At 35.9% G+C, this 1,153,433-nt stretch overlaps 2 protein-coding genes and 2 pseudogenes across 7 annotated transcripts; 1 reads left to right on the top strand and 3 right to left on the bottom strand.

Annotated features, from left to right (window-relative positions):
* Nucleotides 1-554: 554 nt before the first annotated feature.
* Nucleotides 555-51,360, bottom strand: LOC100407064 (V-type proton ATPase subunit G 1 pseudogene; annotated as a pseudogene).
* A 215,884-nt stretch (nucleotides 51,361-267,244) lies between these two features.
* On the top strand, nucleotides 267,245-951,102 carry LOC118150508 (uncharacterized). 6 transcript variants are annotated; one of them, XR_013531491.1, is made up of 5 exons: nucleotides 267,245-267,380; nucleotides 364,933-365,018; nucleotides 593,222-593,305; nucleotides 694,381-694,478; nucleotides 950,758-950,892. XR_013531491.1 is itself a non-coding variant. In XM_054250790.2 (3 exons), exons 1-3 carry the CDS (start codon nucleotides 667,460-667,462, stop codon nucleotides 950,964-950,966), a joined length of 324 nt encoding a protein of 107 aa, XP_054106765.1. In that variant the 5' UTR covers nucleotides 667,243-667,459; the 3' UTR covers nucleotides 950,967-951,102. The 6 variants fall into 6 exon arrangements, 1 of the variants encoding a protein (XP_054106765.1); XR_013531492.1 differs by lacking the exon at nucleotides 593,222-593,305; XR_013531493.1 differs by lacking the exon at nucleotides 267,245-267,380 and having other exon boundaries at nucleotides 364,931-365,054.
* On the bottom strand, nucleotides 743,427-746,250 carry FAM47A (family with sequence similarity 47 member A). The gene has a single exon (XM_035288537.3). The coding sequence runs from the start codon at nucleotides 746,188-746,190 to the stop codon at nucleotides 743,653-743,655; it is 2,538 nt and encodes an 845-aa protein (XP_035144428.1). The 5' UTR covers nucleotides 746,191-746,250; the 3' UTR covers nucleotides 743,427-743,652.
* Nucleotides 951,103-1,123,433: 172,331 nt separating the features above from the next.
* On the bottom strand, nucleotides 1,123,434-1,123,792 carry LOC100402696 (small nuclear ribonucleoprotein D2 polypeptide 16.5kDa pseudogene; annotated as a pseudogene).
* Between the last annotated feature and the right edge of the window lie 29,641 nt (nucleotides 1,123,793-1,153,433).

The raw sequence follows: 1,153,433 nt of genomic DNA on the forward strand, positions 1-1,153,433 counted from the left end.
AAGAAATGCTCAAGGGACTTGTACACTTGGAAGTGGAAGAACAGTATCTATTGTCATGAAAACAGACAAAAGAATAAAACTTAATTGATAAAGCAAACACACAAAAGAAAATAAGGAAGGGTTCAATTGTTATTAGTACAAAAAATTGCCAAATTACAACAATAAAGATAAAAAGGGAAAAAAAGAATACACAAAATAACCAGAAAACAAACAACAAAAGAACTGAAGTCCTCACATATCAATAGTAACAATGAATGTAAACAGATTTAAGTTTTCCACTTCAAAGGTACAGGTTGAATAGGTCAGAAAACAAAACCCAAGTTTGTGCTGCCTACAAGAATTTAACTTCATCTGTAAAGACACATAAAGAATAAAAGGAAGGAGATGGAAAAAAATATTCTATGCAACTGAAAGCTAAAAGCATATAGGAGGAGCCATACTTAAATTGAATAGGCTTTAAGAGAAAAACAGTAAAAGCAGACACAGTCATTATGTAATACTAAAGGGATTAATTCACAAGTAGAATAAAAATTCTATATATTTATGCACCCATCATTGGCATGTGCACATGTATAAAGCAAATATTAGATTTAAACAGAAAGCTAGATTCCAATACAATAACAGTTAAAAAACTAGAATAAACCAAACCCCAAATCAACAGAAGAAAACAATAGGAATTAAAATGTAACTAAACAGAGACTAAAAAATAGTACAAAGGATGAAGAAAATGAAAAGTTAGTTCTTCCAAAAAATACCTAAATTGCTAAACTGCTAGCTAGACTAACCAGAAAAAGGGGAAGCCCCAAATAAATGATATCAGAAACAAAAGAGGAGACATTAACACTGATATCACAGAAATGCAAATATCATAAGGCACTCTATGAACAGCTATACACTAACACACTGGAAAAACTAAAGAAAATGCATAAAATCCTGAATACATGCAACCTACCAAAATTAAATCAGGAAGAAATAGAAACTTGAACAGGCCAATAATAAGTAATAAAATTGAATTAGTAATAAAAACCTCACAACAAAGAAAAGTCTAGGATTGGATGGCTTCACTGCTGAATTCTACCAAACTTGTAAAGAGCTAAAACCACCATACTGAAGCTATTTTTCAAAATAGAAGAGGAGGGAATACTTCCTAACTCATTTTCTGATACTAGCATTACCCAGATACCAAAACCATAAAAGGATACAACAAATAAAGAAAACTACAGTCCAGTATCTCTCATGAACATAGATGGAAACGATTCTAAAAAAAAAAATTCTCGTAAAATTGGTTTTAGCAGCACATAAAGAATAGTACACACTGAGTAAGTGGGATTTATCCCAGGGATGAAAAGATGGTCAAAAATATTCAAATAATAAACATGCTGCACCTCATCAGCATAATGAGGGACAAAAATCATAAGACAATCTCAATAGATGGAGGAAAAGCATTTGATAAAATTCAACATCTTTTTAAATAATAAAACCCACAACAAGCTAGGCATGGAAGAAACCTAACTCAATATAACAAAGGACATATATGACAAACCAGCAGTCAACATTACACTGAATGCAGAGAAGCTGAAAGTGTTTCCTTTAAGAACTAGAACAAGGTAAGATTCACAAATGCCCACATTTACCTATCCTATTCAACATAGTACTGGAAGTTCTACCTAGAGCAATTTGGAAAAAAAAAAATATATATATATATATGGCATCCAATTTTGAAAAAGAAGTCAAATTGTCCGTCTTTACAGATGGCATAATAGTGTATCTAGAAAACTTTAAAGATACCATGAGAAGTCTGAGATCTGATAAACTAGTAAAGTTGAAGAATACAAAGTCAATACATCACAATCAGCAGTATTTATATATACCAGTGACAAGCTAGATTAAAAAATATTAAAAAGGTAATCTCATTTCAATAGCTACGAAAAATACATTTAGAAATATATTCAACCAGGCAGGTGAAAACTCTACGAGAAAAACGAAAAAACACTAAGGATTGAAGGGGACACAAAGAAATAAAAAGACATCTCATGCTCATAGATTGGAAGAATTAACATTGTTAAGATGACCATACCACTCAAAGCAATCTACTCATTCAATACAATCCCTGTCAAAATATCAAATGATATTGTTTTGCATGGCAAAGAGTCTTTACTTTTAAATGAGTATCAATACACCAAGTAATAACATGTAATCAGTTCTTGAATTCTATCATCTAGCAATTTTGATTAAGAGAAACTAAGAGCAGGCCAATTACACTAGTATTCACTGTTCTAACCATAAGCAAAAACGGACTACTTTAAGTCTGGCTGCTGCTTCACACAGGTTACAAATAACTATTTACTACTTTCTCATAGATAAAGCCCCTGACCTTCAAGAAAGTGTTAGGGAAAAAAACTAATCCCTTCCTTTCTTCCAAGAATTGCTATGTGTGGTTTTTTTTAACTTAATCTAAGAATGAAAAGGCAACACTGATATACATGTTGCTTGAGCCAAAAGGTATAGGAAAAAGACAACATATACACATTAAACTCCTAAGAAATACGAAGTAAAAAGATGAAGTCTTTAGATAATTTCTAAGTCTGTACAAAAAAGCTAGATTTGCTGCTCTCCAAAAAGTGGAAGGACCTACTGCATAATATATGGAAATAATTTAACGTCATTTCATAAGAATACAACTAGAGCTGTGCTAATGCCAATCCACAAAACAGGTGCTTCTCTCTTCTAGCCATTGATGCGATAGTTTTCATGGATTTCTGGCTGAATGTCACAGACAAAAGCCAAGAGGTTATCCAAGACTTAATCTCTGTTCTGCTGAAAGTAGGTCTGGAGGATGGTCATCTTCTCTTGGCTCTCCTTTTCTACTTCGGTGCTGCTACTGCCATGGGAGTGCCGCAGCTTCCTTGGCCGTGGACTCTTTCTCCCTCTGCAGGCAGTACTGTTCAATTTCAGCCCCAGCTGCTTCGTCGGCCTGCTTCAGCCTCTGGTTCTTTCTTCAGTGGCCCGCTTCTCAGCCTGCAGCAGCTGCTGCTGAATCCCCTGAGAGTGACTGGCCGTGGCGGCAGCGATACTGAGACCCCAATTGATATTTTTTAAAGAAATAAAAACCTCCTAAAATTTTTATGGCACAAACAAACAAAAAAAGAGCCCAAATACTCAAAGCAATCCTAACCAAAAACAAAATAAAACAAAAAGCTGGAGTCATCAGACTACCTGACTTGAAAATATATTACAAAGCTACAGTAACCATAATGGCATTGTACCAATATAAAAAACAGTCATGCAGACCAACAGCACAGAATGAGAGATGAAAAGGAAACCACCTTATTTACAGCCAACTGATTTCAAAAATGGTGTCAAGAACGTTCACTGGAAAAAGGACATCATCTTCAATAAGTGGTGCTGCAAAACCTGGATATCCACATGGAAAAGAATAAAACTAGGCTCAAATCTCTCACCATAAACAAAAATCAACTCAAACTAAAGAAACATATGACTTGAAACTATAAAACTAGTGTAAAAAAATAGAGAGAAAACACCTCAGACCATTAGTCTAGGCAATGATTTTATAGCTAAGACCCCAAGAGCACAAGCAACTAAAGCAAAAATAGACAAATGAGAATGTATTAAAATAAAAGGCAAAGGAATACACAGCAAAGGAATCAGTTAAAGATGCAACCTGTTCAATGATAGGAAATACTCGCAAAATATTCATACATCAAGGAATTAATGTCCAGAATATACAAGTAACTCAAAGACTCAACAGTAAAATGAACAAACATACAAGCAAAAATACTCCTGTTAAAAGGTTTGTAAAGGATCTAAATAGACATTTGTCTGAAGATATACAAATAGCCAAGAGGCATATGCAGAAATGTTCAACATCATTAATCATCAGGGAAACGTAAATCAAAAACACAATGAGATATTTTACTCCTATTGAAACTGCTATTACTAAAAAGAAAAAAATATCACAGATGACAGTGAGGATGCAAAAAGGGGACTTATAAATTGTTGTTGGGAACGTAAATTAGTACAGCTAGTATGAAAAACAGTATGGAGATATCTCCAAAAAGAAAAAACTGAACTACCGTGAAATCTAGCAATCCCACTATGAGATATTTATTCAAAGGAAGGAAATCTATATGACAAAATGATACCTGCACTCCCATGATTATTGCAGCACTGTTCACAACAGCAAAGATATAAAAGTAACCTAATGTCAACAAATGAATAGATCAAGAAAATGTGATTTACAAAATGTAATTATATTCTGCCATAAAAAAAATGAAACGGTGTTATTTGCAGCAACATTACTGGAACTGGAGGGCATTATATTAAGTGAAATAAGCCAGGTACAGAAAGAAAATTATCGGAAGTACTCACTCATATGTCGGAGCTAAAAACGTTGACTTCATGGAGATAGTATGGAGACTGATATTTACCAGAGTCTGAAAAAGATGTGGAGGTGGAAAGGGTCTGAAGAGAGGTTGGTTAATGGATACACAGAGAATAAATAAATTCTAATGTTTGATAGCAGAGTAGGGTGACTACAGTTAACAACACTGTATTGTACATTTCAAAATAGATAGAAATGAGGACTTGAGTTCCTTAGTATCTAGATACGATAAATGCTTGTGAGTTTGGATATCCTAAGTACTCTGACTTTATTATTATATATTCTGTGCATGGCACAAAATGTCATATGTCCCCCATTCCTATATACAAGTATGTAACAATTTAAAAAAATATCCGAAGCAGAATTGACACAGGTCATACAACTGGTAGCCAATATGTTTAAGAATCCAGAGAAAACACATATAATATCAGTAAAGACAGAACACAAAATATACTCTAAAGCCAATTTTATTGCTAAAAAATTCAGTGACTAAGGTGAAAACTATACTGGGATTAAATATAGAATAGACAATGAGATGTAAAGATTAAGCCATTTGTAAACATGCCAATATAAAGTAGTTAAAGTGAAAACTAGAGAGTAAAATCACTGACAAATGTGAAAAGGAGTACACCAATAAGATTTGGTATAATAAAGCAAACTAATATACATGTATTTGGAGTCCCCAAAAGAAAGAAAGGAGTGAAAAGAAAATATATTTTAAAATAATAGACAATATAAACTCAGTATTTATACAAAAGCTAGGCACAAGAAACCTGAAAACAACTATATCCATGAACATCGTAATCAGATTACATAAAAACAGTGGTAAAAACAAACATTTTAAGCAGCCAGGAAATAAAAGGCATATCACTAGCAAAAGAACCAAGATAATGAGTAAAGGAAGAAAGATAACAGTGTGTCCTTTTCTGTTGTTTTTGTTAGAAACAATGCTAACAATAAGCAGTGGTACAATATATTTATAGTACTGATGTAAAAACCACTGTCACCTTGTAATTCTATATCCACTGAATATATATTTCAAAAATGAGGGTGAAATAAAAGCATTTGACATTTCCAAAAACCTCAAGAATTGGCAACCAGTAGACCTTTACTATAAGAAATCTTGAAGTTACTTATGTAAAGGAAGTTATTCACACAAAAGGAAAATGTTACCAAGTGGAAACACTGGGTTATCCAGAAGAATGAAGAACATTGGATATGTTTCCTATTATTTAATTAGTTTTAAAAATAATTTATTCTTCAAAGCAAAAATAATGAGTTGTGGGTTTTGCATGTAAAAATGTGACAATGATAGCACAAAATCTAGGAAGAGATAAATGGAAGGATCATGTTCTAAGTTTCTTATACTATATATGATGTTGTATAATATCACATGAATGTAATTGTTGTAATTTAAAGAGGCATATCATAAACTAAATAGAAGGCACTAAAATATCCAAAGAATGAAATTAGCTAATAAAAATTAAAGGAAAAAATTAAATTATTTTAAAAATCAAGAAAAAGAAAAAAATAGAAAAAGAGAGAAAATAACAAAGCAAATAGAAAAAAATTAGCAAGATAATAAATTTAAACCAAAACCTTTTAACAATCATATGAAATATACATTGGCTAAGTGAGCCAGTAGAAAGGAATATCCTATAGAACCAGATAAAACAGAAAGACCAAACTATATTTTGCTAAAAAGAAACTCACTTTAAAGACACAAGTAGGTTAAAAGTAAAGGGATGAAAAAGACCTAACCTGCTTACACTAATCATAAGAAAGCTGGGGCACCTATATTAATACCAGATAAAATAAACTTCATAACAGTGAATGTTTCCAGGGATAAAAAGAGCCATTTCTCAATGATATATTAGTCAATTCAGGAAGAAGATATAATCATTCTAAACTTTTATGTACCTTAAAACAGATTTTCAAAGTAAGTCATACAAAAAGTATTTTAATTGTAAGAAGAAACAGAAAAACCCATAATTGCAGACAGAAATTTCAACATTCCTCTCTCTATATTTTATAGGACAAGTAGACAGGAAATCAGAAATGAAATAAAAGTTTTATAGAATACAATAACTAAATTAACCTAATTTACATTTCTAGAACATTTTATCTCTTGACAGAATAATTTGTTCTTTCCAAATGCACACAGAATATGCACCAAAACCAAACCTATTCTGGGAGATGAAACAAGTGTCACATTTAAGAGAATTCAATTCATACCACATATGTGCTTTGACCACAGTAGAGTTCAATTAGAAGTCAATTACAGAAAGACAGCTGGGAAATTCTCAAATATTATACTTTTAAATAACTTATGCAATGAATAAAGATAATTGAAATTGGCCAGGTGCGGTGGCTCACGCCTGTAATTCCGGCAATTTGGGAGGCCGAGGCGGGCAGATCACTTGAGGTCAGGAGTTCGAGACTATCTTAGCTAACATGGTAAAACCCTGTCTCTACAAAAATTAGCCAGGCATGGTGGTGCATGCCTGTAACCCCAGCGATATAGGAGGCTGAGACACAAGAATCACTTGAACCCAGGAGGTGGAGGTTGCAGTGAGTTGAGATCGCGCCATTGCATGTCAGCCTGGGTGACAAAGCCAGACTATTTCAAAAAATAATAACAATAAAATAACAATAATTGAAATTATTTTAAACTATATGAATATCAAAACAAAACATATGAAGATATGTATAATGTGGCTAAGGAAATGATAAAATTGCAATTTTAGCACAAGGTGCCTATATTTGAAATGAAACAAGGTGTTAAATAATCTCAGTTTTTACCTTAAGAAACAAACAAAAGGGCAGCAAATTAAATCCAAACTAAACAGAGGAATATAATAAAATCCAGAGTGAAAATTAATAAAATATATAGTAGAAAACAGAGAAAACATGGAATAAAGATGTTAGTCTTTGAAAACATATGGATGGCAAATGAGCACATGAGATGATTTACAGTGCAAAATAAGATATAGTGACATACCTGTAAGAATGGCTTAATAATTTTTTAAAACAGCTATATCAAATGTTGACAAGAATATGGGATGACTGGACCTCTCATCTACTATTAGTGGGAATTCAAAATGATACAAATACTTTGAAAATAAGTTCAAAGTAGTCCTGAAAAATGTTTAACATGCACTTGCCATGTGTCCAGTCATTCTGCTCCTAGTTACATGTAAATAATACTAAATTCATATTTGTATACAAAGGCTTATTTACAAATGTTCACAGCAACATTATAAGGTGAAAAGCCAACCAAACGGAACACATACAAAAAATAACAAAGCAAAACAACTCCAAATATCCATCCACAGGTTTACAGATAAAGTATTTTGGTATATCCATATAATGGGATATTAGTTAGCAAAAATAAAGGAACAAACTATTATATAGGCAATAACACTGATGGATTTCAAAATAATTACGCTGTGTGAAAGAAGTCAGACAATATAAAGGGTACATAGTATATAAATTCATGTATATAATGTTCTCGAAAATATAAATGTATAGTGTCACAATGCAGATCGAGGCTGCCTGGGGGTAAAAGTGAAAGGTAGGAGTAGTTGTGAAAAGATTAAAAAGAGGTGGGAGGAAACTACTGGAAGCAATTAATACATTTATTTTTATTATAATTGCGTTATTACAGAAGTATATGGTAAAACTTACAAAACTGTACATGTTAAATATGTGCACTTCTCTGTATATCAAGTATTCTTCAATAAAGCTAATATTTTTAAAACTGATTACACAACCTAACCTTTATAGGTATAAATCTATAAATGTTACAAAATGTAGTGGAATGGTGTGAGACAGGATGTAGCTTGTGGTGAACTAATTGTTTTTGAAATTGTACATATTCTTCCTTATGCCTAGGTAGTATGACATAATTGAATATAAAATATCATATAATTCAAAATACCAGGATAATAGTCACTGATATCAACTAAACAGCTAGCAAAATTTGGGCAGTATATTTACTCTCTCAATTCATTTGTAAAACATAGGGCTTTTTCTCAAACTCTTCCCAATTCTCTTGTTCCATATGTAAGTCTAGGAAACAAAATAAACTTCTGGTAGAGCCCTACCCCTCAGGTGATGTATGACTGCGTCAACAATGCCCATATATTAGATAACAATGATACTCTTTCTAAAGTGCTAATTTTTCTAAGGCCTCAAAACATTCAGAATATGAGATTAATAAAGAAAGCAAGAAGATTTAAAACAAGGCCTATCTTAAGTATTTTGGCTCTCTTTCTGGTAATTTTTACGTATTTCTCTCTTTCCTCAAATAGTTTCCTTTCTTACATGGAGCTATTTGACTGTTTATATTTCCCCCAACGCTTTCCACTTTGAATGTTAGTGATTATGGTATTAGCTTTCACATGTAATGTTTTAGCAGTGATCACAGAAGGAGTCACTAATTGTAACTGAAGTTTGACCATTGAAGCATCTCATGACCCAGGTCTCTAGTTAGATATTCAAAAGTAAAGTGACAAAGTTCTTAAAAATTTAAGAATTGCATAAAACTCTTTGAGGTAGGTATTATTAACTGTACAGAGGTGAAACTGATAGAATAATGATTAAGTTATATTACCTCTATGATGCTCTATATGCCACTCATATTTTCTCTAGATTGAAATTAAATCTACCCCTGCACAGTACTTTCTTTTCTCTTACAAATCACTCATATTTTATAAGCTATAATAAGATAAAAGCTTATGGATTTTGATTCCTAGCCTTCAGTTTTCCTACTGCCATTATGTACCAAACAAAAATTGATTCTGACCTTGAAGTCACAATGTTAAAAATAAATCTCTGCAGCACTGATGTTTCTTTTCTGTTTCTGAAATAACTGGTTAAGCTCACTCAGGGGATTACTCTAATGATCTGGTAGTTTTTTATAAGTTCTGAAAATAAGTAAAAGAGAGATTTGTGTAGGGAAGTGTTTATCAGTTCCTAACACATTTCAAGGAAAATTATACATGTGTATAAATGGTTCTGAGTATCCTCACACAGCTATTTCATGTGGTGTATATCAATCAAATTAATATCTACTATTGAGAGAACATGCATTTTCCAATCATCTTGAGGGAAAACTAATGTTTTATAATCCATAAGACATATGCAATTCACAACAATAGAATATTTATTTAAAATATTTACTTACAAAGCCAACATGATTTTCAATTGATGACATGCATAAAAGATGGCACAAATCATTCCTAGTAACAAATGAATAAATTCTATCTTAAATTTTCTAATTATAGTCCTTCATTAATCTTGATATAAATTTAAATTAATATTTAACATATGCCTAATGAATCATTGTTGTACACATTCACTATATTACTTTTTATACCAATTTAATTATATTTATTTTAGTAGTTAAAAAGAAGAGAAAATGTACATTCACTGATATATTACATTCTTGATATATTACATTCTTGTAATATATCAGTGGATGTATGTTCTCTAATTTAACTCCAACATAAGAAGTCAACTGAGATTTCAACGGAAGTAAAAACTGACACAAAAAATACTGTATAAACACCATCCTTGAGACAACTATAACTTTAGTGAAAGAAATTTATTAAAACATGGAATTCTTTTTCCAGTATTGATAGAATAAGGTCTTACCAGAACACAGAAAACAAATAAAAAGCTGAAAATTATACCAAAAGAGATACATGAAGAAAATGGAGAATGAAGAGAAGATTCCAGAATCTAGTGGTAAGTACATACTCAAAGAGGAGAGAGAGGGAAAATGAAGTGAAAGTCCATTTTCATGACTTTGAGCCTGGGGTCAGGTACAATCATTCAGTGTATGTTGTCGCAGAATAACTGCTAGGAAAACTGCAGTGTTCTTGGTCCAGAGAGTCAGAACACTGAAGCTGAGGAAACTGTGGCTGAAGAAGAGCATGAGTGAAGCCAGGAAATGAATGATATAGAAAGAAACACCTAATTCTCCCTGTTCACATTTGTGCCTCATCCCTGACACATGCATGCACAGGGTGGATGAGCCATTGTATGCCAACTCTAGCATAAAGGAAAGGGGATGCAGGGCCTATAGTATTGAAGACTTTCTACAATTTATGTAAAGTGATAAACTATTTACTATAACTGGAAAGTTAAAAGTTAAAGATGTTTAATTTTTCAGAACAGCTACTAAAATAATAATACTAAAACATACAGTTAAAATAAAAATTACCATATAGTTAATTTTATGTTTAGAATATTTTAATGTTTCCAGTAGAAATAAAATTCTAAAATATAAAACTAAAAGGTACACAGTAAAGGAGAAACAGATAAAACGAGGAAATAAATAGGAAAAAAATAAAATGTTAGACACAAACTAAACCATATAAATAGTACATTTAATGTTAGTAGACCTCAATCAAAAGGCAGAGATTTTAAGAAGGGTTTTAGAAAAAGAGAACCAGCTGGCTGTCTACAAAAGATGCACTCTAAACACAGAGATACAAATAGGTGGAAAGCAAATGGATGAAAAATTATATACCACAAAAATAGTAAGAATAAGAAGGCTAAAGTGGCTATGTTAATGAAAAATAACATAGAGATTGAAACACAAAATATTACCAAAGATAATAAGAAATGTTTTCTAGCAATAAAGCTGTCATTTCTACAGAAAAATATTACAAATGTGTATGGCTCTAATAATAGAGTTTCCAAATGCATGAAGAAAATATTTACCTAATTAAAGCAATAAGTCATTAATTCCAAAATCAGAATTGAGGATTTTAACAGCCCACTCTCAGCAGTTGATGTAACTGTGCAAAAATTCAGCAGACATACAAAATTTAAAAAATATATAAACTTATCACTTGGCTACTATTAATGGAACTCAAACACAATAACATCAGAATATTTATTCTTTTCATGTACACATAGTATGTTACATGATAGACAAACATGCTGAACCATAAAGCAGGTCCCAATGATGTTTAGAAGAATGGATTTCTGACTATGACATAATTAAATTAATATGAATAACAAAAAAATTAAAAACTAAAACACACTTTTCTAAATAATAGATGAGTTAGAAGAATTCAAAAAACAAAGTAGGAAATGTACTGAACTGAATGATACAAAATAAAAGTTGAGACGTGTAGCTTAAGCAAAATTAGAGGGATTTTTATACCTTTAAGTATTCATGTTAGAAAAGAAGGAATTATAACAAGTAAAAGAAACAATGGCAGTTTAAACTCAAAGTATATGGAAGGTCTTATAAAGCTAAGAGCAGAAATTAACACAATTGAAGAAATAAACCAGAAAAACTGACCGGAACTAAAATCTGGTTCTTTGGAAAGATAAGTAAAATATGTAAGCTATTTCAGAAAGACCTCATTAAAATAAAGACAATGGAAATACCAATTTCTGGAGTTAAAGATGGGGCATTACAGCAGATCCTACAGGAAAAAAACAGGTAATAGGAGAATATAATGAATAACATTATGCCCATAAATTTGACAATCTAGAAGAAATAAATTTTTTGAAAGATAAAAAAGACCAAAATTATGCAAAAATATACAGAAAACTTGATTACTTTTATGTTAAATATTGACATAGCTCTAATGAACAGAGATACAAAATGCTTTAATATTTTAGCAAGATGAATCTAACAATATGTACAGATAAGGCATCATGACCAAATGTAGTTTATTGAAGTAATATAATGTTGGTGTATACCTTGGTAAGATGACAGACAATCCAACTGCATGTATGTATGTATGTATGTATGTATTTATAGGCCATTTGTCATATTTGGTTTTTTAAGCTTTATCAAGGTATGTATAACAAAGAAAAATTTACATTATTAATGACTACATTTTGATGAATTTAGATATATAAATATATAGCATCATCACCACCTAGATCTAAATATATTTATCACTTTCAAAAATGTTCTGGTGCTTTTGTGTGTATTTGTGTGTGTAAGAACACTTAACATGAGATCTATCTCAACATTTTAAAGTGCATAATACTGTATTGCTTACTATAGGTATTATGCCGTACAACACATCTCTAGAACTTACTCATCTAGCAAAACTGAAACTTTATATCCATTGAGCAAAAATTTCTCATTACCCCTCCCCCACCCTGGCAACTATCATTCTTCTCTGTTTCTAGGGGTTCAAATATTTGAGGTACCACATGTAAGTGGAATCATGCAGCATTTGTTCTGTGATTGACATACTTAATATCACCTAGGTTCATCTATGTTGTTCACAAAGAGTAGGACTGTCTTTTTGTTTAAAGCTTTGTGATATTCCATTGATGCATATATATATATATATATATATATATATGCCATATTTTTCAATCCACTCATCTGATGGATATTTGGGTTTTTTTTCCATATTGTGACTATTATGAGTAATGCTGCTGTCAACATGGAGGGGCAGATATGTCTTTGAGATCCTGATTTCATGTTTTTTTGGATATACATCTATAAATTGAATTACTAGGTCATACAGTAGTTTTATTTTTAATTATTTGAGGTACCTTCACACTGTTTTCCATAGTAGCTGTACTATTTTTTATTCCCACCAACAATGCATAACAGTCCCAATTCCTCCACACCTTTAGCAACACTTGATATTTTCTGTTTTTTAGATAATGATTATCTTCAAAGGTATGAAATGACATCTCATTGTTGTTTTATCTTCATCTTCATGAAAATGAGTAATGTTGAGCACCCTTTCATATATCTGGTGGCCATTTGTATGTTTTTTAAAGAAATTTCAATTCATATCTTTGCCATTTTGCAACTGGGTTTTCTTCCTACTGAGTTGTAGAGTTTCTTAAATATTTTGGATATTAATCCCCTATTAGATGTACGGTTTGCTAATACTTACTTTCAACACATAGCTTGACTTTTTACTCTACTCTATTGATTGTTTCCTTTGTTGTGCAGAAGCTTTTTAGTTCTTCTATTTTGGAGTTTTTCTTGTGTTTTAGTGTCATAGCTAATAAATCATTGCCAAGACTAATAAAAAAGGTCAAAGTTTTTCTTTATGCTTTCTTCAAGAAGTTTTACAGTTTTAAGTCTTACATTTAAGTTTAATCCATTTTGAGTTTATTTTTGTGCACAGTGTGAGACAGGGTTCCAATTTTATACTCTGCATGTCAATACCTACTCTTCCCAGTACAATTCATTAAAGAGACTATTCTTTTCATACTTTGTGTTCTTGACATCCTGTCAAAGATGAATTGGCTGCATATGTGTGGGTTTATTTCTGGAATTTCTATGCTGTTTCATTGGTCTATGTGTCTGTCTTTATGCAAGAATCCCACGTTTTAATTGTTGTAGCTTGGTAACATATTTTAAAATCAGGAATTGTGATGCCTCTAGCTGTGTTCTTCTTTACCAAGACCACTTTGGCTATTCTTTTGTGGTTCCATACCATTTTAGAATTGTACATTTCTGTAAAAATGTCATTCAGGTTTTGATAGAAATTGAATCTGTAGATCACTTTGGTTAGTATAAATATTTTGACAATATTAATTTTTTCAGTCTATGAACATGAGATGACTTTTCATTTATTTGTGTCTGCTTTAATATTTTCATCAGTGTTTCACAGATTCACATATAAGTCTTTCAACATCTAAGTTATAAGTATTCCTAAATATTTTATTATTTTTGGTTGATATTGCAGACCTTATTGTTGTCTTAATTCCTTTTTAGTTAGTTCATAGCCACTCTGCATAAACACAACTGATTTTTGTATGTCGATTTTATATCTTGCAACTTTTCTAGGTTTATTAGTAACAATCTGAGTTTAAAACGGGCAAATGTTTTGAACAGACACTTCACAAAAGTATGTGCAAATAAATAAAAATGACATGGAAAGCCACTTAAAGTCTCCAGCCATGTGAGAATAAAAACTGACCATTGAATGCAAACACCACAGATACAGAAGTGTGGCTAACGTTTAAACTACTGAACATACCAAGTGCTACTGAGGGTGTGAAACAAGTGGATCTAGCGTATGTGTTTGGTGAGACTACAAAGTGATCAAATATTCTAAAAAACAGCAAGGCTGTATCTTATAAAGTAACTCTGACACCTAACATAAGACCTTTCAATTTTACTCCCAGGCATTCACCTAAAGAAAATTAAAAATATCGTGAAATCTTTTTTATCCATTATTTTAATAGACCAAAACAGAAAACAATCCAAATCTCCATCAGCTGGTGAGTGCATAATCAACTTGTTGTATATTCTACACTGTGGAATACTATAAAGTAAGGGTAAGATATTAATTAGTAACACATGCAAGAACATGGGAAAGTTAGTGTGGAAGATCAAACACAAAATACTGTATGTCATATGACACAATTTCTGTGAATTTCTAGAAAATTTAGGGTAACATGTAAAGGACAAATGGTGTCTTGGGACCAGTGGTTGGTAAAGGGAATCAAGAGTTCAGAAGACAAAAATCTAGGGTCATGAAAATATTCTACATTTAGAATGTGGTAGAGGTTACATGTCTATATAGAATTACTAAAATTCATTAAACTTTATATTTCAGATGAATAAATTTTATAATATATAATCTTTATCTCAGTAAAATTAGACAACATTTTAATGTCTCAAAGTACTATTGGTTTTTTGTTCTACATTATTTATATTCTAATTTGAGTATTCTGGACTTTTTTATATTTTTACTCCAAGCTTCTTGTTCTATCTTGGTAACCTCTCAATTCTAGGAGTTCAACTGTTACTTTAAGTTGTCATGTTTAGGTGACAGGCCTCATATAATGACCTTGGTTCTTATATCTCTCTCTGGCATTTCAACCTCAGTATTCAAAAATGGAAATCCATCTAATCCCTTCAGATTTACCTCCCCAGTATTGCCAGTATGATTTTTATGAAGAGCTACTCTAATCATTTAATTCTTTTTTTTTATTGGTGTACTTTAAGTTCTGGGGTACATGTGCAGAACTTGCAGGATTGTTGCATAGCTACACACATGCTAGAGTGGTTTGTTGTCTCCATCCTCCCCGTCACCTACATCAGGCATTTCTCACAATGTTATCCCTCCCCAACCTCCCCATCAGCCTCTGCTGTTCCTTCCCTAGCCCCCCAACCCCCAACAGACCCGAGTGTGTGATATTCTCCTCCCTGTGCCCATGTGTTCTCATTGCTCAACACCCACCTATGAGTGAAAACATGCGGTGTTTGCTTTTCTGTTCTGTGTTAGTTTGCTGAGAATGATGGTTTCCAGACTCATCCATGTCCCTACAAAGGACATGAACTCATCCATTTTTATGGCTGCGTAGTATTCCATGGTGTATATGTGCCACATTTTATTTGCCCAATCTATCATCAATGGGTATTTGGGTTCATTCTAGGTCTTTGCTATTGTAAACAGTGCTACAATAAACATACTTGTATATATGTCTTTATAATAGAAAAATTTATAATCCTTTGGGTATATACCCAGTAATGGGATTGCTGGGTCAAATGGCATTTCTATTTCTAGATCCTTGAGGAATCACCACACTGTCTTCCCAATGGTTGAACCAATTTACACTCCCACCAACAGTGTAAAAGTGTTCCTATTTCTCCACATCCTCTCCAGCATCTGTTGTCTCCAGATTTTTTAATAATCACCATTCTAAATAGCATGAGATGGTACCTCAATGTGGTTTTGATTTGCGTTTCTCTAATGACCAGTGATGATGAGCATTTTTTCATATGTTTATTGGCCTCGTATATGTCGTCTTTTGAAAAGTGTCTGTTCATATCCTTTGCCCACTTTTGAATGGGTTTGTTTTCTCTTGTAAACCTGCTTTAGTTCTTTGTAGATTCTGGATATTAGCCCTCTGTCAGACGGGTAGCTTGCAAAAATTTTTTCCCATTCTGTTGGTTGCTGGTTCACTCTGATAATTGTTTCTTTTGCTGTGCAGAAACTCTTAATTAGATCCCATTTGTCTATTTTGGCTTTTGTTGCCATTACTTTTTGGTGTTTCAGTCATGAAGTCCTTGCCTATGTCTATGTCCTGAATGGTACTGCCTAGGTTTTCTTCTAGAGTTTTTATGGTGTTAGGTCTTATGTTTAAATCTTTAATGGATTTGGAGTTAATTTAACGTAAGGTATAAGGAAGGGATCCAGTTTCTGCTTTCTGCATAAGGCTAGCCAGTTTTCCCAACACCATTTATTAAATAGGGAATCCTTTCCCCATTGCTTGCTTTTGTCAGGTTTGTCAAAGATCAGATGGTTGCAGATCTGTGGTGTTACTTCCAAGGCCTCTGTTCTGTTCCATTGGTCTATATATCTGTTTTGGTAGCAGTACCATGTTGTTTTGATTACTGTAGCCTTGTAGAATAATTTAAAGTCAAGTAGCGTAATGTCTCCGGCTTTGTTCTTTTTGCTTAGGATTGTCTTGGCTATGTGAGCTCTCCTTTGGTTCCATATGAAATTTAAAATGCTTTCTCCAGTTCTGTGAAGAAGGTCAATGGTAGCTTGATAGGGATAACATTGAATCTATAAATTATTTTGGGCAGGATGACCATTTACCTGATATTGATTCTTCCTAAATAGGAGCATGAAATGTTTTTCCATCTCTTTGTGTCCTCTCTTATTATAAGCTTCAGTGGCCCTCTGCAGCTTGAAGGATGCAATCTCTACTCCTCCATCACATGGAGTAGGCTTTATGATTTGACTTAGTCTTAGTTCTTCATAATCTACAGCATGGATCAAAGATTAAAATGTTTTAGGGTGTGTGTGAAGGAGGCAGAATGAAAGGCAAAGAAAAGTAGTACAGGCACATTTCATCTATGACTCCATTGTCAGGAATCCACAGGTGTGCTGGTGAAATGGAGAGTGAAGGCATCATCTGTGGACCTTAGGAAGCTGTCCTACAGCTCTGTCTACTTTCTGCCATCTGGGCCCAGATTTAGTAGTAAGATGTGATAACTAGATATTTGAAAAAAAAACATATTTACACTGAGTAAAGCAAATGAACCTTTTCAGCAGTCTGAATTGTTACTCTGTAGAAATGCAACTGATTTTTGTATGTTGATTTTGTATCCTGCAACTTTGCTGAATTCATTTATTAGTAATAATTCAAGTTTCAAATTGGCAAACATTTTAAACAGATACTTCACAAAAATATATGTAAATGAATAATAATTTAGGCTTTCCACAGGGAAAGCCACTCAAAATCTCCAGCCATCTGAAAAATAAAAACTGGCCATGATATGAAAACATTATACATACAGTAATATGGCTAACATTAAACTACTGAACATCCTACTGAGGATGTGGAACACACAGATATCTCATACCTATTTGGGGAGATTGCAAAGTGATCATATACTCTGAAACACAGTGAGGGTAGCAAATAATTAGCCCAGCAAAACACTGTCTTTTGTCACCTGGAAAGGTGATATATATATATATAAAATATTCTTTACCATTTAACTTAGTTATCACTATTAAGGAAGGCTTCTTTAATTTCTTCTTTAAGAAAGCAATATGAATATGATTTGGATGCCTTCAGTCTGTACATCCAGGATATTTAATACTTATTGTCTACTCCATCACATATAGTTATAAATACTTTACTAATGCTAACTCCTTTAATTTCCTCCTCAATATAATGAAGTAAGGGCTTTAATTATTACCAGTTCACAGATTGTGTAAATAGAGGTAGCACATAGAGGTTTACTAACGTTCCTCAAATATACAGATAGTAAACAGAGAAGTCAGAATTAAAATCCTGATACTATAACAAGAGAGCCCATATTATTATTCACCATATTGCAATGATTTTCAGATTTTATGACATGTTACTGTAATAATCAGTGTGTGCAATATTTGTTCTCTGTACTGTTAAATACTTAATATCAGGGTTTCCATTTTATTTTCTCTTTAATTCACCAGATCTAGAACATATTAAGCACCTACTAAATATGAATTGAATGAATGAATACATGAATTAGTGAATAAGATGAAGAGGTATGGAAGATTTTAAATACTGTTTCTATTATTTTTAATTCTCAGAGGCTATATATGCTTAATATAAAATTTCAAACAACACAAAAAGTTACTAAGTATAGACTGTATGAATTAAAATTCCTCCATTTTTCTATTCTGTCTTGCTTCCCCTGTTCCTAAGTATAAATTTCAGAGATTTGATATTTTTAAAGAAATTTTATAAGAATCCCTAAGATATGAAAAAGAAACTACAGAATCAACATAAGTAAATATTAGGCTCTATTTTAAGAAAAATACTTAACTTCTAGTCTCAAAAGGTATTAAAATAAACATTCTATAGCTTTTAATTTTCTCTAAAACTGAGAAAGTCATAGTGTAGCTTATCTAAACTATTATATGTAGGAAAATTAAATTAAACTAAAATGTTTATTTTAATATTGCCAATGCCATTAAATTTAAACTTGAATTTGAACTGATGGAGGAAAAATGAGCTAGTCTGAGCCACTCAGAAAATAGTTGTTGAGTCTACGGCCATACCACCCTGAACACGCCCAATCTCATCTGATCTCAGAAGCTAAGCAGGGTTGGACCTGGATAGTACTTGGATGGGAGAAAATAGTAGCTAATTGGTTGTCCTGCAACAAGGAAGGGAAAGCTAACAGGATCTTGACTCAGGACTGAAATGGCTCAGCAAATTCCAACTATAAGTTAGTTGGTGGGAAGGAGATCAAAAGGCCTTAGTGTAAAACACTTATAGGTTGATGACAAGTACTCTACATGTATAATCAGAATTCCAGGCAGCTTGATGAGAAGATAGAATTGAGGCATAAAGAAATACAAGGCTGAAACATGAACTAAGTACTAGATGGATAAAAACTATTTACTATGCAATACAAGAATTACTGACACCAAATATGAGGCAATACTGCTGCTATACCAAATGTCCAAATGAAACTTCAAAATAACAGCAACTATGTTCTATTTCTGTGGAGTGCCTATGTTTGGAAAGAGTCAGACTATATTAATCAGTGCCTACAGCCTAACTGACTATGTCTAGTAATCCATCTATCAAATAATTACTTTCCCTAAGGATCCCTTATGGCCTATCTCCAGAGGGAAGAATCTGTAGCTCTGCATTGGAGCAAGAATATGTGTCAGGCACATTTTCAAAAAGCCAATTCTGCCACATGCAAGCGTGCCTAGAACCTAAAGCATGTTGTTCTTTTTAGTCAGCAATATAGATAATTAGGGCTTTGGGCTTCTGTCAGGGATTTCAACCATAAACTGATAGAATCCAGGGCTTGTCAAAATCATGCTGGTAGCATCTGTTAGTTGTGGGAAAAATTTAACTATTTATTAAGTTTCAATTAGTTATCAAGCCACATGCCATAGAAAAATATTAGGTATTATGAATATAAAAACTTTAGGAAGATAGGCAGGAAAATGGCAGATAGAAGACTCATGTACGTCTCCCACTTGGACAGACAGAAGAGTATGTGGAGACTCACACTGTACAGTTTAGCTCCAAGAACTACCACAGGACCATACCAGGAAAACCAAAGGAATTCACAGACCCTTTGAAAGAAGCATCTGGCTGCTGCAAAATCCATGAGACAGCTGACAAACTGAGTTCACAATGTGCAAGAGGGGAAAAATCTGCTTCCAAACACACATCCCCACTGGGGAATCTTAAAATCCAGATCTCAGGACAAGGATTTAACCTTACCTAGAGCTAAAACAGATTTAGGGAGCCAAGTGAAATATAAAGTAGAAGAAACAGTGGGAAGATCCCTGTAGGCACTCATGGTCCCCAGCCTGAGCCTAACGAAGCCATCCCTGGTATTATTTCACAGAGATCCTTGGGGAAGGCTCCCAGTGGAATTGGGGAGGGGCCACAGGGTGAAGGAAATTTCTAGCTGAACTTTGCAATAATTTGACTGAGTATGAATTTTCCTGAGCATAATCTAGGGGGGCAAACAAGCAGTGCAGATACGATACCAGCACAGAAGCCACAGATGATAGTGCAGGCAGGTGGGGAGCGGGGGGATACCTGAGAACTTGGCTTGCTTTCTCAGTGGGAAGGCTTGTAGCCTGGGGCAAGATCTGAGCCCAGTGTACCAGCTGCTTAAATATAAACTCAGACCTATGGCTGGGCACAACAGGAGTGAGACCAGCTTTCCTGGCTGTGTGGGAGCTATCTGAGGCCTGTCACTGCTGGCTATCCCACACTTCCCTGGTAACCTGTATGATGCAGCAGGGGCAGCCATAATCTCCCTTGGAACATAATTCCATTGGCCTGAAAACCCACACAGTGGCCTTGGGAAACCCCACCCAAAGAGAGTCTGAGCTCAGGTCTGCGTAATTATGCCCCCAGCTGATGGTTTTTCTCTACCCACCCTGGTAGCCAAAGACAAAGGACAAACTGGGAGCTATTTGGCCCTGCCCATCACCTGAGAAACCTGAATACCTATCCTGGCCAATGTCGGCAAGATTATATCCAACTTCTACTACTGCAGCTGGTGCTCTCTTGAAAGTACCACTTCCTGGCCAGAAGCCAATCAACTTAAGCTGTTACATCAATTCATAACTGAACAACCCTGCTCCAAAGAAGGACAAAACAGCTAGTTTTACTACTTGTAACTTCCTGGCTAATCAGAAATCCTGACTCTGTCTACCTGGCAACTTCACTGCTAGCATAAACAGCATTTGAGAAAACCAGCACACTAAACAAAACTACAACCAAGGACTCTCACAGAGTCTACTTCACTCCCTGCAGCCTCCAGTGAAGCACATGCTGGTGTCCATGGCTGAGAGAACTGATGCTGTATCACATCACAGGATTCTTTGCAGACATTCCACAGCAAGAGCCAGAGCCTGATAACTTGGTGGCTATTCCTAGAAGGGCAATAACAGTCACTGCAGTCTGGCTCTCAGGAAGCCCCTTCCCTAGGGGAAGGGGGAGAGTACCACCTCCAGGGATCACTCTGTAGGACAAAATAATTTGAACAGCAGGTCTTGAGATCCAGTTCTTTTTACTGAAACAGTCTACCCAAATGAGAAGAAACCAGGAAAGTAATTCTGGTAATATGACAAAACAAGATTCTATAATACCTCCCAAAAGATCATACTAGTTTTCCAGCAATGGATCTAAACCAAAAAGAAATCTGTGAATTGCCAGATAATGAATTCAGAAGGTTGATAATTAAGCAACTCAAGGACATACCAGAGAAACGTGAAAACCAACAACAACTATAAAATAATTTTAAAAAAAATACAGGGCATGGATGAAAAAGTCTCCAGAGAAATAAATATCATAGAGAGAAGAAAGTTACAACTTTGGAAATGAAAGACACACTTAGAGAAATATAAAATTCACTGGAAAGTTTCAACAATACACTAGAACAAGTAGAAGAAAGAACATCAGAGCTTGAAGACAAAAGCTTTCTAATTAACCCAATGTGACAAAGACAAACAAGAAAGAATTTTAAAAAGAAGAAAGCTTCCAAGAAACTTGGGATTATGTTAAACAACCAAACATATGAATAACTGATATTCCTGAGGGAGAAGAGACATCTAAAATTTGGAAAACATATTTGAGGAAATAACTAAGGAAAACTTTGCAGGCATTGCTAGAGATCTAGACATCCAAATAGAAGCAGCTGAGAGAATATCCAGAAAATTCATTGCAAAAAGATTATCACCTAAGCACATAGTCATCAAGTTATCTAAAGTCAACAGAAAGGAAACAATCTTAAAAGCTATGAGACAAAAGCATCAGATAACCAATAAAGAAAGCCTATCAGATTAACAGTAGGTTTCTCAGCAGAAAACCTGCAAGCCAGAATGGATTGGGGTTCCACATTTAGTCTCCTTAAACAAAAGAATGCATAGCCAAGAATGTTCTATGAACTGAAATTAAGCTTTATAAATGAAGGAGAGATAAAGTCTTTTTCAGACAAATAAATGCTGAGAGAACTAACCACTACCAAGCCAGAGCTACAAGAAATGCTAAAAGGAGCCCTAAATCTTGAAACAAAACCTTGAAATACACCAAAATAGAATCTACTTAAACCATAATCTCACGAGGCCTATAAAACAGTAACACAATAAAAAAATGTATTCAGGCAACAATTAGAATAATGAATAAAAAAGTATCTTATATCTCAATACTAACATCAAATGTAAATGGCCTAAATGTACCACTTAAAAGATAAACGATGGCAGAATAGATAGAAATTCATCAACCAAGTATTTGTTGTCTGCAAAAAATTCACCTAACATAAGGACTCACATAAACTTAAGGTAAAGAGGTAGAAAAAGATACTCCATGAAAATGGAAACCAAAAGTTAGGAGTAATTAGTTTTATATCAGACAAAACAGATATAAAAGCAATGACAGGTAAAGACACAGAGGGACATTGTATAGTGATGAAAGGTTCAGTGCAACAGGAAAATTTTACAACCCTAAATATATAGGCACCTAGCACTGGAGCGCTCATATTTATAAAACAATTATTGCGAGACCTAAGAAATGAGATAGACAGCAACACAATAATAGTAGAATATTTCAATACTGCACTGACAGCACTAGACAGGTCATCAAGACAAGAAGTCAACAAAGAATCAGTGGACTTAAATTATGTGCTAGAACAAATGGACTTAACAAATATTTGTAGAACATTCTTACCCTACAACTGCAAAATATACATTATTTTCATCAGCATATGCAACATTCTCTAAGGTAAACCATATGATAAGTCACAAAACAAGTCTCAATAAATTTTAGAAAATCAAAATTGCATCAAGTACTTTCTCAGGTAACAGTGAAATAAAATTGGAAATTAACTCAAAAAGGAACCCTCTAAACTTCACAAATACATGGAAATTAAATAATCTCTTCAGTGATGTTTCTGTCAACAATGAAATCAAGATGGAAATTTTAAAAATTATTTGAACTAAATAATAATAGTGGTACAACGTATAAAAACCTCTGGGATACAGCAAAAGTGGTGCCAAGAGGAAAGTTCATAGCATTAAATGGTACATCAAAAAGTCTAAAAGAGCACAAATAGAAAATCCAAGATCATATCCAAAGGAACTTGGAAAACATGAACAAACCAAACTCAAACCCAGAAGAAGAAAATAAATAACAAAGATTATAGCAGAACTAAATGAAAATGAAACAACGACAAAACAATATGATAAATGAAACAAAAGACTTTTTCTTTGAAAAGATAAACAAAATTGATAGACTATTAGAGAAATTACCAAGACAAAAAAAGAAAAGATCCAAATAAGCTTGATTAAAATAAAATGGGAGATATTACAACTGATAACAGAGCAATATAAAACATAATTCAAGGCTACTCTGAACACCTTTAAATGCACAAATTAGAAAACCCAGAGAAGATGAATAAATTCCTGGAAATATACTACCCTCTCAGATTAAGAAGGAAGAAATAGAAACTCTGAACAAAGCAATAACAAGCAGCAAGATTAAAACAGTAATAAACAAAATGCCAACAAAAAAAGTCCAGGACCAGATAGATTCACGGTGAAATTATATCAGACATGCAAATCGAAATTGGTACCAATTCTACTGAAATTATTCCAAAAAATAAGAAGAGAATCCTTCCTAAATCATTTTATGAAACTAGTATCACCCTAATACCAAAACCCAGAAAGAGCATCACACCAACGACATAAAACTACAGACCAATATCCCTGATAAACATAAATGCAGAAATCCTTAAAACTTATACATTGCTTGTGGCAATGTAAACTGTTAGAACCACTATAGAAAAGAGTATGGAGACTCCTTAAGGAACTAAAAGTAGAACTATCATTTGATCCAGTAACCTCCCTACCGGATATCTGTCCAGAGGAAAAGAAGTCATTATATGAAAAAGATACTAGCACATACATGTTTATGGTGGCACAATGCAAAATTGTAAAAATATGGAACCAGCCTAAATGCCCATCAACCAACGAGTGGATAACGAAACTTTGTGTGTGTGTGTGTGTGTGTGTGTGTGTGTGTGTGTGTGTGTGTGCATACACCATGGAACACTATTCAGCCATAAAAAAGGAAGAAAATAATGGCATTTGCAGCACTCTGGATAAAGCTGGAGGTCATTATTCTAAGTGAAGTAACACAGGAATGGAAAACCAAACATTGTATGTTCTCACAAGTGGAGCTAAGCTATAAGGATGCAAAGGCATAAAAATGATACAATAGGGCCGGGCGCGGTGGCTCAAGCCTGTAATCCCAGCACTTTGGGAGGCCGAGGCGGGTGGATCACGAGGTCAACAAATCGAGACCATCTTGGTCAACATGGTGAAACCCCGTCTCTACTAAAATTACAAAAAATTAGCTGGGCACGGTGGTGCGTGCCTGTAATCCCAGCTGCTCGGGAGGCTGAGGCAGGAGAATTGCCTGAACCCAGGAGGCGGAGATTGCGGTGAGCCGAGATCGCACCATTGCACTCCAGCCTGGGTAGCAAGAGCGAAACTGCGTCTCAAAAAAAAAAAAAAAAATGATACAATAGACATTGGGAACTCAAGGGAAAGGGTGGGAAGAGGGTGAGGGATAAAAGACTACACATTGGGTACAGTCTTAGGTAATGTGTGCACCAAAATCTCAGAAATCACCACTAACAAACTTATCCATGTAACCAAACACTTCCTGTTCCCAAAAATCTATTGAGATACTAAAAAATAATAATAATAATAAAGAAGGAAAGAAAGAATTTCTTTCACAAGACTTTGATATCGTTTGGCTGTGTCCCCTCCCAAAATCTTGATTTGTAATCTCCATAATTTCCGTGATCTTCATAGGTCAAGGGTGGAAACAGGTGGAGGTAATTTTATCACAAAGAGGGTGTTACACATCCTGTTCTCGTGATAATGAGTGAGTCTCAGAAGATCTGATGGTTTTATAAGTGTCTGGCATTTCTCCCACTTGCAGTCACTTCTTGCCACCCTGGGAAGAAGGTGCCTGCTTCACCTTTGCATTCCATCATGAATGTTAGTTTCCTGAGTCTTCTCCACCCATGTGGAACTGTGAGTCAATTAAACCTTTTTTCTTTATAAATTACCCAGTCTTCAGTATTTCTTCATAGCAGTGTGAGAATGGACTAATACAGTAAATTGGTACTGCAGAGTGAGGTGTTGCTATAATGATACCTGAAAATGTGGAAGTGACGTTGGATGCGGGTAACAGGCAGATGTTGAAACAGTTTGGAGGGCTCAGAAGAAGACAGGAAGATGTGGGAAAGTTTGGAACTTCTTAGAGACTTGTTGACTGGCTTTAACCAAAATGCTGATAGTGATCTGGACAATAAAGTCCAGACTGGGGTGGTCTCAGATGGAGATGAGGAACTTGAAACTGAAATAAAGGTGACTCTTGCTATGCTTTAGCAAGGAGACTGGTAGCATTTTACCCCTGCTCTAAAGATCGGTGCAACTTTGAACTTGAGAGAGATGATTTAATGTATCCAGTAGAAGAAATTTCTAAGCAGCAAAGCATTAAATACGTGACTTGGCTGCCCTTAAAGGCATTCAGTTTTATGTATTCACAAAGATGATTTGGAATCGGAACTTAGGTTTAACAGACAAGCAGAGAATAAAAGTTTAGAAAATTTGCAGCCTGAGGATGTGATAGAAAGAAAAGTTCATTTTCTGAGAAATTCAAGCTGGCTGCAAAAATTTTTGTAAGTAACAAGGAACCAAACGTTAGTCAGCAAGACAATGGAGAAAATGTCTCTAGGGCATGTCAAAGGTGTTTGCTGCAGCTCCTTTCCTCACAAGCCCAGAGGTCTAGAAGAAAAAAAAGCTGTTTAATGGGCTGGGGGCATTGCTGCTTTATGCAGTCTTGGGACTTGGTGCTCTGTGTCTCAGCTACTTCAGCTGCAGCTATGGCTAAAAGGGACCAAATACAGCTTAGACCATTGCTTCAGAGGATACAAGCCCCAAGTCTTGTCAGCTTTCATACGGTGTTGAGACTGTGGGTGCACAGAAGTCAAGAATTGAGAGTTAGGAACTTCCAAGTAGATGTCAGAGGACGTATGAAAACACCTGTACTTCTAGGCAGACATTTGCTGCAAAAGCAGAGTTCTCATGAGGAACCTCTGCTAGGGTAGTGCAGAAGGAAAATGTGGGGTTGGAACCCCCACACAGAATCCCCACTGGGGCACTTCCCAGTGGAGCTGTGAGAAGAGGGCCACCATCCTCCAGACCCCAGAATGGTAGATCCACTGACAGCTTTCACTGTGTGCCTGGAAAAGGTGCAGACACTCAATGCCAGCTGATGAAAGCAGCAGAAAGGGAACATGTACACTGCAAAGCCACAGGAACAGAACTGCCCAAGGCTGTGGGAGCCCACTTCTTGCATCAGTGTGACCTGGATGGGAGACACAGAGTCAAAAGAGATCATTTTGGAACTTAAAGTTTTAATGATTTCCCTATTCAATACTGGACTTGCATGGGGCCTGCAACCTTTTTGTTTTGTCCAATGTCTCTATTTAGAATGGGTGTATTTACCCATTGCTTGTATCCTCATTGTATCTAGGAAGTACCTAACTTGATTTGATTTTACAGGTTCATAGGCAGAAGGGACTTGCCTTGTTTCAGATGAGACTTTGGACTTCAACTTTTGGGTTAATGCTAGAATGAGTTAAGAATTTGGGGGCCTGCTGGAAAGGCATGAATGTATGAATGTGTTTTGAAGTGCAAGGAGATGAGATTTGGTAGGGGTCAGGGACAGTATGATAGGTTTGGCTGTGTCCTCACCCATGATCACATTTTGAATGATATTTCTCATAATTACCATAGTCCCCACATGTCAAGGGCAGGACTCGGTGGAGGTAACTGGGTCATAGAGGTGGTTTCCCCTGAACTCACTTTATCCTTCCTCTCTGTGAAGAAGATGCCTGCTTCTCCTTTGCTTTCTGCCGTGATTGTAAGTTTCCCATGTCCTCCACAGCCACAAAGAACCATGAATCAATTAAAACTCTTTCCTTCATAAATTACCCAGACTCAGGTATTTCTTCACAGCAGTGTATGGATGGACTAATACAGACTTTATGACTGTATATTTAGAAGGCCACGTTGTCTTGGCCCAAAATCACCTTTAGCTGATAAGCAACTTCAGCAAAGTCTCAGGATGCACAATCAATATGCAGAAATCACAAGCATTCCTATACATCAAAAGCAGACTCCCATTCATAATTGCTACAAAGAGAATAAAATACCTAGGAATCCAACTAACAAAGGATGTGAAGGACCTCTTCAAGAAGAACTACAAACCACTGCTCAAGGAAATAAGAGAGGACATAAACAGAGGGAAAAACATTCCATGCTCATGGTTAGGAAGAATCAATATGAAAATGGCCATAATGCCCAAAGTAATTTATAGATTCAACGCTATCCCCATCAAGCTACCATTGACCTTCTTCACAGAACTAGAAAAAGCACATTAAATTTCATATGGAACCAAAAGAGAGCCCACACAGCCAAGAAAACCATAAGAAAAAAGAACAAAGCTGGAGGCATCAAGCTACCTGACTTCAAATTATACTACAAGGCTACAGTAATCAAAACAGCATGGTACTGGTACCAAAACAGAGATATAGACCAATGGAACAGAACAGAGGCCTTGGAAGTAATGCCACACATCTACAACCATCTGATCTTTGACAAACCTGAAAAAAACAAGTAATGGGAAAAGGATTCCCTGTTTAATAAATGGTGTTGGGAAAATTGGCTAGCCTTATGCAGAAAGCTGAAACTGGACTGCTTCCTTACACCTAACTAAAATTAACTCCAGATAGATTAAAGATTTAATCATAAGATCAAACACCATAAAAACTCTAGAAGAAAACCTAGGCAATACCATTCAGGACACAGGCATAGGCAAGGACTTCATGACTAAAACACCAAAAGCAATGGTAACAAAAGCCAAAATAGACAAATGGGATCTAATCAAACTTAAGAGTTTCTGCACAGCAAAAGAAACAATTATCAGAGTGAACCAGCAACCAACAGAATGGGAAAAATGTTTGCAAATACCCATCTAACAAAGGACTAATGTCCAGAATCTACACAGAACTATAGCAGATTTACAAGAAAAAAAAAACCCATTCAAAAGTGGATGAAGCATATAAACAGACACTTTTCAAAAGAAGACATTTATGAGGCCAACAAACTTATGAAAAAATGCTCATCATCCCTGGTTATTAGAGAAATGCACATCGAAACCACATTGAGATACCATCTCACACCAGTTAGAATGGCAATCATTAAAAAATCTGGAGACAACAAAAGCTGGAGAGGACGTAGAGAAATAGGAACACTTTTACACTGTTGGTGGGAGTGTAAATTAGTTCAGCTATTGTGGAAGATGGTGTGGCGATTCCTCAAGGACCTAGAATTAGAAATGCCATTTAACCCAGCAATCGCATTACTGGGTATATACTCAAAGGATTATCAATCATTCTATTATAAAGACACATGTACATGTATGTTCATTGTGGCACTGTTTACAATAGCAAAGACCAGGAACCAATCCAAATGGCCATCAATGACAGACTGGATAAAGAAAATGTACCACATATACACCATGGAATACTATGCAGCCATAAAAATAGATGAGTTCATGTCCTTTGTAGGGACATGAATGAATCTGGAAACCATCATTCTCAGCAAACTGACTTAAGAACAGAGAACCAAACACTTCATGTTTCACTCATAGGAGGGTGTTGAACAAAGAGAACACATGGGCACAGGGAGGGGAAAGTCACATATTGGGGTCTGCTGGGGGCTGGGGGGCTCGGGGAGGGACAGAGGTGGGTAGGGAGTTTGGGGAGGAATAACACTGGGAGAAATGCCTGATGTAGGTGACCAGGGGATGGAGGCAGCAAATCACCATGGCATGTGTGTACCTATGCAACAATCCTGCAAGATCTGCACATGTACCCCAGAACTTAAAGTCTCATTTTAAAAAAAAGCATAAACCATAGAAAGAAAATTAATGAGTTTGCATCAATATCAAATATTTCTGAATAACAGGGAGGATCAATAGAGTTAACAGATTAGTAACCTTCTGGACAAAGATACTTATGGCATCTAAAAGGGACAATTGGTTAATAAACAATATATGAGTAATTCCTTTAAAAAAAAAAGCTTTGGAATGAACAAGTGTGTAAATTCACATTTTTTCTTTGGGTAAGGACAAAGAAAATGAGAAAAGATTTGGTTTATGGAAAAAAATGTTCACTATAGTCCTATTAATTATAAATTGTGTACAAAATTATTATTCAAGGATATAACTTATTACCTAATTTTAATAGAAAAAAATAAATCAGAGATTTCTATATGCCTAACAAAATATGGTGCTACTTTATACAGTGATCTAATAAAATTTGTGTATAAGTTTTTGTGGATATAATGTATATCTGTTCATCATCCTCATCCTTTCTCTGCCTAATATACTGCATTGAATCAGGCAGTTATAACAATAGAACAAATATTTTCTTAACAAATAATAGACCTCAATTATAAAGTCCAGAAAATATACACTCATTCAACAAATGTTAATTAAACTATATGTTCCAAACACTGTGCTATGTGTACTAGATGTAGATTGAACAAAAATGAGTATAAGGCTCTTTTTGGAATATATATAGGTTAATAATGGAGGCAGAAAATGCACAGTCTTGATAAGTGATATGTGGCATAAAAGAACAATACAATTCTATGATAATTAATAACATTATTGAGATAATATTGTCATCGGAAAGGGTTTTCTTCTCTCAGGAGCTGTTATTTAAAAAAAAGGAGTCAGTTGTAGGCCAGGTGCAGTGGCTCATGCCTGCAATCCCAGCATTTTGGGAGGCCAAGGCAGGCGGCAAGCGATTGAGCCCATCCTAGCCATCATGGAGAAACCCTGTCTCTACTAAACATGCAAAAATTAGCTGGGTTTGGTGGCGCACTCCTGTAGTCCCAGCTACTCAGTAGGCTGAGGCTGGAGAATTGCTTGAACCCAGAAGGCAGAAGCTGCAGTGAGTCTCAATCACGCCACTGCACTCCAGCCTAGTGACAGAGTAAGACTGTCTCAAAAAAAAAAAAAAAAAGTCATCAGTCACGGGTGCCAGACTATAGCAAACAAGGGGAATCTCTTAAGGGGTTAGATAAGACTCTGTTTTTTACTCTTTAAAAAGAATTGCATTTTAAAATTTTTATTGATATTTAATAAATATACTTATTTATTGGGGTACATGATATATTTTGATACAAGTTATATGAGGTAGCCATCATCTCAAGCATTGGTCCTTTGTATTATAAACAATTCAATTATTCTCTTTCAGTTATTTAAAAATGTATAACAAATTATTCTTGACTGTAGTCACCTATTATGTGTCAAATACCACATCTTATTCCTTCTATCTATTTTTGTACCCTTGAACCATCAACATCCCCACAGCCCCCTGCCCACTACCCTTCTCAGCCTGTGTAACAATCATTCAACTCTCTATCTACATGAGTTCAATTGTTTTAAATTTTAACTTCCGCAAATGGGTCAGAGCATGGATCTTGTTTTTCTGTGCCTGGCTTATTTCACTGAAAATAATGTTCCCCTGTTCCATTCATGTTGTTACAAATGCCAGGATCTTGTATTTTTTATGGCTGTATAGTATTTCATTCCATTCATTTCATTCTAAGTTCATTTATTTCTGTTCTGATCTTTATTATCTCTTTTCTTCTATACTTTTGGGTTTGGTTTGCTCTTACTTTTCTATTATTAATTTTTTTGTTAGTTTATTTATTTATTATTATACTTTAAGTTCTGGGATGCATTTTCTATTAGAGTTACTTAAGGTGCACCATTAGGTTGTTTATTTAAAGTTTTTCTACTTTTTCACATAGGCACTTATTGCTACAAACTTTCTTCTTAGTGCTACTTTCTCTGTAACCAATAGGTTTTGGTATGCTTTGATTCCATTTTCATTTATTTAAAAAGTATTTAAACTTCCTTCTTAATCTCTTCATTGACTCACTGGTCCATCAGGAACATATTGTTTAACTTGCATGTGTTTGATTAGTTTCCAAAGTCATAATTTTTGATTTCTAGTTTTATTCCATTGTGGTCAGAGGAGATACTTGATATTATTTGAATTTCTTTGAAATTTTTATGACTTGTTTTATGACCTAATATATGGTCTATCCTTGGGAATAATCCATATGTTGAGGAGAAGAATATGGATTCTTCAACTGTTCTGTAAATATTTTTCAGATTTATTTGGTCTAGAGTGCTGTTTAAGTCTGATGTTTCTTTGCTGATTTTCTGGCTTGATGATATAGTTAATGCTGATAGTTGGGTGTTAAACTCTCCAGCTATTATGGTATTGGAGTTTCTTTCTCTTTACTTCTACTAATATTTGCTTTATATATCTGGGTGCTTCAGTGTTAGGTGCATATTTATTTACAATTGTTATATTCTCTGGCCGAATTGACACGTCAATTATTATATAATGACCTTCTTTGTCTCCTTTTATAGTTTTTGTCTTGAAATCTCTTTTGTCTCATATTAGTATAGCTACTCCTGCTCTTTTTTGGTTTCAATTTGCATGAGATATCTTGTTTCATCCTTTTTTTTTAATCGTGCATGCGTCTTTACATATGATGTGTGTTTCTTATAGGCAATAGATCCTTTGGTCCTGTTTTTATCCATTTAGCCAATCTATGTCTTTTGATTGGAGAGTTTAGTCCACTTACTTTCAATGTTATTGATAAAGACTTACTCCTGCCATTTTGTTATTTGTTTTCTGGCGTTTTTTTGGGAAGATTTTAAGAAAATAATTGTAAGATATTTTCTAAGAAAAATGTTCTTCAAATGATTTCTAGCCTATGTGTTCCATACCTGAAAGCAAGCATAGTATGTGTAGAAAGTGTGTGAATGGAGATGGAAAGATGCCTGTAACACTGTTCATTCTTTCTTATCGCAGAGTGTTTGAAATTTATAGGAATCCATGTTGATGGGAGATGCTGAAATTTGTTGCCAGCAAAAACTTTTCCTTTAGCCTCGGTATATAGGTAGCATAAAAGAAGAGGGAAGCCAAGGATTTTAGAAATCAAACATTCAGTCTGATATTTCTTGGCATTTTTTCACAAAGGTATATGATGAAATTAATTAAGAAAATTTGTTTTCCTACTTTCTACTGAAATACGATCTCGTTGTAACATTTGGCTTTCTATTGGCACTTTTCATACACTTGACTGTGTGGCACTTGTTTGTCCATAAACATGGTTTTTCCAATAGGGTGGAAGCTTCATAAAGGTAGGGACTGGATGCCAATTCTAAAAAGATGCTAGCTGCCTCCAACGAAATCTGGTTAAATGCAGAATAATTTCTACAGAAAACAACACTTTGATTTAAAATGATTTTTTTTACTGTTAAAAAATGGGAAGAGTAGCCTGGATAAGGAGAAAAATCTATCTTTGAATTTCATTATAATACTAAAAATTCAGTAGGTTTGTTTCATGGGAATGAGAACTGGACCTTTTATTTGCTTTTCTGTTACCAGTTAGGCAAATATAAAATTTACAGCTGGTCTCTCTTAAGCTGTCAGAGCAATTTGACTTTTCTCTTTGGATTTGACAAGAGGGAATATTCTTGTCTTGAATGACATTAATAGCAATGTTACACATGTACATCAGCTATGAATGAATCCCAAATGCTATAAATAGGTCTATGTAAAGACATGCATAAAACAAAGGATGAAAAGAAAGTGCTGCCAAGGGAAGGAGAGCTGTAGTTGCATGCTGTTATGTTCTTAAACATCAATTGATACTCAGATTCTATTTGATCAAAAAAAAAAAAAAAACCCAAAAAACTAAAACACTTATTTTCTGTGTATGAACTATTAAATGAAAATCACTTCAAGACTGGCTTTTTTTCTTTTTAACATAAGGATTTAAAATAGACTAAGAATAAAAACTTACAGGACTCCTTTGATAAAGAAAAATTCCATCTCTTACAGTGTGTTTAATGTTTCTAATAAACAAGTGCCAGGGACTCCTCAAGATGGCGGGGTAGGAGCAGCTTGGGGTTGCAGCAGCTAGAGGTTGCGGCTCTCAGTGAAGGCTCAGAGGGTGAGTTCAAGCTGCATTTTCAGACGGATCTTTGTTGCCCACATATTGGGGGAATTACCAGGTGGAGGAGAGACATGGAGTGCCGCCGCAGCTGTTTTGGCCGGCACTGCCCTTGTGGCCGGAGCAGCAGCACAGCGGCACTCTGTACAAGGCGCACAGGTCTGGATGCCCGGTTAAACCGACAATCTGAGATTTGGGAGGGCAGGTTAGCATATCCACCTGATTGAACGGGACTTGGACAGTGACCCAGACCAGGAGATTCCCAGGAGGCAACACTTGAGCTGGCACAGTGGGTCGCTGCACCGGAAATCACACGGATCCCGGTCCCCAATCAGCGGGCGAGTGAAATACCTGGGAGAGAGTCAACCTTTCAACTTAGGAAAGAAAAAAAGAGGGGCTCTGAGGCGGTGAGCCAGGCGACCAGGCTCGGCAGGTCCCACCCCCACAGGGACATACAGGGCAGCGATTCCATATGCCCAGGGTTGAGAGTTTCACTGCGGATGCAACTGAGCCCGGGAAGGCTCAGCTCAGTGGGGGAGGGGCGTCCCCCATTGGCGAGGCAATCCGCCCCTACGGAAGTATACTCCCACTGCTGTCGCAGCCTGCTGTTGTCGAGGCAACCCGCCATAACAGAGAGACTCCGCCAATACAGAGGCAACAGAGCGGAGCCCTCAGCAACAGGGCGAAGCCCAAGGCAACAGAGCAGAGCCCGCCACAGAAGGGCAGAGACAACTCCAACAGGGAAGAGCCTCAGCAGGCAAATAGTGACTAGACTGCCCCCTAGCTGGGCAGGAAAGTGCAACGGATACTCATAAAGAAAGCCCTAAAGCCCCGAGACAGAGCATCTGAGGGGAAAAAAAAAGGGTTTTATGAGTTCTGCTGCAGCAGACTTAAAAGTATCTGCCGAACAGTCCTCAATGAACAAGGGAGTTCACAGCTCAGCACTCGAGCTCCTATAAAGTACAGACAGTCTCCTCAAGCAGTTCCCTGACCCCTGAATATCCAAAGAGTCACCTCAAAAAGGACTGATCAGACTGACATTTGGTGGGCATCATTCTGGGACAAAGATAGCAGAAGAAGAAACTGGTAGCATCCCTCACTGTTTTGCAGCTGCTACAGGTGTACCCCAGACAAGCAGGGCCTGGAGTGGACCTCAGCAGTCGTACAGCACAGGGGTTAGACTGTTAGAAGGAAAACTAAGCAACAGAAATATTTCACCATCAACAATCTGGGCTTCCACTCAGAGAACCAACTGAAAAGTCAGCAACTACTCAGACCACAGGAGGATAAACCCACAAAGATGGGAAGAAACCAGCACAAAAAGGAGGAAAACACCCAAAACCAAAACACCTCGCCTCCTGCAAAGGACCAAAACTCCTCGCCAGCAAGGGAACAAAGCTGGACGGAGAATAACTGTGACAAAATGATGGAATCAGACTTCAGAAGGTGGATAATGAGAAACTTCCATGAGCTAAAAGAACATGTTCTACATCAATGCAAAAAAACTAAGAACCTTGAAAAAAGATTTGAGGAAATGATAACAAGAATGGACAACTTAGAGAGGAATATAAACGAATTGAAGGAGCTGAAAAACAAAACACGAGAACTTCGTGAAGCATGCACAAGCTTCAACAGCCGAATTGACCAAGCAGAAGAAAGAATATCAGAAGCTGAAGATCAACTCAATGAAATAAAACGAGAAATCAAGATTAGAGAAAAAAGCACAAAAAGGAATGAAGAAAGTCTCCAAAAAATGTGGGATTATATAAAGACACCTAACCTACATTTGATAGGTGTACCAGAATGTGACAAAGAGAATGAATTCAAGCTGGAAAATACTCTTCAGGATATTATCCAGGAAAATTTCCCCAACCTAGCAATCCAGGCTAATACTCAAGTCTAGGAAATAGAGAGAACACCACAAAGATATTCCGCAAGAAGAGCAACCCCAAGGCACTTTTAATTGTCAGATTCACCAGGGTTGAAATGAAGGAGAAAATACTAAGGGCAGACAGAGAAAAAGGTCGGGTCACCCACAAAGGGAAGCCCATCAGACTCACAGCAGATCTCTCAGCAGAAACTCTACAAGCCAGAAGAGAGTGGGGGCCAATATTCAACATCCTTAAAGAAAAGAACTTTCAACCTAGAATTTCATATCCAGCCAAACTGAGCTTCAGAAGTGAAGGAAAAATAAAATCTTTTGTGAACAAGCAAGTACTCAGAGATTTTGTCACCACCAGGCCTGCTTTACAAGAGCTCCTGAAAGAGGCACTACACATAGAAAGGAACAACCAGTACCAGCCATTCCAAAAACATACCAAATGCTAAAGAGCATCAAAAAAAAAATAATAATAATCTGCACCAACTATTGGGCAAAACAGCCAGCTAGCATCAAAATGGCAGTATCAAATTCACACATAACAATATTAACCCTAAATGTAAATGGTCTAAATGCACCAATCAAAAGACATAGACTGGAAAGTTGGATAAAAAACCAAAACCCATCAGTGTGCTGTATCCAGAAAACCCATCTCACATGCAAGAATACAAAAAAGCTCAAAACAAAGGGATGGAGGAAGATTTACCAAGCAAATGGAGAGCAAAAAAACAGAAGTTGCAATTTTTGTCTCTGATAAAATAGACTTTAAAGCAACAAAGATCAAAAGAGAAAAGGAAGGTCAATACATAATGGTAAAAGGATCGATACAACAAGAAGAGCTAACAATTCTAAACATATGTGGACCCAATACAGGAGCACCCAGATGCATAAGGCAAGTTCTTAATGATATACAAAGAGACTAAGACTCCCACACAATAATAATGGGAGACTTTAACACTCCACTGTCAATATTAGACAGATCAACCAGACAGAAAATTAACAAGGAAATCCAGGACTTGAACTCAGACCTGGAACAAGCAAACCTGATAAACATTTACAGAACTCTCCACCCCAAATTCACAGAATATACATACTTCTCAGCACCACATCACACCTACTCTAAAATTGACCACATAATGGGAAGTAAAGCAATTCTCAGCAAATGCAAAGCAACTGACATAATAACAGTCTCTCGGACCATAGTGCAATCAAGTTAGAACTAAGAATTCAGAAACTAACTCAGAACTGCACAGCTTCATAGAAACTGAACAACTGGCTCTTGAATGTTGAATGAATAAAGAATGAAATGAAGGCAGAAATAAAAAAGTTCTTCGAAACCAACAAGAAGGAAGACACAACATACCAGAATCTCTGGGACTCATTTAAAGCAGTCTCCAGAGGAAAATATATAGCAATAAGTGGTCATATGAGAAGAGTGGAGAGTACCAAAATTGACACCCTATCATCAAAATTGAAAGAGCTAGAGGAGCAAGATCAAAAAAACTCAAAAGTTAGCAGAAGGCAAGAAATAACTAAGATCAGAGCAGAACTGAAGGAGATTGAGACACGAAAAACCCTTCAAAAACTCAATAAATCCAAGAGCTGGTTTTTTGAAAAGATCAACAAAATAGACCACTAGCCAGACTGATAAAAAAAAAAAAAGACAGAATAACCAAATAGATGCAATAAAAAACGATAAAGGGGAAATCACCACATATTCCACAGAAATTCAAACCATCATCAGAGAATATTACAAACAATTCTATGCACATAAACTAGGAAACCTGGAAGAAATGGATAAATTTCTGGACACCTCTGTCCTCCTAAGCCTAAACCAGGAGGAAGCCGAAACTATAAATAGACCAATAACAAGGGCAGAAGTCGAGGCAGCAATTAAGATTCTACCCCACAAAAAAAGCCCAGGTCCAGATGGGTTCACAGCCAAATTCTACCAGAAACACAAAGAGGAGCTGGTACCATTCCTTCTGAAACTATTCCAAATAATCCAAAAAGAGGGAATACTTCCCAAATCATTTTCTGAGACCAACATCATCCTGATACCAACACCCGGCAGAGACTCAACAAGAAAAGAAAACTTCAGGCCAATATCCATGATGAACATAGATGCAAAAATCTTCAATAAAATACTGGCAAGCCGATTGCAACAGCACATCATAAAACTTATCCATCATGATCAAGTAGGATTCATCCCGGGGATGCAAGGCTGGTCCAACATATGAAAGTCTATAAACGTAATTCACCACATAAACAGAACCAAAAACAAAAACCACATGATTATCTCATTTGACATAGAAAAGGCCTTTGACAAAATTCAAAAGCCCTTTATGCTAAAAACCCTCAATAAACTCGGTATTGATGGAACATATCTCAAAGTAATAAAAGCTATTTATGACAAACCAACAGCCAATATCATACTAAATGGGCAAAAACTAAAAGCATTCCCTTTGAAATCTGGCACTAGACAAGGATGCCCTCTTTCACCACTCCTATTCAATATAGTACTGGAAGTTCTAGCCAGAGCAATCAGGCAAAAAAAAGAAATAAAGAATATTCAAATAGGAAAGAAGGAAGCCAAATTGTCTCTATTTGCAGACGACATGATAGTATACCTAGAAGACCTCATCGCCTCAGCCCAAAAACTCCTGAAACTGATAAGCAACTTCAGCAAAGTCTCAGGATATAAAATCCATGTGCAAAAATCACAAGCATCCATCTACACCAATAACAGACTTAAAGCCAAATCGAGAATGAACAGCCATTCACAATTGCTACAAAAAGAATAAAATACCTAGGAATACAAATTACAAGGAAATTAAGAGATCTCTTCAAGGAAAACTACAAACCACTGCTCAACGAAATAAGAGAGGACACAAACAGATGGAGAAACATTCCATGTTCATGGTTAGGAAGAATCAATATCTTGAAAATGGCTATACTGCCCAAAGTAATTTACAGATTCAACGCTATCCCCATCAAGCTACCATTGACTTTCTTCACAGAACTGGAAAAAACCACCATGAACTTCATATGGAACCAAAAGAGAGCCCGCATAGCCAAGTCAATTCTAAGCAAAAAGAACACAGTGGGAGGCATCACACTACCAGACTTCAAACTATACTACAAGGCTACAGTAATCAAAACAGCATGGTACTGGTACCAACACAGAGATATAGACCAATGGAACAGAACAGAGGCATTGGAGGCAACACAGCATATCTACAACCATACAACATTTGATAAACCTGACAAAAACAAGCAATGGGGAAAGGACTCCCTGTTTAATAAATGGTGTTGGGATAACTGGCTAGCCATGTGCAGAAAGCAGAAACTGGACCCCTTCCTGACACCTTACACTAAAATTAACTCCAGATGGATTAAAGACTTAAACATAAGACCTGGCACCATAAAAACCCTAGAGGAAAATCTAGACAAAACCATTCAGGGCATAGGAGTAGGCAAGGACTTCATGAACAAAACACCAAAAGCATTGGCAACAAAAGCCAAAATAGACAAATGGGACCTAATGAAACTCCACAGCTTCTGCACGGCAAAAGAAACAGTCACTAGAGTGAATCGGCAACCAACAGAATGGGAAAAAAATTTTTGCAGTGTACCCATCTGACAAAGGGCTGATATTCAGAATTTACAAAGAACTCAAACAAATTTACAGGAAAAAAACAAACAAGCACATGCAAAAATGAGCAAAGGATATGAACAGACATTTTACAAAAGAAGACATACATGAGGCCAACAAACATATGAAAAAATGCTCATCATCACTGGTCATCAGAGAGATGCAAATCAAAACCACATTGATATACCATCTCATGCCAGTTAGAATGGCAATCATTAAAAAATCTGGAGACAACAGATGCTGGAGAGCATGTGGAGGAATAGAACACTTTTACACTGTTGGTGGGAGTGTAAATTAGTTCAACCATTGTGGAAGACAGTGTGGTGATTTCTCAAGGCCTTAGAAATAGAAATTCCATTTGACTCAGCAATTCCATTACTGGGTATATATCCAAAAAACTATAAATCATTCTACTATAAGGACACATGAACACGAATGTTCATTGCAGTACTGTTTACAATAGCAAAGACCTGGAACCAACCCAAATGCCCATCCACAATAGACTGGATTGGGAAAATGTGGCACATATACACCATGGAATATTATGCAGCAATCAAAAAGGATGAGTTTGTGTGCTTTGTAGGCACATGGATGAATTTGGAGAACATCATTCTCAGCAAACTGACACAAGAACAGAAAATGAAATACCGCATATTCTCGCTCTAGGTGGGTGATGAAAAACGAGAACACATGGACACAGGGAAGGGAGTACTACACACTGGGGTCTACTCGGGGGAATAGGGGAGGGACAGTGGGGGGAGGAAGCGGGGAGGGATAGCCTGGGAAGAAATGCCAAATGTGGGTGAAGGGGAAGATGGCACCAAAACACACCGCCATGTGTGTACCTATGCAACTATCTTGCATGATCTGCACATGTACCCCAAAACCTAAAATGCGATTAAAAAAAAAAAGTGCCAACATTTATCTCACATGACATTCCTGGTAATAATACAATGCTAACTGAGCAAAGTTTAGTTTTAACATATTTAATTCTACATACTCAACTATCATATCTATTACAAACACAAAATTTATTTTATTAAACATAACATCAGAGTAGAATATGTAGAAAGATTGTGCTTGTATTTGATTGACATAACACTTAAAATATTTTTTTTCATCTACTCAGCATGAATGTCAAACTGTTGGGATGCATACCTCGCTTAGGCAGTATATGGTCACTTTTGCAAGCAGTAAAAAGCATCTCTTAGTTCTAGCAAAAGTTAAGCATGTGTTAAATTTAAGGCATTGTCTTTCAAAATACTGACTTCTTTATTATTTTATTTTCACATGGCAGTTCATATACCTTTCTGATTATTTCAATTAGTATTGCCAGTTCTATTGCTGGTTCTAAAGAATTGGAGTTTTTGGTGGGGAGGAAGAGCAGGAGTATTTAGAGACAGTGTCTTACTGGTCAACAGCCATATGCTTAGATTCATGCTGTTTATGTTTATACCCTAACTCTTATGATTTGTGTTCAATTGATTAATGAGTGAATTTCTCTTCCATTTAAGTTTTCTCTTCCATAAAGAGATACAATATCAGCATTTCTCTCATGAGGTAGTTGTGAAGGTCAAGTAAGGCGACATAAATGAAGTGTTTAGTGTGGGGAATGGCAATTGTAAATGCTCTGTTAAATTACCTACCATCTTGTTATTACTATTACCACAAGTGAAAAGTTAAATGTCACATAAATGGAGGTTATATTTAGAATGAGTGTGTTAAGAATGTATAGTTACCTTATATGCATACAATTTCTATTCAAATAAATTAAAAATTATTATTTTTAGTTTTTATTGTACTTTAGTTTCTGGGGTACATGTGCAGATCATGCAAGATTGCTGCACAGGTACATTCACGTCAAGGTGGTTTGCTGCCTCCATCCCCCTTCACCTATACATGACATTTCTCCCCACGTTTTCCTTCCCCACCTTCCCTCCCACTGTCCCTCCCCTAACCTCCCCAGCGGATCCCAGTGTGTGATGCTACCCTCTCTGTGTCCACGTGTGTTCATTGTTCAACACCCGCCTGTGAGTGAGATCATACAATGTTTGATTTTCTGTTCTTCTGTTAGTTTGCTTAGAATGACATGGATGAACCTGGAAACCATCCCCACAAAGGACATGAACTCATCAGTTTTTTTATGGCTGCATAGTATTCCATGATGTATATGTGCCACATTTTCTTTGTAATCATTTTCATTGGTAATATAGTGTAGATTTTTGTCAAATTTAATGGGGTATTAGAACCAAATTTATTTCAAAGTTTAGTTTCCTGATGGAAGCAGTATATTACTACAAACACTCTAATTTTCTACATAGTTCCATTATTTTAAAATAATCTAGATTAATTTTCAGGGGTAATAAATGTTACCAGTTCTCATCTTTTTCCCAAAGCAATCAGGTTTCTTTTTATCTATTAGCATGACATTCAAATCTTATTTTCTAATCAAAACATTTTGGGATACATTATGCTAACAAAGTTTAAATGGAAATATGAAGAGAAAAATTACTTTTCTCTTGAACACATATTTAAATTAATTTTTCAAAAGGGGACGTGGGAGTTATCACTATTTAAATTATGCAATATTCTATTAATTTAAGAAAATATATTAGTACTTGTTTGATAGGAGCAATAAATGTTTTATAAAGATGTGATATCTTTTACATGTTTATAAATTCATAAAATTTCTTATAATAGAAAATGATTTCTTTTCAAGCAGAATTTATCATACAAAAATATACAATAAATATGCTAAGCACACTGTCCCAATCTCGCATGACAATTCTACCAATTCCCTCTTAAACAAAAAATTTCTGCTTTGTTGTTGTTAATAAACTCTCACAACAGAAAATAATTTTCTATTTTTTCAATGATAATATGTCAAGGTAAAATTAAAACACAAGTAACATTTCTTCATAAGGATTTCCCAAGAATTTGTAAATTATCACATTTAGTGCTCAACCTACTTGACCATAAAATATCAATGTTGCCAAAATATAATGAGGATTACAATGATTACAATGACAATAAGGACAATGACAGTGACGATAGGAATTCTTACATGTACTGAGAGGTTTCTACATGTCAGGGACTGTGTGAAACACATATACCTATCCTTCTTCCATCATTACAAGAACTTTATAAGGTGTGTACTTTTATCTCTCGTTTTACAGATTAGGAAATGACTACGGTGTGAATGGATGGGTCTCTTCCGAAATTCATATGTTGGAACTTATACCCCAACCTGATGGTATTAAGATGTGGGGCCTTTGAGGAAATGATGACTCTCCCTTCATGAATGGCATTAATACCTTTATTAAAAAAAATTGTAAGGGAGCTGCTTGTACCTTCTACATTTTCCACTATGTGAACACACAGCATTAGTTTCTTTTGCTTGTCTTCTCTTCTGCCATATGAGGTTACAGGAAAAGGAGTTATCTTGTAAGCAGAGGCTGGACCCACACCAGATACCAAATCTGCTGTTGCCTTGATCTTGGTTTTCTCTGTCTCCAGTATTCTGAGAAATAAATTACTGTTGTTTATAAATTACCCAGTTCATGGTGTTACAGTACATAGCAGCAGGAAAGGACTAAGAGAAACTAAAGCTTAAAGAGGTTAACTTGACTTTAGTCATTTAGCATGTTGTAGAAGTAGTATTTGAACCAAGGGTGGTAAATCTATGAGAGTCCAACAGTCCTTTGCCAAAGATGTATAGAAGGATGTTTGTCAGCTCTTGCTAAAGAGGACAATATTCAGGTGGTACAGCACATCCTTGGCCATGCTTACCTCCTCAGGGAAAATGTAATGAAAGTTGTATGTTTTTAAATTTTTTTTCAATATCTGAGGTCCTAACAAGAGCTCAGGGTTAATACCTAAGGGCCCCTGGGGTATGTCATTTGACTCTGTTCTAGTCAGGCAGCCATCAAGGAACAAAGAAAATACTCACTTTCAGATATAGGTGACTCCAGCAACTTGTTCCTCTTGAACACTGGGGGAAAGGCGAATGCATTGCCTCATGCCCATTACTCCTTTATGGTTCTATGTGCCATGACACACTGATTGAGATTTGCTCTAACTTACAGTAATTTAGTAAGTTTCATTTACCTACCAGATGAAGATGTTATGTTAGTTTCATAGAGCCATACAAAGAAATTGCTGTATTCTCTCAATTTGAATATGTATCTTTTCTGAATCGCTATAGCTCTCTCTTCCCTACAATACAATCTATCACAATTATACATTGCCATACAATTTTTACATGTACTTTTCTCTTTTAAAAAATATACTGTAATCCCTTGTGTTTCAGGCCTGGGATGTCTAGATTTCTTTCATATTCCCCACAGTTCCGAGCAGTTGGGCCAAATAGCTCTGAATAATCTTGTTTGATGATCGATCTTCAAGCCTATATTTTATACTTCATCATTCATAGCCAAGATGTAATTAATGTTTTGAAATTTTTTCTTTAATAGTAGGAATGAATGTATTCATATGTATATTTTGTTTTACTCAATCTGCCTTGAGACAACAGTTCCCACTTTTCAGATGCTGGCCAGGAGGTGGAATGTACTTTCTTATAACAAAACACAGTAAAATCCACCCACCTTCAGAAATTCAATCTCTTGATCTGGATATAAAAGTAGCTATTATGTGTTTGGCGCTGTAATTGGTACTAAAGTTCATAAGACAGACAATAGATGCTGTTAGAAATCTGAAATCTCATTGCAGAGCTCTGTCATCCTTTAAGACAAACAAAGTACCCACACTGTAACAGAAAACATATGTAAATGCTGCAGGACACATTATAAACATGCCAACTTGGAGTAATATAAGACAATATGTACCTGCTTAACTATTTCTGTGAGACACTACAGTCAAAGCTTGCAGCTTTGCCTCAAAACACATCATATTTGCTTGAACCCTTTTTATCTTTTCTATGGTAGTTTAATCACATTAGATTGGAGCTGCCTGCTGGATGGTAAAAAGCTACTTCCCATCATTTACACAAACCAAGTAACATGGTATCCCAGAACTAAAAGGTCCAAACACTTTTCTACATTTTTTTATATATAAATTTTCACTTTTGAAACGTATATCTTAACTCAGTGGTTGGGAAACCAAAACCAGCAGTCTGCTTTCTGTTTTTGTTTAACAAAAAGTTTTATTGGAATGCAACCACACCCATTCATTGATGCAGTTTTATTACTGCTTTCATGCCAGGCAGTATTTTGCAGATTACATGGTCTGCAAAGCTTTAAAATATTTATCTTGTCCTTTACTTAAAAAGTTTGCTGACAGCTTTGTAAAAATAAGATTTAGTTCTCACTCATAGGCAGGTGTTGAACAATGAGAACACGTGGACACAGGGAGGGGAGCATCACACACTGGGTTCTGTTGGGGGGGACTAGAGGAGGGACAGCGGGGGGTAGGGAAGTTGGGGAGGGAATAACATGGGGAGAAATACCAGATATAGACGACAGGGGAATGGAGGCGGCAAACCATATTGCCATGTATGTACCTATGCAACAATCCTGCATGTTCTGCACATGTACCCCAGAACCTAAAGTGTAACAAAATATATTAAAAAATAATTTTAAAATTAAAAAAATATTTAGTTCAGAATGTAGCAATGTGTTTCTTAGACATTTACCATCTATATGTATTAACAAAACATCCTGAAACTTTTTTTCTGTTTTCCTTTTGAAATGAAGTCTCTCTCTGTCCCCCAGGCTGTAATGCAGTGGTGTGATCTTGGCTCAAGCGATTCTTGTGCCTCAACCACCTGCACAACCACACTCAGCTATTTTGTGTGTGTGTGTGTGTGCGTGTGTGTGTGTGTGTCCGTGTATTTAATAGAGGGGTTTTTCCATGCTAGACAGGCTGGTCTTGAACTTCTGACCTCAAGTGATCCACCTGCCTCAGCCTCCCAAAGAGTTAGAATTACCAGTGTGAGCCACCACACTAGCCTGTCCTGAAGACCTTTTTCCTGAGTATGGATAGGGTGTCACAACACCCAAATACAGCATTCAAAATTGTTTGCAATGTGTCAGTTTCTATGAAGTATACAGCATTTATTCTAGGTTATTTATATGCTATAGAAACATCAGATAAAAACAACCAAATTTGGTAGATTTAGCATTTTTGTCACCTTCATCAAGTTGACAAATACCAAAATACTTTATTTACTATTGTGGACATATGCTGGGTTAGGTCCTAGGGACACTGAAGTGAATAAAACAGTTTGGTCTTTAGTGTTTTCACAGTCTAGTTGGAAGCCAGAAATATATTGAAAAACAAAAATTTTAGTGTGACAAAGGCCCTGTAGAAAAACAGCATATAAATGAGGAAGTAACCACTCTGCACAAGGGAATTAGGGAAGATGTGCATAAGGCATGGTATTTGAACCTGAGTTCCAAATGAGGGATAGTGATAATCAGGTAGGAAAGGTGGTCTAGGCAGAGAAAGGAGCACATGTAAAGGCAGAAACTTTAAAGGATATACTTTTTTCTGCTCAGTGAGGCTACATATTCATGACAGTGTTCAAAATATTAAATATCCTTTATGTTATAATTACTGTTGATACAATCAGAGAGGAGAGACTGGAGACAAGGAGACCAGTATGTAAAGGACCAGGAAAAGTGAGAAACAGAAAAAGTACAATGTTGGAAAAGAGATAAATGTGATTCACTATACTTCACGCCATGCAATGACACACTGCATTTGCAAATTAGAGGGCAATCAATATTTGAGGCAATTAATTTAATACAATTGCAGAGTGGTTCAAACTGTATGTACAGAAATAGTTGCTTAAGTTTACATAAAGGTTCAGCTGTAGAAAATGACAATAACAATGAAGACAGTCAGCCCTCTGTATCTCTGGGTTTTGCCTCTACCGTGTGTGTTTGTTTGTTTTGACATAGAGTTTCACTCTTTTTGCCCAGGCTGGGGATCAGTGATGTGATCTTGGCTCACTGCAACCTCCGCCTCCCGGGTTCAAGCAATTCTCCTGCCTCAGCCTCCCAAGTAACTGGGATTACAGATGCTGCCACCCTGTCTGGCTATTTTGTGTGTGTGTGTATATTTTTAGCAGAAATGGGGTTTTACCATGTTGGCCAGGCCAGTCTTGAACTCCTGACCTCAGGTGATCCACCCACCTCAGCCTCTCAAAGTGCTGGGATAACAGGCGAGAGCCATCATGGCTGGCCTTGCCTCCACTTCTTTAACCACCACATAATGAAAAGATTTAAGAGCCAATAAAAATACAAATTTCAATACAATACAGTATAGTAACTACTTGCAGAGCTCTTACATTCTTTTTGGTATTATAAGTATTCTAGAGATTATTGAAAGTATATGGGAAGCTGTGCAATGGTCATATGCACATGCTACGTCATTGCAAATATAAAGGACTTAATTATCTGTTAATTTTTTATCGCTGGATTCAATCTTTTGCGGATACTGAGAATCAATTACACTTCAAGGGAAAAACTAGAAGGAGAAAATAAAGATAGCTTTTATATCAGAAATACAATATGGTTTCCATAGGTACTGAGAATTTCTGTTTGAGCTCTATACATTCTCCCTGCCCTTTTTATTTTTTTAACCTCATACTCTGCCAGGGAATGCTGACATGTATGGATGATATCTGTGGGTTCAACTGATCTTTGACACCTGGCGGGCTTTGGATATCCTCAGAGAGGGAGAAGAGAGTGAGCCAGAATTCCTTTGCTTCTCTCCCAGTGAAGTTCTAGTAGGTCAGTTCTCTCTCTAAAGAGAAGGTTACTGTTCCTCTCTCAAAGAGGCTTTCTCTGTACCTCTCTCTGCTTATGAACAGTGAAAAATATCATTTTTCTCTACTTTTTTTGGCTAGAGGGGATAGTTATATAATTTCTAGCTCTGCATTTCTGCTTTCACTTTTTAGCCCTTTCATAAACCTTGTTAAATTAGCTTAGTTTGTATGGATCAGATGTTACCGTCACAAAATTTAAGATTTCGTCACCCACTCAATAAATATGTATTCTCTACCTACTTTGTGCCAGTATTCTTCTGTGTGTTGGGGAGTCAGCATGGAACTCGACGAAGTCTCTGCTCCCACTGAGTTTATAGTTCTTCGATAAGGGAAAATCAAAGAAGATGCAAAAGAAAGCTCAGGTATTTGGGCTTCTTTCTTTCCAAGGCTCCAATAAAGTTATAGTAAAGAAATAAAAAAGAAACATTTTATAAACAAGAGAATGAGAAAAGACTATTAGGAGATATAAGATTCCAATGGAAATGAGATGGAAGCACAAAATCAATTATACTACATGATGAGACATGATAGATATAAGTTTAATGATACACATTATATCCACAAAAACTTCTTACAGGGCCTACATTATGTGAAACTTAGAAGTATGATACAATCAGAAATTGGGATCTCCAACCCTGGCCCAGGGATTTCCAGGAGACAAGGCCACCTCAGTACAGATCCAACATTCATAAATGTCAAAACAAATCTTGCCCTTAATATTCCTACCTTTACCTAAAGCTATTCTTACAGCTTACATTCCTTTTATCAAAGAAATACCTGGTAACTGACCCAGACTGAATACAGGTATAGGAAAGGGAAAAGAAACCCTCAAACATTGAGAATAATCCCCAGATGGAGACTTCCTAGTCAACTGGTCATCTGAACCTCTGACTGTATCTGGATCATGATATCAGCCTGCTACCACTGTCCATCTTATAAGAGCCCTACCAGAATAAACAGCTTGAGCATCAGCAAGTGTCTAAGACATATTTTATGCTAATGAGAGTAAGTGGGAAAAAATCACTCCTAGAGAAGCTAGAACCATCGGAGAGTCCCAAAAAAGGACACAAATAAAATTATAACTAAAAAAAAAATACAGAAAACATAGGCCATCAAAAAAAGGATAAACCAACAAAAACAAACAAACAAATACTAATAGGTGTTCCTAGAAGAGATAGTAAATGCAAAGATAAGTTATAAAATAAAAAAAATAGGTTGGCAAAAATCAAAATAAAGTGTGGATCCCCAGAAATCCCAATGGTGACACTATCCTTATGCTGAGTAAGAATAAAAATCCCCACAGCTCTACAAGGCATCTTAAATTTTGAGGATGCCAAAGAAGGCATGCTCTCAAAAACTTTCAAGGAGGTGAAATCTACAGAGACAGATTCCTGACAAAAGAATGAGAATTGCCCTACAATCAATTGTCCCGGCATCATTGCATAGGTGTCGCCAAAGTTCTGTGACAGTGACTTTGAAAATAATACTTTATATATATTTAATCTGCCTGTCAAGTGTAAGGACAAAATTTAGACATATTCGGAAATTCAAAAACTGAAAAAGTTATGTCTCATGCACCTCCTCTGAAGAAGCTGCTTGAATCCACCACACTAAGAAACTAGAGGATGAAAATCAAAAAGCAGAAGAAAATAGGGTTTAATAAATGAAATTTATCCAGGAATCAAGCGGCAAAAAGTTCCAAGATGACATCTCTATACTAGACTTAGAAAGCAGTAAGTGCAAATTAAACTGAGAGTCAGATGTCTCTAAGAATAATTTATTGAAGAAGACAACTAAGAGGAATTCCAATAATCGGATGTAAATAAAAATATCTAAGTTATTAGTGATGCTACAAAACAGGCTGTTCCACCAATCTTAAAATAGAAAGATAAATCCAATAAATTCAGGGGTGGAGATAGCATGATGAAAATGAAAGATATAGTTTAATTGTGAACCAAACCAAAACTTGCCATGATTGACTTAAATGCGAAAGTATCTATTTGACCTGAATCTTAGGAGTACTTTCTGTGACGTCCCACAAAAATTGTGAGATTAGACCTATGCAAAGTAGCGTGCAACCTGAGCACACTACTTTGTTGCACAGTGAACCATAGTTAGAGTCAAATTCATCTAACTGCTTGTCTTCAGTTTTAAAAATAAGCACAGAAACAATACATGGGCCACATAAATAAACTACAGAAATAAAAGTAAATGCCATTAACCTGACAAATTAAAGGTAAAGGTGAGAATCAATGGAATATAACATGCAAGAAGTGGATGGAGGTGTAGGTTTGCTCATCTCCTATCATTGATAGAAGAGAATTTGAAATCTTGACAAAAGTCAGGAAAAAATAATATAATTCCATGTTTATTTTTTTCAATACCAAAAGTAAACAAAAAACTAAATTAACAATACTAAGTAAAAAATATTGTTGATAACATTATCTTTGTGACATGAAGATAACAGATAGTTTCTGTTAATAATAAAAAATTGTAATAGGAGATAGTTTCTAATGTTAGGAATTATTAATCAGTAGAACTAAAACAAGAAATAGTTAAAACAGTTAAATGTGTCAGATGCTAGTATGTGGAGATAGAGACTGGGAAGAGGAATAGAGGAAAGCCTAGTGGAATTATTGTGTTATGCATTTATTACTTTGATATTTTTAAAAACACAGAATAGTCTATAATATGCTGTTCTATGTAACCTATCAGGCGAAACTGAATTTCTACTATCTGGGACCCTCTGTATTTTAAGGATATCTCAGCCAATTATATTTTTGTGCAAACACAATTACAGAAGCATTCATGATGTTACAAGTCTAACATCATTTAATTCAAAAGAAATAAGATTAATACCTAAAATGTGCTTTGACAAATAGAGAATATTTAAAATAAAAACTACTTTACACTAATGAAAATTATGGGACAGGAAAATAAAAAGTGAAATATTTTCTTTGTGGAAAAAAATGGATACAAGTTTCCATTTTTAAATGTTTCAGGTATAAAATAGATTGTAGATAATTTAAGAAATACTTATAAGTAGTACAGATATTAATATACATAAAGTCAAATGCTGGTAAAAATAAAAGTTTCCCTTATGGGAATGTTTTACAGTATAATTTTATACATTTTTTGCCAAGGTAACCACAGAATAGACAGATCAATTCTCTAAATTTTATATGCCTACAAAGAGAACAATTATGCCTCAAATTTACTTTATCCATACATTTGCTAAAAACTATAATGGCCGCAAGAGCAAATGGCTCATTATAAAAGGTCAAAATATTTTAACACTCATTATTTTTACAAAGTTTTCTTAATGTAAGAAACAGCATGGCAGAGATGTTACTCCATAGTCACATATACATAGGAAATGAAAACTCAAAGAATATTTCACATTCTTAATTATATTAAAGTAATAATGAGGAACAAAAGGTATCTGTGTTAAACAGCCAAAAGGTTTATCATAATCAGACAATAGGGCATTTTCTTGACATTATTTATGAAAAATCCTATCCTTAACACTATGTCATCTTTATAAAATCACACACACACACACACACACACACATGCAAGCACGCAACTCTTCCTCTGTTTCCAGTTTTTTATTCCATCCCTTTAATTTCTATACTGCAGCATAAATAGCTTACTGTTTTAATTGCAGTAGCTCTATAGGCCGGTTTGATAATCTGCTAGGTAGCTCAGCTATCACAAATCACATCTTTCCTTTTTGGCCCCTCATTCATTCATTCATTCATTCATAATATTCCTGCAAATTTGCTTTCTTGATAAATTATAGATAAAACTTGTAAATTTCAATTAAATGTTTATTATGTTCCTAATTAGAACGTCTTCCCATTTTAAGCTAATGTACTTATTTCCTTATTGGTGAATGCTGCAAATAATGTGATAATACAAATGATTTTTAAAAATCACAGTAGTTAAACTTTTATTACAGATTCTATATATTTTTCATAAGATTTGATGAACAGGAGAGTAAAGGTATCCCTTTTGAAGAAAATTACCTAAACTTTAATGATGAGAAGAGGAGAGGTAATGGGGGTTAAATAAAAGGGTATTACTCAGGTGAGTAAAGCATTTGCATTTGGTTTCCATATTTTCCTAAAAGTCTGGAAGTTTAAAGCAGAATCTTTCTCAAATTTGTATTCCAATTTTAGGCACACATTACTGTCAATAGGTATATGAAAATGTGCTTAGCAACACGAATCATCAGGGCAATATATATCCAAACCACAACCTCACACCTTTTAGAATGGCTATTACCAAAAAGACAAGAATAACAAATGTTGACAAAGATGTGGAGAAAAGATAATCTTTGTACATTGTTGGTGATAATGTATATAGTTACAACCTACGGAAAACAGTTTGAGCTTTCCTCAAAAAATTAAAAATGGAATTACCATATGATCCAGTAATTTCTTCTAAGGGTATAAAATCAGTACGTCGAATAGACATCTGCTCTCCACTGTTCATTGCAACATTATTCACAACAGCCAAGATACAGGGCCAATGCGGTCTTGATATAGATAAAGAAATGTTTATACATATATGCGTGCGTGTGTGTGTGTGTATACTATAAGTGTATGTGTATATAGATGTGTTTGTGTGTGTGTACATATATATATGTATATATGTATAATTCTGTCACTTGCAACAACATGGATGAATCTGAAGAACATTATGCTAAATAAAATAAGCCAGACACAGAAAGGCAAATGCTGTAAGATTTCACTTATATGTGCAATCAAAAAAGTCAAATGCATGAAGCAGAAAGTACAAAAGTGGCTGCCAGAACCTTGAGAATAGGGAAATGGGGAGATGTTAGTCAAAGAGTAAACACTTTTAGATATAAAATAAATAAGTTCTAGGGATCTAAAGTATCTCATGATAATTATAATTAGTAATTTTGCATTGCTTACCTACAATTGGCTAAGAGAGTAGATCTTACGTGACTTTACCAAAAACACAAACAGTAATAACTAGATGTGATGAGAGATGTGTTAATTAATTTGGTTGTGGATACTGTTGCAAAATGTATATTAAATCAAGTTTTATGCATCAAATATGAATACTTTTTTGCTAATTATGCCTAAATAAAGCTGGGAAAAATTGGTTGGTGAGTACATGTGGGTCTGCTCTTCATTTTGTGTACTTTCAGTGTGCTTAAAACACTTGAACATTAAAAATAAAATAATGGACATACCCCATAAAATAGTGGGCAAAGGACATGAAAAGACACTTTTCAAAAGAATGCATATATGCAGCAACAATCATAAGTTAAAAAATCTCAACGTCATTGATCATTTGAAAAGTAACAATCAAAACCACAATAAGATACCATCTCACACCAGTCAGAATGGCCATTAGAAAAAGTCAAAAACTAACAAATGATAGCAAGGTTGTAGAAAGAAAGAAAGACTTATATATTGTGGGGGTGTAAATTAGTTCAATTGTCGTGGAAGAGAGTGTGGAGATTACCCAAAGACTTAAAGACAGAAATACCACTCGACACATATATCCCATTACTGGGTATATACCCAAAGGAATACAACTCATTCTATTATAAAGATGCATGCATATGTTCATTGCCACACTATTCACCAAAACAAAGACATGGAATCATCCTAAATGCTCATCAATGATAGACTAAAGAAAATGTGGTACATTTACAGCATGGAACACTATGTAGCCAGAAAAAAGAACAAGCTCATGGAGCTACACGCCATTATCCTTAGCAAACTAATGCAGCAGCAGAAAATCAAACACCACATATTCTCATCACTTATAAGTGGGAGCCAAATAATGAGAACATATGGTTACATAGATGGGAACAATACACACTGGGGCCTATTGGTGGGTGGAAGGTAGGAGGAGTGAGAAAACCAGGAATAATAACTAATGGATGATACTACACTTAATACCTGGGTGATGAAATAATCTGTACAACAAACATCCATGGCACAAGTTTACCTCTGTAACAAACCTGTACTTGTACTCCTGAACTTACAATAAAAGTTTCTTTCTTTCTTTCCTTTTTCTTTTTTTGGCAGAGTTTTGCTCTTGTTACCCAGGCTGGAGTGCAATGGCACGATCTTGGCTCACAGCAACCTCTGCCTCCCAGGTTCAAGCGATTCTCCTGCTTCAGTCTTCCAGGTAGCTGGGGTTACAGGCATGTACTATTGCCCCCAGCTAATTTTTTGTATTTTTAGTAGAGACAGGGTTTCTTCATGTTGGTCAGGCTGGTCTCGAACTCCCAACCTCAGGTGAACTGCCCACCTCAGCCTCCCAAAGTGCACAATTAAAGTTTTTTTAATAAGACTCTGATCCATTCTTCAGCACACCAATTGCATTTCTCAGCTCCAGTATTTGTGCATGACACTTTGTAATCATTTCAAACTCTTTGTTAAATTTTTCTGATGGAATTCTGAATTCCTTTTCTGTGTTATCTTGAATGTCTTTCAGTTTCCTCACCACAGCTATTTGGAATACTGTATAGAATAGTTCTCAGCCAGGCGCGGTGGCTCACGCCTGTAATCCCAGCACTTTGGGAGGCTGAGGCGGGTGGATCAGGAGGTGAAGAGATCGAGACCATCCTGGTCAACATGGTGAAACCCCGTCTCTACTAAAGATACAAAAACTTAGCTAGACATGGTGGCGTGTGCCTGTAATCCCAGCTACTCGGGAGGCTGAGGCAGGAGAATTGCCTGATCCCAGGAGGCGGAGGTTGCCGTGAGCCGAGATTGCGCCATTGCACTCCAGCCTGGGTAACAAGAGCGAAACTCCGTCTCAAAAAAAAAGAAAAAGAAAATTCTCAATACTAGGATTGTGCTGGGTGAGACCCGAAGCCAGGATGGCAGTGGGTCTGCTATAACCACTCCATGGCTACCACCTATGTTTTTTCAAGGCCCTGAGCCTCTGCTGTTAGCAATTGGCAAAGCCAGCCAGGCCTGTGTCCCTCCACTTAGGTCAGCAAGATTCCTTAGGCTCTGAGCAGGTCTAGAGGTCCTATCGAGGAGCTAGTACTAGAGCCCAAAACCTTAGAAATCTATCTGTTATCCTGTTGTATTGTGGCTCAGTTGGCATTCAAACCAAAAGACACAGTCTTTCCTACTCTCTCCTGGCCTTTCTGAAGGTAAGGTAGCCTCATTCCAAAGCCACCACTATCACAGGCCCTTGGAGAGTACTGCCAGATGACCACCAATGCTCCCTTAAGTCCAAAGGGCTCCTCATTCAGCATGTCGTGGTGAATGTTGCCTAGCACTGGATTCACCCTTCAGGGCAATATGCTCCTCTCTGGCCAAGGGCAGGTCCACAAATGCCCTCCAAGAGCCAAGTCATAGGATCACAAGAGCCCACTTGATGCTCTATGCCTCTTTGGCTGAGCTGCTACCTAAGGTACAAACCGAAGTCCTCTTTACTTTTTCCTACGCTTTTCTGAAGCAGAAGGAGTCTCACCCTTTAGCCAGCACTGCTGAGAATATGTTAAATCTCATCTCAAACCAGTAAGTCTGAGAGTCTCTTGCAAGGCCCTTGATGTAGTATCTGGGTATTGCTGCTGCTGGGTATTCAAGGCCCAAGGGCACTTCAGTTACCATTTGATGTATGCTGTCTTTCCATGGAAAGCAATAGGTTGCCACCTGGCCTGGGGTGTGTCTAGAAATTTCATCTGGGGAATATGGCCTGAAGAGGGGGTCTCATGACTCTGATCAGTGCCCTATCCTGCCATGGATGAGCTGGTAACCAAGGTCCAAGACAAAGTCCTCCCCACACTTTCTTTCCTCTCCTTTCCTCAAATGGAAGTAATGAGTCTCTTTTGGAGTCAAGAGCTGTGCAGAAGGAGTCTGGGGGTAGAGGATAGGTGATGCCCGTGCTCCCTGAGCAATCCAGGCTGGTGTCTCAGCAGGTCACATGTCCAACTAGTTTTCTGGCTCTGGGCCCTGTTCAGTACTAGGACTGATCTAGAAGTTGCAGTCCTTGTGGCATAGATTGTCTTTCAACTTTGCTTAGAGTCCCGGGGCACTTTAGCCCATGGTGGCAAGTCTTGCAGAAACTCAAGTTCTAACATCTGGGGTCAGTGCTTCACCTTTAGTTAGGGCTGTTTCACATCCTCCCTTTGTGGGTGGGCATGAGCTGAGCGTGGACTGATTTTGCTTTCTGCTATAGTAGGGCAACACTGAGTTCAATGCCTCACATTTGCTGCACTCTCCCTTTCACCAGTTCACAGAAATGCTCTCCACACCACACTGCTACTGGAGGGGGTTGGAAGAGGGGTGAGATTGGCAATTCAAGAATGTTTTTCACACCTTCTAAGTACCTCCACCAGAGATTGTAATAAGACTAGGTACTGTGAGTGCTCACCTGATTTTTGGTTCTTTTATTTTTTATCTTTAGGGCCTGCATGCTTTCCTTATGATTTTTGGTTCTTATAAATGTGATTTTTGTGTGTAGATGGCTGTTAAATTGGTTTCCTTGCAGGGGAAGGGGATAGCCATGGTAAGTCTTCTATTCTGCCACCTTACTAAACTAAAGCTCTTAATGGATTGAATGATAATGTTTCCTTATATAGCTAGACATTTTAGAATTTTGAGTGATTTATGATGCTACATTAAAATAACCATATCCGTATCTCTCATTTTCTCTGTTACTTTCAATATAGACTATGATATTGGTTTGTAAGTTCTTATAGAAATCCATCAGGGGTTGTCAATAAATCCTGTTCTGATTACAATAAATAATTTCTGATATATTGTAAATACTCACTGGAAAAAAATGCTTAATAGGGTTTAACTGTGAATATGATAGTGAACATTAGTGCCCCTCGGGTAATATGCATGATACTCAATAGGCAGATTTTTTTTTTATTCTCTCCCACCTCGACCCTCAAGCAGGCCCTGGTATCTGTTGTTCTCTTCCCTGTGACCATCCGTACTCAATATTTTGCTCCCACTTACAAGACAGAACATGTGATATCTGATTTTCTGTTCCTTTATTAATTTTTTTTAGGATAATGGCCTCCACCTCCATTTATGTTGCTACAAAGGACATGATCTTATTCTTTCTTATGGCTGCATAGTATTCCACAGTGTATATGTACCACGTTTTCTTTATTCAGTCTACTGTTGGGCATTTAGTTTGATTCCATGTCTTTCCTATTAAGTTTAGCCCACATTTTTTACTACCGTCTTAACATTGCCCTTTTCACAACTCAAACTTTCAACATGTCCTGTGTGGTGACACTGAAATAGCCTCTGAAGCTGCTTCTTGTCTCTCATCTTTTCACCCTCCAGATTAATCCCTCCTATTGCTCTCTGTATGACATATGATGGTGTTACTTTCTGCCACAAATCACTTGATGATTCCTATTCTGATTATCTATTGCTTTAAAAAAAAATACTGTAATATCTGGCAGCTTAAAGCCATTTTAGTTGTTCACAATTTTATGAGTAAGGAATTTAGAAAACGCTCAATTGGGTGGTTTGTCTCTGGTCCACTGATGTGTTGGTAGCAGATAGGGCAGCTGGGGATGCAGGCTCTATTTCCAAGATGTCCTTTAAATCACATTTGACTTTTCAGTGTTTCTTGCTCTGCTGCTCTTTCTCTGTTTCTATGCCTTCTACTCTCTGTCCATGGCATATCAACTTTCAGTCCTCTCTAGATGTTTTAGGTTTTTTACAGCATGGTGGTTTCATGGTGGGCACAGTTATTACAAGACATTTATATTTCAAGAGTAAAGCCTCCACAAGACAAAAGTGTATGGTAGAATCTTAAAGCTGGGGCCCACAAACTGGAACAGTATCACTGCTACCATATACTATTGCTGAAAAGCAGTCACAGTGCTTTCCTTATTTCTAAGGGGATACTAGGTTTCAAATCTCTATGGAGAGATTTAAAATAATGTGTGGCAATCTTTAATCCAATACAATTTTATAATGCTTTCAATATTAAGTTCAATCTCCACACACACACCATTCATCATTGGGCCATTGCCTGTCTTTCCAGCATCAATTCATGCAACATCCATCAAACTAATCTCCATTGGTCTCCACAAACATATACATATATTCCAATAAACGTCTTTCTAATTCTCCATGTTCTCCCAGCCTTTCATATGTATTTAGACTTGTATGTTCCACGGAAGACAACAAAGAACTAATTATCACTCCATTGCCAGAGTCAACGTTGTTGAGAAATAAACTACATTCATTTTTTAACTTTAGGACTATGTATTAATGAAATGAAATTTCTAAATGAAAGTACTTGTACATCAGAAAAGTTTAAGATGTTATTATCAGCATCCATAATAGCAAAGTATTCCAACTATTTCAAAAGATACAGATTTTTAAAACTCGTATCTTTTATGTACAGATAGGATGTCTTTCTGGTGTCATTTGTACAGTTAGTATGAACATGTGCATCTTTCAAATACACAGCCATGCAGTGTAAGTCAGAGCAAGTCACTATAAAACATCACCAAGCAGCCGTAGCAGCAGCACCAACAGAGAGAAACACCTCTGAATGTAAAGTGTGCCTTTCATGAGCTACAAAGACGATGATGAGTTTGTACAACAATTTATGCTGTTATCACATAAAGTTTAGCCTTCCCAAATATGAAAACCTGCCATGGAATCTTCAATACTATGTATACAAATATTAGCCCATACACTGTACCTTAATTGATTTTATCATGGTCTACATTGAAACAGAGTAAAAAGTCACCTATACAACCGCAGCATATATAAAAATAAGTTGATGGTAGAATAAAAAGCCCCTGGAGACTGTAAAAAGTTATGGGTGTAGATTTATGATTTTATATGAATCCTTATGCACTCCTAAGGGAAGTTAACCAGAACAACAAAAACCCTCTCTGTTTATGAGATTTTGTGTTTCAACAATTCTCTCTCAAGGAATTTCTCTCTGCTGTAAAAACAGCTGTATAGCTTCACATATACACTACTGAATAGAAAATATCTACGTATGGATTATGAAGATAAATCTGAACTCTGTTTGCTCCCAAGATATCCCAAACACTCTTGTCAGGATATCTGGCTCCAATGAAATAGAAGTGTCTCTCAAATTCAGATTTTGAAAAGTATCTTCTTTAATTATCTTCACGACTTCAGACATAGATAATACAATTTTGAAAATACCAATCTATATTAATGAAATCAGAATAATGTCAAAAATTCTTAGCACTAACCTAATACACCTAGTAACGTTTGCAAAGATTACTGAATTCTTCCATCCACTCAATAAAAAGGAGAAGTAGGATAGTGATCTATTTTAATGTGCTCCCCTGTCGCATAAGAATGTTGGTGAACTACACCTCTTGCAATTAAATAATCAAGCCCTGGAATCAGAAAAAGTTCAAATCCAACTTTTACTGTTTATTGGGTAAGTGAAAGCATGTAAGATTTTGAAATTCTCTATATCATAGTCTCTCAACTATAAAACATACATCATAATATTAAGTTAGGAAGAAATTCTGTATATGCTCATCATTATGCTATTCAGAATAGCAAAAACATGAAACCAATCTAGGTGCACATCAATCGTAGACTGCATAAAGAAAATGTGATAAATACACAACATGGAATACCATGCAGCCAAGAAAAAAGTGAAATCATGTTTTCTTCAGCAACACAGATAGAGCCGGAGGTCATAATCCTAAGTGAATTAATACAGCAACAGAAAACCAAATACCACACGTTCCCACTTACAGGTGTTAGCCTAACATTGTATACAAATGGACTTTAATATGGGTATAATATACACTGTGGATACTAGAGAGAAGAAGCAGGCAGGGGGACATGGGTTGAAAAACTACCTATTGGGTATTATGCTCACTACCTGGGTCCAATATACCCACTGAATAATGCTACACGTGTACCGCTGGTATCTAAAATAAAAGCTGAAACATAAAGAAAATAGTAATTCACGTATTAGATTGACTAGTGAGTCTTAACCAACAGTAACTCTTTTATTAATAATAATTATTTGGTGGTTATATTTTTATTTTGGACTCCATTTATTGTGTCTAATCTGAATATTCTCATGAAGTACTAAGATTATTTATTTTTAAAATGTGTAGCCTCACTATATAAATGATCCAAATATGTATGTTTCTAATATCTTAATTTTTCTTTAGGCATGACAGGAATAATATTTTTCCTCTCTGAATATATGATATTAATATGATATGAAGCACAAAAGCCCATGCTCACAATAAACTAATACCTAATATGTTTTGCTTTTCCAAAGTAGGTTTCTTTTGATTCTCACTCCCAACATGAAACAAATTTTATTATTACTATTACTACTTTATATATGAAGAAGCAGTCTCATAGATATCAAGACTCAGTCAGGATCTGATAGCAGTATCAGAAATAGTTCAGTTGTTCTAGTTCATCCTCATTCTATTCTGCCTTTTTGTTTTTGTCTCTTCCAGCAGAATTACCTATATGGTCACTCACCATTCCTGCTCTCTTTCCACAAGATAGAATTTTTGTGTGGAGAAGCCTGCTAAACAAGGGATTACAATTTGTACCCTCCTTATCATGTGAGGCCACGTGCCTTGTTCTGCCTTGCTAAATGCTAATGATGTGATGTACATCCCTCCTGAGAAAAGGGAAACTAGAGACTCTGTTTGATGCTGCTAGTCAGCAGCAGCGTTGAGGCCATGTTAAGGAAGGCAGCATTATGAAATAGAGAAGTAAACACTTCATAACCAACTGCACAAAGCCAGAATGAACACTGTAGTTACTACCTGAATTCTAGTTGAATTCTATGCCCTTTAAAGTATGGGCATAGAACATATGGACTCAACTAGAATTCAGGTTTGGGAAGAGTTAGAAAACCAGGAAATCCAAAGAAAAGGTAAGTACTATAACAGAATTGAATGGAGATGAACATAGAAGGAGCACAGAAAGTGATGGTGAACTCTAATCCAGAGTCTAGAAGAGGTTATAGAATCTAAATATATTTAAAGCGATCCTTAAAAAATAATTAGACTTAGCCAGGTAGAGAAAGAACCAGACATCCAGTCAAAGAATATTTTCTCCTCTGCCAACAAACTATATGAACTCTCCAGTGATGTGTGTGAGAATCTTGAGTATTGTCCTCTATTCGAATACTATTCCAGTTACCTATTGATGTGTGAAAATATGCAACTGCCAAATCCGGTGGCTTAAAAAACAACCATTAATTAGTTCATGACTCTACAATTTAGGCAGAGCTTGATGAAAAACAATGACTTCTGTTCTGTGTGGCAGTAGCTGAGGGGGCTTAAGCAATGGGCAGTAGAGTGAAAGAATCACTTTAAAATGGCTTACAGGGATTACAAGCTTATACTGGCTGTTGACCTGGTTCTCAGTCTGGGATGAAGACTTTGATTTCTCATCTCATGGGCCTTTCCATGTGCCCTGTAATTCCTCAAAGCATAATTCTCTCTAAGGCCAAGGGTAGTAAGAGAGAGAAATAGTTGGGTCGTATCATCTTTTCTGACACAGAGTGCCACTTTTGCCATAGTCTTTTAGTTTGGATAGTTACCCATACAAATTCAAGAGAAGGGGATATAACCTGTATGTCTTGATATATGAGTGTAAAGGTACTAGAAAATACAATCTTATAGAAACACCACAGATTGAGAAAAATCTAAGGAGGAAAAGATGAGTTACTATCTACCTGAAAAATCTATTCTAATCCCAAAATGTCATGCCAAATTTACAAAATAAAGCTTAGGTGGTGCTTCTACTTGACTGTTCAGAATTTCAAGTTTGTTTCATATTACCTTTCACATAAAGTGCTTGAGGTTGACAATATCTGATATAGCACTAGAAGCTATTGAGTAGACTTTCCAGTTTGAATTGAAGTGTGGCCAGCTGCATTGAGAAAGTTGTCGTTGACTATTCTGTTTCCAAGAGGACAAAGTAAACATAATCGCTTAACAGATATATCATGTTATAGAGTAAGGCTGTTATAAGACAGTTGAATAGCTTACTAAAATGGGACAACTTCTAGACACCTTCAAGAAAATGTATAACCTCTTTTAATTTTTTGAAGTCTAATCTAAATTAGAGTCAAATAGTGGATTCAATGACTTTGATCTTCCTAGAGATTCATCCTTTACAATTTGATTGGTTAAATTTTTTGTGTACACTCAAGATTCTATAGTTGTAATGTTTAACATGATCTGGTCTCCTGCCTCCAAGGTGTATACCTTAGGAAGAGCAGGAAACCATATGATTGCAAGATAATATGATAAGCATTATAGCATAGAAATGAACACTCCTACAGGAAACAGAACAAAAGGCAGTAAGCTCTGGAGTTTTAGAAAAAGCCCCAAAAGGAGGATATTTCACATGACCCTTGAATAACAGACTTTTGCAGGTAGAGAAGACATATGAAAACTTACTTTTGCAGCAGACATATGACAGCTACTCTGTGCTGCATTTGAATTTGTGTGATGACCAGCTCAGCATAAGGCAATTTTATTTTTTATCTCTGTATACATTTATTTAAAATAATAATGTATTACATATTAACATAAACATATCTCATTGAAAAATTGCTATGTCTCTAAGACAAAATGGAATTAGTGGCATTGTTTTACATATTGTCAAATTTCTTAATCATCTAGCTTAATTGAAGAAAAATAGATACTCATCTCTGCTTCTGTACTTAATTCATTGCAATGAGCTGCTTTGGTTAAGTTATGTAAAGAAAATACATATCCTCACACAGGAGTTTCAATACACGAAATATTTCATTTTTTTTAACCTATATTGATCTGTTTATTAAATTGTATTCTTTATTTCAATAACCTTGGGGGTACAAGTGGTTTTTGTTACATGGATGAGTTCTATAGTGGTAACCTCTGAGATTTTAGTATACTCATTGCCCAAGTACTGTACACTGTACCCATATGCAGTCTTTTATTCTCCACCTCCGTCTCAATCTCCCTCTATTCCAAGTCTCCAAAGTCCATGACATCACTCTGTATGTCTCCACATCCTCATACCTCATCTCCCTCATCTCCCGAAGTAACAGGCATGAGAAACCAAATACTGTGAGAACATACAGTATTTGGTTTCTCATGCCTGTTACTTCATTATAATAATGGGCTCCAGCTCCAGCCAAGTTGTTGCAAAAGATATTATTTTACTGCTTTTTATGGCTGAGTAGTACTCCTTGGTACCTGTATACTACATTTTCTTTATCTACTCGTTGGTCAACAGGCACTCAGGTTGTTGGTTCTATATCTTTGCAACTGTGAATTCTGCTGCTGTAAACGTGTGTGCAGGTGCCTTTTTCATATAATGACTTATTTAGAAAAGTATTTTAATAATGTTTTCAGATAGTTTTGAAAATTCTTTGACACTGCACTAAAACTCAGCAAGTGGTAGTTTCTTAAGTTTAATTGCAACACAAAATTGGAAACCATATCGACACTTAAAAAATCTTTGTGATTTTAATAATTAAGATAATTAAAATTCACTAGTCTATCTTACACAGCTTAATTTTTCTTGTATATATAATTAAAACTCACTAGTTTATCTTACACAGCTTAATTTTTATTATATAATTGCAGGTATACAACATGATGCTCTGATATACATATTGAAACATATACCCAATGAAACATATACCTAATGACATAAACTATAATCAAGCAAGTTAACATATTCATAACCTTATGCAGTTACCTATTTTTAGTAGTAAGAATACCTAAAATCCATGCCATTAGTAAAATTTTGGTATACCTTTTTTTAGTATGGTTCTTATAAAATAACATACTGCTATATAAAAATGGATTCATCACCCCCTGCTGTCCCTCCCCTATTTCCCTCTGACAGACCCCAGTGTGTGATGCATGGGGAGAAATGCCAGATATAGTTGATGGGGAGGAAGGCAGAAAACCACATTGCCATGTGTGTACCTATGCAAAAATCTTGCATGTTCTTCACATGTACCCCAAAACCTAAAATGCAATTAAAAAAAAAAGAAAATGCATTCACCAAAGAAATGCAAATAGAAAACACAATGAAATATCAATCCACACCTGTTAGAGTGGCTAGTATCATAAAGAAAAAAGAAAAGATATGTGTTGGTGGCCATATGGAGAAAAGAAAACCCTTGTATACTGTTTGTGGTGATGCAATTTGGTACAGAAATGATGGAAAACAGTCTGGAGGTTCTCCAAAAATTAAAAATAGAAATACCACATCACTCAGCAACCCCTCTTCTGGGTATACATCTAAACAAAATGAAGTCACCACCTCATAGAGATATCTGTGCTCTAACGATAATTTCAGCATTATTCTTAATAGCCAAGATAAAGAAACAACTTAAGTGTCCATTGACAGAAAAATGGATAAAGAAACTGTGGTATGTGTGTATAGGTATAAATATAAATGTAAATGTACAATAAAATATTGTTTGACCTTAAGGAAATACTGACATTTGTGACAACAAGGATGAGCCTAATAAATACTATACTATGTAAAATAAGTGAGACATAGAAAAATGCTGCATCACATCACTTATATGTGAAATCCAAAAGTTGAATGAATAGAAATAGAGAGTAGAACAGTGGTTACCAGGGACAAGGAGGGGGAGAAAATGGGGATATCTAAGCCATAAGGCACAGATTTGCAGTTACATAAGATGACTAAGCCTAGAGGTCTAATGTATAGCATGAAGCAGTTTTATTATTACCATCATTGATTAAAGAGTAAAAAAGACTCCTTAGCCATGAGATTCTGGAATACCAACAGTTTTCCAGCACAGAGGCCTTGTTTTATATAAGCCTCCTCCATTGTCTTTTACATAAAAAGAAGTAAACACTACCTGGTGAAACCAATGATGGTTAGGAGGAAATGCAGGTTTATACCTTTAAGTTAACTGGATTGTGGAAATGAAATTTTATCAGGTGGCCAAAGAAGAAAAGCAAAGCCATGGAGAGATGCTTTTCAGTCCCCGAAAATGTGTTATCAAGAGAAAACACACTGTCAATCAAGTTGTCAGGAACAAATCTTCTAGACAAAGGAAAAAATGTACAGGGAAGTAAATGCATATTGACTGGAACTCATCCTCAAACATGTGTAACAGACACCCAGATTGACACGAGTAAGACACATAGATCCGTATATACAAATGGTTACATGTTAACATTCATTTTCTCTTAGATGTTTATTGATGGGAAATAGGCAATACCTGATGAAGTTATCATTACAGTGTTAAAATTGTATAATGTAAGAAAAAAGATCACATGGCTGAGAGTAATAGTTCTAAAATTTGAAAGTATATCAGAACACTGTGGAAGGCTTGTTAAAACAAAGACTCTGGATTTCACTCCTAGAGTTTCTATTTCAGTAGGTCTGGCATGAAACCCAAGAATATGCATTTTTTAAAAGTTCCCAGGAAGTGCTGATGCTACCTGAATTGTAATCCTAAATTAGAATCTTGCCTTGGTCACTTAACAGTTGTTAGCCTTTGGGAAAACTAACTTCTCTCTGTCTCATTTTCTCATCTATAAACTAAAGATATAGCAGTGTTGAGGGCTCCACCCATATACCCCCAGCACTCACCTTTCAAATTCATGCTGCTGGAGTTCTGTCTGCCTAAGAGCCTATGTTAGGTATATCCACAGGGCGGAACAAAAATGCTAGCAAGTTAGTGTGCAAGCAGAAGCTCTCAGCCAATGAGGGAGACAAGCTAGAAAATAATGCTGCTGTCTCCAGTCTCTCAGTTGTGATGACTATTAGGCATGTTCTCACCAGTGAATCTCAAAATATGGTCTCTAGACCATCACCTAGGAACTTGTTAGAAAAACTGCAAATTCTTTGAACCTGTCTAAGATACATTGGCTCAGACTCTGAGGATGAACCCTAGAAATACAGTTTAACAAATTTCCAGGTGATTCTGATGCACAGCAAAGTTACGAACCACTGCTCTACACCATCTCCCAGAGGATATCAGCAGGATTGAGTCCAAGGTGCCTTGAGCAGCAACCTACTTATTAAAATACCCTCTTTCTCTTTCATTTCTTTACAACTTAACCTCTCCAACTGTCTTACTGGTACTTTCTAGTATCATCTCACTTACACAAACACACACAAATAATAAAACATACTAAAATCCTTAACTCAGTCTCCACTTCTGTGGGAATCGATTCTATAAGAAAAGATACTAACAGTGCCCAAGTTTCATAGGGAAATGATGAAAACTACATGTTATAATTCACAAAAGGGCTTAGAACAGTCCTTGGCACATGTTGGAGTACTAAAGAAAAGTTACTTTAGTGATGATTATTATTAATGGAAATATTAATGTACAAATGTAAACAAATTTAACATTTGAATGTTTTAACCAAAATGAAAAGATAAAATAAATATTGTTTTTAGTTTTTGGAAATTACAAAGTACTACAATTTTATTATATCATCTTATCAGTTTCTGTTTTCATAATTTTCACCTTTGCTATATATAAAATCTGTTGTAGTTCAATGAACTCTCTGCACACTTTTGTCACTGCTCACATTCTGTGACTTAATAATTGCTGTCACTTTAATGGAGACATCACTCCTTAAACATTCATCTGAATAAACTTGTAAACTTACATCCACCACAACATATTTAAAAATGCATTTGAATTAGAAAGCTTTCCTTCTATTACTGAGGTGATACTAAGGAATGCTAGCCATATGCAGAAAACTGAAACTGGACCCCTTCCTGATACCCCACACTAAAATTAACTCCAGATGGATTAAAGACTTAAACATAAGACCTAACACCATGAAAACCCTAGAAGAAAACCTAGGCAATACGATTCAGAACACAGGCATAGGCAAGGACTTCATGACTAAAACACCAAAAGCAATGACAACAAAAGCCAAAATAAACAAATGGGATCTAATTAAACTTAAAAGTTTCTGTACAGCAAAAGAAACAATCATCAGAGTGAACCAGCAACCAACAGAATAGGAAAAATTTTTTGCAATCTACCCATCTGACAAAGGGCTAATATCCAGAATCTACAAAAAACTAATGCAGATTTACAAGAAAAAAACAAACCCATTCAAAAGTGGGAAAAGGATATGAACAGACACTTCAAAAGAAGACATTTATGCAGGCAGCAAACATATGAAAAAATGCTAAACATCACTGGTCATTAGAAATGCAAATCAAAACTACATTGAGATACTATCTCTTATCAGTTAGAATGGCGATCATTGAAAAATCTGGAGATGATGGGGAGGATGTGGAGAAATAGGAACATGTTTATGATGTTGGTGGGAGTGTAAATTAGTTCAACCATTGTGGAAGACAGTGTGGCGATTCCTCAAGGATCTAGAAATAGAAATTCCATTTGACCCAACAATACTATTACTGGGTATATACTCAAAGGATTATAAATCATTCTATTATAAAGACAGATGCACATGTATGTTCATTGCAGCACTGTTCACAAGAGCAAAGACATGGACACCCAACGCAGATACCCATCAATGATAGAAGAGATAAAGAAAATTTGGCACATATACACCATGGAATACCACACAGCCATAAAAAAGGATGAGTTCATGACTTTTTTAGGGATATGATGAATGTGGAAACCATCATTCTCAGCAAACTGATACACAAACAGAAAACCAAATACCACATGTTGTCACTCATAGGTGGGTGTTGAACAATGAGAACATAGGGGCACAGGGAGGGCAACATCACACACTGGGATATGTTGGGAGGTGTGGTGCTCGGGAAAGGACAGTGGGGAGAGAAAAGGAAAAAAAAGTAACTTAAATCTTTACCTAAAATAATGGAAAGTCAATAAATGGTATATGAAAAAATGTAAAAAAAAAAAGTAGCTTTATGAATACGGTTAATTAGATTGAATTTGCAAATGAGCCCTTTTAAATAATGATTTTGAAAGTAAATATAATGAAAAGGAACATACACAGCACACACACACACACACACACACACACACAAAGAAATACAGCCCTGGGCAATATCACTGTGGCTTCCTAATACAACTGATATTTGGGTAATTTGATATGATTATAAATTATACTTATCTTTTAAGTAAGCCCCAAAGAAGTCATATCTTTTTTTTAATTCCAAAAAAGGTACTTTCTTCTCAAATTTGGTTTTAAGTTCCACACAGACGTTTTTTGAAATGGAGATTCACTAGTGGGACTAGTCTTCAGCAAGGGCTTATATTCATTGCATTGAAAAAATTATCTGTGTTGATTAAATAGATGCTATTTAATGCACTGAATCCACCAAATGAGCATATATCTTGAAATGGATTTCAGAACTTAGCAGCTCAAATAATACGAAATATACTGAGTACTGAACATTTTATTTAAATTTTTTAAAATAGTACAATAAACTCATTTATTCCTTCAACCTAAGTTCACCCAATTTTAACATTTGGCCAAATTGGCTTCATCTCCTCTTTACTAAATATACACACTCACAAACACACATACATGCACAATTAATGTTGCTGAATATTTGAGATTTAAGACATCAGGATCATTTAGTTTTCAATTCTTCAAAATTTAACTTTTAAAAACAGAGCATTTTTCTCCTATTTGAAACAGATATTTTGTAACACGCTTTGGTACTATCATAAAATTCATAAATAAAGCACTTGCCTATGCATAAAATTAGAAATAAAACTATATAAACCCTAAAGTGTACTATCATAGAAAATATTAGGAGAGTTAATATAACAGAAAAATAAAAGAATAGTCATGTACATTAGATGTCAAAATGAAGACATTTTATACTATGTTATCATTATCTGTACATTTTCCAAATACTGAATCCTTAATTCCTAAGAACCACAAGAGACCCTGACTAGCTAAAGCTGTCTTGAGCAAGAACAAACATGAATGCATCAGATTTTCTGATTTCAAATTAAATTACAAAGCCTTAGTAGTCAAAACAGTGTGGTACCAAAATGAAAACAGATACATAGGCCAATGGAATAGAAGAGTCCAGAAATAAACCCCAAAACATATGGTCAAATAATCTGTTTCACAGGCACCAACAACACACAATAGGGAAGGGATAGACTCTTTCATAAACATTTATGGAAAAACTGGATATCCACAGGCAAAAATAATGAAATTAGTCCTTTATCTCACACAATATATAAAAATTAACTCAAAATGGGTTCAATATTTAAACATAATATATGAAAAAAACATACGTTTCTGAACAAAACAAAATACAAGCTTTCCTGACTGTACACAAGCACTGAAATACTGGAAATTCAGGAGTTAAAACAGTGCAAAAGTCTTTGCATTGATTTATAAAACAGTGTCCATGCTCTGACATATGTAACAATTTTCTCTCCTACAGGAATATTTCATGGCGGGGTAAAGTTGTATGTAATGGAGGGATAGGTCTCTGCTGTGCAAGACTGAGTTATGCTTAACAGGATAACTAGCATATCTTGCTTTGACCTCTTTCATATCAAGTAAGTTTCTAGACACCTTGTCAGGAATTATAACTCTTATTGAGAATAAATGATTTAAACAAAGCAGCGAAAATACAAAACATTGCTTACAGCTATAATGGCTTTATTTTTGTTAATGACTATTTTTAATTTATTTATTATTTATTTGAGATGGAATCTCACTCTGTCACCCAGGCTGGAGTGCAGTGGTGCAATCTTGGCTCACTGCAACCTCTGCCTCCCGGGTTCAAGCTAATTTTCTGCCTCAGCCTCTCAAGTAGCTGGGATTACAGGTGACCACTATCATGCCTAGCTAATTTTTGCATTTTTAGTAGAGACAGGGTTTCACCTTGTTGGCCAGGCTGGTCTTGAACTCCTGACCTCAAGTGATCCACTCGCCTTGGCTTCCCAAAGTGCTGGGATTACAGGCATGAACTACCATACCCGGCTTTGTTTACCTTTTAATTCAATAACTCATAAAAAAGACCAAAATTGTATTAATTTGCCAAAAAATATGTAAAACCTAACAAACTGTCTTTCCATAATTACCATAACACTTACTTGTAGCTATAAGCCAACTTTTTCTTGAGATTTTAAGTAGCAGTGATGAGCCTCCAGATGGAGCATTAATACAAATGATTCAAGAAACACAGTAGATTCTTTAAGTCACCTCGATTTATTTGCTAACATCATTCCACTCATCTTGCTCTCTCCACAACAGTCCCTTTGCAGACTATTACGATAAAATGAAAGTAGAAATATTTCTCCCTTTGTGCCTAAATAAATCCCAATGTCAAAATAATAATGTAGTCATAAACAAATATGATATGTTATGTATTCTAGAATACTAAGTAAAGTTTATACTGAACTTAAATACTAGCTATGCATTTTTAAAAAATTATAACCATGTTCTCAGTGATTGTGGATAATAGTTCAACACAGTGGGATAAAGGCAAATATGTCAGTTATCTGAAATTAGCTGTATTTCAATGATTATCATTTGATATACTGTCTCTTCTCAAAAGAACATTTTACAAAATAATCTTGGGGTAATGAAATTATTCTATAGTAAATCATTCATTGTTTGAAATGCTAATGTCTTCCTAATAAAAAACTTTTATCTGGATAAACAATGAAATGAAGGCAGAAATAAAGATGTTCTTCAAAACCAATCAGAATGAAGACACAACTTATCAGAATCTCTGGGACACCTTTAAAGCAGTGTCAAGAGGGAAATTTATAGAAATAAATGCCCACATGAGAAATAAGGAAAGATCTAAAATTGACACCCTGTCATCAAAATTGAAAGAGTTAGAGGAGAAAGACCAAAAATTTCAAAAGCTAGCAGAAGACAAGAAATAACTAAGATCAGAGTCAAACTGAAGGAGATAGAGACACAAAAAAACCCTTCAAAAAATTAAGAAATCCCGGAGCTGGTTTTTTAAAAAAATCAACAAAATAGACCAGTAGCCAGACTAATAAAAAAGAAAAGAGAGAAGAATCAAATAGATGCAATAAAAAACGATAAAGGGGATATCACCACTGATCTCATAGAGATACACACTACCATCAGAGATTACTACAAACAGCTTTATGCACATAAATCAGTAAACCAGGAAATAATGGATAAATTCCTGAACACTTGTACTCTACCAAGATTCAACCAGGAGGAAGTTGAAACACTGAATAGACCAATAACAAGTGCTGAAGTTGAGGCAGCAATCAGTAGCCGACCAACTAAAAAAAGTCCAGGTCCAGATGGGTTCACAGCCGAATTGTACCAGATGTACAAAGAGGAGCTGGTTCCATTCCTTCTGAAAGTATATTAAATAATACAAAAAGAGGGAATCCTCCCTAACTCATTTTATGAGACCAACATCATCCTGATACCAAAACCAGGCAAAGACTCAACTAAAAAAGAAAACTCCAGGCCAATATCCATGATGAACATCAATGCAAAAATCTTCAATAAAATACTGGCAAACCGAATGCAACAGCACATCAAAAAGCTTATTCACCATGATCAAGCAGGCTTCATCCCAGGGATGCACAGCTGGTTCAACATACACAAGTCCATAAACGTAATCCACCACATAAACAGAACCAATGACAAAAACCAAATGACTGTCTCAATAGATGCAGAGAAGACCCTCAACACAATTCAACAGCCTTCATGCTAAAAACTCACTATAAACTAGGTATCAATGGAACGTATCATAAAATGATTAAAGGTATTTATAACAAACCTACAGCCAATATCATACTGAATGGGCAAAAGCTGGAAGAATTCCCTTTGAAATCAGGCACTAGACAGGATGCCGTCTCTCAACACTCCTATTCAATATAGTATTGGAAGTTCTAGCCAGAGCGATCAGGCAAGAAAAATAAATAAAGGGTATTCAATTAGGGAAGGAGGAAGTCAAACTGTCTCTATTTGCAGATGACATGACTGTATATTTAGAAGACCACATTGTCTCAGCCCAAAATCTTCTCAAACTGATAAGCAACTTCAGCAAGGTCTCAGGATACAAAATCAATGTGCAGAAATCACAAGTATTCCTACATACCAATAACAGACAAACAGAGAGCCAAATCAAGAGTGAACTCCCGTTCACAACTGCTACAAAGAGAATAAAATACCCAGGAATACAACTAACAAAGGATGTAAGGGACCTCTTCAAGGAGTACTACAAATCACTGCTCAAGGAAATACGAGAGGACACAAACAGATGGAAAAATATTCCATGCTCATGGTTAGGAAGAATCAATATCATGAAAATCACCATGCTGCCCAAAGTAATTTATAGATTCAATGCTATCCCCATCAAGCTATCAATGACCTTCTTCGCAGAACCTGAAAAAATCACTTTAAACTTCATATGAAATCACAAGAGAGCCCACATAGCCAAGAAAATACTAAGCAAAAATAACAAAGCTGAAGGCATCACACTGCTGGACTTTAAACTATAATACAAGGCTACTGTAATCAAAACAACATGGTACTGGTACCAAAACAGGGACATAGACCAATGGAACAGAACAGAGGCCTCAGAAGCAACACCATAAATATATTCAAGAGTCTCAGTGATAGAGTGCATGAAGCAGAAGGAAGAATTTCAGAATATCACACATCTTTAGAAATAATGTAGAAAATAATTTATAAAAAATATATAATAAAAAATTTAACAAAGCCTACATGACATATGGGATGCCATAATTTTCAGATTGTCACTGTTCCAGAAGGCAAAGAAAATAACAAAGGGATAAAAAAACCTATTTAACAAGATAATCACTGAAAACTTCCAATATTTAGCATGAGATTCAGATATACAGATACAAGAATCTCAGGGAAGCCTACATAATAAAATGCAAAAAGATGTCAACACTATATATTATAGTCAAATTGCCAAAAGTCAAAGACAAAGATAGAATTCTAAAAAGAGCAAAATGAAAGTATCTAGTTAAAAAGAGCAAAACGAAAGTATCTAGTTAAAAAGAGCAAAAGGAGGCCGGGCGCGGTGGCTCAAGCCTGTAATCCCAGCACTTTGGGAGGCCGAGGCGGGTGGATCACGAAGTCAAGAGATCGAGACCATCCTGGTCAACACGGTGAAACCCCGTCTCTACTAAAAATACAAAAAATTAGCTAGGCATGGTGGAACGTGCCTGTAATCCCAGCTACTCGGGAGGCTGAGGCAGGAGAATTGCCTGAACCCACGAGGCGGAGGTTGCGGTGAGCCGAGATCATGCCATTGTACTCCAGCCTGGGTATCAAGAGCGAAACTCCGTCTCAAAAAAAAAAAAAAAAAAGAGCAAAAGGAAAGTATCTAGTTACTTATAATGGAACACTCATTAGACTAACAGAAAATTCCTCAGCAGAAACCTTACAGATCAGGAGAGAGTAGATTAAAAAAAATCAACAACAAAGAAAACTATGAGCTGTAATAAACAAATTCAGTAAAGTTGCAGGATACAAAAACAACATTCAGAAATCAGTGGCATTCCTATATCACAAAAATGAATGAACTAAAAAAGGACATCCAGAAGGTAATCACAGCTACAAGAGCTACAAAGAACACCTAAGAATAATATTAATGAAGAAAATGAAAGTCCTCCCAAACATTTTTTAAAAACCTGCAAATTGCTAATGAATGAAATTGAAGAGAACGCAAACAGAAAGATATCCCATTCTCATGAATAAGATGAATTAATGTCATTAAAATGACCGTAATGCAGAAAGAAATCTGCAGATTTAGTGTCATCTCGAGCAAAATACCAATGTCACTTTTCTAAAAGATAGAAAACAATTCTAAAATTTGTCTGGAACCAAAAAAGAGACTGCATAGCCCAAGCAAAAGAACAAAGCTAGAGGCATCACACTACTTAATGTCAAAATATATTACAAAGCTCTAGTAATTAAACAGTATACTATTACTTGTTTATTTGAATTCTTTTTAAACTTTTAAGTTCAGGGGTACATATGCAGGATTACATAGGTAAACCTGTGTCATGGGGGTTTCTTGTACATTATCTCATTATCCAGGTAGGAAGCCTAGTACCTATTAGTTATTTTTCCTGATCCTCTCTGGCCTTCCACCCTCCACCCTTTGACAGGCTCCAATGTGTGTTGTTCTTCTCTATGTGCCCACATTTTCTCATCATTTAGCTACCATTTATAAGTGAAAGCATGAAGTATTTGGTTTTTGTTCCTGCATTAGTTTACTAAGGATAATGGCATCCACCTCCATCCATGTCCCTACAAAAAACATGATCTTGTTCATTTTATAGCTGCATAGTCTTCTATTGTTTAGATATATGCATCACATTTTCTTCATCCAGTCTATCATTGATGGCCATTTAGCTTGATCTCATGTCTACTATTGCAAATAGTGCTGCCATACACATACCTGTGCATGTATCTTTATAATAGAACATTTTATATTCCTTTGGGTATATACTCAGCAATGGGAAGGTTGGGTTGAATGGTGTATGTCTTTAGGACTTTGAGGAATCATCACACTGTCTTATGCAATCGTTGAACTAATTTACACTCTCATCTATAGTGTATAATCATTCCTTTTTCTCCACAACCTCACCAGCATATTTCATTTTTTGGCTTTTTGATAATGGCCATTCTGACTGTTGTGAGATAATATCTCATTGTGGCTTTGATTTGCATTTATCTAATGATCAGTGATGTTGAGTCTTTTTCATAAGTTTCTTGGCTGCATGTAAATCTTCTTTAGAGAAGTGTCTGTTCATGTCCTTTGACTGCTTTTTAATGGCATCTTTTTCTTGTAAGTTTGTTTAAGTCCCTTGTAGATGCTAAATATTAGGCCTTTGTCAGATGAATAGATTAAAAAAAATTTCTCCCATTCTGTAGGTTGTCTGTTTACCCTGTTGATGGTTTATTTTGCTGTGCAGAAGCTCATTATTTTAATTAGATTCAATTTGTCAATTTTTTCTTTTGTTGCAATTGCTTTTGTTATCTTCATGATGAAATGTTTGCTTGTGTATATGTCCTGAATGGTATTGCTTAGGTTGCCTTCCAGAATTTTTTAGGTTTTATTTTTAAATCTTTGATCCATCTTGAGTTCATTTTTTAATATGGTGCAAGGAAGAAGTCTAGTTTCAATCTTCTGCTTATGCCTAGGCAGTTATCTCAGCACTATTTATGGCATAGGGAATCCTTTCCCCATTGTTAGCTTTTGCCAGGTTGGTCAAAGATCAGGTAATTGCAGATGTATGGTCTTATTTCTATGTTCTCTATTCTATTCCATTGATCTACATGTCTGTTGTTGTACCAGTACCATGTTGTTTTGTTACTGTAGTCCTGTACCATAGTTTAAAGTTGAGTAGTGTGATGTCTCCAGCTATGTTGTTTCTGCATAGGATTGCCTTGGCTATTTGACTTCTTTTTTCATTCTATATAATATTTAAATTATTTTTTCTCTAGTTCTGTGAAGAATGTCAATAATAGTTTAATGGGAATAGTATTGAATCTATGTTACTTTGGCCAGTATAGCCATTTTAACAATATTGATTCTTCCTATTCATAAGCATGGAATGTTTTTCCATTTGTGTCATCTCTGATTTCTTGGAGGAGTGTTTTCTAGTTCTCATTGTAGAGATCTTTCACCTCCTTAGTGACTGTATTCCCAAATATTTTTTTCTTTTGGTGGTTACTGTGAATGGGAGGAGTTGGTTTGTGATTTGGCTCTCAGCTTGACTGTCATTGGTGTACAGAAATGCTAGAAAATTCTGCACATTAAGTTGGTATCCTGAGACTTTGCCAAAGTTACATATTCACTTAAGAAACTTGGGCACTGAAACTATAGAGTTTTCAAGATATAGAATAATGTCATAGGCAAACAGAGATGGTTTAAATTCCTTTCTTCTATTTTGAATGCCTTTACTTCTTCCTCTTGCCTGACTGTCCTGGCTATAACTTTCAATTCTATGTTGAATAAGAGTGGTTAGGTGGGGCATACTTGTGTTGTGCCAATTCTCAAGGGGAATGCTTCCACATTTTGCCCATTCAGTATGTTAGCTGTGGGTTAGTCATGTATGTCTCATTAATTTGAGGTATATTTCTTCAATACTTAGTATATTGAAAGTGTTTGGCATTAATGGATGCTGAATTTTATTGAAAGCCTTTTCTAGATTTATTGAGATAATCATGTGGTTGGCTTTAGTTCAGGTTATGCAATGAATCATATTTAATGATTTGCATATGTGGAACCAACCTTGCATCCCAGGGATGAAGCCTACTTGATCATGGTAGATACGCTTTTTGATTTGCTGCTGGATTCAGTTTGCCAGTATTTTGCTGAAGATTTTGGCATCAATGTTCATCAAGAACATTGGCCTGACACTTTTTCTTATTTTATTTCTGCCAGGATTTGGTATCAGGATAATGCTGACCTCATAAAATCAGTTAGGGAGGAGTCCCTCCTCCTCAATTTATTTTTACATAGTTTCAGTATAAATGGTACCACATCTTTGTACATCTGGTAGGTTGAGCTGTGAATCCATCTGGTCTTGAGCTTTTTTTGGTTGGTAGGCTATTTATTACTCCTTCAATTTCAGAACTCATTTCTTCCTGATTAAGACTTGGGAGAACGTATGCATCCAGGAATTTATCCATTTCTTCTAGATTTTCTAGTTTATGTGCATAGAGGTGTTCATATTTTCTGATGGTTGTTTGCATTACTGTGGGATCACTGCTAAGGTCTCCCCTGTTGTTTCTGATTGTGTTTACTTGAATCTTCTCTCTTTTCACCTTTATTAGTCTATCTAGTGGTCTATTATGTTGGGGTTTTTTTTCCCAAAAAAACAGCTCCTGAATTCTTTTTCTTTTTTTTAATGTTTTTTGTGTCTCAATTTCCTTCATTTTGGCTTTGATTTGGTTATTTCTTTTCTTCTGCTGGCTTTGAGATTTGTTTGCTCTTGGTTCTCTAGTTTTTTTAGTTGCAATGTTAGATTGCTAACTTGAGATTTTTCTAACTTTTTGATGTGGGCATTTAGTGCTATACATTTCCCTCTTAACACCGACTTAGCTGTGTCCCAGAGCTTCTGGTGCATTGTATCATTGTTCTCATTAGTTTCAAAGAAATTCTTGATTTCTGCCTTAATTTCATTATTTACCCAAAAGTCATTCATGAACAGGTTATTCAGTCTTCATGTAATTGTATGGTTTTGAGTGAACTTCTTAGTCTTGAGTTAGAGTTTTATTGCACTGCGGTCCGAGACACTGTCATTTCATTTCTTTCCCATTTGCTGAGGAGTGTTTTACTTCCAATTAGGTGATCAATTTTAGAGTAAGTGCCATGTGGGGATAAGAATAATGTATATTCTGTTGTTTTGGGGTGAAGAGTTCTGTAGATATCTATCAGGTCTATTTGACTTGGTGCTGAGTTCAGGTCCATAAAATCTTTGTTAATTTTCTGCCTTGATTATCTTTCTAATATTGTCAGTGGGATGTTGAAATCTCCCACTATTGTTGTGTTTGAGTCTAAGTCTCTTTGAAAGTCTCTAATAACTTGCTTTCTGAATCTGAACACATCTGTCTTGGGTACATATATATTTGAGATAGTGAGCTCTTCTCCCTGAATTGAAGGCTTTACCATTATATAATGCCCTTGTCTTGTTTGATCTTTGTTGCTTTAAAATCTGTTTTGTCAGAAACTAGAATTGCAACCTCTGTTTTCTGGTTTCTACTTGCTTGGTAGATTTTCCTCCATCCCTTTATTTTGAGCCTATGAGTGTCACTGCCTGTAAGAACAGTCTCTTGAAGACAGTATACCAATTGGTCTTCCCCCCACCCTCTGGTTGTGACTTTGTGTCTTTTAATTTGGGCATTCAATTTATTTACATTTAAGGTTAGCATTAACATGTGTTGATTTGATACTGTCATTATGATGTTAGTTGGTTATTTTGCAGACTTGTTTATGCGGTTGCTTTATATTTCCACTTGTATGTGTACTTCACTGGGCTTCTGTAGTGATTGGTAAAGATATTTTCTCTCCATATTTAGCACTTCCTTCAGGAGCTCTTATAAGGCAGGTCTGGTGGTAACAAATTCCCTAAAATTTGCTTTACTAAAAAAAGATCTTATTTTTCACTCATTTATGAAACTCAGTTTGGCCAGATATGAAATTCTGGGTTTGAATTTCTTTACTTGAAGAATGTTGGCTATTGGCCTCTGGTTTCTTCTGGCTTGTTGGGTTTCAGCTGAGAGGTTCGCTGTTAGTTCAATGGGCTTCCCTTAGTAGGTGACTTGGCCTTTCTCTAGATACCCTTAATGTTTCTCCTTTCATTTTAACCCTGGAGAATCTGACAACTTTGTGTCTTGAGGATTATCTTCTTATATCTTAGTGGGGTTCTCTGCATTTCCTGTATTTGAATGTTGGCCTTTCTAGCTAGGTTTGCAAAGGTACCATGAAGGATATCCTGAAATATGGGTTTTTTTTTTTTCAAAATTGGTTTCATTCTCCGCATTTTTTTCAAGTACACTAGTCAGTTATAGATTCAGTCTTTTTACATATTCCCATATTTCCTGTACGTTCTGTTCATTCTTCTTCATTTTTAAAAAATTCTTCTCTGCGTGTCTTATGTCAGAAAGACAGCCTTCATGCTGTCAGATTCTTTCCTTTGCTTGCTGTATTCTGCTACAAATACTTGTGATTGCATTACAAAATTATTGTAACGTGCTTTTTAGCTCTATCAGGTTGGTTACATTTCTCTCTATACTGGCTAGTTTGTCTGTCATCTGCAGTGTCTTATGATTTTTAATTTCCTTGCATTGGGTTACATGCTTTTTCTCAGCTCAGTGAAGTTCATTTTAATCCATATTCTGAATTCTCCTTTGGTCATTTCATCCATCTCAGACTCAGCCCAGTTTGAAACCCTTGCTGGAGAGGTGACGTAGTCATCTGGAGGAAAGGGGGTGCTCTGGGTTTTTGAGTTTTCAGTGTTCTTATAATGATTCATTTTTATTTTTGTGGGCTCTCTATCTTTAGTATTTGAGGTTGCTGACATTTTGCAGTGTGGTTTTTTCTCTAAACAGTATGGCCACTTCTGCAGGGCTGGTGTTGTTTTCTGGGGGCTCACTACATCCCTAGTTACCTTGGATTTTCCTGTACCTGGAGGGATCTTCAGTGAAGGCTGTGAAACAAGATGACAGCTTTCCCCTTCCTCTGGAAGCTCAATCTCAGGGAGGTATAGACCTGCTGCTGTACTGAATGCATCTATAAGACATGCCTGTAAACCCTGGTTGGGAGGTCTCACCAAGTCTGGAGAAACAGGATCGGGGACCCACTTGAAGAAGCAGTCTGGCCATGCTGAGTTGTGCTGTGCTGGGATACCACTTTCATCCCCAGTTGGCATGGGCTCTCCAAAGCCTGGAAGCTTAAATAGCTAAATCTCCCAAGAAATAAAGATAGTGGCCTCACCCTCCTACCAGGAACTCCATGCCAGGGAAAATTCAAATCTCTCTCACCCAGAGAACACTGGTGAATGTGGCTAGAGGTCCCAATTGGGAGGTCCCACCCAGTGAGTAGGAATGGATCAGGGACCCAATTAAAGAAGCGGTCAGGCTGTGTTTTGCTAGAGTAGCTCTGCTGTGCTGGGAGATTTCTTCCATTCTCAGTTGGGTTGAAATCTTCAAAGCCTGTAGGCTGGAATGGCTGAGTTGTCCAAAGTGCAAATATGGCGACCTGACCCTATCCCCAGGAACTCTGTCCCAGGTAGGGAAAACACTATTTCTAGTGGCTGGCTGGATTCTCAAGCCTGTAGGTCCTTACCTGTGAGGAACCATGGAAGTGGGGCCCACAGAGAAAGACTTCTCAGCCTCTTTCCTAGGTTTATGTATAGAGTTCTAACTCTCGCTTTGCCAGAGTTGCAGTTGGTTTTGCTGGGAAGCCCTGAGAAGGAGTATGTAATGCTCCTGGTTCTCTGTGCATACCTGAGTGGCTGCTTTGCAGAGATTCCAAGTAGCTCTGCATGTCAGACTGAAGGCACTGGTGGAGTGGATTCATGAGAGGATCTCTTGACCTGAAGGTTGCAAATATCCATAAGGGAAGCATTGTTTCTCAGGGTCACACATTCACTCACTGCTTCCCTGGGCACAGGAGGTTCCCTTGGCTCTGAGTTGCTCCTGGGTGAGCTGTCACTATTCCTTGCTTTTGTTCATTCTCCATGGGTCAAGTTGTTTCCTTGATTAGTCCCAATGCATGTACTTAGATATTTTAGTTGAAGGTCTATCACTGATGGTCACTTGGGTAGTTCCAAGACTTGCCCGTTTAGTTCCTGTCTGTGAGAATCACACACTGTAGCTGCTCCTCATTGGCCATCATGGCTGTGCTCCCCCAGCATACTATTGATACAAAAACAGATGCATGGACTAATGGCATAAAATAGTGACGCCATAAGTAAATCCACATACTTGCAGTCAAGGAATTTCTGACAAAGGCACCAAGAACATACATTGGGGACAGGATACCCTCTTCAATAAATGGTGCTGAGAAAAAAATATCCATATGCATAAGAATGAAACCCATATCTCTCAACATAAAAAAAAAAATCAACTCAAGACTTCAACTTAAGACCCCAAACTCTAAAATGACTAAAATAAAACTTAAGGGAAACCCTTCAGGACATTGGTTTAGGCAAAGATGTTATAGCCAAAACTTCAAAAGTACAGGTAACAAAACCAAAAATTAAAAATAGGACTATATTAAACCAAAAGGATTCTGCACAGCAAAGAAAACAACATGATAAAGAGACAAATTTTTAAAGGCAAGAAAATATTTGCAGAATATTTATCCAATAAGAGACTATTATCTCAAATGCACAAGGAAATCAAATAACTCCACAGTAATGGAAAAACAAATAATTCCATTAAGATGGGCAAAGACACTTATCAAAGGAAGTCATTCAAATGCAAAACTGGTATATGAAAAATGTTCACCATCACTAATCATCGGGAAAGTGCAACTCAAAACCATAATGAGGTATCATCTCACTCCAGTTAGGATGGCTATTATCAAAAAGAAAAGAATCACAGATGCTACCTAGAATGTGAAGCAAAGGGAGCCCTTATACGCTGTTGGTGGGAATATAAATTAGCATATTTACTATGGAAAACAGTATGGAGAATTCTCAAGAAACTAAAAATATAACTACCACTTGATCCAGGAATCCCACTATTTATGCGTAGCAAAATAAATCAGTATATTTACTACTTTTTATATTTATAACTGATTACATAACTACAGTTATCAAAGAATAGTGTGTTGCAGCACTATTCACAATAGCAAAGATCTGGAATCAATTTTAGCGTCCATCAACGGATGAATGGACAAATAAAATGCAGCATGTATATACAATGGAAAACTAATTGACAATTAAATGAATGACATTGGGTTATTTGTAGCAACATAAATATAAATGGAGGTCCTTTTATTAAGGGAAATAAGTCGGGCATGAAATACAAATACCACATGTTTTTACTCATGTGTGGGAGTTTTAAAGGTTGATCTCATGGCAATATAGAGCTGAAGGATAAGGTGGGAAAATGGGTTGGGGGTATTTTAAATCCTCCCTTTTAGCTATTTTGAAGTATGTAGACTATTAACTACATGCATGTATGGAAGTACACATAAACATATACATACATATCTATATATGTACACCATATATATATATACACACATGTAGGTATCTTCTCACAAAAAACACATCTTAACTCAGTCTCCCATCTATTCTATGGCTTCCTTTGGCAATGTCAAATGTGATTTTATTTGTGTCATGTTAACATTGGATAGTAAATTGAGTGCAATAGCTTTCAGAGTGCAGGTTGTACTACAGCTGTCAAATATCAACCAGAATCACATTTGAATTTACAACCTAGAACTGAAAGGTCCTTTCAAACTTCTGTACTGAATATGGAAAGAAAAATACTTAGAATGCATTTTGACTTTTGAGAGTTGATGCACTTAATAAAGACTTGTAAAAACAGAATCGTTGTGAATGAATAACATACTCCAAGACATGACTAAAAGAACATATGTAAAGAGTCCATTTATGGAAGTATGTCATTTATCACTGCAAACTATGAATATCCTGTAGGTAAAAAATTCCAGAAAGTACAGTGTTTCATAAAAAAAGAGTACTGTTTATATAAAAACTGTAATTTATAAATATAGTCATGTAATTATTTCTGGCTGTAGTATTTTATTTTAGTTGCAAAGAAATCGCTATGCTTACTTTAAAAGCCTTAAAAAACATACTAGCTAGTAGCATAGTCTTAAAATCATAATACTTAAATATAAAAATATTAAGTAACATGTAAAATATATTATTTAAAAATATATCTAAAGAGAATATATAACATATAGTAGAAAACATCACAACATCAATAGACTTTCCATGTGGTGGTGAAATTATAGGTAATATTTCGTTTATTTCCCATGCTTCTATGCATTTGCCAAATTTTCTACAGCAAGTTGCCATTACCTTGGTAATAAAAAAAGTAAAATATCCATATATCTGTGAAATTATATTCTCTCTCTCTGACCATGTAAACCTGTATGGATTTCTCTAATTGGTAATAAAGCCATGAAAACTATTAGGGAAAAAGAGAGAACAATCAGAATTAGACGTGTTTTCCATTTTGTGTCTTATCTACAGTATAGGCTATCTTATTGACTCTGCATTCTGAAAAAAGAAATACAAAAAAGAATAAGGTTAAAAGAACAAACCTATTTTTCCTTCTTTCCAGAACTGATGTCTAATAGCGTCTTTTTCTGTATCTACCTTAATTCTTCCCCTTCAAAATAACAGACAGTTTTCCCACCTTTGGATTTCTTACTGGTAAATTGCTGTCTTCACTCAGGCCAGCAAGTGAGCTTTCTCACACTTTAAGAGAAAGCAAAAGCAACATCTAAAAAGCAAAAGAGAAAGCAGAAATACTGCAGAAAGTCCTCTTTTAATGTGCAAAGTGGGAGACTGAGTTTTAGCAGTTTTCTAAAACTGGTCCCAGCATCTACTACTGAATCTTGGAAAGATTGTAGCAAAGTTCTATGTCCAATTGAATCAAATCATCCAAAGCACCTCTGTCCAACAGAACTTGCTGTGATGATGATGTTTCACAGCTTCTCTGTCCAATAAGGTTGTCATCAGACACACGTGGTTAATGATTAAAATGTGACTAGCACTGCTGAAGAATTGAATTTTAATTTCATATGATTTTAATTAGTTTAAACATAAATTGCTACATGTAACTAGCATATTCAGAGTAATCAACTTAACACATATCCTTGATCCTAAAGAATGAAGTTGTAGGATAAAGAAAGTAAATAAAATGTCATAGAGTGTATTGTAATAGCAATTTTATTAAAATATAATTTACATATCATAAAATTAATTTATTTAAAATGCATAATTCAATTTTTTAGTGCATTTACAGAGTTGTCAAACATTACCAATATCTAATTTTATTTCACAACCCTAATAAAATCTATACATTAATATTCATTCCCCACAGCCCCCTCCAATTCCAGTACTAGGTTACAACTAATGTACTTTCTGTTGCTATTTCTTTGCCTATACTGGACATTTCATATGGAATCATAGAAAGTGTGGTCTTTTGTGATTCCTTTCACTTATCATAATGCTTTCAAAATTGATCTATGCTCAAGTATGTACCAGTACTATTTTATTGCCAAATGGTATTCTATTGTATGAATATAGCACATTTAGCCAATCTGTTTGTCACCAGATGGGTAAGATGGTTCTTTCCACACCAACTGATATGAACAATGCTTCCATAAAGATTACTGCAAAAGTTTTTTGTGAATATGTGTTTTCATTTCTCTCACATATATACTTAGGAGTGAAATTTCTGAATAATGCTTAGCTCAGTGCTTAACATTTGAGGGACCACCAAACGATTTTCCAAAGCAACTGAACTATTTTACATTCCCGTCTGTGATGTATAAGGGTCCATATTTTTCCACATTCTCCCCAATACTTGTTTTTGTCTGCCTTTTATTACAGCTATCCCAGTGAGTATGAAGTGGCATTTCACTGAGATTTGATTTGTAATTTTTTTTATTACAAATGATATTGAACATCTTTTCATGTACTTATTGAAGCAATTTATTTTGGAGAAATTCCTTATAAAATCCACGGCTCCTTTTTAAATAGGTGGTTTTCTTTTTATTATTGACTCATGAATTATTTAGATATTATTAATTGATATTACGTAAACAACATACATCTCCTTATGAGATATATATTTTGCAAATATTTTTCTCATTCTGTGGGTTATCTTTCACTTTCCTGATGGTAATTGCAGCGGAAAAGTTTTAAATTCTAACGAAGTCCAATTCATTTATATTTTTTTGTCACTCAAACTTTTCTTGTTGTATATAAGGAAACTTTGCCTAATCAAAGTCACATAAACTTACCCTTATGTTTCATGCTATATGTTAGAATTTTAATTTTTACATTTAGATATATTTTATTTTGAGTTGAATTTTGCATAAGCAGTGAGGTAGAAAACTAATTTTATTCCATTTCATGTGGATTTTTTTTTCCAGCACCTTTTGTTGAAAGGTTCTTATTTCCCCTATTGTCTTGGAATATCTGTTGAAAATCAACTTAACATAAACGCAAAGGTTTATTTCTGGACTATAAATTCTATACAACTATCCTTACGCTGCTACCACATGCTGTGATTAATGTAGCTTTCTTTTCTTTTTTGAGACAGAGTTTTCGCTCCTGTTACCCAGGATGGAGTGCAATGGCGCGATCTCGGCTCACCGCAACCTCCGCCTTCTGGGTTCAAGCAATTCTCCCACCTCAGCCTCCTGAGCAGCTCGGATTACAGGCATGCGCCACCATGCCCAGCTAATTTTTTGTATTTTTAGTAGAGACGGGGTGTCACCGTGTTTACCAGGATGGTCTCGATTTCTTGACCTCGTGATCCACCCGCCTTGGCCTCCCAAAGTGCTGGGATTACAGGCTTGAGCCACCGTGCCCGGCCTTAATGTAGCTTTCTAGTAACTTTTAAACTGAGGACTTGTGAGGCCTCCAACTTTATCCTTCTCTTTCAAGATTGTTTTGGCTATTCCTGGTACTTTGTACTTCCATATGAGTTTCAGGATTAGTTTGTTAATTTTGCCAAAAAGAAAAAAAAAAGTCAACCAGGATTTTGTTAGAGAATACATCAAATCTATAGATGAACATGTGGAGTATTGACATATTAATAACATTGCATCTTTTAAGATGTGGAAGTCTATTTTAAACTTTTAAATTTAATTATTAACCTAAAAATGAAACTAAGAAATCCATTTGCAATGGTATCAACTAGAATAAAAATACCCAGGGATAGATTTAACAAATTCAGTGCAAGGCTTATACCCTTAAAATGGCAAACCATTGTTGAATGAAATTTAAAAAATTTATAAGTGTGTCTGTTTTGTTTCTGTCCCTTACTTTTTTTATTAGATGAATATTTTCTATTGTAAAATCGTAATTAATTTCGACTTTTAATTGTATATGTTGTTTCTTACTGATTGCACTATAGCTTGAAATATGCATGTTAATCCCTAAATATAATTAAAACTATACTGACATAATTCCAGTGAGATTTAGAAACTTTACCTTCATATAGCTCTATTTCCTAACCCCTACATTGTGATATTGTTATACATATTATATCAGAACATGTTACAAACCCGACAAACTTGTTGTTGTAATTAGTACCTTATGTAATCTATGTCTGTTAAAGACACCGACACAACACTGAACAGTTCGTATATATTTTTAGAGTTTTCTATATTAATATACCATTACTATAGCATTATTAACCATTTCTGGATATCTTCCCTTTTTTTCCATTTTTCTCTTTTGGCTCAAGTATCCATCTGCTAGCATTTCTCTACTTCAATAAAATTTTTGTTCTCACCTACCCCCTTTGTATTTTTAGTACCAAATATAATCTATTTTGATTGATACGTTAAAACCTAGTAAAACACATAAAGTTACAAAGATATGCCATGTTACACAATTGCTTTTCAGTCAGTTAAAAGAAGAAACAAGTAGGCATATGCATCTATACTATCTTTATATTTACTTATATAATTATACTGTCTTTTTGTGTGGATTCAGATTATTGTCTGATGTCACCTGTCTTTAGTTTGAAGAAACTGCCTTAGAATTTCTTGTAAGACATGTATGATAACAAGTTATCTGTTTTGTTTACCTGCTATTTAGTCTTCATTTTACATTTATTAATGCTTCACTTTTGAAAGTTAGTTTTGCTGCATTTAAGATTCTATTTTGTTTTTATAATATCATCTTTTATTTTAAATTCAGGGGGTATACGCATAGATTTGTTATAGGGATATGTTGTGTGATGCTGAGGTTTGGGGTACAGATCTCAGGTAGTGAGCATAGTACCCAATAGTTTTCAGACATCATTTTCGTCCTTCCCTCCTCCCTCTAGTAGTTCACATTGTCTATATTTTCCATCTTTACGGTTATATGTACTCAAAGTTTAGCTCCCATGTATAAGTGAGAACCTGTGGCATTTGCTTTTTTGTTCCTGAGTTAATTCACTTACAACTATGGCTTCCAGCTGCATCCATGTTGCCACAAAGGACATAATGCCATTCTTTTTCATGGCTGCATAGTATTCCATGGTATATATGTACCACATTTATTTTCTTGTGAAAGCAACCATGTAATAGTTTATTTAATATTTAGACATTAATTGGTATCCTTGAAAAATATTATTTTGATTTATCATGTTTATTTTTCTACTTTTATTTCAATTTCTGGGGGTACATGTGCAGATTTCTTAACTGGATAAATTGCATGTCACTGAGGCCTGGTGTACAAGTGATCCTGTCACTCACATAGTGAGCATAGTGCCTGATAGGTAGCTTTCTGGGGGAAGTAGAAAAGTTCCTTTTTAAAGTTTCCTTTCTTATTAAAGATTAAGTGCACTAATAACTTTGTTAAGCCCTATCCTGCATAGCTGTTAGACATGCCATGCTTACAGGCATGTAGTGCATTCTATGTCCTTGTACTTTAACAAGGATATCTTTGCTGGACATGCTCACAGGCATATCCAAGCTCTCCATTGCTTTTACCTGTTTAGAAACGTTTTAAGTTGTTAGCCAATTGGGTTTTAGTTTAGATTGTGAGGTCTGACTCCAGCCAATGGAGATTACACAGCAGTAAAGATGACCCCAAATGCATAAGAAATAAATTTGTGTGTTTTCCTTTGTTTATTGTACTCTAGTGGCAAGATGGCTAGTGAGAGTGCCCTTCCTGTAGTCCAGGAAATAAAAATTGTGTTGCTAAAAGATCCTTTGTCTCAGTGCTAATTTTTCTTTGGGGCACCGAGCATTCATTTCCAATAACTATTTCCAACACCTTCCAAACCATGCTCCCCTCCCAATCCCCCCACCTCAAGTAGTGTCCAGTGTCTATTGTTCCTAACTTTGTGTCCGTTGTGTATTCAAGGCTTAGCTCCCACTTCTAAGTGAGAATGTGCAGTGCTTGGTTTTCTGTTCCTGTGTTAGTTTGCTTAGGATAACAACCTTTAGCTGCATCCATGTTGCTGCAAAGGACATAATTCTTTTTAATGGCTATGTGGTATTCCATGGAGTATATATCCCAAGATTTTTTTTAACCCAGTCCACTATTGATGATAATGTTGGTTGATTCTGTGTCCTTGCTATTGCACAGTGCTGTGACGAACATGCAAGTGCATGTGCCTTTTTGGGAGAATAATTTACATTCCTTTGGATATACACCCAGTAGTGGGAATGCTGGGTTGAATGGCAGCTGTGTTTTAAGTTTTTTGAGAAATCTTCATACTGCTTTCCACAGCAGCTGAACTAATTTACATCCCCACCAGAAGTACATCAGCATTTCCTTTTTTCTCCAACCTCACCATCGTCTATTGTTTTTTGACCTTTTAATAACAGCCATTCTGACTGGAGTGAGATGATATTTCATTGTGGGTTTGGTTTGCATTTCCTTAATGATTAGTGATAGTGAGCATTTTTTCATGTATTTGATGGCAGCACATACTTCTTCCTTTGAGAAGTGTCTGTTCATGTACTTTGCCTATTCTTAATGGGGTTGATTTTTGTTTGTTGAATTGTTTTACTTACTTATAGGTGCCAGATATTAGACCTTTGTTGGATGTATAGTTTGTCAATATTTTCTCCCATTCCGTAGGTCATCTGTTTACTCTGCTGATAATTTCTTTTGCTGTGGCAAAGTTGCTATTGCTTCTGGGGACTTAGTTATAAATTATTTTTAAGACTAATATGTACCACAGTTCTTTAATCGAATGCACCATTGATAGGCTTCTATCAATGTCTTGTTATTGTGAACAGTGATGCAGTGAACATATAAGTTCATGTGTCTTTTTGGTAGAATGATTCCTTTTCCTTTGAATATCCCACTGTATTCTAGACTCAATTCTTACTAATGAGAAGCCAGTTAATGTTACTGCTGTAAGCTTGTACCTGATGTGCACTTTGTCTTGCTGTGTTCAAGATTTTAAAGATTCTGACTACTATGTAGCCAGGTGTTAATGTCCTTTTGTTTATTATACCTGGAGTTTATGGATCTTCTTGGATTTTTAGAATAACGTTTTTAATCAACTGTGGGAAGTTTAAACCAGTATCATTGAATATTTTTATTTTTGTGTTTTTTATTCATTTGATTTATGATTGACACATAAAAATTGTACAGCACTGGAACTTGCCTAAGGCCTACTGCTGGTATGGCTTGCCTACCACTGAGGTGTTCAAGGCTGGAGACTCCTGTAGTTACCTCATGATAATGTGAGCTAGATGGTCATTAAAAGGGTAAACTTAGCTATCATTTCACCTGCTGGCTGCTTACCTTTTAAAAAATCAGCTAAGTGGATAGCATTCAGAGAAATACCTAATGTAGATGACGGGTTGGTGGGTGCAGTGAACCAGTGTGGCTCACGTATACAGATGTTACAAACCTCCGTGTTTTGCACATGTATCCCAGAATTTAAAGTATAATTTTTTAAAAAAAAAGAAGTGTAGGCTCATTTCAAGATCTATGTCTCCTAACTGTGTTTTAGAGGAAATGTTTTTCAGAGCAGCTCTTTTAGAGGAGGTCAAAGTCCAAGTATAGGAAATCTTAAATGCACTTAGATGATCCTCACTGCTTCTTAGAATGGAAAAACATGACTAATTAAGGGAAGAAGTCTTGCTTCCCTTCAAGGAATAAGTAGGTAGCTTTTAAAAAAATTCAGCTAAGTACGATATTTTTCCATTTAAAATCATTTATGAAACTGATTCTATGACATACACATCTTTGATCTGGTAAAGAAAGGAAAAACAGGCCAGGGGCGGTGGCTCATGTCTGTAATCCCAGCACTTTGGGAGGCTGAGGTGGGTGGATCACTTGTCAGGAGTTTGAGACCAGGCTGATCAACATGGTAAAACCCCATCTCTACTAAAAACACAAAAATTAGCTGGGTGTTGTGGTGGGCAGCTATAATCCCAGTTGTGTGAGAGGCTTTGGCATGAGAATCACTTGAATGCGTGAGGTGGAGGTTGCAGTGAGTAGAGATCCCACCACTACTCCAGCCTGGGCAACAGAGTGAGACTCTGTCTCAAAAAAAAAAAAAAAAAAAAAGATGAAAAAGAAGGAAGGAAAGAAGGGAGGGAGGAAGAATGAAAAGAAAGAAAAAAGGAAAGAAGGAAGGAGAAAAGGAAACCATATTCAAGGTGATTTAAGTTGATTTCAGGACAACCCATTAATGATGCTTGTATGTGTAAAATGAAGAAAGAACATCAAATTTTATAATAGGTAGAGAAAATATAACTGGTAACAGACTCACCCAGTCACTGAAAACAAGAATATAACAACATATATATGAGGAAATTGTTTTCAGTAACTGGACAATAACAAGTGCAAGACTGTGATTCTTCAGAAAAGGTAAACACAAAGTGAGGAATAGTATCTTCCTGTATTTCTGTCTGGAGGCACATTTCTACCATAGGGCAGGATTATACACCCCAAGTAGTGCTGGATATTGCTGAGAAGAGAAGGCAGAGGTCCAATCTCCAAGCTGCTGAAAATATTGGAATCTGTACAGCAGTGTAACACAGAAGAGATCTGTGCGAAGAGAGGGACCCAGAAATCTCCATGGAGATGTATTAATACCATTAACTCAATAGCCAAAAATACAGTTCTGCATGTGTGTAACTCTGGCAGCCTAGTAAGAATGACCTGTTGCCCTGTTGAGTCTAAGCAATGATCTAAGAGGTCATGTGAGGCTAGGAGACCCTGGAGTTCCAGCTGGTGTGGAATGGAGAGACCTCACTAAACACACTAGGTTGAACATCTACCTTGATACCCAAAGAAGTCCTTGGCTTAGCAGTCCTTGCCTTAGCATGACCCCATGCCCTAGAATAAGGGTCATGGCCTCAGAAAAAGTTAAAAAAAACAAGTAATGTCAAGTTAGTAAATAATAAAATCTTACATAATATATCTAAGAGGAATGACCAATAATTTAAATAACTGTCTGAATAAAACTCAATGTCCTTTAAAGAGAATGACTCTCCACAATGTATCACTCATAATGCCCATCATACAATTACAAATTATTTTCTAGGCATAAAAAGAAGTCTAAAAATGTGTTTTGTAATCAAGGTGAGAATATCTATATTTGAAAAGTGATTATCATACCCTAACTTGAATCTGTGTTTTATGCGGATGTTACTATGGCATTTTTTTCTCAGTGGGAATCTTAAGCCTTTAAAGACAGCTAAAAATAGCTTGGTACGTTGACTTTACACTTCCAATTTCCTAATCTGGTACAAGTTTCCTAACAGGTTCAATTTAATTGTAATCATAGATCTCTGACTCCACTGTGTGTTCACTAATACCTACATAGCATTAATATCATCTACTATCTGAACATACTAGTTCTTGTTTAATTAACTTATGCTTCTTCCTTATTAGTTTTTTATTGCTAGTCTTAAAATTTGCTAGTTTTCCATTAATATTTTCTCCAATATGCTTCCCTTGGCCCAAATTTGAAGAGCCCATCAACATGTAACAACTTTCTAATCTGTTTTCCAAGCCTTTATTTACTTTAAACTCTTTATGCTGAGGGACATTTACTATATCCAGCACTTTAATGTGTATAGACAGAATCCAGCAATCAGACAGGAAGCCTAAAATCTATTTAATTATACCATCACACTTGTTTTGATTCTGTTATTCCTATAAATGTGTGAAATAATATTAGTTGTTTTCCGTAGTAAACATGTACAATCATTTCAGTTATATTACATACATTTATAGAGGAAGCATTAGGTAAAATTCAAATTTCTTAGACTGAGAAGTATGTATTTCTGATATCTAAAATAATTCATTTTCAAATTTCAGATGCTCCCCAAATGCTATATGCTACCACAATGGCACCTTGCTAATTATCATACTGTATCTTTGACCAAGCCATTTCCAAATTATTGCTCTTTGGATTTCTAATACCTTCAAAACCCAAGTTAAATTTTATCTCCTCCTAGAAGCTTTCCTTTCTAACAAATACTTTTATCTGCTTATTTTCTTTCCATCCATACAACAATAAAGTTCCTATTTTTTTCATAATCTAACAACTATGTTGACAATTATGTACAAAAAATGCAAGCAAATTTAATATATGAAGACTTTCAACAATTGCACAAAATGTGAAAACATGGATATTTTCATATTTCCTTGTGTTCTGATAAAGGAAGTTGTGTCTAGTGTCTCTACCCTATGCGAGCACGCGCGCACACACACACACACACACACACACACACACACGAATGTCACTAAATGAAGTCCTGGCAAAAACAAAATCTATGCTTAAGAACATTTTAATTGATCTGATGAATGTTTAAAATTACTTCTAAATAAAAGAATGAAGACTAAGCCTTTAAAAAATATTTTGTTCACTATCTTTAATATCTCTTATATAGTCATTACCTACTTTTAACATTGTAACATTATTTTTATTCCTCTTCCCCTGTCGTTATCTCTATGTATTTTCCAGTTCTTTTCACCTTTTTATAATCAAGGCAAATTTAAACATTCAAAACTATAATAATGAGATGGGGAATAGAAATCATAATTTATTTCAATAAATTATCAAAGTAGAACAGCTTTGTAACCCCAATGACTTGGTCTTTTTCTGCAGAGAAGCTAAAGACTAGCTTTATAGTAATAAGATTGATAGAACTTATACAGACTGATAAAATTGAAAGCTTTGCACTCACTCTTTGTTCAACTATTTCTCCTCAGCTGACAATATTTTTTTCGCTAATCCCGGATCTGCTGCATCTTGGTAGTCTATCTAGGTTTCAAATGCTTTTCACTCAGAGTCAATTTTATTCAATGTTTGGGATTCTCTTACCTGCTGCTTAAAAGGTAACTTATTTAGTTGCATTTTTCCTAGAAGAAGTATATCAATAAAGGGAAGAATATTGTTTTTTCAGTTTCCCACTGGGAAGATAAAACTCAGTAATCTTTTTGCATAGCAGAGATAAAAACAGACAAATGTAGTCAAGCCCAAACAATACACAAGAGAATTCAATTTGATGTCCCATGAGGGCCATGGAAAGTAAATGCATGCATTCTCTCTGCTCAGCAATTTAGATCCAATCAAGAGGAATCCCTCATTTACATGAAAATCCATGGTAGGTAAAAAAGGATATTTACTTTTACTTTTCAGATGCTTCTGATACAGCAATAACAGGAATATTAGTCATAATGTATTTCAAAATATGATTCATTTAACAAATCCTTACTGTAACACACCGAGGCCTCGCAAAGGGGGAATTCTGCAGGTCTTGAAGACCAAAATTGAATTACGCCTTTCATGCTGAACTCCTATGTTCTTTAAAGTGCACAGCCCATCATTAGCATTCAATATTAAATAACCATGAGGACCAGTTCACGTCTTACAATACTCCTTTCTCCATCAACCGTCATCCATCCACACGTTAAACTCTAGCAGGATCATCAATTTAACTGGAGAAAAGCCAACATTTTTATGTTTTTTAAATTCTACTAGGGTAAAATCTGAAAAATATTCATCTCTTCCACAAGCTTTCTTCAGGGCTTCCTTTCAATAAATTACCGTAAAAGCCAAACCTGGATCAATCAATAGGCTTTACCCAACATATCAGATGTGCTGAAACAGAGACAAGTAAAAAAGCATCACAAGTCATCAATAATAAACTAGTTTGTCTGCAGTAGGGATATCAGGCCAATATGAGGAAGGACTTACTCCTGAGCTACTTATCCTCTCTATCACAAGAAGATTTCAGTGATAAAAGATACAATTTAAGAAAAAAATGTGTTATCTACCCATCCAAATTATTTTCATCTTACTTTCAAGTCAATTAACTGAAAAATAATACTTTGAGTTCTTTCTTCTACTCAACTGCTTTAGGTACTTCTGCCAAAAGCAACAAGACCACAATGTGCTATACAGTCTCCCATATGAAATTCATCAGAGATTCTGTCAACCCACAGAAGTGACACTGAAATTAGAGAAGATTTGAGATTTCAAAAGGAATCAATGTAGTAAGAAAGCAGTGGGTGGCAAATTGATTTCAAAATAGTGAAACAAGCTGTAGGAATCCATGAATTAGAAATAGGTATTTAAATTATATTATTTTGAAGTAATTACAATAGTCTGTTAGTAATAGACTATTAGTAAATCCATTTTGCCTTATAACCACTAATAAAGTCATAATTTCAGTCATAAATACAATAAAGTCTAAATCATAAACATGGACAAAGGGAGGGGAACATCACGCACTACGGACTGTCAAGGTGGGGGCTAGGGGAGGGATAGCAGAGGATGGGGGAGTAGAGGAGGGATAGCATTAGGACAAATAACTAATGCAGATGACGGGATGATGGATGCAGCAAACCACCATGGCACATGTATATATGTAACAAACCTGCACATTCTGTACATGTACCCCAGAACTTATAATAAAAAATAAATAACACAAGTTTAAAAAAAAGCCAATGCCCCCCACCTCAAAAAAAGATACAATAGTTTTCTCATTGCCAGGAACAATCAATCCATGCCTAAAGAAGTACCTTTATATTGCGTTCATTGCCATTTTAAAAGTGTTGATAGAATGAACAGTACACTATGAACATCATCACATGAGCAGTTGGAGAGGCAAGCATTAAAAGATGGAAAGAAAAATCTTGGACACTGGGTGGATAGTTATAAGTTGCTACTGAATGTAAAAAGTGAATTATGAGAACAACACTATGTGTGGGAGTAGGTTACAATGTGTTTAAGAAAGAATTCCATCACAGAGAGTACTGCCATCTACAGTGCTGTGGTCTACCTTCTAATCTCCCAAATTCTATCTCTTTGAAGTTGTTCCATCAGAAACAAGACATCTGCAAAGCTTACTATGAATGAGTGTCGCTTTCTCTGTACAACACTGACTAGTAACTCTTCCCTCTTCTAATCTATCTCCCTCTATACTGTAGCCAGTATGATATTTTCCAATTTGAGCATCTAATCAACTCAAGTACCGTTTTGCTTAAAATGTTTTAATGCCTTTGAATCCCTCAAGGAACCCCCACACCGCCATATCTGTTCTCCCATATCCCTCCAGTCTCATCTCACATCTACCCCTCTTCTCTTGCCATAATGCTATCAGTTTCGATTTACTCCAACTATTAGCTGTCATTGGAAATGCTCCTCCTATATTATCTTTCTCCCTCCCTACGATATACACAAAATTACTTTATCTTTCAGATAACTTCTTGGGGCAGGGGGATCTTTGCTGACTTCAGTTTATGTCAATATATTTTTGTTATGGGCTCCCAAAAAATCGTCTTTCTTTTGAAGTTCTTATCTTAAATGTTATTTGTGTATTCAGCAGTGGAATCATTTAATTGATGCCCATTTTATATACTAGTAACGTTTCCTCACTGTAACATTACTAGCATTTGCGCTGAATAGTATTTCATTGTGGAGGCTGTCTTGTGCATTGCGGTATATTTAGTAGCATTTTAAGCCTCTATCCACTAGATTCTAGTATCACACTTCCCTCCCCACCACAACTGGAGTGTGACAACAGTAAATGTCTCCAGATGTATTTGCATATATTGCACCAGGGTATAGTTATAAAACCATTAACACTATGAACATAGTGACCTAACTTTTGCTCATTATTTTATTCCTATGCCTAAGACAGTGCTGTTTTAGTGGGTACTTAATAAATATATATTGTTAAATGATAAATGTTGAGTCATGAAGTAATTTTTTTTAATGTTTTACTGTGTTTTAGACTTTGGGGTACATGTGAAGAACATGCAGGATTGTTGCATAGTTACATACATGGCAATGTGGTTTGCTGCCTTCCTCCACATCACCTATGTCTGGCTTTTCTCCCCATGTTATCCCTCCCCAACTCCCCACCCCCCACCATCCCTCCCCTAGTACCCTGCCACAGACCTCGGTGTGTAATGCTCCCCTCCCTATGTCAATGTGTTCTCACTGTTCAACACCCACCTATGACTGAGAACATGCAGTGTTTGATTTTCTGTTCTTGTGTCAGTTTGCTGAGAATGATGGTTTCCAGATTCATCCATGTCCCTACAAAGGACATGAGCTCACTGTTTTTTATTGCTGCATAGTATTCCATGGCATATATGTGACATATTTTTCCTATCCAGTCTATCATCGATGGGCATTTGGGTTGGTTCCAAGTCTTTGCTATTGTAAACAGTGCTGCAATGAACATTCGTGTACATGTACCCTTATAACGGAATGATTTATAATACTTTGGATATATACCCAGTAATGGGACTGCTGGGTCAAATGGAATTTCTATTTCTATGTCCTTGAGGAATCACCACACTGTCTTCCACAATGGTTGAACTAATTTACACTCCCACCAACAGTGTAAAAGTATTCCTATTTCTCCACATTCTCGTCACCATCTGTTAGCTCCAGATTTTTTAATGATCGCCATTCTAACAGGCATGAGATGGTTTCTCAATGTGGTTTTGATTTGTATTTCTCTAATGACCAGTGATGATGAGCATTTTTTCATATGTTTGGCCTCATATATGTCTTCTTTTGAAAAGTATCTGTTCATATCCTTTCCCCACTTTTGAATGGGCTTGTTTTTCTTGGAAATCGGCATTAGTTTTCGTAAATTCTGGATATTAGCCCTTTGTCAAATGGGTAGATTGCAAAAATTTTTTCCCATTCTGCTGGTTGCCAGTTCACTCTAATGATTGTTTCTTTTGCTGTGCAGAAGCTCTGGAGTCTAACTAGATACCATTTGTCTATTTTGGCTTTTGTTGCCAATGCTTTTGGTGTTTTAGTCATGAAGTCCTTGCCTATGCCTATGTCCTGAATTGTTTTGCTTAGGTTTTCTTCTAAGGTTTTTATGGTGTTAGGTCTTATGTTTAAGTCTTCAATCCATCTGGAGTTAATTTTAGTGTAAGGTGTCAGGAGGGGGGTCCAGTTTCTGCTTTCTGCACATGTCTAGCCAGTTTTTCCAATACCATTTATTAAACAGGGAATCCTTTTCCCATTCCTTATTTTTGTCAGGTTTGTCAAAGATCAGATGGTTGCAGATGTGTGGCATTGCCTCCGAGGCCTCTGTTCTGTTCCATTGGTCTATATATCTGTTTTGGTACTGGTACCATGCTGTTTTGATTACTGTAGCCTTGTAGTATAGTTTGAAGTCAGGTAGCATGATGCCTCCAGCTTTGTTCTTTTTGCTTAGAATTGACTTGGCTATGCGGGCTTTCTTTTGGTTCCATATGAAGTTTAAGGTGTTTTTTTCAAGATCTGTGAAGGTCATTTGTAGCTTGATGGGGATAGCATTGAATTTATGAAATACTTTGGGTAGTTATTTTTATAATAGAATTTGAAAATGTAACTTGTCAAAAGATGATCCACAGAACATGCATCTAGCAATTTACTTTAAAAGCTTCCAAATCCTAAGAGAATTACATACTATTGTGTACACAAAAAGGAAAAGTTGATCTAACTATGCTTTAAGCATTTTTTTTTTAAAGCAAAGCATTTAAAACATTCTGGTTTAGGAATATGTGAAAAATCTACCATTTAATAAAATTATTCTCTTTCAAATTACTTTACCACTACTTAAAGAGGACATACAGAGTTGTTCATGCTGATAAAGGTAAAATATTATACTTGCCTCCTGAATATTCCTTAGCTCAATCTGATTTTACAATAATAAGCTAAAACTTATTATCTACATGACTGAATACAGAGATTAAGTTTGGGCTAGTAAAATTAGTATCTGGTCTTACCAGTGTTAATGTTTTTAAACATTTAACCATTGAACAAAAGACTGATACCATACTTCAATGGAATTATGCCTTTATCTCTTCTGGTCTTTTAATTCAAAATAGAAGCTCGACTAATGTTCATAGAAATATGAATAAAAATTCAAATCAGTTAAATCAAAAGATTTTGTTACAATAAGAGTAGCTTTACCAGTCTATCTTTAATTTATCATACAGGACCCAATGTTCTGAAGTTATGTTACTGGATGTACTGTAATTAAGTTAATAATGGATATAATAGTTGTGATTTGTTTGAATGCATCCACTCAAACTATTCTCCCAAGTCCTGTATACCTGTAAGTAATTTATCTATTCTTAGATTTGTTTCATATTCAGAATAGAATTATCACTTTGAATGAAACAAGACAAAGTTTTTATAAATGTTGTATAAAGGGTTCTGGAAACATGTACAACTTATTTTACTAAATACACTGGAGCTGGCTCTATAAAAGTATGGCATCCTGAAATTAAGAGACTCATCAAAATTCTCTGGGTATGTAGCTGTGATTTATGTAGACTAGTTAAAGAAACAAGACAGACTCTACTTTTTTTTTTCTCTTTCAGTTCTACCAGACTTCAATGCTTTAATATTTATCTCTTGAACACTTTGTATTTTTCAGTTAAAGTATGCCATCTAACTACCGAAAAATTATTTTTGATATGATTCAAGAGGTGCATAACGCCATTGAAAATAAAATACAAGGTAACTGGGTCAAAGGAAACCAATCTGATTATCAAACCCACTTAGTAGCTACAATCCTACATTATAATAGATTATAATAGACAGTCCTATGAGGAAATATGTATACTGCTCTGCTACAGTTATTTTTAACAGGAAAGTGAAGCTAAATCTTAATGCTGGAGTCATGTTCTGAAATTAAACAAAAAATATATATATATAATTACCATTCAAAATCTCTTAGGAATGTGCCTTATTGGAAAACACTATTGCTCAATTAAAACATTATATTGGGGACTACCTTCTCTTATTAAGTCCCACCTAGACAATTTTTCCTTTGGCGTGGATACAGATGGCTGTTTATTTAGTGAGGTACCAGAATTAGTCAAAGGTTTTCTTTTAGAGGTCATGAATTATGACTCACCCTTAGGAGAGTGAAGTGCTTCCATTCTGAGAGGCACATGAAAATTCATTCTCCTGAGAGAACATCAGATTCACATCTCTTGCCTCAAGCTGCCTGCAGGACATATGCTTATAAATGAGAGGTGGAGAAAGGCCCATAATAACATTTATATTTTATCTTTAGCTTTGTCCTACACTGAAGTTTTCTTATATTAAATGCATGTTTTGCTCAGCTACAAAAATCACAAAATTGGATTTATTTTCATTTGTAGACTCATAGCTAAACATAAATTGGCAAACTATATAAATTTACAAATACTTCATTCATGTTAGAGTTTAATCTGATGTTTACAACTTTATCAAGTTAAATTTTAAGATGTCAAAGTATAAAATTCAATTAGTTACAGGATTATGAAATACATAGACCAAATCTATAGGGTCTATGATGAACTTCACCTTTTTTACTGATTTCCTATCTTTGTTTCCTATAAATCCTACCCTACTCACTTCTGTTATTCAAAAAATTATATGCTCTCCATTACCATTGAGTTCACTTCTAAACAATGGCTTTTGTCTTCCAAACTTGACTCTGGTTTACTTTCATCTCAGACACCACTACTTCTACATACGTACTGGTTTGGTTCTCCTAATCATTGTCACATAATCATTTTATTTCTAGCATCTTCACAATATGTTTATCATGTATCTTTGGTCCTGAACAGTCTTCCTTCCCACCAGCAGTTTCCAACCCACCTCCTACCAACTGTGTTATAACCAAAGCAAGTCTTACATCCTCCGATTCCGCCAGAATATTTCCCTCTTCTTAGCTCATAGGATGACAACTATTAATACCTTGTCATTTTATTGAGAATTTTTATTCTAGTTAGAGTCGAGTTCTTTTTTTTATATTATTTCACTCAATAGTTAAACCAGTGAAATAGAAGGATGACTACTCTCGTGTTACAAGCAGGATAACACAGGCTGAGAAGTTAAGTAAATGACTCGAGGTAAAAATTACTAGCATAGAGGAGCTGTGATATGAATCAAGAACCATTTAAACCTCAAATTATGCTCTTTCTATATATATATATATATATCAAGAAGGCTCCCAACATCCTTGTGTGTTCCATTTAGACTTAGGAAATTTCTGTTATTACTTCTACTGTGTTTTATGTGAGTTATCACTAATCAATTAGATTTTGATTAAACAAAAGGCATTTCCTAAATATCCTGATAGTCCAAAACACAGAAAGTGTTTAATAAAGTTATTGAACCATTTTCTAATAAGAACAAACTGAGGTAATTTATCTAATTTTTTTTCTGATGCCACCAGCAACAAAGTACAATAGTTTGTAGTTTGTTAAAAACAACAACAACAACATAGTGGGCCAGGAGCAGTGGCTCATGCCTATAATCCCAGCACTTTGTGAGGCTGAGGCTGGCGGATCACCTGAGGTCAGGAGTTCAAGACCAGCCTGGCCAACATGGTAAAACCCTCTCTCTACAAAAATACAAAAATTGGCCGGGCATGATAGTGGGTGCCTGTAACCCCAACTACTTGGGAGGCTGGGGTGGATGAATTGCTTGAACCTGGGAAATGGAGGTTGCAGTGAGCCAAGATCATGCCATTGCACTCCAGCCTGGGCAACAGAGTGAGACTCCATCTCAAAATAATAATAATAATAATAATAATAATAAACCGTAGTGTGGAGAAAAAGGAACACCTATACAATGTTGGTGTGAGTTTAAAGACAGTATGGCAATTCCTCAAAGTCCTAAAGACAAAAACACCATTTGATCCAGCAATCCCATTATTGTGTAGATACCCAAAGGAATATAAATTGTTCTGTTATAAAGACACATGCACACGTGTGATCACTGCAGCACTATTCACAACAGCAAAAACATAGAATCAACATAAATGCCCATCTATGACAGATTGGATAAAGAAAATGTGGTACATATACAACATAGAATGCTATGCAGACATAAAAAGAATGACATTATGCCCTTTTCAGGAACATGGATGGAACTGGAGGCCATCATTTATAGCAAAGTAATTCAGGAACAGAAAACTAAATACTGCAGGCTGTCACTTATAAGTGTGAGATAAATAATGAGAACACATGGACACAGAAGGAAACAACATACACTGGAGCCTATTGGAGGGTGGGAGGAGGGAAGGGGTCAGAAAAATAACTAATGGATACTAGGCTTAATACTTGGGTGATAAAGCAGTCTGCACAACAAGCCCTTATGACACAAGTTTGCTTACGTGACAAATTGGCACATGTACTGCTGAACTTAAAATACAAGTTTAAAGAAGAAACCACATAGAATAAAAAATTCATATGGAATTGTTTCTAAACTCTGCTATAATAAAAGTTCATTTTTCTCCTGCAGTTTTCAAGTTCCTTATCAGTAAATTGAGCTTAATTGTAAAGTCATTTCAAGCTATAAAATTCTGGCCCAACCTGGGATTATTAAAGCAGTTTAAATGACATAAATGTAAATAGTCTTCAATATGAAATACTATATAGATATATAGAACTGTAATTAATTTGGGTTTAAGATTAATATAAATAATAAGTTCATTTGCAACATGTACTAGTAACTAGGAAATTTGATCGTTTAGTAGATCTAATTCCCAAAAACGTATTGAAATCGAATTGTATTTTTATACAGAAATCAAATTAACAGCCAATATTATATAAATTGTTGCCAACTTCTGTTTTAAATATTAGAAAATACCATATTGAATACTTGTAACAGCTATTTTTTGCATTACTTTAAATATATAATATATGTGATAATTGGCTCGATGACAGCTTGATGGCTTCTAACATTTCCAAATCTAAGTTTTTCTATTTAGTTTTTGGTTTCTGTTTTACTTACTTTGTAATAATTTTCAGGGGAAGAAAAAAAAATCTCATGTTCTTTGAGAGCTTGGCTTTCTCCTTTGATTTCTGTATCTTGTATATGAGAAAAAGAAATGCTTATGGAAATACAGTATTTCATATTTTCATAATCAATCAAAAGCAATACATTACTGCAAAAACAGCATACTGAGAATGCACTTAGCTGTCTTATTGATCTTAGGAACATTAAAATTACCAGAGTTATGACTACATTCTGCTCTTGGATGCTTATGCTATTCTCGGTGGCTCGATTTCATTAAGAGTTGTGTTCATATAGGCAAGGACAAAACTACACCTAAAAATGGACTCAGTAACGGCCTGTAAATATATTTTAGGAATTTTATATTTTGTTATATATGTGGAATATAGAACACATACTCTGTATTTCATTGTAAAAACCTTACTATTAAAACACACACACACACGCACACAAACAGATGAAACTTTAAAATATGCATTTACTTCTACAACTCCATTTGGAACTTGTCAAATTTGGTAAATATGAAGTTATCTGTTCACAAAATAAAGTACATTGGCCTATATGGATCCTGTGGTGAAATTTCCAATATCATACATGTAATAATTGTGAAGTAATTTGAATTTGATACAAGTATGCACATAGAAATCAACTGGAAATATAAATATGAGTAAAACATATCCATTCAGTGAATTCCATTTGGAATCTGTCAATAGGGGGGAAAAAGAGTTAGGTGGTTTTGTTATGATACTTGTTTTGCTAAGGATAGAAAACCAAATATCACATGTTCTCACTTAAAAGTGGGAGCTAAATGATCAGAACACATGGACACATAGAGGGAAACAAAAAACACTGGGGCCTGTTGGAGAATGGAGGGTGGGAGGTGGGAGAGGGTCAGGAAAATTAACTAATGGGTACTAGGCTTAATACCTGTGTGTGGAAATAACCTGCACAACAAATCTCCATGATACACATTTATCTATGTAACAAACCTGCACATGTACACCTGAACTTAAAAAAAAAAAACACTTGTTTTGAAAACACAAATTTGTTTCAATGCAGCTATTAAATTAGGAAACAATTTGAGAATGACACAAATTATGCATTGCATTTGTGCAGTGTCATTGGTGAAAACCACTAGGTGAACTCAGAAATTGCATTCCTATCAATGGTACAATGCTGTTGTACACAAAACACATGTACACACCTCAAGTATACACCAGCTAGCTCAGTTCACTCCCATCCGCATCTGGCATGAAAACTTTACCTCTTAATTCAGATAGCCCACGTTCTATCATTTCACAGTAACTAACAAAAGCAAACCCTCTCCATGCTCACTTCCAAGAGCACTGAGCCTTTTTCAAGGTAAAGCATCTTATTTATTGTATTACTTACATATATCTTAACCACCTAACATGTATAAAACCATGATTCTGTTTTCATTCATTTCTTATATATTTTTATATGACACTGACAACATTTTTTACAAGTTTCTTTTAGCTTAACTCCATTTTGCATAGACCTTGTGGCTTTTAGTCTATGATTTTGCATAGTGCAAAGAATTTTGGAAACAGGTATGCCATTTTATAGCAGAACTCAGTATACCATAAAACTGTATATACATAATTTTGAGAAATATTGATCTGATGGAAACAATTTTACAAGATTATTAATGCATAATTTTATGCATAGAAAATTATGCCAACTCCGAATTTTAGGAAAACATAGATATAAGATGAATAAATAAGACAAACTGATTTAATTGCAGTCCATTTAATATAGTTAATATTTTATGCTTCGTACTACTAAAACAATTGGAAACATTTAATGTTTTAATTTCACGAAGATATTAATGATATAGTCTACATTATTAAAATTTTGAGGTAAATATAATTTCTCTTTTATCTGTTCACAGAACCCATACTCTCAGTTTGTTAAGGAATTATTAAATACTCTTCTAGACACTACTGCTCAAGTAAAAAATGATACAATAAAACTGCATACTCTACTGAGGCAAGAGCTCTATTTAACAACGTTGGTAAAAATTAGAATATTATGAAGGGAAACAGATTATAATGTATACTCAAAATAATATTTAAAGCTGATAAATTAGGCTGGGCATGGTGGTTCTCACCTGTAATCCCAGTACTTTGGGAGGCTGAGGTGGGCGGATCGCTTGAGGTCAGGAGTTCGTGACCAGCCTGGCCAACATTGTGAAAGCCCATCTCTACTAAAATTACAAAAATTAGGCAGGTGTGGTGGCGTGTGCCTGTAATCTCAGTTACTGCGTAGGCTGAGGCAAGAGAATCACTTGAACCCATGAGGCGGAGGTTGCAGTGAGCCGAGATCGCTTCACTGCACTCCAGCCTGGGCAACAGAATGGGATTTCATCTCAATAATAAACAAACACACAAACAAAGGCAAAACCATTCAGGACACAGGCATAGGCAAGGACTTCATCATTAAAACAGCAAAAGCAATGGCAACAAAAGCCAAAATAGACAAATGAGATCTAATTACAATTAAGAGCTTCTGTGTAGCAAAAGAAACTATCAATGGAACAAATCAGCAACCAACAGAATGGAAAAAACATTTCTCAATCTACCCATCTGACAAAGGGCTATTATTCAGAATCTACAGATAACTTAAATTTACAAGAAAATAACAAAGAACCCCATCAAAAAGTGAGCAAAGGATATGAACAGACACTTTTCGAAAGAAGACATTTATGCAGCCAACAAACATATGAATAAAAGCTCATCATCACTGGTCATTAGAGAACTGCAAATCAAAACCATATTGAGATACCACCTCACACCAGTTAGAATGGGGATCATTAAAAAATCAGGAGACAGTACATGCTGGAAAGGATGTGGAGAAATAGGAACGCTTTTGCACTGTTGGTGGGTGCGTAAATTATTTCAACCATTGCAGAACACAGTGTGGCGATTCCTCAAGGATCTAGAACCAGAAATACCATTTGACCCAGCAATCCCATTCCTGGATATATACCCAAAGGATTATAAATCATTCTATTATGAAGATGAATGCATACCTACGTTTACTATGGCACTGTTCAAAATAGCAAGACTTGGAATCAACCCAAATGCCCATCAATGATAGACTGACTAAAGAAAATGTGGCACATATATACCATGGAACATTATGCAGCCATAAAAAAGGATGAGTTCATGTTCTTTGCAGGGACATGGATGAAACTGGAAACCATCAATCTCAGCAAATTGACACAAGAACAGAAAACCAAACACCACATGTTCTCACTTATAAGTGGGTGTTGAACAACAATAACACACGGACACGGAGAGGGGAACATCACACACCCGGGCTTGAGGGGTGGGAGGCTAAGGGAGGAATAGTATGGGATGGGGGTATTGGGGAGGGTAACATTAGGAGAAATACCTAATATAGATGATGGGTCAATAGATGTAGCAAACCACCACCATAGCACATGTAACACACCTGCACAATCTGCACATATACCCCAGAACTTAAAGTATAATAATAAAAAAATTAAAAACTAAAAAGAAATAATAAAAATGAAGCTGACAAATTAGATAAAAGTTTATTTGTATGCTAAATCTATGGATGTTTCAACAACATAGTATTGTACAGCTTGTATTATAGAAATATGACCCAGTTAAAAAATCTGGAAAAGGTCTCGAATAACAGCACATACCTATGAATCCTATTTTTCATTCAAACCTATAAAGACTGAATAAAGACATATGAGATATATATAAAGAAAAAGAAAATTAAAAAGACTACTATTAAATTGTCTTGAAGTTAAAATTAGCCAAATACTCAATACCATCCCTGCTGAAGTCCTGTGACATTTTCAGAAATATTTTTAAAGTGCGAAACGCAAATTAATGAGTATTATCTTCCATTGCCTTAGCTGTCCCTTTCCCACTTATTAATATATACAATTATGAAATCAAGATATGCTCATTCCACTACTGTTAGGTAAAATAATTCAAGTTTCAGTCTCTGACTTCTCATGCTAGTTTAAGATAATGTTTCAATGCTTGAATGCAAAATTACTTAGAAATTTCAGTGACAATTCAATTTCACTATAATCTACTTACATTTAGAAAACTAATTAAAAGAAATTATTTGCATAATAAAACATAAGATGCTTATCTTTTCTCTTTGCCTTAAGTACAATGAGAAAAAGAATATTTTTGAAATTATTTAAAGTGAAATTAAGTGATTTTTAAATTTAATCGTATTAGCAAAGTAAAAATTAATCACATTTTAATTGTACAGATCAATGTCAGAAAATTAACCACAAAGCAGTTAGTATTAGAAGTTAATTTCTTATAATTTTTACTTTTATTCATTCAATTAGAGATAAATTTCAAGATGTATTTAGCTTCAAAAGTCATTTTTTCATTATATAAATCTGAATTTATTGACCACAATATACATTCTAAGGTTAAAAACAATTTTACAAAGGCTTACCTGCTATCAAGATGTATATAGTAGTTTTTATATTTTTTGTGCATACTTAGTATATATTTTAAGGTTACATGAGATATTTTGATACAGGCATGCAATGAGTAATAATCACATCACGATAAATGAGGTATCCATCACCTCAAACATTTATCCTTTGTGATACAAACAATTCAGTTATACTCTTTTAGTTATTTTTGAATGTACAATTACTTTTTACTATAGCAGTTTTTCAAAATTTATTATCTCTTATGATTTCCAAGCCTTTTAACTGCATGCATTTTTCAGAGATCATTAGCATAGAGAATTTCAATAACTGACTCTTCCTGCACGCTTTAAATTAAGCAGTGCTTTCCCATTACGTATAAGACCATGTATGATCCCAATATTCAATTTTGTCTTATACTACAGTCAGACACTGCATTTTAGCCATAACTACTTTTTGTAATATACCAGAACTCACCAGGTGACTCTAGACTCAAGTCCTTTGCTCTTGCCTTTTCCTGTTAGTGTTCCTCCCTGAATCCTTTGCATGTCTGGTTCCTTATAACCTTTTCCCAGAATCTTCCATTGTCTATGCTTTTGTCTGTTCTTCTTGCTCATTCTCATTCATTCTCATTCTCATTGTCATTGATTCAGTCTCTACCTATCTCTCTCTCTCTCTCTTGCTCTCTCACTCCCTTTCTTCAGGCCTCTGTTTCAGCCTCTGAAAATCATCGAAAGCATGTGTGTTGCAGTGCACACACACACACTGTAAGGATTATATCAAAAATTGAAAATTCTGCATCATACATGATAAATATTTTCAACTGTGGTAGATAATTAGCAAATATTTTCCAAAGTGGCCCTGTAAATTTATATTTCTGCTAAGAGCTCCTGAAGCTTCACTTCTTATCACTTGGCATTAACAAACATTTTGAAGCGATTTTTACTAATCTTATGAGAGTGAAGTAATATTTTATTGTGACTTTAATTTATATTTTCCTGATTATTAATGAGGCTAAGCATCTTTTCATAAGCTTTGAATTTCCTCACTAAAAAGTGCCAAGTCAATTATTTTACTCAGTCTCTATAAGGCTTTTGATAAGAGCTCTTCACACAATCTAATGCATGTCTCTACTCAGTTATATGCAATGGAAATATCTTGTACAGCCTACTGATTGGTCTTTTCATTTTTTAATAATGTCTGTTGTGGAACAAAAGTTAATGATTTAAATATAAGTGCTATTTTTAAAAGGTTTTCCCTTATGCTATCATTTTAAAGTCTTGTTTAGAAAAACACCTATCTTCAAGTCAGGAAGTTAATCTAGATACTCTTTTATATATTTAATTTTTCTACCTTTCAGCTTTTAACCCATTTGGAATTACTTCCTTATATGGTGTGATCTGAAGATTCAGATTTATTTCTTTCCACACAAGAAAGGAATTTTCTGAGCACCATTTGAGAAAGAACATCCATTTTCCACTGTTCTTCAGCACTACTTCTATCATAAATCAAATAGCATTTATGCTAAAATCTGGGTCTGCACTCTGTATTCTGCTCCAGCAGTTTACTTGTCTACTGTGCAAATAATGCACTTATCTTGATTACCATAGGTTTCTTATATGCAAGGTTATATTACAGAAGAAGCTCTTTCAGTTTCTCTTCAAGAATATCTTTGTTATGCAGAGAGAAAAATACTGCATGGTCTCATTCATGCATGGAATCTAAATATGTCAAACTCATAGAAACAAATAACAGAATGGTGGTTACCAGGGCACTGGATTAAGGAAATATGGGAAAATATCAGGCAAGGGTACCAACTTTTGGTTACACAAGACAATTTCTGGAAATTTAATTTACAACTATATGACAATAATTAACCATATTGCATTGTACACTTGAAATTTGCTGAGAATAGATCTTACATGTTCTAAACATAATGAGAAAAAATGGCAAATATGTGAAGTAATAGGTATATTTAGCTTGATAGTGGTCAATATTTTACAATGTACATGAGTATCGAACCATCAAGTTGTATACCTCATATATATACAATTTCTCATTGTCACAATACCTCGATAATATTGAAAGAAGAAAAAAATGAATGTTTTGGTTTTCCTGGGCCATTTACAGTTCACTATAAATTTTAGAATTGGCTAGCTGGATTCCAAAACAAAAAATGCAGAACACCTGTTAGAATTTTAATTTTAATCGTTTTGCTCAGCTTTTTAAAGAATTCTTCTTTTTAATACTGAGCATTTCAATTCATAAACAAAGTAAGTTTGATATTTTAGTCTCTCAAGTTTTATTATCTCTACTGGGATGGTTGTGAGTATCTTTTGTTAGATTTTCTCTAAGTACTTGATAATTTTTATGCTACTGTATATTGTTATTGTTATTTGTCTCAAGTTATTTTTGAATTTCCCTTTTGATATCTTCTTTGACCCAATAAATGTTCAGGAACATGTTAATTTCATCATATTTGTGAATATCCCAGAATTCCTCCTGATACCGATTTCTAGTTTTATACCACCACAATTGGAAATGATACTTGATATGATTTCAACCTTCTTAATTTTGTTATGGCTTGTCTTGCAGCCTATACATGTTCTTTTCCTGGAGAATGTTCCACGTGCACTAGAAATATAAATCATATCTGATTTTTAAATTTACTTTCTAAATATTTGTTTTGAATATAAAAGATATATTAAATTTTAACTGAGATATAATTCACATCCCATAAAATTAATTTTTTTTAAATTTACAATTCAGTGATTATTTATATACCATAAGGCCTTACAATTATATTAGTAGGATCTTTGAAACCACAATTTTAAGTGGAATAATATATAATAAAACAATTTGGTCAGACGTGCAGGCTCACACCTGTAATACCAGCACTTTGGGAGGCTGAGGTGGGTAGATTACGGTGAGGTCAGGAGCTTGGGACCAGCCTGGCCAACATGGTGAAACTCTGTCTCTACTAAATATACAAGAATTAGCTGGGTGTGGTAGCAGGTACCTATAATCCCAGCTACTCAGGAGGCTGAGGCAGGAGAATCACTTGAACCTGGGAGGCAGAGACTGCAGTGAGCTGAGATCATGCCACTGCACTCCAGCCTGGGCAACAGAGTGAGACTTCTAAAAAAAAAATTACCATAGGCTAATTGATATACATGAGAGTAAATTTCCCATGGCATATTTCTAGTCAAAAAAAATCACCAAGCTTCCAAATAAAGACTGCAGACTCTTCTAAAATTAAAAATTAAAGTAAATGTGAACTACATATACTTTTAAAAAAGATTAATAAAGTAAGAAAATTATTACCAATTTTTTTGTGAATTACTAAGTAACAGTAGTTGTAGGTTTAATTAAGGCAGTCGTGGTTTATATCAAGGAATACATGTTTGCAGATTAAATATTGTAAGGAGCACCTCTGACCACCACATAAACAAACAATAAAAAATGTGCTGGGCTGAATGCTTTCAAACCACATTGTTTACTGTTGTATGTTTGCATGATTATCATCTACTTTACAAGTTTCTATTTTATAAGAATTTGTATTCATTTATTTATTTTCCCACCCACTTATTTCAGTTCAGGGTGGTGGATGGCTGCAGCTAATCTCAGCAGCTTAGAGTACAAGGCAGCAATTAACCATGGGCAGGATGTCATTCCATCACAGGGCACATTTACGCGAGCCCACACTCACTCATACTGGGACAACTTGGACATACCAATAAACGTAACATTCACATCATTGGGATGTGGGAGGACACTGGAAGATCTGAAGAAAACCCATGCAAACATGTGGAGAATATGTAAATTCCACATAGACAGTGACTCCAGTTAGGAGTCAATATTTTTCTTTCATCAATGTTATAATGAAACAACATTGAATGAAAGAACATTATTCATAGATGTGCTGTGTTCAAAAATTGTGCAACAATCACAGCTATCTACTTTCAGAATATTTGTATCAACGCCAATAGAAATTACATTCCAGCAACATTCATTTCTCATGCCAACTCAAAGACTCTGAAAACCACTAATCTACCTTCAGTCTCTATAAAGTTTTCTATTCTGGACCTTTTATAAATCAAATTGCATGATATGTGGTCATTTGTGTCTGGCTTCTTTCAGTTAGCATAATATTTTAAAGACTCATCCATGTTGTAGCATCTATCACTTCTTCGCTTTTTATAGCTGAATAATACTCCATTGTATGTATATATCACATTTTGAAATCCATTTATTAGTTGATAAGTGTCTGGATTTTTCCACTTTTTGGTTATTATAAACAATGTTCCTATGAATACTCATATAAAAGTGTTGTTGTTTTGCTTGCTTGTTTAGCGGCTTTTCTGAACTAATTCTGTCATGCGTAGTCACTGAAGTCACTGTTCAGTTAGTTTCTTAGTGGTCAGTTAATAATTGGACAAGTATTTTGTTAAATATCTGAAGCCAAAAAATTCAGTTTTTACTGAAGGACTCTGTACCTATATTGATAATACTTTCATTACTCATTTTGGTAATGTACACCTCTGCCTTCCCTTCACTTCCTGCATTGTCAGAACATCAAGGTCAGGCAGAGGTTAAGCCTTTCATGTGCATTTTGAACTCTGGACATGCACATAGCCCTGTACTTGTGTGTGGCCTCTTGATTCCCAAGATGTTGGATTTTTTCAAACCATGCTAAGGGGATCGTGTTCCCTGAATTTTACTTTCAAGCTTTTTGATTAGCCTATTGTTTTTGTCAACTCTTATTCTCACAACAAACTACTGCAATAAGTATTTGATTCTTATTGTTTTTGAGAAAAATCCTTAGAAAAGCTGTTTATACTTTAGGATCTTTGAATAAAGACAGATTTATGAGCGGGGTCTTTGTTGAAACCACAATACAGGGAAAATTACAAAAATTATCTGAAAACAGGGTTTTGAAATTTTTTTGAGACAATCTCGGTCTGTCACCAGGTGCCAGGGTGGAGTGCATTGGCGCGATCTCAGCTCACTGCAACCTCCGCCTCCAGGGTTCAAGCAATTCTCCTGCTTCACCCTCCCAAGTAGCTGGGACTACAGACGTGTGTCACCATGCCCAGCTAATTTTTATATTTTAGTAGAGACAGGGTTTCACCATGTTGGCCAGGATGGTCTTGATCTCTTGACCTTGTGATCCGTCCACCTCAGCCTCCCAAAGTGCTGGGATTACAGGCGTGAGCCACCGCGCCTGGCCCAGAGTTACTTGTTTTAAAAGCTACCTTCCAACTGGGAGTGGGAGATTGTAACACAGCTGGTTAAAACACTGTAACATTTATTGCTCTTACCAATATTCAGTTGTTATTGAATAAACACTACCTAGACTGCTAAAGGCTTTTGATTTATTTTCAGAGTCTGGAAAAATTACATTCTGAGAATCTTTGTCCATGTTCTCAATGCTTTTATGGAGGAAAGGATACATGTAGGTGCTTATTCTGCCTATTTTGCTCAAGTTACTACCTAATTTTACTATATTGATATTTTCATTTATCCATGTACTTTGCTAATCTTTCTTAAACTGTTTTCCTGGAGATTATTTTGTTTTCATAGGAATACAATAATTGAATCTTCAAATAAAGACATGCTATTCTGTACCTATCATTTCTTTTTTTCTGCCTAACTGCAATGTCTAGAACTTATATAATTCTGCAGAATAGAGGTAATGATCATGGACATCTTCCTTCTGTTTCCAGTCACTATAAAACTTTGAGTATTGTCATAACCTCTGATTAAAAGATTTCCCTACTCATCTAGACTGCTAATAGCTCTGGTCTGAGTTACTGGTGAATCTTATACAATTATTTTTCTTCATCTTATAAGATGATTATATGGTCTTATGTCTTAAATATGTGAATATGGTGAATTACCAAGCATTAAACACATCAGTCAAAAGCCATGAATGCATAGTTATAAGAAAGCCAGATGTAGCAAATAAAAAAAGATCAGGAAAAAGAAAAATACTTTAGTTTTGTTTTCTTTAAAAAAAAATGCGTATTTGGAGACACAACTTGTACAACCTGCTGAGGACAACACAGAAGATAACAGTGGTCTAATTGAATGAAGTTTTCCATGGTCAGCTCCAGCAGGTGCACAGAACTGAATAATTACAAGAGATTATTGGCAAGTTCTACAATTGTCATCTCCCGTAAAAGCTTTGGTGACTGGAAATCATGTCAATAACACTAAAATATTCAATTAAGCACCAACTATATGTATAGCTCAGGGTTGCAGAACACATACGCTGTTTTCAGGTGCCTGGATTTAAAACCCAGATCTGCCATTTAATAGCTATGACTGTGGGCATCACACTTAGTTTCCGTGAGCCTCAGTTTCCTCTTCTGTTACTATATTAACACTATTTTCACAGAACTCTTGTAAGGATTACATGTGAAATATACATCAAGTGCTTAAAAAGAGACCCTAGTAATAGAAAATGCTACAAAAGGATTAGTTATTATTATTATATATTTTTTTACCAAATTAACAGTTCCACCTAACAGATGGGTTCTATCACTGCCACTACCATTTATTTCTAGAACTACCATAGACCTTCACTCTTTATTATTGCAATTCAGGTTGCTAGATTATAATGCCCACCCCAATAAATCAGTACTAATATTGGGAATTAAATTTTTTCATCACTGTCACCAACTTTTACTACAAAGATCTATTAAAGGTGAATTAATAACAACTTTAGTCTATCAGATATACTACGGGATTTTAATCTCATTAAACCTTTAAAGATTAATATTTCAATATTGCTTATATTTAGAATTTCATTAAAACTATATGAGAGCTTCAAGAATAATGTTTCTCTCTCTTATGAGTTTCATACTTGTATATGCTCTTGTGTTACTGTTTAGTGTCCGTTAAACCTGAAGAACTTAAATAGTAACCATGTGAGGAGATAGATACCTTAATAGTTCAACTGGAATAATCGTGTTACTGTGTATGAGCATATCAAAATAACTTCTACACCTTTTCTAAATAAATATATAATTTTCACTAGAAACAAACAAATAGTGAAAAGTAAGATAAGTTTTGACATTATACCTGTTTTGGGATACTTATGGTGTCACTTTTCTAGCCAGAAACCTCTGTGGCCAATGGTGCCATTGTCTGAGTTTTTGGCTGGGCCCACTGGGCTCATTCCACCCACTCAGCCTGGCAGACTGCACTTGGCTTGTGCTACTGGCCTGGATCCCATGCCTGCCAAGGGTGAGCCAGGTGTGGAGTGGCAAGAGGTGTGTGAGCGAGTGTGTGTGTGGTCCAGCCACTGCACACAAGGCACACTGGTAGCTGTGGTGCTGTGGGCAGTTCCAGGCACCAGCTCCATGCAAGGCTGTGGCTGGATCAGATGTACTGCAAGTGTCTCCTACTATAGGCACCCATATCTGGATGAGGGGAACATGCTGATACCCAGAAGCTTGGAGACACCAGGAACTACAGAGCCTCCAAAAGGGTGTCATAGCCCTGGTTCAGGGAGCCTTTGGGTCTGGGCTTCCCTAAGGGCCACAGCTCTTCTCTCCTTCTTGTCACCCACAACATGGTGAGTGGTGTGGTGGGGGGGGACATTTCATCCCTTTGTGACAGCTCTTTCGTCCCACCATTCAGTAGTTCCTGAGTAGTCCTGACATCTGTATGAGTGTGGATGAGTCTGTGGGTTTTATGGGCTCAGAAGAAAGGATGAGAGTATTAATTGGTCCGTGGACTGCTATGGGTGGGTCCAGAAAAAGCACCATAAGTTCTCACTCTGGGGCACAGACTCCATCAGGAAACTGACACCCTTGCCTCCAGGCTTCAGGCCGTCCCCGGCTTGAAGGTGGGGCTTCACCAGGGACCTGTACCTTTCCACTGAGGAACATGTCTGCCTCCCACTGCCTTCAACATGCCATTCACGGTGCCAATTCTGTTCATGCACAGGGGTGCCTGCAGGCCTGCACTGAGCTGCCCTCAACCCTCTCTGCTCCCTGTCTCCTTCCCATGCTCATTGGAACCCAAGGTCTGGAGGGAATGAGGAAGCAAGGGGATGGCATATCAGTGCTTCCCTGAGTGTGCACATAACCGCCAGGTCATGACAGTGCCCAGGCTTGGCTATAACTCTGCTCCACACTGGAGTGGGCACCGGGAGTGGGGAAAGGCCAGGGAGCGGGAACAGGCTCCTGAGCCTGCAGGGTCCAGGGAGCTTCTCCGGCCCCTGAGAGCACAGGGATGCCGAGGTCTGGAGCCACAGCTGGGTGGCTGCAACTGTGCCTAGGAGTGCAGGGGTGCTGCCAACTCAGTAGAGGGCTGGGCTTCCATCTGTTTCTGGCCCCTCCCAGCTCCATGGAGTATGCAGCCCTGGTCGTGCCTTCTTGGCTGCAGCAGGCAAACTCACAGCAGCCCCTACAGACATGCCGTCACTGGCATCTTAATGATAATTTTATATTTCTTATTAAGTATTTCCAAGTTGTGAAGCTCTCATTCAAACAGTGCTATAAATTCTTCCAAAAGTAAGAAGTATCCCTTACTAATCATAAAAAAATAGTTCTAGTCATATAAAAAGGAGAAAATAGAAGTGAATGTTCCATTGCATTAATGATTCAGAAATTGTAGATGATATTTTGAATCATGCCAAGAAATCAAAGAACATTAGAAGAAACAATAAAGAGGATGAGTGATTTTAGAGGTTAGAGAATTACTTGGGGGTATAGGAGTCAAGAGAAAATTTCCCACTGACCTTCTGGGGGTTTGCGAAAAAATCTACTCACTAAAGGCAGACTAATAAGAGAAAGGGCATACACATTTAGTTTAATGTGGAATTATACCCACATTACCCAACAACCCAGTTAGGTATATATGATTATATACTCCTCTTCTTAGGGAAATAGATGAGAAAGTGTTGATTATTTTAGGGGGTAGTAAATGACTTTTATGGAAATTCAATGGGCCCTTAGAGCAGACAATGGTTTGTGACAAAAGTCTGTCCAGGTTTGTTGACAGACTTTAGTCTCTCTTCCTGGAATGAGTCCAGTTAATGAAAACTCAAGGAACGGATAAGAGGTCATTGTTTTATTCTTTGGTAGATCCAGACTTTAGGCAGGTAAAGTAACTTCAGAGGCCGACTTCTTCCTGTACTTTGGATTATATAAAAGATTGAGAGACGGGAGGTGGAGAGGGAGGGTGTCAGAGAGACCCTGAGGCTTCTTGTTCAGCTCAACATATCAAAGTGTCATATTTGGGGTACTGGTTTCTGAATCCCAATAGGGGAATATTCCCTCTGATTATGAGTCACTATTTTAACTAATGGCAGCTTGTGAGATAATACATCTTCCCAGGTTGTATTCAACCTTCATGATATAAAATACAACAGGTCAAAATGATAAATGAGACCAGGGTAAAGCCTTAAGTATTGTTGGTTAATAGACAATATTAATTCATTGATTTTTCTGTTTCATTCAGAAAATATAGTTAAGTACCTGCTGTGAAGTTGGTGTGGAAGATATAAGAAGAAAAGGACGAGTGTGATACTTTTCCTTACGGAGAGTGGTAGACAATAAACCAGCAAGCAAGCCAGAAGGAGACAAAATAATTTTAATAACTTTAGTGCTTTTAGTAAATGCTAATAATAAAATAATAAAAGTCATGATAATGAATAAAACTTAGAGCAGGTATATTTTAAATAAGTTTGTAATGGAAGCCTCATTGAGGCACTGACAGGAAAAGCATTTAAACTGAAACTTGCAAGATAAGCAATCATCCATAGGAAGGGTCAGTACATATTGCTAGCACCCACATCCTGCAGGCCCAGAGCTTACATCAGTAGTGAATCATGGCATATTTTTCTGGAAATCCTGGAGGAAAACCCAATATCTATCACAACTCCCTGCTACCAATTCAGTATCATATTCCTCCAGGCTAACAAGGTGAAAATTACTAGCAATCTAGGCCCAGATCTCTTTTAACAGTAGTCTTTATTGACCACAGTTTTTAATTCTGCCTTTTATTTGTTTTCTTGTCCAGGAAAATTCCTTCTCCAGAAATATTTTTTCCATGATATCTTATGAACAAAGCCTTGTCTTTGCATTGAGGGACTTCTACAGCTCATCTTTGTAGAGGTGAGAAGTCTATCCATCCAAGAGAGAGTGTTGGGGTGCTCTTAATTTTCAAAGAGTATTGTTAATTTCTCCATTATCCCCTACAGATCTATTAAGTACCAGTCTCTTAGACTTGAAAAACTTCTCAAATAACACAAACGTTAACTGGCTGCTCAGCCCACTTTATGATGACTGTATTTTTTGACATATTTTGTGTTAATCCCTCTATCTCAGCAAATTTTCTGCAAACTTTATCAAATTCTCATATTTATGACAAGGTCTTTGACCTTGTGGGCTATACTACCCTCTCATCCCTGATAGTGTCCCCAGGACTCTCCAGACGACCTTTATTTCTGTGAATAGAGCTGCAAGCCACAGCTCCATGTAATGAACATCCTTTTATCAAAAGAGACCATAAAACAATCAAATACTTCATATTTGGAGCATTAAAAAAAATCTTATTCCTCTACAGTATTGGACTTAATAAGTGGAATTTTTTTGTTATGTTCTCCCATTGGTTTAACAAAAGTACAAGATATATCCTTATGAAATAACCTACTAGAGTTTCCAGAGAGATACCATTGATGCTTTATCTTTCTATAGGTTGGTATAAAAGTAATTGCAGTTTTTGCCATTAAAAGTAATGGTAAAAATTGCAACAACTTTTGCACCACACTAATGCAATATTCCTCTTACTTGAAGCCTAATGTACAAGGTTTAGAGGAAAAGCCTTCTGTGCCTTTTAGGGCTAGACTATTCTATTCGCTTGAATAATTCAAAGTTATCAAACTCACTGCATCTCCCTTTGCTTGTCACAAACTCAAGAAAAAAAATTCTCAGTCATATACTTATGTAGGCCTACAGGTATGAATTACACTTTGTCTTTTTCCTTTGACCTGCTTGATAATTTATGTCATTGGCTTTACGAAAATTGATTGCTCTATATCTACTGTGTACCAGAGAATGTGATATTTACAACTGAAAACCATAATATGCAGGACATGTCAGGGACAACATAGGAAACTGGAAGAGGGTGACTGGCCAAAGAAAAAGGGAAGAGGTCTTAAGTGCTATGGTTGGATTATGTGAATCTCACAATTATTTGACTTAATCCTCCCCAGTCTAGCCTTCTCCTCACTTTGACATTGCCACCTCTATCAGTTACTTGAATGTTTTATTCTCCATAGTAAAACAACGATTTCACTCTAAATTGGGGTAGAAAATAGCTGTGATGAGAGCGCTAAATATTTAATTCAGCAACTCAATGGGCTCACCATCTTACCAGCTTTATTCAAAGGCAAGTTATTTCATAAAATGTACCACTCCTGCTAATTTTTCCAGGAGGCACATCTCACGATAACAAAACGCACTAAATTAATAACTTTAAAACATGGAATAATCACTGATAATTTCTACTGGATTTGGTTAAAAATTTGCCTCACATCAGAGGAAGTGACACGTTTTTCTTTTCCAGGAATTATATTAGTGAGTATTTTTCCCCATGGGGATCTTGCTGTAGATAGGCTTATTTTTTAGGTATTTATTGACGTTTCATCTTCATGTCATTAATATCTCTGTTCTTATGTTACCCATCTCCAAAAAGTCTTCACGTTGCACTTGGAGTGACATAATATATTTTTTAATAAGGCATTGGGGACTAGAAGGTCAGTGTCATGATAACAGAATTTGAGTAGCCTACTTATTACAAAAATCTCCATGCTTGTGATTGAATATAATAAATCTTCTTTATTCATACAAATATTTTACATAGTCAAAGCGATATTTTTGTTGCAAAACAAAATATCACATTCTTAGTTGCCTTTTAAATTCCCCCTTTAAATACAACTTGATGTTGTAGAAAGAGGAAAAATGTTGGCACTTCTCACCTGACTGTGACATAACCCTTTCAATTACATCAGAGAAGACTATTAACTCTGTGTATCTGTATCCATCATGGTGTAGTCAATATATACATGGCACACAATGCGATAATTGAAGTGAGGTAGATAAGGTCAAATTAACCAATAAAGATTGTGAAGCACGCAGAGATTAATAATACTAGAAAGCTCTTATCCTTCTAGGCCTGAAGGGAAAATGGAAAGGAGTTACTACAGGGGCCTAGAGAGAGCTGAGCTTTGGAAGACAGAGTGTACAAAAGTAGGTGTGGCCATAGTTACAAAATGCAGGCCAAACACCATGGCTCATGCCGGTAATGCCAGCACTTTGGGAGGCTAAGATGAAAGGATCCATTAAGTTCAGGATAGCTAGATCAGCCAGGACAACATAGTGGGATCCTGTATCTATTGAAAATAAAATTTAAAAATTAGTAGGGCTTGGTGGTGCCGGCATGTAGTCCCATCTACTCAGGAGGTTTAGGCAAGAGATTGCTTGAGCCCAGGACGTCAAGGCTGCAATGAGCCATGATCATGCCATTGCACTCCAGCCTGAGCAACAGAGATACACCCTGTCTTAAAACAAAAACAACAAAGCAAAACAAAATAGAACAAAACAAAACACATTTACCCTGAATGTCAGCAGGGAGTGAGCCACAATAATAAATATCTCTTTCCCCTTCAACGCTCACTTCTCTATCCAGTGATTTCTATTTGGTCAACAAAAACAGAAGCCAGGGTACAGAGATGATTGCTTACAGAGTCCATAGAGATCAGTCTTCTAGGTATTAAGCAAGGTGGAGAAAGGTAGCGTATAAAATCAGATGGGTGAGCGGAAAATGTCTTGCGCAGTAAATCAATTCTGTTATCTGAGCAATAGTAGAAGCAATAATTCCCTGACTTGCTTGGCTTACAGGGAAGGTTTAAGACTCAAATGATGTTTCAGATACTAATTTATAACCTGTAAAACATGTCACAATAATAAAGTGTCAAAATATTTGGGTGTTTAGGAATTGATAAAAAATATGCAAACCAAAATTAGCTTTCTTATTTTAAGACTATTTTATTCGAATGAAAAGCTTAAGAAACTGAGACATTTTGAAAACCATGATACTAAAACATGCCCTATTGTGAGATATTCAAATTGTTTTTACTTTTCATTTGTGTACATGAAACAAAGATAAATATCTTGGTTTCTAATACTTGTTCCTGTGAAATGAATTCTTGGGCTCTTGATGCTCCATTGTCAAGCTGTTTTCACACAACCTGCACCTATTCATACTCTTTATTTTATAATGGTAAACTGGTATCTGATTGCTTTATCCATTAGTTTTCTTACTGATTATACACACATACATATGTGCGTGTGTGTGTGTTTGTATGTGTATAATATATATAAAACACATCTTTTGCATTTAATAGTTTATCAACTTTTAAATCATTTACCTGGAATATTTTATCTGCCACAACATTTATCATATATTTTGCTCTGTTTTAGGTAGTAAAATTATAATTTTCTCTTTAATCCATATGAAATTTATTTTGGTGTAAAGGTCTAACAGGTCTAATAGTTTACTGAGTAGCTTAACAAATTTCACAGCAGTATTGATGAATATTGTTTTGTTTTCTAATCAGAGTTCTTCATTAAATCATTCTAAGATTTATATTATCTTTAAATTACAAATAAAGAAAGAAGAGGTTTAATTTATCTTGAAATCAATTACACTGACTGCATTCTGATTTTTCTTGATGGGTTCTGTATTTCCTGAGCCACTGAATATTCAGGAAGGTCTGGGGCCATTAAAAACGATTTGATTAATGCTTTTAGTTTTTCCCATTGAAATCTGGACAATTGCTTCAATGTTTTCTAGTGATAATGTTATGTCAACATCTGAGAGCTACTTGATTTTTGTCCTTAAGTACACGACTTATGTTGGCTTATTGTTTGTTCTATTCACGTTTACAGAATTTTTTAAATACCAGAATAATTCTTAAAAAAACACATTTGAAACATTTTTTGTAGCTCAATCTACTTTTCCTCTCTTCAGTTGTGGCTTTGTCTTTGGCAAGCACACTTGTATAATAAAATATTTTCCCTCTTCTTTTCCAAATTACATTGAGGTTTATATACTAATTTCTGTCTTTGTTTCAAACAGATTCATTTCTCAATTCCATCCTCTACAGAGCCAATTTTTCTGCTGTTATTTTTGTTATCAGCACACCCGGTGAAGCTTTTAATTTCTTTATTATATTGTTAGAGTCCTTGCAGTATATACTTAATTTTATTAAAGTTATTTTACTCTCCATTTTTATTCATGATTGTATTTAAACTCCATCATCTGTAAATTACATTTTGAAAAGTAGCCCTAGTACCAAGATTTACATAACGTTTGCGAATATATGGAAGTTATATATTTTTTATTCAGCTATGACCTTTTTGAAGTAAATATTTAAGACATGCTAGTTTTCTAAACCATTGAGAGTTTTCTGCAAACACTAGACTCTAACTTTTCTCTGTTCATACGTTCCTATATAACAACATACCTAGACACATTGTTTGTCAATCTTTAGATTGTTTCTGGTGCCACCCACTGCCCAACAGGATTTTGATATAATCTGTTTTAATTTAAAGCTGAAATGTAGGTTGATGTACACATCTGGACCAACTTAGGGTGCAATCAGAGATTTATCATCTAATTTTGTGAGCCTCATGTGGGCCTATCCCTAACAGTTCCCTAAAAGACAAAGATCCATGGTTTTTTCGTTGCATTACAGATCTTTAGGAGTTCTTGGAGGTGCTCTGGTGCCTTCCAAGGAACAAGCAGGGGCCTTAATTAGTGCTGTTCTGGGAGCCTAGCTTCCACTTCAACCACATGTGAACTGATGAATAAGTTTAAGTATTTGCTTTGTCAGATACAAATGCAGACAATGTCTCATAGAGCAGTGCTGCTTAACATCTGTATCAGTCACCTGGTCAGATTTTTAAAATGTAAATTCTCATCCTGTATCTCTGGCCTAAGGCCAGAATTTTGTAGTTCTAATGAGCTACCAGGTGATGCTGATGCTGATAGCTTTGCTGAACACACTTGAAGTAGCTAAGTAGTCTGAGAGCCTTTGAGTAATCTCAGCTATGCTATAATCAGTCGTTATGTATAAAATTGCTATTGTTTAAATGTGTGCCCTCTGAAATTCAGCTGTCACCAAATTCATAGTATTAAGAGGTGGGGTCTTTAAGAGGTGATTAGGCCATGATAGCTCCTCCCTCTTGAATGAGAAGTAGGCTCCTAGTCATAAAGCTTTCAACACCACTTTACTTATTTGCCTTTTGCCATCAGAGTACAAAGTATTCCTCCCTTCTGAAGAATGTAACAACAAGGTGCCATTTTAAAAACACAGAGCAGCCTGCACCCAGACAACAGAAACATAAGTTTCGACTTTCCAGCCTCCAGAACTGTGAGAAACAAATGTCCATTCTTTATAAATTACCAACTCTCAGATATTATGTTAGGGGAGCACAAAAAGTCTAAGACAAAAACATGATGCACACCACGATGTACTTTTCCCAGAGGTCGCTATATCTCTGTTCACAGTGCTTTCTGTGAGGAACTATATTGTTTTTATAATGCACTGTGTTGCAAGGCCTGCTCTTAAAATCCTATAATATTACCAGTATCTGTAATGTTCTTGCCTTTTAATATTTTCCCGTGGTGATCTGTCATACTTGTAGCTGTCCATGATCTCTTCACCAAACCAACTAAGTTTGGAGAACTTTATACATGAATTTCCCTGCTTCAAAATCGAAGGAAGTTACTTTGCATCCTTTTTCAAAGTCAAGTCAGGGATGTACATGTGTTAGACAACCCCACTCGGATGCAATGTCGCAAGATTCTTCTAAAGAGAGTAAGAAAAAAATAGAAATAAATAAAGATAGTGAGAAGAGGGAGCAGATGTCACTCTCTGGTGAGGATGTTGCTTATATAAACAGACATGGGAGATGTCCAAGAAGGACATGCAATCTACACATTAACAAGTATTTTTTTAAAAACCTAGGTTCTACTTTGGAGGTAGAAAATTATCTAATAAACAGAAAGAAGCATAATTTGGATACTGATCCCCAGCGCCTACTCTCCAAATCTGGCCCTCTATTCTGCTTCTCCCACTTTTAAAAAGTCCTCTTAGCATTTACCTGAGAAAAGACAGAAATTTTTAAATTATTTCCTTTACAATGAACATTAGCTAGCATAGTTTCTGTTGTGAGCAATTAACCATCCTGACTAACACAGTACTCACTAAAACAAATATTTAAACAAAAATTGTTCCCTGTATTCAATAATAATTATCTAATGAGATAGAAAAAATAGATTTTTCCTTATGAGGCATACTAATATCAGGAGAGTAGGAAGGACACTGTGAATAGATTAAGAAGTTTGTCTCAATGTTTAGTTTTCCAAAGTCTGTAAAAGATAATTAAAAATAAACATACAAAGCAGCAGAAATCACTAATGGTAATAGGAAATGAAAATAATTAGATATATTTCCACATAAAAATCATACGAGGTGAGTTTCATCTATCTGCCACATTCAAACAGGAACATTTTGTGTTATTAAGGGCACTAAATCCAGGAACCATAATAACTTTCTTTATTTCCAATAGTATTGATGAAGTTCTTTGCTTCCAGTTCTGATCTTCTCTTAAACTGGCAAAAAACAAAATGCTGTGAACTGCTTGAAGATCAGCAGCTTCCAAATCTGTCCGCAGTAACATTTCTAAAACAACTAAATTCCTAATGATTTTATATATAAAATGCATAGCACAGAAATGTTATAAACAAGCCCAATCAAAAAGCATTTATTTTTATGCTCTCAAAAATAATTACTTTTAGATCAATAAAAACACACAAATTTTTTTTTTCTCAGCATACCTTTATTGTATAGTTGGTGTTTATTTCTCTCAAAGTGGAATGCAAGTGGGGTGCAAAGCAAGATGGTAGAGTAGACATCTTCACTGATCGTCCCCTCCCCCGATAAAGAAATCAAATAAACAACTATCTACACAAATAAAGCATCTTCATAAGAACCAAAAATCAGACCACGAATAGTATCTGATTATATCTTAGTATGGCAGAAAGAGGCACTGAAGAGGTAATAAAAACAGCGTGTAATCACTGACACCACCCATCCCCCAACTTCTGGCATTGGCAGCATTGTGTGCAGAGGATTCCTGTGAAATGGGGAGAGGGAGAGCTGAGTAACAGTGAGGCGCTGAGCTCAGTGCTGCCCTTTTACCGCAGTAAACAAAAGTGGATCATACTCAGCTGATGCCCACCCACGGAGGGGGAATTTAATCTAGACCTAAGCAGAGGGGAATGCCTGATCCTAGCAGTCAGAACTTGAGTTTCAACTGTCTTCACCACTGCAGACTAAATTGTTCTGGGTCTCTAAATAAACTTGAAGTTGTATAAATCTGTTCTTTCATTGCCATAAATAGATACCTGAGACGGTAATTTATATAAAGAGTGTTTAATTGGCTTATGCTTCTGCAGGTTTTACAGGAAGCAAGATGCTGACATCTGCTCATCTTCTGGGCAGGCCGTGGGAAATTTACAATCATGGCAGAAGACAAATTGGGAGAAAATACCTCACATGGCCAGAGGAGAAGCAAGAAAGCAGGGGTCGGGGGGCGCTACCACTACTCACTTTTAAACAGCTAGATCTTGCAAAAATGTAGTCTCATGAGAACAGCACCAAGTGGCATAGTGCTAAACCATTTTCTTGAGAAGTCTGTCTCCATGATATAGTCATCTCCCACCAGGCCCCACCTCCAGCATTGGGAATTATAACTGAACATAATATTTGGGTGAGGACACAGACTCAAACCATATCAGTAGTCTAGGCCACAAGGACTGCCACTCCTAGGTGAGTTCTCATGACTGTGGGAGGCAAGTGACACTGAGATACCAGCTGGTGCTGCTAAGAGACTGCAGGCATTACCAAGTCCCTAACCACAGGCTGCACAGTTCACAGGTCCAAAAGAGAACCCTTCAATCTGCTTCAGAAGAAAAAAGTAGAGGGAAGATTGAGGAAGCCTTTTTCTTGCATCCTGGATACCAACTCAGCCACAGCAGGACAGGGTACCAGTCCGAGTCATGAGGTCCTCTCTCCAGGACTTAGCACCCAGATGATACAGGCTGAGCCAGAAGAGAACCAGATGCTTTGAATGGAAGGACCCAGTCCTAGCAAGATTCATCACATGCTAATTGAACAGCGCTTAGGCACTGAATAACCAGCAGCAATACCCAAATACTACATAGAGGGCCTTGGATAAGACGCTCAGACTTGCTGTCTTCAGGTGACTCAGCACATATGCAGCTCTGGTAAGCATGGGACAAGGCAACTTCTACTTGAGAAAAACAGAAAAAAAAGAGTAAAGGGACATTGTCTTGCACCTTAGGTACCAGCCTGGCCACAGAAAGCAGCCAAAAAGTGGTTGCAGTGAGCCTAGAGTGAGACCCAATGCTGTGCTGACTTAATATCTCTCCGAACAGTCCTTAATTGTGGTGGCCACAGGGGTGCTCGTGTCACTCTCTCCCACCTCCAGGTGGCTCAGAACAGAGAGAGATTCATTTGTTTGGAAGGAAGTGAAGGAAAACAACAAGAGCATCTGCCTGGTCCAGATAATATTTGCAGACCTTTCTAAAACCACAAAGGTAATACCTCTAACAGTCTGCAAGAACTACAGCATTACTTAGGTTGAGATGCCCGCTAAAGCAGATGAAGCTAAGATCACAATACCCCAGTACTTTTGATTATCTGGAAAGCCTTCTCAAGAAGGATAGGTACAAACAAGGCCACAATGCAAAGAGTACAATAAAATACCTAATACTTTAATGTCTAGACACAGACAAACATCTCCAAGGACCAACAACATCAAGGAAAACAGGACCTAGCCAAATAAACTAAATAAGGCATCACAGACCAATTCTGGAGAAAGAGATAAATGCGACCTTTCAGACAGAAAATTTAAAATAGTTGTGTTGAGGAAACTCAAAGAAATTCAAGATAACACAGAGAGGACATTTAAAAGATAAATTTACGAAACAGATTGAAATAATTTAAACAAATTAGGCAGACATCCTGAAGCTGAAAAATGCAATTGACATACTCAAAAATGCATCGGGTATTTTCATAGCAGAATTAACTAAACAGAAGAAAGAATTTGTAAGGTTGAAGAAAGGCTATTTAAATATACACAGAGGAGACAAAAGAAACAATAAAAGGACACCTACTGGATCTAGAAAGTAGCCTCAAAAGGGCAAATCCAAGAGGCCTTAAAGAGGAGGTAGAGAAAGAGATAGAGGTAGAAAGTTTATTCAAAGGGGTAATAATTTTCAAAATCTTATCAAACCTAGAGAAGGTGTCAATATTCAAGTACAAGAAGGTTGTAGAAAACCAAGTGGATTTAACTTTAATTTAACTGTCTCTAGGTATTTAATAGTAAAATTCCCAAAAGTCAAGGATAAAGAAAGAATCCTAAAAGCAGTAAGAGAAAAAAACAAATAATATACAATGGAGCTGCAGTATGTCTGGCAGTGAACTTGTCAGTGGAAGCCTTGCCAGCCAAGAGAGAGTAGCAAGACATATTCAACGTGATGAAAGAAAAAATAAAACTGTTACCCTAGAATAGTATATCCAGTGAAAATATCCTTTACACATGAAGGAGAAATATAGATTTCCCCTGACAAACAAAAGCTGAGGGATTTCATTAAATCCAGACCTGTGCTACAAGAAATGCTAAAGGGGGTATTTCACTCAGAAAGAAAATAATATTAACAAGCAATAAGAAATTATCTAAAAGTATAAAACTCATTGGTAATAGTAAGTACATAGATAAACACAGAATATTATAACACTGTAACAGTGGTTACTCTTATAAGTAGAAATAATATGTAACAATCGAAAATAATAAGAACTTTTCAAGATACAGACAGTACAAGAAGACATAATTAGAAACAAGAAAATGTTAAAAGGCAGGGGACAAAGGTTAGGTGTAGAGTCTTTATTAGTTTTATTTAGTTTGTTTTCTTGTTTATGCATTGTTAAGTTGTAATCAGCTTAAAATAATGAGTTATAAGATAGTATTTGCAGGCCTCATGGTAACCTCAAACCAAAAAAATGTAAAACAAATACACAAAAAATGAAAAACTAGAAACTATGTTATGTCACCAGAGGAAAACACCTTCATTTAAAGGACGACACAGAGGAAAGAAAGGAGAAAGAGAAAATCAGAAAACAAATATTAAACGACAGGAACAAGTCCTTATTTATCAATCATAACACTGAATGTAAATGAACTAAAATCAAAAGATGAAGAGTGGTTGAATATATTTTAAATAGAGAGAGACACCCAGTGATCTGTTGCCTACCAAAAAACAAAACAAAACACACACTTCAACTATAAAGACATATATATATATATATAGACTTAAAACCAATGGATGGAAAAAGATATTTCATGTCGATGGAACCCCAAAAAGAGCAACAATAGCTATACTTATATCAGACAAAATAGATTTCAAGACAAAAAAATATAAAATGAGACAAAGAAGGCCACTATATATGATAAATGTGTCAAGTCAATATAAGGATATAACAATTTAAATATATATTGACCCAACACTGTAGTACCCAGATATATAAATCAAATATTATGAGAACTAAAGAGAGACAGAATCCAATATAATAATAGCTGTAGATTTAAATATTTTTTACATTGGACAGAACTTCCAAACAGAAAATCAGTAAGGAAATATCAGGCATAATTTGTAGTACTGACCAAATTAACCTAAGAGATATTTACAGAACATTTTATCCAATGGCTGAAGAAAACACATTCTTCTCCTCAGCACATGAATCATTTCCAAGCATAGACCATATGTTAGGTAACAAGTCTTAAAACATTCAAAAAATTGAAATTGTATCAAATATCTTCTCTGATCACAATGGAATAAAACTAGAAAATAGTAACAATAGAAATTTTGGAAACTATACAAATACATGAGAATTAAACAATATGCTCCTCATGGACCAGTGAGTCAATGAAGATATTAATAAGGAAATAAAAATTCTTGAAACAAATTATAATGAAATACAACATATCAAAATCTATTAGATACAAAAAAGCTATATTAAGTGGAAAGTTAATATGTGCCTACATCAAAAGGAAGGAAAACTTCAAATAAACAACTTAACAATGCATCCTAAACAACTAGAAAAGCAAGAGCAAGTCAAACCCAAAATTTTTGAAGAGGTAATAAAGGTTTAAGCAGAAATGAATTAAATAGAAATGAAGAAAACAATACGAAAGATAAACAAGAAGAAAAGTTGGTTTTCTGAAAAGTTAAACAAAATCAACAATCCTGTGGTCAGACTATCAAAAAATAAGAGAGTCTAACTAAAAAAAAAATTCAGACATGAAAAAAGAGACAATATAACTGATACCACAGAAATTCAAATGATTATAAGTGGCTACTCTGAGCAACCATATGTCAATAAATTGGAAAATCTAGAAGAAATAGATAGCTTCCTAGACACTTAACACCTACCAAAATTGAGCCATGAAGAAATCCAAAACTCTAACACAGCAATAACAAGCAATGAGATCAAAGCCATAATAAAAAAGATCTCTCAGTAAAGAAAAGCTCAGGACCTGATGACTTTACAGTTGAATTCTAGAAAGCATTTGAAAAAGAATTCATACCAGTTCTACTCACAATATACCAAAATATGGAGCAGGGAATATTTTCATATACATTATATGAGTCCAGAATTACCCTAATGCCCAAACCCTACAAAGACACATTAAAAGAAAAACTATAGGCCAATATCTCTGATGAATATTGGTACAAAAATCCTCAACAAAATACTAGCAAACTGAATTGAACAATCATTCAAAAGATCATTTCATAATGACCAAGTGGTATTTATCCCAAGGATGCAAGGTGGTGAAACATATGGAAATCAATTATTGTGATACATCAGATAAACAGAATGAAGGTTAGAAACCAAATGATTATTTCAATCAGTGCTGAAAATAATGAATACAATTCAGCATCCCCTCAAGATGAAAAATAACTGGAGCTAGAAGAAACATCTCAACATAGCAGAAGTCATATACAACAGATTGACTACTAGTATCATACTTAATGAGGATAACTGGAAATCCTCTCTACTAAGATTGGAAAGAATACAAGGATGCCCACTGTTACTAAACATGGTACTGGAATTGCTACTTAGAACAATCAACGAAGAGAAAGAAATAAAGGGCATCCAATTTGGAAAGAAAGAAATCAATTTATACTTGCATGCAGATAATATGATCTTATATTAGGAAAATCCTGAAGACTCCACCAAAAAATACATCAGAATTGATAAGCAAATTCAGTAAAGTAGCAAGATCCAAACTCAATATACGAAAATCAGTACGATTTCTATATGACAACAGTGAAAAATCTGAAAAAGAAATTAAAAAAGCAATCTCATTTACAAGAGCCATGAATAAAATTAAATACCTAAGAATTAACTTAATCAAAGAAGTGAAAGATCTCCGTAAGCAAAATTATAAAACCCTGATTAAAGAAATTGAAGAGAACACAAAAAGTGAAAAGATATTCTATGCTCATAAATAGAAGAATTAATATTATTAAAATGTCAACACTACCCAAAACAATCTACAGATTCAATGTAATCCCTATGAAAATACCAAAGATTTTCTTCATAGAAATAGAAAAATCTATCCCAAAATTTATATGGTACCACAAAAGATCCAGAATAGTCAAAATCATCCTGAGCAAAATGAACGAATGTGAAGGAATCACAGTACTTGATTTCAAATTATACCACAGAGCTATACTAATCAAAACAGCAAGTTACTGTCATTAAAAAAAAAGACACATAGGTGACTGGAAAACAATAGAGAACTGATAAATAAATCCATGCATCTACAGTGAACTTACTTTTGACAAAAGTGCCAAAAATATACATTAGAAAAAGAATAGTCTCTCAACTGCTGTTGGAAAACTGGAAATCATTATGCAGAATAATGAAACTAGACCCTGTCTCTTACCATATAAAAAAATCAAATCATAATGGATTAAAAATTTAAATCTAGTAACTCAAACTATGAAATGACTACAAGAAAATATTTGAGAAACTCTCCAGGATGTCGATATGGGCAAAGTTTTTTTTGAGTAATGCCACACATGCCCAGAAAACCAAAGCAAAAATGGGCAAATTGCATCACACCAAGTTAAAAATCTGCACAGAAAAGGAAACAATCAACAAAGTGATGAGACAGTCCACAGAATGGAAGAAAATCTTTGCAAACCACTTATCTGACAAGAGATTAATAATCTGAATATATAAGAAGCTCAAAAACTCTATAAGAAACTACTAATGTAAATAAAGTAAGTTCGATATTTATATAGACATTTCTCAAATGAAGACATATTGATGGAAAACAGGCATATGCAAAGGTGCTCAACAACATTAATCATCAGAAAAATGCAAATCAAAACTACAATGAGATATCACTTTACCCTATTTAAAATGGCTTATATCCAAAAGAGAGGCACTAGCAAAAGCTGGCAAGGTGATGGAGAAAAGCGAACCCTCTTATGCTCTTGGTTAAAATGCAGATTAGTATAATCACTATGGAGAACAGTTAGAAAGTTCTTCAAAAAACTAAAAATAGAGCTACCATGTGATCCCTAAATCCCACTGCTGGGCATATACCCGCCAAAAGAAAATCTGTGGATTGAAGAGATGGATCAGACTATCAAAAAGTAAAAGAAAGTCTAACTGAAAAAAATAAAGAAAAAAGAACTTTTTGAGACATAGTACAAGAAGACATCATTAGAAACAAGAATATGTTAAAAAGGCAGGGGACAAAGTTAAGTTGTAGAGTCTTTATTAGTTTTGTTTGTTTTCTTGTTTATGCGTTGTTAAGCTGCAATCAGTTTAAAATAATGGGTTATAAGATAGTATTTACTGGCCTCATGGTAACCTGATACCTGCACTCCATGTTTGTTGTCACACTGTTCACAATAGCCAAGACTGGATTTAACCTAAGTGCCCATAAATAGATAAATAAAGAAAGTATGGTACTTATATATTATAAAATACTATTTAGCCATGAAAAAGAATGAGATACTGTCATTTTCAACAACATGTATAGAACTAGAGGGCATCATGTTAAATGAAATAAGCCAGGCACAGAAAAATAAACATCACACGTTCTTGTTTGTGGGATCTAAAAATCAAAACAATTGAAATCAAGCACATGGAGAGAAGGATGGTTATCAGAGGCTTAGAACAGTAGTCAGGTGGTAGGTATGAGGTAGGGAGGGTTAATAGATACAAAAATTATTTAGGAAGAATGGCTAAGACCTAGTATTTAGTATTTTATAGCTCATAGGGTAATTACAGTCAATAATAATTTCATTGCATATTTACAAATAACTAAAATAATATAATTGTTTTGTAACTAAGGGGATAAATGCTTGTGGAGACTGATACCCCATTCTCCTTGATGTGATAGTTACATACTACATGCCATTCCTGTATCAAAATAGCTCATGTGCCCCATGAATATATATACCTACTATGTGCACATAAAAACAAAATTTTTTTAAAAATTAGGGAGGGCATTTTTCATGTCTTCATATTTTCTTGAAATTTTAGTATCATTAGCCAGAAATCAAAAGAATGGAGAAAATGGTAAAAATATTTCTAAAATAACAGGCAATGATAAATGAAATATAAAGAAAGCATAAAAGATACTTATTATAGTCATACTTTACTCATCTTAGGTACAACTTGTTTTCCTTAAATCATGTGAGAGAAATTAAGGTGAAAGGAAATTATAGAGACATATTTGCTCTTCCTTTTCAAGGTAGTAATCAGTTATTAAAATCTTCTCCAAATCCCTGTACTCTATTAAGCATTGTAGATGTTATTTAGAGCAAAAACCCTACTAAGGATGTCACCTTTGTGAAAATTATTTCTAATCTAAAGCTAACACATAACTGGACATTTCTTAAACTAGAGAAAATTACAGGAAAATATTCATCCATCTATGCATATCTGTTACAGTTTTCCTTCAAGTTAACTAAGAATTCAAAATTTAGGGCTGGGCACAGTGGCTCACGCCTGTAATCCCAGAACTTTGGGAGGCCGAGGCAGGTGAATCACGAAGTCAGGAGATCGAGACCATCCTGGTCAACATGGTAAAACCCCGTCTCCACTAAAAATACAAAAAATTAGCTGGGCACGGTGGCCCGTGCCTGTAATCCCAGCTACTTAGGAGGCTGAGGCAGGAGAATTGCCTGAACCCAGGAGGCAGAGGTTGTGATGAGCCAAGATCACACCATTGCACTCCAGCCCGGGTAACAAGAGCGAAACCCCGTCTCAAAAAAAAAAAAAGAATTCAAAATTTAACAAAAGTTTCACTTTTCATGCTCTATTATTTTTTATATCTTCTGAAGTACATAATCTACAATCTGTTTAATTATTCTAGAAGTGTCTTAGGACTTTCTGATAACTCAGAAACATGCAAAATACAGAATTTCATAATCGACCCTCATATATCAGATTTTATATTCTTATATTTGACTACTCCTTTTGAGAAGTCCTTCATTGATACTCCTTTCGAGAAGTACTTCACTGACTACTCCTTTTGAGAAGTACTTCAAAATGGCACTGTATGAAATTTGCAACACTATTTCCTCCATGAATTCTGATCATTGATGACTTCACTTAAGAAAGGTTTGTGCTTCGTGGACTGTGCTACATAAATTATACCCCCCTTATGATCTCTCTTGATATGTATTATTTGCAGATGACACATATGAAATTCCAGTTTAAATACAAAGTTCTGTGTTCAAAAACATTCTCAACCAATTTCAAAAACTATATTCGGGGGGAAAAATATGGGGTATTTTTCTATACTGAGGTCAAATTTTACTCTGGCTATCTAGAAATAGGATACAGAAAACAACTTCCAGAAAGAAAGAAAATGTTCACAGGAAGAATTCAGAGTGAAATATGATTTCATTTTATGAACTTTTGAATGGGTGTGTTTGTCTTCACACCTTTAACTAAAGACACACACTTAAAAGAATGAGAGCACACGTCCTACTTCTTGGATATTTGATTTCTACTAGGATGCTGAGTAGTAAGTGGAGGCTTAATAAATGCTCAGGAAATGGGCAGAAAAAGCTTTATGGCTTCAGGAAACTGTAATATAGAGGTTTCTTGGTCACTGAAAGGCAAATAAATCTAGATCTAAAGTGTACAGATATGTTTCCGCAAGTAAGAAATCTGTCCATTCTTATAGAATGAGACACTCTCTATAATAAGTACTCTCTTATTTCTTACTAATGTTACTTAAGTGGTAGAAACAAACTGTGAAATGGTACATATAAAATATATGTTTTTCCGAGAATCTGTTATTTACTAAAGAAGTTCCACTAGTATTTGAATGGGTTTATTTTAATTCATTAAAAGTACAATATAAGGAAAATATATTGAGCAAAAAAATCAAGTTTTCGAATTTTTAAAAGATTATTAACCAAATAATGGGTAAAATTTTGTATTCGTAACATCTATACTTTTAACTTCAAAATGTAAAACTATAAATTAACTAAATGTTATTTCTTGATGAAGGCCTTGTTTCCAATTAGGTAAGATCTTTCTATTTTTTTCTATCTCATTTTACATTGTAATTTAATTGACATATTATATTCTCTCTTGTAATACGTAATATTGTCACTTTTGCGTTAATGTTATTCTGCTACTAAATGATCAGCTCCATGAAGGCATGTTACAGATCTCATTATTTGTCACAAGATTTTATCACCTGTTTGTGATAGTTTCCATCTATACCCATGATTCTTCATCCCTCCCCTATATCTACACCCATTGCTATGTAACTTTGCCTTTCCTTCCAGTCATAGGTAGGCCAACACACCCTGCCAACTGACTCTGAGACTTGCCTTAACCGATGGGGAATTATCAGACATGATGCAAGTGGAGGTTGAAAACAAACTTGCACATGGGCTTTGCTCTTTTGTAACACTACCATTAACCTAAAAACATTCTCAGGTTTGCTTGCTGAAGGATGAGGGGTGTGTAGAACAGAGCTGGGTAATGCAAATCATCAAGGTCAGCCTAGTTCAAATGATAATCAGCTGACCCTAAGACCTGTGAAGTTCAGCCAATCCCTACCTAGAACTCTATACTGAAGAAAAACGAGGAATATATGTTTGTTCACTGAGTTTTGGGATTTTTTTACAAAGTCACAGGTAACAGATCTACACTAGAATAGTGTATCTGTTGGTATAATATATTGTAAATAATATGTGCTCCAAAAATGTGGAATTAAAAATGCTTTATTTGAAAGTTTGCCTTCACAGATGACAAGGAAGCTGTAACTAAAACAGAGCCACCAGACTGAATGAAAAATTTGTATTTGATTATGATTTTTAAATCAGTTTCCAGTACTGTATAATATAGTATAGCTCAAGTACATTCAACTACAGGGATATCCAAACGATCCAATAAGATCAGAGTACTCCAACATTTTGGATATGCTGACTGATTTGTGAGTATATAACCCACTAAGGGCCATAGAGAATTTGTCTTTAAATTTACTTTTCATTTTTGAGGTTTCAAGTAAAGGGAGAAGTGTAACATACAGGTTCTTATGGTATTTTTTTCCTCTCTTCAAGGGAGATTCACTAATAAATCAGATACAAAGTATGCTCTCAGGAAGCTGTTTAGTGATTTAACAATATTAGCACAAATATGACTACAGTACAAGAGAGAATATGATGTGTCATAGTGTTACAAGGCACAATAGCAAGAAGTAGGAGAAAATGACAATGTACAAAGATAATCAGTGGGAGTAGAGAGAAGAAACACACAGAGAAAGAGACTTGTTATATCATTGAAGGCACTGTATGGAATCTTGCCTGGATTCTGTTTTCAGATTTTAGGCTAATACCTCCTTAATTATTTTTTATGAGCTATCTAGTAAGTGATGAGTATTACTGAAAAAACAAATGTATGATTTTCATTAAAATCAACATAAGTCATAGTCTCTATTCTTTATACCACAGCCAACTGACAGTATATTATATGCCAGACTATAGTACAAAGTGCTAGTCTCCAGCCAAAGTTTCAAATTCAATCTCTCATTTCCACAAGGAGAGGTAAATAGGGAACAAATAAATTTTGATTAAATAAAAGAAGTTGGGAAAAGTAAAAACCCAGAGTTCAGTCCCAGGGTGATAAAACACACAGACTGATGCCAGGCCCAGTAAAGCATGTGGGAAATAATTCAGCACGATGACTTTATAATCTTGTTATACACGAAAACATTATAAATCCCATAAGATAACTAAGAAAGAATGCAAGGTTATGTATTTTAAAGGCTTCATTTTCATACAAGAGAATATGATAACTGTAGGTTCTTTGTTTAATGGAAGAGAAAAATATAATATAACTTGATGTTTGCTACATATTAAAACATAAATATAATATTGGATCTCAGCACTCAGATCTTGATTTCTAATACCATTCTCCTATAAAATAAACCAAGGACTCGGAGACATTGTTCATTCTAGTAGGGCTGGAGTGGAATATGAGTCTGGAGATATATGGTAGGTTAGTACCCCAAACATACACACATGGATATGAGCATGTCAAAAGGTCACAGGAGCCAACGGGCAAAAGTCTTGAATAATTTGTGCAGCAAAATAAAAAATGTATTAGATTATAAACATAAAGAAAATATTCATAAGTCATGATATAAATTATTTAATACATAGAGGGAGAATACACAATATCTCATGCAGAATAATTCCAAATAATTTATGTAGATATTCTATCTTTAAAAAGGTAGAGTATAGCTCTTCATTCTTTAAGAGTGGGCTGTTCATTGTGACTTCCTTCCAAGGAGGACATTATGAAAGGATATGGAAAATATAACATTACAGTGGAAAAACCTGAGAAGCCCTATTTCCACCAGGTGACTAAGGGCAATGTCAACAGTGGTAAGTCATGCTTGATAGCATGTACCCTTCATATGATATCATCAAAATGACACTTTGCCTGTGATATCACCCATAAAAACCCTAATCATGAAAGAAATGTAAGACCAATTTCAATTGAGAAACATCCATAAAATATCTAATCAGAATTTCTCAAAACTGTCAAAAGAATAAAAAATAAGAAAAGTATAAAACGGTCACAGCCAAGAGAAATCTAAAGAGATATAACAACTAAATGTAATATGGTATCCTGTATGGGATCCTGGAACAGAAAAAGACAGTAAGGAAAAGCTGAGAAAACATGTAATATGAATGTTAGTTGATCAATTATTTATTAATATTGGCTCACCATTTGTTACAAATGAACCATACTGGTATGTTAATTGGGAAATTTGGTATGAGGTTTATGGGAGCTAGTAAAACCTTTATAACTTTTCTGTAAATCTAAAATTATTCTCTCCTCTCTCTCTGTATATATATATGTATACCTATATATATATATATACCTATATATATAGGTATACACACACACACACACACACACACACATATACATATATGTATGTGTGTGGGTGGGTGTACACTCTCTCTCTCATAAATGATACCAAGCTATCTCTCTCTCATATATGATACCAAGAAACTCCAGAAGAGTGTGTGGTGTGTGTGGTAGGTGACCATCTACCTATCTACCTGAGGAGGGGTCAGGACAATAAAAATCTCTAAGAGGTGGCAACAGTTGGGTTTGCCTCCAAAAGAGAAGTGGGAATTTGTCAGACAAAGAAGTAGATTGAAGGCAGAAGAAAGAACGAGAATTGACGTTTAAAGGCAAGTGAAGTCGTAATGTGTTCAAAGAGGTCAAATTCAGGGCCATCAGATTTATGAAGAACATAGGATGAATTGAGGGAATCGAATACAAAGGCTTTTCATAACATGATAAAAAGTTTGGATTTTGTTTTGGAGACAACAGACTCCACAGAGATGCTTAAGCAGGAGTGGAGACTGTATTTGGCTTTAAGGACAATAACCATCATCGCAATGGAGGAGATGATGTAAGGATACTGGAAGCTGGAATCCAATTAGGACATTTCTACTGCCTTCTGAACGGGTATTTAGGGTGATAAACATATTTTCTTGATTTGATTATTCTACACTATAGTCATAAATCATAACATCGCACTGTACCTCAAACATATATAACTACAATTTGCCAATTTACAAGCAAAAACTACAGAGAATAGCAATTACAGCAGTAGCAATAGTCTAGATTTGGGAGTGATTTCATCAATGTCATCAATATTTGGTGGCAACTTTATTGTAAAAGGTGACTGAAAAGCAACCTGAAAAAGATTCTGAATTTCCCAGTTTGGATCACCAGAGATAATATAATTCCCTAGGGTAGAAAGGAGGGCCAAGAGAGTTTGAGGTTATAATAGAAGAGAGGTATTATCTCAGTATGATGGTGACAAAGCTTAGTTCACATGCATTTTGATTTTTATCACCCATGTTTCTATTCCTTCCTATTGGATGACATTCATTTCTTTTTAGTATATACATACATTTAACTAACGAAGTAGAACAGTATCTTGGTTAAATTTTAGACTGTATTGGCTTACTTCCAATGATGTCATTACTAGCCGTGTAATCTAAGGTTTGTTACTTTATGTCTTACTGTCTCACTTGTCTCATCTGTCAAATAGATCAGGTTTCATGGGTTTCTGAGATGACTGAATTATTTCAGGTAAATAATATACAACATTGCCAAGACCATACTAGTTGCTCAATGAACATTAGTTATTCATTACTAATTCGTGCTGTATTAAACTTCCTTGAAGTTTCCTTCATTTGGCAGAGAGGAGGAAGACCAAAGCAGTGAGTGGCATTTTAAAAACATTTTTTACAATGCTTCATAATATAAAATGTACTGCTAGATATATTAAACTGTTAGTTTTTTACCCAGTAGTCACATTTGAAATGTGTGATAGGTTGTAATATCTCCAATTAATAGGTTAGGGAACTGAAGCTCAAAGCACCTAAAAGACTACTTCATGATATAAAAGATAGTTAATTGCTAAGCCAGGTGGAGACCTTATGCCTTGTAAGTATTATTATATTATTTTTTATTTTTAACTTTTGTGGGTACAAAGTAGGGTTGTATATTTAGGGGATACATGAGATATTTTGATGCACACATGCAATGTATAATATTGCATCATGGAAAATGGCATGTCTGCCCCCCTCAAGCATTCCAGCACTTTCTCCGTGTTAAAATTTTGCCTGTTTTAATAGTGATTGAAATATATTAGAATGCATCATTGATACCTGTGTAGGCAGATATAGGCACAGAATTTACTTTTGCCACTTTCCTGAATGACTCTGGAGGAGTTACTTCTCTTAACTTGGCTTAATTGAATAATGGGATAATATTTGCCTTTGAAGGTATTTAGTCACTAATTAATACAATGAATATAAAGCATTTGACAAGTTGTTGGCATACGGGAAGAATTATTTATAATCTAGTCATATTATTCCTATGTGAGTCTTCCAGTATAAACCTTAGTCTCTAGTGAAGCACATTAATAGGTTTGCTGAGAAAGGAGAGTTGCTTAGTTCTGAAATTAAGGTATTGTTAGTTCACTATCTAATGTAAACGATATCTTTCGGAGCATTAATATTGTGCTCTCAGGTGTCCAGCCATGTATTCAGATTTGCTATGATGAATCATAATTGTTATCATCACTTTTATTGCTATTATTATATAGTACAAAAAGTTATGGATAGCTTTTATCCAGGAAAATCACCACAAACATTACCATCCCAAGCTGTAGAGTACAAGGCCTCCAATTTTATACTTCAAGAAAATAGCAGTAAAACCACTTTGGTTCATTAGCGTTTCAGTTTGTATCACTAGGCACTTTGCCATATTCTTCCTAAATTATCTTACATGGATAAGATGCCAGCTTAGAGGTGGCATTTTATGTATTATAGTTATACTTATTTCAGAATAATACAGACTACTTTTATTCCCCCAAATTTAAAACTTATAGAAGTCTTATTCTTTCAACAACTCTCATTAAGTACACCAATTCAAAATCTTAAAGCAAATAGCAGATTAGCACACAGTGTATTTTTTCTCTTGATTTATTAAAGATAGGTGGTGATCATTTTTTACATGCCATGTATTATGCTACTAATTATCGCAGAGATGTCTAAGATGTGTACCGAAAGGGTTCATCATCTAGGTATGAAAACATAAATGAAAGTACACATCAAGTGTGACAAGAGGAGAAATTAGAAAAGTCAACTTTGTTTATCTAGGAAAATGCTTTTATATGCCTTGATATTGGATTTGAATGCATTAGAGGAGTTCTGCTTATTTTTGTGTGGTTTTATTTCGTTTTAAAGGCAGGATGAGTCTTACATGACTTTAATGACGTTAACAAATGACACAATTAACTGTTCTCCTTGTAAACAGAACGCGTAGCCATTTTTGTGATACTGCATGATGATAATGACAGCTTTTGATGTTTGCATCCTCAAACATTAGCGCACATTTTGGGAGTACACTATTGTAAATATCAGAATCGACAACCATGTTATAGGATCTACGTGAACTATTCCTGTAAAAGTGTCTGCCTAGAGGATTTCAAGTAGATACTTATTCAAATACCAAATAGCACACATTTTCTGAAAAAGGAATAATACTATCAGAAGCTTCTATCTTGCATATAAGATATGAATTACTTGTTTCCATTAACTTTTCTTTTTAAACTTGTCAGCAATGTTTCCTTCTTGAAAAATCTCTTACAGTTCCTACGGAGATCATTCAGATTATCTTTTTGCTAGTTTGCAAGTTTCCCCACATCCAGTATTGACATAATCGCTTATCCTCAGTACCTGACACAAAGTAGGTACCTAATATTTATTGAAATAATGTACTGATTTGTACTTTTCTCAGAGGAGGGAGAACTGTCATTCACTACTAGTAACCTAATAGATTTTTCTTTTCTGTTTACCCTTTACTAAATTCCCACACCCCTTAATGCTTGTCAAAGTGATTCTTCCTTCTTTACCATCAGTAGTATTGTTAATAATAGCTTTCAGCTTCTATCTGTAGTCACCATCATGACCAAATCTGTTTAAACTCTAATACTAGCAGCCTTCTTTGAAATGACCAAGAATTACAACTACCCAAGTATCCATCAACCAGTGAATAGATAAGCAAACTGAGGTATATCTATATATGAGATATTATTTGGAAATACAAGAATGAAGTAATGCCAAATGTGGGTGAAAGGTAGGAAGGCAGCAAAACACACTGCCATGTGTGTACATATGCAACTATCTTGCATGTTCTGCACATGTACCCCCAAACCTAAAATGCAAAAAATAAAGAATGAAGTAATGATACATGCCACAACATAAATGAAACTTGAAAATATTATTCTAAAAACTTTATTGTGCTGATGGTTGTATAACAGCAAATATACAAAAATCATTGTTTTGTACACATAAATTTATTTTATGACATATAAATTATATCCCAAAGTTGTTTAAAAAAACACTAGTGAGTACGATTGTCCTTAAAATGAAGATTTCTCCCATTACCATCAGTTTATGAGTTAACATATATTGCTTTATGTAAAAGTTATCTTTCTATAGAGACAGTCATACTGTACCAGAAGTGCTTTTGACATTATTCTTTTTCTAGTAACTATTTGAAATTTGTGGTAACTATTTTAGAAGCTCTCATTTAGTGATATGTTCTCACTATCAGGAGATATACATTATATTTTCAGTGACGCTGCCTCTCCCTTCTTTATTTATCTGGAAAAATATGATGCTTTTCTTTATAAAGTATTTAAATATTCACATTCAAATGAAATATCTTCCAAATATGGCATACCTTCATTTAAGCTATTTAAATAATATACTGAGATATGGTTATTTCTCTAAGAAATTTTTTTTTGTTTTTTTTTTGTTTGTTTGTTTGTTTGTTTTGCAAAGTTCAGATAGAGAGTAGAAGCATGATCACCAGAGTCTAGGAAGTTACATTTGATTTTGTTCAAATGCATTGAAAATGGAAAGCTATATTGTCAATATGCCAAATGTTACCCTCTTGTAAAACAAAAATAGACTGAAATGTATTAAAATCTGGAAACCAGGTACTATTTTATGCTAATATATTCATCCACAATTACTCAGTGGTATTTAGAATGCAAAATTTTATAAGTAACGAGTTGAAAGTTAAAATATTTTTTTCAATATATATGAAAATAAAAAAAATACAGGTGGTCTATGTTTGCAAAAAAATATTTTATGTATGTATTAAAATACCTAATCTGAAAGCTATTTTTTGTAATTCAAATAATTAAATGATGACATAAAATGTTTTTAAATTAATATAATTCGCATATAGTTATTTTTAAAAACCAGAAGGTAAAATAAATAGATTTTTTCACCATTCATATGATTTAATTTTTCTTAACAAAGAGTTGAATGCAATTTGATTGATATATGTTATTTTTCTAAGAATGTTTTTCTCATTTATTTTAAAATTGCTTTTCAACCTAATTTTCTGAAATTTTTTTTTTTTGGCTGAAGTTACTACAAATTGCAAAAGTCTAAAAGTTTCTCTGATAGTCTCTAAACACTTTTAAACAAAACAGGAAATTTCAAAGTCAGTCAAAGTCTTAGAGAATAAACATCCAGAGACTCTTATCTTTAAAATGGTAATTCCATACTACCAGAAAATTAACAATGCATCTTCTTTTAAGAACATCACTAATCTTTCTTATAGTAAAATACTAGGCTGAATCCTAATTTATAATTGAACTTATGTTTCTTTTTCTTTGCTACTAATAAATCCCTGAATTAATGAACAAAATGAGACAGTAAAATGTATTAATGAAATTTCAGTAAGGACTGAATAAAATAGCTCACCAAATATGTCGTATATTGCTTACTGATATATAGAAAGGATTCAGTAAATTAATAATAAACTTAATAATTATTTGCCCAGTAAATACCAATAAATTCTAACCTAGAATAATGATGACAGTACAAGCTATTCTAGATTTCTCATATAGTTCTACTGCAACTTGGACACTAAGGAAGGGCATAAACTTTTGTGCATATTTCTAAATATTATTTGCAAACTTTGTCCAAAACATTTATTGAAAAAATGCTACAAGTGATTATCATAAAGGAATTAACTAAAGCTAAATGTTTTCTTTAACAACCAAAAAGTGTCTTAAAAACACCCTTTAGAACTCGTGATTTCATTATTCCACTTTCTGTCTCTTCCTTACTCCAAATCCTAGTCCAACAAAGTAAGCTCCAGTCACTTTTATTATTTTTTTTTTAAGGAGCCTCGCTCGGTTGCCCAGGCTGGAATGCAGTGGCATGATCTTGGCTCACTGCATCCTCCGCCTCCCGGGTTCTCCTGCCTCCGCCTCCCAAGTAGCTGGGATTGCAGGCACGGACCACCATGCCTGGCTACGTTTTTTTTTTTTTTTTTTTTAGTAGAAATGGGGTTTCACCATGTTGGCCAGGCTGGTCTCAAACTCCTGACTTCAGGTAATCTGCCTGCCTTGGCCTCCCAAAATTCTGGGATTACATATGTGAGCCACAACACCCAACCTCCAGTCACTTTTAGATACAATAAGTAACATTAAATGGTAATTTTTTTCCTATAACTGAGTTCCCTACACTTTGCCTTGATTTAAAAAATCATAAATCACATGCTGTATGAAATGTACTATTAGTAATACTCAGCAATCTTTAAAAGCTTCAATTTCACAGTTATTTTTTACTTCTCTGTAACTTTGACACTGTACAAGACATTTCAAAAGAATTCCAAACCACTACAAGGGACCAAACACCATGAGGAAGCACTGGGTATGCCTTCTCCCTCTACTCATTTAACTGAATGATTAAAATGTTATGAACATGAGGTAACCCCATCTTGGTCTGAGAGGTATTTTTAAAAGTGTTATGAGGAGGGCTTCAAAATAGCTGAGTAGAGGCACCGAATATTCACCTTGCCACAAATACTAAGCAAAACAGAGTATATAACCATACCTGAAATAGAACACCAAAGAAAGAAGGCTGGAATTTCTCACAGCAATGAAAGAAAACACCTGAAACATGGAAGGAGTGGAAGGTGAGATCAGCCAAACTGGTGCAGATCAGCTGGAAGCCCTGAAATGCTCCTCAGAACAGAAAAAAAGTGAGCGATCTCTGTGGTCCACATTCTCACCAAGGACTCCTGCAATCCTAGTCATGGAAGAGTCCCTTGACCATCACAGGCCCTGAGACTGGTATAGGGTAATGCCTGGAGTCTGTATGACCTGTATGACATCATTATCTCTAAGAGGGAACTGACATTGGGCCCATGCATCCATGGAGACACAAGCAGCTACAGCATGTCACCATTTTGAGTGCCCAGACTCCATCATACTACATCCTGCCCTAGGGCTCAACAGCTCCTGCATTTCCACATCCCTGGAACCCCTTTCATATCCCTCTACTTCCAACTGGACAGCTGGAGCTGCACAAGGCTAGTTGGACCCCACACAGCAGCAGAAACCCCAGCATTCTAGCACACATAGGCAACACAGAAAACTAGGGAAGCTGTCCCAGAACAAAGTTAACCAAAGCACGTTTGCCCACAGCCTAGAACCCACCTGCTTGGGGCTGATGTGACTGACAGCAACTTCACACCCACTAGCTGCAGGGTCATGGTGCAATTGCATGTGACCTAATAACAGACTCTCACTGCTGCAGCTGGAGGACAAAGTACATGTTTCCCTGAACCTGAGAGCTGCCTGCCTGAGGTGACTACCTTCTGTGTCCCCAGGAGCAGGGCCACAGCATACTTGCAGGCACTATGAAAACACATTCTCTCTCCAACCGCTGCTGCTGCTGCCACCCAAGCATACCACCAGCAGTCTGGGGATTGCCATGTCCTGCCCATCACAGCCTGTTCTGACACATATCACTGGGGTGCTTGAAAAACAGGACCATCTTGCCTGGTATAGCTCACCCTCCTGCCCAGTGCTAGATCATGCTGCTAGGTGGCTGGGGATTTCCTACCCCATAAGCCACACCAGGTACACACACAAACCACCCGAGTGCCTAATAACAGTCCAAGAATGCCTACCTCCACCAGCACCCAAGTGTGTGTCCAGAGGCCCTGGCCTCCCTCATCTACCACAGTTTATGCCAGTGTACAACATAAAGGGGAGCTGAGGATAGGTAAGCTCCAAATGGGACTGCTTCCCTCAATGCCTAAGAACAGCCGCTGTGGACATGGGAACCACCCCACTCTATCAGTCACACTGGCTGCATGCATACTACCAGGGGTCTAACAGCATGGTCAAAAAATTTCCTCTGGGCCCAAGCATGTTGACCAGAGGACTGGGGGCTGTCTTGCCTAGTGCACTGCAATTGGCATCTCTGGCCTCCTCCCAGGGGTAGGAAGTAAGGCCTTCTCAGCCTGCCACCACAACTGCTGACACACACCTGAATGTGCCAAGTAGGGCTGTCTTGCCTAGTGCACCGCAATTGGCATCTCTGTCCTCCTCCCAGGGGTAGGAAGTAAGGCCTTCTCAGCCTGCCACCACAACTGCTGACACACCCCTGAATGTGCCAAGTAGGGGTCTCAGGAATGATGCATCCAGCCCATCACAGCCGTCACTTACATGTGCACCTGCCACCTGGGAAACCAAGAGTTGTCCCACTATCATGATTGCAATTGTCCATGCCACACATGCTGCTCAGGAGCCCAAGGACACATTCACCTACATAGCCTATGGCTGCGACTATGGGGGCCCAGGACTGGCCCACCTGACAACCCTGTCACCAACAGTGCCTCACTGTAGCCTTCATTAACAATTGCACACTAAGCCATTATGAAATTATGGACAACACTGACATTGTTCATAGCCAAAGACATCATAAGAAGCCCACATTACTGCATGTGCCCACAATCAAAGCAAAAGTGCCCGACCCAACCAACAACATAGATATATCTTCAGTAAAAACTCTTCCCCCATGAAAGTCAATCCAAAAAATTAGAAGAAGTGACTATAGTACCAGATGTGCAGATATCAGTGTAAGAATGCAAGAAACATGAAAATGATGGAAATAACACCCACAATAAAGAAAATAATTCTCTAGCAACAGATTCCAATGAAAAAGGAATTAATGAAATCCCTGAAAATCAAAATAATGATATTAAAGATGTTTAATGAGTTACTAAAAAAAACTGAAAATAGAATTATGTGATCCAGCAATCCCACTGCTGGATATATACCCCAAAATGATGAAAATTGGTATATCAAAGAGATAGCTGCATTCCTATGTTTCTTGCAACACTAGTCACAATAACCAAGATCTGAAAGCAATCTACGTGTCCATCAACAGGCGAATGGATAAAAACAGTGATAATTACACAAAGGAGTACTATTCATCTATGAAAAAGAATGAGATTCTGTAATTTGCCACACCATGAATGGAACTAGAGGGCATTATATTAAGTGAAATAAGCAAGGCACAGAAAAACAAATGTCACACATTCTCACTAATTTGTGGAGCCTAAAAATCAAAACAATTGGACTCATGGACATAGAGAGAAGAAAGATGGCTACCAGAGTATGGGAAGAGTAGTGGAGGTGTGGGTGGGGGTGAGGTGGCGGTGGTTAATGGGTACAAAATTTATTTAGAAAAAATAAATAAGACCTAGTGTTTAGTAGCACAACAAGGCAGCTATAGTCAATAATAATTTAATTTTACATTTAAAAATAACTAAAAGTATATTTGGTTTGTTTGTAACCCAAGGAATAAATGGTTGAGGGTACGGATACCCTGTTTTTCATGGTGTGATTATTATAGATTGCATGCCTGTATCAATGCCTGCATCTCACGTACCTCATAAATATATACACTTATTATGTACCAGCAAAAATTTTTTTAAAAATGAAAAAATACATTCAGTGAGACATAAAATAAGATACATAAACAATAGATAAATCAGAAAAATAATTCAGGATGTGAATGAGAAATTCACCAAGGAGATAGATATCATAAAAAGAAACAGAAATACAGTAATGGAATTCAGTGAATGAAATAAAACGTATAATCCAGAACTTGAACAACAGTCTATATCAAGCAGAAAAAGGAGTTTCAGAACCTGAAGATATGTCTTTCAAAATAACTCAGTCAGTCAGAAAAAAGAATAGAATAAAAAAGAATAAAGAAAGCCTACATGATATACAGAACACCATACAGTGACCAAAAGCCAAATTTTGGGTATTCCATAAGGTAAGAGAAGGTTAATGACATAGAAAACCTATTTGACAAAATAGCTCAATAATTCCTAAGACTATCAAGAGATTTAGACATTAAGATACAGGAAGCAAAGAAATCCCCAAAACAAACAATTCAACAAAATCTCCCCAACGACATCTTATAGTCAACCTGCCAAAAGTCAAAGAAAAAGAGAATTCTAAAAGCAGAGAGAGAAAACATCTAGTCACATATATAATGGTTTGCCATCAGATTTACATAATATTTCTTAGCAGAGACCTTACAGGTCAAGAGAAAAATGGGATGATAGGTGCTGAAAGGAAAAACCCTGCCAGCCAAGAATACTCTACACTGCAAAGTTCTCCTTCATGAATGAAGGAGAAATAAAGTATTTCCCAGAGAAACAAAAGCTGAAGTAATTCATTGCCACTGGACCAACATTACAAGAAATTCTCAAAGGGAGTGCTAAATCTAGAAGCAATAGAAGAAACAAGCAAAAAACATGAGAATATAAAACTTACTGGTAAACATACAATTGAGCAAAAGAAGAGAGTCAAATGTCACCACTACAGAAAACCACCTAAATCACAATGATAAGCAATAAGAGAGAAAAGAACAAAATATATACAAAGCAAACAAAAACAGTTAACATAATGACAGGGATATGTTGTCACCTATACATAATAACCTTGAATATAAATGGATTAGATTTTCTAAAATATGTTGAATGACTGAATAGATAATGGGATCAATTCTATAAGAAGATAAAACAATTCTAAATATGTATGCCCTCAATACCGAAGCACCCAAATATATAAAGCAAATATATTCAATCAAAAGAATGAGATAGACCCCAACACAATTATACTAGAAGACTTCAACAGCCCAGCCTCATCATTAGACAGATATAATAAGAAAATTTTAAAAAAAAGAAAGAAAGAAAGAAAGAAAGAGAAACATTGGCTTTGAAATGCTCTGTAGGTCAGCACAGTGGCTCACATCTGTAATTCCAGCCCTTTGAGACGTCAAGGCAGGTGGATCACTTGAGACCAGGAGTTCAAGACAAGCCCGGCCAACGCATGAAAGCCAGTCTTTACCAAACATACAAAAATTAGCTGGATGTGATGATGCGTGCCTGTAATCCCAGCTACTCGGGAGGCTGAGGCAGTAGGATCACTTGAAGGTGGGAGACAGAGGTTGCAGTGAGCGGAGATCACGCCATTGCACTCCAGCCTGGGTTACAGAGCCAGATTCTGACTCAAAAAAAAAAAAAAATGCACTTTAGTCTAAAGGAACCTGAGAGACATTTCCCAGACATTTAATCCAACAGCTTCAGAGTACACAGTCTTCTCCCAGCACATGAAACATTCCACAGAATAGATAATATGTTATCCTACAAAACAAGTCTCAACAAATTTTAGAAAATAAAAATTGTGTCATGTACCTTCTCAGTCTAAAACAGAATCAAACTAGGAATCACTAACAAGAACAACTGTGGAAATTGTATAAATACAAAGAAATGAGATGACATGATCTTAAATGACCAGTAGGCCAATGATAAAATTAATGAGGATTTCAAAAAATTATTAAATGAAAAATCAAACATGGTGTACCAAAAACTGTAGGATAAATCAAACAAAAAACATGGAAATGAGGAGGTTTACAGCAATAAAAAACTATATTGCAAAAGTGAAAAAACAGCCTAATCATATACCCCAAGAAACTAGAAAAGCAAGGAAAAAAACAAACTCAAAGTTAGTAGAAGGAAAAAAATAATAAAGACCACAGCAGATTTTAAACAAACAAAAAAGACTAAAGCACAATACAAAGAATCAACAAAACAAAAAATTTTATTTTCTTGAAAAGAATATCAATAAACCATACTTACAGTAACCAAGAATAACAATAGAGAATATCCAAATAAGCAAAACCAGAAATCAAAAAAAAAAATTAGAACTGACACCACAGAAATACAAAAGATCATCAGACTATTAATAACTATACATTAATAAACTGGAATCCTAAAGGAAATATTTAAATTCATAGAAACATAAAACCTGATTTAACCAACGTTAAATCAGGAAGAAATACAAAATGAATAATCCAATAGTGCATAATCAAGTTGAATCAGAAAGTCTCCCAAGAAAGAAAAACCCGGGACCAGATAGCTTCAACGTCAAATTCTAGCAAACTCTAAAAGAGGAACACATACCAGATTTTCTCAAAGCATTTCAAAAAAATAGAAGAAAATAATGTTCCTAACTCTTTCTATGACTCAAACATTACCCTGACACCAAAACCAGACAAGGACACCACAAAAAAAATTACAGGATAATGTTCCTGAAGGATATAGATGCAAAAATAAGAAAACATTAGCAAATCAAATTTAACAGCACACTAAAAAATAATACATTATAATCAACTGGGAATTATCACAAGGATGGAAGGATGATTCAACATGCACAAGTCAATAAACATGACATAGAACATGAAAAGAATGAAGGATCAAAACTGTATGAGATACCAATCGATGCAGAAAAAGCATTTTATGAAATTCGAAGTATCTTCATGATTAAAAACTCTCAACAAACTAGGCCTGGAAGAAACATGCCTCGATATAATGGTGATCATAGATGACAAACCCACAGCTAACATTATACCAAATGAGAAAAAGCTTAAAGCCTTGCCCGTAAGAACTAGAAAAAGAAAAGGATGCTGCTCACTTTCTACACTGCTATTTAACATTGTACTGGAAGCCCTAGCTAGAGCAACCAGGCCAGAGAAAAAATAAAAGGTATCCAAATTGGAAAAGAATAATTCAAACTGACCCTCTTTGCAGATGATATAATCTTGTATTTAGTACAACCAAAAGAATCCACTTAAAATGTTTGGCTGTGATTTAGAAAAAAAAAAAAAAAAACTTGAGTAATGTTGCAGGTTACAAAATCACGATACAAAAATCAACATCATTTCTATATACAAACAATTAACTAGCTTAAAAAGAAATCAAGATGACAATCCCATCTACAAGAGCTACAAAGAAATACATAGAAATAAATTTAACTCAGGATGTGAAAGATCACTACAAAGAATACTACAAAACACTGTTGAAGAATTTCAGGAGGACACACAAGAATCAAAAGACATCCTATGCTTAAGGATTGAATGAATAACAATTGTTAAAATAAGCATAATACTCAAAGCAATCTAATGATTCAATACAATGCTTATCTAAATACCAATAAGATTTTACACAGAAACAAGAAAAAAATAACACAATTCTAAAATTTGCATGAAATGAAAACAGTGCCTGAAGAGCCTCTTGAGCAAAAGAACAAAACTATAGGTATTACACTTTTTGAGTCGAAAATATATTACTAGCCTGCAGGAATGTGGTATTGGTATAAAAAGGACACACAGAAAAATGGAACAGAATAGAGAACCCAAAAATAAACCCACATGTTTATAGCCAACTGATTTTTCAGAATGGTGCCAGGAACATACACTGCATAAAGACACCCTCTCAAATAAACAGTGCTGAAAAAAAAACTTGATATCCATATGAAGAAGGAAACTAGTCTCTTATCTCTCATCATGTACAAATATTAACTTAAAGTGGATTAAAGACTAAAATATAGGACTTGAAACTATAATACCACTTGAAGAATACACAGGGAAAACACTCCACGATATTGGTTTATGTAAATATTACAGCTACGACTCCCAAAACACAGGCCCCAAAACCAAATATAGAGAAATAGGATATATTAAACTACAAAGCTTCTTCACAGCAATAATAATAATAATAAAAATACACCACCCTGTCAGGGGTTGGGGGGCTAGGGGAGGGATAGCATTAAAAGAAATAACTAATGTAGATGATGAGTTGATGGACGCAGCAAACCACCATGGCACGTGTATACGTATGTAACAAACCTGCATGTTCTGTACATGTATCCCAGAACTTAAAGTACAATAAATGATAATCATAATAAGGCCCTCCCAGTTATGCCCTTTCTTATTGGAAGTTTTCCCTGTATTAAGTTCCACTTTTATGCACCCTTTGAGTTCTGCATCAAGTTACATTTCTATTTTTACAGCGTTGACTCTTAATATGTGAAGTAATTGCTATATGCCAGACATGGAAGGTCGGTTTTACAAGTGCCTTCCCTTTTAGAAATTTTGGAATGTAGCAAAGATACACACAAAAAAATATCATAAGTTCTTAATGTTATTGATACTTAAATACTGTGACATTAAGTGAAACAACATATACTGAAACAAATTTTTTTCTCATCAAAAAGTATATTTGAGGAACTCCAACTATCTTGCATGTTCTGCACATGTACCCCAAAACCTAAAATGCAATAAAAAAAGAACCAATACACCATGTCAAATGAGGATTTTATGTACTTTCATAGCAAAATAACAAATGCAATGATCTAGATATATTGAGGAATCTATGAGGAAATCAAGGGCAGAAACATGGCTTGCTCATATAAATGAGAACATGTGATATTTGTTATTCTGTACCTTTCTTATTTTATATAAAATAATAATCTTTAATTCTATCCATGTTGCTGAAAATGACAGGATTTCATACTATTTTATGGCCAGATACTATTCCATGGTGTGTGTGTGTGTGTGTGTGTGTCTGTGTGTACACCACATTTTCTTTACAAATTCATCCATTGACAAACACTTAAGTTTGATTCTGTATCTTTGCCGCTATGAATAGTACTGCAATAAACATGGCAGTATATGTATACCTTTGATATACTGAGTTCTTTCCTTTGGATAAAAGCCCAATAGTCACACTGATGAATCGTACAACAGTTTTATTTTTAGTTTTCTGAGAAATCTCCATACTTTTTTCATAATGGGTGTGCTAATTTACATTCCCACAGACAGTATATAAGAGTTCCCCTTTTTCCTTGTCCTTGCAATATCTGTCAGTTTTTGTCTTTTTGACAATAGCCATTCTAAATAGGGTGTGGTGATATCTGATTTTGGTTTTGGCTTGCATTTTCCTTATGATTTGTGATGCTGAGCATTTTTTAAAATATAAACTTGTTGGTAATTTGCATGACTTCAGCTTCTTAGCCCTTTCTTTTTTGCTGTTGAGTTGTTTGTATTCCTTATATATTATGGATACTGTCTCTTGTTGGACAAATATTTTGCTTTCATTCCATTTCCATTCAACAGGTTGTACCTTTACTGTGATGATTCTGTGGCCTTATTTCTGAGACCTCTATTCTGTTCCTTTTGTGTATGAATGTTTTGGAACCAGTGCCATGCTATTTTGGTTACTGTAGCCTTGTATTATAGTTTGAAGTCAGGTAGCATGATGCCTCCAGCTTTGTTCTTTTTGCTTAGGGTATATGGGCTCTTTTTGGTTCCATATGAAATTTAAAGTAGTTTTTCCTAATTCTGTGAAGGAAGTCAATGGTAGCTTGATGGGCATAGCATTGAATCTATAAATTAATTTGGATGGTATGGCCATTTTCACAATATTGATTCTTCCTATCCATGAGCATGGCATGTTTTTCCATTTGTTTGTGTCCTCTCTTCAACATATGCAAATCAATAATACATAATCTATCACATAAATAGAACCAATGACAAAAACCACATGATTATCTCAATAAATGCAGAAAAGGCCTTCAACAAAATTCAATACCCCTTCATGCTAAAAACTCTCAACAAACTAGGTATTGATGGAATGTATCTCAAAATAATAAGAGCTATTTATGACAAACCCACAGTCAATATCATACTGAATGGGCAAAAGCTGGAAGCATTCCCTTTGAAAACTGGCACGAGACAATCAGGCAAAAGAAAAGAAATAAAGGGTAATCTAATAGGAAGAGAGAATATCAATTGGTCTCTGTCTGCATATGACATAATTGTATATTTAGAAAACCCCATCATCTCAACCCCAACTCTCCTTAAGCTGATAAGCAACTTCAGCAAAGTCTCAAGACAAAAACAATGTGCAAAAACAACAGGCATTCCTATACACCAATAATAGAGAGCCAAATGATGAGTGAACTCCCACTTACAATTGCTACAAAGAGAATAAAATACATAGGAATACAACTTGCAAGGGAAGTGAGGGACCTCTTCAGGGAGGGCCTTTTAAGAAAGTATAAAGAACAGTGTAGAGATAGGCCTGCTTCAGAGATCAATAGTACATTTGTATAACTGGAGAAGTGAAGGTAAGGTATTGGGTAACACAAACTAAATTGTCTTAATTGGATCATGAGTGGTTTTCTGCCATAAAAACTTATTGATCTTTACCACTTTCTACCCAGAAATTAAAATACCAAATGGAATGGACCAACTCCCTATGAGTTCATTCTCTCAATTAGAGCGCTCTACCTTATGAAGATTTAGAAATTAGTTGTTTAATTTTTTGTGAAATATAAGGTATTTACAGCTCGATACTTTCTTCAGGTAATTGTAACTTCAAACTTCCCAGTTCTGAAAATACAACTGTTTTATTAGGGCTGATTCCGTAGGAAGACCTCTGGTATTCTAAAAAATGTTGAACATACTAGAAACCTAGAAAATCAGCAAAAAAGTTACCCAAATGCCAAACTGATGCTTAAAAGTGCAAGCACTTAATTCCATAGGAAAGCTTTTATTCAGCCACTATAAACTCTTTATATACTACAAAAGTATATTCAGGCTCTGAAAACATTTTCTTTCCCAGCTCAACTGTAATTACCTTCTTTTAAGGAACCATCAATGATTACCTAATTTCTAAAATAGCCTTCCTAACCGGTCTTCCTGTTCCTACTTGTTCCTTTATATATTTTTTTCTCAACATAACATTCAGGGTAATTTTTTTTTTAAATATAAGGCTATATCATGTTACTCCTAAACTTAAAACCCTCCGATGCTTTATCCATTCATTCAAAATAAAAGCCAAAATTTTTGAAATGTCTGTCCAAGGCCCTAAATCACCTGGACTCTGATTACTTCTTAATCTTCTCCTTTTATCTTTCTCCTTGTCTCATTCTTTTAAAAATAGGTGCACTCTCTTGCTGCTCCTTAAACACAACAAGCTTGCTCCTGCCTTAGAGTTATTTCTCTGGATGTTCTGTCTACACCAAGAGCTCTTCCTTTTAATTTCTGCACAATTCCCTTCTTCACTGTCTTCAGGTCTTTGCTCAAAAGTCACTATCTGAATAAACTTCTTGTGAATCAGATGTTTTTAATTACATTACCCTTATTATCCTTGAAACCTCCATTCCCTTTCCTACTTTGCTTTCCTCTATAACATTTATAAATATGTGAGATGCCATCTCTTTTATTTGGAAAATGTCTATCTTGCTCCATTTGAATATAAGCTTCATAAAATACAGATTTTCTTTTTCTTGTTTGGTTGCTGCTGTATCCCAAAAAAATCTGGGCCAGGGCCTGACACATACACGCAATATAGACTTTTACATATACAGGGAACAAAATAAAAAAGGAAGCTAGGAAGAAACAAAGGAAAAATATATCCATGTGTGCAGGGCTTCTATCTATGTATATGATACATAGATATTATTCAAGTTTTGCTGCAAAATTAAACTTTCTAAAAGGTTATAACCATTTTGAAAAAAAATAAGGGATGCTTGATAATTTCAGGATGAAATGTTTAATAAAGCTTTTCACTATACTGGCTCATTCTGCCTCATATGCAATAAATTCCCTAAACATACCATACCCTTTCACATATTACTCCAGCTATACCTAATTATTTACAGCTTCATAAGTACAAAGTAGTATTTCAAACATTAATGCTTTACATACGATGTTCTTACTTCCAGGTATCCAATTTCCCTTGCCCTTAAGTTAAAGAACTTTTATTTGTGTGTCCTAGTAAGTCTTTTCAGAGTTTATTTTAAATTTTTCTTTTAAAATTTACATGGGTACTTATTAGTTTTATACATATTTATGGAGTGATGTAATATTTTTATATAGGCATACAATATTTAATGATAAATTGGGGTAATTGTGATTCTATAAGTATTCCCATTATGATTGTCATCCATGCTTACCTCTATCACAGCAATAATATTCATTATTTCTGATTCATTTGTCTCTAGCATACTAAGCAGTAACAGACTCCATTTTAAACAACTTCTCCCCTTCCTAATAAATCCTATAGTCCCACTACAACACTTGAGATAAACGAGTCTATAATTCTGCTAAGTGAATAAAATAGTAAGTAAAAGGATTTTTTTGGAATGACAAGTTAAAGTTTATTTAGGCAAACAAGATAGAGTAGCATTAGTACATAATCAATGTGTTTCACATCACTGGGAAACAGACATTGTTTAATAAACAGCCATTTTAAGAAAAAAAAACCTACATTAAACCACACAATGAAATGAAGTACACGCTTATTAAAGATTTTAATATAGGTAATAAATCCATCAAGATATTAAAGTTTGAATCAGTTTTTCAAATCTTACAGTGGAGAAAGTTTTCATGAAAATGACACCAAAGGAAAATTCACAAAAGAAATGACGATATTGTTACTATGCATAACTTTTATGCATAGAAAATTTAAAATGTACCATATACAAAAAGAAACATATAGAACTGCAAGGTATCATGATCTTATATAAGATCATATATGAATAAGTTAAAAAGTATTCCATGTAGAAAACAAAGAACAAGGACAAATAATTCTTCAAAAAGTATATATGGCTGCAAAAAACATAGGAGTGCAGCTATCTCTTCAATATATTGATTTCCTTTCTTTTGGGTATATATCCAGAAGTAGGACTGTTGGATTATGTGGTTCCTCAATTTTTAGTGTTTTGAGCATCCTCCAAACTGTTCTCCATAGTGGCTGAACCAATTTACATTGCTACCAACAGTTTACGAGGGTTCCCTTTTCTATTATTATTTGTATTATACTGTGAGTTTTGGGATACATGTGCAGAACATGCAGGTTTATTACATAGGTATACACATGCCATGGTGATTTGCTGCACCTATCAACTCATCTTCTACATTAGTTACTTCTCCTAATGCTATCCCTCCCCTAGCCCCCGAATCTCTGACAGGCCCAGGCATGTGATACTCCCCCTCCTCGTTCTTTATATCCTTCTCAGCATTTGTTATTGCTTGTCTTTTGAATATAAACCATCTTAGCCAGGATAAGATGATATCTCATTGTAGTTTTGATACTCATTTTTCTGATAGTCAGTGATGCTGAGCAAATTTTCATATGCCTGTTTGCCATTCATATGTCTTCTTTTGAGAAATGTCTACTGAAATCTTCTACCTGTTTTTTGATTGCATTTTAAGACTTCCTATACGGTTGTCTGAGCTCCTTCTATAGTCTGGGTATTCATCCCTTGTGAGATGGGTAGTTTGCAAGTACTTCCTTCCATTCTGTGGGTTGTCTTTTCACTTTGTTGACTGTATCCTTGACTGTGCAGAAGCAACCTAAGTGTTTATCATCAGATGAATAGGAGACAGAAAATATGGTACATATAGACAATGGAGTACTGTTCAGCTATAAAAAAGAATGAGATCTAGTAGTTTGCAATGACATGGATGGAACTGTTATTTTTTAAGTAAAATAAGCCAGGCACAGACAGACAAACATTGTATATTCTCACTTATTTGTCAGATCTAAAAATAACAACAATTGTACCCATGGATACAGAGAGTAGAAGAATAGTTACTAGAGTATGGAAAGGGTAGCTAAAGGCTGGGCCTGGGGTGGGGATGATTAACAGTACAAAATACATATACAGAAAGAATAAATAATACCTACTATTTGATAGTATAATAGGGTGACTATAGTCAATAACAGCTGAATTGTACATTTTAAAATAAAGAGTATAATTGGATTGTTTGTAACTCAAAGAATAAATGCTTGAGGGGAGGGATACCCCATTCCCAGTGATATGCTTACTTCACTTGGTACCACTTAAGTATATAAATCTACTATATACTCATAAAAATAAAAATTAGATTACAATAAATACATAAACTATGTGCACTCTAAATACAAATCAAAGAACATACAAATTTCAGGGATATCTTTTTACACCTAACTTACAAAAAAATTAATGAATTATCTCTAATGTTGAATATAACATGGAGAAAGCAGGGAGAAAGGGCTACACCATGTTTCAAGTTTAATTTGGTGGTCTTTGTCAAGTCTTAAAAATATGTATTTCTCCTTGAAGAGATCCATTACATCCTTTGTTAGTTGTATTCCTAGATATGTTATTCTCTTTGTAGCAATTGTGAATGGGAATTCACTTATAATTTGGCTGTTTGTCTGTTATTGGTGTATAGGAATGCTTGTGATTTTTGCACATTGATTTTGTATCCTGAGAATTTGCTGAAGTTGCTTATCAACTTAAGGAGATTTTAGGCTGAGACGGGGTCTTCTATATATACAATCAGGTCATCTGCAAATAGAGAAAATTTGACTTCCTCTTTTTCTAATTGAATACCCTTTATTTCTTCTTCTTGCCTGATTGCTCTGGCTAGAACTTACAATCCTATGTTGAATAGGAATGGTGAGAGAGGGCACCCTTGTGTAGCGCCAGGATTCAAAGGGAATGCTTCCAGTCCTTGGCCATTAAGTATATGATTGGCTGTGAGTTTGTCATAAATACAAACCACTGCTCAAGGAAATAAGAGAGGACACAAACAGATGGAAAAACATTTCCATGCTCTGGTTAGGAAGAATCAATATTGTCAAAATGGCCATACTGCCCAAAGTAATTTATAGATTCAATGCTATCCCCTTAAAGCTACCGTTGACCTTCTTCACAGAACTGGAAAAAAACACTTTTAACTTCATATGGAACCCAAAGAGAGCTCGCAGAGCCAAGACAATCCTACGCAAAAAGAACAAAGCTGGAGGCATCACACTACCTGACTTGAAATTATACTATGAGGCTACAGTAATCAAAACAACATGGTACTGGTACAAAAACAGAGTACAGGTAAATGGAACAGAACAGAGACCTCGGAAGAAACGCCATACATCTACAACCATCTGATCTTTGACAAACCTGAAAACAAGCAATGGGGAAAGAATTCCCTGTTTAATAAATGGAGATGGGAGAACTGGCTAGCCATGTGCAGGAAGCTGAAACTGGACCACTTCCTTATAACTTATACAAAAATTAACTCCAAATGGATTAAAGATTTAAACATAAGACCTAACACCATAAAAACCCTAGAAGAAAACCTAGGCAACACCATTCAGGACATAAACATAGGCAAGGACTTAATGGCTAAAACACCAAAAGCAATGGCAACAAAAGCCAAAATAGACAAATGGGATCTAATTAAACTTAAGAGTTTCCACACAGCAAAAGAAACTATCATTAGAGTGAACCAGCAACCAAGAGAATGGGAAAAAAAATTTTGCAATCTACCCTTCTGACAAAGGGCTAATATCCAGAATCTACAATGAACTAAAGCAAATTTACAAGAAAAAAAAAACATTCAAAAGTGAGGGAAGGATATTAACAGACACTTTTCAAATGAAGACATATATGAGGCCAACAAACACATGAAAAAAGGCTAATCACCACTGGTCATTAGAGAAATGCAAGTCAAAACCAAATTGAGATACCATCCCGTGCCAGTTAGAATGGTGATCATTAAAAATTCTAGAGACAACAGATGCTGGAGAGGATGTGGAGAAATAGGAACACTTCTACACTGTTGGTGGGAGTGTAAATTAGTTTAACCATTGTGGAAGACAGTGTGGTGATTCCTTGATGATCTAGAAATAGAAATACCATTTGACCCAGCAATCCCATTACTGGATATATACCCAAAGGATTATAAATCATTCTACTATAAAGACGCATGCACACGTATGTTCACTTTGGCACTGTTTACAATAGCAAAGACTTGAAACCAATCCAAATGTCCATCAATGATAGAATGGACAAAGAAAAGGTGGCACATATGCACCATGGAATACTATGCAGTCATAAAAAAGGATTAGTTCATGTACTTTGTAGGAACGTGGATCAATCTGGAAACCATCATTCTCAGCAAACTGACACAAGAACACCACATATTCTCACTGATAGGTGGGTGTTGAACAATGAGAACACATGGGCACAGAGAGGGGAACAGCACACACTGGGGTTTGATGAGGGTTGGGGGCCTAGGGGAGGGTCAGCGGGGAGTGGGGAGATTTAGGAGGGATAACATTGGGAGAAATACCTAATGCAGGGGATGGAGGCAGGAAACCACCGTGGCAAATGTATACCTATGTAACAATCATGCAAGATCTGCACATGCACCCCAGAAATTGAAGTATAATAAAAAAATTAAAAATACACATTTCTATGAAATCCAGGCATAATAATTTATCATAAATATGAGCTAGTATCCAAAGAAGCCTAGCCCACTGATATTCATAATCTGCAAGATTTTAAACTGAATTTTCCAGCGTTGAGGTAGTCATTAAATAGATTATTATATCCACTCCCTGAAATATTAATAGAGAGGCAGTACAGCATTGTGGTTAAAAGTCAAAGAGATATATATCTGATTCCCAGCCTTGCTATATACTATCTGTGGGCTTTTGCATATTTTTCTTAACTTCTTAGCTTCAGTGGTCCCACATAAAAAATGAAAATTATACTAGAACAAAATACATAGGTTTGTTGAAAAGATTAAATATATCAATGTGTACAAACCACAAAGCACAGTGATGCATAATATAAACTATATAATATTAAAATATTGAGGGGGAATGTTTCATGACTGGAATAAATATTTACACTTTATTATGGGGGAAACATTATAAAATAAATATATATTTTCTTTAAAAACAAAATACATCTGTCTCAAAACCTTTAACACTGTGGATTTCTTGTTTCTTTTTAATTATCTAAAATCATTTCTAAAGTATATTTTTCAATAAGAAAAATATTTTAAAGTCACAAACAGAATGCCTTCACATTCTGTATTCAACACAGGAGAAAATATATTCTTAATAAATTATTCCTTTAAAACATTACCTTATAATTTTATAAAATAAAACAGTAAAACAGGTAACTTTTGACTTCTAGTGTACTTTATGTTCCAATTTACATAAGAATGTACATCAAAATAATAAAAAGAATAAAGCATATCTATGTACAGCATATTTTCTACCAGTATTTTTTGTCTAACCAAAAAATATAAATTTAAAGACACTGAGAGCAGCCATTATATTTTTTGTGCAATGAGAATAACTTTTGCTCAGCCCATTAAGAAACACAATGCATACATAAAGGAATCGAATACATTTAATGTAAAAAATTGATTTGTTAAAAAGTCATTTTTGATGAGGCCATACCTAAAAAATCAGTACCAGCAATTATTTTATAACGTAAGTGTTAAAATCTAGTAAGATCTCCAGAGGAATTTTCTTTTTTATGTAAAAGCATTGCATTATATTTCCCTCCAACCCACACACATTTTCCAAATATTGTAACTTTTTGGTTATGATTGGTCATATGTTATTTTTAAATAACTAGGAAAACAGAGTCAAATAAACACAAAAATATTGTATTCTATATGGTATTTCATAGAACACTAAAGCTACAAGATGTGTAGGAAATAAGCTTTTTCATAAAATAATCATAGAAGTAACATCATATACTATGTCTCTCTGAGCCTGAGGGTCAGGTAATCTTCTGTGTAAAGGGCCAGGTAATAAATACACTCAGCTCCGCATGCTATAATGTCTTGGTCACAACTATTCAGCTCTGTCAATGTAGCATGAACAGAGCCACAGGTGTTATACAATTAAATATGTATGACTGTGTTCCAATCAACATTTACTCCAAGAAACTATTAGTGTGTGGGAATTGGCTCCTCTGGGCCATAGTTTGCGAACGCTCAAAATAACCTATTAAAGGATCTGAAAAGTATACAGGAAATTTTTTTTAATTTTATTAAACGCAGTGTTCCCAAACAGTTTTTTTATTTGTACAAATTTATGGGATACATGTGCAATTTTGTTGCATTCATAGAGTCTTAGTGATCAGGTTGGGGCTTTCAGGATATCCATCACCATATAACATACACCGTAACCATTAAATAATTTCTTACCATGCAACCCTCCACCTCCCTCACCGTTCCCAGTCTTCATGGTCTACCATTCCACCCTCTCACGAGTATACATTTTTTAATACTTATTTAAGAGTGAGAACGTGTGATATTTGATTTTTCTGGGTCTGGCTTATTTCACTTAAGATAATGGCTTCCACTCCCATCCATGTTGCTGCAAATGACACAATTTCATTCATTTTTAATGACCAAGTAATATTTCATTGTGTGTATGTACCATCTTTTCTTTTTTCACTCCTTCTGGAGGGACACTTAGGCTGATTCCACAGCTTTGCTACCTGAGAATATTGCTGTGATAAAGACACAGGTGCAAGTATATTTTTGATATATTGATTTCAGTTGCTTTGGGTATATGCCCAATAAAAGAATTGCTGGATTGATGGTAGTTCTTATTTCTTTGAGAAATCTCCATACTGTTTTTCATAGCAGGTGTACTCATTTACATTCCCATCAACAGTGCATGAGAGTTACTCTTTCTCTGCATGCTCACTAGCCTCTGTTATTTTTGTTTTTTTAATAGTGGCCATTGTAACTATGGTACGATGATATCTCATTGTGGATTTAATTTGCATTTCTCTGATGATTAGTGATGTTGAGTATTTTTTCTGTGTTGGTCATTTGTATGTCTTCTTTTGAAAAGTGTCAATTCATGTCTTCTACCCACTTTTTAATGGCATTTTTGTTGTTGTTTGAGTTCCTTGCACACTTTGGGTATTACTCCCCTGTTGGATACAGAGTTTACAAATACTTTCTCCCATTCTACAGGTTGTCTGTTCACTCTGATTATTTATTTTGTTGTGCACCAGCTTTTTAGTTTAATATAGTCCTATGTGCTTACTTTTGCTTTTGTTGCCTGTGATTTTGAGGCCTTAGCTATAAGTTATTTGCCTAGACCAGTGTCCACTAGATTTTGTCCTAGGTTTTCTGCTTTTAATTTTTTGAATTTTTATGAGAACATCATAGGAGCATATATTTAAAGGATACAAGAGATATTTTGATAAAGGCATGCAGTGCATAATAAACACATCTGGGTAAATGGGGTATTTTTCACCTCAACTATTTAACATTTATGTTATAAACACTTCAATTATACTTCATTATTTTTAAATGTACAATAAATTGTTGACTGTAGTCACTCTGTTGTGCTATCAAATACTAGATCTTACTCATTCAATCTAACTATATTTTTGTACCCATCAGCCCTTCCATTTTTCTCCCCACTTCCTCCCATGTTTTCCAGCCTCTGATAACAATTGTTCTACTATCTCTAAAAATTCAATTATTTTAATTTTTAGCTCTCACAAATGACAACATGCAAAGTCTTTCTGTGCCTGGCTTATTTCACTTATAATGAACTTCAGTTTCATCCATGTTGTTGCAAATGACAAGATCACCTTATTTTTCTGGCTGTGTAATACTCCACTGTGAATAGGTATCACATTTTTTGTTATCCATTCATTTGTTTATGAATAATTAGGTTAGATTCAAATCTTGACTATTGTAAATAGCGCTGCAATAAACACAGGAATGTTATTATACTTTAGGTTCTGGGGTACATGTGCAGATCATGCAGGATTGTTGCATAGGTACATACACGGCAAGGTGGCTTGCTGCCTCCATACTCCCATCACTTATACCTGGCATTTCTCCCCAGGTTACCCTCCCCATTCTCCCCTGATATCTTTCTGATACACTGATAATTTTTCTTTTGGGTATATTCCTAGTGGTGGAATTGTAGGATCATACAGAAGTACAATTTTTAATTTTTTGTGGAACCTCGATACTGTTCTCCACAGTGTCTATACTAATTTACATTCCTATCATCAACAGTGTACAAGGTTCACCTTTCTCCACATTCTCATCAGTATTTGCTATTGCTTGTATTTTGGAAATAAGCCATTTTAGCTGGGGTGAGATACCTTGTAGTTTTGATTTACATCCTCTGATGGTCAATGTTTAGCAACTTTTTATATACCTGTTTGCCATTGTATGCCTTCTTTGAGAAATAACAATTCAGATCTTTTGTCCATTTTTAAATCAGTTTTAGTTTTACTGAGCTCCTTAGATAGTCTGGTTATTATTCTCTTGTCAGTTGAATAATTTTCAAATAGCTTCACCCATTCTATAAGTTGTCTCTTCATTTCGTTGTTACCTTTGTTGTGAAAAAGCTATTTAACTTGATGTGATCCCATTTGTACAGTTTTGGTTGCCTGTTTTTGGGCGGTATTACTCAATAAATTATTGCCCAGATCAATGTCCTGGAGACTTTTCCCAGTGTTTTCTTTTCCATTTCTGTTTGATTTTGTGTATAGAAAGAGACTGGGGTCTAGTTTCATTCTTCTGCATATGAATATTCAGTTTTCCCTGCACCATTTATTGAAGAGAATGTCCATTCCCCAATGTGTGTTTTTTGCATCTTTCTCAAAAAAATGAGTTTAATCTAGTTGCCTGGATTTAATTCTGGGTTCTCTATTGTGTTCTACTGGTCTATGTGTCTGCTTTTATGGCAGTAACATGCTGTTGTCATTACTATAGCTCTGTAATGTAATTTGAAATCAAGTAATGAGATTCCTCTAGTTATGTTATTTTTGCTCAGGATGACTTCGGCTATTCTGGGTCTTGGTCCAGATACATATTTTAAGATTTTTTTGTATTCCTAGGGAGACTGTCTTTGATTTTTTGATAGGGATTACATTGAATCTCTAGATTGCTTTGAGTAGTGTGGGCATTTTAACAACATTGATACTTCCAATCCATAAACATAAAATATTTTCCATATTTTTGTGTGCTCTTAAATTTACTGCATTGACGTTTTACAGCTTTAATTGGAGACATCCTTCACTTCTTTGGTAAAGTTTATACCCAGGTATTTTATTTGTGGTTATTGTAAATGGGATTACTTTCATCGTTTATTTCTCAGATTGTTTGCTGCTGATACATGGAAATGCTACTAGTGTTTGTTTATTTAGTACCCTACAACTTTACTGAGGTTGCATATCAGTTCTAATAGTTTTCTTGTAGAGTCTTTAAGTTTTTCAAATATAAGATCATATCATCTGCAAACAAAGATAATTTGACTTCTTCCTTTCCAAATTGGATGCCCTTTACTTCCTTCTCCTGTTTGATTGCTCTAACTAGGACTTCCACTACTATGTTAAGTAACAGTGGTGAACATGGCAATTCTTGTCGTGTTCCAGATCTTAGAGGAAAGTCTTTCAGTATTTCACCATTCAGTATGATAGAAGCTGTGGGTCTGTCATATCTGGTTTTACTGTGTTGAGGTGTGTTCCTTCCATACCCGGTTTTATGAGGGATTTTATCATGAAATATGTATTTTATGAAATGCTTCTTCAGCATCAACTAAAAGTATCACATGGTTTCTGTCCTTCGTTCTGTTGATACATTAAATTTATTGATTTGCATATGTTGAACCATCCTTATATTCCTGGGATGAGTCTCACATGGTCATGATGAATGATCTTTTTAATATGTTCTTGAATTCAGTTTGATAGTACTTTGTTGAGGGTTTTTGCAATGCTAATCAGAGATATTGGCCTGCAGCTTTCCTTTTCTAATGTGTGTTTGGTTTTCATATCAGGGTAATGCTTCTCTTTTAGAATTAAATCAAAAGTATCCCCTCCTATTTTTTATTTTTTTTGGAGCAATTTGAGTATGAAAGGTATTAGTTCTTATTTATATGTTTGGTCAAATTTAGCAGTGAAGCCATCTAGTTCCAGGCTTTTCTTTGATGAGAGAGCTTTTATTATGGCTTCCATCCAGTTATGTGTCATTTCTCTATTCAGGCTTTGGCTTTCTTCCTGTTTTAATCTTGGTAGTTTGTATATGTCTAGGAATATATCAATTTCTTCTAGGTTTTCCAATTTATTGGCATGTAATTGATCATAGTAGTCTCTAATAAACTATTATTGATAGTTTTAATGACTCTACCATCTCTGATTTTGTTCATTTGGGTCTTCTATTTTTTGCTTTTTCATACTGTCTTAGTCTTAAAAAGTAATTGTAGTGATTAATTTTGGTACTTTCACTTTTAGTCTTTCTACTCAAGACATGAATAATTTACACACCAAATTACAGTGGTATAATATTCTTATTTGTCTGTGTACTTACTATTACCAGTGAGTTATTACAAATGATATACTATTGCATTACCTTCAGATGATTTCATACTGCTTTTGAATGTTCTTGACATCCCTTTAGCATTTCTTGTAGGGTATGTCTTTATGCTTTATTCTTTCTTACTACATTTTTATTTTCTCCAGTGACCCTATGTTTTCAAATGGCTTGGTCTTTTCAAGCTCACAAATGCTTTCTTCTGCTTGATCATTTCTGTTGCTGAGAGGCTGTGATGCAATCTTAAGTATGTCAATGAAAAGTTTCAGATCTACAATTTCTGCTTGATTTTTTAAAATTATTTCAATTTTGTTTGGTGAGGTCATGTTTTCCTGGATGGTGTCGAAGCTTGTGGATGTTTGTTTATGTCTGGGTTTTGAAGATTTAGGTATTTATTCTTATCTTCACAGTCTTTGTTTGTCCCTTTTTTGAGACAGTATTCCAAGTATTTAAAGGGAAGTAAGTACTGTGTTCTGTCTTTGGTCACTGTATCCATATCTTTATCAGAAGGCACCTGAAGCCCAGTAATGCTGTGACTCTTGCTGATTGGTAGAGGAACCACATTGGTGGGATTGGGCAAGATCTGTGAGAATTCCCTGGATTACCAGGCAGAGATTCTTCTTTCCTTCCTTTACTTTCCCTTAAACAAATGGAGTCTCTCTCTCTGTACTGAGATACCTGGAGTTGAGAAAGGCGTGAGGCAAACACTTCTGTAGCCACTACCACTAGGATGGTGCTGGGTCACACCCGAACCCAGTACAGCACTGAGTCTCACTCAGGGCCTGTGGTGACTACTGCCTGGCTACCATTGATGTTTATTCAAGTCCCAAGAGCTCTTTAGTAACAGGTGGTAAATATTACCAGGCTTGTGTCTTTCCCTTCAGGACCATTGGCTCTCTTCTGGCCCTGGATGAGTCTAGAAATACCATCCAGAAGCTAGGACCTAGAATTGGGAACTTCAGGAATATACTTGATGCTTTACTTTGCTTTGGCTGAATTTGTACCCAAGTTGTAAGACAAAGTACTTTTTACTCTTTCCTCTCCTATCCTCAAGCAGAAAGTCTCTCACTGTGGCCACCACAGCTGACAATGTGCTGGGTCATACTTAATGCTGGCACAGTTCTTGTCTCAAATGAGACCCGTGATGACTACTGCCTGGCTACTGCTGATGTTTATTCAGGGTCCGACGGCACTTTAGTCAGCAGGTGATGAATCCTGCTAGAAATGTGTTTTCCCTTTCATGACAGCAGGTTTCCTCTGGCTCAAGATGAGTCCAGAAATGCTCTTCAGTAACTAGGGCCTGGAACTGGGAGCTTTAGATGTCTACTTGGTGCTTAATTTTGCTGTGGTTGAGTTTGTACCCAAGTTGCAAGACAAAAATTTATTTGCTTTTCATTTCCCTTTGCTTAAGCAGAAGGAGTCTCTACCAGAGCTAGAGCTATACCACCTGAAGTGGGTGTGTGTGTGATTCAAGTACTCTCTCTCTTGGCCACCCAAGCTAGTGTCTCACTGGGTCACATGCACCTCAAGTCCACTGGCTTCGAAGCCAGCATGGCATCAGGACTTGCCCAGGAATTGCTGTTTTGGTGGCCTAGACTGACTTTCAAATTTAGAACCCTAGAACACATTAGTCCATGGTAGTGGAGCTAGCATGGACCCAGGATCCAGAATCTGAGATGGACAATTAGCCTCTGGTTAGGGCCAGTCTAAGTGTTGCTTCTGTGGGTGCCAGCAGAATTCTGCCCTCTGTTTCTTTCTACTGTCAAAAGGTAGCACTGACTTCCAATGCAAACTCCCGCTATCATGTCACTCTCCCTCCCTGAACACACAGATTCTTTCTCTTCATACCACATGGTGCTACAGGGAGACAGGAAATGGGAGCTGTGAGCAATTAAAAACTGTCTATCCTATTCTATTCTGTGCCTTTTCCTTGAAATGATATTAAAACTAGATACTTTTATCATTCACCTGAGATTTTGTTCTCATAAATCTCCTTTTTTTTGAGTAGATAGTTGTTCAATTTGTTCTTCCAGGGGAGGCAATTGCTGGAGTATTCTATTTTCCCATGTTATTCTGCCTTCTTCCCTAAGTTTTCTTCTAGCATTTTAATAGGTTCAAGTTTTTAAATTTAAGTCTCTAATCCATCTTGAGCCCTTTTTTGTACATAGTGAAAGATCAGTATCCAGCTTCATTCTTTCGCATAAGGCAATCCAATTTTCCCAGCATCATTTATGGAAAAGAATGTCCTTTACCCCAACATATGTTTCTGTCAGCTTTATGAAAGATCAGTATATCTGTGGCTTTATTTCTGTGTTCGCTATTCTGTCCCATTGATATGTATCTATTTATATACCAGTATCATGCTATTTTGATTACTAAAGCCTTGTAATATAATTTGAAGTCAGGAAATGTGGTGCTTCCAACATTTTCTTTTTGCTCAGGTTTGCTTTGAATATTCAGGTTCTTTTTTGATGTTGATATGAATCTTAGGATTGTTTTTTTCCCCGATTCTGTGAAAAATCTTATTGGTATTTTGACACATATTGCATACAATCTTTAGAATGCTTCTGACAAAATGATTTAATGATACTAATTCTTGTGATCCATGGTCATGGCTTATTTTTCCATTTGTCACCTATAATTTTTTACCAATTTTTGTAATTTTCCTTGTAGAGGTTTTTCATATGCCTTGTTAAATGTATTCCTATGTCTTTTTTGTAGGTATTGTAAATGCAATTGTTTTCTTGATTTCCTTCCCAGCTAGATAATTATTGGTATATAGAAATGCCACTGATTTTCATAATTTTTTTATTCTACAACTCTACTGAATTTATGAATTCTAAGAGTGTTTTGATGGTGTCTTTAGGTTTTTCTTGATAGAAAATCATATCTTTAGCAAACAGGGATAATTTAACTTCCTCGTTTCCAATTAGAATGCTTTTTCCTTCTTTCTCTGGCCTGATTGCTGAGGCTAGGGCTTTCAGTAATATGTTGAACAGCAGTAGTGAAAGGGGGCATCCTTTTCTTGTCCGTTTTTAGGGAGGATGCTTTTAACGTCTCCCCATTCAGTATGATGTTAGCTGTGTGCCTGTCATTTATGGCATTATTTTCAGGTATGTTTATTCTAGGTCTAGTTTGTTGAGAATTTTAATCACTAAGGAGTAATAAATTTTATTAATATTTCTGCATCTATTTAGATGATCCTGTTTTTTGGTCCCTGTTTCTGTTAATGTGATGTGTCACATTTATTGATTTGAATATTTTGAATCATGCTTACATACCTGGAATAAGCACACTTGGTTATTTCTATTATCTTTTTGCTGTCCTACTTGATTTGGTTTGTGAATACTTCACTGAGGAGTTTTGCATCTAACTTAGGAATATTGGTCTGTAGATTTTTGTTTGTTGCTGTTCTGGCCTCCTTGTGTGGTTTTAATATCACGGTAATATTGGTCTCATAAATATTGAGGAGAATTCACTCCTTTTTCCTTTGTTTCAACATTTTCAATAGTATGGGTATTATTACTTTTTTGATATGTTGGGTTGATTTGGCCATTAATCCATCTGGTCTCTGTTTTTTGTTTTTTTCTTGTTGTTGTTGTTCAGAGACAGTTCTTATTACTGATTCAGTGTTGCTACTCATTATTGGTCTGTTCAAGCTTTCTAGTCCTTTCTGGTTCAATCTTGGGAGGCCATATATTTTTGGGAATTTATCCATTACCCCTATGTTTTTCAGTTTGTTAGCATATAGTTTTTTATATTAGTTTCTGATCATCTTTTTTGTATTTTTGTGGTATCAGTTGTAATGCCACGTTTTTCATTTCTGATTTTGTTTATTTGGGTTGCTTCTGGGATAGCATAATGAGCAACTTATCAATTTTACATTTTTGAAGAATGAACTTTTGATTGATCCTTTCTTTAATTCTATATTTCATTTAGTTCTACATTAATCTTTGTAATTTATTTTCTTCTACTAATTTTGGTTTGGGTGTAATTTTCTAGTTCCTTGAGGCAAACTGACTAATTTGTAATCTTTCTAGATTTTTTTTTCATGTAGACATTTAATGCTATAAATTTTAGCACTGCTTTTGCTTTAATTGTACAGGTTTTTGTATGTTTTGTTTCTTTTGTTTCAAAAAATTGTAATTTTGGTCTTAATGTTCTCATTGACTCAATGGTCATTCAGGAAAATGTTGTACAAATTCAATGTATTTGTAAAGTTTTCTAAGTTGCTCTTGTTATTGGTTTCTTGTGTTATTCCACCATGATCTGAGAAGAACCTTGACATGAGTTTGATTATTTTTTATTTGTTGAGAGTGTTTGGAGCCTAACATATAATCTATCTTGAAGAATGCCCCAAGTTCTGGTGACAGTCATCTACCTAATGCAGTTATTTGGAAGAATATTCTGTAAATACCTGTTAGGTCCATTTGGTCTAAAGCCTAATTTAACAGCCATGCTTATTATTGATTTTCTGTCTTAATTTTCTTTGGGGTGTGAGTGTTATTGAAGGCCCTCAGTGTTATGGTATGGCTATCTTTCTGTTTAGGTCTAGTAATGTTTATGAATCTGGGTGCGCCATTACTCACTGTGTATACATTTATGATTGTAACATACTCTTGTTAAATTGACACCTTCATTATATAATGACATTCTTTGCCTTTTGCGTTTTGGACTTGAAGTTCATTTAATCTGTGTATACCTATGCCTACTCACTTCTAGTTTCCATCTGCATTATTTTTACCCACTCCTTTACTTTCAGTCTATATGTATCTTTATGGATGAGTTTCTTGTATACAGTATAATGCTGAATCATTTATTACCCAATCTTTATCTTTTATGTAGCACATATAATCCATTTACATTTGCAGTTAATACTGATATGTAATGTTTTGTTTCCATCATATTAATTGTTTTCCATTTGTTTTTAGAAATTATTTTTTTTCTGTCACTGTGATTTGATAGAATTTATTAACAGTGTTACCTGATTCCTTTCTCTTCATTCTTTGTGTAATTGAGTTACCAGTGAGTTTTATACTTTCATGTGTTTATACAATAGTAAATTCTATCCATTTGATTCCACATTTAGGACTTCCATGAACATTTATTGTAGGTCTGGTCTAGTGGAGACAAATTCCCTCGGCACTTACTTCTATGTGAAAGAGTTTGTTTCCCTTTCATTTATGAATGTAAATTTTCCTGGACGTAGAATTCATGGCTGGCAATTTTTTTCTTTCAGCACTTTGAAAATGTCTTCCCAATATTTTCCGGTATGTAAGATTTTTGCTATGAAGTTCACTGTTAGACTGATAGAGATTTATTTTATAGGTGACTAGACTCTCTGGCTACTTTTAGAATTCACTTTGACTTTAGACAGTCTAATTATAATATGTTATGAAGTCCTTTTTTGCACTTTATTTTACCAAAGAATGCTAAGCATCCTGTATCTGAATGTCTATGTCTCTTCTTAGGTTTGGGCATTTTTTATCTAATATTTCATCAAATAGGTTTCTAAAGCTTTAGATCTCTCTTCACCCTCAGGAATATTAATAAGTTTATAAATCTTTTCACTTTATGTAGTCCCCAACATCTCAAACACTTTATTTATTTTTGACTGCATTATTTTAAAAATATCTGTCTTCAACTTCCAAGATTCTTGTTTCTGTTTGGTCTAGTTTATTTTTGAGGCTTTTGAATGTATCTTATTTCCTTCAATACATTTTTCATTTCCAGAATTTCTTTTTTAAAGGTATCTGTCTTCTTCGTAAATTTCTCAGTCATATTCTTAATTGGTTTCCATGTTACTTGTATTGGTTTTCAGATTTATCTTGCTTTTCATTGAAAAGTCATATTTGAAATCAGTATTTTAAATTATTTATCTCAGATTTCAAGGATTTCTTTTTGGGTAAAATATATTGCTGAATAATTATTGTGTTCCTTTGGGGCTGTGATATTATCTTGCTTTTTCATGTTTTCTCTGTCTTTATGTTGATTGGTATAATAATAGTCACTCTTTATTTTTAAATTACTTTTGTCTGTTGGGACTTTTCTCTGAAGATTGGACAATGGTGTTGGCTGGGTGGGCCCTTCGTGTGCTTATTGGTATGAGCATTAGTAAAGTCTCCGTGTGGTTTCTTCAGTTTGTTAGGGGGTGGTTATTGGTGGATGCTGTGTTGAAGTGCTGGGGACTACAATGTCATTTGGGCCTGTCTTCAGGTTTTAATGGTAGTGGGTTAAACATGGCTAATATTATGCCCTGGGGTAGCATATGCTGTACCTGTGTTGGTGGCAATTCCTAGGTCTCTGGGTAGCTTTGTTGGATTTCAGTTTCGGAGTGGTTTTCTAGGCAGGTGGGTAGATTCTGAAGTCCCTGGGCCACTGACATTGCATAGGCAGTGGTGGTAATAGTTGTGGTAATATGCTCCTCTCGGTCCCGAATTCTGTGTCTGCACTTTTGTTGACTGTGGTTGCAACGGGCTGTGTGGGACAGCTTCCAGGCCAATAAGTGGCACTTGCAGGTAGGAATGAGCTGAGGTGGCAGTGGTTTGGTGTTGATGTCCATCTTCAGACCTCCAGGAAGCATGCTCAGATGTCCCAGGTAGTGAATTGGATTGTGGAACTCCCAGGACGCTGTATCCTACACTCTGTCTCAGGGAGGGTGGGGCAAAACTGGGTGAAGCTGGACAGAACAAGCTTACATGCACTAGCCATAATAGGAGGGAGCAGGGCAATATTCAGGCTCCTGGCAGAATGCATATGTTACAGTCAGTGTTGCACCCTATAAAATGACTCCTGTCTCATTTCATGGTCTATTTCATAACCTTTTTCATTACTGGAACTCTTACAGTCATCTCTCTTGTATCTTTGGCCTGATGATGTTCCTGCCACAGGGATGGTAGGGACAATTCCAGCAGCTACAGCCTTAGTCAGTAAGTGAGGGTCTTATCTCTCCTTTGCCCAAGTCCTAACAGAACTCACTCCCCTGTCTTGGCTGTTTTATCAGACTCAGAAGGTTGTGGTTAGCCTGCAACTCAGCCCCAGGCGATAGGAGCCCTTATCCAGGTTATGATCAGGCCTCTGTGCCAACTCTCTTCCTTCTCAAGTCTCAGAGGTGCTGTCTTCTTCAAGCACCAGTAGCTGCATCACATGCCATGCATTTTGCTTAGTCCTAATTGCAGGAGCCCACCACTTGCTCACACCTCAGCTCCACAAGCAGCAGCCCAAGTGTCCCTAATGCCTAGGACTGACTTTACTGGTCCCAGGACAGCACAAAGTCTTTTAAAAGCTAGGATTGAGAATGTCATCTTACTATAGCCTCTTAGGCTTTAGAAAAAGCACAGGACCCAGGGCTTATTCTCTTCCTGAAGCAGTTTCTCTCCATTGTGTCCTGGACACTCCCTAAGTTAGATTCAGGACTTGAGAGATTCACGGTGCTCTCTGGTGGTCTAGACTGTATGATTCCCATGTGTGTATGGTGGGGGAGAGGGGGTGGCTGGGGAGATTGTATTGAGATGAAACAGAAATGGTGAATCTTTAAACTACTTTTATCTGACATTATATTTGATAGAAAACTCTTTCTTGGAATACCAACCTTATTGCTTAAACACACAATCTTTAATTTAGCTCTGTAAATATTTTTGTAAAATTTAACTGTATTTGACTTTACATTTATTATTTCCATACACCTATTTAGCAGTTCATATGCATAAGAATAAAAAATATTTTTAGGTCATACTTCTACATGACACACAAAATACATCTACTTCATGTATTTTCTTAAATGTAAAATTAGTTCCATCAATAAAAGGTGGTATATAGGACAGGATAAATGAATGTAGATTTATTCTACAGAGTTGCCTCATACCTACTGATTTTCTCAGAATCAAAGGGTTGAACCCTATAAAATGACCCGCCTCCCTGCCCATTTCAGGGCCTATTTCGTAATCTTCTCCATTTCGGAAACTCCTAGAGTCATCTATCTTGTATCTTGGGTCCAATTCCATTCAAATAAAGTAAATTACCCTGTAAGACCATTGTCTAAAGTGCTATTCATATTCTTCCTTCAGTGAAATAACTAAAAAAAATAACTTGTGATGTCATTTTTTTTTTTAGACAGAGTCTCACTCCATCACTCAGGCTGAAATGCAGTGGACGACCTTGGCTCACTGCAACCTCCGCCTGGTGGGTTCAAGCAGTTCTCCTGTCTCAGCCTCCCAACTAGCTGGGACTACAGGCATGTACCACCACACCCAGCTAATTTTTGCATTTTTAGTAGAGATGGGGTTTTACCATGTTGGTCAGCCTGGTCTCGAACTCCTGACCTCAAGTGATTCACCCGTTTCAGCTTCCCAAAGTGCTGGTATTACAGGTGTGAGCCATCGTGCCCAGCCTGTGATGTCATTTTTCAATGTTAACTGCATATAAATTTTTAAATCAGCCAGTTTATTGAAATTGTCTGTTTTTCTGCAAACTATAGATACATATATGCCTGAAGTTCACACAGGGTGTTGTTAGAGTATCTTCCCATACATTTCTTTCCCCTAAGAACAAATAGCTCTCTGGTTTACCTGGGGTAATGGACACACTTAATCTAGCTGCTACTCATTTAGACTAAAGCAAGGTCAAAGCCCTAGTTTAGGAACTGATATAACTTGAATATCTGAAACCACATTTTTAAATTCTTGAAGGTCTAACCTCACATTGAATTAATCCCTAGAGTCATTATTCTCTGTTTTCTATCATTTTTCCCTAGATTCTGTGTGCTCTTTTAAATATGCAAGCTTCTTTTTCATCTGTATCTTTTCTTTATTGATATGTAATAGTTTTACATACTGTGGTGGTATATGTAGTATCTTGATACATACAATCACTGAACCAAAACAACTAAAATGCCACCCCAAGCATTCACCTCTTCTTTTGGTTGGGAACATGACTATCCCTCTTGTCCAGCAAATTTCAACCATACAATGAATTACTGCTAACTATAGTTGCCCTACTATATAATCAACATTAGATCTTATTCCTTCTAATAGTATTTTTTATCCCTTAATGAATCTCTGCTCCTCCTTCCTTCCTTGGTTCCGGTTACCACAATTCAACTCTCTAATTACTTGACATCCACTCCTACATATAAATTAGCACATGCAGTACTTGTTTTTCTGTGCCTGGCTTATTTCACTTAACCTCCAGTTCTACCCATGTTGCTGCAAATGACAGGATTTCATTCTTTTTAAAGCTGGATTTCACTGGATATATGTACCATATTTTGTTTATCCACTCATCCACTGGTAAACATAGGTAGGTTCTATATCTTAGCTATTATGAGTAGTGATGCAATAAACATGGGAGTGCAGGTATTTCTCTGATATGTGAATGGATATATATACATACATACACACACACACACACACATATATATATATACACATACATATTTCCTTTTTTTGGACAAATGCTTAGCAATGGGATTAGTGGATTATACAGTAGTTTTATTTTTAATTCTTTGAGCAACATCCATATTATCATTCTTATCTGGATCTTCTGAGCATAAGCTTTCCTCTTCATAAAGTAGTATGACTCTTAAAAAATAATTATGAGAACACTTCAGGTGTATCAATCAGTTAGGACTTTTTAAAAATGTATGCATTATATATGAATGGTTTCTATACTGGGACTGAAAAATCAGGACTTAGAAAACAGGAGGTTTAATGCCATATGATAAATATCTATATAGATCATACTTTTTTCTGCTATCTTCTGGAAATTTTGTGGTCCATAATTTTTTGAAATTAATGTTTGCTTATGGTCTGAGGAAATGGTCCACTGTCATGTCTTTCATGTGAATATCTAATATTTCTTTTTTTTTTTTTTTTTTTTAATTTTTTATTGGATTATAGGTTTTGGGGTACATGAGCAGAGCATGCAAGACAGTTGCGTAGGTACACACTAGGCAGTGTGCTTTCTTTTCTTCTCCCCTTCACCCACATTTGGCTTTTCTCCCCAGGCTATCCCTCCCCACCTCCCCCGAATATCTAATATTTCAGTAGGTTATGTTAAAAATGCTTTTCTTTCTCCATTAAATTATCTGATTTGACTGATATGTTAAAAAATTGACTATGTATCTATTGGTCTATCTGTTCTTTGACTATTGTGTTCTCTTGGCCTGTGTCTTTATTTCTGTACCAATGCCACTGCACCTTCATCACAGTCACTTTATAACAAATATAAAACGCATCCTCAAATTTATCCCTTTTCAAGGTTTTTTGACTAGTTTACGTTCCTTGCCTTTCTGTACATATTATAAAATGAATTTGATAATTTGTGCAAAAAAATGCCTGCTGGGATTTTGATGGGAAACACATTGAATCTATTGATCAGTTTGGGAAAAATGGTCATCAAGAGAGCTTGTTTTGATGTTTTAGCTACTTATATACCCTTGACTGAAGGACAGTTATTTTCTATTGGAGAAGTTCATCCTGTTCAACCAAGCATGTAGCTTCAGGAAGGAAATACACAGAGTGATGAGGGAGTAAGGAGATGATGGCATAGTTAGCCAGATTAGTCAAATTAATTTTGACAATCAATGGAGTGACTGATGTCACAGCGAGATCACCCTCACATCTCAATCAAGAATGATCATCTTAAAAATACTGAGTTTTCCAATCCTTGAATTTGGTAGAGACAATTTAAAAAATAATAGACCACACTCGTTTTGTACACTGAAGAGATGAATAATGTTTAAAAAGAAAATTATTTAAATTTGTGTTCCTTAAATGTCCAATATTCTCAAGCGATAAATTATCTGTATTAATTCTCAAACTGAAGAGTGTCCAAGCAATTAAAATACCAAGCATTAAGAAAAACAATAAATATTTGTCTCTGTGAAATGTTTTCTACTCATTTCCTCCACGTTTATTATCCTTCTTCACATGGTTACCTCCTACTCATTCTTTTATATGCATTTCTCTGTTTCCTCCTCCATGGAACTCCCCCTCCCTCTCAGGCCCCTGAGTCAGGTACTATCCTCACGCTAGTATCTCCATTTCTGTGCCTATTTTCCTACTCCTTGGAATGATCAAAAGTTGCTCTGTTGGCACTCATAGCAAGCCTAAAGTGTTGGCAAATTATCTCTCCGAGCGACCTCAATTAATGTTTCTTGAAAGTTCCTTCACAGTTCCAATGCAAAGATCTGAGACAGTTCTTATACCTTTGGTAGGGTTTAAAACGTGACTAATTTGCATTCAACTACTGTGATATCTCACTTATTACCATATCCTTCCTTATCTTCCTTCATTCTCTGTATCCGTTCTCCAACTAGTGTTCTTTGTGCTTTCCAAATAAGTATATATACTCAGATTTTTATTTATCTTAATATTTTATATATTTTGTAATAAGCTCATCATTTTGAAAGCCAATATATATCTCTGACAATATTGGACACTTGAGGAACATAGATTTAAATAATTTAATAATGATTACAATGTTAAAATTAAAGAAAATAATTTTTGAGATTCATATATATGCCCATGAGCTAGACAAAAATTTCTTAGATACAAATTTATTAAAAGTACAGAGTATTTTTTAAATGACAAATTAAACTTGTTCAAAATTGAAAACTACTGTTTGTCAAAAGACACCATTACAAAAATTAAAAGATGACATCAGAAAGGTAGAGTGAGTAAAAATTTTGGTCCTCCATGAAAGCAACAACCACAAAATCTAGGAAAGAACTATCTGATTAAATACTTTCAAACTTTATAAATTATTAAACTATTGTGGCAACCTGGGGAATAGTTGTTCAAGAAAGAAGCTTATTTTTGGTAATTACAGCTTTTTTTCTTTTCTTCTTTTTTTTTTTTTTTTTTTGAGACGGAGTTTTGCTCTCGTTACCCAGGCTGGAGTGCAATGGCACGATCTCGGCTCACCGCAACCTCCGCCTCCTGGGTTCAGGCAATTCTCCTGCCTCAGCCTCCTGAGTAGCTGGGATTACAGGCACGCGCCACCGTGCCCAGCTAATTTTTTGTATTTTTAGTAGAGACGGGGTTTCACCATGTTGACCAGGATGGTCTCGATCTCTCGACCTCGTGATCCACCCGCCTCAACCTCCCAAAGGGAGACAGGGTCTCACCACTATGTTGCCTAGGCTGGTATCAAATTCCAGAGTTCAAGAACTCCTCCTGTCTCAGAGTTACAAAAGAAGAAGAAATTACAGGAATGTGCCACCACATAGATAACATTTTGTGATGTTTTACATTACACCATTGCCATTATCCATATCCACTTGCTAGCTCAGCAGAAAGACCAGTGCACATTTTTGGTACCAAAGAGATAAGACAGACCACATTCACAAAAATCAGAACTAACTGCATGTTCTGACATTTCTGGGGATTCTTTGGCAGAGTTCAAAGGCTTGTCTTTATTTTTACTAAGTCAGAACTGGCCTAGTCTAATGCTGCAACCCAGAGTTCATTGGTCAAACATATGTATAGGTTAATGTCTTAGGCTGCTGCTGCCTGAGGCAATTGATAATAGTTGGTGCAAACAACAGACAAAACAAAAATCTTGGGGGGAAAGGCTGGTAAGACAATAATCTGCAAAGGCTTGAAATGCTGCAGTATACTTTGGATAATCTAGAAGTCAATGTGCATGCTCAGGGCTGTGTATGCTCACAAAATACCTAAGAAGTTAATAAGCTCTAATTTACTTTTTAACCTGAAGCTAGGTAAAAGTATGAAGTGACTGCAAATTGAGTTATATATTATTAATTTGAGTTTTAAAGGCATGACCAAAAACAGATTCAAAGCCTTGAAACTAAGACTATGGTTTTGCTTGTTTGTATGTTAGAGACATTTATGGAAGTTTATTCTCTACTATTAGCTGGAGTGATTAAAATAAACATAGCAATGAACTAAACATCAACAACAAAATACTGTCTAGAGAAATAAAGTATGAAAAGGATGGCTTACCAATTTGAGAAAATAATAAATGGAAATAAAACATAAATAAAATAGATACATGGAGTTCAAAAGCAGTGACTAAAAGGAAAAATTAACTAGAGGAGCTCAAAAGCAGATCTGAGAAAGCAGAAGAAAGATTCAATTGAATTGAAGACAGATAAACTAAAATTAGCCAATCTGAGTAACAGAAATATTAAAAAGAATGGAAAAAAAAACCATAAACACAGCCTGAGACCTGTGGTATACCATCAAGTAGAGGAACATACACATAATAAATTCCCAGAAAAAGAACAGAAACAGAAAGAGACAGAAATAATATATTTTAAATAATATATTAAAAATGGAGTGGTTCCCAATTAGATGAAAATCATTAATCTAAACATAGCAGCTCAATAAACCCTAGGAAAGATGAATTCAATGGCATCTATATTGAAACACATTATATACAAAAAAAGCAGAAAGAGTATCATAAAGGCAGCAAGAGAAGTAACTCATCACGTCCAAGGAATCATCAATAAGATTAAAAGCTTGTTACTATCAGAAATAATAATTGCCTGAAGACAGTAGAATGACATATTCCAAGTGCTGAAGAAAATCCTCTCATCCAATAATTATACATTCATCATAAACTTTCTTAAAAATTAAGGATAAATTAAAATATTCTAAGAGAAACAAAAACGGATTGTTCATTCCTAGCAATGATGTTCTAAATGAAATGCTAAAAAAAAAGGTTTCAGATTGGAATAAGGAGCACTAGAAAGTAACGTGAATCCACATGAAGAAGGAAAGAATACCAACAAAGATGACAACATACAAAAACATAATAGTATTAATGTAGTTTGGGCTTTAAATCCTTTTATTCTTACATAATTTAAAATATAATACATAAAAAACTATAAATTTATTTTGGTAGGGGTACAGTGCATATAAACGTAATTTTTCCTAACAACCACATAAGCAAGGGCAGAGGTATATGGAATCAGTTTGGGATACTATTAAAAATCATTTGGTATCAATGCAAATAAGATTGTTACAAAGTAAAAATAGTAATTTCCAGGGAAACCACTCAGTAAGTATTTTTTTTAAATAATATAGTAAAAGAAAGAAGAAGAAAATCAATATGATATAGGAGAAAATATTAGTGTAACATAAAAGGTGGCAGTAATGAAGGAATTGAGGAATAAACAATCTAAGACATACATAAAACAAATAGCAAAATGACTGAACTCTTATTAGCATTAGTTACATTAAATATAAATGAATAAAATTGTCCAATTAAAAGCAGTGTCAGGCAGAACGGGCTAAAAAGGATAAAAACAATTGCTCTGTACAAGACAGTCACTTTAGATGCAAATATACAAGCAATTTGAAAGTAAAAAATAGAAAAATATATTCTAAATAATATCTGTTTAGTAAATTTGAAAATGAAACTAGAGTGACGATACAAATATTAGAGAGTATAAACTTTAAGACAAAAATTATTACTTGAGACAAAGAATGTTACCTAATTAGAAATACATAATTCATTAGGAAGATATCGTTATAAATGCTTAGGCACCTAGCAATAAAGCCTCAAAATACATGAAGCCAAAATGGACAGAATTTAAGTGAGAAACAATTCAACTAACATTATTAAAGACTTCAATATCCCACATTCAACAACGAATAGAAAAACTAGACAGATCATTAAATAAACATAAGATTTAAAGAACATTATATAACAAATATGCCTATAGCTAACTGGTATCTATAGATCATTCAATCCAAAAAGAACATATTTGGAAAATTCATAAATATATTTTAACTAAAACAATCTATTCCCAATTAATAAGACAATGAAGAAATTACAAAGGAAATTAGAAGACACTCTGAGAAGAATAAAAACCAAGACTAAACAACAACATACACACCAAACTTTGGAGATGCAGGAAAGCTGTGCTCAAGTAAATTTCTTAGCTGGAAATGCTTTTATTTAGAAAGAATAAAGATTTCAAATCAATACCTAACTTTACACCTGACAAAACTAGAAAAAGGGCAAACTTAACCCCAAACTAAAGAAAGGAAATGTATAATAAAGGTTAGAACAGAAATAAATGATATAACTAACTAAAAAATAATAAATATGGTTACAAAAACCAATAGTTGGTTCTTGGAAAGGTAAACAAAGTTGGCAAAACTTTAGCTATTCTGAGCAAGAAATGAAAGAGAGAGAGAAGGAGGAGGAGGAGAAGAGGAGGAGGAGGAAGAAGAAGAGGAGAAGGAAGAGGAGGGGGGAAGGGAGGGAGAGGAGGAGAGGAGGAAGAGGATGGGGAGGGGGAGGAGGAGGGGGAGGAGAGAAAGGGAGGAGAGGAGGAAGGGAGGCAGGGAGGGAGGGAAAGGGGAGAAGGAACAGGGAGGAAGGGAAGGGGGAGAGGGAGCAGGGAGGAGGGAGGAGGAGGAGGAGGAGTGGGCGGCGATGGCAAAAGGAAGATAGAAAAGGAAGAGGAAGGAAGCAGGGAGGAAGTGGATAATTTATACCTGGCAGCAGACAAAGAGAGAGAAGAGACAGACAATATACAAATTGTTAAAGTCAGGAATAAAACAGGGAACATTACCACCTACTTTATGAAAGTATTAATAAACATCCATTTAATATATGATCCAGCAATTTGAATTTGGGGTATTAATCCAAAGAAAATATGAATTTCTACATAAAATCTTATAAGCAAATATAGTTTGAATATTCAAAATCTGAGAATCCAAAATCTGAAATGCTTCAAAAATCAAAATTTTTAAGGCATTGACGTGATGCTCAAAGAAAATGCCCATTGGAGCATTTTAGATTTCAAATGTTTGGATTGGGAAGGCTCAACCAATACATTTAAAATGCAGATTTTGTAAAATCTGAAATACTTCTGTTCCCAAGAATTTTGGATGAAGAATACTTATCCTTTATTTATAGCAGCTTAATTAATAGTAGCTGAATATATGAACTATCCCAAAGCTCCATCAGCTTTTCAAGGGATAAAGAATGTGTTAAATCAGAATAGCAATGATGGGAGAAAACTCAAAAACATTATGTTAAATGAAAGAGACCAGATACAGAAAGTAATACATATAATTTCATTTAAATTATATCCTAAATAAGTAAAATCATTCGTGGCGGAAAGACCAGAAGTTGTTTGCGGCAAGAGGTGGAGATTGACTGTGAAGCAGAAAGTACGATGAGGAAATTTTCTGAATCATTATTATGGTGATGACATCATTTCCATATACATAAAAAAATTCATTGATATGTACCCAAAATTCATGAATTTAAAACTATAACCCACTCTAATCTTAGCACTTTGGGAGGCCAAGGTGGCAGATTACCTGAGCTCAGGAGGTCAAGACCAGCCTGGGCAACATGGTGAAACCCTTTTTGTACTAAAAATACAAAAGAAAAAATATTAACTGGATGTGGTAGTACATGCCAGTAGTTTCATTTACTCGGGGACTGAGGCAGGAAAATCACTTGAACCCAGGAGGCAGAGGTTGCAGTGAGATGAAACTGTGCCACTGAATTCCAGCCTGGGCAACTGGATGAGACACTGTCCGCCAAAAAATAAAAAAATAAAACTATACCTCAATAAAATTGTTAAAAATATCGCTTATAAATTCTCCCATCACAGTCGATATCTGCTTTGACAATGTGAATTTGCCACTCTTTTAATTAAGAGATGGATTTTATTTCCCCACAACTTGGTTTTGGGCTGGAACACATAATTTGCTTTAGCCAGAGATACAATAACAAATGATACATATTCAGATACTTAAAGAGTTCTTTATTTGGAATTGACCTCAACTTACTGCTAAGACCATGAAACTATCATGTGATGGAGCTGGAGTCCAGGCAAACTTACTGGGTGGTAAAATCATCACCCCAGCTGATACTAGAGTCCTACAATCTTGTTAATAGATTTTCTAGCCCCAACTGAGCCAGGCTAAATACAAATGATCACTCAGCCAACTCACATAACCTCAGAAACAGTAAATCTTGGTGTTTTAAACCACTAAGTGTTGCAGTGGATCTTTACAGAATAAAAGCTAACTGGCAGAATGAACAAGATATTTTAGTAGAATTCATATTTCTAGGGATTACCTTGTATCAAGTAACTGGAAGGTAGAAAAATATTATATATTATATATGAAATGTATTATAATTCACCAATATTTTGGTAACACTGTCCTATCTCTGGACTAAGGCATTGGAAGTGTCAATGCCTTTTATTAGTCTGCTTTCACATTGCTGATAAAGACATACCTGAGACTGGGTAATTTATTTTTTAAAATTTATTTAATGCACACACAGCTCTGTGCAGCTGGAGAGGACTCCCAATCATGATGAAAGACAAAAGGCATGTCTCACATGGCAGCAGACAAGAGAGAGTGAGAGCCAAGTGAAAAGGGAAACACCTTATAAAACCATAAGATTCTGTGAGACTTAGTCATGAACACAAGACCAGTATGGGGGAACTGCTCCCCTGATTCAATTACCTACCACCAGTTCCCTCCCATAGTATGTGGGAATTATAGGAGCTACTACCCAAGATGAGATTTTGGTGGAGACACAGCCAAACCATATCATTTTACTCCTGGCCCCTCCCAAATCTCATGTTCTCACATTTCAAAACCAATCATGCCTTCTCCACAGTTCTTCAAACTCTTAACTCATTTCGGCATTAACTCAAAAGGTCCACAGTCCAAAGTCTTATCTGAGACAATGCAAGTCTCTTGTGCCTACAAGCCCATAAAATCAAAAGCAAGTTACTTATTTCTTAGATACAATGAGGGTACAGGCAGTGGATAAATACTCCCATTCCAAGTGGGAGAAATTGGCTAAATCAAAGAAGCTAAAGGCCCCATGCATGTGGAAATCCAGCAGGGCACTCAAATCTTAAAGCTCTAAAATGATCTCCTTTAATTCCATGTCTCACCTCCAGGTCACACTGATGTAAGAGGTTGGCTCCTATGGCCTTGGGCAGCTCCACCCCTGTGGCTTTTGAGGGTACAGTCCCACTCCTGGCTGCTTTCGTGGGCTGGCATTGAGTATCTGCAGATTTTCCAGGTGCAGAGTGCAAGCTGCCAGTGAATCTACAATTCAGGAGTCTGGAAGATGGTGGCCCTCTTCTCAAAACTCCACTAGGCAGTACATCAGTAGAGACCCTGTGCAGGTGCTTCAACCACACATTTCCCTTCTGCACTGCCTTACTACAGGTTCTCCATGAAGGCCCTATACCTATAGCAAACTTATTCCTGAAAATCCAGGCATTTTAATACGTCTTCTGCTATCTAGGCAAAGTTTCCTAAATCCCAATTCCTGATTTCTGTGCCCCTGCAGGCTCAACACCACATGTAAGTTGCCAAGGCATGGGACTCATACCCTCTGACACCATGGCTCAAGTTGTACCTTGGTCCCTTTTAGCCTTAGCTAGAGAACCTAGGAAGCAGGACACTAAGTTCCTAGGCTGCACACAGCAGTTGGGACCTGGGCCTGACCCACAAAACCATTTTTTCCTCCTAGGCCTCAGGGCCTGTGATGGGAGGGTCTGCTACAAAGTTTTCTGACATGCTCTGGAGACATTTTCCCAACTGCCTTGGGGGTTAACATTTGGCTTCTTGTTACTTATGCAAATTTATGCAACTGGATTAAATTTCTTATCAGAAAATTGCTTTTTCTTTTCTATCATATCATCAGGCTGCAACTTTTCCAAAATGTTATACTGTTTCCCTTTTAAAACTGAATGCTTTTAACATCACCCAAGTCACATGCAGAATGCTTTGCTGCTTGGACATTTCTTCCACCAGATATCCTAAATCATCTTCCTCAAGTTCAAAGTTCCACAAATCTCTAGGGCAGGGTCAAAATGCCACCAGTCTCTCTGCTAAAACATAGCAAGGGTCATGTTTACTACAATTCCCAACACATTTCTCTTCTCTATCTAAGACCACCTCAGCCTAGATTTCATTGTTAATATCATTATCAGCATTTTGGTCAAAGCCATTCAACAAGTCTCTAGGTAGTCCCTAACTTTCCCACAATTTCCGGTCTTCTTCTGAGTCCTCCAAACTGTTCCAACCTCTGCCTATTACCAAGTTCCAAAGTCACTTCCACATTTTTGGGTGTCTCTACAGCAGTGCTCCATTCCCAGCACCAACTTAATGTATTACTCAACTTTCAAACTGCTGATAAAGACATACCCAAGGCTGGGTAATTTATAAAGAAAATGAGGTTCAATGGACTGACAATTCCACCTGGCTGGGGAGGCCTCACAATCATGGCAGCAGGTTAAAGGCACATCTTACATGGTGACATGCAAGAGAGAATGAGGGTCAAGCAAAAAAGAGAAACACTTTATAAAACCATCAGATCCTGTAAGACTTATTCACTACCATGGGAACAGTATAGGAGAAACCACCCTTATGATCCAATTACTTCCCACTGGGTCCCTCCCACATGTGAGAATTATTGGAGCTACAATTCATGATGAGATCTGAATGGGGACACAGCCAAACCATATCAACACTGTCCTGCTAATCTGAAAGGGTGAATATGTCGCTACCCAACACAATGTTACTTGAAAGTCATGCAACTAATAACATCTTTATTCTCTTCCTAGTGCCTCCCCATTGTTCTGATGGAAAGGGACTTTTCACAGGTGAGTTTCATTTTCTGTTGTCAACATTATATTTACTGGAGTTTAGATTACAAGAGAAATCATGCTTTCTATGCGTATAGTTCTGAGTTTATATATGCATTCAGTTCTGTACCTTCTACCAAATACAGAATATAGAATATTTTCATCACTTTAAAACATTATTTTGTATCACTCTGTGTTTATTTTCCAAACCTACTCTCATCTTTTAGGAACCAAACATAAAAGCATAATAGGAAAATTTATATAGTCAGGAAGTAGAATGGAATTTTTATAAAATTTCTTGTTTAATGGGTATGGAGATTCTGTTTGGAATCAAAATTTTATGAAATTGGATATTGGTGATGGTTGTACAACATTTTGAAAACACTTAATGCCACTGAATTGTACACAGAAAACAATGGTTAAAATTCTAAATTTTATGTTATATATGTTTTACCATAATAAAAATCGTATTTGCCTTATTTTAAATTTATGTAAATTGAATCACATAGGATATACTTTGCTATGGCTGGATTATTTTGCTCAGTGTTATTTGTACCACTCATGCATGTCAGTACATATAATTGGAATCCATTTATATTCATTCTGTTCTGTAAATATAGCATGATTTACATATTCAGTTTATTGCTATTAAACATTTTAGCTATTTTCAGGGCTGGTCTATTTCACATAATGCTGCTATAAAGCAATATTTAAGATTCAAAAATAGGAAAAAAAAAACCTTTAGTTTTTGCCACACAAATTGTAGGTAAATGGAATCAATTACCATAATTCTCAGTCAATAATTTCAGAGATTACTGAGTCAGCATGAGCAATCTTAAAGGGTCCTATGCATATTTATTAATACACTTTGATTTAATTATTTCTAACCTTTAGCATACACACATCTTTCATTTTTTACCCATGTTCCTACTTGATTGATATAAATGTGTGAGAATATGAAGGTATCTTCCCTAGATTTTTGCTTTTGTCCCAAATACTACATTACAGCAATCTAAAAATTAGGTTCAAACTTCAAGGGGAGGGAGTATATTTTGCTGGAAGGGTTTGCTCTGTTGCCCAGGCTGGAGCACCCTGGTGCAATCTCAGCTCACTGTAACCTCCACCCAAGGGATTCAAGTGATTCTCTTGCCTCAGCCTCCCGGGTAGCTGGGACTACAGGTGCACACCACTATGCTTGGCTAATTTTGTATTTTGAGTAGAGACAGGGTTCCACCATGTTGGCCAGACTGGTCTCAAGACCACTCTCCTGACCTCAAGTGATCCACCTGCATTGGCCTCCCAAAGTGCTGGAATTACAGATGTGAGCCATCGTGCCTGGCCCTCAAAATCTTGTTTCAAGATTCAGGCAAGTACTACCCTTGTATGATATTTTTATGTAAGAGTTATATTATCAGATACTTACATATTTTTACATATACATATACACACATGCAGTTTTTTTGTCAATCAAAAAGTGTTAAATATGTCTGTCCTTAAGTAGAAAAGTGCTTTATGTAGTCTTGCAATTTTTGGAATTCTAAATTTTGATTGCAAGATTGTATTCTGTAAGATTAGGTTGTCAATGCAACACTGTCAAATTTATACATAAAGATATAAACTTAATTTTCTTTTTTTCATGTTTTATAAAATTGTCTCTCCAGATTAAAAAAGTACCAACTTTTTGGAAAGCATTTTATTCACTTAAATTCACTTTTGAACACTATTGCATCCGCTAAGTTAACCTTGGCATGTCTTTGCAAATACTTCCATGATGATGGTGTAGAGATGATGTGCTGACTTTCAATTCTAAAGTTAATCAGTATAGAATCCCTAATCTACATGGCCACAGCATCATGCATGATCTGACTAAATTCACATGAATAGAGATAACTATAGTAATTACAAATATGGCATATTTTAACCAGAATAAACAAAGAGAAGGGTAATTCTGCATTACATATAATGGCCACGACTGCAATTCATGTGCTAAATATGTATACAGTACTTCATACTGTACTAAGTATATGAAACGTTGGGTTAAGGGATACTCTTAAAATTTGTTTTCACTATTAGTACAAAGAGGTAAATATGATTAAAGCTGAATGGCTAGGACATGACATCTAATAACTTAACACTGAGGAATACGCTTCTTTTCCCTTTTCAAATTAGAATGAAATTTAATTTGAATACACCAATTACCCAGTACTTTGCTATAAAGCATGCTAGATCTTGAAAAAAGAACTCTAACAGGAAACAAATAAAAATTGCTGACATATGCTATCTTGGCATTCCTATGGATGTAAGATGAATTATGGTTGTTTTCATAATATGTAATTTAATGTTGGTATTCCTAGCTTTGCAATAACTTTATGACCTGATATTTATAAGAAATTGTTTCCAGGACTGCTGTAGATACGAAAATCCACAAATCCTCAAGTCTCTTATATAAAATGGTATATTATTTGCATATGACCTACGCACAAACTCTTTCATACTTTACATTATCTCTAGATTACTTATAATACCTACTAAAACATGTAAATGCTTTATAAGTGGTGTTTATTAATATATTGGTTTTATTTGTATGTTTTATTATTATAGTGTTTTTATTGTTTTATTCCTGAATATGTTAAATCGGAAGTGGGCTGAATCTGTGGATTCAGAACTCACAAATACTGAAAAGTACTTAATTTCAAAAGTGGAAATATAATAAATTGATAATCAGTTTTGTGAATTTGCTCAAACTGGCTTTTAATTAATTATAGAAACAAGAATACAGAACATTCTTAGTCTTAAAATAATTAGCTTTTCTAGTAATCTTTAAAAGACTAAACCTATTGATAAGAATATTGTTTAAAATTATATAATTTATAGTCAAATATGAATTGCTAAATATCTTTTCAAAAAATCATTCTGGTACAATTGTATTTTTATCAATTAATTATGTCAGTTATTTATTAAGCTAAGAGATTGTAACTCCCTGAAAAGCCTCACAAATATAGCCACAGAGATCATGGTTGCAGACAATAAGAGTATTTAGTGATTGAAACAATATATATCTTAGCAAATATTCAATATTCTCTCCACTCTAGCAATGGTTCTGTGTAAAACACATCTGTTTTCTTCTCATCAGATCACATTATCCCTTATTTCCATTGGTTCATCATTAAAAGGATGAAGAAAAAAATAGTATCCTGTATAAAGAAACTTATACTACAATTCCTGATGCTTATTAAATTTTCTTATAAATATTTCTTAATGACAAAGCATTATTTTCAGCATATATGGTGCCTCATAGAGAGGATTCAATAGCAAAGTTCCCAAGGGCTTTAGAATTGCTGCTTAATCTGCTAAATGATCAAGAATAACCTTTATTATGCAAATTATGTTTAGAGAGATGATACTACCTATCCCCACTAAAGTTAATTTTATTATGTTAAATGGATTTGAAAAATGTGGCTAACTCTAATTCTTGGAAATTAAGAGAACAAATGAAAAATTTTTGATAGTCTATAATAATATGTAATTTCATTTAACCTAGATATCCTCAAGCATTGCTTAGATTCCTCTTTTATTAAATAGCTAAACATGAAAGAATTCTAGACTAAAATATTATTTGTTTAAATTATCATCCCATTCTTAAGACTGTTTGATCTTCAATCAACTAACGCCAAAAATATGAAAAAAAATGCATGTCCATCCCAATACTTAATGGCTTAAAATAGTAGTCATACATGGGTTAGCTAGGCTTGGGCTAATCTTCACCAGGATTCGTTGAATCAGTTACATTTTATATTTCTTTCATCTTCCTTAGGCTAATAGTTAAGCAGAGTAAGTTCATTTCATGGTGATACAAGAGGTTCAACACAGCAAGCAAATACCAAAGCATATTAAAGCCTAGGTTTGGAACTGGCACACTTTTACTATGGCTTCATTCATTCTAAATGTAAGTTACATGGCCAAGTACAAAGTCAAGAGGGAATGGAAACACATTCTGCCTTTACAAGAGGAACTACAGAGTCACACAAAAATATTATGGAAATAAGAAGGGAAGAAACATTAAGACCAATAATACTATTTACCATAAGTCTTTTCTCTCATTTCAGGCTGTCAGCTTTAAGTCAACTGGTACAATTGTGAAAGCTTCTAATGTGCTTCTAATAAGCTTTATTTAGGAAAGTAAATCACAAAGTGAATATAAAAATAAGAATTCACAAGTTCTCATCAGAGGCTGTGTGGTTTCCTTGTGAATAAATCTGAACATACACCATCAGTAAACTTAGTGTCTTATAGTTTGATCTGCTCAGGTTATCTATTTGTTTACCTTCTGGTCCCTGATATGTGAAAATGAAATGATGCCTTAAGCTTAGCTCCAGATAAGTAGAATATTATTTACTATCAGCTTCTTTTTTTTTTACTTTGTAATTTTTACATTAATTAATCATTATTAAAACGAGGATAGGTCAAGGAGGATATCAATGAATGGAAATTTTCGTGAGCCATAATTGTACATACATGTAAACCACACATCTCTGGAATCTACAAGTATATACTGTACATTGTTACTTTTAAAAATCATTTACTTTTTTATTTCATGTAGGTGGAGTTATAATTTTCCATTCTACTGACTTTGGACTTAGCCTCAAGATTTTTTTGGCCAATAGACATTATGTGTGAAACATTCAAAGAGAAATGTTTAAAGACATTACAAATTTTCATTTGTGTACGTCTTTTCAGCTCTCTACATGAAGTGAGCAAATTCTAGTCAGAGCTCATCATTTAGTCTGATGCTTGGAGGTAAAAGATACATAAAGCAAACTTGATTCCAACTGACAGTCTGAAGTGAGTGGAGCAACAGGCATGTAACAGGAGAGATAAACAACTGTTGTTTTAGGCCACTGAGATTTGCTGTTGTTTATTATGCATCAAAATCTAGCAAAACAGAATAATTCACAAGATTTGTATTTGGGTGTGTGAGAATTCTGTATTTATAATTAAGTAGCTAGGATGTAACTGATGATAAATTAGTGTAGAACAAAAGAAAATATGAGAACACATAGAAGACTGTAAGAAGTGAGTATTCACTTCTTAATCTCTTCACTGCTCATTTTGTGCCCTGCTTAGGATTCACTATTCTCAATATTTTGTAGAAAATTGAAAAAAAAAAAAGTTAATTAGATCATGAATTTGGATTGCTGAGAAGTCTTTTTAAAAATACTTTGACAGTATAATACTAATACCTGGGGGATACTATGGAATACACATAGCCTTTTAAAAATAGAGCACAGTAAAACAAACCCCTATGACACTTGTTTACTTATGTAACAAACTTTCACATATACCCCAACCCAAAATAAAAGTAAAAAAAAAAAATTAAAAATAAATACATTTGAAAACACGAACATAATCTTAATATACCTTAGAAATCCAATATTTTGGTTTTATGCATAATGTTTTAGACAATTTTTTCATAATTAGAACCAGCCCAAGATAATCATCAGACCCAGTTTTTGATACATTGCTTATAAAATGTGGAATCTTTATGAGCTATATTTTAGTAACAAACCAATTTCACATTTGGAAGCTTTTACCTCCAAGTTAACTGAACTCGGCCCTATAATCCTTAATCTTAAGGAAAAAAAAAGCATAAAATGGTAAACAACCTTCGATTTATTATGTACCTGTATTGTACCATTTGAAAGGAAAAATTTGGGGCTCAACGTGCCCCATTCTACTTTTCTTTTTTTTTTTTTTATTTTTTTATTGCATTTTAGGTTTTGGGGTACATGTGCAGAGCATGCCATACAGTTGCATAGGTACACACATGGCAGTGTGTTCTGCTTGCTTTCACCCCTTCACCCACATTTGGCATTTCTCCCCAGGCTATCCCTCCCCACCACCCCCTCCCACTGGCCCTCCCCTTTTCCCCCCAATAGACCCCAGTGTTTAGTATTCCCCTCTCTGTGTCCATGTGTTCTCATTTTTCATCACCCGCCTATGAGTTAGAATATGCGGTGTTTCATTTTCTGTTCTTGTGTCAGTTTGCTGAGAATGATGGTCTCCAGATTCATCCATGTCCCTACTCAAACGACACGAACTCATCATTTCTGATTGCTGCATAATATTCCATGGTGTATATGTGCCACATTTTCCCAATCCAGTCTATCATCAATGGGCACTTGGGTTGATTCCAGGTCTTTGCTATTGTAAACAGTGCTGCAATAAACATTCGTGTGCATGTGTCCTTATAGTAGAATGATTTATAGTCCTTTGGGTATATGCCCAGTAATGGGATTGCTGGGTCAAATGGAATTTCTATTTCTAAGGCCTTGAGGAATCGCCACACTGTCTTCCACAATGGTTGAACTAATTTACACTCCCACCAACAGTGTAAAAGTGTTCCTTTTTCTCCACATCCTCTCCAGCATCTGTTGTCTCCAGATTTTTAATGATCGCCATTCTAACTGGCATGAGATGGTATCTCAATGTGGTTTTGATTTGCATCTCTCTGATGACCAGTGACGATGAGCATTGTTTCATATGATTGTTGGCCTCATATATGTCTTCTTTCGTAAAGTGTCGGTTCATATCCTTTGCCCACTTTTGAATGGGCTTGTTTGTTTTTTTCTTGTAAATCTGTTTGAGTTCTTTGTAAATTCTGGATATCAGCCCTTTGTCAGATGGGTAAACTGCAAAAATTTTTTCCCATTCTGTTGGTTGCCGATCCACTCTAGTGACTGTTTCTTTTGCCGTGCAGAAGCTGTGGAGTTTGATTAGGTCCCATTTGTCTATTTATGACAAACCAACAGCCAATATCATACTGAATGGGCAAAAACTGGAAGCATTCCCTTTGAAATCGGGCACTAGACAAGGATGCCCTCTCTCACCACTCCTATTCAATATAGTACTGGAAGTTCTAGCCAGAGCAATCAGGCAAGAAAAAGAAATAAAGGGTATTCAAATAGGAAAGGTGGAAGCCAAATTGTCTCTATTTGCAGACGACATGATAGTATACCTAGAAGACCCCATCGCCTCAGCCCAAAAACTCCTGAAACTGATAAGCAACTTCAGCAAAGTCTCAGGATATAAAATCAATGTGCAAAAATCACAAGCATTCGTCTACACCAATAACAGACTTAAAGAAAGCCAAATCAAGAACCAACTGCCATTCACAATTGCTACAAAAAGAATAAAATAACTTGGGATACAACTCACAAGGAACGTAAGAGACCTCTTCAAGGAGAACTACAAGCCACTGCTCAACGAAATCAGAGAGGACACAAACAGATGGAGAAACATTCCATGTTCATGGTTAGGAAGAATTAACATCGTGAAAATGGCTATACTGCCCAAAGTAATTTACAGAATCAACGCTATCCCCATCAAGCTACCATTGACTTTCTTCACAGAACTGGAAAAAACCACCATGAACTTTATATGGAACCAAAAGAGAGCCTGCATAGCCAAATCAATTCTAAGCAAAAAGAACACAGCGGGGGGCATCACACTACCGGATTTCAAACTATACAACAAGTCTACAGTAATCAAAACAGCATGGTACTGGTACCAAAACAGAGATATAGACCAATGGAACAAAACAGAGGCACCGGAGGAAACACAACATATCTACAACCATACAATCTTTGATAAACCTGACAAAAACAAGCAATGGGGAAAGGATTCCCTGTTTAACAACTGGTGTTGGGAAAACTGGCTAGCCATGTGCAGAAAGCAGAAACTGGACCCCTTCCTGACACCTTACACTAAAATTAACTCCAGATGGATTAAAGACTTAAACATAAGACCTGGCACGATAAAAACCCTAGAAAGAAATCTAGGCAAAACTATCCAGGACATAGGAGTAGGCAAGGACTTCATGAACAAAACACCAAAAGCATTGGCAACAAAACCCATTCTACTTTTCTAACCTTCCACAAGGTGAACTTTCATAGGCATTACTAAGAAAAGGTAAAACCACATGATTTTCTAATTTAAACATATTTAAATATTTAATAATTAAATTACGATATGCATAGCTTAATATATTTTGTATTATAGATCCTCATTGGTAAGTAGATTCTGCTTAACGGTTCCTCTATTTCAGTAGTTCTTAACCTTTAATGATTAGCCATCCTTTTGAAAGTACAAATGTAAACCTTCTATTCTCCAGCAGTGGGCTAGGGCAAGACAAAGGTGATTGAGATAGGAAGGCAATGTAGAAAACTCCACATAGCCTTTTAAAAATAGAGCTCAGAATTTCCAGCAAGATGGCAGAACAGGAACAGCTCCGGCACAGAACTGCAAATTCTGCGCATGTACCCCAGAACTTAAAGTATAAAAAAGAAAGAAAGAAAAGAAAACTTACAGCTCAGTGGACAACTTGCTGGCCACTTCCCAAGTAGGGTAAATATTGCCCATTTCTTACTAGAAAAACAGATTAAGTGACCCAATGCTCCTATGAAAATGTACATTATTTCACCTGCTGGAATTCTCTTGTAAAATGTAAAAGAAAAAAATTAATTGAAAAAAACATAGATCCATGTCCCTTCATCTAAAACTCACCCCTATAATGCACAGAAAATTACTAGGCTACTAATCGTTTCACATTTTGATGCTAGGCACAAATTCCCTGCCCTAATTCACAGTATCACCACATGAATATATGTCATTAGCCACATACATTATTTTGAACTAAATTATAGTAAATGATACAGTATTAATGTTCACATAGCTTGAAAACTGTTTTCTGATTCATTCTTATAACCCATTCTACATAAGAAAATAGTAAGTTTAGAAATATTTAATTATAAGGCATTTATTTTGTAACTCTTTATATGAGGGCAAATTTGTTAATATTATCTAACCATTGGTCCTCAAAATAAATTCTTTGGTAATTCATTTTTGCTTTTTAGAAACTAAAATCTTAGAGTTAGAATTGAAAAAAATATGCCACAAACTGAAAGAATGTGTTTTCAAGTGTTACTTTTCAGATAGATCCCAGTGCATTTTAATTTTATATAGTCAAGTGAACGTATAAGTAAATAAACTATCCAATGTTGCTTTCTGCTATTCTGAATGGATAGTTATCAATAAAATGCATGTATTCATAATATTCATAGAATGTGAATGTGTGCTTGTCAAGGAATAGCTTGTATATCCATTTCAGTTTTACACAATGAGAGATATGTAATCACACATAACATACTTCACCAGAGTAAGGAGATAAAGCTGTAAAATGTCCCTTGAAATTAAAAGATTTCTCAACATAAAATGCTCAGATTTATTATCCACAATCAATGCAGATTTGTTTATAAACTGGTTTTAGCAAGACTCATTATGTTAAATCATGCCACACGTAAAATAACATTCCAGACACAATCTTCTGTTGAAGCAAACTTTAAATCCTTCAACCCAACATCTACCAATTCTAAACAAATTATAAAATCATTGCACTAAATTTTTGTAAACCATATCATAGACTTCTTTCCAAGAGGAGATATTACTAAATATTATCTGATGCATTATTTCTAGATAAATATGTTTCAAAAATAATGTAATTGACATCTGCTTGTAATATCTTATATAGACCTTTCACCAAAATCAAACGAATAGACGAATGTACACAAATACATCTGTATTCATGCATACATATGTGCCTTGTTATATATGTGAATATCTAAATATCGCAACACACTTTCATTGTTCCTTTACTTTTTCTTAAAATCAAATTGACACAAAAGAAATATTTGAACAAGTTGTCAATCTTTACCATAGTTTCTAATTGTAGAGGTAAATATTTCTGCCTTGAATAAAACAGGTCGTGGTCTTTCACGGAAACTTGATGACACAGAGCTGCAGCTTGTGTCTAGAAATAGAGAAATTTGTTTAACATCCATTCAAAAATGTAAAAATTGTGTGCAAATGTATTACATTTAAATCTTATGAAATTGTCAGTGTTAAACATTTTAGACTCAAAACGACAATTTCATATGACTTAATAGTATAAAATTTTAACAAATATAAGCACGTATGGCCAAATATTTAAATTCTAATTAATAACTTTCCCAGGTTTTTGTTGTCGTGTATTGTTTAGGGCAGAATTTCATATTCTTAGATGCACAATAAGCATTCAGAGCAGGACACAGGTTTCTGAAGAACAACAGAGACAAGAGAAAGTGAGTGTGGTTCAGTGATAGAAACCACAGACAAGACAACTGTAACTTGGGTTAAACTTCTGCTAGCCTACTGCCTACCTATGCACTGTTGAGGAAGTTCCTTTGATTCATCCATGTATTCACTCGAATTAAAAAATAAACAGTCCCCACCCAGAACAAGGTTTCTGCATCTGCCTCCAGGCCTCAATATCTCTGAATACCATAAGCTAGCCTTTGCATGGAACAAGACGTTTGCTGACACTAATTTTATGGTACTCTCCGTACCTCGTATAATTCAGAAAATCCTATAGTTTTCTTGCCTAAACTATAATGCCCTCACCATCGTGATATATCTCTAGGTTAGAAAACAATAATTATCTTCCTAATCAAAGGTCACAGGAGCTCACACTACCTCTCTGGAACCAGAAAAAATACAAATCCCATGCCTTACATCCAGTTTTGAAACTATTAAACCTGAGGAAATGCAATCTTATCACTTCTGTGGTACACAGAATTCAAAGATGACACCAATGAGTCACATAACTGCTACTTCTTAAAAACCTATGTTTTTCTTCTAGCCAATAGAATATGGAAATGTAATTGAATAGTCACCCCCTTGATTACATCGCAGAATTTAAAACTCCCTCTTTGCTGATGGGAGCAAGAGAGGGCCTTGAAAAAGTAAGTAGCTACGTCATGAGAAGGCCTATAGAAAGACTATTTATCAAGGAACTGTGGGGTGCTCCAGAAGCTAAGAGGGACCTCCCACTCAAGCCAACGGTCTACATAAAAGCAGGGACCTAAGACTTCTAATCACAAAGAACCAGAAGAAAAGGGATGCTGCCAATAATCATGCGCGTTTAGAAGATGTGCCGAACTCTAGATAAGAACACAGGTAGTTGATACCTTGATTACAGCTTTGTAAGACCCTGAGCACAGAAACTAGCTGAGTCACACCTAAACTCTCAAATCACAAAAACAGTAAGAAAATGATTGTAAATCATTTAAAGCCTCTAGGTATATGATAATTTGTAATCCAGCAATAAAATACTAATGTAACTGCCAATTTAGCTGCTTCTTTATGCAATGTGATTCTCTGCCAGTCATCCATCTACTTCCCTTCCCACATTCTTGTCTGTTGGATATTTCCTCCATCATGATTCCCTTCCTAACAATTTAATTTGACTCGCATGTTTTTCTCATACTCCTGTATCTCTCCTATCAATTCAACCTTTAGCACAATACTTTTACAAACCTCCTAACCTAAACATACCTTGTTAATGTCTGAAGAGAATTTTATCCCTCTAAACATTTACTGAGGAGACTTCTTCAGTATACATCAGAGGGAGAACTGACAGGTTTACTTCTCTTGACTCTCCTTGCCACATTCAGATCCTACTCATAATTAAGTTCTTCCTTCTCTGAGGTTTATGTCAACATGCCATTCTACTTTACTTATTCTTGGTCTCTTCTTCAACTATCCTAAGTTATTGCTCGATTATAGTCATCATCATCTCAGAACCTGACAATATCTATTTTGATGTTCATAAATACAAAACATTCGATAAACTAGCCTTGAAATTACTGATAATCCTCACCTCAGTTTCATTTCAATGACATTTCAACCTACATTGTGATTAGTTAAAACTCTTCTACTTCAAAACTTTCACCGTGTAACTCCTTATATATAACTTGTCTTTACTTTCTCCTGCTCAAATCATTGATCCTCAAACTTGACTCAATATTAAAATCACCTAAAGAATTTGTTGAAAATAGTGCTGCCCACACTATGTTCAAAATAATTAAATAGTAACTGTCAGTTTGGTCCACATGGCCATGGCAATACATTTTACATAATTCAAAATGCAATAAGGCCCTTTTCATGCTGAAATTATTCAGCATTCTCCTTAGCTAGAGATAAAATTTTAACAACATGGATTACAGTACAGACAAAAAATATTTATAGGCTCAATTTATTTTTATTTCATGCTTTTTCTGTAAAGGCAGTTTTTTAATCAATATACATGCCCCTCCCTTATTATCTTATAGCATCCTATTCATACCCCAAGATTCACCACCTGTAGGAAGCCTTCCTCGATTTACCCCAGGAGAATAAAGGGCTTTCTTCCATATGAGTTTACAGATTCTTGTCCATGGTACTATCTGGGACTTGTCACACTTCTGTAGCAATTGGTTTTCACACTTTTGCACATGTAAATATGTCTCTTCTATTGTGACCTTGGTTTTCATGATTTTGGTGTCTCAAATAAAAATAAAAGCTGCCATAGTTTTACAAAATATGCATGTGATTTTCTAAGTATTAATGCTTTATTTCATTCCTACTTTGCCAAAATTATTTTGTAGGAGGTAGTATCAATTCAGGTATGTAGATAATATGGTTAATTGTTTAGGAAATAATCACTCTTCTATAGCTCTATATGAGAGAAGTATATTTTTTATCCATTTGATATTGGGATTGGACATGTGACTTGCATTGGTCAATGGGATATGAACCTATATTTAAATATCTTGAAAAGTTTGGTTAAATATCTTGTAATTCTCTTCTCTGCCTTAAAAAAAGCATTACCTGGGCAGCTCTTGTTTCCTGAAAATGTATCCATGTAGAGCAGATATGAACCCACTCTCAGCCTGGACTCAAACCTAACCAAGTTTACCTGAGAAATAGCCTACCTACAAACTGAATAAGAAAGCTATATTTGTCATGGTAAACCACTTGGCTTAGTTATTTTCATGTAATATCATTGCAGCATTAGCTGACTAATACATAAAGAAAACTAAAGATAAAGAGAATTGTTTAACATTATACAGCTAAAAAAATGGACTGAGCTGGAACATAAAGCCAGGAATATCTTACATTTATCCCTACTCTATTATTCTCCAAACTATATAATTCTGCTGCATTATTAAATTCTTAGCACATAATACACTCTCAATGATTTCTATAAAAAAGTAAAAAATGAGTAAAAAATATTAATGAGTAAACTACCATCATCTGCAAAGCAAGTAATATTTACCTAATTAACATTGTCAATGCTTAATTTCCTGTTGTAAGACACGAACTATCAAAAAAGCTTACTTATACAATAAAATATTTTTACAGATTTTGTTTTGTACACAATATTTTTTTCCCCAAGTCTTTTCCCACTAAGGTTCATGTTAAAAAAAAAAAACTTGCATTCTGCAATTATGGATGAAAATGCATAAGCTAGACAATGGAAATACTATGAACAAGGGATGCAAGTCATTTATGGATTATGCACTTTCTATAGTTTGCACATTGATGTGAATATTGACTATACCACTTGGATTTCTTCAATTCATCACACATCTCTTTTGTCACCACCTGCATATATATGTTCCTACAGTTGTTCCTTGTCTGTTATACCATTATCTTTTTAAACGATAAGAATCTTTCAGTTACATCTTTTTCTCCAACTTACTATCTTTTACTCCTGATACTAAAAGGCAGAGCTGTATTCTTTTTAGGACATAAAGATTATTTTTAAAGCATTTAGCCCAGTACATTAATTTAATTTTGTCTTAATGTTAAGATTTTAATATTGAGAAGTTTCAACCATAACAAACAAAATATAATGGGTTTTCATATCCATCTATTATACTATTATTTTTATTTGTATATGTTATACCTTTATTTACCTATCAATGCATCCATTAGGTAATGTATAAGAATTCAAATATCTACCCATCTGACAAAGGGCTGATATCCAGAATTTACAAAGAACTAAAACAGATTTACAAGAAAAAAACAAGCCCATTCAAAAATGGGCAAAGGATATGAACAGACACTTTACAAAAGAAGACATACGTGAGACCAACAAACATATAAAAAATGCTCATCATCACTGGTCATTAGAGAAATGCAAATCAAAACCACATTGAGATACCATCTCATGCCAGTTAGAATGGCGATCATTAAAAAATCTGGAGACAACAGATGTGGGAGAGGATGTGGAGAAATAGAAACACTTTTACATTGCTGGTGGGAGTGTAAATTAGTTCAACCATTGTGGAAGACAGTGTGGCGATTCCTCAAGGACCTAGAAATAGAAATTCCATTTAACCCAGCAATCCCATTACTGGTTATATACCCAAAGGACTATAAATCATTCTACTATAAGGACGCATGCACATGAATTTTCATTGCAGCACTGTTTACAATAGCAAAGACCTGGAACCAACCCAAATGCCCATCAATGATAGACTGGACTGGGAAAATATGGTGCATATACACCATGGAATATTATGCAGCAATCAAAAATGATGAGTTTGTGTCCTTTGTAGGGACATGGATGAATCTGGAGAACATCATTCTCAGCAAACTGACACAAGAACAGAAAGTGAAATGCCACATGTTCTCACTCATAGGCAGGTGATGAACAACGAGAACACATGGACACAGGGAGGGGAGCACTACACACTGGGGTCTATTGGGGGGAATAGGGGAGGGACAGCGGAGGGGGGGAGCTGGGGAAGGATAGCATGGGGAGAAATGCCAGATGTGGGTGAAGGGGAGGAAGGTAGCAAATCACACTGCCACGTGTGTACCTATGCAACTATCTTGCATGTTCTGCACATGTACCCCAAAACCGAAAATGCAATTAGAAAAAGAGAAAAAAAAGAATTCAAATATCAGAGAAGCTACAGGAAAACAGAAATTTATTTTCTAGACTTGAGTGAGAAGCTCCTAGATTCTACTGAAATACAATGTTGGAAGGTTCCTAAACTACAAAGGGAGATTACATATCTGATAAGTCCATTTTAAATTTTCATGTGTATTTTTACACAAACAATTACCAGACGATGGTTCTGTTTTATGGGTCACTGTATAGGTGTTAAGAACATTATTTCATGTAGTTTTAGAGAAAAAAATTTATGTTTTTGAACAACAACAAAATAGTTGTTTAGCCCAAGAGCCAATGCACATATCAGGCAACAACCCCATTTATAAGTTTTGATATAGTATATGTTTATATGTATGCTCCTTCTCGATTAGAATGTCAACCACACAAGAGTGAGAATGTCTTCTTTGTTTTAATGGTGTATACATTGTTCCTGGAAAAATGAAAATATTGTAATGTCATAAAACCACAGAATGCAGAATCAAGAAAATGTAGCACTTGAGAGGAAGAGACTGAGGCACAGTGAGATAAATGTATTAGTGTACAGACAAATAGGGTCATATTCGAAATAAAAATGTAGCTTTCTTCAGTTTTAATTCCAGTCTTCCTTTTTCTATATCAGAAAGATAACAAATGAAAATAAAATTATATATAAATAGTTTTAAAATGATTTCTAGGGCTTTGATGGACCAAGAGAGATAAAAAATATATAATTTGCATCATATTGAGAGTAAGACAAAATAGCTAGTTTTGAATGGATGAATCAGATATAAATGTCTAACATATGCACAACACCAAAAATATTTAACTTAAAGTGTAATTTCAATGGAAACTGTTTAAAACATTTTGGTATTCTAATAACATCAATACTCAAAATACTATAAAAATAGACATTGTAAAATAATCTTCAAAATATCAAACACACCATGTCAATGCATAATCAGCGATATTATTAATAGCTACTAATATAAAATTTTAATCCATAGAGCTACCAAAATCCACCAGAAAAGGATACCTTTAAGAAATATTTTTTGTGTATTGTGACATCCTGAGGAAAAAAAAATCACTGAATGGCCTTATTGATTAATATTTAGTGTGATAATTGCTAAGTGTTACTCTTCCTTCTTCCAAAACAATATAGGGTTGTGAAGGAGAATAAACAAAAATATAGATAATTACAGACAAGATTATTGAAGACTATGCCAGAGCTATTCCCAGGATGCCGTGGAAATCATCTAACAAAAATTTGGAGGAATGGTATTTTAAAAGGCTTCTGGAAGGTATAACAGTTGAAAAGAAAGATAAATAAGCACTATCTGAGGGGAAAAAGAAAACAGGTGGAGGGCAACCAAGAGACTTAGACAGCAGTTATTCATGGAGGGAATGAAATAAAATGGTCATAACTTAGAGACTTCAAGTAGCATGCTATAGAGAGCATGTGTTTTGAGGTGGATATTACTGAAATATCATACTGAAGCTGGGACCAGTCCACATTAAACACTCTGATAAAGACTTTGTATAATATCCATATTTCATTTGGGGAATTAAAAAAGTAAAACCTTTAAACAGCAAAATGCAACAATCATATATATGCTTTAGAAAGGGAAAAACCAAGTAGAAGCATGGCACAGAAAGAGAGAGCAAGAATCAAGAAAGAATGCTCAATGAAGACCTGAAATAAGGTAGGGGTTAATAGAAAGAAAAATGTGGGACAGATTTTTTTAAAACGTGAGATGAACACCTTAGATGTCTTTGGAGAATGAGTTGGAACTGAAAGAGTTAAGACATAAAGAGATGGCTCCCTGGTGTCTTAAAGGGACATCAAGGTGACTAATGTTACTGTGTGATGAATTATAGAAAATATCAGAAGACAGGTTTGCAAATTGAGTTAAGTAGATAAGTACAATTAATAAAGTGTAGGGCTTATTATGGTAGAGAACACCGACTGTGTAATATTTAGTGGGATATTACAATTCTGCAGCTTATGAGATGAGATGAATCAGAATGGATTTATAGAACTAAAGGTCAAAAATGTAAACAACAGAATCAGTAACTGAAATATAAGTTGAATAATAAAAAATATGTAAAGAGGGAAAGAATGATTGGAATAAATCTAAAAGGAATAACAATATTTAAGGTTCAGACAAAGAAATTATAGTCAACATACAAAGAAAAATAAGAATAGCCAAGATAGAAGAAAACCAAGGGAGAGTGTTTCTTCATAAGTGAATGAAGAGATTAAAAATAAAATTTTACAAATTCTTGAGCTAATGAAAATGTACACAGAGCATACCAAAACCTATGACTATAGCAAAACAGTGCCAAAAGGGAAGATTATAGCAATAAACACCTAATCAAAATATTAGAAATTTCTCAAACAAGCACCTTAAATTTTAAGATAAAGAAATTAGAAGAGGAGAAGATCCAAGATGGCCAAATTGGAACAGCTCTGGATTGCAGTTCCCAGCAAAAATTCAGAGGGTGAGTGATCACCACATTTCCAAATAAATTTTTACTGCCTGAGGGGACTCAAGATGGCGCTGTGAGAACAACCCAGGATTGGAGCCCGCGTTGAATCAGCAAACGGTGAGTCAGTGCTGCATTTCCAGACTGATCTTTGTTGCCCACAGAACGGGGAAACTCCCAAGTATAAAAAGACACAGGATGCCAGGCAGTAGGTCTGCCTGGCGAAGCTGGCAGCCGGGGCGGCGGCGGCCGGCCCTACCCAGCAATCCCCACAGGGCGCGCTTGTCCGGGTGCCTTGTTGAACCGGCAACCTGAGACTTGAGAGGGCTGGACTTGAGACTGAACGAGACTTGCACAGTAGCCCAGCCCAGGGGATTGCAGGGACAGATCATTTGGGATACCCAGTGGGACGAACAAAACCGCGATTTCAAACTATCCCAAGCAGACGGCCCGAGAGGCTCTGTGGGGGAGGGGCGTCCACCACTACCGAGGCAACCCGCCCCAACTGAGATACACGCCCACTGCTGACGCAGCCAGCCGTTGCCGAGGCAACCCGTCCCTACTGAGATACACGCCCACTGCTGACGTGGCCTGCCGTTGCTGAGGCAACACGCTACAACGAAGAGACTCCGCCGCAGGGCGTGGCAGAGACCACAGCAGAACCTGCAGGAACAGGGCGAATCACACAACAGCAGGGCGGAGCCTGGAAACCAAACAGTGGCTAGTCTGCCTTCTAGCTGGGCAGGACACCTCATCGAACATCCAAAAATAAAGCACAAACCCCTCAACACAGAGCATTTGAGAAAAAAAAAAAAAAGGGTTTTTTAATGAGCTCTGTTGCAGCAGAATCAAACATAGCAGCCTAACAGCCCTGAAGGAACAACAGAGCGCACAGCTCAGCAATTAAACCCCTATAAAGTACAAACTGTCTCCTCAAGCAGCTCCCTGACCCCTCTATATCCAAAAGACTGATATTAGGCAGGCATCATCCTGGGACAAAGATAGCAGAAAAAGAAACTGGTAGCATCCCTCGCTGTGCCACAGCTGCTAGAGGTGCACCCCAGACAAGCAAGGTCTGGAGCGGACCTCAGCAGTCGTACAGCGAAGGGGCTAGAATGCTAGAAGGAAAACCAAGCAACAGAAATACTTCATCATCAACATTCTGGGTGTCCACTCAGAGACCCAATCGAAAAATCAGCAACTACGCAGATGACCAGCGGACAAATCCACAAAGATGGGAAGAAACCAGCGCAAAAAGGAGGAAAACACCCGAAACCAGAACACACCGCCTCCTAGAAAGGACCAAAACTCCTCACCAGCAAGGGAACAAAGCTGAACGGAGAATGACTGTGACGAAATGATGGAATTCGACTTCAGAAGATGCATAATGAGAAACTTTTGTGAGCTAAAAGATCATGTATTAAATCAATGCAAAGAAACTAAGAACCTTGAAAAAAGATTTGAAAAAAGATTCGAGGAAATGATAACAAGAATGGATAACTTAGAGAGGAATATGAATGAATTAAAGGAGCTGAAAAACACAATACGAGAACTTCGCGAAGCAAACACAAGTTTCAATAGCCGAATAGACCAAGCAGAAGAAAGAATATCTGAAGTCGAAGACCAACTCAATGAAATAAAACGAGAAACCAAGATCAGAGAAAAAAGCGCAAAAAGGAATGAACAAAGTCTCCAAGAAATGTGGGACTATGTGAAAAGACCTAACCTGCGTTTGATAGGTGTACCAGAAGGGGACGAAGAGAATGAATCCAAGCTGGAAAATACTCTTCAGGACATCATCCAGGAAAATTTCCCCCACCTAGCAAGACAGGCCAACACTCAATTGCAGGAAATACAGAGAACACCACAAAGATATTCCGCAAGAAGAGCAACCCCAAGGCACATAATCGTCAGATTCAACAGGGTTGAAATAAAGGAGAGAATACTAAGGGCAGCCAGAGAGAAAGGTCGGGTCACCCACAAAGGGAAGCCCATCAGACTCACAGCAGATCTCTCGGCAGAAACACTACAAGCCAGAAGAGAGTGGGGGCCAATATTCAACATCCTTAAAGAAAAGAACTTTCAACCCAGAATTTCATATCCAGCCAAACTGAGCTTCAGAAGTGAAGGAAAAATAAAATCCTTTGCGAACAAGCAAGTACTCAGAGATTTTGTCACCACCAGGCCTGCTTTACAAGAGCTCCTAAAAGAGGCACTACACATAGAAAGGATCAACCAGTACCAGCCATTCCAAAATCACACTGAATGCTAAAGAGCTTCAACATAATGAAGAATCTACAACAACTAACAGGCAAAACAGCCACTTAGCATCAAAATGGCAGTATCAAATTCACACATAACAATATTAACCCTAAATGTAAATGGACTAAATGCACCACTCAAAAGACACAGACTGGCAAATTGGATAAAAAGCCAAAACCCATCAGTGTGCTGTATCCAGGAAACCCATCTCACATGCAAGGATACACAAAGGCTCAAAATAAAGGGATGGAGGAAGATTTACCAAGCTAATGGAAAGCAAAAAAAAGCAGGAGTTGCAATTCTCATCTCTGATAAAATAGACTTTAAAGCAACAAAGATCAAAAGAGACAAAGAAGGCCATTACATAATGGTAAAAGGATCGATACAACAAGAAGAGCTAACGATCCTAAACATATATGGACCCAATGCAGGAGCACCCAGATACATAAGGCAAGTTCTTAATGACTTACAAAAGGACTTAGACTCCCACACAATAATAGTGGGAGACTTTAACACTCCACTGTCAATACTAGACAGATCAACCAGACAGAAAATCAACAAGGATATCCAGGGCTTGAACTCAGACCTGGAGCAAGCAAACCTGATAGACATTTACAGAACTCTCCACCCCAAATCCACAGAATACACATTCTTCTCAGGACCACATCACACCTACTCTAAAATTGACCACATAATTGGAAGTAAAGCACTGCTCAACAAATGCAAAACAACTGAAATCATAACAAACAGCCTCTCAGATCATAGTGCAATCAAGTTAGAACTCAGAATTCAGAAACAGACCCAGAACCGCACAGCTTCATGGAAACTGAACAACTGGCTCTTGAATGTTGACTGGGTAAACAACGAAATGAAGGCAGAAATAAAGAAGTTCTTCGAAACCAATGAGAATGAAGACACAATGTGCCAGAACCTCTGGGACACATTTAAAGCAGTCTCTAGAGGAAAGTATATAGCAATAAGTGCCCATATGAGGAGAATGGAGAGATCCAAAATTGACACCCTATCGTCAAAATTGAAAGAGCTAGAGGAGCAAGATCAAAAAAACTCAAAACCCAGCAGAAGACAAGAAATTACTAAGATCAGAGCTGAGCTGAAGGAGATTGAGACACGAAAAACCCTTCAAAAAATCAATAAATCCAAGAGCTGGTTTTTTTGAAAAGATCAACAAAATAGACAGACCACTAGCCAGATTGATTAAAAATAAAAGAGAGAACAACCAAATAGATGCAATAAAAAATGATAAAGGGGAAATCACCACAGATTCCACAGAAATTCAAACCATCATCAGAGAATATTACAAACAACTCTATGCGCATAAACTAGTAAACCTGGAAGAAATGGATAAATTCCTGGACTCCTGTGTCCTCCCAAGCCTAAACCAGGAGGAAGCTGAAACTATGAATAGACCAATAACAAGGTCTGAAGTTGAGGCAGCAATTAACAGCCTACCACACAAAAAAAGCCCAGGTCCAGACGGGTTCACAGCCGAATTCTACCAGACACCCAAGGAGGAGCTGGTACCATTCCTTCTAAAACTATTTCAAACAATCCAAAAAGAGGGAATCCTTCCCAAATCATTTCATGAGACCAACATCATCCTGATACCAAAACCCGGCAGAGACCCAATGAGAAAAGAAAACTTCAGGCCAATATCCATGATGAACATAGATGCAAAAATCTTCAATAAAATATTGGCAAGCCGATTGCAACAGCAAATCAAAAAACTTATTCATCATGATCAAGTAGGATTCATCCCAGGGATGCAAGGCTGGTTCAACATACGCAAGTCTATCAACGTAATTCACCACATAAACAGGACCAAAAACAAAAACCACATGATTATCTCAATCGACGCAGAGAAGGCATTTGACAAAATTCAACAGCCCTTTATGCTAAAAACCCTCAATAAACTCGGTATTGATGGAACGTATCTCAAAGTAATAAAAGCTATTTATGACAAACCAACAGCCAATATCATACTGAATGGGCAAAAACTGGAAGCATTTCCTTTAAAATCTGGCACTAGACAAGGATGCCCTCTCTCACCACTCCTATTCAATATAGTACTGGAAGTTCTAGCCAGAGCAATCAGGCAAGAAAAAGAAATAAAGGGTATTCAAATAGGAAAGGTGGAAGCCAAACTGTCTCTATTTGCAGACGACATGATAGTATACCTAGAAGACCCCATTGCCTCAGCCCAAAAACTCCTGAAACAGATAAGCAACTTCAGCAAAGTCTCAGGATATAAGATCAATGTGCAAAAATCACAAGCATTCATCTACACCAACAACAGAGTTAATGAAAGCCAAATCAAGAGCGAACTGCCATTCGCAATTGCTACAAAAAGAATAAAATACCTTGGAATACAACTCACAAGGAACGTAAGAGACCTCTACAAGGAGAACTACAAACCACTGCTCAACGAAATCAGAGAGGACACAAAAAGATGGAGAAACATTCCATGTTTATGGTTAGGAAGAATTAATATCGTGAAAATGGCTATACTGCCCAAAGTAATTTACAGAATCAACGCTATCCCCATCAAGCTACCACTGACTTTCTTCACAGAACTGGAAAAAACCACCATGAACTTCATATGGAACCAAAAGAGAGCCCGCATAGCCAAGTCAATTCTAAGCAAAAAGAGCACAGCGGGGGGCATCACACTACCGGATTTCAAACTATACTACAAGACTACAGTAATCAAAACAGCATGGTACTGGTACCAAAACAGAGATATAGACCAATGGAACAAAACAGAGGCACCGGAGGCAACACAACATACATACAACTATACAATCTTTGATAAACCTGACAAAAACAAGCAATGTGGAAAGGATTCCATGTTTAACAAATGGTGTTGGGAAAACTGGCTAGCCATGTGCAGAAAGCAGAAACTGGACCCCTTCCTGACACCTTACACTAAAATTAACTCCAGATGGATTAAAGACTTAAACATAAGACCTGGCACCATAAAAACCCTAGAAGGAAATCTAGGCAAAACTATCCAGGACATAGGAGTAGGCAAGGACTTTATGAACAAAACACCAAAAGCATTGGCAACAAAAGCCAAAATAGACAAATGGGACCTAATCAAACTCCACAGCTTCTGCACGGCAAAAGAAACAGTCACTAGAGTGGATCGGCAACCAACAGAATGGGAAAAAATTTTCGCAGTCTACCCATCTGACAAAGGGCTGATATCCAGAATTTACAAAGAACTCAAACAGATTTACAGGAAAAAAACAAACAAGCCCATTCAAAAGTGGGCAAAGGATATGAACAGACACTTTACGAAAGAAGACATATATGAGGCCAACAATCATATGAAAAAATGCTCATCGTCACTGGTCATCAGAGAGATGCAAATCAAAACCACATTGAGATACCATCTCACGCCAGTTAGAATGGCGATCATTAAAAAATCTGGAGACAACAGATGCTGGAGAGGATGTGGAGAAAAAGGAACACTTTTACACTGTTGGTGGGAGTGTAAATTAGTTCAACCATTGTGGAAGACAGTGTGGCGATTCCTCAAGGCCTTAGAAATAGAAATTCCATTTGACCCAGCAATCCCATTACTGGGTATATATCCAAAAGACTATAAATCGTTATACTATAAGGACACATGTACACGAATGTTCATTGCAGCACTGTTTACAATAGCAAAGACCTGGAATCAACCCAAATGCCCATTGATAATAGACTGGATTGGAAAAATGTGGCACATATACACCATGGAATATTATGCAGCAATCAGAAATGATGAGTTTGTGTCGTTTGTAGGGACATGGATGAATCTGGAGAACATCATCCTCAGCAAACTGACACAAGAACAGAAAATGAAACACCGCATATTCTCACTCATAGGTGGGTGATGAAAAATGAGAACACATGGACACAGAAAGGGGAGTACTAAACACTGGGGTCTATTGGGGGGGAAAAGGGGAGGGCCAGTGGGAGGGGGAGGTGGGGAGGGATAGCCTGGGGAGAAATGCCAAATGTGGGTGAAGGGGAGAAGAAAAGCAAAGCACACTGCCATGTGTGTACCTACGCAACTGTCTTGCATGCTATGCTCATGTACCCCAAAACCTAAAATCCAATAAAAAATTTAAATAAATAAATAAATAAATAAATTTTTACTGCCCACAGACCAGGAAATTCCCTGGTGGAAATGCACCACGAGTCTCTAGCTTGGCTGTTTCAGCCAGCACGGTGGGTCTCTGCACAAAAACGCACAGAAATCTGGGCGCCATTTCAACTGGCGACTGGAACACCTGAGAGACAGAGTCACCTGTTCAACTTAAAATAAAGGGGGCTGAAATAGGGAGCCAGGTTATCTGAATTGGCTGTTCCCACAACAACAAACACCAGCAATATGAAATGCTCTGGATTGAGAGTTTCACAGCAAGCACAGCTGGACCAGGATGGTCCAGCTCTGTGGGAGGAAGGGCATCTGCCATTATCGAAACAGTCTGCCACTACCAAAGCAGTCCACCATTACTGAGGCAGTCTGCCATTACTGAGGCAGTCCACCATTACCAAGGCAGTCCGCCATTACCAAGGCACTCCACCATTACCTTAAATGTAAATGGACTAAATGCCCCAATGAAAAGACACAGACTGGCAAATTGGATAAAAAGCCAAAACCCATCAGTGTGCTGTATCCAGGAGACCCATCTCACATGCAAAGATACATATAGGCCCAAAATAAAGGGAGGGAGGAAGATCTACCAAAAAAAAAAAAAAAGCAGGAATTGCAATCCTAGTCTCTGATAAATAGACTCTAAACCAACAAGGATCAATAGAGACAAAGAAGGGCATTATATAATAGTAAAATGATCAATGCAACAAAAAGAGCTAACAATCCTAAATATATACACGCCGAACACAAGAGCACCCAGATACATAAAGCAAGTTCTTAAAGACCTACAAAGAGACTTAGACTCCCACACAATAATAGTGGGAGACTTTAACATTCCACTGTCAATATTAGACAGATCGAGACAGAAAATTAACAAGGATATCCAGGACTTGAACGCAGACCTGGACCAAGCAAACCTAATAGACGTTTACAGAACTCTTTACCCCAAATTCAAAAATATTCATTCTTCTCAGCACCGCATCACACCAACTCTAAAACTGACCAAGTAATTGGAAGGAAAACACTCCTAAGCAAATGCAAAAGAATGGAAATCTTAACAAACAGTCTCTCAGACCACAGTACAATCAATTTACAACTCAGATTTCAGAAACTAACTCAGAACCACACAACTTCATGAAAACTGTAAAATTGGCTCTTGAATGCTGACTGGATAAACAAGGAAATGAAGGCAGAAATAAAGATGTTCTTTGAAACCAATGAGAATGAAGACACAATGTACCAGAATCTCTGGGACACATTTAAAGCAGGGTCTAGAGGAAAATTTATAGCAATAAATGCCCACATGAGATGCAAGGAAAGATCTAAAATCTACAACCTATCATCAAACTTGAAAGAGCTAGAGGAGCAAGACCAAAAAATCTCAAAAGCTGGCAGAAGACAAGAAATAACTAAGATCAGAGACAAACTGAATGAGATAGACACACAAAAGACCCTTCAAAAAAATCAATAAATCCAGGAGCTGATTTTTTGAAAAAATCAACAAAATAGACCACTAGCCAGATTAATAAAAAAGAAGAGAGAAAATAATCAAATACATACAATACAAAACAATAAAGGGGATATCACCACAGATTCCAAAGAAATACAAACCACCATCAGAGATTACTATAAACAACTCTATGAATATAAACCAGTAAATCTGGAAAAAATGGATACATTCCCGGACACTTACAGCCTCCCAAGCCTAAACCAGGAAGAAGTCAAAAGCCTGACTAAATCAATAACCAGAGCTGAAGTTGAGGCAGCAATTAATAGCTTACAAACCAAAATATGCCCAGGTTCAGATGGGTTCACACCTGAACTCTACCAGACATACAAAGAGGAGCTGGTACTACTCCTTCTGAAACTATTCCCGACAATCCAGAAAGAGGGAATCCTCCCCAAATGGTTTTTTGAGATCATCATCATCCTGATACCAAAACCTGACAGAGACTCAACAATAAAAGAAAACCTCAAGCCAATATCCATGATGAACACAGATGCAAAAATCTTTAATAAAATACTGGCAAACTGATTGCAACAGCACATCAAAAAGCTTATCCATCACAATCAAGTAGGCTTCATCCCGGGTAGGCAAGGCTGGTTTAACATACTCAAGTTTATAAATGTAATACACCACATTAACAGAACCAAAGACAAAAAACACATGATAATCTCAACAGATGCAGAGAAGGCCTTTGACAAAATTCAACATCCCTTTATGCTAAAAACTCTCAATAAACTAGATATCAACCGGATGTATCTCAAAATAATAAAAGCTACTTACGACAAACCCACAGCCAATATCATACTGAATGAGCAAAAACTGGAAGTATTCCCTTTAAAACTGGCACTAGACAAGGATGCCCTCTCTCACTACTCCTATTCAACATAGTATTGGAAGTTCTAGCCAGAGCAATCAGGCAAGAAAAATAAGTAAAGGGTATTCAATTAGGAAAAGGGGAAGTCGAATTGTCTCTATTTGCAGACAACATGATTATATATCTAGAAGACCCTATCATCTCACCCCAAAATCTCAGTAAACTCATAAGCAACTTCAGCAAAGTCTTAGGATACAAAATCAATGTGCAAAAATCACAAGCATCCCTATCCACTTATAACACACTTAAAGAGAGCCAAATCAAGCACAAATTGCCATACACAATTGCTATAAAGATAGTAAAATATCTAGGAATACAACTAACAAGGGTGTAAAGGACGTCTTCAAGGAGAACTACAAACCACTGCTCAACAAAATAAGATAGGATACAAATAGATGAAGAAACATTCCATGCTCATGGTTAGGCTCATATCGTGAAAAAGGCCATACCGCCCAAAGTAATTTACAGATTCAACACTATCCCCATCAAGCTACCAATGACCTTCTTCACAGAACTGGAAAAAACCACCATAAACTTCATATGGAACCAAAAGAGAGTCCACACCAAGTGAACTTTAAGCAAAAAGAACAAAGCCAGAGGCATCACGCTACCTGGCTTCAAACTGTAATATAAGGCTACGGTAATCAAAACAGCATGGTACTGGTACCAAAACAGAGATATAGACCAATGGAACAGAACAGAGGCCTCAGAGGCAATGCCACACATCTACAACCATCTGATCTTTGACAAACCTGACAAAAACAAGCAATGGGGAAAGGATTCCTTGTTTAATAAGTGGTGTTGGGAAAAGTGGCTGGCCATGTGCCAAAAGCAGAAACTGGACCCCTTCCTGACACCTTACACTAAAATTAACTCCAGATGGCTTAAAGCTTTAAACATAAGACCTAACTCCATAAAAACCTTAGAAGAAAATCTAAGCAAAGCCATTCAGGACATAGGCATAGGCAAGGACTTCATGACTAAAACAACAAAAGCATTGGCAACAAAAGCCAAAATAGACAAATGGGACCTAATTAAACTCCAAAGCTTCTGCACAGCAAAAGAAACAATCATTAGAGTAAACCAGCAACCAACAGAATGGAAAAATACTTTTCCTATCCTCCCATGTGACAAAGGACTTATATCCAAAATCTACAAAAACTAAAACAGATTTATAAGAAAAAAACCAACAAACCCATTCAAAAGTGGGCAAAGGATATGAACAGACACTTTTCAAAAGAAGACATATATGAGGCCAACAAACCTATAGAAAAATGTTCATCACCATGGTCATTAGAGAAATGCAAATCAAAACCACATTAAGATAGCATTTCATGCCAGTTAGAATGGTGATCATTAAAAAATCTGGAGACAACAGATGCTGGAGAGGATGTGGAGAAAAAGGAACACTTTACACTGTTGGTGGGATTGTAAATTAGTTCAACCATTGTGGAAGACAGTGTGGTGATTCCTCAAGGACTTAGAAATAGAAATTCCATTTGACCCAGCAATCCCATTATCGGCATATACCCAAATGATTATAAATCATTCTATTATAAGGACAGATGCACACATATGTGCTTTGTGGCACTGTTTATGATATCAAAGACCTGGAACCAACCTAAATGCCCAACAATGATATACTGAACAAAGAAAATGTGGAGCATATATACCATGGAATACTATGCAGCCATAAAAAATGATGAGTTCATGTTCTTTGTAGAGACATGGATGAATATAGAAACCATCATTCTTAGCAAACTGATACAAGGAAAAAAAACAACCACAGTATGTTTTCACTGATAGGTGGGTGATGGACAATGAGAATACATGGGCACAGGGAAGGGAACAACATGCACTGGGCTAGGTGGGGCAATGGAGGGGAGGAACAGCAGGGGGTGGGGAGGATTGAGAGGAATAACACCAGGAGAAATGCCTGATATAGGTAACAGGGTTGGGGGATGGAGACAGCAAACCACCACCGCATGTATGTACCTACACAACAATCGTGGAGGATGCAGGATGAGCACATGTACCCAGAGACCAAAGTACAATAAAAAAAAAAAAAAGAATAAAATCTGTTATTTGCAACAACCTTCATGAACTGGGAGAACATTATGTTAAGTGAAATAAGCCAGGCACAGAAAAACAAATGTAGCACATCACTCATCTGTGGAATTTTTTTTTTAAACTGATCTCATAGAACTACAGAGTAGAAGACTGGATACTAGAGACTGGGGAAAGGTAGAGAAAGGTGGAGAAGAGGCGAGATTGATCAATGAGTAGAAAATTATAGACAGGAGAAACAGGTTCTGGTGTTCTATTGCAAATTGGGATGACTATAGTCAACATTACTGGATGTGTATGTCAAGATAACTAGAAGAGAGAATTTCGAAATCTCTCACAACAAAACATTTTGATAAATATTTAAGGTGGTATATAAGCTAATTACCCTGCTTCGTATTACACAATGTATACATGTTTACAAAACATCACATTGTACCCCATAAGTATGTACAATTACATGTCATTTAAAAATAAAACATTTTGAGAAATAGATGAATATTTTCAAGGAGATTTGTGAAGGAAACATACTAGATTTGCCACCTAATATGCATGCAGCCCTCCTCTTCCAGAAGATCATGTGATTTCTTTAAGAAACTGCTAGTTTTTACTATCAGGCCAGGTTGTTGGATGGTGTTGTCATCTAGCAATATTTGAGAAACCTATTCCTCTTGTCAGTGTTATTGATTCATGCATGATCATATGACACAATCAAAACCAAAGGTAATATTTGAGGTTGTACGTGAAAATTCACTAATAAAGAATGCTGATTAAGTTTTTTAACCATAATTAGGCACAATGCTGTTTCTGGGAACCATCAGTGAAACAAAAAGCAGCAGCGCAGCCAAGAGAAGCTTGCCCTACTGGGTGGCTGCTGCTGCTGCTTTTGTTACAGGAATCAATGAATTCAAGTACTGTATCAGCCTGAGCTAAATTTCTTTTTCTTTTGTCACTTTATACAGAAATGCCACTACAGTATACAAGGAAATGTTTAAGAGTGTCGACTACAAAGAAAAATAAGATATGCAGACACCGACCCATTTAGCAATGAAGAAATTATTTGTAAAGTTGGTCGGAGATTTTTTTGTTGTTCACGTTTACAAATGTAAAAGACATGAATTGTATCCAGCCATCATTGATTGTTCTACCCAGTAAGCCAGAAGATGGAATTAGTAAAGAAGTAGGTTTTATAAGGGGTTAGTAAGCATTGGTGTCAAAACTAATGCCTAGAAATTTGGAGTCCCAATCTGAGAATTATAGTATTTTTTTAAGAAAGGTCCTGTCAGATGTGAAGTCTACTTGTATTCAACTATAAATCCCAGAAGACAAGTATCAGTGTAAATGTAATAATTCATGTTTTGTGCTCACAATGTTATCTTTTCTGCCACCACAAATACATGTTTTAAAATACCTTTAACATTTCAGAATCTTATGTTATTTACATGTATCACTTTTATATTTTATTCCAAATAGTATAATTTCAGCAAAACAGTTTAGAAAAGCTGCTTATATTATATAGTGAAGGATGAGATGTAACAATTCATAATTCATCATGATATACATAATATACCTGTTCTTTGTACCAGCAAAAGCAACATTAAATGTCTTTTTTTTTTTTTTTTTTTTTGAGATGAAGTCTCGCTCATTCGCCCAGGCTGAGGTGCAGCTCACTGCAACCTCTGCTTCCTGGGTTCAAGCAATTCTCACTCCTCAGCCTCCTGAGTAGCTGGAAATACAGGCACGTGCCACAACACCTTGCTAATTTTTTTCATTTTTAGTAGAGATTGCGTTTCACCATGTTGGCCACACTCATCTTGAACTCCTGACCTCAAGTGATCTGCTTGCTTCAGCCTCCCAAAGTACTGAAATTACAGGCATGAGCTGCCACACCTATCCCTGTGAAATCTTCAAGAATTACCAAGTTATAACTGAAAGAATAACAAATTGTAAAAATTTTAAATATAAAACCATGAGTTAATAGCACATGTTGACATCTATTTTACCTTAGGGTATATCATAAAAATACATGTTTCAGTTTCTTGTGCTTATTTTTTAAAGTTACTGTATTCAATTAAAATATTGTACATTATAGAGATAAAATTTTCAAGAACCTCATTTCTTACTTTGATATGTTAAGCACCTCATGTATCGTTTTAGTTACTTTGGATAATTACAAGCTAGTATTTAAACTAAAAGTCTTTTCAAGAACACACACAGAGGTAACAGAAAAAGCATCCACTAAATTTATGTATTTTATAACAATTCATAATGAGCCTTAGGGAAGTGTTATAACAGAATTGTATTACACAATTCATACAAAAAGGAGTACAGAAAAATGCAACTTTTATTTAAAATAAGAAAATAGAAAAACTATTTTTTACGTTTTCTTAAATGAAGAAAACAATGTTTAATTCATTTGTGTGGTAAGAGCAACAAAGAATACAAAGCAGGAAGGAAACAGCAGGCCCACTTTACTCATCAACATAGATATAAAATCTTAAAACATATCTAAATAAATCCAATGATATCTTTAACATTCACCATTATCAGCAAATTTTTACTAGGAATACAAGGATGCCTTCATTTAAAAAATGCTGCTAATGTCAGCTATCTTCTGTTTTATGCTGCAATAACAGGATACCTGAGCCTGGAAAATATTTAATTAACAGAAACTTATTTCTCACAATGGCAGAGGCTGGACAGTCAAAGATCAAGGGACCAATATCTCTTGAGGGTCTTCTTGCTGTGTTGCCCCAGGATGGAAAGTGGGAGAACAGGGGCAAAGAGACATCAAGAGGGAGTAGAATTTGTCCATCACGATCTTGGTATTTCCCCACCAAGGAAGTACAAACAACTCATCCTTTTATAAGGAATCCACTCCCACAATAATGAACCCACTTGTGCGACAACAACATTAATCCATGTATGATGGCAGAGCCCTAACCGCCTAAACACTTTCTTTTTTTTTTGAGAGAAGGAAAGAAAAAAAAAATAAGGAGAGGAAGAAAGAGGAAGAGAAAGAGGGAGAGTAAATGGAAATATTGCTTTATTTTGAAAAAAATTGAGCATTAATAATGGCTAATCGATGTTTCATTTAAACTTATGGGTAGGTGTGATGTGGTATTGACAAGAATATATATTTTGTGTATTTGAAGTGGAGAGCTCTATGAATATTTATTAAGTTTACTTGTTCCGGATCTGAGTTCGAGTCCTTGATATCCTTATTAATTTTCTGTCTCATTGAATCTAAGTCTCCTATCTGGGTGTTAGGATCGTTAGCTCTTGTTGTTGCATTGATCCTTTTACCACTATATCTTTGTTGCTTTAAAATCTATTTTCTCCGATACGAGAATTGCAACTCCTGCTTTTTATTTATTTATTATTTATTTTTGCTCTCCATTTGGTTGGTAAATCTTTCTCCATCCCTTTGTTTTGAGTCTTTGTCTATCCTTGCATGTGAAACAGGTCTGGATGTAACATGCCATTGGGTTTTGGCTGTGTCTTTTGATTGGGGGATTTAGTCAATTTAAATTTAGGGTTACTGCCGTTTGATGTTGACTGGCTGTTTTATCCATTCGTTGGTGTAAATTCTTCTTTATGTTGGTGCTCTTTACTTTTTGGTGTATTTTTAGAAAGGCTAATACTGGTTGTTTCTTTCTGTGTGTAATGCTTCTTTCAGAAGCTCTTGTAAAGCAGGCCTGGTGGTAATAAACACTTTCTAAAAGGTCCCATCTCCCAACATGCCCTCATTGGAAATCGAGTCTCCAGCAGATAAACTTTGGGGAACACACCAAAGTACAGAATAGGCCATTACATTAATAAAATAAATGTGAAAAAAAATCACAGGATAGTTTAAAAACTTCAGGAAATATTTCATATAGGTGACAAACTACTAAGTATGAAAAAGTAACTTATGTAAACAAAGAACACAAGTAAACTCCTTATGTTTGTTAAACTCTACATAAGAAACCCTACAGCAAAGGTCATACTAAATAAGGAATTTTAGATGCAGTTTCTTTAAGATTGGCTAAAATAAAATGATTTATATTACTTTTATACATATTACTAGAGATCTTGTTCAATATAGTAACACAAGAAATAGATATAAGGGCTATAAGCATAGGAAAAGCAGACAGATAGCTGTCATGTCATCACTGAGCAAAAATTCTGCCAAGCAAACTACTAGTCACTTAAAGAAACTTTTCCTCTTTCTGCATTTAAATACAGAGTATTGAAGTTACTATTTTTGTCTGTTTCTGAAGAGCTGAAACTGATGTTTGTGCTCTTTACTAGAGACACAGTTTTACAGGTCTTTGATTAAGCTTATTAATTATGTTATTCAAGTTATTCATCATAATTTAGGTCAGTGTAAATCTGCTTTTAGAGGGGTAGTTAAGTTTCTCAACTAAAATAGATTCTTTTATTCCTTTTGGAATTCCTATCACAGTGCTTTTATATGTTTATAAAATTGAGTTGCTATGTACAGCTATGTTTGTTGTCATTGACAACAATTTAAAAACAATACTATCCTTTATTTAGAATGTATCTTAACAAAAAAGGCAAGACAATTTAATTTAAACCTGTTCATAACCTACCAAGGAAAATGAAACTAGATATGATTGTTGAATTTAGCAAATCTACATGTTTAAAAGTTCTTTATATATTAAAATGTTCTACCATCCTTATTTTTCTGTTACTTAACTAATTAGGACTGATGCTACTATTTTTTTTACTCTACATATTTAATTATAACGTATCTATATATTTTTATTTATCCAAACATGTAATTAACCCTTTCAACAGAAATTTATAATGTGAGGAAAAATTTTATTGTAATTTCTGCAAATATTTTCCCAACTCATTTACTTCCCTCACTATTTTGGAATCTATGTAAGTTAGACAAGTCTGTGATTTAACTATGCCTTCTCATTTTGAGGAAAAGACTGTCAAATTAAAAAAAAAAAAGCAATAATAAGCATCCTCATTTTGCCACTAAGAAGTTATTTTTTTTCACTATCATATATTTCTATAAAAGTATTTCCAAACGATTCATTTTTATAATTATGTACTTATATCGAATTAAAGTTATAATCATCCTTCTTTATATCTTTGAGGATATTTGTAAGTTATTTTACACTTTTATTTGGTCCAGTAAACATGTTTGAATAATGTAAGATGCTTCCTTCATTTTCTTTATAAGGTTATTTCTTGTTTTTCTATTTACTAATATTCATCCAGTTGTATCTATATCTTATTTGCAAATTTATATTAAATAATAAGGACAAAGCTTTCCTTAAGCTTGTGCCCCCTCTGGTGAGTTAATGGAGTAAATCTGAACATATGTCTCAAGATGGAATCCTCTTGAAATATAGTCTGGGCTCATCCATTCCCCATTCATCACTTTTCACTAGCAGATGCAATTTTTAGAGAATTTACACAGGAGCCCCCTTCTAGAGGGCCATGTTTTACATTGATTTGGGTAAGAAGAGGGATGTCAGGGACTTGGTTAGAATGTATTCTCCTATTACTCATCCCTGCTGAAACCAGATTCAAGAGCCACTTTGATTTTCTGACCAGCAGTAAACTAATTATTCTGTTTCTTTGTCAAGTAGACTTTTAACAGAGTGGGGAAATTCTAAAGTAACTATATAAAGCATTCAATTTCAATCCAAAACATATTTAGAATATACTTGAATTTTATAAAAGAAGTCAACTTCAAATGATTTTTTAAAATCAGGTAACGTAATCCAGAAATTCACTCTGATTTACTTCCTGCACTCTAAAGGAAAAGAAGTGCTAGATAAAATATTTACATATATATATATATATATATATATATATATATATATATATATATGGAACAGCCTAGTATTAAGCATACAGTCTAAAAAACTCAATCCCACAACTATCACAACTAGGAAAGTCATTAAGAGGCAGCTGGTGGCTGAAACCCTGCCAACCTGCATCTATCATTCTCAGTTTTTGCTTTATTAGTGGGAAATTTAGTTCCCAATATATAGATTATCTAACTCTGACTAAATTCATCCAACTTCTTGTCCTTTAATGAACTGGCAAGCCACTGTCACACTTAAGCCACTTGATAATTGTGACTTTGCTGATCTCTGGCAAGGCCTAAGACTCATGACTTGAAAACCCTACAGCCAATAAAACTTAATAACTTACCATCAGGTTTCTACTTAAGTCAGAAAAATGTGTACTTAAAAATTGCAATAGTTTATTAGATTATGTTCTTTTTTCCCTTTCAATGTTCATCTTTACTATTAGGTAACTAATATATACAAAAGATGACAGGGCTGTTGAAAAGCTGAATATTTTTAGTAAGTTATCAAAATTATATACAAGTGATATTATCTTAACTGTGAAGCTAGTAACTTAATTATACCAACAGAAAATGTCACAGCATAAAAGGTTTTATTCACCAAAGAATGCATTAAAAAACATAGAATATGTGATATTCTATATACTGCTATAAAACATTGATTTAAATTACCTAATAAAGTCGATATTATTAAATCTACATGTGTACTTAATAATTTACCATTATAAAAATAATCTTAGTACAGGCTGCCTCATTTTATTGTGTTTCATACTTTTGCACATTGTAGATACTGTGCTTTTAACAAATAGAAGGTTTGTGGCAACCCTGCATCAAGCAAGTCTATTGACACCATTTCTCCAACAGTGTGTGCTGCATTATATCTGTGTCACATTTTGCAAATTCTCACAATGTTTCAAGCTTTTCCACTCATAATATATAATGTATGGTGATCTGTGATCAGTGATATTTGAGTTTACTATTAAAATTGTTTTAGACCACCACAAACTACACTTTTGTAAGACAGTAAAACTCAATTGATAAATGCTGTGTGTGTTCTGACCAGCTGATTCCAATTTCTCTCCCTCTCTTTAAAAATCCCCATTACAAAAGACACAGCACTACTGAAATTAGACCAATTAATAACCCTACAATGGCATCTAAGTTTTCAAATGAAAGGAAGAATCTCAAGTCCTTCTCTTTAAATGGAAAGCTAGAAATGATTATGTTTTGTGAAGGCATGTTGAAAGCCAAACTAGATGAAAAGGTAGGCCTCTCACACCAAACGTTTAGTCAAGATGTGAATGCAAAGACGTTTTTGAAGGAAATCAGAAGTGCTACTCCAGTGAAGACACAAATGCTAAGAATACAAAACAGACTTATTACTAATATGGAGAAAATCTGAGTGGTCTGGATAGATCAGAACACCCATATTTCCTTAAGCCAAAGCCTAATCCAGAGGAAGGCTCTAACTCTCTGCAATTCTATGCAGGCTGATTGATGATGATGCTGTGGAGTAACACTGGACTTAGCAGAAGTTGGTTCATGAGATTGAATGAATGAATTATGATGAATTCATTAATGACTCACACTATGATACTTTGTATGTTTAAAAGTGATCCTGAAGGGTAAGTATATTATATTGTGTGATACATACATAATATATATTGATGTATTAATAGGTCATTTAAAGGTCACAGAGATAATTCAGTAAATTTGTATATAAGAATGTATATATATAAGATAATCATATTCTGAGATAGTACATTCTTAAATTACTTGCTTAATCAGTTTAAAAATCCACCAGAGGAATGCCTTTATGCATTTCTTCACCCACAGTGAAAAACGAGATGCAACTTTCAAATTTCTATTTTTCTTTCATTTTGAGCCCACCAATCGTTAAAAAATAATGAAACAACTGAACAAAAAGCATTTAAACTGAAAGTCTCAATCAAAACATAATAAACAGAACTGCTATCCAGTATCGACATATTTTCCTCTACTTAAAGCTAAAATACCTTTTCTTATTGAGAATTTAGTATCATTACAAGAATCCCATTCCCCTTGCAAATGAGGAACATTTATCTCAGAGTAAATTGTTCAATATTACAGGGGTAATTTCAAAGGAAAGAATGAAAAGCAAGCACAACTCTCAAAATGCTCAGGCTAGTTTTCATTAAATTCTGTTTTTGTTGTTGTTAAAATGATTTCAAGAATAAAAATAAAACTGAAAACCAAACCTTTTGTATAAGATGCCAATAAAGTTGCTACATCATCTGAGTTACTCAAATCCAGGTTTTATTTCACAAATTTTAGCCTAGCAAATACTAAGTCTTTAATCTTAGCAATGTTACATAATATAAGTAGAAGGTCAACCAGAGCAGACACCAAGAGACCTGGAGTGGGAAACCTCGTTCCACAAGGAGTTGCACAAACTTGAGAAAATCATTTCCAATCTCAGTACTTACTGCCAAACTGTCAGAGGAGTTTTAAAGATAAATGAGCATAATTCTATAATTGATGAGAGATTAGGGCCACATAAACCGACGGATGCTCAGATAAACATCAAAGAATTATGACATTTACCAAATCAAATTTAACAATACAAACCAGGTTTTAAATTTTAATACTTAGGGAAGACAACATAAATTTCATTAAAATGGTAATCACCAGAAATAATCTGAACTAAGAATCACAACTCTACGATTCACTAACATTTGAGGAAATACATTAATATGACATACTACTAAATTGAGAATATATCACAACAGAATATGAAATACAAATTTAGTTTTATTTTAAAGGTACCCTAATAGAGTTATACAGAAGAGAAGCAACTTCAGTAAATTCAGATAGTTAGTTTTTTTCTGGAATATATATAAATATTAACGTGCACAGTTTTAAAATATATTTCCATCTTATAACTGAAGCCACATCTGAATAAAGGACCCTGATTAAAGTTTCAGGAATACACATTTGTGAACAATAACAACAAAACGATGATAACAAGGACTTCTTAGCAAATTACTGTATTAATGAAGCAAAGAGCAAAACTCCAAATGCAACTATTGAGAGCCCAATTTTCATAAGCATACTATGTCTTAAAATGATTCATCTGTGAACTATTTTTTCCTTAGTCACAAGTTGAACACCTGCAGCATGAAGGAAGGATTTCAGAGTAGTGGGACAAAACCGTCCAGGTGCTTACACATGATTACACTAAGTTTCCAATTTATTTGGCCTTAGATAGTGAATTTGAGCAGAAGGTGGGTAGTTAGGCAGGGCAGGTTAATATTTGAGCTCGGACTGGTTTTATTGCATTAGAGGTTTATTGTGAAGGAACACTACCTATGAGAGGGCCAGCATTCCATCTGAGAAGTTACTCTCTTTGCTTCCTTTTTAGACTCAGGACTTACATCATAGTTCTAAAGTTCATGCCAACAGTCCACATTCTGAAATGTCAGGGTATATTTACTAATATTTGTTCCTATTAGTGTTTAGAATCAACTCACAAAAGCCACATCATTGAGAAAACTAAACCAGTGCTGAGGTAGCCTTAATAAGTAGCTCTCTTTCTCTCCATACAAAGACTATTTTCTCAAGAAACATCCCTCATAATTAATGCTCCGCAGAACATGCTTCAAGGTCTGCCACTCTAAATATTTTGAACTTTAGCCTTGGAGAATGACAACATTAGTAGTGCTGCACACTTAAAACACTGTTTTTGCTCCTTGCTGATTTGGTGTCACTGTATTTCTTTATGAACTTGTAGTCAGAAACAGCCATATGCTATATACTACTGAAATTATTACAGAGTTGTTGTTTAGTGGTCTTACCAAACACATACTACACCTTAGTATCAGTACCTACAAAAGCTAAGCTAAGGCCTGTATGAGAAATCCATCTTAATATTTTGGATATCGTAAACCTCTGGAGTATATACATTTATTTCTTTTCTTTGGCTGCTAGGAAACTCAAAGCCCAATTTATAGCTCACATCGATAATGTGTGGAATTTTAATGCTGTTTACCTTTAGATTTACCCATTTCCCTGCCTTTATCTTCCCTTTGTGCCAATTGTATACTTAATATGTGGTTTCCAATTATTTAAAAAACAATGAAGCGATAATGTGAGTAGAGGCAAATATACTTTTGTTTCATATATTCACATAAAATATATATTTATTTTATATATATTCATGTAAAATATAATGGGCATTTATAGTTTTAGCCTAAAGAAAATAAAAGTGATAAAGCTATTACTAACCTAATAGAATTAAAGGCATAGAGTATAAACGTGTACCTTTTTTCAAAGAAATTCAATGACAACAAAAAAGTATGCAGGATCTTGTTTCTGAAGACCTTGGTTTAAAATCTTTCATTTTAATACCCAGATGACCTTAGCTGATTAAATTTAATAATATTTGTAAAAATGTTTTGAATTGTAAAACTCTTTAAGTAATCAAGGTATTATCACATGCAATATAAATCAATCAAACAAAAAGTAAGTGTGAATAACACTAGTGGGAAATGAGTTTTTAGGAAGATTTTTTCTTTCCAAGAAAGGCTTGAACAGTGAGACAGTTTTGACCTTGAGGAGGCCGCCATGTAAAGGCAGCTGATGAGATTTACTACAAATTATATAAGGGTCTTCCACAGGCCCTTCTTACTTTAAAAAAAAAAAAAATGCTTCTAAGAGAATACACCTGGCCTGTCTGTTCACACCTGACTGCAAATTATAGATTTATGAGACACAGTTGTGTTAGAGAATGGACATTAATCATGTAGCTTTTCTTGCAAGGTTTAAAAGAGAGACATTCTGAAAGGAAATAGATAATCTGGGCCTGTATAGACCACACGGAATGACTACTCATCAGTCTCTGAAATAAATTGTGTCTTAGTGCAGGAAGAGGCAGTGAAGAAAGTTTCATCTGCTGATTTGGGACTTCTCAGCTGCTGGGTTAGTAAATCCCTGATATCCCTCCCTAATTATTAGTAAAGCTTTGTTCATGAGGCATTGTACTAGTCCATTTTCATGCTGCTATAAAGACATACCCGATACTGGGTAATTTATAAAGGAAAGAAGTTTAATTGACCTACAGTTCTGCATGGCTGTGGAGGCCTCAGGAAACCTGCAATCATCGCAGAAGGGGATGCAAACGCGTCCTTCTTCACCAGGCAGCAAGAGCGAGAAGCGCAGAGTGAAGGGGGCGGGGGAAAGCTCCTTATAAAACCACCAGATCCCGTGATAATGAACTCACTATCAAGAGAGCAGGAACTGGGAATCGCCTCCTTGATCATAATTCCCTTCCACAAGGTCCCTCCCCTACGACGCGGGGATTACAATTCAGATTACAATTCAAAATGAGATTTGTGTGCGGACACAGAGCCAGTCCATATGAGGTCACTATCTCTACCCACTTATATATCAATTTATCTATCAACTGATTTATCTATCCATATATACACCCATCCACCAACCCAAACAACTATGTAAAGGAAATAAGATTTAAAAAAAGCTTGAGTGACAATAAAACAATGAAAATGTCGACATTTGTCATTGTAAATAAAATAGACAAAAAATATGATGCAGCCAGATAAACGTGACTTCAAATCAAGCTATGAAAACTTAGACAATTTTTGTAACCTTTCTGAGCTTCGGTTAGAATGCCTATTAAGTGGGAAAGTAATAAAGCATCTGTAGTGTTGCTATAAAATTACCTGGCCTGCAGATGAAGCAGACAGCACAATGTACAAAATCGATAAATGAAAATACAATCCCACTTTAGCAAAAAGAAAATAAATATAACAGATTCCCTGAAACCTTCACGATATTTGAACAAAAATAAAAGCAAATATAATACATGCAACAAAGTTTGGTTTAGCCTGAGTATCAGCATAAAATTTGTTGTAGTTTTGCCCTGGGATTTGGGAGATGGAATATTTACTACAAAGTCATTCTGGTGTTTCCATAATGTGAGTAATCAATGATAATAATATCGAGCAGGTTAACACCATCTCTATTCAGCTCAAAAATGTGGCTAACATGAAAAAAGCATGACATCAAATGTAGAGTTGACATCCATATATACACATTCAAATACAGTAAACATTGTAGATGGAACTTGTTAATGTTTCCCCGTGTCAGCTAAAATATGAATATGAATAATGTAAATAATATTATTGTAAAATATGTTGAAATAATTCATGATAGTTGTGAAACTGTTGATTTAATCCACAAAAATAAATTCTTAAGAATTTTAAATAGCTAAATAAATAGGGAAATCAGTGGTGATTTCATATGTATATAAAGAGATTGTACTGCTGTACCAAGGTAATTTTAGGTAGAAAATATTTATAAATATTTCACTAACACAAGGAAGAGAAGAGAAATTATATAATAGCATAACTAATTTTTAGACTATGTGCTAAAATTCATAACATTAAATATATTTTTTAAAAACTAAATTTATTGTTTAGTTATTTTACTGCATTTAAGTCATATTCCTCAAGAAAACATTTTATTTGTGAATTCTTCATATCTATTAAAGAAAAACTAAAAGTAGAATGCCCAATTCACTACCTCAAAACGAAAGTGAAATATCTCAAAAATCATGCACAATGTCTTGAAAAATCATCTGTGTTGTAGATAATAGTAAAGAATACAAGGAATATGAAGACGTGTATGTTGAAGATGAGTAAGGTAATCTCAAAGTATGTTCCACCTCCACTGGCCTGGGTTGAAAGTAAATATCTATTTGGTTTTATAAATATTAGTTACATTGACAGTAGAAAAAAATATCAGAGTTGAACAGTCTTGAGAAATAAAAAGTAAAACTTATATTAGCTTCTGAAATGTTTAAATGTTTAAACATTTAAATGTATATATAATGTTCAATACTGTTATTAATGTTAAATACAAATGTAATGTTTAATATGTTTCATGTTTAATATAATTATATAACTTATTTTAGATACATACAGAAAAAAGTATATTCTAAGATAGAGATATATGGTTCTAAATTTTATTTCTATGAAATATTGATTTCAACACTCAACATTTAATCAAATACATATATTAGGTACATCACTAAGTGGGAATTCAATGATGACTTACATTAGATGGAACCTTCATTCTGCTAAGAGGAGAACATTTGATGAAGTCTTAGCTATTTTGGTAAAAATAAGAGAAGAGTAAAAATGTCTGCTTGCAAGTTAATTCTGATTCAAAACAGAAACAAAAGCTAATGGCCAGCATGAAACCTATAGGAAGTTTGGAAACTGTGTTAAGGAGAAAAAATTAAATGCCAGAAGCAGACATACACAATAAAGATTAGGAAAACACATTCAAAAGAAAGTCAGTTAAGGATGGGGGAAAAGTATGAATGTGCAAGTGTGGTATTATAAACATGGACTCTGACATACTTTTATATATATTGTATACTATATTTATATATTTTAAAATATTTTCACATATTTTAATTTTGAATTTTGTGGGTATATAACAGGTATACATATTTATGTGGTACACAAGATGTTCTGATACAGGCAATGCAAGCATTTATCCTTTGAGTTACACACAAACCAATTAAACTCCTTATTTTAGAATATATAGTTAAGTTATTATTGACTATAGTCACCCTGTGTTGTATCAATTTACATTTCCACCAATAGGATATAAGGGTTTTCTTTTCTCTACATTTTCACCAGTATATACTATTGCCTGTCTTTTGGATATAAGCCATTTTAATTGGAGTGAGATAATACCTCATTGTAGTTTTGATTTTATTTTCTCTGATTATCAGTAATGCTGAGCACCTTTTTATATACTTGTTTGCCATTCATATATCTTCTTTTGAGAAATGTCTATTCAAATCTTTTGCTCATTTTTTGATTGGATTATTTTTTTTAATTTTTGATTGGATTATTAGATTTTTTTTTACAATAGAGTTGTTTGAGCTCCTTATACATTCTCCTTGTTAATCCCTTGTCAGAAAGGGAGTTTGCAAATATTTTCTCCCATTCTGTGAGTTGACACTTCACTTTGGTGATTGTATCATTTGCTGTGCAAAGGCTTCTTAACTTGATGTGATCCCATTTGTCCATTTTGGCTTTTCTTGCCTGTGTTTGTGGGGTATTGCTTAAAAATTTTTGCCCAGACCAATGTGCTGGAGATCTTCCCCTATATTTTCTTGTATGTGTTTCATAGTTTGAGATCTTAGATTTTTTATAAGGTGAGAGATAGGGGTCTAATTTCATTCTTCTACAACATGAATATCTAGTTTTCCCACTGCTGTATATTGAAGAGATTGTCTTTTCCCCAGTGTATGTTCTTGGCACCTTTGTCAAAACTGCATTAACATTAGGTGCATGGATTTGTTTCTGGGTTCTCTATTCAACTCCATTGGTCTATGTGTCTGTTTTTATGCTAGAAACATGCTTGTTTCCTATATCTCTGGAATATCATTTGAAGTCAGGATGTGATTCCTCCAGTTTTGTTATTTTTGCTTAAGATAGCTTTGGCCATTCTGGGTCTTTTCTGATTTCATATATATTTCAGGATTGTTTTCTCTATTTCTGTGAAGAATGTAATTGTTATTTTGATAGGGGTTGCATTTAATCTGTAGATTGTCTTAGGTTGTATGGACATTTTAATAATATTGATTCTTCCAATCCATAAACACAAAATATTTTTCATTTTTTGATGTCCTCTTCAATTTCTTTTATCAGTGTTTTATAGTTTCCTTATAGACATCTTTCACCTGGTATTTAATTATATGTGTGGCTACTGTAAGGGGGATTAATTTTTAAAATTCATTTTCACATTGTTCACTGTTGACATATAGGAATGCTATTGAGTTTTGTATATTAATTTTGTATCCTGCATCTTTATTGAATTGGCATGTCAGTTCTCACAATTTTCCTGTAGAGTTTTTAAGTTTTTCTAAATATAAGATCATATGATCTACAAACAATGATAATTTGACTTCTTCCTTTCCCATATGGATGCAATTTATGTCTTTCTTTTGTCCAGTTGCTCTAGCTAGGACTTCCAATATTATGTTGAATAACAGTGGTGATAGTGGGTATCCCTGCTGTTTTCTAGGTGTTAGAGAAAAGGCTTTCAGTTTTTCCCCATTCACTATATTACCTGTGGGCCTGAGATATGTGGCTTTTATTATGTTTAGGTATATTTCTTCTATCCCAAGACTTTTAGTTTTTTTTTCATCGTGATGGGATGTTGTATTTTATCAAAAACATTTTCAACATCAAGTGAAATAATCATATGGTTTTTATCCTTCATTCTGTATATATGATGAACACCTTGATTGACTTTTATACTTTGAACCTTCCTTGCATTCCAGGAATAAATCCCACTTGGTCATCATGAATGATCTTTGTATTAATAATACATTGTTGAATTTTGTTTGCTAGTATTTTGTTGATTTTCACAATAATATTCACCAGAGATATTGGCCTGTTTTTTCTGTTTTTTTAAATGTGTCTTTGTCTGGTTTTGATGTCAGCGTAATACAAGCTTCATAGAATGAGTCTGGAAATATTCCACCTTTCTCTACTTGTTCAATATTTTGAGTAGAATTGAAATTAATTTGACTTCAACTGCTTGATAAAAGTCAGGAGTAATGTCATCAGGTCCCAGGCTTTTCTTTGCCAGGAAACTTTTTTATTACAACTTCAGTTTCATTACCTGTTATTAACCTGTTCAGGTTTTTTATTTCTTCCTGGTTCAATCTTGGTAGGTTGTATCTAGGAATTTGACCATTTATTCTAGATTTTCCAATTTATTAGCATACATTGCTCACTGTAACCACTAATGATGCTTTGTATTTCTGCAGTATCTGTTGTAATGCCAGTTTTTTCATTTCTGATTTTGTTTATTTGAAACTTCTCTGTTTTTCTTGGTAAGTCTGGCCAAAGATATCAATTTTGTTTAATTTCTCAAAAAAGATTTGTTTCATTGATCTTTTATATTTTTGGTTCCAATTTATTTCTGCTCTGATTTTTATTATTTCTTTTCTTCTACTAATTTTGGGTTTGGTTTGCTCTTGCTTTTCTAGTTATTTACAATATATCTTTAAATTGTTAATTTCAAGTTCTTCTTCTTTGTTCATATAAGGAATATCTATAAACCTCCACGTTAGTATTGCCTTCACTGTATCACATAGGTTTTTGTATATTGAGCTTATGTATTATTTGTTTCAAGAAATTAGTCAATTTCTTCTTCATTGACGTACTTGTCATTCAGGAGCATTTTGCTTAATTTCCACAAGTTTCAATAATTTCTAAATATTCTACTGTTATTGATTTATAGTTTTATTTTATTGTGATCACGGAAGATGATTGATATCATTTCAAGTTTTTGAATGTTCTAAGACTTGTTTTGTGACCTAACATATGGTCTATCCTTGAGAATGATCCATGTGCTAATCCATGGACTGAGAAGAAGAATGTGTATTCTGTAGCTCTTGGATGAAATGTTCTATAAATATCAATTAGATCCATTTGGCCTATAGTGCAGATTAAGACAGATGTTTCTTTGTTATTTTTTATCTGGAAGATCGGTTCAATGCTACAAATAGGATGCTGAAGCCTCCAGCCATTATTATTTGGAGAGTATCTCTCTCTTCAGCTCTAATAAACATTTCCTTTAAATATCTTCATGCTCTAATGTTGAGCATATATATATATATATATTTAAAATTCTCATATCCTCTTGCTGAATTGAGTACTTTATCATTATATAGTGACATAGTTTGTCTTTTCTTAGTTTTGGTGTTAAAAATCTATTTTGTCTGATGTAAGTATAGCAACTTCTGCTCTTTTGTGGTTTCCATTGCTATGGGTTATCTTTTTCCATCCCTTTAATATTATTTTATGTGTACCTTTATAGGTGAAGTGTGTTTCTTATAGGAAACAGATAAATAGATCTTGTTTTTTCATTCATTCAGCTAGTCTATGTCTTTTGATTGGAAAGTTTAGTCCATTTATATTCAGTATTATTATTAATAAGCAAAGACTCACTCCTGCCATTTTATTATTTGTTTTCTGATTGTTTTGTGGTCTTCTCTTCCTTCTTTCTTTCCTTACTTTTTTTCTCTAGGGAAGGTAATTTTCTCTGGTGATATGACTTAGAATTTGTGTGTGTGTGTGCATGTGTCTGTGTGTTTCTCTTGTATTATTTTTTTTTTTTTTTGGTTTTAGGTTACCATAGGCTTTCAAATACTACTTTATAACTCATTATTTTAACCTAACAACAATTTATCACTATTTACATAAACAAATAAGCAAAAAGAAAATTATAAAAACTCTACACCTTAACATCCCCCTGCTTTTTATTGTCTCTGTTTATATCATTATGTACTCCCTATGTCTTGAAAAGTTGTTGTAGTTATTTTTGTTTGGTTCATTGGGTAGTCTTTCTACTTAGAATATGAGTAACTGAAACACCACAGTTTTAGTTTTATAAAATTCTGCATTTTCCTGTGTACTTACCATTACCAGTAAGTTTTGTACCTTCAGGTGATTATTTACTGTTCATTAATGTCTTTTCCTTTCTGATTGAAGTACTCCCTTTAGCATTTTTTGTAAGACAGGTATGGTTTTGATAAAATTCCTCAGCTTTTTTTTTTTTTTTGGTCAGGGAAAGTATTTCCCTTTCATGCTTGAAGAAATTTTTTTTCAGGTATACAATTCTAGAGTAAAAATTTTGTTTTGTTTTGTTTTTCTTCAGCATTTCAAATATGTCCTGCCACTCTCTCCTAGCCTGCAAGGCTTCTGCTGGCAAATCTATTGCCCCATGTATTGGGGATCCAGTGTATGTTATTTCTTTCTTTTCTCTTGCTGCTTTTAAGATTCTCTCTTTATCCTTCACCTTTGGGAATTTGATTATTAAAGGCTTGAAGTAGTCTTTCCTGTGGATAAATCTTCTTGTTGTTTGTTCTATAACTTTCTTGTAGTTGGATATTGATATATTTCACTAGGTTTGGGATATTCTCTATTATCCCTTTTTATAAACTTTCTACCCCTATCTCTCTCTCTAATCCTTCTTTAAGGCCAATAAATCAGATTTGCCCTTTTGAATCTATTTTCTGGATTCAGTAGGCATGCTTTGTTGTCTGTTATTCTTCTTTGTCCTCCTTGACTGTGTATTTTCAAATAGCCTGTCTTCAAGCTCACTAATTATTTCTTCCACTTGATCAATTCTTAAAGCAATCTAATGCATTCTTCAGTATTCATTTCTCAACTAGAGCATTTCTGCTTAATTTATAATAATTTCAATCATTTTAAAAAAATTATATGATAGAATTCTAGATTCCTTTTCTGTATTATCTTGAATTTCTTTGAGTTTTCTTAAAACAGCTGTTGTGAATTCTTTGTCTGAAAGATCACATATCTCTGTGTGTCCAGGAATGTTCCCTGGTGCCTTATTTCTTCATTTGATGAGGTGATGCCTTCCTGGATGGTGTTGATGCTAGTAAATATTCTTTGGTATCTAAAAAGTTATTATTTACTATAGTCTCACTGTTTATGCTTATTCATACTCACTGTTTATGCCTAGCCATAATCATACTCATGTTACACCTATTCATACTCATTTTTTATTTATGAGCCCTTGGATTTATCTAAGAGCTGCAGTACTTCTGGCCTAAACTGCCTTTCAGGTTTAAACACCACAATTTTAATGTTATAATATTCTGTGTTTTCCTGTGTACCCTCAATTACTGGTGAGTTTTGTACCTTCAGGTTATTACTTATTGTTCATTAATGATCTTTTCTTCCTGACTGAAATACTCCCTTTAGCATTTTTAGTAAACACAGAACACTGTAACTCTCTGTTGTGAGGTTTGCAGGAACTCAAGTTTCCACTGCTGGGATCAACAATTTCTCTCTGGCTAGGACTGGTTTAAATGCTACCACCATGTGTGGGCATCAATTGAATTTGGTCCAGGTTTCCTTTTTGCTCTAACATGACAGTACTGAATTCAATGCCTCAAAATTGCCACCTCTTTTCATGTTTTAAATATACCTTTTTTAAAACACCAAAGCATAGAAAATGCTGTTAATTTTAAATAATATATTTATGAAAGACCCATAGAGGAAAAAAAGTAAGAAACATCTATAGAAAACAATATAGGTATTCTTAGAATTATTGTTACCTAAAATTATAAAAGACATCAAAAAGGATGAGAGGAAAATGACCTAAGATAAATGCAAATAAAAATAGGGTGCATGCATTATTAAAATAGGCACTGAAACATTTAAAGCACACAAAGTGATTGGGCAACTCAGAGCAACCTGACAAAGGGAAGAGTAAGTTATATGTCAGGCAAGATAATGCATAAGAACGTAGTAGATCAAATTTCTGAGAAAGACAGTTAAATTATATGCAATGGCAGAGATAATGAGGTGCCTTCAATACTTATTTGATTTATTACGTATTGTCATACAAGGAGAGCAATCATATAATTAAAGAACCTAGAACAAACAAAATTAAGTGGGAATAGATACCCAAGTTATTAGAGCACTCACTCTCTCTTCAAATAAGTATGAAGATTTAGGTCTTCATTAATTACATTTCAGGACACAAAAGAACTATCAAACCTTACTGTAGGGTAATCATTAAGAAATCATGAAGCTTTTACATCAATTCCAGAGATAAAAAATGTTTTATAACTTGTAATGTAGAAAATGATATGGTAGGAGAATTGATTTCAACATGCAGCAATGTGTGGAACAAATGCTTTGAGTGAATTAAGAAAAGGGAACAATTGATTGACAGAAAAAAGTCCAGAAAAATCAGTCTCACTTTTTTAGAGACAAATGAATTAAAGGGGAAATCTACAATACCTTTTTCTGTTGCTTTGAAAAAGGGTTATTTTTATTCTAAGTATATTAAAAAAGATTTTCATAACGATTTACGAACATTTATACATTGAATGATTTTTAATGTATTAATTAGACACAGCAAGAAGTATAGGTCAGTTGTCAAAAGTACATGCTCTTAAATTGGACTGCCCAAATTGGTTTCCTGCCTCATGCTTGGCTGTGTGATCTTACAAAAGTTATTAAACTTCTCTTAGCTGCACGGGATTATGTAAAATGACCCACAGCTAGAAGTCTTTGCTCAAAAATTATCTTTAATTATTATTTTACTTAATCTTCAATTAATCCTTAGAATACCCTATAAAATAAACCATGTTTTCATTTAGCAAGGAAAGAAAATTAGGCCTAGAGAAGTTACAAACTATATCCTAGGCTATTTATGAATAAATGATTTCATTTTAGGTCTCTTCCTATGATCTGACAGTATATTATTTCTTCAATAGCCAATTTGAAATTTTAGTTTTTAAGTTTAATTATCCTAATTTTACTACTATTAAAGTATATGTGTATGCTATATAAATGTATATGTACCTATGTATATAGGTGTATGTATTTATGTGTTTAAATATGTGTATATGTATATATCCATCTTTTCATTCCACTACATAATATCCTATATTTTTCCTAAAATTAGGGTTGAAAAATAATACATTTTACTTGATGTTAACCAAGTATAACTGAAATTTTACATTGGCTTAGATTTTTAAAGCTGTTTATACATCATATTTAAACACTTTACGTTTACTCCTAATAGTGACAATAAACATTTTTTGTCACTGCCATATTCTGCACTATTGTGTGAAATACTACTGATGAATGTACAAACCACTTCTCTTGCAAAAAATAAAATGAAGCATTTCTATGTGGCTTTCATGAAAATTTAAAGCACTGCTTATGAGAAACATTTGATATAAAGTAATGGGTATCCCTGAGAATCTCTTCTCTGCTCCCATCCCATGCTTCAGTAGTTTCCACAGTAATAGCTTTATGTGTGTATTGAAATTGTGGGAGAGGGCTGAATTCTGGAAATTCCGTTATCCTTCTGGTCTTTCAAATAACCTTAGAGATATCTCAGAGAAAATTCACCTAACTAACTTTACTCTCAACAAAATGTACATGTGACATATTTGCTGCTAAAAATAATCTGCAGAAGTATAAACTGAGAATTTCAATTTTGATAAGTCTTTGATGATTCTGAGACATCATACACACACTCAGACCCCCAGAGCACACATGGCAAAGAAAGCTTCAAAACACACTTTTCTACAGGGAACAAGTATAGGTTCTGTAGTGAGGCCTGTGTTTGAAAACATTTTTTCCACCAGTTTGGTGTTTGAATTTGCTCAGTCACCTGCATTGAATGTATTTATTTGTAAAATGGGGATGAGGGATGCTGCTCATTTCCATAAGATTTTGGGTAAATCAAATAGGAAAGATACCTGGAAGGTAACAGGAAGGTGCTCGGCACCTCCTTTGCCTTTCTCTCTCTAGTCAGTTACCTATGGGCCTCTCTTCTTTGACAAGATTTCAAATAACATAGAAGAAAATCAGACTAAAACTATTTCCAAAAAGGTAAAAGTTGAAATGTCAGAAAAAACTAATTATAATATTAGTAATCACAAGTAATGTTACTTGAATGATGTTATGAGTTAGGCATTGCACTAAGTACTTTTCATGAATTACCTCATTTTGTGTACATTAAATTAATATGACAGTTTTTGTGTCAACATGACTGAGCCATGGGATGTTCAGACATATGGCCAAAGATGTTCTAGATGTGTCGGTGAGGGTGCTTCCAGATGAGATTAACATTTGAATCAGGAGACTGAGTAAATTGCCCTTCCTGACTTGGGTGGGTCTGATGCAATTAGTTGAAGACCTACACAGCCTAAATCCTAAAGAACTCCTCCTCCCTGACTGCATGTGCTGAGACACTGTTCATTTTTTTATTCCGAGCTTTAAGACTTGGACTGAAGTAAGGTTGTCTTGCATCTTAAGCCTGCCAGCTCTAGGACTGAAATTTATACCATTGGCTTTGCTGGGTCTCCAGTTTCTCAGCTGCAGATATTGGACTTCTCAGCCTCCATAATCGAAAGCCAATTTCTTATAGTAAGTATCTTGGTACCCCCACCCAGTACAAGCATCCCCATCTGCCTATCCACTCATCTATCCATCCATCCATCCATCCATCCATCTATATATATGTACCTTCTTGGCTCCATTTATTTGGATATGTCTGATGAATAGAGTTAACTATTATTTCAGCTTCAAGTTGTAGATATTATAGTCTTAAAGAGATTATGGATCATATAATGTAAAATACACAGACAATGTTCAAAAATCTCAGGGAAAATACATATTATAAAATATCTGTGCATGAAGATCAAAGAATTTTGCACCAAAATAAACTTGTGTTAACTTGTTATTACATGTCTGACATGATCTAGTTTGAGGAACTAAAAAGGATAAGTCTTCAGTTAGAAAAGAGCTCCTAAAAGAGCAACATCAATTCTGCTAAAATTAAAGCAAGAACAAACACCAAATGTATTGTGAAGTTTGGGCGAAAAAAATGTTGAAGTCATTGACGCTTTAGAAAAAGTTTATGGGGACAATTCCCCAAAGAAATGAGCAGTTTAAAAATTGATAACTTATTTTAAGAAGAGAAAAGATGTTGAAGATGTAGCCTGCAGCAGCAGATGATTCACATCGACTTGCAAAAAAAAAAAAAAAAAAATTAGTCTGGTTCATGCCCTCATTGAGGAGAACCAATCATTAATAGCAGAAACAATAAATGAATGACACAGACATCTCAACTGGTTTAACTTACACAGTGTTAACTGAAAAATTAGAGTTGACTAAACTTCCCACTCAATTGGCATCAAAACTGTTTTGCCTAAATCAGCTGGAGACAAAAGCAGAGCTTTAAAAAAAATTTTTAGACAAGTAGGATTAAGATCTGGAAGGATTTTTTTCAAGAAATTGTAACAAGAGATAAAACATGGCTTTACTAATACAATCATGAAGACAGGGCGCATTCAAAGCAATTGCTACCCTGAGATGAAAGTGGTCTAAGACAAAAAGCAAAAGTGGGCCGGTCAAGAATGGGTCATGGCGACAGTTTTCTTGGTCTACTCAAGGCATTTTACCTGTTGATTTTTTAGAGGGCCAAAGAACCATACCATTTGCTTACCATGAGAGGATTTTGAGAAAGTTTGCCAAAGATTTAGCAGAAATAATGCCCTAAAAACCTACACCAGAGTCCTTCTCTACCATGATGATGCTCCTACTTATTCCGCTAATTACATAAGGAAAATTTTTGGAGAATTTTGATGGGAAATCAATAGGTATACACCTTACCGTCATGATTTGGCTTCTTCTGATTTAGTTTTGTTTCCTAATCTTAAAAAACTTTTAAGCGAAATCATTGTCTTTAGTTAGTAGCATAAAAGGACTTCACTGACATGGTTAAATCCTCAGGACCCTCCGTTCTTTGAAATGGTCTAAATGGCCATATATGCATATCACATATATGTATGAGGAGATTAATTGAGGGAATTGGCTCATATGATTATGGATGCTGGAAATCTCACAATATGCCATCTGTAAGATGGAGAATCAGGAAAACAAGTGGCATAATTCAGTCAACATCTGAGAAACAGGTGTGGGCTAATGAGGGACTGATGATATCTAAGTCCTAGACTCTGAAGGCCCAAAATACAGGAGCTCTGATACCTGAAGGCAAGAGAAGATGGATGTCCCAGCTCAAGAAGATAAACAGTATTTGCCCTTCCTCTGCCTTTTTGCTCTATTCAGGCCCTCAAGAGACTGGAAGATGTCTTCCCACATTGGTGAAGATGCATCTTTTTTACTCAGTCTACTGATTCAAATGCTAATCTCTTCTAAAAACTCCTTCAGTGATATATCCAAAATGTCTTTCCTGCTATCTAGGTATCCCTTAGCCGAGTTAAGTTGACACATAAAATTAACCATCACAGCCAGTGGTAGAACTAGAACTAAGTCCATTCTGTTTATCCCCACTGTTCATACTTTTGACTAGTATACACTCATTAATCCACACACACACCTCACTGCGTCTGCCTTCCCACAGTCTAGGGGTTTGATTTTGCAAGGCCAGAGAGTTGCAGAAAAGAGTGGAACAGCTTGAGTCTGATACAGAGAAGAGCTCAAGTGCAATGACAAACGGTGATTGATATTAAACTTTAGTATAGAGACAACATAGGGAGTGGTGAGGACTATGGCGAACTATTCTACTTCTCTCCAGTTTGAAGGGAGCTGCAAATATATAGCTGTAGTCAAGTCTAACAGTGTGAGAAGGTGGGTATAATGTTTCCAGCTATTTAAACTTTTCAAGAGGGACCAGAAATAAAAATTTTATAGAAACATATACACTTTTTAAGTGTTGGAAAATAATACAATTTATCTTGAGAATAATAAGAACATGTCCATAGGTTACATGCAGGCAGAGACAAAACCAGCACAAACAAAAACACACAGATATACACACACACACACACACACACACACACACACACCCACCCCTATCTTTTGCCAAATAAATTATAGTACTAGCTACATTATATATGAAAGGCATAATTTGATTGATCAATAAGCAATTCTTTGGTGCATATATAGATTATTAATTTTCAATATATAACATACTACTGGGAATCTATTAGGTTATTTTTTAGGGATGCATATTCGAGAAGACAGATAAAGTTAGTCATATTCATCTCTCATTTCACTTAAATGTTTTCCAAAGCATTGTGCACACACACAGCATACTACTTTTAGGAAACTACACAATAATACATACCAAAAATAATGTACAAATAAGTAAATTAAGAAATATGGGTGTTCCAGGGAGAGGCTGAGGAGCAAGAAAAATGAGCATCACAGAACTTGTTCTTGGAATGAGCATTCACTAAATTGATTACAGAAAATTTGACTTTTCAATAGTGATGAGATTAAAGCTCCAAGGTGATTAAAGCTTAGAGGTGAGGAAGGTGGACAAGGTTGTCTGATGACTGTAAAAGATCAAGTTATTAACAGTCATGCACTCTGTTTACACGAATGACAATTGCATTAGGTTCTACTTATACTCAAAAAGAAAGAGCTGAGAAGTATTTGTAACAATTTCCCCACAATATTTGGCTTAAGAATGCCTCTCAACTCTTTTTGTTACACTATAACTGGAAACCATTTTCCCACAACACTATTTCTAAATCAAGAAACTAAATATATAATAAAGGAATGGGAGTAAGGCCCCAGATACATATTATAATGTCCTGGGAAATAAATGCAATTATAATGAAGATCTAAATAGTTTTATAAAACTTATATGCAGTGCATATTTTATACAAAAGGAGTCTACTAAAGAGGAATTGCCCAGGGAATGGTGTGTTGAAAGGGAATATTTGTAGTGAAAAATAAATAACTTCAGAAGCAAAGGCTCTTGAGTAAAAGGAATCAACACACCAAGAAGCATTCAGCCTGAAAGATTCATATCCTCATTCCAAGCATCTTGGCTGTGTTTCCAAAAAGGGGTTCAAGTATCATGTCCTCTGACACCACCAGGTTTGCTTTTTAAAACGGAAGATTCTAACAGAATGGGAAAAAGTTTTTGCAATCTACCCATCTGATAAAGGGCTAATATCTAAAATCTACAAAAAACTTAAAAAAATTTACAAGAACGAAACAAAGAATTCCAGCCAAAATTAGGCAAAGGATATGAACAGACACATTTCAAATGAAGACATTTATGCAGCCAACAAACGTGAAAAAAAAAGCTCATCATCACTTGTCATTAGAGAAATGCAAATCAAAACCACATTGAGATACCATCTTACTCCAGTTAGAGTGGAGACCATTAAGAAATCAGGAGACAACAGATGCTAGAGAGGATGTGGAGAAATAGAAACACCTTTACACTGTTGGTGGGAGTATAAATCAGTTCAACTATTGTGGAAGACACCGTGGCAATTTCTCAAGGGTCTAGAACCAGAAATACCATTTGATCCAGCAATCCCAGTACTGGGTATATACCCAAAGGATTATAAAACATTCAATTATAAAGACACATGCACACGTATGTCTACTGCAGCACTGTTTACAATAGCAAAGACTTGTAACCAACCCAAATGCCTATCAGTGATAGACTGGATAAAGGAAATGTTGCACATATACACCGTGGAATACAATGCAGCCATAAGAAAGGATGAGCTCACGTCCTTTACAGGGACATGGATGAGGCTGAAAACCATCATTCTCAGCAAACTGACACAAGAACAGAAAAGCAAATACTGCATGTTTTCACTCATAAGTGGCAGTTGAACAATGAGAACACATGGACCCCGGGAGGGGAACATCACACATCAGGGCCTGTCAGGGGGTGGAGGGCCAGGGAAGAGATAGCAAGGGGTGGGAGGATTTGGGAAGGATAGCATTAGGAGAAATACCTAATGTACAAAATAGGGTGATGGATGCAGCAAACCACCATGGCACGTGTATACCTATATAACAAATCTGCACATTTTGCACATGTACCCCAGAAATTAAAGTATATAATAAAAGAAAAACAAAAATCAAAAACAAAAACAAAAAAATGCACATTCCTAGGTCCATGTATCAATCAGATTTCTAAAGTAAGGGACAGGAAATTCAATTTTAACAAGTAATTGTGGTGATTTGTATGCATTTCAAAATTAGAGAGTAACTAATTTAGAGAAATAAATTCATCCTCCACTATCATCACAGAGGGAAGTCATGTACAAGAACTATTTCACAATGTAGGATGGAAGATCCTTTATTGAATTTTAAAGCAGCAATTATGAGAAACCTGATTTCTGTGTTAAACAACCTCTTATAGATAAAAGAAACAAAAATGGTAGCAGCAACATTAGAAATATTCTATTATTTAGAGGCAAAACTCTAAACTTTTAGCAACTGTGAGGAAATTCTGCTGCTTTATGGAAATTGCAGATATGATTTGTGAACTATGTTCAACTGTCATATCTGTAGATACCAGGAAGTTAACAGACTGTAGCAGACATGTTTGGCCAGCTACCCAGAAACTACAGCCCTCGTCTCCTCTCTTTAACACACAATTTCTCCCTTAATAAACACCAGAATATGTTCTGTTATCAGCCTCTTCTTGAGTAGAATCTACACCTCTCCTTAATATCATGGATGAATCTTTGTTATCCCATTCTAATCAAGATAATTATATTACCTTTATCAGTTATTAGTTGAGGAAAAGGAATGAATATAACTATGATGGGGCCAGGCACAGTTGCTCATGCCTGTAATTCTAGAGCTCTGAGAAGCCAAGGCCAGGGGATTGCTTGAGGCCAGGAGTTTGAGGCCAGCCTAAGCAACATAGTGAGACCTTGTTGCTACAAAATATTAAAAATTCAGCGTGGGCTCGGTGTAGTGGCTCATGCCTGTAATCCCAGCACTTTGGGGGGCCAAGATAGGTGGATCACCAGAGATCAGCAGTTCAAAACCAGCCTGGCCAACATGGTGAAACCCAGTCTCAACTAAAAATATAAAAAATTAGCCAGGCATGGTGGTGGGTGACAATAATCCCATCCACTGGGGAGGCTGAGGCAGGAGACTTACTTGAACTTGGGAGGCAGAGGTTGTAGTGAGCTGAGATCCCACCATGGCACTCCAGCCCAGGCAACAAGAGCAAAACTCCATCTCAAATAAATAAATAAATAACTGTACAGTGGTGCACGCATGTAGTTTTAGCCATTTAGGAGGCTGAGGTGGGAGAATTACTTGAGCCTAGGAGTTCAAGGCTGAGATGAGTTATGATACTTCCACTACCTCTCCACCTCAGCTTGGGTGACATAGTGAAACCATGTCTCTAAAAACAGAATTTTAAAAAAAAACTATGATAAATGAAGCAATAAACAAAATCTGTGAGGAGCTTCTAAGAATAATCTTTGTATTCTGGCTTCTAGACACTATGATGCTTGGATCTATGGTAACCCTTTTGCAAACATAATAAACAAGACTAGAGACAAAAATAAATATTATAACGATTGAAAAGAGAGAGAGAGATGAGGGGAGGGAGATAAGAAGGAAGGGGAGGAGAAGGGGAGAGAGAGGCAAGAGGGTGCAAGGGGTAGGGGAGTGGAAGAAAAATGGAGAGAGGGAGAAGGAGGGAGAGGGAGAGTTTGTAAAAAAGAGAGAGAGATTAGAAACAATTAGGGCCTTTGATGGGATCTATGAGCCCCTGAGTTAACCTTTCAATTACTCTACCACATGATTGTTTATGTGTATTAAGAATTACTAAAAACAAACCCATACTCTGTGGAATGCTGAGGCATATCTCCCTCAAATATATTACCTAAGCCAAAGTCTAAAATGAAGCTATTTCATAGTCTAACCACTTCCTTGCTAATAAGGTAATATGTGAACCTTATTTGAAAATCCTTTGATTACTGTGCATGTTCAGTGCAGGAGGAAAAGACCTGGGTTCCTCACAGGATGTCCAAGACTTCTACCTGATTTTGTCTGATCCTCCTTTTCATCTCCATCCTTGAAATTATTAATAATGGTGATACTGGGTAAAACCTTTACTTCAGATGATTTTGACTTGATAACCTTATCCTTTATATTGGCTCATCCTATTAAGTAAGAGAATATTTTTTGTTGTTGTTCAGTCATTTTGAGTTGTATCTTCTGCATATCAATTGTGATTCTTCCAGTGGAAAATAATGAGATTGCAATAGCCAGTGAAAGAAGTTAAGCATTAATGAGACACACAAGATAAACAAGGAAAACAAAAGAAGCAGAGAGAAATCTAACTGAGAAACTTTTCTAGCTAAGAATTTCATCAATAGCCAATAAGAAGATGTTGTTAATTAGCACAATAAGGTTATACCTATATTTTTAAAAATTTACAATTAAGTAGATATTCCTTAGGTTTTCTCTCATCCAGCAAACGTGATCTAATTTTCTCCAACACACATAGATGGGTCCCTATTGTCTTGACCAGAGATGATGGGACCACATCTGTATACCTGTCAAAACGTGAGCAAATCAGTTACCCTTCTCTGTCAAATTACAAATAGGGCCAATAATGCAACAAATCTTTGTGCATTGCTGGACATGAAACATACAAACTCTTTTTTTCTACTATAGAACTTAATAAAGAAAATTAATATACTGGGGTGGGGAAAAGCAGGAATGATGTGAGGAGAAATAAGGAGTGGACAGACAGTTCAAGCAGTTTTGAGAAGGTTTATATTTAATACATTCCCACAATTCTAATACAGATATATATATAAAACAAAATGATATAAGATAGAATGTGGTTAATTTAGTTAGTCCAGTATTATTTCAGTTCTCAACAAGCCACTTTTAAAAATATTAAACACTGATTTTTAAAAAGTCATTTCAAGCATTACATTAGATACCTGACATTTGAATTTACCTGGGAAGCCAAATAAATTGATCAGAGCAATTTCTTCTTACAACCAACGACAATTTGCATGATCTAGCCAATGCACAGTGATTCTGACTCAAATTTCAAATGTACAGGAAGCAACTACCATTTACAAGTTTTCATTAATCTTTGCACATCTTAGCAAAATATGAAGAAATAATAAAAGTCTTTTGTATAAGAATGCTCTAACCATTTGTGTATATGTGTGAGAGAGAGATTTAAGTAGATCTTTAAGTGGGATGAATAATGCTAGAAGCTGCAAATAGAGACAGGACAGGCATTAAGATGATAGAGTAGTTTCTGCTAAAATCAAATATTGTAGTATTTCAGAATTCAATTTATTGCATTAAAATAGACTTGAGCTTTACTCAACATCAGAGAAATAACACAATGTCCTCTCTCAGCCTTTCATTTATCTCGTTGGTAGAGAAAATTACTTAGGCAGCTCCTTCTGTCCTATTTTACATAAATTCCCAATTTCGGAGAAATAAAATGTTGTCCCAAGTCCATGACTGATTTACAAGTTAAGCTAGCTCATTAAGGGCATAAGAATAATGTAAAAGGTAATCCAGGATTTTAATTCGTGATATAAATTTAAAAAAAAAATCAGAAGAAAATAATTTAGCAGAGCAAAATAGAAAAATCGAAAAACAAAAAGTGAATAGATTGAGAAAAAAAGGAAAACATAAGTAAGACATATGAAGGCTAATTCCTTGTATCTTGATCTTGTAGGTTTTGAAAGATTAACTGCAACTGAATGTATCGCTATATTATATTTGCATTTATTTTAGTTTCAACGCAACAAAGGTGATGTACTCTATATCTTTGTATATTTTCAAAGAACGGTCAAAGAATATTCACCATATGATGCTTCTGTTATTTAGAGAACAGCTCAACCATAGCTAATATGGGCCCATCTTTTCTTTATCTCCAAATATCACTGGACAATGATAGAAGTATAGAGTAGTGTTAGCCAGTGAGAATGACATTAGAGATATTATAAGTGTGATTTCATTTTCTACATTTTAGCTACACAAAATGTACAACAGAGTTACATGTGCAGTGCTTGAGAGAATTAAATCTAATCTTAAACTACACGATATTTGGGTAAATATGTGAAATAATTTAAAGGGTATTTTAAAGTTAAAATACCCTCTCCCCTGTAGCACTTTAAAATTCCACTCCATATTTAAGAAAAGCATGGAATAAGCTCCCAATATTGATGACTTTTTTTGTTTTTTCAGACAGAGTTTCGCTCTTGTTACCCAGGCTGGAGTGCAATGGCGGGATCTCGGCTCACCGCAACCTCCACCTCCTGGGTTCAGGCAATTCTCCTGCCTCAGCTTCCTGAGTAGCTGGGATTACAGGCACGCACCACTGTGCCCAGCTAATTTTTTGTATTTTTAGTAGAGACGGGGTTTCACCATGTTGACCAGGATGGTCTCGATCTCTTGACCTAGTGATCCACCCGCCTCGGCCTCCCAAAGTGCTGGGATTACAGGCTTGCGCCACCGTGCCCGGCCATACTGATGTCTTATAACCCAAGACCTACATATAAGGAGAAAGGAAACAGTAATTATTTAATGGGGTGTCCTGAACAAGCAAATACCACACCCCTAGTTTTATTCTGTACTTCTAAATTTTACTGGAAACCTTTCTTTGTTGAGAGCTACAATCATCTGAAGATCATACATACATTCCAATATTTAATCTATGAGGCTTACATATTTTATACAAACTGCCAGTGCCAGTATGTTTCTCAATAGTTGGTGCCATTTTGGGGGTCCCTAGAAAAATTTCACACCAAAAAAAGGTTTAACTTGCCAGAACTTTGGAGATATAGTAGGGCCCTTGCTAATCAGCCATAAGTAAGAGCCTCAATACACTACAGATACCTAAGACGTGCCTAGGTCAAAACGATTGAGCAAACAAGTAACAACAAAATACCCTCTTCCCTGCAATACTTAAAAATTCCATGTCAATTTCTACTTCTTCCCACAATGTCTCATCAACCCGTCTATCATGACATGGAAGTCAGAAAGGGGAGAAACATCAGGAGAAGCAGTACAGTAGTTCAAACCACTGTGACCTTTATTTTTTGTTCTGGGGAAGTTCCTTTCTACCTTTCATGAGCTCTGGCAGTCTTTAGAAAGTTGGTTCATAAGCTTTTAATGGTATAGTCTTTAATCTACATCTTTGGATTTAGATTTCTTGTCCATAAAAGAGTTTACTGAAACATTCCCACCTATCAAGTAGAATCCAGTCAGATAGTGGGAGGAAAATGTACTAAAATACTTAAGAGCACAGGCTTGGACTCTTAAGTTTGAATCCTAGATCTATGACTTAATAGCTATGAGACTTGAGAATAAATAATTCATTTGCTCTATATATCAATTACTTCCCTGTAAAAATGGGAGGAGCAATAGTATCTCCAACATATAATAAGTGAAGATTACATAAGATAAAATGAGAAAGTGCTATGAAAAGTACCTGAAAAGTATTATGAAGACAACATGAAAACTATAAGAAGGGAATGAAAGTTTTCACATAGTTTGTGTATTTGTTATACATCAAGGAGAGAGTGTTATTTAAAGAGCTTTCTGTTACCTGTGACATAAAATCTAATGCTGGAAAACAGATGCTGAAATCTTTCTTTGGAGAGATGGCCCAACCTCATATGGACTACTTCTAACTGAGGAATTAGGTATATTGGTGAAAAATTATAAAGTGGATCTTCTGGTTTCCATTTGTTGGAACCAGGGAAAGCTATTATTTTGTCTCTATGTTTCTGGCAAGCCAAGAGGAACTCCCAGTACAAAAGAGGAGAGTAGGCATCAGCAACAGGGTAGTCAACCGCAAACTAAGAGGTGAGCTTTAGGAGGTGGGGGATGGACAACTGACTTTAGGAGCAGAACTATCTTATATTTCACTTACATGTTCTCATCCTTTGTTGCATTTACTTTCAGTTATTCTTAGATTTTCTGGAAACATTACAGCCTGGTGTTATCTGTAACGTGAAGAATGAAAAGAGAGTCTGTGTCCATGCTTGGAAAAAAAGTACCCAGGGAAGAAAATAGAGCAGTCGAGAAAAACCTTGACTAGAAAGAAAAAAAAACATGGCCAACAGAGAAGCTTGCAGTAGCAGACTGAAAAAATATGTGGCAAGCAAGTAGTAAGACAGACTTGTTGGAACCTTGAGCATTTCTCAAAATTATTAAGGATGTATATACTAATAAAAGATATGAACTCCTGGCCCCAAGTGATCAGCCCACCTTGGCCTCCCAAAGTACTGGGATTACAGGCGTGAGCCACCATGCCCAGCCTCTTTTTTAATGTTTAAGTATAGGTTTGTCACACAGATAAACTTGTGTCATGGAGGGGGGGGTCTGTTGTACAAATTATTTTACCACCTAGGTATTAAGACCAATACCCATTAGTGATTTTTCCTGATCCTCTCCTTCCTCCCACCCTTCACCCTTCAAGAGGCCACAGTGTGTGCTCTCCTCTATGTGTTCATGTGTTCTCATCATTTTGCTCCCACTTAAAAGTGATAACACACTGGTTTTCTGTTCCTGTGTTAGTTTGCTAAGGATAATGACCTCCAGCTCCATCTATGCCTATGTAAATGGCATAATCTTGTTCTATTTTTATGGTTGCATAGCATTCCATGGTGTATACGTACCACATTTTCTTTATCCAATCTATCATTGATGGATATTTAGGTTGATTCTAGGTCTTTGCTATTGTGAGTAGTGCTTCAATAAATGTACACTTGCATGTGACTGTATAATAGAATGATTGAAAAGAAGTGTGCCAATTCCTCAAAGAGCTAAAAACAGAAATGGCTTTCAGCTCAGCAATCCCATTACTGAGTATATACACAGAGAAATACTTGAGAATTTTTGCTATTTAGATATGTATACATTTCCTCCTCATAATTGAGTATCAAATCCCTATTTCTCAATTACTATGATTTTGTATATTTAATTTTGTTTTTATCAGCTTGAGAAAATCTTTTTTTAACCTTTTATTTTTTTAATTTTTCTTTTTATCTTTTTTTATTATACTTTAAGTTCTGGGGTACATGTGCAGATCATGAAAGATTGTTGCATAGGTATCCACATGCCATGGTGGTTTGCTGCCTCCATCCCCCCATCACCTACATTAGGTATTTCTCCTAATGTTATCCCTCCCCAATCCCCCCAACCCCTGCTATTCCTCCCATAGTCCCACACACCCCACAACAGGCCCCAGTGTGTGTGATGTTCCCCTCTCTGTGTCCATGTGCTCTCATTGTTTAATACCCACTTACGAGTGAGAACATGCAATGTTTGGTTTTCTTTTCTTGTGTCAATTTGCTGAGACTGATGGTTTCCAGATTCATCCATGTTCCTGCAAAGGACATAAATTCATCGTTTTTTATGGCTGCATAGTATTCCATGGTGTATATGTGCCACATTTTATTTATCCAGTCTATCATTGATGGACATTTTTTTGTTTTGTTTTGTTTTGTTTGAGATGGAGTGTTGCTCTTGTTACCCAGGCTGGAGTGCAATGGCGCTATCTTGGCTCACCACAACCTCCACCTCCTGGGTTCAAGCAATTCTCCTGCCTCAGCCTCCTGAGTAGCTGGGACTATAGGTGCGCACCACCATGCCCAGATAATTTTTGTATTTTTAGTAGAGACAGGGTTTCACCATGTTGACCAGGATGGTCTTGATCTCTTGACCTTGTGATCCACCTGCCTCGGCCTCCCAATGTGCTGGGATTATAGGCGTGAGCCACCACGCCTGGCTGACATTCGTGTTGGTTACAAGTATTTGCTATTGTAAACAGTGCCACAATGAACAATAGAACGATTTATAATCCTTTGGGTATATACCCAGTAATGGGATTGCTGGGTCAATTGGCATTTCTGGTTCTAGATCCTTGAGGAATCATCACAGTGTCGTCCACAATGGTTAAACTAATTTACACTCCTACCAACAGTGTAAAAGCATCCCTATTTCTCCACATTCTCTCCAGCATCTTTTTTCTCCAGATTTTTTGATGATCGCCATTCTAACTGGCATGAAATGGTATCTCAGTGTGGTTTTGATTTGCATTTTCTCTAACGACCAGTGATGATGAGTATTTTTTCATATGTTTCTTGGCCACATAAATGTCTTCTTTTAAGAAGTGTCTGTTCATATCCTTTGCCCATTTTTTTATGGGGTTGTTTGTTTGTTCTTGTAAATTTGTTTAAACTCTTTGTAGATTCTGGATATTAGCCCTTTGTCAGATGGGTAGATTGCACAAATTTTTTTTCCATTCTGTTGGTTGATGGTTCATCTTATTGATTGCTTCTTTTGCTGTACAGAAGCTCTTAAGTTTAATTAGATCCGTTTGTCTATTTTGGCTTTTGTTGTCATTGCTTTTGGTGTTTTAGTCATGAAGTCCTGCCTATGCCTATGTCCTGAATGGTTTCGCCTAGGTTTTCTTCTAGGGTTTTTATGGTGTTAGGGCTTATGTTTAAGTCTTTAATCCATCTGGAGTTAATTTTAGTGTAAGGTGTTAGGAACGGGTCCAGTTTCAGCTTTCTGCACACTGCTAACCAGTTTTCCCAACACCATTTATTAAACAGGGAATCCTTTCCCCATTGCTTGTTTTTGTCAGGTTTGTCAAAGATCAGATGGCTGTAGGTGTGTGGCATTGACTCCAAGGCCTCTGTTCTGTTCCATTGGTCTATATCTCTGTTTTGATACCAGTACTATGCGTTTTGATTACTGTAGCTGAGAAAGTCTTATCTGCCTTTCTATTCAAGATATTCAAAATTATTTGATATTTTTCCAACATATGGAAATATGGCCATCTATAACCACTGATGTCATTTCATCTTCAATGTGAGAGCTAATGGGTGGCAATTTGCTCATAGAGCTTCAGTCTGAAGATCAAAATTTACCTAGATTTCTGCAGAAGTAGCACAAAAACAATTGTATACAGTAAATTGAATTTATTCAATACTTTCTAAACCACTATTCTCTGACCAAAGCATGTCAGTAAATTTCTTTATAAGTTGGCCATAAAGTAGCTATAGAAAGTTTTAAGTCTAAGGTTTTTTGTTTAAAGTAAAGTAAAAAAAACACACAAAGCATATAATGAGACAATTCTTTGCACTAATATTTAGCTGTACAAAAGTACAAATGGCAAGCCATCAGGTAAGCAAAGATCTGACTTTACCAAAATAAGTTGAAATTGTAGTGTTCAACTACAAGAAACCTATTTTCCTTATCCCACACCTAGATGCATGGTCTAAAAACAGAAATGGATATTTAAAATTTAATTTGTCCTGGAAAATTTGGGAAGTGTAATTACCCTGTCTGTAGCTACAAAGCAGGTTCATAGACAGTTTCCCAAATAACATGTAATTTTTAATAGTGAAAATTTAAACAAGTCTAGAAAGCAGAAAGGGACCTAAATAAACAAAGATAGATACCCAGAACTCCTAGGTTCAGGTAGTTTTCTTATCATGAGCTCCAGATGTCTTCATTCTTAGTCCTGGGACTTGCTCATCTTTTTGTGCTATCACATCAGGATAAAGATGCGGAACAAGTTTATAAAGAAAAGAAGCACCAGCGTAATGGCTCTGCAGCTAGATAATGCAGAGATAGCAAGTTGTGTTCACAGTGCAAAAGAACACGCATTTTCTGAAATAGGAACTCTAATCCCACTGGGTTTCTCTGTGTGTGAATTTAACCTTTAGAATTAGAATTTTCAAACCCCTGGAAATGAACTAATGCTTTGTGTAAACTCCATAAAACAGATGGAAGTGTGTTCCAGGCAGCACATTTAAATATAAAGACCATTTCTGTACCTGCACAAACTGCTGTGCTGCCTCAAAGGATAAATCCAAGTTTAACATAGCAAGTGAAGCTAGCCCACAGCGCAGGTCAAATTCAGAGGAGACAAGTACTGTGATTCCCAAACATTTACATTATCACAGAAACAAGAAGGGTACACTTGGTCTAACATAAGGACTAGTTTGTTTTTTCCTAAAAGTGTTAAACTGGATCTTCGTGGTGCTTCAAAAATACTTTTAAGTTCTTTAATCTCTAGGTCATTTACAGATTTTTACGGTTTTCAGTACTGATGATTAGCAATAGAAAAATAGGTAGCTACCTCAAAAACTATCTGAGTTCAATAATTTTCATTTATTTTTGTTTTAAAAGATAAATATTTGATAGCTAGCTGAAAAATAATGCTTTATTATGTCATAATCATAATTTAAAATGTATATTTAATGCTATTTCCTAAAGAGAGGGGCATTAATGTTAAGGTAAACTTAGTAGCCGTCTATATAATGTATCTGAAAATTCTCCAAGTCTTGTTAATTACCAGACCCAGTAGAATTGTGCTAACTTTAATTACAGTGAGAACTTGATTGTAGATAAACTAGCAGCAAAAGCCATACAATTATAGATGAACAGGTTTAAAATTCAGTTTATTTTCCTCATAGAAAAATAATATTCAATTAATGATGGAAATTGGGCCTGTGTTAATCACAACATTGTATAATCCCTCTAAATTACAACATTAAAACCTAAGCTATTACATGTACCATAGAACTCAAGGTATAATAAATAAACTTAAAAACCTAAGCTATCAAGAAAGGGTTACAAAGTGAAAGAATACAAGATATCTTAGGTGGCAGGAGATGAGACACCTCTGGTCTCACAAAAAATCCTGGTAGCCTGTGATAAAGTATATTTTTTCTCTCTGAACAACATGGACTACATACTGAAATGCAAGGGAACTAGGAGGTGACATTTTTTTTGCAGCTACACATGTGCTATTTTGATTTTCTTTATATATTTACAAAAATATATTTCTAATACATGTATTTCTTTATCTTAAAAGGTATAAGATGGTAGACATTCAAAGTTTATTTTCCAACTATTTTTAAAGCTAAGTTTATACCTCAAGTGAGAAATGTCTCCATTTTCCTGCTGAGTCACACAGTGCAAAGATTAGCTGTTTGTCAGGTTTATTGAAGCATTTTAAATAATTGTGGAAGATTTCCTTTCATCTAAAAATTACAACTCATTATCTATTCTCCCTCAGTAGTTAATTGCAACCTGTAGTACTAATTTTAACCCATCATGTTATTTTAATAAAATCCAACCACAAGTTTTAGTGTAAGAGGTGTATAGATTTTTTTAAATTAAAACACCTGAAGACAGTCTCATCTGTACAATAATTCATTAGACTCACAAAGATCTATAACTCCAAAAGCTTAAGAACAAGAGACAAGCAAATATCAGAAACAATGTATCTAGTACAATCTTTTTAAATTAATACTTTACCTTTAATGTCAAAATTTTAATAGCAAAGACTAAACCAATATTAAACTAAAAGCAGGTGTCATAGGCTATGTAGTGTATGTGTGAAAGGATGTCACATGGTCTGGCAATTACCGCCTTGCTCTCTCTGTACACTGCATCCTTTTTGTGAGTTGCTGCTAGCTGAACATTTCCAAAATCCCCACAGAAATTAGTATTTGATATCTGAGAATGAGAAGTCAGAATTCCCAGGAATGTTCTTAAATTTTTTAAATCCTAAGTTACTCCTAACATTCTCCCAATGTTCTACATTATTTTTACCTGTGCATAGGGATTTATAAAACCTGTGATTAACAGATTTAAAAACAATTAAGTTTGCAAGGAAACATAGCTGATAGGAAAGGCTAAAACTTTGAAAAAGTTAGTGAATTATATTGGGTAGAATTTGATGAGCTAATATTCGGATTTCCCGGTAATATTACTGTCAAAATCACTATACAGAATCATGGATTGCAATTGCCAAATTGAGAATGTTTTAGTTCCCAAACTTACTATTTCTTGGAACATCACTCATAGGATTTCAATCAGGTATACTTTTATATACATGCATAAAAACTATGAGTGCTTGTTTTATTGGCTAGAATGATGCATTGTCCGCAGCAGACATTCAAAAGCACACTTTTAAAGCATGACAATAACTGAAAGTAAGATTGAATGATTACATTGTTACCACTCATCTATATATATATTCTGAATCTGGTTCCCAGTAAATGCCAACCTTGATTTTTGACTCACATGGACTCTGTGCTTCCTGATTTTGCTTAACTTCCACTTGACTTCAGTGGATTCTGAAGTTTCAAACTTGTAATATTTCTATATTCATTTCTAAGATGCAATTCTCTCATGGGGATAATAATACATTATTCCTTTGTTCTAAAGCTCCTGATTGATTTTTCTCATTATTCCAGACTCAGAAAAAAACGTATATTTCTGAAGAAATGTTAGGAAGCAATTCCCACATGGAAATACCACTGAAAATTACTTGTGAGTTGTTGAAGACCATGTGTGTAGATTATTCACCACATTAGAGGGTTTATGGCCAACCATGAAGATAAAATTTCAATCACAGGATTCAATCTTAACTTGGCCTGAACTCCATTACAAAGAAGTCTTTAGAAGAAAGGAGGTTACATTTGAAATTAAGTATTTCTTTATACTAGGTTACATTTGCAATATTGTTTTTAATTTCTTAATAATAAATAATCCATATTTCTTTTAAAATTGAAACTATGTGTAGATAATATGATAAAATGGTATTTCAGCACTTATAACCTCACTGCTTATAAATTGTTCACAATTACTTCCAGGCAAACCCTCCCAACTGTACACTTGATGTTGTACTATTTATGCACACATGATATGTTATGCGTGTTGATTTTTCAGCAATTCTGTCAGTAAATTTATGGAATATATCAATTGTTTTCATGATTATATCATATTCTATTGCATAGGCAACACTAGCACTTATTACTATATATTTACGTTTTTAAATTCATTATTATAGAAATCTTCAAGGAAACTTCTTGTGCCTGCTACCTTTTGTATTTTGCAAACTGCCTTTTAGTATTTTCTGGCTTCGCAATAAAATACAATTTATGTAAGTATTTTTAACATAATAAAACTGTAATTTTTAATATTCTCTTAATTTGTATTCCTGCTCTAGTTATGCTTCTTTATTGTTCCTCGTATCAAATGCATCATTTTTTTGTGTGTGCTAAGGGATTATTTTATTGTTAATTTGACAATTTATGTATAAATAATGAAAAATCTTGTTTGATAGAAAGCTGGATCATTTTACCTTTAAATGTCAATTTGCTTAATATGGATTAAAGAAATGTGATAATATTTTACATCATAGTATATTTAGCAGCTAGGGTTAATATCTAAAAATGATGACATTTTAAATAGTAATCATTCTATTTCTGGGTACTAACTTCATCCTATCTCTTTGGCATTCATTATTGCAGAACTGTATGATATACACAAATAACTTCATTTTTTGACAAAAGGCAGAGGGCTATATTTGTATGAAACAACACAAACTGTAAATTACCATATTTATTTAGGTATGTAGGACCAATGAAAGTTATTTATAACTATAGATTAATCAGTAATAACATTTTTAAGATGTCTGAGCATATGTTTAATAACTCAGGTCTAGGCTGTCATGAAACTTTTATTGCGTATAAGAAATGCTAGTAGTTTTCCAGGATATAAACTTTTGCTTCCTAGAGAGTAGAGCACATTATGAACATGTTTTTAATAGGACCTCATTTTCTGATGATGGCAATAATACAGATGTGCACTCTCACTTTTCCTGCCCTAGGACAGACACCTTTGGATATTACAGATGTTTCATTTGAGAAAATTTTTCGACTGAGTTTAAAAGTAGATTATACCTAATTAAAATGCAGATCTTCTACTATTTAAAAAATTTAAAGATAATGGCACATAATGGAACAAATAAATGCTTTGTGAGGTAGGAAGGGAAAGAATTGAAAAGGAGGTAGTTTAATAAGCCCCTATGGAAAGTGATGTGGATCCTATATTCAGGGCCCCTTGATGATAAGAACTTTCCAATATAGGGAGCATTCAATAAGAAAATGCTTTTAAAAGGCAAGTGTTCATTCTAGGTCAATGAGGAATTATAAATGGTAATAACTATGTTCATCACAACATTATATCATCCAAGTTTACAATTTCATCTATGTCATAATAATGACCCATCTCACAGCCAAGTATATAATAGATAGCTCTAGTACAGAAGATAAAATTTTTAGTGAAGTCTTCTTATTGTAATTTTTCTCAGGACTGAAGTTAATTTCAGAACATATAACTGATATATTTTAGTTTGTTTTTTAAGTGTCACAGGTTGTGTTCACTGGGAATCCAACTCTGATACAAAGTTTAGAATGTTTATTAAGGAGTTCCCTGGGGCTCAGTATTTCTAGAGAGAAGAGGAAAGAAGTAGGATTGTACACATAAAAGTCCACTGAACCATTAGCTCAACAGCAGCTTCTGCCATCTCTAAGAGAAGCTCTGGAGCTAGAATTTTCCTACAGAATAGCCTTAAATTTAATTGAAATAAAAGGGCCTTTAAATGCCCTCATAGATAAGTTCCTGGTTGAGGTCAACCCAAGAAAGTCGCATGACCCAGAGCATTTCTATTCAACTAAGGCCATCCTCAAAAGGGCTCACAACCTAAGTCTGTCTACCAACCTTACTTCCATCAGTTTAGATAAAATGCCCTTGTATGAAGAGAAATCTGGGCAGTGCATCACAGCATCTACCATATTTAGGGGTTTTTTTGGTTAAAAAGAGAAGATGTTTCTAAGTCCCTTCATGGCTAGCATTTTCTATTCTCAGAATGAGAGCTTCAAAATAATGATAGATGAAACCCAGTCATAGTTTTCTGACTACATTCTATATAGTTGCCAGAAGTTATCTATTACTGACCTTTCTGAAAGAATTTTGAATCCCATGTAAAAAGCGGGTTTCATTTTTTTAATATGCAATCTTTATAGTAAAAGACTTTGGACTATACCCCTAAAATTGGGAATATATATATATCTTAGACATATTTATAAAACATACATTTATTTGGCTTATATCTATATAGCTTATATATGTATATATTATATATAACATATGCACCAGCATATTTATATTTGACAAACCTTTTTAGTCAAAAAGATTAGAATTTTTAAAGTGACATAATTAAAGAAAAATGAAATTTCTGCTTTTGTTCATGCTTTTTTTTTTCCTATGGCACAGATACTACCTTTTGGACCCAATCTGGGTCCTGCCTTGTTTCCAAAATCTACTTTTTAAACTACCTCAAAAAGTGAAGCCATTCAGGGTACCTCAGGAATATAATATTTCACCTTAAATAAACTACTTTCAAAAAAAAAAAGTCAGAGCTTGATCTGTATCCTATTTCACTGTTAGTTACATGATGCTGTACCTTGTGCTTTGCCATACTGACATTTCTCATTTTTGATCATGAAGCTTTGCATGAATATTCATTTTCTCTAGCTTCTGCTCAGCAAAAAGTAATTATCAGAGTAAACAGACAACCCACAAAATAAGAGAAAATATTTGCAAACTATGCATCTAACAAAGAACTAATATCTAGAATCTACAAGGAACTCAAATCACCAAGCAAAACAAAGAGATAAACAAATAATCCCATCAAACAGCAGACAAATGACATGAATTGACATTTCCTAAAAGAAGATATACAAATGGCCATCAAACATATGAAAAAATGGTTAACATCACTAATGACCAAGAAAATATAAATTAAAACCACACTGAGATACAACCTTACCCCAGCCAGAATGGCCATTATTAAAAATTCAAAAAGAAACAGATGTTAACATGGATGTGGTGAAAAGGGAACACTTTTACACTAATGGTGGGAATGCAAATTAGTACAACCTCTATGGAAAATAGTATAGAGATTTCTTAAAGAACTGTATCTACCACTCAGTCAATAAATCGCCTTACAGGGTATCTATCCAAAGGAAAGTAAGTCATATAAAAAAAGATGCTTGCAAATATGACACCTGAAGATATGTTTAACACTGTGTAATTCCCAATTGACAGATATGAAACCAAATTAAGCGCCCATCAACTGATAAGTAGATAAGGAAAATGTGGCATATACACCCCATGAAATACTACTCACCCATAAAAGGAATGTAATAATGTCTCTTGCAGCAAGTTCCATGGAACTGGAGGTCTTTGTTCTAAGTGAAGTAACTCAGAAATGAAAAACTAAATACCATATGTTCTCACATACAAGTGGGAGCTATGCTATGAATATGCAAAGGCACACAGAGTGATATAATGGGCAATGGATACTGAGAAGGGAAAGGGTGAGAAGAGGGTGAGGGATGAACAATTACACATTTGGTACAGGGTACATTACTTGGGCAACAAGTGCACTAAAATCTCATATTACAGCACTGTATAATTTATCTGTGTAACCAAAAACCATTTATACACCAAAAGCAATTAAAATAAAAAAAGTTATATATATATATATATATATGTATATATATTCACCTTTTTCCTTCTATTTCCATCGTGTATGCTCACATCCGTCACACTCAGGTTCCCAAACATTATGCTTCCTTCTTATTCACAAACTCATTTGGAGAAAAACAAGCAACTTGATTTAAAAAATGGGCAAAAGAATTGAAGAAATATTTCTCAAAAAAAAAGACATATAAATGGCCAATAGCTGTATAAAAAGATGCTCAACATCACAAATTATCAGGAAAATGCAAATCTAAACCACAATAAGATATCACCTTATTTTTGTTATGGTATATATTATCACACACAAGAACAAATATGTGTTGGAAAAGGTGTGGAGAAATGAGAAATTTAAACCCTTATATACTGTTGATGAGAATGCTAAATGGTGTAGCCACTGGGAAAAATAGTATAGAGCTTCCTCAAAATATTTAAGACGAAATTACCATATACTGCAGCAATCCCACTTCTGGATATATATCCAAATAAATTGTGGTCGGGATCTTGAAGAGATGTATTCTCATGTTCATTGCAGCATTATTCACAACAGACAAGACATGGAAGCAGTCTAAAGGTCCATTGACAGGCAAATGGATAAAGAAAATGCATTATACATACATATATGTGTATATATGCACATATGTACATGTGTGTGTTTGTGTGTGTATATATATGGAGAGAGAGAGAGAGAGAGAGATAATGGAATACTATTCAGCCTTTAAAAAGAAAGAAATTCTGCCATTTGTAACAACTTGAGGGCATTATGTTAAATGAAATAAGCCAGTCTCAGAAAGAAAATGATTGCATGATTCCACTTATGAGTGTTCTAAAATAGTTGTATTCACAAAAGCAGAGAATAGAATGATGGTTGCTAGGGGCTAAGGGAAGGAAAAGTGAGGATTGTTTTTCAATTGATGTGAAGTTTCTATTATGCAAGATAAGCTCTAGAGATCTGCTGTGAAACATATTACATGTAGTTAACAATATGGTTTTATGCACTTTAAAATATTCAAATGATAGATCTCATGTTAGGTGATCTTTAAAAAAACAAAAACCCTTAGAAACACAAGGACATTTATGAAGGTGTTATACATATTTAGTACCTTGATTGTGGTGATGTTATCAGCAGTGTATGCATATGTCCAAATTCATCAAGATTTATACATTAAGAGTACAATTTGGTACAAATTTAAAGCATTTTTTAAAGAAGAATGTTATAGTTCTGATGTTAGCTAAAATCAATCGGTTTGTTAACAGCAGAATAATTCCCCAAATTCTTAGTTTGGAGGTATTTCTATAACATCATGTTGGAAATTTGTTTTACTAAGTTTGGTAAGAGGTGCACTGTGAATGTTCAATAGGTTACTTATTAATCACTGTTTAAAAGCAGTAGTACTGAAGCCTTAGTGTAATCTTTGCTTTAATGTCATGCTATTCCACTCTACATACGACCTCTAAAATCTTATTAAATAGAATTTCACTATGAATGAAAAGTATTCTTCAGCAGTATATTAATATGAATGTAACAGGATAATAAGTATGTAAAAGGAATAATATAGAGAAAGAAAGCATAGGAAAGCAAGAATATGAAAATATATTTTAGAACATAAAATGGGAAAATTTATGTTTTTCCAAGGGATATGGTGGAGACAGCACTTCTTTGTGAGAAGGTGTTGGGAATAAGGAGGAAAATATTAAAATTCCCAAGTTAGCTGGTATCACTGGGGACTAATCAGTCTATTCAGCATACCCACTCTCATTTCTAGATATAAGCATGTAACAGTATGATCAGGTGCTATAAATGACAACTTGCTGTGCACCCTCAGGATTAAGTGAAAATAAAACAAATCTTTGTTCATCTTTTTTTCTTGATAGAGAAAACTACTGCAATTATAGTAAAGTGCCAATACTAAAGAAATATTCATTGAATGAACTTACTATCATTTAGAAAATGTTTAGTAATCAGTAATTACAATTTTCACAAACAATCTGGTTTAATTATAACTGAAAGTTTCTGTTACTTTTCTTGCATCTCCCATGGACATCTTGAACACAATTTCTTCATTGGTTTTAATGTAAACCTTGCCTACTTTTATCAGAGATAGATAATGGAAAAAATAGCAAGAGAATACATTGGAGACAGTCATTTATTTTGGTAAAGAAATGACTACCAAATAGTAGTTTACTACTACCAAATAGTTCAATTTAAGATTTTGTTTTTAGAACAGAAAGAAACAGTAAATAAAAATATGATTTCTTCTGTATATTACAATACTCTGCCTTATGTTCCTACATCTAATTAAAGTACAAACCAAGATATAAAATTTAATTGATTTATAACCTGATTTGTTCAAATTCCATTGACATTTTAATAATGTTGCCAATGTTTTGATTCAATTAGTATATTGAGTTTTGTGACTAGAATTTTAATCCAAATTTTTAAGCAATATCTGTAATATTACCATTACTATGAACCAAATTTTAATTGACTTAAAAATGTCACAGAATATAATAGCTGCTGTATTAGTCCCTTCCATGCTGTAATGAAGAAATACTCAGGACTGAGTAATTTGTAAAGAAAAGAAGTTTAACTGACTCACAGTTTCACATGGCTGGGGAGGCCTCAGGAAACTTAAAATCGTGGTGGATGGCACCTCTTGAAAGGGTGGCAGGAGAGAGAATAAGTGCCAGCAGGGAAATGTCAGACACTCATAAAACCATCAGATCTCCTGAGAACTCACAATCATGATAACAGAATGGGGAAACTGCCCCCATGATTTAATTACCTTCCACTGGGTCCATGGAGATTATAGGCATTGAAATTCAAGATGAGATTTGGGTGGGGACACAGCCAAACTATATTAGCTACACTACTATGAAACACGTATTTCTATAAAATAAAAAAGTAAGCATTTATCACATTTGACTAGCTATAAATTAATAATGATATTTTTATGGAATTCATTTTAGAAATGTTCTAAGAAATTTCCATTTGTGAGTAAAAACTAGTCCATTCCCAAACCTATAGTAGCATGATCTCAGTAATTAGTTATGCATACATTTAAAAGAAAAAATATTTACATATTTTATGTTGATTAATATAATAATTAATAATTTAATGTAGTTTATATACTGTGTAACTTAGGCCAAGCCAAATATTGTCAAGACTGCTTCTTAATTTTAAAATAAACCTCTATTTAAAGTCATAATCTCTAGACAGGAAAACATATTTAATAAAATGATTTCACAAATAATATATCAATTAAGATATATTATCTGTTTTGTTTTTCACATTTGTAGGTAAGTTCACATATTCCAATTGCTAATGACTACCTTATTAAAATCTGTGTAATGATTACAATATTCTCCAGTTCAAATCATTTGATAAATATGGTTTCATGTCCCTATTAAGCACTCCTCTCTACAAGTCTGCCTCACGCACTGCTGTATCTATGCCCTTCATTCAATGTTTGTTGCAGGTACCTGCCTTTTTTCAGTAATACTGCAGAATTGAGGCTTATCCTATTTTTGCCTTTCTGATGCCACATGCCAATATTTGTATATTCCTTCTTATTCACTAAGTTTCATTTTTTGCTGTCTCTTAGATCTATTTCAACATTTTATTCTGTATGTATCTCTGACTTACCATCCAGTCACTGCCTGTCTTTTAGAATAGAGAAGCAGACATTCAGCAAGATGTAAATGATTCACATGCTTAGGTAATCAAGTCAGAGTAGAAAATATACAGTTACAAGACACTGTAGGAAAACGTATTTTCATGGGCAGATGTGCTATCTTTTCACCTCCAATCTTCCACCCAATACTTACTGTACAGTAGTTTTAAAGAATCTGTGGACATAGGTAGCCCTTTTTGGATATCATCTTTTTAATTCTAATATGTCTCCCATAACTGATAGAACAAACTATTATCAAAGAATATTTAATAAAGTGATAATATGTTCATATTACATTAATGTATGAAATAATTTATTATTATTTTGAGACAAGGTCTTGCTCTGGCACCCAGGTTAAAATAATCAATTTATAAAGTAATATGCATCATATGTTTCTATTAATATATACATATTATTATACTTATATATCATATATTACATATGAATGAAAATCATTTTCATCCTGTTTACACAAAATATATATGTAGTATTAATGTGTTATGTCTTATGTTTTCATTCATATGTGTATGTGTGTATGTGTAAATATATATGCTCATACACCCATATCTTACAATGTTAATGGTTTAGATTATGATTATTCATCTGTGATTTGTAGTTATATTCTGTCAATTTTTATCGAATATGTTATGCAAACAATTACAAAAACTGTATCCCATCAAGAATAATCGAAATGACCATCTTAAAACTGGGATGACTGTCTTGGGCTACTATAGTGTTAGAAAAGAAATGATTGAGCAATGCGGAAGCAAAGGGTATTTCAAATAGGGTAGGTAAATTAACTGGAATAAACCAATAGATTAATGGGTTGATCTAATTAATATAATTTCTATTTTCTAAATTGAGTTCTATAAAACACTAATCCACAAAATGTTTCTGAACAAAAAGGCTCCATGGTAAAAAAATTTGGTGCACTCTATTCTTCTCTTGAAGTTTCTTTTATGCCCTTTAGCGTAATAAAATTTCTCAGGAAATATACATAAAAGAAAGATATTAACTACGTTTAACTCATGTGTCCCAAACTTATTTAATCATTAAATAGTTTTAACAACCCATGGAATAAATAAATGTTCTATGAAGTACAAGCTACGGAATTATGTTCACATTTAATAGTAGAGGACAATTCAATAAAGAATTTAAAGAGACAGTTTTGACATTGTGGCGGAGAGTAAAATACTAGCTGAAATCAAACAATTATAGCAGGTGATATTTCTTTTGAAGAATTTTGGAGTTATTAAAAATATATTCCATAGTCATCTAGCTTTTGTTGCTAAGGACGTTTTGAGGGGACTTAGTGCCAGGGGATGTGGGGAAGGGAAAGATGCTACATTGTTAAGCAGAGCAGAATACAAAGGGAAAACACTTGCTATGGCAAACAGCGTAATTGAGAACCTGGAACACCTGGAACACATGTTCATCTGCAATATCAAACGACCCTCCTACATACCCCATATAAAATGGGTCAGCCTTCATTTAATGAAAAAGTAATTCAAAAGAAAAAGATGCACAAAGACACATAGAACTTATGATCAAGTTCCAGTTAACAAGTCCTCCTGTCTATAGAGAGATAGAAGTTAAGCCAGAAAAGATGAAGGTACCAAACAAATTTTTATTTTGTTTTATTTTATTTTTCTCTCGACTTTTATTTTAGGTTCAGAGAGTGCACGTGCAGGTTTGTTACATGGGTACATTCTGTGTCACTGAGTGTGGTTTTGTTGTATGAATGTTCCTACCACCCAGGTAGTGAGCATAGTACCTATAGGTAGTTTTTCAACTCATACCCCCTCACACGTTTCCCCCTACCAAGGAATCCCCAGTGTCTATTGTTCTTCTCTTTGTACATACTGTTGTAGGAATATATACTAGTAGAAGGAACTCCATCTCCAAAAGCTCTGAAATGACTTATGTCGTTCTTTGTTTCCTAGACCAAAGAACTATTCACTCCTTCATGTTTTCACTAACCAGTGTTTGCTCACTAATTCCTAATTATTTTTTTTGTGTGATGGAGTCTTGCTTTTGTTGCCCAGGCTGGAGTGCAATGATAACGATCTCTGCTCACTGCAACCTTCACTTCCCAGGTTAAAGTGATACTCCTGCCTCAGCCTCCTGAGTAGCTAGGATTATAGGGACCCAGCAGCACACCCGACTAATTTTTGTATTTTTAATAGAGATGGGGTTTTGCCATGTTGGCCAGACTGGTCTCGAACTCCTGACCTCGTGATCCACCCTCCTCAGTCTCCCAAAGTGCTGGGATTACAGGCATGAACCACTGCACTCTGACTCCTTCCTAACTTTTATGTCAGGGCAGCGTTTCTCAAAATGTGGTCCTTAGACCAGCAGGATCAGCTGCATTTAAGAGTCTGTAAGAAATGCAACTTCTCAGGATCAACCCTACAATGACTGGATAAGAAATTCCGAGGGCATGGGACAGTAGCCCATGTTTTTAACAAGCCCTCCCTAGAATTCTGATGCACACTCAAATTTGAGAATCCACTACAGTAGAGGAATACAATTGATGCCCGCCTAGGATGTTTCTAATAACAGTAACAGCTAGTCCTTTATCAAATCACAAATCTAATTTTGAATAAGCCAAAATTTTTGAACACAGCATTTATGGTTAAAAATAAATACAAGCAGTCCAAAATTTGTACAGGATTTATCTGAAAACTGAATTGAAAGTTGGCATAATAAAACTTAGAACATATTTCCTCATGGACCTAATGCAATGAAATTGGGGCAAGGGCAGCCATTCTATAGAAGTCTATTTATACTGTGCTTTAATTGTACTACAGTATTGATAGCATTAACTTGAATTCTTAGATGAGTGACAATCAGGTTCAAGAGAGAAATGGTAAGGATAGGAGAGTAAAGAAGGAAAAAATAGGATAGAGGAGAAATAATTACCCCCCTCTCTCTTATTTGTTATAGTGATAACTACAGGTACAATGCAAAAAAAAAGTTCTCTTTGACTCCATTGTAACTGCCTACCTATATCACTATTCTATCTTTCAGCTAACTTAATTTTCAATAGAGCTGTTCTCCCTCCATAATTCTTATATAATAATATTAGAGTATGTATATTCTGCTTCCAAGCTTTGAAATGGTTAAACAAAATATACCTTCTGGGTTCAAGGAGGAAATATGAGTCAAGCAATATAATAGGGAGTAGTGATATATATTACTCCAATATACTAAAGAGTACTGGGGTTCTAAAGAATTAGAAGTGCATGTGCTAATGAACCCTTTCTTGACACTCTCCATGCCAAACAAATCACAAATATCCCTGGGATTAATTTTCCCTGCAAATTGCCAGTTTGTGAGCTCAGCATCTAAAGCTTTTCTCTTCTACCTGTTCCCAACCAAAATTTCAATTTGGGTGATGTAGGGTATCTTACATGATTTTTAGAGAGAATGCAAGTAAAGTTAATTATTTCACATTTAGCTATAAATGACTAATAAGACTATTAACTATCTGGCAATTTAGGCAGCTACTCCTAATTTTCTGGTTATTCCTTGTTCTTCTAACCCTCAGGTCTTCTTATCTCTGAACTGGATCACAATAGCTATAATAAGACATTGGGTGGTATTTTCAGAGTCTAGAAGAAGGACATAAACAACCTCTGTAAGTATAAATAATAAAAAGTCTGTAAGTTTTGAAAATTGCCAATGATTGTTCACATACTATAATCATGGAAAAGACAGGAATCATCAATCATCATCACAGAGCAAACAAACAAGGAGAGTTCCAACGATGTTTCAAAACCGTATTTCACAGCTTCTCAAAACTGGCTCCTCATTAGAATTCTTCTGAATTCTTAGTAGCCAGGTGCCACTCTCCAGTCAAAATAAATGAGAGGCTCTGTAGGAGGGGCCCAGGTATTCATATATTATTTAAAAATTCCCTATATAGCTGCAATGCTTGGGGTAGAAAACTATTGCCAGTGCATCAAAGATACTACAGCCTCCATATCTGGTCATGCACAAAAGAAAAATCCTCCTTGCAGATCTTTTGAAGGGCTTGGCAAATATTTCTTTAACTTAGAATATGAAACCTTAGATATCTCCTTATTTCCCCACCAGGCCAAATCTACTATCTGCCACTTCATTCTTTGATTAAAATTCAGTTCCCCTTTAATCTCCAGCAAGCTCATATTATGGATTTAATCTGTGTTACCATTTGCTTTGATTCAAAATTTCTTTAATTACATTCAGGTCAAATTATTACATTTCAAATATATTCAATCCACAAAAATAATATGTGGCTTCTTTTACTGTTTTCTATTCATTTCTGTGATGGTTTGACAAGTGAAAGACAATTCCACAGGACATGTACATGATGGTAATAGATTATTCTACTTTATATAAAAAAATTTGGAATGAATAGCTCATCTTCAGTATCTCAGATGATGTTACAAGAAGGGAGAGTAGGAACAGGATAGTTTGAAGAAGGGACAGGGTAGATGAGGGCATTTTACATTAATTTTTTGTATTAATTTTCCCTATTATTTGCCAGTTTGTGAACTCACCATCTAAAAGCTCTTCTTTTCTACCTGCCCCCAACCAAAATTTCAATTTTGGTGATGCAGTTTATCTTATATGATTTTTAGAGATAATGCAATTAAAGTTAATTATGTCACATTTAGCTATGAATGACTAATAAGACTATTAACTGTCAGGCAAGTTTAGGCAGCTACTCCTGCTCTTCTAATCCTCAGGTCTTCTTACCTCTGAACTTTATCACAATAGATGTAATAGACATTGGGTGGTATTTTCAGAGTCTAGAAGAAGGATATAAACAATGTCTGTAAGAATAAATAATAGAAAGTTTGTAAGTTTCGAGAACTGCCAATGATATGCTTCTCACGTGGACCAGTTTTAAGTTACTACAGTCACAGGACATGACCCAAAGGTGTTTACAAGCAGTCCTCCCAATGAACTTCATTAGATTAAAACATAGTCATTAAATAGTCCACAGAAATGCATGTCCTGTATTTGTCTTTGGATAGTCCTATAGCTGTGGTCATCTGTCATAGTTAAATTATGCCCATTCTCATAATAGCACATCAGTTTCTAGGGAGTATAAAGGTCAGGTTTTACTGGCATGACGGAAATCAAAGGGTGATTTCATGTTCCTTAACTAGGGACAAATGGTTACAGCTATTAAACCTTTGAAACCATGTGCTATGATAAGCTTTATCTGTTAGAGGAAAAAGAAAATTCATGATACAAGCTTAATCTAATTGATGATGTATAACAAGGAACAACTTAGGTATTTAAGAAGTATTATATTCTTTACCATAACACAAGTCTCAATAGTTAAGAAGAGACAAAGTAAACAAATTTGGATGACTGGCTATCCTAACACCATTTCAATTTCCTAAATTATCTTGTTCTTGACAAAAATTCATACAGAGACTGTAAGAACTAAATATCTCAGCATCTCTTGCATCTAAGGATGGCCACATAGCATAGCAGTTCTTGCCATGAGACATAGAAATCAGTCTGCTGAAGGGAATCTGAAAGAGATGCAATCTGTGGTTTTCTTCTCCTTTCTTCTGGCCTCAAATTATAGCTGAACAGTGGCTATCAGCTTGTAATCAGAAAGAAAAGGCCAAGAGAATCATCAAGACACGAATCCTGATAGCACTGAAATGACACACCAATGCCAGAAAAGGGCTACCTCTAGATTTCTTGTTATGTAAAATTTGTTGAGGCCATAGTTAGTTGATTATTCTTTTACTTATAGTAGAATGAATACCTAACTTAAATCCAGCCTCAACAAAATAGTTTTTATTCAAAATTTGTATTTTCCCATCATTAATAATTCCAGTGTTTAGAAAAGATTTACCATACTTAACAAATAAACATTTAACAACTCTCTCTCAAAACAAAAAAGTCCTTATCATTAATACTGACCAACTTTTAGATTATAAATAACCCTGCTGTGTTAGTCTATTCTCACACTGCTATAAAGACATACCTGAGACTGTGTAATTTATAAGAAGGGAGGTTTAACTGAGTCACAGTTCCACCTTTCTGGGGAGGCCTCATGAAACTCACAATCATGGCAGAAGGTATGTCTTCACAGGGTGGCATGAGAGAGAATGAGTGCTGAGCAAAGGTTGAAACTCCTTATAAAACCATCAGATCTTGTGAGAACTCACTCACTATCATGAGAATAGCCTGGAGGAAACCACTCCCATGATTCAATTATCTCTATCTGGTCCTGCCCTTGACACGTGAGGTTTATTACAATTCAAGGTAAGATTTGGTTGGGGACACAGAGCCAAACCATGTCACCCACGATGGTAATTTTAAAATACCAGTATGATGTCACTGAAGCAGAGTTAGGGAAAGATTCACACAATTGAATCCCATGAGTCAATTCCAAACATCTCCAGCACACCACTAGATAGTCACCTGATAACTAACTATATTTTCACAAAACTATTAGAGTTCATTGTTTTTACTTTCAATATCATTGTAATAGAGAATAGCATTTATGTAGAGGGGAACGTAGAGATCAGAATTATTGATTGTCAAGATAAGTTGGCTAATTTTATTGAATTAAAAATTGCTGTCATAATTTATGTAAGTATGCATCACAATTCATGTTTAAGTAGGAGCTTAGAAGTTGTCCTGTCTCAAGCCAAACGTACTCATTTACTAAATATGCATAACTTCCAAGTGTCTCCTTGTAGGAAAGAATATAATCAAATTCACTCTCAGATCCGATAAAATTTAATACATAGATTTGAAAACAATGTGGGTATAATGTTAAATAACTTGAATGGAAAATTTTTTTAGCTCTCGTAAATATCCATAGTTCTATCTGTAATCGAGAATAAGAATGAATGATTCTCTAGTCTTCTTTTTTTTTTTTTTTTTTTGATTCTCTAGTCTTCTAACCAATCTTGTAATAGGACTGCTGTCATACCTAATTACCTAAGGCAGTAAAACTTACAATATAGTACAAGATACATTAGTAATTATTATCTATGAAAAGTATTACCTACAACTTCCTTAGCAAAGTCTCTGTGCAGAAGAATTCTTACATATTCATGCAAAGTGAAATCTTAACACTAAAGATTTTTGTTTGTTTTTACTTTTACTCACTAAAGCAGGTCTTCTACAAACATAAACAATGAAGTACCGGCTTTTTTGGGATAATATGAGAATATATTTTTCCTAGGATGAATAAGTACAAGCTTCATTACTAAAGTGACTCCAGATATTGAATGGCCTAGTAAGAAAATATTTTCTAATGTAATAATTGGCAGTTCAGAAAAGAACATACCTTCCACAATGTCTCTGATTTCCTGCTCATATGTTCCCTTGTAAAATCTCCAGTGTTTTTGTCTAATTTGATGCTTGTATTATTCTGAGAATATCTAAATGTTAGTGGTATAGTACTATAAGGTTACAATTTAAGAGCATTAGTTCAAACTGAAAAAATGAATTCAATTACATTGTATTCTTGTTTTAAGTAAGGATAGTTAAAATACTAAAGGTATAAATCTAATCTGTTTCAAAATAGTTATTTTGTCTACCATTTATACATTACTCTTTGTAACGAGCTCTTTATAATCACAATGTATCGATAAAACAAAATCTATCTACCTTTTGATATTGCAATATTTTATAGTTGGGATTTGTAATAAAATATGAATTATATCAATATGAAATTGGTCACCAGAAAGATCTTTGTTACAGTAGACCTCAAGATCAGATCAAAGATAATTTTTATTCCTTTTTTTTAAAGATAAAAAGTACTTAGCTGATCTTCTTCTGAAGAAAATATCTGAGTTTATTTCAAAAACCTTTCATGACAAACCCATAGGTACATTTTATTCAATTATTCATGTATTATCCTATGCCAGTAAAAGATCTAAAGATGTAGCAAGATGCTAAATGATTATAAACCACAAATATGTCAGAAGAGAAATCAGGACTAATTAAATTTACAACTGATTTTAAAAGATTAACAGCATGGAGCTGTATATGCTACACTGGGATATTTCTAATTACAGGAAAGTATCCAAATCAATAGATCAAAAACCCGTATTTGCTGTTTTCAAGCAAGAAAAGATAATTGCAAATGCATTATCTTGAAATGCTTTTAAATACTGAGATTTTATTTTTAAGTTATCTGTAGTTTATGTCTGAAAGAGTAAAAGTTCTGTTTCTGTTTCTAGTTAATCATTTTGTAATAAACAATTTTCTCCCAAGGCATAGGGAGTCCCGTGGGTAGTACGTACATTATGATTATTGAAGTCATGTACATCAACCATAATCAGTGAAAAGTATTGTTCCTTGAGGAAATGAATTAAGAGTATGAGGTTGTGATGGAAGAAATAATTGTCAAAGTTTCACATTGCTATGACTCCTCATCAAATGATGAGCTGAGACTAACATATAAATTCAATCTAATGAAGCACAAACTTGTATTATCAATGTACATTATAATCATCTCTGTCCTCAATTAAAAAAATCTGATTGCAATGTAACAAAAAATCTTCAATAGCGCTAATAAAATATGTTTAAACACCTTATGTAAAATTTATTTCTATATCTCTCAAAGCATTGTTACAACACGCTCTTGTCTAAATTTTCCTTGACATTTAACTAGGTCTAGACACAATCTAAACAAATTCTTAAGTGTGCTTTTTCTGGTATTACTGTTTGCCCCACCACATTATATTTTTGGTGTGCACAACAAGTAGCTACAAAAAAAAAATGTAGTGATAGTAGTCATCTTTTAACTTTAGAATTAAAGCAAAACAAAACTAATATACACATATACGTGTGTGTGCGTGTGTGTATTTATATATTCACATATATATAACAAAAATGCTCGTTTTATAAATGTACAGAAACTAAAATTTCAAAACAAATATTAGTTTATCTTTTACCTAAGGGCATCTAAACCCCTAAAGGAAATGACCTGTCAAAAAGAGAAAGATCTATACTGAAGATTAGATAACCTGTTGGACCTGTCACTGACCCCACCTGACTTAGATTTCCAACAAAAGCTAATTTCACAGATAAAAATATAACAATTCAATCTTTGCATTTTTAAAGTGACTTTCAATAGTGTCATCGAGTATGAAATGTTAGATATATGTAGATTAATTTTTCTTTAGATATAAAGTTAAACTACCCATTTCCAGGACATACAAATCTATATGAATGTTGTTTTCAGAATATCTTTGTGGATCCTTTTCTCATTTCCCCCATGCTCTGGCAAGTTTAGATATAGCACAATGATAAAGAGAATTAATTTGTAGAATTAATCCCTAAATTAACACATTTTTTTTCCAAAACAATTACCTGTAACAGATTTATAGTAGATATCCCTCTGCATTTTTCAGATAATTATAGCTGCAAGGTTATTGCCCAATAAAACGTATAAACAATAGCAATTTTAAAGCAATGTATGAAACTACCCAACGTATTTTTTCACATTATTATTTTAGGGTATCTACCTAAAGCCAACTCTATTAACCTTGGCGATGAATGCTATGGGCATTCTATTTAAGGAAGTTTTCCATTCTTCACTTTAAAATCTAAGAAGTTTGTTAGATAATCTAAATAATGGAGTGAAAAAAGAAGGAAACTGTGGTTTTAAATTCGAAATAATAACTGATTTCTTCACAAAACTCTCAGAGCCACCATTGTCTTGTGACTTACAGCAATCATTACCAACTCATACTACTTGTAATGAAATCAAGACCTTACTAAAATTCTGTAGAAATTCTGCTCTACTATCTTCTGAACACTTTGCTGGTCTGAAATTTACCCAACTCCTGTGTTTCTTACTAACGTTTGTTTTCATGCTCTTTCTTTTCACCTCACTTTAGAAATACACTTAGAGAGTGACTTTATACCTCTGTCCTCTTCAGCATCCAGCAATGTACATAAGAAATCTTGAATGGTCCTGTAATTTTAACTTCCACAATTTGGTGCGTCTCCAAAGGCGAGAGGAGAGGGTTCAGGCAGCTGAAAAACTTCAGGCTTGGGGAAACCTTAACAGCTGCTTCCATTTACAGCTTTAAAAACGTATCCTGGTTTACAAGTTTGCATATGTAGACCAGACTACCAAACACCAGAAGATTTATTACAAATGAAATTTACACGTACATGGGGGTGGGAAGCGCTGCAAAAACCTTAGACTTCTCACTTCTGCTGCTTTACCGGTTTTCAACTCGTGTGGTTGTACCTCGGGCATGCAAATCTTCCTGTCTACGGCTCTGACGTTTTCCATCAACAAAGCTGAGGTGAAACTTCTCAGATTTCTTTACGCTGCATTTGGCCACGCCCTGACAAGGCAAGCTGTCCTTCACCGTCCCTCCCTCCCTTCCTTAAGCTACCACAATGTTTATTTTAACTCAATCTAACCAATCCTTTGTGTTTAATTTTTTAAAACAAGTTACCATCCTGTAACAAAATTCAATATCCAGTGGGCTTTCTTCAATAAAAAATAAATAACCCCCCACTGATAACCACTTTGCCCAAGAGGAAAACTTGGATTTCAGCTTTCCCTGAGAGCAGCACTCCCTAATCCCTGGAACGCCGCACCCTGCATGGTTCCCCGCCCACCCCTCGCGCGGGGGCGCCCTGACAGTCCCCTGCTGCTCCTCTGCTGGGCGCCACAACTTTCCCCAACCTGTGCCAACTTCCAGGGCACAGCCTTTGCGGAGAGTAGCAGGGTACAGTGAATAACTCAGACACTAAAAAGCAAGGCAGCGGGGGTCCTACCAGCGCGGCTTTTGATGACGTCGGTGAATCCGTCCTCAGCGGCATTTTCTGGGGTCTCCTGCGGACCCCTCAGCTGTGCCATAACCAAACGCCACGCGCCCCGGCTTCCTCACGCCCCAAACTTTGGAAGGCAGGTGGGTCCGCGTGCGGTCCGTTTGATGTTCTCCTAATCAGGTCTCGCTGAAGATCCAGTGTGTCTGAGGATGGATTTTCCCTCCTCCCTAGGCCCTCAGCCACCGAGATGGGGATGCGGGGGGCGCGGGGCGGCTGAGGGGATCTTGAAAACGCAGAAACACAGACACCTTAGCGTGGGTTTCGTTGAAAGAGGGCGCTGTCAAAATGCCCACCCCATCCTTAGAGACGGAAAACAGGTGCTGTTCCCAGCTCCTGGCTCTAAAATAGAGTGGGCGAGGCCTGGAAGGTGAAAGCTGAGGAGGGACCTGGTGGTCAATAAATCCACAAGCAAGTTGGAGACTTGCTTTTCCACGCTGCGCAGAATCGATGCAAAAACAGGAGCAATTAGGGAGCCGCTTGCCAAAAGCAGCACATGAGGTCATGAATGATTTAGCGTTGCCACTTAGAAGATGACTACACTGAGAAGAAGGGTCACTGGTTTAAGCTATCTGGGTCACTTACATGTGTGTACCCCACTTTTGTACCCTGACATGAGTGCACTGACCAGACATGGGTAATACATGCCGAGGACTATCAATTTTCTTAGGAGATTTCACCAAAGCTACCCACTCTTCTATCAGTGCATATGTTCACTCTGACTGCCTCCTCCATTCCTTCCTCCCACCACTGAGGCTAGAATTAGATTGGACTATAAACAGCTCGTATGACTTTATTTTCTAAAAATTTCAGAAGTGACTTTCGTTTGGTTGGTATCCTTACTCCCTCCCCCACCTCCCCACACGCATAACTCACCCAGCATTTCTTCCTGCAGTAGCCCAATAACTTTAAATCCTATCCATCATCTGCTGAAGAAAAATTAACTTTGCAAGAAGGACTTGGCAAGAGACCTAGCAATAGCTAAGGATTTTCTTGTCTTGATTTCCTTTGCATTTTCATTCAACGTAAATTCTTACCCTTTTCTAAAACACTGGCTCTCAACTATGACTAGACATTGGAATTATCTGTGGAATTTTACATAAAACTGTTTCCTGGTTTTCACACCCAGAGATGCTGATTAGTTGTTCTGTTGATTCCAACGGGCAACAAAGTTTTAAAAACATTGATAAAATGGCCTGTCCACAGTCAATTTGGTGCCTTCTTTGAGACAATTTTGCCAGTGACTCTCTTCCATTCCTATTATAATACCTTTGATAAAAACCTAATACGTTTGCAGTCCTGTTTTTCATTGCCAAGTTGACTCTTTTCATGGCAGTAGATACTTTATTTGGACAAAAACTTAGTACTTAGGCTTAACTACAGAATTCCCTTAGATTAAACCTGCAGTGACTCTCAGGATGGGTTGTTAACTGGGTACCTTTCATTTACGTCTTGATCTTGAGAATTTATGCCTATTGGAAATCTACCTTTGTAGATAGGCAGATCTCTTAGGTTTCCCAAGTGCCCTTTCTTTTTAGACTCATCAGTTCTATTTTTTAATAATTTCAAATGGGAAATATTTAGAATTATAGCACAACTACTATTAAAGAGGCATATAACCGTATGAAACATATCCAGAATTAAAAAAAAAAAACCCAAGGGTTGTGACATAGTACATTTTAATATCACAAAGGCACTACAATTAGAAGAATATGGTATTGGCACAGGAAGAGACAAAATGGAAAAACAAAGTAGTGCTCAGAAATAGATCCAGCCAAAGGGAATGTACTAAATATGACATTTTCATTCATTCATTAAAAAACTGAATATGTAATGATTATCTTTTCATAAAGTTAGACTTTCTTAAACTAAAAAAAGTTCTGCATTGCAGATTCAAACACAAAAATGAAACCAAATAAGTGATGAATCCATAGCAGTTGGAGTTGTGGGGCATTCTTAACCCAAACACTATTTCCAGATGACTTTACGGAGAAAAATGGGCTGGGGGCAGTTGATCACACCTGTAATCCCAGCATTTTGGGAGGCCAAGGCTGGCAGATTACTTGAGGCCAGGAGTTGAAGACAGGCCTGGCCAACGTGGCAAAACCCAGTATCTACTAAAAATACAAGTTAGCTGGGCATGTTGGTGCCAATTTGTAATCCCAGCTACCTGGGAGGCTGAGGTAGGAGAATCACTTCAACCCAGGAAGTGGAGGTTGCAGTGAGCCAAGATCCAGTCAACTCACTCTAGCCAGACTCCATCTCAAAAAAAAAAAAAAGAAAAGAAAAGAAAAGAAAAGAAAAATGGCACTTCTAATACCAAAAAAAAAATTCTATAAAGTCAAATATAATATAATAGAGCAAAAAGGCAATAAACTGAGAAAATACTTAGAATGTCTATCACAAATGTGTAATATCTCTCTTTTAATAAAAGTCTACAAACTAATTTGAATACAAAAATATAATTTAGAAAGTTAATATATAATCTGAACAGAAAAGCCACAAAAGAGGACAGACAAATAACCAACACAATTATGAAGAGAGCCTACCTTCTCGCTGCCAAAAAGGTAAAATGAAATAGCATTTCCTCCTCATGAGCGGGACAAGAAAACAAACAGATGGAATAACATTCAGTGCTGGAATGGGTGTGAGAAAAGATCCTCTTAATAATCCCTACTGGTGAAGTATTGATATTCCTGAGAATAGCTATGGAAAAGTCCACAATCTTTTGCCCACCATTCCCTCCTAAGAATCTATCAAAAATAAAATCACTAGTATGTAAGAATATATGTAAGATTGTTTACTGAAGACTTATGTAAAAAAAACACATTCATTGAAATCACTCTAAATGTCTTTCAACTCAGAACTCACTGAAGCAATCTGATTATACCAAACAATGGGATATTTAGTACCTAGTAAAAAAGTATGTTACATACCCTATAAAAATCATTACCAGACTAAATGCAGTGCTATATTCAAAGAACAATATATCACAAAACGCTGAATGTATTTGGGCAAGGAGAGGTCATTTGTTTTCTTTTTCATTTCAGAAATTTTTAAAAATTTTTTGTGAGTACAGGATAGATATATCTATAGGTTATAGGAGATATTTTGATACAGGCACACAATATGTAATAATCATATCAGGGAAAATGGTATATCTATCACCTCAAGCATTTATTCTTTCTTTGTGTTACAGATACTCTTTAAGTTATTTAAAAATATACAATAAATTGTTTACTGGAGTCATCCTGTTTTGCAACCAAATACAGATTCATTCTATCTAACTGTACTTTTGTACCTATTAACCATCTCCACTCTCCATCCCATTACCCTTTCCCAGCCTCTGGTAACCAGCATTCTACTTTCTATCTTGATGAGTTTTAATTTTTAGCTTGCACAAATAATAAAGAGCATGCAAAGTTTGTCTTTCTGTGCCTGGCTTATTTCACTTAACATAATGACCTCTGGTTTGATCTATGTTGTTGCAAATGACAGGATCTCATTTTTTGTGGCTGGATAGTTCTCCATTTTGTATACGTACCACATTTTCTTTGTCCATTTATCTTTTGATGGACACTTAGGTTGCTTCCAAATCTTGGCTGTTGTGCTAGTATTGCAATAAACAAGAGAATGCCGTTATCTCTTTGATATACTGATTTTCTTTCTTTTGGATATATACCTAGCAATGAGATTGCTGAATTATATGTCAGATCTATTTTTGGTGTTCTAAGAAACTTCCAAACTCTTCTACATAGTGGTGGCACTGATTTACATTTCCATCAACAGTATAAGAGGATTCCCTCTTCTCCACATTCTCACCAGCATTTGTTATCTTTTGGATAAAAACAATTTTAATTGGGATGAGATGTTATTGTAGCACTTGAAAGCCAATTGATGTGATCCCTCACATTAAAAATATGAAGGATAAAAACAGAAAGTATTGGAAAAAATTAACTCCCTCGCATGAGCACGTGCACTCGTATGCACATACACACACACACACACACACACACCCACCCACACGCACACCCTTCCTGGGAAACAAGGAGTAGAAGAGATGTAACTTGATCTGATAAAATGTATCTACAAATTATCTAGAACAATGTATTTAGTTAGCATACTAAGTATAGTAAGTCAGGGAAATGAAATTAAAGGTATACAGATAGAGAGAAAAAAATGATTGTTATTTACAGACTAAATATGCATAGGAAATTCAAAGAACCCTCAGATAAAGTACTAGAATTAATAAGTGGATTTAACAAGGTTTCTGGATACCATGTGAATATCCAAAAGTTAATTGTAATTTTCAAGAGTGAACAATTGGAAAGTGGTTTTTAAAAAATAATGCCATCAATAAGTCAAATATAAATAAATGTATAAAATATGTTTGAGATATCTAAGCAGAAACATATTATGAATAAGAAGATTTAAAGAAAATCTATCTAAATGGAAGACTATATCATGCTCATGGGTTGGCAGAATCAATGTTACAAAGATGTAAACTCCCACAAATTGATCTGTAGAGTCAATGAAATCCTAATCAGTCCCATCAGGAGTGTGTGTGTGTCTGTGTGTGTGTGAGCGTGTGCATGCACATTATAAAAATTTATATGGACATGCAAAGGGCCAAAATAGCCAAGGCAATCTTTAAAAGAACAAAGTGGGAAGTTTTATACTAACAGATATTACCCATTATTATGAAACAATTGAAATTCAAACACTGTGTTTTTGGTGTGAGTACAGATAAATAGAACAATGGAACAGAAGAGAGAGTTTAAAACCAGGCTCACACATATATGGTTGCCTGATTTATAGCAAAGGTGACACTGTAGTTCAGTAGGCAATGAATCGCCTTTTCTATAAATTATGTGGGGTCAACAGGAGATTAGATTTTAGACTTAAATGTGAAAGCTGTGAATGAAAAAAATGATTCTAGAAGATAACATAAGAAAACAGCTTCATGACCTTGGTGTGCACATTTTTTAAACAAGATATAAAATCTCCAGCTTAAACATATTGGCGTATTGGCTTCCTTAAAGCAAAAAATTTTACTCATCAGAAGGCTTCACCAGCAGATCACAGAGTGGGAAATGAATGATATATTAACAAAATGTTATATAAAACAAGCACATTATACTTTAATATTTCTAGGATCTCATTAAAAAATAAAACTATGAGTCTATGTTTTGTTTAAATAAGCAACTATAGAAAAAAGGGAAACTATGAGATTATAAAAGGGAAGGAATATTTTTGAGCCTCTGAGCTGCTTAAGGTTCTAAAGGCTGATAGAATAGGTAACTGGAAATATTGCTTATTTCATTCTTTGAAAACATTTTCAAAAGTTAGTTTGAAATCTGCCTGGAAACTGTCTGGTGAAGATGATCAAGGCAATGAAGAAGCAGCTATTAAAATCCTTAAAATCTTTCTTATTCTAAATCCACACTGTTGTATTAGCATATTGGCTTCATTAAAACAAGAGATTTTATTCATCAGAAAGCCTCACTAAGAGGCAGAGAGACTGAAAAAGGAGATCACAGAATAGGAAATGATATTTGTGTATATGCTGAAAAACCAAAAAACAAAAACAAAAAAATTAGTATCCGGAACATATTTTAAAAATTCGTAAAAGTAAATAAAAATATATTTTTAACAAAATGAGTGAAATATTTTAAAATTTGTTGCACCACAAAGATATCAGAATGGCCAATAAAAATATGAAAGAGCCAGAAACAGCAGCAGTTGTCTATATTCCCATCTACTCGGGAGGCTGACACAAGAGGGTTACTTTAGCCCAGGAGTTTGTGTCTAGCCAAGAAAACTTAGGGAGACCTTGTCTCTAAAAAAAAGGATGTTTAACATTGTGAAAGGATCAAGTAATTAATATTAAAACCACAAAGCAAAACAAATACACACCCATTGTAATGGCCATAATCAAAATGTAAGAAAAAAACAGAACTAAAAATACTAAGTATTGTTGGAAGTGTGATGTCATCGGAAAATATACACTGTTTATGGGAGTGAAAATTGACCTTACTGCTTTGACAAACTATTAGTAGAACATACTAAAACAAAAATTTTGCAATCTGCTTGACACATAAATTCAACCACTAAGTATATAATCAAAAATGACAAAGATACACGAAACAAAAGATAGGAACAGTAAGGTTCAGTGCAGCATTTGTCTTAATAGCCAAAATTAGAAATAACCCTTATACACTTCAACATTAAAATTAATAAAGATACACAACTCTTCAAGGAAATGAATGCTATACAGAAATAGAAATGAATGGACTACTGATACATGCAATAACATGCATGGACATCACAAACATAATTTCAGTTAAAGAAACCAAACACAAAAGGTATATATTATGTAATTATATTTATGCAAGGGTTAAAAGTAGAGAAAACAATCCTATGCTAAGGGAAGACCAGGTAGAAACAATTTATGGTGATAGACGATAAAAGTGGTTACCTTGAAAGGGAAGCAATGTTTGGGACCAGACAACAAAAAAGCTTGTGAGATTCTTGTAATGCCTCTATCTTGATCTCAGTGTTGTATATACTCGATGTTAATTGTATAAAAAATAATGAAGTTGTATATTTATGATTCATATAATTTTATGTATTTTTATGTGTCATATTCAATTTTTTTGAATAAGCACAGTTTAAAGTTACCTGTAAATATTTTTAGATATATTTGTGGAATGCTGTATGCAAAGAGCAAACTACGGTTTGATATTTATGATATTTCACTGAAAAAAAAAACCCTATATTATGTGAGTGTATATATTGTTTCAATAAGCAACTTTACAAAAACATGTATGAACACACAAAGGGGAAACTATGACATTATAAAAGTGAAGCAAGATTTTGTGAACATCTGAGCTGCTTAAGCTTCTAAAGCCTGTTAGAGTAAGTGGCTAGAAAAGTTGCTCATTATTTTATTCTATTGTAAACATTTTCAAAAATTAGTTTGAAGTCTGCCTGGAAACTGGTGAAGATGATCAAGCAATAATCATCTAACAGTCTTCCATATTTCAATTCTAAACTGTTGTATTTATTTCAACAAATATAAAAATAGATTTCCTAACATTTTCTTATTCAAAAATGTTGAGGTTAGAATAATTCTCTTTAGATGAGCCATTTACATCTAGATGACTGCTTAACTGGCTCATACAAATTTCAGATATTGTTCCCTTAGGATATTGTCCAGAGTAAAAGAATTCCATGGACTCCTGCAGAATGTTCAGTTACTCTACACCACAGAATGCATTTGCACCTAAGGAGATAAGAGACATTCAAATAATATCATATCAAAGAGTTTTTTTCAGATTACCAGCTAAAGCCATTTATTATTATTTTCTTTTATTATACTTTAATTTCTGGGATACATGTATAGAACATGCAGGTTTGTTACATAGGTATACACATACCATGGCAGTTGGTTATACCTATCAACCTGTCATCTACATTAGGTATTTCTTCTAATACTATCCCTCCCCTAGTCCCCAAACCCCCAGCAGGTTCTCGTGTGTGATGTTTCACTCCCTGTGTCCATGTGTTCTCATTGTTCAACTGCCACTTATGAGTAAGAATGTGCAGTGTTTGGTTTTCTGTTCCTATGTCAGTTTGCTGAAAATGATAGTTTCCAGCTTCATCCATGTCCTTTGCAGCAAACTAACTCCAAAGGACATGAACTCATCCTTTTTTATGGCTGCATAGTATTCCATGGTGTATAAGTGAAGCCATTTATTTTATGAACTGTCCAAACTAATATAAACAATATAGTATGATTAACCAAAACTTCTCCAATTTAATTGTAAATGGATTATTATATCTTAGAAATTCTCAAATATGACACATATGTATTACACTAAAAATAAGCCTTCCATGAAGTTTCATGTACTTTCCTTTAGCAGATAATGCTGAACTCTATTTTAGATACATGTTTTATGTACTGTCATCACTTTATATAGAAATATACATCGATTGCATGAGAGAACTTTCATGTATCAACATGGCTATTAGTTTTCTCTTAAAAGAAATATTTTAGAAAACAGAGTTAGAAATATGTGTATTTTAGGGATGCAGAGAAAGCATTTTTCCCTAGGAGACTGGAAATTTAGTTTATATTTTTAGATTCCTGTCGTGGGTTCTGCAAATGTTTCTAAGAAACATTTTCTACACAATCAAGGATAATTTGAATCACAACATCTTCTTATTCTTCCAAATGTATATTTTTTAGGGATCTCTTTGAAATTTTTGACTACTAGAATGATCTAAATTTAAGCATGCACTTGCCTTCTGGTGTGTCCTCAGACTGGGTGAGTTCTGGGAGAAGAGGGAATGTTGCCTTAGTAATGATGATCTAATAATGCTAGAGCTAAAACGTAGGTGTTAGGCTTTTTTGTTAATTATCTAAAATGATTCAATATCCCTTGCTCCTCAAGATCAGTTTCATAGATTGAATCTTGTAAAGCGGTTAATTTTTCTCATCCTTATTGGTCATCATACTAAGTCCTAGAGGTACGAAATGGCCAAGAAATTATACCTCTTGATCAGGCAGTGCCAAAGTTCTGGAAGAGCATGTGGAACTGAAGATGTTGCTGTTATAATTTTTGGAAATGCAATTTGTCACATGGTAAAGAAAAAAAATGATGCTCTGTGTGTTTAAAAGGGAGATTTGGATGAATGATCAGGATTTCTTTCTAGACTTGGTTCATATCAAATTTATTTCCTATTTGTATCAATCATCTTAAAGAGACCATTACTGTCTGCAATCTAATTTTTGGATTTTTACCTTGGCCTGAAATTTTCACTCAGAAACTAGTATCCTTCCTTCTTTTACTTACTAAGCTGACCTTTGACTTGACAATATGGACTTCTGGAAGCAGCTGTGCTATAACTGTGTCTCAAAATGTTTACTCCTCAACAGTTATCTAATCAGGAATGACTATGCATTTGATAATTTTTGGCAAATACTGAGTCTCCAAAATAGAATAGTTTTAGAATTGCTGATGGTAGTAGCTAGTTGGTAGTTTATTTTAGACTTTTATAACAGAAAATGAAATTCAGAGTGTTCTCTATGTCACATAGAAAATTAGTGACAGATCTATAACTGGAAGTAGATTCTGACACGAGAAATAGAAGGAACACAATTTATTTGGGAGGCAATACCTGGTAATACTTTGCGGCATAACAAGCCACTTCAAAGTACAGTGGCTTAAAACAATAACAGCTTTTATTTGTTTACAAATTTGTAAATTTGGACAGCATTTGACATGAACAACTGATCTCTGACTCAGATGGTGTCATAGGTTGTGGCTCAAAGGCTGAGAACTAGAAATTTCTAAAGACATATTCCCTCCTCACTCACATTTTGGTGGTTGATGCTAGCTGCTAGTTTCGACCTTTGCTGGGTTTGTGGTCAGAAGGCTTATACATGGCCTTTCTGGGTATCTACTTGGCTTCTTCAAAGCAAAGAGGCTGGCGCCCAAGGTGATGGTTAGAAAATAGAAAGCCAGGAAGAATCTGTAATATCTTTTATAGCCTAACTTGTAAGTCACCCAACATCACTTCAGCCACATTAAAGTCATGAAGCCCAATCACTAAGGCCTCATACTTGGAAGTCCCATGTCTCTGAGTTCATTTTCTGCCCCTTTCTCTGTCTTACTTTGCTCCAGCTATACCCATGCCTCATAAAATAGTCCGCCCTCAAAGATTATGTGTCTTGCCTTGCAAAAAACTAAACCATTCATAAACAGACAAAAATGATTCACCTTATTGAGATGGGGGCTAATTTTTTCCAGTATCTCATTACAACTTGATAATTGTATATGTGTTTGGGTGTATATGTGTAATAGGGTATTTATTAAGCATCTGGTATATCTAGGCACTGAGTTTGATACCCAAAATATAGAGGTAAGTAGACAGTCTCATCCTATGAAACTTCCAGTGTCCTGGGGGAGGTAGGAAAACATTGATCAAACAATCACAGAGATATAACCTTACAGATATGTCAGATATATGTTGCTTTAGTGCCTATAATAGCAACAATTGGCTTCTTTGGAAGAGGGTAAAGGGCTTATTTGAGGAAGTGATCATTCACTTGAGATCTATAGACAAGAGCTAACTAACTGAAAGATTTATTTTTGAATTCCTGTTAGGGAAAATGACCTACTCCTGATAGCCCTGTAAATATAAAATATATATTTCAAACTTAATATGTCCAAAATATGGCTTGATCTCTCCTATCTCCACCAGACATGGTCTTCCAAATGCTGCCTTCATCACTGAATAGCAGCACCAAGATTCCAGTTTTTCAGGCTCTAAGACTTAATTCTTTTTTATATCATTGTTAATATTATTCTTTAATGTTCAGTTTACTCTTCATACCTTACCTTCAAATATATCCAGAACCTGACGATATTTTCCCCGATCTGTCATCATCACTCTGCTGATATGTTGCATAACCTTGTATATGTTTTTCACTGGTTTGTAACCCATTAGTGAGTCATAAAATTCATTCATTTATGCCTTGTAAATAGCAGTAAAACAATACCATAAAATATAATAGAAAATATTGAATTACATAATGCAAAGGTCAGTTTTGTGTAAAACATGTATTTCTATTTTATTTATGAATATATAGACCTATATATATATGTACATGTGTATCCATATATGCTGAATCTCAACATAAAATACTCTTACTGTGTATGTATTTAAAAGAAAAGTATTTGGAGTCTTCCTGCTTCATCTTTTAGCCTCACTGGAGACTACTCTGAAAACAGTAATCAGAGGGATGCCCTCTATAGGCAATAAATTTTAATTAATTAAAAATATAAGGCACATAAAGATACATCTCTATTCAAAATACTTAAGGGACTCCCATTTCACTAAAAATAAAAGCCGGCCGGGGGCGGTGGCTCAAGCCTGTAATCCCAGCACTTTGGGAGGCTGAGGCGGGTGGATCACGAGGTCAAGAGATCGAGACCATCTTGGTCAACATGGTGAAACCCCGTCTCTACTAAAAATACAAAAAATTAGCTGGGTATGGTGGCGCGTGCCTGTAATCCCAGCTACTCAGGAGGCTGAGGCAGGAGAATTGCCTGAACCCAGGAGGCAGAGGTTGCGGTGAGCCGAGATCTCGCCATTGCACTCCAGCCTGGGTAACAAGAGCGAAACTCCATCTCAAAAAAAATAAATAAATAAATAAAATAAAATAAAATAAAAGCCTATTGTAAGTCATTACAGTGACCTGTGAGTCACATTTTTAGGTCATACTTTCTGCCTTTCTCTTAACCTCATCTCCTGCTACTCTCACACTTGCTCATCAAACCCAGTGAAACTGGTCTTCTTGCTGTTTGTAAAACACTCCCAGCACGTACCAACATTAGAACTTTCGCACTTATTGTTTTACCTGCCTAAAGGTACTTCCCTTTATATAACTTCATGTCTTCCTCTTTGGCCTCTTTCATGTTTCTTACCTTCTCATTGAGTCATCCATAGCCGTCTATTTTAAATTGCTGTTATTTATCTTCAATGCTCTACAGTCCCCATCATCTTTGCCTATTTTTTATATTTCTCCATAACACTTATAATATCTGATGTACATGCGTTTTACTTATCTGATTATTTTCTGTTTCGCTCAACCCACGGTAGATTGTATGCTTCATATGGTAATTAGTTTTGTCTATACTGTAATCCACACAATTCCCAATGAGTAGTACTGTCACTATTACGTAGAAGGTAATCAATGTGTTGTTGAATGGATGGAGGGAGGGAGGGAAGGAGGGAGAGAAGCTGACTGGCTGGCTGGATAAAAAAGCAAATGAAAGAAAAAGAATTCCAAGGATTGGGAATGAGATGTAAAACAATTCTCTAAGGCCAAGTGTGACGGCTCATGCCTGTAATCCCAGAAATTTGGAGGTCAAGGTAGGCAGATCATCTGAGGTCAGGAGTTCCAGACCAGTCTGGCAAACATGGGGAAAGCCCGTCTCTACTAAAAATAGAAAAAATAGCTTGGTGTGGTGGAACATGCCTGTAATCCCAGCTACTTGGGAGACTGAGGGAGGAGAATCACTGGAACCAGGGAGGCGAAGGTTGAAGTGAGCCAAGATTGTGCCACTGTACTCCAGCCTGGGTGAAGGAGCAAGACTCCAGCTCAAAAAACAACCACCACCACCACCACAACAACAACAATAAAAAGACTCTCTAGCTGGAGAGTCAACAGAGGATGGAGGACGCTTTGGTCCATGGCCATAAGAAAGAATGAAAAGAGGCCAGTGTAGCTAGAGAGGAAGGAATGAAGTAAGGACTGGGATGGTGGAGTATATATGGCTAGAGAGGTGTTCAGGAGCAAACCAAAAAGCACCAAAACACAAAACTAAGGGAATTACTCTGTATCCTAAAAACACCTGGAAGCCTTTGGAGGCTTTTACATTTGGGAAAGTGGTGGAGGGTTCAAGAACAATGGATGATACCATTATCTTATTCACATTTTAAACAATAGGGAAGAACAATAATTCGGGAATATGGTTTAGTCCTAGTGAGAGAAACTATATCTCTCATCAGTTTAATCTGACTCTCATAACGTCCCTAGATCCTAAATGGTGCTAGTCACATTTCTGTGTCAGTTCTTTGCTTACGTGTATAATTCATTGACTATTTTATCATTTTATTTAATTTTTATTTTTCTGTAAATTATTGGGATACAGGTGGTATTTGGTTACATGTGTAAGTTATTTAGTGGCAATTTGTGAGATTTTAGTGCATCCATCACTAAAGCAGTATACACTGCACATTTGTAGTCTTTTATCCCTCGCACCACTCCCAGTCTTCCACCCATCTCCCCAAAGTCCATTGTATCACTTATGCCTTTGCATCCTCATAGCTTAGCTTCTACATATCAATGAGAACATAAGACGTTTGGTTTTCCATTCCTGAGATACTTCACGTAGAATAATAGTCTCCAATCTCATCCAGATCACTGCAAATGCTGTTACTTCATTCCTTTTTATGGCTGGTTTCATTGAATGAGTTAAGGAGGGTTCCTTCTTTCTCTCGCTTGTGGAATAGTGTCAAAAGAATTGGTACTAATTCTTCTTTGAATTTCTGGTAGAAATCTGCTGTGAATCCATCTGGTTCTGGACTTTTTTTGTTTGTAATTTTTAAATTACAGTTTCATTCTTGCTTCTTGTAATTGGTCTGTTCAGGGTATCTAATTCTTCCTGATTAAAGCTAGGAGGGTTACATTTTTCAAGGAATTTATCCATCTCTTCTAGCTTTTCTAGTTTATCTGCATAAAGCTGTTCATTGTATCCTTGAATGATCTTTTGTATTTCAGTGGTATCATTTGTAATATTTCCTGTCTCGTTTCTGAATGAGGTTATTTGGATTTTCTCTCTTTTCTTGGTTAATCTTGCTAATAGTCTATCAATTTTATTTATCTTTATAAAGAACCAGCTTTTTGTTTCATTTATCTTTTGTATTTTTGTTTTGTTTCAGTTTCATTTAGTTCTGCTCTGATCTTGGTTATTTCCTTTCTTCTGCTGGGTTTGGGTTTGGTTTGTTCTTGTTTCTCTAGTTCCTTGAGGTGTAACCTTTGATTGTATGTTTCAGACTTTTTGATGTAGGCATATAGGGCTATGAACTTTCCTCTTAGCACCGCCTTTGCTGTGTCCCAGAGGTTTTGATAGGTTGTGTCATTATTGTCATTCAGTTCAGAGAATTTTTAAATTTCCATCTTGATTTCCTTTTTGACCCACTGCTCATTCAGGAACAGGTTATGTCCATGTATTTGCATGGTTTTTAAGGTTCCTTTTAGAGTTGATTTCCAGTTTTCTTCCTCTGTGGTCTGAGAGAGTTGTTGATATAAGTTCAATTTCCTTAAATTTATTGAAGTTTGTTTTATAGCCTATCATATGGTCTAACTTAGAGAAACTTCCATACACTGTTGAAAAGAATGTGTATTCTGCGCTTGTTGGATGAAATGTTCTGTATATATTATTGATAAGTCAATTTGTTCCAAGGTATAGTTTAAATTCATCGTTTCTTTGCTGACTATCTGTCTTAATGACCTGTCTAGTGTTGTCAGTGGAGTACTGAAGCCCCCTCTATCATTGTGTTGCTGTGTATCTCATTTCTTATGTCGATTAGTAATTGTTTTATGAATTTGGGAGCTCCAGTGTTAGGTGCTTATATGTTTAGGACTGTGATATTTTCCTGTTGGTCAAGGCCTTTTACTGTTATATAATGTTCCTCTTGGTTTCTTATAACCTCTGTTGCTTTAAAGTTTGTTTTGTTTGATATTAGAATAGCTATCCCTGCTCACTTTTGGTGTCCATTGCATAAAATGCCTTTTTCCACCTTTTTACTTTAAATTTATGTGAGTCCTTATGTGTTAAGTGAGTATCCTGAAGGAAGCAGATAGTTTGTTGCTGAGTTCTTATCCATTCTGCAGTTCCGTATCTCTTAAATGGAGCATTTAAGCCATTTACATTCAATGTTAGTATTTAAACCTTTGCATTCATTGTGTTCTTTATTGCCTGTGAGCTTTGGGGGGGGAGGTTGTTTTGTTGTTTACTTTTGCTTTTTAGCTTGTATTTGTTTTATAGGTCCTGTGTGATTTATGCTTTAAAGGGGATGTTTTGATGTGTTTCCAGGATTCCTTTCGAGATTTAGAACTCCTTTTAGCAGTTTTTGTAGTAGTGTCTTGGTAATGGTGAATTCCCTCAGCATTTGTTTGTCTGAAAACGATTGTATCTTTTCATTATATATAATGCTTAATTTCTCTAGATACAAAATTCTTGGCTGATAATTGTTTTGCTTGAGGAGGCTGAAGACAGGGCCCCAATCCCTCCTAGTTGTGGGGTTTCTGCTGAGAAATTTGCTGTTAATCTGATAGGTTTTCCTTTACTGGTTACCTGGTGCTTCTGTCTCACAGCTCTTAAGATTCTTTCCTTCCTCTTAACTTTGGATAACCTGATGACAATGTGCCGTTTTGTGATGAATTTACCAGGTGTTCTTTGTGCTTCTTGTATTTGGATGTCTAGGTGTTGTACTGGCCCGAGCATAGAAAGTCAATACCAAGACAAAAAAGTGTGCCAAATTGCAGGGTCTTTATTGCCGGCTGACACGGAGGACTCGCGTCTCTCCAACCTGTGGCCTTGAAAGGAGGGTGTCAAGACCTTTTATAACAATAAAAACCACCTCTTGAGTGAGGGTGAGGGGCGGGATGGGGGTGAGGGGCTTCAGAGGTTCTGAGGGCTAGTGGATTTTGTGAATCACCTCCTGGGCGGAGATGAGCGTGAGCGGCTCCGGACACTCCAAGGGCCAGGGGACTTTTGACATTCTGATTGTTACTTATGTGGTTCACAAAACTCAAGATTAGCATTTGTTTACACATTGTCTGGGTAAAGTGGAAAGTACAGTCCTTAATTACTTATTACAAGTCGCAGGGGACAAGATGGCTTGGGTTTGGACTGCTTGCCTGTCACATTTGAGCTACAGAGAGAAGTTTCAACAGAAAGCCGAGGTATGGTTGAGGTATGCAGTTTTATGGGGCTTTTACCATGTCACATAGGTCTCTAGCTAGGCTGGGGAATTTTTCCTTGATTATTTCCCCAAATATGTTTTCCAAGCTTTTAGAGTTCTCTTCTTCCTCAGAAACACCAATTATTCTTAGGTTTCGTTGTTGAATATAATCCCAGACATCTTGGAGGCTTTGCTCCTATTTTATTATTCTTTTATCTTTGTCTTTGTTGAATTGGGTTAATTCGAAAACGTTGTCTTTGAGCTCCGAATTTCTTTCTTCTACTTGTTCAATTCTATTGCTGAGGCTTTCCGGAGCATTTTACATTTCTAAATGTATGTCCACAGTTTCCTGAATATTTCATTGTTTTTACTTTATGCTATAGATTTCATTGAATATTTCTCCCTTTACTTCTTGTATCAGGTTTTGGATTGCCTTGCATTGGGCTTTGCTTTTCTTTGGTCCCTCCCTAATTAGCTTGATAACTAACCTCCTGAATTCTTTTTCATGTAAATCGGGGATTTCTTCTTGGTTTGGATCCATTTCTGGGGAACTAGTGTAATTTTATGGGAGGGTGTTCAGCCTTGTTTTGTCATATTAGCCGTGTTGGTTTTCTGGTTCCTTCTCATTTGAGTAGGCTTTGTCAGAGGGAAGGTCTAAGGCTGAAGGCTGCTGTTCAGATTATTTTGTCCGATGGGGTATTGCCTTGATGTATTACTCTCCTCCTTTTCCCATGGAGGTGGCTTTCTGTGAGCTGAACTGCAGCAATTGTTGTCTTTCTTCCGGGTCTAACCACCCAGCAGGTCTACCCTGCTCCAGTCTGTTACTGGGGGTTGTGACACTCTGTTCACATCACAGAGTTCTGTGATGTGAACTGTCTGTGGGTCTCTCAGCCATGGATATCAGCACCTGTTCTGGTGGAGGTGGCAGAGGGTGCAATGAACTCCATGAAGGTCCTTAGCTTTGATGATTTAATGCTCTACTTTTGTACCAGGTGGCTTCCTGCTGGGAGGTGGCACTTTCTAGAAAGCATCAGCTGTAGTAGTGTGGAGAGGGACTGGTGGTGGGCAGGACCCTAGAACTTCCAAGATTATATGCCCTTTGTCTTCGGCTGCCACAGTGGATAGGGAAAGACCATCAGGTGGGGGCAGGGCTACACATGTCTGAGTTCAGACTTTCCTTGGGCAGGTCTTGCTGCAGCTGCTGTGGGGAAGGGGGTAAGATTCCCAGGTCACTGGAGTACCTAGGAGGATTATGGCTGCCTCTTCTGAGTCATGCAGGTTATCGGGGAAGTGGGAAATAGCTGGCAGTCACATGCCTCATCCAGTTCCCATGCAAACAGAAGGGCCGATCTCTCTCCGGCCATGTCCACCTCCTCCCCAACAACCCTGAATCTTTTTCTAGGTGGAGGGCTAGAGGGGCTTGAAAACTTGCCTGAGGCTATCTACCTCCCAGCTGCCAAAGAAAAGGGCTTTAGTCCCCCCATCCACCTCTGAGAAGTCTGCCCCTGGGATTCGCACCCTTCCCAGAGTTCTGCCCAGGAGGCTTCTTGCCCCATTCAAATTGTAACAAGGCTCAGCTAGAGAATTTGTTCTCCTTATGAAGTTTTACTCCCTGTTCCTCCCACCACCCTCCCAGTGAATCCCTGTGGTACCAGGCAGGAATGGGCTGCTTGAGGACCCAGCAAGCTCCCAGGGCCTTTCTGCTGCTTTCTCTACCCCTGTATTTTGCTCGGCTCTCTAACTTGACTCAGCTCCATGTAAAGTCAGAAACTTGTCCTGTAAACAGGTCTTCAACTTCTTCAGTACTGGTGTGTGTTTGGGAGAGGAGGGTCTCCTTTTCCCACTTTTGTAGTTGGGGCACCCACGGTATTTGGGGTGTCTCCCAGGTTCTGAAGGGGCATTCTGCTTCCTTCAGAGAGTCTGTGAGTCCTCTCGGGATTGCTGATTTGTTCTTGCAGTTGATCTGGAGCTAAAATTCACAGTGCAAGTCTCCGGATGCTGCTCTGTCTGGAGCTGCAGTCTAGTCCTGCCTCCTGTCCGCCACGATCTCCTCCAGCTCCTGATTCATTCACATGTGAGAAACCCTTCAAATTTATGCTTCTGGAAACCCTGAGAATGTAAAGATCATGGCATTATTCCAAGAAGAGCTGTAGGTTTATTTCATGTACTTTATTAAGCAAGATGCAAGTTAGATGTTATGATTTTCTGTTATAAGTTTTTTCTGTGTCTATAATTTGAAGATTATAGTATACTCAAAGCATTAGCTTTGGGCTTAATTATAATTGTATTATCCAAAGAACTTCCTATATTATCCAAATTTAAAGATAAAAAAGTCTTTTAATAACGATTGATTGCTGAAAGCAAAAACAAAAGGAATATATAATTATACTTTACACAGAAAACCTTACTCAATTTAACACATACTGGATACACACACATACACATACATGTGCGCGCACACACACACACACACACACACCCTCCACAACATGCAATTAGCCTGGTGGGCTATAAGTAGAGTGAGTAAAAAATAAGCTACATTGTTTTATTTTTATTGTGTTAATGCAGTAATGAAATTAAAATAAATGTTATAGCTTCTTTTGAAAAGTGTCTGTTCATGTAATTTGCCTTCTTTTTAATGAGGTTATTTGTCTTTTTCTTGTAAATTTATTTAAGTTTCTTATTGATGCTTGATATTAGACCTTTGTCAGACCCACAGTTTGCCAAAGTTTTCTCCCATTCTGTGGGTTGTCTGCTCACTCTGTTCATAGTTTCCTTTGCTATGCAGAAGCTCTTTAGTTTAATTAGATGCCATTTGTCAATTTGCGTTTTTGTTGCACTTGCCTTTGGCATCTTCTTCATGAAATCTTTGCCCATGGCTACGTCCTGAATGATATTGCCTAGGTTGTCTTCCAGGCTTTTCTGGTTTTGGGTTTTACATTTAAGTCTTTAATCCATCTTGAGTTAAATTTTATATATGGTATAAAAAGGGATCCAGTTTCAATGTTGTGCATATAGCTAGCTACCATCATTTATTGAAAAGGAATCCTTTCCCCACTGCTTGTTTTTGTCAGATTTGTCGAAAATCACATATTTGTAAGTTTATGGCCTTATTTCTGAGTTCTCTATCCTGTTTCATTAGTCTATGTATGTTTTTGTATCAGTACCCCGCTGCTTTGTTTAGTATAGCCCTATAATATAGTTTGAAGTCAGGTAGCATGATGCTCAACACCACTGATCATTAAAGAAATGCAAATCAAAATCACAATGAGATACCATTTCACATTAGTCAGAATGGATATTACTAAAAGGTCGAAAAACAGATTCTGGCAAAGTTGTGAAGAAAAAGGAATGCTTATACACTGTCCATGGGAGTGAAAATTAATTTAACAAAGTGGAAGATAGTGTAGCACTTTCTCAAATACCTAAAAACAGAAATACCATTCGACTCAGCTATCCTATTACTGGATATATACCTAAAGGATTATAAATTATTCAATTATAAAGATACGTGCATGCATATGTTCATTGCAGCGCTATTCACAATAGCAAAGACATGAAATCAACCTAAATGCCCATCAATGTTGGACTGGAAAAAGAAACTGTGGTACATATGCAGCATGTAATGCTATGCAGCTGTAAAAAAGATTGAGATAATGTCCTTTGTAGGGACGTCGATGGAGTTGGAGGTCATTGTCCTCACCAAACTATCACAGAAACAAAAAACAAATATTGCATGTTCTCACTTATAACTGGGAGCTAAATGATAAGAATACGTGGACATGCAGAGGGCAGCAACACACTCTGGGGCCTATCTCAGGGTAGAAGGTGGGAAGAGGGAGAGGATCAGGAAAAACAACTAATGGGTACTAGGCTTAATAGCAGAGTGATGATATAATCTATACAACGAACTCCCACATCACAAGTTTAACTATATAACAAACCTTCACATGTTCCGGTGAACTTAAAAGCTAAAAAAAACCAAAAAAGAAATAAAATGAATGTGGTAATTTTGGAATTCAGAAAACTGCTGCTAATTAAAATGGGAAATAAATGTTTGATTTTTTTTTGCAAGAAGGACTAATTATAATACTATGCTTTCGAATTTTACAAAATACCATAGTGAACTTGTAGATACCTTCAAATGTTTCTGACTATGACCTACCATAGAAAATATATTTTATTTGTACTTACACATACAACACACAAACTTACACCCATATGTGAAAAATGAATTACAGTCTCATGAAGCAATGATTATCCTTTTCTTTGTTGGGCATGCTAGTGTTTCCTTTTCTATTATGTCTTATCTTAATATATCTCATTTTTATGTAAATACTGGTTATAAAACTACTAAATTGATTTTATAATCAACTAATGCTTTATAACACGTAAAAATTTGTAAACAACTTGTATACAATAATGGTTGCTTTCTGCAAGAGGAGTACTGGAAAAATTTTTATGAACTCCACACATCAAATATTGAGATAAAACTAAGAAAACACCTAGTTGATTTATTTTTCCAATGTACAAATATTCAGGCAGTTATTTATATTATTTATATTGGTATCATTTATGCAATTTGTAAACCTGTGCTTAACTGTTGTTCAAATAGCCTCATGATAAGGATCATTCACGTTGTGCTGCAAGGAAATGTTGAAGGACTTTATTTTCAAATTGTTATGTGGATATATGTGAATCAAGATGTAATAACTATCTTGGCTCCGGAAATTCTTTAAAGTTTTATCACCATGTAAAAATGTGTATTTATCACTCTATTAGGGACAATTAATCAGAGAAATCTCAAATATTAATTCCAAATATGTACCATCAGTGGGCTGAATAACTGTGCATATGAAAAATGTTTATGTTCTTTTGCGTATCTATGGTTACCGCAATTTTCTCTTATGTTGTTTTGTTAAAGTTATAGAAGAGGAGTTTAAAAACTGTAGAGTGTAAATGTGACTGGTGAGAGGAGCTGGTAACAATAGACAACAACCCAGAAGAATATTAGCTAACCTGCCTCAATAGGACCTACTACACATTACTTGCAAATACCTGAATCCATCCCCAGTGGGTCTAGGTGGATCAAAGGGGCCATAGAGAGCAAAACCAACAAATGCAAAAGATCTCACATAAATGGACTACTAAAATCACTTGCCTTAAACCATGGTTGTTAAAAAAAATCTATATTTTCTGATTCATTAAAAGCACACTTTAGACTGTGGAACCTAAACCCTATCGTTTTTTAGATAACAGCAAACAGTTAATATCTCTACTTTCCAGTAGAAAAGTATAGAAATTCTGCTATAAAGTTTTATGGTGTTGTTTTCTTAAACCTTTTTCAGTAGAAGATTAAAAAACAAAAACAAAAACTGCCATTTCAAACCTGTAACAAGTTTTTCCAGTCATAAGGATTGAAGCCTAGTTGTTCCATTGTTTCAGGAAATAAAATAAAGATTTGAAAAAATTTTTTAATTTCATGAATGTGAGATCTACACCCTCCTCAGAAACAGAGATTTCAGATGCTGTGTTTTTTCCATGGTTGTATAGGCAGGCAGGGATCATGTTTCCTTTTGAGAAATGATTATTGGCTCTATATGGATTTAAAGTTCGCTTTATGTGAAATGGTGGTTATTCTCATGGCATTCATTCTATGTGGCCTTATTTGATATATTTATTTGGGGAAGACAAAAAGATGAGAATGGATTTTATCGCTAAAAGGATCTAGGGTCAGAATCTTCATCTCAGACAGTAGGAAACTGTATATATTAAAATATAGGCTGTTGGTGATCTAATGTTAGTTGTTACTAGTAGTAGCAGTGGGCATCTAGAAAAGATGACTGTATCCAGAAAGCAATATTATCTAATGTAAGCTAGTAATAGCAATGCAGAAATGTGGTGGACTAGAATTAACTAGAGGACAATTAGGGTGTGTATTAGGTTCCTAGGGTTGCTGTAATAAATTAACATAAACTGGGTGGCTTAAATCAACAAGAATTTATCCTTTCACAGTACAGGAGGCCAGAAGTCTGAGATTAAGGTGTTTGCAGAGCCATGATCCCTAGAAAGCCTGTAGAAAAAATCATTCCTTGCTTTTTCTATCTTCTGGTGGCTGCCCATAATCCTTGATACTCCTTTGTCTTGTACCTACATCACATCAATTTGTGCCTGTTTTGTAATGCGGCATTCTCTCTTTGTGTCTCTGTGTTCAAATTTTCTTCTTCTTTTAAGGACATGAGGTATTGGAATTAGGCCCATCCTAAGCTAGTATGACTGCACACACCTTTATTAGGTTGTATTTGAAAATACCATATTTCCAAATAAGGTAACAAATTTGCAAGAGGTTAGGAATTGAATATTTCTTTTTGGAACATAAGATTCAACCTTTAAAACATTGGAGATAATTTCCTACAAAATCTTAGGATAAAAATAAACAGAATAGTATACTTAATGGAAGTCTCATCTATGTATTTATTTTTAATTTTTATTTTAGGATCTGAGGTACATGTGCAAGTTTGTTATGCAAGGTAAATTATGTGTAACAGGTGTTTGGTGTACAGATTATTTTGTCACTCAGGTAATAAGCATAGTACCCAATCGGTAGTTTATAGACATTCACCCTCTTTCCACCCTTTGCCCTCAAGTAGAGCACAGTGCTTGTTGTTCCTTTCATTGTGTACATATGTACTCAATGTTTAGCTACCATTTAGACATGAAAATATGTGTTATTTCATTTTCTTTTCCCTTGTTAGTTCACTTAGGATAATGGCCTCCAGCTCCATGCATGTTGCTGCGAAGGACATAGTCTCATTATTTTTATGGCTGAATAGTATTCCATGGTATATATATTGTACACTTTTTAAAATTCAGTCTTCCCTATATGGGTATTTAAGTTGATTCTATGTCTTTATTATTTAAATATTGCTGTGATGAAGATAAGCATGCATGTGTCTTTAGAGTAAATGATTTATATTCCTTTGAATATACACAACAATAGGATTGCTGGGTCAAATGGTAATTCTATTTTAAGTTCTTACAGAAACGATCAAACTGCTTTCTACAGGGCCTGAACTAATTTACATTCGCACCAGCAGTACATAAGCATTACCTTTTCTCCAAAACCTCAGGAAGCTCTGCTTTTTTTTTTTTTTTTAACTTTTTAGTAGTAGCCATTCTGACTGGTGTGAGATGATATCTCATTGTAGTTTTGATTTACATTTCTCTAATAATTAGTGGTTTTGCACTTTTTTTGTATGCTTTTTGGCCATGTGTTTTCTTCTTTTGATAAGTGTCTGTTCATGTACTTTGCCCACTTTTTAATGGGATTGTTTGTTTTTTTGCTTCTAAATTTTAGTTTCTTATAGATCTTGAATACTAAACTTTCTCAGATACATAGTTTGCAAATATTTTCTCCCATTCTATAGGTTCTCTGTTTACTCTGTTGATAGTTTCTTTGCTGTGCTCTTTAGTTTAATAACTTGTCATTTTTTTGTTTATGTTGTAATTACTTTGGAATCTTTATTATGAAATCAACCAGGCCTTATGTCCAGAATATTTCCTGGGTTATCTTTCATAGTTTTTACAGTTTTAGGTTTGACATTTGAGTCTTTAATCTATCTTGACTTAATATTTTTATATGGTGTTTTTAAAGCATCCAGTTTCAGTATTCTTTATATAGCTAGCCAGTTAACCCAGCACCACTTACTGAATAAAGAGATCTTTTCTCACTGCTTGTTTCAGTCAACATTGTCAAAGTTCAATTGATCATAGGTGTATGACATTATTTTTGGGCTCTCTATTCTGCTCCATTGGTCAGTGTTTCTGATTTCATACTTGTACCATCCTGTTTTGGTTACTGTAGCCTTGTAGTATAGTTTGAATTCACATAATGTCATGCTTCCAGCTTTGTAATTTTTGTTTAGGATTGCCTTGGCAATTCAGTTTTATTTTTTGGTTGCATATGAAATTTAAAGTAGTTTCTTTTAATAATTCTGTGAAGAATGTCGTTGGTAGTCTTATCAGAATATCATTAAATCTATACCTTGCTTTGGGTAGTTTGGTAATTTTAACAATATTGATTCTTCCTATCTATGACCATGTAATGTTTTGTGATCATGGTATCTCCCCTGCAAGGTAAGTATGACCATGTAATATTTCTCCATTTGTTTCTGTCATCTCTGATTTCTTTGAGCAGTGTTTTATAATTCTCTGTGTAGAGATTTTCACCTCCATGATTAGCTGTATTTCTAGATATTTTATTCTTTTGTGGCTATTGTGAATGAGATTGCATTCTTGATTTGGCTCTCAACTTGGGTGTTCTTGATGTATAGGAATGCTACTGATTTTTGTATATTGATTTTTTATTCTGAAAATTTCTAAAGTTGTTTATCAGATCCAGCAAATTTTGGGCAGAGACTATGGGGTTTTCTACATACAGAATCATGTCATCTGCAAATAGAGATAGTGTGACTACTTCTCCTCCTATGTGGATATCTTTTATTTCTTTCTCTTGCCTGATTTCTCTGGCTAGGTCTTCTAAGAGAAGGCATCATTGTGAGGGATGGCATCTTTGTCTTCTTCTGGTTTACAAGAGGAATGCTTCCAGCTTTTGACCATTCAATGCAATGTTGGCTGTGAGTTTTCATAGATTGATCTTAGTATTTTGAGGTATGTTTCTTCAATGCCTAGGTTGTTGAGGGGTTTTAACATGAAAAGATGATAAGTCAAGAAACTTTTCTGTATTTATTGAGATGACTACGCAGGTTTTTTGTGTTTTTAGTTCACTTTATATGGTTAACCACATTTATTGAATTGCATACGTTGAACCTCCATTGCATCCCAGGGATAAAGCTTACTTGTACTTGGTGGATTAGCTTTTTGATATGCTGCTGGATTCAGTTTGCCAGTATTATGTTAATGATTTTTGCATTGATGTTCATCAAGAATATTGGCCTGAAGTTTATTTCTTTGTTGTGGCTCTTCCAGGTTTTAGTATCAGGATGATGCTAGCCCTCATAGAAAGATTTGCAGAGGAGTCCCTCCTTCTCATTTTTAAAAATAGTTTCAGTAGGAATGTTACCAGCTTTATCTTCTACATCTTGTAGAATTTGACTACAAGTTTTTCTGGCCCTGGGCCTTTTCTTGTTGGTAGGCTTTTTATAACTGATTCTTTTTTTTAAATTTTACTTTAAGTTCTGGGGTACATGTGTAGATCTTACAGGATTGTTACATAGGTATACACATGCCATGATGGTTTGCTGCCTCCATCCCTCCATCACTTCCGTTAGGTATTTCTTATAATGTTATCCCACCCCAATCTTCCCAGCCCCTGCTATCCATCCCCTTGCCCCTACCACCCTCCAACAAACCCCACTGTGTGATGTTCCCCTCCCTGTGTCCATGTGTTCTCATTGTTCAACACCCACCTATGAGTGAGAAAATGTGTTGTTTGGTTTTCTGTTCTTGTATCAGTGTGCTGAGAATGATGGTTTCCAGATTCATCCATGTCCCTGCAAAGAACATAAACTCATCCTTTTTTATGGCTGCATAGTATTCCATGATGTATATGTGCCACATTTTCTTTATCCAGTCTATCATTGATGGCATTTGCTTTGGTTCCAAGTCTTTGCTATTGTAAACAGTGCGACAATGAACATACTTGTGCATGTGTCTTTATAATAGAATGATTTATAATCCTTTGGTATATACCCAGTAATGGGATTCCTGAGTCAAATGGTATTTATATTGTAGATCCTTGAGGAATCACCACCCTGTCTTCCACAATGGTTGGACTAATTTACACTCCCACCAAGAATTTTAAAGTGTTCCTGTTTCTCTACGTCTCTCCAGCATCTGTTGTCTCCAGATTTTTTAATAATCACCATTCTAACTGGCGTCAGATGGTATCTCAATGTGGTTTGGACTTGCATTTCTCTAATGACCAGTGATGATAAGCATTTTTTCATATGTCACATAAATGACTTCTTTTGTATGGTATCTGTTGATATCTTCTGCTAACTTTTTAATGGGATTGTTTTTGGGTTCTTTTTATATATTTGTTTTAGTTCTTTATAGATTCTGCATATTAGCCCTTTGTCAGATGGGTAGTTTGCAAAAAATTTTTTACCATTCCGTTGGTTGCCAGTTTACTCTAATGATTGTTTCTTTTGCTGTGCAGAAGCTCTTAAGTTTAATTACATCCCATTTATCTTTTTTTTTTTTGTTTTTTTTGGAGGCTGGAGTGCAATGGGACAATCTCAGCTCACTGCAACCTCTGCCTCCTGGGTTCAAGCAATTCTCCTGCCTCAGCCTCCCAAGTAGCTGGGACTACAGGCACGCACCACCATGCCCAGCTAATTTTTGTATTTTTAGTAGAGACAGGGTTTCACCATGTTGACCAGGATGGTCTCGATCTCTTGACCTCGTGATCCACCCGCCTCGGCCTCCCAAAGTGCTGGGATTATAGGCGTGAGCCACCGCGCCCGGCCTAGATCCCATTTATCTATTTTGTCAGCTTTCTGCACATGGCTAGCCAGTTATCCCAACACCATTTATTAAACAGGGAATCCTTTCCCCATTGCTTGTGTTTGTCAGGCTTGTCAAAGATCAGATGGTTATACATGTGTGGGGTCACTAAAACAGGAAGACGTTGAATCCTTGAATAGACTAATAACAATAAGTCTGAAATTGAGGCAAAAATTAATAGCCTACCAACCAAAACAAATCCAGGTCCAGATGGGTTCACTGCCGAATTCTACCAGATATACAAACAGGAACAGGTAACATTCCATCTGAAATTATTCCAAACAATACCAAAAGAGGGAATCCTCCCTAACTCATTTTATGATACCAATATCATCCTGATGCCAAAACCTGGCAGAGATACAACTAAAAAAGAAAATTTCAGGCCAATATCCATGATGAACATCAATGCAAAAATCTTCAGTAAAATACTGGCAAACTGAATGCAACAGCACATCAAAAAGCTTATGCATCATGATCAAGTAGGATTCATCCTGGATATGCAAAGCTGGTTCAACATACATAAATCTATAAACATAATCCATCACATAAACAGAACCAAAGACAAAAACTACATGATTATCTCAATAATGCAGAGAATGCCTTTTACAAAATTCAACAGCCCTTTGTGCTAAAAACCCTTAATAAACTAGGTATTGATGCAACATATCTCAAAATAATCAAAGCTGTTTATGACAAACCCATAGCCAGTATCATAGTAAATGGTCAAAAATTGGAAGTATTCTCCTTGAAAACTGGTACTGGTAAAGGTGCCTTCTGTCACCATTCCTATTCAACATAGTATTAGAAGTTCTAGCCAGAGCAATCAGGTAATAAATAGAAACAAAGAGTATTGAATTAGGAAAAGAGGAAATCAAATTGTCTCTATTTGCAGATGACATAATCATATATTTAGAAGACCCCATCGCCTCAGCCCAAAAAATCCTTAAGATGAAAGTCTCAGGATACGAAATCAATGTGCAAAAATCACAAGCATTGTTATACACCAATAACAGACAAACAGAGAGTCAAATCATGAGTGAACTTCCACTCATAATTGCTACAAAAAGAATAAAATACCTAGCAATACAACTAACAAAGCTTGTGAAGGACCTCTTCAAGGAGAAGTACAAACCACTGCTCAAGGAATGAGAGAGAACACAAACAGATGGAAAACATCCCATGCTCATGGTTAGGTTAGGTTTATTAAATAGGGATTCCTTTAGCCATTGCTTGTTTAATTCAGGCATGTCAAACATCAGATGATTGTAGATGTGTGACGTTACTTCTGAGGCATCTGTTCAGTTCCATTGGTCTACTTCTCTGTTATGGTACTGGTACCACACTGTTTCGATTACTGTAGCCGTGTAGTAAGTATAATTTGAAGTCAGGTAGCATGATGTCTCCAGCATTATTCTTTTGTCCTAGGATTGTCTTGGCTATGTGGGCTGTTTTTTGGTTCCACATGAAGTTTAAGGTGTTTTTTTTTTTTTTTTTTTTTCTAGTTCTGTGAAAGTCAATGGTAGCTTGATGGGGATAGCATTCAATGTATAAATTACTTTGGGCAATATGGCCATTTTCATGATATTCATTCTTCCTAACCATGAGCATGGAATGTTTCCCCATCTATTTGTGTTCTCTCTTATTTCCTTGAGCAGTGGTTTGTAGTTCTCCTCGAAGAGGTTCTTCATATCCCTTGTTAGTTGTATTCCTAGGTATTTTATTATCTTTGTAGCAATTGTGAATGGGAGTTTGCTCATGATTTGGCTCCCTATTTGTCTGTTATTGGTGTATAAGAATGCTAGTAATTTTTGCACATTGATTTTGTATCCTGAGACTTTGCTGAAGTTGCTTATCATCTTAAGGAGATTTTGGGCTGAGATGATGCAGTCTTCTAAATATACAATCATATCATCTGCACACAATTTGACTTCCTCTTTCCCTGGTTCAATACCCTTTGTTTCTTTTTCTTGCCTGATTGCTCTGGCTAGAAATTTCAATACTGTGTTGAATAGGAGTGGTGATAGAGGACACCCTTGTCTTGTGCCAGTTTTCAAAGGGAATGCTTCCAGTTTTACCCATTCAGTATGATATTGGCTGTGGGTTTGTCATAAACAGCTTTTATTATTTTGCGATATGTTCTATCGATACCTAGTTTACTGAGAGTTTTTAGCATAAAGGGCTGTTGAATTTTGTCAAAGGCCTTCTCTGCATCTACTGAGATAATCATGTGGTTTTTGTCTTTGGTTATGTTTGTAAACTTGCATATGTTGAACCAGCCTTGCATCCCAGTGATGAAGCTGCCTTGATCATGATGGATAAGCTTTTTGATGTGCTGTTGGATTTGGTTTGCCAGTATTTTATTGAAGATTTTCACAACAATGGTCATCATGGATATTGGCCTGAAATTTTGTTTTTTAGTTGTGTGTTTGCCAGGTTTGGGTGTTGGGATGATGTTGGTCTTATAAAATGAGTTAGGGAGGATTCCTTCTTTTGGTATTGTTTGGAATAGTTTCAGAAGGAATGGTGCCAGTTCCTCTTTGTACCTCTGGTAGAATTCGGCTGTGAACTCATCTGGTCCTGGACTTTTTTTGGTTACTAGACTATTACTTGCTGCCTCAACTTCAGACCTTGTTATTGATCTATTTAGGGATTCAACTTCTTCCTGGTTTAGTCTAGGGAGGTGTAAGTGTCCAGGAATTTATCCATTTCTTCGAGATTTACTGGTTTATTTGCATAGAGGTGTTTGTAGTAATCTCTGATGGTAGTTTGTATTTCCGTGGAATTAGTGGTGATGTCCCCTTTATCACTTTTTATTGCATCTATTTGATTCTTCTCTCTTATCTTTTTTTTTTAGTCTGGGTAGCAGTCTATTTTGTTGATCTTTTAAAAGCAACCAGCCCCTTGATTTATTGATTTTTTGAAGGGTATTTTGTGTCTCTATCTCCTTTAGTTCTGTTCTGATCTTAGTTATTTCTTGTCTTCTGCTACCTTTTGAATTTGTTTTATCTTGCTCCTTTAGTTCTTTTAATTGTGACTTTAAGGTGTGAATTTTAGATCTTTCCTGACTTCTCATGTGGGCATTTAGTGCTATAAATTTCTTTCTAGACACTGTTTTAAATGTGTCCCAGAGATTCTGATATGTTGTGTCTTCATTCTCATTCATTTCGAAGAGCACCTTTATTTCTGCCTTCATTTCATTATTTATCCCGTAGTCATTTAGGAGCAGGTTGTTCATTTTCCATATAATTGTGTGGTTTTGAGTGAGTTTTTTAATCCTGAGTTCTAATTTGATTGCACTATGGTCTGAGGGACTGTTATGATTTCTGTTCTTTTGCATTTGCTGAGGAGTGATTTAGTTCCAATTATGTGGTCAATTTTAGAGTAAGTGCAATGTGGTGCTGAGAAGAATGTATGTTCTGTGGATTTGGGATGGAGAGTTCTGTAAATGTCTATTAGGTCTGCTTGGTCTAGATCTGCATTCAAGTCCTGGATATCCTTGTTAATTTTCTGTCTCATTAATCTAATATTGGCAGTGGAGTGTTAAAGTCTCCAACTATTATTGTATGGAAATGTACATCTCTTTGTTGGTTATTAAGAATTTGCTTTATGTATCTGGGTGCTCCTGTGTTGGGTGCATATATATTTAGGATGGTTAGCTCTTCTTGTTGCCTTGATCTCTTTACCATTATGTAATGCCTTCTTTGTCTCTTTTGATCTTTGTTGGTTGAAATTCTGTTTATCAAAGACAAGGATTGCGACCCCTGCTTTTTTTTCTCTCTCTATTTGCTTGATAAATCTTCCTCCATCCCTTTATTTTGAGCCTGTTTGTGTCTTTGCACATGAGATGGGTCTCCTGAGTACAGCATGCCAATGGGTCTTGACTCTTTATCTAATTTGCCAGTCTGTTTTCTTTTTTTTTTTTTGATAACAGTGGGATTGCTGGATCATATGGCAGTTCTATTTTCAGTTTTTGAGAAACCTCCAAACTGGTCCATAATGGTTGTACTAATTTACATTCTCACCAACTGAGTACAAGGGTTTTATTTTCTCTACATCCTTACCAGCATTTGTTATTGCCTGTCTTTTGTACATAGGCCGTTTTCACTGAAGTGAGATAATAGCCCACTGTAGTTTTGATTTGCACTCTCTGATGACCAGTGATGCTATCACCTTTTCTGATACCTGTTTGCCATCATGTAATCTTTTTAAAAATGTCTATTCATATCTTTCGCCCACTTTAAAATCAGATTATTAGATATTTTTCATAGAATTGTTTGTGCTCCTTATATAGTCTGGTTATTAATCCCTTCTCAGATGGATTGTTTGCAAATATTTTCTACCGTTCTGTGGGTTGTCTCTTCAGTTTGTTAATTGTTTCCTTTGCAGTGTAGAAGCCTTTTAAGTTGATGTGATCTTATTTATACATTTTGGCTTTGATTGGCTTGGCTTTTGGGTATTGCTCAATAAATCTTTGCCCAGACCAAAGTCCTGGAGACTTTCTCCAATGTTTTCATTTAGTAATTGCATAATTTGAGGTCTTTGATTTAAGTTTTTAATCCATTTTTAATTTTTGTATATAGAAAGATATGGTACTAGTTCTGTTCTTCTGCATATGGATATCCAGTTTTCTGAGTACCATTTACTGAAGAGACTGTCCTTTCCCCAATGTATGTCTTACCACCTTTGTCGCAAATGAATTCACTATGTATGTATGTTTATATTTATAGTATCTGAATTTTGTTGCATTGGTCTATGTGTCTGTTTTTATGGCTGAATCAGGCTATTTTGTTGACTATACCTCTGTAGTATAATTTAAATCAGGTAATGTGATTTTTCTAGTTTTATTCTTTTTGCTCAGAATAGCTTTGACTATTCTGGGTCTTTTTTGGTTTTATGTAAGTTTTAAGATTGAATTCTTTTTCTATTTCTGTGAAGAACATCACTGGTACTTTTTTTTTCTTTTGAGTCGAAGTCTCACTGTCTCACAGGCTGGAGTACAGTGGCATGATCATGGTTCACTGCACTTTCCATCCCCCAGGTTTAAGCATTCTTGTGCCTCACACTCCCAGGTAGCTGGGATTATAGGCACCTGCCACCATACCTGGCTAATTTTTGCATTTTTAATGGAGATGGATTTTTGCCATGTTGTCCAGGCTTGCCTCAAACTCCTGACCTCAGGTGATCCACTTGCCTCAGCCTCCCAAAGTGCTGAGATTATAGGCATGAGCCACCACACCCAGTGTTTTGATAGGGATTGCATTGAATCTTTACATTGCTTTCGGTAGTATACACATTTTAACAATACCATGTTTTCTAATTCATGAAAATCAAATATCTTTCTATTTCTTTGTGTCCTCTTAGGTTTCTTGCATAAATTTTTTATAGTTTTTGTTATAGTAATATTTATTTTCTTTCATTAACTTTATTCCTAGATATTTTATTTTATTTGTAGCTATTGTAAATTGAATTACTCTTTTATTTCTTCAGATCATTTGCTGTTGTCATAGAGAATTTTCTTTCTTAAAAATGTTTTTGGCTAAAAGTCTATTTTTTTCTGACATAATTATAGCTACTCTTGCTCACATTTGGCTTCTATTTGCATTGAAGACATTTTTCCATCCCTTTACTTTCAGTCTATATATGCCTTTACTGGTAAAGTACATTTGTTATTGGTACTATATAGTTGGATGTTTTTGTGTTTTTTAATACATTTTTGGAACCAGTCAGCAAGTCTATTTGTTTTAAGTGGATAATGTAATCCATTTACAACCAAGGTTATTTTGAAGGGTGGGGTTTTGCTCCTGTCATAATGTTAATTGCTTTCTGATTGTTTTCTCTATTTTTTGCTCCTTCCTTTCTCTCTTATTGATTATTGTTGTAGTTTGGTGGTTTTATGTACTGATACTAATAGAGCCCTACTCTTCCTTATGTATTTTTGCTTTATTAGTCAATTTTATATTTTCATGTGTTCTCATCTTACTAAATATCATCCTCTCCTTTCCATGTTTACGGCTCCCTTTAGCATTGCTTGTAGGTCCAGCCTAGTGGTGATCAATTCTCTCAGCTTTGCTTGTCCAGGAAAGACTTTATTTCTGCTTCGTTTATAAAGATTAATTGTGCTAGATTTAATATCCTTGGCTAACAATTGTTTTCTTTCAGTGTGTTGAATATATCACCTAATTTTCTCCTGGTCTATAATGTTTCTGCTGAGAAATTTGCTCTTAGTCTGATAGGGCATACCTATATAGGTACAGATGTCTAGATGCCTTTTTCTTGAGGTTTTTAGAATACTGTCTTTGTCTTTGACTTCAGTTTGACTATAATGTGCCATGCAGAATTCTTCGCATTGTATGTTTGAGAATCTCAGATGCTCCTGTGTCTGGATTTCTAAATCTCTCACTAGCCTTAGGATGTTTTTAGCTGCTATTTTGTTAAACATTTATTTTAACTCTTTTGTTCTCTCTTTGCCTTATAGGGCACAAATAACTTGTATATTTGATAACTTAATGGTGTCCTTTATGACATGAAGGCCTTGGCTATTATTTTTATTATTTAATCTTTGTCTAACTAGATAATTTCAAAAAACTCTCTTTGTAAGTTATGAGATTCTTTCTTCTGCTTGATCTTGCACATTGTTGAAGCTTTATAATATATTCTGTATTTCATTCAATGAATTCTTCATTTACGAAATATCTGTTGGTTTCCTTTTTTTTTTTAGAAAGCTGCCTGTTTGGTAAGCTACTCATATCTCATTCATATCCTATATTACTTTTATGATTTCTTTGTGTTGTCTCTCAAGATTATCTTGCATCTCATGTGGCCTATTTAGAATTAATTATTGAATTCTTTTTTTAATAATTGAATGCTTTTCCAGAATTTCATAAATTTCTTTTTAATTGGTAAACATTGCTAAAGAATTATTGTTTTCCTTTGGAAGTGTTATTTTCTTTTGTTTTTCATGTTTCTTGTGTTCTTATGTTCATGTCTGTGCATCTGGTGTATCAGTCACTTTTTCTAATTTTTTGTATTTGCTTTTGTAGGGAGTCATTCTCCTGAAGATTAACTATGATGTTGGCTGGGTAAGGCAATTTGGTTTTGAGTCTGGGTATATGCAATAGCATGTATTTTCTTTATGAATTCTTAAACTGTGAACAGTATCAGTGGTATCTGTTATTTCCTTGGTGGTTTAGAGTACAGTCATTCCTGGAGGCTTTGGTTAAGTTTCCCTGGGACTGTGATACTGGCTAAGCCAGTCTTTGGGCCCCAGTGGTAGCAGCAGTGGATTGAGTGTGCCTGTCTTTGGGGTCCCAGATGGCATACACTGGCACTATTGATAGCAGGTCCGGGTGGATCAGCCTGTAGGTGGCTTACTTGGATGCTGATACTGTCAGTAATGAGACAGGTGGGTGTGAAGATTCTCAGGCTCCTGTGTAGCTGGCATGACATGGAAAATGGCAGTGGAAGTTATGGAGTGATCCTCTTGGTGCCATACAGTGTGTGCTGATGTTAACAGTTGATACATTGGGTTGGGTGGACTACTCTCCAGGCCCGCAGGTAGTACATGCAGGTACCTGCCAGTTGAGGTGTTAACGTCTGGGTAGGTAAGTCTTACCTTTAGCCCCCCAGAGGAGTGTTCCAGTGTCAATGATTGTGGGCTGCGATGGGCAATCCTCTGGCCCCTGGATTCTGTGCTCTCACCCAGAGTGGAGTTGAAGCTGGGTCAGCCAGGCTTGTCTTCATGCCCCTCATCAGAGGTGTGTGCAGGCATCAGCCATGATAGGCAGGGGCAGGGCAATGCCACTGATGGCATTATCATGTGGGGAATGGCAGTAGCCACATTTCTGCTTTGCTGCTGGGCAAGGTGGGGCTGAGGAAGTAGAAAACATGTGCCACTCACAACTCAGCCCTGGAACTGCTCCTGTCTTGCACTTTGCTGCAGTACACTGCCTGTTTTGTGCCTGAGCTGCAAATGCAGTAGCCTACACCTCAATCACACCTCAGAACTTTTTATGGTATCCTGTACTTCACTTCACGCCTCAGCCCTGGGAGCAACCAGGAGCAACCACCCAAACTTCTCTTGTGCCTCATCACCAGTGCCTCTGGGCTCCTGGACAGTGTGCAGTCAGTTGGGGATGGGGGCTCTAAAATCGTGCCTTTCTGTACCTGTTTATGACTCCGGGAATGTGTGGGACCCAGTGTTAGCTCCATCCCTGGAATAGTGCCATTGCAGAATCTCCTGGCAACTTCCTATGTTAGTTTCAAGACCCACAAGGGTTGAGGGGCTCTCTCAGGGCTAGGATTGTAGGCAGCCAGAAGAGAATGTAGGCTACCAATAATCCCTCACTTCCCCTTTCCTTGTTTTGAGGAGTCTTGTTTCACTTCTAGCCAGTCCCAACTGATTAGAGTGCCTCACTTATTCTTCCTTGCTTTAGGTATTTCTTGTCACTTTTCTGTTGAATTCTAGACTTCTATCTTGAATGAGCTATGCAAAATATGATTATCTGCTCACTATTTTGTTTGTTCTTAGTGAAGGAGGTGAGTACAAAATGCCTCTAGTCAGCTATCTTGATGTAGATTCTTGGATCATGTATTAAATGTCCTCTTAAAGGTAATACCAACAATGAAATTTATCATTTGTAAACTTTTCCCAAAAACTTAACATAGTTTTACATCATGAAGTGTTTATTGAACTGCCATGTGTACATGGCACAATGCTTTGAAATGTTTTGCCCTGGGGAGTTTGACACTAGAGGTTATTTCCACTTGAAGATGACAAGATTTGGCAAAGAAATAAAGTGAGTTGGAGATTCCCAATTCGGTGGCAAAGCTGGCACCTCAAGTTTAAATGTTATTTACATATTTTAATTATGGGTCTATATTTTAATAATTGTGAGGCTTTCTTTTACATAAAGTTGTCAATATCCTCCTAAGCTCTTATGTATAATATTCACAATATTTAAATCATAATAATATTATAATATTTAAGTACACTCAATAATTAGAATATTTAAAATCATAACATACAACTATTTGTTAAAAGTATATTATACTAAGGAAAATATTGATAGTGGTCAGAAGTAAGTTTTGGTGAATTGTTATCATATACAAATTAAAATTAGTTTATTTTGTTTTTTGCGGTACTCTTCTTAACATTTGAGTGAGAATTTGATTGGCAAATCTTACCAATGACCTCTCATCTATATGAGTTTCTCACAGCTAAATGTCCATCAATGATGGTGATGATAATGATGGTTGTGCTAATAAATACAACAGCAAAGTTTTAAAATGTATTACCTTACTGAAAGCAACCCCATAAATTCTAATACAGCACTTCTCTGGTAATCTGCATGAGAATGTTGTTTTTGGAATTACAAAGTTAGTAAGGCTTCCTGCCACTTAACATTCCCCTAGACCACTCCATACCTAACATGGCCCAGGTCCATTTCTTGGTTAAGGATATAGGACAAATTGGCACACAGAAAATGTAAAGTTTGGGAGATAGTTCATAAAGTTCAGAACTCAATGGCAATTATTTAACTTTTGTACATTTCTGACTATCTAGTTTTATCTACTTTTAATAAACCCAATCTCTTGAAGTATCAAGTAAGAGAGACTGCTCCTAATCTAAGTCAAAATTTACAGAAGCCACCTGTAATGGTTTTTAAATATGGCCACAAATTATTTAACATCAATTTTAGTAAGAAATTGGATGTACACATACCCTAATTTTAAATGTGGGTTGCTTTGCAAAGCTTCAACGGTATACTATGTAAAACGTGTTGCTATATTACTTCTAAAGCTAGCTCATAAAAGGCCATACAGCTTTGCTCTTATTTGCTGGAGCACTTTCTCTAGGAGGCTGGAGCTATTATATGAGAAGTCTGAATACCCAGACATTATCTTGTTGGATAGGCCATATCTGCGTGTCCCAGTGACAGAATTTAGAATTCACTAAGCCCTGCTTTCTAGGCATCTATGTCAAAGCAATAGATACATGAATGAAGCCATTTCAGTAAACAAGTCTATCAGCTAAATACTACTTAGAGACTTGTGTAGACACCATTGGTCCTGTTTGAATTTCTGGCACATAAACTTGTGAGATTAAAAAGTGATTGTTTGAATACACTGAGTTTTGGTGTGGTTTGTTATGTTACAATAGATAATTTAAATACCATTACTTCAGGAAAATAAGCTTTGCCTTTCCCATCATTCATTAAATTTTACATTTATTTACATATATAATAGATATTTATTGAATGTCTTCTATGTGCTATATCTGTTTGGGGCCATAAGAATATAATGGTAAAGTAAACTCTAACCTTCCTATTTTCATAGAATTCATATTCTACACAGTAAAATATAATAATGTAATAAAATATATACAATGTATCAATTGGTGATTATTGAAAAAATGAAGCAAAATAAAACAGGATAACAACACAATAGAGAGTACCAGAGGTGAGTTACTATTTTATATAGTATGGCCATAAGTGGCTTATTTTACATTATTTAACCAGGGTCTATAATAAAATGAAATTGTTAGTCATATGAGTATCTGAGGAAAGAACATTACAAGTAAAATGAGACCTTAAGATAAGCAAATTTTTGGCCTGTCTGAGGAAGACGACAACTAGGCCAACATAGCTTGAATACAGTGAAAGAAGCAGAGAATAACTTCGGGTAGGCTACAAAGTGTTGAACCATGTAGGAACTTTTAAGATGGGTAAAGGCTTTTAATTTTATGCACAATGAGAAGATAAATTATTGTAGCATTTTAAATAGAGAAGTACCATGTCATGACTGAACTTTTAAAAGATGCTTTCTGGGTGATGGAGAGAGAAAAGAGTGTAGGAGGGTAAGGCCGTAAAAAGAGAGACAACCTGTAATTTCTGCAGTAGTCCAGGTCAGTGATGATGATGGTGTAGCCTAATGTGGCTCTTGTGTAGGTGATTAATGTAGTAAAATGTCTGTTTAGGATATATCTCAAAATGGAATTGATATGGATATTCTCCATGCAGCAATGCTGGCTGGGTAGGAAGGTTGAACACGTGATGAATATGACATTTAATTAATTTAAATATTTACCAGATTAGAGAAAGAAAGGTTTGCTGAATGTACACAGATACTAAGCAAGTAGATTTCTATACTGCCTTTTGCTCAAGACCATCCCTCTATGATTTCAATTGTTTTCTGTATCTCAAATCTCACCTTCCTCCTAAAACCCAAGTCGAGACTAAAGTATTGGCTACCATCCTATTTACTGTTAACCTCATCAGCATGTGGATTTTCTCATTATAATATGAATATAATGCCAGGCTGTAATAATGGTAATGAGGAACTAAACATACATAGTTTCATCTTCTTTGAGAAAATTAGTTGTCCAGATTCTTGCCATGTCCTTGGCTTATCTTTGGATATAATTGAGGCTTCTTTATCTCATTTTGTCATTTAGCCACATACATTCTTTCTAGTTATATTGATGACCAAGACAATATTGTCACACACTTAAAATTTTCTAAGTATTTATGTCCGTATAACCTCTGTCTTCTTTACATGACTTCTAAATCAAACTTATTGGAATTTATACATGAACTTTATGCTAATTTTCTCCTTATACTATTATATTTATTTCTTCAATGTATCAGATCCTATAAATCTTTCCTCTAGTAAGACATGACCCACTCAAGACTTCAAATACCAAAGAGTATGTTCAATATCATGGTTTTGATACATGATGAAGTATGTGGATAAGTAGGTGATTACTAGGCAATAGAACATGGTTAGAAGTTTTTTTTAATGGATTATTAGTGATACATAACTAAAGGAGAGTTACGATCTATTTGTCCTGATATCTTTGATCATAGGTACTAAAAGTGATATTTACATGTCCTAGTAATTAATTCATACATTAATATTAAAAACAGAGATTAGAGCACAAATTAGGAATCCCAGAAGATACAAAATTAGAATGAGAGTGAATTTGGGATGTTTATATTTATTCTCTATTTTTCATACATCCATTCATACATACATCTACAAAGTGCTAAGCCCTTTGTTACTAATGTTCAAATCATAACAAATTAGTAGGAAAGACAGAATAGGTACTATTGGCTAGTTTGATGGGGCCAACATAATATAGAGAAGCAAAGCAAATCTGTGGGTAAATGGATACTGTGTCAGAGAAAGTGGTATGTTTGTACCAAATTTTATTTGTTTCATCTTCTTGATAAGATTGTATTTCCCAACCTCTTTCACAGCTCAATTAAGGTTATGTCGCTCTAATATGTGGCCATAAAACTGCCTATACAATTTATCTATATTCTTTTTACTTTGTACCATGGCAATCTGGGAGGTCATGTGTTTTAAATTGTTTCATCACTTTATAAAAGGAACATGGATTCCTAAATCACCACATTGAGTACCAATACCACCTAGATTAATAACCCAACACCTATTGGGATGTACCATGAGGAAGAAATAATTTTGTGTTAATTAAACCAGTGAGATTTCAGTGTTTATTATTTATTGCAGCAAAATGTAGCCTGTTATCAGTTATAGAGAAAGGAAAGAAGGAGGGAAGGAAGGAAGGAAGGAAGGAAGGAAGGAAGGAAGGAAGGAAGGAAGGAAGGAAGGAAGGAAGGGAGGGAGGGAGGGAGGGAGGGAGGGAGGGAGGGAGGGAGGGAGGGAGGGAAGGGAGGAGTGAAGGAAGGAGTGAAGGAAGGAAAGGAAGAAAGAAGAGGAGTGAAGGAAAAGACGGAAAAAAAAGAAATATCGAATTCACCATAAGGATGAGAGAAGAAGCAGGGGAGATAAGTTTCTTGTCCAAAAAAGGTAGATATGTAAGACACATGCCATTCTTCATTTGAATCAAAAGTCCCCAAACACACAGGAAACCATTGACCAGAGTGTAACTATTTATACCTACCAAGATAAAGATTATAGATGTTTGTTAGTTTCACACTGATTTCTTTAAGCAACTCAATTATGAATTACCACAATGTAGCTTTACTTGTCCATAGCTTTTTATTTTTTAATGTACTTTCCAGCAATTTTTTTTCTTAGTCAAGCACATACTTCAGTGAATCTCAGAAGCATCCTCTCTTCCAGGAAACTCATACCTGTTCAAGTAGTTATACACTGGCAGCTGAGAAAGACAGCTGTTATCTAAACTCCGTAAATATTCTGTGGAGGCTAAACTTTAAAACCTCAGTGATCCCAAGCTAGCTGTGTTCTGAACTCTTGCATTTTGATGAGCCTCTCCTTTTGTTGCCTTCCTGTGTAAGAAAAGGTTCACAAATCAGAGATCTAGATTCAATAACAAAGTAAGGTAGTTGTATAAATAACACATAATTACTGATGAAATGCCCAGATCCTTACCACAAAAGTAGTGAAATCGACACTTTTACTATCCCTAGATGTCCCGGAACGCTTTTCTTGAGTGTAATCAGTTTTTTTTTTTAATGATCCTTCATCATATACAAAACTTACCATCCTTAACTGAACAAATTACTGATGCCCCCATGCCCTACTTCACTTTGCAGTCATGTATCTATTTCGCAGTTCAACTCGTTAGGAATGTCTGTTATCTTCTCATAGGAGAGGAATAATAAATAACTATCTGCGCCTAGTTTATCATGTTAATGCGTTTAGCATTTTTATTCTATAGCACACTAATGTCTGTTATGTACAGTTTTTTGGACTGAGTGTTTCTGGCCCTGCCACGTTTATCATTGAGTATGGTTGATTTTGTCTGGCCTTACACATTGAACTAATCTTTCAAGTACAACGCTGGAGAATGAAGCTCAGAGTCAAAGCATTGATACCATATTGCAAAGGCAGATAGGATTGCATATTGTTTTTTATATTAGAAACGTAGGAAAGGGATACTAAGTCTCCCTTGTTTTGCTCTATTATTGGCTTAAGGCTCATCAATACTGGAAATAAAACAGTTCCAGAGGCTCAATGTGGCAAATGCAGCAAATCTAAGTCCCTTAACATTATATAATGTTGACTGCATCCATTCTATGGAATTTTAATTTGATATCACTTTCATGTTAATCCATTTGTGCATTTTAGTGAGCAATAAAAGAAGTTATGGGCAATCACAGAAAATATATAGTAGAGCTATGAGTGACACTGATGCCAGAAATTTATATTTTTGTGGAAAAAAAGGGGATCCCATTGTGGTAGATATTACAAATTCTAATAACAATTAAAAAAATTTCTAATAAATTAATTAGAAAAATAAATGCACCCAAGACAGGTGATTTTTAAAACATCACAAGGTAAGTAAAGCTTTAAATGAAGTGATTAAAACTGAAAGTAAGGGCATTTGAGACATGAAAAGTGCATCTCAAGGATTACAAACTGTGTGTAATGCATTTTACCAAATATAAAGTAACATGCTCTTTAACCTTATGATTAATCATTACAGTAGTCCTTGGGTACACAAACTAAAGTGGGATATAAATCGAATTGACCCGATCAACACTCAGTAACTTTAATGTCATAAACAATCAGCCAGCCTTTATCAATATCTTACTACAGTTAACGGTCCTGTGTTCCTACCTAATGTGTGACAAAAGCATAGTAGGCCAGAAAGAGTACTGGCATATGGAATTTTGGTTTTAGAGCTGTCACTTATTTTACGAAATTGGGTAAACAATACATTTTGTGGCCCTTCAGTTTCCTCTAAATAATGAAAATAGGAGTATGTGTTCTTTCTTAATATGCAGGTAGCTGTAATTGTCAAATATTGAATATTATAGCACTTAAGTCAATTGTGAAATATTAGATTCACTTACAAATTAATTTGTTTAGATTCATGGTGGTGGCTGTTTTTCTGGAAGAAAATTACTGAGCATCAATGGTAATCTCATATATATAGCCCAGATTTCAATCATTAGAAAAAGAGCTAAACTGAATCACTTAGACTAAGCATAAAATGATATTTCAATTTAATTAATTATCAACACAGGTGCATATCTGTAACCCTCATTGGTCATTAATCAGACTTACATTTCGTACTGGTTTCCATGTAGTAGAGAAAAGTTATAGAAACTGGTAGAAACTGAGCAGAGTTCATATCATGAAAAATAGGAGAAAATACAATTATTTAAAGAGAATTAGTTAGAGAAATTGAGCAATATAGGAGGTCAAAAGTTTACTGTCAGTCTTCAAGCACTAGATAGTTATTAAGAAGAGATTCCTTGCTGTTCTTGTTAAATATTTTGATTTTAACCAACCATATAAGGATGATGCAATTATGATCATAGCACTGCATTGTGCCAGATAAAACAACAAAAACTCCAAATAAAATAATAAATATAGTCCTTGTCAGGGAAGCCATGTAGGATTTTGCAGTTAATTTTGGGGGAATAGATAAAGCATTTAAACACAAGGCTTTCTTTACATCTATCAGAAAGGTCCAGTATGACTTTATAAAAAAAATAGTCAAGGATATTATTTGGCAAAGAAACTCCCAATAATGTTTTGGACTTCGAATCCTTTATTATATTTAATACTGGACAGATGAGTACCTGCCTTAGTTAAGTCCTAGAATATGAAATTTATTTCCTCAGTTTAGAGATGCTATTATCTTTCTATCTTAATTTTTTTAAAGCTTTTAAAAGAAAAATTAAATGTAAGTTTTTAAAAAGACAATTATTAATGTATTTGTATAAGGACATAGCCATCTCTAGTGAGTGATCGTGATTAAAAGTTAAATACTAGCAGATGTGTATTTTCCCTCTTATGCACATGAAAACCAAATCCATGCTATTTCCTCTTCAATTGTTTCTCCATGTATCTTCTCTATTACTATTTATGGCAGGATTATTCTCCCAGATTTGCCCACTTTGAAACCCACTTAACTTTTCCTTTCCATTTCCTTTACTCCTACATCCAAATGGTTGGTTAAATGCCATTGAGTCTACCACTGTACCATCTTTTCTTAATTCTACCAATGAATTTTTTTTCTTAATTCCACCTCTCTTAATTTCACCAATTACATTTACATTTACATTTCATCTTGTATTAAACCCCAATATTTATATTGCACACTGTGGCTATACTTACCTCCCTAAAATTTTCTCCTATTGTCAAGGTGCTATTTTAAAATTTTCAGTGAATCAAGTTTTTCTAAGGCATGAGATCTCAAAATACCATCACAGAGTCAGCAACATTGAAATCACCTTGGAGCTTCTTAGAAATACAGCTTGTGAAGTCTTATCCAGAAAACCTGATTCAGAAATTCTGAGGATGAAGCCTAGTAATCTGTATTTGAACAAGCCCTCCAGTTTTACATTTTGTTGTGTTGACACTTTCTTTATAGAGCAGTTTTAGGTTTACAGAAAAAAACATGAATAGAAAGTACAGAGAGTTATTATATACTCCGACTCCTCCACACATACATTTTTTTCTATTTTTAGCATGTGGCATTAGTGTGGTACATTTGTTAGATAAGATGAATCAATTAGAACATACTGCACTTTTTCAAAATTTGTTTTATTGTGGTATGTGCACAACATGAGATCTATCCTGTTACATTTTTAATCACAAAATAGTTTTGTTAACTATAGGTACAATGTTGCTTAGCTGACTTTTAGAATTTATTCAGTTTGCATGACTTTCTGCATGTTGATTAACAACTCCCAACTCTCCTTGCCTACTTCCAGCTCCTGTCAACCACTATTCATTCCACTCTGATTCTGAGTTTGACTACTTTAAAGATCACATATTCATATAAGTGAAATCATGCAAAATCTGTTTTCATATTTCTGGTTTATTTTCCTTAGTGTAATGTTCACAGAATTTATACATGTTGTCACATATTACAAAATTTTCTCGTTTTTCAGGCTGAATAATATTATTATTAATAATATAATAATATGAAATACTATAATATATACGTATATATGTGTATCCACACACATGCACACACATATATAATATATAATAAATATATATAACATGTAATATATAATACATAACACACACACACACACATATATATATATCACATTTTCTCAACCATCCATGGGCATTTAGGTTGTTACTACATCTGAACTATCGTGATTAGTGCGAGTGAACATGGGAGTACTAATACCTCTTCAAAATTCTGATTTCAATCTTTTAGAGAAATAACTAAAATTAGATTGCTAAATCATATCACACTGATATTTTCATTTTCTTTTCGAGGAATGGCCATACTGTGTTCCATAGCAGCTGTACCATTTAGCATTCCTAGCAGTGGTGTGGAAGGGTGGCGACACCCTCACATCTTCACCAGTACTTTTTGTCTTTTGTCTTTTTTATTTTTTAAATATATATTTTATTGTGTTTTTGGTTTTGGGGTACATGTGAAGAACATGCAAGATTGTTGCATAGGTACATACATGGCAATGTGGTTTGCTGCCTTTCTCCCCATCACCTGTATCTGACATTTCTCCTCATGTTATCCCTCCCCAACTCCCCACCCCCTGCTGTCCCTCCCCTAGTTCCCCACAACAGGCCCCAGAGTGTGATGCTCCCCCCCCCGTGTCCATGTGTTCTCATTGTTCAACACCCACCTATCAGTGAACACATGCAGTGTTTGATTTTCTGTTCTTGTGTCAGTTTGCTGAGAATGATGGTTTCCAGGTTCATCCATGTCCCTACAAAGGACACGAACTCATCATCTTTTGTGGCTGCATAGTATTCCATGGTGTATATGTGCCACATTTTCCCAGTCCAGTCTATCATCGATGGACATTTGGGTGGGATCCAAGTCTTTGCTATTGTAAACAGTGCTGCAATGAACATTCGTGTGCATGTGTCCTTATAATAGAATGATTTATAATCCTTTGGATATATACCTAGTAGTGGGATTGCTGGGTCAAATGGAGGATATGAACAGACACTTTTCAAAAGACGTATATGAGACCAACAAACATATGAAAAAATGCTCATCATCACTGATCATTAGAGAAATGCATATCAAAACTACATTGAGATACCATCTCACAGCAGTTAAAATGGTGATCATTAAAAAATCTGGAGACAACAGATGCCGGAGAGGATATGGAGAAATAGGAACACTTTTGCACTGTTGGTGGGAGTCTTTTGTCTTTTTGATGATAGCTATCATGACAGGTTGAGGTTTTGATTTGTGTTTCCCTGATGATTAGTGACTTTGAGCATCTTTTCATAAACCTGTTGGTCATTTGTATGTCTTATTTGGAGAAACATCTGTTAAAGTCTTTAACCCATTTTTAAGATTGGGTAATCAGCCTTTTTTGCCATTGAGTTGTAGGAGTTCCTTGTATGTTTTGAAAGTTAAGCCCCCATCAGACATATTGGTGGCAATTTTTTTTTCCTATTCTTTAGGTTGGCTTTTCACTCTGTTTATAATTTCCTTTTCAGTGCAGAAACTTTTAGTTTGATCATGTCCCAATCGTTTATTTTGCTTTTGTTGCCTGCACTTTTGGTTTCATGTGCATAAAATCGTTGCTAAGATTAATGTCATAATGTTTTTTTTTTGCTATGTTTCCTTCTTGTGGATTTATAATTTGAGGTTTTACACTTAAGGATTTAATTCATTTTTAGTTGATTTTTTTTTTTGTGGTATAAGATAATGGTCCAATTTCATTATTTTGCTTGTGGATATCCAGTTTTCCCAACATCACTTGTTGAAGAGACTGTCCTTTCCCAATTTTGTATCCTATACTGTTTTAATTAACATAACCTTGTAATATATATTGAAATCAGGAAGTGTGATGTCCCAGTTTTATTCTTTTTTTTTCTAGAGTGATTTGGCTTTCTGGTGTTTTATTGTGGCTCCATATAAACTTCGGATTTTTTTTCTATTTCTGTGAAAAATGTCATTAAGATTTTAGTAGTGATTGAATAGAATTTGTAGCCAGCTTTGGGTCATATGACCATTTTAACAACATTAAATCTGCCAATCCATGAATGTGAACTATCTCTTTTTTTAATTTGAATTTATTTTTATTTATTTTTTCGTGTGTGTTAATGAATGAGAGTTTATGTTGCTCAGGTTGGCCTTGAACTCATTGCCTCGCCCCCTCAAGCGCCAGGACAACTGGCCGGAGCCACCGCGGCTCCCGGAATAGCTCTTTACTTGTTTCTGTCTCTTTCAACTTCTTTCCTCAGTGTTTGAGAGATTTCAAAGTACAAGTCTTCCACCTACTTATTTTATTCATAAGTATTTTGCTCTTTTTGATGCTATTGTAAGTGTGGTTCTTTTCCTAATTTCCATTGCAGATAATTCATTGTAAGTGTATAAAAAGAAATGCAACTAATTTTTACTTATTGATTTTGTATCCTGCAACATTACTGAATTTGTTTATTACTTTGTATCAGGTTTTTTTTGTTTTTGGAGGTTTTGGAGTTTTTTGTATAGAAGATAGAAGATTATGCCATTTGTAAACAGGGAGAATTTTACTTTTTCTTTTCTCGTCTGAAAGATTTTTGCTTCTTGATTTTGCCTAATTTCTCTGGTTAGAACTTCCAGTACTATGTTGAGAAATGGTAAGAGTGGGCATCATGCTTGTTTCCTGTTCTTAGAGGAAAAGCTTTAAGATTTTCCTATTGAATATAATGTTAGCTGCGGGCTTGTATATGAAATTTTCTTTGTTAAAGTCATTTATTTCTATTCTTAGTTTATTGAGAGGTTTTTCGGAGGGGAAATGTAAAAAGATGTCACATTTTGTTAAAAGATTTTTATGTATCTAATGAAATTATCTTGTGACTTCTATTTTTTTTTTCTGTTAATGTGGTATATCCCATTTTTTTAATATATATAGCGAACCATCCTTGCATTCCAAAGTTAAATCTCACTTGGCTATGGCATATGATCCTTTTAATGTGCTGTTGGGTTTAGTTTGCTAGTATAATATTGGAGTATTTTGGAATCCATATTTATCACAGATTTTGGACTGTAATTTTCTTTTTCTTCTGGTGCCTTTTACTACCTTTGGTATCAAGGTAATACTCACTTCAAAAAATGAATTTGGAAGTGATTGATCCACTTCAAGTTTTTGGAAGATTTTGATAATATTTGATGTTAATTCTCATCTATGTGTATATTAGAATTCACTAGTAGAGTCACCAGGTTCTGGAAGTTTCTTTGTTGGGAGGCTTTAGAATGCTAATTCAATCTCTTGCTGATTATAGGTCTGTTGAAAATTTATATTTTTTTCATGGTTCAATCTTAGTAGGTTGGGTGTTTCTGGGATTGTATCCACTGATTTTTTTTTCCTAGGCTATTCAATTAGCTGGTAAATAATAATTTATAGTAGTCTCTTATTAACATTTTTATGTCTATGGGTTCAGTTTTATTGTCTCCTCATTTCTGAATTTATTTGAATGTTCTCTCATCTTTTTAGTTTAGCAAAAATATTGTCAAATTTATTTCCTTTCAGAAAACCACCTCTTAATTTTGTTGATTTATATCAATGGTTTTTCTATGCTCTATTTCATTTATTCTCTAATATTGATTTTTTCCTTCTTTATGCTAATTTTGGGTTTAATTTGTTCTTTTACTAGTCTCATTAGGTATAGAGTTTGGTTCTTGATTTGAGATTTGTTTTCTTTTTAAACGTAGTAATTTACTGCTGTAGTCTTCCCTCTTCCTACTGCTTTACATGAATCCCATAAGTTAGGGTGTGTGGTATTTTTGTTTTTATTTGTCTCAAGATGTAAGAAAATTTTTTTCTTTGATCTCTTCTTTGACCCATGGTTGATCAAATGAGTTGTTTAATTTTCACATATTTGTGAATTTTCCAGTTGTCCTTCTGCTATTGATATTTTTTTATTGTACTTTTAGGTTCTGGGGTACATGTGCAGATCCTGCAGGATTGTTGCACGAGTAAAAACATAGCAATGTGGTTTGCTGCCTCCATCCTCCCATCACCTACATCTGGCATTTCTCCCTATGTTATCCCTCCCTGACCTCCCTGCCCCCCACTGTCCCTCCATTGACCCCCACCAACAGACTCCAGTGTGTGATGCTCCCTTCTTGTGTCCATGTGTTCTCATTGTTCAACACCTGCCTATGAGTGAGAACATGCGGTGTTTGATTTTCTGTTCTTGTGTCAGTTTGCTGAGAATTTTGGTTTCCAGATTCATCCATGTCCCTACAAAGGACACGAGCTCATCCTTTTTTACAGCTGCACAGTATTCCATGGTATATATGTGCCACATTTTCCATGTCTAGTCTATCGTCGATGGACATTTGGGTTAGTTCCAGGGCTTTGCTATTGTAAACAGTGCCGCTATGGACATACGTGTGCATGTGTCTTTATAATAGAACAATTTATAATCCTTTGAATATATATTCAGTAATGGGATTGCTGGGTCAAATGGAATTTCTGTTTCTAGGTCCTTGAGGAAGTGTCACGCTGTCTTCTGCAATGGTTAAACTAGTTTACACTCCCACCAACAGTGTAAAAGTGTTCCTATTTCTCCACATCCTCTCCAGCATCTGTGGTCTACAGATTTTTAAATGATAACCATTCTAACTGATGTGAGGTGGTATCTCAATGTGGTTTTGATTTGCTTTTCTCTAGTAATCAGTGATGATGAATATTTTTTTCATGTTTGTTGGCCTTATATATGTCTTCTTTTGAAAAGCGACTGTTATAACCTTCACCCACTTTTGGATGGGTTTGTTTGTTTCTTCTTGTAAATCTGTTTTAGATCATTGTAAATTCTGGATATTAGCCCTTTGTCAGATTGGTAGATTGTAAAAATTTTTACCCATTCTGTTGGTTGCTGGCTCACTCTAATGATGGTTTCTTTTGCTATACAGAAGCTCTAGACTTTAATTCGGTCCCATTTGTCTATTTTGGCTTTTGTTGCAAAAGCTTTTGGTGTTTTAGTCATGAAGTCCTTGCCTACGGCTATGTCCTGAATGGTTTTGCCCAGGTTTTCCTCTGGGAATTTTATGGGGGTAGGTCTTATGTGTAAGTCTTTAATCCATTTGGAGTTAATTTTAGTGTAAGGTGTCAGGAAGGGGTCCAGCTTCTGCTTTCTGCACACTGCTAGCCAGTTTTCTGAAAACAGTTTATTAAACAGGGAATTTTTTCCCCATTGCTTGTTTCTGTGAGGTTTGTCAAAGATCAGATGGTTGTAGATGTGTAGCGTTGCCTCTGAGGCCTCTGTTCTGTTCCATTGGTCTGTATCTCTGTTTGGGTACCAGTACCATGCTGTTTTGATTACTGTAGCCTTATAGTATAGCTTGAAATCAGGTAATATGATACCTCCAGCTTCGTTCTTTTGCCTAGTATTGTCTTGGCTATATGGGCTCTCTTTCGATTCCACATGAAGTTTAAGGTGGGTTTTTCCAGTTCTGTGAAGAAGGTCATTGGTAGCTTAATGGGGATAGCATTGAATGTATAAATTACTTTGGGCAGTATGGCCATTTTCACAATATTGATTCTTTCTAACCATGAGCATGGAATGTTTCTCCATCTGTTTGTGTCCTCTTTTATTTCCTTGAGGAGTGGTTTGTAGATCTCCTTGAAGAGATCCTTTACATCCTTTGTTAGTTGTATTCCTAGGTATTTTATTCTCTTTGTAGCGATTGTGAATGGGAGTTTGCTCATGATTTCGCTCTCTGTTAGTCTGTTATTGGTGTATAGAAATGCTTGTCATTTCTGCACATTGATTTTGTATCCTGAGACTTTGCTGAAGTTGCTTATCAGTTTACAGAGATTTGGGGCTGAGATGACAGGGTCTTCTAAATATACAATCATGTCATCTGCAAATAGAGAAAATTTGACTGCTTTTTTTCCTAATTAAATACTCTTTTAATATTTTTCTTGTCTTAATTGCTCTGGCTAGAACTCGCAATACTATATTGAATAGGAGTGGTGAGAGAGGGCATCCTTGTCTAGTGTTGGATTTCAAAGAGAATGTTCCCAGTCTTTGCCCTTTCAGTATGATATTGGCTGTAGGTTTGTCATAAATAGCTTTTATTGTTTTGAGATATGTTCCTTCGATACCTAATTTATTGAGAGTTTTTAGCATAAAGGGCTGTTGAATTTTGTCAAAGGCCTTCTCTGCATGTATTAAGATAATCATGTGGTTTTGGTCTTCGGTTCTGTTTATGTGGTGGATTACGTTTATAGACTTGTGTATGTTGAACCAGCCTTGCATCCCTAGAATGAAGCCTACTTGATCATGATGGATAAGCTTTTCCATGTGCTATTGCAATCGGTTTGCCAGTATTTTATTGAAGATTTTTGCATCTATGTTCATCATGGATATTGGCCTAAAGTTTTCTTTTTTGTTGAGTCTCTGCCAGGTTTTGGTATCAGGATGATGTTGGTCTCACAAAATGATTTGGGAAGGATTCCATCTTTTTGGATTGTTTGGAATAGTTTCAGAAGTCATGGTACTAGCTCCTCTTTGTACATCTGGCAGAATTCAGCTGTAAACCCATCTGGACCTGGACTGTTTTTGCTTGGTAGGCTATTAATTGCTGCCTCAACATCAGCCCTTTTTTTTGGTCTGTTCAAGGTTTCAACTTCTTCCTGGTTTAGACTTGGGTAGGTTCGAGTGTCCAGGAATTTTTCCATTTCTTCCAGGTTTACTGGTTTATGTGCATAGAGTTGTTTGTAGTAATCTCTGATTGTAGTTTGTATTTCTGTGGAATCAGTGTTGATATCCCCTTTAACATTTTTTATTGCATCTATCTGATTCTTCTCCATTTTCTTTTCTATTAATCTGGCTAGTGGTCTATTTTGTTGATTTTTTCAAAAAACCAGCTTCTGGATTTATTGATTTTTTGAAGGGTTTTGTCTGTCTCTATCTCCTTCACTTCTGCTCTGATCTTAGTTATTTCTTGACTTCTCTTAGCTTTTGAGGTTTTTTGCTCTTGTTCTTCTAACTCTTTCAATTTTGATGATAGGGTGTCGATTTTAGATCTTTCTTTGCTTCTCATGTCGGCATTTATTGCTATAAATTTCTCTCTAGACATTGCTTTGAATATGTCCCAGGGATTCTAGTGCATTGTGTTTTCATTCTCATTGGTTTCAAAGAACATCTTTATTTCTGCTTTCGTTTCATTGTTTATCCAGTGAACATTCAGGAGCAGGTTGTTCAGTTTCCATGAAGCTGTGCGGTTCTGAGTTAGTTTCTTAATTGAGTTCTAATTTGATTGCCCTGTGGTCTGAGAGACTGTTTGTTATGATTTACGTTCTTTTGCATTTGCTGAGGAGTGATTTACTTCCAATTATGTGGTCAATTTTAGAGTAGGTGCCATGTGGTGCTGAGAAGAATATATATTCTGTAGATTTGGGGTGGAGATTTCTGTAGATGTCTATTAGGTCTGCCTGGTCCAGATATGAGTTCATGTCCTGGATATCCTTAATTTTCTGTCTCATTGGTCTGTCTAATATTGGCAGTGGAGTGTTAAAGTCTCCCACTATTATTGTGTGGGAGTCTAAGTCTCTTTGTATGTCATTAAGAACTTGCTTTATGTACTTGGGTGCTCCTGTATTGGGTGCATATATATTTAGGATCCTTAGCTCTTCTTGATGCATTGATCCTTTTACCATTATGTAATACCCTTCTTCATCTCTTTTGATGTTTGTTGGTTTAAAGTCCATTGTATCAGAGATGAGCATTGCAACTCCTGCTTTTTTTGCTCTCCATTTGCTTGATTTATCTTCCTCTATCCCTTTATTTTGAGCCTACATGTGTCCTTGCATGTGAGATGGGTTTCCTGAATACAGCACACTGACTTTTTATCCAATTTGCCAGTCTATGTCTTTTGATTGGGGCATCTAGCCCATTTACATTTAAGGTTAATATTGTTATATGTGAATTTGATCCTGCTATTTTGATGCTAACTGGTTGTTTTGCCAATTAGTTAATGCATTTTTTTCATTGTGTCGATAGCCTTTACCATTTAGTACATTTTGGGAGTGGCTGGTACTGGTTGTTCCTTTCCTTGTTTAGTTCCTCTTTCAGGAGCTCTTGTAAGGCTGGCCTGGTGGTGATGAAATCTCTCAGCAATTACTTGTCCATAAAGGGTTTTCTTTCTCCTTTGTTTATGAAGCTTAGTTTGGCTGGATATGAAATTCTAGGTTGAAAGTTCTTTTCTTTAAGGATGTTAAATACTGGCCCCCACTCTCTTCTGGCTTGTAGGGTTTCAGGCAAGATATCTGCTGTGAGTCTAATGGACTTCCCTTTGTGGGTAACCTGACCTTTCTCTCTGGCTGTGCTTGACATTTTTTTCTTCATTTCAACCCTGGTGAATCTGATGATTGTGTGCCTTGGGGTTGCTCTTCTTGAATCTGATGATTGTGTGCCTTGGGGTTGCTCTTCCTGAGGAATATCTTTATGGTGTTCTCTGTATTTCCTGGACTTGAATGGTGGCCTGCCTTGCTAGGTTGGGGAAGTTCTGGATAATATCGTGAAGAGTGTTTTCCATCTTGCATTTATTCTCTCTGTCACACTCAGGTACACCTATCAAACGTAGATTAGGTCTTTTCACATAATCATATTTCTGGGAGGCTTTGTACATTTCTTTTCACACTTTTTTCTCTATTCTTTCTTCTCATTTTATTTGAGTTGATATTCAATCTCTGGTATCCTTTCTTCTCCTTGGTTGATTTGGCTATTGAAACTTGTTTATGCTTGCAAAGTTCTTGTGCTGTTTTTCAGCTCCATCAAGTTATTTATATTCTCTAAGCTGTTTATTCTAGTTAGCATCTCATCTAACCTTTTTTCTAGGTTCTTAGTTTCTTTGCATTGGGTTAGCACATGTTCTTTTAGCTCTGAAAAGTTTGTTAGTACCCACCTTCTAAAGCCTATTTCTGTCAATTCATTAGATTCATTCTCCATCCATCTTTGATCCCTAGCTGGTGAGGAGTTGTGATCCCTTGAAGGAGGAGAGGCATTCTGGATTTTGGTGTTTTCATCCTTTTTGCGCTGGTTTCTTCCCATCTTAGTGGCTTTATCTACCTGTGGTCCGTAGTTGGTGACTTTGGGATGAAGTCTCTGAGTGGACATCCTTTTTGTTGATGATGAAGTTATTTCTTTCTGTTTTTTAGTTTTCTTTCTAACAGTCAGGCCTCTCTGCTGTAGGACTGCTGGGGGTCCACTCCAGACCCTGCTTGCCTGGGGATCACCCACGGGGGCTGCAGAACAGTAACACTTGCTTCCAGTTTCTTCTTCTGTTATCTTCATTCCAGAAGGGTACCTGTCAGATGTCATCCTGAGCTCTTCTTTATGAGGTGTCTCTTTGGGCATATGGGGGTCAGGGTGCTGCTTGAGGAGACAGTCTGTCCCTTATAGGAGCTCAAGTGCTGTACTGGGAGCTCTGTTGTTCCGTGCATAGCTGCTGGACAGGTACTTTTAAGTCTGCTACAGTGGAACTCATAACTGCCTCTTTTCCCAGGTGCTCTCTCCTAGGAAAGTTGGCTTTATTTATAAGTTCCTGTCATGCTGCTGCCTTTTTTCATTGATGCCCTGCCCCACGTGTAGTACTCTAGTCACAGTCTACCAGCAGAGGCATTGCTGCACTGCAGCAGGCTCTGACCAGCTGTCGTGTGAACTGCCTCTGTAGTGGAGGACTGCCTTGCTAGTGGTGGTTGCCCTTTCCCCCACTGAGCTGGACCATGCTGGGTCCAGCTGTGCTTGCTGTGAAACTCTCAATCCAGAGCATTTCAGATTGCTTGTTTTGTGGGGTTGGTACCCACAGACCAGATCGCCTGGCTCCCTGTCTCAGCCCCCTCCCTTTCAGTTGAAAGGGCAACCCTGTCTCCCAGGCATTCCAGGTGCCAGTTGAAATGGCTGCCCAGATTTGTGTGGTTTTCTGTGTGCCAATCTGGCACTGGCTAAAACTGCCCTGCTGAAAATTCATGGTGCTTTTTGGCCTGGGCGTCTCCTGGTCTGTGGGCTGTGAAAATTGTTTTGAAAATGTAATGGACACTAGCTCTTTGCATTGTTCTTGCTGGAAACTGAGCCCCTGAGCTATTCCTATTTGGCTGTCTTGGATCCTCCCCTCCTCTGCTATTGATTTCTAGTTCTGTTCCTTGAGGTCACAAAAGATATTTGGTATGGTTTACATCTTATTTTTTATATCTTGTTTTGTGACCTAACATGTGATTTATCTTGCAGAGAGTACCATGTTTTTTTGAGAATAATGTATATTCTGTTATTTTTTGTGGAATGATCTGTATAAGTGTGTCACATCCATTTGATCTATAGTGTTATTGATATCCTCTTTTCCTTTTCTGATTTTCTGTCTAGTTGTTCTCTTCATTATTTGAAAGCTTTTATTAATACTATTATTGTATTACTGGATACTTATCTCTTTGATGTTGCAAATGTTTGCTTTATACATATAAATGCTTTAACTATATTATGTGCATATATATTTATAATCATTATATATTCCTTGCATATTTACATTTTTGTCATTATATAATGTCCTTCTTTGTCTCTTGTTACAACCTTTTTACATAAAATCTATTTTTCCTGATATAAGTATAAGCACCTTTGGTAATCCTTCCACTTTCAGCCCATATGTATCATTATGTATAAAGTGAGTTTCTAATACACAGAATATAGCTGTATCTTATTTTTTTGTTGTTAATGTTTCATTCAGCCACCCTATGTATGCTGCAACTTCCACTGATGGTTTTATGGGGATTTCCTTGTACATTTTACTATCGTTGCATTTTAAGTGTGTTTTGTATATTCTACATATAAGTACTTTGTCAGATATGTAACACATAAACATTTTAGCCTGGTCTAGGATTGTCTTTTCATGCTCTTAATAGTCTCTTTCACAAAGTACTTTTTTTTTTAGTTTTAATGAAATCCAGCTTACCAATTCTATCAACATATCTAAAAACTTATCACCAAACCCCAAGTTCACCTAGATTTTCTTATATTTACCTTTGAAGAGATTAAAGTTTTGTGCTTTATATTTAAGTCTGTGATCCATTTTGAGTCAATTTCTTAAAAATGTGTAAGGCCTGTTACATTCAGTATTTGTATGTGGATATGCATTTGTTTCAGGATCATATATTGAAAAATCTTTCCTCAGTTTAAGGATAGTTGTCTGTTTAGAATTGCATTTGCTCCTTTGTTAAAGATAAATTTACTATATTTGGGTCTGCTTTTCTACTCTCCGTTCTGTTTTGTTGATTTATTTGTCTATTCCTTGGGTAATACTAGCCTTTCTACTTAGTTCCTCATCTTTAATATTGTTTTAGCTATTCTGGTCTTTAATTATTTTTTTGCTGTACAATATAAATTTCAGAATCAACTTATCAATTAATATATCAATTGGATACAAAGTAACTTGTTGAGATCTTATTGAGATTGCATTGCATCTATGGATTATTTTGGAAAGAAGTGACAATTTAACAATATTTAGTCTTCCTATCTGTAACATGAGATAGCTGTCCAATTATTTAGAACTATGATTGCTTCATCAGAGTTTTGTGGATCTTGCACATTTTTATATACCTACATAATGAAATATATATGTGTACACGCACAGGCACACACACACACAATCTTGCACTATCACTCTGGGACAGTGGTTGGAAAGGAGTGGCATGATCATGACTCACTGCAGCCTCAGTCTCCTGGGCTCAAGCAATCCCCTTGACTTAGCCTCCTGAGTGGAACTACAGGTAAGCAATATTAGGTATGGCTATTTTGTTTTTTAAATTTTTGTAGAGATCAGGTATCACTATGTTGCCTAGATTGGTCTCGAACTCCTGGGCCCAAGCCATCCTCCTTCCTCAACTTCCCAAAGTAATGAGAATACAGATGTGAACCACTACACCCAATTGGTGTGTCTTTTGTTAGTTTATACTTAGACATTTCATTTTGCTAATGTAAATAGTGTTGAGTGTTATGTTCGAATTGCAGTTGTTCATTACTAATATATAAGAAAGCAGTAGACCTTTGTATATTATCCTTTTCTTCTGCAACCTTGCCATGATTATTAGTTCTAAGAGGTGTTTTGTGTGTTTGTTTGGTTTAGTTTGCTTTGGAGTATTTTTTATGATTGCTTAAGGTTTTTCATGTAGGAAGTTATGCAATCTGTTAACAAAGACAGCTTCATTTACTTATTTCAAGTCTGTATACCTTTTATTTACATTTCTTGTTTTCTGTTTCATCAGCTAGGACTTCTAGTATGATATTGAATAGGAGTGGTGATAGTAGACATCCTTGTCTTGCTCATGATCATAAGGAAAAATAATCTAGTTTATCAGCATTAACTGTGATGTTAGCTGTAAGTTTCTTGTAGGTGTTCTTTGTCAAATAGAGAAAGTTCTCTTTTTAGTTTGCAAAAGATTTTTATCATGAATAAGTGTTGGATCTTTCTCAAATACATTGTCTGCATCTGTTGATGTGATCATATAGTTTTTCTTCTTTAGCCTTTTGATGAAATTGATTATGTTAATTTATTTCTGAATGCTGAACCAGTCTTGGATACCTGAGATAACTGCCAATTGGTAATAGTGTATACTTCTTTATTTACAGTGATGTATTTAATTCTGTAATATTTTTGAGGACTTTTACATTCATGTTCATGAGAGATATTGCTTTGTACTTTTCTTTTTCTTGCAATGTATTTGTTTGGGTGAGAGTAATGTTGGCCTCATAGAAAGAGTACTATTTTCTGCTTCTGTCTTCTGGAAGAGGTTGAAGATAATTGGTGTGATTTCTCCCTCAAAAGTCTGGTAGAATTCATCAGTGAAACCGTCTGGCCCTGTTGCTTTTTCTTTTATAAAGTTACTAATTATTGACTTAATATCTTTAGTATATATAGATTCAATAAATTATTTATTTCTCCTTGTATGAATGTTGACAGATTGTGTCTTTCAAGGAATTGGTCTATTTCATCTAAATTATAAAATTTGTGAATATAGAGTTGTTCGTAGTATCATTTTATTATTCTCTTAATATTTATAGGTTAGGTAGTGATGGTTCTTCTTTCAGTTGTAATATTAGTAATTTGTGTCTTCACTATTATTATTATTATTATTTTGGTGAGCCTGACTAGAGGTTAATCAATTTTCAAAGAGTCAGTTTTCGTGAGATGTGTCTTTGGGCTGTGCCTTTCACAGGTGCTTCTCAGCTTTCCTCTCACTTGCGTTCCTTAGGTAACACAGGAAGGTTATAGAGAGTTAGAGTTGGTATTTACCTTCTACCAGATAGGTTAGCTTGTAGTCAAAACCTAGTTCAGGTTATGCTCTGGTAAAATACTTTCCCTTGAGGGCAGGCCTTTGTTGAGAAGAACCCAAAACTCTGGACTAACTTCAAGTACTTACTTTTTCCCTCACACTGCTGAAAGCTTGAGGGAATTTTTCTCTGAAATGTCAAACTCTTCACATTTTGGACTAGAAATTAGAAAACCTCAAGGAGTTTTTGATACATACTTGGTTTTGAGAACTGCTGGCCTATAGGATACATTGTAAACTCTTTACCATGAATTCTAGGTTTGAATTAATCTGTCTGCACCAGGTTTCGAATGTTATTTTCTATATTCTGCTTTTGCTATTTTATATTATTTTAAAAATATTTTTATATTCATTCCTATATTTTATCATTCCCGCTTTTTGCTTCTGTCCCTTTGCCATTTGACTATTATGCTGTTTTCTTTCTCTCTCTTCCTCTTTCTCTACCTCTTCTATCTCCTTTTTTCTCTCTGTCTATGCGTATGTGTACGCATATATATACACACATATATGTATATATAAAATCTCTAATGTGTATGTATGTGTGTGTATAATCTCTAGTCTGTAAAGATATCAAGAATTCTATTTCTTCAACACAAATTTTAAGTGTTTAAAAAGTAGCAGTATAGAAGGAAAAAGAAAATATTTTTGCTGCTTTCCAGAATTTATTAACCACCACAAGAGTTAAAAACATCTATACAATTACATGCCTTATATTTCATAGGAGCCAAAGTTTAGACACCAGTATGTTTTATTTTATAAATAACTGTAGAGAAAAAACCAAATACCTAAATCATTTTCTAAGATGTATTTACTTATTCTTGAATTGCAACCCAACCAATGTCATTGAAAACTATAAGTTACATGAATATTATATTTTATATGTTACATATAAACTATCTAATTTATAGAAAATAACTGCCTCTAATAAAACTACTCAACTCTTTTCGTTTAAACTTCTCATTTATTATTTTAAAATACTTTTCAAAATTATATTTTGGAGTGTGTCCATTTGTAATGCTATGCATTTTAGGAAAGCAGTTTTTATCAGAAAACAGAAGTATCTAAATAAAGTTGCAGGTGATAGCTTCTCTGTTACTGATCAAGCAGAAAGTTAATTTACCACAGCATTCTACTAAATTACCTCTCAGGAAAAAAGGCACGTGTAAGCATTTCTACAAAGCATCCAGTTGCCTCAAGTTTGCGGCTCAGATCATTACGTGGTATCCCGCTGAAATGTGGCATCAGTTGTTTTGAATTCCAAATGATTGCAGTTTTAACTCTACTTGTAGTTGGAGACACAGAAACTATAGACAAGTCAGAAGACCCTCTTTAGATCTATCACCTTGCAAAATGATGGTGTACTTGTAATTTACACATTCATTCAAAAATATTGCAGTGATGATGTGATGATTAATAGTGTCAACGTGATTGGACTGAGGGATGCAAAGTATTAATCCTGGGTATGTCTGTGTGGGTGTTGCCGGAAAAGATTAACATTTGAGTCAGTTGGCTGGGGAAAGCAGATCCACCTTAATCTGGTGGCACAATCTAATCAGCTTCCAGCGAATATAAAGCAGGCAGGAAAACGTGAAATGGAGAGATAGACCTAGTCTCCCAAGCCACATCTTTCTCCCGTGCTGGATGCTTCCTGCCGTTGAACGTCGGACTCCCAGTTCTTCAGTTTTGGGATTCAGACTGACTGTCCATGCTCCTCAGCTTGCAGACAGTCTATTGTGGGACCTTGTGATGGTGTAAGTTAATACTTGATAAACTCCCCTTTATATACAGGTATATAAAGGGGAGGTTCTGTCCCTCTAAGAGAATCGTGACTAATACAAATTTCTAGGCAAATAGTTCCTATTGTCTTGTGGAAAGCAAAGAAATACCTTGAATAGGAAGTACAAAACTTCCAGTGGAGCTTTTGGTGTTAATTGCACCTGAAACTTCCACTAATGTAGTACTTCCCATACTTTATTGTACATAATTATGTCTGGAGACCTTGTTAAAATGCATATTATGATTCACTGTGTCTGGGCATGGCCCAAGATTCCTCATTTCTATGAGGTTCCTGGTTAATGTTGCTGCTTAATTTACTGTGACTAGCAACACACTAGTATATGATAAGCTTCCTAAAAGAACAGGCTGTATCTTCCTTGTGTTTGCTCTTAAGCCTAGAGATATTTTGCATAGTTCTGTTTCTCACATCTATTTCTCTAACTTTCTAAACATTATTCAACGCTATTCATAGATAAATACTAGATATTTTAAAGTAAGTTAAATTAAAAGAAACATGGAAATCAGGGCAAAAGACAAAACTGAGATGAAGCAATTTGTTAAATTTACATGTGAGCCTAAATTGTGGCTACTAGATATGAGCCTAAATTGTGGCTCTGAACATCTATGACCTTATGTCCTGGTTACAGTCCTGGTTTATGCCTGTTGCGTCTATGTAATTATTGATAACAACATTTGCTAGTATAGATTAAATGAGAAAAGTGGATTCCCTACTGTTAGGGCTTGTAAACAGCTTTTAACCTGGAAAAACAGTGCCTTACATTGATTACTGAGCAGCTTAATGTATGGATAAAAAGTCTTTAAGCAAATGCCCAGATATTGGAAAGAAAAGATAAGAATTCCATAATATTCTTAAAACAGTTATTAATTTTACCACTGTAAATACTGATTGCATATTAGACATTAAAAATATAATTATTTTACATATATGTCAATAAAAGTTTTTGAAATATTATATATCAATAAAATATCTTGATTTTTAAAACTATAAATAATTTTTTAATATATATTATTTTATGATATTTATAAATTCTTTTTAGGATTCTTGAGAACTAACATTTTTAGAAAGAAAATATCTAGATGCAAATCTAGATATGTAGGATGACTATTAATCTTACATTCCCTATAGGAGCCCACAAAAATAATGAGGGGCTTTCTCTTAGATGGATGACTTTTCACTTTGCAATTAAAAAAGGTGAGAAGGCCCTTCATCAGACTTTTATTTAGGGCAAAATGGGTGTCATGAAAGAACTTAAGGCCATTACTAATTAATAATATAAAGTTATAAAGCAGAAAAAATTAACCTTTCATTGACTTTCTGTAGGTTTTAAGCAACTTCATTAATAGATTTTGATGGTAATAAGAATTCTAAGATACATAAGAGAATTTAGAATACGTTCAGATACTTATACATTTTTATATGCATAATTGTATTTGAAATTATATAAATTTACTATTTTATTTTAGACTGTTTGCAATAATAAACTTTACAATTTGCAGTTATTAAAGCTCTGCTGACTGCACTGCCCATAAAAACGTGTTGTTTGCTAACCTAGGACAAACTTACCTAATAAAATAATTTAATTGAAGAGATTCTCATTGGTCTAAAATAAATAATATCTTGCTAAACATCTTCCTAAAAGATCTCTCTCAAATCTGCTGGACAGATGCCCGTCTTTCTTTTAATTTTAAATAAATTGTCAATTTGAATAAAATGACCATATTCGATTTAAATTACTTGTTTAACTATGTACCTTCCTTACCAGATTATTATTCTATGAGAATAGGAGATGCATCTTTCTTATCTTTTTGATATTCAGCCCCTACCATGGTACTCTGCATATAATAGAGGCTCAGTAAATAGCTGTATATAAAGCAAAAATTAATAAAGCTTTAGACACTTTATGTAGTAAATATATAATCCAAACTATAGTTAAATCATTGTGATATAGAAAGTGGTAGATGACAGCAAATTTATTTACCATCTAATCTGAATTTACAGAATATTAAAATAATGATTAATTGCTACAAAAACATGATTACAAATGTCATATTGCTTTAGTCTATGTAACTATATTCTCCTTTATTCCTTGCAATTTTTCAATATTTTCTATTGTTTCCTTTCATTGTTCACCCCCTTTCTTTAAGTCTCAATTCAAATGTCATGTCTTCAGAGCAACAATTCCTGACTATGGTATTTGTGAGTGTTTCAATATTGCATTTATTTTTTCTATAGGTGTAATCACAAGATTCCATTTTCTTGTTTATAGATTTATTAACTCTTTTGCTTCTATTAAATTCGATGTGAACAGAGACATTGCCAGTTTTAACCATTGTATTCTTAATTCCTGGGAGATTGCCCAATAATTTAATGACAGAATTAATAAATGAATGGATGGATGAATGGATGGATATGCAAATTCAGAGATGTGGCAGGAAGTTCAGCAAAACACATGTTCATGAAAACATGGAAGAAATAAATAAAATTAGATAAAGCTACTCTGTTTCCCACAAAATAATTCCTGATATATTTTTATGCTTGAATACACAAGCTTGAGTCTAAAATTTATCAGATTCATATCTTAGTAATAGAGGATCATACATCGTTGTTAAGCTGTGTTACTTAAAATCTACCTCTAATTTGACTGTAGTTTAAGCTGTGAAGTTTTGAAGCATTAAAAGCCTACTCTTGCTATAAAAGGGAATTTATCTTTTTAACATTTACTTTGTTAGAAAATTACTTAAAATAATTAAACACAGTTTTTTAGTCAGTTTCAAGATGTAGGATATATTGTTTGTACATATGTAAGAGTATTTAATTTGGCATAGTAACTTAAGAATTATTCTTTAAAGTGAGTATTAGGTATGCATGGGAAGAGCTTTAACCTAGAGGTATGGTAAAAATATACCAAGAAACTATATAGATTATCTTACAATGACAGTGATTTCAAAGTAATTCTTGGCCCAGCATATGCAGATTACTACATTCTGTTCCTTCTTGTGTAGGTCAGACTGGCTGTTGAAAAAGCTTTCTACTTAAGAATCTTACCAAGTTCACTTTTGTGGAGTTTTCTTCAGCTTTTAAATAATTTTTTCTGTAATGTGATAAAATGAGAGTAATAAGAATAATGCACATTTGACAATTTTGAACAAAACGTGTGGGCATACAGCCCTTACATAATGGAAAAGGAAGCAGAGAATAAGATAGTCTCAAATCTCCATATCAGGGAAAATCTGAGTAGAAAAAAAATGATCTCATTTTCCTCAATCATCTTCCTTCCTTCCTCCCTTCCTCCCTTCCTCCTTTCCTCCCTTCTTTCCTTCCTTTCTTCTTCCTCCTCCTTCTTTTATTTTATTTTTTTCCTTCTCTCTTTTCTTTCTCTTTTTTGCTCTTTTTTCTCTTTGTTTCTTTCCTCTCTCTCTCTTCTTTCCTCATCTTTTCTTTGTATTTTTCATTTTTTTATTGCATTTTAGGTTTTCAGGTACATGTGAAGAACATGCAAGATAGTTGCATAGGTACACATGTGGCAGTGTGATTTGCTGCCTTCCTCCCCTTCACCTATATCTGGCATTTCTCCCCATGCTATCTCTCCCCAACTCCTCACCCCCTGCTGTCCCTCCCTATTCCCCCCAACAGACCGCAGTGTGTAGTGCTCCCCTACCTGTGTCCATATGTTCTCATTGTTCAACACCCGCCTATGAGTGAGAACATGCGGTATTTCAATTTCTATTCTTGTGTCAGTAGCTGAGAATGATGGTCTCCAGGTTCATCCATGTCCCTACAAAGGACATGAACTCATCGTTTTTGATGGCTGCCTAATATTCCACGGTGTATATGTGCCACATTTTCCCAGTCCAGTCTATCACCAATGGGCATTTGGGTTGGTTCCAGGTCTTTGCTATTGTAAACAGTACTGCAATGAACATTCGTGTGCATGTGTTCTTATAGTGGAACCATTTATAATCCTTTGGATATATACCCAGTAATGGGATTGCTGGGTCAAATGGAATTTCTATTTCTAGGTTCTTGAGGAATCCACACTGTCTTCCACAATGGTTGAACTAATTTACACTCCCACCAACAGTGTAAAAGTGTTCCTATTTCTCCACATCCTCTCTCGCATCTGTTGTCTCCAGATTTTTTAATGATCGCCATTTAACTGGCGTGAGATGGTATCTCAATGTAGTTTTGATTTGCATTTCTCTAATGACCAATGATGATGAGCATTTTTTCATATGTTTGTTGGCCTCATGTATGTCTTCTTTTGTAAAGTGTCTGTTCATATCCTTTTGTAAAGTGTCTGTTCACTTTTGAATGGGCTTCTTTGTTTTGTTCTTGTAAATCTGTTTTAGTTCTTTGTAAATTCTGGATATCAGCCCTTTCTCAGATGGCTAAACTGCAAAAATTTTTTTCCATTCTGTTGGTTGCCAATTCACTCTAATGACTGTTTCTTTTGCCATGCAGAAGCTGTGGAGTTTGATTAGGTCCCATTTGTCTATTTTGGCTTCTGTTGCCAATGCTTTTAGTGTTTTGATCATGAAGTCCTTGCCTACTCCTATGTCCCGGATGGTTTTGCCTAGATTTTCTTCTAGGGTTTTCATGGTGTTAGGTCTGATGTTTAAGTCTTTAATCCAAATGGAGTTAATCTGTATTTTTCTTCCTTCTTTCCTCTCTTCCTCCTTTTTCCTCCTCTTCCTTCTCTTACTCCTTTCTTCTGTTTTCTTAAAAAGATTTTTTTTTACACAATACCGTGAATTTCTCTAGGGAAGTACAGTACATTCATGTTTTAAATGTATACCTTATTGGATCATTGATGCCAAGGGACAAGTCACGTCCACATCATAAAATTGGTAATCTTTTAGAGGTCAGATTATTTGAAGTTGCTTTTTATAGAACTTCTTTCTTAAAATATGAACTTTTATTTTAGATTCAGGGATACATGTGCAGGTTGTGCTACATGATTATATTGGGCAAACTGAGGTTTGGGTTGTAGATTCCATCATTCAGGTAGTGAGCATGGTACCAGATAGGTAGTTTTATCACACATGCCCCACTCCCATCCTCTCCCCTCCTTGTCCACATTGTCAATTGTTTTCATGTTTATTTCAATGTATCCTTAGTGTTTAGCTCCCACTTACAAATGAGAACCTGTAGTATTTGGTTAACTGATCCCCTGTTAATTTGCTTAGGATTATAGCCTCCAGCTTCACCTATGGGCTGCCAAGGACAGAATTTTGTCATTTTTTCTGGTTGCATAATACTCCATGGTATATATGTGCCACATTTTCTTTATCCAGTCCACAATTGATATGTACCTAGGTTGATTCCATGTCTTTGCTATTGTGAATGGTGCTGTGATCAACCTAGAAGTGCACATGTCATTTTGGTACAATGATTTATATTCTGTTAGGTAAGTATCCAGTAATGAGATTGCTGGGTCAAATGGTATCTCTGTTTTAGGTTCTTTAAGAAATCTCCACTGGGTGCAGGGGCTCACGCCTGTAATCCCAGTACTTTGGGAGGTTGAGGTGGGTGGATCACAAGATCAAGAGATTGAGACCATCCTGGCCAACATGGTGAAACCCTGTCTTTACTAAAAATACAAAATTTAGACTGGCATTTGGCACGTGCCTGTAGTCCAAGCTACTCAGGAGGCTGAGGCAGAAGAATTGCTTGAACCCGGGAGGCGGAGGTTACAGTGAGCCAAGACTGTGCCACTGTGCTACAGCCTGGTGACAGAGCAAGACTCCGTCTCAAAAAAAAAAAAATCTCAAAAATGCTTTCCACAGTGGCTGAACTAGTTTACATTCACATTCCCACCAACAGTGTATTAAGCTTTCCCTTTTCTCTAAAGCCTCACCAGCATGTGTTGTTTTTTTTGACTTTTTAATAATCACAATTCTGACTGGTGTGAGACGGTGTCTCATTGTGGTTCAGATTTGCATTTCCCTAATGATCGTGATGGTGAGCATTTTTTTCACTTTTTCATATGTTTGTTGGCTGCTTATGTGTCTTTTGACAAGGGTCTATTCACTTTGCTCATTTTTTAATGGTGATGTTTGCTCCTTGTTTGTCAATTTAAGTTCCTTATAGATTTCAGATACAAGACTTTTTTGTCAGGTGCATAGTTTGTGAAACTTTTAATCCATTCTGTAGGTTGTGTTTACTCTGTTGATAGTTTCTTTTACTGTGTAGATGTTCTTTATTTAATTAGATCCCACTTGTCAAATTTTGTTTTGTTCCAATTGCTTTTAGGGATTTAGCCAGAAATTATTTTCCAAGGCCAATGTCAGTAAGGGTGTTTCCTAGGTTTTCTTATAGGTTTCTTAGAATTTGAAGTCTTCCATTTAAATTCATTTTGAATTTATTTTTGTATGTATTGATAGGTAAGTGTCCACTTCCATTTTGCTGAGGGAGGCCAGCCAGTTATCTCAGGGCCATTTATTGAATAGGGGGTAGTTTTTCTATTGTACCACTTATTTAATAGGTGGTCCTTTTCCTATTGCTTGGCCTTGTTGAAGATCAGATGGTTGTAGGTGTGCAGCTTTATTTCTGAGATTTCTATTCTATTCCATCGGTCTATGTGTCCGTTTTTGTACCAGGCCCATACTGTTTTGATTACTGTAGCCTTATAGTATATTTTGAATTTGAATAGTTTGATGTCTTTAGTTTTCCTTTTGCTTAGTATTGCTTTTGCTATTGGGCCTCTTTTTTGGTTCCATGTAAATTTTAGAATAATTTATCTAATTCTTTAACAAGATGTTGGTAGTTTGATAGGAATACTGTTGAATCTCTAAATTGCTTTGGGAAGTACAGCTTTTTTTTAGAAATTGCTGATATATCTAAGATTTAAGAAACATAGGACTGAAGCTCAAAAATAATTTCATTGCTTTAAACTTCAATATACTGTAAGAAATAGATTTCTTTTTAATTTTGGTCAGGTTTTAGTTTTCTTATTTTTAAACAGATATTTTGAAGTATAATGTGACATTCAGCCTCAAAAATGTCATACTAAGTGAAAGAATCCAGATCCAAAAGACTACATATTGTACGATTCTGTTTCTATGGAATTTCTAGAAAAGGTAAATTTATAGAGTCTGTAAGCAGATCAGTGTTTGCCTGCATCTGGGAATGGGAATGTGGAATGACCATAAATGGGCACAAGAGAGCATTTTGAGGTGATTCAGATGATCTAAAGCTGGTTTATGATGATGATTTCATATCTAAAAATCATTACATTTTTTGCATTTTTACATTTGAAAAATCGTTTGGAGATACATTTCTCAGTCTTCAAACAAATCTCAAATGTAAAAATGGAAACACTTTTACATTTGAGATTTCTCAATGTACCCTTGTACATTTACAAGGGGTGAAGTTTATGGCATGTAAAGTATGACCATTTTAACAATATTAATTTTTCCAGTTTATGAGTATGAGAGTAATTTTTTATTTATTTGCATCATCTTTGATTCCCTTCAGCTGTATTTTGTAGTTCTTCTTATAGAGATCTTTCACCAACTTGGTTAGCTATATTGCCAGGTATTTCATTTTCTTTGTGGCCACTTAAAATGGGCTTTTGTTCTTAATTTGCCTCTTAGCCTGGACATTATTGGTGTATAGAAATGCTACTGACTTTTGTACAATGGCTTTGTATCCTGAACTTTACTAATATTATTAGTTCTAGGAGCCTTTTGGCAAAGTCTATAAGGTTTTCTAAGTGTAGGATTATATCATCAGCAAAGAGAGATGGTCTGATTTCTTCTTTTCTTATGTAGATACCTTTTATTTATCTCTCTTGCATAATTGTTCTGGCCATGGCTTCCAATACTGTGCTAAATAGGAATGGTGAGAGTGGGCATCTTTTCCTGTTCCAGTTCTCAAGAATGATTCTGTCTTTTGCCCATTCAGTATCATGTTGGCTACAGATTTTTCATAGACGGCTGCTATTATTTTGAGGTATGTTCCTCTGATGCTTATTTTGTTGAGGGTTTTTATCATGGAGGGATGTTGACATTTATCAAATGCTTTTTCTATATGGCTTTTGCCTTTAATTCTGTTTATGTGGTGAATCACATTTATTCATTTATGTATGTTGAAACAACCTTGTGTCCGAGGAATAAAGCCTATTTCATTGTTGTATATTAACTTTTTGATGTGCTGCTAGATTCATTCTGCTAGTAAATTTGTTGGGGATTTTTTCATTTATGTCCATCAAGGATACTGGCTTGAAGGTTTTTGCTGTTGTTGTTATTATAGTCATGCATCTCTGCCAGATTTTGGTATCTGGCTGATGATACCAGATTCCTTACTCATGTAATGAATAAGGGAAAAGCCCCTCTTCTTGATGTTTTGGAATAGATTCAGTAAAATTGGTGATACCAATTATTCTTTGTATGTCTAGTAGAATTTGGCTGTGAATCCATTTAGTCCAGGGTTTTTTGGTCGGTAGGTTTTTTATTACTTACTCAATTTGAGAGCTCAATATTGGTCTATTTGCGGTTTCAATCCCTTTCTGATTCAATTATAGGAGCTGTTTCCAGGAATTTATCCAAACCTTCTAGATTTTCTATGTTGTGTGCATAAAAATTGTTCAAAATACTCTCCAAGGATCTTTTGTATTTCTATGAAATACATTTTAATGTGATCTTTGTCATTTCTGATTGAACCCATTTCGATCTTCTCTGTTTTTTATTTTTCCCTTGTTAATCTAGCTAGTGTTCTGTTAATCTTGTTTTTTCAAAGTGTCAACTCTTGGTTTTGTTGATCTTTGTACGGCTTTTTGCATTTCAGATTTGTTCAGTTTTTTTCTAACTTTGTTTTTTTATTCTATTAGCTTTGGCATTGATTCACTATTGTCTAGTTTCTTTAGATGCTAAGTTAGATTGTTAATTTGTGATCTTTTCAACATCTTGATGAAGTTGTTTAGCACTATAAACTTTCCTATTAACATTGTTTTAGCTGCATTCTGGAGATTTTAATAAGTTGTGTCCCTATTTTCATTAATTTCAGTGAATATTTTGATTTTAACCTTAATTTTAATGTTTACCCGGGAGTTATTTTGAAGCAAGTTGTTTAATTTTCATGTATTTCATGTAGTTTTGAGAGATCACCTTGATATTTATTTCTATTTTTATTTTATTGTGGTCTGAGAGAATGCTTATTATAATTTAAGTTTTTTAAAATGTATTCATACTTGCTTTATGATCAAGCATATGGTCAATCTTAGAATATGTTCCTGGTACAGATGACAAGAGTGTATAATCTGTAGTTGTTGCCTGGAGTGTTTTGTAGATGTCTATTAGGTTCAATTGGTCAAGTGTCAAGTTTACATCCAGATGTTCTTTGTTAGTTTTCTGACTGTGTGATCTGTCTTACACTGTCAGTGGAGTGTTGAAGTGACCCACTGTTATGTATGGCTATCTAAGTCTTTTCATAGGCCATGGATGACATGTTTTATAAATCTACTTACTCTAATACTGGGTGCAAATAAGTCTTCTTATTGGATTATACTCTTTATCATTATGTAATGCCATTTCTTGTCCTTTATATTTTTATTGGTTTCACCCTTTTCCCACTAAGAAAAAAAAATGCAGCTCACTGCCAGTGCTCATTTAATTTTACATAAAGACACTCTTTGAGGCTGAAGCAAATCTGACTGATTTCCAATATGGCAATAAAATATAACTGTTGTTGGAGTTATTTTTAAACAGAACTAATATCAGAATCATCTGAATCATCTATTTTAGAAAAATCAGATTCATGAAATGAATCTTTGGCCAACTCTTTGAGAACAATATTAACACCATGCATACAAATGCTGTGCTTTCTAGGATTTGAGATTTTCAGTGACTGATAATTACTATATTTTGTAAATGGAAGTACCACTACTAAAAACAGAATGCTATAAATAGAATTCTCTTTTGTTTCCAAAGTCAATATGCTAGATCAATGTGACAATGATAATAAAAGTAAGATATTTTGTGGCAAAATTACTACTCTCTCCCTCTACTAAAATGTAAATTCCATTGAGGCAAAGATTTCTTTCAAGTTTGTTCATTGCTGCACTTAAGCAACTATAATGTTGTCAGATGCTCAATACACATTGATTGAATGACTGAATTAATATTAGGGGACTTGTATCATATACAGGTTATTTGTGTTATATCTTAGGGGGCTTCTGTTTTCTAGTAATTTTAATCCTGATCAATATATCATGCTGCTTCTACCACCCATAAATATACCTATTTACTTGCCTCTTTCTCGAGTAAAAGTCACAAGTCTTATTAAAGTTAAGATGTCTACATTTTAGTAAAGCATAGTTATTAAATTAAGCATACCAGGATAGTGATATTTTAAAGTTAGATTATTTATGCCAAGATATACTTTAAAATAAGAATCTTTAGAATCTGAAAATTAGTATATAATAAATCAATGTATTATAGATGTCACATAGAACTATATTAAATAAATTTAATATATGGAAATATTAACAGTAATTTTGTGTGTGGTACAGTTTAGTAAAATCCTATCACAGATTAAGAATTTTATGATTATTCAAATAATTTAAAAGTTATTCAGTTTACCACACATCTTTTTTTTTGTTTTCTTTTTTGCTTATCATCTTTTCCCATGACAGATGGTTCCCTTCAAGTTATGAATTACAATAAACTGCCTTTTGATCCAGGAGAGCCACATGACCCAGGCTTAACCATGTATGTTCATCAATATTACTACCAAGAGAGAGAAAGTTCTAATTACACAGTTTTACATTGTTGAATCTACCAATCTGGCTTTATATAGTTCTATGAACTAATAAATTACCTTCTTTGTAAAAAATAGCCTTCAGTGATTTTCTATTTTTAATTTTTAATTCTTGTGGGTGATAGTAGGTGTATCTACTTATGGGGTACATGAGATGTTTTAATACAGGTTTGCAGTGCACAATAATCACATCATGGAAATGGGATATCCAATACCTTAGGCATTATTCTTTGTGTTATGAAAAATCCAATTACACTATTTTAGTTATGTTTAAGTGTACAATAAAATTGTAATTAACTATTGTCACTCTATTGTGCTAATACTAGGTCTTATTAATTATTTTTAAATACTTTTTTGTTTTCATTAACAATTGCCACCTCTCTCACCCACACAGCTATTACGCATTCCAGCCTCTAGTGATGATCCTTCTACTGTCTATCTGCATGAGCTCAAAGGTTTCGAATTTTAGATCCCATAAATAAGTAAGAACACTTGATGTTTGTCTTTTTGTGCCTGCCTTATTTCACTTAACATATGTCCTCCAATTTCATTCACGATTTTAAAAATGACACAATCTAATTCTCTTATGGTTGAATGGTACTTCATTGTGTATAAGTATTACATTTTCTTTATGCATTCTTCTGTCGATGGACATCTAGGTTGCTTCCAAATCTTAGCTTTGTAAACAGTGATGGAACAAACATGAGAGAGCAGAAATCTCTCTCTCTCTTCAATATACTACACTCCTTTCTTTTGGGAATATATATATATATATACATACATTCATACATATATCCAGCAGGAGTTTCCTTTTCTCCACATCCTCACAAGCATTTGTTATTGCCTGTCTTTTGGATATAAAGCATTGTAATTGGGGTGAGAAATTACCTCATTATAGTTTTTATTTGCATTTCTCTGATAATCACTGATGTTAAGCACCTTTTCATATGCCTGTTTGCCATTTGTATGCCTTCTTTTGAGAAATGCCTACCAAAATACTTTGCCATCTTTAAATGAATTATTATTTATTATATATTTTGTCTATAGAGTTATTTGGCCTCCTTATATACTCTGGTTATTAAGTCTTTGTCAGATGGGTAGTTTGCAAATATTCTCTTCCATTCTGTGGGTTGTCTCTTTCTTTCTTATTTTCTTTTTCTCTGTGCAAAAGCTTTTTAACTTGTGATCCTATTTATTCCTTTTTGCTTTTGTTACATCTGCTCATGGGGTATTGCTCAAGAAATTTTTGCCTAGACCAATGTCCTACTGAGTTTCCTGAATGTGTTCTTCCAGTAGTTTCATAGTTTGAGTTATTGGATTTAAACTCATATTTCATTTTGATTTGATTTTTGGATATGGCAAGACGTAGGCATCTGGTTTTATCCTTCTGCGTATGAATATTCAGTTTCTCCAGAACAATCTATTGAAGAGACTGTCTTTTCTCCAATGTATGTTCTGGGCACCTTTGTCAAAAATGAGTTCACTGTAGGTGTGTGCATTTGATTCTGCATTTTCTATTTAGGTTCATTGATCTAAGAGTATGTTTTTATGCCAGGAAAATGCTCCTTTGGTTACTATAGCTCTGTAGTATAACTTGAAGTCAGGTAATGTGACTCCTCCAGTTCTGTTCATGTTGCTTAGGATACCTTTAGTTATGCTGTTTTTTTATTTCTGATTCCATACAAATATTAGGATTTTTTAATTCCAGTTAAGAATGTTATTGATGAACACTGTTTGCAATAGCAAAGACCTGGAACCAACCCAAATGCCCATCGATGATAGACTGGATTGGGAAAATGTGGCACATATACACCATGGAATATTATGCAGCAATCAGAAATGATGAGTTCGTGTCGTTTGTAGGGACATGGATGAATCTGGAGAACATCATTCTCAGCAAACTGACACAAGAACAGAAAATGAAACACCGCATATTCTCACTCATAGGAGGGTAATGAAAAATGAGAACACATGGACACAGGGAGGGGAGTACTAAACACTGGGGTCTATTGGGGGGAAAAGGGGAGGGCCAGCAGGAGGGGGAGCTGGGGAGGGATAGCCTGGGAAAAAATGACAAATGTGGGTGAAGGGGAGAAAGGAAGCAAAACACACTGCCATGTTTGTTCCTATGTAACTGTCTTGCATGTTCTGCACATGTACCCCAAAACCTAAAATGCAATAAAAAATTTAAAAAAAAATGAATGTTATTGATATTTTGACAGGATTGCCCTGAATCTGGAGATTGCTTTTATCAGTCATTCAGCTAGTCTATGCCTTGTCATTGGAGAGTTTAGTCTATTTACATTCATTGTCATTGCTGATAAGCAAAGCCTTACTCCTGTCATATTGTTGTTTTCTAGTTGCTTTATGGTCTTGTCTTCCTCCTTTCATTTCTTTCCATATTCCTCTAGTGATAATAATTTTTTCTGGTAATATTGTGTTTTGCTTTTTTGGTATTCATTGTATGCTTTTTTTTTTAATTTGAGGTTATCATGAGACTTGATTATCTTGTAACTTGTTATTTAACCTGATAACAACTTTATGTTATTTGCATAAACAAACAGAAAACCAAAAAGAAAACTAGTAAAAACTCTGTATCTTAACTTTGTCCCTCTGCTTCTGAACTTTTTAATGTTTCGGTTTATATCCTATTGTATTATGTTATAAAAAGTTGTTGTGGTCATTATTTTTCATTGATTAATTGTTTAGTCGTTCTACTTAGGATAAGAGTATTTTACTCACCACAGGCACAATGTTAATAATATCCTGTGTTTTTCTGTGTACTTACTTTTATCAGTTAGTTTTATACCTTCAGGTGATTGTTTTTTGCTCATTCATGTCTTTTTCTTTCTGACTGATGACTCCTCTAGCATTTCTTGTAGGACAGGTTTAGTGTTGATAAAATCCCTCAGCTTTCGTATTAATACCCTTAATTTTACAGAAGATAAAATTTACTTCAGAGAAGTTAAGAAAATTATTCCTTACTAGTCTACTAGAGAGTGAATGTTCCAAAAATCACCAAATATCCTAATATTCAGTCTTCTTACTTTAAATATTCTTTAAAACTTCCCTGATGCTTTTTCTTTTGCCTCTGCTGCTGCTACTTCCTTTGTGAAAACATCTACTTTTATACTGTTATGAATAGGAATATTGATACAGCTGGGTCCTTTTACTTAAGTACAACTGTCAGTTCTGCAACTTCATGACTACTTAGTGGATTCGATAACATCAAATGTCTCCAACCATCTGTTTGTAGTTTATTACAGAAATAGGATTATTTTGCCTTAGAGAATCCATAATGAGCTACAGAAAATCCTAGATGTCATCTCCATTTTGAGCTTTTTGCCAATTCTCATTTTTCATATATTTTCTTTTTCTTATTTATTAAACCAGAATTTAGAGAATGCCCATGGCCATCACCAGTAGTTACTTTGTCATTCTTCTAATTCCCTATTTCTACTTTGCTACTCTATTTAAACATTAATTTTTTTAAAAATCTATAAATCACTTTTTGTCAGGTGTAACGGAGATTCCCCCTGATCAGTAAAATACATTCCATCTTCATAGGCTATAGCTATAACTCAGTAGCAGCTGGCCAGGAAAAGTTAATATTTGCATGCACACATATAGTTATGAACATATGATTAGTTTTCATCTATGGAATCTAAGTGAACATAATTAGTGCCACTTTTAAATCAAGGTTTTGAAAAAAAATGTGCCACCCTTTTTCCCATTTTTCTTCATTGATTGGCTGGATATTTAAAATGATAAGGTTTATGAGCTGTACTGTTTAATGTGGTAGCCATTAGCTACATGTGACTATTTCAATCTGAAATAATTAAAATTTGATACAATTTAAAATTAACTTTCTCATTTACACTAGCCACATTTCAAAAACATAAATGTTATACTGTCGTTATTGCAAAACCTGTTATTGAAGGGCACTGGCTTAGGTGATGGTATAGACAAGATGCAAAAGAGCCTTGTTCATTGCATCTTAGTGAGGAGAGTCAATCAGCTATTCAACACTAATGAGTGTATGAAATAAACTTCTAGTTGAGTCCAGTGTACATCTATGTATTTGGTGGTTTTTATTTCTTAGTATTTTGGATTATCCTAATTGAAATAGAGCTAAGTGGTTACTTTTAAAATATTTAAACATCTTTTTCGACATCTGGAAGATCTCCCACCTCCTTTTATATTTTCTATTTGATTTTTTCTACGTTTATAATCAAAACAACATAGAATTTTTTTTTTTTAAGTAGAATGTTTTAAGAAATAGTGTATTCAAGAAAAAAGTCTCATAGAAGTTTCTCCTGGTAATGCATCCACAGTGAAAAAGCAATGATGAAACTTCAGGTTTCTTTTTACACCTTCTTACCTTATAAGATGATAAGCTTAAAGTACAAGGCCATGAAGGGCATGGTCTTTGGGCTGATTCTTTGGGTTTGAGTCATGATTCTAACACTTCATATTTATAACCTTCATAGTTTTATGGCCATCTATAAATAACAATAATTGAAAAAGTCGCTGGAATTCTGCAGATAGAAAACAATGTATCAGTTTAATTGCTGATAAAACCCGGGCTTGGGAATATAAATTAGATATGTGGCAATAATGAGCTTCGTGTTACTCCTGACCCCACCAATTTAGATCTTGGCACAGTCCACTGCAGTCCAAGCCTGATTCTTCAGGGAAAACTTGCACACAATTGTTGCCTTTCACTACAGGAGGGGGTTGAAAAGGACAGTAGAGTACAAATTTCAAAGTGTAGGAATTTCGATTCATTAACTACCAAATTCAAAGATTTAGACTAAGGTGTATCTGACAATTCAATTAACCACTTTTGAGAGACAAACAAGTATAGTGGAGGACCAGAATAATATGAGGAAAGTTTATTCTCAAGAAAACCAGAGAAACAATAGAGAATATTTAAGCATTGTGAGTTTCTTTCTTTACTCTATGGTAAATGGAGATGGTAATAGTGCTTGGAGTTGCTATGAGCATTAAATAATATAAATATTGTAAAACTTATAATGCTTTATAAATAGTAAACTTTTACTAATTCAATAGTAATGATAATGTCATTTTTATTTAAAAAGCAAACATTTTTGTTTCATGAAGTAGAATTTTTTTAAAGAAGCTAGAAAGAGTGAATACTTGGAAATTCCTAAGGGATGATAATAACTAATGAAAGATTTATGTGAAGTAGGAAACTTGATGTTTTATTTTCTCTGTAAGTATGTCTGGATCTGAATCAGGCCTGAAACAATTGCTGACAAACAATATGTGAAGCAAATTTTATATCTTAACCAAAAAATAAGAAACAAAGTATTCATTCTTTGAAATAGAAAATATAATGAGCATTATTATAATTAGCATTTGTAAGTGGAAAAATATTGGGAACCATTACAATTTAACAGGAATGGAATCATTCATCCATCTATTAACTTTTACTAATCTATTGGATAATTCCTTAGTGTCATAGTACATCATATTGTACTCTGGCGCAGTTGGGGATGCAAATTAGATCAACATTGATTATGCCTTCACAAACTTGTAAACTAATATACGGAATTTGTTCCTAAATATGATAGTCCTTATAATCCTATAATAAAAGGTAAAAATTTGGGCTTTGGGAGTTTAGAGAAAAATATTTTCAATTGTAGAATTTAGAGGAAGTATTATTTTCGTCTGTGACATGGTTTGGTGGAAGACCGCATCAGAGGAATCTTGAAGGAGGAGATAGCATATGAAGTAAGTTACATTTGGACAAAAGTCATGGTGGCAGGATTTTTTATGGCAATGAAACAAGAGGTATAAGAATTATTTCCATTTGGATAGATTAAAACTATACAAATAAAACAGAAGCAATTAACAAATGTAATATAAATTATTTGCCACAACATTTTATAGTTTTACCTAGTATAGGAAAAACGTTGAATTTATGTTAATAGATCTAGATAATTTAAAAACTAAAATGTTTAAGATTGACTTAATTTAGAAAGTTTTGAATTAGTTTAAAAGAAATGAAAGAAAATAAATGAATGGCTTAGATGTAATTTCTGAGGCAGTATTATATGTTAACAGTGAGCTATTCTAAATCTTGCTGCCTTCTCAGACACACTGGAATAAGAGTCATTGAACAGTTATATACTAAACATGGTGGAACCTTGAAGTGAATATACAACAAAAATAAGAAATGTATATCATTCTCTTTAATATGAGTACATAGTATTTTTAAAACTAACTTAGAATATAGTAAGTTATATTGTCAAATTTCAAATGAAAATTTGGAGTACTACATTCAATTTCAATTTTAAATCTTTAAAATTATGAGTAATTTTGGAAACTTTATAAGTAATAAAACAAATCTCCAAAATTTATTATTTATGGGTTAGATAAATAATATTATAGCAGGTACATATACACATACACACACCCATGCACACATAGATTCTCAGAGATGCACATAAACAGCATAGCACGTGTAAGTTATTTATGCATGAAAATGTTTAAAGTTATACTATTATAACAGTTATAGTTTCATTTGTTGACTCTCTTTAAATGAAAGATATTTACATTTAAAAATATTCCAGGAAGATTCACCATGCCTCTTATGTTTTAAAGTTTTATAATTTCTATTATATTTAGTTTTTTCTGTGATATTGAACCATGCACAAAAGCTAGCAATAAAGAAATTTCCGTGTTTCTTCACTGGGCTGAATATATACTGAAATTGAATAATGAACAATGAATTATGCTAAATAGAAGACATACAAGCAGAAAAATGTGAAGTATTTTAATGGCACTTCAAACGGTTCACATAATGGGAACATAGATGGAGGCACACTTTTTTTCTTTGATGGCTCAACCCCTCTATTTCATTGTCATGAACCTTTTGTTCATGTTCTCGCTAAAAGAATTTTAAGGAACATTTTAGATGTTACACATTTATGATGTTATATGTTTTTATTATCTAAGTTTCAGAAGTGGCAAAATAATTTTTGGCATATTGCATACATTGTCATTTTAAATAAAACAGTTACATTTGCTTAAAATATCTCAGATTATCCAAATTCCATAATAATCTGATACAACCAAACTGTCATACAATATAATGAATAAACAATCTCTTATTTCAAAATCTGAAATTATGTTTTTATATTTTGTTTTCCCCCTTGTAATTATATTAATAGTGGCCTTTTTCGTATAACCTTAATATAACACATTTTATATTTGAACATCTTTATTGATCAAAGTAGTTTAAGTTTCTTCAGCAACATAATATGTATCTAAATTGAAATTATATTTTGTAAATTTTCAGTTGCCATAAATCTCTAAATGCTAAATTTTCTTTCTGTTTGGTTGTCAATTGAAATTATTAGTAGTAAATTATAGGTCACAACAACATGCATCTTTTCTTAATTTTGGGAAATAATCCAAGTATAAAAATTATTATAATTATTTCTAAATGAGATAGATGAGTTATCTTTTTTGTTTTTTTCAACTGGCTTATTATGTATCTTTAGATAGATATTACTTATTGCTACAGTGAGTCAGAACACAATATTCTGTTTCTTTTTCTCCTTTAATAGGTGTAGGTGCAGAGTAAACTTCATAAACAAATAGATGATAATACAGTATGTTATATCAGTTGCTCTTAAGTCTTTGTACTCTTTATAATTCAGTGAACACTGTGACAGGTCCAAGTTGTTATGTAAACAGTCCTGCCTCTTGTAAAACATGGTGTGTTCTTATTTCATTTGAGGTTTCTGTGGAAAGAACAATGCTGTGTGGGGATTGTGTTACATCGAGTGGAAGAATAAACACACAGGCTTCTCCTGCTACTCAATTCTGCTTCTCCCCTTTCCATTCTGTAGGTGTTGATCCTTTTTAAATATCATTCATCCCAAACACTGTCTGAAGGTGTGCTTCCAGAAAATCCAACCCACATCAGAAGGCAAAGAAATAGAGAGTCCTCTATTTGATGAACACACACCGTATGTTCTACTAAACCAAGTGTAGCCCCCCTACCCCAACATTTCATAACCACTTACCTCCAGTGTATTTGGGAAAGAAAGAGTTTGTCATATCAAATCTACTCTTAAGTCATTTCTCTTTTTCTTGCTCTGCCATTTTCTGTTTGCCTGCATTGCTCTTGGTTCTAGCAATAATACTAAAAGCTCTCACTTGAGAGGTGCTTACTTTGTAATAAACACTGTAAAATTCTTAGTATGAATCAACTCACCCAACAGTCACAATGGTCTTATTATTATCCATATTGTACGGATAAGGATACTGAACAAATCAAAGTTGAGAAATTTGCTTAAAGTCATGTAATTACTAAGAAAAAAGCGATAACTTGATTTCAAGTAGTTCATCAGAAGTGTCAAATTTCTCAACACTATACTATTTTCATTAAATGAAGGTTTCTACTCTTCATTGTTTTCTCATCTTGATCTCTGCTAGATAGTACCCCTGTTTCTTTGTGCAAAATGCTACTAGTCAAACAAAACCAAAGTTCTTACAGTTTTAATGAATGGATTGAATATTACAGGGTAATTATTTACATGGTAATAAAAATTTAACAACGTTAGTCATTATTTTTCACAGACAATTATCAGCCTTTACCTGCCACTGAAGTTTCTCATTGGTTGTGACCTTTTCTAATTATCTAGCCTCTTACCATGATCTAATATATTCTCCCACTGCAAATTAATCATCCTGATATCAGTACTCTTCATTTGTGGCATCTGTGTCCTCAGTTATCCAAGAAGCAATGATCAAATCTCTGCTGGTTTCTAAAATACAATACCTTCAAACGTTCTTGACTTTTTTTTCTTTTTTTGCATATTACACCTTCAAAGATTAAGGAGGAGAAAGATTGCTCTCTTTTTAACAGAAGAGATCCAGTAAGATACAACCCCACACTAAAAGAGAAACAGCAAGAGAGGGATAAAGATGGCTGACTAGAGGCATTGGAAGCTAGCTTACTCCACAGAAACGACCAAAGTAGCAAACAGACAAAAACACACATCAATAAAATATCTAAGACAGAATACTGGAATTTAGCAGAGATGTGGCAGGAAAAACTTGAGGAACACAAAGACAGAGAAGCAAAACAGCCCGGGATCAACTAGGAGCCCAAAGAGGCTCCTCAGTGAGGGAAAAGGAGAAAGGAGATATCTCTAGCAATTCATATTCCACATCACCTTGAGCATTTACCCTTTCTTCGTGTTACAAACAAACCAATTTTACTAGTTATTTTAAAATGTACAATAAATTATTAGTGACTGTAGTACCCAAGTTGTGCCATCAAATACTAGATCGTACTCTATGTAACTAATTTTTTGTGCCTATTTACCATCCCTACTCTGATTATCAGAGGCTGGGAATGATAGTAGGGGGGCAATTAAATGGTAATCATCATTAAATTCTCCTCTATCTCCATGAGTTCAAATGTTTTAATTTTTAGTTCCCATAAATGAGTAACAACATACAATGTTTGTCTTTCTGTGCCTGGATTATTTCACTTAACATAATGATCTTCAGTTCCATCCATGTTGTTGCAAATGACTGGATCTCATTCTTTAATATGGCAGAATAGTACTCCATTGTGTATATGTACTAAATTTTTTAATCCATTAACCTGTTGATGGACATTTAGATTGCTTTCAAATCTTAGCTGTTGTGAATAGTATTGCAATAAACATGAGAGTGTAAAGATCTCTTTGATATATTAATTCCCTTTCTTTTGGGTATATACTTAGTAGTGGGATTGCTGGATCATATACTAGTTTAATGTTTAGTTTTTGAGAAGCCTCCAAACTGTTTTTCATAGTGGTTGTGCTAATTTCCTTCCCACCAACAGTGTATGAGAATTCCCTTTTCTCCATATCCTTGCCAGCATTGTTACTGCATATCTTTTGGACAAAAGACATTTTATCCAAACAGGGGTGAGGTGATATCTCATTGTGGTTTTGATTTGCATTTTTTGATGATCAATGATGCTCAGTACCTTTTGATATATCTGTTTGCCATCTTTATGTCTTCCTTTGAGAAATGTCTATTCAGCTATTTTGCTCATTTGTAGTCAGATTTTCAATTTTTTTCCTACAGACTTGATGAAAGGGATACAGCCATCACATATTTATTGTAGCACTATTCAAAATAGCAAAGATACGGAATCATTGTAAATGTCCATCAACTAATGAATAAATACATAAAACATGAAATATTATTTCACATTTATGAAATAATATTAGACTATACAAAATTATGAGAATACTATTTGGTCTTGGCCATAAAAAATGAAATTCTATCATTTGCAATAACATTGATTAAACTGTAGGTCATTATGTGAAATAAAATAAGCCAGACACAGAAAGACAAATATTGCATTTATTCACTCATATGTAGAAGCTAAAAAAGTAGATCTAATTAATGTAGAGAATAGAATGATATTTACAAGAGGCTAGGGAATATGTGGATTTGTGTGGGAGGGAAAAGGAGACCTTGGTTAATGACTACAAAATACAGATGGATAGAAGAATTAAGAATTAAGTCATTTGACAAAGCAAACCCATTACTGAGTATGTACTCAAAGGAATATAAATTTTTCTATTATAAAGACACATGCACCCATATGTTCATTACAGCACTACTCACAATAGCAAAGACATGGAGTCAACCTAAATGTCCATCAATGATAGAATGAATAAAGAAAATGTGGTACATATATAGCATGGAATACTATGCAGCCATAAAAAAATGAGATCATATCATTTTGAATAGAGATAAATGGAGCTGCAAGCTATTATCCTCAGCAAACTAATGCAGGAACAGAAAACTAAATACTGCATGTTCTTACTTATAAGTGGGAGCTAAATGATGAGAACATATGGACACGTAGAAGGGAATAAATAATGCACACTTGGGCCTACCAAAGGGTAGAGAGTGGGAGGAGAGAGAAGATCAGGAAAAATAACTAATTGATATTAGCCTTAATACTTGGGTGATTAAATAATCTGAAACAAATCCCCATGACACGCATTTACCTATGTAACAAACACATGTACCCCTGAACTTAAAAGTTAAGAAATAAGTTCTAATGTTTGATAGTATACTAGGCTGACTATAGTTAACAGCAATGTATTGTACATTTCAAAATAGGTAGAACTGAGAACTTGAGTATTCTCAACACATGGCAATGATAAATGCTTATGGTGAACAGTATACTAAATGCCTTGACTTGATCACTGCTCATTCTATGCATGTAATCAAGTAATACATGTACCCCATAAAAATGTACAAATGTTATGTTTCAAGAAAAATGCAAAAATAAATTATAAAAGATTTTTAAAAGAACACAATTTCTCCCCTAATTATATACTTCCTTTACTCCAGAAAGTTTGAGGTACCTGAATTCAGTTTCTAGATGTAAAGCAGTTTTCTCACACTCTATGTAGTGAGTATGCAAATCAATATGCATATAAAATATAACACATATAATATTTTAGATAACATTTCACTAAGTTTACAATACTGTTAATTATTCTGATCCTAGTACAATATTTGAATTATTTTGGCTTTATAATGTGTTTCATTTTACTTTTTAAAGAACTATAAACCTTTATTGATAGATAAGAGAAAACCTGAATCCATGGGAAAATGCTGGTTTACAGCTTTGAAGTCAATATTGAAAGGATTTTGATTAGTCCCAAACCAATCTACAAACATATGGTAAATTCCAAACAAATTGTTAACATTTTGTCAGAACTTGACAAAACTTTCCTTATTTTTAATTAATACATAGTATTCACATATTTATATGAGGTACATGTGATATTTTGATACAAGCACATGATATATAACTATCAAATCAGGGAATTTAGGGTATTCATCACCCCATATATTTATCATATCTTTGTATTGGGAATATTTGAACTCTTCCAGCTATTTTGAAATATATAATATATTGTTGTTAACTACGATTATCTTACAGTGCTATTGAACACTAGAGCTTATTTCTTCTATATAACTCTATGTTCATATCCATTAACCACCTTCTCTTTATCCCCATTTCTATCCTCCAAGACTCTTTCTATTCTAGCTTACAGTCTGATATATAAACGAGCACATAGGATAACTGTCTTTCCATGCCTGGTTTATTTCACTTAATAACCTTCAGTTTCATCCCTCCATGTTGCTGAAAGTGACAGTACTTCTTTTATATGACTAAATGGTCTGCCATTGAATATATATACCACATTTTTTTATCCATTTCTCCACTGATGAACACATGTTGATTCCGTATCTTGGCTATTGTAAATAGTGCTGAAATAAGCAAAGGGGAGCATGCAGTCCTTGATACACTGATTTTATGTCCTTTGGATAAATACCCACTATTGGAATTGCTGGATTGTATTATAGTTCAATTTTTAGATTTCTGAGAAACTTTCAGTCTGTTTTCCATAATGGCAGTACTAATTCACATTACCATTAAAAGTATATAGGAGCTCCCTTTTCTCTGTATCCAAGCCAGAATATATTTGTATTTTTCATAATAGCCATTCTAATGGGGTGAGATGATATATTATTATCATTATTCATATTTTAAAATGTATTTTTTATTGTGCTTTTGGTACTGGATTGCATGTGCAGATCATACAGGATTGTTGCATAGGTACAAACATGGCAAGGTGGATTGCTCCCTCCATGCCCCCAGTCCCTATGTCTGACATTTCTCCCCATGTTATTGCATAGGTACAAACATGGCAAGGTGGATTGCTCCCTCCATGCCCCCAGTCCCTATGTCTGGCATTTCTCCCCATGTTATCCCTCCTCAATATCCCTATCTCCCACTGTCTGTCCCCTCTTCCCCCTGCAACAGACCCCAGTGTGTGATGCTCCCCTCCCTGTGTTCATGTGTTCTTATTGTTCAAACCCACCTATGAGTGAGAACATGTGGTGTTTGCTTTTCTGTTCTTGCCAGTTTGCTGAGAATGATGGTTTCCAGGTTCATCCACATCCCTACAAAGTACACAAACTCATCACTTTTTTATGGCTGCAAAGTGTTCCATGAGGTATATGTGCCACATTTTCCTTGTCCAGTATATCATCGATAGGCATTTGGATTGGTTCCAGGTCTTTGCTATTGTAAACAGTGCCACAATGAACATACGTGTGCATGCATCTTTATAATAGAACGATTTATAATCCTTTGGGTATATACCCAGTAATGGGATTGCTGAATCAAACGGTATCTCTATTTGTGGATCCTTGAGGAATTGCCACACTGTCTTCCACAATGGTTGAACTAATTTACACTCCCACCAACCGTGTAAAAGTGTTCCTATTTCTCCACATCCTCTCCTGCATCTGTTGTCTCCAGATTTTTTAATGATCACCATTCTAACTGGCATGAGATGGTATGTCAGTGTGGTTTTGATTTTCATTTCTCTAATGACCAGTGATGATGAGCATTTTTTCATATGTTTGTTGGTCTCTTTTTTTCTTGTAAATCTGTTTTAGTTTTTTGTAGATTCTGTATATAAGCCCTTTGTCAGATGGGAAGATTGCAAAATTTTTTTCCCATTCTGTTGGTTGCTGGTTCATTCTAATGATGGCTCTCTTGCTGTACAGAAGCTCTGGAGTTTAATTAGATCCCATTGGTCTATTTTGGCTTTTGTTGCCATTGCTTTTGGTGTTTTAGTCATGAGGTCCTCGCCTATGCCCATATCCTGAATGGTTTTGCCTAGGTTTTCTTCGAGGGTTTTTATGGTGTTAGGTCTTACATTTAAGTCTTTAATCCATCTGGATTTAATTTTAGTGTAAGGTGTCAGGAAGGGGTCCAGTTTCTGCTTTCTGCACATTGCTAGCCAGTTTTCCCAACACCATTTATTAAACAGGGAATCCTTTCCCCATTGCTTGTTTTTGTCAGATTTTTCAAAGATCTGATGGTTGTAGATGTGTGGCATTGCCTCTGAGGCCTCAGTTCTGTTCCATTGGTCTATATCTCTGTTATGGTACCAGTCCCATGCTGTTTTGATTACTGTATTGTGGTGGTGATTTGCATTTCTCGGATTATTAGTGATGCCAAGCATTTTATTCATGTAACTGTTGGCCATTTGTGTGTATTCTTTTGAGAAATGTCTCTTCAAATCATTTGCACATTTTTAATGGAATGATTTGTGATGTTTTTTGCTATTAAGTTTTTTGAGTTTCTTATTTATTCAGAGATTTGTCCTTGGCCAAAGAATAGTTTGCAAATATTTTATCTTATTCTGTAGGTTGTCACTTCACCTGTTTATTGTTTCCTTTGCTGTGCAGAAGCTTTTTATTTAAATATTGTCCCATTAATCTATTTTGGTTTTTGTTGTGTCTACTTTTCAGGTCTTAGCCATAAAACCATTGCCTAAGCCCATGATCTTAAGCATTTCCTCTCTTTTCTTCTGGAGTTTCATTGCTTTAGGGCTTACACCTAAGTCTTTGAGTCATTTTGAACTAAATGTTTAGATGGTGAGAGATAGGGATCTAGTTACATTTTCCTCTTGATGAATATCCAGTTTTCTCATTTATTGAACAGAGTATTGTTCTTTCCTGGGTGTATGTTCTTGGTGCTTTTGTCAAAAATCAGGTGATTATATATATCTGGCTTTATTTCTGATTTCTCTGTTCTATTCCGTTGGTCTATGTGTCTATTTGTATATGAATATCATGCTGTTTTGGCCACAATGGTTTTGTAGTATAATTTGAAGTTAGGCAGTATGATAACTTTAGCTTTCTTTGTGTGCTCAGTATTGCTTCAGTTGTTTGGGCACTTTGTGGTTCTACAAATTTAAGATTTTTTTTTCCATTTCTGTGAAAAACATCATTTGTATTTTGACAGAGATTACGTTGAATCTATAGGGTATTTCATGTAGTGAAATTATTTTAACAGTATTATTTAATCTGATTCATGAGCATGGGGTGTCCTTCCAATTGTTTGGGTCCTCTTCAATTTCTGTCATCATTGTTTTGTAGTACTTTGTGTAGAGGTCTTTCACCTACTGTTTAAATTCATTGATAGATATTTTTTGTAGTTATTGTAAATTGGATTGCTTTCTTGATTTCTTTTCCAGATACTTCATTACTGGTGTATACAAATGCTATTGATTTTTGTATGATGATTTTGTATTCTGAAATAATATTGAATTAATTTGCCAGTCCTAAGAGGTTTTTACTTAGTCTTTAGGTTTTTCTATACATAAAATTATATCATCTGCAAGTGTATTAGTCCATCTTCACACTGCTATAAAGACATACCAGAGACTGGGTAACTTGTAAAGAAAAGAGGTCTAATTAACTCACAGTTCTGCAGGAACGGGGAGACCTCAGGAAATTTACAATCATGGTGAAAGGGGAAGAGGCATGTCACATGGCAGAGGGAAAGAGCAAAAGCAGGGAAACCTGCCTTATAAAAACCATTGGATCTCATGAGACATCACTCACTATCATGAGAACAGCATGAAGGAGAATACCCCCATGATCCAACCTATGATCCAATCACCTCCCGTGCATTTCTGTTTGTTTCTCTCCCTTACTTACTCTGGAAAGGACTTCCAGTATTATGTTGATAGGAGTGTTGACAGTGGGCATTGTTGTCTTGTTCCATTTCTTAGACAAAAAGATTTTAGCCTTTCTCCATTCAGTATGATGATAGTTTTCAGTTTGTTACACATGTCCTTTATTATGTTTGTCTTCCTTCTATGCCAAATTTTTCAGAGTTTATGTCACAAAGTTGTGCTACATTTTATCAAATGCTCTTTCTATATTTGTTGAGATGATTGTAAGTTTTTTGTCCTTCATTCTGATGATCACATATCACATTTATTGATTTGTGTACATTGAACTATTCTTGTATCACTGGGATAGAAATTACTTCATCATAGTGTACTATTTTCATTTATTTTATTTTATTTCAATAATTTTGGGAGAACAGGTAGTTTTTGGTCATATGTACAAGTTATTTAGTGGTGATTTCTTAGATTTTGATACACTCATCACCTGAGCAGTGTACACTGTAACCAGTGTGTATTCTTTAATCCCTCACCCTCTCCCATCACTCCCCACAAGTCCCCAAAGTCCATTATGTCATTATTATGCCTTTGCATCCTCATAGCTTAGCTGCCACTTATAAATGAGAACATATGATATTTGATTTTCCTTTCCTGAGTTACTTCTCTTAGAATAATGGTGTCTAACTCCATCCAGGTTGCTGGATGCCATTTTTTCATGCCTTTTTATGTCTGAGTGTTATTCCATGGCATATATGTGTGTATGTGTGTTTGTGTGTGTAATGTAATATACATATGTGTGTATACGTATTATATTACATTACATTATAGGTGTATATATGTACACATGTATTACATATAGACACGTATATACATATATGTATACAATGCATATATGCATACACATATATATTACATTTTTTATTGTACTTTAGGTTCTGGGGTACATGTGCAGATCATGCAGGATTGTTGCTTGTGCTTATTGATTGGTGGACATTTAGGTTAGTTTCACATATTTGCAATTGCAAATTGTGCTCTGTAAACATGAATGTGCAAGTGTTTCTTTCATATAATGACTTGTTTTCCTTTGGGTAGATAGCTAGTAGTTGGATTGCTGGATCAAATAGTAATTCTACTTATTGTTCTTTAAGGGATCTTCACACTGTTTTCCATAGTGGTTATACTACTTTACATTCTCACTAGCAGTTTAAAAGTGTTCCATTTTCACCACATCTACACCAACGTCTTTTTTGTGTTCCTGTTTTTTTTTTTTTTTAATATGACCATTCTTGAAAAATGAGGTGGTATCTTATTGTAGTTTTTGTTTGAATTTTTCTGATAAATTAGTAATGTTGGTCATTTTTATGTTTGTTGACCATTTGTTTATCTTCTTTTGAGAATTGTCTGTTAATGTCCTTTGCCCACTTTTTGATAGAATTATTTGTTTATTTCTTCCTGATTTGTTTGAGTTCCAAGTAGATTCTGGATATTAGTCTTTTTTAGGATACATAGTTTGTAAATATTTTCTCCCATTATGTGGGGTGGTTGTTTATTCTGCTGATTATTTCTTTTGCTATACAGAAGCTTTTTAGTTTAATTAGGTAACATATATTTATTTTTGTTTCTGTTCCATTTGCTTTTGGGATTTTGGTCGTGAAATCTTTGCCTAAGCCAATGACTAGAAGAGTTTTTTCAATGTTATCTTATAGAATTTTATGGTTTCAAGTCTTAGATTTAATTTAAGTCTCTGATTCATCTTGAGTTGATTTTTGTATAAGGTGAGAAATGAGGATCCAATTTCATTGTTTTACATGAGGCTTGCCAGTTATCCCACCACCATTTGTTTAATAGGGTGTCCTTTCCCCATTTTGTATTCTTGCTTGCTTTGTTGAAGATCAGTTGGCTGTAAGTATTTGGCTTTATTTCTCACTTTTCTATTCTGTTCCCATGATCCATGTGCCTATTTTTATACCAATACCATGCTTTTTTGGTAACTACAGCCTTGTAGTATAGTTTGAAGTCAGTTAATGTGATTCATCCAGATTTGTTATTTTTGCTTAGTCTTACTTCAGCTATGCAGGCTCTTTTTTGATTATATCTGAGTTTTAGAATTAATTTTTAGTTGTCTGAGCAATGATGGAAGTATTTTTATCGAAACTGCATTGAATCTGTAGATTGCTTTTGGCAGTATGGTAATTTTCACAATATTCATTGTACCCTTCCATGTGCATGGGATGTGTTTCCATTTGTTTGTGTCATTGATTATTTCTTTCAGCAATGTTTTAAAATTTTCCTTGTAGAAATCTTCCACTTCCTTGGTTAGGCATATTCCTAAGTATTTTATTTTATTTTATTTTATTGTTTGCAGCTGTTGTAAAAGGAATTGAGTTCTCCATTTGAAGAATCAGCTTAGTCATTGTTGGCATATAGCAATGCTACTGATTTGTGTACATTGATTTTGTATCCTGAAACTTTACTGAATTCATTTATCAGACATAGGAGCTTTCTGGACGAGTCATTAGGGTTTTCTAGGTATATGATCATATATCATCAGTGAACAGCAACAGTTTGACTTTTACTTTACCAATTTAGATGCTGTTTATTCCTTTCTTATCGGATTGCTCTGGCTAGGACTTCCAGGACTATGTTGAATAGAAGTGTTTAAAGTGGGTATCCGAGTCTTGTTCCAGTTCTCAGGGAGAATTCTTTCAACTTTTTGCTGTTCAGTAGAATGGTTGTGAGTTTGTCAAAATGGCTTTTATTACATTGATGTGTTTTTCTTCTATGCCAGTTTTGCTGAGGATTTTAATCATATGGGAATGCTGTATTATGTCATATGCTTTTTCTGCATCTATTAAGATAATCATGATTTTTGTTTTTAATTCTCTTTATGTGATGTGTCACATTTATTGCCTTTGTGTATGTTAAACCATCCCTGCATCCCTAGTATGAAACACAATTGATCATGATGTATTACCTTTTGGATATGCTGTTGAATTCAGTTAGCTGATATTTTGTTGAGAAATTTTGCATCTATGTTTATTAGAGATATTGGTCTATAATTTTCTTTTTTGTATTTTTTTCCTGGTTTTGGTATACTGGGGTGATACTGGCCTCATAAAATGATTTAGGAAAGATTCTCTCTTTCTCTGTCTTTTGAAGTACTTTCAATAAGATTGGTACCAGTTCTTCCTTGAATGTCTGATAGAATTCCTCTGTTTATCTGGTTCTGGACTTTTATCGTTGGCAATTTTTTTATTATGGTTTCAATTTTGCTACTTCTAATTAATCGGTCCAGAGTTTCTATTTCTTCCTCATTTAACCTGGAAGTGTTATATATTTCCAAAAATTTATTTGTCTCCTCCAGATTTTCTACTTTGGGCATATAAAGGTGTTCATAATAGCCTTGGATTATCTCTTGTATTTCTGTGATATAGGCTACAATATCTTATTTGGATCTTTCTTTTCTTTTTGCTTAATCTTGCTAATAATGGTCTATCAATTTTGAAAATTTTTTCAAGAAACAAGCTCTCTCTTTCATTTATCTTTTGTATTTTTTTCTGTTTGTTTCAGTTTAATTTGACTCTGCTCTGATCTTGGTTATTTGTTTTCCTCCTCTATGTTTGGCTTTGGTTTGTTCTTGTTTTTCTAGTTCTATGAAGTGTGACCTTAGTCTATTTGTGCTCTTTCAGATTTTTTAATGTAGGTTATTAATGCTATGAACTTTCCTCTTAACACTGCTTTTGTTGTATCCCAGAGGTTTTGATAAGCTGTTTTACTATAGTCATTCAGTTCAAAAATTTTTTTAAATTCCCATCTTGATTTCATTGTTGGTCCAAAGATTATTCAAGAGCAGATTATTTAACTTCAATATATTTGTAATTTTGAGGGTTCCTTTTGGTGTTAATTTCCAGTTTTATTCCACCGTGGTCTGAGAGGATACTTGATGTAATTTCGATTTTCTTAAAATTATTGAGACTTGTTTTGTGACCTATCATATGGACTATCTTGGAGAATATTCCACGTGGTGATAAAAATAATGCATATTCTGCAGTTGTTTGGTAGAATGTTCTGTAAATATCTGTTAAGTCCATTTGTTCCAGGGTATAGTTTGAGTCCATTGCTTCTTTGTTGACTTTCTGTCTTGATCACCTACCTCTCTGCTGCTGTCAGTGGAGTATTGAAGGTCCCCCACAATTATTGTGTTGCTATGTGTCTCATTTCTTAGGTCTAGCAGTAATTGTTTCATAAATCTTGGAGCCCCTTATGTGTTAGGTGAGTCTCTTAAAAACAGCAGATACTCACTTGGTGGATTTTTATCCATTCTGTACCTTTTATGTGGAGCCTTTAGGCCATTTACATTCAATGTTAGTATTGAGATGTGAGGTACTGTTCTATTCATCATGAATTTTGATGCCTAAATACCTTGCCTTTTTTCATTGTGTTATTATTTTATAGGCCATTTGAGATGTATGCTTTAAGGAGGTTCTATTTTGGTGTATTTGAGCTTTTAGGATTTAGAACTCTTATTAGTATTTCTTGTAGTGCTGGCTTGGTAGTGGCAAATTCTCTCAGCATTTGTCTGAAAAATACTTTATAGCTCCTTCATTTATCAAGTTTAATTTTGTTGAATACAAAATTATTGGTTGAGAGTTATTTTCTTCAGGAGGCTAAAGATAAGACCCTAATCCCTTCTGGTTTATAAGGTTTCTGCTGAGAAATCTTCTATTAATCTGATAGGTTTTCCTTTATATGTTACGTGATGCTTTTGTCTCATAGCTCTTAAGATGCTTTCTTCTGCCTCAAGTTTAGATAACCTGATGACTATGTGCCTAGTTAATGATCTTTTTGTGACAAATTCCCCAAACTGTAAGCTTCCCGTATTTGGATGTCTAGATCTCTAGCAAGGCAAGGGAACTTTTCCTTCATTATTTCCTCAAATAAGACTTACAGATTTTAAGATTCCTTTTCCTCCTCAGAAACACCAATTATTCTTAGGTTTGGTTATTTAACATAATCTCAAATTTCTTGGAGGCTTTGTTCATTTTTTAAAAATTATTTTTTCTTTCATTTTATCAGATTGGGTTAATTTGAAAGCCTTGTCTTCAGTCACTGAAGTTCCTTCTTCTACTTTCTCTAGTATTTCTTAGAAACTTTCCAGTATATTTTGTATTTCTCTAAGTTTATTGTTTTTTATTTCCAGAGTTGCAATGTTTTATATCTATTTCTCTAAAGAATTTTTCATCCATATCATATATATGATATGTATATATATCATATATATCATTAATACTTTCTTCTGCTTGATCTGTACTGATATTAAAGGACTCTAATGCATTCTTCAGTATGCCACTTGTATACTGTATACCACTGTTAAGCTCCAGAATTTCTGCTTATTTTTAATTACTCCAATCTCTTTGTTAATTTTATCTGATAAAATTCTTAATTTCTTCTCTCTGTTACCCTAAATGTCTTTGAGTTGCCTCAACACAGCTATTTTGAATTCTCTTTCTGAAAGGTCACATATCTGTTTCTCCATTACTGCTGCCTGGTGTATTGTTAAGTTCATTTTCTGAAGTCATGTATTTCTGGATGATGTTGATGATAATAGATGTTTTTCTGTGTCTGGGCATTGAAGGCTTAGGTATTTATTGTAGTTTCTACTTTCTGAGCTTATTTGTAGCCATTCTTCTTAGGAAATTTTTTGGATACTTGAATTAACTTGGGTCAAAATCAGCCAGGTCTATATCCATTTGTTCAAGGTGGCAAATTCCCCGAGGTCCCGGGTTGTTCCAGTGGTGCTGTTCAGTGGTCAGGGACTAGAGTCGAATCCTTAGAAATCTACTTCATGTTCAATAGAAGCTGATCTGGCAATGAAACCACAAGGCACAGTCCTTTCCACTCTTCCCATTTTTTCAAATGTGGAGGAGCCTTACTCCATAGTCACTGCCACCACAGGGAACAGGGAGTACTCCCAGACTAACACCAATGTATTTTTAAGGCCAAAGGGCTCTTAAGTCAGTTTCTGGTGAATGCTGCCTGGCCTTATATTCACTTTTCAGGCCTATGAGCTCCCATCTGACCCTGGCCAAGTCCATAAATGCCATTTAAGCCGCCTGCCCTGGTACTGGGGACTCCAAGAGCTCACTTGTTGCTCTACCCTCCTGCAGCTGAGCTGGTACCTGAGGTGCAAGACCAAGTGTCTTTTACTTTTCCTTCTGCTTTTCTCAAGAAGAAAGGATTTTGCCCTGTAGCCACCATAGCTAGTAGTGTGCTCAATCTCACCTGAAGCCAGTATGTCTTAGAGGCTCATCCAAGGCCCTCAACATAGTACATGGATATCACTGTGTAGTTATTCGGGGCCCAAGAGCTCTTTAGTTAATAAGTGATGTATACTGCCAGGAGAGACTTCTTCCCTTCAAGTCAATAAGTTTCCCTTGTGTCTCAGATTTTGCCTAGAAATTTCCTCCAGTAGCTAGTGCCTGGAATAGGGGCTTCACATCTCTTAATGGTGCACTATGATACTGTGGCTTAACTGATATCCAAATTGCAAGACAAAGTCTTTCCCAGTCTTTTCTCTCCTCTCAAATAGAAGGAAGGGATGTCTTTTGTAGCTTTGAGCTGTGTATCCTGGTCTTAGGGGAGGAGTAATGCCAGCACTTCCTTAGCCACCCCCGCTGGTGTCTCAGTAGGTTACGGGCCATCCCCAACCCAACCCTTCACCAAGTTCACTGTCTCTTGGCCCAGTTCATCACTAGGACTTGCCTCAGAGTTGCAGTCCTTGTGGCCTCTTTTGCCTTTGAGATTTACTTTTATACCCAGAGCACTTTAGCCTTCAGTGGTAAGCGAGGTATGTAAGAACTCAAATTTTGACAATTGGGATTGACAAGGCCGCTTTACCTAAGAATGCTTTTCCCATGGGCAGGAGTCAGCTAAGTTTGGTCTGGTTTTTCTTTCTGCTCCAACAGCACAGATCTGAGTTCACTGACTCACAATTACTGTATTTTCTCTCCCCCAGTACTCTCAGATGCTCTCCACACCATGCCACTCCTGCTAGAGGGTAGGAAAGTGTTCACACATCAATAATTCATGACTACTTTTTCGGTCTCCTCAGTACCTATCTCAGTGATATGAAGTTAAAATCAGGTACTATGGTACTATGAGGGCTAACCTGATTTTGGGTTCTTATGAAAGTGTTTTTTATTTCTCTTTTCTGTATACATATTGTAAAATTGGTGGTCCTCACATGGGCGACTATCAAGTGAGCATTCTATTCTGCCACCTTGCTTCACCTCTCTCCCATCTATTTTCTTGTTTGTATTTTTTAATTATATCCATTTTTTTTTAGAGTTTCCATGTGTTTCTTTTTTAAGATGTATATTTCTTTGTTGAATTTCTCATTTATATCCTGAATTATTTTTCTGGTTTTTTTGTATTATTTTTCTGTATTGTATCTCACTGAGCTTTTTTGATAACATTATTTCTATTTTTTAAGCATTTCTTATATTTACTTCTTGTTGGAATGTGTTTTTTGAGAATTACTGTGTTCCTTTTAATATGTCATGTTTTCTTGCTTTCTCTTTGTTTGTTTGTTTCCTTATATTGATATCTGCACATCTGCCCATCTGGTATAAGAGTTGCTTCTTGCTTTCAGTGAAAGTGCAGAGAACAAGAGGACACCACACTTTCAGACAAATTTTTGTTGCTCACAGACCAGAAGATTCCCAGTGGAGGAGCCCCACGGGTCGCCAGCGCGACTCTTGTGGTGGGTGCAGCGGTTTGGCAGGCACCTCGGTGCGGCAGCTCTTGATGCAGTGTAAACGGGACTGGTTCCCCTTCTGACCAATGTTTGGAGCTCCGGGAAGGCAGAGTCGCCTATTACGGACTCAAGAAGGAAGCCAGACTGGAGATTCCCGGGCATAAAAACACCATCAGTCTTAACTCTGCTGTTTTTGGCCGGCGCAATGGGTTGCTCATATTTTGGCCCTGGGAATTAACAACTTCTACATCCACTGAGAGACCTATTTTGAAAGTTGCTAATTACAAAGACGACAGGTGGATAAATTTACAATTATGGGAAGAAACCAGCATAAAAAGGCGGAGAATACTCAAAATCAGAATGCCTCTCTCTCTAAAGAGGATTACAGTTCCTCATCAACAAGGGAACAAGGCTTGATGGAGAACGAGTGCATTCCATTAATAGAATCAGGCTTCAGAAGATAGATAATAAGAAACTTCTGTGAGTTAAAAGAACATTGTAGCCCAATGTAAAGAAACTAAGAACTTTGTAAAAAGGTTTGACAAAATCCTAATGAGAATAGACAATTTAGAGAGGAATATAAGTGAATTAATGGAACTGAAAAATACAATATGGGAACTCCGAGAAGTATGCACAGGTTTAAACACTCGAATTGTTCAAGCAGAAGAAAGGATATCAGAGGTTGAAGACCAACTTAATGAAATAAAATGAGAAGACAAGAATAGAGAAAAAAAGCATAAAAAGGAATGAGCAAAGTCTCCAAGAAATATGGGACTATGTGAAAAGACCTAATTTACGTTTGATAGGTGTACCTGAATGTGACAGAGAGAATGAATCCAAGCTGAAAAATATTCTTCAGGATATTATTCAGGAAAACTTTCCCAACCTAGCAATATTCAACCCCAGGTAATACAGAGAACAGCACAAAGATATTCCTCAAGAAGAGCAACCCCAAGGCACATAATTGTTAGATTCACCAGGGTTGAAACGAAGGAGAAAATACTAAGGGCAGCCAGAGAGAAAGGTCAGGTTACCCACAAAGGGAAGCCTATCAGACTTACAGCAGATCTCTCAGCAGAAACCCTACAAGCCAGAAGAGAGTGGGGGCCAATATTCAACATCCTTAAAGAACAGAACTTTCAGCCCAGAATTTCATATCCAGCCAAACTAAGCTTCACAACTGAAGGAAAAATAAAATCTTTTATGAACAAGCAAGTACTCAGAGATTTTATTACCACCAGGCCTGCTTTACAAGAGCTTCTGAAAGAAGCATTATACATAGAAAGGAACAACCAGTATTAGCCTTTCTAAAAACATACCAAAAGGTAAAGAGCATCAACATAAAGAAGAATTTACATCAACGAATGGATAAAACAGCCAGTTAACATCAAATGGCAGTAATCCTAAATTTAAATTGACTAAATCCCCCAATCAAAAGATACAGCCAAAACCCAACGGTATGCTACATCCAGACCCATTTCACATGCAAGGATACACAAAGGCTCAAAACAAAGGGATGGAGAAAAATTTACCATCCAAATGGAGAGCAAAAATAAATAAATAAATAAATAAATAAATAAATAAATAAATAAATAGCAGGAGTTGCAATTCTTGCATCTGATAAAATAGATTTTAAAGCAACAAAGATATAGTGGTAAAAGGATCAATGCAACAATAAGAGCTGATGATCCTAACACCCAGATACATAAGACCTATAAAGAGACTTAGACTCAACGAGACAGAAAATTAATAAGGATATCCAGGACTCAAACTCAGATCTGGAACAAGTAAACTTAATAAATATTTATAGAGCTCTCCACTTTAAATATACAAAATATACATTCTTGTCAATACCACATCATACCTACTCATAGGTTTAAATGAAATATTGATCGGCCATTATTAATACCCGTTTTTTAGAATAAAGCAACATTTCTGTTCTCTCTCCCTCTTTTTCTTCCTCTTTCTTCCTCTCCTTCACTCTTTTTTTTCTTTCCTTCTCTCCTTAAGAAAAAAAAACTGCAATCTCGAAAGACTGAGTCTTGCTGCACATTTTTCATGGTAAACTGAGTAGCTGGCAGCAAAGAGGTCAGTCTAGACAGTCTGTCCTTGTGAAGATTGTCTAGGCATAACAAAGAAGACAATTTCAATTGTATTGGCTTAATCCCAAACCCTGCAAGTTTACTGAGGACCCCACTGGAATAGACTGTCCTAGAATTATGTCTGTCAAGACCACTCCATTAGCATCTCCACTTTCATTGACCCAGGCCTGCATCATTTCACTCATCAGTATTTCTCAACTCCTCCTTTTGGTCAAAACAAACCCCAAAAGATGCAAATTTTGCAATGAAAGGTTTAGTACCTTTTGACTTAATTTTATGCACCTGATATCAACTTGAAATAATCAATGTGAAATAATATTTAAGATCTTTAGACTCCATTCATTGATCTAAGTGACTAGACAAGCCAGGACAAACCATACAGGGCCTATAGGCCAGCTTACAGATTTCTATCTTTATCCTAAGACTAATGAGACATCACCAAAGGATCAAAATCAATAGAGTAACCTGATGAGAACCTTTATTTTAAATTTTCTAAAAAAAAAAAGAGTTGCTTCTTTCAATTTTATGGAGTGGCTTTCATATGAAAATTATTTTTCTTATAGACATATCTACAATGTTGGATAAGTAGGGTGTTTTTGCTTTGATTCTGAGTAGGTGCAGTAGTGTAATTCTATATAATTCTTTAGCTGTAATCAACATGTCATGTGTTTCTGTAAATTCCTCAGTGGCTTCGAGTACAGTTAGTGGAGACTGTGGAATTGCTTTGCTGGGGACTTGGACACAGAAAAGTTTGGCTTTGGTCACCAGTATTGGCAGTGATAGTGTGGGCATTTCAGTCTTCAAGCTTCTGAGTGGCCTCCATTGTTGCTGATGATGGTGGGTCTGGGCAGGCCATTCCTTGAGTCTCCAACTAGCTGGTTTTGGTGATAATAGTGGCAGCAGTAGGCCAGGTAGGCAAATGAGACCTCTGGCCTCTGGGCACTCTTTGTGACATCAGCAGTGGCAGTAGTAGTGGTAGGTCAATGGTTGGGCCCTGAGCAGAGCACATGAGCACCAGTAGTGGCAGCAGCAGACTGGACAGACTATTCCCAGGCCATGAGGTAGTACCTGCAGGAGCGTGCCAGAGGCTGCACCAGTGGTTGTAGGCTGGGTAAACTGGTCACTTGGCTCCTGGGATGTGCATACAGTCACTGGTGGTGGTTTGAATGGGCCTATTTTTCGGTCCCCAGAAGGTGTGAATGGGTACCAGCGATGATGGCTGGGGGTGGATTAATCCCCAGGACCCCAGATAACATTTGTGGGTGGTGATCATGTTGAGTGGGACATACCTGCCTTCAAGCCAGTGAGAATGTGCGAGGGCACCAGCATCCAATGGCAGGGTGGATTTGTCTCTAGGCCCCAGATAACATTTGGGGGCACTGGGTGTGGTGATGGTGGATGGAATATATCTGTCCTCATGTCCCTGAATCAGGTGCCTGATGTGGCAGGCAGCGCAGGTTGATTCCTAAGCCTCCAGATAGTATACTGAGTCCCTGATGGCAGTAGTGGTTGTCAGTGATGCAGATTTATTCTCAGGCCACTAATCAGCATGCATGGGCTTCAGTGGTGATAGATGGATCCCCACTTCCCATGGGGGCATTTGCAGGTGCCTAATAGTCCTGCCACTGGTGGTAAAAAAGGTTGTTTGTTATCAATGGTAGTGGTCCCAGGCAAACAACTCAGGATCTGGGGAGCATACACGTTGGTTCCCTTTGTCCTGGAGGCAGTGTTCCAGATGAACTGCACCATCATCTACCCAGAGGGTAAGACACCATGTGAGCTAGAGTGCTGGGGACGCTCATGCATCACTGGATCCCATTGGTGTTGTGATGCTGCAGCCCTCTGAGTGGACGTGGAGAGATGTCAGTGGGGTTTCGGAAATGGGGAAATGCAGGGGTTATTGGGCCCTAGGGCATGGTGCAGTCTAGGGGTCTGGAGTCTCAAAATGGCATTGTGCTGCTAGTGCTTGGGTCTCAGGGGCTGTGTGGGACTCTGTGTGAGCTTTCTCTCTGGAATAACACCATCATATGGATTCCACGCACCTCTCTGCACTGACCTTAGGGCCTCCAGGTGCTATCCTGACTAGGATTGTAAGAATCCACAGTGTGAATGTGGACAGCTGAAGATATCTTGCTTACCTTTTCCCAGCAATGGGGAGCTCCTCCTGGCTACAAGCCAATTCCAGCTGGGCTGGCTGCCTTGCTTCCTTCTTGTTCTGTGCATCAGAGTTTCCCTGTCATTTCACTGGGGAATTCCAGTGTTCTCTCTCAGAAGCTCTATTTATTGTGTGGTTCTTTTTTGGAGGAGGCAAGTCCCAGTCTCCTCTCTTCAGACATTTGAAGCCCCCTCCTATATTGTATTTTATCTATGTATAGAAAATAACAATAAACTGTTACATAAACTGCAGTTTTTCTTATCAATTTATTCTTGCTTATAAATCTACAATCATTTAATTTTAAGAAAATCTTTTAAGACTTTCATATAAATAGCTTTAAATTTATAAATCACTTAAAATACAATAGATGTTATGAAAAAACTTAATCTTGTGTGATCTTTTAACAATTTTATGGTAAATATGCCATATATATTAGAGAAGTGCATAGCAAATATCTGACTAATAGAGCTGCTAAGAGTATGGTTCGTGGGTTCCATTAGCCAAAGTTGAAACCCTACTTGAGTATTCATGGATCATATGAGCTTATTCAAATTACTTCTTAATGAATATTTCTTTCTTCATTTGTAAAATAGTACCTGTCTCATAAGGTTTTTGTAAATAAGACAGTCCATGTAGTGTATTATAAGACTTGGTATGTAATTGAATGTTCAGTAAATATTATTCGTTCCAATTTTTAAACATATCATCCTTAGGGTAAACTCCAAAATTATAAGGCCTCAATTATTCTGATCCCTACCTATCACTTATTTGTTGCAATTTTTAAACGTATCATCCTTACGAAAAACTCCAAAATAAAAAGAACTCAATAATTCTGATCCCTACCTATCACTTAGTAAATGGGAATTTTATGTATTAGAAAGAGATCTGGATTTACATTTTAGAAATGTGAAAATTTAAACTATGTGGTGACTTAAAGATACTTTTAGGTTATAAAATATAAGATCAAAGGGACAAAACAATTCTATGAGAAAATAGTTTGAATAAATTTTGATTTACTTTCCTGACTACAACATTAGACAAAACCACAAATTATGTAAGAAATCCCACTGAAAATTATATTTAGGAGAGAAAATTTTCTGGACCTAGATTAATTTCAATTTTAAGGGACTTGTTTCTTGTTGCTAATATTATAATGAGTGACATTTCTATCTAAAATTGATACTTATAATATCTAATTTTATTTGCTTCTAGGTGAGTTCTTGGATGAAGTGCATCCTTATACCTTCTGGGGCCTAATCTGAAGTCATCTGAATTTATTAAGAAAGCCATGATCTGAGGTAAATGACTCTCTAGATTCATGCTATAATTATTTGGTAAGTGTTGACTATCATTAACCCAAAAAGCCACATTTTGGAGAAGCACAAACTTCTTGTAGAATTAATATGATAATAACATAAAATGCTTCATTTTATGGAGTCTGGTTTAGAAATGCATTGCTTTTCCATCTCTATGATCAAATTGGACCGTAAGTTACATGCTGGGCTGATTTTTGTTGCTTTGGGATGCTGGTAGGCTATTATCTCACTGCTAATGGTAGCCTTAGTGGCTTCCCATGGTGTTCCTTCCAAAGTTTCCAGACCATTGTTTTAAAAATATGTTTCGGTCTTTTACAGAAAATGGTTGCTAACATGTTGTTTGTATAATAGAGAGGAAGTGGAACTTCACGGTCTTTATGGGTGGAGAGCTATTTTCAGTTGCTACTTTGCTTATTAACAAGAAAATATCTTAATAGTTTCTGAGAAAATTCAGTCCATTTTACTCAGCTTACAATCTCTGAAGTTTATAGAGGATCTTTTTTTTTTTTTAAGTCTACTTTAGGTTCTGGGGTACTTGTGCAGATCATGCAGGATTGTTGCGTAGGTACATACATGGCAAGGTGGATTGCTGCCTCCATCCCCCTGTCAGCTATACCTGGCATTTCTCCCCACATTATCACTCCCCCCATCCCCTGCCACTGTCCATCCTGTGCCCCCCAACAGACCCCAGTGTGTGATGCTCTCCTCCCTGTGTCCACTTCTTCTCATTGTTCAACACCCACCTATGAGTGAGAACATGCGGTATTTAATTTTCTGTTCTTGTGTCAGTTTGCTGAGAATAATGGTTTCCAGATTCATCCATGTCCCTACAAAGGACATGAACTCATCGTTTTTTATGGATGCATGGTGTTCTATGGTGTACATGTGCCATAGTTTCTTTTTCCAGTCTATCATGGGTGGGCATTTGGATTGGTTCCAGGTCTTTGCTATTATAAACAGAGCCATGATGAGCATACGTGTGCATGTCTTTATAACAGAGTGATTTATAGTCCTTTGGATATATATCCGGTAATGGGGTTGCTGGGTCAAATGGAATTTCTATTTCTAGGTCCTTGAGGAAGTGCCACATTGTCTTCTACAATGATTGAACTAATTTACATTCCCACCAACAGTGTAAAAGTGTTCCTATTTCTCCACATCCTCTCCAGCATCTGTTGTCTCCAGATATTTTAATGATCACAATTCTAAGTGAGATGGTATTTCAATGTGGTATAGAGAATCTTTTACAGAGAATGAAAGTCTATGTTTAAAATAATGTAAAGAGGTTATGTGTGGGATTATAAATGGTATTTAAGCACATGCTAGATATGCTTTCACATTTATGTATACAGAATTCAAAAAAATATGCATTCAGTTTACTGTATCACATTCAAATATTTATCACTTCATGATTAATTATAGTTACAGGAATGAGTACATAGCTTAAAAGGTAAAAAATGAAAGAAGATTGTCCTATAGATTTTTGGTACTAGATCATTGCATGTCTGGTAGAATTTGGCTGTGGCTCCATCATGTCCATAGCTCTTTTCTGGATGGTAGGTTTTTTTTTTTATTAGCGATTCAATTTTAGGACTTGTTATTGGTTGATTCAGTGGTTCAGTTACTTTCTGGCTCAGTAATGGGAGGTTGTGGCTTTCCTGGAGTTTACCCATTTCTTTTAGTTTGTGTAGTTCCTGTGCTTATACGAGTTGATAACTGTCTCTGAGGATTTTTTTTTTCTGGCTATGGGGTTGATTATAATGCAGCTTTGTTGTTTCTGATGTGCTTATTTGGATCTTCTTTTTTTTCCTTTGTTATTCCAGCTAGTGGTCTATTCTTTTTTTTTTTTTTTTTCCAAAAAAATAAATTCTGGTATTATTGATTCTTTTATTTTAATGTTTCAATTTTCACTTCTTCTCAAATTTTTGTTATTTATTTTATTCTACTAGGTTTTGGTTTACTCTGATTTTTCTAGTTCCTCTAGGTATGACATTAGGTTCCTAATTTGAGATATTTTTCTAGCTTCTTTTTTTTTTTTTTTGCCAATCAGTTTGAGCTTTATGAGGTTGCTCAGGTTAGCCTTGAACTGATGACCTCACCTTCGTGAGTGCCATGACCCCTGGCAGGAGCCATTTTGGACCCCGATTTTTCTAGCTTCTTGATATAGGTGTTCAGTGCTTGATATGGTTTGGCTGTGTCCTCACCCCAAATCTCATCCTGAATTATAAACCCCAGGTATTGATGGAGAGATGTGGTAGGAAGTGATTGGATTATGGGGGGCAGTTTCCCCTATGCTGTTCTTGTGATAGTGAGTAAATACTCAGATATGATGGTTTTATAAGTGGTAGTATTTTTCTCCACTCATGCACACTCATTATTTCTTGCCTACTGTCATGTAAGATTGTGTCTCTTCCCCTTATGCCATGATTGTAAGTTTCATGGGGGCTTCCCAAGGATGTGGAAATGTGAGTCCATTAAATCTCTCTTCTTTAGAAATTACGCAGTCTCTGGATGTCTTTATAGCAGTGTAAAACTGGACTAATAGAGTACTGTAAGCTATTCTTTTAATACTGATTTAGCTGTTTCTCCAGGATTCTGGTATATCATGTCTCTTTTTTATTAACTTCAAATATTTTTTTATTTCTGCCTTAATTTTATTCTTTACCCAAAAGTCATTGAAGAAAATGTTGTTTCATTTCCGTGTCATTGTATGATTTTGAGAGATCTTCTTGGAATTGCTTTCTATTTTTTATAGCACTGTGGTGTGAGAGTGTGCTTATTGTGATTTTTTTTTGAAATTTGTTGAGACTTGCTTTATATCCAAGCATGTGGTTGGTCTTAGGATATGTGTCATGAGTAGATAAGAAGAGTGTATATTCTGTGTTTGTTGGGTGTAGTATCCTGAAGATATCTATTGGGTCCATTTGGTCAAGTGTTGAGTTTAAGTTCAGAATATCTTTGTTAATTTCTGCTTTTACAATCTGTCTAATGCCAGCACCTGTTATTTTTTGACTTTATGATAATGACCATCCAGACTGGTGGGAGACAGTATTACATTGTGGCTTTGATTTGCATTTCTCTAATGATCAGTGATGTAGAGCTTTTTTTCATATGATTGTTGGCAGCATATATGTCTTCTTTTGAAAAGTGTCTGTTCATATGCTTTGCCCACTTTTAAAGGGGTTGTTAGTTTTTTAAATAAATTTGTTTAAATTCCTCATAGATGCTGGATTTTAGACCTTTGTCTAAATGTGTTCTCTCATTTTGTAGGTTGTCTGTTTACACTGCTGAAAGTGTCTTTTGCTGTGCATAAGCTCTTTAGTTTAATTAGATCCCATTTCTCATTTGTGCTTTTGTTCTAATTGCTTTTGGCAGCTTTGTCATGAAACATTTGTCTATGACTATTTCCTGAGTGGTATTGACTAGGTTGACTCCCAAGGTTTCTATGGTTTTGAGTTTAATATTTACGTTTTTAATCTATGTTGAGTTAATTTTTGTATCTGGTGTAAGGAAGGGGTCCAGTTTAAATCTTGTTCATATGGCTAGCCGGTTATCTTAGCACTATTTTTTGAAAAGGGAATCCTTTCCCTATTGCTTGTTTTTGTCAGGTTTATCAAAGATCAAATAGTTGTAAGTATGCAATCTTATTTCAGAGTTCTCTATCCTGTTACATTGGTTATGTGTCTGTTTTTGTACCAGTGCCATGTTGTTTTGGTTATGGTAGCCCTGTAGTGCAGGTTGAATTCAGGTAGCATGATGTCTCCAGCTTTCTTCTTTTTGCCTAGGATTGCCTTGGCTATTTTGGCTCTTTGTTGGTTTCATATGAATTTTAAAGTAATTTTTCTTGTTCTGTGAAGAATGTCAATAGTTTAATAGGTATAGCATTGAATCTATAAATTACTTTGCGATATATAGCCATTTAAACAATATTGATTCTGTCAATGAGCATGGAATATTTTTCTATTTGTTTGTGTCATCTGTGATTTCCTTCAGTACTGGTTTGTAGTTGTCCTTGTAGAGATCCTTCACTTTCCTAGTTAGCTGTATTCCTAAGTATTTTATTCATCTTGTGTCAATTTTGGCTCTCAGCCAAAATTTGTCTTGATTTGGCTCTCAGCTTGACAGCTGTTGGTATATAAAAGTGCTAGTGATGTTTGCACGTTGATTTTTTGTATCTTTTTTTTTTTGAGACGGAGTTTCACTCTTGTTACCCAGGCTGGAGTGCAATCGCGCGATCTCGGCTCACGGCAACCTCCGCCTCCTGGGTTTAGGCAATTCTCCTGCCTCAGCCTCCCCAGTAGCTGGGATTACAGGCACGCGCCACCATGCCCAGCTAATTTTTTGTATTTTTAGTAGAAACAGGGTTTCACCTTGTTGAACAGGATGGTCTCGATCTCTTGACCTCGTGATCCACCCACCTCGGCCTCCCAAAGTGCGATGTTTTGTATCTTAAGACCTTGCCAAAATTGTTTATTAGCTTAAGAAGCCTTTTGACTGAGACTATGGGGTTTTCTTGATATAGGATCATTTTGTCTGCAAACAGGGATAGTTTGACTTCCTCCCTCTGTATTTGGATGCCCCCTATGTCTTGCTCTTGTCTGATTGCCCAGGTAAGCACTTCCAATACTATGTTGAATATGAGTAGTGAGAGAAGGAGTCTTTGTCTTCTGCTGGTTTTCAAGGGGAATTCTTCCAGCTTTTGCCCATTCACTTTGATGTGGGTTGTGGGTTTGTCAAAGATGGCTTTTTGAATTTTCAGAATTCTTGTGCTGATTCTTTCTCATTGCTGTGGGCTTATCTACCTTAAATCTTTGAGACTGCTGATGTTTAGATGGGTTTTTCTTTTATTTTTCCCTCTTTGATTACCTTGAGTGTATGATTGTGGCATAAGGTTGATTCAGCCATCTGGCTTTGTTTCTGGGTGATGCTAGAAGGCCAACATTCAGTTTCAAACTCCTGGGCTGTGTGCTCTAACTCTGGGGGACTTGTATTGAGCCCCAACTTTGTTATCTGGCTCTTTGTAGTTTGGAGTCCATTGCACTGGCAGTGCTAAAGTGCAGCAGCTTCAGCAGAGTGCTAGTGGATGTTGGGGTGCCTGAGTCACTGTGGGCATTCACCATGGTGGTACAAGCAAGGCAGCTGAGGGGAGCAAGGGCACCTTCTTGATACTGTGCACTTTTTTTTTTTTGAGACAGAATCTCGCTCTGTTGCCCAGGCTGGAGTGCAATGGCACACTCTTGGCTCACCGTAACCTCTGCCTCCCGGGTTCAAGCGATTCTCCTGTCTCCGCCACCTGAGTAGCTGGAATTGCAGGCACGCACCATGATGCCCAGCTAATTTTTCTATTTTTAGTAGAGACAAGATTTCACCATGCTAGTCAGGCTGGTCTCGAACCCCTGACCTCATGATACACCCGCCTCAGCCTCCCAAAGTTCTGGGATTACAGGAGTGAGCCACTGTGCCCAGCTAGATACTATGCACTCTTGATCTGGAGGTGATGTTGCCTTAAGTCTGTGTGCTAGCCTGCACAGGTCTGGGTGCCTTCTCTGTGCCCCGCACACAGGAGTGATCCCTTGGGGTGTGAGAAAATACTCTGTTCTCTTCAAAATGTTAGTGCAAGGGCTGGATGCTGGTGGAGGTGGGGCTTGCTGATTCTGTGCCTGCCAAGACTCCAACTGCAAAGGTGGTTCTGGGGGCAGGGGGACGACACTAGACTCATGGATTCTGGTAGGACAGGTAAACAAAACCCACTTTTCCAGACACGCACCAGCAGTCATGTGGGTGATTGCTGTCAGCTTGGAGGAAGTTGCAGTATGGGGAGGGTACATGTGGGCTGGTGCACAGCCCTAGGGGGCCACCTTGCTATTGCTCTATGCTGGTCAGACACAGACCACCAGCACAGAAGCTATGGTGTGGGCCTCCAGGGCACTCAAGACTGCCCTGTTAGTAGGTGTGGCGAGGCTGTGGCCCTGGGAAGGCCAACAGACCAAGGAGTGCTCAGGTTGGACAAGGTCCATCAGATGTGCAAGACCGCTCTACAGAGATTGGGTCTGACAATTCCCCTATGGCTAAAGTTTACTATGGGAGCAAGTCAAGCCTATTGGGATGGCTGTTACTGGCCATGCTCCACTACAGACACTACTGCACTAAATCTTCTGTGCTCTATATCAGTGGCCTTGCTGTTCCACTACCAATTCTCTAAGCAGTTCTCCCTACCACCTCAACTGTCCGTGTTAGATGATAGATCTCCTTCTCAGGCCTTCCAGAGGCCTGTCGTGAGAGTGGGTTGCGCCTTGCCAGTTCAATTCACCGTTTCTCCTGGAGGTGTTGTAGTTCAAAAATGAATCCCAGTGCATGGCAGCCCATGCAGGGTTTCTACCTTTCTCCCTCTTATTCTCAGCTTCTGTGTGTTCCCTCCATCCACTTTCAGTGCCTTCCCTCTGAAGATCCATTGAAAGGATGCCAATTGTCTCAGTCTCTCCATGGGAGCTCTTCCAGTTGTCTGTGTCTGGTGACCATCTTTCCTTCCACCCTACTTTCTTGAGGCACAGAGTTAGGTTGTTTATCTGAGATCATTCTTCTTTTTCAATGGTTGTATTTACTGCTATTAATGTCCCTTATAGTACTGCTTTTGCTGCATTCCATAACTTTTGGTATGTTGTATTGTTTTTGTTTGGTTTCATTAGTCTCAAGATATTTTCTATTTTTGTGATTTCATTTTGTACATTTGTTCAAAAGTGTGTTGATTAATTTCTATATATTTGTAATTTTCCAAGTTTCAACTATTGATTCTAGATCATTTCATTAGGGTTGGAAAAAGTACTTGTTATGATTTCAGTATTCTTAATTTGTTAAGATTTGCTTGGTGACCTACCATGTGATCTATCCTGGAAGATGTTTTACTTGTTGAGATGAATGCTTATTCTGTTGCTGTTCAATGTAATGTTGTGTATATCTCTTTTGACCTATTAGTATTTTTCAAATCCTTTATTTCCTCATTAAATTGTCTTTTTTCTTTCCATTATTTAATTTGGGTTTGATATATTCTATTATTACTGTTTTACCATTTCTTTATTCAATTATGACAATGTTTATATATTTGGCTTCTCTCATATTAAGTGCATATCTGTTTATAATTGTTATATATTCTTAGAGAAATGACCCTTTTATCATTATATTCTTGGAAGAGTTTTCACTTAAAGTACTCTTTGTCTAATAAGTACGGCAAACTATGCTCTCTTTCGATACCATTTGTATGCAACAACTTTTTCCCTTTCACTTTCAGTCTATGTGTGTCCTTTGAATCTAAAGTGAGTATCTTAGAGACAGCATATAGTTTGATACTGTTTTACTCTTTTCCTGTCAGCCATTCTACCTCTTTTGATTGGAATTTAATACATTTACATATAAAGGAATTACTAATGGGGAAGGACTTGCTACATTCATTTTGGTACTGTTTTCTTCCTTGATGTAGCTATTTCTTTCTCTTTTTATTCTCTTGGTGCCTTCTTTTGTGTTTTGTTGATATTTTGTAGTGACATTTTTCCAGTATTTTCTCATTTTCTTTTCTATGCCATCTGTGAGTATTTTCTTTGAGGTTTCCAGGAACTTATAAAAAACATTTTATACTTATGACAATTTATTTTAAGCTGATAACTATGTAACTACATCAGTATACAGAAACTCTGCCATTTTACATCTCCCCCACTTTGTGTTATTGATATTACAAATGACATATTTTTACTTTTTGTATTCAATAACATAGATTTATAGTTATAATAATTTTATGTTTTATAAGTTTGATAACAGAAATAAAAGTGATTTGTGCACATATATATATGATGTACAACATGATGTTTCACTACACATACATGTTGTGAAATGATTATTAAAATCAATCTAATTAATATATTCATCACCTTACAGTTACCTTTTTTTCTTTTTTGTGGTGAAGACACTTAAGATCTACTCTCTTAGCAAATTTTAAGTATAGAGTACATTATTGTTAAATATAGATACCATCCTGTACATTAGATCTTCAAAAATTACTTATAATAGAAAATACTTAATAAGTAAACAACAGCTACCAATTTACCCACCACCTGACACTTGGCAAGCATCCCGCTACTCTGTTTATATGAGATTGACTTTAGTTATTTATTGTTTTGAGACACAGTCCTGCTCTGTTGCCTAGGCTTGAGTGCAGTGGCACGATCTTGGCTTCCTGCAACCTCTGCCTCCTGAGTTCAAGTGATTCTACTGCCTTAGCCTCCCAAGTAGCTGAGATTACAGGCCTGTGCACCACACCCAGGTAATTTTTTTTGTATTTTTAGTAAAGATAGGGTTTCCCCATGTTGGCCAGGTTGGTCTTGAACTCCTGACCTCAAGTGATCTGCCCTCCTCGGCCTCTCAAACTGCTGAAATTACAGGCATGAGCCACCATACCCAGCAAAGTTTGTCAATATTAAGTTCTGTGTATAAATGAGATCATGCATTGTTTGTCTTTCTGTATGTGGCTTACTTCACTTAACATAAAATTCTCCAGTTTCATTTATATTGTCATAAATTGCATGGTTTTCTTATTTTTATGGCTGAATAACAATGGCTAATACATATGTATATATAATTATATATATATATTTATGGATGGATAACAATGGCTAATTATACACACACACACACACACACACACACACACATACACACACATTCTATTTATTTATCTGTAGAAAGATGCTTAGGTTATTTTCATATATTAGCTATTTTAAATGACATGGTTTGGATGTTTTGTCCCGTCCAAATTTCATGTTGGCATGTGACCTCCAATGTTGGAGGTGGGCTTAGTGGGAAATGTTTGGGTCTAGACAGTAGATCCCTTATGAATGTCTTGGCACCATCCCCATGGTAATGAGTGAGTTCTCCTTCTGGCAGTTTGTGTGAGAGCTGGTATTTTAAAAGGTGTGTCGCAATTTCCCCTCCTCCCTCTTGCTCCCGTCTCTCTCTTGCTTCCACTTTCACCACTTGATGTATCTGCTTTCCCTTCATCTTTCACCATGAGTGAAAATTTCCTGAGGCCTCACTAAGAGCAAATGCTAGTGCCATGCATTCTATGTGTCCTAGAGAATGTCAAGCAAAAAATAAAAAATAAAAAAAACCTCTTCTGTTTGTAAATTACCCAGCCTCAGATATTTCTTTATAGCAATGTAAAAACAGATTGACACAGAAAATTGGACCATGAGTGGGAACTGATGTAAAGACCCATGAAGTTGTGGAAGTGGTTTTGGAACTGGGCATGGGCAAAGGTTGGAAGAGTTTGGAGGGCTCAGAAGGACAGTCTGTGATGGAAGTGTAGTTAGGTTCATCTACATTGGTGCATGTTGTACTGTGTTATTTTTTCCTATTCCTGTGTGGTTTTCCATTGTACAAGTATGACAATTTACTCTTCCATTCACTCTTGACAGAAACCCAGGTAATTTTCAATATGGACCCACTAAGAATAGTACTTCCACGAATATTTTGTACATTTCTTTAGGTGAATATATGCAAATTGTTATGTACATAGAGAAGCAAATTTTGAGTCACAGGTTGTGCATATATTCATCTTTAATACTGCCAACTATAAAAATTACACATGTCAATTTAAACTATCACCTAAGTATATGGAAGTTCTGGTTGCTTCATCTCCTGGTCAACGTTCGTTGTTTTTTCACCTTTTTATTTTAGCCATTAAGTGACTATATGGTGTCTTAATACCCATTTATTGTCAAGATGATATCATATAAAGAAAAACATTGAAAATGTGTGGAATTAATGATTATATTACACATTTCTTGTGGATTTCTTAATTTTAGCAAAGAGAAGAAGTGATATTTATGTCTATGACAAATCACTCTGTCATCTTGCTGCTGCAAAAATAAATAGAAAATCTGGGAGTCAGATGTCAGAACTGGGTGGAAATTATTCAAACTATGAGATCTTTTGCCTACAAATGAAAATTGATAGGTGTTAGCATGACCAGAAAGGCATTTATCTGTCATGGAGAGTTCACCCTTTCTTCTAGTTCCTTCATTTATTTACTGTAACAATTTCTAAATGTACATATCTAGGGCTGGTTCTCTAACTGCTTTTTGGGCATTTGCATAGTGGTATTTTACCAACAACTAGAGTTCATTAGGTAGTCTGGAAAAAACTGCACAGGGAATCTTGAGACTGTATTATTGAATTGTTTCTGACTCTAACTAGAATTGGGCTTTTAAACATATAACTTAATCTTTTATTTTTCTAAGAACCGGGGAATATTTCCAACTCAGAGACTTGTTCCTGTGATTCTCTCTTCTCCATGGTTTTGCTCCCTTACATCCTTTAGGTTTTACTTGAATGCAATTAATTTGAGGGGCACTTATTTTCCCATCATATTTGAAAGGTTACCCTCCACTTACCTCCAATCCAGCAGTTCTGGCTTTGTCTTTTAGCACTTATCTCCTTTATATTGCAAATGAGTTGGTTAGTTTATTGTTTTTCTTTCAGTAGTGTATAAACTCTATGAGGGCAGGATATGCTGTTATTTTGACTGCTTGAAATATAAAAAAATCTCAAATATATACCTTAAATTATTAAATGCTGATTTGTAATCTCTAAAATTATTAGAATGAACAGACTGATCAATAAAATATTTTATCTGTCTAAAATTCTGATTCTATGACTATAACAGGACTAAAGATCTACCTCAGTATCATGATTTCATCTTTCTAAAACAGAATGGATTCTCTGTATAACTAAATGTGAGATTTCAGATTCATTTATAGCTCATTCACCTTTTCTGACATTTTAATTTCCATTATAGATATTTTTCATCAATGTTTCATTATTTGTAATATTCTGTGTTTATTTTGTGTCCCTACTATGTTCACTTTAGTCCATTTCTGTATAGCTGAGTTTGTTCTTTAGCATACTAATATGGTTTGGCATTGTGTCACCATCCAAATCTCATATTGAACTGTAATCCCCAATGTTGGAGTAGGGACCTGGTGGGAGGTGATTGGATCATGGGGGCGGACTTTCCCCTTGCTGTTCTGCCATGAATCTTACACTAGAAATTCAGAGATAACATGTGTCTGAATTATAGAGAGTGAGTTCTCAGGAGACCTGGTTGTTTAAAAGTGTGTAGCACTTCCCCCTTCATTCTCTCTCCTGCTCCAACATGTGAAGATGTGTTCACTTCCCCTTTGCCTTCTGTCATATTTGTGAGTTTCCTGAGGTTTCCCAGCCGTGCTTCTTGTATAGCCTGTAGAACTATGAGTCAATTAAAACTCTTTTCTTTGTAAATTACCTGGTCTCAGGTCATTCTTTATAGCAGTGTGAGAATGGACTAATACATATACTAAATTCATGTTGCTTGCCACTGTAGAAGAATATAACTGAAAGATAGGATCACCCAATCAATTCTACCTATATATCGGGATTCTGCATAAGATACATTCCATTGTTTAAAATAATGTTCCACATTGGAAATAATATGGACCTACATCTCTCATTTTGTCCTGAATTTTAAATTGGTGTCCTCAATATTATACATTTCTCCAAACTTATAAGAGATGGAAGAGTCATCTGGTGACATTTTGAATGACACTCTTCAAGGCATATTGAATACATTCTAAGTACAAACTTTACAGTGCATGAATCAGATGGACATTCTTTTTGTTTCTATAATTTATAGAGATCTTTTTATTGATTCTTTCTTCAGTCTGAGACTTAACTGAACCTACTCATTTCGGTAGAACTGTTAACTTACTATTTGTTTTTGAGACGGAGTCTTGCTATGTCGCCCGGGATGGAGTGCAGTGGTGTGATCTCGGGTCACTGCAACCTCTGCCTCTCAGGTTCAAGCGATTCTCCTGCCTCAGCCTCCTGAGTAGCTGGGATTGCAGGCGCTGGCTACCATGCCCAGCTAATGTTTGTATTTTTAATAGAGATGGGGTCTCACCATGTTGACCAAGCTGGTCTCGAACTCCTAACTTCAGGTTATCTGCCAGTCTTGGCCTCCCATAGTACTGGGATTACATATGTGAGTCACTGCGCCTGGTAAATCAGTAATTTTTAAAATTCAATTCAGGATTTTCTACATAAGGAAAGATTTTTACTTTCCTCCTCCATTTTTTTTTTCTGAGGTGGTATTTAATTACAGGTATAGATGACAGGCTTATATAGAATCAAAGATGTATTGAGGGAGGAGTTATCTGATTCTAGATTGTCATGTGTCCTTCTCATATATACATAGCATTCTGTATTGCTCTCACCTGTAATCATTTTTCATCCTGATATTACCTAAGATAGTTATGCTATCTCTGAATTCCTAGTTGTAAGATTAATGCTATCTTGTACTACAACATAATATTATTTCAACAATGACATCCTTAGAATCTACCACCTAACTTTCTTGTTTGTTTCCAGTCTCTCTCTCTCTCTCTTTTTTTTTTTTTTGCTTACTTTTGTGCGTTTCCTGGGAATAGAGAAAAATCTTGCTTCTCTCTTGTATCAGTCTGCAGCCACAAAAAAAATTCACAACCTGTGTCAAAACAAACTGATATTTCTAGTAAAACTTGACATCTTTGCCTAATGTGCCTGCTGTTACACAATGCTGAAGTATAGTAAAGGCTGGAGTCTTGAAGATCTCTAAGTCGTAAAACAAACAAAGCACAGATTTCTACTCTTTGTAAACTGTATTCTATTTGGAAGTTCTATTCCCCTCACCTTCCTCAAAAGTTTAATATGCTTTAAGTGAGGCAAAATTCAAGATCCTTTTAAGAAACTCACTCCAGCATCTAATGTATATGTTTCTTTTCTTACTCAGCCTCTGCCTCCTCTTGCCATGCCAAAGAGTTTTAGTGAAATATCCGCTGTGGCCTCCCTTCCATTGGCCAGTGGCAGCCAAAGACTAGCTTCAGTAGTGACCAACAATTTGGGAGACAAAGTTATTACAATTGGATGTGCACAGACACACACACACCACACGTAACTATTTCAAAAAATAACTTTGCCACAGCTAATTCTATTCTAATATTGCTGTGGAACATTCAATATGATAAACACATAGTATATATTTGGTATATCTGTGAATTTAAAAATGTATTGGTTTTGCTCTTCTTAAGATAGAGATATTACATTTGAATTCATATAAGTTCACTTTTTACATTGATTTACTATGGATTAAAAGTAAAACAAATAAACAGTGTATACCAGAGAAGTCCTCAACACCTTGGGAGATACTAAGATGGCTTTACATGTAAAACCTGCCCTCAATGAGTTTGTATGCTAGTAGGAAGAGACATATGTGTTCATAAATAACTCAAACACAAAGCAGATTGTGTGCTATAATAAGATATTAATAACTACAATTTATTGGACTTTAATATCTGCCAAGCTCCATACTTGGTACTCCACACACACTTATTTATTGTTCATAACAACTAGCGATGTTTTTGTTATTATCTCAGTAGATAAAGAAACCTCAGGGAGGTGAGACCATTTGCCCATAGAAGCTGAATTATATAAAAAGTCAGAGAAAGAAAAGATTAATATTAGTGGGGTAAGATTAAGACCTGCCTTATTAATGAAGAAACATTTAAACTAGGTCTTTATTTCAGTGGGTGAGAAATTTACAGACATATTTGGAGAATACAATATTATTGGCATCAAAGTAACAGAAGATTTGGGAGGAGGTTATATGATTAGGAATGTACTTTGAAGAGATTTCTGATAGAAGTTTGAAGATCAGAGAGTAAAAGTATTTCTCATCAAGAAGAATAAAATTAAATGTTAAATGCATCTTTAGTGAATAATTGGCACATTAACTGAAAATTGCATATTTTAATAACTATAAATTCATACAACTTGAGCAAGTCTACAAGTCTATAGTCCAGTTATCCATCAGTGCTCAAGACATAGTGAAATTAGAAGCCAGTGACACATATGTCCCCTTTTAAAAAGCTGGATATTTAAATGTATTTTGCTGTCACACACATAGAAGTCTTCAAAAAATGCCATTATTTAATAATTACATTATATCTATTAAATAATGAGTATTTAATGACTATGTTTCAATCCTTGGACAAAGAAAGAAACTATAGTTATCTAAGAATGTAATCTATTTATCTACTCCAAGGGACCTCCCTCTTGAATGAATCCTTTAATTATTTATGGTCTTTAATGGAGCTTACATAGACACCAATTTTTTCACATCAACTTCATGTTATAAATGTGTTAATAGATAAGAATCTTGAGCAAAATAATCAGATCAGAGATTTTACAAGTCTGGCCATAAGATTTGATCTGAACTAAAAATCAAATTTAAAAGGCATCCGTTTTAGCAATGTTACTTTCCATTGTAGCCGAGATTTAATAATTGCTAATGTCTCCATAGTTTTCTGAGAAGATTATGGGGCTAATAAAAGCAAAATTATATATTTATGTAATTGTAAAAGTCGATTAGCTTTCCACAGATAAACACGTCATATTTTCTCAGTGCTACTGATGAAAATCATGCTCAAGAAAGCACTGATTTCAATAGATATTGATAGGAATTATGTTAGAAAGAGTTTCTCTGGTCAACTTAGTTTGAGAAAATACTAACTTCAAATTTACTGCAAATAACTTCAAAATACCAACTTCAGATTTTGTTTTGTTTTATTATAAACTTTCTTTTAACTTTTAATATGCTCATGTGCACTGTAAATTTCTAAGAAAATAATATAGTATGTAGTATTTCTTAAAATGATATTCTCACAATTCTTTATTATATAAATAAAGGATTTTTTATTTTTTACCCAAATATTAAGCTATGCAATATACTTGGAATATTCGGCTGTATGCCATACGACAAAAATTCTTGTAATATGTGTTTTTTTATTTTTATTATAAGCTTTGGGGTACATGTGCAGGAAATACAGGTTTGTTACACAGGTAAATGTGTGCCATAGTGGTTTGCTGCACCTATCAACCCATCATCTAAGTATTAAGCCCTGCATGCATTAGGTATTTTTCTCAATGCTCTCCCTCCCTGCACCTCACCTACCAGCAGTACCAAGTGTGTGTTTCCCCCGCCCGGTGTCCACAAGTTCTCACTGTTCAGCTCCCACATATAAGTGAGAAGATGCAGTGTTTGGTTTTCTGTTTCTGCGTTAGTTTGCTGAGGATAATGACTTCCAGCTCCATCCATGTCCCTGCAAATGACATGATCTGTTTGTGGCTGCATAGTATTCCTTGGTATATATGTACCATATATTCTTTTACAGTCTATCATTGTTGGGCATTTGGGTTGATTCCCTGTCTTTGTTATTGTGAGTAGCGCTGCAAATAACATATGTGTGCATATATATTTATAATAGACTAATTTACATTCCTTTGGATATATACCCAATAATAGGATTGCTGGGTCAAATTATATTTCTGGTTCTAGATCTTTTAGGAATCATCATAGCATCTTCCACAATGGTTGAATTAATTCACATTCCCACTCAACAGTGTAAAAGCATTCCTATTTCTCTGCAACCTTGCCGACACCTGTTATTTCTTGACTTTTTAATAATTGCCATTCTGACTGGCATGAGATGGTAACTCATTGTGGTTTAGATTTACTTTTCTCTAATGTTCAATGATGTTGAGCTTTTTTACATATGTTTGTTGACCACATGAATGTCTTCTTTTGAGTAGTGTCTGCTCAAAGCCTTTTCCCACTTTTTAATAGGCTTGTTTTATTTTTGTTTTAAATTTATGTAAGTTCCTTGTAGATTCTGGATATTAGGCCTTTGTAAGATGGACAGATTGCAAAGATTTTCCCCATTCTATAGGTTACCTATTTGTTCTGATGACAGTTTCTTTTGCTGGGCAGAAGTTCTTTAACTGCATCTCATTTATCAATTTTTGCTTTTGTTGCAATTGCCTTTGGTGTTTTCATCATGAAATATTTGCCCGTGCCTATGTCCTGAATTATATTGTCTAGATTTTCATCTAAGGTTTTTATAATTTGGGGTTTTACATTTAAGTCTTTAATCCATCTTGAGTTAATTTGTGTATAAGGTATGAGGAAGCGGTGCAGTTTCAATTTTCTGCATATGGTTAGCCAGTTTTCCTAGCATCACTTATTAAATAGGGAATCCTTTACCCAATTCTTGTTTTGTCAGTTTCATTGATGATAAGATGATTGTAGATGTGCAGTTTTATTTGTAATTTCTCTAATCTGTTCCACTGGTCTATGTTCCTGATTTTGTACCAGTGCCATGCTGTTGTAGCCTGTAATATGGTTTGAAGTTTGATGATGTGATGCTCCCAGGTCTTTTTTTTTTTTTTTTTTTTTTTTTGCTTCAGATTGTCTGGGCTTTATGAGCTCTTTTCTGGTTCCATAGGAATGTTAGAATAGTTTCTTCTAAATCTGTGGAGAAAGTGGATGGTTGTCTAATGAGAATAGCATTGAATCTATAAATTACTTTGAGCAGTATGGCCATTTTAATAATATTGATTCTTCCTATCCATGAGCATGGAATGTTTCTTCCATTTGCTTATGTCCTCTCTAATTTTCTTGAGCAGTGATGTGTAATTCTCCTTGAAGAGGTCCTTTACTTCCCTTGTTAGCTGTATTCCTAGGTATTTTATTCTCTTTGTAGCAATTGTGAATAGGAGTTCATTCATGATTTGGCTCTCTGCTTGCCTATTGTTGGTGCATAGGAATGCTTGTGACTTTTGCACGTTGATTTTGTATCCTGAGGCTGCTGAGGTTGCTTATCAGTTTAATAACCTTTTGGGCTGACATGATGGAGTTTTCTAGATATAGGATTATGTCATTTGCAAACAAAGACAATTTGACTTCCTCTCTTCCTATTTGAATAGCCTTTAGTTCTGTTTCTTGCCTTATTTCTCTGGCCAGAACTTCCAATACTATGTTGAAAAGGAGTGTTGATAGAGGGCATCCTTATCTTGTGCTGGTTTTCAAGGGAAATGCTTCCAGCTTTTGCTTATTCAATATAATATTGGCTATGGCTTTAGCATAAATGGCTCTTATTATTTTGAGGTATGTTTCTTCAATACCTAGTTTATTGAGAGTTTTTAACATAAAAGGATGTTGAATTTTATTGAAGATCTTTCCTGCATCTATTGAGATAATCATGTGGTTTTCTTCTTTTATTTTGTTTATATGATGAATTATGTTGATTGATTTGCATATGTTCAACCAGTCTTGCATCCCACAGATAAAGCCAACTTGATCGTCGTGGATAAGGTTTCTGATGTGCTGCTGAATTCAGTTTGCGAAGATTTTATTGATCATTTTTACATTCATATTCATCAGGGAGATTAGTCTAAAGTTTCCTTTTTGTTCTTATATCTCAGCCAGGTTTTGGTATTGAGGTGATGCTGGCCTCATATTATGAGTTAGGGAGGAGTCCCTCCTTTTCAGTTGTTTGGAATCGTTTCAGAATGAAGGGTATAAGTTCCTCTTTGTATATCTGACAGGATTCAGTTGTAAATTCATCTGGTCCTGGGCTTTCTTTTGATTGGTAGGCTATTTATTACTGCCTAAATTTCAGAACTTGTTATTGGTCTACTCAGGGATTTTACTTCTTCCTGTTTTAGTCTTCGGAGGGTGTATGAGTCCAGAAATTTATGTACTTCCAGATTTTCTAGTTTATTTTCACAGAGGTGTTTGTAGTAGTCTCTGGTGGTTGTTCATATTTCTGTGGAGTCAGTGTTGATATCTTCTTTATAATTTTTTATTGTGTTGATTTGATTCTTTTTGCTTCATTATTAGTGTAATTAGTGGTCTATTTATTAATATTTTCCAAAAACCAGCTCCTGGATTTATTTTTCCAAAGGGTTTCTTGTGTCTCTATCTCCTACAGTTCTATTCTGACCTTCGTTATTTCCCTTATTTGGCTAGCTTTGGAGTTTCATTGCTTTTGGTTCTCTAGTTCTTTCAGTTGTGGTGTCAAAGGGTCAATTTGAGGTCTTTCTAGTCTTTTTATGTGGGCATTTAGTGCTATAGATTTCCCTCTTAACACTGTTTTAGCTGCATCCCAGAGATTCTGATATGTTGTCTCTTTATTCTCATTGGTTTCAAAGAACTTCTTGATTTTTGCCTCAATTTCATTATTTACCCAGAAGTCATTCAGGAGCAAGTTGTTCAGTTTCCATATTATTGTATGGTTTTGAGTCAGTTTCTTAATATTGAGTTCTAATTTGATTGTGCTGTGGCCTGAGAGACTGTTATGATTTCAGTTCTTTTGCATTTGCTGAGGAGCGATTTAATTCCAATTAAGTGATCAATTTTACAGTACGTGCCATGTGATATTGAGAAGAATGTATATTCTATACCTTGGGGTGGAGAGTTCTGTAGACATCTATCAAGTTCACTTGATTCAGAGCTGAGTTCAAGTCCTGAATATCTTTGTTAATTTTCTGTTTTGATGATCTGTCTAATATTGACAGTGGGGTGTTAAAGTCTCCCACCATTATTGTGTGGGAGTCTAAGTCTCTTTGTAAGTCTTAATAACTTGTTTTATGAATCTGGGTGCTCCTGCATTGGATTCATAAATATTTCGGTTAGGTCTTTGCATTAAATTTACCCTCTTTACCATTATGCAGTGACCTTCTTTGTCTTTTATTATCTTTGTGGGTTTAATGTCTGTTTTGTAAGAAACTAGGTTTGTAACTCCTTTTTTCTGCTTTCCATTTCTTAGTAAATTTTTCTCCTTCCTTTTATTTTGAGTCTATGTGTATCTTTGCATATGAGATGGGTCTCTTGAATACAGCATGCCCATGGATCTTGATGCTTTATCTAGCTTTCCATTCTGTATCTTTTAATTGGGGCATTTAGCCTATTTATCTTTAAGGTTAGCATTGTTATGTGTGAATTTGATCCTGTCATCATGATGCTAGCTGGTTATTTTACAGACCTTTCTAAGTAGTTGCTTCATAGTGTCACTGGTCTGTATACTTCATTGTGATTTTATAGTGGCTGTTAATTTTTTTTTAAATCATATTTAGTGCTTCCTTCAGTAGCTTTTGTGAGGCAGACCTCGTGGTGATGAATTCCCTCAGCATTTGTTTGTCTGAAAAATATTTTCCTTCTCCTCTACTTATGAAGTTTAGTTTGGCCAGATATGAGTTTTTGATTTAAAATTTTTTCCTTTACAAATGTTAAATGTAGCCCCTCCCTTCCAATTTCTTCTGACATGTAGGTTTCTGCTGAGATGTCAGCTGTTAGTTTGATGGGCTTCTATTTATACGTGACCTGGCCTTTCTCTTTGACTGTCCTTAACATTTTTTTTTCATTCACTTCAACCTTAAATCTAATGATTATGTGTCTTGTGGTTGATATTCTTATGGAGTATCTTACTGGAGTTCTCTGGATTTCCTGAATATGAGTGTTGGCCTCTTGGGCTAGGTTGGGGAATTTTTCTGGAATGATATCCTGAAGTGTGTTTTTCAACTTGATTTCATTCTTTGCATCTCTTTCAGGTATCGCTATCAGTCATAGGTGTGGTCTTTTAACATAATCCCATAGTTCTTGGAGATTTTGTTTGTTCTTTTTTATTCTTTTTTCTCTAATGTTGTTCACCTGCCTTACTTCAGCAAGTCATCAAGCTCTGATATCCTTTCTTCCCTCTGGATTATTCAGCTATTAATACTTGTGTTTGCATTATAAAGGTGTCATGTTGTATTTTTTCTGCCTGATCAGCTCATTTATGTTCCTCTCTAAACTAGTTATTCTTGTTAATAGTACCTGTAATGTTTTACCATGGTTCTTAGCTTCTTTTCAATGACTTAGAACATACTCCTTTAATTCAGTGAAGTTTGCTGTTACCCATCTTCTGAATCCTACTTCTGTCTATTTATCCATCTTAGCCTCAGCCCAGTTCTGTGCCATTACTGGAGATGTGTTGAGATCATTTGGAGGAGAAGAGGCACTCTGACTTTTTCAGTTTTTAGCATTTTTGCTTTTTTTTTTTTTTTTTTTATCTTCATGGGTTTATCTACCTTTAATCTTTGAGGCTACTGACCTATGGATGGGATTTTTATGGGGTCTTTTTTGTTGGTTTTATTGTTGTTGCTGCTTTCTGTTTTACTTTTAGCAGTCAGGCCCTTCTTCCATCCATAGTGTTGCTGCAGTTTGCTGGGGGTTCACTCCAGACCCTGTTCACCTGGGTCCCTCCTGTCCCTGGAGGTATCACCAGTGGAGGCTGCATACCAGCAAAGATGGCAGCCTGATCCTTCCCCTGTCCCAGAGGGGCACTGACCTGATGCCACCCAGAATGCTTCTGCATGAGGTATCTGGAGACTCCCATTGGGAGATCTCACCCAGTCAGGAGGAGCAGGATTAGGAACTCATTTAAGTAACAGTCTGGTTGCCAACAAACATATGAAAAAAAGCTCATCATCACTGATCATTAGGGAAATGCAAATCAAAACCACAATGACATACCATCTCATGCCAGTTAGATTGGTGATCATTAAAAAGACAGAAAACAACAGATGCTGGAGAGGATATAGAGAAATAGGAAAGCTTTGACACTGTTAGTGGGAGTGTAAATTAGTCCAACCATTGCGGAAGACAGTGTGGCAATTCCTTAAGGATCTAGAATGAGAAATACCATTTGCCATTTGACCCAGCAATCCCTTTACTAGGTACATACCCAAAGCATATAAATCATTCTACTATAAAGACAAATGCACATATATGTTTATTGCAGCTCTAGTCACAATAGCAAAGACTTGGAACCAACCCAAATGTCATCAGTGATAGACTGGATAAAGAAAATGTGGCATATATGCACCGTGGAATACTATGCTGCCATAAAAAAGAATGAGTTCATGTCCTTTGCAGGGACATGGATGAAGCTGGAAACCATCATACTCAGCAAACAAACATAGGAACAGAAAACCAAACACCACATGTTCTTACTCATAAGTAGGAGTTGAACAATGAGAACACAGAGACACAGGGAGGGGAACATCACACACTGGGGCCTGTCAAGGGGTGGGGATCTAGGAGAGGGATAGCAGTAGCAGAAATACCTAATATAGATGACAGGTTGATGGTTGCAGCAAACCAGCATGGCACATATATACCTACATAATAAACTTGCATGTTCTGTACATTTATCCTAGAACTTAAAATATATTTAAAAAAAGAATAATCTCTACCTATAAGTTGGATTTGCATTATGAATCTTGTAATCTTATGAATGCATTATGAATATTAAATTATAAATCTTGTAATCTTATGAGATTCATAATGCAAATCCAACTTATATGTCTAAGATTAGTACTCTACTAATTGGAACAATGTGGATGTATGTATGGGATGTGACCACAAAGCAATGTTAGTCGTTCAGATTTGTATCACTCCACTAGTCAACAGTATGGACGTAGTCCACCTACCATTTTTGAACCCATACATTCTCTAGTACTATTTCATTATTATCCTTTATTGTTCTTACATGCTTTGACCAGTGACTTGCTAAAATCTAAACATACTATGTCTATAGAATTTTTCTATCTATGAATTTAGTCACCCTAGCCAACAGCAATTTGTTGAGTCTCATATGACTTTTCAATGCTTTTATGATTTTCATGGTTTATGATATTCAGAGAGTGGTAGCACAATCCTCCACCCTTGTCTGAGGGAGGGAACTCCCTTTGCCTTGCGTAGCTCTGGGGTGAGCTCTCATTCCATCCTGCTTTTTCTGGCTCCCAGTGGGTCACACTAACCACCTAGTGAATCCCAATCAGAGAACCTTTGTACTTCAATTGAAGATGCAAAATTCACTTGCAATTTTCATCCTTCTTGGTGGGAGCTGCAGAGAAGAGCTGTTTCTATTTGACCACCTTGGCTGCTCCCCACCATATGTGTTGTTTTTATGTTTAGATTCAAATAATCATTATACATAGGGAAAAAACTAATGATTTATTTCTGTATGTGTATCTGATTTACTAATTTATTAAAATAATACTTAGGTGGATGCTGATTGGACACATTTCATAACCCAATGGCTATTTTCTGCATGGTGATAGTTTAGTTTGTGTTTCCCTGAAGTGAGAGATTTAAATACAAAGAATTTACCTGGGTGTGGCCATGCCTACATATGTAAGACAGGGAAGGCAAGGCAGCTGATAGTCAGTATGATCTTAAGCTATTTACCACAATGGACAAGCACATATTAATCTTACAAGAAAGTCCCATAAAACCTTTCAAAAATGCATACTTTCACATTATCCCAGCTATGGGATGATGAAACTGTGATGTTCATACCCAGACAGCAACCAGTCGTTTGTTAAGAGCTGTCCTTGGGAATTAGGAGTTGGGGAGGTGATAAAGCGGGATTGTTTTCCAGGCACTTTGGGGCAAAATGGTCTCTGGCAGTACTACTCAACACATTATCTGTTATTAGAACATGTTTACCAATTATGGGAATAAATTTCCAAATTGCCAGTACATATGAAGTGGTGGATAGATTGCAAGGAATGATCCAATAATGGATTAATGGGGCTTGAGAACAAATGGTGAATTGGTCCTGCATTTCTTACTTCCTATTCCACTGAATTTTCAAGCCATGGGGAGAAAGAGCCTTACAAGGGAAAAAGTCATTAGAGCAGTGGAAAATAAGAAATAGTACCACCAGTAACAAACCTGCATGTTCTGCATGTGTACGCCGGAACTTAAAGTACAATAGAAAATAAAATAAAATAAATAAAAGGTACCATCAGTAGTCCAGAAATGTTGAGAGACATCTAACAAGTAGAAAGTAAGTAGAATGGCATTGACAAAAAAAAATTATATCCCAAAATATGCAGAGAGGCTTCTTAAAGCTAAGAATGGGTCTGTGGAAGATCTGAATAAGACTATTTTTCCTTCATTTCCAAAGGAAAGCTTTGCTGGACTCACTTTTCTAGCCTGACATTTTTTTTTCTTTTTTTCCAGCATCTTTAATATAGCATCCCATTCTTTCCTGGCCTGTGAGGTTTCTGCTGAGAAATCTGTTGATAGTCTAAGGGGAATTTTCTTATATTTGACTTAACACTTTACTCTTGTGTTTGTTAGAATTATTTCTTTGATGTTTGACAATTTTATATAATATGTCTTGGAGAGGGCTTCTTTGGCTTGATTCTATTTCAAATCTCTTGAGTTTCATGACTCTGGATGTCCATATCTCTCCCAAATCTTGGGTAGTTTTTCGATATTGTTTTATTAAATAGTCTTTCTGTGCGATTCTTCATCTCTTCTCCCTTTAATCTCCAAAAATGCAAATATTTTATTTCTTAATAATGTTCCACAAATCCTGTGGGCTTTATTTGCTCCTTTTCATTCCTTTTTTTTTTTCTTGCTAACAGGCTTATTTCAAAAGACTTGTCTTCAAGTTCAGAAACTCATTATTTTGCTTGATACTGTCTGCTCCTGAAACTCTCAATTGTATATATTAGTTCATTCATTGAGTTCTTTAGCTCCAATATTCCTGTTTCTTTCTCTTTTTCTTTCTTTCTTTTTATTTATTTCTTTCTTCTTTCTTTCTCTTTCTTCTTTTTTTTTTTTTTTGTCATAGCTATGTCTTTTGTCATACCTATATCAATTTCTCTTTTGGATCCTAAACTCTTCATCTAATTTAGTTTGTCTATCTGTATTCTCTTCTATCTTGAGTTTGCATGGGTCATTATTTTGAATTCCTTTTCAGGAAACTCACAAATGTTTATTTATTTTTGTGGGGTCAATTATAGGAAATTTATTGTGTTTCTTTGGTAGTGTCATATTCTCTTTCTTTTTTATGTTTCTTTTATCACTGTGTTGATATCTGTGCATTTGATGGAATAGTAACCACTTCCAGTTTTGTACAGTGTCTTTAATGGGGAAAGACTTTCACCTGCACATGTGTCCTAGAATGTTCATTGAGTAAGGTATTTTGGATTTGCTTCTGGGTATATGCAGTAGTGTAGTCTCCATGCAGTTTCTTCAGCTATAGGCAACATCAGTGATGCCTGAGTGTGCCTCAGTGGCTCATGCTGTAGAAATTTTTGTGGCTGGTCCACCTACTAAGGTACTACTCCTCAATATTGGGGCACCGGCAGTCTGTGTTTTGGGGATATGTAGGGCTGATCAACTTATGGCTCTGCTGGGGTACTACTTCCTGGGGTGGGCCACCATGCTGGTCCACTCTTTGAGAAAATGCCAGCCTTTATGCCAGTGTCTTGGCGTGGGCTTTGCTCCACTAGGGGCTGAGCAGTGTGCTGGTCCAGGCTGTGTGGTAGTATGGGGCTGGATATATGATGGCTCTGCTCGGGAGTTGTTCCCCTTAGGGTAGGGCACTGAGCTGGTCCGTACTTTGCAGAAGCATGGAACTTGTTAACTGTCAACTTGGATTTAGATCTACTCTCCTGAAGGCAGAGTTCCAGGCTGATCCATGCTTAAAAGAAGTGCAAGGATGACTGGCAAGCAGTTTAGCTCAGTTGCTGCTCCTCTGAGGGTGGAATGCTGGGGTCTTAGTTGTTCCACTGGATCTAGATTTCAAATAGGTAAGGTTGGGATGCTGTAGCCCCTGAAATGAGAAAGGTACTGCACTTCCTAGGCAACTTTTTCCTAGGAGTAGAAAGCTGTAACAGTGCAGCTGGGGAATGTTGTACTATTGTATGCAAGCATGGTGTAATGGAGGTGGATCCTCAAGGATAAAAAGATAACTGGTTTCCAGAAAGGATACATTTTATTAATGACTCGGTTTAGAGATGGTATCTTGCAGTAGGAGCTTGGGTAATGTGTGGAAAAGGGTATTATGTTAGCTCCTTTTCTAGAGGAATCCAGCTGGAGAATTCCTGAAAGCTCCCATAATTAGCCATCTTTCTGACCACTCCCTTAATATCTTATTGTCTCATTTTAAATCTGTTTTGTCAATACATTTCTCATTACATGTCACCACGAATTATACTTTGACAGATACCAATGCTGATTAAAGAAGGCAAACTAAAGAAATATTTAAGTACCTGCATGAAAAAAAGTCACACTCTTCTATGTTATGTCACAGATAACTAAAACTAAATACTAACGGTCTTAAGTATTATAGTAAGTACATGAACCATATATTTTACTGTTTATACTAGAGTTTGTTTTAAATGTAAATGTTCATTGAGTTGAATATTTTTGAAAGTAAAAATAAATTCAGAAATTCCATTGAGTATTTTTTTAAAAGTAAAAAGAGATCTCAGACCAGTGGTATAACCTCAGCTAAGGCTCATAGAATGTTTCTCCAGATAATATGTCTCTAAGCATGAGCTGTCAACAGCTTCTCTATTTTTATTGCAATTATAAGGAGCTCCTTGAACTGGAATTTTCACAGAAGGCATGAAAAGGTACTAGTTTAGAGATTCTAGGGAAGGAAATAATTCTGATATAATTTTTATATAGTAATTTCTAATACACATTGCATGTTAGATACAACTTATTTTCATCTCTTTCTTTTTCTTTATTTGACAAGAAGAAAATTAAACGTCAGTATATTTGAGATTGTTCTGTTCTTTTTTTTTATCATTCTACAAAAGATGTTAAAGTTAGTCTATCAGTCTGAGGACCGACTATATTTGAAGCTAACTTACATAGCAAGATTAATTCTTTTTCTGTCACTAAACAAATGGTCCAAAATGAACCACTTGAGTAACAAATATTACATAATGGTTCTAGAAATCTAACTAGTATACTACTCATATTCAAGAAAGAATACATTTGGAGAATTTCTGTGACTTTTTTTCATTTTTTTCTGTTTCAATGATTCAGGGAAAGTACACATGAAATTTAGATTTGGTGAAGCGCATAGGGAAACAGAGTACAATTGCAGCCTACTTTAACTCACCAGTACATCAAGAGTAACAGTCTGTACATTTTTACTAAACCATATTATGTTTAAATAATATTAATTTCAGATGTCATTTTGCAAAATTCCTGTTCAGATTTAAGCACTGGAAAAAAAAAATTTTAAAACTAGTGCAATTATTTTCTTTTCAGCTGCAGATTTGCTTGACATGACTAACCACAACTGTCTAATATTTTTTATATTGTAATAAACACTGTATAAATAAGATAAAATTACTCTTTTAAAAAGGAAACACAAATTTTCCAAATGAATGCCTATCAACACACATGTAATAACTAATTGCCTTGGCAGGCTTAACAACAGATAATGTATTACTATTTAGCAACCAATTCTAGTAGACAGATTAGAAAAACATATAAGCTGTTATCTAGTTCTATTACAATATATATACTCATTACTAATTTAAATGTAGACAAAATCTTACTCAGTCCTCTCTATAAGTCAAGCTGTATCTTGCAGGCAAATATAGTCAGATATGTAATTTGCTTGTCAACTATTGGCAAGTGTTCAGAAATGGAGTTATTTTTAATATTTTAAAACAAACTTAGATTCTTAAACCAATTAATATTATATCTGAACCTAAAATTATCAAATTATTTTGGCCCCCATCTCCATTCTCTGCACATTCATACACAAACATGCTCATAGATTATTTATATCTGCTAAAGCATTTGTTTTTTGTTTTGCTGTATATAAATAATTTCATAGAAAGATAAGTAATATCTTGACTTGAGAGTTTTAAGAAAGGCAGAGTCATCTACTGCCTTTACCTGTCATACATAAACATTAATTCAACTATGGTTTTGAGAATATAAACACTAGAAAAGCTGATTTAATATTAAAAAGTTTATAGCATGTCAAGCACTGTGAATAAGACATTTAGGTTATTTTTCAGCAGTAACTTATCCCCCCCAAACATGTGAATAATATAGCTTCTGAAATAACCACCTAGCAATTTAGGAATACCAGAAGGGAGAACATCAGCCACCTTTTTATCTCCCTGTGGTAGGCAGGAAGAATAACCCTCCCTCTTAAAAAAATCCATTCCCTAATCAAGAAAACCTGTAAATATGTTGTTTTAATTGACATAACTAAGGTTGAGGAATTTGAGATGGGAAGTTATTCTGAATTATTCAAGTGGGCCCAGTAAAATCACGTGGGTTCTTAACAGTGGAAGAGGAGGGTAGAATTGTTGATGTGGGTTGGAGAGACTGAGTGATGGAATAAGAGGTAGAGGTGATTTGAAATGTGTAGTAAGACTACACTTACTGTTTCTATCTTTGAAGATTGACAAAGGAGGCAGTTTTCATCTGTTCAGGCTGCTATAACAAAATATCATAAACTGGATCATTATAAACAAAAAAATTTGTTAATCACTGTCATGGAGATGAGGAAGTCTATGATCAAAGCCCCAGCAAATTCAGTGTCTGGTGAGGGACTCACCATCTGGCTCAGAGACTGCACTTTGTTGAAGTGTCCTCACATGTTGGAAGGGTAAGGAGCTTCCTTGGACCTCTTTTATAAGGCACTAATCTCATTCATGATGTCTCTGCTCTTATGATCTAATCTATTACCTCACAAGCACCCTATCTCCTAACAACATCATCTTGAAGATTAGGATTTCAATATATAAATTTTGGGGAGACATAAACATTCAGACCATGGTATGGGCTATGTGCCAAGGAATATGGACAGCCTCTACAAGCTAAGAATGACCCTCAGCTGAAAACCACCAAGGAAATGGAAACCTCTGTTCTAAAACTGCATGGAACTTAATTCTGCCAACGACCTGAATGAGCAAGTAAGTAGATTCTCCCTTAGTGACACCAGGAAGAAAGGCAACCCTGATGACACCTAGATTTTAGCATAGCATGACATATGTTGGAGTTTCAACCTACAGAGCTGAAAAATAAATTTGTTTTGTTTTCAGTCTCTAAGGTTGTGGCAGCAATAGAAAATCAATATACACTTCTTACAAATTTTGTCTACATATTTTTATTGGAGTGGGTTTATTTTAAAACAAGATAGGACTTGTGAGTTTAAACTAAAGATCCTTAGAACATTCTGGAATGATACTGATCTTTATAAAATAACTTCTAATTTAAACAATGAATTGATTTTACCTTGTATTCTAGGTCATATGAGATTTGACAGATGTTCCAAGTCTTAGTCTTATTTATTGGGACAACTTTGCAATTCCAAAACTTACATATACAAAATGAATTCCTCTTGCCTCTACGTCATTTTAACTAGGCGCTCTATGTGCAAGACCAAACAGCAATCTTTTAGATTCATTTTTATGCTCAAGCTTTCCCTTTACAAATTTTGCCCAAATTACAGTGGTAATGCCAGTTACTTTTTCATAAGAAACAGGGCATCTGTAACATTGATTATCAAGTGGTTCTGAAATTACGACTCTTCACACTGTTCTCACAAGACTTTGAGCATCATAAACTACCGACAATATTCATTCACCATCAAGAAAAGGAGTTTCTTTTGACCCTTAAAAAATCACAACCTACCATTTTCTTTGCCTGTTTCTTCCACGACAACTCAGTGTGCAAAGTAATATAATTTAGAGGAAGTCTAAACTATATCTTTCTTTGTAGGCTACATATACATCTACACACAAACATACATATAAAAGTGTAGCTCAAAAAAAGAAAAAAATTTCCAGTTAACCGTTGAATGTGCTTTAGTTGATTGAGAACTTTTTCTGACTAAGAATGGGCTTTTCCCAACCTTAACCTATCTGAAGGTTTGTGCCAAGTGAAAACAATAAGTATGAGCTTTTTTTTTTGGCTGTACAGTTAGTTGGGAACACTTGTTGAAAAATCTAGATTGGCTGGCCATCCCTCTAAGCAGGAGAAATGAGAAAAGAGGTGACTTGGGGAGATTCAGGAGACAACCCAGCCCTTTGTTGAGAACTATCAGGGAATACAATTGTGTATGTATGGAGGGCAACAAGAGGGAAAATTATTCACAAGATATCTGAAAAACAAAATCGGTATTTCTAAACAGGAGAAGAATGAGAGCAAAGAGAACTAACATTTATTCAGCAATTACTATAAGACAGGCACTGTGGTATTTGTGTATGTTATCTGTTTAAATCCTACCATTGGTCCAGGAAATAATAATATCTCCATTTTATAGAAAAACAAACCAAGATTAATAGAAATTGTAGTTCTATGAGCAGATGATAGGATTTAAATTTAGAACTGCCTGACCCCAGTGTGTCTGCACTTGTTCTATAATATTGAGAGATTCAATTCTTCTTCAACACTTTTGAGCTATAATTTTGCAGAATATCAATAAAGATATTTGAACTTGTCCATATGAAATCATTCAGCATTGAAGTTCTTAATTCCTTTTAAAGTAGAAATTTCAAGTCCACCCTAAAATGATGCAATCAAGCTTTTTCTTAGAGTGTGAAGATGATTAATGTTAATTTGATTGTCTTACTAAATTAATTTGTTAGCATACATTATAAGTTCAATATAACTATCAATCATTCAAACAGATTGTTTGCATTGTATAGAGGCAGCTTAATTTTTCTACCCCCCACTAATCTTAGGAAAATATAAAAGTCTATTATGAGAAATCAAGGCTCAAATCAGCCAAATAACTAAAACTTATGGTACCCAAATGGGTAATGTCTCATGCAAGTTTTTTTTAGAGGCAGTTTTCAATAGGGGCTTAAAAGATTTTTAAATCTATAATTTAGTACATACTCAATAGTATCTTCAGGTCATTTCATTTTATCAATGTTTTAAATAGTCATTATGCAAAGAAAAATGTCAAGGGGTATTGAATCAGAAAGTATTGAACCTGGCCAACTCAGATGACCATCTAGAGGGGTTGACTTCAACCTAGTTTATTCTCTTTTTACTCAGTGTTTTAAATGCTATGTAACGCCTCAGCTATTTTTATTAGAAACCCAAACTTTTCATTTAAACAGGTGCATTTGATCAAATGACATAATTGCCACATATAATAAATATTGGCATATTTAAACAAAATAAATAAATAATAAACAGTCCTTTTTAAAATCAGGTAACAAATTCTTGTTTTTCAGCTTCCTACCATCTCTATATTTGAGTATTATCATTATTTTGACTACTTTTAGGTCAATACTCAATCTACACAAGGAAGGACATAGGCATTACATGCAGGTATCCTGAGTCATTGATATTGGTCTTTAAATTTGGTGTTTTCCTTAATGCTGGAGGTTTACTAACCGGGTATACCTGCAGATCTAATTCTTTCATCTAATTCTCCTATGATAGGAAGTAATGAGATCAACATCGTTAGGCATTTTCAAATTTCAATTGAAACAAATCACAATATGTTTATATCAGAGACTGGACAAAATAATCATTAAGATTCTAAGGTTCTACTTATCATTACCATAAATGTGTTTTAAACTGCTAACTAGTAAAGAACTCTGTAAATGAAAAAAGAAAAAAACAACTTTAATCACTCCTAGCTATCAAATTACCATATTTTAAAATGTTTAAAAGTCATTACTGTTGAAACTATGATTGTTTAGGGTTTAGACAGTTGCATACACTTATGCAGGGAAGATAAAAAGGCTCATGATTCTAGATCTCTTTAGCCTGTACTTAAAAAATGAATATCCATTGATACTATAATAAATTTTGCCTGAAATCTGTTCATTTGTTTAAGTATAGACAACTTAATGTCTATATGTTAAGTAATGTCAGTGTTAAGTAATGTCTATACTTATAGAAATGAACAAATTTTAGGAAAAATTTATCAATGATATTGATTATAGCTTAACTTGTATTAATTTTTTAAGATACAGACACAGTGATCAAAATGGCATACTATACAAAGACAACATTACTTTTTTTTCAACAAATTCTCTCTCTGTCACCCATGCTGGAGTGCAGTGGTACAATCTTGGCTCACTGCAACCTCCACCTCCTGGGTTCAAATGATTTGCCCACATTGGCCTCCAGAATAGCTAAGATTACAGGCGTACGCCACCCCACCCATCTAATTTTTGTAATTTTTAGTAGAGATGAAGTTTCATCATGTTGCCCAGGCTGGTCTCGATTTCCTGGCCTCAGGTGATCCACCCAACTTGGCCTCCTTAAGTGCTGGCATTGCAGGCATGAGCCACAGTGCCTGTCCAATAACGTTACATTTAAATCCAATTTAGAATGTTTCTATTCTTTATCATGATTGCAGTATAATGTTGGAGAAAGTACATAATAAAGTTAATAAAATCTCTAAGAGAAATAACTGAGAAGAAATTCTTAAAAGTATTAACAATAATTAACTCAGAAATCATGGGTTATTAGTGATTTTTAACTTTCAATTATAATTTTGGATTTCTCCATGATGATCAGATATTGCTTTTACAAAGGCAAAAACTTTATTAATTGCCAATTGTACAAGCCGCTTTTGGCTGTATATTTTATAGACAAAGAGGATTTGTTCGTTTGTTCCCCTTAATCTATATTACAATACCATGAGTTCTCTTAGAATTTTTAATTTACTACTTATTATTCAAATTGGGTTTGATTGCATTCATTTCTTTCCAATCTTGGTTTTGAGGTGATATGTTTCTTTTATTTACATACTATTTAATATCATCATTATGAATGTGTCATTTACATGAACTAATTTACTTAACTTTTAGTGTAAATTTCAATGAATTTTGTCAGATTTTATATCATTTCATTTATGTGCTTGCTATTTTAATGCTCCAAGTTTAAACTTAGGGTGTGAATAACGTCCTCCTTATCTTTACGCTTAGAATATTGAAGCCCATTAAAGACCAGGTTAGGAGTTCCTGCTTCTTCCTCTCTTCTACTTTTCCTCCTAATTCCTTGAAATATTTAAGAAACCCCTGAGGATCCATTGTTAGGGATGCTGTACTCTGTTTTCTCAGTCATCCCTGGAGCTCTAAATTGAGTGACCCACTCTCTACTTTGAAGCTGAAGAATTTCAAATGCCACCAAAAGTTGCTTTGAAAGTAACCAGTGTTGGATAACAACAGGAAGTCCTGGGAGCCTAGTGTGAAGTTAAGGAGCATAGGGAGCCAGCAATATTTCTTCAGAGGTGGTGTAGCTACATTACATTTAATAAAAACAGATCTGCAATATTCAATTACTTTTAGATTCTATGGTTTCCCATTTAAATTGTATCCTTATAACCAACCACCAGCCTCCAATCCTCACAAAATCTTTACTGATGGTCAATCATGGAGGGGGAAAAATAAAATAAAAATAAACAGACTCAGACTGGTAAGAGAAACTAGAAACTGAGAAGACAAAAGTTAGAAACCAGCAGTCAACATAAAAATAGAAGGTGCTAGTGGATTTTAAAATCTTCAGGAGACTTTTGGGTTATATAGACTACTGAATGAAAATTGAAGCCAATCTATCCAGTTAGCAAAAGGTAGGGAGATTGGCAAAATGGGTCCTTTAGCACTTCAACAATTTCTGAAATGGCCTGGAGTGAAGGTAATGTAAGTATTTTGCTGAGACTTTCAAAAACAAAACCAGGCAGATGGAAAGTATAACACAGAATAATATTGAGGAAAAACAACAACAAATTATTAGCTTTAACAAGAAATACAGTTTGGATAGCAAAATCTTCTAAAGGAATTGGATTCAACACAGCACTACCAAGTCACAGGGATCCTGAATACATAAGGTCAATCAGGAGGAAAAAGTGGGGTGTGGATTAAGGCCAATAAAATAGAATTGTTTTTGAAGTGAAAGCCTCAAAGAAATTTTATTTAAAAAGATTTTTTACAACAATTTATTTAATGTAATATCATTGAGAGTCTCCTAAACTATTTTTTGAGACCTTAGTCCCCTTTAAGCATTGCACTGTAATCTATGCTACGTTTCAAGAATATTACTACTGTCACCAGTGATTGAATATTAAACATTTCCTATGTTTTCCTCTCTGTACATTTCTCCCTACTCTCCTGCTCTTTGCTTCTGTCCTAATTTCATAAAACTATTGTTAAGGGCCCACAAACTCAAATGCCATCAGGGATGAAGCAGGCAAAGGCAAAATGAATGTAACACAAAAGTAGGTGATAGGGACTATGAAAAGATAGTGTGCCCAGGGGTTTTCTTTCTCTCTGTCACACACACACACACACACACACATTTCTGTAGTCTGAATCCAGGCCACGGAGCACTGGTTTGTAACTCCACATGTAAAGATAGTGGTCTCTGGAGTAAGACAAATAGGAAACCCACTTTCTACGTTTCTAAGAAATGTTGACTTCGGCAAGTTATCTCACTTCTGTAAGTCTACATTTCCTCTTTTGTAAACTGGGAATGTTAATAATGTTTGCTACAGGAGATCGTTAGGAGATTTAAGGGCTTTAGTGCATGTGAATGCATTAATATAGTGCCTGAGAGACATTAAGTACTAAGTAAATGAATGTGGTCCCTTGTTGCTATTGCTATTTTTTTGTTATTATTAGTGACCTCATTTGCCAATAAGTCTCCTTAGAGATGTCCATTAGTATGTTCATTAACTGTGGATGGCAAAGAATTTGCATTGTCTGGAAAAGAATATCTGGGGCAATAAAAGGAAAGCACCAATGTCTCTGTCTCTCTCTCTTTCTCCCTCTCTCTTTCTCTTTCTTTGTCTGTCTCTGTCTCTGTCTATCTCTCTCTCTTTTCTACATTTCTACCAAGGTAACATGTTTTGCTCATCATGAGAACCATGAAGTTTTAAAGTATAAAATCTGTTATGAAACTTAAAAAATAAACCAGAGTAAGGCCAACACCTTAAAATCAGGAAATCTACCCTGGAGGTTTAAGTTGCTGATCTAAAGTCAGTTCCCAGAAGACTTGGGACTAAGAAATAAGCAAACAAACAAATAAAACAGGAAACTCCAATTTCAGGAGTAAACTTCAGTAACCACTCAGGCAGATGACAAGATAATGTTTACTTGAATTTCAAAGTCACGTATGGTTTTGAAGAGATATTTGTATCTACAAATAAGGTTGCACTCTCTAGGGACCTTACTTTATTGAAATAAAAAAAGGTATCATCACCTTAACAAAAGCTACCCAGAATAGAAAATCCTAAATATAAAATCCAACTTTCCAACACTATAATATAACAAACTATTATATATAAAAATGTGTACATATATATAATAACAGCAATATAATATATATGTGTGTAAAATGTTTTAATCTCATTTTTCAAGATGGCGACTTTTACAACACTTTTTGTTAAGTAAATATTGAGAACACATTTCCATCTTCAGTCTTACTCCACTAATAATCTACTAAGTTAATTGAATCAGATCAGTTTTATAAATATATCTTCAACATTTTAAATATTTACATATAATATTTAGTTAAGTATATTTGTTAATATGAATTCCGAAAGTATAAATAATTTGATATTTTAACACAATTTATTTTCTTATTTCATTTCATGTTTCTAGTATTAATTCTTATGAAGAGAAGTGATCACTCATGTTATTTTGACTTGATTCACTTAGCAAGGGAGAAGTTACATATATGTTGTCCAAACGCTGTTTCTATGGAAACAGTTTCTCCCACTTCAGTCTCCAGATTAGCAGGGAGGATTAATGTTATTGATATTAATATTTATAAATACCATTTAGATGTTCATGCCTCTTTTTATTCTTCTTTCAATTATACATAGGGAATATGGGCTATAAAATGGACTTTTCCCATATCTCACTACGATGGCTTGAGAGAGATAGTATTCACTGAATGAAGAAAATGAACTGATGAAAATATGTTGTACAAATAAGCACATTTAAAAAAATGTTTATTTAAACTTTATATCGTATTGGTATATAGTATGTTTTATGCTGGCAATTATCTACTGAAAATGAAACCCTATAATGTAAACATGATTTTGCCTGTGAAATTCCCAGAAAGAAACTTTGGAATAGTATTTCAGAAAGTCCTCTTATCAAATACTTTTTTAGATGACAAAAGCAACTTAGATGGGTCATCATACTTTAGTAAATTGTTAAAAGGGTTTTTAAAATTAATATTTTTGCTTGGTAGTGGCAGTGAATCAGGTTAACATAATTACAATTTTCCTTATGTTTTAAACTGAAAATATTGAGTGGGAAAAATAAAAATATTAGTCATGGAGGTAAATGCACAAACCAGTGTTCTCGCATGTACACACACAAACACATACACACCTACATTTTTAAAGGTCTTTTCACATCTTAATATCAGGAAACAAGATAAATACATAAGGGGATATCAACAAATTAATAATATACAATCATTACAATGATGTATCTCAAACGTTTTCAAGACAAAATAATTGCTATTTAAATAATTAGTATAGTATTTACCTTTTGTCATTAACTAGCCCTTTCTTTATAATAAATAGAACAAATGCTGTCTCTTCACTGCATATTCGGGGTAGCCTAACTGCTATAAAAAATGAAGTCAATAACTTAGCAAAATAATAATTAATTGTTCTTTGAAACAACAGCCCAGTGTGTTTGTTTGTAACCAACTTGCTCAGTAATCTAGTATTGAAAGTGCATCTGAGAAACTCAGAAGGGTGAGGTATAAGGGATGATAAATTACTTAATGGGGGCAATGTATACTATTTCAATAATGGCTAAACTCAATGCCCAGACTTCACCACTACACAGTAGATTTACGTGTCGAAACTTCACTCATAATACCTTAATTTATACCAAAAAAAGTTTATCTTGGGGAATACACATAGCTTCTCTTAACTGTCTGGGTCTGGGAATGAAGCATGGCATTTCTTTTTTTCTCTCCTGGTAATAATTAAACCCATGGGCCTACCTAGTTGCAAGAAGCTGCTAATTATAGCTTAGCTGTATACCCAGGAAGACCAAGAAAACCAGGTACTGATTAACATTAACAGTCTCTGTCATAGTCACGAAGAAAATAATGTTTTTCAGTTCATTTTTTTCTGGCTTTGTCATTTAATGCTCTTTAAAGGTATCAATATGTTTTATGTAAAGGTAAATGTAACAATGGAAACAAAGCATTACCAAGAAAAATAATAATTATCAAATATAACAATATTTCCCCTATAATTATAATACTTACATTTCAAGATATGTAGTTCAGCCTTTGAAATTATGTAATCCTACCTGTATGGCAGTCATGAGCCTTGTTAGATGAGACACCTTGGCATTTGGGACTGAATTAAATAGTTGGTATTTACCTCAGTTCCAAAAAGTCAAAACAACCTATGAAACAATATTTGAGAATGTTGACTCTATTCTAACAGATTCATTGCTCTAAGTTTGAGCTGCCCCCATGTTAGACAGCATATAGTATCTATTAATCCAGCTTCATTCAGCTCATATTATTTTGACACAAAGTATCACAGGAATGTATTTTTCATAATCATATAGGGCTTCCCACCCTCCTGAAATACTTTTCTCTTCCTTTGTTGCAACATTATCTTCCAATGAAACCTCTTGAACATGTTTAATGGATCAAATGACACTGTTTCAGATCAGGACTGTGTGTGAATGGATGCTGTAGTGTTATCAAACCATTAATCTCTGAGCTAATATGATTATCTGTACTTGGGTTGGACAGGTGACATCTCCACACCGTCATTTACTTTGCATCAGAGATTGAATGAACATCTGCAACTCTGCCCATTTACCAATACATGTGATGATCAGTTAGCAGTACCTGTTTTTGTTGTACTTTGTATGGATGAACTACAAATGGTTCACACTGTTACCATTACATCTTTTCATCTGCATATTGACCAGCATATTAATAAAGATCTATTGGAGACTTTCTGTTTAAGAACTAGCTTTGGGAGTAAAACTAATAATTCAAGATTTTTTAATACATAGAAAAAGTGTCATTTATTACAATTGTCCCTTAATTTTTCCCATGAACTGAGAAAATACACTGAACATTTTCTGCCATCTTGGAGCAAATTAATCTCCATGTTTTACTGAATCCTAAAAATCTAGTTGTAATGCCTGGTTCTCAGAACCATGATGTAAATGTTTTAGGTTACAAGAAAAAGAAAAATTTGTCTAGCACATTCAATGAGTACAGTAGTACCTAGTGCAGCACTTTCTTGATTCACACTGAAGTCTAGTAGACTTGAAATGGTTAACTCAATATTGATGGAAGTGCTGAATGTTTCTATTAAGAAGGTCTCCTCTGACTCCTGACTACTATGGGTTTATCATTGAGCTCTCTTGTACTTTTTCTCCAGATAAAGTAGAATCTGATTCATAGCAATATTGTATGGCATTGATATGATCTATTAAAAGTTAAAACTGGAAGGAGTTCACCTCCACAATATCGTTGGAACTTTTCAGTGGTACTCTACATTAATGCACAAATTTTAGTTTGCAAATAAACTACAATATCTCTCTTTCAGACATAGTTTCTGTGCAAAATTCCATGATCTTTTCACATAAATCATGGTAAAGAGCAGCCCAACATCCTCAAGAATCTTATCAATATAAAGGGGAAAAAAAACAGATAGTAGCATCAAGTCCACAAACACTCTCAAACACAGCCATTGCTTCAAGGATTCCAAAAAGTATTAAGGACAATGGTTGCCTCTATTTTCCTTAATTTTGAGTTCATCTTAGATCTTACTACCAGAAGTTCCAATCATAGAGGTTAGCAAAGTAGAAGTTATGTTTGGCAATATTTTTAATGTCTACTGAAGCAGAAAAATTAAACAAGACATTGTATTTGCTAGTAAGTGAAAAGAAGAAGTATATCTTATGCTTTAAAGGAGAGTACATTTATGTGCAGAAAAATTTAAAGGTGGTCAGGATAGACTTATCTGAAAAGATCATTGTGATCTGACATTTTAAGAAGAATGAGCAATCTATACACAGTGTAGGCAAATAGTAATTAAAGCAGAGGGAATAATGAGTACAAAAAGCTGGAAATGGAAATGGGCTTGCCGTATTGAAAGATCAAACAAGTGATTTGCTTGAAGCCTACTGAGCCATAGGAGAATGGTGGGAGATATGTTTGGAGATGTAGGCTGAACCGGTAATATAGATAAATTATGAAATATATTGTATTTCATTTTAAATTAAATAAAAAGCTACCCAAAGTTTTATTTAAAAATGTCATAACATATTTGTTTCAATACATTACTGTATTTGCTCTATGAAGAATTAATCAGATAAGAACAAGCATACCACTTTGGATGTTACTTCAATACTCTGTTAGATACTGGTTTCCAAAACATGTAAGTTTGCAGTGTAGATGGAGAAAAGTGAATGGATTTTAAACATATTTTGGAAATAAAACTCATAGGACCTGATGAGAAATTGAATATGAGATGTAAAGAGTATGGGAGGAGGATGACTGAAGACTAATACCTAGTGTTTTTGTTTTGTTTCTTGCATTGGGTTATATTTTGGTATATCTTTGGTAAAGTTCATTATGCTTGTGGAAAATAACAAAAAATTGAGGGGAGAGTGTGTGTTGAAAGCTCTGTTTTAGATATTCTTTGAGATTTATAATAAGCATCCACAGGGAACCATCCAGTAGGCCATTGGCTGTATAAATGTGAAACTCAAGACTGTGTTGTATAAAGGATACAAATAATCTTAAGTCATAAGAATACAGATGGTATTTAAAGCATTGGTATTAAATGTGATCACCTAGGCTGAGAGAGAACATGAAGAGGAAAGATGAGAGAATACCTATGGAACTATTTTAATCCTTAGTGCTTAGATAGAGGCCAAAAATATACACAACATCATGACCAGTGATTTACAGGTAAATGTGGTGGGAAAAATGCCAAAAAAATTTTCAAGAAATAGAGGGTGAATGTTGGCAAAGTTAGCTGAGCAGTAGAATATTATAAAATCAGAGAAATATCCATCAAATATTGGCAAGAACGAGGATGTTGATGACTTTGTACAGAACAGCTTATGTGGAATGGTGACGTGTCGTGCTAGAGTGGATTGACTGAAGGATGGTTTATCTAAAATCAAAAGAAATGTACAATTAAATTGTTATTAAGTATAGACACCCTGTTGTGTAACCACCAACAAGTTGTAGTCTACTGCTCATAAATGATTTACCAAGACAGGGAATTGCAACAGAAATAGAGTTTAATTCACACAGAGCCAGCTGAATGGGAGACTGGAGTTTCATTATTACTCAAATTAGTCTCCTTGATAATTCAGACACTGTGCTATTTTTCTTTTTTAGGATAATTTCATGGATAGGGAATTAGGGAGTGGGGAGTGTTGATTGGTTGGTTCAGAGATAAAATCATGGGAAGTTGAAGCTGTCCTCTTGTGCTGAGTCAGTTTCTGGGTGGGAGCCACAAGACCAGATGAGAGTGGCACCTCCTGATCCCTCAATTGCAGGATCTGAAAAATATCTCATGTACTAGTTTTAAGTTTTATAATAGTGATGTCATCCCTGGAACAATCGGGGTGGTTTCAAATCTTGTGATCTCTAGCTCCTAAATCATAATTTCTAATCTTGTGGCTAATGTGTAAGTTCTACAAAGTGAGTCTGGTTTACAGGCAAGAAAGCGGTTTTGGAAAGGGCCTTTTGTTTTAAGTTAAACTGTAAGTTCCTTCCAAAGTTAGTTTGGCCCATATCCACTAATGAACAAGGACCGTTTGGAGATTAGAAGGAAGATGGAGTCATTTAGGTCCGATCTCTTCACTGTCATAATTTTCTCACTTATGATTTTTACAAAGGCAGTTTTAGTCGTGCTACCAAATGGTAGGTCTTATTCATTCTTTCTATTTTTTTGTACCTATTAACCATACCCACCTCCCCTCCACACCCACCCAATATCCTTCCCAGCCTCTGGTAACCATACTTGTGCTCTATCTTCGGAGTTCAGTTGTTTTGACAAATGGATATCAGAGGATGTAGGAAATCATATTAATCTATTAATAAAGGTAATTTAACAAACTTGCAAATAACACAAAAGGATGGGTATGTCTCCTTTTAATCACATACTGAAGCATCATCTAAATGGACACCCCAGGTATCATTTAATTCTCTAAGGTATGTACCTTTATTAACATACTGTTGTTTGTGCATACACTCTGTGAAGTTAAATGTTAATTTGTATTTTTTATTTGATGCAAATGATTTCTGTCTGGTAGAACAAAGCAATAAAATTTTATTGTCCTATAGGGTATTAACTAGTTCGGAATCTATTATAGCAATTTCATTCCAAAAGTCTTTCTTCAGTTTTAGTAAATACTCCTCAGTTCTTCAAATGTTATTTGAGTCAGCTTTAATATGCTGCTGATTTAACTCCATAATAAGGTCAATAAATTTTGACATGTATGTATTTGTTCTACATTTTATGGTATATTAGTTTGCTAGGGCTGCCATAACAAATTACCACAGGCTGGGTGTCTCAAACAATAGAAATTTGCTTTCTCATGATTCTGGAGGCTAGAAGGCCAAGATCAAGGTATCCGTAAGTTTGATTTTCCCTGGGACCACTCTCTTTGGCTGGTTGCCCTGTCACTGTGTTCTCATATGGTCTTTTCTGTGTGTATGTACACACCTGTTCTCTGTGTATATCTGAATTTCCTCTTCTTATAAGAACATCAGATTGGATTTAGGCCCTCACTATTAGCCTCATACTTAATCATCTCTTTAAGGCTTTATTGTGAAATGCAATCATGTTCTGAGTTACTGAGGGGTTAGGGCTTCAAAATGTGAATTTTGGGGGAAAACAATTTAGTTCATAACATGTGAGAATCATGATTTTTACTTTTTTTTTTTTTCAAATTATGCCTTGGTAGTTTTAAAGGTCACACAAATAAATATTTGGCATATTCATTCCCCATTTTCTATTTTTAAAAATACTTAGACCAACTATTTGAAACTTCATATTTTCCGCATCGCTCAGATATTTGCAAAATGAAACTTGATGTTTAATAGAGGTTGAGTTTTCTGGGAAGTAGATGAACTGGAATTAAAAGGGAAAATATTTCTTATAGGGAAAGATAAGGGAGGGAAGGCAAATTTAGACATGAGGAGTTCTTAGGACATGATTTGTACTTGACAAAACTTCTGACAGCTCAACTGGGAACTCTGGAATAAAGATTACTCAATACAAAGATTCTTACTTGGAAGTTGCCTAAGCCCTTATACCACCACCATGCTTAGTCATTGGCTGACTGCTTCAGGAGAGCATGAGTTTGCCTCAAAAGTTGATAGGGATCCTGTTGAAGTTAACAGTTGGAGGGTGTCAAGTAAACACAGTCCTCAGAGGTGAGCAACAAGTTCTTTCTTGAAGAGGTATATGAGTGATATATCCTATGCCTGCCACAATGTTTAAATCACAAGAAAAAAAAAACAGATATATGAAAAAAGAAAGAAATACAAAATCATTCAAAATATTTGAGTAATGTAATAATTTTTAACACATTTAACTAGTTAGTATGTGCCACAGACTATTTTAAATGGTTCATTTAATTATCCTCTTTCCCCCCCATCTTCTTCAATCCAAAGAGGAAAAAATTATAAATATATGAACTGAATCTTTTTACTGTCAATGGTTTTGATTATCATATTTGAGAACTAAGAAACGTTAACAAGAAAAATACATTTGCCTTGAAGAGGTCCTTTACGTGCCTTGTTAGTTGTATTCCTAGGTATTTTATTCTCTTTGTAGCAATTGTGAATGGCAGTTCATTCTTGATTTGGCTCTCTTTAAGTCTGTTATTGTTGTATAGGAATGCTTGTGATTTTTGCATGTTGATTTTGTATCCTGAGACTTTGCTGAAGTTGCTTATCAGTTTCAGGAGATTTTGGGCTGAGACGATGGGGTCCTCGAGATATACTATCATGTCGTCTGCAAATAGAGACAATTTGGCTTCCTCCTTTTCTGTTTGAATACCCTTTATTTCTTTTTCTTGCCTGATTGCTCTGGCTAGAACTTCCAGTACTACATTGAATAGGAGTGGTGAGAGAGGGCATCCTTGTCTAGTGCCAGATTTCAAAGGGAATGATTCCAGTTTTTGCCTATTCAGTTTGATATTGGCTGTGGGTTTGTCGTAAATAACTTTTATTATTTTGAGATACATTCTGTCAGCACCTACTTTATGGAGGGTTTTTAGCATAAAGGCTGTTGAATTTTGTCAAAGGCCTTCTCTGCCTCAATTCAGATAATCGTGGTTTTTGTCTTTGGTTCTGTTGATGTGGTGAATTACATTTATAGACTTGCGTATGTCTATAAATCTTCGTTCACATGCACATGAATGTTCGTTGCAGCACAGTTTACACTAGCAAAGACGTGGAACCAACCCAAATGCCCGTCGATGATAGACTGGACAGGGAAAATGTGGCACATATACACCATGGAATATTATGCAGCCATTGAAAACGATGAGTTTGTGTCCTTTGTACGGACATGGATGAACCTGGAAACAATCATTCTCAGCAAATTGACACAAGAACAGAAAATCAAACACTGCATATTCTCACTTATAGGCAGGTGTTGACCAGTGAGAACACATGGACACAGGGAGGGGAGCATCACACAGTGGGGTCTGTAGGGGAGAAATACGGGAGGGACAGTGGGGGGTGGGGAGTTGGGGAGAGATAGCATGGGGAGAAATGCCAGATATAGGTGATGGGGAGGAAGGCAGCAAATCACACTGCCATGTGTGTATCTATGTGACAATTTGCATGTTCTTCACATGTACACGAAAACCTAAAATGCAATTAAAAAATACATTTTTTAGAAAGGAATATCACAGTTTTAGTAGTATATTCTGATTTGAAATCATTTAACTCGTATGAGAATAATTTACTTAGAATAATATTCAAGCACAAAAATAACAGAAAATTTTATTTATTTTTTTAATTTTTTTATTGCATTTTAGGTTTTGGGGTACATGTGCAGAACATACAAGACAGTTGCATAGGTACACACATGGCAGTGTGTTTTGCTTCCTTTCGCCTCTTCACCCACATTTGGCATTTCTCCCCAGGCTATCCCTCCCCAGCTCCCCCCCACCGCTGGCCCTCCCCTTTTCCCCCCAATAGACCCCAGTGTTTAGTACTCCCCACCCTGTATCCATGTGTTCTCATTTTTCATCACCCGCCTATGAGTGAGAATATGCAGTATTTCATTTTCTGTTCTTGTGTCAGTTTGCTGAGAATGATGTTCTCCAGATTCATCCATGTCCCTACAAACGACACGAACTCATCATTTCTGATTGCTGCATAATATTCCATGGTGTATATGTGCCACATTTTCCCAATCCAGTCTATCATCAATGGGCATTTGGGTTGATTCCCGGTCTTTGCTATTGTAAACAGTGCTGCAATGAACATTCGTGTGCATGTGTCCTTATAGTAGAACGATTTATAGTCCTTTGGATATATACCCAGTAATGGGATTGCTGGGTCAAATGGAATTTCTATTTCTAAGGCCTTGAGGAATCGCCACACTGTCTTCCACAATGGTTGAACTAATTTACACTCCCACCAACAGTGTAAAAGTGTTCCTTTTTCTCCACATCCTCTCCAGCATCTGTTGTCTCCAGATTTGTTAATGATCGCCATTCTAACTGGCGTGAGATGGTATCTCAATGTGGTTTTGATTTGCATCTCTCTGATGACCAGTGACGATGAGCATTTTTTCATATGATTGTTGGCCTCATATATGTCTTCTTTTGTAAAGTTTCTGTTCATATCCTTTGCCCATTATTGAATGGGTTTGTTTGTTTTTTTCCTGTAAATCCGTTTGAGTGCTTTGTAAATTCTGGATATCAGCCCTTTGTCAGATGGGTAAGCTGCAAAAATTTTTTTCCATTCTGTTGGTTGCCGATTCACTCTAGTGACTGTTTCTTTTGCCGTGCAGAAGCTATGGAGTTTGATTAGGTCCCATTTGTCTATTTTGGCTTTTGTTGCCAATACTTTTGGTGTTTTGGTCATGAAGTCCTTGCCTACTCCTATGTCCTGGATGGTTTTGCCTAGATTTCCTTCTAGGGTTTTTATGGTGCCAGGTCTCATATGTTTAAGTCTTTAATCCATCTGGAGTTAATTTTAGTGTAAGGTGTCAGGAAGGTGTCCAGTTTCTGCTTTCTGCACATGGCTAGCCAGTTTTCCCAACACCATTTATTAAACAGGGAATCCTTTCCCCATTGCTTGTTTTTGTCAGGTTTATCAAAGATTGCATAGTTGTATGTATGTTGTGTTGCCTCCAGTGCCTCTGTTTTGTTCCATTGGTCTATATCTCTGTTTTGGTACCAGTACCATGCTGTTTTGATTACTGTAGCCTTGTAGTATAGTTTGAAATCCGGTAGTGTGATGCCCCCCGCTGTGTTCTTTTTGCTTAGAATTGACTTGGCTATGTGAGCTCTCTTTTGGTTCCATATGAGGTTCACGGTGGTTATTTCCAGTTCTGTGAAGAAAGTCAATGGTAGCTTGATGGGGATAGCATTGATTCTGTAAATTACTTTGGGCAGTATAGCCATTTTCACGATATTGATTCTTCCTAACCATGAACATGGAATGTTTCTCCATCTGTTTGTGTCCTCTCTGATTTCGTTGAGCAGTGGTTTGTAGTTTTCCTTGAAGAGGTCCCTTATGTTTTTTCTGAGTTGTATTCCTAGGTATTTTATTCTTTTTGTAGCAATTGTGAATGGCAGTTAGTTCTCGATTTGGCTTTCTTTAAGTCTGTTATTGGTGTATAGGAATGCTTGTGATTTTTGCTCATTGATTTTATATCCTGAGACTTTGCTGAAGTTGCTTATCAGTTTCAGGAGTTTTTGGGCTGAGGCGATGAGGTCTTCTAGTTATACTATCATGTTGTCTGCAAATAGAGACAATTTGGCTTCTACCTTTCCTACTGAATACCCTTTATTTCTTTTTCTTGCCTGATTGCTCTGGCTAAAACTTACAGTACTATACTGAATAGGAGTGGTGGAAGAGGGCATCCTTGTCTACTGCCGGATTTAAAAGGGAATGCTTCCAGTTTTTTCCTATTCAGTATGATATTGGCTGTTGGTTTGTCGTAAATAGCTTTTATTACTTTGAGATACGTTCCATCAATACCGAGTTTATTGAGGGTTTTTAGCATAAAGGGCTGTTGAATTTTGTCAAATGCCTTCTCTGCATCAATTTAGATAATCATGTGGTTTTTGTTTTTGGTTCTGTTTATGTGGTGAATTACGTTTATAGACTTGCGTATGTTGAACCAGCCTTGCATCCCTAGGATGAATCCTACTTGATCATGATGGATCAGTTTTTTGATTTCCTGTTGCAATCGGCTTGCCAATATTTTACTGAAGATTTTTGCATCTATGTTCATCATGGATATTGGCCTGAAGTTTTCTTTTCTTTTTGGGTCTCTGCCGGGTTTTGGTATCAGAATGATGTTGGTCTCGTAAAATGATTTGGGAAGTATTCCCTCTTTTGGGATTATTTGGAATAGTTTCAGAAGGAATGGTATTAGCTCCTCTTTGTGTGTCTGGTAGAATTCGGCTGTGAACCCATCTGAACCTGGGCTTTTTTTGTGTGGTAGGCTCTTAATTGCTGCCTTGACTTCTGACATTGTAATTGGTCTATTCATAGTTTCAGCTTCCTCCTGGTTTAGGCTTAGGAGGACACAGGAGTCCAGGAATTTATCCATTTCTTCCAGGTTTACTAGTTTATGCGCATAGAGTTGTTTGTAATATTCTCTGATGATGGTTTGAATTTCTGTGGAATCTGTGGTGATTTCCCCTTTATCATTTGTTATTGCATCTATTTGGTTGTTCTCTCTTTTATTTTTAATCAATCTGGCTAGTGGTCTGTCTATTTTGTTGATCTTTTCAAAAAACCAGCTCTTGGATTTATTGATTTTTTGAAGGGTTTTTTGTGTCTCAATCTCCTTCAGTTCAGCTCTGGTCTTAGTTATTTCTTGTCTTCTGCTGGGTTTTGAGTTTTTTTGATCTTGCTCCTCTAGCTCTTTCAATTTTGACGATAGGGTGTCAATTTTGGATCTCTCCATTCTCCTCATATGGGCACTTATTGCTATATATTTTCCTCTAGAGACTGCTTTAAATGTGTCCTAAAGATTCTGGCATGCTGTGTCTTCGTTCTCATTGGTTTCGAAGAACTTCTTTATTTCTGCCTTCATTTCATTTTTTATCCAGTCAACATTCAAGAGCCAGTTGTTCAGTTTCCATGAAGCTGTGTGGTTCTGGGTTGGTTTCTGAATTCTGAGTTCTAACTTGATTGCACTATGGTCTGAGAGACTGTTATGATTTCAGTTGTTTTGCATTTGCTGAGGAGTGCTTTACTTCCAATTATGTGGTCAATTTTAGAGTAGGTGTGATGTGGTGCTGAGAAGAATGTATATTCTGTGGATTTGGGGTGGAGAGTTCTGTAGATGTCTATCAGGTTTGCTTGTTCCAGATCTGAGTTCAAGCCCTGGATTTCCTTGTTGATTTTCTGTCTGGTTGATCTGTCTAATATTGACAGTGGAGTGTTAAAGTCTCCCACTATTATTGTGTGGGAGTCTAAGTCTCTTTGTAAGTCATTAAGAACTTGCCTTATGTATCTGGGTGCTCCTGCATTGGGTCCATATTTATGTTTAGGATTGTTAGCTCTTCTTGTTGTATTGATCCTTTTACCATTATGTAATGGCCTTCTTTGTCTCTTTTGATCTTTGTTGCTTTAAAGTCTGTTTTATCAGAGATGAGAATTGCAACTTAAGCTTTTTTTTTGCTCTTCATTTGTTTGGTAAATCTTCCTCCATCCCTTTATTTTGATCCTTTGTGTATTGTTGCATGTGAGATGCGTTTCCTGGATACAGCACACTGATGGGTTTTGGTTTTTTATCCAATTTGCCAGTCTGTGTCTTTTGATTGGTGCATTTAGTCCATTTACATTTAGGGTTAATATTGTTATGTTTGAATTTGATACTGCCATTTTGATGCTAGCTGGCTGTTTTGCCCATTTTTTGTTGTAGATTCTTCATTGTGTTGATGCTCTTTAGCATTTAGTGTGATTTTGGAATGGCTGGTACGTGTTGTTTCTTTCTATGTGTAGTGCCTCTTTCAGGAGCTCTTGTAAAGCAGGCCTGGTGGTGACAAAATCTCTGAGTACTTGCTTGTTCGCAAAGGATTTTATTTTTCCTTCACTTCTGCAGCTCAGTTTGGCTGGATATGAAATTCTGGGTTGAACGTTCTTTTCTTTAAGGATGTTGAATATTGGCCCCCACTCTCTCCTGGCTTGTAGAGTTTCTGCCAAGAGATCTGCTTTGAGTCTGATGGGCTTCCCTTTGTGGGTGACCCGACCTTTCTCTCTGACTTCCCTTAGTATTTTCTCCTTTATTTCAACCCTGGTGAATCTGACAATTATGTGCCTTGGGGTTGCTCTTCTTGCGGAGTATCTTTGTGGTGTTCTATGTATTTTCTGCATTTGAGTGTTGGTCTCTCTTGCTAGGTGGAGGAAATTTTCCTGGATAATATCCTGAAGAGTATTTTGCAGCTTGGATTCATTCTCTTCATCACAATCTTGTACACCTATCAAACGTAGGTTAGGTCTCTTCACATAGTCCCACATTTCTTGGAGACTTTATTCATTCCTTTTTGCACTTTTTTCTCTTATTTTGGTTTCTCATTTTATTTCATTGAGTTGATCTTCGACTTCTGATATTCTTTCTTCTGCTTGGTCAATTCGGCTGTTGAAACTTGTGCATGCTTCGCGAAGTTCTCGTATTGTGTTTTTCAGCTCCTTCAATTCATTCATATTCCTCTCTAAGTTGTCAATTCTTGTTATCATTTCCTCAAATGTTTTTTCAAATCTTTTTTCAAGGTTCTTAGTTTCTTTGCATTGATTTAAAACATGTTCTTTTAGCTCACAAAAGTTTCTCATTATCCACCTTCTGAAGTCTCATTCTGTCATTTCGTCACAGTCATTCTCCGTCCAGCTTTGTTCCCTTGCTGGTGAGGAGTTTTGGTCCTTTGTAGGAGTTGCGGTGTTCTGGTTTCGGGTCTTTTCCTCCTTTTTGCGCTGTTTTATTCACATCTTTGTGGATTTATCCACCTGTCGTCTGAGTAGTTGCTGACTTTTTGATTGGGTCTCTGAGTGGACGCCCAGATTGTTGATGATGAAGTATTTCTGTTACTTGGTTTTCCTTCTACCAGTCTAGCCCCTCCACTGTACGACTGCTGAGGTCCACTCCAGGCCCTGCTTGTCTGGGGTGCACCTATAGCGGCTGCGGAACAGTGAAGGATGCTACCAGTTTCTTTTTCTGCTATCTTTGTCCCAGAATGATGCCTGCCAAATGCCAGTCTTCTGGATATAGAGGAGTCAGGGAGCTGCTTGAGGAGACAGTCTGTACTTTATAGGAGCTCAAGTGCTGATCTGTGAGCTCTGTTGTTCATTCAGGCTGTTAGGCTGCTACATTTAATTCTGCTGCAGCAGAACTCATAAAAAAAAATCCCCTTTTTTTCTTAGATGCTCTGTCTCGGGGGGTTGGGGTTTTCTTTATGTGTGCATTGCACTGTCCTGCCCAGCTAGGAGCCAGTCCAGTTACTATTTGCCTGCCAAGGCTCCGCCCTGCTGGTGTGAGGTCCACCCTGTTGCTGCAGGCTCTGCCCTTCTGATGCGGTCTCCGCCCTGCTGCCACGGGCTACGCCCTGCTGCGGAGTCTCTCTGTTTTGGCGTGTTGCCTTGGCAATGGTAGGCTGCGTCAGCAATGGGAGTGTACCTCAGTAGGGTGGGTTGCCTCGGTAATGGCAAATGCTCCCCCCCACTGAGCTGCACCATCCTGGGTTCAGCTGTGCCCGCAGTGAAACTCTCCACCTGGAGCGTTTGGAATCGCCGTTTTGTTTGTCCCACTGCCCTGGCCCAAACACTGTTTCCCTGGAATCTCCTGGCCTGGCTCAATGTCCAAGTCCCGTTCAATCAGATGGATATGCCAGTCTGCCCTCTCAAGTCTCAGATTGCCGGTTCAACAGGGCACCCAGACCATGTGCTTTGTGTGGAGCGCTGTGGAGCGCCGCTGCGCTGCAGCACCGGCCGCCGGCTGCACCAGCCAAACCCTTTTCGCTGGCATCCCACGTTTCTTTTATACCTGGGAATTTCCCCATTCTGTGGGCAACAAAGATCCGTCTGGAAATGTGGCCGTGACTCACCCTCTGTGCGTTCACCGAGAGCTTCAATCCTGGGTTGTTCTCACCACGCCATCTTGAGTCGGTCTCCAGAAAATTTTAAATAGAAATTAATGCCTGCCATTTAATAATCCCTTCAAACAAAATTGATTGAGGGATATGCATGCCTAGATGCATGTATAATTCTAAGTATCTAGCTACAAATATTTATTCATATCTATTAATAATTAGGCTTTTACATGTTTTCAAATAAACTAAAAACAATATTTTAACGTTTTAAAGAGAGTGAAGCATGTAACACTTCAAAGCCTAAATTTTCATTTTTTGGCTTTTTAATTTTTAATTGAAATTATTTTATTTCTTAAAGCAAATTTGCAAGAAATAAATAGAGCAGTTTGTTGAAAATATGTATTCATAGGTTAAGTAATTAGATCCATGTTCGTGAAACTGAGACTATCTGATAAAACTGCTTGAATTAACAGTCCAAAACATATACACTGAACTGGATATCATCTATAGAACTGATCATTACCATAAGCAAATAAATTTTTAAAACTTCATGAATCTGCTTGATGTGTGATATGGTTTGGCTCTGTGTCCCCACCCAAATTTCATCTCAAATTGTAATTCCCATGTGTCAAAGAAGGGACCTGGAGGGAGATGACTGGATCATGGGGTGGATTTCTCCTTTGCTATTCTTGTGATAGTGGGTGAGTTCTCATGAGAGCTGGTGATTGAAAGTGTGGCACTTCCCCCTTGCTTGCTTGCTTTCTCTCTCTTTTTCGCCTCCACCTAAGATATGCCTTGCTTCCCCTTTGCCTTCTGCCATGATTGTAAGTTTCCTGAGGCCCCCTCAGCAATGTGGAATGGTGAGTTCATTAAAACCCTTTTCTTTATAAATGACCCAGTCTCAGGTAGTTATTTATAGCTGTGTAAAAATGAACTAATACAATGTGTTTAAAAATAAATCCAAATTAGATGCTTTATATCTAGATTCTATTTCAATAAAGAAAAAATGGTAAAATTTGGTAAGTATAATTAGGAAATAAAAAAGGAAAAATAATGGATTTTATTTCTATGAATATGTAAATTTGAAAATAAGACATAGTGTTTGATAGATCAATAGAATGACTGTAGATAACAATAATTTATTGTACATTTCAAAATAGCTAGAAGATGATAATTCAGATGTTCCTAGTGTAAATATAAGATAACCAGTTAAGGTATAGATATCCCAATTGCCCTGAGTTATTCTTTTCACATTATATGAATAAAAATATCACATACACTCCAAAAATATGTACATCTATTATGTATTTTTTTAATTTAAATTTACATTCTCCATTGATTAATATTTCCCAAATGGCTTTACCTTGTTTTAAAAACTTAACTCTTTCTTGTGTTGAGTAATTACCTTGGATAATTTCTTTTAAAGAATGAATAATTATTAAAAGAAAGTGTTTATCTTTAAAAAAAAAAACTAATTTTATTTGGTATGGAATCTCGCTTTTATTTCTCTCTCTCTCTAAATTGTAGCTGTGGTAAAGCTTATAAATTAAGAAATGTTGCACTCTCTGGTAACATCTTCAGGAGAAGTTTTTAATTAGTCTCTAGAGTGAAAATTTCCAGAATATTCAAATGCATCCCCAGATAACAAATTTTAAGCAAAACGTTGATCCAGGTCTTTTTTTTTTTAGCACATTCATTCACTTATACAATTTTCTCAAACACAAATTAAGTATATTGTACAGCCCCTATTATTGAAAGCAATAGTCTGTCTTAACTCTGCCAGATCCGCAGCATCTTAACACAAGAAATATTAAGGCCTCCTTGTCTAACATCTATATTATACCTTAAGAAATATATCTCAAATTAAAATGTTCAAAGTATTGAATTTTTCTATTTGCCCAAAAGTTCCCTCCTTAATACATGGAGTTAATTGTTGCAATGATCCCTACTGGCCTAAAGTATAGGAAAATGGCTACTTTCCTTAGCACATCATACATGGGCTCCAAGTCTTCTTCCCTGCCTTTTTGTCCAGGCTTTTCTGGCAGCACTTCTGTCTTATAATTTAAGTGTTAGCAAAAGCAGTGGTAACTTATCTCTTCCAGAGAGCCATTTCAACTCACTCTTTCTCACTCTATTCTCAAAGTGTACTGCAGAAAAAGCATTTGATAAAATCAATACCTCTTCATGATAAAAGCTTAACAAACTAGGCCTTGAAGCAACATATCTAAAAATAATAAAGGTCATATATGACAAACCCACAGCTAACATCATACCGAATGGAGAAAAATTGAAATTCTTTTCTCAAAGAACTATAACAAGACAACAGTGCCCACTCTCACAATCCTATTAAACACAATAGTAGAAATTCTAGCCATAGCAATCGAGAAAGAGAGAAAAGTAAAAGACATCCAAATTGGAAAATAGGAAGTCACATTATCCCTCTTTGCTGATGATATGATCTTATATTATAAAACCCTAAAGCCTTCACCAGAAATCTCTTAGATCTAATAAATAAATTAAATTTGGAGAATGCAAAGTAAGCATACAAAAGTAAGTAGTATTTCTATATACCAATAATGAACTACCTGAGAAAGAAATCAGGAAGCCAATCCCATTGACAACATCTACAAATATATATATGTGTGTTCTCTTCAACTTATTTCCACAGTATCTATATAAATATTATATATATAGTAAATATATCTATAGATATAGATATAGATACTATAGAAATAAGTTGAAGAGAACACAAATGGAAAGACATCCAATTCTCATGGATCAGATGAAATAATATTGTTAAAATAACCATAATACCCAAAGCAGTCTGCAGATTCAATATAATTATTATCAAAATACCAATGTCATATTTCACAGAAATAGAAAAAAATATTCTAAAATTCATATGGAACACAAAAGGAGCCCAAATAGCTAAGCAATCCTGAGCAAAATGAACAAAGCTAGAATTTCACACTACCTGATTTCAACATATGTTACAGTTTTATTGTAACCATGACAGCATGGCATTGGTATAAAAACAAGCATACAGACTAATGGAACAGAATAGAGAACTCAGAAAGCCATATATTTACAGCCAAGTGATTTTCAACTAAGGTTTCAAGAACATACATTGGGGAAAAGATGCCCTTTTCCTAGTACAGGGAAAATTGAACATTCATGTGCAGAAGAATACATCTGGATTTCTATCTCTTGCTATATATAAAAATCAACCCAAGATGGTTTAAATACTTAAATGTTAGGCCCCAAACTACAAAATTACTAGAAAAAACATAGGAAAAACATGTTAGCACATTGATCTAGGCAAGTATTTTATGGCTGGGACCTCATTAGCACAGGCAATGAAAACAAAAACAGTCAAATGGGACTATACTAAACTAAAAGCTTCCTCACAGAAAAGGAAATAATCAGCAGAATGAACAGGAAACCAGTTGAATCAGAAAAAAATACTCACAAACTTTTCATCTGGCAAGGAACTAATAGAATATGTAAGGCACTCAAACTACTGAACAGTTAAAAAAAAGTGTAACCCCATTAAAATTGGGACAAAGACATGAATATACATTTATGAAAAGAAAACATACATCAAAAGAAGATGTACAAATAGCCAACAAATATATGCAGAAATGATCAACATCACCAGTCATCAAAGAAATACATATCAGAACCGTAATGATATATTATCTTGTCCCAATTAGAAGATTATTATTAAAAAGACAAATAATAACAGATGCTGGGGAAGATAGAGAGAAAAGGAAATTCTTATACATTCTTGGTGGGAATGTAAATTAATAAAACCACAATGGAAAACAGCATGGAGATTACTCAAAAACTAAAAATAGAACTACCACAAGATTCAGCAATCTCACTACTGGATATTGATTTAAAAAATGAACAAACAAGAAATCAGTATATCAAAGGCATACCTGCACCTCGATGTTTATAGCAGCACTATACACAATTGAAAAGATATGGAATCAATCTATGTGTCCATTAACAAAAATGTGAATAAAGAAAATGTGGTATAGAATACTATTCAGCCATAAAAAAGAATTAAATCATATCATCTCTAGCTATTGATGAAACTGGAGATATTATTTTAAGTGAAGTAAGTCTGGCATGGAAAAACAAACATCATACATTCCCACTCATGTGGGAACCAGAAAATTGATCTCATGGAGGTAGAGAATAGAATGATAGATTCTAGAGGCTGGGAAGAGTATGTGGATGGGGAGCAGATAAAGAATGGTTAATGGTTACAAGTATGTTAGATGAAAGGCATAAGTTCTAATGTTTGACAACAGAGTAGAATGACTGTAGTTACTAACAATGTTTTGTACATTTCAAAATGGCTAGAAGAGAAAACTTGAAATGTTTCTAAACACTGAAAAGATAAATGATAAATACTCAAGGTGGTTAATACCCCAGATACCCTGACTTGAACAGTTATTACACCACCTATGTATATAACAAAATAAACTAACTTAAAAAGAAAAAAAAAAAGGCAGGTGTCCCACTTTTTCTTCCTGTATCATTCTCTGCATGCCTTTATCATTTTATTCTTCTCATTTTACTGTGATTATCAATACTTGCACAATATTTACTTCAATAAGGCACATGTTGCAGACATCTTTGCATCACACATTTCAAGATGTGGGAATTCATTTATGTGATATTTTTCTTGTAAATTCACAGTAATATTTTCAAAAGCTCATTTATATTTTTTTCACATGTAGATAGCTGTAGCCTAATGTACGGATATTGAGTGCTCAGAATGTACAATGAGTGAAATCATAGTGAATATATCAAGTTGAGTAACTTTTTCTCTTTTATTTCTTTTGTATATGACAACCATTTCCTAATACTAAAGAGAGAGAGAACTGACTTGAGTAAAAAATAAAAATTTAGTACCTTTTCCCCTCCTTAACCTCCTGCTGGTGGTTGCCATTGTGTGTATAATATATTTACTCCCTCTATTTTTCTAATGCTGGGCTTTTTCTATTAGAGCTTTTTAGAACTCGTATTAAATGGCATCTCTACTTCCTGTACTAGCAAACTAATATATATTGTCAGGTGCTGAGCACAAAATAGCTTGTATTTCTAAACACATTGCTACTGAATTCTGGTTCCTTTGAAATTTTCCTCCATTGCTCTAAATCTACCCTGTTACATTGGTCATGTATTTTCACCTAGATCTTTGTGTTATAACTGAATCTTCATTTAGATTTCCTCCATTAGGCTTATTTTTCTGTGTTAAGGTTCTTGTTGATTTTGGTAACTTAGAGAAAATACCATGAATCTAGATTTATCTTGTATACATAAAGTCATTCTATCTGCATCAGAACTGTTTGATTCTTTTATTTTGACTTATAAGCAATTAGTGAGAAACATGGAATTAGAAAGTTATATGAACAGCCAACCCAATCTCAGTGTCTTAAAATAATCATTATTAGAGTTTCCTAGAGGTCACCTTGTTTAGGTTAGTTTAGCTGAGGGTCTCTGGAGTTTTACTACTTTATGTATCTGTAGGTTGAATGGGAGGCTGTAGGCTGGGAGCCAAGAAGCTTAGCTGTAAAACTCTGTTCCATGGAACTCTGTTCCATGTAAAACTCAAAAATCCATGAATTTTGAGCCATCCTAGATAGTTCTACCTCAACAGATATAATTGAAGACTGTCAGTTTGGCTCCTCTGAGAGACAAATGATAAGATAGTATTGGAGATGCACAAGACTTATTGGGAGAAATGCCCCTGAAAGATAAAACGGTTTGGGAATAATGTGGGGACACTTTAGACTCCAATGCAGATCTTACATTTCTGAAAGGGGAGAAAAGAGAAGGATTCTGCAGAAGTCTTAGAGGGCAGTATAGCTTTGACAAAGTCTTGGCCAGTTTAAAGGTGAGTCTCAGAACACAGATGCCCATTACATGAGTCCCAGGAGTCTCATGATGACATGGGACAGGCTTTTGTATACCAACTGTATTCAGTCACTATCTGAGACCAGCCTGAGAAGAGCATGGCTTTTGCATGAATGCTGAGGCAACTGCAATGTGTGTGTCAGCTGGAGCCTCTCAGATAATTACTCTTCTCCTTACAAGTTCTCTTTTGAAAAGAAACTTGAGTGGCAAACATAATGATTGCTCCTAAGATCCTTTCCAGAAAATGAACATCAGGATTTCTTTTAATCAACTAAATATAGACTCTTGGATTTATTCTGCATTAACTAGCATGTAAGGTTTCACTTCTTGATTAAGATGATTATAAGAGAAAGAGAAATTTAAAAAACTTTTCTTTAGAAAGTCGCTCAATGAATTAATTTCTTTACTGTATGCTCTCTTGGCTGTAGCCTACAAACAAACCATCCACAGTAACCAACACAATACTGAATCAGAAGATCAAAGTTAGAGGACTGATACTACTTGATTAAAAGTCTTACATTCTAGAACTTTTATAGTTTTACATTATACATTGAGGTCTATGATCTATTTTGAGTTAATTCTTGTGAAAGATATAATGTTTTTTCTAGATTTAATTTTTTGCCTGTTGATATCTATTTGTTCCAGTATAATTTTTGAAAATACTATCCTTTCTCCACTGAATTGTTTTTGCTACTTTGTCAAAGATCATTTTTTGGGGGGGGTATGTATGTTGTAGGTTAAAGGTCCAGTTTCATTATTGTGCATATGGATATCCACCCTTTCCAGCAAAAATTTTTAAAGAGACTGTCTTTAGATACAACACCAAAAGCATGATGCATGGAAGAAAAAAAATATGTATAATAGAACATTTTTGAAATTAAAATGTTTTGTTCTGTGAATGTTAAGAGAATGAAAAGAATTCGTATTGACTTGGAGAAAATCTTTTCAAAAGACTTATCTGATTAAGAACTTGTAACCAAAATACACAAAGAAATCTTAAAATTCACCTATAAGGAAACAAATATTGTAGTTTATACAGGCCGCTAAACAAAATATTTAGACTGATAATTTATAAGCAAAATAAATTTATTTCCTATAGTTCTAGAGGCTAGGAAGTTCAAGGTCAAGACACCAGCAGATTGTCTCTCTGGTGAAGCACCTCTTCCTCATAGATGATAGTGTCTTACTAAGCCCTCACATAATAGAACCAACAGACAAGCTTCCTCAGGCTTCTTTCATAAGGACACTAATCTCATGCATGAGTGCTTCATCCTCATGACCTGAATATCTCTTAATGGCCCCACCCCGTAATACAGTTGTATTGGTGATTAGGTTTCAGCATATGAATTTGGGGCAACACAATCATTCAGATCATAGAAATAGTCAAACTACAGATCACAAAAGATCAGAATAGACACCTCACCAAGATTTTAAACAGATTGCAAATTTGCACATGAAAATCTGCTCACCATCAAAAGTTACTAGGGAAATGCAACTTCAAACAATAAGATGACACTACATATTTATTAGAAGGGCCAAACTTTTATTGATGATGATATGAAACAAATACTGGTGAGGATATGGAGCAGAAATGCTCATTTATAGCTGGTAGGAATGCAATATGGTATAGCTATGATGGAAGACAGTTTGGCAATTTCTTTCAAAGCTAAACATAGTCTTACAATACAATCCAGCAATTAAATTTAATATTTACCAATGAGTTGAAAACTTACATCACACAAAAACCTCAACGTGAATGTTTACTGCAGCTTCAGAAAATTATGATTTCTAAAACCTGAAAGCAACCAGATGTCCCTTAATAGATTAATAGATAAAGAAATTGTGATATATTCATACAATGGAATATTATCCAGTAATAAAAAGAAATGAGCTGACAAGTTATAAAAAGACATGAGGGGACCTTAAAGGCTATTGCTACAGTAAAGATGCCTATCTGAAAAGGCTATACATGGTATGAATTCAAATATATGATATTCTGGAAAAGATAATACTATAGCAAGAGTGTATTAGTTCATTTTCATACTGTTGATAAACACATACCCAAGACTGGGCAATTTACAAAAGAAAGAGGTTTAATCTTAAAATTTCAAATAGCCGGGGAGGCCTCACAATCATGGTAGAAGGCAAAGAGGAGTGAGTCACTTCTTACATGGATGGCAGCAGGCAAAGAGAGATCTTGTGCAGAAAAACTTGGCCTTATAAAACCATCAGATCTCATGTGACTTATTCACTATCATAAGAAAAGCATGCAGGGAAAAAACCTGTACCCATGATTCAATTACATCTCACTGGGACCCTCCCACAACACCTGGGAATTTAATATGAGAATTTGATGGGGACACAGGCAAACCATATCATTCTACCTCTGGCCCCTCCCAAATCTCATGTCCTCACATTTCAAAACCAATCATGCCTTCCCAACGGTGCCCAAAAGTATTAACTAATTTTGACATAACTCAAATGTCCACAGCCCAGTGTCTTATCTGAGACAAGAAAAGTCCCTTCTGCCTATGAGCCTGTAAAATCAAAAGCAAATTAGTTACATCCTAGGTACAGTGGGGTTATTGTCACTGGGTAAATACCAAATGGGAGAAATTGGCCCAAACAAAGGGGCTACAGACCCCATGCAAGTCTGAAATCCAGCAAGGCAGTCAAATATTAACGTTCCAGAATTATTTTCTTTACTCCATGTCTCACATCCAGGTCACAGTGATTCAAGGGGTCGGCTTCCATGATTTTGAGTAGCTCTGCCCCTGTGGCTTTGCAGGGTACAGCCTTCCTCCAAGCTTCTTTCACAGGCCAGCATTGAGTGTCTGTGGCTTTTCCAGGTAACAGTGCAAGCTGTCAGTGGATCTACAATTCTGAGGTCTGGAGAATGGTGGCCCTCTTCTCACAGCTCCACTAGGCAGTGCCCCAGTACAGACTCTATGTGGGGGCTTTGATCCCACATTTCCCTTATGCACTGTGCTAGTAGAGGTTCTTCATGAGGGCCCCATCCCTGCAGCAAACTTCTGCTGAGCATCCAGGTGTTTCCACACATTCTCTGAAATCTAGGTGGAGGTTCCCAAACACTGATTCTTGACTTCTGTGACTCAAAGGCTTAACACTATGTGCAAGCTGCCAAGGTTGGGGCTTGCACCATCTGAACCCATGGCCTGAGCTCTACCTTGGCTCCTTTCAGCCACAGCTGAAGCAGCTAGGATGTAGGGCACCTAGTCACTAGGTTGCACACAGCAGGGGGACTCAGAGCCAAGCCCACAAAACAATTTTTTCTCCTAAGCCTCTGGGCCTGTGATGGGAGGGGCTGTGATGAAGACCTATGACATGCTTTGGAGATATTTTCCCATTGTCTTTGGGATTAATATTTGGCTTCTCATTAATTATACAAATTCTTGCAGCCATCTTGAATTTCTCCTCAGAAAATGGGATATGCTTTTCTATCACATTGTCAGGCTGCTAATTTTCCAAACTTAATGCTCTGCTTCCCTTGTAAAACTGAATACCTTTAACAACACCCAAGTCACACCTTGAATGCTTTGCTACTTAGAAATATCTTCCACCACACACCCTAAATCATCTCTCTCATGTACAAAGTTTAACAAATCTCTAGGGTAAGGGCAAAATGCCACCAGTCTCTTTGGTAAAACATAACAACAGTCACTTTTGCTCCAGTTCCCAACAAGTTCCTCATTCCTGTCTGAGACCACCACAACCTGGGCTTTGTTGTCCATATAGCTATCAGCATTTTAGGCAAAGCTATTCAACAAGTCTCTACAAAGTTCCAAACTTTCCCGCATTTTCCTGTCTTCTTCTGAGTCCTCCAAATTGTTCCAACCTCCACCTGTTACCCAGTACCAATGTCACTTTTACATTTTCAGATCTCAGTTTAGCAGCACCCCACTCTACTGGTACCAATATACTGTATTAGTCCACTTTCACACTCTTGATAAGGACATATCTGGGAATAGGCAGCTTACAAAAGAAAGAGATGTAATGGACCTACAGTTTCACATGGGTGGGGAAGCTCCACAATCATGGTGGAAGGTAAAAGGCACATCTCACATGGCAGCAAACAAGAGAAGAGAGCTTTAGCAGGGAATCTTCCCCTTATGAAACTATCAGATCTCACAAAACTTATTCACTATCATGAGAACAGCATGGAAAAGCTTGCCTCTATGATTCAATTACCTCCCATAGGAACAACACATAGGAATTCAAGATGAGATTTGGGTGGGGACAGAGCCAAAGCATATCATAGAGTAAAATAATAAGTGGCTTTCAAGTGGTCAGGGGGACAAAGTCAGGGAGGAATAGGTGAAGTAAGGAGATTTTTACAGTGGCCAAACTATTCTGAGTAGTACTGTAAGGGTAAAAAACATTATGCGTATGTCACAACCCATAAAACTTTACAATATTAACAGTGAACCCTAAGATAACCTATGAATTTTAATTAGTGACAATGTATTAATATGGGTTTATCAATCTTAACAAATGCTTCACAGTATTCAAGATGTTAATAATAGTGGAAAATTTTGCAGGGAGGAGTTTTGGTAATTTTCTTGTACTATCTGCTCATTTTTTGGGGTGAACCTTAAACTCCTATAAGAAACTGAGGTTAGTTATTAATCTAAGAAAATCGAGCAAACATGCCAGTACTCATTGACTCATGTTTTAGTGATCTTCGTCTTCCTTTTACAGGTTTTAGAAAGATACAAATTGCCTTCCTACTTGTGCCTTTCGCCAGTTATATGATCTTGGCCCATTTTCTGAAACTCAGTTTTCCCATTTGTGAAATGTGGTTAACAATACCCAACAGATAACATGGTGAGAATACCTGCAGGAGGAACAGTTACATAACATCCTCAATACATATCTCTTCCTTGCTCCTTTTTCAAATACTCTTTCCTGGGACTAAATGGGAACAACTTGACACAAACATCCCTTGCATACTTTCTCATTGAATCATGTTTATTCTAATACCCACTCAACATCACTCAGATTTTTGTATTTTGTTCTTGCTTTTTTTATTTCTTCAGATCTTGGAGCACAACTTAGTAAGTATCTAGAGGATTTACAATAAGGTAGAAATAAGTTGTTCAACATTATAATAAGGAATTATTTTCAGTGAATTGTTGAGGCAAATTGTTTGGCGAATTGACTGTATCCTAGCCATAGCACCATGAGAGGTTGAAATAAATAATCATGAGTAAAACATAATTCCTACCTTTAAATAACTCACAGTCAGAAAGAGAAGATGCAGGAGAGGAAACCGTACTGATATAGTCATCAATACCTCAATGTGAATTCATTTCGGATAGTTTTCACAGACATGTTGATGAATGAGTTGTGGCCTCAGCATAAGAATGCTGGGAATCCCAGTGGGAAAAGGTATCCCTTAAAGGAAGGTGGGGAATTCAAGAAATTGGGGTTTGCTAGCACTAAATATTACTGTACTTACTTTGAAATTATATTCATAAAAAGCAAATATTCTCCCCTTAAAATTCTATGCTTTGTACTACAAAATTCAGTGTAAAATATTTGTATCAGTGAAAACCAAAAGAAAAGAATTATTTATGTGCATTAAGCTTTAAAGATAATTTGGATTTTTAATCATTTTATATTGTTTCTAAGAAACTCATTTTGGTCCCCTTGCAATTCAAAATTAAGGTTCCTACAGTGTTTGAAAGTTTTGTTTCTCCTGTAAGTATAAACTTTGAATATATGTTTCAAGGAAAATTTAATAATCTTGTTTTGTTTCACATTTCCCCAAGTAAGGTGTTAATTATAATCAAACTTCATGACATCACAATTTGTGAGGCTAAAATTCACTTTAACCTCACTCTAATTTTTACCAATTTTATTAGTAAATGATGTCTTTTCAGCATTGTTTTAATTATTTTATCCATGAGTGTTATTTCCTAGATTAATGATGTCTGTAGAACCTGAAATTTAAAGGAATCTTTGAGGCAATTAATTTATTTACCTGAATTTTCAATATTATGTGTTATTTTCATAATATTTATATCCATTTATTTCATAATTTAAATTTGTCATAAAACAGAACATATCCTTTTAGGTAATATCCACAATTCTAAGTATGTATGTCTCAAATTTTCTGAAGCTCTTCAGAAAAGTTACAGAGAATATTAATTAAATATGTATATTAGCTTTTTATCTAGATAATAGGATATAAAATAGATCATTCAAATGTAGTACTGTGTTTGCCTTCCCACTCATTCCTACTTCTCTTTTTAAATGTTATTTTGTATTATTTCAAAGTTAGAGACCAAAAATAAAACCCCACCATTTCCATGAAATTAAATCTCCCTTTCAGAAAAAGAATGTATTAAGCATCTACTTGGGATTCTTGGGTTTAAGACTTCTGAAAGATTTCTCAAAATGAAAATAACCATGAAAATATGACCAGCAGCATATATTTTCCAGTACAATATCCTTAATCCCCTTTATGTCTATTGAATTTTTATTTCTCACTATGTCTTAAATCTTTAGTGTTTTACATACTAGTTCTGCCTTAAGATATAATGAAACTTATTTTAGTATAGGCGCTTTTATTAGGAATAATATGGTGAATTTTATTATTGTGTATTAGACCAGAATCTAGGCAAATATTCTTACACTGAATGTGAGTATTCTTATAAATCTATTACACTCTAGAGATTAAAATTTCTGCAGTAGCATTGAACACTTCCTAGTGGATACAAACAGATATGATACTTACGAAGAAAAAAACTCACAATTTAACTGCAGAATTTAGATTTCCAGCAGTGAATATATAGGCGGTAAAATATACAAGTGACACTACCAGCAGTAGTAACAAATTTTGAACAGAAAATAAAGCCACTGTGTTCCAAACACATCAGGAGAACGTTAGTAGTATCATTCTAAATGCCAGACACCCACTTCTGCATCAGTTGCACATATTTGAAATTCACTGGCTTGTGCAACCTCAAAGTTTCCAAATGTTGAAGTTGTATCTGGCAAAGTAAATACCATGACAGTACTTGCCTTGGCCCTAGGAATAGTCCCTGTTTTAGGGTTAAAGCATAATTACTATATTGATAATGATAATTGACGAAAATGTGAATAATCAGTAGGGGAAATGATATTTGTTTGAATGACTCTGAAGATCAGCAATTGTGCAGGCAATGTAATATAATTTTTCAAAGTATTTGAGCCAGCTGGTAAGACCTTGTGTCATAGGGTAACAAAACTCCAGTTGGTAGGTTGACATTTAGGATGACCAGTATATATAGTCCATCTGACCTTTTTTAACTTCCTTTTGATGAGACTGATAATTGTTATTCAGGACAAAGTGTTTAAATATAACCGTGTCATATTTGTAGCAGCCATGCTCAGAATAGTGGTGCTTTAAAGGTATTCTGGGAGGTCTATTCTAATTCCCTGTTGTAAAACCACAAAATCCGAGACATGTCTTAGTTAATTCAGACAGTTTTTTTTTTGCCCAAGTTGAGGATGCACCCATAACAAAGCCTCAGGAAGTCCTGGCATGTGCCCAGGGTGGTCATGGTGCAGCTTGGTTTTATACATTTTAGAGGAACATGAGACATCAATCAATATGTAAGAAGTATATTAGTTCCATCCAGAAAGACACAGACAGCTGGAAGCAAAGCCTCCCCACTGAGGGCTTCCAGGTCACAGGTAGGTGAAAGACAGATGGTTACATTCTTTTGAGTTTCTGATAAGTCTTTCCAAAGGAGGCAATCAGAATATGCATCTGTCTCTGTAAGCAAAGGGGTGACTTGACTAGAATAGGAAGCAGATTTGCCCTGAGCAGTTCCCAGCTTGAAGGATCCCAAGATGTTTTTCTTTCCCACTGTGTTTTCTGCTTTTCTGTGTTCTCATTATTGATTGCTATTTCACAGTTCTGTCATTTCTTCTTTCATTGTTCTTAAAATAACTCTCACTTATTTTCAAATATTCTTTCTGGTGTTACATTAAAACCTATTATGTTTATAAAAACTAGCTGAAAATAAATAAGAAATTAGAATACAAATAAACAATACTTCAACAAATAAATCTTGGGCTAGGCAGGCACCACTTCAGAGTACCATCTATGCTTTTTCCATTGAAAAGAAACTGGCCATTCCAGAAGTATTCAGGTTAGCTATTTACTTGGCCACACTTTGTACTGTGTTCCCCTTAACCACCCAAGGAAAGCTATTCAATAAAGGCTAAGCAGTGCTTGGTAAGAAATATTTCCCTCTGTTAGAATTTTGAATCATGTAATTTTAATAGAATGTGACAGTTAATAGTAGGAGCAGAAGAATAAGAGGTCTGTGATGTAGAATAAAAGGCAGAAACAACTATAATGTGCTATGACCAAAATTTGCATAGAAGCGGAGTGTGTAAGATTTCAAAAGAGCACAGAAAAACTCTCGCTAAGAAACAGCACGTATCCTGATAAAACTTCAGCGCAGTTCCAGTTTCATGCATAGCGGTCTCCACAATAATTTTTTTTTTCTGAGTTAAACTGATTGAGTTCTTGTTGTTTGTATCAAACAGCGATATCATTATTTCTGACATAGTCTCAGAGCACCTAAATGAGCACTGTGATCCCAGCACCATAATTTCTCTGGATAATAATGTAGCCTCTTTATTGCTCTGCTTCAGCCTTTGCTCCAGAATCTACTCTCTAACAGCAGCCAGAGAGGTCATTATAAATGGATGATAGATAATTTTGTGACTTGTTCAATAACACAATGGTTTCACATCCCAGATTAAAAGTAAAAAGCGTTTGCTGTGGCTTAAAGAGGCCTGTATGGTCTGCCTCACCCCAACTCCCACCTTCTCTGATGTTATTCCCTATTCCTCTACACCTATTCAGCTCCAATCAGGGGCACTGGTCTCTGGACTCTTCTGGAAACACTCAGCTAACATTTTTCTCCCTCAGTCACTTGCACATGTTTCCACTGCCAGCAGCCTCTTTCCTAGACATCAGCTTAGCTACCTCCGTCACTTCACATCACTTTGAGAAGCTTCACCCTGGCCCTTCACCAGCACTCTGTATTCCCTTTATAGTGTCATTATTTTTATCCAAATTGTTACAACCTGATGGAGCATATAGTTATTTATGATGTTTGTGGTCTTTCATCTCCTGCTAGAATAGAAACTCTACAATGGACAGTGATTGGTTTTAATATGGGATCACTAGTCCCTGAAATACTAACAAGTACTCATAAAGCACTCAATAGATATTTTTTTGAATTAGATAATACACAAAATGTATATATCATAACCTCAGAATAGTTTCACACTGAAGGAATATATGATAGTTAGAAGGAGATAAGGAAAGAGAAGAGAATCTGAATAAAAAGATGGAGTAACTAAATTAAAATGAAATGTACATTTATATCTTTACAATGCACCTAATTTTAACATCATTTGTCTGGAGATCTGAGACAAAAATCAGAAATAGAGAACAAAGAATGTGAGAATTAGAAGGAAATTACATTTAATAATGATGTGTATTTAAAATGTGATAGGCTAATTTGCTATCAATCCAGGAAACACACATAAAATGGAGGATATATGTGATACCTAAAGTTTGTATTAAAGCAAATATTATTTTTATATAGTTTTATCACCAATCACTTCCTTATTCACAATTCAATTTCATCTCCTTTGTGTATATTTTAAGTTGTAACTTTGACACAAATTGTGACAAAGGAAATATATTCTTTAATATTATCACACTGTTGGTAGAAAATAAATACTTGAACAAAATTTGTATTGCTGTTCAAATATTTTCTTAAAGGAAGTACAATCTTGCCATTTAAAATTAAAACACCAATCTAGGTAGATTGTTATATTGTTCCAAATATGATTTCTAAGATTCTAATGTTTTTATGACTTATAGGCCTTTTAAAAAAATATTTGAGAGACAAGAGTGTATATTAGATTCTTTTATCCAGTTTAGGTAGAATAAATGTGAGCAATGACAAGATATATACCTCATTATGCTTATGTTTTCTAGATACTGAAAAGACTTCATCTCAAACAATTACTCCTTCCTTTTCTCCCTCCCTTATACTTTCCTTTCTTATATTATATATAATATATGTAAATATTATATATATATATATAAAGTGCTTATAATGTATTAACATACAACAACATAAGTCGAAATTCCTCCCCTTAAAACAGACCAGTCAGTCTTCTTTTCTTCATTCCATTTTCATTTCTTTCTGCCTTCCTTTCTTTAAATTATAAAATGTGGCCAGGCACGGTGGCTCACCTCTGTAATCCCAGCACTTTGGGATGCTGAGGTGGGCAAATCATGAAGTCAGGAGTTCGAGACTACAAAAATTAGCTGGGCATGGTGGCGCGCACCTATAATCTCAGCTACTCAGGAGGCTGGGGTAGGAGACTGGCTTAAACCCGGAGGTGGAGGTTGCAGTGAGCTGAGATTGCACCACTGCACTCCAGCCTGGGTGACAGAGCAAGACTCCATCTAATAAATAAATTATGTCTATCTATCTATATATAGATATATAGATGCACACACACACACACATAATTCAGGAATATATTGTTCCCCCCTTCCTTTCCTTTCCCTTTCTCCCTTCCTTCCTTTTTTTTTTTTATTTTTTTGAGATGGAGTTTCGCTCTTGTTACCCAGGCTGGAGTGCAATGGCGCGATCTCGGCTCACCGCAACCTCCGCCTCCTGGGTTCAGGCAATTCTCCTGCCTCAGCTTCCTGAGTAGCTGGGATTACAGGCACGCGCCACCATGCCCAGCTAATTTTTTGTATTTTTAGTAGAGACGGGGTTTCACCATGTTGACCGGGATGGTCTCGATCTCTTGACCACGTGATCCACCCGCCTCGGCCTCCCAAAGTGCTGGGATTACAGGCTTGAGCCACCACGCCCATGCCCCTTTTTTATTTTCTTACTTCTTCCCTTCCTCCCACAGGTATTACATGAGTAGGTACATGTAAAAGATCCAAATGATACGGAAGTATAGAGAGTAAAATACAAATGCCTATATCTGTCCTTGTTGTATTCTGCTCAGAGTGCAAATGTGGGTCATGAGACTACTCCAAACAAATACTCTGCCTTAGGAGAAGAAGGACAGATTTTGTATGGAGTGTTAGCAACAGAGTATGTTGTAGATCAGTTGGTTTGGGGAATAATGACTACAAAGTGGTGCTCAAAAGAGGGAGAAATTTATGCTGTGAATTAGCACTCGAAGGCTGGGCCATTTATGTTTTATCAAGAGTGGTGAGGAGGAAGTTAGGGCCTGAAAGCATGTGGGGTCCTGAATGGGAAATATTAAATTGTAGTCTCTTACCTATATTTCACAATTATTTCTCATCGTCAAGTAATGAGATGCTCCCCCTGAGTTCATTTTCTATGCATTTAAAACTTATCCCTGTGAACAGCCAAACATTTTGTAATTATTTTAATATTTGTGACAGAATTCTTTTATAAGGATTACTCCCAAAGGAAAAAAAAAATCAAAATTTTTGTTGAATTTCCATAATGACCTACAACTTTACTACCTTCTATGGATATGGGTTATTTATCTGTAGGTTAAAACAATAAAAATAGCTCTGTTTCAGGGTTTTGTATGATGTTGACTTTCATTGTCAAACTTAATTTTATATGTTCACTCATACTGCTTATTATCACTTGGTTTTTTCTTATTTTTCAACCCCCCACTTTCTTATAATTATTATGCACATTACAACAAACAAACAAACTATCAAATGTGGAGGTCATAAATTATTACTGAGCAAAATCCCCATACCACTTTCCCCCAATCCCCCGATTTGAAGGTAACTATTTATAGGAGTTTGCTATACAACCTTTTTACTATATTTTATGAGTATTCAAGTACATATATATTAAAGCAAAGGCAAACATTTCATCTATATATGTGTGTGAGAGTGTGTGTATAGGCACATCATGTCTTTTAAATACAAATTTGATCCTACAATTCATACAATTTCACATTTAAAAATAGAACAAAATCATCATGGATGTTTTTCTGGGTCAGTACATAGAGATTTATTATATTCTTTAGCTTCTGTGTATTATAGGCAGGCTTGTAACTAACAGCTCCTTTCCACTTTCTAGTTTAATCTGATTTTGAAAATCAAAGATTGCACCAACTAGAATTGCACTTTATTTACTTATGGGATGAGAGTTATTGCCTAAAACATTCTCCTATGAATAAAGTAGTTGAGTCTTTGCAATTTATTTCAAATGTCACATTCTCACAGCAGCCATCACAGACCACTGTCTATAAAGTTGCACCTCCCAACATCTACCCACCCGTCACACACTGTATCTTTCCTTCACAATGCTAGGCACAATATGAAATTATCTTATTTTTGCTTCTTTATTGGTACTAAACCTTCATTAGTCAAAATGCTTGTTTAGCCTCTTCTTTGCTCTGTTTTCCAGTATTTAGATACCTCCCTGACACATAGTAGATATTCAATATATATTGATAAAATGAATGAATAGATGAGTGGATGGGTAAATCCTTATTATAGCAGCTTTACTTTCACACATACCACTCTTATTTACGTGTCCTTTTACATTGTAGAACGTTCAGAATGCCAGGTTAGTAAACTCTAAGAAAATGATCAAGAAAGCATATGAACTGAAAGACCTGGACTCCTAGGAATAATTTCACAAAGGGTAGATCTGAAGCTTGAAAAAATAAAGTTAAGAACAACATGCAGGATTTTTAGAATCATTTTCAGAGCATGACTCACAACAAGAAAAAAAACCACAGTCTAACGTATTGAGAGCACATGCGGCAATGTATGAGGTGTCAGAAAAAAAGTAAAACATTTTAGCTTCTATTTTGTTTCATTTTTTTTTCTTCTGCTAGAGTGAAAGAGCATCAGACTGGAGGGGATAGAACAAACAATTCAATCAAAACATTGAACTTTAAAACAAGAGACTAAAAGAATATCGCCCTCAGAATAAGTTGTGTTATAAGACAGGCTCTTGATAGGAATTTTCCTTAAAGTCAACTTTGACTCTGGGTGTGGGTGTAAGTAATTGATCTGAAAGATTAAGAAAGCACAAGTAGGGAAGACTACGATGGGGAAGACAGAATGGCAATCAAGGGCATATTAATGAATGGCTTACTCATACAAATTTTGTCAGCCTTTTTGGGATTGGGATCAAAGCATCAGCTGTTTTTTTGTTTTGTTTTTGAGACAGAGCCTCACTCTGTCACCAGGCGCCAGGCTGGAGTGCAAAAGTGCAACCTCAGCTCACTGCAACCTCTGCCTCCGGGGTTCAAGCAATTCTCCTGGCTCAGCCTCCTGAGTAGCTGGGACTACAGGCGCGCACCACCACGCCCAGCTAATTTTTTTGTATTTTTAGTAGAGACAGGGTTTCACTGTGTTGGCCAGGATGGCCTCGATCTCTTGACCTCGTGATCTGCCCACCTTGACCTCCCAAATTGCTGGGATTATGGGCGTGAGCCACCTCGCCCTGCCAGCATCAGCTGTTTTTAAAGTTCCCAGGTGATTCTAATATGCAGCCAAGTCAGAGCCAGTGTTCAAAACTTACTATTTAAAGTGTGTTTCTTAGAACAGAAACAGCAGCAGCAGCAGCAGCAGCATCTTGGAAGTATTGAGAATGCAGAATCTTGGGCCTGGCCTCAGACCTGAATAATAAGAATCTTCATTTTCACAGTATCCCCCAGTTATCCACATGAAAACTGAAGTTTGAGAAGATTTAGTACGTGATATGGTTTGGCTGTGTCCCAACCTAAATTTCATCTTGAATTGTAGTTCCCATAAACCACACATGCTTTGGGATATAACCGATGGGAGGTAATTGAATCATGGGGGTGGTTACCTCCGTGTTGTTCTCGGGACAGTGAATGAGTTCTCAGGAGATCTGATGATTTTATAAGGGACTTACCCCTCCTTCACTCTGCACTTCTCCTTGTTGCCGCTATGTAAGGAAGGATGTGCCTACTTCCCCTTCTGCCATGATTGTAAGTTTCCTGAGGCCTCCGTGGCTATGCTGAACCGTGAGTCAATTAAACCTCTTTTGTTTATAAATCACCCAGTAGGTATGTCTTTATTAGCAGCATGAGAACAGACTAATATAGTAAATTGGTACCAGGTAGTAGGATGCTGCTGTAAAGATACCCAAAAATGTCGAAGCAATTTTGGAATTGGGTAACAGGTAGAGGTTGGAAGAGTTTGGAGGGCTCAGTAGAAGATAGGAATGTATAGGAAAATTTGAAACTTCCTAGAGATTTGTTGAATGTCTTTGACCAAAATGCTGATAGTTATATGGTCAATAAAGTCCAGGCTGAGGTGGTCTCAGATGGAGATGAACAATTTGTTGAGAACTGGTGCAAAGGTGACTTGCTATGCCTTAGCAAAGAGACTTGTGGAATTGTGCTCCCACTGTAGAGATCTGTGGAACTTTGATCTTGAGAGAGATGATTTAGGGTATCTGGCAGAAGAAATTTCTAAGCAGCAAAATGTTCAAGAGGATGCAGAGCATAAAAGTCAAAAATTTGTAGCCCGATGATGCCATAGAAAAACAAAATCAGTTTTCTGGGAAAAATGCAAGCCTGCTGCATAAATTTGCATAAGTAACAAGGAGTCAACTGTTAATCACCAAGACAATGGGGAAAATATCTCCAGGGTATATCAGAGACCTTCTTGGAAGCCCCTCCCATCACAGGCACTGGAGCCTAGGAGGAAAATGTAGTTTTCTGGACTGGACCCAGGGCTTCCCACCGTGTGCAGCTTAGCGACTTGGTGCCCTGCATCTCAGCCACTCCAACCTTGGCTAAAAGGGACCAAGGTACAGCTTGGGTCGTGGCTTCAGAGGATGAAAGCCCCAAGACTTGACAGCTTCCATGTGGTTTTGAGCCTCTAGTTGCACAGAAGTTAAGAATTGAGGTTTGGCAACCTCTACCTAGATTTCAGAATATGGAAAATCCTGTGTCCAAAAAGAAGTTTGCTGCAAGGGTGGAGTCCACATGGAGAACCTTGGCTAGGGCAGTGCAGAACGGAAATGTAAGATAGGAGCCCCCACATAGACTCTCCACTGGAGCATTGCCTAGTGGAGCTGTGAGAAGAGGGCATGGTCCTCTAGACCCCAGAATGGTGGATTCACTGACAGCTTGCACTGCATGCTTGAAAAGGCAACGGGTACTCAACACTAGCCCATTAAGGCAGTTAAGAGGGACGTTGTACCCTGCAAAGCCATGGGGACAGAGCTACTAAAGGCTGTGGGAGCCCACCTCTTATATCAGTGTGACCTGGATGTGAGACATTGAGTCAAAGAAGATCACTTTGGAACTTAAGGTTTAATGACTGCCCGGTTGGATTCCAGATGTGCATGGAGCCTGTAGCCCCTTTGTTTTAGCCAATGTCTTTCGTTTACAATGGGCATGTTTATCCAGTGCTTGGTCTCTCCTTGTATCGAGGAAGTAACTAACTTGTTTTTGATTTTATGGGCTCATAGGCAGAAGAGACATGCCTTGTCTCAGATGAGGCTTTGAACTTGGACTTTTGAGTTAAAGTTGGAATGAGTTAAGACTTTGGCGGACTGTTGGAAAGGCATGATTGGTATTGAAATGTGAGAACATGGTATTTGGGAGGGGCTAGGCAAGAATGATATGGTTTGGCTGTGTCCCCAACCGAATCTCATCTTAAATTGTAATTCCCATAATCCTCACATGTGCTTGGAGAGACCCATTGGGAGGTAATTGAAGCATGGGGGTGGTTACCTCCATGCTGTGCTTGTGATATTGGGTGAGGTTCTCACAAGATCTGATGATTTTATAAAGGACATCCCCCACACTTCACTCTACACTTCTCCATGCTGCTGCCATGTGAAGAAGGGTGTGCCTGCTTCCACTTCCGCCATGATTGTAAGTTTTCTGAGGCCTCCTCAGTGATGCTGAAGTGTGACTCAGTTAAACCTCATTCCTTTAAAAATTACCTAGTCTCTGGTATGTCTTTATTATCAGTGTGAGAATGGACTGATACAATACTACACATTGAAAACACTTGTGAAGTTTTACAAACATTAATACTTAAAAACCAAAGGCACCAACCTCAGAAATAGTGATATTTTTAGTTTGGTGTGCAACCTGGGCAATGGGTACTTCACAACCTCCTCCAGCTGATTAAATTATATAACAAGATTTGATAGTGCTGTTATTTCTGTTTGAGTTAGATTTAAAGAGGTTGCTAGGTTTCTCCTATAGTATCTCAATGCCTCACTGTCATTAAGATTATTGTGCCAGTTGTGAAGATTACAATTTCCCTTTCTTTGCTTTCTCAATTACCACTGAATCCTACGTTCTATTTTTTATTGTCTTGTACCTTTACATCTCATATTTTTCACTCATCTGCTGTTTCCTTAATTGATACTTCTACCTGAGACTATATTTACAAATAATTTAGTTTTTCACCTTAGCTGCTCTTCAGAATCATATGGGAGACTTAAAAAATACTGATGTTTGGGAGCTACCTCAGATAATAAGATTCAATTATTTGTGGTAGTTTCAGATGTGCCTTTTTTTTCTTTAAATATAATATTCTGCTGATGACTTCAATGTGCACCTAGGATTGAGCCTATGGGTTTATTTATCTTGTCTGAAAATTTAAAAGATAAACAGAAAAGGATAAATAGTTGTATAGCACTTGTTAAATGCTTTCTTGTATAAACTCCTTAATAGTTCAGTCTGTGTGTTGCCATTTTATTGTTTTTATTGTTTAGTGCTATAAATTTACACTTTTAATATTTAATAAATACTTGATGAAAACTGGAAATAAATAGTGCTAAAAATTCTCTTTCATTTTCACAACACCCTTGAGCTAGATACATTTTTATGATGCAGATTAGGTTATTCAGTGGAGTAAGGATCTCCTTGAATTTATGATGATTAGAATAAGATGGATTATGTTATCATTCATAATATTTTTTCTAGCCAAGGAATAGAACTGTTAACACTTGCTCAATATTGCTCCCAGGGCAACCTCATGTGTATTTTGCTATAACATATACAATCTAGAGGTATGAAATGCTGGAACCTTTATAAAATTGAGTGCTATGTAAATTCATGGATTTTCAAGAAGGTGCATCCAATTCTTGGACAGAAAATGGATTACTTTTTCTGCTCTTAAAAGTTCCACTGAAGGGAAGGAAGGAGGGAGGCTGTGTGCTCCAGGGCTCTGTGCCCTGCACTCCTGGACATGTAGCTGGGAAGTACATAAGAGAGTCCTGGGACTTCTGCCAAGATGGCCAACTAGGAGCAGCACTTGAGTGCAGTTCCCAGCAAGAGCTGTGCAGAAGGCGAGTGACCTCCGCATCTTTAATAGAGGTACCATGTTCATCTCAATGGGACTGGTTGGACAGTGGGTGTAGCCCAAGAAGGGCAAACCAAGTCAGGGTAGTATACTGCCTACCCCAGGAAGTGCAATGGGCTAGAGGACCACCCCCCCACCCCAAAGGCGGCCATCAGGGACTTTTCTGGCCACTCCAGCACTCTGGTTCAGATATTGCCCTTCTCCCAGGGACTTTACAGCCCACAGACCAGGAGATTCCTGCTAGATGACAAGTGCCACAGGTTTCCAGCACAAAACTTGGCAGCTGTTTCAGCTGGCACTGGGGGTCTCCAGTAGAAATCTGGGCAACCATGTTAGCTGGTGCCTGGAACACCTGCAAGACAGAGCCACCCACTCCCCTAAAAAAGGGGGCTTAAGGCAGGGAGCCAAGTGATCTGGCTCAACAGGTCACACCCCCTACGAAGACCAGCAAACTGAAACCCATTGGTTGGGATTTTCACAGCCAGCACAGCAAGTTGAGCTAAACCCTAGACAATCAAATTCAGTGGGGGGAAGGGCGTCTGCCATTACCATAGCAGTTCTAACCTTACCCATGTAAACAAAAGAGCAAAGAAGTTTACAAAACAGCTGGACAGAGCCTGTGGCAGATCACCAATGCCTCTGGAGGCAGACTGTGACTAGAATCCATCCTAGCTGGACAGGGCATCTTAGAAAAGAGGCAGCAGCCCCTCAGGGACTTCTAAATAAAGCCCCACCATCCTGGGACAGAGCACTTGGGAAAAGGGGCGGTTGTGCATCCTGCCACAGCAGACTTAAACATTCCTACGCCGGGCGCGGTGGCTCACGCCTATAATCCTAGCACTTTGGGAGGCTGAGGTGGGTGGATCACGAGGTCAAGAGATCGAGACCATCCTGGTCAACATGGTGAAACCCCATCTCTACTAAAAATACAAAAATTAGCTGGGCATGGTGGTGTGCGCCTGTAGTCCCAGCTACTCGGGAGGCTGAGGCAGGAGAATTGCTTGAACCCAGAAGACGGAGGTTGCGGTGAGCTGAGATCGTGCCATTGCACTCCAGCCTGGGTAACAAGAGTGAAACTCCGTCTCAAAAAAAAAAAAAAAAAAAAAAAAGACATTCCTGCCCACCAGCTCTGAAAGGAGCAATGGAGCTCCCAGCACAGCACTTGAGCTCTGATAAGGGACAGACTGCCTCCTCAAGTGGCTCCTTGACCCCTGTATATCCGAAGAGACACCTCATACAGGAGAGCTCTGGCTGACCTCTGTGGGTACCCTTCTGGAACAAAGCTACCAGAGGAAGGAACAAACGGTAATTCTGACTGTTCTGCAGCCTCCACGGGTGATTCCCAGGCCAGAAGGGTAGGGAGTGGACCTCTAGAAGTTCTAAAGCAAAGGGGCCTGACTGTTAGAAGGAAAACTCAAAAAACAGAAAGAAATAGCTTCAACATCAACAGAATGGACATAAACTCAGAGACCCCATCTGAAAGTCACCAATTTCAAAGACCAAAGGTGGGTAAATCCATGAAGATGGGAAGAAACCAGTGCAAAAGGGCTGAAATCGCTGAACACCAGAACTCCTCTTCTCCTCCAAGGGATCACAACTCCTCACCAGCAAGGGAACAAAACTGGATGGAGAATGAGTTTGATGAATTGACAGAAGCAGGCTACAGAAGGTGATTAATAACAAACTTTTCTGAGCTAAAGGAACGTGTTCTAACCCAGCAAAGAAACTAAGAACCTTGAAAAAAGGTTAGATGAAATACTAACTAGAATAACCAGCTTAGAGAAGAACATAAACGACTTGATGGAGCTGAAAAACACAGCATGAGAACATCACATAGCCGAGACAATCCTAAGCAAAATAACATGGCCAGGGGCATCACACAACCACAACCCAACCTCAAACTATGCTACAAGGCTACAGTAGTCAAAACAGTATGATACTGGTACCAAACCAGAGATATAGACCAATGGAACAGAACAGAGGCCTCAGAAGTAATGCCACATATCTACAACCATCTGATGTTTGACAAACCTGACAAAAACAAACAATGGGGAAAGGATTCCCTGTTTAATAAATGGTGTTGGGAAAACTGGCTAGCCATGTGCAGGAAACAGAAACTGGACCCCTTCCTGACACCTTATACTAAAATTAACTCCAGATGGATTAAAGACTTAAACATAAGACCGAACACCATAAAAACCCTGGAACAAAACCTAGACAATACCATTCAGGACATAGGCATAGGCAAGGACTTCATGACTAAAACACCAAAAGCATTGGCAACAAAAGCCAAAATAGAGTAATGAGACCTAACTAAACTTAAGAGCCGCTGCACAGCAAAATAAACAATCATTAGAGTGAACCAGCAACCAACAGAATGGGAAAATTTTTTTGCAAGCTATGCATCTGACAAAGGGCTAATATCCCTAATATCCAGAATCTACAAAGAACTAAAACAAATTTTCAAGAAAAAAACAACCCCATCAAAAAGTAGGTGAAGGACATTAACAGACATTTTTCAAAAGAAGACCTTTAGCCAACAAACATATGAAAAAATGCTCATCATCACTGATCATTAGAGAAATGCAAAACTGCATTGATATACCATCTCACGTCAGTTAGAATGGTGATCATTAAAAAATCTGGAGACAACAGGTGCTGGAGAGGATGTGGGCAAATAGGAACATTTTTACACTGTTGGTGGAAGTGCAAATTAGTGCAACCATTGTGGAAGACAGTGTGGTGATTCCTGAAGGCTCTAGAAATAGAAATTCCATTTGACCCAGCAATTCCATTATTGGGTATATACCCAAAGGATTATAAATTGTTCTATTATACAGACACATGCACATGTATGTTCATTGTGGCACAGTTTACAATAGCAGACCTGGAACCAACCCAAATGCCCATCAAGGATAGACTGGATAAAGAAAATGTGGCACATATACACCATGGAATACAGTGCAGCCACAAAACATGATGAGTTTATGTCCTTTGCAGGGACATGGATGAAGCTGGAAACCATTATTCTCAACAAACTGACACAAGAACAGAAAACAAAACACCACATGTTCTCACTTATAAGTGGGAGATGAACAATGAGAAAACATGGAAACAGGGAAGGGAACATCACACACCGGGACCAGTTGAGGGGAGGAGGGGCTGGGAGGGATAGCAGGGGGTCGGGAGATTGGGGAGGGATAACATTAGGAGAAATACCTAATGTAGGTGATGGGGCAATGGAGGCAGCAAACCACCATGTCATGTGTATACCTATGTAACAATCCTGCATGATCTGCACATGTACCCCAGAACTTAAAGTATAATAAAATAAAAAAAAGAGTTCCACTCCAGCTTAGTGCAGTAGCTCATTCCTTTAATCCCAGAACTTTTACAGACTAAGGCAGAAAGATCACTTCTGTCCAGGAGTTTGAGAACAAGCTGGGTAATTTAGTGAGACCTTTCCTCTACAAAACATCAAAAATTAGCTTGTTGTGGCAATGCATCCCTGTAGTCCCAGCTATTTAGGAGCCCGAGGTGGAAGGATCATTTGAGCCCAAGGGATCGAGGCTGCAGTAAGCTATGATCACACCACTGAACTCAGCCTGGGAGACAGAGTGAGACTGTATCTCAGAAATAAAAGTTCCACTCAAGTTATTGTTCTCAATTTTTTAGTATAAAATGATTTGTATTTTCTAGTATTCAAAGAGGTTTATGATGTATTAAATGGGCATAATGTCTAATTTATTGATTGTAATGATATGAATTTTTTATAGGCTATAATTACTAGACCTATAAGAGGTGTATAGTATGGTAATTCTTAGTATTGACTATCTTAACACCATGGAATGAGGGGCAGAAATCTATTTACTATTAATATACTAATGAGCATGGCATTCATACATGCTTCTATATATTCTAAATTTATTCATGTGGTGAACTGAGCTTAGAGTTTCTCAAAGTGAAAACTGTGAAAGCCTGGTCCCACAGAATGTTAACCAGCTTTAGTCTCAAATAATTTCTGTGATGAAATGTGTTTGGAAAATACTAGTTTGAGCAACTTTTAGTAGCTTCCTCTGTGAGGGCCTATTCAGAGCTTATAGTGTGGTTTTATTAAATAGGAATAGACAAAGGGTTGTAATGTAGTACACAGCATTTCAACAACTTATCTGGGTGTTTTGGACATCTTATTATATTATGGAGTTGTTATTACTTGGAAAACATTTTGAAAAACATAAATTTAAACCATTAGTTTATACCATATCGAGTTAGTCTCCAGAACAACTGACTTTTCTGAAATGTACTTTCATGTTTTATGTTTAGTAAGATTGTGTTAGAGAGATTTATAAGAGAGAGATAATTTTTAAAAAAGGTTCTGTAATATACACCATTCACCTTTGCTATGATATGTAATTTTAATCAATGTATACCTTATCATAAAATATTTTGTAGATTAATTTCTGTTGACAATTTTTAGAACTTTAGTTCCTGGGATCCTTATAAGTTTGCTAAATCAGTGATATGCTTTTCCATGTTGATTACGAGAGCTATGTTGCTACGTGATGTTTGACCTTCCTTGCTCAAATATCAAAAGTCAAATTTTATGTACACTTATTGCAAATTTTGGAAGATCTCACTGTGGAATATTTTAATTTTTCTTCTTTTCTTGGACCAAATATTCAGAGTCTATATTGTGTTTTTACTGTACATAGGTTTTACTTGAAGCCCCTACAAACCATTTCAGAGACATGTGGCATAGAAGTAAATTTGATAAATGGAATTCACTGTCTTCTATCTATTTTTTCATGCCTCTTCTGGGCTATCTGTAATTACCCTTGGCTTCAGTGACTCTGTGGTTTTCATTCTCAGTTTCAGCAGGGGCCATTTTTTTTCTCCTCAGGAAGCCTTGCCATTTAAGTATGAAAATGCCTCTTTTCTAGTCAAAGCTATCAGAAGAAAAACCATTTCTTTATTTCACTCTCATCCATCTTTGCATGAAGGACATTTCCAGCAGCAGAAACTCCTTTGCATCAAAATCATTAGAAATAAAATTGTTATTACAAGCTTCTGTCTTTAATACTTTATCAAGCATAATCTATTAAAGTTATAAGAACTTTTATCAGATTAACTGTAGTTTCTATCTATGATCTCTCGAGATTTCCTATTAAATGTCTGCTTCTGTCTTATGTTTTTTTTTGTTTATTTTTTTGAGACAGAGTCTCACTGTGGCATGATCTCAGCTCACTGCAACCTCTGCCTCCCAGGTTCAAGCAATCTTCTGCCTCAGCCTCCTGAGTAGCTGGGATTACAGGTGTGTACCACCACACCTGGCTAATTTTTGTATTTTTTAGTAGAGATGGGGTTTCACCATGTTGGCCAGGCTGGTCTCAAACTCCTGACCTCAAGTGATCCACTTGTCTCGGCCTCTCAAAGTGCTAGGATTACAGGCATGAGCCAGCTCACCTGGCAGCTTCTGTCATGTTTTTAAGAATTAGATCAGTTATGTTCTTTTTGTCCCCAGATCCATTACTGTCTTCCCTGCTGTCCCCTTCACTATCTGAGATAGACCACTGAAGACTATTATGTTTCAGGTTTCCTTGTCAAAGTGATTCCTGTTGGGTTTGACCAAGAAGAGGTACTGGCAGTTGATTAAAAGAAGGGAGGAAGCAAGAAGCCAGAGTATTTCTGTCACCTCTCTCTGATTAAGCTGTGTTTCCACAAGGTTGCTGCTTCTACAGGATGTTTCCTTTGTGATTCTAGCTTTCAGTGGAAATGGTCTTCATTCATGGTCTTAGCTCATACCTCTCAGTCCCAACTGGGTTGCTTTAACATTGTCATGTCTTCCTACCCCTTTATTCCCTCAGTCCTAGAAGAAGTAAGACCTTCCTGATGTTGACAATTTCTGGATTACTTTGCTTTTCTGTGAGTGTATTTTCAACTCCCCCAATACTTTTACATATTTGCTATACAACTATCTGATGAGGGTTTTTTTTTCCTGCCTGGAATGTGACTTATATGAGTATTTAAATATTATCTTATTTTTTCAAAGTTTATGAATTCCTAAGGAAGTTTATTTCCTTATATTATTTATATTATTAAATATATTTATATTAAATATCCATATATTATTTCATATTTTAATGAAAAATATTTTTTTAAAATATTCTCACAAAGTTGTAACAAATCTTGATTTCTATTTTTATCTATGCGTAAATAAGTATTAATGCACTGTGACTTTATTGTTTAGTTGCACTAATATTCGTACACACAAATATATACTTAGTTACGAATTCTGACAACTCCCTTTGTACATATATAAGTTGGTATGATTTTGAACTCAAACTAGAAGAATGGAAAGCATGTGTTCTTAAGAAAAATTGCATATAAATATGCTGGGCATGTCCACTGCTTTGCAGTAACTTCCAAAATTAATAGATGTAGGAAAATGCAAACCTCACATGCAGTGCTAGCTAAGCATGGCTGGTAATTGTTTGGTATTATAGTTGGGAACCACTGATTAGATATGCAATTTATAATGTACACTGCTGATATAAGTAAATTTGTTCTGTTGCTGCTGTGAATTAGCTGTATTTCTATGCTACATGTGTATTTTCCATTTCATTTGGATAAACTCTTAAATATGTAATGGTCTCAATGGTTATAATTTTCATTTATCTTACACAAGAATAAGCTTCATTGCATGGTTCTGATAGCTGGTTTGTCATGCAAGGTTTTAATTCTCTTTCCTTCAGAACTAGCATGTTCATGAATAAGACAGATCAAAGAGAGTATATATTTAAAATTTAGTTTCACTGAAGGAATAAAAATGTGCTCTCTGAGTAGTTAGAAAGTATCATTGATTTTTCTCAGTATGATGATTGGTACAAAATCTATTCTGGAGTTTCTTTTTCATCAAGAAGGACTTAAGGTAGACTTAGATGAAATTATAGTATTAAGAGTGGCTTGAATAGAGAGGAAAGCATTAGAACATAGGTTTTATCAATATTGTTAAATGTATTTAGGCCATGTAAATAATATAACCTATATTAGCAGATAATTTTTTAAAATTTTGAACTGCAATGAATGGTTTTATTTTTATTTCTTTCTAAGATATCAGAGTTAGTAAAAGGTTATAAGTAGCAATAATAATATTGCAAAAGTAGGGACAAGAGTGAAATGTGAAGTAGAGAGCCTTTAAACATTACTGGAAGAAAATTAATTAGTTTTTTTTCATTTAACTTATATATTATTAAGGAAATGTGTCACCCTCTGCCACTATCCCTATCACATTAGAATCTACCTTGGAAGAGAAATTCTCAAAATAGCCTTTTTTCGAGTCTAAATGAACAAAACATACAACGATGACAAAATTTCACCTTTGGAAAAGTCTACTTCTGGAAAAATGTGTTTATTTTTCTATCAATTAAAATTAAAGTTCCCTTTGTCTTTATACATAAAATCACTTTGGGATGTGTATTGTTTCAATGATTATGAAATACTGAAATGTATTCAATTAGAACATTTCTAGCAGACCCTGAATTCCATGTTCACAACTTCTGACTAAAATACTTGCAAGAATATAGACAACAAACAATAACAGAGGTAGGTGGTTAATTTGGTATGAAAATCCAGGAAAAATTTTCACTAGCATTAAGAACTATGAAGCAATTACACTGGTTGTAAAAGAAAATAGTAGAGATCTACATAGGTGACTCTCTCCCTGGGCCTTCCTTGGCTCTAGTGAAAACAAGAAGACCATGTAGCTATTTCTCTGACAAAGTCTACTTATAGTTTCTAGTTTAGGAAGCCAGATTGTGAAAGTGGATTGGTGGTTGCCAACAACATTCTGGGAAATATAGTTGCTCATACACAAACTGCTAATGTCAGGGGTGTAATTTGGAAGGATTCTGGTAGCAGAATTATTCTCCATGAGTATGGAGAGTCAGGAAGTAGAAAAAATAAAACACTGAATCTTTAGTTTCCATTCTTAATAAGTGGCTGCTGCAAAAAATAACTTCTGTATATATTAATCTGTTCTGAAGTTTACATTTGATATGCAAATACTTTCAGCTCCTTAAATGACAAAGTAAAAAAAAAAAAACTAAGAAGTGAAACAAGCATCCTATGGAAACAAAACTTTTTTCTGAAACCTGAGAGAATAAATATATCTGTATGCTATTATATTTCTTTTCAAAAAGAGAATGATTTGAAGTTATCTGTTAGGACCACTTAAAAACTTGCTAAGTCACTTTGACTCCAAAAACCTGAAAGAAGAAATCATTAGGCAATTACAATGAGATGAAGACAAATGACTTTATTCCTAATTTTTTGTTTGTAATTGTTGTGGGTACATAGTACATGTATATACTTATGGGGTATGTAAGTTTTGATGTAGGCATGCAAAACATAGTAACTACATCATGGAAAATGGGGTATCCATCCCCTCAACCTTTAATGATTTGTTTTACAAACAGAACAATTATACTCATTTAGTTATTTTAAAATGTACAATTAAATTATTATTATCTATAGTGAGCCTGTTGTGTTATCAAAGAGTATGTCTCATACTTTCTATTTTTTTGGACCCATTAACCATCCCTATCTTCCCCCACCCACTCCCACACCCAGCCTCTGGTAACCATCCTTCTACTGTCTATCTTGATGTGTTTAATTGTTTTGATTTTTATATCCCACAAATAAGTGAGAAAATGCAATGTTTGTCTTTCTGTACCTGGTTTATTTCACTTAACATAATGACCTCCAGTTCCATCCATGTTGTTGCAAATGACAGGAATTCATTTTTTTATGGCTGAAGAGTCTCCCTTGTGTATATATATCACATTTTCTTTATCTCCTGATATGGTTAGCTCTGTGTCCCACCCAAATTGTAATCTCCATTTATCAAGGGAGAAAACTGATGGGAGACAATTGGATCATAGGAGCAAATTCCCCCACTCTGTTCTCATGATAGTAAGGGAGTGCTCAAAGGATCTGATGGTTTAAAAGTGGCAGTTTCTCCTGTGTTCGTTCTCTCTGTCTCTCTCTGTCTCTCTGTCTCTCTCTCTCTGTCTCTTCCTGCCATATAAGACATGCCTTGCTTCCCCTTCACCTTCTGCCATGATCATAAGTTTCCAGAGGCTTTCCCAGCCATGTGAATCTGTGAGTCAATTAAATAAGGCCTTCTTTCTTTATAAATTACCCAGTCTCCAGTAGTATCTTTATAGTAGTCTGAAAACAGACTAATACAGAGAATTGGTACTGGCAGAGTGGGGTACTTCTATAATGATAACCTGGAAGAGATACATTCTCCATCTAAATCTCAACTTGAATTTTATCATAATTACAAATGTAGAGAAAAAGGCCTTAGTAAATTATTGCAAATGAGAAAATAAAAATTCTGTCTTCCCATAAAATGAAGAAGATGGTATAATAGAGATTAAAAAGCAATGTTATTATATTTAAAAACTGTAATGTAATAATCGTAGCACATTTTCTGGAAAGAGAAATGCTCTCAATAGATACCAAAAATTGTATCTGAGAAAATACAACATGTGCTTTATATGTTAGAAAAAATATTTCTAAATATAGTCATAAAGAGTCATGTTAAAATATAAGTTAACATTATATTAAAAACTGGAAAAGATGGGAAACATAAATGCCATTATTCATTTTGAAAAATGCTAATGAGAAAATTTGTTTTAAAGCTATAGTATTTAAATAATCACAATATATTGAATAGAAATGGTTATTATTTTTGTTACATTATACACTTTGAAATTCTAAAATAAGCCCTGCAAATAATAAAAATTACAGTGTCATAAATCAAATAGCTATATGATAAATAAGACAAAGGACATTAGAAGTAAGTACACATTTACAGTAATTATACAATTATGCCTTAAATGTTTTCAGTTACGACAGGAAAAACTTTAGAATTGTATATGTTAATATTCTGGGAAGCATATTTAAAGACAATATTTAAAGATTTAAAATCTTTATTAAGACCCTGAAAATGATATATTTGGAAAGAAATACAATATTGCTGAATATTATTATATATATATATTTCAATATATACTTATAAATTGCATATATAACCTTTAATTACAATCACAAAATAACTTTAGTGGCTTTTTACTGTTATTGATTTGAAACTTGGCCACAAAATTCTGAAGCTCATCTTCATGGGAATAAATGGGTGAAAATAGATAACATTTTGCAAATCAAGAGAGATGTTTGTCTTTCTGGTGGTAAAACATATGATAAACTATAATATTTAAATATGTGAGTCTAATACAAGAATCAATAGACTGATTTGTAAAGAGTATAATTATTACAAATGCAGTCATTGTTTTTGCTAAAAGGTATTAAGGTACCACGTAAAGAAGTAATGAAGAAGAAATGAACTATACATCAATTAGTATAGGTTGGTTTCTCTGACAGTAGATGCTAGGACAGTGTTTAGTGTGAAATATGTTTAGAATAGATCAATCTCTGTAGGGAAGAGGAAGGAAGCAGCGTAGAACACAGGGAGAAGTCAAACTGCAATGCAGGCCTCACACATCCTCAGCAACCCCAGCAGTTACTTGTGAAGTGAAGATTGCCCATTCGTTTTCTGAATTGGGCTGAAAAGGCCAGGCCTTTACACCAGACATGGGCTGGCCTGGAAGAGTGAGACCTTAATTTTGGCAGCTTTCATCCACAAATGCAAACTCTAAAGGATCTGACAGTGGAAACCTATTCTGATGATCATACTCCCAGACGGTGGATAACAAATCCTTCCTTGAACAGGGACCTGGGTGATAATTCTGTCTGACATAAAATGATTGAAAAAAATGACTTTGAAAAAACAATACGTTGAGACAATTAGACTCTCACATTCTTCCCCAACATTAATTCCAAACAAATTTAAAACAATAAATATAAAATTCATGATTGGAAAATAACATTGACTCCAGTTCTTCATTCTTAACTAAAATATTTTACCCAAATTTTAGGAAGGCATGGCTCACAATATTCTATACAATAAAAAAAATTACAAGAAAAAGAATGAGCAGATCAATGTACGTCTTGGACATATTCTAATTCTGTTGTCAGCAATATGAAAAACTATCTTATTACAAAACCCCCAGGAATTCTGTATTTCTGAAGGAACGGAAAATGGGCGGAGGGGCGGAGTGGCTCACACTTGTAATCCCAGCACTTTGGTAGGCTGAGGCAGGTGGATCACGAGGTCAAGAGATCGAGACCATCCTGACCAACATGGTGAAACCCCATCTCTACTAAAAGTACACAAATTAGCTGGACGTGGTAGTGTGTGCCTGTAATCCCAGCTACTCAGGAGGCTGAGACAGAAGAATCACTTGAACCCAGGAGGCAGAGGTTGCAGTGAGCCAAGATCGCGCCACTCACTGCACTCCAACCTGGCAACAGAGCAAGACTCAGTCTCAAAAAAAAAAAAAAAAAAAAAAAAAAGGAGAGAAAACTGGTGAGAAGATTAAGAGAAGACAATAATTGCATCGCATAGTTTTGCAAACAAATTTTTAATCTCAGAGGGAAGGAGATCATCCTCAAGTCTATAGGCGTTGCAACTGACAGCAGTAAATAAAGCCAGAATATGCAAAGATTATTTACTCAGTAAAACACAGATTTCTTTAAAAATCCTCCTAGTGTCACAAAAAATGCAAAGAAACTTGTCTGTCTTTGCTGGAGATTTTCCTATTCAAATTAAAATAATGAGCCTGTCTACCAAATAGTTTAAACTTGCAGTATTTAAATGATTCAAGATTTTCCTTCCCCTGAGAGAGAGAGAGAGAGAGAGAGAATAAACGATTCTATGCTGTTGATACTGCTGAGGCACTAGAACAAATCAAACACAAAACTTTTCAGAGCAATTTTCTCTCAATCCAAGTATTTAAAATTAAGAAGTAAATGTGAACATTTTTTAACATGAATGAAATTTGAGAACATAATATTGCAAAATTCGTAGAAAAATATAAAACTAAATAATTTCTCTACACATGGAAAAGAAACATATCAATTGCTTTGGGAAAATAATAACAGCATAAAATCATGTTTATGCTTTTATAGCACTAATACTAGATGGTGAAAGAAAGGAGAGTGAAGTGAGTTTGAAGAAGGATATTCAGAAGTTTCAACTATGTCATGCTTTATTTTTAAAAAACTCTGCTGCAAATATGGTAAAATATAGTTATTCCTTGGTTTGGAACTTATTCCTTTTATTATACTTAGTAGTTGGTAGAAAGTATATCTTCGATTTATTAAAAAAAAAAATCTCATATTATTTCTTTTAAAATTGTCTCTGCTTCCCTTTTCTGGAGCACCAATTAAATGGATAGAAAGAATTGATAGATTAATAATGAAAAGTCCTCAGTATGCAGCCTGCATGTTTTAAGTGCTATATTTGTATTAGTTATTACCATTCCTACTTGTTTTATTTTTTATTTCATTGACTATTCTGTCTTTTCAGTAGACTTCTTTAACTTTATCTTCTAATCCTTATATTGAACTGGTTTCTCAAATTACATTCTAGATTTACATTTGAATTTTATTATTTTTTAACACAGAGCTACAGGTTTACTGCTATCAGCCTTTCCCTTTGTGGTTTATTGTGTTGTTTATGCTTACATAAGCTTTGCTCAGCAAAAAAAAAAAAAAAAAAGAAAGAAAAAAGAAAATGATAAACACCTTTCTTTTGTTACTGACATAAAGAATACCAGCATTATTATATTTTTTAATGTCACACATTTCCTATTCCTGAATTCATAATTTGAATAATGTTTTGGCTTGCCAGAATACGCGATTAAGTAATTATGCCAGAAAAGATACAGAGTGGTGGTTTTCTTTATTGATTACAACATGTCTGAGAATTTCTTCTTTTTTTCCTCAGGACAATGTAAATAATTATATAATTTTGTTATCAGAATATTTACTCTCAGATTGGTATGTATCTCCATTATTAAGGATATGTCAGTGTACACCTACTGAATGCATGAGAGATTAAAATAATAGAAAGGTCTCTGAAATGAGAAAAAAAACATTAGGCTTTCCAGTTGAAAGTATTCCAGAAGTCCTTACTTGAGAGAAAAACCTTATAAACTTTCAGATAAGAAGTGAGTTACTTGCCAGTTCAGAGACCTTTCTATCCTTTTAATCCCTCAAATAGTCAATAGATATACACTAACATATTTATGATCATAATGGAGATACAGGCTGGGCGTGGTGGCTCATGCCTGTAATCCCAGCACTTTGGGAGGCTGAGGTGGGTGAATCATGAGATCAGCAGTTCAAGACCAACCTGGCTTAGATGGTGAAATGCCATCTCTTCTAAAATTACAAAAATTAGCTGGGTGTGGTGGCACGCACCTGTAATCCCAGCTACTCAGGAGGCTGAGGCAGAGAATTGCTTGAACCCACGAGGAGGAGGTTGTAGTGAGCTGAGATCATGCCATTTTACTCCAGCCTGGGTGACAGAGTGAGACTCCATCTCAAAAAATAAAAACATAAAAAAAAAAAAATGGAGATGCATACTGATTATAAACATTCTGATAACAAAATTGCATAGTTATGTACATTGCCCTGAGAACAAAAAAGATAAATTCCCAGACATGTTGTGATTCAGAAAGAAAACCACTACTTTGTATCAAAAACAAAGAATTGGGAATTTCAATATCAGAAATAATGCAATTAAAAGTCAAATACATAAAATATGACAAAAACCATATTTTGGTATCATAAAAAATGATGATGTGCAAATTATATATACCAGTCATTAAATTTTATGTGGCAAAAGACATAATTGTTAAAAACATACGAAGGAATTCTCCTAGAAATAAAAAGTTAAAAAAAAAATCTCTGTAATGGTTATAACCTTTATTGTATACCTTTTAAAATTTGATCTGTCAAGTATGCAAAATATAAGCAAATATATAAAGGTTATGGATGCAATAAGCAAGCCAATTGAAGATTTATTCTTTCAATACAAATAAAGAACAGTATATGTACACTAATGGTATGGTATAATAGTATATACTATATACTCTGAGGCAAGGGAATACTTCAGTAGACTGACTAGTTCCAAGCCCTTGTAAGTTTATATTCAAGTTGAAGAAACAAAATATATTTTAAAATATTTTCAAAACGTTAAAGTTTTTTGTAAGACCTACAAATATGCAGGTGATAAAATTGTATCACCTGTTAAAGGTGATACATTAAAGTAACAAGTCTCCTTAGGTACAAATTAGAATGGAACGGGCAGTTTGTGGAGAAAGCAAGGAGTCAAAGGGAAGATCGCCTTTATTTCTCAGCACCTTCAGGGATCTCCTTAAGCTGGAGAGCTTCTTTCCCCCAATGCACGCCCTTCTCAAGGTAGTCCCACTTCCTATGACAGATCAAGGTAGGGTTATAAAGGTCCAGTCATTTTGGCTCAGTGCTAGACAATCCTGGTAAGTGATGTACTTTCCAGAGCACCGCATAAGATTAGCTGAGCTGTCAGGCCTGCATAAGAGTTCCATTTCTCCTTCTGCTCAATACTGATTTTTTCTTCTCTTTTCTACAGGTAATAATCCCAAGGGCATTCCTTAATAAACATACTACACACTACACTTTGCCTCAGAACACACCTGTAAAATACACAGGAGATAATATATGCATATAGGCCTTATTAAGCTATGGTAGCAACTTAGAGTTTACTCAAACTGCAGTGGAATTCAAAGAAAAATTTTCAGCATACTTTTCACATGTCTACAACACACTTGCCAATTTTCAGCATATACATGGCCATAAAAGTGTACCTTAGTAAGTTTCAAAATTTAGATATCTCACAGGTCACATGCTGTTGTTTTAATTATATGATCTATGGGTACCTGAGTATATAGTGAACTGCCAGTAGAATACAACTGTGGATCTCATGGTATTCAATTATCTTCACTGCCTCTACCATATTTAAATTTTTTTAATGTTTCACATTCATAAAATTATTCTTGGTCTACAAATGTTATTTTCTTGGGATTAATGAATACTCATTTCATGTAATTTCTTGATTCTCACTTAGGCATTTGCTGTGGTTTGAATGTCCCCTCTAAAACTCATGTTGAAATTTAATTGCCATTTGATCGTATTGAGAGGTAGAGCCTTGAAGAGGTGATTAGCTCATGATGGATGGATGGATGAATGTCATTATAACAGGAGTGGGTTAGTTCTTGCAGGAATTCAGTCTCTGTCTTGTGTTCTTACTTGCCTTCCATCTTCCACCATCCACTGGAGGATAAGGTGGCAAGAAGACCCACACCAGATGAAACCCCTCAGTCTTGAACTTCCCAGGCTCCAGAATCATAAGACAAATAAACCTCTTTCTTCATAAATTGCACAGTCTGTGGTAGATATTCTGTTTTATACCAGCAGAAAACAGACTAAGACTATATTTAAGAAGAATTACATTGTACCTTTTTATGTTTTAGACAGTATTCTAGGGACTGAGGATTGAGGGATAAAAATAACAGCCTTGCACTGACTGTCTAGGGGAAATAAATGAAATTTTAAAAAAACATGATTATCTAGAGTTTTTTCTGTGTTCCTCCCTCCCTCCAGTACTCCTTATTTTCATCTGTTGCTGCAATTCCTTATCAATAATCCCATTCAAATATTTATTGACTGCTTCTTAAATACTATGAGGCAATGACCCATATATTGTGAATACAACACTGGTCTTGTGCCTTTAGACAGAGATATTTACTCTAAAAAATTTCATGAGATTTTCCATATCTAACCTGTAGAATCTTTCCATAGGTCTAGTGAATTTTCTCTTTGCTGCTTTAGGTAAAAGCTCAGCTGTGTTGATTTAGCTATTGTTACAGCTGCTTCTCTGGGAGAAAATTCTTCTGTTCCTGGTTTGTTGAGGCTACCTGCTCCCAAAGGATCCTTTATGCTTGCTTGCTGAGAAAAGTGTGTGTGTGTGTGTGTATGTAATTCCATCTGCCTTCTAATGAGCTTTTAGCTTTTAGAAAATGAGATATTAATGTGGTTCTGTTAGAGTCTCCTCCACTATTATTCAGGATACAGAATTAGAAATCAAATATAAGTATAAATGCTAGGATATAAATAAAAGGCAAATAAAACTTTATACATACACCTGGGTGAGTCAAAATGGACATTCTAGCTGTGTTACCTTCTTTATTAAATGTTTTGTGACCTATAAATAGGTTAGAATGCCTTTCTTCTTGGAATCTCTATAGTTCTTTTTTCTATTTTTTCTTTTTCTTTTTTTTGAGACAAAGTCTTGCTCTGTCACTCAGGCTGGAGTGCAGTGGAATGATCTTGGCTCACTGCAACCTCTGTCTCCTGTGTTCAAGTGATTCTCCTGCCTCAGCCTCCATGGACCACCACACCTGGCTAATTTTTGTATTTTTAGTAGAGACGGGGTTTTACCATGTTGCTCAGGCTGGTCTCGAACCCCTGACCTCATGATCCTCCCACCTCGGTCTCCGAAAGTGCTGGGATTATAAGCATGAGGCACCGCAACCGGCTAGAATCTTTATGGCACTTTATGAATTTAGTAAGATATTCTCACAAAACGTGAAATATTTGTGTTGTTGATAGTTGAAATTAGGTGCCATCCTTCACAGGACTTATAGATTGATAAAGGCAGACATTTTAGCCTGAATGGTATAGGTAAAGATGACCAACTTTGCACCCACACGTTTACATTGGCATAGATGGTGCAGTGGTTCATGCCTGTAATCCCAGAAATTCGGGAGGCAGGAGGATCACTTGAATCCAGGAGTACCAGACAAGCCTGGGCAAAATAGCAAGACATAATCTCTACGAAAAACAGTTTTAAAGAACTAGCCAGGCATGGTATCACATGCCTGTAGTCCTAGTTACTCAGAAGGCTGAGGTGGGAGAATCACTTGAGCCCAGGTGTTCCAGGTAGCAGTGATTTATTATCACACCACTGCACTCCAGCTTGGGTGACAGAAAGAGAAATTTTTAAAAAAGTAAAGACAAAGAGAATGATTCCCAAATTTTTCTATATAATGGTATCCTCTGGATTTCTTTAGAAATATTGATGCCTGGCTCCTACTTAAAATTCGGATTTACTCCATCTGAGGTGTCAGTTGGGCACACCCCACTAAAAACACTAAATTAGAATCATTGCTCTCCTTCCACAAATTAGAGGTAAAAATATTTAAATTTGTCTTGTTAAGGTAATACCCTTTAAAAATCCAGTTGTAGAAAGGAATAGCTTTCTACATTCTTAAGTAAAATGACCTCCAAGATTTGGGGCTGAGTATCTGAGCTATCTTTGGTGTGAAGACCAACTGGGAAAATCTTGCTGGATGCCTTTTCTGACCAGATACCATTTCGCCTCATGTCAACTCCAGAAAAAAAGCCTGAATCTGTGTCATTCAAAATAATTTTTAAGGCTAAAGAACTATATCAATTGGGGCTGGGTGAGTTTTGCTGTTCGGCCCTGCTGATTGTGCATAACTAAGAATATTCTATTGTAACCTGTCAAATCACTTAAGTTATAGAAAACAAGCAAAGATAAGCTGTAGTGACAAATAGTGCACATGAGTGGGATAAGGGTATGTATGGTGTGGGTGGCTTGGTCAGGACCTCATCTTTCTGTTGTGGCCAGGGTTTCAACAGTGTGATCAGAAACCATAATTGCCAAGACAAGCATTCATGCAGCCTCATAGACAGGTGGAACCTACAAGTGGGAATTCTCAAAAAGTCAGTTGATGTACAATCTAGCCTCATACACAGATATGCTTCACGCAAGTAAAAACAGGTGCCCAAAAGCAGTAGGCAATTGCTCACTGGGTACTGGTACTCAAACTTGGGGATTCCTTGAAATACATGAAAAAAGACACTCCTGTGTGAAAGCTGATCATAGGAATTGGATCATTCTTGTCCTAGCCAACTACAACAGAGTTGAGAAGCCAAAGGGAAAAGGCATTCAGGGTACAAAACATTACTCCAAGAATGTAACTCTTTGCAAGTCTAACTGGTTGTTTGATCTAAGACCAGTTTTTATCTACGGCTTCTGAGATAACTTGCTGCAACTCTGGGACTAGTTTTCCCTATCACTGTGGCTTACCAGTTGGAGCTTACCAACTCCCCAAACCCTTACTAGTGTCAAAGAATGTACTCAAAGAGCAATATATAACATTTCTCCTTTTGATAAAATCTCTAACCTTCTCTTTGTTATTAAGACATACTGAAGACCGCCTGGTCTGCATGTATGGCCTGCCATGCAATTCTTTCTCCCCAAGTGAAACATTAAATTTAGGGATTAGTATCTTCATTTTTATTTTGACTCTGACACTTATTAAAGGCTAAATTTCCTGCTAAACAGGCCTGTCAGCCCTTGTGCAATGTATTCTGGATATTTGATGATGTGATCTCATTTGGAAGTCAGATTTGTATTGTGTACTTGTCATCTTGTGTTTTGGGGCTTTGTCTTATTCCTCTACCAGTCTCACTCGTTATTCATACCAACCAAAATGTAAGAGGGCTGACTGTGACCTGGAAAACTTAGTTCTAATCTTGGCTCAGGCTTTTAACAAAAAGGTGTGATTTTAGATTCCTTAACCTGAGTATAAAATAAGAAGCATAATAGCACCTGACAAATAGTGCTCTTCTTAAATTTAATTGAAATATTATAGATAATGCATTTAGTATTTCTCCAGATAAATAGTAAATAATCAGTTCTTAGCAATCATTGATTGTATTTTATATTGCCTGCAATTGACAGTACAATGTTTTGCATATGGTAGGTATTTAATGAGTATTTCTTTTTCATAAGAACCGTATTCTGATGTCATCGATCTGAAAGAGATGTATACATGACTGACTGGGTTAAGGAAAGGGGTGTATTTTGAAAAGACAGTCTTTTTTAAACTCCAACTCTTGATTTTAAGCAGAAAAATTTTTCCAGAAATATTTGAGACAGCACGATAGGCGATTATATATTTGATGGGAAATGCTGAGATTTGTAGCTAAAAACCATAGAGCGCCTTCAAAATGTTCAGAGAATTTATTGTCCTATACATTTGGAACTAAGCTGATCAGCAAACTTAAACAGTATATTTATATGGACTTCCAGTATAGGCATACTGATATCTCTTGCACCTTGAGTAGATTTTCTTCCTCTTAGTCTTTCATAGTTAGGAGGGAAAAGAAAATAACTTCACAGTGCCATTTTATAGTTTTATTGCTTAGGTATTTCATTCGACTTCTTCAGGCTCAGCTTCCAAAGATTCATTCATCTGAATCAGCCCTAGGCTTCACTTATCTCTAATCCTCCCAAATCATGTTCAGAATGATGGCATAAAGCAGAGATCTCACTTTAAATTTATTTAACCTTCCATTTCAGAAGTTACAATGTGATTTTTTTTTATTCTGCTCAAGCAGTCACAAATTTCAAGTTTCTTTGAGTTTTTTCTTTAGTGGAAGCCTTTAGGATGCACTTAGAAAACTCCATTACAAGTAAGAGTGGCAAGCAAATACGACACGTTTCCTCAGCATTCACGTGTTGCTATTCTGGGGCTTTCCCACCTTGCTAAAGTGTTCATGACATAACATTTTTAAAAACATTGCTCCTGACTGGAAATGTAGCTCTCATTCTTGTTTAGCTCACCTTTTCTCTTTTACACGTGCCTATATATCACTCTCGTGATTTTTTTTTTTTTTTTAGACACTCTCGTGAATTTTTAATCGCTTAACTTGCTCATCAGTTCTGATCTTCCTATTTCTTGTATCTCTCAATCAGAATTTATCTGATTAATAAGTGAGTTGAAGAAATTGCTGTTGATAATTTTATTATTGAATGCTTTTTATGAAAAATGTTTGCTCCACATAAAGCACTGCAACACATAGAGTAAAACTTTCCTTGTTTACAGTGAAATATGAACTTCTATTTTTGTGTTTAATAGAGAATAGCTATTCAGTAGAATTGAATAGCTATTCAAATGCCATAAAAAGTCAAGGCGACTCAAAAAGAGTTTCCTAATTTAACTATTAATTGTGCAAAACAAGGAAATTAACATTTGTCCTCCCTAAGACTATGTACAAACAAAATACTTCTTTGTGAAGTAAATCATATTAGTACAGATAGGATGTCAGCTTGATCCATAATGAACATAGACTTTTTTTGAGCTCTTACTGTCATCTCTCCTATTTAAAAAACTTTTCAGAGGAAGCATTTGAATATCGTGTTCTGCCTTTGTCAACATCATATTACAGTGTCCTCCTATCCTACAGTTATTCAGATTAATTAGCCAGAAATTTGAATATATTCGCCTATGTATCCTTGTTATAAACAATTAGAAGAATGTTTTCAATATATGTTGAAATCTTTCTATTCAAACAATTTTTAAAAGGTGATCTGTAGTCAAAATGGAATGTTATCTAACTGCACTAATTAGTAGACAGGAATCAAAAAATTATGATAACTTCAAGAGATAGAATAGACATTCTAGGTCTCTACCAGTCATTCTGAATAAACCTCCCAGGAAAGTGCAGCTGCAAGTTCAACTGTCCATGAAGGTCAAACTAAAGAGGAAACATGTATGCTTTTTCATGAAAACTTTCCCACATTTTTCCATTATTTTTGTTAGAATATTTCTCTTCTGGAAGTGGCTATGGAAAGAGCAATAAGCTATGGTAGACATGCAGGGTCTCAGCATATTGGAGTCCTGCCTTTGCCACATTTTGGTTATGTCATGCCTGTTACCTATTTGTAAAATTATGCCAGTCCCATCTACCTTGGTAAATTGTTATAAGGATCGAATGACATCTTCTGCATGAAGCTTTTCCCAACACTGAATCTTAGTAATTTTCAACTCGTTAAGGCAAATAATTAGGTATCAATGAAATATACTTCAGGCATTATTACTTTTTTGTAAATCCTTCTTCATCATACTCATCTTTTGTTTAGCTTCTCCCCAACCCTTTCTGGGCTTGGATATGTGACTTACTTTGGCAAATCTGATATGAGTGAGCATGATGAAAGCAGAGGCTTGAGATGTCCTTTTGTATTAGTCCTGCCCTCTTGATGTTCTGCCATCACCACGGTAAAAGTTGGTTCAGCTAGCCCAGATAGCCTGCTGGTCTCAGAAGAATTAGGGTCGTGTGAAGTAGACTTCAACCAAGCTGAGCCCCGGAGATAAAGCCCAGATTAAACCAGCCTAAATCATCTAATGCCAAACAATTCACAGATGTGAAAATGTAAAATAAATGTTTCTTGCTATAAGCCACAGAGTGGAATGGCTTGTTAAGCAAAATTATGGTGAGTATATGTTACTTATACAGAAATGCATACTAGAGGCAAGAGACTGCCATAACAGAAACTTAATTCTTTTTTTTGGAACCATGTAGCAGGCAATGAGGAAGCTCACTTAGAAGACTGGGATAAAGACAATTTGCATTATTTAGAGGCAATGCATTCCGTAAAAGAATTGCTTGACATAACGTGTAAGATATGAAATGAACAGAATGACCATTTACATTGGGTGAGGGAATTTTCTAGGCAGATGGCTAAAAGCGTAAACTGATTGCTGCCAGTTACGTATGATAATGCTCTAAAAGAGAAAGATGAGAAAGTAGAGACTGGGTGAGATACAAACAAAACGTAATGTTATGACACAGCTTCAGGTAAAGAAAAAAAAAATTAGACTAGTGCCCATAAGACACAGTCAACAAAATAAAACTTTATGGGTCCAAGGTATGTATAATTAAGTCTTGAGAGAGAGGAATATAGATGTGTGACTTTAGAACATGGCAATCCTGTTTTTAAAGCCAGCACATAGAAAATTCAAAAGACACTCTTACAGATTTTAAAAAGATTACAGAAAATCTAAATTTCAACTCATAAGTATCAAATAAAAATTATAGGAGGCCATGGTTTTGGGCTAAACTCTCACATTAGGCACCTACAGACCAGATTTTAAATCAAAATGGAGTCACCCATGCTTAAGTTCTATATCACCAAGCCCAAAGTAAGTTGCTATCTGACCTGTCAAGAAATCAGGAGTTTTTTGTTTTTTGAGATGGAGTTTCGCTCTGGTTACCCAGGCTGGAGTGCAATGGCATGATCTCGGCTCACCTCAACCTCCGCCTCCTGGGTTCAAGCAATTCTCCTGCCTCAACCTCCCGAGTAGCTGGGACTACAGGCATGTGCCACCATGCCCAGCTAATTTTTTTTTTGTATTTTTGGTAGAGATGGGGTTTCACCATGTTGACCAGGATGGTCTCGATCTCTTGACCTCATGATCCACCAGCCTCAGTCTCCCAAAGAGCTGGGATTATAGGCATGAGCCACCACACCCAGCAGAAATCAGAAGATTTTTGCAGATGACATCCTATATCCAGAAAACCCCATTGTCTCAGCCCAAAATCTTCTTAAGCTGATAAACAACTTCAGCAAAGTCTCTGAATACAAAATCAATGTGCAAAAATTGCTAGCATTCCTGTACACCAACAACAGGCAAGCTGAGAGTCCAATCATGAATGAACTCCCTTTCACAACTGCCACAAAAAGAATAAAATACCTAGGAATACAACTAAGAAGGGAAGTGAAAGATCTTTACAGGGAGAACTACAAAATACTGCTCAAATAAATCAGAGGTGACAAAAACAAATGGAAAAACATTCCATGCTCATGGATAGGAAGAATCAATATCATTAAAATGGCCGTATTGCCCAAAGCAATTTATAGATTCAATGCTAGTCCCATTAAACTACATGTGACATTATTCAGAGAACTAGTAAAAACTATTTTAAGGTTCATATGGAACACAAAAATAGCTAAAATAACCACAGCAATCCTAAGCAAAAGGAACAAAACTGCAAGCATCATCCTAATGGACTTTAAAATTTATTACAGGGCTATAGTAAACAAAACAGCATGGTACTGGTACAAGAACATATAGATCAGTGGGACAGAATAGAAAACCCAGAAATAAGACCACACAACTACAACTATTTGATTGTTGACAAACTTAACGAAAACAAGCAATGGGGAAAGAATTCCCTGTTCAATAAATGGTGCTGGGAGAACTGGTTAGCTATATGCAGAAAATTGGAACTAGACCCTATCTTATACCATATATGAAAAGTCAAGATGGATTAAAGATTTAAATATAAAACACAAAACTGTAAAAACTCAAGAAGAAAACCTAGGCAATATCATTCAGGACATAGGGACAGGCAAAGATTTCATGATGAAGATGCCAAAAGCAATTGCAACAAAAGGAAAAATTGACAAATGGGATTAAAGTAATTAAACTAAAGAGCTTCTGAACAGCAAGGGAAACTATCAACATAGTAAACAGACAACACACAGAATGGGAAAAAATTTCGCAAACTATGCATCTGACAAAGGCTTAAAATCTAGCACTTACATACAATTTAAACAAATGTACCAAAAAAATCCCATTAAAAAACTGGATAAAGGATAGGAACCCACTTTTCTAAAGAAGACACACTTGTGGCCAAGAAGCATGTGAAGAAAGCTCAACACCAGTGATCATTAGAAAAATGCAAATCAAAACAACAAAGAGATATCATCTCATACCAATCAGAATGAGATAATAGCCAATTTCCAAAACAAGGCAGTTTAAATCTTAAATTGTCGTGATAATAAAGTTTTCTCTACTTTAATGCTTGTACACACACACAAAAAAATGGTCGCCTGGTATAACCTGATCTTACCTAGTTAGTTATTTTTATAGTGTTATGTCTCCCTTTCCCTACCTTACAAACAAAGTAGCTTTAATAGGACTAATACACTATTTGTTATTTGTTTCTGCTTTCTTCAACCCTTCTCTATCTATAAAGTCACTTATTCTAAAATGTATAGAATGAGGTGTTGCCTAATTCTAGAATTGCTAAAAAAGCCAATTGTGATTTTTAAACTAAATTTGTTGTAATTTTGTCTTGTGATACAATTGATGGCCAATCAAGGGACTTGATAAAGAGTTCTGATAACCCTGAGACTCCTTGAGAAATATACTTAAAGGTACCACTAATCCCCTTTTTAGTGGGTGATGGTATTTTTCTTCCTTATGGGACCAAGAGAGCCCCAAATCCCTTTCAGGTGTGAGCTCTGCTCTTTTTTTTTTGCATTTGAACCCTCTGATCTTTTTGTAATCATCTGACAGGTTCTTTCTGCCTGCTCCACAAACCAATTCACTGAGACAATGCTATCGCAGTAAGAAAATAGTTTAATTAACATTATGCCAGTCACATGGCAAATGAAGTTATTACTTAAAGCAGTCTCCCCAAAGGCTCAGAAGTTAGGGTTTTTCATGAATAGTTTGGTAAGCAGGGGGCTAGAGAATGGATGCTGCTGATTGGGTGGGGATGAAATCATAGGGTGTAGGAAACAGACTTCATGTGCTAAGTCTATCTCTGATTAGGGGGGCACAGGACCAGTTGAGTCATGAATCATAAGTCTATCTAGGGTCTGTCTGTTGCCAGAATTCAAAAGTCTGGAAAACATCTCCAAAAGACCAATCTTAGGTTCTAAAATAGTGATGTTATCTATGTAATAGTGAGGGAGTTCTCATGAGATCTGATGGTTTATAAGCGTCAGTTTTCCCTGCATACACACGCTCTCTCTCCTGCCACCATGTAAGATGTGCCTTGCTTCCCCTTTACCTTCTGCCATGATTTAAATTTTCCTGAGGCCTCCCCAGGCATGTGGAACTGTTAGTCAATTAAACCTGCTTTCTTTATAAATTATCCAGTCTCAGTATTTTTATAGCAGTGTGAGAATGAACTAATAAAAATCTATTCGCTCTCTTTCTGAATTACATTTTTTCCCCTGAAAAGAAATGTTAATAATCCTTATGATAGAACCACACAAAAATTCAGGAGGTAATCCCCAAGTGACTTACCCTCCCTAGAAAAAAAAACTGAGTTCAAGGCAGTAAACATTTTCTTTCTTTTTTTTTTTTTTTTTTTAATTTTTTATTGGATTTAGGTTTTGGGGTACATGAGCAGAGCATGCAAGACAGTTGCGTAGGTACACACATGACAGTGTGCTTTGCTTTCCTTCTCCCCTTCACCCACATTTGGCATTTCTCCCCAGGCTATCCCTTCCCACCTCCCCCTCCCACTGGCCCTCCCCTTTTCCCCCCAATAGACCCCAGTGTTTAGTACTCCCTTTTCTGTGTCCATGTGTTCTCATTTTTCATCACCCGCCTATGAGTGAGAATATGTGGTGTTTCATTTTCTGTTCTTGTGTCAGTTTGCTGAGGATGATGTTCTCCAGATTCATCCATGTCCCTACAAACGACACAAACTCATCATTTCTGATTGCTGCATAATATTCCATGGTGTATATGTGCCACATTTTTCCAATCCAGTCTATTATCAATGGGCATTTTGGTTGATTCCAGGTCTTTGCAATTGTAAACAGTGCTGCAATGAACATTCGTGTACATGTGTCCTTATAGTAGAAGGATTTATAGTCTTTTGGATATATGCCCAGTAATGGGATTGCTGGGTCAAATGGAATTTCTATTTCTAAGGCCTTGAGGAATCGCCACACTGTCTTCCACAATGGTTGAACTAATTTACACTCCCACCAACAGTGTAGAAGTGTTCCTTTTTCTCCACATCCTCTCCAGCATCTGTTGTCTCCAGATTTTTTAATGATCGCCATTCTAACTGGCGTGAGATGGTATCTCAATGTGGTTTTGATTTGCATCTCTCTGATGACCAGTGACGATGAGCATTTTTTCATATGATTGTTGGCCTCATATATGTCTTCTTTTGTAAAGTGTCTGTTCATATCCTCTGCCCACTTTTGAATGGGCTTGTTTGTTTTTTTCCTGTAAATCCGTTTGAGTTCTTGTAAATTCTGGATATCAGCCCTTTGTCAGATGGGTAAACTGCAAAAATTTTTTCCCATTCTGATGGTTGCCGATCCACTCTAGCGACTGTTTCTTTTGCCGTGCAGAAGCTGTGGAGTTTCATTGGGTCCCATTTGTCTAATTTGGCTTTTGTTGCCAATGCTTTTGGTGTTTTGTTCATGAAGCCCTTGCCTACTCCTATGTCCTGGATAGTTTTGCTGAGATTTCCTTCTAGGGTTTTTATCGTGCCAAGTCTTATGATTAAGTCTTTAATCCATCTGGAGTTAATTTTAGTGTAAGGTGTCAGGAAGGGGTCCAGTTTCTGCTTTCTGCACATGGCTAGCCAGTTTTCCCAACACCATTTGTTAAACAGGGAATCCTTTCCCCCTTGCTTGTTTTTGTCAGGTTTATCAAAGATTGTATAGTTGTAGATATGTTGTGTTGCCTCCGGTGCCTGTGTTTTGTTCCATTGGTCTATATCTCTGTTTTGGTACCAGTACCATGCTGTTTTGATTACTGTAGCCTTGTAGTATAGTTTGAAATCCGGTAGTGTGATGCTCCCCGCTGTGTTCTTTTTGCTTAGAATTGACTTGGCTATGCGGGCTCTCTTTTGGTTCCATATGAAGTTCAAGGTGGTTTTTTCCAGTTCTGTGAAGAAAGTCAATGGTAGCTTGATGGGGATAGCGTTGATTCTGTAAATTACTTTGGGCAGTATAGCCATTTTCACGATATTAATTCTTCCTAACCATGAACATGGAATGTTTCTCCATCTGTTTGTGTCCTCTCTGATTTCGTTGAGCAGCGGTTTGTATTCTCCTTGAAGAGGTCCCTTACTTTCCTTGTGAGTTGTATTCCAAGGTATTTTATTCTTTTTGTAGCAATTGTGAATGGCAGTTTGCTCTTGATTTGGCTTTCTTTAAGTCTGTTATTGGTGTAGAAGAATGCTTGTGATTTTTGCACATTGATTTTATATCCTGAGACTTTGCTGAAGTTGCTTATCAGTTTCAGGAGTTTTTGGGCTGAGGTGATGGGGTCTTCTAGGTATACTATCATGTCGTCTGCAAATAGCTCCTTTCCTATTTGAATACCCTTTATTTCTTTTTCTTGCCTGATTGCTCTGGCTAGAACTTCCAGTACTATATTGAATAGGAGTGGGGAAAGAGGGCATCCTTGTCTAGTGCCCGATTTCAAAGGGAATGCTTCCAGTTTTTGCCCACTCAGTATGATATTGGCTGTTGGTTTGTCATAAATAGCTTTTATTACTTTGAGATATGTTCCATCGATACCGAGTTTATTGAGGGTTTTTAGCATAAAGGGCTGTTGAATTTTGTCAAATGCCTTCTCTGCGTCAATTGAGATAATCATGTGGTTTTTGTTTTTGGTTCTGTTTATGTGGTGAATTACGTTTATAGACTTGCATATGTTGAACCAGCCTTGCATCCCCGGGATGAATCCTACTTGATAATGGTGAATAAGTTTTTTGATTTGCTGTTGCCATCGGCTTGCCAATATTTTATTGAAGATTTTTGCATCTATGTTCATCATGGATATTGGCCTGAAGTTTTCTTTTCTTGTTGGGTCTCTGCCGGGTTTTGGTATCAGAATGATGTTGGTCTCATAAAATGATTTGGGGAGTATTCCCTCTTTTTGGATTGTTTGAAATAGTTTTAGAAGGAATGGTACCAGTTCCTCTTTGTGTGTCTGGTAGAATTCGGCTGTGAACCCATCTGGATCTGGGCTTTTTTTGTGTGGTAGGCTCTTAATTGCTGCCTTGACTTCTGCCCTTGTTATTGGTCTATTCATAGTTTCAGCTTCCTCCTGGTTTAGGCTTGGGAGGATGTAGGAGTCCAGGAATTTATCCATTTCTTCCAGGTTTACTAGTTTATGTGCATAGAGTTGTTTGTAATATTCTCTGATGATGGTTTGAATTTCTGTGGAATCTGTGGTGATTTCCCCTTTATCATTTTTTATTGCATCTATTTGGTTGTTCTCTCTTTTCTTTTTAATCAATCTGGCTAGTGGTCTGTCTATTTTGTTGATCTTTTCAAAAAACCAGCTCTTGGATTTATTGATTTTTTGAAGGGTTTTTCGTGTCTCAATCTCCTTCAGTTCAGCTCTGATCTTAGTTATTTCTTGTCTTCTGCTGGGTTTTGAGTTTTTTTGATCTTGCTCCTCTAGCTCTTCCTCCATCCCTTTATTTTGAGCCTTTGTGTATCCTTGCATGTGAGATGGGTTTCCTGGATACAGCACACTGATGGGTTTTGGATTTTTATCCAATTTGCCAGTCTGTGTCTTTTGATTGGTGCATTTAGTCCATTTACATTTAGGGATAATATTGTTATGTGTAAATTTGATACTGCCATTTTGATGCTAAGTGGCTGTTTTGCCTGTTAGTTTTTGTAGATTCTTCATTATGTTGATGCTCTTTAGCATTTAGTGTGATTTTGGAATGGCTGGTACTGGTTGTTCCTTTCTATGTGTAGTGCCTCTTTTAGGAGCTCTTGTAAAGCAGGCCTGGTGGTGACAAAATCTCTGAGTACTTGCTTGTTTGCAAAGGATTTTATTTTTCCTTCACTTCTGAAGCTCAGTTTGGCTGGATATGAAATTCTGGGTTGAAAGTTCTTTTCTTTAAGAATGTTGAATATTGGCCCCCATTCTCTTCTGGCTTGTAGTGTTTCTGCCGAGAGATCTGCTGTGAGTCTGATTATCTTCCCTTTGTGGGTAACTCGACCTTTCTCTCTGGCTGCCCTTAGTATTTTCTCCTTTATTTCAACCTTGTTGAATCTGACGATTATGTGCCTTGGGGTTGCTCTTCTTGCAGAATGTCTTTGTGGTGTTCTTTGAATTTCCTGCATTTGAGTGTTGGCCTGTCTTGCTAGGTGGGGGAAGTTTTCTTGGATGATGTCCTGAAGAGTATTTTCCAGCTTGGATTCATTCTCTTCGTCCCCTTCTGGTACACCTATCAAACGTAGGTTAGGTCTTTTCACATAGTCCCACATTTCTTGGAGACTTTGTTCATTCCTTTTTGTGCTTTTTTCTCTGATCTTGGTTTCTCGTTTTATTTCATTGAGTTGGTCTTCGACTTCAGATATTCTTTCTTCTGCTTGGTCAATTCGGCTATTGAAACTTGTGCATGCTTCGCGAAGTTCTCGTATTGTGTTTTTCAGCTCCTTTAATTCATTCATATTCCTCTCTAAGTTATCCATTCTTGTTATCATTTCCTCATATCTTTTTTTAAGTTCCTTAGTTTCTTTGCATTGATTTAATACATGTTCTTTTATCTCACAAAAGTTTCTCATTATCCACCTTCTGAAGTCTAATTCTGTCATTTCATCACAGTCATTCTCCGTCCAGCTTTGTTCCCTTGCTGGTGAGGAGTTTTGGTCCTTTCTAGGAGGCGATGTGTTCTGGTTTCGGGTGTTTTCCTCCTTTTTTTGCTGGTTTCTTCCCATCTTTGTGGGTTTATCCGCTTGTCGTCTGTGTAGTTGCTGACTTTTCAATTGGGTCTCTGAGTGGACACCCAGATTGTTGATGATGAAGTGTTTCTGTTACTTGGTTTTCCTTCTACCAGCCTAGCCCCTTCACTGTACGACTGCTGAGGTCCACTCCAGGCCCTGCTTTTCTGGGGTGCACCTCTAGCAGCTATGGCGCAGCGAGGGATGCTACCCGTTTCTTTTTTTTGCTATCTTTGTCCCAGAATGATGGCTGCCAAATGTCAGTCTTTTGGATATAGAGGGGTCAGGGAGCTGCTTGAGGAGACAGTCTGTTCTTTTTAGGAGCTCAATTTCTGAGCTGTGAGCTCTGTTGTTCATTCAGGGCTGTTAGGCTGCTATGTTTGATTCTGCTGCAACAGAGCTCATTAAAAAAACCCTTTTTTTCTCAAATGCTCTGTGTTGCGGGGTTCGGGCTTTATTTTTCGATGTCCTTTGAGGTGTCCTGCCCAGCTAGAAGGCAGACTAGCCACTGTTTGCCTGCCGAGGCTCCGCCCTGCTGTTGTGAGGTTCGCCCTATTGCTGTAGGCTCTGCTGTTCTGCTGTGGTCTCCGCCATGCCCTGCGGCGGAGTCTCTCTGTGGTAGCGTGTTGCCTTGGCAACGGCAGGCTGCGTCAGCAGTGGGCGTGTATCTCAGTAGGGACAGGTTGCCTCGGCAATGGGAGGCTGCGTCCGCAGTGGGCGTGTATCTCAGTAGGGATGGGTTGCCTCGGCAACGGCTGGCTGCGTCAGCAGTGGGCGTGTATCTCAGTTGGGGCGGGTTGCCTCGGTAGTGGTTGTCGCCCCTCCCCCACAGAGCGTCTCGGACCGTCTGCTCGGGATAGTTTGAAATCGCGGTTTTGTTCGTCCCACTGGGTATCCCGAACGTTCTGTCCCTGCAATCCCCTGGGCTGGCCTACTGTCCAAGTCTCGTTCTGTCTCAAGTCCAGCCCTCTCAAGTCTCAGGTTGCCGGTTCAACAGGGCACCCAGACAAGCGCGCCCTGTGGGGATTGCTGGGTAGGGCCGGCCGCCGCCACGCCCCGGCTGCCGGCTTCGCCAGGCAGACTTACTGCCTGGCATCCCGTGTCTTTTTTATACTTGGGAGTTTCCCCGTTCTGTGGGCAACGAAGATCAGTCTGGAAATGCAGCTCGGACTCACCTCTTTGCGGATTCGACGAGAACTCCAATCCTGGGTTGTTCTCACAGCGCCATCTTGAGTCCTCCCCCCAACATTTTCTTAAACTTACAAAAAACCTTCAAAGTCTTCTAAAGAATTGAGTGTCTTAATTATGTTTCCTCAACCTGAAATACCTGATCTCTGCTAACCATAAAACATGTTGGTGAGTTGGGGAGTTCCAAAAAGGATAAAAAAGGCATAAGAATATTCTCCTGAGAATAGTGTTAAGGACCCAACTGCAAATGACTTTTTGAAAGCCATTCCCAAGGCATTTCAGCTCCATGGCAATTAACAACTAAGAATGACTTTTATGCCTGCCCTAAGGCACTTGTTCAATAAGTAACCCATAAAACATCAGTTTCCAAAGAATTTTTGCCATTTGTGCAAATAACCAGTAAATTAGAAAAGAGACTACCTCAAAATTTTCAAAGAAAGCTCCTAAAAACCAGCTGCTACCCTCTGGTAATCTCCATGATAACCACCTGGACTGAGTGGCCTCCAAGGGATGCTCATGTAAGTCTCTATTGGTTATGCTTTGCCCTACTTGTTAAACGGCTCGACCTTGAAGTTGGTAATTTAATGTAAAAATAAGCAAAGTTAAAGAGACCACTATTAAACTGAATGGTCTCCAAAATACAACTTTCTGACATTTAGCTGGCTATTTTGAAACTCTCTGTAGAAGGTATTTACACCTATAAGGGAAGTCTCTATTTATAAGGGCATTTCAGTCTCTACACCTAAACCACTAGAAACTTTTACAATGGAAAAGACATTGGCATAAAATGTATACAATAAATCTTACCTTTCTTTAAGGTTCATTTCCTAGTTGGCTTGCCTTAATTGGGCCTTTATCTACACCTTTCTTTTCTCTGTAGCTAATAGTGTTTAGATCTACGTTCTGTAAATTGACTATGTGATTTCATCTGGGATGTTTGTGTAAAGAAGGAAGAGAAACTGTTTGAAAAATGACAAAGAATCTTAATGAAGATTTAAGATGTGCTTCTGAAACTGCCTTTGAAAAAAATTATAACTGAGGAAATTATGACAGTTAAAGAAATCAGATCTAACCAGCTAATCTTGCTTCTCACCTGTAAGCTGTCCTTGTTTATTCTTGGGTGTAGGCAAAACTAATTTTGGAAGGGAATTCAGTTCATAGTTTGACTCTGAAACAAAATTGATGATAGCCCTTTCCTGAAAAGGCTCCGTTTTGTCCTGGGGACCAGTCTTCCTTCTCAAGACTAACACATTTGCTACAATATTAGAAATTACAGTTTAGGGGTAACGTAGCCTCTGGTTTCGAGAATCTGAACCTCCTCAAATTGCTCCTGGGTATAACATCACTATTGTAAAACCTAAGAACAGTGCGTGAGCTATTTTGCAGACCCTGCGCTGGATGGATCAGCTGACACTACCCTGATTGGTAATCTGGCCCATCCAATTTAAGCCAAAGTGAGATAAAAAACTCACTTCAACCCCCTATGATTCCATCTCCAGCCTGACCAATCAGCATTCTCCACTGCCTAAGCCCCTACCTGCCAAATTATATTTAAAAACTCTGATACCCAAATGTTCAAGGAAACTAATATGAATAATAATAAAATTCCTATCTCCCACACTGCTGGCTCTGTGTGAATTACACTTTCTCCTGTGCATTTCTCCTGTTTTGATAAATCAGCTCTGTCTATTCATCAGGCAAGGTGAACGTGTTGGGCAACTAGTTACACTTCTGCCTGTGTGTCTGTATGTCTACATGCATCATGTGTATGTAATACTTTTCTGCGAAAATGTGTGAGAGAGCTGTAAATAATTTGCTTAAAGATAAACGTAGGTGCTTAAATCACATGTTTTATCATAAAAATAGAACCTAACTTAAATAGTTTGTGTGACTTGGGCAAAATTTTTGATAAATAAGCCTGGAAAAGAGTTGTGTCTTCTGATAAGAAAACAAAACATTTATTTGACTTTAGGAGGTGGTGACTGCCTAACCTTTATATGCTGTAAAAAGTGGCTAAGCGGGAAATAGGTTAAGGTGATGTAAACCTCATTATACCATCTTCTCTTCGGAATTCAGAAACAACTGACCAGGAGTAACATTAAAACAGAGATCTCAAGACTGAACAAAACAGACTTTTTCTAGCAATAAGATACCCAATTCAAGCCTGAATCTAGTATAGCATTGCATAACAGAAAGCAAGTCCTAAATGAAATCAAAGTATTTTACCCCAAAGTATATTTCTTTGACGTATTTTGGAATGGCCCTGCAAAGCTGTTTCTTGTGACGTATTAAAACCTGTGCTGTGTATGAAGAGACCCCCCAAACAGGCTTTGTGTGAGCAACATGGCTGTTTATTCATTCACCCGTGTGCAGGAGGGCTGAATCTGAGAAAAGAGTCAGTGGATGGGGAAGGGATATGAGTTGGTTTTATAGGTTTGGGGTAAGTAGTGGAAAGTTACAGAAGTTACAGTTTAGGGCAGTTTTTTTTGCAAGCTAGGAGGGGGTCTTAGGGTTGGAGTCAGGAGGTTGACCAAGGTTGGTTACAAAGTACAATGGCCTTATCAATTGGGGCTGGAATAAGAAACAATAGAAGAATGCCTCAGTTAGGCACCTCAAGGGCTGATCATTCTTCCTCTTTTCATGGTCTTCTAGTTACTTCAGGTTTTCTAATTCTGGAAGGCCCTTCAGAGGTGTCCGTGCAGGTCACGGGAATCGCCATAGTATTTATGGCACTGTCAGTAAGCCTAAAAGAACTTACATGAAGAAAACCTACATTCTGTACAGAAGCCCCTTTTTTTCACTAGTCTTGCTTCTTATCCAGGGGAGAATTAACTAAGAGTCAGGTCTTTTTAGGTCAAATTACAGCTCTGAAGACTATCTGAGGCTTCATTAGCATGATAAAAACTTCGTCTCCAGAAATCCTTATCTTAACCCTTTCTACTGATTCCAGCTCTTTAGATAATATATCCTTCAACTAATTGCCAATCAGAAAATCTTTGAATGTTCCTATGACCTGGAAGCCCCCCACTCCCTGCTTCTAGTTCTGCCTTGCCAGGATTCTGGGTGAACCAATGTACATCTTACATGGATTTCATGATGTCTTATGTCTCCCTAAACCATATAAAATGAACGTGTAGCTTAATCACCTTGGGAACATGTTCTCAGAATCTCCTGAGGCTGTATTTTGGGCCATTTCTCACTCATATTTGGCTCAGAATAAATCTCTTCAAATATTTTACAGAGTTTGACTCTTTTTATCAACAATAATGGCTAGTTTTATTTCATGTCTCATAAAATTTACATAAAGAGTTCTACCATAATTGTTAAAATCATTGTATTAGGTAAATATAAATGGCATAAACATTTATAAAGAAACTCTTCATAACTTAAAGGCAATTTTTTTTTGGTAATGTAAACCCTAAATAGCTGCGACAGGTCCCAGTCAATTTAGAAAGTTTATTCTGCCAAGGTTAAGGATGTGGTCTCAGGGGATCCTGAAGATAAGTGTCCAAGGTGGTCGGGGCACAGCTTGGTTTTACACATTTTAGGGAGACATAAGACATCAATATGTGTAACTTGAACATTGGTTCAGTCTGGAAAGGCAGAACAACTGGAAGCAAAGGCAAAAGTGGGACAACTCGAAGTGGGGAGGGTGCTTCCAGGTCAGAGGTACATAAGAGAAAAAAGGTTGCATTCTTTGAGGTTCCAATTAGCCTTTCCAAAGAGGGCAGACAGATACACATTTATCTCAGTGAGCAGAAGGATGACTTTGAATAGAATGGGAGGCAGGTTTACCCTAAACAGTTCCCAGCTTAACTTTTCCCTTTAGCTTAGTAATTTTTGAGTTCCAAGAGTTATTTTTGTTTCACAGTAACATGAAATGTTAAAGTGAAATTGAGTAATAGGTACTTGTTAAATATCTGTGTGATTTTCTAAGAAAGCTAAAATACAAAAACATTTGATTAAGCCTAAGTATAAAGTTTATATATGCTGGCATTTTGTTTTTATATGGCATGGAGAAGCTAAATATATTTGAGTCTGTAAGTAAAAATTTTAAAAAAATTGATTGATGAGGAAGTACATGTTTCTAAATATTGTAAATTATACATTTAAAAATATTGGTTTGATATAGTTCAAAATTGCTTCCTAGGTTTTTGCAAAAAATAAAGTTACTGAGAGTTAAAGATTCTAATTATATATGCAATTAAAATTACTAGACATAGGGAGAAAATTCTATATGCAAAGTATAGAAGGAAAGTAAGATGTGTTTTTGCCGATAAAAATTATAAAAAGATGGAAGGATATATTTTTGTTTAAAAATAGCATTTTTTAAAATTCAGAGATCATCACAAATTGTTTCAAAATACGGAATTAGGAAGGAAATAGAAATAAGATAGGAAGGTACTAGTAAGTAGGAGAGATGTGAAAAGAAGTTATGAGGAGGCATTATTGGTAAAGAGAGATGAAAAGTGAGAGTAATATTTACTTTTGTATGACAGAAACTTTGTGTGGTTAAAATGATAACGAAAATGGGAAAATACAAGTTTGTCCAAATATGCCAGGCCAGGTCTTCATTAGCAACCAGAGCAGTCAGCCTTCAATGACACCTCACTGTCACTCTCATGAATGTGTAAGTTAAACATTAAAGAACTGGAGAAACTGGTGTCTTAGTATAAAGGCTGGAATGTAAAAACAAGTCCATTTAGATACTGCCTGAGCTGTCTCAGACCTGAGAATTTAATTAAAATAATGGAGGCGTTCTTGCATAGTTTGTTCCTGGACCCACTTTAGATTAAGTAATTTTTCCAAGTCTCTGAAGTAATTGTCCAGACCCTGGACCCAAGTTAAAGATTAGATAGAGTGAAACACTTCGGCTTTTGGCTTGTAGGTGCACTGAATGTATATACGCATTAGGAAAATCTTGTAACTTCGAGTTGATCTAGTGAGTTACTCCAACTACTTCCTTGTAACCAGTTGCAGAAATGAACTCCCTTCTTCTCCAGTCTGTCTGCATCTTGTTATTGAACTGTGAGAACGAGCAGCCAGACCTTGTTCTGTCCAGAAATAAATCTGGCAAGCCAGACAGGAGGGAGCTGCACTCAGTGGCCAACTGCTTGCAATGAGATGGTCACTGGGAGATTCCCAACATCTGCCAGGTACAGTTTGTCCTGAGGACTCTCCCAAGGAGCTTCCCTGATGCAAAGACCACCCATCCCTCTATTACTGGGTAAGGACAGAGGTTGGGAGAGGACATGCTCGGAAGGATCAGTCAAAGTGGATTGTAAGCCAGGGGTCTATGATTTCTTCTACTTGGGCTCAGGTAGCCATTTGTTTTGGTACCACTGAGAAAGCCATATGACTTGTTACCCGCTTTGCATTTGTTTGAGGATTCATTTGCATTTGTTTGTGAACATTTGTTTGTTCTGTTTGTCTGGTATTTGTTAAGTGTAGAGTACTCAGTATGGGCAATGCTGCATCTATTCCTACAAATAGTTCTTTAGGGAGAATTTTGTCAGATTGGAAGCACTTTGGTTATCCACCCATAACTAAAAAAATAATGCATGGTAACAGAGCTTGGTCAATGTATGTTTTGGGGTCTGTGAAATGGTGGCCAGTCTGGGATCTTTAAATTTCCATACCCTTTCTCAAGTAGAATTGTTCTGCCAGAGGTCAGGCAAATGAGGCAAAATACATTATGTCCAGGCATTTATATTGCTGCTTAATAAGGATGGTAAAGAAAATGGAAATAAGCTAATGGTGCAGTACACTGCTAAAGTGTGTCCTGACTCGCAAAGGGAGAGAGGGAAAACCTCTGAAATCCAACAGTTTATGAATGCTCTAAACCCCATAGTGGCTTCCCAGGGAAGAGAGGAAATGTCACTGCCAGAGTACAGGGAAGTAGCAGGGCTGCTGTCTTCTACTCGAACTAAGCAAGGCACTAATTTTGGCTGGGGAGTCACTCAGTCCAAAGCAGGGCAATTCCCACCAGGATAACACCCAGTAGGAGTTAATCAGCTAGGAGCTCCAGCCAGATGTTATTGGGCCTATAATACCACTGTATTTGCTACACAATGTCCCACCTGCAAAGATGTGCAGGATCTCCTAAACGTTAAGGTATCTGGTTTTAAATTAAAGCAAAGAAAGAGGTGCAGCATCTTCATAAACAAAATCAAGATGACACTCCAGATCCTGACAGGGCGATCGATGGACCCAAATAGGGATAATTTAGAGGACATACATCCCACTGTCACTAACACTTATACTATATTCTCTTACTTTCCTGGAGATCATAAATGGTTTATACTACTGGATTTAAAAGATACTTTCTTTTGAGACACAGAAAGTCAATTGTTGTTTGCCTTTGAATGGACAGATCCTGAAGCCACAATGCAGTTTCAGTATGGTTGGACTGTACTCCCACCAGGTTTTAAAAACTCTCCAACTACATTTGGAAAAGTCTTCATTTGAAATTAAAGGAGTTTAATTGGAAATGGGATATTGTTACAATATATGGATAATTTTCTAATATCTAGCCCCTCTGAATGGGAATATCAGAATAATACTATTAAAACTCTAAACCATCTAGCAACCTGTGAGTATATGGTTTCAAGTAAAAAGGCTTAAATATGCCAACAAACTGTGGAATACTTAAGTTTTCTTTTACAGAAGAAAACCAGAGCTCTAACAAGGGAAATGTAAGATACAATCACTTCCATTGCAGCACCCACTACCAGAAGGTAGCTAAGAGGATTTCTAAACATGGCAGGGTTTTGTCTGTCAGATATGGATTCCTAACCATGGACTACAGATAAAGCCACTATATGAACTGTTTAAAAGAGCTAACAATAGCACTTTGACTGGGAGCAAAACACCAGCATGCATTCAAACAACAGAAACATAAGTTAACCCCCACTCTAGCTCTGGGGCTCCCAAATCCTTGTAAGCTCTTTCTGCCATATATGCATGAGAGACTGGGTCTAGCGCTTAGGGACCTTATGCAGAAATTAGGAGAAATAAGATAACTGGCAGCCTACTTTTCTAAACTGCTGGACACAGTGGCTACAAGCTGGCCCTCATGTCTGAGAGCAGTTGCCACTAACTGCCTATTATTAAAGGAGGCTGAAAACCTAACCTTGGAAAAGCCTGTTACAATCTACACGCCTTCATCAGGTACTAGTGCTACTGGAGTGAAAGAGAGGCTATTGAGTGACAGCTGGCAGGTTAGGCAAATAACAGGCCAGACTTCTAGACGACCCTGCTGTGAAATTACAAACTACCAGAGCTCTAAACCCAGCTACATTACTACATCCTACCAAGGAATCAGAGGACCCCATGCATTACTGTTTGGAAATTATTGATCAAGTGTTTTCTAGCTGCCCTGATTTAAAGGATATGGACCGGCTGCAGGCGGACTGGATGTTGTTTGTGGATGGGAGCAGCCTGGTAAACAATGGGAAAAGAAATGCTGCATATGCCATAGTAACCTTTTTAGAGGTAAATAGAAGCAAAGATTTTACCAACAGGAACCTCTGCACAGAAGACAGAGCTGATTGCCCTTGTGAGAGACCTGCAGTTGTCTCAAGTCAGCAAGGCACTTGGAATAAATTGGAGTCTACAGTCAGCATGGAAGCCACTATCTTCTAGACAGACTAAAATATAAATCAAACACTAAAAACAGTTATTGCCAAACTGTGCCAGGAAATTGAACCAAGATAGATTCAGGTACTTGGGATTGCACTGCTCCAGGTAAAAGTGACTCTTAGAAGCAGGATTAAGTCCCTATGAAATTATATATTAGAAGACCCTTTGCTGCTAATCTCTCTCTGGTTTCTAGGGAGCCCCTTAATAGAAAGTCAACTATTAAACATAGTGTTACTCATTTGGGAGAAATTCTTAACATTTTGCATAAGCTTGCTTCTAACAGCAGCATTGTCTGGTGATCAAGTGCTGCTAAGGAATGGAGGGTCCAGCTCAGCATCTACAGGAGAAATGGAATGGGCCCTACAATGTGTTACTGACCACCAATTTGGCACTGAATCTGGTGGGCATCAAGTCGTGGGTCCAGACATCTCAGGTGATGACCCTGATGTGACTGAGGTCACACATTACACATGGGAAGTTCCTACTAGATGAAACATCTATGACAGAGGATACCAAGGCTACCAAATGGGAGTTGGAAACCATGGAAGGTCTAAGGTTTCTATTCAAAAGATGATAAGTTATTCTTTTATAATATTTTTCCTCACTACTTCTCTTGTTGTTTCTGCTTACACCTCTATCCTTTTCCTATAGTAGGTACAAGATTATGCAGATAGCCTATAGCAAGACCCTTGCTGGATCTATTACCCCTCTCTAATACCACAGAACTGCTTTGGTGGATCTCACCCCATACAAGGAAAATTGGGTTTCTTCATAGAAAATCTTAAACAATGGGCCAGTATGCAGATGAGGGGGTAACTAGAAAAAGAAATTTCTGAAAGGCGTATAAATAAAACTTTAAATAATCCAGGACGCAGGTTCTTCTTTGAGCTATAGTTAAAACTGAATGCTGTATGTATATTCTCAATAATGCAGAAAACATTTATTTAGCTTTAAAGAATATGAACCAACAGCTTAAAGCCATCTATATCCCTGCACTGTCTTTCAACAAATTAATAGCATCTTAGCTGGGTGAAGGACATTTGTGGTGGCAGAAAATTCTGGTGGTCCTAGTGGTCCTCCTGGGCATAGGCTATAACACTACATTGTGGACTTTATTGATGTTGTTTATTGTTCCAAGACATTCCCTGAGCTCATAAAATTATATTTCAACGGGCACTGTTTTTGAGTCCCTGAAACCAAGAACACTACCAATGGCAAGTAGATATTTTCCACACCAATGTCTCTTGACAATGACCCTCTTCAGCAGGAAATTGCCAGAGAGAATAAGTCACCCACCTCCCCTTACTCACCTTATTATTATTATTATATTAATAAGCATATAATTAATTAAATATTAATTATACATTATATACAATGATATATTATTACTAATTATATAATATACAATATATAATATATTATATTATTTATATATAATATATAATTTATTATTAATATAATAATATTATTATATTATTGCTTACACTCTTTACTAACCCATAATAGATTAATGCTTAAAACTAACATGATAGAGTCTGGGCATGGTGTCTCATGCCTGTAATCCCAGCATTTTAGGACACTGAGGTAGGCAGATTACCTGAGGTCAGGAGATTGAGACCAGCCTGGCCAACATGGTGAAAGCACATCTCTACTAAAAATACAAAATTAGTCAGGTGTAGTTCCATAAACCTGTAGTCCCAGCTACTCCCAGCTACTCAGGAGGCCAATGCAGGAGAATAGCTTAAACCTGGGAGGCGGAGGCTGTAGTGAGCTGAGATCGTGTCACTGCACTCCAGCCTGGGTGACAGAGTGAGACTTCATCTCAAAGGAAAAAAAAAAATCTAACATGATAGAAATTATACACAAGTTGACAGTGGGGATTGTGTCAGCCCAGATCTCTATTATCAATCAGAGCCATCAGCCTTTACTGACACTTTACAGTAAATCTGATGAATATGTAAGTTAAACATTAAAGAAATGTAGAAACTAGCACCTTAGTACAAGGACTAGAATATAAAAACAAGCCCATTAAGACCCCACCTGGGTTTTCTTAGACCTTTGATTTTAATTAAAATAATGGAGGCATTGTTGCACACCTTGTACCAGAACCCACTTTAAATAAAGTAACTTTTCCAAGTCTCTGAAGTAATTGTCAAGACAGATAAAGATTACACAGAGTGAAACACTTTGACTTTCATCTTGTAGGTGCACTGAATGTATATAAACACTAGGAAAAACTTGCAACTTTGAGTTGGTCTGATGAGCTATTCCAACCTTCTCCCTGTAACTGGTTGCAGAAATGAGCTCCCTTTTTTACCAGTCTGTCTGCATCTCATTATTGGATTGCGAGAATAAGCAGCCAGACTCCGTTCTGCCTGGGAACACTAAGGTAGAATGCCAAGAGGTTTTTTTTTATAAAAGAAGTATAAGAGAAAACCAAGGCTGAAGCATATTGTAGAAGACTTGTGGAAGGTAAACCTCATGAAAGAAATTTTATGTGTGATCAACATGAATAAAATGAGAGGGAGAATTATTTATGGTTTTTTCTAAAAATAGAATATTAATATCAGAATACACTAATGCAGGGCTAAAGTTTGAGCCCATGTGTTGGAACAACAGAACTTTTTCAGAGCATTGAACTATTCTTTAAGAGAAAATTATTAGAGGTCTATTTTTACTTTTTAGATGACTGGCCTAGGAGACAGAGATTTTATTTTTAAGATAATTTATTGTGCTTTGTGCCTTTAAATATTTTAGCAGTTTGGTTTGATTTCATAGTGACCTATGATCTTACTTTGATCCAATATTTTAAATCTTTGATATTTGACAAACTTCTTAAATATCAGTGTTAAATTATCTTAATCTCCAAGCAACTTTGGGTCATTCCAGTGATCCCTGGTATTTCTCAAAGTATCTGTAAAGGAGAGAGATTAAACCCATTGGTCATATGTGATATGTTAAATTACATGGGAAGCATTGAAAAAATTAAAAAATGATGTTTAACCTTCTTCAAGTTATAGTAATATAAACATTAATATGTATTCTAAAATTGTATAAAGTTCCTAGAAATCTAACATAACTTGGTAGAGATGCTATTAGTCATAATTTTTGTTTAGAAATAAGAAGTGTCTTTGCCAAATGTGTCATTATGATGAACCCTCATCAGGTTTTTAACCATATCCATTTTAATTCTTAACGTCTACTGTTAATTCCTTTATTCTCATGCTTCTCTGAAAGCTTCTTGCAAGCAATTATAATCCTAAAGTGTTAGGTCTTTTAGGAACTTAAAGGAAAGAATAAAAAAAGAGACCTCTGAAAAGTACAAGTTTCTGATAAGTTTACTTGAATTTTCAAAATTCTAGTGAAGAAACTGATGGGTTCATTAAACTGCTAAACAAGATCAGAGCTAGAATTAATTACATGAGACAATAAACTGATGACAAAAAAATGGATTTTTAAGACGTCATTTGAAACCTTGCTGGTTCTTTTAGTGTTTTCAAGATTTAAGACACTGGTTTTTAATCCCTCTATTGCTTACAAAAATTTGGAAAAACATCCTTTTCTAAACAAAAATTGAAACATTTTCTTTTCCTCTCTCCTTGGTCTCTTCAGAATTCAGAAAGTATTTGTGAATATTCTTATTTTTATGGCAATATGATTATTTGTATAAGTTTCAGATACAAAATCTGTTTTCTTTGTAACTGAATACACTTGAAAACATTGTTATATTACCAAGACTTTGACTAGAATGTCATACTTGAAAATTCCCCTTCTGAGAATGCCTGGCTTCAAAAATTTCTGGCCTTAGAGTGAGTGAGCACAAGTTTTCACTTCCTGGAAGACTCAGAAACGTGAAGACATTAGATACAGAATGAAACAATGAATGTCTGCCTTGGTTTGACTTATTAGCATGGAGAGATTTTTCTTAATGTTCGATCTGAAATTCCTTGTTAGAACTTCCAACAAGGCAAATTTAAAGTATGTTTATTTATTCTTACTACACTACATAAGTAATCAGGCTAAATTTGAGACTAAATTTATTTTGCAACCACTTTGGTCTTGTTATGATTATCTTTGGTAGAAATGGGAGTCACTATAGAGATAAAAATTATTTTCCAAAAGAAAACTCAGTACACCTGTTATTAGAATGCAGCGCTGTTGATTGTATTTAAGCTTTTACTGTCTACTTATAGGTGACTGGACTGTAAATTCTTCTACTTTTCTCTAGTATCTGGCTACAACTTTCCAATGAAGAATGAGAACTGCTCAGTGTCTGAAGCCCTGGAAGCCAGAACTGGACAAATTTTATGTATATTACAAGGAACAAATCTCATGCCAGATCCTTGGGTCGCATAGAGTTCACCAGAATACCCTATGCCACAACTGGAGGCATTTAAACTTCAAACTAATACAAAAAGTTGACTTCATGCTGTAGACAGCTATTCCAAGAGCATCAGAGCAAGATTTTCTATTATATTGAGATTCTTACCCATCTTAATATTTCCTTATGCCTACCTCTTTAACTTGGTAGGAAAATGCTGGAGTTAAAATTTCACATTTAGTAGATTTTGCAAGTAACTTACACTACCTATTTTAATTTAACCCAGTCGTGGAATGCTATATTATCTATTAATTAAATAGAGAGAAATTTATGCAGTTGACAACCTTTATTGTCAACATAGATAAATACATTGGTATTGTAGAGTAGACTACTTGGTTCAAATGTGTGAAGTTTTTGTCTCGTTATTTGATTTTAGTTGGTTTGGTTCATGGGAACCTGGTTAAGAAGCATACTCTAAACTCTCATTATCATCTTTCTGATAATCCTAACAGTAGACTTTCTGATATGCCATATCCACTTAAAAACTTTTGAACGTTTCTATATCGCCATCAGTCAAACATCAAATGTTCTCTCTGTGGCTATTAACAAGAAAACTCAAAGAAATGCATAATAATGAGGAGGATACTATAACCCATAAATGTCATACTTAAGACAACCAACACAAAATGATGGTAACCAAGAGTAGCAAAGATGTCCTGTGATGATGTCTCATCTAGGTGAGAAGCTGAGAAAAAGAAGGGAATGGTCCAATAAAAATGTTAGGTGACCATTGTTTTGGACTAAGCTTCTGCACTAGGCCTTAACAGACCAGGCTAGAAATGAAAGTAGAACCACCCATGCTAAAGTTCTATGTCACCACACCCAAACTATGTTCTTATCTGACCTTATGAGAAATCAGGAAAAAAAGAGATAATAGCCAATTTTCCAAACAGGCAAGTTTAAATCTTCAGTCAGCATGATAATGGAGTTCCCCTTGCTTCATCCTTACACAGAAAAGGCATGTGTTGATGACCAGATGACCCCCAGAAAAACTGCAGATGCCTAAGAGAGATATAAATGATTATTCTTACATTGCACTGAGTTTTGGGTTAGTTTGCTTTATAGCAATATTAAGCTGAAAGATAGAAGCATCATTGCTAGACTAAATTTTTTATAAATCTGGAGAAATCTGATGGATTTCAAAGTGTTAGACTGTAAAATGAATGAAAAATATGTACATAGTGGTAGCACTTCATGTGCTGATATGAAATGTTACCTAAGTTTTGAGTCAAAAGAGTAGGGTTCCAGAAACAGTATTTTTTTTTTATATATATATATTGGGCTTTTATAAGTTTTGTCAACTTTTTTTAAATTTTGATATGTTAATCTTTCCAATAAAATGATTTGCCTTTTAGTGACAATATTGCATTTTTGACAAGAGAAAGTATAGTAATCTGAACTATCTGAAGAAACAAGCGTCATAGAGCCATAATTGCTGTGTTAAAAGTTTTTCTAGAGTAAACACAAAAAATGATTGAAATAAGTAATAATAATTACACGGGGTTAACGGACTAGAGTAAAAGAAGCATTATAGTTATTAAACAGTTATCTCAAATTGTTCTGGTAGAAGGTATTTAAGTTACTGGCAGTGAATCTGCATGAGTCTGCAGCAACAATTCTTGCCTCCTCAGAAGAAAGAATTTGACTGAGGAGCGTAAGGCAGAAAAAGAGACCAAGGCAAATTTCAGAGCAGTCATGAAAGTTTATTTAAAAAGACTTTAGAACAGGGAAGAAAAAAAGTATGCTGGGAAGAGACCTAAGCAGGCAACTTCAAGGACAAGCCTGGTGCTGAACCTTGATCCTAGGACTTTACAGGCTGGCCCAGCTCTGGCATTTTGTCTTTCTTTCCCATGATTCTTCCCTTAGGGTGGGCTACCTGCATGTGCAGTGCCCTCCTTATCCTTTGGATTTGAACACACACAGTGTGTTTAGGAAGTTGTGCACATGCCCATCTGAGACTTTCTTCCCTTTTCCAGTGGAGTGCCCCCAGAAGATCATATGCTGGCATTTTGTCTCTTAATGCACATGCCCAGGAAGTTACTTCTCCCTGGAGCCTGCATTCAATTAACACTTAAGTGCAACAGGTATGGACCATCAGGAAATTGCATTTCCCCTGGCACAAGCTGCCAAGTATCATTTTTAGAGAGGCAATGTGATAATTGTCAAACTATCACCTGATGTTCCTGGTGGGTGGGGGGAGCCCTCCGCTGCCCTGCTCATGCCTATCTAACTATAAGTAACATATACCCTGTCAAGAGCCCAGTACCCCAAATCTGTGAAGTAAACTTGATGAAGATCAGTCTTCTATAACTACTTCCCACTGACAAAGCAGTGGTGATTCTGTGGGTCTTGGCCTCTTGCTAGACTCCAAATCTTTGGGGTAAACTTGATGAAGATCAGTTTTCTACAACTACCTCCCACTGACAAAGTGGTGGTGATCATGTGGGTCTTGGCCCCTTGCTAGCTCTCGGGACAGGAGGGTGACTCTGTGTTGGTGAAAGCAGTCAGTACCTAGCCAAGTCAAAGGGAGACAGAGGTAGGATTTCACATGATTCCTGTCCTACTGATGGGCAGCCTAGGGGTCCCCTGTAGAAGGATGCCTCTTGAATATTGAGAGGACAGTATCCCCCACTGAGAATCTTCTGAAGCTTGGTGGCCTAAAGGAGAGGAGACAAACCAGATTATTAGAATTAGAAGAATGTTAAAATGAAATAAGGGAGTGTAAACAGCTCTAAAAAATCCTGAGGCTGCCAACACGACATGCCCAGGTAACCGGTAGTTGTAGACATGCCTGCTAAGACTTGGGTGCATGGAGCTGCCAGTCAATTCCAGTGGGTGCCCAGAATTAGAATACTGATATAGATTTTTACACTACCCATCACCTTCGTTTCTTCTGAGTTGTAGCAGGAGACCACTGGTTAGTTCACAGGATAAGCAGGGTTGTTCTAAAATGCAGAAAAAACTTTAAAACAACTGATGAGACTAGAATCTAATAGTAGGTGTACCACAACTATTGAAACATAATTTATGTCTCTTCAGTCCTCATTTTTGTTCAAAAGAAATCATGATAGGACTGATTTGTTTAGAAAATAAACTTGAGTCTCTATATAGGCCTGATTCTTTGCGTGAAGTGCAGCAAGAATAATTACTTTTCACATAGGCTTTTAAGTTGGCTCTGATGGAACTTTGTTTCGTGGAAGGAATCTCAGATAAGAATTTTTATTTATTTATTTATTTATTTGTTTATGAGATGGAGTCTCACTCTGTTGCCAGGCTGGAGTGCAGTGGTGCAATCTCTGCTCACTGCAACCTCCACCACCTGGGTTCAAGTGATTCCCCCTTTTTTTGAGGGAGGGGATGCCATTTGCCTTACTTTACAAGCTTATCCCTGTCCTCCTTTTTCTGCTCTTGGTTATAAAAGTCTAAAGAGACTAATCTGAAGACCTCCTGCACAGGAGCACTGTGTTCCAAGGCTGATTTTTGTAATTTCCTACCCGTTCATTTTAAGCCAAAGTGTTTAAAGTTTGGACCAATTAAACTTTTCCTATTTTTAGAGAATGCGTCCAAGGGTTGTGTCATGTGGTATGAAGACATAATTACTCATCTTGCATGTGTGGAGAGAGAATAGAGGGGGAAAAAAAGAGGAAAAAGGAAAAAGAAAGCATCCCCTCTTTTTTCCTATTATCTTAAATGGGATGTCTCCCATTGTCCTGGGTTCTGTATTTAACCAGTCTTTACTGTGTGTCATTGATCCCATCTTGTCACAATCACCCACTTGAGAACAGAGGAGATACTGGAATGAACAGTGGGTCCCTGTCCATTGCTGGGATTGTGGCATTAACTAGTCCTTACTGTGTACCACCCCCCAGCCTTTCATCTCTGTTCTCATGTAATCTATTAGCCTGGGACCACCATTCATCTCTGTTCTATGGGTCTCTTGCAACTGTGGCCTTGGGCCAGCCTCCTTGTCTCTATAACCTTAGAGTGACCCTCACTCCGAGCATTTTAGTAATAAAGTGACTCTCTTTTCTTAGAAGACTGTTTCTCTATTAATTGCTGCAGGGACTGCACTTCTTTCCCCTCTCCCTTAGACTTTAACCGTGAATATATTGATGTAAGTTGAGAAGGGCATGGAAGTTTTTAGAGAAATGGAGGCTGCAGGAGGAAGTAGAAGGAAGTGAGAGAAATATTCATGGAAAGCCTTCATATGCTCTTGAAAACAGCAGCTCTTGGATTCAAGAAGGTAATGGTTATTCACCCTCTGTCCATAAAGCCATAACGTCTGGAGGACTTGGGGCTTGGGGTAAGAATTTCCCTTCCTCCCAATGTGGTGCTAGCTAAAAAGCAAGAGGGTGGAATCCTTAAAGGGCCAATGTGAAGCCTTATGCAGGCAGACAAGCTGCTCGTGATAGTCATCAGAAAACTTAGCCCTTGGGTATAACAGCAGTGAAAAGTACATAGTGAGTTCAAAGAAGCTGACAGAACTGGAGTTCCAAGTAATGTCTGTCCTGGCAATGTGCCAGAAGGGATGGGCAGGACTGAAGGTCACCCAAACTGGCGAAAATAAATATAAACCTCAAGAGGTATTTGCAAGGGAACCTGTGCCTTTGCTGCTGCACACACACAGAGAGCCATGGTGTATCAGTAACAGGGAGTGTGTATTTAAGAAGTCACATGGCATGCAAAGTGAAAACAAAGAAGCAGGCTTGTCACCAAAGTGGAAGGTCCAGTGGATGTGCAAAGCCATTTCAGAAAACACACAGAGAAAACAGGAGATTGGATGGTGCAGGTTTTTGGAAAAAGTTTATTATATTTGGGGAAAAAAAAGCAGCAGAAACCCCAATCATTGCACGGTTTTTAGGCCTTAGCCTCACCACTCTTGGGAGCCTCCTGTCTAAGCGGACCGTTTAGTACCTCACATCATCTCAGCGTAAACCCTAAGGATCTTCCCACCCCCAGAAGCCACCCATCAGGGTGAGCTGAGAAATCAGCTGGGGAGAGCAGAGTCACCTATGGCCAAGAGGAATTGTTCTGGGGGTTTGTTGGTAAGCAGGAGAGAGAGTGAGAGAGGAAAAAACACACACGGGGGGCTTGGATGCCTCTAGTCAAAAAAGCGAGGCATAGAGATCTCTTACCACTGAGGAACATATCTGAGTCATGCGGCACCAAATACGTTAATGGTGGCAAATATCTGAGTCACATGACACAAAATATGTGACCAGTGGAAGGTATCTGAGTTCCCGGTGGTGAATCCGTACAGGTCAGCAGCAATCTCAATTCTTCCCTCCTCAGAAGAAAGAATTGGACTGAGGAGCATAGGCAGAAAAAGAGACCAAGGCAAGTTTCAGTGGAGAGAAAGTTTATTTTAAAAGACTTTAGAACAGGAAAGAAAGGAAAGTATGCTTGGAAGACACCCAAGCAGGTGACTTGAAGGACAAGTGCAGTGTTGAACCTTGATTCTAGGACTTTAGAGGCTGACCCATCTCTGGCGTTTTGCACCACTTTCCCATGATTATTCCTGTAGGGTGGGCTGTCTGCATGCTCAGTGCCCTCCTTACTGTTTAAAATTGAGCACACACAGTGTGTTTAGGAAGTTGTGTGCATACCCATCTGAGGCTTTCTTCCCTTTTCTAGTGGAGTGCCCAACAGAAGATCAAACTCTGCCATTTTGCCTCTTACTGTGCATGCCCAGGAAATTACTTCTCCCTGGAGTGAACATTCAATGAACACTTTAGTGCAACGGACGTTGACCATCAGGAAATGACCTCTCCTTGGAGCCAGCTGCCAGTTATCATTTTTAGAAAAGCAATGTAATAATTGTCAAATCATCACCTGATATTTCTGGTGAGTTAGGGGAGCCCTCTCCTGTCTAACTACCTGCTACAAAAGGTATTTGAGTATTCTCAGCCCAATCATGACTTTAGAAATGGAGAGATTTTTTAAAAGACCTAAAACTAGATGTTAAAAAACCTATTTTTCTGGAATCTATGCAGTTAATAAACATGGCATGTTCTCACGTATTTGTGAGATCTAAAAATCAAAACAATTGAACTCAGATATATGAACTTCTCTCCTACTTAGAAAAAATATATTGCATAAAAAATTAAGATTTCCTTAATTTTTTTAGTGTTTGCCTTCCAAAATAAACCTTGATTAGAGACAACAGTTTTGGAAGCCAAATTTTTCATTTTTTATATGGCTTTGTTTAGATCAAAGGTATTTGACAATCAAAAGCCTGTACATGAAAATTTTTGAATTTATTCCATTTCAAAAGATTGGGGAAGAGAATCAATAGATGCATAGACTAGGTAATCTTTAGGAAAGACTGGAGGAGAGTGCCTGGTCTGGGGAAGACAGGAGTAGTTGATGCAGCAAGGATAATTGACTTGGGACTATAGAAACTGACAAGGAAGAAATGGGATCTAATGGAGGAGGGGTGGGATAGGAGACTTAGTACTAAAAGATGATTGAGCACTCTTATTTAGACTATTGAATACTCTCGTGTATAGCACCAGAAAGTTGCATAAATGTGAGCTGGTGCTTACAGAGTGCTATGGTCTGAATGTGTCCCCTAGAATCACATGTTAAAACTTAACTACCAATGTGATAGTATTAAGAAAGTGAGGCCATTGGGAGGTCATTTACTCATGTGGGAAGAGCTCTCATGAATGGGAATAGTAAACTCATAAAAGAGGCTGAAGGGAATACCCTAGTCCCTTTTTTCCCCGTTTTTTTCTTCTTTGACTGTATGAGGATATAGTATCCACCTTCACTGGAGGATGCAGCAACATGATCCCAACTTGAAAGTAGAGAGTGAGCCCTTAAAAGTAGAGAGTGAGCAAATCTTCTTGCACCTTGATCTTGTATCTCCCAGGTCCCAGCTTTGAATATACTTGTAAGTAATTATTGAGAAATAAGTTATTATTTTTGAATAATTTAATCTGTGGGATTTTGTTATAGCAGCAGAAACAGACTAACCCAGAGATAATATTTTATCACAGGCCTTTGAGTGAGGCTTGCCTATGAGTAGTTGCAGTCATTGTTTTTGTCACCGTTGAGAGCCAATCATAGCTTTTTGAATCCCTGAAAGAGTTTCTAGACTAAATCAGAACTACCTGTGATTGACTTGTTCAGCCCATTTTACCTGCTTATATTGACAAATGTCTTTCAGTAATGTATGGTCTTGAGGCTCCTAAAACAGAGGGCAGGATCTTGAATATCCAGACTACGCATGTTGGTGGTGGTTATAACTGTTTAGAAGGGAAACCACCTCTAAATTTTTAGTTTCCATACTTGTATGAGTCCAAAGTGGTGGTCACAATTTGCTTCTACACCAATTCCATTATTTGTTTATGTGTTATCATAAAGTGAACAATTCGTATTGTAAATGGGAAGTATAATGATGAGAGTAGACACTCATCTGTGATAAATCGTTTTCTGGTAGAGTCATAAGTCTTGAAAGATAAGTAAAAAATATGCAGGCTTAGGTCAGGATATTGGTGTGAGTATATATATCTAACAATAAAAAATATATATTTTAAACATGAAAAGACTGAAAATATAAGGAGTCATTAGATTTTCAACAGAGTGTGAAACCTATTGTGAACTGCATTTGTGAGGTATCTAGCTTCTGCACCCCTTAAGGGAATGCAACTAAATCCTCATGATCTGAGGGGGAACAGTTGTATCCTTACCCCCAGTCCCTTGGAAAAAGTGTTTTCCATGAAACCGGTTCCCAGTGCCGAAAAGGGTGGGGACAGCTGCTTTAGGCCAAGGAAATTTTTAAATCCCCTATTGAGGAATTTTAAAGAGATGAGTGAAATGATAAAATTTGCATTTTAGAAAGATTGTGCTGTGATCAAGGATGTTCAACCAGAAAAGAGACCTTTGAAATATTATAGACCTTGAGTCTTGCTTGAAGTGTTATTAGAACCAAGATACATGGTTCTTTTGAATGTACTTATAAGTGATTATTAAGAATCTTCTGCTGTTGCTATTTTTATTTTATTATTTATTTATGCATTTTGTGTGTGTGTGTGTGTGTGTGTGTGTGTGTGTGTGTGGCAGGGTTTTGCTCTGTCATGCAGGTAGGAGTGCAGTGGCATCATCATGGCTCACAGCAGTCTCAACCTCCTTAGTTCAAGTGATCCTTCCACCTCATTTTTAAAATTTTTTTCATGGAGATGAAGTCTCACTATGTTGCCCAAGCTGGTCTTGAACTCTTGGATTCAAGCGATTCTCCTGCCTTGGTCTCCCAAGTGCTGGGATTACAGGCTTGAGCCACCACATCCAACTATTGCTATTTTAAATATTTTGTAATAATTTTGTTCTACATTTTGTTTTTATGAGCATATAAATTTTATTACAGGTCTGTTGTCCTTTACTTCATGTGGGCCATAAAGTCCTATTTTATATCCAGTATACGGAGTCATGGTGATTATAGGCAGGAGAGAAAGAAAATATTTATTGACCACTTTCTTTTGAATATGTACTCTGCTAGGTTCTTTTAATTTATAGATGCCTAAATGATATTCAGTAAGAAATAGTTAAACAGGAATAAAAGTTTAGCTGATGTATCTAGAAATAAAGAGCTACTGTTTTTTGTTTCGTTTGTTTTTTTTCAGCAAATGTGTGATGGTGTTTGATTTTCAGCCTCAAGGGACGATATATTTCATTTTCAAGCACAATCAGGAAATAACATTTCTTACTAAAGAATGTTTAACGTTATTTTACATGGCACAACATGTAAAGAATGTGTTTTGTTGTAGTGAGTTAGTGAATATAGCACATATGCATAAGCCACCAAGTTATTAAAATAGAAAAGAAAAACAGTTATAGAGGCACACAAAGACAAAAGTCACACCAAGAATAATCCCTTGTTAGCAACGGGCAGAAAAGATCAGAACAACAATATTCTTGAAGTCGATTCAACAACAGAAGAAAAAGGAATAAAGACTATCATGAAAGGTTGTCTACTTTTAGTAATATTAGGTCAGGGATTTTCCATTGCTCTTTAGTAAGGGGCAATGGTAAAGTTCAATAAAACCTTGACTGTAAGGTGTTCACTCTTGCTGTTTTTAAGGCTAGATTGTGCTATTAATCTTTAACGGAGGTTCTTCTAGTCCCAACAAATTCCTTTTTGTCTTTACAAATCTCTTACTTAAGCATGCCATCCAAACATTCTTCTAAATAGATAGCTGGTTTGGATGATCCTTTTAAAGCTTTTAATCAAGATTTTGATTCCCAGAATGAAGCATGCATGGTAAACCATATCCCTCACAGATGTTTGTTTTTACTTAATAAAGTTAATTATTACACATTCTACTTGATCCAAATAGCCAGTCTATAAGGTGGGAGTTTTTTTTTTTTTTTAATTTTTTATTGGATTTTAGGTTTTGGGGTACATGAGCAGAGCATGCAAGACAGTTGCGTAGGTACACACATGACAGTGTGCTTTGCTTTCCTTTTCCCCTTCACCCACATTTGGCATTTCTCCCCAGGCTATCCCTCCCCACCTCCCCCTTCCTCTGGCCCTCCCCATTTCCCCCCTATAGACCCCAGTGTTTAGTACTCCCCTCCCTCTGTCCATGTGTTCTCATTTTTCATCACCCGCCTATGAGTGAGAATATGCGGTGTTTCAATTTCTGTTCTTGTGTCAGTTTGCTGAGGATGATGTTCTCCAGATTCATCCATGTCCCTACAAACGACACAAACTCATCATTTCTGATTGCTGCATAATATTCCATGGTGTATATGTGCCACATTTTTCCAATCCAGTCTATTATCAGTGGGCATTTGGGTTGATTCCAGGTCTTTGCTATTGTAAACAGTGCTGCAATGAACATTCGTGTACATGTGTCCTTATAATAGAACGATTTATAGTCTTTTGGATATATACCCAGTAATGGGATTGCTGGGTCAAATGGAATTTCTATTTCTAAGGCCTTGAGGAATCGCCACACTGTCTTCCACAATGGTTGAACTAATTTACACTCCCACCAAGTGTAAAAGGGTTCCTTTTTCTCCACAGCCTCTCCAGCATCTGTTGTCTCCAGATTTGTTAATGATTGCCATTCTAACTGGCGTGAGATGGTATCTCAATGTGGTTTTGATTTGCATCTCTCTGATGACCAGTGACGATGAGCATTTTTTCATATGATTGTTGGCCTCATATATGTCTTCTTTTGTAAAGTTTCTGTTCATATCCTTTGCCCACTTTTGAATGGGCTTGTTTGTTTTTTTCCTGTAAATCCGTTTGAGTTCTTTGTAAATTCTGAATATCAGCCCTTTGTCAGATGGGTAAACTGCAAAAATTTTTTCCCATTCTGATGGTTGCCGATCCACTCTAGCAACTGTTTCTTTTGCCGTGCAGAAGCTGTGGAGTTTCATTAGGTCCCATTTGTCTATTTTGGCTTTTGTTGCCAATGCTTTTGGTGTTTTGTTCATGAAGTCCTTGCCTACTCCTATGTCCTGGATAGTTTTGCCTAGATTTCCTTCTAGGGTTTTTATCGTGCCAAGTCTTATGTTTAAGTCTTTAATCCATCTGGAGTTAATTTTAGTGTAAGGTGTCAGGAAGGGGTCCAGTTTCTGCTTTCTGCACATGGCTAGCCAGTTTTCCCAACACCATTTGTTAAACAGGGAATCCTTTTCCCCTTGCTTGTTTTTGTCAGGTTTATCAAATATTGTATAGTTGTAGATATGTTGTGTTGCCTCCGGTGCCTCTGTTTTGTTCCATTGGTCTATATCTCTGTTTTGGTACCAGTACCATGCTGTTTTGATTACTGTAGCCTTGTAGTATAGTTTGAAATCCGGTAGTGTGATGCCCCCCGCTGTGTTCTTTTTGCTTAGAATTGACTTGGCTATGCGGGCTCTCTTTTGGTTCCATATGAAGTTCATGGTGGTTTTTTCCAGTTCTGTGAAGAAAGTCAATGGTAGCTTGATGGGGATAGCATTGATTCTGTAAATTACTTTGGGCAGTATAGCCATTTTCACGATATTAATTCTTCCTAACCATGAACATGGAATGTTTCTCCATCTGTTTGTGTCCTCTCTGATTTCATTGAGCAGCGGTTTGTAGTTCTCCTTGAAGAGGTCCCTTACGTTCCTTGTGAGTTGTATTCCAAGGTATTTTATTCTTTTTGTAGCAATTGTGAATGGCAGTTCGTTCTTGATTTGGCTTTCTTTAAGTCTGTTATTGGTGTATAGGAATGCTTGTGATTTTTGCACGTTGATTTTATATCCTGAGACTTTGCTGAAGTTGCTTATCCGTTTCAGGAGTTTTTGGGCTGAGGCGATGGGGTCTTCTAGGTATACTATCATGTCGTCTGCAAATAGAGACAATTTGGCTTCCACCTTTCCAATTTGAATACCCTTTATTTCTTTTTCTTGCCTGATTGCTCTGGCTAGGACTTCCAGTACTATATTGAATAGGAGTGGTGAAAGAGGGCATCCTTGTCTAGTGCCCGATTTCAAAGGGAATGCTTCCAGTTTTTGCCCATTCAGTATGATATTGGCTGTTGGTTTGTCAGAAATAGCTTTTATTACTTTGAGATACATTCCATCGATACCGAGTTTATTGAGGGTGGTTAGCATAAAGGGCTGTTGAATTTTGTCAAATGCCTTCTCTGCGTCAATTGAGATAATCATGTGGTTTTTGTTTTTGGTTCTGTTTATGTGGTGAATTACGTTTTTAGACTTGCGTATGTTGAACCAGCCTTGCATCCCTAGGATGAATCCTACTTGATCATGATGAATAAGTTTTTTGATTTGCTGTTGCAATCGGCTTGCCAATATTTTACTGAAGATTTTTGCATTTATGTTCATCATGGATATTGGCCTGAAGTTTTCTTTTCTTGTTGGGTCTCTGCCAGGTTTTGGTATCGAATGATGTTGGTCTCGTAAAATGATTTGGGAAGGATTCCCTCTTTTTGGATTGTTTGAAATAGTTTTAGAAGGAATGGTACCAGCTCCTCTTTGTGTGTCTGGTAGAATTCGGCTGTGAACCCGTCTGGACCTGGACTTTTTTTGAGTGGTAGGCTCTTAATTGCTGCCTCGACTTCTGACCTTGTTATTGGTCTATTCATAGTTTCAGCTTCCTCCTGGTTTAGGGTTGGGAGGACACAGGAGTCCAGGAATTTATCCATTTCTTCCAGGTTTACTAGTTTCTGTGCATAAAGTTGTTTGTAATATTCTCTGATGATGGTTTGAATTTCTGTGGAATCTGTGGTGATTTCCCCTTTATCATTTTTTATTGCATCTATTTGGTTGTTCTCTCTTTTCTTTTTAATCAATCTGGCTAGTGGTCTGTCTATTTTGTTGATCTTTTCAAAAAACCAGCTCTTGGATTTATTGATTTTTTGAAGGGTTTTTCGTGTCTCAATCTCCTTCAGTTCAGCTCTGATCTTAGTTATTTCTTGTCTTCTGCTGGGTTTTGAGTTTTTTTGGTCTTGCTCCTCTAGCTCTTTCAAGTTTGATGATAGGGTGTCAATTTTGGATCTCTCCATTCTCCTCATATGGGCACTTATTGCTATATACTTTCCTCTAGAGACTGCTTTAAATGTGTCCCAGAGGTTCTGGCATGTTGTGTCTTCGTTCTCATTGGTTTCGAAGAACTTCTTTATTTCTGTCTTCATTTCATTTTTTACCCAGTCAACATTCTGAGAAGAATGTGTATTCTGTGGATTTGGGGTGGACAGTTCTGTAAATGTCTATCAGGTTTGCTTGCTCCAGGTCTGAGTTCAAGCCCTGGATATCCTTGTTGATTTTCTGTCTGGTTGATCTGTCTAGTATTGACCGTGGAGTGTTAAATTCTCCCACTATTATTGTGTGGGAGTCTAAGTCTCTTTGTAAGTCATTAAGAACTTGCCTTATGTATCTGGGTGCTTCTGCTTTGGGTCCATATATGTTCAGGATCGTTAGCTCTTCTTGTTGTATCGATTCTTTTACCATTATGTAATGGCCTTCTTTGTCTCTTTTGATCTTTGTTGCTTTAAAGTCTATTTTATCAGAGACGAGAATTGCAACTCCTGCTTTTTTTTGCTTTCCATTAGCCTGGTAAATCTTCCTCCATCCCTTTATTTTGAGCCTTTGTGTATCCTTGCATGTGAGATGGGTTTCCTGGATACAGCACACTGAAGGGTTTTGGATTTTTATCCAATTTGCCAGTCTGTGTCTTTTGATTGGTGCATTTAGTCCATTTACATTTAGGGTTAATATTGTTATGTGTGAATTTGATACTGCCGTTTTGATGCTAAGTGGCTGTTTTGTCCTTTAGTTGTTGTAGATTCTTCATTATGTTGATGCTCTTTAGCATTTAGTGTGATTTTGGAATGGCTGGTACTGGTTGTTCCTTTCTATGTGTAGTGCCTCTTTCAGGAGCTCTTGTACTACAGGCCTGGTGGTGACAAAATCTCTGAGTACTTGCTTGTTCACAAAGGATTTTATTTTTCCTTCACTTATGAAGCTCAGTTGGCTGGATATGAAATTCTGGGTTGAAAGTTCTTTTCTTTAAGGATGTTGAATATTGGCCTCGACTCTCTTCTGGCTTATAGTGTTTCTGCTGAGAGATCTGCTGTGAGTCTGATGGGCTTCCCTTTGTGGGTGACCCGACCTTTCTCTCTGGCTGCCCTTAGTATTTTCTTCTTTATTTCAACCTTGTTGAATCTGGCAATTATGTGCCTTGGGGTTGCTCTTATTGTGGAATATCTTTGTGGTGTTCTCTGTATTTCCTGCATTTGAGTGTTGGCCTGTCTTGCTAGGTGGGGGAAGTTTTCCTGGATGATGTCCTGAAGAGTATTTTCCAGCTTGGATTCATTCTCTTCGTCCCCTTCTGGTACACCTATCAAACGTAGGTTAGGTCTTTTCACATAGTCCCACATTTCTTGGAGACTTTGTTCATTCCTTTTTGCGCTTTTTTCTCTAATCTTGGTTTCTCGTTTTATTTCATTGAGTTGGTCTTCGACTTCAGATATTCTTTCTTCTGCTTGGTCAATTCGGCTATTGAAACTTGTGCATGCTTCGCGAAGTTCTCGTATTGTGTTTTTCAGCTCCTTTAATTCATTCATATTCCTCTCTAAGTTGTCCATTCTTGTCATCATTTTCTCATATCTTTTTTCAAGTTCCTTAGTTTCTTTGCATTGATTTAATACATGTTCTTTTAGCTCACAAAAGTTTCTCATTATCCACCTTCTGAATTCTAATTCCGTCATTTCGTCGCAGTCATTCTCCGTCCAGCTTTGTTCCCTTTCTGGTGAGGAGTTTTGGTCCTTTCTAGGAGGCGAGGTGTTCAGAGCGTCTTGGACTGTCTGCTCGGGATCGTTTGAAATCGCGGTTTTGTTCGTCCCACTGGGCTATCCCAAACGCTCTGTCCCTGCAATCCCCTGGGCTGCCCCAGTGTCCAAGTCTTGTTCAGGCTCAAGTCCAGCCCCCTCAAGTCTCAGGTTGCTGGTTCAACAGGGCACCCGGACAAGTGCGCCCTGTGGGGATTGCTGGGTAGGGCCGGCCGCCGCCACCCCGGCTGCCAGCTTCGCCAGGCAGAGGTACTGCCTGGCGTCCCACGTCTCCTTTATACTTGGGAATTTTTCCATTCTGTGGGCAACAAAGATCAGTCTGGAAATGCAGCTCCGACTCACCTCTCCGCAGATTCAACGAGAGCTCCAATCCTGGGTTGTTCTCACAGCGCCATCTTGAGTCCTCTAAGATGGGAGTTTTATTCACATTTTACAGAAAAATTTAAGTTCAGAAACAATTATGTGTCTTAATCAAGACCACATAACTAGTAAGAAGTAGATATAGGAAGCAAACGTAAAATTAGGTAATTTGTTTTATTTTCAGTTGTCTTGCTTTTTCAATATTCTTTAAACTGGAACAGTTTCTGAGTCTTTCACTGTATATCTTGACATTGATGTTTTTGAATTGCACAGGCCAATTTTTCATAGACTATCTTAGTCCACTTGAACTTCTGTAAGAAACTGCCATAGACTGCCTGGTTTATAAACAACAGAAATTTATTTCTCACAGTGCTGGATCCTCAAAAGTTCTGTAATCTAGACACCAAAAGATTTGGTGTCTGGTAAAAGCTGGCTTGCTGGTTCATAAAGGGCTGTCTTCTCATTGTGTCCTTACATGTTGGAAAGGGAAAGAGAGTCTTTTGGGGTCTCTTTTATAAGTGTACTACCCTCATGATCTATTCACTTACCAAAGATCCTACCTCCAAATATCATCGCATTTGGGATCAAGACACACATTTAGCCTATAGCATGGACTATCCAACTTGAGTTTTTAAAAATGTTTTAAAAATGTTAAACTTATCGTTCTGTAGGTGAGATTTAGGTCATACAATTGTGTCAGGAATACCACAGGAGTTATGCTAAGTTGATCATCCGGTTAAAATGTTGTCTTCTAGGTTACTCTACTATAAAGTTACTATTTTTCCCCCTTTGTCATTAAAAAGTATTTTGTAAGGTGATAATTTGAGACCATGTAAACACATTATTATTTCTTAAGTTTTTAACTAAGAGATTTAGAATCCATTGATGATTCCTGCCTGAAATATTTATTACTATGATGGTTGCTGTCATGGCCCATTTTATGCAGCTATGCCAGAATACCAGAGACTGGGTAATTTACAATGAACAGCAATCTATTTGTCTCATGGTTCTAGAGGCTGGAAGTCTAAGATTGAGGGGCCACATTTTTCCTGTGTTATCTCATGGTGAAAGGCATCAAATGGGGGAGGGAGAGGGAAGGGACCAAACCCATTATTATTATTATTATTAATATTATTATACTTTACATTCTGGGGTACATGTGCAGAATGTGCAGATTTGTTACATAGGTATATACGTGCCATGGTGGTTTGCTGCATCCATCACCCCTTCGTCTACATTAGGTATTTCTTCTAATGCTATCCCTCCCCTATCCCCCCATTTGGAATCATTCTTTTATAAGAAACCTGCTTCCCAGAAAATGTTATTAATCTATTCACAAGAGCAGAGCCCTCATGACCTAATTCTCTTAAAGGTTCAACCTCTCAACAGTGTTGCATGGGATTAACTTTCCAACACATGAAATTTAGAGATGTGTTCAAACTTTAGCTTTAAGTTTAACTTTAAGGGGTAATTTTTAATTCTATCATTTCTTCTTCAGTTATCAGTTGGCTTTCTACTATGTGTAAGGATGTTCCATCTTGTTTGTTTCTGTGTGAACTGATGAATTACTTATGTAATAGGTTATAGTAATTTTTTAATATTGTTAGTTCATATTACTATTTATTTTGATGTTCTTATTGTCCCAGATTTGGGCAGTAGGTGCTGCTTCTAATGTGTTCGATGTTATTTTAACATGTCACTATCATTCCTTTGTACTTTTTTACTTTTTGGCAAAAAGATATTTGGATTCTTGTAATTATCCCTCCTCCATTGGAATCAGCTACCCTTTTTTAAATATCCCCAGTTGCTTTTAGTAGAAAATGGCTTTACAAATGAAGATTTGGGGATAAGGTATGCTGATTGTTATTGGGGAGATTTTGCTTCTAGCCTTTCAGCAGAGAGATGTAGGGAAAAAGTATATATATATACCTACTAGCATATGTAAACATATATATACATATAAATACCGACACATATCTTTATTTTTGAGTATATCCTGGTATATGTAGATATCAAGCGTATGATTTAACAATGATTAGTAAGAATCAAAATCATCATTGTGAAATTAAATTTAGATCTAAACGTTCTTGAAGAAATAACAAATAAAGACACCTGAGAATATTTATGTTTTCAGAATAGAATGGTTTTTCCTGTAATTAATCCTAAGTCTTCTTATGATCTTTGTACAAAGCAAACTGATAATATTTTTAACAGTAGTTTTATGTGAGTTGCATAAATGTTCATAATTCCTCATAGATACCTCCAAATGTACTTATATTTATCTCTTGATACAAGTGAAACCATTAAACCATTATTTCATTTAAGTATTTTTATAGAAATTTAAATCATTACAGGCCTTGTGACTTGATATTGAAAAAGAGCTTAGAACACATAGTAGAATGACTTTTTAGTCTTGCTATTTGATTATCTTTCTCATATGTTACTTGTCTCAATTTCACTTGGCAGAAGCTTGATTACAAAAATAAAATGGTGGTTGATTCAATATTTGGCTCTTCTAAAAAACTGTGATTTGACAATTTATAATTATCTACATTTTGGGACAAAAAAATGAAATTAAAATTTATGAGCATAATATGCAATAATGAAATCATGCTAGCTAACATACTCATCACCTCAAATAATTCAATTTTATTGTGATAACATATGAAATTTATTTTCTCAGCAATTTTTAGAAGTACAATGCTCTATTATTAACTATATTCTCCTCTATACTGTGTGATAAAACTTGAGAAGAACCCTATATTCTTCCTGTTCTGCTAAAATTCTGTGTCCTTTGGCCATCATCTTCCTATTCCTCTCAACCTCAGCTTCTGTAAACCATTCAAATCTCTGCCTCTATCAGTGTTATTGTTTTAGATTCCATATATGTAATATTTTTCTTTCTATGCCTGGCTTATTTCACTTAACCTATTGTTCTCCAGTTCCATTCTGTTACAAAGGACACACTTTGTTAAACATTTAAGGCTGAATGGTATTACATTGTGTATTTATACCACATTTTCTTTACTCACCTGCTGATGAACAATTAAGTTGATTCTGTAACTTGGCTATTGTGAATAATGCTATAATTAGCAAGAGATGAGTTTTGACATCTCTTTGACAAAGTGTTTTTAAATATTCTTGAGTATGGTAATTCTATGTCTAACTTTTTAAGAAACTATCATACAGTTTTCTATAATGACTTTATTAATTACATTTCCACCAACAGTGTACACAGGTTCCCTTTTCTCCACATCTTTTCCAACATTTTTGTTATCATTCATGTTTTTATAATGTACATTCTCACAGCTATGAGATGATAGCTGTATTAGTCCATTTGTATGCTGCTGATAAAGATACACCTGAGACTGGGCAATTTACAAACGAAAGAGGTATAATTGGATTTACAGTTTCACATGGCTAGGGAAGCCTCAGAATCATGAAGGAAGGCAAGGAGGAGCAAGTCAGGTCTTACATGCATGGCAGCAGGCAAGGAGAGAGAGGGAGCTTACGCACGGGAACTCCATTTTTTAAAACCATCAGATCCTGTGAGACATATTCACCGTCATGAGAACAGAACAGGGAAGGCCCACCCCAATAATTTAATCATCTTCCACCAGATCCCTCCTATAATACATAGGAATTATAAGTGTTCCAAAATGAGATTTGGGTGGGGACACAGAGCTCAACCATATTATTCCACCCTGGCCTTCCCAAATCTCATATTTTTACATTTCAAAACCAATCATGCCTTTCAAACAGTCTCCCAAAGTCTCAACTCATGTCAGTATTAACTCAAAAGTCCAGAGTCTTATCTGAGACAAGGCAAGTCCCTTCCACCTATGAGCCTGTAAAATCAAAAGCAAGTTAGTTACTTCCTAGATACAATGGGGATACAGGCATTAAGTAAATACAGCCATTCCAAATGGGATAAATTGGCCAAAACAAAGGGGCCACAGGCCCCAAGAAAGTTCAAAATCCAGTCAAATCTTACAGGGGCAGTCAAATGTGAAAGCTCCAAAATAATATCCTTTGACTCCATGTCTTACACCCAGGTCACATTGTTGTAAGAGGCAGGTTCCCATAAACTTGGGCAGCTCTGCCTTTGTGGCTTTGCATGGTAAAGCCTCTCTCCTGGCTGCACTTATGGGCTGGCATTGAGTTTCTGTGGATTTTTCAGGTGCACAATACCAGTTGTCAGTAGGTCAACCATTCTGGGGTCTTGAGGATGGTGGTCCTCTTCTCACAACTCCACTAGGTGGTGCCCCAGTAGGGACTCTTTGTGGGGGCTCCAGCCCCACATTTCCCTTCCTCACTTCCCTACCAGTGGTTCTTCTTGAGGGATTACCTTTGCAGCAACCTTCTGCCTGGACATCCAGGCATTTCCATACTTCTTCTGAAATCTAGATGGAGCATTGTAAATCTCAATTCTTGACTTCTGGGCATTTGTAGGCTCAACACCATGGGGAAGCTGCTAAGGCTTGGGGCTTGCATCCTCTGAAGCCATGACCAGAGTTCTATGTTGGCCCCTTTCAGCCACAGCTGGAGTGGCTGGGATGCAGGGCACCAAGTCCCTAGGCTGCACGCAACAGGGGGACCCTGGTCTGGGTCCATGAAACCACTTTTTTTCCTAGCCCTCCAAGCCTGTGATGGGAGGAGCTGCTGTGAAGACCTCTGGCATACCTTGGAGACATTTTACCCACTATTTTGGGAATTAACATTCAGCTCCTTGTTGCTTATGCAAATTTCTGCAGCTAGCTTGAAAATAGGTTTTTCTTTTCTATCAAATTGTCAGGCTGAAAATTTCCAAACTTGTATGCTTTGTTTTTTTTTATAAAACTGAATGCCTTTAACAACGCCCAGGTCACCTCTTGAACACTTTGCTGCTTAGCAATTTCTTCTGCTGGATACCCTAAATCATTTCTCTTAAGTTCAAAGTTCCACAAATCTCTAGGGCAGGGACGAAAGGCCACCAGTCTCTTTGCTAAAACATAATAAAAGTCAACTGTGTTCCATTTCCCAACAAGGTCCTCATCTCCAACTGAGACTACCTCAGGCTGGAACTTATTGTCCATATTGCTATCAGGTTTGTGCTCAGGCCATTCAACAAGTCTCTAGAAAGTTCCAAATTTTCTCACATTTTCCTGTCTTCTTCTGAGCCTTCCAAATTGTTCCAACCTCTGCCTGTTACCCAGTTCCAAAGTTGCTTCCACATTTTCAGGTGTCTTTTCAGCAATTCCCCACTCTATGGGTACCAATTTACTGTATTAGTCTGTTTTCATGGGGCTCATAAAGACATACCAAAGATGGGGCAATTTACAAAAAAAAAAAAAACGAGGTGAAGTTGGACTTAAAGTTACACATGGCTTGGGAAGCCTCACAATCATGGTGGAAGACAAAGAGGAGCAAGTCATGTCTTACATATATGGCAGCAGGCAAAGAGAGAGAAAGAGTTTGTACAGGGGAACTCCTCTTTTTAAAACCATCAGATCTCATGAGACTTATTCACTATCATGAGAAGAGCACAGGAAAGACCTGCCCCCATAATTCAGTCATCTCCCACCAGTTCCCTCCCACAGCACATTGGAATTATTGGAATCCACAAGATGAGATTTGGATGGGGACACAGAGCCAAACTATATTAATGTCCCATTGTATTTAAAATTTGCATTTCCTTAGTGATTAGTGATGGTGACCATTCCTTTATGTCTGTTAGCCATTTCTATATCTTCATATGAAAAATGTTGATATGTACTTGTATTAGTCTGTTCTCATGCTGTTAAAATGAAATACCCAAGACTGGGTAATTGATAAAGAAAAGAGATTTAATTGACTCACTGTTCTGCATAGCTAGGGACACCTTAGGACTCTTACAATCATGGAAGAAGGCACCTCTTCACAGGAAAACAGGAGAGAGATTGATTGCCAGAAGGGCAAATACCAGACACATATAAAATCATCAGCTCTCATGGGAACTTACTATTAGAAGAACAACATTGAGGAACCACCCTTATGATACAATTAATTCTACCTGGTCCTGCCTTTGACTCATGGGGATTATGGAACTACAATTCAAGATGAAATTTGGGTAGGGACACAGCCAAGCCTATCATATCAGTATGGAGTCTGACTTTTTCAGACAGAGTCTTGCTCTTATTGCCTAGGCTGGAGTGCAATGGCATGACCTCGGATCACTGCAACCTCCGTCTTCCAGGTTCAAGTGATTCTCCTGCCTCAGCCTCTCAAATAGCTAGTATTATAGACACCCACCACCACACCAGGCTAATTTTTGTATTTTCAGTAGAGATGGGGTTTTGCCATATTGGCCAGGCTGGTCTCAAATCCCTGACCCTGTGATCCACCTGCCTTGGCCTCTCAAAGTGCTGGGATTACAGGCATCAGCCACCACGCCTGGTCCTCTTGTCAGTGAGTTTCAGTGTTCTTGCCATTGAGTTGTTTGATCTCCTTATATATTTTTTATGTTACTTCCTTATTATATTCTCTCCCAATTAATAGATTTTTTTCAGCATAGTGTTGATTATTTCTTCTGCTGTGCAGAGCTTTTTAGTATTATGTAACCTCAGTTGCCTATTTTTGTTTTTGTGGCCTGTGCTTTTAGAGTCAAATAAAAATAAATTTGCTGGGAGTGATGGCTCATGCTTGCAATCCCAGGACTTTGGGAGGCTGAGATGGGCTGATCACAAGTTCAGGAGTTGGAGACCAGCCTGGGGAACACAGTGAAACCCCGTCTCTACTAAAAATACAAAAAAATAAAAATTACCAGCCTCAGTGACGGAGCTACAGCCCATCTCAATATATATACATATATATATAGCCCAGATCAATGTAGTACCACTTTACTCCTATTTTTTGTTTTAGTATTTTGAGAATTTCTGGTCTTATATTTAAGTCTTTAATAAAACTGGCTATTTAAAATCACATATCTTTTTTTCTAAATGAATTTTATCTGTATATGCATCATATCTGTGAATGTCCTCTTAAATTTCTCACCAATACAAGTGATATTGGTGTGTCAACAGAATAATTAAGGATAAAAGAAAATATTTTATTTTCTCATTCAACAAATATGTATTTAATGCCTATTGTATGTCAGGTTCAGGCTAGGAGTTGTTCTGAAGATGATGGCTATTGTATTTGCGTAAGGCAGTTGGTATTTGTAAAGAGGAGTGTTGGAGAACATTAACTGTAGAGTCCTTTGAATGAAAACAAGATATAGTGCTTCAAGAGATGTGTCAGAGTATACTGAGTTCCTAGAAATTACAGTTAACAGATCTTGATGGCATAACCACATTTAACCTTTTGCACATTTTCATTAATGAATGTATTCTCTTTGAAAGAGGTGAATATAGAGGTGCTTGAAAGTAAGGATTTGAAATGTCAACATTTTCCAGTTCTCTCATAGTATACAGTGATGTATTCTTACAATAAACTTTCTAAATACTTTTTTGGACCAAATGAATTGCCAAGTAAATCAAGAAACAATCTTTCAGTATCTAACAAAACTGACATCATGGAGACGAGATCCAAGATGGCCGACCACTAACAGCTCAGGATTGTAGCTCCCAGTGAAAGCTCAGAGAACGAGACGACGCCACATCATTAGACGAATTTTCGTCACTCACCGATTAGCCGATTCCCAGTGGAGGAGCCCCACGGGTCGCCAGCGCGACTCTTGTGGCTGCCGCAGCGGTTTTGCCGGCGTCTCGGCGCAGCAGCTCTTCACGCAGAGCCAACGGGACTGCTTCCCCTACTGACCGGAGTTTGGAGCTCCAGGAAGTCAGAGCCGCTTGTTGCGGACTCAAGAGGGAAGCCAGACCAGAGATTCCCGGGCAGAAGAGCACCATCAGTCTTATCGCTGCTATTTAGGCTGCCACAGTGGGTTGCTCGGATCCCAGCACTGGGAATCAATAAGTCGGACGTCGACTCAGAAAACTAATTAGAAAGGCGGTTCATTTACAATGAAGGGAAAAAAACAGCCTAAGAAGGCCGAGTATACTCAAAATCAGAACCCATCAGCAACCGAACAAGCCCTGATGGAAAAGGACTCATCAGCAACCGAACAAGCCCTGATGGAAGAGGACTCATCAGTAACGGAACAAGCCCTGATGGAAAAGGACTGTGTTCCATTATCTGAAGTAGGCTTTAAAAGGTGGATGATAAGAAACTTCTGGGAGTTAAAGGAACTTGTTCTAACCCAATGTAAAGAAACTAAGAACTTGGAAAAAAGATTAGATGAAATGTTGAAAAGAATAGACAATATAGAGAGGAATACAAATGAACTTATGGAGTTGAAAAATACAACACAAGAACTCAGTGAAATATGTACAAGCTTAAACAGCCGAATGGATCAAGCAGAAGAAAGGGTATCAGAGGTAGAAGACCAACTTAATGAAACAAAACGACAAGACAAGAATAGAGAAAAAAGGATAAAAAGGAATGAGCAAAGTCTCCAAGCAATATGGGACTGTGTGAAAAGACCTAATATACGCTTGATTGGTGTACCTGAATGTGAGGGAGAGAATGAAGTCAAGCTGGAAAATACTCTCCAGGACATTATCCAGGAAAATTTTCCTAATTTAGCAAAGCAGGACACTATTCAACCCAGGCAATACAGAGAACACCACAAAGATATTCCTCAAGAAGACCAACCCCAAGGCACATAATCATTAGATTCACCAAGATCGAAACGAAGGAGAAAATATTAAGGGCAGCCAGAGAGAAAGATCAAGTCACCCATAAAGGTAAGCCTATTAGGCTTACAGCAGATCTCTCAACGGAAACCCTACAAGCTAGAAGAGAGTGGGGGCCAATATTCAATATACTTAATCAACAGAACTTTCAGCCCAGAATTTTATATCCTGCCAATTTAAGCTTTACATTTGAAGGAAAAATAAAATCTTTTAGGAACAAGCAAGTACTCAGAGATTTTATTACCACCAGGCCTGCTTTACAAGAACTTCTAAAAGAAGCATTATACACAGAAAGGAATAACCAGTATGACCCTTTCTAAAAATACATCAAAAAGTAAAGAGCATTAACATAAAGAAGAATTTTTATCAACGAAAGGACAAAATAACCAGTTAACAACAAATGGCAGCAACCCTAAATTTAAATCGACCAAATCTCCCAATCAAAAGATACAGACAAAATCTAACGGTATATCCAAAGATATACATAGACTGAAAATAAAGGGTTGGAAAAAAAAAAAACAAAAACGTACCAACCAAATGGAGAGCAAAAATAAATAAATAAGAAGCAGGAGTTGCAATTTTCACATTTGACACAATAGATTTCAAAGCTACAAGGATACAAGGGTAAGAGGATTAATGTAATAATAAGAGATCTTAACACCCAGATACATAAGACCCATAATGAGATTTAGATTCAATGAGACAACAAATTGATAACGATACCCGGGACTGGAACTAAGATCCAGAACAAATAAACTCAATAGAGCTCTCCATTTTAAACACACAAAATATATATTATCCACAAAATCTAACGATATATCTGAAGATATACAAAGACTCAAAACAAGGGGATGGAAAAAAACTCACCAACCAAATGGAGAGCAAAAATAAATAAATAAAAAGCAGGAGTTGTAATTCTCACACTTAATAAAATAGATTTCAAAGCTACAAGGATGCAAGGGTAAAAGGATTAATGTAATAATAAGAGATCTTAACACCCAGATACATAAGACACATAATGAGATTTAGATTCAACGTGACAACAAATTGATAACGATATCCAGGACTTGAACTCAGAGCCAGAACAAATAAACACAATAGAGGTCCCCATTTTAAACACATAAAATATGCATTAACCACTTTAAACACTCAAAATATTGATCGGCCATTATTGAAACCCATTTTAGGAATGAAGTAATATTCCTTTTTCCCTCTTTTTCTTTTTTTCCCCTTCTTTTTCTCTTTTTCCCTAAAAAAAAAAAAAAAAGAAAAAAGTTCCGGAAGGCTGATGATTCATGCTCATGCTCTCACGGGAGGCTGACTCACAAAGGAAACTGTGCACCCAGGCATACCTGGGGCGGACTCCCAGCTCTGCCACTTACAAAACCTGTGGCATCAGCTGGGCGTAGTGGCTCACAATTGTAATCCTAGAACTGTGGGAGGCCGAGGTGGGTGGATTGCCTGAGCTCAGGAGTTCCAGACCAGCCTGGGCAACACGGTGAAAACCAGTCTCTACTAAAATACGAAAAATTAGCCAGGCGTGGCAGCAGGCACCTGTAGTCTCAGCTACTTGGGAGGCTGAGCAAAAGAAACAAAAAAAAAAAAAAAAAAAAAAAAAGAAAGAAAAACTGACATCATGAAAGAAAGTAGATTTTTTTCAGCTAATGAAATAGCATACTCAGGGTTTACCACAATTTTTGTTTTCAACATTTAAAGATAATATGGCATTCTAGGTTTTTAAACTATTTACAACAATTTTCTTCAATCACATAGAAAAATCTAAAATAGTCTTACAGTAAATGCACTGATATAGGTTGGATATTTGTCCCCACCCAAATCTCATGTTGAAATATAATCCCCAATGTTGGAGGTGGGGCCTGATGGGAGGTTTTTGGGTCACAACAATGGATCACTCATCACTTGGTGTCATCTTCACAGAAGGGAGTGAATTCTCAGGATGTCTGGTTGTTTAAAAGTTTGTGGCGTCTCCTACCTCCTCTTGCTTTTGCTTACACCAGGTGACATATGTGCTTCCACTTAGCCTTTCACCATGAGTAAAAAGCTCCTTGAGGCTTTCCCAGAAGCTAAGAAGATACTGGTGCCATGCTTCTATAGCCTGCGAAACTGTGAGCCAGTTAAACTTCTTTTCTTAATAAATTACCCAGTTTCAGGTATTCCTTTGTAGCAACACAGGAACAGCCTAAGATACCTACATATCTCCACCTAGATTTTATAATTACATTTTTTTCTACATGCTTTGCCACATATATATCTATACTCTCATCAGTTTGTCAGTTTATCTTATTTTTACATTGCAAAATGTAAAAGTTACATGCATCAGTAAATCGCACACCTAAACTCTTCAATATGCATATTATTAACATGACATCCATATTTATGCTATTTTTTTACATGAATGAAGTATAATTTATATTCAATAAACTACACACAAGTCACACATTTTTGTGTTTTTTAAAAAATATGTATATTTTATTGCATTTTAGGTTTTTGGGTACATGTGAAAAACATTCAAGATTGTTGCATAGGTACATACATGGCAATTTGGTTTGCTGCCTTCCTCCCCATCACCTATATCTGGCATTTCTCCCCATGTTATCCCTCCCCAACTCTCCAGCCCCTGCTGTCCCTCCCCTAGGTCCCCCCAACAGAGCCCAGCATGTGATGCTTCCCTCCCTGTGTCCATGTGTTCTCATTGTTCAACATCCGCCTATGAGTGAGAACATGCGGTGTTTGATTTTCTGTTCTTGCGTCGGTTTGCTGAGAAATTTTATGAGTTTTGACATAAGTAAGTATAAATGCAGGCATCCAACACTTCAATCAAGATACAGGAAATTTCCTCCACCCACAAAACATTTATCAAATCTTTTCAAAATCCCTCCCTCCCTCTAATCCCTACATAACCACTGATCTGTTTTTTCAATGGCATGTATTATTGTTCACTTTTAAAATTTTATATGAATGAAACAATACAGTATCTAACTACTTTTGCTCAGTATAATGCTTTTGGGATTCATCCACATTGTTATTTTATCAATTTATTTTTTCTTTTTATTGCCAAGTAGTATTTCATTGTACTAAAAAATGGTGCTGGGAAAACTGGATATCACTATACAGAAGAATGAAACTAGACCTCTATCTCTCAACATAAAGAAAAATAAAATCAAAATTATTTTACCCTATATTCATACTACAGTTTATTTATCCATGCTTTTGTTGATGAGCAACTGGATTGCTTGCAGTTTGTCAATAATAAAATTTAATTGTACATTTTAAAATCAATAGTTTAATTGGATTGTTTGTAAGTGAAAGGTCAAATGCTTGAGGGGATAGATAGCTCATTTTCTATGACATGCTTATTTCATATTGTATGCCTGTATCAAAACATGTCATGTACCTCATGTTGGAGGCTAAAATGAATAAATCTGTTCTTGTATTGCCATTCTTGTACTAGACTTTTGTATTCATATTTCATTTCCTTGATGAATGAATATTGGGAAATAGTGTGTAAAATAGTTAAAATATAATATTGAGCTTATAAAAACAAAAAAACACTAATGTTATCTGTCATATGTTAATAATTTTTTTTACTGGAACCTCTATTAAACCTATGCCTTACGAATTATTAAAATGCTAAACAAATGTATCATAAACAATAGCCATTTAATTTTTCAGTCACTACAATTCCTTGGATGGAGTTACATGTGAACACAATCTTTTTATTATGAATTTTACTCAGTATATATGGGTGCCAATGTAGTTAACAGACTTATTTTCTAACAATCTAGTGACCATCAATCTTTCAAAATTATTTATTTATTTATTTATTTATTTATTTATTTATTTATTATACTCTAAGTTCTGGGGTACATATGCAGATCGTGCGGGTTTGTTACAAAGGTATACACATGCCATGGTAGTGGTTTGCTGCATCCATCATCCTGTCATCTACATAAGGTATTTCTTCTACTGATATCCCTCCCCAATCCCCCTAGCCCCTGCTAATCCACCCCTTGGCCCCCATCCCCCAGGTCCCAGTATGAGATGTTCCCCTCCCTGTGTCCATGTGTTCTCATTGTTCAACACCCACTTTTGAGTGAGAACATGCGGTGTTTGGTTTTCTGTTTTTGTGTCAGTTTGCTGAGAATGATGGCTTCCAGTTTCATCCATGTCCCTGCAAAGACATGAATTCACCCTTTTTTATGGCTGCATAGTGTTCCATGGCATATATGTGCCACATTTTCTTTATCCAGTCTACCATTGATGGGCATTTGGGTTGGTTCCAAGTTTTTGCTATTTTGGACAGTGCTGTAGTAAACATACATGTGCATGTGTCTTTATAATAGAATGATTTATAATCCTTTGGGTATATACCAAATAATGGGATTGCTGGCTCAAATGGGATTTCTATTTCTAGGTCCTTGAGGAATTGCCACACTGTCTTCCACGATGGTTAAACTCATTTACACTCCCACCCCAACACTGTAAAAATGTTCTTATTTCTCCACATCCTCTCCAGCATCTGTTGTCTCCTGATTTTTTCATGATCACCATTCTAACTGGCATGCGATGATAATCTCAATGTCATTTTGATTTGCATTTCTTTAATGACCAGTGATGATGAGCTTTATTTCATATGTTTGTTGGCTGCATAAATGTCTTCTTTTGAAAAACATCTGTTCATATCCTCTGTCCACTTTTTGATGGGGTTGTTTGGTTTTTTTCTTGTAAATTTGTTTAATTTCTCTGTAGATTCTGGATATTAGCCCTTTATCTGATGGGTAGATTGCAAAATTTTTTTCCCATTCTGTTGGTTGCTGGTTCACTCCAATGATAGTTTCTTTTGCTGTGCAGAAGCTCTTAAGTTTAAATAGATCCCACTTGTCTATTTTGGCTTTTGTTGCCATTGCTTTTGGTTTATTATTCAACATCGTATTGGAAGTTCTAACAAGGGCCATCAGGCAAGATAAAGAAAGAAATTGTATATGCATAGGAAGAGAGGGTGTCAATTTGTCCCTGTTTGCAGATGACATGATTGTATACTTAGAAGACTCCATTCATTGTCTCAGCCCAAAATCTCCTTAAGCTGATATGCAACTTCAGCAAATCTCAGGATACAAAATCAATATGTAAAAAATTACAAGCATTACTATATACCAATAGTAGACAAACAGAGAGCAAAATCATGAGTGAACTCCCATTCACAATTGCTACAAAGAGAATAAAATACATAGGAATACAACTAACAAGGGATATAAAGGACTTCTTCAAGGAGAACTACAAACCACTGCTCAAGGACCTAAAAGAGGACACAAACAGATGGAAAAACATTCCATGCTCATGGTTAGGAAGAATCACTATTGTGAAAATGGCCATAATACCAAAAGTAATTTATAGATTCAATGCTATCCCCATCAAGCTACCAATGACTTTCTTCACAGAATTGGAAAAAATCTCCTTAAACTTCATATGGAACCAAAATGGAGCTCATATAGCCAAGACAATCCTAAGCAAAAGGAACAAATCTGGAGGCATCATGCTACCTGACTTTAAACTATATTACAAGTCTACTATAATCAAAACAGCATGGTACTGGTACCAAAACAGAGATATAGACCAATGGAACAAAACAGAAGCCTCAGAGGGAACACCACAACTACAACCATCTGATCCTTGACAAACCTGACAAAAATAAGCAATGGGGAAAGATTACCTATTTATTAAATGATGTTGGGAAAACTGGCTAGCCATAGGCGGAAAGCTGAAACTGGATCCCTTCCTTACACATTATACAAAAATTTACTCTAGATGAATTAAAGATTTAAACATGAGGCCTAACACCATAAAAATTCTGGAAGAAAGCCTAGGCAATACCATCCAGGACATAAGCATGAACAAGCTTTTAAAATTTGAATCTATATGAGATTGTCATAATTCTGTACTTTATTCCTCCACGTTATGGAGCAAAAAATTGTTCACTGTTTTAGCAGTGAGAACTGTAAAGCAATGAACAAGTTTAACGATATATTTCTCTTTTTGTCCCTCAAAATCACTATGTATGAAATGATTTTCAGAATGTCTAGATTTTGGAATTATCATCATTATCAATTATTTGGTTTTGCCAATGCATTTCTTAACCTTTTCAGAATACAGTTTTGATGGATTGATTGTAAAGACCCTCATAAACATGCATACAAATACATGCACACACACAGGCATGCACAGAAACATCCATGCACACACAGAGACACATACCATTGTAGTTATCTAAGTCTACCACCTCTTTTAGAATTCAGAAAGCCACAGATAGCAGAAGTAAAGTATTACCTTTTTGCAATTGTTCTTGGTTCCTAAAATCCCTAAAGAAGGCATTTGATTTTGTGGCATAATGTCCACTGAGGCTTATGCCCTACTTAAGTGGAGTAACTGTTTTTTTTGTATCATTAAGAAATGAAGTAAATACCTGTGATATAAAATATATTAAGAGACTTTTGGGAACTAGAACATTTCTGTTCTCCAGTTAAACTCGGCATCAGCTAGGCTACATTCCCTAGGAAGAAGGAAGACAATAAAATATCCAGATGCACAGTGATATTGTCCAGCTTAATGTCAGGTGATATTGTCCAGAAATCCTCAAATAATATATCTCCATTATTCCAATATTCCTGAGAACCAAGTTATCTCCCCAAGTATTTGATAACAAAACAATTTAACAGCATGTTTCCTCATTGAATCTTAGGGTGACATCAAAATATTAAAATAACATTGTTTTGTAGGAGCAGAAATATTTTGATTTAGATCTCAGAAATGTACACTGTGGTACTACACCCTGCCAAAAAATGCACTAAATCAAATAACAAAAATCATATTAAGAAACTTGAGAATTCTTTCATATATGAAAGCCTAATTCATAGCTCACACTTCAGACAATTATGTCAGTGAAAGTACTAAGATTTGAATATGACCTCCCTTTCCATTGTGTATTGTGGCAGTTTTAAAAACCAAATTCACAATGTTGTCTTTCCTCTCTTCAAAACAGGGAGCTTAATTTCCCTCCTTTTGAGGGTGGGCTCACTTACTAACAGTTGTAAATTTTAGAAATCTTTGCATGTCACTTCTGAATTTAGTTTGTTGTTAAAAAAACACAGCTTGCATCTTAGGTTCATTCTCTCTCTCTCTCTCTCTCTCTCTCTCTCTCTCTCTCTCTCTCTCTCTCTCTCTCTCTCTCGTAGTATCTTTCCCCTTCTCTCTCTGTCTCTCTCTTAGTATCTCTCTCCTTCTCTCTGTCTCTCATCATGTTCCCCAGGGAGCAATCTGCAATTTATAATGAGCCCTATGGAGAGGTCATGTGGCAAGAAGCTAAGGCTGCCTGAGAGAACCTGAGGCCTGCCAGCAACCACATATGTGAGTTTGGAAGTTAATTCTCCAGCTCCTTTTGAGTCTTGAGGTAGCTACAGTGTGCCCAAAACTTGAAAAAACTTCATAAGGGACACTGAGACAGAAACACCTAAGTAAGAAAATTCTGGTTTTAAGACCCTCATAAATTGTGTGAAATAATAAATATTTGTTGGTTTCACTATTCACAATAGCAGAGTCCTGAAATCAACCCAGGTGCCCATCAACAGTGGATTGGATAAAATTAAAGGTGTACATATAACTGATGGAATACTATGCCACCATTAAAAAAGCATGAAACCATGTCCTTTGCAGCAACATGGTTATAGCTATAGGCCAAGCATAATCCTAAGCAAATTAACACAAGAACAGAAAAGCAAACATTGCATGTTCTCACTTATAAGTTGGAGGTAAATATTGGGTATACATGGATATAAAGATGGAAACAACAGATGATGGGTACTCCAAAATAGGAGAAGAACAGGAGTAATGGTTGGAAACCTGCCTATTGTGTTCTATATTCACTATTTGCCTGATGGATTCAACAGAAGCCCAAATCCTAGCATTATGTAATATACCCATGTAGCAAACCTGCACGTGTACTCACTGAATCTAAAATACAGTAAACTGTATTTGTTGTTATAAGATGCTAAAGTTTGGGGTAAGTTGTTCTGCCACAATAGAAATGTGTATGTGTGTGTGTGTGTGTGTGTGTGTGTACATGTGTGCATATGAGCATGTGTGTGTGCGTGTGTGTGTGTGTGGTATGTGTGGGGAGAGAGAGAGAAAGAAAAGAATATTTTTGGAAATAAAGCTTTTTCATATAAAGAAAAGAAAGGATGTTTTTGATAAAATAAATTCTAAAATACAATATATAAAATAATACATTTATCTGTTTGAATTTAATAGATCAGAGACCATTGTGAAAACAGTGTGCCTATTGTACAAATATCCCTAACAAAAAACTCACAATTCTGTAATAAAATTGTTATATATTTTAATTTTGAAAGATATTTCATAACTGAAATATCCAGATGAAAAAGGTGAAATTCACATAATTATGCTTGAAAGGATATAGTTCTAATTTTTATATTTTTGTAATTAAGTGAAAAAAGTAAGAGGAATTCAATATTTCAACTCTAAGCATCTCACTGTTTTCCTAAGCTTGGAATAGATAACTCTCTCAATGTCACTCAAAACATATTATAGTATAAATTTAGGTTAAACTGTAAATAGATGTCAATAACATTTCCCTATTAAATAAATACAAATATCTTGACTTTAAGATATACCAAAACTACTTGTCATTTAGTATTTTATATTTTTAACTTGCCAAATTTATCTCATAATATAAATGCCAGAAATTTGTCTAGGTGAAATAAGAATTATCTGAAACACATTATTATTTCATCAGAATAAGCTTGAATTATGTGTTTGTATATTTCAGTAAAATTATGATGAGAAAGCAAACTATAAAGGCCAAACTGTTTCTATTGCTTGCTCATTCAAATATTTGTAAAGATTAAAAATTTATATATTGTTTCTCTGCTTTTTCAGTTCTACTTTACAAAACTTATAACTCTCTTGTTACTATAGTAGTTAGACACTTTCTCAAGTATCTACTAAAAAGCATACAAAAACCCAGGTATATTACTATACTTGAATTTGTGTTTTTATTCTGAATAAAAACAATTCTCTGATACTCTTTATGTGGAAAACCATAAATTCGATGGGCAATAATTTTCCAAAATAGACTTCTTGATTTTTCATGCCACTAAAAGTTCAACACATTTCTGTTCAGGGGCTAGAGGCCCTGGTAAAAAGCACATTAATTACATTTGCTGATGACAATAAATTGAACCATGGATCTAATGCTACTAACAACAAAGAATTATATATAAAGATCTAGCAACTTTACAACAAGGAAAATTTTGACAGTATTTTTAGCTGTAAATTATACTTTTTCTTTTTCAAAGAGGAGAGTATAATTTTACTTGACTGAAAGACACAGTGATTAACTTCAAGTATGTGCAAATTCATGAATTGGAGGAAATCTCTCTTTTTAGATTTTTTTTCACTTTCTATTCATCCTTTCATGGATAATTTTTGAATGTTTCTTTTATCCTATTGGTGGCTTTCAATTACTTTCTCTCTTACCAATAGCAGTACAGGAATCTTACAGAAAATATGTGTGGCTCTGTCGCAGGCTATGAGAAAATAAAAAATATGAGTCTAAGTCGTAAATTAGACTCACAATCTTTATGACCCTCCCATTTCCTTCTTATTGAATTAGCATAATTTCTATTAATTGGCTTTGATTCTTTACTATGATGCCTCACATGGTCGTTCTTCCCTAATTTCCATTGCAGTTTTGTTCCTGTCTGTTGTGTTTTGCTAATTCATTCATTCATTCATTCATGATCTATTATTACTTATATTCTGTTGACATCTGTTTATTGATTCTCATAATGTGTCAGATAGAGTATAAGTCAAGAAGACAAACATCAATGAATAGGGCACAAACAATTATTATCTTTCATGGCACTTTAGCAACAAATAATCATTATTACAAACATAATGCTTTAATGTCCATTATGCTGTACGCTATAAATGCAAACAATAGAACTAAGATTATAATATAGAAGTTATCAAATCTAAAAGGACAGAAATATCTTTATCATAAAAATCATATTTAGGTAAAGTCAATTATGAGTAATACAAGTTAGCCACAAGTAAGAAGGAAAAATAGAGGAGAAATCTAGCTATACAAAATAACACATGAGAATCTAGCTATACAAAATAACACATGAGAATCTAGCTATACAGAATAACACATGAGAAAACTCTGGAAGGAAGAAACTTGTTTCAAACTTGTTTGAAAATGCTACAAATTGGTAAAGTGTCTAAACGAGAAAATAGTAAGAGATGAAGCTGAAGAGTTGGGCAATAATCAGATTATGCAATGCTTTGTAGGCCATTACAAATTTTGGATTTTATTCTAAGTACATGTAGTTTGTGTAAGGCTACAGCAGCGCAAAATGATCCAGCTGGTAATTATTAGACAATTACATCTCTTTCATGGTCTGCTTTAATGCTGTGATCTTAGGAACTTCCAGTAGCTAGGCATAAAACTACCTATGTATTTCTTAGAATCCAAGCTTGAGTTGGTGCCTTGGTACTCATCTGTTAGCGAACAGAGGGCAGATACTTATTAAATTAGCTTTAAGCAACATTGCATAATACAAGGTTAGTATAAACATTTCAGTGATTTTTAAAGTTACCATTTATAATAGCATACATAGATATTGTGAATAGAGTGGGGTTTTTTTCTTTTTTGAGACAGGTCTCATACTGTTGTCAAATATGAATAAGTTTTTTTGAAAATGTGTAAAACAAGTTGGGAAAGCTGTTAAGTATTAAACAACATAAATTTTTAAGGATATCATGTTCATGGTTTGGGAAGACCAATGTTGTAAAAAATGTCGATTTTTAAAAATTTCATGTATACTTTCCATGAAATCCTAATTAAATTTACAAAGACCTTTTTAGTGAAAACTGAAAATCTAATTCTTCACATTATGTGGAAATTCAATGGATAAAGCCTAACCAAAAAAAAGTAGGTGAAAAATAAATTGGAAGGATGAATTCTACAGGATACCAAGTCTTATTGTAAAACCTTAGTAATTGATCCAGTGTATTCTTGGTCCAAGGATAAAAAATGCACCAATGGAATAGTATAGAGAAGCAAGAAACATTTGGACAATTGCTATATAGCAACGGTTTATGCAAAGCATGAGGACGGTGACATGTCTTTTCTGTTTGTTTGTTTTTAAAATAAATGACAGTGGCTTAGTTGAATGCCTATATAGAAAACAATAAACTTCATACCTACATCACACCATTCACAAAAATCAATATTAGGTGAATTGCAGATCTATATGTGAAGGGCAAAACAATATGTTTACCAATAAGACAACAGAAGAGGTGAGTAGAGGCAAGGCTACATTAGGCTAAGGAAAAAAATCTAGGTGAAAAATATTCAAAGGTATATATTATTTGGGAGTAAAAAAGATTTTTTATATATGACACAAAATGTATGAATAATTTATACTACATTAAAATTAAAAGTATCTGGTATTCTGGATATGAAAAAGTAAGTCACACAGTGGACAAAGATATTTGCAACACATATTAAAATGAGGGACTTTATTTAAAATATGTAAAGATTCTTACAAGTCAATTAAAAAGTCACATAGCACTATATAAAAATGGTCAAGAGACTGGAACAGGTACTTCACAAACCAGGGAATTCATCTGAACAATAAACATGAAAAGGTGCTCAATGTCATTGTTCATGAGAGCAATTAATATTTAAAACAGTCTTTCTTTTTTAGTTTAGGTATCTTGGTGGAAGGCTAGCATAATAGAGTCCACATTCTGTCCCTTGAAGATTCCTGTGGAGCACATCTACCAAACAGATTTATCTCATTCTGGGTTCCTCAGAAATCTCATTATTACAGCATGAACTCAAAGCCGAAAATTTTATTAAAATCTCATCAACTCAATAGTCCCACATCTCACAATTTAATTTATCTAAGTCACCTATGGGTGAGGCTCTAGGTATAATCTGTCTTGGGACACAATCCTTCTCTCTCCCTGGACTTGCATAATTAAAGAATCAAGTTACCTTATCCCAGAATGCAATGACAGAAAAGGCATAAGATAATAGTTACAGACATTCTGCTTTAAAACCAAAGAAAACAAAAGAGAAAGGGTTCCCAGAATTTAAAATGTATCCAGACAAACTACATCAGCTGTCCAGGCATTGTAATGATCCTATGTGGTTTTTAGCTCCCACCTTGGGGCTCAGAGCTCCACTCTCTGGATTTGTCATTGATCTTTCCTAGAAAATCCCAACTCTATATTTAACTTTCGCTGAGGTGGCTGACAGAAAGTATTCTTGAGCTTCCTAGATACTGTCTGCTTTGACTGGACAGTTCTGTGAGTCACACCCAGAATCTCATAAAAGAGCCTTTTGTGTAAAAATACTGTGACTTTCGGGAGTGATGGCATCAAAATTTGGGAGTAGATGCAATCTGGCTTCACTGTACTTCAAAGAAAACCAAAATGATCTTCAACACCAAGATCAGCCCTGGCAATATTCCAGAACTCAAATATGAAGATAAGAGGATTTCTGGGCCACAGAAAACTGAAAAACGCCAATCAGATGAAAATTCTCTCTCCTTGAGGCCCCTCTCCCAATCTACCAAGCACTGCATATTTATAATTGCTTTAGGACCCATGATTTCTTTTTTTTAACTTTTGCTTTTTAAAATTTTTGGTTGAAGTTCAGGGGTGCATGTGAAAGTTTGTTATATAGTTAATTTGCATATTATGGAGGTTTAGTGTACAGATTGTTTTATCACCCAGGTAGCAGCTATAGAATACCACAGGTGGATTTTTGATCCTTTTCCTCCTCCCACCTCTACCCTCAAGTAGGCCCTGGTGGCGGTTGTTCCCTTCTTTGTGTCTAAGTGTTCTCAATGTTTACCTCCCACTTTTAGGTGAGAACAAGTGCTATTTGGTTGTTTGTTTCTGTGTTAGTTTGATTAGGAAAACGGCCTCCAGCTTCATCCATCTTGCTGCAAAGGAAATATCTCATTCTTTTTTATGGCTGTGTGGTATTGCATGGTTTATATGTACCATATTTTCTTTATCTAGTCTTTTGTTGATGGGCAGTTAGGTTGATTCTATGTCTGTTATTGTGAATACAGCTGTGATAAACCTACATGTACATATGTCTTTATGGCAAAATAATTTATATTCCTTTGGATATATACTCAGTAATGGGATTGCTGGGTTTGATGATAATTCTGCTTTGAGTTTTTTGAGAAATCCCCAAACTACTTCTCACAGAGGCTGAACTAACTTACCTTCCCACTTGCAGTGTAAAACTATTGCCTTTTCTCTGCAACTTCACTAGCATCTGCTAATTTTTGACTTTTTAGTAATAAGCCTTCTGACTGGTACGAGATGATAGCTCATTGTGGTTTTGATTTGCATTTCTCTATTAGTGATGTCAAGGATTTTTTTCATAATTATTGGCCATGTTCATGTTTTCTTTTGAAAAGTGTCTGTTCATGTCTTTTGCTCACTTTTTAATAAGGTTTTTTGGTTTTGTTTACTTGTTTAACTTTCTTATAGATACTGAATATTAGACCATTTTTAGATGCACAGTTTGCAAATATTTTCTCCTACACTGTAGGTTGTCTGTTTACTCTGTTGATAGTACCTTTTGCTCTGCAGAACCTGTTTAGTTTAAATAAGTTCCAATTGTCAAGTTTTGTTTTTGTTACAATTGCTTTAATATCTTCACCATGAGGTCTTCACCAGGTGAAATGTCCAGAATGGAATTTCCTAGGTTTTCAACTAGGGTTTTTACACTTGTAGCTTTTACATTTAATTCTTTAATCCATCTTCAATTGTTTTGTATATGGTGAAAGGAAAGGGTCCAGTTTCTATATTCAGTATATGACTGGCCAGTTATCCCAACAACCCCTTCTAAGAGTCCTTTGATCTCATAAATAACTTTAGCAAAATTTTAGGATACAAAACCAGCGTACAAAAGTTAGTAGCATTCCTATATACTAACAACATCCTAGCTGAGAACCAGATCAAGAATGCAGTCCCATTCACAATAGCCATGCACACACAAAAATAAAGTACCTAGGAATATATCTCACCCAGAAGGTGAAAGATCTCTACAATGAGAATTACAAATACTGCTAAAATAAATCAGAGATGACACAAACAAATGGAAAAACATTCCATGCTCAGTGATAAGAAGAATCAATATTAAAATGGCATACTGCCCAAAGCAATTTATTGATTCAGTGGTATTTGTATTACACTACCAATGTCATTCTTCACATAATTTGGAAAAAAAAAACTGTTTTAAAATTCATATGGAACCAAAAAAGAGCCTAAATAGCATGGTACTGGTACAAAAAGAGACACATAGACCAATGGACTAGAACAGAGAACCTAAAAATAATGCCACACACTTACAAACATCTGATCTTTTACAGAGTGTCTGTACAGCAAAGAAACAATTATTATAGTGATCCAGCAACCAATAGAATGGGAAACATTTTTTTCAATCTACCCATCTGACAAAGGGCTAATATCCAGAATCTACGAAGAACTAAAACAGATTTACAAGAAAAAACAAACCCATCCAAAACTGGGCAGAGGATATGAACAGACACTTTTCAAAAGAAGACATATATAAGGCCAACAAACATATGAAATAATGCTCATCATCACTGAATATTAGAGAAAGGCAAATCAAAACCACATTGAGATCCCACGTCATGCCAGTTAGAATGGCAATTATTAAAACATCTGGAGACAACAGATGCTGGAGAGGATGTGGAGAAATAGGAACACTTTTACACTGTTGGTGGGAGTGTAAATTAGTTCAGCTATTGTGAAAAACAGTGTGACACTTCCTCAAGGACCTAGAAATGAAATTCTATTTAACCCAGCAATCCCATTACTGGGTATATAACTAAAGGCCTATAAATCATTCTATTATAAAGACACATACACACGTATGTGCATAATGGCACTGTTAACAATAGCAAAGACCTGGAACCAACCCTAATGCCCATCGATGATAGACTGGACAAGGAAAATGTGGCACATATACACCATGGAATACTGTGAACCAATGAGAAACGATGAGTTCGTGTCCTTTGTAGGGACATGGATGAACATGGAAACCATCATTCTCAGCAAACTGACACAAGAACAGAAAATCAAACACTGCATGTTCTCAGTCACAGGTGGGTGTTGAACAATGAGAACACATGGACACAGGGAGATGAGCATCACACACTGGGATCTGTTGGGGGACACAGGAGGGATAGCAGGGGGGTGGGGAGGTCAGGGAGGGGTAACATGGGAGAAATGCCAGATGTAGGTGATGGGGGGACGGAGGCAGCAAACCACATTGCCATGTTTTGTACCTATGCAACAATCCTGCATGATCTGCACATGTACCCCAGAACCTAAAGTACAATAAAAAAACAAAAAAGATTGAACCATGAAGAAATAAAGATCCTTAACAGTCCAGTAACAAGTAACAACATCAAAGCAGTAATCAAATGTCTCCCAACAAAGGAAAGCCCAGGACCTGACAGTTTTTACAGCTGAATTCTACCAAATATTTAATGAAGTGATAATACCAATTCAATTCAAACTTTTCCAAAAAAATTGAACAGATGTGAATACTTCCAAGCCCACTTTATGAGACCAGCATTTTCTGATACAAGAATCAGACATGGATACAGAAACAAAAACATGAAACTACAAGACAATATTCCTGATGAACATAAATGGAAAATTCCTTAACAAAATACTAGCAAACCAAATCCAATGACAAATTTAAAAGATTACTCACCACGATAAAGTGGAATTCATTCTAGGGATGCAAAATTTGCTGAACATACACAAATAAATAGACACATTACATCAACAGAATAAAGTATAAAAGCCATCTGATTATTTTAATAGATGCTGAGAAAGCATTCAACAAAATTCAACATCACTTTATGATAAAAAAAAAAAAAACTCTCAACAAACTTGATATATACCTCAAAACAATAAAGACCATATATGAGCCAGGGGTAGTGGCTCATACCTGTAGTCTCAGGACTTTGGGAGCCAGAGGTGGGTGGATCACTTGAGCCCAGGAGTTTGAGACCAGCCTGGGGAGAATCACCTGTGCCTGAAAGGCTGTGGCTGCAGTGAGGTTTGATTATGACACTTCACTCTATCCTGAGTGGCAGGATGAGATGCTGTCTCAAAAAATAAATAAATAAATAAACCATATAGGTCAGTGTCACAGATAACATCATACTGAATGGGGAAAAGTTAAGTACCTTTTTTCCAATATCTAAAACAAGACATGAATGCCTACTTTCATCACATTTTTTCAACATGGTACTGGACATCCTGAACGGAGCAATTAGGCAAAAGAAAAAAATAAAGGGAATCCAAACTGGAAAAAAGGAAGTCAAATTGTCCTTGTTCACAGGTAAAATGATATTTTATTTACAACAATCCAAAGACTCCACCAAAAAACTTTTAGAATTGAAAAGTGAATTCAGTTACATTGCAGGATGCAGAACCATTATACAAAATTTGTCACTTATAGATGCCAACAGCAAATGAATAAAAAAAATAATTCAGGAAAGTAATCCAATTTATAATAGCTACACAAAACATAAAATATCTAGGAATTAATTTAAACAAAGAAGTGAAAACACTACAAGGAAAACGACAAAACACTGATGATAAAATCAAATGGGACACCCGAAAAAGGAAAAGATATTGCATGTTCATGGCCTGGAAGAGTTAATATTTTTGAAAGGTCAGTGATCTACAGATTTAGTGCAATTATTACAAAAATGTCTATAATATTCTTTATAAAAATAGAAAAAAAAATCATAAAGTTAATATGGAACCACAAAAGTCTCCAAATACACAAAAGAATCCTGAGCAAAAAGAATAAAGGTGGAATTATTATGCTATCCAATTTCAAAATATACCACAAAGCCATAGCAACAAAAACAACACAGTACTCTAATATAAACAGAACATGGATCAATAGAACAGAAAAGAGAACCCAGAAATATATGCATACATTTACAGCCCATTCAGTTATTTTTTTTACAGGGGTTTTTGCCGAGGCTGGAGTGCAATGACACAATCTCGGCTCACTGCAACCTCCACCTCCCAGGTTCGAGCAATTCTCTTGCCTCAGCCTCCCGAGTATCTGGGATTACAGGCATGTGCCACCATGCCTGGCTAATTTTGTAATTGTAGTAGAGACGGGGTTTCTCCATGTTGATCAGGCTGTTCTCGAACTCTCGACCCCAGGTGATCTGCTCATTTTGGCCTCTCAAAGTGCTGAGATTACAGGCATCAGCCACCACACCTGGCCCAGCCAATTCATTTTTAACCAAATTGCCAAGAGCATACATTGTGAAAAGGTAGTATCTTCACTAAACTGTGCTGGGAAAACTGGAGAAACAGGCAGAAGAATGAAGTTAGAGCATTATTTCTTGTCATCTACAAAAATAAAATCAAATTGGATGAAAAACGTAAATATAAGACCAAAAACTGTGAAACTACCAAAAGTAAATCTTCCGGAAGCACTTTGGGATACTGGTCTGAGCAAAGATTTTTGGACAAGACTTCAAAAGCACAGGCAACAAAAGCAAAAGAAGACAAATGGGACTATATCATGCTAAAAAGTTTCTGCAAAGCAAATTACACAATCAACAAAGTGAAGAGACAACCTACAGAATGGTGGAAAAAACATTGCAAACTACTCATGTGACAAGAGAGTAATAACCAGGATATATGAGGACTGCAAATGACTCAATAGCAAAAACAATTACATAATTTGCTTAAACAATGGGCAAATAATTTGAATAGACATTTCTCAAAAGAAGAAATGCAAAGGGTCAATAGGTATGGGACAAATGCTTCGTATCACTAATCATCAGAAAAGTACAAATTAAGCCACAATGAGATTTCATATCACTTCAGTTCAAATGGCTTTTATCAAAAAGATGAAAAAGTAATGGACGCTGGCAAAGATGTAGAGAAAGGGAAACACTCCTCACTGTTAGTGAAAGTGTAAATTAGAACAAGTGCTATCGAAAAAGTATTGTAGTTCCTCAAAACCACTAAAAATATATTTACCATATGATTCAGTTATTCCACTGCTGGGTATATATTTGAATGAAAGAAAATAAGTGTACTGAAGTGATATCTGCACTCCCATTTTTATTGCAGCACTTTTCACTGTAGCCAAGTTATGAAGTCATCCTAAGTGTCCATCAATAGTTGAATAAAGGAAACGTGGAACATGTACACAAAGTAATATTATTCAGCCACAATAAAGAATAAAATTCTGTCATTTGCAGCAATGTGAATGAATCTGGAGGTCACTAGGTTAAGTGAAATAAGCCATGCACAGTGAAGTAAATACTGCATGTTCTCACTCATATGTAGGAGCTACAGAAGCAGGTATTAATGGAGATAGGGAATAGAAGAATAGCTACCAGTGACTGAGGAGGATGTGTGAGTTTGAGGAGGGGATCAAGAGAGAATGGTTAATAGGTATCAAGTGAAGTTAGATAGAAGGAATAAGATCTTGAATTTGATAGTCCAGTAATTTGACCATAGTTATCAATAATCTATTGTGTAGTTCAAAGTAGCTAACAGAGAAAAACTGGAATGTTCTCAATATAAAGAAAAAATAAATCTTTGAGGTGATGAATATACCAATTATTCTGGTTTGATCATTGTATGCTTGTATCACATGTACCCCAATATGTACAACTCTTATGTTTCAATGAAAAGAATTAATTTAGTATACATGAGTAATAACAAAACACTATGGCCTTGCATTTTACTGATAAAGTATTAACAATGTATTAGTCTGTTCTCATGTTGCAAGTAAGGACATACTTGAGACTGGGTTAAAGGAAAGAGGTTTAATTGACTCACAGTTTCACATGGCCGGGGAGGCCTAAAAATCTTGGCAGAAAGTGAAGGAAGAGGAAAGATACATCTTACATGGCAGTTGGCAAGAGAGCCTGTACAGAAGAACTGCTCTTTATAAAATCATCAGATCTCATGAGACTTATTCACTAAGAAAACAGTATGGGAAAAACTCACCCCCATGGTTCAATTACCTCCCACTGGGTCCCTCCCATGACAGTGGGGATTATGGGAGCTATAATTCAAAATGAGATTTGGGTGGGGACACAGCCAAACCAAATCATTCTGCCCCTGGCCCATCCCAAATCTTAGGTCATCACACTTCAAAATGAATCATGCCTTCCCAACAGTCCCCCAAAGTCTTAACTCATTCCAGCATGAACTCAACAATCCAAGTTCAAAGTCTCATCTCAGACAAGTTTCTTCCACCTATGAGGCGTTAAAGTCAAAAGCAAGTTAGTTACTTTCCAGATACAATGGGGGCACAGGCATTGGTTAAATACACTAGTTCCAAATTGGAGAAATTGGCCAAAACGTAGTGGGACAGGGGCCCACACAAGTCTGAAATCCAGTAGGGCAGTCATTAAAACTTAAAGTTCCAAAAGGATCTTTTTTGTCTCCATGTCTCACATCCAGGTCATGCTGATGCAAGGTTGGCTCCCAAAGCCTTGGGCAGCTCCACCCTTGTAGCTTTGCAGAATAAAGCCCCTTCCTGGCTGCTTTCATGGGCTGGCATTGAGTGTCTTTGGCTTTTCCAGGTGTACACTTCATGCTGCCAGTGAATCTACCATTCTGGAGTCTAGAGGACAGTGGCTGTCTTCTCACAGCTCCACTAGGCAGTGTCCCAGTAGTGACTCTTAACTCACATTTCTCTTCCTCTCTGCCATAGCAAAGATTCTCTATGAGGGCCATGACCCTACAGCAAAATTCTGCCTGTATATCCAGATATTTCTATACATCCTATGAAATTTAGCAGAGGTTTCCAAACCCACAGGCTCAATACCACATGAAAGCTATCAAGGTTTGGGGCTTGTACCCCATGAAGTCACATCCAGAACTGTACCTTGGCACCTTTAGCTATTGCTGGAGCAGCTGAAATGCAGGACACGTAGTCCGTAGGCTGCGCGTAGCAGGGTGACCCTGGACCTAGCCCAGGATACCACTTTTCCCTCCTAGGCCTCCGGGCCTGTGATGCGAAGGGTTGCTCTGAAGGTCTCTGACATGGCCTCGAGATATTTTTCCCCATTGTCTTGGTGATTAACCTTTAGCTCCTCATTACTGATGCAAATTTCTGCAGCTGGCTTGAATTTCTCCCCAGAAAATGGGTTTTCCTCTTCTGTTGCATAGTCAGGCTGAGAATTTTCAAAATTTTATTATGCTCTGCTTCATCTTGAAAGCTTTGCCACTTTGAAAGTTCTCCTGCCAGATACCCTAAGTGATGTCTCTCAAGTTCAAAGTTCCACAAATCTCTAGGGAAGGGGCAAAATGCCGTCAGTCTCTGCATAGCAAGAGTGACTTTTACTCCAATTCCCAATAAGTTCTTCATCTTCATCTGAGACCACCTCAGCCTGGAGTTTAGTTCCATATCACTATGAACATTTTGGTTGAAGACATTCAACAAGTCTCTAGGAAGTTCTAAACTTTCCCACAGCTTCCTCTCTTCTTCTGGGCTTTCCAAATTTTTTCACCCTCTGCCTGTTACCCAGTTCCAAAGTTGCTTCCTCATTTTTGGGTATCTTTACAGCAGCACCCCACTCTACTGGTTCCAATTTACTATATTAGTCTGTTCTCCTGCTGCTAATAAAAACATACCAGAGACTATGTCATTTATAAAAGAAAGATGCTTAATGGACTCACAGTTCCACATGGCTGGGGAGGCCTCACAATAATGGCAGAAGACAAAGGAGGAGCAAAGGCATATCATACATAGTGACAGGCAAGAGAGTGTGTGCAGAATTGCTCTTTATAAAACCATGAGATCTCATGAGACTTATTCACCATCACAATAACAACATGGGAAAACCCACCCTTACCAGGTCTCTCCACAATACTTGGGAATTATGGGAGCTACAATTCAAGATGAGCTTTAGGTGGGAGCACAGCCAAACCATATCAAGCAAAATGTTGTCTGGCCATGCTATTGGCTTTCTTTCCAGAATTAACTTTCCTAACAGTAGATCTCTGAATACTAGTGTCTTTTGCAAACAGGAAAGGCTGGAAAGTTCCCTAGTCATCAAGACCTGTTTCCTTTTTGCTTAACAGCTCTTCTTTGAGTTTATCTCTTTCCTTTTGCGTTTTACTATAAACATCAGGAAAAAATCAAGCTGTACCTTTAACACTTTTTTTGGAAATCTCCTCAGCTAGATATCCTATTGAATTTTTTATTACTTCTGCTTTTCACATAAATGCAGGACACAATTGCAATAAGATTTCTGCCTCTACGTGAGAAGAATTCTCTCTTCTCTAGTTTATTGTAATAATTTTATCCCTTTCTTCTGAGCCTTTACTGGAAGCATTCTCCAAGTGCAGACTTCTACAAGCTGTATGTTCAAGTCAGCCTAGGATTTTCTACATACTCCTCAATGTTTTTACACCTTCCACCCCCTCCCAATTCCAAAGTCATTTAAACATTTTTAGATAACTAGTACCTCATTTATAATATCAAAATCTGTATTAATTTGCTAATGCTGTCCTCATAAGTTACTACAAACATAGCACCTGGAAAAAATCTACTAATTTATTATTTTACATTTCTGTATATCACAAATCCTGTACAGATTCTACTGGGCTATGATCAAGGTGTTGGCAAGCATGCCTTCCTTTCTATGAATTCTAGAGAAATTTTTCTTGCTCATTTAGATGGTTCACACAACTAAATTCCTCCATTTGTGAGACTAAGGTCTAACATTCTTGCTGGCTCTATGTTGAGAGTCATTCCCAACTTCTGGAAGTTGTCTGTATGTTTTAACTCCTTTCCTCCATTTTCAAGTCCTTCTCATGCTTCAAATGTCGCCTGTCTCTTATCTGATTATTACATCTCTCTGACACTTCTGTCTTCCTTCTCTGCTTTTAATTGCCCAAGTGACTACATTGGGTTTACCTGGATAACCCAGAGTGATCTCGCTATCTTGAGGTCTGTTAATTGGAAACTGTAATTTCATCTTTAGCTTTAACTTCCATTGCCATTATCATATTCACTGGCATGATGTTAGAGATTAGGAAATGGACATATTTGTAGTTGGGGGCATTATTCTTCCTTACACTTCAAAATTATTTTTAAATGAGGTTCAATTTATCCAAGAGTATTTCTCACTCATTTATGAAATCATGAATATACCCTCAGTTGAACTCTGCTAAAATTATCTCAAAAGTAGCTCTGAAGGGATAGGCTACAAAATTCTATTACCCTTCTTTTTACTTTTGTCTTTAGTCACATCCAGTCTCCCTTCATGGAGACAAAGGAGTTAGAGAAGAATATCTTTTCCCTTCCTTGGGTTAACAGTTTTATCTGCCTCCATTCAGAGTCAACTCAACCTACAGGTCTGAGATCTACCCTACTGCTACAACTCAGTCCTATGCAATGACCACTGACTATTGTCTTGATATTCTTCTTTCTCTAAGTGTGGGTAGATCAGAAGAAGCTAATCTTTAAACTCTCATGGTATAGGAAAGTGTATGTTATATTCCTTACCCCGTACTCACCAATAGAGGCATAAACGTAGCCATCACATGGAGTCTGTTGTCTGATGATTCTGCACTAATTTTTATAGCCTATTTCTTCTATGTCCCAGATTTTTTCATTTTTAGTTATATATAATCATTGTAATCATAATTATTACATTATTATTTGTATTAAAATATAGCAGGATGAGTATGATACACTTCCACCTTATCTTCTTTCTTGTTGTTTGATAATGTGTAAGACAAATCTGTAGTGATCAGAATATTCTAACCATTGGCTAAATCTGAAAAAGTAATAGCAATGATGAGTCTTTCAGTTACTAGTAACTAGATAAATCAAATGTATTTTATTTTTGGGTGGCAGTGGTTTCTTGGATTACTGGACATCTATGATATGGTGAAGCGGTCTCATTGTCTGGGGTAACACCTGAGGTTTGTTCTCCCATGACCACAGAGATTAAGGACATGGACACCCAAAGGGTGAGGTTTAGAGCAGAAATGTAATGGGTAAAAGAAAGCTAATATTTTTCTGCTATAGAAAGGGGTCCCAGAAAAAATGGGTTGCCTTTTTACAGTTTGGATACAGAGGCTTTTATGAGAAACTGATAAGCGACTGGGAGCCTCATTTGCATAAGGTGTGCATTTCTGGTAGTTCCATCCCATCCTAGTGTGCATAGGGGCTCTTAGCTTGAGTTACCCCATGTTGATTTGTTCCCCTTTCTGCACATGTGTCAGAGGACAGAATTATCCATTGCAAGCATGTCTGGGCAAGTCTCCTGTGTAATCTTTCTTATTCACATGGCCATGGGGATGTCTTAGGCAAGTCCCCTGGGCAAGGTCCCTTATCTGTGCCTGGAACATTGTTTTTCAGGCTGTTCTTTTGTTTGAAAGAATTTAAATGAGGACCTACTCTAAAACGGAGGACCCACCTTAACTGTTTGAATGACCAGTTTCTTCATTTGTCCTCTCTCACTGGTACAAACGTTGGCTTCCAGTATTCAAGAAGCAAGTGAAGGCATCTATCAGTAGGATTAGAGACACACATAGGAAATTGTAACTTAATTTAGAATAAATATCTATGTGAAAACATGCAAACTAAGCAGTTCTGCCATATAGTATGCATAAAACAGAAAAAATTGTATTCCTCTACCGTTTATTTTATAATTTTTTATGATATAAATCTACAACAATCTACTCATATTGTTGGTAAGCATCTTTTATGATAATAAATCCTTTTAGAATCCCAATATAACAAAAAGAATAAATTTAATAAAGCATTAAATATTCAACATATATCTTAAGTAACTTAAGAAAAAGTACTTTGCACAGAGTTTGGTTGGCATAATCTTCCTCCAAGAGGGCCATAACATCACTGAAAACACAAAACAAAGACACATGAAAGTGAGCCGGAGTAGAATGTACTTTAAAGATTGATAGTTATTTTAAAAACTTATTCTTGCAACCACTAATTTAACCTGCAGATACAGAAGGAACAAATGCATACCCCTCTGTGGATCATGAATTTTTCTTATATCAAATGATTATATTTCTAAATTAATTTCACTCATTTCTTTTCAAAGTTCATTCACTTATTGCATAATGTTTACTCAAGGGTTTGATGTGTTACAGTACTGTGGTAGGCATTTAAGTCTTTAAAGTAATGTTAGGTAAATATTTAAGAGCTAACACACTGTAGTCTTAGTTTCTACCTATTGTTTTTAGTCTTTATTATATGATGATCTTTCTACTTGTAATAGTATTTTCTTATCCCCTGAGAACTTTTCATTATTTAGAAATTTAGAAAAACAAAAACAGAGAAATCTTACATGTAAGGGTCAGCTTAAACAAATATTATTAGAGATCACAGAGCATCCCACCAACCTAATTATTTTTATTCTAGAATACAGAAAAGTAGGCAGATTTCAATTATAATATAGATGAATTATTTTGAAAATGAATTTTGTCATCTTCTAAAAGGATGATACCTTTTGTGTTCAATTTTTGTAGATTTTTGAGAGAAGATGATAATGAGTGATACATCATTTACCATCGATTATATTTCTGGGTCTGATGTGGGATTTTTTCTGATATATTATAGTTGTACATATTTATGAATTACACAATATTTTGACATGGGTTTATAATGTGTAATAATGAAGTCAAAGTAACTGGGATATCTATCACCTTGAACATTTACTCTTCATCTTGAAATGTAATAATTCTTCTATTCCAGCTATATTGAAATATATAATAAGTTTATTGTTAACTATAGTTGTCCTACTGTATTATCAAACACTAAAACTTATTCCTTCTATCTAATTGTATTTTTGTACCACTGAAGCAACTTCTCTTCATCTCCCCCATTCATCCTTCCCTTTCTAGCATCTTATTATTTTTTATTAAAGGATCACTTGAGCACGTAAAAAAAGAAGCATTGTTAATGGCTCTATATTCAACTTGAAAATAGTTAAATGATACCAGCATATTAGTGACGTTATCAAATGAAACACCTGCAAATAGAAAGTCAGTGAAGTTCATCCCCGTGGTACAGTAGCTTAATTTTTTTCTTCTATGTGATGAAATCAAAGTCAAATTCTTGAAAGTTCACTTTCTTGAAGGTGAAATGTCTGAAGTTATCATAAATAATTTTAAAAATTTAAGTACAAATTCAGCAATAAAGGTTATGTTAGTTATTAGAAGGGAATAATAGGCAGTGTAAGTCTATGGAACAGAAATATGCTTGAAATTGGTTGTAACATAAAACTAATTCATAGCTGTGTCAAAATAAGGTCCAGTATTCTACTGTTCAAGATAAAATGTTAAGTTACCAAAATTTAGCAACTGCTTCTATACACAATTAACATAATACACTTGTTTTTGTAATGAGATTGATGTTAAATGGTTAAAAAATTAGTCAGCATAACAGTATTTTCTATCTTTGTTACCTATCATCAATAAGAATTTAAAGGTATTTGAATTTTTAAAGGAAGTACTTTTTAAATCATCTTAAGTATCATACAGTGATGGTTGAACTTATTTGTATACACATAAACATATTCTTAAATTTTAGGTGACCTTTATTCAAAATTATTGGAAAATCTTTAATGAGAGCATTCAATAAATGCAGCACAAAGGAGTTCCTATCTTGAAGCTATGAATAAAATAAAATTATTGTAAATACAGTGTATACACTTTGCGGTATTGATTCTTACTAAAGCAAGTAGGAAGTAAACAAACAAAAAAACCAAAAACTAAAACTAAACGAAGGTGCATATGTTCATGAGTTAATTCTGAAATTGCTACTTTGGAACATCTTAACCAGTAGAATGAATCATTTTATTAGCCATGTATTTTCAATTGGTTACATCTATGTGCTGTATTGCATTAGAAGGAGATCACAGAGTTTGCAGTATCTAAATCTGGAATCCTTCTATTATATTTATAACTATTATAAAATAGTTATAAATATACACAATTTCTTTGACAATTTCATTTGCAAAAACATTTTTAAGAAAGTTTCTGAATCCTGGCAAAAATCTGTGAAAGTTTTGGGGCTTAAATAGTATATATTTAACTATAGAAATAGAATTGTAAATATCCTCTATTTAGCAGAAGTTTCTCTAAGGCTATACTTCCACATTTATAGTTACAATATTTTCGTAAGAATGTTATGGCATACAAGAAGAGTTAATTAAAAGTATAAAAATTGTAAATGTGCTAATTATAAAATACAACTTTATATAATATAACACAAAACGTTATGAAAATATTAAAATTATAAGTCTATACAAAAATAAAATTTTTAGAAACAAACTAGTGGTATAATATTAAAGAGGAACTCTATAATTGTTTAATGCATTAAGATTTTGCACTTACTATACTATACGTGTTATATATTTACCATATCCTGAAAAAGCCATGATCATCTCAGAATCTCATTTGTAGCAGGCAAGAGGGACTGACCTCTTCCATAACTTGAGCTTGTCAGTGCCCACTCTGCTAGGTAACAGAACTAGTATTGGTTTAGCCTCTATACAAAGCTGAAGTCTTTGCAATTCCCAGTTTATCTTTTCAAACTTAAAGCACTCTATGTTACATGTAGTCATAGACTGAGGCATCATGATCTGTTTGAGTGTCTTCTTTTTTTCTTTTTTTTGCGGGGAGGGGGGCGGTGCGGAGTCTCGCTCGCTCTGTCTCGGGCTGGAGTTCAGTGGAGCAATCTCGACTCACTGCAACCTCCACCTCCCGGGTTTAAGTGATTCTCCTGCCTCAGTCGCCCAAGTAGCTGGGACTACAAGCACATGCCACCATGCCCAGCTAATTTTTGTGTTTTTAGTAGAGACAGGGTTTCACCATGTTGGCCAGGATGGTATTGATCTCTTGACCTCGTGATCTGCCCACCTTGGCCTCCCAAAGTGTTGGGATTACAGGCGTGAGCCACTGCACCGCCAAGAGACCTCTTATCATAGTTCTCAATCTGATTTGATATGAACCTTAGACTGTTCATAGCTGTTAATAAATGACCTCTAGAGATAAACATCTTAAGGAAATAAACATCCCCAAGGTATAGACATCTTTAAGTCCTAAGATAAAATCCTAGGTCAATGATATGGTTTGGCTGTGTCTCCACCCAAATCTTATCATGAATTGTAGCTCCCATAATTCCCGTGTCATGGGAGGGACTGGGATGAAGGTAATTGAATCATGGGGGCGGCTCTTGCCCGTGCTGTTCTCATGGTTGTAAGTCTCATGAGATCTGATGGTTTTATAGAGGAGAGTTCCCCTGCTCATGCTGTCTTACCTGCTGCCATTTAAGATATGACTTTGGGGCCCGGCGCGGTGGCTCGCGCCTGTAATCCCAGCACTTTGGGAGGCCGAGGCGGGTGGATCACGAGGTCAACATCGAGACCATTCTGGTCAACATGGTGAAACCCCGTCTCTACTAAAAATACAAAAAATTACCTGGGCATGGTGGCGTGTGCCTGGAATCCCAGCTACTCAGGAGGCTGAGGCAAGAGAATTGCCTGAACCCAGGAGGCGGAGGTTGCGGTGAGCCGAGACTGCGCCATTGTACTCCAGCCTGGGCAACAAGAGCAAAACTCTGTCTCAAAAAAAAAAAAAAAAAAAAAAAAAAAAGATATGACTTTGCTCCTCATTCACCTTCAGCCATGATTGTGAGGCCTCCTCAGCCATGTGAAACTGTGCGTCAATTAAACCTCTTTCCTTTCTAAATTACGCAGTCTCAGGTATGTCTTTATTAGCAGCGTGAGAACAGTCTAACACAGCCAGCTTCTGTTTAGTCAAGTGATTTATAAAGGAGTCCGCTGCTCTGAATGAAAACCCTAATGGTCAAATAAATAATTTCTGTGTTTTCTGGTATTTTCCAGATATTACTATTGTTGAACCCCCCCCCCCCCCCCCGCAGAATCCTCTTATTTACCCTGAATGTTCAAATTTCTGGATATAGATGGTTTCCTGGACTTTGTGATTTGCTGGGAAGGATTTCCCCGGAAGTTCCTGTCCCCATTTTCAGTATGTATCTCTCTTCACTTGCTCAAGTGAGGAAAGACATGGGATTTTTAAATTTAACTGTTATTTTAACTTCTTCATACCTACCCATTACTAAATTTGTCAGTGTTCTAAAAAACAATTAAAAATGAAGCTCAGGAAATCAATAATGCGATAATGCACTTCAATTAGTAAGTACAATTCTGTGTCAAATATCTTATTGTGTTTAGTTGATAATAGTAAATTAAAGAATTATTTAAAGAAGTTTAAAGAATGATAAATCTATCTAACCACAACTGTAAATAATTTATTCAATTGCTGAGGTTTATCTTGTGTCAGGGTTAAAAAGTAAGATTACCTTTCTAATAACTTACTATTATTTTAACATATACATTTAGCCTGTTGCTAAAAAAATAAGCTAAAGGATTTTTATTTATTTATTTATTTATTATGCTGCTATTTGACAACTCTAATCGATGCTTCAAGGGAACACTCAATTCTTGCATAAAATTGTGTAGCATATTTTATGAGTCGATACATTGCTTTGAGTAATAAGCTCAATGTTGTATGAAGGGCATTGTATTTGTAAGTCCTTGGTGCAATGGAAAGCCATAAAAACCGGTTTATTCCTTTTCTTTACAAGTGTTTCTGAAAGAAAATACTAATGTTACATTTGGATAATTTAAACAAAAGTGAAGTTTGTTTTAGAGAGCATCAATCTTCAAAAAAAAACCTTATTCACAGATACAATATCTTTGTCAGTTTTATTGATCCTAACTAACAATAACAAAGATAATTTAAGGTTTTTTAGAGTAAGACAAACAGATAGGGGCTGATTTATTTTTTAAATAACTTTTTAAAAGACACTGCTTCTGTCATATCATCTGTTCCAATAAAATTTCTAGTTAACATTTATATCAGAAGTAAATTTTAACCTGTAAAATGTCTCTGAAATCTATTCAGAAATAAAATAATACTATCTGCATTTATTTGACAATTGATTTTTTGTTGCAATTATAGTGTGATTCCTTAGAACAATTCTATGCAAAACACTTTCAATTTCTTCAAGGCACATAGAGCTGCACCGTAGGAGGGCTAAAACAATTTATGAACTTGAAAAGTCAAAACACTGAATTAGAAAAAAAAGAAAGAAAAAGAAAAACCAAATTAAAGATACAAAGCAACAATCAAACCATGAGCTTTAGAGTAGGGTATGCCATAACATACAGCTTTTGATTTTTTAAAGGCAGTGGTAAAATAGAGGATATATAATTTCTAAATCCTAAATCAAGGAAAAACAAGGCATTTTCTATTTCTTCGGGATTGTCTTTTCCTTTTATGTTTTGAGTCACATTTCAATACCTTATCAAACAGCAGTACAGTCTGAATTATATAGTTAGCAATACTTCATTGAAAATGCAGTTTTACCCATGTTAATATAATAACATATAAATTCAATAAAGGAAATTATTGGGTCTGTTACCCACAAAATATGGAAACACAGGATCATAATCCTGTAATTTAAGGTCATAAAAGGCATCTGGTCTCAATCTTGAGCATATAAAGTTATTTAATTTGTTCGTTGAAGACTGGCATTCCTTATTGTCTTGAAAATATCTCATTTTGTTATAATTAACAATAAATCATGAATCCTTGCACAAAAAAATAAATGTTTAATTTGAAATCATTGTAAAAGCCATGTGTTCTTTCTAACTAAAAGTTAAGAATATTTTCAAAACAGATCACTTATGACATTTAATTATTAAATAAATGGTATTTTTCTCAGTTATAAGTGGGAGCTAAACTCTAAGGATGTATAACCATAGAATGATATAATGGACTTTGGAGACTAGGGAGGAAGGGGTTGAAGGATAAAGACTATATATTGGGTACAGTGTACACTGTTTTGGTGACAGGTGCACCAAAATCTCAAAAATCAACACTAAGAAACTTATCCATGTAACTGAAAACCACCTGTACCCCCAAAACTATTGAAATAAAAAGAAAAGTTAAAGACAAAGAATAAATAGAAATTTTTGCAAGGTAATAATTTTAAGATTTTTAAGTGTAAAATTTTGATATATTTGTCTTTAAAATGATCTAACATGCAAACCACAAATATCTACTCTTCTATAAAGTGTTTTTGTTTAAGCTGGGGTTTTTTAGTAATGAAAAACTTTACATTTCGATGTTGAATAAAAATAAATGCTTCTATTTCATTCAGGAAGCCATTATTAGTCCACATGAGAAATATAATGTCTTATAGTTAATTAAGAGTAACAATCCTGCAAGGTCTGCACAGGTACCCCAAAACTTAAAGTATAATAAAATTTTTTAAAAAATGTTTTTAAGTAAATTAGTAACAGTCCCAGGCCATTTAAATAAAAACAAAAATTAAATAAAAAGAATAACTAGTAAGCTTTACATTTTAAGATCAACTGTAATGGCATTCAACTTGCCATTTTAATTTTCTATTTTTTAATCTTTTTATTTTGCAATAATTTTTAACTTAGAGGAAACGTGGAAGAATGGTGCAAGTATTTTTTTTTTCTTTCCAACTTTCTTTTTAGGTTTGGGAGTACATGTGCAAGTTTGTTACATGGGTAAATCGCATGTCCCAAGGATTTGGTGTACAGATTATTTCATCACTTAGGTAATGAGCATAGCACTCCACAGGTAGTTTTTCAATTCTCACCCTCCTTCCACTCTTCACCTTCATGTGGGTCCCCGTGTCTATTGTTTCCTTCTTTGTGTCCATGTGTACTCAATATGTAGCTCCCATTTACAAGTGAGAACGTGTGCTACTTGGTTTTCTGTTTCTGCGTTAATTCACGTAGGATAATGGCCTCCAGCTGCATTCATGTTACTGCAAATAACATAATTTTATTCTTTTCTGGCTGCATAGTATTCCATGGTGAATATGTATGACATTTTCTTATTTTCCCCCATTTAAAATTCCCTTATTTGTTTTTTTTTTTAACTTTTAAGTTCAAGAGTACCTGTACAGTTTTTTTACATAGGTAAACTTGTGTTGTGGGAGTTCGTTGTACAGATTATTTCATCACCCAAGTATTAAGCCTAGTACCCATTAGTTATTTTTTCTGATCTTCTCACTCTTTTCACCCTCCACCCTCCAATAGATATCAGCGTGTTTTTTTTCCCTTTATGTGTCCATGTGATCTCATCATTTAGCTCCCACTTACAAGTGAGAATATGCATGTGGTATTTGGTTTTCTCTTCCAGTATTAGTTTGCTAAGGATAGTGGCCTCCAGCTCCATTCATGTTCTTACAAAGGACGTAATCGCATTCTCTATTTTCTTTATCCAATCTACCATTGATGGACATTTAGATTGATTCCACGTCTTTGCTATTGTGAATAGTGCTGCAGTGAACCTACATGTGGATGTGTTTTTATCCTAGAATGACTTATTTTCCTTTGGGTATATACTCAGTAATAGGATTGCTGGGTTGAATAGCAGTTCTGTTTTAAGTTCTTTGAGAAATCTTTAAACTGCTTTCCTCAGGGGCTGAACTAATTTATATTCCCCCCAGCAATGTATAAGAGTTCCTTGTTTTCCTGTAACCTTCCCAGCATCTGTTATTTAAAATTTTTTTAGTAATAGTCATTCTGATTACCGCTTACCATTTTAAATATAAACTTATAAAGGTCAATTAAAAATATATTACTACTTTAAGAATATCTGAAACACCTAAAATTTCCAGTAACTGCTACTGAGGGACAATGACCATTCAGTGGTCATAGCATTCTGCGAGCATGTTTTTCAGGGCCATCTGAATATACACTCCAATAGTTTTCCCACATAAGTATGTTTTCTTGTTGATACTGAATTTTACTCAAGAACCAGAGCCCAGCATTTATTATTATCAGCATACATTCTGTATTATTTATGTGAGCCCTTCCTGAATGGATATCTAAATGCTAAACATAAAAAAGGTGATATAAAAACCATAATTGATCTTTCTAGATCTGGTGAGACACTATTTTGGACATCTGCCTCACTAAAAACCAGACTTCTTCTCTTAGGGTCCCTGGTAACCAAAAGAGGCTACGCTAAATATCCCGCATCTGTGGCCATCTTCTTTCCAGTTTTAAGTTAACTTTATAGAATAAATATATATCTGTAGTTTTTATGCTAATTCGCAGTATTCTTCTTCAAGTGTTCAGTGGATTGTACTATAGGGTGACAGCATCCTCCCAATGCAGCTTCTTCATGGTTTGAGTTGAAGCTCAGACTTAAGGCGTGTATTGACAATGTGATAAGTCATAGGTATTGTTTACTGGCGCCTCAGGCTCTCCATTGTTCCCTTATACTTGAATTCTCTGCAGCTGTAGGTCCTTCACCTCTTTATCTACACAATAATTATACAGAGGAGCTTTCTGTTTAAGATGGTAATATCAGTTCACAATCCAAAACAATGAAAATTGGGAAGTAAAACTACATCGAAAGAAAACCAATAAACTGTAACAGGAGGGCAGATGGAAAAAACGTTTTTAAATAAGCGAAAAATGTACTAACAGAAATTATACAATATATTAGCAATATGAGAGAATAGAAAATTATAACTAAAAGGCAAATATTAATATGAAAATGATATAATAAGTAATACCAGAGCCTAAAGAGTAGAATGTATAAAGCAAAAGAAATATTTTTCAATTTAAAAACCAGGTTGAGAAATAACCACAGAAGTAAAAAAGAAAAATACATTTTTTGTGAAAGAAGAGTTTAAAACATATGAAAGATAGAAGTAGAAATTCCAAAATTTAAATAACAGAAATCCTGGAGAAATAAAAACAAAGAATGAAGAGGTAGAAATAATTGAAGAAACATGGGAGATATAGTTCATAAAATATAATTCAGAAACAAATGTATAGACATTAAAAAATGAACAATGTCTGATTGAAAGAATTTATCAAGTGTTATTAAATAATATTTATGGGAGGCAGTTGATTTGGAGTAGACTTTTTCACTAAGGCAAAAAGGCCAAACCAATATGAAGTTTAAATTCAGTAGCTGAGCTCTAGTTAATTGCAGGAGGCTTTGTACCCAATTAAGCTGTAACTAATTAAGTTGTATTTACTCCACACTTCTGTTTCCTGTAAATGCTGTCAGATCGTGTTATTGATTGGCGTTCCCTGAACTTGCTTTCATTCAGAAAACTGCCCATTTGAGAATTGTTCATGTTTTGTTTGCTTTGCTTTGCTCTGTTTTGTTTTGTTTTCCTTTGCTCAAACTCAGATAAAATTTAAACTCATCTAAGGTAATTTTTCTGTTTACTAGTCCCAAAGAGTATTAAGAAAAATAAAAATTATTAAAACTTAGTAATATTTACAAATACACAAGACAATGGAAAATGTGTAAAGATCATTCAATTAGAAAGAATATAACTACTACAGATCATTAGACTTATTAACTAAAGCACTTCCCAGATGAAATGGAGACATATTTTTAATTATTTGGAGGATAGAAAAATTGAGACATATTTATTTTCAATGTTTTGAAGGAGGAGAAATTTGAAACTGAAATTTCATTTTCAATGGAATCATTATTAAAATGTGAGGGCATAATAAAAATATTTTTAGGAATCAAAGATCACAGAAGATTTACCACATAGAATATAAAAATCATAAGCAAAACCTTTTGAGGGAATTATTCAAATACAAAGAGGAAAATACCTCCAGGTAATAATGGAAGACTTATGGACTTATGTCAGTAAATTTAAGTAAATATCTTGGTAAAATTGGCTATTTATAAATGCATACATACATAGGTACATAGAGAAAAGAAAAAAGAGAGTGTCTCCATAACAAATCAGCCTTAATATCTATAAAATATATAAAATATTCACATAGCACCAGTATGAAAATGTCTAATAACATTGACTTTGGTATCAGAAATAGTCACATAGCACCAGTATGAGTGACTCCCTAGGATATGGACATGAAAAGATAATAAAATGTGTGCTTTTTGAGGAGGATGACATAGATCACTTTTTTTTTTTGAGATGGAGTTTCGCTCTTGTTACCCAGGCTGGAGTACAATGGTGCAATCTCGGCTCACTGCAACCTCCACCTCCTGGGTTCAAGCAATTCTCCTGCCTCAGTCTCCTGAGTAGCTGGGACTAGAGGCGTGCACCACCATGCCCAGCTACTTTTTTTTTTTTTTTGCCAATCAGTTTGAGCTTATGAGGTTGCTCAGGTTAGCCTTGAACTGATGACCTCGCCCTCGCGAGCGCCATGACCTCCGGTGGGAGCCACTTTGGACCCCGCCCAGCTACTTTTTTAGTAGAGTCGGCGTTTCACCATGTTGAACAGGATGGTCTTGATCTCTTGACCTTGTGATCCACCTGCCTCGGCCTCCCAAAGTGCTATTACAGGTGTGAACCACCGCGCCTGGTGTCATAGATCACTTTTAAGGTATGCTATTTAAAAGAGATGCAAATAAAAGCCAAGAGAATGACAAATTTGTATATGGACAAAATAAAGATATAATGAGATAATACTAACCAAGAATTCTGGTGTAGGAATGTACGTACAACAACTTTTAAGAACAAACTTGTCAGGAAAATAACACAATTCTGAATATGTATTGTAGTAAATATTGAGTGTGCCAATGATCCTTCATCTTCAGTGCTGAAGCTCTAATTATCATGTTAGAAATATTAGTAGCTAACAGCTTGCAGGTGAATTCACCTGATTATTGCCCTCAACTGAAGAGTGTTGTCTTGTCTGAATCCACACCCACAACCAATGACTGTCAATGCAAAACAGAAAAGTGTGAATTCCTTGTCTTCATTTGGGTATATTCTGAAGGGCCTATCCTAACATCAGAGCTTCTTGTGGAATTGGCTGAAGCCTTCGTTATGACCACATCACAGTTACTTTCTCCCTCTGCTTCAGCCCACTGCTAGTGATAATATAAAAGTAATTACTGAATGCAGATATCCATCTCTGAGTCTCCTTCCTATGGGACTTGAACTGCAACAGTTGGTGCCTGGGTTGCTACCAGAAAGCACATGCTAACATGATACTTTGGAAGTGATCACTTGTGACCCAGCAAGCAATAAAAACTCCATCACTGATGGGAGATGGAACCCTGAGGGCACATGACACATGGTGGCATGCCAACAGTTAAGACATTTACTTATGGTGAATTAGAATAATGTACAATAGAAGGGTATGCACTAGCTAGGGTAATGCATCAGGGATATGGTTAGTCCAGGGGCAATAATAGTCACAAGCATAACAGAAATAGGTGGCTGTTCCTGGGGCAATTGATACTTCCAAAAGATACAATTGATGGCAGTGATGGGCCGTGTAGAGCGGCTACTGCCATCATGCTGGCTGCAGCAGGGAGGGGCGAGAGTTGATGGCAGAAGTGATTTCAGGAACAACAATGGTGTGGGGGAGTTTCTCTATGCCCCACATCCCTGAGACAGCTGACTGTGCCATCCCCACCCTCACATGGCTGGGCATGACCCATTCCCAGGTCTGGAGCTTCCACCATTGCCTCAACCTCACTCCCCACCACATCCTGGAGGCCTGCAAGCACCTGGCCAGAGGTGCTGCCAGGAATCATGGGGCTGGCCCTGGAAGCATCAGGTTCATTTGTATGGTGTTGGCTGGGCCCGCCAAGCCACTTGCACCTGACCTGCTGCCCTGGGAGCTGCAGCAATGGAGCTGGGCCAAGTCACCCCCTAGTGGGGGAGCAGTGCAGTTGGTCATGAAGGGGCAGGCAAAGAGGGGCCCTGAGGTGCAGGTGCACCTGGGAGGGTGCCATGCTATGCAGAGCCAGTGGAAGCTGGGAGCAGGCAGGAGCCTTGCCCTTCTAGGCATGACTGCACCTGCCCAAGTTGCAGCTGTGGACCCAGGCATCTCTGCACCCTTAGGGGCCCAGAAAGGCCCCTTCTTGACCCTGTGGGCTTGCAGATGTCTGCTCCTGCTGCCTGGCTTCTCCCTACTTTCAGTGGCCACTTCGATCAGAGAGAAAAGTTGAGACCACACCTGGATGCTGTTGCAACCCATTCAGATGTACACATGCTCTGGGGAGCGCTGATATGCCAGCCCCCTCCCATCTTGGCTCCTTCCAGACTTTGGGCATGGGAGGGAGCCCAAGGAGGGGTTGAGGGCAGCTCAGCGCTGACCTGCAGGTGCCACTTGGCACAAACAGCCCAGGTGCACAAATGGCAGCACCCTGGGCAGAATGGGGTGGGTCTCCAGTGAAGCCCCAACTTCAAGCTGGGGAGAGCCTGAAGACTGTGGGCTGTGCTGCCAGTACCATGGACCAGAGTGGGAACTTGCAGTGCCTTTTCTGGGCCTACCTGTGGCTGCTCATGGACCGATTGGTGCACTCTTCCTCCCCTCTGAGGCCCATGAAAGTCCCAGACTCAGCCAGACTTGAGGACATGATGGGCAACCAGCTGCAGAAAGGAGCTGTCCACCCCAGGGTCTTCTCTCTGCTGACAGCTGAGGAAATTATGGAACAACCAGCTACAGAGAGGAACTGCCCTCCCTGCAGAGAGCTGGACACTCATTGGGATGGCCGGTCCAGCAGAAAGGAGCTATCCTCTCTGCTGAGAGCTGAGATGATGGACGAGCAGCTTCAGAGAGGAACTACCCTCTCTGTTGAGAGTTCAACGCTCGTTTGGATGATCTGTCTAGCAGAGAGGAGCTACCCACTCTGCTGAGAGCTGAACACTCATTGGGATACCCTGGAGCTGCCCACTGAGGGTCTCCTCTGAGCTGTTCTATTGCTCAATAAAGCTCCACTTCTTGTTCACCCTCCACTTGTCCATGTACCTCATTCTTCCTGGAGGACAAGAACAAGGGACCTGCCGAATGGCAGGGCTAAAAGAGCTATAACACAAACAGGGCTAAAACATGCCCATTGACTGCCAGGTTGTGGGTGACAAGAAAAAGAGAAGAGACAAGGAGAGAAAATCTGTGGTCCTTCAGGGAGCCCAGACCCATGAGCTCTCCAAGCCAGGGCTGTTTGACCCTCTTTAGGGCTTTGCAGTTCCTGGTGTCTCCATGCTTCTGGGTGCCACACAGTGATCCTCATATGAGCTGTGGAAGCTGGTTATAGTATGCCTGGTCAGCCACAGCCTCGCAGGGAGACGGCACCTGTGCCCATGCCTGAAACGGCCTGCCCTGCTGCAGCTGGTGTGCCTGGCTGTGTGCAGTGGCTGGACCCCACACTCACTCACACACCCTTTGCTGCTCTGCACCTGGCTTACCCTTGACAGGCATGGGATCCAGGCCAGTAGTGGGAGCTGAGTGCAGCTTGCCAGGCCAAGTGTTTGGAATGAGCCCAACAGGCCTGAGTAAAACTTGAGCAAAGGCTCCACTGGCCACAGAGGCAGCACCCTAAGGATCCTGTAACACATGAAAGGTAAGGGATAATTAATCACAATAAAGTATAAATGTGAAAGATAGAGTGAGAAATACTGCTCAAAGAAAGTCTACTTTTTTTCTTTATGAAAAGGTATTCCCTTTCCAATGCTTAATTTATCCAAGAACAGGGGGAGTACAAGGTTAATAAAAATGTCCTTAAACAGACGTGTTTCAATGATTGGTGTGAGTTATTTCTGTTTGGTGATTCAAGATCTGAGTCAAAAAGGAAAATCTGATAGTAACAGTTGATCTTACCTTGCACAATACATGTCACCAGCATCTGTGTTCATCTTGTTAGGGACTCTGGTGACCAAGTTAAGTTATGCAGGAAATTGATGCATCTAATTCTACTCTAACCTGCCACTTCATATCTGATAAGAATTTGTACTTTAAGAAATTATTTTGGAAAGTTAACATAACCTTTTACTCTGTGCATGTGTATGATTTTGTTATCAATTCATAATGTACCTGATACTGTGGCTGTAAAATTTTACATATTACTCATTGCAGTGATTACTCACAACTTTGTGCATATTAAGTTAAATTTTAATTTTTATACAACCATTTGCAATAAGTTCAAGCAAACATTTATAATTACTTGTCTTTTGTAGAGATCCAAGTGTCACTCTTTGCCAGCTGTTAACCTCAGGCCAGACTAATATAATTAGTTTTGTTAATTACTTCTGGTTCTTCAGGAATAATTGAGATTATTGCCTCCTTAATTCACCCCAGAATTAAATTGATGGATTCTTCTCATGTGAGAACTTGTGACCATTAAGTCCATCTACTCACAATATGTTCCAGAACTAACTAAACGTATATTTTTTCCATCTTCCTTATCTATAGAGAAGCATCATAATCAAAATGCTCCAAAGCACAATTAAATCAAAGATACTCAATATGTTACTCACACTGAGGTCATTAGTTTTAAAAATTTCTGTTTTTGTGTGTCTGTGGAGAAAGTTTCTCTCTAAGACACATGTGCATATTGATTTGTGAATTGCACAGATAGTGATACACAGCTCTAAGATCCTTAAGTTTTGTCAGGGTCTCTCAGTGTCAGTGAACATGTGGTTATGTAAATAACTACAGTTTCAGTTTATATTTCAAATACTCTTTCCAATCAATAAGTGTATAATCATCATTTAACCATAGCCTTTTTATGATTTTTCCCTCATTATTCTTAAAATTTTATACAGAAGTATTTAATAACATTGGCTTTTATATCAGACATAACTGAGTTTTCTTGTCTCTCCCACTTATTAGATCTATTTCTGTGGACTAGTTGCTTAATATTGAATCCCCTTATTTTTCATTTGCATAATTGGGATAGTGTCTAGTATCTTTTCTAACTGATCAAAAAGGATAATCAGTGTAACTTGGTAATCTAAACATCAAAAGCATCCAAGAAAATGTAATAATTCAAAAGCAATTATGATTAGCTTTCATAGAAAATAAAACACTATAAAAATTGAAAGATTGCTGAGCATGGAGGCTCGCTCCTGTAATTCTAGCACTTTGGGAGGCCGAGGTGGGCAGACCACTTGAGATAAGGAGTTCAAGACCAGCCTGGCCAACATGGTGAGACCCCGTCTATACTGAAAATACAAAAATTAGTTGTGTGTGGTAGCATGTGCCTGTAATCCCAGCTACTCAGGAGGCTGAGTCAGGAGAATTGCTTGAATTTGGGAGGCAGAGGTTGCAGTGAGCCAAGATCCCACCACTGCACTCCAGCCTAGGAGAAAGAGTGAGACTCTATCTCAAAAAAAAAAAAAAAAAAAAAAAATTGAAAGACAAATTGCTTTATTATTACACAATGCTTAGAAATGGAATTATCCACAGGATTTTCAGGTTGATGAGGTTGTGGTAACACAATCTATGTTATATAAAAAAAGATGTTGCAGATCATAAGAGATAATCATTTTAATGTAACAGAGTTCTCACTGAAACTATGAGATGGGAGTTTTGTTCAACAATTTTTACTTTTCTAAGTAATAATGCTCTTAAATATTGAATGGTGTGTGTGTGTGTGTGTGTGTGTGTGTGTGTGTGTGTGTGTGTGTGATGTTTTGTAATTATTATCAGTAAGTATCAGAAGGGTTGGGAAACTAAGCTAAAAAAAAAGAAGAGTACATTAATTGATTTTTGTTGGCTTGAGAAAGGAAGCTGTATAATCTCTAAACAAGCTTAATTTTAGTTGCTGTATTTACTCCAAGAAAACCCAGGGAAATGATTCATATACATTGGCTTATTGATTTTCAGACTATCACTATCATTACTTAAGTAGACATGAGAGGCCAGTTTGTTATGTATTGTGAAAAGCTTACTTGGAAAATATGGGTGCTTGTTAAATGGAAATGATCTGTCATCTTCATTATGACATAGCTCAAAATAGTTCAATTATTTTCAATTTACCTTCTAAATATAATGCAATGTCATTTTGAAAATTGCAAAACTTAAGATTTGTGGAATTCTGTAAATGAATTCTAAATTTCATAAGGCTAATCTAAATATCTAATAGTAGCTATGGTCAATTTGTGGAATAATAAGAAATGAGGCTATCCTGCTGTTAGTAAGAATTATTATAAAGCTATAGTAATTACAACAGTGTGTCATTGGCACAAGGAGTGAAACACTGGTTCAATACAACAAAAAGCCTGGAATCAGCTCCACAGTGATACTGGAACTCAATATCATAGAAATCATACAGAAATTATTGGGAAAAAATGATGGACACTTCAAACAATGATGGTGGTCAAATTAATTGTACATTTTAGGGAAGAGTGGAACTTTACCTTCCACTACATACAAAAATATTCTGAAAGTGTTAATGACTTAAATGAGGAAAAAACTCAACTCTAAAACCATTAAAAGGCACACAAGAGTGGAAATCAGAAGTTTGGGAGTAAAGTTTTAACTCAGCAGTATGTAAATGTAAAATCTTATCTAATCAATTCACTAAGCCTCATTTCCTCAATGGCAAAATATGTTTACTTCATCTCTCTAGGATTTAAATAACCTAAGTAATCTATAAATATATTTATGATTTAAAATTAATAACTATTAGCCAGTGATCTATTAATGGAATAAAAGAGAATGCTTACATTTTGTGGCCTTGGTCCATGAATTTACATGCGCAGAAGTATTATGACATTTGTTACAGATGGTAAGTGGATGTGCTCATAGATTGAGGGATAGAGTTTCCCCCTACCACACTTGAATAGGGTATTCAGGTCTTAAGGCACCATGGGGAAAATGTGGATACCCACTTCTGCTGTCCCAGTGAGTGAACAATGTCCAATCTTTTTATAGATTTTTCCCATGCTTCTTTCATGACTAACAGGGACCTTATTATTATAACCTTTATAAAGCTTATAAATTATTCAGCCATAGTTTCTTGTTTTACAGACAAATGAATTTCTAGTAAAAATAAATAGCACTAACCTGGGAAAGATGGCAAAACCCCATCAATACAAAAACACAAAAATTGGCCAGGAATGGTGACATGTATTTGTAGTCCCAACCACAGGTGCCACAGGTAAGAGGACCACTTGAGCCCTGGAGATGGATGCTGCAAGGAGCTGTGATGAGAACACTGCACTCCAGCCTGGGCAACAGAGCCAAATCATCTCAAAAATATTAATAAAAATAAATAGCAAAAAATGTGAAACAACTAATATAATAACTAGTTGGACGTTGGACCAGCTATGTTGCATGTAATGAATAGTAACACTTTACTGTTAATATTCATAGTAACGCTGTAAGTTAGAATGCCATGTACGTACCTATGCAACAATCCTGCATGATCTGCACATGTACTCCAGAGCCTAAAGTACAATAAAAAACAAACAAAAAAACCCCACAGTTTGTAGTTTAATAAACTAAAACAACATAAAAGATTCAGTATATAACTACATAGCTACCCAAATAAAATGTAGCACAGTGAAGTTCAACTACAAATTTATGTGTTCCAAGTATCATGCTTCAAAGTCTAATCTCTTTCCCATTCACTATAAAGAAAGAGCACATTTCCTGTGATATAATTTACACCATCATTATTCTGATCCAATGACTTCTCAGCTATAAACTAGTATCAGATGCTGCAATAATGCAATAAAGTCTACTCATGTCATGTCATGTTTACCTCAAAAGCCATCAATTGCTTTTCCTAAACAGGATTAAGAAATGCTCAATAAAATGTATTAGTCTAACATAAATGTGAACTACATGGTCTGTTGTGTTATTATTTATTTTTAGTTTTTATGACTACATAACAGTTATAGATATTGATGTGGTTCTTCAGAAAGATGTAACACTTTAATGGAACCGGCAACTTGGTTTAAACTGGTTTAACCAAAACGAGAAGTAGCAAGCTGTAGACCAATTAGTGTTTGTTGAGTGTACTTTTTCAGCATAACGCTAAGATTGGTGATGAAATACATAAGTATTTGTTTAATGTGTACCAGGATGTTTCTTCAATTCCTATTGTCAATGTTCTTATGATCTGTTCATAAAAATTAATTTCCAATGCAAGAAAATAGATAATATGTATATCTTCTGCATTGATCTTTACCTGAGCTCGTATGTTTAGAATAGAGTGATTTGCTTCCTGCCCACAAACACCTGCTTTCTTCAGTCATCTACGTTTTGTTCAGTTTGAGTACATTTTTATCAGTTGCTCTGTTGGCCTGAAATCTTGTACTGGATTTGAGTATGTCTGGCCTTATCTTTCATGGCCTGTCTAAAATGTTATGACCTGAGAGAATTCTTCCATGTCTATATTTTCTAAGTTAGCATCCCATCTGTAGCCAATTTATATTGTAATATCTGCTGTAAAGTAGATATTCAAATATAACTTATTATATAATATATAATTTATACAGTATATATATAATATACAATTTGTATAGTATAAAATTATATATGTATATGCATGTGTATATCTATCTATATATCTATATATATATATCTTTATCCTTGAAGACAAATGCAACAATTTACAAGGATTTCCAAGGTATTTTATACCCAGATTCACAAATCATTTATATTTTTCCCCTTTGCCTTAATATCTCTGTATAAATGCACAGAGGCACCTTATTTTTTCTGAAACTGTTTTTAAGTAGTTTTGAAATATTTTACCCTTTACTCATAAATAATTGGTTTTCCTGAGGAAATAAAAACTATCACTTATATAATCACAGTATAGTTATGAAAACTAAGAAATTTTAAAAATAATAAAATACTACTCTAATGGTGTGATGCAGCTGGATGGTTATTACATATTTAGAAATCTTGTAAGCCCGTTCTTAAAATATTACTTGCTTGATATCAGTTGTGGTGGGAACATTTACAGGATGAAAACTGACAAACACTAACATTTCGTGCTTCTGTTTGTACGATGTGGCTCAGACCTGTAGTCCCAGTACTTTTGGAGGCAGAAACAGAAAGATCACTTGAGCCCAAGAGTTTGAGGCTGCAGTGAGCTATGATAGCACAACTGCACCCCAGGCTGTGTGACAGAGCAAGACTCTGTCTCTAATTTTTTTTAATTGGGGCTTCAATTTTGAAGTGCTCATTTAAGAGCACTCCTCTAATATTATCTAACTCAGTGTCCATATTCAAATTCTGTCAAGTTTCCCAATATTGTCTTTTAGCTATTTATTTTTCTCAGTCCCAGTTCAATTGGAGATAACATATTGCATTCAGCGTCATACATTTTTACTTTGGTTTAATCTGCATCATTTTCTCAACATTTCTTTGTGTTTCCTGACCTTGGCGTTTTGAGAAGTCTAATTTCTTTGGTTTTTGTCTTTGTATTTTGTAGAATGTAATTCTACATTTCCTTCCCCAGCCACAGGATCAACCATTTCTGTAAGTAACCCTGATAGATTTTGGAGCATGGAATTTATAAATCAAGATCTGAGACCTGAGTATGCTCATTGCTAATGGTATGTCATTGTTCTAGGGCTCTCTCAGTGGATACTCATAGGAAATGTCAAATTATATATATATATTGATCTACATATATATTTATATATTTCTCTATGTATATATCTATATGTGATTTAAAAATTTCATACATGCTGATCTCTCCAACTGTAGTTTTACAGCACAGGGAATATTCTAGTCTCTCTTCTTTCTGTGTATCTACTTCCCTTTCCTAACAATGAGAAATATGGCTCCCATTATGTTCTACATATTGATTTTTTTCTATTGGATTTTATTAGGATAAAACATAGAAAATGTAATTTAAAAATAGGTAACCAACACAACTGTGAAAAGCACATCTACTAATTGGAGTATGATAATTTTAAGCAAAACAATTTATGTACAGTTCAATGTGTAATACAAAAAATATAAAATTGGGTAAGTTTTGTCAGATTTATGAAATTATTTATTATCCAAAAAAGATTCCTCCATATCTCTACTAATGATAATCTCCAGGAGACAATCACTCTTTTGTTTTTTCTCATGATACATTATTTTTGATTATTCTAACATACCATAAAATTAGAAAAATACAATATGTACATTTTGTGCCCAGCTTCATTTTCTCAGCATAATGTGTGCTAGATTCATGCACACAGTTGTATGTATGTGTACTTTATTCAATTGGTAATGCTGAGTAGCGTTTATAAATTTTCCAGGCAGAAGTTATTTGGGTTTCTAATTTATGGCTATTTTGAATAAAGCTTCTATAAGAATTTGTGTGTAATTCACTTTGTGAACATGTGTTCTGGTGCCTATTGGATAAATATGTGGGGGCAGAATTGTGGGGTCATAATGTAGGTATATGATTATGTTCTTATTAAGATAAAAATGACATAAAACTCCTCCTTTTTACCACTTTAAAGTATATAATTCAGTGTCTTTAGTTTATTGACAGTACTATTTGAGTTTCACCACTTTCTACTGTGGAACATATTCCTGACTCCAAAAAGAAACCTCACACCCTGTAAGCTGTCACTCCCATAAACTCCTTCACCTATGTTTGGTAACCCTAACCTGCTCTTTGTCTTTATAAATTTTCCCATTCTGAACATTTCATACTAACAGAATCATTCAATATGTTGCTTTTGGGGTCTGGCTTTTTTCCCTTAACATATATTAACAAGGATCATCATTTTGTAGCATATGTGAGTACTTCCTTGCTTTTTATGCCCAAGTAATATTTTGTTTCATAAGTATATGACATTTTATTTATCCATTCATCAGTTAGTGGGAATTTAGGTTGCTTTCACTTTTTAGTTGTTATCAACAATACTACTATAAACATTCATGTACAAGTGTTTGTGTGTACAGAAGTTTTTATTTTTATTAGCTGAATACTTAGTAGTAGAATATCTGGGTCATATAGTATAACTATGTATAACTTTTTGAGGAATTGCAAAGACGTTTCCATGAAAGCTGCTCCATTGTACATTCCCACAAGAAACGTATCAACACATTTTTTTCTGCTTTGCTGTTATTTCATACAGGCATTTTAAGTGGGTATTAAAGTGTTGTCTCACACATGCATTTGATTTACATTTTCCTAAAGAATAGTGATATTGAGGCCAGACGCAGCGGCTCACGCCTGTAGTCCCAGCACTTTGGGAGGCCGAGGCAGGTGGATCACGAGGTCAAGAGATCGAGACCATCCTGGTCAACATGGTGAAACCCCGTCTCTACTAAAAATACAAAAAATTAGCTGGGCATGGTGGCACATGCCTGTAATCCCAGCTACTCAGGAGGCTGAGGCAGGAGATTTGCCTGAATCCAGGAGGCAGAGGTTGCGGTGAGCCGAGATGACGCCATTGCACTCCATCCTGGGTAACGAGTAAAACTCCGATTCAAAAAAAAAAAAAAAAAGAATAGTGACATTGAAAATATATTTATATGTATGTTGGCTATTTGTTTTATTTTTAACTTTTGTCAGTACATAGTAGGTATATTTGTGGGTTATATGGGTTATTTATGTACAGGAATACAATGTGCACTAATCACATCAGAGTAAATGAGATATTCTCCCCTGATATGGTTTGGATTTGTGCCCCCACCCAAATCTCATGTCGAATTGTAATCCCCACTATTGGAGGAGGGGCCTGGTGGGAGGACATTGGATCAAGGGGGAGGATTTCCCTGTTGTTCCCATGAGAGTGAGTAAGTTCTCATGAGATGTGGTTGTTTAAAAGGGTGTAACATCTACCCCTTTTCTCTTTCTCCTGCTCTGGCCTTATAAGATGTGTCTGATTCCCCTTCTGCCATGATTGAAAGTTTCCTGAGGTCTCCCCAGCTATGCTTCCTATATAGCCTGTGGAACTATAAGCCAATTGAACCCCCTTTTTAATATAAATTACCCAGGTTCAGGTATTTCTTTATAGTAGTGCAAGGACAGACTAATACAAGAACCTCAAGCATTTACCTTTTTGTTAAAATCCAATTATACTCTTAATTATTTTTAAATGCACAATTATTATTGTCTATACTCACCTCATTTTGCTGTCATATATTAGGCCTTTTTCATTCTTTCTAACTATACTTTTTGTACCATTAATCATCCCCCCATTGCCCCCACCCACCCAGTACCCTTCTCAGACTGGTAACCATCTTTCTACTCTCTATCTCCATTTAGTTCAAAGTTCTAATTTTTAGCTCTCACAAGTAAGTGAGAACATATAATGTTTGTCATTCTGTGCCTGGCTTATTTCACAAAACATAATGATCTTCAGTTCCATTCATGTTGTTGAAAATGACAGAATCTCATTCTCTTTTATGGCTGAATAGTATTCTGTTGTGTACATGCACCATATTTTTTTCATTCATTTGTCTTCTGACAGGCACTTGAGTTGCTTCCAAATCATGAATATTGTGAATAGTGCTGCAATAAACAATGAAATGCAGATATCTCTTTGATATACTGATTTTCTATTTTGGTGTATATACTGAGCAGTGGGATTGCTGGATCATGTGGTAGTTCGATTTTTAATATTTTTTAGGAGTCTCCAAAATGTCCTCTCTAGTGGTTACAATAACATACATTCCCAACAACAGTGTTTCAGAGTTCCCTTTTCTTCTCATCCTCTCCAGCATTTGTTATTACCTATTTTTTGGGTAAAAACTGTTATTAACGGGGTGAGATGATATATCATATTGTAGTTTTAATTTGCATTTCTCTGATGATCATTATTGTTGAACAGGTTTTTTAATGCCTGTTTGCCACTTGCTTGTCTTATTTTGAGAAATGTCTATTCAGGACTTTTGCCCATTTAAAAAATCCGATTACTACTTTTTTTTGTATAGAATTGTTTGAGCTCCTTATATATTCTGGTCAATAATACCTGGTCAGATGGGTAGTTTGAAAATATTTTCTCTTATACAGTGGGGAGTTTCTTTACTTTGTTGATTGTTTCCTTTGCTGTGCAGAAGGTTTCAATGTGATCCTATTTGTCCATTTTTGCTGTGGTTGCCTATGCATATGGGGTATTACTCAGGAAATCTTGCCCAGTTCAGTGCCCTGTTGAGTTTCCCCAATGTTTTCTGTTAGTAGTTTCACAGACCGATGTGTTTGATTTTAGTCTTTAATACATTTTGATTTGATTTTTGTATATGAGGAGAGATAGGGATTGAGTTTCATTCTTTTGCCTTATCGTTATCCAGTTGACCCAGCACCATTTATTGAAGAGACTATCTTTTTCCCAATGTATGTTCGTGACACCTTTATTGAAAATTTGTTTACAGTAGATATATGGATTTGTGTCTGGTTTCTCTATTCTGTTCCTTTGGTCTATGTGTTTTGTTTTATATCACCACCATGCTGTTTTGGTTTCTATAGTTCTGTACTATAATTTGCAGTCAGTTAATGTGATTTTTCTTTTTTTTCTTCTTCTTCTTCTGTCTTTTTGCTCAAGATAACTTTGGCTATTCTGGGTCTTTTGTGATTCCAAATAAATTGTAGGATTGTTATCTCTGTTTCTGTGAAAAGTATCATTGGTATTTTGATAGGGATTACATTGAATCTGTAGATTATGTAGTGTAGTTCAGACATTTTAACAATATATATTTGTCCAATTCATGAATATAAAATAGCTTTCCATTTTTTGTGTCCTCTTCAATTTCTTACATCAATGTTTTATGGTTTTCATTGTAGAAATATTTCATTTTTTTGATTAGGTTAATTCCTAAGTATTTAATTTTAATTGCAGCTAGGGTAATTAAGATTACCTTTTAATTTCTCTTTTAAATTATTCACTGTTGCCATATAGAAATCTACTGATTTATGTATGTTGATTTTATATCCTGCAGCATTCCTGAACTGGTTGACAAGTTCTAATAGCTTTTCTGTTGCAGTCTTTAGGTTTTTCCAAATATAAGGTCATATCATCTCAAAGAATGTCAATTTGACTTATTTGTTTTCAATTTGGATGTCCTTTATTTATTTATCCTGTCTGATTACTCTTCCTAAAACTTTCAGTACTATGTTGAATAACAGTTGTGGAAATGGGCATCCTTGTCTTGTTTAGATCTTAGATAAAAGGCTTTCAGTTTTTCCCCATTCAGTATGATACTAGTGTGGTTCTGTTGTACATGACTTTTAGTATGTTGAGGTTCATTCCTGCTATCCCGTCTTTTTAGGGTTTTCATTGGGAAGGGATATTGAATATTATCAAATGCATTTTCAGCATCAACTGAAATAATCATATTGTTGTATTCTTCATTCTGTTGATACACTGTATCATACTGATTATTTGCATGTGTTGAGTCATCCTTGCATTTCTGGGATAAATTCCATTGGTCATGGTAAATGATATTTTTAATATGTTGTTGAATTTGATTAGGTGGTGTTTTGTTGAGGCTTTTAACATCAAGATTCATCAGCGATATTAGCTGTAATTTTCTTTGTTTTTTTAATATGTCTTAGTCTGGTTTTGGTATCAGGGTAATACTGGCATCATCGAATGAGATTAGAAGTATTCCCCCATCCTTTATTTTTCAGAATAGTTTGAGTCAGATTGCTAGTAGATCTTCTTTAAACATTTGGTAGAATTCAGCAGTAAGGCCATTGGATTCGAGGCATTTCCTTGATAGTAGACCTTTTATTACATCTTCAATTTCATTGCTTGTTGTTGGTCAGTTCAGGTTTTAGAATTTTTATGGTTCAATATTGGTAGGTTGTATGTGTCTTGAAATTTATCTATTTATTTCAGGTTTGTCAATTAATTGGTATGTAGTTTCTCATAATAGGCACAGTGGTCTTTTAAATTTCTGGAGTGTCACTTGTAATGTCTCCTTTTCCATTTCTGATTTCACTTATTTGTGTCTTCTCTTTTTTCTTATTTGGGCTAAAGGTGTGCCAATTTTGTTTCCTTTTCATAAAACAAGTATTCATTTCATTGATATTTATGTATGTATATATATTTTTTCGTTTCCAATTTTATTTATTTCAACTCTGATTTTTATTATTTCTTTTCTACTACTTTCAGGCTTAGTTTTTTCTTCCTTTTCTATTCCTTTAAGATGAACAGTTGGGTTGTTTATTTCAAGTTTTTCTACTTTTTTGATGTAGGCACTGATAGGCAGTTAAAAACTTCCCTCCTAGTATAGCTTTTGTTATATTGCTATATGACATAGGTTTTGGTATGCTGTATTTCCATTATTCTTTCTTTTTCAAAAAATTTTCCAAGGTCTTTCTTATTTTCCTCATGGACATCCTTGTCATTCAGAAGCAAATGTTTTAATTTCCATGTGTTTGTGTGTTTTCCAAAAATCCTTTTATAAGTGATTCCTAGTTTTCTTTCATTGTGGTTAGATAAGATACTTGACATAATTTTAATTTTTTGAATATTTTAAGACTTGTTTTATTTCCTAATATTTGGCTTATCCTTGAGAAGGATCCATGTGCTGTGAAGGGGAATGTGTATTGTGCAGCTGTTGGATGAAATGTTCCGTATATATCTATTAGATCCATTTCATTTATTGTGCAGACTAAATATGATATTTCTTTGCTTTTCAAAAATGCTTTATTGTGATTAAATGATTTATTGTGCTGACTAAATATGATATTTCTTTGCTTTCAACAAAAATGGGATGTTGTAGTCTCCATGTATTATTGTGTTGGGGTCTATCTCTTTCTTTAGCTCTAATAATATTTGCTTTGTATATCTGGGTGCTCCAGTTTGGGTGCTTAAATACTTAAAATTGTTGTATCTTCTTGCTTCATTGACCTCTTTATCATTATATAATGGCCTTTGTCTCCTTTAAACTTTTTTTCTGAAATCTATTTTGTCTTATATAAGTGTAGCTACTTCTGCTCCTTTTTGGTTTCCATTGCCATGGAATATCCTTTTCAATTCCTTTATTTTTACTTTATGTGTATCTTTTAATGTGGAGTTGATTTCTTATAGGCAACAGATTATTTAGTCTTCTTTTTGTCAATTTGGGCTCTCTAGCACTCTATGTCTTTTGACTGGATTAGTCAATTTACATTTAATTTTATTATTGATAAGTAAGGACTTACTCCTGCCATTTTATTTCTTTTCTGGTTGTCTCGTGGTCTTCTCTTCTTTCTTTTCTTCCTGTCTTCATTGTAGTGAAAATGATTTTCTCTGGTGGTATGCTTTTTCTTGCTTTTACTTTTTGTTTGTCTATTGTATTTTTTTTTCTATTTGAGGTTATCATAAGGCTTGTAAAGAATATATTATAACCCAGTGTTTTAAACTAATGATAACTTTACCCTGATTGCATAAATAAACAAACATTAAAACAGATAAAGCCTACTTGATTGCATTTGATTAACTTTTGGATGTACTGCCAGATTTGGTTTGCCACTATTTTGTTGAAAATTTTTTCATCTAGGTTCATTAAGAATATTGAAGGCCTGTAATCCCAGCACTTTGGGAGGCCGAGGCAGGTGGATCACGAGGTCAAGAGCTCGAGACCATCCTGGTCAACTTGGTGAAACCCCGTCTCTACTAAAAATACAAAAAATTAGCTGGGCATGGTGGTACGTGCCTGCAATCCCAGCTACTCGGGAGGCTGAGGCAGGAGAATTTCCTGAATCCAGGAGGCGGAGGTTGTGGTGACCCGAGATTGCGCCATTGCACTCCAGCCTGGGTAACAAGAGCAAAACTCCATCCTAAAAATTTTTTTTTGTGTGCCTCTTCCAGGTTTCTTTATCAGAAAGATAATTAACTAATATAGTTAATTTTGGAGGAGTATCTTCTTCTCAATGTTTTAGAACAGTTTCAGTAGTTTTGGTATATGTTATTCTTTATACATCTGGAAGAATTTGACTGTGTATCCATCTGTTCCAGTGCTTTTTGTGATTGGTATGCTTTTATTACTGATTCAATTTTAGAGCTTATCATTGATCTCTTCAGGGATTTCATTTCTTCCTGGTTCAATATTGGGAGGCTGTTTCTTTCCAGGAATATATTTATTTCTTCTAGGTTTTCCAGTTTTTGTGCTATAGAGGTATTCACAGTAGTCTCTAAGGGCTTTTTGTATTTCTGCAGGATCAGTGGTAATGTATCATATATCTTTACTTCATTTTGTTTCTTTGGATCTTCTCTTTTTAAATTAATCTGGCTACCACTTGTTTATTCATCCAAAGAGCCAAACTTTGGTTTAGGTGATCTTTTGTTTGGTTTTCGACATTTCAGTTTCCTTCAGTTCAGCTCTGATTTTGGTTATTTCTTTTCTTTTGCTAGATTTGGTTATGGTTTACTCTTGTTTTTCTAGCCCCTTAATTGTGATGCTGAGTTTGTAATTTGGAAATACTGTAACTTTTTGATATGGAAATTAGCACTATAAACTTTTTTCTTAACACTGCATTTGTTGTGTTCCAGAAATTCTTGTATGTTGTATCTTTGTTATCATTAGTTTCAAAAAATTTCTTGATTTCAATATTAGTTTCACTGTTGACCTCATAGTTATTCAGGAACAGGTTGTTTAATTTCTATATAATTTTATGGTTTTGAGCAATATTATTAGTACTGATTTCTACTTTTATTGCACTGCCATCTGAGAGTGTGGTTTGTATAATTTTGGGGTTTATTTTGATATTGTTGCGTTGTTTTATGTCAGATCATGTGGTCAATTTCTGAGTATGTAGCACATGCAGAGGAGAAGAATGTATATTCTGCTGTTGCTGGGTGAAATGTTATGTAAACGTTTTATATGCCTGTTTGGTCTAGGGTCACATTCAAATCTTGAATATCTTTGTTTTCTGTCTCAATTATCTATTCTTGTCAATGGGGTATAGAAGTCTCCTACTATTATTGTACGGTAGTCATAGTTTCTTCATTGGTCACTAATACTTTGTTTTATGAATCTGGGTGCTCCAGTGTTGGATACATACATATTGAGGATAGTTAATTCTTCTTGTTGAATTGAACTCTTTATTATTATGTAATGCTTCTGTCATTTTAGAATCTACTTGCCACTTTGTGCATTTTAAGTGGGGCATTTAACCAATTTACATCCACGATTAATATTAATTTTTATAGATTTGATTCTATCATTGTGCTACGTGGTTGTTATGGAGATTGGACTGTGTATTTGCTTTGCAGTGTCAATAGTCTATGTCCTTAAGTTTTTTTTTTTTCTTTTGTGACCAGTGGTAATCTTTAATTTCCATGTTTAGCACTTCCTCGTGACTTCTTGTACAACAGGTCTGGTGGTAATGAATATTCTTAGAATTTGCTTGTCTGAAAAGAATCTCATTTCTCATTCACTTATGAAGCTTAATTTGCCTGGATACACATTTCTTGGTTGAAATGTGTCTTCTTGAAGAATGCTGAATATAGGCCCCTAATATATTTTGGCTTGTAGGGTTTCTGCTGCAAAGTTCACTGCTAGCCTGATTGGGTTCGCTTTGTAGGCAAACTACCTTTTTTAAGTAGCTTTCTTTAATAATTTTTGTTTTATGTCAACCTTGGAGAATCGGATGAAAATGTATCTTGGTGGCCAGGCATGGTGGCTCATGCCTGTAATCCCAGCACTTTGGAAGGCCAAGGCATGCAGATCACCTGAGGCCAAGAGTTCAAGACCAGTCTGACCAACATGGTAATACCCCATTTCCTTTTTTTTTTCCTCAGTAGGTTTATTTGTTTTTGAGAAAATTTCAACACACAGATTTTTATTTCTATTTATTTCAATTTATTATTGTAAATTTATTAACTTTAAGTTCTGGGGTACGTGTGCAAATTGTGCAGGTTTGTTACATAGGTATACACATGCCATGGTGGTGGTTTGCTGCATCCATTGCCCCATCATCTACATTAGGTAATTCTCCTAATGATATTCCCTCCCTAATCACCTCACCCCTGCTTTCATCACCTAGCTCCCCACAGGCCCCAGTGTGTGATATTCCCCTTCTTGTGTCCATATGTTCTCATTGTTCAACACCCAATTATGAGTGAGAACATGCAGTGTTTGGTTTTCTGTTCTTGTGTCAGCTTGTTGAGGATGATGGTTTCTAGTTTTATACACTTCCCTGCAAAGGACATGAACTCATCCTTTCTATGGCTGCATAGTATTCCATTATGTATATGTGCCACATTTTCTTTATCCAGTCAAACATGGATGGTTGATTCCAAGTCTTTCCTATTGTAAAACAGTGCCATAATGAACATATGTGCACATGTGTCTTTATAATAGAACGATTTATAATCCTTTGGGTACATACCCAGTACTGGGATTGCTGGGTCAAATGGTATTTCTATTTCTGGATCCTTGAGGAATCGCCACACTGTCTTCCACAGTGGTTGAACTAATTTACACTCCCACCAACAGTGTAAAAGTGTTCCTATTTCTCCACATCCTCTCCAGCATCTTTTATCTCCTGATTTTTTAATGATTGCCATGCTAACTGGCATGAGGTGGTATCTCAGTGTGGATTTGATTTGCATTTCTCTAATGACCAGTGGTGATAAGCTTTTTTTTTATATGTTTGTTGGCTACATACATGTCTTCTTTTAAAAATTGTCCGTTCATATCCTCTGCCCACTTTTTGATTTTTTTTTAATTGTAAAAGTCCAGGGCCAGATTGGTTTGCAGCCAAATTCTACCAGAGGTAGAAAGTGGAGCTCGTACCATTCCTTCTGAAAGTATTCCAAACAATACAAAAAGAGGGAAACCTCCCTAACTCATTCAATGAGACCAACATCATCCTGATTCCAAAACCTGGCAGAGATGCAAGTATAAAAGAAAATTCCAGGCCAATATCTATGATGAACATTGATACAAAAAATCTTCAATAAAATACTGGCAAGCCGAATCCAACAGCGCATCAAAAAGCTTATCCATCACTATCAAGTTGACTTCATCCAGAGGATACAAGGCTGGTTCAATGTCTGCAAATCTATAAACATAATCTATCATGTAAACAGAACCAAGACAAAAACCACATGATTATCTCAATAGATGCAGAGAAGGCCTTCGACAAAATTCAACAGCCCTTTATGCTAAAAACTCTCAATAAACTAGTTATTGATGGATCCTATCTCAAAATAATAAGAACTTTTTATGACAAACCTGCAGCCAATATCATCTTAATGGGCAAAAACTGGAATCATTCCCTTTGAAAACTGGCATAAGACAAGGATGCCCTCTCTCACCACTCCCATTCAACATAATATTGGAAGTTCTGCATAGGACCATCAGGCAAGAGAAAGAAATAAAGGTATTTGAATAGGAAGAGAGGATGTCAAATTTTCCCTGTTTGCAGATGACATGATTGTATATTTAGAAAACCCCATCATCTCAGCCCCAGTTCTCCTTAAACTGAGAAGAAACTTCAGCAAAGTCTCAGGGTATAAAATCAATGCGCAAAAATCAAAAGCATTCCTATTCAGCAATAATAGACAAACAGAGAACCAAATCATGAGTAAACTCCCATTCACAGTTGCTACAAAGAATAAAATACCTAGGAATACAAGTAACAAGGGATGTGAAGGACCTCTTCAAGGAGAAATACAAACCACTGCTCAAGGAAATAAGAGAGGACACAAACAGATGGAGAAACATTCCATACTCATGGTTAGGAAGAATCAATATTGTGAAAATGACCTTGCTGCCCAAAGTAACTTATAGATTCAATGGTATCCCCACTGAGCTACCAATGACTTTCTTCACAGAATTGAAAAAAAAAAAAAACTTAAACTTTATAAGTCAAGACAATCTGAAGAAAAAAAAAATATATGGAGGAATCACACTACCTGACTTCAAAGTATATTACAAGGCTATTGTAATCAAAACAGCATGGTACTGGTACCAAAACAGAGATATTGACCAATAGACTAGAACAGAGGCCTCAGAAAGAACACCACACAAGTACAACCGTATGATCTTTGACAAATCTGACAAAAACGAACAATGGGGAAAGAATTTCCTATTTAAAAAATGGTGTTGAGAAAACTGGCTAGCCATATGCAGAAAGCTAAAACTGGATGCATTTCTTACTCCTTATACAAAAATTAACTCTAGATGGATTAAAGATTTAAACATGAGGCCTAACACCATAAAAACTATAGACAAAACCTAGGAAATTCAGGACATAGGCATGGGCCACGACTTCATAACTGAAACACCAAAAGCAATGGCAACAGAAGCCAAAGTAGACACATGAGATCTAATTAAACTTAAGAGTTTCTGCACAGGAAAAGAAACTATCAGTAGAGTGAAACAGCAACCAACAGAATGGGAAAAAGTTTTTGCAATCTACCAGTCTCACAAGGGGCTAATATCCAGAATCTACAGATACCCATTTTCTACTAAAGATGCAAAAATTAGCCAGATGTGGTGATGCATGCCTGTAATCCCAGTTACTACAAAGACTGAGGCAGGAGAATTGCTTGAACCTGGGGCGAGGTCATGCCGTTGCACTCCAGCCTGGGCAACAAGAGTAAAGCTCTATCCGCCCGCCAAAAAAGAAAAAAATTGTGCTTGGTGATGTTTTATTTTGTATAGTATCTCACAGGGGTTTTCTGCATTTTCTGAATCTTAATATTCGTCTCTCTAGTGAGGTTTTGGAAGTTTTCACAGGCAATATCCTCAAGGTTTTTTTTTGGGGGGGTGTATTGTATTGTTTTGTTTTGTTTTCTTTTCATTTCTTTTTCTTTCTCCCTTTCAGTGATGCGAATGAGTCATGGGTTTGGACTCTTTCCATAGTTCCATATTTCTTAGAGGTATTTTTTCCTTTTATTTTTTTTTTGTACTTTTGTCTGACTGAGTTAATTCAGAGAAGCTGTCTACAAGGCCTTAGATTCTTTCTTTAGCTTCATCTATTCTGCTATTAATACTGTTATTGTGTTATAAAATCCTTATTGTGAGGTTTTTTATTTTTAGCACTAACAGTTTAGTTTATTTTTCTTAAAATGGATATTTCACCTTTAAGATCTTATATCATGTTATTGAATTTTTTATATTCTGTGGACTGGGTTTTTGACTTTCTCCTGAATCTCGATGGTCACCATTCCTTTCTATATTCTAAATTCTGTTTGTCATTTCGGACATTTCAGACTGTTTAAGAACCATTACTGGGAAATTAGGGCAGTTGTTTGTTTGGAAGTAGAAAGACAGTCTAGATTTTTGAGTTGCCAGAGTTTCTTGTGATGGTTTATTCTCATCTGTGTGGGCTGATGTTCCTTTAGTCTTTGAAGTTGTTGTTCTTTGTATGGGTTTGATTGTTTATATATTATTTGATACCCTTTGGGGTTTGACAGTGGTATAAGGTGGCTTCAGTTGACTAGCTTCATTTCTGGAAGATTTCAAGGGGCTGAGACTCAGGTCAACTCTCACGCTACAACCTTAGATGACTGGTAAGCCCCATCTTTCTCCTGGTCTCAGGCCCCCATCTTTAACCTGGCCCCTCGACGTTAAACACTTGCTGTTCTGGAGTAGCCAACAAGTTCTCTGTCTCCTGGCCACAACACTCTGTTAGGGAGGGCCAGCCAATGCATGCCCCAGTGGGCATAGTGGCATTGCAGGATACATGCATGTGCTGGTTGGGTGGTGGTGGTGGTGCTTATTTGGGGTTGGGTTGGTGGTGTCCACACATGAGAGTATATAGACAGCAATGGTGGTTCAGTGGGGTGTGTAGGCATCAGCAAGTGGGGTGGCATCATCCACATATATGCATGTGTTGGTGGCAGCTGTTTGGTTGGGTGTATGTGTCAGCAGAGTGGAGCAGTGAGGTGCATGTATGCACACTGGCAAAGCAGTAGGGCGGGGCTGTTGGCAAATGTGCACCAACAAAGTGGTTGCGTGAGGCTGTAGTGGGGGAGGCTGCAAGTGGGTGGGTGCATGTCCACAGGGAACTATCTGCTTGAATCCATGAAGGTCAGGTGCAGTCTGTCAGTGAAGAAGCTATGGCAGTGGCTGTCAAGATGTACCCTGATTGGGCATCTGAGGCTGTGCTGAAAATGGGTGCAGCCATGTGGGAATGCTAGGAGAAGTCAATAGATAGGGCAATGCTCAAATCAGACTGGCCCCATTCGATGGGCATGACCACCCTGCTCTGTCAAATGTTGATAATCAAGCAAAGCCAAAGCCACCTAGAGGAATAAGGGGAACATTAGGGTTTTGGGTCCTCTCTCTCCATGCTCTTTTTACCCATCCTCAAGTCAAACTTTCTGGCCTTCATGCAGGCTGGTGTCTTGTCTTTGCTACCTCTCCAAACAGCTTTCTCTGTCAGCTCAAATATCCATGAGGATCATGGCATCTCCTATAGCTAAGATTCCAGGGATCCATGGTATGAGTGGGCAACTCCTCACCTATTTAACTAACCCCTTTCTTAGGAGCTGCTAGGTGCTACGAGTGAGTCCTGGTGCTCAGCAGCCCTGTGCAGGGTTCCCAGCTTCTTTCTTCTTCAGCTCATCATCTGTGTCTTCTTTCTGTTTACTCTCAATGCCTCACTTTAGAAGACATTATCAGAGTGCGCCAGTCTTCTTGATGGTCAGTTTTTCTGTGGGAGATGTTCTTACAGACTGCATCTAGAAGGTGATCTTGGCTCTTACTCTCATCTTGTAATTTTTCATCTTTTCCCTTTTAAGGGGTGGATTAGATTGATTTACTTTCAAATACTAAATAAGTCTTGCATTCCTAGAATTAAACTCTTAGTCATGTTGTCTACTTTTAATTTTACATTTATGATTTTGATTTGATAATATTTTGTTCAAATCGTTTTGCACTGATATTTGTGAAGGATATTTATTTTGTTATGTACAATGTGCAATATTGGTGTATGTATCATATTAGCTTTATGAAATGATTTGGGAAGTACTCCTTTCTCTTGAATTTGTAGAAATCAGTATACAGAAATTGTAAAATTTATTGCATGTTTGTTGTGTTCTCCAGTAAAATCATTTTGGCCTGAATATTTTAATGAAGTTTTAAATTAAGCATTCAGTTTTCTTAATGGTTGTGTCTATTCAATTTATTTAATGTTGGGTGCTTTTTGGTAATACATAGTTTTGAAGAATTAATTTCTTTGATTTAGGTTGTAAAATTTATGTCTACAGGTTTCATGTTCTCTTACTACCTTTTTCATGTCCTCAGGTTCTATAGGAAGGGAGCTGATCATAATCCCCCCACAAAAATAATTACTGAAAGTTCAAAATCCTGAAAATAAAATTTGGAAAAAAATAATTTAAAAAGTCTTTAACAGGTATTTCTTTACATTTTTAAAGTGGATTTATTTGAGAAACATAAAAACACAACAGAATGCTTTCTAGTCTCCTTTACAGAAAAATAGGTCATATTAATAGGCATATATTCTTTTGGTTAAATATGCATTAATGTTATCATATTTTAAAAAGCATTACTAACTCAGGTCACAAAGATTTAGTCTTATATCTATGATGCTATCTGTAGGTTCTTCATACATGCCTTTTAACAGTTATGGAGGTTCTCTTCTATTCCTAATTTGTTGAGTATTTTTATTAGAAGGAAGTATTCATTTTTTCAACTATCATTATTTGTCCATTGAGATGATTGTGTGTCTTTTGTCCTGTATTCAATTAATAGGTTATATTATATTGACATTTACATGTGTATCCATCATTACATTCCTGTATTGAATAGTGCTGCAATGAACATTTGTGTGCATGTGTCTCTATGGTAGAGTGATTTCTATTCCTCTGGGTATATACCCATTAATGGGATTGCCGGGTCGAATGGTATTTCTGCTTTCAACTCTTTGAGGAATTGCCATATTGCTATCCACAATGGTTGATCTAATTTACATTACTAATTACATGATTAATTTACGTTATTAATTACATTGTGTTTCTGACGTTTTTATGATAGCCATTCTGACTGGTGTGAGACAGTATCTCACTGTAGTTTTGATTTGCATTTCTCAAATGATCAGTGATGTGTCAAGCTTTTTTCATATATATGCTTGTTGGTCACATGTATGTCTTCTTTTGAAAAGTGCCTGTTCTGTTCACATTCTTTGCCCAATTTTTAATGGGATTGGTTCCTCTACTTCTGTTTATTTATTTAAATTCCTTATAAATGCTGGATTTTAGACTTTTGTCAGATACATAGTTTGCAAATATTTTCTCCTATTCTGTAGACTGTTTACCCTGTTGATAGTTTCCTTTGCTATGCAGAAGCTCTTAAGTTTAATTAGATCCCACTTGTCAATTTTTGCTTTTGTTGCAATTGCTTTTCCTTCTTTGTCATGAAATCTTTGCCTGTGCCTATGAACTGAATGGTATTGCCTAGGTTGTCCTCCAGGGTTTTTATAGTTTTGAGTTTTACATTTAAGTCTTTAATCTATCTGGAGTCCATGGTATAAGGAAGGGGTCCTCCTTCAATCTTCTGCATATGGCTAACGAGTTATTGCAGCACCTTTTATTGAATAGAGAGTCTTTTCCCCATTGTTTGTTTTTGTCAGCATTGTTAAAGATCAGTTGGTCATAGGTGTGTGGCTTTATTTCTGGGCTCTCTATTCTATTTCACTGGACTATGCCCCTGTTTTTGTACCAGTACCGTGCTGTTTTGGTTACAGTAGCCCTGTCGTGTTACAGTCTCGCCAGTGCACCACCATGTAGCAGTCTCTCATTGTGAGGTTTCACTCCAAGTTCTTTGTTTTTCTTGGATCAAGAAAATTAAGGAGTATGGACACAAAGGGTGAGGTTGGAGCAAAAGTTTAGTAAGTGAAAGAAGAAAGCTCTCCATAGCAGAGTGGGGCTCAAATAGGTTGCCAAATATAAGGCCAGGTCTGGAGTTTTTATGGACTGGGAAGGGAAGGTATGTGCTGACTGGTCTTGAAGAAAGCCTGCTTAGCTTGGCCCATAACCTTGGCCTGGTACCAGTCAGGAGCTGAAGTGAAAACTTGGCTCAGGACATTTTTAGTGGGCTGTATGTGCAAGTTTCCTTATCTGTGCCCACCACCTGATTTTTCATCTGTTTCTCTGCTTAAAGGATTTTTATCAAGGACCCACCCTGACTGCCTAACTTTTTTTTCTCTCAGTAGTATAGCTTGAAGTTGGGTAACGTGATGCCTCCAGCTCCGTTCTTTTTGCTTAGGATTGTCTTGGCTATTGAAGGTCTTTTTTTGGTTTGTATGAATATTAAAATAGTTTCTTTCAGTTCTGTGAGGAATGTCATTGTTAGTTTAATAGAAATAGCATTGTATCTGTAAATTGCTTTGGTTAGTATGGCCACTTTAATGATATTGATTCTATCAATAGGCATGGGGTATGTTTCTAACTGTTTGTGTCACCTCTTATTTCTTTGAAAAGTGTTTTGTTACTCCCGTTATAGAGATATTTCACCTCCCTGGTTTGCTGTATTCCCAGGTATTTTATTCCTTTTGTGGCAATTGTAAATGGCATTGTGTTCCTGATTTGGCTTTTGGCTTGGCCATTGTTTGTATATAGGAATGCTAGTGATTTTTGTACATAGATTTTGCATCCTGATACTTTGCTGAAATTGTTTAACAGCTAAAGGGTAGCTTTTGGGCTGAGACAATGGAGTTTTCTAGATATAGAATCATGTCATCTGCAAACAAAGATAATTTGACTTCCTCTCTTCCTATTTGAATACTCTTTGTTTCTTTATCTTGCCTGATTGAAAAGTTGTTTCAACAAATGCAATTTACCAAATGAGATTCATCAGATAAACAACTAAAAATGGAAAACTGATGATTATTTCAATAGATGAAGAAAAGGCTTTCCATAAAATTCAACATCCCTTTATGTTAAAAACCCTCAAAGAACTAGGCATCCAAGTAATATACATTAAAATGATAAGAGCCATGTATGACAGACCCACAGCCAATATCATACTGAATTTGCAAAAGCTGAAAGCATTCCCCTTGAGAACTAAAACAAGACAAGAATGACCTCTCTCATTGGTCTTATTTAATATAGTACTGGAACTCCTAGACAGAGCAATCAGGCAAAGAAAGAGATAAAAAGCATCCAAATTGGAAGAGAAAATGTCAAACTATCTTGGTTTGCAAATAATAGGATTTTTCACCTATCAAACTCCATAGTCTTTGCCCAAAAACTACATCTTATAAACAACTTCAGTAAAGTTTCAGGATATGGTATCAATGTACACAAAACAGTAGTATTTCTATACACCAACAATATCCAAGCTGAGTGTCAAATCAAGAATGCAATACAATTCACACTAGCCACAAAAAAATAAAATGATATATCTAGAACTACATGTAACCAGAGAGGTGAGGTCTTTTTCAGGGAGAATTACAACACACTGAACACACTGCTGAAATAAATCAGGAATAACAAAAACGAATGAGAAAATATTCCACATTAATGGAAAGGAAGAATAAATATTATTAAAATGTCCATAATGCCCAAAGCAATTTATAGATATAATGTTATTCCTATCAAATGACAAGTAATAGTCTTAACAGAATTATAAAAGTCTATTAAAAATTCATATGGAATTAACAACAAACCCAAATAGCCAAAGCAATCCTAAGCAAAAATAAAAATGTTGGAGGCATGTTTCCTTACTCCTAACTATACTACAAGGCTGCAATAACCAAAGCAGCATGTCATTACATAGATCAATTTAACAGCACAGAGAGCCCAGAAAGAAAGCTTTACCACTAAGACCATCAGGTCTGACAAGGCTGACAAAAACAAGCAGTGAAGAAAGAACTCCCTATTTAATAAAAGACATTGAGATAACTGACTAGCCACATGCAGAGGATTGAAACTGTATGCCTTTCTTAAATTATGCATAAAAATCAACTCAATATAGATTAAAAGCTTAAATGTACAGCCTAATAATATAAAAACCCTAGATAAAAACCTAAGAGGTTCAGTTCTGGACATAGGTCCTGACAAAGATTTCATGATGAGGATATCAAAGGCATTTGCAGCAAAAACAAAGTTTGACAATTAAGACCTAATTAAACTAAAGAGGTTCTCCACAACAAGAGATACTGTCAACAAAGACAACACATAGAACAGGAGAAAATATTTGCAAACTATGCTTCTGACATAGGTCTAATACCCAGAATATATAGCAATATACATAAATTATCAAACAATAAACAACCCTATTTTAAAGTGGGCAAATGGCATGAGCAGGCACTTTTCAAAAGATGGCATACACATGGCCATGAGAGAAATGCAAATTAAAACCACAATGAGAGACCATCTCACAGTAGTCAAAATGCCTATCATTAAAATATGTAAAATAACAAATGCTGGTGAGATTTCAGAGAAAAGGGAGTGCTTATACACTGCTGGTGGGAATGTAAATTAGTTCAACCAATGTAGAAAACAGTTTGGCAATTTCTCAGAGTTTAGAACAGAACTACCTTTCAAGCCAGCAATCCCATTATTGGGTATATACCCCAAGGAATATAAATTGTTCTGCCATAAAGACACATGCACACATAGGTTTATTACAGTGCTATTTGCAATAGCAAAAACATAGAATCAACCTAAATGCCTATCAACAGTAGACTGCATAATGAGAAAGTGGTTCATGTATACCATGGGATACTACACAGTCATAATAAAAACTGAGATTATATTCTATACAGTAACATAGATGCAGCTAGAGGCTATTATCCTAAGTGAAGTAACATAAGAACAGAAAACCAAATATCACATGTTCTCACTTATAAGTGGCAGCTAAACTTTGAGTACACATGGATGCAAAGAAAGGAACAATAGACACTGGGGCCTACTTGAGGGTGGAGCATGAGGACCAAAAAAGCTACCTATTAATTACTATAATTTTATCTGGGTGATAAAATAATCTGTACACCAAACCACTCAACATACAATTTACCTATATACAAACCTGAACACTTACCCCTGAAACTAAAATAAAAGTTTAAACAATTAAATTAGAAAAAATTAAGAGTAAAATGCTATTTTTAAATATTCAATGTAAGAAAATAAATATTTTAATTTATATTCTCTAATACATTTGAATCATCAAGGGTAACTTTTTCTGTTTATCCTGTGAACCAATGAGACCAAAAGCAAATAAGTTGAAAATTGTATTGCAAACATTTCTCAAATCAAAAATATATTGATACTAGTTCAGCTTTTTTTAAAGCTGACACTTGCTTAAGAAATTTTAAATAAATTTAATTTGGTTAGCATATATAACACACACACAAATTTTGTAATAACATTGAAATTCAGTCATACACTTTCATCATTTTCAGTGTTATGGCTAATCTCAGAAAAATAATAGATTATTAAGTGGCTTTATATGTATTTCCGTCCCTTTGGAATCTGAATCTCACTTCTATGGTATTAGTACTTTCATCTGCACAAAGCATAATAAGATTTACAAATTACAAATGAAATTTCTATGCCTGCTGAAGTAAAGCTGTCTTATGTGTATAAAATGTACAGCAAGATGGCAAGAAATATTTAAATGAGGGTACTGTGAAATCATACTAAAAAACTTTGAAATTTGAGGACAAACTGTTTAATTGGTTAAATCAGGATGTCCCCAGGATGTAGTTAATATTTATCAAGAGGTCATGATTTCTGTAAAATGAAGTTGTAAGGTTTTGTTTTGTATATAAGTACTTGAATTATTCATATGGTAGAAATTAATAAAAGCATGTGTCACATATTTCTCTCCCAGATCGTAAGCAGAGTACAGTTATTTTGTAAAATAATAATGTTGCTGCTCTTTCACTCCCATAGTTTGGCAAGTGGGAGTGTTACAGCTCTTCTTTTACTCATGTAGTTTGTTGAGTTACAAGTTCTTGTCCAACAACCAAGAAGTATGAGTTACACTGACACTAGACAGTGAATGAGGAAAAGTAGAATTTACTGAATGACAGAAAAGCTCTTGGCAGTGAGACGGACCTGAAAGTGAGTTACCAGCCATGAGGCTAAGTCCAGGGATTTTTATGGGCTTGGAATGGGGGAAGTGTGTGCTGATTGCTTTATGGGTAGGCTTGGAAAAACACCATTCAGAAGGAGGCATATAAGAGTATAGAGCCAATTGTGGGAGGGTAGGTATAAGTAAAATAGGTGAAAGATAAGGACCAATCAGGAAGAAGCACACCAAATGGGAATGGGAGTTCTTGCTCCAGTCCATGATTTTATCTGGAGCTGGTGGCTTGGTTTTCAGGCTATAGATGGTCCTTGGCTTGAAGATTGATTTTCACCAGGACCCATTCCTGTCTGCCTAGGAATTTGCCTCCCTCCTGTTTCTATCAATAATATCCACTTCAACAAGTACAAGGAGTTCAGGTCTATGTACTCCATAGGAATTTACCATGCTCTGACTACTGTTTATTGTTTTCCTGCTTTTGGTATGATATAGTATTAGAAGCAAAGAAAGTGAATTTTAAAAATATTAAGTTACCAAGATCTTAGATTGCTTGACATTTAATATTATGATTATCTATTTTACTATGTAGATCAGTGGATATAGAAAACATGAGGAAAAATAAGTTAACTAAAATTTTGTCTCTCTATGAATTGAAAATATTGGATATCCATATGCAAGTCCTGTTTAATACTGTACCCTACCCTGGGCAATTTTCAGTGGTGAATCTTGACACAGAAAGCATCTATTGGAATTTTGTCCCCAAAACCCACTTTGTTATCCCCACCAGTGTAATGATATATATGAAACTTCTGTGTTCAACTATCACTCTTCCCATTTCTTGAATGAACTGAGTCTGAATTAGGAGGTTATTTTGCTTTGCTTTAATATCGGGTAATTAAGATTTGGATTTGATCCTGGTAACCTGTTTCTGATCACCCTCTGTCCTGCCTGTTTTGAAATTATTATCTTGTTTGCCTTATAGTACAGATAATGTGCCATACTCTTAATGTCCCTCCCAGTAGACTATGCAGTTAATGGCCTATCAACATTCTGAGTGTTGACACACCAGAATTCATTGTCCTTCCATTACATGAATCTTTTATCAAAAAAATCTCACTGGTTAAATTAGATCCTAAAATGTCACCATACTTTTCAGGTATAATGAAATTTTATCAACAATATTCATACTGCACTAGCTGTCCCAGTGGTTTATCTGTTTCAGTAGGTTTAACCGAAAAATCTGCCTCTTATTCTGCCATGGTACAAAATGCTGAATTTTGGCAGAGTGCAATCAATCTAGAAATTATGAAACCTTATACATGACATTCCTGTAAACTACAAGAAGCAAATATTGTAGAAAGGATTTTTTATGTTGCTTACATTTCCTCTTTGAATTTTAAAAACTTCTTCCCACAGAATTTTTTTTTCAATTATAGTCAACAGCTCTTGGAAACAATGGCATTTGTATCAGTCAAAAAATAAATATATGAATGAATGAATGAATGAATGAATAAATAAATTGTATTGGCTTATGTCACGTAAGATACAGACTTTGAAATTACATTGAGGATTTTTAGGTTAATTTTTCTACCTTCTATGTGAACTGGCATTAAGTTATCTTTTCCATCAACTACGGCAATGTTCTTGTACTTTTCTATAATTCTGATTGTCGGTTCTCACACATTTAAGCTTCACTCAGCTGTCATGTTTTATTTGAAAAAAGTGGGATTTCAGTCCTTTTGGAGTTTAAGTTAGTTTTTATTATAATATATAAAATTGCATTCCCAATTTATATTCAATTTTTAATTTCTCTCCCTCACTCAGCTGTATCTTCCTTTTTTTGAGATTTGGTAATATTCTTTGGAGGTAAAAAGCAAATAAGTATAGTTATCAAAGATTACTTTAATATTTATAACTCAGTTCTTCCCTTTGAGTTAACTATTACTGCTTAATCTACTGATAAGGTGAAAGCCATTTACACAGATGTAATTATCTATCTCTATATAATAATTATAAGTTGTATAGGTTGTGCTATGTGTATGTATACAGTCAGTCCTCATTATTTGTGGATTCATATTTGTAAATTTGCCAACTCACTTATATTTATGTGTAAGCCCCAAATCAATACCTGTGGTAATCTAGTAGTTATTTGTGGACATGCACAGAGCAACAAAAAACTGTGCTGTCCAACATGCAGATTCTCAGCTGAGGCTCCACTCTGCCGTCTTGTTTCACCTTTTATACTGTAAATAAGTATTCTTTTTGTGGTCGATTTGGTGCCACCTTTTTCACATAATTTTGGTGATTTATCTGTTGAATATGGCCCCAAGAATAGTGTTAAGTATTAAAGAACTCAGGCATGAGTTATAATACACTCGTGAGTTCAATGTTAATAAATCAACAATACATATTAAATAAAGTGTTTTTAACAGAAATACACATAATGTAAGGTTATGTATTGATCACCTTATAAAAATGTGACTGGGGATTGCAGTAACCTGACTCTGTATTTTGCCTAGAAACAATGGTTCAGTATTCATTCCCTAATTTCCTTTTTAAAGGACTTCATAGACAGTAACAACCATGTATAATGAGGATTGACTATATATGCAAAGAGAATCAGAAAAGGAACTCAGTCTTTGCTTATAACACTTGCTGTGGATTAATTGAGGGAAAACAAAGAAAATTTGTTTTTTTACCTATATACCAAAAAGGAGAATGGAAATCTTTAGAGATGTGAGCTTTCCTTACTCTCAGTCTTCCCAACAACTAGTGAATAGATGTTATATTTTAGAAACATTAAGAGATAATATGTTGTTTCAGCTCTTAGGTGGAAGAGAAGACTAAAATTTTGATTTTATGGAGTTGAAGAGTTCAAGCTTAGATGCGGCTTCTGTGATACACATTGGGAAGTGGTCTCTAGTAGAAAGGGATTTTTGCCCAGATTACAAACAACATCTCAGGATAAGCTCAGGTCACTAATGTGATCATGGGTGAATTCTTGAGATATGAATACCAACAATGAATGGACACAAAGAAGGTTCCCATGGTCAAATGTGGCACAGCCAGAGTAGAGCTTATTTGTCATTGAGCAAATAGTTAATGAAAGCTTGGACAAATCATCTAGAGCAGACTATAACAGCTTAAACATAAGAGACACCTCTTTCTCCAAATTTTAATTTTTATTGTATTATTTTTATGTGCTGCTCAAGGATTCTGAAACTTGTTTGGAGCACCAGTGGTTTCTATATTTATTGGAAAATGTAGAGCAAAATTGTATTCATGTGTACTTTTGTTTCCATTTGTCATTTTACTGCTTGTTTTGCAAGGTTATTTTTGTCATATTTCATTTGGTTTTATCAACTTTAAAGCCAATAAATTAAAACATCTTTTATTGAAAATAGAGGGAAGGAGAGCATTTAACAGAACCTCTAAAACTATAATAGCTCTTGACTAAACTCTGCACACTATAACTGTTTCAAGTAGACCAGTTTAAAATCAAGCACTTTGAGTAGATCACACCTTTTCTGTAAAACAAACAAAAATATAGTAATGATATGTATTTCTTGTGATTTTTTTCCTTTTAATTAGACTCAATCCATTTTCTGAATTATTTTTCTTATGTGTCTATGCTCAATTTACAGATACTGAGTTACAGATACTGCTCAGTTTTAGCTAATGCACTCTTACTACTGCTTTTGAGCAAATAATTAATGTATAGTTTATTACCCCATACTCCAACTTCAGAAACATAAATCCTTTGGTTCTTATCAAGTGCCAAAATAGAACTATAATGTTTTCATTTCTTTTTCATAAATACTTGCTTAGTAGCTACTCAATACAAGGTAATGTAACATAGTTTATTTTCCCTATACGGTATTTTTCATTTTATATTTGTTTAGTTTATTTTAGAAACATAAAAACTATATTTGACATTTTGCTTCCAATCAGGTAATCTCTGTTTATTTCATTTTTAATGAATTTGAAATTGTTCTACATAAAGTATCTTTAAGAACATTGGAAAAGATCAGCAATAACTACTGAAAAATGATAAACCCTGCTTTATTCTGAAAAAATGCTTTTTTGCATTTTAGTCTATTTATCCAAATGGCAGTGCTAATTTTTGCTACAGACTAGTTACTGTATGTCAAAATTCTTTTAAAATGGACCTATATTTCTTTAAATACATGATTTTTAATGTTAGAAGTGAGAATCCCACAGGAGCATTTAGAATAATTATTTCTTCAGAGGCCTTTTGATGTCCTAAGCACTCATGCACCATTCCTTTCTAAAACACTGTCATCTAAGACACTTTTATTAAACAGAGCAAATAAGATATTGTTCAATAGGCAAGTTCTGCAGTCTACTCTCTTTGTTTGACTTTAAAAACTGCTTAAAACATGAATAATCTTAGAAGTGGTGGGTTATAATGAATTTCCTTAGCTTAATTATTTCATTTGTTGTCGATTTGTATCATTTTATTTTAAGATTTTGTTCACTCTTTTTTAATGACAGTAGAGAGTATGTAATGTCATGATAACCTTAAAATATCCAATATAGCCATTCTGTTTTAATTATTTCACTTACGGGAACATCAGCAATAGGGATAGGACATCAATCCAAATTGAGACAAGCCAAGCCACAAGACTTAATGCCAATTCTACAGAGATTCATTTCTCTTCATATGTTGAGGTAAACACACTGTTCTTTTCTATTGGGAAACAAGTCTTATACAAAGAAATCCATTAAATTGATCAAAGTCTTCCCATTATTATAAAAGTTTATTCTTTTAATATGGGGCAAATATTTTAACATATTTAATGTAAGCAAATTTTGACATACTTATCATATTTATTAAAATTAGGACGTCTTAAAAAGTTAATGGATAAACTTGATTCCTGCAAGCCATGTCTCACCAATTTAATTACTCTCTTAATTTAAGATGATTGGTAAGCAAATAGCAGTGTTATATAAAATAGCTAATATATGATATTGAAAATTAATGTATATTTATGTAACAATCATCTGCAAATGAAAATAAATCACTTTCTATGAAAAGTATTAAAAATCATAATGACTGATCTGTAATAAAATTTCATTTCATGTATATTAAGAGTACAAAAGAAGAAAAATATATTCTTCATGTCTAACAACAATATAATATAAAAATTTTTGCTTTAAAATATACTTTGCTTTTCTCAATTCTTTTTATTCAATTTTGAAAAATGTATTTGGCATGGTCATGAAGTTATTGTGACATATCTATAAAGAATGGAAAAACAAATATTTTGTCTGTATTTGAGTGAAATTATGAATGTATTTTATCAATATTTCTTCATAATTATTCTCTAACATTATTTTCATTTAGTTGTAACACTAAAATATAATGCTTTTTTACATTAGTTTTCATGTAAATGTATGTACTTCTTGGAAAGCACAAATATTTTTTGAAAATCCCATGTTTAATTTAGCAATATTCACGATAGCTGATGAATGGAAACCCACCTAAGTGTTCATCGGAAGACAAATGGATTTGAAAAATGTGATATATATACACAATGGCATACTACTCAGCCTTAAAAAAATTCTGTCACTTGTGACATCATGGATGAACTTAAAGGACACTACTCTAAGTGAAGTAAGCCAGGCACAAAGGTACAAATACCACATGATCTCACTTATATGTAGAACTGAAAAGTTAAATGTATAGAAGTAGAGTAGAATGGTGTTTAGCAGAGCCTGAAAGGTAGGAGTACATGGGAGAAAGGAGTTGGTCAAAAGGTACAAACGTTCAGTTAGATAAAAGAAAAAATCTAGTAATGTATTAGACAACATAGTGACTATAGTTTGTGATATTATATTATAGATTTTAAAATTGGTAGAAGACATGATTTTAAATGTTCCCACCACAAAGAAATAAGAAATATTTTAGGTGATGGTTAGTTTAATTAGCCTGATTTTATCATTTTATAATATATACATATATTAAAACATCAAACCGTACCTTATAAATATATAAAGTTAGCATTTACCAACTGAAAATTAAATAAAACTTTAAAAACTAAGCCCAGAAACTAAAGATAATAGTGCAATACAATACTATATTTTAAAATATTTTGATTGCACATATATCCACCTATGTAATAAGCTAAATATGATTTTGTTCATAAATTGTCATATTTAAATAAATGCCTTAATATGTTCAATTGTATTAAAATTATAAATACCTGTAAATATTAGCAATCATTTTATCAAATTTACCTGGTATTTATTTTGTGACAGTGCCAGGGCAATTTAGGCAACATGGAACAGTTAGAATGCAATTTGTAAGCTAATTGAACAAATTTATTCCGTGCAGCACACTTAGGAGTAGGTAAATGCTGGTGCATGGGTTAAAATAACAAAAGTGATTATTTTAACTGGATGCAAAAATTATTTCCTTGGCTTTGTGGAATTGCATTTTAAAGGCACCAAAAGTGCTTTCCTTTGAGAAATCAAAATAAATTCTTTCAAAGTCCTTCCAATTTTTAAAGTCTTTAAACCCAGCACCATTATCAAATATTCACACACAAATTTTATATACATTTATTAAAATGTATTATAATTCGGAAATGCTGTTTAACCAAATTAATTTAAAACTTCAGAACAACTTCTTCAAACTCTTTAAAATTATACACACACACACACACACTTTTTTTTTTTCATTGTGCCTTTTCCAGGTTTTGGTATTAGATTGATGCTGGCTTCACAGAATGAGTTAGGGAAGAGTATCTCCTACTTGACTTTTTGAAATAATTTCAACAGGATGGTTTGCAGCTCTTCTTTTTATGTCTACTGAAATTTGACTGTGTATCCATCTGGCCATGGGCTTTTTTTTAGTAGGTTTTTTATCACTGATTCAATTTAAGAACATGATATTGTTCTGTTCAGGGTTTCAATTTCTTCCTAATTCATTCTGAGGAGGTTGTGTGTTCCTGGAAATTTATACATTCCCTCCAGATTTTCTATTTTGTTGCGTAGGAATGTTTATTATAGTCTCTGAGGATCTTTCGAATTTCTGTGGAATTGGATGGGATGTCACCTTTGTTGTTTCTGATTGTGCTTATTTGGATCATCTCTCTTTTTCGCTTGGTTAATTTAGCTAGTGGTCAATTGATCTTGTTTGTCTCTTAAAGAACTACCTTTTGGTTGTATTAATTATTTGTATGGATATTTGCATCTCAATTTCATTCAATCCTGCTCTGACTTTAGTTGTTTATTTTATTTTGTTACCTTTTGGGCTAGTTTGTTCTTTTTTTTTTTTTTTTTTGAGACAGAGTTTCACTCTTGTTACCCAGGCTGGAGTACAATGGCGCGATCTCGGCTCACCGCAACCTCCGCCTCCCGGGTTCAGACAATTCTTCTGCCTCAGCCTCCTGAGTAGCTGGGATTATAGGTGCACACCACTATGCCTGGCTATGTTTTTGTATTTTTAGTAGAGACTGGGTTTCGCCATGTTGGCCAAGCTGGTCTCAAACTCCTGACCTTCTGATCCACCTGCCTCAGCCTCTCAAAGTGCTGGGATTTCAGGCACGATGCTGTGTTACTACTTGGGCACTCTAGCTAAATTTCAACCACCAGAATAAACTTTAAACTTTTCCTTATAGTAGTTTCCACTTTGCAGCTTCTTAACAGAAAAAAAAAAAAAAGAGGAAATCTGATAGAGGAGCGGTTGTTTTCTCTTTAGTCTGCTTGACTTCAAAGTTCAGAATCCCTGTCTTTCTGTTATTCATTTATTTTACTCTTTTCTCAAATAAAAAGAAAGTTTTTGTTTTCTTAAAAAGAAAACCTCACTTTATTATCCTATGCAAACATTCTTACTATTGAAGAAATAAAATAAGAAATATTTTATACACACACACATATGTATGTATGTATTTGCCTTAAACCTCTGATGAAAGAAAATTCTACTTACTATAATCTCTATGAAATTGGAAATCTTTGCTTTTCATGCAACTTAAGGAAGCTCTATTCCTGAAAAATGTATAGAATAAATGACTTGCAAGTGCAATGGAATATGTTATCTATTAACAATAAAAAGGACTTTTGCTATGTAACCATTAGACAGACTAAGCATGTTTTGAAAACACCTTCAGAGCACAGGCGTCCCCCAAATAACAAAATATTAGGACATGAAATAGTATTTGACATATTTTAAAGTTTCAATTTAGTCACTCTAGAAAAGGTTAGATATTTTTGGACACTTGTCAGTTTATTTTTCTGTTTAATATTCTTTTACATGATCAGCATAGAAAAATCAATTGTATTTCTATATACTTGGAATGGACAATCCAAAAATGATGGTATAAAATCAATTCTGTTTGCAGTTGCATAAATATGCTTAAGAATAAATATAACAAATAGGTTCAGGAGATACACTAAAACCCGCTAAACAACATTTAAAGAAATTAAATAGTATTTCAATAAATGTAAAGATATCATGTTTCCATGATCAGAAGACTTAATATTATGTAGATTTCAACACTTCTAAAATTGATCTATAGATTCAAAGCAATTGCTTTTGGAATCTCATCTGGCTTTTTTGTTGAAATTGATAAACTGATCCTAAAATTCATGTAGAAATTCAAGTTGTCCAGAGTAGCATAAACAACCTTTAAAAAGGAATAAAGTGGGATGACTTGCACTTCTCTTTTCTAAGCTTACTACAATGCAATAGTAATAAAGGCAATGTGGTACTGGCATGAAGATAGACATACATAGATCAAGGAAATAGAATTGAGAGTTAAGAAAAAATACCCATATATCAATGGTCAATTAATTTTTGACAAGTGTAAGATTATTCAATAGGAAACAAATAGTCTCTTCAACAAATTGTGCTGGGACTACTTGATATCTACATGAAAAGAATGAAGCTGAACCCCACCCATATGTCACACCATACACAAAACTTAAAATGTATCCATGATTTAATTATAAGAGCTATAAATGGAATATTCTGTATCATGGTGGAAGGTTCTACACAAAATATGTTTTAATGTTTTAAATTTCACAACAGAACGTTGGCAGTGAAGGGTAGGAGAAGCTGGTAAATTATAACATTTAGTTGCTTATATCCTCAAACACAGTATCCATCTCTGACCAAAACCTGACCAGGGATTTTTTGTTCTCTCTCTATATTTCATGAACTCATTTCTTAGAGAAAAATAGAGCAGATATATGAAGTACTCTAAAGTCAAGGAATAAAAATGGAAATATGTATTACATTTATCACAATCAGTTTATACTTCTCAAAAAATCTGAAGCTAGAATAATACAAAAGTATTTTATCATTACAGCTTCTTGTTTTTAAAGCAATTACAATAGCATGTAAATCTGTTGCTTAACTTTTCTCCATGATCGTGAAGTTCTTATTTTATGGGTTAATTGACTTACGGCTTTATGGTTCTAAATTTATATATGGAAAGCTCCTGGATTCTAAGACATGTCATTTGATTTACTTCAGGCAAATTACAATTAAAGAATAACCATAATAATAACTAGTATTTATGGGTTGGCTTATAATAGCTAGTCATGGAACTAAGATTTTTCTGTAATGTCTTATTGAATCCTTAAAACCATCCTATATACTGAAGAAGCCAGCATGAAGAACTTAAAAAATATGTGCAGTTAAGAAGAGTGGCAGGTGATATTTTCACCCATGTAAACTGACCTCAAAAATTCAGCTACATGAAGATGTTCTTTCAAAGGCTATTTCAACACTCTATATTCAATATGTGTAAACATATTCACTTTGACTGCTATTTTACCTGTCATCAACATTCTGCCTGTAGGAGATTCCATAAGGTACCACCCTGCTTTATTCAAAATGTAAGGTAACCTAAGTCCAGAAAGAACTTTATGAAATCATCGTCACATCATTTTATAATACCTAACTAAAATGACACCTTAGTGGTAAGTTATATTTTTCAAAGATATTTGCAATGGTAAAAATCATACCCACATGTCTTCCTAATCATCGAGTCTATGCTTCTCCCCATCAACCTAGGCTGAGTGTTGTTACTGCTTTGATCAATGGAATTTAGCAAACTGTTGGTCTCTCTCTCTCTCTCTCTCTCTCTCTCTCTCTCTCTCTCTCTCTGTCTCTCCCAGTATACCTCCCTCATGCCTTGAGACCTCTGAAGCAATATGTCAGAATTTCAGCTATTCTAAAACCACTATGTTGCTCAGATGCCCAGGAGAAATCATATAGAAATTGAGACATCTGAGAAGCCCAAAGTGTTTCACAGTCCAGCTGTTCCGGTCATGTCAACCCAGGTAAAAAACACAAGAGTGCAGAAACCTTCAAAATGACTCCAGTACTAATGACTGTCTGACTTCAACCTCTTGAAAAAAATATTTTTTAATTATTATTACACTTTAAGTTCTGGGATACATGTGTAGAAATTTAAGGATTGTTGCATAGGTACACAAATGCCATGGGGGTTTGCTGCCTCCATCCCCTGTTATCTACATCAGGCATTTCTCCCAGTATTATCCCTCCCCAACCTCCCCACCCACTGTTATCCCTCCCCTAGCCCACCAGCCCCCCAATAGACTCCAGTATGTGATGCTCCCCTCCCTGTGTCTATGTGTTCTCATTGTTCAGCACCCACCTATGAGTGTGAATATGCAGTGTGCAGTTTTCTGTTCCTGTGTCAGTTTGCTGAGAATGATCATTTCCAGCTTCATCCATGTCCCTGCAGAGGACATGAACTCATCCTTTTTTATGGCTGCATAGTATTCCATGGTGTATATGTGCCACATTTTCTTTATCCAGTCTATCATTGATGGGCATTTGGGTTGGCTCCAGGTCTTTGCTATTGTAAACAGTTCCACAATGAATATATGTGTGCATGTGTCTTTATAATAGTATGATTTATAATCCTTTGGGAATATACCCAGTAATGGAATTGCTGGGTCAAATGGTATTTCTATTTCTAGATCCTTGAGAAATCACCACACTGTCTTCCACAATGGTTGAACTAATTTACACTTCCAGCAACAGAGTAAAAGTGTTCCTATTTCTCCACATCCTCTCCGGCATCTGTTGTCCCCAGATTTTTTAATGATTGCCATTCTAACTGGCATGAGATGGTATCTCAATGTGGTTTTGATTTGCAATTCTCTAATGACCAGTGATGATGAGCATTTTTTCATATGTTCGTTGCCTGCATAAGTGTCTTCTTTTGAAAAGTGTCTGTTCATATCCTTTTCTCACTTTTTGATGGGGTTGTGTTTTTTTCTTTCTCGTAAATTTACTTTAGTTCTTTGTAGATTCTGGATATTAGCCCTTGGTCAGATGGGTAGACTGCAAAATATTTTTCCCGTTTTGTTGATTGCCAGTTCACTCTAATGATTGTTTATTTTGCTGTACATAAGCTCTTAAGTTTAATTAGATCCATTTGTCTATTCTGACTTTTGTTGCCATTGCTTTTGGTGTTTTAGTCATGAAGTCCTTGCCTATGCCTATGTCCTGAATGGTGTTGTCTAGGTTTGATTCCAGGGTTTTTATGGTGTTAGGTCTTATGTTTAAATTTTTATCCATCTGGAGTTAATTTTAGTGTAAGGTGTAAGGAAGGGGTCCAGTTTTAGCTTTCTGCATAAGGCTAGCCAGTTTTCCCAACACCATTTATTAAACATGGAATCCTTTCCCCATTGTTTGTTTTTGTCAGGTTTGTCAAAGATCAGATGGTTGTACATGTGTGGCATTACATCTGAGGGCTTGGTTCTGTTCCTTTGGTCTATATCTCTGTTTTGGTACCAATACCATGCTGTTTTGACTACCGTAGCCTTGTAGAATATTTTGAAGTCAGGTAACTTGATGCCTCCAGCTTTGTTCTTTTTGCTTAGGATTGTCTTTGCTATGCAAGGTTTTTTGGGGTTCCATATGAAGTTTAAGGTGGTTTATTTCCAGTTCTGTGAAGAAGGTCAATGGTAGCTTGATGGGGATAGCATTGAATCTATACATTACTTTGGGGAGTATGGCCATTTTCATGATACCGATTCTTCCTAACCATGAGCATGGAAGGTTTTCCGTCTGCTTGTGTCCTCTCTTATTTCCTTGAGCAGTGTTTTGTAGTTCTCCTTGAAGAGGTCCTTCATATACATTGTTAGTTGTATTACTAGGTATTTTATTCTCTTTGTAGTAATTGTGAATCAGAGTTTGCTCATGATTTGGCTCTCTGTTTGTCTGTTATTGGTGTATAGAAATGCTTGTGATTTTCACACATTGATTTTGTGTCCTGAGACTTTGCTGAAGTTGCTTATCATCTTAAGGAGATTTGGGGCTGAGATGATGGGGTTTTCTAAATATGCAATTATGCCGTGTGCAAATAGAGACAATTTGACTTCATCTTTTCCTAATTGAATACCCTTTATTTATTTTTCTTGCCTGATTGCTCTGGCTAAAATTTCCAATACTATGTTGAATAGAAGTGGTGAGAGAGGAACCCTTGTCTGGTGCCAGTTTTCAAAGGGAATGCTTTCAGTTTTTGCCCATTCTCCTGGTCTGTGGGTTTTAAAAACCATGTGAGAAGCACAGTATCTGAACTGGAGTGCCGAAAGGGAAAATTTCCCGATAACCTCCACTGGGTAGGAGGGGAGTCCTCCAGCCAGTTGTATTTCCTGGGTGAGGCAGCACCAGACCCTGCCTCAGTTTGCCCTCCTTGGGCTACACCCACAGTCCAACCAGTCCCATTGAGATGAACCTGGTACCTCAGTTGGAAATGCGGAGATCACTCGACTTCTGCATGGCTCTTGCTGGGAACTGCATTCCGTAGCTGTTCCTCTTTGGCCATCTTGGTGGAGTTCCCCCCTCTTGAGAAATTCTTAAGAAGAACCACTTAGTTCAGCTTCTCTTGAATTCCTGATAATTATTGTTTTACATCATTAAGTTTAAAATATTAATAACTTATTATCAAGCATTCGGGAGCTGGACCAACCATTTTCACAAATCCTCCATAGAAGCCCTCCATTACTGCATGGCATTGTATCATTCAGATAACATTTATCTTATACTGGTTTCTTAACAAGACAATACAATTTTGGAATGCATATGTGGCTCCATGTCACTAGGTGAACTACCAATAATGGTTAAAAGAGAAAAATAGAATTGTTTGAAACTTTAGAGTTTAGAAAGGCACCATTGCTGCAGAGAGCTTAAGTAAGTATAATGATTATTTCCTGTGATGGCATTGTATGAAGGAACTTGTGGATATATTTCAGAGAAAGGTTAGACTTTGAGGACTTACCAGGATGCTTGTAAAAGAGAGATTGGACTAGAAACTTGCATAGGAAAAATTCAGAAATACTGCTGAATCAGTTCTACTTGGTACCAATACAGAGTTAGTTTTTGGTTCACAAAGCAACTAGCAGAAAAAGTTCTGACCTAAGACTAGCATGAGAAACAAAAAGAAAACTAATTACAAAAGATTAAATAATTTGGTAAACTGTAGTGAAAAAAATGGATTAATAGTAATTGAGAAGACCATTTACACATGAAGAAATTGAAGTCTGGAGGTATTATACTAAATTTCTTGAAGTGGTGTGGGATCTGAGCCTGCATGTGTAAGTATTTGTGCTTAATTTTCTGGGTCCTGACTTACAGCTTCACAACAATATTTGAAGTATTAGCTTAGTAGTTGGTCTTTCCAAGTTACTCTGAATTGGGAATAGAGCTTTACAAGGTAGTCAAGCTGAAGTTTTTTTTAAAATTACATACATGTTTACATATTTATGGGGTAAATGTGGTATTTTATTATATCATAGAATGTATTATGATGAAAGCAGAGTATTTTGGATGTCCATCACTTAGATTAATGGTCATTTCTATGGTTAGGAACATGTCAAGTTCTCTCTTCTAAGTACTGTGAAATATATGATACCTAGTCATTAACTATAGTTGACCAGCTTTGCTACTGACCACTAGAATTTATTCATTTTATCTAACTGTATATTTATACCCATTAACGAACCTCTCTTTATGCTTCTCTCTACACATACCCTTCCCAGACTCTAGTATCTATCACTTTCTACTCTACTTCTGTGAGATCAACATTTGTAATTCCCAAACATCGGTGAGAACGTACAATATTTATTTTTCTGTGCCTAGCTTATTTCACTTAACTCAATGACCTCCAGGTCCGTTTATGCTTCTGTAAATAACATGATTTCGTTATTTTTAAAGACCACATAGTATTCCATTGTGTATACTGCTTTTTCTTTATCAATTTTTCTGTCAAGCAACACAGGTTGATTCTATAGCTTTGCTATTACGAATAAACCTGAAATAAGCATAAGGGTGCAGGCATCCCTTTGATATAGTGAGTTCCTTTCCTTTGGAGAAATACCCATTTTGATTTTCTTGTATTTGTTGATACTTGTTTTGTGACATAACCTGTGGTCTTTCCTGGAGGATTTTCCACGTGCTGATAAGAAGAATGTGTATTCTACAGCTGTAGGATGAAATGTTCTGTAAATGTTCTGTTAGTTCCACTTGTTCTAAAGTGCAGTTTAAATCCAACATCTGTTTATTAATTTTTTTCCAGATGATCTGTCTAATGCTGAGAGTGGGATATTGTTCCCAGTGATTACTGTTTTAAAGTTTATCTCTCCCTTTAGCTCTAATTATATTTGTTTTATATGTCTGGGTCCACTGTTGGGTGCATATATACTTAGGATTGTTATATCTTCTTGGTGAATTGATACCTTTATGATTGTATAATGACCTTCTTTGTCTCTTTTTACTGTTTTTGACTTAAAGTCTTTTTTATCTGATATAAGTATTGGTACTTCTGCTCATTTTTTGTTTCTGTTTATGTAGAATATCTTTTCCCAGCCTTTTACTTTCAGTCTATATGTCTTTATAGATGAGATTTCTGTAAGCAGTACATAGTTCATGTTTTCAAATCCTTCAGCTGATCTATATCTTTTAGGTGAATAGTTTATTTTTTAATTCAAGTTTGTTATTAGCATGTGAGGGCTAATTTCTGTCATTTTATTAATGGTTTTCTGATTGTTTTGTATATCCTTTGTTCTTTTCTTTCTTTGTTATTTTTTTTTTTCTCATTGAGGTTTGGTAGTTTTCTGTAAGGGTAATATTTGAGTCCTTTCTCTTCCTTATTTGTGTGTTTGTCCTACCATTCAGTTTTATACGTTCATGTGTTTTCATAATGGTAAATATCATCCTTTCACTTTCTTGTGCAGGACTCTTTAAACATTTCCTGTAGGGTCAGCCTAGTGGTTATGAATTCCCTCAGGTTATCTTTCACTTATGATGGATAACTTTATTGTGAATAGTAAAGTTGGCTGGCAGTTTTTTTCTGTCTGCACTTTTAATGTGTCATCTCACTCTCTCCTGGCCTGTAAGGTTTTGTTGATAAATTTGCTGTTAGTTTGATGAAGATTCCCTTATTAATGACTAGATGCTTTTGTTTGCCTGATTTTAAAATGATCTGTCTTTGATTTTTATTATCTTGATTATAATGTACATGCAGAAGAACTTTATTGGTGGTATTATTTAAGGATCTTGAGTTTTCTGTATCTGGCGGTTCTATATCTCTTGCTAGAGTTGGAAGAGTTTCAGCTATTATGTCCCTACATAAGTTTTCTATCCCTTTGCTCTTCTCTTTGCCTTCTGGGACTCCTAAATTTCAAATATTTTGTTGCTTTATGGTGTTCCATGTGTCATATATTATTTGTTCATGCTTTTAATTCTTTTTTTCTTTATTTTTATCTGACTGGGTTATTTTAAAGGACCTGTCTTTAAGTTTTTCTGAAATTCTCCTGCTTCATCCTAGTATATTGTTGAAGATCTCAAATTTAACTCTTTATTTCATTAATCAGTTATTTAGTTTAGTGATTTCTGTTTGGTTCTTCCTAATCGTTCTCTATTTGGCAAATTTCTCATTTGCATCTTGAATTGTTTTCAAGTTCTTTGTATCTTTTGTCTTCGTTTTTTAAAAATCTCTCTCATGTTCTTTAATATCATTGTTTTGAGTTTTCTCCAAGATTTCATATTTCTATTTGAATCTGTTGTTGGAGAATGATTATATTTCTTTGTAGATGTCATATTTCCTTGTTTCCTCATGTTTCACACTGTTACAGCCCATCTGCTATAACAGTTCATTATTCCAATTTTTTGGAATTGCTTTTGTAGTGTAACACTTTTTCTGAAGATGTATATGGTGTTGCCTGGGTAGGGCAGTTTGGCTTTGGTTCTGGGTACATGCAGTAGTGTACTCTTCATGTAGTTTCAGTGTCTACAAATACCATCAGTGGTATCTTTGATTTCCTCAGTAGCTTAGAGTGCAGTTGTTAGAGGAGGCTATGGGGACATTTTCCTGATGATTAGGATACCAGGTGAGTCTGTCCTTAGGCCCAGGTGGTGGGCAAAGCATGCCATTTCTTGGGTCCTCAGTGGCATACACTGGCACTAATGTTAGCAGGTCCAGGCAGGCAAATTCTTGGGTCTCCCAAGCAGCTTGCTCAGGGGAAAACAATGGCAGTAATGTGCTGGTTGGGTGAGCTGGTCATTGATCCCCTAGGCAGTAGGCATGACATGGGCAATGGTAGTACTAGTTATGGTACAGCTCTTTGAAGTGGTTCACACTGGTGTCATTGGTGGCTGAGAGGCTCGGTGGGCCAGTCTCCAGGCTCACAGGAGGCATATGTGGGTGGTTGTCAGCTGTGACATAGTGACTGACTGGCTGGGTCCATTCTCAGACCCCTGCGATGAGTATTCACGTGCCAATGTTGGTGTGCAGCGGTGGGTAATCCTCAGGCCTCCAGCAGTGGGCTCAGGTGGAGGCTGCAGAATTGGTGATGAGTAAGGGGAGCCTGCCTTCAATCTGCATGCAAGTATTCTATAGCCCTGCTTATGGGGAGGACAGGGCTGCTGTAAGTGGAAGCAGCCATAGACAGATGACTCTGGAGCATGCCATTCAGTCTCAGACAGCAGCTGTGCATGGGGGAACCTGTCCTCAGAGCACATGTAAATAAATTAACAGTTGCTCCACTTCTGGGGACAATGAAGTCATTGTCAGAGGTTCATACTTTAGTACCAGCAGCAACAGTCAGCAGCAGAGGTGGATGTGGCAGTGGGTACAGTAGCCTTGCCTTAAGGCATGTGCAAATGCAAGGTGACCTCATTTTTTGGGGTCAGCAGGGTCACTGGCAGTAGCTCAGGCTTCAACCCTTATGGAACCATCCGGCAATTGCAGTGACTACAAGTGGGCTATGCAATTAGTGCTCCAGGGTGGCGGAGATACAGGCGTTGCTGGGCCTCATGGCAGAATTTAATCTGGTGGATGCGGAGCTCTCAAAATGACCCTGTCCTATAACTGCTTAGGACTTAGGAGTGTGTGGGACCCAGTGTGAGCTTCCTTTGTGCAAGAATGTTTTTTGCAGTCAACAGGCAGTTTTCTGTGTTAGTCTCATGGCCTTCAAAGGTCAAGGGGCTCTTGCATGGCTAGGATTTTGGAAGTCCGTGGTGAGGATGTAGATGACTAGGGATCTCTCACTTGCTCTTTTCCCAAACTGGTGATTTTCTCCTCAAGCTAAAGTTTTGAGTGCCAGATTAAGTTTAAAATCCAAAGTAACAGGGTCAGACGTGGTGGCTTAAGCCTGTAATCCCAGCACTTTGGGAGGCCGAGGAGGGCAGATCATGAGGTCAAGAGATGGAGACCATTCTGGCCAACATGGTGAAACCCCGTGTCCACTAAAAATACAAGAATTAGCTGGGCATGGTGGCATGCACCTGTAGTCCCAGCTACTTGGGAGGCTGAGGCAGGAGAATTGCTTGAACCCAGGAGGTGGAGGTTGCAGTTAACCGAGACTGTGCCACTACACACCAGGCTGGCGCCTGGCGACAGAGTAAGACTCTGTCTCAAACAAAAAAAAATCCAAAGTAACAGATACAATGCCAAATGTGGAAGGAAGTCAGAGAATAATTTGTGAAAAACTAAATGAACATTCAAAACCTGGATTGGAGTAGAAAGAGAATATAATTCAAATAGAAGAATGACACTACAGATCATTTTGGGTACTTTGAGCTCATGTACATATTTTGATAAATATGTAGTGTTGTGGTGTATCAGATGGCTGAAAGAAAAAAGTCAAAATAGTCAACCAAAGAACTAGGGGCATGATGGGCTAGGGGGGTAAGCAGGTCATGGATTATAATGCTCTTTTTGCTTTATGCTTTATTACTTTCCATGGGCCCCAACTTATAGTATTTCCCATGCATAGCTCATCCCTGTGTAAAAATAGATTTATTTAGACCCAATCATAAAGAAAGAATGAGAGGAATCTGAGGAAAAGAAACATATTTAGAACATACATTTATTATATTACCCATCAATTGTTCTCCTGAGCATTTATGCCACAGTAATGATTATCCACACAGAAACCTGTGCATGGTTGTTAATATTGAGCTAATTCGCAATATTCCAAAATGACAAATAATCACAATCTTCCTGAATGGTTGACAAATGATCGTCATGCCACAGGATACTACTCAGACATAAAAAATTAATTAACTATTGCTATACACAACAACTTTAGTGAATATCAAGGGTATTATACCGAATGAAAAAAAGAACCTCAAGAGGTCACATACTGTATTATTCTTCTATATGACATTTTTTTTTTTCTTTTTGAGACAGAGTTTTGATCTTGTTACCCAGGCTGGAGTGCAATGGTGCAATCTCGGCTCACGGCAACCTCCGCCTCCTGGGTTCAGGCAATTCTCCTGCCTCAGCCTCCTGAGTAGCTGAGGTTATAGGCACGCGCCACCATGCCCAGCTAATTTTTTGTATTTTTAGTAGAGACGGGGTTTCACCATGTTGACCAGGATGGTCTCGATCTCTTGACCTCGTGATCCACCTGCCTCGGCCTCCCAAAGTGCTGGGATTACAGGCTTGAGCTACCGCGCCCGGCCTATATGACATTCTTTAATTGATGAAACTATAGAGATGGAAAGCAGATCAGTGGTTATCAAGGATTAGGCATGGTGGGAAGGAGAATGGTGGATGTGATTGTAAAAAGATAGGATAAGGTAGATTCTTGTGATGGACCGTTCTGTATCTTGATTGTGGTAGTGTTTATACAAATCTACACATATGGTAAAATGACATAAAAATATATACTCACATGGTATCAAGTTGATTTCCTGGTTTTGATTTTATATTATGTAAGATGTTACTATTATAAGAAATTGGGTGGAGGGAACATGGACCTTCTATTATTTTTTAAACTTCCTGGGATTCTAAAATTATTTCAAAATAATTTAGAAGTATTTGTGAAAAGAGTACCTGGATTATGTAAGACAGTGTAGCATTTTAATATAAAAAATAACTCATCAGAAGACTAAAACTATACATATAAGGGAGGGTGATATTGTATGTTTATAGTTGCCACTATTTTCTAATACATTTTATTTTAGATGAGTTACCAACAGCAGATAATACAAATGGCTGTACCTAAAATTAATATATAAAGTTAGGAAAAATCAAAGGTCAGATACCAGAGCCATGGTATTCTGGATCTTCCATATAGTAAAATCAACTTTTAAAGTGTGAATAAATAATGGACTCACCTCTGAATGAGGCAAAGAACCACAGAAAGTAAACCACACAAAGTAAAGACCATAATGTTTTCAAGACCTTATGTCTGTTCGGTATTAGCATGCCAGCTCATGAATGGAGAGAAAGTGATGTGGGATTATGGATAAAGCAATAAATAACATAAGATAAAAAATAAAATAAGCCAAAACAAGGAAAGCAAGCATGCAAGGAAAGAGGATGATGTATTGTAGACATCTGAGATATTGTATTTATTAAGTCAACTGTGAAACAAAGGTCCAAAAGAAAAAACAATGACCAAAAATAAAACAATAACAAAGACATGTAATCTTTTATTTTTTTTTCTGAATAAATTTACCATGAAGTTTATTTACGATGAAAGTAAAAACCAATATCTTTCAGCTGTATGGACACAAAGATACAAGCATTACTGTGAGCACTACTTTACATCTTAGGGTCTTCCTTAAAGAAAATAAAGGAACAATCACAGGACAGGGCAACATAATCAAACATTTTTTTCCCTAAGTAAATCTGCAGTTTATTTGTAAAATAGGCAAAAGAAAGAAAGAAGTTGTTAAATAGCCATTTTTAGTGCTTTTTGTGTTAATATGCAAGGGAGGGAAAGCAAATGGAAAATGGACATATGGAACAGATTTGTTGAATCAGGTCCCATTTGCAAACTCGATTCTATTGCTTTGTTCATTGTCTACATTGAAATCCAAACATATTAGTTTCTCCTTTATAGTGACTTTGTTTCCATCATATCAAAACACTACTCAGTTTAGGGAAAAACAATCTGGATAGCAAGTTGAGAGTCGTGAAGATTATACAGTCAACTCCCTGAATATGTGAAGGTGTACTTGTGCAAGTGTGAGACCTTGACTGACGTTTTGAATTTGACCTTCTAATCCTGGTAAAATTTTTATTTGAATTTGATGTTTCCAAAACCCACAAAGAAGCTCCAATAATCTGTAACGTTTATGGATACAAATTTAATTTTTTTTTAAGTCTTTGTTAAATGTTTTATTAAATTTGCATCCTTTTCTGACTAGGTTTACCATCGAAAGCTGCAATTTGTAAAGCATTTATTCGCTGTTATATATGTTGATGATAGAATATTGAAAATCACAATGAATCAAAACCTTTTATGCTTTTAGGATTACTTCTCTCCATCATCGTCTTTTTTTTTTCCTGAAATAGCCAAGAAAATGAAAATGTTCTGCAATCAGTTTACGAGTAAATACGCAGAGGTGACTTTGTAGCCAAAAGATGTCCACAATAATGTTGCAGCGAGGATTCCTCAAACACTGAGACAATTGTTGTGATTTTTAACACAATATTGTAAAGATTGCAAATTCATTTCAACATTATATGCTGTAGTGCATAGATTAGCAATGTTAGACAGAAAAAGTGGATGGTTTTGTTATATTTATGTTACAATTCTGAGACAAAAATATTCTATCTGAAGTTTATTTTTTGAAGGAGTTAATATTCACTAATTCAACTCCAGTCTTTTCTCTGGATTAATTTATCTTCTCTCCTTCAATATATATTACACTTTGCCTTTCTAGTACACACCCAACATATAAATGTGTACACAACATGTATATGTATATGTACATATATACACACATACCTTATAGTCAGGTATAATAGAAGAAAATATAGAGTTTACTACTTCACTTAAAAATAATTTTTAATTTTGCTGAATGTGCATTCATTACACTGAACCTAACCACTGCATAGTACATGCACACATATGTCATTATATTGATCTATATCTTAATTTTTCTTGGATATATTTAGATTGGATTGATGTAATGGATTAGATGATGATGTTTTTCAGTTTATCTAGAATAATCTCAGTTTATGCCAATTATTCTAGTATAGTTATGAAGTGTCACAGTTTGTATGATAAATTATAGAATCATCCTAGACACGGGATGTGTGCATGTTTAATTTAGATAAGCGCTCTCTAGATTATCTCTAATACTTTATACTTCTTTTAGAAAATTAGGATTCCCATATCAACATATTCTATCAAGATTTACCATTAGCTGACTTTCAGATTTCTGCACCTCTGATGGCTATAAGAAGTCTGTCTTTGCAATTTTAATTTGCATGTTTCTCTAGTTGCTACTGAGATTTGGTCGTACTTTTATTTATTTAGTTTTAGCCTTGTAAGGTTTTCTACTTTTGAATTAACTACGTATTGCCTACGCCCATTTTATAGTGGATTTTCTGTCTTATATTTTCAATATTAACCACTTTTCAATTTCCAATATTATGAAGACCATTAGCCTGTTATATATCTGTTAACATTGTATATGATGTCCTTTGTTGAATAAAAATCTGTAACTTTTGACACGTTCAATCAAATTAACATTTTGAGGTAAGTTTTCTCCTTTTTGGAATATTACTGAAGAAGTATATTCCCATTCCAAAATTACAAAGTCATTTTTCTATAATTTATTTTATTATTAAGTTGACTGTTTCTTTACTATATATTAAAATATTGAATTATCAAAAGTACACTTTTGAATAATAGTAAAGGATTTCCTTTATTGTTTTCTTTATATATTGATCCTGGTTCCTGAAGCCAACTGCTAAATAGTACAACATTTTCATATCAGCTTGTGGTGGTCCATTTATAATATATTCATTCCTATGTGCATATAACACTGTGTTTGAACTTTTATTCCACTCAATTGCTCTATTTATTCTTTAATGTGCCGATGTCACATTTTTTTTTCATTTTGTGTTTTGCCATTTCTTTGTAAATTGTTAATGGAGTAAAATATATGGTGGAGAGCCTCTGTTCTTTTAACCTCTTATTTATTCCATACCTATTATTTATGTGCACCTAATTTTCATATACATTCTTGTTTTAAATTTGTGTATATATATATTATAATTTAAGTTCTGGGGTACATGTGCAGATCTTGCAGGGTTGTTACATAGGTATGCACATGACATGGTGGTTTGCTACCTCCATCCCCTGGAGAGGGAGATTTTCATATACATTCTGTTACACATTTAAGTGCATTGAAACTTAAGCTGTTAGTGTTAATTAGACATAGAATGGATGAAGATTGTGGATTGAAAAACTTTGTTAAGCTCTTTTGTTAGAACCAATAGTTTGCCTATTGATGTTGCTCAATTTTTTATGTGGATAATTATATCATGTGAGAATTCAACGGTTTTTTTCCTCTTTTATTTTTCGTAATTCTGTGCTCTATTTCTTCCATTGACCAGAATCTACAATTCTATATCAAATAGAGTAAGTGGCAGCAGGAATTATGTTTACATTTTAAATCTTAAAGTGATTAGGTCTAAAGATTTTCATGTCCCTTTCTTTGTTTTAATATGATTTTTAAATATATAGATGAGTTTTGTTTAATGATAGCTTTTGTTGTGGTGAGTAAACTCTCTTTTGGTCATAGTTGTCATTTAAGTAATTGAACATTGAGGTGTTTGTTTTCATTAGGTACTAAGCATTTATCTATTTGTTTGACCATGTTAGTCTATGTCATCTTCTTTATCATTTTCTGATGAGTATCAGTTTCTAAGAAAACAATTAAAAATTTCAAGGAAAATTGTTAATATATCCCTTCTCTTTATATTTTCCCTGTTGTTACTTTACTTATTTTGAGGGCATGTTATTGTGTACATATATTCATGATTATTTTCTCATCTCTACTCTTTTTTTTTACTACTTTGCAAATAATTCTCTGTTTTTATAACCCTTCCCAACACTTAGTTCCACTAGTATCCAGCAATGCCAATTTGGAGAATACATATGTGAATGTCAGATTGGTTATCAGGTTCTCCCATCGTAACAAAGCGAATTGAATTTCTTGTCATCCATCTGCCACTCACCTTTCAAAATTTTGTTGTATTTTTTAATCTTCTGTGCTGTTCTGTCTGTTTATATCTTTGAAAAAAGTTCTCCATTTTTAATAGCATGCCAGAAGGATGAGTAATTGTATGCATTTGTTTAATATACTATTTTAGCAGGAAGCTCCCATCAGTATTTTTTCAAAAAGTTCTACTTCTTAACTAGCTGTTATCATTTTTTTTTTACTTTCTTGGACTTTAAATATATTAATATTAATGCTCTTAGTGTTATCATGTAGTTGTCTTACATACTCTACTTCCCACTTTTATCCTTTTCTAGGCCTTCTGAGAGATATCCTAAAACTATTCTTTGATTACCTAATGTGATTTTTATGTCTCTCTTGTCTTTCATTTGAGAGACGTTTTATTGTTATTTTTACTGCTAATTATCATGGATAGGTTGTTTTATTCTCATTCTTCTCTTCCAACTTTCATTTTGGATTCAGGGGATTGCATGTGCGTGCTTGTTACATGGTTAAATTGCATGTTGCTGAGGTTTGTGTACAAATAATTTCATCACCCAGGTAGTGAGCATAGTATCCAGTAGGTAGTTTTCAATTCTCACCTTCCTCTCATTCCACCCTCAAGTAGACCCTTGTGTCTGTTGTTTCCTTCTTTGTGTCCCTGTGCACTAAATGTTAACTCCCACTTATAAGTGAGAACATGCAGTATTTGTTTTATAGTTCTTGCATTATTTCACTTAGGAAATGGCCTCCAGATGCATCCATGTTGCTGCAAAGGATATGATTTCATTCCTTTTGGTGGCTGTGTAGCATTCCATCATGTATATGTACCACATTTTCATTATCAATCAACCTTGATGGATATCTAGGTTGACTTCATGTCTTTGCTATTGTTAATAGTGCTACAATGAACATACTGTATGTCATGTGTCTATATGGTAGAGCAATTTATATTTCTTTGGGTATATACCCAATAATGGGATTGCCAATCAAATGGGAGTTCTGTTTTTAAATACCTTGAGAAATTACCAAACTGTTTGCTACAATGGTGAACTAATTTACATTCCCATTAGCAGTTTATAAGCATTCCCTTTTTTTTCTGTATCCTCACCAGCATCTGTTATTTTTTGACTTTTTAATAATAGCCATTCTGAATGGTGTGAGATGGCACTCATTGTGGTTTTGATTTGCATTCCTCTAATTATTAGTGATATTGAGTTTTTTTCATATGATTGTTTGCTGCATGCATGTCTTCTTTTGAGAAGTGTTTGTTCATATAATTTACCCATTTTTATTTTACTTATTGATTTATTTTGAGACAGTGTCTTGCTCTGTCGTAGAGGCTGGAGTGCATTGGTGCCATCTTGGCTTACTGCAACTTTTGCCTCCTGGGCTCAAGAATCTTTCCAACTCAGCCTCCTGGGTAGCTGGGAATACAGGTGTATGCCACTACAGTCAGCTATACTTTGCCCATTTTTAATGGCGTTGTTTTATTTTGCTTGTTAATTTAAGTTTCATTTTGTTTTTGTTTGTTTGTTTTTGAGATGGAGTTTCACTCTTGTTACCTAGGCTGGAGTGCAATGGGGCAATCTCGGCTCACCACAACCTCTGCCTCCTGGGTTCAAGCAATTCTCCTGCCTCAGCCTCCCGAGTAGCTGGGACTACAGGCACGCGCCACCATGCCCAGCTAATTTTTGTATTTTTATTAGAGATAGGGTTTCAACATGTTGACCAGGATGCTCTCAATCTCTTGACCTCGTGATCCACCTGCCTCAGCCTCCCAAAGTGCTGGGATTATAGGCGTGAGCCACCACGCCCAGCCCAATTTAAGTTTCTTACAGATTCTGGATACAAGATCTGTGTCAGATGCATAGTTTACAAATATTTTCTCCCATTCTGTAAGGTCTGTTTATCCTGTTGATTATTTCTTTCCCTGTGCAAAGCTCTTTAGTTTAATTAGACCCCATTTGTCAATTTTTGTTTTTGTTGCAATTGCTTTTGGAGTCTTTCTCATGAAGGCTTTGCCACAGCCTATGTCCAGATCTGTATTTCTTTGGTTTTCATCTAGGTTTTTTATAGTTTTATATTTTGCCTTTAAGTCTTTATTCATGTTGAGTTGATTTTTTTTTTTTTTTTGAGATGGAGTTTCGCTCTTGTAACCCAGGCTGGAGTGCAATGGCGCGATCTCGGCTCACCGCAACCTCCACCTCCTAGGTTCAGGCAATTCTCCTGCCTCAGCCTCCTGAGTAGCTGGGAGTTGATTTTTGTATTTGGTGAAAGAAAGGTGTCCAATTTGAATCTTCTGCTTATGGCTAGCCAGTTTTCCCAGCACCATTTATTGCACAGGGACTACTTTCCTCATTGTTTGTTATTATTGACTATTTCAAAGATCAGATGGTAATATGGTTTGGCTCTGCATTCCCCCCCAAATCTGACCTTGAATTGTGATCCCTATAATCCCCACATGTCAAGGGTGGGACCAAGTGGAGGTAATTGAATCATGAAAGCAGTTTTCTCCATGCTGTTCTTGTGATAATGAGTGAGTCTTACCATAGCCGATGGTTTTCTAAGTGTCTGGCATTTCCTCTGCTTGCAGTCATACTCTCTTCGGCCTCCTTGTGAAGCGATGCCTTCCATCATCATTGTAAGTTTCCTGAGGCCTGCCCAGCCATGCACAACTGTGAGTCAATTAAACCTTTTTCTTTATAAGTTATCCAGTCTTGGGCAGTTATTTATAGCTGCATGAAAATGGACTAATATAAATGGTTATAGGTGCATGATTTTATCTCTGGGCTCTCCATTTGATTGCTTTGGTCTATGTGTCTATTTTTGTACTGACACTATGCCATTTTGTTTACTGTAGCCCTTTGGTATAGTTTGAAGTCAGGTAATGTGGTGCTTCCAGCTTTGTTCTTTTTGCTGAGGATTGCTTTGGCTATCCAGGCTCTTTTATGGTTGTATATAAATTTTAGAATAGTTTTTCTAATTCTGTGAAAAATGTCATTAATAGTTCAACAAGAATAGCATTGAATCTGTAAATTTCTTTGGACATTATGGTCGTTTTAACAATATTGATTCTTCCTATTTGATCAGTTGTTTTAATTGCTTTTTTTCAGCTTTCACATATACTTCCATGTCAGTTCGAACTTTCCTGTTAAACTTCTTTTCACTCTTATTCTTTCTGGTCTATTGAATCTGGTATTTCCATTTGTTTGTTGTCTTTCTTTCATGATTTTTGGGCTCCTTAGATGTACTTGCAGTCGTTTCTTTTTTTCCTCTGTGGTTGTATATATTCTGGGGTATTGCTATTTAGTTTGGTAATAAGTAGTTGCAGAAATGTTAGATAGCACAGGATCTAACTTGAGGTCCTCTTGGTGAATTTAGAAATAAAAATACATTCTCTTCTGGACTATTTTTTATACTTTAGGTGGCATAATCACAAAAAAAAATCTGGAAAAATGGAACAAATTATGAATGCTAATTTATCTTGTTTCCTGCTAATTATTCCTGTGACAACAGATACTCTGGATAGGTCGAGTTCTTTGGAAAGGGGATTATTACATGAAGGAGTCTTGGGATAGTATGCCTTTGAACATAACAATATTTGTGAGAGTATCTCTTTTATTTCCATTGCTGACTCACGTTTTATAAAAGAATATACATAATTCTGCAGATTTCCTCTATAGGAGGCTTCATTTTATAATAAGAGATTTGTGGCAATTCTATATGGCATATAGAAATCTGTATGGCTGAGTAAAAGCATACTTGAGGGTTTGGCTAAATATCTTAGCCCAGAGAGTTTTTTTAATTGTACTTTGGGCTCTTGTGTACATGTGCACATCCTGCATTCTGCAGGATTGTTGCATAGGTACTTACATACCATGTTGGTTTGTTGTCTCTCTCCCCCAGCGCCCCATCTCCTACATCAGGAACAGGAAGGGAGGGACAGTTGGAGGAGGACAGGGAGGGGTAACACTGGGAGAGAGTATCTCTTTCCTAGTAGCTGCTTTTTCTTGTGATTTTAAATGTGAAAGATGATTTTTCATTGTTTCTACAAGTTTTGTTTATTTCCTTTTTCCTATCTTCCATGGTGATCTCCTGAGACTTATTCACTATCATGAGAATAGCACAAGAAAAACTTGCCCCCATGATGGAATTACCTCCCACTGGGTCCTTCCCATAACACATGGAAATCCAAAATGAGATTTGGGTAGTGACACAGACAAACTATATTATAGTACCTAATAAAAAATTGCTACAGATAAAACAAAGAGAAAATACCAAATTCAGAGAAAAGAGACCTGTTACCTTCAATGATGCAGCAAATACAATCTTAATTGTCCTCCCAATAAATACTATAGAAACCAGAATACAGTGAGATTGTCTTCAAGTTACTTCAACTTACTGAATTTTTTTTTTTAATTTCCATAGGCTATTGGAGAACAAGAGTGTTTGGTTACATGATTAAGTTCATTAATGGTGATCTGTGAGATTTTCGTGCACTCATTTTCCAAGCAGTATACAGTGCATCCAGTTTGTAGTCTTTTATCCCTCACCCTCTTCCCATTGTTTCCCCCTTATCCCCAAAGTCCATTGTGTCATTCATATATATATATATATATATATATATATATATATATATATATGATTCCACTTTAGGTTCTGAGGTATATGTGCAGAACATGCAAGATTGTTGCATAGGTACATACGTGGCAATGTGGTTTGCTGCCTCCATCCCCGTCACCTATATCTGGCATTTCTCCCCATGTTATCCCTCTTCAACTCCCTACTCCCTGCTGTCCCTCCACTAGTCCATCCCAACAACAGACCCCAGTGTGTGATGCTCCCCTCCCTGTGTCCATGTGTTCTCATTGTTCAACACCCACCTATGGGTGAGAATATGTCGTGTTTGATTTTCTGTTCTTGTGTCAGTTTGCTGAGAATGATGGTTTCCAGGTTCATCCATGTCCATACAAAGGACATGAACTCATCATTTTTATGGCTACATAGTATTCCATGGTGTATATAATATTCCATGGTGTATATTTGCCACATTTTCCTTGTCCAGTCTATCATCGATGGGCATTTGGGTTGGTTCCAGGTGTTTGCTATTGTAAACAGTGCTGAAATAAACATACATGTGCATGTGACTTTATAATAGAATGATTTATAATCCTTTGGATATTTACCCAGTAATGGGATTGCTGGGTCAAATGGAATTTCTATTTGTAGGTCCTTTAGGACTCACCACACTGACTTCCACAATGGTTGAACTAATGTACATTTCCACCAACACTGTAAAAGTGTTCCTATTTCTCCACATCCTCTCCAGCATCTGTTGTCTCCAGATTTTTTAATGATTACCATTCTAACTGCTGTGAGGTGGTATCTCAATGTGGTTTTGATTTGCATTTCTCTAATGACCAGTGATGATGAGCATTTTTTCATATGTTTGTTGGCCTCATATATGTATTCTTTTGAAAATGTCTGTTCATATCTTTTGCCCACTCTTGAATGGGGTTGTTTTTTTCTTGTAAATCTGTTTTAGTTCTTTGTAGATTCTGGACATTAGCCCTTTGTCAGATGGGTAGATTGCAAAAAAAATTTCCCATTCTGTTGGGTGCTGGTTCACCCTAGTGATTGTTTCTTTTTCTGTGCAGAAGCTCTGGAGTTTAATTATATTCCATTTGTCTATTTTGGCTTTTGTTGCCATTGCTTCTGGTGTTTTAGTCATGAAGTCCTTGCCTATGCCTATGTCCTGAATGGTTTTGCCTAGGTTTTCTGCTAGAGTTTTTATGGTGTTAGATCTTATGTTTATGTCTTTAATCCACCTGAAGTTAATTTTAGTGTAAGGTATAAGGAAGGGGAACAATTTCTGCTTTCTGCACATGGCTAGCCAGGTTTCCCAACACCATTTATTAAACAGAGAATCCTTTCCACATTGCTTGTTTTTGTCAGGTTTGTCAAAGATCAGATGGTTGTAGATGTGTGGGGTTGCCTCCAAGGCCTCTGTTCTGTTATATTGGTCTGTGTCTCTGTTTTGATATCAGTGCCATGCTGTTTTGATTACTGTAGCCTTGTAGTATAGTTTGAAGTCAGATAGTGTGATGCCTCCAGCTTTGTTCTTTTGCATAGAATTGCCTTGGCTATGTGCACTCTCTTTTCATTCCACATGAAATTTAAGGTGTTTTTTTTCCTAGTTCTGTGAAGAGGGTCATAGGTAGCTTGATTGGAATAGCATTGAGTCTATAAATTACTTTGGGCAGTATGGCCATTTTCACAATATTGATTCTTCCTAACCATGAGCATGGAATATTTTTCCATGTGTTTGTGTCCTCTCTTATTTCCTTGAGCAGTGGTTTATAGTTCTTTTTGAAGAGGTCCTTTACATCCTTTGTTAGTTGTATTCCTAGGTATTTTATTCTCTTTGTAGCAATTGTGAATGACAGTTCATTCTTGATTTTGCTCTTTTTAATCTGTTATTGGTTCAGGAATTGTGTTATTGGTCTGTTATTGTATGGGAATGTTTGTGATTTCTGCACATTGATTTTGCATCCTGAGACTTTGCTGAAGTTGCTTATCAGTTTAAGGAGATTTTGGGCTGAGACAATGGGGTCTTCTAAATATACAATCATGTCGTCTGCAAATAGAGACAATTTGACTTCATCCTTTACTAATGGAATATGGTTTATTTCTTTTTCTTGTCTGATTGCTCTGGCTAGAACTTCCAATACTATATTGAGTAGGAGTGACGAGGGTGTGTCATTCTTATGACTTTGCATCCTCACAGCATATCTCACACTTATGAATGAGAACATACAATATTTGGTTTTCCATTCTTGAGTTGCTTCATTTAGACTAATAGTCTCCAATCTCATCAAGGTTGTTGTGAATGCCATTAATTAATTTATTTTTGTGACTATGTACTATTCTGTCGTGTGTGTGTGTGTGTGTGTGTGTGTGTGTGTATATATATATACACCACATTTTCTTTTTTCACTCACTGATTAATGGGCCTTTGGGTTGGTTCCACATTTTGACAATTGTGATTTATTTTGCTATAAACATGTGTTCAAGTATCTTTCTGTATAATGATTTCTTTTCCTATGGGTAGATATGCAGTAGTGGGATTGCTGGATCAAGTGATAGTTCTAGTTTGGTTTTCTTAGGAAATCTCCACACTGTTTTCCATAGTGGTTGTACTAGGTTACATTCCCACCAGCGGTGTAGAAATATTCCCTGTTTTGTTTTTGTTTTTATTTTTTGTTTTGTTTTTTGAGATGGAGTTTCACTCTGTAACCCAGACTAGAGTACAGTGGCATGATTTCAGCTCACTGCAACCTCCGCCTCCCATGTTCAAGCAATTCTCCTGCTTCAGCCTCCTGAGTAGCTGAAATTACAGGTGCCTGCCACCACATCTAGCTAAGTTTTGTATTTTTAGTAGATACAGGGTTTCACCATCTTGGCCAGGCTGGTCTTGAAGTCTTGACATCATGATCCACTTGCCTTGGCCACCTGAGGTGTTGGGATTACAGGTGTGAGCCAAGGCACTTGGCCTGAGCCCTGTTTTTTTTATATGTTTTAAGACCCATGGTGTTAGCTGCACATACCAAGAAGGATAGGGAAAAAATTGTCTATTCTATCTTTTCTGAAACTGAAAGATCCTAAACCCTTAACTTCTAGAATTTATTTTTTCATTTTCCTCAGAAAATGAGACTTGTAACATGTCTGTTTGTAGTATAGTGAAATTTGTTGTTGACTAATTTATCAACATTTTTCTAAATCTTATTAGTACTTCCATTGTACATTTTTTTCTATTGAGATGGAGTCTTACTCTGTCACCCAGGCTGGAGTGCAGTGGCACAATCTCAGCTCACTGCAGCCTCTGCCTCCTGGATTCAAGCTATTCTCCTGCCTCAGCCTCCTGAGTACCTGGGACTACAGGCATATGAAATCAAGCCAGTTAATTTTTGTATTTTTAGTAGAGATGGGGTTTTGCCATGTTGGCCAAGCTGGTCTTGAACTACTGACCTCAAATAATCCACCTGCCTCGGCCTACCAAAGTGCTGGAATTATAGGCATGAGCCACCATGCCAGGCCTCATACATTTTTAATTATTATTTTCATTTGTTATCTTTTTGTTATATTTTGTTATATTTCATTTGATATATTTTAGGGAGCTTTGCAGTTTGTCTTTTTATTTCTTGACTTTACACAATTTTTGTCATTTATCTCAATATTTCTGAAGACATTTTCTTTAATTACTTATTATTATAGAATTAATTCACAAATATATTTCTTGCTTAAAAAATATAGACAATATGGAGATATGTACATCAAAATAAAAATGTCCACCTTTACATACAACTAGAAATAAAAATATATAGAATTTCCTGGAAGGGCTTTATGTTGTTTAAACCTGAATATATACTCTTTATTGTCCAGAGATGTAGATTACCATAACCAATATACATACCAGGAACACGTGGACTGGAGAAGCGCTTTCACCAAGATTGAGTTGTTAATAGACAAAAGTCCAGCATACTTGAAAGGCAGAGTATTTTTGTAATGTTGATTGCTTGAAGTAAAAATGCTGTAAATGATTTTCACATTTCAAACCTATAGACTCTGTCAGTTCACCTTCCTCAAACGCTTTATCCATTTCCATTTCTATCTAAAATATGAAAAGCATATGCTTCTTTCTATCTTTGCAAATACCACACTTTTAATCTTTTAAAATTGTCCAAATCTATTGCACAAAATAGCTATGGCTTTGCTATTTAACTTTTCATTTTTCTGACTACAAGTTATATTCAAGTAAGTTTGATGAAAGTTTTGCATTTCTATTTCTGTAGTCTTTTTCCTATTTCTGTCTTTATAGTTACAATGATTATTTTATAGAGAATTTCTTCTTGATGAAGATGCAAACCACATACTTTTTAAAAATTCAGTCCATTCACTTTAGAAAATTATTTTTCGATATTTACTCTTTATCTGAATCTTTATAGAAAAATCTCTTTTTTTCTGTATATTTTGTTAATGTTTTCCCCTACGTTGCTAATCCATGTATAAGGTAGGATTAACACAGATATACAGATCTGAATTATATTTTGCTTATAGAATCTTACTTCCAGGTCAAAACTGAGCACTGAGTTTTCAATATTGATTGGATTTGCAACTAATGCTGTTCTGATAGATTGTGATGAGCTTGTTTCTTCCTCCAGATAGTTAATTTGCTAACTCTTTGAGAGATAGAATATATACAAATTGTCATTTATTGGATACATTTTAATCATAAATTTCTATATTTTCTCTTGTCTCCAATGCTTTACTTGTGGGAACTGTTTCTCCTAAGGTACAATGTGCAATTATGAATACTTCTTCCTCTTCTTGTTTTTTGTATTTACACATACAGAAAAGTTCACACATATTCCTTTTTCTAACAGACCTACTTTCTAATAGGAAGGTCATGTTTTGGTCATGCTTTGCTAGACTTCTCTTGAATATTGTTATTTCTCCTAAAATATGACTGTTATACTCTTAAAATAATGTGCCAAAGATATAATCAAGATACATGGCACCATGTTTATGTACCTTCCACATATAAATATATTTTCATATATACTCAATATGAATGTATTATTTACATCTATTTATATAGGCACAAGTCTGGTCATTGTAGAAGAAATGAGAGACATAGGACCGTGGAAGCGTAATTCAGCCTCTTCACTATTGTTATTAGGAATTCTTTCCAATTTCCAAATTTTCATGGTTCCCTCATCTAAACAAAAGCCCAGTAATCAAGTGAAATAAATTTTCCCTAAAATCAATTTATTAACTGTCATTTTTTCCTTGCACTTACAGCTTGAGGAGGGTTTACTTATTTTCAGCCTCTATCCTAAACAGCCTATCAATATAATTGGCCTGACGCATGGCCAGTGTCAAAGAAATCTAATGCTGGACAGTAGTTAATGTGGTAAAAGCAGACTTTTTTCAGGTCTATTGCAAAAGGAGAAAAGAGACCACACTATAGAACTAGGTTCAGTTCCAAATGTGACATGGGCAAGTGAGAATTTATAGTCAAGGAGCAGAGTAGAAGTTGATGGATGGAAAATTACTAGGAGGAAACATTGGGAGTGAGATGATCTTCTGGCTAAAGGAATCTAACATGATTCTTTGTGAAGACAGGCCAGGGTGATCAGATACCTCCTGGGGAAAGGCGCAGGAGGTGAAACCTTATCAGATATTGAGGATGAAGATTCTTGCTAAACTAACTTAGCAAGTTTCTTGCAAAAACTAGATTTTACAATGAAATGCATAGATAGGCCTAGGAGAAGGTTTAGAAGTCTGACTAAAGTTTGATCAAACAAAGAATCTTTGTCATCAGATTAGTTAAATATTATCCATGTTCTTACATTTTCAATAATATTTGAGTGATACTAAAGTACTGTCATTACAGAACCCACCCACAGGTATCTTTTTATTCCTTAGTAAACATCTGCATAACAGGTAATGAAAATTTGAGGTCAGCCAGGAGGATTACTTAGTACATACAACATTAGCAATTAGTTAGCTTTACCAGTGATTTGTTAAAAAGCAATAGGAAATATATTTCCAAGTAAAATTGTATGTAAAACAGGGAAGCTATTCCCTGTTATAATTTGGGAATGGGGAAGGTCAGGCATTGGCTATGCTGGCCTTATTCATTAACGTTTTTCCCTTCTTACTCAAAACCATTTAAATACTATATTTCAATTTGAGTAAGTTTATTCATTTCAAAGTTTTTTTAACATTTTCATTTCATAGGAGAATTTTAGCTGACCTCCCCATTATCAGTTCCTCCCTTTTGCATCTATCTTGTAAAGTCTAAGAGACTGAACTTCCTAAGGGACAGTTCTTGGCCCATTTACCTAATTCTTCAGTGACTCCATATCATCTATAAAATTGAGCACAGAATCCTCAATATCTCACCCAAGATTTTCAAAAAGTTAATTTCCAAATTCTGAATCAAGTTGACTCCCTTTGTTGGGTGAAAAAGTCTCCCTGAATTTTACTTTGTCCATATTTTTGTTCCTGCTGTACATTCTTTATTATTATAGTTTTCTTTTAGATACAGGAGATACATGTTCATTTTTGTTACATGGGCATATTGTGTGATGGTTTGGAGTATGGATATGGTCACCCAGGTAGTGAGCATACAACCCAGTGGATAGTTTTTCAACCCACTCCCCTTGTCTCCCTCACTGCTCTCATAGTTCTCAGTGTCTACTGTTCTCATGTATCTGCCCATATGTGTTCAATGTTTAGCTTCCAGTTATAAATGAAAACATTCAGTATCTGGTTTTCTTTCCTACATTAATTCACTTGAGATTATGTTCTCCAGATGTATCCACGATGCTGGAAAGGACAACTTCATTTGTTTTTATTTATGTGAACAGACACTTCTCAAAAAAAGACATACAAATGGCCAAAAAAAAAAAAATGCACAGCATCACTAATAATCAGAAAATACAAATCAAAGCCAAAATGACATACCCTCTCACACCATTTAGGGAGGCTGTGGAGAAAAGGGTAATGCTTATCCACCATTGGGGGAGTATAAATTAGTTCAATCATTTATTGTGTGATGCTGAGTTTTGAAGTATAGTTTCCATCACCCAGGTAGTGAGCAGACATTGAGGAAAACAGTGTGGCAATTCCTCAAAGAACTAAAAACAGAACTACAATTTGACATAGCAATACTATTACCAGGTATATATCCAAGTGAATGTCCTTCTATCAAAAAGACACATGCACACATGTGTGCATTATCATGCTATTCGAAACAGTAAGGACATCGAATCAACCTAGGTTCCTACTGGTGATAGATTGGATAAAGAAAATGTGGTACATAGACACCATGGGGTACCCTGCTGTATATTTCTGATTGGGATGCCATTCTTTCTGACCTATCTTATGATATTATGTCTGATGTACTTTGAAGGCATACAATAAGTGATATGGATTCTCAGAAATATTTCCTTTTTTTTCTCAATCTGGACATATCTCCTCTTCAAGTCCCCTCTGGTCAATGCCTACTGCTTTTCCTCTCGATATTTCCTTCTCCTACTTAGAGAACTGCCACTTGTCATGGGAAGCCATTTTCTTCCTTGGACTCTACGCAGCTTGGCAATTGACTCCCAGACCTGATAAATCAGAGCATGTTAAAATCCTGATCAAAGTAATTATGTCTTACTTGGGTACATGAATAAATTTATGTTAATAAGATTAAATTTGGGGACAAGTATTAGAAAAGATATTTGATTTTTCTGTTCAGGTTTCTGAGAGAATCAAATATTAGTCTGATCCTGCTAGCTGTCATGTTGTCTCCCTGAGAAAGAAGAAAATCTAAGATGTAAACAAAGAGAACCAGAGCACAAGAAAGCAGATTCTGGAGCTGGAGAATGTGAGAACAAGTAGTGATGGTATCATCGGGGCTTTAGTCATTTCTAAAGTCAGCAATACCTCTAAATGTTCAAGTTTGAACATTATTAAGTTGTGCCTTTTGCTGAATCCATTTTGGTTGATCTTCTGTCAGTAGCAAGTGATAGAGTATTCAATGCTTTTCTTATATGGCACTTTATTTGTGTTTGTTTCTTGGAATTGTAATCGAATTTGAATTGGCACTGTGGTTAAATTTGCATGTATTTCCTCTTATATCCCCTAATGTTTCTACCCTCCCACTTTAGCCGCCCACAAGCTATGTAACTTCTTAAAGGACATTATTCATATTTTCCTTATCAATTACTTCAAGCATCCTAAAACATTGTAGACAATTGATGCCTGATTTTAAAAGAAATTGTAGCTAATCCATGTGCCTCTTAGCATCTGAATACAGACTAAAATAGCAACCCTACTCGCCCCTAAATTGTTTTCTTTTTATGAATAAAAACATGTTGAATCCATGAGGCCCATTTTCTAGTAATTTTCCATGCAGAGAAGAAAAAATCATTATTTTTCTGACCATGAAAGTTCATTCGTTTTTATCTTTTATTCTTCAACTGTTATTTCAGATTCAGGGGTTGTATGTATAGGTTTGTTACATGGGTAAATTGCATGTTGCTGAGGTTTGGTGTATGAATAATCCCGTCACCCAGGTAATGAGCATAGTACCCAATAGGTATTTATTGCACCCATTGCCCCACTCCCACCATCCCCCAACTAGTAGTCCCCAATGTCTATTGTACTCTTCTTCTTCTTCTTTTGAAACCGAGTCTCACTCTGTCACCAGGCTGGAGTGCAGTGCCATGATCTCGGCTCACTGCAACCTCTGCCTCCCAGGCTCAAGCAATTCTCCTGCCTCAGTCTCCTGAGTAGCTGGGAGTACAGGTGCTCACCACCACACCAGGGTAATTTTTGTATTTTTAGTAGAGACAGGGTTTCACCACATTGGTCAGGATGGTCTTGATCACTTGACCTCATGATCCACTGGTCTCAGCCTCCCAAAGTGCTGGGATTACAGGCATGAGCCACCACGCCGTGCCTATTGTACCCTTCTTTATGTTCACGTGTACTGAACTCCCACTTGTAAGTGAGGGCATGCAGTATTTGGTTTTCTGTTTCTGGGTTCATTAGCTTATGATAATGACCTCCAGCTGCATCCATGTTTCTGCAAAGGATATGATTTCTTTTTAGAGTTTAAAAGACTTTTCGGCACATTAACATGGAATAGATTCAACTTCAAACCTGTAACCTGGTAGAAAATTTTCCCTATCCTTTAGAAGTGATCCTAAACATTCACTTATGATGAATTAACAGTGGTGTTTGCTCCCAAGAAATTGAAGGAAAACAAAATTAAAGTCAACTATCTCTTTGTGCTTCTGCTCTACAGAATTGCGGAGTTCATGCTTATTTCAAAATAGTCATAGATTAAACAAGGAATTGAAGTATTTGGGTAAACAAATACATAAACCACGTTTCCTCCTGGAGGAACAGGAAAACCATAAAGATTTTCCTGTTAGATATGTAATAAGAGAATTAATTATACCTTCTTTATTTTGGTTTCTGTGGTCTAAAACATCGAAAGCAACAAGAGGAAATAATTCAATATGATGACTCTTCAAAAAAAAAGAAAATTCTTATTTTTTTTTAGTAAATTTGAATCTGGCCATGTTACTTCATTTGTGAAAACTTAAGCAGTTTGGGACATTGAAAAACTAACACTCCGTAATTTATGGCAGGATAGTGATAGTGACAGCTATAATTATTTTAAAATGCAGACCTCTGGATGCATGTGATTCTCACTGTTAATTAATAATGTCAATACTTCATATCTTTGTACATTTTGAGAGAAGAAGAATGTCATTTTTAATTTCTCTATTATGATATTTGGGGTAGATTCCATTCAAATATATTAAATAGGACAATGGAATAGAAACAAAATAAAATGGTCTGCAGAAGTAAGAATTGGCATTTTATTCTCTCCAGACCTTGGTTTTTGTAAATTCCACATTTCACAAGGCATGTGATTCTTCTTTTAGTCAGGGGGGACTATCAGGGAATTAGCCAACCAGAAAGTGTCTATGAAAATAACAACAGGGATTTATTTACCTTGAAAACCAACAGGGAAATAATGTTTTTAAAGCTAGGTCAAGAATTAGTCAAGGAAACCTTTACATTTACAATATAGTCAAATACCTTTGAGTTTTATGATACCTACAATACTGCACTTATGCTAAATCTGCTATTTTATTTTAAATTCTTGAACGCTTATGTGAAGACTCAAGCTAAAATGCTGTAATGAACAGCCAACTAGACTTTCAAGTTATTTTCTTTATTTAAATTCACTGGGATAGTAACATTAACATTCATCTTAAAGCTAGAATACATAAGTTGAAACTTTTGCTTACTGTAATTAATTGGAACTAATATAAAGTATCATGTTGTCAGTGCATGTGTGGGATGCTTAACATATAGATTTCCCTATATTACAGATTGATATATTATTTAGAAAATTTGTTAATTTTTTAAAAAATGATAGTTGAATGAAGAAGGGAGGAAATAGCCATGTTATTCTTTGAGAATTGGCTCTGGGGAACTACGGAAGTAAACCTATGAGGATTTCAATTAGGCGTCATTTATAGTACAGTATATTATACCAACCAATAGCTTAATTAAAATATGCATCTAGGGCAATGAAATCGATCCAAAGGACTTTCGTATTTCAAATTCTGTAAAATAACCACACAAAGAATATTTGTTACCTAAGGCCAAGTTTCTGGAGTCCAAGGCTGCAGAAAAACTTGTAACAAACAATTATCGCTTGGTAAATTGATTTTAGTTTAGAGTACTTCACAGGACGAGACAGGTATTACAGTTTCTGTACAAGAACTGTTGGCCTTAGAAATGAGCCTGATTGAGGAGTATCTGAGTACATTTATTTACCTAATACGGATCTCTATATGTTAGAACTTTCTCAGCCAAACTCAGAAATTTTAATCGCCATTTGTTTTGAGAACATCTCATTTCGTAGTAACGAAACTCATGTCTTCTATCAGTAACTAAAGAACCATTTTAAATTCAGCATTAAGGAATTGTGTTTGAGTTTATGATAGGAATGTAAAATTTATATAATCTTATTTTGTAACTTTGGATAATGTGTGATATTTTATTCACAATCATATGTATTCACATATACACACACATTAAACATAACTGTGTGTTAATATAGACTATATATATAAAATGCACAATATGTACTACATTCAATATACTTATAAATTAAACTTGCATGCCATAGACATAAGAATGATGAACCAGTATGTAAGCTAATAACATTCTTTTCATTGCTTTATAATTTTCCCCTTAAACATTTCACATTTACTTACTATTTAACATATATCTGTGGGTGATTCCCTAATTTATAGAAATGTTGAATAGTACCTAGAAAGTTTCGTGTGTGAAAATTGTTGCTAAAAATTTTCTTTAACATTTCTGATAATAAAGCCACTACAAATTTTCTCACATTCTTATAATGACAAAGCAGTTTTTGTGAATGTGGGATTTTGTTATGAACTAAATCATAATTTTAAAGTTCTCACTCCTTTTTTTTATGGGAGGACTGTTACAAAATTTAAAATTAAAGAAAAATAGTCTGATGTGTGTTAATCACCTTATTAACAAGTAGGACATATCTATAAAGGTGGTTGCAGCCTTTGAAAGCAACAAAACATAGATTTTATAACTAAGACAAAATAATAAATAAATGTCTATGTATAGCCTATATTACAATCACTTAATTTAAAAAATATTGTATGGAAAGGATAAAAAAGTAAAAATATCTGAAAATTATATTTTAAACCAAGGAATTTATCACTAAAGGAAGAAAAATCCATCATATGTAAGAACACTTTAAGTATTTAATTTCCTTTCTCTTAAAGCCCTCCACAAACCTCAGAATGCCATAAACTGTGTAAGAACAACTTGAAGGATAGATGTGACAAAATCTGCTAGATCATTCAACTTCAGTTTTGTATACTGCAAATAGAAAGCTCTTTTTTGTATTAAAATAAAATCAGTCCACTAACAGTTTCTGCTCAGTGGTTTATTATTATGAATATTATTATTATTTTACTTTAAGTTCTGGGGTACATGTTCAGATCCTGCAGGATTGTTACATAGGCGTACACATGCCATGGTGGTTTGCGCATCCATCACGCTGTCACCTACTTTAGATATTTCTCCTAATGTTCTCTATCCCTAATCCCCTCACCCCCTGCTATCCCTCCCCTAGCCCCCCAACAACCCTGAACAGGCCCCAGTATATGCTGTTACCCTCCCTGTGTCCATGTGTTCTCATTGTACAACACCCACTTATGAGTGAGAACATGCCGTATTTGGTTTTCTTACGTCAGTTTGCTGAGAATGATGGTTTCCAGCTTCATCCATGTCCCTGCAAAGAACATGAACTCATCTTTTTTTATGGCTGCACAGTATTCCATGGTATATATGTGCCACATTTTCTTTATCTAGTGCCACATTTTCTTTATCATTGATGGGCATTTGGGTTGGTTCCAAGTCTTTGCTATTGTAAACAGTGCCACAATGAACATACATGTGCATGTGTCTTTATAACAGAATGATTTCAAATCCTTTGGGTATATAAACAGTATTGAGATTGCTGGGTCAAATGATATTTCTATTTTTAGATCCTGGAGGACTCACCACACTGTCTTCCACAATGGTTGAACTAATTTACGCTCCCACCAACAGTATAAAAGCATTTCTATTTCTCCACATCCTCTCCAGCATCTTTTGTCTCCATATTTCTTAATGATTGCCATTCTAACTGAGGTGAGATGGTATCTCAAAGTGGTTTTGATTTGCATTTCTCTAATGACCAGTGACGATGAGCATTGTTTTCATGTTTCTTGGCTGCATAAATGTCTTCTTTTGAAAAGTGTCTGTTCATATCCTCTTCCCCCTTTTTGATAGGGTTGTTGGTTTTTTTCTTGTAAATTTGTTTAAGTCTTTGTAGATTCTATTAGCCCTTTGTAAGATGGGTAGAATGCAAAAACTTTTTCCCATTCTGTTAGTTACCAGTTCACTCTGATGATAGTTTCCTTGGCTGTGCAGAAGTTCTTAATTTGAATTAGATCCCGTTTGTCTATTTTGGCTTTTGTTGCTGTTACTTTTGCTGTTTTAGTCATGAAGTCCTTGCCTATGCCTATGTCCTGAATGATACTGCCTAGGTTTTCTTCTAGGGTTTCTATGGTGTTAGGTTAATCTTTAACCCATCTGGAGTTAATTTTTGTATAAAAGGTAAGGAAGCATTCCAGTTTCAGCTTTCTGCACATGGCTAGCCAGTTTTTCTAACACCATTTATTAGACAGGGAATCCTGTCACCATTGTTTGTTTTTGTCAGGTTTGTCGAATATCAGATGGTTTTGGTACCAGTACCATTCTGTTTTGATTACTGTAGCCTTGTATTATAATTTGAAGTCAGGTAGAGTGATGCCTCCAGCTTTGGTTTTTTCTAAGTTTTTTTGTTTTTTTCCTTAGGATTGTCCTGGTTATGCAGGCTCTATTTTGGTTCCATATGAAGTTTAAAGTGGTTTTTTCCAGTTCTGTGAAGAAGGTCGAGGGTATCTTGATGGGGATAGCATTGAGTTACTTTGGGCAGTATGGCCATTTTCACAGTATTGATTCTTCCTAACCAGGAGCATGGAATGTTTTTCCATCTGTTTGTGTCCTGTCTTATTTCCTTGATGAGTGGTTTGAAGTTTTCCTTGAAGAGGTCCTCCACATCTCTTGTTAGTTGTATTCCTAGGTATTTCATTCTCTTTGTAGCAATTGTCAATGGGAGTTTGCTCATGATTTGACTCTCTGTCTGTCTGTTATTGGTGTATTGGAGTCCTTGTGATTTTACACATTGATTTTGTATCCTGAGACTTTGCTGAAGTTGCTTATCATCTTAAGGAGATTTTGGGCTGAGATAGTGGGGCCTTCTAAATATACAATCATGTCATCTGCAAATAGAGACAATTTGACTTCCCCTTTTTCTAATTGAATACCCTTTATTTCTTTTTCTTGTCTGATTGCTCTGGCCAGAACTTCCAATGCTGTGTTACATAAGAGTGGTGAGAGAGGGCATCCTTGACTCGTTCCAGTTTTCAAAGGAAATGCTTCCAGTTTTTGCCCGTTCAGTATGATATTGCTTGTGGGTTTGTCATAAGTAGCTTTTATTATTGTGAGACATGTTCCATCAATACCTAGTTTGTTGAGAGTTTTTAGCATAAAGGGCTGTTGAATTTTGTCAACGGCCTTCTCTGCATCTATTGAGGGGTTCACAGCAGAATTCTACCAGACATACAAAAAGGAGCTGGTACCATTCCTTCTGAAACTATTCCAAATGATACAAACAGAGGGAATCATTCCTAACTCATTTTATGAGACCAATATCATCCTGATAACAAAACCTGACAGAGACACAACAAAAAGGAAAATTTCAGACCAATATCCCTGATGGAGATTTATATGAAAATCTTCAATAAAATACGGTCAAACCAAATGCAACAGCACATCAAAAAGCTTATATGCATCACAGTCAAGTCTGCTGCATCCCAGGGATGTAAGGCTGGTTCAACACATGCAAATCTATAAATGTAATCCCATTGCATAAACAATGTTTTCAATTTCAACTTTTATAGACATTATTTTAAATTCCTACATAGGTGGCTCACTCTGACATGTGCCTCAGATTCCACATTTACCTCTAAAATTATGACAGACAATTTCAGCTCTGGAAATGGCTGAGTTGATGAGAAAAAAAAATCAACTTTTATATTTTCAATTTGTACTAATACAGAATATAGTGTACCTAACAATATTGTGGCCATATCATATCTGCTCCATATTTAGCTAAACAAAATTATGATGAAAAAAGAAAATACCCTCATTACTTTTAAATTAAATAAAATAATTAAAATAAGATTTGGAATAAGGAGTTTGATTTGTCAAATTACTGGAAAACCCAAAGGATATCCAGTTGCAGTTTTTTAAAAAATCATGCTTTTAAAAAGCCTTAAATTATATTTTTTATAAGTATTTTGCAAGGCTAATTTGTTATTATAAAGGAATTCTGACATGTTGCAAAGGAAATGGTACAACTACAAAATAGAAAGGGAACTGTAATGTGTCATCAAACAGTATTATATTTAATCATAACATTAAATTTTAATTAAGTTTAAAATCATTTTAAATGTTTGACAAATTAATTTGATTAACATGGCAGTATAAAACTATAATCCGTCAGTAAAGTGCACTCTATTATAAATAGGCTCCTAAATAATCTATTTATGTAGATCAATTTAGAGATTTTAAAACAAACTGATTTTATTAGCTGCTGATGCTTACCAAAATAAAATCTGCTGCTATACAAGTCATGTCATGTATCTTTTTGATATCTTGAATTCTGTTCCATTTTGTCTGCAGTGATTTTGTATTAACTTATATGTATTTTCTTCATTTTTAAAATCCCATGGCTGTCTTAATCTGTAAGATTGTTTATCAATGTATAAAATTGTTTGCCTACAAATAGGTCTAAGATGGTAAAAGGTAATCTAGGTTCAGAATGGCCAGAAGTGAAAAGACTTTTGAGATATAATAAAAAAAAGTCACAGAACATTCTTCCTGAAGGAAAAACTCAAGAATATCTTCAGATATTCCTATTTCAGTAAGGGATATTGACACACAGAGAAGATGATTAAAGAAAGCTACTATGTAAAATGTTTGAGGAAACTTTAATAATAAGTTTCGTCTAGGCAATTACAAATGAATATACATACATACACACAAAAAATGGATATGTATTATATATATAATGAAAGCATATGTATAGGCACATACATATACACACATAGCAATTATGAATGGATATATATATATACATAAACACATATAAATATGACATGCATTAGATTTTTAAGGTGTACCATCTTTGTTTGTTGTTATTTAAAGGTTTCCTTAAATTTTAGCTGTAAAACAAATATATCTACATTTTAAAAATATTTAAGTTTTTAGTTTGTGTGGGTACATACTGGATTTATATATTGTGGGGTATGAGATGTTTTCATGTAGGCAGCTATGTAGGAGACTCACATCATGGAGAATGGGAATCCATCACCCCAAGCATTCACTAGTGTTACACACAACCCAATTAAATTTTTAGTTATTTTAAAATGTACAATTATGTTATAATTGGCTATATTCACACTGTTGTGTATTGAATAGTAGGTCTTATTCATTCTTGCCATTTCTTGTATCTATTAATCATCCTCACCTCCCCATTACCTGCAGCACCTGACTACTCTTCCCAGCCTCGGGTAAGCATCCAACTCTCTATGCCCATGACTCAAACTGTTTTGATTTTCAGATCGCCAAAATAAGTGAAAACATGTGTGTCTTTCTGTGCCTGGCTTACTTCACTTAACATAATAATTTCCAGTTTCATCCATGTTGTTGCAAATTACTGGATCTCATGGTTTTTATGGCTGAATAGCACTATATTGTGTATACGTAAAACGTTTTCTTTATCCATTCATCTGTTGGTGTACACTTAGGTTTCTTCCAAATTTTGGCTGCTGTGAACAGTGCTGAAAGAGACAAAGGAGTGCAGATAGCACTTTGATATATTGATTTCTTTTATTTTGGGTATATATCCAGCCATAGGATTACTAGATCATTTGGTTACTCTATTTTGGACATTTGTGTAAGCTCCAAACTGTTCTCTATAGTGGTTGTACCAATTTACATTCCCACTAAGAGTTTAGGAAGGTTCCTTTTCTCCACATTGTTACCAGAATTTGTTATTCCCAGTCTTTTAGAAAAAAAGCCAGTTTAACTGGGATGAGAAGACATCTCATTGTAGTTTTCATTTTCATTTCTCTGAAGACCAATGATGTTGAGTACATTTTCATGTGACTGTTTGCCATTTGTATGCCTTCTTTTGAGAAATGTTTTTTCAAATATTTTTCCCATTTTTTGATGGGTTTATTAGATTTTTTCCTAAGCCCAAGAATACCTTACAATTGTACTTTTCCTCCCCGAGCACACAGAAACTCTCTCTACCATACCACAGCTGCAGGGGCGTAGGCGAGGGGTGGTGTCTACAATTCAAGACTGTTTTTCTTATCTCTACAATGCCTTTTTCAATAATACAAAGATAGAAGCAGGTACTATGAGTGCCCACTTGACTTTTTATTCTTACAAAGGAGATATTTTTCTGTGTGTAGTTAGTTGTTAAATTGGTGTCCTTGCTAGCTGGAATTTGTGGAGTCTGCTATTCCACCATCTTGTTCCACATCCCTCCTATATCTACATTTTTTAAAAATGCCAAACTTATAGCTAATTTTTAACCTATAGAACCTGGCATTAGAAAAGCTAGCTTGTAGACAGACAACCTCTAATATGTACAATGGAACTTTCTACTAAGTACACATTAACATGGCTTTAATAAAATGACTGACATCACCAAACATTGGCAAGGATTTAGTGCAAATGGAGCTCTCATATACTGTTGGTTGACATATAAAATTTGAAAATCAGTTTCCCAGTTTGTCATAAGGTTAAACATACACCCAGTCAATACCTAGTGTCGATGACGGGGTGATGGATGCAGCAAACCATCATGGTACGTGCATACCTATGTAACAAACCTGCACGTTTTGCATGTGTACCCCAGAACTTAAAGTATAGTAATAATAACAAAGAAAATAAAAAGATAAAAGACCCATTCATTAAACTGTGATTCCTTTGACAAAAATAGTACACCTGGTCTGTGATCAAGCAATTCTGCTCCTATATATTTGCTCAAGAGAAATGAAAGGACATGTACAGAAAAAGATATGTTTAAGAATATTCAGAGCTACTTTATTTTCAAGAGCTGTATTCCCTTTTTTAAACAAATGCCTGATAGATTTCTCAAAAACCCATTTCTTCTCACTTTGATAAGAGGAGTAATACGACTTTACACATTTTTTTAAATTATACTTTAAGTTCTGGGGTACATGTGCAGATCATGCAGGATTGTTACATAGATATACACATGACATGGTGGTTTGCTGTATCCACCCCCCCATCATGTACATTAGGTATTTCTCCTAATGTTATCCCTCCTCAATCCCCTCACCCTCTGCTGTCCCTCCCCTAGCTCCCCTACCCTCCAACAGGCCCCAGTGTGTGATGTTTCCCTCCCTGTGTCCTTGTGTTCTCAATGTTCAACACACACACTTATGAGTGAGAACATGTGGTGTTTGGTTTTCTGTTCTTGTGTCAGTTTGCTGAGATTGATGGTTTCCAGATTCATCCATGTCCCTACAAAGGACATGAACTCATCCTTTTTTATGGCTGCATAGTATTCTATGGTGTATATGTGCCTCATTTTCTTTATCCAGTCTATCACTGATGGGCATTTGGGTTGGTTCCAAGTCTTTGCTATTGTAAACAGTGCCGCAATGAACATACATGTGCATGTGTCTATATAATAGGACATTTTGTAATCCTTTGGGTATATATCCAGTAATGGGATTTCTGGATCAAATGGTATTTCTGTTTCTTAGTTTTTGAGGACTTACCACACTGTCTTCCACAATGGTTGAAATAATTTACACTTCCACCAACAGTGTAAAATCACTTCTATTTACCCACATCCTCTCCAGCATCTGTTGTCTCCAGATTTTTTAATGATCACCATTCTAACCCCATCAAAAAGTAGGTGAAGGATATGAACAGATACTTTTCAAAAGAAGACATTTATGTAGCCAACAAACATATGGAAAACATGCTCATCGTCACTAATCATTAGAGAAATGCAAATCAAAACCACATTGAGATACCATCTCACACCAGTTAGAATGGCAATCATTGCATCTTTATTTTTTCTTTCTCTTGAGATTATAATTATCTCTGTCATAATAGTATGTGTAATGAAATCAAGGTTCCTTAGCACTTATTATATAAAGAAATAATAAAAAAACTTTTGTATGACTAACCAACATTTATTACTGTCTTATTACATGATGACCATCTCCCAGGAAACTCGTAGCTGTTATTGATGCCTAAGTTAATTATCAGTAACACAGAAAATGTTCAAAGGAAAAACCCAGAAGAAAAAATATCAGAAAATATAAATAGTCTAATAAAATTTTAAGATTCATACCAATATAGTCGTATGTACTTATTTATCAGTAAAAACTAATTATTTAGGGGTAAGTTATATTTTTATAGGTTTCTTTAACAGTTGCATTTTGTTTCCAAAATAGAACTATTTTTGTTTTAATTTTCACTTTGAATAGTTTTAATGTAAATTTTGATAAATATTCCCTCATAGCGCAAGTTCTAGGTGGCTCTCATTTATGACGTCTAGATTGAGTAAATTATTGTTGCTTTCCTGGAGAGAAGTAATAATTGTAAACTGCTCAAATTTTGCATTTATATTCTAATACACTAGGAAAGTATCAGCCAATGCTTTATATAGATTTTATGACACACTTAGGTCTAAGATAATCCAGAAAACAACAATTGTGTATTGGATTTGGAACTGATTGAAAGCTGGACAAAGAAGTTAAGTTGGATGGGGAAAAATTGCTTACTGTATTATTAATAGGTACTTGGGAATACATTTAAATTGGGGAGCAAAAATGTCTTTGCAGATTAAGGCAGATTATCTGTTGTCAAAATCAATATATGAGTCCAGATATTAATAATAGAATACTTTACTCAGAAGGACTATTGTAATAGGGAGATGTTCAAAGCTGAGGCCATTAAAGTCTCAAGTAAGAGGTACATGAGCACAGCTTTTATATACAGAGACCATGAGTATGGAAAGAAAAAGTGGGTGCTACCAAAACCTCCTAGGAGGATGTCTTGAAACTTAACAAACTGTATCAAATATTATAATTAGGGGAAGGTTGAGGTGCATGGGAGGGAGTTTGGACCTGAAATGAAACAAATAAGATACAGTGCAAAAAGTTCATGTAAAAGGTTTAAGGTCAGCTGCCTTTGTCAAGCCAGCCTAAATTTATGTGAAACACAGCGGCTGATCAGCCTTATAATTACTTTTGATGTTTAAGAAAGGCTCAGAGACATTGCTTTTGAAACACTCAGGGATATGGGAAATCCTAAATAGGGAAATGATTGAGTGAAATATTCATCAGAGTCAGATTTTTCTTGGCAATATTATTCTTGAAGGAACCCTCTGTTGGACATGCAGTTTGACTGGTAGTTGTTGGGGGATTCTGTTGATGAAAAATTTAATCAAGGAAAATGTCCATAATAATAAATAAAAGGAGAAAAATTAGAGGATGAATGAGAGAGTAAAACCAGTACTTTAGGAGGCAACTCTCAAATGCATTCCAAGATATGGGTGAAGACTCTCTTATTGGTTGCATGACGTTGCCTATATTGATGTGATAAATTTTCCAGTGTGAAACCCTTCCATAATGGAAGTGGTCCAATGTAATCATCCTGCCATATTGGCTAGCTGACTACCCCAGGTAACGGTGCACTCTTGGAGAATCAGTGTTGGTCTCTCTTGGTAGCAAATTGGACACCAAGCAGTGGCTGTATCCAGTTTAGCACTGATGAGTAGAAATCCACATTTTCAAAGTCCATGCATAACCTCCATCCCTGACATCATAGCCACTTAGGTCACATGCCCATTGGGTGATGACAGGGGTGACTGAGGAAGGAGGCTGACTGGTATCCACAAATGTGTTATTCTATCTTTTAATTATTGGTAAGTTCTTTTGCTAAGGTTGGTCTTTGGTCAGCATTCATATGGGACACAAATATCTTTATGGTTTTTGCTCCTTCAGAAAGTTCTATCTACTTACGTCTTCCTGAAATTTCCTTGTCACCAGTTTTCCAATCAAGTTCTTTTCAAGTTTCTGACTATCCAGCAAACCTTTGGCCACAACCCATGAATTGATATTTAATCACATTTCGCCTTCCAAGGAAAGTGAACAACCAGTGTGATGCTCAAAATTTTGCCCACTGGGAGAAATTTTCTTCACTACTGTCCTTCAGGGATATCCCAGAAAGAGGGTGTAGTGCTGCTTCTATCCGCTTTTGAGTAATACCTGCATATCCTGCAGAATCATCTGTAAACCAGGTCCAAGGCTTTGCTTCTTCTGTCAATTGTTCATAGGAAACTCCCCATGAGGCCATAGATACAAGCTGGGAAATAGAAGGCAGTGTATTATGAGTGGAGACCATGGGCATTTGTAACACTTCATGTAATCTGTGCATTCAGGGCCTGCTTGGGCTCAGTCTTATATATACCACGTTCATTTGATGATAGAGCACTACTGTGCACACTCAACTTCATGGTTTGGTGGATCAGATAATGCCCAGTTCATGCTGTTTACCTCAGCTCACATGATAAACTTGGTCACCCATAGCTAAGTGTTCAGTCTCTACTAAGGCCCAGTAGCAAGCAAAAAGCTGATTTTTAAAAGGAGATTAGTCGCCTACAGAGGATTTCAGGGCCTTCCTTCAAAATACTAAGGGTTTGAACTGTGATTCACCTATACAGGCCTGCCTAAAGGTATAGATAGTGTTTATATAGGCTACTAACCATTCAAACACCATTGGATCTGCTGAATCATAGGGTCCAATTGGCAGAGAAGCCTGGACCTGTTACAGAGCCTTCTGTCATTCTGAGATTCCGTCAAAAACTAACAGCTTTTTGAGTCAATAAATAGGCCAGAGTAACACACCCAAATGAGGAATATCATATCTCCAAAATCCAAAGAGGTCCAATGGGCTTCATAGCTCTTTTTGGGTGGTAGAAAGGGCCAGATACAACAACATATCCTTCACCTTCGAAGGGATATCTCTACATACCTCACACCACTGGACCCCTAGAAATTTCACTGAGGTAAAAGACCCCAGAATTTTGTCAGATTTTCATCCTGCCTTCTGACACATAAATGTCTTCGCAATCAGTCTAGAGTAGCTGATACTTAGTTCTCATTACTTCTAGTCAGCTTAGTGTCACCAATGTAAAGGACTCGCGTGATATTTTATGGAAGGAAAAGGTGATCTCAATTTTTATACTACCAGTCAGCCAGAAGTGACAACATAAATTTACTTTTACCAGAACCTGTAGAGTTTCTAATTGTGGCTAATTGACTGCTTGCTAAGAGCTGGAAGCATAGATAAAGGAGTACACGACCTTGAGAGCACAGTCCAAGCCCTTGTAGGAAAGTAACAAAGACTAAATACCCTAAGCTCTCACTTCCATCTTCTGATCTTTTGTCACTGCAAACTTAAAAAGAAATAAATGGCAAAGGAACTTAGATAATAGAATCCACACAACTTCAAAGGGAATATAGTAGAGTACAGAAAGAGGAACTCAAAAGTGTAAAGGAGACTAGCTAGCATTTTAAAAATGGTATCTTGTTTTCTGTGGTTGTTTCATTGTTTCAGCAAACTAAGGGAATGTCTACCTTTAGAGCCTACAGAAGCTAGATGGCATTCCTCAGTGTCCATCTACAGAAGTGTTTATACAATATCCCTAAATATAAATGTACCATAGCTTAGAATTTATTAGGGTTGGTGCATTTTTCAGAATTGTGGGTATTCAAATATTCCTGAAACTGAAAAGGGGTTGTGGCAGACATCTAAGAGGCTAAAATAGGGCCTCATGAGTCATTGGACTAAAAAGGACCGCTGGGCCCATCTAATATGTGCCCTTTGAATCCTTAGTATATATATATATTATACAAGTAACTATTCTGTTTTAAATTCCTATGTATACAGAGATAAGTACCCAATACAAAATAAATAGGAGTGTACGTATATAAGACTGTGTGCAGGCAGCACTAAAATTTGTCTTGCCATTTTTGCTTGCCTTGCTAAATCATTTGGAGTTGTACTTTTCCAAAAACGTTCTTTCAAATTCCTAAAATATTGTTATGGCTAATTAAGTATATAACTCAAATTTTGATTATCATAAAGAAATTAATAGTGGGGAAGGATAGGAAAAATGACATAGTTGATCAAGTTGGAAGTACATAAAAATAATTCTGAAATAAGATATGACTGAGTATGTAAAGATAAATTGACAATGCCTTTTTGTGCTGCAGTATTTTACAGAAATCTTTATAAATACATACATACTTTTGTTGCATATATAATGCGCTCCAATTCTCTTTTGTAGTTCTGCTATTATATTGTGGTGCATACTGGCAAAGCTATTGTTTCACCTGACTCTTTGCTACCCTTGTTGTTATCATTTTCAACTTTGCTGGGGATAGATTATTTTGAGAGCATAAATTGAAATATTCCTAGTGAGAGCCTTGTCCTTCAGAGACTTCATGTGTTTCCCTATTTTTATGAACATATTAGTGGCAACAAATAACAATAACGTTACTATGCAGTTCATTTCCTCTTAGCCACATTCCCATGACAACAGCTAAGTAATTCACATTTCAGAAAAAAAAATTGAAAAATAAAAGCAGTATAATTACCTAGAATTTTCTGATCCTGTGAAAGAAAATAATAAGACATTACTGAAAAATAAGAATCTGTCTCCTATTTCATTTCTATAATAATTTAGGCATTATCTTATTAATAAAAATTAGTGTTGACTGATTCTTTTGAAGAAAAGTCCACATCGCCCATTAATTGAAACAGTTGCTTATTTATTTATTTATTTATTTATTTATTTATTTATATTATTGCACTTTAGGTTCTGGGGTACATGTGCAGAACATGCAGGATTGTTGCATAGGTACATACATGGCAGTGTGGTTTGCTGCCTCCATCCCCATCACCTATATCTGGCATTTCTCCCCATGTTATTCCTCCTCAACGCCCTACCCCCACTGTCCCTCCCCTAGTCCCCCCAAACGGACCCCAGTGTGTGATGCTCCCCTCCCTGTGTCCATGTATTCTCATTGTTCAACACCCACCTATGAGTGAGAACATGCCGTGTTTGATTTTCTGTTCTCGTGTCAGTTTGCTGAGAATGATGGTTTCCAAATTCATCCATGTCCCTACACAGGACATTCACTCATCTGTTTTATGGCTGCATAGTATTCCATGGTGTATATGTGCCACATTTTTCCAGTCCAGTCTATCATCGATGAGCATTTGGGTTGGTTCCAGTCTTTGCTATTGTTAACAGTGCCGCTATGAACAGACATGTGCATGTGTCCTTATAATAGGAAAATTTATAATCATTTGGGTATATACCAGGTAATGGGATTGCTGGGTCAGACAGTATTTCTATTTCCAGATCATTGAGGAATCACGACACTGTCTTCCACAATGGTTGAACTAATCTACACTCCCACCAACAGTGTAAAAGCATTGCTATTTCTCCACATCCTCTCCAGCATCTGTTGTCTCCTGATTTTTAATGATTGCCATTCTAACTGGCATGGGAAGGCATCTCAAGGTGGTTTTGATTTCATTTCTCTAATGACCAGTGATGATGAGCATTTTTCTCATGTTTGTTGGCTGCATAAATGTCTTATTTTGGAAAAGTGTTCATATCCTGCACCAATTTTTGATGGGGTTGTTGGTTTTTTTCTTGTAAATTTGTTTTAGTTCTTTGTAGATTCATGATACAAGCCTTTTGTCAGATGGGTAGACTGAAAAAATTTTTTCCCATTCTGTTAATTGCTGGTTCACACTAATGATTGTTTCTTTTGCTGGGCAGAAGCTCTTAATTTAATAAGATTCCATTTGTCTATTTTGGCTTTTGTTGCTATTGCTTTTGGTGTTTTTTTTTTCTTTTTTATTGCATTTTAGGTTTTGGGGTACATGTGCAGAACATGCAAGACAGTTGCATAGGTACACACATGGCAGTGTGTTTTGCTGCCTTCCTCCCCTTCACCTACATTTGGCATTTCTCCCCAGGCTATCCCTCCCCAGATCCCCCCTCACTGTCCCTCCCTTATTCCCCCCAATAGACCCCAGTGTTTAGTACTCCCCTCCCTGTGTCCATGTGTTTTCATTTTTCATCACCCACCTATGAGTGAGAATATGGGGTATTTCATTTTCTGTTCTTGTGTCAGTTTGCTGAGAATGATGTTCTCCAGATTCATCCATGTCCCTACAAAGGACACAAAATCATCATTTTTTATTGCTGCATAATATTCCATGGTGTATATGTGCCACATTTTCCAAGTCCAGTCTATCATCGATGGGCATTTGGGTTCGTTCCAGGTCTTTGCTATTGTAAACAGTGCTGCAATGAACGTTCGTGTCCATGTGTCCTCATAGTAGAACTATTTATAGTCCTTTGGATATATACGCAGTAATGGGATTGCTAGGTCAAATGGAATTTCTATTTCTAAGGCCTTGAGGAATCGCCACACTGTCTTCCACAATGGTTGAACTAATTTACACTCCCACCAGCAGTGTAAAAGTGTTCCTATTTCTCCACATCCTCTCCAGCATCTGTTGTCTCCAGATTTTTTAATGATCGCCATTCTAACTGGTGTGAGATTGTATATCAATGTGGTTTTGATTTGCATCTCTCTAATGACCAGTGATGATGAGCGTTTTTTCATATGTTTGTTGGCCTCATGTATGTCTTCTTTTGTAAAGTGTCTGTTCATATCCTTTGTCCATTATTGAATGGGTTTGTTTGTTTCTTTCCTGTAAATCTGTTTGAGTTCTTTGTAAATTCTGGATATCAGCCCTTTGTCAGATGGGTAAACTGCAAAAATTTTTTCCCATTCTGTTGGTTGCCGATTCACTCTAGTGACTGTTTCTTTTGCCATGCAGAAGCTGTGGAGTTTCATTAGGTCCCATTTGTCTACTTTGGCTTTTGTTGCCAATGCTTTTGGTGTTTTGTTCATGAAGTCCTTGCCTATGCCTATGTCCTGAATGGTTTTGTCTACATTTTCTTCTAGGGTTTTTATGGTGCCAGGTCTTATGTTTAAGTCTTTAATCCATCTGGAGTTAATTTTAGTGTAAGGTGTCAGGAAGGGGTCCAGTTTCTGCTTTCTGCACATGGCTAGCCAGTTTTCCCAACACCTTTTATTAAACAGGGAATCCTTTCCCCATTGCTTGTTTTTGTCGAGTGTATCAAAGATTGTATGGTTGTAGATGTGTTGTGTTGCCTCCGATGCCTCTGTTTTGTTCCATTGGTCTATATCTCTGTTTTGGTACCAGTACCATGCTGTTTTGATTACTGTAGCCTTGTAGTATAGTTTGAAATCCAGTAGTGTGATGCCCCCTGCTGTGTACTTTTTGCTTAGAATTGACTTGGCTATACAGCCTCTCTTTTGGTTCCATATGAAGTTCATGGTGGTTTTTTCCAGTTCTGTGAAGAAAGTCAATGGTAGCTTGATGGGAATAGTGTTGATTCCATAAATTACTTTGGGCAGTATAGCCATTTTCACGATATTGATACTTTCTAACCATGAACATGGAATGTTTCTCCATCTGTTTGTGTCCTCTCTTATTTCGTTGAGCAGTGGTTTGTAGTTTTCCTCGAAGAGGTCCCTTACGTTCCTTGTGAGTTGTATTCCTAGGTATTTTATTCTTTTTGTAGCAATTGTGAATGGCACTTCATTCTTGATTTGGCTTTCTTTCAGTCTGTTATTGGTGTAGAGGAATGCTTGTGGATTTTGCACATTGATTTTATATCCTGAGACTTTGCTGAAGTTGCTTATCAGTTTCAGGAGTTTTTGGGCTGAGGCGATGGGGTCTTCTAGGTATACTATCATGTCGTCTGCAAATAGGGACAATTTTGCTTCCACCTTTCCTATTTAAATACCCTTTTTCCTGCCTGATTGTTCTGGCTAGAACTTCCAGTACTATATTGAATAGGAGTGGTGAAAGAGGGCATCCTTTTCTAGTGCCGGATTTCAAAGGGAATGCTTTCATTTTTTCCCCATTCAGTATGATATTGGCTGTTGGTTTGTCGTAAATAGGTTTTATTACTTTGAGATATGTTCCATCGATACCGAGTTTATTGAGGGTTTTTAGCATAAAGGGCTTTTGAATTTTGTCGAATGCCTTCTCTGTGTCAATTGAGATAATCATGTGGTTTTGTCTTTGGTTCTGTTTATGTGGTGAATTACATTTATAGACTTGCGTATGTTGAACCTGCCTTGCATCCCCAGGATGAATCTTGCTTGATCATGGTGGATAAGTTTTGATGTGCTGTTGCAATCGGCTTGCCAGTATTTTATTGAAGATTTTTACATCTATGTTCATCATGGATATTGGCCTGAAGTTTTCTTTTCTTGTTGGGTCTCTGCCGGGTTTTGGTCTCATAAAATAATTTGGGAAGGATTCCCTCTTTTTGGATTATTTGGAATAGTTTCAGAAGGAATGGTACCAGCTCCTCTTCGTGTGTCTGGTAGAATTCAGCTGTGAACCCATCTGGACCTGGGCTTTTTTTGTGTGGTAGGCTCTTAATTGCTGCCTCGACTTCTGACCTTGTTATTGGTCTATTCATAGTTTTGCCTTCCTCCTGGTTTAGGCTTGGGAGGACACAGGTGTCCAGGAATTCATCCATTTCTTCCAGGTTTACTAGTTTATTTGCATAGAGTTGTTTGTAATATTCTCTGATGATGGCTTGAATTTCTGTGGAATCTGTGATGATTTCCCATTTATCATTTTTTATTGCATCTATTTGGTTGTTCTCTCTTCTTTTTTATCAGTCTGGCTAGTGGTCTGTCTATTTTGTTGATCTTTTCAAAAAACCAGCTCTTGGATATATTGAATTTTTGAAAGGTTTTTTGTGTCTCAATCTCCTCAGTTCAGCTCTGATCTTAGTTATTTCTTGTCTTCTGCTAGGTTTTGAGATTTTTTGATCTTGCTCCTCTAGCTCTTTCAATTTTGATGATAGGGTGTCAGTTTTGGATCTCTCCACTCTTCTCATATGGGCACTTATTGCCATATATTTTCCTCTAGAGACTGCTTTAAATGTGTCCCAGAGATTCTGGCATGTTATATTTTCGTTCTCGTTGGTTTCGAAGAACTTCTTTATTTCTGCCTTCATTTCATTGTTTATCCAGTCAACATTCAAGAGCCAGTTGTTCAGTTTCCATGAAGCTGTGCGGTTCTGGGTTAGTTTTTGAGTTCTGAGTTCTAACTTGATTGCACTATGGTCTGAGAGACTGTCATGATTTCAGTTGTATTGCATTTGCTGAGGAGTGCTTTACTTCCAATTATGTGGTCAATTTTAGAGTAGGTGTGATGTGGTGCTGAGAATAATGTATATTCTGTGGATTTGGGGTGGAGAGTTCTGTAAATGTCTATCAGGTTTGCTTGTTCCAGGTCTGAGTTCAAGCCCTGGATATCCTTGTTAATTTTCTGTCTAGTTGATCTGTCTAATATTGATAGTGGAGTGTTAAAGTCTCCCACTATTATTGTGTGGGAGTCTAAGTCTCTTTGTAAGTCATTAAGAACTTGCCTTATGTATCTGGGTGCTCCTGTGTTGGGTCCATATGTATTTAGGATCGTTAGCTCTTCTTGTTGTATCGATCCTTTTACCATTATGTAATGGCCTTCTTTGTCTCTTTTGATCTTTGTTGCTTTAAAGTCTATTTTATCAGAGATGAGAATTGCAACTCCTGCTTTCTTTTTTTGCTCTCCATTTGCTTGGTAAATCTTTCTCCATCCCTTTATTTTGATCCTTTGTGTATCGTTGCATGTGAGATGGGTTTCCTGGATACAGCACACTGATGGGTTTTGATTTTTTATCCAATTTGCCAGTCTGCGTCTTTTGATTGGTGCATTTAGTACATTTACATTTAGGGTTAATATTGTTATGGGTGAATTTGATATTGCCATTTGGATGCTAGGTGGCTGTTTTGCTTGTTAGTTGGTGTAGATTCTTCATTTTGTTGATCCTCTTTAGCATTTAGTATGTTTTTGGAATGGCTGGTATTGGTTGTTCCTTTCTATGTGTAGTGCCTCTTTCAGGAGCTCTTGTAATACAGGCCTGGTGGTGACAAAATCTCTGAGTATTTGCTTGTTTGCAAAGGATTTTATTTTTCCTTCACTTATGAAGCTCAGTTTGGCTGGATATGAAATTCTGGGTTGAAAGTTCTTTTCTTTAAGCATGTTGAATATTGGCCCCCACTCTCTTCTGGCTTGTAGAGTTTCTGTCGAGAGATCTGCTGTGAGTCTGATGGGCTTCCCTTTGTGGGTGACCCGACCTTTCTCTCTGGCTGCCCTTAGTATTTTCTCCTTCATTTCAACCCTGATGATTCTGACAATTATGTGCCTTGGGGTTGCTCTTCTTGTGGAATATCTTTGTGGTGTTCTCTGTATTTCCTGGATTTGAGTGTTGGCCTGCCTTTCTAGGTTGGGGAAATTTTCCTGGATAATATCCTGAAGAGTATTTTCCAGCTTGGATTCGTTCTCTTCATCACATTCTGGTCCACCTAACAAACTAAGTTAGGTCTCTTCACATAGTCTCACATTTCTTGGATGCTTTCTTCATTCATTTTTGCAATTTTTCTGTAATCTTTGTTTCTTTTTTTATTTTATTGAGTTGATCTTCGACTTCTGATATGCTTTCTTCTGCTTGGTCAATTTGGCTGTTGAAACTTGTGCATGTTTCGTGAAGTTCTCGTGTGGTGTTTTTCAGCTCCTTCAATTCATTCATATTCCTCTCTAAGTTATTCATTCTTGTTATTATTTCGTCGAATCTTTTTTCAAGGTTCTTAGTTTCTTTGCATTGATTTAAAACATGTTCTTTCAGCTCATAGAAGTTTCTCGTTACCCACCTTCTGAAGTCTAATTCCATCATTTCGTCACAGTTATTCTCCATCCAGCTTTGTTCCCTTGCTGGTGAGGAGTTTTGGTCCTTTATCGGAGGTTAGGTCTTCTGTTTTCAGGTGTTTTACTCCTTTTTGCGCTGGTTTCTTCCCATCTTTGTGGATTTATCCACCTGTTGTCTCAGTAGTTGCTGACTTTTTGATTGGGTCTCTGTTTGGACACCCAGATTGTTGATGATGAAGTATTTCCGTTACTTGGTTTTCCTTCTACCAGTCTAGCCCCTCTGCTGTAAGACTGCTGAGGTCCGCTCCAGGCTCTGCTTGTCTGGGGTACACCTGTAGCAGCTGCGGAACAGTTAGGGATGCTACCAGTTTCTTCTTCTGGTATCTTTGTCCCAGACTGATGTCCGCCAAATGTCAGTCTGATCAGTCCTTTTTTGTGATGACTTTTTGGATATACGGGGGTCAGGGAGATGCTTGAGGAGACAGTCTGTACCTTATAGGAACTCACGTGCTGAGCTGTGAGCTCCATTGTTCATTCAGAGCTGTTATGCAGGTATGTTTAAGTCTGCTGCAGCAGAACTCATAAAACCCCTTTTTTTCCTCAGATGCTCTGTCTCGGGGGGTTGGGGCTTTCTTTATGAGTGTCCATTACACTGTCCTGCCCAGCTAGGAGGCAGTCTAGTCACTATTTGCCTGCCGAGGCACCACCCTGCTGGCATGGGGTCCGCCCTGTTGCTGCGGGCTCTGCCCTGCTGCCACAGGCTCCACCCTGCGGCAGAGTCTCTCTGTTATGGCGGGTTGCCTCGGCAATGGCAGACTTCATCAGCAATGGGAGTATACCTCAGTAGGGGCGGGATGCCTCGGTAATGACGGACGGCCCTCCCCCACTGAGCTACACCGTCCTGGGTTCAGCTGTTCCCGCAGTGAAATTCTCAACCCAGAGCATTTCGAATCGCTATTTTGTTTGTCCCAGTGGGGGTGAAACCCACCAAGCCCGCTCCCCTGTCTCCCTGCCTCACAGTGCCTTTTTTTTTTTTTTTTAAGTTGAATGGTTGAGTCTCTCCCGGGTATTTCAGTCGGCTGCTGTTAGGGCACTGGGATCTGTGTGATTCCCCATGCAGGGACCCACTGCACTGGCTCAACCACTGCTTCCCAGGAATCTCCTGGTCTGGCTCACTGTCCAAGTCCCAGATGGATATGCTAATCTGCCCTCCCAAGTCTCCGGTTGCCAGTTTAACAGGGCACCCGGACCAGTGCGTTTTGTGTGGCATGTTGCGGAGTGCTGCTGCGCTGCGGAGCTGGCTGAAGCGGCCGCACCAGCCAAAACAGCTGTGCTGGCATCCTGTGTCTCTCCTACACCTGGGAATTTCCCCGTTCTGTGGGCAACAAAGATCCATCTGGAAATGTGGCTTTGACTCACCCTCTGCATGTTCACTGAGAGCTGCAATCCTGGGTTGTTCTTACTGTGCCATCTTGAATCAGCCCCCCGCTTTTGGTGTTTTAGTCATGAAATCCTTGCCTATGCCTATGTCCTGAATGGTATGGTCTTGGTTTTCTTCTAGAGTTTTTATGGCATTAGATCTTATGTTTAAGTGTTTAATCCATCTGGAGTTAATTTTTGTATAACGTATAAGGAAGGGGTCCAGTGTCAGCTTTCTGCACATGGCTAGCCAGTTATCCCAACACCATTTATTAAACAGGGCATCCTTTCCCAATTGCTGATTTTTGTCAGGTTTGTCAAACATCAGATGATTGTACATGTGTGGCATTACTTTAGAGGCCTCTGTTCTGTTGCATTGGTCTATGTCTGTGTTTTGGTACCAGCACCATTCTGTTTTGATTACTGTTGCCTTATAGTATAGTTTGAAGTCAGGTAGCTTGATGCCTCCAGCTTTGTTCTTTTTGCTTAAGATTGTCTTGGCTGTGTGAGCTGTTTTTAGATTTATATGAACTTTAATGTGCTTTTTTCCAGTTCTGTGTAAAAGGTCAATGGTAGTTTGATGGGAATAGCATTGAATTCATAAATTACTTTGGGCAGTATGGCCATTTTCACAATATCGACTCTACCTAACCATGAGCATGGAATATTTTTCCATCTGTTTGTGTCTTCTCTTATTTCCTTGAGCACTGATTTGTAGTTCTCCTTGAAGAGGTCCTTCACATCCCTTGTTAATTGTATTCCTAGGTATTTTGTTCTCTTTGTAGCCATTGTGAATGGGAGTTCACTCATGATTTGGCTCTCTGTTTTTCTGTTATTGGTGTAGAGGAATGTTTGTGATTTTTGCACATTGATTTTGTATCCTGAGACTTGGCTGAAGTTGCTTATTATCTTAAGGTGATTTTGGGCTGAGACAGTGGGCTCTTCTAAATATACAATCATGTCATCTTCAAATAGAGACAATTTGACTTACTCTTTTCCTAATTGAATAACATTTATTTCTTTCTCTTGCCTGATTTCAGAGGTCAGAACTTCCAACGCTATGTTAAATAGGAGTGGTGAGAGAGTGTACCCTTGTATAGTATCAGTTTTCAAAGGGAATGCTTCCAGTTTTTGCCTATTTCTATGATATTGGCTGTGGGTTTGTCACAAATAGCTTTTATTATTTTGAGACAAGTCTCATTGACACCTAGTTCATTGAGAGTTTTTAGCATAAAGGGCAGTTGAATTTTGTTGAAGGCCTTCTCTGCATCTACTGAGATAATCATGTGGTTTTTTGTGTTTGGTTCTGTTTATGTGATATATTACATTTATAGATTTGCATATGTTGAGCCAGCCTTGCATCCTCAGGATGAAGCCAAGTTGATCATGATGGATAAGCTTTTTGATGTGCTGTTGCATTCGGTTTGCCAGTATTTTATTGAAAATTTTCCCAACAATGTTCATCATGGATATAGGACTGAAATTTTCCTTTTTAGTTGTGCATCTGCCAGGTTTTGGTATCAGGTTGATGTTGGTCTCATAAAATGAGTTAGGGAGGATTCCCTCTTTTTGTATTGTTTCGAATAGTTTCAGAAGAAATGGTACAAGCTCCTCTTTGTATGTCTGGTAAAATTCACTGGTGAACTTGTCTGGCCTTTGAGTTTTTTGGTTGGCAGGCTATTAATTGTTGCCACAACCTTAGACTTTGTTATTTGTCTATTCAGGGATTCAGCTTCTTCATGGTTTAGTTTTGGAGGTTGTAAGTGTCCAAGAATTTATCCATTTCTTCTAGATGTGCTGGTTTATGCACATAGAGGTATTTGTAGTAATCTCTGATGATAGTTTGTATTTCTGTGGAATCAGTGGTGATATTCTCTTCATCATTTTTTATTGCATCCATTCAATTCTTCTCTCTTTTCAATTTTATTAGTCTGGCTAGCAGTCTATCTATTTTGTTGATATTTTCAAAAAACCAGCTCCTGGATTCATTGATTTTTTTTGATGGGTTTTTTGTGTCTCTATCTCCTTCATTTCTGCTCTGATCTTAGATGTTTCTTTTCTTCTGCTAGCTTTCGAACTTGTTTGATCTTGTTCCTCTAGTTCTTTTAATTTTGGTGATAGAGTGTCAATTTTAGATCTTTCCTTGCTTCTCATGTGGGCATTTGGTGGTATAAATTTCTTTCTAAACACTGCTTTAAATGTGTCCCAGAGATTCTGGTACATTGTGTGTTTGTTCTCATTGGTTCCAAAGAACATCTTTATTTCTTCCTTCATTTCATTAATTTTCTATCATCACTCAGGAGCAGGTTGTTCAGTTTACATGTAGTTGTGCAGTTTTGAGTGAGTTTCTTAATCCTTAATTCTAATTTGATTGCACTGTGGTCTAAGAGACTGTTATTTCTGTTCTTTTGCATTTGCTGAGGAGTGATCTGCTTCCAATTATGTGGTCAATTTTAGAGTAAGTGTGATGTAGTGCTGAGAAGAATGTATATTCTGTGGATTTGGGATGGAAAGTTCTGTAGATGTCTATTAGGTGTGCGTGGTCCAGATCTGAGTTCTAGTCCTCTATATCCTTGTTAATTTTCTGTCTCATTGATCTGTCTAATATTGACAGTGGAGTGTTCAAGTCTCCCACTATTATTGTGTGGGTGTCTAAGTCTCTTTGTATTTCTTTAAGAACTTGCTTTATGTATCTGGTTGCTCCTGTATTGGGTGCCTATCCATTGAAGATAGTTAGCTCTTCTTGTTGCATTGATTCTGTTACCATTATGTAATGCCCTTCTTTGTCTCTTTTAATCTTTGTTGGTTTAAAATCTGTTTTATCAGAGACTGGATTTCTGGTTTCTTTTGCTCTTCATTTGCTTGGAAAATCTTCCTCGATTCCTTTGTTTTGAGTCTATGTGTATCTTTGCATGTGAGATGAGTCTTCTAAATACAGCACACTGATGGGTCTTGACTCTTTATTCAATTTGCCAGTCTGTGTCTTTTGATTGGGGCATTTAGCCCATTAACATTTAAGGTTAATATTGTTATGTGTGGATTTGATCCTGCCAGTTTGATACTCACTGGTTGTTTTGCCCATTTGTTGATATACTTCTTCATTGTGTCAATGGTCTTTACCATTTGGTACTTTTTTGGAGTGGCTGGTACTGGTTGTTCCTTTCCATGTTTAGTGCTTCCTTCAGGAGCTCTTGTAAAGCAGGCCTGGTGGTGATGAAATCTCTCAGCAATTGCTTGTCCATAAAGGATTTTATTTCTTCTTCACTTATGAGTCTCAGTTTGGTTGGATATGAAATTCTGGGTTGAAAATTGTTTTATTTAAGGTTGTTGAAAATTGGCCTAACTTTCTTCTGGCTTATAGCCATTGTTCTTTTACCATTGTTCTCAGATCAATTTTTGCCAAAATAATCCATCTATGTTTACTTGGCACATGTAACTGTAGTGTGAATTAATTGTATAGTCCTGTCACAAATGTAGGCTGCGTGTTTGCAGCCAGAAAACAAAAACTGATTAAATCTATAGCTTTGAGGGATGTTCCTGGTTACTACATGGAAAATTCATTGCACTGGAGGTAAGCTGGAGTAAGGATATGAGAGATTAAGTTACTGCAAAAAGTTGATGAGTATGAATTAGAGCATTTGAAACAGAGATAAGATAATAGGGACATGTTTCTAGTTGTCTTTATGAAGAATTAACTGATGATTGGAAAAAAAATGAATTTCATGTTACTCCTTCCTTACCTTATGGATATGACATGGCAATAGTACATGGCAAGGCAGACAAGAAAGTTAGTAGGAAAAATAGTCCTTTGCAGGGAAGGTAAAGTGTTGGATTTTGATTTTGTTGAATTGAAGTTAACAAACTCTTCTGAAAAGTGAATATGGGAATAAAAAACAAATTAATAAGGTATTCTAATATCCCATTTCTGGTTTTCCAATAAATCTTTCAAATTGAAACTCAGTGTAATACCATAATCACTGAAGCCTGTGTGCAATATGTTTTGCTGAGTGCTATGGATATAATGTATCTTAGTCTGGTTTGTGCTGCTCTTACAGAATACCACAGACTGGGTAATTTATAATGAATAGAAATTTATTTTTCACTGTTCTGAAGGTTAGAAAATCCAAGATTTAGAGGTGAGCATTTGGGAAAGCCCTTCTTGCTGTCATTTCACTGTGGAAGGCAGAAGGGCAAGAGAGAGAGCCCACTCCCGAAAGCCCTTTCATTAATATATTAAATTCATCCATCAGGGTAGTGACCTCATGTTGTAACAATTTCTCAAAGGTACCACCTCTTAATACTGTTACAATGGCAATTAAGTTTCAAGATGGGTTTTGAAGGGAAACAACATTCAAACCATAGTTTAACGCCTATCTCCAAAATGTCCTTAAAGTAGTAGGTAGGTTTGGAGATAGACTTAAAGAATCATAATAAATTCTACTCTTCTGATTTCTCATTTAGGGCTCTTTACACTATACTATGAAATTTATGGATGGAAGTTTATGGGTTACATACAATAGATACTAGAAGAGTAAAATCAACATGTTTGCTTCCTGAAAGGTTATGAGAAAGAAGTTAGGGCCTTCTGAGGGAGGAAAACCTTTAAAAAATAATTGTGTTTTTCAAGGTAATATGAATAGATGAATATTGATGTCAGTGTAGGAGAATATCAGAGATTTAAAAGTTGATATATTCTGATCCAGTAATGTTTGGTCATCCAAACAAATCTCTACACGAACACTAATTAGACAAAAAGGGAGATTTATATCTAAAGCTCAGGAAACCATGATTAACTTATAGAACATATGGTATAGCAGACTATGTACGACTTACAAGCCTTGTTTTTGATGCCATTAATGTTTATGTAGTTTGTATCACTTTTTTTTGGCAAACATCAGACTGTTTTGTTTTCATAAAAATAAAATCACTGAATCTCTCTCAAGTGAATAGCTGATAAGATAATTCTTAAAATATGTGTGCTTGTAAACTTTGGGTTTCTGAACCCAAATGTAGGACATGTAATATCTCTATGCTAAATTTTAAATGATTAACTTTTTTATTACCAATATGTTTCTTATCTTTAAAGAAACAGAGTAAAACAGTATATACTTGAGTGTTTGATCATCCCTGCAGTCACAAAATCAATTGATTCTTAAAATATGCTGAAACTTTTTGACTCATTAAAAAAAAAGTCTTTAATGATGAGGTTACATGTATAAGCAAATTAAAAAATAGATGTTGAAACAACAGATACAAAAACAGAAACTACTTTTGGATATGAAAAGGTAAATTTCCATCACACCTATGTAAAACAATACCACATATATGGTGGGAGGAAATGTCCTTATATGCTAATTGTTCTACATTTCTCACAATTCTCATATGCCTAGAGAACATCGGTGGATGATGAAAAATGATCTTTTGGTCATTTTGTAACTTAATTTGCTGAAACATCTGACTCATACATTTTGGCAGTGATCTATCTGAGTGATTATTGTCTGCAAAAATGGGCATATATTGGCGTTTAATTTTTAACTAATATTCCTAATCTGCCACTGACCATGGTGAAATATTTTGTAAGCTCATGAATCACCATATAGATACTCCCCAAAACCACTTCCTGGCCTGCTATGATGGCATATGCCTGTAATTCCAGCACTTTGTGAGGCCAAGGTAGGTGGATCCCTTGTGATCAGGAATTTGAGATCAGACTAGGCAACACGGTAACACCCCGTCTCTACAAAAAATACAAAAATTAGCTGGGTGTGGAGGCACGCTGATAGTTTCAGCTACTCAGGAGGCTGAGGTGCAAGGATCGCTTGAGCCTGGAAGGTTAAGGTTGCAGTGAGCCAAGATGGAGCCACTGCACTCCATCCTGGGGTACGATTGATACCCTGTCTCAAAAAATAAATAAAATGAATAAAGCCACTTCCTACAGTTATCTTAATGTTACATCACAATAAAGTGACCTAGTCACAAACATTGACATGAAAAAATTAAATGTAAAATATCTATTTCATTTCTAAGAGCAAAAATTATAAAGATCTGTAAGATGGTTTTATGTCCTCTAACTGGTATTTTAGAAAAGCCACAGTGGATTACATGAAATAGTCACTGGCTGAATTCACAATTTCCTTTTTAATCTTAAGTAGTTTGTTTTTTTAATATAAAAATGAAAGCTTACAAATGCATAAGCGTTTTAAAAACAAAGTTGCATATATAAATCGAAATACTAGGTTAACAAAAATGCATAAAATCATAATATTAAAGATTGCCTAAAACAGTACTTTGAAGTTATATTAAATGGAAGAGAAAATAATTCTAGGGTTAAATGTTAACAAAGAGGATTTCACATAATGACAAGATTTTATCTTGCAATATGAAAAAGAGTTGTTGCTCAGAAACAAATAGGAAGAGCAAAAAGAAAAATTAAATAAATAAAGAAATAAAAAACAGGAGTTGCAATTCTCACCTCTGATAAAATAGATTTTAAAGCAACAAAGATATAATGGTAAAAGGATCAATGCAACAAGAAGAGCTAATGACCCTAAATATATACGCACCCAATACTGGAACACCCAGATACAATAGACCTATAAAGAGACTTGGACTCCCACACAGTAGTAGTGGGAGACTTCAACATCAATATTAGATAGATCAACGAGACAGAAAATTAATAAGGATATCCAGGACTTGAACTCAGATCTGGAACAAGTAAACTTAATAAACATTTATAGAACTCTCCACTTTAAATTATACACTCTTATCAGTACCACATCACACCTACTCACAGGTTTAAATGAAATATTGGTTGGCCATTATTAAGCACAATTATTGGCATAAAAGAGGTTTTCAATACCCATTTTTAAAATAAAGCAACACTCCCATTCTCTCTCCCTCTTCCTCTTCCTCTTTCTTCCTCTCCTTCATTTCTTTTTTTTTTTTTTTTAAAAACAATAGGAAGAGGGAAAGTTATAATAATCTGCAGCAAACTCCTATGAGAATATGAAAGAGTCTAGAGTAGGAGGAAACGGAAGTATTATCTAGTGAAGGAGGAAAGGTAAGTCATATAAGGGATGTGCCAATGATTTCTTTAGAGACAATGAAGTTCACATTTCTATTGCTATTTTACAAAGGTAGAGAAAGAAGTGAGGATCTAAGGGTTTGAATGAAGGAAAAATAAAACATTTAAGAGAGTGAGACACAGAGTTAGACACATGAAAAAAAAGACATAAGAGTCAAAAAATAGAGATAGAAACCTAAGAACAAAAGTGAGATTAAAAAGTTTGAATTTCTCAATGTAAAACTAATCCCTTCGAGGAAAGAATACATACTTTGATGCAGGCAATCACAGGCTTAATTGTGTGATCATACCCGAGTTAATAAGCCTCTTAGCTTAAATTCACTTACATATATAATAGTATTATAAAAACCTACCTTAAAGACTCATAGTGAATATAAAAATAAGTCAAGTAATTTTAAGTGTATATATAATAAAACAGATGAAATCTAAATCAGTTTTGTAAATTATAAATTTTCTGGTTTTTATATTTATGTGAGATATTAACATTAGTGTATACTTCTTTAAAACTACTTTCTTTTTTTTTTTTTTGAAGCATAGGGATTGGATTCATGGAGATTCTAATTCCTGGTGACAAACAGAGCAATATAATTTTTAAACCCAGGCCATCTTATTTTGTTTAACAGTTGTACTAACAAACTCCATACAACAGAAAACGATGCTATTATAGTTTTATTTACATCTTCCACCAAATTTCTGACTATCTTGCTGCAGGATTCCAGCTTTGCCTCTTGGGTCGCTTTTAGAGAATCCAAGTATTATGACACTGAGAGATGTAATTATAGTTAAATAAAAGAACTGCCTACTGAGAAAATGAGGATAATTATTCTCCAGAGGTTAGCGCTAGAGATGGTGGTAGAAGATGATGGTTGAAATTATAGGAAGAGAGATTTTAGCTCTACTTATATAAACCTTATTTCAAAATTTGAATTGAAAAATGAAAAGTAGTGCTGTTTGGTATGGTGAATAGGCTTCACCAGGCATCTGGAAACCAAAATTGAAACACACCCTGTTTTTGCTCACTGATTATCTCCATTGTTTTGCATATGGCCTATTGCTTAGTAAGGGTGAAGAATAGTTCTTAATAAAAGAATATATTCTAACGTAATGAATAACAATGAATGAAATAATTTGTGTAAGAGATTCCTACAAGGAGAAGACAATGGCAGCAGGCAACTTCTACAGTTTCATGTAACTGTGAGGTTTTCTGAGTCAACATAGATGTGAATAATCCATGCGTAAAATCTGGAACCAGAAACTTGGGTTCCAAATCCTTCATACTAATAGCTTCATCAAGTTAGTCCTAGATGGAGTTTAAAATAGAGTTGTGTGACGAGGATGGAAATGCAACTGTCATAAAGGTAACAAAAATTAGATAACTTTTCCAAGACTAGCATTGCTTTTTTGTTCTTTGTCAGCAGCAAGTTTTTCAAGCCCATGGTGGGAAATGAAGCTTAAAGCAACACCCAGACAATGGTACTGAAGCCAGTAGAGAGTATTTCCCTACATTAGAATTATTCTGTTGGGTCTGTTGAATAGTGCTTTCTCTCTTATACAGAAAATAAATTCTAACAGAGAACTAAAGATTAAAGTAAGATGAAACAGTAGAAACAATCAGATTCTTTTTCCAGGTATTTTTCAAAAAGAAGGATTTCATCTGGGGATATGAACAAGAAAGGAATCTCACCTCTGCCTCAAATGAGTATTACATAAGCTGTCACTCCCTAATTGCAGGTAGAAATAGACCTGAAAAATAACTGTGACAGAAATCAACTTGCAACAACCAACATCATTTAATAATCAATGTAACACTGAATTAATTCCTTTCTAAAGAGACCTGGCGACAAATATGTTTACAGCATCACTAAAAGTCTTGACAAGGAACGGTCACTCCACAACAAACATGTGACTTTTTTTACTATAATAAAAGAATAATGTATATTCTCTGTGAAAAATACATATTACTAATGTATTTTTTCTTTACCATAGGTAAAAACCATAGATAGTCACAGATATATCAAGATGGTCTACTATATTTGAAATTATTTTCCATAACTAACTTAATCTCTAGTTTCCTGTTTTTCTTACTATTTAGAATCTCTGGTGATTTTGCCTATGTTTCCCAGAGTCAAATTTTATTTTTTCCTCACTGTGGTCCTCTACTGACAAGTATGATATCATATTTAATGTTTTCAATACTTCTGTGAAGTCATTGCTCCTATTTAATGTATGTGGAAACAGAGACTCACGGCTTAAGATCAAGTTGATGATAAATGGCAGGAACTTCCACTTCTGACCAAGGACTATTAGGGATCAGCTTCGCTTTCTTCTCTGAAGCACATAAAAAAATGAAAGAATATATAAACCTGACAATTTTTACAACACTGTTTATCAGGCAAAAAAAGACACTGATCCCACTGAAACGGGAATCAAACACAGTGAGCCTCCATTACCTCAGATTATTGCCTTGAAACAGTTTCATGAACACAGTGTACAGAGGAAGGATGCAGGCTGAGCTCAGCAGACCGGCCGAGGTGAACGGGTAAATAGGAAGACCAACACAGCTGTAGTTCACAGTGCAGAGTATGAGAGAAGATAGGAGCTTCGAGTGAGAGAACTCCAGAGATTTGCAGTATACCTTTGAGAGAAGAATTCTCAAGTGAACACTCAAGTATTCAGCTGAATACTAATTAACACACGTCTGTGAGGAAAGAATTGGAAATTCAGAAAGATACAACTAAGAGTATTAACAGAAACAGAACCTGTTTCTCAAATAGGGCTTGGAATAGTGCATTTTCCATTTTTTTTTTAACTTTTATTTTAAATTCAGGGAGGTCTGTGCAAGATATGCAGGAATGTTGCATAGGTAAATGTTTGTCATGGGGTTTGTTGTACAGATTATTCCATCACTGAGGTATTAAGCCTAGTATCTGTTAGTTATTTAATACAGCATTTTCCTATAAGCAACATAGGAAAACACTATGACTCATGAGATACTGGATAGAATATCCAAAGGTGTCATATATCAATGTGGGTATATGCTAGGGCAACAACAACAACAAAAATACACGGACTGGGTGGCTTAAACAAAAAACATTTAATTTCTCACAGTCTGGAGGATACAATTCCATGATCAAGGTACAAGCAAACCTAGATATTGATGAGGGCTTTCCTCCTGGCTTGTAGGTGGCCACATTCTCACTATGTCCTCACCTGGCCTGGCCTCTTTATTTTCATGGAGAGAGAGATCTCTGGTGACTCTTCTTCTTCTTTTCTTTTTTCTTTCTTTCTTTCTTTCTCTCTTCTGTCTTTCTTTTTTCTTTCTTTTCTTCTTAATCTTCCTCTTCTTTTTCCACCTTCTCCTCATCCTCATCCTCCTCCTTCTCTTCTTCTTTTTCCTCTTCCCCTTCCTCTTTTTCTCCTTCTTCTCCTTCTGCCATTTCCACTAATTTTATTTGATTGCCTCTCCACCCTTAGGACCTCATCTTACCTTAATTACATCCCTAAAGGCCCTATCTTCAACTATAGGGCCATTGAGAATTAGAGCCTTTCTGTAGACTGAATACTTTTGAGCCCCATCAAATTTATATTTTGAAATTTAATCCCCGATGTGATAGTGTTTGAAAATTTACCCTTTGGAAGGTGACTAGGTCATGAAGGTGGAGCCCTAATGAATGAAATTAATTCTCTTATAAAAGGGGTCCCAAGGAGCTCTCTTACCCCATCCACCATGTGTAAGCACAGCAAGAAAACTTTTGTTTATGAGTCAGGAAGTGGGCCTTCACCAGATGGTAAATCAGTTGGCACCATAATTTTGGACTATCTAGCTTTCAGAGCTTTGGAAACTAAATTTCTGCTGTTTACAAGCCATCTGGCCTATGACATTTTGTTACATCAGCCTGACCAAGCTAAGACAGGATTCAACATATAAAATGAGGTGGAGAGGTGACACAATTCAGCCCATAACAGTGGAGAATATTTAACCTTAAACTGTGCAATGATCTGGACTCATCTATATTTCTTTTCCTTTTAATGGTAGCATTCTTTTACTTATTTAACTGTTTATTTTTATTTTTTTAATTTGTGATTTTTTTTGTCAAGAACTTTGCTTATTTATTTTTTAGATGAAGTGAGATAATTTTACTATTTATAGTTACATAGACATCTTAAAAGCAAAACCTGGAGGAATCAAAATGTTTTCAAGTAACATAATTGAGTCCAAAAGTAAAATTCAAGAATATTTCTAAAGATACAAAAAACCCAGTACCCAATAAGATAAAATTAATAATGTTTGGCATCCAATAAAAATTCATCAGGCATGCAAAGGAACAGGAAAGCATAACTTATGATGAAGAGATAAATCAATCGAAACCTAGCCATTAATGAGTAACATCAATGAAAACAGCAGAGTAGGGAAGGGTTCCAGCCCTCCACAGAAACACCAAAAAAATGGAGTGAAAAATCTGAATTAACTTGGAACTCTGGAAAATTGTCAAGTGCTTACAAAACCAAGCAAATACTCAATTAAAACATAGGTGATTTAAACTTGATAAAGAACTTTATGCTGTTTTTATTTAAACCTTTTCCCATTCTTCTCTCTTGGTTGGTGGCAAAATTTTGAAGATGGAAGCCCACATTCTTGAATGGGTCCTTAATTCTAAAAGAATTATAATTGTTCTCAAGGAATTATGTCTGTCTGTTTGAATCTGTCTGGAGGCTGCCTCCTGAAGAATGTAAGAGGCTTGCCTTTGTTTCACCTACCTTGCACATTTTTCAGAGTTGAAAAACAGCTACACAGAGGGCATGCCTAGAAAACATTAAAAGGAAAATAAACAAGTCACTGCCATCTAGTCAAAAGATAAGAGTTATTTTCAAATAATAGTCACCATGAAAGCCTGGAGAAAATAAGCTAAGAAATAAGATAATTTGGGAGATAAGAATTTTTAAATATCCTACCTATACCATTGGGTCTAGGAAGCCACACATACCTATCACATGATGTATGCTCAGAAAAGACCTGATAAGATCCTAAGCTTTTACATCTGGCTCATCCTTAAGCTCATGGAAAATAGGAAGCAAAAGATAAGGCAGTGTTGTAAATAGACTAGCTAAGCATAAAAGAAGTTATTCAATGTAGAACCAATTAGCAGAGTTCAGGAAAGTATTTTATTTTATTAACTTTTTTCCAGGATTTCAAGGAAATTTATCAGACCACTTGCTTATCGATAAGCTAAAAGAATAAGATTTTAGAGATCACACATAGCAAAGAATGTATTTTTAACAAAAATCATTGAAAAGTCAGTGAACAGCAGCCACAACAACAACAACAACAACGGCCTAAAAACCACAAAAAGCAGCAACAACAAACATTGGAGAGGGAGAGAATCTGACCTCTATCATTACTATGTTCTAACATTCAAAATTTACAGTTTTCAACAATAACAGCAACAACAATAAAATTATGGACATGCAAAACAAAACAAAATAAAACAAAAAACAAGGAAGTATGGCCCAAACATGGGAAAAAATAAATTAATCCAACTGTCCCTAAGGAAACCCACACATTGGACTCAGTAGACAAATACTTTGAATCAAATATCTTCATAACCTTAAAAAAAAGAAAAAAGGAAACCATAGACTAAGAAATAAAAGAAATGGAGACAGTAGGAGTCTGAGATGAAAAGAAGAGGGAGAGAAAAGGGAAGCAAGGAAGTAAGAATTTTTAAAGAAATAATGGCCCAAAACTCATCAAATTTGATATTAAAAATATAAATAAACACATCCAAGACACTCAATGATCTCTAAGTAAGATAAATGCAAAGAAATACACACCAAGACATATGATAATCAAAATCTCAAAAGGCAAAGGACAGAGAATCTTGATAGCACAAAAAGTAAAGTGATTTGTCCTTTTTAAGGCTATCCTCAAATTAACACCTGCTTTTCGCAGAAAACCCTAAAGAATTCACAAAAAATTATTAGAGCTAATATGCAAATTTAGCAGAGTAGCACAAGATACAATATTAATATGCAAACAATAGTTATATGTGTATACATTAGCAGTGAACAATCTGAAAAGAAACTAAGAAAATAATTAAAATGCCAATGACATCAAAATGAATAAAATAGTTAGAATTAAGTAATGAAATATGAAATGTGCATACTGAAAACTATAAAATTTAACTTCAGGAAATCTAAGAAAATTTAAAAAATGAAACGACATTTCATGTTTATGTATTAGAAGACCTAATATTGTTTACATGGCAATATTTCCCAAAGTGATTTACAGATTTAATGCTTCAATGCAATCACTATCAAAATCACAGTGACCTTTTTTGAAAAAATTATCAAGCTTGTCCTAAAATTTATATTGCACTCCAAGGGACACAGGTGGCCAAATTCATCATGAAAAATAACAAAATTAGAGCACTTGCAATTCCAAATTTCAAAATTTACTACAAAGCTATAGTAATCAAAACAGCTTAGTAACTATAATAAGAATAGGCATTTAAGTTAATGAAATAGAGTTGAAAGTCCAGAAATTAATTTATATCAACCATCATCTTATATTTGGCAAATGGTGCTGAAATCATTTAACAGAGAAAATAGTCTTTTCAAAAAAATATTTCTGGGACAACTATATATCTATGTGTAGAAATTTGAAGTCAGACTATTCCTCTCCTCACACCATATATAAAAGTTTATTTGAAACAGAGGAAAAATCTGAATGTAAGTGGTAAAATTATAAAACTCTTAAAAGAAAGCATACTGATAGATTTTTTTTTTTTTTTTAAATGGAGTCTCAGTCTGTCGCCAGGCTGGAGTCAGTGGTGCCGTCTGAGCTCACTGCGACCTCTGCTTCCCAGGTTGAAGTGATTCTCCTGCCTAAGCTTCCTGAGTACCTGGGACTACAGGCATGCACCAAGCTTGGCTAATTTTTTTTGTGTGTGTGTTTTTGGTAGAGACAGAGATTCACCTTATTGACCAGACTGGTCTCCAACTCCTGACCTCATGATCCACCTGCCTCAGTGTCCTTAAGTGCTGGAATTACAGGCGTGAGCCACCGGCCCAACCCCATTATTTTAAATTAGGTGATGGATTGTTAGGTATCATATTAAAAGTTCAAACAATGACAACAAAAATTTTAAAAGTAAATAAATTGAACATCGATATTAAAAAATAACTTTTTTGCGTTAGAGGACACTAACAAGAAACTGAAAAGACAACCTAAATATTGGGAGAAAATATTTGCAAATCACATATCTGATAAAAGTTTGGAACTCAGAATTATATAAAGAACACTTCACCAACATAAAACAAACAACAGCAACAACAACAAACTGGTTAAAAATAGACAAAGGACTTGAAAAAAGATTTATCCAAAGATGCACAAAAGGCCTATAAGCACAAATAAAAATGCTCAACATCATTAGTCATTAGAGAAATGCAAATCAAAACTACAATCTGATACCAGTTTATATTCACTAGGTTTGCTGTAAATTATTCAATGGAATATGCGTTGGAGAGGATTTCGAGGAATTGGAACCCCTATACATTGCTCTAAAAATGTAAAATGGTACAGTGACTGGGGAAAAGTGTTTGACAGGTCCTCAAAAAGTTGAACATAGAATTTTTATAAGACCCAGAGATTCCACTCCTAAGTACATATCAAAATTAATTGAAAACAGGTATTCCAACAAATGCACAAAATTCATACTAGTCTTGTATGCCATAGAAAAATTAAAGATGGAAACAACCCCAATGTCCATCATCAGCTGAACAGATAAACAAGATGTGATATATCCATACAATAGAATATTGTTGAGCCATAACTAGGAATGAAGAACTTATACATGGTACAACACAGATAAATGTGAAAATTATGCCAAGTGAAAGAAGACAAACACAAAATGCCACGTATTATATTATTCCATTTATATAAAAAATTCAGTAGATAAATTTGTCGAGTCAGAAACAGATTAGTGGTGTCAGATACTCAGGCTAGGGTAAATGATTAGTGACTACTTAATGGGTATGTGGATTTTGGGGGATTGGTGAAAAGATTTTGGAACCAGATAAAGATGATTGTTGCACCATATTATAAATGTACTAAATACCATTGAACTTTAAAATAGTTAATTTGTTATGTAAATTTCATCCCTTTAAATATGTTAATTTTAAATAGTTAATTTTATGTTATGTAAATTTCAGCTCAATAAAAATTTTATTAATGGTATCCATATTAGAATTAGCAGATTGGAACATTAAAATATTTATTAGGTAGAAGTTTGAAAAATATAAACAAGTCAAATTTTAATTTTATAGATGCAAACTAAGATGTCTGATATAAAAAGTACTGTCTGTGATTAATGTATTAGATTTTGCAAATGAACAGAATAGTAAACTAGAAAGCATAGGAATGGAAACCATCCCAAATGAAACACAAAGAGAAACGAGAATCAAAATATATGAGCAGAGATAATAGTGAGCTGTGGAACAATGATTATAAATGTAATCACAGTCTTTGAAAGAGAAGAGACCAAAATAAACTAATATAAAAGAAAAAGAACAAAGGAAGACATTTTAAAAAGACAATGAAAGAGAAGAGAGAGACAAAAATTGAATAAATAACTAATGAAAATTCTCCAAGTCCAAGAAACTCTGTGAACCCAAAGCACAAGAAGAAAAGAAAACTACAAAAAGTCATATTGTAGCTAAATTGCTCAAACCCAGTAAATAAAAAGCAGCAATTAAAAAAAGACATGTTATGAATAGAAGAACAAAAATAAAGATAATAGGAGATTTTCTTTTAGAAACAATACAAGTAAAAAGACAATGACACAGCCTTTTCTCTCTTTTTTTTGTATAAATTTTAGGGGTAAAAGTGCGATTTTGTTACCTGCATATATTGCAAAGTGGTGAAGTCTTGGCTTTTGTAAAGACCATCTGTATAGTATTGAAAAAAAAGAAGCTGTCAACTTAAAATTCTGTTTCCGTAAACAATCTCTCAATAATGAAGGTGAATAAAAATTTAGCTGGCATACAAATGCTAAAAAGTTTATTACCAGCAGATCTACATTTAAAGGCAGTACTTTAGTTAGGGAATAATGATAACAAATAAAACTCTAAATATAAATAAAATAATAAAGAGCACCAGAAATGGTAATCACTTCATTAAATAGATAAAATTTTATTTAAATCTCTTTACAACATAATTTACTATTTGAACAAAATTAATACCACTACATTGTGAGGATTACAATATATCTCTAAGAAACATGTGTGGTAATAATAGCACAAAGATCAGTACAGGAGAAATGAATGCAGACTATAAGCTTTTTTTTTTTTTTGAGATTGAGTCTCCTTTTGTCACCCAGGCTGGAGTGCCATGGCCAGTGGCATGATCTCAGCTCACTGAACCTCTGCCTCCTGGGTTCAAGCAACTCTCCTACCTCAGCCTCCCGCGTAGCTGTGATTACAGGTGCACACAACCATGCCCGGCTAAGTTTTTGTAATTTTAGTGGAGACAGGGTTTCACCATGCTGGCCAGGCTGGTCTCGAACTTCCGACTTCGTGATCCACACGCCTCGGCCTCCCAAAGTGCTGGGATTACAGGGATGAGCCACCCTGCCCAGCCTATGATAAGTTTTTTATGCTATATGTGAAATATATATTACTATCTTAAAATAGATTCTGATAAATTAAAGATGATAAATAGTAAATTATTCACTTAAACCCATATTTGAGTACCAACTCTGTTCTTCCTGTTTTATTGCCACCATATTAGGGTTAGTGCTGAATTTTGGAGCCACCCTATCTCCAGTTATGCCACATTTTTTTTTCTCCGATTAAGAGTAACCCAGAGTTTCTAGGTTGTCACGTATCTGTTCAGGCACTCAATAGGAATTATACTGTTTGCTTTGTCCCTAGCTTAATGGGGGTGGGGGAGGGGCTCTGAACAACTATTTCTTGCTATCCATGACTAATCAAACTATGCAGAAAAATCAGTCCACACAAAAGCCAATTTCAATGTCCAATGTGTAGAAAGAAAAGAAGGAAAAGCATTAACCCTTTCCATCCATTAAAACAGTGGACTTGCCGGGCGCAGTGGCTCACGCCTGTAATCCCAGCATTTTGGGAGGCCGAGGTGGGCGGATCACGAGGTCAGCATATTGAGACCATCCTGGCCAACATGGTGAAACCCTGTCTCTACCAAAAAATGGAAAAATTAGCTGGGCGTCGTGGCAGGTGCCTGTTAGTCCCAGCTACTTGGGAGGATGAGGCAGAATTGCTTGAACTCGGGAGGCAGAGGTTGCAGTGAGCCAAGATCGCGCCACTGCACTCCAGCCTGGCGCCTGGCAACAGAACGAGAATCTGTCTCAAAAAACAAAACAAAAAAAATAGTGGACTCACATGTGATACACCTCAACGGACTTTTGCCTTTTTTCCCGTGATGATTCTTTAGTACCAGAATGGTCTGAGTGATACCAGGGGAATATAGAACACCTAATATGGTTCTTTACAAGGTTATTGGTACTCTGCTTCTAATCTCCCATTTTTACAGCATGTACTGAATGTTACTGACACTGGAATGGCAGAATAAGAAATGCAAAATAGCATTATTTTCATTATACCCTTTACTTGCACTTTATAGTACTATGCAAAAGATTCCTTTTGTAGGCCTGAAGGCATAACAATGCATTTAAATTAAAATAAAAAAGAGAAGCTGGTGTGTCAAATTAGAATGCCGCTTTTTGCCTGTGCCTGCTAATTTATTTCTGTGCTTTTTTATTGGTTTGTTTGGCCCACCTCATCTATTAAACTACAGTTTAGCTTCAAAATTAATAAGACACAGGCACTAAACATATTCTTAAATGTCTACATAAATGTTATTCTCAAAAGATTAATATCATCTATTGATTTTGTTTTCTAAGTTAGCCTTGACAGATTTAACAATGGACAAATGATTGGTTTCCAGAGATCCCTCCTTTATTTTCTGTGTGTTTGGCTATGAAAACTTTTGTTTCGACTCATAGTAAAATATATCTATAGTAAGTACCTATGTAGAGGTTAAGCTAGAGTTTTCAACTTAGGAAATATCTTATAGATTAATTGTATTACAGTTACCATGAAAACCGGTGAAATGAAAAACATTATAAAATGATTTTCATTGCTTTTATTTGATTAATATATATTAATAGTAGTTTTACATATTTTGAGGGGTATATGTTATATTTTAAAACCTGTAGAGAATATGCAATGATCAAATCAGGGTAATTTGAATATCCATTATTTCATTTAATTGCTTTTATTTATTTATTTATTTATTTATTTATTTTAAAATTTCAACTTTTAGATACATGGGGTACACGTATAGGTTTGTTACATGATAATACTGCATGTTGCTGAGGTTTGAGGTATGGATCCTCTCATATAGGTAATTAGCATGATATTCAATAGGTAGTTTTTAACCCATTCTCCCTCCTCTTCTCCCCTTTCTAATAATCTGTAGTGGCTATTGATCCTGTGTTTATGAGCATATGTGTTTAATGTTTAGTGTGCACTTATAAGGGAGAACGTGCAGGATTTGGTTTTCTGTTCCTGCATTAACTTGCTTAGGATGAAAGCCTCCAGTTGCATCCATGTTGCTGCAAAGGATATGATTTCATTTTTTTTTACAGCTGGGTAGTGCCCCATGGTGTATATGTACCACATGTTCTTTATCCAATCTACCACTAATAGGCACCTGGGTTGACTCCATGTCTTTGCTATTGTGAATGGTGCACTGATAAACATATGCGTGTCTTTTTGATAGAATGACTTATTTTCCTTTTGATATACAGCCAGTAATAGGATGGCTGCATCAAATGGTAGCTCTCTTTAATAAGTTCTTCGAGAAGTCTTCCAACTACTTTCCACAGTGGTTGGACCAATTTACATTCCTACCAAAAGTGTATATTTATTTTCTTTTCTCCACAGCCTCACCAACATCTGTTGTTTCTTGACATTTTCATAATTGCCATTCTGAATAGGGTAAGATGCTACCTCATTGTGGTTTTGATAGCATTTCTCTAAGGATTAATGATATAGAGCGTGTTTCCTGTATCTTTTTTGGCTGCTTGTATGTCTTTTTTTGAGAAATGTTTGTTCATGTCTTTTGCTTATTTTTGTTCATGTCTTTTGCTTATTTTTAATAGGGTTCAACGAGAACTATAAAACACTGCTGAAAGAAATCAGTGACACATGTACCCCAGAACTTAAAGTGTTATATTAATAAAAAAAGAAATCAGAGACAGTAAGAATAGATGGAAAAACACACCATGTTCATGAATTGGAAGAATCAATATCAGAAAATGGCCATAGTATATAAAGCAATTTACAGATTCAGTATTATTCCTATCAAACTACCAGTGCTATTCTTCAAAGAATTACAAGAAAAAAACTATTCTAAAATTTACATGGAGCTGAAAATGAGTCCAAATAGCCAAAATAATATTAAGAAAAAAGAACAAAGCTGGAGGAATCACACTATTTGACTTCAAACTATAATATAAGGCTACAGCAACCAAAATAGCATGGTACTGGTACAAAAACAGACACGTAGACCAATGGAACAGAATAGATTCGAGAATAAAAAAGAAAAGAACAGACACAAAGCTTCACACCCAAAACCACCTGATGTTCAATAAGGTCGAGAAAAACAAGCAATGGTGAAACGGCTCCTTATTCAATAAATGGTGCTGGGATAACTTGCTAGCCATATTCAGAAGATTGAAACTGGGCCCTCCCTTTCATCATACACAAAAGTTAACTCAAAAGGGATCAAACAATTAAATATAACACCTCAAACTATACAAAGCCTACAACACAACCTAGAAAACATTCTTCTTGACATTGACCTTGGTAAAGAATTTTTGGATAAGTCCCCAAAAGCAAGTGCAAGAAAAAAAACCAGGCAAGTGTGACCTAATTCAACTAAAGAGCTTCTGCACAGCAAAATAAACTATCAACAGAGCAAACAGACAAACTACAGAATGGGAGAAGATATTGTCATACCATGCATCTGACAGAAGCCTAATATCTAAAATCTATAAGAAACGTCAACAAATCATCAAAAAAAATCTCAAATAATCTCATTAATTGATTTTAAATTACACTTAAAACCAGGTTAAAACTTAGAAATATTAATCTCTGCCAATAAATTAAATATATAGTTCCAAGCTTAGATGGGGTGGGAATTGCCACCCGAGATACAAGTTGAATGAAAATTAAAATGCTGTGATGTTAACTGAGGTTTTCTCAATTACATTAAGACATTGATATTATTAAAAGGAAAAGTTTAGACAAATTAAATTTAACAGAGTTTAATTAAGCAAAGAATGATTCACAAGTAGGGCACTCCCCTGAACCAGAATAGGTTCAGAGAGATTCCAGTGCTATCACGTGTTTGGAGAGAATTTATGGACAGAGAAAGGGAAGTTATTTACAGAAAACTGAAGTGAGGTACAAAATTAACTCGACTGATTTTGGCATGGCATTTGCCTTATTTGAAAATGGTGTGAACAGTTGCCCACTTTGAACTGGTTGAAATATGATGATTGGTAAAAGAATAGGTTACAGTCTGTATACACATCTAGTTAGGTTACGGTTCACTATTTGTGGAGAAACCTTTATGCCAAACTTACAGGGAGGCGGCGTTAAGTTAAACCTAATTTAATGGTATTGAAATATAATAATATATTGAAGGATGTTGAAGCACATATCTCACTGCTACTGAAAAATATTGGATAGTTGAAATTTCATCACAGTTCTACATTTTTATGAAGAAATTACATTCTTCGTTATACTTTGTTTAATATTAATTATTCATTACATCAATTTGTATGCCATCATATATCAATCTAAATTCTAATCAGCTCGGAGCTTTAAATGTGAACCAGTATGAAATCGAACTTGAAACTTTCAGCTTTCTTTTTATTATTTTTAATAAACATTGGGTTAAACTAGGACATCTATTTTAGAATTCAATAACAACAATTTTAAAAAGAAAGACTGTAACTTACACGAGATTCTCCTTCCAACGCACTAAATTCCAAAGCATATACATTCTCAAATGTAAACCTCTTGTGTTTTTAATATGCAAGTATTTCAAGTTTCAAATTTCAGGATATCACTGTCAGCCATTCTTTATTATATCTTGACAGAATTATTTTACAGATTTTGAGCATGACCTACGGTAAGAAATACTTAAAACATAGTGATTATCACACAGATAAGTTTATTTCTTTAAATGGAAAAAATTATAAATGATTCCCTTACAATGGCCAAGAACTTTGATATTTTCTTCAACTCCATACTATTAATGGATCTTGCAGTTGAAAAGCTCATTTAATAAATACTGTTGGAAATAGGCTAGACTGAATATACTAAGGAATGAAATTTATGAAGACAAATATTATCGTTGTCTTCTACGGAGGAAATTCTACATGTCCTCACTAAATCATTGATAAAATTGCACCCTCTTAATTCATCGTTTCACCAATTGCTGTGAAATATGACCTGAAATATATTTTCATTGAAACAGACTTATTTCTCAGTGGTTTGAAAATAAAGCAAGTAGATATTGAGGACTTCCATTACAACTTTACAACTGTGTTTGTGCTATTTAATGTCACTTGGAAAATTGCACTAAAACAAGTTAGTTGTTGAGAGTTTTAAATGTCTGTCTATTTTCAGCTACTTTATATGAGATCACTAAACCCTGTGTCTAGGAGTAATTCCCTGTGAGTTAGTGGCTGGGTCAAAAGTTGTTGTTTGTTTGCTTGTTTTTATGCGACATGGTTTCACCACCATCACCCAGGCTGGAGTGCAGTGGGGAATCTTGGCTCCCTGCAACCTCCACCTCCCAGGCTCATGTGCACTCCAACAGGCCCAGCTAATTTTTATATTTTTTGTAGAGATGGGGTATCACCATGGTGCCTAGGCTGGTCTGGAACTCTTAAACTCAAGTGATCCTTCTGCCTAGGCCTCCCAAAGTGCCATGACTACAGGTGCGAGCCACTGTACCCAGCCTGGGTCAAAAGTTATAAGAAAGCTGCTATACTTAATATTTCAGAAGAGGCCGTAAATTGAGTGAAATTGTTAAAATGAGTTTTTATATGTCCTCTGCACATGCAACTATTATGTATTACTATATTATCCATCATTTATCTATCTATTATCTATCTATCATCTTTCTTTCTTTTTCTTTCTATATCAGTTAACCCCCTTTTTCACTCACAACAAATAATTTAAATCTTTAAAAAATGTATTTCCAGTACTTAAGATTGTTAGACATTTTAAACAAACTGTAATTGAAAGAACTCTTGCAAAATTTCTATATCATCCAGATTCATATTGTATGTGTGTGTGTGTGTGTGTGTGCATGTATGTGATTATAATGTATACAGTATTTGATTATATTTTACTTCTTGTAACAAGCAATATGAATTTGAAGCACTCTTTTTTCATGATAATCCCAAGCCATTTCAATTACTTTTTAGATTTTTATACCTTTCATTTTCTTTCTTTTGTTTTAAGGAGAATAAAAAGTGTTACTGGGCCCGGCGCGGTGGCTCAAGCCTGTAATCCCAGCACTTTGGGATGCCGAGGCGGGTGGATCAGGAGGTCAAGAGATGCAGACCATCTTGGTCAACATGGTGAAACCCCGTCTCTACTAAAAATACAAAAATTTAGCTGGGCATGGTGGCGCGTGCCTGTAATCCCAGCTACTCAGGAGGCTGAGGCAGGAGAACTGCCTGAACCCAGGAGGCGGAGGTTGCAGTGAGTCGAGATCGCGCCATTGTACTCCAGCCTGGGTAACAAGAGTGAAACTCCGTCTCGAAAAAAAAAAGTGTTACTGAGGGATAGGAAGAGAAATGGAGTCAAACGTACAGAGGGTTCATATAAACGTTTATAGCAATATAAATTAACGTTTGTTGGAGGGAAATATAGATAGAAATGCTATTTCAGGATTGTTGAGTAATTCATTAATTCATACACTGATTATCACTAATATGCTCTTTATCACCATGGCCCTTATTATTGTTCATGATCACCAGTTATATATTGATCAGCTCTGGAGTGTTAGAAAGCAAATGAAACATTCTTGTTTTGTGATGTTTTGAAGCACAAAAGGATATTGATCTCTTGCCATGTTACATTGCTGATTCATGTCTAGTCTGTGATTCAAAACCATTCTTCACTTTCTTGCAGAATAATTTTTGGTAGATATTTCCTCCTAACCAAAACTTTTTATGTGTTTTATTAATGGTTCTCAAGTGTAGTCCTTTTTACTTCTTTTCATGTAACTTGCCTGTCCTCTGTACCTAATACAAAATTAACATTTATGTGCAAAAAAGGCTATATATTCACCCACAGAAAAGTACTCATGTCAGAAAGTTTTGGAATTAACAAATGACTCAGCAGGCCTTTTAAACTTCAACTCTTCAAAGCACTATTCTTGGTGTTGTGAAGAATCAGTGCTAAGACATAGGTGTTTCCCTCAACGTGCTCATAGTCTATAGCAGCTAGGTGTTCAAGTGCCAGGTCTACAATTTCCTAACTGAATACAGTTGTGTTCTTCAAGCTGTTTGTTGTGGGTCAATTATACTTTTGCAAGTCAATTTAGTGGGTCATGATCAGCTTAAAAAATACCAGGACATAAATAGATAGAATAAGATATAATAGAAAAAAAAAAATCTGAGTTCATTACATGCAGAAACAGTAAATTTCCTTTGTGAAATATTCATCTCATATATAAAGTATATAAATATGCATATTAGATAATGAAATAAAATGTATTTTGTACTTTCCATTGCAATCACATCAAGCTACATGTCAACCTGAGTGTTCTAATCAAGCGAAGTATCCATCAATGGATAAATCAATAAAGGAAATGTGGTATATATACACAATGAAATACTGTTAGACTGAAAAAAAAGAATAGAATCCTGTAATTTGCAGCAACATTAATGGAACTGGAGCTCATTAATTTAAATGAAATAAGCTAGGCACAGAAAGACAGATACTGCATGTTCTCACTCATATGTGGGGGCTACGAAAGTCCATCTCATGGAGGTAGAGAGTAGAATGGCGGTTACCAGAGGCTGAGAAGGATAAGGGTTCCAGGATGATGAAGAGAGTTTAGTTAATGGATGCAAACACAGTCAGAGAGAAGGAATAAATTCTCGTGTTTAATAGCACAGTAAAGTAACTATAGTTAACAACAATATATTGTATATTTCAAAACAGCTAGAAAATATTTGAAATGTTCCCAATACAAAGAAATAATAAATGTTTGAGATGATAGCTATCCCAAATACCCTGACATGATCATTATACATTATATGCATATATCAAAATATCACATTTAAGCCATAAATATGTACAGATATTATACATCATTTTTAAAAAAGAATTAAAAGTGTGAGAAATGCTGATTTGAACTATATTTTCTCTCTTGGAGCTTCAGGTCTCTTATCTATATAAAATAAATAATAATAACAACAAACAATATGCATTTGCCTACTTTGGTAAGCCCTTTTGTAGATTAATTCATTTAATTTTCACAATAACAAAAAGATATACATTTTACATGATTTGTATAAATTGCCAATGCTGAAATTAAAAATTGATAGGAGCAAGATTGGAAATAAGGTTGACTACATAAATGGAAGACCTAACATACAGAACTGATATAAAGGATAAATGATATGAAAAGTGCTTAATATTATACAAATATAAAATATTATTTAGACCAAAAAAGTACAAATTCAGTTTTCATCATAATATAAAGTTAACATGATTTGACCCAAGGAAAAATGTCAATACTTACATACTATAAAACAATTTTTACATGTTATTTTACCTAGTTTTAAAATTTTAATTTGTTAAAGTATTTTGCACATATCTAATTTTTTTATTATAATATCCTAACTTTAAGAGAGTCTAGATGATTCACAGCATTCACTCACTTTTAAAGTAGATTGATTTTTTTAAAAAAGAATCTGTATTGTATATAGTATAGGCAAATATAACCAATGAACTTCCAAAATTTCCACATATTAACTACCTTTATATTTTGAGTCTCATAGAACTAATATGGCATATTTGAAAAATTATAGATGATTTTCTATGTAAAATTATTTCCACAAGTAATTATATTTTAGATGTATTTTAAATAGCCTATATTTATCTCACTCAAGTTCAAGAATGCATGTCGAAAGTGAAGGAAATCCTTTTCATTCCTGAACTGACTTACAGTAATAAGAAACTACAAGTGGATTTAGAAGTTCAAATTGAACGATATATTTTACATTTAGGTGAATATGGATTAAAAAAGAAAGGATACCAATTTCTTTAGAATGAACACATGAAGATATTCAAAATATGTTATACTCCCCCAAACAAGATATAATGATATTGATTAAAATAACTTTACAGTCACAAGTATCAGTACAATTAGATTATTTATATAGTAAGTTTTTTCTAAAGTAGCTGATCATTTTAACTATTTGTCATGCAAAACTTTAAGGTTATAAGCATAGATTCTTATCAGTCTTCCTCGAGTCTTTACACTTGCCATAATTCACATCTTTTCTTTGCAGGAGGTTCCCTATGAAGTTTGTCTACATTTTAGTGCACAACATGCAAGAAGAAAACAATAATATGAAATATATTTGTAAATTATAAATTTGTCATTCATTTAAATATCACTATATCCTGTACTAGGTGACAAAACTTTTGATAAATCTTTTTGAGTGGCCAGGATCTTAACAAAATTAATTCAAAATAATTTTACATGATAGGTGGTAAATAAATCTACTAGATTCTAATTTTTTTTAAAATAGCATCACTGGACTTCATTCTTTTGACTTGATGAGTAATGAAGAGACCTTCATTAGGAGACACTTTCACAGAATTTGATGAATAACTTAAAGACAACTTAAAAACTATGAGACTGTAAGATAAATAAGGAGAAAATGAAGACCACTGTCATTTGCCAAATGCATAACATATTCATCTAATTCTCCCGTGGGAGTTTCAACTTTTCACAAAGGAGGTTTACATGCTTTCAAGTGTTTCCTCAGAGTGTCTCCACAAAGGATCTGCATCAGATTCATCTTCAACACTTACTGTAAAAAATGAGATTTTTAAACCCCTACTTGAGTCCTACTAAGTCAGACTGTGAAAGTTAGAATATAAGATCCGTAATTGTAACCATCTTCTGGGGTTAAATTTATTTACAGGAATCTAAGAAATGTGCATTTTACTCTAGAACAGAATTCAATCCCTGAGTGGATTTATGTAGAGCAGCATTCTGCCCGCTAGAGAGAGTTGTGGAAATTTTTAGGAAAAATTTGGTTGTGATAATCATTGGGGTGCACTATGACTGGCATTGAGATAGACAGAGCAGGAAAGTCCTGCACTATTCATAACCATCGCACATTCTCACAACTTTTGATTATTGTACTTGGCATTCATGAAAGTGAAAACAGTTGTGGTGGTTAATATTAGGTGTCTACTTGATTGGATTGAAGGATGTCTAGATAGCTGGTAAAGTATTGTTTCTGGGTGGTCTGTGAGGGTGTTGCCAGAAGGGATTGACATTTAAGTCAGTAGACTGGGAGAGCAAGACCCACCTTCATTGTGGGTGGGCACCATCCAATCAGCTGCCAGTGCGGCAAGAAAAAGCAGATGGAAGAAGGTGAGATAAGTTGGTTTGCTGAGTCTTGTGGCTTTCATTTTTCTCCTGTGCTGGATCCTTCCTCTTGCTCCTCCTGCCTTTAGACATCAGATTCCAGGTTCTTCAGCCTTTGTATTCTTGGACTTACACCACTAGTTTCCAGGGGCTCTCTCTTGTGCCTTCAGGCACAGACTGAAGGCTGCACTTTTGGTTTCCCTGCTTTTAAGACTTTTGGACTTGGATTGAGCCACTACGGACTTCTTCCCCAGCTTGCAGATGGTCTATCCTGGAACTTCGCCTTGTCATTGTGTGAGCCCATTCTCCCTACTAAATTCCCTTTTTATGTATACATATATTCTATTAGTTCTATCGCTCAGGAGAATGATGACTAATACAATCATATTTATAGTCATCGGATAACAGAGCCCACTTCTGTTTTTTTGACATAAGCAACATGTTTTTGCAAGGTTATAATACACTAGGATTTTATTTTAGAATCACTACTATATAAATTTGAAGAAGGCTGTATATTGTTTGGTTTAGAATTTTGTCAAGTTGTCTGCTATTTTTGAAACTGCCTCAGTCGTTGTAATGCTGCCCACATATTTGATCTGTCAACACAGCACTCCTCTCTCGGGATGCATTTGTAACTATTGCATTTGTGCTGATTCCATGTATAGGTAAAAGCCTGTAATTGTCTCATTAGATCTTCTGGTGTAATCAGGCATGAGCATCAACATACTAAAATACATATCGTTAATATTATAAGTTACTTTCCTCTTATTTATCATTAATATTATAGTTAAAGCTTTTTAACTTCTAATTTATTTTTTGAATTAATGATTGTAAAGGAAATATTAGAAAATGTTTTCATGAAAAAGGTCATATTAGGTGTGACAAAGATAACAAACATTGAGAAAGAATTATCCAAGACCATTCTAGGCCAGAACAATTTGTAAGATGATTTTTAAAACTTCCTTCTGGAAAGGAATTTCGATTCCTGTTACAATGCTTGAGCATCTTTCTGTTACCCCTAAATGAGATTAAGAATTTATAAGGCCCAAGATTACCCAACTTACTGGCTGAATAGCCTATAGATTTATTGTTCTTCTATTTAATCAAATGCTTAAATCTCCTCAATCAGGGGTGATGAGATTTGGCTGTGGCGCCACCCAAATCTCATCTTCAACTGCATTTTTCATAATCCCCACATGTCATGGTAGGGACCTGGTGGGAGGTAATTGAATCATTGAGACAGTTACCTCCATACTGTTCTCATGATAGTGAGTGAGTTCTCACGAGATCTGATGGATTTATAAGGGGCTTCCCCCACCTTTGCTCTGCACTTCTTGCTGCTACTGTGCAAAGAGGGACGTGTTTGCTTCCTGTTCCACCATGACTGTAAGTTTACTGAGCCCTCCCTAGTCCTGTGGAACTGTGATTCAATTAAACCTCTGTCCTTTATAAATTACCCAGTCTCAGGTATGTCTTTTGTTTTTCTGAGACAGAGTTTCACTCTTGTTACCCAGGCCGGAGTGCAATGGCGCGATCTCGGCTCACAACCTCCGCCTCCTGGGTTCAGACAATTCTCCTGCCTCAGCCTCCTGAGTAGCTGGGATTACAGGCACGCGCCACCATGCCCAGCTAATTTTTTGTATTTTTAGTAGAGACCGGGTTTCACCATGCTGACCAGGATGGTCTCGATCTCTTGACCTCGTGGTCCACCCGCAAGGCGGGTGGAAAAAAAACCGAGGTATGTCTTTATTAGCAGTGTGAGAACACACTAATACAAGGAGTGATTTTTCCCCCAAGGAAAATTTGGCCATATCTGGAAATAGTTTTAGTGGTGCTACTGGCATTTTATGGGTAAAGGCTAAGGGATCTGTTAATATATTAGGTTGGTGCACAAGATGCCCCTCCCAACCAAAACAAATAATTAGCTAGTACAAAATGTCAAAATGCCAAGGCTAAAATTTCTACTTTACAGTCACTTTTTTGGTAATACATTCAACCCAAAAGGGAATTTTTGAAACAGTCCTCTTTGAGACCTCTTCCCTTAGTGCTGGTTTGAAACAAATTTGACACAAGCTTATCCATAATGTAGTTGAAAAGCTGTTTTTTCCCTTTTATACTATTTAAAGTAACTAGCCCTGAGGAATCGAAATAAAAAGACAAGATAAAATATATTATAGAGCTGTAAACTTTCTAGTTATATCTATGGCCTTAACTTATTTTTTAATGTACAGTGAGAGGTAAGAAACCATCACAAAATATTTGTAAATTGTGCTAGGGCTTTAAGGAAGTTAATAATTAACAGGAAATTATACTAAGCCATGTTAGAAAAGAAAATTAAGCTTGGGAAGAGATAGAAATAAAGAGGTAAATATTTAGAAAATACTGAGGAGGTGAAATCGTTTAAATTTCTAACCAAGTGTATATGAGAGGATTTGAAAATAATGCTAATATTCTAGGTTTTTCATTGGCAATGAAAGTGGTAAATGGTTAAAAAAGGAAGATTTGGCATCATCTTTGATAAAATTTAAACTTTAAATTTCTACACTTTGTATGGAACTAAAATAGAGCTTAAATAGCCAAAGCAGTCCTAAGCATAAGAACAAGCTGAAGGCATCACATTACGTTACCTCATACTACAAAGCTACACTGACCAAAACAGCATGGTACTGGGATAAAAATAGACACATACTTCAGTAGAACAGAAGAAGGAACCCAGAAATCAAGCAACATATTTACAGTCAAATAATCTTTGACAAAGTCAGTAAAAACTCACATGGGGGAAAGCACATCCTTTTCAATAAATGGTGCTGGGTAAATTGACTATCTATCTGCAGAAGAATAAATCTGGATACTGATTTCTCACTACATATAAAAAGTTACTCAAAATGGATTTAAGACTTATATGTAAGACCTGAAACTATAAAAATGCTGGAAGAAAATCTAGGAAAAATTCTTGTGGACATTGGTCTAGGCCAATGATTCATGACCAAGACCTCAAAAGCGCAAGCAACAACAAAAAATAGACAAAGACGACTTAAATGAAAAAGCTTCCTAACAACGAAATAAATAATCAACAGAGTGAACAGACAACCTACAGAATGGGAGAAAATATTTGCAAACTATATATACCACAGGGGACTGACAATCCCTAATTTACAAGGAACTCAACTCAATAATAACAACAACAAACAAATATCCTCATTATAAAGCAAGCAAAAGGCATTTGATATGTTTCAAAAGAAGATATGCAAATGGATATCAAACATATGCAAAAGTGATAAACATTATTGATCATCAGAGAAATGAAAACTAAAACCACAGTGAGAAATTATCTTACCTCAGTCAGAATGGTTGTTATTAAAAATCTTCAAATATAACATGATTGTGAGACTGCAGAGAAAAAGAAACACTTGACAGTGTTGGTGGAAATATAAACTAGTATAACTTCTATGGAAAACCTCTGTGGAGAGTTCTCGAATAACTAAAAATTAAACTACCATTTCACCTAAAAATCCCACTACTGGGTATAAAGCCAAAGGAAAAGAAATTATTATATTTAAAAAACCCTGTATGCATATGTTTATTGAAGGACGATATACAGTAAAAAAGATATGGAATCAACCCAAGTGTCCATCAACAGAAGAATGGGCAAAGAGAATGTTCTGTACATGGGTGTGCCTGCACACACACGGATGCTTGCGTGTGCACAGACACACACACACACTGGAATACTACTCAGACATAGAAAAAGAATGAAATCATGTATTTTGCAGCAACTGGATGTAACTGGAGGTTATTATCTCATGTGAAACAATTCAGAAACAGTGAGACAAGTACTGCGTGTGCTCACTTAAAGTGGAAGCTAAATAATGTGTACATATAGACATAGAGGATGGAATAATAGATATTGTAGACTTGCAAGGGAGGCGGAGGGAGGAGGTGAGAGATGAGAAACTGCTGAATGGATATAATGCACATTACTCAGGTGATGGGTATACTAAAAACCCAGACTTCACCACTATGCAATATACCCATCTAACTCTATGTACCCGCAAAAATTAAAAATTAAAAGCTTAAAAGCTCTACTTGTTCCACTTAAATTTGTACCAGTGTTAGGTGATTAGTTATTCAAAATAATAGAAAGCCCAAAAATAAGTCCAAGTATTTATGGCCAATTGCTTTTCCACAAAGGCATCAATAACACACAAGGGGGAAAGAACAGTCTCTTTAATAAATTGTGTTGGGAATACTAGAAATCCACATCCAGAAGAATGAAATTGGACCCTTATCTATACAAAACCCAACTCAAAATGGACACAAGCCTTAAATGTAAGACCTGAAATTCTAAAGCTAGTAGAAGAAAACATAGGGCAAAACTCCACAATATTAGTCTGGAAATAATTTATTGGGCAGGACTTGAAAAGCACAGTTAACACAAAACAGATAATTTGATGGCCTCAAACTAATAAGCTTCTGTCCAGAAAAGTTAACATAATGAAGTGACCACCTATATGTTAGATGAAAATATTTGCCAATCATATGTCTTATAAGGGGCTGATACTCAAAATATATAAGGAACTCAAACAACTTAATGTATCAACAAAACAAATAACAAAATTTAAAATTGGAAAACAATCTGAACAGATATTTATCAAACGAAAAGATAAGAATAGGTTACAGATACCTGAAAAAGTGCTCAACATCTTAATTGTTGTGGAAATGCAAATTAGAATCACAATATCACCTCGTATTTGTTAAAATGGCTATTATCAAAAGATAAGTGATAGCACATGTTGGTGAGAATGTGGATAAAAGGGAACCCTTGTGCTCTTTTAGTGGAAATGTCAAGTAAGCACAACGATTTTGGAAAATAGTATAGAGGTTTCTCAAAAAGCTGAAAATAGAATTACTATATGTGCCCAGAATTCTACTTCTGTGTATGCATTTAATGTAATTGAAATCCATATGAATCCATGTTCATTGCAGAATTATTCTCAGAAGTCAGATTATGGAAGCAACCTAAGTGTCCATCAGTGGATGAATAGAGTAAAAACTATGGTAAATGTAAACAATGGAATACTATTCAGCCTTTAAAAATAAAGTAATTCTGTCATCTGCAACAACATGGATGGAACTGGAAGACATTATGCTAAGTGAAATATGACAGGCGCAGAAAGAAAAATACTGTATAACCTCACTTATATATGGAATGTAAATTGTCCATCTCATCGAAACAGATGATAGAAAATGATTACCAGAGGCTTGAGGTAGGAAGAGGGAGGGATAGGGAAAGGGAAGGTGTTGATGAAAGTGTACAGTATTTCAGTTAGAATTGAGGGGTTAATTTTAGTGACCTTTTGCACTACATGGTGATTACAATTAATAATAGTAAACTGCATACTTCAAAATTGCCAAAAAGAACACATTTTTAACCCTCCCACCAGAAAAAAACAATGAATTTTGTGGGGTGATGGATATGTTTAGTAGCTTGCATCTTTCTGTAATGTATATATATATATATATATATATATATATATATATATATATATATAGAGAGAGAGAGAGAGAGAGAGAGAGAGATCAAAACATCACATTTTAACCCATAAATATACACAATCATTATTTGTCAATTATAAATAAATTAAAAGTTAAAAATATGTAAAATAATGCATTTTCCCAAATTTTAAATATCCAGGCTAAAGTGTCCTTCTTGGTGCCAAATTTCTTTTACCAACTGGGATTTATGGGGGAGGCCAGTCTCACACAAGCCTTCCAAAGAGTGGAGAATAAAGAAGTTAAAATACAGCTGCCTTTTTCTGGAGCTCTAAAAATATTCGTATGCTGTTCAGCTATAAAAATTAAAGTTAGTCAAGTTTAAAAATAAATATAGGATCCGCAATATATTGCTTAGACATTCTTATGAGATGAAAATCACCTTCTTAGAATTTTAAGATTAGCTTGCTCAGACATATACATTCCATGCTAATTTCAAATGCATATATTATAATAGTGAATTCCCAAGTTGCATCATCAATTTATTTGGAATCTTCAGTGATTTCATATGACTTTAATAGTGTAGACTAAGTATTTGTGTTGACATTTACTGGACCATATCTAGTTTCGTTCTTTTTTTTCAATTGTCAGAGACAAGTAATGTAGTTCAAACAAGAAAGCCTCTCAATTCACAAGGAGCACACACACAAATAGACACATACAAACACATACACGAATCTGTTATCATGTCCTAAATTCCTTATTGATTATTGTGAAGCATGTATGTTCTTATATCAGTTTTAAAGTAGCACAAGGGATATGTACAAATCCTGAATAATCTCTTGAGTTTCAAATTCAGAATTTTAGTACCAAATCATGTAACATATTTCCACATCTATAGCTTATATCCAAGTTACAGAGAGATTCATGCCTCAATTCAGGCAATTTTGGCATTTACTGTCAGAAAAGTTGAGGAGATATTTTGCAAGCTAAAGTGGTTAAAGATATGATAATTGAATGCAATGCATAATCTTAAATTCAGTCCTGAATTGCAAAAAAAAATCTAAAAATTATACTATTGAGGAAATTTGTAAAATCTGAACATGAACGCTACATTTTATAATAATATTCTGTCCATTTCAAATTTCCTGACATTGATCATTGCAGTGTTGTAATGTAATGTAATCTCACAGACATTAGGAGATTCATAATGAACATTTCAGGAGTAAAGAAACCTCATATTTGCAATTTACTCTTGAATGGTTAGCAATAATAGTAATAAGTTCGTTACTATTATTATTTTTGCTGTTGTTATTGTTGTTGTTATGTACTATAGTAATAGTAGTACATGTAGTGGATATTGTGGTGTCTTCAGGGTCAAGGCTGCCTTCCACCATCTGCTAAGAATATCAGCTGCCAACTCACAAAGCTACATAACTCACTGGAGAATGTACTCAACTTCAGGGAAATGGCTTTCCAAAATTAGATCCCTGCTCAGGAAACACCCCTTGCCCAATGACTGGTTAATGTGTGATAAAAATGTTCTGGCCTTCCTCCTTCAATAAATGACAATACAAAAGTATCATCTAGCTCCAGAGCTCCTTATAAAATTTACTGAGACTTCAGTTGCTATGGGATCATGGGTCACTTTGTCTCTCTACTTAGTCCTTCTTTTCACATTTTTGTCACAGGAAAATCTTCCTAAGAGCATCTCCCTGAAATATGCCTTAATAAATCTGCCCATACTTAACATTGTAAGAGTCTGTTTTCTAGGAACTATCTCAAAGATAATTTGTACCAGATATGGTCCTTGGAAGCAAATGTTAAACAGGAATTTGAGGGATATTTTACTTGCTGGCCAGCAGGTGAAAAGATCCGGACACTGATAGTAAGAAGATTATGGTTACTTCCTGAAATACACTGGAGTGGGACATATGTTAAAATATTCAACAATGATGGAGATAAATGTGATACTCGTATAAAAGAACACTGGCTGGTGAACTATCTCTGATGTTTAAGAGGTATAAAGAAAAAATTCCATAAATATGGAATTGAATGGCTGCTGCTGTGCACTAACTATTCCTGGAAGAGAGATAGTATCAGTCTGAAGAGATTAATCACCAGTTCAGGGCAAAATATGAAAGTCAGAGGATATCCTTGAAAGTATTTAATGAAGCCTTAATCTGTTGCCCCCAAAAAGAGACAAAGCAGAGGAGCAGTCTCTAAACTGAATTCTGTGAGTCATGGAGCTTCTGAGAAGGTAGAATTCTCAGCCTAAGCAAGTGTCTTATGTAAAAATCAGGGCCCTAGTAGAAACTGTGTGGTTTCCAGATGAACTTGAATTAGTTTCACTTCCCCATGTTAGAAATTACTGCATACCTTTTTCACACTTTAATTTAAGGGCATGAAGAAGCAATGAAGAGGAAATGTATGCCTCTCCCAGCAACCTCCTTTAACACCTCTCTTCCTGGAAAGCACACAAGAACAAGGGTGAAATTACAGCATAACTTGTCTGGAGATGTGCTAAGCTTGTTAGAAGCAAAGATTAACTATATGTGGAAGGAGGTGGCTGGTATGTACTGGAAGGCACAAGGAGAAAGTGTATGGAACTGGATGCTGAGGGTTCTAGATTAAAGGGACAGAAAATAGAGTTGGTTAATGGACAATTTATAGATATGTAAGTTATTTCTCATGACAGGATTTTAACACCCTAGCAAGGACTCCAAGTGAAGGTATTAACATGTTTTGGAGATGGCTCTTGGAATCTTGAAAAAAGTGAAGGACCACACTAAACAAAGTAGCTATACCTGAAATGCGGTGACAGTGAGGCAAATGATTAAAAAACTCAGAGAAGTGGGCATGCTAGATGAGTATCTTTAACGTTGGAAAACTTATAAGATGACTATGATTCAAAAGAAAGCCTGAAGTGCATTCATTTGACTAAAGTGATAAAGAATGCACTGGTAAAATAAACAAGGAAATGTAGTATTTGCCATCTTCTGTAGGGCAGGGCTAATGGTAGAAGATTCCATTACAGAACTCAGCTCTCTGCTAGGAATGATGGAGATAAAAATACAAAACATCAGAGGCAAGTTTAAGGTCCTCACCTGTTACAGGTGGGCACAATTATTGCAAAAAATGTCAATGTCAGAGTGGCTTCCAAGAGAGCTAAGGAGATATTTAATAAAATATGATAGTCCTAGTCTGAAGATATATAGATAGCCCATGAGATTATTGGTAAATATATGCAATCAAAAGAAATCCAAAGTGGATTATTAAGAGTCCGAGGGCAGTTGTCCATCCAAAACTTAACAGTCCTTTATGACTTTTCTGAAGCTGAACCAATTCTCAAAATTGATACTGCTGAGGGAGATAGTGTGTCCATATGTAAAGTAGTCCTGAAGCACCCTAATAAGTGTATTCGTTAGCAATTTCCCCAGTCTTTCCCTAATGCTAACTGTTATCATGTAGTAAGGTAATTATACATCGGGGAAAGGGGATACCAAAATCTTTCCAGGATGATTGGATATAGGATAGTAGACAGGGAGCCAAAGTGCAAAGATTGGACTAATTTGTATTATTATCTATTGCTGCCAACCAAATCACAAAATATTCAATGTCTTAAATAAATAATATTAATTTATCTTATGGTTTCTGTGGGTTAGGGATACAAATAGCTTAGGTAGGTGGTTTGATTCAGGGTTTCCTATGAGGTTGCAGTTGAGAGGTTAGCTGGGGTCACGTTATTTCAAGTCATTACTGGATCTAGAGAATTCACTTCTTGGTGGTGACTGTATTAGTCCATTCTGTCCATTATAGCAAAAATTCCATAGACTAGACGGCTGAAATACCAAATTTTATTTCTCCCAGTCCTAGAAACTAGGAAGTCTAAGATCAAGTCACGAGCAGATCCAGTCCGTTGAGGGCTGGCTTTCAGGCATGTAGAGAGCCACCTTTTTTGCTGTGTCCTTACATACCAGAGAGGCATAGAGAAATAAAGAGAGACAGAGACAGAGAGAGAGACAGACAGACAGACAAAGAGTGTGAACAATCTCTCTTGTGTGTGTGTGCCTCCTCCACTAAGGGCACTCATCTCATCATGTGGGCTCAACTCTCATGACCTCATTACTTCCCAAAGGCCCCACCTCCAAATATTATTGGGATTTATGGTTTCAACATATGAATTTTAGAAAAGGTGTATACAAACATGGAGTCCGTCCAGTGACTAACTCACATGACTAGTAAGTTAGTGCTGAGTGTTGGTGGGAGGCCTCAAATGTTCCCCTGGTAGACCTACTCCAGGACTGCTTGAATGATCTTAAAACATACTGGCTGGCTTTACTCAGAGAGGAGGCTCCAACTTGGCAAGGTGGAAGTGGCAATGTCTTCTGTGATTCAACCAGAAGTCATACATTGTCACTTCCGTAATGTTTGATTTGTTAAAAGTAATTCACTAAGTCGAGTCCCTATTCAAAGGAGGGACATTAGGCTGTACTTTTTGAAGGAAAGAATGTCAAGTAATATGTGGACATACTTTAAAACTGCCACAGCCCTTTTAGTATGGGGCACATTGAGAGCTAGGTAAAAAACCGAGTTCATAGACTCAATTGGTGGTCATTTTCCTAGTCTCAAAATATATAACTGAAAGGAACTTACTTTGTAGTAGGACACCTGTCATATTAGTTCCATGATTTGTGAAGTAAAATCTATTTTATTGAGAGGGGCCAAGTAGGCTCCTCTGATATAATCAATCTGTCAGCCAATACAACCAATAAAAAATAATACCTCATCCCAGAAAAAAACGGCATAAATTAGTGGCACATTCAAACAAAATGTAATTAGCATAGCACATACAACAAGGAACTATTCATGAATTATAAGCAAGTTGGAAATTCAGTTACAGCTCTTGGACCAGACATGGCATTTTTGCTAGAGAAAATTAGCATGGATTCTAGGGCTCCTGCTTTCAAAAATGCATTTTTACCATTCCTATCACAAAGGTAACTCAGAAACAGTTCATATTCAGTTGGGACTGGAATATCTATTAACAATCTTGCCCCAGAGGTTAGGTTAACCAGGCTTCCCTAAGTAATGAAGTGACCTGGAACTTCATTAATGATTTGGACATTGTGCAAATCATTGCATTAGTCTAATATGTTAGGTATTGTTTGCCCCCGGGTGCCATAGATTTATGTCAAATAGATCATTCCCCTACCTTTTGTGATGACAATGGTTTCTGGTGGTATATCCATGACAAGAATATTGGATTACATAGTTATGTGACCATGGTGTACCTAATTTGCTGTGCCATGGATTCCTTGGTTAAAGGTTATTTAATATATCATACTTAGAAATAATATACCTTATACATTTTCATAGTGGTGATATCCTAGGTCCTGCAGGTAGATAAAGTAAAACCATAGTTGTTATGAAGATCATGGTTCCCAAAGGGTATTTCCAATATAAGACACAATTAGAGTTTCACTGAACACTTCGATATGGCTCCTGTTTGAATACTTTTGGCATCTTTTGCTAAAAGAGCAGTGGGAAAATAAAGTAGCCACCATACTGGCAAGGGTTTAAGCACCATTACATAGTGTAAGCACCATTACACTAAAATTAGGAGGAGACAGGTTGCTGCTATAGCAATACTTGTAGGAAATAATAAGTTGAGTGTTTAGGTGATTCGCTGGAGATCTCTGGTGTTTCCATGCCCGAAGTTAGCTAAAAAGTACAATAAATATGGCCTGAGAATGGCATCATGACTAATGGTTCATATCCTGTCCACAATTCCCACCACCAATAGATAGGGGTCTAGGTGATCAAATCAGGCAAGCCTAGTCATCCAGCAGAATTGCCTGTGAGGGTGAGGAAAATGCAAAACAAATAGTGGAAGGGGGAGACATGTATTAGTTATGGCCTCAAGAGTGAAAATAACAGTGAAGGATGTAGTTTAGCCCACTAATCATCCTCCTACAAATGCATCCAGGAATAGTGACTATTCCTGGACAGCTCTACCTAGAAAGAGTCAATTTGAATTGAAAAGCAAATGGATCTGTGCAGGACCAGTGTCAAAGGGTAGACTTCAGTAGATGCCATTGGGTGCCCTACTTCCTAGACTAGTACACTTCAGCTGCTCAGAGATACCTCATCACTTCACTTCAGCAGATCTGGCTGAGCCAAGATTTCTAGGCAATACTGTTTCCTTGATGGGTGGTTACTTTTTCGCTATCCTGCTTCTTTACTTCTCTTACAAGTCTTTCCTCAAGACCCAGTTTCCTAGACTAGTACACTTCAGCTGCTGTGAATATTGGCTCCCAATTAATGTCTGACACCTGCAACCTCTGCTTGAGTATTGTTCTTGTCTGGTAGGAGCTTGTCTTCCCTTTGAAAGGTTATGCCTCTCCATTACCCTCTCTCCTTTGTAAATAACCAATGATTAACTGATATAAAGATACATAAGGCTAGGCTCCTTGCTTCAAGGCAGGCCACCCATGTGGTATGATTTATGTCCCAGAGATACCTCATCACTTCACTTCAGCAGATCTGGCTGAGCAAGATTTCTAGGCAATACTGTTTCCTTAATGGGTTGTTACTTTTTCGCTATCCTGCTTCTTTACTTCTCTTACAAGTCTTTCCTCAAGAGCACACCTTCAGTAAAACACATGCATTTGAAACCCTGCCTCAGCCTATGCTTCTGAGGAATACAAACTAAGACCCTGATAGACATTTAATATTTTTGCTTCTTGGTTTGTTTGTTTTGGTGAAAAACGTGAATGAATGAGTAAATGAATTTGACATGCCACTAAAAGAATGTAAAAAGAAACACAGTGAATGCAAATATGGCGTAAAAACTGCTTTCTTTTTAGCTGTAGAAAAACGCAAGTTGAAATGAGTCCATTAGGTAATATCCTCAAGCAAAGTATAAAGAATTTCTAATCTGATTTAAAGAGTCAGGGAAAGATATGGAATGGCAAAATTGTGAGTATAGGAAATTAAGTTCTATTTAATTAGTGCAGAAAAAGGGGTTGCATGTTTTATTCAATAGTGTGCTGGGGGCACTATAAAGGCTTTATAAATATTAATAATTAGACAGGATAACCAAAGATATTTTAAATGATTTATAATAAAACTAAAATTTGATGACTGTTTGGTCACATTATTAAGTTTAAAGCATCATATGTAAGAGATTATATTTCCTTGTTAATTTGGATTATTTTTCTTTACTTTTAAATATTTTTTAAGAAACATTAAATTTAGAGCTTGGGGGGACCTTACAAGTCATATAAATCTATCCCATAATTTTACTGATAAGGAAAAAACCCTAGAAAGATTATTTTTTTTTTTTTTAAGACAGAGTTTCGCTCTTGTTACCCAGGCTGGAGTGCAATGGCGCGATTCCGGCTCACGGCAACCTCCGCCTCCTGGGTTCGGGCAATTCTCCTGCCTCAGCCTCCTGAGTAGCTGGGATTACAGGTACGAGCCACCATGCCCAGCTAATTTTTTGTATTTTTCGTAGAGACGGTGTTTCACCATGTAGACCAGGATGGTCTCGAAGAAAGATTATTTACTATTAAATTCACATAAATGTCTTGTAATCCATTATTCTTATGTTTGAATAATATTTGAACAATTTGTCTCATATGGTTTATATATAAAATATTTTTTAACAACCAGACCTTCAAACTACACATGTCATGTCCATGGTAATTCACTATTTAATATACTTTAAGAACTTTCAAATACACTCTTTAATAACAAGTATATTGGATTTTTCAGATCATTGATTATATAACAACGTACCATCAGCTAGTTGTTTCTCTCACTGAAGATCAGACCAAAGGGAATAACAGAAATAGCTTTTCTTCCAAGAAAGAAGATGCCTAGGTTGGGGTGTTATTTTGTTTTAGAATGGTAAGAGCCATTGCTCAGTAAATTTTTCATCAAATTATCCACAAGGCATACAATCAAGAATAAACAACTTTTAGAAATTTTAACTTTTAAATATGAGTATATATTTCCGCTCAGCCCCGTTGTATCACTAGGTCTGAGGGCTAGAATTATGCTATCTAACCAATTGTCTACCAAACACAAGCTCTGAGTTATCACATAATAAATAATGTGTAGGCCTTGATTCCTGTGCTAAACTGTTGACCTATAGAGAGAACTGAACACAATGTTTTGTTTACTCAGAAGACAATACATTGTTTTGTCTGCTTTTTAAAATTCATTTTTATTTCTTACTTTTATCAGGCACTCTGAAAGTGATGCAAACATATTGTGTTGAAAATTAAGGACATAACATTTCACAGAACACCTGGCAAAATACTTATGAACATATTCAAGGCAGTAATGAGGATAAAAGAACTCTTCAACAGTAAAAGCAGAAAATAATTTTAAAAGAAGATAAAAGAAAAGAACATTTCCATCTTGCAGACCTCTTTTGAGTAGTAAAAGTAGCTTCTTTGTAGGTAACAACTAACAGCTCAGACAATGGTTAAGTCTGATTTGATTATGAGACAGCCAGGTGGGAAGGGCTCCCTGGCAGAACCTCCAAACATCCTGAATGCTGGGAGGAATCTGCACTCAGGTGGAGCCACTGAAGCTTGCAGTGGGAAGAAGCCTCGGCCTCCTCTTCCTGGGTGGAGCCTGGCATTCACCAAGACGGGAAGCACACTAGCAGGACTCTGGCTTTGCAAAAGTTCCCTGTTCTTTGTTGTTTCCCCCTTTTTGCCCAGTAAATTCAATTTCTCTCACCATTCAAAGTGTCTGTGAGCCTAATCTCTCATGGCTGTGTGACAAGAATCTGGTTCTTAGCTGAACTAAGGAAAAAGTCCTGCAGCAGCTTTGGCGTCCAGAAGATGGACCTTGAGAAGGGGTGAGTGAAATGGGGAATCAAAACCTCTCACTGTCGCTTCTAAGCCTTTTCATCCTCAGACATCTGAAGGTAGGGGAAACCGTGTTCCCCCACCCCTGTCGCTCCTGGGAGTCGGGACCTCTCCGTGGCCTTTTCCTTCCTTTTCTGGGACAGGCAGGCGAGCAGAGGCTCCTTGCTCCCTGTCTCCTGCTGGCTGGGGCTTGTGAACATCAGGCATCCATGGCATCTTCCTCTTCCCTGGACAAGGGGTTCAACTCCTTGGGACAGCAATAAGATGTTCTTCTCCCAGGCATTCTTTTTTCTTCTCTACCCCATCAGCAGTTGACTTTTAAATGGGGTTGTTTTCCTTTTGGAAGATGTTTTACTAAGCTAGGAAAGATAAGAATCACTGTTTATATCCTCTGTAAAGTTTTGGTTGTGATAATCTTGCAAGGACTGGGTTTTCTCCCACCAGTCTCTGTAGTTGTGTATGTGTTGAGTGTGTAATGTCTATAAAAGGAGCTCTAATTGATTTGGCATAAAGGAAGACAAGCACATGCATCAAATATTTTTTAAAGGGAAGTTAAAAGCTGTAGTACCTTTCAGTTCACATGACATTAATCTTTCAGAAATAAAAGCAACCTTAAAGATTATTGGTAAAATGCAGATGCCATCAAAATATAAATAGGTCAACTAAATTATGCAGGTCAGATGCAAGGTTTTCTAAGTGTTTTAAGGTTATAAACTGCTTTTTGGGTTTTGAGAACTATTTAACTTGCTGGCTTCACAATTGGTAATGCCTGTGGACATACAGAATTAACCATACCATTAATTATGCTGGAAGGAGTCAAACCTTGGCTGCACTTGGCATACAATTAACACAACTTACCAGGTTTTACATTAAAGTTAAAAATTGGTAGGAATTACCATTATAACATGTAATTGAAACTGCTGGAAATAGATTTACATGTGAAGTATGTAAGAATAATAAAATGTGTTTTTTTTTTTAGTAAAAGATTATAAAAAGGCATAAAGATATAAATTCTTGCCTATTAAAGGACTATTTTAAATTAGATAAAAGTTAAAAATTCGAACAACTAGTGGAAGGATTGTAAGAATTAATCTTTCAAAAAAATTCTGTGTGTGAACTTTGACTAAAGAGGGTATTATATCGTTTTTCTGTAAATTGAACCTTGAAATAAAAGGACAAGGTTTTTTTGAATCCCCTAATCTGCTCTTATAACACAATTTGTAAAAGGCTATCAAATGTTTTTGCTACTTTAAAACTTCTGAGTCATTTAGGCAAAATAAATAACGATAATCTGGAATTCTATTTCATGACATCAAGTGTTTTAAACCTTTAATATTATTTAGCAGACTTCCCAAAATCCAACTTCAGTTACAAAATTGCCTGTCTTGACACTTGGCTTTTCTGCGCTCCAGAAGGGTCCCTGGCATGTCCACAAAAGAGGCAAACAGGATTATTTGGCATGTTTAGGTACATGGGATTGCCAAAATGATGTTCTGTCTTCTTTAGGTTATATTTTTGTGAATAACAGTAATATATGTTCCAAAATCATATGGGATTTCTAAAATTCAAATGTCTGAGTATATGTTATTGATTATAATTGAGGTTGTTACACTAAGTTATTGTAAACCATGGAGATAATCAAACTTTTTTGTCAGTTGTGTTTGTAACTTTACCCTGAACATTTTGCTATTGACAGACAATTGTCTTGTTTAAATCCTTTTAAAAGGATGGTTTATAATCAAGTATAGAACTTTGACAGGTGCTTTCGACTTCAGGCTTCTGATAACTTTGGAGATTGTATCATTGGAATAAAGAAAAATGTACAATACTCATGAAGCGCTGAAATGTTCACAAATATGAACCAAAACAAGAGTTAACTAAGTGGACTGAACTCAAGAAACGAGCAAATCTTTTTGACTTTGCTTGGAATATTGCTGATCCTTGTCTTTTTTTCAGAGTCAAGGAAACTTATTTTGAACTGTTTATGACGTTTTATAATTGAGTAATGTATACTCCTGTGAACAAAATTTAGTGTATGTTTCTCTCTGTCTGGTTCCTCTAGAATGAGAAAACTGAGTATTCTTAACTTATGGCAATATAGATCTTTGCCTCAGTGCAGTAAGGATCCATCTTTCTCTTGCAGCAGGATGCAGAAATGGTTATTTTGCCAAGGCTTTAACTGGAAGGGTATGCTTCCCTTTGAGGGGTCAATCTTAACTTGCAGAACTGATAAAAGCCCCTTGGGGAGACTGGCCTCATACCCTTGCCTATGCAGTCCCTGTATAGGATTCCTGACCTGTGATTAGTAAAGAATGTCACTTTCTCACAGGTCCAGGAGGTTCAAGTTTATCCCGGGACCTTAAGAGGAAAGGATCACCCAACTCACAGGTATCTGAGTATATACCCACGACTGGGTTCAGCCTTAAAATTTCTTATCTAAGACTCCTTGTGGAACAGAGTTCCTTCAAAACCAATCCAAAAGGCCTATGCAGAAATAATTATTCTTGCTGCACTTTATGCAAATAATCAGGACAACTACAAGACTAAAGACTATTTTTCAAACCACTCAGTCTTAGGATGAGTGGTTCTCTTTTAACAAAATTGAGGACTAGAGAGAGAGAAATTATGTTTCAAAAGTTATCATACACTTGTCTTTAAATTATACACTCATTAGTTGTTTTTAATTTTGCCTACATTTTTTAGACTAGCCCTGCTTGTTCCTGTGAACCAACCAGCCATCTTTGGCTGCAGGTCAGAAAGAACGAGAGGGATGGGTAATGTAAAAATCTAAATCAGTATTCTAGTTCCGAGCAATTATATTTTTTAAAGGGAAGATAAAAGCTGTAGTAGCTTTCAGTTCACATGACTTTAATCTTTCAGAAATAAAAACAACCTTAAAAATTATTGGTAAAATGCAGATGCCATTAAAATATATTGCAATATTCTAGGTCCGAGCAAATCCTGCCAGGTGATGGCAATAAATAGGGTGCCCATCACTCAGAGGTTTCCTTTTTGGGAAAGCAAGATCAAGTGAGCTAACCAAAGCCAAGTACCATGCACCCAAATCCTAGCAAGCATAACTGTAGCCACCAGTTATCTGGGTGTGTCACAAGACACCCTTTTCTCTCCCTTGTTGAAAGATGACTCAAATCCCCAGTTTCGCCTTAGCATTTGGCTTATGACAAGGAGTCCTGGCAACTCCTGTCAAGACACATTTTTGTCCCAAACTCAATTCCAAGCTTCAGGTCAAAGCCCTAAGAAGAAAAACTTGATCTAAGGGATCCGGAGGCAACCAATAAGAGGAAAATACGCACTGTGCAAGTGAGCATGGCTAATTCCTGCTGACTAAGGCAAGCCTCCTCTTTCATGGATAAAGGTCATGCTAGTATCCGTGGCATAAATGAGGTCTAGGGAACTCCAAGGCTACTGAACGTAGGTGGGATAGAGACATAGGTGAGAGTGGATAATTTCTATTTTCCAGGCCCTGCCTGCTTCATAGGGGCAAGCCACTTTGGCATCAGTGGTGGCACCTGCCAAGGTTGCCAGGTATCAGAGATACAAGGACAAAAGAAGAAAAGAAAAGAGGATGTTCTTCCTTCTCTCCCCCGTGTACCCTGGGTATCTGCTAGGAAAAGAAGGGAACCAGGGATGCCTGCTCCCCTCTTCCTAGATGGGTAGCCATTTATCTTCAGTCTGTACTCCTTTCAGTTGCATCCTGAACCCCTGCGACTCCTTTAAATAAAATGCCTTCTTTTAACTTTCTCCTCTTCTGTCCTGTCTTCACTGATAGTTAATTATATATTCATAATACAGGACACTCACTTGAGATGCATCCTTCAAACTGAGAAAAGTTTATTTCCCAAACTTTAAACTTGTTGGCTTAGGATTGGGCTCAAGGGAAAGGAACTCAGAGCCCAACATGCTGGCAAAAGGGTAAATTTTATTATCAGTTGGGCTTTTGGCTTCCCTCTCCCTGTGCAAACTCATAAAAGGCCTTGGGATTTTTTAGCTTTCCTTACTCCTCCCCTTATTTCATTTTGATACATGTTTTCTAATCCGGTTCGTCTCTTCTTGCCTTCATGCCCTCAAACTCCAGTCATAAAACCAGAGCCTTGGAGTATTGCCCTTTTTGCCAGGGTCCCTTAGATAGGCCTCTGAGGGAGTTCTGACTGCCATTTTCCCCATAACAGCACCCCCTGTCAGCAGGAAGCAGTTAAGATCTGTCTTCATCCTTATCCCTTGTTCTAACAGGAGTTAGACGTGCCTCTATGGAGGGGGAATGAGACAGTCAAGTGGGAATGGCTCCCTAGCAGAACCTCTGAGTGACCTGCACACTGGGAAAAATGTACACTCAGATGGAGCCACCGAAGTTTGCAGTAGGAAGGAGCCTGGCCCCTCCTCTTCCTGGGTGGAAGCTGGGATTCAATCTGTGAGGCGGGAAGCACGTTAGCAGGACTCTGACTTTGTGGAATGTTCCTGTTTCCCCTTTTTCCCCTTCTTGCCCTTTTTGCTCAATTCATTCCACTTTTTTTTACCCTTGAAAGTGTCTGTGAGCCTAATCTCTCATGGCCATGTGACAAGGACCTGGCTCTTAGCTGAAAAAGGAAAAAGTCCTACAGATTAGAAATAAATTTATTGGAAATATATGTTAACATGTTGAATTTAGTGACTTAGTTTGTGAAAGACTGGAAACTCAGGTACATTTTAACTAAAGATAGTTTTATCCACACACTGCAGTAAGGCAGCACATAGTTCTAGTTCAAAACCCTCAAGGACAACATTTAGGGTTGAGTAACTTGTGTGTTGCAAAACTCTATTTTACCAATCATATGGTTGTTCGTAGAATGCTATCTCCTAGATAATTTTTTGGGACCCAACGTGCATAATTATAGATGGTGATCTTGTAATTCAGAACAGTTTGACACTGTTCAGGTAGAGTGGCTAAAATTATAAATTGAATGGAGAGATTTTTCTAATGAGAAAAGGCAAAAAGCAACTCTAGAAAGCTAATATCTGATAATGATTTGTTGTAGAAAATCATCAGAGTTGTGGCTAGAATAACAAAATAGATATTAGCCACCAAATTTTGGAACACTTAAAATAGAGGTTAGACCATGAAGATAAACATTCACTTAAGACAAAAACAGGGTTGATAGGATCAAGCAAGAGTGATATACAAGTCCAGTAGAATTATTATGAAAGATTTAATACTTTTTCTAAAAAGTTATTACTCTTACACTTTTGTCTTTGGAATCTATGCTGGAGTCAAACCTCTTGCTAATACAGAAATTCTTACATTTATTGAAGATTCCAAATTAGAATTGAGAAGTAATGACAGTAAGGGTTATCCAGTTTAAATTTCCCAATAATGTTGTAAACTACAGGTTAGGGAAAGAGCACTTTCAATTTGGGAAATGAAAAATATCATGCTTCCGCTACACTTAGACCTTGTTAAATGTGTATGATTTAAAATGTCAGAAAAGATAAGGTGTAGGACATTTTACAGAAAAACAAAAGCAAAAGCAAACAAAACAATAATTGTCCATGTAAAGAACTGCTCTAGTTTCAACAAAGGAAAATGTGTATTTTAATCTAATATTTATGCATTTATATAAATTGTATATGTATTTGAGATAGTAATAATTGGGAAGAAATGACAAAAGTACACGTTGATTTAAAAGCTACCGTATTTTTTCTATGTTTATGGGATCTTACTCTGTTGTCCAAGCTCAGTGGAGTGACATGATCACAGGTTGTTACAGCCTCAACTTTTCAGGCTCAAGCAATTCTCCTGCCTCAGCCTCCTGAGTATCTGGGACAACAGGCATACACCAGCACCAGCTAATTTTTGATGTTTTTGTAGAGAAAAGGTCTCATTATATTGCCCAGGCTGGTTTCCAACCCCTGGATTCAAGCGATTCTCCTGTGTTAGTCTCCCAAATCGTTGGGATTACACGTGTGAGCCACTGTGCCCAGTCCTCAACTATTCTTTAATTTTGTTAAGGAAATAAAAATCTCAAATTAAATTTTTTATGCAACGTAAATGTAAATCAGCAATGCTATTTTGTATGTCATGAGACTGATTTGTCAGGCAAATCTTATTATGTTGAAGACTCTACTTTATGACCACCTTGCAAGCTCAGTGAAACAAAACCTGGAGACCGAAACAAGAACTAAAAGAAGTAAGAGGAGAAATAAACTACCCTAATTCCCTGAGCCAGTAGAAAGGCAACACACCTAACTCCTCTCTCAAATGTTTGAAAGCTCCTGAAGGGAAAGGATGAGAAATACAGGTAGAGCTCCGGAATGCAGAATTACCAAGGGTCCAAGGACCCTCAAGGATTCTATAAAAGGAGAGTCATAAAGATGTGAATAATCACACACTGTATCTTCTAACAAGAAAAAGGATTTGATGGCAGAAAGTGTCCCTCAGGAAGACCAGTAATTTCTTTAATTCCACTGCATGGAAATAAGGAATCTAAGTTCTAACTTTACTTCAGCCTGTGAAGAAGAATGGGTTATATTCAATAGTAGAACAGGTGCATCAGTTTTTCTGTCTGGTCAACTACACCCTTCTATTCATTACACAAATCCTAAAAGTGATATATATTATGGCATAGGGATATGCACACGTGAAAAAGTCTGTTCTAGAGTAGAAAAACATCTAGCTGCCACAGATGTGCATCTACTTAGAGAAGAAGACTTGAAGACTCCTTTGTTGGGGAAAAATATTTTGTGCATACAAATGTAAGGCAGATATTCTATTCTGAAATAATGAGGATCCAGACAATAGAATCTGCTATTCTACAAAATAATTTTTAATAGCTCACAAATTTGATGTGCATGAAAATCACATGGAAAATTCGTCAAAAATACTGGCACCTGGCATTCTCATTCATTAGACAGAAATTGACACCAGACATCCGAATTTAAAAACAGTTAAGCCTGCTCTGAATATTCAAACTCATGTCAACATCTAAGAAAAAAATCCAAATACATTTTTTCTTCATTACTTGCAAAGGGAAGTTTTCTAAAGCCTTGAAATTGTGTTTCCATTTTAAATATAAAAGATTTTTTCCCTTGAACTGAAGACTTCTCTTTCATATGGCAGAAGCCAACAATTTATAAAGTACTGTGTCAAACCTAAAGTTCATCTTAGAGAGATATATTTAGGAAATGTGTGGAATCCCTTGCTCTATGTATTTGAGAAGGAATCATACCTAATATATTGTTTTAACTTATCCCTGTTTTTCATGGTAGTGGTGATGGCGTTGATATCCCCAAGCATTCACTAAGGGTTTAGATACTGTGATATTTTATAGCTCTGCTCTGAAAAATAAAAATATGGCCTCGTGTCCATGGATGGAGAAAAGTTATTGGATAGGTGTCATAACAGACCTGGGAAAACCAATATGAAGGAAAGAAGTGATCTGAAAAATAGAGAAAAAGGGGTCAAAAGAACTAACTAAAGTGATTATCCAAACTCAGGATGTTTTTGTGGAACATGCAATACTTTTGGGATACCTAGAAACATATTGTAAAGAGAATTTAGAAAAGCCTGGAATTCCAAAGTCCCTGGGACTCAACTACAGTTTGGGCATTCTATGGTGCTATGAATCTTGAAGCCTGGAAAAATCAGAAAAATCTGCATAGCATTTCTAATGCCTCCAGTTAATGCTAATCAGTGAAGGCCAGATGTAAGTTGAGTAAAGGAGTAAAGAAAATGTCACAACTTCCATTTAGGGTGTCATCAATCCCACAATGAAGTAAACTTGCTTTTGGGAAATGCATGTTGATTTTGGAATGACCATATGTGAATGACCTCACATTTCCTCAGCCTGACCACCATCAACATAACTCCAGCTGCTTTAATGTTTGGGAGGTGACAGTCCAAATCAATAGTAAATGCAAAAACGTAGCCATAACTGGCTTAGGTGCAACCACTCAACTAGTTATTTTTCCAAAGCAGAAGGATACTTGTTCTGCCTCTATTGAAATATTGACATGGGCCTTCTTCATATGCCATATAAAGGAAATACAAGAAAATAATATGACTTTTGAATGCAAAAGTAACATCAGCACTGCAAACCAGAGTGATTTCACAGATTTATATTTTTTAAGAAAATCAGTTTTTGAATTTTAGCAGTTTATATGACACTGGCATTTTAAAAATGATATTCTTAAATAGTCATTATTGAACGTAATGCTTCCCATATAGGAGAACATAGTTCCAATCCTCAAGTGATTATCAAATAACTATTTCAAGGAATATTCAATATGAGTCCATGTGTGTAGACATATAATAATTATTTCAGAGTAAGGTATTTGTGGTTGCCTGAAATTATCATAATGAGATATATTTCAGAATTTCCCCAAATCAAGTGTGCTCGTTTAATTGTGTTAGAACTGAGGATTCTATTTTTTTTAAAACTTTTCTCCTTTTGAGCACTGTCTGCCCTTCACTATCTTTGACCTTTCCCAGTATCATAGTTGTACCTTGGTCTCAGATGTATACCTCCAGCTTAGACTCTGGACCTTTCTCATGAACACCAGTCTTATATATTAAACTGACTCTTCAACATCTACATTTGGGTATAGAATGGGCGTTTTTAAATCAACAAGTACAAAATGGAATCTTGACCTTCCCTCTTCTAAACTGATTTTTTTTTTCAATTGCATTTTAGGTTTTGGGATACATGTGCTTTGACGCAGCAATCCCATTACTGGGTATATATCCAAAGGACTATAAACTAATTCTTTCACAGTGCTCTCATATGTTTTAATAGCAACTTCACACTGAGTTATTTAGCCCTAAAATCTCAGAGTCATTCTTGATTCCTGCTTACCACTGTTTACAGCCTGTCAGAAAATCCTGTTGCCGTTCCTAGACTGAGCCACCATCATCATTTTGGATTATGTCAGTTGCCTCCCAATTGTGTGTGTGTTTGTGTGTGTGTGTGTATGTGTATGTGTATGTTTATGTTCGCATCATACAACCAGTATCTATGAAGATATGTATTTTCCATATTTGTAAAACAGTTTATACCAGCAACCAGTTGTCTACAGCCAGTTACATTGTTATTCAAATTGCATGGAACTCCCTAAGAAGATGGTCTGTTCTGTTTCATCTAACATTGAAATTTTATGTAACCAGATAGGAGGAATCTAGATTCCATTTTATATGATATTTATATTGTATAACACCACATAAAAATTCAAGAAAAGTAATTTTTGATTTTTACTTCTCCCGCAATTCACTCTCAGTACAGAGTTATCCTGTTGAAACCTTAGAAGCAAGTGAAATCTGTGCTTAAAAGCCTACTTATAGCTTTAATCTGACTCAGATTAAAAGACTAAAGCCTTGCAAGAATTTTACAAGGCTCTCACATTTTAGATCCTATATGTCTTTTACTTCATTTTCTATCACTCTCTCCCTTGCTTACCTTTTTCCAGCCACACCGGTTTCCTTGCTGAATTCTATCAAACCAGGATGTTCTAACCTCCGGCCTTTTATACGTTTAGTTTTCTCTGTCATGAACGCTCTCTGATTAGTTATAAAATGGTTTGTTTCCTAATTTCTTTGGATTTTGCTGAAATATCACCTCAGGAAGGTTTCTCTCATTACCCTATTCTCAATTTAATACCTTTTTTATTTCTTCCTGTTTTTTTGTTCTCTGTAGCATATTCTGTATTTTACTTATATGCTTTATTTGCTGTCTTCACAGAAATGCTAGCTGCTCATGAATTTGTGCTTGATTTTTTCATTGCTGTAACTCTATTTTAATTGCTCTGGCACATACTTGTGGCTTAAAAAATATTCGTTGCTGAAGTCAATTAATGAATTCAATGTCAAGCAATATTTTTCTGTATACCACTGGCTTAATTGCTGTGAAAACCTTATCAAAGAATCCAAAAGAATGATTTGAAACTAGACGATGACCATATTTTGTTTTATTCCTATCTTTTGTATTTGCTATTGGGTAAATTTAGTTTCTGTTTGTAATGCTGTTTTATTAATTTGGATCAAAATTCCTGTCACCAATTTCTAATGGAATATGAACTTCGTGAAGATGCACTAGCAATTTTATTTCCCATTTTGAAGTTTTCTTTTCACATTACACACAATTGTACAAATTGACACTGTTAAGAATTTTATACAGCTGTCTAGGCTGGCTTGAAATGATTTTTCCTCATCACTCCTTGACTGGTATTTCACCGTTTAATTCACATGACAAATTGAATAAAAGAGCAGATAGAGTTGCAACTTGTAGATCTTTCATTAGTGTCTTCATTATTCAGAGGCTTGCATTTATAACCCTCCAGAGTCCTTGCTATTATACATAAGAGATGGTTGGCTAAATCTGATGAGTTAATATACACAGATGTTGTTATTTTCCTCTAAACTTATATTTTACACCCAAAATAAGACAGTATTTTGTACATTTTACCTCTTGATATTATGACTGGAGGATATATGTAAGCAAGATATAATTGCTGGCCTTTAAGAAAACAATTCCATTATGTTTTCAGTACAGAAATGTTAAGACTTAATCCATAATATCATTATGGCATCAGACCATTGATTCTAGGAGCTTTCATTTGTTCATGCTTAAAATTAAAGTTACACTCACAATCCTAGTACTATCCAACCATTTGCTGTTGTTTCTATATTTCTGTTTATTCATTTTAATATGTTATTCAGATATCTGTACACGTTAACATTTAGACTCTTCTCAAAAGAAAACATAGGCCAACAAACATGAAAAAAATGCTCATCATCACTGGTCATTAGAGAAATGCAAATAAAAACCACATTGAGATACCAACTCACACCAGTTAGAATGGCGATCACTTAAAAAAATCTGGAGACAACAGATGCTGGAGAGAATGTGGAGAAATAGGAACACTTTTACACTGCTGGTGGGAGTGTAAATTAGTTCAACCATTGTAGAAGACAATGTGGCGATTCTTCAAGGACCTAGAAATAGAAATTCCATTTGACCCAGCCATCCCATTACTGGGTATATATCCAAAGGATTATAAATCGTTCTATTATAAAGACACATGCACACCTATCTTCATTGTAGCACTGTTTGCAAACTCCTGGAGCCAACCCAAATGTACATCCAGGATAGACTGGACAAGGAAAATGTGGCACGTATATACCATGGAATACTATGCAGCCATAAAAAATGATGAGTTTGTTTCCTTTGCAGAGACATGTATGAATCTGGAAAACGTCATTCTCAGCAAACTGACAGAAGAATAGAAAATCAAACACCGCATGTTCTCACTCATAGGCGGATGTTGAACAATGAGAACACATGGACACAGGGAGGGGGACATCACACACTGGGGTCTATTGGGGGGGAATAGGTGAGGGACTGTGGGCGGTGGGGAGGTTGGAGTGGAGTAACATCGGGAGAAATGCCAGATGTAGGTGACCGGGGGCGATGGAGGCAGCAAACCATATTGCCATGTATGTACCTATGCAACAATCAGGCATGATCTACACATGTACCCCAGAACCTAAAGTGAAATAAAATATATATATTAAAAAAAATTTAGACTTTTCAGCTGACTTTTAAAAAACAATGAAACACATGTCATTTGATTACTGATATTTCAATGAGATTTTCAATATTGTTCTTTTTTCTGAATTTTTGTTACAAATATGAGTATATCTGTCTTCCATGAGTAGATATTACTTTGTAAAAAACAAAACTCAGTAAACTAATTTATGAACTTTTACATATAACAAAATCAAACAGTTTTATGGACTGTAATGTTTTCTGCATTTCTACTATGTCTTTGTGTGCTTTATACATTTCTATTATAGCACTTACCTGAATTATGTATTTATTTGCATGTCTTTCTCTTGTATCTGTAGACTTGTGCCTAGGACTCTGCTTGATCTTAAAACTTACTCTTGAAGATTTTTTAGTAAATGCTATTATTGCAGGTGAATGTATAATGAATATACTTTGTGCAAAATAGTTTTCTTTGTAAATCTTATGTTAGGTTTTACAGTTTATAGAGTATTTTTCTTTTTGAGTGATATATACTTATTTGTTCCTCTTGATTTCCAGATACAAACTCATAGCTTCAAATATGTTCATAATTTCTTTAATTCTATTTTATAGTCATCAAGGAAAATGGGGGTGTTCATTTTATATACTAGTTTGTTCCTATTAGTAAGTTTCAGTAATTGCTCTTATTTATAAATCTAGAGCATTCTCTTGTTGGTTAAAGGTACTAGATCCTCACCAAACTTCTGAAGCATAATAATACCTTTCTCTTGTGCCAAGCATATACTGTATTCATTTTCCTTTTCCTATATGTAGAGGCTTCGTTCACTTTTTCATTATTGTGGTAAGGATGCTTAACATGAAATCTGTCTTCCTTTAAAACTTTTAAGTGTACAATAGAGTATTGTTAGTTACAGGTACAATAGTGTTTCTTAACCTGAAACATAGAACAGAGTTTTACACATCTCACCACAATCTATTTTATTGTATTGGCCCATAGTGGAAGTTTTGATTCATGTAATAAAATGCATTTTAAAATTGCAATAAAAGAGTCAGGGTATTAATCTTCTAGGTGTTAAAAATAATTACAAATTTTGTATTTGTTATTATTTTATTTGTTAAGAGTTATTACCAATTTTTCTTGAATTAAAGGGCCTAAAACAAAGATAGACAAATTTTGCCAAATGCTTTATTTTGAGGTGTAACTTTTTTTTTTTTTTTTTTTTTGAGACGGAGTTTCGCTCTTGTTACCCAGGCTGGAGTGCAATGGCGCGATCTTGGCTCACTGCAACCTCCGCTTCTCGGGTTCAGGCAATTCTCCTGCCTCAGCCTCCTGAGTAACTGGGATTACAGGCACACGCCACGGTGCCCAGCTAATTTTTTGTATTTTTAGTAGAGACGGGGGTTTCACCATGTTGACCAGGATGGTCTCAATCTCTTGACCTCGTGATCCAACTGCCTCGGCCTCCCAAAGTGCTGGGATTACAGGCGTGAGCCACTGCACCTGACCCTGAGGTGTAATTTTTTAACCTTATGACTGAGAAGAGACCTGAAATTTCTCAACATAAGGTGCAGCACAAATTTGATTTATTTGTAACATAATCTCTTATAACTGACTGGAAAGGAAATAGTTATGAATTTGTTAGTGCCTAGAGAAACGATATCTTTAAAATCAACAGAAGTAGATGAAAAGAAATTGCTATGTGCTTTGCTGGTATTCCAGTAACTGACCACAATGTTAAGTATATTCAATAGGCTAAATGTGTTTAAAATTTGATTTTGGAAAAGAACAGGAATAGATGATAACTATATAGAGACTAAAAGTGCTTAAAAATGTGTCCTTCATTGCTTTCTGTTAAATAAAGTCTTGGCGATTTATTGATGTCATTACATCATGTTACACACTCAGCACTCCTCCTCCAACTTTCCCCATAAAGACAAAAGAAATAGAAAGGAAAACAATCTGGTAGTATTTTTTGGCTTATCTTAGAGCCTAAACCCAAAGATAACACTGGGTCAGGAGGAGTTAAATCCTGAGCTCCTACTGCCTATAGATATGTACCTACTTTTTGCTGCTTCTGCTAATTCAGTTTACTTAACAATAAAGCTCACAATTGATCTGAAGTGTGCTTATTCATTCCAGGGTGCCAATATCAACAGAGTAAGCAATGATTCTATTTTCTTCCCTAGACTTTGAATCTCTGATTACTAACTTCTAGATGATATTCCTTCTTTGTATCGGATGGGAAATCAAGTTGTTTCTTGTTCAAAGCCTGGTAATTCCCACAAAATTTCCCCTGCTCTGCTTATTTTGCTGTTCTAGTGTTCCTCTACACTTTGTTTTGTGGTATTTCTCATATTGAGAAATACAGAGAGATAAATGTTGGGTTTGGTAAAGGTAACCCACAGAACATTTGTCTTCCTACAGTCAACTGGCTCAGTAGAGTAAATGCATCCACAATGTCTTGTACCATTCTTACTCCAAACTCCAAACACAGAGTGAGTTGATTAATTGTGATATTGCTCATTAACACTTTAATAAACTTTATCTTCTTTGTGGCCAACCTAGAGTTATTATTACCTTAGCATTTTCCTCATAGCATTGACTACTATCTAAAACTTCTGCAACACTTTGAAACTTTTGATTAATGCCTGAAATATCCTGTACTGAATTTCCTTTTCTTACCTTCAAATATGTTCATAATTTCTCAAGTTCTGTTTTGTAGTCATCAAGGAAAATGGGGGTGTTCATTTTATGTTCTAGTTTGTTTTCTGTTAGTAAATTTCAGTAATTGCTCTTATTTATAAATCTAGAGCGTTTCTTTTGCTCTTGGTTAAATGTACTAGATCCTCACCAAACTTCTCTAACACAATAATACTTTTCTCTTTTTTTTTTGAGATGGAGTTTCGCTCTTATTACCCAGGCTGGAGTGCAATGGCATGATCTCGGCTCACTGCAACCTCCGCCTCCTGGGTTCAGGCAATTCTCCTGCCTCAGCCTCCTGAGTAGCTGGGATTACAGGCACGCCCCACCATGCCCAGTTAATTTTTTGTATTTTTAGTAGAGACGGGGTTTCACCATGTTGACCAGGATGGCTTCGATCTCTTGACCTCGTGATCCACCCGCCTTGGCCTCCAAAAGTGCTGGAATTATAGGCTTGAGCCACCGCGCCTGGCCTAATACTTTTCTCTTGTGCCAAGCATATACAGTATTCATTTTCCCTTTCCTATATGTAGAGGTGTGGGAGTTCAGTCAAGATGGTTGTAAAGATTGTAAAATTATCGAATATAGTCACAAACCTTCTTGGAAGGCCAAGAGGTTCGAATAGTTTCAGTAGAAGTTTTGACTGAAGGCAGCCTAGTCCTCTTTATCTTCAGTTGAAAAAGAAAAGCAAATAACTAGGGAATGCGGGGGGAGTTTATCTGAATAACTCGTTTACTCATGTGGTCCTAAAACTAATCTTTTATCTTTCATGGGTCGCATGGCTCTCTTGGCAGGGAGGACAACCAGGTTTATCATTCAAAAATTGTGTTTGCTTTAGGCCCTGGAATGTGGTCTTTAATCTTTACCCTCTAATGGTGTTTGCTCAAAGCCTTTGTCATTTATTGTGTGCTGAATAAAGGCCAGCAAGGCCAGCAACTTGGGGCTATGGCTGCTAGCTCTTTATAGCACTCTCTTTGAGTGTCTGTCAGTGGCCCAGACACCCCAGCCTGCTCTTTCACTGTATTCTGTGTTTGAATGAATTTGTTCATCAATCACTGGGTCAGGGTCAGTGGGTCAGGCCCTGACATAGAAGCTTCATTCTCTTTTTCATTATTGTGGTAAGGACACTTAACATGAAATCTGCACTCCTTTAAAGCTTTTAAGTGTACAATAGAGTATTCTTAACTATTATAGGTACAATGTCATACAGTGGATCTCTAGAACTTACTCATCTTGTATAACTGAAAGTTTATACTCATTGAAGAGCAACTTCCCATTTCCCTATCCCCCAGGGTCCTGACAACCACCATTCTACTCTCTGTTTCTATAAATTTGACTATTTTAGATGCCTCATGTAAGTAGAATTGAGCAGTCCTGTACTTTTGTAACTGCTTCATTTTACTCAGTATAATGTTCTCCAGGTCCATTCATATTGCCACATATGGCAGGATTTCATTCCTTTTTTAAGGCTGAATAATATTCCATTATATGTATGTATCACATTTGCTTTATTCTTCTATTGATGAGCGTTTAGATTGTTTCCGTATCTTGGTTATTAGGCAAAGTACTTGAATAGGTATTTTTTCAAAGAAGATACACAGATTGCGAACAAGTATATAACAAGACACTCAACATCATTAATCATCAGGAAAATGAAAATCAAAATCACATTGAAATATCACCTCAGACCTCTTAGCATGGCTACTACATATGTGAAAAGAAAAAGATTACTGTTGATAAGTATGGGGAAAAAATGGAACCTTTGTACACTGTTGGTGGGAATGTAAAATTGTTTGGCCACTGTGGAAAATAGTTTGGAGATTCCCTGAAACTGTTAAAAAATAAAAGTAGCATATGATCCAGTAAAACCACTTCTGTATATATACAAAGAATTGGGACTAGAGTCTCAGATATCAGCATTCCCATGTTTATTGAGGCTGGCTTCTAAGACCACAAATCTTCCACAAATAATCTACTTTCTTCCTTCAGTTCAAGCCATTTAGTAGTTTCCCATTTTTACTTCTGAGGGAAAATTTTACTTGCAGCAGCATTATTTATCTTTATCTAATGTATTTTATAATCTCTCTAGAGAAAAGAATGACAAACTCTTTTCATGGTAACTTTATCTACCTGATAACCAAACCAACAAATTCCTGGAATATGTTCCCTTAGTGATGTTTTTCTGGAGAAATTTATGTTATTTAATTTCAGTTTTAAAATTTTATTTCCATTTTAATTTTTAAAATTTTACATTCCCATTCTTCATTCCAATTTATAGGAAATCGTTATAATGTGTTACAAACACTTGTTTGTTTTCTTGAAAAACGGGCTTTATATTTTTATGTGCACGTTTTTAATATACAAAAATGTTATTGTATATCTCACTCTATTTTTTTGCTGGTTATCATATATTGCAGTATTGTTCAAAGTATTTGCTGCCCCTTGCTGTAGGAGGATTATACTTCCCTTCTCCATTAATATCAGGCTTGATTATGGGACCTGCTTTGGCCAATGAAATGTGATAAGTGGCACATGGGATAAGTGGCACAATCTTTCTTTGATTTTTTTTTTAATATCTCAAGCTCAACTAGATGTAAGAAGTTTCATTGCCAGTTTGAAAATGAAACATTATATTTCTCATTGCTGCTGTCTTAAGACCAATCTCATGTGTAATTAGCCCTATGGATAGTTTTTCTTTTTTTTTTTTTTTTTTTTGAGACGGAGTTTCGCTCTTGTTACCCAGGCTGGAGTGCAATGGCACGATCTTGGCTCACCGCAACCTCTGCCTCCTGGGTTCAGGCAATTCTCCTGCCTCAGCCTTCTGAGCAGCTGAGATTACAGGCATGCGCCACCATGCCCAGCTAATTTTTGTATTTTTAGTAGAGATGGGGTTTCACCATGTTGACCAGGATGGTCTCGATCTCTTGACCTCGTGATCACCCGCCTCGCCCTCCCAAAGTGCTGGGATTACAGGCTTGAGCCAGCCCTATGGATAGATTAAGCTCACAAAATTCAAAATCAAAAACAAAAATCAAAAATATTTTCCTAAATTTCCTATTTCTTCATTCTTCACCATGGCTACACCTATAATTTGGATATTATCCATGATTATAGTTCTCCATTGTTGATTATAAATGCTCTCTTCAGTGTTAGATTTAAAAAAAAAACTTCACCAGTATATTGTATACTCTTATATTTAGCATCTTTTGCTGCAGCTTTGAGATTTATCCTCCTATCTAAGCAACTCCTCTAAATGTGTTTACAACTGTATTTCATTATTTCAAAAAAATGCTGTTTTCAACACATTTGGGGTCTTTTTAAGAAAAGTTTCTGAAGCATTTCGTATAATACCCGACCTTTGCATTTGGATGACCATTTGGTTGGATATAAAATTTTGGTTACAAAATATTTTCCTTTGATTAAAAAACATACAGTTCTATTGTCTGCTAGAATCTCACATTGTGTTGAGAAGGCTTGTTCTTATTTTGTATTTTTCTGTCGGAAACTTTTGAACCTTTACTAATTTTCAATTTTATATCTTGTCTGTTTAATAATCCATGACATGAGTTGTTTCATCTTTATTTTTAAGAGCTTTATTTTGACCATTGCTTAAAAGATTATCCCTGTCTGTTATTATTTTCCTCTCTGTTGAAGACTATATGTATCTGAATATTAATAATCCTATTCAAATTCACTCTTTTTCTTCTAACTTCTACTTTTGCATGATTTCTTGTAACTTTTGAAAAAATTCTTTATTCACATCTTCCGTTTTACTAAAATTTGTATCTGGGTTCTTTACACTCTAATCTATTTGGTTATTGATTTTAATGATTTTTGTTTCCTTACCTGATATTTATAATTTCTAAAAATATTTTAATTTTTATATTGCTAATATATTATTATATAAATCTAGCATTATCTTTTTTTTAATTACTTAACTGTTGAAATAATTCTGCTATTGATACTGTATGCTGTTAAGTTTTGATTTTTCCTTCCAAATAAATATAAATAATTTTGAATGTTTTGCTTTTGAGTTAATGATCCCCTTAAGATATCAGATAAATGCTTCATAAACAGATAAAGGAATATTCCTTAGGGAGATGACAAAAACCAGTAATTAATTTTTTGTTAATTCAATTTGGTGTAATTAGAGGGGAGTATAAAATTTCCAGATAGAAAGGCTAATGAATTATAGAATTAGTTTTTAAAACAAAATATTTAAAGTAAAACACACATACAGCAAAATATGAAATTTACTTTTCTTAGGTTAACACGTTTATGTAACTGGCACCCAGATTAAGAAACTGAACATTACCACGTAACATGATCGGATTAGTAATTCTAATCTATTGCTTTTGTAATTAAGCATTATAATCTCAAGCAATGAAATAGTATATACTAGTAATAATGAAAAAAATATTTCCACATGCAAGAAAAGGGATGATTCCCCACAAAAGGCAAGTAAGCTACAGACACAAAATAATAAATATATATTCTTCCATTTAAATGAAAATAAGAAATGGACACACCAAATTTATGATGGGAAAGGTCATTGCAGCTTTTGAAGTTAGCATCTTCTTTCAACTATTTTAGAAGGTAAACTTTGTCATAATTTAAGGAACCACATATAAAAAGGTGTCTTCCTGGGTTTTCTATTATATTGCGTTGTTCTGTTTTTCTATCTTTATATAAATAACACACTGTTTTAATTACTGTTGCTGTGTAATAAGTCTTGATATTTGATAATGTTAGTGTGCCAGCTTTACTTTTATTTTTTAAAATTGTCTTAGCTGGTTTTGCCCTTTGCATTGGTGTGTATAAATAAATATATATATATTTAGATATATATATATATATATATATATATATATAACATTTCTTAATTTACACACATATGCACACACTCACTTAAACAAGTTACCATAATTTTGCTTGGTATTTAATTTACAGATGAACATTTAGGGAGAATTACATCTTACCACTATAAGTCTTCTAATTCTTGAACCTGGACTATTTCTTCACTTACTTAGGTCTTCCTTAATTATTTGAAATGGTGTTTTATAATTTTCATCTTATAGACATTGCAGTACTATTTTTAATTTATAAATATATATTGGCATTGTTTATGCTATGCTCAGTGTCCTTTTTAAGCATTCCCTTTTCATTTGTCTCTTGCTGATATGTAGAAATGTAATTAAATACTATGTATTGACATTGTATCAGTGAACTTTCTAAGTTCACTAATTTTAAATACTTGTACACTATTTTGAATTTTATGCATTCATAGTTATGCCATCTTCAGGTAATGAGTATTTTGTTTCTTCCTAATTGCTAAAATATTCATTCTAAGAATACTTAGTTTGCTAGAACTATGCTGAATAGAAGTAAATATAAAATACATCTTCTTCTTGTTTCTGTTCTTCAAGAAAAACAATTTAGTTTAATTTCTTTTTCTTTCTTTTTTTCTTTTTTTAAGACAGAGTCTTTTTAGAAATAGAAATTCCATTTGACCCAGTAATCCCATTACTGGGTATATATCCAAAGGACTATAAATCGTTCTACTATAAGGACACATGCACACGAATGTTCATTGCAGCACTGTTTACAATAGCAAAGACCTGGAACCAACCCAAATGCCCATCGATGATAGACTGGACTGGGAAAATGTGGCACATATGCACCATGGAATACTATGCAGCAATCAAAAATGATGAGTTCGTGTCTTTTGTAAGGACATGGATGAAACTGGAGAACCATCACTCTCAGCAAACTGACACAAGAACAGAAAATGAAATACCACATATTCTCATTCATAGGCGGGTGAGGAAAAATGAGAACACATGGACACAGGGAAGGGAGTACTACACATCGGGGTCTATTGGGGGGAATGGGGAGGGACAGCGGGGGCAGGGAGCTGGGGAGGGATAGCCTGGGAAGAAATGCCAAATGTGGGTGAAGGGGAGGAAGGCAGCAAAACACACTGCCATGTGTGTACATATGCAACTATTTTGCACGTTCTGCACATGTACTCCAAAACCTAAAATGCAATAAAAAAGAAAAAAAAGACAAAAGAGTCTTGCTCTGTTGCCCAGGCTGGAGTGCAGTGGCACTGTCTTGGCTCACTGCAACCTCCACCTCTTGGGTTCAAGTGATTCTCCTGCCTCAGCCTCCTGAGTAGCTGGGACTAAAGGTGCACACCACCACACCCAGATAATTTTTGTATTTTTAGTAGAGACAGGGTTTCACCATATTGGCCAGGCTGGTCTCGAACTTTTGACTGCATGATTTACCAACTTTGGCCTCGCAAAGTTCTGGGATTACAAATGTGAGCCACTGTGCCCAGCCTTAATTTCATTATATATGATATGTGCTTCAGTTTTTCCAAGTAACCTTTTTTCAAAATAAAAAAAAGTTGTTCTTTGTTTGCCAATAGTTTTTGTCATGAATGGATATCGTTAATTAATATTGAGTTTCATTAAATCCTTTTTTCTGAACCTATTAGGCTAATCATGGGATATTCCTTCTATTTCTTTTGTAATGTGAATTGTATTGACTGATTTTTAACTTGTTGATATTTATTTAGAACTTAGCATATATGTTCATGAGAGAAACATATCCATTGATTTATTTTCTTGTCTTTGTGCTGGTGTGTTAATTGGGTTATGTAGACTTCATAAAATGATTTGAGATGTACGTCCACCACCTTTTGATTACCTGGATTTGTATGAATAATGCTTTTTTCTTTTTTATTATTATTTCCTTTAAGTTCTGTGGTACATGTGCAGATTGTGCAGGTTTGTTACATAGGTATACACGTGCCATGGTGGTGGTTTGCTGCATCCATTGCCCCGTCATCTACATTAGGTATTTCTCCTAAGGCTATCCCTCCCCAATACCCTGCCCTGACATTTTCCCCTTGCCCCTGAGCCCCCAGGCCCCAGTGTGTGATATTCCCTTCCCTGTGTCTGTGTGTTCTTTGTTCAACACCCACTTATGAGTTGGAGAACATGCAGTGTTTGGTTTTCTGTTCTTGTGTCAGTTTTCTAGAATGATGGTGTCCAGTTTCATCCATGTCCCTGCAAAGGACATGAACTCATCCTTTTTTATGGCTGCATAGTATTCCATGGTGTATATGTGCCACATTTTCTTTATCCAGTTTATCATTGATGGGTATTTGGGTTGGTTGCACGTCTTTACTGTGATGAACAGTGCTGCAATAAACATACGTGTGCATGTGTCTTTATAATAGAATGATTTATAATCCTTTGAATATACCCAGTAATGGAATTGCTGGGACAAATGGTATTTCTATTTCTAGATCCTTGAGGAATCACCACGCTATCTTCCACAATGGTTGAATCAATTTACACTCCCACCAACAGTGTAAAAGCATTCCTATTTCTCCACATCCTCTCCAGCATCTGTTGTCTTCTGATTTTTTAATGATCGCCATTCTAACTGATGTGAGTTGATATCTCAATGTGGTTTTAATTTGAATTTCTCTAGTGACCAGTAATGATTTTTTTCATGTTTGTTGCCTGCATAAATGCCTTCTTTTGAAAAGTGTCTGTTCATATCCTTTGCCCACTTTTTGATGGGGTTGTCTTTTTCTTGTAAATTTGTTTAAGTTTCCTGTAGACTCTGGATATTAGCCCTTTGTTCAGATGGGTAGATTGCAAAAAATTTTTCCCCATTCCGTTGGTTGCCAGTTCACTCTATTGATAGTTTATTTTGCTGTGCAGAAGCTCTTTTGTCTATTTTGGCTTTTGTTGCCATTGCTTTTGGTGTTTTTAGTCTTGAAGTCTTTGTTCATGCCTATGTCTTGAATGGTATTGCCTAAGTTTTCTTCTAGAGTTTTTATGATGTTAGGTCTTATGTTTAAATCTTTAGTCCATCTAGAGTTAATTTTTGTATAAGGTATAAGAAAGCATCCAGTTTCAGCTTTCTGCATATGGCTAGGCAGCTTTCCCAACACCATTTATTAAATAGGGAATCATTTCCCCATTGCTTGTTTCTGTGATATAAGAGCTCCTGAAGGAACAATGTTTGATATTAGTTCTTCCATAAATGTTTGAGAGAATTAACCAGCAAAGCCATTCGACCTAGATTTTTCTTTGTACAGAAGCCTTTATTTACAGTTTTAAATTATGTAATAGATATGAATGAAACTCTTCTGATACTGTATTTTTTATTGTGATAGTCATGTTATGTCTCTGGGACTATTTCCTTATACAAGTTTTTATTTTTATTGACATAAAATCGTCCATAAATGTTCCTGTTTTATCTTTAAAATCTACAGAATCTTTACACCCCCTTTTCATTCCTGATATTCGTTTTTGTTCCTTTTATGTTTTTCCTTCTGTTGGCAAAATGCTCTCTTTGCAGTCAGTATTTTTATTTTTTCTGATTGTTGTCTTTGATTTTGACTTTCAGTAGTTCTATTATAATATGCCTAGATGTGGCTTTTTTTGTATTTGCCCTACTTGGAGTGTACAATTTCTTGAACTCATGTTTTGATATCATTAATCAGTTTTGGAAAAAATCTCAGGCATTATCTTTTGCAATATTACCCTGCATTTTTCTCTCCTCTCTCTTTCATGGCTCTCATTTGCACTATACTAGTCATTTTCACTGTGCCCCATATGTTTCTCATGCTCTTTTTTTACTTGTCATTGTGTTTTCTCTCTCTTTTTCAGTCTGAATACTGGCAAGATAGTACCAATAACTGCGATATCTCTTGGTTTGTTTCTGTTGCCTGTCATATATTTCTTTTGGTCTTTTGTTATACTTGAAAAGTTTCTGTTAAATCCAGGACATTGTTTTGAGTCTGTAAAGTTTCTAAGTAATGGTATTTTTTTCTGGAGTTGGTTTACTCTGTATAACTTGGTAAACTAAGGGTCCGTTGATCTTAAATCAAATGGGGACTCAGTAAGGCTTATAGGTTCATTCTACTTTTGGTTATTATCTGCTCTTCAGAATTAGTCCTCCCACTTGCAACTGAAAAATTAAGGCATTTACTAAGATATTTTCTTCCTTAGTGTAATTTGGACATCAGTTTTGTGGCCTCATAATAAAGAGATTGTTGAAACCTCCACTATTTGTCTTTTAGAAGCTTTCAGTTTAGTTTTTCTGCTTTTTACCCTGAAACAGTTTAATAATTTAGCAAATGCCTTCAAGTGAACTTGACTTCACACCCTGCCCCTTTTTTCTTATGTTGGTCTTTCAAGTCCTGTCTGTCTTGTCAGCCATGTACTTCAATTTTTGCCTCTTTTGCTTTGTGCGATTGCTAAAAAGCTCTGTTGGCTTTTCTGCCTCTCAGCAGTAGCATTTTACTAGATTTGCAGCATCTTGCTCCATGCCAAGAATTGGCAAATATTCGTAGGAAAATTCAACTCATAGAATATTTGCTCACTTGTTTGCAGTTCACTTCTTTTAAGAAATTTGACTACTCAAATTCTGTGGGGTTCAATTTTAATCTGATGAAATGTCTTTAACAGCGTATGTTTAGATAGATTTTTTTCCCTTAATCTGGCTCTTTCAGTTTTGTAGCAGTAACATTGGTTTTTTACAAGCTACTTTGTCATAGTCAGGAGCTTAATTCCCATCAAGGCATCTCTGATTAATTTTTTTGGCTGCCATTCCACCAGGAACGAGACATAGTTATTACATTCACCTTTGAAGCCTTCAGAGGAATCAACATTGGAAATAGGAACACTCCCTGGTTTTTTGGAAAGGGGTAAAATTAAAAAAAAAAATCTCTGGAACCCCTTTACCTGTGCTCATCAATTTCTTAGCAGGTCTTTTTCATTGCCCATGTTATACCTCAGACAGCAGCATGAGTGGCCCCACTGATGTGAGCCATTTCTCAGCCAAATAAACCTGTTAAAATTGTCCTAAGGCAATGAGAGTCAACAAGAGGAGCAGAATTTTTAAAGTTTTTTAATTCCAAATATTTCTTGTACAGCAACCTCAATTTCTTACCACTTAGCTCCTTGATTACAGATGAAGCTGGGTTTCCTTGAGGAAAGACCCTGCTATGCTCCCAAAAATGTATACCTATAATATGTCCGCTAGCCTTCTCCAAAGGGACCTTGGGCATTTTACCAGACAGACTATACATAGAGGAAATAGAAATAATAAGATGTTTGATGATTTCTGAACAGTGAACTGACCTTAATTACAAGACTCAAAATGTCACTGTGTTCTGCCAGTCAGTGTAAGACTTATAGAGGTTAGGTAATTAATGGAATTTTAGCTCAGATCCTTCTCACAATGAGTCTAGGTTGTCCCCAGACACATCCTGTAGTTATTTCCATACTTCCAGAATACAGAATTGGAGTAGTTATACTTAGCAACTGGTAGAATACAAATACACGTTTCCTGAACTGTGATGTGAGTGATACTATGATAGGAAAGCCCAAGTAGAAACCACTAGAACTTCTTCTACTGAGAAAAATAGTGAATCAGAAGGAACAACATATTCCTAGAGAGTTGGCAGAGGTTAGTGCCACCATTCAAGACTAGAAGAATGCAACAGAGATGATTCCCACAACAACCCCATTGAATTTACCTATTTGGCCTATGGTGAAAACAGATGAATCTTGTAAAATGACAGTGGATTATCATATGCATAACCGAGTGGTGACTCCAATTGCAGCTACTGTTCCAGATATGGTTTTGTTGCTTGAGCAAATTAACATATACCTGATACCTGGTATACAGCTAATAACCTGAAAAATGTTTTTTTCTCCACACTTGCTACTAAAGCCCATCAGAGCAGTGTACTTTCATTTGGCAGGTCAACAATACATCTTCACTCTCCTAACACCGGGGTATATCAGCTCCCCGATCTATGTTAAAGTTCAGTCCACCTTGCTTACCTTTCCTTTCCACAAGACATCATCAGACTGGTTCACTAAATTGATGACATTATGTTAATTGGACCGAGTAAGCAAGAACTATCAAGTATTATGGACTTATTGATAGGGAATTTGTCAAATGGTGGGAAATACATCCAACAAAAATTTATGGGTCTTAAACTTCAATTACTAGGTACTTAGTGGTGATGAGAATATTGATAGATCCTTTCTAAGTGGTTGTATCTGGTTCTACCACCAGAAAATGAGATCCATCACCTAGTGGGCTGCTTTGGATTTTGGAGGAATCACAGTTTTCATTTGATTGTGCTACCCCATCCTATTTATTGCATGATGAAAAGAGTTGCAGTTTTGAGTGAAGCTCAGAAAAAGATAAGGCTTAGAAACAGGTTCCAAGCTGCTAGGGAAGCTGCTCTGCCATTTGGGCCATATCATTCAGCAGATCCAGTGGTGATTGAAGTTTCAGAGGCAGATAGAAGTGTTTAGAGCCCTTGGCAGGCCCCTGTAGATAAATCATATTGCAGACATCTAGGAGTTGAAGCAAAGCCTTGCCAGTCTCTGTGAATAGCTCCTTTTCTTTTAAGAAACAGCTTTTGCCTGAGTAAAGACTGAACACCTAGCCATGGACCAACAAGTTCCCATGTGACCTGAGCTGCCCATCATGAACTGAGTGTTGTCTGACCTACCAAGCTGTAAAGTTGGGTGTATACAGCAGTACTCCATAAACAAATGGAGGTGGTATATGTGATATTGGGCCTGAGCAGGTCCTAAAGGTACAAATAACTTACATGAAAAAATTGCCCACATACCAATGGTCCCCCTTTTGCTACACTGCCTTCTGTCTCTCAGTCTCCATGTAAGGCCTATTGGTAAATTCTCTATAATCAGGGACAAAGGACGAGAATAACTGAGCCTGTTATACAGATGGCTCTGCATAATATGTAGGCATCACCTGAAAGTGGACAGCTAGAGCACTACAGCCCCTCTCTAAAACATTCCTGAAGGACAGGGAAGAAAAAAAAACATGAAGGGAAATTTTTTGCTTGGAAAATTTTATTTTTCTTGGAAGGAGAAATGGCCAGATGTGTGACTGCATACTGATTCACGGGTTGTAGCCAAGAGTTTTATTGGATGGTCAGGGACTTGGCAGGAACACACTAAAAAATTGAGGACCAAGACATTTGGGGAAGAGGAGAGTAAAAAATGATTTTTAACAAAGTACATTTCATGTGAATGTCCATCAAAGGCTAACCTTAGCATAGAGGGCTTTTAATAATTAAGTGGACAACATTATCTATTCCGTGTATCCCAATTAGCCTCTTTATTCCACCTCCTGTGTCATTGCCCCATGGCCTCATGAGCAAAGTGGCCATGTTTGGCAGGAATGGAGGTTATCTAGGAGATTAGAAATGAGAATTTCCACTCACTAAGGCCACACTGGCTACAACCACTGCTGAGTGGACAGTAAACCAACTGTAGGTATCAGCAGTGGGTCTATAATATGGTACCATTTTCTGGGATTGGTTACTAGCTATCTGGTGGCAGGCTAATTACAATGGATCACTTCCATCGTGGAAGGAAAAGCATTTTCTTTTACTATAAGAGATGTTCCTATGGTCTGAATGTTTGTGTCTCCCCACAAATTATAGCTGAAACCTATCCCCCAAGGTAGTAGTTTAAGACGGGGGCCTTTTTGGGGTTGATTAGGTCGTGAGAGAAGAGCCTTCATGAATGAATTGGTGCCCTTATAAAAGGGAATTAAGGTATCATTTTCATCCTTTTCAGCCACGTGAGGACACAGCAGGAAGTCATCACCAATGAAGAAAGGGTCTTCATCAGACACCCAATCTGCAGGCCTCTTGGACTTCCTAACCTACAGAATTGTGAGTGATAAAATTGGCTTTTTTTTTCATAAGTTACCTGTCCTAAGGTGTTTTTCTTACAGCAGGCCAAGCAGAGACAGATACTTACACTAGATATAGATTTGCTTTCTTTCTACACAATGCTTCTGCCCAAACTACTATCTGTAGAATGCAGAAAATGCCTTATCTGTCATTATGGTGTTCCTCAAAGCATTGCTTTTGATCAAAATCTCCCTTTAGAGTAAATAAAGTACAGTAATAGGGAACATACTCATAGAATTCACTAGTATTACTGTGTCTTCTGTAATCTTGTAACAAGCAACTTGATAGAATGGTGGAATGGCCTTTTGAAAACTCAGCTACGGGATCAGGTAGGTAGAATTTCTTGCAGCGACCTTCATCGGGAGTCTGTATGTGCTCTGAATCTATGTTAAATATATGGTGGTGTTTCATTCATGGCCAGATTTCACAGGTCCCAAAATCAAGGAAGGGAAAGGGGAGTGGCACCACTCAGTATCCCTAGTGATGTGCTAGGAACAAGTGTTACTTCCTGTCCCTGAATGCTTAAGCTCTGCTGGTCTAGAGGTCTTAATTTCAAAGGGAGAAATGTTTCCACTAAGAGACATAGGAGTGATTCCGATGAACTGGAAGCTAAGACTATCACCCTACTACATTATGCTTCTCATTCCTCTGAATCAACAGGCAATGAAGCTACTATGCTGGCTGGGTTGATTTGTCCTGATTAGTGAGAGGAGATTGGACTGCTGTTACACAGATGAAGTAAGGAAATGTGTCTGGAAGACAGGACATATAGAATCTCTTAGGGTATCTCCTAGTACCACCATGCCTTCTGATTATACTAATGGAAAACAATAACAACCCAAGTCAGGAAGGACTAGTAATGACCCAGACCCTTCATGAATAAAGGTTTAGGGAATCCTGGTGGGCAAAGAGCCATTACCAGTTTAGGGGCTTGCTGAGACCAATGCAGATATGGTAGGGATAGTAGAAGAAAGTAGTTATAAATATTAGCTGTGATCATGCGGTCAGTTGCAGAAATGAAGATTGTAACTATTGCCAATTTTAATTTCTTATATGTGTGTATATATAACACATACCAATTATTTTATTATTTTCTTTTACCTACTTATCATCTAACAAAAGATATATTAATTATAGTTATTGCCATCATACTATTTTTTACCTATTTTAAACAGCTTTAATTTATGTATCATAAAAATAATGCATTTCAGTGATTTTAACTATATTCACAGAATTGTACAGCCATTACAACAATCTAATATTAGATTTGCCCAACAACTGTCAATCCTTATTCTTCTCTTGCTCCAGCTTTAGGCAGCCTCCAATCTACTTCCTATCTCTACTCTTTTAACTATTCAAGATATTTCATATAAACAGATTTATACAGTATGTGTTATTTTGAATCTATATTATTTCATTGAGCATAATGTTTTGAGGTTCACTTATGTACTGTACATCAATATTTCACTCCTTTTTCCTGTCAAATGGTATTCTATTATATAGATCTACTACATTTTGTTTAACCATCAACTCATGGACATGAGTTATTTCCCCTTCTTGGCTACAGTGAATATTGCTGCACTAAACACTCACATAAAATCTTTGCATGAGCATATGTTTCAATTTCTCTGGGATAAATATCTAGGAGTGAAATTGCTGGGTGGGTCTACATGGTAATTCTATATTTAAATTTTTGAGGAACTGCCGAACTATTTTCCATTGTGACTGTACAATTTTACATAATCATCAGCAACATATGAAAGTTACGTTTTCATGACACTCTTGCCAACACTTGTTATGTCTTTTTTGTTATAGCCATTACAGTGGGTAGTAAGTGTATTTCATTTGGCCTTGATTTGCTTTTCCTTAGTTACTTTACATAGCAAGCATTTCATATCAAGTATTTCATATCAAGCATTTTTTCATGTGCTTAATGGCCATTTTGATATACTCTTTTTGAAATACTTATTCAAGTTCTTTGCCCATTAAAACAATAAGAATATTTTTATTATTGAGTCATTAGAGTTCTTTGTATATTTGATGTATGTCCCTATTTAATATGTAATTTACAAATATTTAACCCATTCTGTGAGATGTCTTTTCATTTTCTTTCATTTCGGTGATTATGTAGAATAACAGAATTTTTATTTATTTATTTTTTCAGAGAGAATGATTTCATTTTATTTATTTACTTAATCACTTTTCTTTCCAACATTTATTTTATGTTCAGTGGGAATATGTGCAGTTTTGTTACATGGGTAAATTGCACCTTGTTATTTTCTTGATTGTACTTTTTTGAAATGCAAACATTTGATTTTGAGTGAGTTCATGTTTTTTTCTTTTACTGTTGTGTTTTTGGTGTCATTTCTGAGAAATAATTGCTGAGCTCAAGATCACAAAGAAATGTATACCCGTGTTTTGTCCTAAAGTTTACAGTTTGGGCTCTTATATGTAGGTCTGTAGTCTGTTTTGATTTTTGCATAGGTTTTGAGGTTCACATTCAGATTAACATTTTTTCATTTACATGTCCAACTGTCCTCATATCATTTTTTCCTGATCACATTTATTTAATTCTTTTAATTTATGAGGTTATATAAATATATATGTATTTTATGCATATATACAGTATGTTATAATAAATCCAGGGTAATTAGCACATTCATCACCCCAAACATTTATAAGTTTTTTTTGTTGAGAATATCCAAATTCCACTCTTCTAGCTATTTGAAAATATACAGTAAGTGGCTGGGCACAGTGGCTCATGCCTGTAATCCTAGCACTTTGGGAGGTTCAGGCAGGAGGATCACTTGAGGTCAGGAGTCGGAGACCAGCCTGGCCAAAATGGTGAAACCCCATCTCTACTAAAAATATAAAATTAGCCATGCATGGTGGTGGGCGTCTGTGATCCCAGCTGCTCGGGAGGCTGAGGCAGGAGAATCACTTGAAGCCAGGAGGAGGAGGTTGCTGTGAGCTGAGATTGAACCACTACGCTCCAGACAGGGTGATAAAGTAAGACACACTCTTAAAAAAAATTAGAGAGAGAAAAGAAAATATAAAGTAAGTTTTTGTTAATTATATTCACCCTATTCTATTATATTGATTATGGGATATCAAGTAGAAAAATGAACATTGCCTGATGATTTTATGTTCACTTACAGGGAAAGGATTAGCATGATTTTGTTTGTAAGCAGGATTGTTGTCTCATGTTAGATGCAAATATGGCAAATATGTTATGGTCCTTATGTGGAGAATAGGTATAGTTTATGGAGATGTGTGTGGTTGCCAAGTTGACAAGAAATAGACTGATGGTTAGTTTTATGTGTCACCTTGGTTAGGCTATAGTATTCAGTTATTCAAATAGCATGTAGGTGTTAATGTAGTATTTTCCAGTTTTAGTCAAAATCTATAATCAATTCATTTTAATAAAAAGAAATTATTCTTGATAATTTGGGTGGCCCTCATTCAATTAGTGGGAAAATTTTTAAAGCAAAACAGGTTATCTGAAGGAAGATGAAATTCTGCCTCAAAAATTCAACAGCTCTTGCCTGAGTTTAAAGCCTGACAACCTGCCCAGTAGATTTGAAACCTGCCAGATCCCACAATCGTTTGCTTCAATTCCTTGAAATAAATCCAGCTAGCTAGCTAGCTACCTACCTGCCTACACACACACACGTGATGGTTCTGTTTCTCTGGAGAACTCTAATAAATCATTCCTGAATTGCTGTTATATTACTACATTAAGCACCTATAAATCAAGTGTGTTGTGCATGAATGTTTTTAGAACTTGGCCATTTACCTAACCGCTGGCAGAATGAAAATACTCACAAATGAACTTAATGGAGGATTGTATTTCCTCTTAAAGAAATAATCCCTCATTTATGTCATTTTGTCTTTAAGTGTAAAGGGAGTAGAATATTTTTAGGTAGGGAATGCTTGTGACTTGAAAATCATGGATGAAAATCTTAGTAAAAGCTCTGAAGTCTGCTAAATTCATTGCTTTTAAAGAAAGCATAATACAGATATGAATGTAACAAATTATTTTACCCTGATATTACAAAAGATAGTATACATTTTTAAACAAAATGTTCAAGAAATTATTATCAGTAGAGTGCCAAAATTGAAGAAGAAAAACATTACCATTTGATTTACTGTTTGAGTCATATTGTATTTTTGCTTTCCACATAATTATTTTATAAAGTCCTAACACTAATCACACTTCTACTCTTCTGTTACACTTAGTGTATTTGTCTGTTTTCATGCCGTGATAAAGATATACCTTAGACTGGGAAGAAAAAGAGGTTTAATTGGACTTATAGCTCCACATGGCTGGGGAGACCTCAGAATTGTGATACCAGTTGAAAGGCACTTCTTACTTGGCAGCTGCAAGAGAAAATGAGAAAGAAGCAAAAGTGGAAACACCTGACAAACCCATCAGATCTCCTAAGACTTATTCACTATCATGAGGATAGCACGGGAAAGACCAGCCCCCATGATTCAATTAGCTCACACTGGGTCCCTCCCACAACATGTAGGAATTCTGGGAGATACAATTCAAGTTGAGATTTTGGTGGAGACACAGCCAAACCATATCATTCTGCCCTTGGCTCCTCCAAATCTCATGTCCTCACATTTCAGAACCAATCATGCCTTCCCAACCGTCTCCCATTGGTTTTACTCATTACAGCATGAACCTAAAACTCCACAGTCCAAACGTCTCATCTGACACAAGGCACCTATGAGCCTGTAAAGTAAAAAGCAAGCTAGTTACTTCCTAGATACAATGGGGATACAGGTGTTGGGTAATTACAGCAGTTCCAAATAGGAGAAGTAAGTCAAACAGAAGGGGTTATGGGGCCCATGCAAGTCCAAAATCCAGTGGGGAAGTCAAATTTTAAAGCTCCAAAATGATCTCCTTTGACTCCAGGTCTGACATCCAGGTCATGCTGATGTAAGAGGTTTATTCCCATGGTCCTGGCAGCTCTACCCCTGTGGTTTTGCTGGCTTCAGCCTTCCACCATGCTTCTGTCATGGGCTGGTGTTGAGTGTCTGTGGCCTTTCCTGGCACATGTGCAAGCTGTTGGTGGATCTACCATTCTGGTGTCTGAAGGATGGTGGTCATCTTCTCACAGCTACACTAGGCAGTGCCCCAGTAGAAATTCTTGGTGGGGGCTCTGACCCCACATGTCCCTTCTGCACTGCCCTAGCAGAGGCTCTCCATGAAAGCCCTGCCCCTGCTGCAAACTTTGGCCTGGGCATCCAGGCATTTCCATACATCTTCTGAAATCTAGGCAGAGGATCCCAAACCTCAATTCTTGACTTCTGTGCACCCTCAGCCTCAACACCACATGGAAGCTGCCAAGACTTGGGGCTTCTACCCTCAGGAGCCATAGCCCGAGCTCTATGTTGGCCCTTTTCATAGCTGGAGCAGCTGGGACACAGGGCACCAAGTCCCTAGGCTGTACACAGACTGGGGACCCTGGGCCTGGGCCATGAAACCACTTTTTCCTCCTGGGCCTGTGGGCCTGTGATGGGAATGGCTGATGTGAAGATCTTTGACATAACCTGGAGACATTTTCCCCATGTTCTTGTGGATTAACATTAGGTTCCTTGCTACTTATGCAAATTTCTGCAGCTGGCTTGAATTTCTCCTTAAAAAGTGGGTTTTTCTTTTCTACTGCATCATCAGGCTGCAAATTTTCTGAACGTTTATGTTCTGTTTCCCTTTAAAACAGAATGCTTTGAACAGTACCCAAGTTACCTCTTGAATGCTTTCCTGCTTAGAAAATTCATCCACCAGATATGCTAAATCATCTCTCTCAAGTTCAAAGATTCATAAATCTCTAGGGCAGGGACAAAATGCAGCCAGTCTTTTTGCTAAAATATAGCAAGTCACCTTTGCTCCAGGTCCAAACAAGTTCCTCCTCTCCATTTGAGACTACTTCAGCCTGAACCTTATTGGTCATATCACTATCAGCATTTTTGTCAAAGCCATTCAACAAATCTCTAGGAGGTTCTAAACTTTTCCACATTTGCCTGGCTTCTTATGAGCCCTCCAAACTGTTCCAACCTATGCCTATTACCCAATTCCAAAGTCACTTTCACATTTTTGGGTATCTTTTCAGCAATGCCCCCCTCTAGTGGTACCAATTTACTGTATTAGTCTGTTTTCACACTATTTATAAAGACATGCCCAAGACTGGGAAAAAAACGGGTTTAATTGGACTTACTGTTCCACATGACTGGGGAGGCCTCAGAATCATGGCAGGAGGTGGAAGGCACTTCTTAAATGGCAGTGGCAAGAGAAAATGAGAAAGAATCAAAAGTGGAAACCCCTGATAAACCCATCAGATCTCATGAGACTTATTCACTATCAAGAGAATAGCAAGGGAAAGACCAGCCCCCATGATTCAATTACCTCCCACTAGGTCCCTCCCACAACAAATGGGAGATACAATTCACCTTGAGATTTGAGTGGGGACACAGCCAAACGACATCACTTAATTAAAATTTAAGTAGTAAATAGTATGAAATAGCCTGGGTGCAGTGGCTCACATCTATAATCTCAGCACTTTGGGAACCCAAGATGGGCAGATTGCTTGAGGCCAGGAGTTCAAGATCAGCCTGGACAACATGGTGAAACTCTGTCTCTACAAAAAATACACACACATAACAAGGCCACATATTGTGGTGCAAGCCTGTAGTGCCAGCTACTCTAAGAAGCTAAGGTTAGAGTAACACCTGGGCCCAGTAGGTCAACGCTACAGTGAGCCAACATCATGACACTGCAGTCCAGCCTGGGTGACAGAGTAAGGCCCTGTCTTAAAAAAAAAAGTAGTTAAAAATAATTATACAGATAGAAAAATTATTCCTGATTCCAACTATATCTTCCCAAACAATCCAAGAATTAAAACATCAATTGCTTCATTATAAAAATCTTTCAGTGCTTAATTTGAAGGCAACAATAGTGAAGACAATTTTGGAAAATTAAAAAGTAAAAAAAAAAAAATCCTGTTCCCACTACCTAAACACAACCATTTTCATTTTTGCACATACGTGCTAAGTCTTTTTCATATACATAGATACTTAGCACAACTTTAATAATAGTGTATATACCATATGTATAATGTATTTGTATATATCTACATACACCATAATTCTTATCTTAAAGGCTGCATAGAAACAGTGGATTAGGAGGGAGATCAGAGTATGGGTCACACTCAAGACCAGCCCCCATGATTCAATTACCTCACACTGGGTCCCTCCTACTACATGTAGGAATTCTGGGAGATACAATTCAATTTGAAATTTGGGTGGGGACACAGCTAAACCATATCATTCTTCCCTTGGCCCCTCCAAATCTCATGTCCTCACATTTTAAAACCAATTGCACTTCCCAACAGTCCCCAAAGTCTAAACTAATTTCAGCAATAACCAAAAACTCCACAGTCCAAACACCTCATCTGAGATAAGTCAAGTTCCTTCCACCTATGAGCATGTAAAATCAAAAGCAAGCTAGTTACTTCCTAGATACAATGTGGGTACAGGGTACAATTAATCAGGAGCTATGTGGGATGACCTTCAGGTAATGAAAACCAATATGAAATGCTCATCTAATAATCTGATGTGGTAATACAGATATGGGTTAATACAGGTCAGAACAAAAACATGCAAAATAATTTTTCTAGAACTGTTAACCAAAATATATTATACAGATGTGACTTAATGCTAAATCACATGCCTGTTAATAACTGTTTTCAATTTTACAAAATGTAGATTGTGCCGTTTGAGAAGTAGGCCTTCTATTAGAAACCCAAATGTGATGTCTTAAACACAGAAAAGAAGCCTAGTGTGGTCAGTCCCAGGTTGCTCTTGTTTTCCAAAATGACATCAAGGACTTTGGGTTTTTCTATCTTTCTACCTTTGCTCTTTTTTACATAGAACTGAAACTCATGATCACAAGATGGTTGCACAAACCCCAGCCACCATGGTTAATAACAAACAGCCATAAACTGTTTCTTGAATGATTTACAGATTTCCATGCTTATAACTGGTGAATGTGCTTGTGTATTTTCTAAGTGTAATTAAGTAATTATAGCTCTAGTAGCACATATATGTGAAAAGCTTAAATATATATATGTATATACATATACATAAAACCCCACAATGCACTTATAATTCAAATAGAATTTAAGTAATTATAACTGTAGCAGCACATATATATGAAAATACAAAATTGAAAAAAAGGTCTTTAGGAACTTGGCTAGAAAGTGTGAAAGGTCACATTAGCCTAGGAATTCAAATGCACCATTCTGTATAAGCCTTTGATGATAGCAGTCCTATATATTCCAGTGAATTGGAAATAATGCCTGCCCCTGATGCCCCAGAAATGGTACTGAGCCCCTTAAGACTTGGAAGTAAAATGAAGATACCCTAATTTATATTTTTGAATGTTACTGGAATTATCTTCCATGAGAAGCATTTGTATTGAAGTTACGTTTCTCTTGTAAGGACAATTAATCAGGCTATGTGGGATGACCTTAAGGTAATGAAGTTCAATATGAAATGCTCAGCTAATAACCTGAGGCAGTAATCCAGATATGGGCTCATACAGGTCAGAACAAAAACAATGACAAGGAAAGAAGAAAGGAAGAGACATAATTAATAGAAACTTCAAGAACAGATTCTTTCAGTATTTAACTATGTGTGTATATGGAACAAATTAAATAAATCAACAATGACTCCAAGATTTCTAGCTTGTATTGCCAAAGAAAAATGACATATTGCTGAGCAAGAATGTGCCACTATTTCTCTTTGCAGTTTTCTTTAAAATCCTTAAATGTAAAGAATTAAGTCATTAATTTGATATACTGTTTAATATACCTTATATTAAAATGATGTTTAAATCTTAAAAGGTAATGAATCCCTACTGGTACATATGGTAAAACACTACTTTCAGCTTTCCATAGATGGTAAGATGTATCTTGCCAATTATTTTATTCTTTCTTGTTAGAATAAGAAAACTGTGTTTGGAAGTCTAAAAAGGCCAAGCATGTAGATTTTATGATATTCAGCTTTCTAAGAAGTGTCAAAGCTACTATTCTTAGTGTCTTTACTAAAAATAGTATAATGGTGAGGATTTCAAACCTCTTAGTTGATGATTATATTCTGTTGTTTAGACAAGATTTTTTGTTTTTTTATGCAGTGAGCAAATCTCTTTAAAACCCATAGGGAAAGCAAACCTGTTTTGACGCTTGCATTGTATTCCATACAATAAGTGATTTGTGAGTGAATTAAGGATATTCTACAAAATCGCTACTAACTCACTGTGTAGATTATTACAGACCTTCCAACAGAAACTGGATATTTGGGAAATGGGAGAAAGGGCAGTTTTATTACAATTTCAGTCTCTGTGAAGTATAAGATTAAAAATATTGGGGACTTTTTGGCCATTAATAATTAACCAACTTTTGGTAAAAATAATTTCTAAATGGGAAATAAATTTACTAAAATATATCTGCTTTTTAATTGAATATTTGTTATAGATTTGGATTTTGCAGAAAGTGAAATTGTCTTTTTTGAGGTAATAACTTTTAAACTGTAACTTCTAAAGAGTGTAGTATGTAATTAAAAATTTTTACAAATAAGTTATTAGAAATTTTAAAAATTATGCAAACTTATCCAAAAGAAGCACAGACTATTCAATAAAGTGAGAATAATAATCACCCTGTAAGGACAGAATCAATCACACGTGAACTGTAATGTTGCATAGTTAAAAGATGTGCTCTTAGAAAACACAAATGGAATTCCATTTTAACACAGTAAACTTTTATACTGCATTATTTTGTTTCAAAGTTTATGTATTTGCTCTTTGATCTATATGCTATTTATATGACTAGATAATTTTCAGGGGATCATGACATTTTTTGGTTCTTTGCTTTTGTTTTGACATTTTATATTTTGTGTTCTGAAAATATGGCTATAAAATGTCTCTTCAGGTAGAATGCTTTTATGTTTTGTTGAGAGTTTTATACAAATGGAAACTCTCAGTCAGGTTAACAACTTTAATTCTTATGGAGAATCTCTCTTCTCTCTTCTGCCTTTTTGTCTTTCTCTCTCAGAAAAAAAATTATATAATATTATTTAAATCCAAAGGAATCATATTAGTCTTTTGACTTAAAATATACTAAAATATTTTACTATGATGATTCTAGTATTTTGGTATTGCTGGGATAAAAATTATGCACACTTATACTATAGTTCCATAGATTAGAAATCTTACACAAGTGTCACTGGACTTCAGTCAAATGTTTTCCTTCCTGGATACGCTAAGGGAAAATAAATTTCTCTGACTTTTGCAACTTTCAGAAGCCACTCACAAATTCCTTGGCTCATGGCCCTTGCCGCCATCTTCAAAATCAGTATCATTACATGTCTCTGGTCCTTTTCTTACCACATCTTTTGACCATAGCCAGGAAGGGTTCTCTTCTTTTAAAGGTTCATAATTAGGTTGAAACTTTTTATTGAATAATCCAAGATAATCTTTCCTCAAGTCCTTAACTTCGGTCCCATTTGCAAAGTCTTCTTTACAGAGTGAAATGACACATTCACAGATTACAGGGATTAGGGAATGCACATGCTAGAGTTCTAATCAATGATTTTGGTTCTCCCATTGAATGTTGCCTTTTGTGAAATGAATACTGTCTTATATGACATGAATAGTCCCTTGTGATTGACATTTGTTTTTGTATATCTAGTAAATCATATTTCACCCTTTCATTTTTCAGCATCTGTTACCTTTCTAAAGTGATTTTTTTTGGACTAGATATTTGCCTGAGGTTTTTTCACCTCAAAGTCTGTATTTGGTAGGAGAAATTAGTCTATTATGGTTTATTGTGATAACTGATATAATTAATTTAATTTTCTTCATATTTTAGGTATTCCATCAATTTTTTTTTATTTGTTAATACAAGAGAAAGACAGTCACCTTCTAACTGTTCTGACCAGGGTCAGTTTAATCTATTAGTATTAAAACTTTATGGGGCTGCCAATATTTTTATGATAAAATAATATATTCAAGAATTGCATGTAGCAAGTATCACTGCCTATGGGTCCTTGTATATTGAAACTCTGGGCCTTTGGAATAGCTGTGAATCTGCACTTCTGTCCCCAGGTTCAACAACAGTTTCCTCTAAACATTAACAATAAGCAAAATTTGGTTCTTGAGACTCTTGAGCCAAGGAGTTGAGAACAAAAACAAATTAAATACATGTGTTTCTGCCACCATATCTCAAAATCCCATTTCTACATTTACTTTTTATCCAAGCAAAATCAGGCCCTGTCTCAACTTCCTTTGCTAAATACAATAGATATTTTCCTGTGATTATGTTAATGAACTTTTTTGGCCTCATTTGGAATTGACAGTGATTTCTACCTTCTTGAAAATCCTTCTTTACTTGATTTTCACAAAATTCTATCTCCTCTTTATAAGTTTTTCTGTCACTTCTGTATTCTGTTATAGTTCCTTTCTATGGCTATTACTTACATATAATTATGTATTAGACTTATCATTATATCTGTTTCTTACTCCATATATATTAACTTGGTTAAGTTTATCTTCTCCCATGTTTTCAAAACCAGAATTATCTGGACTTGGTGATTGTGTAGATACAAAGGTTCAGGAAAGATAGAAAGTTAAGATGACACCTGAGATTCTTGATTGGGCATTTTAGTTAATTCATATTAGAATGACAGCATACAAAACAGGTTTGTAAGAAAATATTTATTCAGTTTTGATCATAGTGAGTTTGAGGTGCCTATTACTCAAATTTAGAAATATTCAGTAATCAATTGAGTATACACTCCTGATTAGCAAGAGATACTCTATGGATGTATGTCTTTGGCACTGATCTCACTTGTGAAGTAATTGAAGTCATGAGACTAGGTGAGAATATCATAGAGGAGTCTGTGGAGAAGGAGCGTGAAAAGAGAACAAAAGCCAGGTTCTAAAAAATGCCAATGTTTAAGAGTTAGATAGAAGAGCGTATCACAAAATGACTGATGATAAGCAATTAGATAAATGTGAGAAAACTCAGGAGGAGAATGTGATATAATAAAAGCAAAGGAAATGTGTCATTGATGGACAGAGTTGATTGCTCAACTGAGTCATTCTGTCCTTCTACATAATTTATAGAATCTAAAGCATATTCCATCAGCATTATGCCCAGGGAGGGGAGAAAATACCTTCTTGCACTAGTTTTAGGGTGGTGTTTCTCCAGTTCTGCAAATTAAGACAATTCAAATTTCCAGTGTTAAAAGGAAAACTTCAGGCACAATAAGTTTAATTGAATTTTTTTGACTAAAAAAATTCATGAATTTGGGAAACACTGAGAACCAATAGAGGTTCCAAGAGCCATGATCAGCAGCTTCATTAGAGCAGTGAGTGTTACAGGCAAAACACAGAAGCAAAGTAGAGAAGCTACCTGATTGGCTACAGCTAGGCATCTGCCTGAATTAGGCATGGTGTGATGAGGCATTTTGCTTACTTGGGCGTGGTCTGACCAGTTAGCTTTCTGTGATTGCCTGAAGCTTTCCTGTTTGTTATTGGCTAAAACCTGGCTATTTGGTAAGCAAAAATAATACACTTATAAGTTAGGTCTTAGTTTGTTATATAGAAACCAAAATTATGGAGACAGCTCAAGCTATTGTCCTCCTTCTTGTTTAATTTATTACTAAGTAGAGACAGAGAGCATCTCTCTTACTCATTTTACACTCCTGTTTTAGACTATTCCTATTTTACCCAAGTGCTACTCTCTCCTCTGTTAATCTCTAAGAAAGGGACAGCTCATGACAATACCCTAGAATTCCCCTCCCACTTCTTCTAATTTTATTTCATCATTTGAAATGTAGTCTACATCACAGAATATAACAGAAGAAAAATTGACTATGTGTTATGCTTTATATAAAAATGGTAACAAATTACCCAGCCTGAGATAATCCAGCCATCACGTTTGCCCCCAGTTTTCATCTTTCTTATCAATAGTCTACATTTTAAGGACTATAGCTTGTACCATCTAATTTTCTGTAATCAAAGTGTTTATAAAATGTTTGGCTAAAAAAGACAAGTCCCACTAGTAGTTGGCATAAATAGTTAAGCTATCTAATAATCTCATATTAAATCATAGAAAATTGGTCTTTTTTCAGAATACCCAAGATTTTCCCTGACTTCTCATTGGCCAGCACTTTGTCACAAGCCAATATATAAAATAGTCACTAGCAAAGCAGTTGAGATGAGCATGTTTTATTTAGACCAATCATAATTCATACTCTGTGGGCTGAAGGAAGAAAAGTGGACCTCCTTTTGGACACTGGGGCAGGTCTCTCAGTTCTCCTCTCCAATCTGGGCTCCCTCTACCATCTTAGCATGACCATGAGGGCCATCTCAGGAAGGCCTTTAACCTGATATTTTCCCCAACCCCTTAGTTGTAGTTGGGGAGACCTCTTGTTCACTCATGCCTTTCTGCTCATCCTCCAATAGCCAAAAGTCAAATGGCCAAACCTAGCTTCATGGGGTTCTAGGACACGAAACTTCTAGTTGGGAGCTCATACTGTGCTAAAACCTTGGGTAAACAGTTGGGTTTACATTGCTCAAAAGAAAAAACAATTGATAGTTTTTTTCTACACTTGTAGCAATTGAAACATTTTAAGAAATAACTGATCTGAACCATGAAATATTTCTGAGATTTATGAGATTTTAACAAGATAAAAAATGAGAATTATTTTTAAGTTTTAAGAGGTTCTGACTGGGCGTAATGGCTTACGCCTATAATTCCAGAACTTAGCCTGGTGTAGTGGCATGTGCCTGTAATCCCAGCCATTCAGGAGAGTGAGGAAGGAAGATTGCTTGAGCCTGGGAGGTAGAAGTTTCAGTGAGCTGACATTGTACCACTGTAGTCTGGCCTGAGCAATGGAGCTAGACTCTGTCAAAAAAAGCTTATAAAATAGGAAAAAAAAAAAAAAAAAGGAGTTCTGTGCTTTGAAAAAATGTGGGTTCAAAAACATACCATAGAGGAATCCAGACTGCAGGAACTGAACACAAACAATTATAAAAATAATTTTGATAAGGAAAATGTGGAAAAAAATATGGGCATGCAAATTTAAGACTACTATTTTCACTAAACACTGACTAGAAATGAGCTTTCTTCTTCCCTTTCATATATTGATTGATGGTGGTAATATTTTGCTTAGAATTTTTCATCCATTTTATAAAAGATATGGAACTGGATATTTTTTATTTATTACAATAAATTTGTCAGATTTGGGAATCATAGTTTTGCTAGCATCATAAAATAAGTGGGAAATATTCCTCCTTTCTCTATTTTTAAAATAAATTAAGATTCAAGTGCTTAATTAATAGAATAGTCAAAGCATGTCATTTGAATTTAAAACTTCTATGTGAGAAGGTTAATTATAGATATTGTGCAATTTATATCATATTTTGTTTCTTTACATCAAAATTTCAAAATAAATTCCATAAATTTAATTATATCCTTGTGTGTCATTAACATCTGTATGACATGTAATATTCCCCCTTTTTCACTCCTGATATTGGAAGTCTATACCTTTTTTGTTGTATCTTCATTAGTTTTCCCAAGAAGTTATGAATTTTATCAAACATTTTTAAGAATCAACCTTTACTTTTGTTGATTTTCTCTATTCTATATTGTTTTCTACTCTATTAATTTTTGCTCACTTCTAACTTATTTCTGTCCTATAGTCTCTGTTGTACTGATAATTTCTATACAGATACTTTTAAACTTTTTATTCTTTTCTAGTATATGCATTTTAAAGTTATTAATTTCTTTTATTCACTGCTGTTGCTATATTCTGTTTTGTTAAGCCACATTTTTAGTATCATTTGGCTCATATTATGTTCTACTTTATACTTTGTCCTTTTCTTTGAGCCTTGGATTATATAGAGTGGTAGTGCTTAATTTTTAAAGTTAAGAGTTTTCTTCTTCTTTTCTTTTTTTTTTTTTTGAGACAGAGTTTTTTGCTCTTGTTACCCAGGCTGGAGTGCAATGGTGCAATCTCGGCTCACCACAACCTCTGCCTCCTGGGTTCAGGCAATTCTCCTGCCTCAGGCTACCGAGTAGCTGGGATTACAGGCACACGCCACCATGCCCAACTAATTTTTTGTATTTTTAGTAGAGACGGGGTTTCACCATGTTGACCAGGATGGTCTCAATCTCTTGACCTCATGATCCACCCGCCTTGGCCTCCCAAAGTGCGGGGATTACAGGCTTGAGCCACCACACCCAGCCCTTCTTTTCATTTTTTTAGATTTGTTTCTTAATCCCAGAGATGATACATAATACACTCAGTATGATTTCACACCTATGAAATTTTTGAAACCTGCTATATAGCTGAGCATATAATCAATTTTAGGAGTTTTATAAATGCTGCAATTTTAGAAATGTGCATCTTATTAACATTTATTTTCTACAAGTTCCCTGTACTGTGTTGTATACATGTAAAGTTAAAGTTTGATAGTTGTTATTATTTTGTGTATTTTTACTGATTTCCTGACAAATACTGAGAGACATCTAACAGAATCCTCCAATTTGAATGTGAACTTCTCAATTTATCTTTATTTTTAGGTTATTTTATTTCTTTAAACATGTTTGGATATGTAATTCAGCGCATACAAGTTAAGGATAGTTATATGTTCCTAGTTGACTGACTGTTTTATCATTATGGGCTTTTTTTCATTATGATTAGTATTCTTGCTTTTAAATATTTTAATTTTTTTATGGGTACATACTAGGTGAGTATATTTATGCTGTACATTAGATACATTGATAAAATAATGCAACGAATAATAATCACATTATAAAGAATGAAGTATGTATCCACTCAAGTATTTCTCTTTTGTGTTATACACGAGTCAAATTTCACTCTTTTAGTTACCTTAAAATGTGCAATTGACTATAGTCACCATGTTGTGCTATCTAATAGTCTTATTCATTCTTAGTAATAATTATGATGTTAGACAATCTTTTCTGAAATTTATATAGCTATAATATTTCTTAATTGTTTTGTTTTCCATTATATACATTCATTATCATGTAATTTAAAATATATTATCTTTTTGTATTTTTTTCTCTTTTAAGCAGCATGCAGTTAGAATTTTCTTCAGTCTTAATATCTTTGTCTTTATTTTTTTTCTTCATTCTTATACTTTAAGTTCTGGGGTACATGTGCAGATCGTGCAGGATTGTTACATAGTTATACACATGCCATGGTGGTTTGCTGCCTCCATCCCCCCATCATCTACATTAGGTATTTCTCCTAATGTTATCCCTCCCCAATCTCCCCACCCCCTGCTATCCCTGCCCTAGCCCCTCCAGCCCCCAACAGGCCCCAGTATGTGTTGTTCCCTTCCTGTGTCCATGTGTTCTTATTGTTCAATATCCACTTATGAGTGAGAGTATGTGGTGTTTGGTTTTCGGTTCCTCTGTCAGTTTGATGAGAATGATGGGTTCCAGCTTCATCCATGTCCCAGAAAGGACATGAACACATCATTTTTTATGGCTGTATAGTATTCCATGGTGTATATGTGCTGCATTTTCTCTATCCAGTCTCTTATTGATGGGCATTTGGGTTGGTTCCAAGTATTTGCTATTGTAAACAGTACCACAATGAACATACATATGCAGGTGTCTTTATAACAGAATGATTTATAATCCTTTGAGTATATACCCAATAATGGGATTGCTGGCTCAAATGATATTTATGGTTCTAGAGGAATCACCACAATGGGTGAACTAATTTACACTCCCACCAACAGTGTAAAAGCATTCCTATTTCTCCACATCCCCTCCAGCATCTGTTGTCTCCATATTTTTTTCCCCACTGGTTATATTCTTCTTGTTATTTTTAATTGTACTGGGGTACAGGTGCAGATCTTGCAGGATTGTTGCATAGGTACACACATGCCATGGTGGTTTGCTGTCTCCATCGTCCCGTCACCTACATCAGGCAAAATATCTTTGTCTTCAAATTGAAAGAGATCTTTTTAAATCCGAAGTAATTATTGATTTATTTGTATTTAACTCTACCAGCAAACTTTCCTATTTGTCTTATTTTCTATGATTTTTTTTTTTGCTATTTGACAATTTTTAATGAACCAGTAATTTAATCATTTCATTTTATCTTTAATGAGATTATTGTGTTTTTTTTTTTTTTGGACATACCAGAGCCAACAAAAGAAGGTAAACACCACATTGGAGTGCAAAATATTTGTTTTACACATTTAAAATGAATGAAAATGTGCAAATACAAAATATAGAAATTACAAAGACTTATCAGCTTATCATGAAGCAAATTGTTGTTTGTTTGTTTGTTTGTTTGTTTTGAAAAAAGAGAAAGAGAAACGGGGAGAGAGAACAGGAGTCATGTTCTATTGCCCCGGCTGGAATGCAATCTAAAAATAGGTATTAAAAACCTCTTTTATGCCGATAATTGTGCTTAACAGCGGAGACAGGAAGGAATAAGAGAAGAAAATAACAAACAGTCAGGCAATATTTCATTTAAGTCTGTGAAATGCTATGCAAATGCTGAAGAGTGATTTACTTCCAATTATGTGGTCACTTTCAGAATCGGTGTAAGGTGATACTGAGAAAAATGTATGTTCTGTAGACCTGGGGTGAAGAATTCTATAAATATTCACTGAGTTTACTTGTTCCAGGTCTGAGTTCTAATCATAGATGTTCCTGCTAATTTTCTATCTCGTTGATCCGTCGAATATTAACAATGTGGTGTCAAAGTCTCCCGCTATTATTGTGTGGGAGTCCAAGTCTCTTTATAAGTCATTAAGAACTTGTCTTATGTGTCTGGGTGTTCCTATATTGGGTGCATATATATTAATGATCATTGACTCCTGTTGTTGCATTGATCCTTTTACCATTATGTAATGTCCTTCTTTGTTTCTTTTAGTCTTTGTTACTATTAAAGTCTATTTTGTCAGAGATGAAAGGTACAACTCCTGTTTTTGTCTTTTGTTTTTTTTTGTTTTTTCTCTCCATTTGATTGATAAGTCTTCCACCAACTCTTTGTTTTGAGTCTTTGTGCGTCCTTGCTTATAAGATGGATCTGGATACAGCGTACTGATGGTTTTTGACTTTTTATTCAATTTGCCTGTCTGTGTCTTTGATTTGGGCATTTAATCCATTGAAATTTAGGATTAATATTGATATTTGTGAGTTTAATATTGCCGTTTAATGCTAGCTGGCTATTTTTCCCATTCGTTGATATAGATTCTTCATTATGGAGATACTCTTTACCTTTTGGTAAGTTTTTGGGATGTCTGATGCTGGTTGTTTCTTTCTGTGTATAGTGCTTCTTACAGAAGCTTTTGTAAAGCAGACATGGTGGTGATGAAATCTCTGAGTGCTTGCTTGTTTGTGAAAAATTTTATTTTTCCTTCATTTATGAAGCTCAGTTTGTCTGGATATGAGATTCTGGGTTGAAAATTCTTTTCTTTGAGGATATTGAATATTAACCCCCCACTTTCTTCTAGTTTGTAGGGTTTTAGCTGAGAGATCTGCTGTGAGTCTGATAGGCTTCCCTTTATGGGTAACCTGACCTCTCTCTCTAGCTGCCCTTAGAATTTTCTCCTTTATTTCAACCCTGATGAATCTAACGATTATGTGTCTTGGGGTTGCTCTACTTGAGGAATATCTTTGTGGTGTTCTCTGTATTACCTGGAGTTGAGTATTGTCCTGCCTTACTAGGTTAGGAAAGTTTTCCTGAATAATATCCTTAATATTTTCCAGCTTGGATTCATTCTCTTCATGACATTCAGGTACACTTATCAAACGTAAATTAGGTCTTTTCACATAGTCCCATATTTCTTGGAGATTTTGCTCATTCCTTTTTACTTTTTCTTCTCTAATCTTGTCTTCTTGTTTCATTTCCTTAAGTTGGTCTTTGACCTCTGATATCCTTTCTTCTGCTTGATCAATTTGACTGTTAATACCTGTGCATACTTCTCGGAGTTCCCATATTGTATTCTTCAGTTCCATTAATTCACTTATATTCTTCTCTAGATCATCTATTCTCATTAGGATTTTGTCAAATCTGTTTTCAAGGTTCTTAGTTTATTTACATTGGGCTAGAACATGTTCTTTTAACTCACAGAAGTTTCTTATTATCCACCTTCTGAAGCCTAATTCTGTTAATGGAATGCACTCATTCTTCATCAGGCCTTGTTCCCTTGTTGATGAGGAACTGTGATCCCCTGTAGAGGGAGAGGCATTCTGATCTTGGGTATTCTCAGCCTTTTTACTCTGGTTTCTTCCCATCATTGTAAATTTATCCACCTGTGTCTTTGTAATTACCAACTTTCAAATTAGGTCTCTGAGTGGATGTCCAACTTGTTGATTCCCAGTGCCAGAATCTGAGCAACCCATTGTGCCACCTAAAACAGTGGCATTAACATTCGTGGTGCTTTTCTGCCCGGGAGTCTCAAGTCTGGCTTCCTTCTTGAGTCCCTTTTTCAATCAGCTGAATAGGCAACTCTGCCTTCCCATAGCTCCAAATGTCAACCGAAAGGGGACCCAGTCCCATTTACTCTGCACCAAGAACCGCCACGCTGGGACTCCGGCAAAACCACCACGCCGGCCACAAGAGTCACGCTGGCGACCTGTGGGGCTCCTCCGCTGGGAATCTTCTGGTCCGTGAGCAACAAAAATTGGTCTGATAATGTGACATCCTCTCATTCTTTGTGCTTTCACTGGGAGCTACAATCCTGAGCTGTTAGTAATCAGCCATCTTTGATCTCTCTCCCTTTAATGAGATTATTTTTAAATACTTTACTCTTCTTTTAATGGTTATGCTATTATAACAGGCCTTGTAGATTTATTATAGGCCTTGTATATAACAGGCCTTGTAGATTTATTAAAATCTATCATAAATTTTTAATTTTAACACCTCCCAAATGATGCAAGGATCTTGAAACACTTAAAAGTAATTTAGGCTCCTTTCATTTTTGTATTTTTTTTCTGAATATTCTGCATATACTTACAAGTTATGTACCATTTATCTTATTGTTTTACATATTTAATATACCTTTAGAATCACTTACATATTTATTCTTTCCTTGATTCTTTGTTCCTTTTCACAGTTTTGGGCTTTGAACTGCTACAATTTGTTGTTGGTTTTATCTCATGATCTCACTTTGGAATTGCTTTTGTATAGCAGTTACTGGAGAAAATTGTCTCAGTATTTTTTTTCCTTTTCACATATAAACATTTATTTCACCTGTATTATTGGAGGATATTTTTATTGATTACATAATTCTAAGCTGCCAGTTAAAGCTATCAAATTATTATCTTCTGACATACAATTTTTCTGATAAGAGCTCATCTTTAAATTTGATTGTTATACCTTAGCAGGCCATGTGTTGATTATCTTTGGACATTAAGAGGTTTCTATTCACCTTTGATTTTCAGGAATTTTATAAAGTGTCTAGTTTGGGGTTCTTGTTTTTGTTATTTATTTATTTATTTTTGGTTGTTTTTTTTTTTTTTTTGGCTTGGAGTTCTTAGAGATTTTCCAGTCATTGACTTGACAAACATTCATTCGTTATATCTTTTCAAATACTGTTTTTGCCTTATTCTCATGCTCCAGTGACCCTAATATAACTTTTTATTATTTTCCCACCAGTACTTGTGACACTGGTTGTTTTTAAATTTGTAATTTTTATAAGTACATAGTAAGTGTATATATTTGTGAGATACATAAGATATTTTGATACATGGGTACAATAATCACATCAGGATGAATGAGACATCCATCACCTCAAGCATTTATTCTTTATTTGTGTTATAAACAATCTAATTATGTTCTTTTAGTTATCTTTTAATGTTCAGTAAGTTATTGTTGACTATAGTCATTCTGTTGTACTATCAAAGACTAGATGATGATGATGATGATGATGATGATTGGCAGAGTCTCTGTGACCCAGGCTGGAATGCAGTGGCATGATCTCCACTCATAGCAACCTCTGCCTCCTGGACTCAAGTAATTCTCCCACCTCAAATGCTTTAGTAGCTGAGACTACAGATGCAGACACCATGCCTGACTAATTTTGCATTTTTTTGTAGACACAGGTTTCCTTATGTTATCCAAGTTGGTCTCTAACTCCTGGGCTCAAGCAGTCCACCCACCTCAGCCTCCCAAAATGCTGGGAGCACAGACATGAGACACTGCACCTGGCCAAATACTGGATATTATTCATTCTAGCTAACTATCTTTTTGTACTGATTAACCATCCCATGTTCCCTCAGTCCCCCACTACCTTTCCCAGAATCTGGTAACCATGCTTCTAAACTCTATCTCCATGAGTTTGATCATTTTAATTTTCAACCTCACAAATAATGAGAACATGCAAAACTTGTCTTTCTGTGCCTCCCTTATTTCATTTAACTTATGACCTCCAATTCCATGCATGTTGTTGCAAATGACAGGATCTCATTCCTTATGATAGCTGAATATTACTTCATTGTGTATATGTACCACAGACAGTGATGGACACTAAGGTTGAGTCTAAATCTTGGCTATCGTGTAGAGTGCTGCAATAAAAATGGGAGTGTAGATATCTCTTACATATACTGATTTCCTTTTTATGCATAATATACTGAGAAATGGAATTGCTAGATCAGTGGTAGCTATATTACTAGGTTATTGAAGAAACTTCAAACTGTTCTTCATATTGATTGTAATAATTTACATTCCCACTAACAGTGTACAGTGGTTTTCATTTCTCCAGATCCTCGCCAGTATTTGTTATTGCCTGTCTTTTGGATATAAGCCATTTTAACTGGAGTGAAATGGTATCTCATTGAAGGTTTGCTTTGCATTTCTCTGATAATCAACAATGTTGAGTACTTTTTCATATAATTGTTTGACATTTGTGTGTATTATTTTGAGAAATATTTATTCATATTTTCCTCATTTTTAATCTTTAAGATTTTTTCTTCAGTAGTTGTTTGACTTCCTTATGTATTCTGATTATGAATCCTTTGTAAGATGAGTAGTTTGCAAATATTTTCTCCCAATCTGTGGGTTGTCTCTTTACTTCATTGATTGTATCCTTTGCTGTGCTGAAGCATTTTAAGTTCATGTGATTCCATTTGTCCATCTTTGCTTTGGATACCTGTGCTTTTGGGGTACTACTAAAAAATATTTGCCAAGTTCAATATTCTACAGAGATTATTTAAAGTGTTCTTTTAGTAGTTTCATAATTTACAGTCTTAGCTTTAGGGCTTTAATCCATTTTGATTTGATTTTTGTATGTGGTGAGAGACAGGAATCTAAATTCATCCTTTTACATATGAAGTTTTCCAAGCACCATTTATTAAAATGGTGTCTTTTCTCCAGTGTCTGTTCTCAGTATTTTTGTTTAAAATGAGTTCACTGTAGGTGTGTAAATTTGTTCTGGGGTTCTCCATTCTGTTCCATTTGTCTATGTGTCTATTTTTATGCCAGTACCATGCTGTTTTGGTTACTATCGCTCTCCAGCATAATTTAAAGATGAGTAATGAGATTCCTCCAGTTTAATTTCTTTTGCTTAGGATAGCTTTGGCTATTCTTGGATTTTTGTAGTTACATTTAAATTATAGGATTATTTTCTCTATTTGTGTGAAGAATGTCATCTGTAGTTTGGTAGGTATTGCTTTTAATCTGGAGATTGTATTGGATAATATGGACATTTTAACAATAGTGATTCTTCCACTCTATGAACATGGAATACCTTTCTTTTTTTGTTTCTTCTTCAAATTCTTGCATTAAAGTTTTGTGGTTCTCGTTGTAGAGTTGTTTCACTTCTTTGGTTGGTTTAATTTCTAGGTATTTTACTTCCAGCTATTGTAAATGGAATTATTTTTTATTTCTTTTTTGCATTGTTAATGGTTGGCATAGAGAAAAGATACTGATTTTTTATACTGATTTTGTGTTCTGCAACTTTACCAAATTTGTTTATAAGTTCCAATAGTTTTCCTGTAGAGTTTTGAGGATTTTCTAAATATAAGATTATATCATCTGCAAACAGGATAATTTGGCTTCTTCCTTTCCAATGTGAATGCCCTTTACATCTTTCTCTTGTCTGATTTCTCTGACTCAGACTTCCAGTAACATGTTAAATAACAGTGGTGAAAGTGGACATCCTTGTTTTATTCCAGATTGTAGAGAAAAAGATTTCAGTTATTCCGTAATTGGCATGATACTAACTGTGGGTCTGTCATATATGGCTTTTATTATGTTGAGGTATTTTCCTTCTGTCACCAGTTTTTTTAGGGTTTTTATCAAGAAAAGGTACTGAATTTTAGCAAATGCTTTTTCAGCATCAGTTGAAATGATCACATGGTTTATATCCTTTATGTTGATATGATGTATCACATTGACTGATTTGCATATGTTGACCCATCCTTGCATCCCATGGGTAAATCCCACTTGATTGTGATGAATGATCTTTTTAATGTGCTGTTGAATTCAGTTTGCTAGTATTTTGTTGAGGATCACTGCGTCAATACTCATCAGTGATATTGGTCTATAGTTTTCTTTCTTTTGATGTGTCCTTGTCTGGTTTGGTATCAGTGTAATACTGGCATCACAGAATGAGTTTGAGAGTACTCCATTCTTTTTCATTTTTCCAAACAGTGTAAGTAGTACTGGTAAATAGTTCTTCTTTAAATGTTTGGTGAAATTCAGCAGTGAAGTCATTGCATTCCCAGCTTTTCTTTGGTGTGGAAAACTTTTATTACAACTTCTATCTTATTATTTAATATTGGTCTGTTTAGGTTTTGGAGTTCTTCCTGGATCAACTTGATAGGCTTTATAAATCCAGGAATTTATACATTTCTTCTAGATTTTCCAATTTGCTGGTGTATAGTTACTCATAGTAGCCACTAATAATCCATTGCATTTCTGTGGTATCAGTTGTATTGTCTGCTTTCTTATCTCCAATTTTATGTATTTAGATCTCTCATTTTTATTAGACTGGCTAAAGTAGTGTCAATATTCTTTACCTTTGCAAGAAACCAATCTTTTCTTTCATTAATCTTTTCTATTTTTTAGTTTCAATTTTATGTTGTCCTACTGTGATTTTCACTTCTTCTCTACTTAATTTTGGATTTGGTTTGCTCTTTCTTGTATATGTCTTTAAGATGCATCATTCATTCCTTTCTTTAACATTTTTCTCATTTTGTTGATGTAGGCATTTATTGCTATACATTTCTTTCTTGGTAGAGCTTTTGCATAGGTTGTTGTATGTTGTGTTTCCATTTTCATTTTTCCAATAAATTAAAAAATTTTCCTCTTAACATCTTTGGTCAATGATGATTAACCAAATCATCATTCGGGAGCTTATTGTTTATTTCCTATGTGTTTTTGTAGTTTCCAGAATTCCTGTGGTTATTGATTTCTAGCTTTATTCTATTGTAGTCATAAAATATTTGACATAAATACAGTATTTTTGAAATTTTTGAGGCCTGTTTATTTGTGGCCTAACATATGATCTCTCTTGGAGAATGTTCCACGTGCTGAAGAGAAGAATGTGTAATCTGAAACCTTTGGTGCATATTCTGTAAATGTTTATTTGGTCTATAGCACAGATTAAGTCGAGTGATTCTTTGTTGATTTGCTGCCCAGATGATCTCTCCAATGATGAAAGCTGGATATTAAGGTCCCAACCTATTATTGTATTGAGATCTCTTTCTTTACCTCTAATAATATTTGCTTTCTCTATCTGGGTGCTCCATTTTTCAGTGCATATTTACAATTGTTATATCTTTGATGTGGTTTATTTATATGTCCCTGCCAAAATCTTACATTGAATTATAATCCCCAATGTTGGAAGTCAGGACTGATGAGAGGTTATTGAATCATGGGGGCAGATTTCTTATGAATGGTTTAGCATCCCCTTGGTGCTATTCTCATGATAGTAAGTTCTCATGAGATATGGTAATCTAAAAGTGTGTGGAACCTCTCCCCACGCTCTCTCTTTCTTGCTCCTGCTTTTGCCAAGTGAGGTGCCTGCTCCCCCTTTGCCTTCCACCATGATTGGAAGCTTCCTGAGGCCTCCCAGAACAAAGCTTCTGTGCTTAGTGTACAGAATGCAGAAATGTGAGCCAATTAAACTTGTAATAAATTACCCACTCTCAATTATTTTTCATTGCAGTGCAAAAATTGCCTAATAAAATCTTCCTGCTGATTTGACCACTTTATCACTATATGGTGACTTTCTTTGTCTCTTGTTATAGTTTTTGCCTTGAAATATATTTTATCTAAGTACAGCTATTTCGGCACCTTATTGGTTTCCATTGACAAGGAATAACTTTTTCCATTCCTTTATTGTTAGTCCATGTATGTCTTTGAAGGTGACATATATTTCTTATAGGCAACAGATCATTGAGACTTTCTTAACCATCCTCTGTTTGTTTGGGGAGTTTAGTTTACTTATATTCAATGTTATAATTAATTAGTAGGGACTTAACCAGTTGTTCTGTTGTTTTCTGGTTATTTTGTGGTCTTCTCTTTCTTTTTGCCTTCCTTCCTGTCTTCCTTTTAGGGAATTTGATTTTCTCTGGTGGTGTGAGTTAGTTCCTTGCTTTTCCCTTTTTGTGTGTCTGTTGTATTTTTTTTAATTTGAGGATTCTATCAAGCTTGCAAATACTATATTTTAAGTCATTATTTTAAGCTGATAACAACACTCTTTGCATAAACAAACAAGGAAAAAGAAAAGTAGTAGAAACTCTACACCATAACTTCATCACTCTACTTTTTAACTTTTGTTGTTTTGATTTATATGTTGTTATACTGTGTATGTCTTGAAAAGTTGTTACAGTTATTTTTTATTGGTTCATTATTTATTTGAACTTAAGTTTATATAGCACTGTTAGAGTGTTCTAGTATTCTGTGTTTGTCTCTGTATTTAATATTATCAGTGAGTCTTTTACCTTCTGATGATTTCCCTTTGCTCATTAACATCCTTTTCTTTCTGATTGAAGTACTCCCTCTAGCATTTCTGGTGTTGATGAAATCCCTAAGGTTTGTTTTTCTGAAAAAGTCTTTATTTCTCCTTCATGTTTGAAGAATATTTTTGCTAGATATACTATTCTAGGGTAAAACATTTTTCCTTCAACACTTTAAATATGACATGCCACTCTCTTGTGGCCTATAAGGTTTCCACTAAAAAGTCTGCTGCCAGACATATTCAAACTCCCTTTTGTGCAATTTGTTTCTTTTCTCAACTAGTTTTAGGATCCTTTCTATATCATAGACCTTTGGGAGTTTGATTATTAAATGCCTTGAGGTAGCCTTATGGGGGAGTTAAATCTGTTTGGTGTACTATAACCTTCTTGGTTATAGTGATGTGAATACCGACATCTTTCTCTAACTTTGGGAGGTTCTCTGTTACCTCTTTGAATAAATTTTCTACCCCTATCTCTTCTCTGCTTCATGTCTAAGTTCAATAACTCTTAGATTTTCCATTTAGAAGCTGTTTTGTAAATATATTAGGTATGCTTCATTGTTTCTTATTCTTTTTTATTTTGTGTCCTGCAACTGTATTTTCAAGTAACCTGTCTTCAAGCTCACTAATTCTTTCTTTTTTGCATGTGTAATTATGGGTTTTTATTTTACTTGGGTAAATAACTAGGAGTGGGATTACTGAATCTTATAGAAAGCAGAAATTTAACTATGTAAGAAATGGCCAAACTGTTTTCTAGAGTAGTTAAACTATTTTACATTTCCACCAGCAATGAATGAGACTCTCAATTACTCCTTATTCTCATCCACACTTCCTATTGTCATTTAAAAAAAAATTTAGCTATTCAAATGATATTTGGTGGTATCACACTGTGTTTTTTATACATTTTTAATTTAAAATTTAATTTTAATTTTTTATTTTCTAATTGATCAATAATTGTATATTTTCATAGGGTACACAATGATGTTTTGATATATATAATGTGTAGTAGTCATATCAGGGTGAAGAGCATATCTTCTCAAATATTTAGTGTTTCTTTATGTTGGCAAAATTAAATATATTCATTCTAGCTACTTGAAATAATGTAGTATTGTTAACTATAGTCATAATAGCATGGTATAGAACACTAGAAGTTATTCCTCTTATCGAGTTGTAATTTTGTTTGGACTTTTTTTGCATTTTACTTTTTTTATTTAACTTTTAAGTTCTGGGGAACATGTGAAGATTTGTTATGTAGATAAACCTTTGTTACAGGAATTTGTTGTACAGATTATTTCCTCACACAGGTATTCAGCCTAATATCTGTTAGTTATTTTTCATGATCCTCTCCTTCCTCTTAACCTCCACTTATACATGTATGATATATATGCAGATCTTAAAATTTATAATTTTAAATTACCTTTTGCAAATTTCCTTCCTGCTTCCTCTTGTAATCTTGAAAAAAATAATTGATAGTTTTTTTTCTGTTTGCAACGTGGGAGTTGTGTAAATATCTATATCTATACAAAATTATTTTATATACTTATATATAAGTTAACGTATTTATATACCTAGTGACATTATATAAATTTATATATATCTATACATATTAATATTCATATTGATGTATATATATCAATGAGAGAATTTAGTGTATATTGACAAATTTTAATTGGTGAATAATTATTTTAAGAAACTCTGAGCCTTTGAAAAATAAACTGATATGATTTACAAATGTGACATGTATGTCAAAATATGGTTATTTTTATTAGTGATTTTCTGTTATATATGTATTTTTTGCAGTTTTATTATTTTCCGAGCCAGGTATTCAAAACCCAGGACATATCAAATTAAAAAGTAATTCATAAATTTAAAATGATTATAATACAATGGCTTAATAATTTCTAATGATATAAAAGCACCACAGCTTCTGGGATTTATACAGTATTCATTTGTTTGATTAAGACAATATAACAAAATTCCATAAAGGAGATTCTTAAGTTGATTCTTTCTCTATGGCAACATAATACAGAATTTTGTTAATTCTATTTTTTTAATAACTGTAAACTTCAAGGGGGTAGAAGTAGCACTCCCCCTATTATCTCGTAAAGTAGCATATTGTATAAACCAAAAGGACCTATGAAAGGCAAAGAAGGCTTAAAGACAGGGGATAATATTCTTCATTGTAACTGCTCTCAATATCACTTCATGAATGTGTATTTCTCACATTAGTAAATAAGAGTATTATGAAGGAAGACATATTTACATTTAGCTTTCCTCTTGATTGACAAATGTACTTATTATTTTGAACATATCTCACTGTGACTAGAATCCTGTCAAAAGTGAATGTGAAAGCAAGAAAGCACATATAATGCATATATTTTATAAAGGGCAAATAAATGAGTGATAGAGAAAAACCTTCTTGAAATAAAGATTTACATAATGAACAAATGGGTGGTTATTCAGAATTATAGTTGCATATCAAACTGTAGCCTTCTAATGGATGATTTTTATAATTGTGATATAAATGAAGATGGAGTGTGGTTGCAAATGATATAGATTAATGCAGATAAATTGTCCTCTCAAGTAGCTGGATTTTATGTGTAACTTTCATGATATTTTCACAATTGTCCACTAATTTCTTGATACTTCACTTGCATGCCAAATGGTGGCATTCTGGAAGAAGTATGAAAGACTATGGTCAATATCATTCAACAATAATTCATCAAACCACTGACATATTCAAGATATTGTATATTGTAAGAAATACAGAAGAGACAGTGAAAATGGTTCCAGCCCTTAAGCAACTTCTAAACTACTGAGGATGACACATGAAACCATAAAATAAGTATTTAACTGCTAACAACTAGTGTAGGATTGAGTACCACAGAACTTCACACTAGGGATAAATTAAAAAGGACTTGAATGATCAGGAAATGTTCATGAAAGAGGATGTCAGTTTTGCTGTCATGGATGTAAATTTTAAAACAGTATCTAACCAATATACTTTATCACTATGAGTGTGATTCTGTGCTATATGGTGCAGAACATAGATAAATGATTAAACCATATCCTCTATGGTTTATAATTCAGGAGGATAATAAACAAGTTCACAAAGAATTCTAATATAAGGCAGAATGTTATATGTTACAAATAAAAAACATGAAAATTATAACAATGTTCTGAGAAGGTAGTTATGACAAATAAATGAGAAGTTTTTGAAAATGACATGTTATTTAAAATATGGCATTTTGGATGGTGTTCAAAGAAAAGGTTAGGAAACAGAGAAAAGTAGCTCTCCCAGCATGAAGCCATAGGAATAAAAGCTCTGGAGGCAGGAAAAGTACAGGCCTTATTTTGAATACAGTAAACCAGTAGTAAATAAATGTGAAAAATGGAATAAATTATCCCACTGAGCATTGGCCAAAAATTCTTATTTCTCTTAATAGTGAGAAGCCATTGAAGGCCTAAATAGAGAATAACTTGATTAAAGCTGTGGGTATGAAAGATCAATAGAACAAAAAAAGTTTAATGGTGAAATGAAAATGGTGGATAACAGAACTAGGGAGATAAATTGATTTGACCTCATGTATGTTGATGCTGTTAGGCACTTAAAATTTGTTATTTCTTCTTAGTGTTGAAATCTTTATCATTGCATAGTACCTCTCTGTATACTTGATATATTTTCTTGCTCTGAGGTCTGCTCTGCTGAAATTAATATAGCCACTTTACCTTCCTTTGGATAAGTGATAGCATGGTACACCTTCCTGCATCACTTTGCTTCTGTCTTATATGTCTACATTTATATTAAAGTGAGTTTCTTGTAAAAAGCATATAGTTGGATTTTATATTTGATCCGCTGTGAAATCTTTGTCTTTTCATTGGTGTATTTAAACAATTGACATTTAATGTGATTATTGATATAGTTAAATTAATATGTGCCGTGTGTTACTGTTCTTTATTCCTATTTATTTCTTCTACTCTATTTTTCTGCATTTTGTGGTCTTAATTCAGCTCTTTTTGTGACTCTATTTTATCTAAATTTTGTTTAGCATATCAGTGATACTTAGTTTACAACTTTTTTAATGGGTTGCCCTAGAGTTTGCAAAGTATATTTGCACTTATTCCATGTCCACCTTAAAATAACTTGATAGTGCTTCCTAGGCAATGCAAGCACCTTACAATAACAACATATTAGCAATTTTTCTCTCATCCCTTATATCATTGCTGTCATTCATTCACTGATACATAAAGTATAATCCTTGAATATATTGTTGCTATAGTCATTTTGAGAGAAAACTATCTGTTATATGGCTAAAAAATAATAAAAATTTTGATTTTATCATCACTTATTTTATCTTCAAAAATCTTCTTTTCTTTATGGAGATATGATCATCTGATCTGTATAGTTTTATTTTTCTTTGAATGCATTCTTTTAACATTTGTTCCAAAGTAAATCTACTGGCAGCAAATTCCCTCAATTTATGTTGTCTGCAAGAGTCTTTTATCTCTCTCTCACTTTTGAAGGATAATTTTGCAGGATGTGGAATTCTAGGCTGGTAGGGGTATTTTTTTCCTCTCAACAATTTAAATATTTCATTCCACTCTCTTCTTGCTTGCATGCTTTGTGAGGAGAAATTAGACATAATTTTCTCTTTGTTTTTTATAGGGAAGGTATTTTGTTCTTCTTCTCTGGCATATCTTTTTCAAAGGGATTAATTTTTTCCTCCCCATACCGGTGTACAAGGTAATTTTTTTATGATCTTCACTGTGAAAACATAGTTGGCCTCCTGGAGGTAAAGCTCACAAAAGAGTGAACTGTTTACTATGATTGAGTCCCTCTGGACTTTTTATGTCTACAGCTGTCACATTTAAAAGTGAGAAACTATCTTCATGCTAAGATGAGAAACTAAGTAACAAAGTCCACTGTTAGCACCCCTGTCAACATCATACCGGAAGTCCTAGTTAATGCAATAAAATCAAGATGGAAGGAAAGGTATACAGATTGGAAAGGAAAAAGTAAAACTCTTTTTTTTTTTTTTGGTTGGGATGATTGCCTATGTAAAAAAGTTCAAAGAATGAACAAAATCTTTTGGATCAAATATGTGATTACAAAAAGTTTGCAGGATATGAGATTAGTATACAAAAACCATTTTTTTTTTTTGAGAAGGAGTGTCACTCTGTCACTAGGCTGGAGTGCAGTGGCACAATCTCAGCTTACTGCAACCTTCACTTCCCAGGTTCAAGAGATTTTCCTGCCTCAGCCTCCCAAGTAGCTGGAACTACAGGTGTGTGCCACCACGCCCAGGTAATTTTTGTATTTTTAGTAGAGATGGGGTTTTACCATGTTGGTTAGGATAGTCTCGATCTCCTGACCTCGTGATCCACCCGCCTCAGCCTTCCAAAGTGCTGGGATTACAGGCGTGAGCCACCACTCCCAGCCCATTTACTTTTTTATGTACCAGAAATAAGCAGTTGGAATTTGAAATTAGAAACACAAAGCCATTTTATATTAACACCAAAAACATCAAGTGCTTAGGTACAATCTAAGAAAATATGTAAAATATTTACATAAAGAAAAACTGAAAAATTGATGAATAATTAAAGATGCCAGATTTTTCAAAATTGTCCATAGATTCAATGCATTTCCAATAAAAATTCAAAACTGTTTTGTAGATTTCAGCAAACTGATTCTAAAGTTCATATGGAAAGGCAAAAGACCCAGAAGAGCCAACACATTGAAGGAGAGCAAAATCAGAGGATTAATACTGCCCAACTTCAAGACTATATTGTTACATTAATCAGAATGTTGTGGTATTGACAAAGAAACAGAAAAATAGATCGATGGAACAGAATAGAAAGTTGAAAAATAGACCTATATTAATATAATCAATTTATATTTGATAAATGAGCATTAAAATTCAATGGAGAAAGAAGGCTATTTTCAACAAGAAGTGCTAGAATAATGGACATTTCATATGCAAAAAAATGAATGTAGACACAGACCTTGCATATTTTACAAACAATAGCATAAAATGCATAATAGACCTAAATGTAAATGCTAGACCATAAAACTCCCAGATGATAAGAGAAAAGAAAAGGTGGCCTTTGGTTTGGTCAAGACTATTTAGATACAGCACCATTAGCATAATCTATGGAAAAAAGTAGATACTTTAGAATTCCTTAAAATTATAATGTTTTTCTGTGAAACATACTGTTCAGAGAATGAAAATCAAGTCATGAGACAAAATATTTTCAAAACACATATAAAGAATTTGTATCCACAATATATAATTCTAGAAACTCAGTAAGAAAACAGACATCTCAATATTAAAAACAGGTAAAATATCTAAACAGATACCTCATGAAAGAAGATCTGCAAATGGAGAACAAGCACAAGAAAAGATGCTCAACCATATATTTAATTAGGAACTTGTAAACTAAAACAATATGATGGTTAATGTTATGTGTCAACTCCGTTGTATTGAAAGATGCTTAGATGGCTGCTGAAGCATTGTTTCTGGGTGTGTGCAAAAGGGTGTTTTCAGAGATTGACATGTGAATCAGAGAACTAGGAAAGGAAGGCCCAACCTCAATGTGGAGGAGCACCATCCAGTTTGTTGCCAACAGAGGTAGAACAAAGCAAGCAAAAGAAGTGGGGATATTCAGCTTGCTGAGATCTCTTGCTCTCAATGTCCCTCCCCTTGCCAGAAGTTTGCTTTCTCATGTCATGCCCTTGGTGATTAGACTCCAGGTTCTTTGGCCTCTGAACTCTAGTACTTGCGCCAGCAGACTCCTGGTTTCTCTTGGGCCTTTGGCCTCAGACTGAGGGCAGCACTGTCAGCTTCCCTTATTTTGAGGCTTTCAGACTTGAACTGAGCCACACTATAGGCTTTTCCCAGTCCCCAGCTGGCAGAACTCCTATCGCAAGACTTTGCCTTTGTAATCATGTGAGTCAATTCTCCCTAATAAATCCCTTTTATATATACATAGATCCTATTGGCTTTGTCACTCTCAAGAACCATGATTGATATGAACAATGAGAAATAGCTATATAACAATTAGAATGGAAAATTCCAAAACATTGATAGCACATAATACAGGCAAGGAAGTTGAGTAACAAGGACTCTCATTCTTTGCTGGTGAAAATGCAAAATGACACACCACTTTGGAAAACAGATGGAAAGTTTCTTAAAAAACTAATGTTTATAGCAGCTTTACTCATAATTTTCAAAACTTGGAAGTGACGGGGACATCCTTGAATAGGTGAATGGATAAACAATGGCACATGCATTCAGTGGGATATTATTCAGTGATACAAACAGAAAGACCTAATGAACTAATTTTGCTAGGTAGAAAAAGCCAATCTGAAAAGGCTGTATACTGTGTGACTCCAATTATTTGACATTCTGTAAAAGGCTGAACTATGGAGACATTTAAAAGATCAGTAACTTTTAGAGATTTAAGGGTTCTAAGGGAGGGAGGAGTAGATGAAGCACAGAGAATTATTAGGGCAGTGAAATTATTTCCTAATGATATTGATATATCAGTATTAGCATATATACACATGCTATGTACCCACAAAAATTAAGAATAAAACATTTAAAACAAACAAAAATATACATTTATTTTTATGTTTGGTTTTCAGAAGTTTTAATATGCTATATTTAGGTGTGGTTTTCCTTATATTTATCATTCTTGTGGTTTGTAGCATTTCCTGAATCTGTCACTAGTATTTTCCAGCTTTGAGAGTTTCTTAGTCATTAGTTTTTCAATTATCATTGTTGTGCCATCTTTCTGTTCTATTCTTCTGTAACTCAAATTATACATTTTTTTACCTTTTGCCATGGCCCAAATGTCTCTTACACTTATTTCTCTGTTATCTATCCTATTTTTCTCTCAATAGTTGGGTATGGATATTTTCTTCTGGTTTATCTTCCAGGCCATTAATTTTCTCTTTGGCTGTCTAATGTGCTATTAAATCTATTTACTGAGTTCTTAAAATCACTTATTGTCTATTTTAGTTCTTAAACATCCATCTTAAATTTTTTTCAGTTCTCTGCTAAAATTGCCGATCTTGCCATTCAATTTTTTGAAATATCACTTCAGGTAATTTTAGTTTTTGCTTGATATCTTGAATACCTGGCTATACTGTGGGTCAAATTCAGTGGTCAGTTTTACAATTAATGTTTACTTTAGTTTTGTCTTTTCCTATGTCTGGTTATAAACATAAAAATAAATATATATATATTTTGTTTTAAATGTTTTACTCCTAATTTTCATGGTCACATAATAAATGTATATATTTTAATATTGATACATTAATATCAGCAGAGACATTAAGTCTCTGAAAGTTACTAACCTTTTTACTGTCTCCATAGTTCAGCCTTTTACAGAATGTCAAATAGTTGGAGTCACATAGTATACAGCCTTTTCAGTTTGGCTTTTTCCACCTAGCAAAATTAGTTCATCTAGGTCTTGTTGTTTTTATTACTGAATAATATCCCACTGAATGGATGTGCCATACATTATTCATCCAGTTTTGTCTTTTCCCACGTCTGGTTATTTTTATTCAGGATAGTATGTACAAAAAATGTACAGATACTTTAAAACTCCATTTGATGTTAACATCCTTGTAAGAAATTTCATTTCTGTTTCTCTCAACCAGATGTGCTAATGGAAGATCACCTTAATCAAATGGTAATGAGTTTTATTATTAGAAACTGGGCTTTAGTCCTTGTTGAGGTTGAGCCATTTCTAGTTCTCTCTTACTCTTAGAGAATACCCTTTGGGATACCAACAGAACGTTTAGGTTGTTAGCTAGGTCCTCTAATTTGAAGTCTCAGAATTCCCAAATTCCATTTTCTCCCTTAATCCCCCCAAAATTTATGAAAGCTTATTTCCTCAGTTAATAACTTACACATTCCCTTCTCTGCTCAACCTATTGCCTGCTAATTTTGAATTGGAAAATTCCCCAAGGAGGAAAGAAACCTCAACATCAAGTTTTATGTTCTAATAAAGATATTGAAACTTCAAAGCTGAAACCTTTTAGAAAAGGATGATGGAATGCTTCAGAAGTCATAAAGAAAAGCAAAGAAGACATTTACCCTTCTTCTAGTTATACTTCTAGGAAGATAGGGGAGAAATAGTCATTACATTTAAGAGCTGAAATAGAAAAACAAAATTAATGCCCAAACAGAAAAGCCAAATTTCAGTTAAAAGAAAAGAGAAACGAAACAAAAAGATAAAGAAACCTACATGAAATATATGACTGTAAGAGATTTTTAAATTACTTGTCAATGTATACAATTCATAATTATGTCCAGAGTTTTAGAGATTACACAGCTGCAGGTAGTAAACAATAATAAAAGGTTTTAGGGTTATTTTATGTCTGTTAATTAATTAGAAGATTCATTTTTCATTCTTTACTTTGTGATGTTCTTCCACTTTCCTACTGACTAAATGGGTATTGTTGGGACAACATTTTGAGTAATTATGTTTCAAGAGTGTAAAAAACTCTGTTATCAAGCATTTGTAAATTTTGAGATGCTCAAAATTTACAAATCTCATGTTAAAACATCAGATTGATATATTTAAGAAATAACAGTATACTAATAAAAAAACTAAAATATAGTACATTTCAAAATTTAGTTTTTTTCATACCAAATAAAGTCAACAACTAAAATGAAAGTGGGTCTATCAAACAGTATCTTCTAGTTATGGGATTAAAATAATTCTAATAAATGTTAGAGAAAACTATTTTATGAAAGTATTATCTTTGGTATACAATTTAGTGGAAATAGCTTATATTGATATTTGTCTTAGTTTAATATTTATTTTTACTCTCCCAGGGAAGTAGAGCCTAACTGCAAGCCTGTTATTTAAGAGAAAATAGCCTCTGTTTCTAATACAGTGAGTTCAAAATATAAACAGCATTGAATGTCACAAACCCAAATTTAGGTGGAGAATCTACATCATTATCATTTTCTTTAGATTTCATATAATCTATTGATAAGAAATAGGAGCTTCCAGAAACCAGGAGTTGAAGGGGCATGAAAAAAAAGGTTAGAGGTCATTAAAGTAAGAACTACAAGTAATTTTCACCTTATAAGAAACCATGGCAGGAATTCAGGTTTCTATGGCATGAATCTAATCATATTTGAAAAGCACACATTTGAAAAAGATCACTTAATCTCTCTAAGCTCCAACTCCTCATCTCTGAAATGAAGATGGTAATAAAAAAAGTATTTATTTTTATAATTATTTGCTGAGCCATTAATGGAAAAAAATATTTTGTGATATGAACCATGAAATATTTTTAAATTTATTGATAAAATGAATATTTTGGAAAAATAAAACAAATTTTAGGAATACTTATTTCAGATTCTTAGTTCATTTGGGATGCCATAACAAAACATACCATAGACTGGGTGCCTTATAAACAAACAGATTTATTTCTCACAGTTCTGCAGACTCTTAAATCTAAGATCGAGGCATTGGTAGATTCAGTGTCTGATGAGGACCTGCTTCCTAACACCTCTTTTATAAGGGCACTAATCCCATTTGTGAGAGCTCTGTCCGCATTAGCTAATCACCTCTCAAAGGCCCTGCGTCTTCTACAATCAAATTGGGGATTAGAATTTCTTTTTTTTTTTTTTTTAACTTTTATTATAGGTTCAGGGGTACATTTGCAGGTTTATTACGTAAGGAAGTTTTTGTCACTGGGATTTGATACACAGATTATTTCATCACCCAGGTACTAAGCCTAGTACCAAATGGTTATTTTTTCTGCTACTCTTCCTCCTTTTAACCTCCACCCTCTGGTAGGCCCCAGTGTCTATAGTTCTCGTCTTTTTTTCCCTTATAAATTTGTTAAATTTAGCTCCCACTGATAAGTAAGAACATGCATTGTTTGGTTTTCTGTTCCTTTGTTAGCTTGCTAAGGATACTGGCCTCCAGCTCTATCCATGTCCCTGCAAAGGATGTGATCTTGTGGTCGTCGTCGTTTTTTTTTTTTTAATGGCTGTATAGTATCCTGTGTTGCATAAGTATCACATTTTCTTTATCCAATCTATCATTGATGGATGTGTAGGTTGATTCCATGTCTTTGCTATTATAAATAGTGCTGCAGTGAACAAACGTGCATGTGACTTTATAATAGAAAGATTTATATTCCTTTGGGTATAGAAGCAGTAATGAGATTGCTATGTTGAATAGGATTTCTGTCTCTGAGTTTTTGAGAAACTACCACACTGTCTTCCACAATGTTTTAACTAATTTACACTCCCACCAACAGTGTAAAAGTGTTCCTTTTTCTCCACAACCTTGCCAGCATCTGTTGTTTTTACCTTTTTTTTTTAATGTAATTTTTTTTTTTTTATTGGATTTTAGGTTTTGGGGTACATGAGCAAAGCATGCAAGACAGTTGCGTAGGAACACACATGGCAGTGTGCTTTTCTTTCCTTCTCCCCTTCACCCACATTTGGCATTTCTCCCCAGGCTATCCCTCCCCACCTCCCCCTCCCACTGGCCCTCCCCTTTTCCCCCCAATAGACCCCAGTGTTTAGTACTCCCCTTTCTGTGTCCATGTGTTCTCATTTTATTAATAGCCATTCTGACTGGTATGAGATGGTGCCTCATTGTGGTTTTGATTTGCATTTCTCTAATGATCAGTGATGTTGAGCTTTTTTCATAGGCTTGTTTCTTCATGTATGTTTTCTTTTGAGAAGTGTCTGTTCATGTCCTTTGCACACTTTGTAATGAGTTTTTTTTTCTTACAAGTTTGTTAAAGTTCTTTATAGATGTTGGATATTAGACCTTTATCATATGCATTGATTAATTTTTTTTCTCCCATTCTGTAGGTTATTTTGTTGATAGTTTCTTTTGCTATGCAGAAGTTTTTTAGTGTAATTAGATCCCACTTGTCAATTTTTGCTTTAATTACAATTGCTTTTGGCATTTTCATCATGAAATCTTCGCCTGTGCCTATGTCCTGATGGTATTTTCTAGATTTTCTTCTAGGGTTTTTGTAGTTCTATGTTTTAAGTTTGAGTCTTTAATCTATCTTCATTTTTGTATATGGCTTAAGGATGGGGTCATTTTCAATATTCTGCAGATGGCTAGCCTGTTCTCCCAGCACCATATATTGAAAGTGAAATCCTTTCCCCGTTGCTTGTTTTTGTCGGCTTTGTAGAAGATCAGATGATTTTAGGTGTGTGTTCTTATTTCTTAGTTCTCTATTCTGTTCCATTGGTCTGTATGTCTGTTTTTGTACCAGTAGCATACTGATTTAGTTACTGTAGCCTTGTAGTATAGTTTAAAGTCAGGTAGCATGATGTCTCCAGATTTATTTATTTTTATTTATTTATTGTGATGAAGTTTCACTCGTGTCACCCGAGCTGGAGTGCAATGGTACGATGGCAGCTCACTGCAACCTCCACCTCCCATGTTCAAGCAATTCTCCTCCCTCAGCCTCCTGAGTAGCTGGGATTACAGGCGCCCACCACCGTGCCCAGCTAATTTTTGTATTTTTTAGTAGAGATCAGGATTCACCATGTTGGCCAAGCTGATCTTGAACTTCTGATCTCAGGTGATCTGCCTGCCTCAGCCTCCAAAAAGTGCTGGGATTACAGGTGTGAGCCACTGCAACCAGCCCAGATTTTTTCTTTTGGTGTAGGATTGCTTTGGTTATTTGGATCTTCTGTTGATACACAGGAATTTTAAAATAGATTTTTTTTTTAGTTCTTTGAAAAATGTCAATAGTAGTTTAAAGGACGTAGCATTGAGTATAAATTGCTTTAGGCTGAATGACCATTTTAATGATATATATTCTTCCTCTCCATGAGTATGGAGTATCTTTCCATTTGTTTGTGTCATCTTTTATTTCTTTGAGCATTGGTTTATAGATTGTCTTCTAGAGATCCTTTACCTCCCTTTTCAGCTGTACTCCTAGGTATTTTATTCATTTTGTGGCAATTGTAAATGGTAATTCATTCATGATTTAGTTCTCAGCTTGCCTGTTGTTCGTGTATAGGAAGGCTAGCAATTTTCCTCATTTATTTTGTATCTTGAGATTTTGCTGAAGTTGCTTATTAGCTCTGAAGCTTTTGGGCTGAGACTACGGGGTTTTCTAGATATAGGGTCATGTCATCTACAAAGATAGTTTGACTTTCTTTTTTCCTATTTAAATACACTTTACTTCTCTCTCTTGCCTGACATTCCTGGCCAGAACTTCCAACACTATGTTAAATAGGAGTGGTGAGAGAGGACATTTTTGTCTTATGCCTGTTTTCCAGGGGAATGCTCTCAGCTTCTGCCCATTTGGTATGATATTGGCTATGGGTTTCTCATATGTGGATCATATTATTTTGAGATATGTTCCTTCAATACCTAGTTTATGGACAGTTTTTAATATGAGGGGATGTTGAATTTTATCAAGAGCCTTTACTGCATTCATTGAGATAATCATGTGGTTTTTGTCCCTAGTTCTGCTTATGTGTTGAATCACATTTATTGATTTGCATATATCAAACCAACCTTGCATCCCAGGGATGAAGCCTACTTTACTGTGTTGGATAAGCTTTTTGATGTGCTGCTGGATTTGGTTTGCCAGTATTTTGTTGAGGATTTTTACATCAATGTTCATCAAGAATATCGGCCTGAAATTTGTTGTTGTTGTAATTCTGCAAGGTTTTGGTAACAGTATAATGCTGACCTCATACAATGAGGCAGGGAGGAATGCCTGCTTTTCACTTCTTTGGTATAGTTTCACTAGGAATGGTACCAGTTCTCTTTGTAAATCTGGTAGAACTCAGCTGTGAATCCGTTTGGTCCTGGACTGTTTTGGTTGGCAGGCTATTTATTACTACCTCAGTTACAGAATTCATTATTGATTTGTTCAGGAATTCAATTTCTGGCTCAGTCTTGGGAGAGAGTGTGTGTCCAGGAATTTATCCATTTCTTGAAAATTTTCTAGTTTGTGTGTATAGAGGTGTTCATAATTGTCTCTGATGGTTATTTGCATTTCTGTAGGATCAGTGATAGCAACCCTTTGTCATTTTTGACTTTGTTTATTTGGCTCTTCTCTCTTTTCTTCTTTATTAGTCTAGCCAGCAGCCTATCTATCTCATTATGTTTTTTTTTTCAAATAATCAGACTCTGGCTATATTTATCTTTTGAATCATTTTCATGTCTGAATCTCCTTCAATTCAACTCTGATTTTGGCTATCTCTTGTCTTCTACTAATTTTGGCATTGTTTGCTCTTGGTTCTCTGGTTCTTTTAGTTGTGATGTTAGGTTGTGACATTGACATGTTTCTTACTTTATGTTAGCATTTAGTACTATAATTTTCCCTCTTATCACTGCCTTAGCTGTATCCCAGAATTTCTACTGTGTTGTACCTTTGCTCTCATTAGTTTCAAATAACTTCCTTTTTTTAAAATACATGTTTTATTACACTTTAGGTTCTGGGGTACATGTAAAGAACATGCAGTATTGTTGCATAGGTACATACATAGCAATGTGGTTTGCTACCTCCATCCCTATCACCTATATCTGGCATTTCTCCCCATGTTATCCCTCCCCAACTACCTACCACCTACTGTCCCTCCCCTAGATCCCCGCAACAGACCTCAGTATGTGAGGCTCCCCTCCTTGTGTCCATGTGTTCTCATTGTTCAACACCCACCTATGAGTGAGAACATGAAGCATTTCATTTTCTGTTCTTCTGTCAGTTTGCTGAGAATGATGGTTTTCAGGTTCATCCATTTCCCTACAAAGGACATGAACTCATCGTTTTTTATGGCTGCATAGTAATCCTTCATGTAAATGTGCAACATTTTCCCTGTCCAGTCTATCATTGATGGGCACTTGGGTTGGTTCCAAGTCTTTGGTATTGTAAACAGTGCTGCCGTGACCACACATGTGCATATGTCTTTATAATAGAACGATTTATAATCCTTTGGATATATACCCACTAATGGAATTGCTGGGTCAAATGGAATTTCTATTTCTAGGACCTTGAGGAATCGCCACACTGTCTTCCACAATGGTTGAACTAATTTACACTCCCACCAACACTATAAAAGTGTTCCTATTTCTCCACATCCTCTCCCGCATCTGTTGTCTCTAGATTTTATAATGATCACCATTCTAACTGGCATGAGATGGTATCTCAATATACTTTTGATTTGAATTTTTCTGATGGCCAGTGATGATGAGCATTTTTTTATGTTTGATGGCCTCATATATGTCTTCTTTTGAAAAAGTGTCTGTTCATATCCTTTGTCCACTTTTGAATGGGTTTGTTTGTTTTTTTCTTGTAAACCTGTTTTAGTTCTTTGTAAATTCTGTATATAAATCCTTTGTCAGATAGGTAGATTACAAAAATTTTTCCCTGTCTGTTGTATGCTAATTCACTCTAATGATTGTTTCTTTTACTGTGCAGAAGCTCTGGAGTTTAGCTAGAACCCATTTGTCTATTTTGGCTTTTGTTGCCAATGTTTTTGGTGTTTTAGTCATGAAGTCCTTGCCCATCTCTATGTTCTGAATGGTTTTATGTAGGTTTTCTTCTAGAGTTTTTATGGTGTTAGGTCTTATGTTTAAGTCTTTAATCCATCTGGAGTTCATTTTAGTGTAAGGTGTCAGGAAGGGGTCCAGTTTCTGCTCTCTGCACACTGCTAGCCACTTTTCCCAACACCATTTATTAAACAGGGAATCCTTTCCCCATTGCTTGTTTTTGTCAGGTTTATCAAACATCAGATGGTTGTAGATGTGTGGCATTGCCTCCAAGGCCTCTGTTCTGTTCCATTGATCTATATCACTGTTTTGGTACCAGTACCATGCTGCTTTGATTACTGTAGCCTTGTAGTATAGTTTGAAGTCAGGTAGCGTGATGCCTCCAGCTTTGTTCTTTTTGCTTAGAATTGACTTGATTATGCGGGCTCTCTTTTGGTTCCATATAAACTTTAAGGTGTATTTTTCTGGTTCTGTGAAGAGGGTCACAGGTAGCTTAATAGGGATAGCACTGAATCTATAAATTACTTCAGTAAGTATGGCCATTTTCACAACATTGATTCTTCCTAACCATGGACGTGGAATGTTTTTCCATCTGTTGGTGTCCTTTCTTATTTCCTTAAACAGGGGTTTGTAGTTCTCCTTGAAGAGGTCCCTTACATCCTTTGTGAGTTGTATTCCTAGGTATTTTATTCTCTTTGTAGCAATTGTGAATGGCAGTTCATTCTTGATTTGGCTCTCTTTAAGTCTGTTACTGGTGTATAGGAATGCTTGTGATTTTTGCACACTGATTTTGTATCCTGAGACTTTGCTGAAGTTTCTTATCAGTTTAAGGAAATTTTGCACTGAGTCAATGGGGTCCTGTAAATATACAATCATGTCATATGCAAATAGAGACAATTTGACTTCCTCCTCTCCTAATTGAATATCCTTTATTTATTTTTCTTACCTGATTGCTCTGGCTAGAAATTCCAATACTATATTGAAGAGGAGTGGTGAGAGATGGAATCCTTGTCTAGTGCCAGATTTCAAAGGGAAAACTTCCAGTTTTTGCCCATTCAGTATGATATTGGCTGTGGGTTTGTCATAAATAGCTTTTATTATTTTGAGATATGTTCTGTTGATACCTAGTTTATTGAGAGTTTTTAACATAAAGGGCTGTTGAATTTTGTTGAAGGCCTTCTCTGCATCTGTTGAGATAATCATGTGGTTTTTGTCTTTGATTCTGAAAAATATGGAACACTTCATGAATTTGTGTTTCATAACTTCTTGATTTCTACCTTAATTTCACTATTTACCCATAAATAATTCCCGAGCCGGCTTAATTTCCATATAATTATATGATTTTGAGTATTAAAAAAAATCCTGAATTCGGTTTTTATTGCCTTTCGGTCTGGGAGTGTGGTTGGTGGGATTTCAGTTCTTTCGCATTTGTTAAGATTGTTTTATGTCTGATTGTGTGGTTGATTTTAGATTATGTGCCATGTACAGGTGAGCATTTTGTTCAGTGTTGTGTTCCAGTCCTTCATGTGTTTGTTAATTTTCTGCCCTGATGATCTATGTAATACTGTCAGTGGGGTGTTACAGTCTACCACTGTTTTTTTCTGGGATTCTAAGTCTCCTTGAAAGTCTCTAAGAAATCATGTTATAAATCTGGGTTCTTCTGTGTTAGATGCTTATAAATTAAGGATAGTATGGTCTTCTTGTTGAATTGAACCCTTTACCATTATGTAATCCCTTCTTTGTCTTTTTTGGTCTTCTTGGTTTAAAGGCCTTTTTCTCTGAAATTAGGATTGCAACCCTATCTTTTTCTGATTTCCATTTACTAGGTAGCTTTTCCTCAATTCCTTTATTTTGAGCCTGTTGTTGTCACTGCATGTGAGTGTGTCTCTTGAAGACAGCATGCATTGGGTCTTGCCTCTTTCTCTAGCTTGGCACTTTGTGCCTTTTAATTGTGGCGTTTAGCCAATTTATATTCACAGTTATTATTTATATGTGTGGATTTGATTCTGTCATTGTTTTGTTAGCTGCTTATTATACTGACTTGTTTGTGTGGTTGCTTTATATTGTCATGGTGCTATGTCCTTAAGTGTGTTTTTGTAGTGGCTGGTAATAGCTTTTCCTTTCCATATTTAGTGCTTCATTGAGGAGCTCTTGTAAGGCAGGTTTGTTGGTGACAAATTCCCTAGCATTTGCTTGTCTGAAAAGGATATCTTATTTCTCCTTCATTTATGAAACTTGGTGTTTCCAGATAATAAATTCTTGGTTGGAATGCCTTTTTTTTTTCAAGAATGTATAGACTCCTAATCTTTTCTAGCTTGTATTGTTTCTGGTAAGAAGTTGCCTGTTAGTCTGATGGGCTTCCCTTTGTAGGTGACCTGTCCAGTCTCTCTAGCTGCTTTTCAACATTTTTTCTTTATTTTTGACCTTGGATCATCTAATGATTATGTGTCTTGGGGATGTGAAATATTTTGTAGACGTTGTCTGCATTTCCTAAATTTTAATATTGGCCTCTGTAGCTGGATTGAGGAAGTTCTCATGAATTATATCCTGGATTATGATTTCCAAGTTGCTTCCATTCTCCCCATCTCTTTCAGGGACACCAAAACGTAGTAGATTTGGTCTCTTTACATAATCCCGTATTTCTCTGATAGTTTCACTCATTCCTTTATATTATTTTTTCTTTATTCTTGTCTGTCTTATTTCAGAAATCCCATCTTCATGCTCTGAGATCCCTTTTTTCAGGTTGATCTATTCTGCTTCTAATACTTACGATTTGCTTTATGAAATTCTTATAGTGTGTTTTTTGGCTCTGTTAGGTCAGATTAATTGTTTTCTATACTGGCTATTTTATCTGTCTGTTCATGTGTCATTTTATATTAATTCCTTGATCCTTGGATGGGGTTTCAGTGTCCTCCTGAATCTCAATGACCATTCCTATCCATATTCTGAATTATATTTCTGTCATTTCTGAAATGTCACTACAATTAAGAACCCTTGCTGGAGTACCAGTGCAGTCATTTGGAGAAAAGAAAACACTCTGGCTTTTTAGGTTGTCAGACTTCTTGTGCTGGTTCTTTCTCATCTTTGTGGGCTGATGTTTCTTAAATCTTTGAAGTTGCTTTCCTGTGGATGTGCTATTTTTTTTTCTTTCATTCTATCTGATGACTGTGGAGGTTTGGTTGTGATATAAGGTAGATTCAGTCAACTGACTTCATGACTGAAAATTTTCAGGGGCCAAAGCTCAGCTCAGAACTCCTGCCTGGATCTCATGCTGTAACTCTGGTAGACTGGTATCAGTCCCCACCTTTGATCTCTGGTTCCTCCAGTTTACAAACCTGTTATACTGAAGAGGCTGACATGCTACCAGACTACTGGTCACAACACTCTAGTTGGTGGTGTCAGCCAGAGCACTTCAAAGTGCAGTGACAGTGGGATCTGTCCTTGTTCTCATGTGTCATTATCATCATCATCAGCAGCAGCAGCATTGAAGAGTGCACACTCCATTTGCTGCAGCAGGGCTCTCGTGGTCCCGGGGTAGTAGCCTTAAGGTGGATATTTGCAGCAGCAGTGGTGGCCGTATGGCTTGATGGGGGTGATGAGTCTCCACTGGGACTGTGTGCATGTGTGTTTAGCATGGAGGTGGAGCATTGGTGGGTGTAGTACTTTGTGTGCCCTCTTTGCATGTTCACACTGGCAGCAGTCTGCTTAAGGCTGGGGCTTACTGTTTTCCATGCCTAGTTTTGCTCTGGTGACCCAGGCTCAGGGTGCGGGGTGCTAGCAGGGGTGGGTCTGGGGTTCTCTGGGCCCGCCAATGTTCTGAAGACAATGGTGGTGTGGTGAGGTGGGAGGAGGGGTGAGTGGGTACAATCATGCCAGCAGCAATGGCAAGGCAAGGTGCACGAGTTCCAGTACCAGTGTACTGGTGGGGAAGGGAAGGCAAGGTCACAGGCATAACAATGTGGAAGGTGACCATCAGTGCAAATGAGCTCTTGTTTGTCTGCCAGTCAGGCATGATCCACCAGCTATGATGTGGGCCCCAGGAGGCACCTGGCAGGAGGCCAGCACACTGAGAGGTGCTCTGGTTAGACTGGTCCTGTCTCATGGATGAGATTGCCTTGTAGAGTTGAGGTCCAAAAATTCCCCTAGGGCTAAATTGTTCTATGAGAGCAATTCTAGCCTAGGGAGATGGATGCCTCTGAGAGTGCTCAACTACAGTTGCTGATACAGGACATCTGTACTCTGCCCCTGGCTGGAGTTGTGCCGCTATCACTTCTCTAAGAAACTTTTCCTGCCAACTCGAGTGTCCATGGTGGTTGAGGAGTCTCCTCCTGCTGAGATTCCAAAGGTCTACAGTGAGAATGGGTTGCTTCTTGCCTTGCGTTGCCTTTTAGACACATCCCCTTTGTAAAAGTTATTGGGGGCCAGGAACACGTAGCTTCCACCCTCTGTGTTTTCCCTCCACCTGTTCGGCCTCTGCCTAAAGCTTCAGGATAAGAGCATGGCAGCAGTGGGATATGAACTCATTTTTGCCTAGCTCCAAAGGCCTTGCTCGTTAATGCAGACTCTGAGAAATGTAAAATAATTCCCATCATTTTGTTAAATCACATGTTCCTACAGTCAAATTCTCCAAAGCCTTTATGAAACCTACATGATGCTGTAATACAGTTGATTATTACAGTATTTATGGAATATACGATTCATAGCTTTAGGCTACACAGGGACAATTATATATCATGGTCTCTCGAATTCCCTCTCTTTCTAAAACCTATGGATTTGAAATCTGCATGTTTTCAGAAAGCAAACTTGTGTTAAAAATCAAAAAGGATCGGTTATTTTTTCTGTTTATATCTGTGTGATAAATAATACCAATGTGTATAATTACAGTGTGGAGAAACCCACATAATTTCTCTGAGGAAAATTTATTTCACTGGAAGTAGTCATTGCCAATAAGCAATAGAAGCCCTAACCAGTGGCTCTTATTTTGTAATTATACTTTTTCATCTTAATTTTAGTATATGCACAGTCAAAGCAAGCACTACATTTTCATCTTAAGCAAAGGCTAAGTTTGTGTGTAATAGAGATGAAGACTGTCATCAGATAAACACTATCAAAAAGTTATTTTATTGCTATCTTTCTGTTGTGATTTTTATAGGACCCTTCTTCCATTCCTTCTTCCTCCTTTTCCACAAATACATGTTGAGTATGAATTCTATGATGTTAGGCACTTTAGTAAGTAATCCTTTAAGTCTCACCAGAATTGGAGTTTCATCATATGGTGTCCATTGTATAGATGAGGATCCATCCTCTGTGAAGTGCAAGGTCACATAACAAAATGTGGAAAACTAGGTCTGTCTCTTGCTTAAAGGAACTTAACATTGAATGCTGCTGCATGAAGCCCAAAGCTTCAGTGGAGAACTTGAGAAACCAGATAACTCGGCCAGGTGCAGTGGCTCACACCTGTAATCCCAGAACTTTGGGAGTCCAAGAAGGGTGGATCACAAGGTCAGGAGTTCAAGACTAGTCTGGCCAATAGGCTGAAACCCTGTCTCTACTAAAAATACAAAAATTAGCTGGGAATTGTGGTGTGTGCCTATAGTCCCAGCTACTAGGGAGGCTGAGGCAGAAGAATTGCTTGAACCCAGGAGGCAGAGGAGCAGTGAGTCAAGATCGTGACACAGCACTCCAGCCTGGGTGACAGAGCAAGACTCCATCTCAAAAAAAAAAAAAGAAGAAGAAAAAGAAAACAAAAGAAAGAAACCAGATATCTCTGAGCCATGAAGCATGACATTGGCCTCTTTGAAGCCTGAATAAATAAGTATGGGGATTTCCCTTATTTTGAAGGCATTAATGACTAATTTCTCTAGGATATTGAAGTGAGTTCTTCAGTGGAAGACAACTGGGAAATGAGTATCCCTATCTACATATATAATAAGATCTTAATAAAAGTAATCATGAAATTGACCTTGGTGGGGAGAAAGTGAAAAAGGATTATATGGCCTCAGTGAAGTCCTAACAATAGTGAAAATTGCATATGAAGACACAAGAAAGATACAGAAGTAAGAAAAGGAATATTGATTGTAGTCTGGAATGCAGGAGCATGTGCATGTATGTTTGTGCATGTGTGTGTGGGTTTTATCTAGATAAGTTTAGAGGAGCCTGGAGAATTAATAAGCCATGCTTGTATTTTATAAAAATGCATTCGAGAAGAGACACGGGTTGGAAATTGTTGCAGATACAATAAGATACAGTGATGATATGAACCTAAGTTTATGATGATAAATTTGAAGAGAAATTCTACACCTTGCCTTAGAAAACAACATAAAAAACTTCATTCTTCAGGAACACACTGCCCACAGACAAGCTTCACTACAAACAGAATTTGCACATAGACATATGTATATATCACTCCTTAGATGAAATATATGCATATACTTCCATTTACAGATGGATTATTTCATCACTGAAAGAAAAAGTACCCTACAGATCTATACTACATTTAGCTACAAATTTACCTCCACCAGTGTTAACTGTTATTTTTGAAGGGTAAAGGAGTTGCTTGATTTATTATTTTAAACTTATGAGTGCATTTTAAATTGCTATTAGTGAAATGAAAATTATTTGAACTTGAACAGATATGTAAGAATATTTGATGTTACTTGGTAGCTTTTCTCATACAGATCTATTTTGCACATGAGATTTGCCAGGAAGTTGTAGCTACCTCTTATTCTGTACCTGTTTATATGATTTGGTAATAGTCTTGTAGTGAAGGTTTATGAACATGATGAAAATTTGCATACATTCAATTGAGAGATATAATAAAATGACATAACTCAAGTTTCATTTATGATTTTCGTAAATAGTCTTCAAACTTGTTTTTGGGGGTTGGATGGCATCCCAAAGAGGAAGATAATAATTTTAATATTAAAAAGTGTTAACATTATTTAGGTTATAGACTCAAATTTTTGGTAAACAAAATAATTGTCATAATTTTCTCACTAAAATTTTAATATAAGAAGAGTTATACAATTCTCCTTTTACTCAGCATTGTTTTTGAGTGTGAGATGGCATCTTGCTCTGTCACCCAGACAGGAGTGCAGTAGCAGGACCACGGCTCACTGCAGTGTCCACCTCCTGGGCTGAAGCGATCCTCCCACCTCACCCCCCTGGGTAACTGGGACTACAGATGCACACCACCACACCTAGCTAATTTTTGCATTTTTTTGTAGAGACCAGGTTTCAGCATGTTGCACAGGCTGGTCTGGAACTCCTGGGCTTAAGTGACTGGCACACCCAGGCATCCAAAAGTGGGGAGGGTTACAGGCATAAGTAAATGTGCATGACCCTGTTTCTCTTTTTAAGGATAATTCTTTTGTTTCTGGTTTTATGTATTTTTACAAATAATTGACATTATGATGTAATATTCACAGTGATATTAAATACATAATTGATAAAAGATATGAAATAATGAAGCCAAAGCAGTTGATTAAGAAATGTGTATAAACATTAGATACTGAATTTACAGATACCAAAGTTGTACACCTACCAGGCCAGTCATCATAAATTCTGATTGATGTTTAACATTAGAGCAAGAAATACCCAGTTGAAAATCATCTAATTTTCTTCTGATACGTCTGTGTCCTCTTGCTTGTACTTGAAATATTTTGTTACACGTTCCATAGGTGTCTTAACAGCGTCATATTTCCATCCCATCCTGGTAAACAGCCTTTCAATGAGGACAGGCATTTCGTAGCCCTTGCTTAGAATGAAATCTTTAAAGGCGATTGGTCCATAAAGTTCGTCAAGAATGTTGGATTCCTCAGGATTTTTAAGTAAGAGCTTGGGGTCAATCAAAGGTTCATCACTTCTTAGCTTTCTCCACAACTTAGGCTTGAGGTACCATGCTCCATACCTCATCTTCACAGGCTGTGCAGTATAAGAATTCGGTGGTTTTGGAGTTTTCCTGTTCCAGACTTGTTCCTGTGAGAAGAATTTGACCTCATCCTTTTCACTTAGCTCCATGCTGTACTTCAGCTCTGAGTGACACTCGTTTATCTTCTTTGTCTTTTGCTGGTCACAGGTTGGTTTGCACTCGGGAGTAAAATCAAAGAAATCCCTGATGGATTCTTCATCAACTCCCATGTCTTTAACCCACTTGAAGAAGTCACGGAGTTTTTCCGATGTGTATCTAAATTTAGGAGAACCCTTCCTTGTACTTGGTGTGTCTTCCGGAAACAATGCTTTTAGAAAGGCCGCTTGAATATTGGTAGGCTCCGATAATTGTTGGGACACTGGAGCTTTGGGAGGCTCCGGGTGTAGATGAGACACTTCAGTCTTGGGAGGCTCTGGACGGAGACTGGACCCACGACGAGTCTTGGGAAGCTCTGCGTGGAGACGGGACCCCCGACGAGTCTTCGGATGCTTGGGGTGGAGACGGGACCCCCAACGAGTCTTCTGATGTACCGGGCGGAGACTGGACCCCCGACGAGTCCCAAGAGGCTTTTCACGGAGATTCTCTAAGTGAACCTCGTAAACCTGCAAAAAATCGGGAAGCCGGTGGAAGATGTTTTTAGTAGTGTATTTATCAAACTCAGTGGGTTTCTCTTTTGGCTTCACCCGGGCCTCACAACGAGCCCATACGTCCTTCAGCTTCTTCTGGGAATCCAGCATTTTCAGTATCTCTAGTAGGAGATTGGACGCCACACTAGTGTCGGGAGGTTCTGGGCTAGGAATGGACCCCTGAGTCTTGGGAGGCTCTGGTTGGACATGAGACACTTCAGTCTTGGGGAGTTCCGGGCGGAGACTGGACGATCGACGACTATTGGGAGGCTCTGGGTGGACATGAGACACTTCAGTCTTGGGGGGCTCCGGGCGGAGACTGGACGATCGACGACTATTGGGAAGCTCTGGGTGGAGATGGGACACTCCAGTCTCGGGAGGCTCTGGGTGGAGACTGGACTTCCGACGAGTTTTGGGAGGCTCCAGGTGGAAATGACACACTCCAGTCTCTGGAGGCTCCGGATGGAGACTGGACACCCGGCAAGTCTTGGGAGGCTCTGGGCAAGGATGGGACACTCCAGTCTCGGGAAGCTTTGGTTGGAGACTGAACATCTGACGAGTCTTGGGAGGCTCCAGGCAGAGATGGGACACTCCCGTCTCTGGAGGCTCTGGGTGGAGACTGGACACCTGACAAGTTCTGGGAGTCTCTGAGTGGAGACTGGACACCTGACAAGTCTTGGGAGGCTCTAGGAGGAGATGAGACACTCCAGTCTTGAGAGGATCTGGGTGGATATGAGACACTGGAGTCTTGGGAGGCTCTGGGGAGAGTTGAGACACTCCAGTCTCAGGAGTCTCCGGGCGGACATGAGATATGTGAGTCTCAGGAGGCTCCAGGTGGAGATGAGACACTCCGCTCTCAGGAGGTTCCGGGTAGATATGGGAAACTGCAACTTCCAGAGGCTCCAGGCGGAGATGAGATGCGTGAGTCTTGGGAGGCTCTTGGCAGAGATAGGACTCTTCAGTCACAGAACGGTATGGTTTGAGAATGGACAGCAGAATCTTGAGAGGCTCTGGACAGAGATGGAGCAGCGGAGTCTCAGAAGGCCATGGGGAGAATTCCCCACAAGGGTATTTACCAGGCTTGGAGGGTTCCTTGGTTGCCTTCTCCGAGACCTCCAGCTTCCTCTCAGGATCCAGCACTTTCAGCACCTGTCGTAGGAGATCTGGAGGCATATCTTCTCCCAGATTGGGGTCCATGGCCAAGGAATGCTCAGCCATAAGCTGGCCTTCCACTTCCTCTACGAAAGCCTTCCGTGCTAGCTGGGCTGGCGAGAGATTGGAAAATAGGGCTGCTTTCTTGAGCAGCTTTTTCTGCCTGCTTTTGGGGTCAGCATGCGGACTTCTGCTAGAGATTTTGGGGAGTAAGAAATTGTCCCGGCGACAAATGAGCATATCCTCGGGAGATGGACAGCCGTAGCGGAAGTCGTCCATGCCCTCCTTCACAAATATCCAGTTCTCAGTGTCTATGGGTGGCAACTTCATGCGCCTATGCTTGCATTCCGTGAAGCACTTGGAAGGCCGTTTGTCACAGTACCAGGGCATGGAGTCCATTCCCAGGGACCTCGGCCGGTCCTGCGGCCTCTGGTCCCCCATGGTGGTTCTCGCTGGGCTGCCACCTCTCCTGCTTCAGCGGTTCCTGATCCCTGCACCTCTGGTCGCTAGGAGACCATGAACCACGCGCAACCCAGGTTCTTCCGGGAGGCGGGGCAGCTCTGACATCACATACGCAGACCGAATTCTAACAGGTGTGTAGTGGAATCTCACTCTGGGTTTCATTTGCATTTCCTAATGGCTGCTGCTATTGAACATCTCTATATTTGCTGTTCAATTTTTACCCATTTTTAAATTGTGTTGCTAGATATTACAGTTTTGAGAATCCTTGCTGTGTTCCAGATGTAAGTCGATTATCGGATATATGATTTGCAAATTTCACTTAATTCTTGGCTTTTCCCATTCATTGTCTTAACAATGCCAAAGAGAAGTATTTTTAATTTGATAAAGTCCAATTTATCAATATGTTCTTTTACAGATGGTGCTTCTTTTGATGTATCTATGAAAATTTTGCCTATCCGTAGGTCACAAAGTTTTTTTTTATTTAAATGTTTTAATTTTTGTAAACAGTACAAGATACAGATCAAAGTTTTTATTACAAAATATAATTTTATAATATTTTATGTTTATGTATATCTGATAATCTCAGAACTATTTTTCAAAAACCTATCTTTCCACTGAATTACATTTGGAAATGGTAGAATACCAGTTGTCTATATTTTTTCAAGGTCAGTTTCTGGGCACTCTTTTCTCTTCCATTTATTTTTCTCTCACAGAAATTTCACACTCTGTTGATTAGTTTTATAATAAATCTAGAAATTAGGCTGTACTAGTTCTTTAACAGTGTTCTTTTATAAAGTTGGAGTTCTTCTAGGTCCTTTGAATTTCTATAGAAATTTTAAAGTCAGTTTGTCAGTGTCTAAAAAAGTCCTGTTGGGATGTTGATTAGGATTCTGTTGAATCTATAGATCAATTTGAGGATCGCTGGCATGTTAACAACAGGAAATCATCTGACCATTGAGGAAGGTACATCTTTCTATTTATGTGATTTTCATTTTCTCAGGAATATTTTGTATTTTTAGTGTGTCTTTCACATCTTACACTCCAGATTTTTCCTGAATATTGTTTTTGATACTATATGTAGTATTGTTTTTTAATTGCAATTTCCAATTTTTTGTTGTTAGCATATATATATATATATATATATATGTATATCCATTTGTATCATACAACATTGGTAAATTCACTCATTATGTTCATGAACATTTTTGTAGATTTCACTGAATTTTCTATATATATGATAATGTCATCTGTGAATAAAGACAGTTTCCCTTCTTTCTTTCCAATCTGAATATCATTATACCCCCAGTCCAGTTGCAATCATTGATTTTCCTTTGAATAATATCAGTTAAATTTTTAACTCTCTTGTAGTGCTTAAAACAATACTCTGAAAAGTATTTTTATAAAAAATTTTAATTATAGACAAATACAGTCTGCATTATTCCTTAAGCATGTCATATTCTCATCACATTTTTTCTGTACATTCTTACTGATTTTGGAAAAGAAGGTTTTTGATTTCCCTTCTTATGTGCAGCTAAACGATGTTTTCTACAATTACTAGCAGGTATATCGTCATTCCTCTTTGTAAATAAGGCATGATCCATGCCTCTCTCCTCTTTGGTTCCTCCTCTGCAAAATAGACACTGTATATATTCCTCTTAGGTTTTTCATTAAATGAAAGAAATGGATTATGTGTAAATCAGGATAATCTATATAATATTATTTTGTGTAGTGTCTGGAACAGAAAATGCATTGAGTAAATTATTGTTATAGAGTATTACTACAATTTGAAAATAAAAATATTCTATATTCAGTGTCTAAGGGAGAAGCAAACATATATTTACATATCACAAATATTTTCATTTATTGATTATAAGAATCTATGTTAAAGTCTCAAGATATTTAGTAGATTTCATAATGTGAAATTGGTAAGATCAAATTTGATACGTATTTATTTTTAACTTTCTTACTCATAAAAATTCTATGGAATATATGTTAAATTCAAGAGCCAATGATTCAACAATTCTCTTTAGCAATATTGTAACTAGCAAGCTCATATGAGTACTCACCTAAAATGCATGAGGGTTTGAAAAAAATTCTTCTATATTCCAAATAATCCCAGGGAAAAACACATATTGAATCACCTAAAATTCAATTGGGTGTGTAGGAAATTTTTTCATGTGACTGTTCATTAAAACAGTTTTTGTTCCTTAAAGCCACTTCATTTTATTCATTTTTCAAAGTAGAATATTATACAAAGGACTCATATCTAGTATACATAAATAATTCTTAAAACTTAATAAGGAAACAAAGAACACAAAAAATGTATAATACACAGTTAAACATATATAGAGATATATAGCTAAAGAAGTAATTATAGATGTGTGTACATATAGGTTAGTATACATGCATATATTTTATAGCTCTGTCTCTGCTGAGAAATTAGAAAAAAATGACACCGAAGTAACAAGTACATCCAGTGATCAGATCTTGGCTTCTAAATAGCATTCTCCAAAATAACAAGAGTAAAACACAGAGACAACCTTGGAGAAATGAATAATTCTAGGCCTGGGGCAGTGAAAATATGAGATGAGTCTGGAGTAGTGTGTAATGCCAGAAAATAAGGATGTTCTCAGAAAACAAAAGAATAAAAGCAGATCAGAAGGACACAGGAGCCAAACTGAAAGAGCACTCAGTGGCCAAAGTTAAAACAATTTATGTAACAAAATGAATAAAAATTTAAAAATTATAACACAATATAAAATAAAATATCCATGAGTCCATACTGATATAAATAATTGTACAAATAAATAATTGAGGATAAAGGTACAAATAATTTTACAAAGAATTTCAGATGACATACATAGATACTCCTCTCTCCAGGAGGTGGAATTTAAATGCCCTCCACAGAGTGTGGGCTGCATTCTAAAAAACAGAATATGGAAAGGGAAAAATAGTGACCTTTTAGTGGAGAAACCTGTTAGTCCTCTCCTTAACTAAGAGATCAATGTTAATATCAGTAGTGAGAAGTCACGTTGGCATCATGCACTCCTCTGGTAGGATATAATGAGAAAGACACTTCACCTCTGTAGTATTCTTTCCTAAAATCCAGAATTCTACACTAATGAGTGGAAAAACTCTAACAAACCCAAGTCCAGGGACTTGCTACAAAATTATCAAGTACTCTTCCAAATTATAAAGCTCATGGGAAACAAGTAAAGGCTGAGAACCTGTCATAGACTTTAAGGAGACATGACAACTAAATTCAATGTGGTAGGCTGGGTTGGATTTTGGCACTGAAAAAGGACATGGGCATAAAAAAATCTACAAATCTGAATTAAGTCTGAAGTTTATTTAATAGTAATATGTTGTTAATTTTTTAGTTTAAATGCATGTACAATGTAAGGTATTAATTTTAGGGGAAACAGTGAAATGTGCATGAAAATGCTCTGTACAGCCTTTGCAACTATTTCATAAATCTAAAATTATTCTTAAATAAAAGTTTCCATTTTAAAGTATAGACTACATCATAATGAATTATTAACAAATCACTATTAATCATACAAGATAGAAAGCTGTAGTTTCTTTAAAATGCATATTTTTGCCCCACCTCATCTATAGTAAATCATAATTTTTTTCAAAGTGGAGCCAGTAATCTATATTTTACATGGTCTTTAAATTATACACACTGATATGTGAGAATTACTTTTCTAAAGCCCTGTGCCTTGTACAGACCCCAAAGACATTCAAATAGATTAAAAACCAAAGTAGTAATGATATTATCCAAAGTAACAAAATTTGGGGAAAATTAAATTTCTGCAAATACTAAATGGGAATATAAAAATCAGATCATGGAGCCTGTGAACAAAGTAATTCACTTAGATAACATGTGCGTACCTGGTGGGCCCACAGGATAATTAAGTCATGATTGAAGACTAAAGAATATACAAAGTTTGCTGAGTACCTGACTGGAAAAAAAAAACCTAGAGTGAAATGAAAGCAACTTACTTGTGCCAACTGCCCTTCGTGGGTTGAAGAAAACTGACATCACTATAAAGTGCAGAGAAATTACCTGGCCTGTTCAGTCAACAAGCAACAACTGCCTTAGTATGAATTGTTACTCCAGAAATGAATAGTGTAGCTGACAAGAAAAACCAGCACCAATAAGCTAATTAAGAAATGTTCAAGCAAGTCAAAGTGCTCTGAGTGGAGCAGCATGTAATTAATAAGTAAACAAGGGAATAAGAACAAACAATGAAAATCAATGTGATGAAGTGCATTGGTCTAATGGAGCCTAAGTAGTCCCAGTTCTGACATCTTAGTGTGCTTCTGACTGCTCTTATTTACCTACAACTGATACCGCAGACTTAGCTCAGGACACCATTTTCATGCTCCAGCAGACTCAAGTTATCTGCAACCTCGCTGCCTCTTCTATCCATATGCGGCACTTGCCAGCCTTTCTCAGATAACCAATCTTGTTCACTCTGATCCAACCCAACTTTGGAATTCTTTTGCTTTTATTAGCTCTTGGTAAGTTTACTTTTTGTGATGGTTAATATTCTGTGTCAAGCTGGCTAGACTATAGTGCCCAATTATTTGGTCAAACAGTCTAGATGTTGCTGTGAAGGTATTTTTTGGATGTGATTTAACATTTTTTTATCAGTAGACTTTGATTAAATAAGATTTACCCTCCATAATATGGGTAAGCATCATCCAGTCAGTTGAAAGCCTTCAGGAATTCTGCCTCCAGACTGAAACACAGGAATCTGTTTGAGTTTGCAGTTGTCAGAATCAAGACTGCCACATTATTTTTGCCTGAATTTCTAACCTGCAACCAGCTCTGCAGCCTTCTGATTTGCCAGCCTCCACAGTTGCATAAACCAATTCCTTTAAATTTCTCTCTCTCTCCCCCTCCATATATATATATATATATATATATATGGTAATTATTACTTCTATATATATGTTCAACTATTTCCTATTATCCTATATATCAACCCTTTCTTGCTCTCTAATTATGTAAAATAATATGATTTTTTACTTTATAAATATATATATCTCCTATTATTTTCTTATCTTTCTGGAGGACTTTAATACACTATTCATTTTGATCATTTTTCTACCAGTAACAATGTACTTGTCTTATAGTGAGATACACTGCAGCAATTTTATCACTGTTATACCCACTGACACTTTTCCACAGCAAGGTATAAAATATAGGTAAGGCCTAAGAAATAATGTAGACTTAAACATTTCCATTTTGTTCTTTGAATCAAAAAGCATAGAAGAACTATTCCATACCTTGGCTGAATATCAGAATCACTTGTGGCCCATCTTAAAAGTGTATATGCCAACGTTCTACCCCGAGCCTGCTGAATCAAAATTCCTGCCATTGATAATGATTCTCAGGCAAGGGCTGAAATCCCTGAATACATAATAATTTGATCACAGTATCTCAGACAGGATATAGTCCAGCATGACTGTTATTAATAAAGAACTTGAGGCAAAAAGAGAACAAATGATTTATACAAGTTCTGAAAAAGTAAGAATGAACAATGTCAGCCTAGTATTTTTTTGTATAGATAAATTCCAGAAAAACATGATAGTATTTCTGTCTTGTTGTATGTATATTTATCATCTGGTACTTTGTTTCAATTCACAAATATAAATAGAATGTAATATTTATAAAATAAGCAGAGACAGCTCTATTTTATAAGGTGATTCAGGTACAAATGAAATTATCTAGTATATAGTTAGAGTACTGAACAAATGGCTAAAATCTTGGCAGTTTTGTGTATGGTTAAAGTAAAAACTTTGAGGACAGGTAAATGTTACTGTGTCATATATTCTGATTAAAAAAAACACTGATTACACTTTCCTATTGATGTAATTTTGGTAGATGCATTCAACAAGCTGTCATAAATCTTAGCTTATTTTCTAGTAGTTGGCAAAAAGAAATCCAGAATCACTTCATATCATGGATAGGAATAATGGAGGATAATCAATAATCTGGGTTGTTGGCTAGTGCTGTCTTAATCTTATTCATTGGTTTCAAAGAATAAGATGCAACATTTGCATCTTTCACACAATTCAAACTTCACAGAGTACTGTACACATACGCACATGACCAGCTAAAAGCCATGTTCTCAATAGTGTCTGCTTTATCTGGCTAATGTCCAACATGGGAAGAGCAGGCCAAAATATGCAATATTGGTATTATTTACAGACAGATTTTACCAATCTAACCTCAATTTTGAAATACACATTTGTCAATTCTATGTTAAAACTACAACTCTTAAGAATAACATGTATGTGTGTGTATATGTATATATATATATATATTCATGCCACAATTCACATAAAGATCCAAAGTTTAGCTTGTTTAAAACATTAGTGATCAAAATATAATATGTATAGGCAAATGTATGTATACAATATACATGTGAACATACCACAGTTTTCTGAGATACTATTGAACCTGTTACAAAATGTTGAGTTGTGATTTTATAAAAATATTTCCAACATTATATTATTACCTGCGTGTTCATTTGACCCAACAGTACTCCTTTACAAAGAGTCTGAAGGATATTCTACATCATCCAGCTGTGAAAGAGCTTTATAATGCCAAGTGTCCCATACGGAGGTGTACTCCAATGAACTGGCTTAATTTAGAATGTAATCTAATGAATTATATTTAATAGCATGTCTTGGAAAATCAGCCCCATAGTCTAAAAACCAGTGTCTCTGGGAAAAAAGAAAGTGGACTTTCCTTTCATGTATATATCTCTTAGAGAGGGTATAGGAATCACAACATTCTATGCAAAACCAAAGACTGAAGCATTCTCTATCTTGCAAAACCAGAGATAGAGGTATTCTCTACTTCTGAGCCTTCTAATTGTTCTTTATACATTTATAACAATAAGCTGAATGTGATTTTTCATTTTGTAGCCGGAATCTCTGTAGACAAACTGATCAACTGAAATATGTACACTGATTTGACCAACAGATTTATCAATGAATAATGATTTGGGAAGTTATTTTCATGATTTGGACAATTGTGCACCTGGATTCATTTACAAACTATTGTCTTTTTCTAAATGTTAGAGATGTTTAATGTGAGGAAGAAAAATTTAAGGAGGGAGACCCACATGGAGGAAACTGCATTTTTCTCTACAGCATAATTTAAGACTACTTTGGATTAGAGGCCTGGGTGATGATTTGGAAGGAACTAAAAGCCCTGATATTTGTTAGAGACCTGGTGAAATGGTTAGGGAATTCTAAGTAGATTATTTTGGATGTGGAACAGCTATTTCCAGTCATCATCACAGTTTTTAGTCCTTGACAGTGATTTAAGGTCTGAGGAATGCTAAGCAATGTTACAATACCTGCACATACCACACAGTCATATGACCTGCCACCGGTAGCTGCCCTCAGCACAGCTTTTTCCATTTCATGCCAAGCCAAGGAATTTGCCATACATGCAGGTGGTCAAAGTAAAAAGTGTTGCCTTTTAAGAATTGTTTTCTGTAGTTCCTTTCTCAATTTTCAGTTTCAAAGCCCCTTCCATTCAAATTGTCTGTGTTTGCCTCACCTTCCTTTCTCAAACCACCAGTTCCTTTACAGTAAATCTTCAACGTAAGTTCTACAAAGAAATGCTAGCTTTTGTCTTTGTACACAAATTTCCCTTCCAGTATACATATGCTATATAAATTCGTAGTACTGCCAATCATTTCAAGAATCTGCACTTTCCTGGCAGAAGATAATCAAGAGATTAGATGGAGTCCTACTCCCTCCAGCACTTGGCAGATTATTAATAAGCCTTTCCTGATGGACTGTTTGTCATGTAAGAAATCATAACCAAATAGCACCATACACATAAGCAAAAGTGAAATGTTAATACTATTTCTACCTAAAGCATATCATATTAACTCATATTAAAATAAATGAGGTTTACAGTCATCTTGGCAGGAAGCTACTAAAAATAATATATTTTCTAGAAATTTGAAACTCCCTAAATAGGTGTAACTGTCCTTAAACATTAAGATATATTTAGAAAATGGCAAAAGCCTTCAAGAAAACAAGTCAAAGTGATACTGTTTATTTTTCATGTCTGAACAAGTACTGAAGAATGAAAAGCTCCAAAGGAATGTAATAAATGTAAAAAATACACAGGAAACATTTTACAAAACTTTTACTTTTGTAAACTGTACCTCTCACTGAGTTTTAATATTAGATGGTTAAAGTCCTTTTCATATATTTTTGAAAGATGAACTCAACAAATAAACCAGAGAATGTGGAAGAACAGTTCAGAAAATTCAAAAATGAGAGGCTATTACTCATGTCAACTTATGAAAATAATGATCACATAAACATAAGCTTACTCTATTAACCTACTGGGTTAATGTTTTAGTAGGTATGGAATCCTGGGAATGTTTTGCAAGGGTTACACTTTCCTCCAGACATGTTAGGAAAAATTTACACTGGATTTTGGTGGAGCAAAATACGTACAACTTTAACCAAAATATTCTGGGTCTTAGGCTAATTCCACCAAATCTATTTTCCATAAACTTTACCTCTATATGTAGGAAAAGATATGAGACCTTCTGTAGCAATTTCTGTATTTGTGGTAATAGAAAAAAACAGCAAAAAAATATTTAAAATATATTAATAATTTAAATATATTGGCACATATTTTATAGATTATTAATTTATTAGCAACTAATATATTTATTGGTCCTGTATATAGGACCAGTAAATTGTGTGTGTGTGTGTGTGTGTGTGTGTGTGTGTGTGTCAGGGCCCCCTGACAGACCCTGGTGTATGATCTTCCCCTACCTGTGTCCATGTGTTATCCCTGTTCAACTCCCACTTAGGAATAAGAACATGCAGTGTTTGGTTTTCTGTTCCTGTGTTAGTTTGCTCAGAATGATGGTTTCTAGCTTCATCCATGTCGCTGCAAAGGACATGAGCTCATTCTTTTTTATGGCTGCATGGTATCCCATGGTGTATATGTATGACATTTTCGTTATCTAGTCTAAGATTGATGGGCATTTGGGTTGGTTCCAAGTTTCTGTTATTGTAAATAGTGCTGCAATAAACATACAGGCACATGTGTCTTTATAATAGAATGATTTATAATCTTTTGGATATACACCCAGTAATGGGATTGCTGGCTCAAATGGCATTTCTATTCTAGATCTTTGAGGAATCACCACACTGTCTTCCACAAGGGTTGAACTAATTTATACTCCCACCAACAATGTAAAAGCATTCTTATTTCTCTGCATCCTCACCATCATCTGTTGTTTCCCAACTTTTTAATGACCGCCATTCTAACTGGCATGAGATGGCATCTCATTGTGATTTTGATTTGCATTACTCTAGTGACCAGTGATGATGAGTTTGTTTTCATATGTTTGTTGGCCGCATAAATGTCTTCTTTTGAGAAGTGTCTGTTCATATCCTTTGTCCACTTTTTGATGGTGGTGTTTTTTTCTTGTAAATTTGTTTAAGTTCCTTGTAGATTCTGGATATTAGCCCTGTGTCAAATAGATAGATGGAAAAAATTTTCTCCATCTGCATAGGTTGCCTGTTCACTCTGATGATAGTTTCTTTTGCTGTGCAGAAGCTTTTTAATTAGATCCAATTTGTCAATTATGTCTTTTGTTGCAACTGCTTTTGGTGTTTTAGTCACGAAGTCTTTGCACATGTCCCTGTCCTGAATGGTACTGCCTAGGTTTTCTTCTCGGGTTTTTATGGTTTTAGGTTTATGTCTTTAATCCATCCTGAGTTAATTTTGTATAAGGTGTAAGGAAGGGGTCCAGTTTTTGTTTTCTGCATATGGGCAGCCAGTTTTCTCAAAACCATTTATTAAATAGGGAATCCTTTCCCCATTGCTTGTTTTTGTCAGATATATATATATGTGTGTGTGTGTGTATATATATGTATATGTCATATATATATATATATTTTTTTTTTCTGTTGTCAAAGGAAATAGACCAAAACAGGCTCTTGGGACCATGAGATTAAAGCCAGTGCCTTTTGGAATCATTTGGCATTGAGCACAAAGATTAACATACACTAGGTTTCCAAAAAAATAACTATGGTATGTTCATGCCATTTTAATTCAGTATCCTCTGTTTGTATTTGATAGTCCCATAGATCTTTTCTTGTGTTACATCTAAATGAAAAATTACCCTAAGCATTTTCAGGATTATCTCGATCTCTTTACACTTCAAAACAGCCAGAAAAATTAAGTGTTCTTATTTGGATGTGTGTTTTCAATCCTGTTAAGTGAGATTGCTGCCAGATGGCATTTTTTAGTATAAAAATGAAGTTGTCCTATGTTCACCCTACAGTCATGTTGACTTAGTTTACCAGTTGCAAAGTGATGATTAGAAAAGGAAAAATAAATTAACGGAAGGAAACCCAAGCATCTTCAGTCATTGAAGTTCTTGAGACTCTTTATTGTAATTTATGAAAAAAAGTAAAATAACTCAAGATCTGCAGCACATCATTGCACCTTTCATACTCTACTGTGCACTAAAACATATGTTAGATTAGATCTCATGTTAAGTGTTCATATCAGGATAATTTTTAAAAGTGTGTTTTAGTACATTACAAACACTCTAGTTCACAATTTGTTTATCTGTAAAATATGGGTGATAATAAAAATTCAGGATGTTTCTGTGATAATGAAGTAATTCATATAGAGTGAACAGCACAGAAACAGGTAATACTGGTTTTGGATTGATGCACCACTTTCATTACTTATTAAAATGTGATTTTTGTATTCATATGCATATATACACAGATGCATAAGTATATGCAAACACATATACACATACACACTCGCACACATACACACAGAGAAAGAAGTAAGCCACCAACTACTTATGGTCCACTTCCTTATGAGTACATCATGGGAACTGCATGTATTACTTTTTAAAGGGGTGATGATAAAGAGTCTTGAATATTGCTTAGCTGCAAAAACATGAAAATATGAGGAATGTATAGAACAAGTTTTTATATTAGTATCAATAAAAGTATCTGGTAACTGATAGGTGCTCAGCAGAAATGTATTGAATGCATGGATGAGAGCTAATCACAGACACTGAGCCAGAACATATTGTTTTTTATCAATTGTGTAACTATTTTTTTAAGGATGAAGATAAGTGAAAGTCAAAACAGAGTTTTCACAGATTATAATAGTAGAAATTGTATCTGTTCACTCTGCACTTATGACTTATACTGTGAGTTAATTTTATGTTTCAACTTCACTGGGTGTCAGAGTGCCCAAATACGTGGTCAAACATTATTTTGGCTATGACTTTGAAGATGAATTTGGATGAGATGAGCATTTAAATCAGTAGACTAAATAAAGATGATTGCCCTCTGTAATGTGGGAGGGATTCATTAAGTCAGCTTAAGTCCTACATAGAACACATCTCACCCCTGCTGAGTGTACCCCTCCTTCCATAAGGGATTCCAGGGTGCACTTCCGGTCCTGTCGCAGACCCAGCAACTGGCCAGCTGCTGCTGCCTATCCCTCTATGGCAGGTGTGCCAGGACTACCACCATTACTGCGAGGGCACCGTCAACAGTCACGTCAACCTGGAGCTCCATGCCTCCTACATATACCTGTCCACAGCTTTTTCCTTCGACCACAACCCTGCCCTGAAGCTCTTTGGCCTCTACTTCCCGTGCCAGTCACACAAGAAGGGGGAGCACACCTAGAAGCTGATGACGCTGCAGGACCTGCGTGGTGGCCACATCTGCCTTCGCGACATCTGAAAACCAGAGTGTGAATACTGGGAGAGTGAGCTAGAGGCCACGTAGTGTGCCTTCCATCTGTAGGAGAGCATCAACCACAGCCTCCTGGAGCTGCACCAGCTGGCCATGGAGAAGGGTGATCCCCAGCTGTCCAACCTTCCTGGAGAGCCACGTCCTGAATCAGCAGATCAAGCCCATCAAAGAGCTGGGTGGCTACGTGAGCAACCTGTACAAGATATGGGCTCTGGGAAGCCAACCTGTCAGAATACATGTTTAACAAGCTGATCCTGGGCCCCAGAGGGTGGGAGCCCTAAGCCAAGATGCACCCCACAGCCACGGGGTGCCTTCCTCGGGTCGGGCCAGCAGCTGGGGCATGCATGTTGCCCTTTCATAACGTTCTCTTCAGTTTTTTCTTTTCAGTTTTACCATTGGTGGCAGTAAAGTGATCTGGTTTTCAAAGCAATAAAGGTGACCAGTTAATGCATGCCTGCAAAACTCTGTTTAGGAATAAGGGCACATCTTCATGCAGGTTTAAAGTAGGTATCCAGCAGTCTCTGCACCCAGCCTTGCCCCATCTGCATGCAGCTCAGGATCTTCAAGGATGGAGGAGGAAAGTATTCCATGCATCCCTGGAAAACACATTAGTCTTGTCTTTATAAATTACATGGATGTATGGAGTGGGAGGGGTGGGATAGGCAGTCTTTGGCCCTGGTGTCTGGGGTTGCTTGGGCATCATAAAGTGTGAAACGTGGTCCGGAATTTATCCTAGTGGTTGCCTCTGGGGAAGAAGTAAAGGGAATGAGATTGGGCAGAGATTAAAATAAACAAAGAGATCTTCAAGTTTACATAAAAACTTTAAAAACAAATTATTTATTATACTTTAAGTTCTGGGGATCATGTGCAACTTGTGCACATGTTTAATAGGTATGCATCTGCCATAGTGGTGGTTTGCTGCATCCATCACCCCGTCATCTACGTTAGGTATTTCTTCTAATGCTATTCCTCCCCTAGTCCCAGACCCTCCAAGCCCAGGTGTGTGATGTTCCCCTCCCTGTGTCCCTGTGTTCTCATTGTTCAACACCCACTTATGAGTGAAAACATGCAGTGTTCGGTTTTCTGTTCTTGTGTTGGTTTGCTGAGAATGCTGCTTTCCAGTTTCATCCATGTCACTGCAAAGAACATGAACTCAGTGCTCAATGAAATAAGAGAGGATAGAAACAAATGGAAAAACATTCCATGCTCATGGTTAGGAAGAAGCAATATTGTGAAAATGGCCATACTGCCCAAAGTAATTTATAGATTGAATGCTATCCCCATCAAGCTATTAGTGATATTCTTCACAGAATTGGAAAAAAACACCTTAAACTTCATATGCAAACAAAAAACAGCCCACATAGCCAAGACAATCCTAAGCAAAATGAAAAAAAAAAAACAAAAAAAAACAAAGCTGGAGGCATCATGCTACCTGACTTCAAACTGTATTACAAGACTACTGTGATTAAAACAGCATCGTACTGGTACCAGAACAGAGATATAGATGAGTGGAACAGAAAAGAGGCCTCAGAAAGAGTGCCATACAAGTACAACCATCTGGCCTTTGACAAACCTGACAAAAACAAGCAATGGGGAAAGGATTCCCTGTTTAATAAATGGTGTTATAAAAACTGGCTAGCTATATACAGAAAGCTGAAACTAGATCCCTTCTTTATAGCTTATACAAATATTAACTCTAGATGGATTAAAGATTTAAACATGACACCTAACGCCATAAAAACTCTAGAAGAAAACCTAGGTAGTACCATTCAGGACATAGGCATGGGCAGGGACTTCATGACTAAAACACCAAAAGCAAGGGCAACAGAAGCCAAAATAGACAAATGGGATCTAACTAAACTTACGAGCTTCTGCACAGCAAAAGAAATTATCAGCGGAGTGAACCAGCAACCAACAGAACGGAAAAAAGTTTTTGCTATCTACCCATCTGACAAAAAGCTGATCTCTAGAATTTACAGAGAACTTAAATTTACAAGAAAAAAAAAAACCACCATTAAAAAGTGGGCAAAGTATATGAACAGACACTTCTCAAAAGAAGACATTTATGCAGCCAATAAACATGAAAAAAAACTGATCATCATTGGTCATTAGAGAAATGCATATCAAAACCATGTTGAAATATCACCTCACGCCAGTTAGAATGGCGATCATTAAAAAATCAGGAGACAAAAGATGCTGGTGAGGTTGTGAAGAAATAGGTACACTGTTATACTGTTGGTGGGTATGTAAATTAGTTCAACCATTGTGGAAGACAATGTGGCGATTCTTCAAGGATCTAGGACTGGAAATACCATTTGTCCCAGTAATCCTATTACTGGGTATGTACCCAAAGGAGTATAAATCATTGTATTATAAACACACATGCACATGTATGTTTATTGCGGCGCTGTTTACAATAGCAAAGACTTTGAACCAACCCAAATGCTCATCAGTGATAGACTGGAGAAAGAAAATGTGGCACATATACACCATGGAATAGTATGCAGCTATAAAAACTTTTGTTTTTTTTTTAGTATGCAAATGTTAACATTTGTTGATTCTGGGTAGTAAGATGGGGATTCTGGAAGATGGCATGACAGAGTACCTCTCTGACAAACTCACCCTTAGTGACAATGATATAATGGGAAAGGGGTGGCTTCTCCATAGACTTCATAGTAAATCCCTGTAGTCAACAGTGCTGGGTATCTGTACTATTTCTTCTAATAAAGTAATTATATATACATATATATTATGGTAACTCCTCAGCTAATGTTGTTGATAGATTTTTGGAAACTGCAATTTTTGCAGAAGAACTTTTAAGGAAACCTGTTTTATCCTAGACTATTGATATAAATAAGAATTAAGTTCTATGGCATATTTTCCATCACAAAATGTCATCAAACTTGTAAAGAAAGACTAAATTACTTCCAGTATTAAACATGGAAATAAATGCGAGCTATATGTACATCTAAAAGATTAATAGAAACAAGTAAAATAATTATTTATTCTAGTTTAGGGTAGAGAATAGCTGGAGCATACATGGGAAGCTCAGGGAGCAAGGAGGGAATCAGCCCTTGCCAGGATGCCATCTCATGGCAGGACACAGACACACACACACACACACACACACACACACTCACTCACTCTCACACACACACTGGGACAGTGTTGACACATCAGCTCACCTAACGTGCACAACTTTAGGATGTGGGAGGAAATGGGAGTACATGAAGAATGCCCATATGGGCCTGGGGAAAATGTGCAAACTCCACACAGAAAGTAGCCTCTCAAGAAATTGATTTTTTTTCCTCATCAGTGTTATAATGAAACAATATTGAACGAATCAATGTTGAAGGAACAATGATATTTGAGTACACTTATATTTTGCATAGATTTAAATTTTATTTATATGTATTTCACAGGTACCTATTAATTTATTAGATATATGCATTCACTGTACCATCAGTGGGCTTTGTTTTTGAATCTTCACACAAAATTCTGAATTTTTGCTTAGAAAGACAGCCTTTGATCAAAGCAGTTCAATGATTATGTTATTGAAAATGATATAGCTACTTTCAAGATCTTTTTTGAGTCTGGTTTTATTTCTGTGCTTAGGTTTCATGTATCTAACTTCTATTTGGTTTTCTTTGCTTGCTACCAAGAGAAACTTAGCTAATACAGCTAATTATCAATACACTTTTATCAGGCTCTACTGTAATTATAGTGGAATGAATAGCTTCCCTGGGGTAGCAAATGACATTTTTCTCTTTATTCCTAATAGAGTACATTGAAAGGGAAAAGCATGGAAAATAAAAAGGAAAAAACAAAAGGAAATTTTCTCCATGAAAATAGAAGTGAATTCTGCTATCATAGCCGCTCCTTCTCACTTGGAAGTGTTTTTTCATCATCATTTATGGGGTTTTAATTTCTTAAACCAGATTTTCCTTTTATGGTTTTTTATTTATTTATGTTTTTCTTTGAGATGAGGTCTCACCCTGCCACCCAGGCTAAAGTGCAGTGGCACCATCATGGTTCACTATACCCCCGCCTCAGCCTCCTGAGTAGGTGGTACTAATGGCCCACACTACCACACTTGGCTAATTTGTGTATTATTTGTAGAGATGTGGTTTTACCATGTTGCCCAGGCTGGTCCCAAACTTCTAGACTCAAGACAGCCTCCTGCCTCAACCTCCTCAAATGCTAGCATTACAGGCATTAGCCACTGTGCCCGGCCTTAAACCAAGTTTAAACATAAATATAATAATATAAATATAACAAATATAATTATATAGTTATATAATTTACATATTATAAATATGTATATTTATATAATATATTAAAATATAAATATTTCTATTTACATGTAAATATATAAATATACAGTATATAAATATAAATTTCATTTATATGCAGAATATATATGCTAGGTTCATTTGGTCTAAAGTGTAGCATGTATTTGTGTTAATTAAATTCGCAAATTTTTTTGCTTTGTTTTCAGCTTACATTTTTTACTCAAGGAATTTTCAGTCTTCAATATAAAAATATAGATTGTAAATTTGCAACAAGAGTATAAAATATTCAGCATTTCCCCAACTTTCTAATTATGAGATACTTTTTCTACCAAATTGGACAGAACAATACTCCAAAGAAAATAACTCAGGAAACGACATCAAAGAATCTCATGGTGTGTTATTCCAGAAGCATATACCTGCCAGCTAAACAGTTCTTTGACTGAGAAGTCATTATACAAAACTTTCCCTTGCTGTGAAAATTCCAGCACATTTTAGGTTTGGGGGCAGTAGGAAATAAAAGGTAGGCAAACATAAAATAGATCAGTATTTATGTATATAAATAAAATTAGTTTTTCCCAGAAAAAAAAATCCAGCACAGTAAGTTTCAAAGAAAAATGTGGAATTAAAGGCCCTCAGCATGAAAATGTATAGATAATATACACAACCATTTTGTTTCCTGATGGATTACTCTTTTTTTAAATTGTACTTTGGGCTCTGGGTACATGTGCACAAGACCTGCCTTACAAGAGCTCCTGAAGGAAGTACTAAATGTGGAAAGGAACAACCAGTACCAGCCACTGCAAAAAAGTACCAAATGGTAAAGAACAGTGACACAATGAAGAAACCACGTCAACTAATGGGCAAAACAACCAGTCAGTAACAAAATGGCAGAATCAAATTCAAACAGAACCATATTAACATTGAATGTAAATGGCCTAAATGCCTCAATCAAAAGACACAGACTGGCAAATTGGATAAAAAGTCAAGACCCGTTGGTGTGCTGTATTCTGGAGACCCATATCACCTGCAAAAACTCACATAGACTCAAACGGATGGAAGAAGATTTACCAAGAAAGTGGAGACCAAAAAAAAAAAAAAAAAAAAAAAGCAAGTGTAGCAATCCTAGTCTCTGATAAAATGGACTTTAAACCATCAAAGATAAAAAGAGACAAAGAAGGGCATTACATAATGATAAAAGGATCAATGCAACAAAAAGAGCTAACTATCCTAAATATATATGCACCCAAAGCAGGAACACCCAGATACATAAAGCAAGTTCTTAATAACCTACAAAGAGACTTAGACTCCACACAATAATAGTGGGAGACTTTAACACTCCACTGACAATATTGGACAGATCGATGAGACAGAAAGTCAACCACGACATCCAGGACTTGAACACAGATCTGGACCAAGCGGACCTAATAGACATTTACAGAACACTCCACCCCAAATCCACAGAATACACATTCTTCTCAGCCCCACATTGCACTTACTCTAAAATTGACCACATAATTGGAAGTAAAACACTCCTCAGCAAACGCAAAAGAATGGGAATTTTTACAAACAGTCTCTTAGACCACAGCACAATCAAATTAGAACTCGGATTAAGAAAAGCACTCAAAACTGCACAATCACGTGGAAACTGAACAACTTCTGAATGACGAATGGATAAACAATGAAATGAAGGCAGAAATAAAGATGTTCCTTGAAACCAAAGAGAGTAAAGAAACAACATACCAGAATCTACGGGACATACTTAAAGCAGTGGCTAGAGGGAAATGATAGCAATAAATTTCCACATGAGAAACAAGGAAAGATTTAAAATCGACAACCTATCATCAAAATTGAAAGAGCTAGAGGAGCAAGATCAAAACTTAAAAGCAAGTAGAAGACAAGAAATAACTAAGATCAGAGCAGACCTGAAGGAGATAGAAAAACAAAAAGCCCTTCAAAAAATAAATCAATCCAGGAGCTGGTTTTTAGAGTAGATCAACAAAATAGACCACTAGCTAGACTAATAAAAGAGAAAAGAGAGATGAATCAAATAGATGTAATAAAAAATGATAAAGGGGATATCACCACAGATTCCTCAGAAATACAGACTGCCATCAGAAGTTACTACAGACAGCTCTATGCACATAAACCAGTAAATCTGGAAGAAAAGGATACATTCCTGGACACTTGCACCCTCCCAATCCTAAACCAGAAAGAAGTTGAAACCCTGAGTAACAAGGTCTGAAGACCAAAAACAAGATCTGAAGTCTAGGCAGCAATTAATAGCCTACCAACGACAACAAAAAGTCCTGGTCCAGACAGGTTCACAGCCAAATTCTACCAGATGTACAAAGAGGAGCTGGTACCATTCCTTTTGAAACTATTTCAAACAATACAAAAAGAGGGAATCTTCCCTAACTCTTTCTATGAGACCAACATCATCCTGATACCAAAACCTAGCAGAGACACAATGAAAAAATAATAAAGGCCAATATCCATGATGAACATTGATGCAAAAACATCAATAAATACTGGTAAACTGATGGATTACTCTTAATTCTTTCTTTTCTAATATCCTCTAATTTCCAATTTTAAAGGAATTGTTTCTGGGAATGATGACATTGATAGGTATCTAAAACTTAAAAGTTGAGAGGTGGTTTAGGGCTCCCACTTATACTCCTCCCTTCCTCTACCTATATATTTATCTCATCAGCAGCAAAGCCTTCCTTTTGATTTTCTAAGAGTGCTGAGTTTTGGTCAATAATACATCCTTTGGATAAAAGCAGTCAGTGCCGTTACTTTTTGGAAAATAAATAGTTGTTTCTTTTTTCACCAAAGCATGCTAAAATTCCTCAAAATTCAGGCACTCAACTATGAGAGAAAAAAATAAGGCACATATGCCACACAGTATTTTAAGAATAAAGTCCTAGATTGTTACATAAATATATAAGTAATATGCACCATCTTACATTTCCATCTCTTTCTTCCAGTAGATATTATCAGCATTTTTTATGTCACTATTCAATTTTGGATGGACATCCTGTTACAGTGCATTCCTCACTAGGTTCTGTAAAGGACATGTTAAGCTTCTCTCCAGCCCTAAAATACATGTTGTAATTCTATAAATTGAAACTGCATTTTTAACAAACAATATTGGGCATGAAATAAGACCTAACCATAAACTCTTGCAGCTGCTTTAATTTAAATGTATCCCTACAGCTACTTTTAGGTATACTTATATTCTTATAATTCCAATGAATTTAATAAGCTATTTATTTTATTCCCAGGCAGACATTAACATAACACAAAACTATTTTCTCAATTTGGAAAATATGTAATCATTTTTGTAAATAATTATTTCAAGCTAGAAAATAACAAGTGATTAAAAATGCTTTTTCACAAGAGCAGTGTTTCAGACAGGCCTATCTTACTAACCACAACTTTCATTTTTCTGATGTTTGGCTATTTAATTCAATTTAACAGGCATTTGTTCTTTTTTCTTTTTTTTTCAATTGCATTTTAGGTTTTGGGGTACATGTGAAGAACATGCAAGATTGTGGCATAGGTACACACGTGGCACTTTGATTTGCTGCTTTCCTCCCCATCACCTATATCTGGCATTTCTCCCCACGGCGTCTCCTCCCAACTCCCCACCCCCCACTCTCTCTCCCCTATTTTCCCCCAACAGACCCCAGTGTGTAGTGCTCCCCTCCCTGTGTCCATGTGTTCTTATTGTTCAACACACGCCTATGAGTGAGAACATGTGGTGTTTGATTTTCTGCTCTTGTGTCAGTTTGCTGAGAATGATGGTTTCTAGTTTCATTCATGTCCCCACAAAGGACACAAACTCATCGTTTTTGATGGCTGCATAATATTCCATGGTGTATATGTGCCACATTTTCCCTGTCCAGTCTATCATCAATGGGCATTTGGGTTGGTTCCAGGTCTTTGGTATTGTAAACTGTGCTGCAGTGAACATTCATGTGCATGTGTCCTTATGGTAGAACGATTTATAATCCTTTGGATATATACCCAGTAATGGGATTGCTGGATCAAATGGAATTTCTATTTCTTGATTCTAGAGGAATTGCCACACTGTCTTCCACAAAGCTTGAACTAATTTACAGGAGTGTAAATTCCACCAACAGTGGAAAAGTATTCCTATTTCTCCATATCCTCTCCAGATATTTTAATGATGGCCGTTCTAACTGGCATGAGATGGTATCTCAATGTAGTTTTGATTTGCATGTCTCTAATGACCAGTGATGATGAGCATTTTTTCATATGTTTGTTGGCCTCATGTATGTCTTCTTTTGTAAAGTGTCTTCATATCCTTTGCCCACTTTTGAATGGGCTTGTTTGTTTTTTTTTTTGTAAATCTGTTTTAGCTCTTCGTAAATTCTGGATATCAGCCCTTTGTCAGATGGTAAACTGCAAAAATTTATCCATTCTGTTGGTTGCCAATTCACTCTAATGACTGTTTCTTTTGCCATGCAGAAGCTGTGGAGTTTAGGTCCCATTTGACTATTGTGGCTTTTGTTGCCAGTGCTTTTGGTGTTTTGGTCAAGAAGTCCTTGCCTATGCCTATGTCCTGAATGGTTTTGCCTAGATTTTCTTCTAGGGTTTTTATGGTATTAGGTCTTATGTTTATGTCTTTAATCCATCTGGAGTTAATTTTAGTGCAAGGTGTCAGGAAGGGATCCAGTTTCTGCTTTCTGCACATGGCTAGCCAGTTTTCCCAACACCATTTATTAAACAGGGAATCCTTTCCCCATTGCTTGTTTTTGTCAAGTTTATCAAAGATCTGATGGTTGTAGATGTGTTGTGTTGCCTCCAAGGCCTCTGTTCTGTTCCATTGGTCTATATCTCTGTTTTGGTACCAATACCATGCTGTTTTGATTACTGTAGCTTTGTAGTATAGTTTGAAGTCTGGTAGTGTGATGCCTCCCACTTTTTCCTTTTTGCTTAGAATTGACTTGGCTATGCGGGTTCTCTTTTGGTTCCATATGAAGTTTAAGGTGTTATTTTCCAGTTCTTTGAAGAAGGTCATTGGTAGCTTGATGGGAATAGTGTTGAATCTGTAAATTACTTTGGGCAGTATGGCCATTTTCACAATATTGATTCTTCCTAACCATGAACATGAAATGTTTCTCCATCTGTTTGTGTCCTCTCTTATTTCGTTGAGCAGTGATTTGTAGTTTTCCTTGAAGAGGTCCCTTACATTCCTTGTGAGTTGTATTCCTAGGTATTTTATTCTTTTTGTAGCAATTGTGAATGGCAGTTCGTTCTTGATTTGGCTCTCTTTAAGTCTGTTACTGGTATTTAGGAATGCTTGTGATTTTTGCACATTGATTTTGTATCCTGAGATTTTGCTGAAGTTGCTTACAGTTTCAGGAGATTTTGGGCTGAGACAATGGAGTCTTCTAGATATAGAGTCATGTCATCTGCAAATAGAGACAATTTGACTTCCTCCTTTCTTATACGAATACTCTTTATTTCTTTTTCTTGCCTGATTGCTCTGGCTAGAACTTCCAGTACTATATTGAATAGGAGTGGTGAGAGAGGGTATCCTTGTCTAGTGCCAGATTTCAAAGGGAACACTTTCAGTTTTTGCCCATTCAGTATGATATTAGCTGTTGGTTTGTCGTAAATAGCTTTTATTATTTTGAGATACATTCCGTCAATATCCAGTTTATTCAGGGTTTTTAGCATAAACGCCTGTTGAATTGTGTCAATGGCCCTCTCTGCATCAATTGAGATAACCATGTGGTTTTTGTCTTTGGTTCTGTTTATGTGGTGAATTATGTTTATAGACTTGCATATGTTGAACCAGCTTTGCATCCCCGGGATGAATCCTACTTGATCATGGTGGATAAGCTTTTTGACATGCTGTTGTAATTGACTTGCCAGTATTTTATTGAAGATTTTTGCATCTATGTTCATCATGGATATTGGCCTGAAGTTTTCTTTTCTTGTTGAGTCTCTGCCGGGTTTTGGTATCAGGATGATGGTGGTCTCATAAAATGATTTGGGAAAGATTCCTTCATTTTGGATTATTTGGAATAGTTTCAGAAGGAATGGTATCAGCTCCTCTTTGTAGGTCTGGTAGAATTCCGCTGTGAACCCATCTGGACCTGGGCTTTTTTTGGGTGGTAGGCTCTTAATTGTTGCCTCAACTTTAGACCTTGTTATTGGTCTATTCAGGGTTTCGACTTCTTCCTGGTTTAGGCTTGGGAGGAAGCATTTATCCATTTCTTCCAGGTTTACTAGTTTATGTGAGTAGAGTTGTTTGTAGTAATCTCTGATGATGGTTTGAATTTCTGTGGAATCTGTGGTGATATCCCCTTTATCATTTTTTATTGCTTCAATTTGGTTATTCTTGCTTTTCTTTTTTATTAATCTGGCTAGTGTTCTATTTTGTTGATCTTTTCGATAAACCAGCTCCTGGATTTATTGATTTTTGAAGGGTTTTTTGTGTCTCTATCTACTTCAGTTCTGTTCTGATCTTAGTTATTTCTCTCTTATGCTAGGTTTTGAGTTTTTTTTTGATCTTGCTCCTCTAGCTCTTTCAATTTTGATGATAGTGTGTCAATTTTAGACCTCTCCTTGCTTCTCATGTGGGCACTTATTGCTATATGCTTTTGTTCTTAATAAGTGAGTTGGTGCTGTGGAGTCAAAGTGAAATGTGACATGGACTTGGCCCTGTTAAGTGAGATGTATTAGCTGTTTGCCAATTTTTTTTAATTTTTTTTATTTTTTATTGTGTTTTAGGTTTTGGGGTACATGTGCAGAACATGTAAGATAGTTGCAAAGGTACACACATGGCAGTGTGGTTTGACAATTTTTTAAGGGTAAAACACCAGTCCACTACAGTGTTATTTTATGACCAGTTAAATCAAGAGTGAATCTAGGAAGTGTTTTCATTATAATTTTCCATTCAATTTTTATCAAAGAGTAATGCTACACATTCATTCAATGAACTTTCACAAACAGTAAAGAAATAATTTTTACAAAGTTTGTGGTAAATGTAGGGCAGTTCATATCGAAACAGTGGAATCTAAACAAATCTAAAGCATCATCATAATGACATTTATCTGAGTAATTTATAATTTTGAAATACTATATAAAGAAACTACCTGTTCCTGATAATGAGGAATGTTACCTACGGCAGAGGGAGAATTTGAGCAATAACTCAACACAGTTTAATAGATGAGATTTAAGCAAATGAGGAGATTACTCATTGGTTTATATATTTTATGATATTTTTGCACTGAGACAAAGAATGCACTTGGAAGTATGTTTTCCTTATGTGGATCACACAGGTGTCTTCCAAGGGATCATTTTTCAAAACTAGAAGTAAGTTATTTCTATTGTGGATATAAATCTGCAAGAAATCTATTGGTAAAGGTAATCTCAAAAAAATTAGGGCTTCCTAAATGTCAGCTCTTTATACCAGAAAAAAATACAGGTACTAATTTAAGTCTTTTATAGTATCACAACTTGCTCTCACTAAAGAAAATAGCTTATAGTTACTGAGAGTTTGCCAGTAAGGCACCAGCTTAATTATTTATATAAATTACCTCATTTCTGACTCACAGCAACATAAAATGTTGGCTTCTCCTCTTTAGAGGTTTTGGAACTCAGACAGAGCCACTGCTAGCTTCCTTGCTCCTGAACTTGCAGACAGCCTATCATGGGACTTCACTTTGTGATGATGTGAATGAAGTCTCCTTGATAAACTCCCTTTCATATATACATATATCCTATTAGTTCTGTCCCTCTAGAGAACTTTGACTAATACAGTATCCCGTAAGAAATTATAATAGCTATTTTTGTTTTTAATTGTTTTATTTTTTAACTTTCATACTGAAGACTAATGGTGGTCATTCACACGCCACCATTATAGTATTATAGTGGTAAACTAAATTTGACCATGTACTTTCTTTTTCCAGTGAGTTTTATATTTTCACCTCTTTTTGTGTTACTAATTTGCATCAGGTTCTTTCAGTGTGTAGAATTTCATTTAGCATTTCTTGTAAACCTGATTGTGATGAGCTCCTGAAGTTTCTGTTTGTCTGGGGAAGTCTTTATCTCTCCTTCATTCTGGAGGACATCTTTGACAGATACAGTATCCTTGGTTGACAGTTTTTTTCTTTAGCACTTTTAATGTTCATCCTACTGTCTCCTGGCCTATAAAGTTTCTGCTGAGAAATCTGCAGCTATCCTTGAACTTTCATATATGTTATATCCTTTTCTCTTGCTGCTTTCAGGATCTTTTGTCCTTGATTTTTGACAGTTTGATTGTAATATGTTTTTGTGTCTTCTTGTTTGGATTGAATCTGTTTGGAAACCTTTGGTCTTTCCGTAATGAGATATTTATGTATTTCTCCAAATTTGGAGAGTTTTCTGTTATTATATCTTTAAATGAACTTTGTACATCTTTTTCTTTTCTCCTTACATTGTGTCTGCTTTTTCAAAAATGTAGACATGTATTTTAGTCTTTATAAACTGACTTTGTGTGGGCAAGCCCTCTGCCATTTGGCCCATCCAGAGATTCTAGGTAGGCTTGCTGCTGGAGTCATTGTGCAGCCTGGCCTGGTGACGTGGTCAGCAGGTGGGAAGGCCTGGCACCTGGGTGTGCACTGTTGGTCCTGAATCCTGGATCCACTGGGGTGGACCAGTTAATTGCATCTGTACAGATGGGACTGAAGCCATCCATGAGGATGACCCAAAACCCAGTATGTGTGGAGGCTGGCCTAAAGTCTCGATCTACAGGGGCTGACATGCCAAGGGGGTGATCAGTCCTCAGAGGGTGGCCTAGCAGTGGGGTGTGTCTAAACCTTAAATCTGCAATAGTAGGTGTGGGTCTTGGGTCCATAAGTGCTAGACTGGAGTTTGGGTTTTCAGGGGTGTTCATGCAGTCTCAGTTCACAGGATTCAACCTGACGAAGGGGTTTCCTAGAATGGTTCTGGACCTTTGGTTTGCTGGAACAGGTCTAGACCTGTGTTTCTAGAGCCTGGGTTTGACATGATCCTGGGACTGGCATGGAGCCTGTGTCCATGGGGGCTGACTTGGGGAGTAGAATTGTGGGTGATAGCCTGGATCCTATGTCTACTGATAATGGCCTGGAGGCTTGTTGGGTGGGTGCTAGCCTAGAGGCTAGGTCTGTGAAGGCTTACCTAGGGCTTGATACTGTGGGGGATGGCCTGGGACCCAGGTACACAGGTGCCAGTACAACCTTGTAGTCTATTGGGACAGGCCTGGATTCTGAGTCTGCTGAATCAGGCCTAATCCCTGGGTTCCTAGAACATAGTGCCACAGGTGCCAGCCTGGAGAGTTGGGCCACAGAGACCACCTTGGCACTGGGAAAGCACAGAATCTCTGTCTCTGAGTGTACACCTAGTATTTGAAGTTGAGCTACTGACTTGATGCTAAGGCAGGTCTGAAGCATGGGGCCATGAGGGCCACCTCAGTGTTGAGAATAGTCCAGGGCCTGGAGCCAGTGTGTTCAGCCTGCCAGTGGGGTGGCTCTGAAACAGACTCCATCTAGCATGCCTGGAACATGGAGCTACAGGATCTGGCCTAGAGCTGGGAGGGTTTGGAGACTCAGCCACAGGCACCTGTCTAGAGGTCTGAGGCCCTAGGATTCTGCCTAGCACTGGGTTTTACTGGGGAATTCCCACTGTTGGGGTCCAAAGCTAGGACCATTGCTTACTTCCTTCCCCTTCTCCCATGTGGAGGGTATCTCTCTCCATACTGTGCTACCTCAAGTTGGGAGAGAGGTAATGAGAGTAATGTGAAGCAGTTTTTCCTACTCTATTCAATGTGAATTTTCTTATTTCTTTGATATACTAAGGTGCTGTAATATATCACCTGTTGCTTGTGAAGATATACTTGTATACGATAGTTATTCATATTGATGCTTTTGTGGGGGCACAAGTGCTGCAGAGTCCTATTTGCTGACATCTGTCCCTTTGAGCTTGAATTTAAATACATGCCATCTCACCTGAGGTCCTGGACATTTAACCATTGTTCTATATAGTAATTAGTAAATTAGAAATTTATAATACCAGTGATTATGACAATGTGGCATGATCTGTTGTGAGAAATTAGTAGTGGAGCTATCCTACAAGATTGGTTTAACAGAAATCTCAATCCAGTGAGATATACCTACAACAGTTTCAACCAATTAAGTGACAGTAACACAGATTGAGATGACCAAATTTTAAAAAGTCAAAGATTTGGGGGATTTGTCTAAAAAGGGCAGTTAATTTGAAAATAGAGCCAGTGCATGTGTTCTTCTGCTTTGTATAAAAGTAATTGCACTGGTGTTAGGTGAAAAGTGGCTTTGATTGAGCAGGAGTAAGCTGCTGGAATCCTTTGAAGAACTTCATTAGAGATATACAATAAAAAAAGAAAAGTGAAATGTAAATAAGAGATTATTTTAGATGGCTAATAGATGAAGCACATTTTAACCACTTAATATAATACTTAGTAACAAATAAAGAGTACATGAGTGAGCATGGATTTTCTAATCCAACATTCTTTTTTTAATTGCATTTTAGGGTTTGGGGTACATGTAAAAAATATAGAAAATTGTTGCATAGGTATACAAATGGCATTTGTTGCCTTCCTCACCGTCACCTATATCTGGCATTTCTCCCCATGCTATCTCTCCCCAACTCTCCACCCCCTGCTGTCCCTCCCCTATTTCCCCCTGACAGACCCCAGTGTGTTATGCTCCCTTCCCTGTGTCCATGTGTTCTCATTGTTCAACACACGCCTATGAGAGAGAACATGTGGTGTTTGATTTTCTGTTCTTGTGTAAGTTTGCTGAGAATGATGGTCTCTAGGTTCATCCATGTCCCTACAAAGGACACGAACTCATCGTTTTTGATGGCTGCATAATATTCCATGGTGTATATGTGCCGCATTTTCCCTGTCCAGTCTATCATCAATGAGCATTTGGGTTGGTTCCAGGTCTTTGGTATTGTAAACTGTGCTGCAATGAACATTCGTGTGCATGTGTCCTTATAGTAGAACAATTTATAATCCTTTGGATATATACCTAGTAATGGCATTGCTGGGTCAAATGGAATTTCTATTTCTAGGTCCTTGAGGAATTGCCACACTGTCTTCCACAATGGTTGAACTAATTTACACTTCCACCAACGGTGGAAAAGTGTTCCTATTTCTCCATATCCTCTCCAGCATGTGTTGTCTCTAGATTTTATAATGATCACCATTCTAACTGGCATAAGATGGTATCTCAGTGTGGTTTTTATTTTCATTTCTCTAATGACCAGTGATGATGAGCATTTTTTCATATGTTTGTTGGCCTCATGTATGTCTTCTTTTGCAAAGTGTCTGTTCATATCCTTCACCTACTTTTGAATGGGCTTATTTTTTTCTTGTAAATCTGTTTTAGCTCTTTGTAGATTCTGGATATCAGCCCTTTGTCAGATGGGTAGACTGCAAAAGTTTTTTCCTATTCTGTTGGTTGCAGATTCACTCTAACGACTGTTTATTTTGCCATGCAAAAGCTGTGGAGTTTGATTAGGCCCCATTTGTCAATTTTGGCTTTTGTTGCCAATGCTTTTGGTGTTTTGGTTATGAAGTCCTTGCCTATGCCTATGTCCTGAATGGTTTTGCCTAGATTTTCTTCTTTTATTAGTAACAGAGTGGAATTACCATTTTGCTACCAATCTGAAACTCACATTTTGAGAAAAGCTTTTCAATTTTCAGTCTTCCAGAGAAGGCTAGGAGAGTGCAAAGTAACATCTTTTTTTTTTCTACAGTCTCCCAAAGTTTGCTTTTATCTTTTCTAGTTCTGAACATCATAGAGTTGTAATGGCTGATTCCAGGAGTTATTGTTAGCTAATGAAGTTAGAAAGTGTGAATTTATGACAGGATACATCCACATGGTTACCAATACTTTCTATTAAAATGAATCTAAGGCTTTTGTTTTCTGTCAGAGGAAACAAAATTCTGTGCTTATCCAAGAGGAGTAAATTTCTAATCAAGCTGAAGCGGGTGAGTCAATCTAGGAGGCCAGTGAAGAGATACTGGAACTGTATATTTTTGAGTTCATACAGGGCAGAAGGTACAGGTGTATATGATTGTAATGAAGATTAAGAGGCTAGACAGAACAAAGGAAGTGAAGAACAAGTTCACAAAGAGAGAGAAACATGGAAAGGTGAAAAGATTCACTGTTTGAAATTTGGGTGGTAGTGCTCTGCTGTCAGAGAAGTGGGAACTTGATCATGAGAAAAAGGAGAAAAGTGGAGATTGCTGGAGCTAATAAGGTCTAGGAAGTAAGTTAGGAGGCTATCTGAAGTATTTTTACCATCAATGCGGACTCTTCTTTCTTTATCTAGGTAGTCTGCTCTGTGTTGTGAATTCCATGGCTGCAAGATGCCAAAACCTTAAATAATAATTATATGATGTATAATAAATTAACTACATTTTGTATCACTTTATAATGTGATGTCACAGTGGTCAATGTCTCTTTCTTCTTAGGAGCCTTTTTTTTTTTAATCATAATAGCACCATTCACTCAGATGTTTTCTCTTCTTCTCAGTCTTAAGACTGTGAAAGATAGTCAAGAGATTAGATATTAATATATTAAGATGTTTGCAAAATTTGAAAATTTGTGTATGAGAATGTCCCTTGGGTTTGAGCAAAATCAGTTTGAAATTTGCATGTTGAAAACATACATGATCTAACTGATTTGGAACCTGAGGGCATTAAGAATAATGGAACATAAAATATATATGAATGGGTTATTTAAAGGAAGCAAGGAGTTCTGGGATTGAACTCCACTCCTTCAAATGGTATTCATAAACTCATTTGGAAGACAAATATTTATGTTAGTCTTAAGTAACTAAGTCCATCAAGCCATAGAACAACAGCCACTAACAGGTTGTCATGGCCAAGCAGCAGCAGTTCAGTGCCTCTGAGTGGTGAAAGGAACATGACATGAGTGTGTTTGTGGAGATTTTAGCACTTCTTTCTCAATGCTACCTGAGTCAGCAATACATTTGCCAATTCTATAAAATCCCCAAATACTACTGATTTATTTATTTATTTATAATACTTTAAGTTCTGGGATACGTGTGCAGAATGTTCAGGTTTGATACATAGGTATACATGTGTCATGGTGGTTTGCTGCACCCATCAACATGTCATCTACATTAGGTATTTCTCCTAATGTTATTCCTCCCCTCGCCTCCCACCCCTGGGGAGGCCCAGGATATGATGTTCCCCTCCCTATGTCCATGTGTTCTCATTGTCAACTCCCACTTATGAGTGAGACCATGCAGTATTTGGTTTTCTGTTCCTGTGTTAGTTTACTGAGAATGATGGTTTCCAGCTTCATCCATGTTGCTGCAAAGGACATGAACTCATTCATTTTTATGGCTGCATGGTATTCCATGGCATATATGTGCCACATTTTCTTTATCCAGTCTACTATTGATGGGCAGTTGGGTTGGTTTTAAATCTTTCCTATTGTAAATAGTGCTGCAATAAACATATGTATACATGTGTCCTTATAGTACAATAGTTTATATTCCTTTTTGTTTATAGCCAGCAATGAGATTCATTTCTGATTCTGAATCCTTGAGGAATCACCACACTGTCTTCCACAATGGTTGAACTAATTTACACTCCCAACAACAGTGTAAAAGCTTTACTATTTTTCCACACCCTCTTCAGCATCTGTTGTTTCCTGACTTTTCAATGATTGCCATTCTAAAAGTCAAGATGGTATCTCATGGTGGTTTTTATTTGCATTTCTCTAATGATCAGTGATGATGAGCTTGTTTTCATATGTTTGTTGGCCACATAAATGTCTTATTTTGAGAAGTGTCTGTTCATATCCTTTGCCCAATTTCAATAGAGTTGCTGGGTTTTTTCTCGTAAATGTGTTTAGGTTCTTTGTAGAGTCTGGATATTGGCTCTTTGTCAGTTGGACAGATTGCAAAAATTTTCTCTAATTCTATAGGTAGCCTGTTCACTCTGATGATAGTTTCTTTTGCTGTGCAGAAGTTCTTTAGTTTAATTAGATCCCATTTGTCAATTTTGGCTTTTGTTGCAATTGTTTTTGGTATTTTAATCATGAAGACTTTGTCCGTGCCCATGTCCTGAATGGTATTGCCTAGGTTTTCTTCTAGGGTTTTTATGGATTTAGGTCTTACATTTAAGTCTTCAATCCATCTTGAGTTAATTTTTATGTAAAGTGTAAGTAAGGGATCCAGAATGACTACTGGGTAAATAATGAAATTAAGCAGAAATAAATAAGTTCTTTGAAACCAATGAGAACAAAGATACAATGTATCCAAATCTCTGGGACACAGCTAAGGCAGTGTTTAGAGGAAAGTTTACAGCACTAAATGCCCACAGGAGAAAGCAGGAAAGGTCTAAAATTGATACCCTAACATCATAATTAAAAGAACTTGAGAAGCAAGAGCAAACAAATTCAAAAGCTAGCAGAAGACAAGAAATAACTAAGATCAGAGCAGAACTGAAGGAGATAGTGACAGAAAAAACCATTCAAAAAGTCAATGAATCTAGGAACTGGTTTTTTGAAAAGATTAACAAAATAGATCACTAGGCAGACAAAGAAGAGAGAGAAGAATCAAATAGACACAATACAAAATGATAAAGGGAATATCACCACTGATCCTACAGAAATGCAAACTATCATCAGAGAATACTATAAACACCTCTATGCAAATAGACTAGAAAAATGTAGAATAAATGGATAAGTTCCTGGATGTATACACCCTCCCAAGACTAAACCAGGAAGAAGTAGAATTCCTGAAAAGACCAATGACAAGTTCTGAAATGAAGGCAGCAGTTAATAGCCTACCAACCAAAAAAGCTCAGGACCAAACAGATTAAGAGCTGAATTATACCCGAGGTACAAAGAGGAGCTGGTACCATTCCTTTTGAACCTATACCAAACAACAGAAAAAGTGGGACTCTTCCCTAACTCATTTTATGAGGCCAGCATCATCCTGATACAAAAACATGGCAGAGACACACACAAAACAGAAAATTTCAGGACACTATCTTTGATAAATATTGATGTGAAAATCCTCAGTGAAATACTGGCAAAACAAATCCAGCAGTACATCAAAAAGCTTATCCACCATGATCAAGTGAGCTTCATTCCTGAGATGTAAGGCTGGTTCAACATACACAAATCAATAAACCTAATTCATCACATAAACAGAACCCATGACAAAAACCACATGATTATCTCAATAGATGCAGAAAAGGCTTGAGATAAAATTCAACACCCTTCATGCTAAAAACACTCAATAAACTAGGTATTGATGGAACATATCTCAAAATAATAAGAGCTATTTATGACAGACCCACAGCCAATAACACACTGAATAGGCAAAAGCTGGAAGCGTTCCCTTTGAAAACTAGCACAAGACAAGAATGCCCTCTCTCACCACTCGTAGTCAACATACTATTGGAAGTTCTGGCCTGGGTAATCGGGCAAGAGAAAGCAAGTAAGTGTATTCAAATAGGAAGAGAGGAAGTCAAATTGTCTCTCTTTGCAGATGACGTGATTGCATATTTAGAAAACCCTATCGTCTCAGCCAAAAACTCCATAAGCTGATAAGCAACTTCAGCAAAGTCTCAGGATACAAAGTCAGTGTGCAAAGGAAGCTGAAACTGGACCTCTTCCTTAGACCTTATACAAAAATTAACTCCAGATGGATTAAAGATTTAAACATAAGAACTAACATCATAAAACTCTAGAAGAAAAGCTAGGCGACACCATTCAGGACACAGGCACAGGCAAGGACTTCATGACTAAAGCACCAAGAGCAATGCCAACAAAAGCCAAAATAGACAAATGGGATCTAATTAAACTTCAGAGCTTCTGCACAGCGAAAGAGACAGTTATTAGAGTGAACTGGCAACCAACAGAATGGGAAAAAATTTTTGCAATCTACCTATCTGACAAAGGGCTAATATCCAGAACCTACAAAGCACTAAAGCAAATTTACAAGAAAAAAAACAAACCCATTCAAAAGTTGGTGAAGGATATGAACAGACACTTTGCAAAAGAAGACATATATGCAGCCAACAAACATATGAAAAAATGATCATCATCATTGATCATTAGAGAATGGCAAATCAAAACCACATTGAGATACCATCTCACACCAGTTAGAATGGTGATCATTAAAAAATCTGGAGACAACAGATGCTGGAGAGGATGTGGAGAAATAGGAACACTTTTACACTGTTAGTGGGAGTGTAAATTAGTTCAACCATTGTGGAAGAAAGTGTGGCGATTCCTCAAGGACCTAGAAATAGAAATTCCATTTGATCCAGAAATCCCATTACTGGGTATAAACCCAAAGGATTATAAATCATTCTATTATGAAGACACATGCACACGTATATTCATGGTGGCACTGTTTACAATAGCAAAGACCTGGAACCAACCCAAATGCTCTCCTTTGTAGAGACATGGATGAATCTAGAAACCATCATTCTCAGCAAACTGACACAAGAACAGAAAACCAAACACTGCATGTTTTCAATCATAGGCGAGAGATGAGCAATGAGAACACTTGGACACAGGGAAGGGAGCAACACTCACAGGGCTAGATGGAGGGGTGGAGGGGATGGAAGGGGAGGGACAGTGGGGGGACAGGGAGAATAGGGAGGGATAACACTGGGAGAAATGCCTGATGTATGCGATGGTGGGGGTCGCGGGGGGGAATGAGACAGCAAACCACCATGGCATCGGTGTACCTATGCAACAATCCTGTAGGATGCAGGATGTGCACATGTACCCCAGAGCCCAAAATACAGTAAAAGAAAATCACAAACTTTCCTATACACCCATAGTAGACAAACAGAGAGCCAAATCATGAGTGAACTCCCATTCACAATTGCTACAAAGAGAATAAAATACCTAGGAATACAACTTACCAGGGATGTGAAGGACCTCTTCAATTAGAACTACAAACCACTGCTCAAGGAAACAAAAGAGAACACAAACAAATGGAAAAACATTTCATGCTCATGGATAGGAAGAATCAATATCATCAAAATGACCATACTGTCTTAAGTAATTTATAGATTCAATGCTATTCCCATCAGGCTACCATTGACTTTATTCACAGAATTAGAAAAAAATACTTTAAATTTCATATGGAACCATAAAAGAGCACGTATAGCCAGGACAATCCTAAGCAAAAATAACAAAGTTGGAGGCATCATGCTACCTGACTTCAAATTATACTGCAAGGCTACAGTAACCAAAACAGATACATAGACTAATGGAACAGAACAGAGGTCTCAGATAAAACACCACATGTCTGTAACCATCTGATTTTTGACAAACCTGAAAAATAGAAACAATGGGTAAAGGATTCCCTATTTTATAAATGGTGTGAAGAAAACTGACTAGCCATATGCAGAGATTTATTTTTTTAATACAGGACATAAAATTCTATATTCATTGAGGTTTAAAATATCCATCTATGTTTATTAAGCTAAATACATAAATTTTTTTCATTGCAATTAAAAAAATGTAAATATGTATCATTATTCTTGGTAATAAAATATTTGGTTATTTTATTTTTGTTAGAACAGAGCAATATATTTAACATAAAATATAAATTAGAATCTAATATTTACAGTGGGAAATAAAATTATTGTTAGAGCTTAAAAAATGAGGGATTAGTTATGAAATTTTAGGTATTTATCACTGGGCTTTTTGTTCAAAGACAGTTCTTATGACGGTGATTATAATCTTTTAATGATGTTATGATTACATGCAAATGTGTGAATAGAAATGTAAGGTTATCTAGTAAGATCTTTTAATATTTTGACTAACCTAATATTTTTAAAGACATTCTATTAGCAAGTGTATATTGTTATTACATTGACAAAAAGAAAAAATTTTTGCAGTTTACCCATCTGACAAAGGGCTGATATCCAGAATTTACAAAGAATTCAAACAGATTTACAGGAAAAAAACAAACAAGCCCAATCAAAAATGGGCAAAGGATATGAACAGACACTTTACAAAAGAAGACATACATGAGGCCAACAAACATATGAAAAAATGCTCATCATCACTGGTCATTAGAGAGATGCAAATCAAAACCACATTGAGATACCATCTCACACAAGTTAGAATGGCGATCATTAAAAAATCTGGAGACAACATATGCTGGAGAGGATGTGGAGAAATAGGAACACTTTTACACTGCTGGTGGGAGTGTAAATTAGTTCAACCATCGTGGAAGACAGTGTGGCAATTCCTCAAGGCCTTAGAAATAGAAATTCCATTTGACGCAGCAATCCCATTACTAGGTATATATCCAAAGGACTATAAATCATTCTACTATAAGGACACATGTACACGAATGTTCATTGCCGCCCTGCTTACAATAGCAAAGACCTGGAACCAACCCAAATGCCCATCGATGATAGACTGGACTGGGAAAAAGTGGCACATATACACCATGGAATATTATGCAGCAATCAAAAATGATGAGTTCGTGTCCTTTGTAGGGACATGGATGAATCTGGAGAACATCATTCTCAGCAAACTGACATAAGAACAGAAAATGAAATACCGTATATTCTCACTCATAGGTGGGTGATGAAAAATGAGAACACATGGACACAGGGAAAGGAGTACTACACACTGGGGTCTATTGGGGGGAATAGGGGAGGGACAGTGGGGTGGAGCTGGGGAGGGATAGCCTGGGGAGAAATGCCAAATGTGAGTGAAGGGGAGGAAGGCAGCAAAATACACTGCCATGTGTGTACCTATGCAACTGTCTTGCATGTTCTGCACATGTACCCCAAAACCTAAAATGCAATTTAAAAACACAAATATATTAACACAGAAGAGAACAGTGGCACAAAAATCTATTTAATATTTGGGTTCTGAATCTAAAACAAGAAGATGATTGCTTTGATTAGATAAATTTAATAGTTTACTTTTTAATGCCATGAATAAAAATTATTTTATACGTTTAATGCAGTACATATATGTGAGAAAAAATATTTCTATTCTTTCACTCTGAAGTTCAGTTTTAAAATATTGAGATTTAATATTAAGGATCAGTTCTATTTTCTTAAAATGTTATAAAATGCATTGCTTTCATAAGTGGGAAAAAATTACAAAAGTAAAAGCCATAAGATTAAGGCAGTTATTTCTTTAAAATATGTCTCTTCTCCATTCCTGTTTTAGAAAACATAAATAACAAGTCTTCCCTCTTAAATATCCACATAAACCACTCTTATTATTACTTGTTAATTATAATGCACTTCAATATTTAACTATCTCTAAGACAAAATAGATTATATATGTACTTAAATATGTCATGGTAAGACTTTCCATCAAAATATTAGATCTCTTCCATTTCTCCAAAGGTTTCTTTGCCAGTTTGGGTGTTAGACATTATTGATTTGCCTGTCCTCATTATCATTCATTTACCCAAATATAACTTATCATTTCATTATTAACTTAAATATTTATCTTCATGTAGTACAGCCATGAACTGCATAATAATATTTAGGTCAATTGCATATTTAAAAGTGGTCCCATAAGATTATAATGTAGCTGAGAAGTTCCCATCACCCAGTGATGTCTTGATAATTCATGTTTGTGTATTAATTTTTAATAGAAAAGTTTAAAAAACAAATTCAAAATGAAAAAGCTTATAAAATAAGGATATAAAGAAAGAAAATATTTTTGGAATGCTATACAATGTGCTTGCATTAAAAAATTTTTTAAAATATTTTATTGCATTTTAGTTTTGGGGTACATGTGAAGAACATGTAAGATTGTTGCATAGGTACACACATGGCAGTGTGGTTTGCTGCCTTCGTCCCCGTCACCTATATCTGAAATTTTTCCCCATGTTAACCCTCCCCAACTCCCCATGTTGCAGTCCCCCTCCCCTAACTCCCCCCGACAGACCCCAGTGTGTGATGCTCCTCTCCCTGTGTCCATGTTTTTTCATTGTTCAACACCTGCCTATAAGTGAGAATATGTGATGTTTGATTTTCTGTTCTTGTGTCAGTTTGCTGAGAATGATGGTTTCCAGGTTCATCCATGTCCCTACAAAGGACAGGAACTCATCATTTTTTATGAGTGCATAGTATTCCATGGTGTATATGTGCCACATTTTCCCTGTCCAGTCCATCATCAATGGGCATTTGGGTTGGTTCCAAGTCTTTGCTATTGTAAACAGTGCCATAGTGAACATTAGAATGCATGTGTCCTTAGGAAAGAACAATTTATAATCCTTTGAATATATACCCAGTAATGGGATTCCTGGGTCAAATGGAATTTCTATTTCTAGATTCTTGAGGAATCGCCACACTGTCTTCCACAATGGTTGAACTAATTTACGTTCCAGGCAGTGTAAAAGGGTTCCTATTTCTCCACATCCTCTCTAGCATCTGTTGTCTCCAGATTTTTAAATTAGCGCCATTCTAACTGGCATGAGATGGTATCTCAGTGTAGTTTTGATTTGCATTTCTCTAATGACCGGTGATGATGGCCATTTTTCCATATGTTTCTTGGCCTCATATATGTCTTCTTTTGTAAAGTATCTGTTCATATCCTTTACCCATTTTTGAATGGGCTTGTGTTTTTTTCCTGTAAATATTTTAGTTCTTCGTAGATTCTGGATATTAGCCCTTTGTCAGATGGGTAGATTGCAAATATCTTATCCCATTCTATTGGTTGCTGATTCACTCTAATGACTGTTTCTTTTGCCATGCAGAAGCTGTGGAGTTTTATTAGGTTCCATTTGACTATTTTGGCTTTTGTTGCCAATGCTTTTAGTGTTTTGGTCATGAAGTCCTTGCCTACGCCTATGTCCTGAATGGTTTTGCCTAGATTTTCTTCTAGGGTTTTCATGGTATTAGGTCTTATGTTTAAGTCTTTAATCCATCTAGAGTTAATTTTAGTATAAGATGTCAGGAAGGGGTCCAGTTTCTGCTTTCTGCATGTGACTAGCCAGGTTTCCCAACACCATTTATTAAACAGGGAATTCTTTCCCCATTGCTTGTTTTTGTCAGGTTTGTCAAAGATCAGATGGTTGTAGATGTGTGGTGTTGCCTCTGAGGCCTTTGTTCTGTTCCATTGGTCTATATCTCTGTTTTAGTACTAGTACCATGCTGTTTTGATTACTGTAGCCTTGTAGTATAGTTTGAAGTCATGTAGTGTGAAGCCTCCAGCTTTGTTCCTTTTGCTTAGAATTGACTTGGCTCTGTGGGCTCTCTTTTGGGTCCATATGAACTTTAAGGTGTTTTTTTTCCAGATCTGTGAAGAAGGTCATTGGTAGCTTGATGGAGATAGCGTTGAATCTGTAAATTACTTTGGGCAGTATGGCCATTTTCACAATATTGATTCTTCCTAACCATGGATATGGAATGTTTCTTCATCTGTTTGTGTCGTCTCTTATTTCGTTGAGCAGTGGTTTGTAGTTCTCCTTAAAGAGGTCCTTTATGTTCCTTGTTAGTTGTATTCTTAGGTATTTTATTCTCTTTGTAGCAATTGTGAATGGCAGTTTATTCTTTATTTGGCTCTCTTTAAGTCTGTTATTGGTGTATAGGAATGCTTGTGATTTTTGCACATTGATTTTGTATCCTGAGACTTTGCTGAAGTTGCTTGATGAACACAGATGCAAAAATCTCCAATAAAATACTGCCATACCAATTGCAACAGCACATTAAAAAGCTTATCCACCATGATCGAGTTGGCTTCATCCCGGGGATGGAAGGGTGGTTCAACATCCTCAAGTCTGTAAACATAATTCACCACATAAACAGAACCAAAGACAAAATCCACATGATTATCTCAATAGATGCAGAGAAGACCTTTGACAAAATTCAACAGCCCTTTATGCTAAAAACTCTCAATAAACTAGTATTGATAGAATGTATCTCAAAATAATAAAAGCTATTTATGACAGACACAGCCAGTATCATACGGAATGGGCAAAAACTGGAAGCATTCCCTTCGAAATCTGGCACTAGACAAGGATGCCCTCTCTCACCACTCCTATTCAATATAGTATTGGAAGTTCTAGCCAGAGCAATCAGGCAAGAAAAAGAAATAAAGGGTATTCAGTTAGGAAAGGAGGAAGTCAAATTGTTTCTATTAGCACATGATGTGATTGTGTATTTAGAAGACCCCATTGTCTCAGCCCAATTGTGCTTACATTTTAAACTAAGAGTTATTATCAAAGAATTGGGGTTTTAGAAAATTAAAAATTTTATAAAGTAAAAACCTAATGTTACAGAAACCTAATGTTAATTTATTACAAGAATGATAAATATGTTTTTATAAATTTAGTGTAGCTTAACTTTACAGAGTTTAAAAAGTAATCAGTAATGCACAGTAATGTCTTAGGCCTTCACATTCACTCACCATTCATTCACTCATTCACCTAGAGAGACTTCCGGTTCTCCAAGCTCCATTCATGCTAAGTGCCCTATACAGGTGTATCATTTAAAAAAATCTTTTATACCATATTTTTACTGTACCTGTTCTATGTTCAGGTATGTTTAAACATACAAATACTTACCATTCTATTAGAATTGCCTCCAGTATGTACTACAGTCATAGGTTTTTAGCCTGTGAGCTACTGGCTATACCATATATCCTAGGTGTCTACTAGACTATACCATTTAGATTTGTGTAAATACACTCTGTGATGTTTGCCTAACAACAGAATTTCCTAACAATGCATTTCTTTCAGTTACACATGACTGCACTGTTTATGAGATATATTCCATAGTATCTATTTGAATGTAGTGGCATATAAATGAAACAAACTGATAAATCTCTTGACTGATAAAGTCCACTGTGACACAAGTGTCTATTGCCAAAGAGCCTTGTTCCCTCTAGCCTGCTGGAGTCACCTTGTACTTTAAGATCAAAACAAAGCAAGTCACGTTTCACACTGTATAAAATCCAGTGTCCATATCATCTCTGAGGATCTTGGGAAAACTCATTTTTCTTCCTCATCTCTGGTTTTATTTTCTTGCCCTCTTGGTCTTGAATGTCTCATTTGTATCTTACTTTTTGTTAAAGCCATCCTTCCACATACTGAAGTCCAAACTTACCTACTTCCTAGACAATTTTGACAGCCCATATTGATGCTTAATTATGCAGAGTAATTCAGTTATCTTTATAGTCTCCCAGAGAGTGGCCTACATATATCCTCTATCATGTTCACAGCAGTATATCAAAGTATCGTCTTTAACAAAGGGCTATACACAGAATGAGAGTATCCTACAATCTTTGGAAGCAAACATATCTGTAGTCTTCTGTGATTTTAAATAGCATTTTTCTCAGCTGCACATCTAATTACTTGATTCTGTGACACCTTTGATGGTAAAAAGCATGACAAAATTAGTGACAGTTTTAAATGAGCAAAAGAGCAGAGGTCTAAAAGAAGAATCAGTATTTTTACATTATTTATAATATACACGTTGAATACAAAATGTTTAGCAATAAAAATGTGTTATTTCTATATGATTTTATTGTAGGTTTACTATGGAAATTACTTATATATATATATAAGTCCACTTTTTAAAATAACAATTTTCCAAAGTAAATGTCATCTTCATTTTACAAAAGAGGATACCAAAACTCTAGGTGTGATTTAATTCCCCATTTTGTCTCAAACTGTGGTAGAAGTAGCATTTGCCATGGATCTTCCCACTCCAATTCCAGCGAATCTTTCTACTACACTATTAGAGCAATTTAGAAAATATGAGCTGTAAAACCTGAAAGAAAGTATTTGTGTTAGCTATAAACAACGTGATAAGAGCATGTACAGTGGTCGAGTAATGTAATCTCAAGAATGTATGTGCTCATGTGACTCAGAAACTTGATAATGTCATTTCTGATTGTTGATAAGGAAACACTTCACTGAGAATGGAATATCAAAAATGGTTGACTATGGAAAGGAAAAGCTGAGGTGAACATTTTGGAAGGACCATTCTATCAAAAAGACATATGCTATATTTTGTACAATTTTTTTTTCTTTTCAAATTTAAAGTTTTAGATATGGGGGGTACATGCACAGGTTTCTTACATAAGTATAATACACACATAGTGAACATAGTACCCAGTAGGTAGTTTTTCAACCTATGCCTCCCTCCCACCTTTCTCTGTCTAGTAGTCTGCAGTGTCTATTGCTCTCTTGTTGATGTCCTTATATGCTCAGTGTTTAGTTCCCACTTAAAAGTGAGAACATGTGGTCTTAATTAAAATTGTGTATTTATATACAGACTATATTCCCTCATTATGTAGTCTATCCTTATTCATGAGGAATATATTCCAAAACACCCAGTGAGTGTCCAAAAGCTCAGATGATACCAAATCTTTTGAGTACTCTGGTTTTTTTTTTTTCAGTCTGATTACTGAGATAGCTACTAAGTGATTAACCAGAGGATCATATATATAGCATGAATACTCTGGACAAGAGGATGATTCATATTCCAAGACTCTAGATTGTATCATGCTACACAGAACAGTACCCAATTTTAAAAGTATGAATTTTTAATGAAAATTTCCATTTAATATTTTCAGAATGCAGTTGGCTGCAAGTAACTGAAACCACATAAATTGAAACCACAGATAACGGGGGACTAATGTATATAGATTTTGACTCTGATGCTAATCATCACTGGAATAGTGTATCATTATAGAATTGGTTATATTTTGTTCCTCTTGTTTCCAGCAGAATTACTCAAGGATGTAGTAAGAAGAAACAAATTGTTAGGGTGTGCTTTATGCCTCTGATAGAAAAATACATGAGTATAACAAGCCACAGGATACACTAGATGCATTTCCTTATGATGCTAATGTTGAGAAAGATTTTGCCTGTCCTTGAAACTGTCTTTGATATAGTTTGAAAATATGAAATGATATTTAAAAAGGAAAAGCAGCTGCTTGAAAATCACCCTCTCATGGTAGTCTGTAAGATTCTTACAGTTCTGTAGCTCAATATTTTTACATTATTGAATTTGAAGATATAATTTCCACTGAAAATTAAAAATCCTAAAGAATTGAGAGAATAGACACTTAAATGAATCTAGGAGAGCAAAAACAAAATAATAAAAACTTTTTGATTGAGCATAAATAGTGGGCCTAGAAAAAACCTTTCTTCTTGCTTTTTTCTTGAAGAATAAAATGTAAGAACAGTAATATAGCTCAACTATAGTTATAGAAAGTTACAAGAACCTCGTAGCTGAGCCAATGTTCAAGGTCTCTGAGAAGCACTGAAATCAGATCTGGTTACCTTGGCTCTGCTGACTTCCAGCTTGAACACTCTGTAATATCATTATCAGCTTTAATAACAGTTTCTTGTTGTGCTCAATCAGGATATTAAGAAAATTTACAGAGTATTCATGAAGCTTTTCAAAATCTAGACAGTTACATTGTTAATAGTTTAAAATTAACCTATTCTCTATTGTTCACCTAAATTTATTTTGAGAAATTTTAATCATCTTCTTTAATTTAGCAATTCAGACAATACAATACTGAAAAATAAGGGGGCAGATTCATCAAAATCTGTGGCAGAATACAAAGAGAGTAGATTCCAAAAGTCTGTTCAAAACCATAAAAATTTTTAGGTATAATAGATTCTAAATTTTGGAACATAATCATGAATTTCTTTTTAAAAGTTATATTTCATAAACCACAATATTTTTATAATCCTCTTTGGACATAAAATACAATATAATGTATTATAAGATAAAACACAGTTTTCAGTGCACAGAGGTCAAATGTTCATTACATATATGTTGAACATGAGAAATAAGACCAACAATATTCAAATTTTTAAATGTAACTAAGAAATTAAAGACTGATTATTTTACTGGATGTTCAGCTTTAACTGGATAATACATACTTTAAAGCATTTTATGAAATCAAAATGTTTCATAATTTTTAAAAATGATTGTAATATTTGAGGATGGATCTTTTTAATGTAAGAGGTACTATAATATCTTTCTCCTGGGGTGGATGTTATTTGATACTGTATTGCTTTGTTTTGTTTTTTTTGAATACAAGGTCTCAGTCTGTTACCCAGACTGCAGTGCAGTGGCAGAATCACAGCTCACTGAATCCTCACCCTTCCTGGCTCAAGAAATCCTCCCACCTCAGCCACCCAAGTAACTGGGACTACAGGTACACACCACCACACCCAGCTAATTTTCATATGTTTTGTAGAGATAGGGGTCTTACTACATTGCCTGGGCTCATCGTGAACTCTGGGCTCAAGTGATCCTCCTGCCTTGGCCTCCCAATTACAGGGATGAGCCACCATGCACAACACCATGTTCATTTCTAATGTGTGAAATCATCACCACATCCTTCTCTTAGAAAGATAATGGGGTTATTTTATGTAGCATGTGTGAAGCTCATTGTTTTCTTCATATTCTCTCCTCTTCCTACCATCTTCACTGTACTGGAAGTTGTTATGAAGGAAATGATGCTTTTCATCTATCACAGATCCTGTTTCCTGTTTCTGAAGGTTGCCAAGTAAACAGGGACAAAAGTCAATCTGCTCTCCTGCTCTCTGGTCTGTATAGATGCTTTAGATGCAAAAGGAGCTGCTACCAGATACCTAGGTATGCCAAGAAGATTCTAGCCAAACTATATTGCTCCTTCTTGTAACTATCATTTTACATCCATTGCTTATTTTGTTATAAAAGAGCTTGAAAATAATATGTGGAAAAGAGCTGACAAGCAGCACTAGTAGAAAAAGAAATTCAACCCTGGTCTCACATTTACAGACTATTCAACAAAATAAATTCATGCAGTTGGCCATACCTACTCTCCTAGGAAGGCTAGGTTAGTGACCATGCATTTTTGTTATGTGACCATGCCCCACTGAAAGTCGAATATCCCCCCAAGTAGTTTATTACATTTTCCTTTCAACCATATACATTATAGTACCTGAAAGAATAATGGTAAATATAAAGTTTCCCATCTTGCAACATTAACCATGATGGTGTTCTCTAGTATCTCTTATTGATGCCTACCTCTTGGAAGCCTCCTATTGGTCTCTTTTTTTTCCATTCTTAGAGTTGAATAATCCATTGTGACCACGTGGCTATATCATGCTTAGTTGTGAGAAATTTTCTACCCTCCAGATCCATATTACAGTTAAGGGAGTTTCTGTTCCAATATCTCCAATGCTGAAATGACCTGGGAGATACAACAGATGGAGGACTGTGTATGAAGAGCAGGTGGGCCTTCATTCAGGAGTGGCCTCTCACACAAACATTTAGTTAGGAATTAAAGAATATCAAATATGAGGAATATGAAACTGATAAAGTCCCAAATTGATGACATATTTTCTTCATTAATTTATAGCTAGGTAGGTCAGGCATGGTGGTCAGGAGTTCAAGACCACCAGCCTTGCCGTTTCTATAAAAAAATACAAAAACTAACCAGGTGTGGCAGCATGCTGGTAGTACTAGCTATTGGGGAGGCTGAGGTGGGAGGATTGCTTGAGCCCAGGAGTTTGAGTCTGCAAAGAGCTCAGTTTGAGCCACTGCACTCCAGCCAAGGCAACAGAATGAGAACCTGTCTCAAAAAAAAAAAAAAAAAAAGTGTGACTAATTGAGTCTTTATTGCCTTGTTCTGCTGGGCAAAATGGTGATTTCTAACTTTGGATAAAAGGACCTTTCGTACTTGGCAGGGAATAAAGACCAAAAATTATGGTTCAAACTAGCAAACTTAGAAAATGTAACACAAAAGAAGATAAAGGTTATGTGTATATTTCCCTTTTTAAATGTTTGTCGCTCCCACTGGATAAGCACCATGTAAACATGGATAGCATTCGTTTTGTTCACTATTGTAGCCCCAGAATTTGGGAAAGTGCTTGACACCATAGTAATTTTTCAATGACAATATGTTGAATAATTGAATGAATGTCGTGGGATCAAAAATTTTGAAGACAGAGTAAATGTGACTATCTTAATACTTTAGGGGAAACATATTACTTTGGTGGAAACAAAGTCCCATAAATGTTTTCACATGAACATCTGATAGCACAGAAGAAAAACACCTAAGGAAAAGAGATAAAGAGAATGGCTTTTATAGGTTGGACTTCCAGGAAGTAACTCTTAAGTTGGTATTTGAGTTCAGTTTAGTTTGGAGTAATTTCTGGATAAAGAACATTGGCAAAATATGTGATACAGTATCACTAAAACCCTCATCTGGTCCCCGGGTAGACCTAGAGCTGGAAATAGCCTTGAAAATTGGCTTGAATCAGGGAAAGGGGACTTGGACTTTCTACCTGCTTTACACCTTTGCATTGCTCAGTTGTTGGTTGTGGGTTATCCCTGGAAGGGTGTGCATGTGACACACAGGAAAGGAGCACATTGTAGCAGAGGAAAAGGCCTTGAAACAAACAGTGTAAGACTGTCAGCAACACTTAAAGCAGCAAGAAGAATGAGTGATTCCACCTGAAGGGACAATCTGGACACTGACTGAAAGCTGTAGGCTTCAGAGAGGGCATCTAAGAACTAGGTCTTGGGAATAAAAATTATACCATTGAATAATAACAGATATTCCAACAACAAATCACATTAGCATGAAAGGTAATGATAGGCTTAAGGAAGCACAAGTAGAAATTATGCATAATATTCATTACTTATAATATGATGATGACAAAAGAGCAGTTCGTAGTGGAAACTGTGTCAAAAGCCATGCAATTTGCATATGTAGTAGAGTCAAACATTATTGACAGTAATGGGAACAAAATTTACTAATGCATGAGTATCATGATCTTTCTTTTTCTGGCCAGATCACTATAAACAAAGAGTCTTGTTTTATCTACATATGTCCCCAGTCTCTCCTTTACTATAAAAGAAAGTCCGACAACTATATAAAGTGGATATAATAAGAATATTTTAGAAATGGAGAACATACTGGTTTCTGGTGAGGGCAGGGAAGAGTCAAGTGGGAAGGTGTATTGTGGCCATCAAAGGGCAAGAGAGAGGATTCTTGGGGTGATGAAACTGCTTAGCATCTTGATTGTAGTGGCAGATACAAAAAGCTACACATCTGATGAAATTTTATAAAATTAGATAAACACACTCACATGTGCAAAGACATACAGGAGTATGAATAGAATTAAGAAAATCTAAACAAAATGGTAGGATTGTATCAATGCCGATATTCTGGTTTGATACTGTACTGTGCTTTTGCAAGATGTGTATCCACAAAAAATGTTTTAATGTAAACAATTAAAATGTTATTGTGTAGTGGGTACATCAAGTATCTTTTAATTATTTCTTACAATAATAAAGTAAGTGATTTACATACAATACGTTATGTAATAATTATTTCAATGAAACTTGCAGTGTAAACTTAAAAAATATGAGTGGGTATTTCTAAAAGTTAGGTTCCATTTGGATTGATATTATCACCTCCTGCAATGAATTTGGAGTGAACTAGAATCAATGCTGTTGGAAGTGTTAAAGTTTTATCTAGAAAACCTGCTTAGTTCTTGCTTATTTCCTCCAGGTATCTAACACATTAGACTGATCTGTGTCTTCTGCCACCAGTTTTGTAAGATTTTAAATGCGATCACTGTCTGAAAAAAACGTGATCATTTTGACCAGCATATAGACTTTTGCAAGAAATCTCTTAAGGCAAGTTGAAGGCGGCAGAGTGTCTTTAAGCAGAAAAACAACAATAGCTCACATATATCAAACACTTATTATGTGTCTGGCACTGTGCTAATTTTATGTTCTTTGACTTTTAAATCTTAGCGGCATCCTAGAATACCTCTTATTATTGCTATTGCCATTTTACAGAGATTAATTTCTAAGTGCATAGAGCTAATGAGAAGCAGAAGTGGGATTAACATTCACATCATTTTCTAAGCTTCAGATCTTTGCCTCTATAATATGTCATGTATAAAATACAGCTAAAGAGAGCACAGTACAAAGGATGAAGGACTGTGCCTTGACTATAAATTTGGTGAATCCAGGTGGACATACTGAAGGCTTAGGGGGAACATCAGTCAGGGTAAGGGATCTAGGCAATAATTCAGAGGTCATCTATCCTTGCATTTTAACAACTCTCCAAGAAGAAAACCATTACTGTCAAATCTCCAGGAAATGGAAAATAGCTATTGTTTAGAATATATGTTTTTATTTCTTTCTGCAGGCTTTCTCTGTTGGAACTTTAAAATAAATGTAAGTTTATCTGATTTGAATTACAGCTTATGGTTGTAATTTGAGAGAATTGTGGAAGTCTAACTGGGAAAACCCTTGAAAAAGCCATTGTTGCCCATTTTATTCACAAAGGGTATAGTCAACTCTACTACAGATAATCTAATAAGACAATTGTGACTGCAGATATCATGTGACAGACATGTGTCAGTATAGATACAAACCAGAAACAAAAATAAAATTTTTTTATTCTTTCTGTTCGCATCTCTTCTACTACCCTCGTTTATTTCCCACCTCCTCTTTTGTCCTCTTCTGTGTTTGAAAATCTCCTTTTATTATCATTCTCTTCCATAATTTTTCTTTCTTCATTTCTTCTGGTTTGCCTTTCATTCTGTTCTCTGTCACAAAATAGCATTCTCTGTTCTTTAGCACAAATGCAGCCACTTCATGTTTCTCACTTCATCTTCCCATTGAAATACAAACTAAGCCCACCCTCACATTCTTCTCTCTTCTCTCACAAATTATTTCTCAGCATCTAGACCATAAGTCACAACTTCGATTTCTAGATTTCAATGTATTTTATGTGGTGTTTTTAATGTGATAATAATGAAAATTATCCTGAAAATTTTCTTTCTGAAGTTCTTAGGTTTGTTTCGCATAAGATACATTCCTATGTGATATTTTATATTGCACGTTCTAGTTTAATAGTATAGGCTAACTTTGTTTTTGAAAAAAATCATAATTTGCTGCCTCCTAGATATTCCTAAGTAGATAACTATTGTCCTCATTTGGGTCTATCCAAACTTAGCCCAACAGAGGTCTTTGCTGGACACCACTAAGAGGCACAGGCCAGCATCCTGCTGTGATGATTACAGATGTTCTCATTTTTGATGAAAACATAGAGAAGTAACAACCCAGAGATAGCTGTAAGTTCCAGTATACCTGCTTATCTAGCTGAGTGTTATAAAAATCACTGGCTGAAAATCTTATATCTCCTTGGATATACATTTGGCCAATTTAGCTAAAGAAAAGTTATAATTTAGAATCATATTTTCATCTTTGTAAGTATGAGATAAAAGCTGTGTTTTTGGTCCTAATTACCTTTAATGTGTTTCTTTCTTGGTTATTCCAGATGTACTTAAGCTGCTACATCAGTTTATATTCTTCTCTCATTTGCGGATTTGTGTAATCTAGATAGAAATCTTTCTAAAGTACTTCAAAGCCCAAATTTATTCAAAATCGACTTTTCAGAATATTCAGAAAAACATTAATATTTAAAAGAGAGAAGCAATTGAAGATTGCAATGAAACCTAGTTTATAACTATTTATTTAAAGGTCAATTTTATCTTATTTCCCCAGTGGCTAACAGAAAACAGAGCCCTTCAAACCCCAACAATAATTACAGAAAAGGACAAATGCAATCATGTTCTTGATATTGAATACTGTAGGGAAAACTTTTTTCCTCAGAGACACATTTTCTCTAATATATAAATTCATAAACAAGTCTTACATTTAATTTGAATTCATTTTAGTAGTAACTTCTAATGGCCTCTCAGTTTAACAATCTATGTCCCTTGATTTGGCCCAATCATGATATTTATTAATCACTTTTTTTAACAATCTTAAAACTCCTGAGATATTGAGTATATCATATCAACTTATTTAATGTATATTTGAGATGAATAGACTTTTCATAACCTCAGAAACAGACAACCTGTATTCTTAAAGTGATTATAAGTAGAATCCATATACTTTTCTTTGACAAGTAAACCAATTAGCACCAAAATAAAGACTTACTTGGCAGAGGCCAAAAAAAACATTAATAAATTTAAAACAATATGGGTTGAAAAAGCTTAGATTTTTCCAGATTCTTAAAAGATGAAAGAAATGTAATTATCTTAAATCAGTATATCTAAAAGAACATTATTTACTTTGACTAGAATCTTGGAAATCTGGAGATCCAAGAAGACTTACAGAAAACATTTTTTTTTTTTTTGAGATGGAGTTTCGCTCTTGTTACCCAGGCTGGAGTGCAATGGCGCGATCTCGGCTCACCGCAACCTCCGCCTCCTGGATTCAAGCAATTCTCCTGCCTCAGCCTCCCAAGTCCCTGGGAGTACAGGCGTGCACCACCATGCCCAGCTAATTTTTGTATTTTTAGTAGAGACGGGGTTTCACCTTGTTGACCAGGATGGTCTTGATCTCTTGACCTTGTGATCCACCCGCCTCGCCCTCCCAAAGTGCTGGGATTACAGGCATGAACCACCACGCCTGGCCAGAAAACATTTTTAATCTTTTCAAGAGTCAAGACCCTTTTGATCATTTAACGAATGCTTATGAACCCTCTCTTTAGAAAAATCTATGCATGAAATACACAAAAAAATGGCTTAACCCCTTTTTGACACTTTACACTAAAATTAACTCCAGATGGATTAAGGACTTAAACATAAGGCCTAACACCATAAAAACCGTAGAACAAAATCTAGGCAATACCATTCAAGACATAGGCATAGGCAAGAACTTCATGACTATAACACCAAAAGCACTGGCAACAAAAGCCAAAATAGACAAATGGGATCTAATTAAACTTAAGACCTCCTGCGCAGCAAAAGAAACAATCAGTAGAGTGAACTGGCAACCAACAGAATGGGAAAAATTTTTGCAATCTACCCATCTGACAAAGGGCTAATATCCAGAATCTACAAATAACTAAAACACATTTACAAGAAAAAAACCCATTCAAAAGTGGGCAAAAGATATGAGCAGACGGTTTTTTTCAAAAGATGACACATAGGAGGCCAACAAACATTTGAAAAAATGCTCATCATCACTGGTCATTAGAGAAATGCAAATCAAAACCACATCGAGATACTGTCTCACACCAGTTAGAATGGCGATTATTAAAAAATCTGGAGACAATAGATGCTGGAGAGGATGTGGAGAAATAGGAACACTTTTACACTGTTGGTGGGAGTGTAAATTTGTTCAACCATTGTGGAACACAGTGTGGCAATTCCTCAAGGACCTAGAAATAAAAATTCCATTTGATCCAGCAATCCCATTACTGGGTATATATCCAAAGGGTTATAAATCATTCTATTATAAAGACACATGCAAATGGATTTTCTGTGGCACTGTTTACAATAGCCAATTCCTGGAACCAATCCAAATCTACATCAAAGATAGACTGGACAAGGAAAATGTGGCACATATGCACCATGGAATACTATGCAGCCATAAAAAATGATGAGTTTGTGTCCTTTGCAGGGACATGGATGAACCCGGAAACCATCATTTTCAGCAAACTGACACAAGAACAGAAAAACAAATACTGCATGTTCTCACTCATAGCTGTTGAATAATTAGAATTCATGGACACAGGGAGGGGAGCATCACACACTGGGGTCTGTTGAAGGGAAATAGGGGAGGGAAAGCAAAAGTGTAGGGAGGTTGGGAGGGATAATAGGGAGAAATGCCAGATATATGTGATGGGGTGATGGAGGCAGCAAACTACATTCCCATGTATGTACCTATGCAACAGTCCTGTATGTTTTGCACATGTAGCCCAGAACCTAAAGTGCAATAAAATATATTTTTTAAAAAATTGGTTAACTCTAGGTAGTTTGTAGAAAACCTGAAGATCTCTTAGAGATTACATATTCCAAGTTAAAAATTCCTATCTTAGATGTAGCTGGATCTTATAGTCTGTAAAATCTATTTCTTGGCTTCATAACATGCATAAATGATAATCTGTTCTTTCTTAAATACCTCTGGTTCCAGAGAAATTACTGCTTTTAAAAATATTCAATTTTTCAACAGTTGTAATTTTTTTAAAGTTCTGCTTTTTACTACTTAAATGAAATCAGAAGTTTTGAAGTCTCCAGCTACACAGAATGAATCCCTTTCATGTGATAGCCTTAATACACAAAGTATAGCTATAGTAGGCTTTTTAGATTTTCTCTTGTTCAAGTTGAATGTTTCTAAAACACAGTCAATCTTCATAAAACCTGATTTTCATATTCCTCAAAATTTTGATCAGTTTTCTATTCTTATGGACATTCTCTACAAGTGTCCTTAAAAACGTGGCAACCACAGTAAGTGCACATGCTATTTGAACAAATAAGAGTTTATTTTCTCTACTCTACAGAGTTAAAAAACAGGAGTGGAAAATTGGGTACTTTACTCTCAAACTTAACCTGATAAGGTTAAAATTAGGAATAACCAAACATAAGTAAGGGTAGAATATCAACTATGTGATTAGCAGAACTTTGAGGCAAAATAAGATAATGATGCTAACTTGCCACATACTCTTTTAATATTTTATTCATGAAATCTCAGGGAGGCATGACAAAACTATCACTGAAACTAAAAAAAAAGAAAAAAAATTAAATACATTGTATTCCAAGTGGGCAAAACTTGTATTAACTGAAGGTATTATTCAGGATGCAATTTTGAAAAGAAAATGAAGATTGGCTTGTGTTCTGGACTTTTGATCTGGGATGCAGAAATGGCCTGGATGAGATGTCTCTTGATGCTACCCTTCTGCTTCTCTAATTGAGTGCTCACCAAGAGACTTGTGATTATTTGATTTCTCAAATGCCCTATTAGTTATTAAAGGAGATATCAAAGATGGAAGATATAAGCATTCTGATCTCTAAAACATAAACCTTATCTTCTTATCACCACCATTGTTGTTTAATGGATTCAAAATGATGATTCATACTTAGCTTGAGACCATATAAGTTGAACAATTTTACCACTTTTATTAGGTCTTGTGTTTTTCATATTGCATTTTTTCATTTGAATCTTGGATATAAGGACAGAAAAATACCATGAATTTCTGTCTGAAGTCCTTCTAAAACAGATAACACCAGTCAAGATAATCTGATATAAGCTCAGTAGTACATCTGCTAATATCAGTAGTATGCACAAAAAATTGATAGTGCAATGGATAAAACTGAGATCCCTTCTATTATCTAAAATTATTACAAACCCACTTAGATTTTATTATTTAAAAAGTTAAATCATAAAGGGCTGTAGAATTTTATTGAAGGCCCTCTCTGCATCTATTGAGATGATCTTGTGGTTTTATTGTTTGGTTCCGTTTATGTGACGGATTACGTTTATAGATTTGCTTATGTTGGACCAGCCTTGCATCCCTGGGATGAAGCCTACTTGATCATGATGGATAAGCTTTTTGATGTGCTGTTGCATTCGGTTTGCTAGTATTTTATTGAAGATTTTTGCATCAGTATTCATCATGGATATTGGCCTGAAGTTTTCTTTTTTAGTTGTATTTCTGCCAGGTTTGGGTGTCAGGATGATGTTGGTCTCATAAAATGAGTTAGGGAGGATTCCCTCTTTTTGTGTTGTTTGAAATAGTTTCAGAAGGAATGGTACCAGCTTCTCTTTGTACTTCTGGTATGATTCAGCTGTGAACCCATCTAGGCCTGGACTTTTTTTTGGTTGATAGGCTATTAACTGCTGCCTCAACTTCAGACCTGGTTATTGGTCTATTCAGGGATTCAACTTCTTTCTGGTTTAGGCTTGGGATGATGTAAGTGTCAAGGAGTTTATCCATTTCTTCCAGATTTACTGGTTTATATACATACAGTTGTTTATAGTAATCTCAGATATTAGTTTGTATTTCTGTGGAATCGGTGGTGATATCCCTTTATCATTTTCTATTGTATCTATTCGATTCTTCTCTCTCTCTTTTATTTGTCTGGCTAGCAGTCTATTTTGTTAATCTTTTCAAAAAACCACCTCCTTCATTTATTGAATTTTTGAAGGGTTTTTTGTGTGTCTATCTCCTTCAGTTCTGCTCTGATCTTAGTTATTTCTTGTCTTCTGCTAGCTATTGAATTTTTTTGATCTTGCTCCTCTAGCTCTTTGAATTTTGATGGCAGGGTTGTTGATTTTAGATCTGTCCTCACTTCTTATATGGGCATTTACTGTTATAAATTTCCCACTAGACACTGCTTTAAATGTGTCCCAGAGATTCTAGTACATTATGTCTTCATTCTCATTGTTATCAATGGAACATATCTCAAAAAAAAAAAAAATCTATTTAACACAAACCCACCATCAACATCATACTGAACAGGTAAAAACTGGAAGCATTCCCTTTGAAAACTGGCATTAGACAAGGATGCCCTCTCTCAACCTTCCTATTCTATATAGTATTGGAAGTTCTAGCCAGAGCAATCAGGCTAGAAAAAAAACCCAAAGGGTATTCATTAGAGAAAGAGGAAGTCAAATTGTTTCTGTTTTCAGACAACATGTATTGAATATTTAGAAGACCCCATCGTCTCAGCCTAAAATCTCCTTAAGCTGATAAGCAACTTCAGCAAAGTCTCAGGATACAAAATCAGTGTGCAGAAATTATAAGCATTCCTATACATCAATAACACACAAAGGAAGAGCCAAATCATGAGTGAACTCCCATTCACAATTGCTACAAAGAGAATAAAATACCTAGGAGTACAACTAACAAAGGATGTGAAGGACCTCTTCAAGGAAAACTACAAACCACTGCTCAAGGAAATAAGAGAGGACACAAACAGATGGAAAAACATTTCATGCTCATGGTTAGGAAGAATCAGTACCGTGAAAATGGCCACACTGCCCAAAGTAATTTATAGATTCAATGCTATCCCCAACAAGCTCTCATTGACCTTCTTCACAGAACTGGAAAAAACACCTTAAACCTTATATGGAACAAAACACCTTAAACTTCATATGGAACCAAAAGAGAACCTGCATAGCCAAGTCAGCTCTAAGCAAAAAGAACAAAGCTGGAAGCATCACGCTACCTGACTCCAAACTGTACTACAAGCCTACAGTAATCAAAAGAGCATCATAGTGGCACCAAAACAGAGATATAGACCAATGGAACAGAACAGAGGCCTCGGAGGCAACACAACCTGTCTACAACCATCTGATCTTTGACAAACCTGATAAAACAAGCAATGGGAAAAGGATTCCCTGTTTAATAAATGATGTTGGGAAAACTGGCTAGCCATGTGCAGAAATCAGAAACTAGATCCCTTCCTGACACCTTACACTAAAATTAACTCCAGATGGATTAAAGATGTAAACATAAGGTGCAACACCTTAAAAACCCTAGAAGAAAACCTAGGCAATATCATTCAGGACATAGGCATAGGCAAGGACTTCATGACTAAAACACCAAAGCAATAGCAACAAAAGCCAAAATAGACAAATGGGATCTAACTAAACTTTGGTGTTTCTACACAGCAAAAGAAACAATCATTAGAATGAACTGACAACCAACAGAACAGGAAAAAATTTTTGCAATCTATGCATCTGAAAAAGGGATAATATCTAGAATCTACAAAGAAAGCAGATTTACAAGGAGAAATCAAACAAACACATTTAAAAGTGGGCAAATGTCATGAACAGTCACGTTTCAAAAGACGACATTTATTAGGCCAACAAATGTATGAAAAAAATGCTGTATATCACTGATCATTAGAGAAATGCAAATCAAAACCACATTGAGATATCATCTCAGGCCAGTTAGAATGGCAATCATTAAAAAATCTGGAGACAACAGATGCTGGAGAGGATGTGTAGAAATAGGAACACTTTTACACGGTTGGTGGGAGTGTAAATTAGTTCAGCCATTGTGGAAGACAGTGTGGTGATTCTCAAGGATCTAGAAATAGAAATTCCATTTGACCCAGCAATCCCATTACTGAGTTTATACCAAAGGGATTATAAATCATTCTATGTTAAGGACACATGAACACATATGTTTGTTGTGGCACTGTTTACTATAGCAAAGACCTGGAACCAACCCGAATGCCCATCAAGGATAGACTCTATAAAGAAAATTTTGCACATATATACCATGGAATACTATGCATCCATAAAAAGGATGCGTTCATGTCCTTTGTAGGGATGGATGAATCTGGAAACCATTATTCTCAGCAAATTGACACAAGAACAGAAAACCCTACAACACATGTTCTCACTCATAGGTGGGTATTGAACAATGAGAACACATGGGCACAGGGAGGGGAACATTACACACTGGGTTCTCTTGAGTGGTAGGGGGCTAGGGGTGGGACCACAGGAGGTGGGGAAGTTGAGGAGGGATAACATTGGGAGAAATGCTTAATATAGGTGACAGGGATGGAGGCAGCAAACCACCATGGCATGTGTGTACCTATGCAACAATCCTGCAAGATCTCCACATGTACCCCAGAACTTAAAGTACAATTTAAAAAAAAGAATTCAACAACATTGTCAACCAACAAGATATAATCAATTTTTCTATTACATGGCATCCAACAACAGCAGAATACATATGCTTTTCCACTGGCCATGGGATATATACTACAGTAGACCACATCTTATAAGGCAACCCTAGACAATTTTTTAAAAACTAAAATTATATAGACTATGTTACCTGACTGTAGTAGAATCAAGGCAAAGGTCAGACATAAAAATAACAAGAAATTCTCCAAAACTTGGAAACTAAAAAGTGTATTTTTAAATAATTCATGGATCAAAGATAAAGTCTCAAGGTAAATTTAAAAAACTACATTGATATTTGATTTGTTTTTGTAACCACTTTATAAAATAAACTAGATAGTTTATAATTTTCAATATCCCCAAAAGAGAGAGATTTCAATCCAGATGGCTTTACTGGAGAATTGTACCAAGCATTTAAAGAATCAATTCAAGTCTATGTGATTTCTTCCCAAAATAGAAGAGTTTATCAATTCATGTTATAAAGCTTGTATTACCCTAATCCAAAGAAATAAAACACCAAAAAAGAAGTTAAATCGTATCCTCATTAACACCATTGAAAAGTGTATCGAACAAGACGATACTGAACACCACTAATAGAGATAGTGATGTAATCTGATAGGCTGCTTTTATCCACCATTGACCTCTATATTTGTTTCCTGAGGCTACTATAACAAATTGCCACATATTGGTGGTGGCATAGAATAACAGAAATTTATTCTTTCAGAGTTTTTGAAGCTGAAAGTCTGAAATATGGCAAGGTTCCATACCTTCTGGTGAGAATCCATTCCTTGCCTCCTCCAAATTCTGGTGGCTGGCCCAGCATTCTTGACTTTGTGGCTGTATAACTTTAATCTCTGCCCCCATCTTCATATCTTCTATTCCATTGTGTATCCGACTCCTCCTATCCTATCTTACAATCACACATGTCACTGGATTTCCACCCTATCCAGATAATACAGGATGATTTCTTCATCTTAAGATCCTTAACTTAATTACATTTGCCAAGATCCTTTTTCAAACAAGGTAATATTCACAGGATCTAAAATTATGACATAGAGTTATCATTTTTGGGGTCATTATACAGACTATTACTGCCTCCTAGTCACATTTTGCCTTATGACTTACTATATTTTAATCATAGCACTTGGAAGTGGGACATTTTAACATACAGTGACCATTTTTTAGTAAAAAGAAGATAATGGATGCCATAGAATGTACTCAACCTGATTAGCAATTCCTCCTCCTTGTTGAACAGCTTGAAAAGTTGCAGGACTGAAGACTTTCTTTTCCTGTGTAATTATCCCACACCTTTGGTTATGGCATTGTTCTCTTAGAAAATAATATGTTAGAGCTATTATCCTACAACTTCAATCCCTTGGTTGGATCAATATGTTAGGAGATCTGCTTTGAACATTAGTAGGCTCAGAAGCTTGATTTAATGAATATATCCAGAGGTTATTTAATTCAGAGCAACTAATTCAGATCCAAAAAGGCCAAATTTATAAGACACATTTATATAGTGGTTAATATAGTACTCTTATCCCATTTTGTAAGGGATGCCAACATAGCTAGTTCTCTTAGTTGGTACATGATATCCCTGTAAGAAATTTAGATTATATATGAAGCATCTGAGCAAGCATAGTGACTTTTTTAGTTTTAAATGGTAGAGTTGAACATTTAAATCTGTGGCGGAGTTCTTCACTGAAGCTGTGTAAGTCTCAGAGCAACCTGAAATTGTAGTTTGTTATTCAGGATAGTATTTCCATGTACAAGTTTTAAAGACGATTTTTACCTTTGAGTCTTTTTGTTTTATATTCCATGAACAGCAAACATTTTGTAAGGAAATTTGGGGAAGACAATTGTCTAAGGGCCCATTATAGCTATACTGATAATATAATTTCAGTTTTAATAAAAGAGATATTCAATCCCCATTTTTAGACTGCATTCTAGCCTGGGAAATAAAGCAAGACTCTTGTTCTTTCTCTCTCTTTCTCTTCCTCTTTCTTTCTCTCTTTCATTTTTTTTCTTTCTCTCTTTTTTCTTTCTTTTTCTTTTTTTCTCTCTAAAAAAATAATAATTTCAGTTTTAATCAAATCATCTTGATTAAAATTTGGATAATCCTGAGTCAAGTGACTTTGTAATATGTCAACTTGGATAGGCTAAATTAAATTTCCAAGAATTCCATTTTCTGTGTGTTTATGGTAAAGATTAACCTCAAGACCGAGTCTTTCTGAAAGATTTGATGGGAAGAGGTAAATCAGCACCCATTGTGTAGATCACAGTGTTTTCACTGATTGGCTGACTTACCTTGCTTGTGTGAAGCAGTAGCTGAGCCTGCACTGGCTCCACTTTCCCATATACCTTCCTTCACCTTCTCTAGCTCCTGGACCACATGTGTATGTTTACCTCCATGACAAAGAATTGCAGCTTTAGCAGGACATTCACATCACAAAGGTCAAAAGAAACAAGAACTAACAGTTCTTGGTTTGTTTTTATCATCTCTACCTCGTGCTTGTGGGCTACAATTTGTTGTTCTCCACGCTTTACACCCATATTCATTCCATGATAGCCTTCCCTGTGAAATTCCAGTTCTGCCATATTCAGATGCAAAGTAAAGAGCCTCTCAGATACTGCATAACAAGCTCCTACAATTGCATAAGTGACTTCAGAGGGTGAAGCTGAGAGCTATGGACAATTATTTCCAGAAACTTTGATCTAATCCAGAAACTTTACTAGGTAGATTTCAGAATTGCTATGGAACAATGATATTTCTGTGGTTCCCATTTTCCATTTCTTTAATCAAGAGTGCCTATAGCACTTATTGCATGCTTGTCTCACTGTTATATGTTTGGTGTGTAATAGATGGCTCATATCTTTAGTTTTACAGGTCTATAATTTGAGAGAAACTGTACAGTAATAACTATACTTATGAAACTACATACAAAAGGCTCTTTAATTTTTTAACCTAACATAGATGATGAAGTTTTGGACTTTGAGATAATGCTTCAATGACATAAGACTTTTGTGAAACTTAGGGGGCAATAAGTATATTCTGCATTTGGAAGGGATACCAATAATTGAAAGCCAGTGGGCACCTCCAAGATGGCCTGCAATGATTCCCACCTTTTGATATTTTTGTCTTTGTGCCCTTGTGTATCACCTCCCTCTTGAGAATGGGCTGTATTTTGTGTCTTGCCACTAGCTAAAAGAATGTGATAGATAATGGTGGAGTATCACATCCATGATTAGGTTACAAAAACACTATGCGTGCATGTGCTCTTGTGAGTAACCCCTCTGGTTAAACACCTGAGGCCTGCCAAAAGCTATTTGAGTGAGCTTAGAAGCAGGTACCCTCCTAATCATGTGTTCACATAAGACCACAGCTCTGGTGAACACCTTGACTACAGTCTTATGAGAGGACTTAAGGACGATATACATCCAGCCAAGCCATGCCCAGATTCCTAACACACAGGAATTAGGACATAGTTAATATATGTTGTTTTAAGGCCATAGAATAACAAATGGTTTGGGAATAATTTTTTTTAAAAAAGATCACTAATACATTGATACTCTGCTTTGATTGGTTAAATCATTATTAAATGTTAACACTTTTACAAATAAGAAATATTAATTATAACTTGTCACAGTTATTTTTTCCATATTTTTATGAAAAGTACAAAATCCTATTTTCAGGTACTAAGGTATTATATTAGTCACATGTACCAACAACATATTTCAATTAGTTATTAACATATGTGGTTTTACTAACCTCTAACTAATAGACCTGCACTTGAAATCCCAGTTTTGAAACACGTTATGAAACTACATTTGAAATCCCAGTTTTAAATATCCAGTCCATGCCTTTTGTTATCGATAATATTTAAAAACAAACAATGTTGGCTGGGCAAAATGGCTCATGCCTGTAGTTTCAACACTTTGGGAAGCCTAGGTGGGCAGATCATTTGAGGTCAGGAGTTGGAGACCAGCCTTGCCAAGATGTGGAAACAAAAAAGTTAGCCAGGCATGGTGGCATAAGACTGCAGTCCCAGCTACTGTGGAGGCTGAGGAATCAGAATCCATTGAACCCAGGAGGTGGAGCTTGCAATGAGCCAAGATCGTGCCACTGCATTCCAGCCTGGGTGATAGAGTGAGATTTTGTCCCAAAAATGTAAATAAATAAATAAACAATGTGTTTACTCTCATTTTCAATGGCTTTCAAAAAAAATATTAGTTTTATTTAAATTTTTAAAATTTTAATTTCTGCAAACATAGGTGTATGTTTATATATGATGTTTTAATACACAAATGCAATGTGAAATAATCACATCATGAAAAATGGGTATCTGTACCCTCAAGAATTTATCTTTCTGATACAAATAATTCAATTACACTCTTTTAGTTATTTGTAAAAGTACAGTTTATTATTGACTATAGTCACCTTGTTGTGTTATGGTATAGTGGATTTTATTCATTTTTTCTGACCATAATATCTTTTTGTATACATTAGACACCCAACATTTCCCCCATCCCCTACTATCCTTCCCAGCCTCTGATAACCATCCTTCTACTCTCTATGTCCATGAGTTAAATTGTTTGGATTTTTAGATTCCAAATAAGTGAGAACATGCAATGTTTGTCTTTCTGTGCCTGGCTTATTTCACTTAATGTACTGAATTACAGTTCCATCAATGCTGGTGCAAATAGCAGGATTTCATTCATTTATGTGGCTGAATAGTACTCCAAGTGTGTAAATTTTACCACATTTTCTTTATCCAGTCATCTATTGAGGGACACTGAAGTTGCTTCCAAATATTAGCTATTGCACACAGTGCTGCAACAAAATAGCAGGGCAGATACCCCTTCAATATACTGATTTCCTTTCTTTTGGGTATAACCCAGCAGTGGAATTTCTGGATTATATGGCAGGAATAGTTTTAGATTTTTGAGGAACCCCTACATTGTTCTCTATAGTGGATGTTCTAATTTACATTCCCACCAACAGAGTACATAGGATCCCTTTTCTCCACATCCTCACCAGCATTTTTTATTGTCTGTCTATTCAGTGTAAGCCAGTTTTAACTGTGATGAGATGATATCTCATTATAGTTTTGATTTGCATTTCTATGATGATCAGTAATGTTTACCAACATTGCATATGCCTGTTTGCCACTTGAATGTCTTCTTTTGAAAAATATCTACTCCTATATTTTGCCCATTTTTTATTGGATTATTGGAATTTTTTACCTCTAGAGCTGTTTGAGCTCCTTGTATATTCTGGCTATTGATCTCTTGTAATATAGGTAGTTTGCAAACATTTTCTCCCATTCTGTGGGTCATCTCTTCACTTTGTTGATTGTATTCTTTGCTGTGCAGATTTTTAACTATATGTGATCCCATTTTTTTATCTTTACTTTGATTGGCGGTGCATGTTGGGTATAGTTCAAGACATTTTTGCCTAGACCAATGTCCTGGAGAATGTCCCCAATGTTTTCTTTTAGTGGTTTCATAGTCTGAGGCCTTAGATTTAATGCTTTAATCCATTTTGATTTGATTTTTTATATGGTGAGAGAGAAGGGTATAATTTCATTCTTGTGCATGTAGATTTCCAGTTTTCTCAGCACCATTTATTGAAGGGACTCTCTTTTATCCAGAGTAGGTTACTGGCACCTTTTTGAAAAATAAGTTCACTGTAAGTGTGCAAATTTGTTGCTGGGTTCTCTAGTCTGTTCCATTCATCTGTGTGTCTGATTTTATGCCAGTACCATGCTATTTTGATAAATATATCTTTGCAGTATAATCTGAAGTTAGGTAATGTGATTCCTCTAGTTTTTGTCTTTCTGTTTATGATGGCTTTAGCTATTCTGGGTCACTCGTTATTCCATACAAATTTTAGGATTAACTTTTCTATTTTGGTAAATAATGTCATAGGCATTTTCATAGTGATTACATTGAATCTGTAAATTGCTTAAGGTAGTATGAACCTTATAACAATGTTGATTCTTCCAACCTATGAACGTAAAATATTTTCCCATTTTTTGGAGTCCTCTTCATTTTCCTTCATCAGTGTCTTACAGTTTTCATTATAGAGATCTTTCACTTCTTCAGTAAAGTTAAATTCAAGGTATTTAAATTTATGTGTGGCTATTGCAAATGGGAATGCTTTTAAAATTTATTTTTTGCATAGTTTATTGTTGGTATTTAGAAATGCTACTGATTTTTTATGTTGATTTTGTATCCTGCAACTTTACTGAATTTGTTTATCAGTTCTAATAGTTTGCCTGTGGAAACTTTAGGTTTTTCCAAATATAAAATCATATCACCAGCACACAAGGGTAATTTACTTTTTCCTTTCCAATTTGGATTTCCTTTATATTTTTCTCTTATCTGATTGCACTAGCTAGGACTCCCAGTACTCTGTTGAATAACAGTGGTGACAGTGGGTATGCTTGTCATGTTCAAGATTAGGGGAAAGACTTTCAGTTTTTCACCACTTAGTATGATGCGAGTTGTGGGTCTGTTGCATGTGGCTTTTATTATGTTGAGGTATGTTCCTTCTGTCCCCACTTTACTGAGGCATTTTATCATGAAGGAATATTGCATTTTATCAAATGCTTTTTTCAGCATCCATTGAAACAATGATGATAGGGTTTTGATCCTTCATTCTGTTGATATAATAGCTCATTTTGATTGATTTTTATGTTTTGACCCATGTTTGCATTCCAGGGATAAATACCACTTGGTAATGATTGCCGATCTTCTAATGTACTGTTGAATTTGGTTTGCTAGTATTTCCTGATGATTTTTGCATCAATATTCATGAAAGATATTGGCCTATAGTTTTCTTTTTTGGATGTGTCATTGTCGGGTTTGGTATCTGGTTAACACTGACCACATAGAATGTGTCTGAAAGTATTTCTTCCTCCTATTTTTGAAATAGTTTGAGTAGGATTGGTATTAGTTGTTCATTAAATGTTTAGTAGAATTCAACAGTAAAGCCATTAGGTCCAGGGCTTTCCTTTACTAGGGTTCTTTTTATTATGACTTTAAACTGATAACTTATTTTTTGTCTGTTCAGGTTTTGGTTTTCTTCCTCATTCAATCTTGTTAAATTGTATATATATTAGATTTGTCTCATGCTGCTACAAAGAACTGCCCAAGACTGGTTAATTTATAAAGAAAAGAGGATTAATTGACTCACAGTTTTGCATGGCTAGGGAGGCTTCAAGGAACTTACACTTATGACAGAAAAGGAAGCAAATCCCTCCTTCTAAACATGGTGGCAGGAGAGAGATATGCCAAGCAAAGGGGAAAAATCCCCTTATAAAACTATCAGATCTTGTGAAAATTCACAGTGTCATGAGAACCACCCCAATGATGCACTTACCTCCCATTGAGTCCAACTCATGACACATGGGGGTTTTGGGAACTACAGTTCACAACAAGATTTGAGTGGGGACACAGAGCCAAACCATATTATCAAAAAGCTGGTCTCTCCAAGATTTCACTTTTTCAAATTTCAAAAAACAATTATGCCTTCCAAACTATTCCAGAAAATCTTAACTCATTTCAGCATTAATCCAAAAGTTCAAGTTCATAGTCTCATTGGAGACAAGGCAAGACCCTTCTGCCTATGAGCCTGTAAAATCAAAAGCAAGTGAGTTACTTCTTAGATACAATTGGGGTGCAGGCATTGGGTAAATGCTTCTCTTCCAAAAGGGAAAAATTGACCAAAACAAAGGAGCTATAGACCCCATGCAAATTGAAAATCCAATGAAGTAGTAATTGAATCTTAAAGCTCCAAAATAATCTTCTTTAACTTCATATCTCATAACCAGGTCACACTGATGCAAGAGATGGGCTTCCAGGACCATAGGCAGCTCTGCCCCTGTGGCTTTGTAGGATAAAGCTCCCCTCCTGGCTGCTTTTACAGGCTGGCATTTAGGGTCTGTGGCTTTTCTGTGCATATGGTGCAAACTGTTGGTGGATCTACAATTCTGGGTCTGGTGGATGGTGGGCCCTCTTCTCACAGCTCCACTAGGCAGTGCCCCATTGGAGACTTTGTGCAAGGGCTGCAAATCCACATTTCCAGTCCATACTGCCCTAGCAGAGATTCTCTATTAGGGCTCTGCCCCTGCAGCAAACTTCTGCCTGGAGATCCAGGGATTTCTATACATCCTTCGAAATCTAGGCGGAGGTTCCCAAACCTCGATTATTGACTTCTGTGGACCTACAGGGTTAACATGATGTAAAATCCACCAAGGCTTGGTTTACACCCTCTGAAGCCACAGCCCAAAATGTACCTTGGCTCTTTTTAGCCATGGTTGGAGTGGCTGGAACACAGCAGGAGGCCCTGGGCCTGGCACATTAAATCATTTTTCCTCTTAGGCCTCAAGGCCTGTAATAGCCGGGGCTGCTGTGTAGGTCTCTGCCATGCCCTGTAGACATTTTCACCATTGTCTTTGTGATTAACATTCTGCTCCTTGTTACTTATGGACATTTCTGCAGCCAGTTTGAATTTCTCCCCAGAAAATATTTTCCTTTTTTTTTTCTATTACATAGTCAGACTGCGATTTTTCCAGACTTTATGCTCTGTTTCTCCCTTACACTTTTCTGCTTAGAAATTTCTTCTGACAGATATCCTAAATCATCTCTCTCAAGTTTAAAGTTCTACAGATCTCCAAGGCAGGGCCAAATGCCACCAGCGTCTTTGCATAGCAAGAGTGACCTTTACTCTAGTTCCAAACACGTATCTTATCTCCATCTGAGACAACTTCAGCTTGGACTTAATAGTCCATATCACTGTCAGCATTTTGGTTAATGCCATTCAACAAGTCTCTAGGAAGTTCCAAATTTTCTCACATTTTCCTGTCTTATGAGCCTTCCAAGTCTCTAAGAGGTTCCAAACTTTCCCACATTTTCGTGTCTTCTTCTGAGACCTACAAACTGTACATACTTCTGCCATTACCTAGTTCTAAAGTGGATTCCACATTTTCAGGTATGTTTACAGCAATGCCCCACTCTCTGTGGTACCAATTTACTGTATTAGTCCATTCTCATCCTGATATAAAAAAACTGTCCAACACTGGGTAATTTTTAAAGGAATAAGTTTTAATTGGCTCACAGTTCCACATGGTTTGAGAGGCCTCAGAAAACTTACAGACATGGAAGAAGGGGAAGCAAATATGTCCTTCTAAACATAGCAGTAGAAAAATAAGAATTGCCCAGAAAAAGGGGGAAAAGCCCCTTATAAAACAATCAGATCTCATGAGAACTCACTCACTATCAGGAGAACAGCATGGGAGTCACCACCCCAATGGTTCAGTTACCTTCCACCAGTTTCCTCCCATGACACATGGGGATTATGGGAACTAAAATTCAAGATGAGATTTGGGTGGGGACATATAGCCAGGTCATATCAGTATCCGTTTAGGAATCTGTCCATTTCTTATCATGTTTTCCCCAATATATTATACAGTTGCTGACAGTAGTCATTAATGATCCTTTGAATTTCTGCAATATCATTATAATCTTTCCTTTTGCATTTCTGATTTTTTTAATTTGGATTTTCTCTATTTTCTAACTCTGGCAAAGGTAACTAACATTTCAGAAAATCAACTTTATGTTTCTTTTGTAGTTTTATTTATTTCTCTCTACTAATTTTGGATTTGTTTTCCTCTTACTTTCCTAGATTGTTAAGATGCATTTCAGATGGGTTTATTTTTGGAGTTTTTCTCTTTTTTGATGTAGGCACTTATTGCTCTAAACTTTCATCTTAGTACAAGTTTTGCTGTATGTCATAGGTTTTGTAATGTTCTGTTTCCACTATTCTTTTTCTGAAAAAAATTCAATTTTCTTCTTGGTTTCTTTATTGAATCACTAGTCATTCAGGATCATATTGTTTAATTTTCATGTATTTGCAGAGTTTCCAAAATTCCTCTTGTTCACTTTTTTTTGTTCTATTGTAGTCAGATAAGGTGTGTGGTATTATTTCAATTTTTTGAATGTTTAAGACTTGTTTTGTGACCTAATATATGGTCTATACTTGAGGATAATCCGTGTGCTAAGAAAAACAATGTGGTGGGGCGCAGTGGCTCAAGCCTGTAATCCCAGCACTTTGGGAGGCCGAGGCAGGTGGATCACGAGGTCAAGAGATTGAGACCATCCTGGTCAACATGGTGAAACCCCGTCTCTACTGAAAATACAAAAAATTAGCTGGGCACGGTGGTGCGTGCCTGTAATCCCAGCTACTCAGGAGGCTGAGGCAGGAGAATTGCTTGAACCCAGGAGGCGGAGGTTGTGGTGAGCCGAGATTGCGCCATTGCACTCCAGCTTGGGTAACAAGAGCGAAACTCCGTCTCAAAAAAAAAAAAGAAAAAGAAAAATGTGTATTTTGCAGCTGTTGGATGAAATTTTCTGTAAATATCTATTAGATTTATTTAGTCTGTAGTGCAGATTAAATCTACTGTCTCTTTAATGGTATTCTATCTGGTTCTGTGTAATGCTAAAAGTGGGGTATGAAAGTCTCCAGCTATTACTGTATTGGGGACTATCTCTCTAACCCGAGTACCTGCTTTTTACATGTGGATTCTCCAGTGTTGAGTGCATATATATTTATAATTGTTATATCTTCTTGGTAAACTGACCTCTTAATCTTTGTATAATAAACTTGTCTGCTCTTATAGTTTTGATCTTGAAATCTATTTGTCTGACATAAGGGTACCTACTTCTACTTTTTCTTAGTTTCTATTGTCATGGACTATTTTCTTAAATACCTCTATTTTCAGTTTATGTGTATCTTTATTGAAGAAGTGTGTCTCTGGTGAGCTGCAGATCAATGAGTCTTTTTAAAAAACTCATTCAGCCACTGTGTCTTTTGATTCAGGAGTTTAGTCCATTTATAGTCAATGTTATTATTGTTAAGTAAGGATTTACTCTTGCCATTTTGTTATTTGTTTTCTCGTCTTCTTTCTTTACTTCCTGCCTTCGTTTACTGAAGGTGCTTACCTCTCATTATAACATTTAGTTTCTCAGTTGTAATATTTTGGATTTTAGTTTGAGGTTACCATGAGGTTTGCAAATACTATCTTAATACCCATTATTTTAACCCAATAACAACTTAACTCTATTTGCATAAAAAAAAACAAGAAAAAAACTAATAAAACTCTAAGTCTTAACTTCATCCTCCAGGGGCTTTAAATTTGTTCTATGTATTTCTTCTTGTATTGCCTGTGTCTTGAAAAGTTGTGATTATTATTATTTTTTATTGTTTCATTATTTAGTCTTTCTACTTAGAATAACAGTAGTTTACACAGCATAGTTACAGAGTTATAATATTTTTTATCTGTGTACTTACAATTACCAGTGAGTTGAACATCACTTTCTCAATGTAGTACTCCCTTTCACATTTCTTGTATGACAGCTCTGGTGTTGATTAAATCTCCTAGCTTTTGTTTTTCTGGAAAAGTCTTTATTTTTCCTTCATGTTTGAAGGATAATTTTTGTTGGATATACCATTGTATGGTAAAAGATGTTTTTCCTTCAGCACTTTTTAAATAGGCCATGCCACTCTTTTATGGCCTATAAGGGTTCCACTGAAAAGTCTGCTGGCAGATGTAGTGAAGCTTTATTGTATGATATTTGTTCCTTTTCTCTTGCTGCTTTTAGGATCCTTTCTTTATCCTCAACCTTTGGAAGATTCATTACTAAATGCCTTGAGGTAGTTTTTTTTAGGTTAGTTCTGCTTGGTGTTGTATTATCTTCTTGTACTTGGATATTGATCTCTTTAGATTTGGGAAGTTCTCTGTTATTATCCCTTTGAATAAATTTTTGCCCATATCTTTTTCTCTATCTCTTTAATTTCAGTAACTCTTAGATATGGCTTTTGAGGCTGTCTTTCAGATCCTGTAGGTGTGCTTTATTGATTTTTATTCTTTATACTTTGTCTCTGTTTATCATATATTTTGAAGTATTTTGTATTCAAGCTGATTCTTTCTTCTGCTTCATCAATTCTGATAGCAAATGACTCTGATGCATTCTTTAGTATGCCAATTGCAGTTTTCAGTTCCAGAATTTCAGCTTATTCTTTGTAACTATTTCAATCTCTTTGTTACATCTAACTGATAGAGTTCTGCATTCCTTATCTGTGTTATCTTGAATATCTTGGATGTTCCTCAACACAGCTCTTCTGAATTCTCTTTACAAAAGGTCACATATCCCTGTTTCTCCAGAATTGGTCCTTGGTATCTTATTTAGTTCATTTGGTAATCTTATGTTTTCCTGGATGTTGTTGATGCTAGTAGACTGTCTTCAGTGCCTACATTGAAGAGTTAGTATTTATTATCGTCTTTTCTGTCTGTGCTTGTTTGCACCCATCCTTGGAGAGGCTTTCCCTATGTTTGAAAGGACTTGTTATTATCTGTACTATAACTGCTCAGAGGGCACTTTCATCTCAGTAATGCTGTGGTTCTCACTGACTTGTAGAGGAACCATCTTGATGGTCTTGGATATGATCCAGGAGAATTTTCTGGATTACCAGGCAGAAAATTCAGTTTTCTTTTTGTACTTTTGATTGTTTTTATTACATGTATCTTACACCCTAAGGATGACTTCCTATAGTTTTAAATATTAATAATATATTTAGTAATTTACCACATATTTTAATATTTTAGGTTAATATCAATCATATTAAGATGTAGTTTATTGCATTAAAAAATATCGGTAGCTTTTAGCCATCTCTACACAATCACCTTGATTGTTTTGGAAGTCAGTGTCTTCTTACTAATATTTTCTGATTTCTGTGATAGAGATAATGAAAGCACATAGAACTAGGGGCTTTAACTTTCCCTTTTTCTTAACTGTTTTCTAGTAACATTAAACCTTATCCCTCTCCAAATCCTGTTTTACTTCTATTTTCTAAACACAATTGAAATAACCCTATTCTGAGATCATAATATCTTACCACAAACCTTCATTCATTTCATGTTTTATTATTTCTGCTGTTTGTTTTTGCTCTTGTTAGTTGGTGAGGTGGCTAATTTCTTTGTTTTTACTCTAATCCTAAAATGTTTCCTGCTATGTTTTTTTTTTGTTTTTAGTTTTCAAAAAAAAATTCACTTTTTTAAGTAATAGACAACCAATATATCTATCTTTTATTTCATTATATTTTAAGCCAAAATATTACATTAATATCCTAACAGATTTCTCTCTATTCTGTTTCATAAATATGCAAGTATTTATTGTTGACACATAGCAAAACATAGAGATAAACACACAACCAAGTATTATTGAGTAAAGAACCTCCCGAAACATTTTCACATTCTTCTTTTTTTTTCTCGGACTCTTCCACTTTCTTGTAGAAGTTGGGTTGCTTAAAGCAATGTACTAATCTTTATATACTGAAAGTATACTCAAGTCCATGTTATTTCTCCTTTCTTATTCCCAATGTGTTTTCCCTCACATTTATTCTCTCTTTATGGAGCTTATATCTCCTCTCTGCAGTCATACTGCTATTACTTAATATACTTATCTCCACAATCCCTGTCTCCCCATCCCTCCCTTACCCCATAACCTCCCCTAACTAAACCATTTCACTCTCTTTAACATAGCTTTTTCAAGAAAACTATATGTCTAACCTAAATTCCTCTGGCTATAGGTTTAGCCATTCTGGTGTTTTACCATCACTTTGGCCAAAAAAAAAGTACATTATTCTTCACATATTATCTATTTACACAATGCTTACATATTGCCTACTTTATGTATTCTGTCGTATGTCCTTTAATCCTTACAGCATCTATTTCCCACCCTAAACTTTGCCAAAATTGATGGTAGCCAACTTGACCAACATAATCAGGGTGTTTTATAATCTTTGACAATAGTCTTTTAAAATTGCCAGGTTATAATATTAAACTAAATGTTTAGAGTCATATGTTAATGTGATAATTAAATCAATAACTTGGTCTAAAATGAAGTCTACTCCAGAAATTCCAAAGGTAAATTGAAATGAAAACTAACAGAACGACCTAAATAAATATGTTATTGCTAACTATCAGCTGCTCCCTCTGGAAGATCTGTTTGTAGGGGTCCTAATGAAATGCTATCTTGATCTTATGTAATATTTTTATTGAAATTCCTAAAAATAATAGCACCATTTCATTAAATTTTGAAGTGAATGAAAATTGAGAAATTGTGCAAAAACTGCTGAAGACAGAAATAATATAAAGTAACTAATAGAGGTTAACAAACTTGCAGGAAATTATTGCAAATAAAAAAATAAGTGCTAGCTCATTTACAATAAAGTTACATGACATTTAAAGGGTTAATATTTTTGTTAAACTTTAAGAGGGCAAAATTCTGTGGTAAGTACTAGAATAAAGGAGACAAAATACATGTTCCGTATTGAAGGACATCACAATCTAGTGACCAGCAAGCTATAAGGTCCTTAAAATTAAAATTCCAATGGAATACTGTAAGATGTCTAGAAACATCTCAGAGCTCACTATCCCACTTCAGATTTATGATATGATATATAAACCAAGACATACATTTTTCACTGAGGATGGACCACAATAATTGTGCCATTTCAGTATTAAGCCACACTTGTTCTATTATGATCATGAGTTGGAATACATATCATAAAGGATAAATATTAATAGATACTCCCTCACTCAATGACTTACAATTTTAATATCTCAAGAAAGTATAAATGCCACAAATCTGTCAATAAACAACCAGTGCATCTGTTATCCACATTGCATAGGTGGATAAAATATCTTTGGATGATTTCCCTGGCATATTTCCCTGGCATATTTTTGATGAAAAATGAAAGAGAAGATCTTTTTTGAATTGCAAAGAAAATTCAAGTCATATTATCATTTCAGAATTGGTAAGCAAATGTTAAAAGTTAGTTTAGATAACTCGGTGTTTTAAATGTGTTACTTCCAGCTCCTGCCCACAATGTGGAGTGGGAGGCTTTCATGTATGTTTTCCTCAAAAAATATTAAATAAATTTTAAACTGTATTTAAGCAATTTAAACTATAATTAACAAGCACATCATTAAAAGCTTTTGTTTTCTAATTTCAACAGCCAGGAGACCACCAATATTTATCTTTATTGCTAAGGAAACTTGTTTTATTTTCAAATATATAACCCTCTGGTATTTTTATGCCAGAGCTTTTCCATAGGTAGCTGCTAGCCACATTCACTTTTGCAGCTTAAAATAAAGTTAAATATAATTAAAAATGTACTTCTTCAGTTGCATTGGCCTCATTTCAAGTGCTATAGGCACATATATTTATGGCTACTATACTGGAAAGCACAGATATAGAATATTACCATCATCATCGGAAAAAGTTCTGTTGGATAACAGTGCTCTATAATAAGAGTAAACTTAAAAATATGTCCAGTGACAAAAAAAAATGGCATCCACCATTTCCTTTTCTTGGGTTCAGGCCTTGATAAATCTCGTCTTGAAACTTGTAGAGATAAAAATAAAACTACTTATTTATGTAATTTGAGACTTTCTTGCTTATGTATAACTAGAAAAAATGCAAAACTAAATTTGATGAGGAGGCTGATACCATGTTAAAATATTATCTAAAGAGGTCTAGTTAAAATATCTATCTTTAGGAGAACAGCCTTCTTACTGTCGTTTTAGATACTAAAACCTGTTCCTCCCACTATCTTCCTCATTCTCAGAGGAAGACTGTGGGAGAAACTGGTGTATTTCTAACCTACTAGTTGCTCAAGCCAGAATATTAGATGTTTCCTTAACTATTCTCTTTCTCCATAACCTCCTGTTAATTTTACTTTCAAAATTAAAAATTAAAATATCTAACCAGTTATTGATACTATCATCAGTTTTACTATATTAGCTGAAGGTATCTTATCCATCTTATCCCTTTCAGATAAAATTGTTACTCCTTTTCTTTTTTTTTTTATACTACTTTAGATTCTGGGGTACATGTGCAGATCATGCAGGATCGTTGCATAGGTACATACGTACATACATACATGGCAAGATGGTTTGCTGCCTCCATCCCCCTGTCACCTGTACCTGACATTTCTCCCCATGTTACCCTTCCTGTCCTCCCCACCCCCTACTGTCCCTCCCCTAGCCCCTGACAACAGACTGCAGTGTATGATGCTCCACTCCCTGTGTCCGCGTGTTCTTATTGTTCAACACCCACCTATAAGTAAGAACATGAGATGTTTCATTTTCTGTTCTTGTGTCAGTTTGCTGAGAATAATGGTTTCCGGATTCATACATGTCCCTGCAAAGGACACAAAGTCATCTTTTTTATGGCCACATAGTATTCCATGGTGTATATGTGCCACATTTTCCATGTCCAGTCTATCACTGATGGGCATTTGGGTTGGTTCCAAGTCTTTGCTATTGTAAACAGTGCTGCAGTGAACATTCGTTTGCACGTATCCTTATAGTAGAACGATTTATAATCCTTAGGATATATACCCAGTAATGGGATTGCTCTTTCTAGATTCTTGAGGAATCACCACACTGTCTTCCACAATGGTTGCACTAATTTGCACTCCCAACAGTGTAAAAGTGTTCCTATTTCTCCACATCCTCTCCAGCATCTGTTGTCTCCAGATTTTTTAAGGAACGCAATTCTAACTGGCATGAGATGGTATCTCAATGTGGTTTTGATTTGCATTTCTCTAATGACCAATGATGATGAGCATTTTTTCATATGTTTGTTAGCCTTATATGTGTCTTCTTTTAAAAAGTGTCTGTTCGTATCCTTCCCCCACTTTTGGATGGGTTTGTTTATTTTTTTCTTGTAATTCTGTTTTAGTTTCTTGTAGATTCTGGATATTAGCCCTTTGTCAGACAGGTAGATTGCAAATATGTTTTCCCATGCCGTTGGTTGCCAGTTCATTCTAATAATTGTTTCTTTTGCTGTACAGAAGCTCTGGAGCTTAATTAGGTCCCATTTGTCTATTTTGCCTCTTGTTGCCAATGTGTTTTAATCATGAAGTCCTTGCCTATGCCTATGTCTTGAATGATTTTGCCTAGGTTTTCTTCTAGGGTTTTTATGGTGGTAGGCCTTATGTTTAAATCTTTAATCCATGTTACTCCTTTTCTAATCTTGCCTTTTCACAATCTATTTTCCCCTTCACTGATCTTTTTAAAACTACTCTGATCATACCACTCTTCTACACAAAAAATTTTCAACATCTTCTGGTCTCAGAGCAAAATCTCGCATTCTTACTATGGTACATAAACCTCTATATTATCTGTATCCCCAACTTCACCAACCTCTGTGACTTCATCGAACATTATTTTTCTTTATTCATTCACCAGTCTCCAGTCACAGAGGTTTCCTTTCTGGTCCTTCAATTCACTCTACATATTGTTGCCTCAAGGCCTTTGCAATTGTCCCCACTCCCAGGAATGATCTTCCTTCAGAAATTGTGGCGATTCCTCAAGGCCTTAGAAATAGAAATTCCATTTGACCCAGCAATCCCATTACTGGGTATATATCCAAAAGACTATAAATCGTTCTACTATAAGGACACATGTACACGAATGTTCATTGCAGCACTGTTTACAATAGCAAAGACCTGGAATCAACCCAAATGCCCATTGATAATAGACTGGATTGGAAAAATGTGGCACATATACACCATGGAATATTATGCAGCAATCAGAAATGATGAGTTTGTGTCGTTTGTAGGGACATGGATGAATCTGGAGAACATCATCCTCAGCAAACTGACACAAGAACAGAAAATGAAACACCGCATATTCTCACTCATAGGTGGGTGATGAAAAATGAGAACACATGGACACAGAAAGGGGAGTACTAAACACTGGGGTCTATTGGGGGGAAAAGGGGAGGGCCAGTGGGAGGGGGAGGTGGGGAGGGATAGCCTGGGGAGAAAAGCCAAATGTGGGTGAAGGGGAGAAGAAAAGAAAGCACACTGCCATGTGTGTACCTATGCAACTGTCTTGCATGCTCTGCTCATGTACCCCAAAACCTATAATCCAATAAAAAATTAAAAAAAAAAAAAAAAGAAATTTCTGTGACTGACCATAGATACTTTTAGATCAGTGCTGAATGGTAGCCTTATCAGAAATGGCTTTCCTCAGTATTCTATGTAGAATAATAAACCATGTCCTTATTTCTGTTAACCTGATTCATACTTTTTTTGTATCACTTGTCATATTACAAACACACTTCTTCATTTTTTAAGTATCTAGTCATCTCACAATGAGTCATTTGAATGAGGGTATAGAAAATCATAAACCATATTTTTGTTCATTGTTATTTCCCTAGTTACTATAATCTCATTTGTTAGGTTTCCAAAATATCTGACAAATAGTTCAACATTAAAATGTGTGTCAGTTGCAGGGCATAGTTAACTGATAGCCTCCAGATGCAACACCTTTGGAATTCACTGCAATGTTTACATTAATGGCAAGTTCCTTGTCAATGACTAGGAGCAGCAATGACTGTTTCTAGTAAGTGATTGAGCACAGCAAGGTTAATGAAGCATGCCTAATACATGACCTCATTAATGGACAACATGAAACTATGAAATATAGTCCAGGGCTTATCTTCATTACCTATCTTCATCCCCCTCTCCCTTCATTGGTGTCAGACATGCTGAATGGTCTATGTCTCTCCCTTTCTATCCTGATTTTTTGCAGATTATTCTTTCATAGGCATTTACCTCAATACATTTCTTGCACTTCTCTATCTATCTAGGTAACTGCTTCTGGGAGAACCTGAACTGACAGAGATTACCATTTTAAGTTTATTTATGTCTTAGGTATTAATATTATACATAATAATTTGTTTTTAAAAAGAACTTTGTGGTTATATAAAAGAGAAAATTTAAACTGTACCTTTTGTGTATGTGTATGTTCTCTCTCTACTAAGGAATCAGGCTTCTCTTAGCATAGTGGTTGCTGGGATTAGTGGCTGAAGACAGAAAGATCCAGTTACTAGTTCAAGTAAGCATTGAGAGTCAAAACAAGAAGGGCTGACTTAGTCATCAGCCTGTGTGGCTAAAAACAAGCAAATAGGAGAAATAAAACTAAGAATTTTTAATTGAATGAAATTAAGAAATAGAAATGGAGACACAAGGCAAGACTGGGATAAAGAGAGATAGCTTGATCACTGTTCACAAAATAAATCATGAGACCTAATGCTGATTTTGTTTTGAGTTCTAGAGGATGCTATGGGTTAGTGCTTGCTGCACATTCACAGTACAGCATACTTTGTTTAATATAGAAGTAGATGATAAAATTTTAAATGTATTTTTTAAATTACATGGTATTTATTTTAATAATCTAGGTCTTTATTGTGTCAGTCTCTGTTTTGGTATGCCAGACATTAAGAGCAGTGTTCACAAAATGAAATACTGTTATTCTCAACAATTGTTCAGAAATTTTCTAAAGAGACACAGAAACTTAGAGGACATAGTTCCAAGCGACAATATTGATGGTACTGAATAAACTACTTAACTGCAGAGAACTGCATTCATAAAATTTTCAGTTCCTTTTTTGGACATTTTTCTTATTTAAGATTTTATTCTGAATACTCTAATTCTGTTCATTGAATTATAGTATTCATGCAGATAACAGTTGATTCACAGATTAGTTTGAGACCAACAATGCAGTAGTAATATGAGCAGTGCCATCTTAGAATGAAAGGAGTATCCAGTTTAGAATGCCAAGATAATCAACCTATTAAAAAAATTTGGAAGAATTTACTTTTTCAGGGTGAATAGGCCATAAAAGGTTTTTGAGCCTAATAACCACTTTTAAACTAATTAATTAATTTGAAACAGTATTGGGTGCATAATTTGAGCTGAGTACTGATGATCTAGGGATGTGGAACAAAACAGATAGGACCTTGCCCTTGTTGATAAACTTGGTATGCATTTCAAAATGGTCCTAGGAAGGGTGGTGGGTAGGAGCAATAAAGAGGGGTTGGTTAATGGGCACGAAAATATAGAGAGCAAGAATAAGATCTAATGTTTAGTAGTACAATGTGGTGAATATAGTTAGCCATTTACTGTATATTTTAAATACTGGAAGGTAGATTCAGAACGTTCCCAACACAAAGAAATGATAAATGTTTGAGGTGATGGGTTACAAAAGTACCCAGATTTGATTATTATACATTTTATGCTTGTATCAAAATATCACATACCTTATATAAATATGGATAGCTATTATGTATTTATAATATGTTTTAAAAGTTTATTCATTTATTCATGATTTTGGTAATGAACCAATTGAATTGGGAGTATAATTCAAGACTTTGTTTTTTCTCAAATGCATTTATTTGTAGAAGAACAGTCTATAGAAAAACCGACTAGAAATACTGTAGATGATAAAAAACACTTTCTATTAATTTGGAGTGTTAAAACAAGGAGGTTTCCTACAAGCAAAATGTTATCAGTGAGATATATTTTGCAGAATAAATCTATATTTACTTCAGAGAAGTGGAGCAAAGAGGTTAGTGTTAAACATGTTGAAGGCATCCTATGGTGCAGACCTTCACATTTCCTTGATGTGACTGATTAAAAAGATGTTTAATCCAATGGAATTTAAAACTGTCAATGGGCCAAAAATAGTTTACTAGAAGGTAGGAATCACAAAGGATAAAATTCAATAAAAAAGAGATTTGACATTAACACTATTTATATATAATCACTTCAGTTCACAGTCTTAAGTGTCTGATAGGGCAGCAAAACATCCAGAGTATTTAAATATCTGATTAGAAAGATCTGAAAGATATATATTTCCTACAATGCAATATACTGGATAAGGGTAACATAGAGAATAGAATCAGTTATTTGCTGGGTTATATGTTAAAGATCTTGCTATGAAGAATGGAGGATTAATGATGCTCAAAAGGAATTCTTGGTGCAAATTACAGACATCAATGCACATATAATATAGAAAGTTGAGGTGAACAGGACAAACAGAAAATGTGGCAGTGGCAGAGCATTATCTAGCTTCATATGATGGAGTTACCAGTTGAGCATTTGTAAAAACCCAAGAAGGCAAAAGAAAGTCACATTATAAATTGTATCATTAAATGGCATGATCCATTCCTGTGGTTGTTAGGAGACCTGTGTTCCACAGGAAATGAGCACTAATTAATGATTTGATTCATTTTGGAAGGCTTTTGTATAGTAAGAATATTAAAACATTTTAGATAAATTTAACTTCCCCTTTCTTAAGATATACTCTCAGGTAAGATGATTACTTTTTTAGAAATGGCTGAATGTCAAGTCATGAAGAAATTTGATGAGACATGTAAATCCAGCCTTAGTTGTTTGGTTATAAATTTGGAGCCTTCTAATGAGCATCCCTATTAAGCCTTTACTGGTCTCTTATTTGGCAATGTAAGCTTTTCAAATATTAGTTACACATATCTCTCAGGGCTGCAAAATATTAATCATTAAGAAAACTTTCTACAAATATTTCCCTTTAAGAGATGGAAACATTTAATGTTTTCAGCATGAATACAGCATGCAACCTTATTCAGGTAGTCAACAAAATATTGGGAAAAATATTAATTGTATCTGATATGTATTTGTTTTTCAAAACTACATTTAGAAATATATTACATTATATCAATGAAATGATTCAATGAACACATTTTTGTGGGGAAGCACATTTGTTTTTCTCTTCTATTAACTGTCTTTAGTTGGGTGCAAGTTAAGAAACCCCATTTTTCCTAGAAGAGGAAGAGAATACAGCTAGTTACACATATACAGTCACGGGCTTTGTCTGGGCAGAATTTTTTCTAATCGTTTTATTCATTTTATTTTATTTTATTTTTATTTTTATTTTTGAGATGGAGTGTAGCTCTGTCACCCAGGCTGGAGTGCAATGGCACCGTCTCAGCTCACTGCAACCTCTGCCTCCTGGGTTCAAGCAATTCTCCTGTCTCAGCCTCCCTAGTAGCTGGGATTGCAGGTTCCCGCCACCACGCCCAGCTAATTTTTGTATTTTCAGTAGAGATGGAGTTTCACTGGTTGTCCAGGCTGGTCTTCAACTCCTGAACTTGTGATCCACCCACCTTGGCCTCCCAACATGCTGGGATTACAAGCATGAGCCTCTGAGCCCAGTCCTCTTATTCATTTTAGAAATCACTGCCTGGTCTTCACTTACACTCTATCAGAAGTCTGAATCCTCAGTGTACAAATGTTTTATTTAAAAATCTTGAGAATGTTAAAATTCTAGAATAGTTCAGGAATGGTTTAGGTATTGAATCATCTTAGATCTACTTCTGCTCAAAATTTAGAAAATAAGTTTTATTTAAAAAGATTCTATCTAGACTTTTTTTTTTCCAGAAAACAGGGGCACTTACTTTTATGTTATTTTTTAAATAGCTTTGTTTTGGATTATTTTTGTAAGTTTTCATTCTCTCCCAACTTTACTGAGGTAAGAGTGATGAAAATCAAAGTGTGCAATGCTAGGTTTTGATGTACATACACATTGTGGAAAGGTGATCACACTGAAGCTAATTAACATATTCACTACTACACAATTACATTATATTTGTGTGTGTGTGGTGAGACTACCTTAGACCTACTGTCTTAACAAATTTTAAGTATGCAATTCACTACTATTAGCTGTACTCACCATGTTATATATTAGGTTTACAGAACTTATTCATCGTATAACTGAGAGTTTGTACTCTTTGTTAAACATATACCCCTTTCCCCCCGCCTCTTATTCTGGTAACCACCATTATACCCTCTGCTTATATGAGCTGGAATGATTTTGCATTTCACATATAAGGAAGATAATGCAATATTTGTATTTCTATGTTTGGCTTATTTTATTTAGTATAACGTCCTCCAGGTTCAACTATGTGCTCTTAAATGACAGGATTTCCTTCTTATTTAAGTACTGAATAGCATATCATTATATAAATATATGCCACATCTTCTTAATCTATTCACCTGCCAACAGACACTTAGATTATTTCCTTAATTGGTGATTTTGAATAATTCTTTAATGTGTATGGGAGTTGTGTTAGGCTGTTTATACATCACTATAAAGAAATACCTGAGACTGGGTAATTTATAAAGAAAATTGATTTAATTGGTTCACAGTTCTGCAGACTGTATAAGCATGGCATCAGCATCTGCTAGGCTTCTGGTGAGAACTTCAGAAAGCTTTTAATCACGGCAGAAGGTTAAGAGGGAAGCTGGCATATCACATGGTGAGAGGGAGCAAGGGCGGGGGAAGGTGCCACACAAATTTAAGACAACCAGATCTTGCTCATATGAACTGACTGAGCAAGAACTACTATCACCAAGAGGATGGTTCTAAACCATTAATGCAGGTTTCACCCCCATTATGCAATCACCTCCCACCAGGCCCCACCTCCAAAACTGGGAATTACATTTCAAAATGAGATTTGGAGGGGACAAATATCCAAACCATATCAGGAGTGCAGATATATCTTGAAGATACTGATTTCACTTCTTTTGGATATACAGCTGAAAGTGAAATTGTTGGATCGTATGATATCTAGTTTTAAGTTTTTAGAAACCTCCATACTGTTTTCCTTAGTAATGATACCATTTTACATTTTCAGCAACAGTGCACAGTTTCCCCTTGCTTCATGTCCTCCCCATCACTGATTGTGATTTTGATTTGCATTTACCTGACAACTAGAGATATTGAACATATTTATTTATGTATCTGTTGGCCATTTGTCTGTCTTTTTAAAAAAGTCTATTCATGTATTTTGTTCATTTTAAAATCAGTTTGTTTATTTTTAGTATGAGTTGTATGAATTCCTTTTATATTTTGGATATATAACCCGTGTTTGATATATTGTTTGCAAATAGTTTCTCTGATTTTGTAACTTGCCATTGGATTTTGGTGATTGCTTTCCTTGCTGTACAGAAACATTTAGTTTAACATAATCCCATTTGTCTATTTTCAGTTTTATTGCCTGTGCTTTTGGATCATATCCAGAAAATCATTGACAAGACCAATGTCATGGAGCTTTTCCCCTATGTTTTCCTCTAGTAGTTTTGTGCTTTCTGGTTTTCCATTTAAGTCTTTCAACCATTTTTAGTTGATTTTGTGTATGGTATTGGAGTCCAATTTTGTATTTTATCATGTGGATGTCTAGTTTTCTTAACCCCCCATTTATTGAAAAGAATATTACTTTCCTATTTTGTGTTGTTGTTACCTTGTCAAAAATTAGTTTTTTGAATATGTATGGGTGTATTTCTGTGTTTTATACTCTGTACCATTGGTCTACGTCTCTTCTTATGGCAGTGTCATTCAGTTTTGAGTACTATAACTTTGTAATATAGTTTGAAATCAGGAAGTATAACGCTTTAAGCTTGTTTTGGGTCTTTTGCAGTTACATATAAATTTTAGAATTGCTTTCTGTATTTCTGTAAAATATATCATTGAAGTTTTGATAGTGAGTGTATTGAGTATATAGAGCGCCTTGGGTAGTATGGACATTTTGACAATATTGATTCTTTCAACTCATGAACATAGGTTACCTTCTCATATGTTTGTGTTTTCAATGTCTTTCATCAATGCTTAATGGCTTTCAATGTACATATCATTCACATCCTTTGTTACATGTATTCCTTTTTCATTCTTTTCGATGTATTTGTAAATGAGATGTTTAAAAATTTATTTTATGGAAGTTCATTGTTAGTGTATAGAAACATAACTGAATTGTATTTGTTGATTTTTTTATCCTGCAAGTTTTCTGAATTTATTAGTTTTAACTACTTTGTGAAATACTTTCTCTATGTAAGACCATGACATGTGCGAAGAGAGGAAGTTTTACTTCTTCCTTTCCAATTTAGATTCCTTTTATTTGTTTTGCCTAGTTACTCTGGCAAGTACTCCTGTCAGTAGGTTGCAAATAAGTAGAGAGAGAGTAGGCAGCTTTGTCTTGTCCTAATCTTAAAGGAAAAGCTTTTAGCTTTTCACCATTAAGTGAGCCTCTAGTGTATTGAAGCACAGTCCTTCTATATCTAATTTATTGAGAATTTTTATCATGAAATGTGGAAGTGACTTTGGAACTGGATAACAGGCAGAAATTGAAACAGTTTGAAGGACACAGAAGATAGGAAGATGTGGGAAACTTTGGCACTTTTTAGACACTTGTTGAATGGTTTGGGCCAACATGCTGATAATAATGTGAACAATGAAGTCCAGGGTAAGGTGGTCTCAGATGGAAATGAGGAACTTATTGGGAACTGGAGAAAAGGTTACTCTTGCCATGCTTTAGCCAAGAGACTGGGGGCATATGGCCCCTGCCCTAGAGATCTGTGGAACCTTAAACTTGAGATAGACGATCTGAAATTGAAACCTATGTTTAAAAGAGAGGTAGAGCAGAAAAGTTTGGAAAATTTACAACCGATGTGATAGAAAAGAAAAACTCAATTTCTGGGGAGAAATTCAAGCCAGTTGCAGAAATTTATGTAAGTAATGAGGAGCAGAATGCTAACCCCCAAGAAAATGGGGAAAATATCTCTAGGGCATGTCAGGGACTTTCAAAGCAGCCCCTCTTATCATAGACCCAGAGATCTGGAAAGGAAAAATTGTTTTCTGGGTGGGTCTAAGGCCCTGCTGCTGCTCTGTGCCACCTTGGGACTCAGCATTCTGCATCCCAGCCATAGCTAAAAGGGGCCAACTTACAGCTTGGGCCATTGCTTCAGAAGGTGAAATCCCCCAAGCATTGGCTGTGTTAATTTATGCTCCCAACAACAGTGGAAATTCTTATTCTTAAAAATTTTTGTTATCTATATAAATATGATATACTTATCTTTGTGTTGAAGCTGGATTTTGTGCATCTTCTTGTTACACTTTAACTTATAGCTATATCGATTTTATTATTTTGCAAGAAATCATATGGAATAATTAGATCTTAAATGTAATTCACTTGTAAACACTTTAGCTGAATATGGTTTTTGACAAATACTATTTTAAACAGATACATAACTTGTTTTAATTTTTCCATTTTTAAAATTATTTTTATTACACTTTAAGTTCTGGGATACATGTGCAGTACTTGCAGGTTACATAGGTATACACGTGCCATGGTGGTTTGCTGCATCCATCACCCCATCATCTACATTAGGTATTTCTCCTAGTACTATCCCTCCCTGAGACCACCCACCCCTTGACAGGCCCCAGTGTGTGATGTTCTCCTCCCTGTGTCCACATGTTCTCATTGTTCAACTCCCACTTATGAGTAAGAACATGCAGTGTTTGGTTTTCTGTTTTTGTGTCAGTTTGCTGAGAATGGTGGTTTCCAGCTTCATCCATGTCCCTGCAAAGGACATGAACTCATCCTTTTTTATGACTGCATAGTATTCCATGGTATATATGTGCCACATTTTCTTTTTCCAGTCTATCATTGATGGGCACTTGGGTTGGTTCCAGGTTTTTGCTATTGTGAAGAGTGTGGTAATAAATATATGTGTACATGTGTCTTTGTAATAGAATGATTTATAATCCTTTGGGTTTATACTCAGTAAGGGGATTGCTTGGTCAAATGGTATTTCTATTTCTAGATCCTTGAGGAATTGCCATACTATCTTCCACAATGGTTGAACTAATTTACACTCCCACCAACAGTGTAAAAGCATTCCTATTTCTCCACATCCTCTCCAGAATCTGTTGTCTCCTGATGTTTTAATGATTGCCATTCTAAGTGGCATGAGATGGTATCTTAGTGTGGTTTTGATTTGCACTTCTTTAATGATCAGTGATGATGAGCTTTTCTTAATGTTTTTTGGCCACATACATGTCTTGTTTGAGAAGTGTCTGCTCATATCCTTCACCCACTTTTTGATGTTTTTTTTTTCTTGTAAATTTGTTTAAGTGCTTTGTAAATTCTGGATATTAGCCCTTTGTCAGATAGGTAGAGTGCAAATACTTTTTCCCATTCTGTTGTTTGCCAGTTCACTCTAATGATAGTTTCTTTTGCTATGCAGAAGCTCTTAGGTTTACTTATATCCTGTTTGTCTATTTTGGCTTTTGTTGCCAATGCTTTTGGTATTTTAGTCATGAAGTCCTTACCCATGTCTGTATTCTGAATGGTATTGCCTAGGTTTTCTTCTAGTGTTTTTTATGGTGTTAGGTCTTACATTTAAGTCTTTAATGCATCTGAAGTTAATTTTTGTATGAGGTGTAAGAAAGGGATCAAGTTTCAGGTTTTGGCATATGGCTAGCCAGTTTTCCTAACACCATTTATTCAATAGAAAATTGTTTCCCCATTGTTTGTTTTTGTCAGGTTTCTCAAAGATCAGATGATTGTATATGTGTGGCATTATTTTTGAGGCCTCTGTTCTGTTCTATTGACCTACATCTCTGTTTTGGTACCAGTACCATGATGTTTTGATTACTATAGCCTTTTAATATAGTTTGATACCAGATAGTGTGATGCCTCCTTATTTTTTTCTTTTTTGACTAGGATTGTCTGGGCTATGCAGGCTCTTTTCTGGTTGCCTATAAAGTTTAAGGTGTTCTTTTTCCCAATTCTGTGAAGAATATCAATGGTAGCTTGATGGGAATAGCATTGAATTTATAAATTACTTTAGGCAATATGGCCATTTCCAGGATATTGATTCTTCCTAACCATGAGCCTGGTATGTTTTTCCATCTGTTTATGTCCTCTCTTATTGCCCTGAGTAGTGGTTTGTAGTTCTCCTTGAAAAAGTCCTTCACATCCCTTGTTAGTTGTATTTCTAGGTGTTTTATTCTCTTTGTAGCAATTGTAAATTGGAGTTCATGCGTTATTTGGCTCTCTGTCTTTTATTGGTGTATAGGAATGTTTCTGATATTTCACATTGATTTTTCCATATTGAGGCTCTGTTGAGGTTGCTTAACTGTGCTAATTTTAAGATTTCTTATGTATGTAATATAAACATTATAAAGGTTCAGCATCAAGGAAGACACTATGGTCCAATTTACCCAGAAAATAAAATATATTGTCCTTAAAGCTCATCTAATTTATCATTCAAACCATAGTTTCCACTTTATCATAATATATTTTTAGCTTTTTGAATTGTAAATATTTTAATATCTATAGAAAAGTTACAGAAAAATGGTAAAGTGTTTCTAAATTCCCTTCATTCAGCTAACCCAAATGTTAACATCTTCTATAACTTTAATACAGCATCAGGAAATAGACATTAATTCAATACTATTAATTAATCTAGAGATTTAATATTTTTAATTAGTCTTCCACTGTGTCCCTTTTCTAGTTCAGAATCCTATATGTATCAATTTGTCATGTTTTCTTAGATTCTTCTAAGATTCCCTTTTCTCATATTCCTTTAAGAATCTAATTCTCTAAGAATCTAAAAATTAGAGGAATCTAAAAATCTGTTCTTAGAGGAACATGTTTTTATATATAAGTAGACTGACAGTTCCTCAGTCTACTTTCTCTTATATACTTAAAATGTCAAGGTATTAAAGGCCAGTATTTTGTAAAATGAGAAAATTATGATTGATTAAGCATTTTTGTCACAAATACAGCAGAAGTAATGTTACAATGTCATGCTCTTTCCAGTATATAATTTCTGGAGCAATGTAATGTCAATATATGCTATTACTGGTGGTGGTAACTTCAGTCTCTTAGTTAAGCTTTTGTTGATCAAGGTTTTTTTTCCCATATAAAATCACAATTTTCCCTTTTGTCATTAATGTTTTCTGAAGATAAATATTATGTTTCTCATATTTTTACCCATTCATTTTAGTAACCATCATGATTCCTTCCTGTAACAAGTATTATGTGGTGTTTAAGTAGTTATGGTTTTCTGTTGCTGTCATACCTTTGAAGTTCATTCTCTGATTTATTTTTATTTATTTATTGTACTTTACATTCTGGGGTAGATGTGCAGAACATGCAGGATTGTTGCATAGGTACATACTTGGCAATGTGGTTTGCTTAGTCCATCCCCTTATCACCTATATCTGGCATTTCTCCCCATGTTCTCTCTCCCCAACCTCCCCACCCCTCACTGTCCCTCCCCTATCCCCCCCAACAGATGCCAGTGTCTGATGCTCCCCTCCCTGTTTCCATGTGTTCTCATTGTTCAACATCTGCCTGTGAGTGAGAACATGTATTTGATTTTCTGTTCTTGTGTCAGTTTGCTGGGAACGATGGTTTCTAGATTTGTGCATGTCCAAAGGATACAAACTCACTGTTTTTTATGGCTGCATAGTATTCCATGGTGTATATGTGCCACATTTTCCTTGCCCAGTCTATCATCGATGGGCATTTGGGTTGGTTCCAGGTCTTTGCTATTGTAAACAGTGCTGCAATGAACATACATGTACATGTGCCTTTCTAACAGAATGATTTATAATTCTTTGGGTATATACCCACTAATGGGATTGCTGAGTCAAATGGAATTTCTATTTCTAGATCCTTGAGGAATTGCCGCACTTCTTCCACAATGGTTGAACTAATTTACACTCCCACTAACAGTGTAAAAGTGTTCCTGTTTCTCCACATCCTCTCTAGCATCTGTTGTCTCCAGATTTTTTAATGATCACCATTCTAACTGGCATGAGATGGTATCTCAATGTGGGACACCAGTGAGACAGAACAGCCCATTCCCCTGAAAAAGGGGGCTGAAGCCAGGAAGCCAAGTGATCGGGCTTGGTGGGTCCCACCCCAACGAAGACAAGCAAGCTAAAGTAAACTGACTTGAAATTCTCACAGCCAGGACAGCAGCCTGAGCTCAACCTGGAACATGTTAGCTCAGTGAAGGGAGGGGCATCTGCCATTTCTGAGGCTTGTGTAGGCAGTTTTAACCTTGCCTGTGTAAACAAAGTCCCTGAGAAATTTACAAAGCAACTGGGCAGAGCCCACAGCAGCTCAACAAGGCCTCTCCAGGCAGGCTGTCACTAGACTACCTTCTTGCTGGGCAGAGCATATCTGAAAAAAGGCAGCAGCCCATCAGGGACTTATAAATAAAGCCCCCAACTTTGTGGGATAGAGCACCTGGGAAAAGTGGTGGTTGGGTTCAGCATCAGTAGACTTAAACATCCCTACCCAGCAGCTCTGAAGAAAGCAACAGATCTCCCAGCACAGTGCACTAGCTCTAATAAGGGACAGACTGCCTCCTCAAGTGGCTCCCTGACTCCCATGTATACTGACTGGGAAACACCTCAATGTAAAAAAGAGCTCTGGCTGGCATCTGGCACATACCCTTCTGGGATGAAACTACCAGAGGAAGGAACAAGTAGCAATCTTTGCTGTTTTGCAGCCCTCATAGGTGATTCCGAAGCAAGCATGGTCTGGAGTGAACCTACAGCAAACTCAGGCAGACCTGCAGCAGAGGGTCCTGACTGTTAGAAGAAAAACTAACAAACACAAAAAAATTGTTTCAACTTCAACAGAAAGAATGCCCACTCAGAGACTCCATTCAAAAGTCACCAACTTCAAAGACCAAAGGTAGATAAACAAAGATGGGAAGAAACCAGCACAAAAAGGCTGGTATCTCCAAATACCAGAACTCCTCTTCTCCTCCAAGGTATCACAACTCCTCACCAGCAAGGGAAAAAAACCTGGATGGAGAATGAGTTTGATGAATTAACAGATGCAGGCTTCAGAAGGTAGGTAATAACAAGCTTCTCCAAGCTAAAAGAGCATGGTCTAATCCAATGCAAAGAAATTAAGAACCTTTAAAAAAAAAAAGTTTAGATGAAATGCTAACTAGAATAACCAGCATAGAGAAGAACATAAAACGACTTGATGGAGCTGAAAAACACAGCATGAGAACTTTGTGAATCATACACAAGTTCTGGTAGCCAAATTGATCAAGTGGAAGAAATGATATCAGAGATTGAAGGTCAACTCAATGAAATAAAGCAAGTAGAAAATAAAGAGTTAAAAGAAATTAACAAAGCCTCTCCAAGAAATATGGGATTAGGTGAAAAGACCAAATCTACATTTGATTGGTGTACCTCAATGTGACAGTAAGAATGAATCTGAGCTGAAAAACTCTCTTCAGGATATTATCTAGGAGAATTTCCCCAACTTAGCAAGGCAGGCCAACATTCAAATTCAGGAAATACGGAGAATACCACAAAGATATTCCTCAAGAAGAGCAACCCCAAGACACATAATCATCAGATTCACCAGGGCTGAAGTGAAGGACAAAATGCTAAGGGCAGCCAAAGAGAAAGGTCCAGTTACCCACAAAGGGAAGCCCATCAGACTCACGTGGATCTCTTGGCAGAAACTCTACAAGCCAGAAAAGAGTAGAGGCCAATATTCAACATCCTTAAGGAAAAGAACTTTCAGCATAGAATTTCATATGCAGCCAAACTAAGCTTTGTAAGTGAAGGAGAAATAAAATGTTTTATAGACAAGCAACTCCGGAGACATTTCATCACCACCAGGCCTGCCTTACCAGAGTTCCTGAAGGAAGCACTAAACATGGGAAGGAACAACAAGTACCAGTTACTTCAAAAACATATCCAATTGTAAAGACCATCAATATTATGAAGAAACTACATTAACGAACAGGCAAAACAACCAGCTAGCATTAAAATGGCAGCGTCAGATTCACACATAATATTATTAACCTTAAATGTACATGGGCTAAATGCCCCAGTCAAAAGACACAGACTGGCAAATTGGATAGAGTCAAGACCCATCGGTGTTGAGGAGACCCATCTCACATGCAAAAACACACATAGTCTCAAAATGAAGGGTTGGAGGTTTACTAAGCAAAAGGAAAGAAAAAAAAAACAAGGGTTGCAATTCTGGTCTCTCATAAAATGGACTTCAAACCAACAAAGATCAAGAGACAAAGAAGGGCATTACAAAATGGTAAAGGGATCAATGCCACAAGAAGAGCTAACTATCCTAAATATATATATGCCCAATTCAGAGGCACCCAGATACATAGGCAAGATCTGAATGACTTACAAAGAGATTTAGACTTCCACACAATAACAGTTGGAGACTTAATACCCCACTGTGAATATTAAATCAATGAGACAGAAAATCAACAAGGATATCCAGGACTTAAACTCAGATCTGTACCAAGCATACCTAATAGACACCTACAGAACTCTCCACCCCAAAACCACAGAATATACATTCTTCTCAGCACCACATTGCACCTATTGTAAAATTGGCCACATAATTGGAAGTAAAACACTCCTCAGCAATTGCAAAACAATGGAAATCCTAACAGTCTCTTAGATGACAGTGCAATCATATTAGAACACAAGGTTAAGAAACTCACTCAAAACTGCACAACTACATAGAAACTGAACAACCTGCTCCTGAAATGATTGCTGGATAAATAATGAAATGAAGGCAGAAGTAAAGCTGTTCTTTGAAACCAATGAGAAGAAACACACAATGTACCAGAATCTCTGGGACACATTTAAAGCAGTGTCTAGAGGGAAATGTATAGCACTAAATGCCCACAAGAGAACAGAGGAAAGATCTAAAATTGACACCCTAATGTCATGATTAAAAGAACTAGAGGAGCAAGATCAAACAAATTCAAAAGCTAGCAGAAGACAAGAAATAAAGATTAGAGCAGAACTAAAGGAGATAAAGACATAAAAAAAAAAAACCTTCCAAAAAAGCAATAAATCTAGGAGCTGGTTTTTTGAAAAGATCGACAAAATAGATAGACCCCCCTACCCAGACTAATAAAGAAGAAAAGAGAATAATCAAATAGTTGCAATAAAAAATGATAAAGGGGATTTCACCACTGATCTCAAAGAAATACAAACTACCACCAGAGATTATTACAAATACCTCTATGCAAATAAACCAGTAAATCTGAAAGAAATGGACAAATTCCTGAACACTTACACCCTCCTAACACTAAACCAGGAAGAAGTTGAATCCCTGAATAGACCATTAACAAAGTCTGAAATTGAGGCAGCATTTAATAGCCTACCAACCAAAAATGGTCCAGGACCAGATGGATTCACAGACTAATTCTACAAGAAGTACAGAGAGGAGCTTGTACCATTCCTTCTGAAACTATTCCAAAAATATACAAAAAGAGGGAATCCTTCTAACCCATTTTATGAGACCAATATCATCCTTATACCAAAACCTGGCAGAGACACAACTAAAAATCAATTTCAGGCCAATATCCATGATGAATATTGATGCAAAATTCCTCAATAAACTACTGGCAAACCGAATCCAACAACACATAAAAAAATTATCCATCACGATCAAGTCGGCTTCATCCCTTGGATGTAAGGCTTGTTGAACATATGCAAATCTATAAAGGTAATCCATCACATAAACAGAACCAAAGATGAAAACCACATGACTATCACAATAGATGCAGAGAAGGCCTTTGAATTAAACAGCCCTTTATGCTAAAAGCTCTCAATAAATGAGGTATCAATGGAACGTATATCAAAATAGTAAGAGCTATTTATGACAGACCCTCAGCAAATATACTAAATGGGCAATAACTGGAAGGATTCCCCTTGAAATCTGGCACTAGACAATGTGTGCCCTGTCTCATCACTCCTATTCAATATAGTATTGGAAGTTCTGGCCAGGGAAATGAGGCAAGAATAAGAAATAAAGGGTATTCAATTAGAAAAAGAGAAAGTCAAATTGTCTCTATTTGTAGATGACCTGATTGTATATTTAGAAGACCCCATGGACTTAGCCAAAAATCTCCTTAGGCTGATAAGCAACTTCAGCAAAGTCTCAGGATACAAAATCAACATGGAAAAATCACAAGCATTACTCTACAACAGTAACAGTCAGAGAGCCAAATCATGACTGAACACTCATTCACAATTGTTACGAAAAGAATAAAATACCTAGGAATACAACTAACAAGGGATGTGAAGGACCTCTTTAAGGAGAACTACACATCACTACTCAAGGAAATAAGAGGACACAAACAGATGGAAAAACATGCCAGGTTTATGTTTCGGAAGAATCAATATTGTGAAAATGGCCATACTGCCCAAAGTAATTCATAGATTCAATGCTATCCCCATCAAGCTACCATTGACTTTTTTCACGAAATTGGAAACACTATTTTAAACTTTATATGAAGCCATAAAGGGCCAACATAGCCAAGGCAGTCCTAGCAAAAAAAAAGCAAAGCTGGAGGCATCACACTATCTGATTTCAAACTATACTGAAAGGCTACAGCATGCTACTGGTACCAAAACAGAGAAATAGACCAATGGAACAGAACAGAGGCCCCAGAAGTAACAGCACACATCTGCACCATCAGATCTTTGACAAACCTGACAAAAGCAATAAGGATTCCCTATTTAATACATTGTGATGGGAAAACTGGCTAGCCATATGCAGAAAGCTGAAATTGGATCCCTTTCTCACACCTTATACAAAAATTAACTCCAGATGGAAAAAAATGTTTAAACATAAGACCTACAACATAAAAACAGTAGAAGAAAACCTAGGCAATACCATTCAGGACACAGGCATGGGCAAAGACTTCATGACTAAAACACCAAAAGCAATGGCAACAAAAGCCAAAATAGACAAATGTGATCTAATTAAACTAAAGAGATTCTGCACAGCAAAAGAAACTATGATTAGAGTGAACTGGCAACCAACAGAATGGGAAAAAATCTTTTGCAATGTACCCATGAAACAAAGGGCTAATAGCCAGAATCTACCAGAAAAACTTAAATTTACCAGAAAAAAACAACCCCATCCAAAAGTGAGTAAAGAATCTGAACAGACACTTCTCAAAACAAAGCATTTATGCAGCCAACAAAGTTATGAAAAAAAGCTCATCATCACTGGTCATTAGAAAAATGCAAATCAAAACCACATTGAGATACCATCTCACACCAGTCAGAATGATGATCATTAAAAAATGAGGAGACAATAGATGCTGGAGAGGATGTAGAGAATTAGGAACACTTTTATACTGTTGGTGTGAGTGTAAATTAGTTCAATCATTGTGGAAGACAGTGTGAGTGTTCCTCAAGGAGCTAGAACCAGAAATACCATTTGACCCAGCAATTCCATTACAGGGTATGCACCAAAGGATGATCAATCCTTTTAATATAAAGACACATGCACACGTATGTTCACAGTAGCAAAGACTTGGATCCAACCCAAATGCCCATCAATGATAGACTGCATAAGGAAAATTATGACATGTAAAAAATCACAAGCATTCTATACACCAATAACAAACAGAGAGCCAAATCATGAGCGAACTCCCATTCACAATTGCTACAAAGAGAATAAAATACCTAGGAATACAACTAACAAAGGATGTAAAGGACCACTTCAAGGAGAACTACAAACCACTACTCAGGCCAATAAGAGAGGACATAAACAGATGGAAAAACATACCAGGCTCATGGTTAGGAAGAATCAATATCGTGAAAATGGCCATTCTGCCCAAAGTAATTTACCAATTCAATGCTATCCCCATTAAGCTACCATTGACCTTCTTCACAGAATTGGAAAAAAACACCTTAAAGTTTATATAGAACCAAGAAAATCTCACATAGCCAAGACAATTCTAAGCAAAAAAAAAAAACAAAGCTGAAGGCATCACATTACCTGACTTCAAACTATACTGCAGTGCTACAGTAATCAAAACAGCATGGTTCTGGTACCAAAACAGAGATATAGACCAATGGAACAGAACAGAGGCCTCAGAAGTAATGCCACATACCTACAACCATCTAATATTTGACAATCCTAACAAAAACAAACAATGGAGAAAGGATTCCTGTTTAATAAATTGTGTTGGGAAAACTGGCTAGCCATGTGCAGAAAGCAGAATCTGGACCCCTCCATTACACCTTATGCAGAAATTAACTCCAGATGGATTAAAAATTTAAACATAAGACCTAACAACAAAGAAACCATAGAAGAAAACCTAGGCAATACCATTCATGACATAGGCATAGGCAAGGACTTCATGGCTAAAACACTAAAAGCAATGGCAACAAAAGCAAAAATAGACAAATGGGACCTAATTAAACTTAAGAGCTTCTGCACAGCAAAAGGAACAATCATTAGAGTAAACCATCAACGAACAGAATGGGAAAAAATTTTTGCAAGCTACCCATCTGACAAAGGGCTAATATCCAGAATCTACAAAGAACTAAAACAAACATACAAGAGAAAAACAAACAGTCCCATCAAATAGTGGGCAAAAAATATGAACATACACTTTTCACAAGAAGACATTTGTGAGGCCAACAAACATATGAAAAAATGCTCATTATCACTTGTCATCAGAGAAATTAAAATCAAAACCATATTGATATGACCTCATGCATATGAAAAAATGCTCATTATCACTTTTCGTTAGAGAAATTAAAATCAAACCACACTGAGATATGACCTCATGCCAGTTAAAATGGTTATCATTAAAAAAAATCTGGAGACAACAGATGCTAGAGAGGATGTGTAGAAATAGAAATGCTTTTATACTGTTGGTGGGAATGTAATTTAGTTCAACCATTGTGGAAGGCAGTGTAGTGATTCCTCAAGGATCTAGAAATAGAAATACTATTGGACCCTGCAATCCCATGACTGCATGTATATTCAAAGAATTATAAATAAATCTGTTATAAAGACACAGGCACATGTATGTTCATTGCAGCACTGTTTACAATAGCAAAGACTTGGAACCAACCAAAAGGCTCATCAAAGATAGACTGGATAAAGAAAATGTGGCACATATACACCATGGAATACTATGTATCCATAAAACAGAATGAGTTTATGTCCTTTGCAGGGACATGGATGAAGCTGGAAACCATTATTCTCAGCAAACTGACACAAGAACAGAAAACCAAACACAGTATGTTCTCACTCATAAATTGGTGTTGAACAAGGAGAACACATGGACACAGGGAGGAGTACATCACACACTGAGGTCTGTTGGGCAGTGAGGGGCTAAGGGAGGGATAGCAGGGGTGGGGAGATTGGGAAGGGTTAACAGGAGAAATACCTAATGTAGGTGATGGGGGGATGGACTCAGCAAACCACCATGGCATGTATATATCTATGTAACAATACTGCAAGCTCTGCACATATACCTCAGAAATTTAATAAAATATAAAGTAGAAAGCATCCGTTCTTAAAACTATTTAAAAACATTAAACACTTTTCAAATGCAAAAAGAAAAAGAATGTGGCACATATACACCATGGAATAGTATGCAGCCATAAGAAAGGATGAGTTCATGTCCTTTGCAGGGACATGGATGAAGCTGGAAATCATCATTCTTAGCAAACTGACAGAAAAACAGAAAACAAAACACCACATGTTCTCACTCATAAGTGGATGTTGAACAATGAGAACACATGGACACAGGGAGGGGACTATTACAAACCAGGGCCTGTCTGGGGTTGCAGGGGCTGGGCAGGGATACTATTAGGAGAAATATCTAATGTAGATGACAGGGTGATGGATGCAGTAAATCACCATGGCATGTGTATACCTATGTAAGACACCTGCATATTCTGCACATGTACCCCACAACTTACAGCATAATAATAAAAATTAAAATTAAATTGAACTAGGTAGTTTTCACACCTATTACAACTAGTGTTATTAAAGTTTACATGTCATTTATTCCAAAATCTGATTTTGGCACTTTCAAATTCTAAAATGGGGTACCTCAAAGCATGAATTTAGAATACAATACAATTGATAAATTCCCAAAAATATAAAACCTCCCAAGATTGAATCAGGAAGAAATTAAATAATTAAGCAGATCAATAATGAGTTCTGAAATTGATTCAGTAATAAAAGGCCTACCAACCAGAAGAAAAACCCAGAACCAGACTAATTCACAGCTGAATGATATACAGAAAAGATGGTGCCATTCCTACTGAAACTATTCCAAAATAAATGAGGAGTATTCCTCTCGAACTCATTCTATGAGCACAGAATTATCCTATTGGCAAAACCTGGCAGAGACACAACAGAAAAAGAGAACTTCTGGCCAATATTCTTTATAAACATAGATGCAGATTCTCAACAAAATACTAGCAAACCAAATCTAGTAGCTATTTAAAAACTAAAAACTAATCTACTACAGTCTACTTAAGGAAGCTTTATCCCTGGGATGCAAGGTTGGTTCAACATATGCAAATCAGTAAATGTTATTTACTATATCAATAGAACTAAAAACAAAAACCACATGATCATCTCAATAGATGCAACAAAGGCTTTTGATAAAATTCAACATTCCTTCACGTTAAAAATTCTCAACAAACTAGGCATTCAATGAACATACTTCAACATAAAAGGATCCACCTATGAAAAACCCTCAGCCAACATCATACTGAATGGGCAAAAGCTAGAAGCATTACCCTTGAAAATCATACTAAGGAAAGAATAACCTGTCTCAGTACTCCTGTAGCACTGGAAGCCCTAGCAAGAAGAATAAGGCATTAGAAAAAAATAAAAGGCATCCAAAAAGAAAGAGAAGAGGTCAAACTATCCCTGTTTGCAGACAATTTGATTCCATACCTAGAAATCCCCAGAGACTCTGCCCAAAATCTCCTTGATCTGATAAACAACTTCAGCACATTTTCAGGATATAAAATCAATGCACAAAAATTAGTAGCATTTCTATACATCAATAACATCCAATCTGAGAGCCAAACCTACAATTCAATCCCATTCACAATAGCCAGCAAAAGAATCAAGTGCTTAGGAATACAGTTAACCATGGAGGTGAAGGACCTCTACATTGAGAATTACAAAACACAGCTCAACAAAATCATAGATGACACAAACAACACAAATGCACTTCATAGTCATGGATATAAAGAATCAATATTATTAAAATGACCATAGTGATCAAACCAATTTATAGCTTCAATGCTATTCCTATTAAACTACCAATGATATTCTTTGCAGAAGTAGAAAAAAAGTTTTAAAATACATATGAAACCAGAAAACAGGCTGAATAGCCAACATAATCTCAAGAAAAAAGAACAAAACTGGAACCATCACATTACTTAACTTCAAACTGTAGTACAAGGCTACAGTAACCAAAACAGCATGGCACTAGTAAAAAAATAGACACATCGACCCATGGAACACAATAGAGAACCCAGAAATAGTGCGATACACCAAAAACCATTTGATTGTCATCAAAATAAATTGAAACAAACAATGGAGATAGAATTCCCTATTCAATGAATGGTGCTGGGAAAACTGGCTAAGTATTTGCAGAAGACAGGAACTGGACCCTTTCCTTACACCATATACAAAAATCAACTCAAGATAGATTAAAACCTAAAAGTATAAAAACCCTGGAAGATAACCCAGGAAATACCATTCTGGACATAGGGCCTGACAAAGATTTCATAATGAAGATGCCAAAAGCAATTGTGACAAAAACAAAAATTGAGAAATGGGACCTAATCAGAATAAAGAGCTTCTGCACAGCAAAACAAACTATGAATAGAATAAAGAGAAACCCTACAGAATGGGAGAAAACATTTTCAAACTGTGCATCCAATAAAATGTCCAATATCCATAATCTTTAAAGAACTTAAAGGTACGAGCAAAAAACAACCCCATTAAAAATTGGGCAAAGTAAATGAACAGACACTTTTCAAAAGATGTACATGCAGCCAACGAGCCTATGAAAAAATGCTCAACATCACTAATCGTAAGAGAAATACATATTAGAACCATAATGAGATACCATCTCACAGCAAACAGAATAGCTATTATTAAAAAGTTAAAAATAAAGGTACTGGTGAGATTGTGGAAAAAAGGGGAATGCTTATACACTGTTGATAGGAATGTAAATTAGTTCAACCATTATGGAAAGCAGTTTGGTGATTTCTCAAAGAATATGAAACAGAATTACTATTCAATCCAGCCATCCCACTATTGGGTATATACCCAAATAATATGGGTTGAATCTGTGTTCCCACTAAATGTTATATCAAACAGTAATCCCCAGTGTTGTCCATGGGGCCTGGTAGGAGGTGACTGGATCATGGACGTGTTCTTCATGAATGGTTTAGCACCATCCCCTTGGTGCTGTGTTCTGGATAGTGAGTGTGTTTTCATGAGATCTGGTTGTTTAAAAGTGTGTAGCACTTTCCTCCTTGCTCTCTCACTTGCTCCTGCTCCTTCAATGTAAGATGCTTGCTCTTGTTATGTAAGACACCTCCTCCTTTGCCTTTCACCATGATTGACAGCTTTTTGAGGTCTCTCCTGAAACAGAATCCACTATGCTTCCTGTATAGCACGCAGAACCGTGGGCCAATTAAACCTCTTTTCTTTATAAATTACCCAGTCTCAGGTATCTCTTTATAGCATTACGAGAACAGACTAATACAGAAAACGGATAATGGGGAGTGGGATATCACTATAAAGATACCTGAAAATATGGAAGCAACCTTGGAACTGGGTAATGGACAGTGTTGACAGATTGATAACTGTTTCTCACTTCTGTGGGAGGTGATGAATGGCCCTTCTTAGTTGGCTGAGTGATTTGCCTGGTCAATTCTGATAAAGAATAAGACTCTGGCATGCTAATGTGTTTTGCAATCCCCAAGTCGTTAGTGTCCCTCAGTTTCTTATAGGGACAAGTGGCATTCAGCCACTTCAGATTGAGCAGTAGCAGTTCTGAGATGCTCTTAGGTGTCTGGGGCTGCACGTATGCCGCAGTGATGGCCTGCCTTCTTCCCTTGGCAGACACTTGCTTCAGCTCCTCTTGTCATTGGATATCAGACTCCAGGTTCATCTGCCTTTGGCCTCTGAGGCTTCCACCAGCAGCTCCCTGGGGGCTTTCGGGCCTTTGGCTGCAGAATGAAGGCAGCACTGCCAGATTTCCTGGTTTTGAGGCTTTCAGACTTGGACTGGGCCAGTACTGGCTTCTCTTTTCCCCAGCTTGCATTCAGCCTATTGTGGGACCTTGTAATCATGTGAGATAACGCTCCTTAAAAAACTTCCTTTTATATATACATATATCCTATTGGTTCTGTTCCTCTAGAGAAACTTGACTAATACACTAAGAAAATATAAATTGTTCCACCATAAAGACACATGCACTTGCATGTTCATTGCAGTATAATTTGCTATAGCAAAGACAGAGAATCAATCTAAATGCCCATAAATGGTAGACTGGATAAAGAAAATCTGGTACATATACACTATGGTATATTCTGCAGCCATAAAAAAGAATGACATCATGTTCTTTGTAGAAACACGAATGGAACTGGAGGCCATTATCCTAAGCAGACCAACACAGGAACAGAAAACCAAATACTGCATGTTCTCACTCATAAATGAGAGCTAAACATTTAGTACATATAGACACAAAGAAGTGTACAACAGACATTGGGGCCAACTTGAGGGTGAAGAGTAGAAGGAGGGCAGTGACTGACAAACTATCTATTGAATCTTATGCTTATTACTTCGGTAACAATCTGTACACCAAACCCTTACAACATAGAATTTTTCTACGTAGCATATTTGCACATGTGCCCCTGAACCTAAAATAAGTATTTTTTAAAAAAGAATATAAGGATCTTAGGCATGCAGCATATTTGTATGATATTCCAAGAGGAGATTGTATTTTCCTTGAATGTCAATATAAGCTGTTGGTTAAAAGATAGCTTAATATCCTGGCTTTCCCAAATTCCAACTGTAAAAAAAAAGCTGTTTTTTATTGTGCCTAATTAAATTAACTTTTGAAAGTTTTGACTTCCTCAGCCATATCAATTCTATTTACTAAGCACCCCCATCTTCCTCTGCATGCTCTTGGTCAACTATGGCGACATATTTAGATATAAACACATGTACTTTGGGTACACAACTTCTGATAGCTCTGTCTAATTATGTATTAACTTTACAGTGGTGTAAAATGCAGTAGGTAGAAACAGTACTTCGGGTGCCCTTACATGCATTCTGCTTTTCACTTTTGGTACAGTGCTCAATAAATTTTATAAAATATTCAATACTTTATCATAAGATAGATAGGCTTTCTGTTAGATCATTTTATCCAGCTGTAGGCTGACGTTGTGCTCTAAGCATGTTTAAGATAGGCTAGGTTGGCTGGGCGTGGTGGCTCACAACTGTAATCCTTGCACTTTGGGAGGTCGAGAAGGGTGGATCTCTTAAAGTTGGGAGTTGGAGACCAGTCTGACCAACATGGTAAAACCCCGTATCTACTAAAATACAAAAATTAACTGGGCATGGTGGCAGGTGCCTTTAGTCCCAGCTACTCAGGAAGCTGAGGTGGGAGAATCGCTTGAACCTGAAGGCGGAGGTTTCAGTGAGCTGAGATCACACTACTTCACTCCATTCTGCTGACAGAGCGAGACTCCCTCTCAAGGAAAAAAAAAAAGGTAGACTAGGCTAAGCTATGATGTTGGAAAGGTGTATTAAATGAATTTTAATGTATATTTTAAATTTATGATGGTTTTCTGGACATAATCCCATCATAAGACAGCAAGCATCAGTAATTCACTCAGAATAGTGTACACATTAGGTTTGTGTATATTTAACTTTCAAGATGCTTGATTATCATAAGCATTTCAACATTTAATCTTGCATTTCAAAATATGCTGTTATCTCATTTTTATTAGTGATATTCATAAGTAATTTACAGAAACCTCTCTTTTTCATCATTTTATAGATTAGGAGACTGAAGCTCAATGAATTAAATACTTTTCTTAACTATACCTGGCAAGTAAAAGATAGAATGTGGTCAGTGAAATAGTGGATGACTTTAAGAGCAGTTTCTATTGATAACTTTAAAACCAAGGGAAAAGCCAAAACCAAACAAGAAACACCTCAAAAGCTGACAGAAACCTGTGATATGACTCACCAACTTATGTAAGACATGCATAAGGACCATACTGCTTTCTATTTTATAAAGGGTTAGCAATTATGTTAAGCAAGTACTGCCCCTTCTTCCTCATTCATCCACTAATGTCTTGGTAAATTCCAACATTCAACACTTTACCTACATGAGGACATGTAATTATTTCTTACACATTACTTCATGAATCTGCTTTGGGGTGTTAGTGTTAGAAACACACAGTCTAGAACCACAGTCTCTAATATGAATCCTTATTACCTCTATTGTTTAACCTATCTGTACTATAGTATCCTCTCCTCTGATATGGAGATAACAATAGCACCCACTTCAAAGGATTGTTTTGAATCTTAATGTCTTTCTAGTTAACTGTTCTTATTACCCCCAAATAGAGGGATTTGACAGTAAAATGAATCAAATTTTCTCTTCTAGGTTAAAACATGTTAAAATCAACAACAAAAGGGCTGGTGTGAGTATAACACATTTAATGTTGGCAAGATGGCCAATATTAATGCATTTTTTTAGTTAAAATGTAAGTTTTAACTATATAAAAATATTACTAAATTGGGATAATGGAATAAGGTGTTTACTATGTTATCTTTCAAAAGTATAACTAATATTTTGGGGCTACATTTTCTTATGGGAGAAATAACTGGCAGATTGTTCTGTAAATCATTATTGCTAAAGTCTATAGCTTTGAACTTCTCTTTAAATCTGCACTGGTCCCTGCTCCCATATTTCTGTCATGTTCTTTTATTTGTCAGTGCATTCCTACATTTCAAATGCTTTATTCATCTCTTCTGGAAAACATTTATATGAAGAGGAAAAAAAAGAACACATTATTGTTTTACTTTAGAGTTTTATTGTCATTCACATATTTTGAGGTAAATATTTGGACAGGAGAACCGCAATTGAAGGAACATTGGGGCCTATACAAAATATTTAATTCTTTTCTAATCTTAATTTTTTGAAAAATGTTGACCTTCTCATGACCAAGAACATCTTTTAATATGATATAGTGTACTAGACTAATTTTAATTCGCATGTTTCTGTTGGTCATAATCATCAAGTAATTATGCTATTATATATACAAGCAATACACATTTTTTAGTTTTTGTTCCCATAATTTTTCTACACTTTTGTATGCTTTTTCCAGTACTCCAAATCTTAAAACAAACAAACAAAAAACAAGGATGATTAAATAAGTTAACTTTCTATATCGGCCATTCTATTCTACATTAAAGAAAAAACTTAAAAAATAAAAATGTATCATTACATTTGAGTCTGTGGCTGAGCTGAAACTTCTCCTAATCTGGGCCAGATGTGACTGATGTAGAATGACTTGCTCATATGTCTGCATTGAGCAAGTGAGTTGGTCAGAGGGTGGTTCTTACGGGATGGTCTCACTCATATGTCTGGTGATTGAATGGATAGGTGTAGGCAAGGGCAACAAGGGTGACTGGTATCTCTCATCATTCAACAGATTAGTCTGGGCTTGATCACTTGATAATTAAATATTCCAAAAGAATGAGTGTAATCATGCAATGTCTCCCAGTTCTAGCCTCAAAACTGACACAGCGTGACTCTTAATGCATTCTATTTGTTAAATAAGTTACAAGAACACCACAGATCCACATGGCAGAAAATAGACTCTTTCTTTTGATGGAATGAGTTACAGAGTCACATTTCACAGGTGTGTGGGTAGAGGAAAAGGAATAATTGGAGTCACAATTGTGAACAATCCACAATACCCTCTTATAGATGTTTGACTATTTGTGCACTTACCTTTATAACTTATTTTAAAATTCTAGAGGAAGTGAAAATTGAGACATAGTACTTTGATTTAGAAATCCAAATTACATTGTGATGGAAAAATGGTCTGTTTCTTATTTATACATAAAGTTCCTTATAGATCAAAATTGTATCACCTGGCAAAATCAGTTTATTTCTTAATTGAATGCTTCTTAATTACCAAGTAACTGTTTACAAATAATGAACACACACAAGAAACTTTTATATTGAATACATAAATAATAAAAAAATTAATAACTACATCTTATTTAATCACTGTTTTCTTTCTTGTAATGCTATCAGTATATTCATGAAACTAAATATTTGAAGATAAAAAGATTCTGTGCATTTTAAACACTATGAGATACTTCCTAAATTATTTATCATATTACTGCCATGCTCATATATTATTCTATATACTTCAAATAAGTATATTAGTATGACAATCCATAACATTCAGAGTATTCAAAATTTCACCCAATAGAATACTCAAATGTGTGTTATTTGATAGAGAACATTCAAGTATATCCAAACGTATTCTAATAACCACCATAAACATTTCATAGGTGCATAAGAAATAGGTAGCATAGGATGCATTTTACTGCATTAACAGACATCAAAAATAACTCAATGGCTTAAGCCAATAAAATAATTTCATGCCAAGTATACTGTATATCTCCCTCACCTTCCAGATCAGCTATGTTGGCTCGAATTTCCAGGACGCACAAATGTTATGATACCGTGTTTTGGGTTGTTCTTGCATTGCTATAAAGAAATACCTTATATTGGGTAATTTATAAAGAAAGGAAATTCAATTGGCTCATGATTCCGCAGGATGTACAGGAAGAATGGCATTGGCATCTGCTTGGCTTCTGGGGCTGCATGAGGGATCTTTTACTCATGGCAGAAAGGAATGTGGGAGCAATCATCTCACATGGCAAGAACAGGAGAGAGGTGGGACATGACACACACTTTTAAATGACCAGATCTCCTGAGAACTCACTATCACAACACCATCAACCCAGGAAGGATCCACCCCCAAGACCCAGACACCTCCAACAAGTCCTCACCTCAAATATGGTGGGGTTACATTTCAACATGAGGTTTGGTCAAGGACAAATATCCAAATAATATCACACCTCCAATAATGTCATGAAAGAGTCAAAAACAGGTTCACAAGTCAAGCTCAAGTTATCAATTACTTTGATCTGAAAGCAGTACATATTACTTCCAGTTACTTTTTATCAGCCAAAGCAAGTCATGTGGCCTCTCCTGTCTTTGCAGGGTGTGGAGTGTTGGCAGTAACATGCAGTCCTTCTACTCCTTCAGTGTACTGTAAGGAGAACTGTTAATATTGATGAACTGCACTAATGTCCCCCACTGTAACTGTTACTAATTCGAGTGATTAAAAAAAAATCTTAGTCACACCTTTTAAATAAGTTTATAGACTTGGATTCCCCATGAATGTGAGAAAAAAAGTGACATACAAATGATGTTCTTCTGGCCTAACAAAGCAAATGTAAGTTTGTAGCTTTCAGGGAGTGCTATCCCTTTAAACAGAATTGTCAGGAGTGTAGTTATTAAGTAAGATATTTTATCAGAATTCCTGGATTTTTAAACGTTAAAATTTATTTTTACAACTTAAAGCAACTACCTTGTGTTCAAAGAGTCTTAACTATTTTTATCACATGTAAGCCAAGTTATAAGCAAGGAAAGCTTTAAGATGCAGAAGAGTGTGTCTATTTTGTATCCTATAGAAGGGACTATTTTCTCTTTATTTTCTGGAGGTTTCTTTCACAGAAAAACTAAAAAGCCTTTTGTTTCCGGGATGGAGGCAGCAAACCACATTGCCATGTGTGTACCTATGCAACAATCCTGCATGATTTGCAAATGTACCCCATAACCTAAAGTATAATTAAAAAAAAAACTTTAAAAAAGCCAAGTACCAATGGTCATATTTTTCTCTTGATCTTCTCCCTTATTGGATGTAATAATGTCTAAATTTAGAGACATTATGACTTAATTTTTTCAGTTATTGTACAGGGAAGACATATATACAATACAGGCCAGTCAACTAGGAAGCATAGAATAATATTTCCATGTTCATAATGCAGAATAACAGATACATTAATCAGATTATCTGGTCATCAGCTATTAAGAAATAAGTTGACAAAATGGAAGGACGGGCATCATATGAAGGTGAGCAAAAGGGCAATTTAAATCTGATACTTGTTTCTCAGTATTTCAGAGAAGAGGAGAAAAGAAAAGGCCTGTATAGGGAGGGAGCTATAATGAATCATTTGGTATTCACATGGCAGCAAAGGAAAAATGTTTGTATGAGAGAAGAAATGATAATGGTGATGAAAGGTAGCTTCGTTGCCATAGACATATGACACAGACTTCAACATTTTGCATAAAATGGGCCCTGGTTATTTTATTTCAGGCTATTTTCCTCCAATCAAATGTTGTTACTCTGGGATTTAAGAGTAGTTTGTCCCTAAGTAGGATAATCCCAAAGTGAGTAAAATTGGCATGTATCTGTTTGAGGTTTGACATGTATTAACTTTTTGTCATCATCCGTTGACATTAATAACATCATTTTGCTAAAATTGTACAAGAGCTATAGAAAGGAATGGTTACTTATTTACTCTTTTGGCTTGGTTATTTTAAAATATTTATGGAGAAGTTGCTTGTCACACTAGATTTTTCAAGTGTACCTCCCTGAAAGAAACTTGACCTAGGAAGAAAATTGTGTGTTTGTGTCAGAAAATATTAATCCCATACAAATGTAGATTCAGTTACCTTCATTGCCCTATCTTTTCTCTGATCCCATAAACTGATTTTGGGACTCTGATGGCAAATTTTAATGGAAAACTGCTATAATTGTTTGTAGGCTTTAGAGAGTCAGAATGCAGTATCACGCTGTTCTGTCAGTTTGAACCAACCCCCAGTACACTATTAGATCTATGTACAAGCCAGCAGATAGGGTGATATTACCAGAGCTGCAGTGTCTTAGGTGATAAGATATAAGTCAAAGCTTAGTAAGCTATACATAAGGGAATGTATACTTCAAAGCTCTTTCTATTTGACAATACTAAGATACCACATTGTTTTTCACTACAAGTGAAGTGGTGAACTACCAATGGAAATATTCAAACTTCCACTTGTCATGTTTCAGGTAGAAAAGGGCAAGTTATGATCTGTTTAAAAAATGACTACTTAAACGATGAATATGACGATCTTCATTGAATTTTAACTTATATTGCTAATATGCAAATTTATCCTTCACATTTTCTTGGTAATTTTCAGCATAAATGTGTAAATGCCAGGTGTTTAAAAATAATACTCTACATTCTTAGATGTGAAGAATATGGCATACACTAATATCTAAGAATGAAAGGGAAGGTTACTCTGAGAGGCTATATGTGTGTGCTAGTAGAAATCAAATCATATTTTTCTCTGTCCTTAATCTTAAGGTACTAAAACTCAGGATGTTATATATTTTTAATATGTTATCTTGATGTTATGATCTACAGTGCCAGAAAACCGAACCTATTAGCCTTAAGCTAATTCATTCTTGCTGAGTATGCTTCTTACACTATTGGCCATTTGTAAACATGCCCCATTTGTCAAAATACAAAAGTGGGAGGTATAGATTACTATTCACTGCACGTGCTGAAAAAAAACTGCTGACCATGGGCATTTTATTGAAAGCATCTGCAACACCATCTTAAAATATAACATATCTTAGAAATAAAGAAGTATTTCTTGAAATTTGGTAATTGACCTATTTTCCTCAAGCACACTTATGTTTATTGTCTGAACAGAAAGAGAGAAAAGAAATACCTTTGGCACTAGCTTCCAGTGGATTCCCTGGAGCTAACTGTGTAAACAACTGCTGTCTCTGACCCCTTGCTGCATGCATTTACAGAAGTAATATATTTTAAACGTATGTTATACATAAGGCTTTATGTTATGCAATGGGGATATGGCAGTAAATGAGGCAGATATAATCTGGGAATCAAATGTTATTAAACTCTAGCAGCTCTGCAAGATACTTTATAATATGAGAAACACACTCAGCCACCCACTCCTATTCCCCAAACACAGAAATATAGATGGTAAAAAATGCAAAACAGCAAAGTGTCAGTTCAACTGGTAAGCATAAATTCATTCCCACAGGCAAATAATTTCATGGCTGTTTGAAACACAAGAAATAACTCTAGAGGTAAAGAAATATGAGTGATGAAGAACTGTACCTAGAGAAGCTCTCAGCCTAGAATAATACAATTTACACAACCCGCAGAAACATACAAATAGAAAAGTGCTGTTGGATATGCTAAAACAGGATGGTGAAATAAAAATGGGCAGAAAAAAAGACAATCTGAGTCACTTAATACTAAGTGTTTTGCCAATACACTGGTGAAAGACATAGTTAACAACAACAGAATTACGGGACTTCATATGATCATTAAAATTATTCTTTGATATTTATACATAATTTTTCAAGCTTAATACCTTTAATTCTATAGGATATACACTTTCCTGCCCAGATTTATGGAAACATCATAGAATCTCTATTCTCATGGTAAATTCTTGTTCCTCCAACTTTCCAACAGCAAACGTTAGATCTAATATTTTATTGCTTTTGCTATGTTATGTGCAAGTCTCAAACTCAGCCTATATTCCTTAATTACTGATAAAAACGCTTGTATCATCAATGTATGTAGCATATTTTATAGGATGTTTATTCATGAAGATTTCTATCAAATAATATCTTAAATTTACATATGAATTTATGGTTGCAAAAGATTTTTAAACCCCTTCCACAGGTATTTTTCCCACTGGCAACCCTTCTCAGGATAGAGGTCCTGAAAAGATTCCTGGGTGTCCTGAAAAACTAGATATTGTGTAATCACACACTTTTGGATTTTCTGACTTATACAGGGTCACTTTGCCTTTCCTAGTCATTGAGCAGTTTTACAACTCTCTTAGTTCCAGAAACTGACAGCAATATGAATAATTTTTGTCCATAATCATACAAACAAATTTTGTCCATTAGAAACACAATCTCTCTACAAACCGCTTTTACATTTTGTTTTAAATGTATTTCAGCATCATTTAATGCTTATATATGCGTGGTTCTTTGAATGTCCTTTGAACTAGTTGCAACATATTAGTTGCTGGTTCCCATATTAATTAGCAAATTTAAGAGTATTTTTGGCATGTGCTCAGTCTATATGTGTGAGATATGATTATGAACTCTTTCTTTCAAAACTGTAACTTTCAGGATCTAATAAATTTTTGCATGTACTATCACAGAAACAGTTCCCATCAGACGTCTTTGTATGATACATGCAAGGACACATTATATTATTATTGAACACACTTAAAAACCACAATACCCAGGTTTCTACTTTAAGCCTCTGAAAATAATTTAAAGAAATAATAAAATTTTGTATATTTTCTTTTTTAAAAAATTTATAGATTACACTTTAAGTTCTGGGGTACATGTGCAGATCATGCAGGTTTCCTACATAGGTATACATGGGCCATGGTGGCGGTTTCCTGCATCCATTGCCCCATCATCTACATTAGGTATTTCTCCTAATGCTAGCCCCCCACCCGCCAGGCCCTGGTGGGTGATGTTCCCCTCTCTGTGCCCATGTGTTCTCATTGTTCAACACCCACTTAAGAGTGAGAACATGCAGCGTTAGGTTTTCTGTTCTAGTGTCAGTTTGCTGAGAATGATGGTTTCCAGCTTCATCCATGTCCCTGCAAAGGACATGAACTCATCCTTTTTTATGGCTGCATAGTATTCCATGGTATATATGTTTCACATTTTCTTTATCCAGTCTATCACTGATGGGCATTTGGGTTGGTTCCAAGTCTTTGCTATTGTAAACAGTGCCACAATAAACATCTGTGAGTATGTGTCTTTATAGTGAATGATTTATAATCCTTTGGGTATATACCCAGTAATGGGATTGCTTGGTCAAATGGTATTTCTCTTTCTAGATCCTTGAAGAATCACCACATTGTCTTCCACAATGTTTGAATTAATTCACACTCCAACCAACCGTCTAAAAGCATTTATATTTCTCCACATCCTCTCCAGGATCTGTTGTCTCCTGATTTTTTAATGATCAGCATTCTAACTGGCATGAGATGGTATCTCAATGTGGCTTTGATTTGCTTTTCTCTAATGACCAGAGATAATGAGGGTTTTTTTCCCATGTGTTTGTTTGCTGCATAAATGTCAACCCCATCATAAAGTGGGCAAAGTATATGAACAGACACTTCTCAACAAAAACCTCTATATATTTCCTAAAATCCCATATGCTGTTCTCTTTCTCCCATTAGTTTCTATAATTTGAAAAGAGTAAAATAGATAAATACTTCCTATTGATAAAGCTTATACCATGGCTATTAGAAATAAGAAGTATCAACTATGTAGTCTGATTTTTTTAACACTGATTCATGCCTGCAGTATATATGGAAGTTTAAGTTGTTATGATGAGAGATTCATTTTATAATGTTGAATTAGTACTTCTTAAATAATTTTATTTGTATTACCTTTTTGATTTTTAGAATTGTAAGACTCTCTAATTCTTAAAAAGATGTTCTTCAGCCAGGGGTCCTGGAAATACAGGTTAGCGATCAAAATAAAATAATAAATCTTTCTCCTTTCTTTTTCTTTTCTCCCGTGGGAGTCTTCTCTAGGATGACTCATGTCCATTCTTATTCTAGGCAATAATGAATCTGACTACAAAGTTGAGGTCAGTTTTATCTTGCAAAGCCATAAAAAGTTATGAATTAATCACAACGTTATAGTTTCCAATATTATTCACCTATAAAAGCTCATTGAGTCTAAAAGCTCAAACTTTAAAGTTAGTTAGAGAGTGTTCATATTCTTAGGAACAACTGACAAGATGACTGAAATCTCATGTGAATTGAAAACTTGTTATATTCAACTGTAATCATAAGTGTATCCGAACCCATATCAGTCTTCACTCTGGCCATAAACACAGTAGCTGTTTAAAAGTAATGGAAAAATGTAGTGGAAAAATGAGAACTGTTAAAATAAATTTAATTTGTACAGATGTGACCTTCGTTTAGGTAATTTTCGATTAAATAAAACTTGAAAGAATATAAATATATGAACATGAAGATAATATTAAAAAGAACCATTTCTTAAAACAAAGGGATATATGTCTTCCTAGCTCCATCAAATACATTGAAAGGGAAAATAAAAACTGTTGGCTTAAGAGGAACTGCCAAAACATTATTTATCTAGTGGTCAAATAACATGGAGAGAATCCTTAAATCATAAATTAACATAAGCAGTGCTCCTTTAAAAAGTAAAACTATTGCTTATAAAATCTAAGAAAAAAATCCATTATCCAGGTTATAAACTGTATGATTATCTTTTAAGTTTTCACAAAGAAAATTGTCTCAGTTTTAATGAAAATGAGAAACTGGAATTGAAATGTTATATTATTATAGTCAAAAACGAACTGCATATAAATTATACTATTTCAAGTTTCTCTTAATTCAAAAATATGTAATTGGGTCATTATTATTTATAAAACACAATGCCAAATGAAACATTTAGCTTCAAATGCTTACTGTAGCATACATTGAACTACAAATTAAGTGTCCATTTCTTTTATCAAAATAAATAGAAAAAGCAAATAATATGTAATACAATGGTAAAAAATGAACACCACAGAGACTGAGTCTATATATGTGCTAACTGTGACACAGCTGACTCAATAATTCCATCTTCAAATCTGCTTTGTTGGTTACAGCTGGACTAATCATGCAATAAGCTACACAGATCATAAAGGCAGCCAATATAATCATGTAGGTCAGGAAGGTTGCCCATCAGTCTGCTTAATGAGTATGATCAGAATCAAAAGAAGTTGGCCACAATGAAAGAAATTACCAGAAATGTAGATCAAAGAGATAATCGGCATTGGTTCATCCCTGATTACAAATGCAGAATACAGACTATTACTTTTCACAGAACTTTCAACCAACCCTGCTTTGTCAATGCATCATGATCCTTCATGAGATTTTCTTAAAGAAAACTTGGAAGTGTCCAGAAAAATTGGCTGTCAAAAAACTTAACATGTCTTAAAGATTGATCATTTTTTAAATCACTGGAATGGAAAGTATTCTGTTTTCTTTTCACAATCCTGTACTCGCACACACATGTGTATACAAAAATTCATACATATAATACTCTTACTCTATGGTGCTGCCTTAAAGAAGAAAACTAAGCCCAGAATGGGAAGTAATCTTCTGGACAGACGTATTTACTAAAATCGATGTTTTCCTTTGTCATGTCTGTGTGAAAGTAAGTTTTCTAATGATGTAAAATTTGCACACAGTGAAATACACAGATCTTACCTAAAGAGATGCATGAGCTTTAAAAATAACATACATGTATGTAGTTCATACAGCTCTCAAAATGTTGACAAAGTTGAATTTCACCAAAGCTCTATGATTCTGTGAACAACTACAATTAAATCTCTTTAACCATTTGTATTCCATTTGGCTTCCTGCAAAGAAACACTATCCATCCTATGACTTTGATAAGATTTATATATGCTCCCTCCTTACCTATAATAAGGCTAGCCACAAACCCTTCAATTTTCCATTCTTTGTCTCATAATAATTAGCCAAACACGTGTCCCCACTTAGCAACTGGAACAAAATCCTTGTTAAGCAAACTTGGATTTAGTCTCTCTCCTTTCCTAGATCCCTGAACTTTGACCTCCCTTCACACTGAGCCAGTATACTACCCTTATTAGCCCCTTCTGAAAATAAGCTGACTTCAGGGTAAAGCATTCTCTGGTCTACTATCCAAGCGCAATACCCTTTCTCATCCCACTTCTCCCACCTGGTTCTCTCTAGCCCTAGTCTTTGTTACTTCTATCTTTAAAGAAAAGCTTTTTTTCCCTAACTAAACTTTGAGACATTTATAGATCTCATGGTTCCAGTGATCTTTCCATTCCAATAATCTCCCTTCCTTCACTGCAATAATCTTTTCAAGCAAAGTCCCTGCAACCTAGGTCTGCATTTGTTTTTATTTGATAACAAGGAACATTTTCTTTACCCCAGGAAGATTCCTCATTTCCTTCCCAATAAATCCCTGCCCCATCCTTTAAAGAAGTCAACCTGCATTTTTTTCTTTTTTTTTTTTTAACCATGTGTTGCAATACTTCTAGAACTTGAAGTGTAATAATGCAGTACATACTTTTGTGCCTGCCTTCTTTGGCTCAGTATAACACAGTGTTTCTCAACAGCAGCACTACAGATAATTATTAATATCTGTCATAGAGACTGCGTACTGTAAGATGCTTAGCAACATCCCTGTAGTTTTCTGAAGCTCCTCTCTGAACAGTTTCCTCTCTAATCTGTATTAAGTTGCTAAAATTAGAGTTATGACAACAGCCTGGAATGATGATCTATTTCTGCTCTGATCAAGTAGTCCTTATTTGTGTGGACTCCACGTCCTTATATTGCAGTCTAGAAAATCATTATCCTCAGCAAACTAACAGGAACAGAAAACCAAACACCACATGTTCTCACTTACAAGTGGGAATTGGGAATTGAACAATGAGAACACATGGACACGGAGGGAAACAACACTCACTGGGCCTGTTGAGGGAGGGCAGCTGAGAGCATTAGGGAAAAGAGCTAAAGCACGCTGCACTTAAAACCTAGGTGATGGGTTGTTAGGAGCAGCAAACCACCATGGCACACGTTCACCCATGCGACAAACATGCACATCCTGCACATATACCCCGGAACTTAAAAAAAATAATATTTTTTTTTATAAAAAGAAAATACCACTTGTCAGAAAGTTGTGGTGATGGCAAAGATCATCTTGTTTTTCTTTCACAGTCTTTTCTATCTATTGCCAAACATCTAAACATAATTATTTGACATATTTTGTTGCGAGGGTTAGTACAATATCAGCTTCTCCTCCATGGCCAAAGTGAAACTCCTTAAGTCTATTTTAACTGGACTTTCTACCTTCCCTAATAAATTATTTTAGAGTCTTAATAAAAGGATATTTGAGTTAATTGGCTATACCAGTAAAACGGTGAAGATTTAGAATCTTTTGTGTAAGTTTAGGTTTCTTTTTCAAAGTAATTTTTATATTTTAGTTCAAGTCTCTAAGATTCATATAATTTACAAACTTAGGCTAATTCTTAATAACTGAATATGTAATTACACATTGATTCTTTTCCTTTTCAGTCCTATTGGCATTTAAAAATATTACTCTCAGGTTTAAATTGCAATCATCCATGATGAACACTTCTTAACTGGCTTTCTTCCCATATTTCTTTCATTAGCACTTTTCACTATATATCTTCCTACCTAATTTAGCTGTTTATCTTGTTAATTGTTTTATCTCTTCCACTTATTTGTAAGCATAAGGAGATAGATATTTATTTGTTTTGTTCACTGCTCAATGCCCTCTGCTTGGAACAGAGCCTCGTAAATAGCAGATTCAAATGAATGAATGAATGCATGCATAACAGAAACTATACTACTTACTTTTCCACATATTGCCATTTGAGTTTTTCACATTTATTGAAGATTATAATGTATTATAATTATATAGTCTAATTCTTGGGATGAGCTTCTTTTCTCTAAAATCGATGAAGTAGGAACTTCTCTTTTACTCTACACAAATAATCAATTATTTGAATATTGGCATGCAATTTTACCTTGTGTCAGAAATCTCTTCTGGATTCCAGTTCAAATTGAAGCCTAGTATCTCCCATTTGATTCATATGATAAAATTCCATATAAATTGAAATAATTGTCTGGCTCTTTATGAACTAACAATACATAATAAATTCTATTATGTTGATTTGTTTTACAATAAAATAAACCTTCACCATGGCACATATGCTGTTATTCAAAGAGAATTCTCATATAGAGATCTCTTTGAAGAGCTAAGTCGTATTGTCTTAAGTTTTCTCAAAATGGCCTAGAACACTCAAATACTCACACCCCTAACTTTTGCCTGACAATAGAAAAATAAGTCCTTTCAAAAATCGTCTATTTTCCCTTTTTGATATGTTTTCCATTTTTTAGACTATCCAATAAAATGATTAAATAATAATATAGTCTCTGTTTTTTGATTTTTGACATATGAATACTGAATTGTTTACTTATTCTAGTGCCTTTGTATACACACAATAGATTTAAATAGGTGAAGAAGCCACATAGAAATATCAATAGTACTATTAAAGTAGTACTATCTTTAATTCAAAAGAAAGCACACACTCACAAATTCAACCTACTTGGATTTAAATTCTTAGGTCTGATAATTTACAGTTTTCAACTAATAAATGTGGTCAATATTATCCTGAGTCTTTTGGAACTGTAAAACAATCATATATTGGAAGAGGAATAGTACAGACATAGAGACCTGTCAAGATGCAAATATTATATAGCCAAAAGTGGCCTCATTAAATCCAGTCAGAGTTTTTATCATAAATATTACCACCCCCTGCTAGACTTTATTTTCAGCAATACAAAAGTAATTAGAGTTGAGACGGTAACACCCTTCTCTTTTGCACATCCATTGTCACATATATTCTTATACAAATATGGACCATAAATGAGTTAATAATAATGGAATGGAATGTTGGGAAAACTGTGTAGTAACACATAAAATTAGATGGTAAGCAACAAAATGTACTATTTAATTTGTCTCCTTTTTAACTATACTGAAATATCAGTACTCAATAGTAAAAATAGCCATGTAAAATTCAAGGTGTAATTAATTGTGTATATAATCTTAAGACAAATTATGTGAAAATTCTACCACTGAGAGTGTTTTAAATGTAGAGCACTAGTGACAAAATACAAATGATTATAATACTTTGAGAATATAAATTAATATATATATATCATACATATTTGCAGAAAATAAACAACAGAATGATATGAAATTTTGTTCCTTGCCATAATTTCTATAGATTATGTATATTTCGTTCAATAGATAACTGAAAGTTTATGAAAACCTATATTTCAATTAAAAATCAAAAGATATTATTCTTTGAATTGGATATTAATATTTTTCCATCATGTAATTCTTACATTTATCTTAAAATTTTCAAACGTAAACTTATTATTGTACTCCAATGTGTTTTTCTCTGCCCATGTTTAAAAAATATTAATTGGTGCCTTTACCATATGCCTAGTGGAATGGAGTCATAAAAGGTGTCGTAGAGAAACACATTGGAGGCTAATATCAGTAAGCCAGTGAATTTAAGTCTGATAGGTTATTAAAATGTAGGTACCAACATGGCTATGAAAAATTAAAGATAAAACTATTAGGGATAAGAAAGCAAGGAATACAATAGTAAGCAATGTTTTAGCCAAAGAATTGAATAAATTAGCATATATGAATATCAGGTCCCAGCAGCACTCATGGTACAATTTTTCAGACTTAAATCTGGTATACTTTTTAAAGGGTCCTGTTTATGGGGGAAAGGAAACACTCCTCTATTTAAATAATTGATGAATCCCATTAATTCTATCTCCATAGAATATCCTTAATCAATTTTTTGTCTCCACACTCCTACTGTCACATGTTATATGTCATATTGTCCTTGGCTGATATAATAGTCTCTTATCAGGGTTCTTCTGAACTTTCCTCATTCTAGTGTATCATACATATTAATGACAAATTGAGATTTTGTAGCTAATTGTTCTACAAACTTTCATCAGCTTCCCACAAACTACAGAGTAAAGATTATATTCCATAGCCTGAAAGTGCATATACTATTTAATTTGTGGCCAGATGATCTTTTTTGCTTCATCCTTATAATATGCTGAAACAACCTACTCATTATTCCACAAATATGTACATAAGCAAGACACTGTTGTTCCTTCTGCTACCTATTCCCACTTTATTATAACAGTCTTTCTTCAACCACATTAAAGAGCAAGAATAGAGTCATATTTATCCTTATATTGCCAATATAGTGTAGTCTCAGCTGAAGTTCAGCAAATGTGGTGAGATAGAGTTCCCATTCTCAGTTCTTTGAAAACTAAGATTTTTATGATGTGCGACAGCTCAGAGCAATGTGTTATGTCAATAATGAATCTTTATTGAGCAAGGTAGGTTCTAGGCTTATAATCCATCTAATTCCACTCCAAGTACAAATTGGACAAGTAGTCTTTTTGTTTTCCAGCTAAATCTTATACACGTTTCTTCTAGAGCCAGAGGAAACTCAGGTAGCAAGATTGTTATCGCAATCCCTAAGCTTCAATTCTGAATGTTAGCCTCTTTCTAATACGCCTCAGTGAACTAACCAGGAGGACGTATTTTATAAGATAAATAAATGAATGAATAAACTTTGAACCCATTAATCTGTTGCCTAAAAGAAACCTACTTAGACTGCAAATAATTGAATGGAAAAAGTTATTCCATGCTAATGGTGGAAACTGAAAAAGAGCATCACTTGCTATAGTTATATCAGACAAAATAGATTTCAAGACAAAAACTTTAAGAAGAGACAAAGAAAAATCACTATGTAATGATGAAGGGGTCAATTCGGCAAGAGGATATAACAATTTTAAGTAGGATGCATTTAACACTGGAGCATGCATATATAAAGAAAATACTATTAGAGCTAAAGAGAGATGGACACCTATGCAACATTAGTCAGAGATTTTAATACCCTACAGGCAGCATTGAACAGATCTTCCAGACAGAAAATCAACAAAGAAACATCAGATGTAATCTACAATATAGAAACATAGATTTGATAGATATTTTCAGAACATTTCATCCAAGAGCTACAGAATGCATATTCTTTCCTCAGCATGTGAATCATTCTTAAGGATAGGCCACATGTTAGGTCACCAAACAAGTCTTAAAACATTCAAAAAAATTGAAATACCATCAAGCATCTTCTCTGAGCACAATGCAATAAAACTAGAAATTAATAACAAGAATTTAGGAACCTCTACAAATACATGCAATTAAAACAATATGCTTCTGAATGACCAGTGTGTCAATGGAGAAATTAAGAAAGGAATTGAAAATTTCATTTCTTGAAACAAATAATGGAAACACATTTCAAAACCTGTAGGGCACAGCAAAAGCAGAACAGGGAAGTTTATAGCTATAAGTTCCTACATCAAAAAGGAGAAAAAACTTCAAATAGACAATATAATGATGCATGTTAAAGAACTAGAAAAACAAAAGCAAACCATACTCAGAATTAGTAGAAGAAAGTAAATATTGTATGTGCCACATTTTCAAAAACGATGAGTTTGTGTCCTTTGTAGTGACATGGATGAACCTGGAAACCATCATTCTCAGCAAACTGACATGAGCAGAAAATCAAACACCACATGTTCTCACTCATAGGTGGGTGTTGAACAATGACACAGGGAGGGGGGCACTACACACTGGGGTCTGTTGGGGGGAAATAGGGGAGGGACAGTGGGGGGTGGGGTGCTGGGGAGAGATAGCATGGGGAGAAATGCCAGATATAGGTAAAATGGAGGAAGGCAGCAAATCACACTGCCACGTGTGTACCTATGCAACTATCTTGCATGTTCTTCACATGTATCCCAAAACCTAAAATGCAATAAAAAAAGAAAAAAAAAGTAAATAATAAACATCAGAACAAAAATAAATGAAATTGGAAGAAAAAAATCATACGAACAATAAATGAAACAAAAACTTGTTTTTTTTGAAAAGTTAAACAAAATTTGCAAATGTTTAGCCAGACTAGGAAAAATGTATTGAAGATTCTAGTAAAATCATAAATGATGAAGGAAATACTATAGCTGATACTGCAGAAATTCAAAGGTTTTATATTAGGGGCTACTATGAACAACTATATAAATTTGAAAAATTCAGAAAAAAATGGACAAATTCTGGGATATACACAATCTACAAAAATTGAACCAGGAAGGAATCTAAAACATGAACAGACCAATAACAAGTAAAAAGATTAAAGCCATAACAAAATATCTGCTGGTAAAGAAAAGTCCAGGAACCTATGGCTTCACTGCTGAATTCTACCAAACATTTTAAAACAACTAATGCCAATACTACTCAAATTATTCCAAGAAATAGAGGAGCAGGGAATACTTTCAAACTCATTCTATGAGGCCAATATTAACCTGATACCAAAACCATACAAAGACACATTTAAAAAAACTATAGGCCAATATCTCTGATGAATATTGAAACAAAAATCACCAACAAAATACTAGCCAACCAAACTCAACTGTACATTAGAGAGATCACCAATGATGGTCAAGTGGTCTTTATCCCTGTGGTCAAAGAATGGGTTGAAAAATACAAATGAATCAACATGATACAACATATCAACAGAATGAAGGATAAAAACCCTACTATCATTTCAAGTGATGCTGATAAAACATTTTATAATATTCAAAATTCCTTTGTGATAAAAACCCTCAATGAACTAGGCATAGGAGGAACATAGTTCAACATAATACAAGTCATATACAACAGACCCACCACTAGTATTAAGCAGTAAAAAACTGAAAGTCTTTCCTCTAAGATTTGGAACATGACAAGGATACCTGCTGTCACTACTGTTACTCAACATAGTACTGGGTGTCCTAGCTAGAGCAATCAGACAAAAGAAAGATATAAAGCGCATCCAAATTGGAAATGAAGAAGTCCATTTACCCTTGTTTGTTGATGATATGATCTTATATTTGGAAAATCTAAAGTTTCCACAAGAAAACTAGTAGAACTGATAAACAAATTGGTAAAGTTGCAGGATACAACATACAAAAATCAGTAACATTTCTATGTGCCAACAGTGAACAATGTGAAGAAGTAGTAAAAAGTAATCCCATTTACAATAGCCACACATGAAAAGAAATACCTAGGAATTAATTAAAGTGAAAAATCTCCATAATAATAACTATTAAACACTGAAGAAGAAAATGGAAAAGAACACCAAAAAGTGAAAATATATTCCATATTTATGAATTGGAAGTATCACCATTGTTAAAATATCCATAATACCCAAAGCAAATCTACATATTCAATGAAATCCCTATCAAAAGACTATTGACATTCTTCACAGAAATAGAAAATAACAATCCTAAAATATATATGGAACCAAAGAAAACCAGAATTACCAAAACTATGTTAAGCAAAAAGAACAAGACAAAAGGAATCATATTACCTGACTTCAAATTAAGCTTCAGAGCTATAGTAACCCCAACAGTATGGTACTGGCATAAAAACAGACACATAAACCAATGGAGAATAGAGAATCCAGAAACAAACCTACATATCTACAGTGAACTCAAGTTTGACAAAGGTACCAATAACATACACTGGAGAAAAGACAGTGTCTTCAATAAATGGTGCTGGGAAAACTGAATAGCCATATGCAAAAGAATGAGACTAGACCCCTGTCTCTTGCCATATACAAACATTAAATCAAAATGGATTACAGACTTAAATCTAAGACCCCAAACTATGAAACTGCTACAAGAAAACATTGGGGAATATCTCCAGGATGTTGGTTCTGGCAAAGATTTCTTGAGCAATACCCTGCAACCACAAGCAACCAAAGCAAACATGGACAAATGGGATTACATCAAGTTAGAAAGCTTCTTCACAGCAAAGGATACAATCAACAAAGTAAAGAGACAACACACAGAATGGAGAAAAATAATTGCAGCCTATCTCTCTGACAAGGGATTAGTCACCAGAATATATAAGGAGCTCAAATAACTTTATAAGAAAAAAATCTAATAATCAAATAAAGAAATGGCCAAAATATTTGAATGGACATTTCTCAAGAGATGTAATACAAATGGCAAACAGGCATATGAAGAGGAGTTCGATATCACTGATCCTCAGAGAAATGCAAATCAAAACTACAATGATATATCATTATAGTACAAGTAGCATACCTCTATTAAAATCCAATAAGGAAAATGACTCAGAAAAATAATAAACTCTCAGTACATGGAAATGTGCATTAAAGGCAAATATAAAGGGCAGGCACATACAGGAGTAAAGGAAGTTGAAAAAAATTAAAAATATTCTAACCTTAATTGAAAAATACATAGTTTTGTGGGCAAATAATTGACAAGAAGAGGGTGGGAATGTATTGTATGTTTATCATATGGATACATGAAAGGTTTACCGTTTTGTGTAAATAAAAATAAATCAGTAAGACACTGTCACTGACTGTGATAGATGTGTTGGGCCCCAAATGAAGAGTTTGCTGTTTTGGTACAATTTCAAGTTTTAGATTTGAAGAAGTTGCATTGGTCTTTGAAAACAGATTTACATAGCTTAGGCAAGCAGCAGAGTATGCATGCAGTAGGAACACACAGCAATGGAAAACCTTTCTTTAAGCTTATAGCCCTAGAGAAATATGTTTTAGGTTGCCAACAGAGTTTACTACAGCTGGACAAATCATTAACTCTTTCTAAATTTCCTGTGTCTGAAATCATATGAGGTTAAGCGGTGGGTGATTATTACAATTAGTGTAAAACCCTGAAAGACATGTTTCTGTTTTCCTTACAGTGCTGTGGATTACCAAATGATGGTCAGGGCCAGAGAATGATGAACACTGATATTTTGTCTTAGCTTAGCATTCGGTCAGGTATGCCTACTGATGCTTTCTAGGAAAAGTAGCTATCATTTGTATTTCTTAGTACCAGTAGCTGCTCTTGGCAGTTATTTTTAAAGAAGTTATCTACGCCTCTTAAGAGTGATTCCTATAATCCTTCATCCTTAACAGTATCACATATTGAAAGAATGTTCCCCAAAGCTACAACACAGTGCCACTTTTGTAAGTCCCCAGTTTTCCTTACCTCCACAAATAGCTCTCGGATTTCTCACTGGATGGATAGCATAGTGTTCTTGCTAAGGTGGAATATTTCAGCCTCACTTCTAGGAAGAAACCTATAGCATATCCAAAGCATCCTTCTAGTGCCAGAAAAAGACTCTGGAAAAAATCACCTTCTTAAGAGACATATCTAAAACCCTTTAAAAACTACATTAAGAGATCATGAGTTTTTAATCACTAATCACCCCAATACCTGTTGTCCTAATGTAGTGTTTCATGAAATAACACTTTTATAGGTAAGTAGTTGTCTCTGGTCTATTTGTAAACTGATTTTATGTTTATTGTAGATAATTTGAAAATTTTAGAAAGATTTAAAAAGTTTCAAATAAGAAAATAAAACTTAATATTATCATCTACTCATATCCATTGCTCAATGTTGATATATTTCTTCTAGTATATTTCTCTGTATATATGTGTAAATATGTACTCACTTAAAAATTCTATAATATTTATAGGATTTTATCCTCATTTGCGGAAGGAATGTTTTGTCATGGATGTTTTAAATGTCTTTTGAATTAAAAGAACTAGTACTTTAAAATATATTTTTAGTGGATTAGTATCATTTTTCAATAACATTGTACACAAGCTTCAGGCTTTATCATTTAATATTCATATATGACTTAAAATATATTTCATATGTATCTGATTATTTTTAGGAAATTTATCTTTCTGGTCATTTATGCATTCAAGACATATTTACTTAGGGGCTGCTAAATATCAGACATGGTTGTATAAACACTGGAAATGCAATAGTAAGTGAAAAAATCATGGTTTCCATACTCAGTGAAAGATAAAGAGGCATAGGCACTAAACCAGCATTAAATTAATAAGCATACACTTTCATATTGAGGAAGATTCTATGAAGAAATCAGTAGCATCCTTTGATAGAAAATCATGGGGAATAGGAGAATGAGAGAATCAATTTGGATGGAATATTTCCCTATCTTAAGACATGGTAATTAAGCTGAAAAGTGAAGCATGGGAGAGAATCTGCCAAGCATGATACTGGAGGCAGGATATTTCCAAAGAGAGTACTTATGTGTAGGTTGTCTGTCTGAGGTCAGCTTCCTGAGAAGCAGAGACTGAGATAGAGAATGGGAGTCATACAATTTATTGAGAGAATGTTCTTCAGGGAAAACCTCTAAGAAATGGAGGAAAGCTGAATAGGGGAAGGGCAAAAACTGAGTCAGGGTGTACTGTCATTCCAGGTAGAGTTTAACCCTGATCCATGGGGGATGGTTCTGGAGCATAAAGCATACTGCAAAACTCTCCCTTTCATGAAATAAGGGGCTGATCATTTGATACCTGTGCATCACTGTATCAGTCAGTCATTGGCTGAGGGCTGAATTGCAGTGGTAAGAAAGATGCAATTTCCCACTCAAGGTAGCTGCTCTCAACTGAAGTAAATTTTCCAAAATAAGAAAGTGGTTGTGAGTTAGCATTCATAGCAGCTGGATGATACATGCCTAGACACCACATACACATAAGTTCTAATGTAAGAGAGAGCATAGGGCCCTTTAGGAACTAAAATGATACTGGTAAGTGTTCTAGTTACTATTTTTGCATAACAAACCAGGCAAATTTGTGGTATAAAACAATAACCATTTTATTACTTTAATGGATTTTATCTGTCAGAATTTCAGACTGGGAACAGCAAAGATGATTTATCTAGGGTCTTTTCTGGAAAGAAGCAAATGAACTTTGAGTGATTCAATTGACTGGGAGTTGTAATTATCTGTTGTCTTCTTTACTTAAACATCTGGTGACTGGACTGGATAATTTGATGGCTGTCCTCAGCTGCAACTATCATGCCAAGCACTCTCATATATTTCTCTGCATATGAATTGAATTTCCCAAAAACCCTGACTTCTGAGAGTCAAATTTCAATAAAGTCTCTCAAGAATAAATTCTTGCTATAGACTGAAAGTTTGTCTTTCCCAAAATTTATTTGTTGAATTTTAACCCCCACTGTGATGGTATTAGGAGATCTGGCCTTTGACAGGTGATTAGGCCATGAGGGCCAAACTCTTATGATTGGGATCGATGTCCTTATAGAAAAGACCCACAAAACCTCTTTCACTCCTTCCTCTATGTGGGGAAAACAGCGAGAAGACAGCCTTCTGTGAACTAGGAAGTAAGCCCTGATCAGACACCAAATCTGTAAGCACCTTGATCTTTGGTTTCCCAGACTTCAGAAATGAGAAATAAATTTTGGTGTCTTCTAAGTCCCCTAGTCTACAGTATTCTGCTATAGCACCCCAAATGAAGTAAGATAACATTCCAGGCTTCATATCTTGTTAAATTCTAGCCTCAAAAGTCAGATTCTATTAGTTCTGCCTTACTATATTGATTGAATAAAACATGAGCACTCCTAAATTCAAGGAGAGGAGAATAGATCCCACATTCAGTGAGGGGTGCCAAATAAATTTCTGCCTTAAAAAGATGACATTGAGCAAGAGGAAGGGTAACTGATATAATTTGGCTGTGTCGCCATGCAAATCCTATCTAAATTCCCAAGTGTTGTGGAATGAATCTGGTGGGAGGCAACTGAATCACAAGCACAGGATTTTCCCATGTTGTTCTCATGATAGTAAGTCCCAGGAGATCTGATGGTTTTAAAAGGGGGAGTTTCCCTCACAAGCTCTCTCTTGCCTACTGCCATCCACGTAAGATGCGACTTGCTCCTCCTTGCCTTTCATGATGATTGTGAGGCCTCCCAAGCCAAGTGGAACTGTAAGTCCATTAAACCTTTTTTTGCTTCCCAGTCTCAGGTATACTTTTATCAGCAGCATGAAAATGGACTAATACAGTGATTTAAAAATGAACGTAGAAAACAGGCAGAGGGTAGGTTTTGGGGAAAGCACTGCAAATACGAAATTCCATTAATGGACAACCAGATCCAGAAGGCCCAATGGCCTTCAAATAAGAATTTCAAATAAGAAATTCACACCAAGACACATTAACAAATGGTCAAAAGTCAAAGACACGGTATTTTGAGAGGAGCACAAGAATAATGGCTTGTCACATTCAAGTAAACCTCTATGATACCATCTATCAGAATATTTTTCAGCAGAGACCTTGCAGGCCATAATGGAATGTGATAATGCTCTCAATGTGCTAAAGAAAAGAAAAAAACCTATTAACCAAAAATAGTATACCTAGCAAAACTCTACTTCAAAACTGAAGAGTCTCAAACAAAAGCTAGAAGAGTTCATCACCACCAACTGCCTTACAATAAATAGTAAAGGAAGTTTGTCAAGTTCAAATAAAAGGCTGCAACTGCTACAGATACATTGTAATACTTAATACATAAATGGAGGTATTTAGAATGCAGTTGGGTGTATATTGCTGGAGTAAAGAAAAACATTGAATCAGGAATTAAGAGTTATTAATTATATAACAATAATTAAAAGTGTAATGGGTTGTTAAGATGATAGAGCTTCTACACAGCAAAAGAAACCATCATTAGAGTGAACTGGCAACCAACAAAATGGGAAAAAATGTTTTTGCAATCTACCCTTCTGACAAAGGGGTAATATCCAGAATCTACAAAGAACTTAAACAAATTTACAAGAAAAAAACAAGCCCATTCAAAAGGGGGCAAACGATATGAACAGACACTTTACAAAAGAAGACATATATGAGGCCAACAAACATGAAAAAATGCTCATCATCCTTGGTCATGAGAGAAATGCAAATCAAAACTACATTGAAATAACATCTCACTCCAGTTAGAATGGTGATCATTAAAAAATCAGGAGACAACAGATGCTGGAGAGGCTGTGGAGAAACTGGAACACTTTTACAATGTTGGTGGGAGTGTAAATTAGTTCAACCATTGTGGAAGACAGTGTGGCGATTCTACAAGGATATAGAACTAGAAATATGATTTGACTATCCCATTACTGGGTATATACCCAAAGAATTATAAATCATTCCACTATAAAGACATACGCTCACATATGTTTATTGTGGCACTATTCACAACAGCAAAGACTTGGAATCAATGATAGACTAGATAAAGAAAATGTGGCAAATATACACCATGAAATACTATGCAGCCATAGAAAAAGATGAGTTCATGTCCTCTGCAGGGACAGGGATGAAGCTAGAAACCATAATTCTCAGCAAACTGACACAAGAATAAAAAAGCAAACACTGTATCTTCTCACTTATAAGTGGGAGTTGAACAATGAGAACACATGGACACAGGGAGGAGAACATCACACACCAGGGCCTATCAAGGGGTGGTGGGCAAGGGGAGGGATAGCATTAGGAGAAATACCTAATGTAGATGACAGGATGATAGATGCAGCAAACCACCATGGCATGTGTATACGTATGTAACCTGCACTTTCTGCACATGTACCCAAGAACTTAACGTATAATAAACAAAAGTTGATAATATTCTAATGATCTCTCAATGTAGATTAACTTAGTTTTTTCTAGAAATGTGATATAAATTTATACCTTCATCAGAATAAATGAAGAATGTCAAATGCAGTTACTTTTATTTTACTTTAGTTCAAGATAAATATGTTCCTTAAATTCAGCCACCTTAGGATTGTTGTTAAACCAATCATTCCTTCTTTTCAATTTTCAAACTTAGATTTCTAAGTCACTGTAAAAATTCCCAAATTACTCTTCCAATAATTCCCATAATACAGTGGTGTATCTATCTCTTCTAGTTTTGGGTGTCTTTGCTATCCCATAGTTTCTTAAACTTCATATAGAGACTAAACCTCATTTATTAATGGATCCCATGGGGAAAGCAGTCAAGTAGAGATAAAAGGATATTGAAAAGCCATTGTGAGCTATACCTGGTAGAATGATAATGTGCCCCTGACAATACCTAATATTTTAAAGACTTAAAAGTGTAGTTGTGAGCATAAATAATTGTCTAGATTTAATATAAGAGAACCTGCTCAAGTGATCCTGTTGATTTACATAGTTCCTATAAGCCATTTGCCCTCCCTCTCCACAAGGGGATATTTGCATTATTTGGAGAATTTTTGGTTGTAACAACTCAGGATCAGGGGAGGGTAGAAGCAAGGGATGTTGTTAAACATTCTACAATGCATAGTATGGCCTTCTACAAAAATTAATCTATTCAATGTATTAAGGCTGAGTGTAGAGGCTCACGCCTGTAATCCCAAATCTTTGAGAGGCCAAGGGGGGCAGATCACTTGAGGTCAGGAGTTTTAGACCAGCCTGGCCAACATGGTGAAACCCTATCTCTATTAAAACTATATATATATATAAATTATGTGGGCATGGTGGCATGTGCCTGTAATCCCACTTATTTGGGAGGCTCAGGCAGGAGTTTTGTATATTAAATATACCCTGTTCCCCTTTCTCTCATTAAATCAAAATATTGACTTTTCTCAGATAAGAATCTCTTGCAGTCTTGTTGTTATTCTAGTTGTTAATGCCAGCATTGACTTATGAAAAATATTTGAGAAATTAGTTTCTTAACTAAAGTTATGAGCAAAAATTAAACTCTGAATTTGTATGGCGTTAAAATTACTTATTCCTACTAAGACCTCATATGTATATAACCACAAAGCATAGACTTTGAAATTCATAAAATAGCCACCCAAATCTTAAAACTAAAATTAGATTATATTTGTTTTTTTTAAAAAGTTCATTATAAGAATCTAATGAAATTTGAAGTTGTACTGTGAGTTTTTTCACACATTTTAGTTTGATATTGTCTGAGACAGCTATTGGTATTTCAGAATATGATGGTAAGCTTAAATGAGTGCCTAGTATGCTTCTTGCTTCTTTTTGTTAGCATTTTGGTTTCTCATGAATGTTTTAGTACCATCCCTATGGTGCTGTTCCTGTGATAGTGAGTTATCATGAGATCTGGTTGTTTAAAAGTGTGTGGCACCAATCTGCACTTTCTTCTGCTCTGTGCATGTGAAGTGTCAACTTTCCTTGAAGCAGAGCAGATGCCAGCACCATGCCTATTGTATAGCCTGCCAAATCATGATGCAAATAAACCTCTTCTCTTTATAAATTATGCAGTCTCGGGTATTTCTTTATATGTGTGAAAAAAACTAATACAAGAAATTAGTACTGTGAGTAAGGTATTGCTATAAAGATACCTGAAAATGTAGAAGCATCTTTAGAATTGGGTAATGGGTAGAGGGTGGAAGAGTTTAGAGGGCTCAGAAGAAGACAGGAAGATGAGGGAAAATTTGGAATTTCCTAAAGACTTGTTCAATGGTTGTGACCCAAATGTTGATAGTGATATAGACAGAGATGGCCAGGCTAATGAGGGCTTAGATGGAGATGAAGAACTTATTGAGAACTGGAACTAAGGTCACATTTTTACATCTGTCTCTGCCCTAGGGATCTGCAGAACATTGAACTTGAGAGAGATGATTTAGGGTATCTGGCAGAAGAAATTTCTAAGCAATAAAGAGTTCAAATGTGACCTTGCTGTTTGAATAGCTTATGCTCACATGGATGAGCAAAGAAATGACTTGAAACTGGAACTTATTTTTAAAAAGGAAGCAGAGTGTAAAAGTTTGAAAAATCTGTACTTATTTTTAAAAAGGAAGCAGAGTATAAAAGTTTTAAAAATTTGTAGCCTGTTCATGTGGTAGAATAGAAAAGCCCACTTTCAGTGGAGCAATTCAAGAAATGTGTAAAAGTAATGAGGATTCAAGTGCTAACAGCTAAGAAAATGGGGAGAAAGCCTTGAAAGCCTTCAGAGACCTTCACTGACCTATGTAGTCTTGGGACACTGCTTTCTGCATCTGAACCACTCCAGCTCCAACCATAGCTAAAAAGAGTCCAGGTACCATGTGAAATGTTGCTTCACAGTGGGGAAGCCATAAGCCTTGGTGACTTCCAGGTGGTGGTAAGCCTGATACTGTGCAGAATGCAAAGTTGAGGGTTGGGAGCCTCTGACTAGATTTCAGAGGATGTACGAAAAAGCGTGGGTGTCCATCCAGAAGCCTGATTCAGGGGCACAATCCTCATGGAAAACCTTTACTAGGGCAGCGTGGAGGGGAAATGTGGAGTTAGAACCCCAACACTGACTCCAGACTGGAGCACTGCCTGGTGGAGTTATAAGAAGAGGGCCACCATGCTCCAGACACCAGAATGGTAGATCCACCGACAGCTCGCACCCTGCATCTGGAAAACCTGCAAGCACACAATACTGGCCCTTGAGGGCAGGCATGTGGGCTGAACCCTGCAAAACCACAGGCACAGAGCTGCCCAAGTCCTTGGGACCCCACCCCTGCTATCAGTGTGGCCTGAATGTGGGACATGGAATCATAAGAGATTATTTTGGAGCTTTAAGATTTAATGACTGCCCTGCTGCATTTCGGATTTGCATGGGGCCTGTAGCCCCTTTCTTTTCATGAATTCTTTTCTTTTTGAACATGAGTATTTACTCAATGCCTATACCTCTATTGTATCTTGTAAATAACTAACTTGTTTTTGACATTACAGGCTCATAGGCAGAAGGGACTAGCTTTGTCTCAGATGATACTTTGGACTTTGGAATTTGGAGTTAATGCCTGAATGAGTTAAGACTCTGGGGGTCTGGTGAGAATAAATGATTGTATTTTTAAATTTAAGAGGGACATAAATTTAGGAGGGACCAGGGATAGAAAGATATGTTTGGGATCTGTGTTCCTGCCCAAATCTCATATTGAAATCTAATCCCCAATATATGAGATGGGGCCTGGTGGGAGGTGATTGGGTCATGAATGATTTCTCATGAAGGCTTAGCATCATCCCCTTGGTGCTGTTCTCATGACAGTGTGTGAGTTCTCACAAGATCTTGTTGTTTAAAAGTCTGTGGCACCTCACATCCTCTTGCTCTGGCCAAGTGAAGTGTTGGCTTCCCCCTTTGCCTTCTGCCATGATTGTAAGTTTCCTGAGGCCTCCTCACAAGCCACACATATGCCAGCCCCATGCTTCCTGTACATCCTGTGGAATCATGAGCCAATTAAACCTGTTTTCTTTATAAATGACTCAGCCATGGATACTTATTTATAGCAGTGTGAGAACAAATTAATACATGATCCTTTATCATGTTTCCAGAAATTTCTGCCTACCACTGAGGGTCATACATGAAGCAATCAACTACTCATTCTCTTGGCCTGGGTTATGCAGAACATTAGGAGAAAAGTATGTGACATCATGGATTAGTGTGAATAATTCATACTAGAATGGGAAGAGTTTACGGAGCTATGTGCAATACCTTGAATGAATCTGGTTTCTCTCATGTTTTCCCCAGAAGAAGCAGAATTATGGGTACATTTTGACCTGCAGCACAGCAGTGTTATTGAATAGTCACACAAAGGGTATAGCTGATATGCTCTGGACACCTTGGTTGAGCAAACCCAACTACATAAAAATAACATCTGACAGCTATTGAGCTATGCAGAATTCTAAGTAAGTTTTGAACTATTTTATCTGATCTCCAGAAATCCAACTATGATATATATAAGTTTCTTGTTTTTTTCTGTTTGAAATCAGAAACTAAGCAGCTTATCTAATGGCAACACCTTATTGATCCATGCAGACTTTCCATCAAAAGATACATAAAAAATGGTATAATATTTTCTACAATCTCTCCTATCAGATACTTGGGAACATGACATCTGTTTGAGAAACAAAGTTCTACCACCAGCTATGCCCCCATGCTCCCCATTTGTCTGATTCATGTATTTATCCCCTGAATTCTGAGACAAACACTTACAACTTGGTGTTTTCATTTTAGAAGGTAGAAGAAATGTATGCCCAGTAAAAGTGATAATGCACAATTAGTCCTGATTTCACACTGACAAACTTAGATTGCAATGAATATATTATTTAGATTTTATAAAGCAGGGCTTCCAGATTTCATAGAAATATATCTCCACAGATTCTCCTTCCAAGAATTCCTTGACGTCAGTATTAAGCTATATAATTACCATCAGAAGTCTCTCGAATTTTCCACCTCCATTAGCAATTTTCAGAAGCCTAAGCGTTTATGCAGATGGATGCCTTAAGGTTCAAAACATAATTCACTGGCAATAGGATAAGAAATTGAGAGAAGCTTTTAATATATATCCCTTAGACTACTTAAGTAGTTCACTTACCAGAGTTCACTGTCTCCCTTAGGCAGATGGATTAAAGCATATATAATCTCTTGAAATGGGGCTTCTTCATCTTTCTAGAGCTGTGGTGTTCAGGAATGTAGCAATTTGTTGGCCCCCTGAGTTCAAGATAAGTTATTTTTTACTCAGTGTTCAGTATAAAACTTCTACCGTCATACTTTCACATCAGTGTACGTATTTTGACTAAGTATATACTATTAATTAGGATGGTTACAGCTTTGTATTGATATATTTCTTGAACTCAGATTCTTGCATATCTGCCTACATAAAACTACGAAAGACATTACACCACCTCAGCATACATTTACAATGTTTGATTAAATGCATTCAATACTCAGGCGAAACTTCTCAGTACATATTCTTATCAGGGGATATCAATCAATTGGCCTGTGTTACCAATATATACAATTCTTTATAAAAGCACCTTATATATAATTTTTGTGCTCACTGGAAGTTTAGGGTAAATACTGACTAAAAAGTATATAGCAAAATATGCTTTTTATTTATAATGATTAAATTCTAATTTTAATAATTCTACCATTATTGAAAGCTTCTGGATGTAAGTCAGAGTGTATGATTGCTGTAAAATGAGCCATTGAATTACTTATTTATGTGAATTAAGTTCTCTATTAATGCCAATAAAAATTAATATTTATGACAACCAATTCTAAATTTGTCTTATATTAAAAGCTGCTTATTCTATTGATTGGATTTATAATAGATCAGAACTTATGAAATATATCTGTGCTGATAAAATATCACTTGTCTATAATATATGGTTACATTTTACACATCTTGCTTGAAAACAGTTCCACATATATATGTATATATGTAGGCAAATATAGAAGTATTGATAACTATACATTTATAGATATAAATTGATAAGAAAGAAATAAGATCACAAAATATTCTTATACTAAAAGTACTAGGAATACATAATAATTCTCTATGCATGACCTCACTAGCATGCTTATCTTCATTAGCATGTGAAAAAATCCTGGTAACCAATAAGATTATGACATATGTACCTAAAAACAGAGCCCTCATACACATGAAGCGAAAAGTAACAGAATTGAAGGTAGAAATAAACAATTCAAAAATAATAGAGATTTCAATAATCCACTTTCAAACAAAGAACAGTAAAACAAAAATGATGTCGAGCATTTGAACAACTACTAGATCTAACAGACATCCATGAAACACTTCACTCAGAAAAAGAAGAATACACAGTCTTATCAAATGCTTAAAAGGGTGCCATCTAAAAAGTGAAAAAAAAAAATTCCAGAGAGTGGGAGAAAACATGTGTGAATATACCTGATGAGGGTCTAGTAACCAGAATATATAATAACCTTATAACTCTAATAGAAAGACAAACTACCAGTTTAAAAAATGGGCAATAGATTTCAGTAGATGTTTTTCAAAAAAAGCTTTATAAATGGCCAGTAAACACTTAAACAGATACTCAACAGCAGTAGTCACTGAGAATTCAAATCAAAACCACGAGATACCACCTTACACTCAATCAAATGGTAATAACTTTTAAAACAAAAGTGTAACTGTTGGTAAAGGCGTGCATGAATTGGAACTCTCCTACATGGCAGGTGCTAACTAAAAATTGTACAGCTACTTTTAAAAACAGTTTGGCAGTTTGTCAAAATATAAACACCATATAATTCTGCAATTTTGCTCTTAGGTATATGGCCTAAGATAATTGAAGACATATGTTCTCACCAGAAGTTTGCATACAAATATTCATAGAAGCATTATTCAAAATAGAAAAAAAGTAGAAATAACTCAAATAGTCATCAATTGGTTGATGGATAAAATGTGATATACACATAAAATGGAATATTATTCAGCCAGAAAAATAATAAAATACTGACACATGCTACACTGTCAATCAACCCAGAAAACATTATTCTATGGGAAAGAAGCCAGTCCCACAAGAAATCCTATATTGTAAATTCAATTTATATGAAACATCTAGAATCTGTGAATCTGTAAAACCAGAAAATAATTAGGGGTGACCAGGGACTGCAGGGAGGGAGGAATGAGAAGTGATTGCTAGTGGGTATAGGGTTTCTTTAGGAGGTGGTAAAAATGTTCCACAGTTAGATAGTGGTGGTGATTGCATAACTTTGTGAATACATTTAAAAATACTATATTACATACTTTAAAAGAGTGAATTTTATATTATAAGAACTCTTTCTAAATAAGTAACAGGACAAACACTAACACATGTGTTGGTTTGAATTGCTTAAAGCAGTAGCAGAGGTCTGACCACAGTGACGTAAAGAAATAGTGTTTTAATGCACACACATAGCATTCAAAACAATCCAAAGAGAGAGTGTTGAAGGACAGCAAATGTGATAGTTACAATAATATGACTCTAAAGATAACCATGTTCAAATCTGCAAACCATTAAAGGAAAAAAAAGACTTAAAGAACTCTGGGAGCAATAATTGAAACATACATGATAGGAAAAGGAATAGCTAGAACAGAGATAGATCCTAGACATTGAGAAGAAAAAAAAACACAAAACTTCATTAAAAATATGGAACAAATAGAGACAATTTGGCTTCCACCTTTCCTATTTGAATACCCTTTATTTCTTTTTCTTGCCTGATTGCTCTGGCTAGAACTTCCAGTACTATATTGAATAGGAGTGGTGAGAGAGGGCATCCTTGTCTAGTACCAGATTTCAAAGGGAATGCTTCCAGTTTTTGCCCATTCAGTATGATATTGGCTGTTGGTTTGTCATAAATAGCTTTTATTACTTTGAGATACGTTCCATCGATACCGAGTTTATTGAGGGTTTTTAGCATAAAGGGCTGTTGAATTTTGTCAAATGCCTTCTCTGCGTCAATTGAGATAATCATGTGGTTTTTGTTTTTGGTTCTGTTTATGTGGTGAATTACGTTGATAGACTTGCGTATGTTGAACCAGCCTTGCATCCCTGGGATGAATCCTACTTGATCATGATGAATAAGTTTTTTGATTTGCTGTTGCAATCGGCTTGCCAACATTTTATTGAAGATTTTTGCATCTATGTTCATCATGGATATTGGCCTGAAGTTTTCTTTTCTCGTTGGGTCTCTGCCGGGTTTTGGTATCAGGATGATGTTGGTCTCATAAAATGATTTGGGAAGGATTCCCTCTTTTTGGATTGTTTGAAATAGTTTTAGAAGGAATGGTACCAGCTCCTCCTTGTGTGTCTGGTAGAATTCGGCTGTGAACCCATCTGGACCTGGGCTTTTTTTGTGAGGTAGGCTCTTAATTGCTGCCTCAATTTCAGACCTTGTTATTGGTCTATTCATAGTTTCAGCTTCCTCCTGGTTTAGGCTTGGGAGGACACAGGAGTCCAGGAATTTATCCATTTCTTCCAGGTTTACTAGTTTATGTGCATAAAGTTGTTTGTAATATTCTCTGATGATGGTTTGAATTTCTGTGGAATCTGTGGTGATTTACCCTTTATCATTTTTTATTGCATCTATTTGGTTGTTCTCTCTTTTCTTTTTAATCAATCTGGCTAGTGGTCTGTCTATTTTGTTGATCTTTTCAAAAAACCAGCTCTTGGATTTATTGATTTTTTGAAGGGTTTTTCGTGTCTCAATCTCCTTCAGCTCTGCTCTGATCTTAGTAATTTCTTGTCTTCTGCTGGGTTTTGAGTTTTTTTGATCTTGCTCCTCTAGCTCTTTCAATTTTGACGATAGGGTGTCAATTTTGGATCTCTCCATTCTCCTCATATGGGCACTTATTGCTATATACTTTCCTCTAGAGACTGCTTTAAATGTGTCCCAGAGGTTCTGGCACGTTGTGTCTTCGTTCTCATTGGTTTCGAAGAACTTCTTTATTTCTGCCTTCATTTCGTTGTTTACCCAGTCAACATTCAAGAGCCAGTTGTTCAGTTTCCATGAAGCTGTGCGGTTCTGGGTCAGTTTCTGAATTCTGAGTTCTAACTTGATTGCAGACGACATGATAGTATACCTAGAAGACCCCATCACCTCAGCCCAAAAACTCCTGAAACTGATAAACAACTTCAGCAAAGTCTCAGGATATAAAATCAATGTGCAAAAATCACAAGCATTCGTCTACACCAATAACAGACTTAAAGAAAGCCAAATCAAGAGCGAACTGCCATTCGCAATTGCTACAAAAAGAATAAAATACCTTGGAATACAACTCACAAGGAACGTAAGGGACCTCTTCAAGGAGAACTACAAACCACTGCTCAACGAAATCAGAGAGGACACAAACAGATGGAGAAACATTCCATGTTCATGGTTAGGAAGAATTAATATCGTGAAAATGGCTATACTGCCCAAAGTAATTTACAGAATCAACGCTATCCCCATCAAGCTACCATTGACTTTCTTCACAGAACTGGAAAAAACCACCATGAACTTCATATGGAACCAAAAGAGAGCCCGCATAGCCAAGTCAATTCTAAGCAAAAAGAACACAGCGGGGGGCATCACACTACCGGATTTCAAACTATACTACAAGGCTACAGTAATCAAAACAGCATGGTACTGGTACCAAAACAGAGATATAGACCAATGGAACAAAACAGAGGCACCGGAGGCAACACAACATACATACAACTATACAATCTTTGATAAACCTGACAAAAACAAGCAATGGTGCAAGGATTCCATGTTTAACAAATGGTGTTGGGAAAACTGGCTAGCCATGTGCAGAAAGCAGAAACTGGACCCCTTCCTGACACCTTACACTAAAATTAACTCCAGATGGATTAAAGACTTAAACATAAGACCTGGCACCATAAAAACCCTAGAAGGAAATCTAGGCAAAACTATCCAGGACATAGGAGTAGGCAAGGACTTCATGAACAAAACACCAAGAGCATTGGCAACAAAAGCCAAAATAGACAAGTGGGACCTAATGAAACTCCACAGCTTCTGCACGGCAAAAGAAACAGTCACTAGAGTGGATCGGCAACCAACAGAATGGGAAAAAATTTTTGCAGTCTACCCATCTGACAAAGGGCTGATATCCAGAATTTACAAACAACTCAAGCAGATTTACAGGAAAAAAACAAACAAGCCCATTCAAAAGTGGGCAAAGGATATGAACAGATACTTTACGAAAGAAGACATATATGAGGCCAACAATCATATGAAAAAATGCTCATCGTCACTGGTCATCAGAGAGATGCAAATCAAAACCACATTGAGATACCATCTCACGCCAGTTAGAATGGCGATCATTAAAAAATCTGGAGACAACAGATGCTGGAGAGGATGTGGAGAAAAAGGAACACTTTTACACTGTTGGTGGGAGTGTAAATTAGTTCAACCATTGTGGAAGACAGTGTGGCGATTCCTCAAGGCCTTAGAAATAGAAATTCCATTTGACCCAGCAATCCCATTACTGGGTATATATCCAAAAGACTATAAATCGTTCTACTATAAGGACACATGTACACGAATGTTCATTGCAGCACTGTTTACAATAGCAAAGACCTGGAATCAACCCAAATGCCCATTGATAATAGACTGGATTGGAAAAATGTGGCACATATACACCATGGAATATTATGCAGCAATCAGAAATGATGAGTTCGTGTCGTTTGTAGGGACATGGATGAATCTGGAAAACATCATCCTCAGCAAACTGACACAAGAACAGAAAATGAAACACCGCATATTCTCACTCATAGGTGGGTGATGAAAAATGAGAACACATGGACACAGAAAGGGGAGTACTAAACACTGGGGTCTATTGGGGGGAAAAGGGGAGGGCCAGTGGGAGGGGGAGGTGGGGAGGGATAGCCTGGGGAGAAATGCCAAATGTGGGTGAAGGGGAGAAGAAAAGCAAAGCACACTGCCATGTGTGTACCTACGCAACTGTCTTGCATGCTCTGCTCATGTACCCCAAAACCTATAATCCAATAAAAAATTAAAAAAAAAAATATGGAACAAAAGAAACAGAAATTTTACAGAAATCTAAATGCCCTTAACCAAATGAAAATATGCATAGAATTCCTTATAATAATATAAATTTAAATTACAAGTACACAGAGGTACTGTTTCTCATTAAGTCATATAAGCAAAAATCCAAAATTTGATAACAGCCGTCTGTTGGTGATCTGTGAGGAAAATTACATTTCCATATAGCTAGTGGAAATGCAACATGGTACAAGTTCTGTGAAGAGAATAAATAATTTCTGAAAAATGACCAGGGTGTATAAAGTTTGACCCAGCAGTCCCATTTACAGGTGTCTGTCCTACAGATACACCTGCACAGTTTTGAAATGACAAATCTGCACACATGCCTATTACAAGATCATTTGTCATAACAAGATACTGGGGGGAAAACATGAATATTAGAAGAACCTCAGTGTCCAAAAATGGGGATATTGTTTAATAAATGATACATGAAATTCAGTATTGTACAGACACGTAAAAGAAAGAGGAAATTATCTACAGTGTCATTGAGAAATTCCCAGGATATATTTTCAAGTCAAAAGAGCAAGGTATCTAAGAATGTGTATAATGTCATATTTATGTAAGTAAGGATGACTGTGAGGGTTATTATGTTTGTGTGTGTGTGTGTGTGTGTGTGTGTGTATTTTGCTTTTACTTGCTTATACACCAACAATTATAATTACCTATGGTATGATAGTGGGGATAGAAAATGGGTAAGGGCCACAGTGGTGAAAATAAGATTGTTTCCTATATTTTTTGTGTCTTATAAGCACAATACATGATCAAACCATATTCAATAAAACTTAAATTTATAATTACAAAGAGGGAACAAATCTTTGAGAACAGTTCTTGGATCAAATTCAGTTTTGCCAGAACAGCCTCATGATGTAGCCCAAAGTTTCTGTCCCTCATGGAGGCAGATGATTCTTTTTTTTTTTTTTTTTTTTTTTTGAGACAGTCTTGCTTAGTAGCGAGGTGCCAGGCTGGAGTACAGTGGCGCAATCTCGGCTCAGTGGAATCTCCGCCTCCTGAGTTCAAGCAATTCTCCTGCCTCAGCCCCCTGAGTAGCTGGGACTATAGGTGCGCATCACCACACCCAGCTGATTGTTGTATTTTTTAGTAGAGACGGGGTTTCACCATGTTGGCCAGGATGGTCTCGATCTCTTGACCTCGTGATGCACCCACCTCAGCCTCCCAAAGTGCTGGGATTACAGGCATGAGCCATCACGCCCGTCCCCATGGTTCTTCATTTCTAATTTCTCATCCTCATTTCTCTAATAACACATCACTTTAAGAATTGAAAGTCTTTACTTGCACCAATGCCAGAACTGCAGCAACATTTCAAGTACTAAAGAATGAGTTCACTTCCATATGCATCCCTTTAATTGTCAAGAAGATGTGTTAAACACTATTGTAGAGGCCATGCTACTTAAGGAAATAAGCATATCATACAACAATTGATCTCCTTCATGTGCTTACTTTACAAGGAAGTTGATACTACTCCTGTTTTTGAAAAAGGACTACTGTTTTACTTTTTGATTGTATTTTGGGGGGGGTGTTTTTGTTTCTAAAACTGACTTTGAGATGTAGAAATCCTAACATTAATGTGCTCAGTATGTTTTTATGGTAAAGCCCAGCTATTACAGTCTAAGCTTATGAAATCAATCATGAAATTGACATTACAAGTGACATGGACACTATTTTTGGAGATACATAATGCCATGTAACTAAAATTGCTGGACACATAGCATATCACATTAGCTAAAACACCGAGGGAAAGTATAATACCCCATTATAAGGATTTCCCTAGCCATAAAATTTTACAGCTATTAACCAGCAATGAGGACTTACCACATAAACAGTTATATAAAACACTTGTCTTTATAGAACAGTGTCTAAGTAGAAAACTAGAGTTACCCACGTATAACCCTTAAAGATTTAGGGCAGGCCGGGCGCGGTGACTCAAGCCTGTAATCCCAGCACTTTGGGAGGCCGAGGCAGGTGGATCACGAGGTCGGCAGATCGAGACCATCCTGGTCAACATGGTGAAACCCCGTCTCTACTAAAAATTACAAAAAATTAGCTGGGCACGGTGGTGTGTGCCTGTAATCCCAGCTACTCAGGAGGCTGAGGCAGGAGAATTGCCTGAACCCAGGAGGCGGAGGTTGCGGTGAGCCGAGATCGCGCCATTGCACTCCAGCCTGGGTAACAAGAGCGAAACTCCGTCTCAAAAAAAAAAAAAAAAAAGATTTAGGGCAAATATATATGCATATATTTGACTCTGATTGGTTTAGGAGGAGAGTACTGATGTTGCAATTGATATATTTATGTCAGAGGGTGATTCTTTCTCTCAGATAATGATTCCCTTTTATTAAGAGCTTACAGGAACTTATGGTGATCCTACATTCTCTCTTCTAGGATAGGAAGCAACTTGAGAAAGAGAATACAACTGACAACTATTTTCCTACTACCAAGGATAGGTTCTAAATAAACTTTGGATGAATTAATTACTGATGTGTTTAAGTATTATAATATGTGTTTTATATATATAGCAATCCTGAACACCCTTGGGAAATTATTTTCCTGAGTCTGATCACGAACCAACTTGATAGCTAGATGGCAAGTAATTCTTTCACTTGCCTTTCTTCCATGCCCCACTGGTGTATTCATCAAAAAGTACCCTTCCCTTGTCATCTATTGAGCTGTCTGTTCTCCATGATAAAAGAGTTTATATCCTTATTCCAAACTTGCTTACCAATCCTATCTTACCCAGATCCATTAGTGAACCTCCTTGCATTATATTAACAATGGCCAAATGACATAGGTCTCTCTTGAAAACAACATGACTAATTCATATTATACTGTTCCTGCGAAATTTATAAAAAAAAAAAAACACTACTTGTCTCTACCCCAAATCTACAATTTCCCATGACCTATAGCTTTCATTCCTGCTATTTTTTGCAATATCAACACCAGTCCTGTCCTTCTAACCATTCAGAAACTGGAGGAGCTACACAACATCTATTAATTTCTGTAAGACATATTCTAATATGCAAAAAAGTAACACAAATTTTATCTTCATAGACCCTGTTCATAAGAAGAAATGCAGTGGTTCATCAGTTTTTATGGCTTTAAGAAGACAGTAATAGAGCTGAAACCTTCAGTCCCTCCCTTCTAAACTTTGTACAACAATTTATTGGATCATTCAAGTTGATAAAATTAATTAGCTGTATAACATAGTTTCTTCAATTTTTTTGCAACTACAAATATGTAAATATGAGGCAGTATCTCACTGGATTCACAACCAATCCAACGTATGAAACAATGGAAATGTTGTTCAACCCAGAATAGGCCAGTTTTGCATCAGGTGGACTGACTGTGCCACCCTAACTAGGCGGAAGGAATTTGAGGGACTGAAGGTTTCAGCTCTATTACGGACTTCTTAAAGCCATAAAAACTCTTCCTGATTCAAATGTCTCATGAGAATGATTCCAACAGCCTCTCCCTCTCATTCATTTTTGGTCAGTCTTTATCCAAATCTAAACTCCTGTCCAAGAAGTCTTAATCTCTTAGAATTAATATTAATTTTTGGCTCTTTGGTATATCCAAACTAAACATTAACACAACCCAGAGAAGAATGCATAGAACAAAAAAAAAATAGGCATTATATTTTATTTTCTCCCAGGAATTATCTGTTTAAATATGTGCTTGAGTACAAAGACAGATATTGAGCAAAATGAACATTTCTTTTAATCTAGAATGTCCTTTTTCTATGTGCCTATGTACCATAATCCAACTAATATGAAATATAAATATATATATATATATATATTCTGAGATTTCTGAAATACTTTCAGAATACAACGTATTTCTTTCTGGGTCTGACTTAGCATGGTTGCTTCAGAGCATACCCTTGTCTAATGTTATTTATAATTCTGTAGCAAATAAGGATTAGTACTGATGAGACTTGAGGAGAATATGTATCTATCTAATTGCAAAACAGCTTCCTGAGTTTATGTTATTATAGTGCCTTAACATAAGTAAAGCCTAGTCTCTTCAGTAATCAAAACAGCATGGTACTGGTATTAAAACAGAGATATAGACCAATGGAATAGAACAGAGGCCTTGCAGACAGTGCTACACACGTACAACCAACTGATCTTTGACAAACCTGAGAAAAAGAAGCAGTGGGGAAAGGATTCCCTGTTTAATAAATGGTATTGGGAAAATTGGCTAGCCATGTACCAAAAGCAGAAACTGTACCCCCTCGTGACACCTTACACTAAAATTAATTCCAGATAGATTAAAGTCTTAAACATAAGACCTAACACCATAAAAAGCCTAGAAGAAAACCTAGGCAAAACCATTCAGGACATAGGCATAGGCAAGGACTTCATGGCTAAGACACCAAAAGCATTGGCAACAAAAGCCAAAATAGACAAATGGGACCTAATTCAACTGCAGAGCTTCTGTACAGCAAAAGAAATAGTCATTAGAGTTAACTGGAAACCAAGAGAATGGGAAAAAATTTTTGCAATCTACCCATCTGACAAAGGGCTAATACCCAGAATCTACAAAGAACTAAAACAGATTTACAAGAAAAAAAAAAACATTCAAAAGTGGGCAAAGTTTATGAACAGACACTTTTCTAAAGAAGACATATATGAGGCCAGAAAACATATGAAAAAATGCTCATCATCATTGATCATTAGAGAAATGCACATCAAAACCACATTGAGATACCATCTCATGCCAGTTAGAATGACGATTATTAAAATATCTGGAGACAACAGATGCTGGAGAGGATGTGGAGAAATAGGAACACTTTTATACTGTTGGTGGGAGTGTAAATTAGTTCAGCCATTGTGGAAGACAGTGTGGCGATTCCTCAAGGATCTAGAAATAGAAATTCCATTTGACCCAGCAATCCCATTACTGGTTACATACCCAACGGATTATAAATCATTCTATTATAAAGACAGATGCACATGTATGTTCATCGCAGCACTGTTTACAATAGCAAAGACCTGGAACCAACCCAAATGCCAATCAATGATAGACTGGACAAAGAAAATATGGCACATATACACCATGGAATACTATGCACTCATAAAAAATGATGAGTTCATGTCCTTTGTAGGGACATGGATGAATTTGAAAACCATCCTTCTCAGTAAACTGACAAAAGAACAGAAAATCAAAAACCATATGTTCTCACTCATAGATGGGTGAACAATGAGGACACATGAACACAGGGAGGGGAGTATTACACACTGAGGTCTGTTGTTGGGGGCTAGGGGAGGGACAGTGGTGAATGGGGAAGGATATCATGGGGAGAAATGCCAAATATAGGTGATGGGGGGAATGAAGGCAGCAAACCACCTTGCCATGTATGTACCTATGCATCAATCCTGCATGATCTGCATTTGTACCCCAGAACCTAAACTACAATGAAAAAAAAGAAAAACCATAGGCATATTGTATAGCTGTACAAAAATTACAAACATATTTTTTTAGTTTTTTTTCGATAAGCTTTTTTTTGTGTTTAATGTTTTTTATTTTTCTTACTTTTGAAATTTTTGTTGAAAACTAAGAGGCAAACACGCACTTTAGCCTAGGCCTACAAACGGTCAGGATCACCAGTATCACTGTCTTCTACCACCATATCTTGTCCGTCACTTGAAGGTCCTCAAGGGAAATAATGTGCATGGCGTTGTCATCTTCTATATAACAATACCTTTTTCTGGGTACCTCCTAAAGGAGCTGCCTGAGGCTGTTTACAATGAACGTATAATTTTTTTTTATGAGAGGGAGTCTCTGTCGCCCAGGCTGGAGTGCAATGGCATGATCTCGGCTCACTGCCACCTCTGCCTCCAAGGTTCAAGCAATTTCCCTGCCTCAGCCTCTGGAGTAGCTGGGATTACAGGCACATGCCAACATTTTTAGTAGAGACAGGGTTTCACCATGTTGGTCAGTCTAGTCTTGAACTCCTGACCTCATGATCCACCTGCCTCGGCCTCCCAGTGTGCTGGCATTACAGGCGTGAGCCACCATACCCGGCCTACAATGAGCTTTTTTTTGTAAGTAGAAGTATACACTAAAATAGTAGTAAAATATAGTATAGTAAATACTAGGTGATAGAAATGTTTTGGCTCCAGTATAATCTTATAGAAACACTGTGGTTTACGCAGCCCCTTACTGACTGAAACATCAGTATGTGGCCCATGACTGTAACTTCAAGTGGGAACTCCAGCTTCTTGAAAATGTTCTGTAGTATCTTTCTTTGTAGCGCAGATCATAGGAGATGTCACCGTTAGTCTACCAATTTCAGTGGAGTTAACAGTATTTCAGAGTGACAAAGGCTAAATTATAGTGTTTAACCATCAGAGACAATGTGTACACATTAACAAAATAGGCAGCAGGAACAAAATGGTAATTACAATATTTTGACCTATAGGATCTTTTGCAGTAGCATATTCATCAAATAAATTTCATGTATGAGCAATCTATAAAAATACTACTTCCTCTCAAAAAGAAAAATGTCTAGGCCTTGTAGCCAGGAACCAGACTTGAGTTGTCAAATGACAACTCACTCTCACATTTCTGGACTTAAGCCAGTTCATGAACTGAAGCCCTTGGACTGAGAGAGTGTCCGGGCCCTTTTGAGGAAAAGTCCTGCAAGGCTGTGAATATTTCTTGAAGCCATCTCCAGCATCAGCTAATGTCATTTACAAAGGTTACTGCATACTGGAGAAAGAATATCCAGATGTTTCAGAGATTACTAGACACTCACATGAATTGACAGTAAGTGCTGGGAACCAAAACTCTCACTCTGGTCTATTAGTTAAATAAAACATAGAGGTTAAAGGATAAGAGTAGAATTGGCCTACGTCAGTCTCTTACAGGGCCAGTAGAGCAAAAACTCACCCTGCGGTTATTTTTTTCCCAATTCTTGAATATGTCATTACCTCCTTCAACTATAGATGACAGTGAGAATAAAAAGGGTTAAATGCAAGTTGTTTTGACTTCTTTCTTTACCAGGAAAATTAACCAAAATCACTTCTGATTCCCAGAGAAAACTGCTGAGTTGAGTCCTACCATCAAGGACTTGAAAAAATATATATTCAATTTAACTCATTTGTTTGCCATGCACGTATCTTGGAGACTGACTGTGTAACTGACTGACATCTGATTGTAAACTTAATCAGATGTTGATTTAGTTACAGCCACTGTTACAGCTGTGGTACCTTTACTGGAACAAATTAACACAACCCTAGCATGGATAAATAATTATTGATCTGGCAAATGTTTTTTTCTCCACATGGATTTGAGAGACATGGTAGCAGAAGGTCATTTTCACTGTGTTGTCTCAGGGAAATGTCAATGTGCTTACTTTCTGCCATAAGGAGGTTAAAAGAGATGTTCATAATGATATGCCTCAGAATATCATAGTTCACTATATTGATAACATCAAATTGACTGGACCTGAAGAACAGCAATTAATGAGATATATTTTGGTAAAATGCATGGACATTTAGTATATATCCCTGAGCCAATGGGCAGACAAAGTTATTCCAATGGGTGAAGTGGTTGTTTCAGACTGCCAAGGAAGAAATGGTGTTGCTGATACATGATAGGAAAGAATAAGCTATATCTGCAAGCCAGCAGATTCTCTAGGATTCTCTATTGCTTTATTGTACAATAGCAAATGCTAATAGGAAAGCTTAGCAACTAAAACAACCCCATAGTATGAATGAGGATTCAATCTTTTAGTAATGAAGTTTTGGGTTATCCTGAGAGATAAAGAATCCAGATTAATTACTTTTTGAGGACAAAAATAATATGGAATGGTTGGGAAGAAGGAAATTGTATCAACTCACACCTTATAATAACCCATAGAAATGACACATCAGATATCCATATTTTCTTTCTTGTTATGTGTGTGTGTATATGTATATATACATGTAATGATGTTTATTTTTTATCCCTTATCCTTTCCATTTACTATTTCATCTGAGGATTTGGGGTACAGTTAACTTTACTACTTAGTGTTTAGGTTACAGAGCATTCAGTTGAGCTTGTGAGAAAGCTAGAAACGGATTTCACATTGCTCAGGGACACATACTTTATTTGTTAAGACTCTTTTAGGAAAGAGGAGGTGAGTGTCTTCTTATAAAACACTGGCACATCTTGTTAGCAGAACCATGAAGAAGCCATTATTGCTGTTGCATAGAAGTTCAAATACGTGGTGTGGTCTATAATTTAATGCTACGTAGCCAAAGGGGAGGACTGTGTCAGTCACTTATGTAATATACTCTACTCCAAATCCACCATTTAGTAATATTCTACATGAGGGGCCTGTGCAAAAAAAAGAAAAAAAAAGTTTACCTTTGGCCAGCAAAGGCACTAGAGAAGATTGGAAGGCAAGAGGAAAGAAGGGATATCCTTGCTATTCCTGCTAATGAAATAATAATATAAGTATAAAAAATTTACCTTAGTAGCTGCAGTTACTTGTAGCTTACGTGTACTTTCTGCACTCCCAGAACTAATGGCATTGTACCCGACCAGTGTTTGATGTTGTTGAAAAAAAGAAGGAATTAATAAATCCATCAATGTCAGGGTTGAGATTAATTCAATATGATATATATTTCAACTTATTACACAGAAATTCTTCAGAAATGTATTTATTGGCATCAAGTAACTAAGAGAAACAAACATATTGAAGAATAAAAAATTAAGCATAGTTAATATAAAGTTCAAGGAACCTCCTATTTTTTTTTTAAATCCACATTAAATTATACATGCATAATCTACATATGGTAGTTAGGGAAGAGTTAAACGGCAAATTTCTAACTGTAGCTAGAAAATAGGGAAAATATATTTTCATTCATAATGAAAATGCCATCAAGAAAAAGGTGGTTGAATTATGAGGGAAATATTTCTAAGAAACACTTAGCTTGAAATATATATTTTTCCTCTACCTGAAAACATAAAAGTTTCATCACATTTCTTACTGAATAGACTTATAAAAATAATTATATGGGTGAACTACATTTCTAGATATTATGATACTTCATAGACGTTTACCAGAGCAATTAAGAATATCAGTAGGATAACATACACAAAATAAAATTGATGAACTTTATGTAATCAAGTCAAGAGTTGACACTTTAAAAGCACTGAGTAATTACAGAAAAACTGAGTCCATGGTCTAGCAACACTGAGATGAACCTGTTTGGTACGGACAAGAAATAGACATAGAACTGAACAAACTGCATTAGAGACAGATCCAGGAATTAAATACTTAGTGTATCCTGACTTCCAGTGGAATGATACATGAGGTAGGTACTATATTCACAGAACCTATTAAGCATCTAGACAAAATGTAGATTCTTAGTACATTCTGCATTTCTAACAAGGTCTCAAGTTAAATGGATGGAGATGTAGAGGACTCTGCCTTGCCATTCTTTTTCCACAATAAATACTACTATGAAACAAATGAAATACAGTAAAATATAATTGCTGGATAAAATACATAATATTGATAATATTATTGATGGATAGAAGACATAAAAAAAGGAATCTGTCATTTTAATAGATGTGACATACTTTCAAAATTTATAAATAGTACATTTTAGGATGCTTGCAAGCCTGGATACCTTTTTCAGAGAATTTCCATCTTTACCACACTAACGGAAGTAGGAATCTAAAATGCTTCAATACCAACTTCTTCCTTTAATTGTGACTAAAAAGACTCCTGATCCAAGTCAGGAAACATAGTTTCTGTTTTCTGGGAATTTGGAGGACAGAATCATTTATAACTTATTGTGAGCATTAGTTATAGAAGGTCTTGTAACCTCAAGGGTCAAAAGTGACCTCATTTGCATTTCAACATGATGGATTGTGGTCAATAAAAGGAAGGCAGGATGCAGAGAATGGAGCAACACAGACATAAACAGAAAAAGAAAAGGAAAATCCATTATGCAAACAGGAGATGTTAAGGTGAAGGGACCTTGGTCATGGAAGACTTCATATTTTGTGTTGAGTTTCAGGTAAGGCTGTTTGCTGCTTTGGTTTTCTTGAAATGTTCTTTACTTTTTTCCTTCAGATTAACTCAAGTGATTTTCTGGAGTTTTGTTTTGTTTTTGCAACCAAAGGATCCCCTCACAGTAAAGCTCAGAATTCGTTATTCTTTTCAAGAGGTGGGGACACTGAGGCCAAGGTATCTTCTAAGTGATTCTAATCCCAGTTTATATATTTAGGAGGTTTAGCAACTCCTTAGGCCCCTAGTCAGAAATAACAAGATCATTCTAAAAGAACGCACACCCATGCACTCACTCATACAATAAATACATATCAAGAAATATACTCTGTGAAAAATATATACCCTGTGAGAACATGTATGTTAGGATATTGATATGGTCACAAAAACTTGGAGAGAAAATGGTCAATATACAAAAGTGAGGAAGTAGTTTTTTAAATCATAGTATAGCATTTCCATTACATTATATGCAGGCATTTTAAATGATTGTTACAAAACTACATAACAATATTGACATTTCTGGGAAAAAATGCTTAGTTCTTAGAAACAGAAAACAAGTTTTTATTAAGAGATATTGCAACCTAGTAAAATTTATATGTGTATCAATAAATATGGAAGAAATCATGTCTCCTGGTATTAAGTTTTAGCTTGTGAAATGTATGAAAATAGCTATAAAATTGACTGTTTCTACCAAAATTATAATATTTATCTGGGAAATAAATATGGATGATGAGTTAATTAACTGTATGCCAAAATATGTAAAACTTGATCTTAGTTGGGAAAATACAAAACACTTCCATCTTCTATAATTTCATTATCTAGAAAAGAGTCTATGAAGATAAATAGTGAGAACCATTAGGGAAATATTAATGTTAGTCATTACCAGTAGCTAAACTTTTAAGACAATTTTGAAAAAATTGTGGAATCATATAATTTAGCTGGTAGCTTATAAAACTAAATTATTTTATTTAATTTAATGCAACAAACGTCCGTATGACAATGTAATTGGGCCTAATGAAAAAGATAAAACAATATACTCTCAAGAAATTTGTCATCAAGTGGGAAAATAGATATAAAATATCATAATGTATTGGGTGGAATAGGATTAATGTATCAAGCACACAGTTCCATTTCTTGAATTCTCAAATAAATTTTCTTATCATCTGCCCCATTGCCTAATAACTAAGTTGCCTTTTCTCTTTCAAAACATGGCTTTGCTTTTATCATATTTTCAAAACATTTATATATATGTCAAAGATATTTTCTTCTACAAAATGTATCCCATTTGTCCATCATGCTATCCTACTAATTCTCATTCCAGCAACCATGCTGTTCAAATGACTGTGACTGATTAGGAGGCTTAATTAACTTGTCAATGGAAAGATATTTGTTTTCAGCCCATTTTCACTTTTCCATATGGCAAAAAAGTCCATCTCTAACATGCATTTATACTTATATGTGCTACATTTGGCAAATTACCCAAACCTACCCCCTAGAACTTAGAATGAGGACTACATATAAAAAGAATAGTAAACACCAAAGGTTTCTTTAATTTTTGCAGATTTACATCCCAAGAGGTGAAAGAGTAACCCCATCTTCTTTGCCAGGGTTAGTTTCAGAAATAGATGTGTAATGTGATTCAGAACACAAAGGAAGGTTTTGCTAGGGGATTCGGGGAAAGGTCTTCTATATTCCTTTGATTTTATTTTTATTTTTTAAGAGTCTTACTTTGTAACCCAGGCTTGAGTGCAGTAGCACAATCATAGCTCACTACAACTTTAAACTCCTATACTCCTGCCTTAGTAACTGGCACTACCGGCTTGTGTCACCACTTCTGCCTCATTTTTTTATAATAGATATAATTTTTATACATATTTCTTAGAGATAGGGTCTCCCTATGTTGCTCAGGCTGGTCTCAAACTCCTTGCCTCAGCAATTCTCCTGGCCTCAGTCACCAAAGCCACATCAGGGCTGAAATTATTATTAATTCGTTCATATATGTAATTTAGAGGCAGCTCTCCCCTTTCGATTTTCTCTGTTCCTATTTGATATGGGGTCTGGATTTGAGTAAGCCATCTTGTTCCTAGTCTATGAATGAAGCCAGCCAGCCGTAGAGAAAAGAGTGAAGAGAATCTGTGAGCAAAGGACCATAATTGTCAACTCTAAAGACTGCTTATGTGTTATGAGGCAACACATTTTCACATTTAAGCTATTTCGGTTTTGGCTTTGTTGTTTTCTACAAAGACATTTGTTCACTGACAAATATTTACTGTGCAATTAGTATGAACTGGGAAATGTTCTAAGTGTTGGGTGACACAAGTCGTGGGAAAAAAGCTAAAAATTTCTATGTTCATGGAGACCACATTCTATTGGATTATAATGAAATCATTCTACCTGATAAAGATTTATAATAGTGATTTTCAGACTTGGAATCAGTTATAGGACACAGATAAACCCTAAAGTGCAAAACTTTGGTAAAATTTGAAAAGAAAATTACATAGTTATAGCAGAAGCTATTAGGGTCTCCTTTAGTTCCCATTCGTGTCTATGGATTCCTCTGTCTATTCTCTGGATGTAAGAGTCAAGAAATGCCATGAGGGTGAGTGAATGCTCCAGACACAATCTTCAACCAATCGAGGATGGGAGTTGGTTGGTTTATATCTCAGCTCCCTAATTCCTTGGTGTAGAAATTTCAAGGTTTATTCTCCCATGGATTTAACCTGATCCCTAATGTACGCTTTAAATTCCTTACTCCATTCTTGGTTTCACTTTCCCACTTTGTTACCGTATTTTCTGAAATCACATCCAAAATAAAACACTTGTCCCCAAATCCTTATCAAAGAGTCCACATTTGCAGGAACCCAAACTAAGATGATGGTAAATATGGCTATCAATTGTGTATCTCTTCTCCATGCTTCTTCAAATTTAAGTTGCAGCTTTCTCAAGTGATACGGAAATACCAGGATAAAAATATAAGAAAATTTCTCTCCTTCATTCTATTGTTCTTCCACTCTTCCTTTCTTTTGTTCTTTTTTTTCTTCATTTTGAGACAATATTCTGGGCCTTATATAAATATCCACAGTACTTGAGTCCTGTTTTGTTTTCTGTGACTAATTCTTCTGATTGGTCGTTCTGCCCAAAATATGTAGCAGAGATTGGGGACTACAGAGGAGTCAGCCAACTACAGGTAACAGAGTGAGTAATGTGTTATGTTGATAAAATAACGATCATTCCATCATGTTTAATATGTATGTGTTGACTCCCTGTGAAAGCAGCAGCCCAATGCCAGGAAAATTTTTAAAATAAACTTTCCTGTGATACCACCAGATGTTTTATTTTTTATTTTTATTTTTAATCAGAAGACAACAATAAAAACTACTTTCACAACTACTTAAGTGTCTTTGTAAGGTTTTTTCCAGTTTAATTAAACTCCTGGTAATAGAAATGCATATATTTTTATTCCTTGTATCTTATAGCCCATGAAGTTTTAAAGTACATTATCTGATTTTCAATTTGTATATTTAATTCTTCCTTTTTTTTTTACTGGCACAGAGCTGGCATAATTCATTGAAATTATTCACTAAATTCGGTTATTTTAAATTTGAAATACTAACATTCTTTCCAGTTCATTGAGCAAATTGTACATGACACAGACCTTTTAGTAGTTGCAAAGTTAAGCTAGATTTACACAGAGTAGATTCTCTCCTAAATTGAAAGTAATTCTAGGATGTGTGTCTGGTTGTGTATGTATGTTTATATGTGTTAGTGTGTGTGTTGTGTGTCCATGTGTTCGTGTATGAGCTCAGGTATGTATGCTTGGAGGAGAACATGTGGTCAAGAAGGGCATCAGGCAAACTTTTATAGTGTTTTGGATTAAATTAGTCTGTTATTCTGAACTAAGTAGTAGTATTTCTCCCAAGTAATCAAGCTAGTCCTAGGTACATTTTGTATATTATTCATTCTGACCAAATGGGATACGCTATCTGTACTCTCTTTAATTATTAATCTATGCTATTTCTATGAAAAGGGCACAGATAAAAGGCTTGAAGAGCTTCCAATTTCAAATTCATCTTTTTAACTTCCAGTAAGTTATTGGGATGGCCCACAGAATCGAGGTACCTCTTATATTGTAGAATCCATGCAAGTACATGTTTCTCACCTGGGCTTTACCTCCGCATCATCAAAACCTAGAGCACAGGCCATGATGAATTGGGAAGCTGGAGATATTCTTAGTTAGTATTTTATGAAGTACATGACCTTAACTCAGAAGAAGTCAGTTTTTTCAAGAAATGTCAATGGTAGTGGTCCTTTATCTTTAAGATTCATGAGGTCCGAGGACTGTAGCTGGGGCTGGAATTTAGCAAGTGGTACCTATCTATATATAACTTGCGTTTTTCTTAACCACATGCCTCAGAAACTGTAGAGTAAGTAGCTGTATTGCTTATAGCCTTTGAAGTTCATAGGCATGTATGAAACTGAATAACTTCTACCAATTCTGATTAGTTCCCTTTGTTGGACTTCAGCTCTGGAACTTATAAGAGGAATCTTCACTTAAATGTATTATTTTGAAGCACAAATACCTGCAAAACTTAACTCCAATTAATCCTAGTCTTATATGTGGCTATCTGAACAAGTTTCCTTTATTCAGCCAGACTCTAGACATTAAACTGGACACATAAATGTATTGACCACCATACTGATAGCCTTTCATTAAGCTCACATACCAGGTGTTGTGGAGGAAACAGCACAGTTGAATCATTTACTCCTACTCAATCTGAAGGAAATTGTCTTTATATTTTCTTGTTATTTCTGCTCTTGTTTTTGCATATCTCTAGTGTTCTAATCTTAAAAGCAATATGTGACACATATTTTCCCAACGAAACCCCTTATACTCTGATGGTATACCTGTCTGAAATGCAAATATGGCTTAACAAACCACCTAAAAGAAACATCAGATACAACACCATAGAAGGACAGATAGAACTATTCAAAAGTAATAGTTAAGTGTAGTGCAGGAAATACAAAGCCCCCTTCCCTTAATGCATATCGGCACACCAAAAAGACTAATGGGAACACCACTGTATAAATGGATGCTATTTAATGTCCAGTGCTCAAGTCTTACATATTTTATCAATGAATAAAAATGACTGCAGAGAAACCACCGAAGAGAAATTTAATTTGCTTGAACATCAGAGCAAGCTTTAAAAAGCAGGATGAAAGTTTTCAAAGCTATTGCTATTTCTAAGCTTCCTATATTACTGGGAAAAATTGCTGGCAAATACCATGTCAAAAGGTCATTCAACTTTTTAGAAGATGCTTGTTTGAAAATTCTTATTTCTCTCAATCTCTGTGGATTCCTTAATCTTACCATCTTTTTGTGTCTGCAATGAATTTTAGTATAAAGGAATGGCTTTCTAGATGAAAGAAGTCAAATATATTTAGAAAGAGCCATTGAAATTCCAAGGACATTTTCTTTCTTGTGTTTCTTGCTTTTGAAGATATGAATAGAACAAATAATGTGTATAATAAATCCAGATATTTTCAACGGTTAACCGATAGCCCTCTGAAACCATAAGTGTGCTATTATGAAATACAGACTTCCAAATAGCCAATGCATGTTTAGTCAAAATAATTAACTCCTTTCAACCTCCAAATAATGTTTATATTTCCCTCAAAATTCATTATTCATGTTACTACCTCATGAAATTACATCTTTCATTTAGTTATATTAATATTCTATTAGTTACGTGCCGATACACAGAAAGTTTTTTTACTTTATGATTGCATCTCACTATATATTACCTAATTGTTTTTCCAATTCCAAAGTAAGATTTTAAAAAATAAGTCATATAAAAGTGTTCCTATTTTTCTACATCCTCTCCAGCATCTGTTGTTTCCTACTTAACGATCACTATTCTAACTGGCGTGAGATGGTATCTCTCATTGTGATTTTAATTTGCATTTCTCTAATCAGTGATGATTTTTTTCATGTTTTTTGGTCACATAAATGTCTTCTTTTGGAAGTGTCTGTTCATTTCCTTTACCTACTTTTTGAGGGGGTTGTTTTTTTCTCCTAAATTTGATTAAACTCTTTGTAGATTCTGGAAATTAGTTCAACCATTGTGGAAGACAGTGTGGTGATTCCTCAGGAATTTTTTTTTTTTTACAAAAAGGATTTTTATTAAATGAAAGAAAAATCTGTCTGGTGGGTCAGATATGAAATAGATTTACAGAAACTTTACATCAGATCTAAGACATAAAAGGCTGCCCAGCAAAAGCAGCGCCCCCTAGCCAGGATGCCAGTGGGAGGACAGCAGGGTGGCTGCCCAGAACACATGGCATGGACCCTGCACAGGAAGCTCCAGGCAGCCCAAAGTTGCGCCATTCCTCAGAAATGGGTCCCCTGGGTGGGAGTGGCAGGTGCTCCAGGCATGACTGCGTGGGGCTCGGCACTTGGCACACATGCTGTCCCATTTAAAGTCCTTGTCCATGTCTCAAGGGACCCTGAAGCCTTCCCCTAAAGAATGTGCTCTGGTACACAGGGGGAAACACACCACCCACTGCTCACTGAGACAGCAGGCGGGGCCAGCGTGGGCCATGTGGGAAAACACACCGACCCACCCTCACAGAGACAGCAGGCGAGGCGAGCCTGGGCCCCACAAGGCTCTGCTAAGATCTTTGGCACAGCACGCCCGACCCTTTAACACCTGTCATTTAAGCCAAATATCATTTAAGCCAGCAATCCCATTACTAGGTATATACCCAAAGGATTATAAATCATTCTACTATAAAGACACATGCACACGTATGTTTATTACAGCACTATTCACAATAGCAAAGGCATGGAACCAGCCCAAATGCCCATCAATGGTAGACTGGATAAAGAAAATGTGGCACATATATACCATGGAATACTATGTGGCCATAAAAAAGGATGAGTTCATGTCCTTTGGAGGGACATGGATGAAGCTGGAAACCATCATTCTCAGCAAACTAACACAGGAACAGAAAACAAAACACTGCATGTTGTTATTCATAAGTGATTGTTGAACAATGAGAACACATGAACATAGAGAGGGGGAACATCACATACCAGGGCCTGTCAGGGAGTGGGAGGCTAGGGGAGGGATAGCATTAGGAGAAATACCTAATGTAGATGATGGTTTGATGGGTGCAGCAAACCACCATAGCACATGTATACCTATGCGGCAAACCTGCACGTTCTGCACATGTTTGCCAAAACTTAAAGTATAATTTAAAAAAGGAATCATATTGTTTATATCTATGAGATAATTAATCATCTGGCATTTATACTCATCTGGGCCCACTAGCACATACCATTTTTTTCCATGATTCAACCCTTAATTAATATGGTCAATATCAGTGATTTAATTCAGTAAAATGACCAAGATCTCTCTTTTTACATGATGCAACATAATCAGGTGTTCTGATCTGTTCACTTTTATCCAGTTGTTTAGATATATAAACAACAATTTCTAGAAATTGAATTTTAAATCTGTTACCAATTTGGTAATATTTGCACTAATAAATATTATGGTAATAATTTACCTAAATAATATTTCATTTATCTCACAAGAACAATCCTTTAATATTATATAATATCTTAATATAATAAAAATATAACATTTGTGATAGTTTTCAATATTTACATAAAATTAGCTGGAACTGCGTTATTTGAATGCAACTGGCCTAAAATTAATCACCTACAATCTTAACTGTAAAGAAAGCCAAGGTTTGAAAAACACTATGAAAATAATCATTTGACTTGGTCTTTATATCCATTTCTACTTTCTGACTTTCAACATATTCTAATCTGGCATTTTCCCAAACCACATTAATATTGTTCCTTGCTAGTATTTATATTTTGTATTAATAATTCTTATTCCCTCTTGCTACCACATAGGCTTATCTTACTTGCATGCACTGTGTGAATTTTAACATTTCACTATTACTTTTTCATTTTGATATCCTCCCCTCCTTTGACATTTGGAACACCAAACTTGTTTTCTTTCTATCTCATACAAACTCTATCATTTTCTTTTATTGTTGCCGTATTAATTATCCATTGCTGCATAATAATATTACCACACACTTAGCAACTTAAAACAACACACAATTATTATATCAGAGTTTCTTTGCATCAGGAATCTGAGCACAGCTTAGCTGTGTTGTCTACTTTATAGTCTCAAAAAGCTATAGTCAAGATGTTGGCCAGGTCTATCGTCTCGTCTGAGGCTTCACTGGAGGATTTGCTTCCAATCTCACGTGGTTATGGGTAGAATTCCATTCTCTACAGCATGTGAAACTCATGTTCTCAGTTGTGTGTGTGTGTGTGTGTGTGTGTGTGTGTGTGTTGTTTTTTGTTTGTTTGTTTGCTGGCTGAGGACTGTCCTCAATTTTTGGCTATGTAGGCCGGAAATTCCTCCAGCATGAAAACTTCTTCAAATCTAGACAGGTACAGAGTCTCTTAGCAAGATGGGGAATTATAATGTTATGTAACACTCTTATGTAAAGTAATTAAATACATCCAGTCATCTTTGGTTGGAAGTAAATCACAGGACTTTCCCTTACTCAGGGGGAGAGTACTACCCAAGGAGATGAATACCAGGAGGCAGGGACCACAGAAGCCACCTTAAAAACTGTCTGCCACACTATCCTATTATTTTACCATCTCCTACAATGCTCTTGGTCCCCAAGACTTTGTTTTTATGTTTTACTTTTGCAGCCAAGACCAGACTAAAACCTTAGTTGCCTATTGGATACTCCACGGACACTTCAAACAAAACATATCCACAATCAACTCCATCAGTTTTCAACTTTTTTCTTCCCCTACAAGCCTGACCTTTATTCATGTTACTAACCTCAGAGAATGTAATCTCTAACTACCTACGTAAATGCCAACAGACTCTTCTTTGTCTCTTTTCTCTGTATCTAAAATCTTTAGATCCCCACTTCCGTATTTCATGAATTTATTTAATATCCCCTAATGTGAAATTATTACCACATGCAGGTGGTATAATTATATATTTAGATTGCCTATGAAAATCAACTAAAAACACTACAAAAATATGTGAATGTAGTAATAGAGCTGCATAATATAATTATATGCAAATTCCAGTAGATTTTCTATGTATCAGCAATAAACAGTTGGGAAATCTAATAGAAGAATAGTCCCCAATTATAATGGCAACAAAAATTAAAACTAAATTGAAATATAATGTAAGACTTATATGAAGAAAACTATAAAATTCAGGTGAAGGAGGAACATCCTGAACAAAAGAAAGCCTTGTTCTTAGATAAAAAAGATCTACCTAAAAACACATCTATTTTTCACTAGGTAATTTTACATTTTACTATAATCCAGGTTAAACTAACTAAAAGATTTTTGTTGAAAATTTGATCCTTAAGTTAGTTAACATCAATTTTAAAATAACCAAGAAAGTATATAAAATAAAAGTGAGAAAATAAATGAAAATAAAACAAGTCTCACTTTGGGAGGCTGAGGCGGGAGGATCACTTTGAGCCCAGGAGTTCAATACCCACCTGGGCAATGCAGCAAAACCCCATCTTTACAAAAAAAAATTTAAAAATTAGCTGGGTGTGATAGCACACTCTTGTAGTCTCAGCTACCAGGGAGGCTGATTGCGAGAATCACTTGAACCTGATAGGTGGAGGTTGCAGTGAGCCAAGATCATGCCACTGAACTCCGGCCTGGGTGACAGAACCAGACATTATATCAAAAACAAATCAATAACTAAAATCTAAGCAATTATAATAGTGTGGTGCTGGCCCAGACAATTCATTTAATATGTGATGAAGTTTGAATCTTTGATCATTACAAAACCTACTGATTATTCAATTAGTTGAATAACATCTATTCAACTAGATGTTATAAATTAATAAAAGTCTATATTGCATGCTATAAGATATAAGGATAATTTTCAAATGTGTCAGAGGCCTAAATATAAAGAATTAAATCATAACAGTATTAGAATAAAATATTGGAGAATGTCCACATGGCCTTGAAATTGATAAGGCCTTCCTCATTATTACCATGAATCTACACATGTTAAAGGAAAGACTAATGACTGAAGCAAAAGTAATCTTCAAAAATATATTGGATACAAATACCGTAGCCACAGTCAAAAGACAATTGACAAGCACAAATGAAAATTATACTACCATAGCATTTTTCACCTGAATGGATTTGCAAAAATCCAAAATTTAATATTGTAGTCATTTTACAAGTCTGTATAAAGGAGTCATTCATATACAAATGCTCCTTGATTTATGTTGGGTTTAGTAAGACATACCCCATTGTACGTTGAGAAGCATCCTGAATATACATCACTTTCATGCCATCAAAAAGTCAAAACAATTATAACTTGAACTATCATATGTCACGGACAATCTATACATTGTGGGTAGACTACACATTGGTACAGATGTAATGAGAGAGTAGTTGACAATATTTAGAATAGTCCCAAATCGTTTTCATTATGCTGTCCCAACCCCTTATCTTTGCACACAAAACCCAGCAAGCTAAAAGCTTTGTTTACCTCACTTGTATAATCTCCCTTCACTCGCTTTAAGAGAAATTCTCATTTCACCCTTCCATGCCTTTATAGATGCTATTATGTCTATAGGGAAATTTGTTTCTCTAATCTCCCACTCTTCCATTTACCTAAATCCTATTTGCCCTTTGAATCTCGACTCAAGAGACATCTTTCCCAGGAATCCTGCCTCATTGCCCTCTCTGATTTTCTCTCTGGTTCCTACTTTGATTATTCTCTCACTGCAAGCTTTCACAACACTCTACGTATAACTTCATCAAAGAACTTACTAAACTCTTCTGTAAATTTTGAGCTTCATATCGTCAATCCCTAACAAAGTATGTGACAGACTGAAAAGTCAGAGCAAACCTAATTCATCAACTAGCAAACATTGGTATTTAACCCCTACATGAACCACATTGCCACTAAATAATTTAAAACATCCATATTTCAACACAAATGTTCGAGTAGTATCATAAAAACAATTTGCCTTCCCATGTACTTTTGGCAATGAATATGCAGTCAAATTATAGGCATAATTCCCTACTACTCCAATGAATAACTCTGCACATTTCTGACACTAGCATTTAAATTAAAAGTTTAATCAGCCAAACACCACCAGGAACAAGACTGTAGTCAGAAAGAAAATCAGATTTATTCACTCAATGCAACTAGGGAGGAGATGCCAGAGGAATATTCTTTCAGAAGATGGAATCATCCTTCAGAAAGGTTAGGTTCCTGCTGAAGGATAATGAGGGGATCAGTATCTGGATTGGATACTGTTTCTAGGGTGGGATTAGAAGAAAGGAAGTTTAACTAGGGATTTGATGCTGTCATGAAAGAATTACACCTTAGCAACTGGGCATCCCCAGCAATAGATGGGAGTAGCAGAGCAAATCTAGAAGGGTTATCGAAAAGAGATCACTTAAAGAGATGGATGTTACAATGTTTCACACTTACAGTGTGACTTTGGGAGCAACAACGATTACAGTAAACTACACACCTGGCTTTGTATGTGTCTGTCTTCCTGATCTGGTTAACTGCAGGATTTTTTTTTTTTTCCTTTTTAGTCCAATATGGATTTTCACTCTTCCAGTACTGAACATGTTTTTACTTTTTCAACAATCTTAGCAAGTCAGAATGATAGGACTATTATAGGCTTTGGAATTTTAAACTAGGTGTTTCATTTCCTGGTTTAAAGACTTTTAAAATGTAGCTTTATGTACTTTAATGACCTCATATGTAAAATTTGATAAGAATATTTGTTCAAGAGATGTTATTTTAAGGATTAAATAATCTAAAATATTTAACATGTATAACATAGTACCTCCATATAATAGGTATTAAATATGTCATAGCTGACAGGAGGAGGAAGAGGAAGAGTAGGAGTATAAGACTTCAAAGTAACTGGTAGTGAAAATGAGACTGTAATTGGACTCACTGATGTTTTCCAAAGACATACTTTTTTGTTAGAGTCAAAGAAACTGTCACTGAGTTTGAAGGGGTAAAGGATTTGTTGGGATCAGCAGCCAAGTAGAATAGAATTTTGAAGGTCAGAACTAAAAGTTCAAATTCAGTCTATGAGATTGTTGGCAGATACAGAGCAATATGCACTCTGGGAGAAGTTTCAAATACCATCCCAGCTTGTGTGAGTGATATCTCTATTATATTTTTGTCAAATTTGGCACCATCCACCTGTCTCACATCAGAGCATTATCTGAAAAGAATAGGCTTTTCCAAAGAATCAAGTTGTCAAAATGCTTCAATCCCCTTAACAAAACTGTTATATTTAGCTACATAGTACATCTGTATCATTGAAATAAGGCCCTTTAGTGCTAAAAAGAAATTATATAGGAAAAATGAAAAGAGGAAAAGGAGAATGTGTATGAGAAAACTTAATGGTAATAACCACAACTATTCTCAACCTGGATTATATTTTGTAGGTTTCTGTCTGAATATGCCACATTTTAGTTTGTTTAAAGTGATGAAAAAAATAATCATTTCCCTATTCAGAAACTTAGACTAAAATATTTATTGAAGAGCCTGTATATGCTGGCATTATGTTATACACTATGGATAAAACCGTGAATTAGATGTTCATGCTCCCTACCCTGATGGAGCTCTGATTACCTTGTAATCAGAGAAGTAATCACATATTTGCAATTCAATGTGATAAGTGCTTTATGAGAAGGGAAGTGAACAATTAAAGTGCAAAGGATTATAGGACTCTCTAGAGAAGATGTAAACCTAGACCATCTCTGTAGCCCTCTCTTTCCATTTTGATCCAACTTCAAATTAGCACCTATGTGTGAAAGAATTGCTAGATTCAGAGGCAGGTGGCCACCAGAAGGTGGAAACTCAGCTTCTTGTTTTGTTGGGAGCTGATCCTGCAGAACTAGCAATGAACTTTTCCTACCTAGGTGAGACCAAAGTCTGCAACCAACTGCAGAAAGCTTTAGGAAGAGACTTAGGACACCACAATTCCTGGGGAGAACTTGCCATCAGTATACATGGTTATCCAAGTAGAATGGTGATGCTGGCTGCTGGGATGGTTTCTGGCAGACTTACTGGTCTCCAAGAATGCTGGAAAACATCTCAGGATTGCAGATGAGTTGATCTGAATTCTCATTGCTCCTGAATTTAGACAGCATTGGTCTTTGTAACTGAATAAATAGGCAGCAGAGAGGATTCTTTCTGATTCTTCTATGGGGAACTGACAACTTGTGACCTAGGGTATTTGTTGACAGCCCAGATAGCCAGAGACTACTAATTCTTCACTTTCTACAGAGTGCTTCAGCTTCAAGTACCTTCAATGTCAAGTGCTACCCCCAAGGATGAGAAGAGGCAAGAAGAGAAAAGACAAATAACAAAACCAATAAGAGATTCTGAAATGAGTGAGAGAGGGGGGAGAGGGAGAGGGAGAGGGAGAGGGAGAGGGAAAGTGGGAGGGGGAGGGGGAGGGGGAGGGGGAGGAGAACCAAGTTAGAAGGTAGGCAGGTAGGCACAGATTAATAGTTTAAAGAACACTGATTTGCACCATATGACTCTGAAACCAAAACAAGCAGAAACCAGAAAAAGTTCTTTAAACTTAACAATTCAGCAAAGATTTTTTTCACCAAGAAGAGCTTCGTTATTGAGAAATGAATTAGTGAACTGAAAAGTCAAGATAAACTATACTTCAAAATACAGATATAAATAAACTGATGGTAATTTCAGGAGAAAAAAAATAACACTAGATATTAGATCTGAAGATCCAAGATATAAATGTAAAAAAATTCCAAAAATGAGAGAGCAGGGCCATTAGAGGAGAGGGGAAGCTTAAACTAATAATAACAGCATTTTCCCCTGAGGTTAAAAAAAAGACTTCATCTGAATTTTGAATAGATTCATTTAATTCCATTTAGGCTTGATGAGAAATAATCCTTAAGCATATCCTGATAAAATTTCTGTATTCCAAAGATAAAAAGAAGAACCTTACAAAATCTAGCAGAGGGTGAAAAAAGAAAGGTATTTACAAAGGAAAAGAATCAGGCATTAGATACTTGATACTAGAGGAGCATACTATAATCTAGTGAGAGAAAAGATACAATTTTAAAATTCAGAACCCAAAGAAATAGCTCACCTGTCAAAATATTTTTAAAAATTCACAGAATATAGCATACACACACATTTTATGAAGAAAATTACCATCTAACCAAATAATTATTGAACCAAACAGAAAAATGAAGAGGAAATCTTAATTTTTTCTTTCTTTCTTTTTTTTTTTTTTCCTTTTTGAGATGGAGTCTCACTCTGTCACCAGGCTGGAATGCAGTGGTGCAATCTCAGCTCACTGCAACCTCCACCTCCTGGGTTCAAGAGATTCTCCTCCCTCAGCCTCTCAAGTAGCTGGGACTACAGGTGAACACCACCACACCCAGCTAATTTTTTTTTTTGTATTTTTAGTAGAGATAGGGTTTCACCATGTTGGCCTTGATCTCTTGACCTCGTGATTCACCTGCTTTGGCCTCCCAAAGTGCTGGGATTACAGGCGTGAGCCACCACGCCCAGCCAATTTTTTCACTCATTTTGACACTACACATACATATAATATATATAATATATGTAGCCATGCACATATAAATAATGCATAATGATACAGTGACTCTTAGTGAAAAATATGGAATATTTAAATTAAAGAATCATAATGCAGAAAATACTCATAATAGTTTAGATTAAAATGTTTAGTTAACAAAACCAAAACTAGAGGTTGAAGGGAAAACTAGTAAAAGGTCTTTAATGACATTTGATACAAAGATGTTTATTTCAGCACTATTTATAAAATGAAAACAGAAATAGTGACTATTTTAATAAATCATAGTACAGACAGCATGAGCACTATGTGACCATTACAAATAATAAATAGAAGCTATCCCAATTGTTTTGGATAGATTTACAACATTGGTTGTTCAATGAAAAGACAATGTGCAGAGCTGCATATATAAAATAAATCCCTTATGTGTTTAAGTATGTGTGTACACCCATGTACATAATTTCATGAGCATTGAGAAGAATTTGAAATTATAAACACCTGGCTGTTAATATTGCTTACCTTCTTGTGGGGACCAGCAGGAAGAAAGAAGAGAGCACACCCACGAAAAAAAAAAAAAAAAAAAAACAACTGAAAGATAATTGTTTTTAGCAGTGTCTTTGATAGAAAATAAATTATGTATTATGTGATATCACCTAGAGTTGTATAATATATGATGTATATGCACAAAGAGATATGTAGAATGATGGTTAAGTTTGGTTATTAAAACTTTAATTGAAGTTTCCTTGAGGTAGTAAGTTTCAGAAAGCATGTACTTTTTTCTATCTTTATGTACATACATACATATACAAAGATTTGTAAATATAAAGCTATCATCATAATGATATCCAGCAAGGAGTACTGACATTCTCACAATTATTCCTTATTGAACACAAGCAAATGCCAGTAACTAGACTCACCACTTTATATGTAACCTATGTAATTCCACAAAGTTTTTAAATTCTAAAAATGTATATTTGCCACCTGACAGTTGAGGAATTTGAGTTTAAGGAAGGTTGTCAACTCACACCAATTAAAATGGCGATCATTGAAAAATCAGGTGACAACAGATGCTGAAGAGCATGTGGAGAAATAGGAACGCTTTTGCACTGTTGATGGGAGTATAACTTAGTTAAACCTTTGTGGAAGACAATGTGGTGATTCCTCAAGGATGTAGAACTAGAAATACTATTTGATCCAGCAATCCATTACTGGGTATATACCCAAAGGATTATTAATCATTCTGTTGTAAAGACACATGCACACGTATGTTTATTGAGGCACTGTTGACAATAGCAAAGACTTGGAACCAACCCAAATGCCCATCAATGATAGACTGGATAAAGAAAATGTAGTACATATACACCATAGAATATTATGCAGCCATAAAAATGGATAAGTTCATGTCCTTTGCAGGGACATGGATGAAGCTGGAAACCATCATTCTCAGCAAACTAACATAAGAACAGAATACAAAACACTTCATGTTCTCACTCAAAAGTGGGAGTTGAACACTGAGAACACATGGACACAGGAAGGGGAACATCACACGCCAGGGCCTGTCAGGGGGTGGAGCCTGGGGGAAGGGATAGCACTAGGAGAAACATTTAATATAGATGACGGGGTGATGATGGATGCAGCAAACCACCGTGTCACTTGTGTAACTATGTAACAAATCTGCACGTTTGCACATGTATCCCAGAACTTAAATTTTTAAAAAAAGGTTGTATCTCTTACAAAGGTGATGGAGCTAGTGAGAAAAATTCAGATCTGTCTGTCCCAAAAACCTTTCTTTTGAATACTACTCAGTACTTTCCTTTCTGTCCCCCTACTGCAACCCATCGCTGTGCTTACTTCTCCTAGGCATACTTCCTCTCTCCAAAAAAAAAAAAAAAAATTTAAAGGTGTTTAATGCCAAAAGATTATTCTCTTTGCTGCATCAGTGCACTTACACCTCTCAGTTCTGCTTCCTGTGCATTAGTGGACCTGCTCATTGTAACTATGACTAAGATATTACCTTCTTCACATGTTGTATCCATTAAAACACATGTTGTTTTATTAAAATGGAAACAACACGTGAAGAAGGTAATAGCTTAGTCATAGTTACAATGAGCTTCTATTTTTTCTTTCTGTATTATGGATATTAGAAATAATTAGTTTAGAAAGTGTCAGTGTGTGTGAATAAACTTAATTAGACTATAATTTTTCTCACTTTTAGTGAGTCACATAAGCTGAAACTGCTTTTTTTTTTTTTCTTTAAAACTTTAGTTGAGGGTTGGGCATGGTGGCTCACACCTATAATCCCAGCACTTTGGGAGGCCAAGGTGGGTGGATCACTTGAGGTCAGGAGTTTGAGACCAGCCTAGCCAACATGGTGAAACACCATCTCTTCTAAAATTACAAAAATTAGCTGGGCTTGGTGGTGGGACCCAGTAATACCAGCTACTCAGGAGGCTGAGGCAGCAGAATCATTTGAATCTGGGAGATGGAAGCTGCAGTGATCTGGGATAGAGACACTGCACTCCAGGCTGGGGGACAGAGTGAGACTCAATCTCAAAAATAATCATAATAGATAAAACATTAGTTGAAATCAAGACAGTGTTTCAAAAGGCACCTACTTATTATATATCTCATATTTCTAAACAGATTTAGAAATTGTCTTACTGGGTGAGGTTGTGTCCAGGTTTCTTATTCTTATTTATCAGCCTTATAAGTTTAGCCTTTGATTATCAACCAGGATTTTTAAAAGTTATTTTTTTCTTTAAAACAATAGTCGAAATCAGGATAGTGCTTCAAAAGGCACTAAACTCTTTTCCAAAATATCATTTAATAATTATTTATATTTATTGATTGCTCATCATGTTTGATGTTATTTCAAGATAGATTTTCATGGTGATTTCGACTTTAACTGAAGCAGTAAGACCTTTACAGAAACCTGGTATGGAACATCATTTTCTCTCTCAAGCTAGATGACACAGTAATTGCTTTTACTTATTTGATTTGCTAGCAGTAAGATCCACTAATAGAGAATACATATTACACTTACAAGATACTGGAGGTTCTTTGTTTAAACCACCTCATTAAAGTAAATTAAAATACAAAAAGTTGCACACATTTAATGTATATGATTTAAGTTTGGAAGTAAACATACCTATGAAACCATCACCACAATCTAGGCTGTAAACCTGTCTTTCACTTTCAAAAGTTTCTTCCCTCCTTCTTATTTGTTCTTATTATTATGGTGATACAAACACAACATAAGATGTACCCAGTTAGCAATTTTTTAAGTATATAATACAGCATTGTTAACTATAGGCACTATGCTGTACAGATCTGTAAGACCTATTCATCTTGTATAGTCAAAACTTTGTACCCTTTGACTAATACCTACCTATTTTCTCATCCTTCCTGCCCCTGGAAACCACCATTCTATTCTGTGCTTAATTGACTTGTATGGAAATGTACGACCTTTGAGAGTTTATGCTGTTGGTAGTTGACACATTCTCTGTCCTCACTGAAGATTATTATCATTTGAAAGTGTACATACAAATTTCCTTCACTTTCTAAATTTTTGCTTTAATGAATTGAAAACATTTTAAACAAAATTCAGTGTCTGAATTTTAAAAATACATGTGTGTCTAGAAAGACAAATATCGCATGATCTCACTTATATGTGGAATCTAGAAAAGTTGAACTCATAGAAATGGAGAGTAGACACATGCACACATATGTTCATTGTGGCACTGTTTACAATAGCAAAGACCTGGAACCAACCCAAATGCCCATCAAAAACAGACGACTAGACAAGAAAAATGTGGCACATATACACCGTGGAATACTATGCAGCCATAAAAAATGATGAGTTTGTGTCCTTTGTAGGGACATGGATGAATTGGAAACCATAATTCTCAGCAAACTAACACAAGAACAGAAAATCAAACACCGCATGTTCTCACTCATAGGCAGGTGATGAACAATTAGAACACATGGACACAGGGAGGGGAGCATCACACACTGGGGTCTGTTGGGGGGGCAAGGGACATTAGGGACATTAGGGGTATGGGGAGGTCAGGGAGGGATAACATGGGGAGAAATGCCAGATGTAGGTGATGGGGGGGATGGAGGCAGCAAACCACATTGCCATGTGTGTACCTATGCAACAATCCTGCATGATCAGCACATGTACCACAGAACCTAAAGTACAATAAAAAGAAAAGAAGAAATGAGAGTAGAATGGTGGTGATCAAGGGCTGGGGGACAGGAGAAGGATGAGGAAAGGGGAGACGTCAGTTAAAGGATACAAAGTTATAGTGAGACAGAAATATTGAGTTTTAGTAATCTATTGTACAGAATGGTGACTATAATTGATAGTAATGTTTTGCATATTTCAAAATTACTAAAAGCAGATCTTGAATGTGCTCACTACAAAAAATAATATGTTAGGTTTTGGATATGGTAATTAGTTTGATTTAATAATTTCAGAATGTAAATATATATCAAAACATCATATTATATCCCACACATATATGCAATTATTTGTCAAATAAAAGTAAAATAAATTTTTAAAAATACATATGAGCTTATTTTATGAGAAACCCAGGAGAGAGATGTAAACTCTGATCCAGTTCTATCTCAGCTGTTCTCCTAATAGGACTAAGTCTGGTGTTCAAATTGTTTTAACTTATTCTGTATTATCATTTTCATCTTCATCGCTCTTTCCCTGAGCACTAGCCTTTCAGGACTCCCAGTAATTATTTATGGCAAATGTTTGCAGACATTTGTAACTCAGGTATAAATTGGATAATAAGAAAACAAAACAGTGGCTACTGGCCCATGATGTTGAATGTACAGAACACTTACAGTACCTTAAAAAAATCCTCAAATAAAGCCACTCAGTGACCTTATCTGGAATAAGATAGAGACAAGAGCGCTCTGCAAACACAAAAGGAACTAGACATCTCCTTTTCGTGACAGACATAACTGACTGCTGCATTTTTTTTTTTTTTACCAATGTTAGGTGTCATCAAGCTTGAAACCTCTCATCTCCTAGAAATATAACATATACTTGTATACGATATCCAATTACTGAACTATCCCTGTTGATGACATCATACCAGAATAGGACAGTGATCTCTTGAACCCTCCTTAGAGCAAAGCACAAGCTCTAATCCTATAAGCGGTTCCTCCGAAATCCTATTTCTGAGGGACTCCTAGGATATCCTGGAATATGGTTCCATTTGCTGCAGCAAGCATGATAAACCTCATCTCATTTTTCTACAAGTTTGTTCCTGGTGATATGTGGTCAGTAAGTACCTTTTATATATTATTATATTATTTCTTTACCTTAGAACATATGTTTACTGAAACGCAGAAGGAAAATGTAGCTTATATCCACTACCGTGAAGTACTGTGGCAAACTATGCATAAGCATTCCCATTAACACATACATTAAGCTAAATATTTAAAGAGTAGATGTTATAACAGATGCTTATTATGATGATATCCTTTATGGATTTTATTAGAGAAATTGGTTAGGTTGTCAGAATAGGCTGAGCACACATTTCTCATTTAAAATGTTAAAATACCAACCCACACTGTCTAAATTTACACTATCCAAACATCTACAGGAAAAGATTAGGATCAGTTATTATATTGGAGCCCCTGAATGGATCACTGGAAAGGGAAAACAACATAATGTGATACTTTTTGTGGCATTTTCCTCACTTTTAGTATCTGCAGTTGAATCATATGTGTTATAAACACAAAGAGAAATATGCTACATTACTAACCACAATGTTCTGAATGGACAGTTACTTAGATGGATAATGAGTGACAGGGGGATTGGAGCAGAAAAGCAGTATTTGGATGTTGCCTTTCTCTGTCAGAAACTATAAAGACGTTGTCTCATTCAGGGCATAGAAAATCTGAGAAAGAAGGCATCACTATCCCATTTTACAGTGAGAAGTGTTAAGAAGCTCCTCAGATTCAGTTCTTATACCTGCCATTGCACAGTTAGCTTAAGGGCTTGAAACCTCTCCAGTGTTTCAGATTGTGGCTGGACTCTAAACCAAGGAGATGGAAGTATGAGCACTTTCAGGGCTGAAACGTAAACCTTGAAATCTAAGCATAATACTCTTTATTTTTTTTTATTTTTTATTTTATTTTATTTTTTGAGACGGAGTTTCGCTCTTGTTACCCAGGCTGGAGTGCAATGGCGCAATCTCGGCTCACTGTAACCTCCGCCCCCTGGGTTCAGGCAATTCTCCTGCCTCAGCCTCCTGAGTAGCTGGGATTACAGGCACGTGCCACCGTGCCCAGCTAATTTTTTGTAATTTTTTTTTAGTAGAGACGGGGTTTCACCATGTTGACCAGGATGGTCTCCATCTGTTGACCTCGTGATCCACCTGCCTCGGCCTCCCAAAGTGCTGGGATTACAGGCTTGAGCCACCGCGCCCGGCCAGCATAATGCTCTTAAAACAAGATCAAGGTGAAGAGAGGGAATACCTTGTGAAAATCATATATGAGGATGACTAAAATAAGTATGCTAAAATGTGATTAGGGGAAAGAAGTGGCTCAGTTTCAGTTATTTGGTACCATATTTTGTTCCTCATACTGTATTTGTATATAAGAGAACATCCTGAAAAGGCATAAAGTTACAATTTGGTCACAAACTAATTCTACAAACTAGTAATTTGTATTTCTTTGTTTCCTATCTCAGAATTCCTATTGCATATCTGAGAATTCTTCTCTCTCTTGAATTATTGGCATCAGAGATGCCCTGGCATAATAGAGGAATATGTTCCGATCCAAAATAGTAGAACAGTACCTTTAATATCCCAGCAGAAATATCACAATGTCAATACAATTAGTAGGCATGATACACCTAATATTCGTGTAAGAGATACACGCAGGGAGCAGATACTGATTTTTCATTAAGTTCTGTGCTTCCAGCTGGCCTAACACTCTTTTTTTTTTAATTTTTTATTGGATTTTAGGTTTTGGGGTACATGAGCAGAGCATGCAAGACAGTTGCGTAGGAACACACATGGCAGTGTGCTTAGCTATCTCTCTCCAGATCCTATTACATCTTAAGTCACAGCTCCTCTACCTCTGCATTTACCTAACTCCTATTTCTAATGAATAAGTGCTTAGCCTTTACTATGCCTCCTGATGTTTTTGCTGCTGCTCGAAAATTATGCCTTTCTTCTGTCTCTGTCTCTTTGTATTCTACACATTTGTACATTTACGTCATATTACTGTGTGGGAGACGTTTTTGTCTGTTATCTTCTGATCTTTGCCCATAGAGCTGTGGCACTGGGCTAAATCCTGCAATTCCAATATACACTGAAATTCAGTGCTTCTGTCTGTCAGCTACATTAGGCTAGGTTATGCTACAGTTTAGAAAAGCTCTAAGTCCTTGTTGCAGAAAACAACAAATATTTATTTCTCACCTTGGTACAGTGCCTGCTACATGATTTTGTTACATACTTGCCACATTTTGCTAGATTTTTGTTGGCAAGGAGGCTTTGTTTGTGACTAAATAACCCAAGGTGACGGTTTGCTGATATTTTCAGATGTGATCAGTTATACTGTAACAAGGGGAATGTGACAGAACTTACTTTCTCTCACATACCATTGGCCAAAATTAGCCCACCAATCAAATGGAGCAGAACAATGCAATCCTACCTTGTTCTGTGAAGCAGAGAGCTAGAAACAGTTGGACAATGACATTAATGGCTACTACGTGAAGCATGCATAAAGGAAAACATTAACAAGTTTTAGTTGCCTACTGTTTTCTTTTTCATGAAAGTGTTCAATTGGGTCCCGGTAAGGAAAGAAGAATTCATATTGACTGAATAAATACTATGTTCTATGCCTTGTGCTAGGTTTATTCTTTTAGATCTTAGTAAATGTAATATCATTCCATTGAGATAAATTTCAAAAATTAGAGATACACTCAATATTACAGAAGTAGCAAAAATATGTCTAAAGCCCACAGTGTCTTCAAGCTTCCATTTTATTCTTGTATTGCAAGTATGGGCCTGTTCTGCATTATCCTCCCTGCCTTGGTTTACCTGTTTCTCCTTTGACACCTTTCTTCAATCCTTAACATTAAATCCCCCAACTCCAGCAGCTGGGCTACTTTGCCCCCTCATTAGTCTTATTTATAGGAGTATCAGGATGAGATTCGAGGAAGCATAGACCAGTCATTAAATGGCTCAATATCAAATAATCCATATTATACTGACCATTTCCTTCTCTTTCAAGACTCTTGCTTCATCTTTAAATTGAAGTCATGTCATTTATTCTTTTCTGGCTATTTTGTCTCTTACTGTTTTTTATACCAAAATCCCTGATTGAGTGTTTCTAGTTGTCTCAATGTCTCTAAAATGGGAGATATTTATTTCACAGTCCCAGTCCCCATGCCCTGACCCTGCCTTTCAGGATGCTAACTGCCCAAATGCTCTGCCCTGTTACCTTGATTTGACAGCTGTCCTCACTCTTGGCTCTATTCCTGTTGATTCCTTTGCTCTCAAATCCCGAAGGTCCCTAGACTGCTTTGTTCACTAATGGCATTAGGAAATACTTCCAAACACAGAAATCTATGCAGGATCAGCAGGGAGTTGTATGTCACTATTAGGTGACTAATTGCTCCACAGAATAATCATTACCATGCAAGTTTATAAAATAACAAGCCATCACATGCTTCTTCATTGACCTCTTAATGTGATAAATTATAATTATTGCTTATGGAACATTAAACCAGCCTAGCATCTTAAATAAATCTTGAGTTTGTATGTTGTGATTATTTAATTCATTGTAGTACTCAGTTTGCAAGTTTTCCCCCACATAAATAGAACATATTATTTTTTTCTTTCTGTGATCTTTGTGAAGATTAGAGTGCTTTTGCCCAATGTCTACATAGAAAGAAAAAAGTTGGACAAAAAAGCAAATAGAACAGAATGAGCTCATGAAGTGGCTGTGGCTCTGATCACTCTGGCTTGAGGAAACACAAAGAGAGCAGAAAAGGAAGTGTACTAAAGGGACCACAACTTTGAAAACTTCTAAAAATCAGGCAGAAAGAATAACACAATGCACTAGCAGTGGCAAATAATATGTTCTTAAGCCCAACACACTGTAAAATTTCTTCTAAGATGTCGGGACAGAGCAAAAAAAAAAAAAAAAAAGGTAAAGGAAGAGCTTTGGATTCCCCTAAAACTTTGTCTCCATCCAGTTATCTAGGAAGTAGGTACATTTCAGACCCCAAAATATTGTAAAGCCATGAATATCACACTACAGTCACATCTTAGAGGTCCATGTCTAGCTGTTTTAAGCCTTAGCACTCTAAGGGAATGAATTTTGAATTATTGCTCAGGACCGATTGGATGGCAGAAGTATCAGTAGCTTTCTTATTGTCATGATTCTACATTGTACAGGTTACTTGGGTTAACTGCTGAAAGAGTAAATACAAAATGTTTAATGGTTCAGACACAATATGTGTGTATTTTTGTTTATATAAAAAATCCAAGACAGTTCAATAGAATTCTTCCCAAATTTTCTACTTGAAAATTTAATGGGTGTTCTTGTTGTCTTGGGCAATGACCAATAGCATATTCTAATTTCAGTCTGCACTATATTAATAACTTTCTATGCTCTAACATGGAAAGATTGAGCTCTTATTCCCAGAGACTCAAAACATCAACCTCACTATTTTTGGTATCAGGGAAATGGTACTCTGGAAAATGTTGGTGAAGTTAATAACAGTTTTAAAGGATGACTTCTCTCTGCCTCAGCACATGGGCATTTCTCAGACTTTAATAGTATTGCAATATAATAAGTATATAAAATATTATGGAATATATAATTTATATGCTATTTGTTAGAATTTATAGATTAGATTTCACTGGGTAAATGAGACAGAAATACTCTGTAGGAATAAAAATATGTGCTGTATCAGTGGGTTTAGCTCAAATGGGGCATAAAGAATGAGTGATTTTTCATTTGTTATTGGATTAGTGAGACTAAATAAGCTGGAGAGCTCAGCCCCATTTGAGTACATGCATACTCATTCTACCCGATCTCTTTCTTCCCATAAGCAAGAGAGATTTGATACTGAAATAACTGGAAATTGTACTGGCATGTTATTTTTCAAGCAATATCCTATTGATGTGGGCTGATGTAAGGAGGAAAGAATAGCACAGAAGTGTGAAGGTGACTCATAACACCATGTTCATATTATTTTCTATAAATAAGAAGGATAGCATGCATCATCATAAGTACAGCTGAAGGAATCAGTTTTTCACCCTAGTGCCAAGTTATATTATTTCACATTTATACTATTGTTATGAATATGAACATTGAAGGCTCCAGTGGAGAGTCAAAACAATTTTGAGGATATACATTTTCTCCTATACAAGACATTCAATTTTTCTTCTTTTAATGGCTGTTGATGCTAAAATACAAAATGCAGCCTGATAAATATCTAACCTACTAAAATATAATTCTACTTTTCAGAAAAATTTAGATGGTACTACTTATTTTTAATATGATATTTCCTTCAGGAATGAAAGGAAATGGTAGTCTTGCATAATATTTCATTTCCTATAATATATTCAGTGAATTTATCATCTTGCCATAAATATAAAATTTGAGCAACGAAACAGAATGACTGAAGTCTTTGCATTTTTAAAATCTCTTTCCTAATTTTCTAGGGTGGTGGTGGCATCACAACTTGGCAACCTGCCATTAGAGCAAGACCTTTGTCAGCAAGGATCCTTGTTTAGGATTATGTTCAACAATCAACATAAGATTATAGGTAGACAGGAAGAATGACACTTCCCATGTATCTTCCCTTTTCTTTATTATACTTTAAGTTCTGAGATACATGCGCAGAATGTGCAGGTTTGTTACATAGGTATACACATGCCATGGTGGTTTGCTACACCCATCAACCCATCATCTACATTAGGTATTTCTCCTAATTCTATCCCTCCTCTAGGCCCCCGCCCTCTGACAGGCCCCAGTGTGTGATGCTCCCCTCCCTGTGTCCATGTATTCTCATTGTTCAACTCACACTTATAAGTGAGAACATGCAGTGTTTGGTTTTCTGTTCTTGTGTTAGTTTGCTGAAAATGATGGTTTCCAGCTTCATTCATGTCCCTGCAAAAGACATGAACTCATTTTTTATGGCTGCATACTAGTCCGTGGTATATATGTGCCACATTTTCTTTACACAGTCTACCACTAATGGGCATTTGAGTTGGTTCCAAGCCTTTGCAACTGTGAACATATGTGTGCATGTGTCTTTTTAGAAGAATGATTTATTTAACGTTTAGGAAATATTTTCTTTTCTTGCCTTGGCTGTCGTCATTGCCTCTTGGAGTCCTTACTCTCATCTGATCAAATTATTTAACTCTGTTTTTCACACAGCAACAGGGACAAAGTTGAAAACAAAATAGGAAACAACTGCTTAAAATGTTCAAATTGCTTTCCATTTTACTCTGAAAAAAAAAATCAGTCTTTTGATTTTTGCCTGTAAAAGACAAGTTCTTTCATCCATCCTCTACCTGCTTTCCAACATTTATAGCAGTATTTTTTCCATCACTCATTATTTAAGTGACCATATATTCTAACTTCTCTATATGGCCCCAATTTACTTTTGCTGTACAAGAATGCCTTCCAGTTTGTTATTTGCCCTATTGATAATTTATTATTCTAATATTTATTTTGATACTCCAACTTTCCTTCATTCATCCTATAGAAGACTGGCTTCTGTGTCCTTTTTAAAGTCCCAACTATTTTATGAGCACTTCCTATTTATTCAATTGGTTACAAAGTATGTTTATTAATAGTCATACAAAAATATTTCAGTACCTGTTTGGTGAACCTTCCATTGTACTTCCTCCTTCTGCCATTATCTTATCTCACCTAGTACTATGTGACACACATGTCCAGTTAAAATAGTCCTCACATCACATGTGGTTAAATCTAACACACACACACACACACACACACACACACACACACACACACAAATAACCAGCAGGATCCTGTCTCTTTTCCTGATTCTTTTAGTTTCAAAATCACTAACAGTTCCCATTTTAGGATACCATGCAGGACTCCCACCAACAACGTGAAGTGAACGTAGATTAAACTGAGTAGTAGTAACAGCTAATTGTTTGCCATTTACAATTGTGGTAGGAGGCAGATTATTTCTTGAAATTATTTTTATTTTTTATTTCTTTAATGAAACCTAATTTGTCACCTTTATTTTATTTTTAAGATCCAGGGTACATGTGCAGGATTTGCAGGTTAACATGATGGAACTGCCTTTATCATTTGGATTCTTTGTTCCATGTTGTGGCTTAAGCACTAGGCAGCCATTTGGCATTTCAATAGGGAGCTTGAAAAATATTGATTAAGTATATGTAAATTATGAGGAGAAACTAGATTTAGCAATCTTGCTACAGCACATATAAAAGGTAGTCAGAATATTATTTCTATATTGGTTTTATAATTTACTCTGTGGGTTAAATGTATAATTATTCACTTACATTTGTTTGGCAATGTTCTTTTTTAAATTTTTTGCAGTAAACCCTTCAGACAGCAATGTGTTGAAAAAGAAAAAAAATTCATTAAAAATTTTCTGATATTCCATTTAAGAGTTGATTTGGTGCATGAGTAAACAGCACAAAATGCTTGTAGACAATAAGTATCTATGAGGATAATATCACTAAGCATAGGCAATCAAGACACAAATCTCTTGTAGAAAATCATTTTGAGAAGACAGTGCCTACAGATGATGATTTAATGGGTACAGTTGCAGAAGGTGTGGTGAAGTAACACTAAAAATGATTTTTATTTAGACTAAATAACTGCTGATCTAAATGAATTTCACTAATTTCATTTGTCAGTTTTTTTGGGCATGTACGTAGAAAATCGCGATTAATGTGTTGGCTACAGTAACGAAAGAAATTCATGTGCAGTTAAAGACTGACAGTTTTATATTATCATCTTCAGATATTTCAAAAGGAAATTTCATTAATTTACAGTCAATAATTGTTCAATTTTGTCATCCAATTAAAAAAATCAAAGTAAAATCTTTACAAGTTCAATCTGTTAAAGCTGAAGCATCTGACACTGTAAATGCTCTTAAACATTCAATTTAAAGTGTAATATTGCATATACTACTGGAGAACACAAATGTAATGAAGCACTGTTATGGTGAAAACCACATGTTTACATTAAGCAATCTACTAAACACAAATAAATCATGGTACACACATAATTTATATTTGATAAATTCATATAAAAACTACCTGTCAAAATTTACATATGTAGTAAGCAAACTAGAAAACAAGATGAAATTAACGTTGATTACAACATAAATCTTCAAATTGGCAGTATATGTCTTCTTTCTTTGCTGTCTGTCTTCAATTGGATTTTAGAAATGTTTGACCTACTGAAAACCTATTTGGTAAATTATCCTGTGTCCTATAATTTTATTCAACTTTTTAAATAAACAATTCCTGTTATATTTTGGTTGTATGTGGTTTATATTTGGTTTTAAATTGTTATTTAAAAATTTATTGAGCAGAGCCATATTTCATCTTTTGAAGATTTTATTCAATAGCAATCATAGGAAACAAGATTTTCAACCAGTCAGCTTTCATAATCAGTTCTACCATTTGGTTATTTTTTGCAGTGGCTGCTACTGGTTTTTTCTTTCTATGTTTAGTGCTTCCTTCAGGAGCTCTTATGGGACAGGTTTGGTAGTGACAAAATCTCTCAACAGTTGCTCCTCAATAAAAGATTTCATTTCTCCATCACTTATGAAGCACAAATAAAGATGTCCTTTGAAACCAATAAGAATGAAGACACAATGTACCAGAATCTCTAGGACACATTTAAAGCAGTGTCTAGAGGGAAATTCATAGTAATAAGTGCCCACATGAGGAGCAAGGAAGGTCTAAAATTGATACCCTATAATCAAAATTGGAAGAGTTAGAGGAGCAAGATCAAAAAAACTCAAAAGCTAGCAGAAGACAAGAAATAACTAAAAATCACAGCAGAACTGAAGGAGATAGAGACACAAAAAAAACCCTTCAAAAAAATCAACAAATCCAGGAGATGGTTTTTTGAAAATATAAACAAAATAGATAGACTGTTAGCCAGACTAATAAAAAAGAAAAGAGAGAAGAATCAAATAGATGCAATTAAAAACGATATAGGGGACATCACAATTGATTCCACAGAAATACAAACTACCATCAGAGACTACTACAAACAACTCTATACACAAAAAACAGTGAATCTGGAAGAAATGGATAAATTCCTGGACACTTGCACTCTCCGAAGACTAAACCAGGAAGAAGTTGAATCCCTGAATAGACCAATAACAAGGGCTGAAGTTGAGGCAGCAATTAATAGCCTACCAACTAAAAAAATCCCAGGTCCAGATGGATTTATAGCCAAATTCTACCAGATGTACAAAGAGGAGCTTGTACCATTCCTTCTGAAACTATTCCAAACAATACAAAAAGAGGGAATCCTCCCCAACTCATTTTATGAGAACATCAGCATCCTAATACCAAAACCAGACAGAGATGCAACTAAAAAAGAAAACTTCAGGCCAATATTCATGATGAACATTGAGGCAAAAATCTTCAATAAAATACTGGCAAACAGAATGCAACAGCAAACCAAAAAGCTTATTAATCATGATCAAGTAGGCTTCATCCCAGGGATGCAAGGCTGGTCCAACATATGCAAGTCTATAAATGTATCCATCATGTTAACAGAACCAAAGATAAAAACCACATGATTATCTCAATAGATGCAGAGAAGGCCTTCAACAAAATTCAACAGCGCTTTATGCTAAAAACCCTCAAAAAATGAGGTATCCATGGATCGTATCACAAAATAATAAAAGCTATTTATGAAAAACCCACAGCCAATATCATACTGAACGGGCAAAAACTAGAAGCATTCCCTTTGAAATCTGGCACAAGACAAGGATGCCCTCTCTCACCACTCCTATTCAATATAGTATTGGAAGTTCTAGCCAGAGAAATCAGGCAAGAAAAAGAAATAAAGGGTATTCAATTAGGAAAAGAGGAAGCCAAATTGTCTCTATTTCAAGATGACATGATTATATATTTAGAAGACCCCATCATCTCAGCCCAAAATCTCCTGAAACAAATAAGCAACTTCAGCAATGTCTCAAGATACAAAATCAACGTGCAGAAATCACAAGCATTTCTATACACCAATAAATAGCAGACCAACAGAAAACCAAATCAAAAGTAAACTCCCATTCCAATTGCTACAAAGAGAATAAAATACCTAGGAATACAACTAACAAATGATGTAAAGAACATCTTCAAGGAGAACTATAAACTACTGCTTAATGAAATAAGAGAGGACATAAACAGATGGAAAAATATTCCAGCTCATGGTTGGGAAGAATCAACATCGTGAAAATGGCCATACTGCCCAAAGTAATTTATAAATTCAACACTAATCAAGCTACCAAGGACCTTCTTCACAGAACAGGAAAAAACCACTTCAAACATCATATGGAACCAAAAGAGAGCCCTCACAACCAAAACATTGCTAAGCAAAAAGAACAAAGCTGGAGGCATCATGCTGCCTGATGTAAAACAATACTACAAGGCAACAGTAATCAAAACTGCATGGTACTGGTACCAAAACAGAGACATAGACCAATGGAACAGAACAGAGGCCTCAGAAGCAACACCACACATCTACAATCATCTGATCTTTGATAAAACTGACAAAAACAAGCAATGGGGAAAGGATTCCCTGTTTAATAAATGGTGTTGGGGAAACTGGCTAGCAATGTGCAGATAGCAGAAACTGGACCCCTTCCTGACACCTTACACTAAAATTAACTCCAGATGGATTAAAGATGTAAACATAAGACATAACACCATAAAAACCCTAGAAGAAAACCTAGGCAACACCATTCGGGACACAGGCATAGGCAAGGACTTCATGGCTAAAACCCCAAAAGCAATGGCAACAAAAGCCAAAATAGACAAATGGGACCTAATTAAACTCTAGAGCTTCTGTATAGCAAACGAAACAATCATTAGAGAGAAGTGGAAACCAAGAAAATGGGAAAATTTTTTGCAATCTACCCATCTGACAAAGAGCTAATATCCAGAATCTACAAAGAACTAAAACAGATGTATAAGAAAAAACAAATATACCCATCCAAAAGTGGGTGAAGGATATCAACAGACACTTTACAAAAGAAGACATACATGAGGCCAACAAACATATGAAAAAATGCTCATAATCACTGGTCATTAGAGACATGCAAATCAAAACCACATTGAGATACCATCTCACACCAGTTAGAATGGGGATCATTAAAAAATCTGGAGACAACAGATGCTGGAGACGATGTGGAGAAATAGGAACATTTTACCCTGTTGGTGAGAGTGCAAATTAGTGCAGCCATTGTGGAAGACAGTGTATCCATTCCTCAAGGACCTAGAAATAGGAATACCATTTGACCCAGTAATCCCATTACTGGGTACATACCCAAGGAATCATAAATTGTTCTATTATAAAGATATAAAGACACAGTCACATGTAGGTACACTGTGGCACTGTTTACAATAGCAAAGACCTGGAACCAACCCAAATGTCCATCAACGATAGACTGGATAAAGAAAATGTGGCACCTCTACACCACGAAATACTATACAGCCATAAAAAACGATGAGTTCGTGTCCTTCATAGGGACATGGATGAATGTGGAAACCATCATTCACAGCAAACTGACACAAGAACAGAAAACCAAACACCGCACGTTATCACTCATAGGCAGTGTTGAACAGTTAGAACACGTCAAACAGGGAGGGGAGCATCACACACTGCGGTCAGTTGTGGGAGGCTAGGGAAGGGACAGCAGGGGGTGGGGAGGGATAACGAGGGGAGAAATACCAGATAGAGAAGATGGGGGGGACGAAGGCAGCAAACCATCTTGCCATGTATGTACCTATGCAACAATCCTGCATGATTTGCACATGTACCCCAGAACCTAAAATACAATTTAAAAAATAAAAATAATCATCTCTAGAAAAGTTAAAGAAAAAAATATTAAGTAATGACAACTCAAGAGTGTAGAAGATTTAACACTTGATAATTATACTTTGGAAACATTTTGCCTTATTATAAGGATCTTTTGATGGAGCTTCTTTTTCATACAAATTTATGGGTTACATGTGCAATTTTGTCACATGTGTAGATTATGTAGTGGGCAATTCAGGGCTTATAGGGTAGCCATCAGGTGAATAATGTATATTGTGCCCAATAACCAATTTTTTATCATCCATTTCTCTCCCAATCCCTCACCTTTCTGAATCTTCAATGTCTATCATTCCTCTCTATGTTCATGTGTACACATTATTTAGCTCTCATTTACACATAAGAACATGTGATATTTGCCTTTCTGTTTCTGAGTTATTTTACTTGCGACAATGGCCTCTAGTTCCATCTCTGTTGCTGCAAAAGACATATTTTCATTCTCTTTTTGGTTGAATAGTATGCCATTGTGTTATTATACCACATTTTCTTTATCCATTCCTCCATCAGTAGACACTTACGTTGATTCCATATCTTTGCTATTATACACAATGCTGCAATAAACATACTAGTTCAGGCACTGTATTGATTTCTTTTCCTTTGGATACATAGCTGTATGGAATTGCTGGGCTGAATGGTAGTTCTATTTTTAATTCTTTGAGAAATCTCCATACTGTTCTCCTTAGAGGCTGTACTAATTTACCTTCCCATCAATCATGTGTAGGAATTCCTTTTTCTTTGCAAATTCTCCAACAACTGTTATGTTTTGATATTGTAAAATAGTAGTCATCTTGTGTAAGATGATATCTCATTGTGGTTTTATTTTGCATTTCTATGATGATTAGTGGTGTTGAGCATTTTTTTCATATACCTGTTGGCCATTTTTATGTCTTCTTTTGTCTTTTTACAAAAGTTTCCTTTCACTAAAAAATGCCCACTTTTTAATGGGACTATATCTTTTATGCTGTTGGGTTGAGTTCCTTGTAAATTCTGGATATTGTTCTTCTGTCAAATGAACAGATTAAAAATATGTTCTCCCTTTCTTCAGGTTGTTTGTTCATTAATCAAAGCAGATTAGTATATATTGCTTTTTAATGTAATTAAGTCCGATTTTTCTGTGTTTATTTTTGTTTCTTGCGCTTTTGAAGTCTTAGTCACAAATTCTTTTCTTAATCCAATGTTCAGAAAATATTTTCCTGTTATTTTTTCTAGTACTCATATAACTCTGAGTGTTAACGTTTGTCTTCAATTCCATCTTGAGCTAAGTTTTTTAAAATGGTGAGAGATGGAGATCCAGTTTCAGTCTTCTGATATGTCAATCCAATTTATTCAGTACTATTTCTTGAAAAGGATGTCCTTTCTCAAATGTATATTCTTGTTGGATTTTGTAAAAAATTGTTTGAAGTATGTGGCTTTATTTCTGTGTTCATTATTTTGTTCCACTGATCTATATATCTAGTTTTGCCTCCAAGTTAGCCTGGTCTCCAGATCTGTGTTTCCCACCATTATCCATCACCTTGTCTTGACAGAGCCAAGGTTAGGAAAATACGTTGAAAGAATAGAGAGCTTTGTTTTGGATAGCTTCTTTATTCTCAGCTGTGGGCTCAATTTAGTCTCCTAAGCAAAGGGTAGGTCCTGACATGTGTTTCTTAATTAAAATTTACCTTCATTATTAATTTTCCCTATGGCAAGTAGCTTACATTGTATTTTGTGATATGGCTCTCCATTAGGCAGAGATTTTGCTTTTAATTTTTATAATATCACCTTATTGTGTATATGATAGACAAACCACTTAATTTATCTACATGTCACATCCCCTTTCTGTAATACAGACATTTGGTGAGCATCAGATAAAATAATATATGGGAACATCTTTAAAAAATATAAAGCAGAACTTTGTGTGTGCTTGTATTAGATGTGAGATCTAATGCTATACTGTTTTGGGTCTGACAGTTACCAAAAAATCTCATATCAGAATTTTGACTATTAGGAAAAATGTGTACCCTTTAGATCCTTCCTTCCCATGCTCTTTATGAGCAAAGAGAACTATGCTTTCACAGACTACTGGTGTTTGAAAGTGGAGCACTGCAGTATTCTATTGTTTTAATAATGGCCATCTTGCCTGAAGCATTAAGAAAACAATTTGAATCTGCTAGTCAAGTGTGTTGTGTTTTTTCCATCAATATGTAGTTATCGCGCCACCAAGTGTTGTAGTTCTGAATAGCAGCACTCTCACGGTGAGCTTTAAATCAGTTAATTGCTACATTTGCTTTTTGGGGGAGGGGGGCGGAATTCCCTTCATGCTACTACAATTGCTTTTTTTGAATGTTTTTATGTTGATTTAATTACATATACATTTAGGAGTTCTCACGTTAGAAAGAAGCGTTTGCTAATGTGTTGGACATGGCTCTAGAAGTAATTTATTTAGCACAATTGAGAAAACAGGAAAAAAAATATAATAAGGAAAATAGTCTAAATTGCCCCCCAGAAGTCTACAGGACTAACGGCAGTATTATTAAGATTTTCAGTTTTCCTGGCTAACAAGCCAAGCTTCTAAAAGTCACCCCTGGGGTTATACTTATACCATATAAACACTTCCTACTATCTCTTTGTAAGTCTATGTAAGTATGAGCATGAATTATTAAATCATTTAATCAGCTATTTGTATAGAGGAAGGATTTTACCTAAAAGCAAGAATTTTCTCTCTGGAAAATGTGAGGAAATCAAGCATAAAATTAAAGGATGAGATAGAACAATAGAGGAAAACAAGATAGTAGGGCTGTACTAATAATCAGAATAGCTAACAAAAGGTCAAAAGTGTCATGGCCAAGAGAAATAAAACCTAAGACAAAGATAAAGTGATCACATTAACATCTCTACTCATAGAGATGTGTTCTCCTGTAATAGTGTCCCTTATCAGAAAGAAAGCCAATAAAGGAAGCAGTGTGATAACCAAACAGAGCAGCCGAGCAACAGCACGACATTAAATTCTAATTAAAATAGTATACATTTTGCTGAACATATGGGATACATTCTTGGGAATCTAGCGACTGAAACATAGCATTTGTAGTCAATAAGTACTCAACCAATGCAAGAAACAATCAAATAATAGATACCTTCCACATATATGGTGCTATAAGTGTTGTTGCTCAAAAAATACTTATTGAGTGAGTGAATGAATTAATGGTTAATGAAGGAAATACTCTTGATTTTCAACATCGTTTCCCTAATTAAGGCCTTCGTCTCCTTCACACCTGAAATTTGGTGATTTCTACATAACCATCACAACAAATGTGATGGTTATTATTTGACTATTATTGTGATTTAGGAAAATAAAATCAATGTTTCAATAGTTATTGATTGTTATTTAACAAACCATCTCAAAATCTGTTGAAACATTAATCTTAAAAAATGTGTTATTTTTGGCCGGGCGCGGTGGCTCAAGCCTGTAATCCCAGCACTTTGGGAGGCCGAGGCGGGTGGATCACGAGGTCAACAGATCGAGACCATCCTGGTCAACATGGTGAAACCCCGTCTCTACTAAAAATTACAAAAAGTTAGCTGGGCACGGTGGCGCGTGCCTGTAATCCCAGCTACTCAGGAGGCTGAGGCAGGAGAATTGCCTGAACCCAGGGGGCGGAGGTTGCGGTGAGCCGAGATTGCGCCATTGCACTCCAGCCTGGGTAACAAGAGCGAAACTCCGTCTCAAAAAAAAAAAAAAAAAAAAAAAAAAATGTGTTATTTTTGATCAAGGGTCTGTGAGTTAATGGGCTCAGTGTAGTGGTCTTTGCTTGGGACCTCACATGTGTTACCAAATAGGGGCTGGGCCTAGATACTGTTAAATACGGTATCTACATGCTACATATGCTTTCTCCACAAGGTTCAGGCTATTCACAGCATGGTTACTGGGTTCTTAGAGAGCTCATCCACAAACATTGTAAGAGACAAAAAGTAGAAGAATGTCCGTGTCTGTAAATTAGCCTGTTATAATGTCTGTGATATTCTCTTGCTCAAAGGAATCACAAAACCTGCACAGATTGAAGGGGAGAAAAGATAGGGTCTAACTCTTGAAGAGGAGAAGGAATCACATAAAACAGAACCATCTTAATTTATCTAAGTCAATAAAAATACTAGTAACAGACATATTTTATAATGAGGATGAGATGATGTTGTGTATTTCTTACTAATCCTTACATCTTCACATAACCCTATATCCTGATTTTGTACATGAGGAAACTGAGGATAAACATAGTTATGTAACTTGGTGAAGGTCACACTGTGAGGGCTCCAACTTAAACATGCTTTTGCATTTTATTTCATTATCCTCTCACCCAACAAGAAATCTACTATAATTCCCTGTGCTCTCCCACATCAAAGCTAAATTCCTTTGTAAAATTTCATCAATAATCTTTCCTATTCCTACTTATGCAATCTTACATCTTTCTGCATCCCACGGTGTACCCTCCTTCCCATAATGCCCAGCTGTTAACCCATATATATTGTCTCAATTTTGCCTTGTTCCCCTTACCTGAAATACCTTCATTGCTTCCCACCACCTCCAATCTAAATTCTACCAGCCATTCATACACTTCTCAATTTTTTTCTCTGAACATCTCCCTATCTATAGCGGCCCATAGTGATGTCCTGTTTTAATGTATTAGCTCTTACACTTCAATTGTTGGTGTTTTCACATGTTAGTTGTATCACTCCAATTGTACTGCATATTTTGTGGCTATAATCTGTATCACCATATCTGGTATTCTTCCTGAATTCCTTGTAGCCTCCACCCTCTAAGATGGGTTCATCAGACACTGGGCAATAAACTTCAACACGGTGCTTTAGAAACGCTAAAGTAAACTGAAGCCTTCCATACAAAAATGATCAATGGAAATATTAGTCTAAAGTAATTAGCTTGACCATAGTGAAGTGAAGCATAGTATGCAGACAATACACTTCCACAAATTTTGTGCTATGTTCATCCTTGAGCCTTCTCAGCAAATTAGAAGGAAAACCTAGAGACCAAAATGGCCCAGCAAAGATGCAGAGTTATTGACTACATGCTGTGATTTCTGAATTTCCATTAAAGAGCGTTTTCTCTTCTACTAGGTGGAGATGGAAATGCCTTTGATAGGATAATATATTCCACAATTCAGAATGAAGCTTAAGGCATGTGTTCACTAAAAGCATAAGGTCTCTTCCATAGAAGGTTCTGATCTGTCTTATGAAGAATAGAAGGATTAAGAAGTTCCTAGACATATTGTAGCGTAGTAGGTATTTTAAGAAAGGAAAAAGGATACCTGTTAATAGTTTGCCTAGGGTGGCATCTGCTAATGTTTCTAAATTCACAAAAGAGAAAAGAGGACATTCTAGGGCATAAGTCCTCCAGGAGTCAAATACAGAAGTTCACCTGATAGCCTACGAAGTCCCTACCATCAGACACTCCCATCCCAATATCCTTCATACATACATATAACCACTCTCTGCAGGCTGGAGATTATTTAAATGCTGACTTGAAATGCTGCTGAGCATTAGTAAGAGGATAAAGCGGGGCAGTATTTTACAGCATCCTGCACCACTTTCCTTATCCCATATAATTACTAACTAATTTCCTGAGACAAATTTTCAAGTTAAACTGTAAATCAGCCATGAGTCTTACACAATAGAATGAACTGATCAAGCTCCTCATGGTGTCAGGTCCTCAGGTAGAAATTTTAGAAAGTAGTTTAGGAGGCAGGGTAAAGAATATTGCCAGCCAGCTTGTCTTACCATTAACTTTATTTCCCTTTCTATCAGGGACAGGTAATCTTGTTTAGCTGCCTACTTAGTCTTAATAAGCCAACATGAAAGCTCTAATGGGAATGCTAAAAGTCCCATTTCTGAGAGTCAGGTGATTTCTGGTTACCAGAGGCACAATTTTCTATCTCCAGTTGGCCAGGTATTTGACGTCTACTGGTATGAGAAAAATGACTTTATAATGGGGAACTGAACAAATGTTTGAGTTTTATTTTGTCTTGAGGGTAATTATTACTAGAATTCTCTTGCCCTTGCTTTGCCTGTCACACTAAAAAAATATTTTTCAAAACTGAAATATGTGCCATGGAGTAAGGCATGTGGTTATGCAAAGAAAATTATAAGCTTTGAAAATAGTCTTTCTTAGCATCCCTGTCTATTCCAAATCTAAAATAATTGTAGAATTAATTAAAGCACTCCAGATATTTATAAACTGTTTAAGGAATGCAGTGTAGCTAGTTTCTCTAAGAAAAGTCATGTCAATGATCCTTGGAAATTCTTTATTTTTATCCCTGTCCTACAACATGGCAGGAAGTGGGACGCTCCGTGAAGTCTTCAACCTTTTATCATGTTGCTCCTTGTCTAATTTAGAGCACCAAGGAGAGCATGACACATGGCTTTCCTACTCTAGCTTCAGTGGTGGAACATCGAACCCTGAAATGGACGTTCTCTATAGTAGACCCTAGTACCTTCCCTGTGTTTTGGCCACATCCTATCCCTGCTACTCTGAGCTTTTGGCTTGAAGAGAGCAGGAATGACTGCGGATTTGGTCTCTGCACTCTTCAATGAAGAGGTGGAGAGAATGTCTGCTATTGCAGCATGTGCAACAGATGCATCTGCCTAAATCCATATGCAGTAGTCACAGGGAGAAAACATTGTGGGCTCTTTTTCTGGCAAAGGAGGCAAAAAAGGCCCAACTTGTCTCCCACCACACCTACAAACAGAGCTGGGCAGCAGCTGAGAAAGCCATAACCACAGTTAGGAAGGAGTGAATTAATTATTCTCTTCCTCACTTATATTAGATGTTGAAGGAGTTGCCCATAAGAAGCAGCTCTTTTCACACTTGTGCCATACGTTCCCACTCACTTTTCATGCATTCTAGAGCATATGGGTTGTGTAATTGGATGGTTCACCCAATCCCATCACCATCTGCTCTCCAGATAAGCTGCACAAGCCTTTGGTAAAGCAATGAAAGATTTGACTGTCCAAAAGCCTCTTCTCCCAAGCAAAACTTTATACTTTCAAAATAAGTATATTATGGTAATGATCTCTGTCCATATAAATTTGGTTATTACATTACATGAAAAAAAACTCAAAATAATTTTGTTGAATTGTATCTAGACTGTTAATAAGTATGCAGACATAATAATTGTGTAAATTTTAAAATAAAGTTGCTTTTAAAATGGTATCAGATTCACAGTTTAAACAGGTTTATATGGAAATTTCTCTACATATCAGTCATATCAACAGTCTTTTCAAAAATAGGAAAATTAAATAATTTGCATGTTATTGCTGCAAAACTAATCCCACAAACTTCAATTTGATTTGTGAGGTATTGATTTCAAGATGTGCCAGAATTTGAAGTGGATTCTAGTCATAATACAACTAGGTTGCAGTTACATTCTCTGTAATTCAATTTTCTCTCCTCCTTCTTGATTTGTCTTTATTTTGAGACTGTTGATAAGATGGATTGAGCATTTTCTAGCATCACATCCAGACATGACAAATCCAGAAGACAAAGAATCTATTTTCTATGACTCTTTCTTAGAATTGAGAAAATATCTCTTTAAAGTTCCCCAGGTTTGTTTCTTCTATTATTCACCAGAACTGGTTGAATATCCATTTGTATATCAATCATGAGCACGCAAAGTAAGGTTTTCATGATTCGCTTACATCAGTCCTTGGAAAGTCAAGCATTATGAGTATTTATAGTTATCCGTTAAATACACACAAAGACTTCCAATAACCTGTTTATTTTGATATCTTCCTGCCATCTAGTGGATTATATATTTGGTTTATACAAGGGTAGCATAGGAAATTTTAGGTTTTCCAGCCATGTTTACATGCCAAAGTGGTCTAGATGCTTACTCTCAACATATTTAAGTAGTTCAAAAAATAAAACTCAAAGTTCTCTTCACGTAGAAACAGCAATTCTAGCATTTGTTTAAATTGTTCAGGTGGAAATATAAAAACAAAATGATGTAGCCAGACTAACTTAAAGAAATATCACTTCTGATGTGTGTTCCTGAAATGATTACATTTATTGACGGGTGTTATTTGAGTTTGAAAACTCTTTGTACTTATTCTTCTTCAAGAGTGATACTGAAGAAATAAAATATAGAGGCTGGGAACAACCTTTAGTGCCAATCGGAAATGCACATGTAAAACAAAAACTAATATGTTCCTTATTCCTTATCTGAGTCTAGAGAGAAGAATGGATAAAATGCAGTATACCCAGAATAAACCTTAAAGATGACAATATTACATATGAATGTGGATTCAGTTTCCCCAAAAGGAAGCCTATGCATGGTAGGAAAACCAGCAATTGTCATGTCTAGCTCATATCCCCAAGATTACAAAAATGACTTCGTAGTAACTTTCATTTCAAGAGGCTGGTCAGGCATCTATTCATTTTTTCCTAAACCTAGACTATGTTTTGAAATCATCAAAACAGAGAACTTAACAGTGAAAAATAATTAATAGAACTGTTATTTTCAAGTTACATCAAGCAATTGTTTGATTCAGTCTTAAAATAAAATTGCTTGATGTACTCATGGTTTTTTTGCATAAGAATTCAGTAGTCTTAGAACACTTTCTAAGAGTAAGTTTTAGATTGAGCCAAAAAGAACCAGTCCCTAAGCTTTGTTTGTGCAGTGTAATTTTTCCATTCTTCAAGTTTTGGACCTTGGTACCAGTAAGTCAATCATATTATCAGTTTTCCTCTGTTTCCAAGACTTTTAAAACTTCTTGAATATTTAAAATTTAAAAGTTGGCAGAATAAAACAGGAGAATGAGGCATGAATTTTGGAAACAATGGAACTTGACAAAACTGTGCAACCTTGTAAACCTAAGCAGGAATTGGTATTTTAAGAGTCTTGGCTGGGCATGGTGACTCACACCTGTAATCCCAGCACTTTAGGAGGCTAAGGTAGGTGGATCACTTGGGGTCAGGAATTTGAGACCAGCCCAGCCAACGTGGCAAAACCCTGTCTCTACCAAAAATACAAAAATTGGTCAGGCGTGCTGGTGTGCATCTGTTATCCAAGCTGCTCAGGAGGCTGAGGCAGGAGAATCGCTTGAACCTGGGAGGTGGAGTTTGCAGTGAGCCGAGATCATGCCACTGCACTCCAGCCTGGGCAACAGAGTGAGACTCCGTCTTAAAAGAACAACAACAAAGTCCTAACTACTTTATATTTAAGAGAGATATTACCAATAAATAAACAAGCAAAGACTCTTGCAAAACGCACAAGAGTAGGATTATTAAACCATATTTTATTTTGTTTTTTAATTTTCTTCTTGGTTTTTTCAACCTACAATGTTTAATGTGAGGCATTAAAATGTTATGGTTAGTTCAGAATCATAGTATCATTTAAATATGGTATGTATGTAGTCCTAAATATATTCTTTTAAGTATTATGTGTTTAAAACCTTTTTATATAATTCAAACTGATATTCAATGCAATAAAAATAGATGGTAGTCAGTTACCAATCTTTTAAATGTATCTTTATCATTTTGAAGGAGATGATTTTGCAACATTTCTGCACTTTTGCTCGTGTTCTGCTTTAATCTTCTATTTATACTGATTTCAGAATAGATCCATTTAACTATTGGCTAAAATGCACCATCAAGATTAAACCTAACTGTGGTTTGTTGAGTGCAGTAAAAGATAGCAAGTCTCATTTTGCTGAGGAGATTCTGGCTCTATTCAAAAGACAAAAAAAAAAACTAATAAGTAGGATTAAGCAGATTTTAATTTCCCTTGTTTTGACCCTTGACTCTTTTACCCTGTTTTATCATCTTTCTTTCATTTTTCCTCTTTTGCTACCTTCTTCTCTCCTGAATGTTGAGAAACTGTAAGACTTGCTATGAAAGTCAAAACAGCTATGAAAATAACTGTTCTGACAATTGCCAGGAGGAGATTGAATCAAGGATCCTGAACAAGAGGCATAAAAAAAGTCATTCCAACCTAGAGTTTTTCAGTAGTTAAAAAAAGGAAACTGCATCCTATCTTGTACTGTTTTCTTTGGCAGGCTCTATAAAACTCTCAATAGAGACTCAAAGTCCTTTTCTGTCTTATGACTTTACTAAAAATTTACTGCTCTTTACTGAAGATGCTATATAAGCTGAAGCTCAAAGCTTTTAGGAAGAGGGAAGGCAGAGAGCTTTCCTGCGTTTGCTTCTTAATCGTCTTCAGTTGAACAATCCTCCATATTTTGGACAGGCATATTCTGCTGTCCCACAGCACAAAAGTAACGTGATAATTCCCAACTCTATTTTTCCATCTCGGGGTATGTCTATTTCATAATATATCTGAGAATCTTTAACAAAAGTAAACCTGATCTTTTCTGTTAAATTTAAGAAAAATTGATACCATATTTCTACTATACTAAAGAGGAGATATCTTCTCTAATATAATTGCACAACCGAAGAGTATTCCAACTCCAAAAAATATTTTGTTTTTGTTTCAGTCACTGGAAGTTCTCACTTCTCAAACTGGCGAATGACTCCTTCTGAGCTTCTAAGCAGTATTGCCAAAATGAAGCCAACATAAGCAGCCACAAGGCTGCTGGGCAAAACAACAGCAGCAAAATAGCCATTATCTTTCAGCTCTCAGTCCTATTATTGGTGCTTGGTATCATATGAAATATGGCTTTTCACTGCTATTGTAATGAACAAGTCAACAACTTCAACTTTCACTGTACACATACTGCAGCTTGAGCATTCCTTGTTACCCAATAGAACTTGTTTGCTGATGTCCTGGGAACAGGATGAAGGCAGCTATTTCATCCAGGTTTTGGTCAGGAAACTAAAGAGAAAGTATCATTTTGCCAAGAAATCTACAGTTATCACTCAATTTATTATAGTGTTGCTCTCTGAGGAATGGCAGGATATAATAAATCTGGGAAAAGCAAAAGACAGTTTAATACAAAGGGAGCCCAGAAGGTTTCAGATCATTCCATTAAATCAAGGTTAGATGAGGGCCTTAGCGTGAACACTGACTTCCAAAGAGGATGAATAATAAAAACAACTTCATGGAGTACTTACTATGTACCAGACAGCAATATATATGAGATAGGTTGCATTTATTTTTTAAGAGGTGAGTAAACTGAGGAAAGAATTCAGGATCAGAAATCTAGGAAGTCTTTGAGCCAGAACTTAGACCTAGATATTCTCTCCCTTACAAAACTGTGATTAGATGTATTATTTGACATTATCTCTTGAGAATACTTAAAAAGTCTTTCTGTTTTTATTTGAAGCTATATGTTTCACAAGTGGCAATCAGAAGACTGTGTGAACATGAAGTAGAGTCTTCTGACTTAGAAAAGGGACATTTCTAGGTTGGACAAAAACTTTTTTACTCTGAACACAACTGGAATTCCTTACACTATGCCCCATGCCAATGAAAGAGATCGTGAACTTCTTATAATGCCATAGCTCCTATACATCTCTCAGTGATATATGCACTGTGTCCCAGTAGTGAAAACAAAGGTATTTTCTATGCAGTAATATTTACACCATGATATCTACCCTTACTATCTTATTTTAAACTGCGGCCTATGTTCATCACATACTCCATGTCTTTACCCTTAGAAAAGTCTCTAGGACAGTTAATAGAAGTTCTAAACATCCTCTCTTCAGGACCATGGTAGGACCGTACTGTACCAAACTTACAAGTTCAGATTGCCCATCTGATTTATTTTAGGTAATAATATATGAGCACAAATGACAGGTAACACTTCCAGCTGAATCCCTTTAGTAGTCAACGCTTAATTTACTAGTTTCTCTAACAGCTGCCACAAGAATCAGCCATATTCCAGATTCCAGAATGAGTAAGAGAATCTTTGTTGTTAAAGATGTTACGATTTGGGGGATAGTTATTAGCAAGACCTATCTTCTAATTGCAAATATAATTTCTCTATACTATAGTATATTTATCGAGTATAGAATATATACACACATATATAAATTTTCTTTGTTATCATAGAACTTATCACTTTCTAACATACTGTACAAAATTTACTTTATTAGTAGGTAAAGTATTAAATAAGTAGAAAGTAGTAAGCTTTAACCCATTATCAGAAAATAAATTCCAGAATAAAAGAGGAGCTTTTTCTATTTTGTTTTATATTATGTCCCAAGGACTTAGAACATGATATGCCTGGCATACAGTAAACGTTCAACAAATATTTGGAGAATGACACTATGAATAAATGTCATACATTTTATTTGTTTATATATTTTTTTATTTTACTTTAGGTTCTTGGGTACATGTGCAGGTCTTGCAGGGTTGTTGCATAGGTGCATAAATAACCAGGTGGTTTACTGCCTCTGTTCCCCCTTTGACTATATCCGGCATTTCTCCCCATATTTTCCCTCCCCACCTCCCACTGCCCTCTCCTAGCCTTCCCCAACTGCTCCCAGTATGTGATGCTCCTCTCCCTGAGTCCATGTGTTCTCATTGTTGAATACCCGCCTATAAGTGAGAACATGCGGTGTTTGGTTTTCTGTTCTTGTGTCAGTTTGCTGAGAATGATGGTTTCCAGATTCATCTAAGTCCCTACAAAGGACAAGAACTCATCGTTTTTTATGGCTGCATAGTATTCCATGGTGTATATGTGCCAAGATTGTTAGGATGAATAGAAAGTGAAATTACCGGGAACAATAAGAATAAGTTGAGGATGTTTTAGTGCTAAGACAGGCCTGAAATTAGCTAAATAATGTATTTATTTCAATGGGGAGAAATTGGCTTCATACTTTAAGCAACAAGGCTCTGGAAGCTATACATAGGACATTCAGGCTTACCAGCTCTTTCAGAAATGTCAGGGCGACAGAGATTTAGGTTTGGATTATATATACCTATAGAGGACCTCTTGAATCAAATCGTATTTGCATGAAAATGAATTTAGTTTATGAATTTTGTCAGGTTCAATTTGCAAAACAAATTAAGACACACCAACCTCATGTAATAGTTTTTAAAATAATTATTAGTTATTTTTTTAATTTAATAGTTTTTTTTAAAATTTTTATTGCACTACCCACAAGCTCCATCTGAGATAGGTAGAATATAATTAAAATTTCAATATTTAGACTAATTATTTGCATTATTAAGAAACGAATCCTAAGGCAGATGACCTTGTGCTTAGCATAATCATAACTACTTTACACAAAGGTAGCTGGCATAGAGTAGCCTAGAATAGAGGCTGAGAGGTACATTGATTTAGGAATCAAGTAATAGGCTTTAGAATCTATTCTTGCCTAGCTTATCTTTGAGGGTTTGGGGGCCTTAGAATGGACAAGAGAGGAAGCAGTCAATACATAGTTTAAGGGAGAAAAATGACTATTGAGGTATATCAGGTAGCAGAAATATTCAGAAAACTTAGAGAGCAATAATTTCTTAGTCTCGGATTTAAGTGGATTTCTCGCCCATGCTATTCTGTACTCTCCCTTATCACAAAGTCATTTGCACATATTCTTATGTTAATTCTACACTGAAGAAAAGAGGCTGGTGAAGATGAAATGTGGAGTAACGTGAGTGGGAAGAAAGATCAACAGTGGTAGAGAAACAAGCAGGGACTGAATCTTTTGGATGAACAGAAACTGTTGAGAAGAACTTAACGTCCATGGGAGTCTACAAAAAAATCTTGAAGACCAAAATTCCAAATTCAGGGTAAAAAATACAAGGTAAGGACTTACTGTTTAAATGAAATCTCTAGTAAATAAAGTAAAATCCATTTATTCACCTATCTTTAAAATTATGGAGAAAAAAATCTTTCTTTACTCTAACATATAGAATACGACATATACCCAGGTATGGTATCCTTTATATGAATGCATAAAAGCTCAAAGTCAGATGTGAATGACATTAAAACAATATAAGCCCTCATTCTTTCATCCACTCAAATTTACCTCTGTAGAGGTAAACATAATTAAGAAATTTTAAATTTGCAGATTGGATTTTGTGGGAAGCAGACTTTGAAAATGAGTTATATGAGAGTTTACGATCAACATCTGTGAGGGACTGAAAAATGTAGAGTTGGTCAAAGATGAAAGGCAGCCTATAGTAAAATTTTAACCAAGGCTTCAGTAGAGCCCATGGAGAAATCTGGGGTGATCCTTCCGAGTTATTCTACGTTGCAGTAAGGGGGTTAGGCCTTTCTATCCTATCAATGACCAGTCACTATGTGCAGGCCCTGTGATCTCGAGAAAAGCAGGAGTCTTCAAGATTTCAAGGGAATCTTCAAAAAAAGACTGATAGCCCCTTGCTATCAACAAGCAGCCCACCTAGAAGCTAGGAACTAGGGGAAAATTATTTAATTCTGAACAAGGCTCTGGGCAATACATAACAACATTCATTAAAGTATCACCCTAAACATCTTATCTATGCATTTTATCATATTACATGACATATTATAATATAGTTAATACAATACAAATGAGCAAAATCATAGGTTCATTATATGCTACTCCATTTTACAAACTAAGTCTTAGATCTTTCTTTAGTTTAATATAGAAAATTTTTATCATTGTTTAAAACAATTACTTAGTATTCTATAGTACTGTTGTACCATAAGTTTATTCTTATAAGACTTTTCTTATAAGAATAAACACTTATGTCATATTGCAATATTTTCTATTAGAGGCAAAGCCACAGTGAACTTAATTGTTTAGGTTTGTATATATACAAGATTTAAGTATGCATTCTTAGAAATAGCATTTCTGGATCAGACATATGGACAATTGTGGTACATGATGCTAAATCCCCTTTGAAAAATGCTAGGTCATTTCACATGGCTTCAAGAAGGAAAGAAAGAAATCATGCTAGGTATTTTATATATATATATTTTTTTCTATTGCATTTTAGGTTTTGGGGTACATGTGAAGAACATGCAAGATTGTTGCATAGGTACACATATGGCAATGTGATTTGCTGCCTTCCTCCTCATCACCTATATCTGGCATTTCTCCCCATGTTATCCCTCCCCAACTCCCCACCTCCCTTACTGTCCCTCCTCGATTCCCCCCCCGCAGAGACCCCAGTGTGTGATGCTCCTCTCCCTGTGTCCATGTGTTCTCATTGCTCAACACCCACCTATGAGTGAGAACGTGAGGTGTTTGATTTTCTATTCTTGTGTCAGTTTGCTGAGAATGATGGTCTCCAGGTTTATCCATGTCCCTACAAAGGACATGAAGTCATCATTTTTTATGGCTACGTAGCATTCCATGGTGTGCTACGTATGTGCCACATTTTCCCTGTCTAGTCTATCATTGATGGGCATTTGGGTTGGTTCCAAGTCTTTTCTATTGTGAACAGTGCTGCACTGAACATTCGTGTGCATGTGTCCTTATAACAATTTATAATCCTTTGTCTATATACCCAGTAATGTGATTTCTGGGTCAAATGGAATTTCTATTTCTAGGTCCTTGAGGAATCGCCACACTGTCTTCCACAATGGTTGAACTAATTTGCACTCTCACCAACACTGTAAAAGTGTTCCTATTTCTCCACATCCTCTCCAGCATCTGTTGTCTCAAGATTTTTTAATGATTGCCATTCTAACTGGCATGATTTTACATGGAGGGGATGCAATATATTGAATTCTTTATAAACACGTTGACTTAAACTTTTTTATTTGGCAGTGCAGAAAGGAAAAAAAAAAGCTTAGTCCCTCCCTTTGACTTCTCAGTATTATTTTCAAGTACTTCTTTGGCCAACCCTAGAAAAAACTGTTTAACAATTGTTGGTCTTTAGTTTCCTCTCAATTTCTCTTTTGTTCCCCACTTATAGTATAAAAATGTGTTCTTTTCCCTTAAACAAAATGTCTCTAGTAGTTTATTTCTGCCCTGAAGCCTTCCAATCACAGAATGAAACAATCAAAAACCCATTTATCTTGGGAAGCTGTTGGTAAGATAATGAGTCAGCTCTTTTCAACCTTGCAGTCTTTTAAAGAAACAAAGTAAAAGGAAACTACTTAAATTCTCGAATTAATTTATTCTGGAGGAAACTGGAAAGCCATGTGCATACACAAGGTGGTATGGAAAGCAGAGCAGACAGCAAGTATGTATGTTTGGGAGGCCAGCGCTTCAAATCATTCCATATACATGTATTATTTACTCCACCCACAAAAGATATAAAATGCAGGATATCAACCCATAAAGGTTTTCCTTTTCCTCCATGAATTGGAACATTTAGAAAAAACCAGGGTGTCTAGAAAAACAAAAAATGTTTTCTAAGAAAATGGTAGCATGGTTTCAGCAGAAGAAGTCATATGAGTGAGTTTAATTTTAAACATGGGATCTAAATGTTCAATTCAAAATATTAGTTTTAACTGTTAGTCCTTTTTGCCACTTTGTGATGTTAAAAGTTTCATACACCTTTCAAGCCACAGTCTCCACATCAATAAAATATGAAGATTTGACAGGTCAAGTGCCAAAATCCCTCTTAGATTTAAACATCCTGTATAGTCTATGATCCTGGCATTCTAGGTCCCTAAGTAGTACAGCCACTCTCTTCAAAACCAGACAGCACGTCTCCCACTGCTTTAGCAAAATTCAAGAGATATCGGATTAATGGGATACATCATGATTAGTAAGACGAACTTTGGAGTGTATCAAGACATCTGGAAATTTTACAAAAAGACAAAAAAGTTCAGGCCCATCCTTGAAAGTTCTGGGTTAGTAAATTTCAGTAAGGTCCCATATCCCTGCAATATTAACAAGCTTGCCAGGTGATTTTATGCTTACCAAAGAACTACTGGTTTTGATCTTGGCATTTATAATATAGTCTCAGATCTACACACTGTTCTAATTTCAACATCGAGGGGTGAGGATAGACTTGAGTGATTTTTTGTAACTATAATTTTGCTCCCATATATATATATATATGGGAGCAATATACATATATATATACACACACATACATACATACACACACGTATTTGCTCTTCCAGTAGAAAAATATGTATATATATTTGCTCTTCCAGTAGAAATCTGTTTGTTAAGAAAACTGTACTGTACTACTGGAAACTTATTCTTTCAAAGTGATAGACCTTTTGCTATCACAAATATTTGGCTGCTCTACATACAATTTTGTAGTTTTGAAAACTTGAGGTGTAAAGTACACTTTGCAAACCTCTCTGAGAAAGATTGCTTCAGAAGCTGAGAAGCAATCTTTTGTTGGGCACAGTGGCTCATACTGTAATTCCAGAAATTTGGGAGGCCAAAGTGGGAGAATTGCTTGGGCCCAGAATTTTAAGGCTGCAGTGAGCTGGGATCATAGCACTGTACTCCAGCCTGGGCAACAGAGCGAGACTCTTGTCTCACAAAATAAAGAGTTGAGAAGTGCTGTATGGGAAACTCCTAGCACAATGAGCCGAGAAGAGGTGCTGTCCAAAGTCATCATAGTGCCACGACAATGATAGTGGTATCATTTGTATCATGTGATTTAAAATATTTGAGTTCAAACATTTCTCTGATAAAATACTAGAATCATTTTTAATGCTAATATTGAACACATCTTTGATTCTAAATCTGTCATTTTTCCTCCATTTACCAAGAAAAGAGCATCCCGCCTCCTGAATAGACCTAAGCAATCTGTTTCTGAATTTGATCCCATCCAAATCTGAATCCTTAGAAATTTTTCCCACTGTCCTATCACAGATATTATAGCACCTTCCCATCTCTCCTTCATTTATGGTGGCTTTTGTCTACTTCAAGATATCCAGTGGTATATTCATCCTTTGTTTTATATATATATATATATATATATATATATATATATATATATATATATATATATGACTCTTATCGGCATCTGCTGCTTCCTCTAATACACTCCTGTTCCTCACTTTCCTTTCACTACCAAACATTTCACATAAAAGTTCACAAATTGCTTCATCACTCATCTTCTCCATAAAAATCAGGCTTCATAGTTATGTTATTTTCAATACCAAAACACACAAAATCTGATTTCTCTCTATATACACACATAGACACACACAGACACATACACACACACACGTAGGTAGATAAATATATCTAATTAGCTAAATCCAATGCCTTTTCCTCATTCTTCACCTTTCTTCACCTACTTTGTAGTTTTGCTAAATGTGTTGCTATTCACCCACCCACTCTGATCAATGAAAATGTTAGTATGTACTGTAATAGCAAATAAGCTGTGTTTCAGTTGTCATTAAGTACAAAACTTTAGTGGCTCAAAATAGCAGATGTGTTTCTCTCTCATGAAATAAGACCAACATGGGTTAGTTGTGCAATATGGAAGAAAGGACTCAACTCATCATCAACGTTCAGGGAATCAAGATGGAAGAATGGCGACCTCTTGAATCTTACCATTTACCAAACCAGATAGAACACTAAAGTGTCTCACACAATGTATTGCTTCAGCCTAGAAGTCACATATATCAAGTTATCTGACACAATACTGTCCAAAATTACATGGCCCACCAAACCACAGATATTCTAGGAAATGAGATCTCCCAGTTGCTTAGAAAGTAAAGAACCAGGAATATCTGGTGAGAAGTATAATTTGTACTACAAATTATTTAAAGAATCCTTGGCATATTTAATACTAAATTAGTGTCATATTCCACTTTGGTTTATTTTATATTTCTTCTCTCTCACACAGCCCCACATATTGTAATAACCCTATATTCTACACTTTCTACACTAACCCTCCTATAGACTTCACCAACATTCATGTAGTTAATCTCTTCTATGTCAATAATTCTTTAATCTATATTTTCAAATCTTCTTCTACTACTTCTATTACTCAACAGCAGAAAGGATATGTAAAATAGGTGATGGAAAGTTACTTCACTTTACGATGGAGTCATATTATTAAAAATCTATTCTATAAAGGATCGTAAGTTCTATAAGTAAAGGCTTAAGAATGAGAGCTCCATTAAGGAAATAAGAGAGGGCACGACAGATGCAAAAACATTACATGCTTATGTTAGGAAGAATCAATACCGTGAAAATGGCCATGTGGCCCAAAGTAATTTATACATTCAATGCTATCCCATCAAGCCACCATTGACCTTCTTCACAGAACTGGAAAAAACACCTTAAACTTCATATGAAACCAAAGAAGAGCCCCCATAGCCAAGACAATCCTAAGCAAAAGGAACAAAGCTGAAGGCATCTTGCTACCTGACTTCAAACTGTACTATAAGGCCACAGTAATCAAAATAGCATGATATTGGTACCAAAACAGAGATATAGAGCAATGGGACAGAACAGAGGCATTGGAAGTAATGCCACATACCTATAACCATCTGATCTTTGATAAACCTGACAGAAACAAGCAATAGGGAAAAGATTCCCTGTTTAATAAATGGTGTTGGGAAAACTGGCTAGCCATGTGCAGAAAGTAGAAACAGGACCCATTCCTTACACGTTATACAAAAATTAACTTCAGATGGATTAAAAATTTAAACACAAGACCTAGCACCATAAAAGCCCTAGAAGAATGGTGAAACCCTGTCTCTACTAAAAATACAAAAAATTAGCTGGGCATGGTGGCGCGTGCCTGTAATCCCAGCTACTCAGGAGGCTGAGGCAGGAGAATTGCCTGAACCCAGGAGGCAGAGGTTGGGGTGAGCCGAGATTGTGCCATTGCACTCCAGCCTGGGTAACAAGAGCGAAACTCTGTCTCAAAAAAAAAAAAAAAAAAAAAAAAAAAAGCCCTAGAAGAAAACCTAGGCAAAACCATTAGCACATAGGCAGAGGCAAGTACTTCATAACTAAAACACCAAAAGCAATGGCAACAAAAGCTAAAATAGACAAATGGGATCTAATTAAACTTAAGAGATTCTGCACAGCAAAAGAAACTATGATTAGAGTTACCTGGCAAGATACAGAATGGGAAAAATTTTTTGCAAGTTACTCGTCTGTCAAGGGCTAATATGCAGAATCTAAAAAGCATTAAAACAAATCTACAAGAAAAAAATAAACACCACCATCAAAAAGTGGGTGAAGGATATGAACACTTTTCAAAAGAAAACACTTATGAAGCCAACCAACATATGAAAAAATACTCATCATCACTTGTCATTAGAGAAATGCAAATCAAACCATATTAAGATACCATCTCACACCAGTTAGAATGGCGACCAATAAAAAATCTGGAGACAGCAGATGCTGGAGAGGATGTGGAGAAACAAGAATGCTTTTACACTGTTGTTGGGAGTGCAAATTAGTTCAACCATTGTGAAAGATGGTGTGGCAATTCCTCAACGACCTACAAATAGAAATTCCATTTGACCCAGCAATCCCATTATTAGGTATATACCCAGAGGATTATAAATCATTCTATTATAAAGACACATGCACACATATGTTCATTGTGGCACTGTTTACAATAGCAAAGACTTGTAACCAACCCAAATGCCCATCAAGGATAGACTGGATAAAGAAAATGTGGTACATATACACCATGGAATACTATGCAGCCATAAAAAATGATGAGTTCACATCCTTTGCAAGGAAATGGATGAATCTGGAAACCATCATTCTCAGCAAGCTGACACAAGAACAGAAAAGCAAACACCACATGTTCTCACTCATAAGTGGGTGTTAAACAATGAGAACACATGGACACAGGGAGAGGAACATCAGTTACTGGGGTCTGTTGAGAGATGGGGGGCTAGGGGAGCAATAGCGGAGGTGAGGTTTGGAGGGATAACATTAAGAGAAATACTTCATGTAGATGATGGGGGATGGAGGCAGCAAACCATCGTGGCATGTGTATACCCATGTAACAATCCTGTAAGATTTGCACATGTACTCCAGAACTTAAAGTATAATTTTAAAAAAAGAATTCTTGGAATTTAACAATAAAAAAAAAAGAATGAGAGCTCTTCAGCAGTAACACAGCAGGAAATATCTTCTTGGGATACAGGTAGATAGATGGCTACATCTTTCCCTTCAATTTTTCAAATAATAGACTATATTGTATCTGATCAAGGAAGATTTAGATTCAAATAGAGAAAATATATTTCAACACATATTGTGTGTCAGACTTTGTATTAGGAGTGTTCACATTTATCTTGCTTAATCCTCACAGAAATAAAAGAATCTAATGATGTAAGATAAGAATAATGCCTTCATCAGGATGCACTGAGAACTATATAGTTACGTCCTGCTTTTTGTATAAACTGAAATGCTCACATGCTTCCCCTTAGAACAAGCAATGTGCTATGCTCAGCATAGTTGTACATTATCTTTGCGGTTGCTTTGAGTTTTATTTTTTATTTAATAAAAATTTTATTTAAAATTGTAGTTATAAAATTTTTCAGTATAGTACAGTACATATACTGTGAGGCTCGTGCTAAAGTGAATAAGCGAGTTTTCATGCTGACCACTCAATGCTATACAGAATCAACTGGCTTAGCATTTTCTCATATCTTTAGGTGCATTTAGATTGTCAGAGTTAACCTTCTGTGTTTAAAAAAAACACACTAAAAATAAAATACATGTATATACTTAAAAAAGTAATAACAATGTTTCCCTGAAGGCAAAACAGCAGCTACATGCTTCTTTCCTATACTACTGTAGCAAATCAAGGCATTGATGAGAGGGTCTGCAAATTGTGCTTCACTTTACAGTATTTGTCAGAGCACTTAATAAAATGTAAGGCTGGTATTTATTTGAAGTTGTACAGTATGACTTAATTCACATCTGTTGGAATAGAAAATATATTCTGTTGCGCATTTAAGAGGCTGTACACGATGGGGACAATAAAGATAAGAATATAGAGGTTTAATAATGATAAAGAGTATAAAATAAGTCTTAAGAAAAAGCACTTATGCTTAGAACTCTCCACCCAATCTCATTTCCAAGTAAGTTTGTGATAATTATTATAAAGGCAGATTGGTTTGAATATCAAAGCCTCTGTGTGTAGACATTCATATTGCTGGCTACATTTTTAAAATTTCATTTGATGGTTCTCATGATCTGGTATTAACATTGCTATGCAGGGTTTTTAACACAAAACTATAAATACTTCATGAATTATTTAAGAAATTTTCAGATTTAGTTTTTACTACATGTGATTTTTTGACACCCCATCTCTGTAAGGTAACATGTAAATCTGTCAAATACATATGTTATACTTCCTATAATTAGGACAACTAGGATTCCCACTTCCATATAGTGACATTGATTCATAACCTTTTTCTATACTTCCATACAAAACAATGCCACTTGTTATATAATACCACAGTTATAATATAATTTTATATTATAAATATAACATAAAAACTGTTTTCTCCTCAAATATTTTTCTACTCCCACTAGCAGCCACAGATAGAAATCGTATAAAGCACAGCATTTTAAAAGAGAAAAAGTGACAGCTAATATACCATAAATAAGGGGAGTCCATCTGTATAGAGGACCAAATATAACTTGCTGTCTGACACATTCCCACTACTCAGCCCTTCTGCAAATGCAGAGACAAGTTACTTGTTTCAGTCCCAAAAAAATGTGTCATGAACCCAGAAGCTATGCCTTGTTCTTTTGCTTCCAATCCATTTTATCACTATTTGCATAATTAGTCCATCTGAGTACTGTCTTTTTGTTTGTACCCCTAGATCTACTGTACCAATGCCAGCAGAAAGACTAGAAAAGGCTCAAGATATCATGGACTCTGTCATTTGATAAAAGGAGAAGCTCTGGTTCTTAATTGATCATTGCAGCAGTTACAAATGAAGGGACTGAACTCAACTGTGTGTTTACATTGTCAAAGGATCATGTAACTAGATTCTACCAGGAAAACTCAACAGTTGTTTAGCCTCCATTTTTAACTGTGGATGACTACAATTTTCAGTGCAGTATTTTCAGGATAAAAATGTAGTCCCTAAAAAATGTTCCCCACCCATGCTGAGGGCTACAGAAATGAGTGCCTTCAGAATATAGTACATTTTTTAGATTGCATCATGAAATACCTATTTCCTCTTTTCTCTCATGCTGTACTATGCTTGCCTCTTTGTTGCCTTACCAATCCTCTTTTATTTACTTCTATTAATGTCTGTTCTATGGTTTATCTTTATCCTGAAAGTGTATTGATATCTCCTAGCTCAAAACTTTTGGCTACTTCTCCTAACTTCTGTTCTTAACTTTGTTCTCTAATGTAACACTCCTGTTGTTGAGTCCAGAAGTAATGACAGCCATATTCAAAAATTCTGAAACATGGCCAAGAGCAATGGCTCACGCCTGTAATCTCAGCACTTTGAGAGGCCAAGGTAGGTGGATCACCTAGTGTCAGGAGTTCAAAACCAACCCAGCCAACGTGGTGAAACCCCATCTCTACTAAAAACACACAAAAAATTAGTCAGGAATGGTGGCAGGTGCCTATCATCCCAAGTACTTGGAAGGCTGAGGCAGGAGAATCCCTTGAACTCAGGAGGCAGAGGTTGCAGTGAGCTGAGATAGTACCATTGCACTCCAACGTGGGCAACAAGAGTGGAAAAAAAATTCTGAAACATAATGAATTAATGCTCCTAAGACAGGCTCTTCTTGGCACAATTCAGCATTGTGGGTGAGAAATCAGGACTATCATAGCCTTCATTAGTCTTCTTTCAATCTGCCTTCTAAACATCATGTTTGTCTCATACCATTAAACACTATAAGACCAGCATCCTGGCATTTTGTATTTTGAAGTGTGTGTTTTTGGTGCTACAGGATTAAAAAGCATAAATAAGTAATCTACATGATTTAATATTGCACTAAAAATCTGGGAGAAGCTGTGGTTAAAAAGTTTAAGAACATAATAATAGAGGTTAAACAAACTTGGATAGGGTTAAATTTCAGCTCTGCCACTTACTAAATATGTGTTTTAATTTCCTCTTATGTGTAATGAGGATATGGCAACATGAAGATCCCATTAAAAATATTTGTAAAGCACTGAACACAGTGCTTGGCACATACTGTTTACAGAATTTGAGGGCAAATAACATGATAAGGTTTGGATGTGTCCCCATTAAAATCTCATATTGAATTGTATTCCCATAATCCTCACATTTCATGGGAGGGACCTGGTGGGAGGAAACTGAATCATGGGGATAGTTACCTCCATGCAATTCTTGTCATGGTGAGTGATTCTCATGAGATCTGATGGTTTTATAAAGGGTTTTTCCTCCACTTTGCTCTGCACTTCTCCTTGCTGCTGCCATGTGAAAAAGAATGTATTTGCTTCCTCTTGTTACATGATTTTAAGTTTCCTGAGGCCTCCCAACCCCTGCATAAATGATTCAATTAAACCTTTTTCTTTTCTAAATTACTCAGTATCAGGTATTTCCTCATAGCATCATGAGAATGGAGGTAATATAGTAAATTAGTACTGGGTACTGGGACACTGCTATAAACATACCTGAATATGTGTAGGAAACTTTTGAACTGGGTGACAGGCAAAGACTGGAACACTTCGAAAGGCTCAGAAGAAGACAGAACGGTGTGGGAAAGTTTGGAACTTCCTAGAGACATGTTGAGTTGCTTTGACCAAAATGCTGATAGTGATATAGACAATGAAATCCAGGCTGAAGTGATCTCAGATGGAGATGAGGAACTTGTTGGGAATTACAGTAAAGGTCACTCTTGCTATGCAAAGAGACTGATGGCATTTTGCCCCTGCCCTAGAGATATGTGGAAATTTTAACTTGAGAGAGATGGTTTAGGGTATCTAGCAGAAGAAATTTTGAAGTGGCAAAATGTTCAAAAGGAATCAGAGCATAAACATTTGTAAAATTTGCAGCCTGACAGTAAGAGAGAAAAGAAAAAACAATTTTCTGGAGAGAAATTAAGCTGGTTGCAGAAATCTGTATAAGTAATGAGGAGCCAAATGCTAATCACCAAGACAGTGGGGAAAATGTCTCCAGGGCATGCTGGAGGCCCTCAGAGCCATCTCTCCTATCACAGGCCTGGAGGCCTGGGAGGGAAAAGTGATTTTGTGGGCCAGGACAAAGGCCGTCCCAATGTATGCAACCTCAGGACTTCATGCCCTGCACCCTAGCTGTTTCAGCTGCAGCTGTGGCTAAAAGGGACCAATGTACAGCTTGGGCCATTGCATCAGAGGATCCAAGCCCTATGCCTTGGCAGTTTACACATGCTATTGGTCCTTCAGGTGCACAGATGTCAAGAATTGAGGTTTGGGAACCTCCACCTACATTTCCTAGGATGTATGGAAATGCCTAGATATCCAGGCAGAAGTTAGCTGCAGCGATGTAGCCCTCAAGGAGAACCTCTACTAGGGCAGTGCAGAAGGAAAATGTGGGGTTGGATCCCCCAGACAAAGCCCCCACTGGGACACTGCACGGTGGAGCTGTGAGAAGATGGCCACCGTCCTCCAAAACCCAGAGTGGTATATCCACTGGCAGCCTGCACCATGCACCTGGAAAAGCCACAGACACTCAACATCAGCCCATGGAAATAACCAGGAGAGGAGCTATACCCTGCAAAGCCACAGGGATGGAGCTTCCTAAGGCCACAGAAACCACCTCTTGCATCAATGTGACCTGGATGTGAGACATGGAGTCAAAGGAGATCATTTTTAGGGCTTTAAGATTTGACTGTCCTGATGGATTTTGGATTTTCATTGGGCCTGTAGCCCCTTCATTTTGGCCAATTTACCCCATTTGGAATGGATGTATTTACCCAATGCCTGTATTCTCATGGTCTCTTAGGAAGTAACTAACTTGCTTTTGATATTACAGGCCTATAGATGGAAGGGATTTGCCTTATCTCAGATGATACTTTGGACTCGAATTTTGAGGTTAATGCTGGAATGAGCTAAGATTTTGGGAGACTGTTGGAGGCCATGATTGTGTTTTGTGAAGACATGAGATTTGGAAGGGGCCAGGGGCAGAATGATGTTTGACTGTGACCCCACCCAAATCTTATATTAAATTGTAGCTCTCATAATCCCCATGTATGATGGGAGGGACCCTGTGGGAGGTAACTGAATCATAGGGGTGGTTATCTCAATGCTGTTCACATCACAATGAGTGAGTTCTCATGAGAATGGAGGATTTTATAAGGGGCTTCTTCCTTTTTGCTCAGCACTTCTTCTTGATGCTGCTATGTGAAGAAGGATGTATTTGCTTCCCCATGTGCTATGCTTTTAGGTATCCTGAAGCTTCCCCAGCCCTGTAGAACTGTGAGTCAGTTAAACCTCATTCCCTTATAAATTATCCAGTCTTGGGTATTTCTTTATAGCAGCCATAAGAATGGACTAATGCATAACTCTTGTGAAGTTTGAAATTCAGTTAAAGAAGTATTTCACTGCCTGAAATAAATTGGCTCTCTCTGACATCTAAACTTTTAAATTACTTAGTACTACTGGAATATAACAGAAGATTGGTTTCTTTAACAGGGATGAAGCAGGGGAAATCAGTCAGAGGAAAGGAGGGTTGGTAAACTCGATCTTTGCCGTCTGTTCAAATTGCAATATAGTGTAGTGAATCTTTTTAATAGAAGTCATTTTTGATCTACCCTATGTGGTCTTGGCAAAACTAGTTTACTATTTTTTTAGCTTTATACCACAGACCCAAGATTCGAATAGTGGGAAGGAAATATTATTATAACTTAGTTCCACTCTATTTTCTAGAAGATCACTAGAGTATTGATTTCCTTTTGCCCTGATTCTCTGTCCACTGGTTTTATATGGTTAGATTGTAAGAATGTGTAATTATACACATACAATTTCCTATCTGTTTATTATGCATAAGAAACACCTATTTTTATTATTATAAAATAAATTATACTGAGATTTCTTGATTTGTCTAGAGAAATAAAGACCAGGTGCTCAGCTAAAGTTAGAATTAAATGACTGGATTTTAGAGACAGGAATGAGAGCTTGGCTAGGTCTCAACTAACACTGTATTCATTTTAAAAATCTAAGAAATGGCAAGAGCAGTTCTATACATTTCTAAAAATTAAATGGTAAGGCCTAAGAGTGAAGACTGAACCAATGCTACTGAATTAAGCTACTCCAATCATTATGTACCTGCGGTTCCCAATTTTTAATGTATCTTCACCACATCAGGAAAACTTACAGAAAACTAATAAAGATGTTAAGAAGTAAAGCTAACTCCAATATACTGTCTCCCTGGCAATATATCTTTGCATTTTGTTCTGTTTTACTGTAATGTTCCAAACACTCCTGTTTGGTGCAGGCACAGGAACTGACATTTTCCAATCACCCTGGCATTTACAGCCCCCTCTTCACTCCACAGCCCACTGGGATCCTCCTTCTCAGAATTCACCAGCAAGGCTTGGCCTGCCTTCACCACTGCCATTCTTGTTTCATTTTTGTTTGATGTTTTGTTTTGTTTTGACTGATGAATGTAGGTGCAGAGAGGATGAGATTGTTGTAACTAAGGACAGAAGTGAATGATAGAACATTTGTACTACCCAGCTACCTTTTTCAATTCCCGGCTGAAGATCACCCTTAGGGATATCTCATTTAAAAAGAAGCTGAGGGAAATACCCAAAGGAAGAGGAAAATGGATGTGAGGAAGTGAAACAAGCCTTCATACTAGTCTCAATCCAGTCTTCCTTTTCTCTACTGAAATTCTTCTCTTCTCTATCCTGATTTTTCCCCTTCAGACAATTCTATTCCAGATTCTTTGTTTCCTAATTCATGAACCCATCTTCATCTGTCCATGTCCTTGTCTCTGTCTTACTAGAAGCCAATCTCAGGGCCATGCCCCATACAGGTTTTTATTAATCCACCCTGAGTAATATGGTAAATACGTAAAACTCAAAGTGATCAAAAATACCCTTTCAGGATTACATATACAATGTGAATTCCCTTGCTACATTATAAGACTACATTAGAAAGGTCGAACTCTCTGAAATAATGATAGGGTACTATAAAATGCAAGGCATTATTATTACTATATTTTTGCTTTTATGTTATAAGTATCAAAAATAGCAGGCGTCTATATTCTGCTAACCAGCTCTGTAGCTACACATGCCATGATACTGGAAGTTCTAGAAACAATTCTGAATATGTATAAAAATGCAACAAATGGCAAACCACTTATTAATCTCTTTATGCTAATAATTTTTCAAGTTATTTTTACAGGATCTTCTAAAACAAAATCCCATATGAAAATCTATAAATTTTAAAAACTATAAAGCCTAGAATTTCACAGCATATCCCAAATAGTTATGAGCTTTGACCATATATCAGTAGAGTTACAGTAAACTTAGTGATTAATTTTTTCACTCAACACATTTCCAATAATTGTTTTTTCTGGATGGTGCACTGTACTAAATCCTATGGGAGATACACAAATACATTAATAATAGTCCTTATGTTCTGGAATTTTATAGTCTAGTTATCATTAAAAGCATATAGTCAGATAAACCCACAAATGAAGATCAAGTAAATGAATCAGAAAATATATACTGTAGGAATTTCGAGTAGGAACAAATCCTTTGTGGAGAAAATGATCATAGAAGTTAAAATGGAGCAGATGGCATTTAAGCTGGACACTGAAATAAGATTCTACTTGGCAGAAAATTCAAGAGGTGATTAAAATAGCAATAACAACAGCAATTTTAATAATCATAACAAAAAACAATCATGATGAAAGTTTTCATTTTTGGAACACGCCATATATCATAAATTCTAGGTTAACCCTTTATCTGTCTTATTTCATTTAATATTCAAAACAACCCAATGAGCTATGAACTATTATTATGCTATTTTGAGGGATTAGGAAATTTGAGCTTAGGGAAATAAAGCAGTTCGTCAAGACTATAGGGCATATAAATAAAACGACCATAGTTTGAAAACAGACTGTTGTACAGCATCCAAGCAAATGTGCTAGTTCCAGTCTGTCTTAGATTCATTCAATGTTCTTTCTTGTCTCTTTTGTGTCATGTGATAGCAGAACCGTACATGCAGCTTACTTTTTACCAGATTCAGCCAATGACAGGTATTGATGGGATATGATGGGTTAGGAAGAAGCCAAGAGCTTTCTCCCCTTTGGATAGCCACTATGTAATCTCCATGGCTCTACTATGTGTGACACAAAACAGGTATGGCCCAATATTGACCAGGTTATCTGGCCCTTAGCTCTTTCAAAATCTTCTCCTTAACTCTCCAGTATAGGAGTTGAAGTCAATTATGTTTGTGCTAATCCCTCCATTATCTTGCTACCCCTTCTTTACTTCTCAGCAATTTCATCACTGGTGTTACAAATTCCCACTATTAAACTCCTATTTCTAAATACTTGATGTGAGTTCTATTTTATTTTTACTTATGAGCAGATACAATAAAATAAAATTTCAAAATATATTTAAAAGAAAGGCACAAGCAAAGATTTCAAAGTGAGAAAAAAGCAGCAACATTTAAAAAGTGAATGTACTAGTTTTATTGGAGTAGGGAGTTCAGGAAGTGAAATTCTGAGAGTGAGTTTTAAAGGTCCAAGATGGTGGGTAAGTTTGAATGGCAGGCTTTATGGAACAGGAAATACAGAGGGATTCAAAGTTCGGAAAGAGTAATCTGAAGTTCGGCAGTACGGGTTTGGTGAAGGAATGATGTCAGAGAAAAATTGCACCAAATTGAGTAAACAGGAGTCAAGACGATTACAAAAGGAAGAGGGATTGCCCTCAATGCTGCTGATGCAGGAAAATGGGGGTGGTGTTAAGTGCCAGAGACAGCTAGTGGGAAAGAACTGGAGGACCTCAGGGAGAAAGTTGGTCAATGAGATTAGGCCATCTGTATGTGCTTATTGATGCTTATCTGAGTTAGGCTCCTACCCTCCCACAGAGGCTGAAAATAGGGGTGCTATCTTTCTTGATGATTACCTTTCAAACGGATGGCTTCCAGGTCCTTGAGAAAGACATTGCTGGGTTATAAAAGTCAGGAGAGGCTGGGAGATTTGTATCTCAAAGGGGCAAAGAATTTACAATTGTACTTTTTCTAAAGTAAATGCCTTAAGAAAAGAAAGATCAGGGACCTATAGTCAAGAAGAAATTTGTCTAAAATTTAGTCAAGCTGAGGGGAACATTAAGGACATCTTGAGCAGTGACTAAAATTAGGCAGACCAGTAGGAAGGTCATAATCTAAAGGTACAGCAGAGAAAATGTGTAAAAATAATCAACAGAAATTGTCTGCTGGTTAGATATATGTAAGGAAGAGTAAGAAAGGGCAGGTGCAAAGTAAACTCAACTACTTTTCTCAGAGGGATGTGGCTTTATTAAAGACGAAATAAGTGGAAATAATAACCCATTGGTATAAGGTGAAAGCCACTTGAATGGATGACCAATTCTAAATATTTCATTGATAATAGTCATGAACCAGTCAAGGACTAGCAAACCTCCAACGACATTTATTAAATGTGTCTCTCTCCAGGAGAATGGAGAAATAGCAATTATTTAAACTTAACCACTACTTTATTTCCATGAGGTTTTAAAAACATATTTTGAGGACAAATAATGGCAAAGTTAATATATATCAGTAAAATCTTGAAGGGAATAAGCTAATTTGATTCTATTTATATCTTTCTCTAGGTAAAGGAGAAGAAAAAAGGGACAAAATGAACAAGAAGAAGGCGATGTTTGCCCACATTGTGAGTCATTGTTTTCATATATTTATCTCATATAATTCTCAACCAACCATGAAGCATGAAGAAGATATTATCTGCCCTATCTTCAGATTAAACTTTGTTTACAAGGCAACATCCAATTGCAGAGCTGCCTTTGAATCTAAGTCTACCTAACACTAAGATCCATACTCTGCTACAACAACGTGCTTGGGATAAGTAGACTTCAGTGAGCAGAGAAATTGATTGGAACTTAAATGAAATGATGACAAGTTTTACTGATCAAAGGACTTTGCTCTGCTAATGCATCAAATTACAGGTGGTTTCCTGGCAAACAATACTTGCAGAGCTATTCACACTTCAGGTCAAAGTATATTTTTTCAAGTATTAACTATTATTGTTGGCTTTTCATATGTTAACTAAATCCATGCTGTTGTTGGAGTCAGTGTTAGTTCGATGTGCTTGCTTGCAACGATGCAACTTGGTCGCCCTCTGGTGGCCATTTCTAGGATTGACTGGCATGTCTTAATTTTGGGAAAGTCAACAATTTAAGTTTTAATTGTGTGGAATTTTTAAATGTGTGAAAAATATGTATATATTATACTTAGTATAAATGTGTCTCTGTCCAGGAGAATGGAGAAATATCAATTATTTAAACTTAACCACTACTATTCATGTTTCAAAAAATGTTCATTTTAACATTTTATAGCACAGAATATTTTGAATTTCAGTTACCCTTTGGATATATAGATGATCATGATTCCCTTTTCATCATGGAAAATGTATCTATACTGGGGCTTTTTTTCTTTCCCACTGAGAACACAAGGGCAATTAGCTCTATGTGTTAAAAAATAGACTATATATTTTTCACTTAATTGGAAACATAATCTGTGCTTTTAGGTAAATAAACCCATCTCTGTGTTTCCAGATTGTTTTTATGTTTTTCTTTCTACCAGAGACAAATTATGACAGCTTACAAGATCTTCATAAACAGAATGTCTCAAATGATAAAAATGTTTTGTGCCCTAGTTAATTCATTTCAGTTTTTTTGTTGAAAAAGTATTATTCCAGTTAGTGAAAATTAAACAAAGCATTTGCCATATATTTGTGACAGCTGTCATGACTTAGTTATAACTATTTTTCACACAGTTATGAGTTGCAACTGTAAACCTAGTGATTCTTTATTTGATTACATGAAGGTCAGTTTTTAAACAAATGAGCAGATGGAGAAGTCAGCCTCAGCCATTATTTGGAGTACATCATACAACCAAAGTTGCATAAAAGGTCTGTAACCTAAAGTTGATATAGAGGTCTCTCTGGTCTTTTGTGACCATTTCACTATTTTTTTTGCATTTTCGGTTTTGGGGTACATGTGAAGAACATGCAAGACTGTTGCATAGGTACACACATGGCAGTGTGATTTGCTGCCTTCCTCCCCTTCAGCTATATCTGGCATTTCTCCCCATGCTATCTCTCCCCAACTCCCCACCCCCTGCTGCCCCTCCCCTATTTACCCCTACAGACCCCAGGGTGTGTTGCTCCCCTCCCTGTGTCCATGTGTTCTCATTGTTCAACACTTGCCTATGAGTGAGAACATGCAGTGTTTGATTTTCTGTTCTTGTATAAGTTTGCTGAGAATGATGGTTTCCGGGTTCATCCATGTCCCTCTTTCTCACTATGACTTCATATTCCATTGATAAATGTTTCAGTGCAATGTTTGAGACCCTGCAATATTTAACAAGACAGATATATAATGTTTAATTACATGGCTCCCTTATATCACTCCTCTGTTATTTCGTTATAACAACTTGACATAGCACCAGGGTCCTATCCAGCAGAAAGGTGATATCAAGCACTGAACGTTGTATACTGTAATATTTGGCCCTCCCATTGCCTTTTAGCCACCTTCTTGACACCTCGACACAGGTACCAGCAGAACAGTTCTTGAGGCAAAGATTTTTAGGGAGCCTTGAATACATGCTGGAAATGGACAGAGGAGAATGGAGGAACAGAAGAGAAAAATATAGGAAAGACAAAAAGATTTTTCATAAATCTTTCAGCCACAAAAACTATGAGCACCATGTGAAGCAAGTGGAGAAATTTAGCTTCATGCATTAATTTGTCAATTAGAATAAAAGAGAAGAGAGAATAAAGAAGTATTTAAGAGGTAAATTGGATAGGATTCGCAATTGATAGGATACAGTGGATGAGGAGAGAGAGTAAGGTCAAAGTTAATGGCTAGACTTCTGGTTTGTGTAACTGAATGAATGGTGCCACTGTACATTGAGACAAACAAAAATGGAGGAGGACAGATTAGAGGTTGTGGGAGAGCATGTGTATGTTGAGTTTTATGTTTATATAAATAAAAAGGTTGAGATGTTAAATAGGTACTGGATATACAGAATTTAAGACTGAGGTAATGGATACAGCAGGTACTCAAATAACAAAGTTTCATTTAACATCGTTTAGTTATAAAGTTGATGAGAAAAAAAATTAACTCCCATCCGAGGCCCCAGACTATGTGGAGCTTACACATTTTCCCCATATCTCTATGGATTTTGGCCCCAAACTGTGGTTGCTTCCCATATCCCAAAGCTGTGCACATTCGCTGAATTGGTGTGCCTACATGGTTCCAGTTTGAGTAAGTATGAAAGTGTGAGTGAGTGTGACCTATGGTGGGATGGCTTCCCTGCCAGGGCTGGTTTTTGCCTGGCACCCTGAGATGCTGGGATATGTTCCTATCACCCACCACTCTGAAATGAAATAAGAAAGACAGAAAATAAATGCAGGAATGAATGAATGAATACAAATTATTGTCAAGTAAATATCTGTTAAGTATATGACAATTTTACAAATGTCCATTTATTATCATGCCAAAGTGCTCAGGAAGTGTGCTATATTTGCTATTATTTGTATTTGAACTTTGTGGCACAAGGAGGTACTCCTGAAAATTTTCACTTTGCTAACATTTATTTCGTAATTTAAGCCATCACTCCCGTGAGTGTTATCATTCACTGATTCACAAAAAAAAAAAAAAAAGGGTCAGTGACTATCTTACTTAATTTTATCGATTTTACTTAAATTTATGTATAGCTCACATTTATTTCAATGTTTAATATTAGAAGTGTTTTTGGTTTTTATTTATAAGTTTGGTGATGGTTTTGTTACCAAAAGTAGTCCATTAGAACTTATCTCTTATTTGTATCTACTAGCCTATGGAAAAATTGGTTTCATTATTCATAGTTTTCCTGAAAGTCACAGTTTTCCAAAACCTATCCACGATGTTAAAAGAGGACTTGCTGTACATGTATGTCCCATTTGTGTGGAGGTGGAAATTAAAGCTGTGGAAAGATTTCCCTAAAATATCCTGATAATTTTATAGAAACCCACATATTGTATAGTCCTAAAATGAGAGAAAATAATATCTACAATTGAACTTTGAAAAATTTCAACACTTAATGTTTGGAAAAAATATGTATCTGCAAAAGTGATGGAGAATGAGCAACCACAGAGATAAGCAAAAACCAGGAGCGTCTTAGAACAAGGAAAATTAAGTTAAAAAGAGGGAAGCAAGTTCTAATTACAGATCAACTAACTAAAAGATAGTCTCTACCTACTGGTTCTATGAACTTGGAAATTATTTATAAACTTTTTTTTTATTGGAGTGGTAAAGGCTGATTTCTTTTGGAAATAGAGTGAAGAATGAATAGGTGATAAACTGAAGATACTGAATATAAAAATCTATTTTGTAGAAATTGAAAAATTACAGTTTTGAAAAAGGAGAGGGAAAAGGTAATCAAAGCAGAGGTTGGGTGGAGAAATGGTGAGTTTGATTTTGCATTTCTTCTTTGTTTTACTCTTCTTTTGAACTGTTTCTTCCCTACATTGGAAGATGTTATAATGTTCTGATACTAATGGAAAGGTGAGAAGAAGATATTGAATGGTTTAAGGATTCTGAGAAGGTAGAAGTAGATGTAATCCAAAGAAAGAGTGAAGAAATTGCCTTTAGTATAAAGGGGGCGCTTGTTCTGTTAAATGACCAAACGAGATAAAGATGGGAGCAGTGGTAATAAACGTATTATGTTCACTAAAGAAAAGTTCATCTCTAATGTCTTTTATTTTCTTTTCTGTGAATTAGAAGAGATTATCTCCTGATAGTACAGCATATGGTAGGAATATAGACAGTTAAAGATAGTATGGAATGAGAGAAAAACACATTGTAAAGAATGTAATGGCTGTTCCTGATAAATGAAGTAGAATTAAAGGTCAACATTGAAGGATGTTTGATGTCACTGGTCTAAACCTTTATGTTATTTTCTCAGGTAGCTTTTAAAGGTAGAGGTCAAAAAAAAGAGAAAGCAGTGGTTTGGGGTTTATCGAGGTTTGAATACAATGAAAAGATACTAGAGCAATGGAGTTTAGGATACTATCAGAAATAATATGCATTGGAATCTAAAATAATAAGGAACGATGTAAAGGCAATATTAGGAGAAAATAAAGAAGAAAGTATACTTGTTTCAAAGTACAATCATGGTAGCACTGTGATTTGAACAACTAAACTGAAATGTGAGAAGTTTATTTCAAGGATGGCATGCTTGTGTTAATGATTTGGGAGGTGGAACTGTGTAATTTTTTGTTTCTTTTTGTCTTAAGACCATGTCTTCATCTTTTTTTCTCTGATTTTTACTGTGGAAGATAGACTCGTGAAATTGAATTTTCCAGTATGACTTGACAGTAAGTATCTCATTAGGTTTGAGCACAATGGAAGGAGGGAATAAAGGAGAACACAGAATACCCTCCTTTTTTACATTTTTTTGAGATAGTATCTCACTCTGTTCCCAGGCTGGAGTGTAGTGGTGTGATCATGGCTCACTGCAGCCTTCACTCCCTGGTCTCAAGTGATCCTCCTGCCTCAGCCTCCCAAGTAACTGGGACTACAGGTACATTCCATCATGACCTGCTAGTTTTGTTTTGATTTTTTTTAGAGACAGGGTCTCACTATGTTGCCCAGGATGGTTTTGAATTCATGGCCTCAAGCGATCCTCCCACCTTGGCTTTTCAAAGTACTGGATTACAGGCATGAGCCACTGCGCCTGGTCTGCCCTCCTCCTTTGAGTGGCATAGACATCTACATTTGAGGCTTTGTCTCCTTCATGGATACAATTCCTGTTAGAGATTTTCTCCCTCTATATTACCAGAACCACCAGCATCCATTCCAATTTTGTTTGGGGGATTCCCCTCTTGCAAAACTCTGAGTGGCCTCCTTATCCCCATTTTGACTCTTTAGCTTTACCAATCTTTGAAAAGAAAAGGTTATTATATTAAAATGCACCTTCTAAACTTCTGAAGCAGACTATACATCCTGTCTGAACTCTAACTGATCAGTCCCAGGAAACAGATCTTCAAAAGAAGACTCTAGAACTATGTTGTTTATCACGTTGAACTTAAATATAGTCATGACCTCAGTACCAATGTAAAGAAATGAGCACTTCTTCCAAGAAGTGGAAACATGATTATTTAAGCTACCACCAGTGTTTGTTTCAGATAAATTGGCAGTCAAAGAAAATACTTTTGGAGGTCAAGTGGCTCCTATGTTTTTTCATTGTGGTAATAATATCTATAAGCCCTGTGGGTTACATTAGCTACTTCTGATAACACCAGAGAGCATACAAGATGCAAATGATAAGTTGAGTGTTTAACCTGTAAGATCAATGCAGGGGAAGAGACATAGACAGGCCCTCTTGAGGGATTTAAATGCTTCTCTGGTTTTGTAGCCATAGAGCAGACATGGCTGAGCATCAAGCTTCAAATCTAAATTTGTGGGTTACAAAATTTAAATAAAAGCTCCATGTCCACCTTTGTGGTGAAATGGTACCACCATTGTGGAAAACGTTCTGAAAGTTTCTCTATGAAACGGAGTTACCATATGATCTAACAATTCCTTTCCAGGGTGTGTACACAAAATGATTGAAAGGAAGGACTCTGACATATCTGTACATTCGTATTCACAGCACTGTTATTCACAGTATTAGAAAGGCGAAAACAACACTAAAGCCCAACAACAGATAAGTGCATCAACAAAATGTGGTATATGCATACGATAGAGTATGATGCAGCCTTCAAAAGGAAGAACATTCTGACTCACGCTATGGCATGGATGAATCTTAAAGACATCATGTTAAGTGAAATAAGCTGGAGACAACAGGACAAGTGTTGTAGGATCCCACTTATAGGAGGCTTCTACAGAAGTCAAATTCATAGAGACACAAAGTAGAATGGTAGTTGCCAGGATCTTGGGATGGGGAGAGTATAGTGTGTTGTTTAACGGGTATGGAATTTCAGTTGGGGAAGCTAAAAAAGGTCTGGGGATGGACTGCAATGACGGATGGACAACACTGTAAATGTACTCAGTGCCAGTAAACTGTGTATCTAAAAGTAGTAACATAGTAAATTTTATGTAATGTATATTTTACCACAATAAATAAAGATAGGGCCAAGTGGGAGCTGCTGTAACTGCCCATTCAATCAAAAAATAATACATATTATTTTAAAATGCAACACCACATCTCTGTGCAGATGGTAATCTCCATAGCCTGGCCCATTTATGCAATCTGCTTGGCTTATAAAGAAAGGTAAATGGATTATGGACAATGAAATGATTATCATAAAATAATCATCTGGCTTTTCTAAAACCATTATTTGATTTTATGTTTTTTGGAGGTATGTTTTATTTGGGGGAGCAAATTAAGACAGGGCTAACTCCTGATTTACAGCTATTGACCTGGAAAATGCACTGTCTCCGTATCAATTAGTAAGTATGATGAGAGGTAGTTTATGTAAACCTGACAAAGATAGAAGTACACTCAAACTTGGTTTGGCTTTCTCATGGGCTGTGCCAACTCTCCTCATCTCTGTAGCACCATAGTCCCTGGAAGATTACTCATCTGTATGTCACAAAAACATTATGGTGGTCCATTATATTGATAATATTATGACTGGATGTGATAGAAGCAATAGAAAGTACCTGAGACACGTCAGTAAGACATATACATGTCAAAGTGTTGTAAATAAACAACATGAAACTTCAGGGTGTCAAATATATCACAGCCTCAGTATGATAATGTATGCAGAAACCACCTCCAGGAAGCACTGAAGATCAATGCTGATTTTGTCTTTTGGGTGGAGGCATCACACAGCACACAGCTAAGCTTCCAAAATATTCTTTTTATATATCCCCAAAGTCCCATTCATGCTCATTGCTGCTCTTTACTTTTAATTTCTCCTTCATATACTCACTTTTCCTTTGTGGTTCCCTATTCTTATTTATCTACCTTCTTTCATCATTTCTCATTGAGAAGAGCCTGGGCCATTCTTTATATCAGCCTCTGTCTCTTACCCATAAGCCCATCCCCAGGAAAGGCTCTGTGCTACTTAAGACAGTGAATACCTCTTTTCCTCAGAATACTGGAAAGGCAAAGTGTGAGGGTAAATAAAAAATCCGGATAATTTAAATCTTTATGGTTCCCACAAGTATATTACATCTTAAATAAATTCATACATGTAGTAATAACACAAATCAAAAATGTTCACAAGTTACCAGACTGTCAAATTACATATGACATGCAAAATCACATACCCATACTATCTGATTTACAGTTACATTTTTCTTTTAGAAGGCCCCTTGGGGTTGTGGGCAGCAGCAGGAACCACGTAAATGAAAGCTCTATAATTCTAGAATATCTAATTAGCACTGACACTCTCCTCCAGCGTCCACTCCACAGGCTCTGCAGTGCTGAGAGGGCATCTGTCTAGTGAACTGCTGGTCTGCCTCAACCCAACCAAGTCTTTCACCCGGAGATGTCACAAGAGTTCTTGGTTACTTTTTTTTCCCCCATAGGTTACTGGGGAACAGGTGGTGTTTGGTTACATGAGAACTTACTCACAATTTACAGTTTTTAATTTGAAAAAAATGTGTTATCACAGTGTTTAAAATGTTAAATAACTGTAAAACAATAATTGATAATTAAACTGCATCAGAATTTTAAATGTCTACTTTTATAAAGGTACCATTTAAAATGTAAAGGCAAGCCACAAACTGGAGAAAATATTTATGAAACTTACATATTTGGCAAAGGACTGGTACCCAGGATATTTTAAAAGCTCACACAACTCAATAATGCAGAAGTATGTGGGAGAAAGTGTAATGACATCCTCGATTCACTTTGAAATATATCTAAAACATAAGATGGATTGATAAAAGGTCAGGGAAATTGATAAATACGTAATTAATACAGAATAATGTTAATATAAGTATGTAAGTGATGGGTATATGAGTGCTCACCATTAAATTATTTCAAACTTTGCTATATGTTTGAAATGTTCATAATAGCTTGTTGGAAAAAGTTTTCATCTGACTCATATAATTTTCACGCTACACCTCATAAAGCTGAATTTGAAGCAACAAGATGTTGCCATATCCTTTTAAAAAAATGGATGAGGCCGGGCGCGGTGGCTCAAGCCTGTAATCCCAGCACTTTGGGAGGCTGAGGTGGGTGGATCACGAGGTCGGCAGATCAAGACCATCTTGGTCAACATGGTGAAACCCCGTTTCTACTAAAAATTACAAAAAATTAGCTGGGCACGGTGGCGTGTGCCTGTAATCCCAGCTACTCAGGAGGCTGAGGCAGGAGAATTGCTTGAACCCAGGAGGCGGAAGTTGTGGTGAGCCGAGATCGCGCCATTGCACTCCAGCCTGGGTAATGAGCGAAACTCCATCTCAAAAAAAAAAAAAAAAATGGATGAATAACTTCTAGATTTTCCAAAATACGTAACACTCTATCTATCCAGCATCTGCAGTTAGAATATATGTTCCTTAGACCTCTACATTGTAAAATCTGTTGGACAGTTTGTTTGCTTCTCTTTTTATCCTTGAAATAACTCTGGGGGAGAATTTTGCCAATGGTGCATCTTTCATTCACATGTTAAAACAAAAAAAAAGAAAAAAGCAAGATTTGAACTATGTGTAATGTATTTTTATGTTTGTGTTGAAACTCCATATTTTCAAAGTCTATTCAAAGTCTTAGTTCAACTAAATTCTTATAAAAGTGATAAGAAACGATGAAGAAAGAAGCAGGCAGTGTAAAATAGAACCAGGGGAAAATATAAATGCAAGAGTCTGATTAAATGAACCAGAGGGAAAAAGGATGGATTTCCAGAATCACACTGTATGTGGCCAGAGTCAGATCAGTGGCCCCTATAAGAGAATAAAGTAGAGTTTTTTTTAATCCTTCATCCACAGTTGAGACTGTTTGACAGAAAAGTAATCTACCATGACCTTTAAAACCTTTCTATTATATGTTAGCAATGTAGCTGTTAACCCATTGCAAGAAGAGTGATATTTCCAACAGAGCTGCAAATCACTAGTTTTGAAAGCCCCGTGGAAAAAGAAATACATTTCCCATTGTGAGAGCATTGTGGTCAAGTACAGTGCAGGGGCTGGTGCTTATAACTAGCTATTGGATGCTGAGGATGTTGACCATACTTGCTCTCAAGTCCATATTCATATGGGTGAAAGCCAGTTCAATTAAACCTCAGGGGAATTCCTGCTGGGAGACAGCAATTCATAAAGGGCCAGTATGTGCTCTGAGACCTGTGAGTCCAACTGGAAAAAATAAATCCTGCCAGTTTTTTTTTTAATGACAAAGGTAGAATTTATCCTACTAATAAAATTATGCAAATGGTTATCTTGCTTTAGAAAATCTCTGCTATGTAACATCCTTGTGGAGAGTATTTAAACTATAAAAAGGAGAAAATAGAAAGAGCTGGTAGAAGCAGCCTCCCTTACCCTAAACTGTTCTAGTGCAGATCACTAGGTCAGACTTAAACTTGGTCTAAATCCCTCTACTAGACTCCTAGAATGAATTAAAACATTCAGAAATTGTTTTAACTAATTATTACATGTCAAGCACTGTTCTAAGCAGCACTCAAAAATAACTGAACATGTGTTCAAGTCACAGTCAAGGTTTATGTCACTCTTGTGTCACCATCTATGTCAGTGATGACCTTTAAATTGTGCTGTGTACAAATATACAGCCATTTTGAGGTATTTTTTGGGTATTAAGAATAGAACAATGAACAATATAGACAAGATCTCTGTTCTCATGGAATTTAATATGTACTGTCTAGTTTGGGTAAACGAAGAATAAACAAGTAAAATAAACAAAAGCTTCAGGTAGTAATAAGAGTCACAAACAATAATACAACAGGTTATGCATTACAGAACGGCACAAGTCAGCATAAGGGAATAGTTATATTAAAAATAGTATGATTAAGAAAGTCCTATCTCAAGAGTCTATCTTTTGGTTGAAACTGAGTAAGTAAGAGCCAGCGACATGGAAATCTATATAAAGAACAATCAAGGTAGGACAAATAGCAACTACAAAGGCCCTAACATGGGAATGGGGTTAGAATATTCATGTTCCAGAAGTTGACAGAAAATAAATGTGGTTAGAGTGGAATAAATAGGAGGAAAGTTGCACAAACTGGGAGTGGAGTATTTGGGAGATGCTCTATCATGTAGGCCCCATAATCCATTGAGTGTGATTTTATTCAGTCACAATAGGAAAACATGATGGAGTGTTGCAGTGCAAAACTTAAGCATAAGAGATATATGACTGAATTTATGTTATTTGTAGATTACTTATGGGGAATTTCCTAGAAATAAACCAACAAGAATCGAAGAACCGTTAGAAGGCCATTTTATTTTGAGATGGAGTTTCGCTCTTGCTACCCAGGCTGGAGTGCAATGGTGCGATCTCGGCTCACTGCAACCTCCACCTCCTGGGTTTGGGCAATTCTCCTGCCTCAGCCTCCTGAGTAGCTGGGATTACAGGCACGTGCCACTATGCCCAGCTAATTTTTGTATTTTTAGTAGACAGGGGTTTCACCATGTTGACCGGGATGGTCTCGATCTCTTGACCTCGTGATCCACCCGCCTTGGCCTACCAAAGTGCTGGGATTACAGGCGTGAGCCACCGCACCCAGCCCAGAAGGCCATTTTAATAGTTCATGTAAGGGATTCTGGCGGCTTAAAGTGATAGAAGTAGAGATGAACAAACCATCAACTAATAAATAAATTTTCAGGAACTAATGCCTACATTTAGAAAATTGATCTGAAATATACTGTGTGTGTGCATGCACATGTTCATAAAACTTAAGATGCATCAGATCCCCGAAGAAAACAACAAAATATCAATGGGTTAATAATTCAAGACACACAAATTTACTGAGTGAGGGGTGTGTGTGTGTGTGTGTGTGTGTGTGTATAGTTTTCAACAATCTTAGATTCAAAGAAAGAAAATATTTTGTTGGAATACTGTCCTACAGAGACTAGAAGTGTCAGGCTCATTTTGATTATGTCTATTTAGAAGAAAAATATGAAAACAGCTTTATGATATTAGGTTAGGGAACATTTTCTTAAACACAACATTAAAAACCACAAACAACAAAGAAAAACATGAATGGATTGTGTTAAAAAAAAAAAAAACTTCTGCAATGGAGTAGACTCATGAGCAACAAACCCAATAAAGGAATAAGTCTGATGGGCCAAGAAACTTCAAAAATTCAACCTCTCTATCATCAAATTGTTTCACATGCACACTAGGAACTATGCACATTGGAACCTTAATGCAGCATTGTTTATGTTGTTTTTCATGTTTTATTTTTTCTCTCAATAACTCTGATATAGCATTGTTTCTAATAAAAAAATTAGGCATTACTTAAATGCCCATCTTAAAGGAATCTGAGAAATAAATTATGGTACATTCTCAAAAACAATATTATTCAGTAGCTAAATTGAATTACATATTTGTGTGTGTAATAACATGGGTGGATAATATGTCTTTTAAAAAATCAATCTCAAAAAGTATCTAAGTTGAAAAAGTACATACACTGAAAGTGTCTGCTTTATTTTAGAATACATGTGTGTTAAGTATGATAACATGAACACAGAGGATTCACACAACTTTAGGATAGTAGTCCTCTCTTTAGTGATTGCAAATGATCTGAAGTAACATTCAGGAATAACACTTTTGGAAAGACAATCAGCCTCCAAGTAAAATGTATATATTTATAATTTACAATTTAAAATCAACATTTTTATCTCTAAGTTTGTTAAGACTTCTCGCAAGTGATATCTAATAGGATATAAAGTATAGCAAACTTTCTAAAGTTTACATGGTGAGGGATAGATGTCAGGTGATTGTTCCCTTAAGGACACTAAAGCTATTAGAGACTGGAATATCCAATAAAAGGATTTTATTGACATTTTATTAAGTTTTTTGAAGAGCTATTTGTAGTTGTGGGAGTATAATTTATTGAAATGTTAATTTGTGTTTGGTTTCTCCAATGACCCTACTGCCACTACTTCAAGATGGTAGTCAACATTTTTTTCCTATTTACTTCAGGGGAGATTTCTGTTAGTGTAAAAAGCTGCTGCTTTCTGGAATTAAAAGATTTTCCAGCTTGTTGGGTTTCTGTTGAGAGATCCACTGTGAGTCTGCTGGGTTTCTCTTTGTGGATAACCTGACCTTTCTCTCTAGCTGCCCTTAGCATTTTTTTCCTTCATTTCAACCCTGGTGAATCTGATGATTATGTGTCTTAGAGTTGCTCTTTTTGAGGAATATCTTTGTGGTGTTCTCTGTATTTCCTGGATTTGAATGTTGGCCTGCCTTGCTTAGCAGGGGAAGTTCTCCTGAATCATGTCCTGAAGATTCTTTTTCAATTTCCTTCTTTTGGTTTCATAACTCCTCACCAGCAAGGGAACAAAACTGGATGGAGACTGAGTTTGACGAATTGACAGAAGCAGGCATCAGAAGGTGGGTAATAACAAACTTCTCCAAGCTAAATGAGTATCTTCTAACCCAGTGCAAGGAAGCTAAGAATCTTGGAAAAAGGTTAGACAAAATACTAACTAGAATAACCAGCATAGAGAAGAACATAAATGACTTGATGCAGCTGAAAAACACAGCATGAGAACTTTGTGAAGCATATACAAGTTTCAATAGCTGACTCAATCAAGCGGAAGAAAGCACATCAGAGATTTAAGGTCAACTCAATAAAATAAACTGGGAAGACAAGATTAGAGAGAAAAGCATGAAAAGTAATGAACAAAGCCTCCAAGAAATATGAGATTATGTGAAAAGACCAAATCTATGTTTGATCAGTGTACCTGAAAGTGATGGGGAGAATGAAACTAAGTTGTAAAACACTCTAGGATGTTATCCAGGAGAACTTCCCCAACCTAGCAAGGTGGACCAGCATTCAAATACAGGAAATACAGAGACCACCACAAAGATATTACTTGAGAAGAGCAACCCCAAGGCACATAATTGTCAGATTCACCAGGGTTGAAATGAAGGAAAAATTGCTAAGCACAGACAGATAGAGAGGTCATGTTACCCACAAAGGGAAGCTCACCAGACTCACAGTGGATCTCTCAACAGAAATGCTACAGGCCAGAAGAAAGTCCGGCCAATATTCAACATCCTTGCAGAAAAGACTTTTCAACCTAGAATTTCATATTCAGCCAAACTAAGATTCATAAACGAAGGAGAAATAAAATCCCTTACAGACAAGCAACTGCTGAGAGATTTCATCACCACCAGGCCTGCCTTATAAGAGCTCCTGAAGGAAGCACTAAACATGGAAAGAAAAAACCAGTACCAGCCACTGCAAAAACATACTAAATTGTAATGACCACTGACACTATGAAGAAACTGCTTCAACTAATGGGCAAAACAATCAGCATCAAAATGGCAGGATCAAATTCATACATAACAATATTAACTTTAAATGTAAATGGGATAAATACCCCAATCTAAAGACACAGACTGGCAAACTGGATAAAGAGTCAAGACTCATCAGTGCGCTGTCTTCAGGAGCTCATCTCACGTGCAAAGACACACATAAGCTCAAAATAAATGGATGGAGGAAGATTTACCAACCAAATAGAGAACAAAATTTTAAAAAAGCAGGGATTACAATCCTAGTCTCTGATAAACAGACTTTAAACCAACAAAGATCAAAAGAAACAAAGAAGGACATTATATAATGGTAAAGGGATCCATGTAACAAGAAGAGCTAATGATCCTAAATATATATGCACTCAATACAGGAACACCCAGATTCATAAAACAAGTTCTTAATGACCTAAAAAAAGACTTGGACTCCCACACAATAACAGTGGGACAATTTAACACCTCACTGTCAATATTAGACAGACCAATGAGACAGAAAATTATACAAGGATATCCAGGACTTGAACTCAGATCTGGATCAAGTGGACCTAATAGACATCTAAAGAACTCCCCTTGCCAAATCCACAGAATATACACTCTTCTCAGCACCACATCACACTTAATCTAAAATTGACCACATAATTGGAAGTAAAACACTCCTCAGTAAATGCAAAAAATGGAAATCATAACAAACAGTCTCTCAGATAACAGTGCAATCAAATTAGAACTCAGGATTAAGAAACTCACTCAAAACCACACAACTTCATGGAAACTGAATATGCTGCTCCTGAATGTCAACTGGATAAATGAAATGAAGGCAGAAATAAAGATGTTCTTTGAAAGCAATGAAAATAAAGACACAACATACCAGAATCTCTGAGAAACATTTAGTGTGTAGAGAAAAATGTATAGCACTAAATGCCCATAAGACAAAGGAGGAAAGATCTAAAATTGATACTCTAATGTCATAACTAAAACACCTAGAGAAGCAATATCAAAGAAATTCAAAAGCTAACAGAAGACAAGAAATAACTAAGAGCAGAACTGAAGGAGATAGAGACATAAAAAACCCTTCAAAAAAATCAATAAATCCAGGAGCTGATTTTTCAAAAACTTCAACAAAATAGACAGCCCACTAGCCAGACTAATAAATAAGAAAAGAAAGAAGAATCAAATAGATGCAATAAAAAATTATAATGGAGATATCACCACCGATCCCACAGAAATACAAACTACTATTGGTGATTACTACGAACACCTCTATGCAAATAAACCAGTAAATATAGAAGAAATGGATAAATTCCTGGACACTTACACCCTCATGGACTAAACCATGAAGAAGCTGAATCCCTGAGTAAACCAGTAACAAGGTCTAAAATTAAGGCAGCAATTAATAGCCTATGAACCAAACAAAGTTCAGGAACAGACAGGTTCACATCTGAATTCTATCAAAGGTACAAAGGGAATCTGGTGCCATTCCTTCTGAAACTATTCCAAACAATACAAAAAGAGGGAATCCTTCTTAACTCATTTTATGAGACCCACATTATCCTGATACCAAAGCCTGGCAGAGACACAACTAAAAAAGAAAACTTCAGGCCAATATCCATGATGAACACTGATGTGAAAATTCTCAGTAAAATACCGGCAAACCGAATCCAACAGCACATTGAAAAACTTATTCATCGTGATAAAGTTGGCTTCATCCCTGGGATGCAAGGCTGGTTCAATATATACAAATCCATAAATGTAATCCATCACATAAACAGAACCAAAGACAAAAACTACATGATTATCTCAACAGATGCAGAGAAGGCCTTTGACAAAATTTAACAGTGCTTTATGCTAAAAACTCTCAATAGAGTAGTTATCAATGGAACGTATCTCAAAATAACAAAAGCTATTTATGACAAACCCACAGCCAATATCATACTAAATGGGCAAAAACTGGAAGCATTCCCTTTGAAAAGTGGCACAGGAAAGGGTGCCATGTCTCACTGCTCTTTTTAAACATAGTATTCGAAGTTCTGGCCAGGGAAATCAGACAAGAAAAAGAAATAAAGGGTATTCAATTAGGAATACATAGACTCTTCTGAGAAGAGAAAAGGAACACTCTTCAATTTTTTTACTTTGTATTTTCTTAATTTCAGGATGAGGAAGAACAGTACAAGAAAGGACAATTACTGGCATTGCCATCCAAAAGAATAAATGATAAACATAATATAAGCCAGTTGAATCCATCATTATATAAACAGTTAAATTCACACCAGAAAGAAAAAGTTATTTTTTACTACAATATTAAGGAAAGTAACTGTTTAAAAAACAAATTACATAAAAAGTACCTTATCCCTTCAACAGCAGATACTTGCACATGTATGTTTAAAGTAGCACAATTCACAATTGCAAATATATGGACCAAGCCCAAATGCCCATCAATTAATGAGTGGATAAAGAAAATGTGATATATATGAATTCATACCATGGAATACTATAAAGCCATAAAAAGACTGAAATAATGGTATTCCTAGCAACCTGGATGGAATTGGAGAGCATTATTCTAAGTCAAGTAACTCAGGAAAATCAAACATCATATGTTCTCACTCAAATGGGAGCCAAGCTATGAGGATGCAAAGAAAACATCAGAATTGACTCTGGGGACTGAAGGGAAAGTGTGGGAAGGGGATGAGGGATAAAAGACTATACATTCGGTACAATGTACACTGCTTGAGTTATGGGTGCACCAAAATCTCAGGAATCACCACTAACCTGTGTGTGTAACAAAACAGCACCTATGCCCCAAAAACCTATTGAAATAAAAATTAAAAAGCATAAATACTATTTTCCAAATCAGTGGACAAAAGATTTTTAAAAAGCCCACGCAAACACAAAAACAAAACCCTTAGAAAATCTTACCAAAGTATAATAGAAATAGAAACGTTCTTAATCAAAAAAACACTATCAAACAGCAACATCATAGTTAATGTTAAGATGATTTTAAGATTTCATTTTGAAATCAGAAATGGGACAAGAACGCCTTCTATCAGCACTTCTGTTACTGATATCCTAGCCAGGGCAGAAAGTCAAGAAATTGAACCAAAGTGCCTAAAGAAATATTTTCAAGTTTTTTTTTTTACAACGGCAAATTTCAAATCATAAGTATATTTAAATACTGCAATCTCTTTAATAGACATAAAAACTAAAATTCAAACCATAATGAAGTGCCACTACACAACCATTAGATAGGAGACATTAACTCATTTATGCCTGATGTTGCAATGTTTTGAATTTTTGCAATCAGACCTTGGCGATGACTTGAGCTGTAGGATATAAATAACTCCCACATGCTTAGCACTCCAATAATGGATCACTAGACATAATTGGGCTAATAAGTGAAAATAACTAATATTGTTAAATAATTTAAACATGAGAAACTCCCACTGTTGTTTGAAGTGAAAATTGATGTGAGTCCTTGTGAAATACCTTGACATTGTCTTGAGGTTAAGGATATATTTTTTGCTGTGACTCATTCCATTCCTGATAATTCCCTGTGATCCTGCATTCCACTACCAAGAGAAATGTGTTCTCATATGCACCACAATACATATATAAAAATTGGCTGGGCACGGTGGCTTATGCCTATAATCTCAAAACTTTGGGAGTCTGAGGTGGTTGGATCACTTAAGGTCAGGAGTTCGATATCATACTGACCAATATGGTGAAACCTCGTCTCTACTAAAATTACAAAAATTAGCTGGACATGGTGGCACGCATCTGTAGTCCCAGCTACTCAGGAGGCTAAGGCAGGAGAATCGCTTGAACTCAGGAGGCTGAGGTTGCAGTGAGCTGAGATTGTGTCACTACACTCCAGCCTGGGTGACAGAGCAAGACTCTGTCGGAAAAAAAAAAATGCATAGCAGCACTGTTCATGACAGCCACACATCGGAAACAATACAAATATGCATAAATAGTATTATAGGAATGCATGTATAAGTAATAAATCTACAAAGGAAAGCAGTGAATTGATTAACACAGAAGTTAAGTGAGTGGCCATAGGTTTTATTAAGGGAGGATTTTGAGATGATGCAAGGTAGAGGGAATTCCGAAGTGTCAGCAACTTCATATCTCTTGACCTGTATAATAGTGATATTTCTTTTTGCTTCATAATTATTCATTAAATGTATGGGTATTTTATTCATCTTCTATATACTCTCACTAAACAAAACGAATATTGTACCTAGAAATTGAAGTACACAGGAATGCTGTTACAGAAAAATACTTGTCTCCACAGTGATGCTGACTGAGGCAACACCTAGGGAAACAGCATAATTGTCTTTCCCAAAAATCTCATGTGAATGCATAAAGTTTGTTGAATCTATTTCACATCAAGATCCCAAACCAAAAGAGAGCCTGGGAATTATTTTTACGTTTACTACCCCCTGCAGTTTAGAAAGGCACACTAGAAAGTAGACCAAATAGACTCTGAATGTCAGTCCACTTATTCCACTCTAGGAGTAAATGGATTAATCAATTATAATACCATCTGAACTCTTCAAATATCATTGGTTTTTAAAGATTGGCTTGTTAATGAGATGGGCATTTATCCTTCCCATTGTCAATAAGCAGTATAGTGCATATATTCACTGAACTGTGTCACAACTCACACCTGCTAAATGACATTTTCAAATTGACTTCTTTAATTTGATCTAGCATGTAGAAAAATAATTTATGTTGCTTTACCAGAGCCCTTAAAACTCCTGGGACCAATTTTATTATTTACATACAAATAAATTTCCAAATACTCGTATAGATAGCCATTCTGTCCATTAAATACTGGAAGGAGTCTGGTTCAAGGGTTGCTCTGAAGCATTTTTTAAATGGAAAATACTTCACCAGAAAAATAAATTTTCATTTTCCTCAGGTTTAATCTTTCAATGGCATCAAATAATATTTGTTCCTTCCTTGAACCTAAAACACACGCACAGACAAACAACACACAGATCACCCCTGACTACACAGGTCATGCCAGTTTTGACACATAGTGAATTAATGAACCATGATTTGTTTCCTCAAACTACTAGCATGCACACACACACACACAGCCCAATTTTCTAAGTCTTTTAAAATATAATCACATAAAAATAAATGGAAAAACTATTCCATGCTCACGAATTGGAAGAATCAATATCATAAAAATGGCCAGATGGCCCAAAATAATTTACAAATTTAGTGCTATTCCCTATCAAATTACTAATGTCACATTTCACAGAATTAGAAAAAAAGCTATTCTAAAATTAATATGGAACTGAAAAGGAGCTCAAATAGCCAAATCAATCCTAAGCAAAAAGTACCAAGCCAGAAGCCTCACACTACCCAAATTCCAACTATATTATGAAGCCACAATAAGTGAAACAGCTTGGTAGTGGCACAAAAACAGATACCTAAACTAATATAACGGAATAGAAAACTCAAATAATGTTGAACACCAACAACCATCTGATCATCAAACAAGGCTGACAAAAAGAAGCAATGGGGAGAGGGCTCCATATTCAATAAATGGTGCTGAGATAACTGCTTAGTAATATGCAGAAGACTGAAGCTGGACCCCTACTTTTCAATATCTACAAAAATTAAAATGAATTAAATATTTAAATGTGAGAACTCAAACTAGAAAAGTCCTGGGAGATAACCTCGGAAATACTCTTCTTGACGTTAGCCTTGGCAAATAATTTTTGGCTAAATCCCCAAAAGCAATTGCAACAAACCAAAAATAGACAAGTGGGGCCTAATTTAAGAGCTTCTGCACAGCGAAAGAATCAACAGAGCAAAGAGACAACCTACAGAATGGGAGAACATATTCACACACTATGCATTTGACAGAGAATATCCAGAATCCGTAGAGAACTTAAATCAAGAAGCAGAAGACAATCCCATTAAAAAAATGGGCAAAGGACATTAACAGACACTTTTCCAAAGAAGACATACAAGTGGCCAACAAACATATAAAAAAATTTTCAGCATCACTAATCATCAGAGAAATGCAAATCAAAATCATAAGGAGATAGATATCATCTCACACCAGTCAGAATAGGTATTATTAAAAAGTCATAAAATAACATGCTGGCAAGGCTGTGGAGAAAAGGGAACACTTATACACTGTTCTTGGGAATGGAAATTGGTTCATCTACTGGGTAAAGCATTCTGGAGATTTCTCAAAATGAAAACAGAGCTACCACTAGACCAGGAATCCGATTACTAGGTTTATACCTAAAAGAGAATAAATTGTTTTACCAAAAAGGCACATCCACTCATATGTTTTTCACTGTGCTGTTCACAATAGCAAAGGCATGGAATCAACCCAGGTACCCATCAATGGTAGACTGGATGAAGAAAATGTGGTACATATACAGCAATTGAATACTCTGAAGCAACAAAAACAATAAACTCATGTTCTTTGCAGCAACATGGATGGAGCTGGAGGCCATAATCCCAAGCAAATTAATGCAGGAACAGAAAACCAAATACCACATGTTCTCACTTATAAGTGGGAGCCACACATTGAGCACACATAAACATAAATACTGGAATAGACACTGTGGACTACAATACTGTCTAGGACAGTGGATTGGGCTAAAAACTACCTATCAGGTACAATACTCACGACTAGGCTGATGGGATCTGTACTCCAAACCTCAGCATCATGTAGTATTCCCATGTAACAAATCTGCTCCAGTACGGCCAGTATCTACAATAAAAGTTGATAGCATAACAGGAGGACTGTAGTCAATAGTAATTTAATTGTACATTATAAAATAACTAAACGAGTATAATGAGATTGTTATAACACAAAGAATAAATGATTGAGGAGATGAATACTCCATTTTTCATGGTGGTACTGTTACACATTGTATGCCTGTATCAAAGCACCTCCTGTACCCCAAAATATATACTCCTACTATGTGCCAACAAATATTAAAAATTAAAAATAAGGCCAGGCACAGTGGCTCACGCCTGTAATCCCAGCACTTTGGGAGGCCGAGGGATGCAGATTATGAGGTCAGGAGTTGGAGACCAGCTTGACCAACATGGTAAAACCCCATCTCTACTAAAAATACAAAAATTAGTTGGGCATGGCAGTGGGTCCCTGTAATCCCAGCTACTCAGGAGGCTGAGGCAGCAGAATCACTTGAACCCGGGAAGCAGAGGTTGCAGTGAGCCGAGTTCATGCCACTGAATCCAGCCTGGATGACAAGAGCAAGACTCCGTCTTAATAAATAAATAAATGATACAAGTTGAAATTTAAATAAGTAAATAAATAAATTATAATTACAATTAGAAGGGAACACTTTTACAATGCTGATTGGAATGTAAATTAGGACAACCACTAGGGAAAATAGTATGGCGATTCCTTAAAGAACTAAAGACAGAACTACAATTCAATCCAGCAATCTAACCCCTGGGTATCTGCCCATTGGTAAAACAGTCATTATATAAAAAGACACATGCACACACATATTCACAGAAGCAAAATTCATAATTGCAAAGATATGGAACCAACCTAAGTGCCCACTGAAGGATAATGAGAAAATAAAGAAAATCTGGTATATACACACCATAGAATGGTACACTCAGCCATAAAAAAGAATAAAACAATGCCATTTGCAGCAACTTAGATGAAGGTAGAGGCCATTCTTCTTGGTGAAATAACTCAGGAATGGAAACTAAATATTGTATGTTTTCACTTGTAAGTGGGAACTAAGCTATGAGGAGGCAAAGGCATAAAACCAACATAATGCACATTGGAGCCTCAAGAGGGAAGATTGGAAGCTGGGTGAAGGATAAAAGACTACACATTGAATACAGTATACACTGCTCGAGTGACAGGTGCACTAAAATCTCAGAAATCACCAATAAATAACCTAACTTATGTAAATTAAAACCATGTGTACCCCAAAAGCTATTTTTTTTTCATTTGCAGTTAAATTATTTGTTTTTCTTTTTTTCTTTTTTTATTATAATTTAGGTTCTGGGGTACATGTGCAGATCATGTAGGACTGTTGCATAGGTACTTACATGGCAATGTGGTTTGCTACCTTCATCCCCCCATCACCTATATCTGGTATTTCTCCCCTCATTATCCCCTGCCACACTCCCCACCCAACTGTCCCTTCCCTAGCCCCCCATGACTGACTGCAGTGTGTGATGCTCCCCTCCCTTTGTCCATGTGTCTAATTGTTCAACACCCACCTATAAGTGATAACATGTGGTGTTTGGTTTTCTGTTCTTGTGTCAGTTTGCTGAGAATGACGGTTTCCAGATCCATCCATGTCCCTATAATGGAAACTCATCATTTTCTATGTCTGCGTAGTATTCCATGGTGTATATGTGCCACATTTTCTTTATCCAGTCTATCGATTATGAATATTTGGGTTGGTCCCAGATCTTTGCTATTGTAAACAGTGCCAATGAACATACATGTGCATGTATCTTTTGCAAAAATCTTCAGTAAAATACTGGCAAACAGAATGCAACAGCAAATCAAAAAGCTCATTCATCATGATCAAGTAGGCTTCATCCTGGGGATGCAAGGCTGGTTCAACATATGCAAGTCTATAAATGTAATCCATCACATAAACAGAACCAAAGACACAAACCACATGATTATCTTAATAGATGCAGAGAAGGCCTTCGACAAAATTCAGCAGCCCTTTATGCTAAAAACCCTCAATAAACTAGGCATCAATAATACATATCACAAAATAATAAAGGTATTTATGACAAACCCACAGCTAATATTATACTGAACGGGCAAAAACTGGAAGCATTCCCTTTGAAATCTGGCACAAAACAAGGAAGCCCTCTCTCACCACTCCTATTCAATACAGTATTGGAAGTTCTAGCCAGGGCAATCAGACAAGAGAAAGAAACAAAGGGTAATCAAATCGGAAGAGAGGAAGTCAAACTGTCTCTCTTCACAGATGACATGATTGCATATTTAGAAGACTCCATCATCTCAGCCCAAAATTTCCTGAAACTGATAAGCAACTTCAGCAAAGTCTCAGGATACAAAAATCAATGTGCAGAAATCACACATTGATTTATGAAGACAATACCTAGCAATACATCTAACAAAGGATGTAAAGGTCCTCTTCAAGGAGAGCTACAAACCACTGCTCAATGAAATAAGAGAGGACACAAACAGATGGAAAAATATCCCATGCTCATGGTTGGGAAGAATCAACATCATGAAAATGGCCATACTGTCCAAAGTAATTTATAGATTCAACACTATCCCCATCAAACTACCAATGACCTTCTTCACAGAACAGGAAAAAAACACTTCAAACTTCATATGGAACCAAAAGAGAGCCTGCATAGGCAAAATAATCCTAAGCAAAAAGAACAAAGCTGGCCGGGCGCGGTGGCTCAAGCCTGTAATCCCAGCACTTTGGGAGGCCGAGGCGGGTGGATCACGAGGTCAACAGATCGAGACCATCCTGGTCAACATGGTGAAACCCCGTCTCTACTAAAAATTACAAAAAATTAGCTGGGCACAGTGGCACGTGCCTGTCATCCCAGCTACTCAGGAGGCTGAGGCAGGAGAATTGCCTGAACCCAGGGGGCAGAGGTTGCGGTGAGCTGAGATTGCGCCATTGCACTCCAGCCTGGGTAACAAGAGTGAAACTCCGTCTCAAAAAAAAAAAAAAAAAAAAAAAAAAAAAAGAAGAAAGCTGGAGGCATCACACTGCCTGGCTTCAAACAATACTACAAGGCAACAGTAATCAAAATAGCATGGTACTGGCACCAAAACAGAGACACAGACCAATGGAACAGAACAGAGGCGTCAGAAGCAACACCACACATCTACAATCATCTGATCTTTGACAAACCTGAGAAATACAAGTAATGGGAAAAGGATTCCATGTTTAATAAATGGTGTTGGAAAAACTGGCTAGCCATGTTCAGAAAGTAGAAACTGGACCCCTTCCTGACACCTTATGCTAAAATTAACTCCAAATGGATTAAAGATGTAAACATAAGACCTAACACCATAAAAACCCTAGAAGAAAATCTAGACAAAAGCATTCAGGACATAGGCATAGGCAAGGACTTCGTGGCTAAAACACCAAAAGCAATGGCAACAAAAGCCAAAATAGACAATTAAACTCCAGAGCTTCTGTACAGTGATGGAAACAATCATTAGAGTGAACCAGCAACCAAGAGAATGGGAAAACATTTTTCAATCTACACATCTGACAAAGGGCTAATATCCAGAATCTACAAAGAACTAAAACAGATTTACAAGAAAAAACAAACCCATTCAAAAGTGGACAAAGGATATGAACAGACACCTTACAAAAGAAGACATCGATGAGGCCAAGAAACATGAAAAAATACTCATCATCACTGGTGGTTAGAGAAATGCAAATCAAAACCTCATTGAAATACCATCTCACACCACTTAGAATGGCAATCAAAAAAAAATCTAGAGAAAACAAGCTGGAGAGGATGTGGAGAAATAGGAACACTTTTACACGTTTGTGGGAGTGTAAATTAGTTCAACCACTGTGGAAGACAGTGTAGTGATTCCTCAAGGACCTACAAATAGAAATACCATTTGACCCAGCAATTCCAATGGCTATATACACAAAAGCTAATTTAAAAGAAAACCTAAATACAAAATATTCAAAAAGTGAAATGAAATAAAGTATCAAAATAGAATAAGCTTACAATCTTGTTATAACTGAGATGTCATGACAAGATTTCCTAGAGTGGTACCATAAACCATCAATCTCAGATGACTCGATCATTCCGAAAATCTCTACAAAATACAGCATTCTACAGTCATAGTTACCCTTTTGCACAGCTCTTTTTTTTTTTTTTTTTTTTTTTTTTTTTTTTTTTTTTAATTTTTTATTGGATTATAGGTTTTGGGGTACATGAGCAGAGCATGCAAGACAGTTGCGTAGGTACACACATGGCAGTGTGCTTTGCTTTTCTTCTCCCCTTCACCCGCATTTGGCATTTCACCCCATGCTATCCCTCCCCACCTCCCCCTCCCACTGGCCCTCCCCTTTTCCCCCCAATACCTTGCACATAGAGAAGAGAATTTTTTTGTGAATAAGTTACAACTTCTCTTTTCCATTTTTAGGTTACTTGAGATTTCATAAATTTAAAGCTGTTCATACAATGAAGTCAACTCTTACCTTGATAACTGATTATGTGCTAACAAAGATTATTTTTTAATGTGGAATAAATTCATAAATACCCCTGAAAGCCTCTTAAGTCAATCAAAATATACAGTGTCAACTAAATCATTTTTATTGGTGTCTCTAAAGCTTCTTTAGTCAATTTCCTTTACCCATGGCTCTCAATTAGCTTTTCAATTAATTATTTGAAACTGGCAGAGAACCACAAACCCCTAAACAATGTATCCTTCTTCATCTCATTGGTACATAATAGGTTTTCTTTCCACTAGTTTCAATCCAGGTTTCAAATGAAACTATAATCAAATACCATGTCAAATACAGTGGCCCTTCCAATTTTGCCCTCACTCAGGGATCTTTCCTCCCTTTTGACAATCGAATTTTCCTTTTATTATCCACTTTGAATGATGCAGACACAAAAACCACCTTCCTTAAATTTCTTTCCACTGTTCATACTTTGCCCAATAACACCTAGTGAAAAATCCCTATAGAAATGAATAACCTCACAAAAATTATTAACCTATGCTTTCAGTTAAGCCATGCATTTTCAAACTCGACAGTCAGTACTTCCATGCCAAGATTACTGCTTTTCTCATGTCACCCTCTTGCTGAAAGTGTGTTCATTACATCAATCTGCAGAAACTGTGTGCACTCTCAGTAACAATCTGATAAGTAGTTCAGATGAATGATGGAGTGTTTCTTGGCTGATTTCTATGCTATTCTTTGATGGATGCACAGCCATATGTTATGTCATAGTAGAATAATCTCAGACAAGCCTATAAATACGTAAATCCTTAGTTACATAGATTTTAATGTCTGGAAGAGCATGAGATTGTGTCTGTTACTAGAAGAAAACACTACTTTACAAATACAAGACACAGATATTAACGGTTGACACAGATAGTTCTTTTTTTCCATTTAAAATCCATACAGAGTTTATCTTTAATGGCATCTCTAAAGTGTTTTTCTAATTTTCAACTTCTACCACAGTGACCTTAGTTTCTTTGTCACTCTTCTCCCTCTTTAAGGTCATTATTATCAGAAAATAGGCTCCATTCTTCTTTCTTTTCAGCCATCTAGGTATGCGGGTAAGCATGTTGTGACAGACCCTACAAACTGCTAACCCTGAAGACCCTATGGATGTAAGTCTTTAGATCTTTCAGCTAAACGTCTACAATCAAAACTTCTCTTGGAAATATCAATAACATCACCTAATGGTGATGTTATGATAATAGACATTTTTCTCTCTTTTCTTAGCTGAGGCTCTCTTCTAGGAAGGGGAACAAGGTAAGCAGTAGTTAACTGTGTGCACTCTCAGTAACAATCTGGTAAGTAGTTCAGATGAATGATGGAGTGTCTTATCTTACTGCATAAAATTGGGGAGATAGAATAGCACCATGTGGCACTTTTTCTTTAGGAGGTGATGGCCCAACATTCTAGTAGTCTTAGAGAATGGAATTTTTAAAACATTATTCCTTTTTTAGGGTAGAGAGAATGTATTTCCATAATAATGCTATCCAACTTTTTACTTTGTTTCTTGATTTCTGAAACGTAAAGCTATTCAGGCATTGTTTTCATGGTAGTTCTGAAACTACCAGATAGTAGGAAAAATTACGGATCATTCTCCAAAGTCAAAAGTCAGTTTATTAACCAGAGGTTTAATTTAACAATTTAAAAGATTGAAGCTTTTTCCTTCAAATAAATCAAATCCCTGTTGTCTTTAACTCTTATATAATCCTTTAGCTTCATTATTATTAATTTGCAAAAATAAAAGTTTTAAAGTTCACTGAGCTATATTTCCACCTAGATTATATACAGGTTGAGCATCCCTAATCTGAATGAAAATCTGAAATCCAAAATGCTCCAAAATTCAAAGCTTTTTGAGCATCAACATGACACCCCAAGTGGAAAATTCCGAACCTGATCTCATACGATGGGTCACAGTTAATATGCAGGTACACAACACACAGTTTATTCAACTTCCCCAAGGAATAATAATTCTGCCAGCCATTTAAAAAAGACATTCAGTAAAATGCCTATTTATGCCTAAATGATTCTGAGGTCCCTCTACTGCTTCTGAGTTTTGTTCTCTCCTAGAAAAATAGTGTACGGTAACTTTCTAATAAAAACACAGCATTGTATGTGAAGACTGAAAGCTTACCATTGTTTATTGTTGCAGTTGTTGAACAGTTACCACAAAACACATTGTTTTTGCTTTACTAGATTAACAGTATGTCATTTTTTATTGTCAAGTATTTTTATGTGAATAATTGTAAATAAATGATTGCTTATGAGTAGCATATAAATTCAGAGTCAGGAATGATGGTAATGCCAAAAGAAAACTCAGATTTTCCACATGGGTAACTGAGATAGTGACACCTTTGCATCCAGATGCATCAACGTATACACACTTTGTTTCATGCACAAAATTATTAAAAGTAGAAAACTATCATCAAGACATGTTTATGTCTACATGAAACGTAACTAAATTCAATCTTTAGACTTGAGTCTCCTTCCAAGATATCTGGTTATGTATATGCAAATATTTCCCAATCTGGAAAAATCCAAAATCTGAAACACTTCTTATCTCAAGCATTTTGGAAATTGGATACTCAATCTGTATTCCATTAAAATAAAAGGATAAGGGATACTAAACAGGCCAAGATCCTCTTATGTCATGTAATGTCTTTCAACAGAATTAACTGAGGTAACGACAATGCCATATTTGTTATCAACTATGTGTCTGTTATCAAAAAATATACTATTGGAGGAATGGATTAATCATATGTGCTTTGGGAAATTCTAAGCTAAATAATTTATTTAAGTAAATATGCAAACATCTCATTTTTTATGTTATTATAGTTTTTAGACATCTCCTCTAAGTACCTATTCTGATGGATTATGAACCTAAGTGCTAAGAGAAAAAGGAGACTCTATTCCTATGACTACAGTCTGCCCAATGGTGATTTGTCTTGTCTCTCTGGTGTCAATGGTCTCTAATGTGGGATGAGTTCCCTCTGTAGCCTCAGTATGGGAAGGGGTCATGGTTAATTCATATGTTTGCCTCTTTTACCATGGAAAACCTTCAAAATAGAAGCCACATCTTCAGCCACTGCCAGTGTAATAACCCCATTCAACTCATTTTTTTTTAATTTTTAACTTTAGGTTCCGGGGTATATATGTGCAGGTCATGCAGGGTTGTTTCATAGGTGCATACTGTATCCGGCATTTCTCCCCATGTTATCCCTCCCCACCCTTCCCACCCTGCACGGTCCCTCCCCTAACTCCCCCCTGCCACCTGTCCCCAGTGTGTGATGCTCCTCTGCCTGAGTCCACGTGTTCCAACTGTTCAACACCCACCTATGAGTAAGAACATGCGGTGATTGGTTTTCTGTTCTTGTGTCAGTTTGCTGAGAATGATGGTTTCCAGATTTATCAACTTATTTTCTGGGTTATGGTCAGAGTAAATCAGGGAAAGGGTCAGACTCAGATAACCAGTCAGTGAGGGTTACTGCTAGCAGTGGCTGAGGACATGACTTCAGTCATATTTTAAGCTCTCTGAGTCTGACAGTAACCTGAAGGTTTGGTACTAGTATTATCTCTTACCCAGAAAAATCATTTGTTCTGCCATGTCTCATCTGCTATTAAGCCCATTCAGTGATTTTTTTTTTTAATCTCAGACATTTAAGATTTGGCTAATAGCTCTATCATCTGGTGCTTTTTTATATTTTCCAGATTTCTGCTAAAATTTTGTAACATATGGAGTCCAATTATGAGTTATTTTGATTTCCTTATCTTCTACTTCTAACATCTGTGTCAGATACGGGTTTCTTTTGAATGATTAATTGTTCTCATAATAGCTCATATTTTCTGGACTTTTTATAGCTTGTATTCTTTGGTTTGACATCATAAATTATGAATTTCACCTTATGGTGGTGCTATTTTTATTCCAATAAATATTATTGAGTTTTGTTTCAGAACATAGTTAACTCATTTGGAAAGGTTTTAATCTTTTGGAATCCTTCCTTTAAGATTTGTTTTGTATAGAGATTATGTAAAAGTCATATACTTGGATGTGATAGGTTCTCAAAAATTGTTAATAAAGAAATAGAATTCAAATCCCTATGATCCTAAAAACATCATGCTGTCACGCTTAATATTTTCCCTCTGTTTTTAATGAACTTACTTATTTGTTCAGATTAAAAGTCCCTTAAAAATATCATAATTACAAACTGTGATTACCATACTAAATAATAACATGTAACAGTTTTCTTACCACTGACTCTGCAACAATTCAGTATTCTAATCTGGTCTTTCCATTTAACATGAACTATATTGTTATAATATGTAAAAAAAAATACAGCAAGAATTTATATTGAAAATAATCTGTTTTTATAATTTGATATTATAAAAAATGTTTCACTGTGTCACAAATAGCCAGACTATTCTAAAATACTTATTTTAAATGATGTCTTAAATACATATTTTCCATTATAATAAATAAGGCAAACAGCTGACTATACCACTTTTCCAGAAGTATGATTTGGCAGTTCCTGCCTTAGAGATTATGTCAATTTTCATGTTTATATTTTATTTAATTTACTTTGGAAGAAATGCTTTCATTTTCCTCTTTGTAACTAGAGTAATCTCCATTCTCAATTCAAAACAGTAGCAGTAAAAAAACAAAAAGGCTTATTTTATTTAAAGCCGGAAATCGACTTATGACATTCACTCACTCACCCCTACACACATACATGCGTGCGTATCTGCATATATGCACACACACACACATATATAGTGTGTGTGTGCATATATATGTGTATGTGTGTAAAACTGTAAAATTCTGACTTATATGGTATTTATTCACGAACAAACTCTAATGGATAGTCCTTATTCTTTGTTTTGGTCACCCAACCTACGAACCAATACAACATCTACAGAAACCCCAACTTTATGAAACAGAACCTGTCTTTCATTACAGAGACTGAAAATGCCAGCTACTTGATTTCTGAGTATCCCTGAAATCTATGGCCTGGCATATGACCTTGGTTCTGTCAATCAACTATTTTCCTTCTGGAGAATGGACTAGAAGCTATTAATAAGAAAAAAAGACTGCTCAGAATCTAATCTAGCAATAGAAAGCAGAAGCCACTTTCAGCATGCAGAAGAAGCCTATCAGTGACTCAAACGATGGTATTTAGTGACCCATTTAATCATTATTTGCAGTTCCAGTTATAGTGTCTCTGCCCAGGGATTCTAGCAGTAAGTTGTTTCCTGGAATAATTCCACAGTGTGATTACTGGGCATCATGTTAAGCCGTTCAACTCCAATCTTAATTCTTGAACCTTTCAGATATTCTAGAAACTGCCCAATAGAGTTTTAGTAAGTTTAATTTCTATGTGACTAAGCCACAGTAAGTCATGATTACTCTGGCTGACATAAAACTTGATACTAGAAGAGATCAAAGACAATAGATCCTTAAGGAAAGTAGGAAAATTGCCACTTTTCCTAAAAAAAAAATTGTTATATAGCCAGGTTGGCACTGAAGGAAGTAAATCTCCACTTAATAATAAAGAATGAGATTCTAGTATTCTGTAGCACAGAATGAGAAACAAATTCATGAGACTATCCTTGGTGTCTGTTGGAATTGAGTGTTTATTAATGATTTGACTAGAGAAAACTAAGTAGTGGCTGCCCTATAAAAGTATAAAGGTCATGAGTATTCCAAATCTGTAGGGTAGCATAGTTGCTTGAAAAGGCACTGAGATTTGTAAATACAATGAGCATGTCACGGTCAAGATATAATTCCTGTTCAAGGCAGTATTGAAATAAAATTTTCTTTTAAATTTTAATTTCTGTGGGTACATAATAGGTATATATATTTGTGAGATACATGAGATGTTTTGATATAGGCATGCAATGTGAAATAATCACATCATGGAGAATGGAGTATCCTTCCCTTCAAGCATTTATCCTTCGAGTTAAAAACAATCCATTTACACTCTTTAAGTTATTTTAAAATGTACAATTATGAACATGTGAAATGTATATTTCTCTTCCTGGCTTATTTCAGTTAACATAATAAATGCCAGTTCCATCCATTTTGCTGTAAATTGCTGGATTTCATTGCTTTTTAAGGCTGAATAGTACTTCAATGTGTATTTTCACCACACTTTCTTTATCCACTCATCTGTTGATGAACACTTAGGCTGCTTCCAAATCTTAAGGATCTCCCTGGTTAACACAATCAGAAGAAGGCCCCTTGGTTTTTAACACTCACATTTCATGGAGAATGCTATCTTCCACAAAAATTGTATTCAATATTTAAGGGAGAAAAAATATATGTATATTCTCAAAATGTAATACATTATCAACAAACAAGATGTCATTTTATAATATTTATAGAAATGCCTTAAGCATTTAATGGTTAATATAATATTTGTTACTTACATGTAGTTGTTTACGGCACTTTGGTAATAAATTATTTAGGGGTTTGACTTGACGTGGAACACAAAACACTGTTTATTTAAAATAAAATAGGCTCCTAGTTATTATTTTCAGACAAACCATCTGATTTTACGAAACAGGTTACTAATGCTAAATGAGAGATGAGGACTTAAGTGGCTTTTCCTCTTTTCTTCTTTATACCCGCTCTCTATTTTTATGGAGAGACTTAATGATAGTTAAAGTTTAAATTTTGTATGTAAGTTATAGTGTATCAAAAATAGCTATATGGACTAGGTGCGGTGGCTCATGCCTGTAATTCCAACACTTTGTATGGCTGAGGCAGGTGGATCACCTGAGATCAGGAGTTCGAGACCAGGTTGGCCAACCTGGTGAAACCCCATCTCTACTAAAAATATATTTAAAAAAACAGTCGGGAGTGGTGGCAGGCACCTGTAATCGCAGCTACTCAGAGGCTGAGGCTGGAGAACCGCTTGAACCCAGGAGGTGGATGTTGCAGTGAGACAAGATAGTGCCACTGCACTCCAGCCTGGGCAACAAGAGTGAAACACCATCTCAAAAAAAAAAAAAAAACAATGTATGACAGAAATAAAGGAGATATGCTTTTCATTTGCAGAACCTAGTTGTGAAGCTGGATGCAGTAAATAATGAGAATTTTGTTTATAGTCCAGTTGTTCTCAAGCAGAGACAATTTTAACCCCCAGAGATATCTGGCAAAGTCTGGAGATATTTCTGATTATAACAACTGGGGAAGGGGAGCTACTGACATCTAGTGGGTAGATGAGCAGGATGCTGCTAAACATCCTACACTGCACATGACAGCCCCTCACAACAAAGAATTATCTGGACCAAATATCAATAGTGCTGTGGTGAGAAACCCTGATCTAACCTTTTATGAAGATAGAACATTTAGAGTTCAGAAGGATACCTGCAAATATTCTTATTTCTCTTTAATAGAAGTGAAGAAAGAAAACAAAAGCTGTGTGTTTATGTGCTAGTGCAAAAGGGCAAGAGGTAAACTCTAAAGAATGTTTGCTACTATTTTTGCATCTCAGCATAACCATTTCCTATGTTTTAGGAATTCCCGCTTGATTAGGAAAATTGGCCTTCCACTACAGAAGCTAAAGATCCCAAATGCTTGTTTTCTCAGCCTCCTTTGAAGCTAGGGCCATAGTACCAGAATTGGCTTCTATCAATTACATGCTTGTTCTTCAGATTCAGAATTAGAAGCTGTCAGTGATGTGAAAAAGTACAACTGTAAAATCTGTTCTGGTCACACAAAAAAAGGAAGCATGGAAACAAGATCCACTTTCCAAAAGCAGCAGCATCTAATGCCCGGTGTTTATGAGTTCAGCACTACAATCTGCAGAGTAATCAAGTACAGTCATGCCCTGCGTAACAGCTTTTCAGTCAGCGATGGAACACAGATAACGACTTTGCTCCTATAAGGTTGTAAGGGAGATAAAATATTTCCATCACCTAGTAACTCTTGATCCTGACACTGTGCATACCTGGGCTAATGTGTTTGTTTGTATCTTAGTTGTTTTTTTTAAAAAAAGGTTAAAAAGGTAAATAATAAAAAATATTTTTAATAGAAAAGAGGAGAGACAGCATGGAGGTGTGCCTATAATCCCAGCTACCTGGGAGATGGTGGGAAAAGAATCACTTGAGCCCAGGAGATAGAGACAAACGTGGCAACACAGCAAGATTCCATCTCTAAAAAATATTTATAATAAAGAGAGAAATTTTTAAAATTTTTCACTATGACTGTGAGTTTACATATTTGTTCTTTTTTCTGTCAATTTTTGCTATATGAGCTTTTGGGGAACAGTACTATTTGTATGAAAATTTAGATTACATTGTTTTAGAAGACTGATCTTTTAATCATTATGAAATATGAAATATATTCTACTGGTAAGCCATTAGAATGAATAAGATAATTTAACAAGTTTGCTAAATAACAAGCCAATAAGAAAAAAAATTAATTTTACTTGCATAGACCAACAGCAAACAGAAAATTACATTTTTTTAAATGGTGGTCTTGACAGTAACATCTAAAAATATGAAATGGATCAGAACAAATCTAATGAGACTTCTACATCTAAAACTTTAAAACATTACTGAGAAAAAATTAAATAATACTGCACTAGTCCATTTTAAGTCTGCTGATAAAGACATACCCAAGACCGGGCAATTTACAAAAGAAAGAGGTTTATTGACAGTTCCGCATGGCTGGAGAGACCTCACAATCATGTCGGGAGGTGAAAGGCATGTCTCACGTGGCAGCAGACAAGAGAAGAAAGCTTGTGCAGGGAAACTCCCATTTTTAAAACCATCAGATCTTGTGAGACTTATTCACTATCACAAGAACAGTATAGGAAATACCCACCCCGATGATTCACTTACCTCCCACCACACTTATCCCATGACATGTGTGAATTGTGGGAGTTACAATGAAGATGAAATTTGAGTGGGAACACAGCCAAACCATACCATTCTGCCACTGGCCACTCCCAATTATCTTGTCCTCACATTTCAAAACCAATTATGCCTTCCCAACAGTCACTCAAAGTCTCAACTCATTTCAGCATTAACTCAAAAGTTAATAGTCCAAAATCTCATCTGAGATAAGGCAAGTCCCTTTTACCTATGAGCCCATAAAATAAAAGGAAAGTTAGTTACTTCCTAGATAAAATGAGGGTACAGGTATTAGGTAAATACAGCCATTCCAAATGGGAGAAATTGGACAAAACAAAGGGCCTACAGGCCCCCATGAAAGTCCAAAATCTAGTGGGACCGTCAAACCTCAAAGCTCTAAAATAATCTCCTGGCTCCATGTCTCACATCCAGATCATGCTGATGCAAGAGGTAAGCTACCACAGCCTTAGGAACCTCACCTGTGGCTTTGCAGGGTATAGCCCTGCCTCCTGGCTGGGCTTTACCTGGGCTGGGTTGACTGTGGCTTTTCCAGGCACATGCTACAAGCTGTCAGTGGATCTGACATTCTGGGTTCTGGAGGATAGTAGCTGGGTTCTGGAGGAAGAGCATTCTGGGCTCTTCTCACAGCTCCATTAGGCAGCACCCCAGTAGGGACTATATGTGGGGGATCACACCCTACATTTCCCTTCTGCACTGCCCTAGCAGAGGTTCTCCATGAGGGTCTCACCCATACAGCAAACTTCTGCCTGGAAATTCAGGTATTTCCATACACCCTCTGAAATCTAGGTAGAGATTCCCAAACCCCAATTATTGACTTCCATGCACTCGCAAGCTCAATACCATGTGGAAGCTGCCAAGGTTTGGGGCTTGTAGTTTCTGAAGCAATGGCCCAAGCTCTATGTTGGCCCCTTTGAGGCTTGGCTGCAGTGGCTGGGTCCCAGGTCACCAAGTCCCTAGGCAGCACACAGCTTGGGACCCTGGGCCCAGCCAACAAAATTACTCTTTCCTCCTAGGCCTCAGGGCCTGTGATGGGAGGGCCTGTCATGAAGCCCTCTGAAATGTCCTGGAGACATTTTCCCCTTTGCCTTGGGAATTAACATTTGGGCTCCCGTCTACTTATGCAAATTTCTGCAACCCACTTGAATTTCTCCTTGGAAAATGGGTTTTTCTTTTCTATTGCATTGTCGGGTTGCAAATTTTCTAAACTTTTATGCTCTGCTTCCCTTTTAAAACTGAATGCTTTTAACAGCACCCAATTCACATCTTGAATGCTTTGCTGCTCAGAAATTTCTTCCACCAGACACCCTAAATAAATTCTCACAAATTCAAAGTTCCACAAATCTCTAGGTTAGAGGCAAAATGCCACCAGCCTCCTTGCTAAAACACAAGAAGAGTCACCTTTTCTCCAGTTCCCAACAAGTTCCTCATCACTATCTGAGACCATCTCAGCCTGGATTTTAGTGTCTGTATTGTTATCAGCATTCAGGTCAAAGCCATTCAACAAGTCTCTAGGGAGTTCCAAACTTTCCTATGTTTTCCTGTTTTCTTCTGAGCCCTCCAAACTCTTCCAACCTTTGCTTGTTCCCCAGTTCCAAAGTTGCTTCCACATTTTCAGGTATCTTTTCAGCAACAATCCACTCTACTGCTACAAATTTACTGTATTAGTCTATTTTTACACTGCTGATAAAGACATACTTGAGATTAGGCAATTTACAAAAAAAAAGAGGTTTCTTGAACTTACAATTCCCCATGGCTGGGGAGACACCACCATCATGATGGAAGGTAAAAGGCATGTCTCACATGGTAACAGACAAGGGAAGGGAGGTTGTGCAAAGAAATTGCTGCTTATAAAACCATCAGATCTCCTGAGACTCGCTCACATGAGAACAGCACAGGAAAGACCCAAACCCCATGATTCAATTACCTCCCACCAGCTTCCCTGCACAAAACATGGAAATTGTGGAAGTTACAATTTAAGATGAGATTTGGGTGGGGACAGAGCCAAACCATATCGAATACCTTAGTAAACTAAAGAATATACAATGTTCAGGAAATGAGGAACTCAACTTATTAAAGAAATCAATACTCCACAGACTAACCTGTTATAATGTAATCAACCAAATTTCATTTTTTTCTTTTAATTTTTGTGTTTTCTATTTTTTTTTCTTTTTCCTTATTTTTTTGTTTCTTTGTGGAAATTTACGATGGTTTTAGAATCACTGGAATGTCTGCCCTCCTACAATTGAAAATTGCCACTCTCTCTTATTGATGTTGAAATTCTACATTTAAATAATCACGGTACAATTTTACTTTTGCTTGTTCCTCTTTTAGTGGCACTCCTCCATCTCTCTGGGAGACCCAGCACTTTAGGGATTATAAGCTGTTTATGTTTCAGTATGAATCAAAGAAGAACAAAAAAGAGGAAAGAGGCATCTAGAAGGATAAAGAAAAATGAGACCAATAAAGACAACTACAGGGTATACAAAGACAGACCTTTTTCTATTTTTCAGTCCAACTTCGAGAAGCTCTGTTTACCAAAATTTAGCAAAGCCAATGGGCAAAGTATTTCTGATTACTGCTTTATATTCTATCCCAGTGTAAACGAGAAAATGAATTAGTTGCCATGTGTTTAATAAAAAAATTAACACTTTAAATTTTTAAATAAAAGTTAAAAAATAAAAATCCTATGTTTTTTAGTTAATATATCATCTGGATTTCAAAACATGATATTCTGTTTTCTTTGGTACATAAGAATAAATATTTTGATGTTTGTGACTATATGATTAATTTGCCACATGGACTGGGAACAAAAAGATTTCAATACTTCTTGATATTTAACGTTCAACCATTTGTCTTTGATAAAATGCTAAGCTCAGCAGTTCATATTTTTCTCACTTGTAAGTTGAAGGGACTAAAATAGCTCATGAATGCATTCTCTTTTACTCCTTTAAGAGTGCATGACTATAAGTCAGATATTCATTTGATTATTCAGGAAATACTTTTTCTATGAATAACACAGATAATTATATATGACTTTTAATCATAGCAATTTTTTTCTAAAATTTTGTCAGTTAAGGAGTAGAGAGAAGTACATATTTTGCTAGAAATGAGGATTACAGTAAAGTCTAAGGTTTTGCTTAGTTTAAACAGTTGAAGATAAAAGTGAATATTGGGCTGGGCGCGGTGGCTCAAGCCTGTAATCCCAGCACTTTGGGAGGCTAAGGCGGGTGGATCACGAGGTTAAGGGATCGAGACCATCCTGATCAACATGGTGAAACCCCGTCTCTACTGAAAAATACAAAAAATTAGCTGGGCATGGTGGCACGTGCCTGTAATCCCAGCTACTCAGGAGGCTGAGGCAGGAGAATTGCCTGAACCCAGGAGGCGGAGGTTGCGGTGAGCCGAGATTGCGCCATTGCACTCCAGCCTGGGTAACAAGAGCGAAACTCCGTCTCAAAAAAAAAAAAGAGTGAATATTGTTAGTATCAACATTATTTAGAAAATAGATTTTACATCTCACAGATTCCATTCAGAAACTCATAATGTTCTAAATCATCCAGAAATGCTAAAAGGGCAAACAACTTATTCTGTGTATGACACAATAACACAAAACTTTGATTTCTTAAATAGGATTTTGAACTCAAATTTCTTTATTTATCCTGGCAAAATATATTTTAAAAAAAGGTAAATTAAGTGACCAAAAAAGATGTAAATTATCTGTACTAAATAATATTTAAAATGTAACTTCCTGATGTTAAAATGCCCTCACTTGAAAAAGGTGTTCTAATCTGTGTGCTATAAAGAAATCCCTGAGGCTTGGTAATTTGTAAAGAAAAGGGATTTGGCTCACTGTTCTTCAGGTTATAAAGCATGGCATCAGCATCTGCTTCTCGTGAGTGCCTCAGAAAGCTTCCAGTTATGGTAGAAAGTGAAGGGCAGCAAGCATCGCATGGTGAGAGAGAAGGAAAAAGAAAAGGGAGGGAGGTGCCAGACTTTTTAAATAACCAGATCTCACATGACCTAACAGAGCAGTAAGCAATAACTCACTCATTACCATGGGAGGGGCACAAAGCCATTCATGAGGAATCCTCTCACCAAATGTCTCCCATTAGGCCTCACCTCCAACATTAGGGATTAAACTTCATCATGAGCTTTGGAGGGGACAAAAATCCAAACTATATCAATAGGCAATTAGTAGATGAATTATGTAAATGCTTGTTATCTCTATAATCTAAAGCTTCTAGATAGGATTTAATCAATCAACAAATAGTCATGTCCAAAGTTACCTAGACTAGAGGTCATTAAATTGTGGTTCTTGGAATTTTTTAATTGTTCATAAGGTTAGTTAGAAAGTTATCAAAGAAGTGTGGATACAAATAAATAACCAAAGCAACATTGATTTAAAATTTTGTAAATTCTTTGGATTACATATAAAATTTTGTTTGAAAGGTGGAATATGTTGCTTTAAACATTTGAATACCACTGATTTATGTATAAACAATATTTTCACATGTATAGGTTAATAAGGTAATTGATTAATAATATCTGATGCATATTCAGCATTTGCTAAATACCAGGCACTCTTTGAGTGCTTAAGGTGCACTAACTTACTTCATCCTAACACCAAACCAATGGTCATTATCTGTATTTTGCAGATGTAGAAATCAAGACACTGGATGATAAAATAGCTGTTGCAATTTGTAAATAAAGGAACCAGGATCAAATTCAGACTATTTAGGTCTGGTGTGCTCACTTTTACTCACGACAGTAATTTACTTTCTTAGGACCCCCTTAGGATAATGGACAATCTTGAACGCTGAACAAAAGTGAAAAAGTAGAATAAATAAAGTTTCTGTTCAGAAAAACAGCATTACAAAAGTGGCATTAAAAATATTCACCTAGTAATGAGTGTAGGATAAATATATGATAGCAAAACCTAGGTTGGGGTATTTGGGCTCATTAATTAATTCATTCATTGAATAAATATTCAATGAACCAGTCACTCTCATTTGCACTTAGGTTACATTGATGAACAAAGCATGCAGAAAATTCTGTACTCATGGACCTTGCCTTCTAATGGACTCAGACTCCAGGAATTTCTGGACTTAAGGGCCTGGTCTAGGAACTTAGCAATGAGCCTGTGAAGTAAAGAATAGGTGAAAAATATGTAAACACTTTTTTGTACCTAAAAGTTATGACAACGGTAGAAGGATGGGAAAATCAGAAGGGAGGACTGGCTTTAATGAATTATTTTGAATAGCTGATTTTGAAGAAATAGCAAGACATCCATTTGTAAATATTTAGAAGGCAGTTAACAAAAGAAAGCTGAGACTTAGTGTCATTCAACTACATAGATGCCAGGGTCATCAACATTTTTATTACATAATATTCATCCCAATGGAAAGTTTAAGTTGGAATCACAAAATTGAGTAATATTCTTATGGAGAAGGAGAGCCAGCAAGCCAAACACTGAAGATTTGTGAATTCTCAAAATAATAGAAAAGGAGAAGGAAAAAATATGCATTCAAAGTAATAAACTCATTTGTTGAATATGTAAGAAGAGTAACAAGACAGAATATAGTCACAATTCAATGAAAATATAACAGCCAACTACAGTCAATAAAGTATCAAAAGCAATTGAGATTTTAAAATAAATGAGTCAGAAGAAAAACCTTTTATTTGGGAATCCTAAAGCCATTATTGATGTTCAAAATAAAATCTTGGTAGAATATTAAATGAAATCAGGGTAAAATGAGAATATGAAGAATGCATAAATGCCACTTGTTTTACACATATCCTAGTACAAGCAAGGGGAGGAGTAAATTATTAGGAAGAAACACTCTTTTATTTTGGTACTAAGGGCATCAAGAACAAAAGGATTTGGAAACCACAAATAAGGTGATGATTACAGAAATCATTACTTGGCCTTTAAAAAGCTGTGATGCAAATACCTTACTAAGATGGAGACTAATTCCTTAGTCTTTCCACTACTGTATGCTACTACCAAGAGAGTAATACAAATCTGTCTCATGTTTATAACAATGCTTGCTCATTTTCCCAGCAGTTTTTTATTAATCTACTGCCTTTTTCTTCCTTGACTTAGCATTACAGTAAGATTTTAGTGCAGGGAGAATAGAGCAGTAATGCTAGACTCATTTACAATCCAAACTCTTCAAACATTTTTCCACATGAAATGCAGTTAGGATTAATTAAAAAGAAAGCAAAGTGAAAAGAAATCTTTCTCTTACAAAGATGTTTTAAAACCTTTGTTCTGAAAGGCAGAACTGACAGCATACATTCAGATGTTAGCTAGGTGCACTCCAGTTTTGTTCCAGGGTAATTCTGCCCCCTACAGTCTTATCAAATGAATGAAGTTGACTGTGGCTTTAAAGAAATCTGGTAAGTCTCTGATTTAGGTGGGAAGGCAGTATTTGGTTCATAAAATATTCCTGACCTATTTAACCTGGGGACTCTTTAACATAAAAGGTAACTTTGCAGAATTTAACAAGAGGACATATGACTGGCTGTGTGATAATCACTGGAAAAGAAAATTAAGTTTTATCCAAATCTGATTTTTTCCTTCTAATAGTGAAAACATTATTGGTGACAATGTTGAATTTTACCAAAGCCCAATAATTCTGGAAAATAGCAAAGATTAGGAAATTCTCCTGTTTTTGTTACCCCAAAATAGCTTATTGCAAAGATGTATCCTTCCCAATGAAGATTCAGGGATGCCTCCCCTTGTTTTACTATGGTTTGGTCAAACAAAGATCCTTCATATTTGCATATTTTGCCTTATAAATTATTACTTGAACTGCTGGCCCTACTGACCAATCAAAAAAGAAAAAAATGCTTGTCAAATTTCTTTTTCCTTTATGCCCCTGAATTCTGATCCATCCTTAGCCTGAGACAACATATAAGCATTCCTGAGAATAGCTTGGCCTCAGAGTAAAACATTTGATCTAGAATCTGATCAAGTGACCCTTGAATGCTACTTTCTCTGTTGTTTCAAGCTTTGTCTATGCCTTCCTATTGAAGAACAGCCCTTTTGCCTAAATTCTGAGATGCTTACAGGTATTATGATCAGAGCTTTATCCCTATTGTGATCATTCTCCTACCCTTCCTGCCACAGATGTTCCCCTCTACTTAGCAATAATCTTTTCAAATAAAGTCTCTCCTTACGATATTGAGATTTCTTTTCATTTGACATTTGACAACTAGTAGAAGGAAGCAAATATTGCTGCATTTAGATACATGTGATCATTGGAAATTGAAGACTCTAAGTGCTAAATAATATCACGTATTTAGTAACTTATAAGTGTTAAATAATATAACAGAGTACACAAAGGTATATGTATTTAAGCATCTACTACATTCCAGGTTATCTTCTACCAAGGCATAATTACACAAATCCATTTGTCCAGAAAGCACACATGTCAGTGCAGAAGACTACAATAAAATCATCATGAGTTGATAGAAATATACACAAAATGTTATGAAAATATTTGATAAAGTCATTTATTTTGAATGCCTAAAGTGGGTAGCAGGAAACTAATGTGACAGGAAAGGTTTTACAGTGGAGGCACTATCTGAGAAGAGCAGTAAAGATTGAGAAATAGGGTTTTGTTAAATGAGCAGATGGTGCATAAGCTGCTTTTGGCATTGGGAACACAGTGATCACAGAAAGAGCAAGATATAACATGGCTCCTCTGGATAGTAAAAGTAATTGGAATTGATGCAATTGTAGAGCATGAATGTAAAACAACTGAAGGAGAGCTGGAAAGATGAGCAAACACAATGCTGCCTTTTACAAAACTATGCAGAATGGGCACTGCACAACTCAAGGACTGTCATTCATATTGATATCAATTTGAATGGCTCTTCTCGGAGTTGTATATAGCCATATGCAATAATTAATAGACTATTTTTATGCTAAGCCTATATGGTAAGATTAGTCTGGTAGCAAATAATAGAAACCAAATCTGTCTGCCTTCAGATTCAAGGGGATTAATAGGAAGGACATCAGGGGATCATGTCACTGATGCGAGGCTAGAGGAGAACCAGGGCATTTTGGCAGACTACAGAAAGGAAGTTAGAGAGCCATCTTTTAGCAGGAGCCAGTTAGCCAGAATCCTACTGACTGAGGTGCAGGATACTAGCAACATCACTGCTGTGAAATAATTGTAGCCATCTCTCATCATTGCAGTATTCTGTTCTATATTCTATCTTCTAAGCAAAAAGACCTCTCACCAAGCCTGAGCTGGGCTCTTCTCAATGGAAAATCTATGCAGAGTAGAGATCATCCTCAAAATTGTAAGGAGGAATTAGATATGAACGACCAAACATGAGAAATATTTTTTAACGAGATTTAAAGTTTAGACTTTATTTTCTAAGGAAGGAATTGACATTCTCTTTAAGGATCAGATAGTAAATAGCTTAGGCTAGCCAGACATATGGTCTCTTTGGCAACTAATCAACTCTTGAAAACAGCTATGCACAGATCTAAATCAATAGGCACAGTTATGTTCCAATAACAGCTTGTTTACCTAATAGGTAGCCTGACTACTGGTATTAGTTGGCTAAAGACCCCTGTTCTGAGATATGAAGGCTTTAAATAATTGCACATCTTTGTCATATGTAATCAGTTGGCCATTTCCTCTATAAGTAGGTGAGGTGGCGACTATGAAAGAAACAAAAGGTCATAGTCTGTGTTCTTCATAAAGTTACATAGTATCTTTGTAGGGACATGGATGAACCTGGAAACCATCATTCTCAGCAAACTGACACAAGAACAGAAAATCAAACACTGCATGTTCTCACTCATAGGTGGGTGTTGAACAATGAGAACACATGGATGCAGGGAGGGGAGCATCACACACTGGGGTCTGTAGGGGGGAAATGGGGAGGGACACAGGGGGGTGGAGAGTTGGGGGGAGATAGCATCGGGAGAAATGCCAGATATAGGTGATAGGGAGGAAGGCAGCACATCACACTGCCATGTGTGTACCTATGCAACAATCTTGCATGTTCTTCACATGTATCCCAAAACCTAAAATGCAATAAAAAAAACTGAGAAGAAAAAATAAATAAAGTTACATAGTAATAGATGAGGCCAAAATAACATAAAATAACTGCAATACATTGTAGGACATAATAGCATATTAATTTGGAAGTATTCCCATTTTCCCAGCTTGCCCCCAAATTATAGAATATTGAATCTAGTTTATCCTATCTCTTCCTTTTCTGAAACATAAATGAAACTCTTTGGAAGAGAGATGAGAAGATTATCTTCATAGAAAACAGTGGAGTGTTTGTAGTAAAGAAAAAGGGAAAAGTGAAATGAGTAATGGTGCTAGAGATAATTGGGGAAGTTTATATGAGAAACTCTGCAGGGTTGTGAAGCACAAGAAAATTGAGTAGAAGAATGAAGATTTTTAAAACGTTGATATTTTAATGAATGTAATTCCTTGTAATGTTTTTATTATAAATGATTAAAATATGGGTTCTCTTCTAAATTACTTTTAGACAGGTACCTACATTTTATTTATTTATTTATTTAGAGACAGAGTTTTGCTCTGTTGCCCAGGCTGGAGTGCAGTGGCATGATCTCGGCTCAGCGCAACTCTCCTGCCTCAGCCTTCCAAGTAGCTGGAACTACAGGTGTGTGCCACCACACCTGGCTAATTTTTTGTATTTTTACTAGACACGGAGTTTCACCATGTTAGCCAAGATGGTCTCGATCTCCAGACCTCATAATCTGCCCGCCTCGGCCTCCCAAAGTGCTGAGATTACAGCCATAAGCCACCACACCTAGCCTATATTTTTATTTTTAATGTTTGTGGGTACACAGTAGGTGTATATGTTTACGGGGTATATGAAAGCTTTTGATACAACCATGCCATGTGAAATAAGCACATCATGGAAAATGGGGTATCCATCCTATCGAACATGTATCCTTTGAGTTACAATAATCTATTACACTCTTTAAGTTATTTTAAAATACACAATTATTATTAACTGTAGTCACCCTGTTGTGCAATCAAATAATAGGCATTGTTCATTCTTTCTACTCTTTTGTAACCATTAACCATCTTACCTCCTCCCAAGCCTACACTACTCTTTCCAGCCTCCTCCTAATTTCTAAGAGTTCAATTGTTTGGAGTTTTAGATCCCAAAACTATGTGAGAACATGAGATGTTTGTCTTTCTGTGCCTGGCATATTTCGCTTAACATAATCTCCAGTTCCATCTGATACGGGAGGGGAGGCACGGAAGTGCTGGGTAGAAGAAGGTGGGGTCCCTGGCAAGGGTTCCACCCTTGGACCTGTGACCACTGACCTAGGTGAAAACAGACACTCCTGTTTTTGTGCCCAAATGTTGCATTTCCCAAGACCACCCTGGCCTGTCACACTCCTCATCCTGTACCTATAAAAATCCCTAGACCCTAGTGGGCACGGTCACAAGTGACTGGACGTGGAGAGGAACATTCCAGCAGAAGAACACACAAGCAGCTGGATGCAGAGAGAAACACACTGGCAGAAGAACACACAGATGCCCACACATCATCAATGGTGGAGTGATGTATACAGTCCAAGGAAGGTCAGAAGAAAGCTGGGTCATAGAGCGGCCTGACTCCAGGGGAAGGCAAGCTTCCCACTTCATCCCACTTCATACCACTTCTGGCTCCCCATCCATCTGCTGAGAGCTACCTCCACCATTCAATGAAACCTTACACTCATTCTAAAAGTCCACATGTGATCAAATCTTTCTGGTACACTAAGACAAGAACCCAGAAAGCCCTCTGTCCTTGCCATAAGGCAGAGGGTCTAACTGAGCTGATGAACGCAAGCTGTCTGAAGAGGACTAAGCTGAAAAAGCGCACTGTAATACAAACCCACTGGGGCTTCAGGAGCTGTAAAACCTCAATTATAGACACTGCGGTGGGATCCAAGCTTGATGACCTGCCCATCTGCATGCTCCCCTTAGGGGTATAAGCATCAGGGCACCAAATAAGTGAGCCATACCTCATTGCATGCTCTGTGACAGGAATAAGGGAACATTTCCCATTTCACATTCATGTTGTTGCAAATGACGGGACCTCATTCTTCTTTTTTATTATTATACTATTATTTTATTATTATTATACTTTAAGTACAGGACCACATGTGCAGATCTTGCAGGATTGTTACATAGGTATACACATGCCATAGTGGTTTCAATGTGGTTTTGATTTGCATTTTTAATGACCAGTGATAATGATCATTTTTTCATATTTGTCACCCACATAAATCTCTTCTTTAGAAAAGTGTCTATTCATATTTTTTGCCCACTTTTCGATGTTTTTTTTTCTTGTAAATTTGTTTTAGTTATTTGTAGGTTCTAGATATCAGCTCTTTGTCAGATTACAAAATTTTTTCCCATTCTGTTGATTGTCAGATCACTCTAGTGATTGTTTGCTTTGCTGTGCAGAAGCTTATAAGTTTAGTTAGATCCCATTTGTCTATTTTGGCTTTTGTTGCCATTGCTTTTGGTGTTTTAGTCATGAAATACTTGCCTATGCCTATGTCCTGAATGGTTTTGCCCAGATTTTCTTCTAGGGTTTTTATGGTGTTAGGTCTTATGTTTAAATCTTTAATCCATCTGGAGTTAATTTTTGTGTAATGTGTAAGGAAGGGGTCCAGTTTCTGCTTTCTGCACATGGCTAGTCAGTTTTCCCAACACCATTTATTAAACAGGGAATCCTTTCCCCATTGCTTGTTTTTGTCAGGTCTGTCAAAGATCAGATGGTTATAGATGTGTGGTGTTATTTCCAAAGACTCTGTTCTGTTCCATTGGTCTATATCTCTGTTTTGGTACCAGAACCATGCTGTTTTGATTACTGTGGCCTTGTAGTACAGTTTGAAGTCGGGTAGCATGATGCCTACAGATTTTTTTCTTTTTGCTTAGAATTGTCTTGGCTGTGCGGACTCTCTTTTGGTTCCATATGAAGTTTAAAGTGATTTTTTCCAGTTATGTGAAGAAGGGCCATGGCAGCTTGATGGGGATAGCATTAAATCTATGAATAACTTTGGGCAGTATGGCCATTTTCATGATATTGACTCTTCCCAACAATCGGCGTGGAATGTTTTTCCATCTGTTTGTGTCATCTCTTATTTCCTTGAATAGTAGTTTGTAGTTTTCCTTGAAGAGCTCCTTCACTTCCTTTGTTAATTTTATTTCTAGGTATTTTATTCTCTTTGTAGTAATTGTGAATGGAAGTTCACTCATGATTTGGCTGTTTGTCTGTCACTGGCATATAGGAATGCTTATGATTTTTGCACATTGATTTTTTATCCTGAGATGTTGCTGAAGTTGCTTATCATCTTAAGGAGATATTGGGCTGAGACAATGGGGTCTTCTAAATATACAATCATGTCGTGTGCAAATAGAGACAATTTGACCTCCTCTTTTCCTAGTTGAATACGCTTTATTTCATTTTCTTGCCTGATTGCTCTGGCTAGAAATTCCAATACTATATTGAATAGGAATGGTAAGACAGGGTACTCTTTTCTAGTGCCAGTTATCAAAGGGAATGCTTCCAGTTTTTGCCCATTCAGTATGATATAGGATGTGGATTTGACATAAATAGCTTTTGTTATTTTGAGATACATTCCACTGATACCTAGTTTATTGAGAGTTTTTAGCAAAAAGGGCTGTTGAATTTTGTTGAAGGTCTTCTCTGCATCTATTGAGATAATCATGTGGTTTTTGTCTTTGGTTCTGTTTATGTGATGGGTTACATATAGATTTGTGTCTATTGAACCAGCCTAGCATCCCTAGGATGAACTCTTCTTGATCATGACAAATAAGCTTTTTGATGTGCTGTTGCATTCGGTTTGCCAGTATTTTACTAAAGATTTTTGCATCAATGTTTATCATGGATATCAGCCTGAAATTTTCTTTTTTAGTTGTGTCTGTGCCAGGATTTGGTATTGGGATGATGTTGGTCTCATAAATTGAGTTAGGGAGGATTCTCTCTTCTTGTATTGTTTGAAATACTTTCAGAATGAATGGTAACAGTGTCTCTTTCTTTCTATGTCTGGTAGAATTCAGCTGTAAACACATCTGGACCTGGGCTTTTTTTTGGTTGGTAGGTTATTAATTGCTGCCTCAACTTCAGACCTTGTTATTAGTTTGTTCAGGGATTCAACTTTTTCCTAGTTTAGTCTTGAGAGGGTATAAGTGTCCAGGAATTTATCTATTTCTTCTAGATTTACTAGTTTATGTGCATAGAGTTATTTCTAGTAATCTCTGATAGTAGTTTGTACTTCTGTGGAATCGGTGGTGAAATCCCCTTTATCATTTTTATTGCATCTGTTCGATTCTTCTTTCTTTTCTTTTTTATTAGTCTGACTAGAGTCTATTTTGTTAATCTTTTTAAAAAAATCAGCTCCTTGATTTATTGATTTTTTTGAAGGTTTATTTGTGTCTCTGTCTCCTTCAGTTCTGCTCTACTCTTAGTTACTTCTTGTCTTCTGCTAGCTTTTGAAATTGTTTATCTTGCTCCTCTAGTTCTTTTAATTGTGACGATAGGATGTTGATTTTAGAACTTTTCCTTACTTCTCATGTGGGTATTTAGTGCTATAAATTTCCTCTAGACACTGCTTTAAATATGTCCCAGAGATTCTGGAATGTTCTGTCTTCATTCTCACTGGTTTTGAAGAACATCCTTATTTCTGCCTTCATTTCATTATTTATCCAGTAGTTATGTAGTTATTCAGGAGTAGGTTGTTCAGTTTCCATGTAGTTGTGCAGTCTTGAGTGAGTTTCTTAATCCTGAGTTCCAATTTGATTGCACTGTGGTCTGAGAGACTGGCTGTCATGATTTCCATTCTTTTGCATTTGCTGAGGAGTAATTTACTTCCAATTATGTGGTCAAGTTTAGGTAAATGCAATGTGGTGCTGAGTAGAAGGTATATTCTGTGGATTTGGTGTGAAGAGTTCTGTAGATGTCTATTAGATTCACTTGGTCCAGATCTGAGTTCAAGTCCTGGATATCCTTGTTAATTTTCTGTCTCATTGATCTGTCTAATATTGACAGTGGAGTGTTAAAGTCTCCCACTATTATTGTGTGGGAGTCTAAGGCCCTGTGTTGATCATGAAGAACTTGCTTTATGTATCTGGGTGCTCCTGTATTGGGTGTGTATATATTTAGGATAGTTAGCTCTCCTTGTTGCATTGATCCCTTTACCATTATGTAATGCCCGTCTTTGTTTCTTTTGATCTTTGTTAGTTTAAAGTCTGTTTTATCAGAGACTAGAATTGCAACCTCCTTTTTTTTTTTTTTTTTTTTTTTGCTCTCCCTTTGCTTGGTAAATCTTCCTCCATCCCTTTATTTTGAGTCTATGTATGTCTTTGCACCTCAGATGGGTCTCCTGAATACAGCACACAAATGGGTCTTGAATTTTTATCCAATTTGCTACTCTGTGTTTCTTAATTGGGGCATTTAGCCCTTTTACATTTAAGGTTAATATTGTTATGTGTGAATTTGATCCTGCCATTTTGATGCTAGCTGTTTGTTTTGTCCATTAGTTGATGCAGTTTCTTCATTTTGTCCATGGTCTTTACCATTTGGGACATTTTTGTAGTGGCTGGAACTGGTTATTCCTTTCCATGTTTAGTGCTTTTACCGGAGCTCTTTTAAGGCAGGCCTGGTGGTGATGAAACCTCTCAGCAATTGCTTGTATGTAAAGGATTCTATTTCTCCTTCAATTATGAAGCTTCGTTAGCTGGATGTGAAATTCTGGGTTGAAAATTCTTTAAGGATGTTGAATATTGGCCCCACTCTCTTCTGGCTTGCAGGGTTTCTGCCAAGAGATTCACTGTGAGTCTGATGCACTTCCTTTTGTGGGTGAACCGACCTTTCTCTCTAGCTGCCCTCAGCATTTTTCCTTCATTTCAACCCTGGTGAATCTGACAATTATGTGCCTTGGGGTTGATCTTCTTGAGAAATATCTTTGTGGTGTCCTCTGCATTTCCTAGATTTGAATGTTGGCCTGCCTTGCTAGGTTAGGGAAGTTCTCCTGGATAATATCCTGAAGAGTATTTTCCAGCTTTGATTCATTTTTCTCATCACATTTAGGTACCCTGATTAAATGTAGAATAGGTCTTTTCACATAATCCCATATTTCTTGGAGGCTTTGTTCATTTCTTTGCCCTCCTTTTTTCTAATCTTGCCTTCTCATTTTGTTTCATTGAGGTGATCTTCAATCTCTGATATCCTTTCTTCTGCTTGATCAATTCAGCTATTGAAACTTGTGTATGTTTCACAACGTTTTTGTGCTGTGTTTTCCAGCTCCATCAAGTCATTTATGTTCTTCTCTAAGCTGGTTATTCTAGTTAGCATTTTGTCTAACCTTTTTTCAATGTTCTTAGTTTCTTTGCATTGGGTTAAAACATGTTACTTTGGCTCAGAGAAGTTTGTTATTTCCCATCTTCTGAAGCCTGCTTCTGACAATTCATCAAACTCATTCTCCATCCAGTTTTGGTCCCTTGCTGGTGAGGAGTTGTGATCCGTTGGAGAAGGAGAGGCCTTCTGGTTCTTGGTGATTTCAGTCTTTTTGCACCTGTTTCTTCCCATCTTCATGGATTTATCTACCTTTTGTCTTTGAAATTGGTGACTTTCAGATGCAGTGTCTGAGTGGACATCTTTCTGTTGTAGTTGAAGCTATTTGTTTCTTTTTTTTTTTTAGTTTTCCTTCTAATAGTCAAGCCCCTCTGCTGCAGGACTGCTGGAGGTCCACTACAGACACTGCTTGCCTGGGAATCACCTGCAGGTGCTGCAGAACTGCAAGGATTGCTGCCTGTTCCTTCCTCTGGTATCTCTGTCCCAGGATGGTACCCACTAGATGTCAGCCAGAGCTCTCCTGTATATAGTGTCTCTTTGGATGTACAGGGGCCAGGGAGACACTTGAAGAGACAGTCTGTCTGTTTTCAGAGCTCAAGTGCTGTTTTGGGAGCTCCGCTGCTCCCTCCAGAGATGCTGGGCAGGGAATTCAAGTCTGCTGGAACGGAACTCACAACCACTTCTTTTCCCAGGTGCTCTGTCCCAAGGAAGGTGGGGCTTTATTTATAAGTCCCTGTCAGGCTGTTGCTTGTTTTCAGAGATGCCCTGCCCAACAAGAAGGGAGTCTAGTCACAGTCTGCCTGCAGAGGCATTGCTGAGCTGCTGCAGTCTCCATCCATCTGCTGTGTAAACTTCCTTGTGATTTTGTCTACACAGGTAATGTGTGGACTGCCTTGGTAATGGTGGATGCATCTCCTCCCTGCGAGCTCGACCGTCCTGGGTCAAGCTCAAACTGCTACACTGGCTGTGAAAATCTCAAGCCAGTGGGTTTCAGTTTGCTGGTCTTTGTGGGGGTGGGATCTGATGAGCCAGATTACTTGGCTCCCTGCCTTCAGCCCCCTTTTTTTCAGGCAAATGGGCAGCTCTGTCTTGCAGGCATTCCAGGCACAAGCTAAAATGGCCATCCAGATTTGTGCTGGAAACCCACGGCACCTCTTGGCCCAGTGGGAATCTCCTGGTCTGTGGGCTGTAAAGACCATGGGAGAAGCACAGCATCTGAACTAGAGTACCAGAGTAGCCGGAAAAGTCCCTCTGGCTTCTATTGGGTAGGAGAGAGTGTTTTCCAGCCTGTTGCACTTCCCGGATAAGGCCATGCTCCATCCTTCCTCAGCTTGCCCTCCTTGGGCTACACCCACTGTCCAAGTAGTCCCATTGAGATGAACCTGGTACCTTCTGCACTGCTCTTGCTGGTAACTGCACTACAGAGCTGTTTCTATAAGAATTGATGTCATCATTTTTATGACTGAATAGTACTCCACTGTGCATATATAGCAAATTTTCTTTATCATTTTATCAGTGTGACATATATATATTCATATCAACAGAATGAAGGATAAAAACCCTATGATCATTTCAACTGATGCTAAGAAAGCATTTGATAAAATTCAACATCCTTCATGATAAAAACCTTCAAATAATTGGGGATACAAATAACATACCTGAACATAATGAAAGCCATATGCAGTTAACTATTGTTTTAAAAATGCATCTCAATGCAAAGACCGAACTAGTTTCTTTCTCAAATTTATTACAGTAGCCTAAATAAATTAGTATTTTATTTCTTTGTGTCATTTAGTTCTTTGTGGTAAATCACTGCATTTAATTTCAATAGAATTTAAACGATAAAGAAAAAAGTTTCAGAAACATTTTCCATTAGAAGTTGACATTTAAGAAAAGTTTTAAAAGATAAACCACTATGAGGATATGATCATAGTTTACCCAATAAGCTAATGAAAATAGACCTCACAGATTTTCAAAGTATTAAGCAGCTTTTTCTACTATAGCAATCTTCAAAATATACTAGGTTAAAAAAAAATCTTTGATAAGCTTAAACCATGCTCTTTCCTAAAAATCCTCTTTTACTCAAGTGTAACTCTTCCTTAACATTAATTCTTAACTTGTGATAGGTAGCTTCAATTATTGTGTGTTTGAAATAAAAATGTATCAAACAGCTGCAATATATACACAAACTCATTTTCTAAAGCTACATCTTAGTTGGTTCTTTAGTGCTTCCATTGACACCAGAAGATACACCATTGGAAGATTCAGCCCATGTACTCTATTTTCTCGCTGACTAAAGAGAATTCAGACAAGTAAATCCACAATTCAACATCTTAATACAAGAGATATGAAAAAGAATGGCCCAGTGAGCTTTGATTATATAGAGAAAGAGAACCTATCTTTCTCTGGGGAGGAAAGGAAAATGAAAGATTCCTAGAGGTATTTCCTAAGAGGAGGAGGATGAACAGATGTCACCAGGCCAATAAAGAAAATTTTCCAATTTTTATTCAATTCTCTCTCTCTCTCTCTCTCTCTTTCTCTCTCTCACACACACACACAGACACACACACACAATCCAAAATCAAGAAAACATGAAGATATATATCACTCTCGGGACTCCTTAGTTTCTTTGATGTCTAAATTTTGGTGGGGGGCAAATGTCCAACTAGAAGCAGCAGGGTTCTGAGGATCCCATAAAAATAATGGTAAGTGTGTGAATCCTTCACTGGCAAACAAGGTATCCAAGTTTTCATCAAAACTGACTGAAAGGCTGGCATTTCTCACAGTCAGAAGGAAGAGCAGTGTGGTGTGGTGGCCCATGTGAGAGCCACACAGGGAAGGGAAACCCCCTCCTCCAGCCAAAGAAGACAATGAGTGAGCAAGCAACCAAGGAAACTCTGCTTTTCCCACAGAACTGTGCAACCCACAGATCAGAAGATCCTAGTCATGAACCCACACCACCAGGGCCTAGCATCCCAACCCCGGAATGTGCAGATTCTTTTAGTCTCTCAGCCAGAATCTGGTTAAGCCTGCCAAACTCCCAGGAGGAGGGGCCTCCGGCACCAGCTGTGGCTGCCTGCTAAGCCTTTTGAGCTTCTTGGGGAAGGGGCAGCAGCCAGCATTGGGAATCCCAACTGCCTAACATGCTAAGCTCCCTGGAATCCCAACTGCCTAACATGCTAAGCTCCCTGGACAGGGGAAGAGTGACACCCATTTCTACAGCTCAAGGCTGCACTTTTCTAATTCTGGAGCCAGGGGTGCTGGACAGCTTGGTCCTAAGACTTGTTCCCATAGCCCAACATACCTACTGTGGCAGCCTGCAGCCAGAGTACCTCTTTAAGTCTAACCCTAAACCATCTTTTTTCAGTGGGTGAGGCTTCCCTGCAGGATCTCCAATGACTGCAGCCAGAGGCTCAGGGGCAGAACCCGGATCCCCCTGGGCCTGAGCTCCTAGGGGCAAGGGTGGCCACAGTCTTGGAGGATCAGCAGATTTAATCTCTCCTCCTGGTAGTTCTGAGGAATCTAGGCAACCTAGGCAAGTGGCTTTCCCCCCAGCAAAACACACCCTCTTCAACAGGGGGAAATAGTGCTTTGTTAAACGTATCCTGCTCCCTATGCCGACCAACTAGGTGAAACCCTCAACAGGGTTTGTCAGATACCCTATACAGTAGCAATCCTACTGGCATCAGGGTGGTGCTCCTCAAGGTCAGAGGTCCCACAAGAAGTAGCCACTCATCTTTGTTGCTCTCTAGTCTCTGGAGAACCTTGATGAAAGGTGGGGGAAATTGCTAATAGGAACAACCAGTTTAGAGAGGAACATAAATGACCCAATAGAGGTGAAAAACACAGTTCTCTGAAAAACACAAGAACTTCGTGAAGCATACACAAGTATCAACAGCCAAACTGACCAAGCAGAAGAAAGGATATCAGAGTTTGATGACCTCCTTACTGAAATAAGACATGCAAATGAGGACAGAAAAATAAAAATAATGACAAGGAATGAACAAAGCCTGCAAGAAGCATGGGATTTCACAAAAAGACCAAACTTACAATTGACTGGAGTACCAGAAGGAGACTAGGAGAATGGAAGCAAGCTGGAAAACACACTTCAGTATATTACCCAGGAGAACTTCCCCAACCTAGCAAGACAGGCCAACATGCAAATTTGGGAAATACAGAGAACACCATTAAGATACTCTATGAGAATATCAACCCCAAGACACACAGTCATCAGATTCGGCAAGGTCAAAATGAAGGAAAAACTGTAAAGGGCAGCCACAGAGAAAGGTCAGGTAACATTCAAAGGGAAGCCCATTGGACTAACAGTGGACCGCACAACAGAAACTTTACAAGCCAGAGGAGACTGGGGGCCAATATTCAAATTCTTAAAGACAAGAATTTCTAACCCAGGATCTCATATCCAGCCACACTAAGCTTCAAAAGTGAAGGAGAAATAAAAACCTTTTCAGATAAGCAAATGCTGAGGGATTTTGATATCCCCAGGTCTGCCCTGCAAGAGCTCCTAAAAGAAGCACTAAACATGGCAAGGGAAAACTGGTACCAGCCACTGCAAAAACACACCAAACTGTAAAGACCAATGACACTATGAAGAAATTGCATCAACTAATGTGCAAAATAACCAAATAGCATCACCATGACTGGATCAAATTCATACATAACAATACTAACCTTATATGTAAATAGGCTAAATGCCCCAATTAAAAGACACAGACTGGCAAACTGGTTAAGGAGTCAAGACCCATCAGTGTGCTGTATTTAGGAGACTCATTTAATGTGCAAAGATACACACAGGCTCAAAATAAAGGGATGGAGAAAAATTCAACAAGAAAATGGAAAGAAAAAAAAAAGCAGGGGTTACAATTCTAGTCTCTGACAAAACAGACTTTAAACCAACAAAGATCAAAAAAGACAAAGAAGGGCATTACATAATGGTAAAGAGAACAATTCAACAAGATCAGAGAAGAACTGAAGGAGATAGAGACATGAAGAACCCTCAAAAAAAAAAAAATCCAGGAGCTGTTAAAAAAAAACAACTAACAAAACAGATAGAATGCTAGCTAGACAAATAAAGAAGAGAGCAAAGAATCAAATACGCACAATAAAAAATGATAAAGGGGATATTACCACTGATTCCACAGAAATACAAACTACCATCAGAAAATACTATAAACACCTCTATGCAAATAAACTAGAAAATCTAGAAGAAATGGATAACTTCCTGGACACATAAATTCTACCAAGACTAAACCAGGAAGATGTTGAATTCCTGAATAGACCAGTAACAAACTCTGAAATTGAGGCAGTAATTAATAGCCTACCAATCAAAAAAATAAATAAAACATAAATTCCAGATTCACAGACAAATTCTCCCAGTAATACAAAGAGCTGGTACCATTCTTTCTGAGACTATTCCAAACAATGTAAAAGGAAGGACTCTTTTCTAACTCATTTTATGAAGTCAGCATCATCCTGATACCAAAACAGGGAAGAGACACAACAAATAAGAAATCTTCAGGCCAATACCCTTGATCTACATTGATGAAAAAATCTTCAATGAAAAACTGGCAAACTGAATTCGGCAGCACATTGAAAAACTTATCCACCATGATCAAGTTGGCTTCATCCCTGGGATGCAAGGCTGATTCAACATATGCAAATTAATAAAGGTAATCCATCATATAAACAGAACCAAAGACAAAAAACACAGGATTATCTCAATAGATGCAGAAAAAGCCTTTGACAAAATTTAACATCTCTTCATGTTAAAAACTCTCAATAAATTAGGTACTGATGGAACACATTTCAAAATAAGAGATATTTATGACAAACCCACAACTAATATCATATTGAATGGGTAAAAGCTAGAATCATTCCCTTTGAAAACCAGTACAAGACAAGGATGCCCTCTCTCACCACTCCTATTCAATGTAGTATTGGAAGTTCTGGCCAGGGCAATCAGGCAAGAGAAAGAAATAAAGCGTATTCAAATAGAAAAAGAGGAAGTCATGTTGTCTCTGTTTGCAGATGACATGATTGCATATTTAGAAAACGCCATCATCTCAGCTCCAAAACTTCTTGAACTGATAAGCAGTTTCAGCAAAGTTTCAGGATGCAAAATCAATGTGCAAAAATCCAAGCATTCTTTTACACCAACAATAGGCAAGCAGAGAGTCAAATCATGAATGAACTGCCATTCACAATTGCTACAAAGAGAATAAAGTATCTAGGAATAAAGCTAACATAGGATGTGAAGAACATCTTCAAAAAGGACTACAAATCACTATTCAAGGAAATAAGAAAGGACACAAGCAAATGGAAAAACATTCCATCCCTGTGGAGAGGGAGAATTGATATTGTAAAAATGGCCATACTGCCCACAGTAATTTATAGATTCAGTGCTACTCCCATCAAACTACCATTGACATTTTTCACAGAATTAGAAAAAACTATTTTAACTTTCATGTGAAATCAAAGAAGACCCTGTATAGCCAAGACAATGCTAAGCAAAAATAACAAATCTGGGGGCATCATGCTACCTGACTTAAGACTATATAACAATGCTACAGTAGGCAAAACATCATGGTACTGGTACCAAAAGAGACCTATGGACCAATGGAGCAGAATAGAGACCTCAGAAAGAACACCACACATCTATGACCATCTGAACTTCAACAAACCTGATTAAAAAAAGCAATGGGGAAAGGATTTTCTAGTCAGAAAATGGTGCTAAAACTAGCTAGCCATATGTAGAAAACTGAAACTGGGTCTTTTCCTTAAACCTTGTACAAAAATTAACTCAAGATGAATTAAAGACTTAAATGCAAAACCCAAGACCATAAAAACCCTAGAAGAAAAACTTGGCAATAGCATTCAGGACACAGACATAGGCAAAAACTTTATGACACAAATACCAAAAGCAATTGCAACAAAAGCCAAAATGGACAAATAGGATCTAATTAAACTAAAGAGCTTCTGCACAGCAAAAGAAACTATTATCAGAGTGAGCAGGCAACCTACAGAATGGGAGAAAAGCTTTGCAATCTACCTATCTGACAAAGGTCTAATATCCAGAATTTACAAGGAACATAAACATACTTATAAGAAAAACAACACCATCAAAAAGTGGACAAATGATATGAACAAACACTTCTCAAAAGATATTTACACACTTCACATATATAAAAAATGCTCAACAGCACTGATCATCAGAGAAATGCAAATCAAAACCACAATGAGATAGCATCTTATGCCACTCAGAATGGAGATTATTCAAACCTCAGGAAACAACAGATGCTGGTGAGGCTGTGGAGAAACAGGAAACTTTCTATACTGTTGGTGGGAATGTCAATTATTTCAAACATTGTGGAAGACAGTATGGCAATTCCTCAAGGATCTAGAATCAGAAATACCATTTCTGACCCAGCAATCCCATTACTGAGTATATACCCAAACAAATATTAATCATTCTACTATAAAGACATGTACAGACATATGTTAATGGCAGCACTATTTACAATAGCAAAGACATGGAACCAACCTAAATGCCCATCAATAATGGACTGGATAAATAAAACATGGTACCTATACACCATGGAATACTATGCAGCCATAAAATGAAATGAGATTATGTCCATTTCAGGGACATGGATGAACCTGGAAGCCATAATCCTCAGCAAACTAACAAAGGAACAGAAAACTAAACACTGCATGTTCTCACTCACAAGTGAGAGCTGAACACTGAGAACATATGGACACAGAATGGAGAACAACAAGCACCAGGGCCTGTTGGAGGGTAGGGATTGAGGGGAGGGAACTTAGAGGAGGGGTCAATAGGTGCAGCAAGCCACCATGGCACACATATACCTATGTAACAAACCTGCATCTTCTACACAAGTATCCCATTTTATTTTAGAACAAATAAAGAAAATAAATAAATTGTGGCTTGGAATTATGTTTGCCACAATGGAGTTTTTCTTTAAGGAAGTCTGCACGTATCCTCCACCAAGCATTACAATAAAACTCATTCATAGAAATGGTAATTCAAGCATAATCACAGTGGAAAATCAATGACTCATCACCCATTCTCTAAAACCTTCTCTCCAGTATCCTCTCTTTGTGTTCCTTTCACTTACCCAAGTACTTCACCATGTACATTTCCTCTAAGAACAGAGTTTAAAAAGGACTCCTTCCTGACACCTTACACCAAAATTAACTCCAGGTGGATTAAAAACTTAGACATAAGACCTAACACCATAAAAACTCTAGAAGAAAACGTAGGCAAAACCATTCAGGGCATAGGGATAGGCAAGAACTTCATGACTAAAACACCAAAAGTATTGGCAACAAAAGCCAAAATAGACAAATGGGACCTAATTAAACTCCAGAGCTTCTGTACAGCAAAAGAAACAAACATTAGAGTGAACTGGCAATCAACAGAATGGGAAAAGATTTTTGCAATCTACCCATCTGGGAAAGGGCTGATATCCAGAATCTACAAAGAACTAAAACTGATTTACAAGAAAAAACAAACAAACCCATTCAAAAGTGGGTGAAGGATGTGAACAGACAGTTCCCAAAAGAAGATATATGTGAGGCCAACAAACTATGAAAAAATGCTCATCATCACTGATTATTAGAAAAATGTAAATCAAAACCACATTGAGATACCATCTCACACCTGCAAGAATGACGATCATTAAAAAATCTGGAGACAACAGATGCTGGAGAGGATGTGGAGAAATAAGAACACTTTTACACTGTTGGTGGGAGTGTAAACTAGTTCAACCGTTGTGGAAGACAGTGTGGCGCTTCCTCAAGGACCTAGAAATAGAAATTCCATTTGACCCAGCAATCTCATTACTTGGTATACACCTAAAGGATTATAAATCATTCTATTATAGAGACACATGCACATGTATGTTCATAGCAGCACTGTTTACAATAGCAAAGACCTAAAACCAACCCAAATGCCCATCGACAATAGATTGGACAAAGAAAATGTGGCACATGTATACCATGAAACACTATGCATCCATAAAAAATGAGTTTGTGTCCTTTGTAGGGATATGGATGAACCTGGAAATCATCATTCTCAGCAAACTGACACAAGAACAGAAAATCAAACACCACATGTTCTCACTCATAGGCGGGTGTTGAACAATAAGATCATATGGACACAGGGAGGGGAACATCACATGCAGGGGTATGTTGGGCGACGGGGTCTAGGGGAGGGACAGAGGAGGGCAGGGAGGTTGCGGAGGGATAACACTGGGAGAAATGGCTGATGTAGGTGACCGGGGGATTTAGACAGCAAACCACCATGACATGTGTGTACCTATGCAACAATCCTGCATGATCTGCACATGTACCCCAGAACCTAAAGTACAATTAAAAAAAAAAAACATGGCCATCACAAAATTGAGTGTGACCAATAGGTGAGATCCCTAATGAATAGTTACACCCCCTTTAAGAAGTCAAAACAATTCCTAGAATCAAGTGGGAGAAAACAGGTTTAGCTTATCTTCTCCCAAAAATATCTTAAAGATCTGGACTATACCATTTCCATATGGTTGAAACAAAGTTGATCTGAAGAGTAAACCATGGGTCTTTATGGGTTTTTTGTTTGTTTTTTTTTGGTGTGTGTGTGTGTGTGTGTGTGTGTGCGCAATGATGTTCTCATTTTTCTGTGTGTTTCAATTTAACCAATGTTGAGGAAAAGCATAGTCAGATTGAAACTGCACTCGTCCCGGAAACATACCTCTAAAGTTTTATTTTTGTCAGTCTCTAGTCTTGAGACTTTTAAAAGCACATCAAACTACTCAGGTACATTTTTTTTACATGTGAAAAAAAATGAAGCTTTTTCTAACTTTAAAGTTCTATCATAATATGGTCATTTTCAGTTTCAACGCTTTAGTAAAGATTCTCCATCTAAACTCTTATTTATTTCCAAATTCCTAAGAGTAAATAGACAGTCGATTATTTGAAACTTCTCACTGATGGGTCCTTTCTACTCAAAGCCAACTGATCCACAGAAATGTACCTAATCTGTCCACAAAAACAGATCTAAATACCTCCCTACTCTCATTGTATAATAATATATGTTTAATACAATTCTCTGTAAAATTGATTACTAGGAAGTCTTTAGTGTTCCATAAACCTAAATATGTTGATTAAAGAAGTAAAATGTGGATTTCAATATTTGGTTTGTATGTATTTTATTTTTATTAAGCACTTTGCTAAAAAATATGCTTCTACAAATAGTATGTATACCATACTGTATATCAAAAATAATATTTATTTTGGCAAGAACAGAATCCTCATTATAAGTTAGCACTTCCCAGTAAATTTCCAATAATACTGAAATTCTCTATAGATACATTTATGATACTTTGTTCACCTTTCAAACTTTAAAGCCACTAGAAATTGTTTTTCAAAAAATATATATAAATATTTGTGAATTCCTTTATTTGCATTTCCTAAAGGTCTGTTTCAAGTCCCACTTGTCTTTCCTCTTCAATAGGTGATGGCTGCCATTTTTGCAAGCCCAAATGTTCCACATTTTTGAAAGGAAAATTGTGACCAGGAGAAGTTGTGATGTCACTATATACAAACATATGGGTGTAAATAACTATGTGTATATATACACACATATATATTTATATATGTATACACATATACATATATGTGCATATATTGTGTATGGGTATGCATATGTGTATATGTCATACATCTATTAATTTAGCTTGCTATCTTCCTGCATACGGTATTGATACAATGATAAAACCGAATCAGAATTTCAAAAAATGTAGAATTCAGAAGATCCTAGGAGGTAATTTAGAGACAAAAGAATTTTATTCCCAGAGCCCCTACACTCCAAGGCAGAATCAGAAGTAAGAACCTAGTGGGAACATAATCCACATGTAGTGATTACAAGTTCAATTTCATTCCCCAGCATCACACTGTCTTTGAACAGATATTTGGTATAAAGATAGATATATACTGAACCTTAGAAAATAGTGTCAGTACTGAAACTACTTTCTGTGCTGAACAAGCTGCTGTCAACAAGATTCTCCTTTGAGTTTTGACATTTACTGATGATTACTGTCAGTCCCACTTCTACCTCCTGTCCCTCCTCCTAGGCACTTTTTTAATATGAGGAGAACTTCCTATTAGATATCAATCAGATCTTCCAACCAGAATTATCTATTATTGTCTTTAAATCAGAAAAAAAATTGATGTTTATGTCAAAGACAGCTTTGCTGACTCACATAGAAAAAATACAAATAGCATTTGACTGCTCTATCCTCAGCTACATGAAAACTAGATAAGTGGAATATTCTTTTTCTGTTATCTAGAGCTTTTAAGCATTTTTTATCTCTTTTTTTGTTACCCTTTAAGTTCTGGGATACATGTGCAAAACGTGGAGGTTACATAGGTATACATGTGCCATGGTGGTTTGCTGCATCTATCAACCCCTCATCTACATTAGGTATTTCTCCTAATGCTATCCCTCCCCTAGCCTGCACCCCCCGACAGGCCCCAGTGTGTGATGTTGTGTCTATGAGTTCTCATTGTTCAACTCCCACTTATAAATGAGAACATGCAGTGTTTGGTTTTCTGTTCCTGTGTTACTTTGTAGAGAACGATGGTTTCCAGAAGGACACATGTACTAATTGTTCCATGCAGCACACGCCTAGTGTAATGATAAATATCATCCCTAGCATAGTTAAACACTTTAAAAAAATGTATTCCTCAAGCAAGAATTTTTTTTTATTTTTACAATAAACCAGTTTTGATCCACCCCTGTCATCCCCATCTGAATTAATTTCATGATTTTCATTCTTTATATTTCCTGTTCATCTAATTCCCAAAGACCAGGTCATCTCTGATGACCTTTCAGCCTGTGAATATCTGTGTGTGTGTCTGTGTGAAGGGTGGGTCTAGAGTAGGATAACATTTGCCTATAGTCATTTTCCATGTTGCTCTAAAATTATTCTAAACTCCTCTAACAAAAACTTACAAAGAAACCAGACAAATGTGCATATGGATATGACTATGAATAGGAAACATCCAAATGCCTTGGAAAACTCTAATGAGGAGAAGGAATAACTTGGATATGTGGAAATGCAAGTGAGATAGGTGAGCTGGAAAAGATATGATTATCAGTATATGCCTTAGATATGTTTTGCATAATTGAATAAAATTCTTAAAAATAAAAAGGTGAATGTTTTAATTAAACTTGTTAAGTTATTGTTAAGTTGAACATAATCTTTTGTTTATGATCAGTTTGACTGGGGACAGAGGAAATTAAAGTTTATTACAAGCCATACTGCAATTAACAACATCTATATGAAGATAAAACCCAGTAAAATATCTCATATTTATTGTTACTTCATTAGAAGAGCTCTTGATTTTAATACCGACACTACAGAAAATATAATTATTTTTCAATCATATGTTCCCCAGTCAACAATTTTACAGAAATAAAACATACTGATACCTCCAAACTCAAGATAATCTTCATAACACAATGGATGGGGAATATCTTGATTACATTCCAACAACATTTGCTAAGACTTCCCAAACTTGTGTAAATATTTTGAAAAGTCTGCAAAGTGTCACAGAAAGGAATGTGAAACTCTGCTATTACTGGGGTTGAGACAAATCATGTTACTGCAAGCCAAGCAATGTTTGTTAACATTAAATCTGTTAATTGACTGTTAGTTGATTGGGAAATGAAATTTTTAAATATATACAAAGAAATATAATAGGTTTTTAAAACGTTTGTTTTAATCTATTTCAAGAAATTTCTTGGGGTTGATAGGAAAGCATTAACATTTTACAATATAAAATAGTAATACAATATTTTACAATATAAAGTAGTGACCACCTTGTTAATATTTTTAATAGAATTTATATTTCAGAACTATTTTAGGTTCACAGCAAAATTGATAGAAGGTGTAGTTTTCCTACATGTCCCCTGCTCCCACACATGCATAGCCTCCCCTCTTTGGTACATTTTGATACAACTGATGGACTCGCATTGACATATTAGTATAAAAAATATGACTCAATAGTCCAGAGGCCGTAGTTTACACTATGGTTTACTTCTGGTGTTGTAAACAATATGGGTTTGGACAAATATATTGTAACATGAAGCCACTGTGAAAAGAAATATTTGAGACAAATGTAGCTGCATTTATTTGAGCAATGAATAATTCAGGAATTAGACAGCCCTCAGAACCAGTAAAGATTCAGAAAGCTCTACTGAGCAATTCAGGCAGGCAATATGAAGAGGGAAGAAGGGAGGAGGGAAGGAGGGAATAAGGGAGGGATCATGAAAAATAAGGTTTTTGATTTGCTGTTGCATTCTATTTGCCAGTATTTTATTGAAGATTTTTGCATCGATGTTCATCATGGATATTGGCCTGAAGATTTCTTTTTTAGTTGTGTCTCTGCCCGGGTTTGGTATTAGGATGATGTTGGTCTCATAAAATGCACTGGGAAGGATTCCCTCTTTCTGTATTGTTTGGAATAGTTTCAGAAGGAATGGTAATAGCAATATCATACTGAACGGGCAAAAACTGGAAGCATTCCCTTTCAAATCTGGCACAAGACAAGGAAGCCCTCTGTCACCACTCCTATTCAATACAGTATTGGAAGTTCTAGCCAGGGCAATCAGACAAGAGAAAGAAACAAAGGGTAATCAAATCGGAAGAAAGGAAGTCAAATTGTCTCTATTCACAGATGACATGATTGCATATTTAGAAGACCCCATCATCTCAGCCCCCAAAATCTCCTGAAACTGATAAGCAACTTCAGCAAAGTCTCAGGATACAAAAATCAATGTGCAGAAATCACAAGCATTCCTATACACCAATAACAGACAAACAGAGAGCCAAATCAAAAGTGAACACCCATTCACAATTGTTACGAAGACAATACCTAGAAATACAACTAACAAAGGATGTAAAGGACCTCTTCAAGGAGAACTACAAACCGCTGCTCAAGGAAATAAGAGAAGACACAAACAGATGGAAAAACATTCCATGCTCATGGTTAGAAAGAATCAACATCATGAAAATGGGCATACTGCCCAAAGTAATTTATGGATTCAATGCTATACCCATCAAGCTTCCAATGACCTTCTTCACAGAACTGTAAAAAATTACTTCAAACTTTATATGGAACCAAAAGGGAGCCTGCATAGCCAAAACAATCCTAAGCAAAAAGAACAAAGTGGAGGTATTATGCTGGCTGACTTCAAACTACACTGTAAGGCCACAGTAATCAAAACAGCATGGTACTGGTACCAAAACAGAGACATAGACAAACAGAAGAGAACAGAGTTCTTAGAAGCAACACCACACATCTACAATCATCTGATCTTTGACAAACCTGACAAAAATAAGCAATGGGGAAAGGATTCCCTGTTTAATAAATGGTGTTGGGAAAACTGGCTAGCAATGTGCAGAAACCAGAAACTGGATCCCTTCCTGACACCTTACACTAAAATTAACTACAGATGGATTAAAGATCTAAACATAAGACCTAACACCATAAAAACCCTAGAAGAAAGGCTAGGTAAAGGCAAGGACATCATGGCGAAAACACCAAAAGCAATGGGAACAAAAGACAAAATAGACAAATGGGATGTAATTAAACTCCTGAGCTTCTGTACAGCAAAAGAAACAATCATTAGAATGAACCAGCAACCAACAAAATGGGAAAAAAAATTTGCAATCTACCCATCTGACAAAGGGCTAATATCCAGAATCTACAAAGAACTAAAACAGATTTACAAGAAAAAATCAAACAAATCCATTCAAAAGTGGGCAAAGGATATGAACAGACACTTTTCAAAAGAAGATTTATAAGAGGCCAAAAATATATGAAAATATACTCATCATCCCTGGTCATTAGAGAAATGCAAATCAAAACCACATTGAGATACCATCTCACTCCAGTTAGTATGGCACTCATTAAAAAATCTGGAGACAACAGATGCTGGAGAGGATGTAGAGAAATAGGAACACTTTTACACTGTCGGTGGGAGTGCAAATTAGTGCAACCATTTGGAAGACAGTGTGGTGATTCCTCAATGACCTAGAAATAGAAATTTCATTTGACCCAGCAATCCCATTACTGGGTATATAGCCAAAGAATTATAAATTGTTCTATTAAAAAGGCACATGCACACGTATGTTCATTGCAGCACTGTTTACAATAGCAAAGACCTGGAACCAAACAAAATGTCCATCAACAATAGACTGGATAAGAAAATGTGGCACATATACACCATGGAATACTATGGAGCCATAAAAAATGATGAGTTTGTGTCCTTCATAGGGACATGGATGAATCTAGAAACCATCATGCTCAGCAAACTGACACAAGAGCAGAAAACCAAACACCATGTTATCACGCATAGGCGAGTGTTGAACCATTAGAACACGTGAACACAGAAGGGGAGCATCACACACTGTGGTCAGTTTGGGGGGACTAGGGGAGGGACAGCAGTGGGTGGGGATGGTGGAGAGGGATAACGTGGGGAGAAATACCAGATATAGGTGATGTGGGGAAGAAGGCAGCAAACCACCTTGCCATGTATGTACCTTTGCAACAATCCTACATGATTGCACATGTACCCCAGAACCTAAAGTACAATAAAAAATAAAAAGTAATAATAACAACAGTATTATAACCCCAGTATTTGCATTACTGAGGTTTCCAATCAAGTAGAAGGCAAGTGCACACATTTCTTTATTACAAAGTCTAAAACAAGATTAAAAAGCTAGGAAGATGAAAAATGGCAAGCAGGAGTTTTATTGGCCATCTTGATGAAAACTATATTTAATATAGGAGTTGAAGAATATAGATCTCACATAGAGATTTACTATGTGCTAGGGCATAAAGGGTAAGACATTGCAACCACAGCCTACAATGAGAACAAAGGTCTGGAGGCAATGGTGTCATATCAGGGGGATGTAGGCATACAAATCCTTGGAAGTACTTTCCTCTTTTCTTTCTTCCTTTTCTTCCTCTATTCACCCATTTATTTAACTATCTAGAACCTGTTTATTCAATATCCACTATGTTTCAGGAAATAAATAGTAAAACACAGGTTCAGCCATTCTTAGGATACACATTTTTATTTAACTGGAGGAAGAGGTAGGGATCTGAGATGGAGCACAACAAGCAAAATTTTACTTTAGATGAGCTGGCTAGAAAGGTCTCTCCATGGAAATGATGTTTAAACTGAGACCTGAAAGATGAAAATGCAGTAACGTTGGGAGAATCAGAATGACATTAGGAAGGATTTGCACATTTTCTTTTATCTTACATGCAGTAAGCTTCCAAAGATGCTTGAAGAGTCAGATGATTAATATTATCAATGTGATTGTATTGAAGGATGCAAAGTATTGTTCCTGGATGTGTCTGTGAGGGTGTTGCCAAAAAAGATTAACATTTGGATCAGTGGACTGGAAGAGACAGATTCACCCTCAGCCGGGGTGGGCACCATCTAACCAGCTGCTAGCATGGCTAGAATAAAATCAGGAAGAATAATGTGGAAGGACTAGATTGGCTGTCTACTGATCATCTTTCTCCCGTGCTGAATGCTTCCTGCCCTCGAACATCGGACTCCAAGTTCTTCAGCTTTTGGACTCTTAGACTTACATAAATGATTTGCCAAGGGGCTCTAAGGATTTTGGACACAGACAAAAGGCTACTCTGTCAACTTCCCTACTTTTGAGATTTTGGGACTCCTTTCTTCTCAGCTTGCAAACAGCATATTATGGGACTTCACCTTATGATCATATCAATCAATACTCCTTAATAAACTCCCTTTCATATATACATCTATCCCATTAGTCCTGTTCTTCTAGAGAACTGACGAATACTAAGAGATAGGTTATAGTTTAATGGAGGGAGTAGAAATTTGTGTTTCCCCTGAAAAGTAAAAAGTCTCCAGGAAATGACACCATAATGGAGCTCAAGCTTTCCACCCATCGCAAAAGCCACTTTCTAAAAAAGACTATCTCCCTCTGGTCAACCTGTAGTGCACTAAATTTGTTGAAGGCTGTGGGCACTAAATATTAAGCAGAAGAAGCAACTTAATTACAGTAGAGTAGTTTGAATTTAAGCAAAATTCTGTTCTTGAAATATACAGATGTTTTCGTAATAGAATTTGAAAATTTTGTGGGTTACTTTGAATAAAGAACCCAGACCCTGCACACTCAGTTACTCTTATTAAGAGCTCTTATGATACCTAATTAGTACCATAAAATGGAGAGTATGTATGAGACAGATGTGAAGTAAACGACTGCCCACACCAGCTCCTGTTCCATCTGCTGGTGGAAATGCAGCTCTTCCGCCGGGTGAAAGAGTCAATCGTGCTCTTTGTGGTTGTTGAACAAAATCCGCAACCTCACTACAATATGCTCATGTAAAGTGCTGGGCCTGAATAAGAACTAATAATAATTAACCATTTATTCTCCCTAGATCTCAGTATTCCATCCTCTCCTCCTCTTTCTACTAGGCTTAGGAAAGGCAGAAGATAGCCTTAAAGCTTGTTTTCACGGCCAACATGTTCAATTGTGCAGGCTGTGTGCTGAGTATATCTGAGGTATGTCATTCACTTTATTGTTTATATGAATAGTGCCTCCTGAGGTTCTATAGTGCACAGCCTGTGAATATGTGTATGACTTCCTGCTTAACTTGGTTTTACACATAGATTATGGGACTTTGTGTTGATCATTCATTTTTGCATTCGATGCATTTACTCATTTTGAGTAATACAAACCTAGTGTCGGTTTCATCACTCAAGCCACTAAATTGCTTTTTGGCTATCTCTATATATCTATATTTATATACAGGCAATAAGCAAAATTATACCAATATAGCATATAATTTAATTTATTTCTCACAATACTAGGAAGAGAGTTTTTTTTAATAAACAATGAGACATTTGTGGAGATATGAAGTAACTTCCTAATGAAGGACAGAGCTGAATCATGGCTCAGAGAACAGTGTAAGATAGCTGAAAATGAAGGCTAGAAGCAACACATTCACAGAGTCAGCAGTAATAGAAAACCCATCAAGAACATAAATTTGGATAGAGCCAGGAAAAGAAGGAAATCAGAAGTGGGATGAAATTTTGCAAAATAATCACATTTTTATTGCTATAATTAGATGTAAGCATAAGGAGGAGATAAATGCCCTTGTCAAGCCTATGTAAGTGGAAGGCTTAAGATTTGTTAACCTGAGTCCCATGTTTTGTTTGAAAACAAGCACCTATATCTACACCATAGAACTTTTAAAAATCTAAACATATTCTTTATCACTGTAACTCTGAAAAAATGATTTTATTTTCCTTGGCCTCAATGCCTTCAACTGCAAAATGAGAGTAGTAATATCTACCTTACATGGCACTTGAAATCCAATCGGTAAGACACAAACAGAGTCTCCAGCATTTATAGGCACTTAGTGAATGACTACTCATGTTATCATTAATCTCTGGTATGGGAAAACTATTATACAATAAAATGATTTGTAATTCATTATTCTGAAAATCAAATTGAATGCAAATAATTTCAAATACTATGCACTCCCTTTTTTTTCTCACCCAGCAAGAGTTGCACTTCAGACAACAAAAGGAGAGTAATTTCTACTTCAGTTGAAAAGTCGCCTTAATAAGCTTTTCACTACCCCTCCCACTGAAAGAGTATTATCTTTTTCTTTTGAAATTGGGCTACTCTAGTGACTTGATCAAAAGAATGCAACAGAAAAGTTACTCTTGAAATGCTAAGGGCAGGCCATAGGAAACATGATCAAAGACCAAAGCAGCAATTGTACTGTCCAGAGGAACAACTGCTGAATTTACACTGCCACATCCAGAAGGAAAGCCACTAAAAGAGAGAACTAAGTGTAAAGCACAGCTATATTGTTGACTAGTATTGGAAAAATAAAGGTCAATAAATAGGTTTCTAGAATGATGAGCCCTATATACCATGTCACTTGCACCAGAGTTGAGATTGATCAGAGTCAAAATAGTCCAAGACCCAGAATCATTAAACTTTTAGCTGATGTAAGGGAGCACCGAACTTTTGGGGCTATAAATTGATGTGTTTCTATGCATAAATTTTGCTGTCTAGTAAGACTAACTCCTAGTCTTCAGGTATCTTGCCTACAGTATTTATTGAATGCTCACTGCTCCCTCTTAGGCTAAAATGTATGGCCTCAGCATAAGATGTTATTTATTGTTGGTGCTTCTGTCCACTAAGGAAAGATAGAAATATAAAAACAATCCTGGCTGACTCTCCCTCACATCTCTCCTCTTTTTCCTTTTCCCTCTATGTAATAAATTAGCCAATTTTTTCTCTGTCCAATATATCATCATGATCAACTGTGCTTCTTGGTATCTCTTAATTTTTTTTTCATTTTAATAAAGTTCCATTGTCCTGACTCAGATCCTTCTCTTCCTTGGCTTCCTGTGGCTGGCCTCCATATATTTCTGCTTCCCCATGACAACAATTTCTCCTTATATTCATTCCAAACACAGCTACCAATATTATTAATTCTAATTTGCAAACTTGATCATCAATTATCTGCCTAAAAACTTTAATATATTTCCATTGACCTGAAGAGAAAGTCCAACTTCTGAATATGTTATAAAGGTCCTCATTTTCTTGTCTTGGTCTGACAATTTAGCTAATATCCTCACACTTTATATACAAGTAATTAAAACCTGCTGTCCTTATTGTTTTACAGCTGTTAGCTGTTGCTGTTCTCACTGTCAAGAATGTGTATTTCCTTTTCACTCACTTAGAAAAGCTTCTATTCATTTTTTAAAACCCAAATATATACATTACCTCATCAGTGAAATCTATTTTCTCTTCACCCACCAAATTAAATCACTCTCCCTTTGAAATTCTAGAACTATACACATATGGTTTTTCTGTGTAGCTCAATTGTTTGTTACACATTAATGACAAATCAATTCTTTAAAATGCATCCATACTTTTATCCCCAACATCAAATAACATGTCTGACCTTTAATAAGCAGTAAAGACTTGAATTAATTATTGAATTGACTACTCTCAAGAACACTAATGATTGTTAGGGTTTCCTGAATCAGAAGTACAAATTATTTTTGGATTTTTATAATACTGCTAGTCTTGATTGAGGGAAGATGCTCATTAAGATAAAACAGACTTCCCTCTGTGAAGAAACTATCTGCAGTCAGAAATCATAAATACACTCAGAGTCTATAAAGGAAACTGGGTGGTCTAGTGATTTTGTTCTCACTCAAAGACCTGCTGAGATTTGATTCAGAGGGGGAAGATCAATTTTCTTGCCTAAGTTAAACAAGGCATCAAATAAATGTCAAAAGCATGATATAGACTTAGATTCTTCACCGCCACACTGATAAAGTTACTATCTTTCCATTTCTCTTAGAACAAATGGAAGAAAGCCTGCTGTGGGCCCAGAACAAAACAGTAACTGTAAATTTACATGGTTCCTTACACTTCCAAACTGTGTACTGAAAGTGAATAAATGCTTGTAATTAGATACATGTAAACAGAGATTATTTTGATCAATAGTGGTTTTATTTTTTGAGAAGTATTATTTTTCTAATCAGAACTTAGTCACAATGCTTTATATCTGAAAGATGATTACATATGAACATTTAGTAATTAAGACTAAGATTAGAAAGCCTTAGATGATAGTATTAACAAACATTTATAAAGTTAAAGAGATACATTAATATCAATCCAAATTAAACTTCCACTTAAAGGGACACATTAATATCATCCCACATGAAGCTTCTAGGACTTTTAGGGAAAAAAATAAAGAATGACAAAATGTAAAAATACACAAAATGCTTATTGTAGCTTGTACTAGTGAAGGTAACAGTCTGTTGTACTTAATTAAAGATTGAAATTAGGAAAGCAATGAAAAGATGAAACGTTTCATCTGATACAGCAAACTGTCTGTTATGCCAGTTGAACTCATTGACAAATACTACTACTGCACATTTCCCCTGAATGAGACAGGTTTATTTTAACACTGTCCCCACTGGTTTTGTTCACTAAAACCATGAAAATTTTAGCATGAATATGTACACTTGAAAGTCAGGAGACTAAAGTGAATAGTGCTGGTTCCTGTTTCAAAAGATTATTAGTAGTTGGAATAGGTTGGAACCAGGAATCTGTATTTTATAAACTGGGTTGGAGATTCTGATGTAGAAATTCTTCAAGGAGAAGTACAAACCACTGCTCAAGGAAATAAGAGAGGGCATAAACAGAAAAACATTCCATGCTCATCCTTAGGAAGAATCAATATCGTGAAAATGGTCATACTGCCCAAAGTAATTTATAGATTCAATGCTATCCCCATCAAGCTACCATTGACCTTCTTCACAGAACTAGAAAAACCACTTTAAACTTCATATGGAACAAAAAGAGAGCCCACATAGCCAAGGCAAACCTAAGCAAAAAGAACAAAGCTGGAGGCATCACACTACCTGACTTCAAACCATACTACAAGGCTACTGTAATCAAAACAGCATGGTACTGGTACTAAAACAGAGATATAGAACAATGGAACAGAACAGAGGCCTCAGAAAAAACTTCACACATCTACAACCATCTGATCTTCAACAAACCTGACCAAAACAAGCAATGGGGAAAGAATTCCCTGTTTAATGAATGGTGTTGGGAAAACTGGCTAGCCATCTGCATAAAGCTAAAACTAGACCCCTTCTTTACAACCTACACTAAAATTAACTCCAGATGAATTAAAAAGACTTAAACATAAAACCTAACACCCTAAAAATACTAGATGGCAATCTAGGTAAAAACATTCAGGAAACAGGCATAGGCAAGGGCTTCATGACTAAAACACCAAAAGCAATGGTAACAAAAGCCAAAATAGAGAAATGGGATCTAATTAAACTTAAGAGTTTCTGCACAGCAAAAGAAACTATCATTAGAGTGAACCGACAACCAACAGAATGGGAAAAACATTTTGCAACCTACCCATCTGACAAAGGGCTAATATCCAGAATCTACAAAGAACTAAAACAGATTTACAAGAGAAAAACAAACAAACCCATTCAAAAGTGGGCAAAGGATATGAACAGACACTTTTCAAAAGAAGACATTCAGGCAGCCAACAAACATATGAAAAATGTTCATCATCACTGGTCATCAGAGAAATGCAAATTAAAACCACATTAAGATACCATCTCATGCCAGTTAGAATGGCGATCATTAAAAAATCTGGAGACAGCAGATGCTGGAGAGGATGTGGAAAAATAGAAACACTTTTACACTGTTGGTGGGAGTGTAAATTAGTTCAACCATTGTGGAAGACAGAGTGGCGATTCCTCAAGGTCCTAGAAATAGAAATTCCATTTGACCCAGCAATCCCATTACTGGGTATATACCCAAAGGATTATAAATTATTCTATTATAAAGACACATGCACATGTATGTTCACTGTGGCACTGTTTACAATAGCAAAGACCTGGAACCAACCCAAATGCCCTTTGATGATAGACCGGACAAGGAAAATGTGGCACGTATACACCATGGAATACTACACAGCCATAAATAAAAAATGATGAGTTTATGTTCTTTGTATAGACATGGATGAATCCGGAAACCATAATTCTCAGCAAACTGACACAAGAACAGAAAACCAAATGCCACATGTTCTCATAGGCAGGTGTTGAACAATGAGAATACATGGACACAGGGAGGGGAACATCACACACTAGGTTCTGTTGGGGGGGCTGTGGGAAGGACAGTGGGTGTTGGGGAGGTTGGGGAGGCATAACATGGGTAGAAATGCCAGATATAGGTGACAGGGGAATGGAGGCAGCAAACCACTTTGCCACATATGTACATATGCAATAATCCTGCATTATTTGCACATGTACCCCAGAACCAAAAGTACAATTAAAAAAAATAAATTCTTGATACAAAACTGTTAGATCCTCTATTTTAAGTAGGCAGAGTTTTAGGGCCAGAAATAAACCCACACATTTACATTAAATTGATTCTTGACAAAGGTGCCAAGAATACACAATGGTGAAATGACAGTATCCTTGATAAATGGTGTTGGGTTATCTAGATATCCACATGCAGAATAATGAAATTAAACCCTCTTCTTATGCCATATAATTGATTTGAAAAATCAATTCAAACTGGATAAAATACTTAAATATAAGTCCTGTAACTAAAAACAACTAAAAGAAAACATAGAAGGAAAGCTCCATGACATTGGTCTAGGTAATTTTTAATATGAGTCCAAAAGCAAGAAATTTAAATAGACAAAAACTATAATGTTGTGGGGCCACAATGATTGAGAGGAAGTAAAAAAAACTTTAAATCTACCATCCTTCTTCCGTTCTCTCCCTCCTTCCTCTCTTCCTTCCCTTCTTCCTTTTTCTTTCTTTCTTTTCTAAAAAGGGTTTCACCATGTTGGCCAGGATGGCCTGGTAATCCTGGGCTCAAGTGATCCACCCACCTAGACACACAAAAGTACTGGGATTACAGGACTGAACCACTGTATCCAGCCCTAGTTCTTGACCTTTAAGAACACTTTTCCCCTAAAATGGAATGGAATCTATACCGAATTCCTCATGTTCAAAGTTCAAGAAGACAAATGTCCATCCCATGTCAACACTCACTAATATCTTCTCTCTCTAACCTTACTTCACATTAAGCTATTCAACCTTATCAGTGAATGCTCATCATATCATAATCCTGATTGAATACCTTGGCTTTCAAACTATGGAACCTACTATATTTTGTTTTAAAGCATATGCCATTCTAAATATAAAAAGTTGAGAATATTGGTGCCTGAATCTCCAAGCATAACCTGATCTCTGTTTTTTATATTAAAACCTATCAACTTAAATCCACAGCATTTGGCCCAGCAATCCCATTACTGGGTATATACCCCAAGGACTATAAATTGTTCTACTATAAAGACACATGCACATGTATGTTCATTGTGGCACTGTTTACAATAGTGAAGACCTAGAACCAACCCAAATGCCCATCAGTGATAGACTGGGCAAAGAAAATGTGGCACATATACACCATGGAATACTATGAAGCCATAGAAAAACGATGAGTTCCTGTCCTTTGTAGGGACATGGATGGATCTGGAAACCATCATTCTCAGCAAACTTACACCAGAACAGAAAACCAAACACTGTATGTTCTCATAGATGGTTGTTGAACAATGAGAGCACATGGACACAGGGAGGGGAACATCACACACAGGGGTATGTTGGAGGGCAGGGGACTAGAGGAGGAATAGTGGGGGGTGGGGAGGTTGGGGAGGGATAACACTCGGAGAAATGGCTGATGTAGGTGATGGGGAGGGATGGAGACAGCAAACCACCATGGCATGTATGTACCTATGCAACAATCCTGCAAGATCTGCACATGTACCCCAGAATTAAAGTACAAATGAAAAAAAAAATCCACAACATTGATCCTACTAGTGATTGTAAGCTTAGGTATTTCCTGCTTAAGAATTTTCTTTACAGTTTATTTCTGTAGTGTTATTTGCTTGTGTATTATATTTATATTTATATTTATACTACCTAATTGCAAAAAATTAACCCTAATCTGGATAATAAATTGTTTTTGAAAGAAGTTATAAATGATGATAGAGTCTTTGAGTATTACACAAAGTACACCATTTTTGGCTAACTATGAAAATGAAAATTTGTGCTTTCAGTCTTCTACAAAGAAATAACAGTATAGAGAATTACAGTAAGTGCTAAAAAAAAAAATTCACTGCCTACCAGTATTAACAGCACAGCTCTGCACATGCTTGTAATTTTACAATAAAATGCGATATCTCTGTTGAGTAATATTACCTTACATAAATTTAATCTGAGTTCTTCCATATTTTTATCTTCAGTATCTTCTTTAAAATAATCTGACATTTTATAACTTTCTAATATACGATAGAGGAGTGTGCAAATTCCTTCCATGAGAAGTTTTCTCAGTTGAGTCTTTGAATGGAAATCTGACTTGTATTTCTTTTCTACGTGTGTTCATTTAAGATTTGAGAGTTATTTCCAATTATAAGCCAGATTTTTTTCACCATGAAATACTGACAGATTCTCTTTTGTGTGACATTTGAGAATCCCTTTTTAGTCATCAAAATAGTATCTTTAACATGACTGCAAAAATGTGGAGGCTTGGACAGCATTAGCAGGAAATTCATTTTTTTTTTCATGCACCATTCTTCCAGGACAGAGACTATCAGTTAACTGTGAGTTTTGGGTTATTCATTTTGACACCACTAGTCACAAGGAAGCTACCCACCACCTCTGTCCTTGATATCTTCTATTAGGGCACTGTAGTTTGTTTGTTTGTTTCTTTAGCAGCACTTGTGATTACTTAAAATACACTTTTTTTTTTTTTTTTTGAGACAGAGTTTCACTCTTGTTACCCAGGCTGGAGTGCAATGGCGCAGTCTCGGCTCACCGCAACCTCCGCCCCCTGGGTTCAGGCAATTCTCCTGCCTCAGCCTCCCAAGTAGCTGGGATTACAGGCACGTGCCACCACGCCCAGCTAATTTTTTGTATTTTTAGTAGAGACGGGGTTTCACCGTGTTGACCAGGATGGTCTCGATCTCTTGACCTCTTGATCCACCCACCTCGGCCTCCCAAAGTGCTGGGATTACAGGCTTGAGCCACCGCGCCCGGCCTAAAATACACTTTTTTAAAAATCTACTTGTTTCCCTCTCCATTCCTACACCAAAGTAAAAGTCGCAAAATTATCTTTCATTTTCTTACCTTTTTTTCCATACTACAGTTCTAAAGACCAGACAGCATCTGGCATATAGTATATACTCTATCAAAATATGTCAAATGGGCCAGGCACAGCAGCTCATATCTGCAATTCCAGCACTTTGGGAATTGAAGTAGGAGGATCACCTGACCGTGGACTTGAAGACCAGCCTGGGCAACATAGTGACACTCTCTCCCTATGGCTGTGGCATGCATTCTTTACCTGGCTTAGAGTAAAATTAATGCCCTCATTCCATTGGTGATTTGCTACTAGTTCTATAAGATATAATTTAGATATCATCTAAATTTAAGGAGATTGAACCTTTTATTAGTGTGGATTGCAAAATTATCTTAAATACAATATAAATAGGACATATTACTATTTTGTATTTAAATACAAATTTGACATATTTTGATAGAGTATATACTATATGCCAGATACTGTTCTGGTCTTTAGAATTGAAGAATGGAAAAAAGAAAACGAATGAAAGATAATTTTGCAATGCACACTAATGAAGGGTCAAATAAAAAAAATAAACAAATAATAAAATATATCAAATGAACAAAAATTCTGCCATGGAAAGTTCTCGGTTCTGTTTCAGAATGGTTGGCTGACCTCAGCATCCATACTTCCATTTCATTGCCCATCACTCTAATTTTCTAAAGAAAACTTAATTTCATATGACTATTTAGCATTCCTGGTTTGATCTACCTCTATCTACACCTATCTCACTTAGTTAACATATTTGTATAGCATTTTTTGCCAGTTAACTTAAAGTATCTGCCAAATCTTTTCCAAACTACCATTTCCTGTATTCATATGTATCCTAACCAAGAATTTGCCTGGCCTGGTGCTAGGTGCTAGTGTCACAGTTAAGAAGTACAGTGCTTATCATTAAGAAATGTGTTGAATTTTTAAAAAGCCAAAAGAATAAATACATAATTATCCTCTGTGTGGTGGACACTGTGACAGAGATTCAGACACATGGTATAATGGAATGATGTAGGAAGAGCAATCCCCACTAATAAAAGGTCAGATCTTAAATTTAGATAATATCTCAGTTATATCTTATAGGACTAGTAGCAACTCACCAATGGAATGAGGGCATGAATTTTATTCTAAGCCAAGTAAAGAATGCATGCCACAGTAGACATGCATTAAAAAGCTTTGAAAATTCGGGGATCAATAAGCAAAATATTTTGACTCAATCTTCATGGTCTGGGGTAGGAGACGTAGAGGTCTGAGTACTTTAGTAAAACATGAAGAGATGGGGCCATAGAGATAATAAGTGGTCTTGCCTATCATGACAAAGGGCTGAACAATGCACAGTCCATGTGATTTTAGTAAAAGGAATAAAATGATTTGATTGTTAGAATTATCATATTAGCAGAGGTGTGAAAAATAGATTGCAGGAAAATTAACCGTCCCACTTATGGAGTGGTGGCATTAATTATACAAAACATATATAAAGTCCTGAAATACAGCTACGGTAGTTGGGATATGTATTATATAGACATGGATTCAAGAAATAATAGAGAATCAGGGTCAAGCAAATTTGGTAACTGCTTGCATGATTTAAAGACAACCCCAAATATATAATTTAGGTGACTGTATGGATCGTGGGAGACTCCACTATCCTAAGAAATGCAGCATAACTAGTTTGTCACAGGAAAGAGCAAGATGATAACTCAGACGGGATATCTGAGAGCTGAGATTCCACAGTCAATTTTTAGTGGCAATGTCAATCTAACTATAATAAAACATCAAGTATGATTCTAAAAATTAGAATGAAGATGCTACTTGAAGTCAAAGACATACAAAGTATTTCCTATAAAATATGTTCTATTGTAATAGAAGAAGAAAGTGGATAGAATCCCTTGGAACAGGAGTAATTACAACAGAGAAAGAGGAAAAGGATAGAGAAAAGACAACCAAGACAGGAAAAATAAAAGAGGTAAAAAGAGAACAAGCATTTTTTAATAGCCTTATATTTTTTCTCCTACTCATCCAACAGAGCCACTGGGGAAGAGCTAAGCAGCCACTTGCCTCACCTGAGTATAGTTGGATGTTAGATCTATAATAGTAGCTAATGCAGCAATTACCTGATACTAGGCACTACTCTGAGAACCTAACATATATAAACATATTTAATCTTTTCAAGACATGTATAAGAAAGTATATTACTTTCCCTTTTTATATATGGGAATGTCACACAACTAGCAAATGTTAGGGATGAGATTTAAATTTTGGCCCTCTGTCTCCAGGGTCTGTGTTTTTGACAATTAAAGGATACTACTTCTTAGTTCGAACATCACTTAGCTAACGTAAACACATTTTACCTACGTGGGGAAGAAGGCCATGAGACGTTTAATGACTTTTCCAATGTCACAGTGTATTGTAGTAGCAGAATTAGATTTAAAACCCATTTCAATAACTCCTATTAGCGTATTGCGGCCTATGAGCCACCATGCAATTGAAAGTAAAAATTAGCAGTCTTTACTTTTTTTAGCCTTGTTATTATTTTTTAAGTAAAAGTCTTTTGTTTTCACATTTTCAACTTGTTCCTGAGATTTGCTTTTTTCTTTTAAGTCCTTTGAGTGTCTCTCCCGTCCTTCCTAATTACCCTTCCAAAGCAATGTCACTTTCCAAATTATCCCAAAAAATATATGTTTCAATTTCTCTAACAGTGGACATTAATGTCAGATGCTTTATTAAAGGATTAAATGCAGAAATAAATGAAAGTAGTGTTGAAAGTAAACAATACATGTGTAACGAATGAAGGAATAATGAAGTAACAGTTCAACATAATGCCATTAGTAAGTGCCAGAAAAGGATTCTATGACAAATGGAAAAAACAAACAAATGAACAAGCAATTCTTCTACTTAGAGAAAATGAAGTATATTTTGTTCCCAAGTATTCTTATAAAATTTGCTATTGGATACTTTAAAGATAATATAATAATAGGATGATGCTTCACATGTACACATATACTGATTTGTGACTCTTCCTGGCCTTATAATATGTGTGTGCATATGTATATGTATATTTTCCCACAATAGTTATGATAAAAAGATACACACAGGAACACATCTTTGCATAGTTTTCAATTTGTAGCTAATAGGAATAAAAGAAATACAAAGATTATATATATATATATATTTTCAATGTTTGCATATTTAAAAAGAACAAATATTTTTTTGAAATAATTATTAAAATGGGATTTGAAAGTTTGTTCTGATTTTATAAAAGGATTTTTCTTTAATTTCTTGCCTGACCATAGCATTACCAAAACATTTTAGAAGATACTATTAAAAATGTAACATATCCTAAATTCTACTTTATAATCATTTTATTGTTGCAATTGATGAGATGATTTATAGGAACACATATGCTCACGTACTATTTCACAGCTGTACAGAAACTCTGAGGTACTAGAACTTGAAATTTTGAAATATAGTCTTCCCTCAGTACCCATGTGGGATTTGTTCCAGGAACCCCCACACATACCAAAATTCATGGAGACTCAAGTTTCTTACATGAGATGGCATAGTATTTGCATATAACTTATACACATCCTCCTATATGCTTCAAACCATCTCTAGATTACTTATAATACCTAATACAATATAGGTGCCAAGTAATTCATTCTTATACTACATGATTTTAAAATTTGTGTTATTTTTATTGTTGTATTATTTTATTGATTTTTTGAATATTTTTCATCTATGGTTGGATCCACAGATACTGAGCCTGAGGATATGAACAGCCAAATATGTTTTTCTTCTACTATGCAATTGTTTTGTGGTATGCAATACTTTCCACGAGATTTAATGTGGTAGAACAGAGAATGAATGGTAATCCTAATGGGATGTCTTGCAGAGCGCTTTAAGTCCTACATGTATGAAAAACACATAGCTGAATCCTAGGAGATAAATCAACTTCTGTAAAAGACAAAAAAAAAAAAAAAAAACACAACAAAGATAAGTAGGTACAGATGTGTGTTAGACAAACAGCCTTGACCAAATTTGGTTCTTGAGAAACACACACGTGGTTGATATTCAATGGCCCATCAGTGCACTGGCATTCTGAAAGCAGGCTATGATTTCTAAGTAATTTCACTCTATTTTTATATCAATTAATAATTCCTTCCAGGACAAAATAAATTTGATACAAAATAGTTGTGTGTAGGGAATGGTTGAAGAAGCTTTTTTTTTTTTTCACTTTGCATTTTGATAGAAAAGGGCAATGGTACTTCTGATAGATAAGCTGCCTGAGGGAATGTAATGGGCTTAGACACTTAAAGAAGGGGAAACTGCTATCAGGGTGCCAGCCATGGGTATATTCCATGTTACTGAACCGAAAACGTCTGAAAAGAAGCCTAGATGGTGTCATCTGTTTTTTGTAATGATAAAGATACAATTCACTTTACCATTAAGAGATTATATTGAAGGAGTGGCCTCCATATATGAGAAAAGGAGAGAGAACTGCCAACCACATTAATTCCTGTTAATCTTCTCAAAAGTATGCATATTTAAAAAAAATTATGTTGTACACCATAAATGCATACAATTTTACTTGTCGATTTAAAAATAAAGTTAAAATGAAAAAATAGAAATGCATTTTGGTGCAAGGAGAACTGTGAAAAAAATTACAGACTTTCTGAAATGAATGATCTGCAAGAGAATCTCTTTCATAAATTTATTCAATTAGTTGCATTGGAAATTTTAAAATAGAAGATGTAATGTTAATGAAATTGTTAAAATTTTTGGGAACCTGCTGAATTACATATCTAGCACAAGGTGGGCAAAAAAGTCAAGTACTTACGTAATTCATCCTCAAACTTTAGCATACATGAGAATCACCACGGAGAAATAAAAATCCAGTTTATCAGTCCATAGTCCCCAGACAAACTAAATCAAAACCTCTTTTAGTGAGACCCAGACAGTTCTATGTTTTAAACTTCCCTAGTAATTTCAATGTGCAGCTGAGTTTAAAAACTGCTGGTTTAGTAAAGGTGAAAGGTTTCTTTTAGTGATATTCTGGTACCGGTTAAGAAAGAGATTAAATGTCACCATCAGGACAAAGTAAGTTGGGTGTCTTAAGCATTTCCCCTTTTTGTTTTTTTTGTCTTTTACGTAGGATAATGATACATATTCCATTAGGTATCTGTGAAACTTAAATTAAGGTTAACGTACACAGTAATTGAAACCTAACAGTTATTAAGAAGTGTTTTTCTACTCTTCATACACTTATACTGCCACTCATCAGACTGATTTCACTCTATTTGTCCCTAATTTGTTTTATTTCCTCTTCTTTTCTTCTTGTTCCTCCTTTATCTCACTTAAGCCCTCCTTCACACGCATTTTACGTTTTCTCTCCTTTCTTTCCGATTTTACGTCCTGTATTTGCCCTTCTTTCTTTGCTTAAGTTCAATGTCACTGACGGAATTTTGAAATGCAGACTTTGAGAACTTGTTTTCAGGTATTCTGCGATTATTTCAGGTATTTTAATCTCAAATTAATACTGGTTTTACTTCAGCAGCTCACATTTTTCTTCCTCCAGCTTTCATAACAGTAATCCCCAAAGAACAGATAGAGAAATTATTTCTAGTATATGCTTTGGCCACTGGATGGTGCTCAGGGTACACATTAAGTGTTCCATGCTTAAGTTACTTCATCCTACTGAGTTAAAATTTATCTGGAAAATATACACCATTTAATGCTTTTTGAGAAGGCACTGGTAAGATGGGGATACTTAATTTGAGGAAAGTATACCTGAGTATAATATTAGCTATGATACTCAAAGTTCAGTATCACCCAGCAGGTTAAAGATGTATGAGTCCTAAATCCCACATATACAAATAGAAGTGACTGGGGCTGGGCACGGTGGCTCATGCCTGCATTATCAGCACTTTGGGAGGTTGAGACAGGGGGATTTCTTGAGGCCAGGAGTTTGAAACCAGCCTGGGCAACATGGCGAAACGCCATCTCTACAAAAAATACAAAATTTAGCCAGGTTTGTTAGCTTATGCCTGTAGTCCTGCCTACTTGGAAAGCTGAGGTGGGAGGATCACTTGAGTCTAGGAGGTGGAGGCTACAGTGAGCCATGATCACACCACTGCACCACAGCCTGAATTATGGCCTGATACAATGTCTCAAAAAATAAAAAAGAAAAGAAAGAAAAAAAGAAAAGAAAAGAATGGGCTTGGTACTAGTAGGAACATAGCTTAGGATTGTGTCTTGCAGTGCTATTTATGAGAAAACACATGTGAATTTTGGAATAAAATGACTACATTACAATACCCTTGACCGAAATTTACTACTGCTATCATTTAGGATATTTAATAGTGCTACATAGCAACCATACTGCTGCTCAGAAAAGAGTGGCGTATATTCTGAGTTCAGATTTAAATATAAAATTGTTTTCTAGAAATAGTTTTACAAAGCGTTATGCATGGGTTCAGAAAAGAAAAACTGATGATTAACAAAGGAACCAAAGAGAACACTATGAATCAGAGCAAGACTGGATAGCTGAAGTAAACTGATGAAGTCACTGGAGAAATACACCCTAGGAAGTATTTCTAGGTTTTATGCATGAACTATAAGCAATTTTTAAAAAATGAAAAAGATTGAATATTTTCTTTTATTAACTTCCTTTAAAAAAAGTTGCCATCCCATCCTAGACAATGCTAATGCAAGATCACTGCACAATACATGCAAGCAAATCAGAAGCAGCAGGACATATGTTGGATTACAAAAGAAATAATAATATGCCTAACTAAAACTTGGCTAAGTTATCTTTTTTACTTCTAATATGAGGACATAGATTTTAATATCTGGTGCTACTATGTAAAGTTTCTTACTTCTTTAATTTACATATGTGATAAAAATGTTTTGTCAAAGAAATACAAAATATAAATGAAACAAAAAGCTGGTTATTTGAAAAGATAAACAAAATTGATAGACAGTGAGATTAACCAAGTAAAGAAGAGAGAAGATCCAAATAAGCTCAATTAGAAATAAAACTGGGCATATTACAACTAATACCACAGAAATATCATTCAAGGCTACTATGAACACCTTCATGAGCACAAAATAGAAAATCTAGAGGACTTGCATAAATTCTTGAAAACATACAACCCTCATAGATTAAATGAAGAAATAGAAACCCTGAATAGACCAGTAACAAGCAGCAAAACTGAAACAGTAATTTTAAAAATGCCAACAACAACATAAAGGCCAGAACTAGATAGATTCACCGGCAAATTCTATCAGACATTCAAAGGACACTTGGTACCGATCCTACTGAAACTATTCCGAAAGATAGAGAAAGAGGGAATCGTCCCTACATCATTCCATGAGGCTAATGTTACCCTAATACCAAAATAAGGAGAGGACATAACAACAATAACAAAAAAAAACTACAGGCCAGTATTGCTGATGAACATAGATGCAAAAACCCTCCAAAAATCCTAACTAACTGAATCCAAAAGTATATCAAAAAGATAACGTATCATGATCAAGTGGGTTTCATAGCAGGGATGCATGAATGGCTTAACCATATACAAGTCAGTAAATGTGATGTATCACATAAACAAAATTTTTTTAAATCATATGATCATCTCAATAGACGCAGAAAAAGAATTTGATTAAATCTAGCATCACCTTCTGATAAAAACCCTCAACAAAATTGGCATAGAAGGGAAACACCTCAAAGTAATAAAATCTATCTATGACAAGCCCATAGCCATTGTTATACTGAATGAGGAAAACTTGAAAATATTTACCTGAGAACTGGATCAAGACGAGGATGCACACTTTCACCAGTTCTATTCAACATGGTACTGGAAGTCCTAGCCAGAGCGATCAGACAAGAAAAAGAAATAAAGGGTATCCAAATTAAAAAAGAGGAAGTTAAACTGTCGCTGTTCACTAATGATGTGATCCTATGCCTGTACAACCCTAAAGAAAAAGCTTCTAGACACTATAAATGAATTCAGTAAAGTTTCATGATACAAAATAAATGTATGTGAATCAGTAGCAATGCTATATACCAACAACGACTAAGGTTAGAATCAAATCAAGAACTCAATCCCTTTTATAACAGCTGTAAACAATAGAATACTTAGTAAGAAACTTAACCAAGGAGGTGAAAGATCTCTGCAAGGAAAACTACAAAACAGTGCTCAAATAAATCATACATGATTCAAGCAAATAAAAACACATCCCATGCTCATGAATGGGTAAAATCAATGTTGTTAAACTGACCATACTGCGCAAAGCAATCTATACATTCAATGCAATTCCCATCAAAATGCCATCATCATTCTTCACAGAATTAGGAAAAAAATCTTAAAATTCATAAGGAACAAAAAAGACCCTTCATAGCACCAAAGCAATATTAAGCAAAAGGAATAAACTAGGAAGCGTCACATTATCTAACTTCAAATTATACTACAAGGCTGTAGTTACTAAAACAGCAGGGTACTGATATAAAAATAGGCACATAGACCAATGAAACATAATACAGAACTCAGAAATAAAGCCAAATACTTACATTCCACTGATCTTTGACAAAGCATACAAAAACATAAGGTGAGTAAAGAACACCCTATTCAATAAATTGCTCTGGGAAAACTGGTAAGCCAAATATGGAACAAAGAAACTACATCCTTATCTCTAACCTTATACAAACATCAACTCAAGAGGGATCAAAGCCTCAAATCTAAGTCCTGAAACCATAAAAATTATAGAAGATAACATTGGAAAAACTCTTCTATATATTGGCTTAGGCAAGGAATTCATGGCTAAGAACCCAAAACCAAATACAACAAAAACAAAAATGAATAAATGGGATCTAATTAAACTAAAAAGCTTCCACAGAGCAAAAGAAATAATCAGCAGAGTAAACAGACAACCTACGGAGAGAAAATATTAACAAACTGTGCATCCTACAAAGGACTAACAGCCAGTATCTACAAGGAATTCAAATAAATCAGCAAGAAAAGACAAATAATCTCATCAAAAAGCAAACAAAGGGCATGAATAGATAACTCTCAAAAGAAGATATACAACCAGCCAACAAACATATGAAAAAATGCTCAACATCACTAATTACCAGGTAAATGCACGTTTAAACCACAATGAGAAACCACCTTACTCTTGCAAGAATGGCTGTAATTAAATCACCAAAAAATAATAGGTTTTGTACTGGATGTGGAGAGAAGGGAACACTTCTACACTGCTAGTGGGACTTTAAACTAGTAAAACCACTATACAAAACAGTATGGAGATTCCTTAAAGAACTAAAACCAGAACTACTATTCAATCCAGCAATCCTGCTACTGGTTGTCTATCCAAAGGAAAAGAAGTGATATCAAAAAAGACACTTGCATGCGCATGTTTTTGGCAACACATTTCTCAGTGGCAAAATTACAGAACCAGTCTTCATGCTCATCAACCAACAAAGGGATAAAGAAAATGTAGTATATATGTATTATGGAATACTACTCAGCCATAAAAAGGAACAACTTTGCAGCAACTTGGATGCACCTGGAGGCCATTGCTATAAGTAAAATAACTTAGGAACAGACAACCAAATATTGCACGTTCTCACTTATAAGTAAGAACTAAGCTATGAGTGTGAAAAAGCATTAGAATGATATAATGGGCTTTGGGGTCTCAGGGCGAAGTGTGGAAGGGAGGTGAGGGATAAAAAAACTACACAGTGGGTACAGTGTACAATGCTCAGGTGATAGGTGCACCAAAATCTCAGAAATCACAATTAAAGAACTTATCCATGTAACCAAAATACTACTTGTACCTCAAAACTACTGAAATAAAAATACATTTTAAAAAAGATAAAAAATAATTTTCCATGGTCAGATAAGGAAATTCCTGAAAGGGCCCCTCCTGGAACTTGTCTAGGGGAAGGAACAGAAGAAGTCAGAATGTTTGTGATTCTGCTGCAGTTTCTAAGGCCTTTTTATTTTAGTTAAAAGAGTTTGGCATGCCAAAGCATCAAACTTTTGAGGTATAAATTTCAGAGTTCTAATAATAGTCACAAAAATGCATTTCTTCTCATCTTCAACACATTTGCTAATATATTTGCTATAGGCACAGAGGGTCCCAATACATTGTACAAAAGGTGTCCCTAAAAGTATTATTTTGCAAATATACTGAGTTCTCATTCTGTGTCACTTAGAATTTTAAAATATCTAGTAGTAAAAAATTTACATTCTACTAATATTAAATGAGTATTGGAACTCTAGATGATTCCCTACTGCAATTTTAATTTTCAAATGTAGGTTCAGTAATTTTTGAGGTAAAAAAATACTTCTGGGCATTATTAAAATTCATTGATTTTCAAACTTCTATGTTGTCCTTAATTTTATAGCAGTACCTCAGAAACAATGGTGGGAAGCCAGGAAAAGGCCCGTCGTTTAGTGTTTCAGGACTAGTATCAACTCTATATTCGCAATCTTTACATCTTGGAATTTTTGAAAGTTATCAAGAAAAAATATTTTGAAAACAACAGAGTTAGGAAAATACTGTAGTGGGCTGAAGAGTGTCTCCCCAAACTCTATGCCAACACAGAACCTTGGAATATGATCTTATTTGGAAATAGGGTCTTTGCAGATGCAATTAGTTAAAGATCTTGAAGTAAAATCATCCAGGATTTAGGATGAACACTAAATCTGATAACTGGTGCCTTATAAGAGAGGAAAAAAAGATTTGGGCGTAGAAACACATGCAAACAGAGAGGAGACAGAAACACAAGAAGAAAGTCTTGTGAAGATGGAGCCTGGGATTCAAGTTACACTATCACAAGCTAAGGGATGCCAAGTATTTCCAGCAACTACTGGAAGCTATGGTAGGTCCATGGGACAGTTTCTTTGAGCCTCTAAACAAAACCTACCTTGCCAACACCTTGATTTTAGACATCTGGTCTTCTAAATTGTAAGTGAATATACTGTTGTTCAAAGCCACAACGTTTCTAGTAATTTCTTATGGTAGCTCTGGGAAATTAATATAGATACCAAGAATAATTATACTTCAAATTTTCCTTATCAACTCAGTAGCAAAATTAGTGAGTGGTTCCCACATATTTTACAAAATCCTGAAACCTGCAATAGGCAGAACAAGTATCACCCTTAATGAAGAGTATTCGAGAATGATTATACTATACATTCATTTGGCCTTTTTCACAGTATTTCCTGTTCTGTCACTGCTGATGTTTTGGGATTGCCAGGTTCAAGGTGACTCATGACTGGTATTACTTGATGAAAGCCCATAAATGCTCCTATTCATGCCTGCCAGAGACCTTTCAGGACTGGTATGAGAGCCAAAAGTCATGAAAGGATCAGGCAGTGATTTGGTCTGCATATCAAAGCACTTCCTGAAAGATGTAATCAGCCAAAATATCTGGGAAAAAGCAGACAAATGAGGAAGAAAATTCCTAGTCAGAGCTAATTTGAGAGTAGGGATAAAAACTACCTCCTAAAGGATTTACTACTCAAGACATAGATACTATTGACTTGATTCTGCTGCAGTTTCTAAGGCCTTTATCTTTTAGTTCAGAGTCAGGAAGGAAGGCCAAAAAGGTATGTCTTGATATTATGCAGCAATCTTTTGCCAGTATACACGCTAATGACACATTTCATACCTCAACCATCAAAAATCTTCTTAGTGGTATTTCTATTCCACATTTTTTCTACTGTCAATATGTTCCTCATCTAATGTAAAGATTTATCTTAAATATTTGTAGTCAAAAACTTATATTGGATTGCATTTGTACACACATGAAATCCAGACATCTTAGCCACAATTCAAGCTTCTTCTTGGTATAAATTAATGTATCTTTTATCTTTACCTTGAACTATTTTATTAAATAATCCAAATGCACTTAAGAAACAGAGTGGGTATTGCCAAACTTAATTTGCATTTACTTTTATTATTCTTTATCTTACTCATTCTGTACCTTCACCTGCTATACTCTCTTCATTTTCTATGTATAAAAATCATATCTCTTTTAAAGTGTACACACTTCCCTGATAATCTCTTATTTAATGAACGTCAATAATTTTTGCATATGATCATATAATACTAGAATCTTATTGAATTTGATGTATTTTTGAAATGATAAAATCACAGAACATTCTTTATAGAACAAACTTAGTAGTATGTCTCTAAGTATCCCTAACTTGCTTGATGAAAATAATCACCCGGGAGGGTGCTTAATGGGAGAAACTGTCCCATGCACGTATCTTAGCTTCTAGTAGTTGCTGGAAATCCTTGGCATCCCTTCACTTGTGATAGCATAAGTTGAATCCCAGCCTCCATCTACACAAGACCTGAATATAGATTCCTGGGTGCTGCCTCAATTCTATTTCATCAGAGGAAAAGCCTGTGTGTGTGTGTACATTTAACAATGTCTTAGATAAGTTTATAACCACTCAAATTTGAGAAACACTAGTTCCATCTATTCCTCTTACTATATAAGTGAGGTATCTGTAATCCCCTGACTGAAGATAATCACTATGTCCAGAGACCATATCAGTAATTAGTGACAGAATAAAAATCAAAGATAAGGTAATGTGCTCTTTCCACAGCATAACTCTCTCACATAAGATTACGAGCCTTAGAGAGAGAAAGTGGGTCTGAATTATTTTTTTCTTGTGGTGTTTTGCATAGTAAATTGCACATGCCATTGGATAAGTGGATGGTGAAATAATTTTTAGGGATGTAGACTATAGACTCTGTCAATAGCTTCCAAATAGGTTAATAAAAACAGGCCAATGCAAAAAGGCACAGCAAGGTGACAGAATAGAAAGCTTCACTGACCACCAGCAAGGACATGAAGTTTACAGCTATCTGCACAGAAGCAACATTTTCATTAGAACCAAAAATCAGGAGAGCCCTTATAGTAACTGATTCTAACTTCATATAATAAAAGAGGCACTGAAGAGATGGAAAAAAATGTCCTGAATTATGGATCCCTCTCCTAATCAACCCCCGACAGCGGCTGTGTGGTACTGAGAGTACCTCTGGGCACTGCGGGAGGGAGAACACAACAACTGGGAGACATTGAAGTCAATGCTGTCCTTTGCGAGCAGAAAGGAAACCGAGACAAAACTCAGCTGATGCTCACTCATGGAGGGAGCATTTAAACCAGTCCTAGCCAGAGGGGAATTGTTCATCCCAGCAATCTGAACTTGAGGGCCTGTAAACCTTGCCACCAAGGGCCACAACAGTTTGTAGTCTCCAAGTAAACTTGAAAGGCAGTCTAGGCCATAAAGACTGCAAATCTTAGGTGAGTCCTAGGGCTGAATTAGGCCCAGAAACAGTGGCCTAGGGGAGCACACAGCATACTGAGTCACCAGCTGGGGCAGCCAAGGGAATGCTGACATTGCTCACCTAAACCCAGGCTACACAGCTCATGGCTCAAAAAGAAACTCCTTCCTTCCACTTCAGGAGAAGACAGAGAAGAGTGGGGAGGACCTTGTTTTACACATTGGATACCAGCTTAGCTACAGCAAGACAAGGCATAGTCAGAGTCATGAGGTCCCTTTTCCAGGCCCTAGCTTCCAGAGGACATTCCTAGACACACCCTGGGTCAGAAGGGAACCATTTGTCTTGAAGGGAAGGATGTAGTGCTGGCAGGATTTATTACCTGCTAACTGAAGAGTACTTGGGCCCTAAGTAATCAGCAGCAATACCCAGGTACTATGTCGAAAGACTTGGTTGAACCTCTGAAATGGTGGCTTCAGGTGAGACTCAGTACATTCCTGGCTGTGGTGGCTGAGACTGCTTCCACTTATGAAAAGCAGAGGGAAAAGTAAATGGGACTTTGTCTTGCACCTTAGATAGCAGCTTGGCCATAGTAGGGTAGAGCAACAAGCAGGCGCTTGGGGGTCCCCAATTCCAGGATGTGACTCTTGGACAGCATTTCTGAAATTGCCCTAGGCCAAGCCCTCTGTCCTGATGAGTGAATCCTAGGCTGGGCAGCATTCACCCCAAGCTGACTTAAGAGACCTTGGGCCTTTTGGAAACATCAGTGGTAGGGAGGCAGTATTTGTCAGGGGTGGTTGTAGCTACAGAGCGAAGCTCCTGTGCATTTGGAAAGGGGAAAGAAGATTGAAAGGACTGCATCTTGTGGCTTGAGTGCCAGCTCAACCACAACACAATAAGTAGACTTCTAAGGTTTTTGATTCTACCCCTGACTCCCAGACAGTACTTCTGGACCAACCCTGGACCAGGGGCCTGCCTCTCTTAAGAAAAGGACACAGGCCAGGCTGGCTTTGCCACATGCTGATTTGTAGAGTCACAAAGCCTGGAGTGAATATAGGCAGTAGTCAGAAAGAAGTTACAGCAGGTCTTGAAAGAAACACCTCATTGTGCTTGGTTCGGATCTGACGCAGCACAGTCATAGTGGCATATGGAATAATGCATCGGAGTGGCCACAGGGTTGCTTGAGTCTGCATGATTGGGAGAAAGTAAGGGGTGAGAACAAGAATCTCTGCCTGGTAATTCAGAGAATTTTCCCAAATCATGTCCAAAACCATCAAAGCAGTAACTCTATGAATATGCAAGAACCACACTGTTACTGGGCTTCGGGTGTCCCCTGAAGCAGACACACCTTAGTTCAAAATGCCCAAGTCCTTTCAAATATATGGAAATCCTTCCCAACAAGGACAGGCAAAACCAAGCACAGAAAGTAAATACTATCATAAACACCTAACATTTCAATGCCTAGATGCTGAATAACATCTACTAGCAACAACACCATGCAAGAAAACATGACCTCACCAAATGAACTAAATAAGGCACCAGGGACCAATTCTGGAGAAACAGAGATATGTGACCTTTCAGATAGATAATTCTTTGAGGAAACTCAAAGACATTCAAGAAAACACAGAGAAGAAATTCAGAATTCAATCAAATAAACTTAAGAAAAAGATTCAAATAATTTAAAAGAATCAAGCAAAAAATCTGGAGCTGCAAAATGCAACTGGCATATGGAATAATGCATCAGAGTCCTTTAGTACTAGAATGGATCAAGCAGAACAATGAATTAGTGAGACTAAGGACAGGCTATTTGAAAAGACACAGTCAGAGGAGACAAAAAAAAGAATAAAATGAATAAAGCATGTCTGTAAGGTATAGAAAATAGACTCAAAGTGGCATATCTAAGACTAATTGCCTTAAAGAGGAGGGAGAGAGAGATAGGAATAGAAAGTTTATTCCAGGAAGAATAAAGAGAACATCCAAAACCTAGAGAAAGACATCAATATCCAAGTACAAGAAGGTTATAGAACACCAAGCAGATTTAACCCAAGAAGACTACCTCAAGGCAGGATGTATTACCTGCTAACTGAAGTCCCAAAAGTTAAGGATGAAGAAATGATCCTAAAAGCAGCAAAAGAAAAGAAACAAATAACAAATAATGGAACTGCAATATATCTGGCAGCAGACTTTCCAATGGAACGCTTTAAGACTGTTGGTGGGAGTTTAAATTATTCCAACCATTTTGGAAGACAGTGTGGCGATTCCTCAAGGATTTAGACATAGAAATACCATTTGACCCAGCAATCTCATCATTGGGTATATACCCAAAGGATTACAAATTTTTCTATTATAAAGACACAAACATATGTAAGTTCATTGTGGCACTGTTTACAATAGCAAAGACTTGAAACCAACCCAAATGCCCATCAATGATAGACTGGACAAAGAAAATGTGGCACATATACACCATGGAATGCTATGCAGCCATAAAAATGAGTTAATGTCCTTTGCAGGGACATGGATGAAGCTGGAAACCATCATTATCAGCAAACTGACACAAGAACAGAAAACCTAACCCTGCATAAGTGGGTGTTGTACAATAAGAACACATGTACAGAGGGAGTGGAGCATCACACACTGAGGCCTGTTGTGGGGTGGAGGGGCTAGGGGAAGGATAGCAGAGGGTGGGAGATAACATCAAGAGAAATACTTAATGTAGATGACAGGGGGATGGATGCAGCAAACCACAAAGGCATGTGTGTACCTATGTAAGAATTCTACATGATCTGCCATGTACCCCGAAACTTAAAGTATATTAAAAAAAAGGAAAAGCACTTGATAAAATTCAAATCACTTCATAACAAAAACCCTCAAAAAACTGTAGACAGAAGGATCATATCTCAGCATAATAAAAGCCATGTACGACAGACCCACATCTAGTATCACAGTGAGTAGGAAAATACTGAAAGCCTTTCTTCTAAGACCCAGAACACAACAGGGATACCCTCTGTCATGACTGTTATTCAACATATTACTGGAAGTCCTACATAGAGCAATCAAAAAAGAGAAAGATATAAATGGCATCTGAATTAAAAAGGAAGAAATCAAATTATCCTTGTTTGCAGATATGATCTGATATTTGGGGAAACCTAGACTCCACAAGAAAACTATCAGAACTGACAAACAAATTCAGTAAGTTTGCAGGATACAATAATCAAAACACAAAAATCAATAGCATTTCTATATGACAAGAGTGAACAATGTGAAAAAGAAATTTAAAAAGTAATTCTATTTACAATAGCCACATGTAAAATTATATACCTAGAAATTAACCAAAGAAGTGAAAGATCTTTATAATGAAAACTACAAAACACTGATAAAACAAATTAAAGGAAACATCAAAAGATGGAGAAATATTCCATGTTCATAGGTTGGAAAAATCAATATTGTTAAAATGTACTGCCCAAAGTAATCTACAGATTCAGTGCAATCCCTATCAAAATACCAATTATGTTTTTTTACAGAAACACTGAAAACAATCTCAAAATTCATCTAGAACCCCCAAAGATCCAGAACAGCCATATGCTGAGCAAAAAGTTTAAAACTGGAGGCATCACATTACCTGACTTCAAATTATACTACAGAACTACAGTAAAGAAAACAGCCTGGCATTGGCATAAAAACAGAAACATAGACCAAAGGAGCATAATAGAGAACCCAGAAACAAATCCACACACCTGAAGTCGACTTACTTTTACAAAGGTAGCAGGAACACACACTAGGAAACTCTTTTCAATAAATGGTGTTCGTCAAACTAGATATCCATATGCAGAAGAATGAAACTAGACCCATATTTCTCACCTTATACAAAAATCAAATCAAAATGGATGAAATATTTAACGTAAGACCTCAAACTATGAAACTACTACAGGGAAATATTGGGGAAAATCTCCAGGGCATTGTTCTGGGCAAAGACGTTTTGAGCAATACCCAGGAGCAAATACTAGCTAAATTTATGTCTTTATTTATTTTCCAATTTGTTTAATTTTTAATTACTTTAGGTACATAGTAGGTGTATATAAAAAAAGCAAAAATGAACAAATGGAATCACATTGAGTTAAAAAGCTTTCACACGGCAAAGGAAACAATCAACTAAGTAAAGAGACAACCCTCAGAATGGGAGAAAATGTTTGCAAACTATGCATTTGACAAGGGATCAATAACCAGAATACATAAAAAGTTCAAACGACTCCATGAGAAATATGTAATCAATAAAAAATAGGCAAAGGTTTTTAATATGCGTTTCTCCAAAGAATACCTACAAATGGCAAATTGGCATATGAAAAGGTGCTCAACATCACTGATTGTCAGATATAAATCAAAACTACAATTAGGTACCATTACACCCCAGTTAAAATGATTTATATCCAAAAGACAGGCAATAACAAATGCTGAAAAGGATGTGGAGAAAAGGGAGCTCTCAAACACTGTTGGTGGGAAGGTAAAGTAATAAAACCACTATGGAAAACATTTTGGAGGTTCCTTGAAAAACTAAAATTTAAGCTACTATATGACCCAGCAATCCCACTGTTTGTTATATTTAAAAAGAGCCAGAGAGAAACACACACTCTATTTTGAATAACTATTGGCACTTTACTTGAGAAAATTATTTCCCAGTGCTCTCCTGCAACTTGCGAGGAACTATAAAATATTTTCATTTGAACTTGACAACCTGAACATGTGTACAGTGATATTCTCTCATGTGCAAAGTATATGGTCTTACAAGAAAATATAGCACAGGCAGATGGGAAAATTCATTCCCATTATAAATACAAGAGGAAGCTATGAGGTTTGAAAAGATAAATAGAAATAAAAGTACTATGGATATTCAGGCATATTGGGTTTTAGAAAAGCCAAAACCCGTCAGTGTGCTGTATCCAGGAAACCCATCTCTCATGCAAGGATACACAAAGGCTCAAAATAAAGGGATGGAGGAAGATCTATCAAGCAAATGGAGAGCAAAAAAAAAAGCAGGAGTTGCAATTCTCGTCTCTGATAAAATAGACTTTAAAGCAACAAAGATCAAAAGAGACAAAGAAGGACATTACAAAATGATAAAAGGATCGATGCAACAAGAAGAGCTAACGATCCTAAATATATATGCACCCGATACAGGAGCACCCAGATACATAAGGCAAGTTCTTAATGACTTACAAAGAGACTTAGACTCCCACACAATAATAGTGGGAGACTTTAACACCCCACTGTCAATATTAGACAGATCAACCAGACAGAAAATTAACAAGGATATCCGGGACTTGAACTCACACCTGGAACAAGCAAACCCGATAGACATTTACAGAACTCTCCACCCCAAATCCACAGAATATACATTCTTCTCAGCACCACATCACAACTACTCTAAAATTGACCACATAATTGGAAGTAAATTACTCCTCAGCAAATGCGAAAGAACAGAAATCATAACAAACAGTCTCACAGACCACAGTGCAATCAAGTTAGAACTCAGCATTCAGAAACTAACTCAGAACCTCACAACTTCATGGAAACTGAACAATAGGCTCTTGAACGTTGACTGGATAAACAATGAAATCAAGGCAGAAATAAAGATGTTCTTCGAAACCAATGAGAACGAAGACACAACATACCAGAATCTCTGGGACACATTTAAAGCAGTCTCTAGAGGAAAATATATAGCAATAAGTGCCCACATGAGAAGCAAGGAGAGATCCAAAATTGACACCCTATCATCAAAATTGAAAGAGCTAGAGGAGCAAGATCAAAAAAACTCAAAACCTAGAGAAGACAAGAAATAACTAAGATCAGAGAAGAACTGAAGGAGATAGAGACACGAAAAACCCTTCAAAAAATCAATAAATCCAGGAGCTGGTTTTTTTTTTTCGAAAAGATCAACAAAATAGACCACTAGCCAGATTAATAAAAAAGAAAAGAGAGAATAACCAAATAGATGCAATAAAAACCGATAAAGGGGATATCACCACAGATTCCACAGAAATTCATACCATCATCAGAGATTATTACAGACAACTCTACGCACATAAACTAGTAAACCTAGAAGAAATGGATAAATTCCTGGACACTTGCCTCCTCCCAAGCCTAAACCAGGAAGAAGTCGAAACTATGATTAGACCAATAACAAGATCTGAAGTTGAGGCAGCAATTAAGAGCCTACCACACAAATAAAGCCCAGGTCCAGACGGGTTCACAGCCAAATTCTACCAAACACAAAGAGGAGCTGGTACCATTCCTTCTGAAACTATTCCAAACAATCCAAAAAGAGGGAATCCTTCCCAAATCATTTTATGAGACCAACATCATCCTGATACCAAAACCCTGCAGAGACTCAACAAGAAAAGAAAACTTCAGGCCAATATCCATGATGAACATAGATGCAAAAATCTTCAATAAAATACTGGCAAGCCGATTGCAACAGCACATCAAAAAGCTTATCCATCATGATCAAGTAGGATTCATCCCGGGATGCAAGGGGGGTTCAACATATGCAAGTCTATAAACGTAATTCACCACACAAACAGAACCAAAAACAAAAACTACATGACTATCTCAATTGATGTAGAGAAGGCCTTGTTCTTATTTCTAAAAAGCCCACTTGTACCTTCTTGGCATCAGAATTTGTTTCTGTCTTTGCAGTCCCAATGCACTTGTTTTGATCTCACAAGCTTAATGCCATTTGATAGGATGAAAGCCAACCATTTTCTGAGAGCTGGGTGCTTGAAGAGCATTTGTCCATTTTGTAAAAAATTTCTATTCCTTTCTGGTACTTCTATAGTTATTTCTTTAGATAACAGAATGAAAATGATTACATTATAAAGCCTGACATCCTGTCAGAAAAAAAAGTAACTCTCCAGATTTTCTAGTATCCTCAGATGTAAACAGAAAGCTATGCTAAATATAAGTTATTTTACCTTCAAATAAAAGCAACTGTCTTTAAAAAACAACCTACTGCATACTAGTCACTACAATTACATAACTCCATGTTTTCAATATTTCATTTATTACTCACAATACTTAATAGTGTTTCAATGGCTACAAAATAGGCCATTAGGTATTTTTATTTTAGTTTTACAGATTAAGAAACTGACTCATAGAAACTTGAATTTATCCAAGTAAAATGACAATAGATGAAAAGTCTTGATTCAAATTCTGGTCTGCCTGACTCCAAATTCTAGGTAATAACCTTTTGCTACTCAAAGCATGTTTCTAGGTACATCTTACTAACCTTACATGGGAATGTGTTAGAAACACAGAATATCAGGCCATACCTAAAACCTGCTGAATCAGAATCTTCATTCTAACAAGTCACCTAGTTGATTTTAAAGCACCTTAAAGTTTAAGAAATCCTGTTACTAAGGTCTAGAGTGCCTGTACTCTTGTAGAACTCAGTGATATATATGATACTAAATTAAGTAATTGGCAAAGACTATCCTTTGACCAAATGTAAGTCAGACTCCTCTGTGTTCTCTTTCTGACTAGTCCCTGCCCTTGGACTCTGTGCTTGGCCCATTTCCTCTAATAGCAAGAATACTGCTTGGTCAGATTTGCAAAACTCCCTTGCCCTTGTCATCTGATCCCTGGCCCTTGGTATCTGACCACCTTTGAAAGCTTATCAAATCTCTTATCTCATACCCTCTGTATCTTCTAACTCTTGCCTGCCTTCAACAATACTCCTGTCAGCTGGGGGCAGTGGTTCGTGCCCCTAATTCCAGCACTTTGAAAGCCTGAGGTGGGAGGATCTCATAAGGCCAGGAGTTCAACACCAGCCTAGGCAATAGAGCAACACTCCATCTCTACAAAAAAAAAAAAAAAAAAAAAGCCATAGCTGGACATGGTAGTGTGCACCTGCAGTCCCAGGTATTCAGGAGGCTGAGGGTGTAATGAGGGTGTCACCCAAGCCCAAGAGTTTGAGGGTGTAATGAGTTATAATATGCACCACTGCATTCTAGCCTGGGTGACACAACAAGACTTTGTCTCAAAAAATAAAATAAAGTAAAATAAAATAGAACTAATGTAAAGTTGGTTTACCCAGAATTCCCCTTAACCTAGATATTTTCTCTTGTTAGTTTCCCATTCACTCACTTCCACTATGTTCTTTGGCTATAAATTCTCAGTCCCCACTACCCCTTGTCCCTGTATCAAAAGTCTAGCCCAATCTCTTCTCTCTCCCCTATAAAAAAAAAAATGACGACAACAACGAAAAACATTGCTGCGATTTTCCCAAAGTCTGCCTTAGTGTCTTTAACAAGTGTCATGAATAAATTTTTCTTCAACTTAATCCAAGAGATATAAACTGACTGATAACTCAAACATTGTATTAGTCTGAAAGTATGAGTTTTAAAATGAGAGCAGTATATTGATATCACTCATATTTGGTTTAAAATTTAGTCAGAATATGAAACTTTTGGGAACATGAAACTAGCATGCCTCCATTGTTCGTTTTAATAAAATGTCAAGGAGGCTCTTGTTAACATAACACTCTCTGAGTTACTATCTACAGAAACAGATAAAGGGAAGTCATTGCCTTCTAATGAAATCACTGACAAACTCTTCAATCAAAGAAATAAAAATGGGTAAATGAAGATTGCCTCATTTTTCTTTTCTCTCTCTCCCCATTCTTCACCAAACTCTCTTCCTCTCATGTCTTATTTCTCTTGAATCTTTCTATTGCTTTCTTAAGAAAGTAGACTCCAGGGTCCTTTGGTATTGTTCAGTCTCCTATTCATCTTTCAAGGGAGTGATTGAGAAAAATAAGCCTACGGAGTTTGAGAATGATCAAACTCATATAATAAGAAAAGGCTTAGTCCTTCCATCATAAGTAATGTGTTATTCTCTATCCCCAAGGGAGAGGTTAGTTCTAATAAGTTATCTAAGAACATGAGGAAATGAATACAAATTTTGGAAAGAATGAAAAGATTCTAGGGAGGCATGCCCCCTAGACCTTAGAAAGTTTCTTAACGAAAATGAGGTGAAAAAAGCAAAAATGATCTTAAAATTAGCTTCTCGACTAAATTCTCTGTCAATTTATTATGGTCAGTTTCAAATGTCTGTGCTGGCTGTGACTTATCCTTGTTTTTGAAAGGCATAAATATTCAAAGACTAAGTAAGATCATTTAAATGAAATGTATTTATTGAAAAGATCAAGAATATTTGTTTAAAAATTTTTTCATGCAAGCTTAATAGATGCAGGTGATTAGGAAAGTTTAACTGTTATATATGACAAACTTTATATATCTAAGTTTATACATATATCTGTATATAAAGCATCTATGTATACAAAGAAACAAGCTTAATAGTTCCAGGGGATCAGGAAAATATAATTTAACAGTTTCATAATATAGATAATAAAATTATAACTGTTTGTTAAAATATATAACAGTTGATCATAATGGACTAGGAATTGTCTTTCTTTTACTACTAAGTAGTTTTTTAAAAATGAATCAACTGGATTCTTGACAGCAAGAATCCAATTGTATTCATTAGGGTCTGTCATCACTCATTTCTTTCAATTACCTTCCCTTTCTTGTTGACCATTTTTCTGGACAGCACCACTTTATCACTTTTAAAGATCCTTTGATACCGACTAGAACAAAGGGGCTACTGGCTTCACCTTCAAGTTATTTTCATTATTTCTCAACTGTTGGTGGATATTTATACCACCATTTACAGTGAAAGCATAAGCCAAACATAAGACATTATAATCATCACCCACACTGTGATGAAATGTTGGTGCTTAACTGAAAGACGAAATAAATTGATTTGGTTCAGCTGACGTGAAATCATGAACTAAACTTAAGTACTTACTATTAATGTCAGGAAAAGAGAAAACTACAAGGTTAGCCACTTTGATTTTTCTATTTTATTTATTTTTTTGTTTGTTTTCTTAGAGAGAGAGTGTTGCTCTGTTATATAGGCTGGAGTGTACTGCTGTGATCATAGCCCACTCTAACCTTGAACTCCTAGGCTCAAGAGATCCTTCTGCCTCACCCTTCCAGGTACATAGGACTACAAGTACATGCCACACATGCAGCTAATTTATAAAAAAAAAAAAATTGTGGAGACAGGGTTTCATTCCCTATGTTTCTCAGGCTATATTTATTTATTCTTCAAATGAGTAACAGAGCAATGTTTTAACAGAAAATAAGCCAACAACTATTTCTCTGGAAATAAAAATTATTTTATAATGCAATGTCACTTTCTCTTTTATTTCCATTGTTTTGATATTATAAGATATTGACCCAAAGAAAAAGCCCTCCATAACTTTCATTTCACTTCCTGGCTAAGAATATTGGAAGCTGAAAGTAATATTAAATATAAAGCAGTTCAATTTTTATATCTTATTGATGGAACATCTGATATATAGAGAAGTACTTCTCCCACAATCGCATCACTGATTGCTGAATCATGCCTAAGAATGCAAATGTCAGCTACATGCGATTCTAATCACACTATGAACTATTAATAAATTCTGACTCAATTTTCGGCTTTGTATCCATTATCTCAAGAAAAAAGAACTGGGGTACCATGAGGAATATGAAATCCAACCCATTTTCTGCCTCAGTGGATAAGATCTGTATTTCTTTCCAGTAAGGGTTTAGAAGGATGATGATAAATGGAAGTCATAAACTGTAGTCCAAAATTAAGATACTAAGATACGTGAGACTAAGATCAACTCTGGCCATAGAGTATACCCCGATAGGTAAGCAAGTACATATTGGCCAACATGAGTCACTGACATAAGGCCCAGGTCTTCATGGTAACATAAGGATTAACTTGGAAAGTAAAAGCCTGAACAGAATTAGGAGGATTAACAAAGGACTGGAGAGGAAACTCACTCAAGATTCCATTATTACAATACCACTAATCAGATTTGATCTGAAATTTTTCTTCTCTCAATAACTTGAAAATAAAACCACAAACATAGTTTACTTAGAAGGCAGACTCCAAGGCAAAAGCAAAACAATGGCAAAATCATTCTGAAAGCTCCCTCTTGCAATATGAAACACTTATTTTAAATTATTAAGCAGGCAAACACAGAAAGTTACTTGTTGCCTCTTACGGTGAATATTAGTGTAAGATACTATGCCTGATTCTGAGTTCTCATAATCTTAGGGAGGCAGGACTAACATGCATGATGTGCTAGTCATTCTCTGTTTGCTTACACATTCAGCTTCATTATCTGCTGGTATCTACACTGTTGCTTTGGAAAGTGCTATTCAAAATGCATCTTCCAGCCTTCCTTGTTGACTTCTACTTGAGCTCAGCCAAAGGAGGACATTAATGGTTATCAGCAAGGAGAAGAAAGGTTGGGGGATCTCTCTATTATTTCCGTTTTCCAGAGCCACATCTTAGGCAATTGTTTAATACCTCCAAGACCAGCTTTCCCATGAGGCAGGATCACTTCCAAGGTGCTAGTCCTCACCTTTTTGGTAACACTTTTCCCATCTCTTGCCATTCAGTTCTAGAGGTGGTAAAAGCTTCTTGGATGTTGCTCCTCTCTGAGTAACAATTTTCTTTGTTTTTTGCCTTTACCTGTACACATCTCTTTAATTGTACCTTCATTAAAATTTGTTCAATTTAAGTATTTGGAATGCATTCTGTTTCCTGTCAGGACATGCAAGAAAAAATACCAAACAAAAAAAGAGTTTATTATGTGATTTTTTTAAAAAAAGCAAAAAAAGAAAGTAGATGGATTTTTCTCCAAGTGCATATAAAGAGTACTTCAACATATTGGGTTATTATTCTTTGTATGACTATATGTGTACGTGTGTGTGTGTGTGTGTGTGTGTGCACGCACGTGTTTTGTGGTGGGAGAAGGGGAAGAGTGTTCTTTGGTGAAATACTGCTATGAAATACTGTTGCCACAAATGTTAACAAATAATTCTGCTTTCTATCATTCAGTTGTTAATATGCTAACATTGTCTGTTAGTTGCTAAAAATAAATATGTATGTGCAGCACATAGTAAACATATCTCATCACAAATCCTATTGTTCTTAGGTTATCTACTGAGATCAGTGATTCACTATCCATAATAGGGAAAACACTGGGAGGGTCAGCTGAGGATAGAAATTCAACTTTCTTATACCCATAGAATGACTGGACTTGTGTCTGGAACATTTCCCATGGGGTCTCTCTTACATATTTTTCTCCAAGATTTCAGCAGAAGCCTACACAGTGAGAGGCATACGTTTTTTTTTCAAAACTGAAGATCCTGAGCTCAAGCACATCACACAGTCTTGTCCCAAGATTATGTTTTCCACCAGTGTATGCTGAGTGTTGCAGTTTGAAGATGGCAAGACAATAAGGAAGGTTTGACTGGGAAAGGCTGACAGGCCTCCCACAAAGAACTAGGAAATGAAAAATCCTTGAGCAAGACACCATGCTCTAAGATTCTAATTTGGGGATTTAGGCTATATTATTTATTAGTTTCTAAACTCAGAAGTTATTACTTTTAGAGTTATGGCTCACAGTCCTTAGGCAATAAGAAATTTTGAATTCAAACTCAAAAAAAATGAATTTATTGAGTTATATTTGTAAATATTACTTTCAAATAGAATTGGTACTTGTATATATCATTCAGCATATTTTCTCCCAGGAGACATATCTACTTTGGAAGCCACAGTACAAATGTAACATTACTTGACATGGAATTGGAACAAAAAAGTTATTTGAAACATCTTAGTGGCTAGTATATCTGTATCTCCAAGGCACAGATATCTCCACCCTTACCCTCACATTCCTTGTGCGCATGATAAAGATGAAGGCATGAATACAATATTTGTCTCTAACCTCTCCTTTTTTATGCTTCCATGACAAATCATTACGTTTTGTGTTTATATAATTTTGGAGAATATATATTCTTTTGTTTCTCTTATCAAGCAATTGTAATTGCTGTCAGTTCAGGGAGGAAAAGAACAGTGTCTGTTTTGTTTATAATCATATTCAATTGCTTGACACAGTGTGGCTTGTAAAGTGTGGCATTTTTCAATGACTGAAAAATCATGGCTTTTTGATAGGTCAATTTAATCAGTTAATGGACAAGAGTTTGGGGTCATATCTATATCCTAAATTTGCAAAAATCAGGTAGGTCCATTCTGACTCAGTATGTTAGGTTTATACTTTTAATCTTAGAATATTATTTTACTTCCCTATTTTCACATTGCTCTAATTAGTCTAGTTTTCCCACCTTCAATGCATGGTACAGCATTCTTCTGGTGGCTCACGTTTCTAGTGCTTCATTTCATGTAAAGAGATTCTAAAGTAGCCACAAAGTATGTTTAACCAATTCATTTCAATTTTTTCATGGATTACATAAAATGAGAAATATATGGTCTCTGGAAAAGTTCTGTATACTTAGTAATAAGTCTACAAATATTTTTTGAAGATAAAGAGAAATACTGAACAAGCAGAATAAAATTCTTAGGGAGAAGCTTCCATAAGACTTCACATTATTTGAGTTGCAAGTTTCAAGTAAGTTAGCTCTATAATTAGTGAGTTCTTAAATTACCTCATATAATACAAGATGCTGTTTATTAGTAACAGGATTAATATTTAAGAATGTATTAATATCCCAAATCATGAAAACTAAAAGGATAAAGTAAAACAGGGACATTTTTGGAGATGAGGAAGCAGGAACATTTGCTCACTTCCAATTCAGGAATATGTCCTCTAGACAATAAACCTCCAAAGTTTATAAAAAGATTCTTTACTTGATTCAAATCATACAGTGATGGTCAATTTAAGTGAATAAATTGTTGCCAGGCAAGTGAATCTAACACAGAGATGCCTGTAAATTCTCATTTTGAAAAGAACTTTTACTATTTAATTATAATATTAGTTTCAATAAATTTATTTTTTTGTCAAAGTTTTAAAATATAAATATTTCAATAATCACATGTAAGTAGTATTTACAGTTGGAATAAAATACAAACATCAACTGATGCAACATCCTAATTTAAAATACATTAAAATTGGAGCACAGTATTTTATTTATATCAAGTATATTTGTGCTGGAGCCAGGATAGGAATTTCAGTCCCCAAAAGCTGATCCAGTAGTCTCTCCTCTCTAACATAAATCAAACCTGATTTTCATAAATAATATGTGACATATTTATATGAAAGCTAATTTATACAAAGGCATAGAATCCTTTAAATGAATTGAAGTCCATACAATTTTTATAACTTTGCTGACAAGTATGTTGTTACTTTTTTAATTGGGGAAAAATCCATAAATTCACACAATTTGGAATAGTTTATCTTAAGGAAATATGCATGCAATTGAGAGTTAAAATCCTTTTCATTGAGAAAGTAATAAGGAAAATTGGACAACTAAAAAAATTTATGTCCCTTAATGGGCCATAAAATAATTCTGTTACAATTTGAAGGAACTGAAAGAAAGTAAATGATTACATGAAGAACTGGACAATGAAGATCTCTAGAAAGAGTAAAACAAAATTCAACTGGCTTCTTCTAACTGCCAATTACAATATACATATTGAGAAGATAGAGATGAACTAAAGAACTACTCTGTTTTAAAACAGAATGTAATAAAAATATAGAGTGCCCGGGACAGTATTTTCAGCCAAGATAAAGTTCAAAGTTAAACAATGTCCTTCAGAGGAATGAACAAAATCTGGACAATAAAATGTGGTCTCAGGATAAAAATAAAGCAAAGGGTGGAGCTGTAAATTTTCTTTTTTCTTAGGACCTCCGAAGCACCTTTAGAGCATCCCTCACAAACCCTCTTTGCTAGGCAAGGAAACTTCTAAGAATCTTAAAAATGTGGTCTGGCATCTGCCTCATAGGTGGTCCAAGGTAAATAAAGACCTGTCTTAGAAAGAAAGGAAGATGGGGCTTTTGTTTAATGGAGTGACCACCCAATAAGAATCATAAGTCAGTGGTAGGGAGAGAGGAAGGGAGGGAGGAAGAGGGAGAAATAAAGAGAGAACGAAATAGAATTTAGTAACAAATTTGTACCCTTAGAAGCAGCATGGACCAAAAGGAAACCAAAGAGTTCAGAATGAGAATAATCTTTGGTAGTCTCAACCTCCTGCACACAGGAAGCACACCAAGAAACTATTCACCTACAAACATGGGCTATGTATTTTGAGAAATATAAGATGGCTCAGAAGGCTGAACTAAGATCCAAGAAGACCAACTGGTATTTCAGGAATGGTACTGGACCCTAATCAAGGGTCTGGAAATGTGCTCAGTTGAATTTTAGAACTGATGTGGACTATTCCTCCTTTTAAATAGAATTTTCTGTTAAGGCTATCCTATTCTATCTCAATTGTGTTACGTCAGAAGTGATAAGGGAAGATGACTTGTATTCTGATTGAAAGGAATAAAGCTCAAGGAACAGTATCTGAGGAGTCTCTTCTGTACCTGGCCTTAATTAAGATGACAAGATCCTGGATGTTCATCTTATTGCCATAAGAAAGACAAGATTTTGGCATTCTTGGAAGAGGGTGAATGCATTTTTTGCTTCACTCAAATAGAATGTAAATATTTTTCTGTCCAGAGGGATGACTATGGTGGATTAGAAATGACAGCACATCATTTGGGCTTCTTCTTTCAGAGATTTTCTTTTCTTTCCCTTGGAACCTAGTCTGGCCTATGGTTGCTTTGACCAATGGAATACTGCAAAAGTGATGCTATACACTGTCCTGGGTCTATATTTTAGGAAGACTAGTTCTTCTACTATGGTCTCATATAATCCTGAGTTGCCATGTAATAAATCTGATCACCCAGAGGCTGCCAGGCTAGCTAGTCAAGAGACTGTGGGAAGAGACTGGGGGAGGCACAGACAAGCCAACGCCCAGTTGTTCCAGGTTGAACCATTAATTAGAGCCACCTCAGCTAATTCACCTGATATAATAGAGCAAAAGCAAGCCTTACTGTCCCTCTCTGAATTCCTGAGCCTTAGAATTTTGGCGTGAAATAAGAATAAATTTTTGATTTCAGCCACTAAGTTTTTATGTAAGCTGTTACGCAACAAAGGCTAACTAGAGCACAAATATGATACATGCATTGATAATCCACAAAAAAACTGTGGTTGACAAACAGTGGACAATGTTTATTGAAGGTGAGAAATATTTAATTAAACATTGTTTTCTCTCTCTCCCAATCATTGTGAAATTCATTTACTGGACTGCAATGAACACAATTCATAAGAACTGATACCAACACTTTGATGAAATATAATTATTAACTCAAATTGTTTTTGTATTTTTTCTGCTTCACTTAAGTATAATTAACAAAGAAAAATTGTATTTCAATGTGCTTGATGTTGTGATATATTATACATTGTGAAATAATCTCCACAATCAAACTAATTAACATATCCATTACCTCACCTACTTATTATTTTCTTTGCTGTTTTTATGGTAAAAGCATTTTTGAAAAATGTAAGCTATATGAAATGGACTTACGCCATGAGATAGTACATTAGGTCAATTAATAAGGAAAAAGTACATTTTAATAATCTGGATTACATTCAGTTATAAAATTTGGAAGCATCTATCCTAGGTGTTTAATTTTAAAGAATAAAGGCAATAATTAGTTAATTGCTAGACCATTTTGGACTATTCAACATGAAGTGGCTATACACATTTTCTTAAATTAGGAGGCCACAAATTAGGCTTACAATCTGCTTACATTCAAATAAAAAAAAAGTCATCACTTTAATGAAAATGAAATTTTACTTCCAATATCCAAACCAATGATCAGAACTGAAGTATTTCAGCTGACTTCAGTGTATTGTTTCTGAATACAATGAATTAAAATAAGGTTTGAGAACATTATTCATGATGGTTGGAACCAAATATTAAACACAAGATTCTAAAATAGACAAGAAGTTTAATGTAGTAGGGCCTCAAAGATTGAGAGGAAGAGATTTCCCATTACAAAGGAAATTTCAAAACTTAAGTCTACAATAACTAGCAGCCAGAGATGACACTGAAGTTAATGGTTATTAACCTAACCAAATATCCATTTAAATTTTTCAAGACATACATACCACACATTTATGCATAGACAAGCACATACACCTCCTGACACTCTTTGAGATTTTGCTAAACTTAGGTATCTTAAAAATCCCACCAGGGTGCTAATTGGTCACGTAACATTATCTCACTCTTTATTAAGGTATCAGTGAAAGACATTTCATTTCCCACCAGGACTGTTTTCTTTCTTAATATAAACCAAATGTTCTGTGGCACTTTACTTCAGAATATTTTCTCTTCATTTCAGAATTAAAGGACTATTGTTTTGCCAAGGTTTGAGAATACAGTAAATGATAGTATGAAACAAATACAAAAACAGGGAAATTCTGAAAGGAACTCATGGTACAGTGAAGTAGGAAATTTGGAAATTTCTTTAACAGAATTAACATTATATTCCATGACCACATTTAGTTCATAATTCAATGAATGAATTTGTTCATTTCTTTCAACTCAATTATACTCAATTGTGGTACCTAACAAATACTCATTAAACAAATGATTAACAGAAGAATTTTATTTTTTCACAAAAAATTAAACCCAATTCAAATATAAATTATGTAAACATGTTAACTTTATAGAATGGACAAGAGCAAGTAAGTTTTACATGACAAATTTATTAAAAATTACTTCATGAGTTCTGATCATATCACTCTCCTGTTTTAACTATTAGGGCCCTTCCTTGTAATTGACAGAATTTTTTGAGAAGCTTACACTTAAAATACAGACTACATTGGCTTACAGATCTAAAGATTTTATGGCACATCTAGCTTCAGGTATCTCTAATTTCTCTTCATTATCTTTCTTTGTATTTGTTTTCCTGCATCTCTTTATGTTGGCATTCCTCATTGCAGGAAAAGAAGATAGCCAGAAGCATCTTTAGATTTATATTCTACCAGGTGAGTAACCACAGTGGAACATAATTTCTCATTTTCAGCAGTTGTAGCTAACATTTCACAGTTAACCCTTAATTCAAGTGCTTAATGATTCTTAACCAATTACCATTATGAGCATTGTGAGACAGCTGATTGGACTTGGCTGGGTAATGTGTCCATTTCTTCAGCTACTGCTGTAAATTCAGCTGTGTTGAAACCACCTGTGCCAAGTTTAAATTATTAGTTTTTCTCTTTGAAAAATCAGGGTGCTATTATGACTATGTTAAATGGACGCTTAAGCAGGGGGAAAAAAAACAACTTGCTGCTTGTTCTAAAAAAGTAACAAAATACCCTAATTTGTGTCTTCTTTCTTGCAGGAATAAATCAAAACTCAGTTTGTAGTCTTTGTCAATTTTTCTTTCTTTGATTCATTTCACATTTTCACCTCAACCTCGAAGTTGTGGCCACTGTTTCCCAGGACAAGCCACGGGCTTTCAGGCCGGTTCCTTCTGTCTGATATTGTTTTTCTCAACCAAAACATGCCTAACTGGCACTTGCTATCTGTAGAAAAGAATTATCTTTAAAGATTCAGATTTAAATGTAACGTCTCTGTGAAATCTTTCCCAACTCCTGTTATATAACCAAAGCCAATCAGTTGTCTGTACTTACACAATACTACATATATACATGTTCTATAGCCTATAATACATTGTGTTTTGATGATTTTATGTGATGTTGCCATAATGTGGAGAAGAAATTATCCAGAGTATACACTGTTGCAACATGCGATGTCCCTCTAGTTACTAGGACATAACAGGCTAAGTTTATTTTGGATGGATTAATTTATTAACTTTGCCAAATTACATAACTCATACCGATTTCAGTAGCCAAATTTTGCCCATATAGGAACAACTTAATGGGGCTTGTAATACGAGAGTGCAGATACACATAGAGGTGTCCTTTTTTTCTTTTTTTGGTGATGGAGTATCACTCTGTTGCCCATGGTTGGAGTGCAGTGGCTTGATCTCAGCTCACTGTGACCTCTGCCTCCTTGATTCAAGCAATTCTCCTGCATCAATCTCCTGAGTAGCTGGAATTACAGATGCCCACTACAATGGCTGGGTAATTTTTATACTTTTAGTAGAGATGGGGTTTCATCCGGTTGGCCAGGCTGGTCTCGAACTCCTGACCTCAAGTAATCCACCTGCCTCAGCCTCAGATAGCATTGGTAAGGAGCACTATCTTCACCATGCCATCCTGGCTGCACTGACACACATGGAACAAAACCAGCAAAGTCAGCACTCATTACTGTTGGTGAATTTTTATGGATCTGTTTAGAAAGTGCCTGTTACATTCTGGTTAGTTTTCAGTATTTATAATATTTATGAGAAAAAAAAACAAAAATGGAAATAAATGCTTTTGTGGAGAATTCCTTCAGGAGTTATCTTACCCAAGAGTTTTAACAGAGCTTGAGGGATTGTGGAATGTAAAATAAAATCATTAAAAGTCCAAGGACTCCACTGAAGAGATTCAATTCTAGCTCTGGTGAATTATCAAAAATTGTGGGCTTTTGTAGTGATCTTCCATGATTCAAGGAATCCATGAGAAGTCCCTGGGCACCAGAAATGTGAATTACTGCCTGTAACTACGATGACTTCACATGACAGCTTGAAGAAGGCAGTCTGTATAATGGAACTAGCTGCTTTGGGGTTCTGCAATGTAGATCACACATAACTGAAGCACATTAGAGCCTGAAAAAGGCCCTTTGGAAGCCTGAGAATAGGCTCAAGTTGGTGGAAGGAGGTGAAAAACAGTTCTTGGAAGTGCATAAACTCTCAGCAATATTTGCTACTTTTGCACGAAATAAACCTAACCAGAGGCTGGGAGCAGTGGCTCATGCCTGTAATCCCAGCCCTTGGGGAGGCCAAGATGGGCACCTGAGGTCAGGAATTGGAGACCATCCTGACCAACATAGTGAAACCTCTACTAAAAATACAAAAATTAGCCTGGTGTGGTGGAACGCTCCTGTAATACCAGCTCCTTTGGAGGCTGAGGCAAGAGAATCACTTAAACCCAGGAGGCAGAGGTTGCAGTGAGCCAACATTGTGCCACTGCACTCCAACCTGAACGACAGAGCAAGACTCTGTCCAAAAAAAAAAAAAAAAAAAAAAAAAAAAAAAAAATAGGTAATGGACACCTAGGCAACAGGCAAGGGCTTCTATCGGGCACTGAGCTATAGACCTGTCTCAGCCTAGGACTCACCAGTGGCTAAAGAGCTGCAGGACCATCTGAGGTTTAAGGAGGAGGAGGAGCCTGTAACAAGGTGAAAATGACTGAGTGGGATCCTGCCTCTCAGAAAAAGCACAAACTGCACACAACTAAAGTCTACCTACTACTTTAACACTACGATCTAATTGACATACATAGAACACTTGAACAAACAACAGAACACAAATTTTTCAAGAATCTATGAAATATTCATCCAGATAGGATGTATTTTCAACCATTAAACATACCTTTTCGAACTTAAACAAATTGAAATCATACAGAGAATGTTGTGTGATCATAATAAAAATCGAACTAGAAATCAGTATCAGATGAAAACAAGTTTTCTAAACATGGAGATTAATAAACACACATCCAATAATCTCTAGGAAAAATAATGACCCCAAAGCAAAATAAAAATTACACATGGCTGAATGATAATGAAACTCCAAAGTATCATGGTATATGTTAATACAACTGAAGCAACAATGAAAGGAAAATGTATAGCATATGTTTCTATTGAAAAAGAAAAGTTTCCAAGTCAATAAAGTTCTTTCTTCAAAAAATTAGAAAACGTTGAGCAAAACAAAAAGTAAGCATAAGGAAATAATACAGACAAGAAATCGTGTCTAAAACAGAAAAAAATAAATAAATGAGCCAAAAAGCTGTTTCTTTGAAAATTTTGGACAAAATTTAAAAACCTCTAACAAAGCTGGCAAAATGAAACACTAACACACACACACACACACACACACACACACACCCAATATCAGGGTTGAAAATGGGAGAATCACTAAAGATCCTTCAGCCATTTAAATGACTATAAATTAATATAGCAAAAAAATTTACACTCATAAATTCAATGACTTAGAATAAATGGATCAATTTCTCAAAAACTGTGTATCAGTATCCTGCTTGTAATACTGTACTATGGCTTTGCCAGAGTTTAACATCTGGGAAAACTAAACTATGAACAGAATTTCTCTGTATTATTTCTTTTTTTTTTTTTTGAGATGGAGTTTCACTCTTGTTACCCAGGCTGGAGTGCAATGGCGCGATCTTGGCTCACTGCAACCTCCACCCCCTGGGTTCAGGCAATTCTCCTGCCTCAGCCTCCTGAGTAGCTGGGATTACAGGCACGTGCCACTGTGCCCAGCTAATTTTTTGTAATTTTTAGTAGAGATGGGGTTTCACCATGTTGACCAGGATGGTCTCGATCTGTTGACCTTGTGATCCACCCGCCTCGGCCTCCCAAAGTGCTGTGTATTATTTCTTACAATAGCATGTGCATCCATACTCATCTCCCCCTAAATATTTACTTTTTAAGATAAACTTTTAAAAAGACTTGAAAGGTGAGAGAGGTTCAAAATGAGAATTTCCATTGCTGCCTTTGAAGGTAGTGGGAGCCACATAGCAAGGACTTAATACCGGCCTCTAAGGGTTGAGAGTAAACCTCAGCCAACAGCCAGAAAAAACAGTGACCTCAGATCTATAGTCAGAAGGAAATGAATGCTCCCCACTACCTAAATGAGCTTGGAAGTGGATTTCTCCTTAGTCAGTTCCCTAGATGAGAACACCACTGATTTCAGGCCTGTAAGACCTTGAAGAGACATCTAGTAAGACCTTGCCAGTTTTCTGACCATTAACACTGTAAATTAATGAAGAGATTTTGCTTTCTGTGGAGAGATCTGCTCTGAGTCTGATGGGCTTTCCTTTGTGGGTAACCCAACCTTTCTCTCTGGCTGCCCTTAGCATCTTTTCCTTCATTTCAAACCTGGTGAATCTGATGATTATGTGCCTTGGGGTTGCTCTTGAGGAATATATTTGTGGTGTTCTCTGTATTTCTTGGACTTGAATTGTGGCCTGCCTTGCTAGCTTGGGGAATTTCTCTTGGATAATATCCTGAAGAGTGTTTTTCAACTTGGATTCATTCTCCCTCACATTCAGGGACACCTATCAGACATAGATTAGGTCTTCTCACATAATCCCATATTTCTTTGAGGCTTTGTTCATTTCTTTTCACTCTTTTCTCTCTATTCTTGCCTTCTTGTTTTATTTCATTGAGTTGATCTTCAATCTCTGATATCCTTTCTTCTGCCTGGTTGATACAGCTATTGAAACGTGTACACTTCGCAAAGTTCTCGTGCTGTGGTTTCAGCTCCATCAAGCCTTTTATATTCTTCTCTAAGCTGTTTATTCTAGTTAGCATCTCATCTAACCTTTTTTCTAGGTTCTTAGTTTCTTTGCATTGGGTTAGCACATGTTCTTTTAGCTCTGAGAAGTTTATTACCCACCTTCTGAAGCCTGTTTCTGTCAATTCATCAGATTCATTCTCTATCCATTTTTGATCCCTAGCTGGTGAGGTGTGATCCTTTGGAGGAGGAGAGGCGCTCTGGTTTTGGGTGTTTTCATCCTTTTTGCACTGGTTTCTTCCCATCTTAGTGGCTTTATATATCTTTAAATCTGCTGCGGTGGAACTCATAACTGCCACTTTTCCCAGGTGCTCTGTCCTAGGAAGCTTTATTTACAAGTTCCTTTCATGCTGCTGCCTTTTTTCATGGATGCCCTGCCCCACACAGAGTAGCCTAGTCACAGTCTACCAGCAGAGGCACTGCTGAGCTGCCATGGGTTCTGCCCAGGTGCTGTGTGAACTGCCTCAGTAGTGGTCCACACTTCCCCTCACTGAGCTGGATGGTCCTGAGTCCAGCTTCACTTGCTATGAAACACTCAATCCAGAGCATTTCAGATTGCTTGTTTTGTAGGGGTGGTACCCGCCGAGCCAGATCACCTGGCTCCCTGTCTCTGCCTCCTCCCTTTCAGTTGAATGGGCGGCTCTGTCTCCCAGGCATCTCAGGCACCTGTTAAAATGGCTGCCCAGATTTGTGTGAGTTTCTGTGCACCAACCCGGCACCTGCTGAAACTGCCATGCTGAAAATTTGTGGCACTTTTCAGCCTGGGAATCTCCTCATCTGTGGGCAGTGAAAATTTGTTTGGAAATGTGTTGGGCACTCAACCTCTACATTGTTCTTGCTGAGAACTGCACTCTGGAGCTGTTCCTATTTGGCCACCTTGGATCAGAACCAAAAATTTAATTTTTAAAATTTATATAATGTTTTTATTTAAATCTTTAATTCTTCTGAAATGTATGTATTGATTCTCAGGTAAATTTCCCTAGCTAACATGGGATAGTATTGAGACTCATGTCTAGCACCCTCTTGATGCTTCTAATTAAATAGTAATTCTACCAATGTTCTAACATTAAATGTAAAATTGCTAGTCTGTTTAAAGAAGATACACTCTATGATGTTAAAAACATGTTACTATTGAAAGATATCAAAATTGACAGATATAAATGGAAAATAATTTTATGTTCATGAACTGGAATAATCAATATCATTAAAATGGCCATATTGCTCAAAGCAATGTATAGATTCTATGCCAATACAATCAACTTACAACATCATTCCTCACAGAACTAAAAAAAAAATTCTAAAATTTATATAGAACCAAAAAAGGGCCCTAATAGCAATCCTAACCAATAAGAACAAATCCAGGAGCATCACACTATTGGACTTTAAAGCTACAATAACCAAGATAGCATGGTGCAGATACAAAAACATACATATAGACCCATTAAACAGAAACAAAAACTCAGCAATAAAGCCAAATACCTACAACCATCTTGTCTCCGATGAGGCCAACAAAAACAAGCAACGGGGAAAGGAATTCCTATTTAGCATATGGTGCTCTGATAGATTTAGCCATATACAGAAGAATGAAAATTGACCCTTAGCTCTCATCAGATACAAAAATTAACTCAAGATCGATTAAAGACTTAAATGTAAGAACTCAAACTATAAAAATTCTAGAAGAAAACTTAGGAAATGCCCTTCGCAACATTGGCCTTGGCACAGACGTTTTGACTAAGTCCCCAGAAGCAACCACAATAAAAACAAAAATTGACAAGTTGGACCTAGTTAAACTAAAGAACTTCTGCACAGCAGGAGACAGTATCAACAGAGTAAACGGATTACCTACAGAATCACAGGAAACATTTGCAAACTATGCATTCAACAAAGGTCTTATATCTAGAATCTATAGAGAACTTAAACAAGCAAAAACAAACAAATGCATTAAAAAATGGTCAAAGGACATGTAAAAACACTTCTCAAAAGAGGACATACAATCTGCCAACAGAAGCAAATCAAAACTACAATGAGATACCATTGCACACTAGCCAGAATGGTTATTACTAAAAAGTCAACAAAACAGATGCTGGTGAGGCTACAGACAAAAGCGAATGCTTATATGCAGTTGCTGGGAATGTAAATTAGTTCAATCACTGTAGAAAGCAGTTTGGTGATTTCTCAAAGAACTTAAAACAGCACTACTGTTCAACCCGGCAATCCCATTACTAGGCATATACCCAAAAGAAACTAGATAATTATGCCAAACAAAATACATGCACTCATATATTCATCACAGCAATATTCACAGTAGCAAAGACATGGAATCAACCTTGGTGCTCATCAGTGGTAGACTAGATAAAGAAAATGTGGTACATATACCATGGAATCTACATGGCCATAAAAAATAAAATCATGTCCTTTGCAGCAACATGAATGGAGCTGGAGGTCATAATCCTAAGTGAACTAATGCAGGAACAGAAATGAAATACCTCACATTTTCACTTGTACGTGGGAGCTAAACATTAAGCACACATGGACATAAATATGGTAACAGTAGATGCTGTGGGCTACTAGAAGCAGGAGAGAGAGAGGGAGGTGAAGCATGGGTTGATAAACTAATTATTGGGAACTATGCTCACTCCTGGGGGATTTGTGCCCATTTGACAAACCTACACGTGTACCCCTGTATCTAAAATAAAATCTGTAATTTGTAAAAAAAAATTATATGATCCAAAGGAAAAAAGATGTCAATGATTTAGAGCTTATGATTGGAAACTGATGTTAAATTTTGCAAATATGACTGTTGGGAATGTACTATGGCTGGTTAAATTATTAGTAGATTATCTTTATTGCTCCTGAAATAATAATGTTTGGGTTTGTTTTTCTACACTTTCAAATTGGCCTCCAGTTTCAATTATTGTATTAGGTGCTAATGTCAGAATTTTCTTTTCTGTAAAATATGAAATTTTGTCCAAAAATCTGTGTAGTGATTTATGATTTGAAAATTCTTTGTTCTTGGACCATTATTTATTTTTTACTCATTAAAGAAAACACTATATTCAGAGATTTTTGTGTTTATTCATTGAATCATTTATCACTTTCTTTCATGATGGTTTTCAACTTTCCTTTTTATCTCCTTGAGGAGCTTAACAATCAACCTTCTGAATTCTTTATCTTATATTTCAATGGTTTTATCTTGGTTTGATTTCATTACTGGAGATGTAGTATGATATTTTTGGAGTTGTTATAGAACCATGTTTTATCATATTACTAGGGCCACTATTCTGGTTCCTCCTCACTTGGGTTATTTCTCCTAATTATTCTTAAATTTATGTTTGATTTGACTTTTTAAAAAGTTTTCTCCTTAAGGATGTGACTTAAATGCTTATAGTTAATTATACCATAATTCAGTTCTTGGTGCTTTCATGGGTGAATACTAAGAGTTCCTTGGTCATAGAGCATCTTTGCACGATGGCTTTCTCACATGCTGGTTGTAGTAGCAATGTGCTTGCTATGTAAGCAAGTTCACTTTCTCCTATGGGAATAGTAGCGGTCTCTTGAAGGTTATCTCATTTCCTTGTGGCATGCACTTTTTAAATTTTTTTCCAGCATTTTATTTACTGGTTTGATGGTTCTGGCATTAAGTCAGTAGGGGAGGTATCCCTAGATAGAAACTGGTTGTGTGTTGGAAATCACTTGGGGTGGCTGGCAAAATATTTCCTAACATTCCTGATATTTCAAGGACAGCTAGCAGCAAAAATGGAAAGCAGCAAACAGCACCTGGCCAAGGCCAACACTACTGCTGTCCCAGGACCCGCACAGCTGCTGCTGCTGCTCTCTGTAGGTGTCCCACAGTGAAATTTCATGTGTTTATACAAGCAACATCCCAGATTGTAATTCTTTGCTAAGATTTAAGTAAAATGTAAGGATTTGTAAGATCTTTTTCTAGTATTAGTCACTGTTGCTCTTCCAACCCTACTCTAAACATGGCTCTTTTAAAATCCAATTTAAGTAAAACAGTAACCTCTGAAGGGAGAGAAATTACAGCTAGCCCATTAATTAGTAAGAAGCAATTAAAAGCCAGCCATATAGCATTGCTCCTCATGAGAAAATAATTTCCTAAATGACTGATAAGTTACAAAACCTGTTTTTTTCTCTTAGAAGACAACAGTACTAGTACAAGCTTTATTTACCCTTAATTTTGTAAATTTAGATGATAAATGTCAACCCACCCACAAATTAGTTGAAAAGCAATTAAAGGCTAAGCATGTAAAAGCACACATCATCATTTGAAGGAAAACTTTAAGCCAAATTAAATAATATTTGTTGAATTAAAAAGTAAAATGTTGTGCCTGTTCTCAGAAAGTAAAAGAAAAATTGTGAGTGTGGTGGAAACATATTTATGAAAGACTGATTATAGTCTTTGCTCAGCGATCAAGTCACTCTTTTTAAAACAGTTTTCCAGTTCAAAGTCCAGTTTAAAGTTCAGGCTGTTTTTTGTTCAGCCTGAAAATTCAATTTCAAGACTTAAGCTATTCTGCCTGTGGCTTTAAGCACATGGGTACAGTATTTCCTTTAAATCTTTGCTTCCAGAGATGCTTTCTGATTTCCTTTTAAGCTTCATGTTACCAATTTCAGCTTGCCATGTTAATGATTTATACTGTCAATTGCTAAGTTATAATTCTGATATCATCAAAATCCCTTTAAGGAAAGAGATAGAGTAAAAAAAATCCAGTCAGAAAGAGGGAGAGAAAGACGTACTGAAGACAAAAAGAGAAAAAGAGGCACAGAAAGACAAAAAACAAAGTGGGAAGTCAAAAAAGAAATTTAAGAAAGTTATAGATACAAGAATGCACCTTTAGTAAGGAAAGTTATAAAACAAAGAAAGCCAAGGCATGTTTTATTTGTCAGTAAGGGCATGAAAAAATGATATAGAAGAAAACTTGTGCAAGTAGATTGTATAAATTTGGTTTTGAAGGTCTAAGCAAGTTTTAAAACATTGAGAAAAAGAATTCTGTGTGTAAATATATTCGCTAAAAGTTTTTAAATGTATATTCAGTTTTTCGGCAAACTGGACATTAAAAGCACAACAGGTTTTTCTTAAAAGCATTCACCTGCTCTTTTATGAAGATTTTAAAAGTCTCTTAGCACAGACACAACCACTAGAATTTCCGGTATACCAGCACCAGCTAAAAGACTGCAACCTCATCAAAGGATGGAAAGAAGAAAAACTCAAACCAGCCTGAAAGAGACCCTGCAAGGCAACGCAGCTTTCTCAAACCACACAAGCCCCAGACATCACCTGAAGAATGCTGAAGAGGACAACGCAGAAGTCTAAGCAAATCCTGCTTAGGATTTGTCGATTTTTTATTCTTTCATCTTGCCTGCCACCTGTACTTGCTACACTCTATCAAGCTCATCTTCTAATCCACATTTTTCTGCGCTGTAACTTAAACACCCGCCTCCCAGTTTCTAACAATGCAACTGCTTAGCTAAAGATTAATATACCTCCACTGAAGTTCCTCAGTAATGGCATACAGTAAACTGAAATGCCAAGTAACACTACAAGCCAAACACAAAAATTCATAGATGCACTTACAGCTTCTATAGACTCAGCCATAGTCATCCTGACAATGCCATTCTGTCAAGCATTTTGCTTGAAAGAAAAGGTACAAGTGAGTGACTCTGTTACACATGGACTTTCAGTCTACTTTTCCCTCTTGACATCCTGAGCTACTCAGACCTGTTGGGCAGCTATACATCACTGAGGCTGCAGCCCTTTCCTTGTGTATTTTAGGGGGGGATTCTTCTCCTTTCGTATTTCAGAATAATTTAAATGGGTTCTTTAGAGGTAAGGGTAATGGCTGTGTATCACCAGCCAACAAACATCTTGAACCAGAGCCTATTTTTTTTGTATTTTTTAAATCCAATATAAATTAATTTGACAATTCAGCAATAGGGAAATAGTTTCAGAGGTTTTATTTTTATTTTTTCTTGTTTCTACTTATTTATTTTGAGACAGGATCTCACTCTATCACCTTGGAGTGATCACAGCTCACTGCAGCCATGACCTCATGAACTAAGCAACCTCATGTAGCTGTAACTACAGGTGCACACCACCACACTCTGCTAATTTCTGTATTTTTTGTAGAGAGAGGGTATTGCCATGTTGCCCAGGCTGGTCTCCAATACCTGGAGTCAAGCAATCTACCTGCATTGGCCTCACAAAATGCTGGGATTACAGGTGTGTCCCAACATGACCAGACGAATTTCCAAGTTTTAGACTTGAAAAAAGACATATCCGTCACTTCATTTTTATGACAAAAGTCGATTATTTTAATCTTAGGCAACTGTTACTATGTTAATTGTATATTAATCAAAAGGTTTATTATCAGAAATTATAATTTTACTGAATTCATTACAAATTAATTAAAAAGTTAAAATGAATGTAGTGACTCATAATGCTCCAAAGTTTGGGGGCAGTGCTGATAGCTTCAGATGCAGATGTGTGAATACAAAAGTTGTGAATAGTAAATGCTTTCTTGGGCTTAGATGTTTTCCTCTCTGAAGGTTGTTTTTCTTTTTAAGTCTTTATTCAAAGGGTGAAAATGACCTATGACCAATATCTGCTCTACTTTTATATATTAACAATTTACTGAACATACAGAGAGAGCCTTCATCCAAAATACTGATTCAGTTTGGAATTTCTTTTCAAACCTAAAGGGCAAGAAGTTCTAATGTGCCAAGTCTTGGTCACATTTGCAACATTAAAATATGGAGGTGGGATCCCCACAAACCAAACCAGATGGACATGAGGGCAAATCATGAAATGTAGCAATGTAGGTCCTCTAACAAATATGGTTCTTTTTTTTCACTCTCTTCTTGAAGGAATTATGATAATTTATATTTTACTAGAAAATAATCCATTTCATCCAGGGATTTGGATTTTTATAGTGTATTTATGTTCAACACATTATGCTAAAGTGAATGTATTTACTCCTATATTTTTTGTTTCCTTTCTTGTTCCCACATCTTAAATTTTGACTTTTTAAAAAAAATTAGATGTACGATATTATATATTCTTTTCGTTAGGGTTTCATCACAGAAGTAGAACCACAATGGGAATTTATTTTAGAAATTAGACCTGGTATGATAGTGTGGATTTGTTAAACAGTTTATGTAAGTCCATTGCCCCTGCATGTGGTGCTGACATAGAAGTTAGGGTCAGCAGTCAGGAAGGAGAGATGGTTTAAAATGCAGACATAAGGATAATCTGAAACCTGCCAAGATGAGCTGCAATTTATTTAATAAACTAAATTCAACAACACATTAGAAGGATTATATACCATGGCTGTGATCCATATATATTTAATCTTTGTTCCCAGTTCCTGGCACATAGCTCCTAAAAAATTCCTTGTAATCTCTGTAGTAATGAGTGACTGGTGTGACTAGTTATGGTGGTTCACAACTGTAATCCCAGCATCCCAGCACTTTGGGAGGCCAAGGTGGGTTGATCACCTGAGTTTAGGAGTTCAAAATCAGCCTTGACCAACACAGTAAAACCCCATCTCCACTAAAAATACAAAAACTAGCTGGGTGTGGTGGTACATACCTATAATCTCAGCTACTCAGGAGACTGAGGCAGGATAATTGCTTTGACCCAAGAGGCGGAGGCTCCAGTGAGCTGAGATTGCATCTTTGCACTCCAGCCTGGACAACAAGAGCAAAACTCCATCTCAAAAAAAAAAGGTGACTTAGGTATGCTAATAAGATGACTAGTGACTAGGAGCCCACAGATAGCCTCAGGGTGAGTGCTAGTCACAAGAAAGACTAAGGCATAATTAAAGGGTTGAAACATTAAGCCCCACTGTGTGATCTTCTGAGAGAGAGAGAGAGGGATTAGAGATTGAGTTAATTATAAATGGCCAGTGATTTAATCAATCATGCCTGCCTAATGGAAACTCTATAGAAGCCCCTAAATGACAGTGCTGAGAGCGCTTCTCAGGTTGGTGTACATATTAAGAAGTTGAGAGGGTGGCATATGCAGAGATGGCACGAAAGCTCTGTGTAACCCACCTCTCCAATCCTTTGTCCTATGCATCTCTTCCATTTGATGTTCCTATGTTGTAGCTTTTATAACAAACTGAAAATAGTAAGAAAAACGCTTTCCTGAGTTCTCTGAACCACTCTAGCAAATTAGTCAACATGAGGAAGGGATTGTGGGAACCCCCATCACAACTTTATAGTCAGTTAATAAAAAATACAGGTGGCCAGGACTTGCAACTGGCATCTTCAGTTGGAGCAGTGTTGTGAAAGCAAGCTTTTAAACTTGTGGAGTTTATGCTAACTTCAGGTAGTGTGTCAGAATTAAATGGAATTCTAGGACACCTGATATGGTTATGATTTGTGTCCCTGCCAAAATCTCAAGTCAAATTGTAATCCCCAGTTTTAGAGGAGGGGTGCAGTGGGAGGAGATTGGATCATGGGGGAAGACTTCCCCGTTGCTGTCCTCATGAAAGTGAGTTTTCACTAGATCCAGTTGTTTAAAAGGGTGTAGAACCTCCCCATTCTCTGTCTTCCTCCTTCTCCGGCCATGTAAGATGTGCCTGCTTTCCCTTCACCTTCTGCCATGACTGTGCTTCCTGATCCCTCCCCAGCCATGCTTCCTGTACAACCTGCAGGACTGAGTATCAATTCAACCTCTTTTCTTTATAAATTGCCCAGTCTCAGGTAGTTCTTTATAGCAATGCGAGAACAGACTAATACAGACACCAAGTTGATATCCAAAGAGTTGAAGAATTGGTTGCTCTGCTCGGGGGAACCCCACACATTTGGTGACAGAAGTGTTGCAAGTAAAAATAGATCAATGATCAGGTCGGGTTTATTCCTGGGATACAAGGGCAATTGAATATACCAATTCAATCAATGCAATATGCCAAATTAATAGAAGAAAGAACAGAAGCCACATGATCATCTTAAATGATGCAGAAAAATACTTGACAAATTTCAACACACTTTCATGAGAAAAAGAGTTAACAAAATAAGAATAGAACGGAGTTTTATAAACATAATAAAGGCCAAATGTGAAAAGCCCACAGCTTTGATAATATAACATGATCTTACATGTAAAAAACCCTAAAGATGTCACAGAAAATGTAGAACGAATAAAAAAATTCAAGAAAGCTGCAGGATACAAAAATCAACATACAAGAATCATTTGCATTTCTATATGCTGACAACTCATAATATGAAAAAAACAGTTTTAAAATTCCCATTTACTATAGCATCAAATAGAATAATATATTTAATGTAAACTTTACTGAAGAGGTAAAAATGCTGTTAAGCTGAACACTATAAAACATTGATGAAATAAACTAAGGAATATATAAATACATGGAAACAGATTTCTTGATTATGAATTAGAAGACTTAATATTGTCAAAATGTCTTTACTACCCGAAGAGAACTACAGATTCAATGTGTGTCTTATCATAGTCCCAATGGCATTTTTTGCAAAAATAGAAAAGAAATTCTAAAATGTGTAAGTTCTCACTGAATACCAAATTGCCAAAATTATCTTGAGAAAGAAAAACAAACTGGAGGCCTCATACTTTCAAATTTCAAGACATATTACAATGCTACTGTAATCAAAACACAATGGAACTGCCATACAGACATATAGACCAAAGCACAGAATAGAGTTCAAAAATAAACTGTCAAGTATACGATCAAATTATCCTTGGCAAGGGTGCGCAGGCTACACAACAGAAAAAAAAACGTAATTTCTTCAACAAGTAATCCTGGAAAAACTGGACATCCCATGAAGAATAATGAAATGTGACCCTTACCTTTTACCATATATAGAAATTAACTCAAAACAAATTAACAAACATAAGGGTCAGAACTATAAAATTGTTACAAGTAAACAGGAAAAAGACTTTATGACTCTGAATTTGGCAATGTTTTCTTAAATAAGACACCAAAAGTACAGGCATCAAACTCAAAAATACACAAATAAGACTGTATTAAACTTGAAAACATCTCCATAGCAAAGAGTAAAAAGGAAACCTATGGAATGAGAGAAAGTATTTGCAAATCCATATATTCGATAAGAGGTTAACATCTAGAATATATCAAGAACTCTTACAACTCAACAAAGAAAATTAAATAATCCAATTTAAAAATGGACAAAGGACTTGACGTTTCTCCCAAGATAATATAAAAATGACCAACAACATATAAAACAATGCTCAACATCCCTAACCATCAGGGAAATGCAAAATGAAACTAAAGGAAATATCACTGCACACCTATTAGGATGGCCACTATCAAACAAAATATTTTCATGTTTGTGAGGATAGGGATGAATTGGAACCCTTGTACACTGTTGGTGGGAATATAAAATGTTGCAGCTGCTATGGAAACCATTTGGGAGGGTCCTCAAAAAAATAAAAATAGAATCACCATGTCATCTAGCAATTCCATTTGAGTATCCCAAATAATTGAAAACAGGATCTTGGAGAAACTACAAGATAGTTGACTAGAAACAGCTAATGTGCACTTCTCTCAAGGAGAGAAATAGAAAGTGTGAGTAAATACAGCACCTTCAACTGAAGCATTCAGACACACACATTGAGATTCATCAAGAAAACAACTCAACCCATGGAGAACAGAGAAGGCAAGGCAGAAAGACTACTCACCCAGGAACAATGCGGAGCCAGGGAAGCCTCCCATACAAGGGAAGGGTGAGTGAGTGAGGGACCCTGGGGACCAGCACTTCTCCCATGGTTCTTTGTAACCCTCAAGTCAGGAGATTTTCTTGTAACTCCATCCACCAGAGCCTTCAGTCTGACATAGAGATATGAAGTGTCCCAGCAGAACAGCTGCTCAGGCACATTCAGATCCCTGGTAGCTTTAAATACATGGACTTCCTGGCAAAAGCAGCTGCAACTCCAGTAAAGGAGGAGGTTAAATCCATTCATACCCCACCCCTGGAAAAGGGGCTGAATCCAGGTGGCTGAGCAGCAATTGTCTGCATGCTCACTTCCACAGCACATTTCAGGATAAGACCCACTGGCTCAGAATTCTAGTCAGCCACAGGTGGCAACATTACACCTCCCTGAGACAGAGTTCCCAAAGGGAGAGATGGACCACAGTCTTTGCTGTTTCATGGCCTTAGCCATTGTTTTCCTCAAGCTCTGGGTAATACAAGGCAACTAGGGACTGGAGCCATCACCCAACACAGCACTGATGTTCTTTGGAGAGGTTTTCAGACTGATTTTTCATGTGGGTCCTATATCCTGTTTCCCTTCAGAATAGGATATCCCATCTGAGAACTACAAACACCACTAATGGTGGTTTCAGGCCCTGGCAGCAGGTCCGTAACTCCCTGGGATGGGACATACAGGAAAAGGGATGGGCTACCATCTTTGCTGTTTAGTAGCCTTAGCCATGGTTGCCTTCAGGCTCTGTGGAATCTAAGGTGACCAGCGGCTAGAGAAATCACTCAAAACAGTACAGCTACTCTATTAAGAGGCAGCCACACTAGTTTTCCACATGGGTCTCAGATCCTGTTTTTCTTCACTACGTGGAATCATCCAACTGAGGACTACAACAACTCCTGCAAGTGTTTTCAGGCCGACAATGGGTTAGTGCCTCCCTGGGATGGGCTTCTCCGAAGGAGGGAATGGTGTCCATCTTTTCAGACACCCAACACAGCACAGCTGCCCTACTAAAAAGCAGCCAGACTGGTTTTTCATGCCATCCCCGATCCTATTCCTCCTCATTGAGTGGAAACTTCCAACCTGGGTTGCCACACACCCCCTCAGTGTGTTTGAGAGGAAAACAACTCCATACCTCCCTGGGAGGGAGCTCCCAGAGAAACGGGCAGAACACCATATTTGCTGTTTCCCAGGCTTCACTGTTGATACCTTCAGGTACTAGAAAATCTGAGATGATTAGGGACTGGAGCGGACCCCCAGCATACTGCAGCAACCCTACGAAAAAGGTGGCCAGACTGTTTGTTACATGGGTCCCAGATCTTCTATCTCCTCACCTGGTGGAGCCTTCAGGGCTGTGTCTCCATCTACCCTCATTGGGTCTATCAAACCAACATCAGCTATGCAATTCTCTGAGACAGAGCTCCACACGAAAGCACTGGGCTGCCATCTCTTTGCTTTCTCACAGCCCTCACCTTTTCTGTCTCCAGCCTCTGAAGAGCCTGCAGGGAATATGGACTGGTCCAAACCACCAGCACAGAGTACCCACCTCACAAAAAAGTGGCCAGATTGTTCTGCATGCAGGTGCTGGTCCTCACTTATTCTCACTGGACAGGGCCACCCAATATGGGACTCCAGCGCAACCACCCTGACCCTGCTTGACCACGTCAGTCTGAGGAGGCCCAACATTTCTCTGAAGAGAAATCCCAGAGTCAACCCACAATCCCTCTGCCACTGCAGTTTCACTGGTACTGCCCCTAACAGCCCTCAGGCTGGGGAAAAAAAGGGTTTAGTCACTACACTGGCACCTCCAGAACACCAGTCACTGTACAGAGTGGAGTCACACTCCTCTTCCTGATAACCCTCACCCTTACTCTTCACCAGGCAGGGCTCCCAGCTCATGACTTCAGAACAGTCACCTCACCCACTGCAGAGCACATCCACTGGCAGTGGCCCAGAATTTTTCTGGGGAGAGGCTCCAAGGGTCATCCAACAGCCCCTCTACCACTGCCATGACAGCATTTCTATTCCTGCTGCCCTTGGTTTGGGGAAGAAACAAAGAGCCTGAGTGACACTTCTAAGCTTACAGCATGCAACAGTCACCATATGAAGAGGACAGCAGTCTCTCCTTCCTGTGAGGTGAGCCCTTGACCCCCTACTCTCCAACAAGTAAGCCCCAATCTCACACCAGCACTGCAGCTGCCCCATGCCACTGACTGAACACTCCCAAGTAATAGCAGCTCTGCTTTCCTCAGAGATGGAACCCCCAGAGAAAACCAAATGCCCCTCTGCCACTGCCTCTGGTGTGGTACTACCCTGCTACCCTTAGACTAGCAAAGGAGCAAAGATCCTAAGTATCCTATCTACACCTCCAACAAGCTGCCATCAACCCAAGAGAATAAGCCAATCTATGTCCCATGGTTCCCATCCACCCCTTCCCTGCTTGTCATCAGGCAGGGAATCCCCAGCTTGGGCCCACAGCACAGACCCTCCATCCTGGATTGATTGCACAGAGCAATTGCTGGCCTGCATTTCTCTCAGGTGGAGCCCTCAGGAGACAAGCAAAAGGCCCTTGGCCAAAACAATATGATCATCTCAATAGATTCAGAACAGGTTTTTGATAAAATTCAACATTTCTTCATGTTAAAAACTCTCTGTGTTAACATTTCTTCATGTTAAAAACAAACTAGATATTGAAGGAACATACCTCAAAATAATAAGAGCCATGTATGACAAATCCACAGCCACATTTATACTGCAAGGGCAAAAGCTTAAAGTATGCGCCTTGAAAATTGACACCAGACAGGGACGCCCTCTCTCAATATAGCTATTCAACATAGCAATGGAAGGAAGTCCCTGCCAGTGCAGTCAGGCAAGAGAAAGAAATAAAGGGCATCCAACTAAGAAGAGAGGAAGTCAAATGATCCCCATTTGCAGATTACATGATTATATATCTAGAAAATGCTATAGTCTTGACCCAAATGCTCCTTCAGCCAATATAAAATTTCAGCAAAATTTTGGATACAAAATCAATACACAAAAATCACTAGCATTCTTATATACCAACAACAGCCAAACCAAGGGCCAAATCAGGAATGTAATCTCATTCACAACTGCCACAAAAAGAATAAAATACCTAGAAACACAGCCAACCAGGGAGGTGAAAGATCTCAACTCTGGTCAAAAAAATTAAATGAAAATCCAAACTTCAATGAGATATCATCTCACCCCAGTTAAAATGGCTTTTTACCCACAAGACAGGCAATAACAAATGCTGACAATGATGTGGAGATAAGGGAACTGTTCGTGGGAATGTAAATTAATAACCCCTATGGAAAACAGTTTGGAAGTTCCTCAAAAAACTAAAAATTTAACTAGCATATGACCCAGCAGTCCCACTAATGAGCATATACCCAAAAGAAAGAAAATCACTATATTGAAAAGATATCTGGATTCTTTTTTGTTTGTTGCAGCACTGTTTACAATAGCTAAGATTTGAAAGCAATGTAAATGCTCATTGACAGATAAATGGATAAGGAAAATGTGGTTCACATACAGAATGGAGTACCATTCAGCCTTAAAAAGAATGAGATTCAGTCATTTGCAACAACAGCATTGGAACTAGAGATCATTATGTTAAGTGAAATAAGCCAAACGTCACATGTTCTCACTTATTTGTGGGATAATAAAATCAAAACAGTTAAACTGATTGGACATGGCAGGTAGAAGGATGGTTATCAGAGGCTGGGAATGGTAGGAGGGGGCTGGTGAAAGGTGGAGTTGGTTAATGGGTAGAACAAAACAAAAGAAATTAGTAAGACCTATTATTTGATTGCACAACAAGTTGAGTATGGTCAATAATGACTTAATTGAACATTTTTAAATAACTTATAGAGTGTAATTTGAGTGGTTGTAACTCAAAGGATAACTGGTCCAGGCAATGTATACTCCATTCTCCATGATGTACTAATTTCACATTGCATCCTTGTCTCTAAACACCTCAAGTACCCCATAAATATATATACCTATGTCCCCATAAAAATTAAAATTGTTAAAAATAAAGAAATCAGAGATGACACAAACAAATGAAAAAAATACATGCTCGTGCATCAAAAGAACCAGTATCACCGAAATGGCCATACTTCCCAAGCAATTTACAGATACAATGCTATTCATATCAAACTACCAATGACATTCTTCAAAGAACTAGAAAAAAGTAACTATTTCAAAATTCATATAAAACCAAGAAAGAGCCCAAATAGCCAAGGCAATCCTAAGCAAAAAGAAAACTGGATGTATCACATTACCCAACTTCAAACTATACTAAAGGACTACATTTAGGAAAACAGCATGGTACTAATACAAAAACAGAACCATAGACCAATGAAGCAGAAAAGAGAGCCCAGAAATAAGATCACATACCACCAGCTGATCTTGGATAGATGACAAAAACAAGCAATAGGGAAAGAACTCTATTCAATAAATGGTGCTGGGCTAACTGGCTAGCCATATGGGCTAGCCATATGCAGATGATTAAAACTAGACTTTTTCCTTAAACCTTATACAAGAATTAACTCAAGATGGATAAAAGACTTAAAGGTAAAACCCAAAACTCTAAAAACCCTGGAAGACAACTTACACAATACCATTCTGGACATAAGAAATGGCGAATATTTTATGACAAATACACCAAAAGCAAACATAACAAAAACAAAATTGGTAAGTGGGATCTAATTGAACTAAAGAGCTTCTGCACAGCAAAAGAAACTATCAACACTGTAAACAGACAAGCTACAAAATGGGAGAAAATGTTTGCAAACTATGCAACTGACAAAGGTCTAATATAGGGCAACTATAAGGAATTTAAATAAATTTACAAGAATATAACAAGCAACTTCATTTAAAAAGAGGGCAAAGGACATGAACAGTTTTCAAAAGAAGACATATATGCGGCCAACAAGTGCATGGAAATAAAGCTCAGTATCATTGATCACTGGAGAAATGCAAATCCAAACCACATGAGATACTATCGCAAACCATTCAGAAAGGCTATTATTAAAATGTCTAAAAATAACAAATGCTGCCAAGGCTGTGGAGAAAAAGAAACACTTTATACACTGTTGGTGGAAGTATAAATTAGTTCAACCATTGTGGAAAGCAGTGTGGCGATTCCCCAAAGAGCTAGAAACAGAACTACTGGTCAATTCAGCAATCCCATTACTGGGTATGTACGCAAAGGAATATAAATCATTCTACCATAAAGATATATGCACATGTATGTTCATTATAGCACTATTTACAACAGCAAAGCAATAAATGCCCATCAATGGTAGACTGGATAAATAAAAAATGGTACATATACAGCATGGAACACTATACAACCATAAAAAAGAATGAGATCTTGTCCTTTCCAGGATAGTGGATGGAGCTGGAGGCCATCATCTTTAGTGAAGTAACACAGAAACAGAAAACTAAATACCACATATTCTCACTTATAAGTGGGAGCTAAATGATGAGAATACACAGACACAAAGAGGAGAACAACAGACACTGTGACATGCTTGAGGGTAGAGGTTGGGAGGAGGAAAGAATCAGAAAAAATTACTATTGGATACTAGGCTTAGTATCTGGGTGATGAAATAATCTGTACAATAAACCCCTTTGACATGTTTACCCATATAACAAACCTTGACATGTACCCCTTAACTTAAAATAAAATTTTTAAAAAACAGCATCTAGAAGTAATAATTGCTGTCCCATGTTCAGTGCTGCACTGTTCACAATACCCAAGAGGTTGAAACAATCCAAATCTCTACTGAAGGATGAATGGATAAAGGAAATATGATACATACACACACTCCCAAATACACAATGTAATATCAGGAAGGAAGGAAGGAAGGGAGGGAGGGAGGGAGGGAGGGAGGGAGGGAGGGAGGGTCATGTATTACAATATGGATGAATTTTTTATTTTTTGAGACAGAGTCTTACTCTGTCACCCAGGCTGGAGTGCAGTGGTACTATCTTGGCTCACTGCAACTTCCAACTCCTGAGTTCAAGCAATTCTCCTGCCTCCTGAATAGCTGGGATTACAGGAATGTGCCACCACGCCTGGCGAAATTTTCGTGTGTGTTTTTAGTAGAGATGGGGTTTCACCATGTTGGTCCAGCAGGTCTTGAACTCCTAACCTCGTGATCCACCCACCTCGGCCTTCCAAAGTGCTGGGATTACAGGTGTGAGCCACTGCACCCAGTCCAAAGTTCAATAGTATAAACCTCATGAGGGAGCAATCCACAAGAATGCCAGAAAACCCATCAAACAGGAAAGTTTTTTAATGCTTACAAAAAAGTTGATATAAAACATCTTGAGGCCAATATTAACTTGAAAAAAAGAATAATCTTAGAAAGGATATAAAATAAATATGTGATACATTTCCTACTACTAAAGAAATATTAGTAAGAAATCTTAATGAAACAAGAGAACCATATAAAAAAAGAATAGGCATTATTGAAAAAGATCCCAACAGAAATTCTAAACATAAAAAAGTCCTCCTTTAAGAACTCCACAGAAAGTTTAATTAACTTATTAGATACAATGACAGTTACATAATCTGAAAATAAATCAGAAAATTATAATGAAACTAAAATGTGAACGATAAAGATATGAAGTACAAAATTAGAAGGACATTTATCTAATAATATTTCTAGAAGGTAAAACTGAAGTAAATGTATTCATTATATAAAGAAATAGTTGTTAAGCATTTTTTCATAGGTGATGTTAGAATTAAATGTTCAGAATTAAGAAGGACATGGAATCACTAGTGAAATAAATGGTAACATATGTATGACTATACACCTGTGTCAGAACCCTCTCATCGGCTTCATTCTTCCCTTGTTTGAGTGCTTACTGGGCTCTGGCAGCCTTCCTAGATAGGCCACTTGAGAATGTCTACCTCACTGTTCATAGCTCCCCCAAATCTACCTTCTCCTTTACTCTCTTCTCATTCCAGCAGTTGCTCTTGCTGCCAAAGCAACCCTCACAGTGATCCCACAGGCTGAGCCAGTGGGTGGATTCTTGTTCCCTTCTCCACACTGCCTCCCCATGGTTTTGAAATGCATTTTCTAGTGCTTCCAGGAGTTTTGATCAAGATCCAGCTTGATCATAGTTCTCACATTGGATCACCCTCCCTCCCTGCCTTAGCGCTCTTGCCTTGCAATCCTGGTCACTTTGATTATATTCTCCAATAAAATAATATCACTTAAATTTTTGTCTCAGGCTTTGCTCTATGGGGAACCAATGCTAAAAACAGCTGATGAACCACAGCACATTAATAGCAAATGAAAAAGTCTAGAAAGCAATTTGGAAGAAATGTAATACCAAATATGAAGAGCAATTAGACTGGTAGTAATTATCTCGTTCTTAACAATAGATGTCACACTATAATTGAAAAATATTATCCTCAAAGTGCCACGAGAGAAATTACCACTATATGTAAAATACAATACTCAACAACCATATTTTAAAAAATGAAAGAAAAGACACTGTCACACAAAGGCAGCTATTTTTACCTAGACTCTCATTTGTAGAACTTCTAAGGAATAGGTTTCTACAGAAGAGAATTAAGTTTACAGTAGACAGTGGGATTAAAGAAAACAATGATGGATAAAGAAACAGATATACATGTATGTAAATCCTAGAAAGATTAAATGTTAAATAATTGAGTGAATAAGTTGCGGCCAGATTTAAAAATACCGTGCAATTAAGTTCCAGACAATAACTACATGAAAGATAAAATAAGCTACGCTCAGAATGAACGCTTTGCATTTCTCATTTTTTTCTTGATATTGTACAGATATTAAACATAAGACTGTTATAATTCAAGTATGAATGTCAGCACTCTAACCTTCTAGTTACCATATCTAGAATTTAGAATAGGTAACCTTCATATCTGTCAAAGGAAATATTGTTAAATGAAAAATTCAAGTTCCAAAAAATATTATTCATGCAAAGTCAAAATATACACAACCAGAATAAACACTGTTTCTAGCTGCAAGAAAAGAGTCTTGATGTGAAAAATATGGATGGTAGAATATAGTCCAATCTTAAGCAGTGTATAATTCTGAGCAAGAAGGGAAATGCTACAAACTTTAAGGAATGTCAAATGTAAGACTAGTATTTTATTTCTAAAACAAAAGTCATCCATCAAATATTGAAATGTCACATCTTAAATCTGAGTTTTGGATAAACTGGTGATTTTCTGCTTTTTTTATAGGTTTGAGACAGTTTGTAATAAGCAAGTGTTAAAAATTTATCATAGAGTTGCATTCTTTATTAATTCATTAACTCACATCATGCTTTCTCTTCTCCTTTGACAAGTCATCTCTCCTCCTCCTCCTTATTTATTGCTAGTACAAAATCTTTTACATGGCACACAGTAAACACACATTGAGTATTTGTTGATATGAATAATGTATGTGAATATACTTTGCAAAGTAAAGTCATAAGTATAATCTCCTCATAAAAATAGCATATTTTCCTCCAAGAAGTGAACTACTATATAAGGTGTGTGATATTCTATGGACTACCTCAAAATAAAAAGATAAAAAATTCGATGTATTATATTCACAAACCTATACTAAATAATATTAAAATTGAAAAAAATTTAACTGACTAGCATGAGTATTATTAGCCAAAATTTTTTTAAATAAATGTCCTACCAAATTTCTAGGTTCCAAACAATTGCAGACCAGAGCACTTTGTTAAATGTGATTCTGATACAAATCCCAGAGACCTACTTTTGCAAACAAACATTTATGTAGTGAAACTGTTATTATATATCCTTGGAAAAACCAAAGCATATATGAATAAAGTAACTATTTATTTCTACAACAATTATAGATAAACTTATGTGGAAGGCTATTAACTATACTAGTATACAAAGGCAATCTATTCATCTAAGAGTGTAATTTATAAAATAGGTGGAAATAGAAACCTCATTTTTAGGACAGAATAAATGCTATCAGAATTGCAATTGAGGTACTATTATAAAGTAGAACACTTGCTGGAAAAGAAAATAATCAAGTGTGGGAGGTAAAAGATATAATAAAAACTTTTACCTTTTTCACAGAATTGTGGGCAATACCTGCTTTAGCAAAGCAACTAAAATAATAAAAAAATTGTTTTTTAAAAAAATATTTTTTACCTTCATTACCAATGTAATCATTTTATCTATTTTGGATTTGAAAATCGCTATGTATAACTTGTTTTGCTTAATTTACTTTCACATTTGATATTTTATATTTAAGGCAGAGTTGATATTCAGATTTTAAACATTTTTAATTGAATTTTTCCCTTTAAGGTCTCTTCAGAGCCAAAATAAAGGAAGTTATATTCTTCTGATCCTAATGTTTTCCTGATTGTCAGATAAATAAAAGAAAATGCTTATTTACTACATGAAAGATTGAAAAACTCACTAAAATTCATCAACAAGAAACGTTGGCACACAGGTCCTTGAGTTTTATTTCTGGTTACTAGTTTCTGCCAGAGCACTTCTAACCAAATCATGTAATTCTCACTTCAATGCATTATATATACATGTGTGTGTATATATGTATATGTATATAAATCATGACCATCATTTTTGGTCATGATTTATGACCAAAATATGCTATTTTTATACTTATTAAAAGTAGCATATTATATTTATGATATTATATTTATGATAATGGCTTTACTTTGCAAAGTACATGTACATATGATTTGTACAAAGTACGTATAATTTGGTCATGATTTTTAAAGTAACGTGTTATCTGAAAAAATGCAGCGTTTCACAGAAGATAAACATAATGTTTTACCTAATGTTATTTGAGATTGAATAAAAACTATTATTGAAAAGACTCAAGATGGCGCTGTGAGAACAACCCAGGATTGGAGCCCGCGTTGAATCCGCAAACGGTGAGTCAGTGCTGCATTTCCAGACTGATCTTTGTTGCCCACAGAACGGGGAAACTCCCAAGTATAAAAAGACACGGGACGCCAGGCAGTAGATCTGCCTGGCGAAGCCGGCAGCCGGGGCGGCGGCGGCCGGCCCTACCCAGCAATCCCCACAGGGCGCGCTTGTCCGGGTGCCTTGTTGAACCGGCAACCTGAGACTTGAGAGGGCTGGACTTGAGACTGAACGAGACTTGCACAGTAGCCCAGCCCAGGGGATTGCAGGGACAGATCGTTTGGGATACCCAGTGGGACGAACAAAACCGCGATTTCAAACTATCCCGGGCAGACGGTCCGAGACGCTCTGTGGGGGAGGGGCGTCCACCACTACGGAGGCAACCTGCCCCAAATGATATACACGCCCACTGCTGACGCAGCCAGCCGTTGCCGAGGCAACCCGTCCCTACTGAGATACACGCCCACTGCTGACGCAGCCTGCCGTTGCTGAGGCAACACGCTACAACGAAGAGACTCCGCCGCAGGGCGTGGCGGAGACCACAGCAGAGCCGGCAGGAACAGCGCGAATCACACAACAGCAGGGCGGAGCCTCGGCAGCCAAACAGTGGCTAGTCTGCCTTCGAGCTGGGCAGGACACCTGATCGGACATCCAAAAATAAAGCCCAAACCCCTCAACACAGAGCATTTGAGAAAAAAAAAAAAGGGTTGTTTAATGAGCTGTGTTGCAGCAGAATCAAACATAGCAGCCTAACAGCCCTGAATGAACAACAGAGTGCACAGCTCAGCAATTAAACCCCTATAAAGTACAAACTGTCTCCTCAAGCAGCTCCCTGACCCCTCTATATCCAAAAGACTGTCATTAGGCAGGCATCATCCTGGGACAAAGAGAGCAGAAAAAAAAACTGGTAGCATCCCTCGCTGTGCCACGGCTACTAGAGGTGCACCCCAGACAAGCAGGGTCTGGAGCGGACCTCAACAGTCGTACAGCGAAAGGGCTAGACTGGTAGAAGGAAAACCAAGCAACAGAAATACTTCATCATCAACATTCTGGGTGTCCACTCAGAGACCCAAACGAAAAGTCAGCAACTACGCAGACGACCAGCGGACAAATCCACAAAGATGGGAAGAAACCAGCGAAAAAAGGAGGAAAACACCCGAAACCAGAACACATCGCCTCCTAGAAAGGACCAAAACTCCTCACCAGCAAGGGAACAAAGCTGGACAGAGAATGACTGTGACAAAATGACGGAATTAGACTTCAGAAGATGGATAATGAGAAACTTTTGTGAGCTAAAAGATCATGTATTAAATCAATGCAAAGAAACTAAGAACCTTGAAAAAAGATTTGAAAAAAGATTCGAGGAAATGATAACAAGAATGGATACCTTAGAGAGGAATATGAATGAATTAAAGGAGCTGAAAAACACAATACGAGAACTTCGCGAAGCAAACGCAAGTTTCAATAGCCGAATTGACCAAGCAGAAGAAAGAATATCTGAAGTCGAAGACCAACTCAATGAAATAAAACGAGAAACCAAGATCAGAGAAAAAAGCGCAAAAAGGAATGAACAAAGTCTCCAAGAAATGTGGGACTATGTGAAAAGACCTAACCTACGTTTGATAGGTGTACCAGAAGGGGACGAAGAGAATGAATCCCAGCTGGAAAATACTCTTCAAGACATCATCCAGGAAAATTTCCCCCACCTAGCAAGACAAGCCAACACTCAATTGCAGGAAATACAGAGAACACCACAAAGATATTCCGCAAGAAGAGCAACCCCAAGGCACATAATCGTCAGATTCAACAGGGTTGAAATAAAGGAGAGAATACTAAGGGCAGCCAGAGAGAAAGGTCGGGTCACCCACAAAGGGAAGCCCATCAGACTCACAGCAGATCTGTCGGAAGAAACACTACAAGCCAGAAGAGAATGGGGGCCAATATTCAACATTCTTAAAGAAAAGAACTTTCAACCCAGAATTTCATATCCAGCCAAACTGAGCTTCAGAAGTGAAGGAAAAATAAAATCCTTTGCGAACAAGCAAGTACTCAGAGATTTTGTCACCACCAGGCCTGCTCTACAAGAGCTCCTAAAAGAGGCACTACACATAGAAAGGATCAATCGGTACCAGCCATTCCAAAATCACACTGAATGCTAAAGAGCTTCAACATAATGAAGAATCTACAACAACTAACAGGCAAAACAGCCACTTAGCATCAAAATGGCAGTATCAAATTCACACATAACAATATTAACCCTAAATGTAAATGGACTAAATGCACCAATCAAAAGACACAGACTGGCAAATTGGATAAAAATCCAAAACCCATCAGTGTGCTGTATCCAGGAAACCCATCTCACATGCAAGGATACACAAAGGCTCAAAATAAAGGGATGGAGGAAGATTTACCAAGCTAATGGAAAGCAAAAAAAAGCAGGAGTTGCAATTCTCGTCTCTGATAAAATAGACTTTAAAGCAACAAAGATCAAAAGAGACAAAGAAGGCCATTACATAATGGTAAAAGGATCAATACAACAAGAAGAGCTAACGATCCTAAACATATATGGACCCAACACAGGAGCACCCAGATACATAAGGCAAGTTCTTAATGACTTACAGAAGGACTTAGACTCCCACACAATAATAGTGGGAGACTTTAACACTCCACTGTCAATACTAGACAGATCAACCAGACAGAAAATCAACAAGGATACCCAGGGCTTGAACTCAGACCTGGAGCAAGCAAACCTGGTGGACATTTACAGAACTCTCCACCCCAAATCCACAGAATACACATTCTTCTCAGCACCACATCACACCTACTCTAAAATTGACCACATAATTGGAAGTAAAGCACTGCTCAACAAATGCAAAACAACTGAAATCATAACAAACAGCCTCTCAGACCATAGTGCAATCAAGTTAGAACTCAGAATTCAGAAACCGACCCAGAACCGCACAGCTTCATGGAAACTGAACAACTGGCTCTTGAATGTTGACTGGGTAAACAACGAAATGAAGGCAGAAATAAAGAAGTTATTCGAAACCAATGAGAACGAAGACACAACGTGCCAGAACCTCTGGGACACATTTAAAGCAGTCTCTAGAGGAAAGTATATAGCAATAAGTGCCCATATGAGGAGAATGGAGAGATCCAAAATTGACACCCTATCGTCAAAATTGAAAGAGCTGGAGGAGCAAGATCAAAAAAACTCAAAACCCAGCAGAAGACAAGAAATTACTAAGATCAGAGCTGAGCTGAAGGAGATTGAGACACGAAAGACCCTTCAAAAAATCAATAAATCCAAGAGCTGGTTTTTTGAAAAGATCAACAAAATAGACAGACCACTAGCCAGATTGATTAAAAATAAAAGAGAGAACAACCAAATAGATGCAATAAAAAATGATAAAGGGGAAATCACCACAGATTCCACAGAAATTCAAACCATCATCAGAGAATATTACAAACAACTCTATGCACATAAACTAGTAAACCTGGAAGAAATGGATAAATTCCTGGACTCCTGTGTCCTCCCAAGCCTAAACCAGGAGGAAGCTGAAACTATGAATAGACCAATAACAAGGTCTGAAGTTGAGGCAGCAATTAAGAGCCTACCTCACAAAAAAAGCCCAGGTCCAGACGGGTTCACAGCCGAATTCTACCAGACACACAAGGAGGAGCTGGTACCATTCCTTCTAAAACTATTTCAAACAATCCAAAAAGAGGGAATCCTTCCCAAATCATTTTATGAGACCAACATCATTCTGATACCAAAACCCGGCAGAGACCCAACGAGAAAAGAAAACTTCAGGCCAATATCCATGATGAACATAGATGCAAAAATCTTCAATAAAATATTGGCAAGCCGATTGCAACAGCAAATCAAAAAACTTATTCGCCATGATCAAGTAGGATTCATCCCGGGGATGCAAGGCTGGTTCAACATATGCAAGTCTATAAACGTAATTCACCACATAAACAGAACCAAAAACAAAAACCACATGATTATCTCAATTGACGCAGAGAAGGCATTTGACAAAATTCAACAGCCCTTTATGCTAAAAACCCTCAATAAACTCGGTATCGATGGAACGTATCTCAAAGTAATAAAAGCTATTTATGACAAACCAACAGCCAATATCATACTGAATGGGCAAAAACTGGAAGCATTCCCTTTGAAATCTGGTACTAGACAAGGATGCCCTCTCTCACCACTCCTATTCAATATAGTACTGGAAGTTCTAGCCAGAGCAATCAGGCAAGAAAAAGAAATAAAGGGTATTCAAATAGGAAAGGTGGAAGCCAAATTGTCTCTATTTGCAGACGACATGATAGTATACCTAGAAGACCCCATCGCCTCAGCCCAAAAACTCCTGAAACTGATAAACAACTTCAGCAAAGTCTCAGGATATAAAATCAATGTGCAAAAATCACAAGCATTCGTCTACACCAATAACAGACTTAAAGAAAGCCAAATCAAGAATGAACTGCCATTCGCAATTGCTACAAAAAGAATAAAATACCTTGGAATACAACTCACAAGGAACGTAAGGGACCTCTTCAAGGAGAACTACAAACCACTCCTCAATGAAATCAGAGAGGACACAAACAGATGGAGAAACATTCCATGTTCATGGTTAGGAAGAATTAATATCGTGAAAATGGCTATACTGCCCAAAGTAATTTACAGAATCAACGCTATCCCCATCAAGCTACCATTGACTTTCTTCACAGAACTGGAAAAAACCACCATGAACTTCATATGGAACCAAAAGAGAGCCCGCATAGCCAAGTCAATTCTAAGCAAAAAGAACACAGCGGGGGGCATCACACTACCGGATTTCAAACTATACTACAAGGCTACAGTAATCAAAACAGCATGGTACTGGTACCAAAACAGAGATATAGACCAATGGAACAAAACAGAGGCACCGGAGGCAACACAACATACATACAACTATACAATCTTTGATAAACCTGACAAAAACAAGCAATGGGGCAAGGATTCCATGTTTAACAAATGGTGTTGGGAAAACTGGCTAGCCATGTGCAGAAAGCAGAAACTGGACCCCTTCCTGACACCTTACACTAAAATTAACTCCAGATGGATTAAAGACTTAAACATAAGACCTGGCACCATAAAAACCCTAGAAGGAAATCTAGGCAAAACTATCCAGGACATAGGAGTAGGCAAGGACTTCATGAACAAAACACCAAGAGCATTGGCAACAAAAGCCAAAATAGACAAATGGGACCTAATGAAACTCCACAGCTTCTGCACGGCAAAAGAAACAGTCACTAGAGTGGATCGGCAACCAACAGAATGGGAAAAAATTTTCGCAGTCTACCCATCTGACAAAGGGCTGATATCCAGAATTTACAAACAACTCAAGCAGATTTACAGGAAAAAAACAAACAAGCCCATTCAAAAGTGGGCAAAGGATATGAACAGATACTTTAAGAAAGAAGACATATATGAGGCCAACAATCATATGAAAAAATGCTCATCGTCACTGGTCGTCAGAGAGATGCAAATCAAAACCACATTGAGATACCATCTCACGCCAGTTAGAATGGCGATCATTAAAAAATCTGGAGACAACAGATGCTGGAGAGGATGTGGAGAAAAAGGAACACTTCTACACTGTTGGTGGGAGTGTAAATTAGTTCAACCATTATGGAAGACAGTGTGGCGATTCCTCAAGGCCTTAGAAATAGGAATTCCATTTGACCCAGCAATCCCATTACTGGGTATATATCCAAAAGACTATAAATCGTTCTACTATAAGGACACATATACACGAATGTTCATTGCAGCACTGTTTACAATAGCAAAGACCTGGAATCAACCCAAATGCCCATTGATAATAGACTGGATTGGAAAAATGTGGCACATATACACCATGGAATATTATGCAGCAATCAGAAATGATGAGTTCGTGTCGTTTGTAGGGACATGGATGAATCTGGAAAACATCATCCTCAGCAAACTGACACAAGAACAGAAAATGAAACACCGCATATTCTCATTCATAGGTGGGTGATGAAAAATGAGAACACATGGCCACAGAAAGGGGAGTACTAAACACTGGGGTCTATTGGGGGGAAAAGGGGAAGGCCGGTGGGAGGGGGAGGTGGGGAGGGATAGCCTGGGGAGAAATGCCAAATGTGGGTGAAGGGGAGAAGAAAAGCAAAGCACACTGCCATGTGTGTACCTACGCAACTGTCTTGCATGCTCTGCTCATGTACCCCAAAACCTATAATCCAATAAAAAATTAAAAAAAAAAAAAAAAAAAAAACTATTATTATCTAATGTACTCATAATGACATTCTCTATTACACAAGAACAAAACAGAATTGAAATAATGTAGGAATATTCATATGTTATAGTTAGTACAACCAGGGTGACACATTCATAAGAGATGCTCTCAAGACCCAAAGTATATTCACATACATTAGTCATATCAGCAAATATTTACGGTGTGTACTGTGTGCCATGTACAAAATTTTATAGCAATAACTAACGAGAAGGAGGAGAGAAGAAAGACTTGTCAAAGGAGGAGAAGAGAAAGTACAATATAAAAGTTAATTAGTTACTAAAGAAACTTTTCGGGGCTGGGCGCGGTGGCTCAAGCCTGTAATCCCAGCACTTTGGGAGGCCAAGGCGGGTGGATCACGAGGTCAAGAGATCGAGACCATCCTGGTCAGCATGGTGAAACCCCGTCTCTATTAAAAATACAAAAAATTAGCTGGGCATGGTGGCGCGTGCCTGTAATCCCAGCTACTCAGGAGGCTGAGGCAGGAGAATTGCCTGAACCCAGGAGGCGGAGGTTGCCGTAAGCTGAGATCGCGCCATTGCACTCCAGCCTGGGTAACAAGAGCGAAACTCCGTCTCAAAAAAAGAAAAAAAAGAAACTTTTCTAAAAATGTAAAAAAATACAAATGAAAACATTTTACTTGTTTATAGACATTGCCAACTGTTTGTGTTTTTATAAAGCATAATATAGTTTAAAATTTTCATCTCTTTTCCAGTAATATTAATAAAGATCCATGGAACATCGATTTCAAGGAAACACAGTATGCTTAAATACCAAATGTATTTTACACTGTGATCATCAGCTCACAGCTTTTTATTATGTATATAGACTATGGCATAAAAGCATATGCCACCAGAGTTCAATTCTCTCTTGGAGTCCAGGAAATAAGTATATGATATCTTAATTGACTATGAAGGAGAGTGACTTAGAGTAGACTTTTGAGAAAGGCTCACAGTATTTTTGAATGGGGCGGTGATACTACCAATTGTTATGGTGTCATATTACCATAACAATTCCATCTCTCTACACACACACACACACACACACACACACACACACACACACGCCCCTCTTATCAAACAATCTGAAATTAGGCTGAGGACATCATATTTCACCCTACCTACTTCATTATGCCACTCCCTATACTAAGGATCCTTTATACACATCCATTACCACATTTTAAAAAATTAACATTAGATAAATACTATTATTCCCTATACTAAAACTTTCCTAATTTGCACTCTGGTCAAAAAGCATTTTTTGCACTTAGCTTTTTCTCTTTCCCCCATGATCCAATTGATTTATTCAATCATATTATTTTGCTATAATGGCTCTTGAGGTTTCTGTGATCTGTGTTAATCTGCTGTCCTCTACTCTTAATGTCACTGAATCCTTTGCAGAGTCAAGGCCAGTTGTTCTTCAGTATTTTTCAACTTCAGGATTCATCTGAATGTTTCCCCATTCTTAGACTGAGATCAAACATTTCATATCACATAGATGATGTTATGAAACTTTCACTACATCTCATCAATAGGCATATAATGTAAGAATATAATACTATTAGGGATTTATGAGGTGACTACCAGTCGTTCATTGGAAATCCATATTTTCCATATAGAAATAATAATTAATTAATGGGATTGTGAATATATTGTTCTTCACACTTTATTTTTACCATACAGTTTTAGCTACTGATTCTCATAGGAATCTACTTTGACATCAAGGGTTATAAAATACCAAGTTTCTAATTTTGAAATTTCTTTTATATTTGTTTCTGAAATCATTTAGTAAGAAAGAACATCTCCTATTTTTTTCTATTTTTCTCATCTCTTTTTACATGCATTATGAACATTTATTTGTTTATTCATGGAAAATTTTAATTAGTTTGTTTAATATCATTCTTGTCTTTAATGTTCACATAGTACAAAATTTATCCATTAAATCTACCCTCAAACTAGCTCCTGAATCCTTTGAATGTAGTTTCATTTCCATTTAAGCACTTCCTTACATTCTGATACACCTTGTACTTTCTTTGTAATTTCCTATAATCAGTCATATATCCAAGGAAACATCATTCCTTTTAGCAATAAATTATTTTTAGGAACCAAGATCTCAGTATTATTTATATTCTTTGGTACTGACATGTCAATATGAAAAAACCTTACAATTATTTCTAACACTTTTTTCCCATAATTCTTTTCTAGAGTTAAAATATAATTGTTATATTGAGATGCAGTTTCTTTTTTAAAAATGACACAATTAAGGGAGGGTGATATATTTTGATTCTGTATTATTCCTTTGTTTCTCTAGAATCTCCAATCTCCTCCAATTGCTTCATTCTTTCTCTTTATTTTCAAAGTCCAAGGAATGCCCATCCCCTTCCAAGTTGCTCCCTTTCCTCCAGGATCAGTGTCTTTCTACCACTGTTACCTCTGATCCTACACTTTCAGGTCCCTTCCTTTGAATTCTCAGTTGCCAGTGTTCTGATCCTCCTTATCCTACACCTCTTATACCTGTTCTTCGTATTTTCCCTCTCAGAATTGGACCTCTTTTTTTTTTTTTAACCATTTCAGAGAGAGAATTGTAGGTTTTATTAACTAAGAAGATAAGGGGATGCAAATCATTATACAGGTTTTAATTCCAGACAACAGAATAGTGGCTATTAACAATAAAATCAGTAAGTATTCTGAACATGTTCGATTTCCATATTCAGGTAGGGGATTTTATTGGAAATACGGATCTAGAGATAGTAGAAGAAGTTATATTTAGGAATCATCCACAAAGAGGCCTGAGAAACAAATGAAAGAATATATTGAGAAGTGCATAGAGAACAATGTTAAGGGGGCGGTGGGGAAAACAACACTTAGAAGCTGACTAAAGGAAATCATAAAGGAAAAATAGTACAATATAATTTTTCTCCTTGACTGAAATTATTTTTATGTTTTAAATTTTTAACTTGCATTGCATGCTGAGTTATTATTCACTCAAAAAAGGGGAAGGCCTTTAAAAAACATGTAATTATAAGGTTCACAATAATATTATGTTTAATTAGAGAAGGGCTTATACTTCTGAACCAAGATACTTTTATTTCTGAGGTTCACTTACACTGTCTGAAAATTCTAAAATAAAAACAAATTTAAGAATCTAAGAGTATTTTTTCATAATTTCTTCCATTTAGCACTTCTGAATTAACTAAGAAAACAATCACTTATGTGTCTACTATGTGTTAGACATCAAAAATTAAAATTAATTTTTTATTTTCCCATTTCATATAGTGTTCGGTTGGTTAGATTGTATGCAGATGCTTGCCTTTCTTTTAACTAAGAAAGAATAAATCAAGCGAGAGTACAAAAAGAAAACAAATGACCCAGGGAAAGCTTATAGCATCTAATTAAACAGAAGAAAACCTAAGAACTTATCAAGGTCACTTAAAATTTCCAATCAGCCATTGCCAGTGCCTTCTTAGTTTCATAAGTGTGTTTTCCATTTTGTCAGCCAGGTCATTAATGATCAATTCTCTCTCTACCCACACTGGTTTACAAGCTACAGTGATACTGCAGTGCTTGTTAGTAGGATTACAAAAAGTAGAATCAAGACAATGTTAATCCTGCTATAGACCACAGCCACATATGCTGCTTTGGATAAGAGGCAGGGGGGTAGGGAAGGGTGAGCACTGGGGTAGAGGGGTTACCTTAAGTAGATAAGTATACAGTAAACGGTAAGTAGTTAAAATAAATACAAGTTTTTATCAACTTGATTCTCTGGCCCCATATCCCAATCCAGTAAACTCTGGTAATCTGAAAGAGACCACACAGAATATTCTACATTTGCTTTTTAGGCTTAAATGGCTTTATGTCAAGGTAGGCCATACTCTGTTTTAATTCTTCTGTAATTTATTCAACAAAATGTGAGTTTAAAATTTGAGTGGTTTTATATGATAAGCTAAATGTACATGATTAAATAGACTTTGTTTACACCTTTTCAAAGCTTACAGTCAATTGGAAAAGAACCAATGAAACAATAATACCAAATATATGCAATTATAAATATTGACAAGTTTTCATATGAAAAATGTGCTATTTTGAGACACACAAATATAACAGCAGACATGATTTAGATGAAGGACTGGAGAAGATCTCCTTAAAGATCTGGGAATAGGAGTTAGCCTAAGGGAGAACAAGTAAGCAGGAATGGGGATGACATGGCAGGTGTTCAAACTTCACCTTCCTTACTTTCTCATCTGGAGCTGTGTGAAAACAAGAGGCAGAAGGAAAACAAGCAATAACACGATGACCCTTATTTTTCAGAGTAGCTCATTGGTTTGATTAATGCTTTAGCCATTTTGGTGAAACACATAGAAACACTTTGATGAACTAAAATTTTAACACATCTTCCACTTCCCAAAGTAAGGCTTATTCATTCTAAAGAGTGCATAGACGATCCTCCTCTTTTTGGAGGTGTTATGTGAGGGATTAGGAAAGGGTCAGAAAGTAGCTTCAAATTTCTTCTCATAAAAGCAACATACCTGATTTTGAGCAGATGGTCTATCAGAAAAAAACATCTAGAGGCATCCTTCACATCTCTGGTCTCTCCTTAATTGCCTGCAGTCATATCTCCTCCTCCTTGCCCCACTGATAATCCTTCCACCTGTCTTCTACATTTCATATATTATCATTTCTTCAAGGATATTGCTTCATCAGACTCATGTTTCATTATCTTCTCCCCCTCTACTGGTTCTTTCACGTCAAAAATTAAGAAAACATTCATTTACACTACTCAAATCTTCAAAAGCAACTCTTCTTCTATTCTGCATCTTCCTAACCCTGCTACCACCATCAATAGCAATCTTTCCATTCCTTTCATGCCCTTTATTCCTTGGTTTCTTTGGAAAGTAATAAGAAGTAATATGAACTCTCTATTTCTACTTCTTAATCCCTGTGCATTTCTCAACTTACAGGAATTTAACATATTCTCTGGTCCACTAATAACAGCCATCACGTCTATCAACAAGGTCATCTAATTTTTCAAATCCAATTGTAACTTTTCTGGGATCATTTTACATGACCTCTGAAACCCCCAAAATTGTTTGTCAAGTCCATTTCCCTGAAATTCCTCCCTCCACTGATTTCTATGACCCATCTAAATATGTTCCTTCTTTATCTTTCCCTGTTGCAAGACCTTCTTTTGGTGCTTTCCAGAGCTTCCTTGAAGCTTTTCAAATGCATGTATATTTGGAAAATAAATATTGCTCTGTAAGTTGTCCCAATCTTTTCTCTTCTATCTTCTAAAAAAAGAGGTTCTGACTATTCTTTATTGGTCTTTCTGCTGCCATCAGCTCTCTGAAAGGAGATAGACTTTCACAGCATATTTTTTAAAAATTAGAGTCCACATTGAATTAGGAAAAGAGGAAGAAATAAGTAGGAGAAATATATTCTTGCTTAAGAAATAGTTCTTAGCAGAGTGTCTAGAGAGGATAGCAGAGAAGATTAGGGTTTAATTAAAAAGTTTGGAAAAGATAAGCAGAAAGCAATTATTTGGTGAAAGGAAAGGGCATGGGAAATGGCATTTTAATATGAGTTTCTCTAAATGAAATATATCTTTGCCAGAGTTTGATAAACATATGTAAAAACTCCAATTATTTTGAAGTTAATTTGGTTCATGGGCTGTGTTTCTTGCACTAAAACACAACTCTCAGACTGGAACGTGTGTTTCATTTATTCAATTGTGTTATCCACAGATTAGAACATAGGATGTTTCATTTTGTGAAAATTCACTGAGTTGTGTACTTGTATGATTTTTACACTTCTCTGTAAGCTATACTTCAATAAAGAATTCATTTTAAAATATTTTTTCATGGTGATTCACACTGCTCTTCCTAAATTTAAATATCCTACTCCAATTCACCTCTTGAGCTCAAGACATACATTTCCAACTATGTAGCAAATAATTCCAATCCTGTGAACCATAGACAACTAAATACAACATGTTCAAGTGGAAAACTTGTTTTTACTCTTCTATTTTCTACTTCTGTAAGCAGGACCACAATACAGCCAGCTTTCTGAAATAGATTTTTCTTTTCCATATAATCCAGGTTCTGAGGCAGGCCCAGATTGTCCCCATTCCTTCTTACCCATACACACATGTATCATTTTAGTTAGTCCATGCTACATTTATAACCCAAAAGTGTATACTCATCTCTTTTTAAGGGCAGTTATATATCCCACTAACCATTATCCTTCCACAAAAATCTTGTTTCTTCTTATTAATCTAAACATATTTCCAACTATTCAGTTTCTTCAGTAGAACACCATAGCATCCAACATTCATTTGGTTTTGCCAAATGGAGGCTATTGTGAAAACTTTGGAGCTCTTAACTGATTTATTACTTAGCAAAATTTATAAGGAAAATATTATAATTATTACCTCAGTTCTATAGATATAAATCTGAAGCATCAAAAGATTTCATAATAGCTAACAATAAGTAGAACTTGGATTTCAACCAAGGCAGTAGGTCTTCAGAATCTCTGCTGTTAAACAGCTTTCAAGACCCAGGATATTTTATTCTTTCCAACCTTCCTTTTATTGTCTTCTTTTGTATTTCCTAAAAATAGTATGTTTTGTATCTCTGAGAGCTTTCAGATTATTTTTCACTCACCTCATATACTATCCCCATAGTCATGGCCATACAAATCTTGTCTACCTGAATAACTCCTCTTTCACAAAATAACACATGTTATCTTCTTCTAAACTTTCTCCTGACATCTCCATTTTAATTTTATGAGATGACAGGGATACCTTTACCACTACTTCTTTTTTAACCTGCCAGTATAATTATTTTCTCTTATTTATTGCCCTTATTAAGAATAATTCATGAAGCTAATCACCATTTAATGATAGTAATCTATGCATTACATGGTATAAAATCAAGGATATAAAATAATGGTCTGCTAAGTTGATAAAGTTACAGAGCACTAACATTTCTGTCATTTATGGTGAAATAACTCCGATAATCCAAATCAACCAGGAGCTGAAGAGATCCCCCAGCACAGAACAGCTGCTATACCAAAATGTGGCCAAACTGCTTCTTTAAGCAGGTCACCCTTCCATTCTTCCTCACTGCACGGGACCTCCCTACAGGGGCCTCTAGATGTTCCCACTAGTGGCTAGATGGACCAGCCTATGTTCCCTGGTGGACAGAGATTTGAATTCTTTTGGGGATGGAGTTCTCAGAGGGGGAGGGGCACCATTTGAGCAACTTAGACATTCCAGCCTGTGGGCTTTGGAGAGCCCAACATGACCAGGGAAGCAGCAGGATCCAGGCACAGCACAGCTGCTCTACAAAAGTGTGGCCAGACTGCTTCTTTAATCTGGTTCCCAATTCTCTTCTTCCTCATTGGATGGAACCTCCCAACCAAGGCCTCCAGCCACCACACTGGTGTTCTGTGGCTGAAAGATTAAAATTCTCTCTGGGACGGAGTTCCCAGGGGGATCTGCGGGCCCTCCTTTTTGTTGTTTGGGCTTTAAAAAGCTCAAGCTGACCTGGGAAGGGAGCAGTATGGAAACACAGCACAGCTGCTCTGTGAGAGTATGACCATACTGCTTCTTTAAGCAAGTCACTGATGTATTCCTCCTCACTGTGCAGGACCTCCCAACCAGGAACTCCAGCCAACTCCACCACACCACACATAAGCTCAAGACAAAGGGATGGAGAAAAATCTACCAAGTAAATGGTAAACAGAAGATAGCAGGGATTGAAATTCTAGTTTCTGAAAGAAAGAGACTTTGAACTAACAAATATTAAAAATCACAAACAAGGGCATTACACAATGGTAAAGGGTTAAATTCAACAAGAAGAGCTAACTATCCCATATATATATTTATCTATCAGTCAACTGATAGATAGATAGATAGATATGCACTTAGCACAGGAACATCCAGATTCATAAAGCAAGTTCTTAGAGACTTTCAAAGAGACTTAGACTCCCACACAATAATAGTGGAGACATTAAAAAGTCACTGACAATATAAGGCAGATCATCAAGATAGAAAATTAACAAAGATATTAAGAAGGTGAACTCAGCACTGGATCAAATGGACAGGATAGATATCTACAGAGCTCTCCACCCAAAAACAACAGAATATACATTCTTCTAATTCCCGCATTGCACCTACTCTAAAATAGATCACACAGAGATAAAACACTCCTCAGCAAATGGAAAAGAACTGAAACCATAACAGTCTCTCAGACCACAGTACAATCAAAATCAGAACTAAAAAATTCACTCAAAACCAAACAATTACATAAAAATTGAATAACCTGCTCCTGAATGACTTTTGGGTAAACAATGAAATTAAGGCAGGCATCAAGAAGTTCTTGAAACTAATGAGAACAGAGATACACATACCAGATTCTCTGGGACACATCTAAGGCAGTGTTAAAAGAAAAATTTATGCCATGATATGCCCACATCAAGAGTTAGATTTCAAGTTAACAATCTAACATCACAACTAAATGAACTTGAGAATCAAAAGCAAACAAATTAGCTAGTAGAAGAAAAGAAATGAACAGAATCAGAAATGGAGATAGACACAAAAAAAAAAAATACTCAAAAGACCAATGAATCCAGGAGCTGTTTTTTGAAAAAATGAACAAAATAGACCACTAGCTAGACTAATGAAGAAGAAAAGGAAGAAGAGTCAAATAAACACAGTAAGAAACAACAAGGGGAATACTGTCACTGACCCCATGGAAATAAAACCTTACAGGATGTTATAAACACCTCTATCGGAGATTGATCCAAGATGGCCGACCACTAACAGCTCAGGATTGTAGCTCCCAGTGAAAGCCCAGAGAACGAGACGATGCCACACTTCTAGACGAATTTTCGTCACTCACCGATCAGCCGATTCCCAGTGGAGGAGCCCCACGGGTCACCAGCGCGACTCTTGTGGCCGCTGCAGTGGTTTTGCTGGCGTCTCGGCGCAGCAGCTCTTCATGCAGAGCCAACGGGACTGCTTCCCCTACTGACCGGAGTTTGGAGCTCCGGGAAGTCAGAGCCACTTGTTGCGGACTCAAGAGGGAAGCCAGACCAAGATTCCTGGGCAGAAGAGCACCATCAGTCTTATCGCTGCTATTTAGGCTGCCACAGTGGGTTGCTCGGATCCCAGCACTGGGAATCAATAAGTTGGACGTCGACTCAGAAACCTAATTAGAAAGGCGGTTCATCTACAATGAAGGGAAAAAAACAGCCTAAGAAGGCCGAGTATACTCAAAATCAAAACCCATCAGCAATGGAACAAGCCCTAATGGAAAAGGCTCATCAGCAACTAAACAAGCCCTGATGGAAAAGGACTCATCAGTAACGGAACAAGCCCTGATGGAAAAGGACTGTGTTCCATTATCTGAAGTAGGCTTTAAAAGGTGGATGATAAGAAACTTCTGGGAGTTAAAGGAACTTGTTTTAACCCAATGTAAAGAAACTAAGAACTTGGAAAAAAGGTTAGATGAAATGTTGAAAAGAATAGACAATATAGAGAGGAATACAAATGAACTTATGGAGTTGAAAAATACAACACGAGAACTTAGTGAAATATGTACAAGCTTAAACAGCCGAATGGATCAAGCAGAAGAAAGGGTATCAGAGGTCGAAGATCAACTTAATGAAACAAAACGACAAGACAAGAATAGAGAAAAAAGGATAAAAAGGAATGAGCAAAGTCTCCAAGCAATATGGGACTATGTGAAAAGACCTAATATACGCTTGATTGGTGTACCTGAATGTGACGGAGAGAATCAATTCAAGCTGGAAAATACTCTCCAGGACATTATCCAGGAAAATTTTCCTAATTTAGCAAAGCAGGACACTATTCAACCCCAGGCAATACAGAGAACACCACAAAGATATTCCTCAAGAAGACCAACCCCAAGGCACATAATTGTTAGATTCACCAAGATCAAAACGAAGGAGAAAATATTAAGGGCAGCCAGAGAGAAAGATCAAGTTACCCATAAAGGTAAGCCTATTAGGCTTACAGCAGATCTCTCAATGGAAACCCTACAAGCTAGAAGAGAGTGGGGGCCAATATTCAATATACTTAATCAACAGAACTTTCAGCCCAGAATTTCATATCCTGCCAATTTAAGCTTTACATTTGAAGGAAAAATAAAATCTTTTAGGAACAAGCGAGCACTCAGAGATTTTATTACCACCAGGCCTGCTTTACAAGAACTTCTAAAAGAAGTATTATACACAGAAAGGAACAACCAGTATGACCCTTTCTAAAAATACACCAAAAAGTAAAGAGCATTAACATAAAGAAGAATTTTTATCAACGAAAGGACAAAATAGCCAGTTAATATCAAATGGCAGCAACCCTAAATTTAAATCGACCAAATCTCCCAATCAAAAGATACAGACAAAATCTAACGGTATATCCAAAGATATACATAGACTCAAAATAAAGGGTTGGAAAAAAAAAAACGTACCAACCAAATGGAGAGCAAAAATAAATAAATAAAAAGCAGGAGTTGCAATTTTCATATTTGACAAAATAGATTTCAAAGCTACAAGGATACAAGGGTAAAAGGATTAATGTAATAATAAGAGATCTTAACACCCAGATACATAAGACCCATAATGAGATTTAGATTCAACAAGACAGAAAATTGGTAACGGTATCCGGGACTGGAACTAAGATCCAGAACAAATAAACTCAATAGAGCTCTCCATTTTAAACACACAAAATATACATTATCCACAAAATCTAATGATATATCTAAAGATATACAAAGACTCAAAACAAGGGGATGGAAAAAAACTCACCAACCAAATGGAGAGCAAAAATAAATAAATAAAAAGCAGGAGTTGCAATTCTCACACTTAATAAAATAGATTTCAAAGCTACAAGGATGCAAGGGTAAAAAGATTAATGCAACAATAAGAGATCTTAACACCCAGATACATAAGACACATAATGAGATTTAGATTCAACGAGACAACAAATTGATAACAATACCCAGGACTTGAACTCAGAGCCAGAACAAATAAACACAATAGAGGTCTCCATTTTAAACACATAAAATATGCATTAACCACTTTAAACACTCAAAATATTGATCGGCCATTATTGAAACCCATTTTAGGAATGAAGTAATATTCCTTTTTCCCTCTTTTTCTTTTTTTCCCCTTCTTTTTCGCTTTTTCCCTCAAAAAAATTAATAAATTTAATCGGTTTAACTTTTCCCTTCAGCAAAAAAAAAAAAAAAAAAAAAAAAAAGAACGCCTCTATGCACATAAACTAAAAAATCTGGAATAAATGGATACATTCCTGGACACACATACCCTTCCAAGATTGAACCAGGAAGAAACTGAAGCCTTGAACAGACCAATAACAAGTTCTGGAATTGAGGCAATAATGAAAAGCCTACCAGCTAAAGAAAAGCCCAGGACCAGACAAACTTACAGCTGAATTCTACCGGATATATATATAAAGAAGATCTGGCACCATTCCTATGGAAAGCTTTTCAAAAAATGATAAAGGAAGGATTCCTCCCAAATTTAGTCTATGAGGCCACCATCATCCTGATTCCAAAACCTGGGAGAGATACAAGAAAATAAAACTTCAGGCCAATAAGCTTGATGAGCACTGATGCAAAAATCTTCAACAAAATACTGGCAAATTGAATCCAACAGCACAGCAAAAAGCTTATCCACTATGATCGGGTAGGCTTCATCACTGAGATGCAAGCTTAGTTCAACATACCCAAATCGTGATTCATCACAAAACAGAACTAAAGACAAAAACACATGGTATCTCAATGGAGGCAGAAAAGGCTTTTGATAAATTTCAACATCCATTCATGCTAAAAATGCTCAATAAATTAGGTAATGAAGAAACATAACTCAAAGTCATAAGAGCCATATATGATGAATCCACAGCCAACAACATACTGAATAGGCAAAAACTGGAAGCATGCCCCTTGAAAAGTGGCACAAGATAAGGATGCCCTCTCTCACCACTCATATTCAACATAGTACTGGGAGCTCAGGCCAGGGCAATCAGGCAAAAGAAAGACAAGACATTCAAATAGGAGGAGAGGAAGTCAAACTATCCCCATTTGCAGATGACATGATCCTATATTTCGAAAACTCAACTGTCTTGGCCCAAAAGATTCCTAAACTGATAACCTCAGCAAATCCACCACATACAAAATCAGTGGGCAGATATCACCAGCATTCCTATACACCATCAACAGTCAAGTCATGAGCCAAATCAGGAATGTACTCCCATTTCCAATCGCCACAAAAAAAGAATAAAATACCTAGGAATACAGCTAACTAGGGGAGTAAAGACCTCTAAAGAAAAACTGCAAACCACCGCTCACAGAAATCAGAGATAATACAAATGGAAAAACATTTGATGTTCATAGATAGGAAGATCCAATATTGTTAAAATGGCCATACTACACAAAGCAATTCATAGCTTCAATTCTATTCCCATTAAACTACCATTGACATTCTTCATGGATCTAGAAAAAACTATTTTAAAATTCACATGGAACCAAAAAAAGAGCCCAAAAAGCCAAGGTAATCCAAAGCAAAAAGAACAAAGCTGGAGACATCAAGATACCTGATTTCAAACTGTACTACAAGGCTACAGCAAACAAAACAGGACCGTACTGTCACAAGAACAGACACATAGAACAATGGAACAGAACAGAGAACACAAAAATAAAACTGCACACTTTCAACCATCTGATCTTGGACAAACCTGACAAAAACAAGCCATGGGGAAATGATTCCCTCTTCCATAAATGGTGCTGGGAAAACTGGTAGCCATATACAGAAGATTGACACTGAATCCCTTCCTGATTTATTTCTCAGCTTCGACGCTGGTTGGTGTATAGCAGTGCTACTGATTCGTGTGCATTAATTTTGTATCCTAAAACTTTACTGAATTCTTTTATAAGATCTAGGAGTATTTTGGGTTAGTTTTTAGGACTTTCTAGGTATACAATCATATCATTGGTGAACACTGACAGTTTGACTTCCTCTTTGTGGTGGGACACATGTCAACATATTCAAGTTTATGTACAAGGCATTTGAGGTCGGGGTATGGAAAAATACTGAGGTACTGTGTGTATGTTATTTGTGCATGAGAAGGAAACTTCTTGACCCTGAAAACAGGACAGGGAGCGGAGTGTGTGGTGTGATTAGGAACGCTGAAAACACCCTCCTGAGAATGAGGTTTGAGTGTGTACAAGTTCACAGGTGCTTCTGCACCCACCTCAAATGGCCATGTAATGTAGTTAATCCAAGCCCTTTCAATAAATACTTGGCAGATGCTGGGGTGGATTGTCAGAAGAGCTACCCCCATCCCTCCTCAGCTGGAACTGTCTGAGTACTTCATTCCTGGCATTCACAGCAAGCTATAAGTTCTGCAAGTGGTGTCCTCAACATGATCACCCTGAAGTTACATGTGAAGAAGGAGAGCTCATCAATTTTTGGGGAATCCCGGTAAGGGACAGTCCTGACTCCCATCAAAAGGATGAAATACATGTGTAAAATGTCAGGGGTTGGGTTATCATGGGTCAAGAAATGACCCAAGAGCAGAAAGTATTGTTTAAAACAGTGGACACATGCACACGAATGTTCATTGCAGCACTGTTTACAATAGCAAAGACCTGGAACGAACCCAAAGTCCCATCGATGATAGACTGGACAGGGCAAATGTGGCACATATACACCATGGAATACTGTGTAGCCATAAAAAATGATGAGTTTGTATCCTTTGTAGGGACATGGATGAACCTGGAAACCATCATTCTCAGCAAACTGACAAGAACAGAAAATCAAACACCACCTGTTCTCACTCATAGATGGGTGTTGAACAATGAGAACACATGGACACAGGGAGGGGAGCATCACACACTGGGGTCTGTCGGGGGGAAATAGGGGAGGGACAAAGGGGGGAGTGGGGAGTTGGGGAGAGATAGCATGGGGAGAAATGCCAGATATAGGTGATAGGGAGGAAGGCAGAAAATCACACTGCCATGTGTCTACCTATGCAACAATCTTGCATGTTCTTCACATGTACCCCAAAACCTAAAATGCAATAAAAAATACACAAAATTTAAAAAAAAAAAAACATTGCAACAGCTATTTACGGCTATCCAGTGCACTTGAGAGCCTGGAGCTCTACACAAGCTTATGCTCTTAATTCAGCAGGAATGCTCTTGGTTTCCTGATCACAGAATCTTAGATTTAGTTATGGGAGCAGGCAGGTCAATATGAGCAAGGTCATTTTACTGATGTTACTATTTTGACCACCTGGGCGCTGACATGCAGTTGTGGTGAGTCAAACCGCCCATCTTCTCCACCTGAAGGGAATTCATGAGAATTAAAGGAGAAGCAAAACAGGAACCAGAACAGGGAGAGACTCCTCTCCCTCCTTCATTACCTTCTATGGGGAATAAGGATGAGATTTTTTTCTAGTGAGGATAAGGATGGACCGAAGTCTTTTTCTCCCCTTATAAAAAAGCCATTGCCTTCTTTTCCTTCTCCCTTAAAGGTATCTGCATTCATTGACCTTGTTCAGTCAACAGTGCCTCCCATCCCCCTTAAGGAGACTGGAGACCGTCCAAGGGATGGTTCTTGGATAAGACCCCCAATCAGCAAACATCTGTATGACCAGGTGGCCACGTCTCCTCAACACACTTCCCTGCTGGAGGAGTGCCTCCAGGAGGGAAGGAAAGTGGCTGATGATGACTGTCTTCCTAACATGCAAGCTCTCACTTCCTACTTCCAGCATCGGCCTTCTTGGCCTTGTCTTTTTTTCTGTTTCCCTGGAGTATAAGGGAAAGTTGCATGCTGCCTCCTGGGTTTTATCTCAGATAGCTGTGGCTTTCTTGCTGCCCACAGAGGCCTGGGGCAGAAAAGTTGCTAAGATGCCATAGAGTGCCCATTTAGTCACTGGCAGTCTAGGCAAGTTGCCCCTTTCTTGGCTTGTGGTGATGGAGGGAAGGCCAAGAGGCACAAACTGAGTCCCTGGGTAGGGTGGCTGCAGGCAGCTCCAGCCCAGTCCTGAGAATCCTCCTTACCATAGTCACATGCCTTAGTAACTGTGCACAGAAAGTGGTCTGCTGATCACTGTGCTGTGATTTTCCTACTTCTGCCCTTCCCTGCCACCCCTCACATGTCTCAGCTGACAAGCAATTCCTTGTTTTCCTTAGCTCCCTAGGGAAAGGGCTAAGATACAGCTCATGTGCACCCCAACCTTATTAGCCTACAGTAGGCAGAGGAGTGTGGAGCAGCCTAGAGTACAGAGCTCTGGGGGAGCAGCCCACTAATATGGGGCGCTATCCCTTAGCCATAAGTTAAATGCTTACTAGGCTGAGGTGGACAACTCTGCCAGCTGCTGTCATCTCCAGAAGATAGATGCAGCAGTAAGGAATATTTGTTTTGCTTTTTTATAAAACGTTTAAAATCACTGTGGCTAGGAAACTTCAAAACAGACCCTGTACTGTATGTCTGCTCCTCCCCTGAGCCTCTCTGCTTGGGGGTAGTAAAAATAATAAAAAGCCCAGTATACTTTCAGTACCTTATCTAACAGGGTTGGCTCCAAGCGTAGGTGCCCCAGAGGATGAGGGAAGAGGTCTGCTCCCAGCCTGTTATCCTTTTGCCTCCTGCCTCTGCACTTATAAACCCCCTTTACCACCTGGTCATTCTCTGGCCTCTTGCTGCTACTTGTAGTATAAGAGCAGTAACAGGTGGCAGACTGTTAAAAAGAGAGGCTGCCTAAGGAGCCCAGAGCAGGTGGGAAGAAACCGGTCACAGCCTTACTTTCCCAAGCTCACTTCTTTTTTTTGTTTGTTTGTTTTTGAGACGTAGTTTTGCTCGTTACCCAGGCTGGAGTGCAATGGCGCGATCTCCGCTCACCACAACCTCCACCTCCTGGGTTCAGGCAATTCTCCTGCCTCAGCCTCCCGAGCAGCTGGGATTACAGGCACGTGCCACCATGCCCAGCTAATTTTTTTTTTGCATCTTTAGTAGAGACGGAGTTTCACCATGTTGACCAGGATGGTGATCTCTTGACCTCGTGATCCACCCGCCTCGGCCTCCCAATCCCAAGCTCACTTCTAAGAACATTCCAGCTAAAGGCTAATGCAGGAAAATGGCCAACACCTAAGAACATTTTTTAAAGTTTTTTGGTTTCTTTTCTTTTTTTTTCCCCCCACACTTAAGCTAACTCAATGCTGGTTTATTATCCTGGCAACTTGCAGTCACGTTCTAATGACTTTCAAGGGCCAAAATATGGTAAAAATTACTTAAAATATCTGTTTCTTCCATGCCTTAGCTTAACAGATAGGCATTATCTTTTGCCATTTCTGTATTTTATGTGCTATTTACCTGTCTCATAATCCCTCTAAACATTTACAAAAGCCCACAGATTTAATAGCTTCTCTTCTCATAAAGGGATGCCTACGTTTCGTCCAATTGTTCGGATATTACCCTGCTACTCTTTTCCTACTGTTAAGCAAGGAACAATTTTGTCCTCTCCTAGCTTGTGATCTTAATTGGCAAGTAGCAATGGCTGACTTTATTGGTAACATTAGCTTCTATTTACCAGCCTCTAAGCTTTTTTACAAACTGTGCCTGTTAAATTTGCATCTATTGTTGTCTCTGAGCCCTTGCTTCACACCACTATTGTCTTTACAAATGGTCAAAAAAAAAAAAAACAACTGAAAAGACAGCTATTGTGTGGCAAGATGCTATGCACAACTGGCAGCACAAAATCCAGGAACATTTTAAAACTATACAACAGGTGGAGTTAGGTGTCCTGACATTGGCCTTACAAACCTTTCCTCATCAAAATATAATTAGTGATTCTGCCTATGCGGTGTATAGCATTACTCATTTGGATCTTACACATGTGAAGGGCATTACTAATCAATCTCTACTAGCTTTGCTTCTTGCAGCCCGAGAGCTTGGGAAAGACCAGAGGCTACTATGCCAACCAGTGCCCTGCAGGGCTGTCATGCTAGTTCTCTGCTGCAGAGCAGGTGCTCAGAGAGTTTGCCAAATGGGAAGAGGCAATCAGTAAGAAAAGAGACCTCCAAAGCCCTTTCCATAGGAAACAACTTTATTGAACACAGAGATTGAGAAAGCTCAAGCCTAAAGTTGTTATCAACAACAATGGAGAATTTGGTGGTGAGCAGAGAAGTTAGTAGCTCCATGAGACTGTCAAGCTAAACCACAAGCCAGTTAGTTTACACAGAAGCCAAGAAACTGACACCCTCTGTAGTGAAAACAAAGCTCAAAGACTATCCTCAAAAAATAACCTAGAAATGTTTCTGAATGTAATTGGATCTGACTCTGGTGCAATTTATGATTCAAAGTACTGTCAAAAAATTCCCTCAATAAAATACTAGCAAACCACGTCATACAATATATAAAACAGAGTTTACATAGTGACCATGTATAATTTGTATCTATAATTCAAGGCTAATGTAATGTCCAAGAAACAATAAATATAAAACATTTGCTATTTGATATTATCAAAAATAGAGGACAAAAACCACAATCATCTCAAAAAATGCAGAAAATTTTTGACAATATTCCACATTGCTTCATGACAAAAACACTCAACAAACCAGGAAAACAAAAATGCTTATTCAACCTGACAAAGTACCTAGAAAACTTCCATAGATATCTTCATACTTAATAGTGAAAAACTAAATGCTTTCCCTAAAAGATCAAAAATAAGATAAATATGGCAATTCCTACCACTTCTATACAACATTTTACTGGAGGTCCTAGTCAAGTTACTTAGTAAAGAAAATAAAAGGCATCCAAATTGGTAAAGAAGAAATAAAACTGCCTCTATACAAGGATAATATAATCTTGCATACTGAAAATGCCAAAGAATCCACTCAAAAGCAAATAGAACAAATACATTCATTAAGGTTACAGGCTACAAAATCAATACAGTAATACCAATTGCATTTCAAGATACTAGAAATATTTATTATATTACTATATAGTAGCAATGAGTCATTCTAAAATAAAAATTAGGAAATGATTTTACTTGCAATGGTATACAAACAAATAAAATATTTAGAAATAAATATAACAAAAAAGTATAAAACTTAAACTGTGAAAACAACATTACATTGCTGAAAGACACAAAAAATCTAAATAAATGAATAAACATTTCATAATCATGGAAAGGAAGACTTCATATTTTTAAGATGGCAATACTTCCCAAATTTATCTACCTAGTAAGAGTAAACCCTATTAAAATTCCAGGTAGCTTCTCTGAAGAAATTGACAAATTTATTCTAAAATTAATATGGACATTCAAGGCATGCAGAATGGCCAAAACAATCTTTGAAAAGACCGAAGTTGAAGCTGACACTTCTATACTTCAAAGCCTAAAACAAAGCGACAGTAATCAAAAGAAAATGGTACTGGCATAAAGCTGGACATATATATCAATGAAATAGAATTTAGAGTCCAGAAATCTACCCTCAGATTTATGCTTAGTTGATCAGTAGAGATAACAAGACAATTCAATGGGGAAACAATATTTTTCAGCAAATGGAGCCGGGACAACTGGATATCCACATGCATTACAATAAAGATATATGTATACCTTACACCATATGCAAAAATTAAGTCAAAATGGAAGTGTAAGAGCTGAAGTTTTAAACTTTTTTGATCTCAAAATAGGTAATGACTTCTTAAACATATCACCAAGAGCAAAGGACAAGCAACAAAAGATAAAACAGATACTTCATTGAAAAATGTTTTGGAAAGTTTCTGTTTCAAAGGATACCATCATAAAAGTTAAAAGGCAACCCACAGAATGGAAGAAAATAGTTGTGAATTATGTATCTGATAAGGGGATTGTATCTATAATACATGAGTAACTAACAAATCAATAATATATGGATAAATAGCCCAATTTCTAAATGGGCAAAAGATGTGAATAAACAGGTATCCAAAGAAGATATATAAATGGCAAATAAACACATGAAAATGTTTGATATCATCAACCATCAGAAAAATGCAAATTAAAAAAAACCACAATGAGATACGACTTCACATACCAGTATGACTATTATAAAAAAGACACATAATAACAAATGATGGTGAGGATGTAGAGTTAGAACACTCCTACACTGCTATTGGGCATGTAAAACAGTGTCAGTGCTTTGAAAAAGAATCTCAGTTTTTCTAAAAGTTAACTAAGAAGTGAGCATATGACCCAGCAATTTTGCTCCTAGGAAAATACTCAAGAGAAATAAAAATATATCTCACACAAAAATCATACAAAAATGATCACGGCAGCAATATTTATAGTAGCAAAACATTGAAAACAACCCAAATGTCTATCAACTGATAAATGGATAAATAAAATATGGCAGCAGTTCCCAGTGAGAGTGACACAGAAGGCGAGTGATCCCTGCATTTCCAACCAAGGTACCAGGTTCATCTCAATGGGACTGGTTGGACAGTGGGTGTAACCCAAAGAGGGCAAACCGAGGCAGGGTGGGACGTTGCCTCAACCCAGAAGTGCAAGGCACCAGAGAACTACCCCTTCTACCCAAGGGAGGCCATCAGGGACTTTTCCAGACACTCCAGCACTCAGGCTCAGATACTGTGCTTTTCCCATGGTCTTTACAGCCCAGAGACCAAGAGATTCCCACCAGTGCTGACAACACCAGCACAGCAGGATTCCAGCACAAAACTGGGTGGGTTAAGTGGGTTTCCAGCACAAAACTGGGCAGCCATTTTAGCCGGTGCCTGAAAAGCCTGTGAGACAGAACCACTCATTCCCCTGAAAAAAATAGTGCTGAAGGCAGGGAGCCAAGTGATATGGCTCAGCAGGTCCCACCCCTACAAAGCCCAGCAAACTGAGTCCCACTGGCTTGATATTTTTGCAGCCAGCACAGCAGTTTGAGCTCGACCCAGGACAGTCTATTTGGGGTCGGGGGGAGGGTCATCCACCATTACCAAGGCAGTTCTAACCTTGCCTGTGTAAAGAAAATCACAGAACTTTATACAACAACTGGGTGGAGCCTGCGGCAGATCTGAAAAGCCTCTGCAGGTAGACTGTGACTAGACTTCCTCCTTGCTGGGCAGGACATCTCTAATAAAAGGGAGCAGCCAATCAGGAACTTATAAATAAAGATCCAATACCCAGGTCAGAGCACCTGGGAAAAGGGGCAGTTGTGAGTCCCACTTAAGCAGACTTAAATGTCCCTACCCAGCAGCTCTGAAGGGAGTAACAAAGCTCCCAGCACAGCACTTGAGCTCTGAAAAGGGACAGATTGCCTCCTCAAGTGGCTCCCTGACCCCTATATATCCTAAGAGACACCTCATATGGGGGAGCTCTGGCTGATATCCGGTGAGCACCCTTCTGGGACGAAGCTACCAGAGGAAGAAACAGGCAGCAATCCTTGCTGTTCTGCAGCCCCCGCAGGTAATTCCCAGGCAAGCAGGGTCTGGAGGGGACCTCCAGCAGTCCCACAGCACAGGGGCCTGACTGCTAGAAGGAAAACTAAAAGAAAGAAAGAAATAGCTTCAACATCAACAGAAAGGACATCCACTCAGAGACCCCCATCCAAAAGTCACCAACTTCAAAGACCAAAGGTAGATAAATCCCAAAGATGGGAAGAAACCAGCACAAAAAGGCCGAAATCACCAAAAGCCAGAACACCTCTTCTCCTCCATGTGATCACAACTCCTCACCAGCAAGAGAACAGAACTAGATGGAGAATGAGTTTGACTAACTGACAGAAGCAGGCTTCAGAAGGTAGGTAATAACAAACTTCTCTGAGCTTGCTCTAACCCAATGCAAAGAAACTAAGAACCTTGAAAAAAGTTATACAAAATGCTAACTAGAAAACCAGCTTAGAGAAGAACATAAATGAATTGAAGGAGCTGAAAAACACACCATGAGAACCTCGTGCAGCATACAAAAGTTTCAATTGCTGAATCAATCAAGTAGAAGAAAGAATATGAGAGATTGAAGATCAACTCAATGAAATTAAATGAGAAGGCAAGATTAGAGAAAAAAATAGTGAAAAAAAAATGAACAAAGACTCCAAGAAATATGGGATTATGTAAAAAGACTTATTCTACGTTTGATAGGTGTACCTGAATGTGATGGGGAGAATGAAGCCAAGTTGGAAAACACTCTCCAGGATATTATCCAGGACAACTTTCCCAACAGAGCAAGACAGGCTAACATTCAAATTCAAGAAATTCAGAGAAAACCACAATGATATTCCACAAGAGGAACAATCTCAAGGCACATAATCATCAGATTTGCCAGGATTGAAATGAAGGAAGAAAATCCTATGGGCAACCAGAGAGAAAGTTCGAGTTACCCACAAAGGGAACCCATCAGACTCACAGTGAATCTCTTTGCAAAAACCCTACAAGCCAGAAGAGAGTGGAGGCTGATATTCAACATCCTTAAGGAAAAGGACTTTCAACCCAGAATTTCTTATCGATCCAAGCTAAGCTTCATAAATGAAGGAGTCATAAAATTCTTTACAGACAAGCTATTGCTGAGAGATTTGGTCACCACCAGCCCTGCCTTACAAGAGATCCTGAATGAAGCACTTAATATGGAAAGGAACAACCAGTACCAGCCACTGCAAAAACATACCAAATGGTAAAGACCATTGACACAATGAAGAAACTGCATCAACTAACAGGCAAAACAACCAGCTAGCATCAAAATGGCAGGATCAAATTCACACATAGCAATATTAACCTCAAATGTAAATGGACCAAATGCCCCAAACAAAAGACAAAGACTGGCAAATTGGATAAAGAGTCAAGACCCATCAGTGTGCTATATTCAGGAGACTCATCTCACATGCAAAGACACACATAGGCTCAAAATAAAGGGATAGAGGAAGATTTACCAAGCAAATGGAGAAAAAAAAAAAAAAAGCAGGGGTTGCAATCCTAGTCTCTGATAAAACAGACTTTAAACCAAAAAAGATCAAAAGAAACATTGAAGGACATTATATAATGGTAAAACAATTAATGCAACAAGAAGAGCTAACTATCTTAAATATATACACACCCAATACAGTAGCACCTAGATATATAAAGCAAGTTCTTAATGACTTACAAGGAGACTTAGACTCCCACACAGTCATAGTGGGAGACTTTAACACTCCATTCTCAATATTAGACAGACCAAAGAGACAGAAAATTAACAAGGATATCGAGGACTCAAACTCAGATCTGGACCAAGCAGACCTAGTAGACATCTACAGAACTCTCCACCCCAAGTCCACAGAATATACATTCTTCTCAGCACCACATTGCATGTACTCTAAAAGCAACCATATAATTGGAAGTAAATCACTCCTCAGCAAATGCAAAAGAATGGAAATCATAACAAACAAGCTATCAGACCACAGTGCAATCAAATTAGAACTCAGGATTAAGAAACTCACTCGAAACTGCACAACTACACGGAAACTGAACAACTGGCTCCTGAATGACGACTGGATAAACAAGGAAATGAAGGCAGAAATAAAATGTTCTTTGAAATCAATGAGAATGAAGACACAACTTACCAAAATCTCAGGGCATGTTTAAAGCACTGTCTAGAGGTAAATTTATAGAAATAAATGCCAACATGAGAAGAAAGGAGAGATCCAAAATTGACACCCTATTGTCAAAATTGAAAAAGCTAGAGGAGCAATATAAACAAATTCAAAAGATAGCAGAAGACAAGAAATAACTAAGATCAAAGCAGAACTGAAGGAGATAGAGACACAAAAACCCTTCAAAAGATGAAATGAATCCAAAGCTGGATTTTTGAAAAGATCAACAAAATATATAGACTACTAGCTAGACCAATAAAAAAGAAAAGAGAGAAGAATCAAGAAGATGCAATAAAAAATGATAAAGGGGATATCTCCACCAATTCCACAGAAATGCAAACTACTATCAGAGATTACTACCAACACCTCTATGCACATAAACCAGAAAATCTGGAAGAAATGAATAAATTCCTGGACACTTCCACCCTCCCAAGACTAAACCAGGAAGAAGTGGAAACCCTGAATAGACCAATAACAAGGGCTGAAGTTGAGGCAGCAATTAATAGCCTATCAAACAAAAAAAGTCCAGGACCAGACGGGCTCCAGCCAAATTCTACCAGACACACAAAGAGGCGTGAGTACCATTCCTTCTGAAACTATTCCAAACAATACAAAAAGAGGGAATCCTCCCTAACTCATTTCATGAGAACCACATCATCCTGATACCAAAATCTGGCAGAGACATAACTAAAAAAGAAATTTTCAGGCCAATATGCATGATAAACATTGATGCAAATATCTTTAATAAAATACTGGCAGACCAAATCCAGCAATGCATCCAAAAACTTATCCAACATGATCAAGTTGGCATCATCCCAGTGATGCAAGACTGGTTCAACATACACAAATCTATAAACATAATCTATCACATAAACAGAACCAAAGACAAAAACCACATCATTGTCTCAATAGATGCAGAGAAGGTCTTTGAGAAAATTCAACAGCCCTCGATGCTATAAACTCTTAATAAACTAGTTATCGATGGAACATATCTCAAAATAATAAAAGCTATTTATACAAACCCACAGCTAATATCATATTGAATTAGCAAAAACTGGAAGCATTCCCTTTGAAAACTGGCACCAGATAAGGTTGCCCTCTCTCACCACACCTATTCAACATAGTATTGGAAGTTCTTATCAGAGCAATCAGGCAAGAAAAAGAAATAAAGGGTATTCAGTTAGGAAAAGAGGAAGCCAAATTGTCTCTATTTGCAGACAACATGATTGTATCTCAGCCCAAAATCTCCTTAAGATAAGCAACTTTAGCAAAGTCTCAGGATACAAAACCAATGTGCAAAAATCACAAGCATTTTCACACACCAATAACAGACAGAGAGCCAAATCATGAGCAAACTCACATTCACAATTGCTACAAAGAGAATAAAATACCTAGGAACACAACTAACAAACGATGTAAAGGACCTCTTTAAGGAGAACTACAAACCACTGCTCAGGGAAATAAGAGAGGACACAAACAGATGGAAAAACATTCCGTGCTCATGGTTAGGAAGAATCAATATCCTGAAAATGGCCATATGGCCCAAAGTAATTTATAGATTCAATGCTATCCCCATCAAGCTACCAATGACCTACTTCACAGAACTGGAAAAAGCACTTTAAACTTCACATGGAACCAAAAGAGAGCCTGCACAGCCAAGACAATCCTAAGCAAAAAGAACAAAGGTGGAGACATTGCGCTACCTGACTTCAAATTCTACTACAAGGATATGGTAATCAAAACAACATGATACTGGTACCAAAACAGAGATATAGACCAATGGAACAGAACAGAGGCCTCAGAAGCAACACCAAATATCTAAAACCATCTAATCTTTGACAAACCTGACAAAAGCAAGCAAAATAATAGCTACCACATATTGATTACAAACAGCGAGCTAAATGTAATATTAGAATCATCTTAAATGCCCACCTAATTTAACACTTATAACATCTCTCATTGTTACTACTATTTTTCTGATGAATATATCACTATAGGAAAGTTCTCATAGTTCAGATGGGGTAGGTACAGTCAAGCCTTCAGCTGAGGATTATTTGATTAAGAACTCCATACTTTTCTTCACCTCCTAGGAAAGGAGTAAAGAATGCTTACTGTATTTATTCAGTATCTATGTACCTTAAATTAAGGAGAAGTACACTGAGATTATTGATCATAAATTATCTCAATTCCAAAGGCTGCTCCTATATCATATAGCTATTGATAACTTCTTTCCATCTGCCAGAATATTCACTATTATAACTAAAATTAATGTAAAAAGAGTATGTAGCTTACAGATATATGAAGTCACAAAATGTAGGTATGTGGTTACTTCTCAAATCAGGGATTGGCTCTAACTTTTTCAGTATAAAGGTTTATAATATGACAATATGGATTTTAAAAGATTTTAATTATAGGCTGTTTTCAAGAGGAAAGTATCTTGGGAATATGTCTCATTTAAATGTTTTTAGCATAATGTCTCCCCTATGGCTCATTTTCTTAGTTAATGATCAACATCAGCAATATGTCTTTTTAATGTGAGTATTAAATTTGTGTTCCACAACATGGTGCTGGCAGAAGATAGCAGCAAGCTTTTCATTTATTATTTATTTTCACTTACTTTTTCAAAAGTAAAGTCAGCTTACCAATAGTTTACAAAATTTATTATTCAGAATAAGAATCTTATTGATTTAGTCCTAGAAAGAAAAATTTTAAAAATAATAAAGTTCATAAGATTCCATTATCTAATAAACTGTAGTTCAATACTACACAAAAATACACTAAATATTTACATGTAATGAGGCTTACAAACACTTAGCCCTGTGAGCTAAATTAATTAAACTAAATATATTTACAAACCCAATATCCACAACACTGAAAATATTTCAAATATTTCTGAGAATTACTTGTCAGTCTCTTGGGGGCAAAAGTTACTGGTAAAAACAAATGCTTTTGTATAATTTGGACAGAAAACAAGCAATATCCAATACAGCTCACTGTTGATTTGATTATAATACATTTTATAAAACATAATTTAGTTCAGTTAGTTCTTTTCAGGCCCTGTCAGCAGTTATTCTCCATACAGACAGAAACTGATTGAATGGACTTCTCCTTGATAGTCATAAGGAGGAAAGCTGAAATAAACTTAGTCAATGCTTTCAATAGTGATTGTCTTTCAATTCCCTTGATTTAAATCATCCCAGTCACCTAGGAAAAAGACAACTAAGTTTCCAAACTATCACTAATGCAAATATATAGAAAATTCATTTTGAAATTCTGAAGAAGGAAATGTTGTAGGACAATAAGTAAATAATACTCTCTTCCTCTTGCAGTCTGAATGTAACACTTGTATTTATTTAACACAAAAATATCAGAAATTTCTAGAACCATCCCACATTAAATGTAACAAAATTCCATTGTAAAAACTATATTCCCAATGCAAGATATTCTATAGTGAATTTCTTGTATCACTTAAACTATTCTGTGCCTCCATATGTTCCCTAAATTATAAGTGAAGTTAGTAAAATAAATCTAAGAAATTGCTAGTATGAAACTGGTTCTTACAGTTTCTCATTTTGCATGAGTTATTTAATGATAGATTCAAGAAATATGTTTAGTATTTGTCAAACACAGTTTTTCCTAAGTTGTAAGCTTTCCTAAACTTATTTCACCTCACAACAGACTTTTTTCAAGTAATAGCTACTAAACTTTCACAGATCAAATGAAACATCCTTGGGAAAACATTCAACTAAGATAAATTTATCTGTATTTAAAATTTAGTTTAAGTATGTAATATAAATTAATATTCTGAAATAACATTACATTTATTTATTATGAATAAAAATTATAATAGTATTTCTGGAATTTAAATCATTAGCATATTAACTAAATAATGCAATAGATCAGGAAAAAGGGTACAAGAATCCATAATTATTTACCAAATATTGAGCAAAAGGTAAAGTGATGAAAGATATTATAGATAATTTAAAAATTTGGTGATTAAGTCCAACTCAAAAAAACACATAAAATCAAAGAACGTAAGAAACAAAGAAGATATCATCAAAGAGATATTAATTTTTAAAATCTCAGAGCTGAAAAAATAGCCATTTTTTAAGACTGAAATTGGTCCTTGGAGTAATGTATTGAGTTCAATGGATGAAAAAAAGGATCCATACAAAGATACATGCTAATGAAATTTCAGAGTCTCAAGAATTAAGACTTTAGTGCAGTGGCTCATGCTTGTAATCACAGCACTTAGGGAGGCCAAGGTTGGGAGGATCACTTGAGCACAGGATTTCCAGTTCATCTGGGACAATTCAGTGAGACATTGTCACTACAATTATAAAAAATATAGCCAAGCCTGGTGACATGCACCTGTAGTCCTAGCTACTTGGGAGGCTGGAATGGGAAAATTGCTTGACCCTAGAAAGTGGAGGTTGCAGTGAGCCCAGATTGCACTGCTGCACTCCAGCCTGGGTGACAGAGTAAGGCCCCGTTAAAAAGAAATAAATAAAAAGGAAAGAAAGAAGAATTAAGTCTTTAAAAAAAATTCAGAGCAGAAAAACAAGATACCTAGAAAGAAATACTCATTCATATTACCCATTCTATGAAAGAAAACTAATATGCAAATTTATTCATATTCTTATAATTCTATATAAAGTACTTTAACAAAATGATTTTTTAATGAAGGAATGATATGAGATATTTTAGATAGTCATAGCAAAACATGTCTTTTAAGAAGAAAGGAAAGCTCCAAAGTAATAAAAATAAGTACATTAGACTTTGAAAATCAAGACATTTCCTTTTAAGCAGTAGACAATTAGTGCAGTTATAATCTTTGATTTTCCTTTGAATAATATCAGTTAAATTTTTATCTCTCTTATGGTGCTTACAATGATACCTATGAAATAGGTTTTTTTATAAAATTTTAATTCTAGACAAATTGCACTTGCATTATTCTTTAACCATATGATTTTCTCATCACATAAGAATACTTTCTGTACATGCTTGTTCATTTTTGAAAAGAATGTTTCTTATTTTCCCTGTTAAGTGCAGCCTACCAACCAAAAAAGTCCATGCTCAGATGGGTTCACAGCCGAATTCTACCAGACGCACAAAGAGGAGCTGGTACCAATCCTTCTGAAACTATTCCAAACAATCCAAAAATAGGGAATCCTCCTCAACTGGTTTTATGAGACTTACATCATCCTGATACCAAAACCCGGCAGAGACTCAACTGAAAAGGAAAACTTGAGGCCAATCTCCATGATAAACATAGATGCAAAAATCTTCAATAAGACACTGGCAAACTGATTGCCACAGCACATCAAAAAGCTTATCCATCATGATCAAGTAGGCTTCATCCCAGCAGTGCAAGGCTGGTGCAACATATGAAAGTCCATAAACGTAATCCACCACATAAATAGAACCAAAGACAAAAACCACATGATTATCTCAATAAATGCAGAGAAGGCCTTCAACAAAATTCAACAGCCCTTTATGCTAAAAACTCTCAATAAACTAGGTGTTGAAGGAACGTATCACAAAATAATAAAAGCTATTTATGACAAACCCACTGCCAATATCATACTGAATGTGCAAAAACTGGAAGCATTCTCTTTGAAATCTGGCACAAAACAAGGATGCCCTCTCTCTCTACTCTTATTCAATATAATATTGGAATTTTTAGCCAGAGCAATAAAGCAAGAAAAAGAAATAAAGGATACTCAATTAGGAAAGGAGGAAGTCAAATTGTCTCTATTTGCAGATGACATGACTGTATATTTAGAAGACCCATCATCTCAGCCCAAACTCTCCTTAAGCTGATAAGCAACTTCAGCAGTCTCAGGATACAAAATCAGTGTGCAGAAGTCACAAGCATTCTTTTACACCAATAACAGACAAACAGAGAGCCAAATCAAGAGTGAACTCTCATTCACAATTGCTACAAGAAGAATAAAATACCTAGGAATACAACTAACAAATGAGGTAAAGGACCTCTTCAAGGAGAACTACAAACCACTGCTCAAGGAAATAAGAGAAAACATGAACAGGTGGAAAAACATCCCATGCTCATGGTTAGAAAGAATCAATATAGTGAAAATGGCCAAACTGCCCAAATTAATTTATAGAATCAATGCTATCCCATCAAACTACCAATGACCATCTTCACAGAACTGGAAAAAACACTTTAAACTTCATATGGAACAAAAAAGAGGCCAAACAGCCAAGACAATCCTAAGCAAAAAGAACAAAGCTGGCGGCATCACACTGCCAGACTTCAAGCTATACTACAAGGCAATAGTAATCAAAACAGCATAGTACTGATATCAAAACAGAGACATAGACCAATGGAACAGAACAGAGGCATCCGGAGCAACACCACACATCTACAACCATCTGATCTTTGACAAACCTGAGAAAAACAAGCAATGGGGAAAGAATCCTCTGTTTAATAAATGGTGTTGGGAAAACTGGCTAGCCATGTGCAGAACACAGAAACTGGATCCCTTCCTGACACCTTATACTAAAATTAACTCCAGATGGATTAAAGACTTAAACATAAGACCTAACACCATAAAAACCCTAGAAGAAAACCTAGGCAATACCATTCAGGACATAGGCATAGGCAAGGACTTCATGATTAAAATACCAAAAGCAATGGCAACAAAAGCCAAAATAGACAAATGGGATCTAATTAAACTTCAGAGCTTCTGTACAGCAAAAGAAACTATCATTAGAGTGAACCAGCAACCGACAGAATGGGAAAAAATTTTGCAATCTACCCATCTGACAAAGGGCTGATATCCAGAATCTACAAAGAACTAAAACAGATTTATGAGAAAAAAGCAAACAAACCCATACAAAAGTGGGTGAACGATATGAACAGACACTTTTCAAAAGAAGACAGATATGAAGCCAACAAACATATGAAAAAATGTTCATCATCACTGGTCATTAGAGAAATGCAAATCAAAACCACATTAAGATACCATCTCACACCAGTTAGAATGGCAATCATTAAAAAATCTGAAGACAATAGATGCTGGAGAGGATGTGGTAAAATAGGAACGCTTTTAAACTGTTGGTGAGAGTGTAAATTAGTTCAACCACTGTGGAAGACACTGTAGCGATTCCTCGAGGATCTAGAAATAGAAATAGAAATTCCATTCAACCCAGCAATCCCATCATTGGGTATATACACAAAGGACTATAAATCATTCTATAATAAAGACACATGCACACTCATGTTCATTGCAGCACTATTTACAATAACAAAGACCTGGAACCAACCCAAATTCCCATCAATGATAGACTGGTTAAAGGAAATGTGGCACATATATACCATGGAACACTATGTAGCCATAAAAATGATGAGTTTGTATCCTTTGTAGGGATATGGATGAACCTGGAAACCATCATTCTCAGCAAATTGACACAGGAACAGAAAATCAAACATCACATGTTCTCACTCATAGGCAGGTGTTGAACAATGAGAACATTTGGACACAAAGAGGGGAGTCCATTTGGGGGGCTACGGGAGGGATAGTGAGAGGGAGGGAGGGGGAGGGATAACATGGGGAGAAATGTCAGGTATAGGTAATGGGAGGATGGTGGCAGCAAACCACCTTGCCATCAATTTACCTATACAACAACCTTGCAGGATCTACATGTGTACCCCAGAATCTAAAGTACAATAAAATAAAAACTTAACAATAAGAAAGCAAAGAACATAAAACAAAAACATGTATAATATATGGTAGTTTAACATGTATAGAGATATATAGCTAAAGAAATAATTATAGATGTGTATACCTATTGGTTAATATACATGCTTATATTTTATAGCTCTGTATGCTGAGAAAAAAATGACACACAAGTAACAACGAGTACATCCAATGCCCAGATCTTGGTTTCTAAATACCATTTTACAAAATAACAAAAGAAAACAAAAAACAGACATCCTTAGAGAAATGAGTAATTCTAGGCCTGGGCAGTAAAAATATAAGATGAGCCTGGAGTATTATGTAATGCCAGAAAATAAGGAAGTGCTCAAAAAATAAAACAATAAAACAGATCAGAAGGTCACAGTAGCCAGACTGAAAGAGCACTCAATGGCCAAAGTTAAAACAACTTATACAACAAAATAAATTAAATTTAAAAAATTATAATGCAGGCCGGGTATGGTGGCTCACACCTGTAATCCTCGTACTTTGGGAGGCCAAGGCGGGTGGATCACAAGGTCAAGAGATCAAGACCATCCTGGCCAACATGGTGAAACCAAGTCTCTACTAAAAAATACAAAAATTAGCTGGATGTGGTGGTGCATGCCTGTAGTCCCAGCTACTCGGGGAGGCTGAGGCAGGAGAATTGCTTGAACCCAGGAGGCAAAGATTGCAGTGAGCTGAGATTGTGCCACTGTACTCCAGCCTGGTGCCTGGTGACAGAGCAAGACTGTCTCAAAAAAAAATTATAATGCAATATAAAATAAAATTTCATGAGGCCATACTTATATAAATAATTTTACAAATAAATAGAAGAAATGTACAAATATTTCTTACAAAGAATTTAAAAAATATATATGTAGATACCCTTCCTTCCAGGAGGCGAAATTTAAATCACTTCACCAGAGTGTGGGCTGGATTCTAAAAATTAGAGTATGGAAAGAACATAATACTAACATTTTAGTGGAGAAACCTGCCAGATCTCTCCTTAACAAAATGATCCATTTCAGTATCAGCAGTGAGAAGTCAAGCTGTGATATGGTTTGGCTGTGTCCTCAACCAAATCTCATCTTGAATTGTAGCTCCCATAATTCCCATGTGTCATAGGAAGAACCCAGTCGGAGGTAACTGCATCATGGGGGTGGATCTTTCCCATGCTGTTCTCATGATAGTAAATAAGCCTCATGAAAGCAGATGGTTTTATAAAGGGGAGTTTGCTTACACAAGATATCTCTTTGCTGCCACCATGTTAAGATGTGACTTTCCTCCTCATTTGCTTTCCCTCATGATTGAGGCCATCCCACAAGATCTGATGGTTTTTATCAGTGTTTGGAAGTTCCTTCTTCATTCTTCTCTCTCCTGCCTTGTGAAGAAGATGCTTGCTTTCCCTTCACCTTCCACCACGATTGTAAATTTCCTGAGGCCTCCCAGCCATGTGGAACTATGAGTCAATTGAATCTCTTTCCTTTATAAATTACCCCATCTCAGGTATGGTCTCATTAGCAGTGTGAGAAAAGACGAGTACACACTGGTATAATGTACTCCTCTGATAAGATGTGAGGTGAAGGACACTTCTGTATTATTCTTCTCCATTATCTAGAATACTAGCCTAATGATGAGAAAACAACTAAAAAACCTAAGTCTAAGGATATTCTACAAAATTCTTGAGTACCCCTCAAAACCATAAAGGTCGTGGGAAACAAGTAAAAGGTGAGAACAGTCATGGACTTTGGATTAAGGAGACATGACAACTAAATTCAATGTGGTAGACTGGGTTGGATCCTGGCACTGAAAAAGGGCATGGGTGTAAAAAATTTACAAATCTGAATAAAGTCTGAAGTTTAGTTAATAGTCATATGTCATTGTTAATTTTTTAGTTTAAATGCATGTACAATGTAAGATATCAATTTTAGGGAAAGCTGAGTGAAATGTGCATGAAAATGCTCTGTACAATCGTTATAACTGTTTCATAAATCTAAAATTATTCTGAAATAAAAGTTTTCCATGTTAAACTATAGATTGCATTATGATGAATTATCAACAAATCACTATTAATCATACAAGAGAGACAGCTTTTGCTTCTTTAAAATGTATACTTGTGGCCTTTCTCCTCATATAGTAAATCATAATTTTTTTGGAAGTGGTGACAGTCATCTACAGTTTACATGGTCTTTAAATTACACACACCAATAATATATGAGAATTACTTTTCTAGAGCCCTGTGCTTTCTAAGAGTTTTAGAACTACAGAAGTAACCAAATTTGGAGAAAACTAAGTTTCAGCATGTGCTAGATAGGAATGGAAAATCAGAGAGTGGAGCCTGTGGACAAAATAATTATCTTAGACAACATGTGCATAACTGCTGGGCCCACAGGATAATGAAGTCACGATAAAGAAGTATGAAGAGACAAACTTTGGGGAGTAGGTGACTGGTAGTAAAAAAACTAGGAGTGAAAGCAACTTACTTATGCCAGCAGCTCACAGCCCTTCTTGGGTTCAAAACTGACATCACTGTAGAGTGCAGAGAAGTTACAACTTGTATTTAAACAGGGTTTCCTTTGGAAGAAAAAAGAATTAATAACAACAATCGTGAAAATTTCTTATTATTTTACTTACATATTCACTAACATACAACCAGTTATAAAAATGTGTATGCTTTCACACACTGGGGTCTGTTGGGGGGGGCTAAGGGAGGGACAGCGGGGGAGTTGGGGAGGTTGGGGAGGGATAACATGGGGAGAAATGCCAGATGTAGGTGACAGGAGGATGGAGGCAGCAAACCACATTGCCATGTGTGTACCTATGCAACAATCTTGCCTGATCTGCACATGTACCCCAGAACCTAAAGTACAATAAAAAAAAAACACAGTGTATGCTTAAAGGTATGCTCTTATACCTATAAAATGAACAATTAACAAATATTACAAATAAAGTAGTAAAACTAAAAATTAAGAAATTTCAACTGTATTTCACATTATGGTTTTTGTCTTAAACACAATCACTTCTTACTGAGAATAGATCTAGTTGCTGTGGTGCAAGTTTTCTTTTGAATGCGCCATGCCTGTATACCCTGATATACTCGGATTATCTTCATTCTTAAGCACTCTTTCTTACTGAAATGTTTGACACATCTTATTTTATATAATGATTCATTTTGTATATTTTCTTTCAGAAAATGTAAACCATCCTTTAAGTATTGGCCATTCGAGTTATTTTTTATGGCGTTGTGAAAAGTAAGGTGATAATTTATTCTGATGAAGTTTTATTTTTTTCCATGAACAGCTGAAGGTGCTGAGGCTTCTTTCTGCTAATTTATTTTTCATTTCCTAATCATCCCTTTGCAGCTAATAAACTAAGTAACAAGACTATAAGGGTGAACATGACACAACTTCATTTTTACACTAAGAAACGTCCTCTTTAGCAGCAATCTCATTAAAACTATTGAAAACACAATCTAAATATGAACACTGAATTGGTATGGCTATATTGAACTGTAAAGAGATCGAGATAATCCTGAAAATGCTCAGAGTAATTGCTCATGTAGATGCAACACGTAGATAAACAGTTATTTACCCACGAGAAAAGATCTGTGGGATTATCAAATACAAACAGAGGATGCTGAATTAGAATGGCATGACCACACCATAAATTCAGTAATCATTCTTTTTATCATACTTTAAGTTCTGGGGTACATGTGCAGATCGTGCAGGACTGTTACATAGGTATACACATGCCATGGTGGTCTGCTGCATCAAATCAAAACCCCATTGAGATACCATTTCACACCAGTTAGAATGGTGATCAGTGATCATTTTCTTGAGGAAATAGTATGTTAGTGTGTTAGTCTTTGTGATAAATGCTAAATGATTGCAACAGACATTGACTTTTATCTCATGGGCCCAAGTTCATGTTGTTTTTCAAAAGTGTGTGTGTGTATGCGTGTGTGTGTTCTGTTATACATAATATATATAGAATATATAGAATGTAATTTTATACATTATGTAATTATATATGTATATAATTATGTTTTATATAGAAAATATATGTCTGTTCTTTATGTATATGTTTTATTGGTCCTATATGTATAAGACCAATAAATATATTAGTTGCTAATAAGCTGATAATCTAGAAAATATGTTCTAATAACACATTAGTCTTCCCTTTATAAGCTACCTGAATGTATGGGGTAGAATGGGCTGTGATGGACAGTCTTGGACCTTGGTGTCTGAGGATGTTTGGGCATCACAAAGCATAGAAAATAGTCTCGAGTTCATCATAGTGGTTGTCTCTGGGGAAGACATGAATAGAATGAGATTGGGCAGGGATTAAAATAAACAAAGGCATCTTCAATTTTACATGCAAACTTTGGTTTTTATTTTTATTTATTTATTTTTTTAGAAAAAAAACACAGAGCTTTATTATTCTCAACATCAGCGGCAGCAGTCTCTGTAGGACAGGGGAGTGAGTTCTGTTGACTGACAGGGATAGGTGGCTCCTACTTGCCAGCGATAAGCGGGTTCCGCAGGACCACGATGACTGAGTCCCCACGCAGGAACATCTTGGAGATGTAGCAGTCTTTGTTGACTGGCTTGGACTTCTTCTTGCCCTTGCCGCTCTTGCGTACCTCAGTCCACATCTCCTTCATGTTCTCCAGCACCATGTTGCAGTGCCTATCAAAGGCCTTCACGCAGCCCAGGAGTTTCTTATTGTTATGGCAGTTGAGCACTTGGGTGTTGTTCTTGACGGACTGAGTGAGCAGAGAGAGTGGGCCCGTGTTAAATTCCTCCTCCTCTGGCTTCTGCAGCTCCTCCGGGGTCATCTCACTCTTGGGCTTGTTGAGGAGGCTCATGTTGGTCGCTAAGCTCTCAGTTCATTCCGGTTTCCTCTCAACTTTGGTTTTTTAAATAAGAAACTGTTAACGTTTGCTAATTCTGGAAAGCAAGATGGGGGTCTCTGGAAGATGGCATGACATAGTACGTCTCTGACAAACTCACCCTGATTGAAAGTGACATGAATAGAATGGGCTGGCTTCTCCATAGACTTGTAGTAAATCCCTATAGCCACCAGTGCTGGGCATCTGTACTATTTCTTCCAATAAAGTAATTATATATATACATATATATTATAGTAAGTCCTCAGTTAATGTTGTTAAGGTTTTGGAAACTGCAACTTTATACAGAAGAACTTGTAAGGAAACCAATTTTACCCTAAGCTAATTGATATAAACAAGAATTAAATTTTGTGGCCTATTTCCCATCACAAAACATCACCAAACTTGTAAAGAAAGACCAAATTATTTCTAGTATGAAACATGGAATTAAATCTGAGCTATACGTATGTTTAGAAGATTAATAGATACAAGTAAGAGAGTGATTTATCCATGTATTCCAATTCGGGGTGGAGAGTGGCTGGTGCATACCTCAGAAACTCTGGGAACAAGGCAGAAAGCAGCCCTGGCCAGCATGCCATCCCATTGCAGGTCTCTCTCCCACACTCACTTACTCACACTGGGACAGTGTAGACACACTAATGTGCACAGCTTTAGAATGCACCTAATGTGCACAACTTTAGAATGTGGGAGGAAATGGGAGTATATGGAGAAAATCCATACAGACATGGGGAAAATGTGCAAATTCCACGCAGACAGTGGCCCCTCTGGAAATTGATTTTTTTTCCTCATCAACGTTATAATGAAACAACATTGAACAAATCAATGTTGAAGGAACAACGATATTCTAGTATACTTACATGTGCATAGATTTACATTTTGTTTTTATATATTTCATATTTATTTATTTAAATATATGCATTCAGTCTACAAGCAGCAGACTTCATTTTGAATCTCCAGACAAGATTCTGAATTTTTGCTTAGGAAGATAGCCCTTTGTTCAAAGCAGTTTAGTGATCGTGTTATTGAAAATGATATAGCTGCTTTCTAGATTTTTTCTGAGCCTGGTTTATTTCTGTGCTTAGGTTTCATGTATCTAACTTTGATTTGTTTTCTTTGCTTGCTACCAAGAGAAACTTCGCTATTATGTCTTATTATCAATGCACCTGTATCAGACTCTATTGTAATTATTTATGGTGGAGTGAATAGCTATTCTGGGGTAGCAAATGACACTTTTCTCTTTATTCCTAATAGAGTTTGTTGAAAGGGAAACACATGAAAAAATGAAAAGGAGAAAATAAAAGCAATTGTCTCCATGAAACTAGAAGTGAATGATAGCAGCATTCTCACTTGGATGTGGGTTTCCATCATAATTTATGGAATTTTAAACTAACTTTTTTTTTTTTGAGACAGGGTATCACCCTGCTGCCCAGGCTGGACTGCAGTGGCACCATCACAGTTCACTACAGCTCCCCCCTCAGCCTCCTGAGTAGATGGGACTAATGGCCCACACCACCACATTTGGCTAATTTGTGTATTTTTTGTAGAGAGGTGGTTTTCCCATGTTGCCCAAGCTGGTCCCAAACTCTCAGACTCAAGAGATCCTCTCACCTTGGCCTCCCAAAATGCTAGCATTACAGGCATTAACCAATATACCCAGCCTTAAACCAGGTTTATCAGACTGTGTTCCCTATCATCGTGTTGCCCAAAATAACAATAGGTATTCACTGAAAAAATGGATCCATGGCAATATTTTAGATATATTTCTATTTATGTATTTTATATATTTATATGTATATATTTTATTACATATATAATTTATAATATAAATTTTTATTACATATATAATTTATAATGTCATATTTTTATTATATATAATTTATAAAAATTTATTATATTTTATTATATAGTATTTTATATATAAACATATGTAAATATTTATATATTTGATACATATTTAGAAAATATTTGTGTTAATTGTGGTAGCAAGATTTTTTGTTTGCTTTATTTTCAGTTTATATTTTTTATTCTAGGAATTTTTGGTCTTAAATATAAAAATATACATTGTGAATTTACAAAAAGGAGATAAAGTATTCAGCATTTCCCCAACTTCCTAATCATGAGATATTTTTTCTACCAAATTTTACTAGAACAATATTCCAAAGAAAGTAACTCAGGAAGCAACATCAAAGAATCTCACGGTGTGTAATTCCAGAAGCATATACCTAGCAGCTAAATGGCTTTCACTGAGAAGTCATTATGTAAAACTTTCCTTTGCTGTGAAAATTCCAGCACAGTAAATTTCAAATCGAAAAGTGGAATTCAAGGCCCTCAGCATGACAGTGTGTAGATAACACATACAACCATTTTGTTTCCTGATGGATTACTCCTAATACTATGTAATTTTTTTGTTATCCTCTAATTTTCATTTTTATATAAATAGCTTCTGGGAAAGATGACACTGATATTTATCTAATACTTAAAGTTGAGAAATAGTTCAGGGCTCCCATGTAGCTTATAATCTCATCTTTCTCTACCTATATATTCATCTAATCAGCAGCAAAGTTGTTCCTTTTGATTTTCCAGAATATATTGCTGAATTTGGCCAGTAATACACCCTTTGGTCAAAAGCAGTTAGTGCCTGCATTTCAATTTATTTTATTTTTATTTTTTTGGAAAACGTATAGCTGCTCCTTCTTTCACCAAAGTGTGCTGAAATTTTTTGAAATTCAGGTATCAAACTACGAGGAAAAAAATAAGGTACATATGCCACACAGCATTTTAATAAGGCGGCCCTGGAGGTTAAATAAATATAAAAGTAATATGCAGCATCTTACATTTCCACCTCTTTCCTCCAGTAAAGATTATCGGCATTTTCTATGCCACTATTCAATTTTGGATGGACATCCTGTTGCAACGCATTCCTCTCTAGATTCAATAAAGGAGATGTTAAGCTTCTCTTCAGACCTAAAATACATGATGTAATTCCATAAATTGAAACCGCATTATTCCCAAACAATATTGGGCTTGAAGTGACATCTAACCATGAACTCTTGCAGCTGCTTTAATTTAAATGTATCTTCGTAGCTACTTTCAGGTATACTTATATTCTTATAATTACAATGAGTTTGATAATATACTTATTCCCAGGCAGCCATTAACATAACATAAAACTACTATTTTCTTAATATAGAAAATATGTAATCATTTTTATAAATGATTATTTTATGCCTGAAAATAGCAAGGTGATTAAAAATGCTTCTTCACAAGAGCAATGTTTCAGTCAGGCCTCTCTCACTAACCACAAATTTCATTTTTCTGCTGTTTGGCTGTTTAATTGAATTCAACAAGCATTTGTTCTTAATAAATGAGTTGGTGCTGCGGAGCCAAAGTAAAATGTGACATGGACTTCGCCCAGTTAAGTGAGATATATTAGCAGTTTGCCAATTTTTTAAGAGTAAAACACAAGTCCAATACTGGGTTATTTTAATGACCAATTAAATCAAGAGTGAATCTGTGAAGTGTCTTCTTTTATAACTTTCCACTTCATCTTTATCAAAGAGGTAATGCTACATAATCATTCAACAATCTTTCACAAACAGTAATGAAATAATTTTTACAAGGTTTGAGGAAGAATGTAGGCCAACTACTCTTAAAACAGTGGACACTAAGCAAATCTAAATCATCATTGTAATGACAATTAGCTGAGTAATTTATAATGTGGAAATAATGTATGAAGGAACTACCTATTCCTGATAATGAGGGATGTTATCTAAGGGAGAGGAAGATTTTGAGCAATAAGTCAACACAATGAAATAGATGACATTTTACCAAATAAAGAGACTACTCATTGGCTTACTTATTTTATGATATTTCTACCCTGAGACAAAGGATGCACTTGGCATTATGTTTGGACTGGTTTAAAGACATATCTTCAAAACTAGAAATAAGTTATTTCTGCTGTGGCTATAAATCTGCAAGAAATTTGTTGGTAAAGGTAGCCTAAAAAAAAATTAGGGCATCCTAAATGTCAGCTCGTTATACCAGAAAAAAATACAGGTACTAGTTAAAGTATTTTACAGTATCACAACTTGCTTTCACTAATGAAAATAGTTTACAGTTATGAGAGCTTGCCATGTATAAGGCACCAGCTTAAGTCATTTATATAAATTACCTCATTTCTGCCTCACTGCAACATAAAAAGGTGCTATTGTTATACCCATTTTAGAGATTATGACGGTGAACTCAGAGAGATTACATTAATTCCTAATGTCTCAAAACTATTAAGTGGCAGAGGTTAACTTTATCCCCAGATGTTTTAAAATTTGATTTATTATTTCTCCATTAGTGGTTCAGGTGCATGTTTTGTAATTTCCATGTGTTTGTAAATTTTCTAAAATTCCACTTGCTATTTATTTCTACTTTCATGCCATTATCAGAAAAGATGTTTGATATTATTTCTATCTTCTTAAATAGGCTAAGACTTTTTATGGCCTAACATTTTACCTATTCTGGAGATAGTCTCTGTGTGCTTGAGGATAATGTGTATTCTGCTGCTATTGGGTGTACTGCATTGTATATATCTGCTAGGTCCATTTGGTCTAAGGTGTAACATGTGTCTGATGTTTTACATTTATTTTCTTTATTGAAGATTTTTCCATTGCTGAAAGTGGTATTGAAAACCCCTACTGATATTGTATTACTGTCTATCTCTCTCTTCGTATCTACTGATATTTGTTTCATGTATTTAGGTGCTCCAATGTTGGTGCCTATACATTTATAGTTGGTATAGCCCCTTGATGAATTTACCCCTTTATCACGAATGACCTTCTTTCCCTCTGAAGGGAGTTTTGACTTACAACAATTTTTTTTCTATATAAATACGGCTGGTTTTTTTCTTCTGTTTTCCATTTATGTAAATATCTTTTTCCATCCCTTCACTTTTATTCTATGTGTGTCATTACAGGAGAAGTGAGTCTCTTGTAGGCAGTGTATGATTGTGTATTATTTTCTAACTATTCAGTCACTGTATGTCCTTCAACTGGAGAATTTAATCCCATTTACATTCAACATAATTATCGATATATAAGGACTCACTATTGTCATTTGTTAATTGTTTTCTGATTGATTTGGAGACACTTCATTCTCTTCTTCCTCTATTGCCTCCTTTACTTTGTGGTTACCACAAGGATTACAAAATCCTTATAGTTAAAAAAGGACACATTTTTAAAAAAACTTTCATATTAGGTTCGAGGTACATGTGCATGTTTGTTATATAGGCAAACTTGTGGCATGGGGGTTTGTTGTATCTATTATTTCAATACCCAAGTACTGAGACTAGTACCTCATAGTCATTTTTTCTGATCCTTTTCCTCCTCCTACTCTCCAACTTCAAGTATTCCCCAGTGTCTGTTGTGCCCCTCTTTGTATCCACACATTCTCATCCTTTAGCTACCACTTATAAGTAAGAACATGTAGTTTTGGTTTTCTGTTCCTGCATTACTTTGCTAAGGATAATGACCTCCGGCTCTATCTACATTCCTGAAAAGGACATGACCTTGTTCATTTTTATGGCTGCATTGTATACCATGAGGTATATGTAGCACATTTTCTTTATCCAGTCATCCATTGATGGGCATTTAGGTTGATTCTCTGTGTTTGCTATTGTAGATAGTGCTACAGTGAACATTCATGTGCATGTGTCTTTCTGGTAGAATAATTCATATTCCTTCGGGTATACATCCAGCAATGTGATAGCTGGGTTGAATGATAGTTCTGTTTTTAGCTCTTTCAGGAAGTGCCACATTGCTTTCCACAATGGTTGAACTAATTTACACTCTCACCAACAGTGTATAAGCATTCTCTTTTCTTTACAATCTCACAAGAATCTGTTAATTTTTGTCTTTTTAGTAATATCCATTCTGATTGGTGTGAGGTTGTATCTCATTTTTATTTGCATGTATCTAATGATCTGTGATATTGAGCTTTTTTCCATATGCTTGTTGGCTGCGCCTATGTCTTCTTTTGAAAAGTATCTGTTCATGTCCTTTGCCCATTTTTAATGAGGTTGTTTGATTTTTTTTCTTTTAAATTTGTTTAAGTTTCTTATAGATGCTGGATATTGCACTTTTGCCACATGCATAGTTTATAACTATTTTCTTGCTTTCTGTAGGTTGTTGGTTTATGGAGAGTTTCTTTTGCTGTGAAGAAGCTCTTTAGTATATTAGGAGCCCATTTGACAATATTTGTCTTCGCTGCAATTGCTATTGGCATCTTCATCATGACATCTTTGACAGTTTCTAAGTCCAGAAAGGTATTGCATAGATTGTCTTCCAGGGTTCTTATGGTTTTGAGTTTTCCTTTAAGTCTTCAACCCATCTTGAGTTGATATTTGTACATATAAGTAAAGGGTCCAGTTTAAATCATTTGCTTATGGCTGACCAGTTATCTCAGCATCATTTGTTGAATAGTGTGTCACTTCCTCGTTGCTTGTTTTGTCTGCTTTGAGGAAGATTAGATGTATGTAGGTTTGCAGCATTATTTCTGTGCTCTCCATTCTGTTCCTTTGGTCTATGTGTCTGTTTTTGTGTCAGTAGCTTTATATTTTGGTTACTGTAGCCCTGGGGTATAATTTAAAGTCAGTTAACATGATACTTCCAGCTTTGCTTCTTTTGCTTAGGATTGCCCTGGCTATTCGAGATCTTTTGTGTTTCTGTGTGAATTTAATTTTTTGTACTTTTATGAATTTATTTTAAGGAATAGAATAGAATCTGTAAATTGCTTTGGACAGTATGGCCATTTTAACAATATTTATTCTTCCTATCCATGAGCATTGAAAGTTTTTCCATGGTTTTGTAACCCCCGGTATCTTTGAGCAGTGTTTTATAATCCTCATTGTGGAGATCTTTCACATCAATTGTTGGCTGTATTTTTAGGTATTGTATTCATTTTTATGGCAATTGTGAATGGGATTTAATTCTAAATTTCACTCTGAGCTTGGCTATTGTTGGAGTATAAGAATGCAAGTAATTTCAGTACATTGTGTATCCTGAATCATTGCCGGAGTTGTTTATCAGCTTAAGGAACTTTGGGGCTGAGACTATAGGATTTTCAAGATATAGAATCATGTCATCTCTAAATTAGGATAGTTTGACTTCCTCTCATTCTATCTGGATGCCCTTTATTTCTTTATCTTGCCTGATTGCTCTCAAAAGAACTTATAATACTATGTTGAATAAGAATGATGAGAAAAGGCACTCTTGTCTTGTGCCAGTTTTGAAGGAGAATACTTCCAGCTTTTGACCATTCAGTATGATATTAGCCATGGGTTTGTCATAGATGGTTATTATTTTGAGGTTTGTTTCTTCAGGGCCTAGTCTGCAGAGTTTTTAACATAAAGAAATGTTGAATTTTATCAAAAGCCTTTTCTTCATCTATTGAGGTGATCATGTGGTTTTTCTCTTTAGTTCTATTTATGTGTTGAATCACATCTATTGAATTGCATATGTTGAAACAACCTTGCATCCCAAGGATAAAGCCCACTTGATCATGGTTGATTAGCCTTTTGATGTGCTGCTGGATTTGGTTTGGCAGTATTCTGTTGAGGATTTTTCCATCAATGTTCATCAAGGATATTGGCCTGAAGTTATCTTTTTTGTTGCCTCTATGCCAGGTTTTGGTATTAGGATGATGCTGGCCACATAGAATTAGTTGGGGAGAAGTCTCTCCCACTCAGTTTTTTGGAATAGTTTTGGTAGGAATTATGCCAGCTCTTCATCATACATTTACATCATTTACCTACATTGTAGAAATGGCTGTGAAGCCATCTGGTCCTGGGCTTTATTAGGTTCATAGGCTATTTTATTAGTGATTCAATCTTGTTGTTTATAATTGGTCTGTTCATGAATTCAAATTCTTCTTGGTTTATTGTTGGGAGAGTGTATGTTTTTCGGAATTCACCCATTATTTCTAGATTTTCTAGTTTGTATTCATAGAGGTGTCCAAACTAGTATCTGATAGAGATTTGTATTCCTCTGGGGCCAGTGGTAACATCCCTGTGGTAGTTTCTAATTATGTTTATTTGGATCTTCCATCTCTTTTTATTAATCTAGCTCGCACCTATTATATTTTTTTTTCAAAAATTTAGTCCCTGGCTTTGTTATCTTTTTAGTGATTTTTTGTCTCTCAGTCTCCTTCAGTTCAGCTCTGATTGTGGTTATGTCTTTTCTTCTATTAGCTTTGGAGTTGCTTTGCTCTGGTTTCTCTAGTTATTCTAGTTGTGATGTTAGGTTGTTAATTTGAGATCTTTATAATGTTTTACTGTGGGTGTTTAATGCCATACATTTCCTTCTTAACACTGCCTTAACTATGTGCCAGAGATTCCGCTGTTTTATCTTGTTCTCACTAGTTTCAAAGAACTTCTTGTTTTCTGCCTGAATTCCATTATTTACCCTAAAGTCTTTCATGAGTAGGTTGCTGAATTTCCGTGTAATTTTATAGTTTTCAACAATTTTCGCAGTCTGGATTTCTATTTTTATTGTCCTGTGATCCAAGAGAGTGTTTGGTATGAATTCAGTTTTTTTCACTTGCTGAGGATAGTTTTATCTCCAATGTTTGGTTGACTTTAGAATATGTACCATGTAGCAATAAGAATAATGTGTATTCATTGTTTTGGGGTAGAGAGTTCCATAGACATATATCAGGTCCATTTGGTCCAGTGTTGAGTGTAGGTCCTAAATATGTTGGTTAATTTTCTACCTTAATTATCTATATAATGCACTCAATGGGGTGTTGAAGTTTCCCACTATTGTTGTGTGGAATCTAATTCTCCTTGAAGGTCTCTTAGAATTTGCTTTGTGAATATAGATATTTCTGTGTTGGGGAAATATATATTTAGATTAGTTAGGTCTTCTTGTTGAAATGAACCTTTTAGCATTATGTAATTCCTTCTTTGTTGTCTTTGATCTTTGTTGGTTTAAAGACTGTTTTGTCTGAACTTAAGATTGCAACTACTACTTTTTTCTGTTTTCCATTTTCTTTGTAGGATTTTCTCCACCCCTTTATTTTGACCCTATGGGTGTCATTGCATGTGAGATGGGTCTCTTGAAGACAGTATAGACTTTGGGCTTGCTTCTTTATCCACCTTGACACTGTGTGCCTTTTAAAAGGGGCATTTAGCTCATTGACATTCAAGGTTTCTGTGGATTTCATCACGTCATCATGTTGTTAGCTGTTTATTATTCTGACTTTTTTTGCATGGTTGCTTCACATTGTCACTGGTCTGTGAACTTAAATGTTTTTATGTTGGATGGTAATGGTCTTTTCTTTCCATATTTAGTGCTTCTTTTGGAAGCAGGTCTAGTGATCATGAATTCCTTCAACATTTGCTTCTCTGAAAAGCATCTTATTCCTTCTTCTCTTATAAAGTTTGATTTGGATAGATATGAAATTCTGAGTTGGAATTTTTTAAAATAAAATTTAATATAGGTCTCCAATCTCTTCTGGTTTGTACTGTTTCTGCTGAAAGGTCTACTAATAGTCTCATGGGCTTCCCTTGTAGGTGACCTGTCCTTTCTCTAGCTGCCTTTAACATTTTTTCTTTCATTTTGACCTTAAAAAATCGGATGATTATGTGTCTCGGGGATGAACTTCTTGTGAATTGTTTTGCAGGGGTTTTCTGCATTTTCTGAATTTGAATGTTGGGCTCTCTAGCTAGGTTTAGGAAATTCTAATAGATGATTTTCTTAAATGTGTTTTTCAATTGTCTTCCATTCTCTCTACCTCTTTCAGGAATGCCAATGAGTTATAGATACAGTCTCTTTACATAATCTCATATTTCTCAGAGATTTTCTTCCTTGCTTTTTATTCTGTTTTCTTTATTGTTATCTGGCTATCTTTTCTCAGAAAGCCAGTCTTCAAGCTCTGAGATTATTTACTCAGCTTGGTCTATTCTACTGGTAATATCTGTGATTACATTATAAAATTCTAGTAGTGTGTTTTTCATCTCTATCAGGCCAGTTACATTCTTTTCGTTATAGACTGTTTTGTCTGTTGGATCTTGTATTATTTTATTGTGATTCTTAACTTTTTAAAATTGTGTTTCAACATTCTTCTGAATCTTAATAATCTTGATTCCTATTCATATTTTGAATTCTATTTCTGCCATTTCAGCCATCTCAGCTTAGATAAGAACCCTTCTTGTAGAAGTAGTATGGTCATTGGAGGAAAGAAGGCACTCTGGTTTCTTCAGCTGTCAGAGTTCTTGTACTGGTTATTTCTCATCTTTGTGGGCTGATGTTTCTTCAATCTTTGAAATTGCCCTCCCTTGATGTTTATTTTTCCTCTTTATCCTATTTGATTTTCTTAGTGGTTTGATAGTGGTATAAGGTGAGTTCAGTTGACTGGCTTTATTTCTGAAATCTTTTAGTCAAGAGATAAAGCTCAGCTCAGGAATCCTGGACTGTATGTTTTAACTCTGAGTGACTGTTATCCATTCCTTGCTTTGTTCTATGGCCCCTCAATGTTGAGAATCTAGAGTGCTAGAGGGGCCAAGGTGCTTCCAGGCTTCTGGTCACAACACTCCAATGGGTGGTGTCACCCAAAGTACTTGGTAGGGAGGTGGCAGCAAGACCAGTTCTCATTTGCTTGTGCTGGTGGCAGTGCAGCAGAGTGCACTTTCATTCGCTGATGCAGTTTGCTAACAAGTGCCAGGGTACTGGCTCCTGTGCAGGCTTTCACAGTAGTGGTTGATGTTAGCATGGCACAGTGGAGTAGGGTGCCCCCACTAGTGTCCACACAAGCATATGTGCTAATGTTGGTATTAGCATGGGAGTGAGGTGCTGGTGGACAGAGGCTGTGTGCATTCTCTGTTGCCATTCATGCTGGCGACTATGGAGGTGTGGGGGGGAAGGCTGGGTCCACTGTTCTCCATGCCTAGTTTCACACTTCAGTGTTGGCACAGGGACAGAATGATGATGGGGGTTAGGCTGGTGTACTCAATGCCCACCACTGCTCCTATGGTAACACTAGTACAGTGGAGGTGGGGAGACACAGTGCACTCAAACGTGCAGCAGTGGCATGGCAGAGTCCACATGCACACAAGTGCTTGCAGGGAAGGGGAGGCCAGGTCATCTTGTGCACGTATGCACTGGCAAGTCATTTGGGGTGGCTGTGGGCAAGTGCACGCAGGCAAATTGTTACAGAGGAGGCTGCAATTCAGGGAAAGTGCTGGCAGGCTGGTGTGTGTCCTCAGGTACCTCTCTGCCGAAGCTCTCTGCCAGTGAGGTGCATTCCACCAGCGCAGCAGGTATAATGTGGGCCCCCAGGAGGTACTCCTTTCCTGGGCACCTGAGGCTGCACTGCAAGCAGGTACAGCCAAACTAGGGACTCAGGACAGGCAACCAGACTGAAGAGCATTCAGGTCAGACCAGACTCATCTCATGGGCAAGACCTCCCTACATAGTTGAGGTCTGACAGTTCCCCTAGGGCTAAAGTCTCCTATAGGAGCAAGTTGAGCCTAGGAAACTTGGTGTTTCTGCATTTGCTCTACTATAGACACTCCCACACCAAATCCTCTGGGCTCTACCCTGTCTGGAGTTCTGCCCTTGGCCCTTCTCTAAGCAGCTCTCCCTGCCAACTCAAGTGTCCATGGTAGTTATGAGCTATCTTTCTGCCAGGATTCCAGAGGCCCTTGGTGAGTGTGAGTTGCTCCTTGCTAAAACAGACTATTTTAAACTGATAACTGAACTTTAATCACATACAACAACTTTACATTTTTTACTTTCGCATACATTAAAATGTTTGATGTCACAATTTATATCTTTTTATATTTTGTATCTGTGATGGTTAATATTACGTATCAACTTGATTGGATTGAAGGATGCAAAGTATTGTTTTTGGGTATTGCCAGCAGAGATTAACATCTGAGTCAGTGGATTGGGAGAGGAAGGCCCCACCTCAGGAGGACCCACTGACAATGTGAGTGGGCACCATTCAACCAGCTGCCTGCACAGCTAGAAAAATCAGGTAGAAGAAAGTGGAAGAAGCTGACTTTCTGAGTCTTCTAGACTTTCATTTTTCTCCCATGCTGGATGCTTCCTGTCCTCAACATCAAACTCCAAGTTCTTTGGCTTTTGGACACTTGGACATACACCAGTTTTTTTCCAGGGGCTCCCAGGCTTTTGGCCACAAACTGGAGGCTGCACTGTGAGCTTCCTTACTTTTGAGGTTTTGGGATGTGGACTATGCCACTACTGGCTTCCTTGTTTCTCAACTTATAGACAACCTATTGTGAGGCTTCACTTTGTGATCTTGTGAGTTGATTCACCTTAATAAACTTCCTTTCATGTGTACATATATCTTATTAGTTCTGTCCCTCTAGAGAACCCTGACTAATGCAGAGTCCCTTAGGAAATTATAATAGTTCTTTTTATTTTAATAGTTTTAATTTTAAACTTTCATACTAAAGAATAATGGTGAGCATTATGGTATTATAATGGTATTCTAAATTTGACTATGTACTTTTTTTTCAGTGAGTTTTAGATTTTGTATGTTTTTGTGTTACTAATTGTCTTCAGGTTCTTTTCGTGTGAAGAAATCCCTTTAACATTTCTTGTAAGATAGAACTGACTGTGATGAACTTTCTCACTTTCTGTTTGTCTGGGAAAGTCTTTCTCTCTCATTCTAAAGGACATCTTTGACAGATATGGTATTCTTGGTTGACTTTTTTTTCTTCAGCACATTTATTATATCACCCCACTGTCTCCTGGCCTATAAACTTTTTGTTGAGAAATCTGCTGCTAACCTGGAGCTTCCTTATGAGTCATGTCCTTTTCTCCTGCTGCTATCAGGATTCTTTGTCCTTGATTTTTGATGGTTTGATTATAATATGTCTTTGTATCATCTTGTTTGGATTGAATCTGTTTGGAAACCTTTAATCTTTCTGTACTAGAATATTTATATATTTCTCCAAATTTGGAGAGTGCCCTGCTATTACATCTTTAAATGAGCTTTGTACCTCTTCGTCTTCCTTTTCTTCTTACATTAATGCCTGCTCTTTTTTAAATGTGAGGACTTATTCTTGTCTTTACAGACTGGCTTTGTCTGGGCGAGCCCTCTGCCAGAGGGCCCATCCAGAGATTCTGGGTCAGCTGCCTGGCATGTCTGGAGGTAGGCTTGCTGCTGGAGTCATTGCACAGCCTGGCCTGGTGCCTTGGTCAGCAGGTGGGAAGGTCTGGCACCTGGTTGTGCAGCATTGGTCCTGAATCTGGATTAACTAGGGTGGACCTGTTAATAGCACTGGTAGAGATGGGACTGAAGCCTGGGTCCATAAAGATGGGACAAACTCCAGTATGTGCAGAGGCTGACCTGAAGTCTAAGCCCACAGAGATTGACGTGACATGGGGGTAAGCCCTTATCTTCAGTTTTCAAAGGCTAGTCTGGCAGTGAGGTGTGTCTAGACCCTAAGTCTGCAAAAGTAGGTCTGGATCTTGGGTCCATGAGGGTTAGACTGGGGTCTAGGTTTTCAGGAGTGTTCATGTACTCTCAATTCACAGGATTCAACCTGACAAAGGGGTTTCCTGGAGTGGTCCTGGCCCCTGGGTCTACTGGAACAGGCCTAGACCTGGGTCCTCTGGAGCCTGGGTTTGACCTGATGCTGAGGTTCGCATAGAGCCTGTTTCCATGGGAGCTACTCTGGAGAGTAGGATTGTGGGTGCTAGCCCAGATCCTATGTCCACTGATGCTGGCCTGGAGACTTGTTGTGCAGGTGCCAGCCTAAAGGCTAGGTCTGTGAAAGCTTGCCTGGGGCCTGAGACTGTGGGGGATGACCTGGGACCTGGGTATACACAAGAGCCAGTCCAGCATTGTGGTCTACTGGACAGGCTTGGATCCTGGGTGTGCTGGATCAGGCCTAATCCTTGGGTTGCTAGAAGATAGGTGCCAGCCTGGAGGGATGGGCCACAGAGACCACCCTGGAACTAAGAAGGCTTGGAATCTGTGTCTCTGAGTGGACACCTGGTATTTGAGATTGGGCTGCTGACTCGGTGCTAGGGCAGGTCTGAAGCTTGGGGCCATGAGGGCCACCTCAGTGCTGAGAATAGTCCAGAATCTGTGGCCATTAAGTTCAGCCTGGCAGTGGGGTGGCTCTGAAACAGATCCATCTAGCATGCCTGGAACCTGTAGCTACAGGATCTCGCCTAGAGCTGGGGTGGCTGGAGTCTCAGCCACAGGCACCTGCCTAGAGTCTGGGGCCCTAGGGGCCTGCCTGGCACTGGCACTGAGTTTTACTGGGGAATTCCCAGTGTTGGGGTCTAAGGTGAGAACCAATGCTTACTTCCCGCATGTGGAGGGTATCCATGCTGTGCTACCTCAAGTTGGGAGAGGGGTGATGAGAGTAACATGAAGCTGTTTTTCCTACCCTTTTCAATGTGACTTTTCTTACTTCTTTGATATAGTAAGGTGCTATAATCTATCACCTGTAACTTGTGAAGATATATTTGTACATGGATAGTTGTTCAAATTGATGCTTTTATTGGGGTACAAGTGCTTGAGAGTCCTATTTGCTGACATCTGTTGCCTTGAGCTTCAATTTACATACATGCCATCTAACCTGAGGTTCTGGACACTTAACCATTATTGTATATCATAATGAGCAAATTGGCCCTATAATTATGACAATGCGACATGATCTGTTGTATGAAGTTAGTAGGCGAGAGATCCTGTAAGCCTGTTTTAACAGAAATCTCAGTCTCATGAGATACACCTACAACAGGTTCAATCAGTTAAGTGATGATAACACAGATTGAGATGACTAACAGTCTTAAAAGTCTAGGATTTAGGAGAATTGTCTGAAAAAGGCAGTTAATTTGAACACATTGCCAATGTGTGTGGTCTTCTGCTTTGTATTAAAGAAATTGTGCTTGTCTTAAAAGGTAAACCCTGGCTATGATTGAGCAGCAGTAAGCTGCTGTGATACTTTGAAGACATTCATTAGAGATATAAAATAAAACTAGAAAGATGATATGTAAATAGGAAGGGATTATTTTGGATGACTAGCATATCAAGCATATTTTAACCAGTCAATATAATGCATAATAAAAAATAAGCAGCATATGAGTGAACATGGATTTTCAAATCCAACATTCTGTGGTTAGAGTGTGTAATTACCATGTTGCTACCAATCTGAAAATCATATTTTGAGAAAAAGCTTTTCAATTCCTTTCCCTCCTCCAGAGGATTCCAGGAGAGTACAAGGAAACATCTTTTTTTTTTTTTTTTTTTTTGCTACGTTCTCCCAAAGTTTGATTTTCTGGTTCTAAACATCATAGAATTGGAATGGCATGTTCCTGGAGTTATTGTTAGCCAATGAAGTTAGTAAGGATGAATTGATAACAGGATACATCCACATGATTACCAATGCTTTCTATAAAAATGAATCTAACAAAGGATGTAAAGGACCTCTTCAAGGAGAACTACAAACCAACCACTTCTCAACAAAATAAGAGAGGACACAAACAGATGGAAAAATATCCCATACTCATGGTTAGGAAGAATCAATATTGCGAAAATGGCCATACTGCCTAAAGTAATTTATAGATTCAGTGCTATCCCCATCAAGGTCCCTATGACTCTCTTCATGGAAGTGGAAAGAACCACCTTAAACTTCTTATAGAGCAAAAAGAGAGCCCACATAGCCAAGACAATTTTCAGCAAAAAGAACAAAGCTGGAGGCATCACACTACCTGACTTCAAACTATACTACAAGGCTACAGTAATCAAAACAGCATGGTACTGGTACCAAAACAGAGATCTAGACTGATGGAACAGAACAGAGGCCTTGAAGGCAACACCACACATCTACAAATAACTGATTTTTGACAAACCTGAGGAAAATAAGCAATGGGGAAAGGAGTCCCTGTTTAATAAATGGTGTTGGGAAAACTGCCTACCCATGTGCAGAAAGCAGAAACTGGATCCCTTCCTGACACCTTATACTAAAATTAACTCCAGATGGATTAAAGTCTTAAACATAAGACCTAACACCATAAAAGCCCTAGAAGAAAACCTAGGTAAAACCATTTAGGACATAGGCATAGGCAAGGACTTCATGACTAAAACACCAAAAGCATTGGCAACAAAAGCCAAAATAGACAAATGGGATCTAATTAAACTCCAGAGCTTCTGTACAGCAAAAGAAACAATCATTAGAGTGAACCAGCAACCAACAGAATGGGAAAAAAATTTTGCAATCTACCCATCTGACAAAGGGCTAATATCCAGAATCTACAAAGAACTAAAACAGATTTACAAGAAAGAAACAAACAAACCCAGACAAAAGTGGGCAAAGGACATGAACAGACAATTTTCAAAAGTAGACATATATGAGGCCAACAAGCATATGAAAAAATGTTCATCATCACTGGTCATTAGAGAAATGCAAATCAAAATCACATTGACATACCATCTCACACCAGTTAGAATGGCTATCATTAAAGAAATCTGGAGACAACAGATGCTGGAGAGGATGTGGAGAAATAGGAACATTTTTACACTGTTGGTGGGAGTGTAAATTATTTCAACCATTGTGGAAGACAGTGTGGTGATTTCTCAAGGTCCTAGAAATAGAAATTCCATTTGACCCAGCAATCCCATTATTGGGTATATATCCAAAAGATTATAAATCATTCTATTATAAAAACACATGCACACATATGTTCATTGAGGCACTGTTTACAATAGCAAAGACATGGAACCAACCCAAATGCCCATCAATGACAGAATGGACAAGGAAAATGTGGCACAATATACACCATGGAATACTATGCAGCCATAAAAAATGATGAGTTCGTGTCCTTTGTAGGGACATAGATGAACCTGGAAACCATCATTCTCAGCAAACTGACACAAGAACAGAAAATCAAACACTGCATCTTCTCACTCATAGGTGGCTGTTGAACAATGAGAACACATGGACACAGGGAGGGGAGCATCACACACTGGGGTCTGTTGGTGGGGACTAGCGTAGGGACAGCAAAGGGTGGGGAGTTTGGGAGGGATAACATCGGATGAAATGGAGGCAGCAAACCACATTGCCATGTATGTATCTATGCAATAATCCTGCATTTTCTTCACATGTACACCAGAACCTAAAGTGCAATTATGTATGTGTGTGTGTGTGTGAATCTAAGGCTTTTGTTTTCTGTCGGAGAAAACAAAATTCTGTGCCAACCCAAGATGAGGAAATTCACAGTCTAGGTGAAAGGGGTGAGCAAATCTAGGAGGCCAGGGAAGAGATATTGGAATTATCTATTTTGGGGTTCATACAGAAGGTACATGTGTATAGGATTGTAATGAAGATTAAGAGACTAGACAGAACAAAGAAAGTGAAGAACAAGTTCGCAAAGAGTGAGAAACATGGAAAGGTGGAAAGATTCACTGAAATTTGGGGAGTAGTGCTCTGTTGTCAGAGAAGTGGGAACTTGGTCATGAGTAGAAAGAGAAAAGTAGAGATTGCTAGAGCTAATAAGATTTACGAAGTGAGTTAGGAGGTTATCCAAAGTGTTACTGGCATCAATGTAGACTCTTTTTTCTGTATCTAGGTAATCTGCTCTGTGTTGTGAATTCCATGCCTGAAAGGCACCAAGAGCTTACATAACAATTATATAATATATAATAAATTAACTTCATTTTCATGGCACTTTATAATGTATGTCACAGTGGTCAGTGTCCCTTTCTTCTTAAGACCCCTTTCTTATTATAACAGCACCATTCATTCAGATGTTTTCACTTTTTCTCTGTGAAAGCATCTTCAGATGCTGAAAGATGAAGTCAAGTTATTAGACATTAAAATATTAAGATGTTTGCAAAATTGGAAAATTTGTATATAAGAATGTCTTTTAGGTTTGAGCAAAGTCAGTTTGAAATTCTCATGTTGAAAACATCCAATCTAACTGATTTAGGAGCTGAGGGCATTAAGAGTAAATAGAACAATATATATATGAATGGGTTATTTAAAGAAAGCAAGGAGTTCTTGGATTAAGCTTCACTCATTCATACGATTGCCATGAACTCATTTGTAAAACAAATATATATATGTTTGTCTTAGGTAACTAAATCCATCAAACCATAGAACAGCAGCCACTAATAGGTTGCCATGACCAAGCAGCAGCACTTTAGTGGCTCTGAGTGGTGAAAGCAACATGACACCAGTGTGTTTGTCGAGATTCCAGCACTGCTTTCTCAAGGCCACCTACATCAGCAATTCATTTGCCAATTGTATAAAATTCCCAGTACTACTGATTTATTAATTTTCCCTTTATAAGAAACATAAAATTCTGTATTTGTTGAAGTTTTTAAAAATCCACCTGTGCTTATTAAGCTAAATAAATTGATTTTTGCATTACAGTTATAAAATGTATAAATGTATATCATTGTTTATACTTGATAATAATACACCAGGTTATTTCATTTTTGTTGGAACAGAGTAATATATATATAACATAAAATATAATTAGAATCTAAAGTCCACAGTGGGAACTGAAATTATTGTTAGAGTTTGAAAAATGAGGTAATATTTATGAAATTATAGCTATTTATCACTGGGCTTCATGTTCAAAGACATTTCTGCTGATGGTGTTTATAATCTTTCGATGTGGTATAAAAGAGATACAAATATGTGAATAGAAATGTAAGGTCCTCTTTTAATGTCTTTTGGTTTTTTGACTACCATATTATTTTCAAAGACTTATTCTGTTAGCACGTGTGTATTGTTATTACATTAATCTCCTTTAAGTGGGGGACTACTTAATTGTGCATTCTTAAGATATGTCATTTCCTTTACTTGTGTTTAGGAAAGAATGACTCAAAGGCCCACAGAGTTCTTATGTCTAGAAATTGAATAATTTGGAAATAAAAGTAAAATCTCCCTTTCCTTATTCAAGTTCCTGAATACAAAACTGACAAATGTTTTCCTTAAAACAGCACACTACTGGGCTGTTTCAATCTCTACTGCTTTTATAAGCCAGGATATAATTTTTGAAGGGTGTTTTAGTGTGTCCTTAAGGATCTTATTGTACCTTTCTCCTTTATAGTTCTTCCAGTTTGGTTTGTCAAGCTGCAGCTTGTTTTAGTACCACATATTCCTTCTATCGCATATGTGTTTCTAGTTGTAAAAATGATTGCTCAAAACAAACTCAATGAAAACAAACGTGAATTATATTCTTGTTGCCTTAAATACTATTCTTAATGTGGAAACTTACTATAATCTATCAGGTTTATTATGTCCAATAGACTTATTTAGAATATCCAGCATAATCATCTGCCTATAGCCACTAATGCAATAAGCAGGCCCTGTCACAATTTTACAAATACTACAAGCCTTGTTGGAGAAGGAAGTCATGATTGCAATCAATAATCAAGTTCACTTGGCTACTCTTGTAGATTTACTTTATGTCACAGTTTCAGGAGTTGTTTCTTTTGAGATCAGTTCCTCACCTTATGACTCAGCTATTTATTTGGACTCTAATATCAGTCCTGATCTTGATAAACAACCAACCATTTCAATGACTTCAGGATTGGAAGTCTGATTTTCTCATGCTCCCATCTCTGCCACTAGAGACCTAATTCTTAACTTCAAACCATATGCCACAGGGCTAGATTCCTGTTTACTCTTATCTCTTAACAAGTAGTAGCCTGCCAGCTTAATACATCTGAATATATTTCCTTCCTGGAGGTCCCTGTTATTTGTGCCTCATATGCCAGCTATGTCACCTTTACTGTAACTTTGCAGGATGATCAGATACCTGTCATTTTCTCTCAGGATAACTAGCGTTTTCTGTCTGGCTGAACTTCCTCACCTCTCCAGAAACATTTTCCCTAGTTTCAGGTCCAAAATCTGTAGGACTTGACCCCTGTCTTGAAATTAAACCTACTGTGAAAAACCATTCAACAGAGAAAATTTAAATTATCCATGTTGATTAGCATTATCTATTTCAAGATCTCTTTGCAGATGGCTATCAAAAACATATTATCTATTATGTATTTTGTTCAAAACTTTCTACAAACCTTCTATTCTCTCTGAAAATTAGACATTAATATCACCAAAATCCAGTAGATATAAGAGGTATAAAAATATAGATAAAATGTGAAGTTTCTTTCAAAAATATCTCACTTTAGTACATATAAAATATATCTATCAAAAAAGTATAACATTTGTGTTTAATCTATTAAAACATGTTATCTATTTAAGTGAGACATTGTAAGTCCGTCATGTACAAAAAAATCAGTTAAAATGCCGAAAAAAAAAAAAAACAGAAAACCCAGTGCCTCTGTTAAGGTGACATTCAAATTAGTAAATGAAGAAAGAAATAAAGAAAGAAAAACATCAGAATTACAGCAAAGAAAAAAATATGAACTTATGCTTGCCTCTTTCAACATCACTAGATTTTTAAAACTGGAGCTAAGTTGAATTTGATACACATATTAAATTTGTGCTTGAAAATATTTTTCTCTAGAAAAATGACATATTTTAACATTAAATCCCTTTGTCGACTTCACTAATAGTCTAACCTAGACATGTCACTTTCTTAAATATACCACACATTATTTTCTTGAAATGTATCCATTAACATAATTTGATATAAAACAAACCCATCCAAAAGTGGGCAAAGGATATGAACAGACGCTTTTCAAAAAGAAGACATATATGAGGCCAATAAACATGAAAAAATGCTCATCATCACTGATTATTAGAGAAATGCAAATCAAAACCACATTGAGATACCACCTCACGCCAATTAGAATGGTGATCATTAAAAAATCTGGACACAACAGATTCTGGAGAGGATGTGGAGAAATAGGAACACTTTTACACTGTTGGTGGGAATGTAAATTAGTTCAACCATTGTGGAAGACAGTGTGGCGATTCCTCAAGGTCCTAGAAATAGAAATTCCATTTGACCCAGCAATCCCATTATTGGGTATATACCCAAAGGATTATACATTATTCTATTATAAGGACACATGCACACAAATGTTCATTGCTGCACTGTTTACAATAGCAAAGACCTGGAACCAACCCAAATGCCCATCGACGATAGAGTGGACAAGGAAAATGTGGCACATATATACCATGGAATACTATGCAGCCATAAAAAAACGATGAGTTCATGTCCTTTGTAGGGACATGGATGAACCTGGAAACCATCATTCTCAGCAAACTGACACAAGAACAGAAAATCAAACACCAAATGTTCTCACTCATAGGTGAGTGTTGAACAATGAGGACACAGGGACACTGGGGTCTGCTGTGGTGGGGCCAAGGGAGGGACAGCAGAGGGGATGGGGAGGTTGGTGAGGGATAACATGGGGAGAAATGACAGATGTAGGTGACGGGGGGATGGAGGCAGCAAACCGCATTGCCATGTATGTACCTATGCAACAATCCTGCCTGATCTGCACATGTACACCAGAACCTAAAGCACAATAAAAAAAAGACATAAGAAGTAAATTCATCATAATGTGGTTCAGAGGAACATATCCATTTCTGGGACAGTAGTTGTTAGGATGACACTAGGAAAAATAGTATCAAACAAAATATGAATCTTCAACAAAAGTCTTTCAATTTTTAAAATTCTCCTAATAAGTGGTAATACTTTTTTAGAGGCAGCATATCAAGGATTTAAAGAATTTGCATTAGAGAAAGATGAGTAAACAACCTCCATTTCTTCCATGTATTTGCTGTGTAATCTTTGACAAGTCTTTCTCCATCACATCATTTGCCTGCTTATCCATACTTTTAAAAAATACTGAATGAGCTCCTTTATATAAACTGTTTAGTAGTGTGCTTAGCATATGGAAATGCCTAATAAACAGTAGTTAGCATTATTGTTATTTTAGCTATCAATAATCATCACATTTCTATAGTTACTGACATTTATTTTCATTTCTATTAAAATGTCTGAAATGCCATTAATAACAGGTAACATTTTCTCACAGACTTACGTGTTGGAATTTTTAACATTGAATCTGGCTGTCACTTTTTGCTTTTGCCAAAAGATATGTTGAGATATATAGAAAAGACAAAAACATTTTTAAAAGGTTGAATTTAAGTAGTTTATTTCATGGCAGTACATTCAGAGCATAGAAAAATTGATTCTTTCACATGCATTCTTTAAAACCTCTTGCCCAGAGGGCCTGTAGCATCATTCTTCATTGTCTACTGTTTCTATATCCATTGCATCTTTTTCCTTTGCTTTCCGTATGATCTCCCTGTTTCTCCTAATTATTCTGGCAAGCAGAACTAATCATGAATAAATTCATATTTGGGACAAAAGAGAACCTCAATGGCCAGATGACACCTTACGTCTCTCTGGCCCATGGCCCAAAGTAATCTTATCTATCATGAGAAAGAGCCTATTACATCCCAGCTGTGCACAAGGCTAGAATAGGCATTAGAGTAAATTAAATGGTCATGATCTGCCAGCGTGGCAGGAATCTTTCTTTTTTAACTTTTATTTTAGGTTCAGGGGTCTATGTGTGGGTTTGCTATATAGGTAAATTGCGTGTCTTGAGGGTTTGGTGTACAAATTATTTCATCACTGAGGTAATAAACATAGTACCCAATAGGTAGTTTTTCAATTCTCACTCTCCTTTCACCCTACACTCTCAAGTAGGCTCTGGTGTCTTGATCCCTTCTTTGTATCCCTATGTCCTCAATATTTAGACCCCATTTATAAGTGAGAGCATGCATATTTGTTTTTCCGTTCCTGTGTTAGTTTTCTTAGGCTAATGATCTTCAGCTACATCCACACTGCTGTAGAAGGTATGATTTTATTGTTTTTCATAGCTTGTAGTAGTCCATGGAGTATATACGTCGTATTTTCTTATCCAGTCTACCGTTGATGGGTATTAGGTTAATTCCATGTCTTTGCTATTGTGAATACTGCTGTGATGAACATACATGTGCAGGCGTCTTTTTGGTAGAACAATTCATACTCCTTTGGTTATATACCCAGTAATGCAATTACTGGGAAATCACCCACCAAACTGCTTTTCACAGTGGCTAAACTAATTTACATTTCCACAAGCAGCACATAAGCATTCCCTTTTCACCACAATCTTGCCAACATCTGTTATTTTCTGACTTTTTAATAATGGTCATTCTGTCTGGTGTGAGATGGCATCTCATTGTGGTTTTGATTTGCATTTCTCTAATGATTAATGATGTTGAGCATTTTTTCATGTGCTTGTTCAGTACACCAATGTTTCATTTGAAAAGTATCAGTTCATGTCCTTTGCCCACATTTTAATGGGGTGGTTTGTTTTGGGCTTGTACGTTTGCTCAAGTTCCTTATAGATTCTGGGTATTAGACATTTGTTGGATGCATAGCTTGCAAATATTTTCTCCCATTCTGTAGGTTGTCTGCTTACTCTGTTTATTGTTTATTTTGCTGTGTAGAAGTTTTTTAGTTTGATTAGGTCCCATATGTCAATTTTGATTTTTGTTATGATTGCTTTGGGAATCTTTGCCATGATGTCTTTTCCAGGTGTTAGGTCCAGAATGGCACTTCGTAGGTTATCTTCAGAGTTTTCATAGTTTTTGGTTTTAGATTTAAGTCTGTAATACACCTTGAGTTAATTTTTGCATTAACTCAAGGGGCCTTTGCACCCAGACGGCATCTGTAAGTGTTGACTTTTAGCATTTATCAAATGTCCCTGTGCAATCTCTGTCAAAACAAATCAAGGGCCTGCTTTGGAAAGCCTTGTGTCTTAATAAGACCAAAAGGAAAATATATGCTGATAGCCAGAGGAGATGCTAGGCATAAATTTATATATTTCATTGTAAGGAAGAAAAACAAATAGGAGATATTCCTTCTCCTTATCCATTGTAGTACCATGACATTGATGTTGCTGGCTTACATTGTTGATGGTGGAGAGAAATCTGAGATAACTGGTTATAAGAACTCTTGAAAACACATCCTTGTCTTTCCTTTTACTCAGAAACTTCTTTTTTAGTTATCATTTCCTCTGTAAGTCAGAAAACTTGCATTAAACATATTTAGTGTTCTCAGATTTATGCTTTCTTGAGGGAACATAATAGAATACAATCTCTGACTTCAAGAATCTGTGAAATCTTCACACTCAGGGAGAGGGCACTCATCTACTTGAAACAATAAATGAACAGTCCAAATTAAAATATCTTAAATTCCACAAGCTATCAAATACACGGCATGGACAGAATGCAATTAGAAAAGTAATAAGTCAGAGCAGACTAGCATAGTTAACGTTTATGGATTCAACTAAATTTTAGGTGAAATTTTACATTCAAATTTAAAACCTTGGTTATATATGGTTATTTTCTTTATATTCATTCTTATCTTTTTATTGAATTAAAAAATTATAAGATAATACTCAGGATTTTCAAATTAAATTTAAATAAAAAGCACAATGAGATGATCACTTTCATAAAGTAAAGAAGAATGAAAGAAAAAGGGCAGATGTTGGCATAGATTGCACAGTCTTGTTTGGGGTGACAACATTATAAAACTAGTGATCAATTGAAGGTATATGGAAAACCCTAGAATTTAAGGCATTTAATGAGTAGAAGGGAATCCAGAAGATAATTCAGAAATGAGGTTGTCATAAAGGTCAGAGGAGAATCAGGAGCGTGGAGGGCCAAAAGTGTCTATTTTCTATGTTTTGTAAAACTTTACTAAAGATTTAGCAGCTTAAAATAACACCCATTTATGAGATCATATTTCTATAGGTCAGAATTACAGGTTCAAGGTCTCACATGGATAAAATCAGGGTATCAGCCAGGCTGGTCTGTTATCTGGAGACTCTAGGGAAGAATCCGTATAAGTTCATTCAATTTGTTGACAGAATTCAAATCCCTACAGCTGTAGAACTGAAGTCCAGATTTCCTTTCTGGCTGTTGGTGAACAACCTAAGACTGCTCACATTTCTTCACACATGCTTCCCTGTCTCCATCTTTAAACCAGCATGGGCATGTCAATTTCTTCTCACACATTGAATCTCTCTTAATTTTTTTTGTGAAACCAGCTGGAGAAAACGCTGCATTTAGAGGGATCACGTGATTAGGCCCAGCCCACCTGGATACTTTTCACATTTCGAAGTTAACTTACTAAAGACTTTCATTATAACTGCAAAATCTCTTAAAATGATACCTAGATTAGTGTGTGATTAGATACCCAGGGATCAAGGATCATAGGGTGGATGCATCTTTAGAATTTTGCCTACCACATCCAGTCATCAAAGAAAAATAATTTCAAGAACATACAAATAAAACCATGTATAAATAACTAAAGTGGACAAAAGGGGTTACCTACTAAGTAAAAGCCACTGTACTGTTAATCTGGTGGAATATAATGAGCTTTGAGTGAGCTAATTTGAAAAACATATGGAGTTGAGTAGAGTATTACAGGAGTAATAAGACTGCAAGGAAATAAAGAACGCATGGGTAGTTGGAAAGCATAAACACTAAATATAGCATAGTCAAGAAAAAATAGAAATTGATGCCTATAAGTATTAAGATTAAAGTTGAAGAACCCTAAGAAAAACTTTAAAAAACACTTTTAAAAGATGAATTACTAGAGACAAATGAGAAAGAAAAACTAACAAATAACTAAACAAGACAAAACAAACAAACAAGAAAGCTCAACAGTAACAATGGAAGCCAAAAGATAGTAGAATATTATTTTCAAATTTTTGAGGCAAAAATAATTGTCAACCTAATAGTGTTTGCATAGAAAACCTGTCTTTCAACAAGGAGAGGGAGGGGAAAAAAAACAAACTTTTATTTATTTATTTACTTATTTACTTACTTGTGAGACAGAGTCTTGCTGTTGTCGCCCAGACTGGAGTGCAGTGACATGATTTCACCTCACCACAACCTCTGCCTCCCTAGTTCAAGCAATTCTCCTGCCTCAGCTCCGCAGGTAGCTGGGATTACAGGTGAATGCCATCATGCCCAGCTATTTTTTAATTTTTTTCTATTTTTAGTAGAGACAGAGTTTCACCATGTTGGTCAGGCTGGTCTGGAACTCTTGACCTCAGGTGATCTACCTGCCTCGACCTCCCAAAGTGCTGGGATTACAAGCATGAGCCACTGTGCCCAGCCAAAAATCACATTTTAAGGTACATAAAAACTGAGAGTTTTATCATAAATAAGCCTACGGTTAAGGGACTTCTAAAATGTGCACTTGCTAAGGATAATCCTTAAAATTGAAGGGAAAAGAGATATAAATGTACATATTTCTAACTGGTATTGTTTGTATAAAATTATAATAGTAACAAGAGCAGCAACAATAAGTCTAGAAAATGGAGCTTAAAAAAGAGCTGATACAACATACTCAACACAGTCTAACATATAACAACATGTCAAAACTGGGTGACAAAAATTCAAGAGTTCTAGTGTCTTTACATTATTCAGCAAGTATTTCAATTACTAATTTTAGACTATGTTAACTAATTAAATGTGCAGGATGAAATATCAAGTATGACTAGTAAAGAAAGTATCTACATATTTTCAAAACCAGTAGAATGAAATAAAATATATTAAAGTAAACAAACAAATCAATCCACAAAAACAAATAAACCAAAAAACAAAAAAGCAAGAAAAGCAAAAAGAGGAATCTCAGAGAAAAACGAAACAAATATAAAGGGGAAAGAAATTTGAAGTCAAATTGTCTCTATTTGCAGATGACACGATTGTATATCTAGAAGACCCCATCATCTCAGCCCAAAGGCTCCTGAAACTGATAAGCAACTTCAGCAAAGTCTCAAGATACAACATCAATGTGCAAAAATCACAAACATTTCTATACACCAATAAGACTTAAAGAGAGCTAAATCAAGAATGAATTGCCATTCACGATTGCTACAAAGAGAATAAAATACCTAGGAATACAACTCACAAGGAACATAAAGGACCTCTTCAAGGAGAACTACCAGCCACTGCTCAACAAAATAAGAGAGGACACAAACAGATGGAGAAACATTTCATGTTCATGGTTAGGAAGAATCAATATCGTGAAAATGTCCATACTGCCCAAAGTAATTTACAGATTCAATGCTATCCCCATCAAGCTACCAATGACCTTCTTCACAGACCTGAAAAAAAACACCTCAAACTTCATATGGAACCAAAAGAGAGCCCGCATAGCCAAGTCAATTTGAAGCAAAAAGAACAAAGCGGGAGGCATCACACTACCGGACTTCAAAGTATACTACAACGCTACAGTAATCAAAACAGCATGGTACTGGTACCAAAACAGAGATATAGACCAACGGAACAGAACAGAGGCCTCGGAGGCAACACAACATGTCTACAACCATCTGATCTTTGACAAACCTGACAAAACAAGCAATGGGAAAAGGATTCCCTGTTTAATAAATGGTGTTGGGAAAACTGCCTACCCATGTGCAGAAAGCAGAAACTGGATCCCTTCCTGACACCTTACACTAAAATTAACTCCAGATGGATTAAATACTTAAACATAAGACCTAACACCATAAAAACCCTAGAAGAAAATCTAGGAAAAACCATTCAGGACATAGGCATAGGCAAGAACTTCATGACCAAAACACCAAAAGGATTGGCAACAAAAGCCAAAATAGACAAATGGGACCTAATCAAACTCCACAGCTTCTGCACGGCAAAAGAAACAGTCATTAGAGTGAATTGGCAACCAACAGAATGGGAAAAAATTTTTGCACTCTACCCATCTGACAAAGGGCTGATATCCAGAATTTACAAAGAACTAAAACACATTTACAAGAAAAAACAAGCCCATTCAAAAGTGGGCCAAGGATATGAACAGACACTTTACAAAAGAAGACATACGTGAAGTCAACAAACATATGAAAAAATGCTCATTATCACTGGTCGTTAGAAAAATGGAAATCAAAACCACATTGAGATACCATCTCACGCCAGTTAGAATGGCGATCATTAAAAAATCTGGAGACAACAGATGCTGGAGAGGATGTGGAGAAATAGGAACACTTTTACACTGTTGGGAGTGTAAATTAGTTCAACTATTGTGGAAGACAGTGTGGCTATTCTTCAAGGTCCTAGAAATAGAAATTCCATTTGACCCAGCAATCCCATTACTGGGTATATATCCAAAGGACTATAAATTGTTCTACTATAAGGATACATGCACACGAATGTTCATTGCATCACTGTTTTACAATAGCAAAGACTTGGAACCAACCCAAATGCCCATTGATGGCAGACTGGATAGGGAAAATGTGGCACATATACACCATGGAATATTATGCAGCCATCAAAAACGATGAGTTCATATCCTCTGTAGGGACATGGATGAACCTGGAAACCATCATTCTCAGCAAACTGACACAAGAACAGAAAATAACACTGCATGTTCTCACTCATAAGTGGGTGTTGAACAATGAGAACACATGGACACAGGGAGGGGAGCATCACACACTGGGGTCTGTTGGGGGGAAACGGGAGGGACAGCAAGGGGTGGGGAATTGGGGAGAGATAGCATGGGGAAAAATGCCAGATATAGGTGAAGGGAAGAAAGGCAGCAAATCACACTGCCACGTGTGTACCTATGCAACTATCTTGCATGTTCTTCACATGTACCCCAAAACCTAAAATGCAATTAAAAAATAAAATAAAATAAAAATAAATACATAAATAAAAAACAAATCCAGGCATTAGCAACACTTATTATACCTGTTGTCATGCATAAAATATGTGTGGCTAGAAGCATGCATACCAGACAAACTAGAGTCATGTTCATCAGAGAAAAGCCATAGCAATAGGAACAGTAACAAGTGTGCATCACTGAATTTTAGGGTCACACAGAGTTATTTCACAGTCAGCCTCAGAATCTGGAAGAAGGTTCTCACACATGAGCTGCGGAGCTTTCAAGTATTGTCAATCAATGAGGAACATCATTCCTTTCCTATGGTTAGATGAGGAGCCAGACTATAATTGCAGACCCTTGAATTCAGCCCTACCCTGCAATCTCAGCATTTATGGTAGGTGATATCCATTTTCCACTCCTAGTTCATGTCATGTGATTGCAGAGAGATATGTCAACACAGCAGCAATATTTGACATGTTTCCTTTATATAATGAGGGGCTGGGATCCAAACTCTTATATGGACCAAGAGTGATTTTCTTAGTCATCAGGCTCTAATTCATTTCCTGGAGTTTTACAGGAGTGTATGAACTTAACTCTTTTTTTTTTTTTTTTTCTGAAAACCAATCTGGGAAAAGTTTACACTTAACACAATAACACATGAACTAAGATTATCAATTAAGAAAGGAATTTAGTACAGTACTGTACTAACAAGCATCATACATTTGTTTTTTGCCATGATTAATATCTTGTCTTTGCCTTCAGGGCTTTTAATGACCACAGCAAGCAAGTATACAGTTTATCCCTTGAAAGACAAAGTCTTGCCTCACCAAGGCTGGAGTGAAGTGGCTCTTTGAGGCTCACTACAGCCTAAAACTCCTGGGCCCAAGTGATCCTAAGCCTCCCAGTGGACTGTGTAGACAGCCTAATGGATTCTCATGGCACAAGAAGATTAAACAATGTCTTCCAT

The sequence above is a fragment of the Callithrix jacchus genome, chromosome X, assembly GCF_049354715.1.
Source record: "Callithrix jacchus isolate 240 chromosome X, calJac240_pri, whole genome shotgun sequence".
NCBI lineage: Eukaryota > Metazoa > Chordata > Mammalia > Primates > Cebidae > Callithrix > Callithrix jacchus.

Coding starts and splice junctions, on each gene's coding strand:
- LOC118150508 (XM_054250790.2), top strand. Junction 694,479..950,757: donor ACTTCCTAACCTACAGAATT/GTGAGTGATAAA, acceptor ATCTTTCTCTAG/GTAAAGGAGAAGAAAAAAGG.
- FAM47A (XM_035288537.3), bottom strand. CDS start 746,190: ATGGGGGACCAGAGGCCGCAGGACCGGCCGAGGTCCCTGGGAATGGAC.